General features: G+C 44.8%; 5 protein-coding genes and 1 long non-coding RNA gene across 14 annotated transcripts; 4 read left to right on the plus strand and 2 right to left on the minus strand.

Annotated features, from left to right (window-relative positions):
- TIAM1 (T-cell lymphoma invasion and metastasis 1) lies at window positions 207,506-668,761 on the minus strand. 8 transcript variants are annotated; one of them, XM_021070904.1, is made up of 30 exons: window positions 668,412-668,761; window positions 570,919-570,971; window positions 522,368-522,539; window positions 437,942-438,100; window positions 379,069-379,245; window positions 366,227-367,200; window positions 351,049-351,496; window positions 342,910-343,082; window positions 323,839-324,063; window positions 320,846-321,031; window positions 313,108-313,254; window positions 309,691-309,765; window positions 306,940-307,110; window positions 299,654-299,758; window positions 292,044-292,125; window positions 282,853-282,939; window positions 276,749-276,976; window positions 258,504-258,607; window positions 248,002-248,181; window positions 246,334-246,402; window positions 245,907-246,032; window positions 238,819-238,927; window positions 234,047-234,226; window positions 233,831-233,949; window positions 226,698-226,806; window positions 220,057-220,115; window positions 219,475-219,577; window positions 216,233-216,320; window positions 213,618-213,790; window positions 207,506-210,009 (listed from the first exon to the last, which is right to left on the minus strand). In XM_021070904.1, the coding sequence occupies exons 6-30, from the start codon at window positions 367,187-367,189 to the stop codon at window positions 209,540-209,542; spliced, it is 4,779 nt and encodes a 1,592-aa protein (XP_020926563.1). In that variant the 5' UTR covers window positions 367,190-367,200; window positions 379,069-379,245; window positions 437,942-438,100; window positions 522,368-522,539; window positions 570,919-570,971; window positions 668,412-668,761; the 3' UTR covers window positions 207,506-209,539. The 8 variants fall into 8 exon arrangements, with proteins under 8 accessions (XP_020926563.1, XP_020926562.1, XP_020926565.1 ...); XM_021070903.1 differs by lacking the exon at window positions 668,412-668,761 and adding an exon at window positions 667,181-667,337; XM_021070906.1 differs by lacking the exons at window positions 437,942-438,100; window positions 668,412-668,761 and adding an exon at window positions 667,181-667,305.
- LOC110256474 lies at window positions 562,984-580,565 on the plus strand. The gene is made up of 3 exons (XR_002338030.1): window positions 562,984-563,881; window positions 577,403-577,503; window positions 579,145-580,565. It is a non-coding gene; the product is annotated as an uncharacterized LOC110256474 (long non-coding RNA).
- Window positions 666,361-668,405, plus strand: LOC110256367. Its single transcript, XM_021069843.1, has 3 exons — window positions 666,361-666,465; window positions 666,595-666,663; window positions 667,120-668,405. Exons 1-3 carry the CDS (start codon window positions 666,361-666,363, stop codon window positions 667,738-667,740), a joined length of 795 nt encoding a protein of 264 aa, XP_020925502.1. The 3' UTR covers window positions 667,741-668,405.
- On the plus strand, window positions 759,584-768,284 carry SOD1 (superoxide dismutase 1). Its single transcript, NM_001190422.1, is given in 7 exon segments — window positions 759,584-759,731; window positions 764,606-764,619; window positions 764,622-764,676; window positions 764,679-764,697; window positions 766,028-766,097; window positions 766,852-766,969; window positions 768,074-768,284. Coding segments are annotated over 7 exon segments (456 nt in total). The 5' UTR covers window positions 759,584-759,659; the 3' UTR covers window positions 768,182-768,284.
- Window positions 768,189-829,257, minus strand: SCAF4 (SR-related CTD associated factor 4). 2 transcript variants are annotated; one of them, XM_005657142.3, is made up of 20 exons: window positions 828,775-829,245; window positions 807,985-808,068; window positions 806,754-806,798; window positions 804,676-804,837; window positions 803,487-803,622; window positions 802,579-802,718; window positions 801,773-801,949; window positions 798,098-798,306; window positions 797,307-797,415; window positions 794,927-795,091; window positions 794,330-794,415; window positions 792,701-792,891; window positions 791,543-791,643; window positions 791,008-791,121; window positions 789,848-790,004; window positions 788,519-788,676; window positions 786,678-786,843; window positions 786,507-786,593; window positions 786,158-786,283; window positions 768,189-771,987 (listed from the first exon to the last, which is right to left on the minus strand). In XM_005657142.3, exons 1-20 carry the CDS (start codon window positions 828,802-828,804, stop codon window positions 771,032-771,034), a joined length of 3,399 nt encoding a protein of 1,132 aa, XP_005657199.1. In that variant the 5' UTR covers window positions 828,805-829,245; the 3' UTR covers window positions 768,189-771,031. The 2 variants fall into 2 exon arrangements, with proteins under 2 accessions (XP_005657199.1, XP_003358973.2); XM_003358925.5 differs by having other exon boundaries at window positions 770,668-771,987; window positions 786,158-786,349; window positions 828,775-829,257.
- On the plus strand, window positions 961,537-1,099,696 carry HUNK (hormonally up-regulated Neu-associated kinase). Its single transcript, XM_021070911.1, is given in 12 exon segments — window positions 961,537-963,400; window positions 1,012,190-1,012,482; window positions 1,030,176-1,030,231; window positions 1,038,163-1,038,298; window positions 1,053,783-1,053,910; window positions 1,065,180-1,065,315; window positions 1,072,076-1,072,238; window positions 1,078,140-1,078,223; window positions 1,084,549-1,084,596; window positions 1,091,696-1,091,876; window positions 1,096,253-1,096,573; window positions 1,096,576-1,099,696. Coding segments are annotated over 12 exon segments (3,336 nt in total). The 5' UTR covers window positions 961,537-961,948; the 3' UTR covers window positions 1,096,914-1,099,696.

Genomic DNA, 1,153,433 nt, shown 5'->3' on the forward strand with positions numbered 1-1,153,433 from the left:
ATGAACAAAGAAATTTTAAAAGATAATCATAAAAGGATCCTGAAAAAAAGGTAAAACCACATCCTATAAATTCTATTCAACAAGGCTAAGATGTGTAATAGATTCAAATAGATACTGTTCGAGATGGTTGCAATTAAAATGTGCACTAACTAAAGAAATAAAGTTTGCTTCTTGAGAAAATTCAGTTACGTGGAGTAGGTTAGTTTTTTTTTTTTTTAATGAAAGATAAATAACACTGCTGTAGGTCATGGACAAACCACAAAGTGATTTGCTTTGAGATCATTTCCCAGATTGTCTTAAATTCATTCTAATAAAATAATCAATATCTTAATCTTAAATAGAGTACTTAAATAGAGCAATGACAGCAAAGATGGCTTTGCCCTTGGAAAGCCGTATAAGAAATATTGAAAATGAAGCAAAAAAAGCTAGTAGTATCTTCAACCACAGCTAAGAACCAGAAAGAGATCATTGCCTCACACTATCTGGAAAAGTTGGAAGTCAGGGGCAGCCATTTATAACCCAACCGTACATTGTCCATCTGAGATGAAGGGATTGCATAACCTCAAGGGTCCCCTCCAATTCTTACAGTCTATGATTCTAAGGGCCCCACATGAGGGACAAGCCTACTTGCAGAAGCTCAACCACAAATAAAAAAATGTGAATGGACTCTGCTACCTGCTACATCTGCTCCACACTAATTTACCTCATTTGCCTTTCCATTTACCTCTTGGATTTCTACGGGACTCAACTGTTTAGTCACTGCTTATTTTCCCCTTTAACAAACCTACATGTTCTAAATGTCTATTATTACCCGAGTTTCTGGCTATGGCTTTTCCTCCCTTACAACTATCGATGGTCAAATGTTTTGCCGCATTACCTCATTTTGTCCAGGACAGAATTCATAACGGCTAGTCCTTCACATCACGTATTGTAGAGAAGGGTATTCTGCTGCATAGACACTTCTGTTATTCTAATTATCCTACATTTACTTCTACTATTTATCCAAGAGTTATATTCTTAATATTTTAAATTGGTACCTCGCAGGCACCAACCAATCAGAATAGAAGTAAACTCAAGTCTAGTGGATAGAGATTGCAAATAAATCTCATGCCTGTACCAGTGCATGCTAGCTGAGAGTGAGCTTCAGATCAATCCCAAAATGCTCTGAAATATTACTGTTACACTTTCTCCTCTCTCTTCGACATATTAATTCTAGTGGGTTCTGTTTTATTTTCCCGATTCATAACTATTTTCCTCATATGTTTCTGTAACTACACCTTAAGTAACACTTAGCAACTGTCTGTTATCTATAAGACACTATTATATGGCAACTAATTAGATAACCTAGATGAAATAGACAAGCGCCTAGACAGACATAAAATATCAAAATTGACTCAAAAATAAATATAACCTCTGAATATGGAAAGTAAACAAAAATTAATTAGTAATCAAAATAATTTGCTCAAAGAAAAGCCCAGGTTCAGATTGCCTCATGAGTGAAATCTACCAAATGTTTAAGATGAGTTAATACCAACACTTTACAAACTCTTACAAAGAATATAAAAGAAGGGACGACTTCCCAGCTCATTCTATAAGGCCAATATTATCCCAATTCCAAAACCAGACAAAAGCATTACAAGAAAACTAAAGACCAATATCCCTAAGGAGTATAGATGCAAAAATCCTCAACAAAAACACTGGCAAACTGAATCCAACTACATATTAAAAGGATTACAGATCAAGATCCAGTGGGGTTGATCACATGAATACAAGCTTGGTTCACCAAGCAAAAATTCCATGTAATACACTAAGTTAATAGAATAAAGGACAAAAACCCAATAGGTACAGAAAAAGCATTTGGCAAAAATCTAACACTCTTTCATAATTAAAAAAAAATAAGGATCCGGCGTTGCTGTGAGCTGTGGCGTAGGCCACAGATGCAACTCGGATCTGGCGTTGCTGTGGCTGTGGGATAGGCAGACAGCTACAGCTCTGATTCAGTCCCTGGCCTGGGAACCTCCACATGCCATGGGTATGGCCCTAAAAAGACACAAAGGAAAAAAAAAAAAAAAAAAAAAAGAAAAACCCTAGGAATAGAAGGAAATCCCACCTGATAAAGGTCATCAACAAAAAAAAAGACACAGGAGTTTCCATTGTGGCTCAGTGGTTAACGAATCCGACTAGGAACCATGAGGTTGTGGGTTCGATCCCTGGTCTTGCTCAGTGGGTTAAGGATCTGGCATTGCCATGAGCTGTGGTGTAGGTTGCAGATGTGGCTCGGATCCCGCATTGCTGTGGCTCTGGTGTAGGCCGGTGGCTACAGCTCCCATTCGACCCCTAGCCTGGGAACCTCCATATGCTGCGGGAGCGGCCCAAGAAGTGGCAAAAAGACACACACAAAAAAAGGCACAACTAACATCATACTTAATAGGTAAAGATTGAAAGTTTTCACCCTAATATCACGAACAAGACAAGGATATCTGTTCTTGACATTCTATACAACATTACACGGGAGATTTTAGCCAGGGCAATTGGCCAAGAAAAATAAGTAAAAGACGGCCAGATTGAAAAGGAAGAAGTAAAACCATCTCTAATTGCAGATTAAAATGTCTCGCATATAGAAAATTCTAAGAAACCCATAAAGAACTAGAAGAACTGTTAATGAGTTCAGCAAAGTTGTAGGATAAAGGTCAATATACAAAAATCAGCTGAATGTGTATATACTAACAATAAAAAATTAAGAAAATGAAATTAAGAAACCAAGCCCATTTATAATAGCATCAAAAACAATAAAATACTTAGAAACAAATCTTACAAAAGAAGAATGAGACTTGTACACTGAAAACTAGAAAACACTACTGACAGTAACTAAAGACCTATATAAGTGAAAAGATCCTATGATCATGAATCAAAAGACAATATTATTAAGAGAGCAATATTAATCTACAGATTCAAAGTAATTTCTATCAAACTCTCAGGTGACTTTCTTGCAGAAATTGACAAATCTGTCCTAAAATGCATGTAGTAAAAGGACTCAGAAAAGCCTAAGCAGTCTTGGGAAAAAAAAAAAGAGCAAAGTTGGAGGATTCATACTTCTTGACTTCAAAATTTACTACACACCTACAGTAATCATATTAGCATAAGGATATTATGCTATATTACATATGCTATATATGTGCTAATATAAGGTTTTAGCATAAGGATAGACATATAGATCAAGCTGATGAAATTGAGAGTACACAAGAAAATGCTTACATGTATATTCAATTGATTTTTCAAAAGTTGTCAAAAAAATTCAATGCAAGAAAAAAAAAAAAGCTTCTTAATGAATGGTGTGATGAGTGGATATCCACATGCAAAATAGTAAAGTTAGACCCCTACTTCTCACCATATGAAAGAAATTAACTCAAAATATATCAAAGACCTACATGTAAGAACTAACACTATAAAACACTTAAAAGAAAACATAGGCATAGCTCTGTTATTTTGATCTGGGACTTTTGAGAATTACCCCCTTATCTGAAAAATGAGTTGTAAATAGTTTTCCAAGATGATTATATCTTTTGACTTTGCTCATGGCGGTTTTGCTAGGTAAGATGTTCTTATATTTACGGAACTGAATTTGATCAGGTTTTGTTATGGCCTAAGGCTCTGGTAACATACCTAAGAGGGTCTTTCATACTCTGAAATCATTAAAATATAAATGAGTAGTGTGAAGAAGATGGCTTTGATGTCCACCAAAATCTGTTTTTCTCTACTTTTGTAGTGAAAGAGTTGAAGTCGAAGACTATGCCAGTTGTAAAATTCAAACCACAAAACTGTGTGAGACTGATGCCTACAGTTTCCATTTCTTACCAAGAGCCCTGCAAGAAAAGGAAAAACACTCTGGATTCTCCCTCTTCCAGTGGGAAAATATTTTCTAACCCACAGATGGATGCCTCTCTTCAAGTGTCCAACTTAAGGCAAATGTGCAAGTTCTGAGACCCACCTCTCACAAGGGCAAGCCACTCTGCAAGTGCTAAAATCCAAGCTCTCAGAGTTCCAGCTGTGCTTCAATGGAAAGGAACCTGACTAGTATCCATGAGGATGTGGGTTTGATCCCTGGCCTCAGTGGGTTAAGGAGCTGGTCTTGCTGTGAGCTGTGATGTAGGTTGCAGATGCAGCTCAGATCTGTCATTGCTGTGGCTGTGGAGTAGGCCAGCAGCTGTAGCTCCCATTCAACCCCTAACCTGGGAACTTCCATATACAACATGTGGGGCCCTAAAAAAAAAAAAAAAAATCCAAGCCCTAACATCAAGACTGACAGCCCCAGCTCAGTCAGTATGCCAACTCCCATGCTTTCTGCTCTGATTATAATTTCTGACTTAGTTTCCAAACCTGGGATTTGCTTTTCTTTCTTTTCTCAGCTGTGCATTTAGAATAATGTGTGTTATATGTTCCTCCACATTTCTGAGTATTGCAGCAGCAGCAATTTAGGTCATTTGCTTTGCCGCATTTCCTATACCAGAAACCAACACTTCTTCTATTTTTTTAAGGTTTTCACTGCCAGTCACTACAGGAAAGCAGATGGAGATTACTAAAAGAGCTGGGAAATGACAAAAATTCTGTAAATCTAATAAATTTGTATGCTACAAATTGCAAAACATTTTCTCCTGATACCTTTTCTTAAAATTGGGCTCAGAGACTAAACTGCCCCTTGTTCTTCTGTCCTAAGAAAGGAGTCCATGAGATCTTCCTGATTACTAATTCTTCCACTTTCCAAGTCAGGTCAACTCTTTCCTCCAAAATGGCCCCTCTGTGGCAGAGAAGTTTTATTCCATAAGCATGAGCCACGGAACGCCCTCTGTTTTACATGGGTAATTATAACTCCAGGAGTCTCTTGACAGCCAATTTCTATATTAAGCAAAATTCAATTTCCAAATAGAAGAAATGACTCTCTGGTACAATTTTACTTTTTGTTTCTTTTTATGGCCACTCCCAGGGCATATGGAAATTTCCGGGCCAGGGATTGAATCTAAGCCGCAGCTGCGGCAACACTGCATCATTGAACCCACTGTGCTGATCCCTGCCCAAACCTGACCCACTGCAGTCAGATTCTTAACCCACTGTGCCACGATGGGACCTCCTCTGGAACAATTTTAGAGTTCCTTCTCTAAGGTAGAACTCTGCGGAACACAGGAATATTGTAGAGGAATCAAAGGCCCAGTTTCTAATGGGATTTTGTGTAATATGTGGAGCCTACTTATACTAAAATGTTAGGGGGCTTTTTTTGGGGGGAAGAGATGCAACACCCACTGCATATGGAGGTTCCCAGGCTAGGGGTCGAATCAGAGCTGTAGCTGCCAGCCTAGACCACAGTTCATGGCAACGTCGCATCCTTAACCTACTGAGGGAGGCCAGGGATCAAACCCACATCTTCATGGATACTAGTCATGTTTGTTACTGCTGAGCCACGACAAGAATTCCAAAATTCAGTTATTATTAGTTTGAAATTCAAAATTATATTTTTTATATATTTTGTCCTATAGATACTATCCTGTATTATTATTTACTAAATTTGGCAACTTTACAGCAGTGCAGGGATTTTTTGGCTTTTTTGTTATTTTGGGGTTTTTTTTTTTTGTTGTGTGTGTGTGTGTGTGTGTGTGTGTGTGTGTGTGTGTGTGGCTTGTAGCTTGTGGCTTGTGGCCTTATAGTTTCTGGACTAACTCCAGAGAAAACAAAGACTGGTTTGGATGGTGGAATCCTAATAGATTTAATTAAAATCCTAGAGCCTACAACTTTACAGGAGCTCAGACATGCCTGTATTCCAGTGGATAGTTTCAACAAAGTTTATGGGGAAGAAAAACAAAGCTGTTTTTCCGTACCTTTCACAATTTCTCCCAGATTCAAGCCCTCATTTCACATGACTGAGGGCAACTGGTGATCAGGTTGTCACTGCAGGTTTCTCTTAATCCAAAGACTTTTTCTAGAAGGTCCATTCCTGCCTTGTCCTTACAAACGCTCAGCATCTCCTAACACTGATCAAACACACTGAAGGATTCAGGCCCTGCTAAATTCTTTGGCACTGGGTCCTTTCTCCATGACTAACATCAGTAAAGCAGTCAGATGCCCAGAATTACAAAACCCTGCCTATTTCTTGCCTGGGGAAATGGTAAAGCATTCTGAGACAAAAGCAGTTTCTGACTTTACCAAGTGACTCTGGCTATGAAAGTCTAACTATGAAATCAATTGCAGAGCAGGTAGAGGGCAGCTACAGCCGGGATGTCTTATACCCGTCTGCTGATTCCAATGCAATTTTAAGATTTCTGATCACTCTTTTACCTCTAGACTCTTCCCATTCAAAATAGGCTTCCCAGGAGTTCTGTCCTGGCTCAGCGGGTAATGAATATGACTAGCATTCATGAGGACACGGGTTCGATCCCCGGCCTCGCTCAGTGGGTTAAGGATCTGGCATTACCATGAGCTGTGGTATAGGTCACAGATGAGGCTCAGATCCTGCGCTGCTGTGGCTGTGTGTAGGCTGGCAGCTGTAGCTTCGATTCGACCCCTAGCCTGGGAACTTCCACATGCAGTTTCTCAAAAAAAGAGAGACAAACTATGCCTCCCAGTTCTCACTGAAGCCCCTCAATGATCCTAGCCTTAAAAAGTTTATATGCAACTAGAGATTCTCATACCAAGGGAAGTAAGTCAGAAAGAGAAAGACAAGTAGTTCCCATCATGATGCAGCAGAAACAAATCTGACCAGGAACCATAGGTTTCAGGTTCAATCTCTGGCCTCGCTCAGTGGGTTAAGGACCCGGAATTGCCATGAGCTGTGGTGTAGGTCACAGACTCAGCTCGGATCCAGGGTTGCTGTAGCTGTGGTATAGGCCAGCAGCTGTAACTCCAATTGGACCCCTAGCCTGGGAACCTCCAGATACCTCAAGTACAGCCCTTTAAAAAAAGCAAAAAAAAAAAAAAAAAGAGAGAGAGAGAGAGAGAGAAAGACAAACACCATATCACTTATATGTGGAATCTAAAATATAACCTAAATGAATTTATCTGTGATACAGACTCAACCAACAAGGAGAATAGACTTGCGGTTGCCCAGGGGGGAAGGGCTTGGGAAGGGATGGAGGGGGAGCTCAGGGTTAGCAGATGTGAGCTACGTCATTTAAGGGGGTAAACAAGAGGGTCCTGCTGCAGAGCCCAGAGAACTATAGTCAATGTCCTAGGAGAGACCATAATGGAAAAGAATATTTTTTAATATTCTTATACATTTTTAACATACATAACTGAATCACCTCACTGTACAGCAGAACTGACATAACATTGTACATCTACAGTTCAATTTTTTTAAATTTATAAATCAAAAAACATTAATCAGAATGTTCTTCCTCAAAGTAAAATGAAGCCAATAGAGCAGCCAAAACAGGAGCTGCCTATGGACTAAATCCCACCACAGATGTGTTGTAAGGACTGGAGAGACGGAGTTTCATTTTCATGTTATTGCGTGTTTTTAGATGAGGCAGCTACTCTCCAGAAACCCAGAGGTTCTCCCTCTCCTGACTGCCTTATATTGGCCCATAATTTACAGTCTGTCTGCCCCGGAAGAGAGTTCACCCAACGCATTCAAGAAATATTCCATCAGCTGGTTTCAAATGCAGTTTCAAGGCTTCCTATCACTAAACAATTTCCTTGAGATGCCAAATTATAGAGATTATAGAAACACTAAAACTATGTATTTGTATGAATTTCTCATTTCCTGGCTTTTTTCTTCCTATTGCCTGGACACCTCTCCTCCCCTGTCTGTACGCCTTTGCACACAATTTTCACCCTTCCTACAATGATTTCCTCCAACCCTCTTCACACCCTAGACTCCCTGCCCTGTTCTACTCATTTTCAAGTCACAGCTCAAACACTGGAATTCCTGTGCAATCTTTCCCGCTGTCCCTTAAATGCTTCCTCCACTACAACTTACATTCCTGCACATCAGCCTTTCCAACTGTCTGTTTTTATTCAAATTCCCCAAGATTAGAGACCCTGTGTTTCCATATCTCCTTCTCCTCTATTTAGCACCAGACCTGCCACATAGTAGGTTTTCAGTATTTGTCAAATGGATTAATAGATAAAGGAAGGGAGGTCATTTAGTTGATTCATAGTGTGCTGGAGACTAAAGTCACAATTTCAGCCCTCCCAGGAGCCAATAAGTTTCATTTTCCTTAACAGCGGCCTCTTCACCCTGGACCAATCTAATGCCCTCATCACTTTTATGAGACATGTCGGATTTCACATGGAATGACTCCGTGTCATTCCTTCCCCACTTACCCGGGAAAGGCACTGCTACTAAGAACTGATGGTGGCGTTCTCTCTGAGTTTAAATGACAGCATATTTTCTTGGAGTTGAAACATCCATTATCCTGGGTTGGCTATGGCTGTCTAAACATTTACACTCAATTGCTGGTGTGTGCTCACCCATTTCTTATTGCATTCTAAAGCGTAGAAGGGAAAGAACGTCTCTTTTCAAAAATCTTTCTCCTATCTGGAGGTGAGAAGTTTGTCTCTGTCACAGATGTAAGATGGTGTGAAATCGAAATGAGACTTTTCAGATTTCTGTCCTAAGAGTCAAATAGCATTTCCACAGTATTTTATCTCAGAGAACGTAATCTCAAACTTTCTACAGAAAAGAGGCTTTGTTTTCCATAATAGCTATTGGTTCAAAGTTTGGTGGCCTGACCCAAAAGTCAGTCTGATGGAAGGAAGTTGAGCTGTATTAGTTTGCAGCCCTCAGTGCCTGGAACTGTGGTCTGTGGACCAGCAGCAACAGGATTCTCCTGAGACCATGCAAGAAATGCAGAACACAGGGTCCCAGCCTAGAACTAATCAGCCAGATCTGCACTTTCACAAAACCCCCAGGTTACTCCAATGCATACTAAATTTTGGAAAACACTGCTCTAGAATCTCCATTCTAAAGTACAGTCTTCCTCCTCGACTTCTGATAAATTTCCATTAAGTGTGTGTGTGTGTGTGCGCACGTGCGTGTGTGTGTGTGTGTGTGTGTGTGTGTGTGTGTTTTAAGGGCCGCACCCACAGCATAGGGAGGTTCCCAGGCTAGGGGTTGAATCAGAGCTGTAGCTGCGGGCCTACACCACAGCCACAGCAACGCTGGATCCAAATCACTTCTGCAACCTATACTGATGCTCACGGCAACGCCTGATCCTTAACCACTAAGCGAGGCCAGGGATCGAACCCAAATCTTCATGGACACTAGTCGGGTTTGTTACCATTGAGCCACAATGGGAACTCCCATTAAGTTTCAATATGAATGATTTCCCAGTTCCTCCCCTCCAGCTAATGGGTCTGAATTGTCTTTTTTATGGTATGTATCCATTAGGAAGCTTTTATCTGCCAGTACACCCAAACGAGGACATGCACAGGTGTACACACATGCACAAGTTCAAAGTGACTTAAAAGCACCCCGAGGTATGCGGAATGATTGACCAATGGAGACCTGCTGTACATCACAGAGAACTCTGCCCAATATTCTGTGATAATCCATGTGGGAAAGGAATCTGAAAGAGAACGGATATGGGCATAGGCACGACGGAATCACTTTGTTGTACAGCAGAAATTATCACAACCTTGTAAATCAACTACACTTCAACAAAACTTTTAAAAAAAGGATTTGTTATCTCATGTAACAGGATGAGAATGTTGCAGGATCCCAATGAGCTCATCAAGGACCCAGGTTCCTTCTATCTTTCCTCTCAGCCACCCTTCACACGGTCTCTTTGGGTTAATTCTCTTATTAACCCAAGATGGCTGACAGCTCCAAGCATCGCATGCAGAAAAAAAAAAAAAAAAAAGAGGTTAACTGGGGATATGAGATGAACTGGTTGATTTGCCTATGAAAGGCGTGCTTGCAGAGTGAGACTTTTACTTCCCTTAAGAACTGGCTTCACTGGGAGAGGCAGTCCCTCCTGGGTCAGCAAGTCCTCCAGATGTCAAATAATCAGATCCCCATTTTTTTTTTTTTTCTTTTTAGGGCCATACACCTGCAGCATATGGAAGCTCCCAGGCGAGGGGTCAAATTGGAGCTGCAGGTGCTGGCCTACGCCACAGCCACGGCAATGCCAGATCTGAGCCACATCTGTGACCTATGCCACAGCTTAGAGAAAAGCCAGATCCTTAACCCACAGAGAGAGGCCAGGGATTGAACCACATCCTCATGGATACTAGTCAGGTTCTTACCCACTGAGCCACAACAGGAACTCCCAGGGCAATCATAATTCTAAGGAATATGCCTGATGCTCTCTTACCAGGAAACTAAACTCAGAAAAGATTTTTGTGCTTTTGTTTCAATGTACACACAGCTGGCTCCTGAAAGAGTCTCATGCCAATGTGTCCCGTCCTAGTTTCAAAGAAATAATAATAGTACCAGGAACTATCAAATAAAAACTCTTTCTCAGGCATAGAGTGATTTGAAGGGATTACAGTGCTCTAAGGCCATATAACTGCTTTTGGACAAAAACACAGGCAGATGCAATAAACCCATAAGAAACACCTGTCCAGGCTGGGTACACAGGATTTACTTACCAGACAGTAGCATCTATAAATCCCAGTGCTGCCCAGATCTTCATTTTCTAGACACAGAAACCTCAAGGACTAACTTTTATGACCTGGATTCCAGTAGGTTGAGTAATGGCCAAAGATATCAGGTCCTGATTCCAGGAACTTTTAAATGTCACCTTCTAAGGAAAAAGGATCTTTGCAAATGTGATGAAATTAAGGATCTTGACAGGAGAAGGTTAGCCTGGATTCTCTAGGTGGGCTCTAAATGCAATCACAAGTGGCCTTTTTAAGGGGCAAGCAGAGGGTGATTTGACACACAGAGAGGAGAAGGTGATGTGAGGACCGAGGCACAGATTGGAGTGAGGCAGAGATGGGAGTGATGCGAGAATGAGCCAAAGAATTCTGGAAGCCACTCAAAGCTGGAAGAGTCAAGGAACAGATTCTCTCCTAGAGCCTCTGGGGGGAGCACAGCCCAGGCCAACACCCTGATTGCAGCCCCACTGAAACTAAAATTGAACTTCTGGGAGTTCCCTGGTGTTCATTGGGTTAAGGATGCAGCATTGTCTTTGCTGTGGCGCAGGTTTGATCCTGGCCCTGGAACGTCCACAACCGCGGGCGTGGCCAAAAAAAAGAAAAAGAAAAATGAACTCCTGGCCTCTAGGATTGTGATAGAATGAACATTTGTTGTTTTAAAGCACCTAGTTTGTAGCGATCTGTTATGGCAGCTGCAAAACTAATATATGGACCTGAGTCATCTTTCTTTATCTGCTTCTCTTTAACCACCCCCCCCCGCAAAGTCAGCCAAAGTGAGTTTCCTGTTCCTGTCATACACCCACCAACTATGTCTCCTATCTCTCTTGACTAGAACCCAGTACCTCACTTCTCTAAATTAAACCCTATGCAGTCCTCAAGGAATAATTCAAAGGTTACATTGTCCACATTCTAGGTTTGAATTTCAATGTACAAATGAAGGGGTTTTTTTAAATTTTCGTCATAATGAGTAGGTTTACACAACAACGAGAACAGAGACAGTTTCTGTGCTATTTTCAGTGTAATTAACTACCCTCCTCCACCCAGCTCCTGGGAAATTTCTGGTTGGTCTGGTTCAATTCCACTACGGCCAGGAGGAACCTGTCCTTACAAACCCCCACCCTCACACAAACTGACCAGGTCCTCCAGCTGCTGTTTCCTGCAGTCTTGGGAGAGTCTGAGCTGTTAGACAGGGACCCCCAGGGATGGTCCTTCAGAGGCATGGTGCCAAACCACATCCCCACCTCTTTCTGATAAGATGCTTGATGGCCTCCCTTTCCCATCCATTTGGAGGATTGCCCACGCCTTCCACGCCACCTTGAGAAACACTTTCTCTGCCTTTTTCCATTTTCCTCCAGCGCCGGTCTTAACCCGGAGCTGGGGAGCAAACACAAATGTCTCACATTGAGGCCAGCGGCAGTTTTTATTCTTGATTTTTTTTTTAGTCTTTTTTTTTTTTTTTTTAGTGCAAAAAGCTTCCTCATTTTATTTTATTGTATTAATGATGCTTATTTTTTCCATTATAGCTAGTTTACTGTGTTCTGTCAATTAATACTTTTTTTTTAAATTAACCTTTCAGGATATAAGCAAACCATGTACATGATAAGAAAGAAATGTAAACAGAATGATATAAAATAAAATGTAAAATTTTCCCTTTCATCTCTCCCAATCTCTCCTCCCTCTGAGAGTGCTGACAATCTCTCTTAAATCTTTCCAAATATTGTCTATAACTGCATTGCCATGTATGATGGAAATGTTGTAAAGGGATCTTGCAGATTTTATATTATCTTTTATTATGCCATATGGCATACAAATAAGGAGCTAAGAAAATAGGTATGTACTGTTTATAGAACACTCATATCTGTAAATTCACCAACCAGTCAAGAAAAGGAGTATTAACATATCTCAGGTGTGCTCATATTTCCCTCCTAAATTGCATTTCTTTCAGCCCCTCGAAGGTATCCTGATTTTTATATAAATTATCTCTTTGGTATTCATCAGATTTGTTCATAATTATTCCTACTCTCTCTTTCTGGCCACTTGATAGAACTGCACTCACCCACACACTTGAAGTTGGATGGCTGTGTCATGTTTTGCCAAATGAAATTTGATCATTCATGACTGGGAAGACACTTTAAAAGATATAGAGGCTATGCTACATTCTCTTTTTCTGTCTGTGTCTGGTCAATGCTCTGGGTGGTGGCTCTCCATCAGCCTGGCTCCTCAAATGAAAACAACATCAAATGAAAGCAGAGAGATAAAGCTGTTATTTCCAGCATGAAGAGTTGGGTTTTGATGACTGCAGCAGATCATAGTTTACCTGAGCCAGTCCCTGTGCTTCTCACTATAGCTGTGTCACCATGAGCACAACTTTAAAGAAAAGAGGGTTACAAATGGATGCCCTGGAGCTTCGTTGCTGCAGTCAGGAGAGGTGTGCAAATGGGAAACAGGAAAGAGCTATGGAGGGCAGGGAGAAACTGGTGAGGTTTTGTTTGTTCAATTGGTTGGTTTGTTGGTTAGTTTTGGCTATGCTCATGGCATGCAGAAGTCCCCAGGCCAGGGATTGAACTCGTGCCACAGCAGTGACCCCAGCCAGAGCAGTGATGATGTTGGATATTTAACCCACTAAGCCATCAGGGAACACTCAGGTGAGAAGTTTTGAATCAGGTTTCCGACCGGTGATTGTTTCTTTCTCAAGCTAGGACTCTCAAATCCCCATCACTCCTCTGGCAGAAAACATTTTAAGAAGTACTCTTCCAGGTAGCTTTGCATTTAAAGGCCATCTACCAAGAAATCTCTTAGCGTCCTAGCCTGACTAGAGCCAGAGAAATTTGGTTGAGAAAGTATTCGCAATGGAGGAAGAATATAGGAATAACAGTGATGAGAATGTCAGTGTGGAAACTAATTTTTCTTTACTGAGTTCTTCTTACAGGCCACTCAGCTCTACACTTTTCCACGGATGATGCATTTAATCCTTACAGGACATTCTTAGAGGCTCAGACCCCTAATGTCATTACCTATATCTTCGCACTAAGCCTCATTAGATCTTTGTTTTCTCATCTGAGAAATGGGAGCAGTGAGGTTTTATTTCTCAAGTTCTCATGAGAATTATGTGAGACAATGGAACCGTGAGCCCTCAGCACAGGGCCCTGAAAGTTGTATTCATGTTGGTGACTTTTACAGGCACATGTCCTTCGTCTCATGTCCAAGGGCTTCCATGACCTGCCCCACCCCATGCACAGTTGTGTTTGTCACTCCTCCCAGAAGGCTGTGTCACACGCGGTGGTTTCCCAGCTGTTAGTGGTACAACCTGTGTTTCTCCCTCCAGCCTCCGTCCCTTAGGGCCCAAGGTGACAGAGGAGTCATTAACTGGAAGAATCTTGGGAGATCTTCCTGACTCCCTGAGATTTGTCACACCATGTAAATAGGTGATTCATTCCCTAATCTGTGCCCGGGGGAGGCCCCAGATACTTTTATAAGTTCTGATGTTATAGTTTCTTTTCCAGCAGTCTCTCCCTTTCCCTGCTCTCAACTCTTTGGTGACCAACAAAACAAAAGCAAAAGGAACAGTTTTGGATGCATTTCTGATTTAGTCGGTATTCTCCAGGAGGAAATGTCTTCGTCTGTGTAGGCGGGTTGAAAAAAAGAATTTTCCAGCATAGGGAGGTGAAAAGAAAGAGGAGTTTATTAAGATGTGAGATGGACGCTGCCTGTGCAGGGAGAAAGAAGAGGTCTTAACAATATACCTGCTGACCTGCTGATTGGTTGCGGAAAGAGGAGGAGTCTTCTGATACATGTGCTGGTTGGTTGGGAGCTTACAAGGGCTCTGTAGGGGTGGGGTGAGGAGTGGGTCACATACCTTTCCTAGAGGGGGTAGGAGGGAGTAGACCAGGTTGCTGAAGGTGGGGGAGGGGGCATTCCAATGAGGTGGATGAGGCAATGATATGGGTCTGATAATTCTTGGCCAGAGGCTTTGAGTTCAATCTCCCCAAAGGGGCCTTGAAGCCCAGCAAAAAATACCAACAGGACATACGTATCTTGAGAAAGAGAGAGAATATAGGAATATACTCTCTCTATATATATGTATGTGTGTGTGAGAGAGAGATTAATATTTATTTATTAGAAGGAATTGGCTCACATGATTTTGAAGGCTGAAAAATCCCAACTTCTTCAGGGTGAGTCAGTGAGCTGGAGGCCCAGGAGTGTCAATGGTGTGGTTCTTGCCCATATGCCTCAGGCTCAAGACCTAGCAAGAGCCAAGGTTTCTGTTTGAGACTAAAGGTGGGGAAAAAAAAATACAATGTCTCCATTCAAATGCATAGGCCTCCAAGCAGGAGGAGTTCTCTCTCACTTGGAAGAAGTGAGCTGTTTTGTTCTACTCAGGCCTTCGCCTGGCTTGGGTGACACCCACCAGCAGGAGGAAGAGCCATCAGCTTCATTCAATCTGCTTACTAAAATGATAACCTCACCCCAAACACCATCACAGAAACACCTAAAATAATCTTTAACCACCTATCTGACACCCTGTAGGCCAGTCAGCCAAACATGTAAAATGAACCATCACAATTTTGATTCTTGTCTCTTTTGAAGCCCTCATCCTCCCAGTCAAACTGCATTTTGTTTAAAGGTCCCAAGTTTTTTAAATTTCACCCACCAGTGGGGGTGACCTTTTCTCTAAGGATAGAGGTGGAGATGGAATAAGGAAGGAATGGCAGAGTGACATTAAAAACGATTGTTATAATCTTGTGAGACCTAAATAATTGGTGAGAAGTAAGTAACAAGGAGGAAGCCATTATTTAAGCGCATGGCTGTTGAATTCCACTGGAGGTAAAGACGTCCATGCAGAGAATTGGTCCATTTCTACGAGTCAGTTTCTTGGAGGTCTGTTCATTATCCTTCTTCAACAGTACACTTGGCTTCCACTGCGTCAGGCGTCTGTGGTCTTAATTCCTTAACTTTTCTCAATCTGCTCCATTCAGGCTCTATTCAAGGTGACCCCAACCTTTCGTTATGCTGTTTGCATTTCCATCACCCACCCACTAGCATCCTTCAGTGCATGGCTCAAATCCAGTCTCCGAGATGTGTTCTGTGGCTCTTCCTGTCCTCACTGTCTTCTCTTAACTCTGCTTTCTTTTCTCCTGGCTTTTCCTGTACACTGACTACTGTCATTTGGGCAGATAAACCTGTATGACCTCATGTTATTCAATGGCTGTTTTTCCCCATTCTTTCCTCAGAGTAAACAACCTCAAGACGAAACTTTGTTTCTTTTGTGTCTCCTTGAGCAGCCACAGGAGTCCTGAGAAGAGAGTTGCTCAGTATATATCTAGCAATTTTATAAAAAGTGACTTGAGGGAGTTAATCATCGTGACACAGCAGAAACAAATCCGACTGGGAACCATGAGGTTGCAGGTTCGATCCCTGGGAGTTAAGAACCCAACTAGTATCCATGAGGATGTGGGTTCGGTCCCTGGCCTCACTCAGCGGGTTAAGGATCTGGCGTCGCCACCAGCTGAGGCCTAGGTCCCAGATGCTACTCGCATCTGGCATTGCTGTTGCTGTGGCTGTGGCGTAGGTGGGCAGCTGCAGCTCCAATTCAACCCCTAGCCTGGGAACTTCCATATGCCATGGGTGCAGCCCTAAAAAAGACAAAAAAAGAAAAAAAGAAAACTTGTCATTGTAAATTCTTTCTCTGCCTCTTTGAAAAATATGTAAATCTTTTTAAAAGCTAAGGCTTTCTGTCAGCTTTATGACCCAGGAATGTCTTTTTCAAGTGCCCCATCTCTTAATTTCTGTGAGAGGATAGCAGCCTAACTTTGGCTGGCGCCTCACTCCAAAACTACCTCCTGTCATAAAGATGTGAGAAGATTTTTTTTTCCCTTTAGATAAAGCAAATTAGCTAACACAGCTGGCTCCCTCAGTTACCAGGTGAACCCAGGATGACCTGTGTGTGACAGGTGGTGTTGTCAGGTCCTCTTACAGAGAAGTAGTTATTGTTTATTTGGACACCATGCCTGGGAAGGGTGCTATCTGCTAGGCTCTATAAAACAGTGAGATTTCTTTCTGTCTTTGCAGTCTCTTCATGGATTGTCAGTGATACGCACCCCATTCTGGTTTAATGCTTCTTCAGTAATAAAAATTGTTTTATTCCTCTTCTACCTTTATGGAGAGGTTTTCTGGGCTGGGAGAGATTTTGTTTTTAATTAGATGTCTCCAACCTGCCTGGATGTGTTCCTTATTCTATAGATTCTACCTTGAGAAGGGGAAAGTGTGGACTTGTGATTTCAACATTTTCCTCCACCCTTTCATTTGATACTTCATTGCAACAAACAGCAGGTTTTCCCTATACTATATCAACTGCTTTCCAGGCTGCCCTAAACTCCACAGATCAGCCTTAATGAAAGAAATTACATCCTCTGAGTCTACCAAGCCCTTTTTTTTTTCCCCCTTTTAAGGCCACACCTGCGGCATATGGAAGTTCCCAGGCTAGGCTGCCAGCCTACACCACAGCCACAGCAATACCAGATCCAAGCTGCATCTATGACCTATGCTGCAGCTTGCAGCAATGCTGGACCCTTAACACACTGACCAAGGCCAGGAATTGAACCCTCATATTCATGGATACTAGTCAGGTTCTTAACTCGGTGAGCCACAGTGGGAACTCCATTCCCCCCACCGCTGCCCCCACTATGGGCAACTCTTTTAGTTTGGATCCTCTCCAGAGCAGATCCTTAGACAAGAATTTGGGTGCAATACTTGGGAAGGACGGGGAACACTTCTAGAGGAATTGGGGAGTGAGAATGGGAGACGGAGGTGGCCAGTAATGGGCAGATTATTAAAACAGTTGTTGTAGCGGGTGATAAGAGCATAATCTAATGTGGAAAGTCAAGGACCTGTGTAAAACACACACATTAGAACGGCAGCATGGTGGGGCCAGGAAGCTGGGGCACCTCTTCACTCCCGATAATTAAAGGCTGCTGCAGGAGGAGGGGGTCATTTGATTCCTGGCACTTTCAACCAGCCTCACTTGTGAGGAAAATTGCCTTCAGCAGTTCAGCAAAAAGCCTGCAGCGAAGTGGATTCTGACTATGGGAGCACTGCCCACCTAGGAGATCTGAGCGGTAAAGGCAGGCACCACCGCAGCCTCTGCAACAGGAACCAGAGGTGGTGGGTAGAGTCAGCACCTGGACGCAGGGGCGGACTGGGACCCCAGGCGCTGGGAGGAGGGTGCCCACACAGCTCTCAGCTGTACCCCTTTTAGGACTGGCTGAGGGGTGGAACCAAGCCCAAGGTCAGGTTCACATCCAATGACTGATCAATATAGGAGTATAAACGGCCCTACTTGGCACACGGCTAGAGGGTCATCCTAGCTGCATAGACTGCCCCACTCTGCTTCCTGCTGTTCCCTTCCTCAGGGCTGCTGGGGCGGGGAAGGGGGGGGGGCGCCCTCTCCTTAATACACATCCTGACCTCCAAGCCTCTTTCCCAAGTCTGTACCCCAAGCAACCTGAACTGCTTTAATGTGGAAACAGGGCTTCCCAAGAATGAGAGCCCATTGGCTGGAGATCCTAAGATTATTGTCCCTGCTAAGCAACCATAAAGGATCTACAAATCCCAGTTTTTCCAGACTAGGCAATAGTAGGTCTTCATGATCATAATAAATGATTGTCTCTATTTTCTCAGAGAAAATCCTCTTCCAGTTTGGATTGTCTTCTTTGTGCCCAGCAAGGTTCTTGCATCCAGTCTCTTTTTCTTGCTTCAGGAACCTCATTTCTCTATCTTTAAGGCAATTCTAGGCAACTGCTCAATCTTGATCAACTACTTGCTAAGGAAATATTTATTTCCCTGCAATAATCTGCCAAAAGCTTGCCGCCTCCTTACAGGACTGTTGGCCTCAGACTGTGGGTCTGGCTCCCACTAACCTGTGTTCTTCTTTTACCAGCTGCCTTTGTTTTTCCTGCTGTGGTTCGAGTTCTGTTTGCTGTGGCCATAGGCAAGGTGTTTGCATTCCTTCCACTGGGAAAGAAGCACTTCCTCCTTGGAGTCCAGGCCGAAGACCCACTCCCCATTGTGGAACAGCAGGGCATGTGACACTGTGACTCAACCCTCTGGCAGAAGCAGCTCTGGAGTAATTTTTCGGGCATGATTTAAACAGATTATTGCAATATGCTAGTGTTAATAAGTATGTTTGAGAATAAAATTCAGTATTCATTCATGATAAATGCTCTCAACAAACTAGCTCTAGAGGGAATGTTTCTTATCATGATAAAGGCCATATATGGCAAGCCCACAACTAATATCATACTTAATGGCGAAAGCTGTTAAGTTTTTTCTCTAAGATCAGGAACAGGACAAGGATATCAACTCTCACCACTTTCATTGAAGTCCTAGCCAGAGTAACGAGCAAGAAAAAGAAATAAAAGGAATCCAAATCAGGAAGGAAGAAGTAAAGTTGTCTCTATTTGCAGATGACATGATGTTATAGAGAGAAAATCCTAAAGTGTCCACTCAAAAGCTGTTACGACTAATAAAAAAATTCAGTAAAATTACAGGATACAGAAATCAATATACAAATCTAGACTGTGCTTTTATACATGTATAACCAACTATCAGAGAGAGAAATTAAGAAAGCAACCCCATTTACAATTGCATCAAAAAGAATAAAATAGGGAGTTCCCTGTGACTCAGCAGGTTAAGTTCCCGACTAGTATCCATGAAGATGTGGGTTTGATCCCTGGTCTCGCTCAGTGGGTTAAGGATCCAGCATTGCTCTCTGGCTGTGGCATCGGCCAGCAGCTGCAGCTCCATTCGACCCCTACCCTGGGAACCTCCATTTGCCACAGATGTCACCCTACAAAGCAAATGTAAATAAATACATACATACATAAAATACCTAGGAATAATTTTTTTTTTGTCTTTTGTCTCTTTTAGGGCCACACCCTTGGCATATGGAGGTCCCCAGGCTAGGAATCTAATCAGAACTGTAGCTGTCGGCCTTTACCACGGCCACAACAACACCAAGTCCTAATCAAGTCTGCAAACTACACCACAGCGCACGGCAATGCCGGATCCTTAACCTGCTGAGCAAGGCCAGGGATCAAACCCACAACCTCACGGTTCCTAGGCGGATTCGTTTCCGCTGCGTTAGGAGGGGAACTCCCCTAGGAATAAATTTAACCAAGGAGGTAAAAGACCTGTACATTGAAAACTGTAAGACAGTGATGAAAGAAATTGGGGTTGATGTAAACAGAAAATACTCCATTCTCATAGACTGGAAGAATTAGTATTGTTAAAAGGCCCATACTATGCCAAGACCATCTCAGCAGGATGGGGCTGAAGAACGGGTGCTGTGGAACTTAAGGAAAAAGTTAACATAAAACAAGACACAGAGACATTTATCTTAAGTAAAGGTGGGAACCGGGAGACAAGGTCTCAGGGGCCGAGAGCCCTGCCTCAAGAAACCACAGTGCTTTTATTGTGGTCTTTAGACGAGCTTGAGTGAGGAGGGGCTATGGATGGAGGATATAGGATTTGTTTACTATTTTAGAAGTTCTTTTACTATTTTAAAAGCCACTTAGCTGGTAAAAAGTTAAGCTTTCACTCTGACCTTTAGGCACATAACAGTCTTTGTTCTTAAGCTTAAGTCATTTACCAGCACTGTGACTGTTTTTAAGCAGGAAGATGAGATAAAGTAAAGAATGAAGATGGGATAAAGTAAAACAGGACAAGACGGAGTTTTCAAAGAAACATGTCTCCCGAGACAATACTACCCAAAGAAATTTATAGATCCAATACAATTTTTTAAGATTCCAATGGTATTTTTCACATAAATAGAATAAACAAGTCTAAAATGTGTATGGACCCACAGAATACCCAAATAGCCAAGGAAATCTTGAAAAACAATAAAGCTGGAGGTATCACATTCCCTGATTTGAAACTGTATTACCAAGCTAAAGTAATCAAAACAGTACAGTCATGACACAAAAACAGACACGTAGATCGTTCAAGCAAAAGAGAAAGCCCACAAATAAACCCACGCATTTATTATTAATTAATTTAGGACAGAGGATCCAGGAATATACAACAGGGGAAAGGAATATACAGTCTCTTCAATAAATGGTATTGGGAAAACTGGACAGCCACATGCGAAAGAATGAAACTGGACCCCTATCTTACAGAATAAACAAAAATTAACTCAAAATGGATAAAGTCTTGAACAAGTTTATATTTAAACTTCTAGAAACTGTAAAACTTCTGTAAGAAAACATAGGCAATAAGCTCTTTGACATCAGTCTTGGTGCTGATTTTTTGGATTTGACAACAACAGCAAAGGCAACAAAAAACATAATTAAACAAGTGGGGCTACATCAAACTAAAAATTCCTGACAGCAGAGGAAATCATCAATAAAATGAAAAGGCAGCCTATGGAATGGGACAAAATATTTTCAGATCTGATGAGTTAATATCCACAATACATAAAATCATACAACTCATAGCAAACAAACCATCGATGCAAAAACGAGCCATCTGAATGGACATTTTTCCAAAGAAGACATGAAAATGAACACCAGGTGCATAAAACGTGCTCAGCATCATTAATCATCAGGAAAGTGCAAGTCAAAACCACTATATCACCTCATATCTGTTATAATAATAAGTATTATCAAAAAGACGAGAAATAATAAGTTTTAGTGAAGATGCAGAGATAAGGGAACCCTGTTCACTGTCAGTGGAAATGTAAACTGGTGCAGCCACTATGGAAAACAGTATGGAATTTCTGCAAAAATAAAAAATAGTACCACCATATGATCTAGCAATTCCACTTCTGGGTATTTATCTGAAAGAAATGAAAACACTAACTCGTAAAGATATCTGTACCTCCATGTTCATTGCAGCATTATTTACAAGAACTAAGACATGAAAGCAGCTTAAGTATCCATAAATGGATGAATGGATAAAGAAATTGTCATATATATACATATATATACATATACATATGTGTGTGTGTAAAACCGGAATATTGTTCAGCCATAAAAAAGGAAGAAAATCCTGGCCTTTGCCACAACATGAAGGAAACCTGAGGGCATAAGTGAACTAGGTCAGCTGAAAAAGGCAAATACTGTACAATCTCAATTATATGTGGACTCTGAAAAAAAATTAGTAACAACCCTCATGGATACAGAGAAGGTACTCGTTACTGCCAGAGGCAGGGACTGGGTAGTCAGTGAAATAGGTAAATGTGGTCGAAAGGTACAAACCTCCAACTGTAAAATAAACAAGTCTTAAGGATATAATATAGAATATAGATGATAGACTATAGATAACAGTATAGTGACTATAGATAATAATACTGTATTGAATATTTGCTAATTGGTAAAAGTTTAGATCTTAAAATTCTCATTATAAGAAAAAAATCTGTAGCTGTGTGCAGTGATGGATGTTAAGTAGATTTCTGGCATTTGTTTCACAATACGTACACATATTGAATTACTATATTGTACATGTGAAACTAATATGATGATATATATCCATTAAATCTCAGTTTTTAAAAAACTACTTTGTTTTTTATAGTCCAGTGGGACCTATGGACCCCATGCGCTATCAGAGCCAAGTGATTTGTGGTCCATCCTGCAGGTGGCAGCCACAGTCAGTGGGGCTCTAGATGTGTGGACAAGCTCCTTCCAGGGAGATTCCGATGGCTTGGTTTTATTGTTGGAGTGAGCCAGAAGGAGAAGGTGGAGAAGACTCCACTGGTTCCAGGCGAGGATTACAGTCAGCAGCTGGGTGTATGCTCATCAGAAAGCTGGATCCTTAGGCAGCCACTTGTAAACTGTGCAGTCAGACCCCTTCCCAGGAAAGACCTGGAGATGAGGGTTTCTACCTGCACCCTCTCTGCTGAGTCCTGGGAGAATCACTGCATTAAGGTACTTAAGCTCCCTCTAAGAACAGCTTCATTGGCTGTATCCTGTGGGACTCATGTACCCAAGCCCTGCTGGCTTTCAGAGCTGGGTATTTGGGGCCCCCATCCTTCAAGTGGGAACCTTAAAAGTTGGGGTGCTAGATGTTCGATCCAAACCCTTCATTCCTCAGGGAGAAGCTGGGAGTTGGGGTTCTCTCCTGATTGTGTGGCGCCCGGCTGGGGATGGGTTTTATGGCACAAGTATGTCTCTGCCTTTCCAACCCATATTGATGTGGGAATGTTCTCATTCCCCTGATGTGTAGGAGTCACTCAGCTAGTCTCTGCATTTCTCTCAGAGGGAACTGCTCCTGGTGCAGCTACACCTTCAGCGTGTCTGTGGGAGGAGGGGATTTTAGGAATCCGCTAAGTTGCCATCTGGTTCAGGAGTTGAGACAGGTCAGGACCTGGGACCTGGGACCTGGGACTCTTTGCTGCAGTGGCTGCAGTGCTTGCACCTGGACAAACATCTCCTCAGCAACAAAATACAAAGAAACTATAAGCGACTAAAAGTAACTGCAGACATGTGCCGTTGGGGCAGATTGTGGGCAAGAAGATAGCAAAAATCTAGTAACTCCACTGTCGCTTCCGAAGAGCAGAGAGCAAAAGCAGGGTACTGAAACCACGTACCAGATCCCAAGCCCTCGTGTTTTGAAGGACAAGGCTTTTTCTTTAGCCTCCCTGGCCCCTCCTCTCAGTCTCAAAAGGCTGACTCAAAAATGAATGGTTAGGACATTTTGTTTTAGCTAAAAAATAAAACTAGTTAAAACAGTCTCCCTTATGTCATGCCCTGCTTTGGCCCATTAGCTTATTCCTAATGTTTACTTTCTAGATAGAGTTATATTGCACTAGTGTCTCCGGCTTTTCACAAATGATCTTTTCCTTGCTTAATTGCTTTCTTTTACTAATGATGACTGTCTAGTTAAGAGTTGTATTGCCCCTAGTGCTTTCTTTTGTAATTGGAACAACCTCCTAAGGCCCCTTCCTGGTGTGCACTTTTATCTCCAGAGAAAACATCAAAGAAGGATAATCCCAAAGACACCCAGAAACCATCACCGGACCAACTGATGCTGGACTGGATGACTCTGAAATGATCTATGGAGGGAGAATAATATAAACACCTTAATCAATAACCCTGTCTTTCAAACTAAACCTGTGAGACCCATTGCTATCCCCTCCCAAGGAGGACACAGTTTTGAGGCCTTAGCCTGCTGTGGCCTCCTTTGCCTGGCAAAGCAATAAAGCTGTTCTTTCTGCTTCACCCAAAACTCAGTCTCTGAGATTTAATTGATGCTGTTGTTCAGAGGCCAATTTTCAGCTACAGTACTGCACATGCCCTCTGCACACATCACCACCAAAGTGGTGGGCAGACCACCTAAGCCACCCCTCTGGCCTGATCCCTGGACACGCCCCTACCCTGGCCCCATACAAGAAACCAGCTTGCACCACCCGCCTTGGGCCAGCGAGCCAGTGAGCAGGCAAGCAGGGGAACCCGTCTTTTGTTGTCCCCCTCCCCCACCCTGGCCCCCCTGCTGTAGCAGGGGCTCCACTAAAGCCTTGCCTGAATCTTCCTGTCCAGCCTCATCAATTTCCATTGATTAAGGCCAAAAGCCCCAGGACAGTAAGTGTCTCTCAATTTTCCATTTTGAAACTGTTGGACTAATTTTTGCTCTTTCCTCTCAAAGTTACATTCTCTCTCTCTCTCTCTCTCTCTCTCTCTCTCTCTCTCTCTCTTTTTTTGCTATTTAGGGCCACACTCACAGCATACGGAAGTTCCCAGGCTATGGGTCAAACCAGAGTTGCAATTGCCAGCGCCATAGCAACACAGGATCAGAGCAGTGTCTGTGACCTACACCTCAGCTCACCGCAACACCAGATCCCCAGCCCACTGCGAGAAGCCAGGGATGAAACCCACACCCTCATACATACTAGCAGGGACTCGACTCGTTTCCACTGCGCCACAATGGGAAATCTCCAAAGTTACATCTCTTAAGCAATCAATGCAGCAAGCATCTGGATTGTAATCTTATTGAGAAGTAGATGTTGCTTCTGGTTTTCACTTGCAAATTTTAGCCCTTTGAATTCTAGCTGAGAGAAGAGGAAACGCCAATCAGCACAAAGATCAAAAGTCAAAATTAGGAAGCTCACCAACAGAGAAAGCCAAGGAGAGTTGTCATTCTCCCATGGCGATAACGAAATCTCTCTTGTTTTTACCCACGTTCATACAATATCTACACAAACACATAACAAAGAGAGCAACACAATAGAAAATGAGAGATGGAGAGGAAAGATTGAGGTTCTAGCCCGGACTTTGCCACTCACTGTGCAATATGGGCCAATAGTCTCTAAATCTTGGTTTCACCATCTATACATGAGAATGTTAAGCCAGTTTTTATATCGTAAGATTCTATCTGAAACCATTATGAATATTATACAAAATTTTCTATTGCTTGTAATTTTGAAATTGGTTTTGATATAGATGACTAAGTAAGGTGATTCTGACCCCTTATCATGAACACATTACTGAGCTTCATTTTTAAAAAGAATCATATCTAGTTATTTTTTGTTTTAATTATTTTTGTATTTTATAATGTCATATTTTTATAAATAATAGGTAGTTTAATTAAGGCTTCCTTAGAGATCAGGAAGATGATGGAGGCCCAGAAACTGGAAAACATCTTTTTTATTCACTTCTTTTTTTACCTCTTTGCTGGTTGTTAGGAATTTAGTAAGGCAGAGAGAGTTGTCTGCTTTTACATGTGGCTGTGTGGTCAGAGAGGTGGAGCTGATGCCTGAATGTTAATGTCTTTAAAAGAGCTTTCCATTAAAAAGAAGATGAAGGAGTTCCCTGGCGGCTCAGCAAGTTAAGGACCTGGCATTGTCACTACCATGGGTCAAGTTGTTGCTGTGGCGCAGGTTCAGTCCCTGGCCCAGGAACTTCCACGTGCCACAGGCACAACCCCAAAATTTTAAAAAGGAGATGAAGGTGATGACAATGAAAAACAGCATTATTTTGCAATCCGGCATTGCTGTGAGCTGTGCTGTAGGTCACGGACATGGCTCGGATCCCCCGTTGCAGTGGCTCTGGTGTAGGCTGGCAGCCACAGCTCCAATTCAACCCCCTAGCCTGGGAACCTCCATATGCCACCAGTGTGGCTCTAGAAAAGACAAAAAAAATTGCGAGATGCTGGGAAGGGACCTTAATGAAAGGGCAATTCCAAATGATTAAATTGGATGTTGTGGGTTGTCTACTGTATATCTTTAAATAGGGAGGTCAAAGAAAGAGGGCTTTGATGGTAACTTCATCATCCTGTGGAATCCAAACTGCACAGAAGTCAAATGAAAATATCTTTAATTAGTGTTGGGAATTATCCTAAAGTTTTGCACAATGAAGATGGATGGGGAGTTCCCTTGTGGTACCGTGGGTTAAGGATCCAACATTGTCTCTGCAGTGCCTTGGGCCACTGCTGTGGCACAGGTTGGATTGCTGGCCTAGGAACTACTAATGCAGCAGGCATGACCGAAAAAAAAAAAAAAAAGAGGAAAAGAGGGCCCTGTCCTCACTTGAAAAAGAGAAAAAGATGGAATTCCCATCATGGCTCAGCCGTTAACGATCTGACTAGCATCCATGAGGATACAGGTTCGATCCCTGGCCTCGCTCAGTGGGTTAAGGATCCAGCATTATAGTGAACTGTGGTGTAGGTCACAGACACAGCTCGGATCTTGTGTTGCTGTGGCTGTGGCATAGGCCAGCAGCAACGGCTCTGATTCAACCCCTAGCCTGGGAACCTCCACATGCCACAGGTGTGGCCCTAAAAAGAAAAAAAAAAAAAAAAAAGAAAAAGAGAAAAAGATGGATGGTATTTTTTTCATGCGATTTAATCTACACAAAGAGAATTGAGCAGGCCTGAGTGGCTTGCCCTACCTATCACTGAGGGTATACAAAAGTCACAGGGAAAGAGTTCCATTATGGCTCAGCAGGTTAAGGACCCTATGTTGTCTCTGTGAGGACAGTTTCTACCCCTGGCCTCGCTCAGTGGGTTAACAATCTGGCGTTCCCATGAGCTGTGGTGTAGGTGGCCGATGCGACATAGATCCAGTGTTGCTGTGGCTGTGGCACAGGCCAGCAGCTACAGCTCCGACTTGACCCCTACCCTGGGAACTTCCATTAAAAAAAAATTAGGGGTTCCTGTCGTGGCTCAGCAGAAATGAATCTGACTAGTATCCATGAAGACACAGGTTCAGTCCCTGGCTTTGCTCCATAGGTTAAGGATCCACAGCTGTGAGCTGTGCTGTAAGTTACAGAAGAGGCTCAAATCTGGCGTGACTCTGGTGTAGGCCAGCAGCTGTAGCTCCAGTTTGACCCCTAGCCTGGGAATCTCCATATGCCGCAGGTTCGGCCCTAAAAGACGAAAAAAGAATACAATTAAATATTTTAAAAATAAATAAAATATTTTGAAAGTCCCAGGGAAGTTGGTGATAGTTATACTCAGGAAACTTGCCCCTGATATCCTAACACCACAACCTACCACGGCAACTACAATAGAGGCCTCGGCTGTGGCTGGGGCTGGGGAGACGTGAATGTGGCTGCTGCCGCCTGTCCTGTCATGCTACAGAAGATATGGATTATGTAGCATCTACCAAAGAGGGAACTCATTCCTCTTATCATGGAATCACCATACTGTCAGGTAAGATAGGACAGGGACTTGGACCCAGGTGATTCAAAACAGGCCATTGATCTTTAGCAAAAACAGAAGGTTACCCTCAAACAATGAAGCCACATACAGGTACCAAAGGCACGCTCTTCAGAGCATCTCCCTGTAAACTTTTTCCCATGCAAATAAGGCATCCCTGCCCACCCAGAACCAACCAGAGGATCAAAAGTCACCCCCCCTATAGAGAGATCAAAACCACACAGAAGCCCTTACTGCAGGGGGCTGGGACAGGAAATTAGTGGGCCTGGGGCAAGAGAATAAGGGTCCCCCAACAGGTCTGAGATGTAGGGATATAAGGAAAGACCCAGATGCAGCCAGGGCCCGTCCCTACCCCAGGGTGGTCACTCTCTCTGAGGGCGTAAATACCGTTTGCTGTCCACTGCTACTTGACTCTTGATAGCTATCAACCAGCGGTATTGGCTCGAGGGGGAATTTCCTTCTACCCAGAACTGCTCCCATCCTGAACCAATCTCTCCTGCCTGGAGAGACCTCCTGCCTCCATCCCTGCACTGCAAGACCACTGGGTCCATCCCAGCGCTGCTACAGCACCTCCCCGACGGGACAACATCCTGACAGACTAGCTGCCTCCATCCTTGTGCAGAGAGCCTGCTGGCTCTATCCCAGCACCACTACAGCACTTCTCAGCCTGCACCCCCAAATCCTTATTGTGTGTGGGCAAGGACCAAGAGGGAGACATAACACAGAGCAGACGAACCTGACATTTTCATCCTGATTTTTTTTTTCTTCTTTCAGGTCCTTTCATCCCCAAATGTCAGTTGCGTAGCTACTTTCTTGCTAAACCAAGTAAACCAGTAGAGGGTGACACAGAAGCTCTTCCAAATCAAGATTTGGTGCTGCAGCAAACACCAGAAGCAGCCACAGCAGCAGAAGGAATGACCAGTGGAGTTCCCGTCATGGCACAGCGGAAACGAATCCGACTAGGAACCATGAGGTTGCGGGTTCAATCCCTGGCCTTGCTCAGTGGATTAAGGATCCAGCATTGCCGTGAGCTGTGCTATAGGTCGCAGACTCGGCTTGGATCCCGCGTTGCTGTGGCTGTGGCATGGGTTGGCAGCTGTGTATCTCCAACTGGACCCCCAGCCTGGGAATCTCCATATGCTGCCAGTGCAGCCCTGAAAAGGAAAAAAAAAAAAGACCCGGAATCTCACCTTTCAAGCTGTTCATCCCTCTCTTCCTTTTTAATCCACCAATATGTTACCAACTCCCCTATTTCAATATGATAATTTCAATAGCAGAACTAACTGTTTCATTTCCATGCTTTTTTTTTTTTTTTTTTTTTTTTTTTTTTTGCAGAACTAGACCCAAGCTCCCTGGGGACAGTGACTAAGCTTGCTAATTCATCACCGTATTCTCTGTGCTCCTAAGGTTACCTGGTACATACACAGCAGTCAAAGAAGTTTTGCAGATTAAGAAACTGGTTCATGAAATTCTCTTATGGCACAGCAGGTTAAAGATCTGGCATTGTCACTGCAGCGGCTCAGGTCGCTGCTGTAACAGAAGTTTGATCTCTGGCTCTGGAACTTCTGCCTGCTGCAGGTAGAGGCAAAAGAAAAGAAAAGAAAAGAAAAGAAAGAAATTTGTTCATGGTTTTCATAGTATAGAACTATTTTTAATTTGCCCAATATTCTGAGGAACCGCATACTAATTTTGGAATCATGATGTCTGTTCACTCACCCTGTTTCTCCTACACCCACACACACATTATGGTTGAACATCTCTTCCCCAGATGTAATTTCTACTTGTCCCAGGATCTTCAAAACACCTCAGCAGTCGCATAGATGAGTAGCACTCTATGTGTACCCCTTACAGAGCTAGGTAGCACACCTTGCAATTTGTCAAAAAACAGAAGCTAAAAGCTGTTGGCTGTCCAGGCAAGACATGGGTAGGAAAAGATATTTGAAACATATCTAACTGGCAAACTTAGAGTCCTGGGCCCTACCGGAAACAAGCCAAATTCTCTCATCAGCAAAATGGAAAAATAAATTGTAGTACATTTTTACAACAGAATATTGCACAGCCATGACAGTCACCAAGCTAGAGTGACATCTAGAGCTTGGCTGCATGTTACAGGAGTTACAGGCAACTCTCCAGAGAAATCTCAAAACCACGGTGTTGGGTGAGAGAACCCAGGCATAATATAATAAAGCATGAGCTTATTTATTTGTATTCCTAAATAGAAAAACCTAGAACATAGCGTTAGCAGCAGTCAGAATAGTTGTTATCTTTGAAGAAGTATTTGGGAGAGGGCCTGAATGCAGGCTTCTGAGGTGTTGGAACTATTGCATTTTTTTTTTTAACCCATGCATTTTTCAAAGGCTATCTTTGTGATAAGTCATTGAGCTAATTTTGTGTGTGTGTGTGTGTATGTGTGTATTTTTCTGCATATTTGTTGTATTCCAATTGAAAACAGTTAAAAATTGATAACACTGCATGATTTTAAGAGTCAGCTGGAGTTCCCATTGCGGCTCAGCTGGTTACAAACCCAGCTAGCATCCCTGGCCTCGCTCAGTGGCTTAAGGATCCAGCATTGCCATAAGCTGCAGTGTAGGGCTCAGACACAGCTTAGACCTGGCATTGCTGTGGCTGTGGTGTAGACTAGCAGCTGCAGCTCCCATAGAACCCCTAGCCTGGGAATTTCCTCACGCAGCCCTAAAAAGGCCAAAAAAAAAAAAAAAAAAAAAAAAGAGTCAGCCAAGAACAGACAGTTTAAATTATTTACCACATTTTTTTTTTTAATACCTACTCTGTATCCTGCCAGGCTAGGACATATGGGAGCTTCCAATGAATAACATACTGCTTTTAGTGTTAAGATAGTCAAAATCTAGCCCTCTCTAGGAGGGGCATATGTGGAGGAGGGAGGCATGACAAGGGGATGAGCTCCTGTTCTACGATCTAGGAGAGGGGAGTTTCCTGGTGGTCCAGGGGTTAGGACTTGGCACTTTCATCACTGTAACCCAGGTTCAATCTCTGGTCTGGGAACTGAGATCTCTCTTCAAACTGCAGTGGCCAAAAGTAAATAAATCAATTAAAATAAAATGAAATAACATAAAATCTTGGAATTAGGGAGGATTTTCCTGATTACCCTGCTCCAACTTTAGGGTATCCATACATTTTTATCATCTTTATAGAACTAACTATACCTGAAGGACTAAGACAAAAAGTTAAACAGTATCCACAAAGAAAATAAAGTGGAACATCTGAATTATGAAACTTGCTTACCTACTGGTTTCTCTTTTTAGTTTGTATTGCTCGTACATTCTGCTAATGAATACTGATTATATTTGCTATCTAAAGGCATTTGATTAGGATTCTACTGGTGATATAAGTAGGGGATGGGTATTATTAGCAGAGAGAAAATGTAGAAAAACATTCTAGAAGGATCATTAATAGAACTTCAATGGAATGTTGAAGCCTCCGAGTTGTTCTAGAACAATTTTTGAAAATCATATAGTAGGCCAAATTATCATTTGGTATTGCCGGAGAGAGATTGTTATACTGATGTGGGAGATACAAATACAATGAAGAAAATGATCTTTGGTGTTCCTTGAGTTAACTTTAATAGTCATTTGTTTACTCTATTAAAGAGATTTGGAAAAGTAAAGATATAAAATTAATGTTTTTTGTGTTACTGAAAGCTATTTTCGTTAGGTAACAATAGTAATAATTTTCACATAAAGACCAGCATTTCAACAGTGTGCCTGTGGGTTTGAGATAGCTGATCAGAACTTTAACAAAATGAATGTGGCTATCAAGCCTTCCTCACACTGTTGAATATGTCTGAAAAATGTATATGGAAAAACAATGACTCAGTAACCAAGAATTACTCATGAGGGCTGTTGAACACAGAGATTGGCACAAATCTTGCCCAGGCAGTTGCTTTTATGACCCCACTGCTGACTAGTATCTTCTACTTGACAGAAAAAATATACCACACATGAGCCTCTCACTAAATTCAACTTTCCCTGAATGCTTGCTGAGATTTATCTCACATAAGATGGATTAAACTTTCAAGGCTTAGAAAACACTGTACATTCATCTCCAACTCACCAGCTAAACAGTATGCCAAGCTCATGTCATAGTGTAAAAGCAAGGCTTCGGGGATCATTCTGATGTCCCAGGAAGAGCGAGCATTCCATGCCACCACCAAGTGTTAAGACTGAGGCTTTAAAACCACCCTTTCGTGTTCAAATGCAAATTAGCATTAATCATCTGGGCTATAATAAGTTTCAGACCTCCTGTTAGGAATAACTTTTCAGCATTGCTTGAGATTTAGTATTTTTCATTAAATGTTGGCTGACTACTATTTGGAAGGTGCTTAGAAGTAGTGAAAAAAAAAAAGAGGGGGGGAAACTATGCATTTTGTAAATGCCCCTGATTTATTGGTTATTTTCTTATCTATTATAATTGGACTATAAATGATAAATACCTGTAAGTAAAGAAGTACATTTTAGCTCGATCCTCTATAATGTCTAATTTGTGGTAAGGCCGTTGAATCCCTGTTGACTTCAGAGCAAGGAATATTTGTATTTACATCTTGGAATAGTGTTTCTGTATAGTCAGGATGGCTAGACAATGCAGCAGTAACAAATACAACCTCAGTTCTCAACAGCTCAATCAGACAAGGTTTACTGATGAGTTTTGTCTCGGTCTTACACAGGTCAAACAACTCTTCTTGGGGTGCTCCTGCAGTAGCTTAGGGATCTGAACCTCTTCTACCCTATATCTCATCATTCTAGTAACACTAGAGGGACAGGAGAGAACCTGGAGAAGTCGGATCTGCTCTTAACTGCTTAGGACGGGACGTAACACATTAGCTCTGACTCCTTGCCCACTGGTGAGCGCTCAGGCGTGTGTCTCTGCGACCTGGAAGGATGACTCAATGGTCTCTGCCATCACTACTTTCCTCAACCAGAACTGGATTTTGTACATCTCAGAGAAACGTTGCTCCATTTTAAAACAAATGTGTCTGTTTAACCCAAAGGTAAATGTGTTGAAGAAATTGTGGGTTCTGTCATTCAAAGTTGGCCCAACTTTGTTTCACGTACTTCTTAAAGTATGCTTTTCTTGTATGTCCTTATTTGTGGATCCAAGTCAGTTTGAGTCAATTCATTGACTCAAGTCAATGAAAAAAAAAGTTGGCAAAATGGAGCCAAATACAGCTTTACAATATGTGTCAGAGATGATTTTCAATGTTATCTTCCATTTGCTCAGTTAGTCATTCATCCTTTTGAATAACGTGGAACTCTGACATGTTCTAGACGCTGTGCAATTATATCAGAAATGATTATTAGAATTCCCTGCTCCTAAGTAGATTGCAATCAAAATAAAGTAAAGCTTAGTGAGATTTAGCAACTTAACTGATTTTAATTACAGAACTGGAATTTGAAACCAAGTCAGTTTCACCAAAACCTAGCTTCCTAACTCTTACCCCCTACATCCTCTGTGACAGAATTTCTACAATGGCCTGCACAAAAATATTCTTCTCTGAACCTGTGGAAGCTGGGAATTTGAGGAAATGTCACTCTCATGATTGTGTTATGTTGTGACACAGTCAACCTTACGGTTATTCGGGCAGGCTCTGCTAATCATAACGACTCTTTAAAAGCAGAGAGCTTTCTCAATAGCTAGCAAAGAGAAAGTCTGAGATCCAAAGCATGGGAAGATTCAATACACAATTGCTGGCTTTGAAGATGAAGGGGGTCTCATGTGATGGATGTGGGGACCCTCTAGGAGCAGAGAGCAGCCCCAAGCTGATAGCCAGCAAGTTGCCCCAGACCCGCAGCCACAACCTGAATGAGCTTGGAATCAGATTCATCTCCAGAGGCTCCAGAGAGCATTTCAGCCTGGCTGACTTTGGTCTTGTGACATCCTAAGTACCCAGTCAAGCTCACTGGATTCCGACCTACAGAATTGTGAAGAAATAAAATGTGTTGTTCAAGCTGCTAAATTTGGAGTCATATTATATTTGATCAACCAATTGTGAATCAAAACAGCTGTCTTAGATGAATAGATAAAAATGTGAGGTGAGATTAGACAGAGAGAGAGAAAACAGACAGAGACAGAGACAGAGAGTGGAATATTACTCAGCCATAAAAAATTAGGAAATAATGCCATTTGTAGCAATATGGATGGACTCGGAGATTATCACACTACTGAAGGAAGTCAGATAAAGACAGACAAATATTATATGACATTGCTTATGTGTGGATTCTAAAAAAATAATACAAATAACCTTACTTGCAAAGCAGAAATAGACTCACGGACATAGAAAACAAATGTATGGTTACCAAAAGGGAAAGGAGAGGGAGGGAGGGATCAACTCAGAGTTTGGGACTAACAGGTACACACTGCCATGTATATAAAATAAACCACAAGGACCCGCTGTATAGCGCAGGGAGCTATATTCAATGTCTTGTAATAAACTTTAACGCAAAAGAATCTGAAAAAGATTATATGTATGTATAACAGAATTGCTTTGCTGTAAACTAATACAACCTGGAACTTAACATTGTAAATCAACCATACATCAATATAAAAAAAAGATTCAAACAACAAAAAGCCATCCTGTCTTCTACAAAAATTTCTCCGTATCTTCCTAAAGTTATCATGAGAAAATTTCGTGGAAGCCAATTCTATCTGCACTTCATATACATACTTTGAATGGCTCTGTGTGTGTGTGTGTGTGTGTGTGTGTGTGTGTGGCCACACCTGTAGCATATGGAGGTTCCCAGGCTAGGGGTCGAATCGGAGCTGCAGCTGCCAGCCTACGTCACAGCCATAGTAACACTGGAACCGACCTACACTACAGCTGGATCCTTAACCCACTGAGCGAGGCCAGGGATTGAACCTGCATCCTCATGGATACTAGTCAGACTCATTTCCACTGAGCCATGACGGGAACTCCTGAACAGCTCTTTGTATTTCATGAGGCAATGTCATACGTATTTCTCTTCAGGAAGACAGGAATGGCAGCTGTCTCTGAGCACTTTGCCATTAAGGAAACAAAAATTCAGAGATTAGGAGACTCATATAATGTCACATAGAAAACTAGTGATAGATTTGCACTGTGTTTTTTATTTATTTTTTTTAATCTTTTCTTTAGGAGGCATGGTTCCTAAGTCATACCCTTTAGGGAAAAATTACCTCCAAAGTTGGATTTTAATGTCTGATGGAGTTGTGGCATTTACATAGGGAAATGTTTTATAGTTTGTTTTTCTGCTCTCATTTTTAGACATATTTTATTATCGTAGCCTCTTGGATTTTGCCAGCAAAATGTCTTCTAGTGACCTCAATTATATGCTCTTGATTTGTTTAAGCCATGCCATTTCCATTTCAGTAGTGATCAGCCACCTGGAATTTGCCAGAACCTCACATCCATTGTTATGTGAACAGACACTGAAAATCATTTTGATGTAGAGAAAGAAAGCAACTAAGTTTAGGTTGCTAAAGAAAACTGGGACTGAACTCTTTGACCCTGAGCCCCAAAGAGCACAGTATAAATGCTGGGCAAACTATTTTTGTCCTATGCTTTATAAGTGAGTTCTTTTCTTTTCCTGTTGACTACTGTCTGGCACAGCTGCTGTTTTCAGAGCACAAAAAAGATGGGAATCGCAAAAACAAGGAAATAAAACCTTGCCTGAAACACCTGTGAATCACGGCCTGTCTCCTCCAAAGCCTGTGTATGTAGCCACAAGTCATTTATGAATGAAGGCGCATAGGTTACTGATGGCATCAACAAAAGCAGTTAGGACAGGTGGATTCTATTTCTGCTTCCAAACTGATAATGACCGGAGAGAAGTCACTTTAACTTCTTTCAGAGTCCCTACTTATGAAATGAGAATAAAGGAAGAAAATCTCTTTTTTGAGGGAGCAGGTAAAATAAAGATCTGCTTAACCTCCCATCTTTGCAGGCTTCTCACTCTCACAGCTGGGTTTTCTAAAGCTTCTCCCTCACATTCAACCCTGCACACTAGCTCTATAATCCATGCTTTTTCTTGGTAGGCAGAATCCAGGACAGTAATTCCCAGCCCGTTTTCATATATCAGAGCCTCTCTCCTGGTTTTCTATCTTCTGCACCATAGCTTCTGAGGCTGAGGCCCTGCAGCTTTTTTGGTTGTACTGGCAAATTTCAGCCAGCCTGTACACATTCCAGCTCTCTGTCCCACCCACACTTGTCAGTTAATTATTAAAGATTATTCTTTAAAAATTTTATGAAATGCTGAGATAAATAATGCTTGTAGGATTTCCCCTCATAGTTCAGTGGTTAGTGAACCCAACTAGTATCCATGAGGATGTGGGTTCGATCCCTGGCCTTGCTTAGTGGGTTAAGGATCTAGCGATGCCGTGAGCTGTGGTGTAGGTCGCAGACACAGCTCGGATCCTGAGTTGTTGTGGCTGTGGTGTAGGCCAGCAGCTACAGCTCTAATTTGACCCCTAGCCTAGGAACCTCCATATGCCATGGGTGCCGCCCTAAAAAGACAAAAAAAAAAAAAAAAAAAAAGACCAAAAAAAATACTCCTAAAATATACACAAAACATACAGACTGATAACACAAGACTATTAAAGTTTTCTGCCCAGTTACCACCAGCAAACATAATTGCTGTTCTCTTTGAAATCCCTGTTCCATCCCCAATCCACTCAACTCAGAGAAAACTGCTCTGCTGAAATTTATCTTTCTCTTTCTCTCTCTCTCTCTTTAGTTTTCTTGCATGGTAATTCCCTAAATAGTATCGTCCAGTGTTGCATGCTTTGGAACTTAATATAGACAAAAATTGAGTGTATGTCTTATGCTGCTTGTTTTTTAGTTTAACATTATGTTCCTGAGATTTATCAATGCTTTCATATATGTGTGTACTCGTCACAAGAATACAGTGTGTCATTGCGTGACTATCATGCAGTTTATTTTTCTCTTGGATGTTCGATGAACATTTGGATTGCTTCTCCTTTTCTTTTCATTACAAAAATGCTCTCACGGATATACACTTGTCTTCTAGAAGTACTGGTTAGCTGATCCAGTTTACAAAGTGTTTGCTTTAAGTCATAATTCCATGAGAAGAGTAACTCCACATCCTTGCCAGCTTTAGATTTTGCCAGAATTCTTTTTTTTTAATTTAATGATCTTAATTTTTTTTCCATTATAGCTGGTTTACAGTGTTGTGTCAATTTTCCACTGAACAGCAAGGTGACCCAGTCACACATACGCATACACATTCTTTCTTCTCACATTGTCATGCTCCATCATAAGTGACTAAACATACTTCCCGGTGCTATACAGCAGAATCTCATTGCTTATCCACTCCAAAGGCAATAGTTTACATCGATTAACCACAAACTCCCAGTCCATCCCACTCCCTCTCCTTCCCCCTTGGCCATCACAAATCTGTTCTCCATGTCCATGAGTTTCTTTTCTGTGGAAAGGTTCATTTGTGCCTTGTATTAAATTCCAGATTTAAGTGATGATTTCGTATGGTATTTGTCTCTCTCTTTCTGACTTACTTCACTTAGTATGAGAGTCTCTAGCTCCATCCATGTTGCTGCAAATGGCATTATTTTGTTCTTTTTATGGCTGAGTAGTATTCCATTGTGTATAAATACCACATCTTCTTAATCCAATCATCTGTCAATGGACATTTGGGCTGATTCCATGTCTTGGCTATTGTGAATAGTGCTGCAATGAACATGCGGGTACATGTGTCTTTTTCAAGGAAAGTTTTGTCCGGATAGATGCCCAGGAGTGGGATTGTTAGGTCATTTTGGTAGTTCTATACACAGTTTTCTAAGGTACCTCCATACTGTTTTCCATGTGGTTGTACCAATTTACATTCCTACCAACAGTGCAGGAGGGTTCCCTTTTCTCCACACCCCCTCCAGCATTTGTTCTTTGTGGACTTATTAACGATGGCCATTCTGACTGGTGTGAGGTGGTACCTCATGGTACTTTTGATTTGCATTCCTCTAATAATCAGGGATGTTGAGCATGTTTTCATGTGCCTGTTGGCCATCTGTATATCTTCTTTGGAGAAATGTCTATTCAAGTATTTTGCCCATTTTTCCATTGGGTTGTTGGCTTTTTTGCTGTTGAGATTTTGCCAGAATCCTTAACTTTTGCCAGTCTGGTAGTTGTAATACAGTATCTCACTGCGGTTTAAATTTTCATTTTCTTGGTCACTAACAATGCTGAGAATCTTGCTTATATATCTTTAAACATTTGGATTTATTCTTTCCTGAGTATCATTCGAATCTTTTGTTTCAGTTTTCTCTCCATCATTTGCAAAAAAGGATTCATAGAGTTTATTCATGCTCAATGTACTATTCCTTTGTTAATAATATATGGCAAATGTGTTCTACCAGTCTGTGGCTTGTTTTTTACTTTCTTTTTCATAACTTTTGCTAAATAAATCTTAGTTTTACTTTAGCTAATTTACCTATATCTTTTTTATTATTTAGAGTTTTTGTGGCTTCCTTAAGAAAATTTTCCTTATTCTTAATGTCAAAAAGATGATGTCCTATATTACACCTAAAAATGTATAGTTTTGTCCTTCATTGTTTAAATCTTTTGTCCACCTGGAATTGGTTTTTTTGCTTGAAGTAGGGCTTTGATCTCATTTTGTCCACACCAATAGCAATTGCTCCAGTCATGTGTATTAAAAGTCTATTTTACAGCTCCGATTGGACCCCTAGCCTGGGAACCTCCATATGCTGAGGGTGCAGCTCAAAAAAAGGCAAAAAGACAAAATAAATAAATAAATAAAATAAAATAAAAGTCTATCTTTTCCCCACTGATAGGCAATGCTTACTCTGACATAAATCAGGTTTCTAATCTGTTTGGAATTCTTTGTTTCATTCATCTATTTACCTTTCCCTATGATAATATGGCATTGTCATAATTGTCAAAGCTTTACAAGAATTCTTGATATCTCTAAGCAAGCTTCAATATCTTTTTGTTCTTTTTGAAAATCTTGGTTATTCCTGGCCCTATGGTTTCTCATATATATTTTGAAATTTTCTTTTGACAGATTGCATATACACATGCAAACATTCATTGAAATTTTAATTGACAATGCATTTTAACCTATAGATTAATATGCAGAGAACCAACTTGTCTTGATATTGCTTCTTCCAATTCACAAATATGGTCTATCTTGTATCTTTTAACTTAATTAGAACTTATTTTAATAATCAATGTGTCTATATAGGTCTTACATATATTTTGCTATATTTATTCTAGAAATACACACACACACGCACACTTGCTATGATTAATTATTTGAGTATTTGAGTATTTTCTTTTGAGAAGACTAGATCAGATCTAATTTTTACATCCTCTCCTCTTTCATTGGGTAGTATTTCCTTTTTTCTATTGGCTAATAGAAGTTTTTTTATCTTTTATTACATAATAGACAGAAGCCCTGCATACACTGTAAATATCTTTTCTTCTAAACACTTGCTATTTCATTCCTTTTTATTTCTAGATGAACCAAATTTTACATATATATACACATACATGTGTGTGTGTGTGTGTGCTATTACATTGTTACTTATGGAGTGAGATTGACCTGTAGTTTTGATACAAGATTGCACTACAATTACTTAGAATGTGTCTCGTCTTTTTTTAGGAAGATTTTTGACTGATTCAATTCTTTAAAATGTTAATGATATATTAACGGCTTTTTATTCCTTCTTTAGGCAATTTTGTAAATTATATTTTTCAAGGCCACGCCAATGTCATCTGAATTTTCACATTTATTGGCATAAAATCATTATCTTTTTCATTTTACTATTCCTTTCTACTATGTATTTGTTCTCTACTATTTTATGTTATCTTTATTTTTTTATCCTTTAGTGTTCTCTGGATATTTAGATAAATTTTCTGCCTTATTACTTTTCTATTATAATCTCATTATACCATAAATTTCACTATAAACACCACTTCACCTTTCTTTCACAAAGTTTATGAGATGTGTGCTATTTTTATTACTATTCCAATTCTAATATTTTACCATTTCCCTTATGATTTCTTCTTTACCTATGAGTTGTTAAATTTGTGCTTTTAAATTTCTAAACATATGGAGATTTTCACTTATATTTTTGTTATTATTAGTAATACTTACATAATTGCTTTGTAGTTAAAAAATGGTATGTTTATGCAGCACTATTCACAATAGCCAGGACATGGAAACAACCCAAATGTCCACCGACAGATGATTGGATTCGGAAGATGTGGTATATATACACAATGGAATACTACTCAGCCATAAAAAAGAACAAAATAATGCCATTTGCAGCAACATGGATGGAACTAGAGAATCTCATCCTGAGTGAAATGAGCCAGAAAGACAAAGACAAATACCATATTATATCACTTATAACTGAAATCTAATATCCAGCACAAATGAACATCTCCACAGAAAAGAAAATCATGGACTTAGAAAACAGACTTGTGGCTGCCTGATGGGAGAGGGAGGGAGTGGGAGGGATCGGGAGCTTGGACTTATCAGACACAACCTAGAATAGATTTACAAGGAGATCCTGCTGAGTAGCATTGAGAACTGTCTAGATACTCATGTTGCAACAGAACAAAGGGTGGGGAAAAAAAATGTAATGTATACATGTAAGGATAACTTGATCCCCTTGCTGTACAGTGGGAAAATAAAATTTTTAAAAATGGTATGTTTAATACCAACTCACAACATTTTTAGGCCTTATTTTAACTCTACTAAATGGTCTGTTTTTATTAAACATTTTTCATATACTTTAAAAGAATGTGTATTCTGAGGACATAGTGTATTAGAAATATGTATTAGATAATGTTTTGTGTATTGTTCAGGTCTATATTTTTACCAATTTATTTTGTGTTTGATCTAGCCTTAGGAAAAATATGTTAAAATGTTGCACACTAATTGTATATTTTTCCTATATTTCTGTCCTTTTTCCCTTTAAATGCCTTAAAAAGGTATGTTACTTAGTGCCTTGTTGCACCTAAAAGCTTCTTTTGACATTGATGCCTAGGAGAATTGAGCTAATATATTTGACTAGATAAGACAATTTTTAGTGAGCAATCATCAGATCTGCCAAAAATCTTTCCATTGTCAAGGAATTTATATCAATATGCACTTAGATGTACAAATAAAAGAAAGCACTAGGAGTTTCCACTGCGAAACAGTGGGTTGAGAAGCCACCTGCAGCGGCTCCAGTCACTGCAGAGGCATAGGTTTAACCCCTGCTGGCACGGTGAGTTAAAGGATCCAGCGTTGCCACAGCTGTGACATGGTTCACAGCAGCTGCAGCTCAGATTCAATCCTTGGCCTGGGAACTTCCATATGCCATGGGTGCAGCCATTTTTTAAAAATTAAATTAAAAAACAAAAAAAGAAAGTATTAGCTGAGTGGAATGTCTGAATAACACTAGCAGGGTTTGTGCAAATTGTTAGTTATTGGAGCATGTTTGGGAGGGATGGGAAAGGTGAATGCGTACTCTTCTTGTTGGATTTATTAAATAGGTTTAATATTACTTCTTTTCATGTATGGTGCATTAACTTGTTCATGATTCTCTGGGTCTTTCTGAGACAAAAAAAAAAAAACAACAGGATATAGAGTTCCTGTTATGGCTCAGTGGTTAACAAACCCAACTAGTATCCACGAGGACTCATGTTTGATCGCTGGCCTCTCTCAGTGGGCTAAGGATCCAGTGTTGCCATGACCTGCGGTGTAATTCACAGACATGGCTCAGATCTGGCATCACTCTGACTGTGGTGTAGGCCAGAGGCTATAGCTCCAATTGGACCCCTAGCCTGGGAACCTCCATATGCCCTGGGTATGGCCCTAAAAAGACAAAAGAATAATAATAATAATAATAATTTTTTAAATGATAATAATAATTTTTAAAAAAACAGGATGCTGGGGGCCAGGAGTCAGTGATGGGAGGAAGATAAGAGAAGGAGCCATAGAAAAGGGTTAGTGTCTTATTAGTCTGGAGAGTCCTGTCAGCATCTTCCTTCTCCTTTGTAGCTTTTTAGCTCTTTAAGGAGGCAGACTTTTAGAAATTTTCACTTTCAAGGGAAATACTGCTGCCCCAGTTTCAACTGCCACACAAGAAATCATTAAATCGCATTACACAAAGCATAGATGTGAATAACATTAAACACTGGACACCTAGACCAGCATTTTTGAAATCTTAGTTTTGTGGCACCATTTTATAAAATCCAGGTTACTTTTAATCCTAAACATTTAGAATAGGATAGCAATTACCCATAATTTTTAGAGATATGCAAGAACAATACTTTTTTAACTGACAGAGCCTAGTTTCTTTTGAAGTGCTTTATCAGGAATGAAAATGATGAAGTGTGCTGAGAATATGCAAATATATTCAAGTGCACACAATTAAAACCCTGAGATGTATTTGATGATAAATCACTTCACTGTGGTTGCAAGTATTCGCAATAGGAATTCAAACTGATAATTATGATCATATGATGCTTAGAATAGCTAAGAGTTTTCCATTTTTATCTGCTCTTTGAAATAAAATGAGAAATATAATACCTTAATACCACTCTCTAACAGGCAGTTTGCATTTCAAACAGATGAGAATTTTTCTTCTCTCTGGTTGTCTTGCGTAAAAGTAACTAGAGAAAACCACAAGTAGAAAGGAAAAAGGCCTGTTCTGTCCCCATCTCCCACTCCTGACTTCAGAATAAATTTCCAAAGCTTGTTCCAATTCCCCACCTCCAATTCCGGCCTTAAAGAATGAGGGCAGGTGCCCCATGCATCTATTATAATGTAAATGTGTTGTACTGGAGTTTAAGCCATCTTCTAAGCAATTCCTTCCGAAAGCAAGCCCTGAACTGACAGAACAAGCTCACAGTGGTAGGATATGTGGGGATGTGTTAGAAAAGGATTATTGTGACTTCTTTTTAATTTAATTTAATTTAATTATTTTTTTTATTTTATAGTGATTTTTATTTTTTCCATTATAGCTGATTTACAGTGTTGTGTCAATTTTCCACTGAACAGCAAGGTGACCCAGTCACACATACGCATACACATTCTTTCTTCTCACATTGTCATGCTCCATCATAAGTGACTAAACATACTTCCCGGTGCTATACAGCAGAATCTCATTGCTTATCCACTCCAAAGGCAATAGTTTACATCGATTAACCACAAACTCCCAGTCCATCCCACTCCCTCTCCTTCCCCCTTGGCCATCACAAATCTGTTCTCCATGTCCATGAGTTTCTTTTCTGTGGAAAGGTTCATTTGTGCCTTGTATTAAATTCCAGATTTAAGTGATGATTTCGTATGGTTATTTGTCTCTCTCTTTCTGACTTACTTCACTTAGTATGAGAGTCTCTAGCTCCATCCATGTTGCTGCAAATGGCATTATTTTGTTCTTTTTATGGCTGAGTAGTATTCCATTGTGTATAAATACCACATCTTCTTAATCCAATCATCTGTCGATGGACATTTGGGCTGATTCCATGTCTTGGCTATTGTGAATAGTGCTGCAATGAACATGCGGGTACATGTGTCTTTTTCAAGGAAAGTTTTGTCCGGATAGATGCCCAGGAGTGGGATTGTTAGGTCATTTTGGTAGTTCTATACACAGTTTTCTAAGGTACCTCCATACTGTTTTCCATGTGGTTGTACCAATTTACATTCCTACCAACAGTGCAGGAGGGTTCCCTTTTCTCCACACCCCCCCCCGACGCCGCATTTGTTCTTTGTGGACTTATTAACGATGGCCATTCTGACTGGTGTGAGGTGGTACCTCATGGTAGTTTTGATTTGTATTTCTCTGATAATCAGGGATGTTGAGCATGTTTTCATGTGCCTGTTGGCCATCTGTATATCTTCTTTGGAGAAATGTCCATTCAAGTCTTTTGCCCATTTTTCCATTGGGTTGTTGGCTTTTTTGCTATTGAGTTGTATAAGTTGTTTGTATATTTTAGAGATTAAGCCCTTGTCAGTCGCATCATTTGAAACAAATTTCTCCCATTCTATAAGTTGTCTTTTTGGGTTTTTTATGGTTTCCTTTGCTGTGCAAAAGCTTGTCAGTTTGATTAGGTCCTATTTATTTATGTTTGCTTTTATTTCTCTTTCTTTGGGAGATTGACCTGAGAAAACATTTGTAAGGTTGATATCATAGAACGTTTTGCCTATTGTGATTTCTTGATTTAGACACCCATCCTCAGCTGGGCCAATTCTTCCTCTCTGATTTTTGTATCTTTTTTTTTTTTTTTTTTTTTTTTTGCTTTTAGTTTCACACCTGTGGCACATGTAAGTTCCCAGGCTTAGGGTTGAAATGGAGCTGCAGCTGCCAGCCTATGCCACAGCCACAGCAATGCAAGATATAAGCCATGTCTTTTACCTACGCCACCACTCTTGGCAATGCCGGATCCTTAACCCACTCAGTGAAGCCAGGGATCAAACCCATATCTTCATGTATACTGGTCGGTTTTGTAACCCACTGAACCACAATGGGAACTCCCTGGTTTTTGTATCTCTTTCACTTTGGAGGAGTGAGCCAAGCTGAACAGACCGTCTTCCAATTCAGAAATCACACAGACTACAAACATGATGACTTCGTGGTAGTACAGGAAGGCTAACTCAGATGTTAGGATCACTGGGAACTTGCTAGAGTGTTGGCTTGGTAAGGGGAAATCATTTTCAGCTGGCAGAGGATATCCCCTTAAAAGGAGATTGTCCCATAATTCTCACCCTCATTTTTAATCCACCTGGCCGCAACTTATTTTAATTTTCAAACATGGATGGACCTAGAAACTATTATACTAAGGGTAGTCAGGCAGTTAAAGACAAACACCACATGATATCACTTATATGTGGAATCTAAAAGAAAAAAGATACAAATGAACTTATTTGCAGAACATAAAACAGACTCACAGACTTTGAAAAACTTATGGTTATGAAAGGGGACAAGTTGGGGGAGGGATGGACTCAGGGTTTGAGATTGGCATGTGCACACCGAGGTATACGGAATGACTGGCTGATGGGAACCTTCTGTATAGCACAGAAAACTCTATCTAGTATTTCGTTCTCTGAAAAAGAATGGGTATGTGTGTATGTATGAAGGAATCACCTCATTATATAGCAGAAATTATCACAACTTGTAAATCGACTATACTTCAATAAAATTTTTAAAAATTAAATAAAAAGGGAGTTTCCATTGTGGCTCAGTGGGTTATAAATCTGACTAGGATCCATGTGGATGGCCTGACCTGCTCAGTGGGTTAAGGATCTGGCATTGCCATGAGCTATGGTGTAGGTCACAGACGTGGTTTGGATCTGTCATTGCTGAGGCTGTGGTGTAGGCCAGCAGCTAGACCTTCAATTTCACCCCTAGACTGGTAACTTCCATATGCCACAGGTACAGCACTGAAAAGCAAAAAATAAAAATAAAAATAAAAAAATAAAAATAAAAAAATAAAAATAAAATGTAGGCATTCCCGTCATGGCACATCGGGATTTGTTTCCCACCAGGAACCATGAGGTTGCAGTTTTGATCCCTAATCTCGTTCAATGGGTTAAGGACCCAGTGTTGCTGTGAGCTATGGTGTAGGTTGCAGACACGGCTTAGATCTGGCATTGCTGTGGCTCTGGCTTAGGTCAGTGGCAACAGCTCCAATTAGACCCCTACCCTGTGAACCTCCATTTGCCACAGATGCAGCCCTAAAAAGACAAAAGACAAAAAAAAAAAAAAAAAAAAAAAGGAGTTCCCATCGTGGTGCAGTGGTTAACGAATCCGACTAGGAACCATGAGGTTGCGGGTTCGGTCCCTGCCCTTGCTCAGTGGGTTAACGATCTGGCGTTGCCGCGAGCTGTGGTGTAGGTTGCAGACGCGGCTCGGATCCCACGTTGCTGTGGCTCTGGCGTAGGCCGGTGGCTACAGCTCCGATTCAACCCCTAGCCTGGGAACCTCCATATGCCGCAGGAGCGGCCAAAGAAATAGCAAAAAGACAAAAAAAAAAAAAAAAAAAAACAAACAAAAAAAAAAAGTAGGTTTTATTATTATTCAAGTACAATAAGGTCAACAGATTAGGAGACAATGGCCATTGAAAAGATAATCTGTTACTCTTTGTTCCCTAGAGAAGGAGGCCCCTCAGGGCTAAAGGGGAAGCACCAGGGGTTGGTCAGCAGACAGAAGGAGCAGGAGGAAAACATGAACAAGAGCCTTTATTTTGTTTTCTGCAGGAAGGTATGGGTGAGGCAGGGTTAGCAGGCTTAGGATTGGCTAGTTTGAGTAAATTCATTGGGCTCTGAGGCATGGGGGCTGTCCTTACTTGTCTGGTACCTGGGCCTGGTTTGATTAGGTCAGGAGAATGACAGACCCAGAATGTAAGAGCCTGATAAGATGTAGCTGAGGGTATGAGATAGATTGGTTAGTTTGTTTATGAAAGGCATGCTTGCAGGGTGAGCCTTTTACTTCCTTTAGGAACTGGCTATGCTGGGAGAGGCAGTCTCCCCAAGGCCATCAAGACCCCAAGATGTCAAATAATCAGATCCACATTTTTATTTTTATTTTTAGAGCCACACCTGCAGCATACGAAAGTTTCCAGGGTAGGAGTCAAATCAGAGCTGCAACTGCCCCAGCCTATACCACAGCCACAGCCAGGCCCGATCCAAGCCTTGTCTGAAACCTACACCACAGTTTGTGGCAACTCAGGATCCTTAACCCCCTGAGCAAGGCCAGGGATAAAACCTGCATCCTCACAGACACTATGTTGGGTTCTTATCCCACCGAGCCACCATGGGAACTCCAGGGTCCACATATTTAATACAGTGTTAAAATAAACAGATGTCCCCCTTCTTGTGGGTACTTTTCAAGGCTTCACACCATGCTCCAAGCTTGACTGAACTCTAGGTCATCCTGTGTCCTGAATGAGAGATACTACGTAGACCGACAGAACAGGGCTATCAAAGGCAGGGCTTACCTTCCTTCCTCCTACACCTTCCCAGATGGTGGGTTCTGTCATGGACTTTGCTTAAGATATCACCAAACCTCCCTGAGTTTTATCCGTGAAATATGTACAAGAAAGGTTTTGTCGATGGGGAGTGAATTAGAATACAGACATGAAAAGAGATTTAAAGCAAAATGGGGAGTTCCCTTTGTGCCGCAATGGAAATGAATCTGACTAGTATCCATGAGGGTGAGGGTTCAATCCCTGGCCTCACTCACTGGGTCAAGGATCCAGCGTTGCCATGAGCTGTTGTGCAGGTCAAAGACTCGGCTAGGATCTGGTGTAGCTGTGGCTGTGGTGTAGGCCGGCAGCTGCAGCTCCAATTCAGCCCCTAGCCTGGCAACTTCCATATGCTGCAGGTGCGACCCTAAGAAGACAAAAAACAAAAACAGCACAATGGACAATACTGTACAACCATGCTTCATGATTACTTAGTAGAGAAAAGAAGCAGATACCTTGAAAGAAGCATAAATTAAAATGAAAACAACATGTTACCAACCATGAAACAAAATCCATCTTTTCTTAGTTTGATTTAAAGCTTACCTAGTAAGCATGAGCTCCTTTCAGCAAGTTTAAACTGAGAGTTTTGGCTCTGAGTTGAGCTAATTCAGAGAACCTGGCAATCCTATAAGTCACTGTTGAGGTGTTGGCCCTGTCTGTTGCAATTCGTAATCAAATTGTCACCGTATGGTATCTGTGTGTTCTTGCCTATTTCTTTTGAAGTAAGATTTGGGAAATTTCCCTTTAGGCCACAAAGGACTTCAGGTTTTCTCAAAACAGTTTCCACAAAACTGTTTTGCTTTATTTCTGGGACAAAGTCCTAGAGAGATCTAGATCACACCATTGGCCAAAATGGTTCAGATGAATTTTTTTCTCTTGACTCTCTGGGGATTCTACCTGTAAGCTTTGTTTATTTGCTTACGTGTCTGGTCCATAACTAGTTAGTAGCCACCCAGTGTCCCAGAGCTTAAGAGAGAAGGTCATGAGAGTTTCTACAAGATTATTTCAGTTATCAAGAAGCAAATATAAACAAGGTGTAGAGAGGTGATTACATTTGTGTTTCGAAGACCTTGGCAAGCAGACACAATTGAAACATACCATCAACTGGGAAGAGAAAGAGAGGTATGGGTTTATAAAGCAGAAGATAAAACTCAGTCACCTGGATAAAAGACAGGAAGCTGAGAACTCATGTATTCAAGTGCCAACTCTGTTGAGGATATGCTGTTGTTTCCATATATTACTTGAAACATAGCTTGAACCCTCCCACTGTATAAGAAGACCACATAAACCAGGCAGCTGATGGCACTGAAACCCTCAGAGACTTCAGACATCTCTAGAAATGCAAAACAATGCACTTTAAATGAAGACAGTACAATAACCATGATTGCCAATGCACTAGTTTTAGAAATACATTATGAACTTTAACCTCTAGAGCAACATCTCTCAGCAGAAGGTGTAAGTCCCAGGAACCAGCAAAACCGAAAACATAAAAACCAGTGACGAAACGTACCTTGCCTGATGCAAAGGATAAACTATTTGCAAAGGAAGGTTAAAAACCTCATGCCCTCTTTCTAGAAACATCCCCTGGTCCCCACGCAGTAGAACTTGGTCTGTGTGGAGTTCTTGATCATCGCACAATGCTTTTTTTTTTTTAACTGTTGCCTATGGTTTTATTTTTATTTTATTTGTTTATTTATTTTTTGTCTTTTCTAGGGCCGGGGGTGTGGGATATGGAGGTTCCCAGGCCAGGGGTCTAATCAGAGCTGTTGCCACCGGCCTACACCAGAGTCGGAGCCACAGCAACTCGGGATCTGAGCCAAGTCTGTGACCTACACCACAGCTCATGGCAACACCGCATCCTCGACCCACTGAGGGAGGCTGGGGATTGAACCCGCAACCTCATGGTTCCTAGTCAGATCCATTAACCATGGCGCCACGATAGGACCTCCCGGTTTTATTTTTTTAATTGAAATATAGTTGATTTACCATGTTGTGTCAATTTCTGCTGTACAGCAAAATGACCCAATCATACACATACACACACACACACACACACACACACACACACACACCCATTGTCTTTCTTATATTATCGTCCATTGTGTTCAATCCCAAGAGACTAGATATAATTCCCTGTGCCGTACAGTAGGATTTCATTACTTTCATTTTAAATGTAATAGTTTAAAATTGCTAATTTCCCAGCATTGTCCTTGCCTGTCTATTAATGTCCTTAGTCCTGGTCTTCATAAGGCTTCGGAAACCCTGAATTCAGCAAATATTTGATGGGGGCAGTTCGGGGCCTCTTCGGGGATTTGGGGTCCTACTCGTGTTTAGAGAGCCTAGGGAAGTTCATATAGTTCAGTTCCTGGGTTGGGTGTTGGCTTGGAGTGTGTATCCCTGGGTTTAATGTCAGAACAGGTGGGCTCTCAAGTAATGGTCATTATCACCTCCAAGGGCTTTATCAGACCTAAAATTCCAGACTTTCTTCTTCCACAACCTGTTATACTCTCATTCTTGTTTGACAGGCTCTTCATCTTCGTTGAACATGTGCTCCTGCAATTTCTCACTATTGTCAGAGTTTGGGGCTCCATTTTTCCTCCTCCACTTTTATCTCCTGGGTCCCATGGCCCAGTTTGCACACGTTCCTCATTGGCAGGCACCTTAGCATCCTTCATCCTCTTTGGCCTTTCACCATCCCCATTTGTCACATCCATATCTGGATAGAAACTCTCAGACCATTCCCAGGTGCCAAAAGCTGAAAAGGAAGTTGAGAACCTTGCTGAAGGATTGTGATAAATTTAAGTTATCTGGATGTCTAATTTCTTCTGCTGCTCAGAAGTCCTCTGCATCATCTGTCAATCCTCAGCTCTCCTCTTCTCCCAGAAAACTCCCTGCTCATATTTTGCTCAGATGATCAATTCTACCTAACAGGAAGCCCTCTCATCTTTAAAGTTCTCCGAGTTTTGGGGTGATATTTTTGAGATAATAACCTACATCAAGTTTTTTTTCTTCTATCATTTATTCCTTTTTCTTTCCAGGCATAGAAGCAAAGAACTGGCCCCAAATTCATTGTCTCAAGAGAGGGATAGGACAAGGTGGGACTTAATGGCTTTGGTTTCAAAGAATCTGAGATCTTAGGAGAAGGAGGAAAACTAAGGATTAACATAAACTTTGCATGAAACACCAAAGGCGAATGACTCTCATCCTGCCTGCGGGGAGCCGAGGAGATGCAGAGACTCGAAAAAAGGACCTTGCCTGACAGCAGAAAAACCTGAAGGCAGGTTCCTAACCAAGGAAGGGAGCTCACCTGAACGGTACAAGCCAAAGGTGGGCTTCTGGTCAGGATGAAAGCCTGCCTGTACGGTACAAGCCGAGGCCAGTCCTCAGGTTACACAGCTCTCATTTTGATGTTGATGGGGAAGAATTGGGGCTTTCCTGGGAAAACAATTTCCATGTTTGTGCTGGAGAACATGGATTGTTTCTCAGGTGACCTAGTCTTTCCTGTTGTTTTATTTGTTATTCAGTTTTCCTCAGTCTTTCCTGATTATTTGCTTATTATTCTTATTTCCCATTCTTATTTTCCTGTGGTGATTTGTGATTTAACAAAATTACAACAATAATATAATAAGAATTTCATCCTGAAGGAGTTTTCCCCTATTTAAATCCAACTTAGTTAAAACATAGTGTTTATCTATTAACTAGTTATATAGTAAACTTTAGAGTTAGGATCTTAATGAGGTTCATGAAAGTTAGACATATATTATCCAAAAAACCTAGCTGTGAGTTTTGACCTTGATTTTAAAAGCTTTTAAGTGATAGCTAGTTTAGTTAAGTTGGTTTATATTTACTTACATTATCTCCCTGCCATAATGCTTTGAAGATAAGCACCAGTCTACAAACAAGGTTTGTGAATGCCAAATTCTTGTGTCTATGGCCTCTTCAAAGTACTCAGTAAGTTTAGTTAAGATAGAGATCTTAAAACAGGATGCATAGCTGCTATACCATGTAAGAGTTAACCAAGGTACTTTTAACACTGGGATGTAATCTGTAGTGAAAAACTGTCTATATAATCAACCACTGTTGCCAATAAAGTTTGAGCAGTCCAGCACCCTGAAAGAAGGGACAAAGAGGCTGTCTATGTATGTACATTTCCGCCAACACCATCCATCTCCAATCGGGAAAAAGTGTACACTCCCTGGCCACCAGAGCTGGCCTCCAGCACCTGCCCCATCCTAGTTCTTCCCCAAATTAAGAGAAGATTTCTCTGGGATGATGGTAAGAACAGAGACTTCATAAGTCCTGGAGAGAGGAAACCCATTGCTTTCTTGCCCAACAGAATTGCAGAGAGAAAATGGAGTCACAGTGTCTAAGCAGATGGGTCCTTAGTGTTGCAGAGATTCCTACACTCCTGGCAGAGCACAAAGGCAGCAGCAAGAGTCCCCTGCCACAGGCATGATACAGAAACAGCAGGAAAAGTCACTGGACCTGAAGGGACCAGAGGCAGAAACAGACATATCTCAGTAGAAACCTGCATGGACCAAAGTCCAGATGTGCTTTTCCACCTCCTCATCCATATGTTAGCTCTGTAAGTACCCTGGAACCTCAATGGAACTCTGGGAATGGACAGAGGCATGGGGGGCATCAACGGAGATAAAGTTTCCACCAATTCTGTGGGACGAGGGCTGATAATACAAGTTAGACTGAGTTACAGAAAAAGACCACTTATATTTATTGCTCATATTAAAGGCTGAAATAAAACCAACCTCTTCTATGTCTTCAACCATCTTCTTTCTTTCCCATGAACAAAAAGAAATGTTCTATTGCCTTGTATTCCATTTTCACTCCAAGAACATCATGCTGCCATTCTCAACAACTGTTTTAATATATTCCACTATTAACCAAGCCTTTGCTACAACATATATCTCTTCTGGTGTTAGGTAATTTTAAGTCTCAAGGAACAGGTGTCTAACTCAGAGTACCTATGACAAGAAAGCGGTTGGGTTGACTCATGGAATCCAGGGGAATGTGGACTAGGTAAATGACCAAAGAGGCATTAATATAGCTGTGCCTCAGAAATTATTGGCACCAGGGTATAGTTGCCCTTAGGATGCTATTTCTCCATTTCTTAAATCTACTTCTCTCTGAAAACTGGAGTCATTATCTTTTTTTGTAGACTGGCTTTCTCCAGCAGAGGAGAAATAAGTCTGCTGACAGCACCAAAGTGTTTCATGTTAAAATTTCTACAATGGAGAGAAGATGGGCTCCTGCTTCTCTCTATTATCACATGCAAAAATCCATACATTTCTCAAGTCAGCACTAAGGTTTGAGGTGGGGATGGAAATACTTTACAGAAAGGGTGGGGGATGGAGTGGAACAGACAAAACAATGGATGCATATGACTCATCTTTTTTTTTTTTTTGCTTTTTGCTTTTTGCTTTTTTTAGGGCCACACCTTCAGCATATGCAAGTTCCCAGGCTAGGGTAGAATCAGAGCTGCAGCTGCCAGCCTACATTAGAGCCACAGCAATGCCAGATCCTTAATCCACTGAGCAAAGCCAGGGATTGAACCCGCATCCTCATGGATACTAGTTAGGTTTGTAACCCGATGAGACACAGGGGAACTCCCCTCTCTGACTCATCTTGAAGGGAGATATGCTATTCATAGTGATTTGCTGTCATTTCAGTGGCCTGTAAGCTGGCACGTCAGTCACAGACAGTAAGTGCTCACAAAGGAATGGGAGTATGTTATCATCACTGCTTTCACTTACTTACCATTTATTCTCCTGTCTCTTTCAGGCCAGATCTTGCTTTGATCACCCTAAAGAAATCCTCTTAAAGGTTGTGAGTGACCTCACCATTCTCAAATTCAGCTACCTTTTTTCTTTTTTTAGTAACCACCCTCCTTTTTTTTTTTTTTTTTTTTAACAGTAGTTGACACTGTTAATGACCTCATTTTGCCAAAACTTGTCTTCCTAGCTGAGATCCACATGCTGGGTTTTTTGGGGATTTTATTTTATTTTTTTTTTTGGTTTTTTTTTTTTTTTTAGTCTTTTTCGCCATTTCTTGGGCCACTCCCGCGGCATATGGAGGTTCCCAGGCTAGGGGTCGAATGGGAGCTGTAGCCACCAGCCTATGCCAGAGCCACAGCAACGAGGGATCCGAGCCTCATCTGCAACCTACACCATAGCTCACGGCAACACCAGATCCTTAACCCACTGAGTAAGGCCAGGGATTGAACCCGAAAGCTCACGGTTCCTAGTCAGATTCGATAACCACTGAGCCATGATGGGAACTCCATGTGCTATTTTTTTTTAACCTCGTTCTCTTCCTACCTCCTGGATATGCCTTCTATGGTGATTACTGATTTTTCCTTTGTCTTTTTTGTTCCTTAATTATAGGCCATCATCACATTTCTGACCTCAGCCCGCTTTTTCCTCCTCTCTCTCCTGTAGTGGTTTGAAGACTTCAGTAGCTTTTTAGTTTCCACAGCATAACACCTAAAGCCCTAAAAGCTGCCAAAAACGAATGTGACATTAACATCCCATAATAATAATGGGATGAATGATGATGATAACCGCAAGAGCTGACAATTACTGAATACCGACCCCTGCTCTAAACACTTGGCTTGCATTAAGCAGTGGGATCCTCATCCTATGAGATGAATGCTTTTTTCTATCATTCTCTTTGTGATAGAATAATAAGGAATAAAAAGGAAACGGGAAGGAGCAGGGGTTAGAGACTTACTTAGTGCCAAACAATGAGAAAGGCAATGTTCAAATTTGGGCAGTCTCCCAAGCATGCCTAAGGTTTCCTGAGTTCTTGCTTTTGCTCCTGGCCATTGGCCCCCAGCCCTTACTCCATCATTCAACATTTTGCCCCTCCTTCAAGGAAGAAGTTCCCAGGTGTCTCTTTCCCAGCATCTTGCTGAAGGGACTCTTCCCTCTACTGTACCCCCATAGTGTCTTATCTGTGCCTTGCTTATGAATTTATGATTCTGTTTTCTACTTGGTTATTTAAAACAAGGTCATCCTGTTTAATAGACTATAAGCACCTGCAGTCTTCCATGGCCTCCTCCGTAGGGCTTTGTTCCACCGTGGATGCTCAACCTGTGTTCATGAATTGAACAGATGAGCCATTTGTCAAACACCAAATGTTCATTGAGAATCTTATCTAAGGCTCCATAGACAAGCACTGTTTCAGTATGGCCTTCAGGCTCTTCCTGGAACCATTTGTCATGATAAGATGAGGAGGTTGCACCATTAACACACAGCTTCTTCATTAAGAAAGTCCTGGAGTTCCTGTGGTGGCTCAGTGGAAACAAATCTGACTAGCATCCATGAGGATGCAGGTTCAATCCCTGACCTTTCTCAGTGGGTTAAAGGACCCGCCGTTGCCATGAGCTGTGGTGTAGGTCACAGACATGGCTCAGATCCCACATTACTGTGGCTATGGCTGTGGTGTAGGCCAGCAGCTACAGCTCCAATTTGACCCCTAGCCTGGGAACCTCTATATGCAGTGAGTGTGGCCCTAAAATTACAAAGAAAGAAAGACCTGCTAAGGAGTTCCCATTGTGGCTCAGGGGGTTAAGAACCCGACTAGTATCCATGAGGATGCAGGTTTGATCCCTGTCCTCACTCAGTGGGTTAAGGATTCAGCATTGCCATCAGCTGTGGTGTAGGTCACAGACACAGCTCAAATCCTGCGTTGCTACGGCTGTGATGTAGGCCAGCAGCTGTAGCTCTGATTCTACCCCTAGCCTGGGAACTTCATATGCCGAAGGTGGGACCCGAAAAAGAAAAAGAAAAAAAAAAAAAAAGGAGAGAGAAGAAAAGAAACTCCTGATAAGAAAAAGTCTCAAACTATACGCTGTGCTGGGTGACATAGTTGATTTGCCACGTGGTAGAATTACATTAAGGTGCAAGCCCCTGACTTCATCAGTGATTCGAAGACCTGTATTTTGAGTAGAACTGCTGTAGGGGATATAAAGCAGATGTGACTTCTGCTCCTGGGAACTCATATTGTTGTTGAAGAGATATATTATGATATTTTAAAACAAGAACAACAATAACTAGATCACTGATAAGTATGCAAGTCAGTAGAAAGAATTTAAAAAATTAAAATGCCTTCAAACTTTTAGTTCAACTCTCTACTTTTGCAGATCAAGAAACAGAAGCTCAGACATGTTATTATAAACAAGTCTTAATAATGCCAAATGCTTTCATTGGAACAAGAAAAAATAGAAATACAATTTAAAATATGACCAGATGTTAATCATGGTAGGGACATTCCCCCGCTTCTAAGTGGGATGGGTACCACAAGAAAAGTTTTCTGATCTTTGTAGATTTAATAAAATCCCCCAATTTGCATGACAAAATATGACAATTAGGAAATAAGTTTTTTTGGTTTTTGTTTTTTGTCTTTTTAGGGCCGCACCCACGGCATATGGAGGTTCCCAGGCTAGGGGTCAATCGGAGCTGTAGCTGCCAATCTACACCACAGTCACAGCAATGCAGGATCCAAGCTGCCTCTGTGACCTGCATCACAGCTCACGGCAACACCATGATCCTTAAGCCACAGAGCAAGGCCAAGGATCGAACCCACTTCCTCATGGATACTAGTTAGGTTCGTTAACCATTGAGCCACAACAGGAACTCCAGGAAATGTTATTTAAAAGTGTATTTTTGGAGTCCCCACTATGGCACAGAAGATTAAGTATCCAGCGTTGTCACTTCAGTGGCTGGGGGTGTTGCTGAGGTGCAGGTTCAGTCCCTGGCTGGGGAAATTCCATGTGCCACAGATGCAACCAAAAAAAAGTGTATTTTTGCAGTCTGTAAATAATTACTCTACTTAAAAATTTGAATTTATCTCTTACTTAAAAAAATCAATCGTAAATATTTAAGACAGCACTTTTTGAGTGGCTATATTTTCTTTGAAGGGTTTTTTTGTTTGTTTTGTCTTTTTAGCGCTGCGCCTGTGGCCCATGGAGGTTCCCAGGCTAGGGATCCAATTGGAGCTGTGGCCCCCAACCTATGCCAGAGCTACAGCAATGTGGGATCCAAGCCGAATCTTCGATATACACCACAGCTCATGGCAATGCCATGATCCTTAACCCACTGAGCAAGGCCAGGGATCGAACCCGAATCCTCATGGATGCTAGTTGGGTTCATTAACTGCTTAGCCCCCACTGGAACCCCTGAAGGGTTTTTAAATGTAGATGATGCACAGCAAGGCTTTCAAACATTTGTTTTTTGATAATGAATACAATTGTAGATAGTCTGACAATCATCATTTTGGGAAGAAATATTATCAACAAGAGTAGACTCGCTGAACCAGATATTGTGCCAAAAGTAGAAGAGATTACAGATATTGGGTGGAATGTGCCAGATTTCTGGAACAGTCACTTCCTAGAGACGTGTGAGTTAAATCAGCAGATTGCCATGGACATAGAAAAAGAAATGAACACATCTTTAGAAACAAAACATATGATCTGACAGTACACAATTATGACAGTAGAGAGGGAAAGGAGAAAGAAAAATCTCTACTTCAAGACAAAGTCAATACTTTTGTGGTTCATGTGCTTCCTGACAAAATATTTGATCTGCTTGGGCACACATGAGAGAGGGCACAGCTGGCAAGGGATAGAGATAGATTCTAGCACAGAAATGTTACAACACACTCTTACCAACATGCTATAAAAAACATCTGATTTACAATTCTGTCCTCGATGAGCTCAGCCCTGTCCCTGAACTAAGAGAACACACATGAGAACTCACACATCAAAATGAAATCCCAAGGAAATCTCAGCAAAATATAAACATAAAAAAAAAAAAAACTGACAAAACAGCAAGTTCAATGTCACAGTGAGAAAATGCAGGGCTATTTCGTCCAAAAGCTGTTGCTTTGTTCAATTGTACTTTGAAATACTCATTTTTAAAAAATGTTTAGCTATTCTCTGAAAGAAATCTATTTAAAGATAAACACAACGGATTAAGGACCTGCTGGTGTCACTGTTGCAGCCTGGGTCACTGCTGTGGTGCCAGTTCGATCCCTGGCATGGGAACTTCCACAGGCGCCAAAAAAATTAAAAATAAAAAGATAAACAGGGAGGATCAAAATGGCGATTTGCAAGCTTGTTTGTCACAGCATCTTCTTTGATTAGGAATGAACTGTGGGTAAATGAGCACTGCATATGAATGCCCGCCCCCTTTTTTTGTGCTCATGAACCCCCTCGAAGATGGAAGAGAATCCAGAGGGCTTTCTCCTCAGACTCTTAGAAGGCAAAGGTAGACAACTACTGTAGACATTTCTATGAGCTTTACTCTCATTATGGACTAAATTGTGTCTCCTCTAAGTTCGTGCATTGAAGCCCTCACCTCCAATGCAACCGTATTTGGAGATGGGGCCTTTAAGGAGGCAATTAAGGTTAAATGCAGTGAGTGGGTGGGGCCCTAAACCTTATAAAAAGAGAGAAAGACACACGGGGATGTTCTCACAGGGAGAAAAGATCAGGTGAGGACATGGCGAGAAAGCGGCTACCTACAAGTTAAGGAGAGATGCCTCTTGAGAAACCAAACCGGCTAACACCATGATCTTGGACTTCCAGACTCCAGAAAGGTGAGAAAATAGATTTCTGTTGTTTAAGCCTCCCAGTCTGTAGCATTTGCTGTGGTAATAATCCTAGCAAACTAAGACAGCTCTAGTACTGTCTACTCAAAGTGTGTTCTGTGGAACAGGGCCAGGCTATGAAGTATTTGTTAGCAGACCATGGTTAGTAAGTACTGAAATTGAAAAGAAAATAAACTTAAAAAAAAAAAAGCAACTTGATAGGCTCGCTTTATGACTCTTGAATCTAATTGTACAATGTTAAGACGAGTTTGCATTCTTTTTAAAAATTTTACCTTCCTGACAATTCATTTTTATTGTATTTTACAAAACTATCACTCTGTGATGGATTGGAAAAATAATCTGATCCTTCACCATAGGCTCAGGTTTAGAAGTAAACTAGTTCCCTCCCCCGCTTTGTTTTGAATCTGAGACAGATGATTAAATCCTGTGATCTCGGAGCTGATGCATGTCCCAGAAATGGAAGATTTTAACTGGCATTTCCCCCACTCAGATGTTCACTGAGCACTAGCTCAGAATTTGATTATCATATATCCTGTATTAAATGGTCTCTTCCTTATATTCAGAGGGTACATGTGTGAATGAGATGCTGATTGGTTTTCTCTTAGGCCAGATATTTTGAGGCTCCTTTTTCCTCAAAGCAGAAGCAAGCTGAACTCAATGGAAGGATTCATCAGAGGATTATTCAAGCCACAAGGAGAGGAATTCTCTAAAAGTGATTGGGTTCAGCTGCATGTATCAAAACAACCCAAATACCAGTGACATATATAAAACAGGTGTTATTATTCTCTCTAATAACAAAGAAGTCTTGATAATTAATTAATCATTAGTGAAGCAGTTCAAGGATGTCAAGGTCAATGTCCGTAATTTGGGGTTTTTTCTCATTGTCGGCTGCAATATGACTATTGCATCTCCAGCCACGATAGCTGCTTTTCAGGTAGGAAGAAAGAAGAAGGCACAAGGGGCAAGTGTGTTGTTTTCCAGCTGATTCTACTCCCATTTTAAGGTGTTTCCTAGAAGCTCTATGTAAGAACTTCTTGTCTTTGGCAAGAACAGTTGTCCTGTGGCTAGCCTAGCTACAGTAGATGCTGGGAAATGGAGGGATTTTGTTTTTGTTTTTAGCTAGGCTCATTGGTTCCTGTTTGCAAAGAAGAGAGCAGTTGAGAAGGCAGCCAGCACTCTCTGCCATAGATTAATGCAAATAACTCTTTCTGAGTGCATCTTCCAATTCAAGAAATGAGTAACTTGACTGAGTTGCTAAAGAGAGAAATTTTCCTTATCTGGTTACCATTATAAAAGGTGATTTGGATCAAAGAGGAGCATCTCTTCATAGAAACCAGCCCACAGCAGGAAAAAAAAAGTGTTCTGTAAATGTCATACTTAGTTATAAGAATTTCTGCAGTTTTCTTAGTGTTGGTATTGCATGCAATGTATAGAGCTTCTTGAGTCTGTGGCTAGAAGTCTTTCATCAGAGCTAGGAAATTCTCATTCATAATCTCTTCAAATATTTCTGCTATTCATTCTCTCTCCCCTTTCCCTCTAAGGAATTATTTATACATGTTTCAGGCTTTTTTTTTTTTTTTTTTACCTTGTTCCATAAAGCTTTTCCACTCTTAAGTATTTTCTTTTTATTTCCTTCATGCTTCAGTATGGCTATTTTCCTACTGAGCAATAATCTTTCAGTTCATTTCCGCTAGGTATCCGGTGTTAACCCTATTTCTTTGGTTGTTAATTTCAGTGAGTACATTTTTATTTCAAAAATTTCTATTTTTTTCCATAATAAATTTCAGTTCTCTGATGAAATTCTCCATCTTGCCATGAACCTATCAATCACATTTATTTTAAAGATATAATGAGCTGCGAGTATGTTTCTATTGTCCATTTTACTTCTCTTCACCATTACTCAGTTCTATTTCTTGGCATGCTTAGAATTCTTTGATCGTTAGACATCATATATAAAAAATTATAGAGGCTTTGGATGATCTTCAGAAAGAATTTACCCTTCTTCGGGTAGGCAGGTATATTAGAAACAGATCATCTTGATTCAGAGCAGTCCAGTTCTGATCCAGGTTGAGTCTAAGTCTGGTTCCCCTTACTCCCGGGGTATAAACTTTCAGGGGTCAGGGAGCCTCGAACCCCGTATTTTGTCTTTATAACACTTTGAAACAGAGAAAGCCCAGTTTATCTCTTTGGACTCTTACCTCCCAGTTTATGCTTGGCTCTTTAGCCTTCTTTTCCATGCCACTGAAAGCCTGGCAAACACCTGGAAGAGAAACATGGCAGAGACTATTATGATCACTTCAATACCTTTTCTTCCTCTCTAGATCTTGAACCCTCAAGTCTTGGCTGCCTTGCTTGATCACCCATGATTTAAATAGTTACTTTAAAGAAAAACCCAGCTTTTGTAGTTTCCCCAAGGGAAAGTTGGTTTAATGTAAGCTGTGCCGTAATAGCCAGAAATTGAAATTTCACAATTTTATTTAGATTTTCCTGCAGTGAATACTCATTGGTGCTTGGAGTAACTCAACTGCAGAAAACACATTTCAAAGCCTAATAGTACATAGAGGTCCCTCTCACCAGGCTTGAGATAGAGAGGGCAGCATCCCATAATCCTCTCCCTGGGGATAGTACTCAACTAAAGCACGGTAGCAGCTCTTGCCAAAGAAATCTTTCTACTGAATTGCCAGTCTCAGAGTTCCCATTGTGGCTCAGCAGGTTAAGAACCCAACATAGTATCTGTGAGGATGCAGGTTCCATTCCTGCCTCAGTAGGTTAAGGATTCAGTGTTTCTGTAAGCTGCAGCATGGATCAAAGATATGGCTTAGATCTCGTGTTGCCATGGCAGAGTCATAGTCCTCAGCTGCAGCTCTGATTCGACCTCCAGTTGGGGAACTTCCATATGCCACAGGTACAGCCTTAAAAAGAAAAAAAAAGTTGCCACTCTCTTTAATATTTTCTTTTCTTAAAATTGGTGTCTTAGTACAAGTCTTCAATTCTCATTGCAAATTTCCCTTGCAGAGGTTTGAGTCTCACAATCATGAGATATGTTCAGCCATGCCCAAATCAATACTGAAAGAGGAGAAGTCCCATTTTAATGACCTGTTGTGCATAATATGAACACATTCCCTTCTGCCTGGCACTGAAATAAAAATGAGGACTAAAACATTTTTTAATCTTGTGTTTCCTTTTGAAGTACATGAACCCACATTTCTAAGGCTTCCAATTTCACCTACTCTTGAGAATGGCAGTTCAGTAACATTGTTTATTAAATATAGGGGGGTTTTGGGGGTTTTTTTTGGAACTGCCTAGGATTCTGACTTTCATTCACAATATTTTTACTATGGGAAAATTCTTCATAACATGACCAATTTATAAATATGATCCAAAACATACTCCATGCAATAGTTGTAGGTTATCTTTGTTAAACCTGTTAATTCAGAATGTTAAATATTTGGAAAAGAGAATTAGACCCTTTCAGAGAAAATTGTGCATTTTCTGAAGTCATTTTCCTTATAGCAACTCAAATAAGCATTTGAGAGCATTGTGCCTTTCTTTAGCTGCAGTTATATAAGTGGTATAAAAAGAAAAGTACCTTTAAAAAACCTGTTTCATGCAAATTTCTGGAACCAACACAAAGAAATAGAAATACTACATCTGGTAGTGTGATAGTTAACTTTATGTGTCAACTTGACTGGCTACGGGGTATCCAGATTAAATGTTATTTCTGGGCATGTCTGTGAGGGTGTTTCCAGATGAAATCAGCATTTGAATCAGTGGTCCCAGGAAACCAAATGGACCTTCCAAATCTGGGTAGACATTAAGCAATTCACTAAGGGCCTGGAGAGAATAGAAAGTGGAGGAAGGAGGAATTTGCCCCCTTTTTTCCTGTCTTACTGCTTCAGCTGGGACCTCTCACCTCCCTTCTCATGCTCTGAGATGATGACTTACACCATGGGGTCCTCTGATTCTTGTTTCCTCAGATATGGCTTTCCTGAGTCTCCATCTTGCAAATGACAGAAGGTGGGATTGCTAAGCCTCCATAGTCACATGAGCCAATTGCTTATAATAAACCCTTTATTTTTCCATCTATCTATCTACCTCTCTCTATCATATAACTTCATGTATGATGGATAGATAGATAACCCACTGATTTTGTTTCCCTGGAGATAATTGACTAATCCAGGTAGTAAAGAAAAACCAATTTTAGAGCTGTGAGGGCCAATAGCTTTGAGCTTAACCACTTAAACAATCATGGCTAAAAATCGGAAGTCACCTGAGATGTGGGCAGAGTTCCTAGGGCTTCTGGGTTCTGATATGACTTGACTGTAGATAAGTGAGTATTGGAACTGTATTCGCTCTTCTTTCTCTCTCTCTCTTTGAATGGGCACACCCAAGGCATATGGAAGTTCCTGGGCCAGGGACTGAATCTAAGTCACGGCTGTTGCAATGCCAGATCCTTTAACCCACTGGGTCCAGCCGGGGATAGAACCCAGGCCTCCATAGCAATGCGAGCTGCTACAGTCAGATTCTTAACCCACTGCTCCACAGCAGGAACTCTTGGAACCGTATTCACTTTTTAAATGTGATTTATGCTGATGCTATTTGGGTCTACTGGGAGGTATTGTTTTAGCCATGTCAGTCTGATGGCAGATTATTTTGCCACATGCACTGGCTATAGCAGGACAGAGGCTAAATCCAAGCAGATTATATATACAATGAATTTGCTAGGGCTGCTATACCAGGGACATTGATTGTCTCACAGTTCTGGAGGCTAGACATCTGAGACCCAGGTGTTAGCAAGGTTGGTTCCTTTGGAAGATAGTGAGGGACACTCTGCTCCAGGCCTCAGTTCCAGGTTACTAGTGGTTTCCTGGCCATCTGTGGTGTTCTCTGGATGTTCTGATCTCTGCCTTCGTCTTCACATGGCCTGCTCCCTGTGTCCCCTGTGTCCATGTCTGTGTCCTAATCCCTGCCCCCTTTTCTTAGGACACCAGTTGTGTTGGATTAGGGCCCCACTCTACACCAGTATGACCTCGTCCTAACTAATTACATCTGCAATGACCCTGCTACCAAGTCAGTCACATTCTAAGGTGCCAGAGGCTAGGATGTTAATACATGAATTTGGAGGCACCTGTGCTTTAGCCCATAACACTTCTGTTAGGATTTTCAGACACTCTGCCCCTAACCTCCAGCACCACTGCAACACAGTTCAGATTCTGTGATATAGCGCTTCACTTAATTAGCTATTATGATTCATTCAGGGAGTGAGATGTTAACAGACTTTTCTGGTAATAGGAGGGTTAATCTATTATGCAGGGAAAAGGTCTTAAAGGCCCCAGTTTCCTGGAATGGGGGGACCTGCTGCAGGAACCCTTTATCAGGTGTGTACAATTGTGTTGATTGAGCTCCTTTTAGAAACTAGCATTTTATAGCCACTCATTTTCAATCTGGTAATCAGGCTGATTAAACTTTGACAAGCATAAAGAAGGGAAAAATGAAATAATAACTCTTCTGCTAAATTTTAACTGGAGAAGAAAGCTGGCAGTCTTAAGACAGAGAAATGATGGGTATTTTTAAAAAATAAGCTTTGAAAAAACAATGGGCATCTGGAGGGTCCTTGTTAAAATAATTTGTGATAAGGCTTTGAATATCATCATTGTCGATTTTTTAAGTAAAGTGCCTTAAAATGATATGTAAGGTATTGATTTTGACTACTGTGTTTTTTTTTTCAGCACCTCACTTCTGAGTTTAGATGATTTCTTATTCTCTTTTTAAATTTTGCTTTTATAAGAGTATAGTTGATTTACTGTATTGTGTCAATTTCTGCTGTATAGCATAATGTATAGCTATACAGTACAACTATAAATATATATACATCCTTTTTTAGGATTTTTTATTTTTTCCATTATAGTTGATTTACAATGTTCTGTCAATTTCTGCTATACAGCAGTGACCCAGCCATACATAACATACACGCATATATGTATACACACATATACATATATATACACACACATACATGCATATATATATATATATGTGTATATATATATATACACACACACACACATACACATGCTTTTTCTCACATTATCTTTCATCACTTTCTATCACAAGTGATTGGATATAGTTCCCTGTGCTATATAGCAGAATCTCATTGCTTATCCATTCTAAATGTAATAGTTTGCATCTACTAACCTCTAACACCCAGTCCATCCCACTCCCTCCCCTCCCTCTTGGCAACCACAAGTCTGTTCTCCAAGTCCATAAATTTGTTTCTTTTCTATAGAAAGCTTCATTTGTGCATATATTAGATTCCAGTATAAGTGATATTATATGGTATTTGTCTTTCTCTTTCTGACTAATTTCACTTAGTATGAGAGTCTCTAGTTCTATCCATGTTGCTGCAAATGGCATTATTTTGTTCTTTTTTATGGCGGAGTAATATATTCTGTTGTGTGTATGTATATATACATACACACACATCTTCTTAATCCATTCATCTGTCGATGGACAGTTATGTTGTTTCCATGTCTTGGCTATTGTGAATAGTGCTGCAAAGAGCATATGGGTGCATGTGTCTTTTTCAGTGAATACTTTGTTGGATATATGCCCAGGAGTGGGATTGCTGGATCATATGTTAGTTCTATACTTAGTTTTCTGAGATAACCTCCATACTGTTTTCCACAGTGGTTGTACCAGTTTATGTTCCCAGCAACAGTGTAGGAGGGCTCCCTTTTCTCCACATCCTCTCCAGCATTTGTTATTTGTTGACTTGTTAATGATGGCCATTCTGACTGGTATGAGAGGGTACCTCATTGTAGTTTTGATTTGCAATCCTCTGATGATTAATGATGTTGAGCATTTTTTCATGTGCTTGTTGGCCATTTGTATATCTTCTTTGGAGAAATGTCTATTCATGTGTTCTGCCCATTTTTCAATTGGGTTGTTGGTTTTTTTCTCTTGAGTTGTATGAGTTGTTTGTATATTTTGGAGCTTAAGTCTTTGTCAGTTGCATTGTTTGAAACTATTTTCTCCAATTCTGTATGTTGTCTTTTTTTTTTTTATGGTTCCTTTGCTGTGCAAAAACTTGTAAGTGTGATTAGGTCCCATTGGTTTATTTTTGTTTTTATTTCTGTTGCCTTGGGAGACTGACCTGAGAAAACACTTGTACGGTTGATGTCAGAGAATGTTTTGCCTATGTTCTCTTCTAGGAGTTTTATGGTGGCTTGTCTTATGCTTAAGTCTTTAAGCCATTTGGAGTTTATTTTTGTGCATGGTATAAGAGTGTGTTCTAATTTCATTGATTTACATGCAGCTGTCCAATTTTCCCAGCACCATTTGCTGAAAAGACCGTATTTTTTTTCCCATTTTATATTCTTACCTCCTTTGTCGAAGATTAATTGACCATAGGTTTCTGGGTTTCTATGTAGGTTCTCTATTCTTTTCCACTGGTCCATGTCTGTTTTGGTACCAGTACCACATTGTCTTGCTTACTGCAGCTTTGTAATATTGCCTGATGTCTGTGTATGTGTGCATGTGTGTGTGTGTGTGTATATATGTATACACATATTCTTTTTCTTATACTATTTTCCATCATGTTCTATCCCAAGAGATTGGATACAGTTCCCTGTGCTATACAGTAGGATGTTATTGCTTAACCATTCTAAACATAATCGTTTGCATCTACCAACCCCAAATTCCCAGTCCACCCCACTCCATACCCCCTCCCTCTTGGCAACCACAAGTCTGTTCTCGGTCTGTAAGTCTGTTTTTGTTTTGTAGATAGGTTCATTTGTGCCATATTTTAGATTCCACATATAGATGATATCATATGGTATTTGTCTTTCCCTTTCTGACTTAGTATGAGAATCTCTATTTCATCTGTGTTGCTGCAAATTGCATTGTTTGTTCTTTTTCTGGCTGAGTAGTATTCCATTGTATAATGTACCACATCTTCTTAGTCCCTTCATCTGTCAGTGGACATTTAGGTTGTTTCCACATCTTGGCTATTGTCAATAGTACTGCAATGAGCACAGAAGAGAAAGAGAGAAAGTGAGAAAGGAAGCAGGATAGGACCTCTACCCCTAGATGGTGTTCTTATCACTTCACTCTTGTTGGGTGGTTCTCAACTTGGGACGCATTTGGCCCAAGGGGATAATTGTGATTATCTGGAGACAGTTGTGGTTGTCACAGCTTGGGTGGGGAATGCTATTGGCATCCAGTGGGTGGAGGCCAGGGATACTGCTTGTCTCCTACTATGAACACAGGATGGTTCCCACAACAAGGAAATAGCCACCTCAAAATGTCAATAATGCTGAGGTTGAGATCATTTTTCCCACCTGGGTATAGATTGAGGCACCCTCATTCTACTCCTTAACTGTTCTAGCTAAAACCCTGATGTCACCTAAGATTCACTCTGTGCTTAAAGAGAAGGTAGCAGTGTATTGGGTTCAAGCCAAAACTCTAAAAGAGGTCCAGTGTCTTCATCAAGATTTTTGCAAATGTCTGGGAGCTCACGTTTGCAAGGTCACTCAGGCTTGGCCTTCTCTTGGGAAATTCACATATTTTAATCCCATATGCACTCCTACTGTTGTTCTCTCTCTACTCACCTTCAAACCAAATGTGGAAATTGACCTCCCTGTGTTTTTATGTTCACAAAAACCTTCTCAAATAAGGCATCAGTTACACTGAATGAAGGTTTTGGTACCAGTACCACACTGTCTTGATTACTGTAGCTTTGTCTGATGTCTGTGTACTTACATATATATATATATATATATATATATGTACATCCATATATATATGAATGAAAATATTCTTTTTCTTATACTATCTTCCATCATGTTCTATCCCAAGAGATTGTGCTATACAATAGGATGTCATTGCTTAACCATTCTAAACATTTGCTGAGGTTTTCTTTTTTGGGGGGTGGAATATTTTTGTGGGAGGGTATTATTTTGATAGTCACAAAAGAACAGAAGACAGGCTATTAATTTTTCTTTAGTCCCCCTACACCTTGCTTGACCATCTTCCTTCTTTCCCACAAATCTCTTCTGCAGTTTTACAGGCTCTCAATTCTCAGGCTCCCCAGTGAAGACAATTCCTCTGTGCTTGACTGTGCATTATTATTTAGAATTCCAGGTCAAAGAGTTCCATGGTGCCCTAGTGGTTAAGGATTTAGCATTGTCAATGCTGTGGTGTGGGTTCAATCTCTGGCCCGGGAACTCCTGCATGCCACAGGTACAGCCAAAAAAAAATTGAATTCCAGGTCTAGCTTGTCTCCAAACCTCCCTTTGCATAAGTTGGGATTAATTACTGAGCTCCACTCTGCAGTAGACCATCCCCTCTAGGTCCTGCTTTAACTCATAAAATATCAGGTGCTGTTAATACTGTGATTTCCTCTTTTCTTGATCCTCAAACCAGTCTCCAAAGAGGAAAATGAAGAAATAAGTTCCCAGTCAACTGATAACATAGACCTTCTTCTCCAGACTCCTCTTAGAAATTAGACTTGACTTTCCCACCCTTCCTCCGTGTTGCCCTGGTTTACAAAACTGTTTGACCCTGGGCACCTCACTCAATTTACAATCACAGAAAGTGGAGCCTAAAGAAACCCTGGAACACCTCTATTTTTAAAGTCTTTCATTTTAGAACCAAGGGAATTGTTGGGGATTAACCTAAGGTTAATTAGTGGTATTTGGTAGGTGAATCCAGGAGCCTGCTTCTTGGTCGTCTTATCACAATGACAGGGAAGAAAAGATCCAAATCCTAGTTCTCAAGGAAATCTCCTTATTGAGCTTCAGTCTCCTTGTTAAAAAATAGAAAGTGGTTAAATGAGATGGTCTCTAAGGTTCTTTTCAACACAAGTCATCACATAATTATCACATGTTGCTTGGAGACTCTCTGAACATCGCCTCCCTAATAATAAAACAAACACAAAACACTTTTCCAACTGTGTTTAAAAAGTTTCACTTTTTCACCCATATGACATTTTTAAAGAGGCATAACAGTATAATTGGTAAGAGCACAGACACTAAACCTAGAACGTCTGGGTGAGAATCCAGGCTCAGCCTCCTGCTAGATAATCTTTGTGATCTTGACAAGCTACTGAAGCTCTCTATGCCCTTGCTTAATCATCTTTTAAAAGGGGGATTATGGAGTTCCTGCTGTGGTGCTATGGGTTAAGAATCTGACTGCAGTGACTCAAGATTGATCCCTGGCCCAGTGAAGTGGGTTAAAAGATCTAGTGGGAGTTCTCGTCGTGGCGCAGTGGTTAACGAATCTGACTAGGAACCATGAGGTTGCAGGTTCGATCCCTGCCCTTGCTCAGTGGGTTAAGGATCCGGCGTTGCTGTGAGCTGTGGTGTAGGTCACAGACGCGGCTCGGATCCCAAGTTGCTGTGGCTCTGGAGTAGGCCGGCGGCTACAGCTCCGATTGGACCCCTAGCCTGGGAACCTCCATATGCTGCAGGAGCAGCTCAAGAAAAGGCAAAAAAAAAAAAAAGATCTAGTGTTATCTCATAGGTCACAAATGCAGATCAGATTCAACCCCTGGCCCAGGAACTTCCATATGTTGCAAATGTGGCCATTTAAAAAAAATTAAACTTAAAAGGGGAGTTATAATCATAATGCCTATTATAAGATAGTTTGGGGAAGTAAATGAGTTTGTAAAAGCACTTAAAACAGTAACTGGCATATTGTAAATATCATGCCAAGTGATGACTCCTATTATTTCTGACATCTGCAATTAGTAGGCTATACAGGTCATGAAATAAAATAATTAGGTTAGAATAGGAAGATTACAGGGATACACTCTTCATTTTCCATCCACTTTTTTTCTTGCATTTTAAAAACAAAAAGGAACCAAGTCAATTCATAAGAGAATCTCACAGTATTATTTTTAGATTCTTAGGAGAAAATTTAATCATACTCACACTTAAGATAACAAATTACTTACGTCATGAGAATGTATCAGTTACTGAGGGTGGGTTGAGAACATCAAGATTGTGCCATGTAAGCACTTCAATTTGTACTGCTGGATAAGGTTCTTTATAATGTGTTACAATTATATTTCCTGCAAAAAGACAGAGGAAACCAAATGCTTGCAAATGGGGCTTGATAGCATCGGGTTTTCTGAATGTAATTTTTCAAATCCTGGTAGTCAGAAAGGATGATGTTTGCCCTGGGAACCTCACCATGTTTAAGTTTAATTATTTTTAATTAGTCTCCAATTATTTTCCCGGGAAGTCTGAACCTTGAAAATTCCTCTTTATCTCATTCAGGAGCATCCAGTCAGAGCTTCTGACCCAACCTTGGGCAACAGTTTATCCCAAAGTCATTCAGTCTAAGAGCATTTGCCAAATGAGATACAAAGGTGTTAACAGCTTGGAGAAGGTTCTGGAACAGAAGTCCCCCAGCAAGGGCCCTCCCTGATCCAACACCTGGTGACCACTTGCATCAGATGTGATGACGAAGGTGCCCATGTCTTCCCTTCTTCTCTCCGCCTCTTGGAGACGAAATTTGAGAGGGGGCAGCTGTGGGGAGGGGCGCGCTCTCCACAAGCAGCCTCAGCCTCTGCCAGCAAGTCAAGGGGTGTATGAGCAGGCCCCATGAATCACAGATGTGGAGTCACCAGGTAGGCAAGAAAGAAAGGTTTCAGGTCTTATTCGTGGCCCTTGTTGATAATGAAGGACAGCCAAGTCACAAGGTGTCACCTGTTATAATGAGACAATTTCTACATAAATCAGCCTCTCTGAGGAGTGAATATCTGGAGGGGAAATGTGCCAGGCCACAGAGTCTGCTCGTTGCTGTGCCAAGTGTGAATCTGTAGCCTGAAAAGAAAAATCAAAGCAGTCAGAGAAATGTCTGAGCAAGAACAAGGTGTTTCAGAGGGAGGCCAGGGCTTCCTAAATCTTCTGAGGACTCCTCTTTCCGATGTTCTTTTTGGTGTGTTAACTTGGAGACTTCTATCCTTCTTTCCTAGGCAATGGCTTCATCTTGCCAGTAAATCAGCGTTCCTTGTTGACTTAGTGGCAGCACATCCCAGACTCCTTTCCCTTCAATGCCTACATTCTTTCCACCCTGGACCCTGACTCTGATCCTAGACCCTCTTTTGCAATGGCAAGAGGGGATCATTGTGTTTCTGTAGAAATCATCAAGGCCCAGAAGGTAAACCACTGGTCAGAGTGATGCTCCAAGGACCCTCCAGGAAAGCAACTGCTTTTCTAAATTTAGATTTCATAGGAGTTGCCAGGGCTTTTCTGGGGAGACCTGTCTGGGGAGGAGGCAACAGGAATCAGGCTCAATAGAAGGGGGAGACTTGAAACACAGTGAAAAGCAGAAGGGCTGCAGGATATGAAATCCTAAGGCAGAAGAAAAGGAAGCCAAGTAGGGCAGGAAGTTGGTCTGAAGATTCACAGGAGGTCCCAGGACGAATGAACTTGAAGGACTCAGGCATTCCTATACCTTTTGCTTCCCCAGCAGATATGCAGATAGAACTTGTGGTCTACTCCCTGGGTCTTTGGCAGGTGGGCATGATGATAATAGATTCCCTCCCTTCTGAAGAATATGGCACTCAACACTCCTTGACTCCACCCCTGCCTCCCCAGCATCTCCCTGCGCTTCAATCCCTCCATCTACACAGAGACTCCAAGGTGGAGAGTCTGCTCTGAGGGCACCTGTCATGCTCAGCTGCCCCTGGCATAAAGTAAACATCATTTGCTTATTAAATAAAATCAGGGTTTTTTTCTAATTTCCTATGAAAGCTGAGCTCTAAATCACCTTAATAACAAGGCAATAAACTTTTGGGGTTTGGGGATAAATTATAAGTTTATTCCTCTTTTCTTTAATGTTTTGATTTTAATTTTTATTTTATGGTGGAGTATAGTTAATTTACAATGTTGGGTTAGTTTCAGGTGATTTAGTTATACAAATACATATATCCATTATTTTTCAGATTCTTTTCCTTTATTACAGACCATTGAGTAGAGTTCCCTGTGCTATACAATAGGTCCTCGTTGATTATCAAATATATATATATATATATATGTGGTAGTGTGTATAGGTTAATCCCAACCTCCTAATTTACCCTTCCCCCCACTCATCCCCTTTAGTAACCCTAAATTTGTTTTCTATGTCTGTGAGGCTATTTCTCTTTTGCAAATAAGTTCATTTGTATCTTTTTTTTTTCTTTTTTGAGCCACACATGTGGCATATGGAAGTTCCAAGGCTAGGGGTAAAATCAGAGCCACAGCTGCCAGCCTACACCACGGCAAGATGAGATCTGAGCCGCATCTACAACGTATACCACAGCTCAGGGCAATGCTGGATCCTTAACCCACTGAAAGAGGCCAGGGATCAAACCCATATCCTCATGGATACAGTCATCTGCTGAACCACAAAGGGAACTCCCTGTATCATTTTTTTAGATTCCATATATAAATGATCTTAAATGATATTTGTCTTTCTCTGTCTGACTTATTTCATTAGTATGGTAATCACCAGGTCCAACCATGTTGCTGCAAATAACATTATTTCATTCTTTTTTATAGCTGAGTAACAGTCCATTGTGTATATATATGCTATATTTTCTTTATCCTTTCATTTGTCAAGGACATTTAGGTTGCTTCCACATCTTGGCTACTGTAAGTGGTGCTGCTAGGAACATTGAGGTGCATGTATCTTTTCAAAGTATGGTTTTCTCTGAATATATGCCCAGGAGTAGGATTTCTGGATCATATGGTAGCTCTATTTTTAGTTTTTTAAGGAAACTCCATACTGTCCTCCAGAGTGGTTGTACCAATTTACATTCTAACCAACATTGTAGGAGGGTTCCCTTTTCTCCATACCTTCTCCAGAATTTATTGTTTGTAGACCTTTTGATAATGGCTATTCTGACCATTAGAATATTCTAATTTCATTCTTTTATATATAGCTGTCCAGTTTTCCCAGCACCGCTTATTGAAGTGACTGTCTTTTCTCCATTGTGTATTCTTGCCTCCTTGGTCATAGATTAATTTCACTTAGGTGCATAGGTTTACTTCTGGGTTTTCTATCCCATTCCATTTATCTATAAGTCTATCTTTATCTCAGTACCATACTGTTTTGATGACTGTAGCTTTGTAGTATAGTCTGAAGTCAGGGCTCCTGATTCCTATAGCTCCATTTTTCTTTCTCAAGATTGCTTTGGCTGTTCAGGTTATTTTGTGTTCCTATACAAATTTTAAGGGTTTTTTTTTATTATTCTAGATGTGCAAAAAAATGCCATTGGTAATTTGACAAGGGTTGCATTGAATCTTTAGATTACATTGGATAGTATAGTAATTTTGACAAAATTGATTCTCTCAATCCAAGATTCCATGGTATATCTTTCCATCTGTTCGTGTAAGCTATGATTTTTTCATCAATGTCTTAATAGTTTTCAGAGTACATGTGTTTTGCATCCTTATGTAGGTTATTCTTATTTTATTCTTATTGATGCAATGGTAAATGGGATTTCCCTTTTTTTTTCTTTCTTGCCATTTCTTGGGCCTCTCCCGCGGCATATGGAGGTTCTCAGGCTAGGGGTCGAATCAGAGCTATAGCTGCCGACCTACACCAGAGCCACAGCAATGCGGGATCCAAGCCACATCTGCAACCTACACCACAGCTCATGGCAATGCTGGATCCTTAACCCACTGAGCAAGGCCAGGGATTGAACCCGCAACCCAGTGGTTCCTAGTTGGATTTGTTAACCACTGAGCCATGACAGGAACCCCTAAATGGGATTTCTTTAATCTCTCTTTCTGATCTTTCATTGTAATTTTTGTACCCTGCAGCTCTATCAGATTCATTAATGAGCCCTAGTAGTTTTCTGGTAGCAACCTTAGGATTTTCTATGTATATATCATGTCATCTGCAAACAGTGACTGTTTTACTTCTTTTCCAGTTCAGACTCCTTTTATTTTTTTCCTCTTTGATTGCCGTGGCTAGGACTTCCAAAACTACATTGAATAAAAGTGGTGAGAGTGGACATCTTTGTCTTATTCCTGATCTCAGAGGAAATGTTTTCAAATTTTCACTGTTGAGTATGATGTTAGCTGTGGGTTTGTCATATGGCCTTTATAATGTTAAGGTAAGTTCCCTCTATATGCCCACTTTCTGGAGAGTTTTATTGTAAGTGGATGTTGAATTTTATCAGAAGCTTTTTCTGCATCTCTTGAGATGAACACATGGTTTTTATTCTTCAGTTTGTTAATGTAGTGTATCATGCTGACTGGTTTGCAGATGTTGAAAAATCCTGAGATAAATCCCATTTAATTATGGTATGAGATGTGTTATTGGGTGTTTATTTAATGTGTTATTGGGTTGTTTTGTAGTATTTTGTTGAGAATTTTTGCATCTACTTTTCTTTTTTATTGTATCTTTGGTTTTGGTGTCAGGGTGATGATGGCCTCAGAGAATGAGTTTGGGAGTGTTCCTTCTTCTGTAGTTTTTGAAAGTCTCAGAAGTATAAGTCTTAACTTCTCTAAGTGTTGATGTAATTTGTCTGTGAAGCCTTCTAGACCTGGACTTTAGTTTGTTAGAAGTGTTTTAATTACAGTTTCAATTTCAGTGCTTGTGAATTGTCTGTTCATATTTTCTACTTCTTCCTGGTTCAGTTTTGGGAGATTTAACCTTTCTAAGAATTTGTCCGTTTCCTTTAGGTTGTCCATTTTATTGGCATATAGTTGCCTGTAGTAGTCTCTCATGATTCTTTTTATTTCTATGGTGTCAGTTGTAATTTTTTTATATCTGATTTTATTGATTTGAGCCCTCTCCTTTTTTTTCTCAATGTGTCTGGTTTATGGTTTATCAATTTTCGTTGATCTTTTCAAAGAACCAGTTTTAGTTTCATTGATCTTTTCTATTGTTTATTTCTCTCTACCTCATTCATTTCTGCTCTAATCTCAATGATTTTTTTCCTTCTACTGTCTTTGGGGTATTTTTGTTCTTCTTTCTCCAGTTGTTTAATGTGTAAAGTTAGGTTGTTTACTTGAGCTTTTTATTTTCTGAGGTAAGACTGTATTCCTATAAACTTCCCTCTTACAACTACTTTTGCTGCATCCCAAAGGTTTTGGATCATTGTGTTTTCATTTTCTTTTGTCTCTGTACTTTTTTATTTCCTCTTTGATTCCCTTGGTGATCAATTGGTTGTTTAGTATTATGTTTGTGGGGCTTTTTTCGAAATTTTTTTTCTTATGGTTGACTTCTGGTCTGATAACGCTGTCATTGGGAAAAGATTCTTGATAATATGTTCAGTTTACTTAAATTTACCAAGGCTTGATTTTTGCCCCAACGTGAGACCTAGCCTGGATGATATTGCATATGCAGTTGAAAAGAATATGTATTTTGCTGCTTTTGGATAGAATGTTCTATAAATATCAATCAAGTCCTTCAACTCTAATGTGTTATTTAAGGCCTGTGTTTCCTTGTTGATTTCCTGTCTGGATTATCTGTCCATTGATGTAAGTGATCTGTTAAAGTCCACCACTGTTGTGTTACTGTTCATTTCTCTTTTTATGCTGTTAGCTTTTGCCTTTTTTTTTTTTTTTTTTTTGTCTTTTTGCCTTTTCTAGGGCCACTCCTGCAGCATATGGAGGTTTCCAGGCTAGGGTCTAATCGGAGCTGTAGCCACCGGCCTATGCCAGAGCCACAGCAATGCGGGATCCAAGCCGCGTCTATGACCTACGCCACAGCTCATGGCAACGCTGGATCCTTAACCCACTGAGCAAGGCCAGGGATTGAACCCACAACCTCATGGTTCCTAGTTGGATTTGTTAACCACTGAGCCACAATGGGAACTCCTGCCTTTTTTTTTTTTTTTTTTTTTTTTTTTGTCTTTTCTAGGGCTGCACCCATGGCACATGGAAGTTCCCAGGCTAGGGGTCTATTTGGAGCTGTAGCCATAGGCCTATGCCACAGCCACAGCAATGCAGGATCCAAGCTGCTTCTGCAACCTACACCACAGCTCACAGCAATGCTGGATCCTTAACCCACTGAGCAAGGCCAGGGATCGAACCTACAACCCCATGGTTCCTAGTCAGGTTCGTTAACCACTGAGCCACGATGGGAACTCCAGCATTTGCCTTTTAAATTGAGGTGCTCCTTTGTTGGATGCATATATATTCACAATTTTTATATTTTCTTCTTGCTTTAATCCCTTATTCACAAGGTAGTATCTTTCTTGTCTCCTATAGCAGTCTTTATTTTAAAGTCTATTTTGTCTGATATGAATCTTGCTACTCCAGCTTTCTTTTGATTTCCATTTTCGTGGAATACCACTTTCCATCCCCTCTTCAGTCTGTATGTGTCACTAGATCTGAGGTGGGCCTTTTGTAGATGGCATATATACAGGTTTTGTTTTCATATCCGTTCAGCCAGTCTATCTTTTGGTTGGAATATTTAATCCAAAATTTAAGGTAATTACTGATATGCATATTCTTATTGCCATTTTGTTGTTTTGGATTTGTTCTCATAGGCCTTTTTTCTTCCATTTCTCTTTGTTCCCTTCTCTTGCTATTTGATGACTATCTTTAGTGTTCTGTTTAGATTGCTTTTTCTTTTTTTGTGTCTATCTTTAAAGATTTTTTGGTTTGCAATTCCCATGCGGTTTTGATGTAGCAGTCTCTACACATACAAGATTTTTTTAAGTTGCAGTCTCTTAATTTCAAATGCAATTTCAATATCCTGCATTTTTTTCTCTCCTCACAACTGTTGGCTTTGATATCATAATTGTGTGTGGATGATTTCCTATTTTACTATAGGGTTGCCTTTACTGGTGAGCTTTCCAATTCATAATTTTCTCATTTATGGTTGTGCCCTTTTCTTTTCCACTTAGAGAAGTTCCATTAACCTTTGTTATAAAACTTGTTTGGTGCTGCTGAATTCTCACAGTTTTTGCTTGTCTGTAAAGCTTTTGATTTCTCTGTCAAATCTAAATGAGGCCCTTGCTGGGTAAAGTATTCTTGGTTGTAGATTTTTCCTTTTCAACACTTTAAATATATCATGCCACTCCTTTCTGGCCTGCAGAATTTCTGCTGAAAAACCAGCTGATAACTTTATGGGGATTCCCTTTTATGTTATTTGTTGCTTTTAGTATTTTCTTTTTATCTTTAATTTTTGTCAATTGAATTAATATGTGTCTTGGTGTGTTCTTCCTTGGGTTTATCCTGTATGGGACTCTATGCTTCTTGGACATGGGCAACTATTGCCTTTACACGTCAGGGAAGTTTTCAGTGATTATCTTTTCAAATATTTTCTCAGGCCCATTCTCTCTCTTCTTCTGGGATCCCTATAAAATGAATACTGATCCATTTAGTATTTTCCCAGAGGTCTCTTAAACTATCCTCCTTTCTTTTCTTTTTTTCTTTATTCTTTTCCATGGCAGTGATTCCCACCATTCTGTTTTCCAGCTCACCTTTCCATTCTTCTGTCTCATTCATTCTGCTGCTGATTCCTTCTAGTGTATTTTTTCATTTCAGTTATTATGTTGTTCAATTATGTTTGTTTGTTCTTTATATCTTTGAGCTCTTTTTAAACCATTTATTTTATCTTCTTGGTCTGTGTCTCCATCAGTTTTTTGAAATTTTGGATCATCTTTACTATCGTTACACTGAAATCTTTTTTGGGTAGATTGCCTTTCTCTACTTCTTTTAGTTGTTATTCAGAGCCTTTATCCTGTTCCTTCATCTGGAACATATTCCTCTACCATCTCATTTTGCCTTACTTTCTGTATTTGTGGTCCCCATTCTGCAGGCTGCAGGATTGTAGTTCCTCTTGCCACTGATGCCTGCCCCTGGAGTGTAGGCTGGTCTAAGAGGCTTGTGTAAGCTTTCTGGTGGGAGAGAATGGTGCCTTCCCACTAGTGGGTGGAGCTGGGTCTTTTCCTTCTGAGCAGAGCCATGTCAAGTTGAGTGTTTGGAGGTAGCTGTGGGATCAGGAAGACATTAAGTAGTCTTTGTGCTGATGCATGTGACTGTAACCACCCTGCTGGTTATTTGGCCTGAGACATCCAGCACTGGAGCCTATAAACTGTTTGGTAGGCCCACATCTTGGTGTCAAAATGACAGCCTTTAGGATAGTTCATGCCAGTGAATAATTCCTAGTGCCTCTACCCTCAGTGTCTTGTCTCCACAGTGAGCCACAGCCACCACGAGCATTCCCAGGAGATCTTGTGAGATCAGCAGGCAAGTCTGGCCCAGGCTCCTATCAAGTCACTGTTTTTTCCCTGAGTCCTAGTGCACATAAGACCTTGTGTGCACCCTCAAAGAGTGGCATTTCTGTTTCCTCTAATCCTTTGGCATTCCTGTGATCAAACTCTGTTGATCTTCAAAGCTAAATGCTCTAGGGCTCCTCTTCCCAATGCCAGGCCCCTAGATTGGGGTGCCTATCATGGGATTCAGAACTTTCCTGTGGGAGAATGTCTACAATATAGTAATTTTCTAGTTTGTGAGTCACCCACCCAGCAGTTACGGAATTTGACTGTACTGTGAATGTATACCCTCCTACCATCTCGTGTGGTTTTTTCTTTGTCTTTGGATATAGAATACTTTTTGGTAAGTTCCAATATTTTTTGTCAGTAGTTTTTCTGAGAGTTCCTGCCATGGCTCAGTGGTAATGAATCTGACTGGTATCCATGAGGACACAGGTTTGATCCCTTGCCTCACTCAATGGTTAAAGGATCTGGCATTGCTATGAGCTATGGTGTAGGTTGCAGATGTGGCTCAGATCCCATGTGGCTGTGGCTGTGGCAGAGGCCAGAAGCTGTAGCTCTGATTCTACCCCTGGCCTGAGAACTTCCATATGCCATGGGCACAGCCCTAAAAAGACAAAAAATAAAAAATAAATTAAAAAATAGTTTTTCTGCAGTTAATTATGATTTTGATGTTTTTATGAAAGAAGATGAGCTCAAGTCCTTCTCATCTGCCATCTTGTCAGCAATTCACTTTAAAATGTACAGTAATTTTTTTAATTAAAATGGATTAAAAACCTTCTGAATGCCTGATAATGTGTAAAGTGCTTTATACACAATATTTCATCTAATCCTGAATTTAATATCTAGGAATTGTCTGAACAATTTTTTTTCTTTTTTCTTTTTTCTTTTTTCTTTTTTTTTTTTTTTTTGCTTTTTAGAGCCGCATTTGTGGCATGTGGAAGTTCCCAGGCTAGGGTTCAAATCAAAGCTACAACTGCCAGCCTACACCACAGCCACAGCAACACCAAATCCAAGCTGTGTATATAACCTACACCACATTTCATGGCAATTCTGGATCCTTAACCCACTAAGCAAGGCCAGGGATCGAACCCACAACTTCATAATTCCTAGTCGGATCCATTTCTGCTGTGCCACAATGGAAACTCTTCTCTGAACAATTTTATTCATCAAAATCAGAGGCACAAGAGTAGAAAGGTATAACCACGTAAGTCACAGAGTTTCATTTCCAACCTTGCTCCATCTGACTCTCATGACTGGGCTTCACCATTTCCTCACAGTGTCTCAATACTTTATTAAATCACAAATTAGACTTTTCTCTATAATTGAGTAGATCCTAATTTCTAATTCTGGTAAGAGCTGGTTTTGAGCATAAAAAACTTTGTATGTGTGCCCCATATACTTAATAAATGAATGTACTGAAATTCATGCCTAAAATCACAAAGGTAAGGTACTTCCTGAAAGAAATTAATGTTCCCTCTCCGTTTTTGTTTTGTTGTGTGTTTTGTTTTGTTTTAATTTTTCTCTAAGCCAAGCAAAAATTAGAGTAAAAGGAAAGATCTTAGTGGTAGACCATTCCACTAAGAAGAATGATTTGTCTTCATTAGTATTCCAATTTTAGTGTGCAAATTATATGAACTTTTCCTTTCTCTTACTTATACCAGTGGCAAATTATAACTCATTCTCACTGAGGGAATACCACTGAAAATGAAAAAAAAAACCCAAAACCTAATTTTTAAAATTGGTCAGACTTCTTTGGTTTGAGTAGGAGTTTAGTGGCCTGCATGAATTCATGAGGTCAGATAAAGGACTTTTCAAAGTTTTATTCTACTTTAAGAGCCATTTAATTATTCCATTTTCTTGATTGCCCCTCCTATTTTAATATTTCCAAAAGCAGGAAGCACTTTACTATTGATATAGATATTTAAGGGTTTGATATATCTTTATCCCATTTTGGGGAGTTTTATCTCACAATTGGTATTTTTTTTATATTAAATATCTAAATTATATTTTTTTACTTGCTTTTTTAATTACTCAAATGAATTTATCACATCTGTAGTTGTATAATGATCATAACAGTCTTATTTCACAGGATTTCCTTCCCAGCGCCCAACCACATCCCGCTACCCCCCAAAATGTCTCCTCCAGAGACCATAAGTTTTTCAATGTCTGTGAATCAGCATCTGTTCTGCAAAGAAGTTCCGTCTGTCCTTTTTTCAGATTCCACATGTCAGTGAAAGCATTGGATGTTGGTGTCTCATTGTATGGCTGACTTCACTTAGCATGATAATTTCTAGGTCCATCCATGTTGCAAAAAATGCTGGTATTTCGTTCTTTTTGATGGCTGAGTAATATTCCATTGTGTATATGCACCACCTCTTCTAGATCCACTCCTCTGTTGATGGACATTTAGGTTGTTTCCATGTCTTGGCTGTGGTGAATAGTGCTGCAATGAACATTGGAGTACATGTGTCTTTGCGAGTCGTGATTTTCTCTGGATAGATGCCCAGGAGTGGGATTGCTGGATCACAGTGGTTGCACCAATTGACAATCCCACCAACAGTGTACTGGGGTTCCTTTTTCTCCACACCCTCTCTAGCACTTATTGTTTGTAGGGTTTTTGATGATGGCCATTCTGGCTGGTGTAAGGTGGTACCTCATCATGGTTTTGATTTGCATTTCTCTCATAATGAGTGAGGTTGAACAACTTCCCATGTGTTTCTCGGCCATCTGTATGTCTTCTGTGGAGAACTGTCTGTTTAGATCTTCTGCCCATTTTTGGATGGGGTTGTTTGTTTTTTTGGTATGGAGCTGTAGAAGGTGTTTATAAATTTTGGAGATTAATCCCTTGTCAGTCGAGATTCACTTGCAAAGATTTTCTCCCATTCTGTGGGTTGTCTTTTCGTGTTGTTTAGGGTTTCCTTTGCTGTGCAGAAACTTTGAAGTTTGAGTAGGTCCCATGTGTTTATTTTTGTTTTTGTTGTCAATACTCTGAGAGGTGGATCTGAGAAGATGTTGCTGTGGTTTATGTCAGAGCGTGTTGGGCCTATGTTTCCCTCTAGGAGTTTTACAGTGTCTGGTCTTATATCTAGGCCTTTAATTCATTTGGAGTTTCTGTTTGTGTATGGTGTTAGGGAGTGTTCTCATTTCATTCATTTCCATGTGGCTGTCCAGTTTTCCCAGCACCACTTCTGGAACAAGCTGTCCTTTCTCCATGGTATATCCTTGCCTCCTTTGTCAGAGATGAGTTGGCTGTAGGTGCGTGGGTTTAACTCTGGGCTTTCTATCCTGTTCCATTGATCTATATGTCTTGCCTTTGTGCCAGTACCATGCGGTTTTGATGATTGTTGCTTTGTAGTATAGTCTGAAGTCCGGGAGCCTGATTCCTCCAGCTCCATTTTTCTTTTTCAGGATGTCTTTGGCTATTCTGGGTCTTTTGTGCTTCCAAACAAACTTGAAAATATTTTGTTCGAGTTCTGTGAAAAATGTCCTTGGTAATTTGATAGGGATTGCATTGAATCTGTAGATTGCCTTGGGTAGTATAGTCATTTTGATAATATTTATTATTCTAATCCAAGAGCATGGTATCTCTTTCCATTTGTTTGTGTCATCTTTGATTTCTGAGTACAGGTGTTTTGTCTCTTTAAGTAGGTTTACTCCTAGATATTTTATTCTTTTGGATGCAATGGTAAACGGGATTGCTTTCCTAATTTCCTTTTCTGCTCTTTCATTGTTAGTGTATAGAAATGCCGTCGATTTCTGTGTATTGATTTTGTATCCTGCGACTTTGCCAAATTTGTGGATGAGCTCTAACAGTTTTCTGGTAGAGTCTTTAGGATTCTCTAGGTATAGTATCATGTCATCTGCAAATAGGGATAGTTTGATTTCTTCCTTTCCAATTTGGATTCTTTTATTTCTTTTACTTCTCTGATTGCTATGGCCAGAACTTCCAGAACTATGTTGAAGAGTATTGGCGGGAGCAGACATCCTTGTCTTGTTCCTGATCTCAGCAAGAATTCTTTCAGCTTTTCACCATCGAGAGTGATATTTGCTGTGGGTTTGTTGTATATGACCTTTATCATGTTGAGGTAGGCTCCCATTATGCCCACTTTCTGAAGGGTTTTTATCAGAAATGGGGGCTGGATTTTGTCAAAGGCTTTTTCCTCGTCTATTGAGAGGATCATATGGTTTTGATTCAATGTGATGTATCACACTGATGGATTTGTGGATATTGAAGAACACTTGCATCCCTGGGATAAATCCCACTTGATCATGATGTACAATCCTTTTACTGTATTGTTGGATGTGGTTTGCTAGTATTTTGTTGAGGATTTTTGGGTCGATGTTCATCAGTGAAATTGGCCTGTAGTTTTCTTTTTTTTGTGGAATCTTTGTCTGGTTTTGGTATCAGGGTGATGGTGACTTCATAGAATGAGTTTGGTAGTATCCCTTCCTCTGCAATTTTTGAAATAGTTTCTGAAGGAGAGGTGTTAGCTCTTCTCTAAATGTTTGATAGAATTCACCTGTGAAGCCATCTGGTCCTGGACTTTTGTTTGTTGGAAGTTTTGAAATCACAGTTTCAATTTCAATCTTGTGATGAGTCCATTCATCTTTTCTATTTCATCTTGGTTTAGTCTTGGAAGATTGTGCTTTTCTAAGAATTTGTCCATTTCTTCTAGGTTTTCCATTTTATTGGCATATAGTGGCATATAGTAGTCTCTTATGATCCTTTGTATTTCTGTGATGTCCGTTGTTACTTCTCCTTTTCCATTTCTAATTTTATTGATTTGAGTCCTCTCTCTTTTTTGCATGATAAGTCTGACTAGGGGCTTATCAATTTTGTTGATCTTTTCAAGGAACCAGCTTTTCGTTTCATTGTTCTTTTCTATGGTTTTCTTTGTTTCTATTTCATTGATTTCTGCTCTGATCTTTATGATTTCTTTCCTTCTACTAACTTTAGGTCTTGTCTGTTCTCTCTCGAGCTGCTTTTATTTATTTATTAATTTTTTTTTTTTGTCTTTTTGCCATATCTTGGGCCGCTCCCGCAGCATATGGAGGTTCTCAGGCTAGGGGTCTAATCGGAGCTGCAGCTGCCAGCCTACGCCAGAGCCACAGCAACACAGGATCCGAGCCGCGTCTGCGACCTACACCACAGCTCACGGCAACGCCGGAACCTTGACCCACTGAGCAAGGGCAGGGATCGAACCCAAAACCTCATGGTTCCTAGTCGGATTCACGACGGGAACTCCCTCGAGCTGCTTTAGATGTAAAGTTAGCTTGTATATTTGAGCTTTTTCTTGTTTCCTGAGGTGGGCTTGTATTGCTATAAACTCTCCTCTTAGAATGGCTTTTGCTGCATCCCATAGGTTTTGGAGTGTTGTATCTTCCTTGTCATTTGCTGCTAGGTATTTTTTAATTTCCTCTTTGATTTCTTCAGTGATCCATTGGTTGTTTAGTAGCATGTTGTTTAGTCTCCACATGTTTGTGTTTTTTGCAGGTTTTTTCTTGTTGTTGATTTCCAGTTGTATAGCATTGTGGTCGGAAAAGATGCTTGATATGATTTAAATTTTCTTAAAGTTACCGAGGTTGGATTTGTAGCCCAGGATATGATCCATCTTAGAGAATGTTCCATGTGCACTTGAGAAGAATGCGTATTCTGTTGCTTTTGGATGAAATGTCCTATAGAGATCTATGAAGTCCATCTGGTTTAATGCATCATTCAGGGCCTGTGTTTCCTTATTGATTTTCTGTCTGGTTGATCTGTCCATTGCTGTCAGTGGGGTGTTAAAGTCGCCCATTGTGATTGTGTTATTGTCGATTTCTCCTTTTAAGGTTGTTAGCAGTTGCCTTATATATTGTGGTGAACCTGTGTTGGGTGTGTAGATATTTAAAATTGTTTTAACATCTTCTTGGATTGATCCTTTGATCATTATGTTATGTCCTTCTTTGTCCCTGAAAATATTCATTTTAAAGTCTATTTTGTCTGATATGAGTATTGCTAGTCCAGCTTTGTTTTGATCCCCGTTTGCATGAAATATTGTCTTCCATCCTCTCAGTTGCAATTTGTATGTGTCCCTAGAAGTGAAGTGGGTCTCTTGAAGACAGCATATATATGGGTCTTGTTTTTGTACCCATTCAGCCACTCTATGTCTTTTGGCTGGGATGTTTAGTCCATCAACATTTAAGGTAATTATTGATATGTATGTTCTTATTGCCATTTTATTAATTACTTTGGATTTGTTTTTGCTGCTCTTTTTCCTTTCCTTCTTGTCTCTTTCTTTTCTGCCTAGAGAAGTTCCTTTAGTATTTGTTGTAAGGCTGGTTTAGAGTTGCTGAATTCTCTCAGCTTTTGCTTATCTGAGAAGGTTTTGATTTCTCCTTCAGATCTGAATGAGAGCCCTGCTGGGTAGAGTAGTCTTGGTTGGAGGTTTTTTCCTTTCATTGCGTTAAGTATATCCTGCCACTCCCTTCTGGCCTGCAGAGTTTCTGTTGAAAAATCTGCCGATAACCTTATCGGGGTTCCCTTGTGTGTTATTTGTTTCTTTTTTGTAGCTGCTTTCAAGATTTTCTCTTTGTCTTTAATTTTGGTCAGTTTGATTCATAGGTGTCTTGGGGTGTTCCTCCTTGGGTTTAATTTATATGGTACTGGTTGTGCTTCCTGGATTTGAGTGAGTGATTCCTTCCCCATGTTAGGGAAGTTTTCGGCTATTATCTCTTGGAATATTTTTTCCGTCTCCTTCTCTCTCTCTTCTCCTTCTGGCACCCCTATAATATGGATGTTGGTGCATTTCACATTGTCCCAGAGTTCTCTTGTTTTCAATCTTTCTTCTCTTTTCTGTTCTGCATCCATAATTTCCACTAATTTGTCCTCCACCTCGCTTATTCGTTCTTCTGCCTCCTGTATTCTGCTGTTGGCTGCTTCTAGTGAATTTTTTATTTCTGTTATTGTATTTTGCATCTCTTCTTGTTTAAGTTTTATATCTTGTATCTCTTTGGTCAGTGTTTCCTGTAAGGTATCCATCTTTGCCTCCAGTTTATTTCCAATGCTTGTATCATCTTCAGCATCAACAGTTTGAAGTCTTTTTCCTGGAGGCTGAGAATCTCCTCATGGGTTAGCTGTTTTTCTGGGGTTTTTCCTTTCTCCCCCATCTGAGTTATAGTTCTCTGTCTTTTCACTTTTATAGGTTTTTGGTGTGGTGACCTTCTTACATATAATAGAGTTGTAGCCTCTCTTACTTCTGATGTCTGCCCCCCCATGTCTGAAGTTGGTATGGGGGCTTGGTGTAGGCTTCCTGATGGGAGGGGCTGATGCCTGCCCCCTGGTAGGTGAAACTGATTCTAATCCCTCTGGTGGGTGGGGCTTAGTCTCTGGATGGGATTAGAGGCAGCTGTGTGCCTGAGGGGTCTTTAGGTAGCCTGTTTACTGAGGGGCGGGGCTGTGATCCCACCTGGGTTGTTGTTTGCCCTGGGGCTTCTCAGGGGCTGGCTGATGGTTGGGGCCAGATTTTCCCAAAATGGCCACCTCCAGAGAAAGGCACTGCTGCTGGATATTCCCGAGAGCTTCGCTTTCAATATCCTTCCTTCACAACAAGCCACATTCACCCCTGTTTTCCCAGGATGTCCTCCAAGAACTGTGGTCAGGTTTGACCCAGATTCCCATGGAGCCTTTGCTTTGCCCTGGGATCCAGTGCACGTGAAAGTCTGTGTGCACCTTTTAAGAATGGGGGTCTCTGTTTCCCCCAGTCCCGTGGACATCCTGTGCACAAGCCCCACTGGCCTTCAATGCCAGATGCTCCAGGGGCTCTTTCTCCCCATGCCAGATCCCCACACGTGAGAGTTTGATGTGTGGCTCAGAACTCTCAGTCCTGTAGGTGAGTCTCTGTGAACCAGTTAGTTTCCAGTCTGTGGAGCTTCCCATCCAGGAGGTATGGGATTGTTTATGTCGTGAAATTGCCCTCCTACCTCTTATGTGTCCCCATCTTTTTCTTCTGGAGTAGGATATCTTTTTTAAGGTTTCTGGTCCATTTGGGTGAAGAATGCTCAGTTTTTAGTTGTGAATTTTGTTGTTTTTAGGAGAGAAGTTGAGCTCCAGTCCTTCTATTCCACCATCTTAATCCCATCCCCAATTGTATTTTTTTGTTGTTGTTTGTATTTTAGTGCCATACCCATGGCATATGGAAGTTCCCAGGCTAGGGGTCAAATGAGAGCCACATCTGTTGGCCACAGCCACAGCCACATGGGATCCAAGCCACATCTGTGACCTACACTGCAGCTCATGGCAATGCTGGATCCTTAAACAACTTAGCAAGGCCAGGGATTGAACCTGCATCCTCATGGATGCTAGTCAGGTTCCTTACCTCTGAGCCACAATGGGAACTCCTTGATCATATTTTTGAATTGGGTGAATCTAGGAAGATTTTGTTATTCTGATTTCCTTTAACTCTTCCCTGCCACCCCAAGGAATGGGGCACTGACTGGAGTCCAGCTGTCCTGATAATTCCTTCCATGTTTTCTCCTGGTTGGGTAATGTCACAACCCCCTATCCTCCATTGGTTCCTTGTCTATAACATTACCTGCTTTTCCTTATGTTTTGGGATATTCTTCCTTTGTTTAATATGTTGTATCTATATAATTTGGCATGTTTTCTGATCTAAGCATGAAGGATCCAAATGCCAAGACATAGAAGTGGGCAGCACAAGGTCCTGGAGCTCTCAAAGAGGAGCTAGGAGGCCCCAAGTACAATATCTCCAAATTAGTGCCAACCTGACTCCCCCTGGTGGTCGTGAAGGCTAAATCAGGAGTGTTGTCATGGGATAGGGTTTTTCTTTCTCTTCTCTTCCTGATGTGAGTCTGATTCAGGCCATTCTCTTTAGTTCTTTGCCCAGTCTGGTCACCCCAAGAAGGACTTTATGACAACCACATATTCTCTCCATGTCTATGAGCAAGATTGCTCTTAGCTTCCTTGTGTGATTATAGAATCCCCAAAAGCCCAAGGGATCTGGGTAATGTCTTCATGATGCTTACATGTGATAGGTTTACTTCCCCTTTATGTTTTCTTCCTGCTATCAGTCTTCTGTTTTCCCTGTGTCCCTTTTGAATTTTTTTTGCATGGTGCCCACCCACCTGAGCTTCTATGTATGTAATAATGTCTACCCCTTACCATATCTGGAGGGCTACACCCTCTACCTGGTAAACCTCTCTAACTGCCAAGAATTTAAACAATGATGCTTATAATACAGTTAAATACAGATTAACAGAATATTGAAGGCACTATTTCCTCTGATCAGTTTTCAGCCAAAGGCCTGTAATGGCAATAAATATGTCCATAGTTTAAAGGGAATGCTTGAAACTGGCTGTTCCCCCTTTTATAACTCTACCAAAAGATAATGGATTAATCTGCTATGTCTATTCTATGTATAAAGAAGACAAGAAATTTCAGGAATTTCAAGAGAGCTCATTCAAGGGGAGAATTATAGAAGGGGGTTTCATGAAAGGAGTTGGATGCTGATGTAGTAGAGGGAGGGAGGCAGTGCTCCCTCTAGTGTGCCAAGTGAGGACTAGGGCTCCAGGATAACCTCACAGAGTTTGGCTTCCCCTGCTCCCAAATGGAGGCTGCCTCACTAGCTGGAGGCTGGCTTAGCTGAGGGAATCCACAGGTCCATCCTAGTGCTGGTGGAAGGGGAGTGCTGGTGAGATCCTTCTTTGGAGAACCTGCTAGTGTTCCTTGGAGCATGTGGGTATAGAGGAATGTACCAACTCATCCCTCTTGTCTTTGTAACTGTGCAGGGAGAAGGATGATAGGAGCAATCCATGGTGTGTGGAAGGCTAGAGAAGGCAGCTGGGAGGGCTACACTCACATCTGTTCTTTTGGTACCAATGTGGGCATTTCTGTGGGCCAAATTAAGTCATGGATGGTAACTTGCCAAAAAAAAAAAAAAGTCTCAAAGACACAAGACTCGAGAGGTTTTTGTGGTCAGGGAATTCCAGCAGTAGGAGTTGTGTGGCGGACCACCAGGGCAGGAAAGGGGACTGTGGCTACGGCAAAAAGTCATCAGGAGAGCAGATCATCCCCAGGGCAGTGTTCCCCATGGGCTCTGGGGAACCCTTCCGTGCACCCCCAAGAAAGGGTCGCAATGTGGATCTCTGTCCAAGGGAAATGCAACAGCAACCTGGATGAGAGGATTAACACCTCTTTATCTCTGATCCTGCTCCGGCATGCTCAAATCTGGAGGCTCAGGGAGCAGGATACAGGCGGAGAAGGAGGAGTAGTGTGAGCACTGCACAGCCCCACTCAAGGGCCAGACTTGTGTGGTGAAATGGACCTGAGGATAGAAGCTTACATTAGTGAGTCGTGTCCGCTGGGATCATTTTATAAGGAGGTTCTTGTAACTATTGAATGTGATCTGAAACCTCCATTACCTGTCTGGAGATGCCATCAAGAAATGAGAACAAAAAAAAAAAGTGAGAACAGAGGTCAGATGAGACACATTGGAAGTAAGAGACTAGAGAAAAAGAAAGCCTGTTTCTGATAGAATCTCAGCAAAGTCTAGCTGTTCAAAAATCTGCTTCCTCAGCTGAGGTCACAGATGGAGGACATTCAGGACAAGCTGCCAACATACATTGGCTGCATCCACTGCTAAAGCTTTGAGGGGCTTGATTTTAATTCAGGGGCTCCTCTCCTTTGCTAGTAGGATATTATTCATCTTTCTTAGGGTGAAGAATAGAATTATGAAATATTATAAGAAATTATTATAAAATATTCTAATAAATTATAGTAGTTCCCAAGAGCGGTTTCTTCAGTGTCAGGACACAGGCTCGATCCCTGGCCCAACACAGTGGGTTGAAGGATCTGGCATTGCCACAACTGTGGCATAGGTCGCAGCTGTGGCTGGGATATCAGTCCTAACACAGGGAACTTCCATATGACACAGGGCGGCCAAGAAAGAAAAAAAATTATAATAATAACAACTAATATTTGACAGTATCAGGATTTGGTGTCCACAATGAGATGAAGAAGGGGACAGATTCTATCTTCCATCATCTAGGGAGTAAGGGCCAGGCCTGCTATTCAACATTCTGCAATGCACAATAAAGTCCCTTCAATAAAAGGTCAATGATGCTGAGGCTGAGAAACCCTGGGTAAGACTCTCATCCCATTATCATGTTTATATATATTAAAACAACCTTTTTTATTTTGGATTAATGGAACATTTGCACATATACTATAGAGCATTCCCAAATACCCCACACTAGTATATAGATACATATATTAGAATGGTACATTTGTCCCAACTAATGAATCAATATTGATACTTAGTTATTAACAAATATCCAGAAGCTTTTTGGATCTCCTTAGTTTTTGCTAATGTCCCATTTCTCTTCTAGGATCTCATGTTACATTTTGTTGTCATGTCTCCTTAGGCCCTTTAGATTGTGGTACATTTTCAGGCTTTTCTTGGTTTGGATGGTATTGATAACTTAGAGGTGTACTGGCCAGGTATTACATATAATGTCTTTTAGTTTAGGTTTGTCTGATGCTTTTTCATGGCTAGACTGGGGTTATAGGCTTTTGGAAGGAGGAACGCGGAGGTAAAATATCATGCTCATCACAGCATATCAAAGGTGCATGCCATTACCACTTGTCACTGTACGTGGTCACCTTGATCCCCTGGCTGGGCTAGCGTTTGTCAGCAAAGTTCCTCTCTCTCCGCCCTTTCCCATGTTGCACTCTTTGGATAGAATTCACTATGTGCAGCCCACATTTAAAGAGAGAGGAATATCTAGTTATACTATTTACAATTTTAAGCACTGGACATTTGCCTATTCCCTCCCGTTTATTTACCTAACTATTCAATCATTTCTTCATACCAGTGTAGTGGAGTAATGCCCCCACCCCAAAAGATAGGTCCACATCCCAGCCCTTGCAACCTGTGAGTGTGACCTTATTTGGGAAAAGGGTCTTTGCAGATGTAATTAAATACAGATCTTTAGGATAAGATCATCCGGGACTCTCTGGGTAGGTCCTGAATCCAAGGACAGGTGTTCTTATAAGAGAAAGAAGAGGAGACACGGAGGAGAAGGCCATGCGAAGATGAAGGCGGAGGTGGGAGTGATGCTGCCTCAAGTCAAGGACTGGGTGGAGCCACCAGGAGCTAAAAGAGGCAGAAGATAAATTTCTCCCATGGGTCCCATCACAAGCATCACAGGAATGTGCCCTGCTGACACCTTGATTCCAGACTTGCACCTTTAGAACTTTAGAAATTCCTGCTGTCCTAAACCATCTAGTTGGTTATGGAAGCCCCAGGAAACTGATATAGTCATGTGAGCTATGGATATTTACATCTTTTATATATGGGCTTTTTGTATATAATCCATATATGATTTTTATATGTGGGCTTATTTATATAATCCAGTACTTCATTACTTATTTTATTACACAAATGGTTCCAGCTCTGGTCAGTGGGAGCTCTTTCACTTGGCATTAACACTTTTTCCCAGGCATCCCTACCTCCCATCTAGGTATCTGTTTCTGATCTTTTGAGTACACTCTCCAAGGTCCAGGGCCTAACCCTGCTTGGCAGAACCTCTGGGTCAGTTCTGCCTGGAGCCAGGCCATCTCTAGATCCTAAACCAGAAAGTGACCTTTAATGCCTTATTACCCCTTAATCATTCTGACTCCCCTCAGTGTACCCAGGGGTGTTAGCACAGCTTGTCAAAAGGCCTGCCATGGAGAAAAGGATTAAGCAAGAATGCTGACATGGTGCAGGTTCTTCTATCCCCTCCCCCCAAATTGTTTACATGTTTTAGCCAGTCTTTGCATAGGGTTAATAAGAGAAGGCAAGAGTTCCTGCTGTAGCACAGTGGGTTAAGATTCCAACTGCAGTGGCTTAGGTCACTGCAGAGCCTGGGTTCAAGAATGCTGCAGCTGTGGCATAGATTATAGCTGTGGCTCAGATTCAATCCCAGAATGTCCATATGCCACAGGTGTAGCCATTAAAAGGGGGGGGGTAGTTCTTGTTGTACCTCAGAGGGTTAAGAATGCTACTAGCATCCATGAGGATGCAGATTTGATCACTGGCCTCTATCAGTGGGTTAAAATATCCAGCATTGCCACAAGCTGTGGTGTAGGTTGAAGGACAAAACTCTGATCTGGTGTTGCTGTGGCTGTGGTGTAGGCCAGGCACCTGCGGCTCCCATTCAAGCCCTAGCCTGGGAACTTCCATATGCTGCAGGTGTGGCCCTAAAAAAAAAAAAAAAAAAAAAAAAAAAAAAAATGAGAGGAGGCAGAAGCAAAAACATGCTTCCAGGCTGCTTCAAAGTTGGCTTCCTTCACTGATAATATCTTCATGAGAAGGCAAAGGTAAAGAAAAGTTTTCTATGAGCAAAGTTGAAATTCCAGGTACTCAAGGCCAAGTGTACATCTGATTAACCGGGGCATCTTTAGGGAGCAGAAATGCTGGGAAGCACCCTCGCTTCCCAGAAGAGTCAAGGATTACAATCCCAGCTGTTCTTCAGATGAAATATAAAGAAGTAAATAGGAAGATAAAATTTTTTGACTTTAGACTTTCCCTCTCTGTCAGCTGGAGATATCCAGTCACTGCTTACGTTGTAGAATTACTGTCTTTGTCTCCTTCACAGCAGACAAGTTTGTTCTGGGAACAGCTAGTGATGTAAAAAGTGGTGATGATTGAGAGAGAATGAGAAGCCTCCATCTCTGTCCTCCCCAAACCTGCATCCCCTTCAGAACTTCCCATGTTTGTAAGTGCTCCTGGCTCATTAGCCTTGAGCTCTCAGCTTTGGTTACTTAATTTTTTTCTTTCTCCCTCTCTTTCCCTCTTCCTCTTCCTCTCCCCAATCCCATCCAAGCACCAAGTAGAGTCCATCTTTATTTTTTTAGGGCCACACCTGCAGCATAGGGAAGTTCCCAGGCTAGGGACTGAATCAGAGCTGTAGCTGCAACCTACGCCACAGCAACATCAGATCCTTTAACCCACTGTGATGGGCCAGAGGTTGAACCTGAGCCTCTGCAGGGACCCAAGCCACTGCACTATAGCAACTCTTAGCTTTACCTCTTGAAAACCCCTGTATCAATTGGATAACTTTGTTTCTCACAGCCATCACCCTGATCCAGACCCTTCTCACTTTATTTGGGGAATATTGCAAGACTTAACTTAATTATCCACTTCCAGCCTCTCCGCTGTGTTCCCTGTTGAGCACTGACGCATAATCACATTTCCTAAATCCAATCTTGTGGCTTGTTATTCCTCACCTCATTATCTTAATGTTTCCTCAATGCCTGAACAGGAAGGTCCACACTCTTTACTGTTACTCTTTAGCTCTCCCAGATCCCAAGTTTAGCACGCCTGTCCAACTGTAATTCCCACAACCCAAATATAGCATGAAATTTCCTGTAGGCTGAATGGATTACTGACCCTGGACAGATATGTATTCCCGCCTATTACAGTTTTCTTCCACGCCTCCCTTGCTCTCAAGGGCCTTTTCTTCTACTTTCCACCAAGTGATCCATAATTTAAATCCCTGCCCTAAATGTGAGCTCCTCTCTTAAGGGTCAACATGTTATCTCAGCTTCAAGTGATGGCTTCCATCTTTAAATTTGTATGTTCTCAGTGGCCATTCCAGTATTTCCCAAACTGAGTCCTGCAGGAGCGTGCCATGGCAGTGCTTCTCAAACACTGGCATACCTCAGGATCCCCTAGAAGGTTCCTAAAACAGATTGTCGAGCCCCCTTTTCCCACCCCACCCGCATGTCAAAATCACAAGGTCTCTGGTGGTACAGAATGGGCATCCCTAACAAGGTTCGGGGCTTCAGATGCTGCTGGTTTGAGAACCACACTTAGAGAACTACTATGGTTCCTATGGTTTTAAAAGTTTTGTGTCCATCTGAATCTTCTGGCATGCTGACAAAAAGGGTATTTTCCAAGGCACATACCTTTGTGGTCTGATAAGGTAGGTCAGCCTTTTTTAAAAAATCAAGCCCAGAGGCATTCTGACTCCTCACGTCTGCCTGAAGAGTTTGGTTCGGAAAATGCTATCTTCATTCTAAGGACAGGGCAAGCCCCTCCAGCTCTTGTCACTTAGCCATCCCATGGCCCTCATCTCTGAGGGTTCAGCCTATTGTTCCAGATAAAGTTAGTCTTTTGGGAAAAGTTTTTTTATTCTCAGTCTCTAGCACTGTTGTCCCCATGGGGCAGAACACTCAACACAAATATTTTGGATATCATACAGTTAGAAAAAAATAAACCGGAGTGCCTGTTGTGTCTCCATGGGTTAAGAACCTGGCAGTGTCCATGAGGATGCAGGTTCAATCTCTGGCCTTGCTCAGTGGGTTAAGTATGTGGCATTGCTTCTTAGGCGTAGGTAGGTCACAGATGCGGCTCAGACCTGGCATGACTGTGGATGAGGTGTAGGCCAGCAGCTGCAGCTCCAATTCAGGCCGTGGCCTGGGAACTTTCATACACCACAAGTGTGGTCCTAAAAAGAAAAAAAGAAAAAGATAATTCCTGTGAATTCTTAATTCCTGTGAATACCTTTGATGCACTGTGAAAGTAACCATCGAATTTTTGGGGGTGAGAATTGGGCTGGACTTTGAGAAAAGGCCTCAGGTCATTTTGAAATGCCAGGGTCCGCCTCCACTTTCCCCAGTGTGGGCACCTGAAAGCCAAGCCTCATTTTTCCTCTACTGCTTGAGTTGAGAATTGAATTGTCATAGGCCGGTGTTTAAGGCACATTCTGATTTCTAAGTTAAAACTTGGACAATTTGTCCTGTACATTCAGGTGGTTTCTCATGAATGATTACCAATGAATCCAAATGTCACTTTCATTTCAACTTTAAGAATAAAACAAGATTGAGGGCACAGACTAAGTGAGGAAGGTGATTTTTGAGTTCGGTCTTGACTGATTGCTTAATGTTTCAGCAAGGACAATGTGCGTGGGATAAAAGGGAGCTTGGGGAGGGGTGGGCAGGATGCTGGAGATGCTGCTCATGCATTTTCCCAGTGCCTCTGTGTGCCTGGTATAGAGAGGTTGCTGTGTGAAGGTCTCTCTATTGCAGGGAGCAGTCTGCGGAGGTACCACCACTGCTGGATGGAGAAGCCAGGAAAACCTACTAGGAAGCAATCTCCTTCATGAGAACAGTCAGAATTAAAACGATTGTTAGTTCAAAACAGCCTTCTCCTAAACTTATGTAATCACTAGTAGCATTTCCCTAGATAGTGTTCCCCAGAACACCTGGTAGAAAAAGTTTGTGTAAATATATGGATCTGAATCTCTGTGTCATAGTAATGTGCCAAAACTTTTGTCCCTTTATTTTTTTTTTAATTTTGTTGAAGAACAGTTGATTTATAATGTTGCGTTAATTTCTGCTATACAGCAAAGTGACTCCATTTTGGGGTTTGTATGTCTGTTGTCTTTTTAGGGCTGTACCCGAAGCATATGGAAGTTCCCAGGCTAGGGATTGAATCAGAGCTGTAGCTGCCAGCCTATGCCACAGCCACAGCCATGCCAGATCTGAGCCCTGTCTGCAATCTACACCACAGCTCACAGCAATGCCAGATCCTTAACCCACTGAGCAAGGCCAGGGACTGAACCTGCGTCCTATGAATACCAGTCGAGTTCAAGGTTTCGTTACCTCTGAGCCACTATGGGAACTCTAGTTTTATGTGTGTATGTGTGTGTGTGTGTGTGTATATAATCTTTCATATTCTTTTCCAGCATTGTTTATCACAGGATATTGAATATAGTTCCCTGTCAACCCATTTTTTAATTACTTATTTATTTTTCTTTTTTGGCTGTCCCGTGGCATATGGAGTTCCCTGGCCAGGGATCAGATTCAAGCCACAGTTGACACCTACGCCACAGCTGCAGCAGCACAGGATCCTTTAACTCACTGTGCTGGCTGGGAATCAAACCTGGGTCCTGGCACTACAGACGCGACCGATCCCGTTCTGCTAGAATGGCACACTCCCTAATTATTTTCAAGGAAATACAGAGGTGTGAACATTCCCCGTGATAAAAGATGATCCTGGAATCTTCTGATGCCCCTCAGGAATATCATAGTGTTTTAAAGTTCAAATCCAGAGTCGCTTTAAGAAATTCAATTAAATATTAATTTTACCCAGGAGATATTTTTTAAGAGCTGGATTTTATCATGAGTAAATTCCAAATTTTAGAGTTGGAGAGAAGCTTACAGTGCAAACTGAGGGTCAGACATGTGAAATGACTTGTGTAAGTGGAAAAAACCTGAATGTTTGATGATAGGAAACACCGAGGGTAGAAAAGATAATACAGCCGTACTAGGGAATATAACACGAATACTAGAAAAAAGAATTATTGATCCAATGACCTAGAGGTGTATCCCTTACCCATTATTGAGTAAAAAAGAAGCAAGTTAGGAGTTCCCTGGCAGCTCAGTGGGTTAAGGGTCTGGTGTTGTCATTGCTGTGGCACGGGTTTGATCCCTGGCCTGGGAATTTGCAGGCCCAAATGGGTTTGGCCAATTTTTTAAAAAGATGAAAACAAGTTAATAGTAGTATGTGTTATATGATCTCAATTTTGAAAGAAGAAAGCAGAACTATATGTGAATAACCATGTTTTGATAATTTGAGCATCAGAAGAAAAAAAAACATGAAAGAAGACTTCGAAATGATAGCACCGGTTATCTTGGAAGGGGCAGGGATGAGTTCTTCCACTTTTCCTTTAATGTCTCTGTGTCGTTTGCTTGGAGTCACTGACTCTATATCACTTTTGTAGATAAGTGGAAAATTCAAAAAGATATTTCATATGAAAAGGACTCAAAAGAGGAAGGCCTTAAAGTGTTTCAGAAATTTTTGTTAGAAAAACTACCCTTCTTTTCCTCCCTTTGAAGTGAGCCATGGTGAGCCTGTCAACTGCAAAGCAAATGAGAACTTGTAAAGTTCTCCGGCACAGTTGCTTTGTCCTGAATGTTCTACCCTGTGATGTTGTTGAAATAACCAACCTGCATTAAGCAGTAGGGACTTCACTGAACTGCTACCAAAATTATATTTAAAAAATTTGCTTGAGGAGTTCCTGTCGTGGCTCAGTGGTAACAAACCCAAGTAGTGTCCATGAGGACATGGGTTCAACCCCTGGCCTCACACAGTGGGTTAAGGATCCGGTGTTGCCGTGAGCTGTGGTGTAGGGCACAGACATGGCTCGGATCCCTTGTGACTGTGGCTGCGCTGTAGGCCGGCAGCTGCAGCTCCTATTTGACCCCAAGCCTGGGAACGTCCATATGATACAGGTGCAGCCCTAAAAAGACAACCACAAAAATTGCTTGAAGGGTTCTGAATATGGAGATTAGAAATGTCCAATGGAAAGATCCCCTATTAGAGCAATTTCATCATGTGACTGATCCACTGGTGAACATTTCTATGCAAGTCCCAGAAGGAACCCAAAGCAGCTCCCCAAATATTGTCCTTGGTCTCTAAGGGCTTATCCTGGAGATGAAGAGAAAAGTCTAAATACACAGAAAAAGTAGATATTGTAATGAGAAAGAAAACTATGCAGTGCCCACCTCAAGGCTGTAGACATTCAAAGAATGAATACATAAAAGCTGCCAGACTTGGAAAAATGCTGCATTGAAATTTTTTCTTAGCCAGAAATGAAATAAAATAAAATTCAGATCTCTGCAAAATGCCACAGTGACTTCAAGGAAAATAATTCATTCAAAAAACAAGAGTTCCCTGGTGGTTCAGGGGTTAAGGACCCAGTGTTGTCACTGCTGTGGCTCAGGCCACCGCTGTGGCATAGGTTCAATCCCTGGCCCGTGAACTTCTGTGTGCCATGGGTACAGCCAAAAAAAAAGACAAACAAACCCAGAACATAAAAGAATTGGACTATTTTTTTTGACATCATGCTAGTGGACAACACATGCCCTTTAACCTCCTCCTTGCATTAATTGCAATTATGAAGGTGGCTGAGCCTTTGGTGTTATTTAAGTATTTCCTCAGCTTCTATGAACTCTGAAGGAGGCCACTCTTATAAATCTACAAATGATACTGCTGCTCCAAATTTTCGTTAAGGAAATGGAGTGATTTTTTTCCCTGGCAATGTTTACGTCTTCAGTAGAGCTCTCAGAAATAATCTCAAAACTCTGCAGACTTGCCTTTGTTTCTGGGCAGCCTTCCAGCCAGGGACAGGATTGAAACACTTTGTATTTAGCCCTTCAGACATGAGTGGTCTCCCTGCCGAGGCTGCTTGGGACCAAACTGCTTCCTCAATGTCATGATCACCTAGAGCCCCATTATTACTAATGATGGCTACTCATGAAGGCTTCTCCATCTGCAAAGTGTTTCATAATGGCATTCACTTATCATTTATTAGATGTTAATGCCTAATTACAGGACGCCTCTGCCAAGCCGTAGAAGGGCTGGCTGGGTATGCTTGGCTTCTGGGGTGGGGTACCCAGCCCCTTCCCCCTACCAGGCTGAATGAATGTGGGCTCAGGGGTGTCAGTTTCATCAGCCTGGCATACCACCAGCCCCTGCATATCTTTGCCCTGAGGATAGGAACCTGCAGATCAAACCGGGTAAATCCTGACCTGATCTGGGCTGTGTTCCGCCCTTTGGTTCCCAGTTACCACTGGTGCTATGAAGATTGGGTATTTGTTATTTTCTTAGCAGCAAAGACCACCTCCTTCCCTTGGATATAGCATTTATAGTTTCAGTCACTAGAAATAATTCTCCTATCAAAGGCATATGAATAGTTTAAAGAATATTTTTTAAAAATACAGTGGATGTATTTATACTGAAATGTACATTGTGCCAATGATTGTATGTCTTTTTTTTTTTAATGTTGCTGTTTTATCAAAACAAAAACCATTCTTCTTGTCTTATTATCTATTGGCATGACTTGTCAGGACTTGATAATCCAGCTGAGCATTTGAATAAGCAAAATATTCCTTAAAGTGTCCAGAGCATTCTAAGGAAGTTTGGAAAGGTGGTCTGAGTCTCTTTTTGATGATGAGAGAGCCAATTCAAAAATGGATGTCTCTAGATTTTGTTGAACCTTGGGACTGGGAGGGTCCCTCATGGAGTCTGGGGCCTCGTAGCCCAAGGCCAAAGTCCCAGAGTGTTGGCCGCCCATAATGGTGTTAGTGATGAGCCTCCCATATCTGGACTGTGCAGGGAGCCGAGGAGATGCAGGGACTCAAAAAAGGACCTTTCCTGATGGCAGAAAAACCTGAAGGCAGGTTCCTAACCAAGGAAGGGAGCTCACCTGAATGGTACATGCTGAAGGTGGGCCTCTGGACAGGATAAAAGCCTACCTGAATGGTGCATGCCCAAGGTGGGCTTCTGGTCAGGATGAAAGCCTGCCTGTACGGTACAAGCTGAGGGCAGGCCTTAGATTACACAGCTCTCATTTTGATGTTGATGGGGAAGAATTGGGGCTTTCCTGGGAAAACAATTTCCATGTTTGCACCGGAGAACATGGATTGTTTCGTAGGTGACCTAGTCTTTCCTGTTGTTTTATTTGTTACTCAGTTTTCCTCAGTCTTTCCTGATTATTTGCTTATTATTCTTATTTCCCATTCTTATTTTCCTGTAGTGATTTGTGATTTAACAAAATTACAATAATAATATAATAAGAATTTCATTCTAAAGGACTTTCCCCATTTAAATCCAACTTAATTAAAACATAGTGTTTATCTACTAATTAGTTATATAATAAACTTTAGAGTTAGGATTTTAATGAGGTTCATAGAAGTTAGACATATATTATTCTTGATCAAAAGAAACCCAGCTGTGAGTTTTGTCCTTGATTTTAGAAACTTTTAGTGGTAGCTAGCTAAGTTGATTTGTATTTTCTCATACTGTTTCCCTGCCAAGGACACTTTGAAGATAGACACTAGTCTGAAGACAAGATTTTTTATGTCTGTAACTTCTTCAGCTTGTGGGAACTGGCCATGAGATGGTTTGTGCTGAGTCTCCTCTTTCCCACATGATATGCTGCACCTGTTTGTCCTTGAATTGTACTCATTAAATTTAGTTAAGTTAAAGATTTTAAAATGTGATGTATTGCTACTGCACCATGTGATCAAAAAACAAAGCCTAATAGTTAACCAATGTACTTTTAACACTATGATGTAATCTGTAGTGAAAAACTGTCTATATAATCAACCACTTATGCCAATAAAATTTGAGCAGTCCAGTGCCCTGAAAGAAGGGACAAAGAGACTGCCTCCGTCTCTTTTGCTGACGCTGTCCATCTCCCATCAGGAAAGTGTACACTCCCTGGCTGCTGGAGCTGGCCTCCAGCAGGACTGGTTAAAAACTGATAGAGGACATTGCTTCTCTGAGCATCTATACTTGTCTCATGGTTAGTAACAGATGCACCCCATCTGCATCACTTTCCTGTTGCTATGGACTTGAAGCTGAAGCCTCTCCATGCACTTCCTTCCTGGGGTGAACTTGCCCTTTAAGGCCTTTCCTCCTTTCACTAGGACCTAACCCTCTTGCTGTCCTCCACTTTCCTAAACTGACCCAAATGGCCATAGCCCAGTGGAAACGGAATGCCTGCTTTGTGTGTCTGTGGAAGGAATGGGAAGAGCTGACCTCAGTGTCTTTCTCATTGGTTTCAATTCTAGAAGAACTAGAAAAACAGGCAGAAGTAAAGCCAAGTGTGTTTTCTTTACTAGATGAGATTGACCATGGAACAGTTGTATGTTCCTAGAAAGATAATATTTCATTATGCGTTGTAATTTATTCCTCTCTTGTGGAATAGTGATATCTGTGTCTATTTTACAATTCCTTGAGAAAGGGAAGGTAATCCAAAGAGGATATTCATCTCACATCTGAAAACCCTCCCTACTTTGAAGAAAGTTTAAGATCAGTGGAAACAGGACCTCGATTCTCATTAAGGAAGTTTGTTTCAAAATGTTCTTCCATTCTCTTGATGCTAGAGAGTGGATAATTGACCAAAGCTAAGCCTGCCTTGGACTCCTATATACTACCTTGGACTTTGACTCTGGGACAGTGATACAAAGAAGCGGGGGCATTCTCTAATTCATCTTGGAATGATGATAGTGACTTCCACTGTCTAGTAGAAGTAGGGTTAGCAGTGATGCTGGAATAATGGGGCCACAATAGGGTCTATATAGAGTTCCATTGTCATGATTTTGGCTGTGGTTTGGCCTCCCTTTATCTTGCCCACGTTCTGTGTTTGGCTGGTTAGCTTTGTCTGAGTCTTCTGATCTACTCCACATCTTTTGGATAAATTGCTTTTTGCCTTGAGTAATCTGAGTTGGTTTCCATTATGTGGAACCAAGAACTCTGAATAGCGTCCTCATTCTGCAGCCCAGGACATTGACCACAAAGGTTGTAGAATCTGTTGGGCCCAGCACCACTTTTTAATAATGAAAGAAAGTTTATTTAAATTTGGGGTTGAATCTTTGTGTTAGCAAATGTATGTATTCTGAGTTAAGTCTCTGAAGTCCAGAGATCTTTAGCCACTGCGCTTCTATTACTCTAATGCGTTATGCTCATAATGGCTAATTGCACATTCCATACAAATGGTAATGGTACAAACTTCCTTTAAATTCTTATTGCAATGGGTTCTGCTAATGCCTTTTATAGATAACCCTGCTGCAATAGCCTGTGAATTCATGCTGTGAGGAAGGAAATTCTATTAATATTCTTGGCTTTAGGAGGGAAAATAATAACTTCTAGGAGAGAGTTATCTGAAGACTATCTTTACCATTACTTACGAGCTGTATTCTTGATTTGCCTTGTTCCCAAATGTTTACTTAGATTCAACAGTTAAAAACCATCTGTGTTTCTTTCCTACGAATTTGCTGTTTGCCTCATGCATATTTACAAATGGATTATATTTACTTGCCATTTGGGGAACTATTTTCATAGTGCTCACTCCTCATGATGGATTTTTCACACAGTAAATGGATATTGTTTTGGCCTATGTGACCCAGATCTCTGGATTGAACTTTAGGGACAGGTAGTGTGTCTATTGTGTTTCCTTTGTGTATGTTGCATTCTTTCTTTATTGCATAGTGATGTGTACACGCAAATGTTACTTAAATACTATGACCATATTAAAATGTATCAAAATATCCAGAACTATGTTATGAATTACCAGACAAATGCAGCATGAAATAAAAAAGTAAACTCTGAATAAATAAAACACTTATTCAACCACTGTTTATGATGGCATCTTACTAGGTAAAAGGCCCTTTGAGAACAGAAGCTGATGTTCACCCTGCCCTTGAGGGATTACCCATTTAATGAAGGGAAGTCACAGTTTCATTGGGAAGCCTATATTCAAATGGTAACCATGCGTTGGCATCAACCACATGTATCAACTCCTGGTTGGCCTACGTGTTCCTGACAATTCTTTGTAAGTAAGCTTTTGGAGATGGAAAGGGCATATCCTTTAAAGGCTGCAGTCTCTACAACAAAAGTCCCCAATATCTCTAATATTTTAAGACCAACTTCTATTTTTGTAGTTACACTAAATAGGATAAGTATAAGATTTTGAACTCTAAGGCCTGAAAGAGAATGAAAATAGGACATCAGAACAGTTTAGATCTGGAATGAAGTACAGATTATCTGGTTCAATTCATTTGGTTTACCGAAGTCCAGAGAGGTTCAATTTTAGATGTGTATATGTGAGAAATGACTACAACTCCCTTGATGTTTTTTTCTTGCTCTTCCATCTCCTTTCCCCACCTTGTTTGATTCCAGAGTACCACAGAGACCCCTGGGGATGTCTTCATTTTGAGTAGAAGAAAGAGATGCCAGGTCGAATTTGGGTATATCCACATGGTTTTAGGAAGTGAATGGGGACAAACTACCCCTTCCTACTGATGCCTCCTCCTTGCCCATGGACTTGTCTTCTTAATGATTAGACGGCAGTGTTAACAGACTTCCCTACAAAGGGTCAGAATAAATATTCCAGGCTTTGTGCACCCTTTGGCTTTGCCCATCTGCTCTACTCTGCCATTGTCATATGAAAGTAGCCATAGACAATACAAACGAGTGTGGCTGGGTTCCATTAAACTGTGTTTATAGAAACTAAAACATGAATTTCATACAGTTTTCACATGTCATGAAATAGTATTTTTTTTCTTCTCAATCATCTGAAAACAAAAATCATGCTTAGGTCACAGGTTGTACCAAAGTAGGCAGAAGTCAGATTTGGCAAGTGGCCCGCCGTTTGCCTGTCCCTGTTGTAGGGAAACTTTATGGAATGTTCCTTTTATGCATCCTGATTAATCTAGTTAGAATTGGTGCTCAAATAAAATCAACATAAGGGGGATAGAACTGTCTCAACCCTAGTTAGGATCTCAGAATTTTAGGAATTAGATTTTCCATATTTCTTTACCTTTTGAGATGATCAGGTGGTGGCCCAGAGGGATAAAATAATTGCCCAGTGTGACCTGGTTTCTTCAATCAGTTATCAACCTCTCTCTTCTGTGCTCATTTGGATACCCAGTTCTGCTGGACTGTGCCCATATTTATTTATTTTTTAAATCCTTTATTTTCCTTTTTCCTCATCTTTGCAATTCTCTTTAGGTGATGTCTGCCAGCATTTAGGGAAGGCAGATGCCTATTTGTCTTCTGACCCCCTCAATCATCAAGGAAGCTTCCCAGGGGAGAACTGTGGGTGAAGCTCTATATAAAGAGGTGAGGTAGTTGTTGGGAGGGCTTCAAACTGCTGAGTCATTGCTGTGTCATAATTTACAAGTTGCCATTTCTATTACAAGGCAAATATGAGGGTGTGTGAATTTATGTAAAATATATAACATCAAATTCAGTGATATATTTGCCAATAGCTTTATACAGGGTGGATCAAAGAAAAGGACAGAAGCTTAGAGAATGAAAAGAAAAATGAGATTAAGATTTAATCATGGCCCCAGATTTCAGCCGCACATCAAAGGTGTTTGTTCTGTTGGATTGTTTCAAGAACATCCTTAAATAGATTATTGTATAATTTATTTGTCAGAATAAGGATATTAGATGCTGATAGAGACATTATGAGAAAATCAAATTGTTTTTGGTATCATCCTGAGATAAAAAAATTTGAAGGTAAATATCAGTGTGTAGAACATAGTTTCTCTTTTACTAGAACTATTTCTTCTCTCATTTTTGGCTGACTTTTCCCGGTAATATATCTCAACTCTTCCAAGACTCCAAAGTGAGAAACTGGGCCTCCTAATCGAACCTGCAAAGAGGTAGTCAAAATCCTGTTTTGTGACTCCTAGCTAGGCACCTAACCCCAGCTATGAAAAAGATCATGGCATGCAAGAGAAGAGCCTAAAGCATGTTTTTTTGTTTGTTTTGTTTTGCACGAGTTCCGAAGCCAGGAATCAAATCCATGTCACAGTAGTAACCAGAGCCACTGTAGTGACAACGGATGGATCCTTAACCTGCTGAGCCACCAGCGAAATCCAAGCCAAGAGCTTGGTGATAGGATTTATTTGGGAGAAGTGGGCTTTGAGTTTCATGTTTTCACCCAAGGTTCATATTCATCTCCTCCCTCTCAACAGTAAAGGGTTCTTCTTTCTCAAGGCAAAAGAGAGGGCTTCAGGGGAGTCGTGCAGATCTTGAGCCATGAATCCTGTAGTTTATATATATGCCTACAAAAAACATCTCCCTGGGTGAAAGGCTGACTGCCCTGGCCTGGAGCAGCAGAGGACAGGGATGTTTGGAAGGTGATGTGCTCTGATGGTAAGTCAGAATGTGCTGTCACCTGGGGCCACATGAAGGCCACCTGTGAAAGCACCAGCTTGGAGGAGTTCTACATCCTGCCCCCAGGAATTCTGGGAGAATCGAGAAAGTATCACAAGAAGGGGTTGGAGATTTGCCAGTAGATATAAGACTGACGAAGAAGATAAATGGAATCCCCATCAAGGCAACTGCAGATGAGATCCCTGGCATGGAGATGTAGTCTAAAGAACCTACAAAGCATCTGGCGATAGAACCAACTTTAAATACCAGCTAGAATCAAAGCTAGATTACATGGGAGCCAATTAAATGGTCTCTTTCCTATCTTCTTACCTTTTCTCCCCTCTTTTGCTCCAAACCTGGAGGGGTTAGAAACCATAGCTTAAAGGGCAGGGATATTCAAGGCTGAGCAATGTTTTCTCCCTTCACTTTTTTTTTAAACTGAAATATAATTGATTCACAATGTTGTGCTAGTTTCAGGTTTACAGCAAAATGATTCAGTTTTACATTTATGTGTATATGTATATTTTTCAGATTTTTTTCCATTATAGGTTATTACAAGACGTTGAATTTAGTTAGTTAGTTCCCTGTGCTACACAGTGGGTCTTGTTGTTTATTTTATTTTTCCATTTTTTAAGGTTTTATTGAAGTATAGTTAATCTACAATATTGTGATCATTTCTGCTGTATAGCAAAGTGAGTCAGTTATTTACATACATATGTCCATTCTTTTTAGATTCTTTTCTCATATAGGTTATCACAGAATATTGAGTGGATTTCCCTGGGCTGTACAGCAGGTCCCCACTGACCATCCATTCTATATACTGCAGTGTGCATATGCCAATCCCAAACCCCCATCCATCCCTCCCCGCAACCTGTCTATTCGGTAACCTTACTTTGTTTTCAGTCTGTGATTCTGTTTTTATTTTGTAAATGAATTCATTTATTTCATTGCTTTTAGATTTCACATAGAAATGGTATCATACAACATTTGTCTTTCTTTGTCTGACTTCTCTTAGTATGATAACCTCTAGATCCATCCATGTTGCTGCACATTGCACTATTTCATGCTTTTTATGGCTGAGTAATAACCCATTGTATATATGTTTCACATCTTCTTTATCTATTCCTTTATAAATGGACATTAGGTTGCTTCCATGTCTTGGCATAAATAGTGCTGCAATGACTATTGCAGTGCACGTGTCTTTTCTAATTATGGCTTTTTCTGAATTTATGGCAGTGTCTTCTCCCTTCACTTTTAAATGAACTTGAGTCCTAACTCTTGCCTCTTCACGATATGCCCAGAGCTATTGTTGCATAAACTTATAAGAAAAACTGTTTTGGGAAAAAAATTAATTCATTAAAATAATGAGAGGAAAAACTTAAAATAAGCAAGTAAAAACCATATACATAATTAGAACTTCCAATTTGATTCTACTTTGCCTCATCAAAGTGTTAAGATTTTCTGAGTGATGAGGAAAGCTGTATTAGGAAGTATTAGGAAGGAAGGCTTTGAGCAAGAGGATAGCAGGATGGGAAAATTCTAAATGTGAGTATTTTAATACTAAGAGTGAAAAGATTACTTAGAAAACTAAGCATGGGATTATGGCCATTGAGAAAAGAAAACAAATTCTTGGGGGAATAAGAACCCTGGAGACAAATGAGAATGGGTAGGCTAGGCAAACTTATTTCATAGTTATTTTTTAATTATTTGTGTTCAAAATTTGACTTTTAAAGGAGGAATAAAATGCAATGTGTTAAAATTGGGGGAGGGGGGCCTTAAAGTTGGTGGTGCGAGAGATTGAAATGGAGTTTCCTGTGTATTCTTAGTAATTTTTAGAATAAGCTGAGCACCCATGGTGTGAACTCAGATAATTTTTTTTTTTTTTTTGGTCCTTCTGTCTTGTCTAGAGCCACACCTGGGGCATGTGGAAGTTCCCAGGCTAGGGATCTAATCAGAGCTATAGCCACCAGCCTGCACCAGAGCCACAGCAACGCAGGATCCAAGCTGTGTCTTCAACCTACACCACAGCTCACGGCAACACCAGATCCTTAACCCACTGAGCGAGGCCAGGGATTGAACCCGCAACCTCATGGTTCCTAGTTGGATTCGTTAACCACTGAGCCATGACAGGAACTCCTCAGATAATTTTTGATTATTATGAATAATCAAGTCCCTCAGAATATATAAAATTTAGTCTATAATTAAAATTTAGCCTACAGTTTCAATGGTCTTCTTTGCTATATGCTTTTGGTTTAAGTCCTCCAAAGGTATAATACTAAGCAGTTGAAAATTATCTCATGAATTTCCTGAATATGAATTTTTTCTTTCAAGACCTATCTGCACCTCTCTCAGTTTACTGGATTATTTTGAATTTTATGGACATAAAATTGATCACCTGTAATGTGAGCTGGCAAACTTTTTGTGTAAGAAAATGCAGATAGTAAATGCTTTAGACTTTGTGGGCCTTAGGTCTCTGTTGCAACTATTCAATTTTGTCTTGGAGAACAAAACAGCCACAGACACTATGTAAATAACTGAGCATTACTAACACATTTTTTTTTCTTTTTACGGCTGCATCTGTGGTATATGGAAATTCCTGGGCTAGGGGTCAAATCAGAGATGCAGCTGAGGCCTACACCACAGCCATAGCAACACCAGATCTGAGCCTCATCTGTGACCCACACCAGCTTGTGGCAACACCATATCCTTAACCTACTGAGTAAGGCTAGGGAGCAAACCTGCATTCCCACAGAGACAACAGTGGGTTCTTAACCAGCCAAGTCACAACAGGAACTCCATACAATTTATACTTTACTTACAGATACTAAATATTTCATGTAATTTTCATGTGTCATGAAATAGCTTCTTTTTTTTTTTTTTGACCATTGAAAAATGTAAAAATCTTTCTTATCTCTCTGGTTATACAACAGGACGTGGGCTAGATTTGGCTCTTGGGCTATAGTTTGCAGAGCTCTGACTTGGAAACAAACCAAAAAAAAAAAAAAAAAAAAGAATGTCTTTATTATGAAAGACATTCATAATAAAAATTAAAATTATTTAAAATTTTAAAATTATTTTTTAAAATAAAAATTAAAATTTTTTAATTTAAAAATTATTTTTTGTCTTTGAAAATTATTTTTTAAAAATTATTTTCTGTCTTTGAAATTTCAAGAGAGAGATTTTTTTTTTTTTTTAACATGGCTATGGTAGTAATAGTAACAGCCAATACCTCTATAAGTTTCTATGTGTCCAATTCTTCTCGAAGTACTCTACCTTTGTTTACTCACTTAATTCTTATACTAAGGGAATGAGATAAATACTATTAAATAATTTACCCAAATTCTCAGTGGTAGTGAAAAAAATATGGGCAAGATGCAAATCAAAACAGTCTCTTTCCAGCATGGGTGCACTTAACTACTATGCCGGCTTCTCACTTAAGTCACATGCTCAAGGATGCCCGCTATATTGTTTTTCTGCTTGGGTGTTCTCCGCAAGGTCTAGACAATTTAGCAGGGTGCTTTCCTTTAGAACCTGCTCTTGGTGGGAGTCTCTGAAGTCAGAGGGATGGAAAAATGCTGAAAAACCTTTTAAGTCAAGTCAATACATTTTTTTAAATTCTTCAATAACACAGTTTTAGCAGGCAAATTGATCATCACAGGAAGGCTTCCGAAAAAGTTTTTAAATGAGTGTAAAAAAAGCAAGCTTTGTTTGATTGAATAATTAATATTCAAGATAGAGCAGGCTTCGAGGCTTTGTATATGTTTTATTTGAATAAGCAATAAAAAATGCTGTTGGAAGTGGGTCCATTTGGGACTTGGTGGAGTTTGATTATCCTTGGAGAACTCGATAGGTCCCCAACCAGCAGGATCTTTTACTTTCAATCCTATTTGTAAGTCACTAAATAATCAAAACAAGGATGCAGACCATGAGGAAAAAATTGGTCATCAAAGAACACAAGTCTGTGAAAACTTTCTCAAATATGCGGCCAATTATAATCAGTCTCTAAAACAAGTTAGGTCTTATGCGTATGTGTGGGTGTTTCCTGGGGAAAGGCCACTCTTAATTTGTGTGGGGAGAACAAGATGTACCCTGTAAAAGCCTATGGATTCTGCTAAATTCTAGCTATACCACCTTCTCATTGATTAACATTTGGCAAATCTCTTTCCCTCTCTAGCACCCAATTACTTCTCAAAAAAAAAAAAAAAAAGATGTAATAATATTACTAAATTCACAAGCTTGTTGGAAAGAGTAAATACAATAACATATGTGCATTGCAAACTATGAAAGAACCATACATATATTAATCTCCTTTAATAAAGCCAATGGAAAAAGACAAATCAAGCTGTCTTTTGGTTTAAATGTAAAGGAACTCTATTGCTAGCTGCATCAGCAAATTCAGGTAAAATGTGCTATTTTTTTTTCAACAAACTCTGGAAGGCAACTAATAGTATAACTTTGATTGCAGGTAGTTTCTGAGATCTGTAAAAATTTAGCATTGAGGTCAGTTTAGAAATCTCTTAGGGGATAGATTTTATGAAAATGCATGTTTTACATTTCTTTGGATGAGGAACATTTTATCAATCTTGATCTTAACTTTTCATATTTTAAAGGAAACTCAATGACTGGAGTTCCCATCGTGGTACAGTGGAAACGAATCCAACTAGGAACCATGAGGTTTCGGGTTCAATCCCTGGCCTCCCTTAGTGGGTTAAGGATCCAGCATTGCTGTGAGCTGGGGTGTAGGTCGAAGACGAGGCTCAGATCTGACATGGCCGTGGCTATGGCTGTGGCCAGCAGCTGTAGCTCCTATTGGACCCCTAGCCTGGGAACCTCCATATGCCACAGGTGTGGCTCTAAAAAGCAAAAAAAAAAAAAAAAAAAAAATGAAAACAAAAGAAACTCAAGGACAAAAGATAGAAATGTGTATGGTGGCCTCTGAAGATCTGATAAAGAATCTCATCAGTTTCAGTAGTTCTTAGCTAGGGTTAACATTCAAGAATAAATTGATGTATTATCCTCCTGCTTTGTGTCATTTAAAACTGCCAATGTCATTCTTTCCAAGGCTAACTTTATTGTTATTAGACCACTTTGCTATCATTCAAAATTAAATGACTGTTCTTTCTTTAAAATTATTTTTTAATTGTCTTTATTCTAATAAGATAAAATGTGATTTTTTTTTGCCTTTTTTGTGATTTCCAGATGAAAATGTGTAGTGAGATTGGGCTTTGCGTTGATTGGACATGTAGCTCTTTGGCAGCAAGAATTTTGCCAGGCAATTTCTGTTTCATGTAAACACAGGTAGAACAGAAAGAGAAATGTGTTACACATCTGTATGTCTTAGCTCAGACTACCATAGTGAAATACCAGACACTGGATGGATTAAACAGCAGACTGATTTATCATGGATCTTGAAGTCCAAGACCAAGGTGTGGGGGATTGCGTTCCTGATTAGGGCTCTCCTGGCGGCTTGTGGCTAGGTGCCTTCTCATTGTAGCCTCACATGGGGGAGAGGGATAGAAGACAGAGAAAGAGAGGAGAAGGGAGCAAGCAAGCTCTCTGGTCTTTATAAGGGCACTGATCCCATCATGGGGTCTCCACCCTCATGAGCTAGTTACTTCCAAAGGCCACATCTCCTAATACCATCACAGTAAGGGTTAGGGCTTCAACAGGAAGCATTTTAGAGGGAGCATGAAATCAGTCCATAGCATTGTAGAGACAGCTTCTCTGCAGCAAATCCTCAAATAGGGTTGTTCCTGCTTGCTTTGGAAACAAAACATAGAAAATTAATTATTCCAAAGCCAGCCAAGCAGAGCAGTCACTACAAATTGAACTGATGTAGAGGAACTAAATAGAATTTCATCCCTGACTTTTGAGGACAAGCAAAGTAGTCACAGGACTCCCTTGGTACAAGGATGATTTGGCTAAGGAATAGCTTGTGAAAGCTTGAAAATCTCATTGCAATAAATTTTAAAGACATGGAAGTGCTTTGCTACATTCCAATTATACTGAAATAGAACATATTAGAGCACAGAGGTGGTATTATTTATTTGATTTAGTTTACCTAAATAAAGCAGGCATTCTGTTTCTACATCCTAGTTTTGCTATTTCTTCCCTCTTTTTTCAATAGCTCTTCTTTTTCATCTCCTCTTCTCTGTACCTTTTGGAGGTACCTGCCTTGGAGATACTCTATCCCTGACCCCATTTCTGGCAAATTCCTCACTCTTCTCCTTTTCAACACTCTTTACTTTCTAGGGCCTTAATATAACAATATTGTAACAGTAGAAAGAACTAATTCTGAACCATAACAGTGTTTCCATAAGCAGGTCTACCGCACTGTGGACAGGGGACTTGTCAACACATCTGTTCTACAGGATTTTTCATTTAATATAACTTTCTGAAACCACATCAGCAAAGTACTGTGACGATAAACTATCCCCAAGACATGGATGTAGTTTTGCTAATCACAACTCTAAATTAAAATGTATAGAATCATGGGATTCTACTTGTATTTTTTTATTTTTTTTATTAAAGTATAGTTGATTTACAGTGTTTCTTTAAATGGACCCAGTCACACACCCCATTGCCCCACATTTCAAATATAAGAGTTTGCATCCAAAAACCCAGAACTGCCTGTCCATCCCACTCCCTCCCTCTCCCTCCTGGGAACCACAAGTCTGCTCTCCTTGGCCATGATCTGTTTCTACTTTGTAAATAGGATCATCTGTGCCATATTTTAGATTCCACAAATCAGGGACATCATGTGGTATTTGTCCTTTTCTTTCTGGCTTTCTTCACTTAGTATGAGTATCTCTAGTTCCATCCATTTTGCTGCAAATGGCATTAGTTTATCTTTTTATGGCTGAGTAGTATTCCATTGTGTATATGTACCACAACTTCTTGATCCATTCATTTGTATTTCTTTGCTGCCCTCCAAATATGAAGGTAAACTCCAAGACAGTGTTATTTAAAATGGCTTTCATGCCTTCTCCTCCCCTGGTTGTGGATCTGGGTCTTTGTGGAACAACTGGATCTCGTGGATCATTTGGCACACAATGGAAACTATTGGCCTTGGTTAAGAGGAAAACTTGAGGAAGAACATGCTTCTTTATGCCAAATTAACTATTAACTGCTTCTTCACAAATTGAAGCTGTTTTAACCTCATTTGATAAAGTTATAATGGAGTTTATAAGATCCAAGAGTGCCAAAAATACTTTGCTCTATGAGTTCGCCCTTGATTTGCTTGATTGGAAAGGTTAAAATTATTCCTTGAATAATACTCCTATTTCTTTTCCAAAGTCTTATAAAGTGTATCCAAGACTAAAGATACAACTGTCTCTCTGACCTTGAATTTCAGATGAGTAATAGTCAAAAGGCATTGTAGTATTTTATGTCTGCCTGTAATTAGCTTCAGGAAGGTTTCCCATGAGGAGAAACTCGGCCGTAGGTGGGAAGTCACTGAAATATATAGGATGGATTTTAGCCACGTTAGTTTAGATTGGTGGTTCTTAACTGGGGGCAATTTTATTCTTCTTCTCCTCTGCAACAAAGGTACATTTGGCAGTGTGTGGAGACATTATGGTTGCTTGAACTTGGGGGCAGTGGTATATCTAGTGAGCAGAGGCCAAGGATGCTTCAAAACGTCCTGCCATGCCCAGGATGGTCCTCCAAAACCAAGAATGATCTGACCCCAAAGGCCAATAGTGCTGAGCTTGAGAAACCCTGGTTTCAATAGGGGAACATGTTTGGACCTAAGCAGTGAAAAGGCTGAATGAGCATGGCAGTCCATACTACGGATTATAATGTGGCTACCAAAGAGTGAGTTAGAGCTATGTGTCTTAATTTGTAGAGCTGTTAATGATGTGTTAAGTGGATAAAAGCAAGTTACAGGAGATAATAATTACTATTATTATAGCCCATCTTTATTGAGAAGTTACTCTTGCTCAGTCATTGTGCTAAATGCTTTAATTACATCATCCCATTAAATTCTTCCAACAATATGGGTAAGCATTATTATTAATCCTGCCTTTATATAAATGACACTGAGACATGGAGAAATCAGGTGAAGTTTGCCCAAAGTCACACAGGTGGTAAGGCCTCCAGAGTTCACCTGCATTATCACCTCATACATATGCATGAAAACAATGATATGATACTAAAGATTTTATAAAAAGCAGTGGTCTCACCTCTACCCCTTTCTAACCAGGGGTTCTATTCTCCCAGAGAAAAGGCCTTTTAATCATTTTTGTTTTAGTTCTTTTTCTTAACTTCAAAATTCCAGATAATTACTTGATTAAAAAATTTAGGTGTGGGATTTCCTGTTGTGGCTCAGTGAGTTAAGAACCTGACTAGTGTCCATGAAGATACAGGTTCAATCCCTGGCTTCACTCAGTGGGTTAAGGATCCATCATGGCCACAAGCTGTGGTGTAGGTCACAGATGTGGCTCAGATCTGGAGTGACTATGGCTGTGGCTGTGGCATAGGCCTGCAGCTGCAACTCTGATTCCACCCATGGCCTGGGAACTTTCACATGCTGCAGATGTGGTCCTAAAAAGAAAAAAATACATAAAAAATTTAAAAATTAAAATAAATTTAAAAATTAAAAATGTAGGTGCAGTTTATTGATTCATTCATCACATGACGATAAAGCTTTAGCTCACTTATACCATATGATCCCCTCTCTCCCTTCCTCTCATTGCTTTTTTAATTTTATTACCACTTTACATCTTTTGGTCATCGTTGCAACTTTAAATAACAGTATAGTCCTTCATTTTTTTTCACTTCCAAAATGTTATCACAACTCTCTCCCGATATATTCTCCATATTAATGCCCCTGACTCTCCCCTTCTTGCTCCCTCCTGTCCTCTCACCATTGCCAAGATCATTAACATTTATGTGGTTCTGGAAGCATCATCAAGTGTTCTGTGGTTGTCTTGCAACTGATGTGGAAAGTTGAAAACCACTAGCTGGAGTTTACATACCTGTGAGGGTGGGTTATTCCTGAATCATGTAGGGACTAGATTGCACTCCCTCCTCTTCAGTCCCAATATCTCCAGGCTTGAGTGGAGGGGGGTAACCAAGCTCTTTGGGGGCCAGGGGTGTGAATGAATGCTGTTGTTCCGAGTAAAGACCATTAGCAAATCCCCTACTTTCAGCTGCTTTCTCACTCCAATTCACTCTGCACCCAGATCTGCAGTCTCCTGGATTCCAAAGAGCCAGTCTCCTCCAACCACATATGTTGTCCTTCATGGACTAAACCCTTTTTTAAGTTTGGCTGCACTCACAGCATACATAGTTTCCCAGGCCAGGGATGGAACCCACACCACAGCGGTGACAATGTCAGATCCTTAACCCACTAGCCAGCAGGGAACTCCTGGACTCTGTGCTTTTAAAAAAACTCCACTGAAATATGTATCTGCTTCTACAAATATTTCATCAGTTCACGTTTTAATAATTTTAATGGTTAACAGAGTGTACATAAGACAGCCTAGATCACAGCCTCTCAGTGGGAAATTTGGGTGTCTTTTTTTCCCTATGAATTTTGAGCCCAGCAGGGCTTCTTTTAACCCTTTGGTGAGTCAGTTCCTCAGGGTCCTTTTGATCTTTGAAGAAGCCTCCTTGGAGAGTTGACAACCACACTTCTAAGATTGCTGCTCTTGGCAACCATTAATTTAAAAGCAAGAGCATTCTCGTAGGATAACGAAGTGTCTCTTGAGCACTCCTAGGTCAAGGGATCTGGCCCAGGAAGTCTGTGCAATGAGCGCCTTGGAGTCTGCTGAGCATCTGCTCTGACCTTAGACCAGCCTCCATTTAACCCATGTCATTGCACTGAGAAGTGGGAGGAAATTGCATCAGGAAGAGACTCCTCAGGTCTTTACAGATTAACTCTCAGAAATAGACAACGGGTCTGAAACCTCAGTGTAGGGCTCCGGGGAAGGAGGCTTGAGAGCTCAGCTGTTCTAAAGTAGACAGTGTGGAGTTCCCTTGTGGCATGGTGGGTTAAGGGTCCAATATAGCCGCTGAAGTGTCTCAGGTTGCTGCTGTGGCTCAGATTTGATTCCTGGCCTGGGAACTTCTGCATGTCAAGGGCTTGGCCAGAAAAAAAGTGGATGGTTGTGGTCATGGGAAGAGATTTAATCTGGCCAGGGAGATGTTTCTGTTCCTATGCCTCCACTCCCAATTTCAAATAATACCCTATAATGCATAGATAGTCTATTGTAATTTTCCTGATATCAGCTGGTCTTTAATAAACTTGACCGAATGAATTTACTTTCTATTTAGAAAGGTTTTCCAAAAGTTCCCTAATATATAGTAACTTTCCTCTCTAAGCGGAGAAACCAACAGTGACTCTCTGCAAATGGGTCTTTAGGATATAATGGTTTAACTACTCATTTCTCTATCCAGACAACACATAGGAACCCGTTGCAAACAAACAAAACCAAACGAAAACACAAACACACACAAAACGGAGAGACTTGAAAATAGAGCATATGTGATATGTGGTGACCTTGTGGAACTTGGGTCTCAGTCCTGGGAGCAGCAGAAGGGAGACTCTTGCTAAGCTCAGGGAGGAAAGCCAGTTGCCACCTAGGGGAGCAAAAATGCTCCAGAAAGACAGACAGGAGTTCTTGTCCTGGCAGAGCAGAAACGAATCCAACTAGGGACCACAAGGTTGAGAATTTGATTCCTGGCCTCACTCAGTGGGTTAAGAATCTGGCATTGACATGAGCTGTGGTGCAGGTTGCAGACACAGCTCAGATCTGATGTTATGGCTGTGGTGTAGGCTGGCAGCTACAGCTCCAATTGGACCCCTAGCCTGGGAACCTCCATATGCTCCAGCTATAGCCGTAAAAAGACAAAAAACAAACAAAACAAAACCAAAAAAAAAAAAACACCTCTCCGCTAAGGAGAGTTTATTACACCTCACAATCTGACCTTGTGTTCTTTTATTGAAATGCACACTTGGAACAGTCTTCCATCCATGGAATGTTCCAGAATGGCATTCATGCCCCAACATCACATCTCACTTTCCCTCTACATTTTCTCTCTACCAAGGCTGCAATCCTCCAGGGGTGTTTTGGAACATAATCTCCAGTTACTAAAAGGCCTCTTGTGATAGGAGGAGGGAGAAAAAAGGCAAAAATCTCCTATCTTTTAATCTTAGGTTTTAGCAGAACTTAATTAAAAGACCCCTGACTTTTAAAAATCATTTCTCCTGTGTTCAAGGTCTAAAGTCCTTTCCTTAGGCTCCTAGAAAAGGAATTCTGATAGAGACTCAGAGTAGATAGTTGCCCTAATTTGAGTGAACACTCAAAGGAAAGCTTATGAGCCTTAACTCAAATTGAGTCCTCTTGATTCCACTTCTTAATAAGACCAGCCTGGCATGTCCTAATGTAATAATTTCCTGACCTGGCTACATATCAAAATGATGTGTTGTTTAAAAAAAAAAAAAAAAAAGAACTTGCCAGAGACCCAGTCCTACTGCATCAGAATCTCGAGACGGCCCAGGAATCTGCTTATCTCAAACTCCCCAAATGATTGTGAAGTAGGTTACCTGTGGAGGTATATATACTATCTTAATCTAGACTAATGCTAGCAACCTGTTTGTAAGCCTCCAATACCTGGATACAATTTGATGAACTTTTGAATTTTATCTACTCTAAGCATGAGGACTAGCTTCATAACCTAGAGCACCCACACAAAAAAAGTATGGAGCTCCTTGTTTTTTAAAAAAAAATTATTAAGTCTTTTAAGATGAGACAGCAGAGGAGTTCCCATTGTGGCCCAGTGGGTTAAGGACCCAGCGTTGTCTCCCTGAGGATGCAGGTTCTCAATCCTTGACCTGGCTCAGTGGGTTAAGGATCCGGCTTGACCCAAGCTGTGGCGTAGGCCGTAGCTGCAGCTCCAATTCAACCCCTAGCCAGGAACTTCCACATGCTGCAGGTGCAGCTGTAAGAGAAAAAAAAAATTATATATATATATATATGTATATATATACACATACATATATATGGACAGAAGAGCACTAAACAAGTATGTGGCCTGGTGCAGTTACATAGGTGGTAATCCTATGAATCCAGCCTTGCATCTATTAGCGGTTAGTGATTATAGGAAGTAAGAAATCTGGGATTAACAACACATCTAAGGTTTTATTAGTAGGGAAGCGGGAAGATGAAGATTATTTATTCATTGGCCATTTCCCAGAAGATAGCTCCCCATGTGAGAGAGGAAATGTGTTGGCCAAGCAAAGCTGCCACATAGAGCTGGGTGAGTCTGTTCTGCATAGATTGAGAGACTTTAGTCTGTGTGATGTCACCCCTTTGTGTATGAGTGCACAGCCTGCACAACCATATGTGGCAAACCTGAGTAAAGATAAATGCTGATCAGAAACCTGTGGGACATGGCTGGGGAAAAATGCATGCACATCTCTGGTCAAAGTCTAAAGTTATTGATTATTTAATTGAGACCTTATTTATTTACCTCTGAACTAGATAATTTACACTTTACTGAAAATTATTACTTCACCTTCAAACTTGCTATTCTCAAATCTGACTGCATGTCTAACTGAAGCCTAGAAATTATGGGAATAGAGATGTTAAGATGGAGACAAGAACCTTCAATTTATCTAGGAACTTTTTGAAATACAAAGAAGAGCAACCTTGGAGTTCCCATCGTGGTTCAGCGGTTAACAACCCCGACTAGTATCCATGAAGATGAGGGTTTGATCCCTGGCCTCGCTCAGTGGGTTAAGGATCCGGTGTTGCCATGAGCTGTGGTATAGGTCGCAGATGCAGCTCGGATCTGCTGTGGCTGTGGTGTAGGCTCGCAGCTGCAGCTCCTATCGGACCCCTAAGCCTGGGAACCTCCACATGCCACAGGTACAGCCCTAAAAAGAAAAAAACAAACAAACAAAAAACAGAAAGACAGAAAAATATGCAGGGGCCTGTCTTAATTAGAACTCTCATCTTGGAATCCCCATTGTGGCTCAGTGGTTAACAAACCAACCAGTATCCATCAGGTCCATCAGTATCCATCAGGTTTGATTCCTGTCCTCAGTGGGTTAAGGATATGGCATTGCCATGAGCTGTGGTGTAGGTTGCAGATGTGGCTTGGATCCTGTGTTGCTGTGGCTCTGGCGTAGGCCGGTGGCTACAGCTCAATTAGACTCCTAGCCTGGGGACCTCCATATGCTACGGGTGCAGCTCTGGAAGGAAGGAAGGAAGGAAGGAAGGAAGGAAGGAAGGAAGGAAGGGCAATCTTGTGCTCCAAGGTGTTTTGGAAAAGGCCCCTTTGTTAATAATACCAATCAACCTTCACAGGATACGTTCAGGATGTTTTGCTCAAGACACCAACTTATTTAATTGCATCTGTTTACAGCTTTGTCGTTATCTCCTCTGGGTAGATGAACAAATCAAGGCTCAAAAGTTAAGAGTTTTGGGTATTTTTTTTTTGCTGAAATATAGTTGACTTACAATATATTAAATTCTGCTGTACAGAAAAGTGACTCAGTTATACACACACACGTATATGTAACTATGCATATGTATTATTTTTCATAGTCTTTCCCATTAAGATTTATCACAAAATTCCTAATATAGTTTCCCTGTACCATACAGTAGGACCTTGTTGTTTATCCATCCTATATATGCTAGTTTTCATTCAATTCCAAACTCCCAATCCTTCCTTCCTCCACCCCTGTCGTCAACCACAAGTCTGTTCTCTACACCTGTGAGTCTGTTTCTGTTTCGTAGATATGTTCATTTAGGTTGTATCTTAGATTCACCATATAAGAGATATCATATGGTATTTGCCTTTCTCTTTCTGAATGACTTTGCTTATTATGATAATCTCTAGGCCCATCCATGTCATTGCAAATCTTTTTGAATTAACAGTTTTGTCTGCATATATGCTTGGGAGTAGAAAGGTCGGCGTTTAAGCAGAGTTGGGATAGGACCTAAGGCCCTCTGATACCAGATCTCACTTTTTTCCCTTTTAGAGACTCTAGGTTTCTCTTCAGCAGGGGCAGCTATCCAATCCACCTTAAAATATCAGGTCAATAATAAAAAACTAGACAGCAACTAGGGCGAAAATCTCTCACCATGGAAAGAGTTTATTTAGATCCTCTCCAGAATGGTGGATTTCAGTTCTTGCCAGGCAATTTATCCTTATTTATGAGCCTCTCTCAAACTATACACAAATAAAGTTTACTCGGTATGCAGGCTGCTATAACAAAATACCCTAGACTATGTGACTCGAACAGACACTTGGGAGTTCTTTGATGGCGTAGCCAGTTGAGGCTCTTGCGTTCTCACTGCTGCAGCACTTGCTGCTGCTGTGTGGTGTAGGTTCTATCCCTGGCCTCGGAACTTGCACATACTGCCTGTGGGGCAAAAAAGAAAAAAAAAAAAATACAAAAAAGAAGAACCTGAAATAAACATTGCAATTCTCATTAAAAAAAAAAAAAAAGACATTTCTCACAGTTCCAAAGGCTGGAAGTCCAAGATCAAGGTGCTGGCAGGTGTGGTGTCTGGTGAGAGCTGTTTCCTGGTTTGCAGATAACCATCTCCTCACTGTATGCTGTCAGGGCCAGTACCTGAATGAGAAGAGAAAGATTTCTCTGTCCTCTTTTGCTTCAGGGCATTAATCCCATCATGAAGGTCCCACCTTCATGACCTCATCTAAACCACATTACCTCCCATGACCCCATCTTCATATACATCATATCAAGAGGAAGGGCTTCAGAGTTCCCACTGTGGAGCAGCAGGTTAAGAATCCAACTGCAGCAGCTCAGGTCGCTGTGAAGCTGCAAGTTCGATCCCCTGGCCAGTGCAGTGGGTAAAGGGATCTGGCTGCAGATCTGGCTGCATCTGTAGCTCAAATTCAGTCCCTGGCCCAGAACTTCCATATGTTGTGGGTATGGCCATTAAGAAAAAAAGAGTTAGGGCTGCAACATATGAATTTTGGGGTGGGGGGTACACAAAACATTCAGCCTATAACATTTTAGTCACAAAAAAAGTTATCCCTCTAATACCAAAATTGCCTGATCTGCATCATTTTTGCTCACATTTCCCAAGTGCTAACTCTATACCAGGTGCTTTTCCTAAGTACTTCACACATACAAGTCATTTCCTCTCCATGATGATGCTATGAAGTACTTAGCATTATTATCCCCCTTGCATGGATGGGAACACTGAGGCACACAGGCTAAGTGACTTGCCCAAAGTCATTCAGCTGGTAAGGGATTAAACCTGACTGGTACGCAGGCAACTGAGTTTTAAAATTATATATTTTAATACTATTCTAGAATTATAGTTAATAGTCTTTTAGCAGTCCAGGTTTTCATATTAAAGGATGGAAAGTGGTGATTTTTTTCAACATTGGCTGCTCGGAATCATCTTGGTAGTTTTTTTTTTTTTTTTTTAATGCCTGTGGAGTTCCCGTAGTGGCACGATGGTTAACGAATCCGACTAGGAACCATGAGGTTGTGGGTTCGATCCCTGGCCTCACTCAGTGGATTAAGGATCCGGCGTTGCCATGAGCGGTGGTGTAGGTTGCAGACGCAACTCCGACCCCAAATTGCTGTGGCTCTGGCGTAGGCTGATGGCTACAGCTCCAATTAGACCCCTAGCCTGGGAGCCTCCATATGCCACGGGAAGTGGCCCTAGAAAAGGCAAAAAGACAAAAAAAAAAAAAAAATGCCTGTGCTTGGGTCTTACCTTGGATTAAGTCAGAATCTCTGTTGTCTTAACCCTCATTCTTTTAATAAAATTTAAATAATTAGAGTAGCTATTGGATGAATTGGATGTCTGTACACCTGGCATTTTATGTCCCATCTTGTCCCCCTTAAGTGTACCTGGGCTGGTCACACAGTCAAACGTAAGAAGAATATAAAAATCATCTGGAGGTACATGCACTTCCTACCTTTCCTGGATCCCTCTAAGTTAGTATATCTCTAACCTGTGCGTGTATATATGTGTGTGTGTGTGTGTGTATACAGATCACCTCGGCATTTCATTAAAATTCAGATTCTAAGGGGGTGCAGGATGGGGCCTGGGATTCTATACCTCCTGGATGATTCTTAGAATCCACAGCAAACTTCTAACCAATTTTGGCTCTTCTTCTTCTTGTTCTCGATTTCTAGGTTTCATCCATTTCCCTTTTCCACCCTTAGTCTGATTCTACAGCTTAACTTCCATTCTCACCTATTCTGATTTTTGTTGAGTATGTTTAGATTTGCTATCCACACACTATCTTCAGAGCACATACATCCTACTATAATCCTCTGCTTCTAACACCTCACCAGGCATTTTAGTCATCTCACCAAAAGGCCCTATTGGACACTGTTTAACTCCCAGCCAGGACTACTTTCCATTAAACCTCTTCAGTAGGGGAGAAGGATGGCCCAGCCAGAGCAAATGGGGATACAGAGGTACTTCTTCATACTGGTGAGATTTTTATATCTTTATCTGCCTCAATGTTATCAACCCTGGCTACACATTTGAAAGATGTGACGAGATTTTTTAAATGCCTGCTACCCAAGACCACCACTAGAGATGCTGAAACAACTGGTCTGAGGTAAGAGGCTGAGCATTTTTTTTTCCTTCCTATCTTTTTAATTAAAGTATATCTGATTTACAATGTTGTGCCAATTTCTGCTGTACAGCATAGTGACCCAGTCATACATATACATGCATTCCCTTTCTCATATTATCTTCCACCGTGGTTTGTCCCAAGAGACTGGACGTAGTTCTCTGTGCAATACAGTGTACTGCAGGACCTCATTGCCATTCTTAATGTAATAGCTTGTATCAACCAACCCCAGACTCCCAGTCCATCCCACTCCCTCCTCCTCAGCAACCACAAGTCTGTTCTCTATGTCTGGGAGTTTGTTTCTCTTTTGAGATCGGTTCATTTGTGTCATATTTTAGATTCCACATAGAAGTGATATCATATGGTATTGGCCTTTCTCTTTCTGACTTACCTCACTTAGTATGAGAATCTCTAGTTGTATCCATAATGCTGCAAATGACATTATTTTGTTCTTTTTATGCCTGAGTAGTATTCCGTTGTATATTTGTACATGTTCTTAATCCATTCACCTGTAAATGGACAGTTAGGTTGTTTCCATGTTTTGGCTATTGTGAATAGTGCTGCTATAAACATGGGTGCATGTATTTTTTTAATTATTATTTTGTATAGATATATGCCTAGGAGTGTGCTTGCTGGAGCATATGGTAGTTCTACATTTAGTTTTCTGAGGAACCTCCATACTGTTTTCCATAGTGGTTGTATCAATTTACATTCTTACAAACAGTGTAGAAAGGTTCCCTTTTCTCCATATCATGTCTAGGATTTGTTATTTGTGGACTTATTAATGATGGCCATTTTTACTGCTGTGAGGTGCTACCTCTTTGTAGTTTTGATTTGTATTTGTCTAATAATTAGTGATGTTGAGCATTTTTTCAGTGCCTCCTGTCCATTTGTATGTCTTCTTTGGAGAAATGTCTTTTATGTCTTCTGCCAATTTTTTAATTGTTTTGTTGTTGTTGTTGTTTTTATGTGTTGTTTATTTCTGAGATTATGCCCCTGTCACTGCATTACTTCCAAATATTTTCTCCCATTCTGTAGGTTGTCTTCTAGGTTTTTTTATGGTTTCCTTTGCTGTGCGAAAGCTTGTATGCTTGATTAGGTCCCACTTGTTTTTTTTGTTTTGTTTTTTTTTTTTTTTTTTTTTTTTTTTTTTGCCTTTTCTAGGGCCGCTTCCCGCAGCACATGGAAATTCCCAGACTAGGGGTCTAATCGGGGCTGTAGCTGCCGGCCTACACCAGAGCCACAGCAATTTGGGATCCGAGGCACTTCTGTCACCTATACCATAGCTCATGGCATCTCCGGATCCTTAACCCACTGAGTGAGGCCAGGGATCGAACCCGCAACCTCATGGTTCCTAGTCGGATTCCTCAACCACTGCACCATGACAGGAATTCCTATTTTTGTTTTTATATCTATTGCCTTGGGAGACTGATCTACAAAATTATTTGTACAGTTGGTGGCAGAGAATGTTTTGCCTATGTTCTCTCCTAGGAATTTTATGGTATTACATCTTATGCTTAATACTTTAAGCCATTTTGAGGGGGTTTTTTGGTTGTTTTTCATGGTATGAGGGTGTGTTCTGTTTTCATTGATTTACACATAAATGTCTGGTTTTCCCATTTTATATTCTTACCTTCTTTGTCAAAGATTAGTTGACCGTAGGTGCCTCGGTTTATTTCTGGGTTCTCTAATTCCATTCCATTGGTTTGTATGCTAGTTTTTATACCAGTACCACACTGGCTTGATTAGTATAGCTTTGTAATATTGTCTGAAGTCTGGGAAATTATGCCTTCTGCTTCCCCTCCCCCGCCTCAATTGCTTTGGCAATTCTGGGTCTTTTATGGTTCCATATAAATTTTTGAATTATCTGATCTAGTTCTGTGAAAAATGTCATAGGTAATTGATAGGGATCACATTAAAACTGTAGATTGCCTTGGGTAGTGTGGCCATTTTAACAGTATTAATTCTTCCATTCCAAGAGCACAAGATGTCTATTTCTTTGAATCCTTTTTAATTTACTTGAGTAACATTTTATGTTTCTCAGGGGATAAGATTTTCAACTCCCTCTTCAAGTTTATTCCTAGGTATTTAATTTGGGGGGTATAACTTTAAAAGACACTGTTTTTTATATTCCTTTTCTAATATTTCATTGTTAGTATACAGAAATGCAACTGATTTCTAAATGTTAATCTTGTATCCTGCTACTTTGCTAAACTCATTGATCAGATGGAGTAGTTTTTGTGTGGAGTCCTTAGGGTTTTCTATACACAGGATCATGTCATCTGCAATTATATAGTGACAATTTTACATCCTCTCTTCCAATTTGGATACCTCTTATTTCTTCTGTTTGTCTGATTGCTGTGGCTAGGACCACTAATACAGTGTTGAATAAAATTGGTGAGATTGGGCATTCTTATCTTGTTCCAGGTTCTAGCAGGAAGGCTTTCAGCTTTTCTCCATTGAGTATTATATTGGCTGTGGGTTTGTCATAAATGGCTTTTATGATTTCAGAGAGAAGTTTCCTCTATACCCACATTGGTAAGAGTTTTTAACATGATGTTGGATTTTGCCAAATGCTTTTCCTGCATCTACTGAGATGCTCATGTGGTTTTTGACTTTTCTTTTGTTAATGTGGTTTATGACATTGATTGACTTGCATATATTGAACCATCCTTGTGAACTTGGAATGAATCCCACTTGGTCATGGTGTATCATCTTTTTTAGGTGTTGGATTTTGTTTGCTAAAGTTTTGTTGAGAATTTTTACATCTATATTCTTCAATGATATTGGCCTATAATTTTCTTTTTTGGTAGTATCTTTGTCTGGTTTTGGCATTAGGGTGATGGTGGCTTCATAGAATGTTTTTGGGAATGTTCCTTCTTCAGTCTTTTGGAAAAGTTTAAGATCTTTGTATGTTTGGTAGAATTTTCCTGTGAAGCCATCTGGTCCTAGACTTTTGTTTGTAGAGAGTATTTTTATTATATATTCAATTTCATTTCTAGAGATTAGTCTCTTCAAATTATCTATTTCATCTTTATTCAGTCTTGGTGGGCTGTATGTCTCTAGAAAGTTGCCCATTTCTTCTAGGTTGTCAAATTTGTTGGCATATAATTGTTCATAGTATTCTCTTAAAGCTTTTTGCATCTCTGCAGTATCAGCTGATAATTTCCCCTTTTTCTTTTTTTATCTTTTCAGGGCTTCACCCATGGCATATGGAAATTCCCAGGCTAGGGGTCAAATCAGAGTTGTAGATGCCAACCTATGCCACAGCCACAGCAAAGCTGGCTCCAAGCCGTGTCTGTGACCGACATCACAGCTCATGGCAATGCCAGATCCTTAACCCACTGAGCAAAGCCAGGAATCAAACCCTTTTCCTCATGCATACTAGTCAGATTCATTACTGCTAAGCCACAATGGAAACTCACAAGGTTTTTCCTTTTTCATTTCTTGTTTCGTTTATTTGGATTCCCTCGCTCTACTTCTTTATGAGTCCGGCCAGAGTTTTGCCAATTTTATTTACCCTTTCAAAGAACCACATCTTGGTTTTATGATTTTTTTATTGTTTTTTATCTCTATTTTATTGATTTCCTCTCTGATCTTTATGATTTCCTTCCTTCTGCTGACTTTAGGTTTTGTTTGTTCTTTTTCTAATTCTTTTAGGTGGTATGCTAGGATATTGATTTGAGATTTTTCTTATTTTTTGAAAAAGGCCTGTGTGCTATGAACTTTCCCCTAAAAACTGCTTTTGTGGCATCCCATAGATTTTGTATAGTTACGAGGTTTTTTTTATTTTTTATTACAATTTATTTACAATGTTCTGTCAATTTCTGCTTGTATGGTTGTGTTTTCATTATCATTTGTCTCAAAATATTTTTAATTTCTTTTTGATTTCCTCATTGACCCACTTTTTTTATGGTAGCATGTTGTTTTTTGTCTCTCTGAAGTCAGTTTTTTCTCATTTCTTTTCCTATGGTTGACTTCTAGTTTCATGCCATTGTGGTCAGAGAAGATCCTTTGAATAAGGTATACACTCTTAAATTTGTTGAGGTAGTCTTGTACTCCAGTATATGGTCAATCCTAGATAATGTTCCATTTGCACTTGAAAATACTATATAGCCTGGGTTGTGTTTTTTTGGATGTAATGTCCTGAAAATATCAATTAAGTCTGACTGTTCTATTGTGTCATTTAGGCTCTCTGTTGCTTTGTTGATGTTCTGTCCAGAGGATCTGTTCATTGATGTGGGATGTTAAAGTCTTCTAAGTTACTGCATTCCCTTTAGCATCTCCTTTTAGGTCTATTAGCATTTGTTTTATGTATTTGGATGTTCCTATATTAGGGGAATAAAATTGATGAATGTAATATCCTCTTCTTGAATTGATCCTTTAATCATTCAATACTATCCTTCTTTATCATTTTTATGGCCCTTCTTTAAAGTCTATTTTGTTTTATAGTATTGTGACTCCTGCTTTCCTGTCATTTCCATTTACATGAAATATCTTTTTCTATCCCCTCACTTTTGATTTATATGGGTCCTTTTCCCTAAAGTGGGTCTCTTGTAGGTAGCATATTGTGTGCTTTTGTTTTTATCCAGTTTGACACTCTATGTCTTTTGTTGGACATTCACTCTATTAATATTTAAGATAATTATTGATAGATATGTATTTATTGCCATTTTAAACCTTATTTTCCAGTTGATTCTTTTTCTCCTTTGTTTCTTTTTTTATTATTCAATGAATTTTTTAATTTTATTTTCTTTTGTATTACTTGATGAATTTTATTACATTTATAGTTGTACAATGATCATCACAACCAAATTTTATAGCATTTCCAACCCAAACACCCAGCACATCACTCCCACCCTCCAACCTGTCTCATTTGGAAACCATAAGTTTTTCAAAGTCTGTGAGTCAGTATCTGTTTTGCAAAGAAGTTCACTGTGTCCTTTTCTTAGATTCCACATGTAAGTGACAGCATCTGATGTTGGTATCTCATTGTCTAACTGACTTCACTAGGCATGATAATTTCTAGGTCCACCCCTGTTGCTACAAATACTGTTTTTTCTTTTCTTTGAATGGCTGAGTAATATTCCATTGAGTATATGTATCACACCTTGATCCAATCCTCTGTTGGTGGACATTTAGGTTGTTTCCATGTCTTGGCCATTGAAAATACTGCTGCAATGAATATTGGAGTACATGTATCTTTTCAGGTCATGTTTTTTTCTAGATAAATCCCAGGAGTGGTATTGCTGGATCAAATGGTAATTCTATTTTTAGTTTTCTGAGGAATCTCCATACTGTTTTCCACAGTGGTTGCACCAATTTACCTTCCCACCAACAGTGTAATAGGGTACCCCTTTTTCCACACCCTCTCCAGCATTTATTGTTTGTAGACTTTTTGATGATAGCCATTCTGGCTGATGTGAGGTGGTACCTTATAGTGGTTTTGATTTGTATTTCTCTAATGATGATTGATGTTGAATATCTTTTCCTGTGTTTTTTAGCCATCTGTATGTCTTCTTTGGAGAATTGTCTGTTTAGATCTTCTGCTCATTTTTTGATGGGGTTGTTTTTTTTGGACTTGAACTGCAGAAGGTGTTTATAAATTTTAGTGATTAATCCCTTGTCAGTCACTTCATTTGCAAATATTTTCTCCCATTCTGTGTGTTGTCTTTTTGTTTTGCTTAGGGTTTCCTTTGTTGTGCAGAAACTTTTAAATTTAATTAGGTCCCATTTGTTTATTTTTGTTTTTATTATCATTATTCTAGGAGGTGGATCTGAGAAGATATTTCTGTGGTTTATGTCAGAGATGTTTGACCTATATTTTCCTCTAAGTTTTTCATAGTATCTGGTCATATATTTAGGTGTTTAATCCATTTTGAGTTTATTTTAGTGTATAGTGTTAGGAAGTGTTCTAATTTCATTCTTTTCCATGTGGCTGTCCAGTTTTCCCAGCACCACTTATTGAAGGGGCTGTCTTTTCTCCATTGTATATTGTTGCCTCCATTGTCATAAATTAGTTGACTGTAGGAGCATGGATATAATTCTGGGGCTTTTATCCTGTTCCACTGATCTATATTTCTGTCTTTGTGTCAGTACCATACAGTTTTGATGACTGTAGCTTTGTAGTGTAATCTGAAGTCAGGGAGCCTGATTCCTCCATCTTCATTTCTCTTTCTAAGAATGGCTTTGGCTATTCTGGGTCTTTCATGCTTCCAAACAAACTTTAAAATATTTTACTTGAGTTCTGTGAAAAATGTCCTTAGTAATTGATAGAGATTGCACTGAATCTGTAGATTGCCTTGGGTAGTATAGTCATTTTGATAATAATGATTACTCCAATCCAAGAGCATGGTATGTCTTTCCATCTATTTGTGTCATCTTTGATTTCTTTCATCAGCATCTTATAGTTGTCAGAGCACAAGTCTTTTGTCTCTTTAGGTAGGTTTATTCCTAAGTATTTTACTCTTTTTGATGTGATTCTAAATTGGATTGCTTCCCTAATTTCTCTTTCTGATCTTTCATTATTAATATATAGAAATGCAGTTGATTTCTGTGTATAAATTTTGTATCCTGTGACTTTGCCAAATTAATTGATGAGCCTTAACAGTTTTCTAGTAGCATCTTTAGGATTTTCTAGGTATAGTAAGTATCACATCATCTGCAAATAGTGATAGTTTTACTTCTTCCTTTCCAAGTTGGATTCCTTTTATTCCTTTTTCTTCTCTGATTGCTATGGCTAGCACTTGCAAAAATATGTTGAATAGTAGTGGACAGAGCAGACATCCTTGTCTTGTTCCTGATCTCAGCAGGAATTCTTTCGTGTTTCACCATTGAGAATGATGTTAGCTCTGGGTTTGTCATATATGGCCTTTATTATGTTGAAGTATGTTCCCTCTATGCTCACTTCCTGAAGAGTTTTTATCAGAAATGGGGGTTGGATTTTGTCAAAGGCTTTTTTTGCATAAAGAGGATCACATGGTTTTTATCCTTCAGTTTGTTAATGTGGTGTATCACACTGATTGATTTGTGGATATCGAAGAACCCTGCATCCCTGGGATAAATCCCACCTGATCACGATGTACAATCCTTTTAATGTATCATTGGATTCAGTTTGCTAGCATTTTGTTGAGGATTTTTGCATGTATGCTCATCAGTGAAATTGGCCTGTAATTTTCTTTTTTTTTTTTTTTTTTTTTTTTTGTCGTTTCTTTGTCTGGTTTTGGTATCAGGGTGATGGTGGCCTCATAGAATGAGTTTGGGAGTGTCCCTTCCTCTGAAATTTTTTGGAATAGTTTTAGAAGGATAGGTGTTAGCTCTTCTCTAAATGTTTGATAGAATTCACCTGTGAAGCCATCTGGTCCTAGATTTTGTTGGAAGTTTTTTAATCACAATTTCAATTTCATACTTGTAATTTGTCTGTTATCTTTTCTATTTCATCTTGGTTTAGTCTTGAAAGATTGTACTTTTCTAAGAATTTGTCCATTTCTTCTAGGTTTTCCACTTTTATTGGCATATATTTGCATGCAGTAATCTCTTATGATCCTTTGTATTTCTGTGATGTCTGTTGTAACTTCTCCTTTTTCATTTCCAATTTGATTTGAGTCCTCTCTCTTTTTTTCTTGATAAGTCTGGCTAAGTGTTTATCAGTTTTGTTGATAAAGAACCAGCTTTTAGTTTCATTGATTTTTTTCTATGGTTTTCTTCATTTCTATTTCATTTATTTCTCCTCTGATCTTTATGACTTCTGTCCTTCTACTAACTTTAGGTCTTGTCTGTTCTTCTTTCTGTAGCCACTTTAGATGTAAATTAGGTTGTTTATCTGAGCTTTTTCTTGTTTCCTGAGGTAGGCTTGTATTGCTATAAACTTTCCTCTTAGAACTGCTTTTGCTGCATCCCACAGGTTTTGGAGTGTTGTGTCTTTGTTGTCATTTGCTTCTAGGTATTATGTGTTGTGCTATTGGTTGCTTCTAATGAATTTTTTATTTCAGTTATGGTATTTTGCATCTTTGCTTGCTTAAGTTTTAAATCTTGTATTTCTTTGCTCAATATTTGCTGTAAATTATCAATTTTTGCCTCCAGTTTATTTCCAATGTCTTGCATCATCTTCAGCATCATCAGTCTAAAATCCAATAATCTCCAGATCTTTTAGCTGTTTTTCTGGGGTTTTTTCTTTCTCCCTTATCTGAGTTATAGTTTTCTGCCCTTTCATTTTCATAGGGTTTTGGTGTGATCTCCTGTTTGCAAACAATAGAGTTGTAGCCTCTCTTACTTCTGATGCCTGTCCCCCTTGTGGCTGAAGTTGGTAAGGGGGCTTGGTGTAGGCTTCCTGATGGGAGGGGCTGGTGCCTGCCCACTGGTAGGTGGGGCTGATTCTAATCCCTCTGGTGGGTGAGGCTTTGTCTCTGGGTGTGATTAGAGGTGGCTGTGTGCCTAGGGGGTCTTTATGCAGCCTGTTGACTGATGGGTGGGCTGTGATCCCACCTGGATTATTGTTCGGCCTGGGGCTTCTCAGTGCTAATGGGTAGGGCTGGATTTTCCCAAAATGGCCACCTCTAGCAGAACACATGCTGATGAATTTTCCCAAGAGCTTTGCTTTCAATGTCCTTCCTTCACAACAAGCCACAATCACCTACCTGTTTTCCCAGGAGATCCTCCAAGAACTGCAGTCAGATCCAACCCAGATTCCTATGGAGGCTCTGCTTTGCCCTGGAACCCAGCACACATGAAATCCTGTGTGTGCCTTTCAAGAATGGAGTTCCTGTGTACAAGCCCCACTGGCCTTCAATGACAGATTCTCTGGGAGCTCTTTATCCCAGTGCCAGATCCCCAGGCATGGGACCTGACATGGGGCTCAGATCTCTCACTCCTGTAACTCTCTGTGACACAGTTACTTTCCAGTCTCTGGGCTTCCCACATGGGAGGTATGAGGTTGCTTATATCCAGTTATCACCTCTCCTACCTCTTGATGTGGCTTCTTCATCTTCTGGAGTAGGATATCTTTTTGAAAGTTTCTAGTCCATTTAGTTGAAGGTTGTTCAGCATTTGGTTATAATTTTGTTGTTTTTATGAGAGAAGGTGAGCTCCAATCCTTCTATTCTGCCATCATAATCCAGTTGTTTTTTTGTTTTGGTTGGATAATTTCCTTTTATTTTCTGCTTATATTCTCTTCTTTTGGGTTTTTGTGGGTGTATTTTTTTGGTTTTGAGTTGTGGTTACCCTGTTTTTCATGTATGTTAGCCCCTTCCTATATCTACTTGTTTTAGACTGATAGTCATATTGGTTTAAACACATTCTTTAAAAAAGAGTTTAGATTTTCTTACTCTCCTTCCTCACATTTTATGGGTTTGAAGTCCTTTTTTACATCTTCATGCTTATCCTTTTGCTGTTCCATGTTTTTATCATCACTTTCACAAATAGGTTTTTTTCCTTTCTCATCTGTATATTGGCTTATTTAAGTGGTTACTTTCCAAATCTGATTTCTTCCATCCTATATCTTAACTCTTCCCTATTTAAAGGAGATCTTTAAATGTTTCTTTTAGAATCAGTTTAGTATTGCTGTACTCATTGAGTTTTTGTTTGAGAAATTCTTTATTTCTCCTTTTATTTTAAATGATGATCTTGGTAGGTAGAGTATTCTAGGCAAATTTCTCTCTTGTAGAAATTAAATATATCTTGCCACTCTCTTCTGTAGAGAAATCTGCTGATAGCCTTATGGGGATTCCCTTATAATTAATTGTTTTTCTCTTGTGACTTTTAGAATCCTCTCCTTGTCTTTCACTTTTTGCCATTTTTATGATGTGTCTTGGTGGGTCTGTTTGGGGTTCAATTTGGGGCCCTCTGTACATTCCATATCTGAATATATTTCCTTCTTTAGATTTGAAGTTTTCAGCCATGATTTCCTCAAATATTTTCAATCCCCTTTTTATTCTCCTTCTGGAATCCCTATTATGCATAGATTGGCACAATTGATGTGTTCCCATAAATTTTTTATATTGCTTTCATTTTTTATTTGGTTTTCTGTCTGCTGTCCTAATTGGGTGATTTCCATTATTCTATCGTCCAAGTCACTTATTCGTTCTGTGACTCAATGCCTTTAATTCAGCTTTCGTCTCTGCAAATGAATTTTCTAATTTGTATTGGCTTTTCCTTATAGTTTCTAGTTCTTTTTTAAAGTACTGTGTTACTCTTGATATCCATTCTTTTTTTTTTACATTTTGAATATTTATTACATTTGTTTTTAATATAATTTATTTAATTGTACATTTTTTTTTTTATTTTCCCACTGTACAGCAAGGGGGTCAGGTTATCCTTAGATGTATACATTGCAGTTACAGTTTTGATATCCATTCTTAATTCCTTTAGTATTTGCATTACCTCCCTTTCGAACTTGGTGTCTGTTAGACTGCAAAAGTCTATTTCATTGTTAGCTCCTTCAGGGGAATTCTCCCATTCTTTAACTGAGAATGGTTCCTGCACATCCTCATTTTGCTTATATTTTTCTTACTCTGTGAGTTTAAGAGAAACAGTTATCTACTGTAGTCTTGGGGGCCTATTTATATGTGGGAGCATACCTGGTAGCTTGCAAGGGCTTTTTTTTTTTTTTTTTTTTTTTTTGCATGAAGGCTGCTTTTGGTTTGGATGCTTGCTATCTCTTTCTTCAGTGTGTCTGGGCCATGATCCCTTTGATAGGGAGTATGCAGTCATATGGCCTGTGTGTGCTTCCAAGGAAGTGAGGGCAATGGGCAGCACCTGCAGCCAGTGCCTGGTTGCCAGGTCCTTGGCAGTGGTAAGGACCCATGGGGAGGTGGGGCTCAGGCTGCTCCTGGTTTCAGGGCCCCGGGCATTGGCAGGGACCTTCAGGGAGGTAGGGGAAGTGCCCAGAGCCCTTAGGTGGCAATAATGTTTGTTCCCAGAGTAGGGAGGGCAATGAGTGGCACTCAGTTGCAGGACCCTCTATAACAGCAGTGACCCCTGAGATGATTTGGGCTTCAGGCAGTGCCTATTCACAGGACCTGTACTAGTGGTGGGCCATGCCCACCTCAGGAGTTTAAGATAGCTGCAGCAGTTTGTGCTCACTCCCATAGCCCTCATAAGAGGCACCTGACACCCAAGAGCCCAAGCATGCACAGAGAAAGAAGTTCATATGGCAGCCCCCCCCCACCCGCTCTTCAACAATGGCACCTTGCTTCTTCCGTGGGTCAGGCCTCCTCCCAAACTCCCTCAGCTATGGCACACTTCCCCCAAGTCCTTGGCATACCTCTCCCTAGCCCCCCTCAGGCTGTCTTCACACAGCCAACATTAGTCCTCTTCCTGGAACTGACCTCCATAGCCTGAGTCTAGCACCCAGCCTCCTCCTGAGTCTCTCAACCTCTGGTGTCCTGAGTGTTGGTACTGATGATCTGTGCAGCTCGCTCGCTCTCTCTTCTCTCTCTCTCTCTCTCTCTCTCTGCTTTCCCCTCCTCAGTCCAGCTTTTGCACTTTTCTCCAAGGTTTTGAGACTCCCCCTGTGCAACAGCTGATCTCCCCATCGGTTAGATGGCTCCTAGGGTATGAATTCCTTTCCTCTTTCACAGCTCCCTCTCAGGAGTGCTGGGCCCATCTTGATTCCCTTTTTCTCTTCTCTCTCTCTCTCTTTCCCTTTGTTCTACCTGGTTATGTGGAGGGTTTCTTGCCCTTTTTTGGAGGTCTGAGGTGTTCTGCCAGCATTCAGTGGATGTTCTATGTGAATCATTCTATAGTAGATAGGTTTCTTTGATGTGTTTGTGGGAGAAGGTGAGTGCCACATCTTATTCCTCTACCATCTTGATCCCACCTCTCAAGTCGTATGATCTAAATATGTATATTTTTATAGTGTCAATCATACCTCAACCCACTGGTTATTATTAACAAGCTGTCCAGGCAATTCTATTGTACATTTTTGCTTGATAACCACTGATCTATGCAAAGGCTTAAGAAATTACTGAATGCTTTGGCTTATTGACAGTGTTCAGTTAGCTATTGCTATATATCTGACAACCACAAATATCCCACAGTATTAAGCATCATCTATCTATTCATGTATATATTCTGAAGGAAACTGGGCAGCCCTCATGATTCCAAAATGGTTGGCTGGATGTGGCTTAAGACTATGGGTTTAGTTTATCTTGGGTTCATGTGACTCTCCAATTTTGGAACCAGCAGGCTACTTACAGCATGATCTCTTTGTAGCAATGATACACTTGCAGGGAAAATGAGTGGAAATTTACTAAGTGAGGTCTCTTAAGGCCTAGTCTCAGTACATCACAATTTCACTTCTGCCAAAGTTCCATAAGCCAAAGTCATATGGCCAAGCTCAACATCAATGAGCTCTGAAATCTAATAGTAGTTTTAAGCTGTTTGCTTAGCCAAGGCTCTCACTGGGGATGTTTTAAGTGGAGGTTGAATTGAGACTTAAGAGACTCCAGAAGGTTAATTATTATTTCTCTCATCTAGTGAATCTTCTAATTTAAAAATAATCTCCCAAATCACCATCTTTCTACAGCCATGCTTCACCCCTCTTTTTAAAAAGAACATTTATGTTAACACTCTGTTGGTGTTTTACAAAGCCATATTGAATCCCGAAGCAAGAGGAAAAAATGGTACCACCAATCTTGTTTTTATTTAACTCGTGTTATTTAAAAAATGAAAATTGATATAAAAAGTTCATGATAAAATATTTCATTAAAATGTTATTTGTTTTGATTTCAGAGATTTTGGCTCCCTCTTAATTCTGGCCCTGCTCTTAATAAATGTGTGTCCGGTTGAATTATGGCCTCCAGGGATCTGGCCTTGATCCCTCCTCTAGAGGATGTGCCTGGGTGTACCCAAGAGCTTTCTTTCTATCCCAGCTCTTTCCATAAACTATTTTTTAGTACAAAACTCTGAGGTCTTTTCATTTGCTAAGTCAGTATGTCCATGTGATGCAGCCTCTATTTCTGTGCTGAGGTTAGACAGAATAGCACCCCTCATTCCCTGTAAGACTGACCTCTAGAAGCTCTGATGGGATCCCACACATCTCCCAGCAGTGTTTGAACTCAGGGATCCAGAGGACTCAGCAGTCAGCTGAAAAAATTCTTCATATTGTTGCTCCACAGGGCACCAGGGCATATGGTAGGTACAAATTAAACAAAGTAGCAACCTGGATATCTAATTATTCCCTGAGGCAAATATGTACATCAAGCATGCTGCTAACTCTGTTATATACCTAAACTCTTTACTATTAATTTTAGGAAATATATATGGAGAAAACCACCATCACCCTTAGGTGACTCTGGGATAAATAAAGCCATGTTGTATAATGACACAACATAGATTTTGGAGTCAAAAAGTCAAGAGTTTGTATCTTGGATCAATCAGGTAGCAGATGTGTGACTTTGAGAAAATTTCTTAACTTCTCTAAGTCTCACTTTAGTAGGGATAGTGGTCTTTCTCTTTGAGGTAGAGGAATTTATATATAACTCGTGGCATACAGCAGAGCTTAAGAAATGATAGATAAGAGGTACCTGAGTTTCTGAGCTAGAAAAGAAAATGTTGTTGATTTAAGCATCAGAGCTTTTTAAAAAAGTGTAACCCTTTAGGAAAAAACTCTTAAATTTATTGCACATTCAATTTCCCTCTAACTTTTATAGACCAAGTTGACTTTATCTATCTCCATGCACCAAGGCCAATAATAGGTGCAGCTGTTCCTGGGATCTGATGAAATGCAGAGGTGCCTCAGGACCTATTGATTCATGAAGGCCAATTTGTCCTTGTGTGCACTGCTTAAGGTGTCAGTGTGCTTATCTTCTTTTTATGCTCTTTGAGTTTTTTCCCTTGCTGTCACAAGTTTGCTGTCACTTTTCCTTGCTACCCTGCTTGCCTCTTTTTATTTGTGAGTCCTGACTTGTGGTAGGTTTATAAACCAGATGGCTAACTTAATATAAGATTGTGGGAACATTAAAAAGCATTACTAGGCTGTCAGTAAAGACCAGGAGACTCCCCTGTGTGTAGTGAATGCACTTGGTGGCATTATTTTACAATGAGTTTGCTTCTTGGCTAAGTCCTCAGCAGATGAAGTTGCCAGGTATCTGGATTTTGGAGGAGTGAGGTGAAATTATAACATTTCCTCTTTCTTCGAATGAAGGGAAGGACTTAAACATTTTCTCAGTGAGGAAGATGTTTGCTTCATGAGAGCTAGGACTCTGTTTTGTGGGACTTGATATCTCTCATAAAACCCAGCATATAGTTGCTAAATAAGTAGTTGCTACATTTAATTAGATTTCATATATTATACTTGGCTAGAAAAAAGTAAATGCCCTCAAATAATATTAACAGAGGTTTAAAAAAACATGAATGTTCAAAGGGGACTTGCTTCTCCTTTTGAAAAATTAAAAAATGGTTTAAGATAAACTCTGTGGTATTTAATGAAGCAGAGCTGCCATCTCTTAACCAAGGGGACCAGTTTGCCACTATTACTGAGGTGGAAATACCTCAGGCCCAGGAAATTTTAAGAGGCAACAGTAGATCAAATACCCTGGCCTTAAATACCTCCTACCTGTATAGATCAGGGTGAGTAAAAGTGAAGTGAGCTGTTGAGTTAGCTTGGAATTCAGGTGAAATTCTATGACCAACTAGTATACAGTTACTCCTGGAAAAGATGCATAGCTATGAACTTTCCCAACTGGAAACCACGTAAATGTCCATTGATGATAGAATGACTAAATCATGCTGTAGTCATGCAATGGAATGCTATTTAGTAATGAATGCTACCAATGACATGATTGACTTTCAAAATAAAATATTGAAAAGTCTCAGAGGGTAATGCCTGCACTTATGTAAGATAACACAGGAATATGTAACCCCTTCTATATGCTCTAAGCTGGACGTTACTTGAGGCACACAAAAGGTACTAAAATGTAACTTGCTTAATGAAGTCATTTTCAAGCTTTCTATTAAGCCTCCTCCCTCCCCACATTAAAGAATAATTTAGAGTTGACCATGTAGCCATGATAAGAGATGGCCTGCATTGTTTTATTATATTTTATCTTTGATACCTACTCAGAGGAAATGAAGAAATGTACTTTAAAATAATTTTTTCAGGTTTTGGGTCATGAGCAACCTGATTACATTGGAATCGTTTTCTAATCATTGCCATTAATTATTTTCCCCCTTTTTTTAATGCCTGGCTCTTTTAATATATTTATGTGTTGTCACACATATATTGTGCAGGTTCCTTATTTCAATTTCCGTTTATATCCTGAATAAATTCAACATGAACTCTGGCCTGGGATGTAAAGAGAAGCAAATTTAGCAGTGCTCCTTGAACTTATATGGCTGCAACATGATTTGTTGTGATTGGAGATAGCACATCATCCTGGAAAGCAGGGCTGATGAAGGAAGATCTTTGCCTCGGACATTAGCAATCACATGGGATTCACATCCAAGACTTACTCTGGCTTCCTCTAAAGCAGCTGCATCGTGTTCCTTGGGATCCAAAGGTTCTATTAATGTGGCATCTGATCCTGGAGCCACTGAGACAGGAAGTAAGTGAATCTAAACTGCTTGTCGTCTAACACCAGTCTGGTCACTAAACTAAATACTGAACAATTTACCTCATTCAAAGTTAACACAGTGAACAAGTTTTACTAAACCTCTTTTAGCAATAAGGTAGTAGAAATTCAGGGAAGCTAAATAACACAGCCAAGACCACAAGCTGTAGGTAAAGAAGCAGTGTAGGTTTTAGAATCCAGGACTGTGATTCTATAACATGGGTTGTTTCCCTGCATATAGTCAAGACACCCAAAAAGATAAATGTGTTAGACAATGAAGTAGAGTTTGGAAAAGGGCAGTGGCTCAGCTGGTGAAGGTGTATCAGCACGAGGGAGGATCTCACAACCAATCAGCAACATTATGAAATTTTCTTCAGTGGAGAAAGCAAATGCTGATTTCTCAAGATTTGGGGCCTGCATCATGGGTGTGGCTTAAGTTTACAAGGTGAGAAATCTGAGACAGAAATTAGGGCATCGATGTGTGCACTCTGAGTCCTGGCCATGTGCAAAGCTAATTCCAGAAGGGGGTGGGGACAGAATCATATAGTAGGGAAGAATCTGTAGCCTGAGAAAAAATGACTTGGTAGGGGTGGGGAGATAGAAGAATATGAGAAATACTCAGGGGAAAAAAATATGATGTTAAGAGGCTAGTTTCAGAATTGTATATAGTGCAGCGCCCAGATCACTTTATTCTCCAACAAGCTACTCCCCCTCACCTGTCAGACTGTTGATAGGTCTAATGAGATAGGCTTCCAGAGTTATCTGTACTCAAACAAGAGCCTCTTCCCAGACCAAAAAAAAAGGTGATTGAAAGATAAAGGATTCTTTAGTGATATGATGGCAGGGACTACAAACAGATGCTAGGATTGTGAAAAGTAACTTTATGGTGAGAACACCCCTCATTCCTTCCTTCACATCTTACTACACAAGCAAGTTTGATCTGTACCAGCTCTGCCTGAGGCTCATCCCTTGAAGGGGTTTCACAAAATGGTTATAGTCCAGTTTGGGATTCTCTTGCCAAAGCCATTGGTTTCTAATCACTCCTAATTTTCTCTCTAACCCCCGCTCACAAAATACCAAAATCACAACTACCTGCTGAACAACCATCAAAAAGAAGGACCGGAACCAAAAAAGATACTTCCAAAGACAAAAGACGAAACCACGATGAGATGGTACAAGGGGCTCATTTGTGACACAGTCAAATCCTATACATCCAGTTTGTGGGGCAAACCACAAACTGTAAAAATAATTATATCATGGAGGTTCTCCCACAGGAGAGTTCTAAACCCCATGCCAGGCTTCTCAGTCTGGGGGCCAAGCATTGGAAGGGGAGCCACTGGGGTATTTCACTTTAAAGGCCAACAGGACTTTATCACAGAACTTCTCAGGACTAGAGGAAACAGAAGCTCCATGCTTGGAGGGAACACACTGAGGTCCAGAGAAAAGGCAGTGACTTCATAGGAGCCTGGGCCATACCTACCTCTGGTCTTACAGGGTCTCCTTGGGAGGCTAGGGGTGGCTGTGGCTCACTGTGGGAACTAGGACACTGGTGGCAGAGGTACTAGGGAATAATCATAGGTGTGAGCTGTCCTGGAAGCTACAAATTTTACACCAAGTCCTGGCCCTACCTAATAGCCTGTAGGCTCCAGTGCTGAAGACAGGCTGCTTAAAGTCTTCCTGAGCCTACAGCCACTTCTAAACCCACCACTTGACATGCCCCTGCCTATCCACTAGTGGGCAGGTACCAGTCCCTCCCATCAGAAAGCCTGCAGAAGCCTCTTAGACCAGCCTCGCCTTCCAGGAGACAGAAATCAGGAGCAAGAAGAACTATAATCCTCCAGCCTGAAGATGGAGACTGCAAACACAGAAAGTCAGACAAAATAAGATGGAAAAGGATTATGTTCCAGACAAAGGAACAGGATAAAACACCAGAAAAACAACTAAGTGAAGTAGAGATAAGGAATTTACCCAAAAAAATAATTGTAGTAAATAACAAAGTGATAAAATTATGTAAAGTGATAATTATGAAATGATAGTAAAGATGATCAAGATTTCAGAAAAATAATGGAGGCACCAAGAAGATAGAAGACATTCTTTAAAATGAGTCAGAAATATAAAGAACAAACAGAGCTGAACAACATAATAACTGAAATGACAAAAACACTAGAAAGAATCAATAGCTGAATAAATGAGGCAGAAGAATGGAGAGATGAGCTGGAAAATAGAATAGTGGAAATCACTGCCACAGAGCAGAATAAGGAAAAGAGAATGGAAATAAATGAGGACAGTTTGTGACATCTGGGACAACATTATCACACCATATTTGCATTATAAGTTCTCAGAAGAAGAGAGAGAACAGGTCTGAGAAAAGATTGGAAGAGATAACAGCTGAAAACTTCCCTAACATCCCCAACATGGAAAGGAAATAGTCATCCAAGTCCAAGTCCAGGAAGTAGAAAGTCCCATAGAAGATAAACCCAAGGAGGAATGTGCCAAGACACATTAATTAAATGGACAAAAATTAAAGACAAAGAGAAAATGTTAAAAAGCAACAAGGTAAAACAAATAACATACAAGGGAATCCCCATGAGGTTATTACTTGATTTTTAGCAGAAATTCCACAGGCCAAAGGGAGTGCATGATATATTTAAATTGCTGAAAGGGAAAAATCTACAACCAATAATCAACAATATTTTATCCAGAAAGACTCTCATTTAGATTCAGTGGAGAAATCAAAAGCTTTACAGGGAGTTCCTGTTGTGGCGCAGTGGTTAACGAATCCGACTAGGAACCATAAGGTTGTGGGTTCGATCCCTGCCCTTGCTCAGTGGGTTAACGATCCGGCGTTGCCGTGAGCTGTGGTGTAGGTTGCAGATGCGACTCGGATCCCGCGTTGCTGTGGCTCTGGCGTAGGCTGGTGGCTACAGCTCCGATTCAACCCCTAGCCTGGGAACCTCCATATGCAGTGGAAGCGGCCCAAGAAATAGCAACAGCAACAACAACAACAAAGACCAAAAAAAAAAAAAAAAAGCTTTACAGGATTTCCTATCATGGCTCAGCAGAAATGAATCTGATTAGTATCCAAGAGGACACAGGTTCAATCCCTGGCCTCGCTTACTGAGTTAAGGATCCAGTATTGCCATGACCTATGGTATAGATTGCAGATGAGGCTGGATCTGGTGTTACTGTGGCTGTGGCATAAGCCAGCAATTACAGCTCCAATTCAACCCCTAGCCTAGGAATCTGCCACATGCCATGGGTATGGCCCTAAAAAGACCAAAAAAAAAAGCTCTACAGACAAGCAAAAGCTACAGAAATTCAGCACCACCAAACCAAATTTACAACAAATGTTAAGTGGAAAAGAGAAGGCCACAACTAGAAACAAAAAGAAAATATGAATAGGAAAGCTCTCCAGTAAAGGCAAACATAAAGTAAAGTAGGAAATCATCACACACAACTATTATATCAAAACCAGAAATTGTGAGGAGAGAAAAAATACAAGATATTGGAAATGTATTTTAAATGAAAAGACCAGCAACTTAAGACAATCATGCATGTATATAGACTGCCATGTCAAAACCTCATGGGAACTGCACACCAAAGGTTTGCAATAGATATACACATGCAAAAAAAAAGAGCAATCCAAAAACAAACACTAAATGTACTCATAAAATCACTGGAGAAGAGAACAAAGTGGAAGAGAAGAAAAAGACATACAAAAAAAAAAAGAAACTGATTAAGATGGTGGAATAAAAGGACTGGAGCTCAACTTCTCTCCTAAAAACAACAAAATTCACAACTAAAGACTGAGCATTCTTCACCCAAATGGACCAGAAACCTTAAAAAAGATATCCTACTCCAGAAGAAAAAGAGGAGGACACATCAAGAGTAGGTGGGGCGATTTCACAATACAAACAACCCCATACCTCCTGGATGGGAAGCTCCACAGACTGGAAACTAACTGGTTCACAGAGACTCACCTACAGGACTGAGAGTTCTGAGCCACACATCAAACTCTCACGTGTGGGGATCTGGCACAGGGAGAAAGAGCCCCAGAGCATCTGGCATTGAAGGCCAGTGGGGCTTGTCACAGGAGTCCACGGACTGGGGGAAACGGAGACCCCCATTCTTAAAAGGTGCACACAGAATTTCATGTCCACTGGGTCCCAGGGCAAAGCAAAATCTCCAAGGGAATCTGGGTCAAACCTGACCACAGTTCTTGGAGGACATCCTGGGAAAACAGGGGTGAATGTGGCTTGTTGGGAAAAAGGACATTGAAAGCAAAGCTCTCGGGAATATCCAGCAGCAGTGCCTTTCTCTGGAGGTGGCCATTTTGGGAAAATCTGGCCCCAACCATCAGCCAGCCCCTGAGAAGCCCCAGGGCAAACAACAACCCAGGTGGGATCACAGTCCTGCCCCTCAGTAAACAGGCTACCTAAAGACCCCTCAGGCACACAGCTGCCTCTAATCCCATCCAGAGACTAAGCCCCACCCACCAGAGGGATTAGAATCAGCTCACTACCAGGGGCAGGCATCAGCCCCTCCCATCAGGAAGCCTACACCAAGCCCCCATACTGACTTCAGCCACAGGGGGGCAGACATCAGAAGTAAGAGAGGCTACAACTCTATTATCTGTAAGAAGGTCACCACACCAAAAACCTATAAAAGTGAAAAGACAGAGAACTATAACTCAGATGGGGGAGAAAGGAAAAACCCCAGAAAAACAGCTAACCCATGAGGAGATTCTCAGCCTCCAGGAAAAAGACTTCAGACTGTTGATGCTGAAGATGATACAAACCATTGGAAATAAACTGGAGGCAAAGATGGATACCTTACAGGAAACACTGACCAAAGAATACAAGATATAAAACTTAAACAAAAAGAGATGCAAAATACAATAACTGAAATAAAAAATTCACTAGAAGCAGCTAACAGCAGAATACAGGAGGCAGAAGAACGAATAAGCAAGGTGGAGGACAAATTAGTGGAAATTATGGATGCAGAACAGAAAAGAGGAGAAAGATTGAAAACAAATGAAGAGAGTCTCAGAGAACTCTGGGACAATGTGAAACGCACCAACATCCGTATTATAGGGGTTCAGAAGGAGAGAGAGAGAGAAGGAGACAGAAAAAATATTCCAAGAGATAATAGCCGAAAACTTCCCTAACATGGGGAAAGAATCACTCACTCAAATCCAGGAAGCACAACCAGTACCATATAAAATAAACCCAAGGAGGAACACCCCGAGACACCTATGAATCAAACTGACCAAAATTAAAGACAAAGAGAAAATCTTGAAAGCAGCTACAAAAAAGAAACAAATAACATACAAGGGAACCCTGATAAGGCTATTGGCAGATTTTTCAACAGAAACTCTGCAGGCCAGAAGGGAGTGGCATGATATACTTAACACAATGAAAGGAAAAAAACTCCAACCTAGACTACCCTACCCAGCAGGGCTCTCATTCAGATCTGAAGGAGAAATCAAAACCTTCTCAGATAAGCAAAAGCTGAGAGAACTTAGCAACACTAAACCAGCCTTACAACAAAACTAAAGGAACTTCTCTAGGCAGAAAAGAACAAGACAATAAGGAAAGGAAAAAGAGCAGCAAAAACAAATCCAAAGTAATTAATAAAATGGCAATAAGAATATATATATCAATAATTACCTTAAATGTGAATGGACTAAACGCCCCAACCAAAAGACATAGAGTGGGTGAATGGATACAAAAACAAGACCCATATATATTCTGTCTTCAAGAGACCCACTTCACTTCTAGGGACACTTAAAAATTGAAAGTGAGAGGATGGAAGAAAATATTTCATGCAAACGGGGATCAAAAGAAAGCTGAAGTAGGAGTTCCCGTCGTGGCACAGTGGTTAATGAATCAGACTAGGAACCATGAGGTTGCAGGTTCGGTCCCTGCCCTTACTCAGTGGGTTAACAATCTGGCGTTGCCGTGAGCTGTGGTGTAGGTTGCAGATGTGGCTAAGATCCTGCATTGCTGTACCTCGGTTGTAAGCTGGTGGCTACGACTCCAATTCGACCCCTAGCCTGGGAACCTCCATATGCTAAGGGAGCAGCCCAAGAAATAGCAAAAAGACAAAAAAAAAAAAAAAAAGAAAGCTGGAGTAGCAATACTCATATCAGACAAAATAGACTTTAAAATGAAGAATATTTTCAGGGACAAAGAAGGACATAACATAATGATCAAAGGATCAATCCAAGAAGATGTTAAAACAATTTTAAATATCTACGCACCCAACACAGGTTCACCACAATATATAAGGCAACTGCTAACAACCTTAAAAGGAGAAATCGACAATAACACAATCACAGTGGGGGACTTTAACACCCCACTGACAGCAATGGACAGATCAACCAGACAGAAAATCAATAAGGAAACACAGGCCCTGAATGATGCATTAAACCAGATGGACTTCATAGATCTCTATAGGACATTTCATCCAAAAGCAGCAGAATACACATTCTTCTCAAGTGCACATGGAACATTCTCTAAGATGGATCATATCCTGGGCTACAAATCCAACCTCGGTAACTTTAAGAAAATTGAAATCACATCAAGCATCTTTTCCGACCACAATGCTATACCACTGGAAATCAACAACAAGAAAAAAACTGCAAAAAACACAAACACGTGGAAACTAAACAACATGCTACTAAACAACCAATGGATCACTGAAAAATCAAAGAGGAAATTAAAAAATGCCTAGCAGCAAATGACAAGGAAGATACGACACTCCAAAACCTATGGGATGCAGCAAAAGCCATTCTAAGAGGAGAGTTTATAGCAATACAAGCCCACCTCAGGAAACAAGAAAAAGCCCAAATAAACAAGCTAACTTTACATCTAAAGCAGCTCGAGAGAGAACAGACAAGACCTAAAGTTAGAAGAAAGAAAGAAATCATAAAGATCAGAGCAGAAATTGATGAAATAGAAACAAAGAAAACCATAGAAAAGATCAATGAAACGAAAAGCTGGTTCTTTGAAAAGATCAACAAAATTGATAAGCCCCTAGTCAGACTTATCATGCAAAAAAGAGAGAGGACTCAAATCAATAAAATTAGAAAGGAAAAAGGAGAAGTAACAATGGACATCACAAAATACAAAGCATCATAAGAGATTACTGCATGCAACTATATGCCAATAAAATGGAAAACCTAGAAGAAATGGACAAATTCTTCGAAAAGCACAATCTTCCAAGACTAAACCAAGATGAAATAGAAAAGATGAATGGACTCATCACAAGAACTGATATTGAAACTGTGATTTAAAAACTTCCAACAAACAAAAGTCCAGGACCAGATGGCTTCACAGGTGAATTCTATCAAACATTTAGAGAAGAGCTAACATCTCTCCTTCTGAAACTATTTCCAAAAATTGCAGAGGAAGGGATACTCCCAAACTCATTCTGTGAGGCCACCATCACCCTGGTACCAAAACCAGACAAAGATTCCACAACAAAAGAAAACTACAGGCCAATTGCACTGATGAACATCGACCCAAAAATCCTCAACAAAATACTAGCAAACCACATCCAACAATACATTAAAGGATTGTACATCATGATCAAGTGGGATTTATCCCAGGGATGCAAGCGTTCTTCATATCCGCAAATCCATCAGTGTGATACATCACATTAACAAACTGAAGAATAAAACCATATGATCCTCTCAATAGACACGGGAAAAGCCTTTGACAAAATCCAACACCCATTTCTGATAAAAACCCTTCAGAAAGTGGGCATAACGGGAACCTACCTCAACATGATAAAGGCCATATACAACAAACCCACAGCAAACATTATTCTCGATGATGAAAAGCTGAAAGAATTCCCGCTGAGATCAGGAACCAGACAAGGATGTCCACTCTCGCCACTACTCTTCAACATAGTTCTGGAAGTCCTAGCCACAGCAATCAGAGAAGTAAAAGAAATAAAAGGAATCCAAATTGGAATGGAAGAAGTCAAACTATCCCTATTTGCAGATGACATGATACTATACCTAGAGAATCCTAAAGACTCTACCAGAAAATGTTAGAGCTCATCCACAAATTTGGCAAAGTCACAGGATACAAAATCAATACACAGAAATCGACGGCATTTCTATACACTAGCAATGAAAGAGCAGAAAAGGAAATTAGGGAAGAAATCCCGTTTACCACTGCATCCAAAAGAATAAATTACCTAGGAGTCAACCTACCTAAAGAGACAAAACACCTGTACTCGGAAAACTATAAGCCACTGATGAAAGAAATCAAAGATGACACAAACAGATGGAAAGATATACCATGCTTGTGGATTGGAAGAGTTAATATTAACAAAATGACTATACTACCCAAGGCAATCTACAGATTCAATGCAATCCCTATCAAATTACCAAGGACATTTTTCACAGAACTCAAACAAAATATTTTAAAGTTTGTTTGGAAGCACAAAAGACCCAGAATAGCCAAAGACATCCTGAAAAAGAAAAATGGAGCTGGAGGAATCAGGCTCCCGGACTTCAGACTATACTACAAAGCAACAATCATCAAAACCGCATGGTACTGGCACAAAGACAGACATATAGATCAGTGGTACAGGATAGAAAGCCCAGAGTTAAACCCACGCACCTACAGCCAACTCATCTATGACAAAGGAGGCAAGGATATACCATGGAGAGAGGACAGCTCGTTCCAGAAGTGGTGCTGGGAAAACTGGACAGCCACATGGAAAAGAATGAAATGAGAACACTCCCTAACACCATACACAAACAGAAACTCCAGATGGATTAAAGGCCTAGATATAAGACCAGACACTGTAAAACTCCCAGAGGAAAACATAGGCAAACACGCTCTGACATAAACCACAGCAACATCTTCTCAGATCCACCTCTCAGAGTATTGACAACAAAAACAAAAATAAACACATGGGACCTACTCAAACTTCAAAGTTTCTGCACAGCAAAGGAAACCCTAAACAACACGAAAAGACAACCCACAGAATGGGAGAAAATCTTTGCAAGTGAATCTCGACTGACAAGGGATTAATCTCCAAAATTTATAAACACCTTCTACAGCTCCATACCAAAAAAACAAACAACCCCATCCAAAAATGGGCAGAAGATCTAAACTGACAGTTCTCCACAGAAGACATACAGATGGCCAAGAAACACATGGGAAGTTGTTCAACCTCACTCATTATGAGAGAAATGCAAATCAAAACCACGATGAGGTACCACCTTACACCAGCCAGAATGGCCATCATCAAAACCCTACAAACAATAAGTGCTAGAGAGGGTGTGGAGAAAAAGGAACCCCAGTACACTGTTGGTGGGATTGTAAATTGGTGCAACCACTGGGGAAAGCAGTATGGAGATGCCTCAGAAAACTAAACCTAGAACTACCATTTGATCCAGTAATCCCACTCCTGGGCATCTATCCAGAGAAAATCACTACTTGCAAAGACACATGTACTCCAATGTTCATTGCAGCACTATTCACCACAGCCAAGACATGGAAACAACCTAAATGTCCATCGACAGAGGAGTGGATCCAGAAGAGGTGGTACATATACACAATGGAATATTACTCAGCCATTAGAAAGAACCAAATACCAGCATTTTTAGCAACATGGATGGACCTAGAAACTATCATGCTAAGTGAAGTCAGCCATACAGTGAGACACCAACATCCAATGCTTTCACTGACATGTGGAATCTGAAAAAAGGACAACGAACTTCTTTGCAGAACAGATGCTGATTCACAAACATTGAAAAACTTATGGTCTCCGGAGGAGACAGTTTGGGGGGTGGGGGGTATGCTTGGGCTGTGGGAAGGAAATCCTGTGAAATTGGATTGTTATGATCATTATACAACTACATAAGTGATAAATTCATTTGAGTAATAAAAAAATGAAAAAAATAAGAAATAGCAACAACAACATCAACAACAAGAAAAAGACAAAAAAAAAAAAAAAAAAGGAGTTCCCGTCGTGGCGCAGTGGTTAACGAATCGACTAGGAACCATGAGGTTACGGGTTCGGTCCCTGCCCTTGCTCAGTGGGTTAACGATCCGGCGTTGCTGTGAGCTGTGGTGTAGGTTGCAGACGCGGCTCGGATCCCGCATTGCTGTGGCTCTGGCGTAGGCCAGTGGCTACAGCTCCAATTCGACCCCTAGCCTGGGAATCTCCATATGCCGCGGGAGCGGCCCAAGAAATAGCAACAACAACAACAACAAGAAAAAGACAAAAAAAATGAAAAAAATAAAATAAAGGGAAGGAAAGCAAAAATAAATAAATAAATAAAAAATAAACTACTACTCTTCTTCGTTTCAAAAAAAAAAAACTAACAAAATGGCAGTTAAGAACATACTTGTCATTAATTACCTTAACTGTAAATGGATTAAATGTTTCAGCCAAAAAGACAGACTGGCTGAGTGGATACAAAAACAAGACCCATATATATGCCATCTACAAAAGGCCCACTTCAGATCTAGGGACACATACAGATTGAAGGTAATAGAAAACATATTCCATGAAAATGAAAATCAAAAGAAAGCTGGAGTAGCAATACTCATATCAGATAGTATAGACTTTAAAGAATTACCAGAGAAAAAGAAGGACACTACCCAGACCAAGGGATTAATCCAATAAAAAGATATAACTGTTGTAAAAATGTAAGCACCCAACATAGGAGCACCTCAATATACAATGTAACTGCTAAAGCCTTAAAAGGAGAAATCAACAAGATAATAGTGGGGGGGGGGTTATCACCTCACTTTCAGTAATGGACAGATCATCCAGACAATCAACAGGGAAACACAGGCTTTAAATGATGCAATAGACCAGACAGACTTAAATGATATTTATAGGACATTTCATCTAAAAGCAACAGAATACACTCTTCTAAAGTGCACAGTTTCTTCTCAAGTGCACATGGAATATTCTTTAGGATAGATTATATCTGGGTCACAAATCAAGCCTCAGTAAATTTAAGAAAATATCAAGTATTTTTTTTTCTGACCACAACCCTACAATCAAAAGGAAAAAACTGACCAAAAAAATTTCTGAAGAAATTAAAGAGGAAATCAAAATTACCTAGAGACAAATGTCAACGAAGACACAATGGTGCAAAAGCATTGCAGCAAAAGCAGTTCTCAGAGGGAAGTTTATAGCAATACAACATCACCTTGGGAAATGAAAAATCCCCCAAAAAAAACCTAAATTTACAACCAAAGCAACTAAAGAAAAACAAAACTTAAAAGTTAGCAGAAATAAAGAAATCATAAAGACCAGAGCAGAAATAAATTAAATAGAGATGAAAACAATAGAAAAGATCAGTGAAACTAAAAGCTGGTTCTTTGGAAAGATCAACAAAATTTATAAAACTTTAGTCAGACTCATCAAGAAAAAAAGCGAGAGGGCTCAAATAAAATTAAAAATTAAAAAGGAGGTGTTCCCACTCTGTCACAGTGGATTAAGGATCCAACTTCAGTGATTTGGGTCACTGCAGAGGTCTGAGTTCTATCATCAGCATGGTGCAGAGGATTTAGTATCTGTCATTTCCATAGCTATGGTGTAGGTCACAGCTGTGGCTCAAATTCAGTCCTTGGCCTGGGAACTTCCATATACTGAGGGTTCAACCATTTAAAAAATTCCCCTGAAGAGGCAAACAATGAAACATACCTCTGCAGTCTAACAGACACTTGAGTTCAAAAAGTAGGCAGTGAAAATACTGAAGGAATTAAGAACAGATGTACAGTAATGCAGATTACTTTAAAAAGACAATAGAAACTATAAGGAGGAACCAATATAACTAGAAAATTCATTTGCCAAGACAAAGCTGAGTTAAAGGCATTGAACAGAAGAATGAATAATGCAGAGGAACGAATAAGTAACTTAGAAGATAGAATAATGGAAATCACCCAATCAGGACAGCAGACAGAAAGCCAAATGAAAAAAAAAAATGAAAGCAATATAAAAGATCTATGGGATAACACAAAGCATGCCAATTTATGCATAATAGGGATTCCAGAGGAGAATAAAAAGAAAAGGGGATTGAAAATATATTTGAAGAAATTATGGCTGAAAACTTTCCAAATCTAAAGAAGGAAACAGATATGCAGATACAGGAAGCACAGGGGGCCCCAAACAAGTGAACCCAAACAGGCCTACTCCAAGACATATTATAATAAAAATGGCAGATTCTAAAGGCAGTAAGAGAAAAAATAAAGAGTTAATTATAAGGGAACCCCCATAAGGCTGTCAGCTGATTTCTCTACAGAAACACTACAGGCCAGAAGAGAGTGGCAAGATATATTCAAAATTCGAAAAGGTAAAAAATTGCAGCCTAGAATACTTTACCCAAGCAAGATAATCATTTAAATTAGAAGGAGAAATAAAGAATTTCTCCAACAAACAAAAACTAAAAGAATACAGCAATACTAAACCTATCCTAAAATATTGAAATGTTTCCTCTAAATAGGAATGTAAGACGACATAAGATGGAAGAAATCACAATTGGAAAGTAATCACTTAAATAAGCCAATATACAGATAAAAAAATTTTTTGTGAATGCAATGATAATCACATCAAAAGAATAGCAAAAGGATAAACATGAAGATGTAAAAAGGATATCAAAAGCATAAGATATAGGGAAAGAGAATAAGATTGTAGAATATGCTTGAGCCTACATGACTATCAGTCTAAAAAGTAAGCCAATATAGGAATGGGTTAATACACTTGAAAAATCTGGGCAATCACAAATCAAAAATAAACAATAGATTCACAAAAACCAAAAAGAAGAGGACACAAGCATTAAAATAAAAGGAAATCATCAAACCAGAAGGGAAATAAGGAAAAACAAGGCACTAACTGGAAAACAAGGTTTAAAATGGCAATAAATATATATTTATCAACAATTGCTTTCAATGTCAATGAACTAAATGCTCCAACAAAATACATGGATAAAAGTGGCAGACTGAATTAAAAAATCAAGAGCCTATCTAATGCTGCCTACAAGAAACCCACCTTAGGGCAAAGGTCATTCATACATTTGAAAGCGAAGGGGTGGAAAAAGATGTTTCATGCAAACGGAAGTGACCAGAAAGCAGGAGTCACAATACTCATATCATAAAATAGACTTTAAAGCAAAGGCTATAAAGAAAATTAAAGAAGGACACTATTTAATGATAAAAGGATCAGTTTTAAGAAGAGGATATTATATTCACCAACATATATGCCCCTAATATAGGAGCACCCAAATGCATAAAACAAATACTAATAGACAGAAAAAGAAATTTATGGAATACAATAATAGTAGGCGGTTTTAACACCTCACTCACATCAATGGACAGGTCTACCTGTCCATGAGAGAAAAATCAATAAGGCAACAGAGATCCTAAATGATACAATAGAACTAGACTTGATATTTTTAGGACATTATATCCCCCCCCAAAAAAAAAATCCCCAAAACACACATTCTTATCAAGTGCACATGGAACATTCTTTAAGATTGACAATATACTGGGGTACAAAACTAACCTTGACAAATTTAAGAGTATAAAAATCATTTCAATCATCTTATCTGACCATGATGGCATGAAACTAGAAATCAACCACAGGAAGAGAAATGAAAAAAAAAACTGACTATCTGGAGACTAGACAACATGCTAAAAAAAGAAGATGCCAATGAGGAAATCAAAAAGGTAATTAAAAGACACCTTGAGACAAACAACAATGAAAACACAACAATATAAAATCTATGGGATGCCACAAAAACAGTTCTTAGAGGAAATTTCATAGTGATACAGGCATTCCTCAAAAAAAGAAGACAAATCTCAAATCGACAACTTAACCTACCACCTAAAAGAAGTAGAAAAAGAACAAAGAAAACCTAAATTCAGCAGAAGGAAATCAAAGATCAGAGAATAAATCAATAAAATAGAGATTTTAAAAATAGGAAAAAAATCAAAACTAAGAGTTGTTCTTTGAAAGGGTAAACAAAATTGACAAACCTCTATTCAAACTCAACCAAGAAGAAAAGAGAAAACCCAAAGAAACAAAATAAAAACCCAAAGAGGAGAAATCATAACAGATACTGCAGAAATACATAAAAACCATATGAGAGTACTATGAACAATTATTTTCCAACAAATTTGACAACCTAGAAGAAATGGAAACTTTCTAGAGACATAGAGCCCACCAAAGCTGAATCAAGAAGAAATAGCTTATGTGAACAAACCAATCACTAGAAATGAAATGAAACAATAATCAAGAAGAAATAGCTAATGTGAACAAACCAATCACTAGAAATGAAATTGACTATGTAATAAAACTCCCTACAAACACAAGTCCAGGAACAGATGACTTATAGGCAAATTCTACCAAACATACAAAGAACTTATCCTTCTTAAATTCTTCCAAAAGACTTATCCTTCTTAAATTCTGTCCCAAAGACATTCTATGAAGCCACAATCACCCTAACACCAAAATAAGACAAAGATATTACCAAAAAAAAGATTATAGGCCAATATCTTTGATGAATATAGATGCAAAAATTCTCAACAAAATTTTAGCCAACCGAATCCAACAACATATAAAAAAGATCATATACCATGACCAAGTGGGATTCATTCCAAGTTCACAAGGATGGTTGAACATACTCAAATCATTGTCATACACCACATTAACAAAAGTCAAAAACCACATCATCATCTCAATAGATGCAGAAAAAGCATTTGACAAAATCCAACACCCATTCATGATAAAAACTCTTACCAAAGCGAGTATAGAGGGAACATATCTCAACACAAAGCCTTTTATGACAAGCCCACAGCCAATACACTACTCAATGGAGAAAAGCTGAAAGCCTTCCCACTAAAATCTGAAACAAGGCAAGGATGCCCACTCTCACCACTTTTATTCAACATAGTATTAGAGGTCCTAGCCACAGCAATCAGACAAACAAAAAAATAAAAGCTAATGAATGCTGGAGGCCAGCTCCGGCGGCCAGGGAGCATGCACTTCCCGATGGGAAAGGGATGTGGCGTCAGTGAATGTACAATTACGGAGACAGCCTCTTTGTCCCTTCTTTCAGGGCACTGGACTGCTCAAATTTTATTGGCATAAGTGGTTGATTATATAGACAGATTTTTGCTACAGATTACATCACAGTGTTAAAAGTACATTGGTCAACTATTACATGGTATAGCGGCCATACATCATGTTTTAAGATCTTTGTTTTAACTAAACTTAGTGGGTACAATTTAGGGGCAATTAGGTACAATACATCAAGTTTAAAGATCTCTATCTTAACTAAACTTAGTGAGTACAATTTAAGGGCAATTAGGTACAATACATCATGGAAAGGAGGAGACATTACAAATCATCCCATGGCCAGCCAGTCTTTACAATTTGAAGAGTTCACAGACACAAGAATTTGGCATTCACAAATCTTGTTTTTAGACTGGTGCTTATCTTTAAAGCGTTATGGCAGGGAGACAGTGTAAGAAATATAAACCAACTTAACTAGATATCACTTAAAAGCTTCTATAACTCATAGCTAGGTGTCTTTTGGTCAAGAATAATATATATGTAACTTCCATGAGCCTCATTAAAATCCTAACTCTAAAATTTACTGTATAACTAATTAATAGATAAACACTATGTTTTAACTAAGTTGGATTTAAATAGGGGAAAGTCCTTCAGGATGAAATTCTTATTATACTATTGTAATTTTGTTAAGTCACAAATCACCACAGGACAATAAGAATGGGAAATAAGAATAATAAGCAAATAATCAGGAAAGAGTGAGAAAAACTGAATAACAAATAAAATAGCAGGAAAGACTAGGTCACCCGAGAAACAATCCATGTTCTTCAGTGCAAACATGGAAATTGCTTTCCCAGGAAAGCCTTAATTCTTCCCCATCAACATCAAAGTGAGAGCTGTGTACCTGAGGCCTGCCCTCGGCTTGTACCATGCAGGCAGGCTTTCATTCTGACCAGAGGCCCACCTTCGGCCTGTGCTGTTCGGGTGGGCTCCCTTTCCTGGTTAAGAACCTGCCTTCAGGTTTTTCTACCATCAGGCAAGGTCCTTTTTTGAGTCCCTGCATTTTCTCGGCTCCCCACAAATGAAACTGGAAGAGAAAAGCTAAAATTGTCCGTATATGCAGATAACATGACACTACATATAGAAAACCTTAAGACTTCACATAAAAACTACTGAAACTGATCAACGAATTCAACAAAGTAGCAGGATACAAGGTTAACATTCAGAAACCAAGTGCATTTATGTATACTAACAATGAAATATTAGAAAAGGAATATTTTAAAAATAACTTTGAAAGTCACACCCCCAAATAAAATACCTAGGAATAGAGTTAATGAAGGAGGTGGAAAGACTTATACACTACAAACTATAAAACATTAAAAAAGAAAATTAAAGAAGATTCAAAGAAGTGAAAAGATATCCCATGCTCCTGGAATGGAAGAATTAATATTGTTAAAATGACCATACTACCTAAAGCAATCTACAGGTTTAATGTGATCCCTATCAAATTGCCCATGATATTTTTCACAGAACTAGAACAAATAATCCATAAATTTATATGGAACCATGAAAAACCCAGAATTGCCAAAGCAATCCTGAATGGGGGGAAAAAAGCAGAAGGTAAAACTTTCCCAGACTTCAGACAATATTACAAAGCTACAGTAATCAAGCTGGTGTGGTAATGGTATAAAAACAGACATACAGAACAACGGAAGCTAATAGAGAGCCCAGAAATAAACCCAGACACCCTATGGTCAATTAATCTTCAACAAAGGAGGCAAGGGAGTTCCCATCATGACTCAGCAGAAACAAATCCGGCTAGTATCCACGAGGATGAAGGTTAGATCTCCGGCCTCACTCAGTGGGTTAAGGATCCGGTGTTACTATGAGCTGTGGTGTAGGTTGCAGACATGGCTTGGATCCTGCATTGCTGTGGCTGTGGCATAGGCCAGCAGCTGTAGCTCCAATTCGACCCCTAACCCAGGAACTTCCATATGCCACAGATGTGGTCCTAAAAAGCAAAAAATAATTATTATTGTTATTTTAAAAAAAGGAGGTAAGAATATAAAATGGGGAAAAGAGTCTCTTCAGCAAGTGGTGCTGGAAAACTGGACAGCTGCAGTTTTGAATGAAACTAGAATACACCCTCACACCATGCACAATAATAAACTCAAAATGGCTTAAAGACTTAAACATAAGACATTACACCATAAAACTCCTAGAAGAGAACATAGGGAAAATATTCTCTGACATAAACCATAAAAACGTTTTCTTAGGTCAGTCTCCCAAGGCAATAGAAACTAAAAAAATAAATGTGACCCAATCAAACAAGCCTTTGTACAGCAAAGGAAACCATGAAAAAACTAAAGGAAAACCTATGGAATCTGGGGTTAATAGATGCAAACTACTGCCTTTGGAATGGATAAGCAGTGAGATCCTGCTATATAGCACTGGGAACTATATCTAGTCACTTATGATGGAGCATGATGGAGGATAATGCGAGAAAAAAAATGTGTATATGTGTGTGTGACTAGGTCACTTTGCTGTATAGTAGAAAATTGAGAGAACACATAAACCAGCTATAATGGAAAAAATAATCATTTAAAAAAATGCAAGAGGCAAATGGAAAAAAATAGTCAAGGACAGAAAAAAAACCTATGAAATGGGAGAAAAATAGTTGGAAATAATATGTAACCAACAAGCACTTAATCTCCAAAATATACAAACAACTCATACAACCCAGTAAAAAACAAACAGACATTTCTCCAAAGAAAACATACAGACAGCCAGTAAGCACATGAAAAGATGCTCAACTCACTAATTATTAAAGAAATGCAAATCAAAACTGCAATGAGGTACTACCTCATACCAGTCAGAATGGTATTATAAGTCTGGTATCATAATATTATGATATTAATGGTATCATTAATAAGTCTATAAGTGCTAGAGAGAGTGTGAGAAAAAAGCAAATCCTCTTACATTGTTGGTGGTAATGTAAATTGGTCCAACCACTATGGAAAACAGTATGGAGGTCTAAAAACTAAAGATATAACTGACATACAATCCAGCATTCCCACTCCTGGACATCTACCCAGAGAAAAGCATAATTCAAAAAGAATCATGCATCCCAATCTTCCTTGCAGCACTATTTACAATAGCCAAGATAAGAAAGCAACCTAAATGTCCATTGACAGAAGAATGGATTTAAAAAATGTGGTACATATACACAATGGAATATTATTAAGCCAGAATAAAGGACAAAACAATGCCATTTGCAGCAACATGGATGCAACTAGAGATTATCATACTCTAGGTCACACAGTGAAAGACAAACATCATATGATATCACACATATGACATGGAACCTAAAAAAAAAGGATACAAATGAACTTACCTACAGAACAGAAATAGATTTTGAAAACAAACTTATGGATACTAAAGGGATCAGGTGGCAGGGAGGGATGGACTAGAGGTTTTATAATTGGTACCTGCACACTGTGGTATATGGAATGACTGGCCAACAGGGACCTGCTGTATAGCATAGGGGTCTCTACCTAATATTCTGTGATAATCTATATGGAAAAGGAATGTAAAAAAAATGGATGTGTGTATATGTATAACTGAATACAGTAGAAATTATCACAATATTGTAAATCAATTATACTTCAATAAAACTTTAAAAACAAAAAATTACAATGCTATACAAAAGTAAAAATAAATTTAACAGGGGAGCAAGCCTACATAGTTTGTGGGACTCAACAAATGTTAAAGTTGGTACTCAATGATGATATTAGTCTTCTCAGGCTGCCATAAAATAAGACTGAGTGCCTTAAACAACAAAAGTTTTTTCTTGCAATTCTGGAAGCTGGGAGGTCCAAGATCAAGGTGCTAACAAAGTAGGTTTCATTTGAAGACCTCTTGTCTTGGCTTGTAGATGGCCATCTTTTTGCTGTGTACTGACATGACACAGAGAAAAAGAGACCGAGTTCTGGTCTCTCTTCTTATAAGAACACTAACCCTATCAGATTAGAATCCCATCCTTATAACACACTTAATCTTAATTTCCTCCTGAAGACCCTATCTCCAAATAGTTATATTGGGGGTTAGGGCTTCAACATATCAATGTGATAGGGGACACAATTGATTCCATAACAATATTTATATCAGCTCTTCTTTCTCAAATCTTAAAATGATTTTTCATGTTTAACTCAAGCACCACTAAAACTAAAATCTCCCTGCTCAGCTGGTGTTGAGCCAGTCACAAAATAATGGGAGCTACTTTCATAGATCCCCTCACATCCTTGCAATGATGATGCTGAACTTCATCCCCTGAAAACTTAGATTTTACCTACTTTAAATAATGCTTCTTTCTACAAAGGAAGAATAAAATCTTTCCAGAGTTTTGACAGATTTTCTGATGAGCTATATAACCACAAACCCCCACCCCACAGTGAGATAGTTTAAATGCTCACTCTACTTCATCAAGGGTACAAATATTAAAAGTACAATGGCAAAAAAAAAAAAGAGTTTCCGTCGTGGCGCAGTGGTTAACGAATCCGACTAGGAAACATGAGGTTGAGGGCTCAATCCCTGGCCTTACTCAGTGGGTTAAGGATCCGGCATTGCCGTGAGCTGTGGTGTAGGTTGCAGACGCGGCTCAGATCCTGCGTTACTGTGGCCCTGGCATAGGCTGGTGACTAAGCTCCGATTGGACCCCTAGCCTGGGAATCTCCATGTGCCACAGGAGTGGCCCTAGAAAAAGCAAAAAGACAAAAAAAAAAAAAAAAGTACAATGGCTATACAGGGCCAGAACTAATGGCACAATTTCAACAAGTTCTCCCTTCACCTGGAAAGTACCCTAATGCAGGGCTTGTAGCCACCAGTGACTTAATTTTTTTTAACTCAAGTTAACATCTTGGTGAATCTGGAAAAGTACCAGGCCATGGCCCTTTTGTACACAGGGCTTATGTAATCATTCCAGAAGCATTTACATTAGAATATCTGAGTGTTTCCATTTAATGAAATATTTACGAACATCAAGCTCTCCTGTTCTTGAACCCACCTCAATGCCGCAAAACTTCATCCTCCTCCTCAGGAGGGTAGGACAAAGCCAGTGCCTAGGTGTTCCTTGGTCACACAGCTTTGTCCACCCTCTGGAATATTTAGGTCCTTTTGGTTCTCTAAAAACACCGTGGTTTACTGTATTTTGCCTGATCAATGATTCAAACATCCATGAGGAACTGTCAGAGGAAAGTAAACTAGTCCCATTTAGAAAAAAATAATAGTGGATTTAGTAGAAGAAACTCAGGAATGAATAAATTGGGCTGAAGAAAAACACAGTAAAAATAGAAGACGCTACTCTGGCTCAATGGGTAAAATTTTTCTATTTTCTGTGTGATTAACTATCATGCTATTAACAATTTTAACTGTTAAATATAGATCACCTATCTGGGACTTTACCACACCTTACGTAAAGAAATTGTTTTTTCATAAATGAGGATTTTGGTGTTGGAAATTCATTAAGTATTACCTAATGAAATTGCCTGTTGAAACAAATTATTGAAATTATCAGAGAAGCAAATAAAATATGTTCAAGTCCACCTTTTTAAAAACCGATAAAATGTTGCTAACAAAGTAATTTTTACTTTTTAATTTTTTTCAATGTCTTTTTCCAGATGCCATTCATACTGAAATTAATCGGCGGGGGGGGATCATCTCTTAGTCTACAATTGCAGGAATTATTTTCTATGGGTAATTTCATATTTCTAAATGTCACTGCAGTTTAATTTTTGTAAACCTATAAATTTGATGTCTGGAATTCTCTCTGCTACCTCAAATGAGCCCACATTACCACTAGTGGATGATGTAGGATTTTCTTTTACATTTACAGCCTTAAATTGCTAAGGTCTGTTTGGGTGAGGGAAAGAGAAAGGAAGAGACTTCCTCTCTACATCTATGGTGGACTAGGTGTGAGCAGTCTTTACCCAAGCATAATGAGTAAACCACTCAGATAAAGAGAAACACAATTTCACCCATTTCTCTTTAACTAAAATCATCTTGGCTCCTGAGAGCTCGTTTCTCTTTGCCAGTTGAAATACCTAATCTTGCCTTTCAAGGTAAACTCCATCACTTCCTTTTTTTAATGTCATAATTCAGGATTTAAACTTGGCCATGTGGAGCCTTTTCCCCAACCCCTTTCTCCCTGGGAATGATTTATGATAGTGGATGGGGTTTGAATTGCCTGGCATCAGGTGGAAGAGGGAACTAGAATTAGCATCCATGTCTGACTTCCTCCAGACCCAATTCCAGATCTCTTTAGGTCCAATTCCAGGATGCTCTATCCTACCTTGGATAGAGGCAGGGGGCACACAGAAGGGTATTAAGCAAATCTCAGTGGTTTTTCCTGTACCACCTCCACACAGGAGCTCTAGATTCTGGGGCTGTCCCAGCTCATCCCCTGGACACCAGAGCAGGCTAGCCCAAATGCCATGATGGACATTCTTGGGCTACAAGGAGCAAAATGTAGTGAACAAGGCTAGAGACGGCCATCTCTAGCACCCATTAGCATCCAAATCACATACATTTCCCTCTGAATCTCCTCTTTACACCAGTCAGGTGAACTGTTATCTATTCCTTTTACGGAAATAGAACTTACTTATATTACGACGTACAGAGTATAGAGTTTGATTAGTTTTAACAAATGTATACATCTGTATAACCTGTATACTTATCAACACATAAAATATTCTTATGCGGCAGAAATTTTTCTTATGCAGCTTCTCTGTCAAGCCCTAGCCCCAAGCAACACTCTTGTGATTTCTGTTATCAAAGATTAGTTTTGTATGTTCCAGAATTTTATGTAAATGAAATTATGCAGTACATACTTTTTGGAGTCTGGTTTCATTCCCTCAGCATCATGATTCTGAGATTCGTTCATGTTGTCTTGTGCGTCACTCATTTGTTTCCTGTGTTGTATTGTACGTATATTGCACCATTTGCTTATCTAGCCACCAAATGAACATTTGGGTTATTTTCGGGGTTTTTTTTTATTATGAATTAAACTGCTATGAAATTTCACATACAAGTCTCTCTTTTTGGACATGTGTTTTCATTTCTCCTAGGGAAATATCTAGGCATGAGACTGCTGAATTACGGAATAGATGTACGCTTCTCTTAATTAGAAACTGTCAAACTAACATTAAGTGGATTTAAAATTAACCTGAAATGGATGAAAGACTTAAAATGTAAGACCTGAAATCATAAAACTCCTAGAAAGAAATCTTCTTGACATCAGTCTTGGCAATAATTTTTATGGTTATGACATCCAGAGTATAAGCAACAAAAGCAAAAATAAGCAAGTAGGATTACATCAAACCAAAAAGCTCCTGCACAGCAAAAGAAACAATCAACAAAATGAAAAGGCAACCAACAGAATGGGGGGAAATAATTTACAAACCACGTATCTGATAAGAGGTTAATATCCAAAATAGATAAGAAATACATACAACTCTATAGCAGGAAATAACCCAAATAGAAAATGTGCAAAGGACCTAATTAAAGTGCTATGAAAGAACTTACTTATAAAATAGAAATAAACTCACAGGTTTCAAAATGAATCTTATGCTTACCATAAGGGAAGAAATGGGAAGGTAGGAATAACATACACACCACTGTATAAAATAAATGATTAACAAGAGTCTACTGTATAGCACAGTACAGCTGTGCTGTTACAATAGTTTGTAATAATCTATATGGGGGAAATTGATATATTTATATGTATGACTAACTCACTTTGTTGTACATCTGAAACTAATACATTGTAAGTCAATGATAATCCAATAAAATCAAATTTTTAACAAAGAATCTGAATAGGTATTTTTTCCAAAAAAAAAAATTCAAATGGCTAACAGGTACATGAAAAGATGCTCAGCATCACTAATCATCAAGGAAATGCAAAACAAAACCACAATGAGATAGGCGGGGCTTCCGTTGCCTGCCCACTTGCATCTCTCAAAAGTGTCCTTTCTTAATAAATCTATTTCTTGCCAGAAAAAAAAAAAACCCACAATGAGATATCACCTCACACCTGATCACCTCACATCTATTACAATGGCTATTATCAAAAATACAAGCAATAGCAAGTGCTGGCAAGGAGGTGGAAAAAATGGAACACTCCTGGTGGGAATGTAAATTGGAGTGGCCACTCTGAAAAACAGAATGGAGGTTCCTCATAATATGAAAAACAGAACTATCATTTGATCCAGCAATTCCACTTCTGGGTATAAATCCAAAGGAAATGAAATCACTCTCCCAAAGAGATACAGACACCCTCATTTCATTGCAGTATTATTTACCATAGTCAATGGGAACAACCTAAGTATTCATCAGTGGATGAATTAATGAAGAAAATGTGATGTACAATGGAGTCGCCTGGTGGCTCAGTGGGTTAAGGATCCATCATGATCACCGCTATAGTGCAGGTTCAATACCTGGCCTGGGAACTTTTGCAGGCTATGGGTGCAGCCAAAAAAAGAAAGAAAGAAAAGGAAAGAAAAAGTGATATACAATGGAATATCATTCAGCCATTAAAAACACCTTGCTGGAGTTCCCGTCGTGGTGCAGTGGTTAACGAATCTGACTAGGAACCATGAGGTTGCGGGTTCAGTCCCTGCCCTTGCTCAGTGGGTTAATGATCCAGCATTGCCATGAGCTGTGGTATAGGTTGCAGACTCGGCTCAGATCCTGCGTTGCTGTGCCTCTGGCGTAGGCTGGTGGCTACAGCTCCAATTAGACCCCTAGCCTGGGAATCTCCATATGCCACAGAAGCAGCCCAAGAAATAGCAAAAAAAAAAAAAGATGTTGCTATTTATAACACCATGGATGAGCCTCAAGGGCATTATGCTAATAGAAATAAGTTAGAGGAAGACAACGTATGATTTCTCTTTATGTGAAATCTAGAAAAATCATAAACAGAACAGACTTGTGGTTACCAGGGGTAGGGGAGATAGTTGAAGATGGACAAGGGGTACCAAATTTCCATCAGAAGATAAATAAACTCTAGAGATGTGATGTAGAGCATAGTGACTGTAGTTAAAGACACAACATTGTATATTTGAAAGTTGCTAAGAGACGATTTTTTTTATGGCCACACCCACGACATATTGAAGTTCCCAGGCCAGGGACTGACTCCAAGCTGCAGCTGTGACCTACACCAGAGTTGTGGCAGTGCTGGATCCTTTAACCCACTGCACCAAAACAGGTATTGAACATTTGCCTCCACAGTGACCCAAGCCTCCACAGTCAGATTCTTAACCCATTGTGCCACAGTGGGAACTCCAAGACAGGAGATTTTTAAAGCTCTTATCACACACAAAAAAAGCTGTAACTCTGTGAAGGGATAGGTGTGTTGAACTAACCTTTTTATGGTAATCATTTTGCTCTATAGATACATCAAATTATTACGCTCTATGTTCCATGTCCTCCAGGAAATGTTTACTTAAAGCCTCACATACTTTTCTATATTAAGACATCTGAACGTTACAATTCCCATGTGGGAGTTCCCATCGTGGCTCAGTGGTTAACGAATTCGACTAGAAACCATGAGGTTGTGGATTCAATCCCTGGCCTTGCTCAGTGGGTTAAGGATCCAGCGTTGCCTTGAGCTGTGGTGTAGGTTGGTGTAGGTTGCAGACGCAGTTCGGATCTGGCATTGCTGTGGCTCTGGCGTAGGCCAACGACTACAGCTCTGTTTAGACCCCTAGCCTGGGAACCTCCAAATGCCATGGGTGTGGCCCTAGAAAAAGACCAAAAAAAGGTGTTTAAAAAAAAAAACCTATAATGTGGTGCCTTTCAAATAATGGACCCTACTAAGAATTTTTAAAGCCAGTGTTAGAACTAAAAGCCAAGAATTTGACTGTTGGTTCACACTGTGTTTTTTGGGTCCTGCCTCCACTGACAACCTGCAATTTGTGGATTAGTTTAAATAATAAAAGAATATCAAGGTCAAGAGGAGTGAAAAGAGGAAAAACCAGATATGGGATCATATTCTTAAACGTTATCCAGTAATTGAGACAATCAACAAGGCCCAATAAACCTGCCCAACAAGTTTACTGCAATGGTTTGGTAATAGCCAATGGTCAGCACAGAAGAAATGGGTTGACTTTGGCTAGGGACATTTTATTTACCACTCCAGTGTAGCCAAAGAAACAAGAGAATGAATTCCTCTTTTACTAGAGAGCTACCACTTTCAGTATATTTCTATAGCCTGATGCTAGAAGACCCGAATATTGTTATATATATGTTATGCCTCTGACTATACATTATAAGTTACAGAGCTGTTTGAGTAAGTTTTATATGAACAACAAAATTTTCTTTTAAAACATTCTGGTGATATAGGAGTTCCCTGGTGGCCTAGCAGATTCAAAGATCTGGCATTGTCACTCTGTGGCACAGGTCACTGCTGTGGTGCAGATCCAATCCCTGGCCCAGGAACTTCCACATGCAACAGGTGTGGCCAAAAAATAAAGCTTAAAAAAAAAACACCATTCTGTAGGTATATTTACTAGTCAGATACAGAAGTTCCCAAAGAAGTTGCCAATATCCATGCCCTGAGGCTGTGCTTGCCCCTTGAATCTATGCTAGACCCAACTTGCTTAAGAAGCACTAGAATACAGTGATGGTAACACTATGCCACTTCTGAACCTAAGCCTTTACCCCCCACCATCCTCCATTTTTTTTTTTACCTTAGAAGCCCGGATTATCCATGAAAGAAGCACAGCTATCCTATTGGAAAGAGGATATAAAGATGATGCAAGGGTGCTGGGGAAGGAGAAGAACCAAGAAGTCCAACTGACAGAACTGAGGCCTCAGACCTATGACCACAGTCTAGCCAGCCAAGCTAAGCCACTAGACCAGCGAGTAACAAATCCCTCTGGAATGGTCCAGCTCCAGCAGACATCACATGGAACAGAGGTGAGCTGTCTCCACTGTGTCCTGTCTAAATTCCTTACTCTCAGAACAACAAGAAAATAAAATGTTATTTGAAGCCACAAAATTTGAGAAGTGGTTAGATATATAGGATTGCTCCTTCCCACCCCCACCCCCTTCTCCACGCTGCAGTAACTGGGCCTCCGCCATGTGGGAAAACATTTGAATCCCAATTTTAGCTGGAAGTAGGCACTTGGTAAATGTATATTGAACAAATGAACGCAAATTTCTGAAGGCAAGAATTGTGAGAAACTTCTTTCCTGTTCTCTGTGGTGCACTGCTGTGGTCTCTAGAAAATGCACAGGTTAAATACATAACCAAGTTGAAGAGGACCTACTAGTCTATATTGGTAAATGTTCCATGTGAACTTGAAAAGAATGTGTGGTTTGATGTTGGATGAAGTCTTCCATAAAGGCCAAGAGACTCTTCATTATTTTAAAGACATAAAGAACATCAATTTGAGGATTTGGGGGAGGCTAAAAATTATTGAAATGTTGTCAAGGCCGCTCAGTTCTGACCTGGTGGAGATTATTCAAGAAGGAAGGAAAACAAGTCGGGATTAAGATGGCAGAATAGAAGAACTGGAGCTCAACTTCTCTCCTAAAAAAAAAACAAAATTCACAACTAAAGACTGAGCATTCTTCACCCAAATGGACCAGAAACCTTAAAAAAGATACCCTACTCCAGAAGAAAAAGAGGAGGCCACATCAAGAGGTAGGTGGGGTGATTTCACAATTTAAACAACCCCATACCTCCTGGATGGGAAGCTCCACAGACTGGAAACTAACTGGTTCACAGAGACTCACCTACGGGACTGAGAGTTCTGAGCCACACATCAAACTCTCACGTGTGGGGATCTGGCACAAGGAGAAAGAGCCCCGGAGCATCTGGCATTGAAGGCCAGTGGGGCTTGTGCACAGGAGCTCCATGGGACTGGGGGAAACGGAGACCCCCATTTTAAAAGGTGCACACAGACTTTCACGTGCACTGGGTCCCAGGGCAAAGCAAAATCTCCAAGGGAATCTGGGTCAAACCTGACCACAGTTCTTGGAGGACATCCTGGGAAAACAGGGATGAATGTGGCTTGTTGGGAAGGAAGGACATTGAAAGCAAAGCTCTCGGGAATACCCAGCAGCAATGCCTTTCTCTGGAGGTGGCCATTTTGGGAAAATCTGGCCCCAACCAACAGCCAGCCCCTGAGAAGCCCCAGGGCAAACAACAACCCAGGTGGGATCACAGCCCTGCCCCTCAGTAAACAGGCTGCCTAAAGACCCCTCAGGCACACAGCTGCCTCTAATCCCATCCAGAGACTAAGCCCCAACCACCAGAGGGATTAGAGTTGGCTCCTCCTACCAGGGGGCAGGCATCAGCCCTCCCATCAGGAAGCCTACACCAAGCCCCCATACTGACTTCAGCCACAGGGGGGCAGACATCAGAAGTAAGAGAGGCTACAACTCTATTATCTGTAAGAAGGTCACCACACCAAAAACCTATAAAAGTGAAAAGACAGAAGACTATAACTCAGATGAGGGAGAAAGGAAAAACCACAGAAAAACAGCTAACCCATGAGGAGATTCTCAGCCTCCAGGAAAAAGACTTCAAACTGTTGATGCTGAAGATGATACAAACCATTGGAAATAAACTGGAGGCAAAGATGGATACCTTACAGGAAACACTGACCAAAGAGATACAAGATATAAAACTTAAACAAAAAGAGATGCAAGATACAATAACTGAAATAAAAAATTCACTAGAAGCAGCTAACAGCAGAATACAGGAGGCAGAAGAACGAATAAGCAAGGTGGAGGACAAATTAGTGGAAATTATGGATGCAGAACAGAAAAGAGGAGAAAGATTGAAAACAAATGAAGAGAGTCTCAGAGAACTCTGGGACAATGTGAAACGCACCAACATCCGTATTATAGGGGTTTCAGAAGGAGAAGAGAGAGAGAAGGAGACAGAAAAAATATTCCAAGAGATAATACCCGAAAACTTCCCTAACATGGGGAAAGAATCACTCACTCAAATCCAGGAAGCACAACAAGTACCATATAAAATAAACCCAAGGAGGAACACCCCAAGACACCTATGAATCAAACTGACCAAAATTAAAGACAAAGAGAAAATCTTGAAAGCAGCTACAAAAAAGAAACAAATAACATACAAGGGAACCCTGATAAGGCTATCGGCAGATTTTTCAACAGAAACTCTGCAGGCCAGAAGGGAGTGGCATGATATACTTAACATGATGAAAGGAAAAAACCTCCAACCTAGACTACCCTACCCAGCAAGGCTCTCATTCAGATTTGAAGGAGAAATCAAAACCTTCTCAGATAAGCAAAAGCTGAGAGAACTCAGCAACTCTAAACCAGCATTACAACAAATACTAAAGGAACTTCTCTAGGCAGAAAAGAACAAGACAAGAAGGAAAGGAAAAAGAGCAGCAAAAACAAATCCAAAGTAATTAATAAAATGGCAATAAGAATATACATACCAATAATTACCTTCAATGTTAATGGACTAAACGTCCCAGCGAAAAGACATAGAGTGGCTGAATTGGTACAAAAACAAGACCCATATATATGCTGTCTTCAAGAGACCCACTTCACTTCTAGGGACACATACAAATTGAAAGTGAGAGGATAGAAGACAATATTTCATGCAAACGGGGATCAAAAGAAAGCTGGAGTAGCAATACTCATATCAGACAAAATAGACTTTAAAATGAAGAATATTTTCAGGGACAAAGAAGGACATAACATAATGATCAAAGAATCAATCCAAGAAGATGTTAAAACAATTGTAAATATCTACGCACCCAACACAGGTTCACCACAGTATATAAGGCAACTGCTAACAACCTTAAAAGGAGAAATCGACAATAACACAATCACAATGGGGGACTTTAACACCCCACTGACAGCAATGGACAGATCAACCAGACAGAAAATCAATAAGGAAATACAGGCCCTGAATGATGCATTAAACCAGATGGACTTCATAGATCTCTATAGGACATTTCATCCAAAAGCAACAGAATACACATTCTTCTCAAGTGCACATGGAACATTCTCTAAGATGGATCATATCCTGGGCTACAAATCCAACCTCGGTAACTTTAAGAAAATTGAAATCATATCAAGCATCTTTTCCGACCACAATGCTATACAACTGGAAATCAACAACAAGAAAAAAACTGCAAAATTACAAACATGTGGAGACTAAACAACATGCTACTAAACAACCAATGGATCACTGAAAAAATCAAAGAGGAAATTAAAAAATACCTAGCAGCAAATGATAACAAAGATACAACACTCCAAAACCTATGGGATGCAGCAAAAGCTGTTCTAAGAGGAAAGTTTATAGCAATACAAGCCCACCTCAGGAAACAAGAAAAAGCCCAAATAAACAAGCTAACTTTACATCTAAAGCAGCTCGAGAAAGAAGAACAGACAAGACCTAAAGTTAGTAGAAGGAAAGAAATCATAAAGATCGGAGCAGAAATCAATGAAATAGAAACAAAGAAAACCATAGAAAAGATCAATGAAACGAAAAGCTGGTTCTTTGAAAAGATCAACAAAATTGATAAGCCCCTAGTCAGACTTATCATGCAAAAAAGAGAGAGGACTCAAATCAATAAAATTAGAAAAGAAAAAGGAGAAGTAACAATGGACACCACAGAAATACAAAGCATCATAAGAGATTACTGCATGCAACTATATGCCAATAAAATGGAAAACCTAGAAGAAATGGACAAATTCTTAGAAAAGCACAATCTTCCAAGACTAAACCAAGATGAAACAGAAAAGATGAATGGACCCATCACAAGAACTGAAATTGAAACTGTGATTAAAAAACTTCCAACAAAAAAAAGTCCAGGACCAGATGGCTTCACAGGTGAATTCTACCAAACATTTAGAGAAGAGCTAACATCTCTCCTTCTGAAACTATTTCCAAAATTGCAGAGGAAGGGATACTCCCAAACTCATTCTGTGAGGCCACCGTCACCCTGATACCAAAACCAGACAAAGATTCCACAACAAAAGAAAACTACAGGCCAATTTCACTGATGAACATTGACCCAAAAATCCTCAACAAAATACTAGCAAACCACATCCAACAATACATTAAAAGGATTGTACATCATGATCAAGTGGGATTTATCCCAGGGATGCAAGTCATCAGTGTGATACACCACATTAACAAACTGAAGAATAAAAACCATATGATCCTCTCAATAGACACAGAAAAAGCCTTTGACAAAATCTAACCCCCATTTCTGATAAAAACCCTTCAGAAAGTGGGCATAATGGGAGCCTACCTCAACATGATAAAGGCCAATAACAACAAACCCACAGCAAAAACATCATTCTCGATGGTGAAAAGCTGAAAGAATTCCCGCTGAGATCAGGAACAAGACAAGGATGTCCGCTCTCGCCACTACTCTTCAACATAGTTCTGGAAGTCCTAGCCACAGCAATCAGAGAAGTAAAAGAAATAAAAGGAATCCAAATTGGAAAGGAAGAAGTCAAACTATCCCTATTTGCAGATGACATGATACTATACCTAGAGTATCCTAAAGACTCTACCAGAAAATGGTTAGAGCTCATCCACAAATTTGGCAAAGTCACAGGATACAAAATCAATACACAGAAATCGACGGCATTTCTATACACTAGCAATGAAAGAGCAGAAAAGGAAATTAGGGAAGAAATCCCATTTACCACTGCATCCAAAAGAATAAATTACCTAGGAGTCAACCTACCTAAAGAGACAAAACACCTGTCCTCGGAAAACTATAAGCCACTGATGAAAGAAATCAAAGATGACACAAACAGATGGAAAGATATACCATGCTTGTGGATTGGAAGAGTTAATATTAACAAAATGACTATACTACCCAAGGCAATCTACAGATTCAATGCAATCCCTATCAAATTACCAAGGACATTTTTCACAGAACTCAAACAAAATATTTTAAAGTTTGTTTGGGAGCACAAAAGACCCAGAATAGCCAAAGACATCCTGAAAAAGAAAAACGGAGCCGGAAAATCAGGCTCCCAGACTTCAGACTATACTACAAAGCAACAATCATCAAAACCGCATGGTACTGGCACAAAGGCAAGACATATAGATCAGTGGAACAGGATAGAAAGCCCAGAATTAAACCCACACACCTACAGCCAACTCATCTATGACAAAGGAGGCTAGGATATACCATGGAGAGAGGACAGCTTGTTCCAGAAGTGGTGCTGGGAAAACTGGACAGCCACATGGAAAAGAATGAAATGAGAACACTCCCTAACACCATACACAAACAGAAACTCCAAATGGATTAAAGACCTAGATATAAGGAGTTCCCGTCGTGGCGCAGTGGTTAACGAATCCGACTAGGAACCATGAGGTTGCGGGTTCGGTCCCTGCCCTTGCTCAGTGGGTTAGCGATCCGGCGTTGCCATGAGCTGTGGTGTAGGTTGCAGACGTGGCTCGGATCCTGCGTTGCTGTGCCTCTGGCGTAGGCCGGTGGCTAGAGCTCCGATTCAACCCCTAGCCTGGGAACCTCCATATGCCGCGGGAGCGCCCCAAGAAATAGCAACAAACAACAACAACAACAACAACAAAAAGACAAAAAGACAAAAGACAAAAAAAAAAAAAAAAAAAAAAAAAAAGACCTAGATATAAGACCAGACACTGTAAAACTCCCAGAGGAAAACATAGGCCAAACACGCTCTGACATAAACCACAGCAACATCTTCTCAGATCCACCTCTCAGAGTATTGACAACAAAAACAAAAATAAACAATGGGACCTACTCAAACTTCAAAGATTTTGCACAGCAAAGGAAATCCTAAACAACAAGAAAAGACAACCCACAGAATGGGAGAAAATCTTTGCAAGTGAATCTCGACTGACAAGGGATTAATCTCCAAAATTTATAAACACCTTCTATAGCTCCATACCAAAAAAACAAACAACCCCATCCAAAAATGGGCAGAAGATCTAAACAGACAGTTCTCCACAGAAGACATACAGATGGCCAAGAAACACATGGGAAGTTGTTCAACCTCACTCATTATGAGAGAAATGCAAATCAAAACCACGATGAGGTACCACCTTACACCAGCCAGAATGGCCATCATCAAAAACCCTACAAACAATAAGTGCTAGAGAGGGTGTGGAGAAAAAGGAACCCCAGTACACTGTTGGTGGGATTGTAAATTGGTGCAACCACTGTGGAAAGCAGTATGGAGATGCCTCAGAAAACTAAACCTAGAACTACCATTTGATCCAGCAATCCCACTCCTGGGCATCTATCCAGAGAAAACCACGACTCGCAAAGACACATGTACTCCAATGTTCATTGCAGCACTCTTCACCACAGCTAAATGTCCATCAACAGAGGAGTGGATCCAGAAGAGGTGGTACATATACACAATGGAATATTACTCAGCCATTAAAAAGAACGAAATACCAGCATTTTTTGCAACATGGATGGACCTAGAAATTATCATGCTAAGTGAAGTCAGCCATACAATGAGACACCAACATCCAATGCTTTCACTGACATGTGGAATCTGAAAAAAGGACAGACGGAACTTCTTTGCAGAACAGATGCTGATTCACAAACATTGAAAAACTTATCGTCTCCGGAGGAGACATTTTGGAAGTTGGGGGGATGTGGTTGGGCTGTGGGATGGAAATCCTGTGAAATCAGACTGTTATGATCATTATACAACTACAGATGTGATAATTTCATTTGAGTAATAAAAAAATAAAATAACATAAATTGTTAGATATATAGTGATATAGATATGGGGAGTTCCTCAAAATCAGTTGATGGAGGAAGATGTTTTAGGCCTGATTTATAGAACGTTCTGCAGGATATGCTGGCATAACCCCAAAATAGCCCATTCACAAGGGGCCCTAAAGGACCACAGGAAAGTAAAAGCCTCCCACTGGACAGAAATTCAAGTGAGGGCAAATGGCCATAGATCAAGATCTATACTGACTTACAGGCAGTAAGCTTACAGATAGAGACTTGCAAAGAACACATGAAAAGAAAGTGATAATAAAATAAATCTTGGGAGTTCCTGTTGTGGCGCAGTGGAAACGAACCTGACTAGGAACCACGAGGTTGCGGGTTCAATCCCTGGCCTTGCTCAGTAGATTAAGGATCTGGCATTGCCATGGCTGTGGTGTGGGTCGCAGATACAGCCGGGAATCCACGTTGCTGTGGTTGTGACATAGGCCAGCAGCTAGAGCTCTGATTCGACTCCTAGCCTGGGAACTTCCATATGCCACAGGCGCAGTCCTAAGAAGCAAAGAAAATAAAAATAATAAAATAAATCCTGGGAAGAGGTGTGTGGATGGAGCTCTCTGAATGGTCACAGGGTGAAGCGTTTGGATGTTAAGTGATAAGCAATGAGATTCTGCTATACAGCCCAAGAACTATATCTGATCACTTGTGATGGAACATTATGAAGGATAATGTGAAAAGAAGAATGTATATCTATGTATAACAGTTACTTTGCTATACAGCAGAAATTTAACATTGTAAATCAACTATAAAATTTTTAAAAAATAAAAAGAGCAACCTAAGCACAAGAGGATCTCAATAATCAGGTATACAAGATGACCTACTCTGTAGTTATCTATTTGGCTCTTCTCCAAGCCACCCAAGCCTTTGCCCAATAGCCTCATTTAATTGAATGACCATGGTGACCGTGTTGGAGATTTACACATGGGCTGGGTAAAATTTGTCTGACTCAGCCACTGCTCACAGTTCAATCTGCCAGCAGCTGAGCCCAATATTGAGTCTCTGATACAGCATCATTCCCTAGAAGAACCGTCCAGTCATCCAAAACATCACGGAAGGCGCTGTACTCTGTTCTCACTGGAAAAGATGCTTGCTTTACACGTGAATTTGCCTTTTCTTCCCACAGTGCTTCTGCCAAATTTCACAGAATTCCTCGTTTTGTTTGTTTGTTTGTTTTTGCCACACCTGCAGCATGCAGAAGTTCCTGGGCTACGGATCAAACCCAACCCACAGCAGTGGACCAAGCCATTGCAGTGACAGTGCCAGATCCTTAACCCTGCTGCACCTCAAGAGAACTACCCTCATTAATTAACATAGCACTCCACAGAGCCTCGTTTTCAACTTGAGAAATTCTATCACATCCAATAAAGTGGGACAAAAAGTACAGGCATATTGAAGTCACAAGCCTTGCCATTTTCCTGATCAGTCACTGGTCTCATAGAACAATTGAGTGGCCTTTTCTTAACTCAGTTATGGCACCAGCTGGGGGCCAAAAGTTTATGGGCATGAAGTTATAGTTAAATAACTATAAGGAGGAATGAAAGTTTGGGTCATCCTGCTAGGCAAAACCATGACCAGCTAGAATGGGTAGAGGAAGAAGGAAATAGTAAAAACCAGTTAGGCCCACCTGAGCGGTTATAGAAACAAGGACTGCAGTAATTTTAAGCAGTGCTCTTCTTACTTTAGTATGAATAGTTGTGTATACATTAACTAGCTATTTTTTTCTTTTCTTCCCCCTTCCATTACCCTAATATCCATCATCAGATATTTCAATGGCTGGCTAGCTTTTTATCTCAGTATTTAAGTTACGAGGTATCAAAGGAAGAGCCTCACCTGGAGATGGATTAAGTGACCAAAGACTTTGTATCCTTTTGTGGAACTAGGGGTAGCATGTTTTAGGTTGTTTGAAGGACAGTTGCATCATGTTAGAAAGTTAAATATGGGTTAAGAAGGTGTATACTGATGCCAAGTTGATAAAGAGCGGAATATGCAGGCTTTATACTATGTCAACCTCACTACCAGCATTATGAGTCCCACAGTCCCCTTCTGGAAAATGTGAGTAAGATTTGGAAGACAAATGTATCCACTGTGTGGATAAATACACTGAAACTCAGCAAGCTATAGTGACTTGTCCAAACCTCTCAGTTCCTAAGCAGAAGAGATCGAACTCTGTCTGCCCCCAGAGTCCATGTTTTTTCTTTTATGCTGTATCACATCAAGGTTCAGTATTGGTAGGTGGCAATTAATAGGATTATCAATTATAAACAGATATAATTTCATATGTATTCTTAATGCACATTTTCATATATTGTTGGAACACATCTTTTATTCAATGCATTAAAGCAGTAACATGGCATCATTTATCCAACGTTCCATATGTTCTGATCCACCCAAAGTCCTCTATCTTCTCATTTAATCCTCACAATAATCACGAAAATGGAGTTATTGTTTAGCCTCATTTTCAGATGAGAAAAATGAAAATTAAAGAGGCTGAGAAATGTTTCCAGAGTCAATCAGTTACCAGGAAGTGGCAAGGCCGGAATTCATATTCTCTTCTGACGTTGAAGACCGTTCTCCATGCTCTGGGTTCCCTGGGTTAATTTTCCCATGGACTGGGGCCAAGGGGTAGATTTTGTTTGTTGTGTTTTTTAAGATGACTTATTCCTTCTCTAACATGTTCCAGGATTATTTCCTTCTTCCTCTCTCTCTAGACACTTCCCTGAAACAGCTTCTTGTTTATTTATAGGCCAATTTCTACTTTCAGCCTCACTAAATATTAGGAAGACTCACCCCATGAAGGCATTTCAATATGTGGAATTGGATGAGCGAATAAAAAGAAATATTTTAGAATACTTAAATTGCAATGGATGGCAGACAACTACCATTCAATGCAATTTAGGTGTTCTAAGACATTTCTTTTACTTTGCCCAACCAAGCACTCATAACTAGATGGTTTTGCCTCCAGGTCTGATGCAAATCCCTAGAGGATTTCATTTTGCCTTTAAACTATAGCTGATGGTTGCTACCTGAGATGTTTAAGACAACCAGGTATATAAATAGCCTCATCTACAATTAAGGGAAAGATTGTATCTTTGTAATATGGACCTTGGGATAAACACAGCCTTGTCTGCTATTTGCTCCAGTTGCCAACATCAGCTCCAAAGCAGAAAAATAAAATTGAAGGGAAGAGAATTGCTTTTCAGCTCATTACAGGGAAAGGAAAATACATTAGTACATAGGATTCATATAAAAAGATAAACATATACACAAACACAGAGTGGGAGAGAGGGAAGCAAAAATTTATTAAGGGCTTAATATGTACCAAAAGCTTCACCAATCTTACAAAAATTCCTATGAGACAGTTATTTCCATATTATAAAGGAAAGAACTCACCCACCCACCCCACCCCCCAAAAAAAACTCAACTTGACAAACCCCTCCACCTCAAAAGTCTAGGCTTTTCCCACTAAAATACATTGACTTTGTGTACAATACGATGTACATTTCTTTTGGAAATGCAGAACCTGTTGTACAAGATGTCATGTACCTTTTTGTGCTTCAGAATGAAAATAAAGTTATGAATCAGGATCATCACAGCCTCAACTGATCATCCCTCTGCTCTAGTGTTTATGACTCAGTTTATGAGCACCCTCATGTTTAAGCCTTGACAAATTTGTTCAGGAACCCTGACGTCTATGACAAAAGTGAGTAGACATTTGAAACACTAGAGAGTTTCCAGCTGTCTGGAGACGATCTGTCATTGCTGGTAACCCACAGCTCATCTCACCAGTTTTGGGAACAATCTTTTGTTTTCCCTCCTCCCTCGGGATAGAGATCACCCAGGGCTGATGGTTTTGACAAAGCTGTGTATCATTCACGGTGCCCTTCCCTCCCCTGCCCAAGGGGAGAGAAACCATGGTCAGGTTCTCCCCATTCCTGCCCAAGGTTCAGATTTTGTGCAGAGAGATTCAAAGAGAGGAAACAATTAAAACAGATCCATCCCCAAGATGCCCCCATAGACACTGTCCAACATTTCTCTACCTCTGCCTGGGGTTCCTGTCCTGCTTATGATTTATTCAGCCATCTTTCCTAGTTCTGTGGGCTATCCCATATCCTTCCCATACATTTCTTTATTGATTTCCCCTTTATTAGTTACAGTCAGTTTCTGGGGCCAGCAACCTAAGTCCCTGAAATGATAAACCATCCAGGACTTGAGATTACGTGGGATGCCAGTCACCCATTTTCATGTCACTGCTAAGTCCCTCTCTCCGGATTCCTGTAACTCCTTTCACATGTGTGTGAAAGCTGTGCTCTTCCCTGATTCATTTACCATCGTCAGCTAAAACCATCTAAAATGGTTTGGGGAGTTCCCATTGTGGCACACCGGAAACAAATCTGACTAGGAACCATGAGGTTGTGGGTTCGATCCCTAGCCTCGCTCAGTGAGTTAAGGATCCAGCGTTGCTGTGAGCTGTGGTGTAGGTTGCAGATGCAGCTCAGATCCTCCTTTGCTGTGGCTCCTGTTCGATCCCTAGCCTGAGAACCTCCATATGCCACTAGTGAGGCCCTAAAAAGTAAAAATAGATAAATAAAATTAAAAATAAAATGGTTTGGGAGTTCCCACTGTGGTACAGTAGGTTAGGAATCTGACTGCAGCCACTTAGGTCACTGTGAAGATGCAGGTTTGATCCCTGGCTAGGCACGAGTTAAAAGAATCCAGTGTTGCCACAGCTGTGGCTTGGATTCAGTCCCTGGCCTGGGGACTTCTGTATACCATAGGTGGAACCAAAAAAGCAAAAAAAAATAATAAAATTAAAGAATTATAAAATGGTCATGACTCATAATAGCTCAAATTTCAAATATACTGAAAGACATTTCAATTTGGTAGGAAAACCGAGAAAACTAGAAAACTGCAGACACAGAAGAGTGAGATTCTAATAGTGGGATCACACATATACTAAGTAAAATAAAGGCACCTACAGTAGATTATTCAGTCAAAATCTGTTCTAGCGTAATCTATAACAGTTACTGCTTTGTCATTTGAGCAGTGTCATTCAGGACCCCCTGCCCCGGGTATCTCCATAGTTTATGGAATCTTACACTTAGGGACTCGGGACTCTCTCTGTATAGATTCTTAAATAGCTAGTTACTAAGATCATGACAATTTATACTTGGTCACTTCCACACAGATTCATTAGGGTTTGTTCACATTTTTTTAAGTATATACTAATATGAAATATATTAGGAACAGGTTTTACTGCCTACCATTCAGTACATTCCTGAGATCAAAGTTCATCTGCTTTATCTTGGGCTGCTGGGTTTTGTCTTTGGTTACTGACAGTGCAAAGTAAATACTGCAATTCTCACCACCTTGCAAGTGTTTTCACCAGTCAATTAATATCTGTCCATTTAATCAGCAGGTGAATAAAGGGCCAGAGACAGCTGTATTTCCTCAGGGGCTTCCAAATAAAAAGGATTAAAAGCATATCCATGTCCTAAGCTCCTCCGATTTCTCAATGTAATCATTTTTACTCCATCTAGGTACTTTGGTCCCAGAATGATCCCAGAAATGGTCGTATGTTCAGAAAGGCTCAAGTCAGAGAAGCAGAATTGCATGCGCAGAGTCAGGTCGAAATAGTTTAGGATCAGGATGCTGTACACTACAGATTCTCACCTTTGTGCCTGCGAACACACCCTCCTCTCTGCTCAGTTATATTTCCCTGTCCTTCAATCATAGATCATCCTCTTCCTCCAGATAAGGCTCTGTGACCCACCCACCTCCTGATACGTCCCTCCTCTGGAGTCCATTCACTCTGAAATTCCTGGAGTCTCAGGAGACACTTGAGCATTGCTGGCCATACACACTCTGACCTGTAGGGGAAGCCCAAGACTCCTCTCCTCCCATTCAGACCCTACCGCCATCCAAAGATGTACAAAACACTGAGGCACAATCTGGCCACAGAGCTGATTGGCCCAGCCAGGAGAAGTTTCCCTGGAGGAATAACAATGAGGGGAATGAGCTGCTTTTAAAAGGATTTCCTTTCTTTGTGGTGGGAGCTAGTAAGCATTCAGTACAAGCTTGATCTGCCTCTAGTCTACGTTCAAATTTATACAGTACATTCCGCATATTAGTGATTTCATATGGCATTTGTCTTTCTCCAACTTACTTCACTTAGTATGATACTTTTTAGGTCCACCCATGTTGCTGCAAATGGCATTATTTCATGCTTTTTTACAAAAGAGCTTACAAAACAGAAACAGACTCCAAGATTTTGAGACCAAATTCATGGTTACCAAAGGAGAAATGAGAGGTGGGAGGGATAAATCAGGGGGTTGGGACTGACATATACACACTATTGTATGTAAAATAGATGGGTAGCAGGGACCTGCTATATCACACAGGGAAATCTACTCGATACTGTGTAATAACCTATGTGGGAAAAGAATCTGAAAAGGAATGGATACATGTATACGTATACATGATTTACTTTGCTAGACACCTGAAGCTAACACAACTTTGTAAGTTGACCATACTCCAGTAAAGTTTATTTTTTAAATTTATGTAGTATAAAAAGGTCTTAAGGCTAGGCGTGTTCATTACAGGACCTGAGGAGAAATCCTGTTTCCTTGCCTTCCCCAACTCCTTAAAGATGGTCCGCATTTATTGACTCAAGCCCCCTCCTCCGTCTTCCAAGCTGGTGGAAGAGCATCACCAGATCTCCCCAACTCTGATATTCCCTCCTTGCTCTTGGGACGACACGGAGGAGCCCATGTAGAGCCCACCCGAGGAACCCGGAATACTCTTCCCCATCACAGGATCCTCAGCGTAATCACATCTGCAAAGCCCCTTGCGCCACGTAAGGGTACCTATTCATGGGTTTCAGGGATTCAAACAAAGACATCTCAGGAGGCCATTTTCTACCTGGCACCCCATCCCCCACACACACACATGCACGCAAGTGGCTACTCATCCATGTCACACACGAGTAAAGGACCCCAGTGCTGAGACAGAGGGGTTTCAGAGTACTCAGCACTACTCCCACTACAGGGGCAACGAGAGGACAAAGGAAAACCAGCACTCCCCCCATCTTCCAAGGAACAGTAGGAAGAGTAGATCTGTCTTCTCTTCAGAACAGCAGCCCTGAGCCTTGCCAGCCTCCTCATGGCCTCTTACACTAAGATCACAACTGCAAAGCTCATTGCCCCTTGAAAATCAAATCATAATTTATACATGACAGAAGTTTATGCGAACTGTGTAGTAAAGAAAACAATGACTCACCCAATTAATCTTTTGGGCAAATATAAATGTTCGTACAAGGAGTTACTTGATTGCACTCACATTTATTTTACCAGCATCCTGGATCCCACTCAGAAAACTACCATCCCCATGATTCCTTAGAGCGTTAGCCCCAAAGATAAAGAAGCATTGGGAAACACTCCTCAGAAAAACTATTTTCTATGATCTTGTTTGAAACAAAATAAGGGGGATAGAAGAGAACAATGGGCAAGAAGAACAGTGGAGAGGAGAGGCCAGGAGAGGAGAGAAAGACGATAGAGTAGAATGTTCTTGGCAGGGTTCCCTAGGAAACTATTGGGCAAAGTTTGCAGCTTGTATGCCTGGGGAGTGCCATGCATTAGAAGCCAGTGTGAGAGGGAAAGGAGAGCAGAGTAGCAACTGCAGCAAATAGAAGGCAGACCCTTTCCTATAAAGTGCCTTCTGCCCACTCGCATGGACTGTCCCCAGATGCTGTGTGGAAACTGGAACCCAGAAACCAAATCGGGGTGGGAGGCGGTGGTGAACAGTTTATCCACAAACTCATTCCTGCTCCTGGTCCAAGTTCACCCAAGTCATGTGACCTAGTCCCTCCAGGCAGCCCCTGGGGAGCTGGCTCTCACACCCAAGGCATAGCCCTTCTTCTCAGTTCCAAAGTGGCAGACCCAGAACAGAGAAGTGCCCTACAAGCCTGGTCCTGGACAGCTCAAAATCCAGACCCACTGACCTTCTGTCTCTAGGGCCACCTTTGCAGGACAGATTGGGGTGGGCACTTGGGACCTCAAACTTCCTAGCCTAACTCCTTAGCAACTGCATTCAGGGCGCCTGCAAACTATATAAGAATCCCTTCCCCAGAAAAACTAGGCTGTGTCCCCATCTTGTCTGTTCTTGGCCACAGGGCTGTCTCTGCATCTCTTGAGCCCTGGACTTGCCCTGGCTTCCATGAGTGCAACAGTGGTCACTAGAGCCATGCTGCAGAGCTGCAGCTATGCTCTGTGATGGGAGAGCCAAGGGCTTCCAGGCCAGCTGGCAGCTTCCCAGAGCCCTTTCCACCGAGAAGCTCTAATCTAAGACAAATTGAAAAGAAAAAAGATAGAACCCAAGGGAATCTGAAGCTTAGGAAATCAGAAAGACACATAAAAATTGGGCTGATACAACTCCAAGTACATGACTTTTACATAATGCCAAATTATGATGTGGAGACAAGAGCACTTTGGGATTTCAGTGGAAGGAAAATTCCCCCAAGACTGAGGACTAGGAAAAGCATCAGAACAGAAAGAGCTCTCTGGCTGAGCCTTAAAGGAGTGTTTATAATAAAAACAACCTCATATTGATATCACATGAATGTGCCAGGCACCATCCTGGACTCTCGCTATGAACGATTCCATTTAAACTACTGCTCTGCCTGTGGGAGATAAGTATTGTTACCTTATTACACAAACAAGGAGGCTGACATGCACTTAGGGGAGGTCATTCAAGGTAGCAGAAAGAAGCTAATCCTGTGGAAGAGAAGAGGACTCATTAAGGAGAAAGAGATATCTTTAAGAGGTAGGTCAGGCCCAGAGGGTCTTCAGAGCCAGGCTGAAGAGTTGGGCTGTGATTTGGTGGTTTTGAGGTGAGCAGGGAAGGCTTATCTGTCAAGGAATGACATGTGTACACATTTTCAGGAGATAATCCTACTGTGGTCATAAGAGGGAAGGCAGAGACAACAAAAAGACAGATTATGAGATTTCTGCAGTCCATGTGGGCACTGATGGGTCTGATAACTTGAACTTGGGCAACAAGCTGGCAGGAAAGGTGAACCAGGACCTGGGGTTCTTTGGGGAGCACAGCACAGGCCAACCAGTGCAACTGAGGAGAACCTAATTCCACAAGCACCCTTCAGAGCCAACCATGCACAGACAGGAGCGTGCAAAGTTCTCGCCACGGACCTCACTCACCCAAATGCTGTAGACAAGTGTGAAGCTCCCATCCGCTGTGATGAAGGGGCAATTCCGAGAGAGGAAGGGTGCGTGGAGCATCAGGATCAGCCTGCCTTATTTCCGCCTTCCTCTCTAGTCACAGAGTAATATCACTTGGCACTTCAATTTTCAAGGAGCGCCTAGAGCTTCCCAGGTGCTCTTGCTAATTACGGCGGAACCACCAGGAGCTGGGGAAACAGCAAGAGCCGTTGATGCCACCGTTAGTGCATGTAGGCCCAGCATCGAGTGGATGAATGAAAATAAAGTGCACGTGACCAGCTCCTCGCCCTGCAGCCTCGCATCCCCCTGTGTAAACACAGGAGCTGGGCATCATCTTTCATCCGGTGAAAGGAGCAACTGTGCAGGAAGTGGGGACCAGCCTGGGATGGGAGAGGATTAAATTTATTATAAGTGAAACATGCAACTCTACGTGCAGATACTTACAGGAGCAGCAGGTTTATGGGCTTTGCATCCTCATAGGACCTAAGTTTCCCTGGAGACCCTGACGAGGGTATCACACATGGTTTCTCATTGTCCGACTGTAAGGAGGGGTGTAAGGCTATGTCTAAAGCCTCATCTGTTGATGCAATGAGTGGGGGGACGGGATGTTGTTGGCCCTCTTGGGACCACAGAGGGACATGGGGCTGAGATGAACCAGCCTTGAAGAGCCATGGACGGGGCGGAGGCGAGAGGGGACTAAGTCAAGCCCAGAAACATCCTTGAAGCCCCTGAATCAGCTCATCTATCCTTGAGCTTTCCAGTTAAAGGAGATAAACATGTCCTTTTGTCATGAATTCGAACTGATTAATCTTTCACTTACAACCGACAAATTCTGAACTCAAAATACCCCAGATCCCAAAAACATACATGTTAACTGCAGTCTTCTGTGAGAACAGCCTGAAAGCCAATAGTCATTTGATTAATAATGTCTATAATTTTGTGGTTTTAAAATTAAATCCAGAAAAAGCGAGGGAACAAGTCAAAACCTTCATTTTACCTTGTGGGACAGTTTTCTTCAACCTCACCCCAGTTCTGACTACTAAGGCATTGAGTTATGCCATCTCTTTAGCTCAAAATCAGTGATTAAATTTGACTCCTATCAGCATCTCTAAACCAGTCTTCTAGCCTTCCGGGAAATGCTGTGCAAAATAATAGCTTTGTTGACATGAAAAAGAGCAGAGTGTACTGAACATTAAGTTAACTAGGTAAGGACATTGCCTCATGTCCTGCTGGAAACAGTGACCAGTTCACATTTCTCTTCCCTAAAGGAAGCATCCATCCAGGCTGCAAGCAAAGGTATTAATGATGTTTCAGATTTATATAGCACTTTATAAATGCTTTTGTTTTATGGCCACACCCACGGCATATGGACGTTCCCAGGACAGGGATTGAATCCCAGCTGCAGCTGCAACCTATACCACACTTAGGTCCTTAACCCACTGTGCCACAGTAGGAACTCCTATAAAAGCTTTTTCATCTGGTTTCTCATTCCACATCCCCAGTAGTAGGCTGGGGCAGAATGATAATTTCCCTTGTTACAGACGGGGAAAGCGAGGCTCAGAAAAGTTGAGAGACCAAACAGCTCTTGTTCCAAAACAGGATTCATTCCATGACAAGAGTTCCCTGGTGGCTCAGTGGATTAAGGATCTGGTGTTATTGCTGATGTGGCTTGGTTTCAGTCCCTAGCCTGGGAATTTCCACATGCTCAAAAAAAAAAATTAACACAAGTGGTGAATCTGACAATTGCCCTTTTTGGCCTCAATAAAACCGTGAAGCTTTGTCTCCACTCATCTATCTCCCAAATTGATAGGAAAAAAAAAAAAAGTGTGGGTAGGCTTCTCCCTTTTTTGACATGGTTGACTACAGATGTAAAGGGCGAGGAAAACACTCTAGGATATGATTCCAGAGCTGGGAAAGCCCCCCAGCCCCAACTCCCACCAACCCAGAAACTGGAGCAAGAGAGCTTTTGATTTCATAGTTAGAGATGAATTTGTGTAAACACTGGATAACGGGGCAGTAACTCACCGTGACCATGGAAGATGCCCACAGTCTCCTTTCCCACCTCCCACACAGACTCCCCAGCAGCCTTCTGCTTCATGCCTCTGTTACCTCCTCCCACCTGCCCTAAGTGAAAACCTCCCTAGGAGCAGGCTGGAATGAGTGAGGAAGGGAATGAAAATGGCAGGTGCTGGGGGATTTGGAGCACCTGTGCTATGGGGGAGGGTTGGGAAAAGGGAGGAAAGAGTCGGGTATTCACACGGCCCAGGGTGCCTTCTATCCATCATCCACCTTATCTAATGCTGACTCAACTCCTTTTTTCTTTCTTTTTTTTTTTTTTTTGTCTTTTTTTGCCATTTCTAGGGCCGATCCCATGGCATATGGAAGTTCCCAAGCTAGGGGTTGAATCAGAGCTGTAGCCGCCAGCCTATGCCAGAGCCACAGCAACGCAGGATCCCCGGATCCTTCACCCACTGAGCAAGGCCAGGGATGGAACCCGCAACCTCATGGTTCCTAGTCGGATTCGTTAACCACTGAGCCACGACAGGAACTCCTGACTTGGCTCCTTAATGCAAGGCATCCTTTGGCCCACTTTGTAAACGAGGGCACTGAAACCCTTCAAGGTGAAACCAATTACCCAAAGCCACGCAACCAGGTTGGTGGATGCAAACTGTTACATTTGGAATGGATGGGCAATGGGGTCCTACTGTGCACCACAGAAAACTGTGTGAATGGGTCACTTTGCTCTGCAACAGAGATTCAAGAAACATTGTAAATCGACTATACTTTAAAAAAAAAAAAAAAGATCTAACTGCAGAGCCCACGTTCGATCAGCTAGACCCTGTTGCCCCAAACACACACTCAGTTCCCTCTCCTCACCCCAGAATCGGGGGGAGGGGTCGAGAAAGTTCCCACATATCAGTGTCTGTTCTTCAGATTTGCCTCCTCCAGTCAGGAACCCTGCAATCAGTTCGTATCCATGTGCAACTGCCCAAAAGCCAGAATCTCTAAATTATAACCTTTCAAGACATGAACTCCAGGAGTTGCCACCATGGCTCAGCAGTAACAAATCCAACTAGCATCTTCGAGGTTGTGGGTGTGATCCCTGGCCCTAATCAGGGGGTTAAGGATCCAGCATTGCCATGAGCTATGGTGTAGGTAGAAGATGCGGCTCGGATCCCATGTTGCTGAGGCTGTGGTGTAGGCCAGCAGCTGTAGTTCTGATTTAACCCCTAGCCTGGGAACCTCCATATGCTGCAGGTGCATCCCTGAAAAGAAAAAAAAAAAAAAAGAAATGAACTCCAGTCATTCCTATCTTGCCGGAGGCACTGCTAATAATCCAATTTAAAGGAAAGGACAGGACAAATTAAATGATACTCCAGAAAGCAGTGTGAAAAGGGGTTCTCTCTGGAAAAACTTAGTGTGTGTAAGCAACACCTGAGAGCTTTTACATGTGCCTTGTCAAAGGTACTCACCTTTTTTTTTTTTTTTTTCTTTTTTTGGCTATCCCACTGCATGTGGACCAGGGGTCAGATCCAAGCCACAGTGACCTGCAGCACTGAGGCAATATCAGACCCTTTAACCCACTGTGTCAGCCAGGGATCAAACCTGCATCCTGGTGCTATAGAGACACCTCAGATCCTGGTGGGCCACAGCAGGAACCCCATGCTTGTCTTTTTAATTGAAGCACTTGTGTTAATGTTCCTTCCACCAAAGAATCAGGCTTTCAAGTGGAGCCATAAATCTAACGTGGGAAATGCCATGAGATGAAGGTCCGTCCATGGGCACCCAGGTAAGATGCCAAGGAAAAATATCATTTGCTTTCCAGGAAGATTCATGATGACCCTTCAAGGGTTAATGACCCTTCAAGTTAATGAAGAATGTCGTGCTAAATCATGTTCTGGAGTCGTCTGTACCGATGTTCCAAGTTCAAGCCCAGCGTCATCGCATAACTAGACAGAAGAAGTAGAAAGGCACCCTTAGAGATTGAAGAGCCAGCTGCAAAATGGCTTTCCAGCCTCATCCTTGGGGTCAGTCCCAGGAAGGGAAAGGGGCTCTGACCTGAGGAGCAGGTAGGAGTGAGGGCGGAAGGGGCAGCGGTTGTTCCTGAAAGGCATTGGCAAAGAAAAGCAAGAAAGAATTCATCATTGCATAAGCTGCTTGCCCACAGACCAATAAAAACTAACCCTCAGCCCCTCATCTTGTTTCTGTTGGTTTTTTTAATTTACACTGTAAAATACGTCCATCATGCAGAATAGAAAGGATGTTACACTGGACATCCGGGACCAGTCACTGGATGGATCAAATCCTAACAGTCAGCCATGCTCACCCCCGTCTTTTTTAAGCAACAAGTCATCAGGCTGAAGCCCCACCCCCTACCCCCCCGTCTCTTCTTCCCCAGAAATAACCAATATTCTGAACATTGACGGTCATTCCCATGCATGCTTTCCACTATTATTACATAGAAATATAGGGTTGCTTTGTTGTCAAACTTTATTCATAGCAGTGCCATTATTATTTCCCTAAATTTTATGTTTCTGGGATGTATCCACTTTTCACAGCTGTATTCTGCAGGATAGTAGACCAATATATAAATTTATTTACTCTGGTGTCTGGACAGTGAGATTGCTTTATTTTATTTTATTAGTGGGAAAGAGACACATTAAATATATATTTGCATATATATTTAAAGACGAAGAGATTCTGATCAAGGCTGTGCAGAATAAGTACAATTACCCTAGTTTTTTTTTTTTTTGGATTTTTTAAGTTATTTCCCCAGTACAATTTTTATTTTTTCTACTATACAGTATGGTGACCCAGTTACACACACATGTACACATTCTATTTTCAAACATTATCATGCTCCATCATAAGTGACTAGATATAGTTCCCAGCGCTACACAGCAGGATCTCATTGCTAATCCATTTCAAAGGCAATAGTTTGTATCTATTAACCTCAAGCTCCCCAACCACCCCACTCCCTCTCCCTCCCGCTTGGCAACCACAAGTCTATTCTCCAAGTCCATGATTTTCTCTTCTGTGGAAATGTTCATTTGTGCCTTATATTAGATTCCAAATATAAGTGATATTGAGATTGCTTTATTACCTTTTTTTCCCAAACAGTATTGCAATAAACATTCTTACACATGCATACTCATGTGTGAAGTTTCTAGGGAATATTCCTAGAAGCAGGGCTGGCAGTCAGCATGTCTTTAGCAAGACACATACATACACCCATTGGGTCCGGGAAGTCTCCATTCTGATTGGAGAAGGTGCAAATTCTGATCGCTGGGTGGCTTGGCCCCTGGGATGTGAAGTATGTCGGATACCATCCCTGCCTAGAAGCGGAATTACTGGGTTGGGGATCTTTCACTTGGCTAACTCATGACAAATTTCTGAGGTTACCAGTGACACAAACCTACCAGTCATGACTGACTAATTCCCATTTCTCTAGATCCTTGCCTTCGCTCAGTATTATCAGTCTTTATTTTTTGCTCCACTGATGGCCTAAAATATTAGCTCACTGTGGAATTAATTTGTACATCCCTAATTCCTAATGAATATACTTTTGTATTGAGTAGACCTATAGCTTTCATCTTTTGTGAGTGACCAATTTGAAATTTTGTTCATTTTGTTTTGAATTTTTCCTATTATTATTAATTTATTTATTTCTTGCTTTTCAGGGCTGCACCTGTGGCATATAGAGGTTCCCAGGCTAGGGGTCTCATTGGAGCTGCAGCTGCCAGCCTATGCCACAGCCATGTCTGCAACCTACACCACAGCTCATGGCAACGCCGGATCCCCAACCCACTAAGCGGGGCTTAGTGGGGGATTGAACCCAAGTCCTCATGGATACTAGTCGGATTCATTTCCACGACGCCACAATGGGAACTCCCTTCTATTACTGCTATTACTATTATTATTTTGGCCACACCCATGGCATGTGGAAGATCCCAGGCCAGGAACCGAATCCAAGCCACAGCTGTGGTGACACTGGGCCCTTAACCCACTGTACCACGGCTGGAACTCCAAATTTTCCCTCTTATTGATTTATAAATCACATCATAATCTTTTATCAGACACATATATAGTAATGTATGTTATATGTTATCGTAATTATATGCAATATACTCCACATGTATAATTATCTCCCCCCACCCCACTTTGTTGTGTGGTTTTCAACCTGTAATACCTGGCATGTTGGTTCACCCCAGCTCTACTCTACTCCAGCTCTTGACTGTTTTTGCTCTCTGGAGGGGGATCCTAAAACTAGCCACTGGGGGAGACCCAAAAGTGTGACCTGTGACCTTTGAAGCACATAACTCCAACAGCCTCCTCTCAGACTATTTGTTTAGATTTTTACTATTATGTTGAACTCACCTTTCAACTTGATGGTAATACGATGTATCACGGTAATCTGGGCCCAGGACAGTGTTTTTCACAAAAGCTGATGCCCTTAACTTTTTTTTTTTTTTTTTTACTTTTTTGCATTTTTAGGGCTGCACACTCAGCATATGGAGGGTCTCAGGCTAGGAGTCAACTCAGGAACTGTAGCCTCCAGCCTACACCACAGCCACGTGGGATCCAAGCCTCATCTGTGACCTACACCACAAGTCATGGCAATGCCGGATCCTTAACCCACTGAGCGAGGCCAGGGATCAAACATGAGTCCTCATGGATGCTAGTCAGGTTCAGGTTCATTAATCACTGAGCCATGACAGGAACTCCCCTTAACATTTGTTGATGGGTCATAGGTAGGAACAAAGAAGTTGACCTCCTAAAAATCATAGTTAGAAGTTGACAAGAATAATAATTATTCTGGCGATAGCTGTCACTCACCAAACACAAACATATAAATTTAAATAATTCACTCTCCTCAACAACCCCATGAGGCAGGAGTTCTTTTTATCTGATTTTTTGCCATGAGAAAATGATGGCAAAAAGAATTTTAAAAGCTTGCCTACTTAGATCGTAAATGGAAGAATTGGCACTGAAACCTAGGACGTTGGGCTGCAAAGGTCTACTCTTACTCATTCAATGGTTCACCTTCTTTTTTCCCATTCCTGTCCAAACAAAGGCTTGGAGAACTGGCAAAAGGTTTTCCAGAACCAAGAGAAAAATAAATACAAATATTGTAATTACTACAAGCCTGGGACCCATAGCTTCTCCCTCTAACTTTGCTCCCTATCGTTTCCTCCAAAAGTCCTTGTTTCTCTCTCTCTCTCTCTCTCTCTCTCTTTTAGGGCTGCACCTGCAGGATATGGAGGTTCCCAGGCTAGGGGCTGAATTGGAGCTACAGCTGCCAGCCTACACAGCAGCTCACAGCAATGCCGGATCCGTAACCCACTGAGCAAGGCCAGGGATCAAGCCCGCATCCTCATGGACACTAGTCAGATTCATTTCCACTGCGCCACAACAGGAACTCCAAAAAGTCCTTGTTTCTGACAGGGCTGCAAGCCTGGGGAAACTGTAGATTCTAGGCATTGCTGGCCTGGTGCTCTGTCATGCTTTGGAATTCAGAGAAGAAAGAATGACGAAATGTTTCTGATAGATACATACAGACATATGTGATGGATACACAGAAGCATAGGTACATAGATACATAAATAGATACATAGGTGATAGACAGGCAGATAGATACATACATACATACATACCCACCTACATATATAGGTAGACACATAGAGAGATACATGATACATAGATACACAAATACATAAATAGATACACGGAAAGATATATAGATAACATAATTAGATGGATATTCTAAAATAACTATATATTATAATGCTTGTATATGAAATTACATTTCTTTAGTTGGTTTAAATGTTAGGACGGTTGAATCGTACTATGGTACAGTCAATCAGTAAGCTGTCAAGGGCAAGAATTGTGTCCTTTTTTTCTTTCATGTTCTCCCTTAATGGGTGTTTCACAGATGAGTAAATGTATATTGATTCACCTGAAGTGATTCACATACCTTGGTCTCCTTTAGAGCAGTTTCAATTCCATTTTTGTGCTGGGGCATTTGGTCCACATGGATTCTCCAATCCTGCAGGCATAAGAGCATATAGGAACAAGCTAAAAAAATAAAATAAAATTCCCTTCTTTCCTCTGTCTTTTTGAAGTTGTACCTTTTTACATTTTGATTAGTTTTGTTGCTGTCCTAGTTCAAGTAGGAGAGTCCTACATATAGTTTGCAGTCAGATTGTAAAGAAATATGCAGAGGGCACTTCAGGATAAAAGGTTCTAAATAAATGTATATTATTTTATGTGCTCACAGAAGGAACTATTGTAATCACTGATCACTGTCTCTATCTTAATTGTCTTTTTTTTTTTCTTTTCTTTTTCTTTTTAGGGCCACACCTGCAGCACAAGAAAGTTCCCAGGCTAGGGGTGGAATAGGAACCTCCATATGCCACAGCAACCCAGGGTCCGAGCCACATCTGTGATGTACACTGCAGCTCATGGCAACACCAGATCCTTAACCCACTGTGCGAGTCCAGGGGTCGAACCCTTGTCCCCGTGGATACTAGGACAGGAACTCCCTTAACTGTCATATGAGACAGTTGCTTGGTGTGAAGCTTAATTTTATGTCTCAGTCTCACTGAACTAAGGGCTATCCAGATACAGCTGGTAAAACATGATTTCTGGGTGCAATTGCATTTCTAGAGGAGATGAGCATTTGAATTGGTGGATTGAGCAAAACAGATGGTCCCCTTCAGTGTAGGTGGGCATTGTTGAACCTTCTGAGGGCCTGCATAGAACCCAAAGGCAAAGGAAGGGCAAATTCATTGTTTCTGCTTGAGCCGAACATCTGTCTCCTCCTACTCTTGACATCAGTGGTCCCAGTTCTCCAGTCTTCAGACTTGAACTGCGTTATACCACCAGCTTTCCTCGATTCTCCAGGAAAAGAGCATATGAGAGGACTTCTCACTTCCATAATTGTGTGAGAAATTATATACATGTAATATATTATTAAATATTAATATTTTAATCTATAATAAATATACATTTCCTATTGGTTCCATTTCTCTGGGCAAACCTGACGAATACAATTGGGAGAGTAACTTAGAGTCGGATCACGGTGCCTTAAAGATGAAGACAGCAAGAATCCTAAAACTTGGAGTTCCTGTCATGGCGCAGTGGTTAACGAATCCGACTAGGAACCATGAGGTTGCGGGTTCGATCCCTGCCCTTGCTCAGTGGGTAAGATCCGCGTTGCCCTGAGCTGTGGTGTAGGTTGCAGACGCGGCTCGGATCCGCGTTGCTGTGGCTCTGGCGTAGGCTGGCGGCTGCAGCTCCAATTAGACCCCTAGCCTGGGAACCTCCATATGCCGCCAGAACGGCCCAAAGAAATAGCAAAAAGACAAAAAAAAAAGAAAAAAAGAATCCTAAAACTGGCATTTGAAAAATTAAGCCAATGTATGCTTACCAAAGGGTGGGGTGGGAGGGATGGACTGGGGGGTTGGGACTGGCATATGCACACTGATGTATATGGGCTGACTGGCCAATGGGGACCGGCTGTATAGCACAGGGAACTCTACCTAATACTCTGATGATCTACATGCGGAAAGAATCTGAAACAGAATGGATGTGTGTTTACGTATAACTGAATCACTTTGTGGTACAGCAGAAATTATCACAACATGGTAAATACTGTACTTCAATAAAACGTTAAAAAAAATCGAAGAAAAAGAAGAAAAGGGTAGCAGGTAATGTAATTCCACATGTTATTTTGGGACTGAGATGGCTGAAACCTGGGCAGAGTAAGAGACAGCTCAAGGTCGCAGAAGCAACAGGAAAATTCAGTTGAGACCCATTTGGTGGACAGGCGCCTACCGCCCTCCTCTCACTCGTTTAAACAGCCTGTGTGGGAAAAAGGAATTGAAACAGAAGGCATTTGTATTTGCAACACACCTTTCCACCCTCCCCAATGCAACACACACCCACCCACCACACACACACACACACACACACACACATCCTGGCTGTGTCCTTTGTTCCTTAGTCTTCAAAGTTCTTTTTCTTAAATATTTCATCAATTTTTTCTAATTGATAAAATTTGATCTTGATTGTTAAATCAAGAAGGCTTGAGCAGATGCAGCTCTTGAATAACCCAGGTGGAAATGAGAAAAGAAGACAGAAACCTGGATGGACAAACTAAAAACAAATACTTTTTCTACAATGATTAGGGAGTTCCATAAGGGCTCAGCGATAACAAACCCAACTGGTATCCATGAGGATGCGGGTCAGATCCCTGGTCTCGTTCAGTGGGTTAAGGATCCGGGGTTGTCTCAGACAAGTCTCGGCTCATATCTGGCGTTGCTGTGGCTGTGGTGTAGGCCAGCAGCTGCAGCTCCAATTCGACCCCTAGCCGGAACTTTCATATGCCACAGGTGGGGCCCTAAAAAGACAAAAAAAAAAAAATTATAAAATGATTTATTAGTGATCAGTTTTTTTAAAACAACAAAGCTTAAATTTCCTGTGAGTTGTTTAACAAAAGAACTTCTGGAAAACTAGTCTCGAGGGCAGAAAATGAGGTTTACCTATCAAATGTCAAAATCTCAGGCTTTCCATACTCGACAATGGATTTTTTTTTTTTTAAACAACTCCCACCATTGCCCTCTCTGGGGCCAGGACAGTAAGAAAAATGAACAAAGAACTTCAGCTACATGGCAATTCACCTGTTTATCTAAACACAAAAATCAAAGTCCATTTCCACCCTTAAAAGCCAGTAAAGGGGAAGGTTAAATGTCTTTGCCGTTTGGTGCATTTACTCAAGGAGTTTGTCATTAGGCAGAATTGTACTCAGCAGGCAAAAGCTTTAAGTAGAAACATCACTCTCCTGCTGTCACATCTGATGCTGACTGATTGAAATAATGGGGGGGGAATAAAAAAGAAGTTGGGGAGGAAGGAAGGAGGAAAGAAGAGACAGAGGCAGAGCAGGAGAGTAAGGATAATTTTTGATCAGAGCCATATTCTTGAGATGAAACTGTATAAAAATATTCATAGTGAAAGAGCGACCTCTTCTGGTCACATGAAGGACATTCAAGAACTTCCCAACAAAGTCAAATTTCAAAGATGGATGAAAAAGAACCGCATTCAAGATTTAATAAATCCACTGTTGTGCACTAAAATCAACCCCACAAGCCAGAAAATGGACATAAACTATGAAATGGGCAGAGCAACACCTATTCAAGGTTTTTCTGAGGCTCAAAAAGAGAGCTTGTGAAGGTCTAGGCAGGTAGGAAACGCTTGGCAAGGTTAGGCTTCTCCCCGTCTGAGATGCTCACACGAAGTACAATACAGCTGTGGCCAATTAAATTCTACAGCCCAACATCTGCTATTAACTCTTCTGTTCTTACATTTACTCTTTGAAAAAACCAAGGATAAACATTTCATTTATTGTGACAAAGTATGGGTAACATAAATCATTTTAATGACTTTGAAGTAGCATTAATAGCATTCCCAGTGTTGTACAACCATCACCACCATTTATTTCCAAAAATTTTTCACCACCCTGGATGAAAACGCTGTACCTAATAAACGTCACTCCCATTTCTCTCACTGCTCCCCCCCCACTCCACCCTGGTGAACTTTACCCTACTTTCTCTCTTTATGAGTTCACCTATTCCAGATTATTCATTTAAATGAAATCATACTTTTTTAACCTTTTGGGTATGGCTTATTAGCATTCCGTTCTCAATGTTCACCCGTGTTATAGCATGTATCAAAACATTTTTTCCGGAGTTCCCGTCGTGGCGCAGTGGTTAACGAATCCGACTAGGAACCATGACGTTGCGGGTTCGGTCCCTGCCCTTGCTCAGTGGGTTAAGGATCTGGCGTTGCCGTGATCCAGCTCAGATCCCGCGTTGCTGTGGCTCTGGCGTAGGCTGGCGGCTACAGCTCCGATTAGACCCCTAGCCTAGGAACCTCCATATGCCGCGGGAGAGGCCCAAGAAATGGCAAAAGACAAAAAAGAAATTTTTTTTCCTTTTATGAATGAATACTATTCCAGCCATATGTAATAGTCTAGTATGTAGATTTTGATTATCTATGCTGAGTATCCATTTTGATGATCCAAGCTGGACACTTGAGATGTTTATACCTTTCCGCTGTTGTAAGTGATGCTCAGTGACCAGTGGTGTACAAGGTATCTGTTTGAGCCCCTGTTTTCAATTATTTGGAGGATATGCCCAGGAGAGGAATTGCTTAGTCATGGTAATTCTATGCTTAACTTTTTGAGGATCTGCCAAAGTATTTTTCACAGCATCTGCACCATTTTACATTCTTACAACATACAACGGTTCGAATTTATCCACATCCTTGTTAACACTTGTTATTTTGTTTTTGATTATCGCCATCCTAGCAGGTGTGAAACAGTAACTTGTTATCAGTCTGACTTGCATTTCCCTAAGGACTAAAGATGTTGAGCATCTTTTCACGCACTAATTGGCTACTTGTATATCTTTTTTGGAGACATGTCTATTCGACTCCTTTGTCCATTTTTAATTGGGTTATTTGTCTTTTTGTTGTTGAGTTGTAGGTGTTTCTTATATTCTAGACTTTAAACTTTTATCATAGGTATGATTTGCAAATATTTTCTCCCACTCCATAGGTTATATTTTCACTTTTTTCTTTTTTTTTTTTTTTTTTTTTTTTTTTGGCCAAGCACATAGCATGTGGATGTTCCCAGACCCAAGATCAAACCTGAGCCACAGCCCCATCTTGAGCCACAGCAGTGAAAATGCCAGATCCTTAACCCACTGTACTACCAGGGAACTCCTTTGCCTTCTTGATTTGCAAAAACAGTTGCTTTGTTACTGCTCAAGCAAAGACAAGTAGAACTGATGAGTGGCAAGGTTGGCACAGGTGTTTAAAAGTGTAGGCACTGATGGCCATGGAGCAAGGGACCCTGGTTAGAAGGAAAGTCTCATCAGACAATGAAGCTGATACAGAAAGTGTAAATAAGTAACTTGGTTATTTTTTTCAAGATTCAAGAGGATTCAGTAATGTATTGGATGACAGAGACATGACTAGTTGTCCAGCTTGATCAGCCCAATAGAAGGCGATGCCATCTGAGATGAAATATAACAGAGAAAGATAAAGTGAGGGTGGAAATACTGAATTCAGTTTGGGGAAGAGCTTGAGGGACTTGTAAGTCTGCAACTCAGAGAAGTTTCCAGATTTTCAGGTTCAATGAGCAGCACCAACTACCACCTGGGGGCCCTATGTGTGCCCCTAGGTACTGTGGCCCCCAGGTACTGTTCTAACTCACCATCACCAGCTGATTCTCATCCCCAAACTTTGTTCCTGCGAAGGCCAGAGTCGCCCACTCCTATCTATGAACACCACAGGCCAGCTAAACCCGGCTTAACCCAGTTATCACATGTGTGAGCCTGAGAAATTCACCACACCATTTTGGGTCCCAGTTCCTCATCTGTAAAATAAGAACAGATTAGAGAAGACGGCCTCCAAAGGCCTTCTTCGTCTAGGCAGCTCTGGTTCCAGAAAGCAATGCACGGAACTTCATTGATCCATCACCAGGGGGCACCACAGAGGCGCCCTCACGTGGGGCTGCAAAGGAAGTGCCCTTGTCCAGCCAGTGGACCTACCAGGATGCGACGGTGGAAGTTAAAAGAGAATCGGGATGCTATCTTTCCACATCCTCCTTATTCAGGCAAAGCCTTAGATCTGAAGAAGAAAAAAAAAGTGCAATAAACAGCACTAGCATTCACCTTTCTAGGATCCTTATACTCTATCACTTTATTAAGGTGAAAAGCATTGTCCCGCTCTTCACTGCCAGAGTTTGAGAGAGATGTATGAATTTTCAACGTAAATTAGATCCAGTAATTTTCTATCAAATTATATAAAACAGATAAGGAGAAAAGGATTAAGTTTCTTGCCTGTAGTTGATACAGACCTATAGTTCACGGCTTTACTGATGCATTAGAATTACCGAAATGCTTCTAAAATATACTGATAAACATAAACTCCTTCCGAGGCCACAACTCTCCCTTCAGCTGCAAGACGAACTTGGGACAGATTCCATCTCCCTTGTCCATCTCTCTCTACCTCAAATGCACAGCCTGGTTACTACAAGTTCAAATCCTCGCTGTGTCGAGTCTCAAAAGCAAATCTTGAGACCATCCTGCATATCTCCAGCAGGGGGCAGTGGTGCACACGTGAGAAAACTTTCAAAGCTGCTTTGGCAAAAAGCTTTGAACGTGCTGGTTAATGCGGACTTTGTCCTGTTATCATCCTCATTAACAAGATAAACCCATAAAGGCAATACCATGGGAGACTTGTACGGGCTAGAACATTCCGTTTGTTCTTTTTCAAAAAAGTAGGAACAGCATCTTGATCCCTGTAACTCTGGCAGTCAGTTATTATAGCCAATCAATGAATGTCTGGAAATGCATGGATTTGCCAGTCTGTGCCTCTTTGTGGAGGTCTAATCCTGGTCATTAACGCTAAACAGAAAATCTGCTAAGGGGCAAGTTACAATTTCTTTGAGCCTCCTTGTCTCATTTCTAATATAGCAATGAAGATATCTGCCTAATCCATTTCACAGGATTTTGTGAGGGTCAGACAGAATAATATTATAACCAGGTGCTTTGCAATGTTTTAAAAGGCTGCAAATGCAAGATGAAACTACTTTAGATGAGTATCCCTTCACAGTGTTTTATTTATAATTAGCCAACAAATATAAACCATCCAAACATCCAAAATTCTCAAATATGAGACCCTCATTTTCTTGGCAAATATTTGAGGACACTAGTGGTAGGTTCATTTAAAAGAAATCTTGGAGTTCCCATTGTGGCTCAGCAGTAACGAATCCAACTAGTATCTCTGAGGATGCGGGTTCAATCCCTGGCCTTGCTCAGTGGGTTAAGGATCCAGCGTTGCCCTGAGCAGACCTGTAGGTCAAAGCTGTGGCTCATATCCGGCGTTGCTGTGGCTGTGGCTTAGGCCAGCAGCTGTAACTCCAATTTGAGCCCTAGCCAGGGAACTTCCATATGCCGAAGTGTGGCCATAAAAAAAAAGGCAAAAAAAAAAAAAAAGGCAAAAGAAATCTTTATGACTATTAAAAAATATATTGGAAGGAAGCTTAATGACATTATTAATGATGCATGATAAGTGAGAGAAAAAGCAGACCACAGTATAATAAGGTATAATTTAAATATGTGCATATTTGTATCTGTGTATTAGATTTATATATCCAATAAAAAATGGGGGACAATACCCTAAATGATAGCAATGTTTATATCTGGGCAATCTAGAGCCACTGCATGGGTCTTGTGTCATTTTTCAGACTAAAGAGTAAGAAATAGGTTAATGGGAAAACTGAGTTTCCCTCTATTTAAATTTATTATTAATTTATATTAATATAAATTGCATGAATCTGAACTTACAGACATGAGAAATTTTAAAAATAAACACACAAGGAGTTCCCATCATGGCGCAGTGGAAACAAATCCAACTAAGCATCATGAGGTTGCGGGTTCGATCCCTGACCTTGCTCAGTGGGTTAAGGATCTGGCACTGCCATGAGCTGTGGTGTAGGTCACAGATGCAGCTCGGATTCTGTGTTGCTGTGGCTATAGTATAGGCTGGCTGCCACAGCTCTGATTAGACCCCTAGCCTGGGAACCTCCACATGCGGCAGGTACAGCCCTAAAAAAGCAAAAAAAAATAATAATAATTATAATAAAAATTAAAATAAACACACACAAAAAGAATGACTCAAGTGAATGTACTTCAGTAAATGCAAGGGATTTCAGTTTCATGTGTTCATTTTGCCAGAGCGTGAGCCCCTGGCGGCAGGAAGTTTGCTTATCCATATTATGTCCCCCATTTCATATACAAACTAGGTGCTTGATAAATGCTAGTTAGATGTATCGTTTTTCAAATTACCAAGGTCAATTAAATCCAATTATTTTCAGTTCCATTACAAGATAGCGTGAAAAGGATTAGGTTTCTTGCCTGTGATTGATACAGACCTGTAGCTCGTGGGCTACCAACACATTAGAATCACCTGGATGTTTCTAAATACACCAAAGTCAGTACATGTTGCTCTACTCTATTCCTTTTTTGTTTTGTTTTGGCTGCGCCCTCAGCATGTGGAATTTCCGGGGCCAGGTATCAAACTCTCACCACGGCAGTGAAAACACCATATCCACTGCACCACAAGGGAACTCCTCTACTCTATTCTTTTTAACTGTTGGCAAAATTCTTTAGCATGGATCATTTATTTAACTACTCTCTCCACACCCCCTCTGTCATCTATTTATTTGCTGTTCCTATAAATCCTATAATACTTGTACATGCCTCTTTGCTTAGGTGATAATAATTAACATTTGTTTCCTTTTTTTCTTTTTTTTTTTTTTTTTGGTCTTTTTAGGCTTGTACTCATGGCATATGGAGGTTCCCAGAAGGGGGGTCGAATCAGACCTGCAGCCACTGGCCTACGCCAGAACCACAGCAACGCCAGATCTGAGCCACATCTGTGACCTACACCACAGCTCATAGCAATGCTGGATCCTTGACCCAATGAGCGTGGCCAGGGATTGAACTTGCATCCTCATGGAAGCTAGACAGACTCATTTCTGCCGAGACACGACAGGAACTCCTAAACATTTGTTTTCTAAAGTAAATGTTCATGTAAAGAAACAAATTAGAAGTAGGTTAGGGTCAATTAACTTCTAACAAAGCAGTCAATAATATTCAGTGGGGAAAGGACAGTGTCTTCAATTGAAGGTATTGTATATTTGAAGATTGCTGAGAGAGCAAATCTTGTTTCCATCACACACACACACACACATACCCTCCCCAACACAATATTTTAAATCAACTATACTTCAGTTGAAAAATAAATATGCAGGCGTTCCACTCGTGGAGCAGTGGAAATGAATCCAACTAGGAATCATGAGTTGAGGGTTCGATTCCTGGAGTTGCTCAGTGGGTTAAGGATCTGGCATTGCCATGAGCTATGATGTAGTTTGCAGACCCGGCTCAGATCCTGCATTGCTGTGGCTGTGGTGTTGGCCAGCAGCTGTAACTCTGATTGGACCCCTAGCCTGGGAACCTCTATATGTGGCAGGTGTGGCTCTAAATAGCGGGGAAAAAAAAATCAATATGAATTTGTTGAATACATAAATTCCTTGTCTCAGGCAAGCAGTAGAGTCTGGTCCCATGAGTCAGCTTTACAGCCTTGATGGTGGGTGACATCCTTTCACGTGGGCAGCCTATTTTAAGACCCGTCGACCACTGGACACATAAACTTGAGGTTAGTCCAACAGTGAAATCCAGTAACAAGAAAGAACATACAAAATGTACTACTGGGACACAGAGATGAATCCACCAATTTCAGATGAGTGAAGGAAACCAGCCGCAAAAGAGTCCCTGCTACCTGATCCCATTTATGTGAGGTTCAAAAGCAATCAGACCTATTATGTGCTATCATCTCACACCAGTCATCACGGCCATCATCAAAAAGTCTATAAACAGTACATGCTGGAGAGGGTGTGGAGAAAAGGGAACGCTTGCTCCCACACTGTTCGTGGAAATGTAAATTGGTACAATCACTGTGGAGAACTGTATAGAAGTTCCTGAAAAAACTAAAAATAGAACTACCATGTGATCCAGCAATCCCAATCCTGGAAAGTTATCCAGAGAAAACCATACTTCAAAAATATGCATGCACCTCTATGTTCATGTACTATTTACAACAGCCAAGATATGGAAACAGCCTAAATGCCTATTAACAGAGGAATGGATAAAGAAGATGTAGTACACATATACAAGGGAATATTATTCAGCCATAAAAAAGAATAGGGAGTTCCCATTATGGCTCACAATGACTAAACTGAGTAGTATACACAAGGATTCAGGTTCCATCCCTGGTGTTGCTCAGTGGGTTAAGGATCCAACATTGCTGTGAGCTATGGTGTAGGTCACAGCGGCGGCTTGAATCCCACATTTCTGTGGCTGTCTTGTAGGCCCACAGCTGTGGCTCTGATTCAACCCCTAGCCTGGAAACTTCCATATGCCTTAGGTGCACTCCTAAAAAGGAAAAAAAAAAAAAAAGAACAAAATAATGTCATTTATAGCAACATGGATGGACTTAGAGATTATCCTATTAAGTGAAGTCAAGTCAAAGACAAATATGCTATAACTTACATGTGGAATTTAATTAAAATGATATAAAGAAACATATACAGAACAGGAATAAACTCACAGATTTTGAAATGAAACTTAGGGTTACGGAGGCGGGGAGGGGGGACCGTGGTGGGAGACAGATAAACTGGGAGGATGGGATTGGCACATAAACACTACTCTACGTGGGAGATGACTGAGAAGGACCCACCTTACAGCACGGGGAGGTCTGCTCCACGTTCTGTAATAACTTAGACGGGAAAAAAAGGGTGCATATGTGTTTACATACAGTTGACTCACTTTGCCGTAAATCTGAAGCTAATACAACATTGTAAATCAACAATACCCCAGTAAAATATAAAATAAAATAAATTAAATTAAATTAAATTAAAATAAAATAATAAAGCAAGCAGAATTAATCAACGGTGACTTGATCTTAGTGCTTCTATAACAAAGACCAGAGACTGGGCAGCTTAAACAAGAGACACTTATTTCTCACAGTTCTGGAGGCCAGGAAGCCCAAGGTCAAGGTGCCAGCTGCCTTGATATGCGGTGAGGGTCTCCTTCGCCGTTCGCAGATAGCCACCTGCTTGCTGTGTCTTCACATGGTGGAGAGAAATGTGGCTTTATAAGGGCATTAGGGCTTGACCCTTGTGACCAAATCACCTCCCAAAGGCTCCATCTCCTCATACCATCCCCCTGGGTACTGGGCTTCGACGTACGACCGGGGCTGGGGCTGGTGGTGGGGTGGAGGTTGGGGACCACAAACATTCAGTCTCCAGCAATGACAGACGTCGTAATCGTGGTGACCTGAGGAAGGGGGTGGGTTTTGACTGGAAGAAATACAGGGAAGCCAGGAAATGTTCTGTATCTTCCTCTGTGCTGTGTTACACGGGGTATACACATAAGAATCCATGGCCAAGGTATTCGCTTCTGGAGTGCCCTTGACTATCCGCTACACCGCAGTTTTCAAATATTTATTGGAAACTAAAAACTTCCCTCTCTTCTTGGAAACTCTTAATTCCATGGCTCTCATCTAGTCCTCAGTTAATTAATAAAGCAGAACTATTTGTTCTTTTGGAAACTAACAAAGGACTGGGCCCACGGAGTTCCCGTCATGGCACAGTGGTTAACGAATCCGACTAGGAACCATGAGGTTGTGGGTTCGATCCCTGGCTTTGCTCAGTGGGTTAAGGATCTGGCGTTGCCATGAGCTGTGGTGTAGGTTGCAGACACGGCTCGGATCCCGCATTCCTGCGGCTGTGGTGTAGGCCGGTGGCTATGGCTCTGATTTGACCCTTAGCCTGGGAACCTCTATATGCCTCGGAAGCGGCCCAAGAAATGACAAAAAGACAAAAAAAAAAAAAAAAAAAAAAGGACTTGGCCTTTTTCAGCCTGACACACCATCTTTCTTCCCACTTTTGGAAGGGAATTTCATGTTTGCCATGTCAGGATTTCTTATGCCTGATGTCCACCCCAGTACAGCTGGGACATTTTCTCGAAGAAAACAAGATTCAGGGCAGAGAGGGGGCTCCCTCCAGCCCCACCCCACAATAGTGGCAGCCAGGTGATCCCCGGATGAGAGATACTGCCGGATGGTGTAGATCTTCTTAAATAAAAACCACACCAAATCTTTTAGGGGATTGAAAAAAATGAGCAGATGAAAATGAGTCAATTTCGATTTTTAAATAGTCGATTAGAAAAATAATAATTTCAAGAATCATCAACTGATCAAAGTCTTTGAAAAAAAAAATGATGGCACAGGGAAGTATCAGTAAAACTACAGTAGAATTCTCAAATGTGATTTTTTTTTTATGTGATTTTTTTTCTTTTTTCTTTTTAGGGCCTCACCTGTGGCAAATGGAACTTCCCAGGCCAGGGTTTGAATTGGAGCTGCAGCTGCTGGCTTACACCACAGCCACAGCAATGTGGGATCTGAGCTGCATCTGCAACCTACACTGCAGCTCACAGCAATGCTGGAGTGATTCCCAATCCACTGAGTGAAGCCAGGGATCAAACTTGCATCTTCATGGATACTGATCGGGTTTGTTACCACTGAGCCGCAACGGGAACGCCAATGATGTGATTTTATTTTATTTGTGTGTTTGTTTATTTATTTATTTGTATTTTTTGTCTTATGTCCCCACCTGCGGCATATGGAGGTTCCCAGGCCGCCCTATGCCACAGCCACAGCAACTCAGGATCCAAGCCAGTTCTGCGACCTACACCACAGCTCATGGCAACGCCAGATCCCCAACCCACTGAGCAAGACCAGGGTTGAACCTGCGTCCTCATGGATGCTAGTCGGGCTCGTTAAACACTGAGCCACGACAGGAACAGCACGATGTGATTTTTTTTCATTTTTTATTGGTATTTCCCCCAACGCACTTTTTTTTTTAACCCATGGTACAGCATGGGGACCCAGTTGCACATACATGTATAAATAATTTTTTCTCCCATTGTCATGCTGCATTTAATATCTGGACATAGTTCATAGTTCTCAGTGCTACACAGCAGGATCTCATTGTAAATCCATTCCAAGAGCAATAGTTTGCATCCGTTAAGATGATGTGATTTTAATTAAGAGAAATTACATGTGCCCTGGCTAAGACTTTGTAAGAAAAAGAAGAAAAAAAAAAATGAGAAGCAGTTAGTTAGTCGAATTCTATGCATATTTGTGTCCTGGATTTCTTTATATGTGTAGAGTTATCTGAGGAATATAATGATCAAGCAGGAAAAAAGTTTTTAGTAAATTTTTCCCAACTTAGCTAAGACAGATTGTGCAATGGGTTTTCGTTCTTCTTTAATTTTTAAAATCAGGGTGCATCAGACTCAGCCATCCAGATATGAATTACTGAGTGATGTGATTAGTGACATCATAGGACACACCTACAAATTGTTCTTCTGATCAATGTTTATTGATTCTGTTTATGTTTAGTTTAAAAATCAAAAACATACGCTTAAAGGTAGCTTTAAGTTAAATGCACTTAAAAGGTAGATTTTTCACTTTTTAAAATTTCTGTATGTAAAAACTTTCCTATCAGGAGTTCCCATTGTGGCTCAGTGGCAACAAACTGGACTAGAATCCGTGAGGATGCAGGTTCAATTCCCTGGCCTCGCTCAGTGGGTTAAGGATCCGGCATTGCCGTGGCTGTGGTGTAGGCCTGCAGCTGCAGCTCTGATTCAACCCCTAGCCCAGGAACTTCCACAGGCCTCGGGTGCAGCCCTAAAAAAAAAAAAAAGAAAAAAAAAAACCTTCTTATCTAAGCACCCATCTCACTGTTAAGTCTAGCTTTATTTTTGTATATTTAATGGGGTGATGAATAATTTGCAAGTGAATACAAAACCCTAATAAGAATAAAGCATTTTCCAGCTGCTTCTGTATAAAGATCACTTTTTCACTTGAAGGTTCAGAAGCAAACTAGGCACCATGTCCTCATCTCATTGACAAATTGAGATGTCCATGAGGCTGAGGCCCTGCTGTCTGCGGTCCTGGGCTGGGGAAGCGGGGGTGGGGGGAAGCAGGGAGTGACCGTGAATTAAGCCACATGATGAAGCAAGAATTGTTAACCCACTTTAGAGGAGACCCACATCATCAGGGTCTCTGCCCAGGACCACGCAGCTGGTAGACAAAAGTGTCAGGGTCCAGCACACAGGCATCCCAGGCCGAAGCCCATCACTTTCCATCCATGTGGCTGCAAAGTCGAGCATCCCAACTTCTCAGGCAATCATTTTCATTTTTTTTCTCAGAAGCTCCCCCCGCCCAAAATTTTAAAAACCACGTACCCTCTCTCATTGACATCTAAATGTTTTCCATTATTAATGTAAATCATTTCCAAGGATGTCATTTCTGGCTATAGTAGATTATTGCAGTAATTGTCTCTAATGAGTCAAACCTCCCTGGATCCATGCTCTTGGGCAGTTCCTTCCCAACCTGCCTCTGGGTTGATGACACGCCTTGCTTCAGCCAATGGGATGTAAGCACACTTGAGTCTGAAAAAGACTTGAAAATGGTCTGTGATTTGGGGCTTGGCCCCCAAGAGCTGTGGAACCCTGAGATACCATGTGTTACTGGCTGAAAGTTTGTATCCTCCCCAAAATTCATATGTTGACGTCTTAACACCCAATGTGACGCTCTTGGGAGGTAGGGCCTTTGAGAGGTGATGAGGTTTAGATTAGTGCATGAGGGTGAGGCACTTATGAGGGGATTAGTGCCCTTAATAGAAGAGAGATAGATCTGACTCCACACACAGCCATGGAGGAAAGGAGAGAAGGCAGCTCTCTACAAGCCAAGACGTGGGCTGTTATCAGGAACTCAGTCTTCTGGGAAATGGATCGTGGATTTCCAGCTTCTGAAACTATGAGAATTGAATGTCTGTTGTTTAAGCCACCCTGTCTGTGATCTTTGTTACAGCAGCCCGAGCTGACTGAGACATCATGTAAAGAAGCCTTTGCTGGCTACTGGTGGAAGAGAGACCACACGGAACAGAGAAAACCTCCCCATCTGGGAACAAGCAAGCTTCCAAGTGACCGACATGAATGAGGCTACAGGACGTGAGTGGACCGTCCGGCCCAAGCTGACCTGAGCCACCAGCTGACCTCAGAGTCTGACCAACTGAGAACTGCTCGCTGACCCATAGAATCATGAACATCACAAATATTTGTTGTAGGGGTTCCCATCGTGGCTCAGTGGTTAGCAAATCTGACTAGGAACCATGAGATGGTGGGTTCGATCCCTGGCCTTGCTCAGTGGGTTAAGGATCTTGCGTTGCCATGAGGTATGGCGTAGGTCACAGACTCGGCTCGGATCCCACATTGCTGTGGCTCTGGCATAGGCTGGCAGCTCCGATTAGACCCCTAGCCTGGGAACCTCCATATGCCGTGGGAGCAGCCCTAGAAAAGGCAAAAAGACAAAGAAAAAGAAAGAAAGAAATATTTGTTGTATGAAGCCACTAAGCTTTGGGGAGATTTGTTACATAGCAACTGATATACTCATGTGTTGTGAAATGTGATGTTTTAACATAAAACTATTATGTCACTATTAATGTATCTAGCATAATCTAAATACCCTAGGAGTTCCCGTCGTGGCTTAGGGGTTAACGAATCTGACAAGGAACCATGAGGTTGCGGGTTCGATCCCTGGCCTTGCTCAGTGGATTAAGGATCCAGCATTGCCGTGAGCTGTGGTGTAGGTTGCAGAAGTGGCTCGGATCCCATGTTGCTACGGCTCTGGCATTTTTATAGATAGAAACGCAGAGCTCCAATTCGACCCCTAGCCTGGGAACCTCCATATGCTTCGGGAGCAGCCCCAGAAAAGGAAAAAAAAAAAAAAAAACCCAACTAAATACCCTAGCAATTTATGCCCACTGTCCGTTTAAAAGACATATTTAAAAACTGAAAAATTTCATATCATTTTTTTCCCTTTGAACTTGAGTTTTGAATCCTCTATCACCCTAACATACTACTTTACAACAGCAACATCTATATGTTTATTTGCTAAAAGTTTTAGCACTTTCCATGACCATAACACTCCAACTATTAAAAATCACTTTTGGATTGAGTTATGATTATAATTATTATTGCTATGTAATTGATCAATATGAAAATAGGTTCAGATTAAAAATCATTAAATGTCAAAGGCAAAATAAGTTCCCTTGTGGTGCAGCAGGTTAAGGATCTGATGTTGCCACAGCTGTGGCATAGGTTGCAGCCGTGGCACATGTTTGATCCCTGGCCGGGGAACTTCCACATGCCTTGGGTGCGACAAAAAAAATTTTTTTTTCACTAAAAATGACCTTTTCATGGCACAGAAGGGTTTGAAGTGTTTTGTGTGTGTTTTTGTTTGTTTCTCAGCTAGTTCTTATATCCATGAATGGATCTTACTTTTAGCAGAATATAGACAAAATTTGGTATTACTTTATTTCTACTTTTACTCTTTTCTCTTTTTTTGGGGGGAGGGGTCTTTTTAGGGCCCCACTTTGGGCATATGGAAGTTCCCAGGCTAGGGGTCCAATCAGAGCTACAGCTGCCGACCTACACCACAGCCACAGCAACACGAGATCTGAGTCATGTCTGCGACCTACACCACAGCTCACAGCAATGCCGGATCCTTAACCCACTGAGTGAGGCCAGGGATCAAACCCACAACCTTACGGTTCCTAGTCGGATTTGTTTCTGTTGCGCCACAATAGGAACTCCCTTACTTTTTGTTTTTATAGATAGAAACGCAGAGAAACCTTGTAGGGAAGTGAAAGGAGTTCTATTATGGTGGCACTCAATTTCTTGACCTCTTGAATTATATACCAACAATCAGAGATATCATTGGTAATTATTTTTAGTGATGTATCACCTGACAACTTAAGTCCTCCTTCAAACTGACTCAAAGCAAATTTGAAACCACCTGATTTGCAAAAGGACTGGTGTCTTGGTCAGCAGTCACTTACTTTCTCAACATCGATTTTTCTGTGGCTATTTGTTTCACATCCCAAAGGTCCCCCCAGTATGATGTGGGCAAAATAAATAGTCTCTTTCTTTCATAAAGCAGCAGAAATATGACTGTGAGAGGAGAGGGAGAGAAGTTACATGTCCATCACAAGCATGTTCCTAAATGGATGAATTTTAGGAGAGAATATTTAGGTGTGGCTTCCCTTTAAACACTTTTGCTCCCTTATACCCCCTAGAAAGTCACATTTTGATTCAAGGAAATCATTGCTCCATTGCATCTGATTCATCTTTCTCTCTTTCATGGCAAGAAACTCCGGGAGGCTTGAATGGTGTATTGAAAATCCACCGGGAGCTCCTCTGTGGCTCAGCAGTTTAGGGATTGGCACTGTCACTACAGTGGCTCTGGTTACTGCACTGGTACACGTTCAATCCCTGGCCTGGGATTCTCTGCAAGCCAAAGATGCGGCAAGAAGAAAAAAGAAAATCCACCAGAGAATGTCTCTTTCCCTGTTCTACAATAGTTTTCTTTTCCCGTGATAGTTTTTAAGAAGACATCACGATTTGTTGTAAGTGAACAGACATTTCATCCAACCACCCATACAGCCACCTTGATTTTCTATTCATTCCCTAAACTAAGTCATACTACTCTTGGAGTCAGATGCTAGACCTATAAGATTTTTTAAAACAACTTGTTAGATTATGGTCCACCTGAACCATAACTCAGTCCTGTGGCATCTCTTTTTCTATTATTGTCTCATTTAAACCTTAAAAACAAAAACTATGAACTCTTTTTTTTTTTTTTTCCAAAAAGTCATTTCCTTCATGCATAGATGCTGGAGAGAGAAATGGATTGCCCAAACATGTCTGTGATATTAAGTTGATTTTATCACTACTGCAAAAGCTCAACTTTCATTTAAATCTGGAGGCGAAACAAGAAGCAGCAGGTGTGGGTGAAGATATTTAAAGTCCCAGGAGTTTTGAAAGGGAGAATGCCTTTTAGGGCTGCACCCGTGTCATGTGGCAGTTCCCAGGCTAGGGGTCCAATCAGAGCTATGCCACAGCCACAGAAATCTGGGAATCCAAGCCCTGTCTGCAACATATACCACGGTTTACAGCAACGAGGGATCCTTAACCCACTGAGTGAGGCCAGGGATTGAACCTGCATCCTCATGGATACTAGTGGATTCATTTCCGCTGCACCACAATGGGAATTTCCGGAAGGGAGAATGCTTTGACGTTCAACGTGCATCACCATAAATAGCCCAGATCTATCAAGGATGGCCCAAAGTTCCAGTAAAACTGAGTGTGGATGGGAGGAAAGAGGATGGAGCAGAAGACTCACCCAGCGTATCCAGCCCAAGAATCTAATTACAAGCTCAGTGAAAAAACCCAGTTTCCCATGGCAAAGCCACAGGCATTTCTGTGACAAAGTAAAGGCACTAGAGAGGGAAAGAGAATCTTGACCACTCGCCGGAAGCCAAACAGGAGTGTGCCATCCTACAATTAAAAAATGTGCACCAAAATCATTAAAATGCATATAAATGCACCCAAAACTTTTTCTATGACTGTACTCAAAGGAAGTAATTGGATGGACCTCAGCACAAAATGTATGCAACATCTATGTTCACCGTACTTTTTTATAATGATAAAAACTAGAATTCTAACTGTCCAACAGCAGGGAATTGGCAATATTAATTATAGTAAATCATAGTCCATACATTAAGCCGGGTTCCTATGTAGTTATGACTTAGAGTGACATAGACCTATTTATCATGTCATAGGAAAATGTCCACAATTTGTATCATAAAGGCTAAAAATCAGGTTAATAAAATCGTATGAACCCACTTAGTGTGTGTGTGTTTGCACACATGTACATGCTCAAGAAGAGAGGGACACAAGCCAAAATGTTAATATCTTGATTGAAAATGAAGGTGTAATATTAATCATTAATGTCTAAAGCTCAAGGCAATGACACCAGGCAGGAAACACCAACCGAGAGCATATAGGACATTCGTTTAAGATCAAGCCTTGGAAATCAGAAACAAAGGAACTCTTGGGAACAGCCCTGGAAGACCCATGAGTCTCGGAAAAAAGGATTAAGTCTAAAGCCAGAGAATGGAGCGGGTCTTAGAAAGATGAAAGCAACTCCATTAGGGTCCCACGGCTAAAAATCTATGGTTTGACCTGGGTGTGGGACATATTGAAACAATATGGAAAAGATGATTTTTAAATATTAAGGACCCTGGATTTAGGTTTTGAAAAATGTAATGTGCCTTCCTTACCAGAGAGAATTGCTTATACAGATAATGCTATGTGAGCATGTGGACAATAATCCCAAGTCATAAGACAATAGCAGAGGACCTACTGCCTGCCAGTCAGAAACCACCAGCCCATAGTCAGAGTCTGCTGTTAAAGGCAGGGACACGAGGACTTGTCTGTCCATAGCTTTACACTTGAGTACATGACGATGTGGTGGACATGGGTGATGGTAGACCTTGCCTTATTGCAACAGGATAATGAACTGGTGCAGGCTACAAGGAGCTTCCTACTATAGAAAGGATGGAATAAACTGTTATAGGTGAGTGATCATTAATAAGTAAGATCTTTGGGAGTTCCCATCGTGGCTCCAAAAAAATGAATCTGAGTAGTAACCATGAGGACACAGGTTCAATCCCTGGCCGCGCTCAGTGGGTTAAGGATCCGGCGTTGCCATGCGCTGTGGTGTAGGTCACAGACACAGCTCGGATCTTGCATTGCTATGGCTGTGGTATAGGCCAGCGGCTACAGCTCTGACTTGACCCTTAGCCTGGGAACTTCCATATGTTGCAGGTGCAGCCCTAAAAAATGGAAAAAAAAAAAAAAAAAAGACTTTATAAGAATTCCCATTGTGGTGCAGTGAAAACAAATCTGACTAGGATCCATGAGGATTTGGGTTCCATCCCTGGCCTCGCTTGGTGGCTTGGGGATCTGGTGTTGCTGTGAGCTGTGGTGTAGGTCGAAGACGTGGCTCAGATACTATATTGCTGTTGCTGTGGCATAGGCCAGCAGCTATAGCTCCAATTCGACCCCGAGCCTGGGAACTTCCATATGCCACAGGTGTAGCCCTAAAAAGAAAAAAAAATTATATATATATATATAATTTACATATATAGATAAGATATATATGTATGACTTTCCGTTGGTATTGGGGGAGAAGGTTATGATGGTGGAGAGATGTAAGCAAAGTGATTCAGGGTTTTGCCTGGGGAGGGTTTCTACCTCTGCTTAGTCAGCCGACGCCCATAACTTACCAACAGCATCCATACTCATGCGAGGTTTACAGGACTCTACACATCATGTATTGGGTTTTAAATATTCCTTGTTCTTTCTTCAAACACTGACAACTTTTAGAGAAGCCTGGGGAGAATGTGACACTGAAATTTTGATCTCCCACATTTTATAAGCGGATGAATATTTAGATTATGTGTTTATTTTTCTCTCTGCATTTTCAGTTCTTCCTCTTCCTGACCTGCCCTATACTTACCTCTCTCCTAAGAAGGGACTGTCACAGGGACTCTCTACTCCACGATAGGTTTGTAGCAAGATGAAAAGCAGAAATTGCCTGTAAGACTTGGGTAAAATTTGAGGATCAACAAAACGTCTGGGGAAAAAAATAGGGCTAGTCTATACGGCTCCCTCACCCCCAACCCACACCCACCCATGCCCAGAAGGCATATGAGAGTTCCGGTATGGCTCAGCAGTTAAGGATCCAGCATTGCCATGAACTGTGATGTTGATTGCAGACACGGCTCAGATCTTGCATTGCTGTGGCTGTGACACAGGCCAGCAGCTATAGCTCCAATTCGACCCCTAGCTTGCAGACACGGCTCAGATCTTGCTTTGCTGTGGCTGTGACACAGGCCAGCAGCTATAGCTCCAATTCAACCCCTAGCCTGGGAACTTCCATATACAGCAGGTGCAGCCCTAAAAAGACGAAAAAAAAAGAGAAAAAAAGAAAAAGAAAGGCATATCCACTGCCTGCGATGCAGGCAGAAGAGAAAGGACTAAGGGATGGAAGGTGCAAGATTGTGCAAGGCATCCTGGCAGTATTCCAGGGAGGTCACAGAATGCCAGGGACTGATTGCAGAGATGGGAAACCTGAGTTGGGCAAAAGGAAACACTGGTGAGCCCACCAGCAAACTGGACAGAGACTATGGACATTGACAAGGACACTGTCTTTGACAAGGACAATGCTCATGGCTATAGCCACCTCTGCGTATAAATGGACTCCAAGACTGGAGGAAGGAAACTGACCCTTATTACCCCCAAGCTGTTTTTTTTTTTTTTTTTGTTTTTTTTAGGGCTGCACATGAGGCATATGGAAGTTCTCAGGTAGGGGCTGCATCAGAGCTGCAGCCGCCAGCCTATGCCACAGCAATGGCAACACCAGATCTGAGCTGCGTCTGCGACCTACACCATAGCTCATGGCAATGCTGGATCCCTAACCCACTGAGGGAGGTCAGGGATCGAACCCGCATCCTCATGGATACTAGTTGATATTCATTACTGATGAGCCACAATGGGAACGCCCTATCCCCAAATCTTCACAAGCAGGAAGAGAAGGGTAAACTGAGGGCATTTTCTGCCAGTCTGGTGGGATGAGAGCCCAAAAAACAAAGGTCAGGTAAAAAGACCTGGTAATTTCTGTAATCCTAAATTTGAGCACCCAACTTCTCCACACTGACAGATTCAGAGACCAGACAGGGAGCACCCCAAACTGCCTCCATTGCACTTACACCAAGTGCAAAGTGTTGGAATAATTTCATCAAGTGTCAAGCTGGCTTTGGTCATCTCCCCAAAGAAATACAGTGGGTACAGAAAGACCTCTTTTTCTATCTGAAAATGTACATATCGGTACAGCAGAGCCTGAATATACTTTAAAAGGTGTGGTCTCCAAATCACTGTTCAACATCAAAACGTTTGGAGACCATCAAACCAATACTTGTCAAAGTGGGACGTGCATATGAATCACCTGGGGGTCTTGTTAAAACGCAGGTTCTGGTTTAGTAGGTCTGTGTAGGTTCCTAACAAGCTCTTAGGATCTGATGCTGGTGGTCCAGGAGCCACACCGGGGAGTGAAGTTCAATGGCGGTGCTCACCTGTGGCTGCAGAGAGGAGCTCTTCCGGTTTAGGGAAAGCAGGAAGAGAAAACCTTTTCACCTGGAGGACAGATGTGGGTGACAGCACGTAAACATTGATGGAGGAACATTTGGGTTTTTTTTTTTTTGCTTTTTAGGGCCGCACCCTCGGCATATGGAGGTTCCCAGGCTAGGGGTCCAAATCAGCTACAGCTGCCAGCCTATGCCACAGCCACGGGAACGCAGGATCTGAGCTGTGCCTGCAACCTACGCCACAGCTCACGGCGATGCCAGATCCCCGACCCACTGGAGCAAGGCCAGGGATGGAACCCGCATCCTCATGGATACTAGTTGGAATCGTTTCCACTGCACCATGATGGGAACTCTGACAGAGGAAAATTCTTAAGGGACTGGGTAGAATTAAGATCTGGGACCTTTTTTAAAAAAAAGGGTCAGGCAGTCCAAGACCTCATTTATCTTTGCTGTGAGCCTGTAGAAGACCCAGGCAGCAAGACACCCCCAGGGACAAAATGTGGAGGCAGACCTTGGGTTTAAGAGCTCACGCCCCAGGCCAGTCTAAGGTCTGCACTTCACCCCAATTCTCCCCCTGGCACCCTTCAGCCTGCTCCCACCAGGAGGGGGCAGCAGACAGGAAAAGAGTGCTCAGTATGAGAAAGATTCATATTTGCGCTATTGCCTATGCTTCAAATCAGTGGACCAGAATGCCGAGAAACCGTAATGTCTTTTTGTTGTGATTAAAAGTTCAAACTTTATAGACAGCACAAGTACCGCTATTATCTCACTTGTGTGGAATCTAAAAAACAAAAAAATAAATCAAGCTCATGGATATAGAAAACAGATGGGTGGTTGCCTGGCAGTGGGGGAGGGGGGCGGAGAACAGGTGAAGGACACTGAAAGGTACAGATTTCCAGTTTCAGAACACGTTAAGTCATGGGGATGCAATGTACAGCATGGTGACATGGTGACTTTAGATAATACTCTGTTGCATGAATTTTTTTTTTTTCTTTTTTACAGGGGCACCTGTGACATATGGAAGTTCCCAGGCAGGGGTTGAATCGGAGCTGCAGCTGAGGCTTATGCCACAGCCACAGTAACACGGGATCAGAGCCACATCTTGGACTTATGTTGCAGCTTTCTGCAACCCTGGATCCTTGACCCGCTCAGCAAGGCTGGGGATTGAATCCAGTCCTCCCAACACACGTCAGGTTCTTAACCTCCTGAGCCACAACAGGAACTGTGAAAGAAATTTTTTTTGCCTTTTTTTTAGGGCTGCACAGATGGCATACGGAAATTCCCAGGCTAGGGGTGGAATTGGAGCTACAGCTGAGCAAACCAATAAGCGAGGCCAGGGATCAAACCCGCATCCTCATGGATACTAGTGGATTCATTTCCGCTGAGCCACAGTAGGAACTCCAAGAAATCTTTTATAACTGTGTATGGTGACAGAAATTAACTAGACTTATTGTCTTGATCATTTTGTAACATATACAGATATCAAATCTTATGCTCTATACCCAAAACATAATATCACACTTCAATTATACCTCAATAAAAAAATAAACTAAAAAGTCAAGCTCTACCAAGTCCAATTTCCCTTTGTTGATCGTAATAATTATTCAGGGTGCAGGGGAGAATTCTCAGGAATTTTCTCCCCCATCCCCTATCCTGCCAATAGTTCACAGCCATCCTCCCACCCAGAAAGGCACAGCACCAAACAGACACTTTTCAGTATTTTTTATTGTTTGACAGGCATTTACAACGTTCCATTCATAGACCTAAAAACATAAAAATAGACCTTCTTTCAGCTTATAAAAGAAATATATAAGAACTTTTGACATAGACACGTCATGACCTTATGTACAAGAGACAATGGCACCCTCTCCAAGCACCAGACTTTCCAGCATTTTCAGACAAACCCGTTGCACTGGGACTGGTCAATGTGACTAGTGGAAGCCTCTGCTTCCGTTTTTCCATCCAGACACAAGCAAACTGGAGATGATATGGAACAATGCAGTGATACAAAGGGAATAGAAACCATTCTAAAGCTTTTTAGGAAAATCAGAAGATATAGCAAAAATTTAATAGAATAAAACTCTCGAAAGATCAAGCTCAAAGCCCTGGAAACCCGCAAGGGGAGGGATACAGGATGAGAAAGCAGGAAAAGCAAGCAGGGGCATAAGAGCATCATGTTCTGACCTCTCTATTGTCTGGAAATATAAAGTCATAACTGATTTTTATAAAATATAATTCCTAAAGCTACTATAAAATTCAGGTCTTTAAAGTACCTACTGATGTGTCAAACACCAAATAGATATTTTCCCCAAAAAGAAAGTGTTCATATTATTGAAACCTTTCTTAGGAAGTGGATATTTGTGAAATGGGAAAAATAAAACAACAAAGCTATAAACCTTTTTTTTTTAAAAAAAAATTGAAAGTGCTTTAACTTGTTTTTGTTCTTCCTATTTGGAAATCTGTTTAGAACATTAGATTTTTCGCATGTTTACCCTGTTCTGTTGGCATGGAGAAAGTGTTAAACCCAAGACGTGTTTTCAAAGAGGTTGTTTTGTTAAGGGCGTTGGTTATGGACTGTCAGGGAAGGGAGAGGTAACCTATGGATGAAGATGCAACTTTGATGGGAAAAACCAATGATCACCATGGCAACCCCATGAGGAGTCTCCCCTCCCCGCCATGTGCAACAGACACACACACTGCCCATTCCGGTGTCATGTTTAATCCAACCAAGCTCCCGTCTCAAATAGAGATTCAAACATTGAAAAAAAAAAAAAATCTGCTTCTCAGGGGAAAAAAACAACTTCTCCTAAGTATCTTGTTGGCCTTTCATATATAAATATAAAAATTACCACACCTCACTCTCTCTGTAAAAGGTAAAATCCTCATCTTTTAGACTCAGAGTTACACTAACACTGTACAAGTCTCATCTGTTTGTGCCCCTGCATCTCAGGTATAATACAAAAAAATAGTGTTTTTTTTTTTTTTTTCCAAGTGATAAATTTGGATCTCTTTCAAGGAGTTTGGCATCTTTATAATTCTCTGCAAAACTAGAGCTTCCAAACACGGACATTGAATCAGACCAGCCATAGACCGAAACAGAAGAGGAAGAAAAAAAAAAAAAAGAAAAAAGAAGGCTCATCAAAACATAAAACTCCACCCTCTCCTCACACATTCTTAAAATACACAGATATTCTCAGACATTTAAGAGGGAAAGGAGTGAGAACACTGCAAGTGCAAGCTGTACAGTTGCTTTGCTTTGTTTTCCCAACTAGGAGATGGGACTGACTTCAGAGAGTCTTTATTATTTTTTTGTGCGCTATCCTTTCAACGAATCTGTTGGACGTACTTCAACTCCTGGGGTGATTTGCTTTCCAGTGCTATAGAAAAAAACTTTTTTTTTTTTTAATTCGTGAGGCCCTGATTAGTTGAGAATAAATAAAAGCCCTTGGTAATGTACAAGAAGAAAGGACTTGCGCTCAGTTGGGATTCTTGAACAATTTTCTGATGTGGTTAGAAAGGATGAAGTTGAGTGGCTACATGGCTTCAGGACAAAGTCAGCTGCCAAAACCGTGTGTGCAAGACTGCGAAATTTAAGGAACATCCTCCCCAGTGCCCTGCCTTGAGGGGCGGGGCGGGGCGGAGGGGCGGGGCGGGGGCGGGGCGCGGGGGGGCGGGGCGCGGCGTGGGGGCGGGGCGGGAGACGTATCTACACAGACTCTTCAGCCGGGGCGCGAGACACCGTCAGATCTCAGTGTTGAGCTTCCGGGAGGGGGCAAAGTCTTCGCGCCTAACCCAAATGACCTCCTCGCTCGTGCTCTCCAGGCCTCCATTGATGCCCGACAGGGCGGCTTGCTTCTTGAGCTGCGTCATGCGGGACGCGTGACTATCCAGGGGCTTCCGGCCTCTCTCCCGCTGACTGATGCAGGCAGCCTGAAGCCGCTCCTGCAGGTCTCTGTCCGCGGCGGCGCCTTTCGCGGACTCACAGAACTCATCATCGTCACTGAGGATGTCTGTCTCCTTGATGTCATCCTGCTCCTCATACTGAGCAAGATCAAACTGTTCCTCTACCCAGCGGTCAGTGTCCCCGCCACCGGGGGGCTGCTGGGACTCCTTCTCCGGGCTGCTGGCGGAGATGGCGTCAGAATCAATGGTAAACCTGTTTCGGGCCAGGCGCCGCCTCCTCCTCCCAAGAGACTTGCTTGGGGCGGACACTGCACACACACACAAAAATATAAAAAATAAAACCCCACATGCTTTACGTGAGATGAAAATCCAGAAAGCAAAGCAAAGAAAAATAAAGACTAAACGATATGCATTTAGTGCCTGGATGTCATCTGGGACTTGAAGCCGGATGGCACCAATCTCTGGGGGTCTTTACCCGGCACAGAGGTCTGGACTTAGAGGATGTTACAGCTGCTGAGGAGAGGGAAGGGCTGCAGGTTACGAGAAAAGGGGGATTCAACTCCCTCTGAAATAATCACTTTCTTTACCCTGTACACCCGGGAGACAGTCAATGCAGATTCTTGGTGTGGCAGGGCAACCAGTGATCTTGGGGTTAATTAACCATGGCCCTTAATTCTGATCACGGCCCAGGGCACAGTGCTCTGAGGAGCTTCTGGGCTGTCCTTGAGTCATTTAACTGGAATAGGTCCTTCGGGAGGATGGGGGATGCTTCTAGAGGTTTACTGTCTTTGTAGAAATCACCATGATATGTTAAGGAGGGAAAAACACTGGTCGAGTTCTATTGCTTTCTAGGAAACAGAATGGAACCCTTGCTGAGGATCTGCAGTTACATTAAGGGCACAGCATCATTTCTGGAGAGCCTGCAGAAAAGAGAGGGTCTCAGAGGGCTTGCTGACAAAGCCTCATGTGAACTGTGGGTCTAAGCAAAGGTGAACCTTAGTCCCTCCAGACTCTGTTCTGTGGACCCCATTTCTCTTCTACAAAGCAATTAAAACACCAGCGCCTGAGGAGAATGAGAAAGAAAGAATACGACACCCAGGCAGCTGATTAACAAAGTGCTGGATACAGTGACTAACAGTTAAGAAAAACACATCTCTGGATTCATTCTTTCACCCTACTGCCCCCTAGAATGCCAGAATTATTAAAAAAGAAAACAAAAAACAAAAAAACCAAAAATCAAAAACAAACAAAAGACACCACCCAATCAAGCAAACAATCCCACCACACGCACATAGACTAAAGATACATGGAAACGCTACCACTTCTCCATGGATAGTGAAATGGACCACAGGCTTTCTGATGGGAGGGTGGAGGCTAGACACCAGTTAGGAGCTGCTTTCCTGAAACCTAAGCCTGAGAAACCATCAAGCTGCTTCAGTGCTACTAGATGACGATTCATAATTACTGCCAAATGTAGCCTTGACTCCAAACACAGCGGGTACAAGGCCAGGGAGCTGGACGACGGGCTAAACTGGCTCCCATTCTAAGCATCCTCTGGCTCAGACCCCTGAGCAACCATCATCATTCCTCGATGTTCTACCATCTTAAAGGATGGCGTAAATGGACCACACTCTCATTCAAGGAGGGGAATGAAAACCATTTCCAGGAAAAATGGAAAAAGAAAAGAATTTTTAAAGACAAAAACTACGACGGCGCCAATTCCATTAGGAAGAAGCAAAAATTACCATTTGGTTTTATCTCAATACCGTCATAGTGGAGACTGGCTCTCTCCAATCATATTATTAGAACTACCTCAGTTCAGAACGGGGCTACTGGAGACACGTGTCAGTGATTTGCAGGCTGAAGGATTTCGAGGCAAAATCTGCTAATGTCTGTCTTCTAGAAATGAGTCAAAAGTAAGATGAGTTGATGGATGATCAATGGATATGTGAAAATGAAAATATATCAAAATGTTGAGTAGAGATGGTAGGTATGAGTGTGTACAAGTCTTTCATTTGTTCTATCGGTCTCATTTTCATAAGAAAATGTTGGACCCGAAAATGTAATTGGGTTACTAGCAGACATACAGTAAGTACTTTTCGACTAAGCGAGGCAGGATATTTGCCTTTGCTGTCCTAGTCAAACAGCAGAAGGAGAAAATAAACTAGATGGATATTCGTGACAGTGCATCATGAAGCATAAGAATCTATCCTTTATTAAAATGATATATAATAACCCAGCCAGCTTTCTAGGGTTCCAGAAGACAAGTGAATATTTCCATTGTTCATTGTTAGGACGATTAGCTAGTGCTGCGCTCATCGTCCACTCCGACACCACTTTTAAATCGTCTAACCTGAAGCTCCTGATGCGAGTGAGAAGCTTCAAAAAGCAGGGTGGTAAAGACTTTCTTCAGCCACAAATGAGCCATCAGGCAAAAAAAAAAAAAAAACAAAAAAAAAAACCTTCCCATCAGCCAAGGCCAATGGGCTCTGACATCAAGGCTTTCCCTCTCAGTGTTCAAGATGACGGTACAGGTTGTAGCAACCTTGTTTGCTTTCATTCCAAAGGGATCTCAGCAGGAAAACTGATGAGTGTCCCACAGACTAAAAATGTGCCGTTTCAAACTGAATGCAGCTCTGACTTTACAGTCATCGATTAACAACTGACATCTGGCCAGTGACAGGGTTTCTTAAGGTTGGAACACATATTCCCTGTCCTGATTAAATATCTCTTGGCAAGTGAAAGGAACAGGTGAGACAATCCCAAGGTGAAATACTCTGCCGTAAGGTCAAAAAGGATCAGCAAAGCTTTTTATATGAGGAATCCATGAGAAACTGTGGATAGGAGAGTATGCAAGATGCTTGGGAAATACTGGTGAACCCTAAAGAGCACTGCGTGTTTGCCATACAAGGTTTTCAATAAACACTTATCCACTGATTGGAAAATAGATGTAAGAGAACTAGCCCCTTAATAGTAGTTGAACTTAAGGTACCTGAAGAGTGTTAATAGACCCTGTCAAACTAGTAGGTTAGGTCCCTGAAAACCTGCAACCATTCACAGTTCCACACCTGCCTCTTCAACACAAATGAGAACAGGCGGAACATTCATTGGAGCAGAGATCAGAAGCCTTTTTTGGCAAATGCAAAGGAAGCCTCTTTTATTGGCATCTTCCCTGCAAAATTCTGGACTGCCTCTTAAGAAAGGAGCAATAAAAATGTTCATATCTCAATGTCACTAATACTTAAGTGTTATGAAAATATCTTTCTTCCTAGATAAATCTGAATGCCATTTACAGGTGGTAGTATTGTTCCTTACTTCTTTAAGGTGATGGAATAAGTCGTATAAGAATATTGACTCTGGGACCATTTAAACTCTAGCTTCCTTTTTTCTAATAGCAGCTCAAGGCTTCCCCACATCAACTAAAAATAACATCGCAGGCACAAGGTGAGGGTAACATCTGACGTGGCATCTGGTCTAGCAAACATGGACTCCATACGGAGAACAGGTTATCACCGTGTTTCCCCAGGACAAAGCCACCGTGGTCTCAGAAGGGTGGGCTTGACCTTGCTGAGGCACCACACACCGCTTTCGGCAGCGGGACAAAGCTGGCTGTCATGCAAAGCAGCGACCCTCATTCAGCAAGCAGGCAAAGACAGCTTCTCTCGCAAGAGAATGCGCTCCCTCCCAGGCTTGGTGAATGAGAGGGGAGCTCATCAGCCAGGAGGAGGGGGGCAGCGAAGGGAAAGCTTGAGGGAGGACAAGAGGAGTAAACCAAGGCAGGGGGCTGGGATGGGGAACCTGGCCCTCCAACGCCAGCCCCCACGAGGCCACATCTAATTCTTGCTCAACCAGGACGACTCGTCCTACAGTGGAGCGGGGGTGACGGGGATCTTGAACGTCTGAATCCCCACAGTACCTGCCCTGCTCATGGCTGGCCTGGCCCCTTTCAGCGCACACAATCGTTTTCCTCCAAAAGGGACATATTGCTGGGACGAGGGGAGACTCTCGGTCTTCAGGAGCTGTCTTCGGTGCTTATCGCGCAGGATGGAATGCACAGCTTTCAGGAAATCCTTTCGGCTCTCTGGGGAGCTATGAAAAGGAGATTTACGCGTGTTAGGGACATGGTGCTTAACCCACAGACAATTTCTGACGTTATCAGGTGCAGCCAAACAAATGCCCCTGAGGATCAAAAGGGAAAGACGGAGGCCACCACTCCAATTTCCCTGCCAAGTCGTGTGTTCATCTCTGGAGATAAAAGAACACGTTTGCCTTTCCCTTTATACTTTGTGATTCATCTCCTGTAGCCAATGTGGGACAGCACAGCCCATTAAAGAATAGATTGATGGAAAGATGGATTTTGCTTCACAAAGTGGCCAGATTCTGCTCTTGGTACTTAAGGCAGAGACTTTCATTCTAAAAAGTAAATTTTTTTTCTTTCTTTTGAGGGCCATACCTACAAGATATGGAAGTTCCCAGGCTAGGGGTCAAATGGGAGCTACAGCCGAGGTGGCAGTCACAGCCACTCAGAATCTGAGCCTCATTTGCAATCAATGCCACAGCCTGCAGCAAGGCCAGATCCTTAACCCAATGATTGAGGCCAGAGATCAAACCTGCATCCTCATGGATACTAGCTGGGTTCTTAACCCACTGAGCCACATGGGGAACTCCTAAAAAGTAATTTTTATAGATGAGGAACCATACAATTCTTGTGGCTCTGCAGTGCCCCTAAAAAAAACCTGATGTCCCAATATCCTTAGTTGCCTGTGACATATCAACGCGTCCCATGGCATGCTTCAACATGTAAATATTAAAGCTATGTTGTTAAGAACTGGAAAATCTTCCTGAGTCCCAACTCCTCCCATAAAAAAGAGCTTCCCAAGTCAAAGTTATTTTTCTTCTTAAGTTCTCAGTATTTTTACTGATGGACGTTTCACCTGGTATTCCTTATGGACAATGAACATGGCATCTCTGGGGCAAGCTCTTTGGAGCCCCATGGACTTACCAACAAAATGGCAAGTGGATTAGCCTAAATAGGTGGTAAAGATGGTGCTCAAGCCACATTAGGTTATTGGAAAAAAAATTTGATTCTCATTCCAACAGCTTTCTGGGATCTGGAGGTATGGATCCCTCTCGCTCAACACAGAGGATGTGCAGAAACACAACATGGACCTTGAGGTCAAACCCACTGCGTTTGAACCCTGTTCATTTGCTGTAAGGTTCTGGCAAAAATACCCTCTCAGAGCCTTGGCACTCCATTTGAAAAATGGAATAACCGTACCTCAGTCTAAGTGAAATAATGCATGTAAGGTGCTTAGCAGAGTTCATGCTTGGTAAATGTGCCTTCTTACTATATCGGCAATAACATTATAAAATATTGCTAACAACCCTAAGAATATTGATTCCGTTGGGAGTTTTTTAATAGGGAATCCAGAGCATACTGTTATCCACAGTGTGGGGTCCTGGGTGAGTACTGAGTAAATTCCTGAGGATTATGGTTAAATTAAAGCCTTAAGGAGTATAGGAGTTATTTAAAGCCAAATATACCAGAATGCTGGTTACTGGGACTACCCTGTTTGGTATTTTTAGGAAAAAAAATAAAAGAGAAAATTGGCTCCTTTTGAGAAAAGACCTCAAATTCTCCAAGACACGGTCCAAAGTGGGGGGGGGGGTGTTGTAGGGGAGTGAGAATAAGAAGAAAAAAGTAGCAGCCTTCGTTTAAGTTCAGCTTCCACTCAAGATCTGGAGGTGAACATAAGCCCCTTGGGCTAACCTCCCCAGGCAGAGGTTTCTCCACCTGAAGAGGAATCTCAGCAACACACCCTCCCTCACCTCCTGCCAGCTGACTCTCCATCTGCTGCACCTCAGAGGCGTTACAGTGCCAACGATGCATCCAAACACCAAAAGTAAACCTAAGACAACCCACGTCCTTCTAACCTCTCAAGATGTACCTATGGGAAGAAAGCCCTCATTTGAATATTGAATTTATATGAAAATTCCCATTTCCTTTTAGAAAGATATTCAATTAACCAGGCTACTGTCTTCTTTCTGATATCATCAGTTGAATGGATCCAATTACTCTTACTTAATAAGCATCCAATAACTTCTCGGAGTTCCCGTTGTGGTTCAGTGGTTAACGAATCCGACTAGGAACCACGAGGTTGCGGGTTCGATCCCTGGCCTCGCTCAGTGGGTTAAGGATCCGGCATTGCGGTGAACTGTGGTGTAGGTTGCAGACACGGCTCGGATCCCGTGTTGCTGTGCCTCTAGTGTAGGCTGGCAGCTACAGCTCCAATTAGACCCCTAGCCTGGGAACCTCCATATGCTGCGGGAAGCGGCCCTAGAAAAGGCAAAAAGATAAAAAAAAAAAAAAAAAAAGCATCCAATAACTTCTTAAATGTACAAGGAAAAGGAGTGGCTTCTAGGGTTGCACAGGCTGGGCTGTAGAACCCAGGGGGGCTTAGGGACATCAAGCATGGTCACATTCCTTCCCTCTGGGTGGCCCAATCCCCACTTCCCGGGCCTCAGGCTCACCTGCAACACAGGTGGAAGACCCTCTCCGGCCTCCCTTCAGACTCTGATTTCACGTGGACAATTTCACACACGGCATTTGCTTCTGCATCTAGAGAAATTAAAACAAGGATGAATTAGAGTGTGTTTCACAGAGATTTATTTGCATTTTTACAAAAGCATTTTCCACGCTTTGGTGTTAAGACTAAATAACGCAGAGCCGCGAAAGACCAAAGGAACTTCATTCCAATCCCAGGATCTCAAGAGACAAAGTGATTGAGAGTTTCGTGGGTGCTAGGAAAAAGAACACTTGGAAAATCTCCAGTTGCTCGAATCTCCTCCTAGAGGGGCGAAAAGGACAATCCACCAATCCTACTGATGCCACAACTGACCCTTTCAGCTCCACAGCCCGTTCGGCTGAATCTTTGCAATGAAGGGATTAGTTGAGTTGGCAACAGCTGGACTAAAGAGAGCCCCCAGATTCCTGTGGCGATTTTATCAGGCCAGTCGTATAAAGAGGCACACCCCCTTGCCATCGGTAGGACAGCCTTCCTTCCCCCTGAGTGACCAGGCCTGGTGCCCGGAACAAGTGTGTCCTGGGAACGAATGCAGGGCGTCCTCTTTCTCATCCTGCCCATAGCACTCGATCTGAGTGAAGCCAAAATGGGACACTGAGGCGGGAAGAAGCAGTTATATTTAGAGGTAATTTCTGAATCCTTCAGTGCCTGAAACATCACGTTATCATGTGATTTATTATTAGTGTTTATGAAAGAAACAATCCCTTCCAGACATTCAGACTGCAATTCAGTGCCGAGTCTTTTCCTGACCTAGTGGTTCAAAACCCTGGTCACAAACCCTCACTGTGCCCACGTTATATAACCCCAGCCACCCTTATACAGAAAGTTCCACAAATTTTCCCAAACTAAGACAAAAATCTAGAAATTCCCACCTTGGATTCTCACATCCACTGGAATTTATTTCATAATGAGGGGACAGGTTAGGTAGTCTTATATGTGCATTAAAATAATTTTTTTTTTTTTAGGACTGCATCTGCGGCACATGGAAGTTTCCAGGCTAGAGGTCAAATTGGAGCTGCAGCTGCTGGCCGACACCACAGCCAAGCTGCATCTGTGACCGACACTGCAGCTTGTGGCAATGCTGGATCTTTAACCCGCTGATGGAGGCCAGGGATTGAACCCACAGCCTCATGGATACTAGTGGGGTTTGCAACCTGCTGAACCACAATGGGAACTCCAAGATAAGCTTTACTGCTGATATTTTAAACTGCTGATTTGAATTAAAAACCAAAGGCGAGAATGAGATGCCATGTTCACAAAGGTGGTTTTGTTTTCCAAATTTCAACTCTTCATGTGTTTAGTCCTCAAGGAAGGCAAAATTCCTGGCTGAGAAGCCTTTGCAGTTCCCTATACGCATAAGCTTTACCATTTATAAAGCAGGCACCAGGCAATACAGATCCTTCAATAAGTTACCCAATAAGTTACCCTAGCATTAAGTGCCCAAACCTCAAAATACTATTGTAGCTGTTTGTAGAGTTCTAGGTTCCTGAAAATTCATGTGTAAACAAATATGACAAATCAAATCAAAAATGAAAAGGTGCCAGGGTAAATCTCTGGGCCAGAAGATTAGACAGTAACCTTCTTTTCTTTTTTGTCTTTTTGCCTTTTCTAGGGCCACTTCCCAGGCTAGGGCTCTAATCAGAGCTGTAGCCACCGGCCTACGCCATAGCCTCAGCAATGCGGGATCTGAGTCGCGTCTGCAACCTACACCATAGCTCATGCAAGGCCGGATGCTTAACCCACTGAGCGAGGCCAGGGATCGAACCTGCAACCTCATGTTTCCTAGTCAGATTCATTAACCACTGCGCCGCGATGGGAACTCCAGACAGTAACCTTCTTAAGGCAAATGATCATCCCCGAGATATCTGCCTGACATGGTTTTTGCATTTGAGTTTTCTTCCTGAAACACATCACCACTGGGATGGAAGCAGCATCTAGTGTAACTCAGGTGGGTCACTACAGCAGGTCTGTCCTCATGACACTGAACTAGGAAAGAATTGGTTTTATGAGGATGGACGCCAACTTTATGGCTCATGGAGGTGACACATAAACACGGGGAGAAGATGAATAGCAGCGACCAGACGTGAGGAGCTGAAGGCTCACAATGGATGCCAGAAACGTGAAGGAGAAATACAGATCCCACCGTGCACCTGCAGAGGTCCAGCTGCAAGGCCTCCTTTTACGACCAGAAAGCTGCACCTGCTGTCCAAGTGGGGCGGGAAGAGTGCCCTGTGTTTCTACCTGACCCCAAGGCTGCTCCTTCCAAGGTGTGCCCAGCAGGTCCTACCTAAATCAGCCCCCAGTGAAGCCCTGGATGGGGTCTCCAGGTCACTGACATACTGCTCTTCTTAGTCAGTACCCTGCTGATGGTCACTTCTCTTCTCATGAGCTAAAGCATCATCTAATTATATTATTGAGTAGATTCATCAGGACACTAGCCAACAACTTTCTTCATTCAATGCTATTTGCATCACAGAAAAAGAACAGACACTGCAAAAGCCTTCACGCTTATACAAAGGCAAAGATTTGTAATGCTTCAGGGGGAGAAAAAAGCAGCCAATGCCTTTTTTGTGTTTTGGGTGGTCTCTTCCAGTTAAAAGGCAAAGGAGTTCTTTACATGGCTCTTTGTCTGCTCATGGTCTCAAGGATTCTTTCCAGAAGTACAAGCCTCATTGCTACTTAGATGGAAGTCGCTGTAATATTATTCACATATGTAGCAGAATGACTGGAACTCCTTCCAACAATATGAAAGGCATGATATTCACTCAGTCCATTCATTCAAATATTTTATAAATGGCTGGGTAAACAAGAGGCAATGGAGAGACTGAGGGAAACCAGAGTTAAGCACAGAAGAAAAAAAGACGGGAGTGCAGGTTCAGAACCCATTGCACAGGCACACAGAAAATATGTACCCATGGAGTTCCCATCATGGCTCAGCGGAAATGAATCTGACTAGCATCCATGAGGACACAGGTTCAATCCCTGGCCTTGCTCAGTGGGTCAAGGATCCGGCATTGCCGTGGGCTGTGGTGTAGGTCACAGATGCGGCTCAGATCCAGTGTTGCTGTGGCTACAGTTCTGATTCGACCCCTAGGCTGGAAACCTCCATATGCTTTGGGTGCAGCCCTAAAACAAACAAACAAACAAACAAACAAACAGATATATGTACCCAGCATTTTCAGAGTTTACCTGCACTTGCCAAGGCTCGAACCTGCAAGGCTTCGGTAGGAATCATGTGTCGAAATCGGAAGGGGTCCCAGTCCTCGTAAATTGAAAGCCGGTGAGATCCTACCTGCAGGAAGAGAAGAAAGCCGGTGCTTGAGAACGATGTGCTCGGCCTGGACCCGACCCCCCACACGTTCTAAACGAGTGATGCGGGAACCCAGGACTGCTTCCCCACCTGTGCTTTTGTTCACCCAGCAGCAAGCAAGAGGCCATGTGCTAAATCTGCAGCCAGTGTGCACATAAGCTTGCTGATAACCAAACTCAGGCACAAGAGAGACAAAGGAAAAAGGAGAAAAGGGATCCCCAAACAAGAAGAGAATGGAAACAAAGAGTGTTAGGAAGCTTATTACGTTCATGCTCTAAAGGGGAGCCTGTCTGCAGGAAGGCAGGCTGGGCAATTTCCTCCACACTTAAAAAAAAAAAAAAAAAAAATCATATAAGACTCATGCCTGACGAAGGTGCAGAATTATAATTACGAAGACAAAATTGCAAAGCAGATAGAAAGGGAGATACTTTCAAACTATGGGGTGACATTCAAAGTCTTACGAGTTTCTTCTTCTGTTTGGAACCATCTTTATACACAAGGACCACGGCCGTTTTGAAGACTGGAAAAACATCAGATAAAGGTGGTTTAGGCACAGAATGCACTGGGGTTTTTTTTTCCTCTTCAGTTCAATAACTTGTGGTCACACACACACAATTACGAGGAGGAGCGCCCCCAGCTAACCAGCTCCCACTCCACCCTCCCCTCACTCTGCACACATCTGAGAGACACAAGAGCCTCCTGAGTCGAAATTTTCCAGGTTCCAGATTAACACAGAAAGCCTACATAAAAGGGAAAGAAACCCTTCTGCCCCAGTGGAAACTTCACCATTTAACTCTGGTTATCACTCCCCGCTTAAAACTTCAGTTTATACACATGTAACAGAAACGTCCTAGTTCAGCAGCTGAAGGAACCAACATCAATAATAATGATGCAGATGGTAATTTACATTTGTGCAAATTAAGCTAAGATGACACATACACAGAGTGTTCACAATTCAGACACTATAATTATCTTTTTGACCTGAATAAATACAATTCTTTCATCTACTTGCAGTGGAATGTAATTCTACTTCTTCTTTCCAATAGGATGAATCACACGTAAGCACTTTAGAAGCAGGGAGGGTGTTTTATTCTGGTAGCCTTTGGGGGTGGGGGTGGTGAAATAATGAAGCTATGCATGATCTTCCATAGAATTTCTTAAACAATGCCAAGCATTTAAACACTCAGCAATTCTGACTCCTCCTGGAGGGTGTCGGGTTTAAGAAAAAAAAAAATGCACCATGTTGAGAGGTGGGGGTTAAGTTTTAGTGGGGGCAGAATGAGGACTATATAGCCTGGGAGGCAGCATTTCAGAGCGTTCCGAGAAACTGCTCCGAAGGGGCGGGGGCGGGGGGGGGGGGGGAGGCAGTTTGTCTGTGATTTTTGGTGAAGGGAGAAGTACATGCCATCAAGCATACATCTTACAGAAGATTGCTGCTAATCTCGGGAAGGTTACTGCCAGTCACGAGGAGCAGACGACACCACAAAGGATTTTAGTGCTTTTCTAGATACGAGAAGATGCAAGAATTGGGCTCATAAAATCCTGTCCTGAACATATCTAACTATCTGAAGACCTGTCCTGCCAGGTTTCCCAGAGCAGAGAGGGCCTCACTCCTGATCCCCACCCTGAGCTCCTTTCAAGGGGTGTTGAGGGTTGGCAGCTCACAAATCAGTCCATGTACAGGCAGATGGCAGGTGCCCATCTCCAGCTCATAAGGGGAAAAAAGAACTGGTGCCCAGGACGTGAGTCCCTGTATCAGGGTCTCCATCTCCCTTCATACTCTGACCCCAAGGCATAGATGGGAGCCCATCAGTCACCTGGCAGCAGCTGGAGGGTCACACCTGGTGTACTAGACACGGAATTAGAGAGGAATCTCAGGGATAAGCCCCAGGCTCCCAGGCTCTCCGTAGACCAACCCCAATATGTCTGGCTCATTTTTTATCCTACTTAGGACGGATTCGTTGCTCCGTGGAAGATGGCTCTAATCTCCACTGCAAGAAAAGAAGGCTTAGGGTACAAGGAAACTGACCCCAGCCACTGGGTCTGGACTGTCTCTGGCCCTTCACACCTCACAGCACCTGACCTGGCAAGAATCCTAGAGAACAGAGAGTTCCCCTCTGGCCTAGTGGTTGAGGATCTGGTGTTGTCACTGTTGTAGCTCGGGTTCAATCCCTGGCCAGGGAACTTCTACATGCTGTGGGGCAGAGCCAAAAAAAAAATCCAAGAGGACAAGACTGCAAAGTTCCCACTGACCCGAGGAGGCCACACCCGCTCTGCATGGATGCTTGGAGGCTGGGTCTTAGCCCCCCTAGCAGGCCCTCTGTTTTTACCATGAAGCCTTCAGAAATCACAGTGGACAAGACACAGGTTCCTTTAAAAGTGAGAGCTCCAGAGGGAGTTCCTGTCATGGTTCAGTGGTAACGAATCCAACTAGTGTCCATGAAGATGGGGGTTCAATCCCTGGCCTTGCTCACTGGGTTAAGGATCCGGTCTTTCGGTGAGCTACAGCCTAGGTTGCAGACTCAGCTCAGATCTAGTGTTGTTGTGGCCGTGGTATAGGCTGGCAGTTAAGCTCTGATTCGACCCCTGGTCCGAGAACTTCCATACGCTGGCAGGTGTGGCTCTAAAAAGCAAAAAACAACCCACAAAGTGAGAGCTCCTCTCCAGGAGAGGGTGAGGGGCCAGTAACCTCGGAAGATCCTCCACCTCACTGGGACCACCGCTCGATGAGGTTGTTGCCGTGACTCTAAGAAGGCTACTGGCCTGCCTCGGTTTACCCCCCACCTACCTTGGCTCCAGGTGATGGGGCCAGTGTGAACCTCAGATGGGGCTAAAGCATCTCCACCTTAGTCCCCGATGCCTCACTCAACTGCCACATGTTACCCCTCCCTTCGGACATGGCCTTGATCTCCAAGGCTCCTGGTTGCCCTTGCCAGCCTGAAACACTCTCTCCACATCAAACACTTTGCAAGGTCTGAGCCTGAACAACCAATTTCTTTTCCTCTGTTAAAGGTGATGGTTGTCTCCACTGAGCCCCAACCAGCCATCCTGGGAGGAAGACATCCAGGGGCCAGGTTGGCAGCGGGTCAACTTCAGTTTCAGAAGAAAGCTGCACTATTTCCTGAGATCAGAGGTGTCAACAGAAACAAAAGACAACCACGTTCTAACCCCAAAGCTGCCTGTTCAATGGTAATTAACTTACTTCCCTCCCAGCAACTCTTCCTTATTTCTAAGGCTCTGTTAGTTGTACCCAGTTACTTAAAAATCACCCCTGAGAAAAACTGTAATTGTAATGTATACATGTAAGGATAACCTGACCCCCTTGCTGTACAGTGGGAAAATAAAATAAAAAAATAAAAAAAAATAAAAAATAAATAAATAAAAATCACCCCTGAAGTTCCCGTTGTGGCACAGTGGTTAACGAATCTGACTGGGAACCATGAGGTTGCGGGTTTGATCCCTGGCATTGCTCAGTGGGTTAAGGATCTGGCTGTTGCTGTGAGCTGTAGTGTAGGTTGCAGATGCGGCTCAGATCCCACGTTGCTGTGGCTCTGGCTTAGGCTGGTGGCTACAGCTCTGATTAGACCCCTAGCCTGGGAACCTCCATATGCTGCAGAAGTGGCCCTAGAAAAGGCAAAAAGACAAAAAATAGAATAAATAAATAAATAAAAATAAAAATCACCCTGAAACTGCCAAACATGGCACCTTTTAAGGACTGGGGATCCATAGATAAGCTCAGGAGGACGACGACTGCCTGCCTGGACTCCTAATCCTGATTTTAATCCTTCTTTGCTTCTCTGCTGTGACTCGGAAAAGGATCCTGTGTAATGATGAGCTTTGCTTCCCACCGCGGGGTCCTGGGCAGCTGTGGGCTCCGTGGAGGTGATGGCAGTGTGATCCCTGGGGTGGGGGAGGTTGCAGCTTCCATCAACCACGGGGACACCCATCCCACACCTCCCCCTGGTAAACAACCCCAGGCAGGGGACGCCGAGCCAAACACACACACACTGTCCCCCACCTGAGCTCATGCAGCAAATGGCACCCCAAGTCTAAAACCTCAACCCTGGCTTTCTTCTGAACTTTCTACCGCAGGCTAGCCAACCCAGGGCCCATCTGTTTGGCACAGCCCGCCCCTCCTACTGGTGCCCATCTGCTGATATACTGTCTATGGCTGCATCTGGCTACATACGGCCTCTTGGTCTGTGAAGCCTCAGCTATTTACTGTGTGGCCTCTTACAGCGGTTTGCCAACCCCCTATTTCTCCCACTCAAAGGATTTTCTGATTCTACATCTGTTTCTAACTACAAGAAATCTATAAAATACAGGAGCTAGGCATGAAAAAATCCCAAGCTCATATTTTGGAATTGTTGTTTATAGGCCAGCATCAGAAACAGGGATTTAGATTGTTTGGGTCATTTCCTTCAGAATTCTGCATCCCATAAATGACCGACTAAGAGGCACGTTAAAGCTCCCAGGCCTCTCCAAGAAGAAAGTGCAATCTAAGAAACACAAGTGGGAGTTCCCGTTGTGGCTCAGCAGTAATGAACTCGACTAGTATCCATGAGGATTCAGGTTCGATCCCTGGCCTTGCTCAGTGGGTTAAAGATCTGGTTGGGCATGAGCTGTAGTGCAGGTCGCAGACGAGGCTTGGGTCCTGCGTTGCTGTGGCTCTGGTATAGGCTGGCAGTTGTAGCTTGGATTCGATCCCTAGCCTGAGAACTTCCATTGCCGCAGGTGCGGCCCAAAAAAGACCCAAAAAAAAAAAGAAAGAAAGAAAGAAAAATAACTGGTGGAGTTCCTGCTATGGTGCAGTGAGTTAAGAATCCAATTGCAGTGGCCTGGGTCTCTTTGGAGGCGCAGGTTTGACTCCTGGCCCACAGCAGTGGATTAAAGGATCTGGACTTGCCAAGCTGAGGCATAGGTTGCAGCTACAGCTCAGATTTAGTCCCTGATCCAGGAACCTCCATATGCCTCAGGTGTGGCCATAAGAAAAGATAAAGAAACAACTGGTATTGATGAAAAATAAAATGACAACAAATAGTCTTCCTCTTCCCTGTCAAAAATACCCACTACTATCAAAAACCACCAGGTTAAATTACCCCAACACTGCTCTGTATATCATATTTAGTCACATTTTTTTCCATCACACTTACGTGCTCCTTTGTCATTCTTTTGTTTTTGGTTGTTTATTTTTTGTTTATTTATTTATTTTTTTTTGTCTTTTTAGGGCTACACCTGAAGCATATGGAGGTTCCCAGGCTAGGGGTCTCATCAGAGCTGTAGCCACTGGCCTATGCCAGAGCCACAGCAACGCAGGATCCAAGCCACATTTGTGACCTACACCACAGCTCATGGCAACGCTGGATCCTTAACCCACTGAACGAGGCCTGGGATCGAACCTGCAACCTTATGGTTCCTAGTCAGATTTGTTTCTGCTGTGCCACAACAGGCACTCCTCCTTTGTTATTCTTAATGACAGCAGCAGCTACAGTGGCTCTTTGAAATCTTTAGGAATATCACTAAGGTTTTCTGTGAGCCTGAGTGATTTAATTAGGAAGACCAATAAATCTTTGTATTAAACACTCTGGTTTTAATATCACTAGTTCCATTTGGGAATGCATTATGCACATCATAAAAGAAATAAAGAGTTCAGGTAAAGAAGCAATAAGCAGCAACACCCTCCCTCTTCCATCCCTAGAAACATAAGAAGGAAGGAGAATGGAAACACTAGATTTCGGAGTTCCCATTGTGGCTCAGTGGAAACAAATCTGACTAGTATCCATAAGGACGCAGGTTCGATCCCTGGCCTCGCTCAGTGAGTTAAACATCCAGCATTGTGTGAGCTGTGGTGTAGGCTGCAGAGGCAGCTCAGATCTAGTGTTGCTGAAGCTGTGGTGTAGGTCACCAGCTACAGCTCTGATTCGACCCCTAGCCTGGCAACCTCCATATGCCAAGGGTGCATCCCCTAAAAAGACAAGGAAAAAAAAAAAAAAGAAAGAAATACTAGATTTCTTTACACTGTGGTCCTACCCAAGAATTTTCTAGAGAGATGCTAGGAAAAAAATACAACCTAAAACAAAAGCATAATCATTGATCACTAATCTGGGTTGATGGTTTTATACCCAGGAATAACTGTTTGCTAAACAAGCATTTACATGCAACAATGAGCCATATTTCCTAAATTATGCACAGTGCCCAGTGGGCTGACCCATAGTTTTTTCCTCCTTAAAAAGTACTGTACAACACAACTACATGAGATTTCCTTTTTTTTTTTCCCTTTCCTTTCCAAGAGCTGCACCCGGGGAACATGGAAGCTCCCTAGCCAGGGATTGAATCACCACCACAGCTATAACCCACACCACAGCTGCAGCATCACTGGATCCTGAGCCCACTGTGCTGGGCCATGGATTAAACCCTGCCCCCTCAGTAACCCGAGCTGCTGCAGTCAGATCCTTAACCCACTGTGCCACAGTGGGATCTCCCAAATGAGATTTACAATTGCAACAATTGCATCCATCTGAACTGGCTTAAGAAAAATTAATCATTCACAAGCATCTCTACTTTCACTATTAGCCCCAATGTGATTGAGAAGCAGCTTGTAACTGATCAAGGCACCCAGCGATGCCACAGCAGGTGAGCTAAGGACCATGCCCTGAATCCTAATCACACACAGCAGTGCAGACTCGGGGGAAGAATAAAAGAATTGGGGGGCTCAGAAAGAGAGACAATTTTGTCTTGATTTTCACAGTATCTTTCCTTGGTTTACTATTAACTCATTGTTTGGAAAAGATACTCAGAGCAGCAGCAGCAGCAATTAAAAAAAAAAAAAAAAAAGCCTTTTCTGGCTTATACATCCACACCAGGGGTAGACCCCAAAAAAAGACATTCCCTCCCTCCAGTGCAACTGGGTGGCCACACTGGTCGTGCTAACTGGAAGGTTGACATTTAGCATCTGTGACGTGTTGGTGGCCACAATGCAGATAACTGTAATTAATCATATTTTAATAAGTTGTGTCTTAAAAAAAAAAAAAAAAAAAACCTAACTTATTTTGAAAAACAAGCCAGCCTCCCTCTTCCCACCAAACCCTTTCCTGATACGTACCAAAAGCTGCCAATTCAGGCTCCTTTTTCCACTTTCCCAGTGAGGCTGGCGGGTTTGGCCAGATCACGGTGGTGTGCAAAAGCAGGTCCCCCATGCTCAGATCTGCCACCTGAAACCCAGGGAAGAAAACAGGTGGGTGCTGTTATAAACACTTAGATCTTTACATCTTAAAATTCGACAGGCTGACGTCTATTCTACTACAGAAAAATATTGTCTCTAAAAACACCTGACCATCTTTTTTTCCCCTTTTTCCCCCATGTTTGCCTACCAGAATTCCAACAAGGTGGCAAAAAGTTACACATCAGGGCTCCAAAATTCACACGCCGTAAATCTCTCAAAACTGATCTCCAAAACTGAAGCAGTTTCATGTTCAAATAGAGATGATTTCCTGAGAGGAGCAAATGGCCCAACAACAAAGACCCACCCCAGGGAACTGCAGACCTTCCAACGCTGAGTTTAAATCTCTTTGGAGCCAGGGTCTTCTGAGAAGCCCTGGAATCAATTATTTCTTCTGCTTCTTCCTACTCATTTAAAGATGACATCACGTCATTTTAGAGGAGGAAAAAGAAGCCAGCTGAGGAGCTGGAAAATGGCTTTTTAAGCACGTGCATTGCGAGTGCTGGGATCTGCAGAAACTACGAGGTCTAGTCGTGCGTCCTTGAAGGTCAAATGCTAAACCATCTCAGATGGACATGGACATGACGATCCTGAGTATTTACATTGCACAACTGTCCCCTGTGTCTTTTTCACCAGAGTCCTTTGCCCACTTCCAAGTCTATCAAAATCCCATCCTTCCACCCGCTCAGTAGCCTAATCACAGGTGGGAAGAACATTCGACCCCTTAATGCGCTCCCTGTGCAAACAAGGCTTTGCAACAATCAGAGTCCACGGTCCAGCCCACCAGCAAACACCACTCATTGTTAGGAGGGTATTCTTCCAATATGCCTCCCTGAGGCACTCGCCCACCCACCTCTCATGTCTGCTCTGCGTCCAGAGAAGCCAAGCCCGAGACCCTCTTCCTCAAGGCAACTTTTTGAATATTTGAAAACTTGATGTTGTGCATCTCAGGGACAAATGGCTCTGGTTTATTTTGCTGCTTTTGATCTGACTGGGTTTCTAGATACAGCAGCCACTGAGTGACCCTCCACTGAAGACGGTCCCATGTGACATTGCCCTTGTCAAGCCAAGCCGGGCTACAGAGCTGGAGATGGGGCTCCAGGAGTAGAGAATGTAGTGGTTTAAAAAAAAAAAAAAAAGGAGTTCCCATCGTGGCGCAGTGGTTAACGAATCCGACTAGGAACCATGAGGTTGCAGGTTCGGTCCCTGCCCTTGCTCAGTGGGTTAACGATCCGGCGTTGCCGTGAGCTGTGGTGTAGGCTGCAGATGCGGCTCAGATCCTGCATTGCTGTGGCTCTGGCGTAGGCCAGTGGCTACAGCTCCGATTCGACCCCTAGCCTGGGAGCCTCCATATGCCGCGGGAGCGGCCCAAGAAATGGCAAAAAAAAAAAAAAAAGAATGTAGTGGCATTATTTCCACTATAATGATTGGGATCATTATAATAAGTGCCCTAATTATTACGGACCTGGATTATTAGTTGTATGGGTCAGTGGTGAAAAACATTAAGCCACTGTATTACTTTGTATACCTTAAATAGCTAGTCAACCAAACCCCCAGGACAGTATCCACCAAGAGAGCCATCTAGCCTCTGCCACTGAAGCCCCACACAGCCACACACAAGAGGAGTAGTGATATAGGAAGTCAGATTCCTGGGTACCATTTTGGTCCACGGGCTTAGGGGGAATATCTTTGAAAGTCATTAAAGGTACCTGGGGTGGATAACTGCCCAAACCCTACTTCCTCCAATCAATTATATAGCTCCGCCTTCTACATGCAATTTTCTAGACCTCCTACTAGACGAGGCAAAGCCCCAAACTCTGGACTTGGCCATATGGGCTGGGCTGTGGATTTGGCATAATAAGTTTCCACCAGCCCTGGTGCGCTTCCGCCTTGCAGCCGTGGAAAGGACATGCCCAAGACAACCACGGCTGCTTCAGCCTGCATCCCAGAAGGAAGCGTCATGGAACACTCTGAGCCCTACGCTCCAAAGTGCATCCAGTCAAGCCAGAGCTCAGTTCACCCACACCCTGGGGGTGAAATAAGTATTTGCTACAATGAGCACTAAGATTTTGCCTTCTTTGTTACCTGGTAAAGACAGGCTGATACAGTCCCAACGCACGTGGTTTCTTGCCCTCTCTTGCCAAGTTTCCATCTTGCAAATATAATATGGGGGTTGGGGCTGCTCGCTCAGGCGAAAAGCCTCTCCCACAGCCTTGCATGGGTCCCCTTCAGAATGTTCCATCAAAAACTGTGAGATTGAGTTCTGTCAGAGGCCTCTACCCCAACAAGGACTGGAATGCCCAGCTGAGTCAGGTTTTCTGGACTCTTCGGCCTTTTCTCCCTCCAACCTAAGCAAAGGGGATGCTCTGGGGAGTTCTGCTCAACTCCCCAGAGTTTACGGGGGCAGAGCCTGAAGCCCAGTTTCCTCTTAAATAAAAGGTTTCTTGGGAGCTCCTGTCATGGTGCAGCGGAAACAAATCCAGCTAGGAACCATGAGGTTGCTGGTTCAATCTCTGGCCTCGCTCAGTGGGTTAAGGATCCAGGGTTGCTGTGAGCTGCGGTGTACGATGCAGATGAGGCTCGGATCCTGCATTGCTGTGGCTGTGGTATAGGCTGGCAGCTGTGGCTCTGATTGGATCCCTAGCCTGGGAACCTCCATATGCCACAGGTGTGGCCCTAAAAAGACACACACACAAAAAAGGTTTCTTTGTTCTCTGTGCCTTCAGGGACCTCCTGAGGACAGTTGGCTGCTGATGCCATCAGGTGTCTTATGTCCCTGGAATGTTAGCATTTCAGTACAGACCTACCATTCCCAGGAGATACTGATAAATATCCCCATTCCTATTTACAAACTGTTCTTAGATCCAGTCTAGAGGTTTTTCTGGATATTGCCACCAAAAGGTTACTCGATGACCAGGAACCAGCTTTGTGAAAATCAAGATATATATAGAAATTTGTGGACATCTGAACGGCCACCTCTCTAAGTCTCCTTGGCTGTTCCAACTGCTTGTTGTAAGTAGGGTTGTGGCCACACCACTGCTCTTGGCACAGAACACACTATTAACCCTGGACCATTCTCTCTAAGGTTTTATTTCTGTGGAATCAAAACCTCATCCTTTCCAGCTAGAAGACTATTCTAGAAGATCAAGTAAAACTCGACTTGTTCTCCTTGAGCCATCAACTGTCTTTGGCTTTGATACCTACATCTATCTTATTCTTTCGTTATTTTTTGGTCATGCCCACGGCATGCAAAAGTTCCCAGGCCAGGAGCCACAGCAGTGACACCAGGGAACTCCCTCTAACTCTTATAATTCTAAAACATAAGCTCTTGTTGCTCTCTTTGGCTTCTTCTCCAAGGCTTCACTTTTCTGGGTGTTGGACATTCTGATACTGATATTCCTATCCTGTGATACTGTTAAGCAGTCAAATGTCCCTCTTTCCTTTTTTTGCACATTTTTTTTTTCCTAACAAAATCTCTGCTCACAGGAGACTGCTTTGTACAGCACTACATCTCTTTGTTCCTCGCTGGGAAGATTTCTTACTTGGCCATCAGGATTTTATTTGCAAGGACGGGCAGCTTCACCAAAGCCACATTCTCTTTTACAGTCTCTGACTTGTGAATCACATTCATCTTTTTTTCTAAATTCGTTGCAATCTGCTCTCCTTATGGCCTTCTCGTCGTTAGCGTAATGGTCTTTTGCCCTCAAGATCAATGAAATTCAGAAATCAATCTGGACCATAATGAAAAATATAATGAAATACACTAAAAATGTTCATTTCTGTGACCCAATAAAATTTACTTCTGTCAAAATGAAAGAAAGCAAAATACAGGATGGAAGGAACCTTATATTCAAAAACATTTGCGGTATTATTCATAGGCATCAATAAATGAAGTCAAGAGAGTTGCCTGACAACAGGAATTAGGTAAATCATTTTTCAGTCACCATCACAATAAAGTATTACCCAATAATTTAAATGATCCTTTGAATAATTTAAAATAACATAAAAATTAAATAACTCTGTTCAATATTAAAACAATCAAGGTATAAAAATTACTTCCAAAATGTTCAACACTATATAAGGAACTATATTCTATATGCAAGCATATACTGTACACGACTTTTTTAAAAATTAAAATAAACACCCAAACATGAAGGGGTGAGTTTTGCATTTTGAGACTATAAATAGTTTTTCCTTCTTGCCTTTTTCTGTAGTCTGCCCTTTTCTTTAATAAATACACTATGTTTTCTTACTATAAAAACTTTTACAAGGAGTTCCCGCTGTGGCACAGAAGGGTTCAGAATCCAACTGCAGCGGCTTGGGTCACTGTGGAAGTGCAAGTGTGATCCCCACAGCCTGTGTGCAGTGGGCTAAAGGATCCAGCATAGGTCACAGCTGCAGCTAAATTCAGTCTCTGGCCTGGGAACTTCCATATGCCACAAGTGTGACCATTAAAAACAAACATAAAAAAAAAAACTTTTACAAGAAAATGAGAACTAGGGAGTTCCCACTGTGGCTCAGTGGTAATGAATCCAACTAGTATCCATGAGGACTTGGGCTCGATCCCTGGCCTCACTCAGTGGGTTAAGGCTCCAACATTGCCGTGAGCTGTGGTGTAGGTCGCAGACGCTGCTCAGATCTGGCATTGTTGTGGCGTAGGCTGGCAGCTATAGCTCCAAGTTGACCCCCTAGCCTGGGAACTTCCATATGCCTCAGGTGTGGCCCTAAAAAGACAAAAAAAAAAAAAAAAAAAAAGAGGAGAAAGAACTAAATCCAGAGTAGCAGTGTCCATCTTTCCTACACTCTAATACATTAAATTATCTGCCTGGCTGACTGAGAACATTCTCATGCTCTGCCCGAAACATCACGTAGAAAAGAATACGATGTTTCAGTGGCGAACTCTGCACCCTCCACAGCACATCCTCCTGGACCATCAGAGTCCAACCTGTATGTGTATGTTGTCTCTAAGCCCCTTTGCCACTCTTCCTAACGTGCACATGACAGATAAATATGCAAATTCTCTCCAGTCTGGTAGGGACCTTAAGTGACTTCCTCCCACTGTGGGAAAACCAATTGGTCTCCATTTACAAATGATCTCAACACTTCTTCGCTTTATAAAGACACCTGCGCCATGCTGACTGTCTGGTTCTCTCCTAACATATGAGTAAAATAAACTCCTTCATATGGGTTCCCTTTTACATCTGCATGAGATGTTATTATTCATCTTTCTTTTCTTTTTTTTTAATTTTTTATTTTTGGTCTTTTTGCCATTTCTTGGGCTGCTCCTGCGGCATATGAAGGTTCCCAGGTTAGGGGTTGAATTGGAGCTACAGCTGCCAGGCTGCACCACAGCTCACAGCAACGCCAGATCCCTAACCCACTGAGCAAGGCCAGGGATCGAACCCATAACCTCATGGTTCCTAGTCGGATTGTTTATCACTGTGCCACGACGGGAATGCCTCTTTTCATCTTTAACAGTCTAAAAATTTGCTTTGTTTCACTGAGGACATAAATGAGAAAAACTAGATAATAACCCTTTATACTTCTGAAGATAAGGCCATTTTCATCTAGATGAAACCACCAAGCCTTGCCCCTACCCCCCATCCTACTGCCTTGCCCCCTTTCTAATCACAGCAAGAGTTTTTCTTCATAGTTCCTGCCCAGCTTGTCTCCATTTTTGAGGCAGAAAGCAAAATGAGGATACAATTCCAATCAAATCAGGAGGGACAGAGGCATTGATGAAGATCATTACATCATACTGGTCTGATTCATCTCCGTATTATCAGCATTGGTATTCACATAAGCTCTTTTCAATGACTCAGGCACAACTTATGGTTCATGCTATGTTTTTCCCGAGTTTATCTGTTCCTATGATTATATCTTCTAAGTAGGTTTTTCAGGCAGGCTCAAAAAAAAAAAAAAAAAATTCAGAGTCACCTGAAACTTTCACTCATTCAATAAATATTTAGTGAGCCCTTACTACATGCCAGTTATTATTCTCATCTCTGGGGATATAGCCTCAGCCTTGAATGGTGTTTAGAGAAACAGGCCACGTTACCGTCATGGGAATTCACTCTTATATTTAACACAGAACAAAACCAGAGGTCTCAAAGGTGATGGGTGGAACCAGGACACATTTCCCACATCAAGAAATAACTCAACTGAGAAAGAAAATCCACAATATAGCCTTGGGTAAAGGATAAAAGTTCCACCAACATGGGAATGTAAATTGGTGCAACCACTATGGAAAACAGTAGAGGTTCCTCAGAAAACTAAGTATAGAACAACCATATGATCCAGCAATCCCACTCCTGTACATATATCCAGAGAAAACCATACTTTGAAAAGATACCCCATATTCATAACAGCACTATTTTCAATGGCCAAGACATGGAAGCAAGCTAATTGTCCATCAACAGATGAATGGATAAAGAAGATACGGGACATACACACGATGGTATATTACTCATCCATAAAAAAGAACGAAATAATGCCATTTGCAGCCACATGGGTGAACCTAGAGATCACCATGCTAAGTGAAGTAAGTCAGAGAAAGACAAACATCATATGATATCACTTATATGCGGACTCCAAAAAAAATGGTACAAATGAACTTATTGGCAAAAGAGAAAGAGGCCCACAGACATAAAAAACAAACTTATGGTACCAAAGAGGAAAGGAGGGAGGCAATAAATTAAGAGTTTGGGACTGGCAGAAACATGCTACTATATATAAAAGAGAAAAATGACGAGGACCTACTGTAGAGCAAAAGGACCTATATTCAATACCTTATAATAATCTATGAGGAAAATGAATCTGAAAAATAATATATGCATGTAACTGTGACTCACTTTGCTGTACACCAGAAACTAACACAACGTTGTAAATTAACTATACTTTTCCACCCCCCAACACACTATCATTCTATTTTAGTCCCAAATAACACTTTAAAAAGAAACAAACCAACCCAGCTCTATGAACACATATACTGGAAAGAAGGGGGGGGTGGTCCTTACCTCTTTTTTCTCACCAGTCTGTTCAGCAATCAGCTGGTCAAACACAGCTCCAAATTCTTCATGGATTTTCTGCATCTCATTGATATGACTTGCAACCTTATTCATAGTCTTGATGGCCACTAGAAGAAAACAGGTGTGGAAGTAAAGGCACCGGCGATCTAGAGACTCTGGGGGAGACGTGGGCAAGGTGCAGACCTCAGGGGGCCCAGGGCTCACCGTCCAGGTGGTAGTGCTCCTCGCTCTCTGCATCTGTCAGGGCGAAAAGCTCCTTCAGCAGAAGCGGGTACTTGAGGATCCTCTGGATGGGCTTGATGAGGTAAGACTCCAAAGTGGACGAGTGCTGCTGCTTCGGGTTCTGGGCATCCAGGAACGCCTTGAAAGCCGTGTCCGTCTTGGCTGGAAGAGTTTAAAAAACAGGTTGTCTGGGAATTCCCATTGTGGCGCAGTGGTTAACGAATCCGACTAGGAACCATGAGGTTGCAGGTTCGATCCCTGGCCTTGCTCAGTGGGTTAAGGATCCAGCGTTGCCGTGAGCTGTGGTGTAGGTTGCAGATGCGGCTCAGATCCCATGTTGCTGTGGCTCTGGCATAGGCCGGTGGCTACAGCTCTGATTTGACTCCTAGCCTGGGAACCTCCATATGCCGCAGGAACAGCCCAAGAAATGGCAAAAAGACAAAAAAATAAAAAATAAAAAAATAAAAAACAGGTTGTCTGGGTGGGAGGTTCAAAGGACTCCCCTCTCACCGGTGCATTCACTACTCCCAAGGTGCCTTTTCACAGGACTGAGAGTTGTCAGGGGAGGGAAGGCGGGACAACTGGTAGGGCCTGGCAATCAGATTTATTCATTTCTTTGTAGGGAGGCCCAATGAGTTCAGGGATAACAGAGTTTATAAATCCTACACACAGCGATTTTTAGAGACTGCTGTTCATTGTCCTTGTATTAAGAATGCCTTCTTACTCTGAGAGTGTGACATCTAGGGCCTTATAAACCCTGGGGAGACTGCCTCCCCAGAGCTAGCCAACTCCTAGAGAAGGTAAAGAACTCATTTAGAAGCATGCCTTTCCCATGCACACCAACCAATCCAGAGTCACCTGACGCCGTCTCTCTTCTATTAGGCTCTTACACTCCAATACTGGATGCAAACTATTGCATTTGGAATGGATAAGCAATGAGGTTCCTATTGTACGGCACAGGGAACTATATATCTAAACCCTTGTGATGGAATGTGATGGAGGATAATGTGAAAAAAAGAATGTGTATAAATGTTTCACTGGGTCATTTTGTGGTCACATTTGCTCAGTTGTCACAAATCAACTATAAGAAAAAAGTTTTTTTAAATATTCCCCCTGCCCTAATCACCCCAGGACCAGGTACCACATAATGCAGGACAGCCTATATGCCCCAGAGCCTGCTGGAATTGTTCCAACTAGCTTATTCTAAATCTGTTTACCCTGCCTCACCCTTCCTTCCTGCAGAGACCACAATAAAAGCTCTTGTCCATGTCCCCCCCTCATTCATTCTGCCTCCTCGTGGGCCCTGGTGCTTCCCCGGGTAGCCCTGCATAGTGTGCCATGCACCCCCTTCTCTTGGGAACCATGAGTAACAAACTATCTTTTTGATGGCAAATATCTCCTCATCTGCTGACCTCCCCATATCTGAATAATAAGAAAGCTTGCATTTTAAAACAGGCTTGGCCCGGTTTTACCCTGATTTTCTAATCTTTCAAGCACTTCATTGCTGATCAAACATCTTTTGAGAAAAGGCAAGGAAAAAAAAAGAAAAGAAGCAGCAGCAGCACCTTGCAGCTCTGGTAAGTGGAGCAAGGCTGATCTCCTGCAGCGAACACCTTTTAAGATCTGTTGTATGTTAATTCAGTGTTACCAGCCATTGGGATTTATCTCAGAGGGGGACATTTATCTGACCTAAGGTGACAACAGCAGCACTTTCCTCACCAGCCAGGGCTTTTATCTGTGTCCCAGCTGGGCTGAAAAGCAGCCCTGGGGAGTTGTGGGTCCCCAGACAATCAGAAAGCTACCTGTCACTGGATAATTAGGAAGACACAGCTTATGCCTTCCAGGTTCAAAGAAATGATAGAGAGAGAGAGAGAGAGAGAGAGAGAGAGAGAGAGAGAGAGAGAGAGAGACTGGCATAAAGGGAAAGGAAAAAAAAAAAAAAAAAAGGAAGAAGAAAGGACATTATATCAAAGTGACTTAACTGGAGGCATTTTTTTTTTTTTTTTTTTTTTTTTTAGCTTCTGATAAAAATGTATTTCCATCTCCAGTGATTAGGAACCTTAGCTAAGAACAGAAAATGTTGTGAAAGGGCATAATGAAATTGAAAAATGATTCTTCTCACCATCTTTGTTCCATAGAGAGAAACATGAACCACGGCGGAAGGGGCGGACCAGCTTCGTAAAGAGCTCAATCTTTTCATCTCATGAAAGCTCCATTGGAGGGAAGCAGACACCACAGGTCCAGCCACCAAATCCATGAAGAGAAAGGGGGCTGGGAATGAGGTGTCTAAAGGAGGGAGTCCAGGAGTTCCCGTCGTGGCGCAGTGGTTAACGAATCCGACTAGGAACCATGAGGTTGCGGGTTCGGTCCCTGCCCTTGCTCAGTGGGTTAACGATCCGGCGTTGCCGTGAGCTGTGGTGTAGGTTGCAGACGCGGCTCGGATCCAGCATTGCTGTGGCTCTGGCGTAGGCCAGTGGCTACAGCTCCGATTCAACCCCTAGCCTGGGAACCTCCATATGCCGCGGGAGCGGCCCAAGAAATAGCAACAACAACAACAACAACAACAACAAAAGACAAAAAAAAAAAAAAAAAAAAAAAAAAGGAGGGAGTCCAGGGGCCTGAGAAGTGAGTCCTGAGCCCAGAGTTAATGCATGAAGGCTACAGCTTCCATGGGACACATCCACAAGGGAGCCTAGAAATTCCCCTTAAAATTCTCGAGTCCAAAAAACATGGTCATGGGCCTTGAACACATCAACTCTATTTCATATCAGGGCAAAAGAGGGCACAGTTCTCAGCTCTTTGTGAGCTAAACAGCCTCACTTCCACGCAGCCGAGCTGGGAGTCTATTAAGAAGCAGAGCCAGGTACTTTTTGTTCTCGAAGAGTTCTCTTCATCCTCTTGGCACATCTGGCCATTAGAAAAATGTGGGTTATACAATATCTAATGTTTTAAGGGATGGTTTTGAAACATTCTATCCTATCAGGTGCAAAAATTAATGTTTTCGAATTAAGAAAAATCTACAGGGGCAGAATTTAATTTCATCGAGTGATTAAAAATAACACAAATTGCTTTAAGGATGGTGATGAGTGTATAATTTTACCATAGAGCAAAGTGCTCTAAAATTTTTATATCAACACTCTCATAACATTAGCATTCGGTTAAAAGTTTAAAAAGAAACACACATACCCAGAATTATATGACCAATGCAGTACACCTAAAACCACAAATGAGGCTATATGGCAGAACATGGAAATTGCTAGGTTCCCTTTAAATTTTTATGTTGAACTAGAACTCTTCTGCATAGACTATTACTAGCCTTAAGTATGTCATTAAGTGTGTCATTATCTGGGGCAGGATCTTTGGTTACCCAGAGACCTATGTTGTATTAATATTTCTTACAATAAGTTTTGAAATAACTCAAGCTAGTTCTCTTTGGTAGCAAACATCAATATAAGTAAATGATGTTTCATATTCAGCAGCTGTTTCCATGGCAGCCATGGTGAAGTGTTAAGGCAAAGCAGGCTGATTTCCAGAGATTCTTTGAAATCAAACTTTCTCTTAGCTTCACTGTTTACCAAGGAAATGTGTCTTTAGTCCTTTAACCTATCATCAACAGCCATAGGCGGAACTATGGAAATGAACCAACTTTCTGGAGACTCTTAAAGCATTCCATCATCTTCCTAGAACACTTAGGAAAAGGAGCTTGCCACTAGAAAAATTCTAGTCTTTCCTGTGCAAAATATAATTGTAACCTGAGTGATTTTCTTAAATCATCGAAACCATTTTAGTACTGATGGGGTGACTATTATCATATATCTGGGAACAAAAATAGGTGAGGGGGAGATAAAATTCTACAAAAAGGTGCATGCAGTGTGGTAGGTTATAATGAAATTAATGAAAAACAGGAATAAAGCAGGGAATTTCTAATGTTTTTGCATAATGGCAAAATGACTCATCAATTCCGGCCCCAAACAGCTTATAATGAAACTTTCATTATTAGAAAATTGACAAAACTGTTAATTCAAGATATTAATGCATTTCATTTCTCAGTACAGTTGGTCCTCTGTAGCTACAGGTTCTATATCCACAGGTTCGGCATTGTGGATTCAACCAACCACAGATAAGAAATGCTTGAGAAAAAAATTCCAGTAAGTTCCAAAAAGCGAAACTTGAATTTTCTACACACTGACAACTATTTACATGGCATCTATATTATATTAGGTATTATAAGTAATCTAGGGATGATTTAAAGTATTTGGGAGGATATGCATAGGTTATAGGCAAACCCTATGCATCTTATATGAGGGACCTGAGCATCCTCAAATTCTGGTTTCCTTAAGGGGTCCTGGAACCAATCCCCCACAGATTCCGAGGGACAACTGTACCCTTATTTGGAACATCCACCTGGCACAACAATGACTCTTAGATTTCTATCTAAAAGCTCCCAACCAAAGTTCCCATTGCGGCTCATCGATAATGAACCTGACTAGTGTCCGTGGGTTCAATCCCTGGCCTCGCTCAGTGGGTTAAGGATCCAGCATTGCTGTGAGCTATAGTGTAGGTCGCTGACACAGCTTGGATCCCACGTTGCTGTGGCTGTAGTGTAGACCAGCAGCTGGAGCTCTGATTCGACCCCTAGCCTGGGAACTTCTATATGCCTAGGGTACAGCCCTTAAAAAAAAAAAAAAGGCAAGCCTGAAATGCAAATTGACAATTAACATGCCCACCTGCTAACCAATCCTCCCAAGACTTACCTTTCACCAGGACCTTGGGGACCTTCGTGTGGCTGGCGCAGAAGGCACTGTAGAGCTTGAAGCGGTCAGCATAATACAGAAAGGATCCCCCCAGAGAGAACAGCACTTTCTGGATTTAATGAGAAACAATACAGTTCGTTATCTGGAACTATCAGCAGGATGCAGCAGGGAGCTCACCTCTGCCTGAGCCTCCCCACAAATCAGCATCATTCACACCTGTCACAGCTTGTCTTTGCTCGCGGATGCCCTATCAGAAAGCGTATGGGCTTACACATTTGTGTAATGGATGCTGGATTTGGCTTTCTCAGTAATTACAGTCAAGATGTCACTGGTTTTCCAGACTTGTCTTTCAATGACCTAGCTGGGATGTTTGAATGTTAATGAGAAGGTAGATAGGACATTTTGAAAAAGACAGAAATGTCCTAAATTCTCTCATTAGTTCCTGTTGGGATACAGACGTGACAGAACCAAAAAAAAAAAAAAAAAAAAAAAAAGGCAGAGAATGTACATTCCCCCCAAAATAGAAAATACCTTTCCCTGATACTAATTGCACCTTCTTCAATGCCACACTTTCTTCCAGCAGGAGCAGATAGAAACAGGCTCACCCCTGGGAATTAGGAATCCTCTCCCAGCCCACACCCTCTGCCCTAAGAGGATCAAAACTAGGCGGAGCCCTTGCCTGTTAGGAATTAAACATGCCTGAGGGGGGATACTATTTATCCTACATATATAGATACTTTTTTTTTTTTTTTTTTTTTTGGCCATCCGCAGCATACAGACTTACTGCCTCTTCGGCAACGCCAGATGCTTTAACCCACTGTGCCAGGCTAGGGAGCGAACCTGCGTCCTGGCATTGCAGACACCATTGATCCCATACCCCACAGCGGGGACTCCCATCCTATACACTTTATTTAAATATATGAAACAGGCCTTGGGAAACTATCTTTTATAGGTGTCACAATGAGTGAGTTTCATTCAGAAAGAGGTACTGCTTAGTTAGGTTGAGAATTTAAAAGGTAGATTCCAAGCTAAAAAAAAAAAAAAAGTTTTGGATTTGAGTGATAAATTGGTTTCCATACAGTGCAATTTATTGCATGAACAATGCAGAGAATTCTGATAGACGGTCCATTAACAAAAATAAGAAAAGGTTAATTATGAACCACACATGATTTGTAATCAGAGGCTTAAATTCATTCCCTACATGTTCTACTTTTCCTCCTTTTCAAGCCCCATCCCTCCCCAGACCTCACCCTCTTGATGGAGAGGGTATCAGGAAGGAGAGTTTGACCCTGTAGGTTTAGTCATCCTTTGAGTCACATTCAGTAATTAAATGAGAAACATTGTAGAAGAAAAAGCTCTAGGGAGTTCCCCAGTGGCCTAACGGATAAGGATCTGGTGTTTTCACTGCTCTGGTTCAGGTTCTAGCCCTGGCTTGGGAACTCCTGCATGCTACAGAACAGCCAAAAAAACCCCAAACTAAAGACCAAAAAACCCCCCAAAACGGAGTTCCCATCATGGCTCAGTGCTAACAAACCCAACTGGTGTCCATGAGGATGAAGGTTGGATCCCTGGCCTTGTTCAGGGGGTTAAGGATCCAGCATTGCTGTGACCTATGGCTGTGGCTGCAGCATAGGCTGGCAGCTGCAGCTCCAATTCAGCCCCTAGCCTGGGAACTTCCACATGTTGCAAGTGCAGCCCTGAAAAGTGGAAAAAAAAAAAAAAAAAAGAAAGAAAAAAGAAAAAGCTCTAAATGTAACCCCTCACTTTAGCCATATCAAGTCAGGCGTTTAAACTTAATATTTACTAAGCACTTACAATATTGCAAACACAGATGGAACATTAAGGTATTTATTCTTCTGGCCTTAAAAAAAGATCTCAGAGCACAAAGTATGCACAACCATGAGGGCTTTATACACAAAGTCTGCATTCTCCCTCTGTTCCCCTCCTGTGGGGCTTCACAGAGTTTCTTACGGGCTAAGGGACGTGGCAGATTTTCAAAGGGGAAAATGATCAAAATTTATTTAACCTCAGAACCAATTTTTTTTCTAATACTACCTTAGCGCTACTATTGTATGTGATGCAATTTGAACATTTTAACACATTTGTGTATTTTTGGCAAATATACCATCAGGATTTAAATGAAGCAGCAGTGGTGGAAGCTGATAGCAACAGGTTTAGGAATGAACACTGACTGTCCAGAAGCCAACATAGAGGTGCCTGAGAGCAGCCCAGGGAAGCGAAGCGAAGGTCAGGGAAGAAGTCTCCAGTGACATGACATTTAAGTGAAGGTCAGGGTGGAGGGGTCCACTAAAATGGAATTACATCAGTGACTGCCTCAGAGTGAACCTGCTAAAAGGATCATGCACCAACCCATCCATCCTTAGAACAACTCTGCTCATGATACGGTCATGTCCCTATCGCAGTTCTGACACCTAAACTCTTCCAAGGGGTGGAGAGAATCTAACCCCAAAAAACTCACCGCAGGAGTTCCCGTCGTGGCTCAGTGGTTAACGAATCCGACTAGGAACCATGAGGTTGCGGGTTCGGTCCCTGCCCTTGCTCAGTGGGTTAACGATCCGGCGTGGCCGTGAGCTGTGGTGTAGGTTGCAGACACGGCTCGGATCCCGCGTTGCTGTGGCTCTGGCGTAGGCCGGTGGCTGCAGCTCCGATTCGACCCCTAGCCTGGGAACCTCCATATGCCGCGGGAGCGGCCCAAGAAATAGCAAAAAGACAAAAAAAAAAAAAAAAAAACTCGCCGCAAATCAAAAGCTGGCCAAATGCATATAATGAATGTTAGCTACTTTAGATTAAAACCAAGTGTTTTCAGGAGTTCCCGTCGTGGCTCAGTGGTTAACGAATCCAACTGGAAACCATGAGGTTGTGGGTTCGATCCCTGACCTCACTCAGTGGGTTAAGGATCTGGCATTGCCGTGAGCCGTGGTATAGGCTGCAGACACGGCTCGGATCCCGTGTTGCTGTGGCTCTGGCGTAGGCCGGTGGCTGCAGCTCCGACTCGACCCCTAGCCTGGGAACCTCCATATGCCGCGGGAGCGGCCCAAGAAATAGCAAAAAGACAAAAAAAAAAAAAAAAAAAACTCGCCGCAAATCAAAAGCTGGCCAAATGCATATAATGAATGTTAGCTACTTTAGATTAAAACCAAGTGTTTTCAGGAGTTCCCGTCGTGGCTCAGTGGTTAACGAATCCAACTGGAAACCATGAGGTTGTGGGTTCGATCCCTGACCTCACTCAGTGGGTTAAGGATCTGGCGTTGCCGTGAGCCGTGGTATAGGCTGCAGACACGGCTCGGATCCCGCGTTGCTGTGGCTCTGGCGTAGGCCGGTGGCTGCAGCTCCGATTCGACCCCTAGCCTGGGAACCTCCATATGCCGCGGGAGCGGCCCAAGAAATAGCAAAAAGACAAAAAAAAAAAAAAAAAAAAAACTCGCCGCAAATCAAAAGCTGGCCAAATGCATATAATGAATGTTAGCTACTTTAGATTAAAACCAAGTGTTTTCAGGAGTTCCCGTCGTGGCTCAGTGGTTAACGAATCCAACTGGAAACCATGAGGTTGTGGGTTCGATCCCTGACCTCACTCAGTGGGTTAAGGATCTGGCATTGCCGTGAGCCGTGGTATAGGCTGCAGACGCGGCTCGGATCCCGAGTTGCTATGGCTGTGGTGTGGGCCGGCGGCTACAAATCCAATTAGACCCCTAGCCTGGGAACCTCCATGTGCTGCGGGAGCGGCCCAAGAAATGGCAAAAAGACAAAAAAATAAATAAATAAATAAATTAAATAAAAATAAATAAAACCAAGTGTTTTCAGGTCTGAATTTTTATTATGTTCCACATTAAGCCACTTTTTCAATTAATTGGCAACTAGGGTGATCTACTGCCCTAATTCATTTGCCAATGAACCAAACTGTATTTCAAATGGACAGCGTGACTCACCACCCTGAGAAATGAACTAAACCCAAGCAATTTCCAAACACACACAAAAAGGCACTGTATGCAGTGGTTAGGGTTCAAGGGGTATCATGTCCACAACTTACTCTTAAATGGTTCAGGGAAAAAATCATATTCTCTATTTACACACACACATATATGAAATAGGAAGGGAGAGAAAGGATAAGGCAAATGTGATCCAGTGTTAACATTTGGAAAATCTAGAAGAACAGTCTCTGGGAATTCTTTGTATTATTCTTGCAACCTTTTGGCAAGTCTGAAATTATATCCAAATAAAAATAGAGAACTATATATAATATATGTCCATATGCTTATGTGTATGAATGTGCATGTGCATTCTAAATAGCTCCTGCTGCAGAGGGACTGTGAAGAGATGTCACAGAAAAATACATTGAAGGGGCAGTCTTCACCTCAGATCCTACATGGCTGTGTATGTACAAACATGACACAGCCAGATTTCTGTACATCACAGAAGAGTCAAAGTGGATGGCAGCCCACACCTGTGCGGGCAACTGAAACCAAGGTCACCACAAATGCAAAAGTAATTCAGTGGGAAAGACCAAAGGAGAATCATTTCAAAAAATAGCACTAGAAAAATTAAGAAACTAAATATTCATAGGCAAAAAAAGTGACTTTCATACATCACACCAGATCAGAGACCTAAATATAAATCCCCACATTACAAACCTTCTCGGAGGAAACACAGGAGAAAATCTTTATGAGCCTGGATGAGGCAAAGAGTTCATAGATATGACACCAAAAGAACAACCCCCAAAAAGAACAAACTTGAAAGTTGGATTTCAGGAGTTCCCATGGCGGCTCAGTGGTTAATGAATCCGACTAGGAACCATGAGGTTGCAGGTTCAATCCCTGGCCTTGCTCAGTGGGTTAAGGATCCAGCATTGCCGTGAGCTGTGGTGTAGGTTGCAGATGCGGCTCGGATCCTGCATTGCTGTGGCTGTGGTGTAGGCTGGCGGCTACAGGTCTGATTAGACCTCTAGCCTGGGAACCTCCATATGCCGCAGGAGCAGCCCTAGAAATGGCAAAAAGACAAAAAGAAAAGTTGGATTTCAGTAATACCCAAAATTGGCTCTTTGAGAGACAATGTATGGCAAGAATAAAATATTTACAAATCACATATCTGCTAAAGGACTTATACATAAAATTTCCTAAGAACTCTCAAAACCCAATAACAAGAAAACAAATGGAGTTCCCTTGTGGTTCAGTGGGTTAAGGATCTGTCACTGTCACTGAAGTGACTCAGGTTGCTGCTATGGTGTGGTTTTGATCCCTGGCCAAGAATCTTTCATGTGCTGTAGGAGCAGCCCAAAAAAGAAAAAAAAAAAGGGAAAAAAAAAATAGGACAATGTGATAAATGGGCAAATGATTTGAACAGACACTTCACCAGGGAGGATATATTAGCACAAATTAACACATAAAAAGATACTTATTGTCATGTCATTGGAGAAATTAAAATTAAAGCCACAATGAAGTGCTTCCACATACACGGCAGAGTGGCTAAAAGTAAAAAGAGTGACCCAACCTCACTGTAAGAATGAGGAGGACCAGCTGGTGAGACTGTGCACTGTGCAACCATTTGAAAAACAGTGCAGCAGTTTCTTAAAAAGTTAAACATACACTTAACCATGTGATCCAAACATTCCATTCTAAGTATTTACAGAAATGAAAGCACAGAGTCACACTATAACTTGTACACAAATGTTCACAGCAGCTTTATTATTATTATCAAAAACTGGAAATAACTCAAATGACCAAGAAAGGGAAAAGGATCACAAAATGTAGTCTATCCACACAATGGAATACTAGTCAGCAATAAAAAAGTATAATTATATTGGGTGTAACTCAATATAATTATGTAGTAAAAGATGCCATATAAAAAAGCGTATAGGAGTTCCCATCGTGGTGCAGTGGGAATGAATCCAACTAGGAACCATGAGGTTGCAGGTTTGCTCCCTGGCCTTGCTCAGTGGGTTAAGGTTCTGGGGTTGCCTCGAGCTGTGGTATAGGTTGCAGACGTGGTTCGGATCTGGCGTGGCTGTGGCTGTGGCGTAGGTCGGCAGCTGTAGCTCCAGTTAGACCCCTAGCCTGGGAACCTCCATATGCGGCAGGCGTGGCACTAAAAAGAAGATTAAAAAAAAAGTGTATATGCAATAATTATGTCCATCATTCTGATGGAGGTGATGGTTTCACAAGGGTACACATGTCAAAATTCACAAAACTGTACGCTTTAAATATATGCAGTGTATTGTATGTCAATTACGCCTTTTTTTTTTAATAGCCACACCCACAGCATATGGAAGTTCCCAGGCCAGGGACTGAATCAAGCCACAGCTGCCACCTATACCACAGCTGCAGCAATGCCGAATCCTTTAACCCACTGTGCCAGGCTGGAGACTGAACCCTTGCCTCTGCAGGGACCTGAGCAGCTGCCGTGAGATTCTTAATCCACTGCCCCATTGCGGGAACTCGATGAATCTGCTTTTTAAAAGTACGTGACGGTAACATGTAAGCCAACATCACTGTGCATGAATTAGTGAGCTTTGTCGACTGGAAACTTGGCACAGGAAATCTCTGCAATAAGGGAAAGCCAACCAAGGAGGAGGAAATAAGCTGCAAGCACCCCTCACTGAGGTACAAGTCATAAATTCTCATTAAGGCTACAAGGACACCGTGTGCTGGAAGACTGTCTTCCGCCCAGATAACGATATGCATTTCTATTAACCAGTTTCCCAGAACAAGATAAATTAATTGGTTTATCAGCAAACCAAGAGTGCTCGTCTAATTTGCTAATAGCATGCAGGAAAGGACACTGCATAAACAGAGCAAAAGCTGGGTGCATCTTCCAAAGTAGAAGCCAGAAGATACACCAGCTTAATGTATGTTGAAGGCACTGGTTTTACCTTGGCCAGACAAGCGAGGCAGTCAGCTCCCCTCCCAGACCTCCCTTTAGGAGTATGGACACATCGACTGGCAGTCGGATGAAGACTCAACACCACAGCAACAGTGCCTCCTGGGACGTGCATTCAGGAGATTGGACTTGACCTTTAGCAGAGCCCACCCTGGACATCAGGAGGCAGCTATACACGACTTGAGGATGAGGCTTACCTTGAATTGATCAACTTTCTCAAGCTTTTCCAGATCAGGTACCAATCTCACTCCATCTTCCAGAGTTTTCAGGAATTCTACTTGAAACTCTACCATTTCAGTTAAATTTCCAAAGAGCACATCAAGCTGGAAAAGGCAAAGGAATTTTATCAACCCCATATTTCCTGCGTGTGCTGAACTTTTATTTGCTTCTGAGGTCAAAGTTTTTCTAGCCACACTCATCAATTAAGGTTATGCTCCCACTACCCGAGCATGGGGCAGCTCTCCAAGTGCACGCCATGAGCTCCACAGGCAATCATTTGACCAATTTATTACAATTAAATGAATTCGAAATGCTCTCAGTGTTGTGTGTGCAACCTACACCTTCCTCATCACCAGGTGAAGCTGCAGTGTGAGCCTCACAAAATACAGACAATTTCCACCATACCTCATCCTGGGTGAGAAAAGTTTCTTTTTGAAGAGGTTTTAGGTATCGCTCCATGAGACAGTTTAAGTCCTAAAGGTTGAAAGGATACCTGATTAGCACATCTAAAAGTCCACAAAGAATCAAAAACGAAAAAAACCAAACAAACAGAAAAAACAGATTATATTCCAAATGCTAACATTTCAGGCTTTAGGTCATCACGGTCCAAGAAAGCGAGCGAACCTTCTCTCAAAATATTTCAGGCTCTGTAAGCCATACAGTCCCTGTCACAACTATTTAACTCTGCGGCTGTAGCAGGAAAGTGGCACCAATATTACATAATTGTGGCTCTGTTCCAAATAAACAACAGTTTTACCAATAAAACTTTATTTGTAACAACAGGCAGAGAGCTGGATCTGGCCCAAAGGCTAGATAACTTGTTGACTTCTGACTTAAAGACTGAAATAGACCATTAAAAACAGAAACTCTCTGTTGTAACATACAACTAAATATAACTAAATTATGTAATTAAAGAGGTATATATAATTATGCGATTAACATAGATGAATTATGTAGTTATAAGAATATGTTATAAATTATACAGTGTTGAAGTAACTTTCTGGGTCCCCAGATGGAACCACTCCTGTCTTGAGTATCATGTCAGCAAACTGAATTTAGATCATGTTTGTAGCTCTGTCAATACAATTGACGAGAGTGCAGTATATCCAATCAGCCAATTTCCAAATGCCAAGCCAGCTCTAGGCCTTCTCATCCCACCCAAGGTTGACCACGTGGCCCCAGCCAATCAGTTATTTTCTATTTGTCCCTTCCTTGTTCTTTATCCTGTAAAAGCGTCTTGCCTTCTGTCCCATTTTGCCCTTCTACAAATGGACTGTCTACTTCATGAATAAAAAAAATTTTTTTTGGTCTTTTTAGGGCCACAAACGGCATATGGAGGTTCCCTGGCTAGGGGTCTAATCAGAGCTGTAGCCACCGGCCTACGGCAGAGCCACAGCCCCGCGGGATCTGAGCCTCGTCTGCAACCTACACCACAGCTCATGGCAACGCCGGATGGTTAACCCACTGAGCAAGGGCAGGGACTGAACCCGCAACCTCATGGTTCCCAGTCGGATTCGTTAACCACTGCGCTACGATGGGAACTCCATGAATAAAATTTTAAAGTTTGCTTGTATCACTTCTAAATTGTCTTCTTTAATCATTTTTCAATAGTTGTATATATTATAAATTACCTAAGGAACAAATCACATAGTTCTAGGAACACAACTTAATATCAGAACAAAGGATAACATGAAAGAGACTTGCTATCCTTCTGCCTAGACTCAAAGTAGATTTTGAAGATGGTACTCCTTAAATGTGTCAAAACCCAATTCCATTTTAATATCAGCTCAACAGCATATTTGGAAGGTTGAAAGGTAACATTCCCTATCATCCTGAGTCAATCGATCAGTTATCTATAGCAATACATTGCTATGAGCATGATGTGCTTCCTGAAACCACAAAAGGCGATCCCAACATTCAGAATCAAGGCCACGTTCCTTTGGAACGACCAAGATTCTCTTCATTACCGGGATCTGGCTTTGCTGCTCGTCAGCATCAGTATAAACACACAGCATTCACCCTGCAGAAGGATGGAAGGGAGGATGCAGGCAGGGAAGGCTGGGGAAGACGTACTTTCACGTAGGTGCGCTCCGTCTCCAGGAGCTCACAGATGACCTTGCGCAGCTTATCGGCATCCGTGAGCTGTCTCATGGTGGCCAGCTGAGGCCCAGCGGAGTCCTGGGGCGACGGGCTTGGGTCAGAGGGGTTCATCTCATGCAGACTGCGGCAAAACGCGGCCACCTGTTCCGTGCTCTGAAGAGCACAGTTGAAAAGGCAAGGCAGACCCAGTTAGTCCTCACTAGAGAGACTTGCCTGACATCTGTCCATCCCAAAGAGGTTCCTCCTGATTAATGAACTGCCACGCACAAATCGCATCTCTGTTTCCCCAAATTGCTCCACACATCTGAGAGCTCACTGAATGATGGAAACAACCGTAACAACTGCTGACAAATACCGAGTGATCACGGCAGGCCGGGCATCGGTCGGATGCATTTAATCCTCCCACATGGGGAAGGCTCTTATCATTCCTAGGTAACAGTTAAAATAACGGAGGCCCAGAGAGGTTACGTAACTCATCCAAGGTTGGCACTGGTGGAGCTTAAAGTATATTCCATGCAGGCAATTCTTAAACACAGAGGAAAGCAGCTAACGTCAAGTTGACTCCTCCTCATTAGCATATTACCTTTCCCTCATTAGCATATCCCAAAGGGAAGGACGCGCAGAATAAAGACAAAACAAGGACATGGGAAATCGGGAACCTAACAAGGATGCATTAGCAGCAATGTCATGATAGGAAAGAGCACAGCCAGGACCCACATCCACATAATTGCTAATCTCATAATTATTAATTCTCTTAAGGTTACACAGCTTATTTCTGGCTAGCACTGGTCTCATGTGCCAGGGTATATCAGTCATCCATCAGTGGCACTGAGACAGGCTGGGAGCCGGGAGCTGGGACCCTCTGCTGCAGCGCTTGCACCTGGACATCTCTTCCGAGCAAGAAAATACAGAAAAACTATATGGAACTAAAAATAATTCTGTGCATGCACAGTTGGGGCAAGTTCTGGAGAAGAAGACACAAAAAGATCAAAAAACCCAACTGCTACTTCTGAAAAGCTTGGAGCGAAAGCAGGATGTTGGAGTAAAAGCAGGGTAATGCCCACGCCTCCCTGCATACAACACCCCCAAAGGGGTGGGCAAATGACCTCAGCCACCCCTCTGGCCCCACCTCTGGACCTGCCCCCTACCCTCACTCACTCCATGTAAGGAACCAGCTCCTCCCTCCTCTGGGTGCAAACAGGAGAAACTGTTACTTGTTTCTGCTCCCCTCCTTGCTGTAGCAGGGGCTGGGAATAAAGCCTTGTCTGAATTTCTTGTCTGGCCTCTTACCAATTTCTATTGATGAAGGAAGGCCAAGAACCCTGGTCAGTTACAGCACTGTTCAATGTTTGCCTATGGATGGGAGTTTCTATGGTGGCACAGCGGTAATGAACCCAACTAGTGTCCACGAGGGTTCCATCCCGGGCCCCGCTCAGCAGGTTAAGGATCCAGCGTTGCCGTGAGCTGTGGTGTAGATCACAGATGCAGCTCTGATTTGGCGTGGCTGTGGCTGTGGCCTACACCAGCAGCTGTAGCTCCAATTCAACCCCTAGGCTAGGAACCTCCATATGCCATAGGTGTGGCCCTAAAAAGACAAAAAAAAAAAAAAAAAAAAAAAAAAAAAAAAATATATATATATATATATATTCCCTATGGAATCAGACTTTCGGACACTGAATATACCCACAAAGAATTCTCCTTTTGGTGACTAATGAACAATTCACCAAAATAGGCTGAACTCTATGTATGTGAATTATATCTCAAAAGGGCTGTTAAAAAAGAAAGACTATTTGTTTCTAGTCAAAGCTTGTTTCTGTAGAAATAAACAGTTTTAGTTAGTTATGTTACAGTTTCACTAACTCAATGGCATCATCAAATATGCAGTTAAGTGTGGCTTTGTCTTAATTCGAAAGGGACAAGTAAATGCATTTTAACAAAGATGCCCACACATCTTTCAGATGATCTGACACTAACTCTAATAGGTACCTGCATTATAACACAGGCATTATGAGAGCAGGGTGTTACCAAAATGAAAATCCCATGGAAAGACCATGGTAACCGTTGACAGCTGAAGTGCCCTGCCCTTCAGCTAATCCCAAACTCTCCTTTGTCACTTTGATTTGTCACACGCCAACACAACACATGTAAAACTGGCACCTTCACTTACGCCACGCTTGTCTAAATGCCCCAGTGATAACCACAGCTGCCTGTCCTTTATGTGCAAATAAATATCATAGCTATTATTCACCACACATAAATCCATCACTGCATTCCCCTCAAGACAGAGGAGACCTTTCTGCAGTTTTATCACTTAACACAGGCTGCCACGTGAAATCTGATGTCTTCACAGGGTTATACCCAGGATGTCCCAGTTTTTAAGAAAAGACAAGCCATAACCTTGGGACTCTTGACGCATATCAAAGGCAGGAAATTCAACACACATTCCCCTTTGTGCTCCTAACCCACACCAGGCTGACTTGTTGCCCTTCTCGGCACTTTCTGGTTCTAATTCATGAGAAGCGTGGCATGGAATTTCTGGGTTTTCATTCTCTCTGTTTCACCACAAATACCCTGAGGTTTCCATTTGTAAGAGTGTGAGTAGGGTTTCTGACTTGGCCTGTGTCAAGTCCAACACCTCTAAGGTCTGGTATTTTGAGTATGAAGCAAGTCCACCAGGAAAGCTCAGGTTAGTGGGATGTGGGCTTGGGCATTAGCGGTCCACGCTTAGCCATCGCCTACCCAACTTCATCTCAAACAGCCAGGTTCCTCACCTTCCTCCTGACACACCCCGCCTGAACCAAGTTCTAGATTACACTAGGAAATACCCTGTGCATCCCAGGGGATGCCTAAAAATTCCCATGAGTGTTTCTATAGAGAGTTCAGAGCCTTTAAGGATCCCTCCCTTACAAGACCCATTCCAAAGCTAGGACGGATTTAGCCAGAGGGTCTCTGAAGTTGACAAGGGGGCAAGGCAGTTTCTCCACGGCCACCCCTGTTCTCCGATTCCAAGTATAAACTCTCGGGTTTATTACAAGGAACAGGGTCTTTTTTTTTTTTTTTTTTTTTTTTAACTTTTCCTCAAGGAAATAAATATTTACTACATATTATTAGTGATTATATTTTACAGCAAAATTAAACTAAATACATACACTTTTCACCAACAGAAAGTGGGCATCAAGGTATCCATCAAATTTATATGCTGAACTGAAGTCTTGTTTTCAGAATTCAGCAGTCAATCATGATTTGGGTCCAGGGCCACCAGTCCAGGATTTCAAATAGTTTTTTTTACTGGAACATAATTTTTTTTTACTGGAAATTCAATTTAATAAAATACATTTAAATAAAAATACACAGAATTCAAGGACCTACTGTACAGCACAGGGAGCTATACTCCCACCTTGTAAGAACCTGTAATGGGAAAGAATCTGAAAAAGAATATATGTATATATATTTTATATATTATAAAGAATATATATATACATATACATATATATATATGAATCACTTTGCTGTACCCTTGAAACTAACACAATATTGTAAAGTAACTATATACTTCAATAATAAAAGAAGATTTAAAAAAAAAATCAAAAAACCTGTTATACTGTGTATATGGCCAAGGAGTGTTATTTATAAGGCTCTTAATGAAATTTTTGCTTGGAAACAATCAACTTCGAAGGTGTCATCAAGTTTGAGAATTTTGTTTTACTAAAATATTACCCCCTCCCCCCACCAAAGGTCCTTAGAAGCAAAGATGACATACAGATTGTCTTTAGAATACCTCTCATTGAGAGAGTTTACATGTCGTGGCCCAGTTTTTAAGTCCCCCTGCCCCCACCCCGTAGCGAAACCTCTTTGCAGCAGCACCTATCAGACCTTCCCCGTGGAGCTTAGCCAGGACCCAGGATGCAGGAAGAGTTGAGGGCAGTGCTTTTCCTGCCCCATCCCTGCGGGTTCCATAGCATCCTGGTCATTGACACACCAAGTGCTATGGTGCGAAGTGCCCAGAAAGGGAGCTGCCAGGAGAGGGCCTCAACCTACCTCAGTAAAGTAGCCCATTTCCTCCTGCCATGGTCCTGTTCACCTCTGTCTATTGGGTCCTCAAGCAGGGAGAGGTTTGTACGTGGAGAAACCCTGCCTGTTCCCTCCCTAGCCATCCTTCGCGCACGAGGCAAGTTTCCTGGAATTGGTACTGCAATCAGTCACCCTGGAAACGGAAAGCACTTATGGGCATTTCCGAGCTGCCCGTTTAAAACTCTTAAAAGGGGGAGCAGCGCTGTTCCACCGTCAGGACCAAGAATTATCCACCCAACAGACACAGATGCACAGGACAATGGCAGGAGGAAATGGGCTACTTTACAGAGGTCTGCATGAAATGCAGTGTTTATAATATCGCTTTCTTCCTGTGGGAGATGAAAAGAAAGTACAAAAGGGGCGGGGGGGGGGGGAGGCTTTTAAGTACACACTATCAACCCAAGCTACCCAGCTGTTAAAGCTCTTCCTGTTATGCAACCACGAAAGGCAATTTCTATCTCAGGATGAGTTCAGAGTTCTAAAACTGTTCTTTGTGTCTCACCATTTTAACACTTCCCACAGATTTCAAAGGGTCCAGGGGGCCCTGAAATCTTTTTTTGGGAGACAAACACCAAAGTAACACACTCCGTAATTTCAGAGGCCATCCCATCCAATGGTCATCTCTACAGTTCTGTCATCTCTTCGGTCTCCTTTTGCACAAACTTTGAAGAAGACACATCCAAGAGTAAAGGCTTCCTTGAGTGAATCGGGTGTATTCACCATCCACGGTCCAATTTCATTAAATGACACAAAATCCGATGGGCGACAGACTCTGATATTAACACTAAGCTATTAAAAAGGTTTCATCTGATTTTAAGTTATTTCTCCCCATGAACCCACTAAAATTTGTTCTTATTGGAGAGGCAAGTTACCACGGGAATTGATACACACAATATAGGTCAGTTGATGTTAAATCAGTAATACTTTCCCTGAGCCAACATGTCTCAATCCATCTCCTTCTCAAGTAAGCAGAAATGAAGTCAAAAGCACTTAAAACTTGATAGGAGGCTGAACCTCCTTCCTCCAAAAATGCTCGCTGAACACTTAGGCTATGGGATCGGAGGTGGGGGTGGGGAGACTTACCACACAGATAACCCCAATATGTCCAAAATCTCAACACCCAAAAGAAAGACGGCAAGACTCAAATGACACTTAATTTTAAAAATAATAACCACCATCCACCTTTGTGTCATTTAGAAATGAAAAAATAGATAACTTGCAAAGATTGGGGGTAAACTCGACTTCACACCAACTACGAATGCCCCACCCCCCTGCTAAAATATATATTCTCCATCAGCAAGGGGATCTGGAGGGCAGGCGGTGGCAATCTGGGGACATGGGACAAGCATAATCACCATCGTTTGAATTGAAAACAAATGGGCTAGGAAAGTCAGAACATAAAGAAAGCTAGCAAGACAGAATTCACACAGTGCTCACCAGATGTAGCGTCCGATACACAGAATCACAGGACTTGCCATTGTTTTCAGTCCTGGGCTTGCGCTTTATTTTCCACAAGGCAGACATCGTCAGGAACGTATTCTCATGATAATTCTACCTCCCGAGGCATTCCGCACAGAAACAGAAGTTTCTTAAAATACTCGGAGAGCCCCGATTGCCTTCTGGCTCCTGGGAGAGGCGCCCTTCCATCGAGACAGCCCATGCCAGCTCTGCCACCAAGACCTACGGCTGCATCTCAATTCAGAAAGGACAGCGCCTGTGTGACCCGACAGCAGCCCCCACTAACCCCACCCCGTGCCCTCTGGGAGGGTGTCAAAGGCTGACCCCGTGGATGAGAATCCGTGCTTTGGTGTCACCTGGCTAAACAACATAAGTCCCAGAAAGGGAGGGCGAAAGAGGCAAGGAAACAATGCAAAAAAAAAAAAAAAAAAAACCAAAAAAACCCACCTCCCTAGGATGGGAGCGCCTCTACTCTGCAGACCAAGATCAGCTGATTGGCTGGCATTCTGCACTGCACAGGAATATTAAACCCGCCCAGCTCAAACAACTTTGAAGACACCCCTTGCAGAGTCGGGAGCAGGCACTGAAAACCATTTTTTTTTTTTTAACTGTTTATATTTTCACATGTCCCCCCAATGCTTTGTTATAAAAGCAGACCTTTCCGAGACAATAACAATTTAGATTAAAAAGAAAAAAGAAGGCTTTCCAGTTGGAAGAAGGGCTCTGAAAGTTATTCTTACGCCTTGGCTAAGTGGAAAAGGCAATCCCAGCTGCCAGGGGGTCTGGAATGCAGGACAGGACTGCCCTGAGCTAATTATCATTCATTTCCAGAGACAAGAGTTTTCCATGAAAAGCAGGGAAACAAGTAACCAGGGCTGAGGAGGCCCCTTGTGGTTGTCACCCACAGTCAGAAGAGGAAGGAGGTGGCTTACAAAGAGAAAGGCTGCCAGACTGCCCCTCTGGTGTGAAAGCCCAGCCCCCACCCGAAGGATGTGACATTCCAGGGCCACCACCGCTCAACAAGAAACTCGAAATTACCCACTTGCTCAACCCCAAAAGACCATGGGTAGCAAAAACTGCTATCCAAACAAAAACAAAAACAAAAACGTAACACACACCCACAACCAATATTCATTCTCTTTATCCTGCCCAATATTTCATCAAACAATTCATTTAGGAAGAACAGCGAAAATATTAAACAAACAAATCAACAGCCCTCATGTATTCAGCTAGATAAAAAAAAAGATTCCTTGTTTCATTTCATTTATTCATTTGATCATTTGTCTATTTATTCATTAATTTTTGCATTCTACACTCAGCCTGGTGCATTCAAATTAAGGTTAAATCATCCCTCTGTTTTTAAGACAGCTTACAACTTAAATAGCAATGTTCTGTTTATTTTGAAGAAAAATTACACACTGATCCAGGAGCTGCATCCAAAAATACTTAACTTTCATCAAGAAACTTAAGACATCTGCTTGCTCTTCCTTTAAATCATAAAGACACCCACAAAGCTTAAGCACTAGGAAAATATTTAAGTGGCTAATGAGTATACAGTTGGCCCTTGGACAATTTTGGAGTTCGAGGTGCCAATCAAATACACAGTCAAATATCCACATATAACTTTTTCTGCCCTAGGTATACATACACTTTCTCCATATCTAGGTGATTCTTCTGTATCAATATGGGTTCTGCATCTATGGATTCAACCAACCACAGGTCGGTAGTACTATTTACTATTGGAAAAAAACCCACCTATGAGTGGACCCTCACAGTTCAACTCGTGCTCTTCAAGGTTCAGCTGTGTATCTAAATTGGTTTATACTGCCACTAATTAAATCCTTCTTTTTTTTTTTTTGAAACCTGGTATGTAACACCAGACCTTAATAATATGGCCAGAAGGTAGTTTTAGCAAAGCAATACAGAGCCTTGTTCTGCCATCTCAGAGCTGTGTGACTTTCAGTAAGTTGCTTACCCTCTCTGTTCCGATACTGCCATTTATAAAAAGGGGGAATAACAGTCTCTCTCTCTCAGGAGTATTATGAGGACGAGATGGAACAGTACCCAATATATACAAGACACCACATAAGGATTAGCTCTCACTTGTCACTAATAACACACAGTAGGACCCAGTCTCCAGGAACCATTTGCCTGATTTAAGGTTTTTGCTTGCAGAGAGCCTAAGTGAGAAATTTAACTCATTCAAGACTATTTTATTTAAATAACTGGGAAACAGGCCAAAATAAAGAAGCTAAAATCTGAGCCAACATGAGGAGTGTTTTCAGGCACAGAATAACCAAATGCACCCTACATCCAACCTGGAAAAAAAGGATTATGACCCTGTGGTGTCCATGAGCCCACTGTATGACCTTAAAAACATTCAGATCATCCTCCAAAACTGCTGTCATAAATTTGAAGAAATTCTCTTTTCCAGAGACCCCACTGTGCATGTCCACAGTGAGCCAGGCCTGCTCTTATACTTGACCCTGTTTGTTCTAAGCACGGTTTCGGGGTCTTGTTCTCTGGAGAAAGTGCCATGAAGTCAGAGAGGCACCTGGGGTCAGTCGACAAAACCCTGGGGCCTCTTCCTTCCTTTCTGCTGCCAGAACCTAACATTACAGAGCACGCTGTTTAGGACCTCATGACTCATTATATTTCAAATAGAAACAACCTCTTAAAATCCAGGAGGGCAACCCTAGACTATTACAGAGAGGTAAAAATGATCCAAGCTAAGAAGCATTCAGAAATAAATGTCTTGGAGACAGGAAAATGAGCTGTCTCCCCGAGTCAAAGTAGAAACTGAGAATTCACATTTTTAGTTTTGGTAACAGACCAATCTCATCAATATCTTTCAAAATATCTTACTTAGCATGGAAATATGTTTCTCTTGAGGGCTACTCACCCTCCCCCAAATCCCTGAACAAGTAGGTAAGAGGCCACAGAAGTAAAAAGCAACTAAAAAGTAACATTAAGCAAGTCTGGGGGGGAGGGAGGTTTGGCTTTAAATGAAACATCTATTTTCATTTACTGGCTTTTTAATTAATCACCAACACAAAGTCTTTCAGGTGATACATATTACATTTATAAACATTAAAACTACTTTCGAATATTAAATTTTTTACTGTGTCCAACTTAGACAATGATGATGCTATGATGGCAAAAGAGAAGCGCGTGGGTAAAAGCAATGCCAATGACAGCCAAACATATGTCCTCAAGGAAGTCCTACAAATAAGGCAGAAAGAGGCAGAAAAGTATACACAGAGAAATTCAGGGTTTTGAAAGAATTGTTTGTATTTAAAGAATATATTTCCATTATCAATACTGGTTATGTTATTTGACCCACCTAATCAGCCACTCGCTGGGCAAAGGCAGGAATCGCCTTGATATTACAGATGAGAAAACAAAGGTGTAATTTAAAATTATATGATTTGCTCAGGCTAAGTGATTGGTAAATGTTGAGGAAAGGAACAGGAATTAGGTAGAGAAACCAACGTAAATATGTAAACAACATTCTGGAAAAATGAAAAAATACGGAAACATCATCACACAATTGTTTTTGCTAAGGAAGCGTGTATTATTTTTATTTATTATTATTATTTTCTTTTCCCAGCTGCGCCTGTCGTATATGGAAGTTCCCAGGCTAGAGGCCTACGCCATAGCCACAGCAACACCAGATCCTTCATCCACTGAGCGAGGCCAGGGATCGAACCCACATCCTCACAGAGACTACACTGCGTTCCTAACCTGCAGAGTCACAGTGGGAACTCTGAGAAGGGTCTTTCAGATATAGGTCACAGAGTTTTAAAATTATTATACTTTGGGGACTGTGATGAGAAGAGGTAATTGACACATGGAAGTTTTTAAGAAGTGGAATAAAAGCATGATGAATTATGGAAGATAGATTCGCAATGGCACCAAAGGGTCAGAATAAGAACTCTGGGAGTTCCCGTCGTGGCTCGGCAGTTAACGAATCTGACTAGGAACCATAAGGTTGAGGGATTGATCCCTGGCCTTGCTAGTGGGTTAAGGATCCAGCATTGCCATGAGCTGTGGTGTAGGTTGCAGATGCGGCTTGGATCCTGTGTTGCTGTGGCTGTAGTGTAGGCCGACGGCTACAGCTCTAATTGGACCCCTAGCCTGGGAACCTCCATATGTTGTGGGAGCGGCCCTAGAAAAGGCAAAAGGACGAAAAAGACAAAAAAGACAAAAAAACAAAAACAAAGTTCTGTCACAGTGCCCAACAAGCTGAGCGACGTTGTATTTAGATTGACAAAATGACTATTTCTTTCCCCTTAATGTAAAAGATGCTGACCTTTCATAAGAGCTGAACAGAGATAACACAAAAGCAGTTCATTACAGGTACCATAAGTAGCAAGAAAGTATAACTGACCCAATTGTGCGCATTTTGGATGCCGTTTCATCATATGCAAATGGAAACATAAGAAGCAAACAGGAGGCGTTCCCGTTGCAGCTCGGTGGAAACGAATCTGACCAGCATCCATGAGGACACAGGTTGGATCCCTGGCCTTGCTCAGTAGGTTAAGGATCTGGCACTGCCGTGAGCTATGGTGTAAGTCGCAGACACTACTTGGAACTGGCATTGCTGTGGCTGTGGCATAAGCCAGTGGCTACAGCTCTGATTTGACCCCTTGTTTGGGAATCTCCACATGCTGTGGGTGCAGCCCTAAAATGACCAAAAAAAAATTTTTTTTTGATGAAAACTAGGCTTTAATCATTAAGAGTGAGCTCTGCCCTATTTTCTCACCTCTGGGCTTGTTCTCAAGGCTATAATTTGGATTTCAGATCCTATTTAGCGACATCTCAGAAGTAAAAACACTCAGGTCCCATGGAGGGGCCTTGTAACCACATACAGCTGCAGAGGTGATGTGTCAGCTGTGATTCTTCGGTGGTTCAAGACATGGGATGTGAAAATGGAAATCTCTCACCTTGCTGCTGTGATCAGTCTCATCGGAGGACTCCAAGTCTGGCCCTTCGGTCTCCTCGGGAGCAGTCTCGGCACTACTGCCCTGCTCACTGCAGAGGCTGGGCCCTGCAAGATGAAATCAAAAGAACAGCTGGGTCAGCATGTGTGGTGATTACTAAAAGCGCTGCCGGTGCAAGGAAGTATAGGGTCAAGTTCATGACATGTACACATGGTGTGAGGGAATATAGGGTCAAGTTCATGACATGTACATGTGGTGCGAGGGGGTATAGGGTCAAGTTCATGACATGTACATATATTGTTAGACCTTCCAAGTATGCGCTCCATGACCTTGGTTCAATAAATGTTACTTGTGTTGTTTTTATTGATACCATCATTTTATAGTATAGCATTATTTGTAATACACATTTGATAATATAATAATTGCTATGCACTGCATGTATATATCCCCCCACCAAATTCATATGCTGAAGCCCTAATTCCCAATGTGACTATATTCGGAGAAGAGGCTTTTGGGAGATAATTACGTTTAGATGAGGTCTTATGGGTGGGCTTCCACAATGGGGTTCGTATCATTACAAGAGGAGAAGGAGAAACCAGAGCCCCCCTTCCCTCACAGCTCCCCATGTGAGGATACGGAGAAAATGCAGCCATCTGCAAGCTACGACAGTCCTCAGCGGGAACCTTGAGCTTGAACTTCCTAGCCTCCAAAACTGTGAGATATAAATATCTATTGTTTAAGCTCCCCAGTCTGTGGTATTCCGTCACAGCAGCCCAAACTAAGACAATAATTTCAACTATATATAATAAAATTTAAATGACTTGATTTAACTGATTCATAATCAACAAATTAATTGCTGGATCTTGAATGAATTATTCTGAGAAGAACATTAAAAAAAAAAATACCTGTTTTGGGAGTTCCTGTTGTGGCTCAGTGGTTTAAAAACCCAACATAGCGTCCCTGAAGATGCTGGTATGATCCCTGTCTTGCCCAGCGGGTTAAGGATCTGGCATTGCCATAAGGTGTGGCATAGGTCACAGATGCAGCTCAGATCTGGCAATGTGGTGTACGCCTTCAGCTGCAGCTCTATTCAGCCCCTAGCCTGGGAACTTCCACATGTCACAGGTTTGATTGTAAACAAACAAACAAAAACTATTCTGGGGAGTTCCTTGGTGGTCTAGTGGTTAGGAATTTGGTGCTCTCACTGCTGTGGCCCAGGTTTGATCCCTGGTCTGGGAACTGAGATCCCACATCAAGCCATTGCATGAGGTAGCCAAAAAAAAAAAAAAAAACAAAACCCCAAAACCAAACAAACCTTAAAAACTATTTCATATCAATCATGTGGTCAACCTTAACATAACACTTACTTTCCCCATCATATTCTGTGCAAAAGTGCAGGCACCTTTCTTTCCTATTTTACCAAGTCTCTATTTCTGTGGTTAGCTACAGTGGCTCCTGGCACTGGGGAAGAGCAAGTTAAAATCATTTTCCTCTGGCGGGCCACTCAAATTTAAAGAGCCTCTGGATTGCCTGGGGGATCATGTTATACAGATTCGGATTCAACAGGCACGGGGCGGGACCTATGACCGCATTTCCTACAAGCTGGTATCAGTCAACACTGCAGGTCCGTGGCCCACACTAGTAATCACAAGTCTCTAGGATGTTTACAAACTTCTAGCTAGTCTCTCAAGAGAGTGGTTTGATGACCATTATTATAGAATCTGCCAGGCACAGGGTCAGGGACAATGGCACCATCACTGTAATTCAGATGAGAGAGAAGGAAAGAGTGAAAAGAAACAGGGAGGGGAAGAAGATGCTTTCTGATTCTGGATGAAAGTGTCTGTCTACAAAGAGGCCCCGTTGCTCCAGTGATACCATTAGAGTCATAAGCTGCCACCTGGCATCACTTTCTCATCGAAGCCTAGGTGGGCTGGGAAACTAAGGGAAAAAGCCAACTCCTGAGCAAACCTTGCTCCGGGGCTGGGTCTGTGGTCCCCTTCCCCTCCTCTGGAATGAAGCTGAAGCACCAATCAGCCAAGGCCCCTTGAATGGCTTGTAAGTTTCTGTCTATTTCCCCTCTCCTTTGCTCTGGCTCTATGATTTTCTTGCACTTCTTTTAATGACTTGTTCACTCTATGCTACGGTGGGAGCCGACAAATAAAGAAGCTCAGTTAACTTGATGGGCCATCAACTATGTCACACTGTCACCTCCGGAGGGAACAAAAGTGACCAAATACTTGAAATGGGGACCATGCCCTAGATGCTAGGGCCAGAAGAAGGGGACGAGTGATGGCCAGTGTGTAGGAGCTGACAAGACCATTTAGGGATGCTGCCATAACAGCGCTAAGCTCTATGATGGCAGGAACCACAGCTCCCTGAGCACTAAGCAGAGCAGCCAGTCTGTATGACACACAAGGTCACCTTCCCTCTGTGGTGTGGCAACCCCCACCCTGTACAGCCAAATGCCACGACCCTGCATATCTCCACTGCATCTCAGAGTGCCTGGGGTCTAGAAGATATACAAAACAGTAGAAAAATGAATGAAAGGATTTTTAAGTTAACAGTACTGTGGGCCAGGTATCTTGAAAAGGATGCAAAAAATCCTATGTCTACAAAATACCTAGACATGCTAAGCAAGATATAACAAAATCCTTCGGTTTTTTTATTTTTTATTTTTATTTTTACAGCCATACCTGAGGCATATGGAAGTTCCCAGACTAGGGGTTGAATTTGAGCTGCAGCTATCAGCCTATGCCACAGCCACAGCAACTTGGGATCTGAGCTGCACTGGCGATGTACACTGCAGCTCATGGCAATGCCAGATCCTTAACCCACTGAGTGAGGCCAGGAATCGAACCCGCATCCTCACAGACACTATGTCAGGTTCTTAATTCACTGAGCCATAATGGGAACTCCACAAAATCCTTTTTAAATATTAGGCTGGTGGAGTTCCTTGTTGGTTCAGCAGGTTAAGGATCCAGCGTTGTCACTGCTGTGGCACAGATTCAATCCCTGGCCTGGGAACTTCCACATGCTGCAGGTATGGCCAAAAATTTAAAAAGCTAAACATGCCACAGGTACGGCCAAAACCTGAAAAGGCTGAGTTCCAAGAAATCTCAGGGCCCAAAATAAAGAAGTCAAGAGAAGCAAGAGTGGCGGGCCAGTCCCAAAGCCACGGCAGAGCTGAGTAACCCATCAGTCTCCAAACTGCAAGCCCTACAGCCGTGTCTCCGAAAGGGAGCAGAAACCTACTGGTGTCTGGAGGGGACAACATTTGGGAAGAAAACTGTATACAGGGCAGGTGCACTTGGCACGAGCCCTCCTGGGCTCCCGGGCACTGAGGACCTCCAGCCAGTTATGGTGACGATCAAAACTATGCCACACGTAGCCCACAGCAGAACCACCCCAGCTTGGGAACCACAGCCCGGGAGCCTTTGGTTTTAAAGGTGAAGCTGAGACAGACAACAGGTGTTGGGTCAGGATGAGTTAGAACTGAATCTCCCACACGCACATGGTTCCCTTAAAGGACTCACCCTCCCCCTAAAAAGATGTAAAAAAGATTTTTTTGAAAGTACTCAAGGGCAAAAGGGGCAAAAAAGAAAAGAAAGAAGAGGACGTTTATCTAATTCTGCCTAAATTCCAGGGTAGGAGAGCAGGGAAAGAACCAGAAAGGCTTCTACTTGGAGATGTAACCACAGGCTGGCCTCATGGGAGTTTGAGATTCAAGTGTGGGCTACGTTCACATCTAAGGGACTGTAACGTCCCAGTCTGTGCAGGCTGCTGGAACAAAGACCGCAGACTGGGTGGCTTAAACAATAGACATTTATTTCTCCTAGTTCCAGAGGTCAAGGTGCCAGCAGATTCTTTTCTTGGTGAGGCCCTTTCCCTGACTGGCAGGTGGCCGTCAGCTCACGGGGGGAGCTGTGTGTGTGCAAAGAGAGAGGGGTGAGCCCTGGTCTCCTCTTCCTCTTCTTACAAGACGCAAATCCCATTACGAGAGCTCCATGCTAGTAACTTCATCGAAACCTAATTACCTCCCCAAGGTTCCCACCTCCTAATAACCCATCATCATCAGGGGTTAGGACTTCAACATAGGAATCAGGGCAGCACACGAAGCTTCAGTGATCCTCAAGATGAAACACGGCCTCAAAGTTGCTCTAAATTTGTATTCTAGGAGTTCCCGTCGTGGCGCAGTGGTTAATGAATCCGACTAGGAACCATGAGGTTGCGGGTTCGATCCCTGCCCTTGCTCAGTGGGTTAAGGATCCGGCGTTGCCGTGAGCTGTGGTGTAGGTTGCAGACGCGGCTCGGATCCCGCGTTGCTGTGGCTCTGGCGTAGGCCGGTGGCTACAGCTCCGATTCAACCCCTAGCCTGGGAACCTCCACATGCCGCGGGAGCGGCCCAAGAAATAGCAACAACAACAACAACAACAACAACAACAACAACAACAACAAAAATTTGTATTCTAAGGGCATTTGGCAAAAGCCAAAACAAGTCTGCTCTGGAGGGAGTCACCCCGATGACGGTATCATATGAATGGTCAGAGATAAGCTTGGTTAAACAAGAACCTAAAATCCACTATTATGAAATACAAGGAGAACCCAAATTCCCATGAGGGAGAAGCAGCAGCCACAACAAGAAGCAGAATCAGATTCCCAAGGAATAAGACTGCATTATCAGATAGTGAATGACAAATAAGTGTGAGAAAGAGAAAGAAAGAAAGAGAACAAGAAAAAAAAAAAAGGGCTTTCCAAAGAGACCAGGTACATCAGTTAACATTCTCAGAAATGAGAACTCTAACCACTAAAATCAAACCCTCAGCGGATAAGAATAAAAGGTGAAGAAAAAAGATGGGAAGGCCTGTCTGAAGACATGACATCACTAAAGCACAGAAATCCTCGAATGCTGAAACTAGCAATACAGAATTGTGTTTCAAACTAAAATAGTATTCAAGAAGAAGAGTATAATGAAAAGGCCTTTGACAAAATGTTAGAAAGGTTACTAAGACAGAACCTCACTGAAAAAATTCTCTAAAGGATATATTTTAGGTGAGAAAATACATACACGCGCGCGCGCACACACACACACACACACACACACAAGCTGGTATGCAAAGCGAAATAATAAAGAAGTGATACATACACGGACAAGTCTTAGCATATAAAACAACACTCCATACACACCAAAAAAAGGCCTATTGGAGTTTACACAAATACGAGAGGAAACTAAAGCAATGGTGGGGTGACTGTATTTAAATCATTCCATGGTCCTCTTATGCTCCGAGAGGGAACTAAAAAAGAATTTGGTCTTTGTTTAGAAACCATGCTAAAATTTTAAGAGCAACCACTCAAAGAATAGAATTAGATTGTGTAAGTTGAAAGGGGAAAGTGGAATTTAGAAATTCAACCCAAAAAAGGGCAGGCAAGGGCAAGGAGAACAAGTGAGATCATGACAGCAAAATACGATGATAGAAACGAGCCAAAATCCAAGGCTCTTCTAAATAAATGTAACGTAGACTAAACTCAATATCTGAACTTCATGTTTAGAGGAAAACCAAAACAATGTCATTCAAAGCCCCACCTATATGCTACACACAAGAAATAGACCTAAACATAAAGACACAGAAGATTAAAAGTAACGGAATGGAAAATATATTAGACAAATGTACTGAATGCACTACAAAAGCCAGACAGAATAGATTAGGGAGAATATAGAAGATGTAAACATCAGGAATTGTTAAATTTGATCTGTGAATGTATTTCAAACCCTACTCCTAAGACTGTGTGAATGTATACTTCCCCCAAGGATTAGAAATTTATGCAAGCAGGCCACGTGTGAGGCCATAATATAAATCTCAACAAATACCAAAGAATCTGAATTCAGAGGGACCACACCAGCAGCATTATTTTTGGAACTCCACTGGTTACGAAAGCGCAAAAGGCCCCTAATATCAAAGACAGCTTTAAAAAAGAAAAACAAGATTGGCATACTTTCCCTTCCAGAGAGCAAAATGTATTTCAAGTTGCAGTAACATAAAGCAGTGCAGAATTAGCATGACGACAGGCTAACAAAACAGAGAGTCCCAGAAACAGCCCCACCCGGCTATGGAAGTGTGATGTACAACAGATGTGTCCTTGCAGATCCGGGGGAAAAGAATGGAACATTTGACAACGTGGCTAGGACAGTAGATAACCCCCACGGGAAAATAAAAAGCTGGACCCTAACTCACACCATTCACAAAAATCAGCCACCACAGAGGTACAAACCAGAAAATGAACAGTCCAAATGATCAACCTTTCGGAAGGAAATATAGAAGAAAATGTTTGTTACTCAGGGGACAGAAGATGTCTGAAACAAGCTATAAAAAGCACAAAGCGTGAGACAGAAAATCAGACTTTACTAAAATTACAAACTTTTCTGTGTCAAAAGGCACCATAAAGGCAACAAGATACATTCCAGACAGAGAAATGTCATCTTTAATACCTATGAATGGCAAAAAAAAAATTAATATCTAGAATACAAAAGAAGACCTATGAGTCAAGAACTGTGAGGCTATCTGATTCTAAAGCATATATTCTTTTTTCACCCTGTTAGCTATGTTTCTGCCCTTAAGCGAAGATAAAAATTACGAAGAGGAGTTCTTGTTGTGGCTCAGTGGTAATGAACCCAACTAGTATCCATGAGGATATGGATCCAATCCCTGGCCTTGCTCAGCGGGTTAAAGCATCCAGCATTTCCGTGAGCTGTTCTGTAGGTCACAGATGCGGCTTGGATCCCACGGCGCTGTGGCTGTGGTGTAGGCCGGCAGCTGCAGCTCTGATTCGACCCCTAGCCTGGGAACTTCCATATGCTGTGGGAGGGGCCCTAAAAAGCAAAAAAAAATAAAATAAAATAAGCGAGTTCCTGCTGTGATACAGCAGGTTAAGGATCTGGCATTGTCTCTGTGGTGGCACAGGTTCAATTCCCAGCCCAGCGCAGTGGGTTAAGGATCTGGCATTGTCTCTGTGGTAGCGAGGGTTTGATCCCCAGCCAGCATAGTGGGTTAAGGATCCAGCATTGCCACAGCTGTGGCACAGGCCCCAGTGCAGCTGCGGCTGACAGTTCAAGGGAGGGCAGTGACAGTTCCTCCATCTCTTTAAGCACCGATCTTTGCTCTTGTTTCCCCATCCCCATACATGTGGGCTGGCCTTGTGACTCTGCACTTTCTGGTCTGGTCCCCCAGGAACCTGGCTCTACCATGTGATAAAGCCCCCAGCTCACTTCTTGAGGATAAGAGACCTCAAGGAAAGAGGGGTCCAGCCAATCAAGCACCAAATACGTAAGACCATCTTAAACCAGCCCCAGCCAAGCCCCATGAGCGACGGAGGCAAGAGGAGCAGAACAACCAGCCAGCTGAGCCCAGCCCAAACGGCAGAGCACAGACGGTGAGCAAATTAAATGGTTGTCTCAGGTGGCTTGTTAGTGGCAGCGAATAACCAACACATGGTTAAGGGGAAGTTAGTAAGTGAAGAAAGCCAGAGAGGCAGGACTTGACAGTGGTGCCCTTCAAGAGAACTGAAGAGGGAGTTCCCGTCGTGGCTCAGTGGTTAATGAATCCGACTAGGAACCATGAGGTTGCGAGTTCGATCCCTGGCCTTGCTCAGTGGGTTAGCGATCCAGTGTTGCCGTGAGCTGTGGTGTAGGTTGCAGACGAGGCTCGGATCCCGTGTTGCTGTGGCTCTGGAGTGGGCCAGAGGCTGCAGCTCCAATTTGACCCCTAGCCTGGGAATCTCCATATGCCGCAGGAGCAGCCCGAGAAAATGGCAAAAAGACAAAAAAAAAGAGAGAGAGAGAACTGAAGAAAGATGTGAGCAGGGCAGGAATAGGAAATCAAAGAGAAGCCATGTTCTTTTCCTGCTCCCCTGCTTTAAGTCTTCTCTGAACACCTCTCAGTTTAAGAGACTTATCCAACAATACCGTCAAGTTTCCTGGCAACCCCATAGACACACAGTTTTGCAACTTCCTACTCCAGCTGCCTTCAATCCAAGAATCTTTCCTCAACAACAGGTATGGAGGGAATTCTCTTCTTTGTCATGGAGGTAGCTGTCCCCACTTATACCAGGACACCGACAGAAAGCTGAAGACAAGGCTGAGAGGTACTTGAAGAAGGTACTCAGAGCAGGGACTTGTCTGTCCCACCTCGACTCTACAGCCAGCACAGAGCACACAACCCACCTGGCACAGAGGAGGTACCAGTAACTATCTCACAGCACGGAGAGGGAGTAAGTCCAAAACTAAAGAGATGGAGGAGGAGATCCCATCGTGGCTCAGTGGTTAACAAACCCAACTAGCATGCATGAGGACACGGGTTCGATCCCTGACCTTGCTCGGTGGGTTAAGGATCCTGTGTTGCCGTGAGCTGTGGTATAGGTCGTAGACTTGGCTTGGATCCCACATTGTTGTGGTTGTGGTGTAGACTGGAGGCTATAGCTCTGGTTGGACCCCTAGCCTGGGAATTCCATATGCCACGGGTATGGCCCTAAAAAAGAGACAAAAAATAAAAAAATAAAGAGACGAAGGATGCAGAGGGGGGTATACAATGGAGAATTATTCAGCCATAAAAACTAAGGAAATCTTACTATTTGCAACAATATGGATGGACCTTGAGGGCATTATGCTGAGTGAAACAAGGCAGACAGAGAAAGTGAAACACTCGATGGTCTCACTTATAAGTGGAACCTTAAACAAACTCAAACTCTGAGTTCCTGCTTTGGCACAGTGGGTTAAGAATCTGATTCGGTGGCTCGGTGGAAAAGAATCTGACTCGTATCCAGAAGGTTGTAGGTTTGATCCCTGGCCTTGCCCAGTGGGTTAAGGATGCAGCATTGCCATGAGCTGTGGTGTAGGTTACAGACACGGCTCAGATCTGGAGTTGCTGTGGCTGTGGTGTAGGCCGGCAGCTACAAGCTCCAATTCAACCCCTAGCCTGGGAACCTCCATATGCCTTGGGTGCGACCCTAGAAAGCCAAAAAAAAAAAAAAAGAAAAAAAAGAAGTCTAACTGCAACACCTCGGGTCTCCTGCAGAAGCTCAGGTTCAATCCCCAGCCCACTGAAGTGGGTTAAAGGATCTGGGATTGTCACAGCTGTGGCTTGGATTCAGTCCCTGGCCTGGGAACTTCCATAGGCCATGTGTGGCCATAAAAACAAATGAAAAAAAAAAAACAAAACAACTCACAGGTGCAGAGAACCGACTAGTGGTTGCCGGGGTGGGAGGGGGGAAGAAATGGGGTGTTGGGGGGGAGATGGGGGTGGGGGGAGCAGGCAACGGGTGGCAAAAGGTACACATTTCCAGTGAAAAAATCAGCAAGTCTTGAGGCTGTAATGAGTGAATACTACTGTATTGCATATTTGCAAGTTGCTAAGAAAGTCAGTCTTAAAAGTTCTCATCATAAGAAAAAACCTGTAACTATATATCCACTTGGTGATAGACATTAACTAAACACTGGTGGGCATTTGGCAACGTATGCAAACATCGAGGCATTATGTTGTACACCTGAAACTAATGTTCTGTGTCAACTATGTCCCCTACACCCCCCACAAAAGATAAATGGGGGGTGGGCATGGGGGCAGGGCAGGGTGGGGCAGCCGCTGCCCAGAGAATGAGGAAGCAGAAGATAGAGCAGAGGTTTAGCAGGACAGAGTTCAGGCTGTCTCTAAAGCTGCCACAAGGGAGTGCCTGTCATGGCTCATGGGTTAACAAAACCAACTAGTATCCACAAGGACACGGGTTTGATCCCTGGCCTTGTGCAGAGGGTTAAGGATCCCGCATTGCTGTGGCTGTGGTGTAGGTCGTGGACTTGGCTCGGATCCCACATTGCTGAGGCTGTGCTGTAGGCCAGAAACTGCAGCTCCTCTTCGAACCCTAGCCTGGGAACCTCCATGTGCCAAAGGTGTGGCCATAAAAAGACAAAAATAAATAAATAAATAAAAGCTGCCATAAGTAATATTTATTGCTTGTGAGCAGGTGTGATCATTTCTTTGCTTTTTTTCTTTTTTTTTTTTTTTGTCTTTTTGCCATTTTCTTGGGCTGCTCCCGCGGCATATGGAGTTTCCCAGGCTAGGGGTCCACTCGGAGCTGCAGCAGCTGGCCTATGCCACAGCCACAGCAATGCTGGATCCAAGCCGTCTCTGCAACCTACATCACAGCTCACGGCAACACCGGATCCTTCACCCACTGAGCAAGGCCAGGGATTGAACCCGCAACCTCATGGTTCCTAGTCGGATTCGTTAACCACTGTGCCATGACGGGAACTCCCATTTCTTTGCTTCTTAAAATTACTTTCACATCATAATGTGACTGTTTCTGTGATTGAGGAAACCTTCACAGCTAATATGTCCCACTCACCATTTGCTTGACACACAAGCAGGAGATTAGGAACAGCGCAAACACGAATGCGAGCTTACATTTTGATACATCTTTGATTAACTTGGATCAAATACATTCACTCAGGCGCCATTCAAGCCCAGTGGGGATTTACAGTTCATGGAGGAAGAAAAAAAAAAATCTTTGCCTTATGAGATCTATTAACTAATGCATGTTAAACTAGCAGATTCTCCAAATATTTCCAAAGGGAAACCAATTATAACTGATTCCTTTTTATTTTTATTTTTTTTTGTCTTTCTGCTATTTCTTCGGGCTGCTCCCGCGGCATATGGAGGTTCCCAGGCTAGGGGTCCAATCGGAACTGCAGCCGCCAGCCTGCCCCAGAGCCACAGCAAGGTGGGATCCGAGCCGCGTCTGCAACCTACACCACAGCTCACGGCAACGCCGGATCGTTAACCCACTGAGCAAGGGCAGGGACTGAACCTGCAACCTCATGGTTCCTAGTCGGATTCGTTAACCACTGCACCACGACGGGAACTCCTGATTCCTTTTTAAAGGTCCTTATGAACATCTGAGTTGAAATCTCTGAGTGAAAAAAAAAAAAAAAATGATTGGGGGAAGGGACCAAGAAAAGGTCAGGAACAGCCAGTTATGACTTTTAGTTGGCATCCAATCATTAGGCTATGATTTTATTTTTCTTTTCAGACATTTTACTGTAATGGGAGAAGAAAAAGCCCTAGAAACACTTACATAAAATCAGCATAAACACTTGCTCCTCCCACAAGCTAAAAAACCAAAACCAACACAACTATAAAGGGAAAAAAAAATGGGCAAGGCTGGAGTTCGTGGCGCAGCAGTAACAAATCCGACTAGGAACCATGAGGTTGCAGGTTTGATCCCTGTCCTTGCTCAGTGGGTTAAAGATTCGGCGATGCTGTGAGCTATGGAGTAGGTCGCAGACACGGCTTGGATCTGGCATTTCTGTGGCTGTGGCATAGGCCAGCTGCTGCAGCTCCGAGTGGACCCCTAGCCTGGGAACTTTCATATGCCACGGGTGGGGCCCTAAAAAGCAAAAAAAAAAAAAAAAAAGGGAGGGCTAAATATATACCATGGGGGGGCACACTTAGCAGACAAATTCTTTCCAATCAAATTTTACTAAATCCCAGTGTGTATTTCCCTACAGAGAAAAAAAATATTTTAATCCATAAAAACTGTAGATAGAGCCCTTCCCGACCCTGTCAGTTTGTTGTGCAAGTCAAATAATACAGTCCACTAATGTTCTTTAAAAATACACAAATGCAGGCTCCTAATCTCTGAAACAATATTTTTTCTTCCACACACAGGATCTGATGGGTGTCATCAATCAGACGCAGCCGGAAATCAGGACAAGGCCTTGGGGTTTCCCCAGCAGGGCCCACGACATCGGGCCATGTGCTGTGCGACAACGAACACGGCACACAGACGGCTTACCAAACACTCACGGCTCCAACTTTCATCGACAACAAACTCGAGGGCCACGTGCTGCTGGTATCTGGGAGACTTTCAGAGAATGGGAAACGGAGTCTTAGATGGGACCGGATCTGTTTGGAGGAAGATAAATCTGTGCAGTTTCTCTCATTGCTGCCCCTCCCTGCTGCTGCCTGGTTGACTCCTGTTTGCAGAAAGAAGCTCCAGACCATCTGCATGGAACAACGCCCAAAATAGAAGCCTGCGTTTCCCAGGCACCGCAGGGAGCATGCTCTGCCCTGCAAATCAAAGGCGGCTGAGTGCTTAGCGACTTGTCACGCTGACCAAGGTGCCTGGACTCTCCTGGCTGTCCGGGAAGCCTTTCCTGTTAACAGCAGAGGCCGCTTGATCCACCTCCTGCAGGAGGGCCAACTGCACTCACTCCAGATCGCAATCTTCCCCTCTTATCTGATAAATGCACTCCAGGTGTAGCGAGGGCACTGACTCCCCAAAGCCAAGGCTGGCCCTCATTGTCTTTAACAAGGACGGGCCACTAGCATCAGCCACTGAACTCTCCCAGCTCAGCATCTGGAAGGACGGGGTTACAAATCAGAAGCGACTTCAGTTTCCCGAGTTTTCGCTGTAACGCTCTGAACAATTTGCTGAGTTAACCGAGGCCACCAGCGTCGCCCCAGCTGGTCAAGAGCATTTTACAGACGCTATAGCCACACTGCCTCCACCCACAAAAGTCAAGGGAACGTGAGCCTTAAGGACAGAACTTAAAAGTAAGAGGGACAGACAGACCATTCTGAAGCCTTGGAAAAAAAACTCTGTTTTTCTTCTTGCTTATTTTTTTCTAGGGTCACACATGCGGCATATGGACGTTCCCAGGCTAAGCGTCCAATCGGAGGTGTAGCGACCAGCCTATGCCAGAGCCACAGCAGTGTGGGATCCGAGCCGTGCCTGCGACCTACCCCATAGCTCACGGCAACGCTGGCTCCTTAACCCACTGAGCAAGGGCAGGGATGGACCCCGCAACCTCATGGTTCCTAGTCGGATTCGTTAACCACCAACCCATGACAGGAACTCTGGAAAAACACTCTTGATGCCACTTGAATTACAGTTCTGATCCAAGGGTGGCAAAGGGATACATTCTAATACACCAGGCCAGCGGTTTAAACTGGAGGAGATTCTGCCCCTCGGGGGACATTTAGCAGTGGCTGAGAATTACTTTTGATTGACACAACTTGGGGGAGGGGGTTACTACAACCAACTTAGAATCGTTTGCAGGACGACTGCTAACATCAAGGCACAGGAGAGCACCCCCCCACACACAACAAAGACTTGTCTGGCCCCAAGTGTGAGTAGCCCCAGATGAGATCAGTATTCAAAATAAATCACACAGGAACATTAGAGAGGTCTTTTGGAAACCTCACAGAAACAGAGGTTTGCAACTTCCTATTCCAGCTTCCTCTTCCCTTCAAGGCTCTTTTTAAAACAACAGCCAATGAACAAACTAACTTTTCGTCTGGATATCCTTCCCCTGTGTTTTTGTTTTTGTTTTGTTTTTACCGGTATGGACCTAAACAACTGCTGGAAAAAAAAACAGAAAAAATAGATGAACCATAGATAGCCCTGGTAAGATTTCACATGGTTGGCGAATGGCCAAGAATGGGAAACGGAGTCTTAGAGGGAAGACCTGGGATAAATCTCCTTACCCAGTCCCTGGCTTTCTAAGCCAACACGGCAACCCAGTCACTGAGTTCCTTCCTATTCGGAGGAAGAGGGGGGGAAAGAAGGCCCTCCAGATCACCTTACAGGCTGTCATTACAAAAAGCTCAATGAAGCAGACCACAAAATGTTAGCCACACCCCAACAGCGCTGGAGATGGTCTGCATGGAACCCTAACATTTCAATCCTCTTACCATTCCACCCAGACGAGAAAAGAAGACGAATAACCAAGACGAGTTGGTGACCGAAGGTGGTAGCCTCTTATCGTGGTTGAACATTAGACTCACCTAACCATCTTCAAGTAACCACTCAACACTGCAACCCAGGCCCCACCCCAGACCCAGTACAGGGCCTCTGAAAAGGGCCCGGGGTCTGAGTCCTCTAGACTGCAGAGGCCACTTCTTTCCCCCGGAAAAGGAAAATGTTCTTAAATCTAGTTCTCAGACAATCTTCCTGGTGCAGGTCAAAACTGGGCCCCTTATGGAGAGAAGCTTCCTGTGTCCATAAGACACTGTGCTTTGGATGCATAACATTTATCGAGCACTTTCGAGGACCCGTTCTAAACACATTACGTCTATAACTCAATTATTCCCTACAACAATCCCATTTGAGAGCAAGGGGGTATGGTCCCCATTTTACACTCAAGGACACGGGGCCCAGAGAGATTAAGCATAATCCGTTCAAAGGCATGAAGTTACTCAACCACAAGCAGGACTCATTCCCAAGGATCTTGGTTCCAGCGCCCACTCTTAGTGATGCTTCTCCAGCGAGGAAGAAAACCTCTACATGAAAAAAGGCTTCAGAAATAATGCAGTCTTGAAAGCTAATCACACATTTCAATCGGAATTCTCAGGGCGGGATCGGGCCAACTTTGCATACTTGGACTTGGAAGCTGTGGCAAGCCACAGGGCGAGCCAACGGGCATCGGCCAGGGTGCACGTGGGAGCGGCAAGGTCCTTCGTCAAAGCTGCCTAATATCCACTGTGACAACCCCGAAACGGTCCCTGCCTCAAACTTCAGATCTGTCACTCAGGATGCCTATTTTTAGTTACTTCTATATTTAGACCGAGGCTGCCCATTGTACAAACTTAGTTGTTTTCTATCTTTACGGCAGCTGTCTATGGATGCCGCTTTCTTTCCGCCTCATTATGGAACCATCTCTCAGGTTAATTCATCCTGTTTACCTGCCTCCTCTTTGATCCTTCGCTGTTAAGTGGGAACTAGGAAATGGCAGTAACCAGAAGGCAGACAGGCTGAGAGCCAGGTGGGGAGTCTGAGTGCCTGCTGCCCTCTGGCCAGTCTGATTGAACGGCTGCTGCTCAGGGCACTCGAGAATTCTTCTGGAAGTTACTCACGTTGAGGCCGCCTGAGAAAGTTTACACAAAGACCCATGCTGGGACTTCCTTGCACACTTGAACCCGTTTGATTACCTAACTTGACCAGGCACCCTCTGTCCTGAAGGATTTTTGATCACCGTAAAATATGAAAAGGTGAGACAACGGAAACGCAAAGGACTCTGCTAACGTGCAAGTCTGAGGGCAGAAGCGTGGCACGGGCATCATTCTAACTTTCAGCATCCAGATCAAAGCCTGGCACGGGGCGAACACTTAAGAAACATCAGTTCCAAGTTATGATTTGGAAACAAACAAATAAATCCTCCATGGATGATTCCAACATAATAGTTTGTTTGTTTGTTTTTTGGAGGTTCCCAGGCTACGGGTCTAATCGGAGCTGTCGCTGCCGGCCTACACCACAGCCACAGCAACGCCAGATCCGAGCCGTGTTTGTGACCTACACAACAGCTCAAGGCAACGCCAGATCCTTAACCCACTGAGCAAGGCCAGGGATCGAACCCGCAATCTCATGGTTCCTAGTCAGATTCGTTTCCGCTGCGCCACTGCGGGAACTCCCAAAATGAAAGTTTTAATGTGTTTGAAACAACAGTAAGTCCTGTGGATTTCAAAGGTGTCTGGTCAGAAGACGATAACTCGGGGTCAGATATAAGGTCAGTTAACTGACAGGATAGGGCTGCATATACAGAAAATACAGAATATACCTAAAACAGACACCTGTGTACATATACCATTTTTAAATTTGAAAGTTTTTTTTTTGTGTGTGTATTTTTCTTCTTTTAGGCCCACACCCACGGCATGTGGAGGTTTCCAGGTTAGGGGTCCAATCGGAGCTGTAGCCGCCGGCCCACACCACAGCCACAGCAACGTGGGATCTGAGCCGCATCTGCGACCTACATCACAGCTCACGGCAACGCCAGATCCTTAACCCACTGAGCGAGTCCAGGGATCAAATCCGCAACCTCATGGTTCCTAGTCGGATTCGTTAACCACTGAGCCACGACAGGAACTCCAAGATTTTTAATAAAAATTGTTAAAACTACAAACTATGCACAGGCATGCACACACACACACACACACATACATACACCATCTTTTTTTTTGAAAGAAAGAAACACACCAGAACAGTGATTGTCTTTAAAGGGGCAAAATCATGAACACTTTCAATCACACTTTATATCAGGAGTCTGTAAAGGGCCAGAGAATAAATATTTTCAGCTTTGCCAACCACTCCGAGTCCCAGTCTCAACAACTCAACTCTGCCACTGCAATGGAAAAGTAACCGAGACAAAAAACCATAAGCAAATGGGCGTGGCTGTGTTCCAATAAAACTTTATTTACAAAACTGGCCATGGACTGGATTTGGCTGCTGGGTCTTCGTTTGCCCATCCCTACTTTATATCCACAACCCACAGGAAGGGATCAGGCAGACAAAAAAAAAAAAAAAAAGAAAGAAAGAAAGAAAGAAAAAAGAAAATATATACATATCATATCCAAAAAAAAGTTGAACACACACTGCTGTTTGTACTACGTACACCCAGACCACATAAAATCCTTTAAATAACCTCACCTACATAACACGCCTCAAAAGTCATTTTGCAGAAACAACTGGGTACTGAGTTTTATGGGATCAAGCCTGCCATCTTGTGGCCACATAAAAGAACGGCCTTCCTGATATCTGTCCCCTATTATTAAGGGTACAGAGTCCCATGAAGTCATTTTCTAAAGATGGGATTGGCGTGTGGGCTGCCATGATAGAAGGAGTCAAAAGTCAATAGTAGCTAAGTGTGATTGATTCTCTCAAGCCTCAGCTTGTCAAATTCTTTCAGGGAGCCACCGAACAAAAGGTTGAACTGTCACATGGCGTCTGCTTGTGATCTATTCTTAGAAGCCAAGCTTCCGAAGAGACTTTGAAAAACAAGAATACTCAAAGTACTTATACTCAGATGTGGAAACTGAAGACTACTTTTTTTTTTTTTTTTTTTTTTTTTTTAAGGGCTGCACCTGCAGCACATGGAAGTTCCCAGGCGAGGGGTCGAATTGGAGCTGCAACTGCCAGCCACAGCCACAGCCACAGAGGAATCGAGCCACACCTCTGACCTACGCCGCAGCTTATGGCAGCTCAAGATCCTTAACCCACTGAGCAAGGTCAGGGATTGAACCTGCATCCTCATGGATACTAGTGGGGTCTTAACTCACTGAGCCACAGTGGGAACTCCCGGAAGACTTTTTTAAACCCATGTTTTAAAAAGAAAATAAATCTGAAGCCCCCACTTACGAAGTCAACCCCAGCTCTAGAACCAGCTCATGGAGATAGATAAGTGAGCTGCAGGCTGGTTGCCTGATCCTCCCACTGAACAAAAATGAGCACCTGCGTAGTAAAGTGGAGCCGATCTTTCCCAGGAAACAAGCTCAGAAGGAGAGACACAAGCAAATGAGAACCATCTAACAGGAGCAGGGGCCGCGTGTAGGATGTCTTTGCAGAGTCCTGGGGACCCAGAGGAGGGAGCTCGGCGGGGTCCCAGGAAGGCTTTCCCGGGGCGGGGAGCATTCAAGCTGCTGCTTTTAGATGAGCATAAGGTTGGCGGAGGGAAGGGAGGGGGGAGGGCCGTGTAAACAGGGAAAGTGGCAGATGGAGTAGGGCAGGGGGTCCCGCCCATGGGCTCCTGTTCAGACTCTAGGTGGGAAGAGCCCAAGAGAAAAGTAGAGCAAACCCCAGCCCTGGGCACATGTCTGCTCTGGGCATCTCACCTCGTGTCCTTCTCTTACGTGGAAGGGCGAGCAGGGCTGGTCTGTGGGATGGAGACGCAGGAGAAGGACCCAGGAGTCTCAGCATCTTAAGTGACTCCTGGCACTTCTGTGTCTCCCACCCTCCCTCTCTCTCTTTTTTTGTCTTTTCAGGGCTGCACTCGTGGCATATGGAGGTTTCCAGGCTAGGGGTCCAATCAGAGCTGTAGCCACCAGCCTACGCCAGAGCCACAGCAACACAGGATCCCAGCCACATCTGCGACCTACACCACAGCTCACGGCAACGCCGGATCGTTAACCCACTGAGCAAGGGCAGGGACCGAACCCACAACCTCATGGTTCCTAGTCGGATTCGTTAACCACTGCGCCACAACAAGAACTCCTCAACCCACTTTATTTTTCTCCCAAATGACAAACAGCCGCAGCACGACCAAGCCTCCCATGGCAGAAAAAGAGCAATTCCACCAGCACGGACGTGCCCTACCCCTTTGAAACTTCGACAGGAAGCTTGGTTATCCGTTCATCTCACTCATGCCTCTGACACCACCTGCCAGATGCGGAAAGTCCACAGAGAGGTGGGAGCTGCATGGGCAGCGCCGGCCATACCTGTGTTGCTGGTGAGAAAGGCCAGCGGGCTGTCGCTGGGGTCGGCGGGGGGACCGTCCAGCCGGTGGGGCGGCTTCTCCAGCAGCTCTGCTCCTGCCTCCAGCTCCGGGTAGGTCCTCACCAGGAGGCCCAGGGACGGCTGCGTGAGGAAATCTTTGAGCACAGATGAGTTCAGCGAGCCGGCAGCACGATTATTGATCTCGAGAATCTCGTCTCCGGCTTTCAGGCCTGCCAAGGCGAGGTGGAAAAATGTTTAATTTCACACGCACATAAAAGCAGCAGCGGCATCGAATCAGATCACAGCATCCTGGAGGCCCTGCTGCTAAAGGGCACACGGAGCTCTGGGTAGAGGTGCTGCTGCACACAGGCTACAGGTGCTCTACGGGGATCACGTGGGCTCTGGTTTTGGAAGGTTCTAGACTGGGATGTCACAGCACGCCTAGCCTGACCTGAATGCACCGACTAAACAGGGGGACTCCTTCTTGGATCTATGTGCCCTCAGCATCTGCCAGCTTCTCCTCACGAATGTTGATTCTGGCTCTCACCCTATCACTTACAGGGGGAAAAGGTGGAAATACTTCTTGATGACAGCAGTTCCTGTGTTTTGGACATGTTCATGCTACAGCAGACAGGTAGCTCATGTCACAGCAGCCAACGCCTAGTCATCTTTTCTATGGAAGCAAAACGCAAGTGTCTCCTTGGCCACCGTCACTGAAGGTCATCTGATTCCAGCCACGTTTAGAGACGACAGTTTGGAGAATCAAATGCAATCTTATGTACCTCCCACTTTTTAAAAACTACATACATCAGGGGGAGTTCCCGTTGTGGTTCAATGGGTTAAGAATCTGACTAGTATCCATGAGGACGAGGGTTTGATCCCTGGCCTCGCTCCGTGGGTTAAGGATCCAGCATTGCCACAAGCTGCAGAGTAGATGGCAGACATGGCTTGGATCCGGCATTGCTGTGACTGTGGCCGGCTGCTGCAGCTCCAATTTGACTCCAGCCCAGAAACTTCCATGTGCCGCAGGTACAGCCATAAAGAGGGAAAAAAACGACATCAGGACCTTGGGGTGAGTGGCCTTTTGAATGTCCCCAAAGGTTCTGTGACTTTTGCAAAGCATGCCAGGGCACTGTCCAAGCTTGGGACCCAGAGGAGCAGCTGTGAACCAGTCCAACCTAGGAGAACAAGACTGACCCGGGGCGGCTCCACCCAACATTAAAAGAACATTTCAGCAGTTGGAGAAAGGGAGAGGTTAGGGAAGAACATGAAAGGAAATACAGTTTCCTTTCAGCTAAGAAGAAAGGAGTCCAATTCTTATTCTCTAGATGAACATGGAAAAACAAGCTCGTGAAAGGGAGTGACTAAAGGGCAGAGACAAAGGATGAACTACTGAACTCGAAGCCATGCAGCCCCTCGGAAGTCTGCAGATCTTATCACTAATTCTGCAGAAAAATGACTCTGCAGAGAAGTTCTCATTTCCCAGCTTCACTGAGTCACACTCCTTGGCTTTCCTCAGGTTCCCAAAATACCTGGAATCAATTTTTTTATCAAAAAATACTCCAAGAAACAGAGAAGAGAAAGGAGAAGGTTTTTCTCCATGTCTGAGGCAGAATTCTGAGAAGCTAACCATCGCATTTTTTTCTTTTAGATTTTGGCTGCACACATGGCACACATGGTAAGAGACCAAACTTGTGGCACAGCAACAGCTAGGGCCACAGTTCCAGGGGAAGGGATGGAGCTCGTGCCACAGCAGCAACCAGAGCCACAGCAGTGACAGCTCCAGGTCCTTAACCTACTGAACCACCAGGGAACTCCTCACCAGTCCATTTTTGGGTGAGAGAATTTAACATCACAGCATTTGAATTGAAAATATGAAATGTCCACGTGATGTTGTTTTTTAAGTCTTCTCTGGGCTATGAGAGGAGGTAACATAAGGAGAAAGAGAAGGAAAGCGTTAAACACTAAAAACATCTACGAGTTTTGTTTTCAAGAATTTCCAGGTTTGCTTTGACTGGTTGAACAGGTGCGCAGTGGGTTGAAGGATGGCCCCTAAAAAGTTCTGTGTATGACCCACAACCTAGAAACATGCCCGTATAGGGAAACAGGGTCTTTGTAGCTGTAATTCAGTTCAGAACCTTAAAGATAAGGACACAGTGGATTCTCTGATGGGTCTTCAAGCCACTAACAAGTGTCTTTGTAAGAGACTCACAAGAGAGAGACACAGAAAAAAGACAAGGAGGTCATGAGAGACTGAGATTGGAATGAGGAAGCCATAAGCCAAAGGATGCCTCGAGCCCCCAGAGGCTGGAAGAGGCAGACAAGGATTCTTCCCTAGAGGCTCCCGAGGACCACAGCCCTGGAGACACCTAGGCTTCAGACTGTCCTCCAAAACTGGAGCAAAGTGTATCTCTATTTCCAAAGCCACCCAGTTTGTGGTCATTTGTGATGGCAACCCCAGGAAGCTAAGGCAGGGGCTACCTGAGTACGCCCTTCTCAGTAAGGGAGAGGAGGAGGTGGACGAGAAGTGTCCTGTCTGGTCCATCTGTCACCACCCCACCACATGACAAAACTCTGTGCCCGTGGGCATGTGACCCAACTCCTCCCAGCCTCAGGTTCCTGCTATGTCACAGGGTCATGCCTTCCACGCGATTCAATAAAATAATCCATGTAAAACTCATCGCATAGCACATGGCATGTTGAAGGTATTCAATAGACATTACCTCTCATTATTCATATCTGGTAGAAAGAAAAGAGGAAAATTTTTCGAAAACATTTCTGAGCCTCCTCAAAAATAATCCCCACCCGCCCACGGCAGGTGACGTAACCCATCTATGTAGAGACATAGACTACAGGGCTTTCTCAGCTAGGCTCTGTCCTATGCAGCCATCAGGATGTCACTTAGATGGCAGTAAAGAAGATGCTGGATCCCCACAGGCCCGTGATGAACAGAGATAAGTGTAAAAACAGCACATGTTGGTTCAGAAAGGCAATGCTACAAGGATAGCCAGTGGGAGCTCCATCGGAGAGCAGGGGGTGGGTGGGAGGGAGTGGAATGTGAGACTTAACTGTCAGCCCATCACAGGCCAAAGGCCCAAGGAGGCAGCTAACAATAAATGAAGTGTAGGTTCAATGAATGCAAACAAAATATTCCAATCAATTAGGCTACATGCTGCCAGACTCCCCTCGCCTGCACCACATTCTGGTCCTTTTTTTTTTTTTTTGGCTTTTTAGGACTGCTCCTGTGGCATATGGAGGTTCCCAGGGTAGGGGTCACAATGGGAGCTGTCGTTGCTGGCCCATGCCACAGCCACAGCAGCACAGGATCCAAGCGGAGTCTGTGACCTACACCACAGCTCCTGGCAATGCCAGATCCTTTAACCCACCGAGCGAGGCCAGGGGTCGAACCTGCATCCTCCTGGATGCTAAGCAGAGCTGTTAACCACCAATCCACGACAGGAACACCCCATATTCTGGTCATTTTAAGCAACACTGGTGGCTGGAGTGTGTCCAGACAGACTTGTATGCTACATGCTAACGGGTCGTTGAAGGATCTGGAAGTGTCGAATGTGGGCAAGACGTGGCAGGTGTAACAGGATGGAGGCTGTAAAGATGGAGGCGAAACAGTGAACGGAAGCTGAGGGAGAAGGATATTTTCTAATCAGAGACGCCTCTAAGGGGGCTGTATGGTCCACGGGGAGCTCTCCATCCCTGGGAGGTCTTCCCCAAGAGGCTACATTTAACAGCAAATACCCCAAATAGCTCCCCCAACCCTGCCCTCTGCAGCTCGGGTGCGGGGAGAGCGTTTGCTACCCAGGTGGACAAAGGGACCTCACGCTGGCACCTGCAGAGAACGGCACTACATGGGGCCAGGGGGTTGGAGCAGACAACCGTTTGTTACCTAACACCAGGGTTCTGGGATTCAAAGGACTAAAACAGGATGTGACTAAAAGCAGGGCGGCCTATTTCCCCACCCCCGCACCATGCCAACGGGCACCCCGGGCTGAGAGAGATAAAAATCAGCTTGAGGTTTAAAGAGGAATAAACCCTTCCACCTCTGCTCTTGGTGGAGAGACCCTGAGTGAATGCATCAAACCCTAGCCTCCAGGATGGCTCTGGCCTCAAAAACGTGGAAGGAAAATCCTCCTCCCTGAAAGGAGGCCATGGATATTATTACATGGAATTTATTTCCCGTTGGTCACACCTTTGCCATCTCTGCGCACAGCCAAGCCTGCAGGCAGCCTTTCTTCGCTGTTACAGCACAGGGCCAAGTAAGCTGCACAGGGAGCTTGCAAGCTGCAAACACCCAGAACTAAACTGCCCGGGAACATGGGAGGGGGTGAGAAAAATGGGCAGACAGTTCATCCTTTCTTCAGCTGCTCCCTTCAGAACAGACACAAGCATCACGTCCAAGCACAACTGACTGTGGCAGGTTAGACACTCACAGTCAATGGATATTATTTTGCCCCTCCCTTGATGGAAGCTAAAAATGCCATAGCAAGAAGAAGGAAATGAAGGTGGGTTTTCCACCCTGCTTAGGTGCCCGATTCGTTTACAGGAAGCATGGTGACCGGAAGAGGGTCCCCCTTGCCCCTCCAAAAGTCATATCCACCCAGAACAACAGAATGTGATCTGACGTGGAAATAGGGTCTTTGCGGATGTAAATAAGGTAGGATGAAGTCAAGCTGGGTTAGGGTGGGTCCCAAATCCAATGGCCAGTGTTCTCTTAAGAAAGCCAGGTGGGAATTCCCATCATGGCTCAGAGGAAACCAATCTGACTAGCATGCTTGAGGATGCAGGTTCGATCCCTGGCCTCACGCAGTGGGTTAAGGATCCGGCGTTGCCGTGAGCTGTGGTGTAGGTCGCAGACGTGGCTCAGATCCCACGTTGCTGTGGCTGTGATAGGGGAACCTCCATATGCCATGGGTGTGGCCCTAAAAAGACAAAAGGAAAAAAAAAAAAAAAAAAAAAAAAAAGAAAAAAAGAAAGAAGGCCAGGTAAAGACAGAGAGAGACACACAGGATGGGACGCCATGGAAAGACAAAGGCAGAAATTAGAGCAATACAGCCATAAACCAGGGATGCTGAGGGCTGCTAGAAACCAGCAGAATCTAGAAAAAACCATGGGATATTCTTCCTGCAGAGGCTCCAGAAGGAAACCACACTGCCAATACCTGGATTTCAAACCTCTGGCCTCCTGATCTGTGTGAGAATACATTTCTGGTGTTTTTAATCACTCAGATTGAGGTAATTTGTTTACTGCAGTCCTAGAAAACCAAGCTAGGAAGCAAAAGAAATCTAGGTGGAAAGCCCAGCGTAGAAAATGGATGAAGAGCTAAGGATACATAAATAGTCTCTGAGCCTCCGAAGGGCTGCAGGCAGGGTGGAGCGGAAAAGAGCTGAGTGGGGGCAGGAAGCCTGGATCCTGAACTCCCAGGTTCTCAGCTTCTACAGAGATTCCTCCCTGAGTGGCAGCAACAGAACATGAAGGAGCTCTATAAGCTCAGGTGAAGGTCAATGTCGGCTATGATCAGTGGAGACCAAAGCGTGAAGGGCTCTTCCCGGATGATGTGCTCTAGGCAGACCGCAGGGACCTCCATTCCAACCCAAACGGTAGGGAAGGACAACCACTTCCGATGAGAATGGAATTTCCCATCAGCCCCTTGGAAATGGGCCCAGGATCAGTTTTAAAATCCTAGAATGCAACATTCCTCGTGGATGGGAGTAATCTGCAAGGTCCCTGGAAGGGTTTTCAATGTGTCTTTTTCTTTTCTTTTCTTTTCTTTTGGTCTTTTTACGGCCGCAGCTGGGGCACATGGAAGTTCCCAGGCTAGGGGTCGAATCCGAGCCGCACCTGCTGGCCTCCGCCACAGCCACGGCAACACCAGATCCTTAACGCTCCATCCCTGAGCAAGGCCAGGGACCGAACCCACGTCCTCATGGATCCTAGTTAGGTTAATTACCACTGAGCCACAACAGGAACTCCCTGTGACAACATTTAAATACTCTTTATCGGTGAACCCTTTGGGGCATATCTTTCTCATCCACCAACTGGAAGAACTTGAAAGGGAACCGAAGACAGACAAGACAGACACTTAGGAACTTACCTTTCTTGGAAGCTAAACCAGTTTCCTTTACACTGTTCACATAGAGCCTTCGGATACCATCTTCTTCCACAGAAGAAAGTGAAAAGCCTAGGAAATGCAGAGACAGCAGAGTAAGGCTCAGACCTTCTGAGTGATGAACAAACAGTAGGACGTATCTGCTGTGAACTAGGTAGGTTCACTGTGTGGAGTCATAGTTTTTCCCTTGTTCATATTGTTTGATAAAGCAGAACAGTGTATTTTTAGAAGCCGTTATAAAAATCTTCTAAAAGAAGCCATTGTAAAAATTGATGTTACCAGGTACATCTACCTTCAATTCAATTCAATTCAATTCAATTCAATTCAGCTCAAATGGAGGAAAGTTATTTGGTTTTAACCTTAAATGCCACAATTTCGCTTTTTTTTTTTTTGCACAGTTCCCTCCACGGCACAAAACAGAAATGATGAGCTTATCTCATCTGGGTCACTTTGACTTTTTTCAGCAAATCTACATCCTAGGACACGTCACAACAGAACTATGTGGTGTGTGTTCACCCATGTATATTGCTATGTGGTCACTGCTGTCATTTAGTAAAATTCCGCAAAAAGAGGTAAGTTGCAACATGCTTTACACAGCCTTCTTCCTAGAGAACTCGAATGATTGCACATTGTCCTAGTGTGTGATCATGACATGATCTTACACTTGTCCAGGCTTTCACAGCTTATAACACATTCAGCAATTACTCTTGGGCTTTGCTACACCTTCAGAAAAAAAAAAAAAAAAAAAAAGGCAGACCAAGGTCCCACGGTTCTAAGTGCTTGCAATCCTATGGCTACAAGTCTTGGTCGCTTCTGTTTCTAGAGAGTCTCATGTAAAACTCTGATCAGTCAATGGAATGTCCAAACCAATATCCACGTTCTCTCAGGATAAAATACTTTGGTAGATAATCCTGAAAGAGCAAAGGAAATTAATGCAAATTGTAAAGATATGACAGAATTTCAGCTCTGGGAGAAAAATAAGGCTTAAGACAGAGGGCAAAAGGCAGAAGAACAAAGAGCGGTTAAAAAAAAAAAAAAAAAAAAAAAAAGCCAACTAACAGCAAAATGGAATAATTAAGAACAGGACTGGGGCCCAGGGCTTCACTGAGACTTGTCAGGCCGTGGCATAACGAACACATGTTTTCTTCTATCATTCACAGGACCAGGAAACAGATACCCACACGGAGGCAAAGCTGCCAACTGCCACTGCCAAATAGGGTACCATAACTCCCTCGGATAAGGAGCAATGCAGGGCCATCCCCTTGAGGGACTTTCCAAAGTCTTTTTCATTCTCTTATTTTAAATTCCTTTCTGATAGCAACTTGTAATTTTTAGATTACTCTTCAAGAAGCCCAACTCAAATAATTTTTTTTTTTTTTTTTTTTTTTTTTTTTGCATTTTAGGGCTCTATCTGTGGCATATGGAAGCTCCGGGCTAGGGATCCAACTGGAGCTGCCTCTGCCAGCCACAGCCACAGTCAAGCAGGATCCAAGTCACAAGTGTGCAACTGACACCACAGCTCAGGACAACGCCAGATCCTTAACCCAGTGAGCAAGGCCAGGGATTGAACCCAAGTCCTCACGGATACTAGTTGGGTTTGTTACTGCTGAGCCACAACTAGAACTCCAAAATAATTTTAGACACAAGCCATTTAAGTGACATTAGCCTCAATACAAGTGTATTTATCTGCATTTCAGTAGAGGTTTTACCTATCTTCTTTTATCTGTAAGAATAGATACAGAATCAAGGACTACATCAAGGGAAAGGATGGATAGATTTCCTTAAAATACAGGCATTTCCTTTCCAAACTACTACCAATTTATAAAGCGCTGAGACCAAACTTTTCAATATATATATATTTTTTTTTTTCTTTTTACCACCACACCTGTGGCACGCGGAGGTTCCAGGCTAGGGGTCAAATTGTAGCTGCAGCCAAGGCCTGTGTCACAGCCATGCCAGAACTGAGCTGCATCTGCAACCTATGCTGCAGCTCATGGATCCTTAACCCACTGAGTGAGGCCACGGATCAAACCAACACGCTCACAGAGACGACATCGGATCCTTAATTGGCTGAGCCACCGTGGGAACTCGACTACATTTTTAATGCAAATTTCAGTACTAAAAATAAAATGAGCACACTCTGGGTGTCAGGGGAAGAGCTTGCTTGATTGGAAGATGTCAGGAGAGACGATGCGTTGAAAGCCTCCTGCAAGTCACCTTCAGCCAAGGTCAGTGGAGATGGTCTAGGCATTCATTTGCTGCCTTTCTTCTTGGTCCTCCTTTTTCCTGATTGAAAGGCAATCATGGGAGTGGGGTAGGGGCTGGGAAGTCATCCAGCCTGAAGATGCCAGTGCCTGTGAAATTTGCACTGGGCAACTGGGTACCAAACGTGGATCTGAGAAACAGATTATACCTCTGTGGTAGGGAAAGAGGACTGAAAAAGAATGACAGCAATAAGCTCCTTTGGAAATCACGCATGAGGAAGCCCATGATTAACAAATGTTTCCTTTGGTTCTGCCCAGAAGTTCATACTGGAGGACAATTTAAGGGTCAGGCAAACAGGAGCGTCTCCCTATTGAGAAAGACGGCTTTCCCCACGCAGACATGCAATGTACACCGCTAAGGCTATCAAGAGTCCCAAGGAAAAAAACACAAAAATAAAAATAAATAAATAAATAAAAAGGAGTTCCCGTTGTGGCGCAGGGGTTAACGAATCTGACTAGGAACCATGATGAGGTTGCGGGTTCGGTCCCTGGCCTCGCTCAGTGGGTTAAGGATCAGGCATTGCCATGAGCTGTGGTGTAGGTTGCAGATGCGGCTCAGATCCCGCATTGCTGTGGCTCTGGCTTTGGCCGGTGGCTACAGCTCTGATTGGACCCCTAGCCTGGGAACCTCCATATGCCAAGGGAAGTGGCCCTAGAAAAGGCAAAAAGACAAAAAAAAAAAAAAAAAAAAAGTCTCAAGGAGCAGCCTCCCTTTCAAGATGCCAATAATTTGCACACTGGGGGGAAGGTGGGGATATAGCCATCTCCTAGAATAACACAGGCAAAGAAAATATTAAACACTATAGCTAGATTATTTAAGGTCACTGAAGAATACAAGGATTTCCATCAGCAAAATCAGGTTTTTTTAAAGTTGAAGTATTGGAGCTCCCGTTGCAGTGCAGCGGAAACGAATCCAACTAGTAACCATGAGTTGCAGGTTCGATCCTGGCCTTGCTCAGTTTTAAGGATCTGGCATTGTGGTGAGGTGTGGTATAGGTCAAAGACCCATCTCAGATCCTGTGTTTCTGTGGCTGTGGTGTATGCTGGCATCTGCAGCTATGATTTGACCTCTAGCCTGGGAACCTCCATATGCCACGTATGTACCCCTAAAAAGCAAAAAAAAAAAAAAAAAAAAAAAAAAGTATAACGGATATACAATGTTGCATCAGTTTCAGGTGTATAGCAGAGTGATTCTGTTTTAAGACTGGAATCCACTACAGGTATTACAAGATCCTGATATGATTTCCTGTGCTATATAGTAAATCCTTGTTGCTTATCTATTTTATGTATTAGTAGTTTGTGTCTGTTAATCCCATACTCCTAATTTACTTGTCCCTCCATCCCTCCCTCCCTTTGGTAACCAGAAGATTGTTCACTAAGTCTGAGTCTATTTCTGTTTTGCACATAGATTCACTTGTATTATTATTATTATTATTGGTCTTTTTAGGGCGGCCCTAAACTGTAGATCGTACTGTAGCTGTAAGTCATGAGTGTAGGTCACCGACGTGGCTCAGATGCCAAGTTGCTGTGGCTGTGGCGTAGGCTGGCACCTGCAGCTCTGAGTCGACCCCTAGCCTGCCAACTTCCCTGTGTTGTGGGTGCGGGTCTCCCCTGCCAAAAAAATTTTTAAAAAAGATAGATAAATAAATAAATAAATAAGCCTTCCTCCAAAAGCATCTAGTCCTGTAAAAAGGAAAACTTGCTTTCTTAAAATACGAGAAGAAAATCTGATTCAATAGGAATTATGAAAAAGAAAAAGAAAAAAAAAAAAAGGAAAGGAAAGGAAGGAAGGACGAACCCAGTTCCTGACAAACAAATGTTAATACAGCCCAAAATGACTTGCCAGTAGGGGCCCCAGGGAGTCATTCAATATTAACCCAATACACCCACCCCTTCAGAAGGCTTAGCGTTATGAAGACCAGCCGGCACCATGAGTGGCCTAAGATCTTGGAAGTGAAGGAAGTGAGTAAAACAGAGTGAAGAAACCAAGCGGCAACTCCTGCGTTGAATACCCAGAAGACCCCTCCTACTGAAATTCATGACCAGAGAAAAATCATGACAACCTCACAAACAGAACAGAAGTACTCAGAACCAGAGTCCAGGACACAGCAAAACTGAGAAAGTAAGAAAAGCAGACACCTCTGCCATAGAGGGGACCCAAGACCAAGAATGCAACAGTCTAAGAAGTCCCCAGAGGAAAAGGCACACTCAGTTGCTGAAATGACACATACTTTCCCTTCAAGGCAGCCTAGGGGATCATGCTTATGAGTCAATTACAAAATTATCCGAACTCATTTCAACAACAAGGTCTGAGACAGTCCTGAGGGCTGAGGCGGAGGGAGGAGCAAGAGAGAAATTAGGCAAGTGTGAAATCTTTCCATTCATTTAGTCAGTGGGATTATTAAGTCATCGTTTCCTCCTACACGATTCTATAAAAGGCAGTGTTTGGTTTGCAGTTAGGTTTTTTGTTTGTTTTTTTGCTATGGGTTGATGGATGTGTGCTGGTCATTTTACAGACCCTGGACTTGATTGTACCACAGAAAGCTGTGCTTAGGTGCTAATGTCAGAGAGAGATGGGCTGCATTTAAAATCCTTGGTAGCTGTTGAGGTCAGAGGCAAGACTCTCTTAGGACCGGGAGACTCGGTCAATATGCTGTGGGAACACGTCCTTACAGCAGGAACTAGGCCCTGAGAATAAATGGATTAGCTGAAGGTATCAGCCTTGGAGAGCAGCGTTCCAAGGTGAAGTCTGGAAATTACTAGACGGGTTGTACCGGGCAGCAATCTAAGGATAGACGTCCAGCCTCAGCCTTGAGAACCTCATTACCTGACATCATCACAATCTCTGAGCATGGGATTCTGTGGCTGACAACAGCTGGGGTGGTCCAGGACAACTGGAAATGAACACACCTCCCCCCAACAAAGCCCTGCTTCTTCATGTCAGGTCATGGAAGAAGCACCACTGACAATACTTATGGGTGGGTGCCTGATACCCTGGTACCCCTTCAGTGTGGAAACCTAAGTGGGGTCTATGAGCCTCTCAGTCACTCCCATAAAAAAGAATAAAAACTGGAGTTCCCGTCGTGGCATAGTGGTTAATGAATCTGACTAAGAACCATGAGGTGGCAGGTTCGATCCCTGCCCTTGCTCAGTGGGTTAAGGATCTGGCGTTTCCGTGAGCTGTGGTGTAGGTCGCAGATGCGGCTCAGATCCTGCGTTGCTGTGGCTGTGGTATAGGCCGGTGGCTACAGCTCCGATTAGACCCCTAGCCTGGGAACCTCCATATGCCACAGGAAGCGGCCCTAGAAAAGGCAAAAAAAAAAAAGTATAAAAAGTATGGCAGGATTATGCCTCGTTTCTATTTCTGAGTCCTCAAATCAATCAATCTTAGGATTTGAGTCCAAGAGCTTTGAAATTCAGCCCCCTCTTGCCTCTTGCTACAGTTGACCCTTACTCAAGAGATAGAAAGTAAACCAAAGAAAAAAAGAGTCCCCACTGTGGTGCATTTCAGTTTTTATTTGTAGCACCGCAACTCACTACTGCTTTAATTATTGACGTCACACTTCTGCTGCGTATGAAGCCTTTTAGACACATTCATCCCTCATCCCTCGCCATCAAAAACATCCTCTGGCTTTATGATGTCTTTAGTTTTTTTGTTTGGTTGGTTTTTTTCATTTTTTGTTTTTTAGTGCCGCACTCTTGGTATATATGGAGGTTTCAAGGCTAGGGAAGGGGTTGAATCAGAGCTGTAGCTGCTGGCCTACACCACAGCCACAGCAACACGGGATCCGAGCCAGGTCTGTGACCTACACCACAGCTCACGGCAATGCCAGATCCTTAACCCACTGAGAGAGGCCAAGGATTGAACCTGCGTCCTCATGGATGCTGGTCAGATTCATTTTTCGCCAAGCCAGGACAGGAACTCCTGGAGTCTTTAGTTTTAAAGTCAAGAGGTAAACAGTGCGGAGTTCCCGTTGTGGCTCAGCAGGTTAAGAACCCAACACAGTATCCATGAGAAGAATATGGGCCCCGTCTTTGGCCTCACTCAGGAAGTTAAGGATCCAGCGTTGCTGTGAGTTGTAGCGCAGGTTGCAGATGTGGCTCAGATCCAGCATTGCTGCGGGTGTGGCCAGCAGTTGCAGCTCCAATTTGACCCATAGCCTGGGAACATTCATATGCTGTAGGTGTAGCTGTTAAAAAAAAAAAAAAGGAAACGTTTCCCTCATGAGACAGAAGCTGCAGATGTTCCCCGCTGAAATCTTTAAAACAAGAAAGAAAAAAAGAAAAAAACAAAAGAAAGAAAGAAACAGTGTGAAGGTGTAATGCCAGTGGCCCGGGGTTCAAAAGGAGGGTCTCTTCATTGGGCCAGCACCCTCCAGTGAGGGTTCTGAGAGGCAGGCTGGTTGCCTGTGGCAGAGCCCTGCAGAAGAAATCAAAGATGCTGCTCCCCAGGCAAGGGGTTTGAAGAGGTGCAAATGCTAAAAAGCCTAGTCAGTTCATTCCGAAAGAAACGGGAGAATGGATAATCATGAGGTCCTGCCACAGGGCACGGGGAGCTATAGCCAGTCTCTTGGGATAGAGCATGATGGAAGATAATATGAGAAAAAGAATGTATATACATATAGAGATGTTTGACTGGGTCACTTTTGCTGTACAGCAGAAATTGGTACAACACTGTCAATCAACTATAATGGTTTTAAAAAAAGAAAAGGCAAGTGAAGGAGTTCCCGTCGTGGCGCAGTGGTCAACGAATCCGACTAGGAACCATGAGGTGGCGGGTTCGATACCTGGCCTTGCTCAGTGGGTTAAGGATCCAGCATTGCCGTGAGCTGTGGTGTAGGTCGCAGACACAGCTCGGATCCCACGTTGTTGTGGCTGTGGTGTAGGCCATTGCTGTGGCTGTGGTGTAGGCTGGCGGCTACAGCTCCGATTAGACCCCTAGCCTGGGAACCTCCATATGCCAAGGGAAGCGGCCCTAGAAAAGGCAAAAAGACAAAAAAAAAAAAAAAAAAAAAAAAAAAAAAAGGCAAGTGAGCATTCATAGTGGCTTTTATATCCTTTCACCGAGTTTTCTAGTTCGCCTTCTTTCCAGCACACAGTAGGACTACACCTCACATATCTTTGCTCTCCTATCCCCTGTGACTTGCTTTGATGAGCAAACTGGAAATGAGCCAGTGCCTGATTCAACATCTTCCCTCTCTGCCCTCTGCCAAGAGGCAGACAATGTCCCAGGTGGCAGCGGCTGCAGGCCTGGGTCCTCGAGTGAGGACCACATACAGAAAAGGTCCCAGAGGACATCTGGTGACTAGGAGAAAGCATCACACTCTTGGGAGCCACTGAGCTTTGCTGACTGTCAGTGCCTCAGTTAACTTCGTCATTCCTGACCCATCGAGCTCCGATAAAATATGCGTTTCCCTATATACCTTACCTGAGCACCAACTCTAATGCCATCCAAGTCAGAAAGGGTCACGCCAAGAAGGCCAGCCTTCAATATATGGAAAGGATTACACATTTAACTACACCAGAATGCAGACAATGGGGTGGGAAAGCCTTCACAAAGCCAGCCTGACTGCTATTCTTTGAAAGGCCCACTGACAAGTTGGGCTCCTGGCTGGCATCTGAGAACTCAGATTTTGGGAGGGTTCCCAACACCCTGATGTAGCTCATTGTGTCTAGAATTAGTGCCAACCACACAGTCTATGTAGAACACCTGCTCCCTCCGGGGGCTCGGGAGTTTGGGTACATGCTAGGCAGGGGGTGCCTACGTGACCAGCCTCCCAACAAAAACCCTGGGCACTGAATCCCTCACAAACGTCTACTGCACAATAGTTCACACATTGTCCCGGCTTGTTGCTGGGGAATGAGGGACGTCCTGTGTGATGGGGGAGGCCTTTTGGAAGCTTGAACTTGGTTTTCTTGGACTTCACCCCATGTGCCTCTCCCTTTAACTGAGGCTGTTTGGTATAGTTCTGCTGTCATAAATCATGGTCACAGATATGACCATAAGCTTTGTCCAGGGGGTCCTCTTAGTGAATCAGAGAACCTAGGGATGATCTTGGGGACCCCCAACTCACACCAAAATCTGTTCCATTAGCATCATTTGTGAGGGAAAGGAGAATAATATATATCTGGGGGGGGGAGGATAATTTCTTCATTACACTGTGAGATAAAGTATTCTACTCCTGATACATCCATTTTTTCTTTTCTTTTCAATTTTTTGTGGCCACACCCCGAGCATATGGAAGCTCTTGGGCCAGGGATTGAATCTGAGCCTCGTCTGTCATAGCACTGGATCCTCGAACCCACTGCGCTGGGCCAGGGAATGAACCCACACCTCTGCAGGGACCGGAACTGCTGCAGTCAGATTGTAAACGCGCTGCGCCACAGCAGGAACTTCCTTTTTTTTTTTTTTTTTTTTGCTTTATAGGGTCACATGTGTGGCATGTGGAAGTTTCCAGGCTAGGGGTCAAATCAGAGCTATAGCTGCCAGCCTACACCACAGGCATAGTAACACCAGATCCAAGCTGCATCTGTGACTTACACCACAGCTCACAGCAATGCTGGATCCTTAACCCACTGAGCGAGGCCAGGGATCGAACCTGCATCCTCATGGATACTACTTTGGCTCATTACCGCTGAGCCACAACAGGACCTTCCTTCCTTTTCTTTTTTACGACAGTAGAACACCAATGATTAAAGGTGCAAAATTTAAAGCTAAAGTCTTCATCACAGCCAGGGTAAATATTTCTTTTTTCCCCTAGTTTGGCTGCTCTGCTAGAGCACAGAAGCCAGATGGGCTATCTGTTTTAAACAGCCCCCAAAGGCGCTTTATTGAATTGTAAATAAGTGCATGTTTACACAGAAATTGTTTTCACATGAAGAACACGAAAGATCAAAGACAAATAAACATACCGTAATTATCACCGGCCGCATCTGACTTCTCAATCTGGATGTTCTGAGTGACTTTTGGACAAATTTCAATTTCTTTGTACAGCTGAAAATGACAAAGAGAAGTCTAATTAGGACTTCATTATAAATAACTTACTAGGAAGAGTCACCAGTTTGTAAATCTGGTTTGTTTGGTTTTTTTTGACAACAGATACTTGAAATCAAATTCTCATCACATTCTCATATTTCCTCAACTGACTCCTTTAAGACTCAAAATGGACACTTATAACAGATATTTGCAAATTTAGTTATAGTTCCAGCTTCTGAATAAGTCCTTGACCTCACTCTGTATGTCCTTCCCCACCCTATATCTATCATAGACCTGAAAAATAATGCTAAAATAATAAAAAAAATGTCCAACACTGGGGAAAAAATTATTAACACCAGAAAGAGGTTATTAAGCTCTTCATATTGGAGCCATAGAAATAGAAGTCTTCGTGTTGCCATTCTCTTCTGTTCATATACCATTTCTGCTCAAAAAGTCCACAGTCATACAAATACACAGAGAAAAATTACGGCATTGAAACGGACAACAAATTAGACAAATGGCAATCTTCTCTTGTAGCCACTGGATTCTACCAAATTACCAAGAAAACTTTAAGTATACAAATCAACAATTCCCGAAACTCAAGAAAACATGGAAAAGAAACTGGTAGTTCATGAAGAAACTTTATTTCAGTTCATTTAATTGAATTGATATTTCATGTTTAGACGCCTGGACCTAGAACCACCATGGACCATAACTTATCTTCATAAATTTTTAACGCTGAGTCTTTGCCCATAACACTCCCTTGAAGAGAGAGATGTCACCTCCATTTTACAAATGAAGAGAAAAAGGCCGCAAAGAAAGTACTTTCCTAAGGTCAAAATCGAACCAGGCCAGAGCTGGGATTTAAACCCAGGTCTCACGGGCTCCAGCACTGAAGCTTTCCCCCCTGCACCATGATGCCTTCCAGACAAAGTCCTGGTGAGACTTAGGGGTACCACAGTAAAGGGTACCAAGCCTTACTTCTTAGCTAAGCCAGAGGCCATCTCCTACCTTTACGACAGAAATTCCAAAACCAATGGGTCCAAGGCGCATATGGAATTTAAAAACTGCCACTTAATTTCAAAATGAAAATCTATTTTGAGCCAAAGTCACTAACAGAAAGCTGTCCTTGAGCACGCAAGAGCAGTCTCACTGATTATTTAAAAGTGCCCCCATCTCCCGGAGTTCCCATCATGGCTCAGTGGTGAACGAACCCAACTAGTATCCATGAGAATGTGGGTTCGATCCCTGGCCTTGCTCAGTGGGTTAAGGATCCGGCGTTGCCGTGAGCTGTGGTGTAGGTCACAGATGAGGCTCAGATTTGGCATTGTTGTGGCTCTGGCGTAGGCTGGCAGCTATGGCTCCGATTGGACCCCTAGCCTGGGAACTTCCATATGCCGTGAGTGCGGCCCTAAAAAGACAAAAGACATAAATAAAATAAAATAAAATAAAATGTGCCCCCATCTCCAATCACAGTCATTTATCCAGAAATCATTTTATTTAGGCAAGTAAAAAAAAAAAAGGCAGGTTTCCTTCTCTTCACTTTCTGAGGGCACTTGACAGGTAGGAGATGTGAGCGTAATGCTTAGGGATTCAGGAGTTTGGCAGACAGGCTCCTGTAATAGAAAGCCAAGGGGCAGGGGGGCAGATGGGCCCGAACGTTGACCCTACAGCTGGGTCCTCTAAACACCCTAATTTAATGCAACTTCCACCAAATGCAATGTGTTGAGGGCATAACTTAATGCGGTTTTCTTTCAAAACTTCAGAAAAATTTTCATACAAATACATCCTAAAATTAGAAGAAATCAGTTCTAATATCTACTTTTAGTTCAGCAAATACAGTCACAAACATTATATATACCAAATACAATACACTGTATGATATATTCTGTAATGTCGTGGAATGTTCAATAAAATGTTATGACGTATTAATTTCAACTTGAAGCTTAAGTTTTAGTTTGTCAAGTTTCCTTGAAGTCCAAACTCTCCCTCTAGGTGGCAGTATATCATCACTTGTTTTCATCATCTCCAGAAAGAATCCAATGGTTTTCCACAGAGGCAGTGGGAATTAAGCTTTGTAAGTAATCTTTCCTAGTCTTTCACCACTACTACCTCCTACTCTTCTTTGTAATTGGTGTGAAAGTCCTTGTGTTTTTACCAACCTCAGACAATAACTCGGTATAATATAGGCAGGAGCTTGAGGTCGGTTGGACTAAAATTGGGTTTGCTAAAAAGCTCTACTAAAACATGTAAAATTTCAAAAAGGATCAGCCCTTTAAAGTACAGTTTTGATGCAGTCACAATATCTGAAACCAGAAAATTGGAAATTTCGCAGTTTTAAACATCTTTAGCAAAGACATATCACACACATTCCCTTTATTTTATTAAATCAGCGATGTTACATGTTTTCTCTCTTTTCAAAAACCTGATTAAAGCCCGTTAGACATTAAGAAACAATCTGGGAGTTCCCGTCGTGGCACAGTGGTTAAAGAATCCAACTAGGAACCATGAGGTTGCGGGTTCGGTCCCTGCCCTTGCTCAGTGGGTTAAAGATCCGGCATTGCCATGAGCTGTGGTGTAGGTTGCAGACGCATCTTGGATCCCGCGTTGCTGTGGCTCTGATGTAGGCAGGTGGCTACATCTCCGATTGGACCCCTAGCCTGGGAACCTCCATATGCTGCGGGAGCGGCCCAAAAAATGGCAAAAAAGACAAAAAAGACAAAAAAAAAAAAGAAAAGAAAAGAAACAATCTGATTACCCCTGTACTTGAGCTATAAAATCCCCTTCCTCTTTTCCTATGTCTCCTCTGGGTGCCTGGTCCAGGCTGCCACCACCCATTGCCTGAACTTAAGCTCATCAGCCTCCTGCCTGCCCAAAGGCCCCAAGGGTTGCTGGCCACACATCAGCCGCAGTGAGTCTATCAGGACAGGAGGCAAAAACTGTCCTTCCTCTCTTGGGATTTTCCTTCTCCCTTGGGCCCTTCAAGGCCTGTCCTGCTCTGCTTCTCCCTCCCCTCCTGCATCTGCTACCCCCGCCCCAAACAGCCCCCTGCTTACCCTCCCCACTGATCCTGCTCATTCTCCAGTAAACCACTTCCACAGCGCCTCCCTCCCCCTGGCGGGGCCTTCCTCGGCTCTGTTCCTCAACCCAGAACACTTTCCTCCAAAATACCTCTATGACTCACTCTCTCACCTCACTCACCACCTGTTCAAACATCACATCTAAAGGAGCAGCGTGATGGCTTTCAGATGCCTATCTTTCTCTACCCGTTTGTCCTAACTTTTTCCTTCCAAAACCCTCGCACCCCCTGGAAAAGGATACATTTACTTGCCTTTAATAAAAATATTTACGTGTTATTATATCTGTCTCCATATACTTGAATGTATTTTCCATAAAGAGTAGAGATTTTTCTATGTATCTCAGTGCCCAGAACAGCTAGAATGGTGCCAGACACGTAATAACTACTAAATAAATATTTGCTGGATGGGAGTTCCCATCGTGATGCAGCGGAAACCAGTCCGACTAGGAACCATGAGGTTGTGGGTTCGATCCCTGGCCTCACTCAGTGAGTTAAGGATCTGGCATTGCTGTGAGCTGTGGTGTAGGCGGCAGATGTGGCTCAGATCTGGAGTTGCTGTGGCTGTGGTATAGGCCGGCAGCTATGGCTCTGATTAGACCCCCAGCCTGGGAACCTCCATATACCGTGGGGGCAGCCCTAAAAAGAAAAAAAAAAAAAGAAAGAAAAAAAAATTTGCTGGGTGAATAAACCAGTTAAACAGTTATTTCTGCAAACTATTTATTCCCACCTGTTACTTTAAGAAAAAAAAATTTTTACGTTGGGTTTTTATAAAACCCAGTGCCTCCATGTTTATTATCATCACATGGACTGGACCCAATAGCCAACGAATCATGAAAAAGTAGCCACACTTATTTTAAAATATACACTTATGTTTATATAAAAACATAATAAGCAAAGCAGATAAGTAGAAGATTAACTTTGCTAATTCATGGTCACTCATAAGCAAAAGAATCCTTGGCTGGAGTTCCCATCGTGGCGCAGTGATTAATGAATCCGACTAGGAACCATGAGGTTGCGGGTTCGGTCCCTGCCCTTGCTCAGTGGGTTAAGGGTCTGGCGTTGCCGTGAGCTGTGGGTTGCAGCCGCGGCTCGGATCCCAAGTTGCTATGGCTCTGACGTAGGCCGGTGGCTACAGCTCCGATTGGACCCCTAGCCTGGGAACCTCCATATGCCGTGGGAGAGGCCCTAGAAATGGCAAAAGGACAAAAAAAAAAAAAAAAAAAAAAAAATCCTTGGCTCCACCATATAAACACATCAGATCCCCCCAAAAGATCCTTAAAATATAGTACACACTATTGCTAATAACTATTGACTTTCTTACTCAAGAATATGTGCCAAAACAACAGCAGAGAATAAACTGTTTGGGGCCAGTATCTATGAAGGAGTCATTTCTTCAAGGTCAGGATTTCAAACATCCACGTGCTTCCCTAGTCCATTCAAAATAAAATGCAGGCCAGCCATGGACACCAATTAGCTGTGAGTGGTCTGTTCAGTAAGGGACAATAAATCAAATATCTGTACAAATCTCAGAAAGCATCCAGGAACACTGTGTGTTCAGAAAGGTCCCGCCTGGGAATGACATTTCATCCAGCTTGATGGCCGAAACCAAAGATGGGGCGCCATGGGTGTACACCCAGCTTCCAAGAGGTCTGTGAACCGGGCTGGTGAAAACACCTGACATTTTCACATTTGCTCACTTGTAATTGAAACTTAGCATTTTCTTCCATTATAAATGAATGGAGGCAACCAATAGAGCAAGATGAGCAGTGCCCGTGACCTCACAGAAATCACAGTTACTGTCACAACACATTCTAGTTGCTGCCAACGTCGCAAAGTATTCCTTCTGCTACTTCATATGCTATTACTTATCACTACTTCAAAACAGCAGCAAGTATTAGACCTACCCATGGGTCTTTTTATTTAATGAGCTAATAAGTAAGCACATATATTATCTATAATTTAAGAAGGTTTTTTCCTATACCCACAGCATGCGGAAGTTCCCTGGCCAGGGATTGAACCCATGCTACAGCAGTGACCCAAGCCACTGCAGTGACAACCCTGGATCCTTTACCCGTTGCATCACAGGAAAACTCCTATAATTTAAGAATTTAAAAATCAAGGTATAATTGGTTTACAGTGTTGTACCAATTTCTGCTGTACAGCAAAGTGACCAGTCATATATATATATATATATATATATATATTCCCTTTCTTATATAATCTTCCATTATAGTCTATCCCAAGAGACTGGATATATAGGTTGCTGTACTAATTTAAGAATATTTTTGATAATTACTGCAACACAATGAGGCCAAAGGTAATCCAATGTATTCTATTTCATGCAATTAAAAATATCATTCTGAGATGGGATCTAGAGGCTTCACCAGGCTGCCAAAGGTATCCTGAGGACAAAAAAGTTCAAAATCATGGTAAAAATAGAGGTGCCAGTGAGCAATACTCACAATCTGAACAATTAAAGTAAGACTGTGGCATTACTTCCGTTGGAACCTCAGAGCTAGAGATCTTTGGCAACAGGGCAAGAGAGAATAAATACCATGATCTCCGTATATTTCAGATTACTTTTTAAAAGTGTAATTATAATATATATATAGCAGTGGTAGCTACAGAGTCAGCTTGGCACACCTTAGCCTCTATTAGATGGGGCCACACAATGGCCAAGACTTAACGGTAATAAGTGAGTTAATATCACTTCAAATACATGTCTCAAGCCTCTACTATGAAGACGTGAAGGACACAGAAGTTGGTTAGGTGTGATCCCTGATGTTTAAGATATAAAAGATTCATTAACCCCAAGATGCAAAATAGATGCTCTAATAGCTACTCCAATGTTCCCAGCAAAAGACTTTCCTTTGCTAAGTAAGAGAAAGGGTTTTCTTTCCTCTACTCAGAGAGCACCAAGTCAGGGCTTTCCTCATGCCAGGGGGAAAAAAAAAAAAAAAATCAGCCACTCTCTGTTAAAAGTACCTTCTTCTGTGAACACTGACCCGTCTAAGCAATGGTGGAAAGTGGTCCTGTCTCATGACATAATAAGGGTGTGACAAAAGCAGGCCCTCCCTTGTATTTCATTGCCAAACAGAGGAACATGAGGGATGTTTGTAAGATGACAGAAACGTTCTAAATTAGGCCTGTAGTGGCAGAAACACCACTGCCTGTGTACAGGTGCCAAAACGCATGGAATGCTGTGCTCCAACTTGGTGAGTTTTATTGCAGAGGAAGTCAACTTCCCCCCAAAGGGGATTAGAAACAAAATGCCCTACTAAATTTTAAATCATGCTTCCCTTTCTCAAAAAGAGACAAATCGGGTTAACTTTGCAGTTCTGTTTTCTGCAGGGAAAGGCCGTCTTTGGTCACACTGTTATCACGTACACATCATGGCAAGCGGCTCAGAGGCCTCCAGAGGAATGACTAAGTACAGAGAAAGAAGGACACACTCCAAGACAGAGGGGCCTTGCTTCCCCCAACGTTGCTTTCCTGGAACTGAAAAACCCACCCCTTGGCTTACGAAAAAGGAGCTCGTCATTATTTGACCATGTTACCATGACAACCGTTTATTGAGTATCTACTATATGAACCATTCTTTCTCATCTTTGCAAACATCCCAGAACGAATGATCACCTTATTTTTTGGCCGAGACCACATAAGGAGTAAGCAATATAAAAATCCAGATCTGGTTAGAACCCAAGTCCCATAATGAAACTCAAACCCACTTAAGTGGCCCAAAAATCTATCTAAATACCATTCCAAGGGGCCAGGACATAGAATTCGATGGTAGCTTTTTCCCCCAACAGGATCTGATCCATCAATTTCCACGTGCAGGGAGAAACACAAAATTGGGTTTAGGATTTCTTTTTCCTTTTACGGCCACACCTGCGGCATATGGAAGTTCCCGGGCAAGGGGTCGAATTGGAGCTGCAGCTGCCGGCCTACACCACAGCCGCAACAATGCCGGATCCGAGCCATGTCCACGACCTACACCAGAGCTCATGGCAACACCAGATCTTTAACCCACTGAGCCAGGCCAGGGATTGAACCCACATCCTCAAGGACACTGTGTCAGGTTCCTCACCCGCTGAGCCACAAGGGGAACTCCTAGAGTTAGTATTTTTTATCTGACAACAGCCAGCTCATCTTTGAGTCACCCATTTAAAAAAAAAGACTGTCTACGCTGCAAGGAGGAATAAGAACTAAAATTCTATCTGGGAGTCAGTTCTGGATTTCAATTTTTCATCATAGCACAGCCTCGTCCCTTGCATAAATAAGGTGGCATTTCCACTGTGCAGAAATACTGGGCTGTGTAAGGCCATCTCCACAAACTTAAAAGCTCTGAATGAGGTTCATTTATTTTCGAATTCGTTCCACTCCACCAACCACAATTAGCATGGGCACACATATAATTTTTAAAAAGTCTCCTACAGAAGGTACTTGGACAATAGCCATAAACATTACCAGCTCGTAAATGTCCTCCTCGGGCTTTGGCACGTAGTGCTGCATTTTGTTTTCTATCAGAAATTTCAGGCGCAGGTAATGAGCAGAGTGATCCAGTTGATGGGTCTGGGACCAAAAAAGAAAAGAAAAAAACAAGAAAATGTCTGTTCAGTAGCAAAGAGACACAATTAGTTTTTCCATTGACATACTGTCATGGAGTCCTCAGAATGTGCAGACTGGCTCCTGGAGGGAGGTGCAAACTTTCTAGACTTCTTAAGAGGTTTGCGCCCCAAACCCCAAACTTTGAAATAATTGTCACTCAACATATGAATAACACCCCCTGGGAATCTTATGATCAGTGGCAACAAGGGAGTCCCCTCTTCACTTCTGATTATCTGATCCATTACACTCTTTAACCCTGCTTTTACAACAAAACCTATCAGATCCCCAAAGCCCTTAAACATAATTTCAAACACACACAGGGGATTCGAGAGACAAAGTGACAAGCAAGGCAAGGAAGGATTTACAGTGACAGAAAAAAAAAAAAAAAGCTGTGCCCAGCCAGAGTTGTTTGAACCACACGGGGGACACTGGGACAGCTGTTAGTGGTTCATTTGCAAACGAGTCAGTGTGAAGACAAAGCATTTGGATTGCAGGCTTATTTATATACACCCCAAATGAGGCTCCCTCCGGGGGGCCGTGCAAATAGGCATGACTCCAACTTTGGAAACACACTGATGGACTTGCCCAAAGAAAACAATCCCAAAGCAGTTAAGGATTGAAATTTCCTGGGCGTCTGCACTAGCCAGGATAGGTCAAATGATTTTTTTTTTTCCTTATCTCGAAAGTATTCTTGAATGAACTTTGTGGAAACGTTAATGGTTTTATAAAAAACACCCTGGATGCACATTCAAGAAGATGCAGGGGGAAAAAAATGCTCTTCAAAAGTTACATGGCAACAGGAAAACGTACTGCCAGAGAGAAAGGGTTACCATCAGGTGTTTTTTTCCAAGTATCCTTATCTTTTAGGTATTTATCCTGAAGTACTCGTAGATAAGGTTATGCTGTCTGGAATTTGCATCTAAAATCACCCAGAGCAGGGGGTGGGAGTGAGGCAGTAAATGGATGCAATATAATTTGATCATTACAGAATCTTGATGATAGTGACATGGGGGTTTATTGTCGTCTCTCCTCTTTTGGAAGTTTGACACCTTTTCATAAATATAAAATCTCTTCACACCAAATGTCCAACTGATGAGAATCATTTAAAAATGAGTGAAATTGGAGTTCCCGTCGTGGCACAGTGGTTAACAAATCCGACTAGGAACCATGAGGTTGCGGGTTCGGTCCCTGCCCTTGCTCAGTGGGTTAACAATCCGGCGTTGCTGTGGGCTGTGGTGTAGGTCGCAGACTCGGCTCGGATCCTGCGTTGCTATGGCTCTGGCGTAGGCCGGCGGCTACAGCTCTGATTCGACCCCTAGCCTGGGAACCTCCATATGCTGCGGGAGCGGCCCAAGAAATGGCAAAAAGACCAAAAAAAAAAAAAAAAAAAAAAAAGAGTGAAATTAATTTTTCTTGGTTTAATACTCTCTATTTAGCCTCTTCCCCCCTCCTCAAATTTCAGGGCCAAACTAAGAACATTCCAATATGTGTGCCAATAACAGCCTTTCAATTACTTCTAAGTGCACCAGACACTGTGTGAAGCACCGCAAATAGGGAAACTAATAAAATATACACCCAGAGTTCCCATCGTGGCTCAGTGGTTAATGAATCCGACTAGGAACCATGAGGTTGCGGGTTCGATCCCTGCCCTTGCTCAGTGGGTTAAGGATCCGGCGTTGCCATGAGCTGTGGTGTAGGTCGCACACACAGCTCAGATCCCGAGTTGCTGTGGCTCTGGTGTAGGCAGGCGGCTATGGCTCCGATTCGACCCTTAGCCTGGGAACCTCCATATGCCAAGGGAGCAGCCCTAGAAATGGTAAAAAGACAAAACAAAAAAAAACCCAAAAACCCTCCATCTTCAGGAGCATGAGGGGCTACGGAGAAGGTGTGTGCAAAATATGAGAGGGGGGACAAGTGGTGATTTTGCTTTGTAAGGAAATAGGCATGCAAGTCAGGGGTCCTGCATTATAGAAAAGTATGTTCTGGAAAGTAGACATGAGCTTGTTCTAAACACCCAGCAGAACTGATAAAGCTTGGGAGCCTCCCATGTGTCTTCCCTGCTGAGGACAATGATAGTTTGAAGCCCGCAGTCTGAATACAGGAACCATTGAGCCAGCACCTTCTTTGCAACTGGCTTTCAGGTGTCCACCGTCCATGCTGAAGACCAAATACTCAGCACCTGGCAGACCCAGATCATGGATGTCAAATACTCAGGGTGGCCGGGTACGCCAGGGAGGCCAAAATAAAAGGACATTTCAAAATGTGCCACCATGGCCTGTCACCGAGCTGCTGAGATAAACAATAAGCAAGAAAAGGAGTTCCCACTGTGGCTCTGTGGGTTAAGGACCCAACACTGTCTCTGTGAGGATGTGCGTTTGATTGCCTGACCTTGCTCAAGGGGTGCAGGATCTGGCACTGCCGTGAGCTGTGGTGTAGGTCACAGATGCGACTCAAATCTGGCGTGGCTGTGGTGTAGGCTGGCGGTTGCAGCTCTGATTCGACCCCTAGCCTGGGAACTTCCATACACCACGGGTGCAGCCCTAAAAAGACAAAAAAATAAAAAGATAAAAAGCAAGAAAATTTCCCTCCTGGAGAGAGAAGCTGCAAATGCACCCCACTGACCTAGGTCGTCGATGAAATCTTAAATGAGAAGCAAAAAATTTGATTCACCATCTGTTTCTGACCGAGGTGGGAGGGAAGAGAAATGAAACTTCAAGAGTTCTTGGTCAACAGGAGCAGATCCACTTGGAAACCTGATTGTCATCATTAATACGTACTTTGCGGACACGCCCAATGAGGCTGCCATTTAGAGTCTTCTGGAAACCGGACCCAAATAGCAACCTCATCTAAGAAGCTGCTGGCTCCTGAAACCTCAGAGCGAGAGAGAGAGAGACAGCCCACTGGCAGGTGCCAGAGATCTTACGGGGGCCCTGGTGAAGACCATCCCTTCAACACTATCACGCTGAAAACCTTTATACAGATACACAGGGACAATAAACAGCAGGCCACACAGTTGCCAAGATACCATACACGATGTGTTTAACCCAAGGAAGAAACCAACAGCAATACGGCTGGTTCTTGCCACCCTTCCCCCCACCACCGTATTTTTCAAACTTAAGCTGCAATACGATCTTGATAACCCCTGAAAAATAAAAATGAGCACATGCAACAAATATAAAAATTACAATGGTCTCACTTATAACCAGTGGTCTTTACTGCTGTTGGGTCAATAAACAGTGACCCTAAAAACGGGACTTTGGATCAATAGACCACGTGTGGTCTTATCATTTTGGCAAACGTTTCTCAATTATGAGCCCTCGTTAGTCATGGCTGGTCTAACATAGCTGGCAAATGCTAATGAAGTAACTAAATCAGATTACCAGAACTCTCAAAAATTTCACGCTCCTCCAATATCTGCACATGAGCAAAGGCAGGGTGAACAACTTATCCTGCCCAGAATACATCTACGTGCAAGAAGAATTCCAAATATGAATGACTATTTTAACATAGTACTTCTAAATATTTGGCCTGCTGACACCTGTAAAATGTTCAAGAGAAATTGAGTTAGAAAAAAACTTAAACAGTTCAAATCTGCTTTAAAGTGTTCGTTGACACATTGCTGTACAGCAGAGATGGACAGAACACTGTAAATCAATTATAATAGAACAAATAAAAATCTTTAAAAAAAATGCTAGTGCTATAGAAGACAATTCTTACTGCAAATAAATAAAATGTTCATTGACGTAAGTTCCTTAGAAAGCATTTGGTTCATTGTGAGATACTGCAGCCACAACTTCTGCCATCAGACCAATATTATTTCATTTAGTTGGCACATTTTTTTAAAATTTGCCCCTTACCGTAACTCCTTCAAAGGGTGAAGGAGCAAAACACAACGCAGGTCTTTTCGATAAACAATCAAAACATAACATGATCTGCAAACCCATCATGTTCTGCTCTTGCATTTCTCTTCATATGCTTCCATTTCAACCAGACTTGTTCAAGAACCATAAATGCATGCAGTTATGAAATACACACATCCATGCACACACAAACAAAATGCTACTGCAGAATGTTCCAAAGATGTTTATCTGCTCCTTCAAGGTGACCTTTCCTTTTTTTTTTTTTTTTTTAATGTGCATAGGTATTAGGACATCCAAAGCCAAGGGCCTTGATAGTGAAGGCATGAATTAAAGGTCACACATGAATAATCACAGTAAGAATGAATTGACTTTTTTGCAATTATTTTAGTAATTGCAACAATCGGAACATAGCCACAAGCCATGGGCCCATGTGGTTACCTGCAATATTTAGCAACAATCATTTCCATCACACTCATGACGTGAATTGCACATGAAATGAAGATCTTAAAACAGTTACTATACCAGAACTTGACTGGTGCACGCGGATGGCAGATGACAAACTGAGGTGAAATGATGTGATCAGAGAGAATAGGAAAGAGAATGAGCTGAATGCAAGAGACAGAAGAAAGAGATTGATTATTAAATATCAGAGTGAGCACCAACATGGAGAATGACAATCCAGAAATAAAGGACAGACATTCAGACCATCACCGTTGTTTTCAGTCTCTCCTCCAAAAAGGGGGAAAAAAAAAAACATGCAACATTCATCAGATCATTAATAACATGTGGCACTGTTTTCCCCATTATCTTTTTCCCTCGAAAGAATAAAACCGCTCCACCAATCACAGTAAAGTGTTTTCCGAAGAAGCAGCAAGCTTTGGGAGGCTCCTGGCTCTCAGAACACTATATAATTTATCCTACACAGGTGCTTTTCGAGAGACGATCAGTTTCTTAAAGTACACACAAAAGTTGGCCATTTTTAAACCCACGAGATATAAGCTTGTTTTGCATCATATTGTTTTTGTCTTTATTTCTATGTGTTTTTTTGAGAGGAGGGGGGTGGGCCAAGGATCCAGGGAAAATTGGGCTATATGACCCTTTACTGTTAGAGAAAGGAAGGTGTGCAGAAAGGAATCCGACTAGGAACCATGAGATTGCAGGTTCGATCCCTGGCCTCGCTCAGGGGGTTAAAGATCCGCTGTTGCCATGAGCTGTGGGGTCACAGACGCAACTCGGATCTGGCATTGCTGTGGCTGTGCTGTCATAGGGCAGTAGCTATAGCTCCAATTGGACCCCTAGCCTGGGAACCTCCATATGCTGGGGGTGCAGCCCTAAAAAAAAAAAAAGAGAGAGAGAAAGGGATATGTGCTGTCATGAGACCATCAAAACCCCGTCAGGTGACAGAAACACACTTTATGGTGGAAGTGATCTAACTCGTTACTCAAAGATGCTCTCAAGGCGCAGTGACGATATTATGCGTCCCCTAGTCTCTTAATTTCTAGCAAAGCAAAAGCTGGAAAAGTCCCTAATGTCACCATGTTCCCCACTCACTTTCAGTTTTCCAGCACCCAGTGTTTGTTGCTAAACACTAAGCCACCCTCCTATTCCTATGGAGTCTAAGGCCGACCCAGGAGGCTCCAAAGCAATGAGACTCCTTGGAAGGCCCCTCCAGAGATGGGCTTCTAAAAAAAAAGGCCAGAGTCCTACTTCTGACACCTTCAGCTGCAGTTCTGAGAATAACTCCCACAGCTCTGCAGAATATTAATGGGTCTCGAAAGAGTCGTGCTAATCTATAAATAAGAGAATGCAGAAATCCTCAATAGGCCCATTTTGCTAAGTAATTAAAATGAAAAATGTGACCAGAAATACCATTATCTTTAAAAAGCTAGAACTCGTGTACACGAAGGAGTCAAAGCGTGCAAGAGTGTATCATTTATTTTTAACACCTACATGGGGGCCGATTTTAGCTTTGTCCTGAAACGAATGGCCCTTCTGTTTTTCCTCCACAGAAGACGAGCCGATAGGCTTATGTGAGCCAGATGGTTCCATTTCTCCTTCCCATGGAGCCCTAATTTTTTTTCCCCCTTACCAAAGTCCTAGTGATTGGGGTTTTGTTAAGTACACAAATTGCTGATTGCAGAATTAAAGAACTGGGGTACTTGCTGAGGTAGTGAAAGTTCTTTCATATTTATAAACCACAGTGCTGAATGAGTTATGTCTGCAAACATCATTGTAGACAAGCCCCAGAGAAAACCACTTCGCTCCCCTAAGACTACAGTCCAGATTCTTCCACCTCTTGTGGACTCTCCTTCCTGCTGACTAACGGGTCTGGTGATTAACCACAAGATAAGCACAAACAGGAGAACATCCAAGTTTGGAGCAATCCAATACGGATTCAAAACCTCCTTTGCAAGGGACGGTGGGATGTGAGCTCAGGCAAGGAACGAGGGCTCTTGGAGCCTCAGCCTGTCCATCTGTGAAATGGGCATGTATCAGTCCTGTTTCAGTCTTGATATGACTACTAAATAAGACTCCTAGTGCTATTAATTTTGTAAAAGAACAACAGAATCGCCTTTCCTCATTCAAAGCAATCCAATTCACCCAACCATCCTTTAGGGAGGGAAAAAAAAAATGAAACTGGGCTAACCTTGACAAAGATGAATAACTTTTTAGAGATTAATGTTAAAGTACAGGAAGTGACCTCAATCATTTGTCATCAAAAAAAAAAAAAAAAAAAGAGGCTAACTGTGGGTTTACAGGAAGAGGAATTTTGCATCGCAGAAGTTAAATTTATAGTGATTTCAGTTTTTCCCCACCCTAAAGATATCCGTGGTGTATCCGTCGCTGTTGGAGAGCAGGTTATAAACTGTGCATGTAATCCAATGCCATTCAATACAAGCACATGTGTGCCTGCAGAAAACAGAATGCAGTGACAAACGCCAAAATGTTCACCAAGGTTATTTTCAGATTTTTGCAAGTGAAGGTGGCCATCATTTTCTGCTTTGTTCTTTACCTAAATTCTCTAAAATGTTTTGTGATGAGCATGTGATATGCTTTCAACACATGTTGAAAGAAGCCACTTAAAAGAATCCCTCTCCTCCCCAGGCTGAAGAATTTACTTCCATTACTTGCATAATAATAGGTATATGATCACAAAGGAATCCAAAGCCGCTCTGAAATGAAGGTGTGCCTTAAAAAACCTTCCACTGCACACGCAGGAGGGGCCGTGGATTCCTCCATCCCATTCTGTTCCTTTCAAGAAAACAACCCCGAATAGCCCCATACCTTGCAGATCAGTTCCAGGGTGTCCCGGGCAGTGTCCCCTGGCCGCACGACCGTCAACGCTGGCTGGTTATTGGGCAGGCAGAACCAGGATGGAGTGAAATACTCATGGACCCAAATGTCACAGTCAGGGTTATGCTGGTGGACGCTGGGTAAGACCATTTCTTTCTCCCTCTACGATAAGAAATAAAGTCAACAGAGCAGCAAGTCAGCCCCTAAGGGTCTTAGATATCCCCAGATGGCAACAGGAGTGATCTATTCCTATGAAAAGGGCCAGGGCAGAAGTGGGGGCAGAGGTAATGGACAGAGGGAATTCCTCAGAGAGGAAGAAATGACAGAGAAAGTAGTCTTCAGCGGAGGGGACGAGATAGCTAAGAGGCAGCCCCTATCCTGAGCCAAAGCAGGTGGGCATTGCATGAATGAGTAGGTATCACAATTAGGAACGGGTGGGAAGGGAGGTGGGGAAAGGAGGGAGGGAGCAGGAGGGAGGGACAAAGAAAGTGGTAAAAAAAAGAGTGAGAAAGAGAAAGAGGAAGGAAGGAAGGAAAGAAAGGGAAGAAAGAGAAAGAAAAGAAAAGAAAGAAAGAAAGAAAAAGCCACCCTTCAGTTTAGCTTTATTGCTACAATTTCTTCCACAAACCTATTTCAAATCTAGCGTGCAAACTCCGACCGCAAGCCTATCTGCCATGTGAGCTGTATGTTTCAAAGGCAACCATGAGGTCCTAAGGAAATTTTTAAAGAAAAGATGATGTTTGAGCACTACCATCAACAAGTTGCATCACTTTGGTGCCCACATTTGACCTCTGGCACAACTCTGGGAGAGAGACGGCTCCATCGCCCAGATGAGGTTCAGAGAACTTCAAAGATGAGCCTTCTGCCTTCTCAGGCTGCTGCCATCACTCTGTCCCCTACATCAGGGAAGAGCACCACGTTTCTAAGAAGGGGAGGAGCCATGTGCTACATATACACTAGCGGCTGGGGGATATCTAAGCCAGCTCAACAGCTATAGCAAGAAAAACCTCCAGAGATTGATGAACTATTAGGAGCCTAATATCTCTGATGTGAGCAAAGAAATAATTACATTAGATGTTAGCAATGCAAACATAATACTGATACTCACTACATGGTAAGTAATAAGCCTTGATTATTGCTTTGTAACCAGGCCACTGATATGCATCTATAGTTTACTGAAAATTTGCCCTAAAGCAGAAAATTCCAAGAAGAAACAAATTTCCCAATGAAAGCTGAGCGATGGTAACACAACAGCTTCCATACGTAAAAAAGAACAGATCCCAGCACAGGACAAATATTTTTGTAAAGGCTACTACACTAAATTTGAAGAGACAATTTCAGCTCTGCCTTTGAACGGCGTGGCTTTAGCGGATAAATTGAGCCCCAGGGAAGGAACTGTCAAAATGCACTCAACTTGCCTAAATCCCATTAACTATCATTGGAATCTTCCCACTCTGTCCCCAGGTGCCAGGTTAAATAAGTGCCCCAAGCACTAGATTTGCCCCATATTTTACATCTAAACTGCTCTCTGAGAACACGGCATTCCAGCCGAAAAGTGGGATAAAGGGGTATCTTGGAAGATGGAAAAACAAAATATCGACACAGAAATCCAATGGAAAAACTTCTCCAGTTTCCAGGATCTGTGTGCTGGAGAGGACATTTCTACAAGAAAAGTGTACTAATAATAGTATGCAAGATGAATTAGTCAGCTTCAGAAATGGCTCCATGAACAACAAAAACGATGCCTGGATTGCACACAGGGAGAACAATTTAACTTCATCAAACGTCATCAGAAACAGACAGATACTCAAAGAGAGCATCATGGATTGCTATTTCCAAAGACAGCAGCCTTTGTATCTGAGATGATATAACCCAGGAATAGTTTAGGTATCAAAGGGAGAAAAGGCCTGTCCATGGCCACTCTTCTCCCCTCAACAGGTGCACTTGGATTTCAGAGGCTCAGCCCCAACTAGAACATGGGGCCGAGCCACTGCTTGGTTGCATGGCAACCGGGAGCTGAACTCTGTGTTATTGATTCCGAGTCCGAGAACCAGAGGATCATACCAAGGTCGCATTATCACCATGAGAAACACTCCCCACCCCCTGCCGCCCCAACAAAGAGGCCGATGGTATCACCATTAGGGTCTTTAAAATGAGGGATGTCCATTTCTTTAGAGACTGAAAAAAGGGCCTGGGGGTGGTGGTGGGGGATCAATATTCTTTATGGGCCTCCAATCAGAGCAGTTTGAGGGACCCTTTTAAACCTAAGTTGACCCAAGTCTGGGGATCTTTAATTGAATGCTTATCGTGGGGGGCAAATGCATTTTTTAAAAAAAGAGCATATTATCAGACTAGATCTTTGAAATTATCTGGCGCACGACAGCAGGTGTAGGTAGAGCAGGAGGGCGATAAGAACTCACCTCTTGAGAAGGAAGTCGTGTATGAGAGGAATTCGCAATAACAAAATATTCAGCTACCCAGATCCCCAATTTGCTCTTATATTCTAGACAGAAACCCAAACATCTGATCAACCACTGAAAACATTTGTGTTAGCAGGAGAATGTTCTTAATTGTTACCAAGTTTCCCATCCCTCCTTGAGCTGTTACATCATTTGAAAGGACTGATCATTTCAGTTTTTAATACCAAATCTACTTAATTTTAGGATCCCAAGAAACCATGGCATTGTGTAAGGTTGATGCATTTGTGGTACTTTTAGAAAAGGAACATGTGTTAATTTTTACCTTGCCATCTGGAACAGTGTCATCAAATATTCCTTCTAAAGATTTCTTTACAGCCTCAGTTCCCTCACCGAACACCTGCATATACAAAAGTATCATCTTAAAAAGAAATCTGGGCCAAAGGGCAAATGAAACATGAGGAGGGGATGGAAACATTACAGCCGTCTCAGGTACTCTTGCATCAAATGCTAAAGTAGGTAAAATAATTTATGCTACAGGACCATGAAAAAAACACACTCTTCTATCTAGATCACTTCCTACATCCTAGACAGTTTTTTTAAAAGGTGGATCTTAGAGTTGGATAATTCATCTAAATTAAAAAAAAATAAACTCGTGAAAACAAGGAATCCGATTCATTTACAGTGAATTTCTGCTACAGCATCACATACTGAGTCAAATATTTATCAATAATAATTAGCTGACGTTATAATCTTCAGAACCTGAGAACATACAATTATTTTACCACAACACCGTGGTAAGGTTTTTTTTTTTTTATTTTAAAAATAGAAACTTGTCTATTTTTTGAAATTTAATGAATCCTGCTAACTTAAAAATATGACTAAAATCACATCAGGGTACCAATGCCACTAGATCAGCAAAACCTTAACACATGTATGTAAAAAATTTTATTCATTGGGGAGTTCCTATCATGGCTCCGGGGAAACGAATCTGACTAGGATCCACGAGGACGCAGGCTCGATCCCTGGTCCCACTCAGTGGGTTAAGGATCCAGCATTGCCATGAGCTGTAGCGTAGGTCGCAGATGCAGCTCGGATCCTGCTTTACTGTGGCTGTGGTACAGGCTGGCAACTATAGCTGGGATTCGAGCCCCAGCCTGGGAACTTCCACATGCCATGGATGTGCCCCTAAAAAGACCAAAAAAAAAAAAAAAAACCTATTGGGTACTATCAGTGATGTATGATTCAGAAAAAGCCTTTGCCCTAATGTGAGTGACATATTTAGAAACATACACTTTTTATCCATTTCAAAGTACTCAATTAACAAGTAAGTTTCTATTAGTATGTTTATGGCAAGTAAGAGATTTTTTTAAAACTCTTACTATAAGAGAGTATAGCGAGAGTTGTTTATAAGACATTACATGGTCCTCTGATTAAAAGAAAAAAGTTAAAATGTTCTCTTGGATTCATTTCAATTCAGCAGCCATGGACTATAACCTAAGTTGGCACCCATAAAGTAGAGCCACATGAACTAAGGCTCCTGAGAGAAGAGAAATTCAGCCTGAGTTGCCAACTGTGAAGTCCTGACGTCTATTTACAGCGATGGTCTGAGTCACCTCCAAAGACACAGGATGCACTGGACCTGCACTGGAGGATGCAATGCAGAGGACACGAAACACCACCACACCCTCCAAAAAGGAGGGGAGAAATACTGATTGCCGAAGCACTCCTTCTGCAGTTTTAATCAAGAGCCATCAAGTCTCTTATGCGATTTTTCAATGAAATTATCGACTTTCCTCCAGACGGTTTCTTCATCGGATTTACACAGAACCAAAACCAAGGTAGCTATTGTGGTGCTCTGCTCTCTCCACAGACTAGAGAACAAACCGCATGACGGTTCAGGCTCAGACTCTCTGCCCACTTGCTCATCTAGTCTCCTGCAAGTTCATCAGGGATCAAACGATGAGGGCAGTGCTCAGCTAAGGATGTCAAATGTCAGCTTTCAGGACTAATGTCTCTCTCTCTGTCTTTAAATTTTTCTTTTTAGGGCTGCGCCTGCAGCATATGGAGGTTCCCAGGCTAGGGGTTGAACTGGAGCTGAAGCTGCCAGCCTACACCGTAGACACAGCAACACTAGATCCTGCTGTGTCTGCAACCGACCCTGTAGCTTGCAGCAACGCTGGATTCTTAACCCACTGAGCAAGGTCAGGGATCGAACCTGAATCCTCATGGATACTAGTTGGGTTCATAACCCATGGAGCCACAATGGGAACTCCAGGATTAATGTCTCTTTTCTAAGTCAGTTCTTTTTTTCTTTGTCTTTTTGTCATTTCTTGGGCCGCTCCCATGGCACATGAAGGTTCCCAGGCTAGGGGTCCAATCGGAGCTGTAGCCACCAGCCTACACCACAGCCACAGCAATGCAGGATCCGAGCCACCTCTGCAACCTACACCACAGCTCACGGCAACGCCGGATCCTTAACTCACTGAGCAAGGCCAGGTATTGAACCTGCAACCTCATGGTTCCTAGTTGGATTCGTTAACCACTGCGCCACGATGGGAACTCCAAGTTCTTAAATAAACCAATGGCTGGAATGGTCAGAACAAATAATGAGAGATGTTTTTAGTGAGACAGTCAGTAGACTTCTCACTTTGCATAAGGGTTCAGAGTGAATAGGTGAAACTAGCAATCTTCGCCATGACCTCAAAATGCTCAGCGCCTCTGCAGCCCAGGAATCAGATATTCTCCTTCTCCTAAAAGACAAATACCCATGTTCTTTCAGTCCTTAAAACTGGAAGCAGAGGAGTTCCTGTTGTGGCTCAGTGGTAACGAACCCAACTAGTATTCATGAGGATGCGGGTTCAATCCTTAGCCTCGCTCACTGGTTCAGCATCTGGCATTTCTGTGGCTGTGATGGTGGCTGGCAGCTGCAGCTCTGATTCAACCTCTAGCCTGGGAACTTCCATATGCCACACGCGCAGCCCTTAAAAAGAAAAAAAAAAAAAAAAAAATTGGAAGCTGTTCTGGAGCCACTGTTCAAGCCAAAGAGGGAGAATGGCAAAGACAATGGAAACGGAGCTTCCCAGAAGTAGCTCTGGAAGGGAAAGGGCCTTAGCTAGGAAAAAAGTCAAAGCTCTGAGCATTTGGTTGTTAGAGGCCCCATGATGCAGCCCCCATAGGTAGTGCTAGTCAAGGTGCACTGAGATAGGTCCCCTTCCAGCCCTAGTTCCCGGGTAGGAGGAAGTCGTGGAGGTGAGTGCGTACTGTCCTAGCCCTTCATATTCGCAGGCAGAGGAACCTCCCATTTCATGTCAACCCCCAAAGTCAACGGCAAAGAAACAGTCAGATCTCCCTGGAGGTGGCCTTTGATCCAATGCCAGAGGCAGCTTAAAAGACTGCTCAGGTGCCCCCCTGGCTTCATCATTAAGCCCTGCTTTTTTTTCTGAAGGCTCAGGAAGAAGTGTACTTTCAATACATCTGTAATTAACCAGGGTTTGGAAAGGATGCAGATGGGAGCCTGGAGCTTGGTGATAGACTAATAGCAGAGTTCCATGTTATGGGTGTACATTATCTATTAAAAGCATCCAGCACAACTAACTTCTTTGTGCCCGCTAGCTGATGTGACATAGCACTCAGTGTCAATCAAGGAAACACACACACACACACACACACAACACACACCCGAAGTGAGATGTCCACGTAAGCAATTGATGCTTGCTTTCTCATCCACCCTGGAACCCACCTGATTGATGCTTGGGCGTCCCTGCTTCTTTTTGGAGGTAGTGTCCAGACCCCAAAGAGAAGAAAACCTGCTCCTTCTCTTGCTGGCGGATCTGGACATGGCCTGAGTACGTCTTCTGACTCCAGTTTCACCAGTGCGTGCGGCCACCTGAGGATGATGAGAAGGAACATCAAGAGAGATGTGTCAGTGATGGAAAATAATCTTAAAAAAAGAATCCATAGGAATTCCCGTTGTGGCTCAGTGGCTAATGAATCCGACTAGGAACCATGAGGGTGCGGGTTCGGTCCCTGGCCTCGCTCAGTGGGTTAAGGATCCAGCGTTGCTGAGAGCTGTGGTGTAGGTTGCAGACGCCGCTTGGATCCTGCATTGCTGTGGCTCTGGTGAAGGCTGGCAACTACACCTCCAATTCGACCCCTAGCTTGGGAACCTCCATATGCTGTGGGTGCAGCCCTAGAAAAGGCAAAAGACAAAAAAAAAAGAATGCATAGAGATGTATGACGGGGTCACATTGCTGTCCAGCAGAATTGGCATAACACTGTAAATCAACGATACGTTAATAAAAAAAATTTAATATACAAACAAAGAATGCCCTATCTCTGGTTGGTAGCTTTAGACAGAATGGAAGCAAATCATTTTTATTCTTCTGCTCTTCCTAACAGTTTGTAACTCTGTTGACCCTTGGGTTTCTACATGGCGAATGGCAGGTCTATAGTATGCACAGAAAACTAAAAGCTAGGAGGATTGGGTTTTTGTGGGTTCACATGTATGTGCACATAGTCTGACATAAAATCAAGATTAGGTTAAAAAAAGAGAGAGAGATGTCCGGACCACTTACCTGTTCCTCAAGGTCCCCACTGAGTCCCAACCTACAAAAGCCCCTCCCCCCTCACGCAGGCCAATGAGGGATCCCACCACCACCCAAAGTACTGCATCTGTTGCTGATGCACAGACATTGAAAAACTTATGGTCTCTGGAGGAGACAGTTTGGGGGGTGGGGGGATGTGCTTGGGCTGTGGGATGGAAATCCTGTGAAATCAGATTGTTATGATCATTATACAAGTACAGATGTGATAAATTCATTTGAGTAATAAAAAAAAAAAAGGGAGTTCCCATTGTGGCGCAGTGGTTAACGAATCCGACTAGGAACCATGAAGCTGAGGGTTCGATCCCTGCCCTTGCTCAGTGGGTTGACGATCCAGCGTTGCTGTGAGCTGTGGTGTAGGTTGCAGACGCGGCTCGGATCCCGCGTTGCTGTGGCTCTGGCGTAGGCCCACCGCTACAGCTCCGATTTGACCCCTAGCCTGGGAACCTCCATATGCTGCAGGAGCAGCCCAAGAAATGGCAAAAAGACAAAAAAAAAAAAAAAAAAAAAAAAAAAGGAAGAAAAAAGAAAAGAAAAAAATTAAAATAATGCAATTGAAAAAAAATAAAAAAAAACAAAAAAAACCCACAAAGTATTGCATCTGTGATGCACACACATGGAGACTCAGGGGGCCCTTTCTAGATTCAAACTCTAGATGAAAAGCTGGCAAACCTAATCATTGTCTGAAATCATCAGTAAAAATACATAAAATCGTAATAGAATATATTTTATGTTTCCAAGAACTAGATGTCCCTCTGGTCACAGCCTTGAACTCTACCCTCAAGTTAAACGAACCATACTTTCCTGAAACTCTCTCCAAATGTCACAGAGTTGTTTCTTCACTCTTAACAAAGAATGGTGCCTGAGTGTCAGCAAAAATAGCATTTTGGGGAGTTCCTGGTGTGGCACAGGAAAAAATGAATCCGACTAGGAACCATGAGGTTGCAGGTTCGATCCCTGGCCTCGCTCAGTGGGATAAGGATCCAGTGTTGCCATGAGCTGTGGTGTCGGTTGCAGATGTGGCTCAGATCCCAAGTTGCTGCAACCGATTGTGGCTCTGATTTGACCCCCTAGCCTGGGACTCTCCATATGCTGCGGGTGCAGCCCTAAAAAGCAAAAAAAAAAAAAAAAAAAAAAAAAAGGCATTTTGGTCCTGAGATTCCATATTAAATCTAAATTTACCAATCTCTTCTATTTAGTCTTCTCAGAATAGAATCACTTTCCCAGAGTTCCCATGTGGCTCAGTGGGTTAAGGATCCACCATCGTCACTGCTGTGGCAAGGGTTTGATCCCTGGCCCAGGAACTTCTGCATACCATGGGCATGGCCAAAAAAAAATTATTTCCTTATTAGGCAATTGACAGATGTCCCTCAATATCAATCTACTTCTGCCCAGTGAGAGAAACCCTAAATGCAACCGAGCATTCGGCCGCCCAAATTTTACTTATTTTCCTCATGGCAGAGAATGGGCTTGTGATGACATGCTGGTCAATGAAAAGTTAAATAGAAAGGTTATTTGCAAATTCCAGGAATGGTTCTTAAGAGGAGGAAGTTTTGGGGAGTTCCCGCTGTGGAGCAGTGGAAATGAACCCCGCAAGTATCCATGAGGATGCAGGTTTGATCCCTGGCCTCGCTTAATGGGTCAGGGATCTGGTGTTGCAGCGAGCTATGGTGTAGGTCTGTGGTGTAGGCTGGCAGCTGCAGCTCTAATTTGACCCCTAGCCTGGGAACCTCCATATGCCTCGGATGCAGGCCTAAAAGGTGTTAAAAAAAAAAAAAGAAGAAGAAGAAGAAAAAGGAGAAGGGAGTTTCCCACCATCCTTTCCTCCTTCCTGAGGACTGGAAGGTCAATATGTTTGTTTGGCTAGGACATCTGTGTGGTTCTTCTTTCTTTGTTTTTGTTTTTTTTTTTTGTCTTTTGTCATTTTAGGGCCACACCTGAGGCACATGGAAGATCCCAGGCTGGGGGTCAAAGAGCAGCTGTAGCTGCCCGCTTACATCACAGCTACAGCAACACTGGATCCGAGCTGCATCTGCAACCTACACCACAGCTCATGACAATGCTGGATCCTTAACCCACTGAGCAAGAGAACGGGTTGAACCGGCAACCTCAGGGTTCCTAGTCGGATTTGTTTCCGCTGCGCCACAATGGGAACTCCCTTGCTTGGCTAGGACATTCGGATAGAAGCCTTTTCAAGGATGACAGAACAATAAGACAGAAGGGACCTGGGTCCAGGAAGATGGTGAACTCCCCTTACCAGCCTTGCATGCCCTAGGTTTAAGTGGAAAGGATGCAAAAACAGCATTTAAGAAAAAAAAAAAAAGAAGCAGCTAAACTCTGTTGAGATATTTGCAAAGAGCCAGCACCCCAGACAAATATCTCAAAAGGGACCCCTCCAAATCTGAAACTGCCACCGCGACCACCTCTCAGGCAAATGCAGCATCTCTCCGAGGACCCCACAAAGTCTTCCCCAGGCAAGCCCTCCGGCTTGAACTTGACCCTCTAGGCTATAAGCAGCATCCCAGGAACTTGAGGGAACGTCTGCCAGGAGGTCTCAACAGGCCACCCACAGGCTCTCCTTTCAAAAGAGGGAGTGCCAGGAGGTACGGCATGTTGGACCTGACATGAAACCCCCGCCCGCTCTTTGTTGCTGGAGGTAAATGCCTCAGAACCCACTTGTCACAGATTCCCACACGGGCAACTCCCAAGGTGATGGCTGCCAACTGGCAGCATTCTCGGGGACGAATACTGTTGAGTAACACAGGGCACCCCCCCGTCCCCGCCCCCAGCAGGCAGCACGTTGGTTACAAGGCACGCCTTTCTGGGGTTTTCAGTATTGACAGGATAAACACTCTGGAAGCCCCGTGAGCAGGCTGGCAAAGACTTCCACGTCCATTAAAAACAGGACTCCAAAGAGCTGCTCTGCAAGGGTATTACAGGGAAGGTTTTGATCCCAAATGAAAATAAGAGGAGGGCGTGGAGAAGTCTTGTGTGTTTTCTCAGCTTAGCACATAAGACATCCCAGGTCAGGGCATGTGAAACTGTGGTACCCAAGACAAGGGTGGGAGAACTCTCCCTCACCCATCATCATACCCAAGGTGATGGGAACAAATCACAGAACAAAGGGCGCACGTCTATGTTAAATATATTAAAATAAACATTTTCTCTTTGTATTTCCATCACTTTTTCAGCTAAACGTAAATAGGGTTGCAGAAAGAATAAATTACAATGTGCCGACAGACCTAATCACATAACTACGTCAATAGTCAGTTAAGCCCACTGTCCCCAAACGAGGCTGAGAACCACTGAATAAACGGTGTTAAAGGTAAAAATCCTAGAGAAAAAAAGTGCATGTGCTGGAGTTACCGTTGTGGCTCAGCGGTAAGGAACCAGACTAGAACCCAGAGGATGAGGGGTCAATCCCTGGCCTCGCTCAGTGGCTCAGTGGGTTAAGTATCTGAGGTTTCTGTGAGCTGCGGTATAGGTCACAGACACGGCTCGGATTCCTGAGTGGCTGTGGCTGTGGCAGAGGCCGGCAGCTGCAGCTGTTTCATCCCTTCGCCTGGGAACTTCCTTATGCTGCAGATTTGGCCCTAAAAAAGGCAAAAAAAAAGTACATGTGGTCTCATTTATAAATAGATACACATGCATAGAGGCAGGTACACCCCCCCCCAAACACACCCATCCCTCAATGTCCACGGGGCATTGGTTCCAGAACCTCCAAGGATACCACAATCCTCCTATGCTCAAGTCCCTTGTATAAAATGACATAGCATTTACATGTAACCTCCTGTGTACTTCAAATCATCTCTAGATTATTGATAACACATAATGCAATGTAAATTCTATGTAAATCGTTGTAAGGACAATGCGAATGCTCTGTCAATTTCGGGCAAATTCAAGTTTTCTTTGTGAAACTCTCTGGAATGTATTTTTTTCTTTTGGATATTTTTCAATTCCCAGTGGGTTGAATGCTCAGATGCAGAACCCAGGGAAAGGAAGGGTCAACAGGTGTGTGTGTGTGTGTGTGTGTGTGTGTGTGTGTGTGTGTGTGTCTGATAGCACCCATCAATATCTGCACTTATTGTGTTTATTTGATGCCTACTCATTTATTAGCCATCTCTCCTGCAAGAAGAGAGGCTGCAACAGGACAAAATTCTGGGGTCGTTCACCTCTATAACCCTCATCAGAGGACAGTAACTGACTCATACCAGGCATTCACACTTATTTGTTGACTGAATGAATAAATCAGCAAACACACACCCACGAGCAGCAGCAGAGATCCCACGTAACCATTAAACCGTAACTCTGGTGAGTTTTATCATTTGAGAAAAACAAGCGTCCAGAAGAGAAGCTCAAACAACCATAAATAGTCTCAGTTACCAGCTGACCAGTGGATTTGGTCTGTTTAACAAGTGGGCTGTTTATTTAAGGTTCTTAGAGGACCTCCCCGAAACTGACGGAGGCCTTGTAAATTGCCCAAGTTACTGCTACCCCCAAGGCCATCATGACTCAAAAGGAGCAGCGGGATTTAGAAGGGGGGGGAAGAAAACTGGCAAGAGAAGTGCTGGACAAAAAGCTCAAGAGTTTCTCAATGATCTGTGCCCAGACAATGCTTCTCTTTGTGGCTGGAACCTGATTACTCTATCATTCTGCTCATCTGTGCAAACAAGAACAATGATAACTTTCTTTCAAAGAGTCCAGTGGGGACCCTTCAGTTAATTACTGCAAATCAGTGAGCATTATGGGAAGCCCTCCTGGTGAACAGTCCTTAAATTGTAGCTCAGATCCGCCCCCCTGGCCCTCTGGCCCTCACACCTCCTCCTCCCATGCCCCCCACTTAAAGGGAAAAAAAAAGAAAAAAGTCCAGACAAAGGCTAAATTGAAGAATGTTTCAACTCCACGGGGGTGGGGGCAGGGAGGGGGGAATTCTCTGGGGTCAAATGACTAGGAGAGGAGGGAAAAAAAATAAGTTTCTAATAAATTAGACTGTTAAAAATTCCCCGCTCAGCATCTTCGACAGGAGACGGCAACAAACAGGAACAAGATACCCAACAGGGCTGCTTAACTTGTTCTGTCTGATTGAAACCCCTCAAGGAAAAGAGGACATAAGAACACTCAAGATACAAGGTACTGATGCAACTAGCAAAAAAAAAAAAGTAAAAAAATAAAAAAAGAACAGAGCAACAGAGAGTGGCATATATAGAATTGAATATTCTCTTTTAAATCACTGGCCAAATAAACCTAAAAGAGTTACTAACCCTCCCATCCTTGCCTTCGGCTGGCCGGATTGTAACAGCCTGCCCATCACAAGAAAAGTACATGTAAATCACAGATGTTGAGATAAAGGAAATGAGAAGGTCTGGAGATAAATTATGGAAGGGCAACCCAGTGGCTTGTACTTCCCCGCCTCAGAAGCTGGCCCCGATGCTTTGAAGAAAATAATTAAGGCAGAGAAGTTTTAGGCAGACAGCAGAATTATTTTTTCCCGAGTCTATCAAGGCCAGGAGAAGGAAAGAACCATTTGGATGGCTTAATTTTAGTATGAATACCGATGTCCCATCACGGGTATTGCAGGCTCCCTTAACTAAAATGCACCTCAATGTATGACACTCTCACAATATGGGTGGCATCAAGAATTTTTATCCTTCTTTTTTTTTTTTTTTTTTTTCGTACAACAGGCAAACTGAGATTTGGCTTAGTTACAAAGGGGTGTCCAGGTCTCAAAGAAACAGACCAAGACTGAAAACCATTTGCAAGATTTATTCATCAGGGCATTTTAACCCATCTCTACTTAAAAAAATGGGACTTAATAGCTATATGGAGAAGTGGTAGCCAGGGAGACCAAGAGCTGCGCTGTAATTAGTAGAACAAATCAGGATGCCAGTTTTAATAACTCCAGAAATTGGTGTAAGACTTCTTTAAAAATGTAAATTTACCCTAATTATCTGAATGACGAGGCTAATCTATTTATAAAGAATGCAAACGCCTCTGACTTGAATTACAGCTCTGAATTCAATGGAAGGGTACAGCTGACAAGGCGAGCCCAGAGCCGCACAGCACAGCTAAGGTTCTCCAAAGCAGTTTCTGGAACCTGGGACTGAACATTTAATTCTACAGCAAATGTGCTAAGGTGCGGTACATTTTAAGTGGGTGTTGATTTGGATAGGCTAAAACCGTATTACGCGCATAGCAATTTTTGAGAAGAAAGGAACCAAAAGTACATAAAGCTGTTCGCAATTTAGCAAGTACATGAAATTACAGACTGCAAACATACAACTATACAATCTGCTGTTCTGGGGGTCCGATGAAAATCCTCTCCCCCAGCAAGTACATATGTTGGGCTGATAGACTGAGATGGTCTTGTTAAAGGCATCGGGTATGTGTGGCCATCAAAACTATGTTAAAAAATAAAGTAAGAGGGAGATTTCCCAAGAGATCCATGTTTAATCTCTGTGTTTTCATGTGGGGAAGTAAGAGAAAAAATATATATTTCTATACAAGAGAGCTGGCTCTCTACTTACCATTTCCATAAGGTTAATAGGTTTTTTTTAAAAAAACAGCATTGGGGTTAAAAACATGCCACTGCCTAAAAATGACACGAGTTATCCACAAACACACCATACAAAGATCTCTTAAAGGTAATACCCTTCATATTTTCTCTGCACGATCACTCAGGGCCCATCAAGAAAGGCTTAAGTAACAAATTTCACAACAGAGTCAAATGAAGAGTTGCACCTGTGGCGGAAGGAGGACACACAAGTCCACACAGTGCAGTCAGTAACCCAAGAAAACATTTTAGAGACTCTGTCAAGTCCTGCTCGGGATTAATAGTCAAGATGCATATTTTTCAAAAATACATGAGGTTCTACTCACCAGGGCATGAAAAGATGATACAGAGAAGATTCCAAGGCGGCCCATTGCCACTTTGGTGGGTCGGCTTGCAAAAGCAAGTAGCCTTTTCGGGTTGGGCAGCTCCCCACCTTGGAGGCTAGCTAGGTAACAGCGGTAACGAAACAGGTCCATTTGAAACTGTTCAAGATTCTGCTCCCAAACAAAGATCTACAGAGGTGAAAATATGGGAGAAGGGAAGGGAGGGAAAAGAGAAGACAAACGTTAATGACTTTATCCTACGTAAACGTTACAAATCTTGATGTCGTCTAGGTGTGCATTGTAATCCTAAGGGGTAAACCACAGGTACCCTAAGTTTCTTAGGTCATGGTAGGTCCAGTGCTATTACTTTCACAGCTTACATGTTTTTCTGCAAAGACCTATAGCCATACAGTCCACAGGATGATTAGAATGTATATCCAAAGATGCTCTGTGCCCTCCCATTCCAGAGTTGTGGTTTGATAGGGTCCTCAGTTCTAGGCTCTGGACCACAAGCCCGAAGCAGAAGAAGGAAAAAAAAAAAAAGGGGGAGTTCCCTTGTTGGCCCAGCAGGTTAAGGATCTGGCATCGTCACTGCGGCAGCTCGAGTCACTGCTATAGTGCAAGTTCCATCTCTGGACTGAGGAACTTACATACTGTGGGCACAGCCCCAAAAAATTAAAAAAAAAAAAAAAAAAAAGAAGAAGTGAAAAATGGAAGATTTCCAGCACTGGAGAGTTTTACGACTTACCCAGAGGTGGATTTTCAAAGGAAGAGAAAGAAGAGGCCAAGTGAGGTGATTTAAAAATTAGAGACAAATGGGCCAAGAGCGTTGGGGAAGAGGTGCGTGGTAGAAAGTACAGGGTGGGGGGTTCCCGTCGTGGCGCAGCGGAAATGAATCCAACTAGGAACCAGGAGGTTGCAGGTTCGATCCTTGGCCTTGCTCAGGGGGTTAAGAACCTGGCCTTGCCACGAGCTGTGGCAGACGTGACTCGGATCTAGTGTTGCTGTGGCTGTGGTGCAGGCTGATGAGACCCCTAGCCTGGGAACCTCCATATGCCGCGAGGTGCGGCCCTGGAAAGACAAAAAAATAAAAATTAAAAAAAAAGAAAGAAAGAAAGAAAGTACAGGGTGGGATGGGGGAAACACTAGAGACCCAGACTCTGGAACACGTGGTTCCAACTTTAGGCTATATCCAAGACATTTCCACGTTTTTCAAAGTGGCAAAATAATACCTACCTCCTGAGGCTGATGGGATAGTTCAATAAGATAATGTAAGAATTCGAGTTGGAACAGGTCTGGCCTATAGGGAAGGCTCTGAGATGCTAGTTATGATGTGGCAATTGATCAAGGGTTGATATCTATCTACCTTTTATTCCAACTTAAAATGCAGTGCTCGTGTACACACATTTTCATAGCACTATTTACAACAGCCAACTATGGAAAGAGCCCAAAAGTCTACCAACAGATGAACGGGTAAACACATCGGGGCATATACATACAAGGGAATAATATTCAGCCATCAAAGGAATGACGTGTACATGTTACTCTGTGGATCCATCTCCAAGACAACACACTCACTAAAAGATGGCAGACACAGAAGGTCATATATGATGCAATTCCATTTGTACGGAACATGAGAAATCGGTAAATCCATAGAAACAGAATGCAGGGGCAAAGGGGAGCAACTGCTGATCAGGTCCAGGGTTTCCTCTGGAGGTGGATGACAGTGATTTGAAACTAGACAGAGACTGCTGCTACTCAACACTGAGAAAGTACTAAAGGCCACTGAACTGCATATGTTAACGTGGGTAATTTTGCGTCAAGGGAATTTCGTGCTGTTAACACCACCACCAAACACAGCACTAGGTAACAGAGGGAAAGAACAGACAGAAATATGGAAGATCACATGCTCGTCCAGGTCATCAACTGTTCCATTATGTCAATGACATTCGTTCACATAATCATACCCCAGGTCTTAGGTCACGTTTCAAAGTGCTACGAGGAGTTCCCGTCGTGGCGCAGTGGTTAACGAATCCGACTAGGAACCATGAGGTTGCGGGTTCGGTCCCTGCCCTTGCTCAGTGGGTTAACAATCCGGCGTTGCTGTGAGCTGTGGTGTAGGTTGCAGACGCGGCTCAGATCCCGTGTTGCCGTGGCTCTGGTGTAGGCCAGTGGCTACAGCTCCGATTGGACCCCTAGCCTGGGAACCTCCATATGCCGTGGGAGCGGCCCAAAGAAATAGCAAAAAGACAAAAAAAAAAAAAAAAAAAAAAAAAAAAAAAAAAATCAAAGTGCTACGAGATGGCTGTCCTTGACTTTAAAACAACTAACTAATGGAAAAGAGTCTAAAAAAGAATGTACACATACTGAAACCCTTCGCTGTACCCCTGAAACCAAAACACTATGAATCAACTCTATCTCCATAAAAATTCAAAAGAGAAAGGAAAAAAAAGGCAACTGAATAGAAGGCAAATATGTCCTGTTAGCTCGCCAAATCTTTCCTCTTTAGCAGGAAATAGTCTTAGATGCATATACGGCAATTTTATATATAAATAATATATATGATATATAATTTAAAAAAACCCACACTCTACCTTTTCTAACTTTAGAAGTCTATCTAAATTTATTCAAGAAGTCAGGAGTGAAGGCCCACCACAGATGAGCACCAGGTCCACCTGATAACATAGGGAATGAAACTGCAAGACTGTGCAATTCCACGGATCCCCAAGAACAGCACGCCGTTGGTGGGAGAGGGAGGGCTCCTCAATTAGATTTCTGTCTTTCATTCAAGGCAATGTTGTTCCCTTCAGCTCATAACAATCAACTGTGAACAATGGGGGGGGGGGACTGACAGTCACAATAAAGAACTTAGCAGCCGGGATGACAGGCTGACAGCAAGGTAACCAAGGATGTTCCCGACTCCATCCAAGGCCGCGGAACAACTTCCAAGACCTAAGGATTCTGCCCACGTCTGAACACGGAAGAAGAACAATTACCTGATCTAATATAGTTTTCTTCTTCTTCGAGTCAGTGACTGAAGACAGCTGCATTTCGCCCATTTTCTTCATCTTTTCATCCATATCAATCTTCTGTTCCAGCTTTTTGATCTCCGATTTCAGGAGGCGGAGGGTGTCTTCTTTGTGGTGGTGTCTTGCGACAGCGGCTGCGCAGGCAGAGTGGATGGCAGTGATCCAGTTTTCCAGCTCCGTCTGGCTGGTGGTCTGTGGGGGGTGGGGGGCCAAGAAAGAAACAGCCGCCTCTTAGGTTACTGGAGGTGAACCCGTGAATTTCCAGACAAGCTGGCTGGGAGTCAAGGAGGCAGGTCTAGATGCCCCACAGGGAAGGCTAAGCTATCTGACCTCCTCCGTCAGACAAGAGATTAAATAAATTAGTCTTCGGTCAGGTACCACCCCACCCTCAGCCCCCAAAGGCTGTTGGAAATGAAGCTGCCATGTCTGCTCACCCAAAGCACTTATTGAATAAGTTGTGGCAATAGACTTGTTGCAATAGACTGAACACTCCCCACACACACCAATGCAAATGCTGAAATCCTAACACACACACACACACACACACACACACCCCCCCCTAGTATGATGGTATTAAGAGGTGGGGTCATGGGAGGTAATTAGGTCACGAGGGTGGTGTCTTCATATAGGGGATTAGTGCCCTTATAAAAAGAAGCCAAAGAGGTAGCTCACTCCCTTCCTTCATGTGAGGACACAGCAAGAGGACAGCCATCTATGACTCAGAAAACGGGCCTGACCAAAACCCAAGCATGCTCCTATCCTGATCTCAGACTTCTAGCCTCCAGAAGGTTCATGAGGCAGCCAGTCTATGGTCGTTATTGACGGCGGCCTGAACTAAAGGACTTGCATATGTGATTATCCTATGCAGACAGCTTAGGTTCTAGTGAAGAGGGTTGTTTTGAAGCAAAGGCCAGTTATAGACAAGACTGATCAGTTCCAAGGTGAAAGTGAAGCTGAGGGGTGTTACCGGCCAACAAAATGCAACAACCCCGCCCGCAGTAAACCACCCCAGTGACCCCAATCCACACGTCTTCTGCCAGAGCCAAGCTGCCATGACATATCTAGGGCTGGGAAAGTGGTTCAAGGCAGCCAGAGCAATACTGTCTTTGAGGACAAAAGGAAATGTCTGGGAATAGCAACGACCCAGGAGCACTCCAGCCACTAAGAATGACCAGATCAAAGGAGGTTTAAAGACAATGTTGGGTAGGAGTTCCCATCATGGCGCAGTGGTTAACAAATCCAACTAGGAACCAGGAGGTTGTGGGTTCGATCCCTGGCCTTGCTCAGTGGATTAAGGATCCGGCATTGCCGTGAGCTGTGGTGTGGGTTGCAGACGCGGCTCGGATCCTGTGCTGCTGTGACTCTGGCTAGGGCTTGGATTAGACCCCTAGCCTGGGAACCTCCATATGCCACGGGAGCGGCTCAAGAAAAGGCAAAAAGACAAAGGAAAAAAAAAAAAAAAAAAGACAATGTATGCAGGTAACCTCAAAGGGGGCTTGATATGACGCAGGGTGCCCTGAAGGGCAAAAGATGGAGAAATAGTTTGAGAGAACAGCTCGTGTGTAACAATATGCTATGATTAATTCTTTAGGAACTCAATGAATGAGTATCCCCTTAAGCTGAGGGAAGTTTAATAAATACTCAGGAGTGAGCTCATCTGAACAAAGGGTCTATTTGGCTACTTCAATATTAAAGTAGCTGACATCACTTTCCATGCACAAAACACTGTTGTATTTTTTTTTTTGTCCCCCCTCTGAGGCATCTTCTTAGTTTCCTGACTCATTTGAGCGATGGCTTGCAAACAAAATCCCCTTAACAGGACCCCACCCACAAAACTGAAATTTAAGTCAAGGCCCCATTGTAGGTGTCTCCATTATTTCTGAATCTCATCAGTCTTGTATTCCACTAAGAACAATGCATCAATCAAACATTACAAATAGTATCTGCCAGCAGAAACATCACACACTGGACCCACCTAGTCAATTTGACCGTTGTTAGGGCCACAAGAAAATATTTGCCTCTCTTTAAAGAGGACTTCAATAAGCTAGACATTCGCATAAAGAAACAGCAGAAGTGCCACCTGATAGAGCAAAGGGGATCATTTTGTGGGGACTGAGTGGGGCAAGAGGAAGAGATAAAGACATGGGACATCAAAAGTGTACACCTGAAGGTGGAGAAATGAACATCTCTGTATATGAAATTGAATCCCTTTTTTTTTTTTCATTACATACCCTGGACCTAATCATCTTCTAACCGGACTAAGCATGTAACTGACAATCTTTATCCATTTCACCCCCTGCCCCCCGCCCCTTAACTCTTTAAGTGTTAAAGATTCAGCTTCAAATTCCTTTTTGGCCGCACTTACAACTTGCAGAAATTTCCAGGCCAGGGATGGAACCTGCCCTACAGCAGTGACCCAAGCCACAGTAGTGACAACACCAGATCCTTTACTGCTGGGCTACCAGGGCACTCCAATTTTTAATATTTAATCTCCTCTGGGAATGAAATCACCTTACATTTTGTCTTTATGTATCACATTGAAGTTATTCAAGAAAAAAACAGTTGACCATCCTCCCACGTATAAAATCATCATGCTTGGTCCTGCCTAGTACAATTAAAATGTTTACTATCACTTGGTACCTCAACATCAGTAGGTGTTTTGCTTGGTGGGGTGATTTCCTACCCCACTTCTGTTTTAGGATCACACCGTCGGCATATGGAGGTTCTCAGGCTAGGGGTTGAATCAGAGCTGCAGCTGCCAGTCCACACCACATCCATAGCAACACCAGGTTTGCGCCATGTCTGTGACCAACACCACAGCTCACAGCAACACTGGATCCTTAACCCACTGATGGAGGCCAGGGATTGAACCCACATCCTCATGGATACTAGTTGGTCTCATTTCTGATGAGCCACAACAGAATCCCTCCTCCCCCCTTTTAAAATTTATTAGAGGAGTTCCCATCATGGCTCAGCAGAAATGAATCTGCCTGGTATTCCCGAGAACGCGGATTCGATCCCTGACCTGGCTCAGTGGGTTAAGGATGTGGTGTTGTCATGAGCTATGGTATAAGTCTTATACTCAGCTCAGATCTGATGTTACTATGGCTGTGGCATAGGTCAGCAACTACCCCTCCGATTTGACCTGACCCCTAGTCTGGGAACCGTCATGTGCCATGGGTCCAACACTTAAACACTTAAAATTTATTAGAGAAGGAATCAGTTCAGATGGGAAAACAATCAGGTAAGGATTCTTTTCTAAAAGAAACACTTCCAAGAAGAAAATAGCAAGTGTAGGCAAAGATAGAGAGCCACCAGAATTCTCATGTGCAGCTGGAGAACAAACTGGGAGAACTGCTTTGGAAAAAGCTGTTTGGCCCTACACCTGCTAAAATTGAACGTATGCACGCCTGTGACCCCGAAAAAGCACTGTGGGTACATTCCCAAGAGAAATGCATTCCTATGCTTGCCACAGGATTTGTCCCCAACTGTTCAAAGTACTACAATTTGCAAGGGACAAAACTAGAAACTATCCTAACACCTGTCAACAGTGGAATGAATGAATTACATGTAGAATCACACTGTGACCTAGCACTCAGCCATGAGAATGAAAGACAATTACACGCTACAATACAGATAAATCTCACACACGTAGCACTGAGGGAAGAAGCCAGGCAGGGAAGAGTACAGACTCTAAGACGCTGTTTACAAAAAGTGCAAACACAGGCAAAACTAATGTATCCTCTTAGATGTCAGAAGAGTTGTTTGATGGGCACAGGGGGTTGGGGTAGCATCTGGAAGGAAGCACAGGGGGTCTCTGCCGAGCTGGCCACGCGCTGCTTCTTGATCTGGGTGCTGGTTACAGGAACGCATGACACAGGTGTGCCCAGACTGTGACATGACATCAAGCTGTGTGCTTTTCTGTGCACATACTATACTTTAATAGAAAGTGTCTGAAAGATCCTTCCAGGATATATTATCCTAATACCGAATATATATTATTATCCTAATACCGAATATACATTATTATCCTAATACCGAATATATATACATATTATATACATTCATATAGAATATATATATATTATATACATTCATATAGAATATATATATTATATACATTCACATATAATATATATACATATTATATACATTATCCTAATATCAATAACATATATATATTAGGATAATATATATTATCCTAATACCATATAATTTTCTATCACTATCCTAAAAATACTATACGTCAGAGTCTATTTTCCAGCAAAAATTGTCCCTGGAAGATGGCAGTGGAAGTTCCCAACAGCGTGACCTTTCCATCGTCACCTCTTTGTCCTCCAAAGCACCTGGTAGCATCCGATAAACAGTTAGTCCCCTGAGCCAAAATATGCACAGCTCTCCTTTGTACGCACAGCTCAATGGGCCAGAGGAGCTTTTAGATGGGAGGGGAGGTGGTGTTTTCACCCGTTTCAAAGGGGGATTGTGGAAGTGTTTCGGATGGAATCCATGCAGTGGTGGCATGTGTCACTAAGGAGGAGGGGGATGATGTCTCCAGGAAAACAGCTGGCAAGTCAATGCTTGGTGAGAGGCCAGTATCGATTCCCCCGAGAGTAGCCTCACTCATCTCTGCCACCACTCACCACTTCCACCCTGCCCCAGGCGAAGGCAAGTAAATACCTACAACCCTCCCATAACATCTGAGGAGTTGTTAGAAAGAGCTTAAACTCCTGATACAAGCTCTGCTACGTACAAGCTACAAAATTAACATTTTATGTAAATACGGTCACCGAGGAGGGATCCAAGTGACCAGTTTACAGACAAAGAAACGAAAGCCTGGTAAAATTAGGGATGACCCAATAAAGTATTATAAATTCCGATCTTACCAATCCCATGCTTTAAAAGAAAAAAAATCTTCATATGCAACACCACTCCTGACGCCCCCAGCTCTCACCAATTGCTCTAAAAGCCTAGCGGTGAGGCCCACTCATTGTGAGTTTTCCCATGGGACCCGTGGAATTCTCCTGCTCTTGGAGGTTCGGGGTAGCCAGGTCCCTTGGCTTTGGCCAAAGCATCTGAGGAGAAGCAACATGTGACGCTACCAACCAAAGGGCCTAATTCACCCTGTGCTTCCTCCTCTGCTTACAGTCCTGGAAGCCTGGGGCAGGATGGAGCTTCTGCCAGCCCAGGTCCCTAAGTGTCTAGGGTGAGAACAGCTTCACAGGCAGTGTCCATCCAATGTACAGCAAGAATTAAAAGGTATGTTGAGTTACAGAGATGTGGGGTTGCTCCTTACTGCAGCATCATCTAACCAACCCATCCTGATGGACAGACTCGCACAGTAAGAATCCCATTTCAAAAATAATGATGCTATTTGTGTAAATATGTACGTATTTTCTTTTTAGGGCCGCACTTGCGCATATGGAAGATCCCAGGCTAGAGGCTGAATTGGAACTGTAGCTGAGGCCTACACCCCAGCCACAGCAACACCCAATCTGAGACACATCTGCGACTTGTATCACAGCTTGCAGTAAGGCCAGATCCTTAACCCACTGAGCAAGGCCAGCAGGGATTGAAGCTGCATCCTCATGGGCCCTTCACCCACTGAGCCACCACGGGAACTCCGAGATGCTTTTGATTTATTTCTTCTTTTAATTTTATTTATTTATTTGTCTTTTTTGCCATTTCTTGGGCCGCTCCTGCGGCATGTGGAGGTTCCCAGGCTAGGAGTCGAATCAAAGCTGTAGCCACCAGCCCACGCCAGAGCCACAGCAACGTGGGATCCGAGCCGCGTCGGCAACCTACACCACAGCTCACAGCAATGCCGGATCCTTAACCCACTGAGCAAGGCCAGGGATCGAACCTATATCCTCACGGGTCCTTTACCCACTGAGCCACCACGGGAACTCTGAGATGCTTTTTCAATAAGAGTCTGTAGGATACCCTGTGACCCTCCAAGGGGGACCCACAGTCTGAAAGGCTCTGTAGAATAACCAGCCTTTTGCTCTCTTCACTTAATGAAAAGCATCCCTTCTCCCCTCCACCCGTGAGGTTCTCGAGCAAACTCAGCCAAGGGCGACATGCTCCATCTGACATCAGACGGTTTCTGTTTGCCTCCCAGAGAAGATGTGGAAAGGAAGGCGACGAAGGAGGCGGAACAGCCTTTGAAGGATGTCTGTTTAATTTCGGCAAAGCCGTTATCCTGGGATTTGAAAGAAACTGATTTAAACAAAAGGAAGAAGGTGGTTGCCAGGGCTTAGAGGAAGAGGAGGGTGGAGAGCTCGCTGGGACCAGAGTTTCGGTGCTGCAAGATGAGGAATTCTGGAGATGGCTGAACAGCAGGACCATGCGAATGTACTTAACGCTGCAGAACTGGGCACTCAGGAACAGTTAAGACGGCATGTCATGCATATTTTATCACAGTCTTAAAATTTTTAAGTAAAATAAAATAAAAACAAGGATGGAAAAACATACCAAGCCCCATAAATCCAGAGGAAGATGTTTACAAAAGTGCGATTGCGGCTTTATGAAAAATTCAGCCATCAGCCCCTCGACCAATTCAGTACACTCAAGCCTCCACACGCTTTAAAAACCTGTCAGAGGCTGAAGGCGGTTCTTTCTATCAGAGAGACTTTTTGCTCCTGCTGTCCTGTCTAAATAAAACAGCGGTCTCTGCCATTCTCTATCGTTAAGACAAATCCATGTCCCAGAAGCACAATTTACTAAATGAGCTTCATGGCAGCATCTGTCCCTCGATGGTGGCACACAAGGGGCTCGGTGGGGTGGGAAGGTAGGGCCAAGACGGCGCTGCCTTCTGTCAACAGCACGTTACGGAGAGAGAACTCTTGAAACAGGTCCTGGCTGTTTACAGGCATGACACGTCAGAGCTGATCACATCAGGCCACTCCAGGATTTAAACTCGGACATGCTAGAAAAGGCTTTTCAAAGCCACCACCCTTGCATCAGCTCTTGCACCAGGCCAGGTTAATTAGGGACACCACATCTGCTCAAGGGCCCTTCATCAGAGCCCAGGGGTCCAAAAGGCAGCAAGGGGGGGACTACCTAAGTGGTACCCTCTCAACGTCCTTCACACTCAACACTTTGCATTAAACAAACAGCAGCAAACAGGTAGAGAGACGGAGTTGTGTGCTGCTTCCTTTGCTTGCTGCGGATGCTAGAAATACTGTATCAAGTTCCATGAAGGGAAGAAGCAACGTTCTTGCCAACGGAGGAGTATAATCAGCTAAAAAATGCATTTTGCACAAGAGCCCCTTTGAGCCCAGGGTTAAGATGAAGCTCAGGGCTTCATTATGTGTTTAAATAGATCCAGCTTAATTATCCAACTGAATGGAGGATACTCTGTGATTTCAGATAATCAATGGTTTACGTGAGTGGCAGGAAAAGGGAAATTCATTTTAAATAAGAGAAGTACTAGGGAATAAATGCTAGAGCTAGGAAACTAAACTTTCCGATAATTTGAGTTTACAGAGGCACAAGAATAACTGTAAAGTGGACCGAACTTTTTTTTCTTCCCCATTTTAAAAGAACAAAAAGACAAAGGAATAAAGTTATGTTTTGTTTTGTTTTTGCTGCACCTATCAGAAGTTCCTAGACCAGGGGTCAAACTCATGCCACAGGAGTGACCCAAGCCACTGAAGGAACACCACCAGATCCTCAGCCTCCTGAGCCACCAGGGAACTCCCAAAAGTTATGTGGTTTTTTTAAAATGATTTTTATTTTTTCCATCACAGCTGGTTTAGAGTGTTCTGTCAATTTTCCTTTTTCTTCCTTTTTTCTTTTTTTGTCTTTCTGTCTTTGTAGGGCCATATCTACAGCATATGGAAGTTCCCAAGCTAGGGGTCCAATCGGAGCTGTAGCTGCCAGCCTACACCAGAGCCACAGCAACGCAGGATCCGAGCCGCATCTGTGACCTACACCACAGCTCTCGGCCACACCGGATCTTTAACCCACTGAGCGAGACCAGGGATCAAAGCTTTGTCCTCACGGATGCCAGTCAGGTTTGTTAACTGCTGAGCCACGATGGGAATTCAATTTTCTACCAATTACACATACACAGATACATTCTTTTTCTCACAGTATTATGCTCCATCATAAAGTGACTAGATATAGTTCCCAATGCTATACAGCTAGTTATGTATTTTTAAAGAGGCTAGTTGGGAATGAAGTTCCTGTGTAAGTTTCCTGAAAAGTCTTTTTTCTCATTGATCCTCTGTTTAACATAATTTAGAGTTTTATTTATGCAAAGCTTAATCAAACTATCCTTGTTAATATCTATAAAGAGAATTGCAGGCATTACCCCAAATTTGTAATCTGGGGCTCTCCCTGAAGAAAGTCATGTAACAGGGCACCCCTCCCGCCCTTACCTCCTTACCTTTCACCCACCCAAGATGCATTCTTCAGAGAAGGAGAGGCTTCAGCCCCAGGAAGCCAGACACAAAAGAAGAAGGAACTGTTTGCAGCAAACAGAGAGATAAAATGGAAGCCCACCCAGAAGCAGCCATGGCGGAATCCATCTCCGCCCCCAGAAAAGACCAACAAATACTGTCAACTGGACCCTCTCAACCAAAGGCCTCCTCATCTTTTCATGCTATAACAGCCCCCAGCAGATGGAAAATGTGCACTGATGATACCCGAGCACTTCTTTGGTATCTTGTACTTAAATATCATCAGACAACTAAGGATCACCAGACGTTTGATGAAAGTCTCCAACATGAAGAGCAGACACCAAAGCACGGGGAAGAAAAGGCCTCAAAGAAAAAAGAGAAGCGATGCATAATGTAGAGAAGAACTTTCTGGAAAATAGAGAATATCCTCAGACACAGAAACCATCTAAGGCTTTCAAGAAACAAACAAATGCACAGGTTAAAATAAAATGGGAACAATGAGATTGAAAGGAGGGACGTGGGAGGAGAATCAGGGAAGGAAAAAGGGGAGGGGGAGAAAGAGATTTTGGAAATAAAAAATATTAAATAACCAAATTAAAATTTCAGTAGGAAGGCAGATCACGAGGAAGAATCAAAAACGAGTGATAAGGTGGAGTTCCCGTCACGGCGCAGTGGTTAACAAATCCAACTAGGAACCATGAGGTTGTGGGTTCGATCCCTGGCCTTGCTCAGTGGGTTAAGGACCCGGTGTTGCTGTGAGCTGTGGTGCAGGTTGCAGACGCAGCTCAGATCCCGAGTTGCTGTGGCTGTGGTGTAGGCTGGCGGCTACAGCTCCGATTAGACCCTTAGCCTGGGAACCTCCATATGCCACGAAAGTGGCCCAAGAAATGGCAAAAAGACAAAAAAACCAAACCAAACAAAAAAAATCGAGTGATAAGGAAATGATTCGAAAGCTCCAAAAGGGGAAAAGAAACACACACAAGATAAGCAGAAAAGAAGCACGGCATCGGAAAACAAGTGAACAAAGGGGAAAGGATTTCCAAGCCCAAATTCCCAATTACTCAAATATTATTTAGGTAAAAAAGTAGAATGAAGACTTTTTTTTTTTAATATGAATCCTTTTGAAGGAAATTACAAGTGATTTTTATGAAAAGGAAGAAAAAAAGGAAGGAATCTAGGGTGGCAAAAGGAAATCCCAGGCTGATTATATGTATGAAACGCAGAGAAAGATGAGACTGGAGCAGGAGAATGAAGGGGCAGGGGCAGCGCAGGCTCCGGGGTAAACACAGTGCCAATCAACCACTCTCCTAAATGGGAGATTTAGAAAACCTTGTGAAGTAACAGGAAATAAACCAATTAAGCAAGGAGGAAAACCGTCATTAATCACAGGCGAAAACCAAAAAGTTATTCCAGAAAGGAAATAAAATGATAGTACACTATTTGGCTCTGCAGCTAATACTATTCATAGAGCCACACAGCATGGTAACAGCATTTCAGCCTAACAGGGACCACTGATTTAGTCCTCAAGTTTCATGTAACTATATGGAAGATGAGAAAAGGAGCCTTTGTATATAATACAGCCAACTATTCATCTATCATAATGGAAAATCAGTAATGTCTAAGGTCAGGTAAGAAATGGGATAAGCATATTAATGAGAAATGAGGGTAAATGCAAGAAAAGGCAAACCAGCCAACAAAAACCTCAGCTGAAATAGTTGAGTACAATTGCTTTAGGGGAGGATGGGGGGAGAGGGCGAGGAAGGAGGGGGAGAGAATTCCACTGTAACTCTTTTAAGGTTAACTGAATTCTTTAAAACTCTGTGTTCAAAACAGAGACAGATCCACAGACACAGAAAACAAACTCATGAATCCCAAAGGACAAGGGAAGGACGCGAGGTCGGGAGGATAAATTAGGAGTGTGGAATGAGCAGATGCAAACTACTATATGTATAATAAATAAACCACAAGGACCCACTGTATAGCACAGAGCACTATATCCGATATCTTATAATAAACCATAATGAGAAAGAATATGAAAAAAAAATATATATACACACACACTCACCTAATTTTTTTTGTCTTTTTAGGGCCACACCTATGGTATATGGAGGTTCCCAGGCTAGGGGTCAAATTGGAACTACAGCCACTGGCCTATGCCACAGCCACAGTCACAGCCACTCGGGATCTGAGCCACATCTGCAACCTACACCACAGCTCGTGGCAAGGTCAGATCCTTAACCCAATGAGCGAGGCCAGGGATCGAACCTGTGCCTTCATGAATACTAGTCAGATTCGTTTCCACTGAGCCATGACGGGAACACCATTCCTTTTTTTTTTTTTTTTTTTTTTTAAATGCATACACATAAACTGAATCACTTTGCTGTGTACCAAAAATCAACACAACATGGTAATCAACTACCTTCAATCAAATAAATAAGACTGTATTCACACTGACTTAATACCAATTTGAAATACTGTAAAGGGGAAGACGAATGCAGTTAGTAACATGTTATTTGGATAATATATAATAGTATACCAATTACATGGTAAAGCGTAGCTCGGCCACAATTATATCTCTGCGCTGTACTTTTAACATATGTGGAGCAAGCTCTGAACACACTAATAGCAGGGCATCCACTGTGTACGGTTATCCGCCCTGTGCATTCATTTTGCACTGCAACACCTGTACTCTCCAACAATACTCTCCTCAGAGCTAGGCCAGTGGAGCTTCAGCCTTTGAAAAGGGCCCCTCTGATACCTGGACAGGGTGGAGTCCAGGAGGGACCCCATTCACTTTCTCCTCTCAGGGAGCTAGCTCTCTGATCCTCTGTCTGGGGATGAGGCATCAATAAGATGCCCTAAGGAGCTCATGGACATGAGTCTATGGCTCCTGGGTCATACCTGCTATTTCTTTCACTATACTGCATGAGATTGAGCCACCAGAATGGTGCTGACAAACCAATCTAGGTTGAGCCCAATTCTTTCCAGAGATGAAAAACATTGGCCTAAGCTTCCACACATCCTAGAATCTATGCCACAACCAAGGGTAAATATTTCTAAAGTGGCTAGAGGCAGGGCAATGATCTACAGTGATGGGAAAACAGAGCTGAGCTAGAAACTACTACTTAAACCACCAAAGAAAACAAAGACCAAACATTTAGTTTGTCACACCTGCAGAGAATGTGAAGTCAAGAGAGATACAAACACCAGGGAAGATCCAATTAGGATCCTAGACGAGTTCCAGTTTATTAGAAGGCCAGCCACCACAAAGACAAAATTTTGAAGAGGGAAGCTTACGTTCTGAATTTGATGTTTGCAAAAAATTGATTGCAATAAGATGGAGAGGCCCTTCCTGGGGAAGAGCTGAGGCTGAGGGCCTGATAGACCACAAGCTTGGTGTGAGTCAACAGTTTGTTGTGGTTTCTCCTAAATTAAGGAGTTGACACTAGCATTGCGGAGGAAATCAGAGAAGCAGGAACTGAAATGCGGGCAGCGTAGGATGGACCTCACGAGGACAGGGTGTGGGGTTCTGGAACACGATTACAAGGGAGAACAAGAGGAACCACACCTTAGGGAGACTGGCTGGGAAAGCTCAGGCAGGGAGGCCTACACAGGAGACACAGCAGGAGGGAAATGAGAGCTGTTTTCAAGTATTTTGGTTACGAGAAAGAATAAGCTGAAAGAAGCTTACTTTAAACTTTGTGGAGAATACAGAAACAAAGTCACCTGAAAGACATGTTCTCTCGGCACAATGAAGAACTTTCTAGAATTTGGAGTTAACTCACAAGGTAGATGGTAGAAGAGCTGGGGGCTTCTAGGGATGGAAGTGGGCAGGCTGACCAGCAGTTGGGGACCTGTTAGAGATGATGCCTACCTTGAGAAGGAGGCTGGATGTTAATCTACTCAAGTCCAAGATGCTCAATCCCCTCTTAAGTCTTTTCTGTCAAGTCCATTTGATGCTCCTGCCGCAAGATGAGCCTGATAAAATCCCAGGCCTTAGACTTTTCACCAAGAAGCCACACTCACCTTCTGTCAAGAAACTTTATAGGAGCACAGGAAACTAGTCTCTTTGTCTTTATCACTAAAATGATAACTGTAACATGTATAGAACATTGGCTACCTACCAGATACTTACCTTGCATGACCACAGCTAACCCCCAATTCAACATAAAGGTATAAGTACTATCCCTTTTCTTAAAAGAGTCTATTTTAAAAATATGCATGCTATATAAATTAGGAGTATGGGATCAGCAAAAAAAATTATATTATGCATGTGCTAGACCCTCATATAAGTGATATTCTAAATGATAAGAAACTTTCTACAGAAAGGCAATGACCCCTTAGAGACAGTATTTTCTACACTTCTTTAGAGATATAATTGCCTGTGATTTCCTACCCGATCAGGCATTATTCTTGCTCTATCCGTTAACTATGTTCCCAAGGTATTTAATATGGGAATTAAAAACTAATATACGGTATGTCGCCATAAAAGTCATTGAGCTTTTTGAAATTACATGTCACATCCTTCAGTAATGGGTGAAGAAAAGGGCCAAGAGGAAACTGTACTTTGTAAGTTATAAGTGCTGTTTCTGGCTTCCAGTTAGAGGGAAGATCTCTAATTAAAATAGTTTAAACACAGAAGCTACAACCTTCCTTTGCAGACAGTGCATAGGGCGTAGCACTTCCTTTTTTTGGCTGTGACCATAGCATGTGGAAATTCCCACGCCAGGGATCAAACTCACACCAGAGCAACAACCCAAGCTGATGCAAGACAATGCCAGATCCTTAACCCACTGTGCCACAAGAGAACACCAGGGGAGCTCTTCTATATAAGCTGCTCTAACATTCATGTCCATTCCTACCCCCATCCTGCACACAAAACCCCTTTCTACTTTTGCTGGTAACATGAATCTCCTTTCTGTGGGCACATCTGAATAGCAGCATCAGATCAACAGCATAGGGGCTCTGGAAACTGTGTGCACTGAATTGAGCCCTGGGGCTGGAATAACCTACAAATTATTTCCATAATCATGCTTGATCTCCCTTGCTTTAACCTCACCCCCTACACACACGGGTTCCTTTCAAATGCACCCCTCCAGAGCCCTGTAGATTACAATAAGTAGAAGGTAGAAAATGCCCTCATGGATCCTTAAGAGCAGTAATTTCCTCTGAAAAGGTTCATTTTGTGCTCTTATCCCACGTACGGAGTACAAAAATTTCACCACAAGAGGACACAGAGGTTTTCATGAATAAGGTCCTATATTGCCACAAAAGAATTTTTATTCACCGCGACCTATTGGGCACTCAGATTCTGTTAGCGATTTTACAACCAGGAAAGGAATTCCTTTCAAAAGGAATTCGCATCAGAGATGTGAAGGCAAAAAGGAGAGCATCCTAAAGTCAACCAGATTATCATCTCACCTATGCAGTGAGGCAAAAATGGCTAAAATCCATCACAACTTTGAGACTCCCAATGAGTGGCTTAATTCTAAGACTGAGAAAAATTACCTTACACTGTAATCACGGATTCTCGCCTATGTTCTTCTTAAGGGGAATGATAACGGTAATGGGATAAATGATATATTTAGACAAGGGGCTTTGGAGTAAAAGAAGCTTCATTTGAATCAAGCACAACAGTCAGTAATTATGGAACTTTGCATCCAAATTATTAGCCTTTGTAACCCCTTGGTGTCACCAAAAGGGTACACAGTCCTTATCAACTGGTTAAAATGTGGATACACAATCCAACTCACTAGGATTGAAAGAATTAAGTGGATCTCACTGGGAAACACATTCAAGGTGTCAGCATGCAATAAGGGTTCTCTAAAAACAGCTGCTGACCCCATCAAAAAATGGGCAGAAGATCTAAACAGACAGTTCTCCACAGAAGACATAGAGATGGCCAAAAAACACATGAAAAGATGTTCAACATCACTCATTATTAGAGAAATGCAAATCAAAACCATGATGAGGTACCACCTTACACCAGTCAGAATGGCCATCACCCAAAAGCCTACAAACAATAAGTGCTGGAGAGGGTGTGGAGAAAAAGGAACCCCAGTACACTGTTGGTGGGATTGTAAATTGGTGCAACCATTGTGGAAAGCAGTATGGAGATGCCTCAAAAAACTAAAAATACAACTACCATTTGATCCAGCAATCCCACTCCTGGGCATCTACCCAGAGAAAACCACAACTCGCAAAGACACATGTACTCCAATGTTCATTGCAGCACTATTTGCAATAGCCAAGACATGGAAACAACCTAAATGTCCATCGACAGAGGAGTGGATAAAGAAGATGTGGTACATATACACAATGGAATATTACTCAGCCATTAAAAGGAATGAAATACTGGCATTGTTAGCAACATGGATAGACATAGAAGTTATCATGCTAAGTGAAGTCAGCCATACAATGAGACACCAACATCCAATGCTTTCACTGACATGTGGAATCTGAAAAAAAGACAGACTGAACTTCTTTGCAGAACAGATTCTGACTCACAGACATTGAAAAACTTATAGTCTCTGGAGGAGACAGTTTGGGGGGTGGGGGGATGTGCTTGGGTTATGGGATGGAAATCCTGTGAAATTGGATTGTTATGATCATTATACAACTACAGATATGATAAATTCATTTGAGTAATAAAAAAATAAAATAAATAAAAAATTAAAAATAAATAAATAACAGCTGCTGATATCACAATAATGTTATTATTGTGGTTACTAGAGTAGTTAGGCACTTCCTCTTGTAACATATTCAATTAATTAATTAATTAAAAGCTATGCTACATTTGGAAAAACAATGGCTTAGAAGTTACACAAAAGAATATTTTCATGAGACAGAGCAGGTCGATTTTTTAAAATAGGATACACAAAGCACTACCCATTAGGGAAGACCTGAGAAATAAGACCACAGTAAAATTCAAAAGTTGCAGTACAGCAAAGAATACCTTTAAGAGAGCAGAAAACATGCCAAAGAGTGGAAAAACACATCTGCATTGCATATAATCAACAAAGAGATGATCTACAAAATATGAAAAGAATGGCTACAAATCATTCAGAGAGATAACACAATAGAAAAAGCAGGGAGGAGACTGAAATAGAAACTTCATAAAAGATGATATTGAAATGGTTATCAAACCCATAAAAATATGCTCATCAATAGCTCAAATAAGAGAAGAAAAAAAACCAAAAAACCCCTGACAATAGCATGTGTCAGCAAGGTTGAGGAACAAATGGAACTTTCCTAGACCACTAATGGAAGCATATATTATTTTAGTCATTTGGGAAACTGACGGTATCTAGCAAACTTGAATGTGTGCATATATCTCATGACCCAGCAATGCCACTCCGAGGCGTATACCGAAAAAATATGGACAAACATATCCTTAACATAGGTACAAGAATACTCTTAGCAACACTGCTCAGGATCCCCCCAAACTAGGGTCCACTCAGATTTACATATGGAAAGTTTGCCATACTATCCCATTTAGCCTGGGGCTACTGAAACTTATGTCTATTATTCTGGCATGACTGTTACTAGCAGTGCTCTACTCTCAAAATTGTCTTGTGTCTAGTCTCTGTCCTGGTGAGTCTAGCAGCAGCGATGGGAGAATAAGAACCTCAAAATACTGTTCCTCCAGTAAAGCAATTAACAACACTGGCAAAAATGGTCAAGATTAACTTTTTTCAGAACTCAGGAAAACAATCTTGTCTTCCAACAATCTGAGGTGCATTTATTGAAGGAAAAATGTCTGAATCTCAGTAAGAATATCAAGTATGGGGGTATTTTAACATGCTCTCTTCCCATCATCATCTCCCTATTTCCAAAATCATGTAAAAACCAGCATTCTAACAGCCACTGAAGAGAGCAGAATATGTTTAGTGCTCCCCCAAATTACCATTTTCAGAAAATTGTCATTATTTGACTTCTTTGATAGCATAAAAGAAATTCCCATTCACAGGGCTTGTAGCTACTTGACCTGACTCAGAACTCATTCATGTACATATAACCTTCAGTCCAGTGGTGTACGTGAAAAAAAAAAAAATTCAGTGACAGGAGTTTTCCTGTGGTGCAGTAGGTTAAGGATCTGGCATTGTCACTGCAGCAGCTTGGGTCACTGCTGTGGCAGGAGTTTGATCCCTGGTCTGAGAACTTCTGTATGCCATGGGTGTGGAAAAACAAAACAAGACAACCAGTGACAATTGTTTAATATCACAGCTGCCTGAGGGTGGAGTAACAGTTTGGGAAAAAAAAAAAAAAAACAAAAAACAGCTGATTGAGGAAAAGATAGGGAATAAGATATGCATAAGATATCCATAGTTAGAATCTAGATGGTCAAATACATGCACAGAACTGTACACATGCTCAGGAAACCCTGAGAAGGCCCTGTGCTCACCCCTCTTGCTAATCCTGATGCTCTATGCAAGCAGAGGTGAAGGCCGAGTTGTAAATTAACTGCCTGAGTGTTGGAGAGGTACATATAGAAGCCCTCAGGAAAGAGTCAGAGATTTATTTCTCATGGGATTTAAGGTAATCTCTCCAATTATTAGACAGAGACTATCAGTAGTGAAATAAACATTATTCTTTTTAAAAAGAACCAAATACAAATTCCATAGTTAAAATGTAAAATAACTGAAGTGAAAAATTCATCAGAGGGACTCAAGAGCAGATTTGAACTCGCAAAAAAAAAAAAAAAAAGAATTGTGAACCTGAAGTAGGTCAATTGAGACTATCCAGCCTAAGGAATGAACAAACAAACAAAAAAAATGAAGATGAACAGAATCTCTGAGACCTATGGAACACCATCAAACATACTAATTTAAACATAATGAGTGTCCCAGAGGCAAGGAGAAAGAAATGGGCAGAAAGACAATTTGAAGAAATAACAGAAATCACATTTCCAAATGTGATTCAAACACAAATACATCCTTACATTCTAGAAGCGCAAGGAATTCCACATAGAATAAACTGAAAGAAATCAATAAACATACATATCAAACTGTTGAAAGACAAAGATAAAATCCCTGAAGCATCAAAAACAAAACAATTCATCTATACAAGGGATCTTCAAGATTAACAGCTGACTTTTCATTAGAACACACAGGGGTCAGATGGCAATACAGTGATATTTTCAAAGCACTGAAGACTGTCAATCAAGAATTCTATACTTAGCAAAACTATCTTTCAGAAATGAAGGCTTCCCCCCCCATAAACAAAACTGTCCTGGCTTAGATAATATAATACATGTTCCCTTATTTAACTAGTAATACATGTTCCCTTATTTAACTAGTAAGCTGCATGTGTGAATGTAAGGTTGTAGGGTGCTAGAACCTTCTGTTTCTTGTCCTGGGTGGTGGTTACTTTGTGACCCTTCACTGAGCAATACACTTACGTTTTGTGCACTCCTCCTTCTATGTGTTTTACATCATAGATTTAAAGAAAGAAAAAATAGATGCTTTTTGTCTGTTCACAAAACTACTACTTTATATTTCTTACTTTAATTGCCCAAACGGAAATAACTTTAGCGGCCAAAACCAGAAACATGTGCAATAACCTATTACTCTCTTTCATAGCATTATTCCAACTTTTCTTCATGGAATACTCTCACTGTCAGTTTCATTCAATCTAGTCCAGCTCTTCCTTTACTATTCACTGTCAAGGTTTACCACATTATAAAGATCCATTCCAGGAGTTCCCATTGTGCCTCAGTGGGTTACAAACCCAACTAGTATCTGTGAGGATTTGGGTCTGATCCCTGGCCTCACTCAGCAGGTTAGGGATCTGACACTGCCATGAGCTGTGGTGTAGGTGACAGATGTGGCTCATTTCTAGGATTGCTGTGGCTGTGGTGTAGGTCAGCAGCTACAGCTCCAATTCAACCCCTAGCCTCGGAACTTCCATAAGCTGCAAGTGTCACCCTAAAAAGAAAAAAAAAAAAAAAAAAAATCCATTCCAGTCTGCCTCGCATGTTATATGTGTCAAAACCTTCTTGGTAATCTCAATATCACTGTGCATAGTATAGGAAGCACAGAATAAAGGCTTGAGGAACACCTGTATTACAGGAACAAGGGAAGAAAGCCTAACTAACAAATATGAAAAAAAAGTGCATCACAACTGACCAACTTAAATGATTCCCTATCAAAATAAATGTTAACCCCGAAGTGATTCGCAGGTTAGTCATTTTTAATACAACTAATAGTCAAACTTCAAGAACATGGGGTACCAAGTTCTGATAAGATGAGGGGGGTAGCCAGGCATTTCTGGAATGTCATAATTTTACTTTATGAGTCATATGAGAAGGGAACACATCATGATGAAAAATTTTGACAGCTCAAATCCTGTCTAAATTAAGGAGCTCATGATCCTTTCTCTAAAGTGCTACACAAATGATATCAAGGCAACAGTGAAAAATCCTTCAACCCACACCCGTCCTCAGGTTTCACTGTGGAGGCCTATGGGTGAATTCAATTATTCCTGGAACTCACTGGAGGTGTTTATTTCATCATTCATCGTTTTTGTTTCTGTAGTGTACAAAAGATAGAACCCACCACCCAGAGGGAAACAGGATGAGAGGAAGATTATCTGGTATGAGATTGGAAATGCTTTGCAAAGGAAGAGCTACACCAACCTGAAAGAGGAAGGCATCGCCCAGGGAATTGCTGAGGCAGAAGACGAAGTCTTTCTTGGGGTGCTCGGGCACGGCCTGCACGATGCTATTCTCCACCCAGACGGCGTGCTTCGGGATGCTGTTGTGGTCTATTCCAGACCTGCCATCACTCTCGTAGAAAAAGAGCGTGCACCCTGAGGACACAGAACGGGGCTCTGCGTGAGTATTTGATGCTCAAGCAACAGGGAGTCTGTATGGACATTGCTGCGCATGCCCTGTGACCCGGCAAGGGCTGGAAATTAGTGTGAAACCTAGGAAGTTAAAGAGAATGTACCATGTTTGTGCTGTCTTGGATGGGTCTGGACAAAGGTGGAGACACTCAAATCACAGTGTCACACATGCCCTCATGTTAAGACTGTTCCTTTGTGTTTAGGATGTTTCAATACAGGTATCCTCACAGGCATATTGGCAGGGGCAGGTGGGTCTTAGAGCTCCTTTGGGCAGTGGTGGCTGTAAATTCAGCTCTACAGGCTCCAACTGCAAGCAGCACTGAGTGAGGGCTGGCAGCCCTTCCCAATATGCCTCACATCTTACGCAACTAGGAAGCACAATTTACTGGGTTTCTTGACCATGCCGTTGAGAAAACAAAATATAACATTGGCTTCAGGTGCTTTAGGGTAAAGAAAGAAACAATAGATGTTTAGCCTCAGATCTTTTCTATAAAATGTTTTCCTAGAAAGCAACCACATCCTTGTTCTTCCTGGAGGAGGAAATACACAGCACACACATCGACGTCTGAGGGAAGGCTGAAGCCTGGTCCATACTTATTTATACTCTGAAGCAAATGAGACAGCAGCAATAGAAACCTTTCATAGGGAGTTCCCGTCGTGGCTCAGTGGTTAATGAATCTGACTAAGAACCATGAGGTTGTGGGTTCGATCGCCGGCCTTGCTCAGTGGGTTAAGGATCCCGTGTTGCCGTGAGCTGTGGTGTAGGTCACAGATGTTGCTTGGATCCCACGTTGCTGTGGCTCTGGTGTAGGCTGGTGGCTACAGCTCCAATTGGACCCCTAGCCTGGGAACCTCCATATGTCGCAGGAGCGGCCCAAGAAATGGCAAGACAAAAAAGACAAAAAAAAAAAAAAAAAAAAAAAAAAAAAAAAGAAAGCTTTCATAGATTTGTGGCAAGGTGGGTTCAATAGATACCGTCCATCACTGCCCACATATGAGGCTCGTGAGGCTCACTAGATTAGTAATTACTCGCAGAGCACTCTGTCTCAAGTAAGCGAATCCAATTTCAAGGGAAGCAAGGACCCAGCTTTATGACTGCTTCACATCAACATAAGCCACTTGATCCGTCTGCATCATCTTCCTTCCCACAAGCAAGGGCCACCACTTATGGACATCACGAAGCCCCTCCCCGTACAATCTATCAGCTGCAATGGGAACTTCTGAACTTCCGGATAGCAAATGTGTGACCAGTAATGCAGAATGATGGAGAATCAGTGGAAAAGGCACCCCAGTGTAAAGGCAATTTTTCTTCGCCCGTAATATTTCACACCTGGAGCATTTGTTGAATGCAATGTCCCATCCCCCACCCCCACAGCTGCCTGCAGCTCACTGACACGCCAGCCCTCTCGTTTCACAGTGTTTCCCATGGTACAGCCTGACCACAAGCTTTGCCAAAAAGCTATGGTGCAGTGCTCCTGAGCTTCAAGATTTTTTTTTTTTTTTCTGTCTTTTGAAAGCCACTCCCACAGCACACGCAAGTTCCCAGGTTAGGGGTCAAAACAGAGGTGTAGCTACCAGCCTACCCCACAGCCACAGCAGCGCAGGATCCGAGCCTCATCTGTGACCTACACCACAGCTCACAGCAATGCAGGATCCTTCACCCACTGAGTGAGGCCAGGGATTGAACCCACATCCTCACGGATACTAGTCAGGTTCATGACCACTGAGCCATAATGGGAACTCGCTTCATGATTTTTATAACTGCTGTCCTTGCCTCCATAATTAAAGAGTTTCAATTCATCTTCTTACCCATTCCAGTTATAGTCCCTTTTTTTCCTTAAAGGTAAAGGTCTTATGACTTCTATGACATTTATCCTTGGAAACGTTAAGACATTATATGAGTAATTTTAGTAGGGTCTGAATGTGGGTTTTTTTTTAAGTTTGGGGGTAAGGTGCCTACCCATAATTTAATTCTATATCTACTGAGTAGTCTGCCTGAACCCTATTTTTCTTATAACAATCGCTGTTATTTTGAAGATCTCAAGTTTTTTCAGGAACACAGAGGTGACACTCAGAATCATCTGTACCTCCTATATCCATGTATTAAGCTAGCATAGATTCACAGATAAACTAAAGAAGAAAAGAAAAAGAAAGGGGAGGCTATTTGCCTCCAAATCTGAGGTTTCCCGGGTGGGGCAATTTTGCCGAATGGGGGATATTTCATGAAGTCTGGAGACACTTCTGGTTGTCACAACTTAAGGGTGGGATAAAGGAGGAGGTGCTACTGGCACCTGACGGGGAGCAGACAAGCATGCTGCTAAACTCCCTACAATGCCCAGGTCAGGCCCCATGGCAAAGAATTATCCAGAAAGTGGGAGTTCCCACTGTGGGGCAATGGGTTAAAGACTCAGCATTGCCCCAGTGGGGTAGGTTGCAGCTGCGGCTCAAAGTCGATTCCTGGTCCAGGAAATTCCATGCACCACAGGTGTGGTGGAAAAAAAAAAAATATATATATATATCTGGAAAATGTCAATGATCTGACTGCTGAGAAACGCTGCTTCAAATAATGCTCAGGACTAATATTACACTAATGTTCGATAGTCTCTCAACAGAAAAGGAGCAACACAGCTTTACCATAGTTTGAAAACAGAATGAAGCTTGTGGATCATGGATACAGGCATCCACATATCGAACATTTTATGGTCTTCCCAAATTGCTGTTTTTATAATTTCTCAACTTTGGTTACAGTCGCCCACAACAGTGGGTAGTTAAAAATCAGCTTTTCCTAGAGTTCCCTGCTGGCTCAGCATGTTAAGTGTCCGACACTGTCCCTGCCGTGGCTTAAGTTTGATCCCTAGCCCAGTTACTTCTGCATGTTGTAGACATGGCCAAAAAAAAAGAAAAAAAAAAATTTAAATTTAAAAAAAATCAGCTTTTATTCAACAACCTACATGCTCCAATTTTAAGACTAACACTGAAGCAGCAAACCTAGGAACCGCGTGTTCTCTGAAAACAGTCCCTTTTTCTTCATCAGGACTTGAACATAATCTGTATGCTTTTTGGTTGTTGATGGAGACACTCCAGGGACTAATTCCATAAAATCTTTTTTAAAAAAATTAATTATTCTGTCAAAGGCGAAAGAATCTTTGGAGAATGCTCTAGCCCATAGCTCCCAGGTACTCTGCTTTTAGTTCTCCATATCCAAGCCCGAGTTGGCAGCCAGCTCCGCCTTTGAGTGGCAGGACAAGCCTTGAGTTTGTCAACATATAATGGGACCTGTCAAATGGGAGTGAGACGCAAAGGACTCAGCGGCTCCAGGTTCCGGGCCTGGATCCTGACAGATAGTGTCACTCAGATCTGGGTCACCAAGAAAGTGAAGGCTCCCTGCTCTAATGGGTACATGGGACGTACCCCTGGGCACCCATATTCTGCTCCCTTGATCATTTATTCTCAGGAACAGCTCCCACTTCCACGTCCTAAGTTAAAAAAAAAAAAAATCACCTAATTATTTTTATTCTATGCCACTAACAGTGTTACTCTCAAATTCAGGGTAAGGATCACCTGGGAAGCTTGTTTAAACCACAAATTCAGGGCCTGTCATGGGCAGAATTATATCCTCCCAAGTTCCCAGGCTGAAATCCTAGCCCGGGCGTCCAAATATTGCTGTTTTTGGAGATAAGCTCTTTACAGAGGCAATTAAAGGAAAAAGAGGTTATGTAAGTGAACTCCCACCCAATGTGACTGCTATCCTCAAAAGAAGGGGATTGGGGAGTTCCTGTCGTGGCGCAGTGGTTAACAAATCCGACTAGGAACCATGAGGTTGCAGGTTTGATCCCTGGCCTTGCTCAGTGGGTTAAGGATCTGGCTTTGCTGTGAGCTGTGGTGCAGGTCGCTGACATGGCTCGGATCCAGCGTTGCTGTGGCTCTGGCATAGGTTGGCGGCTACAGCTCCGATTGGACCCCTAGCCTAGAACCTCCATATGATGCGGGAGCGGCCCAAGAATGGCAAAAAGACAAAAAAAGGGGGGGGTTGGACTAGACAGGTGCAGAGGGAGACCCTCACGAACATACCGGAAGAAGACGGCCCTCTACAAGTCCAAGGGTGAAACCTCGGAAAACATCCACCCTGCCGACACGTTGACCTCAGACTTCGAGGTTCCAATCCTGGGAGAAAATAAAAGTCCTTTTGTTTAAGCCCCCAGACCGTGGCACTTTATCAGAGCAGCCCTAATACAGGATCTACTACAGGGCTCCGCCTGAGAACTGGCAGGTCTAGAGAAAACGGAGGAAGTGCCTCAAGTGACTGTGATGCAGGTGCTCTTCTGATCGGGTGGCTCAAACCTCAGCTCTAGGAGTTCCTGCGGTGGTGCAGCGGAAACGAATCTGACGAGGAACCATGAGGTTGCAGGTTCGATCCCTGGCCTCGCTCAGTGGGCTAAGGATCTGGTGTTGCTGTGAGCTATGGTGTAGGTCACAGATGCGGCTCCGATCCAGCGTTGCTATGGCCATGGCGTAGGCTGGCAGCGGTAGCTCCAATTCAACCCCTAGCCTGGGAACTTCTATATGCCATGGGTGCAGCCCTAAGAAGAAAAAAGAAAAGAAACAAAACAAAACTCAGCTCTAACTGATAGGATGAAGGATAGGATGGGCTGCTAAAGGGAACAGAGGCTACAGTGTCGACAGGTGTAGATATTGGGGGGTGGAGCAAGAGGCGGAAGGAGGAGCTTACCCTTGATCCTACCTCATCCCACCCCCAACAGCAGAGCAGCAGGCATGACCCCAGGCCCCTCAGACATGCCCTCTAGGGCCTCCAAATTAAGCCAAAGCAGGTCCTGCAGGAGAAAAAACAGTAGCAGTTCCCTAAAATGCTCCCTCGGGATGAACACCTGTTTTACAAGCAGAACCACGACACCAAATAGCCTTTTCCCAACTCACATTGGAAAACAAAAAGGCAAGCATGCTGCGTGTGTGGGTGAACTGATAGAATTTGCTCAAATTTAAGGTTCCTATTTCACATCTGTGCTCACAATTGACTATACACTTGATATAGGCTATAACAAGGTATTTGTTCAAGCAAAGAAAGTAAAATTTACAGTGTAATATCAAGACTTCCTGCGGTTTTCCACAGAAGATACTATGGTTGCCAGAATTCCGAATCTGTTCAAACTTTGAAACCACGGAGGCAGACTTTCAGAATGAGAAAAGAACATGAGTACGAAGCCAATTCTTCCTAAGACATCCTTAAAAGTGGAGCAACAAGATGCAATAACCCAGCAAGTCTTAAAAACTGGATATGGGAGTTCCCGTTGTGGCGCAGTGGTTAACGAATCTGACTAGGAACCATGAGGTTGCAGGTTCAATCCCTGCCCTTGCTCAGTGGGTTAACGATCCGGTGTTGTGTGAGCTATGGTGTAGGTTGCAGACACGGCTAGGATCCAGTGTTGCTGTGGCTCTGGCGTAGGCCGGTGGCTACAGCTCCCATTCGACCCCTAGTCTGGGAATCTCCATATGCCGCAGGAGTGGCCCAAGAAATAGCAAAAAGGCAAAAAAAAAAAAAAAAAAAAAAAAACTGGATGTGGAGTTCCCACTGTGGCTCAGCGGTAACAAACTGGACTAGCATCCATAAGGACACAGGTTCAACCCCTGGCTCTGCTCACTGGGTTAAGGATCCAGTGTTGCCATGAGCTGCAGTGTAGGTCACAGACACGACTTAGATCCCACGCAGCTCTGATTTTACCCCTAGCCTGGAAACTTCCATGTGCCGCAGGTGTGGCCCTAAAGACAAAAGAAAAAAAAAAAAAAATTGGACGTGAAGAGAAAGATAGCATCCCACCCTAAAAATGCAGCAACTTTAGACACACAGGCCACTGGCAGTAGGGAAGCTGCCCTGCACTAGCTAACACGGGAACAGAGTCCTCTATGGGACTGTTGGTTGCTCCCTAATACATACACCCCCACTTTCTTCTGCAGTAATAGAAACCCCAGTGCTCAGCTGGTTCCCTTCCTGCCTCCCTTGCAGCTAGGTCATCTCTGGCCAATGGAACGGAAGCAGAAGAGATACAGGCAACTTCCAGGCAGTACGCTCCGTGTAGAGGGATACGCCCTCCGCTTCCCCATTTTTCCACTGGAATGAGGACCCACCAGGGAGCTGTCTTGTTCACACAGACTAATGTAATGCTCTAGGGACACTTTAGCAACAAGACAAAGGGCCCCTCGGCTTCTGGATGACTTCATAGGAGTCACCCCAGCACCCTTAGATGGTCCACCTCTGCTGGGTGGGAGGGAAATAAAGTTCTCTCTTGTCTGAGGCATTGTCACTGGGGGTCTCTGCGACACGCAGTGAGACCAAAGTGTAATTAACATGCTCCCTTTCTGCTCAGCCAGGTATTGAAGCAACAGTCCACTCAAGCCCTGCCTGTCCCTGGGGGGTTGGCCCACACATCACTGCTCAAGGCTGTTCTGTGCCTCCAGGTTCAGATGTTCCACACCAGCCCTGGCTGGTGAAAGACCAGTATCAGATGGTGTCATGGGGGCATCACACCAGGTAAGCCCAGGGTGCTTCCTCCTGGACCTGAACTTTGTGCCTATTAACCTATCAAACCTTTCTCACCATATACTAACCCTGCTTCAAATCCAGCTTATGTCCAAGATTCCAAGTAGGCTTGAGAAGTGGTGTTCTCTTTAAGACAGCTGACAAATGTGTTACAATTTTCATGCTACCAAGACATACCCATACATGTGCAAAAATACACATACATACTTCTGAAATGTACGCACAACAGGAATAAAGAGCAACACAGAAAAGTATTATGCTTACTTAATGAAAAGGTAGGGATACACACATGCTTGTAAATAGCTACACACACACACACAAATATTTTAAAGAGTGACTGTAAAGCAGTAACTTTTCAGAAACATATGATGGTGCAGGCAATTTCATTAAGCAGTGGACTGAACCCTATGAAATTAGCAATAGTCTTGCCATTTTTTTTTTTTTTACACCCCAAGTGGCAATTTCCTAGGATTCAAACTAGTGATTTCCCCTCCCAAAACAAGTCGGTTCGGGAGGCACATTTGTTTGAATGATTCCAAAAATTTTTTTTTTTGGAACTCAAGTTTTGAAACTGTCATCAGAACCAGCTGTACATATGGGAAAACAAGACACAAGAGGCTCCAATAGCTTAACTGTGAAAAAGTAAAGAAAATAAAACAACATTGGTAGGAAAGGGAAACGGGGACTGACGAATCACGGGACATAAGGGCTCAGTTAAGTAAGATAATTACCATCTAGAGATGTGCCCTTCCACCGTGTACTCTCATGCACCCCTTAAAAATGTGGTAAGAGGGTAGATCTCACCGTAAGTTGTTCTTTTTGTTTGTTTTCTTTGTTGCTGTTCCCAGGGTAGGGGTCCAATTGGAGCTACAGCTGACAGCCTATGCCACAGCCACAACTCAGTCTGCGACCTATACCACAGTTCACGGCACCGCAGGATCCTTAACCCCCTAAGTGAGGCCAGGAATCGAACCTGCATCCTCATGCATGCTAGGCAGATCCGTTTCTATTGAGCCACCATGGGAACTACGTCTTTTGTCATTGCTTTGTTTTGCCTTTTTTGGCCACCCTGGCCAGGGATCAGATCTGAGCCGCAGCTGCAACCTACACCACCCCTGCTGCAATGCCAGATCCTTTAACCCACTGGGCTGGGCCAGGGATCGAACTTGCATCCCAGTGTTCCAGAGACACGGCAGATCCTGTTGCTCCGCAGAGGGAACTCCTCATGATAAGTATTCTTACCACGGTAAAATAACACTTTTTTTTTTGAAATTAGCATGAAACAGAAATTCCAGGTAATTAAAAAACACCTGCACAGGTGCACCACAAAGGAGAGGGCGTCATCAGCACTGCCAAGAAGGATGCTCCCTTTCTTACCTTTCAAGGACACCCAGTAGTGCTTCCACTTCCTCCGGGTGGCCGACTCCACCTTCTTGTTCTTCTTGTGCACCAGGAAGTTCTTGACAGCCAGGGCTCCGGCCTTGCGCACAGTGCCCTGGGTGGCCGTGAGCAGGATGTCGGACTGCCCAGGGGAGCTCAGGGTCCCGCTGCTCTGCTCGTCGCTGTGCGCAGAGCCGGCCTCCTCCAGGCTCTCGCTGTTGGTGGTGCTCATCTCCAGCTCCCGGCGGAAGTTCTCATACACCCCCTGGCGGGCCGCATCCCCGGTGGAGCTGCTGCCGCTGTCACTGCCCACAAAAGCGCGGCCGGTGGGGGGCGAGTAGCTGGAGTTGGTGGCATTGGATCGCCTGGACAGGAGGTCCGTGTCAGTGGTGGCCCCTTCGATCCCACTGTCGGCAAACTCGCTACCCTCGCCCACGTTAACATCCTTGAGAGCAGACAGGGGGAAAAAAGAAAGACATGCATCACGTAGGGAAGTTAGCCAGGCGCTCCTGTCCAGCCAGCCAGGGGTGTGTCGCTGCAGGCGACCCACAGAGCATCACTGCTGCCGACCCCTCCTGGACCAATTACTCCTCAGCCCCCTGACCCGAACAAACCCAACTTGCCTGCAGAGCCGCTCCAGAAAACCATTAAGCCGACCCAGCATGAATGCAAACGATTTGGAATGTACAAGAAACATTTTTAAAAAGGAAAAAAAAAAAAAAAAAAAGCAAGGCATGTTTCAAAGACCTTATCATTATCTGACTTAGATAATTAAGTAATTGGCACATCAGCTCTGAGATTCTCCCACCACCCTGCAGAGCAAGCTCGGTGCCCTCACCCTCATCAGTCTGCCTGGAGCTCCGGGAAATTCTGCAGGCTGATTAGTTAGTTGTTCCGGAGGCAGGGGGTTCTGATGTTCCAATGGATAACGAGGTCTTTACAGCTGATCCTTTTTTGTTTTTTTAAATAAAGGTCCCAGTTAGAGGAGCTTATTTTATGACCTGGTGACTAACAAGATAGCTAGTACAGCACCTCACCCACTCACCCAGCAAGGACCCACAGCCCAGGAGCAGGGCAGAGTTCTCAAGCTCCAATCAGCTTCACTTCTTGAAAACAAGCAGCCTCTTGCTCCACATGGAGCTAAATAAGTCTGTGGGGCCCACAGCTCCGAGGCAGGCTCTCCAATTTCCTTCTCCTTTCAAAGCCGGGATGCTAGGAGCCCAAAGCAAGCTACGCACTGCCCCCGGGGCCAAGTGACAGCTTGGGGCAACTGCCAAGATGCTGGGGGGGGGGGGGTCAGTTCCCAGTTTAAAAACATTTGGAATTTCCAAAGCGCTGCGCAAATGTTCTGGTGCTGGACATTTCCAGGACACAGAAAGATTCTTCCATCAGAATCTTAATCGCTCGGAAGTGCTAAAGGCATTTCCATAAACAATAATTAAATAATGGTCATAATATGGGAACGTAATGACAGCACTCCTGGACCTGACAGCTCAACAGTCGGGGGAGGGGGATGAGATATTCGACTGGTTTTTCTCAGGGGGAAAGAATGGGAACGTGAGTCTGACATAGGGACGAAGTCGAAAAGTATTAGGGGGTTTGGGGGCTTAACCACTTTTTGAGCCTTTAGACTCATAAAGAGTTAATGATGATTTGAAAACGTAAAAACTAACAGGATATTCCGATCGCCACATACACGACTGCTGTGCGCTCAAGTCTTTGCTGGGACGCGATGGGGCAGCATGAACTAAGCCACAGACTCCCACGGCCCTGCGCGGGGCCCGCACAGGTGTTGTGCCCTCATCGCTGCCCATCTCCCTCCGTCAGTTCCAAGCTGGGGCCCTCAGAGTTCACTTTCATCATGAACAGATCCTAAGATGGGCAGAGCCAGATAGGAAAACCAGCAAAGGAGACAGAAAGACAAACACTGTGTGATTCACTTCTACGTGGAATGTCAACATGTTTAAATTCATAGAACCAAAGAGTAGAAGGCTGTTTGCCAGACGCTAGGGACGGGGGAGACAGGGAGACATTGGTCAAAACGTACAAACCCCTCCATTCTAAGGTGAATAAGTCCTGGGGATTCAATATACAGCATGAGCAGGTCTAGTAATTACACTGAACTACGTACCTGAAATTTGCTAGGAGAGTAGATTGCAACTGGGGAGGGATGGAAGGGATGGAGGGAGGGGGGAAGGGAGGAAAAAGAAAGAAAAAAGAGAAAGGGAGAAAAAGATAAAGAAAGGGAGGGAGAAGGAAGGAAGGAAGGAGAAAGAAAGAAAGAGAGAGAGAGAGAGAGAAAGAAAGAAAGAAAGAAAGAAAGAAAGAAAGAAAGAAAGAAAGAAAGAAAAAAAAGAAAGAAAGAAAGAAAGAAAGAGAAAGAAAGAAAAGGAAAAAGAAAGAAAGGAGAGAGAAAGAAAGAGGAAGGAAAGAAGAGAAAGAAAGAAAGAAAAAGAAAAGAAGGAAGAAAGAAAAAAGAGAGAGAAAAAGAAAGAATGAAAAAAAGCAAGAAGGAAGGAAAAGGGTAATTACGTGAGCCACAGATGCGTTACTTAACTCGATTGGGGTAATCATTTCACAATACAGACATATATTAAATCACCACATTGTACACCTTCCAAAAAACCCACAACAAGGAGCACAAGGGTGAAAAGGGCAGAAAAACAGTAACTGGACAGTGGACAAACCTGGCAAATACCACTTCAGCCAGGCACTCAAGGTTAACTGGGCGCGGGATATACAGGAACCTCTCTCTACTCTCTTTGCAACGTTTATGTCATTCTAAAGCGGTTCTAAAATTACAAGCTGCTTTTTAAAAAAGAAAACAGAAGAAATAAGAAGGAAGAGGTAATAAGGGAGGTGGTAGCAGGAAATGGTTAAGCAAGTCTCTAAGGACCAACTCCTTTCCAATGACGTTTAGGTCCCCAGGACTTAGAGGGACTTTAGAGGGTGAAAGAAACCTTGGACGTGGCTCTGACGCTGACCCCGTGATGAGCAGTCCCATTACTTTGCCATCTGCTGTTCTGCCTATTTCCTGCCATAAAAAGTCATCAAGGACCCAGATCCAAGAGGCAAAAACCCTCTGTGTGAACTGGAGATTATCAACCCACACTATCAACTCGCATTTCTCCTCGGCAAGGACATTAACCATTCTCTTTTGATAAAAGACAATCAGTGATTGGCCATCACTAATTATTCAAGATAACCATGGATGGTGGGAGATGGGGAGTCAGTGTGCCTTTCCCCAACTCTGGGATTCATTTGCACATCTCAGCCCTCCTCTGGAAGAAGTGACAAAATCAGCTATAAACTCGCCTCAAAAATGAAAAAAGATGAGCTGCTTCTCTCTAAGACAGGGAAACGCAGGCTACAAAGGTAACCTCCCTCATTCAGAAGAGAAAGACTTCAGAACCAAGAAAGGAGAGCATTGACTCCAGGCATTTTACAACCCCCAGAGCGCTACGACAGAAAGGAACCTTGCAAAACCATCCTATCATTAACGCACAGGGATGCTGAGGCTCAGAAAGTCACAAGCCTCGTGGGCGCCATATTGGAGGTTGGAAGTTCCATCTACCTTGTCCACTCTCACAAGACGGCCTCATGGCTCAGCTGCAGGCAGCACTTGATCGGATCCCATCTCAACAGTCAGCTCCATGCCTTCCCCTTTGTTTTACCAGCCATGCCTCTGGTAGGTTTACCAACAAACAGACTGACTGTTCATCCATGGCCTTGACTTTCCTGGCAAAGGGCTCAAACCCAAAAGGGACAGAAAGGGGAAGGAGGAGATGAAAGAAGACGAGGGAAAGACAGGCAAAGACCAGAGAGGCACACCTCTACACAGTCTACTGCGTCCCCACAAACCATGAACCCCTTTACAGAATGCCCTGATGTGACTACTGAAACTAAGAGTTAAGGCTGCCATAGACACTCACCTCTTTGTCAGACTTGATCATGTGCTCATGCCAACTGATGCTACCACCTTGTAATGGCCCAGGTTGTGTGTGCTCGACTCTCGGACAGCCCCTAAACTGAGCAAAGAGGTGATCCCTCCAGGTAAGAGGCGGCCTTGCCCCAGCTGAGATGGCACACTTTGGGAGCGTAACTGCTGAGGAATGCTCCCCATCTATGAGCCACCATCGGCTCCACCTTGTCTCCACAAGTGGTTAAGCAGGCTCAGTGGTACACATCCCCCTCAACTGATATGTGACCCAGCCTGTCGGGAGACAGAGGCTGACTGCCCAGACCCAGCCTCTATTTGGTCATGAAGCTTGGGATGCCCCAAATACCCAGGAGTCCTTGCTCTAGCCTCATGGGAAATGATTGTCCACTGAGCCAGAGGCATTACTCAACACTTGAAGAGTCAGTGGGACTCCACGTCCCCTACACCAGCCTTCTCCAACGTCAGTGTGGGAAAAAGCCATCTATTGCAGGGCTGTTTTATCCAGATGTCCAAGGGCCACACGAGAATTACAAAGTTTAGAGGTCTCAGAATCTCTAGGACAAACCAAAGCCAGAGACACTGACATGGAGGTTCTAGAAAAACCACTCTGAGTCTGCAAACCCAATGCCCATCCATCCTTCCAAATGCCAGGAAGCATACCACTGTCCTGTGGTTTGCGACAGCTCAGAAGAAAGACGGCATCACTGCGATGCAAACATTCCTGGTGCATCTTTCCGAAGGGCTCCTCCTCCTACCCACGTCCATCTTGAGGATACTTCACACCCGAGAAACCTGATTCTCCTCATATTCTAAAGTCCCTGCCTGTGAACCTCCCCACTCTTCCAGCAGCAAGAAGTGCAGACCATCAAGCCCAAGGAAGAGTCCCACGGGAGCCCAGCAGCCTTTATGGCAAAGGCAAAGTATGTCCCTTCCGACCTCGTTAGACATCTAAGCATATGATGGGTCCTAGCATATTTAACCAAATACTGAAATTTAACCCAAAAGTCAGAGGAGATCAAGGGCAAGGATAAGATTCTAGCTAGTCAGAGAAGTAACTCCCAACATGGTGCATGATCTGCTCAGCGATTTCCTGAAAACGGCTCAAAAACAAACTCTCCACGTTAGAACTGCTCCATTGAGAGGCTTCCGATTATAAACAACATTCATGGAATACAGAGGCTCTTAAATGCTGCTCGTCTTGGACAAATCCCCCCAAGCTAGATTTTTAGAGCACTCACCAGTTTCCATTCCACTGGCAGTTTCCCAGCGGGAACATATGCACTTTGCTATTGGATGTACAAGTGGCCAGCTGTGGCCCCAAACATCCAACAGCTGCTAGGCAAGAGTTTTCGCAGTCATTTTAGCTGGGCAACAAATGCTGAAATGCACTTTGGTCCTAAAGTGGAGGAAGCAAGAAGCAAATCCAAAGCCTGCTTTCACTGCCTTGAAAACTGGAGGGTCACCCAGTATGAATGTGGGCTAATGACACATTGTGGCATGGTTCGAGTTGTTTCCACAGGGGACTCAAATATTCTAAGGGAGAGGTTGGCTGTGCTAAGGATGTGTGAACACAATTCTGAAAAGGCAATTAGCCACCAAGTTCAAGGTCGCTGGGACAAGTCGGGGCCTAGAAGGATCAATGGGCCACTTGTACTTTTAAGTCAAATGCAATTATAAATGGTGATGTTGGTCCCTTTATTTAATGTCCCTGATGAACCCAGCTTGGTTTTCATACACCTGTAGAGGGAAGGTAAACACAGCAGAAGAAAGATCACTGAATTTCAGGTGCAGGGAGGAGATTCTGACCGGCAGAAGCCTTGGCTTAGAACAATTCTGCCTTATTAAATTTTAAAATAGTCCCCCTATGGTTGATCATCTTCTTATTCCCCAAATCTAAGTACCCCCCCTCCCCCAACACATACCCAGGAACACCATCTCTGGTTTTAATGTTCTCTCCTTGGTGTACTCAATATACTCTAAGTATACCCGCCCTTGGTAATCTCAGTATAGCAAATATTATTTCTAGGTGAGTTACTTGGAACCGATCTGTGCCTCAGTTGCCTGACCTGTGTAATGGGTCAGCAAGAATATCTACTCTGTAAGACATCCTGCAAGAAGTGAAATTGACTTCACACAAGTTTCTAGAACCATGCCCTAAACAAGCATGTTAACTATAATTAAGTCCATCCTCAGCCCAAGAAGAGGACACTGTGTGACCACAGGGTCCACACTTACTACTGTTTTGCACCAACATGGAAAGGAGGGCCCTGCTGAGGAACTTGGGGAAAAACAAAGTCTCATGGGAAAAACGAAGAAGCAGACCATGGCTGGTGTCAGCCAACGCAGTCCCTCTGAATTATTTTCATATTCACAAAACTGCACAATAAACTAGGAAAATGATGTTTTCTATGTGGTGAGTAACTGCTAGACACTGTTCCTAATAATTGCCATTCTTTCTTTTTTTTAATGGCCACACCCATGGCATATGTACGTTCCCGGGCCAGGGACTGACTCTGAGCTGTAGCTGTAGCAATTGCAGGATTCTTTAACCCACTGTGCCCGGCCAGGGATCGAACCCGAGCCTCCGCAGCAACCAGAGCCATTGCAGGATTCTTAACTTGGCAACTGTCAGATTCTTAACCCACGGCGCCACAGTGGGGACTCCATAATTGCCATTCTTGATTTATAGAAATATTGCAGTATTGGTTTTGCATCACTGTAAGGTTACCCCCTCCCCCTGCCCCTCTACACAAATGTCCGGTGCCTTTTTGAATTTTTGATTCGAAAGCTTGTAAATCTGGCTTCCTGGGCCTCCCACTATTAGATCCTTTATACATGCCCAGCTCCCTTTGAGGCATTTCTAAAGACCGGCTCGATTTCCCTCTTCCTCCTTCCCCAAGGCAAAATCTCCATGCCCTTTTAAGTTTCCAACACCCAGTCCCATCCTCTCTAATGACTGCCAACGGGAGTGACTCAAAAAATTTCTCTCAGCTACAACTGAGGAACTGAAATTCTTACTGCTGCCTAAAAAGGGACGCAGAAGAAAGTTGGCAAGTGCTTGAAATGTTGGTTGCTTCAGGTGACTCCAGACTGGAGGGAGCCCTGTGTCTATGAATGAATCATCTTCTCTCCTTTCATCTGTGTGTTTTTTTCCTCCCCTTCTTTTGGCCGAGGCGTGCAGCGGCTTGACATGGGATCTCAGTTCCCAGCCCAGGGATTGAACCTCGGCTGCAGCCGTGAAAGCGCCCCTGGACCACCAGGGAACCCCGGCACCTGTTTTTCTCTGTGTGTGCCTCGAATCTTGTCATCACCCTTCCCCTCCCCACCCCACCCTCTCAGGATATATCATATCTCCAGTCCTTCTACTTCTTTCCTAGTGCCACATCCCTGGTTTAGCCACAAACTCTCTCTTCTAATTGCCTGCCTTCCATCCATCCATCCTGCCCACCACCGCTGCATTAAGTCTCCCAGGAGCAAGGAGATAGGCTCCTGAAACTGTCAATCAAGGGCCTCTACCAACGTCCAGCCTTAGCCCTGCATCTTTGGATGCACGTGGCCACCAGTGAAAGGGAAGAACGCATTCCAGCGCGAGCGTCCATCCCTCTTGTTCCCGGAATACTTAGCCTTCAAGGCTCAGTTCAAGTCCCTCGTTTCCGCAGGTAGAAGCCTTCTCCTTCCCTCCTCCACTCCCTAAGCAACTTCTCTGCAGCATCCCCTTTCCCACCCCAGCTCTGCTCCAGTCCCTCCTCCTTCTCTGTTCTTTTGCAAACATGCAGGGCACACGCCCACCCTCCAAATCAATGCCCAACCCCCGTCTCCCCTTCATATCCCTACCCAGGTCTGACTTCTCCAGGGGGCAGTCCTGACCCCTGATCCAGAACTGCCACCCCTTCTCCCCCGGCCACCAGATCTTTCTCACCTTGCTCTCTTTTGCCCACAGCATGTCATGTACATGTTAGGTTAATTGTTTTTTGCAGACACACCCCAACCTCACCCCAACTAGCTCCAGGAGCTCAGGGATCTTTTTTGATGCATCCCAAGCACCAGGAATAGTGCCTGGCATGGCGTAGGCACTTCAAACAAAAACACTGCTGAACAACTTAACTGCTGTTCGTTTTGCACCCTCCTCTCAAAACAAGAACGCCGTCTCTCATGGAATCCATTTTAGTTTGATTTAAAGGTCTAGTCATTTCCAGGCTCAGTTCAGGCTCAACTCCAGCTGAAGTCACGAATGAATCTTAACTGTACAGCTTGCTTTTGCAATCCTCCAGCCATCCAGGTTTATGATGTCTTTTATGGAGACAACCCAAGTTCATTTACATGGATTTTTCTTTCATCTTTTTAAAAGGAGAGAAAGTGAGAAAGACATATTGGGCTGTTTTATGACCTGAACTAGATATTCCGTCAAGGGGAAGTTCAAAGCAAACTGGGCCCCAATGGCATACCGAAAAGCCCGGGACGGGGCTGGGGGTGGGGGGTGTTTTTTCCTACATTCTGCCCTGGGCCCTGTGGGGATGCTCTGGGGCTACACGGCAGGCTGGCTGGGAGGACTCCAGGCCCCTGATCCCAGCCCTTTATCCTCCTCAGTCATGCCAGGAAACCAGGGGTCACACATTATTAGGGGACACAATTTATGTCGAGGGACACACAGATTCTCCTCAACTCAAGAGATGAACTAAGACTGTGATCTTCCCCAACCCATGACAGCCTCAATAAGCACCTCTCCAAGTGTGGACCAGGGCTCCTGAAATAATTTCAGGGGGCCCCTAAAGCCCTTTCCAGCTACCTGTCTGAAGCTAGGTTTTCTTCATATAGTCTAACCAAAACAGCCTATTGCAAGACTGAACGCAGAAGCAGATATGAAAATCTAGCATCTTCTGTTAAGCCAGAAATTGTAGAGATTTGCAAAAACACAAAACAATACCCTTCTTCTCACTCTTTTTTTTTTTTTTTAATATTGGAAAATGAAGTGGGTTTTTTTTTTTTGTCGCACCCACAGGATGTAGAAGTTCCCGGGCAGGGATCAAACCTGCACCACAGCAGCAACCAGAGCCACGGCGGTGACAATGCCAGGTCCTTAGCCCACTGAGCCACCAGGGAACTCCTAAGGATTTTAAAAATAAAGTTATTTAGGTGAACATGTAATGGGTTTATTGCTGCTATTTTTACCACCTTTTTGGTGCACTTGCAGTATATGGAAATTCCCGGGCCAGGGATCAAATCCAAGCCAAAGCTACAACAGAGCCTTAACCCACACTGCACTGGGCCAGGGATGGAACCAGTAATACCACAGAGACAAGCCAGATCATGAACCCATTGTGCTAAAGTGGGAACTCCTACTGCTATTTTAAAATGAATTAACAAGTATTTTTTTATATTTCTGTTTCAACTTCTAACGTGATAAATATTTACAGCCATAACACACATGAACAGAAGCCCTTTGGCATCTGTGACTCTTTTTAAGTGTAAAAAGGAGTCTGAGCACCGCTAATATAAGCCATCTCTCAGCTACCTACTCATCCGCCCACTCCCCCAAAAGAAGCTCTTGGCAAGGGAGATGGACATTCATGCTGAAAACGGATGGGCCATTTTTCAAAATAAATATCTCACTGCTTAACTTACGTGCCAGAAAAAGAACGACCAAAAGGAAAGCAAACAAGAAGCATCGAACAGGAGAAGGCAAGAAAGAGAGGTGGTTTTTTTAATGGATTTAGATATGAAAATATATTATTTCATGAAGAATAACCAGAAGCTGCTTGACGGACCTTAGAGGAACCATGGATCCCCTGACAGGATATGCAGAAGGGTGGTCCCTGTATTGATCCTAAAAGATCCAAATCTTTCATCTGACTCTCAAAGGGATCTGAGGCCAAAGGTTAAAAATCTCTTGGCTGTGGAGTTCCCGTCGTGGTGCAGTGGTTAACGAATCCGACTAGGAACCATGAGGTCGCGGGTTCGGTCCCTGCCCTTGCTCAGTGGGTTAACGATCCGGCGTTGCCGTGAGCTGTGGTGTAGGTTGCAGACGCGGCTCGGATCCCGCGTTGCTGTGGCTCTGGTGTAGGCCGGTGGCTACAGCTCCGATTCAACCCTAGCCTGAGAACCTCCATATGCCGCGGAAGCGGCCCAAGAGATAGCAACAACAACAAAAGACAAAAAAAAAAAAAAAAAAAATCTTTTGGCTGTGATGTCAATTCTCAGCTCAGGGAACATACTTACTCCTTGAGCCGTTTAAGCTATGAGTAAAACAAAACAAAAATTTAAAAATCAACACAATCTTGGAGTTCCCGTTGTAGCGCAGAGGTAACAAACCCGACTAGGAACCATGAGGATGCAGGTTCAATCCCTGGCCCCGCTCACTGGGTTAAGGATTCAGCATTGCTATGAGCTATGGTGTAGGTCACAGATGTGGCTCAGATCCAGGGTTGCTGTGGCTGTGGCACAGGCTGGCAGCTGCAGCTCCAATTCAACCCCTAACCTGGGAACTTCTGTATGCTGCAAGTGCGACCCTAAAAAGCAACAACAACAACAACAAAATCAACGCAATCCTTATATGAACTCGAGATCTCCTTCTCATCATGTTACTCCCTTTGTCTTGCTGAAATCACCAAGCAAGAAAGTCATCAAATCAAGGCTGTCTCCCCCTAAAGTTGTCTTCGGTCATTTGTCTCAGGAACCACTGTTTCAGGTCCCACTAAGGGGCCATGACTATTTTCTTTTCAGCCCACCCCTCTTTTTAGCTTCTATACCAGAATTGGGGGGGTTGATGTTAAAACCTAAGGGCCCATGAGCTGACACCTCTTTGAGCCTGGTGAGGCAGAGTGGTATGGGTTTGCTTCTGAAGAACAGCCTCTGTGGGCCAGGAGACCTGGATTTTAATCCAGTTGCAAGACCTTGTCGCCTCATCTCCTTAGATCAGCTTCCTCCCCTAAAAAGTGATGGGGTTGGAGAGAGAGATGATGGCTGGGTTAGCAACTCGAAATCAGGCAGAAATGAGTCCCCCCAGGGCCCTCAGGGGCCAGAGGCTCTGGTGGGGAGCTCTGCCTTCCCTCCAGCCCACTCCCTACTAGAGTGGCAGACACTGGACCGGCACACACACCTGACCATCAGCGCGACATCCCCGTGAGGAGCTCCAAGGGAGGCCCCCTGTCACCCTCCCAAGGCAGTGGCCCCCAGAGACACTCTCCTTGCAGCTGCTCACATTCCTTCATCTCCCAAGTGGACGAATGAAGCTCTCCTCACAAGAGCTCCAAGCCAAAGCATCCCTTTGAAACAGAGAACCATTCAATGGCCATTTTCTCTCTGCACCTCACCCACTAATGGTCTTAGAGACATGGAAGAAAGAGCTGAACTCTAGAATATTAAGCCAGGAGTCCCCTGGTGGCCTAGTCGTTAAAGGTCCAGAGCGCTCACTGCTGTGGCTCAGGTCTCTGCTGCGGTGTGGGTTCAATCCTTGGCCCAGGAACTTCCACAGGTCACGAGTGCAGCCCCCCCAAAAAAGCCAACGTTTACCATTACAACTAATGACCATGATTTATGGAGCATCCATCACGTGCGATACTATGCCGCGAGTTTTACGTTCGTCCCCACATGGGACCCTCACATTAGCCTTGCTGAAAAGGCCCTACGATCCAGGTCCGTCCAGGCAACAGGTCACAGGGTTCAAACCTGCCAGCTCAGACCTACTAGACTTCTGAAGTTCTGCTCTGCATGACACTAGGCTGCCCCCTGCTCTGTCCATGAACCATGCAAATGCCAAGAAAGTCAAGTTCAAGCCAAAAAAACCCAGGAGGTATCCATGAAATCAAGCGGCAGTCTACTTGGGACTTCAGAGAAGTCAGTACAAGCAACCTCAGCGTTAAGCAGCATGAGCAAACCCTCCCCACAGAGAAGCACGAGGTTGACTCACACAATAAAATTTTAGGCACGATGCACACACACACACACACGCGCACGTGTGCACACACACACTCAAAAACACTGAATTCAACAAAGATAATTCCTCAGCGCTTACTGTGTGTTAGACACAGAAAATGTGTCACTTTGGAAAACCTGCATGTCAACTCCGATGCCTTCCTGTTCCAGTAACAGATCCAACTACTGAACAAATAAAAAAAAAACCTGGATGAACGTTCCAGAAGCCTCTTTTGGATCATTTTCAAATAAGAAAGATGTTGTTCATGTTACTTCGGATAAAACAGACTGTCTCCCAGGCGCAGAGATCATGCCCTTGGGCCAGATGCCTGCCAGGAACGCTTTTCTGGGGAGTAAACGTGCTGACAGGACGATTATACAGATGCAATGACATGGCGAGGGCAGATGAGGAGACCTTAACGTCTAGGATCCAAACTCACTGGAGAGGGGCCCCCTGGGTCAGAAACTTTTACCAACAACAACAAAATAAAGGAAAACCGGACTTCTTTTCAAGGAAGCCTCCACGCCCACTGCCTCTTAAAATACACGCTTTGGAACATAGTGGGTTCTCAAGAAATCGCGTTGGATGAACACGCCAAACTTAGACTAGGAAGCGTGGGTGGATGGATAGTGTTGTGCATAATTCCGGGGTTTGTTTCAAGTCATTAAAGATCCTCACTCAACACGTAAAGCCGATACAAAAATAATACCTCCACTCACTTCCTAGACTCGGCAAAAGGCTTCCATGCGTGGAAGCCCATTCGGTTCTCCCAATGGCCCTGTCAGAGGCTGGGGTCCATCCCTCCGGCCAGAGAAGGAGCTGGTGATGGAGTGACTGGTCCAAGGTCAGCGGTCAGTAAGGAGCAGGTCTAGAATGCCTTTTTGGCGATGTATTCAGGACAGAGTCTATAGTGACTGTCAGGTGCCCCTTTCATGGGCCACCTGTCTCACCTGCAGCCTGACCTGCCAAGTGGCCAGTGCAGGAGGAGCCCACACAGGGGTGGCAGAAGGACCACAGGGGGGTTGTTCAGTCATTTCTATCATTATAATCTCGCTTCAGAAAAAAGATGGGTGAAAATTCAAGTAGTGCAAGATTCACGCTCACCTTCTCAAACCTCAGAATCAGGCTTTTCAACGATTTTGTCTCTAAGACATGAAATTTGAAATAAACACCAAACTACCTTGGGTCCTCCACTCACACAACATCACGAATAATAATGAAAATTACAACAACTAATAGATGGTCCCTTACTGGCAGCTTCTATCAAGTACTGGCCTTCACCTTCCACTTTCTCAAAACACTTTATTATCCCCATTGACCGATGAAGCAATTAAGGCTTCAACGGACTTAAAAATTTTGCCCCCAAGTTACTCAAGTGAGAAGAGGTGGAGCCAGGATACCTGGCTTGGACCCATCAGCAAAACCTGTCCTCTAATAGGGGAATTGAAGGGGAGGGGAGCTGCATACATACAGTGGAATATTAGTCAGCCTTTAAAAAGAAAAATAAAAAAAGGAAGGAAATTCTGACACAGGCTATAATACATGAACCTTGAGGACACTAAGCTAAGTGACATAAGCCAGGCACAAAAAGACTGCATGATTCTACATGAGTCCACTTATATGAGGGCTTTAGCATCAAATTCATTGAGACAGAAAGTAGAATGGTGGTTGCCAGGGCTGGAGAAAAAGGATTATGAAGGGCTACTGTCTCATGGGAGCAGAAATTCAGTTCTACAAGATGAAAAGAGTTCTGAAGACAAAAGGTGGTGACAGTTGCACAAAAATGGGAATGTACTTAATACCACTCAACTATAGACATCAAAATGCTCAAGAGGGGAAGTGTTATGTGTGCATTCACCACAATTAAAAATATTTAAAAAAAATAGAGAAGGTCAGACACAGACTCCTTTAACCTATATAAACGCAGAGGAATATAGAGTAAATTCTGATGACTCTTATATAGAAGTCTAGAGCAGTTTAAAAAAAAAAAGTATCCTGAGATGACTTGTATATGAGAAATTAAAATTCCAAAATAAAATTAGAAACCAGAGATCTTGAAAAGTAAAAAAAACAAAACAAAACAATAAAACCAACAATCCTGTTCTTGGGCAGGAACACAGAGCATCTAGGGCCAGTTTTCTGTGCCCTGTCCCCCAGGTTCTCCACCATCTGCCTTGTATTTAGACACCCTTCCCAAGAGATTTTAACCTCAAAATACCCATTGGACTGGCACCATCCCCTGCTGGCCAGGTCAGGGCACACCTGTTGTTTTCCAGCTGACCTCAGCGGGGTTCACGGGTCACCCTGGCGGCTGTTTTACCTTGGAAGGCAAATGGGCCCAATGTGGATTCCTGATCTGAACCAGCATCCTGCAAATGACCAACCCATCCTCAACTCAAGCCAGGACTCCTGGAACTCTGCTCCAGGGACCAGCAGGACCAGCCAAGGACTGAGGCATCGGCCGGCTGACCTGACAGGTAATTATCCTCACGTTCATTACCCTTACTAACTAAGGGAATGGATCCTCCTTTCATTAGCAAGACACATTTAGAATCTTTGAAAAATGATTTCACACCGACTCTCTCAGGCCCTAGACCCCCAAAGCAGGTACGTCAAGCATGTTTACCTCGCTGCTCAGAAGAGCAGCTAGAAGTCAGGGTTTGCTCAAGGTCAGAAACGAGTTGGCTGCAAAGCAGCAACTGGAACCCACCCGTGTTATTCCTTCCGCAACACCTCCCTCCAGAGAGAGGGCTGGCCAGCATCGCAAGGAACAGGAAATTGAAATGGCTCCTGGTTAGGCAGGAAGCCTGCCAGCCCCTGAGCGAAGCTGACAAGTGACCAGAGCCCGCCTGGAATCAAAAAGGCCTCCTCCAACAAGCTGCCCACTAACCTCTTCCCACCTGTGGCGCCCAAGACATAGGCTCCAAGAGTCCACACCCCACCATCCCCGTCTGTCCACGGGGAGGACCGCGTTAGACAGGAAGCTCAGGATAAGCAAGATGAAGAGCTGAGCTGGAGCGGTTTCCCAGGATGAACTTATCAGCTTTAATCCCACTCCTATCACATCACCCACACACACACACACACACACACATACACACACACACGCTTTCCCCCTCATCCCCACCCCTCAACCACAGAACTCTAAGAGGGGGCAAAGCGGAAAAGAGACATCTTCAGAGAAGCCGCATCGGCGGCAGCACCCACCCGACAAACCGGGTCAAAACCCCGCTAAAAGCCGGGACTCCTATAAGAGCAAAACCATGCACTTCTAGTCATGCATCATTTTTCCAAAAGAGTGAAACAGATTTCTGGCACTTTACCTGAGCTGTTTTTGCTCTTCTGCCTTGCATGCTGTTGCTATGGCTAATTTGTGGGTTGGTGGCACCTTCAGAAAGACAGTGAGATTTCCTACAGGGAAGTGTGTTATAATTACTGTACGGAAGAGCCTCTGTAGCAGCAGCTGGTGGCATCTTATGGTTTGCAAGATCGGGAATATCAGACACCAAATTCCGACAATAGCCTGCAAATTTGCTCCTCGGCCCCCCGTTTGCCGTCACCCCAGAGTTTTTCTGAGCGTACAAGTCCCCCAGCGAATTGGCACGTTGACAGGTACTGAGCTGCCGCGGACTCGCCCGGGCTTCCATCCCCCGAGCCTCCTCGCAGTCTTTCTCTTCCGCGGAACCCAAGATTTCTTCGTTGCTTGTTAAATGTTCTTGGCTCAGATCAGAGAGTGAGAATTCCAGGCTGTCCTCCCGCCAGATGTCTGCAGATTTGGAGCGTTTCTTCTTAAAGCTCGCCGTCTCCATGAAAGTGGGCCCATTGGATGTATAGGAATGCTGCCTCCTGCCTCCCTCCGCCAAATACGTAGCGTCATCCCCGTAAAGCCTGCTCTCCTCCGAGTCTGGCATGCTCTGCACAGAGGCTGCGGTGAGGACGATGCTGCTGTCTACGCTGGGAGTGACGGAAGAATCGGTATAAGACACGGGTCTCAAGCCCATATCCACTCGGTCCACCCAAATAGGGCTCCCGAAGTCCTCGAGGGTGCCTTCCTGGGAGAAGGGCTCCAGGCCATTTTCGGCCAGGGACTGAGGGATGCTGGGGGTGCTGCTGGAGCGGGTGCTCACTTCGGAGTTCCGGTGGATCACCTTCCCCGAGGAGGCGTGCCTGCTCCGCCGCGCCTTGTGCGACAGGCGCAGAGAGCGCGATGTGTGCTTGCGCCCCAGGCTGGCATGCTTTTCGCCGTAAAACTCATGCACTACATTTTGACTTTCTGCGTTTCCCATGGTTTTATGGTCTGTAGCAAAAGAAGAAAAAAAGGGGGGGGGGGGATCACTGAGTCATCAGTGGGTACCGGCAGTTAACAGAAAGAGTTCAGCACACAGGGAGGGCAGATAGCCTGGCAGGTATCATCGCACCTATATGCACCTGAAAGGTACTTGGACGCCTGCGTGGTAGCAGGTGAAAATGAACATCATCTACTGAGATTACTCATGCGGAGATGTGAAGGAAGAGCATAAATAAGATCATTAGAGAATTACCCTTTGTTCAGCAGTAGCTGGCCACTGGGCATGCCACACTGTGGCTTTCACAGAGCTGGCAATCCTTGTCTTCCTTCTGAAACTCAGTGGTTGTGTACGTAACTCTCTACTCCTATCCATAAAGTGAAAACTCTAACAAAGGACAAACCAAGGTGTGTGCCAGGTGAGTAGCTTTCTATTTGAAATTACACATTTCCAAAAACCATGCAAAATTCAGAGGAGCATTTGATAACCTCTCTCCCGCCCAGTGAATGGTTTTCTGTCTCATTCTGACTCCATGTACACGTCAGAATCAATCAAAGATGGAAACACTCAAGATGTAAGTCCAACTCTTCCTAAATCAAAGTCAGGAAGTGAAGGGGCTTTTACCTTTAATTCCACAGCATTCTGACAAACCCTGATTTGGGGGTTCGGGCAAGGGGGTGTGAAGTGGGCGGGTGGAAATGCGCAAAAAAATTAGAAACCCCCCCCCCCCCCCCCCCCCCCCGCTCTCTGCTTAGCAGCAAACTAATGGGTTTATTTCTGGGAGCAAATCCAATCTGAGAACATTAATCTGGTACAGAGTGCCCCTGCGAACAGAAATTCACATGATGAAATCACTAAGTGTGATTCAGCCTTTTGGGGCTACCCAGGTTAATTCAAGTCCCTCTTGAACACTTTCCCAGTGTCTCTCACTGATCTGAGGACCGTTACCCACAGTGGGAAGCAGAAAATCCTCAAAGTGTGGGAGTTCCCACTGTGGCTCAGCAGGTTAAGAATCCAACTACTATCCATGAGGATGTGGGTTCAATCCCTGGCCTCGCTCAGTGGGTTAAAGGATCTGGTGTTGCCGCAAGCTTTGATGTAGATTGAAGATGCAGCTCAGATCTGGCGTGGATATGGCTATGGCTATGGCTACAGCACAGGCTGGCAGCTGCAGCTCTGATTTAACCCCTAGCCTGGGAACTTCACATGCCACGAGTGAGTCCTACAAAGAAAAAGAAAGAAAGAAAGAAAGAAAAAGAAAAAAGGAAATCCTCAAAGCTCGACAAGTGTGAATCTATTTAGCTTTATTCTCCTTGCTCTGCAATGAGGTTTCTCTGGACCATTCACATCATATACACTTCAGATGCACACATGAAAATGGCCAGAAAGGAAAGAAGAATAAACGAGAGTAGCTGGAAACATCTCTAAGCTGGTCCTTTCAACCACCTACAGAGCCATTCATTCAGAAGATGTATACTGAGCATTTACCGTGTTCTAGAAGCCACAGAGGCAACAGAGGACAAAAGACACACATTCCCCATAAACCGATATTCTGGCCAGGGAAGGCATACAATCAACAAAAAAGTGAAAGACACCAGAGGGAAACAAGGAAGAAATTGACTGCGACCGTTCCACACAGTTTGAAACACCCTGCAATATAATAAACCTTCACAAAATGATCGGGAACCATTCTATGATCCCATGCTCAGTCTCAAAGGTTGCTTAAACGCCTGCAAGTACATCTTTACTAAAATGAAATTCGTGGCAACAGGAAGGGAAAAACCTCCATCGAATGTTCCGATGAGTTCAGAGGTGACACATACAGATTCCAGATGTTAAGCTGTTCCCACACTGGAACATTGCCTACCAGGTCACCCATCATGTGATTCTGAGCATAAAGTTTCCAAGAAAGCGAATCCTCATTTTTACTAGGAGCAAGTACACGTCAAAGCAATAAGTTCACGCCTCTCTGGTTGGCATCTTGAAGAGGCAAGGAATAGAAAAAAAAAAAAAAAACACACAGAAACAACTCAGTGTAGGAAAGTGAAAAGATCTACTGTCGATGCCTGATCATTTACGTTACCTCAATTTTTTGTTTGTTTGCTTGCTTTTTAGGGTCGCACCTGTGGCATATGGAAGTTCCCTGGCTAGAGGTCCAATCGCAGCTGCAGCTGCCAGCCTGTACCACAGCCACAGCAACACACGAGCTGAGCTGCATCCGAGAACTATGCCACAGCTCACGGCAACATCGGAGCCTTAACCCACTGAGCGTGACCAGGGATTGAACCTGCGTCCTCATGGATCCCAGTTGGGTTCCTTACCACTGAGCCATAATACCAACTTCCTGTAACTTGCATTCTTAAAAATATCTTGGGCTACATTTTTGCAAGCACCTAAGTAACACCAAGGGCCATGACCCATTTCTCAGAGTTCTTGACCTTTTTTTAAATATACATTAAGATACCTGGATACAACATATACTAAGGATACAAGAGAGGACAAAAGACATGCATCCTCCACGCTCAATAAACTGCTATTCTGGCCAGGGAAGGCATATGATAAACAAAAAATGAAAGACACCAGAAGGAAACAAGGAAGAAATTGACTGCGACCTCTATGTTTTGCCAATAAATAATTAAAAGCTCGGAACAAGTGTCAGCCACAGTCCCACTTTAAGAACACATAGATTTAAAATTTAAAAGAGGGAGAGGATGATGGTGATAAAAACTGAGGCGAAGAAAGGCAAAACTGTCACCTCCGTTCTGCCAGAGTGTACCCTCCTCTACCATAGATATCAAAAGTTTGCAAATAGAAATTGACATAGTCTCAACAACCAACTTCTGGATTTACGATTATTTCTGCCAACAGAAAACGAATCAAGTTAAAAGCCTCTGGAGAGGTTTCCTAAAGGAAATAGCCCCAATCTTAAAGAATTACAGCAGCCTATGCATCACTCTGTTATATTAATAGCATGTTTAGTAGAAAGCTTCTTTGTAGCCAGCCAAGGTAGGAAAGAAGCCATTTTTATCTTCAGAACTAGAATTGAGGAGTGAATGCCAAATCTCTTAAATCCTACCCAGAGAAATTCTCGGGGGATGATCTCAGCAGAGTCCACAGAAAGTTTGAAATAACTCCAATTAGGAGGGGAAAAAAAAAAAATGTTTATAGGGACTGCGGTAACACTGCTTCATTTGAAAGCTTTTCTCCAAACATTACTGAGAACCAAGAAGGCTCATGTGGGGTCAGGTGAGAGAGCCTGAACTAACATAAAGCATGAAAAGTTATAATGATTTTTATTTTTTCCATTATAGCTGGTTTACAGTGTTCTGTCCATTTCCTGCTGTCCAGCAAGGTGACCCAGTCACACATACATGTATAGGTTCTTTTTTCTCACATTATCATGCTCCATCATAAGGGACTAGACAGAGTTCCCAGTGCCATACAGCAGGATGAGCGTGAAAAATCAAAATTGCTCATTGCATACAACAGACGCGACATCCCCTTTCAGGAACAACTCATGTCCCACAGGCAACCCCCAGAACCCTGGTGCTTGGAAAGTCTTGGTCCTTTTCACATACAAGTGTAAAATGCCAGCTACTCCCATCCTCTTCATTTCCCACCTGTTCATCTCTACTTATTAACGCTTATCATTTTTCAAAAATGTATTTTATTGAAGGATACTTGATTTATAATGCTGCACTGGTTTCTGGTGTTTAGTAAACGGATTCAGATATATATATATATCAAGCATATATATATCAAGAAAGGGAATCTTTATTTTTACTAGTAGCAAGTATACTTCAAAGCAGTAAGTTCAGATATATTCATATATATATATTAAACTGATTCAGATATATAGATGTATAGATATATACACACACATATATATTTGTATTTTCTGGAGGTAGTTAGTGGGAGGGGTATTAAGCAGGAGGCAGTGGCTCTTGTAACATTGGAACAATGCTCCTTTTTTTTTTCTCAATTTTTCTTTTTCACACCACACCTGTGGCATATGAAAGTCCCCAGACTAGGGGTCAAATTGGAGCTGCAACTGCTGGCCTACACTACAGCCGTAGCAAAGCCAGATCCAAGCCACATCTGCAACCTAGGCCATAGCTTGTGTGAATGCCGGATCTGTAACCCGAGCAAGGCCAGGGATCGAACCTGCATCCTCATGGATACCAGTCGGGTACTTAACCCGCTGAGCCAAAAGAGGAACTCCAACAACTCTCCAAATTTAAACCTCAAGTCTTGGACTTTCTTTCTAGCGGTCTAAGATCTGGCTTCCTGGCCTGCCCCAGGGCCTTTGCTCAAGCTCATCCCTCTGTCTGCAACCCTCCAGCTTTCAAGCAAGTACACTTGGCTCACTCTTTCCAGTTTGTTCAGACCTTGACTCCAATGTCACCTTCTCGGAGAGGCCTTTCCTGGTGTCTCTATCCAAAACGGTAAACATTCAGAACTCAACATTTCTTACCCCTCTTCTCTGTTTTCCTTTTCCCTCCTTAGCATTTATCAGAGTTGTAACGAAAAAAATATATATATTTTGCTAACTTATCTTTTTTATTCTGTATCCTTCTCCACTAGAACCTAAGCGTCAGGGAGCTAAAAGTTGGCCAGTCTTGTTTATTGCCACATCCTTAGTGCCTAAAACATGGCCTGAAAAGCAGTAAGGGCTCAGGAGAAGAGTCCTGAATGAATGAGTGAGAAAATAAACGTTCATCTAGAACAGAAAAACTCAAACTCATACAACCACAACAGAAAATAGATGAGGAGTTCCCGCTGTGGCGCAGTGGGTTAATGATCTGGCTTGTCTCTGCGGAGGCACCAGTTAAGATTCCTGGCCCAGTGCAGTGGGTTAAGGATCTGGCTCAGATTCAATCCCTGGCATAGGAACGTCCATTTGCCACAGGTGCTGCCGAAAAAAAGAAAAAAAAAAAAAAAAGATGTGAACGAAAAGTAATAGATGTGAAAAAAAAAAAAACAAAAAAACCTGAAGTGAACAAGGGAAACTAGAGGAAACACATGTTGGTCTTAAATACGCCAGCTCTTCCACAACAGAATACCTAGAAAACACACTGGTTTTCAGTCCATCTGCTGCTCTCTGGGTTCCCTTCCACCTGCAGACATGTGTGGGTCCCCCATTCCAGACCCCTGGTGTGGGATCATCGTGATGCAGAAGCTGAGTTGAGGGGTTTGGGTCGCCCTTCTCCACGGCACGCCCCCACCTCCAGTCACCAGGGCAGAGGACGAAGGCCTTGCTTCTGTCTCAGTCCACTTAATTCTTGCGCTCAATCCCCACCATTCCTCCTCTTTGTGGAACCATCCCATGCAGAGGTTTAGGAAAGGGGCTCGGAATTGCAAGGGCACCGCTCCTCCTCATCAAAGTAGACAGCGCAGAACTGTTGCGGCTGAGATGGCCCAGAGACTATGGGGGCAGGGAGACACAGTGGCAGGATGAGAAGAGGTCGGAAAGCCTAGAGAGTCCCAGGGCGAGAGACCAAGGACCCTAGAGGAGTGTGACCCTCTCATTCTTCCCAACACCACGATCTTTCTCTGTCGATGATGAGTTAAACTTGGCAGGTCATCACAGTAACTTCCTTTATATCCTGTCACGTGAAACACACAGCTCAGTATCAAAAAAACAAACAACCCAATCAAAAAACGAGCAGAAGACCTAAACAGATATTTCTCCATGAAGACAGACATATGGCCAGAAAGCACATTAAACGATGCTCAACATCACCAATTATTAGAGAAATGAAACTCAAAACCACAACGAGGTACCACCTTACACCACCCAGAATGGCTGTCATCAAAAAAGTCTACACACAATAAATGCTGGTGATGGTGTGGAGAAAAGGGAACCCTCTTACACTGTTGGTTGGAATGTAAACTAGTACAGCCACTATGGAAAGCAGTGTGGAGATTCCTCGGAAAACGAAATACAGAACAACCATACGATTTAGCAATCCCACTCCTGGGCATCTATCTGGAGTAAACCGTAATTCCAAAAGACACATGCACCCCAATGTTCACTGCAGCCTATGGACAATAGCCAAGACATGGAAGCAACCTACATGTCCATCCACTGAGGAATGGATAGAGTAGATCGGGTACATATATACAACAGAATATTACTCAGCCATAAAAAAAAGAATGAAATAATGCCATTTGCAGCAACATGGATGGACCTAGAGATTATCATACTAAGTGAGGCTAGTCAGACAGTGAAAGACAAACATCATGTGATATCACATATATGTGGAATCTAAAAAAAGGATACAAATGAACTTAGGGCAGAGTAGAAACAGACTCACAGACACAGAGCACAAACTTATGGTTACCAGCCAAAGGGGGGTGGGGGAGGGATGGTCTGGGGGTTTGGGATGGGTATATGCGCACTATTGTATATGGAATGACTGGCCCACAGGGACCTGCTGTGGAGCACTCTACCCAGTATTTTGTGATATGAAGAAAGAATCTGAAAAAGAATGTTTTTTTGGTTTGTTTGTTTTTTGTCTTTTTGCCATTTCTTGGGCCGCTCCCGCGGCATATGGGAGGTTCCCAGGCTAGGGGTCAAATCGAAGCTGTAACCACCAGCCTATGCCAGGGCCACAGCAACTCGGGATCCGAGCGATGTCTGCAACCTACACCACAGCTCACGGCAACGCCGGATCGTTGACCCACTGAGCAAGGGCAGGGACCGAACCCGCAACCTCATGGTTCCTAGTCGGATTCGTTAACCACTGCGCCACGACAGGAACTCCCTGAAAAAGAATGGATGTGTGTGCATGTATAACTGAAGCACTCTGTTGCAGAGCAGAAATGGTCACAACCCTGTAAATCAACTATACTTCAATAAAACCTTTAAAAATGAAAACATTTTTAAAAAGAAAACACAGCCAAAGAGTTACAAGGTATCTTAAGGAAATCTATCAGCAAATACAGTCATTAGAATGATTCATATAGACATCAGGAAGGTCCTTTCCCAGGGACTATTTTTACAGCTTTATTAGCCTACTAAGCCCTACGTGATAAAATGATGTAGAACTTTCTCACACATTGAAAAAAAAAATCAAATTACTGGCTTTGGTAGTTTACTGTAATGATGTCAGATGCAACCATTAAGGTAAACTAGGCGAAGGGTATATTTACGGTGCACGATTTCCTGTGAATGTATAATTATTTTTAAATAAAAAGTTAAAATAAAGCCTTCACTCTCTGGAAGATTCTGGTTACGTGAAATTTTTGTTTAAAAGTGAGGAGACTTCAGCATGAAATGTTTCTGAATCCTCCTTTTCGACTAATTAGGAAATAACAAAGAAATATGTATTGGACATTGCCTAACATAACATTATCAAGGAAATACAAAACCAACACAAACCAATGGTCCAAAGTGAGATTAACTAGAGAAGCAGAGTTAATTACCTAGGGATAGACAGGGCTTCTGTCTTAAAAAGGAGTGAACAAAACTGAAATGCACCACAACCAATCTTTTCCCAGTGATTAACACAATGGAATTTAAAACACAATGGAATATTACTCTGCCATTAAAAGGAAAGAAATAATGGCATTTGCAGCAACATGGATGGACCTAGAAATTATCATGCTAAGGGAAGCCAGTCAGACAGTGAGAGACCAACATCATACGCTATCACTTACATGTGGCGTTTTAAAAAAAGGACACAATGAACTTCTTTGCAGAACAGATACTGACTCACAGACTTTGAAAAACTTATGATCTCCAAATGAGACAGGTTGGGGGGTAGGGGGATGCACTGGGGGTTGGGGATGGACATGCTATAAAATTGGGTTGTAATGGTGGCTGTACAACTATAAATGCAATAAAATTCATTTAAAAAAAAAAAAAACCTCTGGACTCTGTGGCATTTAAAAAAAAACACTCTGTGGCATTTCTGGAGCATTGGGATACAGGTTCGATCCATGGCCCAGTACAGTGGGTTAAGGATACTGTGTTGCCCAGAGTAGGCTGTAATTGCAGCCTGATGTGAACTCAAAAAAAAAAAAGAGAGAGAGAATAAGTATTTGGAGTTCCCATTGTGGCTGAGCAGATTAAGAATCTGACTGGTATCCATGAGGACGTGGGTTCAATCCCTGGCCTCGGTCAGTGAGTTAAGGATTTGGCATTGCCATGAGCTGTGGTGTAGGTCGCAGACACCTGCTCAGATCCCACGTTGCTGTGGCTGTGGTGTAGGCCGGCGGCTACAGCTCCAATTGGACCCCTAGCCTGGGAACTTCCATAAGCTGTGGGTGCGGTCCTAAAAAGACAAAAAATAAAAACTCTGGACTAAAGTAAAAAGCAACCACCCAAGGATTCCAAAGAGTAAGCCAAAGCAAGTGGATGGGTGACAGGAGTCAAAACACGAAGAAGCCACTCTAATAAGAGTGAGTTTGCCATTTTTGTTTTTAATTATTCTAAATTCTCTTGCAGCCTCACATGGAGGGTGAGTATGTGTGTCCAGATGCAGCACAGGCAGCAAAAACACCCGAGACACACCCTGTCATTCTGGCCAAAGAAACCAAGAACAGTGGTCCCTGCAAGCCAAACAGTGAAGGGCATCTCAGAGAAGAGGAAGCGGAAGGAAACAAACCATCTAATGCTGTGTGTAAACCTACACAAGCCCAAGGCTCACCCCTCAGGAGCACATGCTTGGATTGACCTAAAGCAAGACAGCAAAGGTGTTGAGAACCGAACTATGAATAAACCATAGCCGACCATCCAATCTAGCTCCTAGGGGCACACATGTTGGACAAATCCACAGCAGCAGAGCAAAGGCTTTGAAAACTGAACTGACATCAGGTGCACCACCTATGAGAGGTCAGACCGAAGTTGACACCTGAACCTAGGAAGGTTGTTTGCCTGGTAAGACAGAGAGAGAGAGAAAGAAAGAAGGAAAGGAAGTAGGGAGGAGGAAGGGAGGCAGGAAGGAAGAAAGGACGGATGGGAGAGAAAATTCAACATACTCTGGAATATTTTCACAGGAACTACATTCTCCCAACATAATACTCAAAGCGTCCGCAATGCATTCCAAAGAACCAGGAACATCCAACCAGTTTTCAGGGGTAAAGACAATCAATAGAGGCCAAGCCCAAGGGGACCCAGATGGTGAAATTACCAAAGACTTTTAAAGCAGCTAGTGTAACTGTGCTTTCTGAGTAAAGGTAAACCCTCTTGAAATAAATGACAGATTGAACTACTTACAATGTCTATACACGATCACAGTGAACATCAATTGTTATACATGAAATAGAACAGAAGTTAACACAAACCTGCATGATCCAAGACATAGCATATAAGTTGCATTTTTAATCATACGAATGCGAGGTTTTTCCTCGGTACTGCATGAGAAAACATTCTAGTTAACAGAATGATTAAAGTCTCTGGGCAGGGAGAACAAAGAAAAATACTCTTGTAACTACAGATACAAGGGAAATGAGAAAGAACCTTGTCACCTGCAGGACAAAGGCAGTTATGATATCTTCATGGTTTAGGACCTCTAATTCCCTAGATGAGACCAGAAGTTCACCAAGTACTCCAAACTGACAGCAGAATGCCCCACCCTTCAGCTGGACAGGAAGGCTCCCCATGGGGGTCAGCCTGCCAGGGCTTGTGCGGTTCAGGAGTAGATAATCAAAAAGACAATTCTACTATTTGGCTCAAACATCTCTGGAGCAAAATCCTTCTTATTCTCAGGAGGTAAAAAGTTACATTTGAGATGCCCATCCAAGAGAGTGGCTTTGAGAAGATAAAAACTTTCAAGATGATAATAATATTTCACTTTCTTTCTCTTTCTCTCTCTCTTTCTCTCTCACACAGAATGAATGAATGAACAAAGGAATAAATATATAGACCTGATTAAAAATATTTTTAAATGCTCATTCTAAATATGATGATTACAGGTAATTTGAATTTTTTTCAAAATTACACTTTTTTTTTGTATTTTCCAAAGTTACTAGACGAAACCTTAACTCATTATTTTTTTTTTTTTTATTTTTTTTTTTTTTTTGTCTTTTTGTCTTTTGTTGTTGTTGCTATTTCTTGGGCCGCTCCCACGGCATATGGAGGTTCCCAGGCTAGAGGTTGAATCGGAGCTGTAGCCACCGGCCTACGCCAGAGGCACAGCAATGCAGGATCCGAGCCGCGTCTGCAACCTACACCACAGCTCACGGCAACGCCGGATCGTTAACCCACTGAGCAAGGGCAGGGACCGAACCCGCAACCTCATGGTTCCTAGTCGGATTCGTTAACCACTGCGCCACGACGGGAACTCCTATTTTTATTTTTAATTACAGTATAGTTGACTTAGAATGTTGTGCCAATTTCTGCTGTACAGCAAAGGGACCCGGTCATACATCTACATACATTCCCTTTCTTATATTATCTTCCATCATGGTCTATCCCAAGAGACTAAACCTGTAATTCATTTTAAGGAAAGAAAAAAATAATAATTAATGGTTTAAGTCCCTAGGTTTCTTGGATAACTGAAGAGAGTAAGGATGTGGGCACTACGCAAACAGCTATATCACAACAGCACCAAACCTACACTTAAAGCAGATGGCTCAAGAAAATTACCTAAGATAAGGAAAATACTATCTATCTTGGATTTAATCATTCTTTCTCCACGTTCTAATGGCTCTTTGCTTGACCTCCTCATGTGTCTGCAGCATGGCTATTTGTACACTGATACCCTAGTCTGGCTTTGTATATATACCCCGTTCCTATTTTATCCTAATCTCCCAATGACAGGGACATGGCATTATATTGGCCATCTAAATAAGCTGAAGTTTCAGTACAGTTCTTCTCAGTGGGAATGCACATTACTCAGATTGCCCTATAATAGGGGTATTTCAAAAATACAAAATATTAGAGTCCATCTGCAGGCACAAGACCCAAACTCATAGTCAAGACAGAAGTTAAGTATTAAAGCATGGTTTCTCTTATTGGCAACGTCAATGTGAAATCTGAGCATAAAGCATCTCATGATGGATATAAATTATAAGTATTATTAATAAAATGTATCACTCCCTGGAGGCATTTAAAAGCTTATTAAAATAAAAGTAATGATTACCCTTCTACAACTTGAAAACAGACCACCAAAATTGCAAGAGCAAGGATGAAATGTATTTATTTCAAAGTTAAATTTGAAGCAAAAATCACAAGACAACAGATTGCAAATTTAAAATTAGATTCTAGTGGGAGGGCTTGGTTTCAAGCCTGTTTTTCCCCTACTGGAGGCTGAGCCTGAAGACAGGGTAGGGGGGTTGGGGTGGGGGGGGGGGGAAGAGCTAAGATTAAACTGAGACAAAGTTCTAAAAGTTTTTGCTAAATCGTTACAAACCCATGAAAAGCGTTCTGCCAAGTCACACACAAATACCCCTAACACAGGAGACTAGACAGGAAAGTTTGGTAACAAATAAAAGATGATCTTTGATTGAGAGATTATTATTTTGACGGTATTTATTTTGCTCTTTAAAGACTGCCGAAACCAGACACAAAATATATCATTGTTTTGAGGGAAGATTTTTGAAGCCGGGTTTTGCCTTTTTCAAATATAATCCCATATAAAGATGGTAAACCTCAGAAATAAATCAAAAACATCCCGAGGGCAATTCACAGGGGGAGAAAGATAGGTGCCTACCTTTTTTTCTTTTTCGGTTTTAATGTTAATACTTTTGAATTGTTAGATGGGCGTAACCTTAATCCAAAAAAAAGGGACTCCAAATTCTTTTTCCCACGAGCTAGGTACAACAGAGCACTCCCAATTATCCTAAAATATACCTGCCTCGCCGCCTCTGAAGCATTACCATTAATTCGTGGGGATACATACAGGCTCAAACACACACACACACAAACTCACCTTACAAGGCAACAGTGGTTCCCAGCCCAACTTGCCCCGAGAGCACTGTGGCATTTAGATACTGAACTTGGAAATGGGTCAGGATGAACAGCGACTGGGCCTGGGAGATGTATCAGCACCTGCCCCTCGGGGTGGCCCTCACAGTCTCATCGCAGTTGATGAGAAGGCACCAAAAACCTAAAGAGGACAGAAAAAGCAAGAACATGGTCAGCCAGAACACAGCAAATAGGAATCTTCTATTGAGCCCATTTATGTCAGTTCTCCAACATCCACAGAGCTCACCCCCAAATCAAGCAATGCAACATGGAGCCACAGGCAGAAAACGACAGGCATCATCAGATACATCAATAAACACACGCATACGGGATATTAACATTTGCGGTGATAAACGGCCCTGCAAACTAGGTTCTTTTATCATTGTTACTTTTCTCTACAGATGAAGGTATGCGATCATGGAAACAGGTTACTGTGGAATGATGTGTGTGGCTCCCTCTTTTTTTTTTTTTTTTTTGTCTTTTCTAGAGCCGCACCTGCAGCATATGGAGGTTCCCAAGCTGGGAGTCTAATCTGAGCTGTAGCCACCGGCATACCCCACAGCCACAGCAACGCGGGATCCGAGCCGCGTCTGCAACCTACACCACAGCTCACGGCAACGCCGGATCCTTAACCCACTGAGCAAGGCCAGGGATCGAACCCGCAACCTCATGGTTCCCAGTTGGACTGATTAACCACTGAGCCACGACGGGAATGCCTACATGGTTCCCTCTTAATCGATAAAAAGTCTCAACAGAAGTGAGTGAAAGGAAACAACAGAGTCTCCGTCATTCTCAAAGCAGAGCTAGATTTATTACAAAAAAGTTGAAGGAAACGCTCAAGATTGTAGAACAAAAGACCACCTTTGATACACAGACCTTCTCATCCTATACATGCTTTCAAAATAAGAGGAAACTCATGAAGAATGTGCACAAGAACAAATTTAGGTAAAATATCCAAACTGCTACCTAGCACAGAAAATAAACTGGCAAGGCTAGCTCCATGAACAAGCGGTATGAAGGGTTTTGGGTTTTTGGGGTTTTTTTTGAGCCGGCCTTCTGAGGTGAGATGACAGACCCTAAAACAGGATAAAGCCCCGAGGGCTTCCTTGAGGTGGCGGCCCCTCATCTCTCTCCTACGGGCCATTCTTCCGTGGGACTGCCCATGCCTGTCCCCTACTGCTGGTGGTGTCCTTAAGGTGGGAACCTGAGAGGACAGAGAGCAGGATCACGGAGAAAACTGCCTGTGTTGTGGAAAGCAGTCACCCTGAGCCGGGAAATAAATAAATATGTGCATCCACGGAGAACAGCACAATAAGTGAAGTTACACTTCTCCCCATCTTGGAACGCGTGCTATTTAACCATGAACTTGGTGACTCACGCTTGCCAAGAGAGGAGCACGAGTTCTCAGCAATACCCCATTATTAGCCTACAATACGTGCCCTTTCCATAATTCCCCCACTGCTATCTTGTTCCCTCTCTTTGCCCGGGCATCCTCCTTAAGTTGCTCTCTGCAAATTTTCAAAGCAGTTCCTGAACTGCTTAGGAACTGGCAGCAATTAATAAGCAACAGCCCATTTATATTGAAATGGACTCATTACAATGCCAGCTGCCAATAATTTGCAAGGCTGGGTTCTTGCTGGCAAACCCGGCCTGCAGGCGGCTGTCCTCCACCTGCACAACAGAGGCTGATAATGCAGTTCTTATACTTTCAAAAAAAAAAAAAAAAAGGGGGGGGGGACATATTCTATCTACCAGAACTCAAATGTTTCTCTATTATGTTCTTCTAATCCCTGAGCAGAAAAACAATATGGGGAAGAAAGTGAAAGTTCCAAGATATTATTTATAAAACATTGCAGGAGAACAAATTGGGGAGAATTTCTTCTGATTTGGTGGAAAAAAAAATGTTTGTACCTGTGACCCTGGCCACGATGTGGTTCAATAAAGAGACCCACACTTGTTCTTCTGAAATCAGCAAATATGCTAAGCTTGCAACTTGGCATCAAGCACTCCGTGTGTATCAAGTAATCCCAGTGGGTTACCTCCACCACGGCTCATAAACATATGCCGTGGCAACCTGAGAACCACCAAGACGCCAAGTTCTCTTTTAAGAGCTGCAGAGAATTCAACTTCAGTGAGAGGCAACTAAGCACCAATTTTGGGAGTGTCAGCCCAGAGGCCTGTTGTGTGTTTCGGGCCAAAACTCAGCTTTGCCACTGATGTGCAGGGTGATTTGAGGCCAACTCTAAATATCAACTGACCCCTCCACAAATGAGTATAAGTTCTTAAACCATTCGGTTGATATGAGCCTTAAAGATCATCAGACTTAGCTTAGTGCCTACGCCTTAGTCAGTTCTCAATAAAGGTCTGCGATTATTTTCTCTATGATTCAACATTTGTAAACCATAAGACGTATGCTACAGAAGGGCCACTCTTATGGGGTTTCCTTAAAACATGGTACCTAACTCATGGAAACCGGGTCTAGATTCTAAGCTGGATGAAACCGATTGCCTTTAATGTGTCATGGGACAATAGGGGAATTAATTAATCCAGCAGGAAGATGGGATCAACTGCATTTGCCACAGCTCACGCACACACACAAACTCTGCTGACAAAATCTGGCAGGACCAGTTAGACCGCTGGCATTACAGGAAGATGACCCCGAGTGAAGTGAACAACGATACATGTGCCAAGTGTCTTCGTCTCACTCTGATTCATCTCAAAGCTCCTCTGGTCAATTTCTGCGTCAGCTGTCAAAAAACCAGTTTTCCCAGGGAAGCGTGTGTGCCAAAGGAGAGTGAAGGAATTACCAAAACTAATCTCAGGCTTCAAATACCTCGAAAAGCAGACAGGGCTCAGAAGTCCCATCACTCCAACCCTACAGTCTGATGTGAGATGAAAACACGACAAGTGTCAGAAACACGGTGTCCATGGCAGTTAACCCCCGGCTCTTCCCAAAGAGTCTGCCACACCACAACTTTCTTTTTCACCTTCAGAAAAACTCGTAAAAGGCATCCCTGCCATTTTTAAGTCCTTGAAAGTTTCAGGAATCAAAATGTGCAGAGAAAAGGGCTTGCCCTCAAAATACCTAAGTTCATATACCAGGCTCTCTTACTGACTAACGTAGATGAACTTGAGCAAGTAAACTACCCATTCTGAAACTTAATAGGAAAAATAATGAGAAAAGTAATAGTATCTGGCTTATTTAATGACTACCTGAAAAAGTTGTTATAAGACAGAAATTAGAGAATCAACACTATAACCTATAAAAGACTATAGAAGTATGTTAATTCTTATTCTATCCTTTATGATTTGGTGGCCGAAAGTGTCTCATAATTAGTAAATTAATGAGAATCGGAAAGTTTCTCTTACCCTGAACCTTCCAAGAAGTGAGAAGGGAGTAGCCATGCTGGATCAAAGTCACGAACAAGGCAGAAATCCTGAATATTTTTATATGCAATAAGCACCAAAAGCATTTAGATTGCAGTATGCATACTTGGTCCAAAAAATCAGCAGTGCATGGATGGATGGATAGACAGATGGATGGATGGATGAAATCTAAGACAGCGGAGATTTTTCAATGGTTCAGAAATTAAGGGAAAACAAAATTCATCATTTACTTATTTTTTCAGACATTATTTTATTCAAGAAAGGACTCAGGAGTGACTTCCAAAGATAAATTATCTAAAATAGAATAATAGAAATTTTTACTGGAAAAATGAAAGGAACCCCAACAAAGTTAAGACAAAGTGAAGAGGGGCCGAATAAGGGTAATGATGCCGACCCTATCAATCTACCCCTGGCTGGCTCGGTTTGACAGTAAGCCTTTGTAACAGCCAACGCAAACAGGGAAAATGGAGCAGTTGTAAGATGCACAGCGCCCTAATCAACTGCTCAGAAGAAGGACAGATGTTTGAGGTACTATGATCAGAAAAGAAGTTCCACTCGGAGTTCCCGTCATGGCGCAGTGGTTAACGAATCCGACTAGGAACCATGAGGTTGCGGGTTCGATCCCTGGCCTTGCTCAGTGGGTTAAGGGTCCGGCGTTGCCCTGAGCTGTGGTGTAGGTCACAGACGCATCTTGGATCCCGCGTTGCTGTGGCTCTGGCGTAGGCCGGTGGCAACAGCTCTGATTCGACCCCTAGCCTGGGAACCTCCATATGCCGTGGGAGCAGCCCTAGAAAAGGCGCACACACACACACACACACACACACACACACACACACACACACACACACACAAAGAATTTCCACTAGTGGTCCTTTGAGGCCACTGTGTTATAATGAGCAATGCTTTGGACTGTATCATTTCTCATGGGCTCAGTGACAAATTTCACGGGATGTTTCTTGTCCTTTTCTTTTTTTTTAAAAAAAAGAAAGTTTAAATCATAGTTGATTTACAATGTTCTGTCAAATTCTTTCTTTTCTTTTTCTTTTTTTCTTTTTTTGGCTGTACCCAGAGCATGCAGAAATTCCCAGGCCGGAGCTCAAACCCGTGCCACAGCAGTGACCCTTAGCACAGCAGACACTGCCGCTTCCTTAACCACTAGGCCACCAAGCAACTTGCAGATGTTTCTAGTCTTAATCATTGATTTAAAAAAAAAAAAAAAATCACTATTCAGGGACAGAAGGTCTGAAGAGGTAAGATCCTGCAGAGTTAGTTGTAAGAGGCTGCTCACCCTCCAAGAAGCTCTCTCTGAACACTCGCTTGCTCTCCCCAGAGTGCTGGGTCTCAGCCAAGGGACAGGAAGCTGGAGGAAGTTGGGGCTCTCTGGCTCAATGCCCAAGTGTAGCTGGGACATGCTCCCAGGTGGCCACATCATATCTGACCTAAAGATATGGTTCCCATAGGAGTGAGCTCACCTGGCTTGTGCACACACTGAGACTGTGACAAGGTCTCCCACCCAGAGAAGAGGTAACTACCTTCCCTCTCAGGTGAACCACGTGACCATGGACAGCCCTGGGGCAGCACCAGGTTTTTCCCTTTGAAAAACTGATCCCTCGGCACAGATGCATAAGCTATGACATGCCTCCCAAATTCCTACTCCCGAGAAGGCAGATGAAATGGTTTTAGGTCAGCCATGTTTTCAAGGCAAGTAAAAATAGCCACCCACACCAGCCCAAATTCCTGAAAATTCCCATATCCAAAGCCTGCCCTGGGTTTGAGCAATGCAGCTTCTTAGCACATCCAAACGCATCTCAAGGTAACTCAGGGAGGACGCGTGTTTGTAGAATTGATGGTCTTAAGCCAGCTAAGTAAATCGAGAAATTTCTACTGAAATGATCATTTTAATTTTAGAACAGTGAATCTTTGGCAATCCCTAACCAACAGGTTCTGCTGGAACAGACACGGCTGTTTCACAGGAGTCAAGGCAGTGCATTTCAAATGATATGTTCTACCCCAACTCAGGGATATTTATGGTATGCCTCCTCTCTGGCTGGCATGGGGATAGTGGCTTCAGGCCAAAACACTACTCTTTGAGGTTCCCTGGGTTCTGGGTGTTTACGGTCTTGCAACTATACTTGGACACTGGCAAATGCCAATACACACGACTCCACTCCAGCACCGCATCACTCACGACACGGCTCCCTCTCAGCGGCATCCAAAAGAGCTTGGACGCCGCTAGTCCCAAAGGGCAGTGCTACACAACTGGCCAGCCAGTCTCCCAAACACCCCCACAGCCCAGCTCCAAAAAGGGCTTGAATGAGGCCCCAGCGGAATGAAACGGATTCAATAGATTTTTCAGGACAGACCACAAAAATCACGTAATTTTTCAGAAATCTAAGCAGCATCATGCCTCCTCAGAAGCCAGGAAGCTCCTGGACACTTGAGAATTCCACCCAACATTCCAAGAGCAGTGACCATATGATGTGAGGGCTCATTCGCTCTGAGCTCCCAGCTCCTAAGTTCTCAATGCCACATCTGAGTCACTTCCAAAACACATCCCGTCTTTGTAAGAGAAAATGGAACATTTGATCCCAAAAGAAAATGAAAATAGAGCTGACTACAATTAATTTTTTCTTTTTTTTGGCCATGCCCACAGCATGCAGAAATTGCCAGGCCTGGGACTGAGCCTGCACCCCAGCAGTGACAACGCCCGATCCTTAACCTTCTAGGCCAGCAGGGAACTCTACATTGTCTAATGCTGCAATCTGTCCTGTGTGATTTCACCATGTTGTGGCTTAGCAGGGTGTTGCCAGTGAGAGAACAAGGTTATCAAGTGCCCACAAGAACCCTGAGAGGGGATGGCCCTCTGTTGAAACTGCTTCTGCAAAACATAGAAGAAGGCAATGTGAAACATAGAAGAGTGTATAATCTCTCCTTTTTTTTCCCCTTTGCTTTTTAGGGCCCCACCTGTGGCATACAGAGGTTCCCAGGCTAGGGATCGGAGTGGAGCTGCAGCTGCCTGCCTATGCCACAGCCACAGCAATGCAGGATCCAAGCCACGTCTGCGACCTACACCACAGCTCGTGGCAATGCTGGATCCTTAACCCACTGAGCGAGGCCAGGGATCAAACCCGCAATCTCATGGTTCCTAGTCGGATTTGTTAACCACTGAGACACGACGAAAACTCCCAAATAAAATGTTTTTCAGAAAAATTTTAAAGGAAATCCTCCCAAGGACTTTCAAAATGAAGTGATTCTTTGCCTGTAAGTCCCAAACTTTTCAAAGAGAAGCAGGAGTTCCCATCGTGGCTCAGTGGAAACGAATCTGACTAGCATCCATGAGGATGCAGGTTCGATCCCTGGTCTTGTGCTCAGTGTGTTAAGGATCCGGCATTGCCGTGAGCTACGGTGTAGGTTGCAGACAAGGCTCAGATCTGGTGTGGCTGTGTCTGTGGCATAGGCTGGTGGCTACAGCTCTGATTCGACCCCTAGCCTGGGAACCTCCATATATGCCGCGGGAGCAGCCCAAGAAATGGCAAAAAGACAAAAAAAAAAAGAAAGAAAAAAGCCTTTAAAAATGACCTCACTCTGTTTGGGGAAAGCATCTTAGGAACTTACTTGGAAACCAGTGATTTCAGAAGAATGCACTAACCATTCTGTCTCTAGACCACTACAGATCCTGGACTTGAGCTGCAACCGTCTTGTGCTAACCTCGCTCTCAGACTGGCCGCATGATCTTGAATTGGCTCCTGCCAATCTCTCCTATTACAAAACCACTGTCCTGAAGTCACTGGTTTCGTAAACTGACAGACTCCAGGGTTCGTCCCAAGTCTGAAATGAAAGGCAGATTCTTCAGCAACCAAGAACCCCTCTGTTCAGTCCTGAGCTTTTCTTCCCACTGAAGGGTTTGTCCCTGTACTCGTGAACAGAGGTAGTTACGGTACCACCGGTTAGATTTCTAGTATATGATGCTGTGTTTCACACTGCACCCTTCAAGCTCTGTCCCTGTGTCTTTATTGCAAGAATCTGAGCATAAGGCATGGTCAGCATTGTTAGTGAAATTTTAAATGTTAATAAAATAGTGTTACACTCTACCCCCCCCCAAATGACCTCAATTTTTTTTTTGCCTTTTTGTCGTTTTAGGGCCACACCCATGGCACATGGAGATTCCCAGACTAGGGGTCCAATCAGAACGGTAGCCACTGGCCTACGCCACAGCCAGAGCAACTTGGAATCTGAGCTGTGTCTGGGACCTACACCACAGCTCATGGCAAGGCCGGCTCCTTAACCCACGGAGTGCGGCCAGGGATCGAACCTGCATCCTCATGGATGCTAGTCAGGTTCGTTAACTATGGAGCCACAACAGGAACTCCAAAAAGACCTCAATTTTGTATTTGCAAATCAATGCAAATTGTTTTGGTGTTAAACAAGGGTCCAACACATACGACACAATTCCTTATTTCTAAGAAATGCATGTTTCATGTTGAACATCTCCGAAGTTGAATATATCTTAAATCACAATGGTACAGTGTGATTGAACCAGCACCATTTTCTTTCTTGGCTGATGCTACCTGAAACAAACGGGGTGTCTTACAATGGTTAGTGTGCTATGAGAGAGGGTATATGAAAATAGATTTTAAAGAGCTATGACTCTCTGAAAACTGCTCGTGCATTATTTGGATAAAGCAGAGAGTCTAATAAGAACTTGACTCTAAACAGTCTGGCTCAACTTAACCAACGTGTATGGAGCACCTGCTTTATCTTGGGGATGAGGAAACAGACCACTGCCTTATGATGCCTGCAACCCAGGAAAATGGGGGACATTTATCCCCTTGGAGACAGGGCCGTGAAGGCTAATCTGGCCTTATTAATGGTGAATGATGGCTGGGGGACAAATTAGGAATTTGGGATTAATAGATACACACTACTACATATAAAATAGATAAACAGCACGGACCTACTGTAGAGCACAGGGATCTATACTCAATATCATGTAATAACCCATAATGGGAAAAAGAATCTGTGTCTATCTCTGCACGTGTGCACGTGCGAGCATGTCACGGAATCACTTTGCTGTAAACCACAAACATTGTAAATTGACTACACTTCAATTATTTACATCAGAAAATTTAGACAAAGAGTGAATGGTGGGAAGAAATAGACTAATTCTGCCAGGGGAAGGTCTTAATCCAATCTGGTCCTGAAGGGTTCATAGGATTAAGCTTTGGCTTGTGAAGATGGGAGGAAATGAAAAGAGACAGCTGGGAGTTTACAAAAAAAAAAAAAAAAAAAAAAAAAAGAAAAGAAAAAGAGAGAGAGAGAGAGAGAGAGAGAGAAAGGCAGAACATTCCAAGAAAAGAGCAAAGGCTCTGAGAAATGAACATATTAGTCCAATGTTGGAGAGACGTGCTTGGGAAAGAGGTGGAGGTGATGAGGTTTTTAAAAAGATGGGTTGGGTTATAGATGCTACTCAGAGAAAGGCCATTACTATGTGTTGAGTCTGTGATGTGATTTGATTAGAGGAGTTACTTGATCAGGCCTGTTCTCTCCCCTCTGTCCTGACCCTGGGTCACGTGAAAAAGAAAGTGAAAGCTTATTCCTACCAACACATCGGGACGTGCCTAGAGGAGATAAGGTGGCCTTCACTTGGAAGTGAGAACTTTGGGTAAAAGCAAAGGAAGGTGGGAGTTCCTGCTGTAGTTCAGCAGGCTAAGAAGCCATAGCGTCCTTTAGGATTCAGGTTTGATCCCTGGCTTCCCTCAGTGGGTTAAGGATCTGGAGTTGCCAAAAGCTACAGCACAGGTCACAGATGCACTCCGATCTGATGTGGCTGTGGTGCAGGCCAGCAGCTGGAGCTCTGATTCAACCCCTAGCCTGGCAACTTCCGTATGCCACAGGTGTGGCCCTAAATAAAAAGAAAAAAAAAGAAAAGAAAAGAAAGGACAGGTGGAGTCACCAGGATGCAGTGGCCACACATATACCTGTGAGAAACGGGGAGGGAGGGAGGGAGAAAAAGAAGAGACGCCTCCGGCATGTCCAGCGTGGTAACTGACAAAACAGAAGGTGACAATAACAGCTCGCACTGTGAGGTCCATGGGAGCATCCAAATCAAAACTGTAAGCTTGAGAGGCAGAAATTCATTTGCGGTGGCCCTCCTGGAAGTTTGGTGTCCATTCCATCCAAGGCCCCGACGCAAAGGAACCAAGGTAGGAACACACTCGCTCAGCAATAAATGGAAGAAAGAAAGAAAAATACCCTCCTCAAATGCTCGGATCAGGAAGGACAGCAAAATGGAGACACAAACACTGGCCAATTCCACAGTATAATCAAAGAATTTATATACACACGAACATACACACACACACACACACACACACCCCTGATAACCCATGAGAGGCTACAAGTTAAAAACACCATCTCAATCCCACTATTATTGGCTAAGACAATACCTGCAGCAATAAATGGATTATTAATAATGGATACCTGTGATAATAAATAACAGTGACAATTTAACACAAACATAAAAGCCTGATGCCTCAGGTCTGGTGCCAGAAAGTTAAAATGTAACTCAGATTTCATCCCCTTCCTCCCGCCGCCAATCCCAAACTCCCTAGGGCTGCAGGAATACCCCCCTGTGCTCCTTACTCACGCCTTGGGGTTGGGTTAATAATTTAAATCAGATCGTGGCCTTGTTCCAAAGCTGTAAGACCACAGTGGAATGCACCTGGAATGCAAAACCAAGTGCGCCTGGGCACCACTTCAAAGACATGGTGCAGCTAAGGACAGTCAGGTCACCTTTCCTCGAGTGGGTGAAACAAGAACTTGACAGCTGTGCACACCAGGCAGATCTCAGGTGATGCCTTGAGTTAGTTATGCTCTGCTAGTGACCATGACAGGGACAGTGGGAGCTGGGCACCTGCCACTGGGGACAGAGAGATGGCAAGAAAGACCTGCACTAACTAGGGGGCCACAAAGAACTCCATCCAACCTTGCTGATCCTCCATTCTCTTTAAAATTAAGGCGATGGTCCAGAAGCTTCTACGTTCTCTATACTTGAAAAGACCTCCATGTTGTCTTTCATTTGCTAAGTCAAACCCCATAGGTATCATAATGGGACCCACCATGAGATTCTCTTGGCTGGGCATTCTTTTTACAGTAAATAAGCGATTTGATTAAGGCCCAAAGTACCACTGAGATGAACCCCAGGAATGCAAGATGGAAAACCAATTCTTACTTTCAAGACCGGCGCCAAGATCTTTTGGGCTAAATAATGACTAACATTCCTCCTAGCCAAATAACAAATTGGGAAAGAAAGAAAAAGCACCCAAAGTCATTGCACACTAAAGTTTTTAAAGCAGAAGGGAAAAAAAAAAAATTAAACAAAGCCTATATGCCCCTCCCTGAAGACATAAGAGGACAATCAGCCTCTTTCAACATCAAGACAATTCCTGGGAGGTCATGGGAACACATCTGAAACAGCAAGACGCCAAAGTCCCTGCAGAAAAACTGATACACACAATCACGAAGCCAATCTGTTCTTTGTATGACAGCAACTAGCTTAAAAAGCTCGACGTCTGTTGCCAAGAAAGATCTCGGAGACCACACACGAGGCGAGTGAAACAGACACCAGGCCCTGCCTTCTAAGAATGAATGAGGCCACTCGCGTCCAGGGCACCGGTGTGCAAATGGTCTTATGGGAATCCCCATTCAATAGAATCATTCCAAGCATGCCCGTCCCCAGAAGACTGAGCACGTATCATCACTTATTTAATCAATGTATCAATTACATACATCGGCTATTGTTCAAATAAATTCTACACACTCTCAATTTCTGTGTATGGGTATAAGGAGCATAATTCTTTCAAACGGAACAGAAACACACAGAAATGTAAATGCCCAACATAGAGAGAAATATACATTCTGAAAATTTCCTTCCCACATCCTAATGAAATCGCGTTGCGCCTCTATCCGACTTTGAAGACTGCTGTTCTAGGACAGGGAAAGCAGATCTGGAAACTAAAAAAAAATGAGACTGTTAGTGGGAAACTCATGGGAATAGGCCTCCTGACCTTTACCTACGTCTCAGCCTTACTGTGAAGCAACATCACGGTGGTGCCAACATCTCCCGGAATCTTCAAGAAGGGAATATTACCATTCAGAAGACTAGGTGTGCAGAGACGTGCTGAAAACTTTAGGTTGCTCTGTAATCACCTGCTGAGCGCACTAGCTTTCATTCGGGACCGTTACATTGTGTTTTTGTAATCAAGATAGCAGTCAATATGCCTTCAGCAGTAGGTAATAAAACAATGCCATATGCAGAAAAAAGAAAACGATATAAAAAAGAAGGACCCATTTTTGCAACGTCCTCATCCCCAACCACTGGAAGACCATGAGGAGCCAAGAAGCAGTAAGCAAAAACACATTTCCAACTCTCACCACGTTGTTCAGCGTGGGCAGTCTCAGACCCAGCCAGGATAAGTCGCCAAGAAATTTCAGTTATATAGTCTAGAAAAATAAAGGCTACAACAACACACAAAGAAAAATCACTTAGGAGTTCCCATTGTGGTTCAGCGGGTTAGGAACCCAACATAGTGTCCCTGAGGATGCGGGTTCCATCCCTGGCCTCGCTCAGTGGGTTAAGGATCCATCGTTGCTGTGCGCTCTGGTGTAGGTCACAGACATGGCTCGGATGCCGCGTTGACAGCTCAAATGTGACACACCACCTAGCATCGAAACTTTCCGCACTACTACAATCCCTCCTGGAAGGCAGCACGATTTCTCAGTGTCACAGAGGACTTGGATGCAGTCAGAGCTAGCTTTTATCAGCCAATTAATGTCCCTGTGATCTTGAGCAAATCACTACCATTCCTATGAACCACCCTCTCCATCTGCAAAAGGGGACACCTGCCTTCTAGGCTTATGCTGGGGATTAATGGCAGTGAAAGGATGAAAATGCAGCCTAACCCTCCAAGACCCCAAGAAGGTAGTAAAGAGCCCTAACTCCAGCTTCCTAAAAAGCCCTAGATGCCCCCGAATTCCAGACCCTGCTCGCTGCCAGTAAATAGGTAGAAGGTCACACTTCTTGCTGTTCCAGGGCCTGCTCTCTGTATGAAACTAGGTGAAAGAACGTAAAATAGGCCCTTGAGTGCGTGATCCTGGCCTAAGTAAGATAACAGGAAATGAGTTGACTAATCGCTTATCTGGATTCTGTAAAACTGCTGGCGCCATAGAAGAATTGATTACACATTGAAAGCCCTAGTGACCTATCGCAACTGCAATCTGTCACTCTGCCCAGGAGCCGGCGCAAATGCGGACCTCCGGAACTGTAGAAAAAATGATTGGTCCACAGAGCGCGGGCTCTCGATGTTTTAAAATGATTGGTTTGCAAAGCGCGGGCTTTGTTGTGAACCCCATAAAAGCTGTCCCGATTCCGCACTCGGGGCCGCAGTCCTCTACCCCTGCGTGGCGTAGACTGTGGGCCCCAGCGCGCTTGGAATAAAAATCCTCTTGCTGTTTGCATCAAGACCGCTTCTCGTGAGTGATTTGGGGTGTCGCCTCTTCCGAGTCCGGACGAGGGGGATTTTCCTTCTAATGGCTTTTTCAGTGGCAATGTGTGTGAAGACTCTGGCATTCGTTTATTTATTTATTTATTTTTATTTTATTATTATTATTATTATTTTTTGTCTTTTTGCCATTTCTTGGGCCGCTCCTGCAACATATGGAGGTTCCCAGGCTAGGGGTCCAATCGGAGCTGTAGCCACCAGCCTACGCCAGAGCCACAGCAACGTGGGATCCAAGCCGCATCTGCAACCTACACCACAGCTCATGGCAACGCCAGATCCTTTAACCCACTGAGCAAGGCCAGGGACCGAACCCGCAACCTCATGGTTCCTAGTCGGATTGTTAACCACTGTGCCACAACGGGAACTCCCTCTTTATTTATTTTTGATGTACGTATTTTCTAGTAAAAGTATACCTGATGTACAAGGTTGTGCCCATTTCTGCTGTAAAGCAAAGTGACCCAGTCATACATTTATATACATTTTTTTTCTCATATTATCTTCCATCGTAGTCTATCCTAAGAGGCTGGATATAGGTCCCTGGGCTGTACAGCAGGACCCCATTGCGTATCCATTCTAAATGGAAGACTTTGCATCTACCAACCCCAAACTCCCAGTAAAAACCTTGGTATTCAGTTAGACTTTCACGAATGTTAATTTCCTTCTTTCGTCTTCTCCTTCTCTCCCTTTTCTTCCTCCAAGGTCCCAGAGGATCTTCTGTATCTATCCAGTCCCTCTCTTCTTATTCTTTTAATCTAAATCTCTTTGTCTTTAATCCCCATCACTAATATCTGTCTTTTCTGCCCAAACCACTCAATGCAGACATCACTGCAAAACCAAACTAATGCACGTTCAAGATGTATGCAACCTCCTTCAAGAATTCGGAGTTCCTGTCGTGGCTCAGTGGTAAACTAATCCAACTAGGAACCATGAGGTTGCGGGTTCGATCCCTACCCTTGCTCAGTGGGTTAAGGATCTGGCATTGCCAGGAGCTGTGGTGTAGGTTGCAGATGCGGTTCGGATCTGGCATTGCTGTGGCTGTGGTGTAGGCCGGCGGCTACAGCTCTGATTAGACCCCTAGCCAGGGCACCTCCATATGCTGCAGGTGCGGCCCTAGAAAAGACAAAAAAAAAAAAGAATACCGCCACTTCAATCCCTGTACTGCTAAAGGACACACCAACACCCTGGCACACCCAGCAGAGATAAGAGGCACAGGACTAAAAGGAACATTTTTCTGAAGAGTCAGTTTTACTCAAAGATTTACTTAGGAGGTTAGGGATGGCAGATTGATAATGGAATAAAACTTTAAACGTGCATGATTTTCTAAGATGAAATACCCATCATTCCCCCAAAATAAAAATGGCCCATGGAGTGATTAGAAATTCTCTTTTAATGTTGGAGATTTTTATTGAAAAATGTTGCAAAGTTTTATTCTTCCAAGATATTCTCCATCACTTTTCTCTTCTGAATCCCTATAGTTATCAGTGGCTTGAATACTTGTCTTAATCCACTAGTAGGATCACAAGTTCCAAGAGGGAAGGAACCACAGCTCATTACTTTTTATCATAGTTTTTCATGGCACATGGGCCCTGTATTAGTCAAGGTCCTCCAGAGAAACTAAACCAATAGGATATGAATGGATGGATGGATGGATGGATGGATGGACAGATGGACAGATGGATAATCAATTTAAGGAACTGACTCATGAGATTGTAGGGACTGGTAAATCCAAAATCCTCAGGGCAAACCCTCAGACAGGAACCCCAGGGAAGAGGTGATACTGTTATGTTGAGTCCAAAGGCATCTGGAGTAGAATCACATCCTTCTAGAAGATCTTAGTCTGCTTTTGAAGGCTTTCAAGTGACTGGAGGAGGCCCATCCCATTTTGGAGGATAACCTGCTTTATTCAATGTCTGACTGAAATGCCAAATCACATCTAAAAAAATATCTCACAGCAACCTCTAGACTGATGTTTAGCCAAGTTACTGGGCACCATAGCCTAACCAAGTTAACATATAAATTTTTTTTTTTTTGTCTTTTTGCCTTTTTCTAGGGCCACTTCCCCAGCATATGGAGGTTCCCAGGCTAGGGGTCGAATCGGAGCTGTAGCCACCGGCCTATGCCAGAGCCACAGCAACGCGGGATCCGAGCTGTGTGTGCGACCTACACCACAGCTCCCGGCAATGCCGGATCCTTAACCCACTGAGCAAGGGCAGGGATTGAACCCGCAACCTTATGGTTCCTAGTCGGATTCGTTAACCACTGAGCCATGATGGAAACTCCTTTTAAAAAAAAAAAAAAAAACATATAAAATTAACCATCATCTGTCCCAGTAGACTTTTTTCTCCAGTACCAGTAATGGCATCAACACCAGCCAAAGGAACAAAAAGCACGAGCATGTTCCCACACAGAGTGTTTACAACAGAATATCCAGCAGACGGTCTACCAGCCTACAAGTCCATCTGATTTGGGCTCTGAAAAGACGTCTGCTTGGGGTGCTTCTGGTAACCCCAGGCTTCAGAACATGACGGGGGTCCCTGCAAAGACTGGCCTGACTTTCGTGGTGTCATCTTTGTCAGGGAGCTGCATCCCTCTACGCTTAGGCCTCCTCACAGCCAACATCAACAAGAGCAGCAGCTCTCCTTCAGGTCAATAGGGAACAGGATCAAAGCCTCGTGGCAGATTGGAAAATCCAAGGACATGAGCCCCCGCCCTTAATCCTCCCCGACCCCTGCACACACATAACACAAATTCTGCATCCTGGGTCCACAAGCTTCCCTGTGGCGACATTTCTGCTCTAGGCCTGGATCTGAAAATACCAACCTCTCCCACCTCTGAGCCAAGATTTCAAGCACACAGCAGGATGGGGGTGGGGGAGTGTCCCCAGCCAGTCCTCAGTTCCATTGCAGCTGGGCTTAAAATTGAGCTTGAAAGCCCAGAGACGGAGGGTGGGGAAGGGGGGGGGTCCAGAGTGATGGTTCAACACCCTCCTACATCCTGCTCATGACTCACGCGTCACGTTGGGAAAGCAGATCCTCCCAGCTCCTTGGAAGCGACAGGTCCACATTTAAACCAAACCAACCCTCGGAGAGCTCAGAGCCCTCCCAGTCCCAAAGCATGCCCTTTTCTGAAAATAAGCACCTTGACAAAAAACAAGCAGAGAGGTGTGGCCGAGGAGTTCTAATTCTGCTTCTCTCCAGGGCAGGAAGCTTGAATTTTCAAGGACACACCAAAGGACAAACCCAGCAGGGAGACCAAGGGTATTCCTCTTTGAGCACCAGGAAAACATGTTACCTGGGGGCAAATCACTTAATTTCTCTATGGCTTCAGATTCTTCCTCAGTAAAATTCAGCACCTAAGCACTTTCAAAATGTTGGGCTCACCAGAAAAAGGAGCCCAAAGTTGGGCGTGGTATGGAATGGGGGGTTGGGGTGGATAATGCCTACATCATCAGGGTAAGGTTTTTGCTTTTCCTGTAGTGATTTTCCATTCAAAATAGCATCCAGGAGAAGAAGGAGGAGGATTAATCAAGTGTATTCACTAAACAGAGCGTGGTGATCAAAATAACATCAGCCTTCTGGTTCTGCCGATGCTTCGCTCACACAAGCACCGAGATGTGGGGACTGCGTGCGGCCCAAACTAATGTTGGCACCAGGGTGTGAGCTCTAGAGCCACCTGTTTTGTTCTGTTTCTCTCCCTCCATCCCCACACTCACAGGAACAGGCTACCATCTGTGCTGTACCAGCTCAGCGTGGTTCTCCACAAAGGTAATTAAGATCCTGACGCTGCTTTCCATCTAAAAAAAAAAACCCTTCGATTTCTGCTTCCAGACCTCAATCTCAATTCAACTCAACCCAATTTGTTGTCCATGTATCCTAAGTCCCCTCCCTGGATGGCTCAGCCCAAGATTCCACAGGGATGCTAAGGCTCAAAGCTCAAGGCACCTGAAAGAGTGTTAAGGATCTTGAGAGTGAGGAGTAAGATGAGACCAGGACCTAAAAATGCAATAAAAGACCCAAGAGCTGCTAAGTGTCTGTGATGAGCTCAGAGTGCTATGAAAAATGAAGGGTGCAATTTAATGAAAATGTGCCTGCCAAGAATATGTTGATACAGCTAGTACTCTTTACAATGAAATACATGTTCTTAACAGGGCAAAGGTTAAAAAAAAAATACATTTAAATTATGAGAGATATACAGTAGGACAAGATGGCAGTTTCATGTGACTCCGATTTTTTTTTTTAAGCTAAGTGCTCTTATTACTCAGGGAAAAAAATACGATGAGCATTTCGGTATCCTACTTAACCTATAATCAGAACACTGAAAATCCAGAGAAAAGGAAACATGTCTAATTACGAGCATGAATAATGGGTATTTGAAAACAATTCTGCTCTCGAATCATGGTAGAGGAGAATAGCCCTTCTAGAAAACACACACATTCCAAAGCTTCATTTAAATAAACAAGAACAGGTCATTTCTAGTTTTAGCTATTTAATTTTGAAATGGATGATCTGTTCACCCTGAAAGTTACAAAGGATTTCCCTATAAGAGCCCTATGACAAGAGCCACCATTTTAAGACAGGTAAAAATGATGAAATATCCAATTTTTTAAATCTTGGGCATAAGTTATCTACATAATAAAGATAATACTTAGGCGTTGAAACTCCTGTCTGTTCTGTTTCAAACACTGGTTTAAGAAGAAATGAAACATGTCTCCTTGTCAGGGAGAGCTCCAGGTCACTTTGGTTCTAATTTGAGAACAGATTCAATTCTTTTTTTTTTTTAATTTATTTTTTCTTCTGATTTATTAAAATAAAATTGACATATAGCACTGAATAAATGTAAGGTGTACAGCATAATGATCTGACATATATATCATGAAATGATCACAAGTTTAGTGAACACAGATCATCTCAGAGAGATACAAAATTAAAGATATAGAAAAAAAAAGTTTTCCTCGTGATGAGACTGCTGAGGAATTACTCCTCTTAACAACTCTTCTAGATAACATACAGCGCTGTTAATTAGAGGTATCACATCGTACATTACATCTCCAATACCTATTTATCTTATAAATGGAAATTTATACCTCTTGATTCCTTTGATGATGCATTCGATTCTTGATCAGCTCGTCTTAAAGGCCCATCTTTAATTGGCCCTCTCTGAAAACTGTGGGTACTGTCCATTCAGGGCCCTTCCAGAGGAAGGCTAAAAATGCACACTCTTCTCTCACTGTGTTATTTGTTAAAAGAAGGGCACCGGGGTAAGGAAATGCAGGAAATACATTAAAATCTCACATTAGAAAAAAATCAGAGGATATACTTGAATATATGCTCCTAGTTTGACATAGGACAAACATTGGATGGTTCCACTGACTTGAGGTACTCAGAATAGCCATTGAGAAAGTAGCAGGGTATTTGCCAGGGGTTGGGGGTTAAGGGGAATTAGTGTTCAATGGATACAGAGTTTCCATTTGGGAAGACAGAAAAGTCTGGGGATGGATGGTGACAATGGCTGCAAAGCAATGTGAATACACTTCTGCTATTGAACTGTACACCTGAAAGTGGTTAAAATGGTAAATTTTAGGAGTTCCCGTCGTGGCTCAGCGGTTAACGAATCTGACTGGGAACCATGGGGCTGTGGGTTCGATCCCTGGCCTTGCTCGGTGGGTTGAGGATCCAGCGTTGCGGTGCGCTGTGGTGTAGGTCGAGGATGCAGCTTGGATCTGGCGTTGCTGTGGCTGTTAAGCTCCGATTGGACCCCTAGCCTGGGAGCCTCCATATGCCACAGGTGTGGCCCTAGAAAAGACAAAAAAGAAAAAAAAAAAAAAAAAGGTAAATTTTATGTTGTGTAGATCATATCACAATAAAAAGCAGGGGGTTTACTAATAACTAACACTTTCAGAGTGCTTCAAAGTTTAAAACCATTTCGATACACATTAGATCCCTTAATGATGGTCACAGCAACCCAGAGGAAGGGCATATGTACTAACGCATTCGCTTGTTTCTCTCTAAGTGATGTGTCTGCTGTCTAGTGGGTCAAAGAATGGCTTGATCAGAAAGAACCCCCATTCTATATCCTTCAAACATGGACTCAATCCTCAACTCCACACTCTCTTCCAGGATTTGTACCCATTATATAGATATTCAGGAAATGTTCATAGCTGCTCCAAGAAATACACCTTCAAAGGACAAACTTGGGGATTCCAACTCTTGCAACTGAGAAAAGGATTTTTTACCAATCCCAGGATTTTCCCAAACCTTTTTAATCATGCAACCTAATTTTGGAGAATACCTATCAACAACTTGTGAAAAAAGAGTGTTTGAAGGGTTACTGTTGTAGGGATTCATCTAATGAAATGCACTCATTTATATTAGTATAGACAGGATCTCCTTGCAGAAGAAAGAGCCAAGTAATCAAGGTGTTTAATTAATTGCCAATTGCAGCACCATCATCATCTGGTCATCTTCCCTCTCCAATTTTCTAGCTTTCCTCATCTAGATCTTTCCATCAGTCATAAAAGTATAACACAGCCCATGAGAAAGATAATAAGAATGACTAGCCTGGCATCATTCTCAGCTCTTAAATGTCTTACCCACTGGACATGGATCAGATCAGGTCCACCCGAGGGTTCATGTATGTACGTGTTAGGGGTGGTGTAAATATGTGATAACTAGAACACAAGCTTTAAAGAATAAAAAGTAAAATGGTGTATATATGCCCCCCCCCAAATCCTGTTTGATAAGTTCTGGTATAAATCAGAGACGCAAACAAATATCTTACTCTGTGTTAAATAACTACACCCGAGGAAGGACGTTCTGGTGAAAAAGAATACAGGTAATTTTATACGGTAACAATACTTGGATCTGGTGTTCAAACTATCTCATGAGCAGTTTCTTCCCACTCATGCAAACTAAAATACCAACAACCACAAACCAAAACTTCGAATCACAGGTTTGTTGGGTCTGTGGTGTGTTTTTAACACAGGGTATCCCCGAACCTTTAAGATGCAGCAGTGATTTGTGCAAAATTACTTTGGAAAATGTTATGCATATTTAATTCTCAGAAAGACCTCCATATCGTCCTCTGGGACACAATCACAATGAAATCCCCTCCAATGCCTTTCCGAATGAAGGAAAACACAGCCCTGGTTTTCAAGGAGTAAACCTGGCCACGTGACCAAACCACACACACACACACACACACCCCGTTTCCATGATATTTCTGAGAACTCAATTAACTGCTGACATTGGCCCAGGCTTCAGTGGAGCAAACGCCAAACCTGCTACTGTTAGTTCTTGTTGGGGCTTGTGCTGTTTGTTTGTTACGTGTGTTTAATGCATAATGGGAGTCTGTCAGCTCCTTTTGTTTGAACTTGACACAATGGGAAAAGGCCTTAAGGGTTAATTAATGAATCTCACAATGAAATCTGAAACAGATAATGAACAGATCTTGAGCAACCACGAGAGACACCCAACAGCATCAGCCCAAAGAAGTACTGTTCCCAGACTAGCCTCAAACTGAGTGGCGTTTCATTATTTCATTAGCCATCAAGTGGCTGCGACCAAGAGATGAGTGCTCAGAGAATGGATGGTAGAGCCAGAGGGAATTGGGTGGGAATTTTGCTCTTGCTACTTCATACCTAAATAACTGCGGAACGTTACTGCACATCTCGAAGATTCCGAGTCTTCATCGGTAAGATGGAAATGATACGTGTAAAGGGAAAAATCCATTGGAAACCATACAGTCCCCTGTCTGAACCACGGCAGTAACCAATAAATGATACCCTGGGCGGGAGGTCTTTGTCATCACATTTAAATATTGATTACTCATCATCATCTCCAGGCTCTTACACCACAATTAGAAGCTTTGCCAAAAACACAAGTACGAAAAATCAAATCAATGAACTCGGCACCTGAATTATGAAATCTCTTTCCTTATTGATTACAGTGAAAACACAAGGGTAGGAAGCCATGGCCCATGACAGTCACAACAGGCAGCCAGTAGCCCTCCTCAATGATAAAGCATAAGGCTGAGAACTATCAACTCATAAGACTTCACCTTGTAAGTAATGCACCCATTCTCTCGTCCACTTTCCCCTTTGCAAGTTTGTTGAAAAGATTATTGTTACCCAAATGAAAGTCACAGCAAATTCATCTTCTGAGCATAAGTAACCACGTTGATTAAAGATAACCAGAGACAAAAATTTCAGTATCTTGCAAAGAATATAATCAATGGCAATACATCGTTTATTGCCCCAGAACCTGTCAGGAATGCACAAAGCAAATCAGACTTACTAAATATAAATACACTGAAGTATAGATATACTATTTGGATTAAAAAGGTCACAGGTTTGAGGGATATTAACCAAATACCTGCTAACTCATGGTAGGAGGGACCAATAATAAAATGTGTTGGCTGCGAAATTAAACTCTGAAAAGTCAGCACCAAAAATATAACTCCTATGTTTGAGCGGATAACCCCCAGTGACAGATGGATGTGACCTGTACTTCAGAGCAAAGTCCATCTAGGCAGTGAGATTACGGGACACGATCACTTCTTGCTAACAAGCATCAACAGCAGCTATTCCCTGAAATGCTCCATGCTTAGTACTTAGGATTGGAAAGAGGTTGGGGTATCCCGTCAGCTCACCCCAAGAGCCCTGGAATGAGTCCCATCAGCTGACCCCAAGAGCCTGAAAATGAGTGTCCTGTTTCTACAGGCCCTTGAGCGCTACATTAATGCAGTAGAATGTAAAACCAGACCATTCAAAACCCTGTCTTCAACTTCCTCTTCTTCTCCAGACTCTCTTATTATACAACCCTTACGACTATGGAACACAGAAAAGAGCATTAAATAAGAACACTGCTGGAATGGAGAAACAGAAGAAGCTCTGATAGGACTCATACGCTAGGTAAAATCAGCCAGGTATGCCAGACACACGTAGTTGATCTGCCCTGTTATCCAGTCGGGATGTTAGAGAGTGAAAAAACACTGTTATTCAACCTACAGCTGAGAGGTCGGATATCTTGCAGAACTCTCCCCCGATGCTCTCCAGAGTCAATGTGAAATAACTTCGGATTACAGAGGGGCACTGCCTTCCCAGTTATTAGCATCAGAGTGATTTATAATTGTGAACACAAAGACCTTTTGAAAAAGCACTCTTTGGGAAAGAGTAAGATACAGCCAAAGGCAAATGATGCAGTGAAAATATATGAAACTCTGTACCAAGGTACTGCTCACTGAAAGCAATGAAATGTAAGACATTTGCTCGGTGGGGCTCCTGAGATTTTTGGCCTCTACTTGGTGGTGGAAACTCCAGGTATGTTTATGTACGCTATTTACTCCTAAAGCAAAGGCAAAGTCCTGTTTTTCAATTTCCCCAGAAACTCCAAGCCAACCTAAAAGTTTCCTATCGTCTTAGTACCAGAAGCATGAGAAATGATAAACAGCAACAATGCAAATAAGAGTAGCTTGTGGAATGAAGGAAAATAGAGAGGAGAACGGGGGAGGGAGGGAGAAGAAAAGGAAGACAGAAGGAAGGAAAAGGAAGGAAGGAAATAAATCTGGGAAGTTTAGGGTCCAAAAGGAGTCAGGATACACCAGTTCAATCCCAGTCTTACATTTCAAATGCTCTTTGCTTCTGGGAAGCCATCAGGAGAATCTATTTTTAAGAAATTGATCCCCCCCACCCCAGCCTCACAATTGGGGGTCCAGTGCAATTCAGCCTGTGGAAAGTAACATAATGTCTTTTCTTTTCTATCAAAGGAAATCTGGGTTACTCTATTTTGCTCAGGTTTCGGCTGAAACGCCCCCCCTGCAACCCCCTCCTCTTTTCGTCTTCTCCCAGCAACAGTTTGTTTCAACTAGCCAATCAGGAAGGACGTGCGCCCTGACCTGACCAATGGGAAGGCGACAGGTACATCACTTGCGTTAGGGATAAATAGGGAGGGTCTTTTCGTCTTTGTGCGTGTGTTTTGAGCACCCCGGCCCTTCTGCAAAAGTAAAGAGCCTTGTCCAGATCTCCCCTTATCCACGTGTCTCACTTTCCAACACGGATGACCTGAGCCAGAGTCATTTTATTTCCCCAACCAGCCAAACAAGTACCATGTGTCAAAGGTAAGAGTGAGGTGCTCAAGTGAGAACAGTGGCTCACAGGACTGGACAACAAAGAGGGGGCGGCGTGGAGGAGGATGGGGAAAGAAGACAAAGGCAGAGGAAAGAGAGACCAGCACAGAATGAAAAGAAAAAGTGGTTCTCAGCTTTTTCCCTTCCTTCCTTCCTTCCAGAACCATGGATAAGGTATATGGAATGACTTGGCCAAGAGGGACCTGCTGTAGAGCACAGGGAACTCTACTCAGTGCGCTGGGATCATCTATATGGGAAAAGAATCGGAAAAAGAATGGATGTGTGTATATATACGGCTGAATCTCTCTGTTGTACGGCAGAAATTATCCCCACATTGGAAATCAACTGTACTTCCATAAACCTTTTAAAAGTGAAGAAAAATAATAATAATAAAAAAAACAGTAATCCTCACAGGTTCCACCCCCACCCACCACCCTCCTAGTCCTCCGAGAGAAGCTGACCTTCTATCACCTTGGAAATCTTATCAACACCTGGTTGTAGCTGAAATAAGTGATGACCACATTTTCAGACTAGGCTTTTAACATGACAGAACGTCTCCAAAGTCTTTTTAATAATTTGCATAAGACTGTACCTGGAGCCACCTGGGCTGCCCGGTGGAGCCAGCTACAAATTCTAAATAGGAGTCCTTGTTTTTTTGTTTTTGTTTTCTCTCCAGTTTAAGAACAAAACCAGTTCTCCCCTAAAACCTTCATTAAAATGTCTATGGTTTACGGACCCCAAAATAACTTGAAATATACTTTTAAAAAAAAGCTTGAGCTTTGGGTTTTTTGTTTTTATGGGTTTTTTTGGTTTGTTTTTTGGTTTTTGGTGGGGTTTTTTTTTTTGGTTTTTTGCTTTTTAGGGCCAAACCTGCAGCATATTTAAGTTCCCAGGCTAGGGGTCAAATCAGAGCTGCAGCTGCCAGCCTACACCAGAGCCACAGAAATGCAGGATCTGAGCTCCATCTGAGACCTACATCACAGCTCACAGCAATGCCAGATCCCTCACCACTAAACGAAGCCAGGGATCAAACCCACATCCTCATGGATGCTAGTCAGGTTCATAACTCGCTGAGCCAGAATGGGAACTCCTAAAAAGCCCTGAGTTTTTAAAAAACTCAAGTGGGGAGGGTGTCCACTCATGGGAGTGGCCTGGCATGGGGGTGTCTAAGCCCAAACAGGGCAGGGTGGGGGGCACCCAGGGAGGGAGCACCCAGGATGCATCAGAGTCCTGCCAGAGTGAGGAATGAGGGACACAAGAGGAGCCCCTGTGAAGGGACCCCCACAAGTCCAATCAGGGAAGACCTGAGTATCAAAATAAACACCACTACCGGAGGATTATAACCCACTGACTGAAATAGGAAAACATGACTCTATCTTGACATCAATAAACTCAAAGTTTGATGAGAAATATAGGATCTACATCCTTTCAAAGTATCTCTCTATAAGACAAGTATAATTACAAAGGGGAAAAGAGTCACTTCCAGCAGGGAGAGCTGACAGATGCCATCTTAACCAAGAGACGGGAGTTCCCACCGTGGCACAATGGGACCAGTGTCAGGACCCAAGTTCGATTACCCAGCCTGGCACAGTGGGTTAAGGATCCAGCGATGCCGCAGCTGCAACTGCAGCTCAGGTCTGATCCCTAGCCGGGGACCTCCACATGCCACGGAGTGGCCAAAAAAGAAAAGAAAAAAAAAAAAAAATTAAAAATTAACCAAGAGACCAAGGCAAGGGAATATCACCTGAAATGGGATGGGTCCAAATTAGGAGTTTTCTGGGAAGACCCAGTGGGAAAGACACACAGTCACCATTTAGTGTATCCCAATTCCGCAGAATATAGACCTGGTCTCAAGAAAGCACCAAGGGAGTTCCCGTCGTGGCCCAGTGGTTAAAGAATCCGACTAGGAACCATGAGGTTGCGGGTTCGGTCCCTGCCCTTGCTCAGTGGGTTAAGGATCCGGCGTTGCCGTGAGCTGTGGTGTAGGTTGCAGACGCGGCTCGGATCCTGAGTTGCTGTGGCTCTGGCGTAGGCTGGCAGCTACAGCTCCGATTCAACCCCTAGCCTGGGAACCTCCATATGCCGCGGGAGCGGCCCAAGAAATAGCAACAGCAACAACAACAAAAGACAAAAAGACAAAAGACAAAAAAAAAAAAAAAAAAAAAAAAGAAAGCACCAAGTAAAGCCCAGCCCAGTCAACAACATAACTGGCCCGGGCTCTTCAAAGGAGTCAAGGTCACAGGCACCAAGACTGGGGGAGCTGTTCTGGACTGAGGGGACCGAGGACATGTGACAACTCAAGGCAACACCTGATGCTAACTGCAAACATCTGTTATTTGAAATGACACTTGGGACAAGTGACAAGAGCGGAACAGGGTGTGAAGAGGGGCTGGTGATGACGTATCAGCTCATTTCATGGTTTGGAGCCCAGCAGGGTGGTTGTGCAGAAGAGTGTCCTTGCTTAAGGAAAAAGAAAAAACCCTCATGCCTGGGGGCTAAAAGCAATTTACTCTCAACTAACTTAGAAAAAAACAGAATTCTTTATACTATACTGCCAACTTTTCCCAAAGTTGGGGGCAATTTCAAATTAAAAACAAAATTTTAAGCCAGATAGTTTATTTATTCAAAGTCACATACACAGGTGCAGAAGCGTTCATGTTAATTTGTACAAGGAGACCTAATTTAGCAAGTGATTTGCTACATTAAATATGAGAATTAATGGAAGAATGTATAAAACTTGAGAGTTTCAGCTCAGGATAAAAAATAAACAAAAGCCCACCGGAACAGCTGAACCCTCAGTCAGCAGCCTGGTGTAAATTCAAGGCCCTGCTTTGTCTCTTCATAGCAAGCCCCTGCCCCCAGTGCTGTCAACACAGAGGGTACATGGAATACTCAGAAACACCTCCTGCCACCCAGAACACTGCCAGAAACTAAGGAACCAGACCCAAAACACTGCTGAGTGTTCTGCTTGCAACGTCCACGTTGTCACAGACTCTGAAAACCCAGCTTCTAGTCCCAGATCCTCCCTGATGGCAGCTCTGTGACAGGACCACTGCGGGCCTCAGTTTTGTCATCTGCAAAATGGGGAACTGGCTCAATAACCTCTAACTCCGGTCGATTCCACCAGCATTTCACGAGGCCTCCCCAGTCCTAGTCCTGTCCTGGAGAAGCTCATGTTCAGTCAGTGTGTGTGGGGGGCACAGATGGGGTGTGTAATGATCTCACCTCTAAGCACAGATTTGATCCTATTCAGGAAAGAGACAGCAGGAGATGGGGGGAGTCAGAAGAAGATACAGGCTCCGCTGAATACTGAGGATAGAAGTGAGGGGTTCCCCCAGGTAGAATAAAGGGCTGGGGAGGGGCTTTCACCAGACCGCAGTCTGGCTGCTTCCCACAGTCGCGCCACACAATGGGGAGCTCTGGCGCCCCCTAGCTGTGTGACCTTGCACACTTTACATAAGCTCCACATTCCCTTCCTTTTTTGTAAAAGGGAGATGGTAACTTTTTTTGTTTTTTTGTCTTTTTATGGCAGCACCTGTGATATATGGAGGTTCCCAGGCTAAGGGTCGAATCAGAACAAGGCCAGAAACGAGCCGCATCTATGACCTACACCACAGCTCACGGCAACACCGGATCCCTAACCCACTGAGTGAGGCCAGGGATCGAACCTGCAACCTCATGGTTCCTAGTCGGATTTGTTTCTGCTGCGCCAGCAAGGGAACTCTGGGAGAGAGTAGCTTTAACCAGCCCATCCTGGAAGTAGTTAACTGCTTTAAGATATTCCAAATGCCTAGAGTTAATTTTTAATCTATACTTAATTATTAATACATTTTATATGTAATAGCATTTAAAAATAAGATAATATTTAATTACTTTAAATATTTGATCATTTGATCTATATTTAATATATCCTAAGTGCTTGGTCTCTGGCAGGGTTTGAAGCTTTCATATAGTCTCCAAAAGATCCTGGCACATAGCAAGTCCTCAATTAATGTTCACGGATATTTATTACCATTCTATGGCTTATGAGGATTATATCTGGGTGTGGCTCAAGAATGGGGTGCAGGGTGTGTGTGTGATGACGGTGAGGTTGCTGCAATTTGTGCAACCAGCCAGGACCAGATTAGCCGGCTGCCAAAGGCTGTGGGCACCAGCCTGGGGAGTTTGAACTTGATTCTGCCAACAGTGGAGCCTGTTGTAGTCCTCGTTTAGAACCTATTGATTCTCAGCTGAACACACTTAAGGTATCCAGCTTGACAGCCAACAGTAAACTAAAGGCAGGAAGTTCAAGGGACGAGTGACTGGTGGGGAGGAAAAAGAAAGGACAGAAAACGACACCAGATGTGAGAGGAGGAAACGAAGCCACCATGAGAAAAGCAGTGCAATGAACTCCAAGGCCTCACCCTTCTGGGCCTTGTGACCCCAAAATCCACTCTCGACCAAATCTCAGCTTGGGAGGGGGGGAAAAAAAGTGACTAGAAATTAAACTATGCTCAACATATTCTGTTGAAGATGATTGGGAAAGCATGAAATGTTTTAAATGCTTCCAAAAGTATTATTAAAGATGAAAAATGTTGGAATTTACAGGGGGAAAATTCTCTTATAAGGAAACATCATGGCTGGAATTCTACACTCCTGGACAGGAAAGTCTGGCTGGAATCCTCCCACAAGTCAAAAGAGCTGCTTCTCAAACAAGAGAAGGCGACAACGCGGCCTCCTAACCCTGAAGGGCCCGGGAAAGCAAGGCGACAAAGATGAACATCAGGGAATCTCTGAAGTTTAGCATCGAGCCACAGAGGAACCGTCTGAAAAACCCAAATCTGATTATACCTAGAATGTACCATGCATGACCAGATAGTAACCCTGGATCTTTTGGCAGGTGATAAAGACATCCACAGGCTAAAAGGAAAATTCCCCAGAGCAGCACTGAAAACAAACCAATTCCCTTCTTCCCCTTTGGTGAACAACTCGTGAACACCTAAGGGAAAAATAAATCTGGAATTCAGATCAAGTACCTAGCTACCAAGTCAACCCCCTGTCAAGGTCTTTGTAACAGACACACTTCACCTTTAGAAACGCTTAAGATGAAGTTTATACGATGCAACAGTGTCCGAGACATAAATTGAGCCCGTGTCACGGCCAATGGAAAACACACTCAGATACCACTGACCGCTTCCAGAATCTACCCCTGACACTTCCCTGGAGACCTTCTGGGTACTCCCTTCTCCTCTTCCCTACCCACCAAAGGCTGGGAAGCCAGAATTTGGAGAAAGAGAACCTACAAGAGCCTGACAAGAGCAACCATATACCTCTAAGTACAGGGCACCACTGAAATTTGGAGTTGGATGGTTTTTTGTTTCTTTTCGTTTTTAGGGCCGCACCTGCAGCATCTGGAAGTTCCCAGGCTAGGGGTCAAATTGGAGTTGCAGCTGCAGACCACAGCCACAGCCACACCAGATCTGAGCCAAACCTGTGACCCACAGCTCACGGCCATGCTGGATCCTCAACCCACTGAGCCAGGCCAGGGATCAAACCCGCATCCTCATGGATACTAGTCGGGTTCTTAACCCGTTGAGCCACAGCAGGAATTCCAGGGTTGTATGTTAGAACTAGATTTGGCCCATGTAGATGAAAAACTGCTTTGGTGAGAATCTGCTGGATGGTTACACCCCCTACCCCCCCTGGAAATTTACCAGCATGGCAGTTAAATTAGTGTCCCAGACTCACAACCTAGACATATTTGACCCCTGAAAACCCAGCTTCACCAGCTCCCTTTCAGAATGGGAAGCTCACCATGCCCACACAGAAACTCCTAGCAACTGAGTTCTCGCCTCACAAGCTAGTTGACCCCAAAATGACCAAGCAGACAGGTGATCCCATGAGCACAGCCAATGGCCCTGAAAGAAGGGTTACCCAATACCTCGGGATGAGAGCAGAGAAGAGAACCCTACTGACGCTATTCACTGAAGAAGAAAAAGCCAAAACCTGTTAAAGGCGGTATGTCAAAATGTTGACTTCTACAGCAAAGTATCATCTGCATTTTCAGACACTTACATGTAGCTCGGCGACTGGCACAGCGCGATCCCGCTGACAAAGGACCACATTCCGACTTTTCTTTAGAGAAAATGGAGTGAACCTGTCTTAACACGTCTGCAACACCTGCACCGGCTCGGCAGGACTCTCTCACAATATGTAAATCAGGAACCACCAATGCGCGGGTGCTGGAACAAGGAAGAAACCCTGGATTCCCTCATCCCTGTGTCTTCACCATCAGGAAGTGGTTTCTGACACGTCTTTGTCGATGCCGTAAGAGGAATGTGGTCAAAACGTGCTCACTGGGGGAGTGAACACGCTCCGAAGCAAGAGAAGAGGCCTTGAATTGAGCTGCCGATTTTCTAAAAAGGGAAGGGACACCCCACCCACCCCTCCCCCGCCAGGAACCATTCACTAAGAAATTGTTTTCTCTGTAAGGACACCATCCAGGGAAAGACTGAAGCTTTAAACTTGGAGCTGAGGCATTCCCGTCATGGCGCAGCAGAAAAGAATCCACCTAGGAACGAGGAGGTTGTGGGTTCGATCCCTGGCCTCACTCAGTGGGTTAAGGATCTGGCGTGGCTGTGGCGTGGCATAGGCCAGCAGCTGTAGCTCTGATTGGACCCCTAGCCTGGGAACCTCCATAGGCTGTGGGTGTGGCCCTAAAAAGCAAATAAATAAATAAACATGGAGGTGAAATCACAGATTCCTGGGGACCTGGGGTATAGAATTTGGCCCAGACAGCCATGGGAGGTGGTTTCCTGTTACCTCTGATTTAAATTAGTAATTTCTTAAAAGACTCATCCTCTCACAGCTGGGTCCATGCAACAATTCCAGGGCAGTTCCATTTCCTCCGTGCTGGCGTGTTACCCATGTACGAACAGCGGTCCTCCCCTGGGGACTGGGGAGGCCAGAGGGACACCCCCCTCTTGACTCAACCGTCTAATTATCACTCTTTACCCCTTTGCGCAAGGGCAGGGCTGGGAGGGAGGGAGTTGGAATTGAACAGTGACTGAGAAGCTAGGCTCCAGGGTCAAGAAGACTATTGGGTGAGTCTCAATATCACTAAACTTCAATTTCTCATCAGTTCTTTTTTTTTTTTTGTCTTTTTGTCTTTTTAGGGCCACACCAGTGGCATATGGAAGTTCCCAGACTAGGGGTCGAATCAGAGCTGTAGCCACTGTCCTACGCCAGAGCCACAGCAACACAGGATGCAAGCCGAGTCTGCAACCTACACCACAGCTCACGGCAACGCCGGATCCCTAACCCGCTGAGCGAGATCGAACCCGAAACCTCATGGTTCCTAGTCGGATCCCTTTCCGCTGCGCCACGACGGGAACTCCTCTCATCAGTTCTAATGGTTCTTCCTAGTAATGCCTTACCATCCCACCCCCGGGCGAGCAACGACAATTAACTGCAATAAAACGCAAAAGCACAATCAATAAAAATTACTATCGTTAGCATCTACCATTCAGCACGTGATGTCCTAGTTCCTGCAAACAGTAGGTAAACTGACAAATCATGAGATTTCAGGGGTTCCAAAGAGACCCTCCTAGCTCACAAAATATATTCCCTACGCAGCTGAATAATAACCCCAAATCCACCGTTAGATGTTATTTTCTTAGTTATCTCTCAAGAAACATGTATCTTTCAGAAAAGTAAAACTTGAGGCTTATCAGTATGAAGTGCTCACAGAATCCAGATAATAAGAGGCCACTTTGGAGTTCCCGTCGTGGCGCAGTGGTTAACAAATCCGACTAGGAACCATGAGGCTGCGGGTTCAATCCCTGGCCTTGCTCAGTGGGTTAACGATCCGGCATTGCCACAAGCTGTGATGCAGGTTGCAGACGCGGCTCGGATCCCACGTTGCTGTGGCTCTGGCTTAGGCCGGTGGCCACAGCTCTGATTAGACCTGGGAACCTCCATGTGCTGCGGGAGCGGCCCAAGAAATGGCCAAAAAAAAAAAAAAAAAAAAAAAAAAAGAGGCCACTTTTACAAACAACAAACTGAAGCTCAGAGATGTCCACTAAGTTGCCTTCTTGGACGTCGCCAAGTAGGAAATCAAACCTACATCCATCTGACGCTAGATACATGGCCTTTTGCTATAGAATTCTGCCAGTTCCTAGTACCTGCATTCCTTTTTAGGGGAAAGTTTTTATAGCTAGAGAGAGTCAAAGGAAGAAAAGAGATTATGAAAACATCCTGTAAATGGAAGGAATGAATGAGGCGGGGCAGGGAACAGAAAGGTGTGTCAGGATGCATTTTAATGAAGGTAGGGCAGCCCTAGGAGAGAAAACTCAGCAATCTTCTCAAACCCACATCACAGGCCACCTTTAAATTACAGCAGCTACTCACCGGCTTGGTGCAAAAAAAGAATATTTATATGCACAGACTATGTCCTATATCTTATTTTATAAGATGCAGCAAGCTTCAACCTAAATCTTCTTGCAATACTCCAAGAGGGGTGGAGAAGCAAGATGTTCAGGTAGAAAAATCCTTTGTTCTAAGAATCTGAAGACACTGATTTGGGGCACATATTTGCTTGGAGTGTTGGTGATAATTCTGGAAAGTCGATAAATTTCTTTCCCGAAAGATTAACACGAAATACCAACAAAAAGTACTCCTGAGGGGAAGAGGGGGAAACACCAGGAAAATCGCTTAGCGAATTATTATTTTTTCTTAACCACATTTACTTTAATAACAGATCCTGGCAGTTGAGTTTTAATAGTATTCTGCGTCTTCGTGGAGACTCCCATCTGGGTTCCAAGAAATCAACATTTGCAACATTTGTGAGTGAACAGAATGTTGGTTCACAATATAGAGAAAAGAAAGAGAGATTGTTCTTTTAATGTCATGTATGATGTGTGGGGGCAAAATAATTTATACCAAAAAAAAAAAAGGCTTTAAACAGACCACATTTAAAAAATAAATAAATTGGGCAGATGCTTTTCACACAAGAACGCTGCCATGTCCAGAATGCTCCTCTGCCTGTGAAATGAAGCCAGGATGAACTGATGCTGAGAAATTCTTTTTTGTTGTTTTTAATTTTTTTAGGGCCCCACCGGCGGCAGATGGAGGTTCCTAGGCTAGGGGTCCAATCGGAGATGCAGCTGCCAGCCTACACCACAGCCACAGCAACACAGAATCCTTCACCCACTGAGCAAGGCCAGGGATCAAACCTGCATCTTCATGGATGCTAGTCAGATTTGTTTCCCATGAGCCACCACAGGAATGCCTCTGAGAATTTCTAAAGGAAGTGTAAAGTGTGATTCTCCTTTAAGGTGTGCAAACAATTCAGCCACCACTAAGAATACTGATTATTGGAGTTCCCGTCGTGGCTCAGTGGTTAACGAATCCAACTAGGAACCATGAGGTTGCGGGTTCGATCCCTGCCCTTGCTCAGTGGGTTAGGGATCCGGTGTTGCCGTGAGCTGTGGTGTGGGTCGCAGATGCAGCTCGGATGCCGTGTTGCTGTGGCTGTGGTGTAGGCCGGCGGCTACAGCTCTGATTAGACCCCCTAGCCTGGGAATCTCCGTATGCTGCAGGAGTGGCCCTGGAAAAAGCAAAAAGCAAAAAGCAAAAAAAAAAAAGAATACTGATTATTGCTGACTGAGGTTTATGCTATGCATTTTACATATGTTAACTCATACTCTTCCCAATCAATAATCCTGGGAGAAGGAGATTATCATTATCAGAATCATTTTACAGATGAGGAAGATGGGTCTAGGGAACCTTAAGTCTCTTTATCTAAAAATGGTTCAATGGAAGCTCCTGCTGTGACCTAAAAGGATTGGCAGTGTCTCCACAACCGCCAGGATGCAGGTTCGATCCCCACCCAGATCAGACACAGCAACCATGGCTCAGATCTGATCCATAGCCTGGGAACTCCATATGCCACCGGTTGCTGGAAGGAGGGAGGGAGGGAAGAAGAAAAGAAACAGAAAAGAAAAGTGGCTAAATGGTGTCATGGTGAGGATAACATTGATTCTTACTTAGCTAGAGAGGGCAAAAAACGAGATTGAATATAGGAGTTCCCTGGTGGCTTAGCAGGTTAAGGATCCAGCATTGTCACTGCTGTGGCTCTGGTTACTTCTGTGGTGCAGCTTCGATCCCTGACCTAGGAACTTCCCTATGCCACAGGTACAGCCAAAAAAAGAGAGAATGAATGTAGAAAAAAAACAGGAGAGCCTTCAAGAGTAGGATTTAAGCTTATTTTCACAACTGCGGATAAGTGACGACTTGGGACAAGCTGTTAAGATATTAAAATGTTAGTGGAACCAGTGGACTCTTGGACCTTTTTTATAAGGAAGGAAAAGGGCCAAGATAGTCAAAACAGATTGTGAAAAGAAAGCATGAATTTCTTTCAATGGCTCCCACTGCCCTAAATATGTAGTAAAACAAGCAGAGCAGACATCAATTTTCTCAAACCGGGAACCATATTTTTCGTCTCAACTCAGTATATAGACATAGAGCCTGCTTTCTTTTCTATTCCGTTCCATCACATTGTTTTTATAATGTTGGCTTGGAGCACTAAAATTATTTTATAAACCCCAAAAGGTTCTCAACCTTCCGTTAAAAGTCACTGCCCAGATGGAAATTACAAGTTTCCACATGAGGCTATTGGTACTTAAAAAAAAAAAAAAAAAAAATTCATGCTTTTAAAGGGCAGGGGACACACTGCCTTCTGCCTTGCTCACTTTAGCAATTTTGCATAGGCCCCGGGAGTTGACCTCATACAAAGGTTCTCAGCATAGGATCCCTAGAGAACTTTCAAAGGCCTTTGGACCTTCTGGATGTAGAGACAAAATGATGTGCACAGGCCTATCTGCATGTGTCTAAGGAGCAGTTCCATGGCTTTTACCAGTTTTTCAAATGTGTGGCATCCATGAATGTATTTATTTTGTGAAGGTCTCCAAGCCTGGCAACAAAACCACCTAAAGCTTCCCTTATGTATAAATACAATTAACATGCCAGGAGGGCAGATCACCCCAGCCAAGACGGCCATGAAACGATGCGGCAAAACAAACAGCAGCAATGCAGCAGGATTTATGGAAGATTCGTTCACTTATTCTATACACTGCGTACCTACCAAGAGAGATGAGCCATACGAAGATTCTAGATGTTAATACAGGAGAGGGGGTTAAACTAGAGGGTCGGCGATGTCCTTTGTGGTGTCCTAGGGCTGTGACACTTGGATCCTGAAATCTGCAGAATTCAAGAGGGTCACCTCCCTGTATTTCCTGCCCAGCAGAGAATGGCAGAATGTTAGCTAATTGCTTTTAACGTCATTGCTTCATCACTGCTTATTTCTTTTTTTTTTTTTTTTTTTTTGTCTGTCTTTTCTAGGGCCGCTCCCACGGCATATGGAGATTCCCAGGCTAGGGGTCAAATCAGAGCTGTAGCCACCGGCCTACGCCACAGCCACAGCAACGCGGGATCCGAGCCGCGTCTGCAACCTACACCACAGCTCACGGCAATGCTGGATCCTTAACCCACTGAGTGAGGCCAGGGATTGAACCCGCAACCTCATGGTTCCTGGTCGGATTCGCCAACTACTGCGCCACGATGGGAACTCCATCATCGCTGCTTATTTCTAATTACACAGCTAAAATATCTCAAGAAAAGGTTTGCCCTGATTTAGACAACCATGAAGTTGGAGCTGCCCTGAAATGAAAGGGGGAGTCTAGGAGTTCCTGTCGTGGCGCAGTGGTTAACGAATCCGACCAGGAACCATGAGGTTGCGGGTTCGGTCCCTGCCCTTGCTCAGTGGGTTAACGATCCGGCGTTGCCGTGAGCTGTGGTGTAGGTAGCAGACGCAGCTCGGATCCCGCGTTGCTGTGGCTCTGGCGTAGGCCGGTGGCTACAGCTCTGATTGGACCCCTAGCCTGGGACCCTCCATATGCCATGGGAGCGGCCCAAGAAATAGCAAAAAAAGACCAAAAAAAAAAAAAAAATTAAAAGGGGAGTCTACATGCATTTGACAAAGGGGAGCATTTTATGGGGAGTAATGTGAATGTCTATTAAAACACAAAAGAATGTGTACAGATATATAGATATAAATATAGATATAGATGTGTGTATATATGTATGTATGACAGAGTCACTCTGCTGTAGAGCAGAAATTGGCACAGCACTGGACATCAACTATGCTTTACTAACAAATACATAATAATAAAACACAAACGTGGCCTTCTCTGCATCCTATGTTTGTGGCACAATCAGTCCTCTCACTGAAAATGAATCAAAACCCTGGGTGGTTCACGTTTATCAAATCAAAGGTAACAAAGTAATTGTGTTTTGGAACTTGATAGCATTCAGCTTGATGCAACATGCGTTTCCTGAGGTTTCCTTCCAAGGGGAAGATCCATGCACAGTAAAGCACAGAAAACACCCCGGCTTTGCTGACCACCTGGGCTGCTCCGCGGAGGCAGTCCCTCACCCGGTTTTCGGAGTGACTCCCGAATGCCTAGCTCAAGCCACCACTTTCCCCTCCCTTTGGGATTTTCCAGCCCCATGGAGAACCCAGGGTCTGACCCACCCTGGATCACATGGTAGGTGCAACTCGAAGGTAATTTCAGTAGGGAGGACGCCTACTGTTGTCCAGGGCTAGGTCTGTCTGCATAGGTGGTCAAGTCCATCTAATTCTTCCAGCCAAGGATTTTTAAGAAACTTACTGTCTGCTACCTCTAAGCCACAACCTCCAATCCCACATCCATCAATACGGAAGCTGACCTTCTGGTCTCCACCTGCTGACTCCTCCATCTCTCCCAGCTGGTTCACAACTTGGGCAGGAAGAAGAGCCTCTGCAATCCCAACCGGCTGGGTTCTCTCCACGCTCTGGATCTCAAGTGCGTGGACAGCACTTGAAAGTCTGTGCTTGACTCAGCTGTTACATTGCAATTTTAGGACAGTTTACATGTGCCAACTTGGCCAGACAACTATACTCCATATCCCCATTCTTTTTTTTTTTTGCTTTTTAGGGCCACACCTACAGCATATGGAAGTTCCCAGGCTAGGGGTCGAATTGGAGCCATAGCTGCCAGCTTACACCACACCCACAGCCACACAGATCCAAGCTACGTCTGCAACCTACACCCCAGCTCATGGCAACGCCAGATCCTTAACCCACTGAACAAGGCCAGTGGTTGAACCCAAATCCTGGGTTTGTTACTGCTGAGCCACAGTGAGAACTCCCATATCCTCCTTCTTAAGCAGCTCCATCCTGCAGAGAAACCAAAGCATGTTACCACTGACCCAGTTCAAGAGGGGAGGGTATTTTTTTTTTAGGTTAACACCCAGTTGCAGAACTCATGGCAGAGCTACAGGGTGGAGTTCAACAAGAATTTGGGCAATTACAGTTCCCACACCTCTAAGGAGAAAGTATTTCAATCTATAGTTCAAAGATGGTTTCCAGAATAACAAGTATGAGTGTGAGTGTTTTGATACATCCCCTAAAGGCTTTAAATTCAGGATGAATTATCAATGGTTAACAAGCAGTCCAGAGACTCAGCTCTGGAGATGTAGAATAACAACCCTAGAACTCAAAACAAATGCTCTAATTCTGATCAGCAGAACCTGCCAATTTCATCATGGTACATAAAATAAAATTCATACTTGGGAAATAAATCATTGGGGCTCTTCGACTGGGAGAAAAAAGTTCTGTAGAGAAATCTTCTTGACCTTATTTGAATAGTATCTTGACAATGTTATTAGAAAAAAATCAGATTCAGCCTGGATTTCCATTGTGTCTGGACATTTCAAGATGGCCTCCAAGGTTGAACCAAACTTTCTGTGTCTCGAGGGCTTTAGTTTCAACTCACATGCCTTTGCATTATTATGTCAGCACAAATGTGAGCAGGGTTTTTTCTGGAGCTCTAATTTCTGCTGCTCTACATGCGAAATGCCCGATGGCAAGAAAAGTAAATCATCCTTAGGAAAGATGAATTGATAAACAATAATAATAAAACACATTCAAAAGTAGCTCAATTGGTATAGAAGGATCTGCTTGAGTCCCTGTTTTCAATTGCTTGAAGCACATACTTAGGGAACAGAATTGCTGAGTCATATGGTAATTTTATGCTTAATATTTTGAGGAACGACCAAACTCTTTTCCCCAGCAGCTGCACCATTTTACATTCTCGACAGCGATGCGCAAGGGTTCCAATTTCTCCACAAAGAGCCCAACACTTACTATTTTCCTTTTTTTTATTATAGCTATTCTAGGGGTTGGGAAGTGGTATCTTATTGTGGGGTTTTGTTTGTTTGTTTGTTTTGTCTTTTCTATGGCCACACCCACGGCATATGGAGATTCCCAGGCTAGGAGTCCAATCGCAGCTGTAGCCTATGCCAGAGCCACAGCAATGCCAGATCAAGCTGCATCTGAGACCTACAGCACAGCTCACGGCAACTCCAGATCCTTAACCCACTGATCGAGGCCAGGGATCGAACCCGCAACCTCATGGTTCTTAATCGGATTCGTTTCCACTGCACCACAACAGGAACTCCTTGTTGTGGTTTTGACATGCGTTTCCCTAACGATGGCAAGCATCTTTTCATGTGCTTATCTATCATATGTATATCTTCTTTGGAGAAATGTCTATTTGTCCATTTTTTAAATTGGGTTGTTTGTTGTTATTGTCATTGAGTTTTATGACCAATGTTCACAGTAACACAATTCACAACAGTGAAAAGATGAAAACTTAAATATCCACTGGGAGATGAATGCATAAACAAAATGTAGGATGCATATGTCATGAAATATTATCCAGTCCAAAAAGGGAATGAATTTCTGATATATGCTATGACAGGAATGAACCTTGAAAACATTATGATAAGTAAAATAAGCCAGTCACAAAAGGACACATAGTCTACTTACATGAGGAATTACCTATCTGGAATAAGCAAATTTACAGAAGTAGAATGTAAAACAGAAGGTGGAGGTAGGGGGTGTTATGCTTAGTGTGTACAGAGTTTCTGTTTGGAATGATGAAAAATCTCTGGAAAAAGACAGTGGTAATGATTAAATAACATCATGAACACACTTAATTCTGCTGAAATGTTCACTTTGAAATGTTTACAATGGTAAACCTTGTGTGATATATATTTTACCACAAAAAAAAGCTTGATTTTGTTCACTTTATATTTCTAAATATAATTTGTCAAAAAAATATTCAAGACATAAAAGAAGGGTGTTTTGGGGCAAGGATGGTTGAGTCAGGGGGCCTTGAGGCAATTGTGAAGAGAAGGCAGCATTCAGGTTGGGTGGTATCAAGCTCCCGACACTTCCAGCTCTACAGGGATCTACATGCCACGGTGGGTGAATCCTTTCAGAGCCTTCTTAATTATAGGATCAAAAAGGAGGGGAGAATGACCTTGGATGGTTACTGTAGGGATACAGGAAGTTACCCACCTGAAATGCCCAGTGCAGGAACAGACCTAAGGAGACTCTGAGTGAGTTTAGAAGGCCTGCCCTTTTCCTAAAACTGAAGGCTTCTCCATGTGATTTGAGCCCAGTCTAAGACACTGCCCTCTCAGAGTATGTTATTCTTCATGCTTTTTATCTGTGTTTTTTAAAATATTTCATGACAGAATTTTAAAAGCAAGTAAAAATTGCTCCTTACATAACACACTGATGTAACCAAATTGATGGAACCAAGCAGAGGAAAACATTAACCCTCCCTGACATCCTTCAAAAAGCAAGTCAGCAGAGAAGACTTGCTAAATGTTGATAGTAGGTACCTCTTGGAAGCAGGGGTCTTTTTTTTTGTTTGGTTTTGGGTTTGGGGTATCTTTTGTCTTTTTAGGGCCGCACCTACAGCATATGGAGATTCCCAGGCTATGGGGGTGAATCAGAGCTGTAGCTGCTGGCCTATGTCACAGCCACAGCAATGCCAGATCCAAGCCACATCTGCGACTGACACCACAGCTCACAGCAACGCTGGATCCTTAACCCACTGAGCGAGGCCAGGGATTGAACCTGCATCGTCATGGATACTAATCAGATTCCTTTCTGGTGAGCCACGATGGGAACTCTGGCCAAGGGGTGGTTTTGATTGTCCTCTTTTTGCTTGTGTGCCTACTCTGGGTTTTCGATAATGAATGCGCATGATCATTTTTTAATATCATACACAAAAGAGAAAGAAAGGGGGCGCTCGGGGTATAACTTCCCTCAAGTCCTCCTTGCTCGTTCCTCCCCTCCCCCACCGGAGCCCATCACTCGCGCTCGGTGTATGCCATCTGCCCCATCAAGATGCAGAGGGTGGTTCTAGCTCACATTTCCTGGAGGTGTACCAGTGCCAAGCTGAATCCTCTAAATCCTGACACATGTTACTCCATCAACGATTTGCAATAACTCTACGAGGTGGGTACCTTTATCCTGCATCTTAGGAGAAGGAACGGTAACCCCAAGAGGGAGAGTAAGTTGCCCATGGTCACTCCAGTCATCTGGGCCGGAGCTGGTTCCGCCCAGGCAGTGTGGCTTCTGAACCACCACTCACACTCTCCAAGATGCCCTTCTATTGCTGTCACTCCCTTTCTCTTTGTCACAAGGCCATGACGTTCCGTCACCCCAGCCACACTGTGAGACAGGAGCTACATGTGAGGAATCTCCACCTGCTAACCAGACTCGGGTCTCTAGTCCATCTATTGAACTGTTAGCTGTTCAAATACCAGGTCCCAAAGCAAAAAAAAAATTGGGGGCTTTTTTTTTTTTTTTTTTTAAGAGCGTCACCTATGGCAAATGGAAGTTCCCAGGCTAGGGGTCAAAGGGGAGCTCTAGCTGCCAGCCTATACCACAGCCACCGCAACACCAGATCCAAGCCACATCTGTGACCTACACCCACAGCTCGCAGCAACGCTGGATCCTTAACCCACCGAGAGAGACCAGGGATTGAACCCACATCATCGTGGATACTAGTTGGGTTTGTAACCTGCTGAGCCGCAAGAGAAACTCCCCCAAAAAGGATTTTTACAATGACTTGCATATAACATGTACACCTCTATTTCCACTTCCCCAAGGGTAAGAAGCAGTCACTGACCAAGCAAAGCATGGCTCACTGGTCCTCCCACGAAGCTCAGGCATGACCCCCTCAGCCATGAAGCAGCCAAATCTCTCTTCAGGAAACTCAGCTTCACCAGCAAAGTTCTCGAGCAAGTACTAGGTATAATTCTGGCCTTCACGGCCAAAGTAAAGAAACACAAGAAGAATGATAGAGAAGCCATGAAAAAAGCAGTGCTGTAAGCATACCAGGAGAGGAAACAGAAAAAAAAGGACCCAAACATCACTGCAAATTTCATGATGGCCATCTACTGCAGTTAACAGAGCCCCACAGACAGGACATGGAGCCAACTGGCTTCCAAAGGGTTAAATCCAACAACGTTTAGTAGGAGGAAAAAAAAACAGAATTCTTTGAGTTCCCACTATGGCACAGTGGGCTAAGGATCTGGTGTTGCCACAGCTGCGGCATAGGCACAGCTGTGGTTCAGATTCAGTCCCTGGCTGGGGAACTTCCAGATGCTTCAAGTGTGGCCAAAAAAAAAAAAATCTTTGAAAAACTCCACTATTACTCATTTGGCTCCTGTCTAAGAGCAGAGAAATGATGACAAGAACAAGAAAGCTGACAATGGGGGGGGGACTGACCATTCTTCGGACCCTGGAGAACTCTATTCATCTTCACAGTCCTAGAAGGAACTTATACCCAAAATGAGGACGTACGAATTCAAATCATGCAGTTTAAGTGACTGATCTAAGGTCACACAGCTCGTAAGTGGTAGGATTATGATTTTTATTCTCACTGTGCTACTCTTAGCCTTCTTTTCTGTCTCTGCTTTTCAGAGTTACATCCGAATTCGAGGATTCCATGGGTAGGGCCCTTGCCGTGGCTATGAGCAGAGAGATTAACTATCGAACTTAAAGCATGGTGTTAATGCTGGAGGCAAAGATTTTTGCTTGGTTTGGCTTTCCAACAACCAAATGGATTTCGAAGTCATGACTTTGCTGCAATTATTTATGTATTTTAGGAACATTCCAGGAAGGTCCTCGCCAACGAGGCTCCTACCACCCACAGAAATCCCACAACTGTGGATTAAGAAGAGATGCACTTTCCATTACGGTTCCACGAAGGCAAACAAAGAACACACCACGGAGTTCCCGTCATGGCTCAGCAGAAGAGAATCGGACCAGGATCCATGAGGATGTGGGTTCAATCCCTGGCCTCGCTGAGGGGGTTAAGGAGCCAGCATTGCCAGGAGCTGTGGTGTAGGTCACAGACGCAGTCTCAGATCTGGCGTTGCTGCGTCTGTGCAGCAGCCAGTTCGACCCCCTTTTATAAATAAAAGAACACACCAAGACTACAACAATTAAATGAAAGAACACAAGGATTTTTGATGGTTCAATAGTCCTAGATAACAACCATGGATGCTCACCCTCGCACAGGGTATGCTTTTGGAATTTACTCAGACGGGCCTTCATCTCAACTAATACATTTATCTTTTACCCAGGGAAATACGGCTATCTTTCTACCTTTGAAGTCATCAAGATAGAAAGAAACTAGCAATCAGTGGGTTGGAGGTGTCACAGGAGGTGACAAAGAACACATACTTCTCAACATGTGTCCATTACATTGCGTATTTCCACACGCAACTCTAAAGAAGGCACTATTACATTATAAAGTTACTAAGGCACTTTATATTGGAATTGGGCAATTTTTTAAAAATAGAGATAAAGACTCTATTTAAAAAGAACTTGGAGTTCCCGTTGTGGCTCAGCAGTTAGCGAACCCGACTGGCATCCAAGAGGACGCAGATGTGATCCCTGGCCTTGCTCAGTGGGTTAAGGACCCAGCATTGCCAGGAGCTGTGATGCAGGCTGCAGACAAGGTTCAGATGGAGCGTGGCTGTGGCTGTGGCCGTGGCATAGGCCGGCAGCTGTAGCTCCGACTGGACCCCTAGCCTGGGAACTTCCATGTGCCACAAGTGTGGCCCTAAAAAAGGCAAAAAAGAGAGAGAGAGAGAGAGAAGAAGTCTACTTCTCTGCAAGCTGACTGGGTACCTTGCACCATTCTCCTGCACTGCCAGGGCTTGCCTTTCCTGACTGCCAGGTGGCATCCCCTTAGAGAATGACTCTGGCTCTGGCCGCAGAAAGACCACGGCTGTGCATATAAACACCCTGATCTTGGCAAGAGCCAGATCCTTCACTCTTCTCCTACAGGTGAGTGGCTAAATTCTCCCCCTATTAGTGACATGACCACAACATTTTCCCATTGGGTTTTTTTGTTCTGTTCCATTTTTTAAACCAACACCCTCATTTATCAGGAATGAACTCCAAGAAGCTTCTTCTGGAGGACATGGTTCTCCTGCCCTTCTGTTGACCCAATTCACTTGGGAAGCTTTCTGGAGGAAGAGGATTAAGACGAAGGGGATGTCCCAGGCCCCTAAATGACAGCTACCCTTTACCGACTTGGAAGGCAGCTGACAATGAAAAGGGAACTCCCTCCCTGGTGGCCTAGTAGGTTAAGGATCTGGTGTTGTCACAGCTGTAGCTCTGGTTTGATCCCTGGCCTGGGAACTTCCACATGCCACAGGCACTGCAAAAAAAAAAAAAAGGAAGAAGAAGAAGGAGGAAAGGAAAGGAAAAGATGCCTCCGGCCTTAAAGGGCTCACTCTGCACCACCAGAAAAAATGAAAAGAAAGAAAAAAAGGAGGATGGGAGGAAGGAAGAAAATAAAGAAAGTTAAGAAAGACGGAAAGAAATAAGGAAAGACGGAGTTTCCTTCGGGGCACAGTGGAAACAAATCTGACTAGGAACCATGAGGTTGCAGGTTCGATCCCTGGCCTCACTCAGTGGGTTAAGGATCTGGTGTTGCCGTGAGCTGTGGTGTAGGTCACCGACATGGCTCGGATCTGACATTGCTGTGGCTGTGATGTAGGCCGGCAGCTGTAGCTGCGATTAGACCCCTAGCCTGGGAACCTCCCTATGCCACTGGTGCGGCCCTAAAAAGACAAAAAAAAAAAAGACAAAAAAGAAAGAAAGAAGGAAAGATGGGAAGGAAGGAAGGGAAAGCGGGATGGAGGGGGGAGAAGGGACAGAGGGAGGGAGGAAGGAAAGGAAAAGGAACTCCCTACCTATCAGAATACTAAACCAAAAAGATGAAAAAAAAAATCAAACCACCTTTCTCAGTCAACTCCACTAAGCTTCAGTCCACATCATGAGACTCCAGATGACCCACAATTAGCCCATGAGCTAGGAAAAAAGAAGTCCTCTGAAATGCAATAGGGAAAAACTAGGACAAGTCCCTAGAGCCCAGGATATTTCCCTCTTCCCGTAGATGTGCATAATAACACACTAACCATCAGGTAATACTTGCCAAGGATAGAAGATGCCAGATGAAAGGCATTCGTGAAATGCAAAATGCCAGTTAGCGTGCTGGACCCAGAGGCTGCCCCTCTACGTTCTCTGCAGCGGTGATTAAAGCCAGCTCCCTCCATCCCCTCCCTACCTTCCAGGGATGGGAGGTTTAATTAATGTACACTTAGGGTTTTAAGATCCCTAGATGAAAAGGGCACCAGATGTCCAAGTTATTATTATTCTGTTCAGAGTACCCTGGTAAACTAACATCTGTGGACAAGTTTGCCACATGCCACTTAAAATGGGCCAACAAGGTTCCAATACCACAAAATTTTGGTTGGGAGTTTGGAAAGGCTCAGAGCACCACTGGCTGTGTTCTGCCATGATGTAGGTAGCTCCAATGAGAAGGTAACACACATGACAAATGGTCCACCTTTTATAGAACCAAAATTATGATCAGACGGAACCCAAATGGGACGTGATAAGGAGAAAGGAGAGTCAAACCTGAATACAGGCCAGAAGGGGGCTCTTGGGAAGTTCCCCAGTGGTCTAACAATTAGGATTCATTGTTTTCGCCCCTGAGGCCCCCGGTTCAATACCTGGTCTGGGAATGAGATCCCACATCAAGCAGCTTTTGGAAAGAAACAGGGCGGGGGGTGGGGGGATGGAGAGAGAGAGAGGAAGGAAGGGAGGGAGGGAGAAAAAGAAAAAAAAAAGAATTGCTCTCAGAGCAAAACAAGAGGTAAATATATTAGAAGAAGATTTTCCTGTTTTGAAGGTAAATGAAACATCAGACTGCAGAGAATTCCAAAGAATCTTCAAGCATGTCTCAGGTACTCTTGAACCCAAGATGGAACTCATCGGCTAGCCACCTTGCCATGATGAAAGTTCTTTTTCTCATCAGCTAAAAAGAAAGATTTGCAGCTAGAGAAGTAAACAAACAAAACCTTATCAATGAAGACCCAACTGCACCAGTGGGATCAGGGCTGCAAGGTGCTATCATGAAGTCTAATCACTGCTCAGACATAGGATTACTGGCCACGAGGGTCAGAATGAGAAGCCTGTCCAACTGAATCTCCACACTGCAGCCAGAGGGACCCGATTAAAACCTAAATCAGGAGTTTCCGCTGTGGAGCAATGGGTTAAAAATCCTACTGCTTCAGCTCAGGTCACTGTGGAGGTGTGCAGTCCATCCCTGGACACAAGTGGGTTAAGGATCCGGCATTGCCACATCCCTAACCCTAAGCCTAAATCGCAACTACAGCTCAGATTCGATCCCTGGCCCGGGAACTTCTACATATCATGGGTGTGGCAATGAAAAGAAAAAAACCAACCCCCAAATCGGATCGTATGTCCCACCCACAATCCTCTAAAGGCCTCTCATCTCAGCAAGTCCCACTGGCTCCTCCTCACTCCCTCACCCCCTGAAATCTCTGCTCCAACGTCACCCATGCAATGGGGTCCTTCTTCACTTCCCATTTGAGTTCAAACCCCCAACACTTCCTAGCTCTCTTCCATGCTTCCTGGTTCTCTATCACCAGGATACCTGCCAACACACCCCATGTTTTAACTACTCATCACTGTCAATCTCCCACCGCCAGAATGTCTGCCCACAGGTGCCAAGATTCTTCCGGGTTGTCCTCACTCCTGTACCACCAGCACCTGGAAGTGGGCATGGCCCAGAGTGAGGTGCTCAATGCACATTTGTTGAAGACATGAAAAATGACCTTGCAAAACCAAGAGGCAGCCTGCAAGGAGAAACACTGATCTAGACTTCCAGAAAACTCTTTGTCATTGCTCAGCTCCATATTAATGTGCTCTGTGCTCACGGATTCCCCCAGGAGCTCTCCCTGCGAAAGGTAACAGGATCAAGGCAGGATTGGGCCATTTCTGAACCCCAGGCTACAGGAATTTCACATACTCTCAAAGCCCACTGCCTCCCCGACCATACCCAACACAAAGGAGGCTTGGCTCACGTGGAATCTACCAAAGGCATCAGTTCATCAAAACCTGCATCTTTAGTATCAATGATAATGGCACGATGCGGGAGTAGAAGGAAGAGAAGAGGAATTCGAAGTCAATGCTGTCTTAGCTGGGAAGCCACCAGGGGGGAAAACCCACTCTCATCGCATCCCACTTCTCTGAATATGGGAGCCTCGTGCTTGATAAGACATTTTTCACACTGTCCACCACCTGCTGCCGCTGCAAGGGCTTCTGGGAAGTAATGTACATCAAGGGACATTTTACTGGATACCATGAAGAGAAGACCCAGCTGTTTCCTCAACTTAGGCTTGTACATTGTTGTTGCTGTTTTGGTTTTTTTTTTTTTTTTTTTTTTTTGTCTTTTTGCCTTTTCTAGGGCCGCTCCCGCAGCATACGGAGGTTCCCAGGGTCTCATCAGAGCTGTAGCTGCTGGTCTACGCCAGAGCCACAGAGATGCGGGATCCGAGCCACATCTGCGACCTACACCACAGCTCACGGCAATGCTGGATCCTTAACCCACGGAGCAAGGCCAGCGATCGAACCTGCAACCTCATGGTTCCTAGTCAGATTCGTTAACCACTGTACCACGACGAGAACTCCTGTTGTTGCTGTTTTTAAATAGATTTTATTTGAGAGCGTAGCTGAAGGTTCACAGAAAAATTGAGCAGAAAACACAGAGTTCTCATATGCCCCCTGACCCCACCCCATACAACCTCCCCCATCATCCAGAGCCCCCCATACAGGGGTCCATTTGTTAGAGATGATTAACCTACACAGACACATTATTGTCCCAAATCCATAGTTTACCTTAAGGGGCTCACGCGGTGTTGTACATGCTATAGTTTTTGACAAATGTATAATGACACGTAATTAACATTATACAGAATGATTTCGCTGCCCTTAATGTCTTGTGCTGGGCCTATTCAGACTTGCCTCCCTTCCCTGAGCTCCTGACACCCAGCGGTCCTTTGACCGTCTCCACAGTTTTGCCTTTTCCAGCATGTTATATGATTGGAATCATACAACATGCAACTTCTTAATTTATTTTTATTTTATGGCCACAGCCGCAGCATATGGAAGTTTCCGGCCTAGGGGTCAAATCAGAACTGCAGCTGAGGCCGACACCACAGCAACACCAGATCTGAGCTGTGCCAGTGGCCAAAGCTGTAGCTTGCCGAAACACTGTATCCTTAATCCACGGAGCAAGGCCAGGGATCGAACCCCCAACCTCAGGGACACCATGCTGAGTTCTGAACCCTCTGAGCCACAACAGGAACACCTATGTAGCTTTTTTAGATTAGCTTTTTTCACTTAGTAACATGCATTTAAGTGTCTTCTCCATCGTCTATGGCTTGAAAGATCTTTTTTTTTTTTTTTTTTGTCTTTTTGCCTTTCCTTGAGCCGTTCCCATGGTATATGGAGGTTCCCAGGCTAGGCGTCTAATCAGAGCTGTAGCCACCGGCCTACGCCAGAGCCACAGCAAACTCAGGATCCGAGCCGCATCTGCGACCTACACCACAGCTCATGGCAACGCTGGGTCCTTAACCCACGGAGCAAGGCCAGGGATCGAACCCGCAACCTCATGGTTCCTAGTTGGATTCGTTAACCACTGTGCCACGACGGGAACTCCCAAAAGATCGTTTTTAACACTAAATAGGAGTTTCCGTCATGGCGCAGCGGTTAACGAATCCGACTAGGAACCATGAGGTTGCGGGTTCGGTCCCTGCCCTTGCTCAGTGGGTTAACGATCCGGCGTTGCCGTGAGTTGTGGTGTAGGTTGCAGACTCGACTCAGATCCTGCGTTGCTGTGGCTCTGGCGTAGGCCAGTGGCTACAGCTCCGAATGGACCCCTAGCCTGGGAACCTGCATATGCCGCAGGAGCAGCTCAAAGAAATAGCAAAAAGACAAAAAAAAAAAAAAAAAAACACTAAATAATACTCTGGTGTCTGGATGTACCACAGTTTATTTTTCCACTCACCTACTGAAACACATCTTAGTTGCTTCCGAGTTTTGGCAGTTACGAGTAAAGCTGCTCTATGCATCCGTACACAGGGGTTTTTGTGTAGCTGCCTGGATGTTTTTAACAGCATCTTACGAAGAGAGAGAGAAATGTAAAGCTTAACCTTAGCGAGAGGAAGAAAAAATAGGCTTCACACTCTCGAAGAAAGTCCCTCTTTCTAAGAATATTTTTCAGAAGTTAAATTTGTCAAAGAAGTCTGGCTTTAGTTGTATCCATACATGAATCCATTTCCAACGCTAGGGTTTTTTTTCAAGCACTTCAAATGGATTTATAAACTCGGAAACGTAAAATATGTTTTGACTATTTTCTTTGGTGCCCTATGAATAACGCCTCTCTGGGGGACTTCGTTGTCAGGCCCATTACACTGAGCCCATTTTCCCCAGTTGGTACCACCAGCCCCTGAGTTCTGTTGCAGGACTCGCCATGCCTCCCAGATCCAGCCATGCCTGAATTCCATGAGCCGCTCACTGCACAAGGCATAGAACAGGTGCTAAAGAGAACTGCTGACTGGTAAATGCATTTTGAACAGTCACCCAAGATTTAGACAAATTTCAACACAAAGATTCATAAAAGTCCCTGGACACATGTATTGAAACAAATGAGAATCATGCATTTGACCAACTATGTAAAAATCCGCATGCTAACGATGAAACAAAAACCAAAGAAAGCTGGGCATTTCAAGTCAGATAGATCCATCTTTGTATTTTTTTTTTTTAATTCTTATTTTTTTGTCTTTTTGACTTTTCTAGGGCCGCTCCTGTGGCATATGGAGGTTCCCAGGCTAGGGGTCCAATTGGAGCTGTAGCCACCAGTCTACGCTACAGCCACAGCAACGCAGGATCTGAGTCAAGTCTGCAACCTACACCACAGCTCACGGCAACGCCGGATCCTTAACCCACTGAGCAAGGCCAGGGATCGAACCTGTAACCTCATGATTCCTAGTCAGATTCGTTAACCACTGCGCCATGACGGGAACTCCAGATCCATCTTTTTAGAAAAGGGAAGCTCACCACCTCCAAACCTGGACTGCAGGCCCTCAGACCCTCACCCGTCAAAGGACCACCAGCCACAGCACTTCTCAGGGGAAACAGTGAGGGAAAATGATACGCAAGAGGCCACATGTATTTTAAGGCATGAAACTCTAGAAGAAAGGTCTCCATTTCTAAAATCAAAATTCATTCTCAACAACATCTAAAATCAAAACACATGCCTAGTGTGGAAGGGCACCACACTGCCCACACAGAAATGCTCAACCGCACCACGCCAGCTCTAAATATACAAATCAGGAGTTCCCTGGTGACTCAGTGGGTTGAGGACCTGGCATCCCTGTGGTGGCTCGGGGGCCACTGCAATGATACAGGTTCAATCCCTGGCCCCAGGAACGTCCTCAGGCCATGGGAGGGGCCAAAGAAACCCACTGAAATCAAATCACAAGGCACTTCGGAAGGCCTTGCATTTTACGTTTGTAAACGCAGACGCTTACACAATGTCTACTCAAGGCTGACATTTTGCAGATGAATTTCCCACATCCTAAATATATACATACCACGTTCAAAGCATCCACAAGCCTTCACACCCATTCCCATTTGTGCGTTAAAAAGAGAACCAAAGAGGAGCCCAAGTGGATAAACAGACAGGGGTCACCAGAGCCAAGGCCCCACTTGCAGGATTTCAACGCGACTTCAAATAATAGACAGAAGAGGCCGGCAACCCGGGTTTAAATGCCAACTTGACATGCTCTTGAAAAGAGGGAAATATCGGTACATTCAGACCTGCTTTCTGCTTTCCTTTAAACCATAAAGTCCCAATGAAAACGCCACCCATGCATGTAAACCATGTAATGTATCCAATTACTGAGAAAAAGCAAGGACGCACTCCTGTGTCCCCTTTATCTGGCTAGCAACCAAAGGATGTGTTTTCCCATTTTGGTTCATTTCTCTACTGCTGAAAATTACTTCCAGATCCTATCTCTTCTTTAGTTCCCCTTTTCATCTATATGAAACCCCCTCCTCCTGGAGTAAGAAAGAAAAAAAGAAAGAAAGCACAACTAGAGGATAACACAATATTTTAAATATAACACCCAAAATATTAAAAAAAAAAAATCTAGGTACAGCATCTGGGTCTAAAACAACATTTTTAAATAAATAATGCAGAACTATCAAGCTCATAGCTGAGTCTTGATATAAAATATCCCCTCTTAAAGGCTTACCATATGGAGAGAAACTTCTGTACATCACAAGGACCCCAAGGATAAAATTTGTGCCCCGAGAAACTGGCTCGCTTAGTGTCCAAGAGTTAGGAAAAGCTCAAGTCAGGAAAACTTGGGTCAGCTGACTGCTGGGCCAGTGCTCCTCTGGCTTCCAGATTTTATTATTTTATTTGATTTCATTTCATTTTGTCTTTTTAGGGCTGCACCTGTGTCATACGGAAGTTCCACGGCTAGGGGTCGAATCAGAGCTGCAGCTGCCAGCCTGTGCCACAGCAACGCAGGATCCAAGCCGCGTCTTCAACCTATACCACAGCTCACAGCAAAGTGGGATCCCTAACCACTGAGCAAGACCAGGAATCGAACCCACATCCTACTGGATACTAGTCAGGGTCGTTACCATGGAGCCACCATGGGAACGCCTCTTTCATATTTTATTGAATAAACACTAGCAAATAATGATAACCACTTTGTTTAAGCATAAATGATCGAAATTTTTTACTACCCTGATCTATTTTTTTTTTAATTCCAATGACCATTCACCACAAGAGAATAATGGCCATGCCCTAGCAGAAGACAATTTCTAGCAGTATCAAGACCGACCCTGAACCACCACCAAGGAACTGAGTAATAACACTCTCCCCCTCATATTCATGCCATTTACATGATATTAAAATCACCCTCCAAAGATCTAAAAAGTCAGCTGGTTGAGATCTTCTCATCACTAAATGCACCATCAGGCATCCACACAAACTAGATTCCTCCCAACACTGAAGAGTGGGGCAGACACGAAGGTTGTTTGCCCCTGACTCTTAGAAACACTGGGTACAATCACTATGGAAAACAGTATGGAGGGACCTTAGAAAACTAAATACAGAACTACCATATGATGCAGCAATCCCACTCTTGGGCATATATCTGGACAAAACTTTCCTTGAAAAAGACACATGCACCTGAGTGTTCATTGCAGCACTATTCACAGTAGCCAAGACATGGAAACAACCTAAATGTCCATCAACAGATGAATGGATTAGGAAGATGTGGTATATGTACACAATGGAATATTACTCAGCCATAAAAAAGAATGAAATAAGGCCATTTGCAGCAACATGGATGAAACTAGAGACTCTCATACTACGTGAAGTAAGTCAGAGACAGAAAGACAAATACCATATGATATCACTTATATCTGGAATCTAATATGCTGTACAAATGAACTTTTCCACAGAAAATAAAATCATGGACTTGGAGAACAGACTCATGGTTGCCAAGGGGGAAGGGGAGGGAGTGGGATAGACTGGGAATTTGGGGTTAGGAGATGCAAACAATTGCCTTTGGAATGGATAAGCAGTGAGATCCTGCTGTATAGGAGCGTGATGGAGGATAATGAGAGAAAAAGAATGTGTGTCTGTATGTGTAACTGGGTCACCTTGCTGTACAGTAGAAAATGGACAGAACACTGTAAACCAGCTATAATGGAAAAAATAAAAATCATTTCTAAAAAATAAAAGAAAAGAAAATAGAAAGAAATACTGAAGGAACGACACAGGAAAATCAGAACTAGGAAGAACCACGGAGGCCTGGGGGAGCTGGGCATGCCAACAGCCCAGGGGTCTACCAGGACTTGCCGTGTCACCTTTATATCTCTCTGCCTCAGTTTCCTCACCTGTAAAGCTGGGATAATACTAGTTCACGGGGTGACTGGGAAGATTAAATGTGTGTTAAAAACTTGCCAGGTATGGAGTTCCCACCATGGCTCAGTGGAAATGAATCTGACTAGGAACCATGAGGTTGTGGGTTCAATCCCTGGCCTTGCTCAGTGGGTTAAGGATCCGGCGTTGCCGTGAGCTGTGGTGTAGGTTGCAGATGCGACTCGGATCCTGTGTTGCTGTGGCTGTGGGGTAGGCCAGAAGCTACAGCTCCGATTCGACCCTTCGACCCCTACCTGGGAACCTCCATATGCAGCAGGTACAGCCCTAAAAAGTAAAAAACTAAAAATGAGCCAGGTAGAGAGTAAGCTCTTAATAAGCAATAAAAAGTAACCGCAATGTTAGCTAGGATAGGAGAGGGACTCAGATCCGGGTGATTCAAAACAGACCATTTAGGAATTCCCGTTGTGGCGCAGCGGAAACGAATCTGACTAGCATCCATGAGGACGCAGGTTGGATCCCTGGCCTCACTCAGTGGATTAGGATCCGGCATTGCCTTGAGCTATGGTGAAGGTTGCAGATGCAGCTCAGCTCCTGCGTTGCTGTGGCTGTGGTGTAGGCTGGGAACTGGAGCTCTGATTCGACTCCTAGTCTGGGAACTTCCATATGCCACAGGTTCGGGCCTCAAAAGCAAAAAACCAACAAACCAAAAAACCCAGGCCATTGTTACCAAAAACAGGAGGCCTGATTGCGATCAAGAATTCAACCTCTGAGGCAACCTGCAGGAGCGGTTTTTTTTCACTAGGGGTGAGGGACCCGAATGGCTCATTAAAAGAGCCCAGGTCAGAGCTGTTACACTGGGGTGTCCGTTCGAGAGAAAATTCTCTTCTACCCAGAATGGCTCCGGTCCTGAGCTGATCAATCCCGCCTGCAGAGAACACCTGCCTCCATCCCTGTGTGGCGAGACCACTGGGTCTATCCCAGCACTGCTGCCACACCTCCCGGCCGGGACAACCTCCCGCCGGACCGCCTGCTCCATCCTTGCATGACTAAGCCCCCTGGCTCAGTCCCAGGGCTGCTACAGCACTTTTCAGGCTGTACCTCCAAATCCTTGTTGTTTGTAAGCAGACCGAGAGAGAGAGTGCGGAGCAGAGGAACCTAACAATAATATTATCATTAATGATTTTCCCAATCATTTCACCCCTGAATGGCAAGTGTCCTGATCTTCTGAATGTACCAAACTTCCAGATGATACCTCTCATCCGGCCCCCTGTTATCGTCCCCATGAAATTCTCTATTCATCCCTTGTACACCGTAAGCTCCTCGAGAGCATGTCAACTGTGCTGGGACCTCATTGAACCGCACCCCCACCCCAGGACACCTATCCAAAGAAGATACCCATAGCTCCCCAATGATTCACTTGCGGAAAAAACGAAGAAATAAACGAACCCTCCCCCACCCCCCATCAATAGGAAACTTTGCAACTAGATGTCACTCTATTAACTTGAATACATTATCTCAATTTGGTTTGCTGAGACATCGGTACATGCATTAGAAAAATAAATACTAACAGTCATTACCCAGAGGCTGGAGGAGGAAAAGCTTTCAATCAGCCCTTGTGGCTTCTGCCTTTTCCACTTGGGTTCCACTCTGTGCTCAGTTTGCATGCAGGCAACTACAATAACCACCCATCTTCCTCCAAAGCAAAATCCACCAAGAACTCTCACTGTCACAGGCTGTCAACCTTCAATTTCTCTTCCGGGCGTGATTCTGCTGCCTCGTGGCCTCCTTGTCTGGAGGTTCCTCATTACCCACTTCCCATTCTCATCAAAGCCTTCAGCCCCATTCCACGGATTGATGCTCTTTGACCAGCAGAGCCCCACTGATACCTGGGTCCCCACGGCTCGTTCTCGATGCTCCTGGGATTTTAGATACGTTTACCTGAGCCTCCAGCAAAGCAAACCCAAGCCTCTAGAATGAAATTTTTTTTCTAGCCCTGAAAGTAATTATCGGCCATCCCATCTCACAGTTCATCACCCCACCTCCACCCCAGTCCATTCACATTCGCAGCATAAAACCAGACCTCGAGCAGCATCAATTAGGAGCAGAGAGGAAAGACCAGGCTTCCAGCCGACTGGCTTCTTCCCAAGCTAAACACACTTATGTAAACCGGACTCCAGGACAGCCCAGCCCGCACACGTATCAAGGCACCCAGCTCTTCCGGAGCCGGGCTTTTGTTTACCCGCTGTCAAGTGGGTATTTCCCAGTCAGCCTCTCCACCTCCGTGGAGGCTGCTGGCAACACCCCTTACCCCCCACCCAGGCGACCAAATGTGACATCAAAGGAGCCCCTGGAGTGGCCATCTGTCCCTGCCATGCTGGTGTTTATGCAACGTGGGCAGGAGAGGGACCCGGCAAGCAAAGAATCTGGGGCTTCCTGCTGCATCACACCCAAGGCACCAACACCCGGGCTGGACGTGCACCAGAACAAGACAGTAACAGCAGAGTCCTCAGTCCACCTGGAGAAGAGGCTTCAAAAGAAGGCTGAAGAGATTTCACTTTCCCGAGGGTGCACGAGGACCCGGCTTGATAGGTTTCGCCTGCGGGTGGGCATCTACAATAAAATCAGCTTCCCAAATTAGCCATCATGTTGCATTACTTTGCAATGATTGCACAGCCCACCCCCAAAACATGCCACCCAAACGTGGCTATTCAGGCAATACTGAACTTAACACATTCACGAACAAAGCCACGCTAAGGGGAACTGGCCAAGGTAGGAAGGCTAGAGAGTAGCACAAGCCCAGGGGTCTCAAAATTCTGGAATCCTCATCTAAAGACCTCTGTTTAGACTCATAGATATGAGAACAGACTTGTGGTGGCCAAGGGGGAAGGGGAGGGAGTAGGATGGACAGGGAGTTTGGAGTTAATAGATACAAATATTCCATTTAGAATGGATAAGGAATGAGGTCCTGCTGTACAGCACAGGGAACTATATCCAATCTCTTGGGATAGACCGTGATGGAAGATAATGTGAGAAGAGTATGTATATACATATGACTGGGTCTCTTTGCTGCACAGCAGAAATTGACAGAATTTTTTTTTTTTTTTTTTTTTTTTGCCATTTCTTGGGCTGCTCCCGTAGCACATGGAGGTTCCCAGGCTAGGGGTCCAATCGGAGCTGCAGCTGCCGACCTACACCAGAGCCACAGCAACGCCAGATCCAAGCTGCACCTTCGACCTACACACCACAGCTCGTGGCAATGCCAGATCCTTAACCCACTGAGCAAGGCCAGGGATCGAACCCACAATTTCATGGTTCCTAGTCGGATTTGTTAACCACTGAGCCACGACGGGAACTCCCGACAGAACATTTTAATCAACTGTAATACAAAATTTTTTAAATACAAATAAAGTAAAATAAAACACCTCTGTACTCAAAAGGGAAGGTCAAGATGCAGGGGAGGGGGTCATGGGGTTCGAGGCCAGGGAAAGCACCGTTCGAATCCAGGGTCACCACAACGGTGTGAGTTGCAAGAGGTTATGTGGGTTCTAGCAGCTGGACCTGGGGAGGACAGCACGTCCATAGTGTGAACGGGGAGGCTCAGTCACGTACACTTTTGAGAGCACTGAGCAGAATGCCAGGCACACAATAGGTGCTCAATGCACGTAGGCTTTCCATGTTCAGTTGCAACCCAGGACCCTTCAGTGGGGGCGCCGCCAGTTGGCCAAAGAGAAGCCACTATGGACAGCGAGGCTGACCCTCGGCTGGACCTCAACACACAAACTCAGCTGAGGGACATTCTTGTTGTGTCTCAAGGGGGTGAGGGGGATGAGTGGGTAAAGACACCTGATGTGTTTCCCCTGCCATCTGCATGAAGTTTGTCAAACCACATCCCAAGTGCTGGACGAGAATCCACATTATTCATCACATAAATCTGCTTCGATCCCCCAGAGGGCAGATGCCTAGCCACCGAGCTCGAAGCCAAGAGATGACACACCTACCCTGTGATTCAGCCTGAACAGCTGCAGCGCGAAAATGCACACATGGACTCACCCCAAAATGGGCCGACAATTTTTCAATGTGCCCCCTTACTTATTTTATGTTTTTTTTTTTTTTTTCAATTTTGTTCCTTGACCTCACTATTTTCTTTCATTCCTAAAACCCAAAAACGACCATGGCATTTCTTTGGACAGCTCAGCCCGAGGTTTTGATTCATCCCCAAAGAATCGAATCACCAAACACTTACTGTGTGGTTCTGGGCACTACCCCCGCTTCTCAAGGATTTACAGTCGTCAGGTTGGGAGGAGAGAAGATACAAAAGGCCACATGTGACCAATAATACTGGTTCTGAGAGGGGAAAAAAATGATTCTGGGCTGGGAGAGACTGGAAAGGCAGCAAAGAAGAGGTGAGCTTGCGCCGACTCTAAAAGAGAGCTGGGGGAAGGTCATCCCAGGAGGTGACCCAGCGGACACCCAGAGGCAGGTCTCAGGAAGACTGTGTGGGGACAAGGCAGAGGTCTGCCAGGCTGTTCAGCCACCCATTCAGCAAGCATTTGCAGGATGCCAGGTGGCAGTCACTGTAATCCATGATGAGGCAAATATACAGAAAAGGACAAGCAGCCCCTGCCTCGGAAAAACACAAGGGAGCTTTCTGGTTAAGACCACAGCTCCTGGGGAGTTCCCGTTGTGCCTAGTGGTAACAAACCCAACTAGTATTCATGAGGACGTGGGTTCAATCCTTGGCCCCACTCAGTGGGTTAAGGATCCAGTGTTGCCTTGAGCTGTGGTGTAGGTCACAGACAAGGCTTGGATGTGACGTTGCTGTGGCTGTGGTGTAGGCCAGGAGCTGCAGCTCCAATTGGACCCCTAGCCTGGGAATCTCCATATGCCACAGGTACAGCCCTTTAAAAAAAAAAAAGGATCACAGCCCCTGGTAACCTGAGATCAAATCCCATCTTCCTCACTTTCTAACGCTGTTGCTTGGAACAAGTTGCTTAGGCCAGAGATAAGAATTCCTACCTTTCCAGAGAAAACCAGTTGGACAGTGGGAGAAAGAAGCCACAGGGGCTCTCTGGAGACAGGACAGAGGAAACTTCAGAGTTGTCCTAAAATATCTGTGCCTTCCCGAGGGCACAAAATATCTGTGCCTTCCCTCAGCCCCAACTAAGGATGGTCCCCAGGGGTACAAGGCCTCCACGTCAAAGGGGGATCAGCCCCTGCGGCCAGCTCGCCAACAAACAGAAGGGGTGGCTGGAAGGATCAAAGCACGTGGGGGAAGCTTATTTGCACGAAAGATAACGTGGATCTGTAGGGATGGGAGCACGGAAGGTATGTACTATAAGAGGTTAAACATTTTATTACTGCATTAGTAGCGTTTATGTTATTTTTTACTCCTTTTAAAAAAAGCCAATCACCCAATTATGACAACACGACGCGATGCGAACTGGAGCAAGAGGTCTCCAGGCTGCTGTGTGCAGGCAGGAAGGGGAGTGGCCAAGGCTGCCTGTCAGGATCCAGGCTGCCAGGAGCAACAGGTAAGACGGGAGGAACAGGTCCCAGCAAGACCCGCAATGCAGGGCTGCTAGGCTGGTAGGAAAGGACACACTGCAGGGATCAGAACGGGAAATCATTGCAGCCATTACGGATGAAAGTTTAAAAACAGAATTGTCATATGACCCAGCGATCTCACCCCTGGGTATTTAACCAAAAGAAATAAAAGCAGGTTCTCATAGACATATTTAGCATCGCCATGTTCATGAAGAATTTTACAGCAGCCAACAGGTGGAAACAGGTATAAAATTTCAGTGATGCCCGATAAGTAAGTTCTAGAGATCTGCCCTAAAATACTGAATCTATTGCTAATACTGTGTTGTACAGCTTAAAATCTGCTAAGAGGGTAGATCTTGTGTTCAGTGTTCCCACGACAGTAAAAAAAAAATATATATATTTTTAATTGCAGGGCTCTTGCCTCAGGAAGCACCTGTGATTCAGCCTCTCCATTAAGTCAGTAGTCACATATTTTGTTCAAATCCTGGATCAATCAGCATAGGACCAGAATATGATAAATGTTAAATAGTGCAGCATGATGTCACCTAGAAACAAGGCCTGAGTGGCTTCGTTCCCCTCTGGGTTTTTATATAACCTCCTTTGGTCTAAATCACCCTCCCCCCACGAGGTACATGGGGGTTGTTCAGAGCACACGTCACTGTCCCTACGTGGCCAAAGGGATGCAACGCACAGGTCCCTTTGTGGGGGACTTCCCCAGAAGAGCCTCATGCCACACACCGGAGGGAGGAGAAGGGTCTCTGCCACAGATTTTGTCTCCCCCAGAGCCCACACACCTGCATCTTTGCACGGGTCCTTTCCGCCGGAAGCCCCCTGGAAATGATGGCGTAATGATGACGTCCCATTGGGCAGAGCGTAAATTTCAGGTTACATGAAATGTTCCACTGTAACCAAAGCCACTGCCCAGATTACCTTTTTTTTTTTTTTAGGGCCACACCTGCAGCATATGGAAGTCTCCAGGCCAGGGGTCGAATCAGAGCTGTACCTGCCAGGCTACGCTACAGCCACAGCCACAGCCACAGCAGCTCTGAGCTGAGCCTGTGACCTACACCACAGCTCATGCAATGCTGGATCCTTAGCCCACCGAGTGAGGCCAGGGATTAAGCCCGCACCCTCACGGATCCTAGTCGAGTTCCTTACCGCTGGGCCACGACGGGAACTCCCCACTTCCCAGTTTAGAGGAAGGCTCCACCCTCTGTATTAAAAGTGCTATGATCTCACATCCATCAGCCCCCCAAAAAACCCATTCTGATACCAAGCTTCCCCTGCTGCTGTCCAAGTCTATTCCTGTTTTCCCTTCTCTAGTGGCAAGAGAGAAGCCAGGAGGGTTATCCTGGAAAGTCTCTAAAACAATATGATCTGAAAATTTGCGAGAATCCTCTTCCTCATGACTCAAGGCGTAAGGAATCAGTGCCTATCGGCGGAGGTTCAGTGGGGGGCAGGCAAACCCACTCAGCTCACAGTGGCCCTGGCGCACCCCCCCCTTCTCATCAAGCCTGAAAGACTGGCCTGCCCACGCCAATGAGCAAAGGAAAAGGGATTCTAAGGAGTTCCCTAGTGGCCTAGCAGTAAAGGACTCAGTGTTGTCACTGCTGTGGTGCAGGTTCAGTCCCTGGCCAAGGAACTTCCATGTGCCACGCACGGGTGTGCCCCATCTCTAAAGAGGGACCCAAAGCATCAGAAGGTTCCCAGGAAATCAATTTCAAAGCCTTAGATTCTGAGCGGTTAGAATCAGAGCCCCTCTTCCCACCAAAACAAGGGTCACAAATAATGAACCTCCCTTTGCTGTAGAGCAGAAATTAATAGAATATTGTAAATCGACTATAATAAAAAAATTAAAAAAAAAAAACAAAAAAACCCAAACCTCCTGTTGTCCCAGAAAGGGAGGATTGGGGCAGGATCCTAAGACAAGAAGGACTTCAAAAGCTTGACTCCTCACGTCCCAGACGTCTGCAAACGCCCCACTTACCCCATCCCACACAGAAGCGGCTTCTCAAGATCTCCAGCAGTGCCATCCGCAGGGGCAGCTCACATCCTAGGTGAGAGGCTGGGACTCAGGGCCCCCCTCCTCCGCCTTCTCCCAGCTTTCAGGTCTAGAAAGGTGAGCCTCAGTCCACTGTGGTTCTACCTATAAGAGCAGACATGGGAAAATAATGGGTTTGGGGCTCACTTTCTAGATCCTTCTAGAGGCTGCAAGACCATCCTCTGAAACATTAATGAGATAACACAGGAAAAGTACCCCATAGGCTGCAGACACTCAATAAATCAGTATTTCGTATTTGTATTTGTGGGGGGTGGGCGGTCCCCACAGCATGTGTAAGTTCCCGAGTCAGGGATCAAACCTGCACCACAGCAATGACTGAGCCACGGCAGTGACAACACCAGATATTAACCTGCTGTGCCACCAGGGAACTCCCTAGTATTCATATTTTAATATACGATTTGTATTTTTATAGGCCAAGAAGCATTTACCAGGGTCTTATTCCACTACAGCTTCGTCGATAGCACTTTTGGTCATTCTTCTTACCCACCAAGATCTCATAATTGAGGCAAGTCTGAATTCTTAGACACTACAGGGTATGAGTCCCTGAGGCCCTGTGGTCCAGCACAAGATGTCACAAATCCACCCCTAACCATTCAACAAAAACAACTTTCCCAAAGTGATGCTCCCTCCCCGCCATGAACACTGTGCTAGGACTTTGTTTTCAAGCAAGAGAATCCAAATAAACTGGGGAAGTGGTGCCGCAAAACACTTAGGCCAAGGATGGGCCCTCTTGTTCTCCACTCTCATAAAAGCACCAACTAAAACAAACAGCAGCCCCAGTACTGCTACTCAGCGCTCGCTCGGGGTCACAGTGGACAGGCTGGGCCAAGGGCAGCTAGTTAATCAATCTGCCGTCTTGGAAAATAACTCCACGGCTGAGGCCAAATCCACAAAATGTAAACCAAGACTTACTCCTTGGGCAGAGCAGCAAATGATGTTGGCATCGCACCATAAAGCCTTTTCCCAGCTCACAATCCCTTCCCAGGCCCAATTCAGCCCTTTGCAACCCTGGATGCCTAAACAAATCTTTTTTTTTTTTTTTTTTTTTTTTTTTTTTTGTCTTTTCTAGGGCTGCACCCGCGGCATATGGAGGTTCCCAGGCTAGGGGGTCTAATCAGAGCTGTAGCCACCGGCCTACACCAGAGCCATAGCAACGCTAGATCCGAGCCATATCTGCAACGTACACCACAGCTCACAGCAACACCAGATCCTTAACCCATCAAGTGAGGCCAGGGATCGAACCCGCAACCTCATGGTTCCTAGTTGGATGCGTTTGCGCTTCACCACGGTAGGAACTCCAATAAATCTTAATTATGCCATATGCTCTCCAGCATCTTTCCAGTTGAGAAACTCCAAGGAGAACCAACAACTTAGGTCTAGCGACTTCAATAATGCTATCATCCTTTGTGCAGGAATATAACCAGCCAACCTCCTCTGCCCTGTGCTCTTCCTTTCCCTTCTTGGCTATGAGGTCAGTTGTTAGGGTTCCACAATCCACATGTCCCCCCAAAGCCCGGAGGAACTCCTAGCTCTGCAAAAATATTCTCAATGCAGCAGCAATATGAAATCGACATGGTAATTGACAGAGAGCCCCACCCATCTCCCAGTTCCATTCTGGAGTAACTAAATTTAAATAATGTTGCCTTCAAGGAACCAACCCCACCAATGAACTTACATTCCAGGTTTTTGCCAAGCTTTTTGAGTTTTGTGCCCATTTCATTTATACAATAAAAACGGCAAAGAAAGGAAGAAGGGAGAGAGGGAGGAAGAACAGGGCAGTAAGATCTTCGAGGAGGGGAAATGAACTAAAGGAAAAAAAAAAAAATAATAATAACAATAATCCCAGAAAGGAAAGATGAAATGTGGAGGGGGAAAAAATGGACAGCCAGTTTACCCCCAATCAATTCAGATAAGATCAAAATACTGAAAATACGGAACGTGACCCTGGTACTCCCGTCTGCCCATAATGAAGAGAAAACAAATGACAGAAGTGGTTTCGTTTTATTCTGTAGCAATAACCGTTCACACTTCTGGGCGGAAGGCACTGAGCAACTGCGGTGGTGAGCAAGGGGAAGACAAGAAAGCAGTCAGTGTCCTTTAATTTATTAAGTGTCTACTTTGTGCCCAACCATAAGCCAGGTACCTTACAGAAAATTCATATAAAAATCACAATGCCACCCCCCCCCAAGCAGTTCTCACTATTTCCTTCTCACGGTAGGGAAAATGCACACTCAGAGAGGTTAGGCAATTTTCCTAGGGCCACAGAGCTAAAAGGGACCGAGCAGGAATTCAAAACTCAGCTCTTTTCTGACGCTCCAGTTCTTGTTCTTATACGGCACGTACTCAGAAAGATTTTCTGAGAAAAACTTTCAAAAAGCCTTTTTAAAAGAAAAGCTTCATGTATTAAATATGAACCAAAAGGAAACATTCTTCCTCAGTCATTACAGCAAATTGGCTCTGCCTTAATACAAAGTAAATCTGTGTTGTCAAGTGGGTTGAACACACCTTCAATTCACATTAAATTACCAGTAAGTCTTGTGTAAATTCTAGTTAGATGTTTCCAAAACAATTTCCCGGGGTGTGTCCCAGTGAATATACAAAACCCACCTTAGAACAATTCGGATCTGACTTTGATCCCATGTGTACAATACTCAAGAACATAAGGTACGTTTTAATAAAACTGGAAAACATTATGTCAAAGACACATAAAAATAAATACATAATGTCTTCTTCCATACAGCTCTGAGACTCAGTTACTTAGTTTTTGGGGGGTTTTTTGTTTTTGTTTTTTCCTTTTTAGGGCGGCACCCACGGCATATGGAGGTTCCCAGGCTAGGGGTCAAATTGGAGCTACAGCTGCCAGCCTACACCACAGCCACAGCAACATCAGAGCCTTGTCTACGACCTACATCACAGCTCACAGCAATGCTGGATCCTTAACCCACTGAGCAAGGCCAGGGATTGAACCCGAAACCTCATGATTCCTAGTCGGATTCATTTCCGCTGCACCACGCCAGGAATTCCAGTTACTTAGTTTTAAAGGGTCTTAAAATCTTTTTTGACAGAGCGCCACAGGGCATCATTTTTTCAATGCACGTAAACTTAAAAGAAGTAGTGCTTGTTTATGCTTCATTTAAAATGCAAACGAGGAGATCTGCAGCACAGCGGGTTAAGGACCCAGCATTGTCATAGCAGTGGCTAGAGCTGCTGCTGTGGCATGGGTTCCATTCCTGGCCTGGGAACTTCCACATGCTGCGGGTGCGACCAAAAATATAAACAATAAAAACCAAAGTTGGGTCTTTCATTAAACTGATAAAAACCCACAAGACATTAGCACGACTAACCAAGAAGAAAAAAGCACAAAACACCAAGGCCAGGAATGAAAAAAAGGAAACATTTCTGCAGATGCTATAGTCTTTCAAAATATTATGAAAGGATATTGCGTGCAACTTTATACCCATAAATTGAAAACTTTACATGAAACGGGGAAAATTCTTATTTAAAAAAAATAGTTACCAAATCAAGATCATCTTAATGATCCAATTTCTACCGAACAAACTGAACTTAAGATAATAATGTTTTTAAAATTCTAATAACCAGAATCAAACCAGGTTATATACGAGAAAGGTAAAGGGACCATAAGAAAAAAAATATATGATACACAGCACAACACTGCAAATCAACTATACCTTAATAAAAATTCAAAAAAATAAAGATTGCAACACCTGCAAGGTCATACAGAATTAACCCCGTTTCAAATGTCTGTAAATGATGTCCCCTAACAGTCCCATGAGACAGTGTCTAGAAAACTTTATGAATAATATATTCCCCTTTCTCCAGCTGAGGATTACTGTTCCATAAAACTCCACGAACAAGGGTCTATTAGTCAGTTTCACCAGCACAATCACGAGATCCAATCTGGTTGTCTTTCCTGTTGAGTGAGTTGCTAAAGACTCCTTGGGGGTGGGGGCTGGGGGGGAATCAGCATCAAGTTCATATCCACCTGCCATGTTCCTTCTTTTTTTATTTTTTTTTTTTTTTTGCTTTTTAGGACCACACCCGAAACACATTGAGGTTCCCAAGCTAGGGGTCTAATCGGAGCTACAGCTACCGCTCTACACCACAGCCACAGCCACGCCAGATCCAAGCCCCAAGCCACGTCTGCGACCTGCACCACAGGTCACAGCAACACCGGATCCTTAACCCACTGAGCAAGGCCAGGGATTGAACCCACAACCTCATGGTTCCTGGTCGGATTTGTTACCGCTGTGCCAGGACGGGAACTCCCACCTGCTGTTTTCCTTCCTGAGCCCACAACAGACTGGAAAGCAGGGCTCCTGCTGCTGTGACAGCCTGGACCGTGCAAACTTTTGTTCCTCCTGCGATGTGTCTAGATAGGTTTCAAAGTCATTTCATTTTACTTCTAAACCGTGAACTTCAGGGAAGCCGGAGGGTGAAAGCAAACGAAGTAAAACTGTGGCCACAGCCACCTGTCCCCTGACCCCCAAAGTTCAAGTGAAAGGTGGGCTGAGAAAGCCAGGCCATTCCATCTGGATATTAGGAAAATGACAGAAGCAGCTACTAAGGTTGTCCTAATCGAACCCACCCCAGAACTGGGAGAAACACTTGCAAAATGAAATTTGGTTTTTTAATAAATACATGAGTCACAGACGGTCGATCTGCCTTGGTTTCTGGCTCCTACAGTACGACAATCATAGCAAAAAAAAAAAAAAAAAAAAAAAAAAAAAAAAAAAAATACAACGTTCATTCTTGGTTTCTGGCCCTACAAGTAAGACAATTCTCTAAAAATTCTTACAAAGGATTAGCTTGCAAAACACACACACAGACAAGGCTCTCACTGCTCTATAATGACCTGTTGATCAGATATGAAATAAATGCCACAGGTAATAGTTAACCTGAAGCCTCCATCTAAACCCCCTGCAGTGAGTAAACACTGCACATGTCAAACGAAAGCTCCTCGAGAGGCTGGAAATAACAACCTAAACAATGTTTGCTTTTGGCCAAACTTATCATTTGCTGAGACATATTAAGTGTCTCTCGCAATCATCCCAACCCCAGTGCCACCCTCCACCCAAGCTTCCTCTCCCCACCCTACCCAAATTCGACTTAGGCAATCAATCTAAAGATAAACCAGCTGCTGTAGAAAGACCAACGTCTTAAAAAAAAAAAAAAATCCGCTTAAACAAATGACACCTCAATAGCCAGGAAGCCTCGAGCTGAACTCACTTATCAGACACATGAATGAAAAACCGAGACTGCCTCACTCCAGCATTCCCATCCAGGAGCCTTTTGAGCTCCACCACTTCAGGATATTCCTTCGGAAGTTTCCGTCGCTTAAATGCCAAGTCTTTCATGAAGTTCATTACTGAACGCAGAGCAGGACAGCAGGACAGGGCGCATCTTTGGTGGGTAACATCCCATCTCCCTCCTCATCCTGGATTCTGGGCGATCCTTGGTTACACAAGGCACAGCGGGAGAGGGCTGGGGGAGTGAGGCTCCCTTTTGGCTCCCTCTTCCCTGGCTTCCTTTGGCTCCCTTTCTGGCTCCCTTTTCCCTGGAGCCAGAACCTACATGGGTGGCCTCCCCGGACAGCCCCGGCGCAGCCTGGAGCCGATTCCCGGCGGGGGGCCCCAGGCGCCTAGGTCCCTGGGCGCCCGGGGTCCCCATGCCGCAGCTACGGAGCCCGGGGCTCTCATCCCGCCACCCTCCGCAGCTGATCTCACCACCCAACACAAAGAAATTCTCCGGAGAAAAGAAAGGGTTTTTAAAATTGAAGCTCACCACTGCTCGGCGAGGCGCACATGCTTCTCCCGGTTAGCTTCCCATCTCTCAAACTTGCAGCAACAGAAATGAGGAAGCAGCCGCCTTCCCCAGGCTTCTGGCAGTGGGAGTGGGCGTAACTTGTGAAGTTTCGAGCTATGATGAATCTGGTCGTTTGGGTGTGTTGGAGAAGGTTTGTGGCTCCTCCCCGCCCACCGTCGCCTCCCTCCTCTCCGCCTCCAATTTCATTCTCCCCTTTGGCGTGGCCAACTCCCCAGCAGTCGGTTCTTCGCATCCTTAGGGGAAATTAATTCCTAACAGGTCTTACCCATTTCACAGGTGAACCTGGTCGCCCTGCAGAAAGCCTCAGTTCCTGTCAAATTATTTCTTCATTGCATATGGCAACAAAGCAGTGCCTTTTACCGGATTTAAAAGGCTATAAATCTTAACTCCCTCTTCCCCCGCCCCCTCAGCAGGAATGTTAGGTAGTTTGGGCAAGTGGAGACCTAATTCCTAAACAGTTTGAGTGGAGGGCAAGAGAGAAAAAAAAAAATCAGCTACCTATCTTTTCTTTAAAGCTTACTACAAATTATTTCAGATATAAAAACTATTTGAAAATAATACAATTGAACCCCCATCATACAACACAAAAACTTAAAATTATAAATCTTGTTGAAGCTATCTGTAAAGCCACCCTGAAATTCATTCTCCTTTCCCTCCTCTGAAATATAATTGCTGTAAATTCAACTTCCCACGAGCAATTTTTTTTTTTGGTGGAAGCTCCCAGGCCAGGGATCAAACCCCAGCCACAGTAGTGACAACGCTGGATCTTTAACCCACTGTGCCACAAGGGAACTCCCCCATGAGCAAACTTTATATCACAGTTTCTAAATATTCTAAAAGACTTATGCTCACCAAGTTCGCCCAAAAGTAATCCAATGAATATCCTTCAGCTGGGCTTGCTCTGGGTTCCCAAACAGACATTTCATTAGATAAAACCCAAAAGGACCACACGTTAAATGAAGCCTCAGGTGGCTGGTGAAAGACTGAAAGAGAGAACAGCATAAGAACTCAGGAGATCCAGGCTGACAAGCAGAGGCCACATCTGAAAGAGTTGAAGCATTCATGGATGAAATGGATAGATTAATAGAGCATTATCATTTTACAAAGTTGATGGCTGTGTCAAAAGCCAAGGATACTGACCCACATTGCAAGGGCCTTTTTTTCAAACAAACACACTACGGAAATAGAAACACAACATTCATTATTAAAGAGCTCCTAATTTGCTCAAATGCCTGCCAGAGCTATAGGCGGGGAGCAATACTTAGAAAAGGGACCGTTCGGGATTGCCACGTCGCAATCGAAACGGTGGAAACCGTGATCCATCCAAAATGGATTCAAAAATGAGTAAGACGGAGACACCTCTTTCCTTTTTCTGTTCCCCCGTGCCTTGCAGAGAGGCTGGCAGAAGTAGAAAATTTAATGACCATTTGATAAATAAAAGAGGCTAACAAAGAATGCTCATGAAGACGCCGAAGGAGCAGGATGACAAGAGAAGGGAGCGTTTGGATAGGGCAGTGGTCCTGAAAGGCGGGTGACTTTGCCCCCAGGGAACATGTAGCAATATCTGGAGACATTCTTGGTTGCACACCTTGGGCGTGCTATTACCATCAAATAGCTAAAAGTCAAGGATGCTGCCAAACCAGCCTAAAATGCACCCAGGAAAGCCCCCTCTGACCAAGTTCCCCAGCCCAAGACGTGAGACGTGCGGCTGGGGAGAAACCCTGGGATAGAAGGTTCACCTTCGGCGGTCCCTTAACGGATTTATTCCATCCATGAACACCAACATTCGGAAGAGACTCGCCCAGGACTTAGGAAAACAGGGGCTAGCATTTCTCCTTCATTTCCAGGGGGCTGCCTCGGATGGCTGAAGACCATCTGCGGGGGCTCAGAAGGAAATGGGCGCTGAGGTCAGAAGCAATAAAGCAGTCAGTGGTTTGGGGCACAGCCTCAGGTCCATGCAACACCCGAAGCCACAACTTCTGTCGAATTTGGATGAAGATAAGCAAGACGGGGGGAGGGGAGAAGATGCTGTGAAGCAAAGGTATCCGCTTGAGCATCACCACAGGGTTCGGGAAGGAGACGTGGTGTGCAGAGTGAAAAGAGATGAAAGAGACACAGGGTCAGGCTTATCCTGGCCACATCAGTCATCTCTCTATTGACAATCAGTAGCGGGAGACACTCCATGGAGAGCAGGAAGGATTACATTACAGCTTATCGAAAAGCAAGTTATGAATCACTTCCAGGAAAAAGGCAAGCATTCCGATGTCTACGAGTCGTCGGGATGAAGGACTTACACAGGGGAGACATCTTTGTAAAGGTTTTTCTGGTCTCATCATTACCTAAGAAGCATTTCTTTGCATTGGCATGCCATAGGTTTTCTCCTACTTTCTTGAAGAAGGAATGCAAATGGGATTAAACTGGGCATTTTACTGCCCACCTCCCAAGCCAGAAAAGAAAAGAGTCCCTTATGGTTGTTGCTTCGGGAGGAATCCACAAGACACCTTGAGTTCAAGAGTCCACATGACCTCTGGGCATACGTAACACCTGTTGGTTTCATTCAGGGGCTGACAGTCAAAGACCTGACACAGGTGCAAAGGCTGACCTGACACAGGTGAAAACCCACAAAGATCAGAACCCAAGAGGCCCCCCAGGCAGCGGCCACAAGCCTCACAAGGGTGGGGGGTTGGGGGTGCGGGTCTTTTTGCACCAAAGCGTTTACCCCTATGACAAGAGGAAACCTGCCAGGCTATGGGGACCACACACACACACACACATACACACACACACCACTTGACAAATTGATAGTAAGGAAGACACTTGATCCCTCCTTGAAGTGCCAGCTGCTGCTGCTGCTGCTGCTCCTTCTTTTGCCTTTTAGGGCCACACCTGCAGCATAACCATGGCTAGGGGTCGAATCCGAGCCATAGCCACCAGCATACACCACAGCCACAGCCACTTGGGAACCTAGCCTCATCTTAGACCTACACCACAGCTCATGGCAACGCCAGATACTTACCCCACTGAGCGAGGCCAGGGATCAAACCCTAGTCCGCATGGATACTAGTTGGGTTCGTTATCGCTAAGCCACCATGGGAACTCCCTAGTACCAGCTTCTTAACCTACGGTTTTTAATGCCACTCACTGTGCTTTTAAAGTGAAATGAATTTAGGAAAAGAAAAAGTGAGCACAGTTATGAGCCCAACCAAAAGCAATGAACAGTTTATTTCTGTTCCAAAGAAATGCAACCAGTAGAGGGCGCACGACTGACTTCTGTTTTTAACAATTTTCCACCATAGGATGAACCTGGGAACAGTGTTGAACAAGATACAAAAATAATCATGCACCACCACAAATGAAAAGATTTATGTAAAAATAGCTTGAACAGCTATAAGCTATGATGCCCTTACACTTCTAATGGATATTTACACAAGAGCTAGCTAACCAGATATAAGACGACTCTATGATAAAAAAATAAATACATGCTGGGAAACATTTGGTAAATGGGGGGAAAAGGCCACGAAGGGTTAAACTTCCCCCTTTCCCTTTGTCAGCTGAATTAATACTCTGAAACAAAAGAACTCTGGAGAGTTTATTTTCCCCAAAGATTTTTAACTCAGTCTTTAGCTTGCTGTTTAATATATTAGATCTAAAATCGCTGGCTTTTAAAATTCCTTTTAAATGGTGTTCTCAGTGACCCACATGCCTTCCTTAAGGAAGAATCTTCTGGGTTTTCTGTCCAAAGGTCTTCAAAACCAACCTGCTCAGGAATCGAAGCCGCTTAACCCCAAAGCATTGCCATCAGCTGAGCTGAGAAGCTCTGCAAACTGGATGCCAAGCGCCTGCCACGGGGCTTGCTGCCCTTTCCCAGTCTGCATGTGGAGCTAAGGAGGGTCCCCAGAAATAAAGTTAGAAATGCCCACGCCAAACTGCCATCAGCTATGTCCCCTTGCATCACTAACACAGCTGGAGAGAGAGCATGTTCTTCACCTCAAGGCAGGAGAAGCCCAACTGCGGTGTGTATGAACCCAGGCAAATTAACTGAATCCCAATAAAAAGAGAATTCCCCGGCAGATCCAAACGCAGTTCCTATTAATCCTGCAATGTCACTATTGAAATTCAGCAGCTTCTTCATGAATACATTTTACAGCTGGCTGCCGACTGATTGCCAAAATCAATTTTTTATAGTTGAAACTGATTGAAAGGCTAAATATGGATCCAGCCCACCCACTCCTGGGCTTGGTGATCTGAGGATCCGATCGGGAATGCTGACATGTTTGAAAACCCTTGATTCCACGCTGGAAGGGACCTGCTTTTCCTCGGAGAGGAAACCAAAGTGCATCCATTCAGGCAGTGCCTTGATTTGCAAAGCCCTCCTTCAATGTGATTTGATACAAGAATGTTTTACGACTTAAAATTAAACTGTACAGCAACTAAGAGACCCTTTACGTAGTTTTCATCTGCGGCCATACCACCCTGAACGCGGGCGATCTTGTCTAAAAGTAGGTTTCTCTATCTGCACATTGAAGGCCTAGCCTCAAAGCAGGAATATTCCTGAAAAATACGTCTGCTGGGAAGAGGCCAAGAAAACTCTAGGAGCCTTTAAGTGCCACCTCCGGGATACACTGCAGTGACTCTGTGGCAAGTTCCTTAAAACCCAGAGGATTCAGTTTCCTCTCCCTTTGAAATGATAGTGTTCAATTAATTTTTCTCGGGCTTCCTAGCTCTACCTTGCAATTATATGTTTCCATGATTTTAAAACTCCCATTGCTTTCATTGCCCCAAATCACATTTCCCTGCAGAACAACTTTTGATCTCATATGCCAAGGTCAGGAGTTTCAGGACTCGGTGGTGGCCCATATACTTACACATGAACCCAGGCTTGTCATTGGAAGGGTGAAGGGGAGGGGGGAGGAAGTGCCACTAGAGGAGAAAGGTAACAAAAAGACAGAGGAGAAGTCCATGAACCCTTAGCACTACTAGCAATCACCCATATGGGGCCAGATGCTGCCCTGCCCACATACCACAAGTGAGGCTGTTGGTGCCAAGGGCCCCGTGTGCCTCATACAAGAGGTACATGTGGTTCGTGGGGGTGAGGCATCTGGATTCTCACTGGTGTGGGATCTTTCAGGCACCTCTCTGTTTGGCAGCAATAAACAATAATAATTACTATTGGCACCAAGAGTCAGATCCTGCTAATAACTAATGTACAAAGATGAGTCACTTTTTTTTTTTTTGTCTTTTTAGGGCCACACCCAAGGCATATGGAAGTTCCCAGGTTAGGGGTCGAATCAGAGCGGCAGCTGCTAGCCTGCACCACAGCCACAGCAAGGCCAGATCCTTAACCCACGGAGCGAGGCCAGGATCCTAGCTGGGTGTGTTACCGCTGAGCCCTGATGGGAACTTCAGAAGTTAAGTTTTCATTTCAGTCCTGCCTCCTTTCCAAAGACCATGGAGAGTCAGGATAACCTTACGATCCTCGCTACTGCAGCCTCCTGAAAAAGCCGGGTCAGGGAGCATTCCCAGTGGGGAGACCTCCTGGGGTCACGAAGCAAGGACAGGAAGTAAGAAGGCCTTGTTCAAGTCCAGGCTCCACCAACAACCAGCTAAAGAACTTAGAGCGAGCCATCCAGCTTCCCCTTCAGTAAAATGGGAAATGGAAATACATGCCCTTGACAATGGGTTAGATGCTTTAAACAGGCACATGCCCCCAAATTTTCCCTAAAGAGTAAGGGCACTGCACAGGCAAAGAGGGTTTTCAATCAGGAAATCAGCCAAGCCTGTATCTCAAACTTGTGTTTGTTAGTGCTGAGAATGTTTTTAATGGTTCTATATTGCTATTGATATTCTGATAATGGATACAGTGCACTTGAGACACTAGTTACATGTGAGATGAGAGAGTGTGGGGGGGGCCAGGAGTGGTGTAGTGGTTAACGAACCCAACTAGGAACCATGAGGTTGCAGGTTCGATCCCTGGCCTTGCTCAGTGGGTTAAGGATCCGGCGTTGCCGTGAGCTGTGGTGTAGGTTGCAGACGCAGCTCGGATCCCGCATTGCTGTGGCTGTGGCTGTGACTGTGGTGTAGGCTGGCAGCTACAGCTCTGATTAGACCCCTTGCCTGGGAACCTCCATATGCCGCGGGCAGCAGCCCTAGAAAAGGAAAAAATAAAAAAGAGAGTGGGGACTCTTTGAAGACCCCCAGGGTCCCTACCACATCCCTGTTGTGGGGACACAGCAAGTCCCCTCATGAAGGTCATCCGAGTGAGCCACACCGGCCGTGGTGCCCACCAAGGACAACCAATATAACATCTTCTTTTTTTTTTTTCATGGCTGAGAATAGCTTTTATTTTTATTTTATATGAAAATACATCAGCAATTGTCATTTCACATTTTCCAGACCAGAACATATCCAGGTGAAACTGGGTAAGAAGAACACAGCCGCTGCTGCATTTTTTAATACCTGACACCTTACAAAGTTCTCTGCTCATGACAGGGACATAATCAATTAAATTAGGGGACTTCTAGAGTCGGGAGACTCCACTCATCTTGCTCTCCCTTCCAAACACCTAGACATTAGATGGTTTAGTCTCTAAAAGCACAGTTCCCACTGTGGCTCAGCAGATCATGAGCCCAACTAGTATCCACGAGGTTGCGGGTTCGATCCCTAGTCTTGTTCATTGGGTTAAGGATGCAGTGTTGCCATAAGCTGTGGTGCAGGTTTCAGGCAGCTCTGATCAGGCATTGCTGTGGCTGTGGTGTAGATGCGGTTCTGATTCGACCCCTAGCCTGGGAACTTTCTTATGCTGCAGTTGTGGCCCTAAAAAAGCAAAAAAATTTAATAAATAAAAAAATTTTTTTATAAATAAAAATAAATTTTCTTATAAACAAAGAAATAAAATAAAAGCCCATTTTATTTCCCTAATGTAAACAAAAATGCAACATGCAAAGGCTACTTTCAATTAGCCTGTCTGTCAAAATATTAAATGCCCTAAACCAGGGCAATAGACCCATGAAAAGTCATAGACTTGTATACATAAGAGCAGAAAGCACTGGGGGTTGGGGCAGGGAGGGTGTCATAAATCACTCATTCATCTGAGGTCAGAAGCGTTAAATGAGCCACTCAGACTCACAGAATAAAATGACAGCAGACTCAGCCTAGAAGCTACTGAAACAAATCTGCTGTACGTTCCACCAACTCAACTGTTACCGCTGTAAAAAAGTTCCACCAAATCAACACTAAAGGCAGTATGTGCATATATAACTCTGTACCCCAACACAGGACAAAAGGCCTCTATAAATAAAAAAGATAAAAATCTATCTCATCTAAAACTAATATGCAGGAGTTCCCGTTGTGGCTCAGCAGTAATGAAACCAAGTAGTATCCAAGAGGATGTGGGTTCAATTCCTGGCCTCAATCAGCGAGCGAGTTAAGGATCCGCTGTTGCCATGAGCTTGGTGTAGGGTACAGTTGAGGCTCAGATCCAGTGTTGCTGTGGCTGTGGTGTAGGCTGGCAGCTGCAGCTTCAATTCAACCCCTAGCCTGGGAACCTCCATATGCCGCACTTGCGGCCCTGAAAAGCAAAAAAAAGACCCCAAAAAACAAAAAGCAAAAACCAATATAGTGTCCGTTAGGATGCAGGTTCAATCCCTGGCCTCACTCAGTGGGTTAAGGATCCAGCATTGCTGTGAGCAGCAAAGGCGGCTTGGAACTCACATGGCTGTGGTGCAGGCCCGCAACTGTAGCTCCAACCCCTAGCCTGGGAACTACCCTATGCCTCGAGTGTAGCCCTAAAATGAAAAGAAAAAAAAATTAAATCTCCTGTAATTATGAAGATAAAAGGGGGCATGGCCTGGCATATCAAGAGCTTCCATACCATGCCAGGTGTCCCACCTCTGCAGGCCACCTCTGGCCACGGGTGGTCCACCAGCCTGTCCCAATCCCGAATTTCAAAGCAGATCAGGAAGACTGAAAGGGTGCATTCTGAGTCCAGAACCATGAGAAGGGGAAAATCAATCAAACTCAAATTACCAGCTGAAAATACCAAATGGCACACATTTTAACAGGCATTTTACATACATATCCCATGCAACAGACCTGGACTGGCCAGAAATTCCTTTTCTAGTCACAAACCTCTCACCTAGTTTTTGTAAAGCCTCGGTCCCTCGTCTGTGAGACAGGTTGTGCTTGTGGGTTTACGGGAGGCTGAGTCACTGACATTTCCTGAGCACTTACTCTGAAAACCACGGAGCTGGGGGGCTGCTCCTCTTGTTTTTGTACCTGGTTCGCATGACAGCTCAACCAAGTACTAGGACTAGACCCATTTTCCAGATAAAGAGTCTGAGGCACAGAGAAGATAAGTGAACTGCCCAAAGCTGCTCCACAAGGAGGAGGCAGGCCTGTAATTCCAACGTGGCCTGTAGTCCTATCCCCATCATTGACCTGGGCATCGGCACACATATGGCTTCTTTTGTTCTCATCAGCTTTAGGCTTCCCAGGTTCCTGGCTCACAAAGTCACAGAGCTGAGTCTGATTCCTGAAGCCTGCCCTTACTCACAGGTACCTCATCTCCCTCCCTAGGCCAAGTGGAGCTGGCAAGCAACATACTTCAGGGTTTGTCATGAGGCTTCTAGAAGGTAATCATCACTCCATCTGAGGAAGATGACCAAACAAGGTATCTCCGAGGAGCAAATTAAATTGGGTAACAGTCAGAGCGTATGCATAATGCACATGGAGGAAATTCACAAATGCATTCGCTGGGCCCTTTCGTAGAAGCAAGGTCTCCCCTAAGGGGCAAGGCCAAGGTCTGGGCTGCGATAATTAACTCTGGGGTGGATATTTTTATACTAAACCTACTTGCATTGTTGGTTCACCGTCAAAAGAAATACATCATGAACAGAATCGTGCTCGAGCTCAACCAGTGCACACGCTCCCCGACTTTCCAGTAAAGCCCAGCAGGTGACTCACAGGCTGACACACTGCTCTTGGCGTAGGGACCAAGAGTTACACCTGCCGCCACGTCGGCGCAGGGTAGGTAGGTTCACGCAAGCAGGTTGACCAAGCCTCACCAGATCACCCGAAACACCAAAGCTCAGCCGTCCGCTCCCAGCTGCCTGGCTTCTGAGAAAAGGACCCTCCCAGCATTGGGTCATAAGGACGCCAACCAGCCAAGCCGAGAATCCTAGCGGAGGGCTGGCTATGACCAAGGTGAGCCACCTTGGCCTCGACACATCCACACACCTCAGGCTCAGGCTTGTGCATCAGACTCCTCACTCCTCCCAAAGCCTGAGAGCTTTGGTTTTTTTTTTTTTCCCTGACCCCCGATGAACTCAGCCCATTAAAGAACAGCTGTAATCCCTTCCACATCGAACTTTCCATTGGCAGAAATTAGTCAGGTTGGCTGGATCTGAGGTCAGTGGGCTCCTGAAGGAACACGCATGGGACAGCCCCCTCCCCAACACGAATATAGCTTGTCACGAATTTCCACAGTTGCATAGACGCTGCTGGCACATACATGGAACCTACTGACTCAGTCAACTTCAATGACCACAAACAATATTCTAATGGCCTTTGACATTAGCATGGGTTTTTGTTTTCATAAGGACAGGGTGCCAGCTTGTGCCATCTGCTCCCAGGTATTATATGGACCTTATATTTGAGCTCTTTGTTCAAGGTCCCATCTATGTGAGGGCGTCCTCACCACTCTCCCAACCCTCCACCACCACCTGTCTCCTCAGACACATTCCCTTTCCCATTTTCCTGCTTTTTAAAAAATTATTATTATGTTGGCCCCATCTGTGGCACGTGGAAGTTCTCGGGCCAGGGACCAAGCCCACACCACAGCAATGACCTGAGCCACAGCAGTCACAACGCCAGATCCTTAACCACTAGGCCACAAGGGAACTCCTCCGCTGCTTTAGGTTTTCTTCCTTAATACACACACAGCATATTTTCTTATTTAACTATTTTCTTGTTTATCGTTTCTCTCTCTGCTCCCCAGAATGTAAGCGCCACAAGGGCAAGGACTTGTATCTATTTTGTTCCCAACTCTGTTTCAAGAACCTAGAAGAGGAGTTCCCATCGTGGCTCAGTGGTTAACGAATCTGACTAGCATCCATGAGGACACAGGTTCGATCCCTGGCCTCGCTCAGTGGGTTAAGGATCTGGCGTTGCCATGAGCTGTGGTGTAGGTTGCAGACGCATCTCGGATGCTGCGTGGCTGTGACTGTGGCGTAGGCCGGCAGCTGCAACCCTGATTCAACCTCTAGCCTGGGAACCTCCATATGCTGAGGGTGTGACCCTAAAAAGCAAAAAAAAAAAAAACACAGACGTGTGCTTGGCAGTGTCATCAGGTATCTGTGGATCTGTGGGAGTTCCCGCTGTGGTGCAGTGGGTTAAGAATCCAACTGCAGAGGCTCGGGTCACTCTGGAGGTACAGGTTCAATCCCCAGCCTGGCGCAGTGAGTTCAAGGCTCCAGTGTTGCCTCAGCTGTGGTGTAGGCGGCAGCTGCAGCTCAGATTCAATTCCTGGCCTGCGAATTTCCATATGCCAAGGATGGTGCCATTAAAAAAATAAATAAATAAAAGGATCTGTGCCTTGAACTTGAATCCATCTTTGTGATGATAACCAAGACTAGAAGGACAATCAAGACCATCCAGGCCTGAGATCTCTCCTGACACCACAGACCAAAGTCCTCTGCACTTCTTTTAAGGATCCCAAATAGCAAGAAGAGAAACAGGGAACAAGGGGGGGGGAAATATATACATTTATTCCAACAATACACAAATACTTTTTTCAAGACACGGCACGCTAACTCTCCATATACATAGGATTGTTAAAAAGAGGGAAAGAGGAGTTCCCGTCATGGCTCAGCGGTTAACGAATCCGACTAGGAACCACGAGGTTGCAGGTTCAATCCCTGGCCTTGCTCCGTGGGTTAAGGATCCAGCGTTGCCATGAGCTGTGGTGTAGGTTGCAGACGCAGCTCGGATTCCACATTGCTGTGGCTCTGGCCTAGGCCAGCGGCTACAAATCCAATTAGACCCGTAGCCTGGGAACCTCCATATGCCACAGGTGCAGCCCTAGAAAAGGCAAAAAGACCCAAAAAATAAGAAAATAAATAAAAAGAGGGAAAGATACCAATAACCCCTCATAGAGCCAATATTACTCACCCCACCCTCAATTCTCCACCCCCATCTTTCCAGATCACTCCTAAGAGCCTAACAGAGACAATCCCTCCACCCCTTGCTGGTCCTCCCAGCTTCGCTGGCTCACAGTCCTCCTTGGCCCATCACCAAATTCCCTTCCTTACTTCCTCACCCTTCCACTGGGTCCTGTCTGCTTGGCAAGACGCTAACATGGTCAAATCCAACCAACTGCCTAGTTTGCACCTGCACCCAAACAGGTGACTCTGGCTGAAAGAAAAAAACAAAAACAAAAACCTCAACCCATTGGTCTTACTTTAAACCCATTGCCACTGACGTCAAGTGCTCTTTAGTGAAATCAGGATTCTCACGCCAATGTTGCCAGAACTTTGATACCCTCTCATGACGTTCACATCTGCCCTTCTCTTCCCAGATGCCCAATTTCTCCCCATCTTTTTTCTTAGTTGATGATACTTTTTTTTTTTTTTTTTTTTTTTTTTTTTGTCTTTTTAGGGCTGTACCTGTGGCACATGGAGGTTCCCAGTCTAGGGGTTGAATCCGAGCTGTAGCCACCAGCCTACACCACAGCCCCAGCAACATGGAATCCGACTGCATCTGCGATCTACACCACAGCTCAAGGCAATGCCGGATCCTTAACCCACTGAGAGAGGCCAGGGATCGAACCAGTGTCCTCATGGATGCTAGTCAGATTCTTTTCCATTGAGTCACAATGGGAACTCCTCAGCTGATGATTCTTGTCCTACCTCTAGGAGCAAACGGAAGGGCCACCACCACTTCCGAAACCATATATATTGATTGACAGGCATCTATCTGCACCCCCTACTCTGCCCACCTGCTTGTGACCTTGGATAACTGTCCACATTCTACCTCAAACCAATCCCTCCACCTACGATTAGACCCCATGCACCCCACTCCCTCCCCTCAAGGATAACGTTCCAGCAATTTCTCTCTCTCTCTTCTACATCCTCAAATCCCCTCGCTCCACTGCAGCATTTCTATAGGTGTGAAATATGCCTGTTCCCCCTCTAACTCTAACTCTAAATGTAAACTTATTCTCAGCACCTCCCCTGCTGCCACTATAGTCTGAGCCACATCCTTCCCCTACTGGACTATAAGAGTCTCCTAACAAGTCTCTCTCTTTCTACACTTGCTCAGCTATAGCGCCTTCTCATCCCAGGGAGCCTTTTAAAATGAAAATGGGATCACATCCCTCCTTTGCTTGACCCAGGGGTAAGAGCCAAACTCCTAAGAGGGGCCTGGAGTTCCCCTTGTGGCTCAGCGGTAACGAAACCAACCAGGAGCCATGAGGATGCAGGTTCAATCCCTGGCCCTGCTCACTGGGTTAAGGATCCCATGTTGCCCTGTAGGTCACAGTCATAGCTGGGTGTAGACCGCCAGCTACAGCTTGGATTCAACCCCTAGACTGGGAACCTCCATATGCCTTGGGTTCAGCCCTTTAAAAAAAAAGCAGGGGGTGGGGGGAGCCTGTCACCTCCTACTTGTCCCTACCTCTTCCATCTCGTCTCCTGCTTCTTCTCCCTTCACTCATGCCACTTCAGGCACACTTGGCCTCCTTGATGTGCCCTGAACTTTCCAGACATACTCTCCCTTTCTGGAACATTCCAGATATACAAGTAGCTAATTCCTTTCCATTCCTCAGGTCTTCATTCAAAGGGTGACTTTTTATCACTGTACCCTAACTGGGCCCACACTTTCCCCCCAAAGTGACCCACTTCCCAAAGCAGCCCTCCTTTTCCTTAACACATTATATTATTAAATTTAATTAATTCACATGAAGAAATACTAATAATAACAATTAACCTCAATTAATAAACATCTGTTTCCTTACTTATGGTCATTCCAAAAGCCAGAGATCTTTGTTTCTTTTGTTCAATGAAGCATCCCAAAATGACAGTGCCTGGCACACCACAGGACCAAAAACCTTTTGTTGAGTGAGAAATACTATTTCTTCTTCACGACACTCATTGGCAGAATGGAGAGATAAAAATATGAAAAAAAAGAGAGAAAGAGAAGATAAAGACAAGGAACATAGAGAATACAGGAGAAAGGTCCAGAATGCAGGGAAAAAAAAAAAAGATATAGGGTGGAAATTTCCCAAAATGCATGATTTCAAGATCCAGATGTCCACAGATTCAAGAACCCCCAAAAGAAGAAATAAAAGATGTTTACACCTTGACATAGCACAGAAGAACTGGAAAAGCCAGAGACAGAAAGAAAATCAGACGAGCGGCAAGAAGACATGTCTACAAAGCAGACAGCCAGCTGATTTCTCCGCAGAACAGAAGACAGAAGATGATGAACAGTTTCTTCTAAGTGGTCACAGAAAAGCACTGCCAACCTAAAATTCCATATAGTCAGAAATTGAACAATAATGACTTAGGTTTAAAATAATAGCAAAGAAAAATGATATACTGTAACAATATCCTATAAACCAGTTGGGAGCAAAAAAATAAGAATAATAATTAAAATAGTCTAATACTTTAATATTATCTGGGAAGGATTAAAAACATCAACTGAGGAGTTCCCCTCATGGCTCAGCGGTTAACGAATCTGACTAGCATCCATGAGGATGCAGGTTTGATCCCTGGCCTTGCTCAGTGGTTAAGGATCCAGTGTTGCCGTGAGCTGTGATGTAAGTCGCAGACACAGCTTGGATCCCATGTTGCTGTGGCTATGGTGTAGGCCAGCAGCTACAGCTCCGATTTGATCCCTAGTCTGGGAACCTCCATCTGCTGCTAGTGCAGTCCTAAAAAGACAAAAAAAAAAAAAGAAAGAAAGAAAAAATCTTTTATAATCTCAGGTACCTATGGGTAATTCTGGGTCAAAAAGAGATTTTATTTAAGTAAGACATACATAGGAGTTCCCTGGTGGCTCAGTGGGTTTGGAATATGGCATTGTCACTGCTGTGGTTTGGGTCCCTGCTGCGGCACACCTTCAATCCCTGGCCCGGGAACTTCCACATGCCGTGGGTGTGGTCAAAAATAAATGAATAAATAAATAACCATTCTTCCTGCTGTGTAGCACTGGGAACTATGTCTAGTCACTTATGATGGAGCCTGATGACGCGAGAAAAAAGAATGTATACATGTATGTGTAACTAGGTCACCACGCTGTACAGAACGAAATTGACAGAACACTGTGAACCAGCTATAACGGAAAAAAATAAAAATCATTATATAAAATAAATAAATAAATAACCATTCGGATTACATATGGGATAAACACTTATTTACTTACTTAAAAAAGAATTAAGAGAACGAAAGACAAGCCACACTGGGAGACAATCCACAAAAGAGGATATTCCAAACGGCCATTAAAACTAAGAGCAAGAGCTTAGACTTACTGGTTACTGGGAAAATGTAAATTAAACCCAGGAAATCCACTGATTACCAGAACAGCTAGAATTAAGATGAGTGATCATGCCAGGCATCTCTGAGGACATGAAACAACAGGAACTCCTGAAGTTCCTGTCGTGGCGCAGTGGTTAACGAATCCGACTAGGAACCATGAGGTTGCAGGTTCGATCCCTGGCCTTGCTCAGTGGGTTAAGGATGCGGTGTTTGGAGCTGCGGTGTGGGCCGCAGATGCGGCTCGGATCCTGAGTTGCTGTGGCTCTAGCAGAGGCCGGTGGCTACAGCTCCAATTAGACCCCTAGCCTGGGAACTTCCATGTGCCATGGGAGCAGCTCAAGAAAAGGCAAAAAGACCAAAAAAAACAGGAACTCCTTTACACTCTCCGAGAGAGTGGAATTTGGTCAACTGCCTGAGCTATTAAAGATGAGGCATCAGCAATTCCGCTCCTAGAGATGAACCCCAACAAATGCATGCAGATGTGCACTGGGAACAGTGTCCCCCAAAGTCCTTTGCAGCATTAGTCGTCATGGCCAAATGCTAGAACTAACTCAAATTTCATCAGCTGTAGAATGGCTATAGCAATTACAGTCTACTCATACAATGAAATTGTGTCATGATGAAAATGGACAAACCAGAGCTATATGGAAGAGAGATGAATCTCATTTTCTTAAAGTGAAAAATGAAATCAGACCTCAAATAGCAAATGAAGAATGACTCTACTCATACAGGGTACAGAAACAAGTAAAACAGGGCTACAGTGCTCAGAGACATTCTTGAGTAATAGAAGTGTTAAAAAAAAAAAAAAAAAAGCAAAAAGAAGATTCCATAAAAGTCCAGCCAAGTTGATATCTTTAGGAGGTAGGAGGAAACTGTGATTGAAGATGGAGGGGAAGTCTTCTGGGAGGGGCTGGCAATGTTCCATTTCTTGAGCTGGTGAGGACCACACCACCCACGAGGCTGAACAGTCAAGGCTTGTGTACTATTCTGGGCATGTGGCACGCGTCACAATTTGACAAGGGTTAATGAAAATCCACATGAAAACTATTTTGGAGCAAAATATTTCCTACCAAATATCAACCCCCTCCCCAAATAAGAAAGCCTCTTAATTTTAGGCTAGGATATAAAACCCGGCATAAACAGCAGTGCTTCATAATAACTCTGAAAAGTTCAACGAGCAAGAGAGTTAGTTGATGACACATGAGACAAAGTACTCGTTCCAAAAGAAATAATGACTGCAGGAAGGCATTCTCCTCCATTAAAATAGTAGGTCATATGGTTATAGATTCAAGGGACATTTCTTTAATGTGGTCAGAAAGATGATTGATTAGGTGATAGACTAGATAGATAGATAGGTATGGTACCTGCATTTAATATATGTATACACACATATATACAAAGACGTTTTTGTATTTGACCAGTATAAGAATATTCCTCTTGCCATGGCTTTAAGACGAAAGAAGCATAGAAGAATGGGTTCAGCACACCCCCCTGAACTTCTTCTCTGGATTCACTGGACAGGATGAGCCGTGGGCCTGATACTTATCATCCAGGGGCACCAGAAAGAAGGGGGACAGGTACAATGGTCATTTCCACTTTGCACCCAAAGATTCAAGCCATCCACCCAACAGTGTTGGCCTTTGTCCCCATGATGAACCATGACCCATGAATATTACATATTTTTTTTAATCTTTTTTTTAGGGCCATACCCACAGCATATGGAAATTCCCAGGCTAGGAGTAGAATCAGAGAAGTAGCTGCTGGCCTATGCCATAGCCACAGCAATGTGAGATCCAAGCCACACCTGTAACCTACACTACAGCTCATGGCAACCTAGGATCCTTAACCCACTGAGCGGGGCCAGAGATCGAACCCGCGTCATGGCATGGATACTAGTCAGAATCATTTCCACTCAGCCAGGACAGGCACTCCCACATTTTTATTTGTAAAGAAGTGCCCATCTACCGTCGCTGAGAGCAACGAGCACTGTAACTTTCCTACCCCCACTGTGAGGAAGTTAATTTGTCTTCTGTTTAGTATCCAGCCTATAAACAGGAACATCAAGTGCTCTGGTGTCTTTTTTGCCCAGGATGGTGAGGACCATTTCTTTCCTCCTTTGTTATTATTTTTCTCTGCATTCTTCACACTTCCACACTTCCTCCCCCATCCCGAGACACCAAGATAAGCCCATGATCCAGGCTGTGATAATCATTAAACCCCAAACCTCTGGACACCGTGATTGGTCCAGAGGTGGATTAACTGTCTCTATCAGCCAATCAGAGAACTTCCTTGGGAATAACTCTTTTTTTTTTTTTTTTTTTTTTTTGTCTTTTTGCCTTTTCTAGGGCCATTTCCCAGGGCATATGGAGGTTCCCAGGCTAGGGGTCTAATCAGAGCTGCAGCCACCGGCCTACACCAGAGCCACAGCAACTCAGGATCCGAGCCGCGTCTGCGACCTATACCACAGCTCACGGCAACGCCACATCCTCAACCCACTGAGCAAGGTCAGGGATCGAACCCGCAACCTTATGGTTCCTAGTCGGATTCGTTAACCACTGCGCCATGACAGGAACACCAGAATAACTCCTGATAGTGAGGAAGTCAGCCTGGAGCTCCTGGCAGCCAAGTCTCTACTGGGGTCAAGCTAGATGGAGAAAAACTAATCCCACTCAGGCAAAAACAGGGAGGAAAGACAGAAAGAGAGGCCTGATGTGCTGGCCTCACTAGGTCCAACTCTTCCCTAAATGCAGCTTTATTCCGCTCCTTATAGGGGCCAAGACAGTTTTCCATTTTGACCTTAAATCAACTTGGGTTTCTAAACCTTTAAGATGCAAAATGCTAACGAATAGGGCTGGGATTTCATTCTTCTTTCTTTCTTTTTTTAATGGTGTTATTGTTGATGTCGCTATTTTCCTTGGATAGGAAGCAAAGATCTGTCCTGTAATCCAAGCACACCGCTACACCACATCTTCATTAAAATATATATATATATATATTCTGTAAGTTCCTAAGCTTTCTCTTTTAATTTCTTTTAACACTGCATCTATGTGTCTCCTAGTTATTTATTTATTTATTTTCTTTCCTTCTGTCTTTTTTTTTTTTGTCTTTTTAGGACCACACACATGACATATGGAAGTTCCCAGGCTCGGGGTCTAATCAGAGCTGCAGCTAACAGCCTACACCACAGCCACAGCAACGCCAAATCCGAGCCAAGTCTGTGACCTATACCACAGCTCACGGCAACACCGGATCCTCAACACATTGAGTGAGGGCAAGGATTGAACTCGTGTTCTCATGGATTCTAGTTGGATTCGTTACCACTGAGCCACAATGGGAACTCCTAATTTTTTTTTATCTATTTCTTTATTTAATTTTTGGATTTTTTTTTCTTTTTTTCCTTTTCCAAATGTTGAAAGACCACATGGTGGTGAATATCTGATATTTCTCTCTGTTCTGCGAGAAGGGTCATCACCCCCATAGTAAGAACCAAAAAGGGAGCAGTAACAGGAGATGCTTTTGCAGCACTCAGATTATGATCTTAGAGCTCTTCCAAAAGCAAGCTCTCTGGTTTTGAGGAAACTCCCTGCTTGGAGCAACCAAAGGAAGTGCCTCTAAAACCACACAACATGCAATGGAACCACAGGAAGAAGAAAAAACAAAAAGCCTCTTCCTGTATATTTTCTCAAGCACTTTGCTTCCAAAGAGATCAGTGATCTTCAATTTTGAGAAAGAAACACTATGAGGAAAAGTGTAAAGTAACACAGCTCCCTGACAACGGGGGAGAAGGTGCGGGGCTGCGGGAGTCATTTGCACCAGCTTCATAATCTCTCCATTGTCTTGATCATAAAGTACACAATTTCAGCACTTTGCAAGAAGGTAAAAATGCATTCCTCGTTGCACCAGGCAGTAGCTTTCTTAAGTGACTCCATGGTGAGCGTCACAGAACCCCCTGTTCCTAGAGATGAATTAGAGGCCCCAGCAGTACATTGTGTCACATTTCTATGGGCCACCAAAACATTTAAAGTATCCCAGGTGGAGTAAATTTGTTAAGCAAAGAGCCATTTAAAAATGAAATTGCTTATAGAGCTCTCTCAGAGCTTAATGAGTGAGATTCCATTTCTCGATCTACAATTATGATCAAATGAGAAGCCCTTCAAAGGTTTCTCCCGAATATCCACGCTGTGGGACGTGCAACCAGCACCTGGAGTTGAGTAAAAGGGACTAGAGGAAACTATGTTTGAGAGTGAGATGGTGGAACTGAGAAATCACTGGAACATCACCCATGGATAGAGACGAAAGCCCAGATCAACCTACAGGAATTGCTGGCAAGAGTTCTGCATCCTCTATGAACAAATCTTGGAGCAGAGGACGCCATGGTGGCCAAAAACCATGGATGGATGGATGGACAGATGGATGGACAGATGGATGTGGGAGTTCCCATTGTGATGCAGCAGAAACGAACCCAGCTAATATCCATGAGGATGCAGGTTCGATCCCTGGCCTCAGTGGGTGGGGGATCCAGTGTTGCCATGAGCTGTGGTGCAGGTCACAGATTCGGCTCAGATCCTGTGTGGCTGTGGCTGTGCTGTAGACTGGCAGCTACAGCCCCTAAGTCGACTGCCAGCCTGGGAATTTCCATATGCCTTATGTGCAGCCCTAAAAAGCTAAAACAAGAAAATAAACCAAAAAACTAAGTGGACGTGTGCTGATGGAGGGGAGAAGAAAGAGGACAGGCAGATGACACCAAATCATTGAGCCACAGCATGGACCCGAGTGGGCAAATCTTTCTTTGAAGAGGAGATAGTAAATATTTTAGGCTGTATTAGGAGTATGGGCTGAACTGGGTCCCCTAAAATTGATGTGTTCTGACTATGACTATATTTGGAGACAGGATCCTTAAAGAAGCAGTTAGGTTGAAATGAGCTCATTCAGGTGGGCACTAATCCAATAGGATGGGTGTCTTCCTAAGATCAGGACACAGTTACAGAGGGAAGACCACTGAGGAAATAGGAAAACAATGACCACGTCTAAGCCAAGCAGAGGCCTCAGAAGGAATCAGCCCAGGCAACATCTTGACCTCAGATGCCTAACTTCCAGAAGTGAGAGGAAATACAGGTACTATTGTTCAAGGCACCCCATCCATGGTACCCAGTTATGGCAGCCAAGCTGAGTGACACAGTAAGCTAGACGGTCTCCATGGTGACTACTTAATCCAGCCATTATAATGGAAAAACAAACCATAGACAATATGGAAACAGGACGCCTTTTTTCCCAATAAAGCTTTCATCTTGGACACTGCAATCTGAATTTCCTATACTCTTCATGTTATGATTTCTTCTTCTTCTTTTGATCTTCTTTCCCCAGCCATTTATACATGGAAAATGGGGAGTTTCTGCGTGGAAACAGCACGTTAAGGATCCAGCACTGTCACTGCGGCAGCTCAGGTCACTGCTGTGGTGTGGGTTCCAGCCCTGGCCCGGGACCTTCCACATGCCCTGGGTGTAGCCAAAAGAAATAAAAATAAAATTTAAAAAAATTGTTTTTTTCTTTTTAGGCTGCACTTGTGGCATGTGGAGGTTCCCAGGTTAGGGGGTGAATCAGAGATGTAGCCGCTGGCCACAGCCACAGCAGCGTGGGATCCGAGCCATGTCTGTGACCTACACCACAGCTCACAGCAACGCTGGACTCTTAACCCACTGAGCAAGGCCAGGGGTTGAACCTGCATCCTCCTAGATACTAGTTGGGTTTGTTAACCGCTGAGCCACAACAGGAACACCCAATAAAATAATAAAAAAAAATGTTTAATGTAAAATGGGAAGGGCTTACAAAAACAGGAAGCAAACAGAAGTCACCCCTTACACTGAGAATTTTGAATCCAGTCTCCAAACAGGACAGGGACCAGGAGAGAAGATCTCTCCAGTAGATCCCAATAGGATGGCATCTCTCTGCTCTGGGCTCTGTACAGACTTCTGCCTTCATCGCACACTGTTTACCACATGTGTAACCACGTGTCAGTTTCACACCCTGAGCTGTCAGTTCCTATGGGCAGGGTCTGTGTCTCACATACTCCTTTATCTCAAGCACATCTCATAGGACCTGGAACATAGCAGGTGCTTGATACACCTGAGTCGAATCATACTCCCTGGCACCACAGGATCCTGCTGCCCAAGTGTGATGGGAGGGGAAATCCAGCAAGAGCTGTGTTGGCTACCAGGCCTCCGACCATGTGATATCACAGCCATGAATAGTAGGCCCTTGGGATACTCAACAAAGGACACAGAACATAAACTGCAGGAGCTCCCTGGTGGAACTGGAAGGATCCCTGCTGTGGCACAGGTTTGATCCCTGGCCCAGGAACTACAGAGGGCATGGCCAGAAGAAAGAAAGAAAGAAAGAAAGAGAGAGAGAGAGAGAGAGAGGGAGGGAGGGAGGGAGGAAGGAAGCAAAGAAAGGAAGGAAGATGGAGAGAGGAAGGAAATTGCATACCATGTCTTGAAGTTGCATTTGCCCTTTGTCCAAAGCAAGTCTGGTCTCTCACACTAAAAAAGACAGGAAACAAGTGACCTTATTCTTCCAAAGCCCAGTAGACAGTACTTACGCAGGTCCCGAATGAAACGAAACACGGCCCTCCATTAGCAAAGGATGAAAAACATGTGGCCCCTGACTTCTGAGTCTGGGGATCAATGTGCTGAACCCACAGCAGCCCTTGTCCTTCCTCTCCTCCATCCATCAGGAGAAAACTCAAGGTCTAGTTCATGATGAGCATTTAGAAGCTATACCCTGTATACAGCCGTCCTCCACAGTATATTTCCCAAAGACTAGGCTATGAAAAAGATGATGCCTGGAGTTCCCATGGTGGCTCAGCAGTAACGAACCCGACTAGTATTCATGAGGACGTGGGTTCGATCCCTGGCCTCGTTCAGTGAGTTAAGGATCCGGCGTTGCTGTGACTGTGGTATATGTTGCAGAAGTGGCTCAAATCCCGTGTTGCTGTGGCTGTGGTGGAGGCCGGCAGCTGCAGCTTTGACTGGACCCCTAATCTGGAAACTTCCATATGCCATGGGTGCAGCCCTTAAAAAAAAAAAGACAAAAAAAAAATAAGAAAAAAAAAAGGTGATGCTTAGAAACGATTTTAAACACGTCAATGGAAGTCTTGAACAGAAGTGTGTCAGAGATCAAATCTGCAGACAAAAGGAATACAAAGGATGGTATTTGAATTTGTAGGAGAATTTGTACGGAAATGACTCATGACTATTCAGATGTCAACAGATCCTAAAGAACGGCTCATGTGAGCCAGGGCATGAAGGCAGGTAGACAGGTAAGCAAGAAAGAAGGACTTAAGAGAAAGAAGAAGAAAAAAAGCAAAGAGGGATGGACACAAAAAGGAACCCAACTGTATAACTCCAGCTGGTTCAGCCTTCACCCTCACCCCCACCCACCCCAGCCCTTATAAAGAGATCCGACAAGCCTAATAAGTCATAGAGCTTAGAGTCCTGACACTGGGAGTTCCCGTCATGGCGCAGTGGTTAACGAATCGGACTAGGAACCATGAGGTTGCGGGTTCGATCCCTGCCCTTGCTCAGTGGGTTAAGGATCCGGCGTTGCGGCGTTGCCATGAGCTGTGGTATGGGTGCAGACTCAGCTCGGACCCCGAGTTGCTGTGGCTCTGGCGTAGGCCGGTGACTACAGCTTCATTTGGACCCGTAGCCTGGGGACCTCCATATGCCGAGGGTGCGGCCCAAGAAATGGCAAAAAGACAAAAAAAAGAGTCCTGACACTGGATAAGCAATGAGATCCTGCTGTGCAGCACTGGGAACTCTATCTAGTCATTTATGATGGAGTGTGATGGAGGCTAATGTAAGAAAAAGAATGTGTATATGTATGTGTGACGGGGTCCCTTTGCTGTACAGTAGAAAATGGACAGAACACTGTAAACCAGCCATAATGGAAAAAATAAAAATCATTTACAATAAAAAGTTTAAAAAACATACAAAAATAAAAGAGTGCCGACATCACTTATCTGCTTCTAGGTCTATCAGAAACTGTGAGATTCTAAACCGAGTCACACTAAGACTTAGTTTCCTAGTCAACAGAATGGAACTAGATGTACCAGGCAGACAGATCAAAATAATATAATACATTTTTTAAATTCACTAGCTACCCATTTTAAGTGGTTTTTCTATTCTTTTTCTTTGTGAAGAGATCTCCATAGCAACTAAACCTGAATACCTTGGTATGCAACCCAAGCTTATCCGCCCAACCAATCTGGCAAAGGGTTTCTTGTTACTGAAGGCACAGCGCGGTTAAGGGTAGCCAGAAAATCCAACGGGCCTTGTGCATCCTTCCTGGAGCAAAGGAACAGAACACAACACATCGTTTTGGGTCTCAACCAAGGGGGCAACATCCTATTTCTTCACGGTTTAGTAACAAAAGCACTCATCACACGGCTGTGGGTCATCGCACTGTTCCCTTGATTTACCCATTTGTCCGTGTGTGTTGGTATTTTCTCTAACGGGCCCCTATATGATAATATTTTACTTTTTTTTTTTCTTTTTTGCTTTTTAGTGCCAAATGGAGGTTCCCAAGCTAGGGGTCCAATCAGAGCTACGGCTGCCGGCCAACGCCACAGCCACAGCCATGCAGGATCTGAGCCTTGCCTGCGACCTACACCACAGCTCATGGCAACGTCGGGTCCTTAACCCACTGAGCAAGGCCAAGGATCAAACCCGAATCCTCATGGACCCTAATCAGGTCCATTAACCACTGAGCCACAATAGGAACTCCATGATATTTTCCTTTAAATGATATCTTACTTGGAATCACAGAATCGTATTATCAGTCCTTCATCCTCTCTGAACTGCTTCACGGGCCACAAATGAAGGGCTACAGAACAAAGGCAGACTCTTTTTCTTTGCTTTTTAGGGCCGCATATGCGGCAGATGGAAGTTCCCAGGCAAGGGGTTGCATCGGAGCTGCAGCTGACAGCCTACACCACAGCCACAGCAACGCCAGATCCAAGCCGCATCCAACAAATCAATGTGCTGAAACCCCAAAGCAGGTCATCTGTAAATTTCCACAGGAGGCTCATACCTGCAATGTTAGATACTTCATGAAAAGATTCCCATTAAAAGAATGAATTTGGGGAGTTTCTGTGGTGGTTCAGTGGGTTAAGAACCTGACAAATATCCATAAGGAGGTGGGTTCACTCCCTGGCCTCACAAAGTGGGTTAAGGATCTAGCATTGCCAAAAGCTATGATGTAGGTTGCAGATTCGGCTCAGATCTGGTGTTGCTGCAGCTGTGGTGTAGGCCGGCAGCTACAGATCTGATTTGACCCCTAGCCTGAGAACTTTTGTATGCCACAGGTGCAGCCCTAAAAAGCAAAAAAAAAAAAAAGAAAGAAAAGAAAAGAAATTCAGGAGTTCCCTATGTGGTTCAGCAGAAACGAATCTGCCTAGCATCCATGAGAATGCAGGTTCGATTCCTGGCCTCACTTAGTCGGTTAAGGATCCGGCATTGCCATGAGCTGTGGTGATGGTTGCAGATGTGGCTCGGATCTGGCGTTGCTATAGCTGAGGTGTAGGCCTGCAGCTGCAGCTCTGATTCAACCCCTAGCCCAGGAACTTCCATATGCCATGAGTGCAGCCCTAAAAAGACAAAAACAAAAACAAAAAACAAAACAAAACAAAAAAATGAAGAAGAAAAAAGAAAGAAAGAAATTCACCAATTACTTTAACTTAAGGAGAGTTTTTAAGGAAAAACATTTCAGGCTGATAATAATAACTCCCTACTTTGTTACTTAGGCTCCACTCCTAAAAGATCTTTAATATTTCAAAATAATTGATTTTAAGCTTTCCAAATAACCTTTCCTAAAAATCCAGGTGAATCATTTCTGCAATTTATTACTGTTCATAGCTCAACAAATTACTCACTTGAGCTGAGCCATTTTTAATTAGAGTGCCACAGAGGTGCCTTGATTTCAAATCTAAAATACCCTAATCCAAAATGATTCTGCAGGCTTCCCATTTGCTGCCTGGCAGTTTGAAAAGCTAAAAATAACACCCAAGTTTTCCCATCACAAGGCAGCACAGAACCCTTCAGGAAAGCATATAGGCTTCAAATAGATCCATGCACAGATTCCAAAAGCCAGCTAGATGCTTCTGTGACTTTAGATCTGATCATCTCCAATACGCTCCTATTTGTAAAGGCAAAGAGACCTCCGGGAGACGTGTAACAGTATCCTAGCACCAGGAGAAAAACTCCGTAAAACAGCAAGCTACAGTCTAAACGATGCAGTAGCAGGAGAGAAATAAGGCAAAACTGCTAAAATACAAGTATCTAGATTCCTCTGTGCTCTAAAACTAAGGATACGAAATTCGCATGCAAATTCTGAACAAACCCATAGGGATTCAATCAGCAAAATCCAGAATATGGGAAACTAGACAGGAAAACGATTTAAGTCACTTCAACAAATAAAGGAAAAGGAAGAAAAGGAGAGAGCAGTGGGGAACCTAGTGATTATATGACACTTAAGATATGTATCCATCAGCGGCAACATGAGTGTGGTTTGGATCGTGATTCAAAAAGCAAGCCATGGAGTTCCCGTCGTGGCGCAGTGGTTAACGAATCCGACTAGGAACCATGAGGTCGCGGGTTCGGTCCCTGCCCTTGCTCCGTGGGTTAAGGATCCGGCGTTGCCGTGAGCTGTGGTGTAGGTTGCAGACGCGGCTGGGATCCCGCGTGGCTGTGGCTCTGGCGTAGGCCGGTGGCTACAGCTCCGATTCGACCCCTAGCCTGGGAACCTCCATATGCCGCGGAAGCAGCCCAAGAGATAGCAACAACAACAAAAGACAAAAAAAAAAAACAAAAAGCAAGCCATGAGGGAGCTCCCCCTGTGGCACAGTGGGACTGGTGTTATCTCTGAAGCGCCAGGACACAGATCTGAACCCCAGCTCAGCACAGTGGGTTAAAGGATCCAGCATTGCCGAAGCTGTGGTCCAGGTCGTAACTGCAGCTCAGATCTGATCCCTGGCCCAGGAACTCCATATGCCACAGGTGTGGCCATAAAAAGGAAATATTGTTTAATCTTTTTTTTTATAAGACAGGAATGTAAATTTGAAAAATGACTACATACTGGATATCATTAAGGAGTTATAGTCAGTGAGGGTTTAATGTTTTAATGAGAAGATACGGTGTCTGGGATTTATAAATAATCCAGGATGGGGGCGTTGGGGGGTGGGGGCGGGAGTTTGTTGATGAAAACTGTTTGGCTGAGAGTTGCTAATCCTTGAAGCTGGGTAACATAAGAGTTTGTATGGGGTTCAATCTACTGTTCCCTCCACTTGTGAATGTTTAAAATTGTCAGTAAAAAAACAGCGGGTCCAAGAAATGCTGTGGTCTGAATGCACAGAAAATGCCTCTGGGTGGCCTGAGGGTGTGTGGGGCCTCCAGACATATTTTGTTTGGATTGTGGGACTGCTTTTAAAAGAAAATGTTTTTCTTTTTTGATCCAACATTTAAAAACAAGAAGACTTCAGGATTTCCAACTTCTCTTAAAAAAAAAAAAAAAAAACAAAAAAAACCAGAAAGCTCTGGCAACACTGGAGTGTGGCCTGCCACAAGCCCCAGAGCGTGGCCTGCCCCCCCCACCTCCTCCCCCCCCCCCCCCCCCGTCTCCCTGGTGCTCACTGATGGGCACAGCCTCCCCAATCTGGGAACCTCTGCATTTGGCCCCCACGTACGGGGAGCAGTAACACAGCGACAACACAAGGGCCAGCCCAAACCACTAGAGACAGGTTTTCTGACCAGTAACCAAACGTCGCTAACAATAACTTCAAGACAAGCGCTTGGAGAGTTTTCGTTTATATGACACAGATCAGTGATGGGAAACATATGGAGAGTCAAGACTCTGCCACAGAAAACTCTGGAGCTGTGTAGTTGCTTTGGCTTGGGACTCCTGGCCAGCTCTGCCGAGCTGCCTTACCCCTCAGGCTGCAGCACGGCTGCTGTCGTGCTCTGCAGACGCCCAGAACCCAAGGGCGGGAAGGAGGCCGAGAGCTCCCTTAGTTCCTTAGCTTCCTCCTCATTGTACAGCAGAGCATCCAGCCCATGGAGGTGGAGTCATGCATCTCACTATTTCCCAAAGGATCATCAGAGGGAAGGACAGGACATGGAAATGTCACGTGACACACACTCCGGAGTTACGAGATAAGACTCTGTGCCTGCGTGTTTTCAGAGTCTTCAAAGTATTTTTCCGGTGTGACAGTGGGCCAAGTGCACTATTTCTCCAGGCTGTGAACCTTGATGAGAACCAAACCTGTGCTTTAAATATCCTGTGTATCACAGGATATTGAACCTAGTTCCCTGTGCTATACAGCAGGATCTTGTTAGTTATCCATTCTACATATAATAGTTTGCATCTATGAGTCCCCTTGAGTTCTGGCTTTCCTGTTTAACCAACCTGTGTGGAAGGATTGCTAACAAGATCCCCTAGCACCTGACTGACACTCCTCTCTGGTATAGACAGTTGTCTCCTCATCAGGCTACAAAACAAATAAGGTTAGTCCTTCTAACCCCTCAGCTGCTCTGAAGACTCAGATCTTACATTCTCCAAAGATGCAGATTCTGGGTTCTCCATAACAGGCTCTCAGATTCATTCACTGCTTGGACCCAGCTTCACCAACTGAGTCAAATCAAGTTCACGGAGTCATAAAGTGACCGCCATGTTTTCAGATCCAGTCCTCTGTGACCTTGGGTTCTTCCCAAAGTGAGCTTGCCCAGTTAACAACAGACTACTCTTGGAATTTGATTCATACAACTGCAGACAAGTCAAAAGAAGACAAATCAAAACAAGCCAGGGCAATACCGCTGGGAGCTCTGACGGTGGTAGACAAGAAGGGCTCCCAGTTGTCCAATGGGGAGCTCTCGTCATCCTCTAGAACACTTCATATGCTGGCATATTTCATATTCACTTTCTCATAACTGCCAACATCCCTAAAAGGAGCCACTCTTCCCCCTGCCCCCCATTGAAAAGGTAGAAAGACAACATCTGGTTCACAATCCAAGGTCTAACATGGGTTGAGATACCTTAGGCATCTAGATGAGAGGAAATCCTTCAGAACCACTGTTAGTGATTCTATTACATGACTCTGATAAAGGCACAGGTAAGGACTCATCCTTTGCTCACCACCACTCTATGCTGGAAAGATCTGAACTGAATCCCTACCTGAAACATAGAGGCTTTGGGGGTTTCAGGGAGCATCTATGGCCAAACCTTGTTTGGCCAGAACTTGAGAACCATTGAGCACTGTGGTAGAACAGCCATGGAAGCCATTCTAGCAAGAGAGAGCAAAACTCTAAACTGGGAGAATATAGCCACAGAGATGAAGAGAAAGGTTAAAGGGAAGAGAGGTGAAGAGAAGGGAAGACAAGGGCTGAGAAACTATGAAGCTAGAGATCCCACAAACCAAGATGACATAAAGACAGAAACCCACCTTTATTTTATTCGTATAATATATATTTCTTGAGCACCTAATATGTGACTGATATGCAAAACACTGAGGATACAAAAGGTAGGGAGCAGAACAGAATAAGGGGGAAACATAAAAAGAGAAGCAAGAAGGTGTTAGGATTTTTTTGAATGTATTTTATTAGGTTTATCACTGGATATTGGACCTAGTTCCCCCTGCTATATATACAGTAGGACCTTGTTTATCCATTCGACATAAAATAGTTTGCATCTATTAGTCCCAAACTCCCAGCCCATCCCTTCCCCAACTCCCTCTCCCTCTTGGCAACCACAGTTTGTTCTTTTTTTCTTTTCCTCTTTATGGCCACAGCTGTAGCATATGGAAGTTCCCAGGCTAAGGGTTGAAGTGGAGCTGCAGCTGGAACCTACACCACAGTCACAGCCACAGCCACAGCAATGCGGGATCAGAGCCACATCTTCAACCTATGCTGCAACTTGTAGCAAAGCCAGATCCTTAATCCACTGAGTGAAGCCAGGGATTGAACCAGCATCCTCATGTTGGGTTCTTAACCCACTAAGCCACAATGGAACTCCTTTTTTTAAAAAAAGAAAAAAAAAAGGGAGAAGTAGAGACAAGTATAGTAAGCTCATTCTGAGAGACGTTAAGTTTGAGACAAAGTCTAACAGGCCGAAATAATTTGGGCTGGAGTTTCCATCATGGCACAGTGGAAACGAATCCAACTAGGAACCATGAGGATGCAGGTTCGATCCCTGGCCTCACTCAGTGGGTTAAGGATCCCGAGGTGCTGTGGTTGTGGTGTAGGCCGGTGACTACAGCTCCGGTTCGACCCCTAGCCTAGGAACCTCCATATGCCGCAGGTGTGGCCCTAAAGAGACAAAAAAAAAAAAAGAAAAGAAAAGAAAAGAAAAGAAAAAAAGAAATAATTGGGGCTAATTCAAGGAAACGATCAGCTTTAGGCATTCACTACATAAATATGCTTACTACTCTGCTCCCCTGTCTTCTAAAATATAAACCCCTCTTTGGTTCTGTAATCCCCTCTAGTTACTGCCCACCCCCTGCCCCCTGAGAGCCACTGTCACAGAAGCAACAGGTCCCTTTAGAAACTCTTTCTCTTCTCACTCACATTTAATCCCAGCCAAGGTCACCGGACACCCCACCCCCTGCCAGTGGTCACTCTGAAAGGTCTTTGCCCTCCTGGACCGCTGGAGAGCACCTGAAACCAATAGCCAAACCCTTCTTTCAGGAAAGTCTCTTCATTTTAATTCCATAGCAATTAGGGAAAAGTTGTGTGACATTCAGGCCCCATGTGATCAGAAGAGCCTGCAAACACCAACACCGGGTGAAGAATCCACTCCTGCCAAATCCCTCTGCTAGTGTTGGATGGGCAGGGCTGCCACCCCCAAGTCACACACTGGGTGCTGGTAAGAAGAAGGTGGGAAATGAACACCAAGTAGACAGTCAAAAATGTCCACTACAGGAGTTCCTGCTGTGGCGCAATGGCATCAATGGTATCTCTGAAGCACTGGGACACAGGTTCGATCCCCAGCCCAGCACAGTGGGTTAAAGATCGGGCGTTGCCGCAGCTGCAGCATAAGTCGCAACTGTGGCTCCAATCTGATTCCTGGCCTGGGAGCTCCATATGCCTTGGGGCAGGGAAGGCAGGAAGGAGAGAAGGAGGGAGGGATGGAGAGAGGGAAAAAGGCAGGAAGGAGAGGAGGGAGGGAGGAAGGAATGAAGGAAGAAAAATGTCCACTACAGTGTCTAAGTGTTTCCTCCAATAGCTGCAATGATTGCTTCTCAAACTTAGCTTCCTTTCTCTGTACAGCTAAGTATACAGACTGACACTCAGAAGTGTACATTTGTATGCTCCATTCATACACTCAGAAGCCCATGGCAGTCCCCTTGCTTATGTCCCACTGGCAGCATCTGGGGGCCTTTGCTAACCTCACACTCCTTTCCACACCTCAGAAGTGAAGAATCTGATACAGTCTCTCTGCTGACCCAGAATTCAGGAAGAGAGAGATGGACAAGGAAGGATGCTATCCTGAGACTCCCTAGGACCTTCTGGCACAGGTTCTGCACCTTGCACCCATCACCTGCTTCTGTTAAAAAGCCCACCCCGGGAGTTCCCGTCGTGGCACAGTGGTTAACGAATCCGACTAGGAACCATGAGGTTGCGGGTTCGATCCCTGCCCTTGCTCAGTGGGTTAACGATCCGGCGTTGCCGTGAGCTGTGGTGTAGGTTGCAGATGAGGCTTGGATCCCACGTTGCTGTGGATCTGGCGTAGGCCGGCGGCTACAGCTCCGATTGGACTCCTAGCCTGGGAACCTCCATATGCCACGAGAGCGGCCCAAGAAATGGCAAAAAGACAAAAAAAAAAAAAAAAAAAAAAAAAGCCCACCCCGTCAAAGCACTGCTGGGCAGGAAGGCAAACGCCCAGGTCTCAGCAAGGAGAAAACTTTCCCAAAGTAACACCGGACAATATTCGATTCCCAGAATTTAGTCAACTTCTAGGACAACTTCTACAGCTAGCCAACTGATAATGTTGGAATGCATTTGGAAACGAAAAACAAATATTCGTTATGCCTCTATTAAATCATGTTAAATACACTTCTGCTCCCCTCATACACACACACACCCTCAAGAAAAGACGAAAACGCTATTTCCAACCATTGAAACTGAGGTTTGGCCAAGGGTTCAGTGATAAGGGGGAGAAGGAAGAAATTTAGCAATGTCAGAAAAAGGGCAAAATTTCTGGTCTTTAGAAAATTATGGTCTACATGTTATAACCAGTAAGACCAATGTTTTAGTTTTTGACCCGGAACCAGAATTCTGTTTTCTACACAAGCGAAGAAATGTGCCTGTTTTTGAACTCTGAATTGGGGCTCTTTATTCTGGATATTCTTTACTAGTATTAAATAATATCCCAAGAAACGGCCAGTTGGAGTTGAATTTAACTAGCATTTCAGATAAACAAAATATCAGAAACTCAATGTTTAATAGAAAAAGTGACTTCAAATTACAATCAACAAACTAAAAGTCACTAAAACAGTATAATCAACTATCCAAGTAATAGAGGTGATTAGAAAAAAGTAGAACATTTATGGCATTCCCGTCGTGGTGCAGCGGAAACGAATCCGACTAGGAACCATGAGGTTGCAGGTTCGATCCCTGGCCTTGCTCAGTGGGTTAAGGATCTGGCATTGCCATGAGCTATGGTGTAGGTTGCAGACACCGCTCGGATCTGGCGTTGCTATGGCTGTGGTATAGGCCGGCACCTGTAGCTCTGATTTGACCCCTAGCCTGGGAACCTCCATATGCCATGGGTGTGGCCCTTTAAAAGGCAAAAAAAAAAAAAGTATAGCATTTATGTATGTATATATACATACCTCAGAGTATTATACATGAGTGTGCTCAAATAATAAAGAAAAAGAATAGAAAAAAATCTCAGTATGAGCACGATTTTTATTGGTAGGTAAGTGAGCAATTATTTCCCCTTCCTCATAATTCTCTGTTCTTTTTCTTCTTTTTAGGATCACACCTGTGGCATATGGAGCTTCCCAGGCTAGGGGGTCTAATCGGAACGGCAGCTGCCGGCCTACACCACAGCCATAGCAACACAGGATCCGAGCTGCATCTACAACCTACACCACAGCTCAGGGCAATGCCAGATCTTTAACCCACTGAGCAAGGCCTGGGATCAAACCCACATCCTCATGGATACTAGTTGGGTTTGTTACCACTGAGGCAAGATGGGAACTCCTGTTTTGTTTTTTTCAAACTTTGCATCATAATCACTCATGCATAAAAACTTTTTTTAAAAACTTTAGTTTGATCACATACACGAAGATGTATGTTGTTACAATGTGCATTTATCTCCTTACATCAAAAAAGCCAGCGACTAAATATCTCACACTCTCTGGCACCAAAATAACTCATGCAGTTCAAAAGAAAGAGAGAGAGAGAGAGAGAAAGAGAGAAAGAAAAAAAGAAAGAAAAAAGAAAAAAAGAAAGAACTCAACTTCATTTTTAAAGTAAATCCTTTTACTAAGAGTAAAAAGAAATGACAGCCTTTTTGATATCAATACTGCTATCTATATCCTTCAAGTGTCTTTCAGTTTTATATTTGGATGTTAATTATCTATCTCATAAATTGCATTGCCACATCATTCCTTTTGTTTTTTCAGCTCTCTTGTGCTCTAAGTCCTTAATTGTCCTCCCCCTCCCCCGGCTCCCACAGAGTTAAAACACGCAACATGAAAGGATGTGCACACTCACACCTTGCCCGCAGACACACGCACACATGCAGGCTCATGCACCATAACTCACATAGGCATCTAAGTGTCTGACCAGAACCGTGACCACCAAGAAAATGACTCACCACTGCTTCGGGGCAGGGGGCGGGGTGCGGGGATGGGAGGGGGGGGTTCCTTTCCTGCAGCCCGTGGTATGTAGGGTTACCTAGCAATCTGCAGCATCCTCTCCATCTCACTTTCCACAGGAAAGGAGGTGCGGTGTGGAAAGCAAATTCCTGATTAAGCACGCTAATGAAGGCAAACACTGGAGCAGATGCGTGTTTGGCACAAGATTTCCCTAATTGCATTTTGCTTAGGCTACCATCAAAATTAGTGTTCCCCCAAACACACATGCAGCAGAAGGAGGACACGACGCCTGGAAGGAGGATTTCTGGTTGATGGAGAGGCTGGCTGAAATGTAAAATAAGCCTCAGAGTTCCCATGGTGGCTCATCAATAACAAACCTGACTGGTATCCATGAGGATGCAGGTTTAGTTCTGGGCCTCGCTCAGTGAGTTAAAGATTCAGTGTTGCCATGAGCAGACGCGACTCAGATCTGGCATTGCTGTGGCTTTGCATAGGCCAGTAGCTGCAGTTCCCAATCAATCCCTAGCCTGGGAACTTCCATACACTGTGGGTGCAGCCCAAAAAAGACAAAAATAAGGAGTTCCCATCATTGCTCAGTGGTTAACAAATCCAACTAGGAACCATGAGGTTGCAGGTTCGATCCCTGGCCTTGCTCAGTGGGTTAAGGATCCGGCGTTGCCGTGAGCTGTGGTGGAGGTTGCAGACCCGACTCGGATCCTGAGTTTGCTGTGGGTCTGGCGTAGGCTGGCGGCTACAGCTCCGATTAGACCCCTAGCCTGGGAACCTCCATGTGCTGTGAGTGCGGCCCTAGCAAAGACCAAAAAAAAAAAAAAAAAAAATGAAACTAAATTATCAAACAATAAAATAGGCCTCATACTGCAGAAAGAATGCTTTCCATATTCTAAACCTTGAGAGTCATAGGTGTAAAAGACAATGCAGGTCAAAATATGTGGGCATGTATCTCACATAGACACTGTCTACATATTACATTTCCACGTGGCCCAGTTATATGCATAAATGCTACCTAATGCCAAGATCAAATGGTAGGAAAAGTACAGAGGAGGAGTTCCCATTGTGGCTCAACAGATTAAGGACCCAACATAGCCTCCATGAGGATGCAGGTTTGATCCCTGGCTTCACTCAGTGGGTTAAGAATCTGGCATTGCCACAAGCTGTGGTGTAGATCACAGATGCAGCTTGGATCCATTGTTGCTGTGGCTGTGATCTAGGCCTGCAGTTGCAGCTCTAAGGAAATCTAAAACCATCTATACCATCAATAGATATAATATCCTGGCTATATTGTAAGTAATACAGCACCAGCTAGAAAGCACAAAATTACAGGCCACTCCTTGCTCTATTTCTAATAGTTTTTTCTGTTTCTAAACTTTTTTCTTAGATGGATTTTAAAGATGCCTTTCTGAGCATCAAAAAAAAAAATAAAATACCTAGGAATAACCTACCTAAGGAGGCAAAAAACCTGTACTCTTAAAACTATAAGATGCTGATGAAAGAAATAGAAAAACGATACAAACGAATGGAAGGTTATAGCAAACTCTTGGATTGGAAGAATCATTACTGTCAAAATAACTGTACTACCCAAGGCAATCTACAGATTCAATGCAATTCCTATCAAATCACCAATGGCACTTTTCATAAAAGTAGAACAAAAGATTCTTAACTTTGTGTGAAAGCACAAAAGACAGCAAACAGCCAAAGCAATCTTAAGAAAGAAGAACAGAGCTAGAGGAATCAGGTTGCCTGGCTTCAGACTATATTATGAAGCTACAGATATCAATACAGTATGGTACTGGCAGAAAAACAGAAATATAGATCAATGAAACAGGCTAGAAAGCCTAGAAATAAACCCAAGTACCTATGGTCAACCAATCTATAATAAAGGAGGTAAAGAACATAAAATGGACAAAAGACATTCTCTTCTATAAGTGGTGCTGGGAAAACAGAACAGAATGAAATTAGAATACCTTCTAGGACAATACACAAAAATAAACTCAAAATGGATTAAAGAGCTAAAGGTAAGACCAAATACTATAAAACTCCTAGAAGAAAATGTAAAATTCCCAGAACACTCTGTGACATAAATCGCAGCAATATCTTTTTGGATCCATCTCCTGGAGTAATGAAAATTAAAAAATAATAAACAAATGGGACCTAATTTAAAAGCTTTTGCACAGCAAAGGAAAGGAAACTATAAACAAAAGACAACCTACAGAATGTGAGAAAACATTTGTAAACAGTGCGACTGACAAGGGATTGATCTCCAAAATATACAAACAGCTCATACAACTCAATATCAAAAAAACAAACAACCCATTCAAAAAAATGGGCAGATCTAAAAAGACATTTCTCCACAGAAGACATACAGGTAGCCAAAAATGAAAAGATGCAAAATATCGCTAATTATTAGAGAAATGCAAGTCAGAACTATAATGAGATATCACCTCACCAGTAAGACTGGCCATCATCAAAACGTATACAAATAATAAACGCTAGAGAAGGTGTGGAGAAAAGGGAATCTTCCTAGACTATTGGTGGGAATCTTTGTACACTATTGGTCCAACCACTGTGGAGAACAGTATGGAGCTTCCTCAAAAAACTGAAAACAGAGCTACCATATGATTCTGCAATCCCACACCTGGGCATAGACTCAGACAAACCAAAGATTCAAAGAGATACATGTACCCCAATGTTCACTGCAGCACTATTTACAATAGCCCAGACATAGAAGCAGCCTAAGTGTCCATCAACAAATGAATAAAGAAGATGCAGTACATACATGCAGTGGAATACTACTCAGCCACAAAAAAGAATGAACTAGGAAGTTCCCGTCATGGCACAGCGGAAGCGAATCTGACTAGGAACCATGGGGTTGTGGGTCCAATCCCTGGCCTCTCTCAGTGGGTTGAGGAACCAGCATTGCTGTGAGCTGTGGTGTAGGTCGCAGACTCGACTCAGATGTGGCATTGCTGTGGCTCTGGCTATAGCTCCGATTGAACCCCTGGCCTGGGAACCTTCAGACGCCACGGGTGTGGACCTAAAAAGGACAAAAGACAAAAAAAAAAAAGAATGAAATAACTTCATTTGCAGCAACATGGATGGTTCTAGAGATTATCATACTAAGTAAATCAGAGAAAGACATATTATATGACATCACTTATATGTAGAACCTGGAAAAAGGATATAAGTAAACTTACTGACAAAACAGAAATAGACTCAGACATAGAAAACTAATTTATGATTATCAAAGAGGAGATGGGGAGAGGGATAAATTAGGAGATTGGGATTAAAATATACTATATACTACTATATATAAAATTAGATAACCAGCAAGGACCTACTGTATAGCACAGGGAACTATACTCAATATCGTGTTATAACCTATACGGGAAGAGAATGTTTTTTGGGTTTTTCTTTTGTCTTTTTGCCTTTTCTAGGGCCGCTCCCTCGCGGCATATGGAGGTTCCCAGGCTAGGGGTCTAATCGGAGCTGTAGCCGCCAGCCTACACCACAGCTACAGCCACTCGGGATCCGAGCCGCATCTGCAACCTACACCACAGCTCACGGCAATGCCGGATCCTTAACCCACTGAGCAAGACCAGGGATCGAACCCGCAACCTCATGGTTCCTACTTGGATTCATTAACCACAGAGCCACAACGGGAACTCCTAAGGGAAGAGAATGTTAAAAAAAGAATGTGAGCGTTCCCATCGTGGCTCAGTGGAAACAAATCCAACTAGTATCCATGGGAATGAAGGTTCTATCCCTGACCTCGCTCAGTGGCTTAAGGCTCTGGCATTTCTGTGAGCTGTGGTGTAGGTCTCAGATGCGGCTCGGATCCCATGTTCCTGTGGCTGTGGTGTAGGTCAGCAGCTACAGCTTGGGTTCGACCATTGCCTGGGAACTTCCATATGCCGCAGGTGCAGCTGTAAAAAGACCCGAAAAAGACCAAAAAAAAAAAAAAAAAAAAAAAAAGTGTGTGTCTCACTGAATCACTTTGTACACCTGAATCTAACACATTGTAAATCAACTGTATTTCAATTAAAAAAATAAACACAGACATACATAAAAATAAAAGATGCCTCTGTGTAACTCCCATCCATCGGAGAAACCAGACCAAATCTCTATCTTTTCTGCATGCTAAGCTTTCAAAGAGCAGAAGGAAGTGGTCTTGTCGCCTTTTTACTGTTGCTGCTACCAAGTTAAGCAGGGATTCCTGTGACCAGTTTGGTTCTGCTCTTCTGACTACTTCACTTTCTCCAAGTTCTCCTTATAAAGCGGGTCAGGGAACTAGATATGGTCCCCAAGCCCTGGGCTGACCTGGTGAACCACCAGTGCGACCAGGACAGGACGTTTCCCTTAGCCCGCGAATGGGTTCCTTCATTTTTAGTAACCACATGCTTTCCGACCAGTCTCACCCTGCTTGTCCCATATGTGTTCTTCTTTGCCCCATGCTCTGTGTAGGACATTATATTCTGCTTTTTAAATGATATGTCACAGGTTCTGCCTACCGTCCTGGGATGCTTAGGTTATTCAGAGTTTGTACTGAACACCCTGCAGGGCTTCTAGCCACATGTGAAATTCAAGTTCAGAAACTGCTGGCAGCCACATTTTTGGCCGTGTCAATTCAGGAACAGGAGAACAATAATTAAAGGCTACAGGACAGAGAAAAAAAAAATGATATAGATTAGCAAAGACAAGCGGTACCATCGGGGCCAGGAAGTTCAGAATCCTGATTACCTGCCCAAGGGGCACAGTCCCTAGATAGATACACAACTGCCAATGGTCTAGGAGGTATTATGTGTCTTTATAAAAAAATCAGTACCAATCTCCTTCAGAAAGAAATACAAATACTTATGTGATCTTTTGTTTTTAGCTTTTCTTTTTTTAAAGATTTTTATTTTTTCTATTATAGTTGATTTACAATGTTTTGTCAATTTCTGCTGCACAGCCAAGTGACCCAGTCATATATATATGAATATATACATTCTTTTTTCCACTTTATCCTCCATCATGTTTCATTACAAGTGACTAGATGTAGTTCCCTGTGCTATACAGCAGGATCTCATTGCTTATCCACTCCAGATGCAACAGTTTGCATCTACTAACCCCAACTGATGTGATCTTGAGTTGATTTCTGTTACTTACAAACATGGGTGCTAGATAACAAAGAAACTGTATCCTCATATAATGAGTGTCCCATGTAACACTTCAGGTATTGAGCAACGTGCAGTATAAACAGACATCCTCCAGTTTGGTGCTGATTCATTAATTAACATTCTGTTATTGTGTTCCAACCAACCTCACCTCTAGCCCACATGTATCTCATGCTCTCTCCAGGACTGAACTTTCAACCCTCAAGACTTTTTAACTTTTTTGTCTTTCTATGGCTGCACCTGCAGCATATGGAAGCTCCCAGGCGAGGGATCAAATCGGAGCTGCAGCTGCAGGTCTACACCACAGCCATGGCAACAGTATATCTGACCCACACCTGCGACCTATGTGGCAGCTTGTGGCATTACCAGATCCTTTACCCACTGAATGAGGCCAGGGACAGAACCCACATCCTCAGGGAAAATGTTTAGTTCTTAACCCCCTGAGCCACAATGGGAACTCCTACTTGACTCTTTCCTTTAGTTGGTTTCCACCAGTGCCTGAAGCCTGACCTTCTCCCATGCCTGTTTTGAGCCACACAATTTGACATTAATGAGGTAATGAATCACTTCTGTTTCCAAAACACCATCCCACGGCCAAAGAATCACCCAAGGTTGGACATTAGACAAGTTCGATGCAACTCTAGACACGATTTCAAATGGAGGCAACTCTAGACATGATTTCCAATTGATAATCACAAGGAAGACATGTAAATGTCAACACCAGCACGGCACACACAAAATTACATTCAAAAGTCGGTTACACAGGAGAGTCCCCTTGTGGTACAGCAAGTTAAGGATCTGGCATTGCCACAGCTGTGGCACAGGGTGCAGCTGCACCACGGGTTCAATCCCTGGACCAGGAACTTCCATATGCCATGGATGTGGCGGTGAAAAAGTCATTTACACATGAAAAAAAAATGAACACTCTGCATTGGTCATTAAGGGAACAAAAAATCAAAACCACAAAAAGATAGCACTTCACACCCAGGAGAATACCTGTAATCAACAAGATAGATAATAACAAGCGTTATTAACAAGGATGTAAAAGACCCTTCTATGTCACTGATAGAGATGGAAAATGGAGCAGCCGCTTTGGAAAACAGTCTGGTAGTTCCCCAAAACAGGAAACCCAGAATTACCACATGACCCAGCAATTTCATGTCTAGGTAAATGATAGCATATGTTCACATAAAAGCGTGTATGTGAGTGTGTCATACCAGCATGATCTGCAACAGCCAGAGTGGAACTAACCCAAATGTCCATGAACTAAAGAACGGATAAATCCAATATAAAAATCCATAAAATGTGATATTATTTGGCAATAAAAAGAAATCACGTGCTGATAACATGCCACAACATAGATGAAACTTGAAAACATTCTACAAAGTGAAAGACGCCAGACACAAAAGACCATACATCGTAGGATTCCATTTATAAGAAACGCCCAGAAGAGGCAAATCTGGAGACAAATTGGGTTAATGGTTGCCTGGGGCTGGGGACATGTGGGGAGAGCTGGGGGGATAATGGAGTGTCTGGTAATGGTACAGAGTTTCTTTTGTTCTAAAAATGATTGTGGGGATGGTTGTAAAATTCTGTGAATATACTAAACGCGATTGAAATGTACACTTTAAATGGATGAATTGTATGGTATGTAAATTATAGCTCACTACAGTTGTTTAAAAGAAGAGGTCCATTAGAAGGTAATCAATCCCATTACCAGTCATGGTATAAAGAAAAGGAATGCACTCAGTAACCTAGTTTTTCTAGTTCCTTAAAACATCGGTCAAAACCCTAAAGTTAACATACATGCAACTTTCTTAAAGCAGCCTATACATTTAATTCAACATCACTTGATTTCTGCCAGAGCAGGTAGGAGCGGAGACTCTGGAATCCAGAACTGGGTTTGAAGCTCAGCCCCACCACTCAAAAGTTGAATGCCCTTGGTTATCCCACGTAACCCCTTCCAAGCCTCAGTTTCCTGATAGGTAAAACAAGGAAAATAACAGTGCCCCTCCTACTGGGTTGTTGTGAAAAATAAATGAAATAACTCATAAACTGTTAAGCCAGACCTGGCATAGAGAAGCACGCCAATACTAAGTTTTAGAAATCAACGAATACATACAGACAGAAAACTGACAACAAAACCAGCAAGCTCTTATGTGCAATGTACCAAGTCCTTGGAAAGGACACACATAACACAGTTGCCTTCTTCAATTTTAATATCCAGCAGACGAATAAAACACTATGAGAAGGGATTTGTCCAAGAGACATTTAAGCTGGGACAAGTGGAAGTTTCTGAATCAGAGATTAAGGGGCAGGGGGAGGGGGGGAATGGAACAAAATGGGAAGTATCGCTTAAATGCAATGCTTTGCAAGCTCATATACAAACACCAGCGGCTCAAGGGGCTAGAAATCTCAGCACTCATCAGTGAACTGTGCGTCTCTATGAAGAATCGCAAAGAAACACGGAAACCACTGAGCACAGGTAACACAAAGCCTGACTATGCAGACTCTCACCCGTTTGGTACCAACCGAAGGGCTGGAGGAAATGAACAGCAGAGAGATTAATTACATATTTTGACAAATTCACAACAGCAAATCAAATATGTAATATCTCCAGTCTCAACATTTCTAACCACCAGCTTTCAGACGCCTCTGCATCTCATTAAAAACATTTTTAAAAAAATAAAATAACTTGGAGTTCCCGTCATAGCGCAGTGGTTAACGAATCCGACTAGGAACCATGAGGTTGCAGGTTCGATCCCTGGCCTTGCTCAGTGGGTTAAGGATCTGGCGTGGCTGTGAGCTGTGGTGTGGGTCGCAGACACAGCTCAGATCCTGAGTTGCTGTGGCTCTGGTGCAGGCCTGTGGCTACAGCTCCGATTAGACCCCTAGCCTGCGAACCTCCATATGCCGTGGAAGCGGCCCTAGAAAAGGCAAAAAGAGAAAAAAAATAAAAATAAATAAAATAACTTATCACAAAGCCTAACAACCTTCTGACACCTCTTGGTCTCTTTCTTCCCAAACAGAGAATAACTCCAATGACACTGTTTTCTTTCTTTTTTTTTTTTTTTCTTTTGTCTTTTTAGGGCTACACTTGCCGCATATGGAGGTTCCCAAGCTAGGGGTCGAATCAGAGCTGCAGCTGCCAGCCTACACCACAGCCACAGCCGTGCCGGATCTAAGCCATGTCTGCGACCTACACCACAGCTCACAGCTCAGATCCTTAACCCACTGAGCAAAACCATCGAACCCGTGTCCTCATGGATGCTCGTCAGACTCGTTTCTGCTGAGCCACAGCAGGAACTCTGGCACTGTTTTCTGAGAGGGTAGCCCATGAGAGGAATGCAACACAGAGTTGAAGTATCTGTGCTCTTTCTTTTTCTATAATAGAAAACAAAATTAGTTAACCGGCATCCAATTGATATGGAACATGCATGAGATACTAACAGTCAAGTTCCTTTTTCTTTTCACAGTCACACCTGTAGCATATGGAAGTTTCCAGGCTAGAGGTCAAATTGGAGCTGCAGCTGAGGCCTGCACCACACTACAACAACACTGGATCCGAGCCACATCTGTGACCTATGGCTTCACTGGTGAATTCGACCAGACATTGAAAGAATTAATGCCCAATCTATCCCAACCTCTTCCAAAAACTTGAAGAGGAAGACACACTTCCAAACTCATGAGGCCAGAATTACCCTGACATCAAAGCAGACAAGGACACTACAGGAAAAGAAAATTACAGGCATAAAATAGATGTAAAAGTCCTCAACAAAATGCTAGCAAATCAAATCCAACAGCACCTTAAAAGGATCATAAAAGATAGTCAAGTAGGGGGAGTTCCCATCGTGGCGCAGTGGTTAACGAATCTGACTAGGAACCATGAGGTTGCAGGTTCGGTCCCTGCCCTTGCTCAGTGGGTTAACGATCTGGCGTTGCCGTGAGCTGTGGTGGAGGTTGCAGACACGGCTCGGATCCCGCGTTGCTGTGGCTCTGGCGTAGGCAGGTAGCTACGGCTCCGATTAGACCCCTAGCCTGGGAACCTCCATATGCCGTGAAAGCGGCCCAAGAAATAGCAAAAAAAAAAAAAAAAAAAAAAGACAAAAAGATAGCCAAGTAGTATTTATCACTAGAGGCAGGGACGGTGCAGCAGAAGCATATATGATACACATCACATTAACAGCATGAAAGAGAAAAAGAGTTCCCATGGTGGCACAGCGGGCAAGGCATGATGTTGTCTCTGTGAAGATGTCAATTTGATCCCTGGGCTTGCTCAGTGGGTTAAGGATCCAGCATTATGTCGAGCTGTGACATAGGTCACAGATGTGGCTCGGAACCAGTGTTGTAGCTGTGGTGCAGGCCTCAGCTGCAGCTCCAATTCGACCTCTAGCCTGGAAACTTCCATATGCTACAGGTGTGACCGTGAAAAGAAAAAGGAACTCGAACAACGCAACAAAAAAAGGAGACAACCCAACTGAAAAATGAGCAAAGGACCTAACGGATAGTTCTCGAAAGACATACGGAGGACCACCCTGCATGGGAAAAGATGCTCAGTATCGCATACCATCAGAGACATGGACATCAAAACCACAGTGAGAGACGTCTCTTTTGGTGCAGCCGGTGAAGGATCCAGCAGTGTCACTGCAGCATCCTGGCTTGCTGCTATGGCGCCAGTTCAATCCCCAGCAGAGGAAATTCCAGATGTCACAGGCGGCACACCCCACCCCAAAAAAAAACCCCAAACACACAAAACAAAACAACCATGAGATACTACCTCACACCATTAGAACAGCTATTATCAAAAAGACAAAAAGATAGCAAGTGTTGACAAGGACGTAGCAAAAAGGGAACCCTGGCACACCAAGGGGGAATTTGTATAGCACGGACAACAGGGTGGCAATTCTGCAGTCAATTAAAAATAGAACTGCCAGGTGATCCAGAAATCCCACTTCTAGGTATATATCCAAAGGAAATAAAATCTGGATTGTGAAGAAATATGTTACTCCCACATTCAATGCAGCGTTATTCAAAATAGCCAAGATACAGAAATATGGAACAACCTACGTGTCTATCAACAGATGAATGGATATAGAAAAAGAGATTTTATATATATACAAATATTATGCAGCCTTGAAAAAGAAGGCAATCCTGCCATGTGCAACACCATGGATGAAGCTCAAGGACATTATACGCTAAGTTAAATAAGCCAGACAGGCAAAGACAAATACTGCATGATTTCACTTATGTGGAATCGAAACAAGTCAAACTCATAAAAGAAGAGAGCAGAATGATGATTGCCAGGGGCAGGGGGTGGGGAAAATGGGGAGATGGCAGCCAAAGAGTATAAAATTTCAGCTATACAGGATGCAAAGATCTGGAAGTCCAATATATAACATGGTGACTTCAGGTAATGATACCGTATACTTGAAATCTGCTAAGAGATCGTAAGTATTCTTATCACATTCTTACCTTTAAAATTTGTTTAAAGGTACCTCTGTTAGTTGACGTGTGGTACACATTTCACAACGTATACCTAGATTAAAACATCATGTCGTGTGCGTTAAATACACACAATTCTTATTTGGAAATCATACCTCAATAAAGCTGGGGGAAAATAAAAAGTCAAGGTCTTTGCTATAAAAAGCACATCAGGGAGTTCCTGTTGTGGCACCGTGGAAACAAATACAACTGGTATCCATGAGGATGTGGGTTCGATCCCTGGCCTCGCTCAGTGGGTCAGGGATTCAGCATTGCCGTGAGCTGTGGTGTAGGTCGCAGATGTGGCTCAGACCTGGCATTGTTCTGCCTGTGGCTGTGGTGTAGGCCAGCAGCAGAAGCTCCAATTTGACCCCTAGCCTGGGAACTTCCATATGCTGCAAGTGCAGCCCTAAAAAGCCAAAAAAAAAAAAAAAAAAAAAAGCACAGCAAATAAAAACTATTAAAAGTTTTTGACTCAGGAGTTCCCGTTGTGCGCAGTGGTTAACGAATCCGACCAGGAACCATGAGGTTGCAGGTTCGATCCCTGGCCTTGCTCAGTGGGTTAAGGATCCAGCGTTGCCGTGAGCTGTGGTGTGGGTCGCAGACGCGGCTCGGATCCCCCATTGCTGTGGCTCTGGTGTAGGCCAGTGACTACAGCTTCAATTGGACCCCTAGCCTGGGAACCTCCATATGCCGCAGGAGCAGCCCAAGAAATGGCAAAAAGACAAAAAAAAAAAAAAAAAAAAAAAAAAAAAAGGATAAATCATAATCTTTTTATAAACTTAGAACACTTAGAATATAATGTTTTCATCCTAGCCCTCTCAATCTAAACATATGGTGATTCTTGAAGGGTCATGGGCCACTGAGCAGTACAAAGACTTTGCAAATGATGTTTAGTGAACACCTATTTTGCGCCTGACCCTGGGCTATAGGGAACCCACCAGGAACTCACAAAATTGGTAAGTGCATCCTGTCCCCACACCTCTTCACACACCCAGTTTTCTCACAAACATGCTTCGGACACCTTCACAGATTCCCCCAACTGACCTTGGCCTTGTCCACACTACACCCTTGCTGAGGGCATGTTGTCTTTCTCAAGGCCGCTCCAGATACGCCCAGGGAAACAACAGGTCTTGTGTCCACACTTGATGGTGTGTATTACAGTGTATGTATCTACAGCATAAACTACACACCCACGAGCTATGACCATGTCAACAAGAAAGCCATGTGGATATATATATTTTTTATGCCCACACCTGCAGCACATGGAAGTTTCTGGGCTAGGAGTCGAATGGGAGCTGCAGCTGCCGGCTATGCCACGGCCACAGCAATGTGGGAACGAAGCCGTATCTGCGACCTCCACCACAGCTTGCAGCAACGCCAGATCCTTCCTCCACTGAGCAAGGCCAGGGATCGAACTCACATCCTCACAGAGATAACGTCAGGTCTTTCACCCACTGAGCCACAAAGGAACCTCCAGGCACGTGAAATATAAAAGCAGAGTTCATTACATCATTGGGGACCCCTGGTTATGTGACAACCAGCTTAATTTGCTGGTAGTTTCCATGTTCCAGAATGAAAATCCAGGATGGAAAATGAAAAGACGTTTCCAAGGTTATGCTGCAAAGCGTCAGAAACAATCTGGGCCAGTGGACAGACAGGTTGCCTGATCTGACAGCTGCTCCTCTCTCTGCTGGGACCTGCTGTTTCAAAATTATCATCTGCGCTTGAACACCTAAGGAGAGATACAAATGGCTAGAATCTAAGTAGAGCATGAGAAGACATTTGCTGGCGAATGACCGCATTCTTGCAGCTCACTCTGGGCTGGGCATTCTGTTGTGTTCACAGACGTGCCCCGGTGTTTAGCACAGCACTGGACACACAGGAATTCTGAGCTGAAGGAACGGATCAAACAGTTAGGAGAGTCAAGGAACTGCATAACATGCCAAGGGGCTGTGGAAATAAAAGTCATCAACGAAACACATCATCAAATGAAAAAAGTGTCAAAGATCAAGAAGAGAAGTGTCTAATTTTTTTTTTCAACTTCTCTTACTTCATTAAGGGATTCCAGATTTTACGCTGTACTTTAGGGCTGTTTTGAGTTATTTTAAATATAAATATCAGGAACTCCCATGTGGCTCAGCAGGTTAAGGACCTGATGTTGTTGCTGCAGTGGCTCAGGTAGCTGCTGGATCACAGGTTCCATTCTCCGGCAGGAACATCCAAGGGCCGTGGGTGAGGAAAAAAAAAAAAAAATCAGAGTCCACAACCGTTTGAGTTTATTTTAAATATAAAAATTAGGGAATTCCAGTTGTGGCTCAAGCAGGTTCAGAACCCAACATAGTGTTCCTGAGGGTGCGGGTTCCATCCCTGGCCTTGCTCAGTGGGTTGTGGATCCAGCATTGCCACAGGCTGCGAAGGAGGTCACAGGTACAGCTCAGATCTGGCATTGCCATGGCTGAGCATAGGCCAGCAGTTGCAGCTCCAATTCGACCCCTAGCCTGGGAGCTTCCATGTGCCACATGAACAGCCCTAATAAGAAAATAAATAAATCAGTAAGAATCAACAAAACTCCATCCTGACTGTTGACCTGTGTAGGTTGCCTGTGCCTCAGTTTCTTTATCTGTAAGTGCGGGATAATAATTATATCTACATCACGGAGTCATTGTGGGTTAAATAAATTGGAAAACAGTAAGTGCTATGTAAGTGTTACCCATCAATGTAATTAAACAAGTAGGTGTTTAATTACAGAGGGAAGAGGTGGGAAGAGGAGGGAAGAGGGGGCACGGGCTCCCAGCAGCAGCTACCTCTGTTTCCACTAAGCCAGGGTTCAGCAAATGTTTTCTGCAAAGGGGACAGAGAGTAAATATTTGAGGCTTTCCAAGCCATATGGTCTCTGTCAAAGCTACGCAACCCGGCCACTGCACTGTGAAAGCAGCCAGAGGCAATACATGAAGGAAGAAGCATGGACCCCTTCAAGAAAACTTGACTCATGGCCACTGAAACTTGAACTTCATATTGTTTTATCACACCACAAAGTATTATTCATCTTATGATTTTTTTTCAAACTTTTAAAAACGTAAAGCCCCCCTCTTAGCTTTTTTTTTTTTTTTTTTTTTTAAGGCTGCACCTGCGGCACATGGAGGGTCCCAGGCTAGGGGTCCAATCAGAGATGCAGCTGCCAGCCTACACCACACAGCCACAGCAACTCGGGATCCGAGCCGAGTCTTCGACCGACACTGAAGCTCATGGCAACATTGGATCCCTGACCCACTGAGCGAGGCCAGGGATCAAACCCACATCCTCATGGATACTAGTTGGGTTCATTTCCACGGAGCCACAATGGGAATTCCAATGCCCTCTTAGCTTAAAGGGACAAACAAAAGAGGCAGCTGACCAGGTCTGGCCTTTGGGTCCAGGGTTGCTTACCCCTAAGCTAAGCACCAGGCAGACACGCTTTGCCCCAATTCCATTTTATACTCCTCTCAACTGGCTGGTTGGCTGGACCAGCAAAGTCCCCTGCCTGGCACCCTGCCACTTCATCTCTTATTTCCAACCTTCAGAGAGAGAGAGGTTTCAGCCAATCTTTGAGGAGCTGTCTAACCTACTTAATGAGAACAAGCTTCAATTTATCTATTTTAGCACTGGTGTTTCTCTTTATAAATCAATTCCTAAAGTACACATCTATAACCATAAACGTCAGGCCTCCACTCTGAGTTTCGGGCTCCTCCTTCTGCGCCCTACCACGCACTACAACATGACAAATTTATTTCACTGCATTCAGTAATCAGGAATATTTCTAGCAGTGAAGGGGAAAAAAAAAACCCTGGAATATATTTCTTTCCTGTACGAGCTTCTTCATCTTTTTTTTTTTTTTTTTTTTTTTTGCCTTTTTGCTTTTTGCCTTTTTGCCTTTTCTCCGGCCAGCATATGGAGGTTCCCAGGCTAGGGGTCTAATCGGAGCTATAGCCACCGGCCTACACCAGAGCCACAGCAACGGGGGATCTGAGCCACGTCTGCGACCTACACCACAGCTCTCGGCAACGCCAGACCCTTAACCCACTGAGCGAGGCCAGGGATCGAACCCGCAACCTCATGGTTCCTAGTTGGATTCGTTAACTACTGCTCCATGATGGGAACTCCCGAACTTCTTCATCTTAAGCAGACTTTTTTTTTTTTTTTTCATCTCATTAGAAATTTTTTTAGAGCAGAAAGACTTTCTCAAGCAGGAATGAGAGAAGAGGAGGGAGCACTCTGGTCCTGAGAAAAATTCACACTCCCCACCCTCAGTACCTACCTCTCAACATACAGGATTAATGGACATCATACTTTCTGTCTTGATTGAATAATTAATGATGCAAAAACAAAGCATGACTTTAAGAGGCTTGAATCACCAGGTGAACAGAACCTCTGGACTCGAACTTTCTCCATTGCCCACATGTCTCTAAAGCATTCTGAGACTCTCGCTAACCAAGTTTGTAAAACCTCTAGATTATTGTTCTCAGCGATGACAAGTGATTCATCAGGGTGTATGAGACCTTCCCTATCCTACCCTTTAGAAGCACCCCTTCCAATTTAAACTTGACTTTGACTTTTCCTATATGCTGCAATTAGCTCATCTCACGAGAATCCTCTTCAAGGCGAGAATTAAGAACATGGGAACAACTACACAATCACAGATGTTGTGGGCACTAAAAACACTATCAGGGAGATTCCAGGAGGTGAATCATCACATGAGCTCAGAAAGCAACCGTCATCCCTGCGATTCAAGACCAAGAGTCGATTTTTGGCAGAATTTCATTGTGGTTCTCAAAAAGTGAAAAGACAGAAAAAAAAAAAAAGAACAAAACCCAACTTACATGCATATATATGATACTAGTTGATCAAGCCCAGAGCTTTCTAAATGAACCTATGCCAGACTTCAATGATATCCACTTGTTAAACACACAACTTTTGAAGGGTACGCTGCTGAATTCCAATGTCTTTAAAAGGAGGACGCTTCTTATTCTATTAAAAGTGATGGCTACGTTTTCTAAGATCAAAACCAAAGCTTAAAGATCCAGAGTCAGAAAAGACTGTGGGTCTCTTTTTCCAGAATCATCTGTCATACCAGGAAAAAGGGGTCCAGACCCGGCACTCACATCAGAGGACCTTCTCTGCTCCCCCCCACCCCCCGAATCATCCAGGCCCTTCCCAGAAGAGTAGCAGATATACACACACAGGGGCCAGCCCCCTGCTCTCCAGAACACACCCAGGTACCCTGGCCTAGTGCTCACGCGCAAGCCCCTCCAAAGACTTTCTTAGTTCTATCTACCAAGGGTGGCAGTAAACTGTGTACGCTTATGCCCAAGGGCAACCGATTATGGGGTTGGTAGGGGGAGCTTGTCTGTGTAGGTTGTAGTCTCCACGATCCAGGATGGAGCCAGGGGTGGGACATAAGGATAGGCCACAGTCTAGGGGCTGGCTCTCCCTACCTGTAGGATCCCTTGTGGTATTTCAAGGAGTCTAATCATTCTAAATCCAAATCCAGTTTCGCAGGTTGCTAGGATAGTTTATTTGTCAAGGTAGGAAAAGAAAACAGCTTTATTGTCCAATGTATTAGCATGATTTGCAATGTTTTATATGAGTCTTCACTTGCAGTCTTGCCCCAGCCCAGCTTTTTTGCCAAAACTGACAATGGATAGGGAGTTCCCTGGTGGTCTCGTGGTTAGGATTCAGCATGTTCACTGCTGTAGCTAAGGCTCGATCCCTGGTCTGAGACCTGAGACTGTGGGATCAAGCTGCTGCGAGGGAGGCTGAGAGGGAGAAAGAAAGAAAATACTTAAATATTAAATATATTTAAAAGTAAATTTTCTTAGAAAGACAAAGTATATTTAAAACTAATTTTTTTTAAAGTCACTAGGCATATACTCAGAAATCATGAAAAGACTTTTTTTTTTTTGTCTTTTCTTGAGCCGCTCCCGCAGCATATGGATGTTCCCAGGCTTGGGTTCGAATCAGAGCTATAGCTGCCAGCCTAAGCCAGAGCCACAGCAACACCAGATCCAAGTCATGTCTGTGACCTACACCACGGCTCACGGCAACGCCAGATCCTTAACCCACTGAGCGAGGCCAGGGATTGAACCTGCAACCTTGTGGTTCCTAGTTGGATTCGTTTCTGCTGCACCACGAAGGGAGCTCCTAAAAGACCTTTTTGAGTTATAGTTTGTTTGCCTTGTTAAAACCAATAATGGGAGTTTCGGTCGTGGCCCAGTGGTTAACGAATCTGACTAGGAACCATGAGGTTGCAGGTTCTATCCCGGGCCTCGCTCAGTGGGTTAAGGACCCGGTGTTGCCATGGTGTAGGTCGCAGACGTGGCTCAGATCCCGAGTTGCTGTGGCTGTGGTGTAGGCCGGCTATAGCTCCGATTCGACCCCTAGCCTGGAAATCTCCATAAGCCATGGGAAGCAGCCCTAGAAAAGGCAAAAAGGCAAAAAAAACAAAACAAAACAAAAAACAAAAACAAAAAAAAAACCCAATAATGAAAAGCAAGAGGATGCCTGGATAAACACACGTGCACTTCTGGGACTGCTCTTCAGGCATGACGAGTCCCTGAGCCCCTCCCTCCCCAGCAGCAGTCTCCACTCTGCACCGGACGATGCCCAGGAGAGATGAACACTCCTAGGACCCAAAGAGTTTACATCAGGCAGGATAAAATATGCATGTGTCGAAGCCACTGGGTTCCACATGAATGATTCTGCTCCGCTGGCACCAAGGGTCATGTCTATATTTGGATTTTTTTAAGGGAAGAATTGCATTACCTCCTTGGAGGTCAGCTGTTCAAGGGGCTTCTAAGTTAGTTATTTTGCAAAGCTGACAGTGTTTGTTTGAACGTTGATTATCCTAAAAAGTCACTTAAGAAGCAATTTTCATGGAAACAGAACCAGCATTTAGAATGCCCTAAATCTTTCCTGTCTTTACCACTAACGATTATAGTATATAGTAACCATATGTCCTACATTTTCCGAAGCAGCTCCAATTCCATGTGTTTTACGACATTAAATTAATAGACTTGTACAAACTTTTAAAATGTTTCTCCTTTTTGATAGTGTCCAAATTACGCACGTTTTTCTCACTAGAAAAAATAAAACTTCCTTAAATATATATCCTATAAATATACACATATATTATAGTCACACAAGATTCTGCACACAAATGTTTATAGCCTCTTTATTTATAATCCCCCAAACCTGGAAGCCACCAAGATATTCTTCAGTACGTGACTGGGATAAACAAACTAAGTACATCATACAATAGAAATATTATTCAGCAGTAAGAAGAAATGAGCTAGTGCAGTTCCCGCTGTGGCGCAATGAGATGGGCGGGTGTCTCTATGGTGCCAGGATGCAGGTTCCATCCCCAGCCTGGCACAGTAGGTTAAAGGATCTGGCATTGCTGCAGCTGTGACGTAAGTCACAATTGTGGCTTGGATCTGTTCCCTGGCCTGGGAGCTCCATATGCCATGGGGTGGCCAAAAAAAAAGGAAAGAAATGAGCTATCAAACCACAAAAAGACATGGAAGAGCCTTCAATGTGCATTACCAAGTGAAAGAAGACAATCTGAAAAGGCTACATGCTGGATGCCTCCACTTATGTAACATTCAGGAAAAGGCAAAACTACAGAGACAATAAAGTGATCAGTGGTTGCCAGGAATTGAGGAGGAGAAAGGGGTACTTAGGCTGAGCACAGGGGATTTTTTGGCCAGTGAAACAGCTCTGTGTGATATTATAATACTGGATGCCTATCATTACATATTTGTCAAAACTCATAGAATGTACAACACAAGGAATGAACCCTAATCTATCGATGGAATCTGGCTGGTAGGGATGTGTTGACAGAGGTCCACCGATTCTAACAAATGCACCCCTGTGCGGGGGAAGATGCCGATGATGAGAAAGGCGGAGGGTTGGGGCACAGATGGGGGGCAAGAGGTGTGTGGGAGTTCTCTGTGCTTTCTGCTGGGTTTGGCTGTGATCCTAAGAGCACTCTAAAAATAACTCTATCCATTTACACACACACACACACACAGGCTGGTCAGGCACACAAGCAGATTCAGGGTCCACACGGACGATGACTTGGCCACCCGCACTGGGCAATCGGTCCACCCACATCCTCTCTGAGCCTTAGTTTCTTCTTCTGTGGTGTACAGTGATCCTAGTCCCTGCCCACAAGCTTATTTCAAAGCCAGGAAGACTGAGCTGTCTGGAGACAGCCCTGCTTCTCAAGTGGCCACTCCTAGGGAATTAAGAAATGGTCCAACCCATGGAGTTCCCTCGTGGCGCAGTGGTTAACAAATCCGACTAGGAACCATGAGGTTGCAGGTTCGGTCCCTGCCCTTGCTCAGTGGGTTAACAATCCGGCGTTGCCGTGAGCTGTGGTGTAGGTCGCAGACGCGGCTCGGATCCCGCGTTGCTGTGGCTCTGGCGTAGGCCGGTGGCTACAGCTCCGATGAGACCCCTAGCCTGGGAACCTCCATATGTTGCGGGAGCGGCCCAAAGAAATAGCAAAAAGACAAAATAAATAAATAAATAAATAAATAAAATTTGGAAAAAAAAAAAAAAAAAGAAATGGTCCAACCCAGAAATCACCATTCACCTCCAGAGAGAGAAGCCATCCGGTGGAGACAGGGACACACGCTCCTGCAGGGAGGGGACAGTAAGGAGGGCTTTCAGGAGAGCAGCAGAGAGAGGCCAGGGTTATCCGAACACACCAAGGCATCCAACCTGCTGAAGAGGCGAAGAGGCAAAGAGACAGAGACCTTCCCTCTACTTTCTATGACAGGAGGACTCAGCGTTCAAGCCAACTGAAAAAGCAGACGTGGTTACATTTCTCCACATAAATGAACGTACCTAGAGGACACCTTTTAGCTAGAAGAAGGTGCTAGACATGAGGATAAATATTGACTAAGACATCCAGCTTGGGAGGGGGGACACGTGCTCCCTTGGCTGTCAGCGGAAAGTTTTCGTTCTCCAAATTTGAGAGGTGACCAAAAGGACGCGGGATACAAGGAATTCATTAACAGCTATCTGTGAAAGGATGTCCTAATTAGGAAAACAACATGCTACAAGCCTGTATCAGCACGTCGTCGCCAAAGGAGAGCCTGGGCAGAGGAGGGGGAAGCCTGACAAACTGGAAGAAAATAAGACAGCTTTGCAGAGCACACACAGACGGAGCCTTCTCCTCCCCAGATTTAAAATGCAACAGGCGTATGCCTTTTGCCCCCTTACTGGCTGCAAAACTGATTGGAATACAGGCTAATAGAGGTCCCCAAGGTGCGAAATGAAATTAGAGCAAGTCCTATAATTACAGCTAGCAGTTAATTATTATATGATGGGAATTATAATCAAAGGAACAGACACACTATTATTTTCCATGTTCTCTGCAAAACACATCTAACAAAGTCTCTTTAGAGGAGGGGAGCAGCCAGGTTAGTGTGTCACGTCCTATTGCCCGCAAATAAAATCCAAGCAAGAAGCTCCTGAAAGAGATTTGGCCTGTGGCCTCACTCCTTATTCTTGCCTGCCTTTCCCACACAAGCTCTTGGAGTTCTTCAGCCCATTCCTAGGTCCCTCCTTCGGGAATGTTCTTTCCCCAGAGATCCATGAGGCTTGTCCCCCTCATCTGTCCAGACCTCAAGAGAAGTACTCCCAGTGCCCCCTACCTAAAATAGACACACACTTGCCTCGATGTCTCTCCTTCTGTGCTGCTTTAGTCTTCTTCTTTCTTTTTTTTTGGCTTTTCTTGGGCCGATCCTGCGGCATATGGAGGTTCCCCAGCTAGGGGTCTAATCAGAGCTGTAGCCACCGGCCTACACCACAGCCACAGCCACACGGGATCCAAGCGGAGTCTGCGACCTACACCACAGGTCACGGCAACGCCGGATCCTTCACCCACTGAGCAAGGCCAGGGATCAAACCGGCAACCTCATGGTTCCTAGTCGGATTTGTTAACCACTGCACCACGATGGGAACTCCCTGCTTTAGTCTTTATTCCATGTTCGCCACCTGACACTTGCTAAGCCTGGGATGTCAGCTCCATAGAAGCAGTGATTTGGTCCATCTTATTCCCACTGCATCTGGTTCTGAATCGGTTCTCAATAAATCTGATTAAATTAAGGGGGGAGAATAGCCTTTCCCGTCCCCTTCACCTAAGTGAACAACATTTTAGCCAATATGACCAAGGGTCTGTGCTCAGTTCAACTGAAGACCTGTGATGCTACATGGAAAACGTAATGAACTAAGACTGTCGAGTTACCTTTTAGGCACCAGGCCCCGTGTTTGGCTCGTAAGAGATATTATCTCTTATGAGAGAACTATCATGCTCATTTCTAAATGTCATTTATTTATTTTGTTTTACCTTTTTTTAGGGCCACACTGCGGCATATGGAGGTTCTCGGGCTAGGGGTCTAATCGGAGCTACAGCTGCTGAACGACACCACAGCTCACAGCAATGCCAGATCCTTAACCCACTGAGTGAGGCCAGGGATTGAACCTGCAACCTCACAGTTCCCAGTTGGATACTTTTCTGCTGCGCCATGACGGGAACTCCTATAAACGTCATTTAATATGACAAAGACTGAGGCAGAGAAATTGGCTTGGCCAAAGCCACACAAACAGGACCAAGTTTTCTTCATTGCAGCACTATTCACAATAGCCACGACATGGAAACAACCTAAATGTCCATCAACAGATGAATGGATTAAGAAGATATGGTCCACAATGGAATACTACTCAGCCATAAAAAAAGAACGAAATAATGCTATTTGCAGCAACATGGATAGAACTAGAGATTCTCATACTAAGTGAAGTAAGTCAGAAAGAGAAAGCCAAACACCATATGACTGCACTTATATGTGGAATCTAAAACATGGCACAAATGAACCTATCTACAGAAAAGAGACAAACTCATGGACTTGGAGAACAGATCTGTGGTTGCCACAGGGGATGGGGAGAGAGTGGGATGGACTGAGAGTTTGGGGTTAGTAGATGCAAAAGATTACATTTAGGGCGAATAAGCAATGAGGTCCTGCTGTGTAGCACTGGGAACTATATTCAATCACTAGTGACAGAACATGATAGAAGATAATATGAGAAAAAGAATGTATAATATGTGTGTGTATATATAAAATGTATATATGTGTATATATATAATGTGTATATAACTGGGTCACTTTGCTGTACAACAGAAATTGACAGAACATTGTAAATCAACTATAATAAAAATTTTTTTAAAAAGCACTGTTAGGAGGATGTGGAGAAAAGGGAACCCTCATTCATTATTCATAGGAATGTAAATCAGTGCAGCCACTAGGCAAAACAGTACGGAGGTTCCTCAAAAAACTAAAAATAAAAAACTAAACTAAAAATAAAAAAACTAAACCACCACACGACCCCGCAATTCCACTCCTGAGTACACATATTCAAAAAAACAAAAACGGTAATTTGAAGTGCTACATGCACCCCAATGTTTGTACCAGCAGTATTTACAGTTGCCAAGATACGGAAGCAACCTAAGCGTCCATCAACAAAGGAATGGACAAAGACGATGAGGGGTGTGTGTGTGTGTGTGTGTGTGTGTGTGTGTGTGTGTGTGTAAAATACTACTCAGCCATAAAAAAAGAACAAAATTTTCAAGAAATGGCAAAAAAAATAAATAAATAATTATGAAAAAAAAATTAAAAAAAAAAAAAGGACTTCCCGTCATGGCGCAGTGGTTAACAAATCCCACTAGGAACCATGAGGTTGCAGGTTCCATCCCTGGCCTTGCTCAGTGGGTTAAGGATCTGGCATTGCCGTGAGCTGTGGTGTAGGTCACAGATTTGGCTCAGATCTGGAGTTGCTGTGGCTGTGGTGTAGGCCGGCGGCTACAGCTCCGATTAGACCCCTAGCCTGGGAAACTCCATATGCCACAGGAGCGGCCCAAGAAATGGCAAAAAAATAAATAAAATTTTTTAAAAAAGAACAAAATTTTGCTATTTGCAACAACATGAATGGACTCGGAGGGTGTTATGCTAAGTGAGTATTGTGTGATATTACTTACATGCGGAACCTAAAAAATACAACAAAAAAAAACTAGCGACTATCACAAAAAAGAAATGGACTAACAGATATAGAGAATAAACTAGGAGTCACCAGTAGGGAGAGGGAAGAGGGGAGGGGCAGTATAGGGGGAGGGAACTAAGAGATACAAAGTATTATGTATAAAATAAGCTATAAGGATATATTGTACAATAGAGCCAATATCTTCTAGTAACTGTAAATGGGGGAATAACCTTTAAAATTTTGGGATAACTATAGTGTACACCTGAAACCTATGTAATATTGTACATCAACTATACTTCAATTAAAAAAATTAAAATAACTTTTTTTTTTTTGTCTTTTCTAGGGCTGCTCCCGCGGCACATGGAGGTTCCCAGGCTAGGGGTCGAATCGGAGCTGTAGCCACCGGCCTACACCACAGCCACAGCAATGGGGGATCCAAGCAATGTCTGCCACCTACACCACAGCTCACGGCAACACCGGATCCTTAACCCACTGAGCAAGGCCAGGGATCAAACCCAAAACCTCATGGTTCCTAGTCGGGTTGTTAACCACTGCGCCACGACGGGAACTCCTAAAATAACTTTTAAAGCACTGTTAAGGGTCCATGCTTTTAACTTCCTTCTTGCTTGCTTTCTCTCTTCCTATTCCCTCTCACATTTGCCCCCCTTTCTTTTGAAAAAAATCAGAAAAGCAGAGATCAATACACAAACATCGTTATACCTGCCACCTCAGATGAACATACTACCTTTGGTTCGATTTGCTTCGGATCCCCGCTTGTTTAAAAAATGCCAAGAAAGCTCAACCTCGTTTTCTCTCAAATGAATCAAAAATCTCATCACTTATTCCCTTTGTCAAAGTTTAGACACAAGAAGGTTGGCAAGACGTCTTGCCACTTATAAAACTGTAGCCACGGATACATGCAAAGCCTGCCTCGGCGACAATTTGGCATCATTATTCCTGTGCTTCCGAATAGTCTGTTAACTGCCTGAACACCTGACCACATACCATGGATCACAAGGTGACATCTCCAATTTAAAGTAGTACAGTTACAGTGACCAAGGCTGCTCTTGGTTGGAATGCCCTGTCTATTTCCCACCCGAAATGAGATGATAGGACAAAGGAAATGAGATGATAGGAAACCTCGTGCAAATTACGATTTATGCCTGTCCTCCCTGGCTTGGGGCCAAACACGGTACGTTCTGTGGAGGCAAGTCTCACCCATCAAAGGCCGCTCTGTGTAAAAGCAACCTCTCTCTACAGAAAGAAACGCTTTCATTGCACTCCAGAAGTCAGAATGTGAAGATGCCCGGGCAGCTCTCTGGCAGGGAAAAGTGAAACGCGGGGAAAAAGAAAGGACAGCACAGGGAGATCAGAAAGCGCAGAGGCCACAGGTTTCAACAGTGACCACTGACTGGGGGGAAGAAAAAAAAAAAAAAGGACTGCAGCCTTTTTCACTGCTAACTTGTAGAATAGATGCACCAGAAAGTTCCTAATAAGTATCTAAGCAAGCTACAGCCTGCCTCTGGGCAGAGTGGCCCAGACGCTGAGCCCCTCCCGCTGCAATGGAAGAGCAGGGACTGCACCCTCCGAATGAGACCCAGGGTCACAGGAAGTGCCTAATCTTTGCAAGCAAATGTCAATCTTCAGGGCAAAGAAAACGTCTTTGTTCTTGAGGATCGGGGGTTGAAATCGGGTTGAAATGACCACATGCATTCACGAACCTGACCTCCCAAAGGAAGCACCTGTTTTCATGATGGCCTGGAAAATGTTTAAACAATCTTGCTTTTTTCACCCCGTCCTTCTGAATGAATAACTATGGAGGAGGAGGGCCTGAGGGAGACCTGGCCGCTTTCCCATGCAAGGGTAATGGTTTAAATTACTGATGGAAATGTGCAGATTTTTTAAATAAACCACCACCTAATTTTAATCCACTAAAAAAGGAAAACGAATGTAACCCTTGGAAGGAGCCCACGTCTATCCTCCCTTCCATCCAAACACCTAAGCATGTGGCTGCGTAAGTGGTGAAAGGGTAACATCTCTGTTGAATGCCTGCTGAACCATCCTCAAAGCAACATTCCTACTGTTGCTGGGTCTAAAGATGACCTGGTGTTCCCTCAGTGAAGGACCCATGAATGATAAGGGGGGGGGCAATGGCCATTTGGGGGAACTATTTAGTGTGACATGTAAGATGCAGCTGATCACTTGCCCTGTGTCACTGATGAAACAAAAGAAATGTAGGGAATTCCCTGACGGCACAGTGGGTTAAGGGTTCGGCATCGTCACTGCTGTGGTGTGGGTTCAATCCCTGCCCTGGGAACTTCTGCATCGCATGCCGCAGCCAAAAGATAAAAATAAAAAAATAAGGAAAAATGTCAACATCAGCATCTCTTGTCAACAGGTTCTGTCTCTTCTCAAACAATTAGAGACACTCTGCCAGAAACTACAAAGAACTAGTGAAGCCAAGTTAATTCCACAGGATGGAACTGGTTGCTTTCCTCATTAATACTAATTATGTGTGATAAAAAGTGGCATTCCCATTGTGGCTCAGCAGTAACGACCCCGACTGGTATTCATGAGGACCCAGGTTCGATCCCTGGCCTGGCTCAGTGGGTTAAGGATCCAGCGTTGCTGGGAGCCGTGGTGTAGGTCGCAAACGTGGCTTGGATATGGCATTGCTGTGGCTGTGGTGTAGGCCGGCAGCTGCAGTTCTAATTCAACCCCCAGCCCAGGAGCTTCCATAGGCCACACCTGCAGCACTAAAAAGACAATAATAATAATAACACTGGGGAGTTCCCGTCGTGGCTCAGTGGTTAACGAATCTGACTAGGAACCATGAGGTTTCAAGTTCGATTCCTGGCCTTGCTCAGTGAGTTAAGGATCCAGCATTGCTATGAGCTGTGGTGTAGGTTGCAGACACACTTGGATCCTGCATTGCTGTGGCTCTGGTGTAGGCTGGAGGCTACAGCTCCAATTCTACCCCTAGCCTGGGAACATCCATATGCTGCAGGAGCGGCCCAAGAAATGGCAAAAATAAATAAATTAATAATAATAATAATAATGATGATGATAATAACACTCATCTCTACTGGAGCCAACAAAAATAAAACAAACATAAAAAAACTAACTTTTTTTTTTGTCTTTTTGCTATTTCTTGGGCCACTCCCACGGCATATGGAGGTTCCCAGGCTAGGGGTCTAATAGGAGCCGTAGCTACCAGCCTACGCCACAGCCACAGCAACACGGGATCCGAGCCGCGTCTGCAACCTACACCACAGCTCACGGCAACGCCGGATGCTTAACCCACTGAGCAAGGGCAGGGACCGAACCTGCAACCTCATGGTTCCTAGTCGGATTTGTTAACCACTGAGCCACAACGGGAACTCCAAACTAACTTTTTATTATCATAGATTTTCCCCTAAGGTTTTAGACATGGCTTTGATGCCCCCCCACAAATCATATATATATACACAATTTGTCTGTAAAGCAATGAAATTATTTTTTAAACTGGCTTAGATAAGCTCTGTCTTTAAAATTTCAACAAGCATATCCTTAAATTCTTTGTACCACTTCAAATTGCAGTGGATTTAGGGTCTATAACAATCCATAAATGCTAAACAAAGAATAAATTAAAGTTTCAGTCAACTAAATTAAATCTGTATACAATATATTATTGCTTCAAATCCCAAGGCAGAGAAAGGAAATTGCTTCCTCTGGCAGGTAGAGTGACTTTCTTGGATCCACAGGGGGAAGAAAATATTTCCTTCCATTTAAAACAGCCCTGTCTCCAAAAGTTTCTATTTCTAATAATAAAGGTCACAAAATGTGAAAGTTTTTTAAATGGAGGATATTACGTCTTGAGATACATGCTGTAACCCGAGAGATGAGTAAACCACAACAATTAAAATGAGGTGTTCCCTGAAATTGCCCAAACTGAAATTCAATATGACATTTAGGGTTATTAAAACCCATTAAGATGTCTAACTTTGATTTCATAAAATGAGTTACCCCCTGCCAAGCAGCAATGTCTTTCCCTGGGACATCAAAGCCAAGATAGCAGCTCATAAAGGTGTCTTACAGGTTTTATTTATTTCCTGAACTCAACTTAGCTTTGGCCTTGAGGGGAAAAAAAAAAAAAAAAAACTTTTTCATTTTATTTTTTTATTTTATTTTGTTTTATTTTTTGGTCTTTTTGCCATTTCTTAGGCCGCTCCCGTGGCATATGGAGGTTCCCAGGCTAGGGGTCTAATCGGAGCTGTAGCCTCCGGCCTACGCCAGAGCCACAGCAACACGGGATCCAAGCTGCATCTGCTACCTACACCACAGCTCACGGCAACGCCGGATCCTTAACCCACTGAGCAAGGCCAGGGATCGAACCCGAAACCTCATGGTTCCTAGTCGTTAACCACTGCGCCACAATGGGAACTCCAAAAAAAAAACCAAAAAAACTTTTTAAAAAGCACGCTGGCATTGTCACCGATTTCTCAGTGACTCTGGATCATGTACTCACACACGTATGCGTAATAGTCTGGTTTTCAAAAGACAAAATAAGTCTGCTAGATGGCTTTAGCTAAAAAACAAAATCTAAAATTGTTATAGAAATGGGGAAAAAAGGTAAGGGTATCACTCGTTTTTAATTTATAAATTAGAGGAGGGATAGCACATACTAAAATATAAGCTCCAGGGACTTCCTGTCATGGCTCAGCGGAAACGAATCCGACTAGGAACCATGAGGTTTTGGGTTCGATCCCTGGCCTTGCTCAGTGGGTTAAGGATCTGGCGTTGCTGTGGCTGTGGTGTAGGCTGGCGGCTACAGCTGTGATTCAACCCCTAGCCTTGGAACCTCCATATGCCTCAGGTATGGCCTGAAAATTCAAAAAATAAATAAATTAATTAATTAAATTAAATCAATTAAATTAAAATATAAGCACCAGGGGGCAAGGTCTTAGGGTATTTTGTTCACTCATGTGTCCTAAGTGCCAAAAAAGTACCTTTCAAATAATATAACAATATTTGATGATATAAAATTCAATGTAAATTTAATATAACATATGCGACAGAAATTCAATGAGATAATTATTCAATATAGTAATGAATGTATTTTTCAACGTATTATTAGACTATATCATCAATTCTAAATAATAATTATATATAAAAATATATAAATACATTATCTCATTGAATCGTGTTATCTCCTTGAATCCTCTCAACAACATTATGACACGGATTTTTTTACTTCATTTTAATGATACAAAAGCTGCATTTCAAGGAATATATCAAGGTGACACGGGGTGGGGGGGGGATGAAGACTTTAGGTGTTCCCCACCCCTCTTCTTCTTGCCATTCTGTCACTGTACCTTTGTCATCCAAAGACTTCAACGCACATCAGAAGTTCTTGGCTATAAAGTTGGAATCTCTGAACAATCAGTACGAATTTCTTTCACGTCTAAGTTGAGAACTCAAAAAAGTAAACAAGTGCAGATAGAAAGATACCTTCAAATGCATCCATTTAATCCAAAGGCATGAATTAAAGTGTTTCTTAAATTAAATATTGATGGGGGTGTCATTTATCCACCTACCCCTGCCTTTATGTTAGCAACCAACCCTTCATGGCCCAGGCAAGTCTAGCATTTCTGTACCTCTTCATCAGTCCACTGCCTAGACCTGAAATTCCAACTGAGAAAAGTGAGAGGCGAAGACAAGGCCAGAGAAGGAATGGGCCCTACTTTCCTAATGTAACCAAGAGCCAAATAAAAACAATGGCAAATTTTCCTTGATTGGGATATGGCCACCATGCCAGTCACTGGCTCCATTACCAACCCCTCCTCCTGGAGAGCCTGCCTGGATGAGTCTGGAACCACCCAAAGCACTATAACCCCTTCATACCAGCAACAGCCAGGTAGACCAGAGGCGAATACATGACCCCTCCGGGCCAAAGGGACTCTCCCTTAAACTTTTGGAACTCAGACACCGGGACACCCCAAGACAGTTACCAGAAAATTCATTTTGATTATTTAATAGAAAAAAATACCTAAAACCAAATGTCTTAAGAGCTAAAAAATTAAAAATAAAATAAAATTTTAAAAAAGGCCTGCGCAGTATTGAACTAATGTACCAAGTCAAATCCATTTGGCAAGCAGTGAATCTGAGGATCCGAGAAGCCTAAGACCAAGCAAGAAAGCGAGTCAGCTAGTACAGGCATGAGAACAGCAGAGCCTCGTAAAGAAAAGCAGAAATTACAGACCACATGGGCCTCTGACAAATGTGGGAATAGGATCCCCTCCTGCTGTTTCAACTACCCTCCTTGGCTACCCGCAGCCTTTTCTCATCTCTTCAGCAACACCATGTTTATATGAATTGAAAACTTCTTTCCATTTCATTACAAACAAATGACCCCAGGAGTTCCCGCTGTGGCTCAACAGTAAGAAAACCGAGTGGTATCCATGAGGATGGGGGTTCGATTCCTGGCCTCGCTCAGTGGGTTAAGGATCCAGCATTGCCATGAGCTTCAGTGTAGGTTGCAGTCGTAGCTCGGATCCAGCGTTGTTGTGCAGCTCCAATTCGACCCCTAGCCTGGGAAATTCCATATGCCGTGGATGCTGCCCTAAAAAGCATAAATAAATAAACAAGTAAACAAACAAAAAACAAATGATCCCAGAGACATAGAATTCTGCCTCCCTGTTGTTGTCCTATTAGAAAAGGGGATTCCTTATCTTCCTGTAGGTCACAGCGCTGACAATCTGGAGTGGTCACAATGGGAGACTCCTTCAAAGCCCAACCACCAAATCAGAAGAATTTTAAATAATTTTCCCAGGTGTTAACAGTTAAATAGGAAAGGTGTATCTTCTTCTTCAAAATCTTTATACCATAAGAAAAAGAAAGAAAGAAACAAAGAAATTTCCCACTCCTTTTTAGAAGAAGAAAATCAACTAAGCTCTCAGGTGGTTTTAATGCTCTTGCAATAGAACCAAGGCCAGCCTGACTCATGACAGCCTCAAACTACACAACAGTCTATCGCGGATTACGCCTTACGGGTTTCAACTATACATCATACGCAAGCAGATGCCTGGTGAGGCTGGAATAAGGAACAGTCTGGAAACTGTTGGAGGCAAAGGACTAGAGAGCCTTTGCGCTGTAAGCATCTTGCTGGATCCTGGCAGGAAGGGAGGAAAAGTCAAAAAAATGAATTAGACAGTCCCTGCCCTCAAAGAATTCCTAGTCTAGCTGGGGAGACAGGCACCTCCACAAACAGCCCAGATCCAGGGCAGACAGTGACAGAGGCTAATTGGAAGTCTCAACAAAGCATGATGGGACCACAGAGGCAGGAGCAATTAATCACAGTCAGCCAGGCAGCCGACATTTAGCCCCAACGCATCCAGCGCTGTCATCTGAAAAGTCAATCCACTCTAGCAGTTATCATGAAATTGCATCCATGATCTTTGGGTCCCATCATCCCATACCTTTTATCTGATTAATCAAAATCCCCCCTCTTTTCCAGGGATAACATCATCTGTTTATCATTCCCTCCAAGAGCTCTTCATGCGACACAATGACCTTGAGTTATCCTTTATCTCTAGAAAATATCCTCCCTCGGTAAAGGCAGCAAAAATGAAGATAATATCCCCCAAAGAGTGCAGGACCTTAAATGAAAATAACCACATGGCTTCGTTTCTGTCCCTTAACTCAGCTGCTGGAATTCACATTCCACTCAACTGTCAGAAACGCTAAGGCGAACCACGTTAAACTAAAAATCATGTGTCTATAAAATATTTATCATAGCCTTAGTCAGAGCTTTTCCTGCCCATCCAGAAACATTGGTCCAATTACATACACTAAGTTCTAGTAAAAAAAAAAAAAAAAAAGAAAAAAAGAAAAAAAAGAAAAACAAACAAAAAACAGGACTTACTGTCATGGCGAAGCGGAAACAAATCCAACTAGGAACCATGAGGGTTGCGGGTTCGATCCCTGGCCTCACTCAGTGGGTTAAGGATCCGGCGTTGCCATGAGCCGTGGTGTAGGTCGCAGATGCAGCTCAGATCTGGAGTTGCTAGGCCGGCAGCTACAGCTCTGATTCGACCCCTAGCCTGGGAACCTCCACGTGCTGCAGGTGCGGCCCTAAAAAGACAAAAGACAAAACAAAAACAAAAAAGTACATGCAGAAACTGGTGAAATCCCAGTATGGGACAATTGTGAATTGTATGGCACCAATATCAATTTCCTGAATTTGATAAAGCACTAAAGCAAGATGTCACCACTGGGTGAAGGGTACACAGGACCACTCTGTTGCTATTTTTCAACTTCTCGTGAGGCTATACGTCTTTAGGTTAAAAAGAAAAGCCATTTATCACATTCACGGCAAGGCTTTTGTCCCATCAGCCATCCCCTTTTTCTTTAGATTCTAACACTTTGACATTAAACCTCAAAACTTGCAGATACAGGGAGTTCCCTAGTGGCCTAGTGGGTTAAGGAGCAAGTGTTGTTCTGCTATGGCTCGGGTTCCATCCCTGGCCTAGGAACTTCTGCATGCTGCGGGTATGGCCAAAAAATTCAAAATGAAAAGTGCATATGCATGACTGGGTCACCTTGCTGTGAAATGGACAGAACACTGTAAATCAACTATAATGGAAAAAATAAAAATCATAAAATTTTAAAAAAAGTGGGCAAAAAAAAAAACCAATAAACCCTTGCAGATACAATTCTGAAAACACATCGCCCAGGCCTGGGAGTGGTGGCTGACAAGGGAATAGTCCCACTGGAGTTTACCCTCTCTTCAAAGAGTCTAGGAAAGGTAGTTAATTTCCTCGACCTAATCTTAGCGTGGACCGGTTCCCTGCTGAACTCCCTGGCTTGCACTGCCAGTAACACCCCTCCCTAACCCACTCTCCCCAACATATACGCAACAGAAGGACACAAGAAAAGCAAAATCAGCAGAAGCTCTCACCCACTAAACTCACCTCCGTCTTCCCAAGACCTAACCTGAATGAGCTTCAATCCATTTGGCTCTACGAGTCTAAAGAACTAGCTCCAGTGGAATTCAAAACACAAGACGCACTCAAAGAAACTGCCATCCTCCCTCTTCTCTAAGGTATCCAGACCCACACAAGCCCCCTCCACAGTTCTATAGCTTCTTCTCCACCTCCACTTGCCTTCAAAGTGTCAGGTAACACAAATTGAGCTTCCCGGCTGAAGAGTGAACCATCTTTAAAGAAAATGTTACAGCCTCTGATGTTGGTCTTTTTTTTTTTTGGGGGGGGGGTCCTTTTGCCTTTTCTAGGGCCACTCCCACGGCATATGGAGGTTCCCAGGCTAGGGGTTGAATTAGAGCTGTAGCCGCCAGTCTACACCAGAGCCACAGGAACTCAGGATCTGAGCCACATCTGCAACCTACACCACAGCTCACGGCAATGCCGGATCCTTAACCCACTGAGCAAGGCCAGAGATCGAACCCGCAACCTCATGGTTCCTAGTCAGATTCGTTAACCACTGCGCCACGACGGGAACTCCCTGATGTTGGCCTTCTTGAGCAGTTTCCAAGACAAAACCCAGGCATCTCTGTGATCTATCAAGGTTTGTGAGAACTTTAGGACTGGGTCTACGGGGCAGTGAATAAGAACAAAGAATTTGATGCTGGAGGAAATCAAATCCTGGTAGCAAGCCTCTCCCTGGATGCAGCTCTCACCATTTACTATCCAAACTAACCTCGGGCAAGTTGCTTAACTGTCCAGTGGCCATTTCCATCTGTCAAATGTTAATAATATCCATGTATAACTGAATCACTCTGTTGAACAGCAGAAATAGCCACAGCCCTGTAAATCAACGACACTTCAATAAAACGAAAAAATTTTTTAAAATATTTTTAATTAAAAAAATGAAAGAATACTAATGATAATCGGATTAGGACCCTGCCGCACAAGCTTCTCATGAAGATTGAAGTCAGTTAATAGTGTCAAGAACAGAACCTGCTATATAGCAAGCACCCTTAAAGGGTTGTCTACTATTATTATTGTTGTTGTTATTAACGCGATAGTTTTTTATTGACCACCTTGGTCCCGAACTTTACAAATCTAAGGTAAAAGAAGGTGCTGCTATCATTCTGGAAAAATCCACATCTTACCAAGTATGGAGTCAGAGGAGGATGAGACCGTGCAGGTGGGTCCCCAGCCCGAAGAAACACTTTTCTTAACTCGTAGCCTGAGTGTTGCAGAGAACCTGTGAGTCACAGATGGTGAAGGCTCAAGACAGAGAAACCCCAGCAGGGCACACATGTGAAAGTTACAGTGGCCTGCATGGCCGCACCCTCTGTTTCACCTTTCACCTTCAAAGCCACAGATTCCCCCCAAGAGTGCCGTCTCTAGCAAAGCCCAGGCCGCCAGACAGGTTTCTCAAGTTCTGCTGATAGTTCTATGAAATCACCAGCCACGCCAGGAATACGGAAACTTCTGGCCACACCATTCGTTTTCCTCCTTGTGCCTCTTCCACAGAGGGCACGTTCATCATGGTCACCCACCACCAATAACCCCGGGAGGGAGAGAGGGCTTCCCAATCAGGGTAGGCCTTCTATGGGGGGCAGAGTTCTACACCATCCAGACAGGGTTTGCGTGAAATGATTCTGAGCAGCAGGGATCCCTGGGGTTTCTGAAACATTGCCAATCGCACAAAGAAAGCGTGATGCATGGTTTTCAAGCCGATTTTATGAAAACGATTCCAAATCCCTACGTGTGCGAAGCCAACATTGTAAATATTGCTAAAAATGCCTGGAGCTGTTTAATATTACGGATTATGATTCCCCTTGGCACCCCAAAAGTCTCTCATCCGGGGCTCATGGAGCCTTTGGTTAATTTCCACACCATCAATGGGGCTCACAAATGGTGCGACCCACCCATGGAGAGGACCGAGAGCCTTGGCCCAAATCCCCACAATGTGTAAATAAATGTAGCTCTGAAGGACCCAGAGTGTTATTCAGCCCCCAAGCCCTATGGCTACCCCTGGTGCTGAGGCAGGACCAAAGGAATATCCAGGATAAAACCCAAAGTCACCAACAAACACAACAAAAAAACCGAACGTCACTGGCTCCAAGTCCAAGGTCAAGGTTTTCAATACTCTCCTTTTCAGATGAGTCACTTGCACTCCAATGAATCCTTATAAGGATTTTCAAGGGCTCAGTGAGTGACAGATCCACCTCATGTGAACAGAGAAATAATTAAGAGATCTTCCGAAAGTTGTGCATTTGGTTTTAAAAGGCTCCTGGCACTTTTGATATATCTCCTCCTTAAAGAAAGTAAATCCTAAGTGAAGGCTCAGACATCGATTCTCTTAAAGACCTATAGTTTCCATTGAAAGTGAGGATTGTGGAGTTTCCACTGTGGCACAGTGGGTTAAGGATCCAACTACAGTGCTAGGGTCTCTGGGGAGGTGTGGGTTCAATTCCTGGCCTGGCACAGTGGGTTAAGGATCTGGCATATAGTTGCAGCCGCAGCTTGGATTTGATTCCCAGCCCAGGAACTTCCATACGCTGTGGGTGTAGGGAAAAAAGAAAGAAAGAAAGAAATACAGTGAGAATCAGCAAAAAAGAGTACTGAAATTTTCAACCCTGTAGTATGTATAATATAGTATAATTACGATTTTTAGTAATTGTAATAAAAAACGTTTTGGTAAGTTTTTATTTGACCTTGAGGCCTAGATTTCATATTTTAATGGTGATACTCAGCTGCAGTATTTGCTTCCAATGAAACTGATTTTAACATCTGGTACTCAGCCAAAATGTGTATTAGGTACATTTCTTTTATACAGAACACTTGAAGCACTGTGAAGCTAAATGAAATACAAAAAAAATGTAACTGTGGAGCATGCGAAGGATGCAATTTTTCTGAATTCCCAATAAATAATCTTCATCTCAGGGTGAAAAAAAAAAAAAAAAGACCTAGGGTTTATTCCAGATCAATCCAGAGCATTCGGGATTTTTTTTTTTTTTTTTTTTTTTTTTTGGTCTTTTTAGGGTCAAACCCAGGACATATGATGGAGATACCCAGGCTAGGGGTCAAATCAGAGCTGCAGCTGCCAGCCTCACCCACAGCAATGAGAAATCTGAGCTGCGTCTGCGACCTACACTACAGCTCATGGCAACACTGGATCCTTAACCCACTGAGTGAGGCTAGGGATCGAATCTGCATCCTCATGGATACTATTTAGATTCGTTTCCACCGAGCCAGGATATGTATATATATACATATATATATATTTTGTCTTTTTTGTCTTTTTCTAGGGCCACACCCTCGGCATATGGAGGTTCCCAGGCTAGGGATCTAATCAGAGCTGTTGCCGCCGGCCTATGCCACAGCCACAGCAACACCGGATCCTTAACCCACTGAGTGAGGACAGGGATGGAACCCGCAACCTCATGGTTTCCAGTCAGATTCGTTAACCACTGAGCCATGATGGGAATACCCCAGGATATTTTTAAAGCATGTAAATATATTGTTTATTTTGTGTCTGACTGTTTAGCGTTTTGTGTATATTTTAGTTATTTTTATACTTGTATACAAATATTATATCAAATATTCATTATAGTCAAAAATAAAAAGAGGAGTTCTCTTATGGCACAGTGGGTTAAGGATCCAGCATTGTCACTGCTGTGGCTCGGGTCACTGCCGTGCCACAGGTTCAGTCCCTGGTCCGGGATCTTCCACATGCCGTTAAGTGTAGCCAAAAAATAAATAAATAAATAAATAAATACGATTTTAAAAATAAAAATAAATTAAAAACAAAATGAGAAGAAGTGAGAGTTTGTCAATCAAAAATTCAAGCCCACTGACATCGAATGGTGATCCTGATACTGAGACGACAAACACAGGTAGTGAAAGAAGGGAGCCACTCAGACCCTTGAATTATCTTCTTTTATAAATAAAAGTTCACATGAGAGACTCTCTTTACTGAATCAGCTAAAAAGATTCAAAATTACAAAGAGCCAAAACTCAGTTTTGAAACACTCTTCCTGTTTACAGTGAATCAATCCCCCAAATGCAGAGGAATTAGATTTTAATGAAAGTCTCTACTATGCAGTTCTTGCTCAATCGCATTTTGGCCAAACTAGCTTAACCCTTACGAGAACTTAGAAATCCTGACACAGTGATCGAGCTGATGGGGACCAAATTACTCTTCTTTTTTTTTTTTTTTTTGGTCTTTTTTTGCTATTTCTTGGGCTGCTCCTGCGGTATATGGAGGTTCCCAGGCCAAGGGTCGAATCGGAGCTGTAGCCACCAGCCTACACCAGAGCCACAGCCCCGCGGGATCCGAGCCACGTCTGCAACCTACACCACAGCTCACGGCAATGCCGGATCCTTAACCCACTGAGCAAGGGCAGGGATCGAACCCGCAACCTCATGGTTCCTAGTCGGATTCGTTAACCACTGCGCCACGACAGGAACTCCAAATTACTCTTCTTAAGATACAGTCGGGGAGTTTGAGCTGTGACACAGTGGGTTAAGAATCCAACTACGTGGCTTGGGTTGACGTGGAGGCGCGAGTTTGACCCCAGCTCCTCGCAGTAGATTAAAAAGATTCTGGCATTGCCACATCTACAGCGTATCAGATTCCATCACAAGCCCAGAAACTTCCATATGCTGTGGGTGCAGCCATAAAAATAATAATAATAATAAAAAAAAGATAGAATCGGCATCAGTTTCCATTTCATAATCATATTTTGCGGACACTAACGGGTTTCACTGTTTATCTCTTTTACACTTGGGGCAGTGGTTCTCTGTGCATAGTTCCCAGCACAGCAGCTGCAGCATCACCTGATGAAAATTCCTGGGCCCCACTGGAGACCTACTAAATCAGAAACCCTAGTGGGGGAACGATCTTAAACAAAGTTTAAGACTTAAACTTCAACTTTTTTGGAGTTCCCATCTTGGCTCAGCGGAAACGAATCTGACTAGCATCCATGAGGACGCAGGTTCGATCCCTGGCCTTGCTCAGTGGGTTAAGGATCCAGCGTTGCCGTGAGCTGTGGTGTAGGCCAGCAGCTACAGCTCCGATTCTACCCCAGCCTGGAAACCTCCATATGCCGAGGGTGTGGCCCTAAAAGACAAAAACAAAAAAACAAAACAAACCAAAAAAACCTTTAACTTTTAGCATTTTGAAGTTTAAAACTTAACCCATGATTCTGATGCATGCTACAGTTTGAGCACCACTGCTACAGGCCACAGAAAGCACATCGTGGGTGTCAGGTAAATGTCCCCTGGGTGCCACCAGGATGGAGGTTCTAAGGATATCTCAAACACACATTCCTCCCCCACCCACCCATGTCCATCACCCTCCTTGCAAATGGCAGAAGCTCAGACTTTCTCCTTTCTTAGGTGTCCTTGGAAGTCTCAAAAGTGGGGAGTCTCTCACGGGCCACCCACATCTGCTCCAGCTTTGGTCTCACCTCTCTCAAGGATGACGGAAGGTTCATGGTCCCCTGACACCCTGCACTGACCTGATGCTACCTGAACACTGAGCACATGGGTCCTCCCCTCTGAGCTCCACCCATGGGCCACTATCACACTACACCCTGAGTCCTGATGCCCTGAGACACGGCCGCCCCCTCCCTCCTTCAAGCACACCCCTGCCCTTCTCTCCATCCCATCTCTCCCGGAGCCCTGATGCTGTCTATGAGCTGTAGGAAACATCCAGAGCCCCCCAGGCCTCCCTCTTCAGTGGGGGCGCCCATCTAGCTTCCCTGGGCTGAAACCTATAAGCCTGGTGGTCCCAGAAGCAACAAGGGCCAGCTGGGGTGGGGGTAGGGGTGGGGTGTTAAGAGTTAAGAATTTTTTTTTTTAACCAGAATTTACAAAGGCTGGGGATTCCTCTGAGAGAGAAAAGGAGAGCCAAGTTTTCTCCACCACTATGCAGGTCAGAGAAATGGGAGGAAGAGCCTGTCCTGGGAACTGGCTGAAGCAGCATCTTTAGGGTCCATGGAAGTCAGCACTGGGGGTGGAGGCATGAATGGGTGTTGGTAGGAGAGACAGAGAGAGGATTTCCAGTCTTAGCTCAGCAGGTTAAGAACCCAACTGGTATGCAGGAGAATGCGGGTTCGATCCCTGGCCTCGCTCAGTCAGGTAAGGATCCGGTGTGGCCATGGAGCTGTGGTTTAGGTCCCAGTTGCGGCTCGGATCCCATGTTGCCATGGCTGTGGCATAGGCCAGCAGCCATGGCTCTGATTTGACCCCTAGCCTGGGAACTTCCATATGCCATGGGTGTGGCCCTAAAAAGAAAAAAGAGAGAGAGAGAGAGAGACAGAAAAACAGAGACAGCAGTCAAAGCAAATGCCCCATGTAACTGGCAGGCAGATAAGTTACCGGGGCGGGGCGGGAGGGAGTGGGATGGACTGGGAGTCTGGGGTTAATAGATGCAAACTATTGCCTTTGGAATGGATAAGCAATGAGATCGTGCTGTATAGCTCTGGGAACTATATCTAATCACTCATGATGGAGCATGATGGAGGATAATGCAAGAAAAAGAATATATATATATGTATGTGTGACGGGGTCACTTTGCTGTACAGTAGAAAATGGACAGAACACTGTAAACCAGCTGTAATGGAAAAATATAAAAATCATTTAAAAAAAAGTTACCCGCTGGTCTCCAGTTTCAGATAGTCACTTACACAGAAGCATGAAAGCGGCTGGGGTGTATGACACAAGGACCATGACAAGGAGATGTCACAAAGATCCCTCGAAATACTCTAAATCGTGGACAAAGACAAAAACCAGGTAAGGAGTTCCCAAAATGAGGGTGTTCTGGACACTCGGGGTGGGGCTGTCCTGCAGTCTGGGGACTATTTCACACCTCTCTCTACCCCTGCATTGTCAGGGGTGGCTCCCAGTCGGAAAAGCTCCCCCCAACCCATAATTCCAAATTCCAAAAAAGGAGGAAAACAGCATCCATCCCACCAAAAATGAAACTCCTGAAATAACCCAAGAGCTAAGAAGAGAGGAAGAAGGAGGAGCTATGGGGAGAATTTAAAATAATAATAAAAAGCAGCAAATATGAAAAAAAACAGAGTTTTGTTTTTTTTTCTTTTTAATTTTTATGGCCACACACCTGTGGCATATGGAAGTTCCCGGGCTAGGGGTTGAATCAGAGCTGCAACACCAGACTCTTAACCCACTAAGAAAAGCCAGGGATTGAACCCACACTCTCACTCACAATGTTAGGTTCTTTTTTTTTTTGTCTTTTTTTGCTATGTCTTGGGCCGCTCCCGCAGCATATGGAGGTTCCCAGGCTAGGGGTCCAATCGCAGCTGTAGCCGCCGGCCTACACCACAGCCACAGCAACACCAAATCCTTAACTCACTGAGCAAGGGCAGGGATCGAACCCACAACCTCATGGTTCCTAGTCGGATTCGTTAACCACTGTGCCACAACGGGAATGCCACGATGTTAGGTTCTTAACCAACTAAGCCACAATGGGAACTCCTAGAAATTTTAAATAAAGGAGGACTCCCTAAATTTCTCTGTCTAAATAAATGCAAAGATCAGCAAACCTGCTGTAAGAAGACAGGGAGGAAATAAAAATAGTTCAAGTTTGGGGACCCCTTGGTTCCCTCAACTCTGCCCTCTAGATCACAAAAGCAGCCGCTGAAATAAATGAATGGGTGTGGCCATGTTCCAATGAACTTCATTTACAAAAACAGGTTGACGGGGCCGATTCGGGCTGCAGCTTATGGTTTACCAATTCCTGGGCATCAAGTGCATGTATGTATGAAATGCAGAATGGGGCAGCTTTGAAAGCGAGTCTCATCTGCTCTTTACAAGAAACAAGATGTTGATGTTCCCATCATGGCTCAGCAGAAACGAGCCCAACTAGCATCCAGGAGGATGCAGGTTCGATCCCTGGCCTTGCTCAGTGGGTTAAGGATTCAGCGTTGCCGTGAGCTATGGTGTAGGTCGCAGAAGAGGCTCGGATCCCGTGTGGCTGTGGCTGTGGCTGTGGCGTAGGCTGGCAGCTGTGGCTCCGCTTCAACCCCTAGCCTGGGAACTTCCATATGCTGCAGGGGCGGCCCTGAAAAAAAAGCCAATAAATAAAAAGGAAACAAGATGCTAATCATATCACGCTATTTATTCCTCAGATACTCCTGTGTCTGGATGGGACGATCTTCCCTCATACACTGACCTGTGTCACGCGTTTGCACATCTCACTGTAGACTACATCATTCTCCCTCCCATCACGCCCCCCGTCTTTGGACCCCCTGAAAAGGGGGGATTATAAAACAGATTCTCATCTGCCTCTTCAAAATACTCAGATGAAATGTACTGTCTAGAGCTGGCCGGTCCCCTCACCACATATGCTTATACTCGACAGCAGGTCCGGACCTCAGTTTCAGGGAAGGCGCAGGCAAAGAACGTGCAAACAGACAAACCAGGCACCACCTCCCTCCCAGAGGGTTCCTGCCTCTAAATGAGATGGGGACTGAATCCCAAAGTCATGAGCGTGACTGGACCGGCCCCCCAGCAACACCAGCTGGGGTTACGTCACCTGCCCCCAGGTCAACATCTGGAACTCTGCAGAGCGACCCTGGTAGATGGATGGGAGCGGTGCTCAGGGAGCGTTCCTCCAAGTTCAAGGCGACTGCAAACAGGACACTGCGCAGAAGGCAGGGGCCTCAAAGAAGAGTAACGATTTGGCTCCTCACCTCTGCACTTCATCCCCCATCAGCCACCTCTCCAGAGCAAAGCTCCCAGGAGCCCAGGGAGCTGGCCCCTCGGAACACATAAGAGAGAAAATTCCAGAACGGCAGAGGAGAAAAATTTCGACAGGGCTCGAAAAGGGTCAGGATTCATTTGCTTTGTCAGATCAGGACACACGATTCAAGAATCCCAACGCACGGGCGGCTTCCCTCATATGGATTTCCTTAACGGCCAGGGGAGCAGTTGGGTGTCCATAAGCAAAGCATAAATCTGCCCCATATGGACCCATGTTGGGCTCAGATGGTTTTCATCAGACTTGAAAGAGGAGCTGCCCTTTTTCTTCTCCAGTCTCACAGGGACGCCTCCCACAGGACATGAAAAGCTCTCAGAATGAATCAGCTACAAACGGGAAACGCTTCCTAACAGGACCAATTAGGGAGAGATGGAGGCGTTCGGGGGGGAAGACAGCTCTTCGGATGTGTCCAGAGCGCAATCAATAAAAGCCTCCCAGGTCAGCTGAGGCCCCTCCACCGCCTCCTCCCTGTCTCACGTCCAACTTGATGACTTCCAGAACTAGGATATAAAAAGTCTCCGCAGCAGGAAGGGATACCAACCAGAACAATGGGAGCCTCTGAAAGACAGGTGTCTGCGCAGTTGGACCTGGACCACAGAAACGAGAAATTCTCTCTTCTGTTGCCACCGGTGCAGATGGATGGGATCTGAAGATCACTTCCTCAGCAGGCAAAAATCCAGGGAAGAGGAACTGGGAAAGGTCACGTCCAAACCCATCTATCAACCCAAGCTAACAGAGTCCCGGAACGCGCAGGCGGCCACACACTCCCCCACACACACAAGAGGAGGGGAAAGCTCACCCAGACTTGAAAGAGCCAACTTCTCCAAGGAACCTTCTGGCAAGGGGCCCCGAGAAAGCCCTACAGGGAGAGCTGGTCAGATGGGTCCGGGAAGGCAGGAAGCCACGAGAAAAGGTACACATATGAAAAAGGAACACAGCATGTTCTCTGTGACTCTTACAAAAATGAGCGACCTCTTCCACCTGAAAAACTAAAACTCCCGGGAAATTGCCACGACACACATTGGAGAACCTCAGTTTTAGAGGGTGTTTTAAAGGAAGACCCCCATTCCATCGAAGAGAGAATCCCATTCCATCTAAGACACTTTCATCATGGGCTTAACACAAGGCTGGGAGTTTTGAGCAAGTGAACTAGAATTAATAGTAATAGTACAGTACTGATTATTTTATGAACGACATCAGTAAAAACATTCATGGCTCTCACTGAAGCATGCGTTCCTCCCAGTGATGAAAACTAAGTCACCAGGAGTTCCCGCTGTGGCTCAGCGGGTTAAGGACGCGAGGTTGTCTCTATGAGGTTGCAGGTTCGAGCCCTGTCCTCACTTAGAGGGTGGAGGAGCCAGCATTGCCATAAGCCATGGCGCAGGTTGCAGCTGCAGCTCCAATTCCAGCCCTGGCCCGGGAACTCCCATATGCTGCAGGTGTGGCCATTAAAAAAAAAAAAAAAAAAAAAAAAAAAAAAAAAAAAAAAAACACTAAGTCACTATTAAGCAAGTTGTTGAGTTCTTTAACAAATAGCTTTCTTCCATCACAGCCATTGGAGAGATTCTCAGAGTCCACACACCCAAGTGTAAAAACTAGAGGTGCGTGCCCCTTCTCTCCCTCCTGTTTCTAATCCAGGAATCAGGGACGCAGGTGATTGATCCATTACCGATGCTGGAAACCAACTCAGCTAAAACGCACCACTTTGCCTGCTTCCAGGTGGGTTTTCTGGGAATCAAGACTTTCCTCTTCTCCATCACATGAAGGTGGGATCGCCATTGCCTCTTCTGGATGTAACCTTGTCAGCGTCTTCTCCCTTTCTGTCACATTGCGTCCCTTGCAAGGACTGCATTCTACTCACTAGGGAAGGGAATTTGGTCTTGACTGATTTGGAGAGAACACTGGCCTTAGTGATCGCACAGGATGCTCTCTTCACATTGTCTCTTTCACCCATCTCTTCTGCATCTGGCTCTCAGCCACCACCCAGGTCACCTGGCTCCCAACAGGCCTCCATGCCATCAAGATTTCCATCAGCCCTCCTGACGCCCCCTAAGGGATTTCTCGAAAAGACAGATGGCAGGTGTCACCCTCCCTTCCTAAAAGACTCTCTGTGGGTTTTTTTATTTCCTGCTAGTACAATTCACCCTCCTAAGCACTGCCTTTAAAAAAGGCCTCTGCAACATGACAACCCCCCCCCAAAACTTCCCTTTTCCCTTCTGCATAATCCCTCACACACCCTACCCCCCAACCCAAGGACAAGTCCTGCCCTTCCATCAGGCCCCGCAGCTTCACACTGCACCTCGGCCCTGGTGCTGCTCCCCTAGCCCTGCCCACCTTCCCCTCCCGATTCCCTGCCATGCTTGCTCATCTTCTCCTCACCCTGCAGCATCCGCCTCAAGGGCTGTGCATCCCCACAAAGGATCTTCAGTCCCTGGACAAAACGGGTGCCCTGCTCAGGGCTTCTGCCCCGCTTTGCTCACACTCTGCCACAGACCAAGGCTTGTGTTAGAAGGACGGGTCATCGTGTTTATCTTCTCCAGAGAATTCCAAACTCCTTGCCATTCCCAGGGACCCCGGCACCAACGCTTCCTACACAGTCAGCAATCAATGGACAAAGACTAAAGTCGGAAACGAGGGAATGCACTTCAAACACTGGGGAAGCATAGGGCGTCTACACGCACCCTCGGCTCCACCTTGAACGTGATCAGACCCGCTGCAAAGAGCTGCGTGGAGCACAGGAAGGACATTCGTGGCTAGCAGCCTGCCCCCGGGATCCATAAGGAGATGTTCTCATTCTATCGGAAACCTGGCTTCCTGAACCAAGGAGAACTAACCCTCTGTTAGTTTGGAAAGAACAGATATTTCCCATAAAGTGAGGCTAAACTTAGTGACTTATGTGGTCCACGTCTCATCACCATCCATCACTAATTAGTTAAATTCTACAAGCTGACTTGATAGCCGGAGACGGTCTCCGGGCTGGAACTTCAGGGATCTTCTGACGCTACTGGATCTTGGAGAGCTATTTGGGGACAGCTGGTAGTGGCCTGGGAAGTGAATCAAATTAACACTTAAAATGACCCCAGCAAAGCCCCTGATCTGGAGCTGAGTTGCCACAAGTCATGGGAACGAAACTCAGGGTCTCTAATTGGGATTCTGCGGTAATATGCAAGGTGTCCTCCTGCCACCAAGGAGGCAGAGAACAGGGACATCCATTCCAGAACCTCCTCGGATTGGTCATAGCCACAGTCCCTCGGGTGCTGCAGGGGGTCTCAGCCACGTTCTACCTACAGAGGCAAGGATGCGGAGGGCACATCCACGGTGGTTTTCAACAGGCTGACCTGGGATGACAGTCTTGCTGAAAAAGACAGAACCCACCCCTGAAGGGGTGGAGGGCACCCCCGTGGTCATCAGGGGAAGAGGTTCCAGGCATAGAGGATGTCCAGGACGAGGGCTTTGAGGCAGGAACTCGCCTGGCACGTCTGAGCCATAGCTGTCGTGGAATAAGGGGAGAGCAGAAGAGGGGATAGGTGGCTCCTGATGGACCCCAAAACTACTGTGAACCCTTTGCTTTTGATGCTAGGGGTGCTGAAAAGCACAGGAAGGTTTGGGTTTTGTTTTTCTTTAATTTTTCAATAAATATTTCTTTACTATATTTCTGATTTTGTATAGCACTTTACAATTCATAAAACTTTTGTTTGTTTTTTCTTTTTTCTTTTTTTAGGGCCGCACTTGAGGCATACGGAGGTTCCCAGGCTAGGGGTTGGATCGGAGCTACAGCTGTCAGCCTACACCACCGCCACAGCAACACAGGATCCGAGCTGCATCTGCAACCTACATCATAGCTCACAGCAATGCGGGATCCTTAACCCGCTGAGTGAGGCCAGGAATCAAACCCACGTCCTCATGGATCCTAGTTGGGCTTGTTAATGCTGAGCCACCTATAAAACTTTTTGATGGAAGATAATACGATGAAGAGAATGAAAAAAAAAAAAAAAACCTATCAGTTCATTTGATCCTTATACCAACACTGTTTTGAAGAAATCAGAATTATATCACATCTGCCAATTTTAACAGATAAGAAAACTCCGAGATGCCAAATGACATCTTTAAATTCACAAGCTCTCCTTCTAAACGGCAGCTCTAGACCTCAAATCGAGGGATTCAAACCTTTAGAATATAAGTCTTCGCCTCTTCATGCTATACATCATTTCATCAAGCTACTTATAGTTACATTTAAATGTGATATTAATCACGCGGAAATTTCTGAACCATAACTCCATTAAAGAAATATTGTTCCCCATCAAAAAATGGGCAGAAGATCTAAACAGACAATTCTCCAAAGAAGATATACAGGTGGCCAAAAAACACATGAAAAGATGTTCAACATCACTCATTATTAGAGAGATGCAAATCAAAACCACGATGAGGTACCACCTTACACCAGCCCGAATGGCCATCATCTAAATGTCTACAAACAATAAATGCTGGAGAGGATGTGGAGAAAAGGGAACCCTATTACACTGTTGGTGGGAATGTAAATTGGGGCAACCACTGGGGAAAACAGTATGGAGATGCCTCAGAAAACTGAAAATAGAACTACCATTTGATCCAGCAATCCCACTCCTGGGCATCTACCCAGAGAAAACCACGACTCGCAAAGACACACGTACTCCGATGTTCATTGCAGCACTCTATGCAATAGCCAAGACATGGAAACAACCTAAATGCCCATCGGCAGAGGAGTGGATCAAGAAGATGTGGTACATATACACAATGGAATATTACTCAGCCATTAAAAGGAACAAAATAACAGCATTTGCAGCAGCATGGATGGACCTAGAAATTATCATGCTAAGTGAAGTCAGCCAAACGGTGAGACACCAACATCAAATGCTCTCACTGACATGTGGAATCTGGAAAAAGGACAGAATGAACTTCTTTGCAGAACAGATACTGACTCACAGACTTTGAAAAACGTATGGTTTCCAAAGGAGACAGTTCGGGGGGTGGGGGGATGTGCTAGGGTTGTGGGATGGAAATCCTATAAAATTGGATTGTGTTGATCATTGTACAACTATAAATGTAATAAATTCATTGAGTAATTTAAAAAAATTAAAATAAAGTAAGATAAAAAAAAAAAAACAGCTATGTTGTTAGCTAGGAAAAAAGAAAGAAAGAAAGAAATATTTTTCACCAAACACCTAGGAAAAAAAAGCACAGGAAGGTTTTGAGCACAGCAACACTGTCTGACCTAAAAGGTGCCCTCGGGCTACTATTTGAAGACAGATGGTGGGGAGGTCAAGACAAGAGCAGGGGCGGCTCATTCTGGAAAAGGCTCTGCAGCATCCAGACATGGACCACACAGCCGCCATCCTGAGTTGGAGTTTAGGCACCAGCTACCAGTGGATTTAAGAACACCCAGGGGTGTCCCACCCACTGACCCCAGCAGCTCCAGGCAGGAGCCCAGCAGCAGCCCTGGTGCGGGAGGGCGTGTGGATGAAAGGTGAGGCCTGCAGCCCTTCGGGGCATCTCCATGGCAGCTCTTCACAGCAAGGAAAGCAATGAACTCAGTCCAGCTTTAAACACGGGGACTTAGAGAGGTCACCCAAATGAAAAGAAAACCGACACTGACCTGCTCGTGGGCGCTTCACCCTGGAAACATGGAGAACACACACACACCGCCAGAGAAGAAAGGCAGCCGGCCAACCCCGACAGCTCGGGACTCTGCAGACAACCTGGTCTCAAAGAGCAGCCCTTTGCAGCCAGCTGTTTGGTGAGGCCTCTTAAAACAGGCCCTTCTTTGCCTGCAGTGGAACAAAAGAAAGGGAAGCCAAGGTTACACACTCTGGTGGCTTTGAAGCCCAGCCATGTCCCAGGCCTTGCGGCCCCTCCACGGAGTCACTGCAGAAGGTGCAAACAAACTGCGCTCTGCCCCCGCCCCAAGTCACCCCCAGACATAGCTCAGCACAGCAGATCCAGCCAGGAGCTCCTGCCCTGGAACCAGCTCAGCCCTGACCACATCTGAGGCCTCAAGCAAGTCACTGCACGCCTCTAGCCTCCTCCGTCCTCCTTCTAGACAATGAGGATTAAGTGAGATCACTCATGAATGCATCCCCTACCTGGATGGCCCTCGATAATGGGGAATTAGTCTCAGGGTCATGACTGTTCATGCTCTTAACCAGTCCATAAATGCATGAGAATTTTTTTGGCCATGCCCATGGCATGTGAAAGATCCCCAGCCAGGAATCAAACCCACACCCACCCAAGCCTTCCAGGGACAATGTCAGATCCTTAACCACTAGGTCACAAGGGAACTCTGAGAAATTGACTGGTTGGAAGCAATGCAAAACCGTGAAAAGACTCACTGGTACCAATAAGCAAGCGATGCATCATCATTAAATAACAGAATGATAAAAACCAGGTGGTGACATATCTTGTGTGTGTGTATCTATATATATATACACTTTTTTGGGTTTTTTGCTTTGTTTTGTTTTTTGCTTTTTGGGGCCACACCTGAAGCATATGGAAGTTCCCAGGCTAGGGGGTCTACTCGGAGCTGTTGCTGCCGGCCTACGCCACAGCCACAGCAACACGGGACTCGAGCCATGTCTGTGACCTACACCACAGCTCACGGCAACACCAGATCCTTAACCCACTGCTCAAGGCCAGGGATCAAACCCGCAAGCTCATGGATCCTAGCCGGGTTCCTTAACCCCTGAGCCACGAAGGGAACTCCCGACATATCTTGTATATTGATGGGCCACTTTAAACATGTATTCAAAGAAAACACGCACCTCGACCTAAATGCTACCTTGCCCTATCTCTTGACCCTTTGTGAACAGATAAACCTCATCAGTACTTGCAAAGTGGGTTCAGGATCCAGCATTGCCACGAGCTATGGTGTAGGTTGCAGATACAATTCAGATCCCGAGTTGCTGTGACTGTGGTGTAGGCTGGAGTCTGCGGCTCTGATTCAACCCCTAGCCTGAGAACTTCCATATGCCTCAGGTACAGCCCTAAAAAGGACCCAAAAAAAAAAAAAAATAATTAGTTTGGGTCCAGACAAACTTCATACCCTGAAGGTGCTGGCAGTATTCAGCTCCTTCCTGGCTGTCTGCCAACTTCTTAAGTTTCTACGGCCCAGGGACTCTGAAAGAACAGCCTCCTCATTTCATGCTTTTAAAAGTTCTGATGCCTTCAGCACTGACACTTAAAGGAGACAGCTCCCTCCAAATGATTCTGGTGCCCTCTAGAAAAGCCTCGAGGCCACATACCACCTGCACGCCCACTCATGGTGAGTCATAGGACAGGAAAGCAGTGACTGCCCCAAATGCAGGTGAGGGTCCTCGGAATTAGAGGCTGAAAACCTGAGGCATGTAGAGTAAAGCTTCTAACCTTTGCTTTAGGATACTTCACAACCTAGAAGCAACCTTCCTTGCCTGTAGCTGGTCCCCAGATCGTGGCCACAACAGACTCCTTGATGCCCCGACCCCCAATGAACACTCTAAATATCTTTACACTTTTCCCCGTGACCTCTGCTCAGTCCTGCCAGGTGCATGGTGGCTTCCTAAGATATTTTACTCATCTGTCAAAATCTCAATCCAGCATCATCAGTGCTTGCTCAAAATGCCTCTTTTTTTTTTTTTCCTTTTTGTCTTTTCAGGGCCATACCCACGGCATATGGAAGTTTCCAGGCTAGGGGTCAAATTGGAGCTGTAGCTGCCAGCCTGTACCACAGCCACAGCAACTTGGGATCCAAGCCACGACTGCAACCTACACCATAGCTCACGGCAATGCCAGATCCTTAACCCACTAAGCGAGGCCAAGGATCGAACCAGAGTCGTCATGGATCCTAGTCGGATTCGTTTCTGCTGCATCACAACGGGAACTCAAAATGCCTTTGAATCCTTCTACGAGATCCACCCAGGCTCCAGCACCCAGGGTCCAGACTCTGGACCATCCCTCAGCAAGGACAGCTGTCTGCCCTGGGACAGAGTCAGCTCCTCAAGGACACAAACGCAGTCTCCCTTTGCACCACGTCATCGTTGCCCAGAGAGTCATTTCATAGATACTGGAGGGAGGTCCCAGTGTGAGACCTGTGGGTGGCGACCACCCAGAAGACGTGGCATTAAGGGAGAGCAGCCTCCACTCACCCTCTGCCCAGTATACGCTTTCAAACTACTTCAAGTTTCTCCACTGCAGAAATTAGCACTTAATATCTATGTAGAAATGCACTTAAAGTCCATCTTCCCCAGAAGACAGACAGCTCTTCAGAGCCAGGGGTTATATACCTAACATTTACTGCTATTACCACTCAGCCCCAGCCTCACAGCCGGCTTTTGACATTAGGAGCAATCAGATTGTGATAACACCTCTCACATGGGATCAGCTGACGCCTTAAAAAGTTATATTGGAGTTCCCATTGTGGCGCAGGGGTTAACAAATCTGACTAGGAACCTTGAGGTTGTGGGTTCGATCCCTGGCCTTGCTCCGTGGATTAAGGATCTGGCGTGGCCATGAGTTGTGGCGTAGGTTGCAGACGCGGCTCGGATCCCGAGCTGCTGCGGCTCTGGCGTAGGCCGGAAACAACAGCTGTGATGAGACCCCCTAGCCTGCGAACCTCGATATGCCGCAGGAGCGGCCCCAAGAAAAGGCAAAAAAAGACCAAAAAAAAATTATATTGGAGTTCCCGTGGTGGCTCAGTGAAAATGAATCTGACTAGTACCCATGAGGATGCAGATTCGATCCCCGGCTCGCTCAGTGGGTTAAGGATCTGGCATTGCTGTCAGCTGTGGTGGCTGATGCAACTCGGATCCCACGTTGCTGTGGCTGTGGTGTAGGCCAGTGGCTACAGCTCCACTTCGACCCCTAGCCTGGGAACCTCCATATGCCACAAGTGCGGCCCAAAAAAAAGCCCCCCCCACCCAAGTCATACATGAGCCTTGCAAACTTTTTTTTTTTGGTAACTTTTTTTTGCCACCCTATGGTATATGGTAGTTCCCCGGGCCAGGGATTGAATCCCAGCCACAGCTGTGACCCACACTGTAGCTAGATCAATGCCAGATCCTTTAACCCACTGTGCCAGGCTGGGGATGGAACCCGCAGCTTCACAGCAACCTGAGCCACTGCAGTCAGATTCTCAACCCACTGCGCCACAGCAGGAACTCCCCTTGCAAACATTTTGCGAGTGATAGAAGCAAGTTACAAAAGACCAAAAATGTGGGACATGATCACACTTATATGAAATATCCAGAATAGGCAAATCCATAGAGACAGAAAGTAGATTAGTGTCTAGGGCGGAGTGAGGGGGAGGCCTGGAGGGAAAAGGGTACTGATGCTGGTGGGCACAGAGTTTCTTCTGTGGGTGATAAAAATATTCTGCAACTGATGGTGGGGATCACTGAACAATGCTGAGAATACACTAAAAATTACTGGCTTGTAGGAGTTCCTGTCGTGGCTCAGTGGTTAACGAATCCGACTAGGAACCATGAGATTGCGGGTTCAATCCCTGGCCTTGCTCAGTGGGTTAGGGATCCCGCACTGCCGTGAGCTATGGTGTAGGTTGCAGATGCAACTCGGATCCCGCATTGCTGTGGCGCTGGTGTAGGCTGATGGCTACAGCTCTCATTAGAAACCTCCATATGCTGCGGGAACGGCCCTAGAAAAGGCAAAAAGACAAAAAATGTATATATATATATATATATATATATCTGGCTTGTATTGTGGGTGCAGTGGGTTAAGGATCCAGCCTTGTAACTGCAGTGTCCCAGGTCACTGTTGTGGCATGGGTTCAATGGGAACTTCTTGGCCCATCAAAGAAAAAAACCACTGGCTTGTACACTTTAAATGGTGAACCATGTGGTACCTGAATTATGTCTCAATAAAGCTGTTCAAAAGTAAGTTGTAGCAGCTACGCTATTAAGGTCATTCAAAGATTAAGACAGCTCAAGAAGGATACTCAGGTATCATCAAGAGAAACCATGAAATCTTTAGAAGACATGTTTCTTTTAATAGCAGTAGATTTTCTTTTATTTAGTAACCTGTAATTGGAACTTTAAACTGCTTGAAAGCATCTGCATTTCTTATTTTTAAAGTACTGGGAACCGAGATGCAGAAGTTCAGTGATTTGTCTCAGGTCTCCCATCCAGTTTGCAGTAGCTTAAAGTCCAAACTCAATAACAGCAGCAGCGTTTACAATGGTCAAAAGATGGATACAACCCATGTGTCCACGGACAGGTGACTGATTAAACAAAACACACATACACACACAAGGGAATATAGTTCAGCCTGAAAAAGGAAGGAATCTCTGCCACTGGCTTCGACTTTGAGGCATGCTAAGTGAAAGAAGCCAGACACAAAAGGACAAACGCTGTATGACTCCACTTCTATGAGGGACCTAGGATAGTCAAATCCTTAGACATAGAAAGTCAAATGACGGTCACCAGGGGCTGTGGGAGCGAAGAATGGGGAATGGTTGTTTAATGGGTATAGTTTTAACTTTGCAAGATAGAAACAGTTCCTGCAAATTGATTACATAATATGAATGTACTCACTACTGAACTGTATACTTAGAAATGGTTAAAATGATGGATTTCGTGATACGTGCATTTTATCACAATTAAAAATAAAAATGTTTTAATGTTTTTAATTTAAATTTTTTTTGACCATGCCCACAGCATGTGGAAGTTCCCACGCCAGGGACTGAACTCACAGCACAGCAGTGACCCAAGCTGCCACAATGAGAACACAGAACCTTAACCCCTGTGCCACCAGGGAACTCCAAAAGTAAATTTTTTTTTTTTTTTTAAAGATCCAACCTCAAGTCTCCTAACTCTTATCCCAGCCACATTCTCCCTGTGGGCTCTCCCAAACTCAGCGAAATGCCAAGACAAAAAGGAGCAGAGGAGTTCCTGTGTGGCTCAGTGGGTTAAGGATCCCTTGCTGTCACTGCAGTGGCTCAGTTTGCTGCTGTAGCAGGGTTTGATCCTTGGCCGAGGAGCTCCCCCATGCCGTGGGTGCTCAGCCCCAGAAATAGATAAAATAAATAAGTATGTAAATAAATAAAGGAAGGAAGGAAACAGATTCAGACTCCACTGATGGAGAAATGGAGAAATTAGTCCCTTGGAATTTCCGAGGAATTTCAAGAATTTTAACAAATCGCAGGACCACTAATCAGTACACAGATCAACAAAGTAGCAGCTACTCCATAGATGTGAGTGTCCCCAGAACAGAGCCCCGCCAGAAGGTAAGTGGGTGGGTGCAAAAGGTAGCTCTCGAAGGGGGCAGAGCAGGTCAGACAACATTCTCCAGCACAGGGCTTCTCGGACCAAACAGAGCATAGACTCAACCAGGGATCTTGCGAAAATGCAGATTCTGGTTCACCTGAGTGAGGCCTGACATTCTGCATCCTAACAAGCTCCCAAACATGCAGGTGCAATGCTGATCCCAGGGACCACTCTTTGCCACTTTGAGCAGCCAGGGTGGAGATGAAACTTCAGCCATGTCCCGGTCCCCAAATGGAAGCTCTCTTTGTGGGCTGGAAGCTCCCCAGAATCATCCCATTTTCAGTGGAATTAATAAGCCCACTATCACCAGCCAATACATTTCAGCTCGTTTTAGCTTGAGTTAGAAAACATACATATTCAAATTTTGTGGTTTGTGTTTATGGAATTGTTAAGGTTGATTTATATTAAAACTGGGTGAGTGGGGTTTTTTTTTCTTTTTTGTCTTTCTGACATTTCTTGGGCCACTCCCGCGGCATATGGAGGTTCCCAGGCTAGGGGTCTAATGGGAGCTATAGCTGCTGGCCTACGCCACAGCCATAGCAATGCCAGATCCAAGTCATGTCTGCAACCTACACCACAGCTCACGGCAAAACCGGATCCTTAAGCCACTGAGCGAGGCCAGGTAACGAACCCACAACCTCATGGTTCCTACTCGGATTCGTTAACCACTGTGCCACGACGGGAACTCTGGGTCAGTGGGTTGACTGCTTGATTGTAGGTGGAAGGAGGGGCCACTTGTCATCGTTTTTTTTTGTTTTGTTTTGTTTTTTTTGCTTTTTTAGAACCACACCTGTGACATATGAAAGTTCCCAAGCTAGGGGCTGAATAGGAGCTGCAGCCACTGGCCTACGCCACAGCCACAGCCACAGCCACATGGGATCTAAGCGAAGTCTGCGACCCACACCACAGCTCACAGCAAAGCCAGATCCTTAACCCACTGAGCAGGGCCAGGGATATGAGTTAGGTTCGTTAACCCCTGAGCCACAACGGGGACTCCATTCTTTAAAGGGAATATTAAATATGACTTAAGGAGTTCCCACTGTGGTGCAATAGGATCAGTGGCATCTCTGGAGTGCTGGCATTTGGGTTAAGGATCTGGTGTTGCCACAGCTGCAGCTCAGATCTGATCCCTGGCCCAGGAATGCCATGTAACGAGGGGCAGCCAAAAATAAACAAATAAATATGACTTAAAACTCAGAAGTCAGTGGAATTTGGTCTAATATCTGATTCTTAAACTTGTTCAAGTCCCTTGGTAAATCACACTGGCAAAAACCACAACAGAAAGAGAGCCAAAACGTTCTATGCTATGAAGAGTCATAGACAACATGTTTTTTTTTAATCTTGGTTTTCATGACAGTTTCTAGTGGAAATTAACAAGGAAGGAAAGTCACCTGCATAGTAAGAGAGGTTTGTAAGGGCTAGAGCCTGCAATCAACAGGACAGATATCATAGAAGAAAAGATAGCACTGAGAGAAATGAAAGTGGCATTACATTTTTAGGATTAGAGGTCACCAATTAAAAGTATTCTTACAAGAGGAGAAAAAAAAAAACAAAACACTTTTTGAAAAGAGAAAGCAAATAATTGGTTCCTTGCAATCAAAAACTACCCCAGATGCTCTATAGGAACTGCGGTGTGGCTACAGAGAAACTCTGCAACTCTGCAACAAATGAGCTTCTAACGTTCCCTGCAGTTGCTAATACCATGTCAACTAATTAGCGCCCTCATTTTATTGCTATGACAATCAGCAAGTCCCCAAAATAGGACAGGGTCGTTTACCTATTACTCACAAGATCTATTAAAAAGATTCTCTCAAGGTTCAACGTGTACAACTTCCACCTGTCTTTTCTTGATAGCAAGTCAATTTGATTAAAAAATAACAACAGCCACGTCACCTTAAAGGACAGGAATAAACGATTCAAATGAAAACCTCAAGACGTTAGAGGAGGAAGAAGACAGCACTCAGCACTGCCCACGGTGAAGTAAGAGAAGACGTTTCATACTCTGCCTTAGTGGCAATACTGGTACAATCTCGTTCGTATAAACTGGCAACATGGAAAGACTCTTTACAATGCTTAGACGCTCTGACCCAACAATTCCTCTTCTGAGGATCTATCCTAAAGAAATGATCCAAAATTGAGGAAAAGTGCCGCAGGGAAAGAAAGACATCCTCTGCAGCATTTACTGTAATAGAATAAGCATCAGAGGAGTTCCCACTGTAGCTCAGCAGGTTAAGAACCTGACATAAGGTCTGTGAGAATGCAAGGTCGATCCCTGGCCTCGCTCAGTGGGTTAAAGATCTAGCATTGCTGGAGTTCCCCTTGTGGCGCAGCGGAAATGAATCCAACCAGGAACCATGAGGTTTCGGGTTCAATCCCTGGCCTCGCTCAGTGGGTTAAGGGTCCTTAGTTGCCGTGAGCTGTGATGTAGGTCACAGATGCAGCTCAGATCTGCTGATGCTGTGATGCGGCCTCAGCTACAGTTCAGACTCAACCCCTAACCCGGGAACTTCCATGTGCGGCCATAAAAAGAAAGAATTAGAGAGAAGCACTAGGGATTTTGTACCCTGTTGTGGTCACTAAGCAGGAACTACATTTCCCAGAATCCCCTCTCCTGGGCGGTACTGGTTTAGGACCAGCCATGAGGAGCGTTTGCCCAGGATTTGACAGGTGTGGTGGGTCAGGGTGGTGAGCTGCACCTGGCACCACAGTGGGGCCCCTCCAGCTCCTAGGCCAGGCACATGAGCAGCTCCAAGCACAGGGGCAGGGCATCTTCTGCAAGTCACCCCGAGTCACCAAGGTGGGAGGTAGGGAGAGAGACCTGAGCAGGGTGTGTCCTGGCTCCTCCTGTGGCTATTCTTCCTGACCTGTCCAGCCAGAGGCAGGGACGGAGCCTTCCACAGACTCCCTCCAGCTCCCATGGGGTCTGGGTCCCATGAGAAACCCTTTTTCCACACCCCTCACCATGGCAGTTAATGGTATGTGTCTATATTACCAGCTAAGAGGTACCTAGACAGTTGGTAAAACCTATCAGGGTTTGTCTGTGAGAGTGTTTCTGGATGAGCTAAGCATTTTTTTTTTTTTTTTTTTTTGCCTTTTTGCCTTTTTGCCTTTTCTAGGGCCGCTCCCGCGGCATATGGAGGTTCCCAGGCTAGGGGTCTAATCAGAGCTGTAGCCACCGGCCTACGCCAGAGCCACAGCAATGTGGGATCTGAGCCACATTCTGCAACCTACACCACAGCTCATGGCAATGCCGGATCCTTAACTCATTGAGCAAGGCCAGAGATCGAACCCGCAACCTCATGGTTCCTAGTCGGATTCGTTAACCACTGCGCCACGACAGGAGCTCCCCGAGATCAGCATTCGCCTCAGTAGACTGAGTGACAGATGACTGCCCTCACTCATGTGGGCATCATCCAATTCCCTGAGGGCCTGAGTAAAACAAAAATGTGGAAGAAGGGTGGAAAGTCTATCTTCTTCTGCCCTTGGACACTGGCACACCTGGTGCCCAGGTCTCAGGTTCAGGCTGAACCACACAGCTGGCTTTCCAGGTTCTCCAACCTGCAGACAGCAGGCAGATCACAGGACTTCCCAGCAATCCTAACTTCATGAACCAATTTATTATAATCTCAACGTCTCTCCCTTCTATTTCTCTCTCTTAGTTTCTGTCTCTCCATCTCTCCTCCTCCCTCTAAGAAAGAAGGAAGGAAAGAAGGAAGGAAGGAAGGAAAGGAAGAAAGAAAGAAAGAGGAAAGGAAAGAAGGAAAGAAAGACCATTCTATTGGTTTGCTCCGTTTCTCTGGAGAACTCAAACACTCATTAAACCCTAACTGATGCATAACCAGTGCATGCAAATAAGATTTAAGTAAACCTGAGTGCAACGCTCCTGAAAGGTTAAACATTTGTTAAAACAGATGATTACCAAGTATTTAGGCAATCTGCAGCACAACCATTTTTCCCCTTAAATGAGGAGCGATGTCAAGCTAGAATTTAAATTTATGTATTATACACAGTATAAATAATAAACAAAACATGAGACAAAGAGAATAAAGATTATAACAAAGTACAACTAAAAGGTAAACAAGAAGTTCCCATCGTGGCGCCGTGGAAAGGAATCCGACTGTGAACCATGAGGTTGCAGGTTCAGTCCCTGGCCTCACTCGGTGGGTTAAGGATCCGGCATTGCCCTGAGCTGTGGTGTAGGTCGCAGACCCAGCTCGGATCTGGGGTTGCTGTGGCTGTGGTGTAGGCCAGAGGCTGTAGTTCTGATTAGACCCCTAGCCTGGGAACCTCCATATGCCGCAGGTGCCACCCTAAAAAGACAAAAAGACTAATAGTAATAATAATAAAATAAAATTTCTTTAAAAAAAAAAAAGAGTTAAAATTGTTTAAGATTTTGTGGAGGAGCAAAAGATCCAAAAGAGCCAAAGTGATCCTAAAACAGAACAACAAAGTCGGAGAACAGACAGTAACCCACCATTAAGACTTTCTGCAGAGCCATGGTAATAAATGACCGTGTGGTGTTGGCAAAAGAATATACAAATAGACCAATGGAACAGAGAGCCCAGAAATGGATCAGAAGACAAGTGAACTGATCTTTGACATGGGAGAAAAGGAAAAACAACAAAGAAAATAGAGTCTTTTCAACAAATGGTGATGGACCCATTGAACATCCACATATAAAAAGAAGACTCTAGACACTGACCTTATAGCTTTTATAAAAATTAACTCAAAAGGGATCAAAAACCTAAATGTAAAAGGTAAAACGATGAAACTAAAAATCCGAACTACAAAAGATAACACAGAAGAAAACCTAGATGACTTTGGGTATGGCAGTGGCTTTTTATTTTTATTTTTTGGGCCACACGTGAGGCATGTGAAAGTTCCTCGGGCCAGGCATTGAACCCATGCTGAAGCAGTGACCCAAGCCACTGCAGTGACAAGGCTAGATCCTCAGCCCACTGTGTCACAAGAGAACTCTGGTAATGACTTTGTAGATACAACACCGAGAAGCACGATCCAAGAAAGAAATAACTGATAATCTGAACTTCATCAAAATTATGAACTGCTCTGCAAAAGACAATCATAAAAGAATGAGAAGAAAAGTCACAAGTTGAAAGAAAGTATTTACAAAAGACATCTGATAAGGAACTGATATCTAAAACATACAAAGAACTCTTGGAGTTTCCATTTTGGCCCAGGGGGTTAAGAATCCGACTAGCATTCATGAGGATGCAGGTTCGATCCCTGGCATCACTCAGTGGGTTAAGGATCCAGTGTTGCCGTGAGCCATGGTGTGGTCACAGACGTGGCTCAGATCTGGCATTGCTGTGGCTGTGGTGTAGGCCAGCAGCTGCAGCTCTGATTTGACCCTTAGCCCAGGAACTTCCATATGCCTCAGGTGCAGCCCTAAATGAAAATAAACTCAATTCAAAAGAACTCTTAAAAACTCAAGGATTAAAAACAAAAACGATCCCATTAAAAAATGGGCTCAGGACCTCAACAGACACCTCACCCAAGAAAGGTAAACAAGCATATAAAGAGACCCTCCACATCAGATCTCATCGGAGCGATGCAAACTAAAACAACAGTGAAATTCCACAACACACCTATTCCAACGGCCGAAATCTGAACACGGACACCACCAAATGCTGGGGAGGACGTGGAGCAATGGGAACGCTCACTCACTGCCAGAGGGAATGCAAAATGGGACGGCCACTTGGGGAAACATTTTGTTGGTCCCTTACAACACTAAACTCACTCTTACTACACAATCCAGTAACCCCACCCCTTGGCATTTACACAAAGGAGCTGCAAACGTCCATCCACACAAACACCTGCACACAGACACCAACAGCAGCTTTATTCATAACTGCCAAACCTCAGAAGCCACCAAGAGGTCCTTCAGTAGGTGAAGGCACGTAAACTGTGATGCATCCAGACGAGGGACTCTTATTCCTTCTATAAAGACGTGAGCTATCAAGCCATGAACAGACATGGAGGAACCAAAGGATGTAAAAAAAGGCCAACCCAAGAAGCCAATCTGAGAAGGCGACATACGGTTGCAACTGTATGACATCCAGGAAAAGGCAAAACTATGGAGACAGGAAAGGAATCACGGGCCAGGAACTTGGGGGAGGGAGGCAGGATAATTAGGTGGAACACAGGGGATGTTTAGGGCAGTGAAACGCTTTTCTATGATAATTATAATGGGAAGCACATGTCATTATCAATTTGTCCAAATGCATAAAATATACAAGACCAGGAGTAGGCCTTATTGTAAACTACAGGCTTTAGATGATAATGATAGGTCAGCAGAGGCTCACGAATTATAAAAAATGTACCACTCTGGTTGTGCATGCTGATGAAGGGGGAGTGTGCGCACGTGTGGACACAAGGGGGGTATGTGGGCCATCTCTGCACTTTCTGCTCAAAATTACTGTAAACCTAAACTGCTGTGGAAAAAAGTCTAGGAGTTCTCTTGTGGTGCCTCAGGTTAAGCTGGGATCACTGCTGTGGCACAAGTTCGAACCCTGGCCCCAGGAATTTCTCCAAGCCACAGGTGTAGCAAAAAAAAAAATTTCTATTTTTTAATTCCTTTTTTTTTTTTTTTTTTCTTTTTAGGGCCACACCCTTGGCATATGGAAGTTCCCAAGCTAGGGGTCCAATCGGAGTTACAGCCACTGGCCTACGCCAGAGCCACAGCCACATCAGATTCAAGCCACATCTGCCACCTACACCACAGCTCACAGCAACACCGGATCCTTAGCCCACTAAGTGAGGCCAGGGATCGAACCCACAACCTCCTGGTTCCTAGTCGGATTCATTTCCGCTGTGCCACGATGGGAACTCCTTTAATTCTTTTAAGAAATATTACAAGGAGTAAAAATTAGATTCTGGATTCTTTAGTTTTTTTTCCGCCTTTACTTTCAGCTTCAGTTTTGAATATCTCATAAAAACATTTTTTCTGGAGTTCCCATCATGGCTCGGTGGAAACAAATCTAACTAGCATCCATGAGGACACAAGTTCGATCCTTGGCCTTGTTCAGTTGGCTGAGGATGCGGCGTTGCTATGGCTGTGATCTAGGCTGGCAGCTGCAGATCCGATTTGACCCCTAGCCTGAGAACTTCCATATGCCACAAGTGCAGCCCTAAAAAGCAAAAAAAAAAAAAAAAAAAAACCACAACTTTTTTTTCTATTTTTAAAAAGTCTGTTTCAAAGTTCCTCTGTATTGTATTGGGTTAAGCATCTGGTATTGATGCAGCTGTGCTGCAGGTTGCAGCTACTGCGTGGGTTCAATCCCTGGCCCTGGAAGTTCCACATGCAGCTGGTGCGGCCAAAAAAAAAAAAAAAAAAAAGCTCTGTTTGTGTGTGTGTATATCCAACAGAATTACAAATCTGATATTATTTCACTCTACTGCTGAAAAACATTTGGTTATATTCCAGGAGAAAAACCAAACTTCTCAGCAGGATCTGGCCACTGACCTTGCCAGCTTAGCTCATCTTATGACCCAGATATAAGAATAATAGCAATAAGAACAACATAATGACAATAATCATGGTCATCCTCAGAGGTGGCCAAGTCCTTGGATTGCTCTGTACTTCTTTTTTTTTTTTTTTGGTCTTTTTGCCTTTTCTAGGGCCACTCCCACGGCATATGGACGTTCCCAGGCTAGGGGTCTAATCGGAGATGTAGCTGCCGGCCTACACCACAGCCACAGAAATGCTGGATCCGAGCCGCATCTGCATCTGTGACCTACTACACCACAGCTCACAGCAACTCGGGATCCTTAACCCACTGAGCGAGGCCAGGGATCGAACCCGCAACCTCATGGTTCCTAGTCAAATTCGTTAACCACTGAGCCATGACGGGAACTCCTGCTCTGTACTTTTGTCTATGATTCTCTTGAGTTGAAAATGTTTGTTTTTGTTTGTCTGTTTGTTTGTTTGGTCTTTTTGTCTTTGTAGGGCTGCACCTGTGGCATATGGAGGTTCCCAGGCTTGGGGTCTAATCAGAGCCATAGCCTCCGGCCTACACCAGGGCCACAGCAACGCCAGATCTGAGCTCTGTCTGCGACCTACACCACAGCTCATAGCAACGCCGGATCCTTAACCCACTGAGCAAGGCCCGTGATCGAACCCGCGTCCTCATGGTTCCTAGTCAGATTCGTTACCCACTGTGCCACGACGGGAATTCCATATTTTATTTTTTTAATAAAGAAAATCCTGGTGCAGAGAACAAACCTGTAGTTATCAATGGGGAGAGGACAGGGGAGTGGGGAGAATGGAGGAGTAGGGGATTAAGAGGTACAAACTTAGGATATTAAAAAGGCTACCAGGGGAGTTTCCATCGTGGCTCAGTGGTAACGAACCTGCCAAGGGTCCATGAGGGTTCGATCCCTGGGCTCCCTCAGTAGGCTAAGGATCTGGCATTTCCGTGAGTTGTGGTATAGGTTGGAGATGCAGCTCGGATCCTGAGTTGCTGTGGCCGTGGCGTAGGCCGAAGGCTACAGCTCTGATCAGGCCCCCTAGCCTGGGAACTTCCATATGATGCAAGTGCAGCCCTAAAAAGAAAGACAAAAAAAAGAAAAAAAAAAAACTACCAGGATAGATTGTACAACATGAAGAATGTGGCCAATATTTTATAATAATTATAAATGGAGTACAAACTTTAAAAATTGTGAATCACTATATTGTAGCCCTGTATCTCATAAAATATTATAGACCAATTCTACTTCAATAAAAATAAATAATAACTAAAATCCTTTCTCCCATACATGGCTAATCTCACTAGAATGCAATAAAGCCTGATATGCAAAGCTATATGGAATCGGAAGTTATTTCCTTGTTTATGCCTTTGTGAAATCTGGAAACCTTAATAAATACAGGATGAAAATGTCCAAAATCCAAGATTCCGCTCCCCCCCAACACACACACACACACACACACACACACACACACACACACACACACTCTCTTGGCAAAAAGCTTGCCACGTTTTCCATAACCACTACAATTTCTCTGTTGCTCCAGGCAACAGGAAATACAGCCATAAACAGGAGGAGACGGACAGAGAAATGTCTGGCTGCTCTTCGGCTTCCATCTTCATGTTAGAGCCCTGCCCATTTTCCCAAATGCCCCTCTGTGTTTTTAACCTGCCGTCCTCTTCTACCTACCCAAAGACATGGCGGACCAGCACTGCTACATCCAGCAGTACCCAGGTCCTCTGACCTTCAGGCTCATCCATCCCTTCCAGGTAGCAGTGACCATCACGTTCCCAGACACACCATAAGCGAGTTGGTAAGAAAGTTATAGGGGGAGTTCCTACGGTGGCTCAGCAGTAACAAACCCAACTAGTATCCATAAGGACTCAGATTCAATCCCTGGCCTCGCTCAGTGGGTTAAGGATCCAGTGTTGCCGAGAGCTATGGCATAGCTCACAGGTGCACCTCGGATCCCTCGCTGCTTTGGCTGTGGTGTAGACTGGTGGTTCCAGCTCCGATTTGACCCCTAGCCTGGGAACCTCCATATACCGCGGGTGCAGCCCTAAAAAGACAAAAAAATAAAATAAAAAGTTATAGGAATCCAGACAAGAGAAGGAGGAGTTCCACGAGGAGAGGGGAGGAAGATGTCCCAACATGCAGGACGGGGGGGTGGCGTGGGGGGGGGGGAACAGGGAGAAAGACCCTCCAGGGAAACAATGGAAGCAAACACGCAGAGGTGTTAAAACACGCGGCAGGCATGTCCCAGCAAAGGCCTCCAGCTGAAACGGAATGTGCGCTGGTGATGGAGCTGCTAGAGAGTTCGGGGTCTGTAACACCACAAAGACGGCTCTGCAATGCGCATCCGGTAACTCCCGTCCAAGGGGAGTGAAAATGATCAGACCTACATGTTGGAAAACAAGTCTGGCTGGACAATGATTAAGGAGGCACTGGGGAGACGGCTCAGCGGTACTGCTACTCAGAGAAACGCCGAGCGAAGCTGCCAAGAAACATGAAACAAACTACCATTTCTCAGGTATGCCTTTTTTTTTTTTTTTTTAATTTCTTTGGGACACACCCACAGCATACGGAGATTCCCAGGCTAGGGGTCAATTCAGAGCTGGAGCTGCTGGTCTGCATCACAGCCACAGCAACATGGGATCTGAGCTGCATCTGCGACCTACACCGCAGCTCATGGCAATGCTGGATCCTTAACCCACTGAGTGAGGCCAGGGATCGAACCCACATCTTCATGGATACTAGTCAGATTCATTTCAGCTGAGCCCCGACAAGAACTCCTATCAGGTATGTCTTGACCCAATGGTTCTCTTCCAGTCTATTCTCTCACCTCCTTTCAAAAAGGACTTAAGGCAAGTAAATAAGGAATGGAAGCAATAATTACCAAAGAAATTGAAAGCCAAACCGCTTAAGAGCAAGCAAGTCAGACAAGTGTTGGGAGATTTGATCCTGACCTTTAAAAGATAAGAGAGTATTGATATTCCTGTCATGGCTAAGTGGGTAACAAACCCGACTAGTATCCATGAGGATGCAGGTTCGATCCCTGGCCTCTCTCAGTGGGTTAAGGATCTGGCGTTGCCATGAGCTGTGGCGTAGGTCACAGATGTATCTGTGGCTGTGGTATAGACCAGCAGCTACAGCTCCAATTCAACCCTTAGCCTGGGAACCTCCATATGCCTTAGGTTCGGCCCTAAAAAAGACCAAAAAAAAAAAGATGAGAAAGACTTCACCAGGATGAAGAGTGCCATTTATAGTTATTGGAATCATGAGGGCCTTTGCAAATGAACACAATTTACCAGGCTCTTTAAAAAGCCAAAATCTTCCAAAATACACTTTAATCCCAAATTAACAACACTAGGGTGATTAGACTGAGCAAACCAGATAGAAAGAGAATGAACACAAACACATCATTTATATCATTTGGAACACAGTTTCTGAAAACAGATCAAGTAATGTGATGTATATTTCAACTGCACCTATGAATGACAGTCCAGATTTTTAGTTCAAAGAGATGGCCAGGCCTACCAAACTTTGGAGACACAAGCCTTTAAGAACAATTTCTCAAAAGACATGAGAAGAGGCAGCAAATTAAAAATTAAAAAAAAAAAAAAAGAATTGATCCCCTGATAGCTGGGAAGAGAGGTTTTAATTATGCTTTAAGATGAAGGTGATAATTGGCTTATATGCTTATCCATTGTTAACTCTAAGCTTATACACAGAAACAAAAACAATTATCAAAGATGGTCAGGGAACACACCACATGCATGTACTATGTAACTGAAACTTAATGTCTTTACTTTTTTCAATTTTCTGGGTTTTTTTTGTTTGTTTGTTTGTTTGTTTTTTTGCTTTTTAGGGCTGCACTCACGGCATATATCTTCACAAGCTAGGGGTAGAATCAGAGCTGCAGCTGCCGGCCTACACTACAGCCACAGCAATGTCAGATACGAGCCACGTCTGCGATCTACACCACAGCTCACGGCAACACCGGATCCTTAACCCACTGAGTGAGGCCAGGGATCGAACCTGTGTCCTCATAGATGCTAGAAAGATTCATTTCCACTGAGCCACAACAGGAACTCCTATTTTTGTTTTGTTTTTGCAAAACATTGCTTTTAAATGGTCAAATTTATTTTTTAGTTTCTTAAAATATATTTTGAAAGGGAAAGAAAGTATTGTCAATAAATTACAGAACTACATCCAGCAAAGATAAAATAATAGGGGCCAGATTTATGTACCCAATTTTTCGGTCTTTTCTGCCATTTCTTGGGCCACTCCCCTGGCATATGGAGGTTCCCATGCTAGGGGTCTAATCAGAGCTGTAGCTGCCGGCCTACACCAGAGCCACAGCAACTCGGGATCCGAGCCAAGTCTGCGACCTACACCACAGCTCACGGTAATGCCGAATCCTTAACCCACTGAGCAAGGCCAGGGATTGAACCCGCAACCTCATCATTCTTAGTCAGATTCGTTAACCACTGAGCCACGCCGGGAACTCCTGAAACAATTTTTTAATTGAAGAATAGTTGATTTACAATGTCATGTTAGTTTCAGTATCTAGCTCAGTGATTCAGTTGCATATATACGTGTGTGTATGTATATCTATATGTCTATTTATCTATAGAGATATATATTCTTTATTAGAATCTTTTCCCTTATAGGTTATTAAAAAAATAGTGAGTATAGGAGTTCCCATTGTGGTGCAGCAGAAGCAAATCCGACTAGGAACCATGAGGTTTCGGGTTCGATCCCTGGCCTCACTCAGTGGGTTGAGGATCCAGCATTGCCGTGAGCTGTGGTGTAGGTCACAGATGTGGCTCAGATCCCCTGTTGCTGTGCCTGTGGTGTAGGCCAGCAGCTGTAGCTCTGATTGGACCCCTAGCCTGGGAACTTCCATATGTCTCGGGTACGGCCCTAAAAAGCAAAAAAAAAAAGAAATAGTGGGTATGGGTTCCCCATTCTATAAAGTCGGTCCTTGTTGGTTATCTATTTTATGTACAGCAGTGTGTATGAGTTAGTCCCAACCTCCTAATTTATCCCTATCCCTGCTTTCCCTTTGGGAAGCATTAAGTTTGTTTTCTATGTCTGTAAGACTATTTCTGTGTTGCACATAAATTCATTAGTATCTTTTTTTTTTTTTAGATTCCCTATAGAAGTGATGTATGATATTTGTCTTTCTCTGTCTGGCTTACTTCTTCATTGATTATGATAATCTCTAGGTCTGCCATGTTGCTGCAAATGATACTGTTTCCTTCTTCTTAACGGCTAAGTAGTATTCCACTGTGTTTAAATATACCAGCTCTTCCGTATCTGTCCACTGGTCCATGGACATTCAAGTTACTACCATGCCTTGGCTATTGTGAACAGTGCTGCTGCAATGAACACGGGGGTGCATGTATCTCTTTGAATCATAGTTTTCTCCAGATCTAGGCCCAGGATGGGATTGCAGGACCACATGCCAACTCTATTTTGCCAATTGTTTTAATTGGTAAAAATCGACCCAACTTTTCAATGTGAACAAAATATATGAAACAATGGTTCTCAGACACTGGACAGCAGGAGCACAGGACCGTGACTTCTAACTGACTGGAAACAAGAAGGTGGGCCCTATAACTGCCAAGGGAGGGAAACCAGGAGGGGCTCCAAGGTCTCCAGGGTGGAAGAGAGGAGCTGAAGCAGATTACATGCCATCCTGCCACTTGAGATGGGCTCGCAAAGACTTTACTGCACCAGAACCATTCCTATTCTTGATGACAAACGCTCACTAATGCTCGAATACTGTGAAGACCACGGATTGGAGCTGGACAGATTCTCAACACGGCTAAAGTTTTTAAATTCAGGAGTGCTCTTAAAAGGACTTTTTCTTTTTGTCTTTTTTAGGGCTGCACCTGCTGCATAGGGAGGTTCCCAGGCTACAGGCCTACACCACAGCCACAGCAACGCGGGATCCAAGCCAAGTCTGCGACCTACACCACAGCTCATGGCAACACCAGATCCCCAACCCACTGAGTGAGGCCAGGGATAGAACCTGCATCCTCACAGGATACTAGTTGGATTTGTTTACACTGCGCCACGATAGGAATTCCCCTTAAAAGGATGTTTGATTTCTTCTCTTCCTAAAAGGTTGTTCTCACCCCTCAGATGACGTTGCTGGCATCGTGGTTATAATTTACTGTGTCTTCCATTCTTCAGCCTCCCAGATTCAGCAGCACTGGGGGACAGGGAGGGACAGGCTCTGTTCCAGACCACAAAAGCACTGGCGGGGGGCGCTGTTATGGCATCTAGCCTAACAGCTCAACCTCCTGTATTGCCTGCATTCTTCTGGGGAGCAGAGTTTGCCAGATAAGTGACCTCTAGCCTGGTACACAGTAGGCACACAGTGAATTACTGAGTTCATTAGTTCATTAATTAGGAAATGAATAGCATCGTACGGTTAAAAGTCTCAGCTAGTAGGTAATTACCTTCTTTCCCAAATACATAACCTTTGGATCAAGCTAAACAGACCAGTTAGATGGCCTTTGGTACCAAGCAGATGAATTCTTCACTTTCTCCTTAAGAGCCATTCCCAAGGTTAAGACTAAGAACTTCCGGGGACCCCTGCCAATACGGAACTTATTCATAGGGCACCAGTGGAATCCAGGTTCCACAGCAGCAATCTCAGATTTCAAAAAATCTCAAGGTTTAAGACCAACATGCAGGGAGTTCCTGTCATGGCTCAGCAGAAATGAATCTGATGAACATCTATGAGGACACAGCTTCGATCCCTGGCCTTGCTCAGTGGCTTGAGGATCCAGCGTTGCCGAGAGCTGTGGTGTAGGTCAAAGATGTGGCTCGGATCTGGTATTGCTATGGCTGTGGCGTAGGCCAGCAGCTGCAGCTCCAATTCAACCCCTAGCCTGGGAATTTCCACATGCCCACGGTGTGGCCCTAAAAAGAAAAACAAACAAACAACAACAAGGAAAAAACCATTTAACATCATTCAAATTAACCTGTGAAAGCCTCTCAGTTTCATAATTTAAAGCAACAAGGTAACACAAGGTTTAAAAAGGTTTCTTGGGAGTTCCCGTCGTGGCTTGGCAGTTAACGAATCCGACTAGGAACCATGAGGTTGCGGGTTCGATCCCTGGCCTTGCTCAGTGGGTTAAGGATCCTGTGTTGCTGTGGCTGTGGTGTAGGCCAGTGGCTACAGCTCTGAATGGACCCCTAGCCTGGGAACCTCCATATGCCGCACGGAAGTGGCCCAAGAAATGGCAAAAAGACAAAAAAAAAAAAAAAGAAAGAAAAAAAAAGTTTTCTTTTATGGACCTAGGAATGTAAAGAGATTCTAAGGCCACAAAATGCCTCGTCAAGTAAGGCAAACAAAGTTGTTATTAATTCACGGAAAATGATCAATTTAACTGTCACATAAGAAGGACTAATGGGAAGGGGACCCTGAGTCACACACTTTTGCTACCAGTAGTATTATAATGACTTTATCAAAAAGCATAATAATAACATTCATTCACAGAGCAATTTATAGATTCTGGGACGCAACTGACCAGAAACTCCCGTCCAAAGTTCGGGAAGCAATTTTAAAACTGCCCTGGTGTTTCTCAGACTTTCCTTGCCTCATAAACTCCCACCCTGTCATCAAGATCCTTCTTACACGCCACCTCCTCAGTGAAGCCTTCCTTCCTACCTATTCTCAAAAACTTATTCCCATCCATACCTCGGCACCTGCCCCGGGATGCTGGAGTGGATCTATTCATGTATCAGCCTGTGATGCTTCCAGCACCATCGCTGGCAGACAGCAGCCACTTGATAAATGACCCTTGTCCTAAAAAATAAATTCATTTCTTTTCAACTTAGAAACTTCATCACTCGTAGCTAACGCTAAGAAGTCACATTTTTCTCATCTCAACAGCAACCTGTCTTCATTAAAGAAAAATTTTGGAAAATATATCAAAGTATAGAAAAACATTCCTTCCCTGTTGAAACTAAGCCTTCTAGTCCATTTTTAGCATAAATATAGCCAAGTGAAGATAATAGTCTATATACAATTATTTATCTAATTGATTTTATATAATGTATTCTAAAAATGTTCCACGTCATTTTTAGAATACTCAAATGATGTTACATGGACATGCCATTATTTAACTATTTCTTTTCTTTCCTCTTTTTTTTTGGTCTTTTTGCCTTTTCTAGGGCTGCTCTCATGGCATATGGAGATTCCCAGGCTAGGGGTCTAATTGGAGCTGCAGCTGCCGGCCTACACCACAGCCACAGCAATTCGGGATCCGAGCCATATCTGCAGCCTACCCCAAAGATCACGGCAACGCCAGATCCTTAACCCACTGAGCGAGGCCAGGGATCGAACTCGAAACCTCATGGCTCCTAGTCAAGTTCGTTTCCACTGCACCACGACGGGAACTCCTAACCATTTCTTTTCTTTCTTTTTTTCTTTTGGCTCTTTAGGGCCTCACTCACAACATATGGATGTTCCCAGGCTAGGAGTCAAATCAGAGCCACAGCTGCTGCCTACACCACAGCCACACCAACGCGGATCCAAGATGCGTCTGTGACCTACATCACAGCTCACAGCAACACCAGATCCCCGACCCACTGAGTGAGGCCAGGAATCGAACTTGCATCCTCATGGATACTAGTTGGATTCATTTCCGCTACACCACAATGGGAATTCCACATCATTTAACCATTTCTTTGTTTTGGGTCTGCTAGATTGCTTCCAATCGCTTGAAATGGACACTATGTGGACAGATTTTTGTTTGTTTTCTTCTTATGGCCACACCTGCAGCCTATGGAAGTTCCCGGGCCAGGGGTGGAATTGGAGCTGCGCTGCCAGCCCAGGCTACAGCCAGAGCAACATCAGATCCAAGCCACATGTGCCATCTACACCACAGCTTGCAGCAACCCTTGAACCTTAACCCACTAAGTGAGGCCAAAGATCAAACAACGTTCTCACAGACACTATGTCAGGTTCTTAACCTGCTGAGCCACAAGAGGAACTCCCATGTGGGTAGATCTTTGTTCAAACCTCAGGTTGCTCCATTAATAAAAGATCAACATTTTGAAAGTGAAGATGCTTATGAATGAGTGCGCTCCCCTCATCAGCTACTCTTTCCTAACCCCCCTAAACACCAGACAAACCAAGAGCCTAGGAAGTGACCATAGTTCCAAACCACACACACATATTTGTGTTCTTCTCCATAAGTGGACACTCAGGGCGGTGCTTCTCAAACACGGCACTGGAGAATACAGCTCTGGACACCAGCCTACCTTAAACTCATACATAAATGCTTTCTCTCCTTTTCTTCCCGACATCCTACCCTTCCCTCCCATGTCCTCTTCTGTACCCTACTTCTTTTTTAATTTTTTATTAACATATAGGTGATTTAGGAAGTCCCATCATGGCCCAGCAGAAACGAATCTGACTAGGAACCATGAGGTTGTGGGTTTGATCCCCGGCCTTGCTCAGTGGGTTAAGGATCCAGCATTGCTGTGAACTGGGGTGTAGGTCGCAGACTCAGCTTGGATCTTGCATTGCTATGGCTGTGGCATAGGCTGGTGGCTACAGTTCTGATTAGACCCCTAGCCTGGGAACACCCTAAAAAGACAAAACACAAAAATAAAATAAAGTAAAATAAAATAAAATAGAATAAAATAAAAAAGTATGGTCGATTTACAAAGCTGTGCTAACTGCTACTGTACAGCAGTGACCCAGTCACACACATATATATACTTTTCCTTTCTTACATTATCTTCCGTGATAATCTAGGACCTGGCTGTCTCTGTATTCTTTTTTTTTTTTTTTCCTGTCTTTTTTGCCATTTCTTTGGCCGCTCCTGCAGCATAAGGAGGTTCCCAGGCTAGGGGTCGAATCAGAGCTGTAGCTGCCAGCCTACACCACAGCCATAGCCACAGCAACGCAGGATCTGAGCCGCATCTGCAACCCACACCACAGCTCATGGCAACGCCGGATCCCTAACCCACGGAGCAAGGCCAGGGATCGAACCTGCAACCTCATGGTTCCTAGTCGGATTCGTTAACCACTGAGCCACAACAGGAACTCCTGCATTCTAAATGTGTATCCTACTTCTTTTTTTTTTTTTTTTTTTTTTTTTTATTTATTTATTTATTTTGTCTTTTGTTGTTGTTGTTGCTATTTCTTGGGCCGCCCCTGCGGCATAAGGAGGTTCCCAGGCTAGGGGTCGAATCGGAGCCATAGCCACCAGCCTACGCCAGAGCCACAGCAACGCGGGATCCGAGCCACGTCTGCAACCTACACCACAGCTCACGGCAACGCCGGATGGTTAACCCACTGAGCAAGGGCAGGGACCGAACCCGCAACCTCATGGTTCCTAGTCGGATTCGTTAACCACTGCGCCACAACAGGAACTCCTGTATCCTACTTCTTACTCCTGGTTAACTATTCAGAAATCCTCCAAAAGACCAAATCTGGGCTTCATAATCTTGGCACTATTGGAATTTGGAGCTGAGTAATTCTTTGTCATAAAGGGTGGGGGTCAGCGAATTATAGGATGTTTAGCAGTGGCCCTTGCCTCCATCCACTAGATGCCAGCAGCAAACCCCACAGTTGCGACAACCAAAAGTAATACCCTATACAGCCCAGTGTCTCCTGGAGGACAACTTCATCCCCAGTTGAAAACCACTGACCCAAAATTCTTATTTAATCATTTGATAATAAAGGAAGGTTTCTGGTCAACCATAGTTGAGAATTTAAGTTTCAACTATTATGCTAACTCTGATCTATTGGGAGTGTTCACCTGATCCATAGAAAAGTGCTACAGCTGATTAGTGATGTCTGCTGTGGACTTCGAAGAGGTAGCCTGGCATCTCCATTAATTCACCAGAAGCATCGAGACAGAAGGAGGGAGTTGGTACAATGTTTAAAACTGGACTTGGCTGCAAAGAGACCCAATACCATCTTCCATCGACTCCATAAAAAGAATAATAGAAACAACAGACACCTTAAAAACATTCTACTCTTTCAAGTGAGTAGAACCTTAAAAACATTTCTACTCTTTTTTGGGCCACACATGCTGCATATGGAAATTCTCGGGCCAGGGATCATACCAGAGCCACAGCTGTGACCTCACCATAGCTGTAGTGACACGGGATCCTTCACCCACTGTGCCAGGCCAGGGATCAAACCAGCACCTCGGCAACAACTGGACCTGCTGCAGAGACAATGCCAGATCCTTAACCCACTGTACCTCAGCGGGAACTCCTCAAATGCATTTAACTGTTAACGTTTTATGAAACGATCCCTAAAAGAATCTGTAATTGGCCAATCATTAATATTTATAAGCTTCCTATACTATCTGAGCACACAACACATCATCAAAGGCTGGTAAAAAAATAGAGCTGACCGAATCCACAGCCTCAAAAATGTGGCAGTATTGAATGTTAACCCAGAAATCATAATTTTCAGAAAGAAAATGGAACCACATTCTTCTATACCATGTATCTATGTGTCCAAAGGGAGAGAGGGGTTATCCAAGAATATGACGGCAAATGCAGACCAGATTGGACCGAGAAGGTACAAAACCATGGATTATGTATGCTTCTGAGTATCAACAAGGCCTTGATGACCCGCAATGTAATCACCTATGATTACTGAACCGCCACGTGCCTCAGTTTTTCCTCATTTGGTAAATAAACCTCTTAGCGTTGTTAGGATGAGGAAACAGGATGATAACAAAGGTCATATACAATAAGTTTTCCATCTTAGTTAATATTGTTTGGTGTCCATTCTATATTCGATCTAGAAAGTATCTACCAGCCTCGGAGTTCCCGTCGTGACTCAGTGGTTAACGAATCTGACTAGGAACCATGAGGTGGCGGGTTCGATCCCTGGCCTTGCTCAGTGGGTTAAAGATCCAGCATTGCCATGAGCTGTGGTATAGATCACAGATGTGGCTCAGATCTGGCATTGCTGTGGCTCTGGCAGGCAGCAACAGCTCCGTTTAGACTCCTAGCCTGGGAATCTCCATATGCCATGGGTGCGGCCCTAAAAGGACAAAAGACAAAAAAAAAAGATTCAGGAAAGAAAATAAGTCAAAGAGAGGTACCCTATACTAGTCCCTACAGGCAAATACTGAAAAGAGCCAGGACTAGAAGTCTCTAGGGATTGGTCAGGTTTGACCCAGTGCTTCAATGAACTTACAATTAATACCAAGTTCAAAGGTATCTCTATACATGTACATTATTTTATCCAGGATTGAAAGCAACTTTTTTTAAAAAAATTTCTTTTCAGGGCCTCACCTGTGGCATATGGATGTTCCCAGGCTAGGGGTCAAATCAGAACTGCAGCTGCTGGGAGTTCCTGTTGTGGCGCAGTGGTTAACGAATCCGACTAGGAACCATGAGGTTGCGGGTTCGGTCCCTGCCCTTGCTCAGTGGGTTAACGATCCGGCGTTGCCGTGAGCTGTGGTGTAGGCCGGCAGCTACAGCTCCGATTCGACCCCTAGCCTGGGAACCTCCATATGCCATGGGAGTGGCCCAAAGAAATAATAGCAAAAAGACAAAAATAAATAAATAAATAAAATAAAAATAGAAAGGTTATCCTCAAAAAAAAAAAAAAAGAACTGCAGCTGCCAGCCTACAATGCAGCACGGCAACACTGGATCCTTCACCCACTGAGCGAGGCCGGGGATCGAACCCACGTCCTCAAGGATACTAGCTGTGTTTGTTACCGCTGAGCCACATGGAAACTCCTAAAAGCAACTTTTAAAGACTTTAGAACAATTGAATCTGGAGTTCCTGTCGTGGCGCAGTGGTTAACGAATCCGACTTGGAACGATGAGGTTGCGGGTTCCATCCCTGGCCTTGCTCATTGGGTTAAGGATCCGGTGTTGCCGTGAGCTGTGCTGTAGGCCGGTGGCTATAGCTCCGGTTAGACCCCTAGCCTGGGAACCTCCATATGCCACGGGAAGCAGCTCTAGAAAAGGCAAAAAGACAAAAAAAAACAACAACAAAAAAAAGAATAATTGAATCAGAAAGTATTCCTGCCTGAAAGAAACCAGAAAAGGTAGAGACTCATCTTTCATTTCACAGCTCAAATTCTGAGAAACGGAGGAAAGGGAGGATGGGAAGGAATGGGTTACCCAAAAGCCCAAAGTGGGACATGGCCAGGCCTGCCAGATTCCCCAGCTGCTTCTAGTCATTGGGGATAATTAGACCCTCTAGTCCATAATGGGCAAGAAGTAATGAACAGACGTTTCAGGGCCAGCTCCCTGGACATTATAAAACCCTGGGGAGAGGCGGCGAGAACGGTTTCCCACAAGACAATTACCCTCGAGACACGAAGATGCCCCCATGGACCAAAACACATTTTAGAATTGGGTTTAGAGTCTATTGGTCCTTTAACTAAGGGCTGGTTTTGTTTTGTTTTGTTTCATTGTTTTTTTTGTGAATGTTTTTTTAAAAATCATGCAGGAGTTCCCGTCGTGATGCAGCGGAAATGAATCCGACTAGGAACCATGAGGTTGCGGGTTCAATCCCTGGCCTCGCTCAGTGGATCAAGGATTCAGCGTTGCCATGAGCTGTGGTGTGGGTCGAAGATTCGGCTCGGATCTGGTGTGGCTGTGGCTGCGGCTACAGGTCCAATTAGACCCTTAGCCTGGGAACTTCCATATGCTTCAGGTGCAGCCCTAAAAGGACAAGAGACAAAAAAAAAAAAAAAAAAAAAAAAAATCATGCAGAGGTAAGAGTTAGCACTCCTTCAATGTACTCTCCTGCTTCTGACCTCTGTCGCCTGACCTTGCAAATCTGCTTGTTGAAGCCCTTACTGGATCATCAAGCCCTAGTGACCAGTTTCTTTTCTTTTTTGCTTCCGCATAGCATACGGAGTTCCCAGGCCAGGGATCAGATCTAAGCCGCAATTCCAACCTCCCCTGAAGCTGTGGCAACCAGATCCCTTAACCCACCATGCTAGGTGGGGGATCAAACCTGCGTCCTGGCGCCGCAGAGATGCCAATGATCCCATTGTGCCACAGCAGGAACTAACTCCTATGTGACCAGTTTCAATGCCCCCCTGTAAGAAATCTCATTTGACCCACCTCCACCAATGGAATAAAATCCCCAGATCTGACATTCCTGGCGCCCAAGTGGTGGATTTTTTCAGCCTTCGAAGTATCATTTCTGATGCTTACTTGAGCCAAAAAGAACCATATTTTATAGACGTGGTTTCTAGGGCCCTTGAATTATTATGATTTTTCCAAGTCTTCATTCTCATGTAGGCTAACAGCACCCCTACCCCTCTTGCAAATCCCTGAGAACTGGGCTTTGGAATTCATCGTGGGCAACATCAACCCAACCAATTCTGTAAAATAAAACATCAGACCGAGCTGGTGCACACGCAAAGCATTTAGAACATAGTTCATAAGAGAAGGACTTCACAAGTACAGCCTCCCAAACGCCACACACACACACACACACACCAAGGTGCAGTCTGTAAACGATTCATCCTGGACACTGCTCAGTCTCACATTAAAATAGCTGGGAGGAGAGAAAGTGATGAGATTTCATTAAGTGAAAAAATGTCATGAAAATCAATTCTAACCTCTTTAGGTCCCAGCAGTGGGACCTCTGTTTATAAGGACTGCATTACAGATGAGCTCTCCCAGGGAAATGACCACAGCAGTTATCAAACGACTAGAATATACTCTCTGAAGGAGAAACTACAGTTTAGACTTGGCACTGGTCTTCCTGTCCCTGAAAAGCAGGGTGCTGAGTCAGCCTGCATCAGCTCAGGAAAAAAAGCAACTGAGGAATACAGCTTCCTGATTGACACATAATCAATTAATAAAGGCAGGTTTCTATTAAATTCCTAATTGCATTCAGTTTCAAAAAGAGGAGTAAAAATAGCTACCATATTATCCATGATGGCTGTAAAGCATAAGAAACCTGACTAATGAATTTCAGGCTTATGCTCTGGGAATTAATAAGGAAAAACTTCAGAAGAGGTGACTTAGTGCTACAATATTAATTTCATATTTGCATTCCCCACGAGCACGGAAGTGAAATTTGTCAGCTTGAGGAAAAAGAGGCTGGGCTGTTTATCAGGACCTCCGATAAATAACGATCTAATATCCAAGGGGGCCTGCCATTAAATATTTAATAATACAAAACACATCAACAACCCTTTCTAAGAATAAGAGAATGCAAACACAACTTCTGCTTTTGCTATAGACAGTTCTACGGTCAGGACATAGGTAACATTTCCATAGGAAAAGTCACCTGGCATTTGGGATGCAGCATCAAAAGTCACAGGCTGGAGTTCTCGTTGTGGCACAGTGGTTAATGAATCCGACTAGGAACCATGAGGTTGTGGGTTCGATCCCTGGCCTTGGTCAGCCGATTAAGGATCCGGCGTTGCCGTGAGCTGTGGTGTAGGTCGCAGACGCGGCTCAGATCCCACGTTGCTGTGGCTCTGGTGTGGGTCGGTGGCTGCAGCTCCGATTAGACCCCTAGCCTGGGAAACTCCATATGCTGCGGGAGCAGGCCTAGAAAAGAAAGCCAAAAAAAAAGTCACAGGCTAATGTAAGAAATGGTCTATGCTGGTGAATAAATCTTAATTCAAAGCAAAACACTTAATCCAGGGCCTCGGTTTCTTAATCTATAACATGAAAGATTCGGGTTCCTTTTATCACTATGCCCCTGCTAGCTTAACATTCCATAATGCCACGACAAGCCTTACTCTCTGGGTACAAATGGCTTCTAGAATGTTCTTTAACCATAGTTCTTTTACATGACATTTTGCTTTTGTTGAAGAAAGGGCAGTGTTCACGCCAAAAAAACTCCACCATGCAAGGTGCAAATCTTTGTGGAAAATAATCTGGCAAAGCAAAGAGAGGCTGAGCTTCCCCCGGCCATTCTGGAAGTTGTCTATAACAGCAATGAAAAGAAACTCAGACCCTTAGCACCAGCATAGCATTCTGGCTATTGTCACAAACACGGCCTGACCAAGAGCCTACCTGGCAAAGATCTCAGACACTCAAATTCCTGGCAACATCCAAAAGCCTATTCCTGTCACAGGAGACCTAGGACATCCCAGATCCTTGTAAAATCCAAGAAGGAATTTAAGACTAACATCCATTCTTCCTGAGTTGGACCACATTCACTGAGTTTATATTAGCCCCCCCCACCCCCGATATAGAAACAAATACAGTCACAGGGAAGAAGGAAACTAAGAGAAGAATGGCTTTTTTTTTTTTTTTTTTTTTTTTTTTTGTATTTTTGCCATTTTTGGGGCTGCTCCCAAGGCATATAGAGGTTCCCAGGCTAGGGGTTGTAGCCACTGGCCTACACCAGAGCCACAGCAACACAGGATCCGAGCCGCATCTGTGACCTACACCACAGCTCACGGCAATGCCAGATCCTTAACCCACTGAGCAAGGCCAGGGATCGAACCCAAAACCTCATGGTTCCTAGTCGGATTTGTTAACCACTGAGCCACGACGGGAACTCAAAGAATGGCATTTTGTTAGCTGAATTTTTTTTTTTTTTTTTTTTTTTTTTTTGTCTTTTTGCCATTTCTTGGGCTGCTCCTGCAGCATATGGAGTTTCGTTACCCACTGCGGCACGACAGGAACTCCTGTTAGCTGCATTTTTGATTTGGATTTTGGGGAGGGTGTTTTGGAGGCAGAGAGTATTGTCCAAATTAACTCTGCCTTGAATATTTGTGTGTTTAAAAAATTCATTAAGGCATTCCCAAAGTGGCTCAGTGGAAACGAATCCGACTAGCATTCATGAGGACGAAGGTTTGATCCCTGCCCTTGCTCAGTGGGTTAAGGATCCGACGTTGCCATAAGCTGTGGTGTATGTCACAGACCCAGCTTGGATCTGGCATTGCTGTGGCTGTGGTGTAGGCTAGCAGCTACAGCTCTGATTTGACCCCTAGCCTGGGAACCTCCATATGCCCCGGGTTCAGCCCTAAAAAGCAAAAACAAAAAAAAATCATTAAGGAATTCCCCTTGTGGTTCAGTGGTATCCACCCTGACTAGTATCCATGAGGATGCAGGTTCCATCTCTGACCCCACTCAGTGGGTTAAGGATCCAGCGTGGCTGTGGCATAGGCTGGCAGCTGGAGCTCTGATCTGACCCCTAGCCTGGGAACTTCCACATGCTGCAAGTGTGGCCCTAAAAAGGAAAAAATATACATATTAAAAGTGGAGAATGCCTTCCAAAAAATAAATAAATAAACAAACTCTACCTTTAGCCAAAATTTCTCTAGCTGAGACTTGTAAGCCACCTCTTGAGCTATGATCTGTGAAGACCAGTATCTGAGTTCTGGCTATACCACACCTCAGGATCCAGACGTCCAGTCCAAGCACAGAGGCGACATTTCTTGCTGTCCTGTGCTAAGATGCACCGACACTCACTGTCAAGGGCTCACTGGGCCTCCAATGGAAGCTGAGCCACTAGCTTTCATGGCCCACGAGGACTGGGTATCACTGAGCGATAGACTAGGGAGTGATGAAGTGGGAATGAGAAAGATGCAGAGAAGGCAAGGGACACAGAAAAGCAATACCGAGCATCCTCAACACACCCCTGGAAGGTACTCATTCACCAAAACCAGGAAATGAGACAAGGAAGGCCTCCCGTTACCCTGACAGGCCCTCCAGCGCATCCCAGCCACCCTCAGCCAGCCCACGAAACCTTTTCAATGCAAAAATGGGACTGACGTGGTACACATCTCCAATGAGGACAAATGCCCAAAACAGAAAAGCAGCAAATCTTGCAGTAAAATGATAGCAAAACAGGAAAGTTCAAAAGGAAACAATTTATTCAGCCTAAAAGCTGGTGGCTAAAGAAAAGTAGATTCAACCAGAAGAAAATGGGGTGGCTAGAAACATGTTTGGAAATGCTGGAATGGGCTTGAGAGACCAGTAGCCTTGTTCATTATTAAGAATTATTAAGAAATGGAGTTCCCATCGTGGCTCAGTGGTTAATGAATCCGACTAGGAACCATGAGGTTGCGGGTTCGATCCCTGTTCTTGCTCAGCGGGTTAAGGATCTGGCGTTGCTGTGAGCTGTGGTGTAGGTCGCAGAGCAGCTCGGATCCCGAGTTGCTGTGGCTCTGGTGTAGGCCAGTGGCTACAACTCCGAATGGACCCTTAGCCTGGGAACCTCCATATGCTGCGGGAGCAGCCCAAGAAATGGCAGAAAGACAAAAAAAAAAAAATTATTATTAAGAAAATGTCCGAACCCCTTTCTATCAGGAATATGAGTTTGATATGGAAAGCAATATGGAGGTTCCTTAGAAAACTAAAAATCAAGCTACCATATAAATTAGCAATCCCACTCATAGGCATAGATCTGGTAAAGACAAAAATTCTAATTTGAAAAGATACATGCACCTCGATGTTCACTGCAGCAATATTTACAACAGCTAAGACATGGAAACAACCTAACACCCATCAATAGATAAATGGATAAAGAAGATGTGGTACATATATACAGTGGAATATTATTCAGCCAAAAAAAAGAATGAAATAATGCCATTTGTTGCAACATGATGGACCTAGAGATTATTATACTAAGTGAAGTAAGTCAGACAAAGACAAAAATCATATGCTATCACTTACATAAGGAATCTTTAAAAATGACTCAAATGGGAGTTCCCATCCTGGCTCAGCAGTTAAATGCCCACCTGATGTAGGGCAATCTTCTTCATCCATTTATCCTCAGGGTCCCCATCTGCAACAGCCAATGTGCTAAGAGCATCCACCTACCCAGACCGGTCTGAGCAGTAAATGATGCAATGGATATCAAAGACTTAGTTCAATGCCAAACATAGTAGGTGCTCAAAAAAAAAAAAAAATAGCTGTTATTTTGTTTTACTTTTTTTTTTCTTTTTTCTTTTTTGTCTTTTCTAGGGCCGCTCCTGCAGCATATGGAGGTTCCCAGGCTAGGGGTCTAATCGGAGCTGTAGCCACCAGCCTACGACAGAGCCACAGCAACGCTAGATCTGAGCCACGTCTGTGATCTACACCACAGCTCATGGCAACGCCGGATCCTTAACCCACTGAGCGAGGCCTGGTATCGAACCTGCAACCTCATAATTCCTAGTCAGATTCATTAACCACTAAGCCACGATGGGAACTCCTTGTTTTACTTTTTGATGAACTGCTAGTTCCCTCCATCCAGTTTCCACCCAGAAAAATGCCAGCTACTTCCACGGAGAAAGCTGCCCGGCAGTTGTCACAACACAAATCCCTTGTCTATCTTGGGGGGGACTGGGTTTGGCAACAGAGCCACCTACTAGAGAAAAGTAGCAGGAGAGCTCCCTGCAGAGGAACTGGGTCTAAGGAAGAAAAAAAGAGTCCAAGCTCAGGCATAATTGGATTAGGCAGAAAAGCAAATATCTGGCAGGCTGTAAAAAAAAAAAAAAAGGGGGGGGGGGAAAGTCCTTGGGGGCTTGGAAACTCCCTCTGGGCAACCAGTCTGGTATCAGGCAGCAACCTGGCCTCTTCCTTCCAGAAGAATCTCAGGGATAATGGAAGGAGCTGCCCAGGAAGAACACAGCTGTAAGAAGCAGAACTCCCTGGCCCCAGGAAGCACGGCTGCCCTTTGGCCCGCTGGCTAGGCTATTATTAGACAGAGGCGGGACTCACTTCCCTCCTTCCCAGAATATGATAAAGACAACTTCATATCCTACCAAAAAATCTGGGATTCCCCCCAAATCACCTCTTTTTCAAGGGGCCCCTCCCAGCTCCCCTATCACAACAACAGGGCCTTTCTCCTGTTCCAGCGAAGTAAATTCAAGATATCTTCTCAGCATGTGTTCTTGGTCCCACGGAACCTCGGCGGTTCCTCCTCCAGCTCTGCTGTTAAGAAGGGCTGCTTTTGTTCACGGGTGCCCTGCTTCCCACCCAGATCTAAGTTTCTTCAAGGTGGAGGCAGTGCTTTCTCTCTGCATCTTGCTTCCCAGGGCTTAGGGAGGTGCCGAGAGCAGAGGATGCATCCGAAAGAACAGGGCTGAGGCATGACATTGTAAATCAACTATACTTTAATTAAAAAAAAAAAAAAAACAAAAAAAACAGCGTTGACCCACAGAAGGGTAGGGGGAAGACGGCCTCTCCCTCTTCGAAAGTCCATCAAAACAGGCTTTGTGGGCCTCAGACATCATTAAACAGCACCTAATCCATCCCGAAGTCAATTAAGCTAAAAAGCCAAACTGTGAGTTTAAGAGGAAAAAAAGTTCACACAAGATGGATCGGGCTGAGGCCCCACAAGCTAAGACAGGCCTTGTCATCTGTGTTATACCACGGGGTGATTTGTAGCTCTGGGGTGAGCATAAATCAGGCCTCGAGAGGCAGGCACGGCCAGTCGGCTGGGCCACAGGCATCCTGGCGCTGCCCATCAATCATGCCTGCTGATATCTGGGGTACCCAAGCCCGGGCAGAGCCAGCCGAAGGGACAGGCAAACTGGGTGATTCAGACTGTCAAACAGACCGCATGCTTGATTTCATATATCATCTTTTGCTCATGCATTTTTAAATTCAGATAATTCACCTAACATTACTTTCATAAAACATATATATGTTCTGTGTATAGGGAACGTCGCCAAGTCCCTACGTGGTTGAGTCATCCGATCCAAGTGACCTTGATGATTCCAACATGAGGGCAGAACGCACCAGGCATTTAATGGGGGGCTCAGGGCTGGAGGAGTTGCGGGGGAGGGGGGTGGAATCTGCTAGAGAGAAAGGGAATAGGGGTGCTGAGGACATTCCTGCAGGGAGAGACAGCTTCTGACCAATAGGACAAAAATGCCATAGTGAAGCAATTTCCTCAAATGGGAAAAGGCTGGACAACTAGCTAACATCAGACTCAAGGGAAAATGCAAGACCAGTGAATGTGTGTGCGCGTGCGTGCGTGCGGTTGTGCGCGCACGTGCACATGTGTGGGACAAAGAGCTGCAGGTCAATGTTTAGGAAGAGAGATTTCAAGGGCACCTCAAAGAATATTGGAGAGGACTTAAAAGGTGAAATATGAAATAAGTGAAATGAAAATGACAAAGAAAAAAAGGTGTCCGTGCTAACACTCAGACGAAAAATCTGCTGACTGGAAGACAAGCAGTTACACTAGTAGATATCCGGAATTGGAAGAGGAAAATAGTGAATTCTGGTTATAGCTTTAATTTCCCAAATGAGTGAGCCACGCTATGGAGGGCGCATCCTCAGTGACTTTCATTCTCTCGCTGGTAGGAGCCCCTCCTCTTGATTGTGGGCGGGGCTTGGGGCTCAACTTTAACCAATAGAATAGAGCCCTGATGACACGTCATTAAGTAAGACTCCTTGTCATCAGACTGCACTTTTGAAAAGCAAACTGCCAGGCTGTGAACTACCCCGGGAAGGGGCTGTGTGACAGGAACCGTGGGCAGCCCCTAGGAGCTGCGAGTGACCTCAGGCTGACAGGCAGCAGGAATCGCTGGCTCTCCGTCCCACAACTGCAAGGAAAGGAATTCTGCGACAGCATGAATGAGTTAGGAGGCAGCTTCTTCCCCAGACCAGCCTCTGGATGAGAATGCAGCCTGGCCCACATCTTGATTAGTATAGCCTTAAAAGATCCACTCAAGAGCTTCTGACTCACTGGAGTGTGAGATCAGTGTGTGTGTGTGTGTGTGTGTGTGTGTGTGTGTATGTGTGTGTGTTCACAGCCGCACCCGCAGCATATGGAAGTTCCCAGGCTAGAGGTCAAATTGGAGCTGCAGCTTCAGGCCCACACCACAGCTACAGCAACACCAGATCTGAGCTGCACTGGGGACCTACACCACAGCTTGCAGCAACACCTGAGACTTAACACAATGAGCGAGGCCAGGGATCGAACCGGCATCCTCATGGGTACCAGTCAGGTTCTTAACCTGCTGATCTACAGCAGAAACTCCAGGTGAGTTGTTATAAGACACTAAGTTTGTGGTTATTTGTAGTGAGATCCTCAGAAACTGGAGTGACTGGGCTGAAGCCTCAGTAAAGTGGTCAGGTGTGTCGACATGTGTCATCACACAGTGGATGAGAGAACACGTGCTAGGAGCAAATGGCCTGGGCTGAGACCCAGCACTTCCCAGCTATGTGCCTATGGCCAAATTACATATTCTCTCTGGACTTCAATTTCCTCATTCATAAAATGAATAATAGGAGTTCCCATTGTGGCTCAATGGTTAACAAATCCGACTAGGAACCATGAGGTTGCGGGTTCGATCCCTGGCCTCGCTCAGTGGGTTAAGGGTCTGGCATTGCCGTGAGCTGTGGTGTAGGTTACAGACATGGCTCAGATCCCACATTGCTGTGGCTCTGGTATAGGCTGGTGGCTACAGCTCTGATTAGACCCCTAGCCTGGGAACCTCCAAATGCCCCAGAAGTGGCCCTAGAAAAGACAAAAAGACAAAAGAAAACTTAAAATTTTTAAAAAATAAAATAAAATGGATAAGAAGAATAGTACCTATCGCCCAAGGTTGCTACTGATGATTAAATTAATTAATAACTATTGACTGTTTCAAACAATACCTTCCAGAATAAGAACTGGGGAGGAAAGGTGGGTTAAGTCCTCAAAGGCAGAAAGTGCTGAGAAGAAAAGGGCAGAGAAACAAGCAACGGAAGAAAGAAGATGGGCCAGAGGCAAGTGTTTTTTTGTTTTGCTTTGCTTTTTATGGCTGCACCTGCAGCACATGGAGGTTCCCAGGCTAGGGGTCTAATTGGAGCTACAGCTGCCAGCCACAGGCACAGCAACAAGAGATCCGAGCCTTGTCTGCGACCTACACCACCGCTCACGGCAACACCGGATCCTCATCCCACTGAGTGAGGCCAGGGATCGAACTCGCAAGCTCATGGTTCCTAGTCGGATTAGTTTCCGCTGCGCCACAATGGGAATTCCTAGAGACAAGTTAAAGCAGAGCCAGATAGGAAGTGGCCAGGAGGCTGCACAAAATCAGAGTCCAAAAATCTCACTCATTAGGGCAAAAGATAACTTCAACAGGAGGATGTCAAGAAACATAGAAAAGGTGGGACCAAGAAGTAATCGGATAAAAGAGCCGTCATAGAATGAAGACATTTCCTTGAGATAAAAAGGCATCTACCCCAAAAGAGGAGAAAAAAAATTAACTGGCCTACTAAGACTGAATGACCTGGCCTACTGAGCCTTCCAACTCAAACACACCAGGCTGTGCCTTCCTCGACACTGGCTCTTATTATCTCTTCCCAAATGTTCTTCCTTCCTAGCCATGCTTCCTTCAGGGCTTGCCCAAAAGCCCCTTCTCATCAGGCCAGTCCTGACTAACATTTGTGTCCCAATGACCTCATGCCCGGCTCTGCTTTTCTCTATAGCACTGTCTGTTTCTGCCATTCTACAAGATTTAGCATTTGCTATGTTTGTGTTTCTGTCTCCCCTGCTAGAATGCAAGCTCCGCAATGACAGACCTTCCTCTGTCTTTTTTTCTGATACATTCCCAGGGCTTAGAACAAGGCATGGCTCATAACAGGTGCTCAGAGACATGACAACGAAATGCAATATATCATTCAGAACTAGACCCTTTTGCTTATTAAAGGACATAACAGGCAAAACTGGATTGGGCGTTGGGGTGGAGGAAAGAAAGATCTTTGGAGCTATACTCTCGACTTTCTGTGACTGTGTAAAAAATTCTTTTGCATTTAAAAATTAAAGAAATAAAATAAAACTCTGACAGGGTGGTAATTACCAAAAAAGACCTAAAGGGAGTTCCCAATGTGGCTCCTCGGGTTAAGAACTCAATATAGTCTCTGTGAGGATGCCAGTTTGATCCCTGGCCTTGCTTAGTGGATTAAGGCTCCAGCGTTGCTGTAAACTGTGGCGCAGGTCAAAGATGCAGCTTGGATCTGGTGTTGCCATGGCTGTGGCGTAGGCCTCAGCTACAACTCTGAATCAACCCCTAGCCTGGCACCTTCTATACGCCACAGGTGTGGCTGAAAAAAGACAACAGAAGCAAACAAGCACTAAAAAATGCTCATCACATTATTATAAATATTTACGTATTTCTGGAAAGGACAATGAAATCAATGGGAGGCAAAAAACAAGAAAGGTAGGAACTTTCATTTTTACTCTGCACGGTTTTTACAAGGAGCATATATTACTTATACAATATTTAAATCATAAAATGTATGCGGGCGGGGGGTGGGGGAACAAGTTGGTCCACAGACAATTTCTGGGAGGGGGCAGAGAGGAGGGAGGGAAGGTCAGGGAGGGAGACCCTCAGGTTTATTTTCCAGGAGGATTACAACTCCCAGGAACGCTGCAGGGGCTCTGCAGGCACAGATGGGCAGCCTCCCTGCCCACCTGGTAAGGACAGGCTTCCTCCAGCTCTGCTTCTTACAACTGCCTGTCACTTGGGACAAAGAGACCTGGCCAGGCAAACTGGAGAGCATCTGTTGGGCTCTGAAGAGCCTCTCTGAGATCAGATTTTAAAATTAAGAAATGTCTCTTTTGGAGTTCCTGTTGTGGCTCAGCCGTAACGAAGCCAATTAGGATCCATGAAGACTCCAGTTTGATCCCTGGCCTCGATCAGTGGGTTAAGGATTCCGTGTTGCTGTGGCTGTGGTATAGACCAGCAGCTGCAGCTCCAATTCGACCCCTAGCCTGAGAACTTCCATATGTCATGGATGGCCCCAAAAAAAGACCCAAAAAAAGAAAAAAGAAATGTCTCTTTCTCCAAAAAAGACATACAGATGGCCAGCGGGCACATGAAAAGATGCTCAACATCACTAATTATTAAAGAAATGCATGATTGTACAACTTCAAATGTAATAAATTCATTGAGTAATAAAAAATTTTTTTAATTAAAAAAAATCAATAGTTTTTTTCCTTTCTCGAAAAGGTAGGAATACTGCTTTCTAAATTTAGTAATAGAACAGCTAAAGAAACATAGCAGGATAGGCTCACACCTAGGCATTTTTCCACTTTGATAAGAAATAGAAAAATGTCTATTAAATACAAAATTAATAAAGTTTTGGAAGGCAAAAGACGTAAGTGAGACTATTTGCAATTGCCAAGACATGGAAACAACCTAAATGTCCATCGATAGAGGAGTGGATAAAGAAGATGTGGTACATACACACAATGGGCCATTAAAAGGAATGAAATAACCACATTTTTAGCAACTTGGATGGACCTAGAAATTATCATGCTAAATGAAATCAGTCAGACAATGAGACACCAACATCAAATGCTCTCACTGACATGTGGAATCTGAAAAAAAGGACAGAATGAACTTCTTTGCGGAACAGATACTGACTCACAGTCTTTGAAAAACTTATGGTCTCCGGAGGAGACAGTTTGGGAGGTGGGGGGATGTGCTGGGGGTGTGCAATGGAAATCCTATAAAATTGGATTGTGATGATCATTGTGCAACTATAAGTGTAATAAATTCATTGAGTAATAAAAAAAGAAATAAGTGCTGAAAAAAAAAAAAAGAAATGCAAATCAAAACTACAATGAGGTACCACCTCAAGCCAGTTAGAATGCCCCACCATTAAAAACTCTACAAATAACAAATGCTGGAGACGGTGTAGAGAAAAGGGAACCCTCCTATACTGTTGGTGGGAATCTAAGTTAGTGCAATAATTATGGAGAATAATACAGAGGTTCCTCAGAAAACTAAATATAGATCTGCCATATTATCCAGCAAGTCCATTCCTGTGCATATATCTGACAAAACTATAATTCAAAAAGATACATGCACCCCTATGTTCAATGCAGCACTATTCACAATAGCCAAGACATGGAAACTACCTAAATGTCCATCAGCAGGTGAATAGATTAAGAAGATGTGGTACTGGGAGCTCCCATCTTGGCACAGAAATGAATCTGACTAGGAACCATGAGGTGTCAGGTTCGATCCCTGGCCCCGATCAGTTAGTTAAGGATCTGGTGTTGCTGTGATCTGTGGTGTAGGTAGAAGATGTAGCTCGGATGTGGCATTTCTGTGGCTGTGATGTAGGCTGGCAGCTGTGGCTCCAAATAGACCCCTTGCCTGGGAACCTCCATATGCCACTGGTGTGACCCTAAAAAGACAAAAGACCAAAAAAAAAAAAAAAAAAAAGTGGTACATATATACAATGGAATATTACTCAGCCATAAAAAGAATAATGACATCTGCAGCAACATGGACAACTAGAAATTCTCACACTAAGTGAAGTAAGGCAGAAACAGAAAGACAAAAACCATATGATTGCATTTATATGTGGAATCTAAGATATGGCACAAAAGAAAGAGACCCAGGGACATAGACAATAGACTTGTGGTTGCCAAAGGGAAGGGGGAGGGAATGGGATAGATTGGGAGTTTGGGGTTAGTAGATGCAAACTACCACATTTTTTTAATGGCCATACCGGTGGCATATGGAAGTTCCTAGGCCAGGGATTGAATCCGAGCCACAGCTGCAACTTATGCCACAACTGGAACCTCAACCCACTTCCACAGCAGAAACTCCACACAAACTACTACATTTAGAATGGATTGACAACAAGGTCCTATTGTACAGCACAGGGAACTATATCCAATCTCGTGGGATAAATCATAATGGAAAGGAATATTTTTAAAAAGAATGTATATACGTGTGTAACTGAATCACTTTGCTTGTGCAACAGAAATTAGCACAACACTGCAAATCACCTATGCTTTAATCAAATAAAGAAAAATAGAGAAAATTCACAAATTTCTCGCACTTGATTTTTTTTTGTCATTGCAAAGAAGTTTGCAATTTACGGAAATTGATCAGCTTTCCTCTTTTTACCTTTTTACTATGGAAATTTGTATTATGAAGACATAATGTCCATGGACCCATAACCCAATTCAACTATTCTGTTTCCCACACACACAGAGTTGGTCCATTCGAACCAACATCTAAACAAGATCCACATATTGCATTTGGTTGATTCTCTGCTTCCTTCATTAGAGGTTCCTCTTCCTCTTTTTATCTCCTTTGCATTGTTTTTCACCATTTCCCCATTTCCATTAAAAGACTACAGAGTTTCAAGTATTCCTCTGTCCCTCCCTTCCTCTGACTCTCCTAATCTCCTCCCTGATTTTCCTTTTTTTTTTTTCTTTCCCCTACCCTGCAGCATATGGAGTTCCTGGGCCAGAGATCAGATGTGAGCCACAGCTGCGACCTACATTGCAGAGCTGTGGCAACACCTGATCCTTTAGCCCAACAGCACCAGGCCAGGGATCGAACCTGTGTCCTGGTGCTTCAGAGACGCCACTGATCCCATTGCACCACAGCAGGAACTCACCTAATCAACTTTTTAAAAAAATTTTCTGCTAATCAAAATTCTCAGTGAGCCTAGGACAAGAAAATTCTTCCAAGTGTAAGCAAATTCTCCAGAAACACCCACGCAGTCGTGGCCTTGCCAGTAACCACAGCTTGGGTAAACCACTGTCCCTCCTTGGCCCTTAGTTTCTTCATCTTTAGAATAACAGGAATGAACAGGATGATAACGATGATGCTGACATTAACTGGAAATTTATTGCCTCAAGACCCTTCAATACTCCTTCCAGCCAAGACAGTGATCTTTTTTTTTTTTTTTCTTTTTTTTTTCTTTTTAGGGTCGCTGTGCGGCATATGGAGGTTCCCAGGCCAGGGGTCAAATCAGAGCTACAGCTGCTGGCCTATACCACAGCCACATCAACACAGGATCCAAACTGAGTCTGCGACCTACACCACAGTTCACAGCAATACCGGATCCTTAACACACTCAGCGAGGCCAGGGATTGAACCCACAACCTCATGGTTCGTAGTCGGATTCGTTTCCGCTGCGCCATGACGGGAACACCCAAGACAGTGATCTTGGGTATCAAGCACGCACAGGAGGAGGTCCTCCTTGGTTAGATGATGGGAAGAGGGAGCAGGAGTGGAGGAGACTATTTCCTAAGTGACAAAGGGAAAAACTACAGACTATGGTGACAAAGACACTGAGACCTCAAATGCAGATTACAAAACTTCAGTCATGGACATAATCTAAATTCAAAAAACACGCTATCGTTGCAAAGCTCTTTCTTACACAGAAGCAAATCTGATCCACACAAATGGATACATGATAAAGGACAGTGTAAAAGGTTAATGACAGAATCTTGCCTACGCCCTAGACCAATGGTTCTCAACCAGGGCAATTTTATGCCACTTCCCCAGGGACATTTGGCAATGTCTGGAGACACTCTGATGGTCACAGCTGGGGCAGGGCACTGGAATCAAGTGGGCAGAGTCCTAGGATGCTGCTAAACATCCCATAAAACCCAGGACAGTCTGCATCACAGCATGTATCCTGCCCAACATGTCAGCAGTTCTAAGGCAGAGGAACTCTGATCTGGAGGTACCTTCTTTTATTGTTTGTTTTGTTTATTTATTTATTATTGGGCGTATCTTCTTGTTACCTACGTGAAACTGTGCTGGGGATGGAGAGAGGCAGGCAACTAGGCAACTCGGGTCTAAAACCACAGTTTTTAGACACTCTGCACCCAATCTAAGCCTCTATGCTGCAGACCATGCCAATGCATAAGACTTGATAAGGTAACTGTCTTTGGTTTCATTTAGTTTGATTTGGTTTGGTTTGGTTACCTAGATCAGAACACATATTTCTAAATCTGAACAATTCCCTCAGTGTAGTCACCTAGGAAAACTCCAAGACACTAACCAACAACGTACCCTGCATAGCAGACTTTTCTCTGAATTAGAGCCCCTGAGCTGTGGCAGCCTCTGTTGGAGGCCATGTGCCGCTGGTGACCTTGTGAAGGACGGGCAATGAATACACACCAGGGAGTAAGTTCAGCACCAGGGGGTGGTGAACAGCACCCGCCGCCACCACCACCACTGCCGGGAGAAGGGGCCTGGTCATGGCAGATCACAGGAAAGGAACTCCTGAACCAAAGGAGTGGTGACTAAAAGCTCAGATCTGCCTGGAATGTTCTCTCCCAGGACTCTTACTTGCATCCTTGTATGCCCTAGTCCTCAATCCTCGGGGAGCCAACTGGCATCAAAGTGGGCAACAGGGAACTTGAGGCTCAGGCTCCAAGCCTGAGAGTCCATTCCTTTCCCCTCTTTTTCCTGGCGGTGACTTTTCTTGGGCTCCTCATCACTGGCCATCTCGGCAATAATATCCTCAGAAGCAAATGAGGAGTTGGGTCTAGAAGATGAGCCAAGGAGGCTTCTCAGCCTGTTTGAAGCATTAGCCTCAGGATAACTTGACACATGGGGAAAAAAAAGGTCTCCAGCTGATCTATACCAACTCCCCAAGAAATTGTCCTGTGATCTGAGCTAAAGCCACAGCCCACATTAGGGAGTTTCAGCTCTCCTCTTTTTCCTTTTTTTTTTTTGTCTTTTTTGCTATTTCTTTGGGCCGCTCCCACGGCATATGGAGGTTCCCAGGCCAGGGGTCGAATCGCAGCTGTAGCCACTGGCCCACGCCAGAGCCACAGCAACGCGGGATCCAAGCCACGTCTGCAACCTACACCACAGCTCACAGCAACGCCGGATCGTTAACCCACTGAGCAAGGGCAGGGACCGAACCCGCAACCTCATGGTTCCTAGTCGGATTCGTTAACCACTGCGCCACGACGGGAACTCCTCTTTTTCCTAATCAACAGGGCAGTAGTAGGTATCTGGTAAAGCATTAGAGGACACACTCTGTCCTAACCTAGTAAATAAATATCTCTCTCCTAGCCTAGTAGGTATCTCTACCAAAAAAAAAAAAAAAAAAAAAAAAAAAAAAGCTTATAAGTAAGGCAGGTGGCAAAATGCTATAATCCATGAGCAGATTCAGAAGCTCTAATGCAGGAACTAATTCAGACATCACTACATCCTAAGAGGTCCCCTGCCCACCCAAGCTTAAGCTTCATACTTCAAAAAGAGATGGTTAATTACACGTTATAATAGTGCTTATTTCCAAATGCATTATGAAACAGGATCTTTGCTAAGCAATTTTATTGTTTTGTCTTCCCTTCTGTCATTTTTAATAACTTCACTCTGTTTTTTATTATATTAAGATGAAATTAAGACAGAAAAGTCCTTTATATTTTAAATCCACTTCAATTTTTTTTTTACACAACGAATTCCAAAGTCATCAATGATAATGATAATGCAGCACACAATATAGTCAAAAGACAAAAGGAACAGCCTAGATAAAACTAGTCGAGTTCCACTGAGAGGAAAAAAATGAAAGTCTACTTATTCTGAAAACCTTAGCATGAGACATACACTGAAAGAATGGAGAATTTTTCATCATACAAAGGCAAAACAAACCAGAGTAGGAGTTTCCGTTGTGGCTCAGCAAGTTAAGAACCCAACCTAGTGTCTGTGAGGACTCAGGTTCGATCCCTGGCCTCACTCAGTGGGTTAAGGACCCAGCGTTGCCACAAGCTGTGGTGGAGGCAACAGATGCAGCCTGGATCTGGTGTTGCCGTGGCAGTGGTTTAGGCTGGCAGCTACAGCTCTGATTCAACCCCTAGCCCCGGAACTCGCATATGCCCCAGGAACAGCCATTAAAAGAAAAAAGAAAGAAGAAGGAAAAACAGAGTAGTACACTGATGAAAGAGAAAGCATTATACTATCTAAGGAAGGTGGTATAGCAAATCCAGACTCAAATGTGGAATTTTGAGTCAATTGTCAATTACCTGCCTGGTAAAATTACACCATTATTTAATATGAACCCACTCATGCTGAATTTCCACTCAAGCAGAAGGATGATGTCATCTAACGGGTAGAAAGATGAACAAAGAAAAACAAAATTATTTTAATGATTGAAGTCACAATGTGTGAGCGACAGAATCTCACATTCATACACACTAAGGCTGAGTGGCATTTCAGTGATGAGGGATTAATTTTTGTTTGATCCATAAGCTAAAGCCCTATTCATCGTCTGCTTATCTTCGAGCCCAGAGGTCAGCAAACTTCCCTTTTATAAAAGGGCCAAACAGTAAATATTTGAGGCTTTGTTCAGGCAATTACTCAACTCTGCTGCTGTGGCACCAAAGCAACCACAGACAATACGTAGAAGAACAGGTGTGTTCCAGTAAAAATGTATTTACAAAAACAAGGCTGTGGGCTCTAATTCCCCTACCTCTGTTCTAGTCCAGGGGTGAAGCAAAGCACTTTTAAGATACTCCTGAAAGAAATGGCAGGACCAAGCAAAGAAAGCTGGTAGATCTGAAAGTGCCCACCAAGTCAAAGAGCATAATCCAGCCTGCCTGCCTGAGTATTTTCTCAAGCCCTAAACCAAGTCTACATACATGCAGAAATCAGTTCTCAACGACATTTGTTCTCAAGATACAAGCATTTCGCCCGCCCATAGCAGCAGCTTCTACTTTGCCCTGGGGCTGGTCTTCTGAACTGGGCATCCAGTAGAAGTTCAGGGGTGACCTGCCCAAACAGCTTGGCCATGTTTGTAACAGGCAGCTTGCCAGGGCTAGGGGTACAGGCTGTGGTCACCAAATTGAAAAAGGTGACTGGTCCACCAGGAAAAGGACCCATCCAGCAACACATCCATTCAACAGGAATGAAGACTTCAGGGAGTTCCTATTGTGGCTCGGCAATAATGAACCCAACTAGCATCCATGAGGACACGGGTTCAATCCCTGGCCTCACTCAGTGGGTTAAAGGATCTGGTGTTGCCATGAGCCGTGGTGTAGGTCACAGATGCGGCACTGATCCTGCGTTGCTGTGGCTATGGCATAAGCCGGCAGCTACCTCTCCAATTCAACCCTTTGCCTGGCAACTTCCATAAGCCTGGGGTGTGGCCCACAAAAGCAAACAAACAAACAAACAAGCAAACAAGATCAGGTCCATCCAATGGCCCCGAAGTGCTGACAATGTCCTGCGACGCCCTGTGCAGCCTGGATCTTTCCATGCCTCCCCACTGCCATGTCACCCCTCGGTCCTCCTCAACTGTTTCATGCTGCGACAGCTACAGCAGCCTCCTTGTCATTCCTGAAACATGCCAGATCCATCTGGACCCATCTGAAACTGGGGGTCTTGGCACGTCTCTCACTTATCTTCCCCCTCTCTTTGCTCAGAATTTTCCTCAGAGAGATCCCCTCTGGAGTTCCTGTCGTGGAGCAGCAGTTAACGAATCCGACTAGGAACCATGAGGTTGCGGGTTCAATCCCTGGCCTTGCTCAGTGGGTTAAGGATCTGGCGTTGCCTCGAGCTGTGGTGTAGGTTGCAGATGCGGCTCGGATCCTGCGTTGCTGTGGCTGTGGTGTAGGCCGGCGGCTATAGCTCCGATTAGACCCCTAGCCTGGGAACCTCCATATGCCGCGGGAAGGGCCCTAGAAATGGCAAAAAGACAAAAAAAAAAAGAAAATCACAGCCCACCCCCAGGAAGCTCCAGGGCATCCCCTTGCTCTGTTTCTCCTCCTAGCATGAATCATCATCCAACAAGCTCTACAGACTACCGTCATTTACTTATTCATTCCAGACTTCACACATACTTGAGGGCATGGGCATGGGAGCAAGAATTTCGTCCTCGGTGCCTGGAGCAGAGACAAGCATGGAGTTGGTGGCAGCCAAAGAGCACGTGTTGAATAAATTAATTCCTTCCTATTGATCAGTCCTGGAGAATCGCAGAGAGTTGCTCTTTTTTTTTTTTCTTCCATCTCTTATTTGTTAGCCTCTTCCTTTCTTATCCTATGTCCATCCTCATTCCACTGTGTTTACAGATTTCTAATGTCTTCTTTTTCACTCTACATCTTTCCTTCCCTCCTTTCTCTTAGTATCTGCAGGTATTTATTAAGCAGAATTTAGACACTGAAAAAAAGACGTGTTTATCTGTGTTTCTATGAAATCCTTAATGCAATGTCAACTATGTCAGGAATCCAAGAATTCATAATATCTTAAAAAAACCAAACAAACAGGGAGTTCCCTTCATGACTCAGTGGTTAATGCATCCAACTAGGAACCATGAGGTTGCGGGTTTGATCCCTGGCCTTGCTCAGTGGGTTAAGGATCCAGCGTTGCCATGAGCTGTGGTGTAAGTCGAAGATGCAGCTTGGATCCCCAGTTGCTGTGGCTCTGGTGTAGGCCGGCGGCTACAGCTTGGATTTGATCCCTAGCCTGGGAACCTCCATATGCCAAGGGAGTGGCCCTAGAAAAGGAAAAAAGACAAAAACAAAACAAAACACACAAAAAAGACCAAAAACAACTTGCTCTTCATCTTTGAAGGATAATAAGGAACCAATTCATTATTTCAATAAATAAGAACAAAGAATCAAGACATTATTCTGTCCTTTTTGTTTTTTTTTTTTTTTTACTTCTTAGGGCCCCACATGCCAGTACATGGAAGTTCCCAGGCTCGGTGTCAAATTGGAGCTGCAGCTGCTGGCCTACACCACAGCAACAGCAACAACAGATCTGAACCACATCTGCAACCTACACCACAGCTCTCGGCAATGCCAGATTCTTAACCTACTGAGTGAGGCCAGGGATCGAACTCACCTTCCATGGACACCAGTTGCATTCTTAACCCTCTGAGCCACAACCGGAACTCCTTTTCTGCCTTTTATATACAAACTATACCTCGAGGGAATTTTTTCTAAAGTTTGAAATAAAGTTCTTCCTTATAGAAATCATCCAGCTAATAAATACAGAAGAAATGACCATAAGAATATCACCTTTTTGTAACCCCTAAAAAAGGAATGAATCTAGACACCCGTATGAAACATCATTGGCTAAAACTATGAGGGAAAAGGCCGAATGGGACCCAAATACTGGATGATCGGATTAAACAATACCTGTCAATATTAACATTTTCAAAAGAGAAAGACTATGTCACTGGAGTTCCCGTCGTGGTGCAGTGGGTTAGCGAATCCGACTAGGAACCATGAGGTTGCGGGTTCAGTCCCTGCCCTTGCTCAGTGGGTTAAGGATCCGGCGTTGCCGTGAGCTGTGGTGTAGGTTGCAGACGTGGCTCGGATCCCGCGTTGCTGTGGCTCTGGCGTAGGCCGGTGGCTACAGCTCCGATTCAACCCCTAGCCTGGGAACCTCCATATGCCACGGGAGTGGCCCAAAGAAATAGCAAAAAGACAAAAAAAAAAAAGAAAGACTATGTCACCGGATGGAAGTTATACTATCATGTATGAGATAGTCTTGCCTCAAAATCGGAACCTAAATCTGATCAAGCCTTTAGCTTATAGGGTGTTTGAGGGAACAATGAAGCATGCGAAATGACAACACCGGGATGTTGGCAGCAAAATCTACATCGTAGGAAACCACATAGGACAAAAGATAGAGCTTCTTGAGCACATTTATCATAAGAGAGAACAAGAGCTAGAAAGGAACCTGTGTATTAAAAGAGGCTTAAGAGGAGTTCTCGTCGTGGCTCAGTGGTTAACGAATCTGATTAGGAACCATGAGTTTCAGGTTTGATCCCTGGTCTTGCTCAGTGGGTTAAGGATCCAGCGTTGCCATGAGCTGTGGTGTAGGTCACAGATGTGGCTCTGATCTCGAGTTGCTGTGGCTGTGACGTAGGCTGGCAGCTATAGGTTTAATTAGACCTATAGCTGCCACCTGTGACATGCGGAAGTTCCCAGGCCAGGGATCAAACCTGCACTACAACTGTAACCAGAGCCACAGCAGTGACAACACTGGATTCTTAACTCACGGAGCCATGAGGAAACTCCCTCCTGGGGTATTTTTAACTAACTGTGAAAATATATTTCTTAGACAACCAGGGAAATTTGAACATGAATATTCAGTAATATTAAGAAATGAATTACTGCTCATTTTTTGTGTGAAAACAGTACTGTGTTGATGTTTAACGAAAAGAATTCTTATTTTTACAGAGTCATATTGAAATATTTATAAATAAATCTGGAGTTCCCGCTGTTGCACAGCGGAAACAAATCTGACTAGGAACCATGAGGTTGCAGGTTCGATCCCTGGCCTCACTCAGTGGGTTAAGGATCCGGTGTTGCCATGAGCTATGGTGTAGATCGCAGACACGGCTCAGATGTGGCGTTGCTGTGGCTGTGACGTAGGCTGGCAGCTATAGGTTTAATTAGACCTCTAGCCTGGAAACCTACATATGCTGTGGGTGCAGCCCTAAAAAGACAAAAGACCAAAAAAAAAAAAAAAAAAAAAAAGAAAAAAAAAAAAGAAGGAAATCTGATTTTCTTTTTAAAGAAATAAACCCTCACCCTAGAATTCTTTCTTCTAGAAAATGACTTTGGTTGTTTTGATCCTATAAAAGTCACTGCTTTTCAAATATACCCAGAAATGAAGTGATGCAGAAAGAATAAAGGGTAAAAATCAACAAGCACTAGGCCCAGATTTAGGGCTAAATGATAAACAAATACATGAAAAAGCTTACATATTTATATAACCTTGGTGCACCCAGAAAGTCCTTCAAAGCATACATACCACGTGGAGGTCAGGCTTCTGATAATGTCAACATTTGGAAAACAGCCATCAATCTAGAAATTAAACAAACAAACAAAAGACTTCTGAGTGATAAACAGCTTTCAAAAAGCCCATGTACTTTTCTCCATGAAAGAAAAAGAAGCCCGTCATTTATAAAACAAGGCGTCAGCAAGAGCTAAGAACAGACAAAAGAAACAAAGGACTTAGCATTGGAGGCAGAGGAACAGTGCAATCCAAGAGTTAGTGCAGTAAGCACGCAGTCCACACAGAGGAGAGCCCCCCCCACTCCAGGGCACCACCCCAGTGCAGCCTCTTACAGGAACCATATCCCAGAGTCAGCAACATAGGCTCAACCAAGCTCAAAGGCCTGTTCAAGAATGTAAGAAGGGCAATATAGACACTGTTCAAAATTATCTTCATTAAGATGGTTAAATTTAAGAAGCTAAATTAGGAGTTCCCTGGTGGCCTAGTGGTTGAGTATCTGGCATTGTCACTGTTGCGGCACAGGGTTGATCCCTGGCCTGGGAACTATTGCATGCCATTGGTGCAGGCAAAAAAAAAAAAAAAAAAAAAAAGAAGCTAAATTATTCTTTCTTTCTTTCTTCCTTCCCTCCTTCCTTCCTTTCTTTCTTTTTTAAGTCAGACCCATGGCATGTGGAAGTTCCAGGGCCAGGGATCAACCCCATGCCACAGCAGTGACCTGGGCCACTGCAGCGACTCCACTGGATCTTTAACCCACTGCACCACCAGGGAACTCCTAACTTATTCACTTAATGAAGAAGGGAACAGGTTTGAGGAAAGGTGGAATTGAGATCAATGAGTAAAAATGAAGGCAGATTTTGAGCTTGAAATGGAGGCAGAGCTTCTTAACAATGAGAACCAGCCCCCAAGGGAGTGAACAGCCTCCTCCTTTGCTGCCCTGAGGTGCTGGACCCTCACAGTGAGCTCCCCGTGGCTCTCAACCTTGGGTGAGCCTGGACACTGAGGCCCTTAAGGATCCTGAATGATTCCAAGGTTTTCTGGTGAGTAAAGCTAAAGAAAAAATTATTCTGGGAGTTCCCGTCTGGTGCAGTGGTTGACGAATCTGACTAGGAACCATGAGGTTGCAGGTTTGATCCCTGGCCTTGCTCAGTGGGTTAAGGATCCGGTGTTGCCCGTGAGCTGTGGTGTAGGTTGCAGACGCTGCTCGGATCCCACGTTGCCATGGCTGGGGCATAGGCCAGTGGCTACAGCTCCGATTAGACCCCTATCCTGGGAACCTCCATGTGCCGCAGGAGCAGCCCTAGAAAAGGCAAAAAGACAAAAAAAATTTAAAAAATTAAAAAAATTAAAAATTATTCTGATGCTTGTTAAAATGGCAAGACTTTTTGCAGGGCTACTGCAAAACAGGAGAGAGATGGGGCTCAACTCCGAATAGAGCAAAGACACCTGAAGATTTACAGCAAATAAGCAGAGTGAGGGGGTCAGTGGACAGAAAACTACTAAGAGGAGACCGCAGGGGAGGGAGATTCTTGGTAAACAAACAGACAATAGGGTTTCTGCTCAAGGCAACCCAGGGTGATCAGATATCAAAGGGGATCACATATCAAGGGGCAGAGGGGGAGTCTCTCTAAACTGACTTAGCAGGATTCTTGCTGAAACTGGGCTAGGCAGGCCAAAGACAGGGCAGGGACCAAGGTCTAGAACTAGACAGAAAAAAGGACTCACAGGAGTCTGACTAAGGAGAGTCTTTGTCGGTCACGTTAACTCCACCTTACAAATAGAAATGCTGATGTCTAGAGGTCTCCAAGGTCACAGAGCAAGTGTGAGCAGGTGCCAGGAACAGATCCCAGACCTCCCAGATCCAAGCTCATGACGTCAGTTCCATGCACAGCCTCATAACTCCTTACACAGCAGAACACTTTTTAATTTCTCAATTGCCTCCCCACGTAATTTCTCTGTGTGCAAAATCCAGAAATGTGCATTTCTAATATATCAAGCTATCAAAAGAAAACCACCTTTGAACACAATGCCACGTGAGTGATTTATATACAATCCCCTGTAATACAAAGGCAGACTGGTTCATCATGGTGATATATAAGGAAGCCTTTCAAAGTGGCCTCGTAGGAGTTCCCATGGTGGCTCAGCAGGTTAAGAACAACCCAACACAGTGTCCGTGAGGATGCAGGTTCAATCCCTGGCCTCGCTCAGAGGGTTAAAAAGCCAGTGTTTCTGCAAGCTGTGGCGTGGGTTACAGATGTGGCTTGGATCTGGTGTTGCCGTGGCCGTGGTGTAGGCCAGCAGCTACAGCTCCAATTCGACCCCTAGCCTGGGAACTTCCATGTGACACAGGTGCGGCCCTAAAAAGGAAAAAAAAAAAAAAAATGGCCTTGTAATAATAGGCACACAAATAAAATAGAAAAAAGATAAAAGACTGGATTTAAATGCATCTGAAAAGAACAGGAAGCTTTCAGTCACTAACAGGATTACAAAACATCCATAGCACAAGCTAAGCAACTTCCCTAGATGCCTACTCTCTGGGGAGAGCCTGTACAGATGGCAGGCCACTTCCTGCACTCATGACAATGCCATCTACAGGATAAAAAAATCCTGAAGGGCGACAATATTCTCTGGTTGCCCTTCAGGCTACTTCCCATCTTCATCCACTGAGATCTGTGCCCTGGGAGGCTGACCTCTATGACCTGTATCCATCCAGCTCTCTTGCCCTTCAGGCCCTTGGGAGGTACCAGTGGAAGCCAGGAGAGTGGGAGGAGGAGAAGCAAAGAAGGGGCCTGTCTCCCCCTGCTTCCTATCTGCAGGGTCACCTGGGGGGCTCTCCACCACAGGTCACAGCTTCTGTCAGGTGACCCTCTCTCCTTCCTTCTACGGGGTGCAGGGTGAATTTGGGTGTCCCCCCAAATTCACATGTTGAAATCTAACCCCCAGTGTGATGGTCTTAGGAGGTGAGGGCTTTGGGAGGTGATTGACGGTTTTAGGAGGTGAGGGCTTTGGGAGGTGACTGATGGTCTTAGGAGGTGAGGCTTTGGGAGGTGATTGATGGTCTTAGCAGGTGAGGGCTTCAGGAAGTGATCAATGGTCTTAGCAGGTGAGGGCTTTGGGAGGTGACTGATGGTCTTAGGAGGGCTCTAGGTGGTAACTGATGGTCTTAGGAGGTGAGGGCTTTGGGAGGTGATTGACGGTTTTAGGAGGTGAGGGCTTTGGGAGGTGACTGATGGTCTTAGGAGGGCTCTAGGTGGTAACTGATGGTCTTAGGAGGTGAGGGCTTTGGGAGGTGATTGACGGTTTTAGGAGGTGAGGGCTTTGGGAGGTGACTGATGGTTTTAGGAGGTGAGGGCTTTGGGAGGTGACTGATGGTCTTAGGAGGGCTCTAGGTGGTAACTGATGGTCTTAGGAGGTGAGGCTTTGGGAGGTGATTGATGGTCTTAGCGGGTGAAGGCTTCAGGAAGTGATCAATGGTCTTAGCAGGTGAGGGCTTTGGGAGGTGATTGATGGTCTTAGGAGGTGAGGGTTTGGGGAGGTGACTGATGGTCTTAGCAGGTGAGGGCTTTGGGAGGTGATTAGGTCATGAGGGTGGCGCCCTCACAGATGGGGTTAGTGCTCTTATGAAAGAGACCCAAGAGCTCCCTCACCCCTCCTGTCATGTGACAGCCATCTGTAAACCAAGATCCAATGGTGCCTTGACCATGGACGTCCCAGTCTCCAGAACTATGAGAAATTTACAGCATTCACGTCACCCAACCTTGGTACTTTGTCAAAGCAGCCTGAACAGCCGAAGAGGGGGTTCCTCCTGCCTCCCCAGTGGACCTCACTCCCCTTTCTGCTTCTTAACCCCACAACACACTTTTGCTATTATCTCTTATATCACCTCTTTTTTTTTTTTTTTTTTTTTGTCTTTGGTCTTTTGAGGGCCACACCCAAGGCACACGGAGGTTCCCAGGCTAGGAGTCTAATTGGAACTGTAGCTGCCGCCTACACCACAGCCACAGCCATGCAGGATCCGAGCCGTGTCTGCGACCTATACCACAGCTCATGGCAACACCGGATCCTCAACCCATGGAGCGAGGCCAGGGATCAAACCTGCAACCTCATGGTTCCTAGTTGGATTCATTTCCACTGCGCCACAATGGGAACTCCCTATCTCTTATATCACCTCTTTGTGCAATATGGTCTTCTGCCCAGCTTCTGACAACAATGGAAAGTGAAGAGGAACAGAGGACCAGGAATTTAATTTTCTGTATTTACCCTCGACTGGGGGAGAACTAGTTCTTAAGCTAGATTTCATAATATGTGTATGGGGAACAAGATACGTTCAAGAAGGCTTTGCAAAAAAAAAAAAAAAAAAAGGGAGTTCCCGTCGTGGCGCAGTGGTTAACGAATCCAACTAGGAACCATGAGGTTGCAGGTTCAGTCCCTGCCCTTGCTCAATGGGTTAACAATCCGGCGTTGCCGTGAGCTGTGGTGTAGGTTGCAGAGGCGGCTCGGATCCCGCGTTGCTGTGGCTCTGGTGTAGGCCAGTGGCTACAGCTCCGATTCGACCCCTAGCCTGGGAACCTCCATATGCCGCAAAAGCGGCCCAAGAAAAATAGCAAAAAGACAAAAAAAAAAAAAAAAAAAAAAAAAAAAAAAAGAAGGCTTTGCATGTAAGGGTTCCCATGAAAATCCAGAATTTATATACAGAACTTTGTATCCATGTGCATTTTTCTGAAAGAGAAACACAGAAAGAGGTCGAAAATTTAATCGAGTTCTCAAACGTGGACCCCCAGTGAAGAGCCAGTGCTGTAAGAGAAACACAGTCTGGAAACATCCACCATCTGTCCAGGTGAAGAGAAATGACCGTGCTGGCAGGCGGGTACCTGTGCCAGCCTGGGAAGCAAGAACAAAGCGTCTCTCGCCCTCACCCAGAGGGTCAGGGCTGGTGGAGGAACCACACCTCCCCTCCGCCCACCCCACCCCCCAACACCACCCGCCCCAGGGAAGCAGCTGGGATGGTGCGTTCCTGCAAATTGCTCACAGCTCCCTCCTGACAGTCAAGTGACATTTCAAAAGCTCATCAGCTCAGCAGGTGCTCGGATGTACAAGCAATAGCAAAAAACAGTTCCGGGCTATGGAAAGTCTCGTCCTGAGGTTCTGCAAAGCTCAGGGCGTGGAGGCAAGGGGGGTGTGGAAGGCAGCAAAGCAGAAGGGGAAGCAAAGGACTAACAGAGTGAGTAGACAGGATATGCCCAGACGCTGTCAGCAGGGGCCCCATTTTAGGGCAGGGGTGATCTCCACCATGGAGTCAGCCCTTACCTTGCATCTGTAAGGGTTATAGACACCAGCTAGGTCCTTCACCTGCTGTGTGACCAAGGATTCGTGGCTCACCCTCTCTGGGCTACAGTTTCCCCCTTTACCATTCAGTACAAACCTCATAGGGTTCTTGGAAGGCAAGGGGTCAAGGAGAAAATGCCTCTAAGACCCAGTAAACGCCTTTCCAGGTAGGCTTTTTGTTTTGTTTTGTTTTGCTCATTTATTTATTTATTTTCTTTCTAGGGCTGCACCTACAGCATATGGAAGTTCCCAGGCTAGGGGGTCACAGCAATGCTGGATCCAAGCTGCATCTGCGACCTGTGCTGCAGCCTGCAGTAACGCCAGATTCTTAACCCACTAAGCGAGGCCAAGGATCAAACCTGCATCCTCATGAATAGTAGTCAGGATCTTAACCTACTGAGGCACAACAGGAACTCCTCTTTCCAGGTAGCTTTTAGGAATCAGAGCTCTTCTCCATTTCCTTCGCTACCAGGTTGGGGATCTCAAATACAACAAACAGAAGACTGATAAATTCAACCTCCAACTCCACACCAGTGTGGACGCCAAAAGGGAGAGACGAGCTACGTGGGCAAAGGTGCCCAGAGCCTCCATCCCGTACAGAGTCCATATGTGTCCTTCCCCTGTACCTCTGTCCCTTTCCCAGCTGGACCAGGGGTCAGAGCCCAGAGGCAGAGCCCAGAGCCAGACAGCATCAGTGGATCTTGCTGCATACTGCCTGGAGGGGCCTTGGGCAAATGAGATCACCCCACAGACTCAGTTTCCTCATCTGTAACTCAGATATAAGCATAATCATAGGGCCTACCCTTTTGTGAGGATTTTTTAAATTCGCATCAACTCCTTCAAACTGTCTAGCATACAGTAAGAGCTCAATAAATGCCAGCTGCAGAACTGCTCAGCGCATTCAGCTGGTTACCAAGGCCCATCTCACTAGGAGGCATCTGTACTCTGGAGAGCAGCCAGATACTGGTAGCACCAGCCCACGAGCCACCTACCACATGGCCTTGATTCTAAGACGTGTTTCGTATTTTAGCGGTTCCTCAAATTCCAATACACAGGCATATGTAACACAGTAAAATTCCCTCTCCCCTAAAAAATGGGATAAATAACAGCATCGAGCTAATGAGTAATCGTGCAAAATGCTTTGAACACGCTTGACTTTTGCCATCGTTCTCTGCAGGTATTACCTTCACATCTGACCCGCTGTAGGCCTGCCCACCCCAACCAAATGTGAAAATTCTTCCTCATTCCCTCCTGGATCCGAGGATCGCTCAATTCCAGGTAACTGAAGATGCTGAGGACAGGGGCCTAGGAAACCCAAAGAATGTGCAGAATTTCAGGTAGTTGCTGGGTTTTTACCATCCTGCTGGCTTCTTAGAACTGGTTACTTACAGGGCATTGTTTAGAAGTTGCTGAGTTTGGTTCTGGGTTTACTGAAGTTCTCCTTTTTTGGCCTATTAAGTAATGGGCAGGTCACCAGTGGGATTTCCTGGGGACCCTGGAAACCAGCTGGCCTCCCATCGGTCCGAGAGGGCCCCGCAGAAGATGGAGCTTTGGCCCAGGCGCGAGAACCAATGGGAAATGGAAAAAAGGCAGCAGGAAGGGCATCCTGCTGCAGCTAAACATCAGTGAACGAGCCCCAGATTGAGGCAACCAGTAAATCCATGGGCTCTGCTGTCCACAGACCTGGACAATTATCCTTCCCTCCTGCCTCTTCACCTGCCTCGCTGCTTTGGAGGCGTAGATGGGAAATGATGAACAAACAAACACATTTGTATTCCACGGAAGGTTAAACCCCCAAGACAACAGACACTGAGGCAGGTTACCTGGCTTCAAATCCCCAACCATAATGTCCCCACCCATTAACCACATGACCTTGGACCTTGTGATCTTGGACCACGTGACCCTGGGACCTTGAATGTCCCCAACCATTAGCCATGTGACCTTGGACCAGTCCCCTACCCACTCTGTGCCTCAGTTTCCTCATCTGTAAGATGACGATGGCAGCAGCTAATGGGAGAGTGAGGCTTACATGATATAATAGCACCGAGGGAGACAAGCTCCAGCACCTCCGAGACAAGCCAGGCACACGAGCACTCAGAAATCACCAGCCACCATCACACTGTGGTCCCTGGGCCCCAGGAGCCCTGCAGGAAAAAAACCTAGTTCAGTGACACCGGGGTATTGGAGTAGCGGGTGGGGTCTTTTCTAGCTTCCAGCACCAGTGAAATGAGAAGCCAGTCAGAGACAAATGGGACAGGATTCCACCTGGTCCACTCCAGGTAGAAACTGTTTCAGACATTCCCCGAAGCTCAACTTCCTCGCCGAGACACAGGGGGTTTAGCTCTCTCTCCTGGCAGGGTTGTCGTGAGCAATAAGAACACACCGTGGAGACGGGCGGGAAATGTTACTTCTTGTCCTCCCTCCTTCCTGGAGTGCCCAGAAGGCACCAGAAGCCAAACCTGGATTCTTGCAACTCTCAGGAACGTTCATCACCCACAGATCAAAGCATCCAAGTACCCTGAGATGCCTGCAGGAGGGTTTTCCTACCAAAAAAGCCAGACAGCAGCCCACTTCTCTGGGGCACGCTCGGCAGGGGGGGGGGGGTCTGCCTTCCAGCACTAAGATGTCACCAATTTCCACTCCAAGCCCAGAAAGCAGGATTCAGGGTCAGGAAAACCCTGGAGAAAAGGGGGGAAAAGTCTAGGTTTGGAAAGTCCTCCTCTGCAAAAACCCTTAAGCCAAGGTTATAGGGGCTATGTGACAGCTACGCCAGTATGGGGAGCCTGAACCATTAGCAAGAAAGGGCTGGAGAAGGGGGCTTTTCTAGAAACATCTGAGGGGTGAATGCAGATGAACAACAAAAACAATGCCGAAAACGGGTGCACCCCACTTGCTTACACAGCTTTTTTCCTTCTTCAGACAAATGATAAAACATCCGCGCTTCGGCATATAAATCATCTTCAATTAAGACATTTCTGTTGGAAAGCGCTTTTGGCAGGACAAACGAAATATTTGCCACTGTTCTCCGACTTGGAGCTTTCAAGGTTGGCAGGGCGATTTATTTTTGTTGATTAAACAAAATACAAATGGAAAGAGCCTAAAAATTGATTCGCCAATTAAACTCAATGATTCTCAACAATAAAATGTGCTCTATTAGCTCTGCCAGCGTTATAAAAATGCCTCCTCGCTTTCCTGCTGTTTTCAAGCGTTACACCATGGATATTTGTGCTGACAGAAAGATTAAGTAAGGACTGGATTATGCAAAATTTGTCTTTCCTTTTGCTGGAAAGGAAGGAAGAGAAATGATTAACGGCCTGGGCCATTTCAGGAAGGAGGTCTGCTCAGCATGTGTAATTCTTGAAAGAATGATTCGGGTTGCGGAAGCAAGCCACTGTCACTCATTTCGTGTGCCCTTATTCTTTGGCAAATTACAGATTGACTAATAGAGGCCAATTTGTTGAGATGACAACAATCATAAATATCCAAACTCTTCATTTTCTCCTGTCACTTTTCAAGGGGACGGGTGTCCAGGGAGGCCGTCAACCAAATGACAGGTGTCAGATGCTTCTGCAAAATGGACCCAATGTACAGAGTGGCACCATAACCCTATTTCGGGTCCAGCGCACATTTTTTCTGAATGGCAACCATGAGGTCCAGGCCACAACTGCAAGAAATGCACAGAAAATCGCCAGCAAACCGGGCCAGCAGAATGCTGATGCTTCCTGGTGGTCAGAGCACGGATGTCACGGGCTGCTATGCATTTTTAAACTTGATTGTACATAATTGTTAATCAGTGACCCATTCTCCAACCCTCCTGGGCTGGAACATGTTGCTAGGCAACCAATTTTGCTCCAGATACTTTCTGAAAGCCAGAGAGGCAACAACCAAGTGTCAACTCTGTGCATACTAACCATTAGAGACAGGTTCAAATTAAAAAAGGATGCCTGGTTTCCGTAAAGCACGTCCATCTCACATCCTTTCCTTACGTAGACACATATTTCCATGTCCGACAACTCAGCACATAAGCTCTCTTAGGTTGAATGGGATGAAATTGCCCTTTTGGTAGCTCAATTTGGCAATTCATACAGTTCAACCTTATAATTTCAGAGAGGTTCGCACAGCCTCTAAAACAGAGGAACCATAATTCTCTGCCGGTCTAATCACAATTGTGCTTTGTATCAGAAACATATCATTGACCTAGTCCACGTTTTCTGGAAGTTGTTTTTATAAGAGACGGCTGGGAGAGGGAGCCCACATCATTATACAAATGCCTGAATAAGCAATCGCATCTCTTTTTCCATTTTAGACTATTACAAACTGATCCTTTTTTTTTTTTTTTTTTTTTTTTTGCTTTTTAGGGCCGTACCTGAGGCATATGGAGGTTCCCAGGCTAGGGATCGAATCGGAGCTACAGCCACTGGTCTACGCCACAGCCACAGTAATGCAGGATACAAGCCGAGTCTTCGACCTACACCATAGCTCACAGCAATGCTGGATCCTTAACCCACTGAGCAAGGCCAGGGACCAAACACGAAACCTCATGGTTTCTAGTCGGATTCGTTTCCACTGCGCTGCGACGGGAACTCCTGATCTATTTCTTGTACAACAATCCACGCGTTCCCTGCCTTTTCAAATGCTTGGAGCCACAGGGAATGGGACTCAATTTATTTTTCCTAATGTGAGATCAGGTATGTCGGAGGACATCCTAAAGGTGAGGCGAGAACTGCCAAGTACAGGAAAGAAGTTCATTTAAGGGCAAAGAGGCAGGAAAGCAGGTTCGCTGGTAGCTGAGAACATGCTGCTGTTCCAGGAAGGCAGTGAAATCGAGCGGCTCTCCACGTCCAAGGCAGCCCAGAGTCAAGGAGCACTGGGAGAACGTGACAGCCCCGTCAGCTCACAGAACCACCAGGAGGTTTTAGAAACTCTATTGTAAGTCCTGAAAAATGGCCAGCTACAGCATACAAGTACATGATCAACCTCACTAAGAAACCACTCAAGGAGTTCCCGTTGTGGCTGGGTGGAAACAAATCTGACTAGTATCCACGAGGACGATCCCTGGCCTCACTCACTTGGTTAAAGATCCGGCATTGCCATTACCTGTGGTATGGGTTGCAAATGCAGCTTGGATCTGGCATTACTGTGGCAGTGGTACAGGCCGGCAGTTACAGCTCCAATTCGACCCCTAGCCTGGGAACACCCATATGCCAAGGGTGTGGCCCTAAAAAGACCAAAAAAAAAAAAAAAAAAAAGATATGGTACATATATACAGTGGAATACTACTCAGCCATAAAAAATGAAATAATGCCGTCTGCAGCAATATGAATGCAACTGAAATTCTCATACTAAGTGAAGTAAGTCAGAAAGAGAAAGACAAATACCATATGATATCACTTATATGCAGAATCTAAACTATGGCACAAATGAGCCTATCTACAAAACAGAAACAGACACAGACACAAAGAACAGACTTGTGGTTGCCAAGGGGGAGGAGGGAGGGAGTGGGATGGACTTAAGAGTTTGGGGTTAGTGGATGCAAACTATTACACTTAGAATCAATAAGCAATGGGAACTATATCCAGTCTCTTGGGATAGACCATGATGGAAGAAAATGTGCGAAAAGGAATGTATATATACAAATGACTAGGTCACTTTGCTGTACAGCAGAAATTGTCACATGGCAAATCAACTATAATTTTTTCAAAATGTAAAAAAAAAAAAAGAAAAGAAACAACACAGAAGCATCGAAAGTTAAAAGGTGGAGAGTTTGCTCTTCAAACTCATGTTCCCTCCCCAGATGCAACCACCAAATTTGTTTACTTACTTCTAACAAAAGTGGCATTCTAAGGCCTATCCAGGCAACCTGCTGTCTTCACTCAACGTGACAACGTAGAAGCTAGTTTTAAACAGAGTACTCTGGAATATTCAATTCACCAGACACTTTCTCCACAGTTTCAAAATAAAGCTTCTCAGATAGTAGCAGTCACCCTTCCACTCTCACGATTGACAATTTAAAGACCATCAAGGAATAAGCCAATATTTTATAATAACTATGAATGGAATATAATCTTTAGAAATTGTGAATCACTATGTTGCATACCTGAAACTTATGTAATAGTATAAATAATGACATCTTAGTTTAAAAAAAGAAATTAAATCAAAAGCAATATGAATTATTCATCTCCCAAAAGCTCCAAGACATGCTTCTAGAAGCCCAGGAAAGAGGAAAGACATTTTCAAATCTGTAGCTATTTCCCAGGAAATTCAGCCCAACACAAATGGGACTCCCAAGAAGCAGCTGGTTAGCACCACAAACAGGTGGCTTGAGTTGGAGTTCCAAAAGAGAGACCTCTACATAAAAAAGAGCAAGAAATAAAATCCAGAAACATTGGAGACTGAATAAAGATCAAGAGCCAACTGCTAAATTAAATTCTGGAGCTCAACGCTACGACTAGGAAAAGCACGTTATTTCAACAGGGACATTTCGAACCCCCCTGCAAAGGAAATTGTGAGCCTGCTGAGAACCAGTAACTATCAAGACAAAGAACAACAAAAACATTTTCATGAGCATTAGGACTGTCACAAAAAAAGCAGAACTGATAGAACTGTGGTGTATGCAGCATGAATTCCACATTGCCACAACCTTGGAATTACCAAGCCATATCTGAGGTTGTGTTTTCTTTACTTAAGGGAGGCAGCTGCAGACTTAAATTCTGAAGCCAACAGACCTAATCTCAGTTCCACAAAGAGACTAAGAGAGCCACTTCCTCTCTCTAGATATCAGTTTTCTTGAGAGGAGTTGACTAAAGAAACTCTAATATCTTTAACACGATTTACTCCTACAATTCCGTTTGGTTAAAATCGTATTTGTGAATGGATGGATGGATGAGATGGATGGATGGGTGATGGATTGAAAGGTGGATAGATGGATAATGGATGGTGGATGGATGAATAAATTAATGGATGGATAGATAATGGATGATGGATGGATAGTGAATAGATGGATGTTTGATGGATGAATGAATGAATAAATGGATGAATAGATGGATGGATGATGGACAGATGAATGGATAGATGATGGATAGACGGATGATGGATTAAAAGGTGGATAGATGGATGGATGGATGATGGATGAATAAATGAATAGATGGATGGACAGATAATGGATATGGATGGATAGGTGGATAGTTGGATGTTTGATGGATGAATGCACGAATGAATGAATAGATGGATGCATGGGTGAATCATGGATGGATGATAGATGGATGGATGAATAGATAGATGATGGATGGATGGGAGGCAGCCTACTGAGTGAAACTGTACGGGATTATGACCAATCATTAAAGTTGTAAAAATATTCTGGGCAAGTCAACATCATGTTGGTAACTTGAAATCAGCCATGGTGGGAATATTTACACCATGGAAACTGGCAAACACTGCAAAGTAGGCCTTTTTATTCACCCCTTAAATCACTTTATCAAAACACCACTGAGAGACTGGAAGAAGGAAGGAAAAGAAGGGGAGAAGGGAGATGAAGGGGCAGTATCTGTGTGCAAACAGTCCTCCACGTGGGCCAGCCCTCCCTTATCTCCATGTTACACCTACTTTTTTCTCTGCCTGAAACACCATTACTCAGCTTTGCCCGAATAACCAAAATTCGCCCCAAACTCAGTTCATGCATCACCTTTTTTCTTTTTTTTTTTCTTAAATGATTTTTATTTCTTCCATTATAGTTGGTCTTTTTTTTTTTTTTTTTTCCTTTTGGTCTTTTTAGGGCCACACCCTCAGCAATTTCCCCAGCTAGGTGTCAAATGGAAGCCACAGCACCAGCCTATGCCACAACCAGAACAACATAGGATCCGAACCACATCTGCAACCTACAGCATAGCTCACAGCAACCCTGGATCCTTCACCCACTGAGCCAGGCCAGGGATGGAACTCATATCCTCATGGCTATTAGTCTGGTTTGCTACCACTGAGCCACAACAGGAATCCCAAGCATCACCTCTTTTAGAAAAGCCATCCCTGATGTCTGGCCTTCATCTGTGTGAGATGCCCTCCTCCTCACAATGCACTCCCACAGCATGATAAACCTCCCTCTGCCCTCTCGGGCAACATCTACAAGACAGGGTGCCCACTGTCCACTTAACTAGACCCCCAAACTGTCAGCTATTCCAGAACAGCACTTACGCATTTTAGCACTTGGTGCTCAATGCCTAGCAGAAACCCAGGCACACAGTCCCCATCCAATAAGTCTATTTTTGAATTAAAGCAACAGTTTAATTCAAAACTGCAAGGCAAAGCCAAAGTGTTTTCTGATAAAAGGTTTAGTCTCAAAGAGCTCCACTTACTCTATCCTGGTCATAATTGGATAATTGGAGATTTTTCAAGGGCTTAAGCTTTTCAAGTCCACTTTTCCTTAGATTGTGGTTTTCCATTAAATCAGTTAACCTACACCTAAACAGTGCAGTGTGTCACTGACCCACTTTGTTTCATTCTTTGCTCCTCAATGACATCCCCATGTTGCTATGAATTGCATTTTTAAGTAAAGAATTAAATATATTTGCCCTGGATTCACCCAAGCGAGCTTTGAGAGCACACGGATACAGCCTGGGGTTCCATTGCCCAATCTACTAAAGCAGCTTCGAGCGAACTGCCTATGCTTTCTCATCCTTAGCTACCCAATCCACTAAGCAAAGAAAGAACCCCGGAAATAACAAGACCAAAAGCTACCATACTACCCTGCGCTAGAGTAAAGGCACACTCACCAGCTCTGACCTTAACAACGGCCAATATTACTTTGAGTGAAACTACCTAAAACTGTCCCCTTCAGAAGAAAGGACAATGTCTTGGTCCTCTCAGGCTGCCATAACAAAACATCACGGGCTGGGTGGCTTGCACAACAGAAATTTATCATCTCACAGTTCCAGAGGCTGGAAGTCCAAGATCAAGGTGTCAGCAGGGTTGGCTTCTGCAAAGAGCTTACCTCCTTGGCTTGTAGCCAGCCACCTTCTCGTGATGTCCTCACATGGCCTTTCCTCTGTGTGCACACAGAGCGAGCTCTGGTGTCTCTTCCTTGCTTTAGAAGGACACTATCCCTACTGGATTAGGGCCCCACACTTTTGCCTCATTTAACCTTAATTATCTCCTTAAAGGCCCTATGGAGAAAGAGAGCCACCTGGGGAGTTAGGGTTTCCACCTACGAATTTGCATTGGGGGAAACCATAGTTCAATCCATAAGAGAAAATTTCCAAGCACCTACTGGGTAGGAATACTTACTATTCTTCACGAGGGAAAGAACTTTTCTCTACCCTCCCGAAAGGAAAAAAACTAGACCTCTATTCTGGATCGAACTTTGTCTCCCACCCAAATTCATACGTCCAAGTTCTAACACCCCAAACCTCATAATGTGATCTTATGTAGTAATAGGGTCATTGCAGATGTTATTTGTTAAGATAAGGTCATACTGCAGTAGGCTGGCCCTCCATCCAAAACGACTCATAAAAAGGGGAAATGTGGCCACAGACAATTCCACAAGCCAAGGAACATCAAGCCTGCTAGCTGGAGTTCCCGTGTGGCACAATGGAAATGAATCCAACTAGGAACATGAGGTTGCTGGTTCCATCCCTGGCCTCGCTCAGCAGGTTAAGGATCCAGCATTGCCATGAGCTGTGGGATAGGTCACAGATGCAGCTCGGATCTGGAGTTGCTGTGGCTGTGGCGCAGGCCAGCAGCTGTAGCTCTGACTGGAGCCCTAGCCTGGGAACCTCCATATGCCGCAGGTGTGGCCCTGAAAAGACAAAAGACAAAAAAAAAAAAAAAAAACTTGCTAGCAAACTGCCAAAAGCAGGGGCCGGGGGGAGGAGGGGGTAGAGCATGGAACAGATTCTCCTCAGGCCCTCAGGAGGAGGTTTGACCTTGAACTTCCAGCCTCCAGATCTATGGGACAACACAGTTCTGTTGTTTCAGGTGCCCAGCTGGAGATCCTTTGTAATGGCAGCCCTAGCAAACTAATACAAGCTCTCTTTCAACAGCCCCTGACTCATTCCTCCTTCCTGGTTGACGGATGGGGAGAAGATACTGAACAAATGATGCCTGGCCCCTTCTGGATTTTTCTGGAGCCAAGCACCTTCCTGACTTACCTTGTTCTTCCTCTGCCCTGCTCTTGGGGTTAACCAGCCCTGCAAGTGGGGAAGGGAGGTGAGCAAGTCCATTTGGCCCTCCCCTGTTCTCCAACGAACTTATCCTTCACAATGCTGAACTTCTGACCTCCTATCTGTCTGGATTGTCTGTTATATTCATCAAGTGGTACCAAACTCTGGGAAGAGAAGGCGGCGATTATTCAAACCTTGATGGTACCCTTTGCGGAGCTCCACCACTGAATTCTCAGGACCTATCCCACACTCTCATGTACACGGGAAACAGCTAAGACTTGTGAAGATTTATTTGGTCTCCACAGTCCTGGGACTAGTGGGTGGGGAGCCAGGAGACTAACCCACACCTTCTAATAGCAAATCTTGCGTTCTTTCAATAAAAATCACTGTCCTAATTCACCATAGCAAGTCAAGTCTTCAACAAGAAGAAGAAAAACATAAATAAATAAATGTCTTATTAAAGATCTTGAGTGGAGCCAAAGAGAAAATCCAGTTGGTTACCAATGAGAACTCATAAAAGTGATGAAATCTGGGCTCTTCCAAGCCAAACTGTACTTAGTCACCTACTAAACTACCCAGGAGGAATAGCTTTTCCAGGGGAGAAAGTCTGACAATTTTAGGCTTATTAGTCAGACTGGTTCAAGTACAGTCCCACTTAAATATCAAGCCAGAACTACTTGGACGTGGACAATGTCTGTTGGCCTGTGGACTCCAATGAGCTGCCCCTATAAAAATAAAATCAAATGGTGGGAACTCACGACCTCCTACGGTAGATCCATTTTTTTCCTTTTCCTCTCCTCTTTCCTCATATCCGCCAACAATCTAGACTTGCTAATGGCAGCTAGAATCATCAACCATCAGGGTTAAAGAGGCAGGAGTACTTTAAAATGAACAGCTACTTAAGAAACCATCCTATGTCCAAACTACAAGGGAGTTAGTTCCCGTGGTGGCACAGCGGAAACAAATTTGACTAGTATCCATGAGGATGTGGGTTCGATCCCTGGCCTCGCTCAGTGGGTTAAGGATCCGGCATTGCCGTGAGCTGTGGTGTAGGTTGAAGACACAGCTCAGATCCTGCATTGATGTGGCTGTAGTCAGCAGCTGTAGCTCCAATTCGACCCCTAGCCTGGGAACCTCCATGTGCCGCAGGTATGGCCCTAAAAAGCAAAAAAAAAAAAAAAAAACTACAGAACAGAAGGAAGTCTCTGCTGTGAACTCACTCACTGACCTGATAGGGGCAATGGAGAGATCTAGACACACTGAAAAGAAAATTTCATCTTAGAGCTACCCAAACTTCTATTAGAAACATAAATTTAAACACAATCAACAACAGAAGAACAGACTGAGAAGACGGGTGCAAATTCAATCCCATACCATCCAGATAACTGGACGCTCAAGGAGACGCCTGGGTCATGTGACTGCAAAAGAAAGGAAAACAAAAGCAAAAACAAAAAAAACCCTGCTGGGAACACTAGGTAAGGATCTAGAAAAATGAAGGTTCGTGAAATGATGGGACCTGCTATAGGAAACCCATTTCAAGGAGATCTTAGACAGGAAGGAAGAAGAAAAGAGAAGAAAGCAGCAAGAATCCTATGTGGTCTAAAAACAAAGCCCAAGGAATGAGAGTTACCTGGAAAAAGACATAAAGGGAAAATACAGCAACGATTTTCAGATACTGGAGGGTTCTCGGGCCAACTGGGGAAGGCAATGGAAGAGGGGGTTTCAGCTCAATATCATTAAAATTAGAGATGCCCCCCAAGTGGAAAGAGGCTGCTTTGGTTTTTTGTTTGTTTGTTTTCTTTTTACGGACACACCTATGGTATATGGAAGTTCCCAGGCCAGGGGTTGCATCAGAGCTGCAGCTGTGGCCTTCACCGCAGGCATGGCAGCACCGGATCCAAGCTAGATCTGCATCCTACACCGCAGCTTGCAGCAACACCAGATCTGCAACCCAATGAGGGCGGCCAGGGGTTCAACCCACATCCTCGGGGACACCGTGTTGGGTTCTTAACCTGCTGAGCCACGAAGGGAATTCCGAGGCTGCTTTGTGATAAAATATGGATGTCCAGAAGCATCTGGGGAAACAGATAGAGACGCATACGTCACGGAGGTTATAAAAAGGGGTTTCTGCATTAAGAAGAAAGTGAGTTTGGAGTTTCCTGGTGGCCTAGCATTAAGGATCTGGCTTTATCACTGCTGTGGCTGGGGTTTGGTTACTGGCCTAGGAACTTCCACAGGCCTCAGGCGGGGTCAACAAAAGAAAAAAAGAAAAACAAGAAGAAGAAAGTAGGGAGTTCCCGTCGTGGTGCAGTGGTTAACTAATCCGACTAGGAACCATGAGGTTGCAGGTTTGATCCCTGGCCTTGCTCAGTGGGTTAAGGACCTGGCCTTGCCGTGAGCTGTGGTGTAGGTTGCAGATTCAGCTCGGATCCTGTGTTGCTGTGGCTCTGGCGTCAGCCAGTGGCTACAGCTCCAATTGGACCCCTAGCCTGGGAACCTCCATATGCCCTGGCAAATGGCCCTAGAAAACGCAAAAAGACAAAAAAAAAAGAAGAAGAAAGTAGGTTTGGATGACCATCAGTGTCCTCCAAAGCTCAACAGTAAAAGACTACCCAGACCTCAAGGGTGCTGTCAATACTTTGATCTTGAACCCTAAGCCCCTTGTTGGGGGCCTTTCTTGCTAATCACACAAACCTCCAGATCCCATCTTCCGGTCCCCCGGGATGTACGTGGCAGGGGGAAATCAAGAAAGGGCTTCTTTTTTCGTGCCTAAGCTATACCAGTCGGTTTTGTTTGTTCCATTCTGGTGCCGGCTTTGCTGGGAGGGAGGGAGAGAGAGCACAGGGCGGGACCATAGACGCACCACAGAAGGGTGATGCAATGTGCAAGCTGACATTTTGGGACACACCCACCTGCCAGCCCGTATGCATCTGGCCAAGTTCATTTCAGGCTTGCCAGTCCTTAATAAAACCAGAGGCAGCCCCCGGCAAGGCCACTCCAATGCTGAAAACATCATGGGAGATCTTGGCAGTGACCCAGAGCAGGGTAAGGACGGTAGCAACCATTAAATTATAATCATAGTGGAATCTGTGTATCAAGCTACTACTGTGCCAGGTTCTATGCATATATAATCTATCATTCTCCCTGTCAAATACGTAAAGAAGGCATCAGACCAATATTAAAATGAGGGTACCAAAGCCCAGAGGCTAAGTGGCCAAAGCCAGGCCATTGGTTAGAGAAGATTATAAACCCAGGTGTATCTGGTTCCAAAGTCTTGGTCCTACCCTTATGGCCACGCCATCCTACCTCTTGTGGCTTCTTCCATTAAGTCCTCAGACTTGCATCTAAAAGAAGCAGGCCTTTTAGAAACATTAATGAAGACGAGCAAACCAAAACCCACACGCCCAAAGCAAAGAGCGCTGCAGACCCCAGCACCCTGAGGGCAAACACCAGCCCTCTCCCGTTTGATGAGGTCTGAGGTCTTGAAAAGACACACACGCCACTCCACCACAGGCTTCCACCCCCAAGAGTCAGTGAGTAAATGGCAGAGTGGGTCCTGTGCCAAGAAGTTGGAGTTGGTTTATTTCCGTCTCAGTGTTAAGACAGCCAGCACCAGGTTGAGGCTGGAAATGCTCCTTCTAATTAAAACTTTATTTTCAAACACATGTCACAGTTTCAACATGGTGAGACTCATGTCTTGCCTGGGAGATGTCTCTGAGTAGAAGCAGCTGCTCTGTGACAGCCTCTTCCATTCATTCGGGGACAACCAGGGGAGCCCCAGGGGCACAGATTCGTGGTGACACCCAGGACCCTGCCAGCACTCAAGAGACCGGCAAAATCAAGACGAAGGAGGGATGCCTATAAACCGAGTCAAAACTGTGGGAGGGAATCTGTACATGTGGTGGAGAAGCAGCCTGACAAATCTGCACAGAGAACCAGAGACAATGTCCCTTGTCCCCGGCAGGTGTAAAAGCGGAGGCCAGCTCGGACTCACGCGGAACCTGGTTCCCAAGCAGCATCGGGGCAGCCTGGGAAAACAGGAGTGAAGCAGGATGTTACAGACCCCTGTTCAGTGCTGAGAACGAAGTCTGAAAACCTCTGCAGCACGCTGCACCCCAACCTCCTGTCACTCTCCGTCGCCCCCCACCCCTGACAGACTCCAGCAGGAGGCCGCCAAGCTGGGGACTGTGTCTGCTGCAGTTCCCACCCCATCTAAGGCCACATACCCAACAGGTAGGAGCCTGATACATCCAGACTTCAATACCTGCTTACTGAATGAAAGCCTTGGAGCAGACACCGTGGGTGGCCTTGAAACCCAGCTGCCTCTGAACAAGGCCTTTCCTCCCATAGCTGCTCTCCTTTTTCATTTTATTTATTAATTTATTTTCAGCCACACCTGCATCTTAGAGCTGGGATTCAAGCCCGGGCAACTGAGCTCCATGCTTTTCCCCACGAAACCATGCAGCTGAGTTGATCTCTTAGTCAATTTTCTCACTATTTCAGATGTCTGTGTTCATTATTCAGCAGATTCTTTTTTTGGCCACATAAGCGCCATGCACAAGTTCCTCGGCCGGGGATTGAACCTGAGCCACAGCAATGACAATGCTGAATCTTTACCCAAGAGCAGCTCTTCTTAATCAAGGAGAGGGACAGAAAGAAAAGAATTTGTGGATGTCTGAACAAGCAGACTTCTACGAGTTTCAAATCCTTCATCCACCACTTTCTTTGTGGGTTAAGGCCGAAGACCTGCTCATGGCCCAGCTATCAATCAAACCTCAAAGCCCACAGCACTTTCTGTACTGAAATTTCAGATTCCCACTCACCCAGGATAGGGACCCTACAGCAAGGCCCCTGCCCCCTGCCATGTCATCCTCATGATCTAAGGTCTTTCCAGGCAGAGCCAGGTCAAGGGCTAGAAAAGGAGACTCCATTCCTTTGCCATGTCCAGTGGCCTAGGAACAGAGCGTGCAGGTAACACTGCTTCAACCAGAAAAAGAAGAGACCAGGAGTTCCCAATGTGGCTCAGTGGTAATGAACCTGACTAATATCCATGAGGATGCAGGTTCGATCCCTGGCCTCATTCAGTGGGTTAAGGATCTGGCGTTGCTGTGAGCTGAGGTATAAGCCACAGATGCAGCTCGGATCTGGCATGGCTTTGGCTGTGGCATAGGCCGGCAGCTGCAGCTCTGATTCGACTCCTAGCCTGGGAACTTCCATGTGTGCCATGAAGGCCTCCCCTGGGGATAATAAACCACAGAGGAACAGAGAATCAGGAGCAAGCCTAGGGCACCAAGCTGCCTTCCCATCCATCACTCGCTCGTGTGCAATTCCAGATGGTCCCAGGAACACAGCCCCACGTGGTTCTCAGACCCGGTCATTCTTTTTTTTTTTTCTTTTTTTTCTTTTTTTAAGTTTTACTGAAGTATAGTTGATACACAATGTTGTGCTAATTTCTGCTGTACAACAAAGTGATTCAGTTATACACATACACATATCCGTTCTTTTTCAAATTCTTTTCCCACAGAGGTTATCTCGGAATACTGAATAGAGGTCCCTGTACTATACATCAGGTCCCCATGGAGCATCCATTTCACATACAATAGTGTGCCTATGGGGACTGGGCCATTCCTTATCCTTCCATCACTTATGGTAGAGATTCAGATACCAGGAGGCTGAGCTGTTGGGTGAACATTTTATGTCACTGAGGCATTTTCTAGGTGCCTATAAATTCAGAGGGTAATCTTAAGACAAAGAAGTGGAAATGTTTCTTAGCAGTGTCACCCGAGAGTGTGGAAATGGGAGGCAGAGAGAAGCCAAAAGACCAACTATGGAATTAAAAGTCAAAATTTAGACCTCAGAGTTCCTGCTGTGGCGCAGCGGAAACGAATCCGACCAGGAACCATGAGGTTGCAGGTTCGGTCCCTGCCCTTGCTCAGTGGGTTAAGGATCCAGCATTGCCATGAGCTGTGGTATAGGTTGCAGACGCAGTTCGGATCCCATGTTGCTGTGCCTGTGGCATCGGCAGAGGCTACAGCTCTGATTAGACCCCTAGCCTGGGAACCTCCATATGCCGTGATGCGGCCCTAAAAGGACAAAAGACAAAAAAAAAAGTATTATCTAATTAAAGTATTACACTTTTTTTTAGAGAGAATACTATAGCACACCTAATAGACTACACCACAGCATACACACAACTTGTATATGTGCTGAGAAACAAAAACATTCACGTTGACTCACTTGAGTGCGATATTCGCTTTACCGTGGTGGTCTGGAACCAAAGCCACAATATCTCGAGGTCTACCTGGGCCGTGCCCACCTCCCCAAAGAAAGCTTGCACTCTATATAGTACATGTTCTGCATATTTGATGTCCCAGGGCCTCAGCACAGAGTCAAGGCTTCAACATGAGTTATTGATTGCTAACCATGGGCCAGATACAGATCTAAGTGCATTCAGTCCTCGGAACAGCTCCTATCATCCCCATTTTGCAGATGAGAAAACCGAGGCAGAGAGGGTAAGTCCCCCGCGCAAGGTCACACAGCTGGTGAGTACGAGTCACAGCCCACTCTGGAGCCAATCCCCTTAGGTCTGTGTGGCTGGCTAACCATACGCAGGTTCTGGATGTTCTCACACTGATTTGGAGGGTCCGTCCTCATCAGCATCACCTCTCTGGTCCTGTGCAGGTGAACTGCCTGTCAAGGAGTGGAAATCAACAGCACACTCCATCCCTCGACCACTGGATCATCTGCATTTCAAAAACGATGTTCCCCCTGCAGACTCTGAACAGCACATGGAGAGGCGCCCTGCCATGGAGAGGTGTCTCCAAGGGGGCTGGGGGCCTCCTAGCCATCCAGACAGGGACACCACCAACCGTTTGCCACTTTGGGTCATTCTGGGAAAAAATGAAAACCCCTGCCCTCTGCCAGCAGATCAGTGGCCTTGGAAAACTCCCCACTGCCCCCTAGAGGCCAACTGTGCCACCACCATCCTGCCACAAAGTCCGAGGAGAACCACAGGTGGGTGGAAAGACATTCTTCAGGGTCAGGATAAGAGGGACCAAAGAAGCATCCTCGGGAGTTCCCGTCGTGGCACAGTGGTTAACGAATCCGACTGGGAACCATGAGGTTGCAGGTTCCATCCCTGACCTTGCTCAGTGAGTTAAGGATCCGGCATAGCCATGAGCTGTGGTGTAGGTCGCAGATGCGGCTCAGATCCTGAGTTGCTGTGGCTCTGGCATAGGCCAGCGGCTACAGCTCCAATTCGACCCCAGGCCTGGGAACCTCCATATGCCGCAGGAGCGGCCCAAGAAATGGCAAAAGGACAAAAAAGAAAATCAAAGAAGCATCCTCAGCGAGATTTATCGACGTGTGACAAATACTCTGCTTCATGACTGCTGCCCTGGGCTCCGCGGCGTGTTGGAACCAGGAAGCATTATAACCCACTGCTCCTCAGGATGGAGCTCAATGATCTGGCCAGGGGGAGGGCTCCTGCTCCCGCTCTGGGGGGAGAAGAGAATGGTCTTGGCCGCCCTTCCTCACGGGGAGCCCAAGGACCGGGAGAGCCCAGTGGTCCGGTCTCTGATTTAGGGGCGCCTTGGAGAAGCAGCACTTTGTGCAAAGCTGCCTTGCCCACAGCCTGGGAAGAAACGGCAGTCACATCGCTGCTGCTCGGAGACCTTCCTGCTGGGTGGCCCCTTCGCCCGATGATTCACTGGGCCACAGGCGTCTCAGTCTGGAGGCAAGAAAGGACAAGCTGTGGCCCTGGCTGTGACGTGGTGACAGCCAGGAGCAGGTCTTTCCTTTGATTCTGGGGCAGCTAAATCCTGCTGCCTCAACCCTTTGAACCAAGTGCATAACAGATATTCAGAGCCTGGGAAAGTAGGCGGGCAACGCCTGTGCTTGACTTTCACAAGTGCACATCTTGGCCACCCAGCAGTTCTGTTCCGGGTGGCGACGGGCGGCTCCAAGCCATAAATCCTGAGGAATCAGCCCCGTGGTTCTCAACCCAAGGCGATTGTGACAATATCTGGAGTTGGGGGAGGGGTGCTCCGGCCCCCAGCGGGTAGAGCCTGGCAAGGCACGGAATGGCCCCATCCTAATAAAAACACATCCAGCCTGAAAGGTCAGTAGCACCAAACCTGAGAAACCCCAGGTCTAAGCTCCCCAGGACACCCTGTTTTGGGGCCAGAAGCTGGGGTTTCCAGCTCTAGTTCACAGTTCCAGGGATTGGGGCCTGTGGAAAGGTATGATGGCATTTAGTCACCAAGATAAAAGGGAACATCAGCCAGGAGACATTAACGCCGGCAAGGGACTGAGCACTCCACAGAGATCTTGACAATGAGTCTTCAAACAACCTGCATCCCCTTTCACTGCTAGGAAACTGAGCCACACAGAGTTCACACACTGCTTAGAGGAAGACCCAAAGCCAATGAGCCCAACCCCAGACTGTGTATTAACTGGAGGGTTGGGGGGATATAAAATTTTATCCAGCCAATTTATGCAAATGAGTAAGGTGTTACATGAGACTCTAAACTTTGGCTTAAACCTACTATAATTATCCTCAAATGCCTTACTGAATGTCAAAAACAAATATTTTGAAGTCTGAGATGATAAACATTTTGATAAATAGAGATGTTTTGTCATCCTGGTTGACTATAAAATAGAATATTTCATTTTTAAATTAAGCCACTGTAAATCAATTATATTTGTAAATTAAATACAAGAGAATTATAACCAAAAGAAAAGAAAAGAAAATTATATCCATATTCTGTGTGATTGTCTTTATGTACTGACCAAAAAAGAAAAACAAAAAGGGGCAAGAAAGAAGGGAGGAAGGAGGGAGGAAGACAGAAATGTAGGAGGAAAAAGACTAAAATGTTAAGAGTACCTGTTTAAAAGTGATGGAATTTGGGCAACTTTTGTTTTCTTCCCTGTCCCTCCCTGTATTTCTACATTCTCTCCAACAAAAATGACTCGTGGGCAGAAAAAAAACAGTAAACAAAACAAAAATTCTAGCCAAGCACACATTTCAACAGGACAGTCGGTGGCACAAGTATGTATCCATCTATAAGGTAATAATAGCTGCGCTGAGGAAAGAGGTGTGTCCATGGATCACCCGGGCTGTCACAGCTTTGATGACAGCCCACACTGGGAAGCCACCCCCCCAAGAGGCCGTGCACACAGCACACCTGCAAGGGATCTGCTTCTGAGTAAAGATGCTGCCCTGAGTCCAAGACAGCTTGTCAGCTCCTCATCCATCTCACAGCAGAAAGTGCCCAGAAAGGGAGAGCGGGGGGCTGCGAGGTCAAACCCCCCACCACGCCTGACTGTTTCCACGCTCCAAATGCTCAAAGATGGCTCCCCCCAAAAAAATCAGGTTTCCAGATCATTAAAATTTCCTTTCAACAGTTTTATGAACCAGTAGGAGTGAAAGAAAAAGAAGCCTTTTTTACTAGAACTTCATATGAAAGTTTGTCTGGGGGGGCAAAGAATTCTAAGGGACACCATAAAGTTTGCTTTTCCAATTTTTCACCCATAGAATTTATATCTGCATTATTTTAAAGTCTCTTTCCATCATTAAAAAAAAAAAAAAAAAAAAAAAAAAACCTGTTATTCTTCCTGTTAATTAAAAAAAAAAAAAAAACAGCCTGGTTGTTCTCCCCCTCTCACCATGACATAGGGTCATTGTGAGGTCATAGTTTGATAACCATAAAAAGTGCTTGCAGATAGCTTAGGAGGATCACACCCAATGCAGCAATTCATAACATCCAAACGTCACCACTGGGTAAGGCAAGGGATAACATAATTGTTTAAGGCCATCAGCAGGCCTAGATCTCTCTTTAAAAATTAATAATAATAAGTCAATAGCTGTCAATCCAAGAGCCACCGGCTTGGTGCCTCCCTCCTTGCCAAGAGAACACTGACCAAGTTCAAGTTCTCCTTCTCAGGCCACAATGGACCGGAGAACAGCCCCCTCTCCCCAATAGCCTGAATTAGGCCTGACATGAACCAATCAGGAGCAGTCTACTCCTCCCAACCTGCCTGTGATTGGGTTAAAGCCAGACATGTGACCTGGCTCTAGCCAATGGAACAAAAGGAGATGTCAGCTGGGTGGCCTGGGAAAAGTTTTCATGGCCTATTCAAAAAAGTAACCTGGAGGAAACTCCTGTTACTTTTTTACCAAGAACTGTTGCCAGTACTTGCAATGCTACAATTCCAAGTGCCATCCTTGCCAGTGTATAGAAATAAACCTAGGATTAAGCAAATCCCCTGAGGATAGTAGAGCAGGAAAATGGAACCAAAAAACTCAATTCTGATGCCATCACTGAGTTGTTGAATTAACCTTGGAACCATTATGTGAGATACTAACCCCCGTATTGTTTTAAGATACATTTTTTTTTTTTTCTTATTCTTTTATGGGCGCACCCAGGCATTTGGAAGTTCCCGGACCAGGGACGGAATCCAAGCTTCAGCTGGGACCTGCACTGCAACTGCGGCAACAGCAGAAACTTCATCTCACTGAGCAGGGCCAGGGATTGAACCTGTGCCTCCCCAGCAACCCAAGCCACTGCAGTCAGATTACCACTGCTGCACAGTGGGAAATCCTTTTAAAATACTTTTTGGGCCTTTTGTTTCTAGCAATCAAAAACAACTAAGGCTCACTGGAAGTCTAAGATCCCACCAACTCCTTAACACTGAAAGAGAATGTTTCAGACCACAGTCACCAGATGCCCAGTGAGATAACAGGGAACTAGAACCTTCAGAGTGACTTCCTGTCAATTACCAATCTATTTCCCAACTCTGCCTCCTCTGCACCCTGACTGTAGCTCTCTCCAACAGAAGGTTAAGCAGCTGATATCCTTTAAGACATATTCAAGAGGTAGGAAGTGGGTGCTCTGGGGTCACATGAGAAGGGCAATGAAAGCGAGATTTCAAAAGATCTTACATATTTATCTCTTCTGCTTTAGCAATTCATAGACTGCCAGCTGTTAAAAGTCCTCTCAGAATTTAGCCCTTCAATAAACGGATTCATGAATCTATAAGATTTGGGGAAAGGAAAACTTCCAAGGCAATTTTTCCAGGAATGGAGGATGATGAAAGGCACAAGCCGTAGATAATAGCACATAAATCATCTTGCTAAAGATAGGAATTTCATGTAAACCTTTCTATCCTCAGAAAACAGACATATAACAAATGATAACACCATGTGACTAGCTAGAAGATCTCTCTTGTATCTGCCTGCAGATTTATTCTTCAAAAACCAGTTTCCTCAGACTACCTAGACATTAAAAATAAGCAATTACTTTAAAATATATAAATGAAATGTTAAGCGAAAAAAAAATCCGCATACCACATTACATATATACTGATTCGAAAAAAAAAGTGTACATGTGTTCAGTGAGAAAACAAGAAGTAAATTTTGGTAGATAAAGTGTGCTTTTTTTTTTTTTTGGTCTTTTTGCCATTTCTTGGGCAGCTCCCATGGCATATGGAGGTTCCCAGGCTAGGGGTCGAATCGGAGCTGTAGATGTCGGCCTACGCCAGAGCCACAGCAATGCCAGATCTGAGCCTCGTCTGCACCCTATACCACAGCTCATGGCAACGCTAGATCCTTAACCCACTTAGTGAGTCCAGGGATTGAGCCCAAAACCTCATGGTTCCTAGTCAGATTTGTTAACCACTGAGCCATGACTCTGATACAGTGTGCTTTAATGAAGTTGCTTTCTGAATGACGTTAAGTAGATCGTTAAGGTGTACATTTTTTAATGCAGTTGTTTCAGTTATTAATGAATTTATGAACATCCCCGGACATCCCCAGTAGGTGCAACTGTCAATTTACCAAAACTATTCAGCAACCTTCTTCCTTTCGTTGAACTCAATCCTGCAAATATTGAGAGCCAACTACATGCCAGGTGCAGTGCAGATCTGCAGAGAATTCAACTATGTTTCCAATACAGCTGTGGTGGCCTTTCTGGAATACGAGAAGTGAGAGTGAGAAGGAAGATGAACTTAGTCTTTTAAGAATGTTAATCTGGAGTTCCTGTCGTGGCGCAGTGGTTAACAAATCTGACTAGGAACCCTGAGGTTGCAGGTTCCATCCCTGGCCCTGCTCAGTGGGCTAAGGATCCGGCGTTGCCGTGAGCTGTGGTGTAGGTTGCAGACGCGGCTCGGATCCCGAGTTGCTCTGGCTGTGGCATAGGCCAGCGTCTACAGCTCTGATTCGACCCCTAGCCTGGGAACCTCCATATGCTGCAGGAAGCAGCCCTAGAAAAGGCAAAAAGACCCCAAAAAAAGAATGTTAATCTAATCAAAAGAAGAGAGGGATATGAGGGGGTAAATACACAAACATAGAGGACACACAAACAACCGATGAATAAAAAGAGACATGAGATAGCAGAAGGCTTTAAAAGAGGAAGAGATTTTATTATTTGGAGAATTTTAAGAAAGGCTTCCCAAGAGAGGCGTCAGAGGAAATGGCTCTTTAAGGATGAAGAATTAGGTGGATGGTTATTTTCAGAGTTGGAACAGCTTAAGCAAAGAAACAGAAAACGCCAAGAACAATTCTGGGAACAATGCTTAATATCAAGTTGGGCTGGGGAGTTCCCCGTTGTGGCTCAGCGGTAATGAACCCATCTCGTATCCATGAGGACTCGGGTTAGACCCCTGGTCTCGCACAGCGGGTTAAGGATCCAGCACTGCCGTGTGCTGCGGTGTAGGTCACAGACACAGCTGGGATCTGGTGTTACTGTGGCTGCGGTGTGGGTCGGCAGCTGCAGCTCCAATTCGACCCCTAGCCTGGGAACCTCCACATCCCTCATGTTCATCCCTAAAAAGAGTAACAATCACAGAACACTGGAAACCAGCTATAATGGAAAAAAATAAAAATCATTTTAAAAAGAAAAAAAAAAGAAAACAATAAAAAGGATGAAAACAATAAAAAGAAGCAAGTCGTTCTTTCTTGGACCTCCTCGTCTCTAGCCTTTCCTGTAGTTTTTGCGCCTTTTATGTATAGCCAGCCCTCTGGATCCACAGGCGTGGAATGCATGGATGGGTTCTACATCCCTGGATTCAATCCATTCCACCTGCAGTTGTGGATGCATACAGGATGCATACAGGCAAATCATGAATTAAACAAAAAAACAATCAAAAATACAAAAATGACAGTGAGACCTGGTGGGACTACGCCACGTGCCTTGGTCTGACAATAAAGGGAAGGTCAGGTGAAATAGCATTTGGCAGTGACACACCGGAGCTTTGCTTTAGAAAAACAACTGGGAGTTCCTGTCGTGGCGCAGTGGTTAACGAATCCGACTAGGAACCATGAGGTTGCGGGTTCGGTCCCTGCCCTTGCTCAGTGGGTTAACGATCCGGCGTTGCCGTGAGCTGTGGTGTAGGTTGCAGACGCGGCTCGGATCCCGCGTTGCTGTGGCTCTGGCGTAGGCCGGTGGCTACAGCTCCGATTGGACCCCTAGCCTGGGAACCTCCATATGCCACGGAAGCGGCCCAAGAGATAGCAACAACAACAAAAAAAAAAAAGAAAAACAACTGCAGCAGCAGCTGTGGGCGATAGGTCTGGTGCTGAGATATCTGCACTAAGCGGGGAATAAAGGTATAGCCTAGAGCCCCAGGGCCAGCAGCGTGGTGGGACAAAGAGGACAGCTCCACAAACATTTGTTAGACTCAACTAGACTTCTTGTTCCTAGGCATCGGGCGGGATTAATTTTTTCTGTACTTTTGACAGGCTCCTAATGAGCATCAGGCACTGAACAGTGATGTAGAGTCTCCCCAGGATGCGCCTCCTGCTTCCATCTCCTGCTCCGAGTGATGCAGTCCAAGAAGTAGACAGACAAAACCCCAAAGATCAAGAGGAGCACTCAGGCTCCCAACCTCGAGCCCCCCCAAGATACTCTTTGTCCCAGAGCAGGCATGAGAAAAGTACAGCTGTCCCTCAGTAACCATGGAGGACTGCTTTTAGGACCCCTGACAGATACCTAAATCCATGTCCCTTATGGAAAATGACGGAGTACAGTCAACCCTCGCTGTGCCACGCATCCCGCATCTGTGAGGTCCACTTCCACGATTCCCATAACTGCGGGTGGAATGGATTGAATCCAGGGATGTAGAACCCATCCATGCATTCCATGCCTGTGGATCCAGAGGGCTGGCTGTACATAAAAGGCGCAAAAACTACAGGAAAGGCTAGAGACGAGGAGGTCCAAGAAAGAACACCCCATGGGCAGAAGGTTAAACGACTTGCTTCATCCTTCTACACACCTGCAAAAGTCACAGTAGATTAGTCCTATACCCACACGGTCCCACATACAGTCAGAATCAGAGAAGTCCCCTTGTGGCTTAGCGGGTTAAGGATCAGTGTTGCTGTAGCTGTTGATCAGGTTCAATCCCTGGCCCAGGAACTCCCACATGCTGCAAAGTACGATGCAACTGAAGGTTCTATGAATAATAAAAAGGTACCTCAGAGTTCCCGTTGGGGCGCAATGGGAACGAATCTGATAGGAACCATGAGGTTGCAGGTTTGATCCCTGGCCTCACTCAGAGGGTTAAGGATCTGGCATTGCTGTGAGCTGTGGTGTAGGTGGCAGACTCGGCTCCAATCTGGTGTTGCTGCGGCTGCGGTGTAGGCCAGCGGCTACAGCTCCGATTGGACCCCTAACCTGGGAACTTCCATATACCTTGAGTGTGGCCCAAAAATAGACAAAAAAAAGACCCACTGTCATGTGAGAAAAATAAAAGATCCACAATGAGATATATGGACTGTTACCATTTGCATAAAAGGTAGAGAGAAAAGGGGGTAGAAAAAATAAATATACAGACACATAGACATACATGGGTATAGACACATGCACCTATATGTAGTTATTTATACATATCTGTAATGACACATAAGAAATTGGAAACATTTGGAGCTTCCCTGTGGCGGGAAGTGGGTAGTTGGCCGAAGAAGGAGAAGGGAAATTTTCATTATAAACAGTCATGTATTTTTTATTTTGAACCATGTGAGTATATTACCTATCCAAATATATAAACAAAATAAAATTACCTTTTAAAAAATGTTCAGGGAAAATAATAGCGCACGCATATGGTTTGGGGTAGCTCAAAGCCAGAGAAACATCGCAAACGGAATTAAAGCCACCTGGCAGGGTGCTGCCCAGATGTGACCCCATGGCGCTGTGTTTGGAGAGCTGCCTGTTCAGAAAAGGCTCGTTCCAGACACACAAAGCTGGGGGCCTGGAAAGTACGTGCTATCAAATTGCAGCCTAAATTGGATAGAAATTTCCCCTAAAATAAACGATGTAATTTATTTCCAAGAGATGATTCCTCGTAGCCCTATTCTCCACGTTAGCATTGCTTCTTCTAAGACTTAACCATCAGGCACACAGTCCGTCTGTCCCGCGTCTGAGCGCCACGGCATGCAAAGCCCTGGTAAGCAGCTCTGCAAGCCGGTGGAAACCCATCCCTCAGTGGGACATGACCAAATACAAACAACAGCCAACTGCCTTCATTAGCAGCTGCCAGACCTTGGAGATAACGCCAACAAGCCACTCAGCGGTCGTGTCACTGCAGGAAAAGACCTTCTCAAACCTATGCAATATTTTTAAGACTTTCCAAGACGCTCATACAGGATTTCAGTGTCTGGCAATTCAGAATGAAGAAATGGATCTTCTTGCCTGTCCAGACTCACCCTCTGTTAAACCTCATGAGGACGGAGCAAGTTCTCAGACAACAACAGGAAGATGAGAAGATACCACGTCTGCGGAAGCCACAGTGAGAAGGCGGCTTCTCTGTAGGCAGAAAAAAGGGTGGTTGGTGGACAGTGCTCACCTGACTTTCTGGTTGTCAGCACACCAGACAGGGGACCCTCAGGCACCTCCCGTTCCCTTAAGGAAACCCATGGCTGCTCTCAGAGTCAAGATCGCAGCTCCATTACTTAGTCTCTAGTGCTTTGGGGGAGTACTGGGGTGAGCACCTGTGTATGTGTGTCTGTGCCTGAAACCATGACAAGAAGTGTAATAAGAAATTTCATTGAGGAGTTCCTGTCATGGCCTAGCAATAATGAACCCGACTAGTATCCATGAGGACACTGGTTCAATCCCTGGCCTTGTTCGGTGGGTTAAAGGATCTGGCATTGCCATGACCTGTGGTGTAGGTCACAGACGCGCCTCAGAGCTGGTGTTGCTGTGGCTGTGGTGTAGGCTGGCAGCTGCAGCTTCCATTAGACTCCTAGACTAGGAACTTCTATATGCCAAAAAAAAAAAAGAAAGAACGAAAGCAGGACGTGAGTTGAGTAAAAGAGGATTCTTCTACTGGACAAAGGAACTCCTGGTATAGGGGAGGGAGATGAATATCAATGACAAATTAGTAAGAATGCACTCAGCCCATCTTCCTGGAGCACTACTCCAGGGCCCTAAGAAGGTATGTCCACATGTGGGTGACATCTTGAACAAAGATAGGTGGCAACAGAGAAGAAAGGGCTGACAGAAACATGAAAAGAGCATCCAGACATCAGAAACCTGGATTCCAGCCCAGGCTGGATGTGACTGGGCTAGTTATCTTCTGAGACTCAGTTTCCTCCTCTATAAAATGGAAAAAACAAAAATAGAAAAAACAAAAAAACACCTACCTTCAGAACAGTCCTAACAATGAAATTAACTTAGCAAGTGAACCTGAAAGCACCTAACACAGTGCCTGCCATGTAGCAGATCCTTAGCCAGCAAAGCTTTCCTCCTTTGTCTGCTTACATCATACTCAACATACAAAGCCTTGGTTATGGATTGAACGTGCCAAACAGATGAGCTGGAGGCAGAGGTTGGAAGGACGCATATATAAGCTGAGAAGACCAAAGATTGCCAGCAACCACCAGAAGCTGGGAAGATGCGTGGTACAAACTGTTCCAAAGAGCCTCCAGAGAGAACCAATCCTTCTGACACCTCCACTTTGGAATTCTAGCCTCCAGGCTAAGAGAGAGTAAATGCTGCTTTAAGTCACCCAGTTGTGGTACTTGTTATAGAAGCTCTAGGAAATGAATACATCCTCCTCCCTCTTTTAAGGAAAAATGAAATTCCCCACTCGCCTGAGGAAGTAGGACACTTTGACAAATATAAATAACAAATAACATCCCCAGAAGGGTGAGCTTCAATGATAAACCTTGGCAAAAGAAGGAGAAATATGAGAAGCACATAAGTGTCTTATGGGTTTTTTTCCTCTTGGCCTCCTCTTCCTCCCGGAAGAGGTAGCAGCCACCACGGGGTATTCTTCATTCTTCCAAGAAGGATCAAGACACAGTTAAAAATGACCTTCTTGGAGTTCCCGTCGTGGCGCAGTGGTTAACAAATCCGACTAGGAACCATGAGGTTGCGGGTTCGGTCCCTGCCCTTGCTCAGTGGGTTAAGGATCCGGCGTTGCCATGAGCTGTGGTGTAGGTTGCAGACGCGGCTCGGATCCCAAGTTGCTGTGGCTCTTGCATAGGCCACTGGCTACAGCTCCGATTGGACCCCTAGCCTGGGAACCTCCATATGCCACGGGAGCGGCCCAAGAAATGGCAGAAAAGACCAAAAAAAAAAAAAAAATGACCTTCTTCTGGGCGTTTCCACTGTGGTGCAGTGGTAACGAAGCCGACTAGTATCCAGGAGGATCGCGGTTCCTCACTCAGTGGGTTAAAGATCCAGCACTGCAGTGAGCTGTGATGTAGGTGGCAGACGCAGCTTGGATCTGGTGTTGCTTTGGCTGTGGTGTAGGCCGGCAGCTGTAGCTCCGATTAGACCCCTAGCCTGGGAACATTCATATACCTCAGGTTTGGCCCTAAAAACAAAAATAAACAAACAAACAAAAAAAAAAACCCACTTTTTTCTGAAATATTTAATTTTTTTTACTATAGTTGATTACAATGTTCTGTCAAATTCTGCTGCCCAGCAAAGTGACCCAGTTATACATAAATATGCAAAGAATGACTTTCTAATACAAAGGTCCAGACCATGAACCTGACCACTGCAGAGGCAGGTTCACGCCCCACAGACTTTTTACCTCCCTGAAGACCCTGAAACCTGCCCCCTCAGGAAGACTGGTAGCTACATCTTGTTGGGGGGAGGAGAGGGGAGACCTGGATCTTTTGTTTTTGTTTTTTGTTTGTTTGTCTTTTTGCCTTTTCTCAGGCCACTCCCTCGGCATATGGAGGTTCCCAGGCTAGGGGTCGAATCGGAGCTGTAGCCACCGGCCTACGCCAGAGCCACAGCAACTCGGGATCCGAGACACATCTGCAACCTACACCACAGCTCACGGCAACGCTGGATCCTTAACCCACTGAGCAAGGCCAGGGATCGAACCCGCAACCTCATGGTTCCTAGTCGGATTCATTAACCACGGAGCCACGACGGGAACTCCCTGGATCTTCTTTAATACAATCTGCTGGCAGCCAACCATGAGTCAGTGAGAATGGAAATAAGACAAAGAGTCACATCAAAACAGAAACTCTCTTTCTACATGTCTGTGTAGCTAGAGGGAATAGAATCCAACCAACGTTACCCAAGCCCAGCCCCTTCCTTTGGTCTTCTATCTCCACCTGTGCCATGGTTGAATGTTGGTGTCCCCCCAAAATTCACGTTAAAATTGGGTAGAGTTCCCACTATGCCACAACAGGATCAGTGGCGTCTCTGTTGTGCCAGGACACAGGATCGATGCCTGGCCCGGCACAGTGGGTTCAAGGATCTGGTACAGGTCACAACTGAGGCTTGGATCTGATCCCTGGCCCAAGAACTCCATATGCCACAGGGTGGCCAAAAGGAAAACAAAAAATCCTGATGTCTAGGGCGATGGTACCAGGAGGTAGGGCCTTTGAGAAGTGCTTAGATCATCAGGACAGAGCTCTTATGAGGGGTTAGTGCCCTTATAACTGAGACCCCGTAGGCTCCTCCTTGTGAAGATACAGTGGGGACATTGGAGTCTGCAACCCAGGAGAGGTCCCCACCAGAACCCGACTATGCTGGCATCCTAAACTTCCAACCTCCAGAACTGTGAGAAATAAATTTCTGCTGTTTGGAAGCCACCCAGGCTCTGGTACTTCATTATAGCAGCACAAATGGAGTAAGACAACCTGCAATTCCACCACACCAAGGGTACTCTTGCTGAAATCCACAAAATCCAGTAAGTGCTTTGAACCCAGTAACAAAGAAGCCATTTGTTTGAAAATGTGGGTCCAACAAGCCACACGCATGGTTTGCAGCTATCTGATAAAATTAAACTGGAGGGAGACAAAGAGGGGGCACAGCTCTGGCCATCGTTTTTATTCTTCTCCCTTCCCCGTTCCACCAGATTTTCCAGCTTTCACCTAGCTGTTTTGAGAGTTCAGGGGAAATTTCCAGGGTCAAGGAATGTAACTGCGGAATGAATGACTCGATAGTGCTGGTTCTAATATGGTCACCAAACCAGTCCACCGGGCTTACATGTCTTAGAAAACAGTGAAGAGGAAACACCAGACAGGACACCCTGGGGCCCACAATCCCCGCCAGAAAGCAATAAGAAGGTGTGATTTTTTATTTTTTTATTTTACGGCCACACCTGCAGCATATGGAAGTTTCCAGGTCAGGGACTGAATCCGAGCTGCAGCTGCAACCTACACTGTACCTGCGGCAATGCCGGATCCTTTAACCAGGGATGGACCTGCACAGTGACCCAAGCCGCTGTAGTCGGATTCTTAACTGACTGCATCACAGTGGGAAGTCCAAGAGGGCACTGATTTCTCCCTCCAGCACCAGCACCAGCACCAGCACCACCCGAGTCTGGGGCAGAACCAAGCTCTAGTGCAAAAGACAGAACTAAGGGTAGGGTTCCCACTAGAGAAAAGAGGAAAGTGTGATACTGAGATAAAAGGATCAGATGAAAGGAATTTCAATTCAGGGAGCTGTCTCAAGATGGTTTTCAGGGAGTTCCCATCGTGGTGCAGTGGTTAACAAATCCGACTAGGAACCATGAGGTTGTGGGTTCGATCCCTGGCCTCGATCAGTGGGTTAACAATCCGGCATTGCCATGAGCTGTGATGTAGGTTGCAGACGAGGCTCAGATCCCACGATGCTGTGGCTCTGGCGCAGGCCGGCGGCTACAGCCCCGATTAGACCCCTAGCCTGGGAACCTCCATATGCCACCAGAGCGGCCTTAGAAAAGGCAAAAAGACAAAAAAAAAAAAAAAAAAAAAGATGGTTTTCAGCCAGAACATCTGATTTCCTGGCTCAACCTGGAGAACACCCTCTAATGCATTTCATATTTTCCCTTTACACCCAGATCTTAATTATTTTTCAAGGACTGCTAATCCAGGTGGCAGAAATCTCCAACTCTGCCATTTTTCCAGGGGGGGAGCATCTTCTCCCAAGGGAGGGCAAAGGAGGCTTAAGGAAAGGAATCAGTCAAGCAGGGAATCCTCACAGTCAAATCCCTGAGCTGAGTTAGGCTGATGAACCTGCCTTGGCAGGAACTGATTCCAAAACTAGGGAGAAAAATTGTAAAAAAGGAGAAGGAAGATCTCAGAGAGGAAAGTCCAGGAATCTTACAATCAGTGTATTATTTCATTGCTAGAGGTCATCTGGGATCTTGACTTGGTTTATAGATAAGAAAACTGGGAGTTCCCTGGTGGCCTAGTGGTTAAGGAGCACTGCTGGAGCTCACGTTTGCTCTGATGCCTGGGAATTTCTGCATGCCGTAGATGCAACCAAAAGAAAAGAAACGAAAACTGGCTCTGAGAATGACCCCAAAATCACAAAAATGAGGAGCTCCCACCATGGCTCAGCATTGTAACAAACCCGACTAGTATCCTCGAGGATGCCCATTTGATCCCTGGCCCAGCTCAGTGGGTTAAGGATCCAGTGTTGCTGTGACTGTGGCATAGGCCGGCAGCCACATCTTCAATTCAATCTCTAGCCTGTGCACTTCCAGGTGTCACAAGTGCAGCCCTAAAAATCAAAATAAATAATTTTTTTTAAATCACAAAAAATGATTCCTATTAATGGATTGACCAGGCCTTCTGTCCCCAGCAGGATACTTCGTACACTGCTCCACTGATAGCATGAACACACAAGTACGGCAGGAGGTCTGCTCCTAATGCAGGACCAAACCCATGCAAGGTGAATCTTTAAAAGACAGAATGAACATTGCAGGAGGCTTTGCCAGCTGTGGTCCATTCCGAGCACCAGTCAGGTCCTAATGACAGGCATTCTTGGAGGAAAGCAATGAAATCAATTACAGGGCAAGGTCTAATGCTTTGAAAGATGGGACTAAGAAGGAAGGAAGGAAGGGGGAAGGAAAGAGCCACGTCTCACCTTCCCCCTAAAAACAGCCCCTGTTCCCACTGCTTACATCACAAGTGCTGCCCTCGCCCCATTGGTCTGCATCAAGTGTGTTCAGCTGAGTCTGGGTGAGCAACTCCGCACATCACCATAAGAGGACCAATCCTGGGCTCGGTGCAAGAAACCAAGCACAGGCGTTCCCATCATGGCTCAGCGGTAATGAACCTGACTAGTATCCATGAAGACGTGGGTTCGATCCTTGGCCTCAGTCAGTGGGTTAAAGATCCAGCACTGCCGAGAGCTGTGGTGTAGATCGCAGATGCGGCTTGGATCCTGTGTTGCTGTGGCTGTGGTGTAGGCCAGAGGCTACAGCTTCAATTTGACCCCTAGCCTGGGAACTTCCATATGCTGAGGGCGGCGCAGCCCTAAAAAGACAAAAAAGGAAGGAAAGAAGGAAGGAAGGAAGGGAGGAAGGAAAAAGAAACTGAGCATGAAGAAAAGAGAGAAAGAAAGAAAGAAAGAGAAAGAAACTGAGCATGAAGAAAAAGAAAAGAAACTGAGCATGAAGGAAGGAAGGAAAGAAAGAGAAAGAAAGAAAGAGAAAGAAACTGAGCATGAAGAAAAAGAAAAGAAAAGAAACTGAGCATGAAGGAAGGAAGGAAAGAAAGAGAAAGAAAGAAAGAAAGAAAGAAACTGAGCATGAAGAAAAAGAAAGAAAAGAAACTGAGCATGAAGGAAGGAAGGAAGGAAGGAAACAAACAAAAAACAAACAAACTGAGCATGAAGCAAATGTGAAGGGTGACCCCAAGGGTGTCTGTGTGTGAGGACTTGTAGCTTAGTCCTTCCCACATTATTTGTATCTTAGGTTTATGCCTCTTCCTTGACCCCAACCCCGCGTATCTAGAAGGCTGTCTTTCCATCTCCAGTAGCCTCAGGGCTGAGGGCATTGCCGATACAGACTGGGATGTTCTAGCACAGATGGTGTACAATGCTGGGACACTGGGAGACCTTGCTCCAGCCTACTCCAGGGAAGAAGTTATCTGGACCAAATTGCTAGGGAACTGGTTTTCTCAACTGTCAAATGTGAGGGCCACACCAGGGTCCCTTCCAACTCTAAAATTCTCAGGATTCAATTCGCTAAGCACTCCGGGGATTCCAGCAGAGGAGTTGGGGGCCCGTCCACTTTCTGAGAACAGACCTCTAATGCTTCTTAGGTATCGCCTGCCTGCAAATGGATAAAGATTCACTCTCTCCTCTTGATCTGCACCCAGTCTGAAAGCAAACAAGAGCCTGAATCTTCCAAAGGAAGTGTGACCTCTTTCCAGGTGAGGTCTGAGCAAGCTGATGGTTGGTCCGTGGTCTGCCCTGACTTGCTAGGGGAGGTACAGGTTCCTGCTTGCCTACAAAGGCACGAAGGGGCAACCCAGAACTTCAGCAAACAGCCTCTGTTGGAGAAACTGATCAGCCTGAGATTAGTTGCATTTGCAGCCAAGAGTGGCTCGATTTAACCTTCGTGGAGATGCAAGGGCACATCCACAAGAGGGGTCGTGGCAGCTGAGAGCAAAGACTCCACCCCTTTGGGGTAACTCGCTCTCCTTACACTTTCCAAGGATGAGTTCCCGCTTTGTCAAAAAGAAGGTGGCTCTGATGGTGCAAGTTCTCCGCTGGAAGCCACCCTGAGAACAAACCCCATCCCTCCCAGATCAAATATGCTGATTTAAGAAATGACAGCAGGAGTTCCCACTGCGGCTCAATGGATTAAGAACCTGACATACTGTCTGCGAGGATACAGGTTCAATCCCTGGCCTCTCATAGTGGGTTAAGGGTCGATCTGGCATTACTGCAAGCTGCGGCATAGGTCACAGACACGGCTTGGGTCTGGCATTGCTGTGGCTGTGGCACAGGCCAGCAGCTACAGCTCCAATTCAACCCCTAGCCCAGGAATTTCTATGTGCTACGGGTGCAGCCATAAAAAAGAAAAAAGAAAAAAAAAAGCAAGAAAGAAATGAAAGCAATATGGATGGTAGGATCTAGAACCTTCCTCTGAGAGTTTTGAGAACATGAAACTTGACATGGCAACATGAAAACTTTCAAAGGTGGGAAACGTCCTACTTCCTAGTTAGTTCAAAGCAGAGCATCTAAGGCTAGTTCTCCATGTGAGGGTCTGTGGGTGAAGAGTGGCTGCTGACAGGCTCTGCCGTTGAGGGGAAAGAACCCCAGAACCTAGTACCTGGTGTGGCTTTTCTAAGCTCAGATCCTGAGTCTTTTTTTATTTTATTTTATTTTTTTTGGTACTTTGTCTTTTTAGGGCTGCACCTGTGGCATATGGAGGTTCCCAGGGAAGGGGTCCAATCGGAGCTGTAGCCGCCAACCTACACCACGGCCATAGCAACGCAGGATCTGAGCCATGTCTGCGACCTACACCACAGCTCATGGCAACGCTGGATCCTTAACCCACTGAGCAAGGCCAGGGATCGAACCCGCAACCTCTTGGTTCCTAGTCGGATTGGTTTCTGCTGCACCACATCGGGAATCCCCATAAAGGAAACTTTTAGAGGAACCTAACTCTCCTCCCCAGAAGCTAAGAATGTGACCCCTGTGGTCTGCTTAGCACAAGAAATATTCCTTTCCTGACACAGTGAGACAGGAATGATTCCTCTTTTTTTTTTTTTTTTTTTTTTTTTTTTCCTTTTTGCCATTTCTTGGGCACATGCGGTACATGGAGTTTCCCAAGCTAGGGGTCGAATCAGAGCTGTAGCCACCGGCCTACGCCAGAGCCACAGCAACGTGGGATCCAAGCCACGTCTGCAACCTACACCACAGCTCACAGCAACGCCGGATCCTTTAACCCACTGAGCAAGGGCAGGGACCGAACCCACAACCCCATAGTTCCTAGTCGAATTCATTAACCACTGCGCCACGACGGGAACTCCAGGAATGATTCCTCTTAAAGAAACTGGACAGTACCTTTGAAAAAACAGACCTATACCGGAGACCTCAGAAGGATCAAAACTAAAAAGATATTGTCCCTGCCATGAAGGGACACAGGACACAGAAGGCCTGCATCAGCCTAGAGCAGTATCCACCGTATGTACGTAGCTCAGAACAAACCAGGTTCAAACACCACTCAACCACTGCCTACATGGGTGACCTCTAGGCCAAGCAAGAGACTTAACCACTCAGTTTCCTTGTCCATAAAACAGAGATGATGAATCCAGCTCACAGAGTTGACATAACAATTCAATGATACATAACTCATGCAAAAAGCTTAACTCATGCAAAAAGCTTAACTATACACAGGAGTTGTTATTATCACCATGATAATAATCATATCACCACCATAATACAATCCAAGAAGACCAATGGAGTTCTCCTGTGGTGCGTTGGATTGAGGATCCAGTGTTGTCACTGCAGTGGCTTGGGTCACTACCGTGGCACAAGTTTGATCCCCGGCCAGGGAAATTCCATATGCAGTGAGTACAGCCAATAAATAAATAAATAAATAGATAAAATATAAAGGGCTAAGGAAAATTTTAAAGGAGACCAGGGAGTTCCCACTGTGGTGCCATGGAATCAGTGGTGTCTCTGCAGCACCAAGGTTGCAGGTTCCACGCTGGCCCAGCAGAGTGGGTTAAAGGATCAGCCATTGCCACCGCTGCAGTGTAGGCTGCACCTTAGGCTCAGATCTGATCCCTGGCTGAGGAACTCCATATGCCACAGGAGGGCCAGAAAAGAAGAAGAAGAAAAAACTAGCAGAACAGACAACTGGATAGGAGCAAAGAGAGACTGAGAAAAAATTAAATGCATTCTGTTTTTCTTAAACAAAATATAACTGATGGCATTATAAAGAGTCAGGGGAGTTCCCATTGTGACGCAGTGGAGACAAATCCAACTAGGAACCATGAGGTTGTGGGTTCGATCCCTGGTCTCGCTCAGTGGGTTAAGGACCCAGTATTGCCATGAGCTGTGGTGTAGGTCACAGACACAGTTCGCATCCCACATTGCTGTGGCCGTGGCATAGACTGGCAGCTGTAGCTCCGATTGGACCCCTAGCCTGGGAACCTCCATATGCCGCAGGTGTGGCCCTAAAAAGCAAAAAAAAAAAAAGAGTGGGAATTCTTGGAGTTCTCTGGTGGCCTAGTGGCTAAGGACTCCGCATGGTCACTGCTGTGGCTCAGATTCCATCCCTCGTCTGGGAACTTCCACATGACACAGGTGCTGCCAAAAAAAAAAAGAGAGAAAGAGAGGCTGGGAATTCTTGACTGAAAAATGATTCCTTCAAACTTGCCCTCAGGAGCCAGTAGATTTAGGAAAGCACCCACTGAGCACAGACATTACAGAGAATTGTGAAGAAGACGAAAAAAAAAAAAAATCAATGAATCAGTATTATCTAGTGAGATGCTCTGAAACCTCCTTTTTGAGCTGGAAAGATCTTCAGGTTACTATTCCAGCTCCCATTCCAAGCTGGTGCCCACAACAGGAAACAATTGATTTGTTCAGGATCCCACAGCTAGCTGGAGACGAGTCTGATTACAACCCCAGGCCCTGATAACTAACCAGATGCTTTTCCCCCTGGTCCAACTTTCCGTCACCACAGGCATCACCGGCTCCTCTGGCTGCCTCCCCACTCATGTCTCTTCCCTTCCTCTGTAACCCTCTCTAAACCTGCTCACTCTCCCTCACACACGGCACATGCACAGAAATGTGGGGTGTCTCTTTTTTTTTTTTTTTTCTTTGGCATCTTTCCATATCATTTTGTGTGAGTGTGATAAACCACGCAGAACATAAAACTTCTCACCTGAACCATTTTTATGTATACAGCTCGGGGGTACTAAGCACGCTCACACTGCTATGCAATTCCCACCATCCACCTCCAGAACCCCTTCCATCTTTCAAAATGGAAACGCTACCCGTTAAACATCAACTCCCAAAGTTCCTGTTGTGGCTCAGCGGGGAACAAACCCAGCGAGTACCCATGAGGATGCAGGTTCGATTCCTGGCCTTGCTCCGTGGGTTAAGGATCTGGCATTGCTGAGCTGTGGTGTAGGTTGCAGACGAGGCTTGGGTCTGGCGATGCTGTGGCTGTGATGTAGGCTGGTACAGCTCCGATTCAACCCCTAGCCTGGGAACCTCCATATGCCCGAGAGTGTAGCCCTAAAAAGACAAAATATATATATATATCTCCAATTCCCCCCTCCTCCCAACCCCAGGTGAGGGGCCACCACTCTCCTTCCTGGATCTGTGAATGTGAGTCCTCCAGGTACCCTATAAAGTGGGATCATACAATATTCCTCTTTTTAACTGTTGACTTAGCTCACTTAGCATAATGCCCTCAAGGTTCATCCTAGTGTCGGAATATCCTTCCTTTTTACAGCTGAATAATATTCCATTGCACATACACACCACAACTTCTTTATCCACTCATCCATCAATGGACCCTTGAGTTGCTTCTACTTTTTTGGCCCTTGTGAACGATGCTGCTGGGAACATGGGTGTATAAGCACCTCTTCAAGTCCCTGAATATCGGACATATAGCCAGAAGTGGGATTGCTGAATCATATGATAATCCTCGTTTTCATTTTGGGGGAGGCATGTGTATCTTTTTAAAAATTATTCCACATTTCTCCCTAACTATAATTAATAGAAAAGCAAGTTTTCCTTTTTATTCAACTAATAATAATTTTTTTTTTTTTTTGGGTCTCTGTCTTTTCCAGGGCCACACTTGCGGCATATGAAGGTTCCCAGGCTAAGGGTCTAATCAGAGTGGCCACCAGCCTACGCCACAGCCACAGCAACATAAGATCCAAGCCATGTCTACAACCTACACCACAGCTCACGGCAACGCCGGATCCTTAACCCACTGAACGAGGCCAGGGATGGAACCTGCAACCTCATGGTTCCTAGTCGGACTGGTTAACCACTGAGCCACGATGAGAATTCCGTCAACTAACATTTTAAAACACCAGGAATGGAGTTCCCATTGTGGCTAGCTAGTTAAGAAACCAACACAGAGACTGTGAGGATGAGGGTTCAATTCCTGGTCTCAATCAGTGGGTTAAGGATCTGGTATTGCTGTAGTGAAGGTGGAAGATGCAGCTCGGATCCAGCATGGTGTAGGCCAGCACCTGTAGCTCCGATTCGGTCCCTAGCCTGGGAACTGCCATATGCCACAGGTGCAGCCTTAAAAAGAAAAAAAAAAATCTGTTTTGTCTTCACACCGAGTGCCATGCAAGATCACAAGAGAGTGTGTACCTCCCTGGAAAGGCAGAAAACAGAGGTTTGACAGAGCAGAGAATAACGACTAAAAAGATTTATCAGGGAAGGGGTGGGGGGGACACTTAATCAAAAGAATGGCCCTGAGCTCAAAGAAGAAGAAACAGAGAGACAATAATAAGTTTGATGGAGCACCAGTGCCTCTAACATCAATCATATTATGGGACAGCATTTTTTTTTTCTCTTTTTAGGGCCACGTCCACAGCATATGGAGGTTCTCAGGCCAGGGGTCAAATCGGAGCTGTAGCCACTGGCCTACACCACAGCCACAGCAATGTGGGATCCGAGCCACATCTACAGCACAGCTCACCACAATGGGGATGGCATTTTAGAGTTGCAATGCAATGGCAGTGGTTGGGGGTGTTCTAGGTTCAATCAGGTTCCCCAGATATGTCCCCCAGGTATGCTAAAGTCCTAGTACCTGTGAATATGAACTTATTTGGAAATAGGATCTTTGCAGATGATTACATTAGGATGAGGTCACACTGGACTGGGATGGGCCCTATACCAGTGGCTCTTTTCATTTTTTTTTCCTTTTTAGGGCCACACCTGAGGCATATGGAAGTTCCCAGGCTAGGGGTCGAATCGGAGCTGTAGCTGCCAGCCTACACCACAGTCAGCAACACCAGACCTGAGCCGAATCTGTGATCTACACTAGATCTTTAACCCACTGAGTGAGGCCAGGGACCAAACCCCCATCCTATTGGGATCCTAGGTCAGGTTCTTAACCCACTGAGCCATAGTGGGAACTCCAATGGCTGGTATCTTCATAAGAAGAGGGAAGTGTGAGGACAGAGACAGACCCAGCGAAGGACATGTGAGAATGGAGGCAGAGTCTGGATGATGCAGCTACAAGCAGAGGAATTCTTAGAATTGCCGGGAGCCACCAAGAGCCAGCAAGAAGCAAGGATTCTCTCCTAGGGCCTCCCGAGGGGGTGAGATGCTGCCAACACCTTGATTTCAGACTTCTAGCCTCCTGACCTGTGAGAATAAATCTGTACGCTGTTTTAAACCACCCAGTTTCGACTGCTTTGCCACTGCAGCCCCAGGAAACTAATACAGGGTGGAATGTAGGAAAAGCCCCAGACTGGGATTCTTGTGTACCTTCTCTTGGGGTATGGAGGGGAGAGAAAGAAAAGCAAAGAACTAGACTTTCATCTTGAAATTCCTAACTAAATAACCCCTTTCCATCCAGGCCTGTTGACCTGAATCTCAGTTTCCAAATCCATTGGGTTAGTAGGTGTCTGGGTTTCAGCATCCCCAAGGGAGTTTGCCAATTCACCAGGGGCAGATCCAGATTGTCCCTAACAGGACTACGGGGACACTACCGACATTTAGGGCAGGACACACTGCGGGATGGTTAGCCAACTGGGCTAAATGCTAGTAACTCACGCTGCCCCTCCAACGTAATGAAGACACATATTTCTAGTAAAATCAGAGCTGAGTTGAGACCTGGCCCCTGCACGTGGGGAAATAGGCAAACTGATCTTGCCCAAGATGTATGTTTGAACACACTGGGGGGATATTTGATGGAGATTAGGGGGGAAGGATTCCTCAGGACCGCCACTAAACCTTGCCTGCTGAGATGGGATCCCCGCAAGAAGTCTCCCCCACTTAGGGAGCGACCAGTGCACCCTCAGACCGCCCACTCCCCTCCAGCAAGGGACACGGAGGAGCAAATCCGGTTCTCCCAAAGTCCTGCAAATCCCCTTCCCCCCACCCCACTCCCCCGGGGGGCCACGTGAGCGCCAAGTCACCTGCCTGGCACAGGCGACACCTCCCACCCGCTCCACTAGCAACCCAAGTGTTCCAGCGCCCATCACCGCGCCTCCTCCGCCGCTGTCAACACAAACACCCACACCCAGGAAGGAAGCAAAAATAACCAGGCGTCTCATAGCGATGCCTCATCCCCTTTCCCCAGGGGAGCTTTGCCTCTCCCAATCCCCAGGAGGACCTGAGAGTCCAGAAAGCTGGGGGAAGGGGACCGGAGGCGAGGGGAGGAGAGGAAAGGAGGGGAAGAGCGGGGCCAGGAGAAGGGGAATAGCAGGAGCAGGGTGGGCAAGGAGGAGGGGCGTGGCGATGAGGAGGGGCGTGGCGAGGAGGGGGCGGGGCGAGGAGGGGCGGGGCGAGGAATGAGCGGGGTCAGAGCAAGATCATCTTTAAAAAGGACAAACGTCAGAGGCTCTTCCCTTGCGCGGAAGGGGGGTCAGCCACCTAGGATGCCAACTCTTGCTACCAGCAAGTTCCCAAGTGTCTCTGAAGCCTGCAAACTTGAAGGCTGAGTCAGCCACTGAGCTCTGCCTCCAGGGCCCTCCCCAGACCCCAGGAGGCATGTTTATTCCTTCCCGTCAGGTTTATTAGTGCCCAGGCTGGAAAGAGGTAAAAAGCTGCCCTTCCATCTAACCCCAGACCAGAAGCAGCATCCTTAAGCACGATCATCAAAAGACCTCCTAATCAGAGAGTCCTTGCTGTGGCTCAACGGTAATGAACCCCACTAGCATCCATGAGGATGAAGGTGCGATCCCTGGCCTCGCTTAGTGGGATAAGGACCTGGCGTTGCCATGAGCTGCAGTGTAGGTCAAAGATGTGGCTAGGATCTGGAGTTGCTGTGGCTGTGGTGTAAGCCGGCAGCTGCACCTCTGATTCAGCCCCTAGCCTAGCCTAGCCTGGGCACATCCATATACCGCGGGTGTCACCCTAAAAAGAGCCCCCCCCCAAAAAAAAACCAAAAACCCCCTAATCTGAAAGGTGAAATCGAATCCTGGTACTGTGTTCAACTGTGTCCCCACAAAAGATATGCTGAAGCCTGGTTCCTATGAATGTGACTGTTGGCCTGCAAGGGTTGTCATAACAAAGTACCATCGACTGGGTGCCTTAAAAAACAGAAATTTATTGTCTCACAGTTCTGGAGGCTGGAAGTCTGCAATCAAGGTGTCAGCAAGGCTGGTTTCTCCTGCGTTCTCTCCCTGGCCTATAGATGGCCACCGTCTCTCTGTGTCCTCACGTGGCCTCTCTCTGTGTTCCAGCATCCTGGGTGGCTCTGGGTGTGTCCACATCTCCTCTTCCAGTAAGGACACCAGTCAGTCTTAGGATTAGAGCGCACCCTAAGGGCTTCGTTTCAACTTAATTCCCTCTTTAAAGGCCCATCTCTAAATACAGTCCCCTGCTGTATTGCTGAGGCTTCAGGTGAAAGTGGGGGACACACCCATAGTGCAGCCCTTACCAGTGACCGAATTTGGAAATCATTTACATTTTACAGCTGGGTCACTGCAGCTATAATTAATTAAGATGAGGCTACACTGCAGTAGAACAGGCCCCTAATCCAGTAGGGCTGGTATCCTTCTGACAGAGACAAAGACTGGCCTAATGGCCTAGCCAGTCAAGGATGCCATGGATTGTGGGCAACCTTGAATCCAGGAGACAGGGAGAGGACAGATCCCCTAGAGCTTTCAGAAGGAGCAAGGCCCTGCCAACACCTTGACTTTGGACTTACAGCCTCTAGAACAAATCTGAGTTTCTCCGAGGCACCAAGTTTATAGGTCTTTATTAGGGCAGCTCTAGGAGCTCAAGCCTAGAACCCCTGCTTGAGCAGGTTGATGGCTCTGAAGGTTTGGATCTCTGAAGCCACTTGGCAGTAAGTAGAAAGCCTCCATCAAACTGATTAGCTTTATAGGGAGGGGAGGGTGTGGGAGGAAGTGGGAGTTTGGGGTGAGTAGTTGAAAACTATTGCAATGAGATTCTACTGTATGGCCCAGGGGACTATATCTGATCACTTGTGATGGAACAGGATGGAGAATAATGTGAAAAAAGAATGTTGGTATGTGTGGATAGACAGATAGATAGACAGCTGGGTCACTTTGCTGTTCAGCAGAAATTGACAGAACATTGTAAACCAACTATAATAAAAAAAATTTTTAACTGATTAGCTTTATATGTCAACTGTATTTCACTTTTTTTTTTTTTTTTTTTTTGTCTTTTTAGGGCCATACCCATGGCATATGGAGGTTCCCAGGCTAGGGGTCAAATCGGAGCTGTAGATGCCTGCCTACATCACAGCCACAGCAACACCAGATCCGAGCCAGGTCTGCAACCTACACCACAGCTCACGGCAACACCAGATCCTTAACCCACTGAGCAAGGTCAGGGATCGAATCTGCGTCCTCGTGGATACTAGTCAGACTCACTTCTGCTGAACCAAGATGGGAACTCCTTCTATTTCAATTTTTTAAAATTACTAGTTTTAAATAAAATTCAAAAACTGATTTACGACCCAGCAGAGTGATTGTCAGCCCTGTCTCTATAGCCAGAATGCCTGAACTCAGAGCCCTGCTCTGTCACTGACCAGCTACCCAACCTTGGCCAAGTCACACCCTCCTGGCCTCAGTTTTCCTCATCTATAAAAAGGGGATGATGATGCTATAATCCAGTTTTAATAGTAATAATATCACCCAGTTCATACTTTTATGAAAATCAAATGAGGTAATATTTACAAACCACTATATGCCTGGCACAGAGTGGAAGCCATAAAAAGGCTTGATCAGTTCCCATACGGCTCAGTGGTAACGAACCCAATTAGTATCCATGAGGACTCGGGTTCAATCCCTGGCCCCACTCAGTGGGTGTGAGCTGCAGTGTAAGTCACAGATGCAGCTTGGATGCCAAGTTGCTATGGCTGTGATGTGGGCCAGCAGCTGCAGCTTCAATTCAACCCCCAGCCTAGCAACTTCCATATGCCATGGGTACGGCTCTAAAAAAAAAAAAAAAAAAAAGAAAGAAAGAAAGAAAGAAAGAAAAGTTTGATCAATCCTAACAGTTATGTCACCAAAGCATGCTTCTCTCAGTTGTACATGATGTCCCTTAAAATTCTTGGATCACAGAGTTCCCATCATGGCTCAGTGGTTAATGAACCTGACTAGTATACATGACGGCACAGGTTCAATTCCCAGCCTCACTCAGTGGGTTAAGGATCACAGCATTGATGTGGGCTGTGGTATAGGTGGAAGATGCAGCTTGGATCCTGAGTTGCTGTGGCTGTGGTGTAGGCTGACAGCTTCAGCTCCAATTAGATCCCTAGCCCAGGAACCTCCATATGCCACGGGTACAGCCCTAAAAAGACAAAAAAAAAAAAAAAAACCTCTTGCATCAAGCCTCCCTGACCCAGGACTGCCACGTCAAAACTCATCAAATTTCCAGGAAGAGCAGAGCAAAAAGGAAAACATTAATACTAAAACATATTCCAAAAGTATTAAAACCCCAAGCTTACATCTGGTTGCTAGGGCAAGGGGAAAATATTTTTAAGAAACTCCAATTTGAGAATCCATGTGAAATTGATGAGCAGTTGGAACTGACTGGCAGAAATAGGCAAGAGACACCATCTCAGCAGGTGGATGCAAAGGAAGGCTGTGAGTTAGGGTCCAGGGGTGAAACGAGCCCCTACCTTTATCAAGTGAGATGCACTGGAATGCTTTATTCTACAATAAAATTTATTCTGCAGTTTTTGAATGTTATCACAACAGCCTTAAAGAAATCAACAAATGCCTTATAACCCACAGCTGGGAGGCCACTGAAGCATCCCTCAGGAAAACCCTCCCCACTCTTTCTGCCCAAAATATTTAACTTCAGAGGCTACAATCTGAGGAAAGCTCTCTGTGTCTTCTTTTCTTTTCAAAAGTCTAATAAGACAATCACAGAGAAAACATGAATGTTCTAGAAACACACTACATAAAATTGGCTGTTAAAGACTAAGCGGGGTTTCAAGAGGGCTAGCAGTTCTGTCCAAAGAAGTTCACTTTTGGAGTTCCCGTCGTGGCTCAGGGGTTAACGAATCTGACTAGGAACCATGAGGTTGCAGGTTCGATCCCTGGCCTTGCTTAGTGGGTTAAGGATCCGGCATTGCCGGGAGCTATGGTGTAGGTTGCAGAAGCAGCTCAGATCCCACGTTGCTGTGGCTGTGCTGTAGGCCAGCAGCTGTAGCTCCAATTAGACTCCTAGCCCGGGAACCTCGGTATGCCGCAGGAGCGGCCCTATAAAAGACAAAAAAAAAAAGTCCACTTTTTCAATGTCATTCTTATCTTCTAGAAAGTGATTTTAATAAACATTTATACACATGTGTTATATGAACGATCCATACCTACAAACATACCACACACCAGGCACTATTTCATATTTTAAGCTCTTCACCAATATCAAGTCATTTAATCTTCGCAAGAACCTGTGAGCTAGATGAACCATATATCATGCCCATGTCACAGATGAGGAAACTAAGACTGTGAGAAGTCACTTAACGCTGGGCAAGTGGCTTCTCGGGGTGTTAGAGCTGGGATTCAAATCCAGGCAGCTGAGCTCCATGCTCTTTGGCACTAGACCACACAGCTTAGACTGATCTCTTAGTCAATCTTCTCACTAGTTCAGATGTCCATATGCATCACTAAGCAGATTTTTTTTTTCTGGCCACACCTGCAGCATGTGGAAGCTCCCAGACCAAGGATCGAACCCGAGCCATGGCAGTGACAACAATGGATCCTTAACCCGCTGCACTTGCAAGAGAACTCCAAGCCGGTTTCCTTTTGACTCTCAATGCAAATTTTGCAAAGCAAACTTTTTAAAATCATTTTTAAATTGAAATATAAATGTCCGTAACATTATTCATTTCGGGTATACAACATATTAATTCAATATATGTATGTGCTGCAAACGACTACCACGTGACGTCGAGTTAATATCCATTACTAGATACAAACTCTCAATCACTACAACACAGCCACCGAGAGGACTCGTCATTCCTCCTGTGTTTTTGGCAGTGGAATCAGACTGTCAAAATAAGCTCCTTAGAAACCAGAACACACCTTTCTTGGAAAAGTGAAATTTTGAAATTGTTTTAAAGGAATCTCTTACACAGGAATCATGCTTGTCAGTTGCTATCTTTACATCAAACCAGATCTGCTTGCAAAAACAATGTCAGGCCCATTTCCCCAAAAGATTGCAACAGAGGGAGATTACTGGGGGAGGAGGGGAGAGGGGATGGGGGGTGGGTTGGTGAGAATCCCCTTGAATCTCCCAAGTTGCCCTGATGGCCCCCCTTCTCCCCACCCCGCCCCCAACTCCTTCCACCTCACCATCTAAGAGCTGAAATTGAGAACAGACCCAGCAACTGTGGAATCAAAGATGTTTGCCCCCAAACCTAATGCAAACCCAGGACAAAAGAAAAGTAAAAACTGCTTTCAACTGAAAAGGCAATTATCTAACCAAACTGGTTGAACGAGAGAATGCGCACATCCTAAGTTCTTGCTTCTAATGGTTCTAAAGGTGAACTACCAAAGCAGCGGCTGAAAAGGTTAAGTTACAAAGTAGACAGTTAAAAATTCCTTTTGATTTCAATCTTGATACAACCCCAGTCCTCAAATCCTCCAGGATTTGAACTACAGAGCCTGAGCCTGTAGGTCTGGGTGTGGTCCCTGCCCCTGTGGCTGAGCTGCTCTCTCTCTGCAAGAAGCGGGCCTCCGGGAGCCACAAGCTGGCGGGGACCGCAGGACAAAGCCAACTTTGTTCCAGGAGAAAGCCCGTGTTCAAAGTTGGGAGAGTTGGAAAGCGAGATGCAGCCACGTTCTTTCTTCCTTCCAGCCCTCACCATTCCTATCACACACGGACATGCAGCTTCCGCCCCATTTCGAGGAGCTCCCTCTGTGGCGTGACAGGACTGGCAGCATCTTGGGAGCGTTGGGACGCAGGTTCGATCCCCGACCCAGCACAGCGGGTTAAGGACCTGCGGCAACACCAGATCTGATCCCTGGCCTGGGAATGCCAAATGCCTCGGGGTGGCCAAAAAAAAAAAAAAAAAAAGGCAGTTGTTCTCCAAATCCACTTCGAGATTCTGAGTGGGGGGACCTTTCCTGGTTTGGCAACTCTTTGCCAAAGGGCAGTCTTAGCTTTCCAGAGATGCGACTGTGGACTATAAAATGATTTTACAGAAGCCCAAGATTCTGTGCCCTTGATCCAAAGACCCTCTAAGGAGTCTATGCTGGCTCAGCAGGCTCAATAGTTTTTTTGTCTGCCCTGGCCCAGTTCTTTATTCTTGAACCACAGGCCACGCCTCCAAAATCATGACCCATCATTCCAATCCCTAATCCCACCACCCAAACCTCATTTCCCCTAAATGCCCCCATCTTTTTTTTTTTTAATTTTGTTGGCGTATAGTTGATTGACAATGTTGTATTAGCTTCAGGTGTTGGGCAAAGTGATTCAGTCATACATACACATGCATCTTTTTTCCCATATAAGTTAATATAGAACATTGAGTAGACTTATCTGTGCCACACAGTAGGTCCTTGTTAGTTACCTATTTTATATATAGTATAAAGTTTATCACATTCTCCCAATTTACCCCTCCCCTCCCATCGCCATCTTCTTCGGTCCATCAAGGAAAATCTGAGCCATCCTTCGAAGGCCAGGTAGAGTCCCCACCCCACCTCTGTGAAGCCCTTCTGACCTCTAGGTTGGATATTTTGTCCTCAAACCCAGCGCACAGTGGTTCTCAGAGTGTGGTCCCTGGACCAGCAGCATCAGTATCGAAATCCTCACCCTCCACCCCAGACCCCAGAAATCAGAAACTCTGGGCCAGTAATTCATGCTTTCACAAGCCCTCCTGTTCAAGCAGGTTCTGATGCCCACGAAAGCTTGGCACCTGCTGCTGTAGTTGTCATCAACTCTTTATTCCATGTCTACCCACTTAGCTTAGGGAGCTCCATCTTGTTAGCCCCTCACAGTCTGGCTGGCACCCAATAAACACACACTTGCTGAATTAACCCGAGGAACCTCTTCTAGAACCAGAAAGGGAGTGTGAAATCAGCACCATTACAGGCTCTCAAACCTCCACCACCACAGACATTCAGGTATACGATGATAGAAATACCCGTTCCTACAGAATGAACCTGGAATTGGTCAGCATTCCCATGCAGCAAGTAATTTTTCAAAAATGAGGAAGGCTAGGGAGTTCCTATTGTGGCTCAGCAGGTTATGAATCTTACTAGTATCCATGAGGATGCAGGTTCAATCCCTGGCCTCACTCAGTGGGTTAACGATCCGGCGTTGCCGAGAGCTGTAGTGTAGGTTGCAGATGCGGCTTGGATCTGACATTGCTGTGGCTGTGGTGTAGGCCAGCAGCTACAGCTCCAATTCCACCCCTAGCCTGGGAAACTCCATATGCCTCAGGTGCGGCCCTAAAAACACACACACACACACAAAAAAAATACAATAAGATATCACTTCATGCCCATTGGATTGGTCATGATCAAAACACAAAAAATAACAAGTAATGGTGAGAATGCGGAGAAATCAGAATCTTTGGGCACTGATGTGGCGGGGGGGGGTGTGAATTAGCGCAGCCACTGCAGAAACAGTGGGGCAGTTCCTCAAAGAATTAAACACAGAATTTTTGTGACTGCTCCAGCCGCTCCACTCCTGGGTATATACACCAACGAATTGAAAGCAGGGACTCAGACAAATATTTGTTCACCCAAGTTCATATGAGTATTCCACACGGTAGTCAAGATATGGAAACAAGCGAAGTGTCTATCATCAGATGAACAGGTAAAGCGTGGTGTACACGCACACGGAAAATCATTTAGCCTTTGAGGAAGGAAATTAAGAAACGGGCACGGAGTTCCCGTCGTGGCGCAGTGGTTAACGAATCCGACTAGGAACCATGAGGTTGTGGGTTTGATCCCTGCGCTTGCTCAGTGGGTTAACGATCCGGCGTTGCGTGAGCTGTGGTGTAGGTCGCAGACGCAGCTCGGATCCCCCTCTGGTGTAGGCCAGTGGCCACAGCTCCGATTCAACCCCTAGCTTGGGAACCTCCATATGCCGCGGGAGCGGCCCAAGAAATAGCAAAAAGACAAAAAAAAAAAAAGAAAGAAACGGGCGCAATGTAGACAAAAACCTGAGGATATCCTGCAACTGCAACGTGAAATCAGCCAATCACAAAAGGACATGCATTGATACTGTATGCACAAAGTATCTAGAACAGTCAAATCAAAGCCACAAAAAATAAAACGGCAGTTGCTGTGGACTGGGGGGGGAGAAATGGGGAGGGATTGTTTAAGAGGATGTGGAATTTCAGTTTGGGAAGATGAAAAAGTTCCAGAGATGGTTGTACCACAATATCAACTGAACGGGACACTTAAAAATGGTCACAATGGTATAAATTTTGCTATAAATAAATATATACACACACATACATGAATATACATACATATATAATCACAACAAAAAACTGAAAACACTAGCAATAGCTGTTTAAGAATGATGAGCTTAGGAGTGAGGTTTTATTTTACTTTATTTTTTTTACTTTTCAGGGCCATACATGCAGTATGCGGAGGTTCCCAGGGTAGGGGTCGAATCAGAGCTGCAGCTGCCAGCCTACAGCACGGCCACAGCCATGCCAGATCCTTAACCCACTGAGTGAGACCAGGGATCGAACCTACATCTTCATGGATACTAGTCCGGTTGGTAACCTGCTGACCCACAACGGGAACTCACAGTTTTATTTTTTTCTTTGAGTTCTAAATGTTTATTCACGAAATTTAAAAAAAAAAATTTCAAAATTAAAAAAAAAAACAGAACACTGTAAACCAACTATAATGGAAAAAATAAAAATCATTTTTAAAAGAGGTGCCTGTGGTATTAAATATCAAAAGAGAAAAAAAAATGTGACCATCCCAGGGCACGCCCACTCAATTAGGACCCACTGCTTCAGGGATTCATGGCATTCAAGGTCCTTTCCCACTTCTGGAATATGAATTATCACAAAATGAAAATCCAATTCCCCTCCGTGTTTATGAAAGCCATTCCTTTCAGACAGCTGAAGCAACAAAGCCAGCCAAAAGCACTTCCCAGCCGTCCAACTGCAGATTTATATGGCATATAAACATAAGAAACATTATGTAACATAAGCGGTGGGACAGGAGAGAGAGCCCTGGCCTTGGAATCAGAAGCTGAATTCAAGGCTTGCATCGCCCACCAACTCCCCGCACTGGACCACTTAAAAACTCCCCAGGCTTCTGCCGCCTTTTCATAGGTAAAGGCACACCTGCTTCACAACGAGGCAATACATCCTGGAAAGGACCCAGGCCTTACTAATGGCAGGGATTTATACCCAGCATGAGTGAAAGCACACAGCCTGCCACAGAGCAGGTGCTGAATAAATGCTCCAGGCTCGCTTCCTCTCCAGCCCTCAGTACATGAACTCATGCATCAGGGGGCTTTATGCTCGCCTATTCCTGAACCTTTCTCAAGGAGGGAGAGACTGCTAGATTTACTCTTAATTACCTCCACTCTGGCACCTTCTCTACAAAGAAACCCTAGGGAGTTCCCATCGTGGCTCAGGGGAAGCGAACCCAACTAGTATCCATGAGGATGTGGGTTCAATCCCTGGCCCCGCTCAGCGGGTTAAGGATCCGGTGTTGCCGTGAGCTGTGGGGTGGGTCACAGAGGTGGCTCAGATCTGGCATTGTTGGGCCCTGGTATAGGCCAGAGGCTGCAGCTCTGATTCAACCCCTAGTCTGGCAACTTTCATATGCTGCAGGTGCAGTCCTAAAAAGCAAAAAATAAAAAACCCTCATCCTAAAATTCTTAACAAGGTTGGCTTTCTATTTCACAATCAGATAACAGGAAATAAATTGTTTTACATTTCAATGACCCAAAAAACAGGTTCAAGAGTCTTTTTTTTTTTTTTTTTTTTTTTTTTTTTTTTTGGTCTTTTTGCCTTTTCTAGGGCTGCTCCCGAGGCACATGGAGGTTCCCAGGCTAGGGGTCTAATCGGAGTTCTAGCCACCCGCCTACACCACAGCTACAGCAACAGGGGATCCAAGCCATGTCTGCCACCTACACCACAGCTCACGGCAACGCTGGATCCTTAACCCACTGGGCAAGGCCAGGGATCGAACCCAAAACCTCGTGGTTCCTAGTCGGATTAGTTAACCACTGAGCCATGATGGGAACTCCTCAAGAGTCCTTTTTAAAGATCATATTCTAGATTTCCAGAAAAACAGAAGGCTCTAGCACTCACTCCTGTGTGTCCTTGGGCAAATTACTTAACCTCTCTGAGCCTTGGTTCTGATGATGATGCGAAACACATGTTAGCCATTGAGCCCCTAAAAAGTAAAGGCAAATAAGGACTCCACTTGTTACAAACTGTGAATTATATCCCTATCATGAAATTAGGAAGCATATCTGTTACTTGTTTATGTTGTAAGGAAGCCATTGTTTCCGAGTCTCAGACTCTTTATCAGTAGTGAGTGAACTGGACCACTGGTTCTAAAACGATGCTTGGAGCACAGATGTTCTACAGCTTTGGAAAGGCCTGTTTTTCCAAACGAAGAAGTCCTTTGGAAATCATTTTGTTCAAATGAGGCCATTGACCATAACATATCAAGAGTTGAATATAACTAGAAAGTGTCTTTCACTTGAACCAATTTAAATAAATTAAAATTCTGTCTCCCCATTCTAGTAAATAACACTCTCCACTATCTCAACATGACTCATCCTTAAGCTACAACCACCAAATCTATCCGTTTTTTTAAGTTTGTATTAAAGTATAGTTGATTTACAATGCTGGGTCCATTTCTGCTGTAACAGCAAAGTGACCCAGTCACACATATACATGCATTCTTTTTCTCGTATTATCTTCCATCATGTTCTATCCCAAGAGATTGGATATGGTACCCTGTGCTGTACAGTAGGAACAAAATGTAGAGTTTAAATTTAAGAGCAATCCCTGTAATTCACCATCCATCTTGCAAAAGAAATTTTAGCACATTCTCATTCCTTCTCCATGGACCAGCACTATTTCAGGGCTTTAAACACCTCCTTTCTGGCACCCAACATCGTGTTTTTAAACAGCAGTAACGCCTCTGCAAAATAAGATTTCTCTTTTCAACGTTTCACACCCTACAAAAGGTACCTACAAAGAGAAGGAAATCAAATAAAACATCTAAGTGATATTTATTTTTCCTCTACAAATGTTATCAAGCAACAGAGCTGCGGCACCAAGACATAAAGAGGGTGCCCTGAAACTTTATTAGGTGCAATTTTCACCAAATATAGCTTAATGAGCTAAATAATTAAGTGCTTCTCCAGAAAAAGTCCCAAATAGTGCAGTCAGGAGAGGTCTGCAGGAACACAATGCATTTATAAGCAGCAGGAACTTCTTCTCAACTGAGGACACATCAAATGATGCACCACTCAGTTAAAACTCTTTTAAGAAAGATGTCTAGACTCTGAAAATGAGGAAGGGAAGACCGTTATTTTATTTAATTTTGGCTTCTTAGGGCCGCACCCACAGCATATGGAAGTTGCCAGGCTAGGGGTCGAATCGGAGCTGCAGCTGCCAGCCTACATCACAGCCACAGCAACACCGGAGCCAAGCTTCATCTGCAACCTACACCACAGCTCTTGGCAACACCGGATCCTTAACCCACCGAGCAAGGCCAGGGATCGAACCCACAACGTCATGGTTCCTAGCCAGATTTGTTTCCCCTGCACCACAGCAGGACCCCCCAAGACCATCATTTTTGAGGAATAGCATGATCAAATAACAGAATAAGAATTTGGGGGAAAGCCTGGACACAGTCTGTAGAGCTTCTAGACTAATTGTGACTGAATGCAAATCTCGGAACCTGTTTGCTCATCAATGCAGTGGACATAATAACACACTACCTGGTTTCCCCTCCAGGCATCCTAATTCCCACAGCTCGGATGACAAAAACTAAGACTCAGGGTCAAACTCCATGGCTAGTCAATGCCAGAACCAGGACTCAAAGGTTGGTTCTAACTCCAAAGCCCAATGCTCTCCCCTTGCTATCAGGCCATGAGCACCCTCATTCGCTGGTGATGGTTTTGATCCTGAGAGCTTTGAAACAGGGCAATGAAATCAGGACAAATCATCAGAGTTCACTCTCTGCCACGGTTAATAAGCGCAGAAGCTAGGAAGTTCCTTTGTGGTGCAGCAGGTTAAGGATCCAGCATTGCTGCGACTGGCTTGGGAACTTCCACGTGCCACGGGTATGCCCAAAGAGGAAAAAAAAAAAAAAAGCACTTAAGCTAAAATGTATTGGGCCCATACACTGCCCTAATACTTTTTTTTTTTTTTTATTTTCCCACTGTTCAGCAAGGGGATCAAGTTATCCTTACATGTATACATTTTTCCCCCCACCCTTTGTTCTGTTGCAACATGAGTATCTAGACATAGTTCTCAAGCCCTAATACATTTTAATGAACTAAATAAGTGCTTCTCCAGAAAAAGTCCAAATAGTGCAGTCAGGAGAGGTCTGTCTTGTATTCATGCTGTTTATGTCATGTCCCTTTAGGTAACAGACTAGAGCAAAAACATACACAGCATTTAGTGTCCATCTTAGACTATTCTAGGCTCTCATCATATATGAGAGGAGACATTTATTCTCCCAATATGCTTGGGAGAAATTTACTTTTTTTTTTTTTTTTTTTTTTGCTTTTGAGGGCCGACTCGAGGCATATGGAAGTTCCCAGGCTAGGGGCTGAATCGGAGCTGCAGCTACCGGCCTACACCACAGCTCACAGCAACGCCAGATCCTTAACCCACTGAGCAAGGCCAGGATTGAACCCTTGTCCTCATGGATTCTAATCGGGCTTGTTACTGCTGAGCCACCAGGGAACTTCTGACATTTACTATTTAATCCTATTTTACAGATGACTCAAGTGACCTGCCCAAAGTCACACAGCTAGCAGAGATGGGGCCAGAATTCAAACCCAGGCAGTTTGGAGCTGGAGCTATGCCATTAACCCCTACATCAGCGACTCATTATCCCTGTCTTCCATGTGAAGATAGAAGCTGAGGTGCCAAGAGGTTAAATAGCTCACCCAAGCCAACCTGGTCTGCCTGGCCTCATCCCCTGGTAACCAGGGAGGGACCTGCTTTCTGACCTCATCACCTAGGAACTGGGACTCTGGTCTACCTGGCTTCATCACCTGGCAACTCTGAGCCTGGTCTACGTTACCTGGTGGCTCTGAACCTGATCGACTTGACCTCATCACCTGGTGACTCTGAACCTGGTCTCTTGATCTCATCACCTGGTGACTCTGAATCTACTTTACTTGACCTTATCACCTAGAAATTGTGTACCTCGTCTACCTGGCTTCATCACCCGGCAACTCTGAACCTGGTCTATCTTGACCCCATCACCTGGCGGCTCTGAACCTGGTCTATATTTTCTGGTGACTCTGAACCTGGTCTATTTAACCTCATCACCTGGCAACTCTGAACCTGGTCTCTTGACCTCATCACCTGGTGACTGAATCTCCTTTACTTGACCTTATCACCTAGAAATTGTGTCTCGGTCTACCTGGCTTCATCACCTGGTGACTCTGAACCGGATCCACTTGACCTCATCATCTCGTAACTCTGCACCGGGTGGACTTGATCTCCTTGCCTGGCAACTCTGAACCTGGTCTGCCCAACCTCCTCACCTGGGCACTTACCTCTCTGCTTTTAGGTCCGGCTGGCAGAGGCGATGCCCAAGCAGCACCAACAGCGGGGGCAGATGAGTTACCATCTGCCAGAGGAGATTTGCACTCTCTCAGCAGTGAACCAAAGCTGAGGCAGAGGGAGGCAAGGATGGGAAGCAAGGGGAGGCAGAGGGGGCAGGCAGCACAACCAAGGGCCCAATCACCTATTTTGACTGACTCTGATGAACATATACCGCATGATAGAAACGTCTGGAAATTTCTAGACCAGTTTACATGTAACTATTTGGTCTGTGCTCAAAAGCTCTATGAGCTGAGTTCATGCGGCAAATTAATGACCTTCTAAACCTTTTAAGTCAATCTGAACAGAGAAAGCATTGCTCACAGATTCACCTGGAGAGGAAGTACCTCAGGAAGGTCCCATGACTCCTCTTCCCCCTAAAACAATATACGAACAGTTTCCAACTCCTACACAGACCTCAAAGCTCGTACAAAAGAATCCTTCTGGTGAGTTTACCTTCAGAACCTCTCTGTGGAAATCTCAAAAGCTTGTAGTCTCTGTGTTTCTGGATTTTGATCTTCTCTGGATCTTGATCTTCTGTCAAGCTTTCAAGAACTTCCAAAGGTGTCCAAGCTAGCTGCTCAGGACTAGACACACCTAAGAAACAGGCTCCATCACAGAGAATCGATTTGACAAAATCCTGCCCAGATGCACTCACTCTGGCAACAGCTAGAGCTAGAAGCTCTCCACACCAATACAGACCGCCCCTCACCCCAAATTCCTTATTCCTCCTGCCTCTGGTTAACCCAGCAGCCTGGGCTTCCTGGCCTCGCCTTGAACTGAAACTCCTCAAACACCCACCGCAATGCACTCATGCTGACAAAGGCATTTTCTAGAAAGCTAGTTTTAGGGAGTTCCCTGGTGGTCTAGTGGTTAGGATGCAGCACTGTCACCACTGTGACTGGGGTTCCATCCCCGATCTGGGAACTAAGATCCCACATCAAGCCACTGCATGCTACAGCAAAAAAAAAGGAGTTTCCACTGTATCTCAGTGGGTTAAGGATCCGGCTTTGCTGAAGGGAACTTCCGTATGCCCCAGATACAGCAAAAAAAAAAAAAAGGATTCTGGAAAACAAGTTTTAGTAGAGGAAGGGTGGGGGAAATCCAGATTATTAGACTCTTTAGGAAGGTTATCTGCCTCAACTTTGCAGGAAGAGTGTGCCATACTTATAATGCCTAGTGGAAAATTCTAGAAATAGAACTTTTTTTTTTTTTTTGCTTTATAGGGCCAAAACATATGGAGTTCTCAGTCTAGGGGTCAATTCAGAAGTACAGCTGCTGGCCTACCCCACAGCCCCAGCAACGCCAGATCCTTAACCCATCTAGTGAGGCCAGGGATAGAACCAGCATCCCCATGAATACTAGTCAGGTTCCTTACCACTGAGCACAATGGTAAGGAAGAAATAAAGGGCTTTAATGACTCCTAGCAAAGGCAATTTAAGCTACAATTTATTATTTAAATAACAGACAGTTGAGTGTCATGCGCAGTTAACGATCGACTAGGAACATGAGTAGGGGGGCCTGCCAGTGGGTAATGATGGCGTGGTGAGCTGTGGTGTGGTGCAGACGGCTCGATCCGCGTGCGGGCCTGGCGTAGGCGGTGGCTACAGCTCCGATTAGATAGCTGGAATCAATGCACCCAAAAAAAAAAAAAAAAAAAAAAAAAAAAAAAAATAAATAAATAAATAACAGACAGTTACTGCATACCCATTGAGATCAAGACAAAGATGAGTAAGACATTCAAAGAGCATGCAGATCCCTCCAAAATATATAAGCACCTTCTGCAGCTCAATACCAAAAAAACACACAATCCCAACAAAAAATGGGCAGAGTATCTAAACAGACAATTCTCCAAAGAAGACATAGAGATGGCCAAAAAACACATGAAAAGATGTTTAACATCACTCATTATTACAGAATGCAAATCAAAACCACGATGAGGTACTACCTACACCAGCCAGAATGGCCATCACCTAAAAGTCTACAAACAATAAGTGCTGGAGAGGCTGTGGAAAAAGGGAACCCTATTACACTGTTGGTGAGATTGTAAATTGGTGCAACCACTGTGGAAAACAGTATGGAGATTCCTCAGAAAACTGAAAATAGAATTACCATTTGATCCAGCAATCCCACTCCTGGGCATCTACCCAGAGAAAACCACGACTCGCAAAGACACATGTACTCCAATGTTCATTGCAGCACTATTTACAATAGCCAAGACATGGAAACAACCTAAATGTCCATCGACAGAGGCGTGGATAAAGAAGATGTGGTACATATACAATGGAATATTACTCAGCCATTAAAAGGAACAAATAACAGCATTTGCAGCAACATGGATGGACCTAGAAATTATCATGCTAAGTGAAGTCAGTCAGATGGTGAGACACCAACATCAAATGTGACCGCTCACATGTGGAATTTTTAAAAAGGACAGAATGAACTTCTTTGCAGAACAGATACTAACTCATAGACTTTGAAAAACTTCTGGTTTCCAAATGAGACAGGTTGGGGGATGGGAGGATGCACTGGGGGTTTGGGTTGGAAATGCTATAAAACTAGGTTGTAATGATCATTGTACAACTATAAATGTAAGTGAGTAATTAAAAAATGCTCTAAAAAAAAAAAGAGCATGCAGATCTAATAAGCAAATCGCTGGCATTTTTGCCACTTTCCCCTTTACCCTGATGGATCTCAGAGCTGACTCTCCCACTTCAGCCACGTACTCCTGGGGAAGTGTTGACACTCCCAGAGGGAAGGGACAGGGCTGAAATCACCCAGTCAGTCACTTACCCCCACCACACCACATCCTGCCACTTATCACAAAGCCTGAAACTACCAAAAGGACCTTAGAGGTCACCAAGTCCAACCCCAAACTGGAATCTCTTCAACATCTCTCATCTCCCAATCTCCACCCTCCTAAGCTACTGGCGGTCCACAGTCTGCCAAGGTCAAATCTCTGACCAAGCCCATCATGATCCTTCCGAAAGAAATTCTCCCGAGAAAATGTCTCCTTTGCCTACACAAACAGAAACAGAGTGGGGAGTTCCCATCATGGCTCAGTGGTTAACAAATCCGACTAGGAACCATGAGGTTGCAGGTTCGATCCCTGGTCTCGCTCAGTGGGTTAAGGATCTGGCATTGCCATGAGCTGTGGTGTAGTTGCAGACACGGCTCGGATCCTGCGTTGCTGTGGCTCTGGTGTAGGCCAGTGGCTACAGGACCAACTGGACCCCTAGCCTGGGAACCTCCATATGCCGAGGGTGCAGCCATGAAAACAACAAAAGATAAAAAAAAAAAAAAAAAAAAAGAAAAGAAACAGAGTGGAAGCTCCACATCTGTTCATTCGACAGTCTGGTTGACTGCTGCTGATACGTGCATCACAGTGTCAACATATCTAAGAAGGAAAGCCCCAAATGGGGTGATTCAAAGCTTCCCAGGGCAAAAGGAGGCGGGAAAGACCTTGGTATTTAAATACCAACAGTCACTCATTCACAGAGAGAAACAGATTACTAGAGAGAACAGGGCCTGAAGGGGGATGAAAGGGTGACGATGAATACACTAAGTATATGGCATTTCTTTTCTTTTCTTTTTTGTTTGTTTTTTGTTTTTGTATTTTTAAGGCCACACCCGAGGCATAAGGAAGTTCCCAGGCTAAGGGTCGAATCGCAGCTGCAGCGACCGGCCTATGACACAGCCACAGCAACACGGGATCTGAGCTCTGAGCTGCATCTGCAACCTACACCACAGCTCACGGCAAGGCCAGGTCCTTAACCCATTGCGTGAGGCCAGGGATTGAACCTGCATCCTCATTAGTTTCTGCTGCGCCACAACAGGAACTCCATGACTTTTCTTTAAAATATTTCTCCAGGAGTTCTTGGGGGCTGGGCAGTTAAAGATCCGGCATCGTCATTCAGCCTTGTAGCCCCCGGGTCTCCATTGTGGTGCAGGTTCACCTCCTGTCCAGGCAACTTCTGCATGCCGTGAGCATGGCCAAAAAAATGAGACTAATATTTCTCCAGATAAAATTTCAGTTACATTCATCACATCTTTTAGGAGACAGGAAAAATGCATGATGGAAAAATATAAATGATGTAAATTAAATCCCTCTTGGAGTTCCCATCATGGTGCAATGGAAATGAATCCGACTAGGAACCATGAGTTGTGGGTTCGATCCCTGGCCTTGTTCAGTGGGTTAACGATCCAGTGTTGCCGTGAGCTGTGGTGTAAGTCACAGACGTGGCTCGGATCTGGCATTGCTGTGACTGTGGTGTAGGCTGGTGGCTACAGCTCCGATTAGACCCCTAGCCTGGGAACCTCCATGCGCCATGGGTGCGGCCCTAAAAAGGACAAAAGACCAAAAAAAAAAAAAAAAAAAATTAAATCCCTCTTTAATCCTTCAGCTAGGTCCTTATAGAGTCCAACCATGGCAGAATGTAGAGCCCTGAACTCTGTCCCCAAAGAGTTCTGAGTCCCACTGGATGAAGGCGAGAAAACGAATGCAGATAAAACCATTAGAAAACAATAACCCCTGTAATTAGGTCTGGTCTGATTTCAGGGTAAGATTTCAGAAACTGGAGGTGTGAAGTCCAGTCACCAGCCCTTTAATACTTCGACTAAAGCCAGAGTCAGGCAGAGGAGGAAGCTGTCAGCAAAAACCTCTTCTTTATCTCTCAGTGTATCTTCTCTATCAGCAGATGGATTTCCTTTCGGCAGTTTAAGACCTTGTGGGTCAGGGCTACCTGCCCAGTTCAGGCCAGAAGGAAACGAAGGAAACAAATTAGGTCACCCATCCAACAATGCTCTTCCCCCCAAAACAGCCCCTCCTCAAAGGCAGAGTGACAGGCACTGCAAAGCAGCCATACAGACGTGTGTTTATAAACGCCACGCTTGTAACCTCCAACCTAGTCATCCTTCCGCCTTCAATTCCATGGAAAGCCTCTCTCCTGCCGCTTCAGGGGAGTGGCCACAAGAGACAATTCAAAATAGACTCTCAGGGAGAGGAGCCCACCCTCTGGCGCTCCTGTCAGTTTCTGGTGCATCCATCCAGGAAGTTATATCAATTACTGGTCAATATCTTCGCTTAAGTAAGTACCCATTGTTGCTTTGGTCAGCCCCCTACAAATGTTTATTTACTCAGAAGGCAAGAAGATAATTTGGCAATCAAACAACCACACCAGGAAACTCAAATGGTAACCTCTGTCCTGTGTCAGCTCCCCTGCTGGGCCAGACATCACCTTTTTCCCCTGGTTTGTACATAGTGTCAAGGCCATCTCCCAGGACAGCTGTATCTAGGAGCGTCTCCTCTGAACTCATAGTGAAAAGGTTTTGAATACAATGAATAGTCTTCTCTGTGTGTCTTTTTAGGGCTCCACCCACGGCATATGGAAGTTCCCAAGCCAGGGGTTGAATCGAGGCTGCGGCTGGCGATCTATGCCACAGCCACAGCAACATGGGATCCTTAACCCACTGATCAAGGCCAGAGATGGAACGCATGTCCTCATGGATACAAGTCGGGTTTGCTACCGCGGAGCCACGGTGGGAACTCCCCGATCTATACTTACTGCAGAGATAGTGTTGATGCCGTTGAAGTCCACTCCCAAGCAAAGTTCTCTATCTGCATCTCTTTAACCTTCCTGGGCTATTTTACAGATCAGGAAGTTGAGACTGAGAAATGATGCAACATGGCCAAGCTCTCCCAGAGACCTGCATAGACAGCTAATGCCCCAAATCCCCAAATCACAGCTCTTCATCCTTGAGGCCATCCTGTTTCCAAAGCTAAGAGTGCAGTTCCTCAAACTGGCCAATGCAAGCTGGCTCAGAGCAGGAAAGCGTATTTGTGTGTGATTCTGGAGCTCCTAGGAATCGGCAGGGCCCTGAAAGCTGGAAATCTACAAAACCTATAAACCACAGGATAACCTGGGGACCAATGGCAGATGCCTTCCTGCTGGACACACACCCAGAAACAGGGGGCCTTCTGATCCACACCAAGCAGGCAGCTGCCCCACCAGCTGGCAGGCCACACTTCCAGTGGCCAGAACAGCCTCCAAGATCCTAGACCCCCGGCCACCCTCAGCATCCCGAGCTGAAGAGAATGTAAGCAGATGGGCACAGATTTGGGAGACACACACTTCTTATCAGCTCCCATTTAAGGCTGAGCCTTATAAACACAGCAGGACTGGCTTTACTCGTGAGTCATAAATTTGGGGTTTTAAAAAAAAAATCAGCAATTACTACTGCCTATGGAGAATGAGAAACAGAATTTAACAGTTCTGGCTTCAAGTCAATCCCAGAGCCACTGACTTACGCCCCACAGAGCAGGCTACCGTGGCTAATTTCTCTCCAGATGGCGGCTTGTACTTTTCCAGGCAGCAGCTCATCTCCCGGAGCCTCACCTCACCTTTTCTCGGGCTCTGGGTGTTTTCCCAGCATCCTCTGTGTGCAGAAGGCTTTGCAACACCTCCAAAGGTACTGCCGCCTCCAGACTTAATTAGCAGACTGTTTGCTCCCCCTCCACTGTTTGGAATATCTTAAGTAAAAGCAGGCCTCCACGGAGCCCAGGGGTATCCCGCCCTAGGCCTCCTGCCAGACAGCTCCCCAGTGCAACAGTGTTTGCCCAGCTCCAACCCTGGCTCTGGCCCTTGTCCAAGGCAAGTCTGTGCTGTGAGCCAGCCACTGGGTACCACGTGAGGGCCTCCCAGCCCTGGGGCTGCCTGAGTGAGAAGAGGCTGTGCAGAAGGAATGGCAGAGGTGGTCAAATAAAAATCAATAAACAAAGCAATGCTCAGTTAAGGTAAGGCTTTGTTGGGTTTTTTTTCCCCCCCAAAGGGTGCAGACAGGCCAGCAGAACACATTTTTAGGACTTCTCCATGTGACCTATTCCTTAGAAGGAAAAAAAGCATGGAGAGAGATGGTGGAAGAAACAGAACAGGCCCAGAGGGGAAAGAAGGCCAAAGAGAAGCAAAATGCATGATCCGCTTTTTCTTTTTTAATTAACCACTAACTATATCCACTCACACAAACCGATCAGGTATTTTATATTCAACAGTACAGGAGTTAGGAGTTCCCTGGTGGCTCAGTGGGTTAAGGATCCAGCACTGTGGCACGGATTCAATCCCTGGCCTGGGGAGTTTTTGCATTCTCCAGGACTGGCCAAAAACAAAAAACAAAAAACAAAAAAAAAACAGAGTTCCCAATGTGGCTCAGCAGTAATTAATCCATCTAGTATCCATGAGGATGCGGGTTCAATCCCTGGCCTCACTTGGTGGATTAAGGATCTGGCATTGTGGTGAGCTGCTATGTAGGTTGCAGATGCGGCTCAGATCTGGTGTTGCTGTGGTTACGGCATAGGCCAGCAGCTGCAGCTCTGATTCGACCCCTAGCCTGGGAACATCTATATGCCATGGATGTGGCCCTAAAACAATTTAAAAAAAAAAAAAAAAAGACAACAAATAAAAATATAAAACAAAGATCTTTCTTTGGGAGGATGTTGGCACCAGCAGGGGAAGCAAATCAGCAACTAACAGCAGCAAGGGAAATAAACATGAAACCAAGAGCGAGCCAGGCAACAGGCATAAAGTTTATTCTTCTACATGCAGTTTAATGATGCAAGGACTAATGAATTATTCTGGCCACAGAGCAGGACTGGAGATGACAGAGAAACATCCCTCTGGACCAACTGCAACCAGACACAGTCATGGATACCCACATCCAAACAGTGCAAGACTGATGGACCACCATGGATATGACAAAGCAACATGTGAGCCCTCAGCTTGACAGGCCACACTTCTTCTCCTCCGCTATGCTACTGCTTTTATGCTCTTAATTTCTCTTGAACTTATTTTAGGGTTTTGTGACTCTCCATTATTCTTAAGCTTTTGAAAGGAAGTCACCGGGAGTTCCCGTTGTGGCTCAGGGGTTAACAAATCTGACTAGCATCCATGAGGACACAGGTTCGATCCCTGGCCTCGCTCAGTAGGTTAAGGATCTGGTGTTGCCGTGAGCTGTGGTGTAGGTCTGAGACGTGGCTCGGATCTGGCGTTGCTGTGGCTGTGGCATAAGCGGACAGCTACAGCTCTGATTTGACCCCTAGGCTGGGAACCTCCATATGCATCAGGTGCGGCCCTAAAAAGACAAAAAAAGAAAAGAAAAGAAAAAAAAAAAAAAAAAGGATCACTCCTCATCTCTTCCAGCTTCTGGTGGCTCCCAGCAGCCCACAGCTTGGGGCTGCCACACCGATTTCTGCCTCTACCATCACAGCCTTCTCCCATGGTGTCTGTGTCTCCAAAGCTGAAACCACTGGCATCAGGGCCCACCCAGCCCCTCTTAACTAATTACATCTGCAAAGACCCAGCTTCCAAATAAGAACACGTTCTGAGGTTCCAGTGGACCTGAGTTTGGCAGTGGCGAGGTGGCAGGGGGATGACTACTCAACCCAATATACAGGGCCTGAATCATGGCAGATTTAATGGGGAGACAGAGAGAAAACATACAGCAAGATGCAGAAGAGGGAGGAAGAGGTGCAAAAATTAGCATCAACATCTTTATTTACATAGATACATAAATGGGCAAGGATTCACAAGAGACCAAGAAAAAGAGCTGGCTGAGGGTGTAGAAAGAAGGGAGTGAGTGAACAGCATTAGGGGGACAGCGAAAATTCTTCGTGTACTTCACTATATGCTATGGTGTTAAAACCAGATGGACTTGTCTTGTGGCGCAGCAAGTTAAGGATCTGGCGTTATCACTGCAGCAGCTTGAGTCACTGCTATGGCATGGGTTCCATCCCTCGACTGGGAACTTTCATGTGCCGCGGGCATAGCCAAAAAAGAAAAAAAAAAAAAGAAACCAGGATTGCAGGTGCTCTCAGAGGTGTGTGAACAGGAGGGGGCACAAAGAAGGTTCTGGGCCTTAGCATGTTCTGATTCTGGAGCTGAATGTTGGTTACGTTACATGGGTGTGTTGTTTGTAAGAATTCATCCAGCCAGATATTCAAAATAACGTACACTTTGCAGTATGCATGTTAATTTCAGTTTTGATATATATATTTTTTTCTTTTGGCCATGCCCATGATAGGTGGAAGTTCTCAGACCCACGATCAAATCCACACCATAGCAGTGACCTGAGCCAGAGCAGTAACAATGCTGAATCCTTAACCATTAGGCCTAATTTTAGCCTTTTTTTTTTTTTTTTTTTTTTTTGTCTTTTTGTCTTTTTAGGGCCAAACCCAAGACTTACGGAGATTCCCAGGCTAGGGGTTGAATTGAAGCTATAGCTGCCAGCCTACGCCACAGCCACAGCAACACCAGATCAGAGCGGCATCTGCCACCTACACCACAGCTCACAGCAACAACAGATCCTTCACCCACTCACTGAGCAAGGCCAGGGATCGAACCTGCAACTTCATGGTTCCTAGTCGGATGCATTGACCACTGCACCACAACGGGAACTCCTAACACTTTTTTTTTTTTTTTTTTTTTTGTCTTTTTGTCTTTTGTCGTTGTTGTTTGTTGTTGTTGTTGTTGCTATCTCTTGGGCCGCTTCCGCGGCATATGGAGGTTCCCAGGCTAGGGGTTGAATCGGAGCTGTAGCCACCGGCCTACGCCAGAGCCACAGCAACGCGGGATCCGAGCCGCGTCTGCAACCTACACCACAGCTCACGGCAACGCCGGATCGTTAACCCACTGAGCAAGGCCAGGGACCGAACCCGCGACCTCATGGTTCCTAGTCGGATTCGTTAACCACTGCGCCACGACGGGAACTCCACACTTTTTTAATATAAGCACTTATGTACCACAGACATTATAAATAGCTTCCGATCTGCTAAATGAAGACGACATAGCTCTAGCTACAGCCAAGCTCTTCTGGCCTGATGATGACGATAATTCTAAGACAGATGACACAGAAGGCTGTCGCCATGCAAATCTAATGTCACGGAACTGCACTGAACAAAGTCCATATAACATGCTTTAAAAGTCATCTTTGGGAGTTCCCATCGTGGCTCAGTGGTAATGAACATGACTCATATCCATGAGGACTCGGGTTTGATCCCTGGCATCACTCATCGGGTTAAGGATCCGGGGTTGCCGTGAGCTGTGGTGTAAGTCACAGATGTGGCTTGGATCCCAAGTTGCTGTGGCTGTGGCGTAGGCTGAAGCTGCAGCTCCATCTCGATCCCTAGCCTGGGAACCTCCATGTGCCAAAGGTGCAACCCTTAAAAAAAAAAAAAAAAAAAAAAAAAAAAAAAAAAAAATTTTCCCCAAAATAAATGTGAAGACAACTTGTGTTACTGCTTTCTTTGTGTCAGAAAAAAAAAAAAATTGACCCCCATCGTTAAAAGCTGACATTGCGACTGCAAGCAAGAAGGCTGGGGGAGGGGAGGCAGGTCCCTGAAAATATTTGTATGCTTTTCCCACTGAAACAAAACACCCAAGATGGATTTTCCACGAGAAGTGGTGGGAGGAGGGGCAGCTGCTTTAGGTCGGAGGCTGAACACATGGTCCCTGCCCGGCCCCCTGGCTCCAGCCACCTACCGAGCCTCCAAGTAATGGAAACACCAGATTTAAACAGGTGTCATAACAGTCCAAGGGCCCCATCAATGGGAATCGCAGAAGGCCTGGAGGAGCTGGACAGCTGGGGCGAGACTGAGGGTTACAGCCCTGAGCGGTCCCCAGACTCCCGGAGTCTGCCGTCCCTCGCCTCACACGCACTGAAATATCCATCTGCCTTCATGAGCCCACGCACACACACCACACGTATAAAAATCTCTCAACAGGAAAGCTCTCCCATTCTTAAATGGTCTTGCCCAAATAAAATACCTCTGACAGAGGGCTCTGAGCTATTGGGTTGCATTAAATGAGAGGAAAAACGAGAGGGGGTTGGTTATCCTGCAATAAACAGTCTGTTCAGTGATGCTAGCTCACGTGGACACCCTGGGCTGCTCCCAGGAGGGGAAAGAAATGAGAAGGGGGCCGGGAATGCAGCAGCTTGGAAAGAGGAAGAATATTGGGTCGGGGGTTGGAATCAGCCTAATCCAGTCCCCATATCAGCCCAGGCGCCGGCACAGGCTGATGAGCTTAGATTTTTGTGGATGCATGAAAGGACTTCTTAATGGTGACGCGTAAAGTGGCCAAAAGGCTCAGCACAAAGCAAAAGATCTATAAAAAGGTAGCCAGTCCAGGAGTTCCCGTCATGACGCAGTGGTTAACACATCCGACTAGGAACCATGAGGTTGAGGGTTTGATCCCTGGCCTTGCTCAGTGGGTTAAGGATCCAGTATTGCCATGAGCTGTGGTGTAGGTTGAAAATAAGGCTCGGATCCCGCGTTGCTGTGGCTGTGGCGTTGGCCAGCGGCTACAACTCCAATTAGACCCCTGGCCTGGGAACCTCCATATGCTGCAGGAGTGGCCCAAGAAATGGCAAAAAAAAAAAAAAAAAAAAAATTCAATAAGAAAAGTGGAGAAGAGGGGAGTTCCCGTTGTGGTGCAGCGGAAACGAATCCAACTAGGAACCATGAGGTTGCGGGTTCGATCCCTGGCCCCAATCAGTGGGTTGAGGATATGGCGTTGCAGTGAGCTGTGGTGTAGGTCACAGATGTGGCTTGGATCCTGCGTTGCTGTGGCTGGGGTGTAGGCCAGCAGCTGTAGCTCCGATTAGACCCTTGGCCTGGGAACCTCCATATGTTGCAAGTACGGCCCTTAAAAAAAGAAAAAAAAAGTGGCGAAGGGGCTGCAATAAGACACTAGAAATGAAAAACGAAGATGGGGACAAAACTGAATTCTCTTCCTGCACTAGTCTGCTGGGGCTGCCATAATAACGTACCGCAGACGAGGAGGCTTAAACAATAGAAATGGAGGCTGAGAAGTCTGAAGTCAGGGTGCTGGCAGGTTGGTTTCTCCTGAGGCCTCTCTTCTCAGCTTTCAGACAAGAGCCACCTCCTCGCTGTGTCCTCCCCTGGTCCTCACTCTGTGCTCAGACATCCCCAGTATGTCTGTGTCTCCCCAAATGTTCTCTCCATACATATATATACATACATTTATATATACATTTTTTTTCCCCTGCTTTTCAGGGCTGCACCTACAGCATATGGGAGTTCCCAGGCCAGGGGTTGGAGAGGAGCTGCGGCTGCCAGCCTAAGCTACAGCCACAGCAACGCGGGATCCGAGCCACGTCTGTGACCTACACCACAGCTCACAACCATGCCAGATCCTTAACCTGTTAGGTAGGATAGGATAGGGACTCAGACCCAGGTGATTTAAAACAGGCTATTTATTGTTACCAAAAACAGGAGGTCTGCAAACAAACAATGAAGACATGCAGGTACCAGAAGCACGCTCTTCAGAGCATCTCCCTAGAACCTTTCTCCCATGAAAAAAAGGCACCCTCGCCCAGAACCAATCAGAGGATCCAAACACACTCCCCTCCATACAGAGATCAAAACAACACACAGCCCTTACACACTCACAGGTTGGGACAGAATTAGTGGGAGTGGGGCAAGAGAATAGGGGTCCCCAAACAGGTCCATGATATAGGAATAGGAATATAAAGAAAGACAGGTGCAACCAGCGCCAATCCCTATCCTGGGTGGCCTGCTCTCTCTGAGGACGTATGCTGTACACTGCTACTTACTCTTGATTGCGACCTCCAAGGCAACGTTTTTCACTTGGGGTGACAGACCAGAATGGCTCATTAAAAGAGCCCAGGTCAGGAGTTCCCATCGTGGCGCAATGGTTAACGAATCCGACTAGGAACCATGAGGTTGCAGGTTCAATCCCTGGCCTTGCTTAGTGGGTTAAGAATCCGGTATTGCCGTGAACTGTGGTGTAGGTCGCGGACGTGGCTCGGATCTGGCATGGCTGTGGCCCTGGCATAGGCCGGTGGCTACAGCTCCGATTAGACCCCCAGCCTGGGAACCTCCATGTGCCACGGGAGCAGCCCAAGAAATGGCAAAAAGACAACAAAAATAAAAAATTTAAAAAATTTTTAAAAATAATAAAAGAGACCAGGTCAGAGCTGTCACACTGCTGAGTCAGTTCTAGGGAGAATTCCCTTTGACCCAGAACTGCTCCCATCCTGAGCTGATCGCTCCTGCCTGGAGCGACCTCCTGCCTCCATCCCTGTGCAGAGAGACCACCAGGTCTATCCCAGCGCTGCTGCAGCACCTCCTGGCAGGGACAACCTCCCACCAGACCGTCTGCCTCCATCCTTGCAAAATGAACCCCGCTGGCTCTATCCCGGCACCGCTACAACACTTCTCAGCCTGCACCTCCAAATCCTTGTTATGTGTAGGCAAGGCTGAGGAAGTGATAGCACAGAGCAGAGGAACCCGACAAACCCACTGAGCAAGGCCAGAGATTGAACCCGCATCCTCATGGATACTGGTTGGGTTCATTACCACTGAGCCACAATGGGAACTCCCAGTGATTTCATCTTAACTTCTCCTTTAAAGGTTCCATCTCCAAATGGAGTCACATTCTGCAGTGCTGGGGATCAGGGCCTCAATATATGCATTTTGGGGGGACAAAATTCTACCTTTTACACTTTCTTATACCAAAATTTGAACTGCTGAATTGGGTTTCACAAATCTGAAGAATCCAAGTGACAGAAACAACCCGAGTGCCCATCAATAGATGACTGATTGGCTTAAGATGTGGGGTGTCAATGGAAAAATGGGCAAAAGACCTGAAGAGACATTTCTCCAAGGAAGATACACAGATGGCCAACAAGCACATGAAAAAATGCTCAATACCCCTGATTATTAGAGAAATGCAAATCAAAACTACCATGAGATACTACCTTACACCAGTAAGAATGGCCATCATTATAAGTCCACAAATAACAAATGCTGGACGGGTTGTGGAGAAAAGGGAACTCTCCAGCACTGTTGGTGGGAATGTAAGCTGGTACAGCCACTATGGAGAACAGTATGGAGGTACCTTAGAAATCTATACATAGAACTACCATATGACCCAGCAATCCCACTCTTGGGCATATATCCAGACAAAACTTTCCTTAAAAAAGACACATGCACCCGCATGTTCATTGCAGCTCTATTCACAATAGCCAAGAGCTGGAAACAACCCAAATGTCCATTGACAGATGATTGCATTAGGCAGATGTGGTATATATACACAATGGAATACTACTCAGCCATAAAAAAGAACAACATAATGACATTTGCAGCAATGTGGATGGAACTAGAGACTCTCATACTGAGTGAAATAAGTCAGAAAGAGAAAGATAAATACCACATAATGTCACTTATGACTGGAATCTAATATACAGCACAAATGAACGTTTCCACAGAACAGAAAATCATACCCTGGAGAATAGACTGTGGCTGCCCAGGAGGAGAGTGGGAGGGATGGGGAGCCTGGGGTTAACGGATGCAAACTATTGCTCTTGGAATGGATTTACAATGAGATCCTGCTGTGTAGCACTGAGAACTATGTCTAGACACTTACATCACAACAATGGGAGGAAAAAGTATGTATACATGTATGTGTAACTTGGTCCCCATGCTGTACAGTGGAAAAATAAATAAATAAATAAACAAACAAATATGCAAAATACACAAAAAAGGATGTGGGGTATATATACAGTGGAATGTTACTCAGTCATAAAAAGGAATGAAAGAGGAGTTCCATGGAGAACTAGCCGTTAAGGATCCAGCGTTGTCACCACGGTGGCACAAGTTCAGTCCCTGACCCAGAAATTCCCATATGTCACAGGCATTGGCCAAAAAAAATTTTTTTTGAAACACTGCCTTTTGCAGCAACACAGATGAAACTAGAGATATTATACTTGGTGAAGTAAGTTGGAGAAAGACAAACAGCATATGTATCACTTATATGAGGAGCCTAAAAAATAATACAAATGAATCTGTATACAAAATAGAAACAAGACTTCTGGTTATCAAAGAGGAAAAAGGGGAGGGAGTATAAATCAGGGGTATGGGATTAACAGATACAAACTACTAGACATAAAATAGACAAGCAACAAAAATTTCCTGTACAGCACAGGGAATTACATCCAATATCTCATAATAACCTAAAATAGAAAATAGTCTGAAAAAATAATAATAAAAATTATATAACGGAATCTCTTTGCTGTATACCTGAAACTAACAAAATATTGAAAATCAACTATATGTTAATTTTTAAGAAAGCAAAATGAATTTAAAAAAAAAAAAGAGTTTTCATGCTCTTTTAGTTAAATTGACATCTCCCTATGAAAATGTATTACAGGAGTTCCCATTGTGGCTCAGGGGTTAACGAACCCGACTAGGATCCATGAGGACGCAGGTTCGATCCCTGGCCTCACTCAGTGGGTTAAGGATCCAGCACTGCCATGAGTTGTGGTGTAGGTCACAGACATGGCTTGGATCCCGAGTTGCTGTGGCTGTGGTGTAGGCTGGCAGCTGTAGCTCCGATCTGACCCCTAGCCTGGGAACCTCCATGTGCTGTATGTGTGGCCCGAAAAAAAAAAGAAGACAAAAATAAAATAAAATGTATTATTGAGTCTGAAAAAAAAATCTATATGATACAAAGGAGAGATGGAGGAGCAGGGAAGTTTTGCTTGGAAAGAACTACTGTTGTAAGGTGGGGGGAGGCATGCCCGCCAACCACAAATTGTTTTGGGGCAAGGGGGTTGGCTTTATGCCCCCATAGGATGGAGCTGGCATCAATCAATGGGAGGGCGTTTCAGGGAGGGGGGCCTCCATTTTCTGCAGGGAACAACTTTCTTTGTTTTATTTTTTTTTTTTTCCTTTTTAGGGCCACACCTGCAGCATATGGAAGTTCCCAGGCTAGGGGTTGAATCAGAGCTACAGCTGCCTGCCTAGACCACAGCCACAGCAATCCACATGGGAGATGAGTCTGTGACCTACACCACAGCTCATGGCAACACCAGATCCTTAACCCACTGAGCGAGGCCAGGGATCGAACCCACATCCTCATGGATACTAGCCGGGTTCTTAACCTGCCGAGCCATGATGGGAACTCCTGCAGGGAAGAACTTTCTAATATACTTGCCGAACCAAGGTGCCTGAGCATCTGCCCTTCAGAAGGCCTTTCGTACCCTCCTTCAGTACTGACAAAGGCCAGCCCACAGGTATCTTGTGTCACCCTTCAGCCTGCAAGCAGGCACTGCTCCACAAGGGGACCGAAAGGCCAGCCTCAGAAAGGGCAAGTGACTTAGAGAATCCACCCGGCCTGAAGCCCAGACCTCTCTGCCTCTGGGTCTTCCTCCCTCGCCTGGCTCTGTAATGAGAATTGCAGCGAAGCCTTGGGTGACATTCCTCAGCCAGGGTGTCACAGAGAAGAAGATTCCTAGGTTGAGAAGAACTTATCAATCCTTCTCACTCTAAAATCCCACTCAAGGGAGTGCCCGTCATGGCACAGGGGAAACAAGCCCGACCAGGAACCGTGAGGTTGCAGGTTCAATCCCTGGCCTCGCTCAGTGGGTTAAGGATCTGGCATTGCCATGAGCTGTGGTGTAGGTGGCTCAGATCCTGTGTGGCTGTGGCTGGGGTGTAGGCCGGCAGCTGTAGCTCTGATGCGACCCCTAGCCTGGGAACTTCCATATGCCGCGCACATGTGACCCTAAAAAGATAAAAAATAAATAAATAAACTAAAATCCCAGTCCAGAGGTGATCACAGGTGAGGCGCAGGCACGGGACAGTGGGGAAGGGATCCTGGGGGAGGATTCTCAACAATAACGCTCCCTCCTCAAAACCTGCTGCAATTCAACTATATGACATGCTGGAAAAGGCAAAGCCACGGAGGAGGCGAAAATCAGGGGTTGCCAGGGGTTGCGGGGAGAGAGAGATGAAGAGGCAGAGCAGAGAGAATCTTTAAGGCACTGGAACCACTACATGATACGCTCATGGTACATACATGTCCCGACACAGTTATCCAGACACACAGGATGTGCAACCACCAATGGGGAGCTCTAATGTCACCTATGGACTCTGGGTGATGATGTGTCAGTGGAGGTTCCTTGACTGGAACCAACGCACCCCGCTCCTGGAGGGGGGCGGAATGTTGATCCTGGGGGAGGCTGGGGCAGGGGGGGAGCAGGGAGTGCATGGGAACCCTGAACTTTCTGCTCAACGTTGCTCGGAACAAAAACCGCTCCATAAATGAAAATCGAGTAACACAAAACCAAACCAGAAAAACAACCCCGAGGTCACCTACAACCATTTCCCCAACCCTTGCGCCAGAACTCAGTGGTAAAGTTTGGGTTCCTACATCCAAAGGCACAGGACACTGGAAGCTAGAAAGGCCCTCTGAACAATGTGCTTCAACCTCATTAGCTCACAGGCGAGGAATTCAGAGAAAGTGCTTCCTTGTCTTATTTAACTTATGTTGCTCCGGGGAATGTAAAGGATTTAACAGATAAGCCAATAATCACGGTCTCGAAAGCTTAAAACAGTGTTGAAAATAATAAGCACAACAGGTCCAATCTACCTGAAAAGCAAAGCGAGATTCCTTATACTACAGTCAGAGGAATAAAATTAAATTAAATAACTGAGACCCAGTGTAGGTTAGGCTGAGGTGAGGCTAATATACTCATATGGATCAAGTGATCAAGACTTTTTAAAGCAGTTTGGAATCTAAACCAAGAACCTGTGTGTGTGTGTGTGTGTGTGTGTGTGTGTGTGTGTGTTTTCGAGGGCCGCTCCCATGGCATACGGAGGTTGCCAGGCTAGGGGTCTGATCAGAGCTGTAGCCACCAGCTTACACCACAGCCAAAGCAACGTGGGATCCAAACTGTGTCTGCGACCTACACCACAGCTCACGGCAACGCCAGATCCCTAACCCACTGAGCGAGGCCAGGGACCGAACCCGCAACCTCTTGATCCCTAGTCGGATTCGTTAGCCACTGAGCCTTGACAGGAACTCCAAGAACCATTTTTTAAATGTCATATTTAATACCACGAAGATACCGCATCTTGGAATTTATCCTGAGAAAAATAAGTTTAAAAGAGAAAGGGAAAAAAGCAAAATATGCATCAAGAACTTCAAAAGAATCTTCAAACAGTGATGAAAAAAGAAACAATAAATATTCAATTACAGGAGAATGGTTATGTAAGAGATCGGCTCACTGGAGCACATGGAATATGGACATGACGTGACTACTTTAATTTTAATCAATAAAAGTTTACTATCTTACAAAAATGAAAAAAAAACAATGATACCATACAATGATCGTACAGTCTGCCTCCTGATTTGAAACCATAGAAGGCATTTAAGGAAGGGATGCTGTGTCAAAAACAAAAGACTAACCCAAGGAAAACATGTTACTTTACAAATCTAATTTGTAGGAAAACGCATTCGTTGGCCTAGTTTTAAAACTAATCGACAAAATCCATTTTCTTAATGGTCCAGACACTGTGCCAATTGTTCCGATTCGACAGAGCTGCCATCGATCTCCACACTAACTGCAGACACCAAATGTCCTTGTCCTCTGTGGTTTATCTGCACTACAAGTTTGTATCTGTGCCTAAGCACAGGTCTTTTTACATTTGTCCATGTGGCTACTTTATATACACTCATGAGGCAACATTCCACCGACAGAAACAAAATACAAAGGGCCATCTATGCAAGAGTTACAAATATGTAAAAAGGGAGTGGGTGGAATATGGGTAAGAAAGAACAGAGAAAAACCAAAAGCAACAGTGTGTTCCTATAGTAGCAATGCAGAAGACTGCCTCTTTTTTTTTTTTTTTTTTTTTTTTTTTTTTTTGTTGTCGTTGTTGTTGTTGTTATTGTTGCTATTTCTTGGGCCGCTCCTGCGGCATATGGAGGTTCCCAGGCTAGGGGTTGAATCGGAGCTGTAGCCACCGGCCTACGCCAGAGCCACAGCAACACGGGATCCGAGGCCTGCCTAAACATTTTAACATGTCAGCCTATGGTTCTTACTAACAACCAAAAACCCCACAGTAATGAAATACATTTGAGGAGTTCCCCACGGGGCTCAGCAGAAATGAATCTGACTCGCATCCCCGAGGACGCAGGTTTGATCCTGGCCTCACTCGGTGGGTTGAGGATCTGGTGTTGCTGGGAGCTGTGGTGTAGGTTGCAGACACAGCTCGGATCTGGCATTGCCGTGGCTGTGGCATAGGCCAGCGGCTACAGCTCTGATTTTGAGCCCTATCCTGGGAACTTCCATATGCTGGGGGTGCAGCCCTAAAAAGACAAAATAAAATGAAATAAAATGCATTTTAAAAAGTAAGCTGATGGGTGCAATACAAAGTCCTTTTAGAAGCCCAGGGCTTCCCCAGCCCCACCTACTGCCCCCACTAGCAAATAGTTTGGGAATGCCAAAGCAGGTGCCTGGACCCTTATCTGATCTCAACCTACAATCTAAGACTTCACTTTCCCTAGAGCCAGTCGCCTTCAACCCTCCCTGGTCACGTGCAATAAATAAATGGTCTGCCCTCAACCCCACATGCACCACGTGCTACGAGCCACCCCTCAAGGGACCACCCTTCCAGAAGAGCCCCTTTACCCCGTGGTCTCTCGGCTTGTCTTGTGGGGTAGTTTCACCTCCTCACCTCGCCACAGGGCACAGAACTTCGCCTCTGGCTATTTCTACCTGCCCCCATCCCTCACTACTTCCCCCTTTATTTTCCTCCCAGTATCCAGGTACAAATTTCCTCCCCCATCCAACTGCAGGCTAGGTCCTGGGCTGCTTAGCCCCAAGCCCCTGGGACCCTTAGCAGAGTCCAGGTGCCAAACAGCTCACCTGGGCATGCTCTCCGAACTTTCCTTTGTGTTCTGGTTCCTGTGTATTCACTGGTTCCAAACTATACACCTGGCTGCTCACTCAGGCTCTGGTCTGTCTCCTCCAAAAACTCATATGGTGAATCCTTAATCTCCCATGTGAGGGCGGAGGGTAGGGAGGGGCTTTGGGAGATAATTAGATTTAGGTGAGCTCAGGAAGGTGGAGTGCCCTTGATGAAATGAATGTCCTTAGAAAGAGGATAAGGAGTTCCCGCTGTGGCACACTGGGACGACAGCATCTTGAAAGACTTGGAATGCAAGTGTGATCCCCAGCCTGGCACAATGGGTTGAGGATCTGGCATTGCTGCACCTGCGGCTTAGGTAGAGACTACAGCCTGGATCTGAGTCCTGGCCTGGGAACTCCATGTGCTGTGGGGTGGCCAAAAAAGGGGGGAAAAAAAAGACAAGATGCAAGCTCTCTGTGTGTCCATGCACTCAGATGAAGGCTGCATGAAGGCACAGCCAGGAAAAGGGCCCTCCCCAAGAACCTGACCCTGAACTCAGGACTCTCAGCCTCCAGAACCGTGAGAAATGTTTGCCGTTTAACCCGCCCACCCTATGCTATTTTGTTACAGAAACTCACACTGACTAAGACACCCACCCGCCCAACTCTCCCACCCCAGAGAGCAGGCTGCCTAACTCTGCCTCCTGCTATAGCGTCATATTCGCCCTGGCTCAAGACTGCTCACCAGCAACTGAGACACTTTGCCAATGGGTCCCAGGGGAATATGCCTATCCTTGCTCTCTCCTGAGTACAGACCTTTCACCCCTTGGGCATCTCATCCCTCCGTAGCCCACCGCCTTGGCAATGACCAGAGCACCATGCATATATACTGACTGCCGATGCTGTAAATTGGAGGCAAGTTTATCCTGACCTGTATCAAGCTCCTCCACAGGGGTACTGTGGGCAAAACCAAGAGCCATTTGGCCGAGACCCTGCCCTCAAAGAGTCTGCAGTCTAGGGCCAACCTCACTCTCACGTCCCTTCTGTGGATCCTAGAATCCACAAGTTTTCCCAGGAAAACTGGGTAACCATTCTGTCTTTGGGGCCTCTCTCTTCAACTGTGATTGAAGTGTGTGATAACCTCTAGCCCCTGGTACCATGATAATCACTTGCATTTGGTGCCTGGAGACTTGGAGACATTTCCAGCTGGGCCTTTCCACTTGGTTGCTTTGAGCTAGTCATCAATCTTTCTGAGCCACGATTTTTCTGGACGAGAGAATGTGCGTAGTAGGACCTTCCTTGAAGCGATTGTGAAATCAAAATGACATTAAACTTTTAAGAAGACTTCCCAGGAGGGGGAAAAAGAAAGAGTCTGTGGTCTAGGAAAAGAGTTGACAGAAAAGGCAGACTATGATAGCACATCTAAAAAAGCCATTAAACCCACTCCTAGGCATCTACCCAGAGAAAAACATGACTCGAAAAGACACGTGTACTCCAATGTTCATTGCAGCACTCTATGCAATAGCCAAGACATGGAAACAACCTAAATGTCCATCGACAGAGGCGTGGATAAAGAAGATGTGGCACATATACATGGTGGAATATTACTCAGCCATTAAAAGGAAATAATGGCATTTGCAGCAACATGGATGGACCCAGAAATTATCATGCTAAGTGAAGTCAGTCACCAACATAAAATGCTATCACTTATATGTGGTATCTAAAAAAAGGACACAATGAACTTCTTTGCAGAACAGATACTGACTCACAGACTTTGAAAAACTTATGGTTTCCAAATGAGACAGGTTGGTGGGGGGGGATGCACTGAGGGTTTGGGATAGAACGCTTTGAAAATTTGGTTGTGATGATGGTTGTACACCTATAAATGTAATAAAACTCATTAAGTAATATATTTTTTTTTTTTTTTTGTCTTTTTGCCATTTCTTGGGCCGCTCCCACGGCATATGGAGGTTCCCAGGCTAGGAGTCTAATCAGAGCCGTAGCTGCCAGCCTACGCCAGAGCCAGAGCAACGCAGGATCCGAGCCGCGTCTGCGACCTACACCACAGCTCACGGCAACACCGGAACCTTGACCCACTGAGCAAGGGCAGGGATTGAACCCGCAACCTCATGGTTCCTAGTCGGATTCATTAACCACTGCGCCATGACGGGAACTCCTCATTAAGTAATTTTAAAAATAAAATAAAAGAGCCATTAAACATTAGGACATCAAGGAAACTGCTTGTGTAAGGATGGTTGAGTTCAACCAGACCTGGAAGAAGGGCAAAGTGAAAACGGGAACAGTGCAGATTTAGAGACAGAGTGAGCCAAAAAATAAGAGACAGAGACCAGGATATATCCCAAAGCAAATGAGACTACTGTTTTACTGGCTGTAAGTTTTTTTTTTTTTTTTTTTTTTTTTGTCTTTTTGCCTTTTCTAGAGCTGCTCCCGCAGCATATTGAGGTTCCCAGGCTAGGGATCGATTCGGAGCTGTAGCCACCAGCCTACACCAGAGCCCCAGAAAAAGGCAAAAAAGACAAAAATAATAATAATAATAACCAATCATTTAGGACCTTCAGAACAGACGGGAGAGTTCATGAACTAGGAAGAGATCTTGAGAAAAACTGACGTCCCCAGGCATAACCACGACTGCAACTGGGGATGCAAGACCACTGTCTAAGGGGAAGGGAGGGGAGTTCCCATCATGGTGCAGTGGAAACAAATCCAATTAGGAACCACGAGATTGGGGGTTCGATCCCTGGCCTCGCTCAGTGGGTTAAGGATCCGGCATTGTCCTGAGCTGTGGTGTAGGTCACAGATTCGGCTCAGATCCGGCTTTGCTGTGGCTGTGGTGTAGGGCAGCAGCTACAGCTCTGCTTCAATCCTGGGCCTGGGAACCTCATATGCGGAGAGCGCAACCCTAAAAAGACAAATAAATAAATAAATAAATAAATAAATAAATAAAATAAGGGGAAAGGAGCATAAATAAGGGATGCAGTTAGCCCTCGAAGGTCAACAGCTTTTGGATGACTGAGGATCCGGGTTCAATCCTCGGCTGAAAGGATCAGTCAACAATGGGGCTAATCCTCCCGTTGATATTTAATCACTGAGCTTCTGGGCCGTTTTCTCCATGGGCCTTCTCATCTTTGTTCATTCCAGGGCCAGAATCCACATATTCGCAGGGTCTTTATTCTTCCCGTGGTCCTTACTGTTGAGAGGACACTTTGCTATTAATCCCCACATATAAATGGATAACAAAAAAAAAAAAAATGAGATTTAGTTTCCTACTAGTTACCACCTACCTAAAGATGGATGTGTCTTTCACCAACACAGTTTTTCTGATTATAAAAAGTAACCCCTATTCACTGTAAAATCTTTCCATTAGAGAAAATCGTGCCTAAGAAAATAAGATTCCAGGGAGTTCCTGTTGTGGCTCAGGAGAAACAAACCTGATTGGTATCCATGAGGTTGCAGGTTGGATCCCTGGCCTCGCTCAGTGGGTTAAGGATCCGACGTTGCTGTGAACTGTGGTGTAGGTTGCAGATGCAGTTTGGATCTGGCATTGGTGTAGCTGTGGTGTAGGACAACAGCTACAGCTCCAATTTAAGCCCTAGCCTGGGAACCTCCATATGCCGCAGGTGCAGTCCTAAAAAGATAAATAATGAGAAGATTCCCATTTAATTTGAACACTAAGATCCTTAATAGCATTGTGGCTATTTGGCTATATATACTATTGGTACCTGATGTAATTAAGAGAAATACTTCATAATTAAAGGAAAAAAAGAAAAAAACTTTGAAGATGAACTTTTTGGGAAGCATCATCCAGACAAAGAAACTATGGGGAAAAAACCCACAGAATGTCTGAGAAAAAGGAGAAGGGTAGACCCAGATCATCAAAGGCCACTAAATCATTTTAACATTGCTAGCGGTCAGAGATTCTATTCAAATTAAAGGAAGAAATTCAAAAATATGACTCTCACAGCATCCTGAAGTTAGCTGTAATACTCAGGACATTAAACTATCAAATGTGACTCATGTCCTAATTAAGCTTTCCATTTCAGAATTCCACTAAATAATGTTCACAAGATGAAAAAATTCTATCTCAACATTTCCTCAAGAGAGTTTCATTTTTTTTTTTCCCAATTATAGTTTTCCAGGAACCATCACACAGCAACCAAGACCATACATATCTTATGCTCTTGGTACCAGTCTCCCCAAAGGCCTAGATACATAGGTCTATATGGATAACCCTTGGCTGTCTTGGCTGTGGCTGGGCCCCAGCATCTCGGAGGAGCTGGCTCCATCTGCTCTAATAAAGATAAAATCCAGACGCTCCACACTGCTAGCTGCTTGTTGCTAGCAGGCCCATAAATTCACTTTTCCTGACTTGGATGGGATTCAGAACTGCTGGATCAGAGGCTAAGAAGACAATTAAAATTAAAATTCAGTGGCTATCGGTGAAGAATGATGTTAGCCCTTCTCACTCAAATAAGTTAACTAGTCCTGGTTTAAAGAGTGAGCCGTTCACTTGGATCCTGAAATTCTTTAGTTCCTAAGACTAACCTGCAATGTCTACCAAAAAAAAAAAAATCCGTCTGGCTTTGACCCCGTTTGCTTCCAGAAAGAGAAGGTCATTTGGGTGTTCTTACTTGAAGTAAGCTGAAAACACACTCCCCCAAACATTTTTCTTTAAGGCAATTTAAAGGGTTTGATACAATTGGTGAGAGTTCACAAGACCAAGGCTGTAGGTATTCAAGGCATTCAATCCCCAAATTAAAGCAATTAACTGTTAGGAAAGGAAAAGGGGGGAAAACCACAGAGTGAATTTTTTAAAATCTATTTTAGAATAATTAGGTCGTTAAACTGTTTAGGTAAGTGAAAACCAGAGTTACGAGGTTTTTGTCTTTTTTGTTTTTTGGGTTTTTTTTTGCTTTTTAGGGCCGCACCCATGGCATACAGAGGTTCCTGGCTCAGGGTCCAATCAGAGCTACAGATGCCAGCCTACACCACAGCCACAGCAACACCAGATCCCTAACCCACTGAGCAAGGCCAGGGATCGAACCTACATCCTCATGGATGCTAGTCAAATTCATTAACCACTAAGCCACGACAGGAATGCACTAATTTTTTAAATTACAATGAAATGTTAAAGTTCAAGACATAATCGTAGACTGGAAGTCATTTCCTTTTTCACAGATTTATTGGAGTATAGTTGACTTAATGTTATATAGAATTGAAATAATTTCTAATCACAGAGGCTCCAAGATAAGCGTGATCCTAGCATTGATAAAACTTTCCTAGAGTTCCCGTCGTGGCGCAGTGGTAAACGAATCCGACTAGGAACGATGAGGTTGCGGGTTCAATCCCTGGCCTTGCTCAGTGGGTTAAGGATCCGGCGTTCCCGTAGGTTGCAGACACAGCTCGGATCCCGCAATGCTGTGGCTCTGGCGTAAGCTGGCGGCTACAGCTCCAATTAGACCCCTAGCCTGGGAACTCCATATGCCACTGGATCGGCCCTAGGGAAAAAAAAAAAAAAAAAAAAAAAAAAAAAAACTTTTCTAAAACCTCACAGCAGATCTTGCACTGCTCTTGGAACATTTTTTTCTAAAAATATTTTTTCATGCTCGATAAACTGCTCAAGAGGAGTAACATTAAAATGATCATCCTGCAAATATTTTTCCTCCCATAATATGAACCACAAGCAGAATTCAAGATACAGTTATTAGCAATATCCGGAAGGCATTAAATAGATAAACTTGCTCAAGCACTGAGAAGCCCAAAATGGCCTGAGATTACTATGAAATGTTTCGAAATTCTCTATTCTAAAAAGGATATTTTATTAATCTAATTCCAGCTAAAATGATAACCAAAGTGTTTTAAATAGCAAAATAATCTGCTCCTTCAAGATAGCTCACTTCCAGAGATCTAAAAAACAGGGAGTTCCCACTGCGGTGCAGCACAAACAAATCCGACTAGTATCCATGAGGATGCAGGTTCAACCCCTGGCCTCACTCAGTGGGTCAGGGATCCAGTGTTGCTGTGAACTGTGGTGTAGGTTGAAAACCCGGATGGGATCCCACTTGGCCGTGGCTGTAGCAGCTCTGATTCAACCCCTAGCCTGGGAACTTCCATATGCCTCGGGTGCGGCCCTAAAAAGGAAAAAAACAAACAACACCTAAGCTCCTCTTCCAAGGAAAGAAACTTAAATGTGTGGTCTCTAATAGTATTTCTTTTGAATGCAAGGTTTTTCAACCTCAGCGCAGATCCAGATAATTCTTATCTGGAGACTGCCCCCTGCATTGTAGGCTGTTACAAACAGCCCTGGCCTGTACCAGATAGATGCCAGATTTCTCCTTTTATCTAGGTAGATGCTAGGTGTCACAATCAAAAATATCTCCATACATTTCTAAATGTCACCTGGTGAGCAAAAGTGGCCCCAGTGAAGGACCTGTCCTAATACAACACAATAAAAAAATATCAACCAGCAGAAGTGTATCAGCCAAAACCTGACACCCAAAGATAGCTCCGTTTCAAAGTACCTCACAAATACTCCCTTTTGCAGCTTTGGTAAATAAATGAGTCATTCTCACAGTTTTTTAAGTAAATAAAATATTGCTCTTTTTTTACTGTGAAATATAGGAGCTTCAGGAGTTCCCATCATGGCACAGTGGAAACGAATCCGACTAGGAACTATAAGGTTACGGGTTCAACCCTGGCCTCACTCAGTGGGTTAAGGATCCGACGTTGCTGTGAGCTGTGGTGTAGGTCACAGACACGGCTTGGATCTAGCATTGCTGTGGCTGTGGTGTAGGCCGGCAGCTGTAGCTCCGATTGGACCCCTAGCCTGGGAACCTCCATATACTGCAGGTGCAACCCTAAAAAGCCAAAAAAAAAAAAAAAAAAAAAAAAGAAATAGGAGCTTTAAAATACACTGTTTCCAGTGCTTCATTTCTCAACCTATAACTGAAGTCATGGTAGTATAACAACAGAAAATACAAAACTAATATACCACCAGGCTATGGAGTGAAAAGCTGGCTTTGTTATTGACAGAGTCATAACTAAGTAAACATTTCTATTGATCCTCAGCTTTTCAAGAGCAAACAGTAAGGAAAGGATGCCGTCAGGAAAGCAAAATGACACCCCAAAAATGGAGAAAATGTTTGCACATCATATATCTGATAAGGGACCTATATATAGAATACACAACTCCTTACAATTTAATAAAGCCAGAGAAAGCCACCTTAAACATGAGCAAAGAATATGCACACTGAGGTATATGGAATGATTGGCCAACAGAGACCTGCTGTATCGCACAGAGAACTCTACCCAATGTTCTGTGATAATCTACGTTGGAAAAGAATCTAAAAGAGAATGGATGTATGAATCACTCTGCTGCACGGCACAACTCTCACAATACTGTAAATCAATGATACTTCCATAAGACTTTAAAAATGAAGACAAAAAAAAAAGAAAGCAGAGTCTGAATAGACATTGCTCCAAAGAAAATAGATAATTAGCCAATGAGCAAATGAAAAGATGTTCAGCATCATGAAGTATGAGGGAAATGCAAATCAAAAGCAAAAGGGGTTACCTCCTCTCATCCATTAGGCAGACTATAATCAAAAAAAAATAGATAATAACAGGAGTTCCTGTCATGGCAAAGTGGTTAACAAATCTGACTAGGAACCGTGAGGTTGTGGGTTCGATTCCTAGCCTCGCTCAGTGGGTTAAGGATCCGGTGTTGCCGTGAGCTGTGCTGTAGGTTGCAGACACGGCTCGGATCCCGAGTTGCTGTGGCTCTGGTGTAGGCTGGCAGCTATAGCTTCGATTTGACCCCAGCCTGGGAATATCCATATGCCACGAGAGCGGCTGAAGAAATGGCAAAAAGACAAAAAAAAAAAAAAAAAAAGATAATAACGAATGCTGGCAAGGATATGGGGAAATGGGAATCCTCATTCACTGCTGGCGGGAATATAAAATGGTGCAGGCACTATTCACAATAGCCAAGACATGGAAACAACCCAAATGTCCATGACAGATGATTGGATTCGGAAGATGTGGTATATATACACAATGGAATACTACTCAGCCATAAAAAAGAATGACATAATGCCATTTGCAGCAACATGGATGGAACGAGAGAATCTCATACTGAGTGAAATGAGCCAGAAAGACAAAGACAAATACCATATGATATCACTTATAACTGGAATCTAATATCCAGCACAAAGGAACATCTCCTCAGAAAAGAAAACCATGGACTTGGAGAAGAGACTTGTGGCTGCCTGATGGGAGGGGGAGGGAGTGGGAGGGATCGGGAGCTTGGGCTTATCAGACACAACTTAGAATAGATTTACAAGGAGATCCTGCTGAGTAGCATTGAGAACTTTGTCTAGATACTCATGTTGCAACAGAAGAAAGGGTGGGGGAAAAAAATGTAATTGTAATGTATACCTGTAAGGATAACCTGACCCCCTTGCTGTACAGTGGGAAAATAAATAAATAATAAATAAATGGAGAAAAAATAAATAAATAAAATAAAATAAAATGGTGCAGGCACTATGGAAAACAATCTGGAAGTTCCTCAAAAGGTTAAACATAGAATTACCATATGACCCAGCAATTCCACTCTGAAATCTATACCAGAAAGAATTTAAAATAAATATTCAAACAAGTCTTTGCACACTAATGTTTATAGCAGTAACGATTCACAACAGTCAACAGGCGGAAACAACCCACATGCCCAATAATTAATGAATGGATATAAATAAAATGTGATACACCCATACAATGAAATATTATTTGACAATAAAAAGGAATGCAGTGGTGATACACTGCAGCACAGATGACCCTCAAAAACAATACCCTGGAGTTCCCACTGTGGCTCAGCAGGTTAAGGACCCAGTGTTGTCTCTGTGAAGATGGAGGTTCAATCCCTGGCCTCGCTCAATGGGTTAAGGATCCAGCTTTGCCACAAGCTGCAGCATAAGTCACAGATGCCACTCAGATTCAGTGTTGCCATGGCTGTGGCGTAGGCTGCAGCTGCGGCTGTGGCGTAGGCTGCAGCTTCAGCTGCAGCTCCTACTCAACTGCTGGCCCAGAAACTTTCATCTACCACAGGTGTGGCCTTAAAAAGAAAAAAAAAAAAATGCTAACTGAAAGAAGACAGTCAAAAAAGACCACATTTTAGGAGTTTCTGTGTGGCTGAACCCGACTAGTATCCATAAGGATGCAGGTTCGATCCATGGCCCCAATTAGTGGGTTAAGGAACTAGTGTTATCATAAGCTATAGCATAGGTCACAGATGCAGCTCAGCTCTGGTGTTACCATAGCTGTGGTGTAGGCTGGCAGCTGCAGCTCTGATTTGACCCCTAGCCTAGGAACTTCCACATGCTGCAGGTGCAGCCGTAAAAAAAAACAATTAAAAAAAAATAAAAATTCTAGAATTGATTATGGTGAGGGCTGCCCAATTCTGTAAATAAACCAAGAACCACTGAACCGTACACGTCAAAGAACCGAATTGTATGGTATGTAAATTACATCCTAATGAAATTGTTCTCAAAATGAAAACAACGTATAGGCAAGACACAGAAGACTTCGTCGTGCTTTCAGAACACAGTGTCACCAACACTGGCAGTGACAGAAGCTGGAGCCATCACAGGAAGGAAATTTGATAGGAAAGATAAGCCAGGACACTGACAGTCTCATTTTAAAAGAGGGAGGAGGTGAATGTCACTACCGTTGGTTGATAGAATGAAATTCGTCTACACGAGTAACATAAAGATTGGACTATAAATACAATCATCGAAAATCTGGAGGATAAAGGAAGTAAGAAGCAATAAATAAGCTCAATTGTTCATTTGTCATAACAGGAAGTCAAAAAATAAAAGTGGCATAAGCATGTTATTTAGTGATATAAAGACAACCACTAGAAGACCTAAAAACAAACAAAAGTGATTATTTCTGGAGAGGACAAAAGTGGGTGGGGGAAAAAAACAAAACAGGGACAGAATGTGTTTCTCATGATAAGCTCATCTATTCGAGAATTAGTTTGTTAATGCCATGGAATTATTACTTTGCATGTCATTTTTAGAAACAAACTTGTCATTACTTGAGTTGAAGAATTTACATGAAATGTGAATATACTTTGTGAATAGATAAACACGAACCTACCGTATGTAGAGCACAGGGAACTATATGCAATATCTTGTAATAACTTACAATGCAAAAGAATCTGAAAAGAATATACATATATATATAAAGCTGAATCACCTGGCTGTACACCTGAAACTAATACAATACAACACGGTACACCAACTACACTTCAATTAAAAAAAATAAATAAATTTGGAGTTCCCGCTGTGGCACAGTGGGTTATGAATCCAACTACAGCAGCTCTGATCCCTGCAGATTTCAATCCCCAGACCAGTGCAGTGTGTTAAAGGTTCTGGTGCAGGTGGCAGCTACGGCTCAGATTCCATTGCCTGGTCTGCAAACTTCCATATGCCACAAGTGCAGCCATAAAAAAATAATAATAATTAAAGTGTTTCATCATCACTGAAGTTATGATTTAAATATATCACATCATGGGAGTTCCCATCCTGGTACAGCGGAAACAAATCCAACTAGGAACCACAAGGTTGTGGGTTCGATCCCTGGCCTCACTCAGTAGGTTAAGGATCCGGTGTTGCCATGAGCTGTGGTGTAGGTCGCAGATGCGGCTCGGATCTGGTTTTCTGTGGCTCTGCTGTAGTCCGGCGGCTACAACTCCGATTAGAGCCCTAGCCTGGGAACCTCCATATGCAGCAGGTGCAGCCCTAAAAAGCAAAACAAACAAACAAACGAATAAATAAATAAATTACAGCAAACCAAGTTTTACAGCCAGAGACTGCATCCTTAGTAAGGCAGCTTGGAAATGTATGTTAGATCCTTAAGAGAACAAGAAACACACACAAAGTGCCTACCCTCTCTATGGCACTTAAGAAGCATCAGAAGGTCAAAGTTTGGCCATGGCAAGAATATCCAAAATATCCTAACAACCTCTGAATCCAAAGACATTTGAGATGTTAGAAGGCACATGTGGCAGTCTCCCCACACAGCTTGAATACACTTTAAAAACATTTTAAAAAGAAAAAAAGGTGGAGGAGTTCCCTGGTGGTCTAGTGGTTAGGATTCAGTGCTTTCACCACTGCAGCCCTGGTTCAATGCCTGCTCTAGGAAACAAAGCCACTGTAAGCCACAGCGTAAATAATAATAACAATAATAATAATAAAGGAGAATATAGAGGCTGCTTGTCAGAGAACAGAAAGAAATTACTACATAGTTGCTTATAATCAGGGTTACAACTCCGACACTGGGGACTCAGGATTCCAGGCAGCCAAACTGGGGCATTCTTAAATGTTAGGTGGTAGAATTAATTAGATGTTATGCCAAGCAACACACATGACCAGGAGTGACCAGGGTACCCCAGAGACCTAGGGGCCATACAGGCGTGGAAAGGGGCCTTGGGGTTAGCAGAATGGGGGCTGGGAGGGGAGCTATGGCACGATAAAGGACTTGCCCACAGGTTCCCACTGTCCAAGGATATCCTTGTGCAGGTGAGGAGATCAAAATGCACATTTTGCAAAAAAAAAAGACCCAAACTATCACATTAGCTCAGGAATCAGGTCAGACTCCTACAAAGTCAAAAAAAAAAAAAAAAAAAAACCACAAACCAACAAACAAAGCACATCTGAAGGTCATGGCGAGAATAAACCCACAGTTCTGAACCTTTAAAACACTGCACAGGAGTTAGTTCCCCCTGTGGCACAAGTTTGATCCCCAGCCCAGCACAGTGGGTTAAGGCGGTAGCAACTTAGATCTGATCCCTGGCCCAGGAACTCCATTTGCTGCAAGGTGGGGAAAAAAAAAAAAAAATCCACTGCTCAAAAATCAAGTGGGAACTAGCTAATGAGTTGCTGACTCTCCTACATTTTCCTGCTCAAACTCTCCTTTTGGGAGTTCCCATCGTGGCTCGGTGGAAACGAATCTAACATCCATGAGGACGCAGATTCAATCCCTGGCCTTGCTGTGGTGTAGGTCACAGAAGCAGCTCAGATCTGATGTGGCTGTAGCTGTGGCTGTGGCGTAGGCCAGCAGCTACAGCTCCAATTCGACCCCTAGCCTGGGAACCTCCAGATGCCACGGAGGCAGCCCTAAAAAGCAAAAAAAAAAAAAAAAAAAAAAAAAAATTATCCTTTTGCCCAGCCCACCACCTCCTCCTCTTCTGAAAAGTACTCATTGGGTGGAAAACCCAACCACTCCATTTCCATGGTCTTAACCACTCCACGGATCCCCAGACTCCTGCCTCCCCCTGGCCTCCCGTCCCCCCGGAGGTTGACCTGGTGGCTTTCCAGAGCTTGTTATCACCCCAGCAGTGGGAACCAGAAGCAGCATCCAGAACTGATCCGTCTTTACAAGCTGAGCATCTCCTGGCCCAGGACAAGGGTGATTAGGCAGACAGGAGAGGGGCCATTGCAAAGGCAGGATATCCTGTCTCTACGGCCCCAGAGAACTATGTTTGGGGTTTTTTAAGGAAAAGCAACTGAATCTTCTTCACCTACTCTCCCATTCATTCCCCGCCAATTCCAAGCCAAGCCTGGTCCCAGGTCTGCTGTCTCCCAGTCTCATCACCTCATACCTGTACACTCCCCTATATTCTCAGCCTTTGATCTTTAATAAAATCCAGCTCTAGGGGACAGAAGCTGGAAATAAATTATGCAAGGGGTTTTTTTGAGTTTTGTTTTTTAAAGGAAAGAACCCTGGACCCAGAGTCAGGTTCGTTTATTTATCTATTTGTTTTACTTATTTATTCATTTACTTATTTGCTTACCACCTCTGTGGCATGCTGATTCCAGTGCCAGGGACTGAACCCAAGCCACAGCAACAACAAGGCAGATTCTTAAACATTAGGCCACCACGGAACTCCTGTTTTACTTCAATTTTTTTGGTTGGTTGGTTGGATGTTTTTTAAGGCTGTACCTGCAGCATATGGATATTCCCAGGCTAGGGGTCAAATTGGAGCTACCACTGCCAGCCACAGCCACAGCAATGCAGGATCCAAGCCACATGTGCAACCTGCATCACAGCTCACAGCAACACCAGGTCCTTAACCCACCAAGGGAGGCCAGGGATCGAACCCACGGCCTCATGGCTACTAATAGGGTTCATTACCACTAAGCCACAATGGGGACGCCTTTGTTTTATTTCTTTAAACCAAAGACACTTTCCCCTCCCTTTCATTTCTCCTCCTTCATAAATTCAAAGTGGCCCCAGCCAAACTGCTAGAAACCCCTTCCTCCAACTATATCCAAGTGTCCCTTTAAGGCAAGAAACTCCGTGACAGCACCAAGACTCAGAGGCCTGGGTCCATTCAGAAACTGAGGATGCGCTCAACTGAAAGCATCTTCCTCCCACAGCTCCTCTCAGAGTCATCACTCTTTTGGATGCACACAGCTAAGCAGCTCTTATATTGGTCCAGTGTGTTTTGCTGTTGTTTCAATAAACCAAGACCTCACTTGCAGCTGAATGCAAAGCTATGAGCTCAGGCTCAGCTCAACACAGAAGAATCTCTCTCCACCTAGCAAAGGAGCTCCAAGGGCTTCTGGAAGAATCTCACACAAGTCCAGGAGGAATCTCTCCATATCCACAGTCTCGGCCTTTATGAATTTCTTAATGAGGTCCCTGGAGACCACAGGAACAGTGAAAGGCTTATGCTAGAGGGGTGTGGAGGTTGGAGAGGGGACGGAAGGGGAAACCCACCACACTGTGAGTATTTTGTACCTTTTACACTACAGCATTGTTTTATTTTCAGAAAAAAACTCTGTTCCTGGCTGAGTACTGCTTTATTTTTGAGTGCCGCCTTTAATCTTTTAATTTTTTTACATTTTTAAATAAGTGATTTGGCCTACAATGAAGACAGAGAATTTCTTTTTTCACCCAGGAATTATTATTTAGATAGAACTGAATGTTTAGAGATGAAATACTCTGAAGTTTAGCAGAGTGAAAAACAGAAAAATGTTGCTGGGGCCTTGCAAATAGGTATTTTTTTTTTCCTGGTCCTATGTGGGGGAGGGAAACAGAACAGATACACTCTTTCCATCTGCTTAATTTAGAAAGGAAAATGAGTATGTATCTATGCATGTATGTACACACACACACACACACACACCCCAGTGAAACAGTGTTTCAGATGCAGGAGTGCAAAGGATCCCACACAGTGAAAACAAGGATCTTTCTCAACCATAAGCCTGAACCTGTGGGATTCAGGATTCACTGTACAGGACTCTGTACACTGCCCAACGAATCAAAGTCTCTTTCTGCTTCTTATATTCTTTTTTTTTTTTTTCTTCTGCTTTTTAGGGCTACATTAGCTGCATGTGAAGGTTCCTAGGCTGGGGGCGGGGGGGGTTGAATCGGAGCCTACACCACAGCCACAGTGATCCGAGCCTCATCTGTGACCTACACCACAGCTCATGGCAACACCAGATCCTTAACCCACTAAGCGAGGCCAGGGATCGAACCTGCAACCTCCTGGTTCCTAGTTGGATTCGTTTCCGCTGCGCCAGAGGACGAGAGAACGCCTCTGCCTCCTGTGTTCTCAGGCAGAAGCTCCCTGCCACCACTGACTTCCAAGTGAGGCCTGGATGTGATTCCCCATGCTCTGACCTGCACACCTCATTCACAAAATCCTCCTTCTGGCTTAACTTGTAAGTAAGCTGCTGAGGTTTGGAAAGGAAAGGTGCGTTACTTTGCAAAGGAGGTTGTTACCACGTGCACCCAGCTGGCCCAGGGCAAAGCTCTGGGGGAGGAATTCCAGCTCAGGCACTCCAGAATGCCTGGGGTTACGTCTGCTCACTAGAACTGCAGGAATTTGGGGGCTGGGGGCTGCGGGGGTGGGCACAGGCCATCCAGGCATCCCCTTTCTGGTTTTGGAGGGGGAGGGGAGAGGTGGGGCACTGGGAGAGACTACTGTGGGGGAGGGAGGGTTGAGGAAGTCTTTGTCCAGGCTCTTTGGAGGCACATTAGAGTGGAGTTAAATTGTCAGCTAATGAGATTTCCCAACCACGTGCTCCCTTTTAAGTCTAGCCCCCCCCCCCCAGGGATTTGATCCCCAGACTGCAGCAGGGGGCAAAGCGGCCTTCAAGCGTCCCTAAGGGCCAGAGAATTCCCAGAACAAGTGTGGGAAGGCTCGGAATCACTTCTAGGAGTGGAGCCTGAAATAGGTTATCTTATTTATTCACTGGCATGGAACAGTAGTGCTCCTGGCCCCAGAGCCTGTAAGAGGCAGCTTCCGCTTGGGGTGACCCGACAGGCCCTGGGGAGCCAAGGGTTTGGGGAACATTCCCTGTGGGCTTCTGCCCCCACTACACAGACCATTCTCTTGATTAGTTTTTGGTGTTTTGTTTGCTTGTTTGTTTGTTTTGGCCATTAAAGGCCCCTTGGTCTATATTCAAAGGATGCGTTATGGACCCAGCTCAATAATTTGCCCCAACAGGCAAAAAAGGGTGTTGAAACAGGAAGCATTTTTCTCCGTATCTTATTCCGGAGCCAAGCCTGAGACTGTCTTTTTCAAACCATGTATTCATCTGATTATGGGTTATTGAGGGGCTTTGCTTGTTTTCGTTTTTCCGGTATGAAACTGGCTTCTCCCTTCGCCTGAAGGAAATGAGCAATGCTGAGCCAGTGGAGCAGAGAAAAAGCAAAGTCAAAACACACTGACAGCATTTTGAAGATATTCAATGAAATCAATTCGCCTCTTCTCCCTTCCCTAGTTAGTCAGCAGCCCCCTCCGTAGGTATATTTCTCTTCTATTCAAAGATAATTACCTAGCAACTCGGGTGTTTACCACTCCAAGACAACCTCCCTGGCTGAAGCTCTTGATGGTGGGGTACAAGACAGCATATTCTAGAAACCAGCGATTGACCCAGCTTCTGCTACAAGACACGGCTCAGATTTCACTTCTACCAGGAAGTGTTCCCTGCTTGCCTCCAGGTACCTCTTTGTTCAAACCTCCCTCCATCGGGTTTCACCTACTTTGCACAGCGGCCATTGGTTCACCAGGCTCCCCACCTGGCCAAGGATTCCTCCTCCACACCCAGGCCTGGGTCTCAACATAGCCTTTAAGGAAGAAGGAAGGAAGCAGAAACAACTAAAACCTAGTGGAAATCCGAATACAAAAAAAAAAAAAAAAAGGAACTGTAAGCGATTAGATTAGATAAGTATACTGAAGTCTAAGGTCAAGTCAACCAAGTCCTGTTTGAAGCTGAAAAAAAGCAATCTCTCCTGCTTTTTAAAATAGAAGAGGAGCTGGGAGAATAGAAAATTGCAGAAAAGGAAAGAGATGAGAGACCTTGCTCTGCAATTGAGTCTCTTTAACAGGAAAACATTATTCCAGCGTTTAGTACGTGGCAGTCACTGTGCCAGTTGATTTATAGTGTCGTTTAACCCCTACTTCCACCGCAACAAATGAGGGTACTCATTACCCCCACTTTACAGACGCGGAAACTGAGACGCACGGAGATTAAGTAGCCCGGGCTGGAATGGATCACCCGGCTCGGGAGTGATGCTGAGTAGGCACTGGAAGCTGGGTTTGTTTGACCTCCGCGCCCAGGCTCTCAATCTCTTCTCCAGCTCAAACAAAGTGGGCGCCAAATCGGCACGCGTGGGTAACCCGATCCACACCGCTCAAGAATGCCCCACAGCTGCTCCGCGGGGCCGCGTGGATACCACTGAAACGGGCACGGATTGGCCAGCGTCCCCAAGGGCTCGCGCGCGTCCTTCAAGACTTGCCAACACGCAGGGAAAGGCAGACTTGGAATCAACCTGGGCTGACTCAGGGACAAGGCCAGAGGATGCTACAGGAAAGGAGGTGAGCGTGGCTCAGTCAGCGCCCCGACGGGCCACCAAGGTGTAGGGGGCCTTAGGGCGCCGTGCGCAGCAGGGACTGGGCGCGAAGGCGCCGTCTGGTCGTCTTTTCCCTGCAGCATCTCGCCAGGAGGCCCGGGGAGGGGGCGTCACCTGACAGCATGCACCAACTTCTCCCAGCTCGGAGGGGGCGCGCGGCGGCTGCTGGGGCCGGGGGAGCGCAGCGCGAAGCTCTAACCCAATGGCGAGGTCTGTAAACAAAAGCGGGCCCCACGCGCGACCCCAGCCAGGCGATGAGCGGCGAGGCTCAGCAGCATCCGAGCCGCTGAGCCCGCAAGAGAGCGAGGTGGGAGTAGGTTCCTGAGCGGGGACCTCACGCACAGACCCGAGGACCCCGCGCCCGGACCAGTCATTGTCTGCGCGCGGGCAGGAGGCCGCTTTAAATGTCCCCTCCCAGGTCTGCCGCGGGTCCCAGGCCCTGTGTGCCGATCCCCGGGCTCTCCGCCTCGTGTGTCGGGTCCCAAGCACTGTACTGATTGCCCAGGTGAGTGTCCAGACGACGTCGCCGAAAACCTAGGCCTGGAGATGCCCAAGTCAGGGACGGAGACACACACACAGAGACACACGCAAGCACACGCACGCCCTCCCCAAAGTTGACAAAAAATCAGCCGACAAATACTAAGTGACGCCGCCGCCGCAGGTCCGCGCTGACCTCCTGCTGCCAGGAAGACCGAATACCAACGCCTGGACACTGTCACTTCCATTTGGCGCCGGGCACCTGAGCGCCACTGACTCGTCCCCCTCTTGACTGCTCCCTCGAGCGAGGGATATCTCCCCTGGCCTCCTCGTACAAGCTCCCCACCTCCCAAATGTGGGAATGCGAAAACAATACGAGTAAAGCCCAACCGGGGGGAGCTAGGACCCACCGGGAGCCCCAGTGTGCGGGAGATGGGGGTCAGGACGTGCCCGTCACGGGCAGAGGGGCTCTGGGCATCCTCAGCGCCGTCCCTCGGGGCGGCTCTGGCCAGCCAGCCTGCGCTCCCCAGACCCGCAGTACTCACCCGCGACGCTCATCCCAGATCTCAGTCACAGGGCCAGGGACAATGCGGGGCCGCTGGGCTCCCGGGGCTGCGGGCGCCAAAGCGTTCGCTGCGCTGCAGAGCTGCGCGCCCGACGGCGGCGGCGCTGCTCCGCCCGGCTGTGCACCGGACCGTTCGCTGTCTGCCAATCGGAGCTGTCAGGGTGCCTCCGCCTGCGGCCCCGGGGGCGGGGCAGCGGGAGCCCGTGGGAAACCGAGCACCGATTGGGCGGCCTGACAATCGCTCCGCCTCCGGCCGGCCAATCAGAAACGGCGGGTACAGGAGCGGGGCGTTCGGAGTTGGGCTCGGCAGTGACAACAGGCGCACGCTGGGTACCCGGGCTGTATCCCAGCCACCGACGCGCGACTGGAGAGATGCTCGCACCACGAGCGCGGGGACTGCCTTCCCACGAAGTTCCGGCGGCGCGGCCAAGGGAAAGCAGGGGAAGGCAGCCTTGGCGCGGCGGGCTGAGCAACGGCGAGGAATCCCCTAACAAAGCAGCTCTGGGAGGGCCGAGCGGCCTCCGCCTCCTCCCGCAATAGGTCCGCAAAGCTGCCTGTCACTGTGCATAGGTGGAGGTGGCCAATGACGTAAAGACAAGGAGCTCGAGTTGGCGCGCGCGCGCGGCTCGGCATCAGTGGGATTGGTCCGAGGTAAAGGATTTTCCTGCCACCTTAGGAGGAGAGGAAAGGGGACCGGAACGGGGGAGGGGAAGAGCCAAAAAACGTTGTACCTGAGACACGTGGTCTGGCTTGGGAGACGTGTACCAGACTCTAGGGGGAGACAGGAACTTTTTTTACGAGAGGGGAAAAAAAAAAACCCTAACGTAATCCCTTCCTGTGGATTCCGGGGCTGTTAGACGCTAACCAAGCTCCGGGTAGGTCACGGTGGCCTTATCCGAATCCTGGGAAGTCCAGGACTCGCCGGGTTGACCCACCTTGCCCAGCTAGTACACGTAAAAGCACAGCCTCACGTTCACCTACTGAGCAGAATGCGACTCGGGCTACGTTCCCACAGACCTCCCGATCTCTTCCGTAAAATCTGGAAACGATGTTTGCCTTTTGAAAGGTTGTGAAGGACGAGGAAGCCCGGACGCTGACAGTAGAGACTCTAAGGAAATCTCTTCCCCACACCCGCCCGTGCTTCGTCCTCACCTTAAGAGCGTTAGACACCACCATGAAGAACAAAGGTTGGGATGAAAATTCATTACTACCTGATTCGGTGGTCCAGTTAGCCTCAGAGGGTAGGAGACCCGCGCTCCCGGGCTGTTCTAGCTGAAAACAGAAGGAAACCGCGAGAATATTTGCCTGTGTCCTAGAGGGTAAAACGAAACTGCAAACCCGAAAGTCACCCTTGACTTCTCCTTCTCCTCCTCCTTCCTACCGTCTAGCCTACCTCTCCAAATCCATGCCCTCCTCCCTATCCTCTCTCCCCGGTGACCAAGTCAAGAACCTCCCATCTCTTTCTACCCCAGGCCTTGCCTCCTGAAATCCATTCGCTTTGCAGAGTCATCCTTCCAAAAGATGTACAGGAAAATCCCATCTTGCTCTCTCACTTCTCCATCCCTTCCTTTTACCCAGAACCCACCCACCCTATGCTTTCCTTTGACGTGCCTAATTCCCACCTGTTCCTCACACTCCATCAGCCAATGCATTTGTGCAGTAGACTTTTGCTGAACTCCAACCACAGCGGACAGTCTTGTAGACCCTGGAAATCTGTATCCAGTTAAGGTTATGTACCTATATCTCCTACCCCCAAAGCTCCCACCAGCCTCTATATCATAAGAGGCTGAAACTGCCAGTTAATTCTGGTCTCCTCAATAGCAGAGCACTCGATTGGATCCAGAGTTTGCTCTCATGCTCTCTGCTGTATTCTAGCCCTTAGCACTGTACTCGGCACATTTGGGGCACTTAAAAATACTTGATCCGGGGGAGTTCCCGTCATGGTGCAGGGGAAACAAATCCGACTAGGAACGATGAGGTTGCGGGTTTGATCCCTGGCCTCACTCAGTGCGTTAAGGATGCAGTGTTGCCATGAGCTGTGGTGTAGGTCGAAGACGAGGCTCGGATCTGGTGTTGCTATGGCTCTGGCGTAGGCCGGTGGCTACAGCTCCGATTAGACCCCTAGCCTGAGAACCTCCATGTGCCGCAGGTGTGGCCCAAAAAAGACAAAAAAAAAAAAAAAAAAAAACTTGATCCATGAATTATAGAGGAGCCCAAAGAGAGGCAAAAGCTTTGAAGATCCCAAGTGTTTCTAAAACATCACTTTGAGGAGTTCCCTCATGGCTCAGTGGGTTAAGGATCGGCATTGTCACTGCTGTGGCTCGGGTTCAATCCCTGGCACGGGAGCTTATGCAAGCCATACCAAACAAAAATCAGTTTGAGAAAAATGGTTAGAATAGTTGATCTCACAGTAAGAGTCCACCAGGTTCCATAATGGGTATTGCAGAAATGTTGAATGAAGTTTGAGTGATTTTCCAAAAGACGCCCTTTCAAAGAACTAACTCATCTCAGCCAAGACCTTGCCCAATGGCTACACCTGTGGCATGTGGAAGTTCTGGGGCCAGAGACTGAACCTGTGCTACAGCAGCAAACAAGCCACAGCAGTGACAATGCAGGATCCTAACCTGCGCAGCCATCAGGGAACTCCCAAAAGAGCAATTCTGAACCTATTACAAGCCACCATCTTGGAAGGGGAGAGAAAAACAATGTATATATAATTTATATATATAATGGAAATAGAATGTATACACACTTATACACTAACAACAAGACTATTGCATATCAGAGTAGGGAAGATTTGTTTTATTATACCTCTGATACTGAGTGTCTGGTACAGCAGCTGAAATTATCTTTGCTTGCAACACCCCCCCCAAAGAAAAATATTTCTTCTCTGCCTCCCTGAGGGGTGCTGCCATCACGGCTCTCCTGTTAAGGAGGTAACAGGGTTGCAAGGTGAGCTTCAGGTGAGTCCTCAGAGGGGCCATCTGATTGCCATGGTTATAGCTCTTTCTGCTCCTAAGGAATGCGCAAAGTGATGGAGAGGCAGAACCCTGGATTTAGACTGGCTGGTTTGAATCCAAGCTCCACGGCTTTCCAGCTCTGGAGCCTTGTGCAAGTTCCTTAATCTTTTGTAAGCCTCACTTTTTCATTCTGTAAAACAGGAGTGATACCACCTAATCCACAGGGATGTTAAGGGGATTAAAAAGAGGTCATGCATAGCACATACTATGCACTCAGAGAAGTGAGCTCTTGGGTTTAGTTAGCTAAGTTCAACTCTCTGAACCATAGTTGCCTCATCTTTAAAATGGGATAATAACCTTTCATTAGGTGGTTGAAAACCCTGAAGGAGACAATAAAAGAGAAATGCCTAGCCCTGCCCATAAATGCGAGATGGATGCAGAGGAAACTACCATTGGGGTCTTTCTGTCAATCCTTCTCCCCCGGCCCCACCTACATCAACACATCGGGACTGGCCTCTCAGGATCTGCTCAGGGCTGACTATGGAGGTCTTGTTCCCAACAGCCATGGTGCTACCACTGAAATCAGTGGAATTAGACTGACCCAGCCTTTGCATACATTTCTTGACCTCAAAATCCTGAAAAGCTACTACAGCTTCCCATGCAGTTTCTTGACTCTGCTCAGCAGAGAATGTCACTGCCTCACAGGGTGGCAAAGAGGACGGGGCGTTTTGATTTAAACACAGACAAATGCCATCTGGCGTCCCATCTCCTGAGGGCACTGCTGACATCTAAAAAGAACATAGCATTGGCATTAAAGAAAAAAAAAAATGAGAGTGGTCAAGGGCAGAATTAAGGGTTTCGGATAGGAAAACCAGCAGGAATTCTATTTCTAGTTCCACGGCCCCAACTTCAACTACAAGTCAACAGTTTCTTCCCATCACTTACTGAAAGCCTGACAGACAGTCGTACTAAATACAATCATAGCGAAGTCACAGCAAATGGCCCTCCTCACCATCTTCCCAGTATCTAAACCACAGAGAGGACGTCGTGGCGCAGCGGAAACGAATCCGACTAGGAACCATGAGGTTGCAGGTTCGATCCCTGGCCTTGCTCAGTGGGTTAAGGATCCGGCGTTGCCGTGAGCTGTGGTGTAGGTCCCAGACACAGCTTGGATCTGGTATGGCTGTGGCGTAGGCCAGCAGCTACAGCTCCGATTGGACCCCTAGGCTGGGAACGTCCATATGCAGCAGGTGCAGCCCTAAAAAGACAAAAAGGCCAAATAAATCAATAAATAAACCACAGAGATGAGCCCACACCCCCCTTTCCAGGCAGCTCTGCTTAGCCCTTATTCCTACCGGCCTTCCTTTCAAACAGATGCTCCCTTGGGACAGGGCTGTGATCTGTTTGGTTTCCTGCTCTAATCCTGACATCCAGAACTGTGACTGGCAGAGAGCAAGTGCTCAGTCAGTATTTACAGAATGAATGAATTAGCCTCTCGTGTTCCCTACCACAAAGACTTTGGCATGTATTTTCTTTTCTGGCATTTATTTGTGGCTACCCTCTTAAGAAAGGGCATGAGGGGGCGTTTCCATTGTGGCACAGTGGAAATGAATCCGACTAGTGTTCATGAGGTAGCTCTGTCCTGTCCTTGATCAGTGGGTCAGGGACCCCACGTTGCCCTGAGCTGTGGTATAGGTCGCAAATGCGGCTCGGATCCTGTGTTGCTGTGGCTATGGCTGTGGCTATGGCAGGCAGCTGCAGGTCCAATTTGACCCCTAGCCAGGGAACTTCCATATGCTGCGGGTGTGGCCCTAAAAGCCAAAAAAAAAGGCCTGAGGGAGTTTCCTTGTGGTGCAGTGGGTTAAAAATCCAGAGTTGTCACTGCAGCGACCAGGATCACTTGCTATGACATGGGTTTGTTCTCAGGCCTGGGAATTTCCACATGCCACAGATATGGCCCAAACCAAAAGACAAACCAACAAATAAAACCACACAACACACACATCCCTAAAAGGACTTCACTCACTCATGTTAGAGAGGGCATTAATAGTGCAGTTTTGTCTCCAACTAAATTTCAGCTCCTAAGGGCATGTTTCACTCTCATGGAGCTTACATGCTGTGTATGTTTAGGAAATATTTGCCCCCAAAGCACTTACTGGTTAGCGTTCACTTGGAAATCCACTGAGAGGGAGAGGTGAGTGGTTTTCCAAAGCAACTTTTTTTTTTTTTTTTTTTTTTTTTTAGGGCTGCACCTGCAGCATATGGAGGTTCCCAGGCTAGGGGTCAAATCAGAGCTACAGCTGTTGGCCTACACCACAGCCACAGCAACACTGGATCTGAGCCACATCTGTGACCTACACCACGGCTCACGGCAATGCCAGATCCTTAACCCACTGAGCGAAGCCAGAAATCAAACCCACAACCTCATGGTTCCAAGTCGGATTCGTTTCCGCTGTGCCACAATGGGAACTCCCTAAAGCAGCTTTTGAGTTTGCTCTGATTTATCCTTAGTCTCTTGTCAAACCCCTTCTCTTGCTCAATCACCACAAGGATTAGTAGACAGTTTGAATTAAACTCTAGAATGAGAAAATTCAAGTTAGTCATATCTTACAGGCAGGGACCTTGGTTTTTTTACCTTTCTGAGCTTTTCTCTAATCAGTTGGCCAGGTCACAATATCCAGGCCCTGACAATAGGTTCAGAGAAAGTAGAGTCTCTGCCTTTTGGTTGGGGTAAGCCATGGCTAGGATGGTTTTCTTCTGAGGTTCACTCATCAAAAGTTTTGCTATGTATTCTGAGAAACAGCTGGAAGACTACTTTAAAACCTAACTAGGCGTTCCTGTTGTGGCCGGCAGCTGTGGCTCCGCATTGACCCTTAGCCTGAGAATCTCCATATGCCTCAGGTTCGGCCCTAGAAAGGACAAAAGACTAAATAAATAAATAAATAAATATTAAATTTAAATTGTAGTCATTTTGGAGTTCCCATCTTATCTCAGCAGTAACAAATCCAAGTAGTATCCATTAGGATGCAGGTTTGGTCCCCAGCTTTGCTCAGTGGATTAAGGATCTGGTGTTGCCGTGAGCTGTGGTGTAGGTTGCACATGAGGCTTGGATCTGGTGTTGCTGTGTGGGTGGTGTAGGCTGGCAGCTGCAGCTCCGACTTGACCCCTAGCCTGGAAACTTCCATATGCTGTGGATACAGCCCTAAAAATCAAAAAATAAAATAAAATAAAATTGTAGTAATTTTGTATGCTGATAGGTGGTTACTAGACTTATCATAGTGATCAATTTGTTTTGCATAGAAAAACCAAATCACCATGTTATACACCTGAAACTAATATAATATCGTATGTCAACTATACTTCAATTTAAAAAAATTAAAAGGAGGAGTTCCCTTGTAGCACAGCAGGTTGAGGCTCTGGCATCATCACTGCAGCGGCTTGGCTTGATGCTGTGGTGCAAGTTTGATCCATGGCCTGGGAATTTCCATATGCTGTGGGAGTGGCCAAAAAAAAGATAAAATAAAAAAAAATAAATAAAAAAAAAAAGGAGTCCTGTCTTGGCTCAGTGGTTAATGAACCCAACTAGTATCCATGAGGATGCAGGTTCGAACCCTGGCCTCGCTCAGTGAGTTAAGGATCTGGCATGAGCTGTCCTGAGCTGTGGTATAAGTCGCAGATGTGGCTCAGATCCTTTGTTGCTGTGGCTGTGGCAGAGGCCAGCTGCTGCAGCTCCAGTTTGCCCTCTAGCCTGGAAACTTCCACATGCCTTGAGTGCAGCCCTAAAAAGACAACAAAAAAAAAAAAAAAAAAATCCAATCCTGGGAGTTCCCACTGTGATGCAGTGGGTTAAGAATCTGACTTCAGGAGTTCCCGTCGTGCGCAGTGGTTAACAAATCCGACTAGGAACCATGAGGTTGTGGGTTCGATCCTTGCCCTTGCTCAGTGGGTTAAGGATCCAGCGTTGCCGTGAGCTGTGGTGTAGGTTGAAGATGTGGCTCAGATCCCACATTGCTGTGGCTGTGGTGTAGGGTGGCAGCTATAGCTCTGATTCGACCCCTAGCCTGGGAACCTCCATATGCCATGGGAGCGGCCCTAGAAAAGGCAAAAAGACCAAAAAAAAAAAAAAAAGAATCCGACTGCAGTGGCTCAGGTTTGATTCCCACCTGGTATAGTGGGTGAAAGCTTCGGTGTACGTTGCAGCTGTGGCTCGGATTCAGTCCCTGGCCTGAGAGCCTCCATATGCCAAGAGCGCAGCCAAAAAAAAAGCTTTGGTTGAATCATCCGCACAGAATGTTTGGCAACACATCAGCTGTCCTGGAAAATGCAAAGTCACCTGGGAGGAATGCGAACATTACAAACGACTTTTTTTTTTTTTTTTTTTTTTTTTTTGTCTTTTTTTGCCTTTTCTATGGCCGCTCCGGCAGCATATGGAGGTTCCCAGGCCAGGGGTCTAATCGGAGCTGGAGCCACCAGCCTACACCAGAGCCACAGCAATGTGGGATCCAACCACATCTTCAACCTACACCACAGCTCATGGCAAAGCTGGATCCTTAACCCACCGAGCAAGGCCAGGGATCGAACCTGCAACTTCATGGTTCCTAGTCGGATTTGTTAACCACCGAGCCACGACGGGAACTCCACAAACAACTTCTTGTAAAGGGATTCCTTTAACCAAGGCTTTCATCTCTGAGGACAGATGTTGGGAGTGGATGAAAAGGGTTCAGAAGAGGATTTGGGAAGTCAGGACATTTTCCCAAGCTTTCAGTTATGGAGAGAAGACCAAGGAAGCGTCAACACCAACACGCAAAGGAACCTGCCCGACCAACACAAAGAAACTCAAAATCGGAGAGGCAGGGCCGGGCAAGTCAGGCCGCCTCTCAGCCAAGCAACCTAGCATGGCCTCGCCTCCCCTTTGCAATGGGCTTGGTTGCATTTTCTTTTCCGTGTTTTCACTGAAATGGCAGTTTGTGGAGAAACTCTCCCACTTGGCTGCGAACAGGCTCTGAGCAACAGCAACACTTCTGCGGAATTGGCAGGGACAGGGCTGTGGAATATTTCAGAAACTTCAAGGCAAGGGGACAAACAAACAACCAGGAAAAAAAAAAAAAAATCTCTTCAAAATGATGTGTTTTGAGGGGAAAGAGCGAGAATCAAAAACAATGACCAGGAAAGCATCCCCAGGTCTCCAAGGGAAAAACCAGTGTGGTGGTAGTTTTTTCTGCCTTCACCTGCCCCAGCCTGATCGTTAAGGCATCCGCATGGGAAAAAGCAAACTCTTTTTAGAGCAAACTCCAGCTACTGTATGGTGGCGGGTGTCTGGATGATTCATTCACCAGATCGGAGCCTGTTGGATTCTCTCTTCACCCACAAGCACGTTCGCAGATGCTGCCCAGGGGGTGGGGGGCAGAGATTTTCCCATCCTTTCCCACGCCTCCCGCACCTGAGCAAGGCGTGATGGACAGAACATGCCAGAGCCTGTGTCTGCAGCTCCGCCTGCCCCAGACCACACGTTTATTCTCCTTTCCACAGAAGTGTCATTCTCCCGGTCTCACAGCAGGGCATAATGGTACCAGGAAGCTTGGGACGTGGCCAGGCTGCCTCAGCAAAAAGCCACTAGGCCTCTTGGGAAGGCACAGTGGTGCAGAAGGGCCCGGAAATCAACTCTCCTCTTGGCATAAGGTGACAGCCCTGATTTCTCACCATCCGCATGGAGATGTGCCCCTACACACACACACACACACACCGACACACATACACACCACTGTCCAGAGACAGTAGTTAAAGGCAAAGAGGCTAGTGGTTAAAAGCAAAGATTCTGGAGTTCCCACGGTGGTGCAGCAGAAATGAACTTGACTAGTATCCGTGAGGACATGGGTTCGATCCCTGGCCTCGCTCAGTGGGTGAGGGAATCCAGCGTTACCGTGAGGTTGCATACATAGCTTGGATCCCGAGTTGCTGTGCCTGTAACCTAGGCCGGCAGCTGCAGCTCCAATTCAACCCCTAGCCTGGGAACCTCCATGTACCACACCTGTGGCCCTAAAAAAAAAAGCAAAGATTTTGCCCTAACAAATCTTGCCTCTGTTCGTTTCCAGCAGTGTGACCTTGGGCAAATGACTTAATGTCTCTGTGCTTACTTTCCCGTGTGTTAGTCTTCTTGGGCTGCTGTTAACAGAATATTGTAGACTGGATAATTTAAACATTTACTTTTTATCCCCCTTTTAACAGTCACATCTGAGGATCAGAGCCTCAGCTGCCAACCTACCCCTCAGCCACTGCAATGCCGGTTCTTCAATGCACCGAGCAAGCCCAGGGTTCAAACCCGAATGCTGAGGGACACCATGTTGGGTTCTTAACCCTTTGAGCCACAGTGGGAACTCCAAACAGTTATTTTAATCTAAAATAAAGAAATTCAGGAGTTCCCGTCATGGCGCAGTGGTTAACAAATCCAACTAGGAACGTGAGGTTGAGGTTCGATTCCTGGCCTTGCTCAGCGGGTTAAGGATCTGGGGTTGCCATGAGCTGTGGTGTAGGTTGCAGACGCGGCTCAGATCCCGTGTTGCTGCGGCTCTGGCATAGGCCGGTGGCTACAGCTCCGATTTGACCCCTCGCCTGGGAACCTCCATATGCCGCGGGAGCAGCCCTCAAAAGGCAAAAAGACAAAAAATAAAATAAAAAAAATTCATTTTCTTACAGTTCTGCAGATGAGAAGTTCAAGATCATGGTGCTGTCAGGGTGGGTTTCTGGGAGACTGTTCCTACATCTGCCCTCTCGTTGTGACCTCACAGGGCCTTTCCTGCGTCTGCATGCTGAGAGACCCCTTATGAAGACCCAGCCCTACTGGGTTGGGCCCTCATCCTTATGGTCTCATTTAAGCTTAATTACATCCCCCAAAGGGCTTATCTCCAAAGAGTCACATTGGGGGTTAGTGCTTCAACATATGAATGGGGTAAGGGTGGGGTGTGAACACAATTCAGTCTGTCACAGCCCTCATCTTTTTTGGTTTTTTTTTTTTTTTTTTTTTTTTTTTTGGCAGCACATATGGCACATGGAAGGGAAGTTCCTGGGCCAGGGATCAAACCTGTGCCACAGCAATGACTCCCACCACTGCTGTGACAATGCCAGATCCTTAGCCCTCTGAGTCACCGGAGGACTCCTTTCTGCAGTTTCCATTTTTATTTTATTTATTTATTTATTTATTTATTTACTTTTTAGGGCTGCACCCATGGCATATGGAGGTTTCCAGGCTAGCAGTCTAATCAGAGCTACAGCTGCCAGCCTATGCCACAGCCACAGCAACTCCAGATCCGAGCCATGTCTTCAACCTGCACCACAGCTCAGGGCAACACTGAATCCTTAACCTACTGAGCAAGACCAGGGATCGAACCCACAACCTCATGGGTTCCTAGTTGGATTCGTTTCTGCTGTGCCATGACGGAAACTCTTATTTTTTGTTTTTTTTAATTTTTATTACATTGATTCACACTGATTTTCAGTGTTGTGCCAATTACTGCTATACAGCAAAGTGACCCAGCCATACATATATATGCATTCCTTTCCTTATTCCTTTTATTTATGTATTTATTTATTTTTTAGGGCCGCACCTGTGGCATATGGAGGTTCCCAGGCCAGGGGTCCAATCAGAACTGTAAGTCGCCTGCCTAGGCCACAGCCAAAGCAATGCCAGATCTGAGCCACATCTGTGACCTACACCACAGCTCACGGCAATGTCAGATCCTTAACCCACTGAGCAAGGCCAGGGATCAAAGCTACAACCTCATGGTTCCTAGTTGGATTTGTTTCCGCTGCACCACACTGGGAACTCCCCTTTCCTTATTCCTATCTGCAGTTTCGGATTCAATTTTTCATTTAATATTTACATCGACTTTCCAAAATATGTGCTGTAATGTCCATTTAAACGATAAAGAGATGGTGTCATTTGCCAAGGTCAAGAAAGCTAATGCATCAACTCCCAGTTGTTTTCCCAGCTCTGGATTCCCTGGCCTGCCAAGCAGAGTCTGTCGCTCCACCTTCAGAGCTGGCCCACTCATCACAGTGTATCGGAGGGAAGTGGGGACAGTTCTAAATGCTCCTTGAGACCACAGCTCCTTCATCCTCCAGTTCCCATGGCCCAGCCCCTTGTGGGCCCCGAGGCAGAAGTTCATCAGTTTTGGAAGAATCCAGTGCGGGATACAGTGTCTAAGGAACCTTGGACAGGAAACCTCATGCCCTATCCTGACCCACTGTCCTGCCTTCCCAGAGGGTCCGCTGGCCCCTCCAGTGTGGCCAGGACAGTTATCTTTACCATAGCATTTGGGGAGGTTAAGGAAAGTGCACTGATTGGTGACAAGCCCCAATTTAATCAGCATTTAAAACTGCCTGCTGGAGTTCCCGTTGTGGCTCAGTGGTTAACGAATCTGACTAGGAACCATGAGGTTGCGGGTTCGATCCCTGGCCTCGCTCAGTGGGTTAAGGATCCAGCATTGCCATGAGCTGTGTGTAGGTCACAGACGTGGCTTGGAACCTGCATTGCCGTGGCTCTGGTGTGGGCTGGTGGCAACAGCTCCGGATTAGACCTCTAGCCTGGGAACCTCCATATGCTGCAGGTGCGGTCCTAGAAGAGAGAAAAAAAAAAAAAAAAAAAAACCTATATAGTGTCCTTGAGGATACAGGTTCCATCCCTGGTCTCGATCAGTGGGTTAAAGATCTGGTGTTGCCACAAGCAGCAGCATAGTTTGCAGGTGTAGCCCAGATTCAGTTTCCCATGGCCGTGACGCAGGCTCCAGCTGCAGCTCTGATTTGACCCCTGACCAGGGAACTTCCATATGCTGCAGGTGCGGCCCTAAAAAGAAAACAAAGGGGAAAAACCCACAACAACTGTCTGCTCTGTGCTGTGTAACATCTGGGGCTGAAGGAGGGAAGAAATGCAAAGGCAGAGAGGCCACGGGTGCCCCAGGCTTCCAAGGTGCACAGACAGAGGGCAAAGGGGGGAGCAAGAATTGGACACTGCCGGCCACCCTGGAAGGGTGGTGCTGAGCCTGTGACAGGAGCCACCATCCGGCTTCCACACTGGATTCCGGGAGTTTCCATCTGGGCTGCTGCTAAGTCACAGCAGTGCTCTTCGATGGGGATTAGAATCCGGCTTGCTGAGTATGTACTATATTCATTTGCTCAGGCTGCTCTGACAAATCACCGCAGACTGGCTGGTTTACACAACGAAGATGGATTCTCTCCCTGTTCTGGAGGCTGGCGTCCTGAGATTAAGGTGTGGACAGGGCTGGTGTCTTGAGACCTCTCTTTTGGGTTTACAGGTGGCCACCTGTGCCCTCACACTATTGTCTGTGTGCGGTTCCCCTTTGTGTCCTAATCTCCTCTTCTTAGAGGGAACCCTGTCAGATTGGATTAGGGGCCATGCTAAGGACCCCACTTTAGTGTAATCACCTCTTTAAAGCCCCCGCCCCTCAAATACAGTCATATGCTTTTTTTGTGTGTTTTAGGGCCACACTTGCAGCATGCAGAAGTTCCCGGGCTAGGGGTCAAATCAGAGCCACAACTGCCAGCCTATGCACAGCCACAGCAGCACAGGATCGGAGCCTCATCTGTAACCTACACCACAGTTCACAGCAATGCCAGAGCCTTAACTCACTGAGCGGGGCCAGGGATGTGGAACCCGCATCCTCATGGATACTAGTCAGGTTCTTAACCTGCTGAGTGACAACGGGAGCTCCCTAAATACAGTCACAATCTGAGGTGCTGAGGGGGGAGCACGTTGACACGGGAAGTTGTGGGGGGTACTACCCAGTCCATGGCAAGTACCCCCTCCCCAGCCAGTCTTCCTCCCCGTGAAGAATAAACACACAACAGCCGAGTATTTGGGATCAGCGTCAATACCCTCTCCCCATCACGTTTGGGTCAGTTTTCTTAGCTGAATAACTCTTTGTTGGATGGAACTGAATTCTTTCGTGGGTTACAAGGGTCACTGAAAAGGTGGCCTCCCCCCTCTGAAGCCTTTCTTCTCTTCCTTTTGAAAAGGAGGGGGAGATGCGTTATTGAGACGTCTAAGTGTTTCTCTGAAAAGCCTGAGAGCGAAGGACAATAGTGATTACAGAGCTTTAGAATTTTAAAAGTGTAGGAAACCCTGGGTGCTGTGTCCAGGGCACAAGGTGGAGACACCCCAGCTTGGGAAAAAGAACCTTCTCTCACGGCGTTTGGAATATTCTGAATTATTCCATGTCTGCGACTCAGCTCTGTCTATAGGTGCCTTTCAATAGCTGCATTATTCATTCCTTTCGGCATTTACATTATTTTTTTTCCTTCTAAAACAAGCGTTGCATTTATCGTCTCAAAACTTGCGGTATGTAGGAAGCAACATTCCAGGCTCTTGGAATCCCTGTTACTGCAAGTGGTTTTCTTTGATTGGGCAAACCCCAATTTTCTAACATAGAAATTGGTAAGGAAAAAACATGATAAAGTGCAGCTACCCAGACATTTTTTCCCCCTTGTGTTTTTTTGTTTTTGTTTTGTTTTTGTCTTTCTAGGGCCGCACCCACAGCATATGGAAGTTCCCAGGCTAGGGGTCCCATCAGAGCTACAGCTGACGGCCTACACCACAACCACAGCAACATCAGATTCGATCTGCGTCTGTGACCTATACCACAGCTCACAGCAACGCCGGATGCTTAACCCACTGGGCAAGGCCAGGGATCAAACCCGCAACCTCATTGTTTCTAGTCAGATTCGTTAACCACTGAGCCATGACGGGAACTCCAGCCCCTTGCGTTTTATTTATCACTCTTATATTATTTCTCTGGACAGCTGATAGAAATATAAAAGGTTCACAACTATTTCCTCCCCATTAGCCACTCCAAGATCATTCCTGATTGGAAATAAAGAGTTTGGACATTATGGTAAAAATCATTTCTAATAGCCAGTTAATGAAAGACAAATTAATCCCTCCTGCTTTAAAAAAAAAAAAAGTCATGTAATAAACACTGGCTCTTGGAGTTCCCGTGGTGGCTCAGTGGTTAACAAACCTGACTCGTATCCACAAGGACTCGGGTTCTACCCCTGGCCTCGCTCAGTGGGTTAAGGATCTGGCATTGCCATGAGCTGTGGTGTAGGTTGCAGACGTGACCCAGATCCATGCTGCTGTGGCTGTGGTGTAGGCCAGCTGCTACAGCTTTGATTTGACCCCTAGGCTGGGAACCTCCATGTGCCACAGGTGTGGCCCTAAAAAAGACAAAAGTTAATTAATTAATTAATTTTTTAAAAATAAAAAAATAAACACTGGCTCTTATCCCAAAGAGAAAAAACAGGACTAACAGGTGCTTTGCAGAAGTGGACTACATGGAACAAAATATCTGAGCATAAAACAGCATCCTTACCTTGATCATGTCAATTTTATTTATTTTGTTGGCCACATCTACCGCATGCAGAAGATCCTGGGCCAAGTGTCACTCAAGCTGCTGCAGTGCCAATGGCAGGTCCTTAACCCGCTGAGCCACACGGCAGCTACTCAGTATTATTTTAAAGACTAAATAAGACTGTTTCATAAGTGAACATTAGTAGATGTAAATTATTAATTATATATAGTATATGGTGTTCCCACCGTGGCACAGCAGAAACAAATTCAACTAGGAACCATAAGGTTGCAGGTTCGATCCCTGACCTTGTTCAGTGGGTTAAGGATCCTGTGTTGCTGTGGTGTAGGCCAGTGGCTACAGCTCCAATTCAACCCCTAGCCTGGGAACCTCCATATGCCATGGGTATGGTCCTAAAAAGCAAACAAAAAACAACAACCAAAAAAACCCAAAACAAACAAAACTATATATATATATATAGTATAAAAACAAGGTCCTATCTCCCCAGGAAACAAAAATAAAAGCAAAAATAAATCAATGGGACATAATCAAACTGGCACAGCAAAGGAAACCACCTAAAAAAAAAAAAAAAGACAATCTATGGAATGGGAGAAAATAGTTTCAAATGATGCAGCTGACAAGGGCTTAATATCTAGAATATACAAACAACTTATACAACAGCAAAAAAAGCCAACAACCCAATGGAAAAATGGGCAAAAGACCTGAAGAGACATTTTTCCAAGGCAGATATACAAATGGCCAACAAGCACATGAAACAATGCTCAACATCCCTGATTATTAGAGAAATGCAAATCAAAACTACCATGAGATACCACCTCACACTAGTCAGAATGGCCATCATTAATAAGTCCACAAATAACAAATGCTGGAGAGGGTGTGGAGAAAAGGGAACCCTCCTACACTGTTGGTGGGAATATAAATTGGTACAACCACCATGGAAAACAGTATGGAGGTACCTCAGAAAACTAAATATAGAACTACCATATGACCCAGCAATCCCACTCCTGGGCATATATCCGACAAAACTTTCCTTGAAAAAGATACATGCACCCGTATGTTCACTGCAGCACTTTTCGCAATAGCCAACACATGGAGAAATCAAAATGTCCATTGACAGATGAATGGGTTAAGAAGATGTGGTATATAAAAGAACAATATAATGCCATTTGTGGCAACAGGGATGGAACTAGAGACTCCCATACTAGATGAAGTAAGTCAGAAAGAGGAAGACAAATACCATATGATATCACATATCTGGAATCTAATATATGGCACAAATGAACCTTTCCACAGAAAAGAAACTCATGGACTTGGAACGACTTGTGGTTGCCAAGGGGGAGAGTGAGGGATTGGGTGGACTGGGACTTGGGGTTAATAGTTGCAGACTATTGCCTTTGGAATGGATAAGCAATGAAGTCCTGCTGTGTAACACTGGGAACTATATCTAGTCACTTACGATGGAGCATGATGAGGATAATGCAAGAAAAAGAAAAAATATATATATATGTATGCGTGACGGGGTCACTTTGCTGTACAGTAGAAAATGGACAGAACACTGTAAACCAGCTGTAATGGAAAAATATAAAAATCATTATAAAAAAAGAAAATTGACAGAACACTGTAAACCAACTACAATGGAAAAAATAAAAATCATTTAAAAAAAAAAACCAAGGTCCTACGGTATAGCATAGAAAATAATATTCCATACCCTGTAGTAAACCTAATGGAAAAGAATATGAAAAAGTATATAGATATAACTGAATCACTCTACTGTACAGCAGAAATTAACACATTGTAAATCAACTATACTTCAATAATTTTTTAAAAAATAAGTGAACTCTGTTTCTACTTGACTGACCAGCTACCTTAGTTTCCTCTTGTTGCCATAACAAATTGTCACAAACTTAGTGAAACAACGCAAATGTATTATTTAATAGTTCTGGAGATCAGAAGCCTGAAATGGGACTCACTGGACTAAAAGCAGGGTGTGGGTAGGGCTGCATTCCTTCCTTGAGGCTCTGGGGGAGCATCTGTTTTCTGCCTTTTTCTAGCTTCCAGTGGCCTCCCACATTCCTTGGCGCTGGGTCGCTTCCATCTTCAAAGCCAGTAAGAGTGATTGGCATCTTTCTCATGCAGTATCACTCTCACACTGAGTCTGTGCTGACTCCTTACCCACTTTGAGGACGCTGATGATTTTTATTTTTATTTTATTTTTTGCTTTTCAGGGCCACCCTCGACATATGGAAGTTCCCAGGCTAGGGGGTCGAATCAGAGCTACAGATGCCGGCCTACACCACAGGCACAGCAACACCAGATCTAAGACATGTCTGTGACCTACACCACAGTTCAAGGCAACGCGGATCCTTAACCCACTGAGTGAGGCCAGGGATAAAAACCCAAGTCCTCATGGATACTAGTTGGAATCATTTCCTCTGCACCACACTGGGAACTCCCCTTGCGATTCTATTGTTGCACTCATCTGGGTCATCCAGAATAATCTCCCCATTTCTAAGTCAGCGGATCAACAGCCTTAATTCCACCTGCAAACTTAGTTCCCTGACTCCAAGTAATGTAACATTCACAAATTCTAGGAATTAAGACATGGCCATCGTTAGGGGCCATTTTTCTTCCTATCACCCCCACTTTATGGGAAATAATGAAAATGAGGTTTATTTCAGGAGTTGTGTGTTTATTTTTATTCATTTATTCTTTTTTTTTTTTTTTTTTTTTTTTTTTTTGCTCTTTTAGGGCCACACCTGAAGCATATGGAAGTTCCCAGACTAGGGGTCTAAACAGACCTGCAGCTGCCGGCCTACACCACAATCACAGCAAGAGGGAGTCTTGACCCATTGAGCAAGGCTAGGGATTGAATCCACATCTTCATGGATACTAGTTGGGTTTGTAACCTGCTGAGCCACAATGGGAACTCCCCACTTATTCATTTTTTAAAAATTTTAGAATTATTAGAATTTATTTTCCTATCTAGCCACTTGTGATGGAACATGATGGAGGATAATGGGATAAAAAGAATATATATATATGCCTGGGTCACTTTGCTGTACAGTAGAAATTGATAGAACACTGTAAATCAACTATAATGGAAAAAATAAAAACATAAAAAATAATTTATTTTCCTATTACTCTTAAAACTCAGTTTTACCAAGTAACAAACCAGACTTCTGGAATAACAACTCTTTCCCTGGCTGTAACCTTTTTGAAAAGGAGACAGAATTTATCAAACACCATGGTTTCAGGATATTTCCACCCCAGAATTCTAAACCAGAGACAGAATCATATCTGCTTAGGTCTTAACTGGAATCAAACAATCTAGACACATGTGCCATAATCACAATAGTGTCTACCAGAGTTCTCCTTGTGGCTCAGCAGTACCGAACCCAATAAGGATCCATGAGGACTCGGGTTCGATCCTGGCCTGGCTCAGGGGGTTAAAGCCCTGGCGTTATGGTGAGCTGTGCTGTAGGGTGGCAACTATCCGATCCAACCCTTAGTCTGGGAACTTCCACACGCCACGGGTGCAGCCCTAAAAAGACAAAAAATAAAAATAAAAATTGTAAAAGAAAGTAGTGTATAGCACTTCCTTCCTTTCCTTGCTAAATGCATTCCCTTTTCCCCAAAGGGTTTGTTACTAAGAGAAGTTTGGCCTCATCCTGTCCAAGAAACCTGTCCCCCAGTTCGAATGCTTCACTCAGAATAAGGGCTCCCTTATTCAAGACAAAATTTAATAAACGGTTGGAGCTAATTGTTCTCAGATTTGGATGAATTAAATGTGTCTTCCTCTACACCTGACTTGGCTTGGCTTTCATCAACCCTTCCTGTTTGCAAAAGTCAAACCCCCTCGTTAAAACTCCTGCACTTCCATTATGACTTGGAGAAGACAGAGGGCTGGACAAGAAAGTGGGCTTTTTTTTGCGGTGGAAGATTCTGAAAAGGGCTGATGATTATGTTCGAGGCCATTAAGAGGGAAAATGGATGTTCTCATCCTGACCATGAAAACCCGGTCCTGGAAGGATAACATATGACAAGGTTGCTTGAAGTGCATTCAGAATTTATGTTACTCTTGAACTTCTCCCTCCATTTGGGTTCCCAGTTAGGTAGAAACATTGTAAAAAGTTCCTGAATGGAGGTGAGGAGGAAACAATATTTACTCCCAGGGCACTGGGGAAATATGCAACGTCTGTCATTCGGATCTCAGCGGATAGTCGTATTTTCCGCTTGAATCTGTAAATGTATTAGAGGAAGGTGATTGTTTTCCTTTTCATTCTTTTTTTTTTTTTTTTTTTAAAGGGTATAGTTGATTTAGGAGTTCTCGTCCTGGCACAGTGGTTAACGAATCCGACTAGGAACCATGAGGTTGCGGGTTCGATCCCTGGCCTCGATCAGTGGGTTAAGGATCCTATGTTGCCCTGAGCTGTGGTATAGGTCGCAGATGCAGCTTGGATCCTGCGTTGCTGTGGCTCTGGTGTAGGCCGGCGGCTACAGCTCTGATTAGACCCCCAGCCTGGGAACCTCCATAGGCCATGCGTGGGGCCCTAGAAAAGACCAAAAAAAAAAAAAAAAAAAAAAAAAAAAGAAAGAAAGAAAAGAAAAAGGCAAAATAAAGGCTGGTTAGCTTACTCAGATACAGCCTGGTGCTAATAAATCACCTCTCAGGCAAAAAAAAAAAAAAAAAAAAAAAGAGTATAGTTGATTTAGAGTGTTGTGTCAGTTTCACCAAAGTGACCCAGTCATACACACATATACCTTTTTTTTCTTTTCTTTTAAGGGCCGAACTGGTGGCATATGGAGGTTCCCGGGCTAGGGGTCTAATTGGAGCTGTAGCTGCCGGCCTATGCCTCAGCCACAGCAAAGCAGAATCCAAACTGCATCTGCAACCTTCACCACAGCTCATGGCAACATCGGATCCTTAACCCACTGAGCGAGGCCAGGGATCGAACCTGCATCCTCATGGATACTAGTCAGATTCGTTTCCGCTGAGCCACGATGGGCACGCCCCCATTGCTTTCCTTTTCATTCTTCTCTTGGATCCTCTCTCCTATTACATCTGCTCCAGTATTGTTATTACACTTCAGACAAATGAGTAGCCCTTCCAAAGATGTGCTATAAAATAAACTCCTCCAAGTGGAGTTGCTCAGACTTGGAAGAGAAAGGCTCAACTGAGTAACTTTATTTACATAGTCATTAAGGAAAAAGAAATAAGATTCCCCACATCCCCAACCACTGCCTTTCCTTTCTGGGCCTGGTTTATTTAAATTATTCCTATCCATTCCTGAACTGATTCCAAGGACTGGCCTCTAGAGAATTCTGACATGGAACACGAGTAGAGACATTCTGACCCAGGTTTTAGCCTTTGGTCTTAGGATGGGCTGCTGGAATATTGCTTTCTCAGATGCTCGTGACAGGAACCACAAACTCACTCAGGCTCGACATGTGAAGGAAGAGGCAGTTTGTTTGTTGAACAGGCATTCCAGAAGGCTCCTCTGCAGATCAAAATCACAAGGAGAGGAGTTCCCTTGTGGCTCCGTGGGTTAAGAACCTGACATAGTGTCCTTGAGGATGCGGGTTTGATCCCTGGCCTCGCTTAGTGGGTTAAGGATCCAATGCTGTCAAAAGCCGTGTATCCATTGCAGATGCAGCTTGGATCCGGTGTTGCTGTGGCTGTGGTGTGGGCCTGCAGAGGCAGCTCTGATTCAACCCTTAGCCTGGAAACTTCCATACACCCTAAAAAAAAAAAAAAAAAACTGCAATGAGATATCACTGCACACCTGTCTGAATGGCAATTATCAAAAAGACAAGAGCTAACAAATGTTGACAAAGATGTGGGAAAAAGGAACCCTTGTGTGCTGTTGGTGGGAATGCAAATTGGTGCAGCCATTGTGGAAAACATTATAGAGGTTCCTAAAAATATTAAAAATAGAACTACTGTACAAGCCAGCAATGCCACTCCTGGGTATTTATCATAAAGAAAATGAAAACACTAATTCAAAAAAATATATGCACCTCTATGCTCACTGCAGCATTATTTACAAAAGCCAAGACATGAAAACAACTTAGTGTCCATTGATGGGCTAGTGGATAAAGAATACATGGGAGTTCCCTCGTGGTGCAGCAGTGGAGTTAAGGATACAGCAGTGTCGTTGCTGTGGCTCAGGCTGCTGCTGTGGCACAGGTTCAATCCCTGGCCCAGGAACTTCTGCATGCTGTGTGCACGGCCAAATAATAAAGCTGGGCTGAAGCAAAGATCACATATTCAGGGGGTACATAGACCAGAGGGTAAAAGGAAGGGAGAAGCAGGATGGAAGATGCAGAAAGAAGGAAGCAAGAGGAGATATGGGAGGAGAGAGCCAGCAAGGGTGAGCAGAGGAAGCTAAGAAGAGTGAAAAGAGAGAGAGGAGGAAGGAATAGAAAATGTTTAGGCCAAGGAGTTCCATCATGGCTCAATGGTTAAGGAATCCGACTAGGAACCACAAGGTTGAGTGTTCGATCCCTGGCCTCGCTCAGTGGGTTAAGGATCTGGTGTTGCTGTGAGCTGTGGTGTAGGTTGCAGATATGGCTTGGATCCCATGTTGCTGTGCCTGTGGTGTAGGCCGGCAGCTGTAGCTCTGATTAGACCCCTAGCCTGGGAATCTCCATGTGCCATGGATGCGGGCCTAGAAAAAGCAAAAAGACCAAAAAAAAAAAAAAAAAAAAAAAAAGTAGAAAAGGAAAGAGAGAGAGAGAAAGAAAGAAAGAAAATATTTAGGCCAAGACCCAGCTCCCCCCGGGCCTCCCTCTCCTCCTCCGGGGCCTCCATAGGCAGGGCCAGCTACATCATTTGTAGGGGCCACACCAAAATGTGGAGCTGTAAGCAGGGAGGGCAGGGGGTCCTTGGAGAAAGAGAACCAGACACGGCTTTCTTGACATAAGAGAAGCCATTTGGGCCTAAGCCATTCTGTGATCTAAGCCTGGCCACAATGCGAGCCCTTGAACAGGTCTCAGTAATCACGGATCTTAAAGGAAGTAAGCGAATGTAGGAACAAAGGAAAAGCAGTCAAGAAACAATAGTTCAGCGATAAAACAGAGACCTATTTCCTCCTCAAGGGATGTACACAGCAATCTGAGAGATGTCTTTGAGTCCGCAGGAACGAAGATTCCCCACCCAGAAGACTCTCCTGACTTCAATCAGCGAAAGCTTGGATTCTCTGGACCTTTGCTCTACTTCTATGCTGACTTCTCTGCTCCAGCCCCTTCAAGAAGATGCATGTCAGAAAACCATGGACATGGAGAACAGACTTGTGGTTGCCAAGAGGGAGGGGGGGAAGTGGGATGGACTGGGAATTTGGGGTTAAGAGATGCAAACTATTGCCTTGGAACTATGTCTAGTCACTTATGATGGAGCATGATAACGTGAGAAAAAAGAATGTATACATGTATGTGTACCTGGGTCACCTTGCTGTACAGTAGAAAATTGATAGAACACTGTAAGCCAGCTATAATTGAAAAAAATAAAAATCATTGTAAAATAAAAAAATGAAAATAAAAAATGAAGAACCTGGGAAAAAAAACAAAAAACAAAAACAAAGGAATATGCATGTCGGAGTTCCCCTTGTGGCACAGTAGAAACGAATCCGACTAGTATCCATGAGGATGAGAGTTCGATTCCTGGCCTCGCTCAGTGGGTCAGGGATCCGGCATTGCCGGACTGTGGTGTATGCAGGTCACAGATGAGACTCAGATCTGGCATGGCTGTGGCTGTGGGCACAGGCTGGCAGCTATAGCTCTGATTTAACCCCTAGCCTGGGAACCTCCATATGCCATGGTGTGGCCCTAAAAAGCAAAAAAAAAAAAAAAAAAGAATAGCATGTACACTTACCTTAAAACGTCCCCACTTTTGCCATTCAGGGAGACACTGCTTTGGAAAAGATCCTTGGTGTTCTCCTTACTTGCTGCAAATAATAAATCCTTCCTTCTCCTGATCTCTGGCTTGCAGGTGATAGGAATAGAGTAGGATAGTTACACAGGTAGTTGTCGATCCCAGGAGGGGCCATAGATAGAGTGGGAAACCTGGGGAACTTTGGGAGATCACCGGAAGTTAATATTCACTCAAGAGGGCCATCAGGGAGTTCCCATCGTGGCTCAGGGGTTAACAAATCCAACTAGGAACCATGAGGTTGTGGGTTGGATCCCTGGCCTTGCTCAGTGGGTTAAGGATCCAGCGTTGCCGTGAGCTGTGGTGTAGGTAGAGGACACGGCTCCGATCTGGTGTTGCTGTGGGTCTGGCGTAGGCTGGCGTTTGCAGCTCGATTTGACCCCTAGCCTGGGAACCTCCATATGCCACGGGAGCGGCCCTAGAAAAGGCAAAAAGACACACACACACACACACAAAAAAAGAGGGCCATCAGAATGTCATGGACTGAAGCAGCTTAGCTTAACTATAAAACTATAACTAAAAGCACAAGATAAGCCTCAGGTCATTAAGCGAGAGAGAAAATGAGGCCTGCATTCAAGTTCAAGAAGATAATGATCCTTCTGACCTGGACAGGAATTTAATGGAAAGAGAACATTCCAAAGTAGGAGACCCTCATTCTACAGACATCTGAGCTGATTCAACCTATTTTAGCACGTGTTACACCCTTCTGCTGATATGAATAAGCGCTATGACAGCCCTAGTTTGACCTCACAGGGTTAAATACTCTCTTCCTGGATACAAAGGAAGAGCTAATGATGTAATCGTGATGTCTACTTGAGGAAGAAGGAAGAAGTTGGCGTCTTTTCCCCTCCCCACTTTCCTTGGATTATAAAAATGTAGCCCACCTAATCCTCAGGGCAAAGCCTCTTGCCTGCCCGCTTGCATCTCTTGCAAGCGTCCCTTTTTTTTTTTTTTTTTTTTTGCTTTTAGGGCCACACTTATGGCATATGGAGGTTCCCAGGCTAGGGGTCAAATCAGAGCCACAGCTGCTGGCCTACACCACAGCCACAGCAACACTGGATCTGAGCCACATCTGTGACCTACACCACGGCTCATGGCAACGCCGGATCCTTAATCCACTGAGCAAGGCCAGGGATCAAATCTGCAACCTCATGGTTCCTAGTCAGATTCATTTCCGCTGCGCCACAGTGGGAACTCCTAAGTGTCCCTAAATCTATTTCTTGGCTATCACTTTGTTCTTGCTGAATTCCCTCTGTGCTGAGACACAAAGAACTGAACTTCAGTAAATCCAGACACCAGGTGAGTGATTCTAATTAAAAAACCGTGCATTCAGGGAGTCCCTGTTGTTTCTCAGCCGACTAAGAACCCAACTAAAATCCATGAGGATACAGGTTCAATCCCTGGCCTCACTCAGTAGGTCAGGGATCTGGCGCTGCCATGAGTTGTGGTGTAGGTCACAGATGCAGCTCGGATCTGGCATTGCTGTGACTGTGGTGTAGGCCAGTTGCTGTAGCTACAATTAGACCCCTAGCCTTGGAACTTCCATAGGCCACAGATTAGGCCCTTAAAAAGCAGAAAAACAAAACAAAACCCCCATGTGTTCAAGTTACAACCTGGCTTTTGGCTGGGTTTGAGTCCTGGCACATGGGTTTAAGTCCCAATCCGATTTCTGTCTGGGTTCAAGTCACAGGTGTTGTCAGTTTCAGCTGTGTAGTTTGGCTCAACACCCACCAAGGGGTGAACCCAGTTTTCAGGTAACAGAACCCCTTGCTCAAAACTACTAAGAATTTCAAGATGGTGACAGCACAGCATTAATGCAATCTTAGGCTCTGTGACTGCTTGTCACTGACCATGAAGCTGGCACTGTCTGCAGAGCGAGATGAGCTAGATTCAGATTTTCACAGGATGTTCTTTAAGCCTCAGATGCTGCAGGAACAAAAGGTTCCTTCATCCCCTGAGAAGCAGAGCACAGCCCCATTCTTAAAGATCCCCCACGCACATGACACCTCCAAGAAGCCTTACAGAAAAGAAACTTCTGTGACCTCTTTTTTTTTTTTTTTTGGTGGGGGTGGGGGGCACACCAGAGACATATGGAAGTTCCCAGGCTAGGGCTCGAATTGGAGCTACAGCTGCTGGCCTCCGCCACAGCCACAGCAATGTGGGATCCGAGCCTCATCTGCGACCTACACCACAGCTCATGGCAATGCCAGATCCTCAACCCACTGAGCAAGTCCAGGGATCAAACCCGAATCCTCATGGTTCCTAGTCAGGTGCATTAACCACTGAGCCATGAAGGGAACTCCCTTCTGTGACTTCATTTAAACCAGCATTTCTCTTTTTTTTTTTTTTTTTTTTTTTTTTTTTTGTCTTTTTGCTATTTCTTTGGGGCCGCTCCCACGGCATATGGAGGTTCCCAGGCTAGGGGTCAAATCGGAGCTGTAGCCACGGCCTACACCAGAGCCACAGCAACGCGGGATCCGAGCCGTGTCTGCAACCTACACCACAGCTCACGGCAACGCCGGATCGTTAACCCACTGAGCAAGGGCAGGGACCGAACCCGCAACCTCATGGTTCCTAGTCGGATTCGTTAACCACTGTGCCATGACGGGAACTCCTAAACCAGCATTTCTCAAATTGGCTTGACCATGGAAATATCTCCCCCAATCCTCCATGTTACTATCCCACAGAACCCATTTTGCAAAATTTCACAGGGCTGGTTGACCTTGAGGTTCCTGGAGACCACCCCCGGTAGCCCTTCCCACCCTGAGATCTGATGCTCAAGAACCTGCTCTGGTTGGCCTTGAGGTGACAGCAACATCCTTGTGCCAGACTGGATGGTGGGGGGGAGGGGCGAGAGTAGCCCCCAGAGTTTACTGTGGCTACAAAACCTGTGGGAGGTTCTCCAAGATGAGATATCAACTCCAGAAACTCCCCTCCACTCAGGCAAAAAAAGCCTTTGCTGGAGTTCCCTGGTGGTCTAGTTCGTTAAGGACCTGGTGTTGTCACTGCTGTGGCTTGGGTCTGATCCCTGGCCCAGGGAATTTCCGAATGCTCAGGTGTGGCCCCCAAATCAAACAAAAAAGCCTTTGCTTTAATCTAAATGTACTCAAAATATTCCCTCTTTCACTAATATCTAACCTCCCCAGAAAATTTTCAAAGGGAACTTTGATACCACGTGCAGGACAGAAACTCCTTAGCCATAGTATAGAAATACAATGTTTGCAGAAGCCTTTCAATGGCTCACAGATGATTGTATCCTAGGTGTATCATTGTATTTGGGAGAAAGCCATGGCCAGAACTCTCTGCATTCCAGCACCTTTGATCAGGAACCCAGGAAGTCCTCACTATTAAGCCACGATCCTTGACAAAGAGGAGTTAATGTTTCAATGTCGTTGAGAAGTACAAGGTTTAACACCAAAGAGAACCCTGGTGTGGTCTTCCTGCTTTTCTATACACCGTAGGGCAAAGACTGGGGTTTTGAGTAGAAGCTCAAGGTTGGGTCTCATTTCTGTCCTCACTGTCTTTGTTCCCCGGGGCAAGGCACTCAATTCTCTTCTGTGCCTTTGTGTTCTCATCTGTAAAATGGGAAGAGTCATAGTAAAGGTTCTTCTAGAGGTAGGATAATGCATGAGAAAGCCCTCTAAAAATCCAACGGCACTAGGCTTTGCTAAAGCACCTCCTACTTTCCAATTGCAAATGTAAAGAACCATGTTTCCACAGGACAGATGGTTTTTAAATCAGAAAGAAAAGAAAAGGGTTATGAAAATACTGAGCAAGTACTCCCCCTCAGTGGTCATTTTGCTTGGAGGTTCAAACTATAACAGAATGCTATGAAATATGCTTACTTTGGCAATTCTAAAATCTCCCTTGACATGAATCTCTTCATCCGAAATCTGTCCACTGGTTCTTAGAGGGGAAATCATTTCAGCAGGGACTCTCGGAATGCGCTGGTGCCACCTGCTGGATCGGGGTGGTATGGCACAGACAAAGGAGGAAGTCTGGAACCTTAAATAGAAAGTTTGAGGAACCTGGGCTGCTTGGAAATCTTCTGACCAGGAGCCTCACTGTTAAACTGTGGTCGTCTGGCTTTCAGCAGTTGCATCACCAGGAGCTTGTTGGAAATGTAGAATCAGACTGCATTTAAATTAGTTCCTTAAGGTGATGTTTCTTGCACTGGGGTTCAAGAAACATGTTCTGGAGGATTTAATCTAGTGACTTAAGATCAAAGGGGAGGGCTTAATAGATGCAAAGTATTGCATGTGGAGTGGATAAGCAAAGAGATCTGCTGTATAGCACAGGGAACTATATCTAGTCACTTATGATGGAACATGATGGAGGATAATGTGAGAAAAAGAAATATATATATATATATGACTGGGTCACTATATGCCATGTAGTAGAAATTGACAGAACACTGTAAACCAACTATTATGGAAAAAATAAAAATCATTTAAAAATTTGAAAAAGTTCTAATATTAAAATAAATTATCCACTCTTAAAAAAAAAAAAAAGATCAAAGGGGAATTCTAGAAGTAGGAAGTTTATTTATTTATTTGTTGGCCGCACCTGCAGCATGCATAAGTTCCCTGGCCAGGGATCCAACCTGAGTCCCAGCAGTGACAATGCTGGATCCTTACTGAGCCACCAGGGAACCCCCTAGAAATAGGAAACGCCTTTAAAGAAATTTAGAAAACAAAACAAAAATCCCAGCTACGGATAGCAACTCACAGAAAGCTTAGCGCTTATGCTGAATTTGGTTCAAGCCCTTTGTCACACCAACGAGGAAACTGAATGCTTTGCCCCATAGCTCTGCTTTTCTTAAATTTCATTTTCATCGTATTTCCTATTTATTCTTTTGAAGGTTTTTCCTTCCACAGAATTATTCTACAGTTTTATGATAAAATTATCCAGGAAAACAGGATTCCTTCCCACTACAGAAAATATGTTTTACTATTTTACTAGAAGAAGGAACAGATAATAGGCAGGCAAAACCAATAGATGTTCTCTACACACATTATTTTCTGAATGGCTGTCAGAGTTCTTTGGTTGCAAGCAACAGAAATGGATTATGGGAAATGCAAGCCACAAAACATGTTAGATGTATATGGTGGTGGCTCATAGAATCAAAGGAAAAACCTGAGCAATGAGGTCTAAGTGGAGTTCCCTGGTGGCTCAGTGGGTGAAGGATCCAGTGTTGTCACTGCTGTGGTTCTGATTCAATCCCTGGCCTGGCAATTTCTGCATAGCAGGGGCACAGCCAAAGAAAAATTTAAAAGATGTCTAAGAAAGTATAGAAGCGGGTGTTTCCAGAGCAACACCTTCTGAATACACCTGTGCCAGCTGCTTTCAGCTCTGCCTGTGTCATGGATCATCACGCAAATTCTCAGGACAGAGTCTGTTGGGCCTTGCTAGGTTCATACCTGGCCCTTGGAGAAGGAAGGGCAGGCCTCTCAATTTCAAGACTCAGGGAAAATGTTTCTAATGAAAAAGACTGAGTTTAGCAGCTGTTAGAGATAACATCCATCCTGATTGGTTAGGCATGATCATACCACGTCATTCCAATTGTTACATATTTGGACTATCGTGCCTGCAGAGGGGTGGGTCCCCAAGGAAAACTGAGGTGTTTTGTTGTTCTTGTTTGTTTTTTTTTTTTTTTTTTTTTTTTTTTTTTTTGCTTTTTAGGGCTGTACCCACAGCATATGAAAGTCCCCAGGCTAGGGGTTGAATCACAGCTACAGCTGCCGGCCTATGCCACAGCCACAGCAACGCCAGATCCTCGAACCTGCAGCCTCATGGATACTAGTTGGGTTCATAACCCACTAAGCCACCATGGGAACGCCTCAAATTTGAGGTGTTTAGCTGAAGAGGAAGGAACGGATAACAGGCAGGCAACACCAAAAGATGGTCTCTACACACACCTATTGTGAGATACACATACACCAAGGTAGTGATTGAAGAGGATATTGAAAACGTATTTACTCTAAAACCATGTATCTGTATTTATTATTCCAAGAGGTTGGGGGGGGTGGATTTAACCCTGTATGCACATGATTGGCACATGGAGTGAAATCTTAATGAGGTCTGGCTCTCCAAGGCAACCCTGCTTTCTATTACATCATCAGATGAAAACAGAAATTATAATTGTGGAAACGGCTCCTACCTGCCAAGACTCTGGCATTCGTCAGCCTCTAACATTCTAATGTATTCATGGGAAATGTTATACAAATGGTAGGAGTTATTTGTTTGTTTGTTTTTTAAAGAAGGGAGACTAGGAGTCCTGTTGTGGCTCAGCAGGTTAAGGATCTGGCATTTTCTCAGCAGGGGCTCAGGTCGCTGCTGAGACTTAGGTTTGAGTCCCGGCTCAGCACAATGGGTTAAGGATTCCCTATTGCCATGACTGTGGTGTAGGTGACAGCTGCCATTCAGATTTGACCCCTGGCCCGGGAACTTCCATATGCCATGGGTGCAGCAAAAAAAAAAAAAAAAAAAAGAGAGAGAGAGAGAAGTAAAAAAGGATTGTATAGCCACGAAAAATACACACTGTTACCAGAGCTGCATCACAGTTTTTTTCAGAAAACATCTTGGGGGAATAAATAAATAGCTGCAGTCTCATAGCAACATTCAGTTCAACAAAAGCTCAGAGCGGAAAGAGAACTTGGGTTAGGGATTCATGCCTACAGAAGGATGCCACCCAGAGTTACTCACCGTTAATTATGGATGATAAAGTCAGTCCACAGCTGGGGAAACGCGCCTCAATCACGTAAGTCCTTCTGCTTCCTTGGCTTTTGCAAGGACTGACCAATGTCCTCATAAAGTTAAATGAATGAACCTGTGTGTCATAGCAAGGGCTCCGTGACATACCAGTAACCTGACAAAGGCTTCCAAGCTGGAAGAAAATGTTTTCTTTTATGTCCTGGGCACTGGTCACACTCTACAAAGAGCTAATAATAAAAAATAGCATGAAGGAGAAAAAGAATTGCACCCCCTTCCATAGATACTTCCCAGAGACTCATCCCTACACACGGGGCTCTTACATTCCTTAAGTCTCTTTGAAGTCTTCTGTCTCTGCTCTAAAACTCTTCCATAGGTTAAATCCTCTATTTTTATGCCCTTGGAGGGATCTGGCATCCATGGTCCCAGTAGTTCGTAAACGCACATTTCCTGGATCGTCTTGTTTTATCTTCAAAATCCAAGTGGTTTTTGCATTCTATGCCATAATCTATTCTTGTATAGATTATGGCTCGGCGGGAATGAATCTGACTAGCATTCATGAGGATGCTGGTTCGATCCCTGGCCTTGATCAGTGGGTTACGGATCTGGCGTTGCCATGAGCTGTGGTGTAGGTCACAGACGTGGCTCGGATCCGGTGTGGCTGTGGCTGTGGCATAGGCCGGCAGCTGCAGCTCCAATTGGACCCCTAGCCTGGGAACTTCCATATGCCTCACTTGCGGCCCTAAAAAAAAAAAGCAAAAAAAGTAGCCACAAAGCCACCTCTTCTACATGTATTTGGGCTCTCCCAGGAATCTACACGGGGAACTTTTCTTTACCACCCCCATCTCTGGTCCACAGCCTTCAGGGAGCAGGTCCAAGGAATTAAGTTATTGAACTGAAAGCCAAAAAATGGGAGAAAGAAGGAGCCAAGAGTTTATCCTTTAAATACCAAATCCTCAGTTAGGCTGCTGTCCACCCTCTGTTCTCTCTTTATCTGGACTGAGCAGCCATGGCTGCACTGAGGCCTCATGCACAGCAGTGCTTGTCCTCGCCTGTTGGGCACTGGTCTTGCCGAATGCAGGGGATGGAGGCTTATCGAGAGCACAGAGGGATACACGGGATCCTGGGCGACTGAATTAAGATTGGAAAATATCTTGAAGGCTGGAATAATGGATGAAAGCTAATGTTCAAAAGTAATCGGATAAATGGAAAGTCTGGCCCACAGGTTTGGAATACTGAGTGCACAGAAATAGCTGATCTGATGAAAAAAAAAAAAAAAAGGCCTAGAATGTTTGGTTTATTCCAATCTCCATCTGTGCCAACAGGATCAATAGGATGAACTGGCACCACATCCACCACCCAAATCAAAGCCAGCAGCACAGTGGGGGCTTGGCTGAATAAAGTTAAGGCAAGCAAGGGAAGAAAATCGTGCACCACCCTCAACTCAAGCCACATCTTTGTGGTTATGACTGACGGAAAGGAAAACAGACCAACCGAGAGAGAAAGCAGGAGTTTCCTGCTGTGGTGCGGAGATTTAAAGAATCTGGCACTGGCTCTGCAGCGGCTCAGGTTGCTGCTGAGACACAGGTTCGATCCCCAGCCTGTGGCAGTGGGTTAAGGAAACTGCTTTGTCACAGCTGTGGCCCAGGAACTTCTATGTGCCTCAGATGTGGCAGAAAAAAAGAGAGAGAGAGAGAGAGAGAAAGCAGACTGCAGTGGCGGTGGGGGGGGCCCTTTGCAGGGCAGGAAGACAATAAAAGAATCCAGAACAATTTTTATTTTTAAATCATTTTGGGGCCAAACCCACAGCACATGGAAGTTCCCAGGCTAGGCGTCCAATGGGAGCTGCAGCCGCCAGCCTACACCACAGCCACAGCAATGGAGGATCCAAGCTGTGTCTGCGACCTACACCACAGCTCACCGCAATGCTGGATCCTTGACCCACTGAGTGAGGCCAGGGATTGAATCCATGTCCTCATGGATGCTGGTTGGTTCATTACTGCTGAACCATGATGGGAACTGCAAGGAAAAAAATTTAAAAAACACCACTATTTACTAAAGTATAACCACATGTCTAAGTATAGGTCTAGGAGTTTCCATTGTAGCTCAGTGGGTTAAGAACCTGACATAGTGTCTGTGAGGATATGGGTTCGATTCCTGGCTTTGCTCAGTGGGTTAAGGGCCTGGTGTTGCTGAAAGCTATGGCATAGGTTGAAAATGCGGCTCGGATCTGGGTTGCTGCGGCTGTGGCATAGGCTGGCAGCTGCAGCTCCCATTCGACCCCCAGCCTGGCAACTTCCATATGCTGCAGGTGCAGCCGAAAAAAGACACCCCCCCCAAAAAAAAGTGCTAGAAGAATTTTTACAAACTGAACACACCCGCAGAATAAGAACCCAGATCAAGATGCAGAAGAAAAGCCCTGTCACCCTCCACTCGCATCACCGCCTTTCCCCCAGGGCAACATCTGTCCTAACTTCTGATGACACAGATCTGTTTTGCACGTGATAGAAATGGCATCAAGCAGTAAATTCTCTCGTGAGAGTCATCCACGCGGTGTGTGGTTGTGGATCATCCAGTTCATCGCGAGTTAGTATTCCTTTGGGTGAATTCACCACATGTTATGTCCACTGTTGATGGGTATTTGCGGAGTTGCCAGGCAGGGGCTGCTATTAACCACACTGCCCTGAACTCCCGGTTCCTGACCTTTGGTGGTAATGCGGGCATTACTGTTATGTTTATAACAAGGGGTGAAGATATTGGGTCATATATACACCCTGTAATCCACAATTCCACTCTTAGAAAAGTTTCTTTCTTCCTTTCTCTTTTTTTTTTGCTTTTTAGGGAGGCACCCATGGCATATGGAGGTTCCCAAGCTAGGGGTTGAACTGGAGCTGTAGCTGCTGGCTATGCCACAGCAACGTCAGATCCAGGCTGCATCTGCAAACTAGACCACAGCTCACGGCAACACCGGATCCTTAACCCATGGAGCAAGGCCAGGGATTGAACCTGTGTCCTCATGGATGCTAGTCAGATTCATTTCCGCTGAGCCATGATGGGAACCCCTCTTAGAAAAATTTCTAGTTATAGAAATTTTTAAAATCTCATAATTAATAATCATACATATTTAGGAGTGCCTACTATGGCACACTGGGTTAATGGCTCTGTGATGGTGTGGGTTCCATCACCAGACCAGGAACTCCCATATGCCACAGGTACAGCAGAAAAAAGGAAAAAAAAGGAATTCCTATTGTGGCTCGCTGGGTTAAGCAACCAACAGAGTGTCCGTGAAGATGCAGGTTCGATCCCTGGCCTCACTCAATGGGTTGAGGATTTGGTGTTGCCACAAGCTGTGGTGTAGATTACTGGTGCAGCTCAGATCTGGTGTTGTGGCTGTGGTGTGGACCAGCAGCTACAGCTCCAATTCCACCCCTAGCCCATGAACTTCCATATGCTCCAGGTGCAGCCACTAAAAAAAAATTGATATTAAAAAAATTTCAAAAGAAAAAAATCACACATATTTATTAAGGTCAGGAAAAAGAAAGGTTTTGTATTCATTGAGATGATCTGTATACATTAAGCATTTGAAGGTTTGTGATATTTAAGGGTATTTGCACATTAAAGTATAAAAGAATAGCCTGCAATTCTAATTGAGGATGTGTTATTTGGTAATTGATTTTACATTTGTGGTTTTGAGCAGAAAGTTACTAGAGAACTGGGTTAAGCTGGCAAACAATATTAGTTTCTAAGAGAATTCACTATTAGAGGTTTGATTTATTAGACTTTTGAGAGTGACTGAAGTACTGGCGGAGGTTCTGCTTTTTAGTTCAGAAAATCAAATCTACCAACTTTATAAATTCAGCTTAAACTGCTTACAGGAATTTAACTAAATTCATAAACAAGTCTGATGGTTTAAGGTACTTAAGTTTGCTTAATTGGAATTAATCAAAACCTATGCCCCTTTGAAAGGGGTTGTTAAAATTACTAGATTTATGGGAATTCCCGTTGTGGTTCAGTGGGTTAAAACCCAACTAATATCTATGAGGATTTGGGTTCAATCCCTGGCCTTGCTCAGTGGGTTCAGGATCCCGTGTTGCCGTGAGCTATGGTGTAGGTCACAGATGCAGCTCTGATCTGATGTTGCTGTGGCTGTGATGTAGGCCTGCAGCTGCAGCTGTGATTTGACCCCTAGCCTGGGAACTTCCATATGCCGCAGGAGTGGCCCTAAAAAAAAATAAAATAAAACTTACTAGCTTTATAATGGAAAATAATATTTGTGAGATAATCTGAAAGGGTTATAGAAAGCTACTTTTTTAAAGTGCAACTTTAAAACGGAACATTAATTTGAAAATCCAAATGCTTTCTTCTCTGTGTCCTAGAAGCATGTCTCAAAGATATCTGATGAATGGATAAAGAAGATGTGGTACATATATATATCATGGAATATTACTCAGCCATAAAAAAGAATGACATAATGCCATTTGCAGCAGCATAGACAGACCTAGAGATTATCATACTAAATGAAGTCAAAGACAAATATATCTCTTATATGGGGAATCTAAAATAGGACATAAATGAACTTATCTGCAAAACAGAAACAGACTCACATAGAGAACAGAGCTGTGGTTGCCAAGGGGGAAAGGGGTTGGGGGAGGGCTGGATTAGGGTTTGAGGTTAGCAGATGCAAACTATTTTGTAGAGAATGGATAAACCACAAGGTCCTACTATATAGCACAGGGGATATTCAATTTCCTGTGATAAACCATAATGGAAAAGAATATATATGTATGTATAACTGAATCACTTCACTGTACTGCAGAAATTAACACAACAATATAAATGATGTGGCGAGGGTTTGATCCCTGGCCTGGGAAGTTTTGCATGCAGTGGGTACAGCCAAAAAAAAAAAAAAAAAAAAAAAAAAAAACCACACACATAGAAAAAGGAGGAGGAGTTCCCATCATGGCTCAGTGGTTAATGAACCCGACTAGTATCCATGAGAACGCCGGTTCGATCCCTGGCCTCACTCAATGGGTTAAGGATCTGGCATTGTGTGGCTGTGGTGTAGGCCAGCAGCTGTAGCTCTGATTAGACCCCTAGCCTGGGAACCTCCATATGCCTCGGGTGTGGCCCTAAAAAGCAGAAAAAGAAAAAAAAAGATGTGAAGAGGTGGTAATGTTAGAAGGGCTTCTGATTAAACATATACATTTATCTTCCTTTTTCTCAAAAACCCACTTAAAATAGGAGTGAGGTGGATTCATTAGATTGATAACCAACTGATCTCTTTAAGAGGATTCACTCTTGGAAGTTTGATTTATTAGACTTTGGACAATCATCTAATTAGCTAGGGATGTTTTGCTTCTTTATCTTTCTTTTTTCCTTTTTTTTTTTTTTTTTTTGCCGCACCCACAGCACATGGAAGTTCCCAGGCCAGGGATCAAATCTGAGCTGGTATGACCTCAGCCACAGCTGTGGCAACACAGGATCCTTAACCCACTTCGCCACATCAGGAACTCCAGGTATTGCTGCTGCTGTTTTTTGCTTTCTTTCTTCCTTTCTTTTCTTTTTTTTGCTTTTTAGGGCCGAACCCGTGGCATATGGAAGTTCCCAGGCCAGGGTTCTAATTGCAGTTACAGCTGCCAGCCTGCACCACAGCCACAGCAACACGGAATCCGAGCTGTGTCTGAGACCTACACCATAGGTCACAGCAAGGCTGGATCCTTAACGCACTGAGCGGGGCCAGAGACTGAATCCGCCTCCTCATGGATACTAGTCAGGTTCTTAACCTGCTGAGCCACAATGGGAACTCCAGGTTTTGGTTCCTAAGTCAGAAAATCAAATCTAGTACTTTCATACTAGACACGGTACAATCACAGATGAGAAGGAAGGCAACAGCAGACAAGGTATATAAGGAAATATTTGAAAATGGTAAGTGGATGAAGAAACTCCGAGAGCCGAGGAAACACCTGCAGGGCGCGCGGGGGGGGGTGGGGGGCAGAAAACAGTGCTTTATTCCCCTGAACCTGGGAACGTTTCAGGAAGCCAGGCTCTGGAAGTAGAGAAGGGGGGAGAGGGAGAGAGGTGTGACAGGACAGCAGGAGGCGAAAAGGAAGATTATTGAAAGAGCATAAGGATCAGGGAGCGAGACCTTCCGATCTCGGCCCCTTTCTACACCGCGGGGGCCACCAACCCTGCCCTGGGGAAAGTAGAAGCTAAGGCAAAACGGCAGTAGAGAAGCCCTGGAGATGCTGAGGGGGCGAGGAGGGAGTCCCCTGGTGGCTCAGTGTTGTCACTGCTGTGCCGTGGGTTCGATCCCTGGACTGGGAACTTCTACATGCCGTGAACTGTTTTCCAACTGGAGGCAGCTGGGGTGGGGGTGAAGGCAGAGGCCACCTGGAGTCAGCCCCCTGGGCCAAGGGTATCCCAGGCCGTATCAGTAACCAAAAAGAGTGTTGCAGGCATCAAGCCATCCCATTACAGCCGCCCTGTAAGGTGACCCCCTGCGGGGACTCAGGATGGAAACAGAATGCCTGCTATCAAACCATCAGACACCACCCTCGGCCCCAGGGTGCACCCTGAGGATACTCAGGATGGGAAAACAGGATACTGGCCCCAGGTAGCTGCGGGGCAGATCAAAGGAATGATTTCAATGAGCCCCCGACTCTGGTATTTTCCCAAACCTAGAAAAGGGCTAAACTCCTTAACTTGAGAGATCTGGTTTTCTTTAATAAACAGTCATCCCCCCTCCCCCACCACCTGTGACATACATAACTTCCCGGGCCAGGGATCAAACCTGTGCCACCGCTGTAACAATGCCAGATCCCTAACCACCAGGCCACCTGAGAACCCCTCAATTAACAGTAACCTTTTGATGTTCCGACTACCTGGTCTTTGCCTCTTTGGAGCAGTCTCTCAGCATTATCTGAGATGCTGAGTCCTGGGTTTAAATCCTCAGTTTTGTCCACCAAATAAAAGATGACTCGACTTTTAGGGTGTGCGTTTATTTTCAGTCGGCATATCCAAATCACATTTAAATGGCAGAAAGAAGTAAGAAAACAGAGGAAGTTATCATGGAAATTATTCAAGAAAACGCTTCAGGAGTTCCTGTTAGGGCTGAGTGGAAATGAATCTGACTTGAATCCATGAGGACGCAGGTTCGATCCCTGGCCTTGATCAGGTGGGTTAAGGATCTGGCATTGCCATGAGCTGTGGTGTAGGTTGCAGACACGGCTCGGATCTGGTGTTGCTGTTGCTGTGGCTGTGGTGTAGGCCGGTGCTACAGCTCCGATTTGACCCCTAGCCTGGGAACCTCCACATGCCGCGAGTGCAGCCCTGAAAAGCAAAAACAAAACAAAACAAAAAGAGAAAATGTTTCAAAATTTAGAGATATGAGTTTCCTGATTCCTGTGTGCCCAACAGGAAGAGGGAAAAAAACCCAAGGCATGTCTTTTTGACATTTTACTTTATTTTTATTTTATTTTATTTGAATTTATTTTTAGGGTTAAGGCCACACCTGCGGCATATGCAAGTTTCTGGGCTAGGGGTTGAATCTGAGCTGCAGCTGCCCGTCTACACCACAGCCATAGAAACTTGGGAGCCGAGCCATATCTGTACCTAGGCTGCAGCATGTAGCAAAGCCTCAGATCCTTAATCCACTTCGTGGCAGCTTGAAGCGTATCTTCTGGGCTCTACCCTCAAAACTGAAAGAAATTTGAGATTGGGTGTTCAGACATCCATCTCTGAGTATAATCTGTTTTGAATCTGTAATCAAGTATTTATTCATTCTTACCTTTTCCCCCTGTTTAATACAGAGGTAAAGCAGAGTTGATACAGAAAAACTGGAATTCACAGGAGCATCATGACAGCAGGGGTTCACCAGGAAGTGAGCGGACATGAGGAATGAGGGTCTGTGGACACTCAGCAAAGGAGTAAATCGTGTTCAAGCGATGTGTCTTCGAAGTCCCAATTCAGCCACAGGAGTCAGAGAGGCCTCCCTGGAGGAGGCAGCACGGAAGTTGGATCTGTAGGAGGGTTTCCCACATGGGAAGCCAGAGAGGACATTCCACAAACAGGAAAGGGCTGGAGGAAAGACACAGAGACGCAGAGTGAGTGGTACGGAGGCCTTGAGAAGGTATTATGATGATAGCATCCAAGGAGGGGATGGAGAAATGGGGCCTGAGTGTGGAGCTGGGGAAGGATCACAGACTCCTTCAAAGAGATTTGGGTTTGGGTTTAACCCTGTAGGTGCTGGGCTGCTGTTTGTAAAGAGGTAGATGAAGCTGATGCTGGAAGCGGGCAGGGCCTTTCTGTCCCTGTTTTTTTTTTTTTGCTTTTTAGGGCCACATCCTTGGCATATAGAGGTTCCCAGGCTAGGGGTCGAATTGGAGCTACAGCTGCCAGCCACAGCACTGCAGGATCCAAGCCACGTTTGCTACCTACATCACAGCTCATGGCAACATCAAATCCTTAACCCACTGAGCGAGGCCAGGGATCGAACCTGCATCTTCATGGTTACTAGTTGGATTTGTTTCCACTGTGCCACAATGGGAACTCCTTTGAGTTTTTCCCGAAGAACTAAAAACCCCAACAAATGAAAATAAGAGAGGAGGACCACCAGAACCAGTCCTGGGGCCATTAAACACCAACTTTGAAGAAGAATGAAAGCTTGCATCTACCCTTGCATCCTGTGAATTCCAATTTTTCTATATCAACTCTGCTTTACCTTTGTATTAAAGGCCCTATTTTCTATTCCCCAATTTTTTTTTTTTTTGTCTTTTTAGGGCCACACATGCGGCATATGGAGGTTCCCAGACTAGGGGTCCAACCAGAGCTGGAGCCACCGGCCTACACCACACCTCACAGCAATGTTGGATCCTTAACCCACTGAGCGAGGCCAGGGATCAAACCCGGAACCTCGTGGATACTAGTAGGGTTCGTTAAGTGCTGAGCCACAATGGGAACTCCTCTACTCCCAAAGTTTTAAACCCCTTCCTACTCTCTCCCAAAGGAGGGCATAGTCTTTAGGGCATTAGTCTGCTGTGGTCTCCTTGGACAAAGCAATCATGCTATTTTTTCCTCCTTTGTCCAAAACTCTGTCTCCATGTTTCTATTTAGCACTGGTGGACAGAGGCTGAGTTTTGGCAACAATGCCATCTACCAATCCATTCTCTTTCCAGCTGTCTTCCCAAGGATGATCATTTACTCTCCAAAATACATACACGGAACACCGGAGAGTACTAGAGCTGGAAGAACCCCACAAAATTCAAATTAACCCATCGAATCACTCTTAATGGTGAGGCGATGGCTTCAGAGAGAAGTTCCCAGGCTAGGGGTCTACACCATAGCCACAGCAACGCCAGATCCGAGCCACCTCTGCAACCTACACCACAGCTCACGGCAACGCCAGATCCTTAACCCACTGATCGAGGCTAGGGATGGAACCCGCAATCTCATGGTTCCTAGTTGGATTCGTTTCTGCTGCGCCACGACGGGAACTCCTCTTGACTCTCTTCTTAAACTGCCTTCTTCTCAAACAGGGATGAAGCTTGTACAAATGGAGTGGGGGTGCCTTCCGCATATTATTCCAAGTAGGTACATAGTCTAGGGAGGCACCAATCTCTAAAAAATGCAATGGAAACGAGGAGTTTCCTGGTGCCTCTGTTGGTTAAGGATCAGGCGTTGCCACAGTTCTGGCCCTGATTACAGCGGTGATTCGGGTTTGATCCCTGGCCCAGGAACTTCCGCAGTGCAGCAAAAAAAAAAAAAGAAAAAAAAAAAAGAAATCAAAGAAAATGAAACCTCCTAGAGTTGGGCAGTGGCCCTGGGCCCAAAGAGAGTGTTCAAGCTGTCTTTCAGGCAGAACTGTAAGAGCACAGTTTTGAGAGCTGGACCCAGGTGGGTGATATAGGTTTTGACAGTAAAAAACATGATTTATCCATATGCAGCCAGGTGACCCAGGCAGAGCTCAATCCCCACATTCTGGCCTCGTTAACTCTGCTCTTGGGACTTCATCCCACTAATGAAACTGAGGAGGAGTCGCGGTCCCTTAAGGATGTGTGGACAAAAAGCCATAAAGTTTGCAAAGCACTGTCTTCCGGTGGCCCTGCTGACATTTTCTGCGACTGTAGCCAACTGCTTTTTCCCACTCCTCAACTCAGCCTCGTGGAAACAACCCAGCAGTCAGCTCCGGCAGCCTCACGGTTGCCATGGGTTACACGCATTCAAACCGAAGATGGAACCGAAACAGACCCTTAAATATCAGGCCCCAAGTGGGAAGCTCAAAGAAGTGCTCCAGGGAGTTCCCGCTGTGGCTCAGGGTTAATGAACCCAAATACTATCCTCGAGGGCATGGGTTCAATCCCTGACCCCTGCTCTGTGGGTTAAGGATCTGGCATTGCTGTGAGCGGCGGTGTTGGTCGAAGACAGGCTCAGATCTAGCATTGGTGTGGCTGTGGTGTAGGCCAGCAGCTGTAACTTCGATTTGACCCTAGCCTGGGAACTTCCATATGCAAGCAAAACAAAACAAAACAAAAGCAGTTCTCCAACACCTTATTATTATTATTTTTTTTTTGTCTTTTTTTTTTTGCTATTTCTTGGGCCTCTCCCATGGCATATGGAGGTTCCCAGGCTAGGGGTTGAATCGGAGCTGTAGCCACTGGCCTACGCCAGAGCCACAGCAACGCGGGAGCCGAGCCCCGTCTGCGAACTACAACACAGCTCACTGTGACACCGGATCGTTAACCCACTGAGCAAGGGCAGGGACCGAACCCGCAACCTCATGGTTCCTAGTCGGATTCGTTAACCACTGCGCCACGACGGGAACTCCAGTTCTCCAACACCTTAGAAGAAATCGGGTGACATCATGGCAAGGAACGGAAGCTGCCGAGGCAGCAGCGAGCAGGATGGTGGCTGCCTAGGGCCTCGATTTGTCAACAGCTGCTAAAAATATCCTCTCTACACGGTGCTTGCAAGTCATGGCAGATACTCAGGGACAGGATAACCAATGTCTAAAACTTCAAGCCAGCGCCAGCCAATCCGGTCCCAGCTGGCCACATGTGGTCATAAGCACTTGAAATAGGCTTGTGCCTGAATGAAGATGTGTTGTAAGGAAAATGGTTATAATGGGTGGGTAGGGGAATAAATGCTGATAACTCACCTCATATATCAAAATTAATTCCCGAAAGATGAAAAAATTAAAGGCAAAAGCACACATAAAAAACCTAGGTGAACTTTGGGTGGTTCCCAAGTGTCTAGGAATATGAACAGCAGAAGAAGTCATATAGAAAATGATTTGGGGAGTTCCCGTCGTGGCGCAGTGGTTAACGAATCCGACTAGGAACCATGAGGTTGCGGGTTCGGTCCCTGCCCTTGCTCAGTGGGTTAACGATCCGGCGTTGCCGTGAGCTGTGGTGTAGGTTGCAGACGCGGCTTGGATCCTGCGTTGCTGTGGCTCTGGCGTAGACCAGTGGCTACAGCTCCGATTCAACCCCTAGCCTGGGAACCTCCATATGCCGAGGGAGCGGCCCAAGAAATAGCAACAACAACAACAAAAAAAAAAAAAAGACAAAAAAAAAAAAAAAGAAAGAAAATGATTTGGGAGTTCCTGTCGTGGCTCAGCGAACCCGGCTAGCATCCACCAGGACGCAAGTTCCATCCCTGGCCTCGCTCAATGGGTTAAGGATCCGGCGTTGCCGTGAGCTCTGGTGTAGGTCACAGACTCATCTTGGATGTGGTGTTGCTGTGGCTGTGGTACAGGTAGGCAGCTGCAGCTCTGATTCGACCCCTAGCCTAGGAACTTCCATAGGTCATGGGTGCGGCCCTAAAAAAAGAAAAGACAAAAAAAAAAAAAAGGAAATGATTTGACTACAAAAAAATTAAAAGACTAAGCTTTTTGGGGACAATTATTAATTTAAAAAAGGAAAAGGGAGTTCCCTGGTGGCCTAGCAGTTAAGGATCCGGCATTCCCTCTGCTGTGACGGGTTCGATACCTGGCCCGGGAACTTGCACTTGCCATGAGTACAGGCAAAAAAAAACAATTTTTTTTTTGGTCTTTTGTCTTTTTAGGGCTGCTCATGCAGCATATGGAGGTTCCCAGGCTAGGGGTCTAATTGGAGCTGATGCTGCCAGCCTACGCCAGAGCCATAGCAACACCAGATCTGAGCCCTGTCTGCGACCTACACACAGCTCACAGCAATGCCAGATCCTTAACCCACTGAGTGAGGCCAGGGATTGAACCTGCAACTTCTTGTTTCCTAGTCGGATTCATTTCTGCTGTGCCACGATGGGAACTCCCCCCAAAAATTTAAAACACATAAAAATGGCTGTTAGAAAAGACAGCCTACTGAATAGAAGAAAATATTTGCAAATGATGTGACTGAAAAGGTTTAATTTCCAAATTATTCAAACAGCTCATACAGCTCAATATATAAAAAAAACACAACAACAATAACAACCCAATCAAAGAATGGACAGGAGATCTAAATAGACATTTGTCCAAAGAAGACATCCAGATGGCCAACAGGCACATTAGAAGATGCTCACCACCTTAATTATTAGAGAAATGCAAATTAAAACTTCAGTGAGGTATCACCTCACACCAGTCGGAATGGCCATCATCAACATGTCTACAAATATAGGAGTTCCCGTCATGGCTCAGCGGTTAACAAATCTGACTAGCATCCATGAAGACACAGGTTCGATCCCTGGCCTTGCTCAGTGGGTTAAGGATCGGGTGTTGCTGTGAGCTGTGGTGTAGGTGGCAGATACAGCTCAGATCCTGCATTGCTGTGGCTCTGGCATAGGCCAACAGCTACAGCTCTGATTAGACCCCTAGCCAGGGAAACTCCATATGCCGCAGGTGAGGCCCTCAAAAGACAAAAGACAAAAAAAAAAAAGTCTACAAATATAAATGTTGGAGAGGGTATAGAGAAAGAGAACACTCTTACACTATTGGTGGGTATGTAAATTGCTGCAGCCACTATGGAGAACTGTAAGGAGATTCCTCAAAAAGCTAAAATTAGAGTTGCCATATGATCCAGCAATCCCACTCCTACATATTTATTGGGAAAACATGAAAACTCTAATTCAGAAAGATACAGGCATGGAGTTCCCTGGTGGCCTAATGGTTAAAGATTCAGTGTTATCACTGCTGTGGCTCAGGTTACTTCTGTGGCTTGGGTTGGATCCCTGGCCTGGGAACGTTTGCATGCCACAGGCCAGGCCACCCAAAAACAACCCTGAAAGATACATGCACCCTAATATTTATAGCAGCACTATTTACAATAGTCAAGACATGGAAACAACCTAAATGTCCATCAACAGATGAATGGATCAACAATGGAATATCACTCAGCCACAAAGAAGAATGAAACAATTCCATCTGCAGCAATGTGGATGGACCTAGAGATTATCGTACTAAGTGAAATAAGTCAGACAGAGAAAGACAAATATCATAGGATATCGCTTACATGGGGAGTCTAAAAAAATGATACAAAGGAACTTATTTACAAAACAGAAACAGACTCAGACTTAAAAAACAACTTAACATTACCAAAGGGGAAAGGGGGAGAAGGATAAATTAGGAGCTCGAGATTTAACAGGTATACACTACTATTTATAAACAGATAATGAACAAGGACCTACTGTATAGCACAGGAAACTATATTTAATATCTTGTTATAATGTATAATGAAAAAGAATCTGAAAAAATCATTATATAGACATAAATATTACATATTATAATAATAGTATTACATATTACATAATATTATATATGTAATATATGTAACCGAATTTCTTTGCTGTACACCAAAAAATTAACATGACATTGTAAATCAACTGCATTTCAATTTTTTAAAAACGAGAAATTATTTTCCATACAGATTACGTATATTCTATTTTATTTTTTACTTTTATAACTGCTCCTGTGACATAGGGAAGTTCCTGGGCTAGGGGTCACCCGGGCTACACCACAGCCACAGCAACACCAGATCCCAGCCGCATCGGCAACCTATACTGCAGCTTATGGCAATGCCAGATCCTTAACCCACCGAGCAAGGCTAGAGATCAAACCTGCATCCTCATGGATATTAGTCAGGTTCTTAACCTGCTGAGACACAATGGGAACTCCTAAGATTACTAATAAAGCACACAAACTTGCTAATATTGATAATCTTCTAACACCTCAATAACAGAATGACCAATTCTCAGAAGAGATACAGATGGCTAGTAACCACTGAAGTGCTTATTCTCACTCGTAATCAAAAGAAAGCAAATTAAAACCACCATTAAAAGTTTTAAAAATTAGGGAGTTCCTTGGAATTCCACTGTGGCTCTGTAGTAACAAACCTGACTAAGATCCATGAGGACATAGGTTCGATCCCTGGCCTCATTCAGTGAGGATCCAGCGCTGCCATAAGCTGTGGTGTAGATTTTAGATGCAGCTGGGATCTGGCGTAGCTGTGAGCTGTGGTGTAGGCTGGCAGCTGCAGCTCCCGGTTTAACCCCCAGCCTGGGAACATCCATATCCCGTGTGTGCGGCCCTAAAAAGGAAAAATAAATAAATAAAAGTTTTAAAAATTAGATTACATTAATGCAAATTTTATTTTTTTTATTTTTTATTTTTTTGTCTTTTTGCTATTTCTTGGGCTGCTCCCGCGGCATATGGAGGTTCCCAGGCTAGAGGTCTAATCGGAGCTGTAGCCACCAGCCTACACCAGAGCCACAGCAACGTGGGATCCGAGCCACATCTGCAACCTACACCACAGCTCACGGCAACACCGGATCGTTAACCCACTGAGCAAGTGCAGGGACCGAACCCGCAACCTCATGGTTCCTAGTTGGATTCGTTAACCACTGTGCCACGACGGGAACTCCACATTAATGCAAATTTTAAACACTGTTCACTACAATTCAAGTCAAACATGTTTTGGGTTTTTCCAAATTTTATTTATTTTATCTTTTTTCTTGGCCACACCCATATCACATGGAGGTTCCCCAGGCCAGGGATCAAACCCAAGCCACAGTGGCAACCCAAACCACCACAGCGACAATACCAGATCCTTAATCTGCTGCACCACAAGGGAACTCCAATAAAATTTTGTTTTTTTGCTGGTAATCATGCATAGCTGATGGGAACGTAAACAGGGAAAAGCTTTCCGAAAAACAGCTTGCAACAAACATCAAGAATAAAAGATTCTGGAGTTCCCGTCGTGGCACAGTGGTTAACGAATCCGACTAGGAATCATGAGGTTGCGGGTTCAGTCCCTGCCCTTGCTCAGTGGGTTAACGATCCGGCGTTGCCGTGAGCTGTGGTGTAGGTTGCAGACGGGGCTCGGATCCCGTGTTGCTGTGGCTCTGGCGTAGGCCGGTGGCTGCAGCTCCAATTGGACCCCTAGCCCGGGAACCTCCATATGCCGCAGGAGCGGCCCAAGAAACAAGAAATAGCAACAACAACAACAACAACAAAAAAGACAAAAAAAAAAAAAAAAAAAAAAAGAATAAAAGATTCTGAAAATGTTCTACTCTTTGACCTGGGAGTTCCACTTCTATAGAAATTAACAGATCAATTTATGTGCAAAGATGCCCATATGTTTGCCGCTCATAACGGCAAAACAACTGAAGCAGTTTAAAATATGCAAATACACTATGGTACAATCATGAAAAAAATGTAGTGCAAGCATAAAATACACACGTATTTCAAAGACGGTATGAATAAAGAATGTAAAATATCACATTAATATACATATATAGGAGTTCCTGTCATGGCTCAGCAGAAACCAATCTAATCAGTATCCAGGAGGACACAGCTTTGATCCCTGGCCTTGCTCAGTGGGTTAAGGATGTGGCATTGCTGAGCGCTGTGGTGTAGGTTGTAGCATGGCTCGGATCCTACTTTGTAACAGCTGTGGTGTAGGCCAGCAGCTGTAGCTTCAATTGGACCCCCAGCTTGGGAACCTCCATATGCTGCGGGTGCAGCCCTAAAAAGCAATATATATATTTTTTGACTGCACCTGCAGTACATGGAAGTTCCCAGGCTAGGGGTTGAATTAGAGCTGCAGCTGAGGCCTACACCACAGCTACAGCAACACTGGATCTAAGCCACATCTGCAAACTATGCCAGAGCTTGAGGGAACACTTGATCTTTAACCCACTGAGTGAGGCCAGGGGTCAAACCTGCATTTATTTATTTATTTTTTTTGTCTTTTTAGGGCCACACCTGTGGCATATAGAGGTTCCCAGGCTAGGGGTCTAATTAGAGCTATAGCTGCTGGCCTACGCCATAGCAACGCCAGATCTGAGCTGCATCTGTGAACTACAGCACAGCTGAAGGCAACATCAGATCCTTAACCCACTGAATGAGGCCAGGGATCGAACCCATGTCCTCATGGATGCTAGTCAAATTCGTTTCTGCTGAGCCACAATGGAGAACTCCCCAAACCCACATTTTCTTTTTCTTTTTTTGCTTTTTAGGGCTGCACTCACAGCATATGGAGCTTCCTAGGCTATGGGTCAAATCGAAGCTATAGCCATTAGCCTACACCACAGCTCACAGCAACACGGGATCCATAACCCACTGAATGAGGCCAGGGATCGAACCCACAACCTCGTGTCAAGCCTGCATTTTCATGGACACTATTTTGAGTTCTTAACCCGCTGAGCCACAGTGGGAACTCCCACATTAATATTTTGATTGATTTCATACAGTAGTCAATACATTGGGTTAAATATTTGATTCCATAACATATATTGCTATTGACTGGGTTAAAAAAATTGGGTTTAGTATAATACATTAAAATTAATTTCACCAGTTGTTTCTTTTGTAATTTTATTGGAGTATAATTTACATAGAATGTTTTGTTAGTTTCAGGTGTACAGCAAAGTGACTCAGATACATGTATACATATATCCATCATTTTTTCCCATATAGGTTATTACATACTGTTGAGTAGACTTCCCTGTGCTACACAATAGGCTCCTGTTCATTCTCCTAATCTCCCCACCACCGTTTCCCCTATGGTAACCATAAATTTGATTTTAAAATCTGGGTGTTTGTTTCTGTTTCATAAATGAGTTCTTTTGTATCTTTTTGGGGGGCCACACCCCCAGCATTTGGAAGTTCCCAGCTCAGGGATCAAACCCATACCACAGCAGTGACCTGAGCCTCGACAGTAATAACAAGAGATTCTTATCCCCCCTTTTTGCATCATTTTTATTAGATTCCCCATATAAGTGATATCATATGACATTTGTTTTTCTCTGTCTGACTTACTTCACTTAGTATAATCATCTCTAGGTCCATCCATGCTGCTGCAAATGGCATTGTTTCTTTTTTTTTTTTCAGTCTTTCTGCATTTTCTAGGGCTGCACATGTGGCATATGGAGGTTCCCAGACTAGGGGTCTAATCAGGGCTAAAGCTGCCGGCCTACACCACAGCCACAATGACACGGGATGCAAGGCTTGTCTGCAAACACCACAGCTCATGGCAATGCCGGATCCTTAACCCACTGAATGAGGCCAGGGATCAAATCCACATCCTCATGGATTCCAGTTGGATTCGTTACCTGCTGAGCCACAATGGGAAGTCCTGGATAGTACTGCTTTAGGGCAGTGGGTAAATCTTCCCAGAGTCTTATCTTAACCTGTTCTGTACCCCAATTTTCCCCTCCCATTTCAATCTTTCTCTTTCCTTTTCTACTTTTTTTTTTTTTTTTTTTTTTGTCGTCTTTTTGCCATTTCTAGGGCTGCTCCTGCGGCACGTGGAGGTTCCCAGGCTAAGGGTCGAATCTGAGCTGTAGCCGCCAGCCTACACCACAGCCACAGCAATGTGGGATCTGAGCCGCGTCTGCAACCTACACCACAGCTCACAGCAAAGCCGGATCTTTAACCCACTGAGCAAGGCCAGGGACCGAACCCGAAACCTCATGGTTCCTAGTCGGATTCATTAATCCCTGAGCCACAATGGGAACTCCTCCTTTCCTACTTTTATCCTCTTTCAACAGGGACTACATTTTACACTTTTTCGACAAGCCTACTTCCACTATTAGATGGGAAAAATAATCACTAACATTTTTTAAAAGACTCACTAGGTGCCAAGCACTTTCCCTTCTTATGTTCTATAATGCCCCTCCCCAAATATACCAAAATATATATTACTAGCACAGAGAGGTTAAGCTACATGCCCAAGGCCACACAGCTAGTAAGTAGAGGAACTAGGATTCAAACCCCAGGTCACCTACCTTCCAAGCCCTTCTGTTCTACACTGCAGAAGAGAAATGGGAAACTGGGAAACCTGCATCAAAAGCCCTTTGTTTTCCTAAATGCTCTACCAGCTAAACCTGGGGGAGATGGTGCTAAAGCTTAAAATCTTGGCCAGTTTCTAAAATGCATCCATCAGTGTTAGGGACTACATTTTATCTTTCCAAAAGTTATACGTGAAGCCCTAACCCCCAATGTGGTGTTATTTGGAGATGGGGCCTTTGGGAATTGGTTAATTTTAGGTGCAGTATGAGAGGGTGGGGCCCCATGATGGGATTAGTGCCTTTTTTTGTGTGTGTGTGTGTTTTTGTCTTTTTTTTAAGGGCCAAACCCGAGGCATGCAGAGGTTTCCAGGCTTTGGGTCTAATCAGAGCTGTAGCTGCCAGCCTTATGCCACAGCCACAGCAACACCAGATCCGAGCCATGTCTGCAACCTACACCACAACTCACGGCAACGCTGGAACCTTAACCCACTGAGTGAGGCCGGGGATTGAACCTGCAACCCCATGGTTCCCAGTCGGATTGGTTTCCACTGAGCCACGATGGGAACTCTGATTAGTGCCCTTCTAAGAGATATGGGAGAGGTCCTCTCTCTCTTTCTCATCCCCTCTCCCCTCTTTCTCTCTCTCCTCTCTCTCTCTCACCCATTTGAGCAGCAAAGCAGGAAGGCAGCTGTCTGCAAGCCAGGAAGAGGGCCCTTACCAAGAATCTGAATAGGCTTCAAGCCTCCAGAAGTGTAAGAAAGTCAGTTTGTGTTGTTTAAGCCACGTCACCTACGGTATTTTATTATGGCATCCCCGGAAGACTAAGACAATTGGACTCCTGAGTTGTCACTTCACCTGCGACAGCACCTCCTGAGAATTTCTTCCACATTAAGAGCCTTCAGAAGAGGCTTTTAGCCTTGGAAGAAGGGGATGAGCAGGGAAGAATCAGCAAAAGAAGATGCAGAGATTTCAAATGGAAGAGGACAAAGGAAAGACCCAGCTGGGAGGGGTCAGGAATGCTGGGCTGAAAACTGGTGAACAGCAGGAGGTTAGAGCCATGCTGCATATGATAAAATTTTTTTAGATTTTTTTCTTGTCTCTTTAGGCCCACACCTGTGGCATACGGAGGTTCCCAGGCTAGGGGTCGAATCGGAACTGTAGCTGGTGGCCTACGCCACAGCCACAGCAACATGGGATCCCAGCCGCGTCTGTGACCCACACCACAGCTCATGGCAGTGCCGAATCCTTAACCCACTGAGCAAGGCCAGGGATCGAACCGGCGTCCTCATGGATGCTGATCCCATCATGGTTCATCATTAACCGCTGAACCATGATGGGATCTCCCCATCCTCGGGTTTTAAGGAGGAAAATACATAAGGTGAATGAACAATAAAACAACCAATTTAGTGATGACCGAAAGTTGTATTTATAGAAAGAAAATTGAGAGCTTCCGTTGTGGCTCTGTGGGTTAAGAATCCAACATAGTGTCCATGAGGATGAGGGTTCGAGCCCTAGTCTCACTCAATGAGTTAAGGATCTGGTGTGGCTGCAAACTGTGGTGAAGGTTGCAGATGTAGCACAGATCTGGCGTTGCTGTGGCTATGGTGCAGACTGGGAGCCGCAGCTCCAGGGAACTCCCATAGGCCACAGATGTGGCAGTCAAAAGAAAAGAAAGAAAAAACGAATATATACTTGTTGACAGGGTGGATCTACCACACCCAAACGTCTGAAGCTGTGGACTCAAACCAGGGCGCCTCCGCCCATGGCAAAGTTGGCTGCTTGATTACTAGGAAAAATATTTAAGGACCTAGTGTGGCAAAGGATGCACTTTTTTCTTTCTCTTATTTTTTGTTGTCTTTTTAGGGCCGCACCCAAGGTATATGGAGGTTCCCGGGCTAGGGGTCAAATCAGAGCTGTAGCTGCCCCCTACACCGCAGCCACAGCAACGCCAGATCTGAGCCTCGTCTTCAACCTACACCACAGCTCACAGCAACGCTGGATCCTTAGCCCACTGAGCGAGACCAGGGATCAAACCTGTGTCCTTGTGGATACTAGTCAGATTTGCTTCCACTGAGCCACGCGGGAACTCCAAGGATGCATTTTTTATACATTTTCTGGTGGATTGCAATGTTATCCCAATAATAACAAGTCGTCTCTCCCCTCTTGTGTTCTTATATATTTTAGACAGTGAAGAAAAAGGCATGGGATTCATATTAGCTCCAGGAGCTCTCTCATCTGTGTCCCAGCTCGTGATCTGGGACCCCAAAGGGGAGTGTGTGCCTAGGAACACCTATGTCCTTTGTTTCTTGGCAGAAATAAAATTTGAGAATAAAGGGTTTAGAGGAGTTCCCGTCGTGGCTTGGTGGTTAACAAATCTGACTAGGAACCATGAGGTTGCAGGTTCGATCCCTGGCCTCGCTCAGTGGGTTAAAAGATCCGGCGTTGCCGTGAGCTGTGGAGTAGCTCGCAGACTCGGCTCAGATCCCGCCTTGCTGTGGCTGCGGCGTAGGCCAGCGGCTGTAGCTCCGATTAGACCCCTAGCCTGGGACCCTCCACATGCCACAGGGGCAGCCCAAGAAATGGCAAAAAGACAAAAAAAAAAAAAAAAAAAAGGATAAAGGGTTTAGAGGATGGTAGAAGATGATCAAGGAGGAGCATGGTGAACACGGCAGGTCAGATGATGGTTAGTTGGCAACTGGAGGGGAGAGAAGAAGGTAGTGGGTGCAAGGGGATTTTGCTTTGGGAATTTTTTTCTTTTTCTTTTTTCTTTTTGCCATTTCTTGGGCTGCTCTCGCGGCATATGGAGGTTCCCAGGCTAGGGGTCGAATTGGACCTGTAACCACTGGCCTACGCCAGAGCCACAGCAACGAGGGATCCGAGCCACGTCTGCTACCTACACCACAGCTCACAGCAACGCCGGATCCTTAACCCACTGAGCAAGGCCAGGGATCAAACCCTCAACCTCATGGTTCCTAGTCAGATTTGTTAACCACTGTGCCACGACAGGAACTCCAATTGCTTTGGGAATTCTGCTATCAGGGCGCAGTAATGTGGGTGGAGTGCCTTGAACCCAGGTAGCCTGGGTTTAGCTCTCAGACCTGGCACTTAGAAGCTTATGGTTTATGGAGTTTTTTCTATATCAACAGCCAATTCACTGGCATCAACTGTGCATCTGACAATTCAATTTAGTGTCCACCTGTAGTAAAGGGCAGATACCACAAAGGGTTCAGCCCACAAGATGCCCCCCCCCAGATCCAGCTGCAAATGGGGAGTGCAAGCTACCCACACTTCTGTCCGGCCAACTACAAACTTCGGGTTCATACCCCCCTGCTTAGGTTTGGTAATTTGCTAGATTGACTCACAGACTTCACAAAACACTTAGGTTTGCTGGTTCGTTGTGAAAAATGCAAATGAATACCAGATAAAGGGGTACATATGAATAGGTCCAAAAAAAGCCTCTGTCCCCTGCAGCTGGCATGTGCCACCCTGCTGACATGTGGATGCAACAAGGAAGCTCTCCAGATCTTGTTGTGCAAGAGTTTTGTTTTGTTTTTGTTTTTTTATGGCCTGCAGCATATGGAAGTTTCTGGGCTAGGGGTTGAATTCAAGCTGCAGCTGTTGGCCTACACCACAGCTGTGACAACACCAGATTCAAGCTGCATCTGTGACCTACACCGAAGCTTGTGGCAAGGCTGGAGATTTAACCCACTGAGTAAGGCCAGGGATAGCAGTCAGGTTCCTAACCCACTGAACCATAAGGGGAACTCCAGGAACGGGATCTCATCATTATTAGAAAAGCGAGAGGACTGTAACCAAACTAGCAGTTTTTTGCCCCATCAATCTTACCCCTCTACCCACTGTCCCCCACACTTCCAGGAAATCTGAGAGTCAACCCTGCTGCAGCAAACATTCTCCTTCACAAGCACAAATCACTTTCTCTTACCTGACCTGGAGGTCATGAAGGTCTTTTTAGGTGTCATTGTGGGGTCCAGAGCCAGCGCCCTTTTGCAAGGCAAAGGGCTTTTGTTTTCTATTTCTTTATTTTAGGGCCGCACCTGCGGCATATGGAAATTTCCATGCTGTGGGTCAAATCAGAGCTGCACCTGCCGACCACAGCCCCTCCAGATCCAAGCCTCATCCCTCATCTGCAACCTACACCACAGCTCATGGCAACACTGGATCCTTAACCCACTGAGTGGGGCCAGGGATCGAACCCGAGTCCTCATGGATACTAGTCAGGTTCATTACCAGTGAGCCACAACGGGAACTGCAAGGCAAAGCCCTCTTGCCAGCCTCTTTCATCTTTCGCCTTTTGGAAGCCAAGATCCACATTGATCTGGGGTTCACCCTGAAATTATTCTGCAGGCTCTCCGTCTACTGAGGCCCATCAGAGTCCTGCCAGGTGAGGGGGTGGGCAGGTGAAGGAATGGGCTCAGCCTCCACTGGGAATGTGGATGGCGAACCTGTTAACTCCCTCTCCCCTGGGTTCGCCAGAGCCAACGGAATCCTGCCACAGAATCGCTTCATTCCTGTGTGTCCTGACTTGCCAAGGATGAAGAACAAAGGTTCTCCACCATCTCTTTGGGGCTGTTAGGTAGACAAAGCCCCACCCACTCATTCTTCCCAGTCTCCTGCCAAGTGGCTCTCCCTCCCTCCCTCCGAGGTTTTTTCTCTTTAAATTGAATTGTGAAACATACGGAATTGTGAAACATACACGGTAGCAAAGACCTGGCGTCCAAGATCAAACAAACCAAAGCAAAGTTCGTAACCATGGAAATGAACTATGGCATTAGATGATCACTACCTTCAGAGGAATAAAGCCCACGAGTTTCCTCTGATGTTCGTGTGGATGGCCTTTGTGGGAAAGTGATCTAGAGCACATTATGGGGAGGGGGGTGTGTTACGGCTGGACTTGGTGGGGGGGAAGCCAGGCACTGCCCCACATTCGGTGATCCACACTGAAACGCTGACAGGTAAACGCATTGCTGGTCTGGGAACACTGTGTTACTACACAAGTCAATGCACTTTCACATGTGCCAACAGTGGTTAGAGCTTAGTAAGCCCTTGCCAGGAGCCAGGCACAGGGCTGAAACGTTCCCTTTGCCCGAAATTATTTCTTTTTCTTTTTTTTCACTTAATGAATTTTATTACATTTACAGGTGTACAACAATCATCACAACCAAACCCTACAGCATGTCCATCCCAAACCCTCAGTGCATCCCCCCACCCCTCAACCTGTCTCGTTTGGAAACTCTAAGTTTTTTAAAGTCTGTGAGTCAGTATCTGCTCTGCAAAGAAGTTTATTGTGTCCTTTTTTTAGAGTCCACATGTAAGTGATGGCATTTGATGGTGATGTCTCATTGTCCGACTGACTTCACTTAGCATGATAATTTCTAGGTCCATCCATGTTGCTAAAAATGCCGTTATTTCATTCCTTTTAATGGCTAAGTAATATTCCATTGTGTTATGCACCACGTCTTTTTTATCCACTCCTCTAAATGATTTTTTTCCTCAAAACAACCACATGGGGTAAATTCTTTCATGGTTCCTGTTCTATGGATGAGCAAACAGAGGTGTAAGGGGATAATCCAGGGCCACAGAGCCAAAACAAGACCAAGCTGGGATCTGAATCCAATCTAGCCCATAGGAAAGTCTAGCCTCCCAATTACCAGCCTATATTACACCCTCTCCTATAAATGCCAGGCACTGGCCCTACTGCCATGGGTACATGGAAAATAAAACCTGTGACACTCCATGAAGCTTTATTGAGATCCTATTCCATACAATGTACTGTGTCAGGTGTTGCGGAGAATAAGAAATCACTAAGACACAAGAGGATAGCTCATGCTGTGGTACGGACAGGAACAACAGATCTTGCTCCTCGTAAGATTATTGTGGGAATTTTCGCTATGGGCTTGGCAGGTTAAGAAGCCTACTAGTATCCATGAGGATGCAGGTTTGACCCCTGGCCTCGCTGAGTGGGTTAAATATCGGGTGTTGAAACAAGCTGCAGCATAGGTTGCAAATGTGGCTCAGATCTAGCGTTGCTGTGGCTGTGGCCATCAGCTCTAGCTCCAATTTGACCCCTAGCCTGAGAACTCCCATATGCCGCAGGTGCAGCCCTTAAAACAAAAACCAAAAACCAAAAACCAAACAGACAAAAAAGATTATTGTGTAGAATGTTATGAAACATCCACTCCCCCCATCACAGAGCTGCAGGCGACCAGCTACAACCCTTTGGGATGTCCCCGGAGCAGGAAAGCACGAGCTAAAGGACTGCTGAGTGTCACAATGTGTCCCACAAAAGGCTATATTGGATCCTGACACACAGGGAGGGAAGACGATGTGAAGAGACCTGGGGAGAAGACGGCTGTCTACCAACCAAGGTCAGAGCCACTTGGCAGCTTCTCCCCCACGGTCCCCAGGAGGAACCCACCCTGCTGACACCTTGATCTTGGACTTCCAGCCTCCAGAGCTTCCAGATGCCTGTGAATGTGACCTTTTTTGGAAATGCAGTCTTTGCATGTGTAATTAAGGTGTAAATTCAGATGAGGTCATTCTAGAGTGGAGTTGAGCCTTAATCCAATAGGAATGATGTCCTGATGAGGACAGGAGAGACAAAGAGAAGGAAACGCACAGAAAGAAGAGTACGTGATGGTGGAGGTGGGGACGGGAATTGTGTAGCTTAAAGCCAACAAATGCCCAGGATGTCTGACAACTACCACACTTCAGCTCTGAGGGAGGCGTAGAATAGATTCTCCCCCGTGAACCCGCAAGAAGGAATCGGCTCTGCCAACTGTCAGGTTTTGAACTTTGGGTCTTGATTTTGGACTTCGGCCCCCAGAATTGCAAGAGAATAAATGCCTGTTGTTTTAAGCCTCCCAATCCGTGGCACTTTGTTATGGCAGCCTGTTTCACGATGGTCCCTGGTTTTGTGAAGAGAAGGTCATCTTTCTTTAACCTTGTATTTCTTTCTTTTGTCTTTTTTTGACTGTGCTCGTGGCATGCAGAAGTTCCCAGGTCAGGGATCAAATCTGCACCAGAGAAGCAACCCAAGCCACAGCAACGACAACACCTGATTCTTAACCCACTGAGACACCAAGGAACTCCAATCTTGCATTCCTTAACGTTGTGTCTCCTTCTTCCCGTGTCTCTTCAAAAATCTAAGCTCTCGCCCAAGCTTTGGTCCTTCCAGCCTGCTTTGAAGAGCTCTTCATCCTTGTCTGCTAAGGGAGCCCCCTCCTGCTCCAGGGCTGCCTCTCCTCTGACTTATTCACGTGTACCTCTGCTTCCCCAAGGCCCTGAGATGCAATTCAGCCCTCTGCTGTCTCGCTGGCTCTCTCTGCATCCCTCTTTTTTTTTCTTTTTATGGCCATACCTGCAGCACACAGAAGTTCCCAGGCTAAGGACTGAATCAGAGCTGCAGCTGCCAGTCTACACCACAGCCACAGCAATGCAGGATCCAAGCCATACCTGCGACTTACACTATAGCTCATGGCAATGCCAGATCCTTAACACACTGAGTGAGGCTGGGGATCGAACTCACATCTTCACAGAAACTATGTCAGGTTCTTAACCTGCTGAACAACAGTGGGAACTCCTCCCTCCATCCCTCTCGATTAATTATCTGCAGCAAAAGGATGGACCTGCCGAAGGGCGGGATGGAGAGGAAGTGGAAACTGGATACATGGGATGAGACCAGACATTGAATAGGCCCTGACTAGTATCTATGAGGATGCAGATTCAATCCCTGGCCTTATTCAGTGGCTTAAGAATCTGGCATTGCTACAAGCTGCAGTGCAGTTTGCAGATGTTTCTTGGATCCCGCATTGCTGTGGCGTAGGCTGGCAGCCGTAGCTCCAATTCGATCCCTAGCCTGGGAGCTTCCATATGTTGCAGATGTGGCCCAAAAAAGAAAAAATAATGTATTAAACAAAGCACCCCTTCTTTGGTCATGGTGTCTTCACTTGCATGGTAAGGGGTTTCGCTGGGTAATACCAGATTAATCTAATGACTGGGCTTGGTAACCTTTTGCCACATGGTGATATTTGGTAATAGCATTTCCCTTGGGAGGGAACACACATCTCCTTAAAGCCTGGAGCTGGCGTGGTGCCAGGTGAGCCAGTGAGGATTGGTACCTGCTGGCCTTGACCACAGCATGTCGTCCCCACCAAGCATACATTTATGTAATAAATATAAATATGGTGTGTGCATATATATGCTATAATTGAAAATATATGTAATATTTATGGATCATTTGATTTTCATCCCATTTTCTTGTAGTCCCCTAGATCACATTATCCAATAAGCGTTTGTAAATAATAAACTTCCGATGAGAGAAATTCATGATGGAACATCAACATTTTCCAAAACATGTTTATTAGGTTTTTCTGCTTCTTTTGTTTGTTTTTGTTTTTTAAGGGCTGCACCTGTGGCATATGGAAGTTCCCAGGTTAGGGGTTGAATTGGAGCTGCAGCTGCTGGCCTACACCACAGCCACAGAAACGCGAGATCTGAGCTGAGTCTGAGACCTATAACATAGCTCACGGCAACGCCAGATCCTTAACCCACTGAGCAAGGCCAGGGATTGAACCCGCAACATCATGGTTCCTAGTCAGATTCGTTAACCACTGAGCCATGATGGGAACTCCAAGGCTGGCTCATCTTTGAAGGGGAAAAAAATCAGAAAGAGACCAGAGTGAGAGAGAAGGAAAAAGCTGAGAACCTTAACCTACAGCTGAGGACAAAATGCAATTTTCCCCAAATCAATGAGTCAGCAATCAACTCGGTCACCAAAACAACTGTGAGGTGGTAGTGCCACCTGCTGGTCACAAAGCAACAATTCTGGGACAACTGAAGCTGGACTTCTTGGGGGAGGGTGTAAAGATAAAATTAATGATTAATTTTTTCTTTGTACTCTAATACAACCAATCTTTTCAGCTCCTGTGTGTTCAGCAGGTAGTATTAACAGTTTCCACAACTATTAACACACAAGGCAATTTTTGATGTCTACAAGTGAGAGATTTGATAACTAGGGGAAACAGAAAACTTGTTTTCCTAGGACAGCTTGAAAGAAAGTGGGGTGAGTCACCTGAGTTTTAACTACAGTTCATATATAGTATAAAACAGAGCTATTGGGATTCCCATTGTGGTTATGACTAGCATCCATGAGGACAGGACACAGGTTCAATTCCTGGCCTCGCTCAGTGGATTAAGGATCCGTTGTTGCCATGAGCTGTGGTGTAGGTCACACACTTGGCTTGGTTATGACGTGGCTGTGGCTGTGGCTGAGATGTAGGCTGGCGGCTACAGCTCTGATTTGAACCCTAGCCGAGGAGCCTCCATATACCTCGGGTGTGGCCCTAAAAAATCAACCACACAAAAAATAGAGCTATTAATAGGGTTTGAAGGGGGTCTGTCTTCACCCCGAGGTGATGGCACATCTTGATAAATTTCCAAAGAGAGACAGTTTCCAGATCCTCAACTCTCATTTACTCTTTTCCAAGATTCATGTGCCCGACAACTAGTGTGGATGAAGCTGGTTTTCTGTCTTCCTCCCCTTTTATAATTTCTCTTCTCCCACTTTACAGAGGAAGCATCCCTGTCAACCCACCCTGTCTCACTAAAGTGCCGTGTCCTCAGGAGCAGGGGGTCCTCTGGGCCACTAAAGAGGAAATGGCACTATCCATGCGGCCCAAGAGAACGGACTGATGACCGGGTCACCAGTCCTGATAAATCCGGTCATTTCTGGAGTTCCCACTGTGGTGCACTGGGATCAGAGGCATCTCTGCAGCACCAGGATGCATGTTCAATCCGCAGTTTCCATCCCTGGCCGGCACAGTGGGTTAAAAGATCCGGAGCTTCAGCTTAGGTTGCAAGTGGGGCTCAGATCTGATCCCTGGCTCAGGAACTCTATATGCTGGAGAGAAGGGGTCAGAAAAAAAAATCAGGTCGTTTCCCACGCATCGTTTAAAACAAAATTAGAGGAGAATCCAATTGAACTGCCCATTAATAGAGCATTACAATTAACGTCGATGAAAAATCACTAAATGATTTCTGACATATTATGAAAAAGGAACTCAAAGAATTGAATGACATGGCTCTGACAAAACTCCTTTCAGGAGTTCCTGCTGTGGTGAAGTGGGTTAAGAATCTGGCACAGATTGCTGTGGATTGCTGTTGAGGTGCAGGTTCAATCCCCAGCCTGGTGGGTTAGGTTGCAGCTGCGACTTGGATTCAATTCCTGGCCCAGGAACTTCCATGTAACCTGGGTATGGCCATAAAATTAAACAAATCAAAACAAAAACTCCTTCCAGATCATCTTCTGATTTATATGAAGCTGATTGATATCTTTAAAAAAATTACTAAATAATTATGGATTCACCAGAAGTTGCAAAGATGATACAGAGAGGTCCTTTGTACTCTTCAGCCAGCTGTAACATGGACAATCTTCTGTAGCTGTAACTGCAAGAGCAAAACCAGGAAACTGACACTGGTGCAGTGCATGTGGAAAGTTTATGCCATTTTATCACGTGTGTAGATTCACACAACCACCACCTCAAAGATCTTCTTTCCTGGGAGTTTCCCGTCGTGGCGCAGTGGTTAGTGAATCCGACTAGGAACCATGAGGTTGCGGGTTCGATCCCTGGCCTCACTCAGAGGGTTAAGGATCCGGCGTTGCTGTGAGCTGTGGTGTAGGTCACAGACACAGCTCAGATCTACAACTCGGATTAGACCCCTAGCCTGGGAACCTCCATATGCTGCAGGAGTGGCCCTAGAAAAAAAAGACAAAAAAGAAAAAAAAGATCTTCTTTCCGCTGCTCCTTTATCATTCCATCCACTCCTCCACTAAAGTGGCTGACCCCTGGCAACCACCATTTCTTTCTTTCTTTATTTTTTTTGTCTTTTTGCTATTTCTTGGGCCACTCCCGTGGCATATGGAGGTTCCCAGGCTAAGGGTCTAATCGGAGCTGTAGCCACCGGCCTACGTCAGAGCCACAGCAATGCAGGATCCGAGCCGCATCTGCAACCTACACCACAGCTCACGGCAACGCCGGATTGTCAACCACTGAGCAAGGGCAGGGATGGAACTCGCGACCTCATGGTTCCTAGTCGGATTCGTTAACTACTGAGCCACGACGGGAACTCCCAACCACCATTTCTATATGTTGTCATTTCCAGAGTATTATATAAATGGAATTACACAGGATCTGACTTTTTGACATTGGCTTTTTTTAAGTCATAATGCTCTTGAAATTCATCCAAGTTGTTGCATGAATCAAGTTTTTTTTAATTGCTGAGTAGTTTTCCACAGTAGTTTCCTATTTGAAAACTGGGGGATAGAATTGATGTCAAAGCCTGATGCATTCCAGCCGTAAGTAGTTTTTATTACCAACAAACAAGATAAACTCGTTGTCACCAAAAAAATCATCCATCTCATTAAGATATGTATTTCTAATGAAATCACCTTTTTTTTTTTTAATCCAGACGCACCCACGGCACGCACAAGTTTCCAGACCAGAGACTGACCCTGAGCTGCAACTGCGGCTGGTGCCACAGCTCTGGCAACGCCGAATCCTTAATCAGCTGAGCCATGAGGGGACTTCCTAAAATCACTATTTACGTTTTAGAATTGTCAAAATCTTTTTTGTTTTAATCGACGGTATACTACTGGTCATTGTCATTGTAAATTAACACAAATTAAAGAAAATTTAAACCCTATAACCTTATGATCATAGCAAATTGAAAATATTTAAATGTATACAGTTTTGTTGCAGAGAAGTTATAGATGATCAACAAAAGAGTTTCACACGCATATATTAGGAAATTCTACGGTGGAATGGAATAGAAATTCAAGTTGAGGGAAGAAAGGAATGATGCAAAATTTCTAACTGTTAAAAAGGTTTTTTCTGAGTTCCCATCATGGCTCAGTGGAAACGAATCTGACTAGTATCCATGAGGACGCAGGTTCAATTCCTGGCCTTGATCAGTGGGTTAAGGGTCTGGCTTTGCCCTGAGCTGTGGTGTAGGTCACAGACACAGCTTGGATCTGGCATTGCTGTGGCTGTGGCGTAGGCTGGTGGCTACAGCTCCAATTGGACCCCTAGCCTGGGAGCCTCCGTATGCTGGGGGTACGGTCCTAAAAAAGATTAAAAAAAGACCAAAAAAAAAAAAAAAGTTTTTTCAGTATTTTGCAAATGTATCCTATGGGGTATTAAATCACTGAGTATTAAGGTTCCACCAGAGGAATTTAAAAGTGATCTAAGAGGAGTTCCCTGGTGGCCTAGTGGTCGGATCTGGTGTTGCCATTACTGTGGCATGAGTTCAATCCTTGGGTCAGGAACTTCTGCATGTCACAGGTGCAGCCAAAAAAAAAAAAAAAGTTATCTAAGAGATTTTGTTTGTTTGCGGTAAGATCACAACGTGAGATCTACCCTCCTAACAAATTTCTGTGTGTACAATGCAGAACAGTTAACTATGAACACAATGTTGGAGGCAGGCAGGTCTCTAGAACTCATTCGTCTTTTCTTTTTTTGTCTTTTTGTCTTTCGGGGCCACACCCACAGCATAGGGAGGTTCCCAGGCTAGGGGTCTAATCAGAGCTGTAGCAGATGGTCTACACTACAGCCACAGCAACACAGGATCTGAGCCGTGTCTGTGACCTACACCACAGCTCACAGCCACGCCGGATCCTTAACCCTCTAAGGGAGGCCAGGGATCAAAACCGTGTCCTCATGGATGCTAGTCGGGTTCGCTAACCGCTGAGCCACGATGAGAACTCCTAGAACTTATTCATCTTGCTTAAGTAGAACTTCATACTTGAAAAACTGATGTACGAGATTTACTTGAAAATGTCAATGTCTATAATAAGGAAGAAATTACATCCTTTGCAACAACTTAAACAGCATGAAAAAATGATTTTTTTAAATGTTAAAACTTTAAAAAGCATGTGGGGGAAACACAGTTTTTTTCAAAATTCTTCCAGGATGTATGGGAGCAAAAACATGCAACTGCCACCACTATCAAGTGGTTTTGGCAAAGTGATTTTGAAAATGTGTGAGATCATGAAATGAACGTAACATGAATACGGTGGCCCTGTTACATACTAACGTTCCCATAAATGTCCACTGGTATTCTCTTAAGAAAGCAATCTGTACTGTCAGGATAATTTCAGTGGAACTAACCAAAATCTGACTCACGCTGAATTAAGCAGAAAAGAGAATTTATTGGCCTAAAAACTAAAAACACTGGGGTGGCTGGATCCATAGGCTTCGTTGGTAACTTGAGGAGTGCATTTCTTTCCAGCTCTTCTGGATCTACTTTTCTCCCTGATGGTTTCACTTAGGGGCAGGCTTTTCCTCGTGGTGGCAAAATGGCTGCGAGTAGCCCTGCACACCCATCCTCCCAATTAGGCCACCCTGGTGGGAAGAAAAGTTGCCTTTCCCAATAGGTCCAGTGGCATTACAGGAATGGAGTTTTATTGGCCTGGCTGGGGGCACATGACCCATCCCTGAACCAATGACTGTGGCCATAGAAATGGGGTGCCCTGATTGGCTAGGTCTGGGTCATGTGCCTACCCCTGAGCCCGGGGCGGTGGGTCAGCCCCACTCAAACCATAGGCACAGAGAGTGAAGGAGAGAAGGAGGATGAGAATTCTACCAGAGGAGAGGAGCCAGAGGGACAGACGGCTGCCTTGTGCCTTGTCATTTCGGTCAGCAAAAATTTACTGAGTCATATGTAGGGTTAGAGAGATATACCAGTCATGGACTTTGTTCATTATTAATGTAGGTACTGCGAATGGATTAATATAGTAAAGTGCTTAGATGAGTGTCTAGCACACAGCAAGTACATGTTAACGGGTGTCCTAGGCCAGGCTGCCCAGAAGCAGACCCCGGGAGGGATTCTTGTTCTAGGGGTTTATTGAGAGGTGGTTCTCAGGGGAAGGGGAGTGAGGGAAGCAGGATCAGGGAAGGAAAAAGTTCATTAGGCAAAGTTGTGGTTTTAGCTGGAGGTGAACTTCAGGCTGATCCCACGGGGATCTGGCATGAGTGGCACCCCAGCGCTGGTCCCACTCAAATCAAGGGGGCCGGCCCTTTGTCTGCCTATGTCAGAGGGTCACCCGCTGTGGCCAGTGGGGATGGGGCAGGTTGATGAAGCACAGCCTCCCATGCTCTGTGTTCCTGGGCCTGGAGGGCAAGTGTCTGGAGAAGGGGTAGCTGTGAACTGTGGTCACATTCAGCAGGACTCACCCGGTCAAGGGCATCCGGGCAGGGCATCAAAGCACCTGCCACAGCTCCTATCTTTATTTTTATGGAGGGCACCAAAGCAAAGATAAATAAGGAAGGGGCCCTGTATTCCATGCAGGAAGTTCATTTTTTCTTGGGCAAAATGAAAGGGGAAAATTTCTCCCACAGACCATCCAGGCAGAGGGGCCTCAGAGAGGGAGCGCTCAGCAGGCCAGCTAGAGGGCCCCAAGAAGGTTCCAGAAAAAAAAAAAAAAGAAAGAACTTGAGCTGTTACTTCAAAGGTTGAGAAAGCTCTCGATGATGGGGAGAAGGGAAGAGGCAAGATGGGTGATGGGGTCAGTATTTACCGGCAGCTTATATTTAACTGGTGAAGCTCTGACTGGAGATGGATGGGGTCGGGGGAGGGAGGGGTCCACACCTCTGCAAGATTTCAGGGAGGCGAAAGGAGAGCCTCCAGACAGGCAGAGGGGATCATGTGACACAGTCACCCTCAACTTCCTGACAGTGATCCTCTGAGTGACACATATATCACTGTGTCACTGATGAGACCACTGAGACGCAGAGAGGTTAAACTATTGCCCAAAGCTGCACAGCTGGTCAATAGTGGAGCCCAGGCCATCCGGCTCGAAAGCTGGCTCTGGAAGAGAGCAGTGTGGCTCAGGCTCAGTGGCCACTGAGTTCTGGGGAGACAATGCCAGGGTGAGCTGGAAGGCAGAGCCCCACCTGGGGCGGGGCAGAGGCACTGCCAAATCTCAGCTAAACCTTCTGCTGCCCTGCTCCAGCCTGGGGCTGAAAATCCAATTGAGCAACTGGGTTGGCAGGGCAGGGAGCTGAGAAGTGGGAGCGAAGGCTGGGAAAATGGGGCTGGGGAAGAAGGAAAAGCTTGGGGCCAGGAATGCAGGAGAGCAAAGGGCTTCAGGGGTGTGGTGAGCAAAGGACTTGCCAGTGGGGTGGCTCAGGGGGGGTCATGGAGGGAAGCCAAGTTCCACGATTAGGCCCAGAGATCCCAGGTAGAGGTCCCACCTGGGAGTGGGGACGTTGGAGCAAGGCAGGGCCCACTCTGGGGCAGCTCCTGCTCCCAGAACAGGACTCGGCTGCATATTCATTTTGGAAGCAACTGGGGAGGTTCTGTTTTGTTTTAATTTGTGGGGGGGGGGGAAATAAAATCCTTTTTATAAAATGTACCATTATAACTTTTTATTTTTTGGCCACATCCATGGCATGTGGCCAAGGATCAAACCCAAACCACAGCTGTGACAAATCCTTAACCACTAGCCCACCAGGGAACTCCCACCATTTTCACTATTTTTATTTTATTTTATTGGCCACCCCTGAGGCACATGAGAGTTCCCAGGACAGGGATCAAAAACAAATAGCAGCTGTGACCCATGCCACAGTTGCAGCAATGCCAGATCCTTACCCCACCGCACCTGGCTTGGGATCAAACCCATGCTGCCACAGAGACAACACTGGATCCTTAACCTGTGTGCCACAGCAGGAACTCCTTAACTTTTTTTTTGTTTGTTTTTTGTTAAGGGCTGTACCGGTGGCATATGAAACTTCCCAGGCTAGGGAGTTGCAGCTGCCAGCCTACTCCACAGCCACAGCAACACCTGATCAGAGCCTCATCTGTGACCTACACCACAGCTCACAGCAACACCTGATCCTTAACCCGTTGAGGGAGGTCAGGGATCGAACCTCGTCCTCATGGATGCTAGTTGGGTTCCTTACTGCTGCGCCACAGTGAGAACTCCCTAACTAGTTTTAAATGTACAATTTAAGGGCATTAAGTACATTCATCTTGTTGTACAACCATCACTACGGTCCATCTCTAGAACTTTTCTTCATCCCAAACTGAAACTCGACACCCATTAAACATAGCTCCCCAAACTCCTGTCCCCTTAGCCTCCAGTTATCTCTATTTCACTTTCTGTGTCTGTGAATTTGCCCATTCTAGGGGCTATGTATGTGTGGAATCATAGAGAATTCATCTTTTTATGACGGGCTCATTTCACTTAGGATGATGCCTTCGCGGTTCATCCGTGTTGTAGCATGTGATGTAAATACCTGACATTCAGCTCTTGATGGTAGAGGCATCCACTTTAAAAGCCATTGCCCGCTATGTGACACAGCTGCCAGCTAAACAACCAGAGAAGGAACTAGGCCTCCCCTTCCCATGAAGGTGTCCTTTGAACAAATCCCTGGACAGCTTAAGCAATTGACAGCCTCAGTGGCCTGCCTCCACCGTCCCTGGCCCTGACTCCTGCTCTGAAGCTGCACATTAACCATATAGTTTCTTCGAACAATTTCTTTTCATTCTTTCTCTTTCTTTGGCTGCACCTGCAGCATGTGGAAGTTCCTGGGCTAGGGATCGAACCTGCACCACAGCAGTGACCAGAGCTGCTGCAGTAACAACACTGGATTCTTAACCTGCTGCACACAAAGGAACTCCTCAATTTCTCATGTATGTTCTGAGCCATAAGAGAAGCCTGTGCAATTTCTTATATGTGGACATTGAGGTTGTTTTGAGTATTCTGATTTACAAATTATGCTGTAATAAATACCATTATATTTCTTATATTGTTAGAGGTAACTCAGGATAGCACCCACAAGTGATCCTTTTAGCTTAAAGGGTAACTGCTGGAGTTTCCTGGTGGCCTAGTGGTAAAGGATTCAGTATTGTCACTGCCGTGGCTCGGGTTTGATCCTTGGCCCTGGGCACTTTTGCATCTTGTGGGCACAACCACACACACACACACAAAGGTAAATGCTATGTAATGTTCTTAGATATTTCTAAATCTCAACAGGGGATGTACTATTTTGTATTCCCACCCATCATGCTGTGGGAGTGTCCATTTCCTCATAGCCTCAACACAGATTTTGAATGACAGGTGTCTGTCATTTGTGTCAACTGACAAATGACAGGTGCTCTGTAACTTAGGTCTGTCTCATTGTGTGCATAAGAACTTGCATCCTGCCACCAAATAAGTGGCCCCTAAGACCGCCCCCCCTTTTCCAGGGCCACACCCACATATGGAAGTTCCCAGGCTAGGTGTCGAATTGAAGCTGCAGCTGCCAGCCTACACCAGAGCCTCAGAAACATGGGATCCGAGCTGCATCGACAACCTATGCTGCAGCTTGCAGCAATGCCAGACCCTGAGCCCACTGACTGGAGCCAGGGATCGAACCTGCATCCTCATGGATATTAGTCGGGTTCTCAACCTGCTGAGCCACAACGGGAACTCCCTAAGCCCTTATTTTAGAGAAATGGCTTCCATTCAGGCTCTAGGTATTTATTCTTTGGCTCCAGCCCCTCTTTCCTCCCTGTCAGGAGAGATGAGGATGTTCAGGCTGGAAGAATGGGATCCTCACTGCCATCGTCATCACTGTCAAATGTGCCTAAACCTGAGGAGGTGCTCTGTCCACTGGTGCCAAGTGGGGGCATTTATGTGGGGCGGGACCTCTTGCACCTCTCACTCCCATCTCTGTCCCCATGGCAACTTCCTCCAGAGGGCACAGAGACAACCCTCCCACTGAGTGTCAGAGAGACGAACAGCTCACCCAGTCAGTGGGAGGAAAGTCCAGGACCAGAGACCACATCTTCAGAGCCCTAATCCATGCCCGCAAAGTCAGGGAAAGGTCCCCAGGATACCAGTGGCAGGGGTGTCCACCACTACTTCAAGTTCAATAATTCACTAGAAGGGCTCTCAGAACCTACTGAAAGCTATTACACTCACAGTTATGGTTTATTACAGCAAAAAGATACATATTAAAACCAGCCAAGAGGAGTCCCTGTCATGGCACAGCAGAAACAAATCTGACTAGCATCCATGAGGACACAGGTCCAATCCCTGGCCCTGCTCAGTGAGTTAAGGAACTGGCATTGTTGTGAGCTGTGGTATAGGCTGGCAGCTACAGCTCTGATTCGACCCCTAACCTGGGAACCTCCATATGCCACAGGTACAGCCCTAAAAAAACAAAAACAAAACAAAACAAAAAAGGCGAAGAGAAAAGACATATAGGGTGGAGTCAAGAGAGGTCCCTACTTGGCCTCCAGGTAAAGGAATGTAACCCAGCAGGACCCTACGGTGCCTCCCCTGGACAGACCACTCTGAAGCATGCCCTTTGCTGTAGCTCCTCTCTGAAATACCTGGATAATACTATCTGATGCATATTCCCGAGTCATTTTACAGATGCTAAAACTACCACCCGAAGGAAAAAGTTGGAGTTCCCATCGTGGCTCAGTGGTAATGCACCCAACTAGTATCCATGAAGATGAAGGTTCAACCCCTGGCCCCCCTCAGTGGGTTAAGGATGTGGCATTGCCGTGAGCTGTGGTGTAGCAGATGCGGCTCAGATCCAGCGTTGCTGTGGCTGTGGGGTAGGCCAGGAGCTGCAGCTTTGACTGGACCCCTAGCCTGGGAACTTCCATATGCCCAAGGTGTGGCCATAAAAAGGAAAAAATATACCTATACATAATAAAATTCTTCTCTGATACCCATGATGGGGGGAGGGTCCCAGTGTTTTGAGCACTTTACAATAAACACCACACTTCCTGGTGTCAGAAGATTGGCTTTTCTTTTTCTTTATTTCTTTTTTCTTTTCTTTTTTTTTGCTTTTTAGGGCCGCACCCGCAGCACATGGAAGTTCCCAGGCTAAGGGTCTAATCAGAGCTACAGCTGCCAGCCTACACCACAGCCATAGCAATGCAGGATCCAAGTCCTCTCTGTGACCTACACCACAGCTCATGCAACGCCGGATCCTTAACCCACTGAGCGAGGCCAAGGATCCAACCCGCAACCTCATGGTTCCTAGTTAGATTCATTTCCGTGGCGCCACGATGGGAACTCCCAGGAGATTGGCTTTTCTGTGTGGAGGCAGGTAGACCCACAGTTGGTTTGGTAACACAAAGGCATTCTCACCAGGCAGGAGAGTCTAAGGGCTTAGAGAGCACCTGCCGGGAGCTGAGGGCAAAGACGTGCTCTCTCTCTGGGCAAAGCTAAGTCCTTCATCACCCTTTCCTTGGGATGCATTCACACATGTGTGGGTACCTGCTCCAGGCCTTTGAGGAAGAGCCCAGCCTCCGTGCTCCCAGGACTGGAATGAAGAGGAATCCTGTCTGGTTAAATCACAGAACTGTGCAACAGCTCCGACAGCCAGTCTGCAAGAAAAAGCGGTGTAGACTGGAGTTATTGAGACTTTGTATCTGGTGTTTTTCTCTACTCATCAATGATGGACGAACAAGGCCAGCGGGAGCCCACCTCTCTCTGGAGTCAGGCCCAACCGCCCCCAGGAGCAATCTCTGATTTGATTGCATCCAGGACCCATAGGTGGCGACAATTTTCAGATGGGGCAGCAAATACATTAAAGGTGCGGGGGAAGGACTCAAAGATTAACAAACCCCTTTCTTCTATCAAATTACATTTCCCAGTGAGGTAATGTTAGAAGGAAGATTGCTTTGCAATTTGTGTAAAAGGGGTGAGCTCATGTCTTTATTCACCGTGGGGCTGTTGCCGATCACTGGAAACAAACTTCCGCCTTCAAATCGGACAAAGTTCAGGAGAGAGGAGGCCAATCCTTACTATTCAGGGATGGGGGAGGGGAGAGGAACGGAAGATCAATGGAGCTGGAGGGAGCAGGGGGATGGGGTGAGAGAGCTGGGGGGATAGGGTGGGGGGCTGGGGGATGGGGTGAGGGGCTGTAGGGGAATGGGGTGCAGAGGGAAGCTGGCAGTAAGGAGAAAATGCTTTTCTTTTTTTTTTTTGTCTTTTTGCCATTTCTTGGGCCGCTGCCGCGGCATATGGAGGTTCCCAGGCTAGGGGTCTAATCGGATTTGTAGCCGCCAGCCTATGTCACAGCCACAGCAATGCCAGATCCAAGCCTTGTCTGCGACCTACACCACAGCTCACAGCAACACCACATCCTTAACCCACTGAGCAAGGCCAGGGATCAAACCCTCAACCTCATGGTTCCTAGTTGGATTCGTTAACCACTGAGCTATGATAGGAACTCCCAGAAAATGCTTTTTTTTTCTTTTTAAGACCCCATCCATGGCATTTGGAGGCTCCCAGGCTAGGGTCGAATTGGAGCTACAGCTGCCGGTCTACGCCACAGCCATAGCAAGGAGGCATCCAAGCCACATGTGTAACCTACACCACAGCTCATGGCACTGCTGGATCCTTAACACACTGAGCGAGGCCAGGGATCAAACTGCATCCTTGTGGATGCCAGTCAGATTCATTTCCTCTGAGCCACAAAAGGAACTCTGAGAAAAGGCTTCTCACTTTACTCCCAGGTCTTCTCTGGGCTGTCCCCAAGGAGGAGGAGAGGGTTCTTTTTTCCTTTGGAGGTCCTCCAACCCATCCAGGGTCCTCAGGATTTCCATTCTCCTCCACCCTCTTCCTTGGATAGGAAGCCAGGGCCACAGGCAGAGGTCTTATTGCTTCATTAATACGGGCAAAAGGTTAAAAAGACCCAAACCCAACGCTTGGGCGACAGAAGCCTTGGTGGAGGCTTATTTGGGGCACAAGAGTGAAATTTTGCTCTTTTCTCCCGCCCAACATGCCTCCTCATGTGCCTCATTCCCACAGAGGAACCAGAAGGTTCCCCCCAGGGATATTGTACTGGTTCATTAACATATATTTACTGAGAACCCATTAATGTCAAGCACTGGCGGGAGTGCCGTGGGAGAGACACAGATGCTAAAATAAACAAACCAGGAGTAAAAGAGTGTTTGAATGACTGGGTGGGTGATTTGGACAGGAGTGGGTTTCTTTGGTTTTTGGCCAAAGAGTTCCTGGGCCAAGGATGGAACCTGCACCACAGCAGTGACCCGAGCCACAGCGGTGGATTCTTAACCTGCGGAGCCACCAGGGAACTCCAGGAATGGTTTCGCTGTGACACTGGAGTTCTCTTGTGATGCAACAGGTTAAAGACCCAGGATTGCCACTGCAGCAGCTCAGGTCGCTGCTGTGGCACGGGTTTAATTCCTGGCCTGGGGCCTTCCACAAGCCACAGGCACAACTAAAAAACAAACAAACAAAAAATGATGGCGACACTGAAATAAGACAAAAGGAGCCAGCAAAGCTAAGAGCTTCCGTTGGGAAGGAAGTCAAAATCTTGACTTGACTACAGAAGGCCTGGCTTGCTCCAGAAAATGTGGCGTCAACTAAGATGATCCGAACTAGCTGAGATGTCGCTTCTACACCTCGTGGAATGAGTGTTCAAAGCAGAAGTCAAGTTCAGTTACAGGAAAATTTAGAAAACCGCAATCCTCACCAAGAGAGGGGAAGGCTGGGGAAGAACCTGGCCTTGGACTGAATGCTGGGGGCAGGGGCGGGACACACACACACACACACACACACACACACACACGATGACAACTTCCTCCAAGACCTGCCCCTACAGTGACCCACATCATGTTCACCCCAGTGGGGTGGTGACAAGTGGGGCCTCTGGCATTCAAGGACAAAGCTTTGAATTCTAGCTGTATGACTTTAGGCAAATACTTAATGCATTGGAGCCTCGATTTTCTCATCGGTAAAGGGGTCTAAGGACCCCCCCCACCACACCCCTAACTCAGGTCAGGAGCGCTGTGTGTAAGGACTGGCAGGCAGCATTGTCACAAGGTCAGGCACAAAGGGCCCCAAGGGTGGTGCACAGCCAGCCACACACCAAAGGTTCTTGGTGGCCTGCGGGGGACAGCTCAGTGGGATAAGCACGGTTCCCTTTGGTGGTCCCAAGTCTCAGGAAGGAGGAAGGAATGCCTTTACCATCTGAAGGGCTCTTTTCCAGCAAACTCTATTTGGCCAAAGGAAAACATCACGTTCTCACGCTGCTGTTACACAACCGCTTATGTAACCGCTTAAAGGGAAGCCTAATGCTACTGAAGTCTGAGATTTAACAGTCTCATCTGTGATTATTGGTTCATTTCTTTTGGCTGCCCCACAGCATATGGAGTTCCCGGGCCAGGGATCAGATGCAAGCCACAGTTGCCACAGGGATCTTTCACCCACTGTGCCAGGCTGGGGACTGAACCTGTGTCCTCATGAATGCTAGTTAGATTCATTTCCGCTAAGCCACAACGGGCACTCCCACTTGATTCATCAAACATTTAGTAAGGGTTTACTGCGTGCCCAGGGCTCCGCTGGCGCTGGAGGTTTAATGATGAATGAGACAGACAAGGTCAAATTTGAAGCCAGGCACCGCTATGAGATGGCTTTCAGTTATTTTCGATTCCGGAGGAAAAAAAATCATCTGAGAATTGAAAACGTTACCTCAGTCTGGTTAAAAGATAAACTGAGGTATATTAAGAGCATGCCACGGGTGCAGCCCCCCAAAAAAAATTTGATTCAAATCATACATCATCCAGTCTCGGAGGGAAAAGGAGCTCCAAGGAGCTGTACACAGTGAAGGCCTTTGACAGGCAGAAGGGAGCAGAACCAAGGAAGTTATACTAGGCAAGAAAGTGGTAAGAGCAGGTTGGTTACAGCAGTTACTGTTACTTTCAGGCAGATTAGCTAACTACTTCTAGGAATCAGCTGATTCCTGATGAACTCGTTAAAGATTCCATTTTGGGGAGAGCCACAACTGTAATTAAGCTGTCTTAAGTTGGTAACATGGGGCTTAACACAAGCAACTCCATGTTGGGCCTGTTTTGTTTTTCGTTTTTCTCTTTGCTTCTTACAGCCACACCTGTGGCATATGGAGATTCCCCGGGCCAGCTGCAGGCCTAGGGCACGGCCACGGCAACAGAGGATCTAGGATCTGAGCTGCATTTGCAAACCATACTGAAGCTTGCAGCAAAGCCCAATCCTTAACCCACTGAGCGAGGCCAGGGATAGAACCCACATCCTCACAGACACTATGTGGGGTTTTTAACCCACTGAGCCACAATGGGAACTCCTGTTGTCTTGTTTACACCAGTCTCAACCAGAGGTGAATCTTATATCTTGTAATATTTATCTTAGTAGTATTTTAATAGTTAAGCATTTTTAAAATACATAATAAAATATTTTTAGAAAAAGTAACACAGGACGTGAGCATGGTAAATTCAAATGGCCCGGAAGGATATGCAGGTAGGTCAGACCCTCCCTCCCCTCCCCCACTCCGGCTCCCTCCCCTCTGAGCTGGTAGAGGAAATTTAGGCTTAGGGACTAGAAGGGGGTCTCCTAGCCAGCTCTCCTTCCTCCTCAGGCCTATTCTAGTTTTTTTTTTTTTAATGTTCTATTTTTTTGCTTTTTAGGGCTGCACCTGCTGCATATGGATGTTCCCAGGCTAGGGATCTAATTGGAGCTACAGCTGCCAGCCTCCGCCAGAGCCACAGCAATGCCAGATCTGAGCCATGCCTGTGACCTACACCACAGCTCATGGCCATACCAGATCGATCCTTAACCCACTGAGAGAGGCCAAGGATCGAACCAGCAACCTCATGGTTCCTAGTCGGATTTGTTTCCATTTATTTATTTATTTATTTATTTCATTTTTATTCTCAGGCCTATTGTAGATCCTTGGACTAGAGGACTCCGGTTTGCCAGGTAGAGGTGTGGAGGTGTGGTAATGGGCTGGACAGGGTAGAGGGAGTGAAATAACCCCCCAGCCCCCACTCAAGGTCTTCGGTTCACATAGCCAGGCAGTTGTCTGGAGTAGGCATGGAAGTCAGCCATTCTCAAATGCCAGACCCTGAGCTAGACATCTGCCATTCATCACCTTGGAGGTGAAGAGCTGGTAACAGGTGGGTGGGGGAGTGCCTGGGGTGAGAACCACGGCAAAAACATCCCCCCTCCTCACTGTATTTAACTGTAAACTAAACAGCTTCAATTTGGGAGCGGGGGTGCAAGTGCTTCCTCCCTTAACCGCCTACAAGGCAAGGTATGCAGCCACCACTGATGCCTCCGACATGAACAAAAGATCCCTAAAGGATGTTACACCATGCTTTTCTTCAGCAGAAACAGACTTTGCAACACAGGAATCCCAGTGAATTACCAACTTTTCATCTTTTTTTTTGGCCTCGCCCCCAGCATGTGGAAGTTCCCCAGGCCAGGGATCAAACTCGTGCCACAACAGCAACCCAAGCCACTGTAGTGACAACACCAGATCTTTAACCCACTGCACCACAAGGAAACGCCCCATTTTTTCATCTCTTTTTTTGTCTTTTTGGGGCTGCACCTGTGGCATATGGAGGTTCCCAGGCTAGAGGTTGAATCGGAGCTGTAGCTGCCGGCCTATGCCACAGCCTCAGCAATGCTAGATCTGAGCCATGTCTGCGACCTACACCGAAGCGCACGGCAATGCTGGATCCTTAACCCACTGTGCAAGGCCGGGCATCGAACCTGTGTCCTCATGGGTATTAGTCAGATTTGTTTTCCGCTGAGCCACGATGGGAATTTCAGTCCTCCTCAATTTTCTTAATTACCAACTAAATGACTGTGTTGGGAAGAAATCAGAATGGACATGCGGTCTGTTGGATGTTGACCACTTGGGTTTAATAACCCAACTAAAGCCCTCTCATTTAAAAAGAGAGAGAAAGAGAAGTTCCTATTTTGACTCATCAGGATACGAACCCAACATCATGTGCGTATGGATGCGGGTTCAGTCCCTGGCCTCACTCGGTAGGTTAAGGATCTGACATTGCCACAAGCTGCAGTATAGGTAGAAGAGGGAGCTTGGATCTAACGTTGCCGTGGCTGTGGTGTAGGCCGGCAGATGCAGCTCGGATTGGACCCCTAGCCTGGGAACCTCCATACGCTGCAGGTATGGCCCTAAAAAGGAAAAAAGAGAGACAAAAAAGGATTTTACCTTTCACAGATTTGTATAAAGTCCCACTCACTGACATACCTCATTTCTGGGGTAACTGTTTTCTCTTTCTCTTTCCCTCTCTTTCTCTGGCTGCAGATAAATTTCACCCACTATGGATAAATTTTTTTTTTTTTGGTTCTTTTTAGGGTTGCACGCACGGCATGTGGAAGTCCCCAGGCTAGCGGTCAAATTGGAGCCACAGCCACAGCAATGTGGAATCCTATCCGTGTCTGCGATCTACACTGAAGCTCATGGCAATGCCAGATCCTTAACCCACTGACTGAGGCCAGGGATCGAACCTGTGTCCCCATGGATGCTAGTCAGGTTTACTACGGCTGAGCCGCGATGGGAATTCCTGGGTACCATAATTTTATCAGGTGTTTTCCATACTCAACTCATAGCTGCATCATAGAAATCGAACACCGCGAAGTTAACACCCCTTTCATTGCGGGTGTACATACTTTCGCACGATCTCTCACCTTTGATCTTTTACTAGATCAAGTTCCATTCAAGTGAGAGAACAAAGAAAAGACGGGGACCTAAAAAAAAAATAAGCAGTTAAAGTATCTGAAATGGATGACAAAATAGATCAGTGGCTCAAAAGGGAATAGGCAATAACTAGCAATTCATAGACTTACACATGAAAGTGTGCTCATTGGCATGAACAACCAAAGAAATGGAAATTAAAAACTAGCCTTATTTTTCACCTCTCAGACTGGTTGATAAAGAGGCTGGTATTTTAGAGCTTTGGTGAGGTGGTAGGAAAAACAAACACTGAAGGCAGGTATGGAAATAAATGCAACTTTTTGAAGCACGACTTGGCAGAAACCTACGGCTCAGCATGTATGCTTTAAGGAATCTGTATTTCAGAGGCATTTCACCAGAATGACCAGACAAGTCCACAAGAAAACATGCAGCCTCGGTTCTAATAGCAAATGCCTGAGAACATCCACGAATCCACCCACAGGTGTAATAGGTTGAATTACGTCCCTCCCCCAAAGATAAGTGCTAGTCCCCCTGTGAATGTGACCTCATTTGGGAATAGGGTCGCTATAGAGGTCCTCGGTTAAGATGAGGTCATACAGGATGAGGGTGGACCCTAAATCCAATGACTGGGGTGCTTGGAGGAGGAGGAGAGGACACACAGACACACACAGGGAAGAAGGCCACGTGACCATGGAGGCGGAGATGAGTGAGGCAACCACAAGCCATGGGATGCCGTAAGTTGCCAGATGCTAGAAGAGGCGAGGAAGGAACCTTCCATAGAGACTTTGGAGGGATTACAGTCCCGTTGACACCTTGATTTTGGACATCTGCCCTCCAGAACTGTGGGAGAATAACTCATCCACTTAGTTATAATTTGTTGTGGCAGCCTCAGGAAAGGAGCACAGTAGGGGTTGGTTCCATAAAGAATGATACATACACATGACTAACGAGGGGTGTGAGAGACTCAGTGGATTCCTTATTAAGCTTTGTCTTTTGCCTTTTTTTTAGGGCCATACCTGCAGCATATGGAGGTTCCCAAGTTAGGGGTCCAATAGGAGCTGTAGCTGCCGGCCTACACCACAGCCACAGCAACATCAGATCTGTGCCGTGTCTATGAGCTACACTACAGCTCACGGCAATGTTGGATCCTTAACCCACTGAGCGAAGCCAGGGATCAAACCTGCGTCCTCATGGATCTAGTCGGGTTCGTTAACCATTGAGCCACGACGGGAACTCCCCTTATTAAGCTTTGGACTATGTGAGTAGAGTTTCTTTTAAAAGAAATAAAATAAAATTTAAACAATAAATACCACTCTATTCCTTTTCCCATAATCTAGTTTTATTTATTGCACTTTAAAGCCAAAATAAGAGAGGATGATCATATTATTTTTCATAAAATCTTTTTTCTTTTTAGGGCCGCACCTGAGACATATGAAGGTTCCCGGGCGAGGGGTCCAATCAGAGCTGTAGCCACTGGCCTACGCCACAGCCACAGCCACACCAGATCTGAGCCTCATCTGCAACTTATACCACAGCTCACGGCAACGCGGGATCCTTAATCCACTGAGTGAGGCCAGGGATCGAACCTGCATCTTCATGCATACTAGTCAGTTTCGTTTCTGATGAGCCATGACAGACACTCCTTTTTCATAAAATCTTGAATTGGAAAGATCTAAGAGAGCACCCAGTGTGGGAGGCAGAATAATGGCTTCCAAAAATGTCCACATCCTAACCCCCAGAACCTGCCTCAATGTTAGATTACGTGGCCAAGGGGAATTAACGTCACAGATGGAATTTCGGTTGCTCTTGAGCTGACCTGAAAATAAAGAGATGATTCTGGATGGGCTGGATCCATGTAATCACAAGGATCCTTAAAAGTGGAAAAGGGAGGCAGGAAAGTCAGTGGCAGAGTCGGTGAATGTGAGACTCAACTGGCCACTGCTGGCTTTGGCTTTGAAGGTGAAAGAAGTGGCTGAGCGCCAAGGAATGCAGACAGCCTCTGGGTACCGGAAAAGGCAAGGAGATGGATGGATTTACCCCAAGAGACTCCAAAAAGGAACATGGATCTGCCGACACCATGATTTTAGCCCAGTGAGAATCCCATCAGACTTCAGACCACCAGAAATGTAAGAGAATAAATCTGTGTTGTTTTAACAACTGAGTTTGCAGTCATTTGTTACAGCAGCAATAGGAAATGCGTACATCTTGGTCGACCCCTTGTTTTGCAGCGAAAGAAACTGAGATCCAAAAATACCAGAGAAAAGAATCAACATTCCACCTCAGAGCCCCTGTTCCTAAGGGTGTTTTCACTATAAAATCTGAACACAAAGAATTAGAGGATAAACATCCTTTCCCCTCAAACCTATTTTGTCATAATCAAACCGCCCTGGAACTTTCTTTTATTACTCAATGAATTTTATTATATTAACAGTTGTACAACGATCATCACAACCCAATTTTATAGCATTTCCATCCCAAATCTCTCCACCCCTCCCCCAAACATTTTTTTTGGCTGCACCTGCAGCATATGGGAGTTCCCAGGCCAGAAACTGAACTTGAGCCACAGCAGTGACAACAAACCACAGCAGTGACAAAACCAGATCCTTAACATGCTGTACCCCAAGAGAACTCCCTATTTTTTAAATTTAAAAAATTTTTTTACCTTTTTTTTTCCTACTGTACAGCATGGTTAAATTTTAATTTAATTTAATTTTTTGGTCTTGCCCATGGCATGCAGAAGTTCCCAGGCCAGGGACTGAACCTGAGCCACAGCAGTGATAATGCCAGATCTTTAACCACTAAGCCAGCAGGGAACCCCCCCACCCCCCGAAACATTGAAAAAGTGACGTGTTCTTTGAAAAATTTAGCTCATTAACATTTCTGGAACATTTTTCATCTTAAAAACAAAAATAAATGGAGTTCCTGTCGTGGCACAGTGGAAACGAATCTGGCCTTGCTGTGAGCTGTGATGTAGGCTGGCGGCTGTAGCTCCAAATTGACCCCTGGCCTGGGATCCTCCATATGCCAGGGGTTTAGCCCTAAAAAGAAAAAAAAAAAAAAAAAACAAACAAAAAATAAACAATAAGGAAGGACATTCCGGAGTTCCCATTGTGGCGCAGTGGAAACAAAATCCGACTAGGAACTAAGGGGTTTCGGGTTCGATCTCTGGCCTCGCTCAGTGGGTTAAGGATCCGGCGTTGCCTTGAGCTGTGGTGTAGGTTGCAGACGAGGCTCAGATCTGGTGTGGCTGTGTCTGCGGCATAGGCTGGTGGCTACAGCTCCGATTAGACCCCTCGCCTGGGAACCTCCATATGCCACAGGTGCAGCCCTAGATAAGACAAAAAGACAAAAACAAACAAACAAACAAAAAACAAAAAAAAAAACCCAATAAGGACATTCTATAGTCACGCTCAAAGCAACTTGTTAGGAACCACTTTTTCAGGACTTGCTCATAATTTGCTTGTCTCGAATTGTAATTCCTCTACTCTTCTCAAATAAACTCATTTTCCTGGTAAAATGACTGGCTCTTAACAAAACTACTTTTCCGCCCAGCTGAACAGGTCTGACTTGTCTTCCTTGGTAAAACTGGGCTACATTTCTCACTTTACATCAATTCAGGTTTTATTCCCATGCAAATGAAGAGGGTCACAAGAAGAAAAACACACCAGGACATCTCACGCCCAATGAATGCGTATGTTAGCAGGATTGCTATACATTTAAATACCTGCTCATTGTCAAGAGTAATAGACAGATCACTTCTAGAATTAAAATGATTCTGAACCCTGTTCTATACAGCACTAAAAGATTAACTGAAAGCGCATTTGTAAGAAAACTGTAAAGGGGAGAAAAGAGTCCTGGTTAAGTGGTATATGAAGGAAAATTATTGTTATTATTAGTAACAGAAAACCAAACAGAGCCCAGAGACCTTAGGTACATGGTGTGTTTTGTTTGAATTAAGGTACATGGGAGGCTTACGATGTTTGTTTACTTTAATCATGCTGAACACACAAAATCAGAATAATCAAGTAAGAACAATAATTGTTATTTCATTTTACTTGGTCCAAAGTATGTGGGCATTTCCAGGGCAGGGGTCGAACATGTGCCACAGCAGGACCCAAGCCACAGCAGTAACACATCCTTAACCTGCTAGGCCACCAGGGAACTCCAAGATGTCATTTTATTTTATATGCATATATACATATATATATATATATATATATATATATATTTTTTTTTTTTTTTTTTTGGCAACGGTATGCAGTGGCAGTGGCTTGAAGCAGGATCTCAATTCCCAGACCAGGGACTGAACCCAGGCTGCAGCTGGATCCTAGCCCCTAGACCACCTGGGAACTCCCAATAAGATGTCTTTTGTGTGTGTGTCTTTTTAGGGCCACACCCGTGGCATATGGAGGTTCCCAGGCTAGGGGTTGAATCAGAGCTGCAACTGCTGGCCTATGCCACAGCCACAGCCATAGCAACACCCGATCAAGCCACATCTGTGGCCTACACCACAGCTCATGGCAATGCCTGGTCCTTAACCCACTGGGCAAGGCCAGGGATCGAACCTGTGTCCTCATGGATACTAGTCAGATTCGTTTCCACTGAGCCATGGTGGGAACCCCCAAGACGTCATTTTAGACTTTGAAACAAGTTCCCTGGTATGGTTCAAAGACTGCTGGCCTGGAATCCAGGAAATCTGGGTTCAAGTCAGGGTTTTGCCATTTCTAGGCTCTGACCTGTGACCTGGAGACTGGCACTTGCCTGCTGCCTCTACAAGGACTGAATCATGAGCCGCTTTGGCCACTGACCCTCAACATCCCCTGAAAGGAGCTCAGGATGGAGATCGGAGTGAGGCCCTCTGTGCTCTGGGAAGACTGGCAGGACAGGTCTTGAGAGAGAGAGAGATTTTCAGGAAATGATTTTATGAGCCCAATTCTTACATCTCCTTGTATCTAGAAAAGCACTAAAATCCTTCATGGGGACAATCTGCTCCTCGTGACTGGCAGTAACCTTCACGAGATTAGCAGCAGCCTTCTGTGAAATGCATGCTTGATTTCAGGTACGTCCCCCTTCACCAAAATCACAGATATACTGGCCTCCCCCTGCCTCTTTGGAGTGGTATTTCAGAGCTCTCTGAAACGCTGCCTCAGGCTATAGTCTTCATTCTGCCCCAAATAAAACCTAATTCTCAATCTTTAAGCTGTGCTTTTTTTTTTTTTTTTTTTTTTTTTGCTTTGTAGGACCACATATATGGCACATGGAAGTTCCAGGCTAGGGGTGGAATTGAAGCTGCAGCTGCCAGCCTCCACCACAGCCACAGCAATACAGGATCTGAGCCCCATCTACCATAGCTCATGGCAACACTGGATCCTTAACCCACTGAGCAAGGCCAGGGATTGAACCTGCATCCTCGTGGATCTTAGTCGGGTTCGTGAAACACTGAGCTATGAAGAGAACTCCCCACACCAATTCTTTTTATAATTTTTCTTTGTTTTTTATTTACTTCTAATTTTTTCTGTATTTTATATAAAGTGATAGATGCAATTATGTATTCTGGGGTTTTTCCCCTTACACTGTACTTTTTTTTTTTTTTTTTTGTCTTTTGTCTTTTTGTTGTTGTTGTTGCTATTTCTTGGGCCGCTCCTGCGGCATATGGAGATTCCCAGGCTAGGGGTTGAATCGGAGCTGTAGCCACCGGCCTACGCCAGAGCCACAGCAACGTGGGATCCGAGCCGCGTCTGCAACCTACACCACAGCTCACAGTAACGCCGGATCGTTAACCCACTGAGCAAGGGCAGGGACCGAACCCGCAACCTCATGGTTCCTAGTCAGATTCGTTAACCACTGCACCACGACGGGAACTCCACACTGTACTATTAACATTTCCTGGGAGCAGTTTCTCAGGGCTACCTGAGATGCTGTCTCCCAGGTTTAAGACCCAATTTCACCCCAAATAAAACTTAACTCTCAACATTTCCCCACATCTTCAAAAATTCCTTTTTTTTTTTGGCCGCCTGGAGGCATACGGAGTTCCCAGGTCAGGGATCAAATCTGAGTTACAGTTGTGACCTATGCATGGCAACCCCAGATCCTTTAACCCACTGTGCTGGGCCGGGGATCAAACCTGTGTCTTGGTGCTGCAGAGACACTGCTGATACTGGTGCATCACGGCGGGAACTCCTACATCTAATTTTGAATAGTTACATATATTCTGTCCCAGAGATGCCATAACTAACTTTTATCTTTAAAAAAATTTTTTTTTAATTAAAGTATAGTTGATTTACAATGTGTCAGTTTCTGTTGTACAGCAAAGGAGGCCCAGTCATGTGTGTATACACACACACACACACACACACACACACACACACACACATGACTCACCTTAGGGCAAAAGACACATATAAATTGAAAGAGAGGGGATGGGAAAAATAAATTTCATGCAAACGGAAATGACAGGAAAGTGGGAGATGCAATACTCACAAGCAGACAAAACAGACTTTAAAACAAAAGCCAAAAAGAAAGACAAAGATGGACATTATTTAATAATAAAAGGATAATTTCAAGAAGAAAATATTACACTCGTCAATATATGTGTCCCCAATACAGGAGCTCCCAAATACGTACAACAAATAGAAACAGACATAAAAGGAGAAATTGATGCGAATACAATAATACTAGGAGACCTTAATACCTCACTCACAACAATGGATGTCAGATTCTCTAGAGAGAAAATCAACAAGGCAACAGAGATCCTAAATGACACTTTAGAATAGTTAGACTTAATTGATATTTTCAGGACTTGACATCCAAAAAACCCAGAATATACATTCTTTTCAAGTGTACATGGAATAGTCTCTAGGATTGACCACATACTGGGGCACAAAACTAACCTCAACAAATTTAAGAGTACAGAAATTATTGCACAATGGCATGAAACTAGACATCAACCACAGGAAAAAAAGATGTGAAAAAAACTGATTACATGGAGACTAACAACATGCTACTAAAAAAACCAATGGGTCAAGGAAATCAAAAAGTAAATTTAAAAATACCTCGAGACAAATGACAATGAAAACACAACTATTCAAAATCTATGGGATGCCACAAAAAGAGTTCTTAGAGGGAAGTTCATAGCGATACAGACCTTCCTCAAAAAAGAAGAAAAATCTCAAACCAACAACCTAACGCACCATCTAAAAGACCTAGAAAAAGAAGAACAAACAAAATCTTAAGTCAGCAGAAAGAAGAAAACCATAAAGATCAGAGAGAAAATCAATAAAATAGAGATAGCTTTTTTTTTTTGGTCTTTTTAGGGCCATATGGAGGTTCCCAGGCTAGGGATCAAATCGGAGCTGTAGCTGCAGGCCTACACCACAGCCACAGCAATGCCAGATTCAAGCCGTGTCTGCAATCTACGCCACAGTTCACGGCAATGCCGGATCTTTAACCCAGTGAGCAAGGCCAGGGATGGAACCCACAACCTCATGGTTCCTAGTCAGATTCGTTTCCACTGCACCACAGTAGGAACTCCGAGATAAAAAATTTTTTTTTAAATCAATAAAAACGAGAGCTGGTTCTTTGAAAGGGTAAACAAAACTGACAACCCTCTGGCCAGACTCACCAAGAAGAAGAGAGAAAGAACCCATATAAACAAAACAAGAAGTGAAAAAGGAGAAATCTCAACGAATACTGCAGAAATACAAAAAAAAAAAACCCATAAGAGAATACTATGAACAATTGTTACATGCCAACAAATTTCACAATCTAGAAGAAATAGACAACTTTCCAGAAACATAGAGCCCACCAAAACTGAATCGGGAAGAAACAGATCAGGAGTCCCCATCATGGCGAAGCAGAAAACGAATCCGACTAGGAACCATGAGGTCATGAAGTTGTGGGTTCGATCCCTGGCCTGGCTCAGTGGGTTAAGGATCTGGCGCTGCTGTGAGCTGTGGTGTAGGTCACAGACGCAGCTCGGATGTGGTGTTGCTGTGGCTGTGGCATAGGCCGGCAGCTATAGCTCTGATTCGACCCCTAGTCTGGGAACCTCCATATGCACCATGGGTGCAGCCCTAAAAAGCAAAAAAAAAAGGGGGGTGGTGGTGGGAGAAACAGATCATATGAACAGACTAGTTACTAGAAACAAAATCGAATATGCAAGAAGAAAATCCCCCCCTTTTTTAAAGACGAATGCTTTAAAAAATTTTTTTAAAATTATAGCTGATTTACAATGTTGTGCCAGTTTCTCCTGTACAGCAAAGTGACCCAGTCATACATAGATATAATTTCTTCTTATATTATCTTCCATCATGATCTATTTCGAGATTGGATATAGTTCCCTGTGCTGCACAGTAGGACCTCATTATAGTTTTTTTTTTTTTTTTTTTTTTTTTTTTTTTTTTTTATGAAAGGGGACCTTCCCCAGGAGCCTCTCAGTGACTGCTGCTTAGGTCTCACTGACCGGAGTTTGGTGACTGTCAGGCTCCCCCTACACTCATCACTGACATGCAGAGTGGGGTGGCCGGGGCTGGTTTGGACAACTGGCACTGCATCCAGTCACTAGACACTGGAACAAATTTGAGTCCTGCCAGTGGGGAAAAAGAGATCAGGGCAGCTGGACAGGTACTCAACAGTGCCTGCTGCCATTGGAAAATAATCTTTATAGTTCAGTTCAATTTTCTGTCTATGGTAATGGTGTAAAAGCTGAGAAGGGGAAGGTCCAGTCTTACTTTTTTTTTAAAACACAGCTGCACCTGTGCCATATGGAAGTTCCCAAGCTAGCGGTTGAATCGGAGCTGCAGCTGCCTGCCTACACCACAGCCACAGCCACGCTGGATGTGAGCCAAAGTTTGTGGCAACACTGGATCCTTAACCCACTGAGCGAGGCCAGGGATCGAACCTGCATCCTCACGGACACTGTGTCGGGTTCTCAACCTGCTGAACCACAACAGGAATTCCTTTTCTTCTCTTTCGTATCTTACTGAAGAACCCTCACAAACTTAACTGTGTCCAAAAGGACGCTACTGATAATTTCCACCCACAGTCTTTGCAAACATCTTAATTAACAACCTCATGGAGTCAAAAACCCTGGACTCCTGGGCCCCTCTTCTCTTGCTCAGAACACCCTAACCATCAGCAAATCCTACTGGTGCTGCCTTCAAAATACATCCAACGTGGGGCCCAGGAAACAAAGTATGGCAGGGAGTTGCGGGGAGGGCTCTGCATAAAACCCAGCCATGCTCTGGCACCAGAGACAGGCAGCATCTGGAGGCAGTGCCCCTGGCGTGGGACTGGGGGTCCTCGTGATGGGAAGTTGCAGGGCAGGAACGTCTCCAGGTGGCTCTGTGGTCTACGGATGGGAACAAGAAGCCAGAGCAAAAGGGGAAGGACAAGGCCATTCCTTGCGGCTGTGGAGGCTGCAGCTGACTTCTGGTTTGTGGGCACCTGTGAGCTGCTACTTTGGGCATGTCCAGAAATAACTAAGAAGACTGGGGAGAAGGGTTAATTCCCAACAGAGCTGCTGGGGGCTTGTGTCGGGAGGAAAGTGCAAACTGCTTCTATTGTGTAGCTACAGGCTGGTCAGGCTCTTTGGTGCTATAGGTGGATAATTCCAAATGTATATAATGGGGATGATGTTTTGAAAATATTAAACTCCCTGGAGTTCCCTTCAGAGCTCTGCTGTAAACGAACCCGACAGCATCCATGAGGATGCAGGTTCGATCCCTGGCCCCGATCAGTGGGTTAAGAATCCAGCATTGCTGTGAGCTGTGGTGTAGGTCGCAGACGTGGTTCGGATCTGGAGTTGCTGTGGTGTAGGCTGGGAGCTACAGCTCTGACTGGACCCTTAGCCTGGGAACCTCCACATGCCTCGGGTGAGGCCCTAAAAAAAAAGAAAATATTAAACCCCTGTATTTTTGTTTCCTTTTTTTTTGGTCTTTTTTGTCTTTTAGGGCTGCACTCATGGCATATGGAAGTTCCCAGGCTAGGGATCAAATTGGAACTGTAGCCACCAGCCTATGCCACAGTCACGCAGGATCCAAGCTGAGTCTGCGACCTATACCAGAGCTCATGGCAATGCTGGATTCTTAAACCACTGAGCGAGGCCAGAGATCAAACTCGCAATCTCATGGTTCCTAGTTGGACTCGTTTCCTCTGCTTTGCGATGGGAATTCCTGTTTCCTTCTTAAATCACATTCCTTGGCAACCTATTCCATCTCCAAGTCGAGCCAAGAGCCTCTCTGTCCCAGGACAGGAGAGGTTGTTCACTCCCAAAGCAAGGAAATAACTGGTCTAAGTTCCAGAGATGAGGTACTTGATGCTGAAGCATGGGGCAACCAGGCATCCTGGTTTTCCTAGGACGGTCCCAGCTACTCTGGCGGTCTTGGCATTATCATTAACATCAATTCATCTAACTATCAAAGGTGTCCCTTTTTGGACAATTAATTATCCTCACCCCACCTTGTAAGATAATAGACTGAAAATCTTTTGTCGAGAGAAAAGGATTTTCTAAGTTCCTTTGGCATCCACTAACAAATCATGTATCAAGTCTTGTGAAAAGATTATAGAATTTTCCTTTAAATAGGGGGGAGCAAGAAATCAGGGTAGAGGAGGGGAGAGAGTGGGATGGATGGGGAGTTTGGGGATAGGAGATGCAAACTGTTACATTTTAGAATGGACAAGCAATGGGGTCCTGCTGTACAGCCCAGGGAACTGTATCCAATCTCCTGGGATAGACCGTGACAGAAAAGAATATAAAAAAAGAATGCAAAGTGACTCAGTTTTATACATATTTACATACACACACACATATATATACATACATATATATGTATAAGTAAGTCACTTTGCCGTATAGCAGAAATCAGCACATTATAAATCAAATATACTTTAATAATTTTAAAAAATTGGAGTTCCTGCTATGGCACAGTTAGTTAAGGATTTAGCATTGCCACAGCTGCAGTACAGGTCATAGCTCAGATTCAATCCTTGGCCCAGGAACTCCCATATGCCATGAGTACAGCCAAAAAAGTAAAAAACAAAAACTACTACTACTAATAATTTAAATATTTAAAAAAAAGAAAATCAGGGTAGACAGTAAACCAGTGGTTCTTTTTCTTTTGCACTGGGGGCAATGCAAAGAAGTGGAGATTCGGAAGCTCCCAGGCCTGAGATGGAACGCCTGCCACAGCAGTGACAATGCTGGATCCTTAACCGGCTAAGCCACTGGGGAACTCCTGGGTGAACTTTTTAGAGTACCTAAATTATCTGTCAATGAAACTTTTTTTTTTAAAGGAAAACACCTCTAGGGGTAGGGACAAGCAATCTGTTTTTAACAAGCCTTTCAGCTGATCCTAAGGTATATTAATGTTTCAGAGTCACTGCTCTAAAGAGATAATTCAAACCAGAAGAACTTAAGAAAATGTCATTAGGTCTCACCAGCTTCCTCCCCTGAGTGGTAAAGAATCATGAAGACAATTACATCCCCCAAAGGGGATGAGTAACTTCATTTTCTTACAAATTTGAATAGCAGGTGCATTGAGTCGGATATAGCGCCTCCACTTAGGGGTGACCCTGAGGCTCACTTCCCCGTCCTAAAGGACCCTCCCAGTTGGGCACTTCCAGGTTCCTCAGGCACCCAGATGCACCCCGTCCTGAACTGAGCGCTTTATCTGGAACTTGCTTTCCTTGCTAAATGGCATCACCATCCAGCTCATCACCCGAGCCCCAAACCCCAGGGCCCAGCCTTGCCTTCCCCCTCCCCCACCCTGCAGGTGCAGCCCCTGAAGTTGGAGGCTCCTCTTCCATCACCTCTCCCCTTTTCTCTAGCAACAGCCTCAGGCCAGGACCTTATCACTTCTCCCAAATGTCCTCTCGGCCTTGAGTCCCCCACACACACCCTCTTTCAATCTACCCACTCCAAGATCCTCGGACCCTTCTTACACAGAAACACAATCAAGCCAAGCTGCTTCCTGCTAAACCTCCTCTGGTGGCTTATCTCTGTCCGTTAGAAATCGCTTTCCACCACATGTAACAGAAACCTGGTCATGCCTTGTTTTTTTTTTTTTCTTTTTTCTTTTTTGCCTTTTATTTTAGGGCCGTGCCCACGGCATATGCAAGTTCCCAGGCGAGGGGGCCGATCAGAGCTACAGCTGCCGGCCCAGGACACAGCCACAGAGGAATCTGAGCTGCGTCTTTGACCTACACCACAGCTCACGGCAACGCCAGATCCTTGACCCATTGTGCAAGGCCAGGGATTGAACCCACATCCTCATGGATGCTAGTCAGATTCATTTCCTCTGTGCCACAACGGGAACTCCCTGGTTATGCTTGTTTAACCAAATAAAGGTTTATTTTCCTCGTAGGATGCAAAGTGCCAAGGTAAGTAGCCCATTTCCAATGAAAACCCCTGTCAGTGTCTGATGAATCTTACAGCAAGGTAATGTGCATTTAAAGTTTAAATATACACAATTTGAGGAGTTCCCGTCGAGGCTCAGTGGTTAACGAATCTGACTAGGAACCATGAGGTTGCGGGTTCCATCCCTGGTCTTGCTCAGTGGGTTAAGGATCCAACGTTGCCGTGAGCTGTGGTGTAGGTTGCAGACCTGTGGTATAGGTTGTGTAGGCTGGCTGCTACAGCTCTGATTAGACCCCTAGCCTGGGAACCTCCATATTCAGCGGGTGCAGCCCTAGAAAAAAAGGCAAAAATGGCAAAAAAAAAAAAAATTATACACACACACACACACACACACACAATTTGAAGATGCGAATATAATCAGGCCCAAGCACAGTGTTGTCTAAAAGCTCCCGGGTGGTTCTAAGGTGCAGCCAGGGTTGACAATCACTGTACCAAACCCAGTTGCCTTTGATTTACAGCTGAGCTCTAAAGAGAATGAGCCAAGATGATACAGTGGGCCAGAGTGGGCCAGAGCCCAGGCTGGAACTGCTACACAGAAAGCATATGACACAGGTTATTGCCAAGATTATTAAGTATAGTTAACTCTCAATTACTGTTTGTGAATTTCTAATTCCAGGCTGTTCACTCGTGCTTACTAAAAATCCAAATTAATTTTAATACTTTTTCCCTCTCCAACTTTTTTTTTTTTTAGGGCTACATCTGCAGCATATGGAGGTTCCCAGGCTAGGGACTGAATTGCAACTATAGCCACCGGCCTCTACTAGAATCAAAGCAACACCAGATCCAGGCCACGTTTGTGACCTACACCACAGCTCATGGCAATGCGGGATCCTTAACCCACTGAGCGAGGCCAGGGATCGAACCCGAAACCTCATGGTTATTAGTTGGTTCGTTAACCACTGAGCCACGATGGGAAATCCCTTCTCCAACTTTCAAAAATGCCTCAGATACTTCATGATTCTGGGATATATCTTTCAGTGTTCACTGGTAATAGCTTTCCGTTTGATTTACTAACATTACATATTATGTAGGCAGGACGAGCTAATACTGCCTTTAACTGTTTCTAAGTTGCTTCCTAGTTGTTAGTGGATTTATTTCTTAGCATTAAAAAAAGAGCCTCTCTCTGGAGTTTCCATTGTGGCTCAACGAGTTAAGAACCTGACTAGTATCCATGAGGATGTGGGTGTGATCCTTGGCCTCACTCAGTGGGTTAAGGATCCCACATTGCTGTGACCTGTGGTGTAGGTCACAGAGGCGGCTGGGATCTGGCATTGCTGTAGCTGTGGCATAGGCTGGCAGCTGCAGCTCTGCCTGGACCCCTAGCCTGGTAACTTCCATATGCTACATGTGTGTCCCTAAAAAAAAGCCTCTTTGTACCTTGCTTCTTTCAGATTTCCCCTAGTTCTGACATTTCCCTACAATTCAGATAAAAACATATGTTTTCATCAGCAAAAGTCTTGGTGATCATTTGTGATGTGAAGGAGATTAAGAGGAAACTACTTATTTACTGAGCATGATAAATGCGTAAAGGGAAAATTGATTTGGGATTACAGAACTAAAAAACAATTTAGGGAACGGGGGAGCTGAGATTAAGGAGAAAACAGAGGAGTTCCCGTCGTGGTGCAGCGGAAACAAATCCGACTAGGAACCATGAGGTTGCGGGTTTGATCCCTGGCCTTGCTCAGTGGGTTAGGGATGTGGCATTGCTGTGAGCTGTGGTGTAGGTCGCAGACGAGGCTTGGATCTGACGTTGCTGTGGCTGTGACATAGGCTGGCAGCTGCAGCTCCGCCTGGACCCCTAGCCTGGTAACTTTCATATACTACACGTGCGTCCCTTAAAAAAAAAAAAAAAAAAGGAGAAAAGAGAAAAATGAGTCCTAAGAAAGGAAGGGGAGGAAGAGCAAAAAGATGGAAGTGCAAGGCCAAATTTCTGGTCTACCTTCTTGCTTACATCTTAACTGCAGAGGTCCGCAAACACTGGTTTTCATCCTCAGCAATGACACACAGTAAACTGCTTAGTCCCCTGCCTGGGCTGGAATCTGATCGGAGGCATCCAGCCCTCGCCATCATTCCCTACAAAATCCGGGTTTCTCTGGATTACCTGGGCTGTCAGATTCCAGCCATATTCCCAGGCTCAAGACAACTCAAGCTACTTTCAGATGCTCTTGATTTCTCAGCGATAATGACTCTCAAATGGGATTTGAACTTTTCAAAATCGCCTGAGTTCCCTGGTCACACACATGAACTCTGTGACTAGACCGTGGGCCAGGAGCACCCCAAAGCCATGAGACTGCAGAATCTCCAGGTCGACATGAACAGGCCTGTCCTAACACTCACAAGGCAGGAAGCAAGGGCACAAGTGGACAGGCTCCTACCATAGGCTCAGCCTTTAAACGTGACACATCAGGATAACGCAGCTAAATAAAATACCACCTATCCTCCTGCCTTAACAAATGGAGCTTCCGAAAGACCCGGAAGGCAGGTTCAAATGTGGAATTCTCGGACGTCTCTGTGTTGGAAGAAGGCAGCAGTATGAGAGCCAGCCCTCCCGTTCCTGGTTTTTCCTCCTTCTTTCCCCATGGTGGGCTCCAGGCTGCAGAGAGGAGCCTCGGGTCAAGCTTCCCTGTGTACCCACAATGACACTGTCCATTATCAGCCTGCCCAGGTCCTGGAAACAGGCTCCAGGCTATTTGGTTAGGAAATTCCAGGGTCCTGGATACTCTGTGCATGTTCCCGAACAGCGGTTCTCAACTCAGGGGCAATATTTGGCAGTTTCTAGAGAAATTCTGGTTGTCACGGCTTGGGGAGGGGCTGATAAGAGGCCTGACATGATACTAAATATATTGCAGTGCACAGGCAGCCTCCCAGAACCAGGAGTTACCTGCCCCCAAATGTCAACGGTTCGAGACATCCTGTTTTAGGAACAAACAAATACAGTTCGAGACCACATATTTAAACTTCTCAACCCTGTCCTGGAAGCAGGGGTAAGATTCTGGGTGGGAGCATCTTCTTGCTTTAATTTTTTTTTTTTTTTTTTGTCTTTTTGCCTTTTCTAGGGCTGCTCCCACTGCACATGGAGATTCCCAGGCTAGGGGTCTAATCGGAGCCGTAGCCACCGGCCTACACCAGAGCCACAGCAATGTGGGATCTGAGCCGTGTCTGCAACCTACACCACAGCTCACGGCGGTACAGGATCCTTAACCCACTGAGCAAGGACAGGGATCGAACCCGCAACCTCATGGTTCCTAGTCAGATTCGTTAACCCCACTGCGCCATGATGGTAATTCCTTTCTTTAAATTTAAAAAAATTAATTTTTTTTTTTTTTTTAGCGAGTTCCCGTCATGGTTCAGTGGTAACTAAACAGAGTATCCATGAGGACACCAGTTGGATCCCTGGCCTCAATCACTGGGTTACAGATCTGAGCTGCGGTGTAGGTCGAAGACATGGCTATGATATGGCATAGCTGTGGCGTAGGCCAACAGCTGCAGCTCTGATTCGATCCCTAGCCTGGGAACGTCCATATGTTGCAGGTGAGGCCCAAAAACAAAAAAAAAAATTTTTAGGGCCACACTTTTGGCATATGGATGTTCCCCGGGCTAGGGGTCAAATCAGAGCTGCAGCTGTGGGCCACGGCCACAACCACGGCAACTTGGGATCTGAGCCGTATCCATGGCCTACATCTTGGCTTGTGGCATCCTAGATCCTTAACCCACTGAGTGAGGCCAGGGATTGAACCTGCATCCTCAAGAACACTATGTGGGGTTCTCAACCCGCTGAGCTTCAATGGGTACTCCTGGGAGCATCTTCTTGGCTCCACACTCCTCCATGAGAAATATGGTCTGTGGAAGAACAGAACAGAGCCCTCTAAAGCGTGGGACCCCCCTGCCCAGGTGTGAGGGCGGTACTAGGAATGAACCTCGGTGCTCCTTGAATCCCGAACCACACAAGCCCGGGCATCCACCTAGGCTTTGTCTACATATTGCAAAAGAGGAGGGGCTCACTGATCCCAGGGTCACTCTTCGAACCCTTGGGCAACTTTGCTGGCAAGTGAACTGAAATCTGATTCCAACTTCTTAGAACCCAAAGGAACTTTGGCCTTGGGCAAAGGCCCTTTGGCCCGGATTTGCACATTTATGTAACCGCCAGCACATGTCAGTTATCTGGAAAATGCTAGGAAGTACAAGCAAAATCACAAATATGTGTACTTTCTAGAGGACAATAAAAAATGGAGATTGTTTATTTCTGACAGAATGTCTTTGAGTCCAAGGGTATCTTTTTTTTTTCTTTTTCTTTTTGTCTTTTCTAGGGCCATACCCACGGCGTATGAGGTTCCCAGGCTAGGGGTCTAATCAGAGCTGTAGCCACCGGCCTACGCCACAGCCACAGCAACACCAGATCCGAGCCGCATCTGCAACCCACACCACAGCTCACAGCAATGCTGGATCCTTAACCCACTGATCAAGGCCAGGGATCGAACCTGCAACCTCACGGTTCCTAGTTAGATTCGTTAACCACTGAGCCACAACGGGAACTCCTCCAAGGGTATCATTAAATAAGTAATGCACAGCCAAGAAGTGGCTGAAGCAGGTTCTGCCTTTTTTCACTCTGGCCTTGAATTAGGACCTAGGGTTTTACCACCCTCACAACTAAATCCTCCTTACCCAGCATTGGAGAGAAACGTGGACTACCTTGGAGCTGGAGGGGGATGGAGAGGATTTTTAACTCCACAAAACAAATGGAACAGGAGTCCCCAGAAGTCAGGGCTCTTCTCCCTTAGGTGTGTCCCTTCCTGGCCCCTGTCTTGGTCTCACAAATCCAGGTTTCTTTTTTACTTTTTTATGGCCTCATATGGAAGTTCCTGGGATAGGGATTGAATCTGGGTTGCAGTGGCAAGGCCGGATCCTTTAACCCACTGCACCAGGTAGGGGAACCTTTGTCCCCGCTGGGACCTAAGCCACTGCAGTCAGATTCTTTTTTTTTTTTTTTTTTTTTTTTGGTCTTTTTAGGGCTGTACCAGCAGCATATGGAAGTTCTTGGGGTCCAATGGGACCTACAGCTGCCAGACTACGCCACAGCCACAGCCACACCTGATCCAAGTAGCACTTGGGACCTACGCCACAGTCTGTGGCAACACCGGATTCTTAACCCACTGAACAAGGCCAGGGATTGAACCCGCAGCGTCATGGATACTAGTCAGGTTCTTAACATGCTGAGCCACAATGGGAACTCCCCACAGTTGGATTCTCAACCCACTGCACCAACAGTGGGAACTCCTTCACATTTTTTTTCAGGATGCTTTCCTTCTTCTTTTTTTTTTTTTTTTGTCTTTTGTCTTTTCAGGGCTGCTCCTGCGGCATATGGAGGTTCCCAGGCTAGGGGTCTAATTGGAGCTGTAGCTGCCAGCCTACACCACAGCCACAGCAACGCGGGATCCGAGCCGTGTCTGTGACCTACACCACAGATCACGGCAACGCTGGATCCTTAACCCACTGAGCAAGGCCAGGGACCGAACCTGCAACCTCATAGTTACTAGTGGGATTTGTTTCTGCGGCGACACAACAGGAACTCCCATCTCTTTTGAGTCAGGATCCAGCTCTTGCTCTCAATTTGCATACTTCACTGGGCATGAAAGACTCTTGAGTCAGAGTTTCTCAAGGTGCCATTATCAGTGGTACCAGGGACCAAGATAGGACTGTAAATTCCAGGTTCCCACCCCAAACCCACTGAGTTAGAAACACGACCTGCGGTTTAACGAGGCTTCGGGTGAGTCTAAAGCATGCTTCCAGGTTAAGTTAACCTCACTTCAGCTCAACTCATCTTTACTACTCAGGCATCCCTGGAGGGAGAAGATTCTTCTCCCCTTAATGGCTCCTCCCCAACCCTCGGGGTTTATCAAACAATTTCCCCAACAAACGTACTCACGTGGGGGCGGGGGGGGGGGTGAGATCCCCATTTTAAGCCAAACTGTTGCAGACAAATGCACGTTCACTGTAAATGTAAGTTTACACTGTAACGTTTTTGAGAACATTAGCAAAAGTCTAATTTGCACTCTCCAAAGGTACCCACCCACAGTCTCTGGTACATTTTTCTAGAGATTTCTGAGCACCCAGATAACTATGTTTATATATATATATATATTTTTTTTTCTTTGTCTTTTTGCCTTTTCTTGAGCCGCTCCCGCGGCATATGGAGGTTCCCAGGCTAGGGGTCAATCGGTAGCCACCAGCCTACGCCTGAGCCACAGCAACGCGGGATCCGAGCCGCGTCTGCAACCTACACCACAGCTCACGGCAACGCCGGATCCTTAACCCACTGAGCAGGGCCAGGGACTGAACCCGCAACCTCATGGTTCCTAGTCGGATTCGTTAACCACTGCGCCACGACGGGAACTCCAATGTTTATATTTTTAAATAAAAAGGCACAAAGGCAGTTTGTATGCTCATTTCTTATTTTTGAAATCTCTTCTTGAAGGACAAGCAATCCTCTGGACTATGAGGAACCATCAATTATTCACCTACTCTAACCTCCTTGACGGCTGTGCCAGCAGAGACAGGCCACAGAGGTGCGTAGAAGATCAGTCAGGTGACATTTTGGTATTTTTAGATTTGTGGCCTTGCCAAACAGGAAATGCTCGCAAAGAATACACGAATCTGATAACCAAAGAAGTAACTTCACAGGTCATGGACTAAGAAAACTGCAGGGAAGAAAAGCTGAGGCCAGGGATTGGGATGTTTCGACTTTACACACTCTCAGAAATGACAAACACTAGACACATAAAAAACGAAAACTATCAAAAGCACCCAGCTCCATTGTGCCAACTTCTAAATAACAAATGCGACAACGTCACGACCAAAGTCAGAACGAACTACGTTTCCAGACAAAGGGACCTCAGGTCTTCAAGGCGTGCCGTGTATACCTCATTTTTCCAACTTCGTGTGCTGCAATCCACGGATTGCCCGTTTTTGAGGAGAAATGTTGTTTTTTTCCACAGCGCCAGCTTTCTGGGCGTTTTACAGCCGCGGGGCGGTGGGAGCCGGCGGCGTGGAGAGGAAGGCTGCACACGCGGCCCCTTGGCCCCGCCCCCGGCCATTCCCGGCCGCTCGCGTCCCGAGGTTCCCCGTGGGGAGCGGGTTGAGCGCGCGAGCGGCGATTGGTTCCGGGCAAGGGTGGGCGGGGCGAGACGGTCCGGCCTATAAAGGTTCCACGGCGCCGCCGGCTCGGTTTGCGTCGGCGTGTACTGCGGCCTCTCCCGCTGCTTCTGGTACCCTCCCAGCCCGGACCGGAGCGCGCCCCCGCGAGTCATGGCGACGAAGGCCGTGTGTGTGCTGAAGGGCGACGGCCCGGTGCAGGGCACCATCTACTTCGAGCTGAAGGCAAGGGCAGGCGCGGGGAGAGCGGCGGCGAGGCCGTGCCGCCGCACCTGTGCCCTGCAGCGGGCGGCGGGCGAGCTGGGCCTCGGGCGGCCCTCGCCACGCCCCCGGCGCGCGGGTCGGCGGGTCCCCACCGCCTCTCTGCCCCGCGACGGTGCTGCGCCCCCGGGCCGCTACCCGCGCGCGTCCGCGGAATGCTGAGTCATTGGGCCAGCCCGGCGGTGGCGGTGCGTGGTGAGGCCTGGGCGGGTCGCCCGGTGGGTGCCAACAACCGCGGGCCCCGGGGGAAGAGGAGAAAGTGAGGGAGGAAGGCCGGCTGCCCCGGGGCCTCCTCGGCATCCGCAGGCCTGGCCCGAGCCCTCACGTGCTGGAGGAGGCCGTGGCCATTGCTGGCGGGGTCATTTTCTGGGGCCTGAGGCTCTGCGGACTCCTGAGTTGCGCAGTATGAGGCCCGACCCGCCCTTGAGATCCGGGGGTGGCGGGTGCGGCCGGGCAGTCCGGGTATTCGAGCATCCGTTATCCCTTTGGGGCTTCCTTTCAGCTTGAGCTCTCTGGTTCAGGGGTCTGCGGACTACGGCCCGCGGACCTGTTCTTTCATGGGGCGGTGTTTGTACAGCCCTTGAGCTGAGTGGTTTTTATGTTTATTTTCTTAGGAGTTTGTATTTTTATATGTTCATGTTCAAAGGGCATGAAAACAAGAGTATGCGACAGAGACCCTTACAGAAAAGTTTGCTGACTTATTCTAGGTCATGGTCAGGTTCTGAGGGCAAAGAAGATGGCCCTGCAAAGCTCCAGAAGCCAGAGATCTAACAGGTTTTCCAGAGGGACGGTTTTTAACCCTGGGTGCACAGTAGACTCATTAAGGGAGCTTTTTGTATTTATTTATTGGTCTTTTGTCTTTCTAAGGCCGCGGTATATGGAGGTTCCCAGGCTAGGGGTGCAATCAGAGCTATAGCTGCCGGCCTTTGCCACAGCCACAGGAACACCAGATCCGAGCCGAGTCTGCGACCTATACCACAGCAGCTCACAGCAACACCGGATCCTTAACCCACTGAGCAAGGCCGGGGATGGAACCCGCAACCTCATGGTTCCTAGTCAGATACGCTTCTGCTGCACCACAAGAGGAACTCCTTGTATTTTAATTAAAAATTTTTTTAAATTTAAATTTAAATTTTATTTTGCTGCAGCCGGGGCATGCAGAAGTTCCTGAGCCAGGCCTCAAATCTGTGCCACAGCAGCAACCCTAGTCACAGCAGTGACAAGGCAGGATCCTTAACCTGCCAGGCCACCAGAGAATGCTTCAGGGTTTTTTTTTTTTTTTTTTTTAAATACAGATACCAGGGCCCACTTCTGGATCATTTGAATGAGAACCTGATGGGTGTTGAGGGTTGCTGTTTTATTTGTTCATTTTTGGCCTCTCTGCCAGCATGTGGAGTTCCCAGACCAGGGATCAGATCCCAACTGCTGTTGCAACCTATGCTGCAGCAACGCTGGATCCTTTAACCCCTTCTGTGGCAGGATGGTACCCGTGACTAGGTGCTGCTTCGGATCCCTTTGTGCCACAGCAGGAGCTCCAAGGATTGCTGTTTTTAAAGTTTCCAAAATGGTTCTTAGTGCGTGGGGATTGTGAATTCCATTTGGTAAGGGTAATGGATGGGATTTGGGAGTCCAGTTTAAGTTAAGAGAGCTGGAGTATTTCCATTGTGGGAAATTACCACTTCCCTTTCTTGGAGCATTCATTTAAACACATTCTCTGTTCAGTGACTTTGAAGTGTCTCTACAGTAGGCCTATTGCTGAGATGGTAGAGGATAAATCTCTAAACAAAACTGTACAGAAATACTGATAATATTGCAAAACACAATGAGGAGGGTCCCCCACTCCCAAATCTTAGTTTACCAGTGGGTGGAAAACTCTGTTGGCTTGTTAATCATGAGGGACTATTTAAAATAGGAATTAGATTTAGTCTTTAAAGTGGTTTATGGGGAGTTCTCGTTGGCTCAGCAGTAATGAACCTGACAGGGATCCATGAAGATGTGGGTCGATCCCTGGCTTCGTTCAGTGGGTTAAGGATCTGGTGCTGCCATGAGCTGTGGTGTAGGTTGCAGAGCGGCTGGGATATTGCATTGCTGTGGCTGTGGTGTAGGCCGGCAGCTGTAGCTCCAATTCAACCCCTAGCCTGGGAATGTTCATATGCCACAGGTACGGTCCTAAAAGGCCAAAAAAAAAAAGGATGGTTTATGGAAATGTGAGAGGATGGGAAAAGTAGTCTAGATAAGTGTCCCATCTGTAGAATTTATATGAGAGAGAACTTATATTTGAGCTGAATTTTTTCCTTTAAGTGGTTTCGTAATTTTCTGGAAAGGACTCTTTGGCTTTGATTAATTTTTGCAGTTTTCACTTGCCAGAGTTTGTGTTGTACTTACTTTTTCCTCTCCATTAGAGACCCTAAGAAGCCTCTGAGCATTCTTTCGCTTTGGCCATTGAGAACGAGTACAGAGGCATTATATTCAGAAGCCAAACTGAATCCACACATAACCAACGTTCCCTTGTCTTTCCATCCTCCCTTAGCAGCTTGTATGGTTCCCACTTGTAAGTTCCAGACTTCATTTTGGTGGTGCTGTTTGTACCTGATAAAGACCCTTGGGTATGCAGGTATATTAAATTGGTAATAAACGGTATTTCTTGGCTTAGTGAGTGCTTACGCTTTTGGATTAATTTCCAATTTTCAGAAATCAGAAATTTTCACCAGTAAGTCCAAATTCCTAGCTTTTCTTAGAAATGTGGAGATCTGCCCACGTGGAGCCATCATTAGCCCAAGGCAACTCTGTGCTGGACCAGTTTACACTTCTGCTTCCCTGACCTGTTTTACTCATTTGAGTAATACCCAGGTCCCTGCAGGTTGTACCCGGGCAGCTTACTGTTGAACTTCTGTGTACTCTCTGCACACCTATTAAATGGAGGCTTAGAAGAACCTGCCATGTTTGTCTCTCTGTGCTCTTGATAACATGGCCTGTATTGGGGGATAACAGTCACATTTGGGTTTTTCCAGAATTAAAGGTTGTACCTAAAAGGATTATAGCATATCTGTTCTCAAAAAGAAATACAAAGCAGCAGTTGCCATGCTGCTTCGTGGGAGCAGTGGTTTACAGCCAGTGGAAAGGCACATCCTCAAGGTTAGCCCCTCTCTAACTGTTGGCCTTGGCTTTTTTTTTTTTGTCTTTTTAGGGCTGCACCCACAGCATATGGAGGTTCCCAGGCTAGGGGTTGAATCCACTGGCCTACACCACAGCAACACAAGATCCGAGCCGCATCTGCAACCTATACCACAGCTCCCGGCAATGCCAGATCCTTAACCCACTGAACGAGGTCAGGGATGGAACCTGCGTTCTCAGGAATGCCAGTCAGATTTGTTTCCGCTGAGCCATGATGGGAACTCTGGCTCTGGCTTTTTAAAAACCAAAGACTCCATCTTGTAATTCTGTATGACGTGGATGCTGTTTTTTATTTTAGTCCCTAAGAAAGTAGTAACTTTTTTTTTTTAACTTAATTTTTTTTTACAGCATGTGGAAGTTCCTCGGCTAGGAGTTGAATCGGAGGAGCAGCTGATGCCACAGCCCTGTCAGTGCCAGACCCAAGCCATGTCTGTAACCTGTGCCACAGCTAGCGGCAGTGCTGGATCCTTTATCCCACTGAGTGAAGACAGGGATTAAATCCTCATCCTCATGGATACTAGTTGGGTTCTTAACCTGCTGAGCCACAATGGCAGCTCCAGAAGTAGTCACTTTCTTGATTTCTCTATGTAGCATGCTGTACCATTACTCCTCAGCGTTGCCTGAATTGCAGTGTGTTTTATTCTGTTTTATTTTTAAAAAATTTATCTGAGCCACACCGAGGCATGTGGAAGTTCCTGGGCCCGGGGTCAAACTGGCATCACAGCAGCAACCCAAGCTGCTGCAGTGACAACACCAGATCCTTCACCCACGGCACCACAAGGAAACTCCCACGATGTGTTTCTCTTCACCTGCTTTAGTGTTTTATTGTCCCTTCTTCTTGGTCTCAGTAGTTATCTAGGTTTCCATCCCTAAAAACAACTTGAGAAAGCCATACTTCTGCTTAGACCAGAATCAGTCTCCCCAGGAGCAGTGGCATGGGTTATTTTCTGGCTATGAATCAAAATATCTGTGCTGGAAACTGACAAACACCCCTCTTGTGGAGAGTGGAGAATGGGGATCCTAGGGTAGTAAGTTGAATGTTTCCAGGGTGCCTTTTTCTTTTTAGGACAAATCTGTATGTTTGCTGATATGAAAGAGTGTTTGCATGCAGAAAGCAAGATACTGGCAGATGTATGATGTGCTCCCATTTGGGTGAAAAAGTTTGGAGTTCCCATTGTGGCTCAGTGGTTAACGAATCTGACTAGATCCATGAGGTTTCGGGTTCGATCCCTGGCCTTGCTCAGTGGGTTAAGGATCCGGCGTTGCTGTGAGCCGTGGTGTAGGTTGCAGATGCGGCTTGGATCCCATGTTGCTGTGGCTCTGGTGTAGGCTGGCAGCTACAGCTCCAATTAGACCCCTAGCCTGGGAACCTCCATATGCCGTCGAAGCGGCCCAAAGAAATGGCAAAACGACAAAAAAAAAAAAGAAGAAGAACTTATATATGTTAATATGCATAGGGCAGTTAAGCGGCTTGCTGGAAGGTCATTGCTGGAAGTGATGGGCCTGGGGTTTGGACACAGATTTTTCTAGTCCCAAGTTCATGTTTGTTCCACTTTCCTGTGAGTGGTAAAGATAATTGAACTGCATGTTCCTTTGTTCAGAGGTGTTTGCTTTCTCAAACTTCCTGCATTTACTTATTTATTTATTTATTTTTTTGAATAAAGGGAGAGAAGACAGTGTAGTAACGGGAACCATTAAAGGACTGGCTGAAGGTGATCATGGATTCCATGTCCATCATTTGGAGATAATACACAAGGTGGGTGTTATGCTGATCTAGTGACTTACGATGACTTAGCCTGGTAGGATAAACTGGGTAGCCTTACCCCCTGACATTAAAAACTTGCCACATCAAATAAAAGGTCACATGAATATGACTGCTAAAATCAACCTTAGGGATATATTGGTCATAAAAGTAGTTTTTGACTCACAACGTGTGGAATGGAAGGGGAAGGAGTTGATGTTTTTTATTGCGATTATGTGATTATGGGTGATTATGTAAGTGTCTTGGGTGTTTGTGGGTTTTTTGTTTTTGTTTTTGTTTTTTTTTCTCGGAACCATGGCACATGGAAGTTCCTGGGCTAGGGAGTAGATCCAAGCCACAGCTGTGACCTATCCTGCAGGCACAGCCACACTGAATCCTTAACCCATTGTGCTGGGCAGGGGATCGAACCTGTGCCATGGCAGTGACCCGAGCTGCTGCAGTGACAACGTCAGCTCCTTAGCCCGTTGCACCACAAGACAACTCCTGGAACTTGTTTTTAATGTTGCATAATCTGTTGCCTCTAAATAGTGATTTCATGATCAGATTTGATCTATTTCAACAATGACAAAATTATGTTGTTTTTTGGATTTACTGCTTCTGCTCTGGGAGGCAGTCGCTCTGTGGCTTTGATTTACTGTGCTACTTCCTGTAACTGCGAGTCTTGTCTCTGGGTGGGGAAGGTCTGTGGGGGTTGGGGGTGTGGCTCAAAGCTGCAAACAGGTGAAACTTTCCATCAGTTGTTGAATGGAGAACCATGTTATGAAAGATGCTGCTGCCTCGTTGTGGTTGTCCTGTGTGAATCCCCGGTGCACATGAGCACCAGTGTTACAGAATACAGTCTGAATGCCATCTCCAGGAGCTGCACAGAGCTACAGCCCTAGGATGTAGGGTGCCGTTTTATATTCTACCTGTAGCAAATAAAGGCCACAAACAGGAGAGCTGCTGGGTGGTACTTTGCTGGGGAGAGAAGTGTTTTGTAGGTAAGGTATGCGGTTGTCTTATGAAGTAGGATCATAATCATGGGATTTTAGTAGTAGAAGAACCATTGAATATCAAGTCTTGGCTTCCTATTTTTCAGGGAAGTAAAGAAACCAAAGCCCAGAGATGGGTATTCTCTTTACCAGTGTCCCACAGTGGTTGGAATTTGTCTCTACTCCCTGCCCATTTTAAGGTGTTGCTTTCTGTTTTTATTAGCCCAGAAGTCAGTGTGGGTCAGTACTTTCTCTGTTCGAGATTTTAGCAATGACCAGTTTCTTTTTAGAATTTGTTTTGGAATTTTGATTCATAATGTGGCTTTTTTTTTTTTTTCTCTTTTGGTAAATAGGCTGTACCAGTGCAGGTCCTCACTTCAATCCTGAATCCAAAAAACATGGTGGGCCAAAGGATCAAGAGAGGTGAGTGATCTAAGGTCTTTTGGGAACAGTAGGGAAATTGCATGCTAAGATAATTGTATCTTCTGCTCTTAAAGCTGTTGCCCCCATGTAACCCCCTTGCCCCAACTGCTAGAATGGCTTACTCCCTGGGCTAAGGACTTGACAAATGGGGACACGTAAAACGATTTGGTTTTGTAGCATTTATTGAATATAGAACTAATACAAGTGCCAGAGGGAACTCATACAGGAAATGTCATGAGTAACAGTATTGTTAACTGCTAGCAAAATAAAACACTGTGAAACATTAGAAGCTTTGTAGATAAAAATTTGATATTGGAAATTCAGTGAGATTCCATTTGTATGTTTTCTGAGAGCCTTTCAGGAACACATTACATTTAAGGACAAGGATTACCTTCCTTTTTATCAGAGGCCTAGAGGCATAGCTCTCTTAGCCAGGCCAGGAATTGGTTTACCCCGGTACTTGAGCTCTGAAATTGGAGATGCACCCCCATCCCACGCCTCTGCCTGGAGCATTGCTTTAGAGACGTGAAACCTTGTTTGAAGCCTTATGTGTCTAGAACATCTAGTTACTTGTTTTTAACTTGCATATTTTCAGAATGTTGCCGTTCTGGAAAAGTGGGTTCTGTTTGATATAGACTCCGTCTTCCTCTTAGCCCAGCCTAGATTATCTGACTCAGTCCATTTTAAATTGAGTTTATGAACTGCAGTTAAATGGAAATCAGTCCTAATCCCGCGAATGCGTTTTCACCGTCAGGCACGTTGGAGACCTGGGCAATGTGACTGCTGGCAAAGATGGTGTGGCCACTGTGTACATCGAAGATTCTGTGATCGCCCTCTCGGGAGACCATTCCATCATTGGCCGCACAATGGTGGTACGTGTTCATATAATAAGGATGTGCATAACATTTCTTCTAACACATGGTCATGTTCTCTTTTCCTATTTCATGCTTATTAATCCTGGTTTCTAAAGGTCCCCATAAATTGTACTTTTAATACAGATTAGGAAAAGCCAGTTATTTTACTGAATGATTGTAGCGAAGAATGAATGATCTAGGTCAGTTAAGAACACTGTTCTGCTGCGATGCAGTAGTAAAGCAGATGACATTTTATCATATTAGATCTGTGTTACGGAAACAGACGCAGTCTTCATCTAGTTTTTAAATGGCCAGGTTTTCTTGCCACTATGGGGTCTGTAGTTAACCAGAACATTTTAAATCTAAAATCTGGGCTGGACCTCAGTACTAAGAATTCCCTCACGTCTGCAGGTTGTCATCGTTTCACATGTGGGATAGTTGCCCTAACTTAGTGTCGAGCTGCATCTGGTTCATACACGACAGCTGTTATAGGTTCCCTCTGACCTGCCCCAGAGGTCAGTTCACATTCAGTAGACACTTCCTTTCAGTTGACTCTTTTTCCTTAGAATTTTCTTCAGCTGTGGTTGTGAGGCAAAAAATCCATTTATCAATGTTTGATGAGCAACATTTAAAACACTATTGCTTGACTATTTCAAGCTGTCTTTAGGATTACCTTTTATGGGCCTGTAGTTCATTAGGCATGATTTTGATGGTTTTTTGTTTTCGTTCACTTTTCCCCCCAAAAGCAGTTTACACTGTTATACTGTAAAAGAACGACTGCTGTAACAACTGAGATCACTAAAACTTCTTCGGGGGTCTTTAATTAGCATGTGGCGGCCTTATAGCCTAATTGCGTGGGGCTTTAGTATTTCATTTAGAGAGAGCACTGCTTAACTTAGTGTTGAAGGGTAACTTATGTCTGCATCAATAAAAAAGCCTTGAGTAATAGTTTCTACTTTTTACTACTAGATTAAACATTAAGCATATTTTCCTACCAGTGGGATTATTTTAACATGTTATTTTCTAATACTAAGTGGTTCTTTAAAGTCTTTTGGGTATTGTTGATAAAAGATGATAATTGCTTGATAGCCCTAAGTTTTATGTTCTTAAATTTTTTTAAAGGTCCATGAAAAACCAGATGACTTGGGCAGAGGTGGAAATGAAGAAAGTACAAAGACGGGAAATGCTGGAAGTCGTTTGGCCTGTGGTGTAATTGGGATCACCCAGTAAACATTCCCTCATGCCATGGTCTGAATGCCAGTAACTCATCTGTTATCTTGCTAGTTGTAGTTGTAGAAATTTAACTTGATAAACATTAAACACTGTAACCTTAGAAGTGTTAATTTGTGTGACTTTTAAAAATTGCTTTAAGTACCTATAATGAGAACTGATTTACGAACACTTGGAAGATGTGTATAATTTTATAAAACTCAGACGTAATTAAAATGTCTATTTCAGTGATCTCTGTACCTTGCCAGACTTAATCACATATGAATATTAAACTTAGTTGTCTGAATTTCTCCAGTTCTCACTCAAGCCTGCAATAAACAAATACTCTCTATGGCACTGTATTTTGAGCCTATTAAAGTATCTACATTGAAATTCTAAATTAGCTCTGACGCTCCTACATAGAGCTTGAATGGAACAGATGTAGTAATCTGTTGATGGGTACCATTTCATAGAGCTGTTTTTGAAAGTGTTTTTAATGACATCATCAAAATCTTCAAGTCTTAGCAACTGGTAGATTTAGCTAAGGCTAGACTGAACTTTAATCTTGGACAAATGGGCTGTCCTTTCTTGGCTTTAGGGAAATTAGGGTGGTTTCCTTGCTTTAGCTACTTTAGCATTCGATTTAGAAATTATCCAAGTTTATTTTAAAAAGTACATATTATGGTTTAATGGAGCCCTTTTATAACTTTTAGTGAAATTGTGAACAGCACATTGGAGCCCCAGCTCAGAACAAGATTTACCTACCTGCCAAAATGGCACATATTCATTTTTGTAGACCCTTGAACATTTATTTATAATAACAGCAGAGGTTGGCACAATCTTTCAGATAAGCCCTTTAAGTATATTATACCACCATGAGGTGGAAGCAAAGAAATGATTGTGGGGTCCAGCTGTTTAAACACAATTTACACACCCAATTAGTGAATTCAAGTCTATTTCTCTTAATGTAAATACACACCTATAAAAGAACTCTTCTAAGTGAAATGTTAATTTAAAACAGGTTTTACTGTGGGTTACAGGTGTTTATTAAATGAAAACTGTGGAATATTATTTCTGATAGAGAAGCCAGAAATAAGCAACAATTTGGGCTGGTTGTAGCTATCATGTAATCATTTAGGAGAGGAAAAGCTAATGTAGAGGCAGTTTATAGTATTTTCAAGGCTTTAAATTGGTGATAACAGTATGCTCACATTAAGTGGTTAAACCACCATCAGGGAGTTTTAAAAACAAACATTTCATAAAGTACAATTTATAAGACAAATACAGGACCTGCTTGTATCCTTTCAAGTCCCAAGTGTAACTACTACCTGCTACTTGGTACTTTTGAGGTTTGTCGTGTGCAAGTAGGATGATCTTAATACTTTTGACTGGACATACAGGGCTGCAAATCCTTAAAATGTGAACACTATTCAGATGTCTATTTGCAGAAGCTGTTTCCGTTAGGACTCAGTGGGCCAGCAGAACTAAGCTTTGTAATTGAAGTCTGTGGTTACTTCCCACAGGCAGGTACACTAGAACTTTGCCTTAGATACATTCTCCCATCAAAACATACTGCAGAAAACTAACAGCCGAAGTAATAAAGCAGCTTCGCCTGGGGTAAGGGTAAGAAAAAGTCCCCTGCTCGGCACGCGGAAACCAGGACAGTTTAAAAATGTAGTTTAAGAAAAAAGCTTCAACAAGGCTACAGATACTTGGACTGTTAATAGCAGGTCTTTTCCTTGGCACTGGGTAAAGTGGTTTTATGTAACTGCTTTTCTGTACTATTTCAGGTATAGGTTTGATAGGACTTTGGATGTCTTCATGTAATAGTTCTTGGATAACCTACAACTGTTTTTCTTAGTTATCCCAGCAATTTTAAGGAAAAGAGATAAAGTACTTTCTAAATGGCAAAAGGTTCAGTTTACCTCTGCCCAGCAGGGAGTTTAAAAAATGGTAAAGAAAGGCAACAGGCAAGGCCTAGGGGAGAACAAGAGTTTGCACTGAAGTCCTTCAGCAGGTATATTTTAAGACAAGAAGCTTTTAGGTTGCAAATGTAATTAACCTTGATTTTTTTTCACCCTTTTGAAAAATTTAATGGGATAAGAAAAACACCCAACCTTTTAAATAAGTAATACTCAGGCAATCAGATAAATTATAGTACAATGGGTAATGCTGGAATCCAGTTTTTACCCCAGCAAAATTTTTTCTTACAAATTAATCAGGGCAACATTCACCACAAAGCCAATGGCAAAAGAAGGGAAACCTTGACTGAACTGCAAAACAAACTCTTCAGTTAACATTCAAACCACTAACCTTTGCCTTATGATTAAAATGTTAAGAATCAAAAGTATCACAAATGAAGTGTTTGAGAATAACTAAAGATGTCTATTTCCATCAAATAAACAAGTCTAATTTAGACTCCAGTACAGTATTAACAGCTCAAACTTTGATGGTGAACAATCCTTTTCCACCTTAATGCAGTGTAGGAAGAATAGCACACATTAAAGTTTGTTACGAAAATAGAGTTTATTAAAAACATCCCTATTGTTTTTGAGGAGCTTTCACCGTTAACCTTGTCTTAAATTAAAAAAAAAAAAAAATAGAGAGCACTTCTAATTACGATTTGTAAACTTTTTAAAGTCAAAACTTTTAAAAAGTTACAGCAAAAAGGGTAATATTTATTCATATTTTCAGTATTTTTTGTTATTTTGTGGCTATTTTTAAATAGAAGGAAGCAATCAAATTGCTTACAATTCCCCACCAACTACTGTGGGGCTGTGATATAGCAGGAGCAAATATAATACAGCATCTGTACACCTCAAGCTCTACACTCCAGAAGTGTCACTGTCACGTTTAGACAAATTCCAGTCTCTAACGAGGAGCCTCTGCTGCTGAGCCAGAATCCTTTTCGGGTTCAACGGATGAGGTAGCCTCAGCAGGTAACTCTTCAGGTTTTACAACTGCAGACTCAGCCCCCCCCTTATCAAGTTCTGAAACAGTGTCTACATTTCCCACTTGGCTAATGGGAGGTTCAACGGTTTTGTTACCACCTGCTCTGTCTGTCACCTCAGGCTTTTCCTTGCCTCGGTTTTCTTCCTTCTCTCTACGAGACTCTCTAGAATCTCTCTCTCTGTCTCGATGCCCACTAGAGCGTCTATTCCTCTCTTCCAAGTCTCTGTGCCTGTCCCGGTCAGGGCTCCTTCTTCCCCACTCTCTCCTTTCGCGATTACTATTCTCTCTCTCATCATTACGGTTCCCATACCGTTCCCGGTCATTTTCCACCCTATTTCCGAAAGATCTTCTTCCAAACCTTTCTTGGTCTCTACCTGAATTGAACTGCTGCCTGTTATCATTTCTAAATGGTTGTGATTGCTGCTGAGTTGGTTGTGGTTGCTGAGTTGGCGGCGGCTGCTGTTGTGGCTGTGGCTGTGGTGGCGGCTGCTGCTGCTGCTGCTGCTGCTGCTGCTGTTGCTGTGGTGGTGGCGGCTGTTGCTGCCTCCCATCTCTGTCTTCAGGAACCCCTGGGCCTGGGCCTGGGCCCCCGAGCCCTGGCATTCCACCAGGCCGAACAAAGGGGCCATGGGGCGGAAAGGGACCTTTCATTCCATGAGGCGGAGGCATTCCAAAGCCCCCTGGTCCTGGCGGTGGACCTCTATGCATCATGTGCGGAGGCATGGGACGAGGCGGCATCAAAGGAAATCGTTGTAAATGAGGTGGAGGCATTCCTGGTGGGCGCTGGAGTGGGATCAGGCCAGGTCGGGCACCAAGAAGACCAGTGGATGGGGCCTGGAGCCCAATTACAGGACCAGGTGCAACTCCTTGAGTACCTATAAGGCAATACAAATTTGAAAAATGTAAATAAAGTTAACATAGAAGAAAGCATTCTCTTTTCAACTACTTCCTGAAGCAAAATGAAATTCTATCCAAAATCTTCAAATTTCATACTGCCTGTCCACCTAGCAGATACTCAACAAACAAGCCAGGGCAAGCAGTCCTAAAATCACGTATGTATATAAAAATACATGGATATATGTGTGCGCCTAATAAAAGGTAGAGGTCAAATAAATAGCAAAAGGAAATTGTAATATGCCAATTTTTGTTAAGACTACGTCAAAATCTCCTCCTATCGCCTTGATTAGTGGCTGTTTTACCATTCAAAATACTTGAGGAACACAACATACTATGTCCTAATGAGATAAAGAATCAGTTCTGAGCTAAGTGAAGGTTATTTCAGGTGTACTTATCTTAATTCGACTTATTACTAGGAAAAAAAATGGGGTCAATGCCCTAGAGAAACCCAGTGAAAAGAGAGGTCTCCTTGATTTTATGTCATTAAAATGCTTCATGTAGTTATTATCATGCAGTATTACTTAAACACTGATGCTTTTAAAATGAAAAGCCATACACAAAGGTAGTTTATTTTTACAGGTCCCTTTTCAAAGCACAGCATAGCATGTAAACCACTTATGCCAAAGTGACTGGTGAACAATGCTGAGCGTTCAGCCATTTGCCTTCTATTGATTTTCCCAAAGGCGGCAAGACTGATAAACTTCGTGCTGTGGAAAATGACAATGACTTACTGGTTTTATTTCCCATTTACAGGAGGGTTTGCTTATGTTTTGGTGTAAGATATACAAGAATTTCTACTTCAGTTTTTGCTCCTAATGTGGTCTGATACCATTCTGTCACTTAGGCACTGAGTGGACTGGGAAATGTGTGTTTCAGTTGACAGCACTTTGTCTTTTTTTGGCCCCACCCGCAGCATGTGGACGTCCTCTGGCCAGGGATCCAACGTCTGCACCACAGCAGCGACCTGAGTCACTGCAGTGACAAGGCTGGATCCTTAAGCTGCTGTACCACAAGGGAGCTCCTCATTTCTGATCATTAAGATATTAGCCTCTCCTGGTCTTCCAGTATCCACCACAGTCTAGAGTCTAGCACTTTGGTAGTTGGAGGAAACTTGAATACACTGAATCTCAGGCCTAAAGTGGAGAAATGCTCATTACCACAGTGAAAAGGCAGAAATATGAAATGGAGGAACAAGACAAGGGCCCTTCACAGACTCTTCATAACCTCCTCAGGAAAATCCCAGACAATGAACATATACAGAACAATCACTCATACTCGAATGTCGGACTAATAGAAAGCTCACGCCAACACTCTTGATACATGTAATGAACAGTTGTTGAGTAGGTATCACACAGTAGCACAAGATACCTAAGATAGTCCTTGAGCCCACTTTTTAAAGTAACTGGACAGTCCTGACACTTGTGGACTTTAACTCAAAACAGGCAACATAAAATGCACGTACCCAGGTACAGCCTCTTTCAATGCAAGTATCATACATAGAAGCACTTAAACAAACTGAACTGCATTTTCTCACCAGCTTTTTTATTCAAGTCTAAAATGGTCAATGAGTTAGTGCAGCACAATCCAATACCTAACTATAGGCGCAAGGGGCGAATAGCAAGTTTTCAAATATTAGAAAAATGAGGAAGGGGTTCAAAGCATCTTCCTATAACAAAAGAGGAAAGAAATGTTTGCAGGACAATGGGAAGGTCCTATTCCCAGTTTCCACATGATGATGGCTTCCTCAATTACCAGTCTGACAGGAGCCTAAGGAAACAAGGCTAACAGCAAGCAGCCTTATACACAGAGGTCAAATGTGCAGTGATTCTTTATAAAATATAAATCTCTAGGGACACATCTTAAGTTCCTCATAACATGCATTTGAGGATGCATACAGACTAACTGAACAGAGTGAATTTTCATAGTACTCATATATTTAAACCGCCTATAAAGCACATTTTTTAAAAAGAAAAAACATTGTCTAATTTATCTATTCCATTTCTGTGGATGTTTATATTGGGATTTTGCTTAAAATATACACTCAAATCCCTTCCTTCTTTTGTAAATAAGTTGATTTCCTTTTAGTCCTTTACGGACCAACAAAAATTCATAGGTTCCTCTGAGAGAATACTCCCATAGTTCCAAATGTTGGTCTCAAGACCACTGAAGTGGTGGAATTATGGATTTTTTTCCCTATCTTGTTTCGCAGTGAACAGAAAAGCACTACTTTTATGATAAGTCATGTTTACAAATATATCAGGTGGTGTAAGCATCAGGAAGGCACAGTATATGAATTTCCTTTTAATTTTTATTATGAAAGCTGACATTATCTTTTTTCCGTCTTTTTAGGGCCGCACCCACAGCACATGGAAGTTCCCAGGCTAGGGGTTGGATCAGAGCTGCAGCTGCCAGCCTACGCCACAGCCACAGTAACACGGGATCCAAGCCATGTCTGTGACCTACACCACAGCTCATGGTGACATTGAATCCTTAACCTACTGAATGAGGCCAGGGATGGAAACTGCATCCTCATGGATACTAGTTGGGTTCATTACCGCTGAGCCATGATGGGACCTCCCAGGAGAGCTGACATTATGTATACCACTGGGATATGTAGGGAATTACCCAGGCCTAAAGGACATTCAAAGCAACTTTTCATTTTATTTTTAAGTATGACATACAATACCACTGACAAGTTTTCTAGTTACAGATTTTTAAAAAATTCCATTGATTCATACACATGCTGAACACCTAAGCTTTACATTAATCATTTAATGTGCTGGGAATATTGAGATTAAAAACAATAATAATCCTGATTAGTAGAAACAAATGTCAACTGCTACAGGAGATGGCACACAACAGCATGGTGACACAGGTGGACCTGATGAACTTGGTGTGTGCGAATCTGAGCAGGAATCCAAGGGGATGTCTGGACTGGGTCTCAAAGTCAGGAAGAACATTCAAGGCCAATATGAGAAGGGAAGGAAGGACATGACTGGTTAAGAGAACAACAACTTCTGAAAAGGCTTATTATTAGTAGTAAGGTGAAGCAGTAAACTGTTATTCTGAGAATTGTAACAGAATGTCTTTGATGAAAACTAAGGAGAGAAGGTGAGGCTTATTATTGAAGCAGCTAGAATTTGTATAAATACAAATTGCTTAAAAAAAAAAAAAAAAGAGAGAGAGAGAAGAAAAGAAAGATGAGGTCTGTGAGGCTGAACGGGTAGGCTGGAACAATCCAGGAACTTGGTCTTTGATCTAGAGCAGTGGGAAAATTACCAAGGAATTTTTAGCAGGGATGATCCTACGTTCACGTTTGAAAGATCCCTCTAGCAAAGAGGATACAGAAAAGCAAGGGGAAGGACACGGGAGGGTAGTTAGGCTCTTATTTCAAGAACTTCAGGAACAGAGGTGAGGAAGAGATTTAAGGCCTTTAGTAAGCAGGACTGGCAGAATTTAAGAGATGGAGAAACATCTAGGTTTCTACTTTTTTTTGGTCTTTTCTAGGGCCTCACCCACGGCATACGGAGGTTCCCAGGCTTGGGGCCAAATTGGAGCTGTAGCTGCTGGCCTACGCCACAGCCACTTGGGATCCCAGCCGAGTCTTCGACCTACACCACAGCTCATGGCAACGAAGGATCCTTAACCCACTGAGCGAGGCCAGGGATTGAACCCACAACCTCATGGTTCCTAATCAGATTCAATAACCACTGAGCCATGATGGGAACTCCTAGCTTTCTACTTTGAATGAGTGGATGGAAGTTATCAACGCAGGAATTTAGGAAGAGAAGCAATTTGAAAACATGACAAATTTCACATGGTAATAATACTGGCAGTTGGAAGAGCTTGGACTACATCTGGTGGGAATGTGCTGAAGAGACTGATGAAATGTACAGAGCTCAGAAGAGAGGTTAGCTTATCTAGAATATGGGTGAGCCAAAAAACGGACAGGGAAGAGCGACCTGGGGAAACATCACACTAGATAGACACCTCTGAATTTCCTAATATAGTAAGATTTTGAGGCAGACAAAAGAGTGCTAGCCCCAAATGTCTGTATTCAAATTCAAGCCCACAAAATACACCGGAGTTTAAATAACCAAGGCTATTTATTTCCCAATGATGAGCCAAAACCCTGATACGTTGCAAAATTAAAAAAATAAAACTCAAGGTTAAAGAGGTAGTGTGCCATTGCTCTCCATAGCAAAGATGTTGGTGATCGTGGGAAATAACAACGTATGTTAAAAGGCTGAAGGGGTGGTGATGGAGGGGAGCGTTGATTCCATGGCTGGAAATCAGACTGGACCTTGAACCAGGACAATGTAAACAGGGGATACAAAAAGTACATCAACAACTACGGCAGCTCTCTGCCAAGAAGGACCAGAGTTGTGTAGTCAAGGAGACACAGATACAAGTTCCTAAAGGCTTGAATTAAATACTGTGGGAGTGACTAATGGAATGTGTTAGCTGGACAGTTTCACAGAGGATGTAAATTGAAGCTGGATATTTAAAAAGAAGCAAGGATTTGCCATGTGCATAAGTAAAGGGAGGAGAGTAGGAGGAAGGGCAAAGGGAACACATGAAAAGGCAAGTTGGTAGCAAACACAAGGTGGCTCTTCTACCTCTTCTTGGCCAACGTTCTTGTCTTCCATTCTACCACAGCCACTGCCTCCAGGAAGTCCTGCACCTTTCATTACAAGTAACTGCCAAATTCTTTTTCAAGTACCCCCTTCTCTGAGCCCCTTCCCAGAACAAACATCAGTCCCTCTAGGATCATGTTCCCAGAGCCCGTCTTTATGTTCCTCCTTACCTGCCTTAAGTCCATGGTTCTCCTGCTCCATGTTGCCTGGAAAAACCTCAACACTGTTTTTAGATGTAACTCTTCTACCTAATCTGCACTGAACAAGGCTGCGTACCACCCCCGACACGCAGACTGGTTTTATTTTAAATTTATCCCTACGACCACAAGTACTCCCTTAATTCTGGCCAGCAATTCTAATTTCCCTAGTCAATTCACATTCTCATGCTTCTAGATATCTGTTTCACATGTTGCTGTTTCTCCTTAATCCTGTCTACTCTTGGCTGGTTTGTTTTTTCCAACTTCAGTGAGGTAAAAATCACCAGCCTACAATTCACCTATGAAAAGGTTATAATTTGAATGGTTTTTAATATATTCTGTTGAGCAAGCATCACAATAAACTTTAGCACCTATTCATCACCTCAAAAAGCTGCCCTACATCCATTAACCATCATGACTTGCTTTCCCCCAACTCCACCTCCCAACCATACATTTCATTTTCTGTTTCTATGGACTTGCCTATTTTGGACATTTCATGTAAGTAAGCCCTGGTGACTGGTTTCTTTCACTTCATATCTTTTTAAGGCCCATTCGCGTTGTAGCATGTACAAGCACTTCATTTCTATTTACTGTCAAGCTTACTCCATTAAATGGAAATACATTTTACTTATTCTACCCTTGCTTTATCATTAAAAAAAAAAAAAATACAAGGGCATTTAGAAGAATTTTTCACCCACCTACCTACCATCAGATCTACCAATTTTCTGGCTCTTGTACTCATATTATCCCTTCTGTGAACATCTGTGTTCCGCAAAAACAAACAAGCCCCACACTGAAACCCTGAATCCATGCCCTCTCACCTACGTAAGGTTACTAACCTAAGAAGCATCTCCTTCTTTACATCAAAAATTTCCCGTTTACTGGGTTTTCCAATAAACGCTTTGTAGCTTCATCCTTTTTACAAAAACAAAAAACCTTCCTCATCTTGTGTCTCTTTGCATCTTGTGTCTCTTTCTCCCCCTCTTACTGTTCCCCTACCTCTCCTCAGAGAGGTCAAAAATCACTGTATCCATTTCTTCCTCTCTCCCCTGATCTTATGTATATTTATAAAGGCTTTTAAAACCTTCACACCTATGAAACTACATTTCTCAAGATCACCCAGAAGCTTTCATTTTGCTAAATCCAGTTGGCAATTCTCAGCACTCTTCTTGGACTCAACAATGGCATCTGAGAGTTGATCTCGTCCCTCCTTCTTAGGAAATTTCTTGACCAGGCTTCCAGTATTTCTCCTTCTACTTTGGCTTCCTAGCCCACTGGCTACACAGTCTCAGTATCCTTTGCTGGGTGGAGCAGGTATAGAATCGTGATTAAATGCACAGGTGTTGGAGTAAGGGTACCTCCAATTCTAGGCGCTGCCACCTGAAACTGTGACTGTGGGTGGGTTACTTCATCTCTTTATGCCTCTGATTCCCCATCTAAAAATGGGGATAACTGTATTGACTTCACAGAACTATAAGCCTTAAAAGATTAACACATGCAAACTCCTTAGAAGGGTTCCCAGAAGGGTTCCCAACACGTCTCAAGTTGTCTGCATCGCATCTGCAGCTGCTAAATGCTAGTATTCCTGGGCTCGTCCCTTTGACTACCTCTCTAACACTCCCTCCCCAGGTAACCTCACAGGCTCTGGGAGCTATAAATGTTATACTGGCTAATAACACCAGAATTCACATTTTTAGACTTTACCAGTCGTTTAGTTTAGTTGAAATCTGCATCTGAATATCAAAGTTAAAACATCCAACATTTTAACTTGACATGCTTCTTCCCAACTCATTCCTCTCTGACATCTGCCCATCTCAGGAATGGCAATTACTCTCTACCAATTGGCTCAAGTCAAAGACTTGATCATTCTTGCTTTCTCTCACATATATAAGTAATAAGGCAATTCTAAGGCTCTATCTTCAAAGTTCAGAATCCAAATGCTTATGATGTCTATTGTCACCCAAGTGCAAGCTATCAGTGCTCTAATCTATTTCAATGGCACCCAAACTAGCCTCTTCTCTCCACTCTTCACTAACTCCCATAATTTGCTTTCTACAGAATAACCATATGCAATCCTTTCTTGTTTGTTTTGGCTGCATCTGTGGCATGCACAGATTCCTGGCCCAGGGACTGAACCGTGGCCACAGCATGACAACAATGGATCCTCAAACCGCTGAGCCACCAGCAAACTCCGATCCTTTGGAAAAAAAAAATGTAAACGAGATCACAGCAAAACTTACATTTCCTGCTACACCCCTGACAACCAGCAGGACTGTCCTACTCCACACCTCAAGAACCCACTGCAGTCTCTCCAACAAGCCAAATGTGTTTTCAGTCCAAACCTTCCTTCCCTGATTCTCTCTAAATGAGACCTTTTCCCTCTGTATCTACAGGGCTTTTTCCTCCTGTTATTTCACTGCATCACCTCCTTAGTAGCCACCCCAACCCATTCTATTTAAAACAGCACATCCCATGTGACATTCCCGCAACCTCATTCTCTGCTTTACTCTCTTCACAGGAGTATCTCCATGTGCGATTACTAGTTTACTTAATATCTAAGTCCCTAATGGAATGTAGCTCTAGGAGGACAGGTCTTGTCATGCAGGTATCTCTAGTACCCAGAAGGGTGCCTGGCACACGGTAGGTATTGAGGAAATACATGCTGAATGTATGAATGAATGAATGGTGGCGGCATAAGCGATGACCAAACTCATCAAGAAGATACCTCTCAGGGGGCAAAAGCAGTAGCTACAAGGTCCAGGTCGTTCCCCAGGATGGTGAGTCTCTTTCCATTGTAAACCTACAAAGAACTGAAATTTATTTTGAGAAAAGCTTTCACAACCTCCTCTCCTGTTCCTAGTCTAAGTTTCACCTTTTTTTATTCTAATAGAATGACTGTCACTGTGGCACTGTGCATGAACCTAATGTGAAACTTGTTCACACAAGGAAAAATATATGTATCAACCACTCTTATCTCTCTCCCACCAATGCCCTGGGATCTCTACGCTCACATATCATTCAAACTGTTTTACTCCGGACCTTCAGAAAGCTAAAATAATACCACAACCCATACACGTATTTATTTTGCCTAGATTCACCAACTAATAACATTTAGGAAATAATTATTTCGAAAAGACCTCCAGGTGATTCTTATAGTAGGTACTGTTTTGGGAGCTGAGAAAATGGAAAAATGAGATAGTTTTCAAAGAGAGAGAGAAAGTACATTCTAGATTGTATTATACAGTTATTATACCAAGAAAAGCTTTTAGAATGGTAACGAGATTATTAAAAGAAATCTGAGTTTTCAATAACATATAGTACAGGTACTTCAATTTTGAGCATTGGGTACCTTATGTTTTAATAAAACCTAACAGATAAAAATCATATTTTCAAATGAGAACCAGAGACTTTAAAATAACTCCTTGTTTTTTTGCAAACTGTACAATAAGGTTTGGTCAATTTCCCTACAGCTCAGTTACAGTCATTTTTTTTAGAATTTCAGTTTGTATACAAATTGCTATTTTTCTGTAAATGGTAAAGTGTAACAGATGTGACTTAGAGTTGAGTCAAGACCTCTGGGATATACAGTTAACTCATCACTGAATGAGATCATTCACAGGCAATTTTCTTTTTTCTTTTTTTGCTTTTAGGGCCACACCTGTGGCATATGGAGGTTCCCAGGCTAGGGGTCAAATCGGAGCTGTAGCTGCCGGCCTACACCACAGCTCACAGTAACACCAGATCCTTAAGGCACTGAGCAAGGCCAGGGATCGAACCTGCGTCCTCGTGGATGCTAGTCAGATTCGTTACCCACTGAGCCACAACGGGAACTCTGGCAATTTTATTTTCAATCTCAGCTGGAAAAAAAAAATCTTACCTGAAATTCTTCACAGCATTATCTCTGTCTACCAAAAGCAATCAAGACCCCAGCGTTTCTGCCCCTCCCACCACCTTCCTCAAGCCCCCAAAGACGTCACAGATTCAAACTTTTAAGAGATTCTTTGAGGCTGGAGTTTTGTAGCCTATGAAGTGCAGGAGGAGATGGAGACAATGTGATAAGCAGCCTTTAAGTTTCTGTGCAAGACCTCTTGTTTGAAGTGCTTCACTTTTTGAGAAAATACAGTGTACTCATGCATAAATTCATATCAAAGGAAAGCCCCTGTTGTGGACTGATCACTATTCATTGAACAATGTTATATACTAAGTTGAAGGAAACTGTGATGAGCATTTGGGAACCATTTCTAACTGACACTAATGGAATAATATGATGCAATATATTTAGGGTACCAATTCAAATATCTTAAAAGATTTCAAAGAACACTTTTATAAAATGAATAAACACCTGGGAGACCCCTCCAGCTCATAACTGAATATAACCAATATTGTAACAAAGTCCACATTAAGAAAAAAATTAAAATGCAAAGTGTCTTTAAAAATTAGATATTACTATTAAAAAAACTGTTTAGAATTTTCTTCAGGTTTCCTCTGAATGCTATTCACATTAGTGGACTGGTGCTCTAATGCTCTAATTTAAAATGCTAAAAATTAATAATTATAAAAATACCAAAATTCTGGGCAGAAAAGTCTAAAGCTAGTAAGTGAAATCACCCCAAGTGGAAACCAATTTTAAAGTACAGTTGACCCTTGAATAACACAGCTCTGAACCTCACGGGTCCACTTATATACAGATTTTCTTTTTCAATAAATACAGACTACACGATCCACAGGTGGCTGAATCTGCAGATGTGGAAGCACAGACAGGGAGGGATATGTGGACTGCATGGAAGCTGGCACCCTTAACCTCTGCATTGTTCAAGAGTCAACTGGAATTAGAACTTGATGGTAAAATTACTCATCTCCAAGGCAGTCTCAAGGATCACAGTTATTGTATAAAAGCAAACACACCTGGTTTAATTTACAAACCAATTCTATCTATGTAAGTCTTGAAGTGTCCAAATTTTGGAATATCAATTCAAATGTTGATTGAAGCCGGGCAAGTTACGTGTAGAAACCAAGCATGAAGTACATCATACCACTGTCCAGCAATTCAGCCTGTAGGCTACCAATTTGTGACTTTTAAATCTTTGGTAACTAATGTTATCAATTAAGAAGCAATCTTACACATACCCAGTTCTTATTTATAAATTCCACCATCATCTACAGCAATGTGACAAAACTGGGGAGAAACTCTGCATAATAATAATTAATGAATAAATGTATCTGGCAAGAGAAGAGAACTTAATTTTCCACAATAGGAATGAGTCCAACTCAGCTTAGTTTTTCCTTGAAAAGATATTCTGGACATGCTGGTAACACGATAGAGATATGTAACACAAACAAACATTTTTTGTGTATTTCTTTTATTGTTTGGAATACCAAAGTAACCCAAATTTCACATTTACAATAAACTTTCAAATAAAAATATGCTGTACATTGTATTAGAGATACATATTATACAAAAAGTTTGGAAAAGTAACACAAACACTTAAACAGTGAAGAGAATGCACTGAACTGCTATTCATCTTTAATATTCCTTTTCTCCTAAATGACCAACAACTGTTAACTGTCACCTTGAGCTTTTATAAAATGACCACTGTTCTAGCTAGCTACTTTGGAGTGTGAGATACTGAGAAGAGATGCCTTTAAAATCAAGTGATAATTAATTATACATCAAATAGTTTTATGTTTTCAGATGCTCAGTTACTGAAACAATCAAAATATATAAAAGATGGAGGTTCAGTTCTCTACAAATTTGGTAGCGTGGGCTACCTCGGTCCAACTCCAGAAACAGGTAGCCATCACTCCCAAACTAACACCCACACTTACATCTGATCACTTGGAAAATTCTTTAAACCAAACCATCTTTAAAACATCTCACTATCTCCTTCATAACCAGGGCTCACTACAGTTTCCTAGAAATTCGTTTGGCCCCTCTGCTTTAAAAGCATTATTGCTACATTTGAGAAATTAAGATCCAAGAACTCAGTTATGTTTCAAGGATACATTCACACATTCACCTTCCGTTGTAAGAAAATGATTCTGAGTATTATTAATGAGAAGAATACAGAGATCATATTGTGCTATTTAAATGAAATACCACCATGACTAACATTTTTTTCTCAGCCAACTGATGGAACTCTAGTATGTGTGAACTCCTGACCTGGTTTAATATACCATGAAAATATCTGAGACAACTATGCCAAGATATGTACTTTCCTTAAAAGGTTCCTTCCTCTGTCTGCCAACAATTTGAACACATTAAAATAAATCATAGTTAAAATAGTATAATTTTAGAATTTCAAAGTATAGTCTTCTCTAGGTATTCTAAATATTATCTATGACATTCCTTACCTGTAATAAGCACCCATCATTCACTGAGGGCCCACTCTGTGGTAGGCCCCATGTCAGTTATTTTATATTTGTTAGCCCACTGAATCATCACAACACCCTGGTGGGATATTTTTATTCCTTGTGAAGAAAGTGAAGTTTAATATCACATCACCTTCCAAGCTTAAAATTTTCTAGTATGGTATGACATTGCTTTCTTTTAGTGTAAGAGAAAATGTTAGAGCACCAAGAGAAAACTTAAAAGCATCTTAGCTCCAGCATTCTGTTACTTGGTAAAAAAAAAATCAACAATATCCCATCTTTTAGTGCTGCAATACTGCATGTGATTACTATATTCCTTTATCCAAATGATGGAACTACATATGACTAATCTTTGGGATAACTCCTCCTTTATTTGCATATACATTAAAATGTCTCATTTCTGGAGTTCCCACTGTAGCTCAGTGGTTAACGAATCTAACTAGGAACTGTGAGGTTGTAGGTTCGATCCCTGGCCTCGCTCAGTGGGTTAAGGATCCAGTGTTGCCGTGAGCTGTGGTGTAGGTCACATATGCAGCTCAGATCTGGTGTTGCTGTGGCTCTGGTGTAGGCCGGCAGCAAATAGCTCTGATTAGACCCTTAGCCTGGGAACCTCCATATGCTGTGGGTGTGGCCCTAGAACAGACAAACACACACACACACACACACAAGTCTCATTTCTACAAAGGTCAAAATTCATGGGGTATTCTTTTTTTCTAACTGAAGCAACATGGAATGCTATCTTTTTCATGATTGGAACTAAACCTACTTCATTTTAGTTAAAAGTGCTTATTAGAACAGTTTTCATTTTTATGTTACATCATATTTTAACCTTTCCAGATTTAGAACAGCCTTTAATTTCTAAATTTTGTTTTAAAAGTTAGAGACAACATTCATCATCACAGGTGAGGTATAAACAGCCCTACAATGAAAACCAACCATCATCCACTTACGTACCAAATGTCCCTTCTAATGGAGCTTTCGTTCTGAGGGGTGGGAGGAGACGGACACCCAAACTGTGTTAGGTAATGATGCATACTGAGAAATTTATTTTTCCAGTGGTGCCTAGCTTACTAAGTTTATTTTTCAAGCTCACCAGCTTTTGATTTGTGTTGTATTTTGTTTCACACAGTGGCTGAGAATTTAAATTGTACATTTCAGTAGAGATAAGAAATAAAGGGGAGAGTCCCTGAGACCTAAATGTTAAATCAGAGGCAGATGATTTATCTGTTCCCCCCACTTTTCTTTTCCTTCTTTTTTTAAAATGGCTGCACCCACAGCAAATGAAAGTTCCTGGGCCAGGGATTCAATCTGAGCTGTAGCTGCGACATACACTATAGCTATGGCAACGCCAGATCCTTTAACCCACTACACAGGGCTGGGGATCAAACCCACACCTTCACAGTGACCCGAGCCCCTGCAGTAGGATTCTTAACCCACTGCACCATGGCAGGAACTCACAGGTTATTTATTCTTTGAGGTTGTTTGAAAGCAGTGGTTATTAAACTCTTGGAGATAATGAAATCTTTCCACTCATTCCATGAATTTACTGAAGCCCAGGAAAACAAGCACAAATGCACACAACTTTGTAAACATTCTTAAGTGGCCTAGTATTCATGGACACCAGACCAGGAAATTCATTTTAAAGAGAATTCACAGTCAGGGATATGGATGTGTGGTGGAGGAAAAAATTTGATCAGAAAATTCTACCTGACTTAAGATTCATTGATTCTTGTGTAAATACGGGGGGTAAAGCATAACAAAAGTGAAATCTAAAGATGTTAATTTAAGGTTTCCTGGCTCCTGGTCCAATGTTCCTCTACTATGATTTCCATTAGGGCTCAGACCTCTTAAGCAACTTCCCCAATAAACAAATCATTTTCATCACCACAATGACTACTGCTACATTACTTGTGACAAATTCTAAACCTTAGCCCTCTTTTACCATTAACCAGTCTGTGTAATACAGGAAAAAAAAATCAAGTTTATTATCAGCCTAAACTCAGTCTTGGAGAGGGCAGAAGATAGCATGCCATTTAAAAACAAATTGATTTTTATTCTAAATGCAACAAAGTGAAAATTTCCAACAGTACTGAAAGCTGTAGGTGAAAAGTAAAAATCCTGTATCACAAACCAATGTCCTCCAGTCCTATAACCCAGAAGTAACCCATGTACTCTTTCTTTATAACATCTAAGACTATAAAAGCAAACATTTGCATAGACATAGCTCTGAAAAATACAATGTGCTCACAGGACCAGAAAATGATAATACCAAGGACGAATTAACTATCCATTAGGAGAATCAAGGGTTAATTATACTTGGCGATACCACTTCAAATACAATGTAAACAATCTAAACCACCACACTTCCCTTGATGGTAGTAGGAAAATTGTGGAGGAAAAGTACAAGAGAACTCTCACAGGCAAAAACTGAGGAGCCAGTGGAAAAGCACTGCCTCAGGCTGTGCAAATGTCATTCAGGTAACAAAGTCATTTTATTGTAATGTATCAAAGATAATTTCTTTGCTAGCCCACAGAGAATGCTACCAAAGTCCAGGAATTTAAATATATAAAAATTAATCCAGAAAGAAAAAAGTAAAATATGTTGTCAAAGAAATGTTATCGCTTATCAAGCTGGGATGTCTAGGGTTATGTTAATCATGGACTGTGTACCAATTCCTTTTTTAAAAAAAACAGTAGTTTAATCACTTTTCTATACCAAAGGAAGATGTGCAAACCCAAACTTTTATTCAAGACAGACAAACATGACTTTTTTGAGCTGTCTCTAGGAGGTACTCCTAGTAAAGGCCAAGTGCACATACTGAAGAGGAAGATTTTCCTCCAACAAAGTATCAGGCTCCGAGAAATTGCACCAAAATCAGCACTGTTTACAAAAAAACCTAACTTGGGCTGGGGAAAGAAAACTAATGATAAAAATATTAACTTACCAAGAAGTGAGACAGGCTGGGTTACAGGAGGGGTAGGCAGATTCGTGGGTGCAGCAGGTGGCACGGCAGAGCCATACATTTTCACACTGTCACCAGACTCGGCGTTTCCTCTAGCCCCAGACACCACTGTTGGAATGGGATTTCCAATAGATAAGTCTTTTGTAGTGTCTTCATTTATACCAGCGATAGTAGCTAAGGAATATAATTACATCAACATGTGAAGCTGAATAATTAATTATCTCCCCGGTCACCATTCTTTTGCCATACTCTAGATCCTATTACTGGTCCATTCTCCCTCCTACTCCCAACTCCAACAGGACAAGTGAACACAAAGGAAAAACATGCTTACAGTTTGGGATGCTTATTGGTGGAGTGTGAGGAGGAGGAATGGATACTGGTGGAGTTATAGGAGGTGGGGGTCCAGGAGGAAGAAAACCTAGAATAAGAAAAATAATGTCAATCTGTGTCATTTTATTTCAGGCTCTAAAAAAATAGTATCTTCTCAAATAACTCAGTGTACCTGGTGGTAAATGCATTGGGTTGAATCCTGGGCGCAAAAATGGCGGAGGAGGTGGAGGAGGAGGAACACCAGGACCAAAGCCTGGAGGCGGAATTCCTAAAGGAGGCGTGAAAGTGGGTGGCTGGAGAGCACCAACTACAGGAGGTCCCGGCTGATGTGGTGGGACCTAGAAAGAAAGAAAAATGAAGCCATCTATCTAGCCACCCTCCCACCCGCATAGTGTGTAGAGACAAAGAAAATTCCTTGTTAAAAAAAAACCAGTTACCTCTAAATTACAGTTATGTGAATACACAGGTGGTAACCTGTAACTACCCCAAAATGACAGAGATCATGCATCTGCTCTCTATGACAGCAAATTCACACTGCATTTCTTTTTCTTTTCTTTTTTGTCTTTTTGCCTTTTCTAGGGCTGCTCCCACGGCACATGGAGATTCCCAGGCTAGGGGGTCTAATCAGAGCTGTAGCCACAGGCCTAAGCCAGAGCCACAGCAACTTGGGATCCGAGCCACGTCTACAACCTACACCATAGCTCACGGCAATGCCAGATCATTAACCCAGTGAGCAAGGCCAGGGATTGAACCCGTAACCTCGTGGTTCCTAGTTGGATTCGTTAACCACTGAGCCACGACAGGAACTCCCATACTGCATTTTACCAGAACCTATACTGGTGTTCTAAGTTTGAGAAATACAACTACCTGGTAATGTGCCCAGGTATTAAGATTATAGGTCCTTGGGTCAAACCGCCTGACCCCCCATTGAAAGAAGTTTTGTGACCTGGAACAAGCTACTTAAATTACATTCTCTAGACCTCAGTTTACCAATCTGTAAGACTGAAAAGTGCCAACCTCATATAATTATGGGGATTTAAAAGTAAGTAAATGTTAAGTGTTAGTGCGTGGCACTTGATAAATACCTAACACATGTTAGCTATTAAAAAAAAAAAGTATGATCAATCTTAACAGATTAGTCAAGTTTCTTTAAATTAGTGCTGACATACACTGAATCTTCTCTAGAACCTGCACGGAAAGGGCACATCCAAAGAAAGAGTCAACTAAAGAGTGCCAGTGCGTGCAGTTCCCTTGTGGTGCAGTGGATTAAGCATCTGGTGTTGTCGCTGCAGTGGCTCGGGTTCAGTCCCTGACCTGGAAGCTTCCACATGCTGAGGGTGCAGCCAAAAAAAAAAAAAAAAAAAAAAAGTGCCAATTTGGGGGAATCCATTTATAAAATATCACAGCTAAGTATGTATCGAATCATGTAATTTTCTCCTTACTGAGAAAATCAAGAGGCTAAGGAACCTCTTAGATTAGTTTAGATTTATCTGATTCAGTTTTTTTTTGGGGGGCTGCACCTGTGGCAGGTGGAAATTCCTAGGCCAGGGACTGAACCTGCACCATGGGTGTAACCAGAGCCACAGTAGTTGACAATGCTGGATCCTTAACCCACTGAGCCACAATAGAACTCCTGTCTGATTCAGTTTTAATATAAGAAACTGAGGAAAGAAAGCACTGAAAGAAAAATGTAATGGATCACATATGAAACTATGAGTCAAGTACCTATAATTTTTACCAAAACATTACTTACTTAGTTCCTAACATGTAACAGGAAAAAAAAAAAATCACATCTCAAGTCAAAAAGGTTATGAGTTAAGACACTGAATAATCTGGACAGGTGTAAGGCAATATATTCTGGTTTTTAAAAGTTTATAAACAATAGGTCTGACAATACCAACATACAAAAAAATTAACACGTACATCCATGCACTCATGTTTTGACTAGGAATCTAGACATACATCTACAGTAAGATTTCGAAAGCTATCTTTTAGACACCCAAATATTCTTACCTGTGGAGGTGGTACTGTTATAGGTGCAGGCACAGGGATAGGAGGGACAGGTACAGGTAAAGGCTTAGGTATGGGTGATACTGGTTCTGTGTGTGAGGTTTCTGCCCCTCCATTTTGAGCAACTTCATTTTCATGCTTTTTGGGAATTCCCTTCCAATCTATGAGAGTTAAAGATATTTAAGAAAAGCTTACATTTTCAGTTTATAACTTTAAACCCAGAAATGAAATGCCTATGCTAATCTTATTCATTACTTAATAATCATAAACATGCAGAAAGAATGCTTACCACGTGAGAGGTACAATTCTAACCATTATGTGTATACATGTGTGTGTATAAATTCATTTAATTTTCATAACCATTTATAAGTAGATCCTATTATTATTTCCATTTTATCAATGAGGAAAACAAAGACAATTTGTCTAAAGTCATATTCAGTGGGAGTGGCAAAGATGGGAATCAACCCAAACACATTTGACTCTGCAGCCTAAGTTCTTCAACATAACAGTGTATTGTTTGAATTAAAGATCCTGGGAGGGAGGAGCAGGATTCTTTTCACCCAGGACCAGAGCCTCCCAGAATGTCTAGCACTTAGCGAACCCTCAATACTTGTTGATCTGAACAGAAACCTAGCTCTAACCTTAAGTGATGGCATCATGCATGCACCCTGTAGAAAGGAGATGGGGTATGGAAAAAGTCAGCCAGGTTTTACTGTCTTTTGGCTCCCAAATTATCACTGTTTGAAGTTTTTGACGTTTTAAACATTTGCTCTATTTTGCCATGGCATCCTGGGCTCCTTTTTGTCCTACTATCTATCAATCTTCAGGTCATGCCCCCCAAACTGCCATTTTTCCCAATGCAATTCCACTACCATTCTGGCATTTTTAATATTCAGGCTACTTATTGTACCTCCTCATCTTATATGTTTGCTTCTGATGGCTTCTCTGGACATATAAACATTTCCAATAAATTATTCCAAAGCAATGGATTTTACCAACAAAATTCAGTTTAAGAGTCATTGGATCTGTTAGGTTTTCACAAGGAAAAATTCTATGTAAGGTTCACTTAATACTGTAAATGGTAATTAATCCCATAATCAGTAGTTATTTCATTTGTGTCTATATCTCTCCTACTAAATATAAGGTGCACAAGGGCAAGGACCACATTTGTTTTATTCACTGCTGTTTCCTCAGTTTATAATAGACTGGCACCCACACAGTGAGTATTTGAAAAATCTCAAAAATCAGCTCCTAATGCAGAGAATAAACATTTGTCACTGCACTACCAAGAAAAAATAGATTAATTTTTTAAAAAATTAAATACTCCTTTACCTGGATTAAGTGTGTCGCTGTCCAACATTCCTCCTTCACAAAAACTTTCCAGTTCTTCAGGCTTGACTTTGTCCCATGGAATGTAAGTCACACCAAGTTCTACATCCCAATACTGCTTATAATCTGCCTTTATTCCTTTGTTTAAGGCCCAGGCAATCTATTTCACCATTAGTTAAAATATTTAAAAAAAAAAAAAAGGGAAGGGAGAAGAATGTCATAAATTTTGAGTTAACTCTTCTCAATCATTCTAATAACTCAGACTTGGTTGGCAAGGGAACAATCTGGCCTGGTCATCCTTGGATCTCACAAAGTTTCATTCGGCACTAGGAAACTGGTTACCCTTTTATCCCACTTTGTCTTTGGATGGAAATGTAACTGGCAATCACCTCTTTACTCATTCATCCAATCACCCACCATTTCCCAACCAAGGCAAAGAAACAGGGAAAGTTTATCAGGAACAGGCTGAAGTTCCCCGTACAACTCAGCATAAAAGTGAGGAACACTTTGAAAAGTCTTGAGTACCCTGGAATTATTCAGTCTCAGACAAAATCCTTTGGCAGTTCAAGCCAAGGGTATAACAGGGTGTTTTGACATTAAGACTGACTTTGAAATGTGAAAATTCCAAAATTTTTTGAATGACAAGATTACAAAATAACATTATTTTTAAAGCACCAATTAAATACCTCGATGAATTTGCACACCCTTAAAAATTTTTTTTTTTTTTTTTTTGCTATTTCTTGGGCCACTCCCGCAGCATATGGAGGTTCCCAGGCTAGGGGTTGAATCGGAGCTGCAGCCACCAGCCTATGCCAGAGCCACAGCAACGCTGGATCTGAGCCACAAATGCAACCTACACTACAGCTCACGGCAAAGCCAGATCCTTAACCCACTGAGCAAGGGCAGGGACCGAACCCGCAACCTCATGGTTCCTAGTCAGATTTGTTAACCACTGCACCACGATGGGAACTCCCACCCTTAAAAAATTTTTTACCATGCACCTAACATTTAAAACTTTAACTCTTAGGAGATAATGATTTTTTTTTAAAGAAAGATGCACCTATAATGCCCTAGTGCCCAAAATTATAGTTTTTAAAAAGTCATATAATACTTCATATGAAGTCTTAGAAGAAATGAATTAATTTTAAAGCATGAAACAGTACCTTTATGGATTTCTGGTTCACTTTATAGTTTCCTCGGCTCAGTTTCTGCAGGGCACGATAAGCATCTTGCCTATGAACCATAACAATATAGGCACAACCTCTGGGAGGAATCATCTGCTCCAAAAGATTTAATTTTATGAAATATGATAACAAGATATACTAAGTGATCACTTCCAACAAGCCCAACTCCAACCCTTTGCAATCCCCAGAGCCAGTGTTCTACATATAAACAGAGATATTAAATGAATTTCTAAACTGTGGTTCCAGTCTGATCTTGACTGCCAATTATCCACAAATCTACAGTCCCTCAAGCTTTATCATATAAAGACTGGTTTAGACAAAAGTTTTAAATTAAACTTGGTCATCCAAGAAATGTAGTTAGATGGAGAGAATGCTAACAAACACAAACTCAGAACACCTAAACTCTAGCCACATCTTCTACAAACCTGGGCAAATTTTAACTTAGCTCACAAGTCCTTAAAATAACATTAATCACGTCTATCTACTGTCATTGAATAATTTAATAAACACTCACATTAATTGATTCAATTGGACCAAACTCTTCTAGGAGACTGGCAACATCCTGCTGAGTAGTCCTTTTGTCCAGCTGACCCACCCAGAGTGTAGTACTACACACTAAAATAAAATTATAATCGTAAAATATATACATAAGATAATGAGTAGCATTGTACTTTACATGAAAAAACATTAAAGAAAATACGCATGACTTAACATTATGATACTATATATGTTTAAGCAGAAAACCCCATAAACATTTTAAAAATTCTAAAAAACCACAGCAGTCATGTAATACAGAAATGGAACCAGGATAGTGAAAGGTACACCAATGAGTTGGGGGAAAAAATGGCCTTTTTGAAGACACATCTGAAGATTTCATCTATGTCAACAAGAGCCAGAGAAGTGGTATTTTGCCCAAGGTCATCCCCTGGCAAGTCAAGAGAGGAGCTAAGACATGATCCCAACCGATTCAGTGTTTTTGTTCACCATATGCAGCTGTCCCTTTCCAACTGTGGGGTGTATATGCTTTTTCTCTTATGTTGTATCCTCAGTAATAAGCCTTACAGAGTCAAAAGTTTTACATATGCCCAAGTCATATTATAAATTAAAATTTCATTAACAGCTACAGTTATACCAATAATGTATCTAAGTACACCTTTTTAAACATATTCTAAATAGACAATGAATTTGGGAAATTAACATATTCTGTAAATTGTAAATCTTTTTTTCTTTTTTGGCTGTTCCTGCTGCATGCAGAAGTTCCCATGCCAGGGATCAAACCCATGCCATAGCAGTGTAATGCTGGATCCTTAACTGTCAGGCCACTAGGGAACTCCATGCTGTAAATTGTGAATCTTTATAAAAGAGGGCATTAGTTACTCTTGGGGAAAAAACCCCACCTTTCCATTATGTGTTGAAAAGCTGATGATTTTATATTTCACAATTCAATCTAAGACACTATCACTCATCACTGTTAGTTTGGTTCACTCCTCACTGCTGCTTTATAGCTGGCTTAACATCCAAAAGCAAATGGAAAAGTTTATGCCAAAGCATAAAACAAATAAGACATGATGAAGCAGAATTTTCCTAACAGTTATAAAACGCTTCAAACTCACAACATGAAAACAAAAACAAAAACAATGCAGGATGGTTGAATATAAACATGTTCATTTACCACTTGCAGTTTCAGGCTTAATTTGAGGAAGGCCCTTTTGTCGGCGTTCTCTTTCTTTTTCTCGATCCCGTCTTTCTTGGGATCGGGATCTAGGAGAATGCCTGCGTCTATCTCTGGACCTTGATCGAGAACGTCGATGGCGGGACCTTCGAGATCTAGAACCAGATCGAGAGCGTCTCCTTTTTGGTGACCTAATATTTTCAGGAGGAGGGAGAATGGAGGGGAAAAAAAGAAAATGTAAACGCGTTATTGTGAAAAGGAAAAAATACAAATAGGTAATTTAATGTTTGGATACATTAAGAATGTGACAGCAGGAAACTCACTTTGAAGATGTTCAAAGTTAAAAGCACACATACGTTAAAAACAAGATAAATAAGGTTGCTAACTTATGAAACCATCTTTCATCTTTGACACCCCTGGAACTACATTAAATGACATCTTTGATTGTAGAAGCTAATGTTATCATTGAGATATGCTTCTCAGTAAAGTCTTCTTTTCTGTAGCCATTAAAAATATACAATCTGTGGAGTTCTTGATGTGGCGCAGCAGAAACAAACCAGACTAGGAACTATGAGGTTGCAGGTTTGATCCCTGGCCTTGCTAAGTGGGTTAAGGATCCAGCATTGCCGTGAGATGTAGTGTAGGTCGCAGACGCAGCTTGGATTTGGCGTTGCTGTGGTGTAGGCCAGCAACTGCAGCTCTGATTCAACCCCTAGCCTGGGAACCTCCATATGCAGTAGGTGCGGCCCTAAAAAGCAAAAATAAAAACAAAAACAATCTGGGGAGCTCCCGTCGTGGTGCAGTGGTTAACGAATCTGACTAGGAACCATGAGGTTGCGGGTTCGGTCCCTGCCCTTGCTCAGTGGGTTAACGATCCGGCGTTGCTGTGAGCTGTGGTGTAGGTTGCAGACGCGGCTCAGATCCTGTGTTGCCGTGAGCTGTGGTGTAGGTTGCAGACGCGGCTCAGATCCTGTGTTGCTGTGGCTCTGGCGTAGGCCAGTGGCTACAGAGCTGATTCGACCCCTAGCCTGGGAACCTCCATATGCCGTGGGAGCGGCCCAAAGAAAATAGCAAAAAGACCAAAAAAAAAAAAAAAAAAAAAAAAATCTGATTATAGTGTTATTATCTTTTCTTCACTTTTTTTGGTTGTTAAATTGGTAAAGGAACTTTGAATACATAAATCTTGTAATTCCATATATATCCAGTTAGGTATTAGAAAAAATGTGGGTTACAATAACTTTTTTTTTTTAAATGCTTATCCTGTTTCCATCCCACACATATAGATATACAAATATACCAAGTGTTTATTAAACCTGCACATCTGAAAACAATCCAACTTGATTTTAAATAGTTTCCTTTTTTTTTTCTGTTTAGGGCTGCACCTGTGGAATATGAATTGGAGCTGCAGCTGCCAGTCTACGCCACAGTAATGCCAAATCTGAGTGGCATCTTCGATCTACACCAAAGCTTGTGGCAATGCAGGATCCTTAACCCACTGAGCAAGACCAAGGATCGAACCCACATCCCTCATGGATACTACTTGGGTTCTTAACCTGCTGAGCCACAACAGGAACTCCTAAACTGTTTCCTAAGACATACAGATTTGGATTAACATTTTCCACAAATTACCTGGATGCTGATCTAGATCTCGACTTTCTGTTATCAGACATGTGCCGCTTCACCTCTTGAATACAAGGTTGTTCTACTTCCATTTCCTTTAAAAACAAAACATGAAACCCTTCATTAAATGAGAAAGTAGAAATTATAAATAAAGAGGACAAACATCTAAAAAAAAAATTAAACTGCAAATCTGTTGCTCTGAAACAGTTCTCTTTTGGTTACTCGAGACCAAATTACTAGTTTAATAATGGCTGGCCATGAGTGGGGAAAGTTTTTTTATATGATTTACAGGATTAGAAGAAGGACTTCTCTACTTCTGGAAGTTATTTTGCGTAAGTTACATACTGTTCTAAAAAACAACCACCTAAAGCAGTGAATCAGGCACTGGTTAAGCATTCCGTACTCTAAATCGATCCTCAGAGAACCCTATGGAAATTGGCAGTATACCAGCTTCCATATGAAAAACTAAGGTCACAAAGGGGGTGAATATGTGCCCAAGTTCATTCTTCATACTCAAAACTGAAGATGATAAACCAAGAAGTGGAAATCTGCCTACAAGTCAAGGGAACTACAAAGGTAATTGACGACCCGAGAAGGAAGTTTTACCTGATGTGCCTTTTGTGTCAGTGGCTCATTCTGCGCCTGAAAGGAAGTTTGGAAAGGCTGCTGCACGGGTGGAGTTGGAGGAATCACGGACTGAGCCATGGGAGGAAATGGAGGTGTAGGAAGAAGGCCAAATCCTGGCATCTGTCCATTAGGAGGAAGTGGAACCTTTTGTTTTTTAAAAAAATTGTATGAGTAGGTTTTAATAGCTACCAAAAGTAATTTGAAAAAAACTTACTTTATATAAAAGTATCATTAATGAATTTTGATCAAGGAAAAACTATGACATGTTAACAGTGATTAATTTCTATAGGTATAATCTTTATCCAAAGAATTGTTACATATCCACATATATGAATACACAGATCTGGTTTTAGAATTTAAAAACATCACTTCATTTATATGACAGACTAAACTCACAGGTACTCTATTGCAAACTGTCTCTCTTCAACTTTAAAGGCAATTATGCTTTTTCGGGAGGAAAAGTGCACTGACTTCAGGGTTCACTTCTTAAAAATTTACTAGGAAATGTTTCAACTAACATGCTTACTTTTAGGGTTTCAAATATCATAACAACAAGAGTAAGCTACAATCTAACATATTTCTACATGTGACATTCCAATGCCAACAGAATTTAAAAAGTTTAATACAATAATATCACAAAGAATTATTCTTTCTAAGCTATTGATAAACATTAACTGTTAAACATCTGGAAATAAGTTCGCAGGTTTTATTTGTACTGTATTTCTATTTTTTTTTTTGGCTGTGTCTACACATGCAGAAATTCCAGCATCGGGATCAAATCCACAGCACAGCAATAACAATACCAGATCCTGAATCTGCTGAGCAACCAGGGAACTCCTGTTTTCTTTGTATAGTCTCAACAGGCTTATAAAATATTTTTTAAAGCTTTATTCAGGTCATTAAAATCACAATATTGGAATTACTCTTGTGGTACAGTGGAAACAAATCCAACTAGGAACCATGAGGTTGAGGGTTTGATCCCTGGCCTTGCTCAGTGGGTTAAGGATCTGGCATTTCTGGGAGCTGTGGTGTAGGTCGCAGACACAGCTGAGATCCTGCGTTGCTGTTGTCTGTGGTGTAGCTCCGATTAGACCCCTAGCCTGGGAATCTTCCTTCTTATGCTGCAGGTGCAGCTCTAGAGAACAAAAAAACAAACAAACAAAAAAAAACACCGTATCAGTTTCATATGACCAAAACACAGGCACATCTCAGAGATATTGTGGGTTCAGTTCCAGACCATTATAATACAGCAAATATTGAAATAAAGCAAGTCATGAATTTTTTGGTTTTCTGAGTGTGCAATACAGCATTATGTCTAAAAACAATGTATATTCTTTAATTTAAAAATTATTTTATTGTTAAAAAATGACAGCAATCATCTGGCAATGCATGATTGCAACAAACCTTCAATTTATAAAAAATGCAGGATCTGTGAAGCATAAAAAAAACAAGGTAGGAGTTCCCGTCGTGGCGCAGTGGTTAACGAATCCGACTAGGAACCATGAGGTTGCGGGTTCGGTCCCTGCCCTTGCTCAGTGGGTTAACGATCCGGCGTTACTGTGAGCTGTGGTGTAGGTTGCAGACGCGGCTCGGATCCCGCGTTGCTGTGGCTCTGGTGTAGGCTAGTGGCTACAGCTCCGATTCGACCCCTAGCCTGGGAACCTCCATATGCCGTGGGAGCGGCCCCAAAGAAATAGCAAAAAGACAAAACAAACAAACAAACAAACAAGGTATGCCTGTATACAGAATGGACTGAACATGATACAGATTAAGAAAATAGCCTCTAGGTTGACTGCAGCACTAAAGGCCTAGGATTTGTATTTTTTTAAAATGCCCCTCCCTGTCCCCATAATTTAGGTGCACAGTCAAGTTTAGGAAGCTCTAAATTAGAGGGTTTACTAAAATAAACCCAATGAACAAAACTCTAATAACTTCCAGCAATACTCTACTATGCTATGCTCCTTTTACTGCAGATTTTAAACTATACTGATGAATGTTGAGAGCTGAAATATCTCTATGGCATCAAACCATACAACAGTTTAAAAAAAAGTAAAGGCTTACTACAAGGGAAAGAGCTGTCTATAACCAGTTCCCTGAAACAGAACCACAATCTCTCCCTAAATGATTTAAACAAAAAAACTCATTATTCAATTAGTAGCATATAATATTTAGCATCCTTTTCTTAATTAAAGGAAAAAGCAATTCAAATCAGCTGTGTGCTCGATGGCTTTTAGTGCATCTGTCAGTAGTATTTAGCTACTCACACAGCTAAATAACAGTGGTCTGGGAAGTGCAAGATACATAGCCTAATAACAGATCTTCAGTTACTAAAACTCGGCTGCTAGAAAAACACCCCTACCTGATGGTGCACTGGATCCTGCTGTATTGTCATCATTCGCGGTTGAAACTGATCCATGTTTTGATGTTGGGTATATGCTGGTTGCTGCATGCCATCTCCAGGAAATCCACTAAAAAAGATGAACAATCTTTTTACCTATTCAAAACCACATGATTTTCAGCCACATTTATACTACAGAAGCTTAAAGAATATAGTTCAGGAGTCATTAATAATCAACATTTAACAGACTCACACTCACACACTTAGCATTACTCCTAACATAAAAGCTATTTTAATTGTAAATCTGACAGAATCCTCTCTCCATTCACGAAAAAACTCCAAATACCACAATTTTAAAAAACAATTTTAGGAGTTCCTGTTGTGGCACAGTGGAAACGAATCCGGCTAGTATCCATGTGGGTTCAATGCCTGGGCTCACTTAGTGGGTCAGGGATCTGGTGTTGCCGTGAGCTGTGGTGTAGGTCGCAGATGTGGCTCGGATCCTGTGTTGCTGTGGCTGCGGTGCGGGCCAGGAGCAGTAGCTCCGATCTGACCCATAGCCTGGGAACTTCCATACGCCCAGGGTACAGCCCTAACAAGCAAAACAATAAATGAATAATTTTTTTGGCCGTGGATCAAATCCGCGTCATAGTAGCAACCTGAGCCGCTGCAGTGACAATACCAGATCTCCAAAAAATAATTTTAAAAGACTCTATGTGAAAAATGATTTGGTTACGAAGTGTTACTTGCATTATGCCTTATAATAATTACCAAATCTCTATCTGCTGAGAAATCAAAAGAAGGCAGCTTACAAGGGTGCCTGTGGAGGAGAAGCAGCAGTTGCAGCAGCAGCAGCAGCAGCAGCAGCAGGCACGGCAGCAACAGGTGCAGGCGGTGCAGCAGGGGTAGGAGGTGCTGTGGTGGCGGCGGCGGTGGCGGTGGCAGCAGCAGCAGTGTCTTCTTTCTTTGACTCTTCCACAGCTTCTGGCTCATCATCGTAATCAAATCTATCAAGTAGCTTCTGGAACAGGTATGTCAATATTTCATTTTAAAACTGAGACCGTGATTCAGTGCACAAAAAACTTTATAAAAACAGATATGCACCATCATCTATAATCCCACTATGCTGTCATGTACAATCTCATCTTCTCACACGCCTCTTAGGACCTTGGTTCACAGACAAAGAATTGTTATACAAATGCTATTTTGAAAAGACACACTTAAAAATTCTGCTGTTCTTCTACATTTCTAAGTATTCTCTTTTTGACTATTTCCCATATGATTTTATAGTTAATTTAGTGATAGAAAGATTTTACTAAAATACTCATTTTCCTAGACTAAAAACCTTTGGAACTTTGCACACATGAAAACAGGTATACATTTTCGGTTGGCTTTGCAAACTGTAAAAAGACCACGCAAGCATTATAAATACTTATAGAAAAAGGTCCATATGCTGCTTGCTCAAGAATATACCAGTAACATGAAAAAAAAAAAGAGAATGGCATAGACAGGGCCACAAAGTCTACCTGTACACTTGTCTTCATGGCTCACCTTAGTTCACCAAAAATTTGCATTAAAAGACAAAAATAAACCAAAAAACCATAACCAATCCCTAGATCACATGTCCAGAAGAAGAGCCATTTAAAATATTACAGGAATTCCCGTTGTGGCACAGCAGAAATGAATCTGACTAGTATCCAAGAGGATGGGGGTCAATCCTTGGCCTTGCTCAGTGGGGCGGGGATCCAGTGTAGGTCGCAGATGCAGCTTGGATCCTGTGTTGCTGTGGCTGTGGTATAGGCCTTCACCTGTAGCTCTAATTGGACCCCTAGCCTGGGAACCTCCATATGTCACAGGTGTGGCCTTAAAAACAAACAAACGAACAATTACTAGAAGTTCGTGTTGTGGCACAGCAGAAATGAATATGACTAGGAACCATGAGGTCAGGGGTTCGATCCCCGGCCTCGCTCAGTGGGTTAAGGATCTGGCGTTGTCATGAGCTGTGGTGTAAGTTGCAGATGCGGTCTGGATTTGGCGTTGCTGTGGCTGTGCCATAGGACGGTGGCTACAGCTCCAATTAGACCCCTAGCCTGGGAACCTCCACATGCTACAGGTGTAGCCCCAAAAAGACAAAAAAAGGATAGCAACATGAAAACCTTGCCTTGCAGAATTCAGACTCAAGACTACAACATCAACTCTTACTTGAATTTCCAGCCTGCCATTTTGACCTACAAATTTCAAATTGGCCAGCTTCCACAATTGTGAGCCAATTCCTTTTGCAAATCCCTCCCTTTGGAGTTCCCACCATGGCGCAATGGAAAAGAATCTGACTAGTATCCATGAGCATGCAGTTCGACCCCTGGCCTTGCTCAGTGGGTTAAGGATCCGGCATTGCCATGAGCTGTGGTGTAGGTTGCAGATTCAGCTTGGATCCCATGTTGCCATGGCTGTGGTGTAGGCTGGCAACTGCAGCTCCAATTCGACCCCTAGCCTGGGAACTTCCACATGCTTCCAGTGTAGCCCTAAAAAAACAAAAACTCTCCCTCTTGACCTTTTCTGTGTGTTGTAAGATAATTTTTTTTTCAATTTTATTGGAGTATATTTGACTTAGAATGTTGTATTAGTTTCAGGTGTTCAGAAAAGTGAATCAGTTACACATACAAATTTAAGATAATTGCTAAAAACTAGACATTTAAGGGGTATGCATATGTGTATGTAACTGCTTCTGTCCCACTGAAGAACCCTAACACTAACATATGCGCCCAGGAACAGGCAAACAAAGTCTGAAAAGGAGTAAGGACCAGGAACACACCTGGAAATCTAAGTTGCAAGTGTTTAAATTGCTACGATGCAGAAATAAATATATTAGAACCATGTCCAGAGACAGACACAGAAATAAATGGGAATTAAACATATGACAAAAAATCATGAGGGAGAATTCACTGTTCCCCAAAAAATAAAGATTTAGCCATCCTAAATCATATTCTAGAATAGGTTCTGGATGGCTTGAGACAAACAAAAAACAAAAATATAAAACTATATATAGCATTTTAAAATACAGGGGAGGAGAGTTTTTCTGATCACAACACAGAAAACTAAGAACTAAGCCACAAGACATAAAAATTTATGTTCACAGATGCATGAAATAGCTGTGAAAAAAAACACATACGTATCTGTTCAAAGCAGAGTGGAACTGATTCCTTTTTTACTTTAGAACTTTAAGTAATATTTGCATTTCCCCCTATAAGCAAGTACTTCTTTTCTACTCAAATTTTATCCAACCTTCTGTTAGTAGTCACTCATAAATCACTAAGATAAATAACAACCAGTATTTACCATACGGACTCTTATTAATCTGGACTATCAGCTATAAAGTTATTTTATAATGAGAATTTTGGAATTAGAAATTTTAGAGATGATTAAAAGATATTTCATTATAGGATTTTCAAATTTCTGTGGTTTTTGCAGTGAAACTTGCAAAATGAAATGAAATTTTATATAGTCATAAATCCAATAAATAGACTAGGCATAAATAGGTAAGAGTGAAGTTAGGCTTAAGGAAACTCAGGTTGTGCATATTCAGCATAACTATATCCTTAGTGGGAGCTCCTGAAACATACCTAAGGTCCAACAGAGCAGCTGAAAGACAATGAACCAACCCAAACCCTTATATTTCAGATATGGCAACTAACATTTTTAATAGCAAAAGACATAAACAACTTAAATGTCTCTCAACAGGAGAAGAGCTAGGAGTCCCTGCTGTGGCTCAGTGGTGATGAACCCAACTAGTATCCATGAAGATGTGGGTTTGTCCCTGGCCTCACTCAGTGGGTCAGAAATCCAGACTGCTGTGAGCTGTGGTGTAGGCTGCAGCTGCAGCTCGGATCCTGAGCTGCTGTGGCTGTGGCAGAGGCCAGCAGCACCCCATCCTGGAAACTTCCATATGCCACAGGTGCAGCCCTAAAAAGCAAAACAAAAACAAAAACAAAAAACCATGAAAAGAGCTAAATTGTGACCATGTAATGGAATACTCCTAATAGGCACTCAGTAAAAATACAGATCTACATCTATTAACCTTAACAACAGAGACAAGAGGATTAAGACCAAAGCAAGCAAGTTAGAAAGTGTGTAAATATATTAAAAACACACGTTTTTATATATGTATATATACACATATATCTAATGCCCCCAAAAGAAAAGCATATACTCACAGGACACTAATTCTAAAAAGACATACAGCAAAAAATCTTTAAGCATGGGGATTAACAGTGAAATGTTCTCCTCTTTCCTTTATACTGAAAAGTTTGCAGCACGTATATATTACATTTATAACCAGGAATAACAATCAGTATGCGATGTCAGGGGGAAATCCCTCAAACCACAGAACAACAAAATGAACAATTCACAGAGAAGCTAGAGAAGGGTAACTTCTACATTCCAGGTTGAGTGATAGAAACAATGGGGTGGGTTATGTGAGAGAAGCGTACCTTGTCAAATGCAGTTTTTTGTTCAGGTGGGGGGAAAGCAGCTTTTTGTTCAGGCGGTTGTGTAGGAGCTGTCTTTAACTGAGCTGTGATAGCCTGAACCTGGGCCATTACAGCATTGTCAATGGCGGGAGACTGTGGTTTTGGAGGCTGCTGAAAAGTCTGAAGGATCTGCTGAAGCTTAAAGAATGGGAAAACTGATAAACCACATAACAAAGTATAATCATAGTACCAAAAGTTAAATTACTTAAAAAGTCTTAAAGGTGACTCAAAACAGCACAGGCACAGAGTAAACTGGAAAAAGGAATCCACCTTTTTGGAATGGTTAAGCTCATCCATGGCTGTGAATGAAATATATCAGGGATACAATGTGTGTCACTTAAGGTTTAAAACGTATGCTGAAAACCCCAATAGTAGAAGATGATGGTCAGAGAGAACAGAAAATACTCTGAATTGTGCACAAGGTAAATATGTTTTCTAAAAAAAGGGTAAAAATTCAAGTCCAATCCAAATAATCTTGAAATCAACTGGAAATGTTAGAATTATGAGCAATAATACCAGACACACTTAGCACTTCTGCAATTCCCTCCAAGGATACTTGCTATTGCTCAGGGTGCTGTTCCCGTTTCTCACCTTTCCCACGTGCCCTCTATTATCACTATGCATTTATTTACCTTCCAAGTGAAGGCTTTCCTAGTTGAAAGTAGAAATATTTCCTCCCCATACAGTGCTCATTAGTTAGGGATGAAAAATAAAAACAGACAATAGTACCTAACTGCAAACAATTCAACCTTTGGTAAGTAGTTTACCTGTTGACCTTGAGTTGACTGAAAGAGTTGGGCCACAGCAGCAAATGCATCAGAGCTGGGCAACTGTGGTACAGTTGGTACGGAGTTTGTAGTGGCTTGTGGAAGTTCAGAAGAAACTTTAACTGGCGGCGGAGGTGAACCTTAAAAAGAAAGATCATTAAGGCCTAAGAAAACATTAACCTATAAATATTTTTCCCCACTCTTGTTTGGCCACACCTGTGGCATATGGAAGTTTCCGAGCCAGGGACTGAATCTGAGCTGCAGCAATGCCAGATCCTTAACCCATCTTGCAGGGCTAGGGATTGAACCCATGCTAGATCCTTAACCTGCTGCTTCACAGTGGGAACGTCTTTAAATATTTTTTAAACTCCACTAAACTTCTTTACTGAAGTAATACTTCATTCAGTTTAACATAGAGTGAAAATATAGATTATTGTATTACAGTCTATACTATAGCAAGCATGAAAACTGTTATTAGAAATAAGAATTATGCAGAGTTCCTGCCAAGGTGCAGCAGAAATGAATCTGACTAGGATTTGTGAAGACGTAGGTTCATTCCCTGGCCTTGCTCAGTGGGTTAAGGACCCAGTGTTGCCGTGAGCTGTGGTTTAGGTTGCAGACTCGGCTCGGATCTGGTGTTGCTGTGGCGTAGGCTGGCAGCTACAGCTCCAACTAGACCCCTAGGCCTGGGAACCTCCATATGCTGTGGATATGGCACTAAAAAGCAAAAAAAAAAAAAGAAAGAAAAAGAAATAAGAATTATGGAAAGAAAACCATTATCTTCCAAGATATAAACTCAAAAGTTTCCTTCTTATGGAAAAATTCCATCACTATAAATAGACTCCAAATACCTAAATGCACAAAAAAATTATACCATTTTCTGAGCTCAAAGATACATGCGATCATACCTTCATTATTAGTAACATTTTCTGCAACGGGGGCGGCATTACTGGTTCCTGCCGCCATGTCCAAGAGAGGCTGAATAATTTCAATTTTGAATACTCCATTTTTTTGCCAAAGGTTCAGTACACGAACAATTTTACTCTGTTATATGTGAGAAAACATGAATACATAATAAATACTTGCACGAATAATTTATCACACCTCTTTCGAGAAGGGAAAAAAAAAAATCCTAGGCTATTATTTCCATACTAGATCTGTTTCATAAACAGAAAAAAAATAATCTATCATCAGAATCTCAACTGACCTGGTTAAACTACTCTAGCAAGCCTTTCTTCAGTAGTGTAACCCACAGAAAGAAATAGAAGGCAAAAAAAAAAAAAAAAAAAAAAAAAAAAAAGATGAAAAATGATATAACCTAGAGAAAGAACCATTATCTTAGAGAAGTGAAAAATTTTTTCTAGGATGATTAAATAATTAAAATATTTAAGACACTGGTCTGTAATTATTAGGTAAGTTGTTTTGTGGATCAGTAAATCTTAAGGCAATCCAGAGAAAATATGTTATTCGTGGATATAAACTCTCATCTACTCAAGGAATGATCTTCTTTTCTCTTGTATCTTTTTCCCACAAAAGCATTCCTCCAAGAATATAAATACAGAATCCATAACACTCAAAATTTATACACCATTTGTTAAAAAAATCTCTAGTCTCCATTACTGAGCTTACCAGTGTATCTCTCCCACCTGTTAGAGTTCAGTTTTCATGTCTATGTTTTATCTTTGTAAAGAACACGCCAAAACCAGCTATATGTGTGAGGAATTAAATACTGTAGTCTGACTGCTAATGAATACCATTTATGCTCTAGCATCTCTAAATGCTAGAGAAAGCCATCAATTATTGGTCCTTCCTTCCTCTACTGCAGAATTTTCTTTGCCACTCAATCACAAGAAATCTTTCCAACAATGTTTTTTTTAAAGCAAGATGGTGTTCCTTTTATATTTCAGCAGTGTAATATTCTTAAAGGACTTTATAAGGAAATAAATGAGATGAAAAAATGCTCACGTTCAGAGAGCATTACTTGATTTTCTTTCTAGTAATATAGCAGGCTTCAAATATCTAACATACATTTAAATAGATGTAAGTAAATATAAAAATAAAGCCAAAAAGATACAATTTTAAAATTATGAACTATACCTTATCTTCAGATGGACAAAGATATAAATATTGGAATGTGGCAGTTATGTTTTTAGAGAATCTTGGCCCAAAAACATCTTTATCAGTTCCAAACTGATGACGAGACTGTCGCACAATTGAGTCAATTACATATAATCCTGGAACCTTGTATTCTGGTTTACACTACGAAGATAAAAATATAAAGTCAATGTAAGAAAAGCTAATCATAATATTACACTCATTAATTTCACTTTTATGAAACTGTATAATACAATAATTACTTCTATTTAGACAGTACTTAAATGTTTAGTTCTCTTAACAGCTCGCCTGTCAAATTTCCCACAGGTCTGTACAGAACTGTCATTCTCTTGATACTTCAGACCCCCAATATTTCACTTTTCTGATTCCTTTACCTCCCCGTACACAACCTCCCAGAATCAACATTACTTTACTATCCCAAGCTACAAATCCATTTATTATGGATAAGTCTCTAATTCATCCTGCTCAAAAAATTATACCTTTGAAATTATCAAAAAGATAATCTTAACATATTAATTTTAACTTTATTAAAGTATAATACCAAAAAAACAAAAACTAAAAGGAAAGTTCATTTCTAGTCTTTCAAATTGGCAAGATAAAATGTAAAGAAATAGACATCTACATACAATTCTGGTGGTACAACCTTTATGAAAGATGATTTAGCAATAAAAGCAAAAGCCTTATTTGATCCAACAAGTCTACATCTAGAAAATTATCCTAAGGAAAACAAGATGCCTCTAATTTTTTCCATAGGGATAGCCAATGAAGTAAAATTTCCAACAATAAGGAACTGGCTGAGTAAATCATGAAAACGTGATAAAATACTTTGTTGATGTTTATGATAAATTCAGTAGAAAAAGCAGGTTATCAATCAGAATGTCTCCATTCTTCCTTTCAGAAATATACACGTACATACTAAAAATGAGTAGATCCAAATGTAAATATTCATAGTACCTGGGGCAGTGGCACAAAAGTCATTTTAATTTTTCCATTTTATTTACTTATTTATTTATTTACTCACTCATTCATTCTTTTTAGGGCTGCACCTGCAGCATGGAAGGTCAAATTGGAGCTGCAGCTGCCGGCCTACCCATCAGCCACAGCAATGCCAGATTCGAGCTGCGTCTGTAACCTACACCACTGCTCATGGCAACGCCAGATCCTTAAACCACTGAGCGGGACCAGAAATTGAACCTGCATCCTCATGGATATTAGTTGGGTTCATTACCACTGAGCTACAATGGGTACTCCTCCATTTTATTTATTTGTACTTTGATCTGCTACTATGAAAACCTTTACTGACTATTCTTTTTGGTCTGGCTGGAGCTCTAACTCCTATCTATCTCTCAGTAATCAAAGGCCATGGACCAGAGACATTTCCACACATATTTAATTTTTTGGCCATGCCTGCAGCATAGAGAAGTTCCCAGTCTAGGGACTGAACTTATGCCACAGCATGACCTAAGCCATAGCAGTGACAATGCCAGATCCTTAACAGCTAGGCCACCAGGGAACTCCACTGCATACATTTATCAGTGTGACTACCTAGCATAGCTTAGATCGAGGAGAATACAAAGATGTCTAAGTCTCCATTCTCAGTTCTTTACTGAGACAGATGTGTGCTAATCACAGTTAGAAAATAACATAATTGTAGAAGTGAAAAATGATTTAATCATGATGGGAGCAGTGAAAAGTTGGGAAAACTTTACAAACTGATTTCATGTGAAGCACGCCAAGATGAGTTAAATGTCAACAGAGTAGACAGAGCAAAAGGGAGAAGAGGCACATCAGGCTCAGGGAAGAATCCTATCCAGCAGACAAGAAAGACAAGAAACTCAGTTGTTGAATGCCTACCTCATAGTAAATGTTCCATCAATAGTACTGCTATAAATTTTTGTTTTGTTAGAAAACAAAAAACCAAAAAACTCTAATGTTACAAAGAACTTCTGGTGACAAATTTTTTTGTAGGGTGGCTTTAGAAGCAAGCATCCACATTATAATTTACATAGTAAATTACAAATACTTAAGCAAAACGAGGTAATAATCAAATGGATATTTACCTTTTTGATGAACTTTTCTACTATTTGAACTACATGCTTATAAAGCTGAAAAAAATTAAAAGAAAATCATTATCCAGTTTACACACTCCTACATTCACTGTAATTAGAAAATACTTAAAATCTTAAAATTTGCACAATTTGAGTAATTCTCAAGATAGTATTGACTGAATCATGAGAAATAATCCATAGTCAACAACTGAAAAAAAAAAAAAACAACTTAAATCAGGAAAAAATGAAAACAGAAAAAACTATAAAAAAACCCCAAACAGAAGTTGTTTTTCTCAGATTTTTTAAAAATAAATCTTCATAAAACAGTTTATCAGGTAACTTTATAAGAGGGATGAGGAGTTCCCGTGGTGGCGCAGTGGTTAACGAATCCGACTAGGAACCATGAGGTTGCGGGTTCGATCCTGCCCTTGCTCAGTGGGTTAACGATCCGGCATTGCCGTGAGCTGTGGTGTAGGTTGCAGACACGGCTCGGATCCCGCGTTGCTGTGGCTCTGGCGTAGGCCGGTGGCTACAGCTCCGATTGGACCCCTAGCCTGGGAACCTCCATATGCCGCGGGAGCGGCCCAAGAAATAGCAACAACAAAAAAGACAAAAAAAAAAAAAAAAAAAAAAAGAGGGATGAGAACAAGAGAACTGGGACCAAATGATGCAGTTTTTTTTTAAAGTGACTCACTTATTTAGGCGTCATCTTGGTAAGACATTTAATTTAATGAAGACTAAGGTTTTTTTAAAAAAAAAATCAAAATGAAACAAATATTCTGCTAATTTAAAAAATTAAATGAAAAAAAGGATAAAAAAAAAAAAAAAACCCAAACAATTCCGGTCATTCTGCTTTATTTCAGCAAATTCAATTTTTTAGTGCCACACACAAAAAAGTTAATTATGTGAGGTGATGGGTTTGTCAATTCGCTTAATTGAGGTAATCATTTCATAATGTACATGTGTATCAAATCATGTTCCATTATATTACTAAATTTGTCAATTACACCTCAATAAAGCTAAAAAATACAAAGGGGAAATACTAGCAACAACAACAAAAAACACATTTTGAAATATGTTACAGTACAGATGCACCATATTGTATTATTATGTAGAAAACCTGCTTAGTGCTCTTTCACTCAGGCCTGAACTAATTCACAAGATAAATGCTCATGTTTAACAATAACATCTTCAAAATTTCAAAAACGTTTTTAAAATTAAGTATTATGTATTTTACTCTTACCTTAATAGCTTTAATAGCAGCTTTTGTGATGAGAATCATTTTGGCTCTAGAGATGGGAGGTTTCATATCCATAAGTGAAAAGAGCTTAAAAATCAAGCAAAAAAAAACAAACAATGTTTTAATTAAAAGCAAAATTAGAATAGCTCCTGTTGTGGCCCAGTGGGTCAAGGACCCAACACTGTCTCTGTGAGAATGTGGGTTTGATCCCTAGCCTTGCTCAGCAGATTAAGGATCCCGTGTTGCCACCAGCTGCAGCCTAGATCACAGCTGCAGCTCTGATTCAACCCCTGGCCTGTGCCACAGGCACAGCTGTAAAAAATAAAGTTGGAGGTTAATCCATCAGTTCTATAAATATATTTATATTAACTAAAAGAATAATAAACTTTGGAACCAAGTTTAACAATCTAGTTAAGAAAAGCCCAGAGCTTTCCTAGACACTAGCATCACTACTTCGAAAATATAATGATCATGCTACAAGAGGCAAAAAAGGGAGGAAAAAAAAAAAGGTAAAAGGCAAGAAACTTACAAAATCTGTAACAAAAAATTGTAAGACTTTACTGAAGGAGTTCCTACTGTGGTGCAGTGAGTTAAGAATATGACTACAGCAGCTTAGGTCCCTGCAGAGGTTCCAGTTTGATCCCCGGCTCGGATGTGGTGTTGCCCCAGCTTCAGCTCAGATTCAATCCCTGGCCTGGGAACTTCCATATTCTGAAGATGTGCCCCCAATAAAACAAATAAAACAAAAAAACTTTACTGAAGAACTAAAAATGATTTGAATGGAAACAAACACATGTTCCTGTACTGAAAATAGCAATGGTGTGACTCAATATTTAACATTTCAATTCAAACCTCACTGAGATCTTGGAGAACTTCAAATAATTCTATAGTTCTTTTGAAGAAACACATTCATCTTACATCAGGCAAGAAATTTAACATGCCATTATAGAGCACAAATTCACAATTTCTTTTTTCTTTTTTTTTTTGGTCTTTTGTCTTTTAGGGCTGCACTGGTGGCATATGGAGGTTGCCAGGCGAAGGGTCTAATCAGAGCTGTAGCCGCCGGCCACAGCCACAGCAACGCCAGCTCCTCAACCCACTGAGTGAGGCCAGAGATTGAACATGAAACCTCATGGTTCCCAGTCGGATTTGTTTCTGCTGCACCATGCCAGGAACTCCCGAATTCACAATTTCTTGATTTAGTCAGGAATAAAAATGACATCATATTTAATAAATCTCACTACAGTAAGTCTCCCATGAGACTTGAGCACACATGGATTCTCCTCCCCCTAAAGTTTAAATTGAACCAAGACATAATGAGAGCCCACAGAGGGTTATAATGATACATTTCTGAAATTAAGAAGCTTATATCTAGTTTCTTAAATCCTTGTTTTTGTCTTCTTTTAATCATAGGTACATACATACTCTTCTAAAAATACATTCTGAAATAAAGTTCCACGGCTTCCTGAGCATTACCAACTTTATGTATCATATATCCATTACTTTAAAACATTTTTTTTGCCTTCTTAGGGCTGCACCCGAGGCATATGGAGGTTCCCAGGCTAGGGGCCAAATCAGAGCTGTAGCTGCCAGCCTACAACACAGCCACAGCCACATGGGATCCAACCCACATCTGCGACCTACACTACAGCTCACAGCAATGCTGGATCCTTTAACCCATTGAGCGAGGCCAGGGATCAAACCTGGATCCTCATGGATGCTAATCTAGTCAGATTCGTTTTCACTGAGCCATGACAGGAAATCCCTAATTTTATTATTTCAATGATGGAATCCCTAGGACACAGACCACCTTTACTAGACCACTACTAAATGGTTAGCCTAAAGAACACAAGCCTCTTTTCCCAGAATAAACAAGCCTACCTGGTAACATATCTTAAATTCTCTGGCAACAGAGAATTTTTACAGCTTTTCAAAACTACAGATATAATGGGACTATAAATAATGGTAACAGTAATTTTAGAAAAAGTATTCAATGCCAAATATAATCAATATAAGAATCAGATACGTACTCTGTTTAAGAAGAGGAAAGGTAGAATTTTTCTGTAAATAATACTAAGATACAGAAAGTGGGAGAAACCCAAAGATATTAACACAGAAATTAGTTGTTTTTTTCTTTTTAGGGCCGCACCCACGGCATATGGAGGTTCCCAGGCCTAGGGGTTCAATTGGAGCTACAGCTGCTGGTCTACAGCACAGCTCATAGCAGCGCCAGCTCCTAGCAGCGCCAGCTCCTTAACCCACTGAGTGAGGCCAGGGATCGAACCCTCAAACTCAAGGTTCCTGTCGGATTCGTTTTCCGCTGCTCCACGACGGGAATTCCAGAAATTCAGTTTTTAAAGAGGGATTAATCTAAACAAATACGGTCATGATTATTTTATTTACCAACAAAATAAAAATTCTCCTTGAGAAAAAATGCTCATTGAAAAACAATACTCTTTGAAATTGTATAAGCCAATGAGAAACTAAGAAACAATCTGAAATATTTCAACTTCAATACAAATTTTAAAAATATCAACAACTGCCTGAAATATAAAGCATACATTTTATAATAAAAGGGTATATTCTGCCCAACTCATAATCCTTAAGTTAAAAAAGTCATTGAGACGGTTGTTTATTATCACTGTTCTATTTCCTTCCTAAAGAAGAGAAAGGGAAGGCAAAAAAGTTTATATACTTCCTGTATTAAAAAACAGCCAATTGAGCACACAAGACAAACCAGTGTATCTGTTTTTTTGTTTTTGGTCTTGTTAGGGCCTCATCTGTGGCATAGGAAGGTTCCCAGGCTAGGGTCGAATCAGAGCTGCAGCTTCTGACCTATACCACAGCCATAGCAACACTGGATCCATCACCCACTGACTGAGGCCAGGGATCGACCCCACGTCCTCATGGATGCTAGTCAGATTCATTTCCGCTGAGACACAATGGGAACTCCCAGACCAGTGTTTCTGGTGAAACACTCCACAGTCTATATTTAAATCATAATTTATTTAAAATTTAAATACAGGCTATATCATACAGTAGTATAACCATCATTTAGGCAACAGACCAGCAGGAGAGTCTTCAAGTGTTACCATCTAAGAGACAGAGGAGTTCCCACTGTGGCACACTGGGTTAAGAACCTGACTGCAATGGCTCTGATGGCTCCAGAGGCACTGGCCTGGCAACACAGCTGCAGCTCTGTCTGATTAGATTCCTGTCCCAGGAACTTAAATATGCCACAGGCACAGCCATACAGAGAGAGAGAGAGAAGGGCATTTATTCCATGAAAGAAGGTATAACTCAGAAGAGGAAGGAAACAGCACTGAGTGCCTATGTACAAGGAAGAATTAAGTTTGATGGTGCATTATTTCATTTAATCATATTAACAACTAATACAGATTGTTACACCTATTTTGAGATGATACCCCAAGGCGATACATCTGTTTTGGGGTGATGCCCAGCAAATGGGTCTGGACTAGAATTTTTTGTTTTTCAAGCTCATTATTTTGTTTTTAATAGCATACTCGCATTATAGAATGCTGCTTATTGACTAAATAATGCAGAGACCATTAACTACGATGGGGAATACCGACAAAATATCTGTGCCTGTCTATATGTACAATGTATTGATTCACGGATAATGATGAGACATACTGAATTTAATTTGGGATGCCTACTGAATATCTAGGCAGAGATTCAGCAGAGACTGGAATACGGATCTTGAACAAAGAGAGGTCCAGGCTAGAAAATGAAAGGTCACAGAATCAAAGCCATGAGGATGAGTAAGAAGGGAACCAGGAACATACAATTAACTAGCCTATACCAGAAACTTCAATGTGGTACAGAGAAGGGGGCCGCATAAATGAACACCAGGAAGAACACCAGAAATTAAAGATATTTACTAGCAAGATCAAATTAGTTTGTGTATATGGAATGACAGGTATATCATCTGCAACAGCTCGATAAACATCAATAGGTGCAGCACTCTCCCTGCTATCACAGCTCTGTATTCACAATGTAATCTGTCAATGAAAACAAACATATAAAACAGCAGAGAAACCATCCAATTCTCTTCTATAGAATAATAGCAGCAATAGGCCCCAAAAGGTACAAAACCTCCTTAGAAAGCCTCGGTAAGAAAAACATACTTGCCAGCAACAGTTGACAACAGTTTGTCTTTTTGCTGTCACTAGCTGAATGACAATTAGAAAGTCTAAATATGAACAATGCCCTACTGGGTGCCTGTTATACAAAGTATTCTAAAAATTCTGAAGAATTACTCATCATGATCCCTTATATCAACAAAGAATAGTTTCAAAGGAAAATAAGGAACGAGCATATTTGGCCCATGACACCTGCAGAATTCAGTGTTTGGGGGTTAGTCAAAGTAATGACACTCTGCCATTTACCAACAGTGTAAACTTTGACTAGTTAACCTTTTCTAAATTTCAAGGATTTCTGAAATCTGAAAAAGGATTAATAGTACTCACTTCACCTCAAACAGTTGTTAGGATTAAATGAGATAACATACATAAATCTCTTATTAGCCTGGTACCTGACATATAAAGGGCTCAGTAAATGCTCTGGGAATCTTGGCACGCACACCTGGAGTTTAATTTTTTATTATGGCTTACCACAGTATCTTTTTTGCATTACATATGCTATTCAAGTGCTGCATTCAGAGAAATCTTTTCTATATTGAAAATGTAGCATATCAAAGAATTTTAAAGCTGCACAGTATCTTAGTACCTAATCCAGTACTGATAACAAGGTCAGAACTGTTTTCACAACATATCTGGAAGACTCCATAATAGTCAGGCTTAGTAACTCTTAACTAAACAGCTCCTATGGTAGGGCACTCTTCTTTGTACTGACCCCAAATCTCCCTTCTGATAACCTTCCCCGTCCTGTTCTAGTTCTGCCTCTGGAGCACAGAACAATAGCGATCTTTCTTTTGATAAGATATTTAAAGCATGTCTCCCTCTCTCTTATCTTCTACTATTAGGTAAATGACTAGACCTAACAACTTTCCTGGCTATTTCAAGTAAGATATCCCCAAATAAACAGGGTCCAGATACATTCCTATGGAATCCAGTGGACTGTCTTTTGCGTTAGTTTCTTATTCGTGAAGTAACATATTATCAAAAACTCAGTAACTTAAAACACTTCTGGAGGTTAGAATTTCACTAGTCTGAAATCAAGTTGTTGGCAGGGCTGCCTTCATTATGGGTGTTCTAGGTCAAAATTTATTTCTTGTCTTTTCCAGCTTCTACAGGGTGCCTAAATTCCTTGGGCTCACAGCTGCTTCTTCCATCTTCAAAGCTGGCAGCATCTTCTTCTTCCTAATCTCGCTTCCACTGTCATATCACTTTCTCAGACTCTCCTGCCTTTCTCATGCAAGGACCCTTGGGGTTACACTGCATTCATTTGGTTGTTGCAGGATAATTAACCCAACTCAAGACCTCTAATCTCATCTGCAAAGTCTCTTTTGCCATGCAAGAAAACATTCACAGGTTCTAGGACTCAGAACACAGAACCTGGAGCAGAGGAGAGATCATTTATTATTTTTAAAAAAACCGTGCTTAATTCATTAATTTGTATTTATAATCAATCTGAAGCTCTCAGATTGTTTTCACTGGAATCTTCATCAAAACTAGACTTTCATGTTGACTTTATGTTGGTTTCTGAAAGTCCTTTTAATCTATTTAGGTAGTATGGAAATCATTTTCTGCTATTTGAGGTAGCAGCTATTCCAATCAGCTTGTAAATTTCATGAACCTGCTTTATACTGCTTCTTTCAACACAATGGTTTTTTAAAATAAAATTAAAAAGAACAAGAACTTGTAGGATGACCTTATCTGATATTCCCTGGGCACTACTGATCAGCTAAAACTCACTTAATACTCTCTCACCCAGTCTATATTTTTCTATTTTATTCATGATGAAATCATGACAAATATCCTTCTGAAATATGTGGTTTAGAGTTCTCACTAAAGACAGCTTAATTTACAAAAGAAAAAAGTTTAATTTGGTCTTTTGTAAACTGTTAGTGAATTTGTTCCCCTACTTTTTCCCCTTAAACTTTTACGTATTTACTTTCCTTAAACTTAGTTTATAATGAACTATATTGATTACATTCAGAATTCCTTCTTTTGCTATTATGACCTCCATGATGACAAATTTTGCCATAAGCTGTTATTTTTTTAAAATAAATTTTATTGGAGTATAGTTAGTTGTGTTAGTTTCAGATGTACAGCAAAGTAAATCAGTTACACAGATACATATCTGTTCTTTTTCAGATTCTTTCCCCATATACGTTATTACACAGTATCTTAAGCTCCTGTTATTAATAATTACAAAGATTAATTTAAAGAAAAAATATGAACAGCTTCTAAAAGGAAATACATAGACTCAGAGTGACAGGCTGATACTCAAATCTCCCTTATGAGAGACAGAGACAACAAAGTGTTTAATTTTAGTCTTCTTTCCTCTTTCATTCAACTCAACAAATCTGATACACTGGCTCTCACCAAATGGAGAGTTAAAGCCAACGTAACTTAAATGTTTACTGGCAACTTTTCAGAAGTACACGTTAAATTTAACAAAAGAAAATTAGGGGAAAAATCTTTTAAGATCATCATCTCTGCAAAGATGCTTTGTCCATTTAATTACAGTCTGAAGACAGCTCCATAAAACACTCAGCGCTAGAACAATTAGGTAAGGGATAATTTACAATCCTTCTTACCCAACCTTTCATTTCTTGCCTTTATGTACACTTGACCAAAGGTTTGTCTGAGCTAATACTTTCTTAATATCGGAAATTTAATGTGATGGGAAGACAGGGAGACGGAGATGAGGTGTGGGAGGGGAAAGGAGCTGCAAGCCGAGCACCACCATGCCACTCTAACTGAAAGCAGAACACTGTGTACGAATTAATCAATAACATGTAAATATAGTATCTCTACACAATAAAACTGAAAACTGTACAGAGGAGAGTAACAAAGAGAACCCCAAACTAATTAATAAACATAATAAACACAGGAAAAAAAGTTCAGTCAGAAGGTACCCCCCCAAAAAAGGTACAAATGAAGACAATAAACTACAGCTCTTCAGTTATCTAATTGGCATTCGTGTAGATTAGATTAGCATAAACCAAAGAAAGCACTCTGCTGATGAACTAAAGGGCAAGTTTTAACTTCAAAGGGAACTTGAAAGCTATATATCGAGAACTTAAAAAGCCCGTATCTTTTATTTCTTTGCTTTTTAGGGCTGCACCTGTGGCAAATGAAGTACCCAGGCCAGGGAGTGAATCAAAGCCGCACCTTCTGGCCTATGCCACAGCCATAGCAATGCCAGATCTGAGCCGCATTTGCGATCCACGCTGCAGCTTGCGGCAATACTGGATCCTTAGCCCATTGAGCAAGGCCGAGGATCAAACCCGAATTCTCATGGATACTAGTTGGGCTCATAACCTGCTGAGCCAAAAGAAGAACTCCAGAAGTCCATTATCTTTTAAATCATTAACAATTCCATTTCTAGAAATTTATCTAAAATTAGATGTTTCTAAATCTTCCAACATGACCATTTTAAAATTAGAAAAAAATTTATGTGGAGTTCCCACCGTGGCACAGCAGAAACGAATCTGACTAGGAACCATGAGGTTGCGGGTTCAATCCCTGGCCTCATTCAGTGGGTTAAGGATCTGGCATTGCTGTGAGCTGTGGTGGAGGTCGCAGATGTGGCTCAGATCTGGTGTTGCTGTGGCTCTGGCACAGGCTGGTGGCTATAGCTCTGATTAGACCGACAGCCTGGGAATCTCCATATGCCACGGGTTTGGCCCTCAAAAGACCAAAAAAAAAAAAAAAAAAAAAAAAAAAGAAAACAAAACAAAACAATGCATGTTATTAAAAAGATCTGGTAACCATATATAAAATTTCCAAAACACAGGAGTTCCAGTAGTGGCTCGGTGGAAATGAGTCTGACTAGCATCCATGAGGACACAGGTTTGATCCCTGGCCTCGCTCAGTGGGTGTTGCCGTTAGCTGTGGTGTAGGTCACAGACTCGGCTCAGATCTGGCGTGGCTGTGGTGTAGGCCGGCGGCTATAGCTCCAATTAGACCCCAGCCTGGGAACCTCCACATGCTGCGGGGGGGTGGTCCTAAAAAGACAAAAAGACAAATAAATAAATAAATAAATATATAAAATTTTGCTCTTAAAAATAAAAAGGTTTGCCCTCTTAAATCTTTATAACTGAAGCCTTTGTGCACATAATACCCAACTATGTGAAATCACTGTCTTAAATATATTTCTGACATATGTGAATTAAAGAAAGCATCCTTTACTTACTTATACATGATTTAACTCCCACGTAAATTCTACTTACTTTCCAAGAGTCAAATTCTTTGAAACCCAAATGTTTAACCAATTTTCCACTTGCTTAGAGGAATGCATGGAGAGAAAACAAGCCTGGTATTAATACAAAATATTTATAAGACAGAGCAAATTGCATGGCTCTTTAAAATAGAGGCAGGAAAAAAAACTACAGTGTCTGCTCTTATACAGCAGGGTTTTTAGTTTGACGTAAACACTACGAAATAGTTCCATTTATTTCTCCATAAAATTCACTTTCCAGATTTCTAAAGATTTCAAACCAGATATTTTTACAAACAACAAAGCTGCACATAATACTCTTGATTTTAAAAAAATTTCACTTCTTCCTACATTCCTTTACCTTTCTACATTTCCCCCACAAACCTGTCAGTTTTTCTCCCAGTCCTAGAACTTAGAAATGCTTTACAAAATATACATAATGCAAATTTACTTTACTCCTAGCTCCAGAATTTAGAGAAATGCTTTACAAAATTACACACAGTGCAAAATGCTGTTAATATTAAGTATCAAACCACTTTTAGGTTAACTATGTTTCTATGTGCATTAAGAAAACAGAATATAGCAATATCTCAAACAGTAGCTTAAACTTCACCTGCATTATTTCCCACTTTTTAATTATATCATCAACCCCAATTCCATTACCATTTGCTGCTGGCAGAACTAATTTTCTAAATAGTTAATATCTAACAACTCACTCTATAAAGTATGCCCTAATTTATTCTTTCTTTTTTCTTTTTCCGCCACACTCGCAGCATATGGACCAGGGATCAAACCCAAGCTGCACCTGCGACTTAGCTGTGGCAATACCAGATCCTTAACCCACCGTGTCACAGTGTGAACTCCAACCCTAACTTATTCTTCATCTAAGAGTAACTCCCTTAAGTTCCAAGGGTCTACCCTTCACTCAAACTTTTTACTTTAGAACAAAGACCACCTCCCCCTCATCAGGACATTTAACCTGTTCATGTCCACTTACTAAAACAGGTCATCTTTCTTTTTAGGGTCACATCCTCGATCCAGACTAGGGGTAGAAATCACAACTCTAGCTGATGGCCAGACCCACAGCAATGCCAGGTCTGAGCTGTCTGAAACCTACACCATAGCTCATGGCAAGGCCGAATGCTTAACCCACTGAATGAGGCCAGGGATGGAACCCACATCCTCATGGATACCAGTTGGGTTCTTAATGGGAACTCTCTACAATAGATAATTTTCTATTCCTTACTTCCATTTTGGTTCACCAAACTGAAATCAATTCTCAACTCTTTCCTTTCTATTTACTCAAGAAATATTCCAGGATGCGATTTTAGGAAATGCCAAATATTTTATCCATGCCATTGCTCTACTTTCTAACACAGATGCCAGGTTTCTAAATCACTTTTACTGTGACTAGTTAAGTAAACTTTGTGTCCACCCAAAGTTGGCCATAAAACATTTTTATGAATCAAATAGTTTCTCCTAGACTTCAAGTGAAGAAATAAAAAATTGGTTCCAGGATATTAAAATCATTTGATTAGAAGAAAAAACATTCCATACATTATGTATTTTATCTATACCTATTTTTCTCCCGACAAAGTTGTAATGACTAGATCTATACACAAACTTGGGATTAAAACTGAAAAGACTAAACTTATAAAATCCCTCATTGATTTAAAATTTTAATTGTGAATATAAATTAGTAAATGAAATGTAAATATCTAAAAACACATTTTAAGTTTTAAACACTGATTGCACCTACTGTACTACTATGAATGACTTAACAAACCTTCATCCTTCTTTTTTTTTTTTTAGCTTATCAGGGCCACACTCGCAACCTATGGAGGTTCCCAGGCTAGGGGCTGAATCAGAGCTACAGCTGCTGGCCTACGTAGCCACAGCCACAGCAATGCAGGATCCTTAACCCATTGAGCAGAGCAAGGTCAGGGATAGAGCCTAAAATCTCACAGTTCCTAGTCGGATTTGTTTCTGCTGACACACGCCGGGAACTCCTACCTCCATCATTCTTAAAGGGCAGCAAATCCTTCCAGAAATATGCATTAGAGTGCACTTGCTACCTTGCTTCAAATATGCAGAAGTTGTTTAGGGCACTCTCTCCCTTTATAAACAATATAATAAACAAAGATCAACTACTTAAAAAACTTCAGCCTGAACCCATGAGGAGCTACACACTGGGCTCAACTAGCCTCTTACAGTACTCAGTCAAATCTGAGAACTGCCATTTTTACTCTGTGTGACCTTGTACAAATCACACCACCCCTCCAGCTTCTTTACCTTTAAAATGTAAAGAACATAAAGACATATATAAAATACCTAACCCACATGATAGCATCTGGCTGGTATTTAATGAGCAAATGCAAGATTCTTCCCCTGTCATTCCCTTGAACTGACTCCACTGGATTACTTCTTAAAATAACATGTAAAAACTAAAGATATCCTTTGCACAAACTCAGGATTCAGGATCAACAAAATAATTTACAGAGCCACCCATAGCTAATAAGTCTTCAACTGATAGATAATCAAAGTAAGCAAGAAAACAATGAAAAGGGTGTTAAAATCTGACTTTTCTTTAAACAGCTTTGAGATATAATTCATATACCATAAAACTCAGTTCTTTAAAGTGTACAATTCAGTGGTTTTAGCTATATTCAGAGTTATATAATCAACACTATTTCATTTTAGAATATTTTTATCACACTCCAAAGAAATTCCATACCGGTTAGCAGTCACTCCCCACTCCTCCCTCACCTCCCAACCATAATCTACTTTCTACCTCTATGGATCTGCCCATTATGGATATTTCAAATATCAAAAAACCCGTTAAGTTCATAAAATATGCTCTTATATTTACCAAATAATGATTAAGGTCTTCATAATGACCTGAACATATCTTCAACTAAACCCCAAACTTGGCTGTCATTTCTAAAATGATTTATCATTCAGTAACTGTTAATTGAGATGAACTAGGTAATATACGACCATTAAAGTTTTATCTGCTTCCTAAAGGCTTAAAAGCCATATTACCATAAATTTCCATATTATAGTTTCCCTTTACCAGGGTATTATAATTCTACATAAGCTAAAACTAAGCTCTGACCAAAGGAGGAAACAATGAAAAACTCATGATAAAGTGTATAAAGATATAGAGAAGATACTGAAGAGAGACATTTACAAACTATAGGGTTATTGCTCTCAAAGTAGTAACACATCTAGAGTGGGGCAATGGGAGAAGTTCACCAAGCGGCAGTCAAAAAGTAGGTGAACTTTCTCTGTAAGGACTCCAAATACAATAATAAAACTGCTTGAAAATTGTTTTATTATCCCCAAACATTAGCAATTCTAAATATCAGGGATAAAATGTTCCTTCCCTTAAAATTGAGATTGAGATTGTTGATTGAGATTCTTGTTTTAAACTATTGATGTGGTTACCAATGAGAATACATAAGAATCAAATTTGTACTTTTCCCTTTTCAAGGCCATACCTGTGGCATATACAGAAGTTCCCGGGGCAGGGGTCAAGCAGCTGAGTCCTACACCACAGACGAGGCAACAATGCATCTGGATCCCAGCTGCATCTGCAACCTAAAAAAGCAGCTTGGAGCAACACTGGATCTTAACCTACTGAGGCCAGGGATCAAACACACATCTTCCAAGAGACGCCAGGTCCTTAATCCACTGAGCCACAACGGGAAAGCTAAATTTGAACATTTTTATTATGCATCCTTTAATAAGCAATCTATCCTAAGCACAAGTTCGCTAAGAAACCCTCCAGTTCTGTGGTCAGTGCACAAAACACACAGATTGGCTACACTTGTTCCCTTGGAGAAACACTACAAAGAGATGATAGCCTGCATCCTCCTCAGGTGCAGTTTGTCTCCAATTCTGTGGTTCCTATACATATATTCCTATGTTTAAACAGTACATTTAAAGTATGACAGCTGTATGCAATTCTTCTTTCCTGAAATATCTTTTTTTTTTTTTTGACTAAGAGGACATTTGAAAGTCACTGGAATCAATGCTGAAAAAAGACATGGACAGTACTGGGATTCCAAGAATTTATTGTGAAGTGAGCTTTTTCTAAAATTTCTGCCAAAGGTTATCTCATGTTTAAAATTTCCCTAATGTTGTGTCTCTGCTGCTTCATGTATAACTTTTTGTTAAACAGAATTAGTGAGGAGTGATCTTCGATCACTTATGGGTGATGATAGATTGCTAAACCAGGAGTTCCCCTTGTGGCTCAGAAGTAACAAACCTGACTAGTATGTGAGTTCCATCCCTGGCCCCACTCAGTGGGTTAGGGATCTGGCATTGCTGTGAGCTATAGTGCAGGTTGCAGATGCGGCTTGGAGCCTGCACTGCTGTGGCTGTGGCCTGCAGCTGCAGCTCCAATTCGAACCCTAGCTTGAGAACTTCCATATGCTGTGGCTGCAGCCCTAAAAAGCAAAAAAAAAAAAAAAAAAAAAATTGGCATGTGAGCTTAATGAACATTATTAACACTAAAGACTTAAGAAGTTCATCATTTATATAACAACTTTTTTTTCCCTATCATGTTATCGAGGTATTTCTGAAATGAGGGTTTTTTTGGGAGGTGGGGAGTCAGGGGAAGTGTCACAGCCACAGCATGTGGAAGGTCCCAAGTCAGGGACTGAACCTGAACAACAGCAGTGACAACGCTGGATCCTTAACTCTCTGAGCCACCAGGGAACTCCAAAAATGAGTTTGTTTTGTCTTTTCAGGGCCACAGCCTCGGCATATGGAAGTTCACAGGCTAGGGGTCCAACTGTAGCTGCAGCTGCGGGCCTATGCCATGGCTGCAGCAACGCCGGATCCTTAACACAGTGAGCAGGGCCAGGGATCGAACCTGTGTCCTCATGGATATTAGTTGGGTTCGTTACCACTGAGCCACAAAGGGAGCTCCCTGAAATGAGTTTTAAATTCATGCAGATATATACAGAAAAGTTACCTGTCATACAATTCAAGACCAAAAAACAAATCCAATCAAAAAAAAAAAAAGGGCAGAAGACTCAGAGACATTTTCCTAAAGAGGATGTACAGATGGCTAAAGGCACATGAAAATACAACACGGCTAATTACTAGAGAAATGTAAATCAAGACTATAATGAGGTATCACTTCACATGGGTCAGAATGACCATCATCAAGAAGTCTATAAAGAATAATGGAGTTTCCTGGTAGCGTAGGGGTTAAGAACTTGGTGTTGTCACTGCTGTGGCCTGGGCAACTTCAGCATGCCAAGAACTTCCACATGCCATGGGCACTGCCAAAACAGAAAACAAATAAAGAGGAGTTGCGTCGTGGCTCAGCTATAACCAACCTGATAGTATCCATGAGGACGAAGGTTCCACACCTGGCCTTGCTCAGTGGGTTAAGGATCTCTGTTGCCTCAAGCTGAGGTGTAGGTCACAGACGAGGCTGGGATCCTGAGTTGCTGCGGCTATGGTGCAGGTCGGCAGCTACAGTTCTGATTCAACCCCTAGCCTGGGAACTTCCACATGTCTCACTTGCAGCCGTAGACGCCAAAAAAAAAAAAAACAACAACAACAACAAAAAAAACCCACACCAGAAACCAAAAACAAACAAAAAGGCTATAAATAATAAATGCTGGAGAGGTGTGGAGAAAAGGGAACACCTGCATGAACTGCTGGTGGGAATGTTAATTGGTGTAGCTACTATGGAAAACAGTATGAAGGTTCCTTAAAAAACTAAAATAGAACTACCATATGATCCAGCCAATTCCATTACTGGGTATATATCTGGAAAAAAGGAAAACTTCTAATTCGAAAAGTTACATGCACCTTATTGTTTCACAGCCACACTACTTACAATAGCCAAGACATGAAAGCAACCCAAGTACCCATCAACAGATGACTGTCTTAAAAAGATGTATGTATATAGATTACTCAGCCATAAAAATTAAAATATTGCCATCTGCAGCAACACAGATGAACTTAGAGAATATTTAGTGAAGTCAGAGAAAGGCAAATAATATATATCACATATATGAAGTCTAAAAAATAATACAAATGAATCTATATATAAAACAAAGATTTACAGACATAGCAAACAAACTTAACAGTTACCAAAAAGGAGAGGTAGTAGGGAAGAGACTATTGAGGAATATGGGATTAACAAACTACTATACATAAAATAGATAAGCAACAAGGACTTACTGCATAGCACAGAGAATTATACTTAAAATTGCTGGAATAGAATCTGCAAAAAACCCCAAATCACTATGCTGTACACCTAAAACACAATACTGTAAATCAATTATACTTAAAAAAAAAAAATTTTTCTGTAATGCTTAAGTAAATTATATCCACTTGGGCTCCATGGCAGGAGAGCAACCTACAATTTGTACCTGGTAAAAAAAACCAAAAACCCCACTCCCAACAAAAAAACACACATACAAAAACCAATTACCATTTTGCCAACTTTTAATTGGTGCTTTTATGTCCTGAACTGTTTCACAAGATTTACAAGCCAACGTTTCCATTATTCCAATTTTTCTTTGAATCAGTTCCTTATCATATGCCCATGAAATTTTCTTTTGAAACAAAATACTAATCAAATTCATAGACTAGGGATAGGGATATTTTCAGTAAGAACATCAATGATAAATCCTGCCAGGGAAAGCTTTAAAGAGCTCTACTGTTGTAGGAGACAAGCAATTTTCTGAGAGTCAAGAAAGAGAAGAATAAAACTATAATTAACTTTTAATATTCCAATTGGTCAAGTGAAATCTCTAATTTCACTTCAACTACTGCCCTGGTCCGCTACATCTCTTACACACAGTAAGAACCTTGTTTCAACTTTTTGTTCACTTGTTTAGAAGGATCTCTCAAAAAAAGGAATGATCAAAAATTAACAAGTTAACATTACAGGTTAAAAAAAATACTTACAGCACCCTCATCGTATGATCTAAATTCTAGAAAGACTATCATGCCCATCAACTAATAAGTAAAATACACAACAGTCCCTACAGCAGGATTTCCCAGTGGGAATAGGAAGGTGGCAAACTCCCCAGTGAGATACAGAACTCAATTCTTCCTTCAGGATAACAGAGGTCAAGACTAATAGCCCAAGTGGTTAAGGGGAGCAATATCAATTCATACATTCCAAGCACTCATAAAGCTTAATTTCTGTCTGATTTAAAAAATAAAACATAAAAGTAATCATCATCTTCCTGCACTTCCAAGTAGCATTATATGCATACCACACCTCAATGCTGTAGTTAGTTCTCAAAAATAATTCCAGGATGGGGGGAGAGGGAGGTTGAGTTCCTTTCAGTGGTCTGTGAGGTAAAAACTGTTTGCATATTAATACCAAAACATGTCTTGCCCTTTTCATTCATTTTCTCACACGTATACAGCAAAGTTTTCTAGAGGCTACCTGATGTGCAAAACTGCAGGACTGAGAAAAGAAGTAGCTATTAAGAAACCAGGTTTTACTAAAAAGTTTAAATGAGGTTTGCAAAAATATAAAACCATGTCACTCTTCTCACCAATTGTTTTGTTTTGGAAATGTTGCTTTTCATTAAAAATGTTATTTTTGTTAGCTTGTAATGGATTTATTATTTTTAATAAATGTGTTTCTCGGTTTAAATTTCTGATATAGTAAACATCGGAAGTACAACCCAAATGAAAAAGCTCTCTGTGGTCCTTAACTTTTAAGAATTTAAAGGCGTCAAAGTCCCAAGTTTGAGAACAGCTGTCCCAGAGAAACTCTTACACAAAGAGACATGTTTGAGAAAGTTCATTGCAGTATTTGTTAGTAACAAATGAGAAACAAATGTTCATCCACTGGGGAACCAGATAAAATAAAATATGGTTTATTCAAATGACAGCCTACTACAGAGCAGTTAGAAAGAACTAAATCTTAATGCACATATTAATGATGTTTAAGCAAAAAACAAAAACAAAAAACCCCAAAAAACAAAAAACCAAACCATTTTTCAGAACAGATACCATATACATCACTCATGCCAATCGAAACACAGAATATTATATATATTATTTATGAACCACAAAGACTGCTACTAAATTCATTGCTTGATTGCTTCTGATGGGGGTGGGGGGAGGGGTGGAAGGGTGGGAATGGGATTGGGGATGGGAGGAAAGAAAGGCTTTATCATATTTTATTTTTAAATTTTAAACACCAATTCTTATTATATTCTCTACACTTTTTTGAGTACTTTAATTAAATTGTCTTAAAATCACTGATGCTACCGAAAAAGTGAGAAGAGATAACTTTTTGATTTAGAGAAACCTGATTAAACTCTTCACATTAAGGAGTATATAAACATAGTAGAACACAATTAAGTGTTTTTTCACTTACCTTCCCATCTTTTATAACACTTAACAGTGTCTTGCCATAAAAGTCCTGTCAAAATGTCCTTAATTACCTTAACTTTTTCATCTTCCTTTTTGTATCAGACATGTAATGACCTCTTTTACCTGTGCTTCAATCTGATCCTTTCCTCTCATGCATACTTTTGCTCTAAGTTGACCAACACCATTAGTTGCTTTAAACTATGCTTTTTTTGCACATCCCTTCCCTCAACATGCTCTAGCTTCTATGCCCACCTGATAAAGACCAGGGCTTGACCATGACTTAATTAAGACCTTGTACATACACTGTATAAACATACCAAACCCCTGGCACCAGTACCTAGTACACTGTTAATTGCTCTTCCTTCCCTTCATCCTTGAAGCAACTTTTCCCTAGAACACGTGACAACCAAACTTCCAAAAAAAGACTACTTTACATTTGCTATCTCTCATTTCCTTATCTCCCACATCACCATTCAACCCTAAATTACAGATCCCATTACCCTCAAAAAATTCAGTGACCTTTTCCTTAAGTCTTACCCTGTGACCACTCTTCTAGTATTATACAAAATATTGCCTTCAGGCAGCAATTAAGATGGGACTTCTGCATTCAAATCTCAGCTCTACCATTAGCTAGTAGTATGCCCTTGGGTGAATTATTTAACTTCTTTTCAATCAGTTTCCTCATCTATAAATGGATGTCTATGCAAGACTGTGGAAGTATTAACTTAGATATGTATAAATAAAATACCTGACATGTTATAGATGCTTATTAAATATTAATTCCTTTTCTCTCCTTTCAATTTTCCCTAGGGTACATCTGAATATCTCCTGCTATATCTCTCGGTTGCTTCCAACTTTGAGTTCTACATTATCAACTAACTGCCTGCCAAAAATTTCCACACAACTGTTCTCAAACTGCTCAAAATCAAATATATTTCTGCCTCTACCAAATATACTCTTGATGACTGCTTGACGTGCTAACGGCGTCACCACTCTCCTAGTGCTTAGAATGTGGGGGCAAAAGGTGCTTATAAACCTACCAGACATCTAGTTCATGGATTCTTCTGGTCCATATCCTTCTCCTCTCTATTCCCTCTATAGACATGCCAAGTTCAGATTCTACTTGCTTTTCCTACCTCAGCCCCCAACCCGCCAAATTTCTCCAAATCTCTGCCTTCCACAGTACATACTATAAATCAGGCAGCATTTTGATTATGTCACTCCACTACTTAAAACCTTCAATTTACCCTCAGCACCGCCCCCCCCAAAAAAAGGGCAGCAACCAAGCACATTAGACAGACGTGAAACTTATCAGGCTCCCAACTAGTTTAACCATCCTTAATCTCCAGCAGCCTCCAGGATCAAACTACTGCTCATTTCTCATCACTGCTCCCCGTGAATCATTTTCCCTACATCTTTGGAAATAAATCGTCTCTTTCTCTCAAGTGATCCTCCCACCACCTCCGTGGCCACCCTACAGTACTTTATGAGGACCCCAAAGGAAGCTGTTCTATCACATATTAAAGATTCTTTCCAAAGTTTTCTATCCTCCATTAGTTTAGGGTGCTAGCAGATAGAGATACTCAATAGCAGTACCACTGCCAGGTAACCAGGACACAGCTTTGCAACTGAGCAGGCACTCAGAAGAAGTCCGTTAAATGAAGGTAAGATTTGGGAAATTTAAGTTTACAGGGAACTAATCAGTAACATTTCATGAACAGAGAGAATTAACTGAGAAGCGGTACAATCAGGCACAAGGAGATGGATTTTGAAGTCACTAATTTCTCCAGAAAAAAAGTTTTTTCCAAAGAAAAGTTTGGCAGAAGAGAGTCAGAATTGGTAACATACATCTAACATAATGCAATGTGAAGTTGATAAAGACTACGGATGGCAATGCAAATTATTTAAAGAGGAAAATAATCAATAGTAAGAAAATTCTCACTTTGGGAGTTCCCGTTGTGGCGCAGTGGTTAACGAATCCGACTAGGAACCATGAGGTTGCGGGTTTGGTCCCTGGCCTTGCTCAGTGGGTTAAAGATCCGGCGTTGCCGTGAGCTGTGGTGTAGGTTGCAGACGCGGCTCGGATCCTGCGTTGCTGTGGCTCTGGCATAGGCCGGGAGCTACAGCTCCGATTCGACCTCTAGCCTGGGAACCTCCATATGCCGCAGGAGCGGCCCACAGAAATAGAAAAAAGACCAAAAAAAAAAAAAAAGAAAAAAAAGAAAATTCTCACTTTGTACATGTTAAAAGATTAAAACATCATTTTCCTTTTTCAGGGCATCAGTATCATACCTAGTTTTGTTTTTTCAAAGTAAAAATTACTACTGATCACATTCTCCCAGAATTAACATAAAACACTTAAAGAATGTAGTTAATGTCAACTTCCATAATGCCTAAATCAGAATTAAATACTTCTTATTTTAAGAATACAGTAAAAATCCGGTATTTAATCCTTTCCATTAAAAAAGTTGCCATTAAAATATTCATAAAGTCTTTATCTTGAGAAAGAAATATACTTCTCTTCTAAAAATTCTACCGTTTGTATAAATTCTCATTCATTCAACAAGTATTTGCCAAGCCTCTGCCATGCTGGGGGTGGGGGCGCAAAGAACAGAAACTCCCTGCCCTCATGGAGCTAACATTCCAGTGTATTCTGCCTTTAGGAAACAAAGTCAACTTCCAACCCTGAAGTCTCTGGAGCATGAAATTATCTAGACATCAAAAATCAGGAAATTTTATTTCGTCATTTTGAAAATAATCACTACTGAACTTGCAAGATTCTGTCCAACTTCTGCAGTTAAGACATTTTATGTACCCTTAAGTGCAAGACAAATCATTTCTAGGATAACTAATAAGGCAATAAACGGCCCTAACTGCAGTGTTACTGGAGGGTACGGTATTATGGCACTACAAATTCAAAGCTATTGCACCCTAATTCTACTACAAGTGTAACTACAAAAATCTCACTGTGAATGCAGCAAGTTTTTCACGCCGGACCAAGAAACCTAGCACTACCACATTTTGAATTTTTCAATGTTGGGTTTATCTTTAGTATTTGGAAAAGAAAGATAATCCAACTCAACACATGACAATTGTTTCCACTCTGTAACTACATTTTAAATCATCAGTGGTCAAGACCCCTCTCCGCAAATCGCTCCTAAAAGAGAGAAAGTGTGGACTCTATATTCAAAAACAGCACCTGGAAAGATTTGAGATAAAACCACAGAGCTTCAGGGCGGCGGGCAGCTTTGTTCCCGGTTTTGGGAGGTTTTCACATGTAAATGTTCTCAAAGAAGGGAGCCGAGGATTAAGGGTGTGAGGGTGGGGGACTGGAGGCCAAAGCCGGCTTTCTAGCGGACTAACGCCGAGCAAATACTTGTCTCTCCCATTCAACTTTTTGGGTGTCACGTTGGGGCCCCAGAGCCCATAAGATGGTTGGGTTAGCGACTCGGTATGGTGCCGCCTCCTAGTTTATTAACCCCACTTCCCAAGTGCAGGAATCCCGGGGGAGGGGGATGAACACCCTCTCCAACTCCTCCCCGACCTGAGATCAGAGTCCAGCCGCCGTCGCGCCGCGGCCTGAGCAACAGGAGAGCCGAGGCCGCCGGTCCGCCAGCCCCGCGACCGGCAGATGCTCCCGCTCCCCCGCCCCCCACGCCCGCCCGCGCTTCTTTCTTAGCCCCTTGCGGGCTCCCGGCACAGGGAAGCCAATAACGGGGCTGGGAGCAGAAAGCGAGAGCGCCGGGACCTGAAAAGGGGCGAAGTTAGAGACACCAGCGCCGACGCGGGCCGGAGGAGGCCGGAAGGGGGCGAGAGGGGCAGCCCGAGGTCGCCGCCCGGGGGTGAGCGGTGGGGGAGGGGTGTGGGGTCGGCTCCCGCGGCCGCCGCGACCTCCCCGGGGCCACAGGCCGCTCCGCGCAGGCCCCGCCGCCCCGGAACCGGGGCAGGAAGCGTCCCCACCCCGACCTAAGCTTTAAACCTCCGGCGGCGGGAGAAGCGACGCCCCGACTCCGGCGGCAGGCCCGGCACCCCAGTGTCCCGAGAACCCCTCACCTCCTGGTTGAAGGCGTTGACGGCGTCCATGTTCGCGCTGCGGCGGCGGCTGCTCCGGGCCCGCCGGTCACATAGACCTCGCGCCGCGGCGGAGCGGGGCAGGGGAACCGGCTGGGCCTGAGGGGCCGGAGGAGGCGATGAACGGCGGGGTCGGAGGCCGGGTAGGAAGAGGCTGCGGCCGAGGCGGCGGGGCGGACGGCCGAGGCAGAGGCGGAGGGGTGGCGGGCCCCCTCTCAGTCCCGTTCCGAGGATGAGGCAAAAGAGGCGGCGGCGGCGGCGGCGCTGGGCTCCAACATGTCCGTTTGGTGGTGGCGGCTGCGCTCTGCGTCTCGCTGACACGGCCCCCCGCGCCCTCACGCACTAGCCCACACTGGCCCGACCGGCAAGCGGGCGGGCCTCTCTCTCCCTCTCGCCAGCGGGATGGCGGCAGCGGCCCGAGTCCACGCCGCGCGGGGCACCCTGGGACAGCTCGGGCCTCCCAGCGCTTCCTGTGCCCGGCCCCCGCCCCTCCCCGCCCCGCCCCTCCCGCGCTGGCCCCGCCCCCGCCCGCCCGGCGCGCGCGCGCGCGCCACCCGCTTAGCCGGTGGCTCGTGACGCCGGTACGCCGAGCTCTTTCCCGCCCGCTGCGGCCGCGGGCCCGGGAGACTGCCTGGCCAGAGGCTGGGTTCCCCGCGAGAGGCGCCGAAGAGCGCGGGATCCCAGCGCTGGAGGTTGGCTCGGGCAGTGCCCGCGCACGCGCTCGTCCCTACCCTACGCGGCGCTCGTAGGGTCGTTTTTGTGTGCCATTCTACCCAGGCAGGCCCTACACCCGGCCGGGGCTGGCGGGGCTGGCGGGTTCAGTGCTGCTTGATCTTCGTAGCCTGGAACAAAGGGCTCGGGATTTGACTTCAGCCCGTCGGGCGTGCACTTTGCAAGCCCCCGTGCAACCTCTACCGATGCAGCCCCGTGTCAGCCCTAATTGTGTGGGTTAATTCTGAGTAAGCTCCAAGAAGGACGTGCAGGCATTGGAGATCCACGCAGGCCTAAAGGAACCCCTGTGCAGTCAGTCATGTGCTGCCGGAGGAGTGGATTCGCTAAACCGTGATATATCGATTCCCCAAAACGCGTTGTTTCCTTTTTGGTGGAAACCCGGCCCTGATTCACTTCTCTTGAATACCTCCTGTCTGCGGGGTACTGTGCTGGGTTCTGGGAATACGGAAATTAAAAGATCCAGCTCAGTTTAGTTGGGGAGGACAGGCGAATGAGCCGATAATAACTAAAGCGTGGTAAACATTAGGGTAGAGACCCTGGGAAACAAGAAAGATACTCACCTGACTGGAAGTCCAGGAAGACTTCTCAGAGGAGGTAGCACCCGAGCTATGTCTCGAAGAAGTAGCAAGAGTGGTTGGAGAAGATAACCCTGGCCTCGGAAGCTGGATGAGTACTGTGTATTTCCCAGGGAAGACCAGCTGGAGCTTAGGGAGTGAGGAGAAGGACTGAAACCAGGTCCGGAAGAGTCTCTGTGCCCTTCCAGGGAGTTTGGATTTTGTCCCCAAGGCTGTGGGGAGCCTTTGCAAAATTGTAAGTGGAGAGTGGTGTCATGCAACGGGTAGAATTTCTAGCGTGGGGTCCAGGAAGGATTAGCTCTAGCCCAGGGGATGCTGAGAGCTTAAGGCAATGAAGTGGAGGTGAGATAAAGTCAGATACTTAAGGAATGGCGTGGACAGGCTAGGACAGAGCAACGGTGAGGTTGAGGAGGAGGGCGGTGTCACGGAGGATGGTTTAGACTCTGGCTTGGTGAGGGCGTGGGTGGTGGATTTAGGGAGGATTGGGTTTGATTGAAGGCAGAATAGTGGTGAACTCTTATAGACTGTTTACCACATGCTGGAGTCTATCTGGCATGTTACTCTGTGTTATTTACTCTTAACAGGCTTCCGTTTGACGCTGCCATCAGTAATGCCTCTGTTTTCTAGTTGAGGAAGCAAGGCCCTATTCAGTTAATTAACATGCCCAAGGCAAGATGATGCCCTTCTGGGGCTTGTGGAGTTGGAGCTGCCCCTTGAGCAAATCAGTGAAGATGTCAAGGAGGCAGTTGGATAAACACATGTGGAGTCAGGAGAGATGGCTGAGAGGAGGTGGAGATTTGGGAGTTACTGGTGCACAGCTGGTGGAAGGAGCTGAAACAGGAGGGAAATAAGACTGCGACTCAGGTTCACGAGGGGCAAGAAATTGGCGTGAGCAGAGGCCGAGACAGTGTGGCAGAAGCCCGTCAGCTTCTTCCGGAGCTGAAGGTAGAAGTCAGCAAGGTAAAGATTGGGAAGTATTGGAGTTCCCGTTCTGGTGCAGCGGAAATGAATCCAACTAGGAACCATGAGGTTTTGGGTTCAATCCCTGGCCTCCCTCTGGGTTAAGGATCCAGCTTTGCCGTGAGCTGTGGTCTAGGTCACAGATGCGGCTCGGATCTGGCGTGGCCGTGTCTGTGGCCAGCAGCTGTAGCTCCAGCTCCAATTAGATCCCTAGCCTGGGAACCTCCACATGTCACAGATGTGGCCCTGAAAAGCAAAAAAAAAAAAAAAAAAAAGAAAGATTGGGAAGTACTGACAGCTACTGCTGCCTCAGTAGGAGCAGCATTGGCTGAAGTGCAGAGGGCAGAGGTCAAACTGATGTGCACTCAAGGAAGAAAGGCAGCAGGAGATATTTTACAGACTTGACTGTGAAGGCAGGTTTGTGAGGGCCCCAGGGGAAAGATGCAGGATAAAGCAAGGGTATGCTTGTTTCATTTAGAAGTGAGAAATGGGGAGTTCCCGTTGTGGCACAGTGGAAACAAATCCAACTAGAAACCATGAGATTTTGGGTTCAATCCCCTCAGTGCGTTAAGGATCTGGCGCTGCCATGGGATTGAACCTGCATCCTCATGGACACTATGTCAAGTTCTTAACCCCACTGAGCCACATCAGGCACTCTGAGAAGTGCACTCTTAAATATTTGTTGAAGGAACAAACAAAATAGATCCCAAATATTCTTTTGGGGCCCATCAATCATCTGTTTCATTTCACTACCTTTTTTATCTCAGCTGAACTACCATCATGCTTTTTTTTTTTTTAGCTGTGCCTGCATGCAAAAGTTCCCAGGTCAGGGGTCAAACCAGAACCTCCATGACCCTGCTAGAGTATGTGTTACCTTGCACCGCTATTATCTGGAAAAAAAAAAAAGTCATTGTGCCCTTGCCTTTCCTCTCCCTTTGTCTGTGGACAGTGGCAGAACTTAAAAATGGAGGTTGGGGGAGTTCCCGTCGTGGCGCAGTGGTTAACGAATCCGACTAGGAACCATGAGGTTGCGGGTTCGGTCCCTGCCCTTGCTCAGTGGGTTAACGATCCGGCGTTGCCGTGAGCTGTGGTGTAGGTTGCAGACGCGGCTCGGATCCGGCGTTGCTGTGGCTCTGGTGTAGGCCGGTGGCTACAGCTCCGATTCAACCCCTAGCCTGGGAACCTCCATATGCCGAGGGAGCGGCCCAAGAAATAGCCAACAACAACAAAAAGACAAAAAAAAAAAAAAAAAAAAATGGAGGTTGGCATGAGAAAAGGAATGTATATGTATATATGTGTGGAACGGTTACTTCGCCGTATAGTGGAAAACTACAGAGCACTGTGAACCATCATGGAAAAAATAGAAATCATTAAAAAAAAAAAAAAAAAAAAAGGGCTCAGAGTTCCCATCATGGCTCAGTGGTTAAAGAATCTGACTAGCATCCATGAGGATAAATGTTCCATCCTGGCCTTTCTCAGTGGGGTTAAGGATCTGGTGTTGCCATGAGCTGTGGTGTAGGTCACAGACGTGGCTCGGATCCCACATTGCTGTGGCTGTGGCATAGGCCAGCAGCTGTAGCTCCAATTGGACCCCTAGCCTGGGAACCGCCATATGCCAGGAGTGTGGCCCTAAAAAGCGAAAAAAACAAACAAACAAACAAAAATGACCCACAGAGAGGAGTTCCCGTCATGGCTCAGGGGTAATGAACCGACCAACATCCATGGGAACTTGGGCTCCATCCCTGGCCTCACTCAGTGGGTTGAGGATCTGGCATTGCTGTGGCTGGGGCATAGGCCAACAGCTACAGCTCTGATTCAGCCCATAGCCGGGAACCTCCATATGCCATGGCTGCGGCCCTAAAGAGACAAAATAAAAGGGGAGAGGCACAAAGCCTGCTGGAATTCCTTCTGCTCCAATTCATATTTGCCATCTTCTTTCCTCCTGTGAGTCAGGGAAGTAGATTTGTCTAAGGAAGTTTGAGGCGCGGGGGAGAGGGGAAGAGGACGAATTCAGCTTGAGATATTTTGCCTTGGGGTCTCAATGCATTATAGCTGTTGAGCTCTGTAATGACTCTTGAATTGAAGGAACAATGACCTGGAGGAGAACATTTTCTCTGCGCCATCCTATTGAGATTTGAATGTACAAAGAACAAGATTCGATGTCTGCTAGGCTTGTGTTTGAGGTAGATAATTTAGATTTCAGGGGTTCCTTTTTGGATAGGCTTGTTTGGTTTATATGTCGATGTGTTGGGGAGGTCCTTTAAACAATTTGTTTGGGGGACATGTGCCATGAACCAGGCTTTTTATGCCTGGACAGCACTTTCTACCATTTTTCTGTTCCGAAGATGGCAGTACCCCTATCTGCTTTGGGACATCTGGTGGCCATTTGCATAGTGGCCACTGGATTTCCATCTCTGTCCTTCCAGGTAGACAAGTCAAATCCTCCAATAGGAAATTGAGGCAAATAACAAAACTCCTGAGGACTGTCCTTTGTGAGCAGACCTTAAAACAGTAAGAATGCAGCCTGTTAAAAAGATGGACATGGAGTCCCCTTGTGGCTCAGTGGTTAACAAACCTGACTAGGATGCATGAGGATGCAGGTTCGATCCCTGGCCTCACTCAGTGGGTTGAGGTCCGGTGTTGCCATGAGCTGTGGTGTAGGTCAGAGATGCAGCTCGGATCCTGAGTTGCTGTGGTTGTGGCATAGGCTGGCAGCTGCAGGTCCAATTCGACCCCTAGCCTGGGAACTTCCATATGCTATGGGTGCAGACCTGAAAAGCTTAAAAAAAAAAAAAAAAAAAAGGGCAGAGGAGTTTCTGTTGTGGCTCAGTAGGTTAAGAACTTGACTAGTGGAGTTCCCATTGTGGCTCAGCGGAAACGAATCTGACTAGTGACCATGACGTTGCGGGTTTGATCCCTGACCTCGCTCGGTCGGTTAAGGATCTGGTGTTGCCATGAGCTGCAGTGTAGGTTGCAGATGAGGCTCGAATCTGGCATGGCTGTGGCTGTGGTGCAGGCCCAGCAGCTGCAGCTCTGATTCGACCCCTAGCCCAGGAACTTCTATATGCCACAGGTGAGGCCCTAAAAAGAAAAAAAAAATTAAATTAAAAAAAAAAGATGGCTGGAGGATCATAAATACATGTGACTGAGAAAAATCATCAAGACATTTTGTCCACTTGCAAACTTGCCTTCTCTCAAAAAAACTATGTTTAAACAGATTCATGTGTTCCTAAAGTGGGTGTGGAAATTGACAGTTGTGAAAAGCCATTCCAAACAAACTTGTTTTTAAAAGGAATAGATGAAGGAGTTCCCATCGTGGCGCAGCAGAAACGAATCCAACTAGGAATCATGAGGTTGCAGGTTCGATCCCTGGCCTTGCTCTGTGGGTTAAGAATCTGGCGTTGCCGTGAGCTGTGGTGTAGGTCGCAGACACAGCTTGGACCTGGTGTTCCTGTGGCTGTTGTGTAGGTGGGCGGCTACAGCTCCAATTGAGCCCCTGGGAACCTCCACATGCCTCAGGTACAACCCTAAAAAGACAAAAGACAAGACATAAAATAAAATAAAATAAAAAGAATAGATGAAATCAATATTCAGATGAAAGAAAAGCCAGCACTTGGAAGTAATATTCTGGTTAATTCTGTGACCTTCGCTTGTCAACTCATTCTCTTGATAGGAATTCCTGCCACAGTCTGCAGGTGTGCAGAATACAGAAAGAAAGCATCTTATTCCTTTTCTTTTCTCTTTTCTTTTCTTTTTTATCTTTTTTGAGCCACCCTCATGGAATATGCATTCAAGCATCTTATTCCCGAAGAGCCCAGGGAAATGTCCATAGGTAAAAATTCAAGAGAAAACATGTTCTGGAGTTTCTGTTGTGGCGCAGTGGTTAATGAATCTGACTAGGAACCATGAGGTTGCGGGTTCTAGGGCTGCACCTGCAGCATGTGGAGGTTCCCAGGCCAGGGGTCTAAACAGAGCTGCAGCTTCCAGCCTACACCACAGCCACAGCAATGCCAGATCCAAGCCTTGCCTGTGATCTACTTCTCATGACAAGGAGAGATATTTTAACCAATTCAATGAGGCCAGGGGTCAAACATGAGTCCTCATGGACATTAGTCAGGTTCGTTAATGCTGAGCCACAATGGGAAGTCCAACAGGTTCTTTCTTTTCATTTTTTTTTTGTCTTTGTAAGGGCCACACCTGCAGCATATGGAAGTTCCCAGGCTAGGGGTTGAATCAGAGCTGCAACTGCTGGCCTACGCCACAGCCACAGCAACATGAGATCCAAGCTGCATCTGCGACCTACACCACAGCTCTTGGCAACGCTGGATACTTAACCCACTGAGTGAGGCCAGGGATCAAACCTGTGTCCTCATGGATAGTAGTTAGATTCTTTTCTGCTGAGCCACAACAGGAACTCCAACAATAGTTCCCTTACACTCATAAGGCCTTAGCCCATATGCTTTCTAGAGTAAGTATAAACTAATTTCACTGTACCTTTCCTCTTGGTCTGCTTTCCTTCTCTGGCCATCCTCCTCCAGTTCCAGAGATTTCACCTCTGGAATTCCAACAGGATCACCTCTGTGATCCCTTTCCCTCCCCACTTAGGGATCTGAAATCTATCCTGGTTACAACTGCATTTCCGGCTGCCCACCGGAAAATTCCACTTGGATGTCCCCCTCTGTCTCCAAGGGACTCACCTGATTTTTGTGTGTGTCAACCTCTGTCTCTCTGCCCTTTGTGTCATTGGAGCTGAAACAGTGGAACAGACCATAAGGAAAACAGGAAGTGGAAGAAAGAAGAGCTCAGTGGCAGGTGGGGCCATGGGATTTTACGGAATTTTCACTTTATTCTTAATTTTTTAGCGCTTTCTAGACTCTCTGCTCTCTTTTGTAATTGGAAAGGGTTAGCTCCTTAAAAAAAAAAAAAAGAAATGATACAGTTAAAGGTGCAACAAACCTAAAATGTTTTGGATAGATAATCTTAGCTATTGTAGTAAGCATATGAGCATGAGTAATGCATTAGTTTGGGTTCTCCAGAGAAACAGAACCATTAGAATATTTATATCGGAGTTCCCGTCGTGGCTCAGTGGTTAACGAATCCGACTAGGAACCATGTGGTTGCAGGTTCGATCCCTGGCCTTGCTCAGTGGGTTAAGGATCCGGCGTTGCTGTGGCTCTGGTGTAGGCCGGTGGCTACAGCTCCAATTCGACCCCTGGTCTGGGAACCTCCATATGCCGCGGGAGCGGCCCAAGAAATAACCAAAAAAAAAAAAAAAAAAAAAAAAAGAATATTTATATACTCATAATATAATATTAGTATGGTATATTTTTTCTCCATATATGTTCTCATACAGATATCATTAGTGTATATATGTATTTTTTCCACATATGTATACTAATATGTATACCATTAGTGTGTATATATGTATATATATATATATATTTTTTTTTTCCTCCACGTGTGTGTGTGTGTGTATACTTGATACAATTGGTCCTTGAAAAACGTGGGTTTGGGAGTTCCTGTCGTGGCTCAGTGGTTAACAAATCTGACTAGGAACCATGAGGTTGTGGGTTTGATCCCTGGCCTTGTTCAATGGGTTAAGGATCCCGAGTTGCCGTTGCTCTGGTGTAGGCCGACGGCTACAGCTCCGATTAAACCCCAAGCCTGGGAACCTCCATATGCTGCAGGAGCAGCCCTAGAAAAGGCAAAAAGACAAAAAAAAAAAAAAAAAAAAAAAAAAAAAAAAAAGGAAAGAAAAGAAAAATGTGGGTTTGAACAATGTGGGTCTACTTACATGCAAATTTTTTTTCAATAACTATACAGTTGGCCCTCCATATCCTCAAGTTCCGCATCCGTAGATTGAACTCTCTGTGGATAGCAGACTGAATACATGACCATGACTCACAACTGGTTGAATTCGTGGATGCAGAACTGCTGGATACAGGGGGGCAGACTATGCAATTTGATCATCCCCAGATATTGGTATCTGAAGTGGGTCCATGCCAAGGGATGACTGTATATGGAGATTTAGATAGATGGGTAGATAGCTAGATAGATAGGGATAGATTTATATACATAAAGTCTTCCATCTCTGCCATCTGCAAGCTAAAGTATCTAGAAAGCTGCTGGTCAGTCTCAAGGCATGGCCTAAAAACCAGGGAGGCTGATGCAGTAAATCCCGGTGCAATAACAGGAGAAAAGATGAGATGTTCCAGGGCTTACGGGGAGGCAGGTTTAAAAAAAAAGAGCTAATTCCTCTTTTTCTTCCTTTGTTCTATTCAGGTCTTCAGTGGACTGGATGATGCCCACCCCCCTGGGAGAGGACCATCTCTTTTACTGATTCCGTCAATTCAGATGTTAATCCCATCCGAGACACCGTCATGGACACACCCAGAAATAACTAGTCTTGGCATTAGGTGGCCCAGGCAAGATGACACAAAATTAGCCATCGCAAGTAACTAACTACTAAAAGACAAGTTTCTCATAGCCATTTTCTGTCTTAAGAATAGGGATCTTAGGAGTTCCCGTCGTGGCACAGTGGTTAACGAATCCGACTAGGAACCATGAGGTTGCGGGTTCGGTCCCTGCCCTTGCTCAGTGGGTTAACGATCCGGCGTTGCCGTGAGCTGTGGTGTAGGTTGCAGACACGGCTCGGATCCCGCGTTGCTGTGGCTCTGGCGTAGGCTGGTGGCTACAGCTCTGATTCGACTCCTAGCCTGGGAACCTCCATATGCCGTGGGAGCAGCCCAAGAAATAGCAACAACAATAACAAAAGACAAAAAAAAAAGAATAGGGATCTGAGATTCTTTTTCCAAAACTGAAATATTAAAATCAAGAAGTTCCTGGAGTTCCCATCGTGGCGCAGTGGTTAACGAATCCGACCAGGAACCATGAGGTTTCGGGTTCGATCCCTGGCCTTGCTCAGTCAGTTAAGGACCTGGCCTTGCCATGAGCTGTGGTGTAGGTTGCAGACGCGGCTCCGATCCTGCGTTGCTGTGGCTGTGGTGTAGGCCGGCGGCTACAGCTCCGATTGGACCCCTAGCCTGGGAACCTCCATATGCTGTGGGAGTGGCCCTAGAAAAGGCAAAAAGACACACACAAAAAAATCTTAGCAGTTCCCTTGTGGCGCCCTGGATTAAGGATCCAGCATGGCTGCGGCTGTGATGCAGGCCACAGATGTGACCTGGGTTCCATCCCTGGCCCAGGAACTTCTGCATGCCAAGGGCACAGCCAAAAAAAGAAAAAATATCAAGGCTTGACTGAGGTGAAATGTCACCTTGCAGGACTGAATCACTCCAATCTAATATTTACTTTTCATTCATTCATTCATTCATTCATTCACAAAGTAAATATGAACATCTGCTATAGACAGGAACTGTGCTGGGTGTCTAGGATATCCCGGTAGGCAAAAGCAGATGCTCGTGGAACTACTTTTGCAGAGTCCGATATCTAGCCCTGACGTTGAATATTTTTTCGTGGGCATATTGGTCACTTATACATGATCATGTCTTATGAGAAGATAATTTTAGGAGTTCCTTTAGTAGCTCAGGGGTTAATGACCTGACTAGGATCCATGAGGATGTGGGTTTGATCCCTGGTCTTGCTCAGTAGGTAAAGGACCCAGCATTGCCATGAGCTGTGGTGTAGGTCACAGATGTGGCTCAGATCCTGCGTGGCTGTGGCTGTGGCAGCTGTAGCTATGATTCAACTCCCAGCCTGGGAACCTCCATATGCCACAAGTGTGGCCCTAAAAAGCAAAAAAAAAAAAAATTTTTTTCTAGTTACTGTGTATGTCTTTATTTATTATTCTGCATTGACTAATCTTCTGGTACAATATTAAATAAAAGAAGCAAAAGAATTCCCTGGTGGCTTAGTGGGTTAAGGATCCGGCATTGCCATAAGCTGTGGTCTAGGCCATGGATGTGGCTCGAATCCCAAGTTGCTATGGCTGTGGTGTAGGCCAGCAGCTGTAGCTCTGATTAGACCCCTAGCCCCGGAATTTCCATATGCTGCAGGTGTGGCCCTTAAAAGAAAAAAAAAAAAAATGGACATCTTTATCTTGTGTCTTATCTCAGGGGTAAGTATTCTTTCACTATTGCTTACATTAATTGTAGGTTTTTCATAGATGCCCTATAACAAGTTGAGGAATTTCCTTTCTCTAAGTTTCTTGAATTTCTATTAAATTTTTTTTTTTTTTTTTTTTTTTTTTTTTTTGCAGAAGTTCCCGGGCCAGGGATAGAACCTGAGCCACAGCAGTGACAACACCAAATCCTTAACCACTATGCCACCAGGGACCTCCCCCCTTTTAAAAAATTCTTTTATTGTTGTGTTTTGGGTTTCTTTGTTTTTTCTTTCATTTTTGGCTGCCCCGAGGCATATGGAGTTCCCATGCCAGGGATCAGATCTGAGCCACAGTCATGACCTAAGCTGCAGCTGCAGAAATGCAGGATCCTTAACCCACAGTGTGGGACAGGGAATCAAACCTGCGTCCCAGCACTCCTAAGATGCCATCCTGTTGTGCCACAGCGGGAACTCCTTTTTTAATTCTTTTAAATCATGGCTGGGTGTTATATTTTGTCAGATGTTTTGTCCGTGTCTATTGAGAGGCTCATATGATTCTTCTATTTTATTCCATTTTAACAGTGAATTACATTGATTGGTTTCTGAATGTTAAACCAATCTTGCATTGCTGAATTACCCTTTTTGTACATTGCTGGATTCAATTTGCAAATATTCTGTCAAGAATATTTCCTTCTATGTTTGTGAGTGATATCAGCTTGTAGTTTCTTTTTCTTGCTTTTTTTTTTTTTTCAGGGCTGCACCTGCAGCACATGGAAGTTTCTGGGCTAGGAGTGGAATTGGAGATACAGCTGCTGGCCTGCGCCACAGCAACTCCAGATCCAGGCTGCATTTGCAGCCTATACCACAGCTCAGAGCAACACTGGATTGTCAACTGACTGAGCAAGGCCAGGGATCGAACCTGCATCCTCATGGATATAGACAGATTTGTTTCTACTGAATCACAAGGGGAACTCCCTGTAGTTTCTTTTTCTTGTAATGGTTTTGGTGTCCTCATCAAATATGTATCAAATATGTGTCTGTCCTCATCAAATATGTGAAGAACTATTTCTTTCCTTCTCTATTTTCTGAAAGAGGTTATATAGAATTGCTATTTTTTCTTCCTTAAGATTTTGTTAGAATTTACCAGTGAAACCATCTGGGCCTAAAGTTTTCTTTATGGGAAGGTTTTTATTTTAATAATTCAATTTTAAAATTTGATATAGCCTTCTTTGGGTATTCTATTTCTTCCATCAGTTTTTTTCTTTTTCTTTTTCTTCCGCTGCCCCGAGGAATATGGAATTACCAGGCTAGGAATCAAATCTGAGATGCAGTTGCCAACACAGGATTCTTTTTTTTTTTTTTTTTTTTGTCTTTTTGTCTTTTTTGTTGTTGTTGTTGCTATTTCTTGGGCCACTTCCGCGGCATATGGAGGTTCCCAGGCTAGGGGTTGAATCGGAGCTGTAGCCACCAGCCTACGCCAGAGCCACAGCAACTCGGGATCCGAGCCGCGTCTGCAACCTACACCACAGCTCACGGCAACGCCGGATCGTTAACCCACTGAGCAAGGGCAGGGACCGAACCCGCAACCTCATGGTTCCTAGTCGGATTCGTTAACCACTGCGCCACGACGGGAACTCCCCCAACACAGGATTCTTAACCCACTGTGCTGGGCTAGGGATAAAAACTGTGTCCCAGAGACACCACCAATCCTGTTGCACCACAGCAAGAGCTCCTCTTCCATCAGTTTTGCTAATGCATTTAAAAAAAAAATTTTTTTTTGTCTTTTGTCTTTTTATAGGACCGCTCCCACGGCATATGGAGGTTCCCAGGCTAGGGGTCTAATCGGAGATGTAGCCGCCGGCCTTCACCACAGTCACAGCAACGCGGGATCCGAGCCTCGTCTGCAACCTACACCACCGATCATGGCACCGCTGGATCCTTAACCCACTGAGCAAGGCCAGGAATCAAACCCGAAGTCTCATGGTTCCTAGTCAGATTCGTTAACCACTGAGCCATGATGGGAACTCCTTGATAATGTATTTTTTGAGAAATTTGCCTATTTAAAGGTTGATGACTTATTGGCATAAAGTCTTTCATGATGATCTCTTACTACTCCTTTAATGTTTGTGATGATATCTCCTCTTTCAATCCTAATGTTGGTAATTTGAATGTTCTTTTTAGAATTTTCTTGTTCTAGTTAGGGGTTTATCTGTTTTGTTGATCTTTTTAAAGAAACAGCTTTTGGTTTCATTGATTCGCTCTATTGTCTGTATACTTACTGGTTCATTGATTTTCACTCTTTATTTTCTTTATTCTGCTTGCTTTGTATTTAATTTGCTCTCCCTTTTCTAGTTTCTTAAAGGAGGAGCTAAAATCATTAATTTGAGACTTTTTTCTTTTGTGGTATAGGCATTTAAAACTTTAAATTTCTCTCTTGAGGAATTCCTGTCGTGGCGAAGCGGAAAAGAATCCGAGTAGGAACCGTGAGGTTGAGGGTTCGATACCTGGACTTGCTCAGTGGGTTAAGGATCCAGCATTGCTGTGAGCTGTGGTGTAGGCCGCAGATGCGGCTCGGATCCCATAGTGCTGTGTCTGTGGCATAGGCTGATGGCAATAGCTCTGATTGGACCCCTGGCCTGGGAATCTCCATATGCAGTGGGTACAGCCCTAAAAATACAAAAGACAACATAAATAAATAAACTTCTCTTGATAAAACTTTACATTTCTCTTTTGATATGTTTCCATTTCCATTTAGTTTGAAGTATTTTGATGTTTCCTTTGTGATTTCTTGTTATCCACCAGTTATTTAGAAATGTATTGTTTAAAGTCCAAATATTTGGGAATTTCTCAAATGTCTTTCTGGTATTGGTTTATAATTTAATTTCGTTGTGGTCAGAGATCATAATTTGTCATTTTTTCTTTTTCTTTTTAGGGCCACACCCATGGCATATGGAGGTTCCCAGGCTAGGGGTCGAATCAGAGCTGCAGCTGCAAGCCTACCCCACAGCCACAGCAACACAAGATCCAAGCCGCATCTGTGACCTACATCACAGCTCAGGGCAACACCAGATCCTTAACCCACTGAGCAAGGCCAGGGATTGAACCTGTGTCCTCATGTATGCTAGTCAGTTTCGTTAACCACTGAGCCACGACGAGAACTCTAGTTTGTATAATTTCAATCCTTTTAAATTTATTGAGACTGAAAGCTATTTCGATTAATATTGAAATTTATCTTTCTTATGATTAGTATTTTCATGATGTATTTTTTTACCCTTTTACTTTTAAATGGGTCATCTCCAATCCTTGTGTTTGTTGTCCTATATTTTACCTTAAATATACTCACTACACAATAGTACTGTTTTTTTTTAGACGGTCATTTCTGTTTTCTTTTCTTTTCTTTTTTTCCTTCTTTTTTTTTCTTAGGGCTGCAGGTGTGGCATATGGAAGTTCCCAGGCTTGGGGTCCAACAGGAGCTGCAGCTGCCGGCCTACACCACAGCCACAGCAACACAGGATCCCAGCCACCTCTGTGAACTACACCAGAGCTCACGGCACCCCGGAACCTTAACCCACTGAGCAGGGCCAGGGATTGAACCCACATCTTCATGAAGACTAGCCAGTTTCATAACCTGCTGAGCCACAACGGGAACTCCCAACAGTCATTTTTCTTTTAAAGACATTAAAACACAAGATAATACTTTGTATATGTCCCCACATATTTAACATTTTCCTTGCTCTTCAATTCGTTTGTGTAGATACAAGTTCCCATCTGGTATCAATTCCTCCCTGAAGAAGTTCTTTTAATATTTCTTTTAGTGCAAAAAATCTCTCTGCTTTTGTTTATCTGAAAAAGACATATTTCACTTTTATTTCTTCTATTTTCAGTGGGTATAGAATACTGCATTTACAGGATTGCTCCCCCCAGCACTGTGCATGTGTTATTCTATTGTTTTCTGGCTAGCATAGTTTTTCTTTCTTTCTTTTTTTGCTTTTTTTTTTTTGAGGGGCCACACTCATGGCATATGGAGGTACCCAGGCTAGGGGTTAAATCAGAGCTATAGCTGCTGGTCTATGACACAGCCACAGTCACGCTGGATCCAAGCCACTTCTGTGACCTACACCCCAGCTCATGGAAATGCTGGATCTTTAACCCACTAAGCAAGGCTAGGGATCGAACCTGAAACCTCATCGTTATTAAGTCAGATTTGTTTCCACTGTGCCACAATGGGAAGTTCTGGCTTGCATAGTTTTTCATGAGAAGACTTTGATAATCCTTATACTGGTTCCCCTGTCAATAATTTGCCTTTGGACTATTTTCTGAAAATAGCTGTTTCCTACATGTGTTCCAGTTTTCAAAAAATTTTTATGGCAGAGGGGTAATTCTGAACCTCTTACTACCTCATCACTAGAAGCAGAAATTTCCAGAAAGTTTTAATTATTATGTAATAAAATTTATTAATTATTTTATATTTAAATCCTTTTTGTATTCTGGCTAAGAAATCTTTGCTGGTGCTGAGGTCAGGAAGATATCTGCCTTGTTTTCTTCTAGAAACTTTATAGTTGTAATGCTCTCATTAGGTCTATGGTCCATCTTCAATTAATTTTCGTGTATGTGTGAAATAGAGTTTCATTTTTTAAAAAGTTGTTCCGTCTCCATTTATTGAAAAGCCTTTCTCCGCCAACCCCCCCACCCCCCCAGTGAATTGCATTGGCATATTTGTGAAAAAAATGGCTGCATATGTATGGGTGCGTTTGTGAGCTAACTTATTATTCTGTTCCTTTCATCACTAATAACCGAATATCTTGGAGTTCCCGTTGTGGCTCAGCGGTAGGTAACTAAACCAACTGATACCCATGAGGGTGCAGGTTTGATCTTTGGCCTTGCTCAGTGGGTTAAGGATCTGGTGTTGCCGTGGGCTGGGGTGTAGGTCGCAGATGTGGCTCTGATCTGACGTTGCTGTGGCTCTGGTATAGGCTGGCAAGTGTAGCTCTGATGGGACCCCTACCCTGGGAACCTCCATATGCTGTGGGTGTGGCCCTAAAAAGACAAAAAAGACAGAGCAGAAACAGACATAGATATGGAGAACAGACTTGTGGTTGCCAAGGGAGAGGGGAAAGGAGTGGGATGGATTGGGCGCTTGGAGTTAGTAGATGCAAACTGCTACATTTCAAGTGGATAAACAATGAGGTCCTGCTGTACAGCACAGGGAACTAGATGCAGTCACTTCTGACAGAACACGATGGAAGATCATACGCAAAAAAGAATGTGTATATATATATGTATAACTGGGCCACTTTGCTGTATAGCAGAAATTGATGAAACACTGTAAACCAACTATAATAAAAAAAATAAAACCAATGGCTAGGGTTAGAATATGAGTGACTTTCTTCATATCTAAGAGATCTTTGCCTACCCTCTGAACAAATAAATTCTATTAGCAAACAAGAAGGGGGACAAAGAGATCTAACATATGTCTGTCGAGTGGACCACAAAGCCTGACTGCCATCCAAACAAAAGACACCCTGTGTGTGAGTGTGTGTTGTATGATTGTATACCTCAGAGGTAGAAAGTATGAAAATATGAAATTATATATACCCAGATAATATGAAATTATATATACCCAGGTATGTAGTGGGTAGAAAACATGAAAGTATATATTCCCAGTTTTTGGCACATTCTACAACACAGTAGGGAAAGGAGCCCTAACGTGGATGAAGGCAGGAGAGGAGGCAAGCCAAAAAAAAAAAAAAAAGTCTTAAAAACACATAGATCACTTGTATGCATTTACATAAAATTCTGTATATTTGTGAATACATAAATCAACAAGAAGAGTAAAAAAGCAATTCCAACCCCATCCGAAATAAAGCTCATTTTGGGGGCCAAATATTAGCAGCATGGTTGAGCACCTGCGTTCAAGCAAAATATAAACAAATGAAGGATGTGAATGAATAAATAAATGTCTAAAGCAGCCACAATAGATGTTCCAACTAAACAAACAAACAAATAAAAACAAATCTGTGAACAGTCACATAGCTATCTTATTGTCCACATATTAAGATCATACATGCCACCAGTTGGACAATCAATCGGCCCTCACATCTAGGGCATTTATCCAACAATTCCAACACCTTGAGTCTTTGATTTTCTAAAAATAAATTTTATTGGTATATATTTGGAGATTCTTCAATTTTTAAGTGCAAGCACATTAAAAGTAACAAAATATGGAAGGAGGCTGCTTGGGAATAGCAAACACAGCAACAAGAAGTGGTTGCTGATAGGCTGACTGAGAAAGGAAGCAGAAAATCTGTAGAACACAAGACACAAGAACTCATCAAGGCAAAGCTGTCAGGGCCATTCTTTTTAAAGAAATTGTTCTAGGCATAAGCCGTCGTGGCTTATGTTTCTCAGCAAGTCACAACAAGGCTAACGTAATATCAGACCCTGGTTAAGAAGGAATTGAGGGTGTGTACCACATTCTTTTGTTTTGATTTGTTTTTTCTTTTTGGCTGTGCCCCTAGTATGTGGAAGTTCCTAGGCCAGGGATGGAACTTGCACCACAGCAGCAACCAGAGCCACAACAGTGACAATATCAGATCCTTAACCCACTGAGCCACCAGGGAGTTCCCAGCACCACATCCTTTTTTTTTTTTTTAAGGGCCACACATGAGGCATATGGAAGTTCCCAGCTAGGGGTTGAATCGGAGCAGCAGCTGCCGTCCTACGCTATAGGCACAGCTGCAGCTACAGCAATGCTGGATCCATGCTGCATCTGTGACCTACACCGCAGCTTGCAGCAATGCCAGATCTTTAACCCACTGAGGAAGGCCAGAAATTCAACCTGCATCCTCATGGATACAGTTGAGTTCTTAACCCGCTGAGCCACAGTGGGAACTCCAGCACACATTCTTTAAGAAACCAAGACAGAGTTTCCACCATGGAGCAGTTGGTTAAGAATCCAATTGCAGTTGGCTCTGGTAGCTTTGGAGGTGCAGATTCAATCCCCGGCCTGATTAAAGGATCCAGTGTTGGTTAAAGGATCTAGTGTTACCACAGCTGTGACATAGGTCACGGCTATGGCTTAGATTCAGTCTTTTGGGGGGAAAGGAACTGGTCCCAGTTCATTCTGTGACTTTCAAGGCCCAGCCTTGATCTTTCTTTTCTTTTTTTTTTTTTTTTTTTTTGTCTTTTTTGCTATTTCTTGGGCTGCTCCCGCGGCATATGGAGGTTCCCAGGCTAGGGGTCGAATCGGAGCTGTAGCCACCGGCCTACGCCAGAGCCACAGCAACGCAGGATCCGAGCTGCGTCTGCAACCTACACCACAGCTCACGGCAACGCCGGATCGTTAACCCACTGAGCAAGGGCAGGGACCGAACCCGCAACCTCATGGTTCCTAGTCGGATTCGTTAACCACTGCGCCACGACAGGAACTCCATCAGCCTTGATCTTTCTACTGGACATGCCAACTGGAGGCTGCAGCCACCTCCAGCTCAATGTATTTGAATATTTCCTGCCTCATTTCAATTAAGGTGCCAGTTTGTTATCACTTACAAATGTGATTTTGAGGCAAATCCATGGATGAATATTTTCAGTGGAGATATCTAAGTGTTTCTTAAACTCTTTTTTTTTTTTTTTTCCTGACTGCACTTGTGGCATATGGCAGTGCTTGGGCCAGGGATTGAATCAGAGCTGCAGCTGCATCCTATGCCACAGAAGCTGTGGCAGTGCAGGATCCTTGTATCCTTGAGTGACTGTGGGGTGAGAATGCTGAACCCTAACCACTTGATGTGGGTCCCCAGAACTTGTCCCTTTGGAGAAAGAATTTGGCAAAGAGACTGAGGGTAGTGAGGAAAGTGTTTATTAAGAGAAAAGAGAGGAGTTCCCATCGTGGCTCAGTGGTTAACAAACCCGACTAGCATCTATGAGGATGAGGGTTCGATCCCTGACCTCGCTCAGTGGTTAAGGATCCGGTGTTGCAGTGAACTGTGGTGTAGGTCACAGAGGCTGTGGCTGTGGTGTAGGCTGGCGGCTGCAGCTTCAATTCCACCCCTAGCCTGGGAACCTCAATATGTTGTGGGTGTGGCCCTAAAAAGACAGAAAAAAAGAGAGAGAGAAAAGAGAGAGAAGGTAGGTGTGGAGAAAGGCTGGCTTCGTTGGGGGGTGGATGTGCAGAGAGAGAAAGAGACAGAGAAAAGAAGAGCAAGAGAGGAAAGAAGCAACCGTGCTTTAGAGGCCGTTTAAATCACTCCTATGGGGGCGGTCCTTCCGGGCGTCCTCTGGCCAATCATCTTGCTTCGCCTGGTCTGTGTGTGAGCATGTCTTTTAGCCAGGATGGAGTCTACTGCCAAGGTCTCTGGGAAGTTTACAGGAAGGACTGTGGTCTGGTGCTCCTCCTTTCTCTGACCCCGGAGGAGCCCTTCTGCAAATGTGCAGTTCCGGAGGTCTCTTTGACCTGAGAAATAAGAAATAGGTGGTCTCTATCTTTTATCCAAACAAGATGCCCAGGTGTTCCCATCGTGGCTCAACAGACATGAATCTGACTGGTATCCATGAGGACACAGTTTCAATCCCTGGCCTCGCTCCATGGGTTAAGAATCTGGCGTTGCTGTGAGCTGTGGTGTAGGTCACAGGTGCAGCTCGGATCTGGTGTGGCTGTGGAACTCTGTGGAACTCGAATCAGCTCTGATTCGACCCCTAGCCTGAGGACCTCCATATGCCTTGGGTGCGGCCCTACAAAGACAAAAACAAAAAACAAAGACAAAAATCAACCCCAAACCCACCACGATGTCGCTCCTACTTGCTACTGCCATAATCTTTATTTTGAAGTTCTCTGTCCTCAGGAAACAGATTACAGTTGCTTGGCCTGGGACCCATTTATTTCCTGCTTCCCTTGAAGCAATTGCACCAGGCCAGGGATGGAACCCACACCTCTGCAGCAAGCCCACCTATGGCATTCAGATTCTTTCTTTTCTTTTTTTGTCTTTTTAGGGCTGTACTTGAAGTGTATGGAAGTTCCCAGGCTAGGGATCGAATCAGAGCTGCAGCTGCCGGCCAACACCACAGGCACAGCAACGCAGAATCCGAGCCTTGTCTGCGACCTACACCATAGCTCACGGCAATACTGCATCCTCAACCCACTGAGCAAGGCCAGGGATTGAACCCATCATCCTCGTGGATGCTAGTAGGGTTTGTTGTTACCACTGAGCCACAACGGGAGCTCCATTTTTTTTTTTTTTTTTTTTTTTTTTTAAGATTCTTAACCTACTGTGCCATGGTGGGAACTCCTGAGTTTCTTAAACTCTTAAACCCCCTACCCTACTTTGAGATAATAAAAGTGATCAGAGTACAAAGAGAAAGGAATTGGTGTAAGGAGATTGGTAATGAGAAGTTGGCTATCTTTTTTGGGCTTCCCCCCTCATCCATTTGGGAAGTGAAATGAGAGGTGGAAAAATGCTACATTTAACCCAGGGGGTGGCAGACTTTTGCCTGAAGGCCAAATCTGGTCACCATCAATTATAAATAAAGTTTTATTGAGACACAGCCATGCTGATTGGCTTATGGATTGTCTCTATTGTCTATATATTGTGTTTCAAGTTACAGTGCAGATTTGAACAGTTACAACAGAGACCTGGAGACCACAAAGCCTAAAATACACCACCCATCTGTCTTCAGAAAAATTCTGCTGACCTGGAGAGTTCCTGTCATGGCTCAGTGTTTAATGAACCAGACTAGTATCCATGAGGACGTGAGTTCCATCCCTGGCCTCGCTCAGTGGGCTAAGGATCTGGCATTGCCGTTAGCTGCAGTGTAGGTTGCAGACACAGTTTAGATCTGGAGTTTCTGTGGCTGTGACTGTGGTCAGCAGCTACAGCTCTGATTGGACCCCTAGTCTGGGAACCTCCATATGCAGCAAGTACAGCCCTAAATAGACAAAAAAAAAAAAAAAAAAAAAAAAGGAAGAAGAATTTTGCTGATGATTAGATTGCTACTCTAATCTCAGGCTTCATTAGGAAGATTTCAGGGATCACTGGAGAGTGTTAAAATGTGTTCTCTGGTGGCAGGGGACAGGGATAAACCATGTCTGGTGGCAGAACAAGTGCTGTGACACCTGGATCCAGGGTGGGGAGGGGAACTAACTCTGAGTGTTTCCTGAGCTCTGATCCTGGGCTCAGGATAGAGTGGGAAAGCAGTAGTGTGGTTAGTGTGGTTAATTTGGGCCTTTTTAGAGAAGCCACCTGGAGACCTCGGCAGAAAGAGGCTAGAATTAACCAGATATTGCATAACCAGGAATTAAAGAAGGTTTTGCAAGAGACCACGTAGAATATGTACCTCTTTTATGGTCGAAGGAAGAGGGAGAGAAAAGGATCCAGAAAAGAATCTTAAAGAGCCCACCAAAGCATCCTTGAAAGAAGGCCAGCACTAACCATCTGTCAGCCTGGAGACTCAGGCCCGATAAAACCATCTGCCAAATTAGAGCTGATCTAGACCCTTCTCTCCCACTTTCCCACTCTTGCTCCGTGCTGGTGGTGCCACACCAACAGCTGGCAAGCTGGGAGGACGTGAGCAGGGGGAGAGGAGGAGCAGAAGCTTCCAGCCAACAAGCCGTGGAAGGGAGAAGCTTTAACACTGTCAAGGGGAGTGTCCTGACATTCTAAGTAATAAATTGAAACTGTGACTTAATTTGACTCATTTAGTCCCTAGAAATGCGTAGAAACGCTATAGCACCTGCGAGTGTTAGATCCAGGCTCATGAGAAGATTGCTTTTCCACCGAAGAGAGCTTAAGGGGATGAGGAGAAAAACAGAGCTAAAGTTTTTGTTTTGTTTTGTTTTTTTCTTTTTAGGGCCAAAGGTGTGACATATGGAAGTTCCCAGGCTAGGGATTGAATTGGAGCTACAGCTGCCGGCCTACGCCACAGCCACATCAATGCCACATCTGAGCCTCGTCTGCAACCTACACCACAGCTCAAGGCAACGCTAGATCTTTAACCCATTGAACGGGGCCAGGGATTGAACCCGAATCCTAATGGATACTAGTCCATGGATACTAGTCAGGTTCGTTTCTGCTGAACCATAATGGGAACTCCCAGCGCTAAATTTGTTTGTTTGTTTTTTGGTCCTTTTAGGGCTGCACTCATGGCATATGGAGGTTCCTAGGCTAGGGGTTGAATCAGAGCTGTAGCTACTGGCCTACACCTCAGCCACAGCAATGCAGGATCTGAGACGTGTCTGCGACCTAAACCACAAGTCACGGCAGCACCAGATCCTTAACCCACTGAGTGAGGCCAGGGATCGCACCTGTGTCCTCATGGATACTGGTCAGATTTGTTTCCACTGTGCCACGACGGGAACTCCTCCAGTAACCAATTTTTATGGAGAGCTCACATGTGCCAGACACCAACCATGCCAAGCACTTCTCATGTTTGAGCATATATCATCCTTCCATCAGTTCTCTACTGTTAGGTTAGATTTATGGATAGGGAACCAAGACAAAGGGAGGATAAGATGTGGTCCGCAGCCTCACAGCTAGTAAGCAGCAGTGAGGAGATTCAAACTCAGACAGCCTGGAGCCAACCTGAGCTCTCAATCACTAGGTCATGCTCTTTTGTAGCACAGCAACCCAAGAGCTGGTTCTCTAAAGGTCTGTTATTTGCTGCGAGGTCTTTCCTTTTCCCAGAACCACACAGTCAAGTCTATTTCGGTTGTCCTGTCAAGGCCTGCCACAGATGCTATGGCATCCTAGCTGGTCAGAGACATGTCAGGCCTCATTGGATCATTTGGAGGCCAAGTGCTAGAGGGCAGAGTGGCTGGTACCCACAGCTTGGACCAGCTCTGGAACTTCTCCATCACCAAGCTGAGAATTGAGCCAACCACGGAATCAGATGGAATCAGATGGCATACCCCCTGGATTATACTAAAGTCCACAAATATGGCACCCAATTCCTAATGATAGGGCTTGCAAGGTATAGCACACACTCCATTTTGGAGAGAGAGACCCCCATGCCCTTCATCCTTGGACCCCTTCCCCCACCCCTTCCCCAAATCTGCTGCCTCAAAGGTAATGTAGTTTTTTTTTTTTAAATTGTAAATAAATCACTTTAATTCTTTGACTCTTAATATAGGAGATAATTATATTTTTATTATTATTTTAATATTTTTATTTTTATTTATTTTGAAAGCCATTTTTATTTTTTCCATCATAGTTGGAAGGCAATGTAGTTTTGTGAGACTGATCTTCCATCTTTTTTTTTTTTTTGTCCTTTTAGGGCTGCACCACTGGCCTATGGAAGTTCCCAGGCTAGGGGTCGAATCAGAGCTGTAGCTGCCAGGCTACACCATAGCAACAGTAACTCGAGATCTGAGCTGTGTCTTCGATGTACACCACAGCTCATGGCAACGCCGGATCCTTAACCCACTGAGTGAGGCCAGGGATTGAACCCACGTCCTCATGGATGCTAGTTGGGTTGGTTAACTGCTGAGCCATGACGGGAACTCCCGATCATCCATTCTTTGATGTGATTTATTGAATCCAGTCACCCTGGGTGTGTGCTACTTCAGTTCCCGGGATTCTGTCAACTTGACAGCCTTTGGATGATTGAGGTGCTGCAGACCAAACTGTGGCACAGTGCCAGAGAAGTAACATAACACGGAGATAAGATAATAAAAGGTGTACTATTGTCCTTGCCAGGTAAAAGAAACATCTGCTTCTGGTGTTCTTTGTGTGTTGGGATAGAACAAACATGATTTTGGCAAATCCATAGATACATACCAAATGCCAGGGTCTCTCTATGTTTGCTTTTGTCAAAAGAAACCTACTGTTGGAGTTCCCATTGTGACTCAGTGGGTTAAGGACTCAGCTAGTATCTGTGAGGATGCAGGTTTGATCCCTGGCCTCATTCAGTGGGTTAAGGATCTGGTGTTGCCGTAAGCTGTGGCGCAGATCGCAGAGGTGGCTCAGATCTGGTGTTGCTGTGGGAGGTGTGGCATGGGCCAGTGCTATGGCTCCAATTTGACCCCTAGCCTGGGAATTTCCGTATACCTCGGTGTGGCTCAAGAAGAAGAAGAAGAGGAAGAAGAAGAAGAAGAAGCCTCCTGCTGGAAGAGCAGATGTAACTGATTAAAATTACAATAATCTACTGTCATTCCCCAAGATCCATCTGGTTTTCTTCACTGGCCAAACTACAGAGTTAAAAGGAGACGTGGTAGCAATCACCACCTCTGGGTCTTTCAGGGCTTTTAACCTCTGGTATTCTCCTACAGATGTGATATCATTTATCATGTGCTATTTTATATATGGAGAGACCCATGAGTTTGCACTTGGCCATACCTATCATAATGGCCCTGACCTCATGCATTAGAGAGCCAATGTGGAGAATTGCTATCTGTCATGTTTATCATTTCCAGTTACACTTTTGTAAGCTAAGGAAAGAAACACTGATGTGGGGTCTCTTTGAGCCTAATGAAGACAAACTAAAGTAAAAACACAGTTGATTACCTTACTCCCATCAGCCTTCTTTCTGATTGGAAGACAAAGTGGCATTCTGGTTCTACATGGATTAGCATTAGTAATGAACTCAGTTTCCAATAATCCTCTGACGATCTAGCTATTTTCCCTTCTTTGGTACACACTTATCCCGATTAAAGGTAGTAACTGTCTTGGAGAAAGATCAGGCTTAGGATTTTTTTTTTTCTTTCTTATTTTTTTTAACTACTACAGATATTTATTTATTTATGAAAGTATGGCTGATTTACAATGTTGTGCAAATTTCTGCTGTACAGCAAAGTGACCCAGTCATACACACACACACACACACACACACACACACACACACACACACATATATATTTTCTTTTTTCCCATACTGTCTTCCATCATGTTCTACACAAGAGATTGTATATAGTTCCCTGTACTGTGCAGGAGGACCTCATTGCTTATCCAGGATGACGATTTTCTATGCATATTTCTGATCTTATTGTGGTATTCTTCATCAAGAACCCTTCATCGAGAACATCAAGCCTTGGAGGTCCCGTTGTGGCAAAGCAGAAATGAATCCGGCTAGGAACCATGAGGTTGCAGGTTCGATCCCTGGCCTTGCTCAGTGGGTTAAGGATCTGGCATTGCCATGAGCTGTGGTGTAGGTCACAGACACAGCTCAAATCCTGAGTTGCTGTTGCTGTGGCATAGGCTGGCGGCTATGGCTCTGATTCAACCCCTAGCCTGGCAACTTCCATATACCATGAGTCCTAAAAAGCAAAAAAAAAAAAAAAAAAAAAAAAAAAAAAAATCAAGCCTTTTCTTCAATCAAGAGGCTCTGGGTCTGTAAATTAATTCAGGTCTAGGATTTGAGAATCTCTTTTGAAGTGTCTCAGATTATGCCTCTGTTTATCAGACATGAGTGGGCTCTTTATGGCTTTGGTCCTAGAAATTCCATGGTCAGTTGGCCACAGTGAAAGATCCCTGCCAGGCAGACCACACTGATTCCATTTTGGTCATGCTTATTTGCGTCAGCTGCTCCTGATTCACTATTTGGGGGAGACTGAGGGAGGGGGAGGTGTCCATTGAGTTGATCAAGCCTAGGTCACCTGCCCCCATCTTAGCTACAACAGTGCCTGGGGAGCAGTTCCCATTGTGGCTCAGCGGAAACGAATCCGACTAGTCTCCATGAGGATGTGGGTTCGATCCCTAGCCTCTCTCAGTGGATTAAGGATCCAGTATTGCTGTGAGCTGTGGTGTAGGTCACAGATGCAGCACAGATCTCACGTTCCTGTGGCTGTGGTGTAGGTGGGCAGCTGTAGCTCAGAGTCGACCCCTAGCCTGGGAATCTCCATATGCCACAGGTGTGGCCCCAAAAAGCAAAAAAAAAAAAAAAAAAAAAAAAAAAAAGAAAGCTCCTGTGGAGTGGCAAATCTATTTTTTAGTTTCAATCGTGGGAATTAGAGTATGCGTTCCATCGGGATTAACAATCTGGGGAAATAAATCTAGATTCTTATCACAAATAAGAATATCACAACTAAACCTATCTTCTCTCCTGAGAAGGAAGTTCAGAGGCTACTCAGCCCAAAACAGTGACAAATGCTTTCCCTGGTCTATTTAACTCTACTGTCTAACAACTATGACGTTTGGAAGATTAATCCCCAGCTCCAAATGTAGCCCATTCTCTATCCAAGATGAGTTTAATAATATAATCCCAGAGTTCCCTTCATAGTGCAGTGGAAATGAATCTGACTAGGAACAAATAGGTTGCAGTTTGGTCCCTGGCCTTACTCAGTGGGTTAAGGATTTGGCGTTGCCGTGAGCTGTGAGGTAGGTCACAGATGCGGCTTGGATCTTGCGTTGCCGTGGCTGTGGTGTAGGCCTGCAGCTGTAGCTCTGATTCGACCCCTAGCCTGGGAACCTCCATATGCCTTGGGTGCGGCCCTAAAAAAACAACAAAAAGACCAAAAAAAAAAAAAATTAAAAAAATCATAAAAAAGAATGATGGAAATGAATAGTTTTATAATGAAAGAGATACACTTTAGTTACCAAAAACTTTAATTATCTTGACAATTCAATTCTAAGTAATATAAAGCATTTCCTAAAGGCACTAAAGCATTTAGGAAATACTTATACAAGAAAAATAATAAACCTACTTATATTCGCGGCACCATTTCCCTCACATTGAGCTACGTTATTATGAAGCCTTGAAAAGAGTCAGGGAGCTGATTTTTTTTTTTTTTTTGTCTTTTTGTCTTTTTTGTTGTTGTTGTTGTTATTATTTCTTGGGCCGCTCCGAGGCATATGGAGGTTCCCAGGCTAGGGGTTGAATCGGAGCTGTAGCCACCGGCCTACGCCAGAGCCACAGCAACGCGGGATCCGAGCCGCGTCTGCAACCTACACCACAGCTCACGGCAACGCCGGATCGTTAACCCACTGAGCAAGGGCAGGGACCGAACCCACAACCTCATGGTTCCTAGTCGGATTCGTTAACCACTGCGCCACGACGGGAACTCCAGGGAGCTGATTTTTAATGTAACCTTAGGCAGGTGAATTTGATTCTCTGAATCTTGGATTTCTAATCTGCCACACAACTGCTGTTAGTATCAAATGAATCTAGATGTGTGAAAAATCAGTACAGAGCCCCAGGCAGCAAAGAGGCAGGTTCTACGTTTGTCTGAATTGGGCAAAGTCGAGATGGTCACACTGATCATACGTGAATTTTAGTTCTCGTATCAATACTACATTTCCTATGTGGTTGTTGATGTTCATATTTGAAAAAAATAACAAATCTATTGGTGTATATCTTCCATTGCTTCATAACTGGTATCACGTGTGTATATATATACATTAGATAACTGACTATTGATATTAGCTAACATTTTGTGGGTGCAAACAGAAGTAGTGAACTCCTTTCAAATGCATGGTCACATGTGAGAGATGCAGGGAATCTATACGATCAAAAGGAAGGGCAGCATTCTTTTTTTTTTTTTTTTTTTTTTTTGTCTTTTTGCTATTTCTTGGGCCGCTCCCGCGGCATATGGAGGTTCCCAGGCTAGGGGTCCAATCAGAGCTGTAGCCACCGGCCTACGCCAGAGCCACAGCAACGCGGGATCCGAGCCGCGTCTGCAACCTACACCACAGCTCACGGCAACGCCAGATCATTAGTTAACCCACTGAGCAAGGGCAGGGACTGAACCCGCAACCTCATGGTTCTTAGTCAGATTCGTTAACCACTGCGCCACGAGGGGAACTCCAAGGGCAGCATTCTGACCACAACTTTCTGAGGTACTTAGAGAGGTGTGCACACCAGCTAGTTATGGGTCTACCTAGTTAGCTGTGGAAGGAAAATTTTAATTCAATCTTCCAATGAAAGTCTCTCCTAATTTGACTTTCTTTTTTTTTTTTTTCTTTTTAGGGCCACGCCCGTGGCATATGGAGGTTCCCAGTCTAGGGGTCCAGTCGGAGCTATGGCTGCCGGCTTACACTGCAGCTGCAGCAATGCGGGATCCAAGCCACATTTGCCACTTACACCACAGCTCACAGCAACGCCAGATCCCTGACCCACTGAGCGAGGCCAGGGATCAAACCCGGATCCTCATGGATACAAGTTGGATTCATTTCCGCTGAGCCACACAGCAGGTAGTCCTAATTTGACTTTCTTGTCTTCCTATGATTACTAGCTTTTTGATGTTGGTTAAGTGAGAGTTTTTTTTTTTTTTTTTTTTTTTTTTTTTGTCTTTCTGCCATTTCTTGGGCCCCTCTCGCAGCATATGGAGGTTCCCAGGCTAGGGGTCTAATCAGAGCTGTAGCCGCCAGCCTACGCCAGAACTACAGCAACGCGGGATCCGAGCCGCATCTGCAACCTACACCACAGCTCACGGCAATGCCGGATCCTTAACCCACTGAGCAAGGCCAGGGATCGAACCGGCAACCCCATGGTTCCCAGTTGGATTCGTTAACCACTGTGCCACGACGGGAACTCCAAGTGACAGCTTTTTGATGTCTTAGTTTCGGTATCTGTAAGATGGGATAGTAATGGTGGTTTATGATAGGGCTGTTTTGGTTTAAATGAGTTAATATTTATAAAGTATTTGGACCAGGGCCTGGAACTTAGTAAGCACTGCGTAAGCATTTGTTAAATAATAAATACACATACTTTTTTTATTCCCTGGTTACTACAATCATCTTCACCATTGATTCTCATTGTCAAGTCTTTCTCCTCAAATACCAGTGTTATTTTGACCTAATTTGTCTTTGACTACTACATGCCTACGCACGATGAAATATTTTATGTGAAAATGCATTACTTGTTACTTTTTCCCAGGCTAGGGGTCACATTAGGGCTGCTGCCGCCAGTCTACACCACAGCCACAGCAACATGGGATCCGGGCTGCATCTGTGACCTACACCACAGCTCATGGTAACACCAGGTCCTTAACCCACCGAGCGAGGCCAGGGATCAAACCTGCATCTTCATGGAAACCAGTCGGGTTCATTACACCTGAGCCACAATGGGAACTTCCACACTTTTTAAACTGGAGGAAAAAAAATTCCTTTCTTGTTTCTATGGGATTACAAATATAAATGATTCCTAGGAAACTGTTGGCCCACTTTTCCTATACCACAGATAAGGAGCAATTATTATTTATCCTGTTATTATTACGTCAAAGGCAGATTGTTGTTGCCTAGCCTATGCCTGCCAAGAAGTTGTGGATTCAGCTCTTGTGTAATTGTGGAGGCTCATTTCCCTTCTCAAACATGATCTGAGGCTCTCCTTTGGATCAAAGAAGTGATTCGTTCCCCCCCACCCCACCCCCGCCACCTCCAGATCAGATCAAAGCAGAATGGGGGCCCCCTGGCAGAATTGTGCTGCCCCCACCGCCACCTAACAGACACTTCCTGGTACAGAGCAGTCCCCAAGTTTGATCCCGTGTTATAACAGCTAGCTTTCTACCCTTTCATGATTGCTTGTCACCCTCTTAATCTTGACTATTCGTCTTCTACAGCTGCGCTTAGAAGAGATTCAAGAAGAGTCGGAATGGAGCAGATCAAATTCATCATGATTCTTCCCTGGGGAAATAACTTGGGGCACTTGACATGTGTCCCCTGCATGAACAGACCCAGCTGACGGTGCCTGGCGTGTGGCTATATCATTGTGCATTTTTAACAGCCTGCTGTTTTGTGTTTTAAAATGATCTATTAGACAGCGGCTGTTTGAGAATTATCTCACATTCAGTTCTTCGAGTGGAATTGCTTTTCACAGATCATTTTTGGCAATTTGTCTTTAAAGCTTCTTAAAATTACCCCAGTGTTCTCCTGGAATACCTGCCACTCTAAGAATTTGTCTCCCCTAGACATAATTCCTATCATGCTATAATGCAATGATATCCCTTCATAAATCTTTAATGTATGTTACTCTTCAGATTGACAGATTTGGGGCTTATTATCTGTGACATTTTCATTGACTTCTTTTGCAAAGTGACATTACTGCTATCCTAGCCTGGGTAAGATTTAATTCCTGATCTTCCCTCTATTTATCAGAATCATTCAGAGCTCCCTCTTTCCTCCTCCTCCCCCCATGCAAAGTATAAATTCAAAGATTTTTCTTTTTATCCTACATCCTTGGATATTTTCCTAATTATTATTTTGGTAAAGAAATACTGTTACCTAAAGGACAGTAGCTGTCCCAATCCCTGTTTGCATTCTGATTCACTACTGAGATAGTTTATGGGATCTTTTAATATAAAACTTTTATTATTTATTTTTATTATTATTATTATTTTTTGTCTTTTTGCCTTTTCTAGGGCTGCTTCCTGCAGCATATGGAGGTTTCCAGGCTAGGGGTCTAATCAGACCTGCAGCCACCGGCCTATACCACAGCCACAGCAACGTGGGATCCGAGCTACGTCTGCGACCCACACCACAGCTCACGGCAACACCGGATCCTCAACCCACTGAGTAAGGCCAGGAGTCGAACCCGCAGCCTCATGGTTCCTAGTCGGATTTGTTAACCACTGAACCAAGACGGGAAAGCCTTATACGAAACTTTTAAGGAAGTATCCAATATATTGCTAATGACAAAAGACCATTGTTTTATTATTTCTTTATAAACATTATTTATAATGCCCTTATTAGAAACATTATAAATTGTTTCTAAGGTATCTCTATAAAGTTTAACATTTATGGGGAGTTCCCATCATGTCTCAGAAGAAACGAATCTGACTAGTATCTATGAAGACGAAGTTTTTGTCCTTGGTCTTGCCGTTAGCTATGGTGTAGGTCGCAGACGCGGTTTGGATCCCGTGTTGTGGCTGTGGTGTAGGCCGGCAGCTACAGCTCCGATTTGACCACTAGCCAGGGAACCTCCATATGCTGCAGGTGTGGCCCTAAAAAGAAAAAATAACCAAAACCATTTACGTAACTCCTGCTATGGTGCAACGGGATAGGCAGCATCTGGGGAGAGCTGGGATGTGGGTTTGATCCCTGGCCTTGTTCATTCGGTTAAGGATCCGGTGTTGCCTTGAGCTGTGGTGCAGGTCACGGACACAGCTTGGATCTAGCATTGCTGTGGCTGTGGTGTAGGCCTGCAGCTACAGCTCTGATTCAACCCCTAGCCTGGGAACCTCCATATGCCATGGGTGTGGCTCTAAAAAACAAAACAAAAGGATCCGGTGATGGCCAAGACTGCAGCTGGGATCTGATCCTTGGTTCAGGATCTCCACATTCTGAGGGGTGGCCATAACATTTAGGAAAATTTAAAACTTTAAAGCCTATTTATTTAAAATACTATAATATATATTTAATATCTTTGAAAGCATTGATTGTTAATTTTCATGACAAACTGATAAACTTGAAATACTAATTTATGGAGTTCTCTTGTGGCATAGCAGGTTAAGGATCCAGCGTTGTTACTGCTGTGGCAAGGGTTTGACCCTGACTCAGGAACTTCCACATGCCATGAGTACAGCCATAAATAAATAAATAAATAAATAGAATAAAACAGAATTATAATGTTAGAAGTGCTAAGGGAGCTCCTGTTGCGGGTGCATCGTATGGGTTTTACTGGAGCCCAGATGATGGCGTCATCAGGGAGGACTTCCTGGAAGAGGTGAATTAGATCTTAAAGAAGTATAAGATGTTGCTGGATTGGGAATGGTCTTCCAGGATGAAGGAACAGGTTGAACGAAGTAAAGTAATTCTGTTTAGATAATCTTCAGCAGGTCCACGTGAGTATAGAGTTGAGATTATCCAACTCTATGCTGATAAACGTATTTGCTAAGAGAAAAACTGGACTAAACAAAGTGTTAGCAGGCTATCTTTGGGAGATGCAACAAGGTCTAGAAGCAGGTTGGGGTTATGGGAAAGACATCAAGACCTCTGACAAGAGTTGCCACTGTGGCTCAGCAGTAACAAACCTGACTAGGATCCATGAGGACACGGGTTCCATCCCTGGCCTCGATCAGTAGGTTAAGGATCCAGCATTGCCATGAGCTGTGGTGTAGCTGGCAGCCATGCCTGGGATCCTGTGTTGCTGTGGCTGTGGTGTAGGCTGGCAGCTGCAGCTCTGATTTGAACACTAGCCTGGGAACTTTCATATGCTACAGATGTGGAGCCAATAAATAAATAAATAAGAAAAAGAGGAGTTCCCATTGTGGCTCAGTGGTTAACAAATCTGACTAGGAACCATGAGGTTGCAGGCTCGATACCTGGCCTCGCTCAGTGGGTTAAGGATCCAGTGTTGCTGTGACTCGGCTCGGATCCCACACTGCTGTAGCTCTGGTGTGGGCTGGTGGCTACAGCTCCGAATAGACCTCTAGCTTCGGACTCTCCATATGCCACAGGTGCAGCCCTGGGAAAGACAAAAAAAAAAGTTTTTATTGGTTTTCCTGTAAACAAGCTATGATGAAAAAAATAAAAATTATTTAAAAAATAAAATAAAATAAGTTTTGAGCAATGAATTACAATGAGTAATTCCCTTTCTTTTTTTTTAATTTTTATCTTTTCAGGGCTGAACCCTTGGCACATAGAGGTTCCCAGGCTAGATATCCAATTGGAGCTGTAGCCGCCGGCCTACACCACAGCCACAGCAACGCCAGATCTGAGCCTCGTCTGCCACCTACATCACAGTTCAAGGCAATGCCAGATCCTTAACCCACTGAGCAAGGCCAGGGATCGAACCTGAGTCCTCTTGGATACTAGTCGGGTTCGTTAACCTCTGAGCTACGACAGGAACTCCTGAGTAAATTCTTCAAAAATAACACTTTAGAGGCCCTATCTAGGGTCTTAACAGAGCAATTATAATTTTCTTTTTGATTTTCTTTCATGTCTTATTGAGTAGGACAGTGTACAGTTGTTCTATAGACTGAAGGAAACAAGCTGAGAGAAATAATGTTTCCTATCTGTGGGCCAAGACTAACTTTAGGAGACAGCAAAATAGAAACTTAATAAGAGCGGGGGTTTCTAAGCAGATTGTTTGTTCCCTCCTTTTGCCCTCAGCAATATCAGGAAAATTATGTGAGCAAATGGATGATGCTTAGATGATATTGTTTTTGTTTTTATTTGCATATTTTTTTTAGGGCTGCACCTGCGTCATATGGAAGTTCCCAGGCTAGGGGAACTGAGCTGCCCGCCTATACCACAGCCACAGCAATGTGAGATCCAAGCCTCGACTGTGACCTACACTGCAGCTCATGGCAACACCATATCCTTAACCCACTGAGTGAGGCCAGGGATCAAACCCACATCCTTGTGGATGCCAGTTGGATTTGCAATAGGAACTCCCAGATAATACTGTTTTTGTATCTAAAATACACACATGGCAGGTTGCTTTCTGGTCTCACGCCCCGAACTCCCCCACCCCCCGCAAAACCAGGGTATTGGTTTAAAGACACTGTACTGAGGTGATTTTGAGCAAATATTTTGGAACCAGCCTACCTGGGTTCAAATCCTGGCTCTACCTTTATTAAATGATAGATAGGGTGCATTCCTCAGCTTCGTCATGTGTAAAATGGGAGTACTATTAATAGTGGCAACTTCATGAGTGTTCTGAGCATTAAATGAGTTTATGTAGACAGATGTTTGGAAGAGTGCCTGGTGTCCCCTGGAGCATTGGCCAGCCTCCTCTGGGAGACAGCATCTAGGGTTAGAGGTCACGGCACCAAGAGACTTTGTCCTCAGGGCTCTCTTTCTTCCTTTTGAATTGTTCCCCGTGCAATATCCTTCCATCTTCACCCTAGTTTGCTCCTGGGGCTCCAACTTCACTTGTTCAGAGGCGGGGGAGGGATAGATTAACATATGTGTTAATTATATATGTTTGTGAATTGTAACAAACATGTGGGGGGAGTTTGGGATTAACATATACACACTACTACATGCAAAATAGATAATCCACAAGGACCTACTGTGTAGCACAGGGAACTCTACCCAATATTCTGTAATCATATGGGAAATTATATGGGAAAAGAATCTGAAAAAGAGAGCTCCTGCTGTGGCTTAGCGGGTTACGAACCTGACTAGTATCCAGGAGGATGCAGGTTTGATCCCTGGCCTTGATCAATGGGTTAAGGATCCAGCGTTGCCTTGAGCTGTGCTACAGGTCGCAGAGGAGGCTCAGATCCTGCGTTGTTGTGGCTGTGGTGTAGGCGGGTGGCTACAGCTCTGATGCTACCCCTAGGCTGGGAATCTCCATATGCTGTGGGTGTGGACCAAACAAGCCAAAAAAAAAAAAAAAAAAAAAAAAAAGGTTATTCCTTTAAGATACTGCTGCTGGATGTGGACTTTTGCATCTTTGTTTTTAACTGATACACACGCACATACACACACCCCATATATACTTCTATGTGGAGAGACACAGAGGGGTAGTGATGTTATACCGAACCTATAAAATGATTTGGTAGGCTTCCTGTCTCTTCCTAGGCTCTGAAAGCAGGTTATGTGGAATTATCTTTTCTCTAAAGATCTGGTAGAATCTACCTGAAAAGCCTTCGGACTTAATGCCAATTTCAGGTAGATCTTTGACTAGCTCTTCACTTTCTTTTATGGCTGAGATTCTATTTTCCTACCTTTCCTTAGATGAATCTTTTTATCTTTTTTTTTTTTTTTTTTTTTTTTTTTTTTTTTTTTTGGCTGCACCCACCTCATATGGAGGTTCCCAGGCTAGGGGTCACATCAGAGCTGCAGCTGCAGCTCTGTGACCAGCTGCAGAGCTGTGACCTACACCACAGCTACAGCAACACCCAATCCTTAACCCATGGAGCAAGGCCAGGAATTGAACCCACATCCTCATGGATACTAGTTGGGTTCAGAAACCTGCTCAGCCACAACAAGACCTCCTCTTTTTCAAGTTCTTTTCCCATATAATTTCCCATATTATTACAGAATAGAATTCCTGTGCTTTTTTTTTTTTTTTTTTTTGTCTTTTTGTTGTTGTTGTTGTTGCTCTTTCTTGGGCCGCTCCCGCGGCATATGGAGGTTCCCAGGCTAGGGGCTGAATTGGAGCTGTAGCCACCGGCCTACGCCAGAGCCACAGCAACGCGGGATCCGAGCCGCGTCTGCAACCTACACCACAGCTCACAGCAACGCCGGATCGTTAACCCACTGAGCAAGGGCAGGGACCGAACCCGCAACCTCATGGTTCCTAGTCGGATTCGTTAACCACTGCGCCACGATGGGAACTCCCCTGTGCTATATTTTTAAATTATGTGTTGTGCAAAAATAGCTGGAAAGGCTGTACACTGAGATTAATAAAAAGAAGCTATCGGGAGTTCCTGTCGTGGCTCAGTGGTTAACAAACTGGACTAGAATCCATGAGGATGTGGGTTCGATCCCTGGCGTTGTTCAGTGGGTTAAGGATCCGAGTTGCCCTGAGCTGTGGTGTAGGTCACAGATGGGGCTCGGATCCTGTGTTGCTGTGGCTGTGGCCAGCAGCTGTAGCTTCAATTCGACCCCTAGCCTGGGAACTTCCATATGCCCTGGGTGAAGCCCTAAAAAGCCAAAAAAAAAAGGCTGCAAATATTAATAAAATAATAATAATGAAGATTTACATGGTGTCAGGCACTGAGCTGGGTGTTTTTTACACATTCTTTCACTTAATTCTCCCAATAGCTACCAATAACACCACATAGGTGTTATTCTTCCTATTTTACAGATGAGTCAACTGAGGCCTCTGTGTGGTGAGTAGCAAAGTCAGAATCCACATCCCCATCTTGTTTTCCTTCTTGATTTTCCTTCTTCTATAGTTTTTATGAAAATAAATCAGCAGCCTGAGGTTCAAGTTTCAGCTACTTGATTTAATCTCTTTAATTTTTAATTTTTTTTTTTTTTTTGGTCTTTTTAGGGCTGCACCCATGGCATATGGAAGTTCCCAGGCTAGGGGTGGGGTCAGAGCTGCAGCTGCTGGCCTACGGCACAGCCATGGCAATGCAGAATCTGAGCCACATCTTCGACCTACACCACAGCTCAAGGCAATGCCAGATCCTTAGCCCACTGAGTGATCACAACCTCATGGATACTAGTCGGGTTCATTAACCACTGAGACAAGCTGCTTGATTTTAGAAAGACATTTGGTTTTGGTGTCTCTGAGCCTCAGTCACCTCAACTGTAGAATGGGAATAACGGTATCAATTTTCAGCTCCTCTTAGGATTATCGTAAAGGCCAAATGACAGGATGTTTGTGACAACGTTGTTTTGCAAACTACTAAACTCTGCAAATATTGGTTATTTTATGGTCTATCGAGAAGCTTACGACAGACTTTGAAATTGCTAAATTTGAGTGTAAGACGGACAACTTCGCAGTTATTCAGAGCAAAAATAATACTCCCAGTCACCCGAGAGAAGATTTTCTTTTTCTGTTTGCTTCTATTTTGAGTATTCAACTTTCTCTGCAGCGCTGTTGGGAGGTGGGCAAGCCTTAACCAAGTTTCTGTTCCTCAAATCAGCGTCTTCATTTGCATTCGGGGGAAGTGTTGCATAAGCTTATTTTATTGCCGTCCAGCCTGTCATAAGTCTGTGCTGAGAGACAACATAAGGTGATCGAAAGTGGCCTTGGTTGGTTGTCACGGGCCTGGGAGAGAGCTAAGCCCTGACTCACAGCAGCTGCCTGACCAGCACTGGGCGACTCCACCTTCTTGGGTGTCAATCGATAATGATGGGGCGCTTTCTCTAAGGGCCCCCTGCTATACCGCTTAAGAATGACTGCAAAGGATCTCAAGCAAAACTGAACGCCTGCTGTAAAAAAAAGTCTGCACCACGGACCTGGTCCACAGGGGAATCTACATCTAGTAACGTTGGAATAATGTTCTCTTCTCTTTTTGCTTTCGCGCGTCCTACCTCCAAGTATTTGTTTATTACAGTGATGCTTTTTTTTGCCCCACTGACGTGGGTGAGATGCACATTTGCCTTTTGTGACTTTTGCTGGGTTTCCGGGGTCCGAAATTGACAGACAGGAGACAGAATGGTTGTAGAAAGACGTCTTGGGGGCTGGCAGGTTTGAGAGTCAGGGCGTGTGAGTCAACACATAAGAAAAATGGAGCAGCGTTTGAAACGACTTTCTCTCATTCCATAGGTTTTATTATTATTATTATTATTGTTATTATTTTTTAATGGTTTCCCTTGCTACGCAAAAGCTTGTCAGTTTGATTCGGTGCCACTGGTTTATTTTTGCGTTTATTTCTATTGCCTTGGGAGATTGACCTAAGAAAATATTTGTAAGGTTGATGTCAGAGAATGTTTTGCCTCTGTTCCCTTCTAGGAGTTTGATGGTGTCTTGTCTTATGCTTAAGTCTTTAAGCCATTTTGAGTTTACTTTTGTGCATGGTGTGAGGGTGTGTTTCAGTCTCATTAATTTATATGCAGCAGTCCAGTTTTCCCAGCACTTCCTGCTGGAAAGACTTTTTCCCATTTTATATTCTTGCCTCCTTTGTTGAAGATTAATTGACCGTAGGTGTCTGGGTTTATTTCTGGGTTCTCTATTCTGTTCCATCGGTCTGTCTGTCTGTTGTGGTACCAGTACCCGCTGTCTTGATGACCGTGGCTTTGAAATAGTGCCTGAAGTCTGGAGAGCTATGCCTCCTGCTTGGTTTTTGTTCCTCAGGATTGCTTTGGCAATTCTGGGTCTTTTATGGTTCCATATAAATTTTTGGATGGTTTGTTCTACTTCTGTGAAAAATGTCATGGGTAATTTTTTTTGTCTTTTTGTCTTTTTAAGGGCTGCGCCTGAGGCACATGGAGGTTCCTGGGCTAGGAGTTGAATTGGAGCTGTAGCCGCTGGCCTACGTCACAGTCATAGAACTCGGGATCTGAGCTGAGTCTGTGACTTATAGCACAGCTCAGGGCCATGCCAGACCCTTAACCTACTGAGTAAGGCCAGGGATGGAACCCAGGTCCTCATGGGTACTAGTCGGGTTTGTTAACCACTGAGCCATGATGGGAACTCCTGTGATGGGTAATTTGATAGGGATTGCACTGAATCCGTAGATTGCTTTGGGTAGTATGGCCATTTTTACGATATTAATTTTTCCAGGAGGATGGAATATCTTTCCATTTTTTGAATCCCTTTTAATTTCCTTGATTAATATTTTATAGTTCTCAGCATAAAAGTCTTTCACCTCCTTGGTCAGGTTTATTCCCAGGTATTTGATTTTTTTGTGTGCGATTTTATTTTTATTTTTTATTTTTTTTTGTCTCTTGTCCTTTTAGGGCCACACCTATATGGAGGTTCCCACACCACTGGTCTAATTGGAGCTGTAGCCACAAGCCTGGGCCACTGCAGTGCCAGACCCGAGCCACATCTGCAACCTACACCACAGCTCATGGCAATGCTGGATCCTTAACCCACTGGGGCCAGGGATTGAACCTGACACCTTATGGTTACTAGTTGGGTTCGTTTCTGATGCGCAACGACAGGAATTCCTGGGTGTGGTTTTAAAAGGTATTATATTTTTGTATTCCTTTTCTAATATTTCCTTGTTAGTATATAGAAATGCGACTGATTTCTGAATGTTAATCTTGTACCCTGCTACTTTGCTGAATTTGTTGATTTGTTGGAGTAGTTTTTGTGTGGAGTCCTTAGGGTTTTCTATATATAGTATCATGTCATATGCATACGGTACCAATTTTACCTCTTCTCTACACTGCAGCTTGCGACCACACTGGATCCTTAACCCACTGAGTGAGGCCTGGGATTGAACCTGCATCCTCAGGGAGACAACATCAGGTCCTTAACTCAGTGAACCACAATGGGAGCTCCATCCATGTATTTCTTTTTCTTTTTCTTCTTTTTTTTTTTTTTTGTCTTTTGTCTTTTTAGGGCCACACCTGCAGCATGTGGAGGTTCCCAGGCTAGGGGTCCAATCGGAGCTGTAGCCACCGGCCTACGCCAGAGCCACAGCAACGCGGGATCCGAGCCACGTCTGCAACCTACACCACAACTCACGGCAACGCCGGATCCTTAACCCACTGAGCAAGGGCAGGGACCGAACCCGCAACCTCATGGTTCCTAGTCGGATTCGTTAACCACTGCGCCATGACGGGAACTCCCATCCATGCATTTCTAAGTTGTACTCTCTCCTCTGGTTTTTTGCTTACCCACAGTCTCAGTGAAAAATTTCCCTGGCCCTCACTGGTTAGGTGGTGGCCTTGAGGAGGAAGCAGAACAGTGTTGGAGTAGGCAGAGGTCGGGATGCAGTAGATTTTCTCTAGCAAAGAGAATGCTGCAGCTAAAGCCACTATACCCCTTCGGGGGAGCACCTTATCACCAGTGGGTGCTATAGAGGCCTCACCACATCAGAGGCTAAGAATTAATGGATGGGGAGTTCCTGTCGTGGCTCAGTGGTTAACAAATCTGACTAGGAACCATGAGGTTGCGGGTTCAATCCCTGGCCTTGCTCAGTGGGTTAAGGATCCGGCATTGCTGTGAGCTGTGGTGTAGGTTGCAGACGTGGCTCGGATTCCGAGTTACTGTGGCTGTGGCGTAGGCTGGTGGCTACAGCTCTGATTAGACCCCTAGCCTGGGAACTTCCATATGCTGCGGGAGCGGCTCCGGAAAAGGCAAAAAGACAAAAAAAAAAAAAAAAAAAAAAAAAGAATTGACGGATGGGCTCTTCAACAACCCACTGCCCAAGTCTGAGTCATGGCCATGGGAGCAGTAGACAGGCACCCAGGGCCAGGGGAAAGGACATGGTGCCAGAGCCCAGAGACCTCAGGCCAGATACTGCTCCTCTCTTATTACTGCAAGGATCATAAAGATATGAGCCTATGGATCAGCTACAGTATGTTATTACCTTCAAAACAAGACAGTTTACATAACCAAAACCATTTCAAAATAACTCAAATTTGTTGCATCTTTTTCTCACTTCCTTCTTTCCTTTCTTTTTTTCTTTCTTTCTTTCTTTCTTTTTTTTTTTTTTTTTGGTCTTTTTAGGGCCTCACTTGCCGCATATGGACATTCCCAGGCTAGGAGTTGAATTGGAGTTGCAGCTGCTGGCCTACTCCACAGTCACAGCAACACCAGATCTGAGCCACATCTTCAACCTACGCCACAGCTTGTGGCAACACCGGATCCTTACCTGCTGAATGAGGCCAGGGATTAAACCCACAACCTCTTGGTTCCTGGTCAGATTTGTTTCTGCTGTGCCAGCCAGAAACTCCTCTACTTCTTTTTTTAAAATTGAAATATATTTGCTTTTTTTTTTTTTCTTTTTGAGTGCATAGCATGTGGAATTTCCCTGGCCAGGAATCAAACCCACACCACATCAGTGACCCCAGCCACAGTAGTGACAATTCTGGATCCTTAAACTGCTGTCCCACCAGGAACTCCTTAATTGAAATGCTGATTTACAATGTTATATTAATTTCTGGTGTACAGCAAAGTGATTTAGGTGTGTGTGTGTGTGTGTGTGAGAGAGAGAGAGAGAGATGTTTCCCCCCTTCTGCTTTGGTAACCTTGAGTTTGTTTTCTATGTCTGTAAGTCTGAAACTTACTTCTTTCTTTTGATATGGTGTTTTTGAGAACCAACCACCCCCACCCCCAACAGATCTGGTTAATGTCTTTCTATTGCTGTCTAGAATTCTATCTTATGGAAATGTCACATTTTATTTATCTATTCCTTTACTGGCATTTTGATGTTCTGATTGTTCCTGGGTGGTTTTGAAACATACAAAGACCGCCACAGTGAGCCTTCTGGTCCAGCCTCCTCATGCATGTGGTGAGTGAGTCTTGCTATTACATCTCTTGTCCTCATTTTTGCTCTGCAGGGGTTCACAAATTAGAGGCTCACTGCTGCTCCAAAACCATGCTGTGTTGGAACACCTACTTACCTCAGTTGTCTGTATTTGGACCCTGAATGATTTATAAAAATTGCTTTGCCACGGAGTCCCTGTCATGGCGCAGTGGAAACGAATCCGACTAGGAGCCATGAGGTTGCAGGTTCCATCCCTGGCTTCTCTCAGTGGGTTAAGGATCTGGTGTTGCCGTGAGCTGTGGTGTAGGTCGCAGATGAGGCTCGGATCCTGCATTGCTGTGGCTCTGGCGTAGGCAGCTGTAGCTCCGATTAGACCCCTCGCCTGGGAACCTCCATATGCCGCAGGTGTGACCCCAGAACACACACACACACACAAAAACTTCCAGTTTTTTTCTTTTTCCTTTTTGAGTGGCACCTGCGGCATATGGACTTCCTGGGCTAGGGGTGGAATTGGAAAGCTGCAACTGCAGACCTATGCCACAGCCACAGCAAGGCCAGATCTGAGTGGCATCAGTGACTTATGACACAGCTTGCCACAATGCCAGATCCTTAACCCACTGGGTGAGGCCAGGGATTGAACCCACATCCTCATGGATACTAGTTGGGTCCTTAACCTGCTGAGCCGCAACAGGAACTCCTAGAATTTTCAGGTTTTTTGTTTTTCTTTTTGTCTTTTTGCCATTTCTTGGGCCGCTTCCACGGCATATGGAGGTTCCCAGGCTAGGGGTCGAATCAGAGCTGTAGCCACCGGCCTATGCCAGAGCCACAGCAACATGGGATCCAAGCCTCGTCTGCAACCCACACCACAGCTCACGGCAACGCCAGATCCTTAACCCACTGAGCAAGGCCAGGGATCGAACCCGCAACCCCATGGTTCCTAGTCGGATTCGTTAACCATTGAGCCATGACGGAACTCCTAGAATTTCCAGTTTGTAACTGGCTATTTTTCTACAAGCCATGTAGACCGTTAGGTTCATGGTAAGGGTCATGAACTTATGGGCGGATACCAACTCACACATGAACCATAGGTGTTCTGCCCCCAAAGAAGCCTGCTCCTTGCTAAGTCCACAGATCTCTGTAGGGATGGGTTTGTTGACATCCTCTGCTCGCTTATCCATTTTACAAGGGGCTTCTCTCCCTGCCAACCCTTGTTACTGCCAAAAAAAATCTTCCTAAACCCTGTTTTTGTGTGGTCAGTCCTTTGCTCAGAAGTCTCAGGGCACTTACATATCTGACTGGGGAGACAGGGAGTCCTTTTGTTCATTTCAAAAAGCAGTTTGGGAGTATCCAAAAAGTTGGAAGCTGGAGTTCCCACTGCAGGGCATTGGGGTTGGTGGTGTCCCTGGAGCGCTAGGACACAGGTCCTATCTCTAGCCTGGTATGGTGGGTTAAGGATCTGGCGTTGCCGCAGCTTCGGTGTAGGTCACGGAAGCGGGTCAGATCTTATCCCTGGACTGGGAGCTCCATATCCTGGGGGGGAGCTGGGAAAAAAAAAAAAAAAAGAAAGAAACAGAAAAGTTGGAGGTAAATGGCCATGCAGAAGCTCTTGCACAGGTGCGACAGGAAGCAGGCACAGGAATGTCCTTGGTGGAGGTTCCTGTTGTGGCTCAGCGGTTAACAAACCCGACTAGCAAAATTGAAGAGGACTCTGAGTAATACTCGATCACTGTTCAGCTGAAAAATATCTCAGCTGATGGATATGCCCAGTCTGAGCAGCAGAGGGCTCTCTTGTCCATCACAAACAAAATCAGCTGCCTTTTTTTTTTTTTTTTTTTTTTTTTTTTCTCTGTCTTTTTGCCTTTTCTAGGGCTGCTCCTGCAGCATATGGAGGTTCCCAGGCTAGGGGTCGAATCGGAGCTGTAGCCACCGGCCTATACCAGAGTCACAGCAACTCGGGATCCGAGCCGTGTCTGCGACCTACACCACAGCTCAGGGCAGCCCCAGATCCTTAACCCACTGAGCAAGGCCAGGGATCAAACCCGCAACCTCATGGTTCCTAGTCAGATTTGTTAACCACTGAGCCACGACAGGAACTCCAAAATCAGCTGCTTCTTAAAGAGAATAAGCACAAGCGTGCATACCCTATGTCTCACGGACATGCCTCTATAAATTTCGACAAGTAGAATTCCTGTGCTCATGGCCACCACGGCTCAGGCCTTCTATTTCCCAGTGTGATTAAAAGGAGCAAAATGGGAGTTCCCGTCATGGCTCAGCAGTGACACACCCAACTAGTGTCCATGAGGATATGGGTTTGAACCCTGGCTCCACTCTGTGGGTTAAGGATCCAGTGTTGCTGTGAGCTGCGGTGTAGGTCGCAGACGTGGCTCAGATCTGGTGGTGCTGTGGCTGTGGTGTAGGCTGGCAGCTATAGCTCCGACTTACCCCCTAACCGGGGAACTTCCGTATGCAGCAGGTGCAGCTGTAAAAATTAAAAAAATAAAAATAAAAGGTGCAAACATGTACCAGGGACGGCCTGTGGGGAAGTTTTTTGGCAATTCTAAAGTGAGATACATGTGTAAAGTATTATAATTAATCAATAAAATTGTAGAAGTAATAACTATGTCGAGATGGCTGTGAGGTTGATGAGCCCAATCACAGGAGGTGCTTTGTGGGCTGGAGGATGCTGTGGAAATGCATATTTGTTGCCTACATGCATGGGATGCTGAGCTGCTTCTCCGGGCCTGGCCTCTTGAGAATTTCAGGCTTGCATCTCCGATAGCCTGCTTTGAATTCCTCCTCAGTATCAAGTAGGCATTTCAAGATCGAGGGCTGAAATAAACTCTTGAGCCACTGCCTTCCCTGTTTCCAAGAGAAAAATAACCAATTACTCCATCTCCAGTCTTGCCCATTTCCATGCACGGCACCAATACCCATGGAGCTGCTCAGGCCAAAAATCAAATCCTTGAGTCTGCTCTTTTTCCTCTGCCACTAATCCCGCAAAGGTCCTGCCCACTCTCCTGAGACACATCCTGACTCTGCCTGCCTCTCCCTGCCCTGCCTGCTTCCAGCCTAGCAGAGCTGCCATGACAGCTGGCCAGGGCTTCTGCCAAGAACCTTCCCCATGGTTCCCCTACTCCCTCACTTGTTTGTTTTTTGCTTCTTAGGGCCACACCCAGGCCAGGGGTCCAGGGGTCGAATCAGAGCTGAAGCTGCCAGCCTACGCCACGGCCACAGCCACAGCCATGCCAGATCTGAGCCGAGTCTGCGACCTACACCACAGCTCATAGCAATGCTGCTGGATCCTTAACCCACTGAGCGAGGGCAGGGATCGAACCCACATTCTCATGGATACTAGTCAGGTTCATTAACCACTGAGCCATGATAGGAACTGCCCTCACTTGTTCTTTTCAATGAATTCCTCAAACACGGCCAGTGTTCTTTAAAAATGAACACATCAGGAGTTCTAGTTGTAGCTCAGCAAAAATGAATCCGACTAGCCTCCATGAGAATGCAGGTTCGATCCCTGGCTTCGCTCAGTGGGTTAAGGATCTGGCATTGCTGTGAGCTGTGGTGTAGGCCGGCAGCTGCAGCTACGATTTGACCCCTAGCCTGGGAACCTCCATGTGCCCCAGGTGCAGCCCTAAAAAGACAAAAAAGACAAAAACAAACAAACAAACAAAAAACCCCAAAAAACAAACCCACATCATAGAAGCAACAAAAGAGTCACATCATGCCACTCCCTTGCCTAATCCACCACCATTCATCAAGTCTTCCCCATAGCACTTAAAACAAAAGCCAAGATCCCTTCCGAGGCTCAGCAAGTCCCACCCGGTCACACCCTTCCTATGTTTTCAGTCTCATCTCGAAACATGTTCCTTCCCATGCTCCAGGCCAGCACTTTCTTCCCATGGACACTGAGCACGTGGTCTCCTTGGATGCAACTGATTCCCAGCTTAAGTGTCATCTGCTCAGGGCAGCCCTTCTCATCTCCCAGTGTCAAGTCGTGAGCCAGGCACCTACATTTTCACCCTACCTGAACTCTCTAGGAAATGCTTACCGCCAGCTGATACTACCTAAAAATCACATCACGTCCTTAATAAAGCATTTGTTTTTTTTTTTTTTTCATTTTACTGCCGCACCTGAGCCAAACCAGGGGTGGAATTGGAGTTGCTGCTCTGACCTATGCCACAGCCATGGCAACACTAGATCTGAGCCTCATCTGAGACCTATGCAGTGACCCTAGATCCTTAACCCCCTGAGTGAGGCCAGGGGTTGAACCTGCATCCTCACAGAGACAACCAAGGTGAGGTCTTTAACCTGCTGAACCGTGGGAACTCCAGCACTTACTTTCAGATACTATCCATGGGCCTAATTCCAACAACCATATCAAAGCAAAAGCATGTGCTGTTTTGTAATAGAGGTGTCATCCACACCCCTTAGTACTGCCACTCCGCTCAGAGATGCAATGGTTTCAGGAGCTGGGGGCAAGAATCCATGCAAAAGCTGACTACAGGGAATTCCCATCGTGGTGCAGTGGTTAACGAATCCGACTAGGAACCATGAGGTTGCGGGTTCGATCCCTGGCCATGCTCAGTGGGTTAAGGATCCAGCATTGCTGTGAGCTGTGGTGTAGGTTACAGATGCAGCTCGGATCCCACGTTGCTGTGGCTGTGGCGTTGGCCGGCGGCTACAGCTCCGATTCAACCCCTAGCCTGGGAACCTCCATATGCTGTGGGAGTGGCCTAAGAAATGGCAAAAAAAAAAAAAAAAAAAAAGATAACTACAGATGAGTTATCCATGGGAACTGAAAAAGAGTGACAGTGACGTCACCAGGGTCAAATCAGACTTCCTACTTCAGAGACGTCCCTGGTAAATTTCATGCATTCATCCCTTTGGTTATTTATCAGCAAACGTTCACTGGGCATCTACACTAAGCCAAATCCTGAAACTAAATAAAATCAATTCCCCTACCCCGCACCCCAGGGCTACTTTACCGGAGTCATCCTCTCTATCCTCCCAACCCCACAAATCTGCTCCCTATCCCTTTTGTGAAAACATAATAGGTGAGGAGTTCCCGTCGTGGCGCAGTGGTAAAAGAATCCAAACTAGGAACCATGAGGTTGTGGGTTCAATCCCTGGCCTTGTTCAGTGGGTTAAGGACCTGGTTGCCGTGAGCCGTGGTGTAGGTTACAGAAGCAGCTTGGATCCCGAGTTGCTGTGGCTCTGGCGTAGGCCGGGGGCTACAGCTCCGATTAGACCTCTAGCCTGGGGACCTCCATATGCTGCGGGAGCAGCCCTAGAAATGGCAAAAAAGACAAAACAAACAAACAAAAACATAACAGGTGAATACATAAAGCTTTCTAAGCCTTTCCGAGACCACGTTTTGATTACTGGGGAGACTGCTAGAATAATTAGGCAATTTAAACAATCACGGTAATGATTTCCAGTGACAACGGAAATCCCATGATCTCTGGGAAGCCCTACACCAGCTTTATAAGGAGGGAATCCAAGGTAGACCTAGAAAAAAACAAGACAAACAAACCAAGGTCAAACATGCCAATACAGTCTCTGGGAAAATTCACAGGGAAAATAAGCCTCATGCTTGGAATCTTCCCACCTTCAGAACCTGTCCCAGATTCAAGTACATCTGCCTTCTTGGTGGCCTTGTCAAGCTCCTCCAACTATAGCCAATCCTCCTCGCTTCAGGGGCTTTTCCTTCAATGCCATCACCGCCCCCACCCCCCTTCTTACCTATAAAAACTCAAGTATTTGGTATATGTTTTTTTGTTTTGTTTTTTGCTTTTTAGGGCTGCACCCGAGGCATATGGAGATGCCCAGGTTAGGGGTCTAATTGGAGCTACAGCTGCTGACCACAGCCACAGCAACTCCAGATCTGAGCCGAATCTGTGAGCTACACACAGCCACAGCAACTCCAGATTTGAGCCGAATCTGTGAGCTACACCACAGTTCATGGCACCGCCAGATCCTTAACTCACTGAGCGAGGCCGGGGATTGAACCCGCAACCTCATGATTCCTAGTCGGATTTGCTTCCACTGTTCCACGACGGGAACTCCTGGTATAGGCTTGATTTAATACATTTGATTAAGGTACTTCACATACATGTGTAATGACCCACGGCCTTGCTTATACTTTTCCTTTGAGAAAGAATCTTCTCTTGATCTCTCCCTTTTTAAACCATGGTCCACAGCATCTCCATGTGAGATCTCAGTTCTTGGACCAGGAATTGACCCTGGGCCCCAGTGCTGAAAGCACTAACCACTTGAGCATCAGGGAACTCCCTGAGAGAGATTTTTTATTTTTATGTTTTGCTTTTTAGGGCTGCACCTGTGGCATATGGACGTTCCCAGACTAGGGGTTGAATTGGAGCTGCAGCTGCTGGCCTACACCACAGCCACAGCAACTTGGGATCTGAGTACTGCCTGGGACCTACACCACAGCTTATGGCAATGCTGGATCCTTAACTCACTGAGTGAGGCCAAGGATGGAAACTACTTCCTCAGGGATAGTAGCCAGATTCATTACTGTTGAGCCACAGTAGGAACCCCCCTGAGAGAGAATCTCAATGAAACTTTAATTAGGAACAAACTATTGTGAAATTTTATTTATTCAAACCTTTAGAGCAGGGTTTTAGGGGCCTCTTAGTTTCTTTCTGCTTGCTAGTTGTGTCATTTCTGCAAGTGATATAACCTCTCAATGCTTCGGTTTCCTCATGCGTAAGTAGGGATCTAAAAAGTAGCTGCTGGAGTTCCCTTCATGGCTCAGCCATTAACAAACCCGACTAGGATCCATGCGGATGCGGGTTCGATCCCTGGCTTTTCTCAGTGGGTTAAGGATCCAGTGTTGCTGTGAGCTGTGGTGTAGGTTGCAGATGTGGCTCGAATCCTGGGTTGCTGTGGCTATGGCATAGACCAGTGGCCACAGCTCCAGTTTGACCCCTATCCTGGGAACTTCCATATGCCTCAGATGCGGCCCTAAAGAAAAAAGCAAAATGAATAAAAAAATAGTACCTGCCCCGTAAAATTGTTGGGAGAATTAAAGGAATGAACGTATGTAACGCATTTACAACAGTGGCAGGTATAGAGAAAATGCTCCCTGTGGATTAGCCATTCGTGCCATCACCAGCATCTCCAGTATCACCAGCAGCAGCCACAGACTTTTTCCTCCATATCAGAAGGTCTAGGGGTAAACTTTGACTCCTAGATCAATCTTGGGTGAGTTTATTGCATATTAACATCACCAGAGGGCAGACTATGGAAGGGAAATGAGATCAAAGTCAATAAATGTAAGAATTTTACTCGATCTTTGAATTTGGAGCTGCCTGGATGATAAACTCCTCCAGACAGCTTCCCAAACCTTGCTTTATATACTAAGCTATCCTAATTTTTTCCCCTGTTTCTCTCTCTGTTACTTTTTTTTTTTTTTTGTCTTTTTTAGGGTCTCACCCAAAGCATATGGAGGTTCCCAGGTTGGGGTCAAATCGGAACTGTAGCCGCCAGCCTAAACCACAGCCACAACAACGCTGGTCCTTAACCTGAGATTGAGACCAGGGATCAAACCCGAGTACTCATGGATGCTAGTCGGGTTCCTTAACCACTGAGCCACGACAGGAACTCCGTTTTTCTCTTATATCTTGATGAGTTTCTCTTGTTGAGTGAAATACGCACTGTTTTGAATATTTGAACCCAATATTTTCCTTTTTGCTCTAAATTCTGAAATGTTTTGCAAAATGGGGGAAAATGGAGCTTGATATGTCAATTGCACTTTTCCTGCCAAAATGCTATTTTGATTTTAGGCTTCCGTCAAAGGTGAAAGATGCTCGGAATAAAGAGGGTTTACATTTCTGAGCCTGTACACATGTGACCTGTCAACAACCCTTGCTCATTCTCTTCCCCATCAAAGCTCTTTTTTTTTTTTTTTTCCCTTTTTAGGGACACACCAGCCACATATGGAAGTTCCTAAGCTAGGAGTTGAATCAGAGCTGCAGTTGCCAGCCCATGCCACAGCCACAGCAACGCCAGATCCGAGCCGTGTCTTCGACCTACACCCCAGCTCCCGGCAACACCCGACCCTTAACCCACTGAATAAGGCCAGGGATAGAACCTGCATCCTCATGGATACTAGTCAGGTTCTTAACCTGCTGAGCCACAACAGAAACTCCCAAAATGCCATTGTTGACAGATGGTGATGTTCTTCCCTGCTGATTTCAAGGCCAAGTTAGATGCCTGCTCAACACAGCACTTCAGTCAATCTCCAGCAATCAATGGAGAAAACCAATTTTGCATCAATATTCACACTTCTATCTCTTCGAATTCAAAGTATAGTGTTTGGGGAGTTGCCGTCGTGGCTCAGTGCTTAACAAATCATGGAACCATGGAGGTTTCGGGACCTAGAGACTAGGAACCATGAGGTTGCAGGTTCGATCCCTGGCCTTGCTCAGTGGGTTAAGGATCTGGTGTTGCCCTAAGCTGTGGTGTAGGTTGCAGATGCCACTCGGATCCTGCGTTGCCATGGCTGTGGTGTAGGCCGGCAGCTACAGCTCTGATTCGACCCCTAGCCTGGGAACCTCCATGTGCTGTGGGAGCAGCCCTAGAAAAGGAAAAAGACAAAAAAAAAAAAAAAAAGTATAGTGTTTGGGCCTCTAGTTTAAGAAGCAAATTTGTAATGATGCTTAATTGGGCAGGTCCACATGGAGCATTTTGGAAATATGTGGGACTTTTTTAGCTGTTGTTTATTTTTTCTATATTATATATATCCCTGGGTTTTTGTGTGTGTGTGTGTGTGTGGTAAAAATATATATAACACAAAATACTATCTTAGACATATTTTTTTGTCTTTTTAGGGCCCAAACCTCAGCATGTGGAAATTCCCAGGCTAGGGGTCGAATTGGAGCTGCAGTGGCCAGCCTACACCAGAGCCACAGCAACGCAGATCCGAGCCCTTTCGGGGACCTACACCACAGCTCACGGCAATGCCTGATCCTTAACCCACTGAGAAAGGCCAGGGATCAAACCCGCAACCCCGTGGTTCCTATTCGGATTCATTAACCACTGAGACACGATGGGAACTCCCCGAACACGTGTCTTGATGGATACTAGTTGGCTTCATTACCCCTGAGCCACAGCAGGGACTCCATATTTTTGAATATCTTATTGGTCGTTCACATAGGTGAAAACTTTGTTGACAGAGATCTAATCCTAAACCTGAATTTCACTTTATGTGCAACATGAATGACTTTTTTTTACGTACTTTCAATATGCAACAAATCCCATTTGGATAACCATGTAACTTGAAGCAACCATTGCATTCTATTTTGTGAGAGCTTTAGAGAGAGCTGCTCACTGTTTCTGAAAATCCCATCACTGATGGCAACACCCTCATGGGATTTGAGCTGCCCATGCATCACACTCATTTTAGTCTGCGGAATTAACTGTCCCATTCCTGGAGTTTACATGGGAAGCAAACATCTGACTACCTACTTTTTTTTTGTTTGTTAGGGCCGTGCCTGGGGCATTTGGAAGTTCCCAGGCTGGGGATCAAATCAGAGCTGCAGCTATCGGCCTACACCACAGCCACAGCAACGGGGGATCCAAGCCGTATCTGCAGCCTACATCGCAGCTCACGGCAACGCCAGATCCTTAACCCACTGAGCGAGGCCAGGGATCAAACCTGCATCCGCATTTATTTCTAATGCGCTGTTACGGCAGCTGCCCTGCAGCCCCTTGGCCACAGTGTATCAGCTCGAGCAACAGCCCTGTGACCGCAGTGCATCAGCTCCAGCAGCTCTTTCCCCCGGTGAGAAACCAAGTGAGCATTCGGAGAGCTGGAGAACTTAGGTTTATTACGCCAGTGGGCTCAGAAGAGATCGCTCTCCCGACTCTGAGCGCAGAAGAAGGGTTTCACAAGGCTTTAATGGGCTAGCTCTTCCACGTCCGTGTTTGGCTGGTCGGACTGGAGTGAGAACAGGCAGGGTTGTAATTGCAGAAGCAACTTTACTGAAGCAGATGTGTGGGGCAGGGGTGGGTTGGGGCAGTTGGCTGGACTTTGCTTAGTCCTCGTGGCTGGGTCTCTCCTTTCTACCTTTTTATTGGGACATTCTCTCCTATAGCACCATGATAGGAACTCCCTAATGACCGGATTTTAACTCAGTTACTTTTTATAAAGAACTTAGCTCAATGTACAGTCACATTCTGAGGTACTGGGGCTCAGGCCTTCAACATATGAATTTGGGGGTGGGACACAATTGAGCCTATTACACTTGCTTCTCAATAAAATAAAGGGAGATCCCATTGTGGCTCAGAAGGTTAAGAACCGTGAGAATCCAAGTTCGATCCCTGGCCTCACACAGTAGGTTAAGGATCTGGCGTTGCTGCTGGGTTAAGGATCCAGCCCTGGGGAGTTCCCGTCGTGGCTCAGCAGGAATGAATCTAACAAGTATCCATGAGGATGCAGGTTTGATCTCTGGCCTCCCTCAGTGGGTTGGGGATCCCGTGTTGCTGTGGGCTGTGGTGTAGGTCACAGATGTGGCTCGGATCTGGTGTTGGCTATGACTGTGGCGTGGGCCAGCAGCTATAGCTCTAGATTTGATTCCTAGCCTGGGAACCTCCATATGCCTTGGGTGCAGTCTTTAAAAAGCAAAAAAAAAAAAAAAAAAAAAAAAAAAAAAAAAAGTAAAAATCTCCGGCATTGCCACAAGCTGTGGCATAGGTTGTAGAAGCAACTCAAACCTGGTATGGCTGTGGCTGTGGTGTATGCCAGCAGCTACAGCTCTGATTCAACACCTAGCCCAGGAACTTCCATATGTTGCAGATGCAGCACTAAAAAGCAAAAAATAAAATAAAATAAAATAAAATAAAATAAAATAAAATAAATGAAGTCTTCTTTCCACATGAACCACTTTCTGCCATAAAATATAATTACATGAAGCTATAATGATGCTAATAATTATTTTATAGCATGCTAAAAGTTATTTTATACGTTGAGACAGATTCCCAAAATGTCACTGGTGATATGAAGAAGACCCTAATGCATGCCAGCAAAGCAATTTCCCTTCCTAAGAGGGTCCATGATTTGCAGTATTTGAACCGAGTCAGGCTTTCTTCCTTTGGGGTCAGCAGTCAATCAACCCTCATTTACTGGACACCCACAGAGTATGCCTCATTTTACTAGGTGCGGGGCTCAACTAAAAATAAATAGAAGCTCAACTCATGCCCTAGAGGAGCTTTTAATTTCTGGGGGACAGAGAACATTCCCACTGAACATAAACACACTCCTAATGAAACATTGCATGTGGGGTTGAGAGACCAGCAGTCTAATTTATTTTGTGGAGAGTGGCATATTTTGTAATTAAGGGACCACAATATAATGGGATCAGCCAGGGCTAGCCTGTAGTCTCTTGACTCCGTGTCCAGAACTTTTCCCATCAGATCAGCCCCCACTAACCCCAGTGAGCGCCACCAACTGCAGTACAAAGTTGTGCACTACATGCCTGGGGAATTTTTTTCTTTTTCTTTTTTGCTGTTTAGGGCCATATCCATTTATTTTATATGGAAGTTCCCAGGCTAGGGGTCAAATGAGAGATGCAGCTGCCAGCCTACGCCACGGCTACAGCAACCTGGAATCTGAGCCTCGTCTGCAAACTACACCACAGCTCACGGCATCGCTGGATCCTTGACTCACTGAGCGAGGCCAGGGATTGAACCTGCGTCCTCATGGATACTAGCTGGATTGTTTCCACTGTGCCACAATAGGAACTCTGGGAATTTTTTTTTTTTTGCCAAACCTGCTGCATGTGGACGTTCCTGGGTCAGGGAATGAATCTGAGCTGCAGCTGCAACCTTTGCCACAGTTGTGGCAACACCACATCCTGAACCCACAATGGGGGTGGGTGTGGGGTGGGAAGAGGGTGTTGGTGGGGAGAGGAGGGAAAAAGTCCCCTGGGAGAGTGTGGGCGGGGCTTTGTAAACTGAGAATGAGTCTGTTGGAAGTTGGGGTTGGCAGAACCCCTGTCATGTTCCATTGCTTGTTTCACTGCAAATTATTACTTGGTATGGTTAGAAGAGATTAAAAGGTTCCTCTTAGGAAAGAAAAAAGAGTGAAAAAAAAATCAAGTAGTCAAACATGTTAGCCATGGATGTGGTTACATGGGTAAGTCTGCCAAAATTGTATGGTTCAGCTTTGTACATTTTTTTTTTTTTTTGTCTTTTTTGTCTTTTTGTCTGTTGTTGTTGTTGATGTTGTTGTTGCTGTTGTTGCTATTTCTTTGGGCCGCTCCCGCGGCATATGGAGGTTCCCAGGCTAGGGGTTGAATCAGAGCTGTAGCCACCGGCCTACGCCAGAGCCACAGCAACGCAGGATCCCAGCCGCGTCTGCAACCTACACCACAGCTCACGGCAACGCCGGATCGTTAACCCACTGAGCAAGGGCAGGGACCTAACCCCTAACCTCATGGTTCCTAGTCGAATTCGTTAACCACTGCGCCACGACGGGAACTCCAGTACATTTTTTTTAAAGATGTGTGCATTTTAATAAATGTAAGTTTTACCTAAAAGAATATTGAGTAGGAGGGGGGTGGGAAGGAGGTGGAAGTGCAAACAAAATAGGAATGGCAGAATGTTGTTGGGAGTTCCCGTCGTGGCTCGGTGGTTAACGAATCTGACTAGGAACCATGAGGTTGCGGGTTCAATCCCTGGCCTTGCTCAGTGGGTTAAGCATCCGGCGTTGCCGTGAGCTGTGGTGTAGGTTGCAGATGTGGCTCGGATCCAGTGTTGTTGTGGCTCTGGCATAGGCCAGTGGCTGCAGCTCCGATTTGACCCTTAGCCTGGGAACCTCCATATGCTGTGGGAGCAGCCCAAGAAATGGCAACAAAACAAAAAAAAGAATGTTGTTTGTTGAAGCTGAATGATGAGTGCATGGGTTTTGTTATGTGAAATTATTCGTAATAAAAAAGGAAAAAAAAAAAAAGGAAAATTTTCTCTTAGAGATGCTGAAAAGTCCATAGGTATTATTCCATACAATCCAGGGCAGTTGAATGCATTCATCCTTATAGGCAAGAGTGTGAGTATGTGTTTGAGTGAGTGTGTGTATTCGTGGGAGCATGTGTGAGGGAGAGTGTATGTGAGGAGTGAGTGTGTAGGCGCATGGTGTGTGAGTGATTGAATAGTGAGTGCATGTGAATGTGTGAGTGTATGTCAGTGTGTGTGAATGTATATGAGTGTGTGTATGAAAGAGTGTAGGCTGGAGGGATTATGTAGGTGTGTGTGGCCCCATGAGTGTGTGCAAATGTGTGTGAGAATGTGTGTATGTAAGAGTGGGTCTATGTGGCTGCACGTTGGCCCTGGAGGTCACGGTGTTTCTTTTCTGTTGCAGGTGTATAAGATGACACATATGTAGTGGGGCTTGAAACTACACAGATTAATCATCTTATATTTCTGGAGGTCAGAGGTCCAAAATGGGTCTCACTGGGCTGAAATTAAGGTGTTGGCAGGGCGGTGTGCCTTCTGGAGATTCTAGGGGCAAATTGGCTCGCTGCCTCTTCCGGCCTCCAGAGGCTGCCCATGTTTCTTGGCTTGTGGCCCTTCTGTCTCCAAAGCCCGCAGTGGCGGGCAGAGTCTGCACATTGAATATTCTGATCTATTCTTCTGCCTCCTCTTCCACTTTAAGAATCCTTGTGATTACATTGGGCCCACCCTGGATAATCCAGTATAATTGATCTTAAGGTCAACTGATTAGTAATCTCAATTCTATCTGCAACCTCCATCTCTCCTTCCTGTGGAACGTAACATATTTGTGGGTTGCAGAGATTAGGAGGGGACATTATTTAGCCTACCACAGTCACCACCATAATCACTAGAAGAGCTTTCTGAAAGCAGAAATGCCTCTTTCCCCTTTCTTCAAATGTTGACATGCCTTGGGGGGGAGGTGCAGGCAGTGGGCTGGAGAGGCAGGTGCATTTAGCGAAAATGGTTCAGGTCCACCTACATTGATATCCGCTGGATGAAATGTTATCCTGATGCTTCCTGCTGTGGTGCAGTGCATTAAGAATCCAACAGCAGGAGTTCCCATCATGGTTCAGTGGTTAACGAATCCGACTAGGAGCCATGAGGTTGTGGGTTCGATCCCTGGCCTTGCTCAGTGGGTTCAGGATGCAGCGTTGCTGTGAGTTGTGGTGTAGGTCGCAGATGTGGCTCAGATCCTGCATTGCTGTGGCTCTTGTGAAGCCTGGCAGCTACAGCTCCGATTCAACCCCTAGCCTGGGGAACCTCCATATGCCCCGGGTGCAGCCCTAGAAAAGCAAAAAAAAATAAATAATAAAAAAATAAAAATAAAAAAACCCCTTTATTGACATAACACCGTAAATCAACTAAATTCCAAAAAAAAAAAAAGAATCCAACAGCAGTGGCTTAGGTCCTTGTGGAGGCACTGGTTCGATCCCTGGTCTGGCACAGTGGGTTAAAGGATCTGGCATTACTGCAGTGTAGGTCACAGCTATGGCTGGATTCAGTCCCTGGCCTGGGAACTTCTACATGTCATGGATGCATTAAAAAAAAAAAAGCTCTGGGAGTTTCCATCATGGCACAGTGGAAATGAATCCAACTAGGAACCATGAGGTTGAGGGTTTGATCCCTGGCCTTGATCAGTGGGTTAAGGATTTGGCGTTGCTGTGAGCTCTGGTGTAGGTCACAGATGCGGCTCGGATCTGGCATTGCTGTGGCTCTGGTGTAGGCCGGCATCTGTAGCTCCGATTAGACCCCTAGCCTGGGAACCTTCATATACCAAGAAAAAAAAAAAAAAGTTCCAAGATTATTGCTCTGCCTTTTTTAACCAAAAGAGATGTGGATTTTGACCTTCAGAGGGGTTTAATTCTCTTGACTAACAAAGTATATCTGTCTCTCTGTGTATGTGTCTTAAAAGCAATTACAATAATTGGATAAGATGCTTACATAGTTTTGCTGCATTTGCTGCCTGAGGCACCTAATGAGATGAAGAGGTGAAAGTCTTCATAAATGTTCTTGGCATTCACCCGGAGGACCATGGCATCAAGAAGATGCAGACAAATTGGCAGAGGTTCAGAAGAGATCAGCTAAAATGATGAAAAGAGAGAAGATTGAAACAGCTAGGCAGGGAATGCTTCACTAAGCAGTCAGCCAGCTGGAAGAAAGCCGGCTCTAGGACTTCTATGAATATTTTCAAACTATGACAAAGAGAGGACATAATTACTTTAGCATTTTGGCTTGTCTGAGAAAATGCACTGTGTATAGACACAAAGAAAAAAAAGCACCTCTACTTGGTGCCAATACTAAGAGCATCCGTTTATTTTGCCTTAACTTGCAGTTGATTTCAACTTGTAGAAATTCTTTTTTTTTTTTTTTTCATGTTGGGTGATTGCTGGATTGAGCAGTTGTCCTGGGTTTGCTGGGACCGAGGATTTTCCTGGGATGCCAGACTGTTAGTGGTAAAATCCATACTGTCCAAGGCAAACCAACAGAGTTTCATCGCTCCTGACTGCACTGCTTGTCTCACGGCATGGGAGGGTCATAATCTAGGCCTAACCTGTCTGTCCACCTGGGGACACCGGGACACCGGAGGTAACCAGAAATCATGTTTGTACGAGGAGTCCATGTCTCCTTGGAGAAATAGTAAAGAGATCCCTGGGACTTATGGTGGAGCCTCAGGATGCCTTATTTCGTGTTTTGTTTGCCAGTGATTTCACAAATGGATGCCTAAATAGATGCTGCTTTTTAATTAATTAATTTATTTTTTATTTTTTATTTTTTTACTTTTTAGGGCCACACCCGTGGCACATGGAGGTTCCCAGGGTAGGGGTCCAATCGGAGCTACAGCTGCTGGTCTACGCCATAGCCACAGCGACGCCAGATCCCAGCCTTGTCTGTGACCTACACCACAGCTCACAGCAATGCCGGATCCTCAACCCACTGAGCGAGGCCGGGGAATGAACCCGCAACCCCATGGTTCCTAGTCGGATTTGTTAACCACCGAGCCACTATGGGAACTCCGACACTCTGTGTCTTTAGATAGGAGCATTCAGTCCATTGACATTTAAGGTAATTATTGATAAATATGTATTTACTGTCATTTTAAACCTTGTTTTCCAGTTGATTCTATGTTTCTCCTTTGTTCCTTATTTTTTTTTCTTTTTGGTTGGATTCTGATGTCATTCTAGATGTGGTCTCCGATGATTTTAATCAGTTGTATTCTTGGAAAAGGAGGACACAAATAAAGAACATCAGGTAGTGGGTGGATATTTTGATCTTAAAAGGACGACAGAATGTATACCCCCTGCTGAGAATCACAGCAGCCTCTAGCCATTTAGAACAGGTTGAAAGACTTTAAATGATTTCTTTGGGAGAAGAACTTCTAGGCAAACTGGAAATGGGAGAAATTCTGCCTGACTCCTTCCTCTGACTCTCAGCTCTCAGTTCATCCAGGCACCTATCTCATCAAGAGAAAGGAAAGTCTCATAACACACCTGCACCTAACTGACTCCCCAGCTTCATGGACATGCTCCATCCAAAACACATGCTAATGGATACCCATAGGAAGGTGAAGGTCATAGCTAAGTGGCCACTCTCACCCACTTGCGGATTTAGCTGCTGTGGCTACCAAATTAAGGTGTTGGCTCCCAAACATCTATGTGCTGGTTGTATCTATTACTATAACTAATCAATTAAATTAAATATTATGGGAGTTCCTGTCGGGGCTTAGCGGAAGCGAATCTGACTGGTATCCATGAGGACACAGGTTTGATCCCTGGCCTCGTTCAGTGGGTTAAGGATCTGGTGTGGCCATGAGCTGTTGTGTAGGTTGCAGATGTGGCTCAGATCTGGTGTTGTTGTGGCTGTGGCGTAGGCCTGTAGCTATAGCTCTGATTCCACCCCTAGCCTGGGAACCTCCATGTGCTGTATATGCTGCCCTAAAAAAAAAAAAAAAAAAAAAAAATTAAATATTATGTGCACCTTTTAAAAAAATGAACTCCTACAACATATCAGGTTTTATTTTTCATGCTTGGAATAAATCAGTGAACAAGAACAAAGGTTTTCTTTTTCTTTTTTCGCTGCACACTCAGTATGTGGAAGTTCCAAGGGACCAGGGATCAAATCTGTGCCACAGCAGTGACCACACCAGATCCTTAACCAGCGGAGCCACCAGAGAACTCCAACTCCAAATGGTTTCTTTGTTTATGTACTTACATCCTAAGCAAAAAAATAATCTACCACATAGAATTGTGTCTGTGAGAATGAAGTTGAAAGCTTCTGTGAGACTCAGTGAATGTGAGTAGCTCAAAAATTTTGCTTAATTTGTTGTGGTAGAGACAACTGTAAAAAGATTTGAAAAAATATTGCAAGGATCTAGGATTCCACACTCAGAACACCTCACAAGTGTCTTCAGATTCTTGTTCTCTTTTAGAGTCGTCAAAAACTAGAAATATATGGACCTGATTTATCCAAGAAAATCAACAAAGACACAAAATCAGCAAATTCACACCCAAGAAAGGCACTGGACATTCTTCAAAATGTGGGTGAAGGAATGGACCTTTACTTGTTTTAACTTAAAAGGAAGTAGATAAGTCTGATAAGTATTATCTTTTTATTTAATGAATGAATGAATTAATTAATTTTGCTTTTTTTAGGGCTGCACTCATGGCATATGGAGGTTCCCAGGCTAGGGGTTGAATCAGAGCTGCAACTGCCAGGCTACTCCACAGCCACAGCAAGGCAAGATCCAAACCTCGTCTGTGACGTACACCACAGCTCATGGCAATGCCAGATCCTTAACCCACTGAGCAAGGTCAGGGATCGAACCCGCAACCTCATGGTTCCTAGTCAGATTCATTTCTGCTGTGCCATGATGGGAACTCCTTTTCACTTTTTTAAATGGACTATAAGAGGTCTTCTTCTTCCTTTTTTTTTTTTTTTTTGGTTGCTCCTTTGGCATATGAAAGTTTCCAGGCCAGGGATTGAACCTATACCATAGCAGTGGCCTGAGCCACCTCAAGAGAACTCTGTTAAGTGGTCTTTTTTGATTGGCAACCAGTCCCGACTGTATCTGATGAAAAGTTTTCTATTCTATACTTCAAGGATCAGTTGACTCAGAATCATCAGGGGTCAGAACTTCTAAGGATGAGCTGGGGGAATGTGCATTTAAATAACCCCAGTTAGGGCTAATAGTGGTTGGCCCCTCAGTGCTCTTCTGCCAATCAGGACAAAATCCCTAAGTCCTTCTTGGTCTGGACAGTCAATATTTTTTTTTTTTTGGTCTTTTTCTAGGGCCGCATCCGTGGCATTTGCAGGTTCCCAGGCTAGGGGTCTAATTGGAGCTGAAGCTGCTGGCCTATGCCAGAGCCAGAGCCACGCCAGATCCCAGCTGTGTCTGCAACGTACACCACAGCTGATGGCAATGGCGTATCCTTAACCCATTGAGCAAGGCCAGGGATCGAACCCGCAACCTCATGGTTCCTCGTCGGATCCATTAACCACTGAGCCACGACAGGAGCTCCTGGACATTCAATCTTAGGGATTGGAGCTCAAGGGACCACTTGGAGGAGTTTTCTGGTGGTCTAGTGGTTAGGATTTGGCACTTCCATGCTGTGGCCAGGGTTCAATCCCTCATCAGGGAACTGAGATCCCACATCAAGCTGCTGCATGCTGTACCCCCACCCCTAACCCCCTAAGATACCACTCGGTGGAAAGGTTCCACCCTGCCCTTGGAGGCAAAATCTTTTGGGGATCTTATTTTGTATTGTGTCATAGCAGAGACCTGGCATTAAAAAAAAAAAAAATGAAGTCAACATTGCAATTCTTGGTGTGCAAATTAGGGATACCAAGGGGATTAAGAAAGAACACTTGTCTGGAACATTTCATAGTCTTTGAACAAACTCAGCATGTGAATCAGTAGGTTTTATCGCTAGACAGCATACAGTATAATTAACAGCAAAATCCCATCCTACGATCTTGTAGGGTGGTGAGAGTCTCAGGGTGACCAACCATCCTGGTTTGCCCAAGACCAAGGAGTTTCCTGGGACATGGGACTTGCAAGGTTAAAACTGAGACAGTCCTGGGCAAGCAGGGACACTTGGTTATGATAGAGAGGGATCGATCCGCAAGCAAGCCTAGCTGGGGTTGGTTTTATAGAGGAGGGAGGCAGCTGAGTGGGGGTTAGATTCTGGAAAAATGTACAGCCGTCAAGAGCTAGGAGACAAGAGGGAGAATTCTAATTCGAATGCACAAGCAGCTGCCCAGATCCTCCAGCTCTATCCGTTTAGATAGAGCTTTAAACCCAGTGTGTTTTTAGTGATTACCTGGCATGTTGCTACAAGAAGTGTGACAAAGCTAAGTGGTTCTGCAAGCCTGAGTGGTGACAATTTATAAGTGCACCCGCCACCGAGCGAGTACAGGCTGATAAACTCATGTTCACTGAAGCCTCGGAGCGCATGCGGCACAGCCCAGACCCCACTGGCCAATAGCGCCACTTTTAAAAATTCACATTTCTGCCCTTCCATCCTTGTTGCTTCTGGATTCCTTTGAAGTAGCTGGATTCCTGCAGATGTCAGCATGAGCCTCTCGGTGGAATAGAAGAGGCCATGGGGAGTGACCTGTGTGGGAAGGGGATTACAGACAAAGCACCCAGGGCTCAGGCTGTGTTACTGGGTGGTGGGGGGGTGCTGCTGGGCCAGTTTCTGAAGGGTGCTGTGGGCTTCCTGTTGGAGAGCTGTTGCCTTTCTCCCCCCTGCCTCTCTCTGCTTGGCCTGTTCATAGACAGCCTTTAATCTCCCAGGCATTGTTTATAGACCATACATGTAATATCATCGACCACAGGATATTCCAACAATAGATAACGCAGCTTGTGATGAGAGATGGTGCCTATGTGACAGTACAATTTAAGACACTGAATGACAGCCCATGCTCTCCCCGGAGCTCGGGCCGATTCCAGATGCCTCCGGGATGGGGCAGAAGTGGAAAAGGTTAAACACAGATGACTCGCCCGCTCCAGAGCTGCTGTGAAAGGTGGTGGGGGGTGGGCTGGGGGGGAGTTGGGGCCCCACTTCCTGAGCCTGCTTCCTATTCTGGGCAGCTTAACGCTTAGCCACGCAAAATAGTGCTGGCGATGGCTGAACTCTCCAAAGCATTGGATGTGTGTAGACGTGTGCACTGTGTGTATGTACGTATGTGTGAGTGCACATGTTGTCTGCATGTGTTTAAGTCTTTTGTGTGTGTGCATATATGTGTGGGGTTTATGTGTATGCATACGTGTGTGAGTTTGTGTGTTGTGTAGACATGTGGGGGTGGATGTGTGTATATACACATGTGCATGTGTGTGTACATGTGTATGATTGTGTGTATGTATGTGTTTGGGAAATGGATGCATGTTGGGTATGGTATGTGTGTTGCATGGGTGTACTGTGTGTGTATATGTGTGTGGGGGTGTATGTGTATGTGAGTTTGTATGTTGTGTAGATACACATGGGTGTGGATGTGTGTATATATAAGTGTATGAGTGTGGACGTGTGTATGCATGTGTTTGGGGAATCGGTGCATATAGGGTGTGTGTGTGTGTGTGCATTGCATGGGTGTGTTGTGTGTGTACTTGTGCATGCATGCACACACATAGTTTTCTTAAGGGATCCGCAGGGGTTGATGCGAACGCTCTGGATGTCGACCGGGAGAACCGGCTTGCCAGCCCCTGAATGTGGGTGCAGAGACCTTCCCCTGTTCCTTGTTTCGGTGACGGGGTGAGTGACAGCACTGGGGGAGGGGAGGGAAGGAGGCGTGTGAGCAGGAGCAGAGCCCAGGCTGGGAGGGAGGCCAGTTTCCATGCTCAGGCTTGCCTCTTGTCATCGCCTGTCTCCTGGTCAGACTGCAGGGCCGAGGGGATTACGGCGGGGCTTCACCACTAACAATACCTGGTCTTAGACATGCTGCCAACTGTGGAACTTCTGGAAGCAGTTCACCCAGCCATTGTTGTTGAGCAGTAGAACATGAAGTGTGCTTTGAGGCTTCACACTTGGCTAGTATTTCATGAGTAACACAGCACAGGTGCTGGCACGTCCGCCCTGGCTGGGTCACGCTCACCTGCGTTGTCCTGCCCTGAATTTGTTTGGAAAATTCCATTCTTAGGCAGCCCACCAGAAGGAATAATGGAGTGAGGAGTCTGCAAAGCTGATTTTCTTTATCGTTTTTTCTTTATTTTTTAAATTTTTGGCTGCGCCTGAGGCATGGGAACGTTCCTAGGCCAGGGATCAAACTCGTGCCACAGCAGTAACAACATCAGATCCTTAATCCCCTGCACCGCAAGAGAACTCCAAGCTGATTTTCTTTCTTTTGCCGGGGGCGGGGGGTGCGCCGCACACCCGCAGCAAATGGAGGTTCCCAGGCTAGGGGTTGAATTGGAGCTGTAGCCCCTGGCCTACACCACAGACACAGCAACGTTAGATCCAAGCCGCATCTGTGACCTACACCACAGCTCATGGCAATGCCAGATCCTTAACCCACTGAGCGAGGCCAGGGATCAAACCTGCATCCTCACGGATGCTAGTCAGATTCGTTTCCGCTGAGCCACAACGGGAACTCCCAGGCTGATTTCCTTAGACTTTATAGAGCCCAGAAGTCAAGGCTACTCTCGTAGCTGTTGATGAGCCTTGAAAAATCAATATAGCGGTAGAATGTACACGAGCCATTTACTACCTGACAGTGGAGGAAGAGATGGAGTCTTACTAAACAGACGAAGATTTAAAAACCCAGAGAGATGGGCTGAGAGGTTGGAGAAGCCAGGAACCTGGGTACCACTCATGAGCCCCAGAGTCTGAATACCAAGACTCGATGGGATTACAGATTCTTGGGGTTTTCCTCTTTGCAGGCTTAAGCAAGTGCAACAGTTTCTTTCCCTGTGGGTGGTTTTTTTTCCCCAGCAGTGACACCCACATAGATTATTGCATAACTGGCCAGTTATCCAGCTTGACCTTATGGAACTGATGTGTAAATAGGTGTTGGGAGCTATTTAATAAGCGACATCATCCTTCTCCCTCATAGTAGGTCTTTTTGTCTTTTTTAGGGCCGCACCTCGGCATATGGAGGCTCCAGGCTAGGGGTCTAAGTGGAGCCGTAGCCGCCAGCCTATACCACAGCCCCAGCAATGCGGGATCCGAGCCATGTCTGTGACCTACACCACAGCTCACGGCAACACCAGATTCATAGCCCACTGAGTGAGGCCAGGGATCGAATCCACAACCTCATGGTTCCTAGTCGGATTCCTAAACCACTGAGCCACGACGGGAATGCCCATATTAGGTCTTTAAACATCCATGTCAGACACCTGAATGGCTCATGACCACGTCTGCATGATCACACCTCTGAAGCCACTTCTTCAGAGGAGAAAGTGCCTGCCACCTCCTGGTGGGGCTTCAGACAAGCTGGCCCCTGGCCACTGGTTTTCCTGTGCTGTAGAAATGACACATTCTCTTGACCTGCAGTGAGCCACCTTAGTGCTAATAATCATCTGACTCTCTTCCTTCCTTCTCTCTGCCTTTCATTCTCTTCCTTTACCATTTTTTTCCAACCCTTTTGTTTAAAAATTAAAAAAATATTTTATACAATTTTTAATGTTTTTGTGTTTTTTGCTTTTTAGGCCTATGGACGTTCCCAGGCTAGGGGCTGAATTTGAGATGCAGCTGCCGGTCTCTGTCCACCACAGCCACAGCAATGCGGGATCCTTAATCCACTAAGCCAGGCCAGGGATTGAACCACATCCTCATGGATAGTAGTCCGGTTCATTATTGCTGAGCCACAACGGGAACTCCTACAAAAGTTTTAAAGTTCACATTCCATTTGCAGTTATTACAACATCTTCAGCATTGATGACAGAGAACCTGTAAATGTCTTTTAAAAATAATTATGTGGACGGATTTCCTGTTGTGGCTTAGCGGGTGAAGAACCTGACCAGTATCCATGAGGATGTGGGTTCAATCCCTGGCCTCCCTCAGTGGGTTAAGGATCCAGCATTGCCGTGAGCTGTGGCGTAGCTCAGAGGCGGCTCGGATCTTGCATTGCTGTGGCTGTGGCGCAGGCTGGCAGCTGCAGCTCCCATTTGACCCCTAGCCCGGGAACTTCCATATGCTGCAGGTGTGGACGTAAAAAAGAAACAAAAAATTGTGTTTCACTCCTATTGCAGTCGCCCAAGTCCACTCCATGTTTTTCCATCACTCACTTTAACAGCAGGAACTTCACATTTTGGGTTTCCTTATAAGTGATACTTACATGAACGATCAGAGCTGCCCAACAAAACCTTCCACAACGATGGAAATATCTGCCCTGACACAAGAGCCACTCCGTGTGGCTCTTGAGCACTTAAATATGATTAGTGTGACTGAAAAAATGGCATCTTTGCTTTTAGTTCATTTTAATTAAGGGATATTTTTTTTCTTTTCAGGGCCCCATCTGTGGCATAGGGAAGTTCTCAGGCCAGAGGGTGAATCAGAGCTGCAGCAGCTGCCGGCCTACACCACAGCCACAGTGACGCCAGATCTGAGCCACATCTGTGACTTTATGCCCCAGCTTGCTGCAACGCCGGATCCTTAACCCACTGAATGAGGGCAGGGATCCAACTGGCATCCCTGAAGATGTCAGTTAGATTCTTAACCTGCTGAGCCGCAATGGGAACTCCCTCATTAATGGCAATTTAAAGAGCAGCTTGTAGGGAGTTCCTGTTGTGGCTCAGCGGTAAGGAACCCAAATAGTATCCATGAAGCTCCTGGGTTTGATCCCTGGCCTCGCTCAGTGGGTTAAAGATCCTGAATTGCTGTGAGCCGTGGTGTAGGTTGCAGACACAGCTTGGATCTGGCGTTGCCTGGCTGTGGCGTAGGCTGGCAGCTCCAGCTCCAGTTTGACCCCTAGCTTGGGAACTTCCTTATGGCGCAGGTGGGGCCCTAAAAAAAAAAAAAAAAAAAAAAAAAATTACGTAAATAAATACATAAATAAATAGCACCCAGCTAGTGGCTACAGGGTTGAACTGGCTTTGGCAGAACTTGTATGTATCTCCAAGGCTTTCCACCCCCATGACACCCTCCAAATCTCAGTTCCGTCAAGTTTATTGCCCTTGGGTGACCCAGGCATACTTCATCTAGGCTCCTTGACAGCAGAAGAAGTAAGCAAACACTCAGCTCATTGCTCTGCAATTTCTCTGCAAGCTCTCAAACTCCTTCACACAGCGGTGAGTGGGAAGGTGGGTTGGGAAAGGCTTACTGAGATGTTAGTAATACGGGTGAGAAAATTTCAGCTCTTTGCCAAGCATGTTCTTTGTTGACACAACAGGTTGATCTGCTTCTGAGGAGAGGGCAGCAACGGCCAGCTCTGAAATGAAGTGCCTGAGTCCCAGGTGGGTTATATTTCTAGTCCAGTTTCATGTGTGTTTAAACTAATGTAAATGATTAGAGCTGTGTACGCTTGAAGGTGCAACGTTACCAATATTTTAGAAGCAAGCCCGTGGGAATTACGATTACATAACCAGAGAAGCATCTGAAGAGTCCTGGGTTGGCACGGAGGAAAGCAGCGCAGGATAGGTTTAAGCTTCTGATCGGGGCACCATCTTTCAAGAACGGAATAATCTCACCGTAATTGGGTGATATCGGCAAAGATCTGGGACAAGGGAGGTGACTTGGAAGGGTCGATTTACACAAACAGGCACTTGGCAAAAGAAAGGAATAAGAAGGGACCTCCTGGAGTTCCCGTGGTGGCGCAGTGGTTAACGAATCCGACTAGGAACCATGAGGTTGCAGGTTTGGTCCCTGCCCTTGCTCAGTGGGTTAAGGATCTGGTGTGGCTGTGGCTGTGGCGTAGGCTGGCAGCCGTAGCTGCGATTCGACCCCTAGCCTGGCAACCTCCATATGTCGCAGGTGCAGCCCTAAAAAGCAAAACAAAAAAATAAAAAATAAAAATAAATAAAGTAGGCAAATTCATAGAAGCAGAAAGTAGAGTGGGGAATATAAGGGTCGCAGCTGAGGCTCGGATTCAATCCCTGGCCTGTGAACTCCCATATGCTGCAAGTGAGGCCATGAAATTGAAAGAAAGAAACTCCCAAACCCAAATATTTATTGAGCACCTACTGTGTGTAACGGTTGTTCTGATGAGTGAAATACTGTCTCTGCCTCAAGAAGCTCAGTGCAAACAATAACTACCCAAAGAGGCGAGAGCTTGATAGGAAACGTGCCAGGAGTGTCTGGAGGAAGGAGGATAAACTCTGCCTGGGGAGAGTCACCCGAAGTGACATTTGAGAGAGTCCTTTTGTTTTTTAATTTTAATTTAATTTTTTTTTTCTTTTTTGCTTTTTGGGGTCGCATCCAAGGCATATTGGAGGTTCCCAGGCAATGCAGGATCCAAGCCTTATCTGCGAACTACACCCCAGCTCATGGCAATGCCAGATTCTTAACCCACTGAATGAGGCCAGGGATCAAACCCGCATCCTCATGGATACTAGTTGGGTTCATAACCCAACTAGTATCCATGGGTTCATAACCCGCTGAGCCATAACGGAAATTCCTGAGAGAGTCTTGAAGGACAAGAGAGGCACCGAGGGAGGACTCCAGACAGAGGTGACAGATGTGCCAAGTCAGGGAGGTGGTCAAGGCGCAGTGGGTTCTGAGGCTGGGGGCTGGGGATGAAGAGAGGGGCCAGGAGAACAAAGCATGAGATGGGGCTGGGGATGAAGAGAGGGGCCAGGAGAACAAAGCGTGAGATGACCTCACAGAGCAGGGTGGGCTTGGAGGAAGGCCTAAGGATGCCACGCTTGGGACTTTGAACCTCACCCCCCCCAAAGGCAGCAGGGAGTCTGAGAGCTAGAGAAGCGTTTTATTTTATTTTACTTTTTATCTTTTTGTCTTTTCCAGGGCTGCTCCTGTGGCATATGGAAGTTCCCAGGCTAGGGGTCTAATTGGAGCTGTAGCTGCTGGCCTACACCACAGGTCACAGCAACGACGGATCCTTAACCCGCTGAGCAAGGCCAGGGATTGAACCTGCAACCTCAGGATTCCTAGTTGGATTTGTTAACCACTGAACCACGACGGGAACTCGTAGAGAAGCATTTTAAACAGAAGAGTGTACAGATCTGTGTGTAGGAAGCTAATGGGCATTGTGTTAGTTTGCTGCCATAACAAAACCTCCCAGCCTGGGTGGCTAAGACAACAGACGTTAAGTTTCTAACAGTCCTGGAGGCTGGAAGCCTTGAGATCAAGGCATTGGCAGGTTCTGCTTCTTCTGAGACGTGTCCCCTTGGCTTTGCCAATGGCCATTCTCTGTCTTCACCCGCCCTTCCCTCTGTGTGTGCACATCTGTGTCCAGATTTCTTCCTCTTCTAAGAACACCAGAAAGACTGGATTAGGGCCCCCTAAAGATTTTATTTTAATTTAAATACTCTTCAAAACGGAGTTCCCATCATGGCGCAGTGGTTAACGAATCCGACTAGGAACCATGAGGTTGTGGGTTCGATCCCTGGCCTTGCTCAGTGGGTTAAGGATCCGGCATTGCCGCGAGCTGTGATGTAGGTTGCAGATGCAGCTCAGATCCTGAGTTGCTGTGGCTCCGGTGTAGGCCGGTGGCTACAGCTCCAATTAGACCCCTAGCTGGGAACCTCCATGTGCCACTGGAGTGGCCCTAGAAAAAGGCAAAAAGACAAAGATAAAATAAAATAAAATAAAATACAACAAAATAAATACTCTTCAAAGACCTTATCTCTAAGGAGTTCCCCTTGTGGCTCTGTGGTAACGAATCCGACTAGCATCCATAAGGATATGGGTTTGATCCCTGGCCTCACTTAGTGGGTTAAGGATCCGGTGTTGCCGTGAGCTGTGGTGTAGGTTGAAGAAGTGGCTCCGATCCCACGTGGCTGTGGCTGTGGTGTAGGTCGGCAGCTGTAGCTCTGATTTGACCCCTAGCCTGGGAACTTCCATATGCCGCATGTGTGGCCCTAAGCGGGGAAAAAGAACCTTATCTCTAAATATGGTTATAGTCTGAGGTACTTGGGGAATCAGGGCTTCTACATGTGAATTTTTGGGGTTCCACAACTAAGTCCATAGCAGACATCTATGCTGAAGGTAGGCTGGATAAGACAGACAGGGAGGTAGTGAAATGAACCACTTTTTTTCTTTTTTCTCTTTTTGGCTATACCCTTGGCATATGGAAGTTCCCAGGTCAAGGACTGAACTTGTTTTTTTTTTTTTTTTTTTTTTATTTTATTTTATTTTATTTTATTTTATTTTTTTTTTTAATTTTATTTTCCCACTGTACAGCAAGGGGGTCAGGTTATCCTTACATGTATACATTACAATTACAGTTTTTCCCCCACCATTTCTTCTGTTGCAACATGAGTATCTAGACATAGTTCTCAATGCTATTCAGCAGGATCTCCTTGTAAATCTATTCTACGTTGTGACTGATAAGCCCAAGCTCCCGATCCCTCCCACTCCCTCCCCCTCCCACCAGGCAACCACAAGTCTCTTCTCCAAGTCCATGATTGATTTTCTTTTCTGAGGAGATGTTCATTTGTGCTGGATATTAGATTCCAGTTATAAGTGATGTCATATGGTATTTGTCTTTGTCTTTCTGGCTCATTTCACTCAGTATGAGATTCTCTAGTTCCATCCATGTTGCTGCAAATGGCATGATGTCATCCTTTTTTTATGGCTGAGTAGTATTCCATCGTGTATATATACCACATCTTCCGAATCCAATCCTCTGTCGATGGACATTTGGATTGTTTCCATGTCCTGGCTATTGTGAATAGTGCTGCAATGAACATGCGGGTGCATGTGTCTCTTTTAAGTAGAGCTTTGAAGGACTGAACTTGTACCTCAGCAGTGACCATGCTGGATCTTTAACCACTAGGCCATTAGAGAACTCTGAAATGAAACTTTTTTTTCCCCCCTTTCTTGGCCGCCCCATGGCATATGAAGTTCCCAGGCCAAGAGTCAGATCCCAGCTGCAGTTGTGACCTAGGCTGCAGCTGTGTGCCATGCTGGATCCTTATTTTTTTTAATTTTTAAATTTTTTGGTCTTTTTGCCTTTTCTAGGGCCGCTCCCTTGGCATATGGAGATTCCCAGGCTAGGGTTCTAATTGGAGCCGTAGCCACCAGCCTACGCCAGAGCCACAGCAACTCGGGATCCCTGAGACGTGTCCGCAACCTACACCACAGCTCACGGCAACGCCAGATCCTCAACCCACTGAGCAAGGCCAGGGATCGAACCCACAACCTCATGGTTCCTAGTCGGATTTGTTAACCACTGTGCCACGACAGAAACTCCAATGCTGGATCTTTAATCCACTGTGCTGGGCCAGGGATAGAACTTGTTTCCTGGAGCTGCAGAAATGCTGCTGATCCTGTTGTGCCACAGTGGGTGCTCCCAAAACAAATATTTAATTAAATTAATTAATTAATTTTTATTTTTTGTCTTTTTAGGGCCAGACCTGCAGTGCATGGATATTCCCAGGCTAGGGGTCGAATTGGAGCTGTAGCTGCCAGCCTACACCACAGCCACAGCTACTTGGGATCTGAGCCATGTCTGTGACCTACACTTTAGCTCATGGCAATGCCGGATCCTTAACCCACTGAGTGAGGCCAGGGATCGAACCCCTGTCCTCATGGATGCTAGTTGGGTTCGTTAACTGCTGGGTCATGACGGGAACTCCCTGAAACATTTTAAAAGTTCTTTTGTACAAGCAAATGTACAAAAGAATGAAGCAGGATGAAGGTGAATGACGCTAAAGATGGGGGGGCCGTGGGGGGGACAGAGAGGAGGTGGTAGATTGGGAGGGTATTTGGGAGGTAGATTCAATAGTAATAATTGGGGGGAGGGGTGGGTCATAGCCCTGGGCCATTTCTCCGGTGGCCTTTTTGAGAAGAGGCTGAGGGCAGACACCAAGGCAGGCAACCCAGAAGAAGGGACAACTTTGGAGCCGTTTACTCAGAGTTCCTACCTACTGTCGGTCTGTATTTGACAAGCAAATGTCTTGAACCCTCTAAGTTTAGGAGGTAACAGCGCCCCTGATGGCAAAGTGATGAGAACCAGTTCTCAGCAGAGCATCCAGGACCTACTGCTTCCCTAGGAGTCGGACACTTGCTGTGTCTTCTCCTTGGAACTCTTTATCCTGTTGATGAATTCTGCTTCTCCATGTGCCCAAGACCTTAAGCGTGTGCCTGGACCAGCTCTAAACAAATGGACGGATATGTTTTCTCAGATCCCAAAGAAGTGGTGGGTGACAGGTCTGATTTTCAAGAACAAGGTTATCTAGAAAAATCACTTGGAGGGACCCAGAGGCAGTGAGAAGATTCCTTTGTTTCCTCTTAAACCACTCTATTCCTATTTTGCGCCCCCTCAGCAGAGTAAAGCCAGTCTGTGTGACATCACTTACATTATAGACTTGTTTTTGACTCAATGCCAGAGGGAACCAGACCAGGAAGATCTCTGATTTCATTGAAAAATAGCCTCCAAACCTGAGTAACTTTTACAGCTTCCCCTTTGAGTCATCACCCCAGAATATGACTCTTCTGCCTTTTCTTCTTCCACACTTCTTCCTGCTGCTGGCTCATCAACACGGCGATTGTCTCTAAATGATCTCCTAGCACCTTGAACGTGGCACCACTAAGCCCCAGGTAAGAGGGGAGAAAGCAGTGGAGATGAGAATGGCAGGGTTACTGTGTCCAGGAGCGTTTAGTCTCATGAGAGGATAAAGCAGGCACAGGATGATGAAATGGAGCTCAGGTCTTTTTTTTTTTTTAAATTTAAAAATTTTCTTTCTTTCTTTTTTATTCTTTTTATGGCCCCACATCTGCATATGGAAGTTCCCAGGGCAGGGGTTGAATCTAAGCTGCCGCTGCAGGTCTACACTCGAGCCACAGCAATGCCAGATCCGAGCTGCGTGTGTGGCATACATCACAGCTCTGGCAATCCTTGATCCTTAACCCACTGGGGGAGGCTAGGGATTGAACCCGAATCCTCATGGAAACTGTGTTGGGGTCTTAACCTGCTGAACCACAAGAGGAACTCCCTGGTGGCAGGAGCTATCACACTGGAAAGGGGGCATGTGGTTCCCCAGGAGGCCTGCCAAGGAGGTCACTGGAACCCAGGTTTGAGGCCTCCAGCTGGTCACCTAGAAACAGCCTATACAAAACATCAGAGAGGCCAAGGAGGGGAGCTGGACATTAGAGAGAGGAGTCTTTTCTCTCTCTCTCTCTCTCTATTTTTTTTTTTTTTTGGCCATGCCCATGACATGCAGAAATTCTGGGGCCAGGGATAGAACCTGCACTACAGCAGTGACCCAAGCCTCAGCAATGACAATGCTGGATCCTTTAACTGCTAGGCCACCAGGGAACTCCAAGAGAGGATTTCTTTGAAGAGAAATAGACAGTATGCAATAAGCTTTATCCCTTCATGGGGCAGAGGGCAGGATGGCACCTTCTTTCCTTGATGTGTGAGGGTAGCTTCAGTGATGGCCTTTGGAAAGGCTGTTCGGTGCCCTGGGGACTTAAGTAACTCAGGGACCAGAGTCGGATTCAGGCCTCTGGATTCTCACAGATAAGGGGCTGGCTGAGGCCACAGAGAAGAGGGCTTGTGTGCCTGCACTTCTGATGACCACAGGCCAAAGATGCAAGTTCACTGCAGACCATGGGTGAACCACATAAGAGCGAGGCCTATGGGATATCACAGAGAATTCTAAGAGCAGAAGGAAGGGAGAGGTATTGCCAGGTCACCAGGGACCAAGGGAGGGCTCTCCTGACAACTAGATGGGATGCTTCTGCCTGAGTCAGGGGCACGACAGATGGGAAATATTCCCAGTTTCCGGGGAGAACAGGAGGGAAGCTCAGAGAAAGAGGTGGCTTCATCCAGGAGTCACGGCTGGTGGCTGTTCACCTCTGCCCTCTCTCGATTCTAACCATGGAGATGTCAAAAGGTACAACTGGCAAGAGGAGGGAAGGAGAGAAGAAACCAACCCCATGCTTTCAGGGGCCAGCAGGAAGGAGACCTAGACTCACCTAGGCAGGAGTTTTAACTTTTTTATTTTTTTTATTTTTTATGTTTTTCTTTTTAGGGCTGCACCTGCGGCATATGGAAGTTCCCGGGCTAGGGGTTGAACTGAATTGTAGCTGGAGCCTATGTGACAGCAATACTGGATCCAAGCCCCATCTGTGACCTACACAGCAGCTTGTGCCAGATCCTCAACCGAGTGAGGCCAGGGATAGAACCTGCATCCTCATGGATACCAGTTGGGTTTTTAACCCAGTGAGCCACAATGGGAACTCCAAGAGATTTAAACTTCAATGGAGGAGTTCCCGTCGTGGCGCAGTGGTTAACGAATCCGACTAGGAACCATGAGGTTGCGGGTTCGGTCCCTGCCCTTGCTCAGTGGGTTAACCATCTGGCATTGCCGTGAGCTGTGGTGTAGGTTGCAGATGCGGCTCGGATCCCACGTTGCTGTGGCTCTGGCGTAGGCCAGAGGCTACAGCTCCGATTCAACCCCTAGCCTGGGAACCTCCATATGCCATGGAAACGGCCCAAAGAAATAGCAAAAAGACCAAAACAAACAAACAAACAAACAAAAAAAACTTTAATGGAGACTTGAGGAGTTCCCCTGGTGGCGCAACAGAAACGAATCGGACCAGTAACCATGAGGTTGTGGGTTCAATCCCTGATCTCTCTGAATGGGTTAAGGATCTGGTGTTGCCATGAGCTGTGGCTGATGCAGCTCGGATCCTGCGTAGCTGTGGCCGTGGTGTAAGCCAGTGGCTGCAGCTTGGAATTGACCCCTAGCCTGGGAATCTCCATGTGCTGCAGGTGCAGCCCTAAAAAGCAAAACCCCAAAAAACGTAAAATGGAGACTTGACTATTATACCGGCTGGATGTTGAGACTGCATCATCCGAGACTGAGCAGGAAGCCACAGAACCCACCTGGGAATTCATCTGAGATCAGGGGACAAAGGGCGGCTCAGACAAGCCCCTTCAGGGGAAGGAAAGCATCACCTTCCCGACTGTATCCAGTGAGTTCTGCTCATTGAAGTACCGGCCAGATGCACCCACGATGATGATCTAAGACAGAATAACAGGCACACGTGTCCCTCACTCTTAGCACATCCCACTAACACATCCTTCTGTGACGTGCCAGGCTCCAAGCTGGCTCTGAGGACTAGCAGAGAATGGAACCAGGCAAGGTCCTGACCCTTCCCAGAGCTGACAGTCTAGTGGGGAGACACCAACACCCCATCCCCACCCCAGACAAACGGACAGGCAGCCCATTTTGAGAATCTGATGAGGGAAGCATCACATGGGATGAAGAGGAAAAGAGGAATAGCTTCATGGAAGGGAGGTGACTGGGGGTGGATCCTGCAGAAGCCGACAGCCCTGGCTGGGCAGCAATGGCCGGGGGGACCTCCAGTCAGAAGGACCAGTGTTCTGGCCCGTGGTGGGAGAAGAGTGGCACGGTTCTGTGAGAGCAGAGGGGGCAAAAGACCAAATGAGTGTGATTCCATTCATAGGAAATGGAGTAGAATGGGCAATTTTTTAATTCCTTTTGAGGGCCACACCCGTGGCATATGAAAGTTCCCAGACTAGGAATTGAATTGGACCACACAGCCATAGCAACTCGGAATCTGAGCCACATCTACTAACTACACCACACCACAGCTTACTGTGACACCAGATCCCCAACCCATGGAGCAAGGTCAAGGATGGAACCTGCATCCTCATGGATACTAGTTGGATTCGTTTCCGCTGCACCACTAAGGGAACTCCTGGGCAAATTTATAAAGATAGTTGATTACTGGTTGCCCAGGGTTGGGGACCAGGGCTTCTTTTTGGGATCATAAAGTTTTCTAAAATTAGATTGAGATGATGGCTACGTAAATATATTAAATGTACTGAAACCACTGAATTGTCTACTTTAAATGTGAATTGCAGGGTATATGGATTATATCTTTTAAAAAGCCATTAAAAAGGGAGAATCTAGGAGTTCCCATTTTTGTTTAGTGGTAACAAACCCGATTCCAACTAGTATCCATGAGGACTCATGTTTAATCTCTGGCCCCACTCAGTGGGTTAAGGATCCAACGTTGCTATGAGCTGTGGTGTAGGTTGCAGACGTAGCTCAGATCCGGCACTGCCATTACCATGGCAGCTGAAGTTCAGATTAGACCCCTAGCCTGCAAACTTCCATATGCAGCAGGTGCAGCCCTCAAAAGATTAAAAAAAAATAAAATAAAATAAAAGGAGGACCTTGGGAGTTCCCTGGTGGCCTAGAGGTTAAGTACCTGGCATTATCCCTGCTATGGCACTGGTTCCATCCCCAGCCCAGGAATTTCTGCATGCCCCCAGGGCACCCCACCCCAAAGGGCACAGCACGATAAATATAGAATGATACACTCTATAGAAAATTCAGAATCTGGCAACACTAAACAATATACCACTTAGGAATAGGTGGCAAAGCTAAAGAAATCCAGGGAATGGCTCTGCAAATGTCAGGGGAGTGTTCCCTCTAGGAGTCTGGAGAGGGAAAAGATGAGTGGGGGCGGGGGAGTGGTGAGCAAAGAAGCCAGTGGCCATTGAGCAAAATTGATGTACCTGAGTCTTAACTGTGTGAGCGGTGGTTTCACAGGTGTAGTCTTTTTTTTTTTTTTTTTTTTTGGTCTTTTGTCTTTTTAGGGCTGCAGCCATGGCATAGGGAGGTTCCCAGGCTAGGGGTAGAATTGGAGCTCTAGCCACTGGCCTACACCACAGCAAGGCCAGATCGGAGCGGCGTCTGTGACCCACACCACAGCTCAGTCAACGTTAGTTCCTTAACACCCCAAGCGGGGCCAGGGATAGAATCTGCATCCTCATGGATCCTAGTCGGGTTCATTAGCCATGGAGCCTCCACAGGAACTCCGGTGCGGTCTTTATGAGAATAATTTGTACATTTCTTAGGAACATTCTCTAGAATGAATGACACATTTCAAAATAAAGAAAACAGGGAAGGGGCAGGCCAGATGAGAGACAGATGGAAAGGCACTCGCCGTGCAGGTCCAGAGCCCCAGGCGAGATGTCTGCACTGAAGGAAGGAGAAACTGGGGAGCCAGTGAAAGTGTCTATGCAGGCAGCTGAGGGGATGAGAAAGGTGGTTTCAGAGGGGGTCCAGGCTCTGTGGGCAGGATGGATGGGAGCAGGGACCGGCTTGAGGCGCGCATCCCTAGCGGCGTGCGAACAGGGTCTGAGCATGCGCCGAGGGGCAGTGGCGGGGTGGTGCCCGGGGAAGGGCGTGAGGATCACTGGGCTGAAGCCAGAGGGTGAAAGATACGTAGGAGGATGCGCGGCGGCGCTGCCCCTGGTGGAGCTAGAAAGTGGGGGAGGAGAGGCTGGGAGAAAGAGAACAGTTTAATTTTGGACGTGCACATAGGAGTGTAACAAAATACATCATTACGCAATGAGGTATCTCAGGAGAGGGCGGTGATTAACCCTTGGCACATTGTAGGTTCCCGGATAATCACAGGGGCTTTCTAAGTGCTTTTTGGGCTTGGTCCCTTGAGAATCCTGCCTCTCTTTGTAGTTCCATCCTGTGCAGTATCGCAGTCTGATCTGCAGTGCTCGCTCCCACAGCTTCCCCGGGCCGCAGAACAAGACGAGACCTGTCGGCTTCTCAGGACCTTACTCTGGGGCCTTGATGGTACAGATCGGCGAGGCTGCTTTCTTGCTTGCCAGCTCAGGAAATTCTCCCCGAGTGAGTTCTCAGAAGTTCCAGCTTCCCGTTGTGCCGGGAACCTTACCTGGCTGTGTCTTGTGGGAGGAGCAGAGATGAAAGTCCCAGGAATAAGAGACTCCTGGGCCAGGGCATGAAGGAGGAATGGTTGCAAGTGAGTGACTGGGTCAGTGGAGCCACAAGCCTGACAGCTGAGTAGGCAAAGGCCAGATTGTTTGAGCAGATTGGACTTGATCCTTTCCTATAATGATCACTGAAGCTATTGAAGGTTTTTTTCCTTTGTCTTTTTTTTAGACTGCAGCCAGGGCATATGGAAGTTCCCAGGCTAGGGGTCGAATCAGAGCTGTAGCTGATGGCTTACACCACGGCCACAGCAACGCCAGGTTCACGCTGCGTCTGCAACCTACACCACAGCTCATGGCAACATCAGATCCTTAACCCACTGATGGATGCCAGGGATTGAACCCTTGTCCTCATGGATGCTAGTTGGGTTTGTTAACTAATAAGCCATGATGGGAACTCCATCCAAACATTTTTTAAAACTAAAGACAGCCTTGTGCCCGTCATTCTATTCATGGTCTTTTGACAGATGTGGAAACTGAACTATTTTCACTCCTGGAAGGTCAAAATAATTTCTAAGGTCTAGAAAGTGGCTTGGCCAAGATTTAAACCCAGGAAATCAGACTCTTCGACTGGGGCCAGAGGTGTTTCTCAGCTGAGCCCTCCTCTTGGGGTGGGGCTGTAGGCCCTAGGTCCTAGGTGGGTCCCGAAGGCGGCAAGATCAGCTGGGTTTTTTTTTTTTTTTTTTTTTCCACGGCATATGGAAGTTCCCAGGCTAGGGGGTTGAATTGGAGCTGTAGCCACTGGCCATAGCCACAGCCACAAGCAATGTGGGATCCAAGCCTCATCTGAAAACTACACCACAGCTCACAGCAACGCTGGATCCTTAACCCTCTGTGTGAGGCCAGGGATCGAACCTGCACCCTGATGAATACTAGTCGGGTTCATTACCACTGAGCCACAGTGGGAGCTCCCCAGCTAGTGTCTTGAAGTATGAATTGACCTTGAATGAGAGGTGGGAGTTGGTAAGGCTACTACAGGTGAGGTGAAGAGGATGAAAGGGGTATGTGTAGGGGGGCTTGGCAGGCTTGGTTACCTGCCATTTCTCTTCTTTCTCTGATTTTTTGGGTGTGTGTGTGGGGGGGGCAGCCATGTGCCCATCTCTTAGGAGTGAATTGTGATTGGTTTTAAGCAAGTCGTGGCTAAGCTAATACTACTCTTTGCTAGGTACTTTGCTGCAGCCAGTGAAGGGTCTTGTGACCAAATGTGTTAGTGAGACAAAGGGGACATCTGTTGAGAGCTTGTGGAAAATATCGGATTTCCCCGATGGAGGTCAGGAGACTCAGCCCTTCCTTTCTAGCTGCCTCCCTGCCTCCTGACTTTGAATGCAGCCATGAACCTGTTCCAGGAAGGGGGAGCCCTTCCAGGGCCTGAGAATAGACTCCTGTCTAACACTTGGAGAAGAATTGTCTAAGGAGACCCTGGAGCTGATAAAGCAAAAGATTTAAGGCAAAGGGGCATCCTGGGGGAGAGCAGCAGGATAGGGGAACCCAGGAGAACTGCTTTGCCATGAGGCTGGCTATCTCAGGTTTTATGGGAATGGTGTTAGTTTCTGGGTTGTCTCTTGCTCAGCCCTGTACTGGGTCTGGCCCAATGTCCTTCTTAGCCGCATGTGCACCTCTCAGCCAAGATGGATCCCAGTGCCAAGGATTCTGGGAGGTTGGTTGTCTCCTCCCTCCTTGTGGTCCCTCCCCAAATCTCCCTGTTAGTCTTTAGGGGAGCACCACATTCCTTATCAGGGCCTCCTGTCGTGAGACAACTCATGCAAGTGGCTCTTTCTGTGCCTGGCCAAGATGGGCAATTTCAGTCAGTCGTGCCCTAACAAATCCAGGCGCTGTGGCAGCCATCTTGTGACCATGAAGCAACAGACACAAAGACAAAAAGCCGATAGATGGAGGGTGGCAGAGTAGAAAGAGCTGGGTCCTTAATGAGTTTTGTAGCTAAACTAATGGCAATAAGGTCTTCCCTCTGAACTTATGCATGAAAAGATAACCCCAAGTGACGGGGATGGAGTAGGACAGTTACAGAGGCAGTTGTCCAAGTCCCAATAGGGGACCATCAATAGAGAGGGAAACTTTGGGAGACCACCGTAAGTTAATAACGGCTCGAGAAAGCCAGTTAATAATGGCTCGAGAAAGCCATCGGAACATACAGGCTTGTTTAATTACAAACCCACACATAAAAGCACCAGCTGTATCTCAGGTCATTAAGTGAAAGATCAAATGAGGCTTGCGTTCAAATTCAGCAAGACAGTGACCCTTAGGACCAAGGGCAGAAGTTTAAGGGAAAGATGACATTCAAAGTAGGAGACCCTCATTATACAGACACCCGAGGGGATTCACCCTGTTTTACACCTGCTACCTCCCTTCTGCTGATTTGAATAAGCATCACGACAGTCCTAGTTTGATATCATAAGGTCAGATACTCTATTACCAGATACGAAGGAGGAGCTAATGATATAAGCCTGACGTCTATGCAAAAAACGAGGCAGAGGCGGTCTTTTCCCTCCTCCCCAACTTTCCTTGGATTGTAAAAAATACAGCCCACCTAATGCTCAGGGCAGAGCCTTCTTGCCTAGGCTTGCATCTCTCATAAGCATCTTATCTCAATGAATCTATTGCTTGCCTATCACTTTGTCTCTTGCCAAATTCCTTCTGTGCTGGGGCACAAAGAACCTGCACCTCAATAAGTCCAGACGCTGGGTGAGTGCCCAATCTGGGTTTAGGCTGGCTTCGAGTCCCGGCACATGGGTTCAAGTTCCAATCTGGGTTCTGGCTAGGTTCAGGTTGTCAGTTTCAATTCAGTAAGACTCGGGTTTTTTGGCTGCACCACAATGGGAACTCCTAGTCATATTTTCTCTTCTTTTTTTTTTTTCTCCTTCCTGCTTGTACTCTCCTGCCCTTTTCCCTTTAACCCACATGCTTCTTGACTGTTGGTTTGGAAGAAAGAAATTTCTCCTTGGTTGTACCTTTGTCAAGCTATCAAAAATATTCCAGGGCAGAGGGCAGAGAACTAAACTCATCCATTGCACTCCCGAGGCCTTTTACATACAGATGCTTTGCTTATCATTTAGTTTAGTGCCCAGAGGGAGGCTGGTAATTAAGAAACTTAAGGAAAAAAGACCTCAAGCAGGGAAAGTCATAAAAATTTGGAGGGAGTTCCTATCATGGCTCAGGGGTTAAGGAACCTGATGGGTATCTATGAGGATGTAGGTTTGATCCCTGGCCTCGCTCAATGAGTTAAGGATCTGGTGTTGCTCTGAGCTGTGGTGTAGGTCACAGACATGGCTCGGGTCCCGTGTTGCTGTGGCTGTGGCATAGACTGGCAGCTACAACTCCAATTCAACCCCTAGCCGGGGAACCTCCATATGCCTCAGGTGTGGCCCTAAATAGACAAAAGAAAAAAAAAAAAGAATTTGGACCTGGGGAGAAGGCAGATATAAAAATAGAATAACAAAGGAGTCCCCATTGTGGCTCAGCATGTTAAGAACCTGACTAGTATCCATGAGGATGCAGGTTCCATCCCTGGCCTTGCTCCGTGCCTTAAGGATCCTGGGGTTGCTGTGGCTGTGGTGTAGGTCGGCAGCTGTAGCTCTGATTTGACCCCTAGCCTGGGAACTTTCATATGCCGCATGTGTGGCCCTAAGCGGGGAAAAAGAACCTTATCTCTAAATATGGTTATAGTCTGAGGTACTTGGGGAATCAGGGCTTCTACATGTGAATTTTTGGGGTTCCACAACTAAGTCCATAGCAGATATCTATGCTGAAGGTAGGCTGGATAAGACAGACAGGGAGGTAGTGAAATGAACCACTTTTTTTCTTTTTTCTCTTTTTGGCTATACCCTTGGCATATGGAAGTTCCCAGGTCAAGGACTGAACTTGTACCTCAGCAGTGACCATGCTGGATCTTTAACCACTAGGCCATTAGAGAACTCTGAAATGAAACTTTTTTTTCCCCCCTTTCTTGGCCGCCCCATGGCATATGAAGTTCCCGGGCCAAGAGTCAGATCCCAGCTGCAGTTGTGACCTAGGCTGCAGCTGTGTGCCATGCTGGATCCTTATTTTTTTTAATTTTTAAATTTTTTGGTCTTTTTGCCTTTTCTAGGGCCGCTCCCTTGGCATATGGAGATTCCCAGGCTAGGGTTCTAATTGGAGCCGTAGCCACCAGCCTACGCCAGAGCCACAGCAACTCGGGATCCCTGAGACGTGTCCGCAACCTACACCACAGCTCACGGCAACGCCAGATCCTCAACCCACTGAGCAAGGCCAGGGATCGAACCCACAACCTCATGGTTCCTAGTCGGATTTGTTAACCACTGTGCCACGACAGAAACTCCAATGCTGGATCTTTAATCCACTGTGCTGGGCCAGGGATAGAACTTGTTTCCTGGAGCTGCAGAAATGCTGCTGATCCTGTTGTGCCACAGTGGGTGCTCCCAAAACAAATATTTAATTAAATTAATTAATTAATTTTTATTTTTTGTCTTTTTAGGGCCAGACCTGCAGTGCATGGATATTCCCAGGCTAGGGGTCGAATTGGAGCTGTAGCTGCCAGCCTACACCACAGCCACAGCTACTTGGGATCTGAGCCATGTCTGTGACCTACACTTTAGCTCATGGCAATGCCGGATCCTTAACCCACTGAGTGAGGCCAGGGATCGAACCCCTGTCCTCATGGATGCTAGTTGGGTTCGTTAACTGCTGGGTCATGACGGGAACTCCCTGAAACATTTTAAAAGTTCTTTTGTACAAGCAAATGTACAAAAGAATGAAGCAGGATGAAGGTGAATGACGCTAAAGATGGGGGGGCCGTGGGGGGGACAGAGAGGAGGTGGTAGATTGGGAGGGTATTTGGGAGGTAGATTCAATAGTAATAATTGGGGGGAGGGGTGGGTCATAGCCCTGGGCCATTTCTCCGGTGGCCTTTTTGAGAAGAGGCTGAGGGCAGACACCAAGGCAGGCAACCCAGAAGAAGGGACAACTTTGGAGCCGTTTACTCAGAGTTCCTACCTACTGTCGGTCCGTATTTGACAAGCAAATGACTTGAACCCTCTAAGTTTAGGAGGTAACAGCGCCCCTGATGGCAAAGTGATGAGACCCAGTTCTCAGCAGAGCATCCAGGACCTACTACTTCCCTAGGAGTCGGACACTTGCTGTGTCTTCTCCCTGGAACTCTTTATCCTGTTGATGAATCCTGCTTCTCCATGTGCCCAAGACCTTAAGCGTGTGCCTGGACCAGCTCTAAACAAATGGACGGATACGTTTTCTCAGATCCCAAAGAAGTGGTGGGTGACAGGTCTGATTTTCAAGAACAAGGTTATCTAGAAAAATCACTTGGAGGGACCCAGAGGCAGTGAGAAGTTTCCTTCGTTTCCTCTTAAACCACACTATTCCTATTTTGCGCCCCCTCAGCAGAGTAAAGCCAGTCTGTGTGACATCACTTACATTATAGACTTGTTTTTGACTCAATGCCAGAGGGAACCAGACCAGGAAGATCTCTGATTTCATTGAAAAATAGCCTCCAAACCTTAGTAACTTTTACAGCTTCCCCTTTGAGTCATCACCCCAGAATATGACTCTTCTGCCTTTTCTTCTTCCACACCTCTTCCTGCTGCTGGCTCATCAACACGGCGATTGTCTCTAAATTATCTCCTAGCACCTTGAACTTGGCACCACTAAGCCCCAGGTAAGAGGGGAGAAAGCAGTGGAGATGAGAATGGCAGGGTTACTGTGTCCAGGAGCGTTTAGTCTCATGAGAGGATAAAGCAGGCACAGGATGATGAAATGGAGCTCAGGTCTTTTTTTTTTTTTAAATTTAAAAATTTTCTTTCTTTCTTTTTTATTCTTTTTATGGCCCCACATCTGCATATGGAAGTTCCCAGGGCAGGGGTTGAATCTAAGCTGCCGCTGCAGGTCTACACTTGAGCCACAGCAATGCCAGATCCGAGTTGCGTGTGTGGCATACATCACAGCTCTGGCAATCCTTGATCCTTAACCCACTGGGGGAGGCTAGGGATTGAACCCGAATCCTCATGGAAACTGTGTTGGGGTCTTAACCTGCTGAGCCACAAGAGGAACTCCTTGGTGGCAGGAGTTATCACACTGGAAAGGGGGCATGTGGTTCCCCAGGAGGCCTGCCAAGGAGGTCCTGGAACCCAGGTTTGAGGCCTCCAACTGGTCACCTAGATGCAGCCTATACAAAACATCAGAGAGGCTGAGAAGAGGGGCTGGAGATTAGAGAGAGGAGTCTTTTCTCTCTCTCTCTATTTTTTTTTTTTTTTTTTTTTTTGGCCATGCCCATGACATGCAGAAATTCTGGGGCCAGGGATAGAACCTGCACTACAGCAGTGACCCAAGCCTCAGCAATGACAATGCTGGATCCTTTAACTGCTAGGCCACCAGGGAACTCCAAGAGAGGATTTCTTTGAAGAGAAATAGACAGTATGCAATAAGCTTTATCCCTTCATGGGGCAGAGGGCAGGATGGCACCTTCTTTCCTTGATGTGTGAGGGTAGCTTCAGTGATGGCCTTTGGAAAGGCTGTTCGGTGCCCTGGGGACTTAAGTAACTCAGAGACCAGAGTCGGATTCAGGCCTCTGGATTCTCACAGATAAGGGGCTGGCTGAGGCCACAGAGAAGAGGGCTTGTGTGCCTGCACTTCCGATGACCACAGACCAAAGATGCAAGTTCACTGCAGACCAAGGGTGAACCACATAAGAGCGAGGCCTATGGGATATCACAGAGAATTCTAAGAGCAGAAGGAAGGGAGAGGTATTGCCAGGTCACCAGGGACCAAGGGAGGGCTCTCGGTGACAACTAGATGGGATGCTTCTGCCTGAGTCAGGGGCATGACAGATGGGAAATATTCCCAGTTTCCGGGGAGAACAGGAGGGAAGCTCAGAGAAAGAGGTGGCTTCATCCAGGAGTCACGGCTGGTGGCTGTTCACCTCTGCCCTCTCTCGATTCTAACCATGGAGATGTCAAAAGGTACAACTGGCAAGAGGAGGGAAGGAGAGAAGAAACCAACCCCATGCTTTCAGGGGCCAGCAGGAAGGAGACCTAGACTCACCTAGGCAGGAGTTTTAACTTTATTTTTTTTTTATTTTTTATGTTTTTCTTTTTAGGGCTGCACCTGCGGCATATGGAAGTTCCTGGGCTAGGGGTTGAACTGAATTGTAGCTGGAGCCTATGTGACAGCAATACTGGATCCAAGCCCCATCTGTGACCTACACAGCAGCTTGTGCCAGATCCTCAACCGAGTGAGGCCAGGGATAGAACCTGCATCCTCATGGATACCAGTTGGGTTTTTAACCCAGTGAGCCACAATGGGAACTCCAAGAGATTTAAACTTCAATGGAGGAGTTCCCGTCGTGGCGCAGTGGTTAACGAATCCGACTAGGAACCATGAGGTTGCGGGTTCGGTCCCTGCCCTTGCTCAGTGGATTAACGATCTGGCATTGCCGTGAGCTGTGGTGTAGGTTGCAGATGCGGCTCGGATCCCACGTTGCTGTGGCTCTGGCGTAGGCCAGTGGTTACAGCTCCGATTCAACCCCTAGCCTGGGAACCTCCATATGCCGTGGAAACGGCCCAAAGAAATAGCAAAAAGACCAAAACAAACAAACAAACAAACAAACAAAAACTTTAATGGAGACTTGAGGAGTTCCCCTGGTGGCGCAACAGAAACGAATCGGACCAGTAACCATGAGGTTGTGGGTTCAATCCCTGATCTCTCTGAATGGGTTAAGGATCTGGTGTTGCCATGAGCTGTGGCTGATGCAGCTCGGATCCTGTGTAGCTGTGGCTGTGGTGTAGGCCAGTGGCTGCAGCTTGGAATTGACCCCTAGCCTGGGAATCTCCATGTGCTGCAGGTGCAGCCCTAAAAAGCAAAACCCCAAAAAACGTAAAATGGAGACTTGACTATTATACCGGCTGGATGTTGGGACTGCATCATCCGAGACTGAGCAGGAAGCCACAGAACCCACCTGGGAATTCACCTGAGATCAGGGGACAAAGGGCGGCTCAGACAAGCCCCTTCAGGGGAAGGAAAGCATCACCTTCCCGACTGTATCCAGTGAGTTCCGCTCATTGAAGTACCAGCCAGATGCACCCACGATGATGATCTAAGACAGAAAAGCAGGCACACGTGTCCCTCATTCTTAGCACATCCCACTAACACATCCTCCTATGACGTGCCAGGCTCCAAGCTGGCTCTGAGGACTAGCAGAGAATGGAACCAGGCAAGGCCCTGACCCTTCCCAGAGCTGACAGTCTAGTGGGGAGAAACCAACACCCCATCCCCACCCCAGACAAACGGACAGGCAGCCCATTTTGAGAATCTGATGAGGGAAGCATCGCATGGGGTGAAGAGGAAAAGAGGAATAGCTTCATGGAAGGGAGGTGACTGGGGGTGGATCCTGCAGAAGCCGACAGCCCTGGCTGGGCAGCAATGGCCAGGGGGACCTCCAGTCAGAAGGACCAGTGTTCTGGCCCGTGGTGGGAGAAGAGTGGCACGGTTCTGTGAGAGCAGAGGGGGCAAAAGACCAAATGAGTGTGATTCCATTCATAGGAAATGGAGTAGAATGGGCAATTTTTTTATTCCTTTTGAGGGCCACACCCGTGGCATATGAAAGTTCCCAGACTAGGAATTGAATTGGACCACACAGCCATAGCAACTCGGAATCTGAGCCACATCTACTAACTACACCACACCACAGCTTACTGTGACACCAGATCCCCAACCCATGGAGCAAGGTCAAGGATGGAACCTGCATCCTCATGGATACTAGTTGGATTCGTTTCCGCTGCACCACTAAGGGAACTCCTGGGCAAATTTATAAAGATAGTTGATTACTGGTTGCCCAGGGTTGGGGACCAGGGCTTCTTTTTGGGATCATAAAGTTTTCTAAAATTAGATTGAGATGATGGCTACGTAAATATATTAAATGTACTGAAACCACTGAATTGTCTACTTTAAATGTGAATTGCAGGGTATATGGATTATATCTTTTAAAAAGCCATTAAAAAGGGAGAATCTAGGAGTTCCCATTTTTGTTTAGTGGTAACAAACCCGATTCCAACTAGTATCCATGAGGACTCATGTTTAATCTCTGGCCCCACTCAGTGGGTTAAGGATCCAACGTTGCTATGAGTTGTGGTGTAGGTTGCAGACGTAGCTCAGATCCGGCACTGCCATCACCATGGCAGCTGAAGTTCAGATTAGACCCCTAGCCTGCAAACTTCCATATGCAGCAGGTGCAGCCCTCAAAAGATTAAAAAAAAATAAAATAAAATAAAAGGAGGACCTTGGGAGTTCCCTAGTGGCCTAGAGGTTAAGTACCCGGCATTATCCCTGCTATGGCACTGGTTCCATCCCCAGCCCAGGAATTTATGCATGCCCCCAGGGCACCCCACCGCAAAGGGCACAGCACGATAAATATAGAATGATACACTCTATAGAAAATTCAGAATCTGGCAACACTAAACAATATACCACTTAGGAATAGATGGCAAAGCTAAAGAAATCCAGGGAATGGCTTTGCAAATGTCAGGGGAGTGTTCCCTCTCGGAGTCTGGAGAGGGAAAAGATGAGTGGGGGCGGGGGAGTGGTGAGCAAAGAAGCCAGTGGCCATTGAGCAAAATTGATGTACCTGAGTCTTAACTGTGTGAGCGGTGGTTTCACAGGTGTAGTCTTTTTTTTTTTTTTTTTTTTTGGTCTTTTGTCTTTTTAGGGCTGCAGCCATGGCATAGGGAGGTTCCCAGGCTAGGGGTAGAATTGGAGCTCTAGCCACTGGCCTACACCACAGCAAGGCCAGATCGGAGCGGCGTCTGTGACCCACACCACAGCTCAGTCAACGTTAGTTCCTTAACACCCCAAGCGGGGCCAGGGATAGAATCTGCATCCTCATGGATCCTAGTCGGGTTCATTAGCCATGGAGCCTCCACAGGAACTCCGGTGCGGTCTTTATGAGAATAATTTGTACATTTCTTAGGAACATTCTCTAGAATGAATGACACATTTCAAAATAAAGAAAACAGGGAAGGGGCAGGCCAGATGAGAGACAGATGGAAAGGCACTCGCCGTGCAGGTCCAGAGCCCCCGGCGAGATGTCTGCACTGAAGGAAGGAGAAACTGGGGAGCCAGTGAAAGTGTCTATGCAGGCAGCTGAGGGGATGAGAAAGGTGGTTTCAGAGGGGGTCCAGGCTCTGTGGGCAGGATGGATGGGAGCAGGGACCGGCTTGAGGCGCGCATCCCTAGCGGCGTGCGAACAGGGTCTGAGCATGCGCCGAGGGGCAGTGGCGGGGTGGTGCCCGGGGAAGGGCGTGAGGATCACTGGGCTGAAGCCAGAGGGTGAAAGATACGTAGGAGGATGCGCGGCGGCGCTGCCCCTGGTGGAGCTAGAAAGTGGGGGAGGAGAGGCTGGGAGAAAGAGAACAGTTTAATTTTGGACGTGCACATAGGAGTGTAACAAAATACATCATTACGCAATGAGGTATCTCAGGAGAGGGCGGTGATTAACCCTTGGCACATTGTAGGTTCCCGGATAATCACAGGGGCTTTCTAAGTGCTTTTTGGGCTTGGTCCCTTGAGAATCCTGCCTCTCTTTGTAGTTCCATCCTGTGCAGTATCGCAGTCTGATCTGCAGTGCTCGCTCCCACAGCTTCCCCGGGCCGCAGAACAAGACGAGACCTGTCGGCTTCTCAGGACCTTACTCTGGGGCCTTGATGGTACAGATCGGCGAGGCTGCTTTCTTGCTTGCCAGCTCAGGAAATTCTCCCCGAGTGAGTTCTCAGAAGTTCCAGCTTCCCGTTGTGCCGGGAACCTTACCTGGCTGTGTCTTGTGGGAGGAGCAGAGATGAAAGTCCCAGGAATAAGAGACTCCTGGGCCAGGGCATGAAGGAGGAATGGTTGCAAGTGAGTGACTGGGTCAGTGGAGCCACAAGCCTGACAGCTGAGTAGGCAAAGGCCAGATTGTTTGAGCAGATTGGACTTGATCCTTTCCTATAATGATCACTGAAGCTATTGAAGGTTTTTTTCCTTTGTCTTTTTTTTAGACTGCAGCCAGGGCATATGGAAGTTCCCAGGCTAGGGGTCGAATCAGAGCTGTAGCTGATGGCTTACACCACGGCCACAGCAACGCCAGGTTCACGCTGCGTCTGCAACCTACACCACAGCTCATGGCAACACCAGATCCTTAACCCACTGATGGATGCCAGGGATTGAACCCTTGTCCTCATGGATGCTAGTTGGGTTTGTTAACCAATAAGCCATGATAGGGACTCCATCCAAACATTTTTTAAAACTAAAGACAGCCTTGTGCCCGTCATTCTATTCACGGTCTTTTGACGGATGTGGAAACTGAACTATCTTCACTCCTGGAAGGTCAAAATAATTTCTAAAGTCTAGAAAGTGGCTTGGCCAAGATTTAAACCCAGGAAATCAGACTCTTCGACTGGGGCCAGAGGTGTTTCTCAGCTGAGCCCTCCTCTTGGGGTGGGGCTGTAGGCCCTAGGTCCTAGGTGGGTCCCGAAGGCGGCAAGATCAGCTGGTTTTTTTTTTTTTTTTGGTCTTTTTAGGTCTGCACCCACAGCATATGGAAGTTCCCAGGCTAGGAGGTTGAATTGGAGCTGTAGCCACTGGCCATAGCCACAGCCACAAGCAATGTGGGATCCAAGCCTCGTCTGAAAACTACACCACAGCTCACAGCAACGCTGGATCCTCAACGCACTGTGTGAGGCCAGGGATCGAACCTGCACCCTGATGAATACTAGTCGGGTTCATTACCACTGAGCCACAATGGGAGCTCCCCAGCTAGTGTCTTGAAGTATGAATTGACCTTGAGTGAGAGGCGGGAGTCAGTGAGGCTACTACAGGTGAGGTGAAGAGGATGAAAGGGGTATGTGTAGGGGGGCTTGGCAGGCTTGGTTACCTGCCATTTCTCTGCTTTCTTTCCTGATTTTTTGGGTGTGTGTGTGTGGGGGGGGGCAGCCATGTGCCCATCTCTTAGGAGTGAATTGTGATTGGTTTTAAGCAAGTCGTGGCTAAGCTAATACTGCCCTTTGCTAGGTACTTTGCTGCAGCCAGTGAAGGGTCATGTGACCAAGTGTGTTAGTGAGACAAAGGGGACATCTGTTGAGAGCTTGTGGAAAATATCGGATTCCCCGGATGGAGTTCAGGAACCTCAACCCTTCCTGTCTAGCTGCCTCCCTGCCTCCTGACTTTGAATGCAGCCATGAACCTGTTCCAGGAAGGGGGAGCCCTTCCAGGGCCTGAGAATAGACTCCTGTCTAACACTTGGAGAAGAATTGTCTAAGGAGACCCTGGAGCTGATAAAGCAAAAGATTTAAGGCAAAGGGGCATCCTGGGGGAGAGCAGCAGGATAGGGGAACCCAGGAGAACTGCTTTGCCATGAGGCTGGCTATCTCAGGTTTTATGGGAATGGTGTTAGTTTCTGGGTTGTCTCTTGCTCAGCCCTGTACTGGGTCTGGCCCAATGTCCTTCTTAGCCGCATGTGCACCTCTCAGCCAAGATGGATCCCAGTGCCAAAGATTCTGGGAGGTTGGTTGTCTCCTCCCTCCTTGTGGTCCCTCCCAAAATCTCCCTGTTAGTCTTTAGGGGAGCACCACGTTCCTTATCAGGGCCTCCTGTCGTGAGACAACTCATGCAAGTGGCTCTTGCTGTGCCTGGCCAAGATGGGCAGTTTCAGTCAGTGGTGCCCTAACAAATCCAGGCGCTGTGGCAGCCATCTTGTGACCATGAAGCAACAGACACAAAGACAAAAAGCCGATAGATGGAGGGTGGCAGAGTAGAAAGAGCTGGGTTCTTAGTGAGTTTGTGTAGCTAAACTAATGGCAATAAGGTCTTCCCTCTGAACTTATGCATGAAAAGATAACACCAAGTGACGGGGATGGAGTAGGACAGTTACAGAGGCAGTTGTTCAAGTCCCAATAGGGGACCATCAATAGAGAGGGAAACTTCGGGAGACCATCGTAAGTTAATAACGGCTTGAGAAAGCCAGTTAATAACGGCTCGAGAAAGCCATCGGAACATACAGGCTTGTTTAATTACAAACCCACACATAAAAGCACCAGCTGTATCTCAGGTCATTAAGTGAAAGATCAAATGAGGCTTGCGTTCAAATTCAGCAAGACAGTGACCCTTAGGACCAAGGGCAGAAGTTTAAGGGAAAGATGACATTCAAAGTAGGAGACCCTCATTATACAGACACCCGAGGGGATTCACCCTGTTTTACACCTGCTACCTCCCTTCTGCTGATTTGAATAAGCACCACGACAGTCCTAGTTTGATATCATAAGGTCAGATACTCTATTACCAGATACGAAGGAGGAGCTAATGATGTAAGCCTGATGTCTATGCAAAAAACGAGGCAGAGGCGGTCTTTTCCCTCCTCCCCAACTTTCCTTGGATTGCAAAAAATACAGCCCACCTAATGCTCAGGGCAGAGCCTTCTTGCCTAGGCTTGCATCTCTCATAAGCATCTTATCTCAATAAATCTATTGCTTGCCTATCACTTTGTCTCTTGCCAAATTCCTTCTGTGCTGGGGCACAAAGAACCTGCACCTCAATAAGTCCAGATGCTGGGTGAGTCCCTAATCTGGGTTTAGGCTGGCTTCGAGTCCCGGCACATGGGTTCAAGTTCCAATCTGGGTTCTGGCTAGGTTCAGGTTGTCAGTTTCAGTTTAGTAAGACTCGGGTTTTTTGGCTGCACCACAATGGGAACTCCTAGTCATATTTTCTCTTCTTTTTTTTTTCTCCTTCCTACTTGTACTCTCCTGCCCTTTTCCCTTTAACCCACATGCTTCTTGACTGTTGGTTTGGAAGAAAGAAATTTCTCCTTGGTTGTACCTTTGTCAAGCTATCAAAAATATTCCAGGGCAGAGGGCAGAGAACTAAACTCATTCATTGCACTCCCGAGGCCTTTTACATACAGATGCTTTGCTTATCATTTAGTTTAGTGCCCAGAGGGAGGCTGGTAATTAAGAAACTTAAGGAAAAAAGACCTCAAGCAGGGAAAGTCATAAAAATTTGGAGGGAGTTCCTATCATGGCTCAGGGGTTAAGGAACCTGATGGGTATCCATGAGGATGTAGGTTTGATCCCTGGCCTCTCTCAATGAGTTAAGGATCTGGTGTTGCTCTGAGCTGTGGTGTAGGTCACAGACATGGCTCGGGTCCCGTGTTGCTGTGGCTGTGGCATAGGCTGGCAGCTACAACTCCAATTCAACCCCTAGCCGGGGAACCTCCATATGCCTCAGGTGTGGCCCTAAATAGACAAAAGAAAAAAAAAAAAAGAATTTGGACCTGGGGAGAAGGCAGATATAAAAATAGAATAACAAAGGAGTCCCCATTGTGGCTCAGCATGTTAAGAACCTGACTAGTATCCATGAGGATGCAGGTTCCATCCCTGGCCTTGCTCAGTGCCTTAAGGATCCTGGGGTTGCTGTGGCTGTGGTGTAGGCCTGCAGCTGTAGCTCTGATTGGACCTCTAGCCTGGAAACTTCCATATGCTGTAAGTGCAGCCCTAAAAAAAGCAACAAACAAACAAACAAAACCAACAAACCCAAATCACCCTCTGTGAACTGGAGTTTGACACTAGCCATCAGCCTCTACGTGGGTTAAGTCATGAGCCTCTGCAGCTGCCAACCTGCAGCTCCCCCCGAGCTGAGCTCAGGCTGGAGACCAGGAGGGAGGCGCTCTATGCTCTGGGAAAACTGGAAGAACAGGTCTTCAGACAGATGTTTGTTGAAGATTTCATGAGTCCACTTCTTGCATGGCCTCCTATCTAGAAAAACAATAAAACCCTTCATGGTGGTGGAGTTCACATTGTGGCTCAGTGGTTTGCGAACCCGACTAGGAACCATGAGGTTGTGGGTTCGATCCCTGGCCTTGCTCAGTGGGTTAAGGATCCAGCATTGCTGTGAGCTGTGGCGTAGGTCGCAGACGTGGCTTCGATCCCACGTTGCTGTGGCTCTGGTGTAGGCCGGCGGGTACAGCTCCGATTGGACCCCTAGCCTGGGAACCTCCATATGCTGCGGGAGCAGCCCAAGATAATGGCAAAAAGACCAAACAAACAAAAAACTCTTTCGTGGTGGTGTCTGCTCATGACTAGCTCATGCTCCTCATGACTAGCAGTAACCTTCCCAAGACCAGTGGCTAACTTTGTAAAATGTGAGCCTGACTGCTTAAGCCTCACCCATCAGCTTTATCACCTATACCTGGATATCCCCCTTTTCTCTATGGGGCAGTGGACTAAGTGAAAGATGTTGAGGCAGAATTTTTTGTGTGTGTGCGTTTTTGCCATTTCTTGGGCTGCTCCCGAGGCATATGGAGGTTCCCAGGTTAAGGGTCGAATAGGAGCTGTAGCTGCCGGCCTATACCAGAGCCACAGCAACGTGGGATCCGAGCTGCGTCTGCGACCTACACCACAGCTCACGGCAACGCCAGATCATTAACCCACTGAGCAAGGGCAACCTCATGGCTCCTAGTCGGATTCGTTAACCACTGAGCCTTGATGGGAACCCCTTGACGCAGAATATTAACTCAGATTGTCAGTGTAGGAGCAGGGGCTTCGATGGCCTTTGATAGGGCCATGGATTAACATTTGTGGCTTAAGGGCTCCAGGGAGTACCATCCCCACAGGCCTTGTTTACTATAGGGAGTGTATCTACACCCAGATGGACACTAATCCTTAATCCTCTGTGACTCAGTTTATGGGAAGAAAAGGGCAAAGAAACCAAGAGACCTACAGGACATTTCCACCCCCAAAACCCCTATTGGGTGAGGACTGATATAGGTAATTGAGCAAGGCCAATGGGAGAGAATTGGTACCCCCCTCCATCTTTAAGGGATAAAAAACCCCATAGGACAAAGAGAGCGGGTGGGGGGGTGGGGGTGGGGTCTTTCCCATCCCAGAAGCCCTGGAAGCTATTTGCTTTCCTTATTTTATTTTATTTTTCCTAGGGCCACTCCCACGGCATGTGGAGGTTCCCAAGCTAGGGGTCGAATTTGAGCTCTTGCCACTGGCCTACACCACAGCCACAGCAACGCGGGATCTGAGCTGCCTCTGCCACCTACACCACAGCTCATGGCAACGCTGGATCCTTAACCCACTGAGCAAGGCCAGGGATCGAACCCGCAACCTCATGGTTCCTAGTCGGATTCGTAACCACTGTGCCACAACGGGAACTCCTGCATTTTTTTTTTTTAAGTCGATGTGTCCAAAGTGTGGCAGTGCTATTCGGGGTAGGAGAGTTTTGCATGGGCCCTAGGCTCAGAATAAGGAGTCTTTTTTTCTCTTCCCAGGGACTGGTTTGTGACACAATTTGGGCCAATGAGACTGATAGGGATAGAGTAGGCACAGGTAGTTTAGAAGTCCCAATAAAGGACCACGGATAATAAGGGAAACTTAGGGGACATTGGTAGATCACTGCAAGTAAATAAATTTTTCAGAAAAAGCCGTCAGCACGAGGCAGGCTTGCTTGGCTAGTGGAGGTGGGAGAATAGCCTCAGGTCCTTGGGCAGGGATGGGATGAGGCCTGCATTCTCATTCAGACCAAGGGCAAGAGTTTGGGGACTGCCCTTCCGCTGACTTGAATACACACCTTACGGGATACTGAGGTGGAGCTGCTACTCCCAGAAAGGAAGAGGCGGGCTTTTCCAACCCTCATGCCCCTTGGAGGATAAAACTGTAGCCCACTGGAACTTTGGGTCAGAGCTTCCTTGTGTGCCCGCTTGCATCTCTCACAAGCGTCCTAGCCTAATAAATCTATTTCTTGCCTATCACTTTGTCTCTCACTGATTCCTTCTGCACAGAAGCATAAAGAATCTGAATCAGAGTTCCCGTCCTGGTGCAGTGGAAACAAACCAGACTAGGAACCATGAAGTTGCAGGTTTGGTCCCTGGCCTCCCTAACTGGGTTAAGGATCAGGCATTGCTATGTGCTGTGGTGTAGGTCACAGATGTGGCTTGGATCTGGTGTTGCTGTGGCTGTGGTGTAGGCTGGCAGCTTTAGCTCCGATTAGACCGCTAGCCTGGGAACCTCCATGTGCTACAAGTGCAACCCTAGAAGGACAAAAGATAAACAAACAAAACCCCCAGAACCTCGGTAAGTCCAGACATCGGATGAGTGCTAATTTAAAACATGGGTTCAAGTCCCAGTCTGGCTGGGTTGAGTCCCAACATGTGGGTTCAGGCTGTTAGGGTTGCCAGTTTCAAGGTGAGAGGGGAAATCTGGTCGGGATCTTAGGGGAAATCCTTTGCTTTTAGTGATCGATTGATTTTTTTTGGTTTTTGGCTACACCTGCAGCGTATGGATGTTCCTGGGCCAAGGATCAAATCTTGAGCTGCAGCTTCAACCTACGCCACAGCTGTGGCCATGCCAGATTCTTAAGCCAATGTGCCACAGCAGGAACTCCTCCTTTGCTTTTAAAAGAGGTGAGCCTGCTCCTTTTTCAGCTTCTTGGTGGGCTGTTGTGAGAATTAACATATGTTTTTTTTTTTTTTTTTTTTTTTTTGTCTTTTTGCCATCTCTTGGGCTGCTCCCGCAGCATGTGGAGGTTCCCAGGCTAGGGGGTCTAATCGGAGCTGTAGCGGCCAGCCTATGCCAGAGCCACAGCAACGCAAAATCCGAGTCGCGTCTGCGACCTACACCACAGTTCACAGCAATGCCGGATCCTCAACCCACTGAGCAAGGGCAGGGATCGAACCCCCGACCTCATGGTTCCCAGTCGGATTCGTTAACCACTGTGCCACGACGGGAACTCCATATGTTTTTTCTTTCAAAGGAAGCCTTGGTTACTCCCTTTTGTTCCTGCTTTGTCTGAGAAACCCTCCTCTTTCCCTCTTCTCCCAGTAATAATTTGTTTCAAATTAGCCAACCCAGAAGAATGTGCACCCTGACCTGACCCACGAGAAGGGGACAGATGTACCACCTGCGTTAGGGATAAATGGGGGGGGGGTCCTTCCTTCTTCGCGCGTGCTTTTTGAACACTTGCACCTTTCTGCAGGAGTAAGGAGCCTTGTTGAGATCTCTGCATGTTCGTGCGTCTTACTTTCCAACACTGACAATCTGAGCCAGAGTCATTTTGCCCCCAACACTGTGAAGAGGTGATGCCTGGAACTATGGTAAGTTTTTGGGCGACCCTTCGAGGAGCCCAAGCAAAGGATAAACCAACATATTAAGGACAGTAAAAAAGGAAAAAGATAATCTGGGTCCTTGATTTTGTTTAGCCTCCATATGAACCAACCCTGGAAAGTTCCCCTTCTGAACTTAACTTATTAGACTGATAAAAAGGGAAATAAAAAATGTATCTAAGACTGGGATTGGAAACATACAAGATGAACCTGGGAGCAACTTGTGGTGCCAGAAAATCAGGAGGTGCTTACCAAAAAACCCTTCAGCTGCATCTCCTCCTCCCCTCCAAGGATGGAGATGTGTCAGAGGGACACAGCTTGGTGTTCCCATCATGGCTCAGCAGTTAATGAACCCAATGGATATTCATGAGGACGTGGGTTTGATCCCTGGCCTCACTCAGTGGGTTAAGGATCTGGCGCTGCTGTGGCTGTGGTGTAGGCTGGCACCTACAGTTCCTATTTGACCTCTAGCCTGGGAACCTCCATATGGTGTGGATGTAGCCCTAAAAACAATAAAGAAAAAAGGGCGCAGCTGAAAGAGCACCCAATGCCCAATGGCCAAAGCTGAACACAAAATTATTAAGATATTTTGGAGTGTAACCCAAAGTATAAAATAAATATCCACTCGTATTTATTTAAATCACTGATATAAGTAAGTAATGGAATAAGTAATAGAGTGTAACTGAACCTGTGAGGTTCTTGGACACCCAAGCATTTCTGTGTCCCCCATTTCTTGTTTTTAGGGAATAAGCTTCCATCTCCAAGACCCTCTCTAAGTTCTAAAGGGCAGTTGCTAATCCAGGAAGGGAAGGGATGCAGAGACCAGGGAGGAGGAGTCGAGACAATAGTGCAGCCACGGGGAGGGGTCCTGGTTCCTCCTCAAGAAACATACATAGCAATATCTTCGAGCCATTCAGTAGAACTCAAACTCCCAACAAACAAAGAACTACTTGAAGAAGAAGGACCACCAGAACCAGTTTCAGGGCTACTAAATACCAGCTTTGAGAAACAATGCAAGCTTGCCTCTGTACTGATCCTTACCTACAGCCCGATTTTTCCACTCCTCATACTATAAAACCACCTCCTAATCTCTCCCATGGGGCGGGGGGCACGTTCTTAAGGCATTAGCCTGCTGGGCCCCCCTTTGACTGGCAAAGCAATAAAGTTACCTTGTTCCCCATCACCCAAAACTAATTCCGCATTTCTATTCGGCAACGTGGACAGAGGCCGAGTTTCAACAACACGAGGAAGAATGCAAAAATCTGTGCAGAAAAATTTCAAATAATTTAGGCTATGCTCAGGGAGGTGGAGAATAACAATCCATTCCTTAAGTGCGTGACATGCAAAGAGACTTTCTTCTTAAAAGGATGCTATGGGAGTTCCCGCCATGGCTCAGTGGTTAACAACTATGACTAGGAACCATGAGGTTGTGGGTCGGTCCCTGGCCTCGCTCAGTGGGTTAGGGATCTGGCGTTGCTGTGAGCTGTGGTATAGTTTGCAGATGTGGCTCGGATCTCTCATTGTTGTGGCTCTGGCATAGGCTGGCGGCTACAGCTCCGAATCGACCCCTAGCCTGGGAACCTCCATATGCCACCAGAGTGGCCCTAGGAATGGCAAAGAGACCAAAATAAATAAATAAATAAATTAATTAATTAAAATAAAATAAAATAAAAAGGATGCTATGGAAAGGGAGGAGAAAAGGGTAGCTTTACAGTGGAGCGCTCCGACAACCAGGACCTCAGCAGGTGTTCAAGGTCAAATCAATTGTGCTGAGTCATATTGATAGAATTGAGGCAGAATATTAACTCAGATTGTCAGTGTAGGAGCAGGGGCTTCGATGCATTCTTTGGTAGGGCTATGGATTAACATCTGTGGCTTAAGGGCTCCAGGGAGTACCATCCCCACACCCCTATAGGGGTGTACCATTCCTATAGGGAGTGTGCCTACACCCAGATGGACATTAATCCCTAATTCTCTGTGACTCAGTTTATGGGAAGAAAAGGGCAAAGAAACTATGAGACTTAACAGGACATTTCCACCCCTAGGACCCTATTGGACAAGGACTGATATGCATAACTGAATAAGGCCAATGGGAGAAAACCACATCTCTCTGGACCCCATGTTGGTACCCCCCCCAACTTTAAGGAGTAAAAACCCTTACAGGACAATAGAGAAGGGGGCTCTTCCCCCCCCGCCCAGTAACCCTGACAGCGATCTGCTTTCCTTTAATAAAAACTTTGCTTGCTTGCTGCCTGTTTGTGGAGTTCATTCTTCGACTGCCATGAACAAGAACCCGGATTCTGGTATCATCTTTCCAGCATCAGAATGTACCCCTGATACAATGTGATGAGAAGGCACTTCCTCTCTCTGGTCTTTCTTCCCCAAAGCCCTACCCCATCTAATCACGAGGCAAACATCAGACAAACCCAAATTGATGTGCCTTCCAAAAAAAATCCCTCATTCGTACTCTGCAAGACTATCAAGATCACCAGAAGCAAGGAAAATCTGGGGAACTGTCACAGCAAGAGGAGCCTAAGGAGTGAGAAGGCAAAATGTAATACGGAGTCCTGGATGGACTCTGGAACAGAAAAAGGATATGCGATAATAACAAAGTTTGTGTATTGTACCGAATGAAGTATGGATTTTAGCCAATAATAATGCATCAACAGTGGTTCATAAATTGTGACAAATTGACCATACTGGAGTTGTTGCTGGGGCACAGTGGGTTAAGAATCCGACTGGAGCAGCTACGGTTGCTGTGGAGGCATGGATTCAAACCCCGGCCTGGTACAATGGGTTAAAGAATCTGGTATAGGTCACAGCTGTGGCTTGAATTCGATCCCTGGCCTGGGAAAATCCATATGCCACAGGTGTAACCATGAAAAAAAAATTTTTTTTAACCGTACTAATGGAAGATGTTAATAACAGGGGAACGTGGGTGGGCATATCGATATTAGCTTCATAAATTTCTGTAAATCTAAAGCTATTTTAATATTAAAATTATTTTTAAAATGAGAGGTATGGGGAGTTCCTGTTGTGGCTCAATGGGTTACAAACTTGACTAGTATCCGTGAGGACGCAGGTTTGATCCCTGGCCTTGCTCCAGGGGTTAAGGATCCGGCAGTGCCGTGAGTTGTGGTGTAGGTCTTAGAACATCTACTATCTAGTGCAAAATTTTGCCATAGAGAACTCCCATATCCTGTTGGTAGGAATTAAACAGGTGTAGCCACTATGTACAACAGTATGGCAGTTTCTCAAAGAACTAAAAATAGAACTACCATATGATCCAGCAATTCCACTCTTGGGTGTACATTAAAAAAAAACAAACTGAAAACACTAATTCAAAAAGATACACCATGCACCCCAGTGTTCACAGCAGCGTTATTTAAGATTGCGAGAGGAGTTCCTGTCATGGCTCAGCAGTTAACAAATCTGACTGGCATCCATGAGGTTGTGGGTTCGATCCCTGGCCTTGCTCAGTGGGTTGAGGATCCGGCGTTGTGGTGAGCTGTGGTGTAGGTTGCAGACGTGGCTTGGATCTGGCGTTGCTGTGGCTCTGGTGTAGGCCGGCAGCCACAAGCTCTGATTTGACCCCTAGCCTGGGAACCTCCATATGCCGTGGGAGCGGCCCTAAAAGGACAAAAGACAAAAAAAAAAAGAAAGAAAAGAAAAAGAAAAAATAAATAGATTTACAGGTATAGAGAACAAACTAGTAGTTAACAGTGAGGAAGAGGAGTGAAGAGGACAAAGACAAGGGTATGGGATTAGGAAGTACAAATTGCCATTTATAAAATAAATAATCTTCAAGAACATATCATAAAAAACACAGGGAGCATAGCCAACATTTTATAACTTTGGATTATAACCTATAAAAATTTTGATTCACTATGTTGTATACCTAATACATTACGAATCAACTATACCTCAATAAAGAAAGGAAAAAATTGTAGCAAATTGAGTTCAACAATATATAAAAGGAATAATATATTATGACTAAATGGGGTTTGTTCCTGGAATGTAAGGGTTGGGTTTTTTTTTTTTTTTTTTTTTTTTTTTTTTTTTTTTTTTTTTAATGGCTGCATCCAGGGCATATGGAAGTTCCCAGGCTGGGATCTAATTAGAGCTACAGCTACCGGCCTATGCCATAGCCACAGCAAACCCAGATCCTGAGCCTCATCTGCGACCTACAGCACAGCTCATGGCAATGCTGGATCCTTAACCCACTGAGCAACCAGGGATCGAAACTGCATCCTCATGGACACGAGCTGGTTCATTACCACTGAGCCACGAAGAGCTCCCAGAAATGTAGGGTTGCTTTAATATTTGAACATCAATCAAATTTACATTAACAAAATAATAATAAAACAGAGTAATAATTCATGTTAACAGAATAAAAAAGAAAAACTATACGATCATCTCAGTAAATGCAGGAAAACATTTGACAAAATTCAATATTCATTTTTTTAAATTTTTTTGGGGGTTGACCCCCCAACCCCCATCCTTAACCCCTAGGCCACCAGGGAACTCCAGTATACCACATTTATATAATGTGAAATTTATGATGGATTTTTACTGACATGGGGAAAGACACACAATATATTAGTGAAGAAAAGCAGGATATAAAACTTGAAGTATAATCACAATTTAATGACCCTCTCCCCCTCCCTGATAAAAGTCCTGAAGGCACTAAAATTGTCTCTAGGTAGCAATATTATGGATATTTTTTCTATTTTGTTTATCATTTTACCCTCATATTTTCCACACTTTTTACAATAACCATGATTAACTTTTTTACCTCCAAATAACACCTTTTTTTTAAGTTACCCAGATTGGTGATAATACCGATTCATTAATCATCAGTGACTTGATGTCTGCTCCTGGGTGGTGCTGTTCTCCTGCTTGTTCGTATGTCCACACGCTTGTTTGCTGTATGTTTAGTTTTGGTCACAACTATTTGTTCCCTCCTTATAAGTGGAGCATATTGACAAACTCAGCCATGGGACTTGCTGTAGCCATGATTGAGGCCACTTCAGAGCAGGAACTTTAGATGCAACTGTATGATTTAGCCTGGCCACTTATGCTCCTGCCCTTTGCAAGAGAACAGCATGATGCATGGAGCTGGTCCTTCGTTCTGGGTCCCAGAGTGAGAAGACATGTGGCACAGACCTGAAGTCATCCTGCCACCTGGAGCAAAGCCACTGCTGATCTGCAACCCTCCTATATCAGGAGCAAGTAATAAAGGTTTGATGTTGAAAGCCTCTGAAATATGGGGGATTTTTTTTTTTTTTACCCGGCAGAAGCTGACCGCTACATATTGTCTATTACAGATTGTAAGCTCTCAGATGGCAGGGACCAAAGAGTAGCATAACAGAACAGCATGTATGCCATTAGAATCCAGTGTGTGTGTGTCTAGAATCCAAGTCAAAATCCAATGCCTTAAATTCCACATCATGGGATAGACATGCATGGATGAGGGGTAAGGGCTGAGGCATGGGGTAGCAGTGCTTAAAGATGCTTTTAAAAGGAGAGACCACAAAAGAATACTTAAGAGAGAAGGAAACTTTGGAAATGGGGAAGTGAGATGGGAGAATAGAGTGAGATTGTAGAGATGGAAAGAAGTGGGTAAAGATGGAGAGGAAAGGAGAGACAAATGATCAAAAAGTGGACAAGAAATGCTTTTCATCTTAGCCACTGTACCGGGGGGCGGGAGGGGGGGGAGTTCCGATTGTGGCTCAGTGGTTATTAATGAATCCGACTAGGAACCATGAGGTTTCAGGTTCGATCCCTGGCCTAGCTCAGTGGGTTAAGGATCCAGTGTTGCCACGAACTGTGGTGTAGGTCAAAGATGCGGCTCAGATCTTGCTTTGCTGTGGCTGTGGTATAGGCCAGCAGCTGCAGCTCTGATTCAACCCCTTGGCTGGGAACATCCATATGCATCGAGTGCTGCCCTAAAAAAAAAAATTGTGCTGGCATCCTTTCTTTTTCAAGTGCCTCTTTCACCTTGTTTTCTCAGATAGAAAGCAGAAAATGTGCCAATGTGGGTTTTGATGAAAATGTCTGCTGTCCTAGCATCTTAGATGCCACGGGGCCCATGTTTCTTTTCTATCCAAATGGGAGCTTCCTTTCAGGTTCTCTTGTGTGCACTGTTTTTCTGGCTACTTGCCTCTGAATTTTCCTTTTCTCTTAACCTGCAGCTCTCCAGTTCAGGTCTGCTCTGTGTACTTTACTTCTTGGGGGAAGAAGGTACCCTATCTTCATCCTCATATACAGCACCTTTCTTGGAGGGCGGGGTGATGTGACGTCGGGGGCCCAGGAAACATCGCCGAACATTGCGATGTAGGTGGCAAGACTTTAAATTCACATGTAATAACCAGCTTGTCTTTTTTTTTAATACTTAAAGACTTTTTTTTTTCCCAAAGAAAAAAACCTAATTATGCACAAAAGAAATTCACTTAGAATTAATTCACTGGGAATTAAATCGAAAAAAGGTAAGGATGTTAGCGATCCTTTTAAAAAATAATTCAAATTAGAAACACTAATTATAGGATCTCCTTTATAGAACATGAAACCCAGATCTCTGAGGCATGGGGAAGAGGAATGGCTGTAAAGCAGACTGGCAGAAAACGAAATTTCTCATTTATGCGGGAATCTGTGAGAAGGAAGAATTAAATTTCCCTTAAGGATCTACTGCCCCATTCTGCTGCTAAGCTGTGATTGTTTCTGGGGAGACCAAAGGACATAGCAGGACCAATATTTAATTTTGAAATCAAGACCTAAAGCTTCATCATCTTGGACTTAGGAAATCAGGAAGGAAGGAAGCCAGGATGTTCCTGTGGTCCCTCTGATCAGATCAGGACCTTGCAGTGAGTGAGCGATAATACTGGGGTTTCTATCTGGGTGTGACTCACCCAAAGTTTTTGCTCTTTTCCTTTCTCCCTAAGGACAGGCAAGGATCTCCATCCATCAGGATCTGATGGCTGTGCTTTTCATCAGACCACAGAGTAATGCCAAAGTGGTAAAGTTTTTCAGCAGTTGCCATCCTGGCTCAGTGGAAATGAATCTGACTAGCCTCCATGAGGACGCAAGTTCGATCCCAGGCCTTGTTCAATGGGTTAAGGATCTGGCGTTGCTGTGAGCTGTGGTGTAGGTTGCAGACACGGCTCAGATCTGGCGTGGCTGTAGCTAAGGTGTAGGCCAGTGGCTACAGCTCCCATTCGACCCCCGGCCTGGGATCCTCCATATGCTGCAGGTGGGGCCCTAAAAAGAGAAACAAAACAAAACAAAACCAAAAAACCCAATGTTTTTCTTTTCTGCCTTTTTTTTTTTTTTTTTTTTTTTTTTTTTTAAAGTAGCTAGGGGTCCAATCAGGGCTACAGGTGCCGGCCTACACCACAGTCACAGCAACAAGGGATCCGAGCCTTGTCAGTGACATACACCACAGCTCAAGAGAACAGCAGATCCTTAACCCACTGAGCAAGGGCAGGGATGGAACCCGCAAAACTCATGATTCCCAGTCGGATACGTTTCAGCTGCGCCACAGCAGGAACTCCCCTCATGTTTTCCACATTTTGGGTTGTGTCCCAGTCTTGGGTCATGAAATCAAATTTTAGCATCTCCCTGTGTTTTAACGTTTTGTTGTTTTCAGCCGCACCCGTGGCATATGGAAGTTGGCCAGGGATCGAATCCAAGCAGAAGTTTCAACCTATAAACAGCTACAGCAACGCCAGATCCTTAAACCTGCTATGCTACAGCGGGGACCCTGTCTTTCAAAAATCCTATGAATTTTTGAAAGACAGAGCAGAATAGAAAATAACAGACTGCAGAAAAAGTGTTATGGGTTGAATTGCCTCCCTCCAACTTTCATATATTGAAATCCTAACCCACACTAACTCTGAAAGTGACTGTGTTCAGAGATTGGGTCTTTGAAGTGGAGGTTAAATTAAAATGAGGCCATTAGACCATGTCTTAATCCAATAGGCTGGGATATTTATAAGAAGGAGGTTAGGACACCGACACGTGGCTTGCATGTGGCTGTCTTCTTCTTCTTCTTCTTCTTTTTTTTTTTTTTTTTGGTCTTTTTGTCTTTTTAGGGCTGCATCTCCGGCATATGGAAGTTCCTAGGCTAGGGGTTGAGTCAGAGCTGTAGCTGCTGGCCTGCACCAAGACTGATGGCAAATCCGGATCCTTAACCCACCGAGTGAGGCCAGGGATCAAACATGCGTCCTCATGGGTACTAGTCAGATTTGTTTCTGCTGAGCCATGATGGGAACTCTGAGAGCTGGAAAGTTTACAAGTCAGTAAACCTCAGTCTCACAAAAATCCATGCCCGGAAGTTTACCAACTGTGTTCACAAGGAAAGCACCTCTGGTCCTCATGCAAAATCTCTCTTCTTTTATTTTATTTTATTTTTATTTTTGTCCTTTTTAGGGCTGCACCTGCGGCATATGGAGGTTCCCAGGCTAGGGGTCAAATCGGAGCTGTAGCTGCTGGTCTACACCGCAGCCACAGCAATGCGGGATCTGAGCCGAGTCTGCGACCTACACCACAGCTCATGGCAATGCCGGATCCTTAACCTACTGAGCGAGGCCAGGGATCGAACCCGCAACCTCATGATACTTAGTCGGATTCGTTAACCATTGAGCCATGAAGGGAACTAAGTCTCTCTTCTTTTAGACCCTAATAATTGGGGGGAGAAAAGTGTAATTTTACCTTTAAAACATTAAAAGTCAGGATTCTTGTCACAGTTCAAAGGAAACGAATCCGACTAGGAAACTAGGCTGTGGGTTCAATCCTTTGCCTCTCTCAGTGGTTTAAGGATCTGATGTTGCTGTGAGCTGTGGTGTAGGTCACCGACATAGCTTGGATCTGTCATTGCTGTGGCGGTGGTGTAGGCCGGCTGCTGTATCTCTGATTAGACCCCTAGCCTGGAACCTCCGTATGCCATGCGTGCAGCCTTAAAACAACGACAACAAAAAACATTAAAAGGCATGGGTCTGCAGAGCCTAGTTCTAGCAAGAATCCTGCTAAGTCAGTTTTTAAAAGTCCTTCCACTCTTGATATCTGGTCCTCTTGACTGCCTTTTCAGCCAAGAATTCCCTACTCTTATTATTATTTTTAAAAACTTATTTTATGGAATTGTTGAGTTACAATGTTCTGTTAATTTCTCTTGTACAGCAAAGTGATTCAGTTGTACTTATGTATACGTTCTTTTTCGAATTCTTTTCCATTATGGTTTATCATAGGATATTGAATATAATTCCCTGTGCTGTACAGTAGGACCTGTCGTTTACCCATTCTCTATGTAATAGTTTGCATCATTTAATTCCAAATACCCAATCTATCTCTCCCCCTACCCACTTCCTCTTGGCAACCACAATCTGTTCTCTACGAGTCTATTACTGTTTCGTAGATAGGTTTTTTTTTGTCATACTTTAGAGTCCATGTGTAAATGATATCATATATTTATTTGTCTTTTTCTGTCTGACTTACTTCATTTAGTATGATAATCTCTAATTCTGTCCATATTGCTGCAGTTGGCATTATTTTACTCTCTTTTATAGATGAGTAGTATTCCATTGTATATATGCATCACATCGTTACCCATTCATTGGTTGATGGACATATGGGTTAATTCCATGTCTTAGCTATTGTAAACAATGCTACTATGACATTGAGGTGTATGTATTTTTGCAAATTAATTTTTTTTTATTATTTTCCCACTGTACAGCAAGGGGGTCAGGTTATCCTTACATGTATACATTGCAATTACAGTTTTTCCCCCACCCTTTGTTCTGTTGCAATATGAGTATCTAGACATAGTTCTCAATGCTATTCAGCAGGATCTCCTTGTAAATCTAGTCTAAGTTGTGTCTGATAAGCCCAAGCTCCCGATCCCTCCCACTCCCTCCCCCTCCCATCAGGCAGCCACAAGTCTCTTCTCCAAGTCCATGATTTTCTTTCCTGAGGAGATGTTCATTTGTACTGGATATTAGATTCCAGTTATAAGTGATATCATATGGTATTTGCCTTTGTCTTTCTGGCTCATTTCACTCAATATGAGATTCTCTAGTTCCATCCATGTTGCTGCAAATGGCATGATGTCATTCTTTTTTATGGCTGAGTAGTATTCCATTGTGTATATATACCACATCTTCCGAATCCAATCATCTGTCGATGGACATTTGGGTTGTTTCCATGTCTTGGCTATTAATTTTTTATTTTATTTTATTTTATTTGGTCTTTTTGCCATTTCTTGGGCTGCTCCCACAGCATATGGAGGTTCCCAGGCTAGGGGTCCAATCAGAGCTGTAGCCACCAGCCTATGCCAGGGCCACAGCAACTTGGGATCTGAGCCGCATCTGCAACCTACATCAGAGCTCATGGCAATGCCAGATCCTTAACCCACTGAGCAAGGCCAGGGATCGAACCCACAACCTCATGGTTCCTAGTCGGATTTGTTAACCACTGCACCACGACGAGAACTCCTGTTTTTGCAAATTAGATTTTTATTCCAGGAGTAAGGTTGCTGGATCATATAACTCTATTTTCTTTTTTTTTTTTTTTTTTTTTTTGCCTTTTTAGGGCCACACCTGTGGCATATGGAAGTTCCCAGGCTAGGAGTCTAATTGGAGCTGTTGCTGCCAGCCAGAGCCACAGCATCGCGGGATCCGAGCTGCGTCTGCGACCTACACCACGGCTCATGGCAACTCGGAATCCTCAACCCACTGATCGAGGCCAGGGATCTAATCGGCAACCCCATGGTTCCTAGTCGGATTCGTTTCTGCTGCACCACAACAGGAACCCCCTTCAGTTTGTTTTTTGAACTGGGGAACTGGGAGACTTCGCATGTATTTGGTTTATCAAAGGAAAATACTGTGCCTTTTTTTCAAGCATGCTTCTTTTTTTTTTTTTCTGGATTTCTAGGGCCACGACCACGGCATACGGAAGTTCCCAGGCTGCTGGTCTATGCCACAGCCACAGCAAGGCAAGATCCTAGCCACCACAGCTCTTGGCAATGCCAGATCCTTAACTCACTGAGCAAGACCGGGGATCGAATCTGCATCCTCATGGACACTTGCTGGGTTTGTAACCGGCTGAGCCACAGCAGGAACGCCTTTCTTTTTTTTTATTGGTATTTTATTTTATTTTTTTAAGTAAAGTATAGTCGATTTACAATGTTCTGTCAATTTCTGCTATACAGCAAAGTGAGCCAGTCATACATATATACATATATACTCATGCTTTTTTTCGTATTATCTTCTATCTTGTACTATCACAAGTGATTGGATATAGTTCCCTGTGCTATACAGCAAGACCTTATTGCTTATCCATTTTAAGTGCTTTGCTTTTTAAGGAACTTCTGCACTGTTTTCCATAGTGGCTGTACCAATTTACATTCCCACCAAAAGAGTGGGAGGAGAATTTTCTCTTACTGGATTTCCTTTTTTTTTTTTTTTTTTTTTTTTTGCTTTTTAGGGCTTCCCTGGGGGCATATGGAAGTTCACAGGCTAGGGGTCAAATCAGAGCTGTAGCTGCTGGCCTGCACACGGCTACAGCAATTGCAGATCTGAGCCGTGTCTGTGACCTACACCACAGCTCACGGCAATGTCGGATCACTGACCCACTCAGCAAGGCCAGGGGTTGAACCGAGTCCTCATGGATACTAGTTGGATTTGTTTCCACTGCGCCACAACAGGAACTCCATGTATTTCCTTTTCTTATTGTTTGCATTTTTATCACACATGTGTTAATTTCTCAATTACGAAATTAATAAAAAGTAAATATCCATACTAGGAAGGGCCCAGTGACTTGGAAGGAGGCCAGAACCTGGGAAGGAAATGGGCCAAGCAAAGGTCCCAGTCGTGAGAAAAACGAGGAACATTCCAGAACATTGAGGTCAAATATTTAAGTTGCTTATTATTATGGGTTATAATCCCCTTCTATTGCCTTCAAACCTTCAGTAATTCTGTTTTGCAAACTGGTTTTGCGCCATTAGTTATTTGTGGATAAAGAAGAGGCTCAGCCCCAGGGCCAGGGTGGAAAGGGGACCAGGAGCTTCAGTTAGGAGGCAGGATGCAGCACAAAATCCACTTTCTGCTTCTGTGCAGTTGCCTATTCTAGATCCTTTAATTCCCTGTGTTGGGCTGAGGATCGAACCCATGCCTCCGCAGCAACCTGAACACTGCAGAGACAGCGCCGGGTCCTTAACCCAGTTCACCACAGTGGGAACTCCAGAACTTCTTTTTTATGGTTCAATAATATCCCATTGCATGGATTGACCATATCTTTTTTTGTTTTTTTTTTTTTCATCTTTTTGCCACTTCTTGGGCCACTCTCACGGCATATGGAGGTTCCCAGGCTAGGGGTCAAATCGGAGCTGTAGCTGCTGGCCTACGCCAGAGCCATAGCAACTCAGGATCTGAGCTGCATCTGCGACCTACACCACAGCTCACTGCAACGCTGGACCCTTAACCCACTGAGCAAGGGCAGGGATCAAACCCGCAACCTCATGGCTCCTAGTCGGATTCGTTAACCACTGAGCCATGACGGGAACTCCCCATATTTTGTTTATTTATTCATTCGTTGATGGACACTTGGGTAGTTCCACCTTTTGGCTATACAGTGGAATGGGTTTACAAGTATCTATTTGAATGCTAATTTCCTTTTGGGGAGCGTTTAAGAACAGAATTGCTGTGTTTTATGATAATTATAGGCTTAGCTTTTTGAGGAACTACTAAACTGCTTCCCACAGTAATTGCACCAGGTTCCATTTTCAACAGCAATGTGTGGGGCTTCCAAGTTCGTCAGGTTCTTATTGCTCTTGTGAATTTTTTTGGCTATGCAGAGCCCCCACCTTCAGCAATCCCATATAAGTTTGAGAACTGGCAGTGGTCTAGTAGTTAAGGGTCTGCTGTTGTCACTGCTGCGGCTCAGGTTTGATCCCTGACCTGGGAACTTCCATATGTCTTGGGTGCAGGCTGAAACCAAACCAAACCAAACCAAACCAAACTAAACCAAACCAAAACACCTTTCCTTGAGAATTGTCTTTTATCATGTTTTTTTCAAAAATGCTGGAGTTCCTGTCATGGCTCAGTGATTAATGATCCTGACTAGCATCCATGAGGACATGGGTTTGATCCCTGGCTTCGCTCAGTGGGTTAAGGATCCGGCATTGCCGTGAGCTCTGGTGTAGGTCACGGATGTGGCTCGGATCCCAAGTTGCTGTGGCTGTGGTGAAGCTCCGATTAGATCCTTAGCCTGGGAACCTCCATGTGCCGCCGGTGTGGCCCTAAAAAGACAAAAGACCAAAAAAAAAAAAATGCTCTTGGAATTTTGATAGGAATTGTATTGAGATTATAGGTCACTTTGGGTCCAGCTCTTGCTTTTTTTCTGGGACTCTTAGGACTACTGAGAAGCCTCTCACGTGATCCCAGAGGTTCTAACCTTGGAATTTCTCAGCTACCGCCGTGAGTTGGTGAGTTTGGAGCAGTGAAGCCAGTCAGAACATTCAGTGCCTGTCCTTCCTCTCAGTACTGGCTGTGAGTGCATCACTCAAAACACCAACACAGCTCTCTCTTGCATTTGTTCCAGACTGGAGACCATACTTGAGAACCCACTGTCTTAGTGGGTTGATGAATCAGCACCCAGTTGAGGAACTGAAATTGGACCAGCTGGGTGTTCTGAGGCTAATTGGGAAGCAGACATTGAACCAACTCAGCTTTCCAATAACTCTTTCCCTTTTATGAACGTATTTTAGTACTTTTGTACTTAAATATGTGTATTGGCTGGGGATGCATTCAGTTGCATGTAACAGATTAATTTTTCTCATGCAATAAGACGTCCAAGGGTAGGTGGTTCCTGGCATGACTTCAGGCACTCAAAGACTTCAGGGCTGGCAGCTTGGCAGTTCCTTTTGCCTTTCACTCACAATCTCAAGATGGCTTCACAACTGCAAATATCACATCTACATTCATAACAGCAAAGGGTGGGAGGGGCACCTCAGAGCTTATATCAAGGAGACAGAAGCTTTTCTAGAAGCCCATGGAAGGCTTCTTTTATATTTTGTCAGCTAGAATGGCGTCCCATGGCTCTCTGTGGTTGCAAGAGTTCTGGGGAATTTAGGGAGCAGGATTGCCAAGACTGGCTTCAACCAATCCTGATCGATGGCACGGAGCTGGGTACATACCTTCCTAACAAAACCCAGGTTCCATGGGCAAGGAATACAAAAGAGTAGGAAACATATCAGCAGAGTGTATACTAGTATATACATACACATATTTGTAGGGTTTTTTTTTTTTCTTTTGTTATTGCCTATATGAATTTCCTGGGCCGGGTCAGGGATCATCTCTGAGCCACAGCTGTGACCTACACAGCAGACGTGGCAATGCCGGATCCTTTAACCCACTGTGCTGGGTCAGGGGTTGGACCTGCATCCTGGGGCTGCAGAGACACTGCTGATACCACTGGGCCACCATGGAACGCCACCCCATGGTATCCTTAACCAAGTGAGTGAGGCCAGGGATTGAACCCACATCCTTATGGACACTATGTTGGGTTCTTTTTTTTTTTTTTTTTTTGTCTTTTTGCCATTTCTTGGGCTGCTCCTGCGGCATATGGAGGTTTCCAGGCTAGGGGTCTAATCAGAGCTGTAGCCACCGCCTACACCAGAGCCACAGCAATGCGGGATCTGAGCCGCGTCTGCAACCTACACCACAGCTCATGGCAACACCAGATCCTTAACCCACTGAGCAAGGCTAGGGATCGAACCCGCAACCTCATGGTTCCTAGTCGGATTCATTAACCACTGAGTCACGACAGGAACTCTATGTTGGGTTCTTATCTCAGTGAGCCACAATGGGAATTCCTGTAGTGTTTGTTTGATTGTTTGTTTGTTTGTTTTTACTATTTCGTTAATGTGCTCACTTAGGCAGCACATATACTAAAAAAATTAAAAATAAAAATAAAAATTGGAAGGTTACAGAGATTAGCATGGCCCCTGCTCAAGGATGCCACGCAAATTTGTGAAGTGTTCTATATTTAAATATTTCCTTAACACTTTCTACCTTGTGTGGGTTTGTTTTCATCCCTGATGTTCTAATACCAGAAGTCACCTCATCTTCTCTATTTCTCTGTTGGGCCTACATAGTGGTTTGACACATTGTGAATACACGATAGATAAGGGGTGATTCCGCCAGCAGAAAAGCTTGGAAAATTGCCCTCATTACCCACAAGAGTGGGTTGGAAGGGACTGTTCCTCTTTTCTTGATGAAAGTCTGATAAGGTTGGTGTAGAGGAGGCAGGATGTGGCAAATTCAAGCACAGTTATAGGCGATGGGTCTTTTTTTTTTTTTTCTTTTTTGTCTTTGTGCCCTTTCTTGGGCTGCTCCCGTGGCACATGGAAGTTCCCAGGCTAGGGGTCTAATGGGAGCTGTAGCCACCGTCCTATGCCAGAGCCACAGCAATGCGGAATCCAAGCCGCGTCTGCGACCTACACCACAGCTCACGGCAATGCCGGATCCTCAACCCACTAAGCAAGGCCAGGGATCGAACCCACAACCTCATGGTTCCTAGTCCGATTCTTTAACCACTGAGCCACAACAGGAACTCCTAGGCTCTGGGTCTTTAGGACTCTGAGTTCACACTGTCCATGATGTGCTTCCTAATTATATTGTTTAAGTGTTAAAAAAAAATCTTTCTTTTCTTGTCCTTCAGGGAAAAAGCAGTGTTTCAAAAAAGCATCTCATCAATGATTCCGTCGAAGAAATATCTTAATGAGATGACAAATAGGAAAAAATTCCCAACACCATATTGGGGTAGATTTCAAGAGTTTTAATTTCGATTTCTAAATCTGAATTTAAATGAAAAAGGCTCAAGACTTGAAAGTCAAAAAATATTCCATATTTGACATTAAAGTCAATGAATGGATCCCATCCGCTGAATGTAGCTAGTAAAAAGTGCTAATTTATGGCTAAGTAATTAAACTGGGAGACAGATGGAGAATCAAATGAGTTTTCCTCACATCCAGATTTGCATACTGTTTCTGATGGTGCACATGCTCTCGGCTCTACATGGTGCCCTCCAGGATCGGAAGAACGGGGAGCGTGTCACCAAAGAAGGAAAAGGGACGTAGATAAAACACAGAGCTCGGTCGGATATCCCCTCCTGGTGTTCAGCCACTCATCTCTTTTGCTTCCATTTCATGATGGGAAGAACAGGCAGCTGTGGCATCATGAAATGCTCTCTCTTTTCTGCTGTGTCATGGAACAGCCACTGTTTTGGAATCAGAAGACCGGCTTCTTCCAGCTTGCTTAGTAACTAGGAATGTGACATCGGGCAACTCTCTTTTCTAGTCCTTAGTTGCCTTGTTAGACATTAGAGCTTACTGTGGACTAGATTATCTCTAGAGAGTAGAGCACGGTAGGGAAAGCAAGGACTTAATAAAAGCAGATATATAGTTGATTTATAATGTGTTAGTTTCTGCTGTACAGCCAAGTGATTCAGTTATACCTTTGCATACATTCTTTTCTTTCTTTCTTTCTCTTCTTTCTCTTCTTTCTTTCTTTCTCTCTTTCTTTCTCTCTTTCTTTCTCTCTTTCTCTCTTTCTTTCTCTCTCTCTCTCTCTTTCTTTCTTTCTTTCTTTCTTTCTTTCTTTCTTTCTTTCTTTTTTGCTCTAGGGCCATACCCATGGCATATGGAGGTTCCCAGACTAGGGGTCCAATCAGAGCTACAACTGCCCGCCTACCCCACAGACACAGCAACATGGGATCCGAGCCATGTCTGCCATTTACCCCACAGCTCACGGCAACGCCAGATCCTTAACCCACTGAGCGAGGCCAGGGATCGAACCCGATACCTCATGGTTCCTAGTCGGATTCGTTTCCGCTGCGCCACGACGGGAACTCCTACATCCTTTTCCATTATCATTTTGTCACAGGATGTTGAATATAGTTCCCTGTGAAAGACCTCATGGATTATCCATTCTCTGTATGATAGTTTACATCTGGTAATCCCTACCTCCCAAGCCATCCCTCTCCCACCCCCTTCCCCATGGCAACCACGAGTCTGTCCTCTATGTCTGTCTGTCTCTGTGTCCGTGGGTCTGTTTTGTAGATAGATTGATTTGTGTCGTATTTTAGGTTCCACTTATAAGTGATATCATGTTGCTTTTGTCTGACTTACTTCACTCATGTTGCTGCAAGTAGCATTATTTTATACCTTTTATAATAGCTGAGTAGTATTCTACTATATCTATATCTATCTATATATATATCTCACATCTTCTTTATTCATTCATCTGTCCATGGACATTTAGGTTGTTTCCATGTCTTGGCTGTTGTGAATGGTACTTCTGTGAACATAGGGGTGCATGTATCTTTTCAAATTATAGTTTTTCCTGGATATATGAGTAGGGGGTCTTCTTTTGATCTTGTATCAACCACATACCAGCTGAGGAATCTTGGACAAGTTACTTTCAACCCTATGTGCTACCGTTTCTTTCTTTCTTTATCCTTTCCTTTCTTTTTTTTTTTTTTATGGCCACACCTGCAGCATATGGAAGTTCCCGGGGCAGGGATTGAATCTGAGCCCCAGCTGTGACCTACACCGGACCCTGAACCCACTACTCCAGGTTTTGATCAAATCTGTGCCTCTGCAGTGACCCGAGCAGCTGCAGTCAGATTCTTAACCCACTGTGCCACAGCAGGAACTCCAAAAACTTATAACGTATAAAATAGATGATTAATGAGAACCTACCGTATAGCACAGGAAAATCTACTCAATAGTTTGTAATAACCTATATGGGAAAAAAAGAATGGATATACTTATATGCATGACTGATTCACTTTGCTGTACACTTGAAGCTAATATAACATTGTAAATTAAAAAAAATAAGGAGTCCCCACAGAGGAGCAGTCACTTAAGAATGCAACTGCAGTGGCTTGGGTTGCTGTGGAGGTGTAGATCTGACCCCTGGCCCAGAGCAGTGGGTTAAAGGAACTGGTGTTGCCACAGCTGCTGTGTAGGTCAGCTGTGGCTTGGATTCTGTCTTTGGCCTGGGAACTTCCATATGCTGCTGGTGTGGTCATAAAAAAAGAAAAACATCCTTAAAGGAATCATGGCGAAAAAAAACAAAAAACCCCTCTAGTATCAGAGTTCCCATGTGGTGAAGTGGGTTAAGGATTCAGTGTTGTCACTGCAGTGGCTCAGGTTCGATCCCTGGCCTGAACATCTGCATGCTGAGTGCATGGGCACAGCCACAACACAACACAACACAACAAAACAACCCCCTCCCTCCTAGAAAAAAACAGAACTTGAAGCTCTGCAGTTATGTACGCATGTGTGTGAGTGTGTGACTGGGTGTTTTCTGTTTATTTTTGCTTTTTAGGGCTGCCTCTGCGGCATATGGGGCCCCAGGTGAGGGGTCGAATCAGAGTTACAGCAGCCGGCCAACACCACAGCCACAGCAACGCAGGATCGGAGCCGTGTCTGCCACCTACACCACAACTCAAGGCAACTCTTACCCCACTGAGTGAGGCCAGGGATCGAACCCGCATCTTCATGAATACGAGTCGGGTTCATTGCTGCTGAGCCCCAAGGGGAACTTCCTGTGTGAGTGTTTAAGCATCAGAACCTCTTTCTTGGCAAATGTTTTTCAGTCAAAGCATCATTGTATTAAGGGTTGTCTGTTATCCTACTCATAGTTTTTAATCTTTCAAAAATGTTTAGGTATAATTAACATATCACAAAATTCACCCTTTTAAATCGTACAATTCAGTGGCTTTAGGCATATTTGCAAAATTGTGCAATCATCACCACTATCTCATTTCACCACATTTCATCATTTATTCCAACAAGAAATCCCATACCCTTTAAGCACTCACTCCTCACTTTTTTTGTTTGTTTTTTTGTTTTGCTTTTTAGGGCTGCACCTGTGGCATATGGAGGTTCCCAGGCTAGGGGTCGAATTGGAGCTACAGTTGCCAGTGCATACCACAGCCACAGCAACGACAGATCCGAGCTGTGTCTGCGATCTACCCCACAGCTCACGGCAACACCGGATCCTTAACCCGCTGAGCAAGGCCAGGGATCGAACCTGCAACCTCACGATTCCTAGTCGGATTCGTTTCTGCTGCGCCAGGATGGGAGCTCCTCACTCCCCATTCTTCTTTTCCCTCAGCCACCGACAACCACAAATTCACTTTCTGTCTCTATGGATTTTCCTATTTTGAACATTTATTATAAAAGGAATTGTCCATTATGTGGTCTTTTGTGACTGGCTCCTTTCACATAGCATAATATTTTCAACATTGGTCCAGGTTGTAATGTGTATCAGTATCACGGCCAAAAAATATTCCGTTGTATGACTATCCTACATTTTGTTTATCCATTCATCAGTTGTGGTCTTTGGTGTTTTCACTTTAGGGCTATTCCGAATAATGGTGCTGTGAGTATTCATGCCCACATTTTCGTTTGAAAGCTTGTTTTCAGTTCTTTTGGGTGTCTACCAAGAAGTGGAATTACTAGATCCCATGGTAATTCTGTGCTTCTTTTTGAGGAATTATCAAAGTGTTTTCCAAAGTGGCATTTACATTCCCACCAGCAACGAATGGGGATTCCAATTTCTCCACAGTCTCACCAACACTTCTCTGTCTTTTTTTTTTTTTTTTTTTTTTTGTTGTTGTTGTTGCTATTTCTTGGGCCGCTCCCTCGGCATATGGAGGTTCCCAGGCTAGGGGTTGAATCGGAGCTGTAGCCACCGGCCTACGCCAGAGCCACAGCAACGCGGGATCCGAGCCGAGTCTGCAACCTACACCACAGCTCACGGCAACGCCGGATCATTAACCTGCTGAGCAAGGGCAGGGACCGAACCCGAAACCTCATGGTTCCTAGTCGGATTCGTTAACCACTGTGCCACGACGGGAACTCCTGTCTTTTTTTTTTTAATGGTCTTTTTAGGGCTGCACCCACAGCACATGGAGGTTCTCAGGATAGGGGTCGAATTGGAGCTACAGCTGCCAGCCTACACCGCAGCCACAGCAACGCCAGATCCTAGCCACATCTTCGACCTATGCCATACAGCAATCCTGGATCCTTAACCCATGGAGCGAGGCCATGGATCGAACCTGAATCCTCATAGATGCTAGTCAGATTCGTTTCTGCTGATCCATGATGGGAACTCCATGCCCAATTTTTTTTTTTTCCCACTTTTTAGGACTGCATCCATGGCAATGGACATTCCCAGGCTAGGGCTCAGGTTGGAGCTGTAGCTGCCAAATCTACACCAAAGCCATGGCAATGCAGGATCCTTAACCCACTGAGCAATACCAGGGATTGAACCTGCAGGGATACTAGTTGATTTCTTAACCTGCTGATCCACGACGGGAACTCCCTATTTTTGTTTTTTGTTTTGAAAAAAAATTTGACTGTATGTTGCATTCCTGGCATATGGAAGTTCCTTGGCCAGGAACTGAATCTGAGTCATAGCTGCAGCAATGGTGGATCCTTTTAATTCCCTGTGCCAGTCCTGGGATGGAACATGGACCTCTGCAGTGACCTGAGCTACTGCGGTCAGATTCTTAACCCAATGCACGCCAAGGGAGCTCCTGCTTTTTTAAATTTTAGATTCCATGTACAAGTGACATCATACAATATTTGTGTTTCTCTGTCTGACTTATTTCACTTAGCACAACGCCTTCACTCCACCCACAGGACTACGGGAGCAGTCCTAAAAAGACAAAAAAAAAAAAAAAAAAAAAGAATTTCTATTTTCTATTTTTTCAAATCTCCTTTTTCTCTTTATATATATATAAATATATATATTATAAATATATATATTATATAAATATAAATATATATATATTATAAATATATATATTATATAAATATAAATATATATATATATATATATTTTGTCTTTTTGCCATTTCTAGGGCTGCTCAAGAGGCATATAGAGGTTCCCAGGCTATGGGTGGAATCAGAGCTGTAGCCACCAGCCTACGCCACAGCCACAGCAATGCGGGATCCAAGCCTCATCTGTCACTTACACCACAGCTCATGGCAACACCGGATCCTTAACCCACTGAGTGAGGCCAGGGATCGAACCCGATACCTTGTGGTTCCTAGTAGGATTCGTTAACCACTGAGCCACGATGGGAACTCCAATTACCTTTTTTTTTTTTTTTACTCCATAAGGTTTCACATTCCCTATTTCATTCTTTACTTTTTAGTGTATTTCATTTGCATTCCCCCCCCCTTTTTTAGGGCCAAACCTGCAGCATGTGGAAGTTCCCAGGCTAGGGGTCGAATCGGAGCTACAGCTGCCAGCCTACATCACAGCCACAGCAACCCCAGATCCGAGCCATGTCTGAACCCTCTACCCCAGCTCACGGCAATGCTGGATCCTTAAGCCACTGAGTGAGGCCAGTGCATCCTCATGGATACTAGTCGGCTTCATTAACCACTGAGCCACAAAGGGAACTCCTAATTTATATTGTTTTCCAGATTCTTGATTTTTAAAATCTTAACGTCTTAACGTCTCTATTCTTCTTTTTTGTCTTACGATGTTTGTGGATTTTGTGTGTGTGTGTGTATCTGTACGTGTGTGTACACATGCATGCACCTATATGACTACATGTATACATACTCTCTATAATGTAATATATTTATTTGTAAGTCCATCTTTAGGAAGGCTTCTATTGTGTCGCAGCCTGGTGTGGCTTTCTTTGCAGAGACTCTGAGAGATCATGTTATGTTTTCGTCTCCTCTGTTTTTGTTTTCTCTTGACCAGGACCAATTTTTATATTAATTTCCAGTTTGGATGTTTTCAGACTCTGATTTAAAATTAGAATAAATTAGGGAGTTCCCTTCGTGGCGCAGTGGTTAACGAATCCGACTAGGAACCATGGGGTTGCGGGTTCGGTCCCTGCCCTTGCTCAGTGGGTTAACGATCCGGCGTTGCCGTGAGCTGTGGTGTAGGTTGCAGACGCGGCTCGGATCCCGCGTTGCTGTGGCTCTGGCGTAGGCCGGTGGCTATGGCTCCAATTGGACCCCTAGCCTGGGAACCTCCATATGCCATGGGAGCGGCCCAGGAAATAGCAACAACAACAACAACAACAACAAAAAAGACAAAAGACAAAAAAATAAATAAATAAATAAATAAAATAAAATTAGAATAAATTAGAATTTCAGATACATGAGACAATGGCTTAAAGTTTTAATTTCTTTTCATTTTATTTATTTATTTTTTTTACCCAGAGTCCAATCAGAAAACAGATGAGCTTTCTTCCTTAACTCCTAGCTGTGCTGATGGATGAAATTTTCTCTTCCCATTTGTGCTGAGGTTGCACTTATGTGACAAGTAAACTCCATGCAGGGGGTTTCAGTTTTCCTTCTTAATCTCACCCAGAGCCTCCACTCCTATCACCACATGAACATTAAAACTCAAGTCCTTTGGTCCTTTGGTCTAGCAACCACTCCCTCCCCCCCGAAACTGTCTATACCCCTGCAGTGTCAGCTAACACAGGAATTTTCAATTCTCTCTTCTCCATGGCTCTGGGATTTCTTCTTTCTTGTGAGCTCAACTATAACGTTTAAGAGAATTTTTTTTTTTAAAAAACCAGGCAGTTTATCTAGGTGTTTGTTGAGGGAGGTTATCTTATCGTAGCCTGTCATCTTGCCAGCTTAGCTTTGCCCTACCCCTGATTATTGTTTTTAAAAAGTCTTTGGCTAGGAGATCACTGTTACTGGAATAATATGAGCATTAGGCTCATATGTCTAGCAGGCCACACTTACGGGAAGAGAGGGAGTGATTTAGTAAGGAAAGGAATTCTTGTTCCATTGAAAGCATGGTTTCGAGCCAGTTGTCTAAGCTAATCTTTTTTTTTTTTTTTTTTTTTTTGGTCTTTTTGCCTTTTCTTGAGCCATTCCCGCGGCACATGGTGGTTACCAGTCTAGGGGTCGAATCGGAGCTGTAGCCACCGGCCTCCACCACAGCCACAGCAACTCGGGATCCGAGCTGCATCTGCGACCTACAACACAGCTCACGGCAATGCTGGATCCTTAACCCACTGAGTAAGGGCAGGGATCAAACCCGCAACCTCATGGTTCCTAGTTGGATTCATTAGCCACTGCGCCAGGACAGGAACGCCTAAGCCAATCAGTTTTGTAGAGTTTTCCCTGACAGTCAGTCTGAACACTTGGGGTTGAATTATTGTTTTAGGACTAATTACCCAGTGTGTGAATGATTCGATTTTTTTTTAAACTTTGTTTCCCCCTCTCTGTTTAGTAGCATCTCCTCTGTTGGCTGGACCACCGAAATGACGTCATTGGCAATCCTAACAGAACTAGTCACAATCATTCACATCTCTGATAGAGCTGTGATTAGAAAGCTGTAGGAACAACTGGCGAAAGTAAGATCTGAATTTTTACCATCTCTGCCCTTGTCCCCTAAGTCTGTATATATGCATTTCACAGCTACATCTGAAACTGCCTACAGGATTATAGTGGTGACTCTGGGAATTTTAAACGCTGCTCTATGGACCTCTATAGCATTCCCCAGAGAATCATCAAAGAATTCTGCAGGAAATAATCTGTTTACTTAGTCAACAAATATTCACTGAGTGTTGGCCAGATGTCTGACACTGGTTTGGATACGGTCTTTGGGGAGACAGAACTGCCAAGCTCCTGCTCCTGGCCCCACTCTTTCAATCAGAGCACCTCTGCTGGTATCAGTTTAAGAGCTGGTGTTCTGCATAAGGGTTGGGGGGTTGGGTTCTTCAGATTAAAGAAATATTGAAATCTTTTGCGACATGGTGCCCTTAAATGAAAAAGTTTGTTCATTTGTTTGTTCCTTCCTTCCTTGTTGTCTTTTTAGGGCCACACCCACAGCACATGGAGATTCCCAGGCTAGGGGTCGAATCGGAGCTGTAGCTGCCAGCCTACACCACAGCCACAGCAGCGCCAGATCCGAGATGCTCTGCAACCTACTCCACAGCTCATGGCAACGCCGGATCCTTAACCCACTGAGTGAGGCCAGGGATCGAACCCACAACCTCATGTTTTCTAGTCGGATTTGTTTCCGCTGTACCATGATGGGAACTCCTCTTTCTTTCTTTCTTTCTTTTTTTTTTTTTAATTTTATGGCTGTACTAATGTCATATGTAAGGTCCTGGGCCAGGGATCGAATCTAAGCCACAGCTTCAGCAATGTCGAATCCTTTAACCCACGGCACTGCACCAGGGATTGAACCTGCACCTCTGCAACGGCTTGAACTGCTGTAGTCAGATTCTTAACCCACTGCTCCACAGTGGGAACTCCAAAAGAAGTTTCTATTAAATGGAGCTATTTGGGGGCCATGGCCTTAGATTTTATGCGCAAATAAATTATTCATCCAGCACAATGATGAGCACATAGTGGGTACCGTGTGTTATTCAGCATAGGTTACATTAAGATGCTGTAACAAACGACCCCCAAATTTTGGTGGCTTACAACACGAAAGATTTATTTCTTGCTTATATTGTACGTCCATTGCACTTCTTTTGTGGTTTTGTTTACATAGCCTACTTTGGGGCTCAAGCTGACAGAACAGCCTTGATCTGGAACACAGCAGAGGTAAAAGCAGAATATGACAAAACTTACTTTGCCTCTTACAGCTTCTGTTGGAGATAACATGTCATGGCCATGGACTTTTATTGACTAAAACGGGTTATATGGCTTCACCTGATGCCACTGGCACAGGGAAATATAATCTTTTCATGGGGGTGGGCAGCAAATGTTTGAGAATGGTAATGCAAAGTGCCATAGTACCCGGTAACTATATATTATATTTTTGCTTTTTAGGGCTGCACCCTCGGCGTATGGAAGTTCCCAGGCTAGGGGTCTAATAGGAGTTGCAGCTGCCGGCCTACGCCACAGCCACAGCAACGCAGGATCTGAGCCACATCTGTGACCTACACCACAGCTCATGGCAATGCCGGATCTCCAACCCACTAAGTGAGGCCAGGGAACGAAATTGCATCCTCGTGGATACTAATCGGATTCATTTCCGCTGTGCCACAATGGGAATTCCCGGTAAATATTTGTTGATGAAACGACTCTGTACAGTAAATACTTACGTACCAGTGTATTCTCAAGTCCCAAGCACATAAAGCTTTCTCTCTGAGTAGAAGTCCATGATTGGTGTTTTTTTGAATCATGAGAAAAGCTGAACGGAGGTTAAAATAATCTCAAGATTTTTATTACCACCACTAAGAACTTCCCTTTATCATTGGGTAAAGAAACCACAATATCCATTCCCTCCATCCCACATCCATTGTCTCTTTTCAAAACGTGTTCTAAAATATTAGAAGGAAAAAGATTTGGAGCTTTTAAGGATAAGAAGAAATTAGCATCAGCAGAAAGCCGGGCTGTAAACTCCAAGGAGTTGAGAAGCTTAGTTCCAGAGCCAGGTTATATAAGACAGGGTTTAAAAAGTAATCTGGAGCCATCCTATGTAAAATGAATTGTCCACCAAGAGGAAGCCTCAAAGGGGGTTGCAGAAAATGAAGGGATGAAATGGATTCCAGATTACCAGGAGGATTTTTTTTTGATTGAAACAAGATCAACTCACAGAATCATGCTCCTCGTGAATCTATGATTTCCTCCTTTCTGCAAAAATATGAAAGAAAACATACAGATATTTTTGCTGGAGCTGGACTACATAGAGAAAAGACGCTTATCTGTGCCAAAAAATACATAAAGGGCAGCTATGACTGGGCTCTGCAGTGCAAGTGGCAGACATTAGATTCAAATTACTTTTAGCAAGAGGGAATAATACTGCTTCTCAAAGCTGAGAAGCCCAGAGGTGGATCCGAGTTTAGGTCTGGCTGGATCCAGGGGCTCAGACTGTACTGTGTCTTCTCAGTCTCTCTTTGTTTCTGCTCAGTTTTATTCTGCAGGCTGGGCTGTATCCATCCAGATTTTCCTCACCATCCAGATTTTTCTTGACCTTTGCATCCCACATCTGTTTTGGCTGAGCATTTAAACATCTCTGGAGCTACCTACAGCCGAATCAGGTCTTCAGCTGGCTCCTGGCCTGTGTCTATCCTTTTTTTGCAGCTAACTGGGGCCTCTTTGTGAGCTCCCACTGAAGCACTCTGGCTCTCATCCTCTGCCATTTCTTGCTGGTTACCAGCCATCTGTCTCTTCTCCTCCTGCAAGGCATCCGAGTGACTTACCAGAACTCAGCTGATGCTACTGTCTCTGCAGTTTTCCCTGCTGTGTTTTTCTTTCTTTCTTTCTTTTTTTTTTTTAGGGCTGCACTTGTGGCACATGGAAGTTCCAGGCTAGGGGTTGAATCAGACCTACAGCTGCCAGCCTACACCACACCCACTGCAACGCAGGATCTAAGCCACATCTGCGACCTACACCACAGCTCATGGCAACGTGGGATCCCCGACACACTGAGCGAGGTCAGGGATCGAACCCTGGATACTAGTCAGATTTGTTTCCGAGGCATCACAATGGGAATTCCCACCCACCAAGTTTTTCAAATGCCTGCATCACTGCCGTTGCTGCCGCACTCCCTGCCACAAGGACACTTTCCCAGGCCACCACCGGTGAAATCTTTAGCAATGGAGCTGCTGCTTTGTAACCAGCATCCTTTTTCCTCCCAGGGGGTAGGTGAGGAAGTCACAGATCCCACCTTTCTGCCGGCATTGTCTGACCTCCCTTGGCACCACGTAAGTTAATCTGGGTCCTCCCAGAAGCTGATGTTGACATGGGTTTAAGCTGCAGAACTTTTACGAGGGCAGGTGCCATTGGGAAAATGGGGAGGGAAGCCAGGAAAATGTGGGAGAACCAGCAGACCTTGAGAGAGGAAGGAAGGAAGGTTAGGGGTATGTGTCCCAACCAACACGTGGTTTAAGGAAGATCCTTCAAAGATGCCAGGCAGTCCTGGAGTCCACTTGGGGGTTGACTGTCTCCCAGGCAGGACCTGCTCCATGATATGTGGGCCGGGTATGCAATGAACATGCAGGACCGCCTGTTCTAATTACTAACGGTGGTGTTAAACCAAACACAGGGCCCTTCCGAGTGGTGTCTTCTGTGCTACCACGTGGGTCTTGTGCCTCTAACATTGGACTGCCTTAGTAGCCTTACTGGCTTGGTCACTGCCCGGGAGTAGCTCATGGGAAAGGGCCTCAGTGCCACCCAGTGATGGATTTTAGAGTCCAGTGGGTGGGGCCTTTGTGTGTGTGTGTGTGTGTTGTGTCTCTCTCTTTTTTTTCGATTTTTTTTTTTTTTTGTCTTTTCAGGGCCACATCCACGGCATATGGAGGTCCCCAGGCTAGGGGTCCAATCGGAGCTGGTAGCTGCCAGCTGACACTACAGCTCACAGCAACACCAGATCCTTAACCCACTGAGCGAGGCCAGGGATGGAACCTGCCACCTCATGGTTCCTAGTCGGATTCGTTTCCGCTGCACCACGACAGGTGTGTTTTGTCTCATAAGAAGATTGAGGGTGAACATGTTATCCTGTATTTCCAGCTAATACTTCAAAAATGTGGCTTTAGGGAGTTCCTGCTGTGATTCAGTCGGTTGAGAACCCAACTAGTATCCATAAAGATGTGGGTTCGATCCCTGGCCTTGCTTGGTGGGTTAAGGATCCAATGTTGCTGGTATAGGTCGCAGCTGTAGCTCTGATTAGATTCCTAGCCCGAGAATTTCCATATGCTGTGGGTATGGCCCTAAAAAGAAAAAGAGAGTTTTTAATCCAGATGCTATTTATTTATATTAATAGTGGGAAGTGGGGATTTAACTTTTTTGTCCTGAGTCGATAACCATGTGACCCATCATTATCTATTGAGTGGCTGGTCTTTTCCTTTCTGATTTAAATGCCTCTTGTGTCAAGTATTAAATTCCCAAGTCTACATTGGTGACAGGAAGTGATAATGGAGCTAGCTTCATCTTATTTTAGCTGGGCCCTAAAGAGATGCCGCATCCCACCTCCCATGTGGGAGCCCTGTGAGGTTGGCAGGAGGTTTTGAGAGCCTTAGCTTCTCAGAAATACAGGGTACATTAAAGAACTGAGGTTGAAGAGTTCCGTTGTGGCTCAGTGGTAACGAACCCGACTAGTGTCCATGAGGTTGTGGGTTCGATCCCTGGCCTTGCTCAGTAGTGAGATAAGAATCCACCTTGCCCTGAGATGTGGTGTAGGTCATAGATGTGCCACCCTTCACCTGACACGCATCCTCCATTAGGCTGGGCTGTCTTAGGCATGGCACCCACCCACCCAGCTGCTGGAGCCACACACTTGGAGTTCCTGATGTGTGTGCATGTTTGTTGTTGTTGTTGTTGTTGCACCTGTGGCATTCGGAAGTTTCTGGGCCAGGGATGGAAGCTGCACCACAGCAGTGATGACGTCAGATCCTTAACCCCCCCTACCACCAGGGAACTCCCACTGATGACTATATTCTCATTACTCTCTTCTTTTCCTTCACCCTCTACATGGAATCCATCATCAAATCCTGTCAGCCCCACTTCCAAAATAGACTTCAAATCCGTGCCCCTCTCTCCACCCTGTGACCATGCCGCTCGCCCAAGCGGCCTTTGTCACTTGTCAACACAGTAGCTTTTTTAGGGTCTTCCTTCTTTGGCCCTTTTCCAAAAAGTCAGAGTTGTGTTGCCGAAGCTCAGGTCGCCAATCGTCACCCTCCTGGGTTCTAGGATGAGGTTCGGGCCCCTCACAGTGAGCTGGAAGCAGAGCTGCTGGTTGCAGTTGGGCAGTTGGTGGCCTGCTCTGGGTTCCTGGTTAACGTGTCTAAGGGGTGATGTACAGCTGAGCCTGGTTTTGGGTCCTGCTGTGGAGACGGTGCCTTTTTCTTTCTTTCTTTCTTTTTTTTTTTTTTTTTATTTTAAGGGCTGCACCCATGACATATGGAAGTTCCCAGGCTCGGGGTTGAATCAGAGCTGCTGCTGTCAGCCTACACCACAGCCACAGCAACACCAGATCTAAGCCACATCTGGGACCTATACTGCAGCTTGTGGCAATGCCGGATCCTTAATCCACTGAGCGAGGCAAGGGATCGAACCTACATCCTCATGGATACTCTGTTGGGTTCTTAACCCACTCAGCCACAACAGGAACTCCGAGGGTACCTTGTTCTCATTTGTGCGAAGGTGCCCTGACTACTAGTATCTAATGGCCCAGCCTCTGCTCTCTCTCCAGCATCATCTCTCATTGCTCTGCCCCTTGTTTCCAGGGATCCAGCCACAGCAAATCCCTTTCCTCTGCGAACATGCTCGTCCCCAGGCCACAGATGTTTTGGGTTTTTTTTTTTTTTTTTTGGCTGTGCCCATGGCATATGTAAGATCCTGGGTCAGGGATCGAACCGGAGCCACTGCAGTGACCACAGTGGATCCTTCACCCACTAGGCCACCAGGGAACTCTGGGTCTTTTCCTCCTGAATGTCCTTCATTCTCAGTCTTTGGGTCTCCATCCAAACATGGCCTCTTCAGAGAGGTGTTCCCTGCCCACTTGAATAAAGTGACGGCTCTAAGTCAGTGCACACACTTACCTACCATAGCCTCTTTTCTATAAATATTTAATGAATCCCTGCTCCGTGTTTGGCATTGTTCCATGCGATGGAGCAGTGAATCAGATGCAAATTCTTGCCCATGTGAAGGTTACTTTCTGGTGAAAGTAACCTCCACGTAAAGCCAAAGAGCAAAAGAGCAGTCAAAGTCAAAGAGCAGGTGCTGTGCTTCATTACGTGTGTCAACTTGGTGAGTTCACGGTACCCAGTGTTTGGTCACACGCCAGTCTGGATGCTGCTGTGAAGGTATTTTTTAGAAGGAATTAACATTTAGGAGTTCCCGTCGTGGCGCAGTGGTTAACGAATCCGACTGGGAACCATGAGGTTGCGGGTTCGATCCCTGGCCTCGCTCAGTGGGTTAAGGATCCGAGTTGCCCTGAGCTGTGGTGTAGGTTGCAGACACGGCTCGGATCCCGCATTGCTGTGGCTGTGGTATAGGCTAGTGGCTACAGCTCTGATTCGACCCCTAGCCTGGGAACCTCCATATGCCATGGGAGCGGCCCTAGAAAAGGCAAAAAGACCAAAAAGACCAAAAAAAAAAAAAAAAAGAAAAAAAAGAAAGAATTAACACTTAAGTCAGTAGACTTTGAGGAAAGCCGATTATCCTCCTCCATGTCAGTGGGCCCTGTCCAGCCAGTTGGAGGCCTTAAGAGACAATCTTCAGAGACCGCCTGGGGAAGAAGCAGGAAGGAGTTCTGCTTCCAGACTGCCTTGAGGCTTGAGACAGCATCACCTCTTCCCTGGGTCTCCAGCCTGCCGGACTGCCCTGCAGGTTTGAGATTTATTGTGGTGGTCATTTCCCTGTATATACATATATCAAATCGCAAGTCGTACCGCTTAAACTTATGCAATGTTACATGTCAGTGTATCTCAATAGCTGAGAAAAATTAAGGCAATGTTTTCAAACCAGCTCACACACTCAGCATCCAACACAGTTCCTAGCACTTAGAAGATAATCAGCAAATGTTTATGGATTGCATGAACAGAAAAGCCTATGCCGAACTAAATAAATATCATATTTATTCCACCACCAAGAGATAACCACGGTTAAAATAACGCTTCTGGGAGTTCCCGTCGTGGCACAGTGGTTAACAAATCCGACTAGGAACCATGAGGTTGCGGGTTCGGTCCCTGCCCTTGCTCAGTGGGTTAATGATCCAGCGTTGCCGTGAGCTGTGGTGTAGGCAGCAGACGTGGCTCGGGTCCTGAGTTGCTGTGGCTCTGGCGTAGGCTGGCAGATACAGCTCTGATTCGACCCCTAGCCTGGGAACCTCCATATGCCACGGGAGCGGCCCAAGAAATAGCAAAAAGACAAAAAAACAAACAAACAAAAAATAACGCTTCTGCTCTTTCTTTTCAGTGCATGGATTTTTGTCAACATATGTTCCTTTTGCTCAACCATTACTTTATTTTATTTTTTTAAGGCTGCACCTGTGGCACATGGAAGATCCCAGGCTAGGGGTGGAACCAGAGCTGCAGCTGCAGGTCTACACCACAGCCACAGCAACCCCAGATCCAAGCCGCATCTGTGACCTAAACCACAGCTTATGGGCAACACTGGATCCTTAATCCACTGAGCGATGACACGGATCGAACCTGTATCCTCATGGATACTAGTCGGGTTCGTTTCTACTGAACTGGGGACTCTCTCAACCCTTATTTCTTTAAGTATCATTAGCCTTATAATATTTCCATTTTTTTCCCCCTTTTTCGGCTGTCTCATGGCATTTGGAGTTCCCAGAGCTGCTGAATGTGGCAATGCCTGATCCTTAGCCCACTGTGCCAGGCGAGAGACCAAACCCATGTCCCGGGGTCCCAAGAGACCACCAATCCTGTTGCACCACAGTGGAAACACCTCCATTAATTTTTTAAAAATGTATTTTCCACTTAATATGAAAACTTGCCCTTGAAAAATAAATAAAACTTGCCCATGCCCGTAAATATTCTTCTGCACCACAACATGGCTGTATAGTTGCACATTTTTGGAGGCACCATATTTTACATATTTCATCCTTTAGACAATTGGATATTTTCTAATATTTTGCTAGAAGCATAGATTTCTAAGAATTCTTTTAAGGATAAATTTTTAGAACTAAAATTGTGCATCAAGGGAGTTCCCGTTGTAGCTCAGTGCTTAACGAATCCAACTAGGAACCTTGAGGTTGTGGGGTTGATCCCTGGCCTCACTCAGTGGGTTAAGGATCCGGTGTTGCCATGAGCTGTGGTGTAGGTGGCAGATGCGGCTTGGATCCCGAGTTGCTGTGGCTCTGGTGTAGTCCGGCTGCTACAGCTCCGATTCGACCCCCAGCCTGGGAACCTCCCTATACCGTGGGAGCAGCCCAAGATATGGCAAAAAGACAAAATATAAAATAAAATAAAATAAAATGCACATTTTCAAGCTCTTCCACATATATTCATACATTACGATTTCTTCATTCCTTAGAAACCCAAACTGAACAGTCAACAAAATCCTTCTTGCCTGTTTTAAATCCAATGTATTTTCTTTACAACAATAAAGCATACATGTGTTTTTGTCTTTTCTAAATGTTGATCTTCATGCTTTTGCTTTTTTGCTTTCAATAAAATCAGTAGTGCTTCTGAAAAGAAATATCAGGAGGCTTTCTAAAAATATCCATCTTTGCAAAAATGTTCAGATTTGAAAATGAAATGTGTCCCTCGTAATTGAATCCCCCTGCAAACCAATTCATCTTGGTTCTATGGAGCAAAGAAAATTGCGGGGTGAGAGGCGTGACTGTAGCACATTGCTTGCGCTGCATGACTTGCAAACTTGCTTGAACAAAAACCCAGAGCCTAGACCTACCCAAAGGGATGATTTAAGTTTTTCAGTTTTATGGTAGTGATATGACACTTCATCTGTTAGAACATGATTGTATTCTATGAGTTTTAATCTGGTTGGGGACCATCTTGTCGCTTTCATTTTAGCACATCTTTAGTTATATTAATGATGGGTGTTATACCGACGCATAATCTAATTTTTATGGTCTCACTGAAGTTGCAGAGTAAAGAAATACACTCTCATATCACATGACGCGGCTGGAGCTGCATTTCCAATATAGCATCTAGGTATAACCAAGCTCTCCCTAAGCGTATAGTGTAAGTTCTACATGCTTAAAAGTAGTACATTTTATGAATCTTTTGGTTTCACGGTATCTAATATTTAGGTTAGCCAGTGTGATAGCCAGTACATTAGCCGTTTCAGGAATATGACCTGTGAAACAGACACCTGTTTATCTCTCTCATCTCCCTTAGAACCAACACTGTAAGTGGAATAAAAGCTTCCAGTTTTTGATTTATTACAATTTTTTTTTTGTTAACGTATAGTTGATGGCTTTCAGTTTTAGATTAAAACAAAATGAGGGGAGTTCCCATCGTGGCACAGCAGAAACAAATCTGACAACTAACCCTGAGGTTGTCGGTTCTATCCCTGGCCTTGCTCTGTGGGCTAAGAATCCAGCGTTGTGGTGAGCTGTGGTGTAGGTCGCAGACAAGGCTCAGATCCCATGTTGCTGTGGCTGTGGCATAGGCCAGCAGCTGTAGCTCTGATTCGACCCCAAGCCTGGGAACCTCCATATGCGGTGGATGCAGCCTTAAAAGTCAACCAAAAAAAAAAAAAAAGAAAAGATTAACAGCAATTTTCTTCCTCCCACTTTTTATTGAGATGTAATCAGCATATAACATCTTATTCGTTTAAACTGTATAACATAATGATTTGATACTTGTATATACTGCTAAAAAATTACAAAGTTTAATTAATATCCATTACCTCATATAGTTACAATTTTTCTTATCTTACTAGGATGGACAGAAAGCAGTTATTCCCTTTACAGATGGAGAAAACTGGTGTTCAGAGATTCCTTTTGTGTGTGTGTGTGTGTGTGTGTGTGTGTCTTTTCCAGGGCCGCACCAGAGGCATATGGAGGTTTCTAGGCTAGGGGTCTAATGGGAGCCATAGCTGCCAGCCTAGGCCACAGGTGCAGCAACACGGGATCTGAGTCTGAGGCCTACACCACAGCTCACAGCAATGCTGGATCCTTAACCCACTGAGCGAAGCTAGGGATCGAACTCGCAACCTTACGGTTCCTAGTCGGAGTCGTTAACCACTGAGCCACGACGGGAACTCCTGATGTTCAGAGATTCGAAGCGCTCTGCCCATGGTCAGGGGAGCCAGCTGCGGAAGGAGGTTCTGGATTCCAGGTGCTGATCTTCAGTGGCTCCTTGGGCTGTGAAGGGAAAGCAGAGCTGAGTCAGCCAGCAGGGGGCGCCTGACTCTTCTTGTCTGAGTCTGGCCACTGACCGTCCGGAGCAGGCTTTTGCAGTCAGCCTGCCTGAGCGCTGGACCTAAGACCCACGATGAGTGGGCTCCGTTCCAGAATGTCCCCTCCTCTCCCTGCCCCTGCACCCACTGTCACATTTCAGAGTTGCCCCACTGCGTGGGCTCTGAGACGCCACTGCAGACCCGATGATGCGGCCGGGTTCCGCCCAGTCCCAAACAAGAAATGGACAGTCGTTAGGACCCATAAAGGGAGGTCCTACATTTCAAGCCTCAGCATTTCAAGCTATTAATAACCTTGCCCTTCCTGCCATAATACAAATATGGACCTTGTTCTGGAGGTTTATCTTTCTGGCATGAATATTGATTTTTTTTTTCTTCTCCAAGTCTGTCTTTATGATGCATGCTTTCTCTAGCAGAACTCCGTTTTGCTGTGTTTCTTTTTTCTGTTTGCTCATGTATTACGGTCCCGTCTTCGGCCACGGGAGAACCTGCGAATTACGAATTCATGATGAGTTTGTATCGAGTACTGCCTCTGTCCTGGGTACCATGCCTGGAGTGCTGAGCAAAACCCCCTGCCCTCAGGGAGCCTCTATTCTAGGAAGGAGACAGACAGTAAACAAAGAAGGAAAACTGGATGTTTGTCACATGGTGTTAGGTGCTGGGAAGCAAAATCAGGCAGAGAAGGGGAAGCAGGAGTTGGGGAGGTGGAAGTCTGGGGGAGGACTGCATTATCAAATCATCAGTGTCGCACAGGAGCATTTTTTTTTTTTAAATAGCTTTCATTTTTATTTATTTATTGGTTGATTTTTTTTTTTTTTTTTTTGCTTTTTAGGGCTGCATCTGTGACATATGGATGTTCCCAGGCTAGGGAGTGGAATCAGAGCTACGGCTGTCAGCTTACACCACAGCTCATGGCAATGCTGGATCCCTGACCCACTGAGCAAGGCCGGGGATCCAACCTGCACCCTCATGGATACTAGTTGGATTTGTTTCTGCTGCGCCACAACTGGACCTCCACAGAGGAGCATCTTTGCGTAAAGACCCAGAGATGCCGAGGAGGCTGACTTTGCAGATATTTGGGAGAAAGCTATTCCATGGAATAAGGTAAAGGGCCCGCTGCAGGAGCAAGGCGGCTGGTGTGGAAACAGCGTTCGCTGGACAGGAGGAGGTGAGTTCTGAGAAGTAAAGGGATGGGAGCGGGGAAGGGCCTCCCAGGTCGTGGGGGTGATGTTGGTGTTGACCCCCAGTGAGAAAGGCAGGCAAAGAGGAGTTCCCATCGTGGCTCAGTGGGTTATGAACGCTACTAGTATCCAGGAGGATGTGGGTTCGATCTCTGGCCTCACTCAGTGGGTTAAGGATCCAGCATTGCTGTGAGCTATGGTGTAGGTTGCAGACACAGCTCGGAGCTGGTGGTGTTGTGGCTGTGGTGTAGTCTAGCAGCTACCACTTTGATTCGACTCCTCGCCTGGGAACTTCTGTATGCTGCAAGTGCAGCCCTAAAAAGCAAAAAAAAAAAAAAAAAAAAAAGAGTTGGGTTTTCTGGGGCAGCCATCAGGATCTTGCTGGAAGAATGTACTTTCTCATCCTGTCATCAGTTAAGCAGTCGCAGGCAGGCAAGCTTCGTACCACCACCCAGATTCCACGAGGGGAAGGGAAGTTATGTTGTGATTAGATTCTCTCTCTCTCTTTTTTTTTTTTTTTTTTTGTCTTTTTAGGGCCACATCTTAGGTATATGGAGGTTCCCTGGCTAGGGGTTGAATTGGAGGTGTCACTGCTGGCCTATGCCACAGCCACAGCAACGCAGGATCTGAGCCGAGTCTGCAACCTATATATACCACAGCTCATGGCAATGCTGGGTCCTTAACCCACTGAGGGAGGCCAGGGATCGAACCCACGACCTCATGGTTCCTAGTCAGATTCATTTCCGTGGCACCAGAACAGGAACTCCCAGATTCTCATTCTTTAAGTTTTATTTTTTATTTTATTTTTAGGGCAACACCTGCAGCATATGGGGGTTCCCTGGCTAGGGGGTCAGATAGGAGCTGCAGCTGCAGCCCTACACCATAGTCACAGCCACAGCAATACCAGATCTGAGCCACATCTGTGACTACACTACAGCTCACGGCAATGCTGGATCCATAGCCCACTGAGCAGGGCCAGGGACTGAACCTGCATCCTCATGGATAATAGTTGGGTTCTTAACCCACTGAGCCACGACAGGAACTCATGGATTCTCATTTTAAATAGATGGTTTGGGCTTAGGAGTGAAAGCAAGGGATACCCATTAGGAGGAGAGAGAGGACAGTGATTTGAAGAGGGTGACAAGAGGTGAGGGTGATGAGCCGAGGTCACATAGAGGCGTGTGATGAAAGAAGAACCTACCGCCATTGCAGAGGGATTGGACATGAAGCTCAGGGAGAGGAAGCAAAGGATGACTCAGGTTTCGGGGTGAATTTGGATGAAGCTCTAGGATAGGAGTGGGAAGGGGTGTGTGCGTGTGTGTGTGTGTGTGTGTGTGTGTGTGTGGAGCCCACGTTTAGTCCACAGATTGGTGGAGAAGAAGATGGTTGGTCACAGGACTCTGGATTCAGGGAAGTGAGCCTACTTGGAGAAAATGCTTTGGCTTCCTCGGTAATAAGGGCAGTTGTGTCTGTGGAATTTCAGTGCATTCTTTTTTTTTTTTTTTTGCTTTTTTAGGGATGCACTTGTGGCATGTGGAGATTCCCAGGCTAGGAGTTGAATTGGAGCTGTAGCCACTGGCCTACGCCACAGCCACAGCAATGCCGGATCCGAGCTGCGTCTTTGACCTACACCACAGCTCATGGCAACACCAGATCCTTAACCTGCTGAGCGAGGCCAGGGATCAAACCTGCAATCTCATGGTTCCTAATCAGATTCGTTTCTGCTGCACCACGATGGGAACACACCAAATAATTTTTTTTTTTTTTGTCTTTTTAGGGCTGTACCCGTGGCATATGGAGATTCCCAGGCTAGGGGTCAAATCAGAACTGTATCCACTGGCCTACGCCACAGCCACAGCAACGTGGGATCCAGCTGCGTCTGCAGCCTACATCACAGCTCATAGCAACGCCAGATCCCCGACCCACTGAGCGAGGCCAGGGATCGAATCTGCGTCCTTATGGATACTAGTCGGAGTCACTTCCACTGAGCCACGAGGGGAACTCCTCTAGGGCATTCTTGAGTGACTTCTCCTGAGGTCTGGATGATGACAGTATGATGGAAGGAGAGGGAACATTCACCACGTGCTTATAAATGCCGGTACTGCGCTGAATGCTTTATGCTCATAAGCTCATTTAATCCTCACACTTCCTTACTACCCCCATTTTACAGATGGAGGAGACCGAGGCAGAGAGGTGACGAGTCACCATTCATTTTTAGGGAGGAATGAACACCGCCGGGTGCTGCAGGCTGCTTGCTCTCCAAAGCCCGGCGAGGCTGCCTCTGCACCCCGGTCTGTGACCGACTGAGGGACTTTGTCTTCCTTCGCCTTTGCATCGCGCCCCTTCAACAGCTGGGAGCTGTGAAAAGATATCAGTGGACGTGAACTCAGGGGACACGAGTTCAAGTCCTGCCCCTGGGATTTACTGGAAGTTTTGCTTGGGGAAATGAACGCATAGGATTCACAGGATGTCTTCCAGGCAGAGTTGATTCATGCCTGCTGTCCGTGCTTTGCTATCTGTTCCTTCTCCAGTCACCAGCCCGCTTCTGCCAGCCTAACCCCCTCTAGCCAACTTTCATTTCCTAGCCGTGCCAGCCTGATTACTTCTAATTGTCTTTGACTGCTTCCAGCTGGGTCTCCTAGCTGGCGTTCTGTGGGAGCACATAGACCGTCTCCCAGCCATATGGAAGGAGGAGATGGGGAAGGAGACGGGGAGGAAGGAAGCAGCTGGTCCAAGTCAACCGAGAAAGCTTTTCACGGCTTCCCAGCCCACTGTGTTGGTAACGTTTTTTTTAAAGGGTTAACTCATCCAAGGTAGAGAATGGCCCATCTCGGACAATTTGTTGACCTCCCTTGGCCACCAACAATATAATGGCAAACGCTTTTAGAAAGTGAATAGAAATGTCTTCCTCCGTGGAGTTCCCGTTGTGGCTCAGTGGTTGACGAAACCGACTAGGAACCATGAGGTTGTGGGTTCGATCCCTGGCCTTGCTCAGTGGGTTAAGGATCCGGCGTTGCCGTGAGCTGTGGTGTAGGTTGCAGATGCGGCTCAGATCCCACGTTGCTGTGGCTCTGGTGTAGGTTGGTGGCTACAGCTCTGATTCGACCCTTAGCCTGGGAACCTCCATATGTCGTGAGAGTGGCCCAAGAAATGGCAAAAAAAAAAAAGAAAAATAAGACCAAAAAAAAGAAATGTCTTCCCCCAGGGCAGAGCGGATTCTTGCTGTCCGGAGCAATGAAACTCCATTCACTGGAGAATCAGGGAATGATACTTTTCATTCATTTGCTCAACAAGTATCTATTGAATGATGACCATGTCTCAGCCACTGTGCTAGGTGCCCCAGGGCAAAGAGAATATAAAATAAGGCAGCTCCCAACTCAGTGAGTCTAAAAGAAAAGAAAGACATTCACAGGAAGTAATACAGGACTTAAGGAGCGTGAGTGATGTGTAATAAGAGAGGGTGAATAGCCTCTTCCAATTCATTGACTGGGCTTCATGGGGAAGCGAGGGATCAGCTTTGCTGGGTAGAAATGGGTCAAAGGCAGCAGATTGGGTGTGGGTGTGGGTGTGGGTGTGGGTGTGGTACAGGCAGAGGTGCAGAGGTAAGGAAGTCACATCCCGGATGAAGAGAGCTGAAATGGAGCGCTCAGGGAGATGCTCCAGGAGGGTAAGAAATTTAGTCGGCGATAATTAGTAAAGACTCTTCAATGCTGGATTACTGCCTTTCAACCAGTTGTTTTCTGCCCGTCTATCACATAAGAGGGCAATGCATTGTTTTGTGTCCTAATCTGTCGTCCAGAAAGGAATGTGCTGGGTTATTCCTTATTAAACAAGGCCATTTCAGAGAACAGGACCTGTAGTTCCAAAACCAGTTACTAAGCCCAGGCAGGATGCAATTCGGACTTCTCTTTGGATCCATCCCAGATGACAGAATTAGCAGTGAACTTGAATGAAGCCCAGGCATCAGGCTTGGAAAAGAATGAATGGGCCTGGATTTTCTCTCTTCTTCACCCCTTTCCTGACCTCTACCCCGAGAGGATAATTAAAAGGAAAGAAAATCTCTATTTCATTGTAAATGTCTTCCACCATTTTTGTATCTGGATCAGCTAACTTTTCTTTTTTAAGGCCACAGAGAGACTCTGATGAACTATCTCTGGCATCTGCCTGACTCTATTATAAAGTAATTTCTAAATGTTCATACAAAGCTAATTATCCTAAAAATTAAATAAATTCATTCTCAACTAATACATACACATGGAAGAGACTCTACAACCTTTTCTGAAAGAGGATTCAGCACGGTTTTGATCCCAAAGTGAGCTCTATATTCCTTATCCATGAGGCGTTCTTTGAACATTCACTCTGCAGGCACTATGCCAGTCACACAGCCCGCTTCTCCTCCCATGTTATTGTCCTAAAATTTGATGATTGAATTGACGACGTTACAGCGATGAGATCGGCCTTGCAGAAATTATGGGGGTGGGGTGGGTGCGAAGAAGTCCCTTAAACACGGCGAGGAAAACAGTTGAAAGTGTATTTTTAATATTTGAAAAAGGGAACAATGAGAAGACTTGAAAACGAGCCCAGTCATAACGCGCCAGTAGGTGATCACAGCATCTTTAAATCAGATCTACCTGAAAGAGGCGTTTCTCTGGGTCACTGTTCTAATGGGTCAGAAAGCCCCCAAGACACTGGATTAATGAAGGCAGCCCCCCCCATCCCGCCCCGCTCCGCCCCGATTTCAGAGCATTGACTTGCATCATGCCCTAATTGTTTACCAAGGAATCAGTAAGGAAAGGAAGTTGGTTAGGACCGAATCCTCCCTTTCAACTCGGATGTTGTAATATCAGGGGTAAACCATGCATTAAACGCTGGCGCCTTTTATCTGGCTGCTCAACAGGTTGCATTTTGTAAATGCCTCCCCCTACCTAGCTCCCCCGGCTCCCGCAACACTATTCCTCATTTTTGGTTTGAGAAGACGTTGGGGATCCTGGAGAAGAAGATCGGAGTCGGCAGGGCAGCTACACTTGTTTACCGGGAATAAGCAGAGTCAAGGCGCACACAGAACAAAAGCCGCCAGGAGCAGGGAGCGCTGGTCCACCTCATCCTGCAATCGCCAGCATCATTTCAATGGGAAGCAGAGAAGGTGTAAACGTACAAGCAGAGGCAGCAAACGCCCTGGTGGCTGTGTTGTTGCTGCTACTATTATTGTTACGGCTGCTCCTCCTCCAACACAGCGTTCCTGTCTGGTGTGAGCCCGGGCAGACGCCCCGCCACCTCTCCATCCTTCCTTCCAACCATCCATCTAGCTCTCCATCCAGGCTCCACAGGGCCCTACTGTGTGCCAGGCCCGGGACTGGACACCGGGCACCTAACCCACAGTCCACCCAGTTCGAGAGCGCCTCCCTCCCTTCCTCCTGCCCCAGGAGGGTGCGGCTCGGGGGTGGGGGATCTCTTCGCGGAAAGGTCCAGAAAGCCCGAGCCCAGAATCCCGGCGAGAGGCGCAGCTGGAGGCGGCCCGACTTGGGCGGCCCGGGAGCGCGCGCCTCCGAGGCCGCGCGGGGTCCCCCTGTCTGGCGCTCAGGTGGCTCCGCCGCCCACTCCGCCGCTCCCGCTCCCAGGGCCCTCCCCTCTCCGGCGAGGGTCGAGTTTGGCTGTTGCGCGCGGGGAGGGAGGGGCTACGAGGGATTTGAAAGTGCACAGGCTGCGGAGTGGAGCTCGCATCTGTTCCCGCCGCCCGCGACCGGATTAAATTTCTGCAAATTCAAACTGAATGGGGCTTTCTTCCGCTGCCTTCCAGAGGGCGCCTGCAGCCCGCCGCGCGCTGCTCTCGGGCGGGAGCGGCTGCCCGGCGCGCAGCTAGGAGCCAGCGAGCCGGACCCGAGCCCGTGCGGGCCGACCGGCGGCAGCGGCGAGGGCGGAGGCTGCCAAGGCGCCCGGGCTCCGGGACCAGGCATCCCGGCTCCCGGACCGGGCATCGGACCGCGCCCCCCGCCTCCCCTCCCCGGCCCGCGCGCTCCCTGCTCACCCGAGCCGGGCGACAGTCACCAGCCGCCCGGACGGGACTCCGGCTCCCGAAAGGGGCCCGGGCGACCCTCGGAAGAAGAACTTCTTGGGGGCGGGCCCCGTGTACCCCGCGGCCCCGGCGGCCGCTATTGTCTGCGTGCGGCGCTCGGCGGCGGTCGGGGGCGCGGGAGCCGCGGACCGGGCGGGGCTGGGCCCAGGGCGGCGGCGGGAGGAGCCGGGGCAGCCGGACCAGGAGGAGGAGGAGCCGCGAGCGCGGGAGACGAGCCGAAGCGGCGCGGGCCGCGGGCGAGCGCGATGCCGGCGGCGGCGGGGGACGGGCTCCTGGGAGAGCCGGCGGCGCCAGGGGGCGGCGGTGGCGCGGAGGACGCGGCCAGGCCGGCGGCGGCCTGCGAGGGAAGTTTCCTGCCGGCCTGGGTGAGCGGCGTGCCCCGCGAGCGGCTCCGCGACTTCCAGCACCACAAGCGCGTGGGCAACTACCTCATCGGCAGCAGGAAGCTGGGCGAGGGCTCCTTCGCCAAGGTGCGCGAGGGGCTGCACGTGCTGACCGGAGAGAAGGTGAGCCGCCCGGACGCCGATCTCTGACCCTTGGGTTGGGGGGTCGGGGCGGGAAGGGGGACCCTGCCGAGAGCACTGCGCGGCGAGTCCGGTGGCGGAGCCCCGGCCGGGCGCCTCCCCTTTTGCCTGCCTTTCCTCTGGGGTTGAAAGAGGGGTCGAACCAAATGCACGCGCAGGCCCTCGCAGCCGGCTTACCGGCCTTTCCCGAGGGGCGATCTGGGGTCACTTTTCCCGAGGGGGCCGCTGCTTTACTCGCGATCTGCCTGCAGCCTTTTTGCTCCTGGAAGGGCGCCGCCTGGCGGACACCGGCGCGGGGGGGTGGAGGTGGGGGTGGGGGACCCTGCTTTTGGGGCAGGTAGGGGCTTGGATCAGTGGAAAGGCTGAAACCAGGGCTGGAGTGCGTGGACCCCTTATGATGAGGGTCGGGGAGCTGATTAGCCAGCTCTTGGGGGAACTTAGAGTCGGATCCCCCTCCTGGGCTCTGGGGAGGGGGTGGGGGAAGGCCCCAGAGGCATTCCCACCCGTGTGTGTGGTGGGGACAGCTAGGGGAGGTTTTTCCTGCTCGGAGGAGGGTTTTCACACGCCCACCCTCTACCCACCCTTCCCACCCCTCCATCCCAGCCATTCCGCCCCCTCCCCCGTCCTCGCTCCAGCCGCTGGGGTGGGAGCTACAGAAAGAATCTTGCTCTGGCAGACACAGGACTACGCACTGATACCCCCTGACTTCAGAGGTTGGGAGACCCCTTCTTATCTTTTTGGAAGAGGGGGAAGCAAAGGAGGACCCTCCCAGCCACTTGGAGGGGCACTCTCTCCATCCTTGGGAAAAGTTAGGGGTTGTGAAGCCACCCTTGCCAGGCAAGACCCAGGTAGACCTAAGCTGCAACTTAGATCTGTGAGAAGAAACCCCAAGTGTGATGACTTTGAAGGCAAAACTCAAGCTGGGAGGCTGCCCCAGGCTCGTGATGGCTTCAGACTTGAGGCTCCCTCCAGGCTGCAGCTTGCTCAGGTGGGGTCCTAGTCCCCCTTTGTGGTCCATTCACCAGGGAGGCGACAACAGTGTGGGAGGGACAGGAAAGCTCCCGGCTTCCTACCTTCCCTTCCACCTCCTGACGTGGGATCCTCCGCGCAGCCTCGGAGCTCCTGGCTCTGCCGGGGGACGAACTGCCCTGCCCTCCTGTCCCAGCCTCTCCCAGCTTTAGTCTCCTTCTGCCATTCCCCATCATGTCCCATGTCATACAGCCTCTTGCATTAGAGTCCATCGCCCTTGTCCCTTGTCCTCTGTTCCTGCGGCTGCTGGGATGGGGGGGTGGTGCGCCTTTGTTTTGGGTAAGTGGGGTTAGAGTGAGTAGTTCTAAAAGTGCCTCTTGGCTTGAATTTCCACGCACAAGGGGAGTGTGCAGGATGAACTCACTGAACGGAGTAACTCTTCAAAGAAGAAGAAGGAAAAAAAACCCCTCCAGACCTCATTCTAAGTCCAAAAAGAGCCAGGCACTCTTTCCTCCAGGGTTTACCGTGCTGGGAACTTACACATCCAGTCTGGGCACCAGGGTGACCGGGGACCCCAGCTCGATAATTACAGTGTGCTCACTTCTCAGTGCCTGTGTAAATTCCTCTTGGCCTGAGTGATAGAACTTTATTTTCATTCGAAGGTATAGGATTCAGTCTGATCGTGCATATTTCCTTCTGAAACTTAGCAAAAAGAGAGGGCGTGATGACCAAGGTTAGGAGCCGGCTCGATTCCCCTGCCCTGCTGCTCAGTTGCTTCTGGCTGCCGTCCACTTTCCTGAGCGCTGCGGGGCTGTGGCTCCGGCTCCTCACCAATGCATTTCAGCTCCATAAGATCAGGCTGTTAGCCTTGGCTGACCTGCCCTAGAATGCACTCAGAGCTGGGTCCCTAGCCAGGCGCTTGGGTTCTGGAACTCTCCTGGGCCCCCAGGCATGCTGGAATTTGGGGAATTCCTGCCCAGACGGGGTCCAGCAAGGATCCCCCTGCACCCTTAGGGGCTCCCCCTCATTTATCTCATCTTGTCTTTCTTAAACGACTCATCTCACTTCATCTCTCAAGGGCAGGGACTATTAATTGATGTAAAATTGTTGCACTGAACTAATTGATTGGCTCTAGTTAGGGAGGGTGGTTCTTGGGGTGGAGGAAGAGTTTGGGAAATTTTTGTACTGTGCCCTATTTCGGTCATGGGAATCGGGGCTCTGGGACCAAAAGCATCATGAGAAATCTGGATTTTAGTTTGCTTACTGGCCAGCTTCAAAGACACAGTGGGTGTCATTCTTAACTTTTATCTCCCCAATCCAGCACCTTTAATGCTTAACTAATAGATTTGCTTTTTGACACATCATAGAGATTAAAGTGTGTGTGTGTGTGTGTGTGTGTGTGTGTGTGTGAGTGAGTGAGAGAGAGAGAGAAAGAGAGAGAGAGAGAGAGAGAAAGAAGGATTGCTGAGTTCAGGGGTCCCCAGCCCCACTCATGTTCTGGTTATTGTCTTACAAAGACCAAAAACAAAGGTGAAATCAACCTCACACCATTTGCAGCTTCCAGGGCTCTTTAAAAGGTGATCTATTAAAAGGGTTTTCGCCCAGAGACAGGTTACTCCTGTGAGCCAAGCAAGGGGAGACCTTGAGGTGACAAGACCTGGGGGAGGGGAAATGAGTGGCCCCAGAGTGGGTGATATAAGTGTCCCAGGAAAGCCCCTCACCTCAATAACCCCTCTCTGGGGAGGTGCACACTTTCTGTCTTTTTGAAAGGACGCAGATGGCAGTGGGAGGGGAATTAAGTCATGAATACTGTAGTAAGAAATAGACCCCCCCCCCATTCCCTGAGTGGAAGGATCCAGGGCAGCTTGTCTAAGAAATCAGTTCATAAAAACTCTGAAAAGAGGGATGGAGAAAAGCCAAACAATTGTACAGAACAGAAACAGACTCACAGACAGAACAGACTTGTAGTGGCCAAGGGGGAGCGGGTGGTGAGGGGGTGGGGAGGTCGGGGGGAGGGAGTGGGATAGACTGGGAGTTTGGGGTTAGTAGATGCAAACTATTCCATTTAGAGTGGATAAGCAATGAGGTCCTGCCGTACAGCACAGGGAACCATATCTGTTCTCTTGTGACAGAACGTGATGGAAGATAATATGAGAAGAAGAAATGCATATGACTGGGTCACTTTGCTGTACAGCAGAAACGGACAGAACACTGTAAATTAACTATACTTTAATTAAAAAATTAAAGAGAAAAGGAAGAAGAGGACATGCCCCATGCTTTCAGTTGCAGTCTCAAATGGTGCACATTGTTTTGGGTCATTTATGCCACATATTCCTGGTTTAGGGCACTTTGTGTGTGTGTGTATGTGTGTGTGCTCGTATGTTGCGTTTTGACTTGGCACACATTTCCAAGAAGCTTTGGGTGAAATCCTTCATGGTGTGCTGGGAATTGAGTCCTGCTGAGCAAAGGAGCCACGTTTTCCTGATTTTCATTTCAGGCTTCAATCCTATCTTTTCGAGAGGTTCCTCTTCTCACCATGGCCTGCAGGACAGTGGTTTTTTTTTTTTTTTTTTTTTCTTTTTCCTTTGCCTGCCTCTCATTTGCATTGAGTTGGCCCTTTTACTGCTCAGAAAGAAAGGATGGCTTCAGGCAAGACCTGATTTTGTCCCCCTTTTAGCTTTTTGAGTCGGTGCAATCTCTACTAAGGTGGCTTTAAAAATCAATCATTCGCTCGGTCCTGTGAAACTCTTACCTGGCAGGTTCCCAGTCTGTCTTTGGCCAAGTTGATGATTAGAGGAGGAAAAATGATCACAAAATCAGAGTCTGAAAAGTATTCTCAGTGGCTTTGAGACAAAGAGCAAAGTTGCTGAACGGGCATATCAAGTGATAACTTGGAAAAGCCCGCAGAGAGGTGTGCTTTTAGCCTCTGATATTGGTCTCTGTGAAAGGCAGTCTCTGGCTCTGCCCGGGTTGTTATTACATTTAAAAGATGATAAAATATAGTTGGAAAGGCGTATGGGGAAAAGCATAGGTATATCTCAGGTATAGAGCGGGTTTCACAGGCCGGCAAAGCTACAAAAAGGGGGAAAAGCGTTGATGCTACAATTACCTTTTTTGTGATTAAGTCTCTTTAAGAGACAAAGTTGGGAACATAACATGATTGGTTAGGATGTTTAAATATCTTGTTTCAACCTTTTTTTTTTTTTTTAAACCTGTTTATCACTTTCATTGGAGCTATTCTGGGGCTAAAAATAAGGGTTGCCTGCTTAGTAAGTTGCCAATAATTATGCTTCGAGCATGACGATGCTAGCTACCTGGGGTGAAGGAGTTACTAAAAATACAATTTACTATGTTTTCCAGAGCAGGAAATATGACTAATTTTAGAGGTGGCCTTTTGGCAGCTCTGTTTTTAGCAAGTGTTACTGAAACAAACAGGTGCTAAATCCTGTTTTTTTTTTTTTTTTTTTTTTTTTCAGTGCTAGAAATTTAGGGGGAATAGAAGAACAAGAAATGCTTAGGGAACTGGCCCGTTCCCTTAATCCTCGGCAGGGATTTCTTGGCAAGCAGAGGCATTTGGCAAAAGCACCTGCTCAGTATGTCGCGCGTGACAAGGCAGTGCCTATAATTTCTGAGATTGCACGCTGCAGTTCGCAGGCACAGTCTTTTTGAACTTCCTGCCCTGCCTCATCTTTTTGAAGTCCTTGTGAATGATGGAAATTGGCAGTTAGAGCTCGCTTCTCAGGGTTCATTGATACGCAGGCCCCGGGGACTTCAAAGGTGCTTTGAGTTGGCACAACAGGGCTGAGCGGTACCCACGAAGAGGAGTACAACCCTAAATTTTCTCTGTGGGTGTGGAGTCACCGGCACAGGCGGGGCTCAACTACAGCGCACGGCACGCCGCCCGCTGTTCCCAAGGGCACCATGGCCATCATCGTCCCAGAAGGTGTGGGGAGTGGCAGCTGTGTCTGCCCGGAGGGAGAGGCACAGGCTGGGTGTCCTCTGCAGGAAGGTGGCTCGGGTACAAAGTATCATTTACCTGGGGACCTACATCCCCGTCTTGATTATTGAAGGTAACGGAGCCACCTGCTCTCTTGGCTAATTGAAACCTGTAGATAACCCCTGAGCCTTATTTTTAGCAAACTAGTGAAACCTCTTCCTCCCTTCTGCCTGGGCTCTGGTCACTTTGAAGTGCTGACCTGAACTGATCACGCCACCTGATGGGATGCTGCTGGTTCATAGGATGACCAGCGGGAAAGGAGTGAACCCCGGGGGCCCTCAATAGTTGTGGAGGAGGCAGATACTTCTGCAAAGGTATGGAGAGCGCTCACCTCTCCTTCCTCCTAAATACCAGCTCAGTGGTGTAGCGCTTTGTGGTGTGTTCAGGGACTTTGATGCATTTTCTCATTAGATGCTAGAAGCCGCCCTGGGCAGGTGGTATCCTTCCCTGTGTTGAATGCGTGCAGGTATGCTCTGGGTAGATTTTTTGCCTCTGACCCTCTCTCCTCTGTTGCTAGGGCTGCCCTCACAAATGACCACAAACTGGGTGGCTTAAAAGAACAGAATGCATATGCTCTTAGACTTCTGGAAGCCAGAAGTCCAAAATCAAGGTATTGGCAGAGACTCTGAAAGCTCTAGGGGAGGGTCCTTCCAGCCTCTTCCAGCCTATGGTGCATCCCTCGGTGTGTAGCTGGCACACCCCAGTCTCTGCCTTGTCTCCATGTGGCCTCCTTCCCGCCATGCATCGTCTGTGTCTCCAAGTCTCCCTCTCCTTATAAGGTCACCTGTCATTGGACATAGGGTCAACCCTAATCTAAGAGGAACTCATATTGCTGAGATCTCTAAGGACTCTATTTACCAAGAGGCCACGTTCCCAGGGACCCAGGGGTTGGGACGTGAACATAGCATCTTTGCAGGACACAGTCCAACCCTCAACACCTTCGTAGAGTGTTAGGACTGTGTTGTAGGTGATTTTCTGGAAAGCAGACCTTGAGAAGGGGGAAATGTGGTCTTAGGGCATAGACTGAGGACCAAAACCAGTGAGGGGAAGAGAGGCGAAGGGAAGGGCCAGGCAGCAGGGGGCAGAGGGAGAAGTTGGGCCCCGATGCAGGACCAGCTGAAGTTACCCCCACCCCCCCACCCCCTAGTGCCCACTATGCTTCAGAGCTGAGCTGTCCAAACTGGGCTTTATATCTTTTTTCTTTAATTTATTTTTACAATCACACCTGCAGCATATGGAAGTTCCCACAGCCATGGCGACACCGGGATCTGAGTGGCATCTTTGACCTACGCTGCAGCTTGCAGCAACGCCAGATCCTAACCCAATGAATGAGGCCAGGGATCAAACTTGCATCCTCATGGAGACAGTGTCAGGTCCTTAACCCACTGAGCTACAGTGGGAACTCCCTGGGCTTTATATCTTTATTTTTTGCCCCCCTCTCCCCGGACTTACGGAGTTCCTAGGCCAGGGATTGGATCTGAGCCGCATTTGTGACCCATGTTGCTGCCGCAGCAATGCTGGATAGTTTAACCTACCATACTGGGCAGGATTGAGCCTGTGCCCTGGTGCTGCAGGGATGCTGCCAGTCCTGTTGCAGCATAGCAGGAACTCCAGTTTTATATCTTTGTATCCACTGAGGGGTCCAGGTGGGGCAAGGGGACTGGGCTTTTGTACCTTTGGACCCGGCATTGGCTGGGGGTGGCTCTGGGCAGGGGGCGTGGCCTCAGACCCATGCTGGGGGTAGTTCCTGGGGCGAGCTCACAGCTGAGCAGCTGGGGAAGAAGTTCTTAACCCAGAAAGGGAAGATTGGCAGTGCGGCTGGGCATCCACTGCTTTCTGGGGGAGACAGGGCCAGAGTCCAGGGTCTTAGTCTGAGTCCAGGCTGGCTCCCTAACCTAAGTGGGCAGCATCCCCGCCCCACCTTGCAGACCTAGTTTGCTGCTTCTCCACCTGAAATGTGGAGATATTGGAAGTACTACGTAAATATGGTACCTCCATATAGCGAATACTATGCAATAATTAAAAAGAATAAGGATATTCTGTAGTCATTTGGGAGAAGGATATATAAGACATATTGCTAAGTGAACAAGGCAAGATACCGAACAGCATGTACGGTGTAAAAATATATCTTTCTATATGTGTACATTTACAAATGTATTCATAGAGAGTCTCAAATGTATGTACACTTGTATGCAGACGGAGGATATGTAGAGGAAATACAGGAAACTGGAAGCAAGGTTGCCTCTGGGGAGAAGAACCCATTACGAGGCACTCAGCTGAAGGCAGAATTACCTCCTGAAACCTTTCCCTTTTAGACCATGTGTCTGTTTTACCTATTCCAAAATTTAACCCAATGAAATTTTTTTTCTTTTTATGGTCGCATTTGCGGCACATGGAAGTTCCTGAGCTAGGGGTCAAATTGGAACTGCAGCTGCACGCTTATGCCACAGCCACAGCAATGCAGGGTCTGAGATGCATCTATGACCTACACTGCAGCAACGCCAGTTCAAGGCCAGGGATCGACCCCACATCCTCATGGACACTATAGTCAGGTCCTTAATCCACTAAGCCACATCGGGAACTCCCCAAATGAATTTTATTTATTTATTTATTTTTTCTCCCAAATGAATTTTAAAACACACACACAAGTGCTTAAAAATCGCAAAGAATCCAGTAATTAGAAGTTGAATAGCTAGGTAGAGTAGAGCCAGTTTGGTGGCAGTAGAGGAGGTAAGAGGATGTTAAGAGATGGCTCCCACTCACACAGCCCTTTTGTCACCTGAATATCCCCAATCATGATGCTATTTGGTAATAATCTAACCTCCCACAACTCAGGAGTGACGGGGAGGAGAGGGTCTCTCCCACTGTCTCTGATGAGACACACTGGTTGATAAGTTAGCCGAAGTGTGGGGACGCAAATTTCTCAAGACAAAACCCATCGGACACACAAAAGTATCCTAAAGGTATCCACACACCCAGCAGAGACCCCTAAGCATCCTAACTGCAAAGAAACTTGAGGCCAGAATATTCCTGGGATGCCCAGAGTGTTTGGGACTAGACTGCTGCCCTTTTAAATTACTGCATACTATTTGCTATATGGAGGTACCGTATTTACTTAGCTAATCCTTGATGAGCGAGTCAGTGGATGTTACATAAAAATTAAGCACAATTAAGGAGTAGGGGAGTTCCTTGGTGGCCTAGCGGTTGGGGATCTGACATTGTCACTGCTGTGGCCTGGGTTTGATTCCTGGCCCTGGCCCAGGAACTTTTGCATGCCTATGCAAAACAAACAAACAAACAAAAAAGGGCATTTAGATTGTATACAATTTTTTGTTATTCCCAAATTGTGCTGAAGTAAATACCTACACCCGTTTGTCATCTTGTAAATGTTTCAGGCTTATCTGAGGGATAAGTTCCTAGCCTTATGCAAAAGGGTATCACTAACTGTTAGGGATATTGCCACATTGCCTGCCCTAGAGGTTGTCCCAGGTTTTACTTGCATCACCCTGGGGTGGAGATCTCTTGCCACATCTTTGTCAATATAAGGCGTTCTCAGACTTTTTATCTTTGCCAATCTAGTGGATTAAAGATGGTATTTTGTTTTATGTGTAGTTTCTCATATTTATAAGTGGAGTTGAGCATATTTTCATATGTCTGACAACAATTTATACTTCATTTTTGTTACTTGTTCATGTCCATCCACCATCTTCCCTTGGGTTTCTGGTCTTTTTCTTATTGATTTGCAGGCACTTTCTATATATTAAGGCCATCAGTCCTCTTTCAGTGATAGGTTTTGAAGCCTTTTCCTTCTTGTCTGCTCCCCATTTTATCCTTTGTCTTTGTTTCTTGGTGGTTCTTGCCATGGCAGAGGTTATTTCCCTGGATTCCACTACCTAGAAAGGAGCCATAGATGAGCTTTGCAGAACCCTATAAATTCTATGTGTATAATTATGTTTCTGGGCGAGGATCCATGACTTCATCACAGTATAAGGGGACTTATTTACTCCCCAAAGGTGAGGAGCCACTGCTCTGTTGCCCATTCCTGTCAGCAACGCTGTCTGGTTAGAGGTTTGTGTTGTTGGGATGAGGATTGGGTCACCTTGGTATGTGAGCACCTGTGCTGATCGGATTTAGGTTGCAGAGTACACTCAGGCCAGGATGTAGTTCTACGGCCACCCTGGGTCCTGCCTAGGTCACAGGGAAGGGGTATAATAGAGAGTAGACATCTTTGGAAGACCTTGACTCTTTCTAGGAGTCAACTCTGAGTTGCGTCCCATTGCTTCTTCATGGGAAAGTTGATAGGTTTATGGGTGGTTGAGAAGAGAGAGAGAGAGGGAACATCTAGGCAAGTGAAAACCTTTTAAGGAGCAATAGCCGCCACTTAACTTGGACACACAATGCATGGAGTCAGGTGTGAGCACACGTGTAAAAATATGCCTGGGACCCTCTGGGACTGTTTTGTCTACAAGAGAAGCCCTGGGGGGTGGGGATGGGGCGATACTGATGGAGCAAACAACTGGGCCTCTTTGGAAGCATGGAGGTCAACATGGCCTCGCTCTGATGACCTTTTTTTTTTTTTTTTTTGTTGTTGTTCTTTTTATGGCCGAACCCCCAACATATGGAAGTTCCCAGATTAGGGGTTGAATTAGAGCTGCAGCTGCCAGCCTACGGCAACCACAACAATGTCAGATCCTTAACCTCATGATCGAGGCCAGGGACTGAACGCACATCCTCACGGAGACTATGTGGGGTTCTTAACCCACTGAGCCACAACGGGAACTCCCCGATGACCCTATCTATTGCTCCTGTCCCCTGTGACTTTCCGCCCCGACCCTGCTCTGTCTTTCCTCAGAGCACGTCTCACCACCTTTATTAGTTTGCTGCTGTAACAAGGTACCACCCACTGGGTGGCTTAAACAGCAGAGGCTATTGCCACGTGGTTCTGGAGACCAGAGTTCAACATCAAGGTGTGGACAGGGTAGGTTCCTTCGAAGGGCTGTAGGGAAGGGTCTGTCTGCTCCAGGCCCTGCTCCATGGTTTGTGGGTGTCTGTCTTCCTCCCATGCCTGTTCACATTGTTCCCTCTGTATGTATCTGTCTCTCTCTCTCTCTCTCTCTTTTTTTTTTTTTTGTCTTTTCTATGGCCGCACTCATGGCATATGGAGGTTCCCAGGCTAGGGGTCTAATCCGAGCTGTAGCCACCGGCCTACACCAGAGCCACAGCAACGTGGGATCCCAGCTGAGTCTGCCACCTATACCACAGCTCACAGCAACGCCGGATCCTTAACCCACTGAGCAAGGCCAGGGATCGAACCCACAACCTCATGGTTCCTAGTCGGATTCATTAACCACTGCGCCACGATGGGAACTCCTGTATGCATCTGTCTCTGTGTCTGCATTTCTCCTTTCTATGAGGACACCAGTCATTTTGGATTAGGGTCCATCCCTAATCCACTTTAACTCGATGCTTCTGTCAAGATCATTATTGCCAAGTAAGGTTACATTTGAGGTCCTGGGGTTTAGGACGTACTATGGTCTGAATGTTTTGTCCCCTCAAAGGTCATATGTAGGGACCTAATTCCCAACATGATGGTGTTAGGAGCTGAGGTCTTTGGGAGGTGATTAGGCACGAGAGCAGAGTCCTTATGAATGGGATTCGTGGTTTTAAAAAAGAAACCCCAGGTGTTCCCGTCATGGCTCAGCGGTTACCAAACCTGGCTAGCATTCATGAGGATGTGGGTTTGATCCCTGGCCTTGCTCAGTGGGTTAAGGATCCAGCGTCCAGCATTGCCATGAGCTGAGGTGTAGGTCTCAGACAAGGCTCAGATCCTGCTTGCTGTGGCTGTGGCATAGGCCGGCGGCTACAGCTCTGATTGGACCCCTAACCTGGGAACCTCCATATGCCTTGGGTTTGGCCCTAAAAAGAGACAAAAAGACCAAAAAAAAAAAAAAAAAAAAAAAGAGAGAGAGAGAGAGACCCCAGAAAGCTCCTTTGCTCCTTCCACTGTGCGAGAACACGACTGTCTGTGAACCAGGGAGAGAACTCTCACCAAACACCAAATCTGCTTTGACCTTGGACTTCCCAGCTTCCGGAACCGTGAGAGAGAAATTTCTGTCATTTATAAGCCACCTAGCCTATGCTATGTGTTATAGTAACCCAAATGGACTGAGATAGGACTTAAACACATGAATTTTGGGGAACTCCCTCCGTTCAACCCATAATATCTCTTGACCCCATGCTATATGTTTACATGTTTATATGTTTGTTATTTGTCTCCCCAGTGGACGGTAAGCCCCATGGGGAAGGGATCACTGCTCCATCCTCAGTGGCTGGAATAGTACCTAGTGTAGAGCAGGTGCTGAGTAAATATTTTTTGAATGGATCCAAGAAGACTTTGGTCTCCCCAGGACACGAGGACAGCCTTCTGGATGACCGTGTCCCAGATGGCTGGGGGATGGTTTGAAAGCCCTGTCTTGGGAATACCTGTTGTGGATCAGCAGTAATGAACCTGACTCTTATCCATGAGGAGGTGGGTTCGATCCCTGGCCTCACTCAGTGGGTTAAACATCCAGTGTTGCTGTGAGCTGTGGTGTAGGTTGCAGACAGGGCTTAGATCCCAAGCTGCTGTGGCTGTGGCATAGGCTAGCAGCTGCAGCTCCAATTGGACCCCTAGCCTGGGAACTTCCAGATGCCTCAGGTGCAGTCCTAAAAAAAAAGGAAAAAAAAAAAGGAAAAAAGCAAACCCTGTCTCTCTCACTCCTCTTGGCTCTTGGGTGTGCCTGTGTGAGTGGCGAGTAGATCAGACTGGTTATCCAGCTGCCTCTCTTTGGGAAAGATCCCAACCCCAGAACCGCTCTGCCTTCTGCAGGGACTTGTTAAGGAAGCCACCTGAGTATCAGAGGGACCCGCCAGAGGCAGAAAAATATTTTGCAATGTCACAGGACTGCTAATGGACCCGCAGCTCTTTCTTGAGAAAATATACCGACACAGCAGCAGATGGGCGAAGTTGCTATTTGCAAACATACATTTCTTTGGATGTTTCCCATGGAGATATATGAAGCTTTGGATTCTGTCTCTTTGACTACAGATTTTTTTTTTTTTTTGTAAGTTTATCAGTCTCTTAGCCAAATTGCTGCCAAAACATTTAGAAAACCTTCTTGTTTTTCTTGCCCGTTCTCTGAGCTGTTTGATTTGTTCTCATCCCTTTCTTTGCCTCCATTATTTTCATCTCCTGTTCAGTTGCTGTGGTCTTACATTCTGCCCTGGGGCTTTTTGGTAAGGTGTCTGGCCTCTTTCTGACTCTGTTCTGATACTCTTGTGCAGGGAAGCTCCTTTCTTCATCATGACTTGCTCTTTGCCAGAGCTCTGCACATGGCATACGGGAGGTTGGACAGCGGTGAAGACCCTTCCTGGGCACAGGGTGAGGTGCTGAGAGGGACAAAGGAAGCAGAAGATGTAGTAGCCACCTGCAAGGAGGCTTGCCATCACTGTTTGGGATGATGAGATAAAGTTCAAAATCCAAGCAATTCTTGGAGTTCCCGTCATGGCTCAGTGGTTAACAAAACCGACTAGGAACCATGAGATTGCAGGTTCGATCCCTGGCCTTGCTCAGTGGGTTAAGGATTGGTGTTGCTGTGAGCTGTGGTGTAGGTTGCAGACGCGGCTTGGATCCCGCGTTGCTATGGCTCTGGCATAGGCCGGCGGCTACAGCTCAGATTCGACCCCTAGCCTGGGAACCTCCATGTGCCATGGGTGCGGCTCTAAAAAGACAAAAAAAGAAAGAAAAGAAAAATATGAACACAGGTTGCTTGTTAAAAACAAGGCAAAACACCTTTGATTTGCTTATTATGCAGACAGTTGGCTCTAGACTGGCTTTTCTCAGCCTTAGCTCAGATCCCACGTGGGCTGAAGGGCCATCAGAGGCAAAGGGAAGGAGGTAGTGCCCGAGTGACGATGAAGCTTCAAGGAAACTTGGCTGTAAAGTCTGGGATCAGAATATTCTAGCATTTTGTGGATAAAGATAAGTGTTATCACGTACATAATCTGGTCTTCAGTGGACATGACTCCTCAGAAGTAGGAGTCTGGCTTTTGAAGTGCATTCCTGTATTCGAGGTTAAAAATTTAATTAGGGAAACCAGTCGATGACTCAGTTCTCGGTTGAACATTTACAGTGGTCATACTAATAAAAAACTTGTTTTGAAAACACCGCTTCAGGTTTGTAAAGTGTGGGTCCACAGGATAATGTTTTATTCTATTAAAAACAAACGTATGTGAGCAGTAGTTATAATTTCAAGCCCAATTGGACATAATGAAACTTGAATTTCCCTCTGGAGGGAAGGTGCTTTATGGCTATTGTACTCCCACCCGATCTGTTACCCTGAGATGCTTTTTTCCGAGATCGGGAATGAGCTTTTTGTCATAGTGGGCCATTAAATGAAATTCAAGCCCCTGAGAGTTCGTAGAGTAACAGGTAGTTTCTTTCCAGTAATCAGACTTAGAATAATGTCGAATGGATTTCAGCGAGACATATTTATTTACAGTGTACATGTAGGGAGTTCCTATTGTGGCTCAGCAGGTTAAGAATCTGACTAGCATCCATGAGAATTCAGGTTCGATCCCTGGCCTCGCTCAGTGGGTTAAGAATCCAGCGTTGCCATGAGCTGTGGTGTAGGTCGCAGACGTGGCTTGGATCCTGCATTGCTGTGGCCGTGCTGTAGGCCAGCCACTCTAGCTCTGATTCAACCCCTAGCCTGGGAACTTCCACTTGCCTTGGGTGTGGCTGTAAAAAAAATTAAAGAAATAAAATAAACGTGTAAATTCTCTAATAGAAATCTGTGCTCTTCCTATGATCAACTATAAATATTTAAAAATAATTTTTTAAAGTGTTTTGCAGTAAGTTGTGTTTTAGAGTTCTTTGGAGTTCCTGCTGTGGTGCAGCAGATTGAGAATCTGACTGCAGCAGTTCGGGTTACTGCAGAGTTGTGGGTTTGATCCCCAGCTTGGTGCAGTGGGTTAAAGGATCCGGCGTTGCCACAGCCCTGGCTTAGATTCAGTTCCTGGCCCAGGAACTTAAAAATGCCTTGGGTGTGGCCATTAAAAAAAAAAAAAAAGAATTCTTTGAGCCAGTTCAGTCACAGATACATTCTAGAATATTGGACATTTTTAATTAATCACAATAAATCTGGAGTTTCTGTTGTGGCTTAGCAGGTTAAGAACCCAATATGGTGTCTGTGAGGTTGCGGGTTTGATCTCCAACCTCACTCAGTGGGTTAAGAATCTGGCGTTGTAGCAAGCTGTGGCATAGGTCTCAGATGCAGCTCAGATGCTGCGTTGCTGTGGCTGTGGCATAGGCTGGCAGCTGCAGCTCTGATTTGAACCCCTGGCCTGGAAACTTCCATATGCCACAGATGTAGCTGTAAAAAAAAAAAAATCCTATGCCAATATATTTTTAAAATTTGTATTGAAATAAAGTAGATTTACAATGTTGTGTTTCAGGTGTACAGCAAAATGATTCAGCTATGCACACATGTATATATATTTTTCAGACTCTTTTCCATTGTAAGTTATTACAGATATTGAATATAGTTCCTTGTGCTCTATAGTAGATCCTTGTTGGTTATTTATTCCACATGTAGTAGTGTGTATATTTTAATCCCAAACTCCTAATTTATACCCCCCGCTTTCCCTTCGGTAACTATAACTTTGTTTTCTCTGTCTAAGATCCTACTTCTGTTTTGTAAATAAGTTCATTTGTATCATTTTTTTTTAGCTTTCTTATAAGTGGTATCATGATATTTGTCTTTCTCTGTCTGACATACTTCACTTAGTAGGATAATTTCTAAGTCTGTCATATTGCTGCAAATGGCATTATTTCATTCTTCATTTATAGCTGAGTAGTATTCCATTATGTATATATACCTAGGCTAATATTTGTTAATTGCCATTTATTTTTTCTTGCGTATTTTTGTTATTAACTCCACCACTTTCTACCACACTTGACTATGTTTCATTATCTTCTCCCCTTCTGTTTTGGATACCTTAAAAAAGTTCCCTTTTAAAATCTGATTAAGCATGATTCCCTCCTCCCCAACCCTGGTTCCTTGTGGAAAATAAACCGAAACACGAAGAAAGTAAAAACCTTCTGTGATCATACAACGCAGCAACAATTACTGGGTTTAGGTGTTCGAGCTGGTTACATGTGATACAGATAGATATCTACATATTTATATCTGTGTGTGTGTATATACACTTTCAAAAAGTACATCTTGATACTTAGTAGGGTTTATCATAATTTGTGTACTTGGTTGAAACTACATTTCCTTTTTTATTAAATATTATTAATGATTTCCTCCATTTTCTTCCTTTTGGTTTTATTGATTCATACAAACTCTTTACATATTAAGGATTATTAGCTCTTTATCTATTATGCTGCAGATATTTTCTCCCAGTTGGTTATTTGGCTTTTGGTTCATTTCATGGCTTCTTTTTTTGGGGGGTATATATAAAAATCATATAATTTTTTCTAGTCAAACCCATTGTCTTTTTTCTGTAGTTTCTTCTTATTTTTTATGCTTAAGTAAACTGGTGGGTTGGTTGTTGGTTTTGCTTTATAAATTATCAGTGAGTCTTGCCAGTGTTTCATTGCTGTCTGCAGAAAAATCTTTGTGTTGGGTAGGGATATTTGACTGAATTTTCTAACCTGTTGCATAATGATTTAACCTAATGGGGTCAGGTACTAAATAAAGCACAGGCTTGGGGGCTGATGGCCTTGGGTTTCTATGGCCTTTTGCTGCTACCTAGTAGTTATATGATCATGGGTAAGGTATTCAAATCCTCTAAACTTCAGGGTTTTTTTTGGCCATGCCTGTGGCATGCGGAAGTTACCGAGCCAGGGATCGAACTCGTGCCACAGCAGCAACCCAAGCTGATGCAGTGACAATGCCAGACCCTTAACCCGCTGCGTCACCCAGAGAACTCCCTAAACTTTAGTTTTTGTATTTGTAAAATGTTAACAATACCTTATGCGTATTCAAGGGAAATTTGATTAAATATATCTCTGTGTATATATAATATATGTGTATGCATACATATAATATACATATGTATTTTATGTATATGTATGTGAGTGTATGTATAAAGCACATAGTTGGCCTGAAAATGTATTCAATGTTGTGTTAGTGAATAAATGGCAGTTGGTTATTTTCTTTGGTCAGACTTTCACATTTATATTTGACCCTGAAAGATTTGTTGATTAGGCTCTTTCAGAGAGCAAGTAACGGATTATCCACTCAGTTTATTGGGGAAGAGGGCGTTTATTTATTTATTTTTAATTTATTTTGATGGCATTTATTTTAAGGATAAGAGGGAGATGAGGAAAGACGCACCTCTCGGAGCTCCCGTTGTGGTGCAGCGGAAACAAATCCGACTAGGAACCATGAGGTTGCGGGTTCTAGCCCTGGCCTCGCTCCGTGGGTTAAGGATTCAGCGTTGCTGTGGCTGTGGTGTAGGCCAGCAATTGTAGCTCTGATTAGACCCCTAACCTGGGAACCTCCATGTGCCGAGGGTGTGGCCCTAAAAAAAAAGCAAAAAAAAAAAAAAAAAGAAGAAGCACCTCTCACCTCTGCCATCTACCCCGTCCCAGGGCAGGGCTCCCCAGGGGCCTGCTGTCTGCATTCCAAACATTGCTCTTCCCTTCCCTGCCTCTTGGGGAATATTCCCCTGTCCACCATCCTCTCTGCCTTTTGGCATCTTTGTCTCCTAGTTTTCCCTTCCTCTGTTCTTTCCAAGTATTATTTTGTTCCCTGACATTGCTTGAATGGGTGACACAGTGCTTGGAATGGTTGAATCCATACTGCTCTGACTTTCTTGTCGCCTTTTTGGCCTCTCTAACAGTAGAAGATCATTTTAACCACAGAAGAAAGAGTACATTGACAGGTGATTCGCCACGAGGTGTTAGATCCATGTGGTTTAGTCAAATTTATTAGACAACTTAATTCCCCATGTGTTTGATTTGGTAGCCAGCTCTTTTCTCAACACCCAGTAAAACATTTCACTGTCTTTAGGGGTATTGGTTTCTTCTGCATTTGTGGTTTTGGGGACATGGGGGCTACACTTGTCAACTGGTCCTTCGCTAGAAGTTCCCGTGATTTCCAATGTGCCCTAAGATCTCTTTAGACTCCAGGGTTGGGTTAAGAATTTTTTATTGGGTTAGTATTGTCAAAAACAGCCATGTTTCCAGCTCCCAACTGCCCCTCAAATCTATCCCTCTGCCCTTTCAAAGGCAACTTTATGCTTGTACTTTTGCAGCTACATGTGGCTGCCTGTCATCCTAGGATGTGAGAATAGACTATTGATTGTTTCCTGTTGCCTGTGGGACAGGAACGCTTCTTGAGTTAGAGCTAATTTTGGAGTTGAAAGTACTAAATGTCAACTTTTGAAGATAGCTTGTCTAAGCTCTCTTTGTTATACAAAGGAAGGTCAACCCTGGCCGAGGGGAAAGGAAGGGAAGAAAGAAGGGGAGACAGCCAATGACTTCTTCCTCTTCTGAATCATTCCCTCTGCATTCTCGGAACACTCTTCCCATTTTCATAATGTCCTTTCAGAAGATCTGGGTCTGAATCTCAAGCCATTTGCTAGGTGTTCTTTGAGGTCAGAACACTCCTGGCTGGAGAAATTTCCCGGTGGTAAATGGTTTTTAAAGAAAGCATTTTCTTTGCTTGACTCTTGGAGATGATCATGTGTTTTTTCATTCAAACGTCTCTTGACTGCCTTCCTTAGGCAGAGCTGCTGACAACTTGTGTGGCTTTTGTGCAAATTGGAAAAGGCATGTATGCCTCGGCAGACTGGTTGGCTCAAGGAGGTGGGCCTAGGTGGATTGTCTAGAAAAAGGCGCCCCCTTTGGTAGACCAGTTGGACAAGGGCCTTCCGCCCAATGGCTCTAGCTGCACACCTCCAGGAAGCATGGATTGGCAAGCCAGGTGGCGTCTGGGTTTCAGTTCCAAATGGTCCCTTCCAGTGGATGTTTTTCTGTGTGTGTCAGGCACCACATGCACTGTGAATAGAAACAAAAATCAGATCTGCCCTCAGGACACCTGGGTTCTAGAATTGGAACCAAGCTGTCAACCACCAACACAGAACTCACATCGTATTAACAGTGCAAATATTTCCTCAAAGAGTGACAGGAGTTCCCGTCATGGCTCAGCAGTTCACAAATCTGACAGGCATCCATGAGGATGCAGGTTCAATCCCTGCCCTTGCTCAGTGGGTTAAGGATCTGGCCTTGCCATGAGCTGTGGTGTAGGTCGCAGACACGGCTTGGATCCTCTGTGGCTGTGGCTGTGGCATAGGCCAGAACCACCGCTCCTATTCGATTTGACCCCTAGCCTGGAACCCTCCATATGCAGCAGGTGCAGCACTTAAAGCAAAAAAAAAAAAAAAAAAAAAAAAAGAGTGACAGATGAAGGGTCCTAGGATTTTGGGGAACCTCAAGTAAAATTCTGCAAAATCAGTCCTGATTCCTCTCTGGAAAAGTCTACTCCGTTGCTTTGCTCTACAAGAGAAAGACAAACAAGACGAAGCATCTGGATGAGAAATAAATTCAGATGTGTTTGTGTTGCTCACTGCCTGAGAGACATGAGACCAACTCTGGCATATGTAACATTAAGATCTTGGGGAAGTGCCCTTCACTGGAGCCTCAAGACCTGTGACCCCCCTGTCTCCTGAGTCATCATTCACGCTGATGGAGAGGCCCAGGGCTCAGACTTCCTGTGTGTTTAGAGCTGCACCAGCTGTTCAGCTGGGGTCCCATAGACTGGGGTCTCCTAGTCCGAACAGAAACATCCCCCAAAATGTTGACTTCACCTCAGCCCCTCTGCCCATTCCCCTCCTTGGATGGGTCAATAGTGTGACCATTTAATAAGGGGTTAGTGACAACTACATGCCAGTGGGAAGAATGAAAAGCAAGAGTCTTTGAACAGAATTGGTTTGTTTCATTGTTTTTTTTTTTTTTTTTTTCCTGGGAAAAGAACGTGATGGTTTGGGATTTCTCCATGTGTAAAATGAGAAGCTCATCCATCTCAGTGTGACAGAGGGAAATGTCAGCATTAAGAGAGTAACTTTTGATTTATCACAAACAGCTGGGTGGGCCATGCCTCATTGGTGCCCGGGCATAAGCGACCTGTAAAATGTAGTTGCTCGTAGGCTGGTGCTTGGTGTTTGCAAGGGGTTGTTAGCTGCTGTGGTCCTGAGCATCCTCGTGTGGGGGCCCAAGTCTTACATCTCTTGGGGGGTTTTGTTCTGAGCTGAATTGGGTCCCCCCCACCCCCTTGCCTCTGCTCTGTTGGGGTCCTAACCCCCAGGACCTCAGAATGTGGCTGTGTTTGCAGACGGGTACTTTAAAGAGGTATTTACGGTAAGATGAGGTCCTGTGGGGGGGGGGCCTGACTCTGTAGGACCCGTGTCTTCACAGGAAGAGGAGAGACCTGGGCGCAGGTGAGAACAGAGGGAGAGCAGGTGGAGACCCAGCCGGAAGGCAAGCTGTCGGCAAGCCAATGAGAGAGGCCTCAAGAGAGCCCCAAATTTTCTGAACTTTACAGGTTTTGCCAGGTGGGGATCCATTGAAGGGGTACGTGGGTGAACAGTAAGGCTGAAAACTACTGCTTCTTTCTGCCTTTCCGAGGAAGCCTACCCACCTGGGGTCCCTGAGCTCATGTCTGGGTCCAGGATTTCTCAGCTTTATTGTTCCCCACCGTGACTCCCCCCTTGGCAAAACCATTTTATGTTTCATGATTACTATCAGGACTGGCTTTACTTTTTTAGGATTTTAAAGTTTTATTTTATTTTTGAGCCATTCCTGTGGCATGTCCAAGTTCCCAGGCCAGGGATCGAACCCACGCCATAGCAGTGACAATGCCAGGTCCTGTGTGTGTGTGTGTGTGTGTGTGTGTGTGTGTGTGTTTTGTCTTTTTAGGGCAGCACCCTTGGCATATGGAGGTTTCCAGGCTAGGGGTCGAATCGGAGCTGCAGCTGCTGGCCTACACCACAGCCACAGCAACACCGGATCCGAGCAGAGTCTGCGATCTACACCACAGCGCATAGCAATGCCGGATCCTTAACCCACTGAGCGAGGCCAGGGATTGAATCTGTGTTCTCATGGATCCTAGTCGGGTTTGTTAACTGCTGAGCCGTGACGGGAACTCTAACAACGCCAGATCCTTAACACCCTGAGCTACCAGGGAACTCCCAGGGCAAGCTTTAAATGCTGTGGTTTTATAGGGTAGAAGTAAGTATATTAAATATGCATTTTGCGAGCTCTCTTTGCTTCCAGATCCTGGAGGCCTTTTCTCCCTTGAGGTCACCCCTCTGAGAAGGCCAGCATTGACCTTTGCTGTAGGTTGGGGTGGGTTGGAGGCGGATTCAGGTCAGACTAGCCCTGTTTAATCAGTTTGGAAAGTTTGGGGGCAAGGCAGTTTCTGCTGATTCACTGAAAGGGACGGATGTGAAAAAGCAAAGCCTTTGATGTCCTCGAAACATGTGATCAACACGCCAAGATAGCTTGTCGGGAGCCTCTTGAGGAATCCCGTTCGTGCACTTACTCTCCTTTATGGCTTAATGTTACAAACATTTATGATGGATGTTATCGTGGAGACCGTTTCAGCAATGATAAGTTATCACCTTCTTCCGCTCTTCTGAGAGGTCCATGAGTACGATGGTGGGCGGGTGGGGGTAGGATTTTGTCCTTGGTCCCATGGAGGAAATGCTTTTAAAGCGGGCAGCAAGGCGTTCCCGTTGTGGCTCAGCGGTAATGAACCTGACTAGGATCCATGAAGATGCGGATTTGATCCCTGGCCCCACTCAGTGGGTTAAGGATCTGGCATTGCCGTGAGCTGTGGTGTAGTCTCAGACTCGGTGGCTCGGATCCTGCATTGCTGTGGCTGTGGCTGTGCTGTGGCTGATTTGACCCCTAGCCTGGGAACCTCCATATGCTGCAGGTGCAGCCCTAAAAATAATAAAATAAAAAACCAAGGCTGGCAGCGAGTTCCCTGGGAACTAACCCTGCTCAGATCTTCTGTCTTCACATTCTGTGTTTGTTTCCTGGGTCGGCCAAAGAAACAAAGTGCCACAGGCAAGGGGGCTTGATGCAACCGGAGTTTGCTTTCTGACAGTCCTGGAGACTGAGAAGTCTGAAATCAAGGTGTCGGCAGAGCCAGGTTCCCTGTGAAGTGCATGGGGATTTTTCCTTACCCCACGCCCAGCTTCGGGTGGTTCCCCAGCCGTCTTTGGTGTTTCTTGGTTCGAAGCTGCCCCACTCCCTCCGTTTTCCCATGGCTTCCTCCCTGTGTCCCTTCTCTTCCTATAGGGCCACAGCCACATGGGACCAGGGACCCTTCCTACATCCGTAGCACCTTGTCTGGTCTTCACGAGTTGCATCTGCAATGACCCTGTTTCCCAAATCAGGCCCCACCCTGAGATCCTCAGAATTAGGATTTCAGCATATTTTTTCTTTTTTCTTTTTTTGTCTTTTTGTCTTTCTGCTGCTGTTGTTGTTGTTGCTATTTCTTGGGCCGCTCCCGCGGCATATGGAGGTTCCCAGGCTAGGGGTCCAATCGGAGCTGTAGCCACCAGCCTATGCCAGAGCCACAGCAACGCGGGATCCGAGCCGCGTCTGCGACCTACACCACAGCTCACGGCAACGCCGGATCGTTAACCCGCTGAGCAAGGGCAGGGACCGAACCTGCAACCTCATGGTTCCTAGTCGGATTCGTTAACCACTGCACCACGACGGGAACTCCCAGGATTTCAGCATATTTTTTTAAGGGGACATCATTCCATCCCAAACCCATCGCAGGCCCTATTTACTGTCTCCTGCACTAACCGCTGTGCCCCCTGGTTCCTCTCTGCCTTCCCTGCTTCTCCTGCTCAGAGATGCTCTTTTCTTGCTCTTCTCCTCCAGCCTCCTCAGCCCCTCCTCTAAGGTTATTCGTGGCTTCCGTGAGTTCCGCCATCTCTGCGGGGCTTTGATGTTCTCTCCTGGTGACCAGTCTCTTGGCTGCTTTCAGGAGTATTTATTTATTTACTTTTATTTTATTTTTTTGGCCTCCCCTCGACACATGGAGCTGCTGGGCCGGGGGTCAGATCTGAGCCGGCGCCGTGAACCAAGCCGCAGCCGCGGCAGCACCGGATCCTTAACCCACTGCGCGGGGCCGGGGATCGAACCTGCGTTCCGGGGCTCCCAAGACGCTCCCGATCCTGTTGTGTGCTTTCAGATTTAGTCCCCTACGTCCTCCTCATTCTCATTCCTCAAGGCCGGAATCCATCCTGATTGCTTGCTTCCTCCAAAAGACCCCTTGATTGCTTGGTTTTCTTGTTATCTACAGAGTGGATTCCAGCTTCCATCCCCTGCACCCGGGGTTCTCTGTGATCGGTCCCTGGGCTGTGTTCTGGTTTCTTACCCACCAAGGTTTGCGTCCGCCCAGGCCAGGTGGGTTCTCTGTTCTTGGAGTGGCCTTTGTCGTGGGGGTCGGTGGTGTGCCTTAGCTCCTCCAGGCCCACCCTTCCTGCCCCGCCGATATGCCCCCGCCTCCACGCAGCCCACCCTGATCTGCGTGGCTGGAAGCAATGTCTCCTGCTTCTGTGTCTCGCCTGCTCCCGTCACCTCTCACCTGACAATCTGCCTCTCCCGAGCCCCGTGTGAGGCCTTGGTTAATCAGTACCGTGGAAGTTAAGCCTTTAGCCACGGTCAGCCGCTGGTTAACTGTGGTTTATTTTTAACTTCTTAATGGACCGGATGTGGAGTGGTTGGAAGGGATTTTCCAGAGGCTTCAGGAGGGACTGGGTGCTGGTCATGCCAGAGTCCTGGATGCATTTCCTGAGGCTGTGTGACAAGGTACCACCACCTGTGTGGCTTCAAACAGCGGAAATTATTTTCTCATAGTCCTGGAGGCTGGAACTCCCAAGTGAAGGTGTCAACAGGGCCAGGCTCCCTCCGAAGGCTCTGTGGTCCAGGCCTCTTTCCCAGCTCTGGTTGTTGCTTGGCTTGTGGCAGCAAAACTGAAATCTTCAGTTGCCATTTTGCTCTGATGCCACTGTGCCCAAATTTCCCCTTTTTATAAGAATGCCAGTCACTGGACTGCGGCCCAGGCAGGTGACCTTGCCTTAAGTAATTATATCTGCAGTGACTTTTTTTTCTCTCTTTTCTTTTTATGGCTGCATTGGCGGCACATGGAAGTTCCCAGGCGAGGGGTCAAATAGGAGCCATGGCAGCCAGCCTACACCACAGCCACAGCAACATCAGATCCGAGCCGGGGATCGAACCTACATCCTCACGGATACTAGTCAGGTTCTTAACTCACTGAGCCACAGTGGGAACGCCTGCAGTGACTTTCTTTCAAAGTTGGGCACATCCCGAGGTCCTGGGGGTGAGGACTTCGGCATGAATGTTTTGGGGGCACCTGGCAACCCCTAGAAAGTCCTAAGCTCCAGATGTCCTATAGAGAGCCTGGCACGTGTCTACCGGGGTTGATTGGGGTGAGGCATTTGAGTTTGCCAGGGCAGAGGGTTGGACCCTGAGAGGTGAAGGAGGTGGGGGAAAAAGGGGTGACTATTCCTGTCCACACTGCTCCTCTCTCATCCCTGGAAATAACTCTGGTCCATACATCTGGTTGTACACCTGATGCACTGGGGCAGTTCTTCCTCGTGGAGGCCTTGGGCCCGTGGCAAGGGTGACCCACTGGGCCTGGGGATGCAGACGGTGGTCAGCAGGAATTGGCAGGCCCTCTGGGAGGGAGTTTTCAAGGTTTCAGACTTAGGTCCTAGCATCCGTCACCTCTGTGTTTAGCTCGTATTTAACTTCCTTGCCCTTTTCTGTTTATACTGACCCACGTGTACTGTTTTTTTCCCTCTGTTCACCAAGTTCTGATAATCGGTGTGATTAAACTACTTCCTCTGTGCTGAGATGGAAGCATCGGATGTCTCATTTGGCAGTGGAAAGATGTAGAGATTTGAGAATTAGTTTTTCATTTATTTTTATCTCTATCTATCTATCTATCTATCTATTTATCTATCTATCTATCATCTATCCATCTATCTTTAGGGCTACAGGTGCAGCATACATAAATTCCCAGGCTAGGCGTTGAATCAGAGCTGCAGCCACAGCAACTGCAGTTGCTACAGTTCACAGCAACGCCAGATCCTTAACCTACTGAGCGAGGCCAGGGATCGAACCTGCGTCCTCACGGATGTTAGTTGGGTTGGTCTCTGCTGAGCCATGACAGGAATACCTGGCTTTCATTTCTTTTTATTTTTCCATTTTTTTGGGCCGCGTCTGTGGGCTATGGGATTTTCCAGGGCAGGAATTGAACCCACACCACAGCAGAAACCCAAGTTACTTCAGTGACAATGCCACTAGGCTCCCAGGGAACTCTGGGAATTAGGCTTTTAAAGTGACCCATATGGACAAAAAGACAAATTGTTTTTGTTTTTCTGGGTTACATTGAATTACGCAATTTAGATGTTTACAATAAGCAAATAACTCATGGGTAGTCCAGCTTAGGCTCCAACCCGTTCCAGTGGCCTCTCTACAAGGCAAGAAGCAGCTTAGTGGCAGGTTGACAGTCAAATGCATGCTGGGTGGCCTGGGGGCAGGTTTCTTAACCTCTGGAAACCAGGAATTTCCCCTCTTGTCAAAAGGAAAAGAGGAATGCCCTTCATGGCGCAGCAGAAATGAATCCGACTAGGAACCATGAGGTTTCGGGTTCGATCCCTGGCATCGCTCAGTGGGTTAAGGATCTGACGTTGCTGTGAGCTGTGGTGTAGGTCGAAGATGCAGCTTGGATCTGCTGTGGCCGTGGCTGTGGCGGAGGCCAGTAGCTGTAACTCCGATTGGACCCCTAGCCTGGGAACCTCCGTGTGTGGCCCTAAAAAGCAAAAAAAAAAAAAAAAAAGGGGGGGGGGTGGCGGGGGAGAAAGAGTAGGATCTGTGGGAGTTCCATGAGACCAGGCATGTGAAGCATCTTGCAGGGTTTTGCTTGGCAGGTGCTTAATAAATAGGACTGGTCCCAGTTTGAGCTTGATGTGGCTTGGTGACTGTGTCTCCCTGTATGCCTTTTCATTTGTTTTCACACCATGTCTTTGAGAGAAAATGGCAGTTGCCCAAATAGCTCATTAATTTTATGCTTATAGACAGCTAAACTAGACAATTTAGATCCCTAAGCAGATCCCCAGCCAGTTTGAATATTTGTGTAGCTCCAGTTATTCAGACAGTTGCTGACCTTGATGGATCGATTTATCTGGACCGTGGAGACCCAATCCTAATTACAACATGAATTTTTAATACTAGCCACACTATTAATCTATGTAATGATAAAAATGTGTTCAATATAATCAGATTACCACTACTGATCCACTTTAAAAGCTATAATAATGATTAGGAGTTCCCATCGTGGCTCAGTGGAAATGAACCTGACTAGCATTCATGAGGACGCGCAGGTTCAGTTCCATCCCAGGCCTTGCTCAGTTAAGGATCTCATGCTGCTGTGAGCTGTGGTGTAGGTCGCAGATGTGGCTCAGATCCTGTGTTGCTGTGGCTGTGGTGTAGGCCAGTGGCTGTAGATAGCTCCGATTCGACCTCTAGCCTGGGAACCTCCATATGCCTCAGGTGTGGCCCTAAAAAGACAAAAAGAAAAAAAAAAAAACTATAATAGTGATCAGAGTATCTTGTTTTTTGGGTAGAATATTGAAGGGGATGGGGAGAGGTGCAACTGGTATGTCTTGTCGCCTATGAAAGACACTATTAAAATCTTTCCTTCCCGATCTTGGAGCTCTCCTTGTGGCTCAGTGGTTAATGAATCCGACTAGGAACCATGAGGTTGTGGGTTCGATCCCTGGCCTTGCTCAGTGGGTTAAGGATCCGGCGTTGCCGTGAGCTGTGGTGTAGATTGCAGATGCGGCTCAGATCCCGCGTTGCTGTGGCTGTGGTATAGGCTGGTGGCTACAGCTCCGATTCAACCCCTAGCCTGGGTACCTCCATATACCGTGGGAGTGGCCCTAGAAGAGAGAAAAAGGCACAAAAAACCCAAAAACCCCCACAATTTTCCTTCCCAATCTTGACATGACAAAGCTCCATGAATTTTGATGGAAGACATAGGTAAGTGGTGCTTGACCCACATTCACAATAGGGGACCCAGTTGTGTGGAAAATCATAAACTGAGAATAATTGCTCCAGTCACAGGTACCCCTCCACCAAAAATTAAAGAAAAAAGATGTCTCAGAATTTGAAATGTCTTTTCATAGTTAGTGATCACCTTCTTTTAAGTGGGAAACATCCTTTTGAAGTCTGTGATGGCCCGTTCTCTTGAAATGATTCTTTTATTGGATTTGACTATATAAATATTCATGTTGCTGTGTGTGTATATTTCAGATTGTTTCATTAGTTGCTGTTTTTCGGCATCGGAATAATAAAAAATGTTTACTAAGTACTGAAAATACTGTGGAGTTGAAAAATAATTTTAACTCTTGACCAAACAGATTAATTTATTCTTGCCGAAGAAATTACCTTTGCAGCAGGTGGTTGATTAAATGGTGAATGAAAGGTCTGTATTTTCAGAGAATTCTAAACATTGGTGTCCTGGATAGATTAGGAATCACTCATTCCAGTCTGGGAATTGCCACCCTTGATGAGTCCCCAAACTCCTATTAAAAACAGTTTACTTGGAGTTCCCGTCGTGGCTCAGTGGTTAACGAACCCGACTAGTAACCATGAGGTTGTGGGTTCGATCTTTGGCCTTGCTTAGTGGGTTAAGGATCTGGCGTGGCTGTGAGCTGTGGTGTAGGTTACAGATGTGGCTCGGATCTGGTGTTGCTGTGGCTGTGGTGTAGGCTGGCAGCAACAGCTCCGATTCGACCCCTAGCCTGGGAAGCTCCATATGCCTCGGGTGTGGCCCTCAAAAGACAAAAGACAAAAAGAAACAAAAAAAAAAAACCCCAAAAACCAGTTTACCCCCTCTCATCAGTGGAAAACAAAACTGAACTCCCAATCCCTTTTTTTTTTCTTTTTGTCTTTTTAGGGTCACACCTGTGGCACGTGGTTCCCAGGCTAGGGGTCAAATCAGAGCTTTAGCTGCCTGCCTACACCACAGCCACAGCAACATGAGATGGGAGCTACATCTGCAACCTACACCACAGCTCATAGCAACGCCGGATCCATAACCCACTGAGTGAGACCAGGGATTGAACCCATGTCCTCATGGATACTAGTCAGGTTCGTTAATTGCTGAGCCACAACGGGAACTCGCCAGTCTTTTCTTAAGGTCACATTTTCAGAGCAATTGTGCTAAAAAAATGCACTTTCTCAAGATGAGAAAGCTTTTAGAGAAGAAAATAAGAGACATGTTTGAAGTTAAATCTAATTTAGATTTCTGATTATATTGTATCTAATGAGATGAACAATATTGATTAAAAATAAATTCCACTTTTTGGATAGCGGCTTTAGATGTTGCTCTGAAGTCAAGATACCATTTAAGAAACTAAGTGATATTAACGGAAAAATAGCTTCTGTGGGGAAGAGTGTGAATTTCTCATCTGACAGTTGCAGTTAGTGCAAGAGTTTTAAAGATCTTTTAAAGGAGAGTGGAGCCAAAAACCAATTCTGTTTCTTCCTAGAACCATCTCAGGACACCCCCGCCTTTCCCGTAAGCTAAGCAATTAGTCCCAGCGTTCTGTCCAGTATTCACATTATAACTCCTCACCACAGAGGACTGGATTTTTACAGGCACAGAATTGAAACCCTGGGAGATTTTCGACCTGGATTTGCTTTGGGAAATCTTTTTGAGTCTCCTCCTGTGCCCCCCTCCCCCTTTCTGTGTCTGTTTATTTATCTGTTTTTTTCCCCTAAATTTTAAGTGGGCAAATGGTAGAGCGTAGCGAGCATATGTATCTGATGTCTCCTCAACTTTGTGCATCACTAAAAGCAGCTGGAAAAAAAGAAGAAAAGAAAACCATGGTGACAAATACAAATAAAAAGAGGGCACCCTCCTTTTTGAATGATGAGCAGGAAGTAAGTGGCCAAAATTCAGATGCAAAAGATATGCTTAGTTGTAGAAAAGTTAGTAAAATAGTTAAGTATATTGAAATTCCTAAGCGGGGGGGAAAAAGAGGGGAGAGGTAAAAAGAAACGCCGTGTGCTGGTTGCCTTGAGTTTCCTCAGGTCATTTTGTGGGCGAGTCTCCATCCCCGTGAGATTTGTTGCTTCCTTTTTATTTTTTGGAGTGTCTCCTGGACCGGAATCCGATATTTGAAAATTCATTTGAGTATTTCATATTCCCAACAACTCTACGAAGTAGGTATTGTTAGACCCATTTTACAGATTTAGAGAAGTTCAGTTACTTGCCCAAGGTCACACATCTAGATTGGCAAAACTGGCCTTAAAACATTTCTGCTCGACTCAGCAGCTGACACCCCCTTCCAATGTCAAAATGCTCTAACGGGTATGGCACTGGAATTCTGGAAGTCCACGGTCAGTCCTGATGCCCCTAATTAATGGATTTGGTACTTCCTTTCTCCTAAAATTTGTGAGTCTTCCTGGGCTTTAATGGATGGAGTGGTGTGTCCCTGCCAGATTCCCATGTTGAAGCCCCAACCTCCCTGTAACTGAGAATGCCACTGTGTTTGGAGGTAGGGTCTTTAAAGAGGTGATTAGGCGTAAATGAGGTCACTTGGGTGGACCCTAATCTAATCTGACTGGTGTCCTTATATGAAGAGAGATTAGGACAGAGACCTGCACTGACTGAGGATCTTGTAAGGGCCCAGGGAGAAGATGGCCGTTTGTAAGCCCAGGAGAGAGGCCTCAGAAGAAACCAACCCTGTCGGCATCTTTAAAATATTGTTTTTTATTAAGGTATAATTGATTTACAATGGTTTGTTAATTTCTGCTGTACAGCAAAGTGACCCAGTCATACATATATATATATACATTCTTTTTTTCACATTATCTTTCATCACGTTCTATCACAAGTGATTGGATATAGTTTCCAGGACCTCATTGCTTCTCCATCCTAAATGTAATAGTTTGCATCCACTAACCCCAAACTCCCAGTCCATCCCACTCCCTGCCCACTCCCTTAGCAACCACAAGTCTGTTGTCCATGTCTGTAAGTCTGCTTCTGTTCTATAGATAGATTCATTTGTACCATATTTTAGTGTTTTTGTTTTTGGTTTTTTTTTGGTCTTTTTAGGGCTGCACCGGCATCATACGGAGGTTCTCAGGCTAGGGATCAAATTGGAGCTGTAGCTGCCAGCCTACACCACAGCCACAGCAACTTGGATCTGAGCTGTGTCTTTGATCTACACCACAGCTTGTGCCAACGCCAGATCCTTAACCCACTGATTGAGGCCAGGGATTGAACCTGTGTCCTTGGGGATCCTAGTCTGGTTCATTAACCACTGAGCCACAATGGGAACTCCCTCTCTTTCTCTTTCTGACTTACTTCGTGTAGTGTGAGAATCTCTAATTGCATCCATGTTGCTGCAAATGGCATTATTTCATTCTTTTTTTATGGCTGAGTAGTATTCCATTATGTATATTTACCACATCTTTTTTTGTTTGTTTTTGTCCTTTTAGGGCTGCACCTGCAGCATATGGAGGTTCCCAGGCTAGGGGTCCAATCAGAGCTACAGCTGCTGGCCTACACCACAGCCACAGCAACATGGGATCCGAACCACATCTTTGACCTACACCACAGCTCACGGCAATGCCAGATCCTTAACCCAATGAGCAAGGCTGGGGATTGAACCTCTAGCCTCCTGGTTCCTAGTTGGATTGTTTCCTCTGCGCCATAATGGGAACTCCTGTACCACATCTTCTTAATCCACTCATCTGTTGATGGACATATAGATTGTTTCCATATATTGTCTATTGTGAATCGTGCTGCTGTGAACTTATATATACATGCCGTGCATGTATACTTTCGAATTGTATACTTCGAATGTATGTATTGTAGTTTTATCTGGATAGATGCCCAGGAGTGGGATTGCTGGATCATACGGTAGTTCTAGATTTAGTTTTCGGAGGAACCTCCATGCTGTTTTCCATAGTGGTTGTACCAATTTACATTCTCACCAGCAGTGTAAGAGGGTTCTCTTTTCCCCACACCCTCCCCAACATTTGTTCTTCGTAGAGTTATTAACGATGGCCATTCTAACCAGTGTGAAGTGGTACCTCATGCCTGTCAGCATCTTGATCTCAGATTTCTAGCCTCTAGGGTTGGGAGAAAATACATTTCTGTTGTTCAAACCACCTGATTTGATGGAGTTTCTCAGGGCAACTCTTGCGAACAAATACACTGGGCAATGTTAATTAAAATGCTTGAAAGACAACCTGCATTGAGAAGAAAAAAAAAGAATCGGAGTTCCTGTTGTGGCGCAGCGGAAATGAATCCGACTGGGAACCGGATTGCAGATTCCATCCCTGGCCTCGCTCAGTGGGTTAAGGATTGGGCATTGTCGTGAGCTGTGGTGTAGGTCCAGACGTGGCTCGGATCTGGCGTTGCTGCAGCTGTGGTGTAGGGCAGCAGCAGTAGCTCTGATTGGACCCCTAGCCTGGGAACCTCCATATGCCACGGGTGCGGCCCTGAAAAGACAGAAAGACAAAAAAAAAAAAAAAAAAAAAGAAAAAAGAATCAGGTGTTGGAGCGTTCTGGTTTCACCCAGGCCCTCTCCAGGCAGCCCCCACCCGGGGGCGCAGGCCTCCCCGCCAGCCCCGTTGTTACCTGCTTGTGAATTCCGTGCCCTTCTTCAGAGCCATCATCTGCTGTCAGTGGAAGCCGAACATTCAGGCTTCCCAGCGAGTGGAGGGGAGGCCAGGAGGATTTATGGTGTCATTGCAGGAACACAAATTCTGCTTTCACGCAGACTGACACCCTAAATGGTTGTGTATAAATCAGAGCAAGAGTGGGAAAAAAAAGACCTAGTTTTCCCTTTCTGATGAGCACAGGCACTGGCCCGCCCTGATGGTTAACGTGTGATTTACGTGGAGAGGAAGGATGCTTTGTGGGCGCGAGGCACGGAGGAGCCATCGGCAGATGTTGACTGAGGACCCTGCGTGAAAGGGCACCAGCTGGTCCCGGGGAGGGCGGATGGGGATTCCTGGGCTCCGCTGGCGCACTGCTATTATTCTGACTTTCCTTTCCTAGAACCTCCACTTCTCTTCCTCTGCTGGACATTTGTCCTCCCCCATTTTTTTGGGGGGGAGGTGCTGGTGAACTCTTTTCCACCTTGAGTCGTATGTCCATCCTCTTGAAAGTTGAAGGTTTTCATGAGACACACCCTCCACCCCTACACAGACCTTCCCTCTCTCTCTCCTTCCTTCCTCCTTTCCTTCCTCCCTCCCTCCCTTCCTCTTGCTTCTTCCTCCCCTCCCCATTAGCACCGTGTGATTACAGCGGGAACATCCGGATCCCCATGATGTTGTCACTATGGTTTGCTCCGTTGTCACTACAACCGGCGAATGGTCACTGTGTGCCAAGCATGCAACGTGGCGTATCTTGGATGCCACCATCACCCCCAGTTTACCGATGCACAACCTGAAGTTTATTGGGGTTAAGTTTCTTGCCTGGGGTTTCTCACTTCTAGAGCTTGACCTTGAGCTCCACAAGGCATGATTTTTTTCTCAGGACAAATCTGTGATTGGTAATCCCCTCCTCAAAAGTGCAGATTAAGACAGAGTGGCATTTCTTCCTTCCTTTCTTCATTCACCAGACTTTGTTGTTGTTGTTATTGCATGCTGTCTCAGACAGACTAGCGGACTGGGTCCTGACCTCAGAGGGTAAGGGACTTGGTTAAAGCCATGGAGCCAGGACTGAGATGTCCAACCCTGGCCACGTGCCACCTTTGCCCGTTGAACACCGGAACTGTGCCTGGGCGGAGCTGAGATGTGCTGGGAATGCAAAATACACATCAGATTTCAGAGACTTAGTAGGCAAAAAAGAATGCAAAACATCTTAAGAATTATCCACAGGAGTTCCCGCTGTGGTGCAATGAGATCAGCGGGGTCTTGGGAGCGCTGGGACGCAAATTTGATCCCCAGCCCGGCATGGTGGGTTAAGGATCTGGCACTGCCACAGCTGCAGCTTGGGTTGCAGCCGTGGCTCAGATCTGATCCCTGGCCTGCGAATTCCATATGCCTTGAGGAGGCCAAAAATGAAAAAAAAAAAAAAAAGAATTATTCACAGTATGCAAATACATGAACTGTTTGTTGATGGATGGATAAAGAAAATGTGGCATATATATATGTATATATATATATATATATATATATATACACACACACACATAATAGAATATTATTTAGCCGTGATAAAGAAGGAAATCCTGCCATCTGTGACAATATGGATGAACTCAGAGGATATTATGCTAAGCAAAATAAGCCAAACCCAGAAAGACAAATATTGCATGATCTCACTTATACGGAATCTTAGAAAAAAAAAAATCAAACTCATGGAAACAGAGTAGAAAGGTGATTACCAGGGGAAGGGGTCCTGGGGAGCTATTGCTTAAAGAGTACAAAGAGTTCCCAGTGTGGCTCAGTGGCTAACAAACCCGACTAGCTTCCATGAGAACAGGGGTTTGATCCCTGACCTCGATCAGTGGGTTAAGGATCCAGCGTTGCCGTGAGCTGTGAGGTAGGTCACCGATGCAGCTCAGATCCTGTGTTGCTGTGGCTGTGGTGTAGGCTGGTAGCTCCATTTGGACTCCTAGTCTGGGAACTTCCATATGTCTTGGGTGCGGCCCTAAAAAGACCAAAAAAAAAAAAAAAAAAAAAAAAAAAAGTGAAGAAAGAAAAGGATACAAAGAGCTTCGGTTTTGCAAAATGAGAAGCGTTTCGGAGATGGATGGCGCTGATGTCTGCACGGCAGTGGGAATGTACTTGAGACCACTGAGTGGCATACTTAATAATGCTTGATTTTATATGAGGTGTCTTTGATCAAAATCAAAATAAATAATAATAGAAAGAACAAAAACTTAAGGACTCTATGTCTCACTATGATGGTTAATGTGAAAACATTGAAGGAATGAAAACTTTGAAAGCAGTTGGGCTGAAAGCAAGCAGATAGAATGTAAACCAGTCAAAGGAAAATTTTATTCCGAAAGAAAGAAAAAAAGTAAAACGTAGAGGGGGAGGTGAGGGCAGCTGGTGCCAGATCATGGAGGGGTTTTAATTTCTCATCAAGGAATCGAGGAGTTCCCAACATGGCACAGGAGAAACAAATCCGACTAGGAACCATGAGGTTGAGGGTTCGATCCTTGGCCTCACTCAGAGGGTTAAGGACCCAGTGTTGCCGTGAGCTGTGGTGTAGGTCGCTGATGCGTCTCGGATCCTGCATTGCTGTGGCTCTGGTGTAGGCTAGTGGTTACAGCTCTGATTAGACCCCTAGCCTGGGAACCTCCATATGCCACAGGTGCGGCCCTAAAAAGACAAAAAGACCAAAAAAAAAAAAAAAAAGGAATCGAGTTTGTTTTCAGAGTTTCTGAGCACAAAGATGATCATACCCATCCTTAGAATGAAAGCTCTGGGAGTTCCCTGGTGGCCTCGTGGTTAAGGATTTGGCGTTGTCCCTGCTGTGGCTCGGGAACTTCTGCATGCCGAAGATGCGGTCAAAACAAATCTGGAGGAAGAAAACTCTGATGCCTCCGTGTGTAGAGAAGGAGGAAAGTGGAGACTTGAGAGAGTGCCGGGGAGCCCTTTGGGAGGCTGGGCCGGCGGCAGTGGGGGTGGTGAGGAAGGAAACTTCCGGAAGAGACTTGATAACTGATTGCCTGAGAGCCACTGGGGAAAGCGGGGGGGAACTGAACTGCTCCGCCAATAGCTGGAGATGACAATGGCATGAGTGAGAGGAGGAAGGCAGTGGTGACCTCAGAGGAGGAACGAGGCGAGGATGGTTTTGGAGGGGCTGCGACGGGAGGCTGGAACGCAGGCTGTCGGTGCGGGCTGCCGGCTGTGGGGTGTTGCACTTCTCAGCCCGTTGTCAGTGATGGTTGGTGATGGGTAGTCAGGCCCAACCATCCCATTATCTTTCGGATTCCTTGGATCGATTTGCTTCTCGATGCTGTCCTTTGAGGCTTCCTCTGTGTCGTCCCTGAGTTATACTCTGGGTAATTAAAGATGGGACTGAGTCAGAAGAGAATCGGAGCAGGAGGAGGCTGCTGGGGGGATCAGCATCGAAGGGTATTTGAGACAAATGGGCATTCAGTGTTTTAACCACTGTATTTATCGATTTAATGCATTTGGTGCTGGAGGAGCCAGACGCTGTGGGGAATACCAAGCCGAATTACCCATGGTCTCAAAATACTTGTAATCTGTTCCTGAGCTGGGGCTTTCTGACCCTTTTCCAAAACCACAAAGAAATGATTCCAGCATTACCTGTTTTAATTTGTCCCTTGTCTCCCCTTAGGATTCCTGAGTTTTGGTAAATTCCACCTGGGCAGGGAATTGGGGGTGACTTTTATCCTTGCAGATAATAAATACATTTTGATGACACAGGATGCATGGAATAACTAGGTAGGTGGGTGTTTGAGAAGAATTCCAGCAAGTGCATAAGTACTGCCCTTCCTGGGCTGCGTGGCTGTTCTACCTAGCTATTGCAGAATACTCTGTTTTGCATTTTTCCTCCCTTGCAGGAACCAGTTTCTGGTTTCCCACTCGAAGAATGTTTCCAGGGTGTCAGGACGTGATGTGCTTTCTGAGTGGGCTCTGGAGTCAGGGCGCAGAATAGCTGGTGACAGTGGCTTCACCACTTCCCGGGATGCGTGTGTTAGAGGGTCTTCCAGTCCTGCCTTGTGAGCTGACTTAATCTTTTTTTTTTTTTTTCAAGCTAGAATGAAGCTCTTTGCCTTTACCAAGCCCTGGCTTCTGCTCTCGTCACCAAGATCAGCCCTCGTGAGCTCTGTTGTTTGAACTGGGGAAGGAGGAGTTCCCCACTGTGGCTCAGCAATAATGAACCTGACTAGTCTCCCTGAGGTTGTGGGTTCAATCCCTGCCCTCATTCAGTGGATTGAAGGATCTGGCATTGCTGTGAGCTGCGGGGTAGGTTGCAGATGTGGCTCAGATCCTGCGTTGCTGTGGCTGTGGTGTAGGCTGGCAGCTGAAGCTCTCATTTGACCCCTACCTTGCCCAGGAACTTCCATACACCAAAGTGCGGTCCTAAAAAGCAAAAAACAAGCAAAAAACCGGGGAAGAAAACTTTTTCCCCTTGTGTCCCCAAAGACAGATTTGAGTGTGCGGCCCTGGAGGGGAGGGTGGCCGGCGGGGAGCCAGGGGGCAGAGCTGTAGCTCAGTACATGAAAAGCGACAATTAACCAGCCCCTGTAAAAGACAACGATTTGTGTTTGCTGCCTAGCATTGTTTCTCTGTGAATTGGAGCGACCCTGAAATTAATTAGAAAGCCAGCAGAGAATATTTTCTGCTTTCTGTTAAATAAGTATCCTCCACACAGGCACACGTTCTCCTCAGATGCGTTTACACACACTGTTTCTCGGGGAAGAAGGCGTGAAACCAATTTATTTTCCAAACGTCCCACCGGCTCATGCTCATCACCATAGTTTTCAGCCCTTTTACACTGAAGTCAGGCTTGGGCTGGAGCCTCTGAGCCCTCGGCCCCTTGCTGTTTTCTTCATGGCTTTTGGGGACCTTCCTTCCAGCTCAGTCCTGCTCAAGTCACGTCATCCAGCCTCGTTGTCGTCATCCAGCCTTGTCGCGCAGATTTTATTGCTGTCGTGAGATCGACAAAGCAAGCCGTGCCATCATTACGAATAACTTTTTTTTGGGGGGGAGGCACCTGCGGCAGATGGTGGTTCCCAGGCTAGGAGTCAAATTGGACCTACAGCTGCCAGCCTACCCCACAGCCACAGCAATGCCAGATCTGAGCCTTGTCTGCAACCCACAACACAGCTCACGGCAATGCTGGATCCTTAACCCACTGAGCGAGGCCAACGATTGAACCCGCAACCTCATGGTTCCTAGTTGGATTCATTTCTGTTGCACCACAACAGGAACTCCATTGCAAATAATTTTGATGAAGGTCCTTTGTTAGTCTGCTCAGGCTGCCATGACAAGAGATACCACAGCAAGACGAGCTTAAACAACAAATGTATTGTCTCACAGCTCTGGGGGCTAGAAGTCCCAGGATCAAGGTGTCAGCAGGTTTGGTTTCTCCTAAGGCCTCTCTCCTTGGCTTACAGATGGCTGTCCTCTTGCTCTGGCCTCACGTGACCTTTTCTCAGGATGTGTGAACATCCCTGGTAGCTCCTCTTCTTCTTAGAAGGACACCAGTCCTATTGGACGAGGGCCCCGCCTATATGTCCTCATTTGACCGTAATTACTTCTATAAAGCCCTGTCTCCAAGGAGTCACACTGAGGGTTACATCTTCTTTTTTTGTGTGTTTTTTTGTCTTTTTTAGGGCTTCGCCTGGGGCGTATGGAAGTTCCTAGCAAGGGGTTAAATCCGAGCTACAATTGCTGGCCTACACCACAGCAACGCCAGATCCTTAACCCACTGAGCGAGGCCAGAGATCGAACCCTTGTCCTCATGGATACTAGTTGGGTTCGTTAACCACCAAGCCATGATGGGAACTCCGAGGGTTAGGTCTCTAACACATGAATTTGAAGGGAGAAACAATTTGGTCCAGGTTTCTGGTATAGTTAATGGAATCTTTTTCTTCCAAATGCAATTGCATTCATTCATTTGAGAAACTTATATATATACAATATATATAAACATATATAATATATATGTAAGCACACGCGCACACACACACACATATTTTGCTTTTTAGGGCCACGTGCAGCATACAGAAGTTCCCAGGCTGGGGTCGAATCGGAACTGCAGCTGCAGGCTGCAGCCACAGCCACAGCAATGCCCTATCCAAACTTCGTCTGTGACCTACAGCTCATGGCAATGCCAGATCCTTAACCCCCTGATCAAGGCCAGGAATCACACCCACATCCTCACAGATGCTAGTTGGGTTCGTTACCGCTGAGCCACGACAGGAATGCCAAGAAATATTTATTGAGTGTTGTCTGTGAGCCAGAGACTATTCTGGATGCTGAGAGTTGAGAGCAAAGGAACAGAGGACTGGAGTTCCCGTCGTGGCTCAGTGGTTAGCGAATCCGACTAGGAAACATGAGGTTGCGGGTTCGATCCCTGGCCTTGCTCAGTGGGTTAAGGATCTGGCATTACCGTGAGCTGTGGTGTAGGTTGCAGACCTGGCTTGGATCCCGTGTTGCTGTGGCTCTGGCGTAGGCTGGCGGCTACAGCTCTGATTTGACCCCTAGCCTGGGAACCTCAATATGCCACTCCTAGAAATGGCAAACACACACACACACACACACACACACACACACACACACACACACACACACACACACAAGAGAGGGCCACGTAGCAGGTGGCAGAGGCAGGCTTTGAAGTCAGGCCCCTGAACCGGCCCTCTGAACTGAGTATGGGAAGCAGGGGATGTCGGGAAAGGAGCCATCAGATCTGACCCCAGCCCTGGGAGAATGGATGCCAACCCTTGGTTCTTACTCTCGCACTCTTCGGCAGGGTACGGGCATCCCCAAGAATTGTATGCTGCTCAGATGGTGTGTTCATCTGCTCGGGCGGCCATAACCAAAGACCACGGCCCAGGGGGGCTAAAGTGACAGACATTTATTTTCTCATCATAGCGGAGGCTGGAAGTCCAAGATCAAAGGGCTTTGTGGTGGCTGTCCTCTTGCTGTGTCCCCGCGTGGCCTTTCCTCTGTGCATGTGTGGAGAGAGAAAGCTCTCTGGTGTCTCTTCTTCTCGCGTGGACCCCAGTCCTGTTAGACGAGGGCTCTACCCGTATGATGTCATTTAACCTTTTTCCTGTGTAAAGCTTTCTCCAAATGGAGCTTAGGGCTTCAGTATGTGACTTTGACGGTGGGGCGGGGAGATGGTTCAGCCTGTGACAGATGGGCATCTTAAACCACTATTGAGTTCCCACTGTGGCTCAGCAGGTGAAGAACCTGACCTAGTGTATGTCAGGATGTGAGTTCCATCCCTGGCCTTGTTCAGTGGGTTAAAGGATCCGGCACTGCCTTGAGCTGTGGTGTAGGTCACGGATGCAGCTCGGCTCTAGTGTGGCTGTGGCAGTGGTGTAGCCCGGCAGCGGCAGCTCCTGCTCAACCTCTAGCCTGGATAGTTCCATATGCTGCTGGCACGTCACCCCCCCAAACAAACAAACCAAAATTGCTATTAAAAAGTCTGAATTATCACCACGATGGGCCCTGAAGACCCATGTCGCTTTCATAGTGTACACTTGGCATGGAGAACAGAGTCGGGTGTATTTTAGGCGCTTAATACGTGTCTGCTGAAGAAGAAAAGATTCATGTGAGTTTTTAACATACCGTATTCATTAAGAAACCAACATATTCTGGAAAGGAAGCTCTTTTTGGCTACTATCCAGATAAAAAGAAAATTTGGCTGATCGGGGGCCTCATATTCTCCATGCACTCTGATTCTTTAAAACATCGCGGTATAAAAGTGCTTTGATTGAAGAGAGGCTGCCCTTACAGAATCACATCGTGCACTGTGTCATGGGTAAAACATAGATGTATGTTTTGGTGATATTCAAGAGCAGTTTCTTTACTTTTCTTTTTTTTTTGTCTTTTTGCCATTTCTTGGGGGGCTCCCTCGGCATATGGAGGTTCCCAGGCTAGGAGTCTAATTGGAGCTGTAGCTGCCGGCCTACACCAGAGCCACGGCAACGTGGGATCTGAGCCTTGTCTGCGACCTACACCACAGCTCACGGCAACGCCGGATCCTTAACCCCCTGAGCAAGGCTAGGGATCGAACTCACAACCTCATGATTCCTAGTTGGGTTCGTTAACCACTGAGTCATGATGGGAACTCCCAAGAGCAGTTTCTTTGATCAGTGTCTTCCTTCCTCTCCGTCATTTGGAAGATCCATTTTACATCTGCGTTTTCATTTTGGAGATGGGATACATGAACCATCCTTGACAGGTTTCAGAAAAATGAAATTTTTTTCCCCCATTTTAGGGCCTCATCCATTGCTTTTGCAAGTTCCCAGGCTAGGGGTCAAACTGGAGCTGCAGCTGCCAGCCTATGCCACAGCCACAGCAACACCAGATCTGAGCTGAATCTTAGACCTAAGCTGCATCTTGCAGCAACGCCAGATCCTTAACTCACCCAGAGAGGCCAGGGATCGAACCTGCATCCTTATGCATGCTAGTTGGGTTCATAACCTGCTGAGCCACAAATGGGAACTTCAGAGGAATAAATTTTCAAGGCAGTGAAGGCTGATCCAGGATGAAGGGATGAAGTTTTAAATCCTGTTAACTCTGATCCCATGTAGACAGTCTCAACTAAGTCAATGTTTAAAGAAGATGAGACACCAGATTCATATTAAACCACTGCCTTGGGATTTAAAAGCAACTCTATTCCAGAGTGTTCCAAGTGGTTCAGGCATCTTCTTCTTTTTTTTAATATGCTAAAGCAGTAACAAGTCAAGGAAATAGGCACTTTTTCCTGGCTGAACTTAAGCTTGGATGCTTTTGACCCTCTTGCAGGTTGCTGCAGGGAAGGTAAAATGGTGCTGATTCTAAGAACATCGATGTAAGAAGCTCTTACTATGTGCCACCCATTGTACTGAGTGCTTTACGTGCATTGTCTTAGGTCCCAGTTGGTTGGTGGAACTGCGGCCAGGACTGGGGCCATATGCTTTTTGTACACTCACATGCAAAGTAAAAGTCAGCGCTGGAATTGTTCTCCTAATGCGTAACAGGGGCCATGAGGCTTGAATGCGTTCTGCAGCTCGCCGCCTCCTTGCCGAGGAGTTGGGACCCATTGTGGTTCCCTTTCTCCCTTTTTTTCCTATGTGGGAGGGGGTGGTGCTATGTCACCCCCTGTAGACATTCCCCCCTCTTCTTTTCTTCTTCAGGGTCTCCTTGCTGTCACTCTCTCTTCTGTTTCTCCACTCTATAGCTGCTGGCTCCTTATTATTATTATTTTTTTAATTTTTATTTTATTTTTTGTCTTTTTGCCTTTTTCTAGGGCCACTCCCGTGGCATATGGAAGTTCCCAGGCTAGGGGTCTCATCGGAGCTGTAGCTGCTGGCCTACGCCACAGCCATAGCAACTCAGGATCTGAGCCGTGTCTGTGACCTACACCACAGCTCATGGCAACACCGGATCCTTAACCCACTGAGCAAGGCCAAGGATTGAACCTTGAACCTGCAACCTCATGGTTCCTAGTCGGATTCGTTAACCACTGCGCCATGACAGGAACTCTAACTTTTTTTTTTTTTTTTGCCCTTGGGGGATTTCCTTTTCTTTCTTATGACTCTAGCTCTTTAAACATTTGCTGGTTTCATCCATCATTGACTTATAGGTACTTTTTTGGTGGGAGTCTTTGGGGTGGGGTGGAAGTTGCCGTATTGTCAGAAAGGCAACTTTATTTCTGGCCATGCCATGTGGAAGTTCCTGGGCCAAGGATGCACCCTCGGCACAGCAGCAGCCTGAGTGGCTGCAGGGATGACACCAGATCCCTGCCCTGCTGTGCCACAAGAGAACTCCAGAAAGGCCACCTGATTTATGAGAGAAATGGATGAAAAATCAGTTTTAGCTGCAACAGACTGGTGCTGTGTTACTCTCTCTGTTAATTTTCCACTGCTTCAATTCTTGGCTCCGTACTTGGATATAGGGGCGGGGGTGGGTGGGGCATCTTTGAAAACGGATGCCCCTGTAAAATTTCAGGAGGCCTCGTGACTTGGATCCATCAAGGAGTTGGAGTCTTTGTCTTATGGACCCTTTACAGCAAAAGTTTTATTTCCTGATGTGCTAAGCAGGAGACTCAAACTCCCCTGAACCCCCTCTTGCCCCCACCTCCCACCCCCCAACACACTCTGAGGACCAGGTTGGGAAGTCCAATCTCACCCTTGGACCTGAGTCCTCGGTCAGTCTGTGCAGATTTAATTTTCCTCTTTAAAACTCTCCTGGCTAAAGCCATTTATCTTTTTAGCTAGAGACTCATCGTCACTGGGCTTCATCCTGGCAGAATCCGTGCCTGTAAATCCTTGCTTACTGTCAAATTCAATTAGATGCTGCTTCTGGCCGATCATTGATCATTGCCTTTTCCTTAATTTTCCCATTAGTTTTTCCCATTTCAGTTGTCATGGATGCAGTTGATGAAACGGTTTTGTATAATCAAGAGCGGCATTCCATTTCCAGTATTATCAGTGCAGAGCTTTCAAGTTGACGGATGCTTGCAAGTAAGGGTGTTTAAGAAGAGAAAGGGGGAGCTCCCGTCGTGGCTCAGTGGTTAAGAAATCTGACTAGGAACCATGAGGTTGTGGGTTCGATCCCTGGCCTCGCTCAGTGGGTTAAGGATCCGGCATTGCCGTGAACTGTGGTGTAGGTCACAGACGCGGCTCGGATCCCGCGTTGCTGTGGCTCTGGCATAGGCTGGAGTGTATAGCTCTGATTAGACTCCTAGCCTGGGAATCTCCATGTGCCGCAGGAGCTGCCCTAGAAAAGGCAAAAAGACAAAAAAAAAAAAAAAAAAAAAAGAAAGAAAGAATAGAAAGGGGGGTGTTCTCATTGTGCCTCAGTGGTTAACAAACCCGACTAGGATCCATGAGGATGCAGGTTCAATCCCTGACCTCTCTCAGTGGGTTAAGGACCAGCGTTTCCGTGAGCCATGGTGTAGGTTGCAGACGCGGCTCAGATCTGGTGTTGCTGTGGCTGTAGTGTAGGCTGGAGGGCACAGCTCCGATTCAACCCCTAACCTGAGAACCTCCATATGATGTGGGTGTGGCCCTAAAAAAAATAAAAAAAGGCCAAAAAAGAACAGAGAGGGGGCTTGAACAGGAAACCTTCTCCAGGTGAGACTGACTGGAGGTTCAGGGTTTTGCTGGACGGACTCTCAGATTCAGGAGCATCTGAGAACCAAGACATCCAGTGATGGTGGAACACGTACCTAGTGTGCTAATTTCCTTTTGCTGCTCTAATGAGTTATCACAGGCTTAGTGGCTTAAAACAACAGAAATGAAGTTCCTGCTGTGGTGCAGTGGGTTAAGGATCCGGCGTTGCAGCGGTGGCGTAGGTTGCATCTCTGGCATGGGAACTTTCACGTGCCCCGGGGGTCGCAGAAAAAAAAAAAAAAATCTAAATAACAACAACAGAAGTTTATTCTCTCACAGTCCTGGAGGCCACAAGTCCAATGTCAATTTCACTGTCAGCCGTTCTGTGCTCCCTTTGATGGCTCAAGGGGGTCTGTCCTTGGCCTCTTCCTGCTTCTGGCAGCCTCGTTCTTATTCCTTGGTCTGTGGCTGATCACTGCCATCTCTGCCCCCTTTCATCATTTGGGCTTCTCTGGGTATTTGTGCGAAATCAATCTCTCACGGCCTCTACTTTATAAGAATACTTGTGATGACACAGGGCCCTCCCCAGATAATTGAGGTTCATCTCATCTCAACATCCTTCCCTTTTTCCAAATAAGGTCACATTCGCATGGTCGGGGATGGGGACTGAAATGGCTTTGGGTGGTCGTTATATAACCTACGACAGGCAATTAAAGAGCTAAATAAATTATCCTAATAATAATTGCGTGCTCTGTTGAGAAAGGCAGATCGTATTACTGCCGGGCTTTCAGACTCTTGTTTATTCATAGTACTTTTAAGAATTTCACTGCCAAAGGGTGTAATTTTTAAAACATTGCAACATAGACTGGAGCAAAGACAGAATCTAACTGTCCTTTGCAGTATTTCCCTTTCTCTCCACCCCCCACAAGACGGTGGATATATATGTATATACGTATGTACGTATAGGTATATTATGTTATATATATTTTGTCACAAATTAGCACAGGTTTTTTTGTTTTTTTTTTTTGTTTTTTTTTTTTTTTTTGGCTGCCTCATAGCATACGCAGTTCCGTGTGCCAGGGATCAGATCTGAGCCTCAGTGGAGACCGAAGGCACAGCTGCAGCAACTCTGGATTCTTTTAATAACCCACTGTGCCTTTTTTTTTTTTGGCTTTTCTAGGGCTGCTTCCCATGGAATATGGAGGTTCCCAGGCTAGGGGTCTATTTGGAGCTATAGCCACCGGCCTACGCCAGAGCCACAGCAATGTGGGATCTGAGCTGCCTCTGCAACCTACACCACAGCTCACGGCAACTCCAGATCCTTAACCCACTGAGCAAAGCCAGGAATCGAACCTGCAACCTCATGGTTTCTAGTAGGATTCATTAACCACTGCGCCACCACGGAAACTCTCCCCACTGCGCCTTTTAACCTAAAAAAGGCTGGGGATCGAACCTGTGTCCCAGTGCTTTCAAGATGCCGCTGATCCCATTGCGCCACGGTGGGAACTCCTTTTAAAATTTTTTTCAATTTTTAACTTTTTTACTTTTTTAGGGCTGAATCCGAGGGATATGAAAGTTCTCAGGCAGGGGTCAAATTGGAGCTGCAACTGCCAGTCTACACCATAGCCCGAAGCAACGCCGGATCCTTTAACCCACTGAACAAGGCCAGGGATCAAACGCACATCCTCGTGGATACTAGTCAGATTTTTAACCCACTGACTGAGCCACATGGGAATCCCTTCCCCCCTTTTTTTAATGGCCTCACCTGCAGCCTGTGAAAGTTCTCAGCCCAGGGACTGAATCTGAGCCTCAGCGGCAACCTACACCACGGCTGTGGCTAGGAAGGATCCTTTAACTCACGGTGCTGGGCCAGGGATCGAACCTTCACCCCTGCAGAAACCCAAGCGGACAAATGAGCATGCTTTTTTTAAAAAACCTTTTAGTTTCGTATATATTGAACTAGTAGGCCCAACTACAGCCCACTTTTGTGGGCAAACAACATAGCCTCATATTTTCCTAGGATGGTGCAGGCCTCCTGCTTGTCTGGTCCAGTGGCTTGTTGTCCCTCTTATTCATGCCTCTGGTTTAAGGGCCTGAACACCTTCATTAAAATGGCTGAAGGGACAAACTTCAGGTTATAAGATAAATACTTTCAGTATGGACTGTAATTAAAAATACTGCACTGTACTTTTGAGAGTTGCCAGTACTGACGATTTTAAAAGGGCTCCTCACACACAGAAATTTGTAACTCTGGTGATGGATGTTAACTAAACTTACTGTGGTGGAATTTTTGCTGTGTCTCAGCAGGTTAAGAATTGACATAGTGCATTATACAACTACAGATGTGATAAATTCATTTGAGTAATAAAAAAAAATAAGAAAATAAAAGTCACCACAAGAAAAAAAAAAAAAAAAAGAATTGACATAGTGTCCATGAGCATGAGGGTTTGATCCCTGGCCTCGCTCCCGGGCCCGCAAGCTGCAGGCGTGGTTTGCACATGCAGCTCGGATCCAGGGTTGCCAGGGCTGTGGTGTAGGCCTCAGCTGCAGCTCCCCTTCAGCCCTAGCCCAGGAAATTTCCATATGCTGCAGGGGCCACCGTAAAAAGAAAAATAAAGAATAAACTTACCGTGATAAACATTTCCCAATAGATACGTATGCCACATCGTTATGTTTTAGGCCTGAAACTAACAAAATATTATGTCAATTATATCCCAATTTAAAACATTTAAAAAAAGACCATCCCCCAGGAGAGAGAATAGTTATGCTGCTGACAACTGTTTTTGCTCCAATGGTTTAAAAACAAAAATGTTCACTGATTTGCCCAGTTTGTAACCTCTTGGTCACTCACTGTAAAGGCCTGTGCGTGGCGAAGAGGAGTGTGGTGCCTGCATTGAGGGAGGGGTGAGTGCTGTAAATGGTATCACAGGTGGTAGGTGTGGCAGGAGCAGGGGGATGGAGCATGGAAGAGACCTGGGGTTAGTGTCTGAAGGTCCAGGTGGATTTGAAGGGATGAAGCGGGCGGTGTGAGTGCGAGCTTGGAGAGGAGCAGGAGGGGGAAGGAGGAAGACCCCCCCTCCCCTCTGCCACTCAACTCTGGGTTGCTGGGAGCTGGGGCTGGATCGCGGTGGGGCTGATGGGGAGGGAGCTTCCGTGCGGAGGCTGTGGACCTGGCCCTTTGGCAGCACTGTGCCCCTGGAGAGCTTTAAGCAAGAAATCAGAGTCCCAGACCCACTGGTTTCAAGTCGTAGTGTGAATTCGAGGGGCCAGGATGAGCATATCAGGGAAAAGAGTTCAGACATGGATGCCATAGTCCAGGTTAGTGGTGGCCAGACTTTTAGGTTTTTTTGTTTGTTTGTTTGTTTTGCTTTTTGGGGCCACACCTGTGGCATATGGAGGTTTCCAGGCTAGGGGTCTAATTGGAGCTGCAGCCCCCGGTCTACACCACAGCCACAGCAACTCAGGGTCCGAGCCACGTCTGCGACCTACACCACGGCTCACAGCAACACCGGATCCTCAACTTACTGAGCGAGGCCAGGGATCGAACCCGCAACCTCATGGTTCCTAGTTGGATTGGTTTCCTTTGCACCATGATGGGAACTCTAGACTTTTCGTTTTGATCACAAACTTAGGTCAAGAAAATATTGTTTGAGGGAGTTCCTGTTAAGGCTCATCGGGCTACGAACCTGACCAGTATCCATGAGGACACGGGTTTAATCCCTGGCCTTGCTTAGTGGGTTAAGGATCCAGCGTTGCCTTGAGCTGTGGTGTAGATCGCAGACATGGCTTGGATCCCACATTGCTGCAGCTGTGGTGTAGGCTGGCAGCTTCAGCTCTGATTCGACCCCCAGCCTGGGAACTTCCATGTGCCGTGGGTACGGCCCTAAAAAGCAAAAAAAAAAAAAGAAAATAATGTTTGATCCCCTAGCTGCAAACCTGTATCTATCAATCAGTTATCCATCTATCAATCATTTATTGATTGACCTGTATCACAACTCTGTACATTGTGTGCATTATGATGCAGCTGAAAAATACAATTGCAGTAAAAGAAGTAAATAGAAATGGAATTTCCCCTGTTTTTGTCCCACAGCTCAGTGGCTCGATGGCCAGGGATGAGAGCATCCCTTGGGTGGCTGGAGTTTCGCATAGAGACGTGTGTCTGGGTGCTGGGAGGTTAGGTTCCGAATGAACCCGACCTGGCATAGGAACAGAGAGGAGGGGAAAGTGAGGGAGGCAGGTAGCAGAGGGGGTTGATGTCATGTCACCGGCTGGTCACATCAGAGAGGAGTGAAGAGAAAAGTAAGAAAAGAAGAGGGCAAAACAGCGGTGTGTCTCCAGAGTTCCCACTGTGGCTCAGTGGGATCAAACCTGACTAACATCCATGAGGATGTGGGTTTGATCCCCGGCCTCCATCAGCAGGTTAAGGATCGGCGTTGCCCTGAGCTGAGGTTTAGGTTGCAGACACGGCTTGGAACCCGAATGGCCATGGCTGCTGTAGTTCTGATTCGACCCCTAGCCTGGGAACCTCCATATGCCACGGGTTTGGCCCTGAAAAGCAAAGCAAAACAAAACCACAGTGTTTTTTTTTTTTTTTTTTTTTTTTGCGGGGAGGGCTTTTTTTTTTTTTTTTTTTTTTTAGGGCCGCACCTGTGGTATAGGGAGGTTCCCAGGCTAGGGGTCGAATTGGAGCTATAGCTGACGGCCTACACCACAGCCACAGCAACACCAGATCCAAGCCGTGTCTGTGACCTGCGCCACAGCCATGGCAACGCCAGATCCTTAACCTCTAAGCGAGGCCAGGGATCCAACCTGCAACCTCATGGTTCCTGGTCAGATTTGTTTTCACTGCGCCAGGACGGGAACTCCTAGTGGTGTGTTTTAAGGCTGGGTGAGTGGATTGGCCACAGCCGTCAAAGCAAAGAGGGGAGTGAGGAAGATTTGGGCAGAAGAGGCAATCTTCCCTCCCCTCCATCCCTCCATCCTGGCTTCCATTCCCCCCTTCTTCCCTCCCCTGCTTCTTTCCTCCCTCCCCTCCCCCTCCTTCCCTCCTTTTATACAGAGCTGGAGGGTCCCCACATGGGACACACTGATTGTGGGGGAGGTGGCCCAGGAGGAGTGTGCAGTGGGCGGTTGAGATGCTGTGACTCTGGAGCAGCAACAGGTTGGGGCTGTCTTCGGACCAAGAGTTAACTGGTGCAGTGATTCCCAGGGAAAGGGGTAATGCCTGGAGGCCAGAGGTAGCCTGGCCTTAGGGCCTGGTGGAGGGCAGAGGAAGGGCTGGAAGCTGCATCACAGGGCACTGCTTCTCCCAGCTCCTTAACCAATATGGGCGCAGATTTGGCTGTTTCAGAAATAGAGTCATGGTAATAGGCAGCTCTACTCAATATTCTGCAATAACCTATATGGGGGAAACAAGGATATGTATAACTGAGTCTCTGTACTGTACATCTGAAGCTAATAATAACACTGTAAATCAACTACAGTCCAATAAATTAAAAAATTAAATATTAGGTTGTCTTCATGTTTTGGCTATCGTGAATAGTGCTGCAATGGACATAGGGGTGCATGTATCTTCTTGAATGAAAGTTTTCTCCAGATAATATGCCCAGAAGTAGAATTGCTGGATCATATGGTAGTTCTTTTTTTTTTTTTTTGTCTTTCGTCTTTTCAGGGCTGCACCTGCAGCATATGGAGGTTCTCAGGCTAGAGGTCCAATGGGAGCTGTAGCCACCGGCCTGCACCACAGCCACAGCAATGGGGGATCCAAGCCACGCCTGTAACCTACACCACAGCTCACGGCAATGCCGGATCTTTAACCCACTGAGCGAGGTCAGGGATCGAACCCGCAACCTCATGGTTCCTAGTCGGATTCATTTCCACTGCGCCACGATAGAAACTCCCATATGGTAGTTCTGTGTTTAGTTTTCTGAGGAACTTCCATACTGTCTTCCATCGTGGTGGTATCAGTTTACATTCCCACCAACAGTAAAGGAGCAAGTGGGATAGACAGGGAATTTGGGGTCGGTAGATGCAAACTGTTACATTTGGAATGGATAAGCAATGAGGCCCTGCTGTACAGTACAAGAAACTATATCCAGTCTCTTGGGATAGAACATGATGGAAGATAGTATGAGAAAAAGAATGTATGTGCATATATATGTATGCATGCCTGGTTCACTCTGCTGTACAGCAGAAATTGACACAACACTATATATCAACTCTAGTAAAAATTTAAACAGTAAAATAAAACATTAAAATGAAAGAAAGAAATACAGTCATGGGGGGGCCCCAACCTGGAGAGGGGAGGGGGCGGCCCACGAGGGAGGGGGAGAGACCCTTTGCTGGAGGACGTGGTGTTTCACCTCGTGGAGAACCAACTTTGACACTGACTTTTCTCTGAGCCTTCCACGCAGCCACTCAAGCTGACTTGAGTAAATTTCATCCTCTTCCGGATTAGTTGACTCTTTTGATCTTGGCTGATGTTACAGTTTTCTTTTTTTCCCTCCATGGTATTTTATTTACTTTTTTACTTTTTGGTCTTTTGTCCCTTTTTTAGAGCGGCACCCGCGGAATATGGAGGTTCCCAGGCTAGGGGTCGAATCGGAGCTGTTGCTGCTGGCCTACACCACAGGCACGTCAATGTGGGATGGAGCCATGTCTGTGACCTACACCACAGCTCACCGCACCACCGGGTCCTTAACCCACTGAGTGAGGCCTGGGATCGAACCCGCAACCTCATGGTTCCTAGTTGGATTCGTTCCCGCTGCGCCACGACAGGAACTCCTCAATGCTATTTTAGATAAGATTTTGCTCCTGGTGCACAGAAGCAGCTGTGTATTTTCCCAGGGTTTTGGGAACAGGCAGGGAATACACTGTGCCTGCAAGGTCTAACAACAGCTATATTCTTGGTGTCTCCTTAGGTGGCCATAAAAGTCATCGACAAGAAGCGAGCCAAAAAAGACACCTATGTCACCAAAAACCTTCGGCGAGAGGGGCAGATCCAGCAGATGATCCGCCACCCTAATATCACCCAGCTCCTCGATATCTTGGAGACGGAAAACAGCTACTACCTGGTCATGGAGTTGTGTCCTGGGGGCAACTTGATGCACAAGATATATGAGAAGAAGCGGCTGGAGGAATCGGAAGCTCGCAGATATATCAGGCAGCTCATCTCTGCAGTGGAGCACCTGCACCGGGCGGGGGTGGTCCACAGGTAAGGGCCACACCATGATGCTGGTCACTAACTCTGTGCTGAGTGGGTGGCACTGTGCTTCAGGGCACTCCAAGCAAGGCTGAATCATTGCAGCATGCTTTGCAATTCTGCATTTTTGTTCCATAGAATTGCTTCCTGAGTTGGGTTCATGCTCACGTTGGGGTAAAAGAGTGGTGTCTGAAGCCAGAGTTGCCTGGGTTTGCATCCTTGCTCTTTCCTCTAATGGTTGGGTGACCCTGGGCTAGTTACTTAACCACTCTGAACCTCAGTCTCTTCTTCTGTGAAATGGGAATAATCATGATTTGTATCCTGTGGCTGGTGTAAGGGGAAATGAGTTAATATACGGAAAGAGCTTGGGACAGTGTTTGGTACATAGGCAGGGACATCTTAAATGTTGGCTGCTCTTATTGTTATTATTTGCAAAGTAATGAGAATGGTTGCTCTGTTGTGACCCCAGCCACAGCAGTGACAATGCCACTAGGCCACCAGGGAACTCCTCAATAGTTGTTTGGTTCAGTGGAATTAAATCACGTTCGAATTGTGCACTTAAAAGTAGGGGATGGGAGTTCCCGTTGTGGCGCAGTGGTTAATGAATCTGACTAGGAACCATGAGGTTGCAGATTCGATCCCTGGCCTTGCTCAGTGGGTTAAGGATCTGGGCTCAGGGGGGCACTGTGGGGGGTCCTAGGCTCGTGGGGACACTGTGGGGGGGGTCCTGGGATCAGGGGGACACTGGGGGGCTTTGGGCTCAGGGGACACTCTGGGGGTCCTGGGCTAGGAGGGGCACTGTGGGGGTCTTCGGCTCATGGGGACACTGTGGGGGGGGGGGTCCTGGGCTCAGAGGGACCCTGAGGGGGTCATGGGCACAGGGCTTTCTGGGAGCCAGCCTTGGCCAGGCTCCATTCGACCAGATAATTTCCTCACTAAGGTGAGCAAACCACACCATGGACATATTTTTAGTCTCACATGTCCCGAAATCACGCTTCATGAGAACCCTCTGAGTCTAGATCATCAAGGAAGGGAACATTCAGAAATTTTAAGTGAATAACACTATTTTTGGCTCTTTCCAACAATACCATTGTGTAACCTGCCCTGTCAGAGCCCTGCCATTATTAGGGAAATGATGGTTGTAAGTGTGCCTGGTTCTGTCGTTGGTGATTAAGATGACAAAGGCAGAAACCTCACGAATGAATCAGCTTGGGTTACCCAGTCCGCTGGTCACGGCGGAAAATAGAACCGGGGGAAGAGCTTTCCGAGAGACTCAGCCTGTTATTACAAGGGTTTCGTGCTGTCAAAAATCAGATGCGCGCCCAGCATCCACGACAACCAAGGGGAAGCCAGCGAAGGCTATGCATTGCTCCCTGGTCCCTCCCGCAGGAAATTCTCAACAACCCTTTCAAAGTAATTTTAACAAAAATCCAATCCCTCTCAGCGCAATTACTGTCAGAATGTCAAAGGAATGAAATTTAATAACGTTTTGATAGCAGAGACGGTGCGCTTTTTCTTCCTCTGATCTCCAGCCTTCTATTTCCTTGGAAATACATTCATCAGCCAATAACCGCAAAGGCTCAGATCTTTGAACGTCAGGGAAGATTGGTAATATCGGTATCGCTTTGGAGGAGGTCTTGGTTTTCTTCTCTGGAGGTCATGTTTACCAGTGTCAGCCCACGTGGACACAGGTGTTTTGGTGGTTGAGACGTCACAGCAAAACATTTGTTTGGAAGATATTCATAGATGGCTTTCCCTGGAATGTCTTGACTTTCAAAGATTCTCTACTGCTCGTTTTTTTGTTTTTTTTGTTTTTTTCCTTCTTTTTAGCAGACGTAATCTAGCTCGCCGCTGGTGTCCTTTAGGCTGTAGCCTTTTCAGTGGTGGAGCATTTATTTTTCTCCTTTACGCTGCAGAGGTGGACTGAATTTCACAAATTATTGTGAGGTTTTTAAATGAATGAGATGGACTGAATTTCACAAATTATTGTGAGGTTTTTAAATGAATGAGAGAGTTTAGCTGGCATTTCAGAGATGTCCCAGACTCCCTAGCAGGAAGATTTCTGAGCAAACAGATTGGATCACCCAAAAGGATTTAGGGTGAATTTTGGTGGCTACATTGCACGACGTAAAGGGCTCTTGGTTATGTGTGTTGAGGATGTTTTAAGAAACAGGGTGCCTGGAGTTCCCACGGGCGCAGCGGGATGGGCGGAGTCTCTGCAGCACCCGGATGCAGGTTTGCTCCCCGGCCGGGCACAATGGGTTAAAGGATCCGGTGTTGGTGCAGCTGTGGCATAGGTCACAACTGTGTCTTGGATCTGATCCCTGGCCGGGGAACTCCATATGCCGTGGGGTGGCCAAAAAAGAAAAAAATTTCCTGATGACGCCGATTCTATACAGTCATGTCACCATCGACTTAATGCTTAGCAGAGCCCTCATTTCCTGTATAACTAAATCCAAATATTTAATTATCTACCCGGAACTATTTAAATATCATTTAAAAAAGCAGATCTTTAAAAGTCCTGTGACTATTACAAATAGAAGGGAAAAAGGGAATCTGAAAGCCTTATAGCAGATTTCCTCAGCTGGCAGAAAACTGCTTCTAAAACGGCCAAAGCTTGGGAGTTCCCATCCTGGCTCAGTGGTTAAGGAATCTGACTAGGAACCATGAGGTTGCGGGTTCAATCCCTGGCCTTGCTCAGTGGGTTAAGGATCCGGCGTTGCTGTGAGCTGTGGTGTAGGTCACAGACGTGGCTTGGATCCCGTGTTACGGTGGCTGGTGGCTACAGCTCCGATTGGACCTCTAGCCTGGGAACCTCCATATGCCGTGGGTGTGGCCCTAGAAAAGACCAAAAAAAGAAAAAAAGAAAAAGACATAAAACTGCCGAAGCTTTTGTGTCTTTTGCTACCAGAGTTGTTCATTTTTGCAAAGTTAGACTATGGTCTGAACTTCTTCATTATACCATTTTAGGATTGCCTGAGATACTTGGGTTTAAAACCTAGGGAGCATTTTTTTTTTTTCTTTTTTTTCCTTTCTCCTCTGGGCTCACCCAGCAGGGTGCCGAAATCTGATGATTTTCCTATTGTGCCAAGAGCGTTGACTCTTAATATCCATCATCAAGAATGTTGATTCTGCCAAGAGGCTAATTTGAGATTCATCGGTTCATTCAAAACAACAAAGTCCAATCAAACGATACAGACAAAACAGACCAGGGGAACACAATACTGCGGGCCCTAAGCAGGAAGAGACAAGCCATGGGGGCCCGCAGGACTAGGGGAGAGAGACAGGGGATCAAAGGGAACGGAGCCTGTGCTGGGTTGTGCCTCAGCCCAGCTGCTCCCAGAGCCGTGACCTTAGTCACTCGTCAGTATTGCAGAAGGGCCTTCTGCTCTTGGGAGGAATGCCGGTTGGGAGAGGGGACCTTTCTTTGTTCTCTTGCGACTGACAAGAAACAGGCACCACCTGCACTGGCGGGGTATTAAGCAGTTTTTTTTTTTTACTTTGAAGTTTCCTTGGAGAGGGGAGGGGAGTGAGACAGGAGTAACTTCTGCTCACATCCAGGGTCTGTTGGAGATCGCTGGGCCTGAGCACATATCTGGAGGCGCTGGTTTCATCAAAGATTTTTGTTGTTTAACTGGGTTTGAAAAGATGTGATGGGGAGTTCCCATTGCGGCTCATCGGGTTAAGAACCTGACTAGTATACATGAGGATGCAGGTTCGATCCCTGGCCTCGATCAGTGGGTTAAGGATCGGGTGGTACCTGAAGCTGTGGTGTAGGTCGCAGACACGGCTCGGATCCCGTGTTGCTGTGGCTGTGGCGTAGGCTGGCAGCTGCAGCTCCAATTAGACTCCTAGCCTGGGAATTTCCATATGCCACGGGTGTGGCCCTAAAAAAGATGGGAAATATGAGATTTTACAAAGGTCTAGCCCAGCAGCTTTGTGGATTGGGATGCTCAGGGGGCAGCCGGGTTATTTTAAAGCTAGACCGCCTGCACCGGCTTATGCCTGGTCCACCACTTAAGAGCTGCACTGGGCCAATCACTCAGGCTTTTGAGCCTTGCTTTCCAGAATGACACAATAGGGATAGGGGATTATCCACTTCATGTGGTTGTTGTGAGGATGAAATGAGTCAATTCATGTAAAGTGCTTAACACCGAGACCCTCAGTAAGTACTGAGTACGTGTGTGCTGCATCCGCCACCTCATCCTCTTATACTTAGAGACTGAGTTCCCTGCTGTTTGCGGCTCCTACTGCTCCTGCCGTCTTTCTGGCTGAATCACATTCACCCTTCAGCTCCCAGTTCCAAGCTCCCCTCCTCCAGGTGGTGAGGCCTCCTGGTCACAGACTCCCCAGCACCTTCCCACTTTGATTTCCAAACACTTTTCATAAGACAGCTTGCTGGTTTGATATCTGTCTTCTGCACAGGACACTGCCTAGCTCAGCGCCCAGCCCAGCACCACACAGCTCGACTCTGTTGGATGAATGAGGGGAAACTGAATGAATACAGCTGGTGTCAGAGTTAGCACCGGGGTGGAAACTATCTGGTAGCCAGTTCATGTTTTTTTCTGGAATATTCCATATTCTCCCTGGAATTTTTAGGGAGTTGCTTCATGTTTTTCTGTAAACATTTTTTCTTTAAGTTTATAATGGAGAATAGTTGATTTATAATGTTAGGGTAGTTTCTGGTGTACAGAAAAGGGATTTGGTTTTATATTTATATAACAATATAAATGCTATATATATACACACACACATACATATAAGTACTATATATCAATACTATATATTTATATTCTTTTGCAGAATCTTTACTTTTTTTTTAGTCTTTTTAGGGCCTCACCTGTGCCACATGGAAGTTCTCAGGCCAGGGGTCAAATAGGAGCTGTGGCTGCCAGCCTACACCATAGCCACAGTGATGCCAAATCCTTAACCCACTGAGAGAGGCCAGGGATAGAACCCATGTCGTCATGGATACTAGTCAGGTTTGTTACTGCTGCGCCACAGTGGGAACTCCCAGAATCTTTACTTTTATAGGTTATTACAAGATATTAAGGAGTTCCCGTCGTGGCACAATGGTTAACGAATCCAACTAGGAACCATGAGGTTGCGGGTTCGATCCCTGGCCTTGCTCAGTGGGTTAAGGATCCGGTGTTGCCGTGAGCTGTGGTGTAGGTGGCAGATGAGGCTTGGATCCCCCGTTGCTGTGGCTCTGGTGTAGGCCAGCGGCTATAGCTCCAATTCGACCCCTAGCCTGGGAACCTCCATAGGCTGCGGGAGCGGCCCAAGAAATGGCAAAGAGACAAAAAGACCAAAAAAAAAAAAAAAAAAAAAGATATTAAATTGAGTTCCTATGCTATACAGTAAGTTCTTGTTGATTATCTGTTTTACATATGATAGTGTGTATAGGTGAGAGTTTCTTCGTTGACCTCATACCAATTTATTTTTCAGGTCACAGTTTGCAGCGTGGCCTCCTTTTAGTAAACGAATTGCTCTTTCATTTTATAAACAGAAATTATTTCTGGAGCATTGGGGGAACTCAATAAAAGTTTCCTTTTGAGTAAATAAATCAAGTACACGATTACCAAATTATTCTTGTGGCTTACCCAGTTGCCCCTATTGTAAAGGAGTCAAAGATTAAAAAATCATTTGCTTTTAATACAGTGCTTTTGAAGATAAAACTTAACCAAAAACACCCCCCAACTCCCCCCCCCAAAAAAAACCCCTTCTTTTTCACTGCAAAAGGCCTATCGCTTTGGGGAGATATGTGCTTTTCTTGAATGCTTTATTCTTAGCTTATTACTAAAATCCGTCTCCTGGCCATGTTCACAGGCACAGCTTTCTCGCCCAGATCCCATCCTCTGTGAGTTTGGTTCTTCTCTCTGACCTTTCTTTCTTTCTTTCTTTCTTCTTCTTCTTCTTTTTTTTTTTTTTTGTCTTTTTGCCATTTCTAGACCCACTCCCGCGACACATGGAGGTTCCCAGGCTAGGGGTCCAATCAGAGCTGTAGCCGCTGGCCCACATCACAGCCACAGCAAAGCAGGATCCTTAACCCACTGAGCAAGGGCAGGGATCGAACCCGCAACCTCATGGTTCCTAGTCGGATTCGTTAACCACTGAGCCGTGATGGGAACTCCTCTCTGACCTTTCATTTGACACCTAACCCCGCCCAATACTATTTGCTTATCAGCCATTGAATCATCTATTTTAAGTCTTTTCTGGAGCCTCCCCCTTCACTTTGTCTTAGCCTCACTGCACCAGCCTCTCGCCTTTCACCTGTTAGTGGTTGTTCACCTGGGAATGGCTCATTTTCTCATTTCCACCTTCGAATGCCCTTGCCAGGAGCTCCTCTTACGATGCCATTTTCCAGAGAAGAATCAGAAGCTCAGAGAGGGCTTTTCTTGTTTTTTTTTTTTTTTTTTTTGCTTTCTTGGGCTGCACTTGCGGTATATGGAGGTTCCCAGGCTAGGGGTCCAATCTGAGCTAGAGCTGCTGGACTACACCACAGCCACAGCAACGCCAGATCTGAGCCTCATCTGAGAACTACACCACAGCTCATGGCCATGCTGGATCCTTAACCCACTGAGCAAGGCCAGCCAGGGATCGAACCCGCAACCTCATGGTTCCTAGTCAGATTCGTTTACACTGCGCCACAAAGGGCACTCCCTCAGAGAGTTGATGTCACTGGCCCAAGGTGGGTCCCTGGATCAATGAGAGAGCACTGGTCTCCAGAGTCTGTCTTTCACCCCCTGGGCTGCCATGTGTGTCCAGGTTTTGCTCAGCTCCTCCACACTGGGCCCCCACTAGGTCTTCAGCGGCTCTCCCAAGGCTCCCTTGGGCCCCCTCTCTTCTCCCTGGAATTCTGGCAGCTTCTGTTTTATGCCACTCAGCTCCTCACTTTCATCTTGGGTCTCAGCCCTGAGTGGCCCCTGCAGGCTCTCTCTGGAGGGACTGCCCCTCAGTTTGGGCCTGGGGTTTGTTGGAGACCTGACTTTCAACCCTCACTGCATGGCCTGGTGAGGCCAACAGAGCAACTCTTCCTTCATTCCATCCCGGTATTCTGGAAAAAAGTGTGTGCGCACATGAGCACACTCCCCCACCCCCACCCCCGTCTGCCTCTGCTGGGGGGGGGGGGGGTCTGAGCAGCTGCTGCTTCTCCCCTCCCCCATGGCAACACCCGGACCCTGTGTTTGTTATGGCAACAGGTCCTCCCCTCCACCCCTAGGTCTGGGAGGGCAGAATTCCCTGTGGCCTTTCTCCAAACCTTAGAGATTACCATCTTTAAAGAAATGCAAGGAACCTTTGAGGGGGTGGGTGGGTGGGTGGAGGGGCAGGGCGCTTGGTAGCCTGTGGGTGAACCTTTAATTGTCAGCTGTGGCCTGTTGGAGCTTGCTTTTTTGAAGTAACCTAGAACAAAGGGCTAGTGATGAGGGCTCTCCCCTTGGGCCTTCTCTCAATCTCTAGAAAAATGCCTACCCACCTCCACTCCCCACCCCCAAAACAGTTAAAGACCAGGACCCAGTATTGGGTGTTGGGTCTGCCCCGGCGCCATGATGAACAGCACTGGCCATTTCTCCTGGACTGCCCAGGGACCTGAGAAGGGTCCAGAAGGCTCTGAGCCTGTAGTCTGGGTGGCCTCTTCTGAATTGGGCTCCCTCTTGATTTTTGCCAAAGGGCCACCCCACTGGCTACTTTGTTCCTGGCACATGGTTCCCACCCCATCCCCCAGCACCATCCTAGTCCCCGGATTCCCCCCCCCCCCCCATACACACGCCCCATCCTCTTTCTTGTTGTTCTGACTCCTTGACGAAGGCTCTGCGGCCAAGGAAGAGCTATAGCCTCTCCTCCCAGGCCCTGCTTGCTTTCCTTCTGTTTAGCTTTCTGTGGCAAGGTACAGCCCACCTCTAGGTTGCTGGCTACAGAGAGGAGCTTCTCACGCTGCAGGATGGGAGGAAAAGCCCTCCCCGTCTCTCTGCTCCTCACAGAGGGGTTAATCCCATCAAGGACTGTTAAGGTGAAAGGGAGCATCACGCCATCAGCAGTTGCAAACCAATCAGCTCTGAGGACTTTCCTCCCCATCCAACAGATCTGACACTTAACGCAGACAAATATTTTGCTTTCGGGGTGGAGTGAAACATCATGCTTTTCGCAGGGACCACGGGAAGGTTTTCTGGATAAATAGGGGGCCTGCCAGGAAATATGCATCTTTTTTTTTTCTTTTCTTTTTTTTTTTTTTAGCAATCAAAAGGATTAATTTTATTTACTTTTTAATTACTCAATACATTTTATTACATTTATAGCTGAACAACGATCATCACAACCAAATTTTATAACATTTCTATCCCAAACGCCCAGCGCACCCCCCACCCCCCAAACTGTCTCCTTTGGAAACTGTAAGTTTTTAAAAGTCTGTGAGTCAGTATCTGTTCTGCAAAGAAGTTCATTGTGTCCTTTTTTTAGATTCCACATGTAAGTGATAGCATATGATGTTGGTGTCCCACTGTCTGACTGACTTCACTCAGCATGATAATTTCTAAGTCCATCCATGTTACTGCAAATGCCGTTATTTCTTTCCTTTTAACGGCTGAGTAATATTCCACTGCATCTATGTACCACATCCTCTTGATCCACACCTCTGTGTCGATGGACATTTAGTTTGTTTCCATGTCTTGGCTATTGTATATATTGCTGCAATCAACATTGGAGTACATGCATCTTTTTGAGTCATGGTTTTCTCTGCATAGATGCCCAGGAGTGGGATTGCTGGATCAAATGGTAGTTCTATTTGTAGTGTTCTGAGGAATCTCCATACTGTTTTCCACAGTGGTTGCACCAAATTACATTCGCACCAACAGTGTAATAGGGTTCCCTTTCCTCCACACCCTCTCCAGCATTTATTGTTTGTAGACTTTTGGATGATGGCCATTCTGGCTGGTAGGAAATATGTATCTTTAAGGGACATTAATACGCGAACACTAAAGCCTGGTGAATAAATCCGTCCTTCTTTTAGTATTCAAGAAGGTATCTTCCAATTTCTGTCCTCTTGGGACTAATTGTGGCCTTTGGGGTCATTGTTGAGCGACTGGACAGAGGGTCCTGGTGGCCCACTGTGCTGAATGGACTCGATTCACTTCGGGTGGTAAGGGTGCTCCACAGTGAACCTCCTGAGTGAGGGGCTTGGTGGTTAGCCGTAGTATTCTTTTTTAAAAAAATTTATTCAATAAAAAAAGTAAATAATACTAGATTTTTACCTTAGAATATAATGTAATCATTAAATCGTGTTTACAGTAAATATTAAATACTCGTATTATCTTGCTAAGTGACATGAACTAGAATAAAAAATGTCCATATGGTATCATCACTACTTTGGAAAATCTCTATCTAAGACTAGAAAGAAACATACAATGATGATGACAGAGATTCCTTTGTCTTGGTTTTAATTAACTCCACAATAAATGTACGATCCAACAACAACAAAAATTTATTCATTTGGAGTTCCCGTTGTGGCGCAGTGGAAACAAATCTGACTAGGAACCGTGAGGTTGAGGGTTTGATCCTTGGCCTCACTCAGTGGGTTAAGGATCCGGTGTTGCCATGAGTTGTGGTGTAGGTCACAGACGCGGCTCGGATCTGGCATTGCTGTGGCACTGGCGTGGGCTGGCCGGCAGCAACAGCTCCGATTCAACCCCTAGCCTAGGAACCTCCATATGCCAAGCAGGTGCAGCCCTAAAAAAAAAGAAGACATACATACAAAAATTTATTCATTTGGCTGCACCTGCTGTGTTTGGAAATTCCTGGGCCAGGGATCAAACTTGTGCCACAGCAGTGACAATGCTGGACCCTTAACCACTAGGCTACCAGGAACACCTTAATTTTTTTAGTTAATTTTTCTTTTACATCTTCAAAAATTTTGTTGGCGTATAGTTGATTTACAAGGTAGTGTTAATTTCAAATGCACAGCAAAGTGATTCCGTTATATATATACATAATTCATTCTTTTTCAGATTCTTTCTCCATGAAAGTTATTACAGAGCGTTTGATACAGTTCCCTGTGCTATACAGTAGGTCCTAGTTGGTTGTCTATTTTATATTTAGTGGTGGCATCTGTTAATTCCAAACTCCTCTGATTTGTCCTTCCCTTCCACGTTTTCTCTTTGGTAACCATGAGTTTCTTTTGAAATCTGTGAGTCTGTTTCTGTTTTGTAACTAAGTTCATGTGTATCATTTAAAAATTTTTTTAGGGAGGTCCCTTTGTGGCTCAGTGGTTAACGAACCTGACTAGGAACCATGAGGTTGAGGGTTCGATCCCTGGCCTCTCGCTCAGTGGGTTAAGGATCTGGCATTGCTGTGAGCTGTGGTGTAGGTCGCAGACACAGCTCCGATCCCCTGTTGCTGTGGCTGTGGCGTAGCCTGGCAGCTGTAGCTCCGATGGGACTCCTAGCCTGGGAACTTCCATATACTGTGGGTGCAGCCCTAAAAAGAAAAAAAAAATTTTTTTATTTCTACATATAAGGGGGTATCATATGATATGTATAGCTTTCTCTGTCTGGTTTACTTCACTTAGTAAGAGAATCTCTAGTTACATCCATGTTGCTTCAAGCATAGCACTCCTTGTCCTGATCTCTTAGGGGCAAAAATCCCAGAGCTACTTAGAAAATTAATAGACTTTATTTTCTCAAGCGGTTTTAGGTTTACGGAGAAATTGTGCAGAACCTCAGAGTTCCCTCCTCTCTCCCACATTGCTTTCCTGATGATTAGTATCTTACGATAGTGTAGTATATCCGTTACAGTTGAAGCAATATTGATATATTTATTATTATTATTATTATTATTGCTTTTGAGGGCTGCACCCTTGCAATATGGAGGTTCCCAGACTAGGGGTTGAATAGGAGCTACAGCTGCCAGCCTGTGCCACAGCCACAACAATGCCATACCTGAGCCATGTCTGTGACTTACACCGCAGCTCACAGCAATGCCGGATCCTTAACCCACTGAGCGAGGCCAGGGATTGAACCCGCATCCTCATGGTTCCGAGTTGGATTTGTTTCTGCTGCGCCATGACAGGAACCCCTTGATATGTTCTTTTTAATTGACATGCATGGTTTACATTGGGGGGCTCATTAGGGTGCATAATACATGAGGATACTCTTGGTGTTGTACCTTCTATGTTTTGACGAATGCATGATGTCACGTAGCCACCGTTATGGTCTCACACAGAATAGCTTCACTACCCTGAAAAAATGTGCTCCACCTCTTTATTCCAGCCGTCCTCCTGCGACCTCTGGCCACCAGTAGCCTTCGACATTCCATAGTTTTATCTTTTTCAGAAGGTCATATGGTTGGAATCATACAGTATGCAGTGTTTTCAGACTGTCTTCTTTCATTTAAAAACAGGCATTTATGGTTCTTCCATGGGAGTTTGAGTCGTGGCTCAGTGGTACAGAACCCGACTAGCGTCCATGAAGATGCGGGTCCATTCCCTGGCCGCGTTCAGTGGGTTGAGGATCCGGCATTGCCATGAGCTGTGGTGTAGGTCGCAGGGGCAGCTTGGATCTGGGGTTGCTGTGGCTGTGGTGTCGGCTGGCAGCTACAGATCCGATTTGACCCCTAGCCTGGGAACTTCTGTGTGCCACAGGTGCGGCCCTACAAAAAGACCAAAAGAAAAGGTTCCATGGCTTGCATGACTTGATTGCTCATTTCTTGTTCTTCTTCTTCCTTTTTTTTTATTTTAAAATTTTTTAAATTTTTTGCTTTTTAGGGCCACACCCGCGGCATATGGAGGTTCCCAGGCTAGGGGTTGAATCGGAGCTACAGCTGCCAGCCACAGCAACGTGGGATCCGAGGCTCGTCTGCGACCTACACCACAGCTCACAGCAACGTCGGATCCCCAACCCACTGAGCGAGGTCAGGGATCGAAGCTGTGTCCTCGTGGATGCTAGTCAGATTCGTTTCCACTGAGCCACGACAGGAACTCCTTCTATCATTTCTTCTTATTGCTGAAAGATAATCCGTTGTCTGGATGTCCCACAGGTGTTTATCTAGTCAACTACTGAAGGAAATCTTGCTTGCTTCCAAGTTTTGACAATTACAAGTAAAGCTGCTGTAAACATTCGTGTCTATAAGTTGTTTTTTTTTTCAACTTTTACTTTTTTATTTATTTTTTTATTCAGAGCACAAACTCTGCCAAGTAAGCAGGAAAAAAACGTCTCCTCAGCAGTATTAATAACGCTTTGCTTTTTTTTTTTTTTTTTTTTTTTGCATTTTAGTGATTTTATTGCTGTCAGGATACTCATAATTTGGTCATCAAATTCAAACTATTCTTATATTCTGGGCCCTATTACCTTTTTGTTGTTGTTGTTATTTCTTTTGTGTGTGTGTGTTTTATTTTATTTTATTTTTCGTGTCCATGAGTTTTTACCTCATTTGGTCCAGTTTTACCTGGACTAAAACTTTTTTGGGGGCCACACCTGTGGCATATGCAAGTTTCTGGGCCAGGGATCGAACGCTGGCCACACCTGTAACCGGAGCCATAGCAGTGACAACACTGGATCCTCAATCCACTGAGCCAAACGGGAATGCCTAAAACTACCTTAAAAAACGTAATTTTAGAGCTTTTTTCCTAAAGAGTCAGAAGGAGTGTATTCTTCCCCGCCTAGATAAGTCTCCAAAGACAAAGCAGGAGGCAGAAATAAAGCTGAAAGAGGTTTTTATTTATTTATTTTTTGGTCTTTCTTTTTAGGGCTGAACTTGAGGCAAATGGAAGTTCCCAGGCTAAGGGCTGAACCGGAGCTACAGCTGCCGGTCTACACCACAGTCACAGCAACACCAGATGCCACTTGCATCTGTGACCTACACCACAGCTCACTGCAATGCGGCATCCTTAACCCACTGAGTGGGGCCAGGAATCGAACCCTCAACCTCATGGTTCCTGGTTGGATTCTTAACCTGTTGAGCCACAATGGGAACTTACTGAAAGAGGAATTATGTTCCCTTCACTCGGGTAGATTGAGCACACGGATCTGGGCAGAGACTGAAGTAACTACCTTTCCTTTAACTAGTCATGAAACCTTCAGCCAGTTAGATTGGTGATCGCTGGACTAGAAGCCTTGACAAGAGGGTTTGGGTAAACAGCCTGTTAACTAGGTCTCTTCTGAGCATTTTTCCTACTTCCTGGGGTGCGTTACTATGGGACATGATGAGTGAAAATAAAAACTGATTTCAGTTTTATCCTTTGGCCTAATAGTTACATTTTTATACTTTCTCCCCTGGTTTTATGACATTTTCCCAATTTAAAAGTGGGCATTCCCTCCCCCCCCCGCATTTTCTCTTATTTTTAGCCTTTCACTTATATCATTCTTCTAATTATTGAGGTTGCTGTCTAGGCTTTTGTGGCCCCAGAATGATCCAGCTTAGTTTTATTATTCTTGGCAATTATTTTCTTTTACCTCGCCTCTTGAAGCTGTTTTTCTCCGTAGCAGTTGTTCTGAACCAAATTTCTCCTTTAATGCCTTCGTGTGGCTTCCTTTCTTCCCAGGGAAAGAGGTTTAATTTTGCTGGAAACAAACTGTGGCCCTCCGTGAGATTAAAATAGTGCTGCTGCTTTATAATCAGTTTTCACAGAATCACAGTTTGGGCTGTTGCTGGCGCACTGGTTTGAGCCTGGGCTGGGAAGTACCGTATATGCTTGAATAGAAGGGTAAGGTTCTATTCTGTCCCCATCATCTTCAGGAGAGAGGAAGTGCCTTGCAGAGTGCCTGCAAAGTCTCTCCCAGTATTGGAGGCACAATCGCAATTACTTTATTTTCAACAGCACAGTACCATTTGACTTTGACCTGACTCACTGATGCCTTTGAGAACTCCAGAAGTTGCCTCCGGAAACCCATAGAGAGAAAGCCAAGGCCTTTTGCTTAGTTTTAAGAATAACTACTAAAGGGAGGTGGCTCAATGGTGAGGCCACTGTAAAACCAGTTCAGTGAGCAGATAAGTTATAGAGATTTTTAAATGGGTGCTTATTATTTAAATGGCTTGGGATGATATGCATCACACACAGATTTGACAGGTGCTTTATCTCAAGCATCTCTTCAACTTAAAGATCATGTTTGGGAGTTCCCATCGTGGCTCAGCAGAAACAAATCTGACTAGTATCCATGAGGATGCATGTTTGATCCCTGGCCCCACACAGTGGGTTAAGGATCTGGCATTGCTGTGAGCTGTGGTGTAGGGAGGCGACTACAGCTCCCATTCAACCCCTGGCCTGGGAACCTCCATAGGCCAGGGGGTGCACCCCTAAAAAGACAAAAAAAAAATCGAGTTCCACAGGAAACACTGGGCAATGTCATCCCGCTCCTACCTGCCACAAGTTTGAATGAAATTGTTTCATCAAATGTGAGGGTGTGGAAACAATAGTCCTAAAATTAATTATTTCTTTATTTTGACCATGCCCCAGGCATGTGGAAGTTCCTGGGCCAGAGACTGAACTCACCCCACAGCAGTAACCAGAGCTACGGCAGTGACAATGCCAGGTCCTTAACCTGCTGAGCCATCAGGGAACTCCTAAAATGAATTGTATTAATGTGACAGTATGTGCTCTTAAAGAGGATGATGCAGCTTCAGAGATAAATAGCATAAATAGTCACTCGATAATTTTATTGCATTTCTACAAATTGGATATTTATGTTTTCTAAAAGCCCTTTTGAGGCGCAGGATCTTCCTGTTGCGAAAGTGAGCTGGCTCATCTTATACTGGGGGGGGGTCACCCTGCATTTGGACATATTTTAAAGGCTGGCACAGTTTTTCAGCACTCCATGTATTGTTTCATTTGGACTGAAGCAAAGGTATACAGTTCTTCTGGTTTGTTTTGTTTTGTTTTTTGTCTTTTTGCCTTTTCTAGGGCGGCTCCCGTGGCATATGGAGGTTCCCAGGCTAGGGGTCGAATCAGAGCTATAGCTGCCAGCCTCTGCCAGAGCCACAGCAACTCAGGATCTAAACTGCATTTGCAACCTGCACCATAGCTCACGGCAACGCCGGATCCTTAACCCACTGAGCAAGGCCAGGGATCGAACCCACAACCTCATGGTTCTTAGTTGGATTCTTTAACCACTGCGCCATGACGGACACTCTAACAGTTCTTCTGGTTGATGGCTGCATGTGGCTTGGAGACTACTTGTCATTCTCAGCGGCCAAGTTCAACGCAATCTCCCTTCTCATTCACGTGTCCAGCCTGAAGGCCACCTGGTACCATCTTCCAATTTTTGAAATCCACTGGTCGCTTTTTATTTTTAGTTTATCTTTTTCTTTTCTCTCTTTTTTTCTTTTTATGGCCACACCTGCAGCATATGGAAGTTCCCAGGCTGAGGGTCAAATCAGAGCTGCAGCTGCCGGCCTACACCACAGCCACAGCAGGGCCAGATCCAAGCCACATCTGCAACCTACCCGGCAACGCCAGATCCTTAACCCACTGAGTGAGGCCAGGGATCAAATCTGCATCTTCACAGGGACACTGTCAGGTCCTTAACCCACTGAGCCACATTGGGAACTCCCCACTGGTCACTTTTTAGAGCCCAACTTTTTCTGCCCTTGGCTCCTTAACTCTTATCTTGAAGTGCTGCCCTTTTGTCCCTTCTGTGCCCGACCGCTCCTTCCCAGCCGGCTCTGAATGTCCGTGTTCCCACCAGCATGTCTTCTCTGGGCTTTCCTCCCTCCTTCTCCCCCTCTCTCAGGGTATCTCGTGTCCTTTCAAGGCTCAGCCTCCACCCATCCTGAGGTTGCGGATTGGTAGTCTCCAGGCTACATCTTGCCTGCAAAGTTGGCCCACGCACCCGTGGTTGTTACTGTTGTTTTCAATGTGAACTTGTTGCCAACACTGAAAAACTGGGATCCGGTCCAGATTTCTGGCTTCTCTTGGGAAACGGGATGAGGTGGCAGTGCTGGGACTGAGCTGCAAGCCAGTGTCCCTGTTAAATGGGACACGTTTGCTCTCCTGGCTACCCAAGTCCTAGCAACTCCTGCTCCCTTTGCCTCCGTGCTTTGCTCTCCGTGGCTGTTTTTGTTTATCGAGACCGTACGGTTCTAGTCCTAACAATAGAGATAAGAGGACAGAAATAATTCTTTCGGCCATGTCTCCACTTAAAAGTGGGAAAATAAAAGCCGGACCAAGAAAGCTATGTTTCGAAACAATAGAAGAAAGCATTTTGTGTGTGTGCAGAAGGGAAGACTGTTCTAATGTAGTTAATATTCATGGTGTGTCTGAGTTGCAGGCTGCAACCTAAGATGCCCATAGTGGTTGACATAGATGGTTTCCACTTTTGCACTCATTTTTTCCCTCTGAAATCCCAAGCGGTTGATGTCCTTGGTAATATAGATTCATTGGTAGTTACTCGGTATGGAATGTGCAAAGGTCCTGCGGCACAGTGGTAAGCCAGCAATGTTCTCCACTTTCAAGGGGCTTACAGTCAGCTTGTACAGATACCACAGGCCCCTCACACTCAGCAGAACCCTATATACCTTTCTCCCTCCTGCCTCCTCCAGCCACCTCAGGGTCCATAATCTAAGTCACCCATCCTCTGTTTTGCAATCGGCATCCCATCGGCAAACTGAATTCCCTTTGGTCACGTAATGTTACCATAGCCCAGGCATGAAACCAAGGACTAGGAGGGACCCTGGGAGTTCCCATTGTGGCACAGCGAAAACGAATCCAACGAGGAACCATGAGGTTGCGGGTTCAATCCCTGGCCTTGCTCAGCGGGTCAAGGATCTGGCGTTGCTGTGAGCTGTGGCGTGGGCAGTGGCTACAGCTCCGATTAGACCCCTAGCCTGGGAACCTCCATATGCCGTGTGTGCAGCCCTTAAAAAAAAAAAAAAAGAAAAGAAAGGACCTTGACACTTTTGGGGTCTATTTTTCTGCCCACCATAATAGTTGCTTGCTAAATAGATTAATTTATTATCTCTTGCTATTTTGTGGATGACTCTTGGACTCCAAGCATGGAGGTTGTAGGACTGATCATTATGTCAGCTTTCAATTTTTAAAAAAAAACTGTTTCCCCGAATCTTCCTTCCTCTGGCTGGTGTCTCATGAACATGTGGCCATGTGTGTATTTCCCTGACTGTTCTAGCAGCTCTGCCTTGAATTATATCTTCCACTGTCTCCCAACCCTGATTTTATCGACTTCCAATCTCAGCTCTGGTCCCACTTCTTCCAGAAGTGGATTTGTTTTGCCCTCCTTGCCCTCCGTCTTCTCTGAAATCTTTTAGATTTTTTTTCCCCCTGCTTTTTAGGGCCACACCCGAGGTGTATGGAAGTTCCCAGGCTAGGGGTCGAATTGGAGCTGCAAATGCTGGCCTATACCACAGTCATAGCCACATGGGATCTGAGCTGCATCTGCGAGCTATGCCGCAGCTCAAGGAAACACCGGATCCTTAACCTCACTGATCGAGGCCAGGGATCGAACCCGCATCTTCATGGATACTAGTCGGGTTCATAACTGCTGAGCCTAAATGGGAACTCCTCCTTTAGCTTTTTTCAGTCTGCAGCAATTGCTTATATCCTGTTTTATAAATATGTACTTATTGATTGCACGAGTTTTGGCAGAAAGCCTTATGGGTTAGTTCAAAGTGGCTCTTAAAACGGTTTGTTTCCCTTCAGAAGCAAAATGTTATTGCACGGGTTCAAGTGCTTTATCTGAAATGTTGTATGGTTTTGTTTATTTCAGAGACTTGAAGATAGAAAACTTGCTGCTAGATGAAGACAATAATATCAAGCTGATTGGTATGACTTTTTTTTTTTTAAAGCAAGCTTATCCTTTAAGTGTCATGTTGTCAATTCTCAGTTATTTATTGCTGATGCTGAAAATTATCACCATCTATTTCTAAGCCCCAGGAAACACTGCTAGTTCCCCCCCTTTTACCTGCAACATTTAGTAATGGTTTTGACAAGGAAAATTAATTTTGATAATTGAATTATCAAATGTGTTCTTAGGATTCTTTGAACTACTTCTCTGCTTGCTCAGATGAACCTGAACTTTTTTTTTTTTTAAATTTCGTGGCTGCACCCCAGGCATATGGAGTTCCTGGGCCAGGGATTGAATGCAAGTTGCAGCTGTGACCTATGCTGCAGCTGCAGCTGCAGCAATGCTGGATCCTTTAACCCATGGCACTGGGCTGGGGATCGAACCCACACCTCCACAGTAACTGGAGCCTCTGCAAGTGGATTCTTTTTTTTTTTTTTTTCTTTTTTTCTTTTTCTTTGTCGGGCATATGGAAGTTCCCAGGCTAGGGGTCAAATTGGAGCTACAGCTGCTGGCCTACACCACAGCCATAGCAATGTGGGATCTGAGCCGCATCGGTGACCTACACCATGGCTCATGGGCAACGCTGGATCCTTAACCTACTGATCAAAGGCCAGGGATTGAACCAACATCCTCATGGATGCTAGTTGGGCTTGTTTCTGCTGCACCACAACAGGAACTCCTATAGAGGTTCTTTTATCTGAATTCACCAGAAAGAGTCTTAAAAATAATAGAAAATACTTTGGTTCAGAAATACTGCCCTTAGCTTGACCAAGCTTTACTTCACTTTTCAGTGCATGCAGGGGCACTGAAATAAGGGGGACTGTGACTTATCTTCTCTTTTTATTTATTTATTTATTTATTTATTTATTTATTTATTTATTTTTTGTCTTTTTGTCTTTTGTCTTTTGTTGTTGCTGTTGTTGCTATTTCTTGGGCCGCTCCCGCGGCATATGGAGGTTCCCAGGCTAGGGGTTGAATCGGAGCTGTAGCCACTGGCCTACGCCAGAGCCATAGCAACGCGGGATCCGAGCCGCGTCTGCAACCTACACCACAGCTCACGGCAACGCCGGATCGTTAACCCACTGAGCAAGGGCAGGGATCGAACCCGCAACCTCATGGTTCCTAGTTGGATTCGTTAACCACTGCACCATGACGGGAACTCCTCTTTTTATTTATTTTTATTTTTATTTTTGGTCTTTTTGCCTTTTCTAGGGCTGCACCCGAGGCATGTGGAGGTTCCCAGGCTGGGGGTCTAATCAGAGCTGTAGCCACTGGCCTACACCACAGCAACTCGGGATCCGAGCTGCATCTGCAACCTACACCACAGCTCATAGCAACGCTGGATCCTTAACCCACTGAGCAAGGACAGGGTTCGAACCCGCAACCTCATGGTTCCTAGTCGGATTTGTTAACCACTGCGCCACGACAGAACTCCCTCAGGGTGTCATTTTTAACCCCGATGTTAGCATCATCTCTTACTCTTTGCTTTCTTTTCCCACTTCCAGTGCAAGGAATTTCTTCCACCTCCATGGCTTGAAAAAACTTTATCTTAGGAGAAAAGAGAAGGATCAGGAGAACTTCCTGAATTTAACTTCTGTACCCGAGAGGGACATTTTGTTTGGAAAATACAGAAAACCATCTCAAGATTTTCTAAAGCATGTCATGACTAATGACTATTATATTCTTTGGACTCTCACTTGGCTTCCAACCCAGTAACAGAAGAGGGGCTGCAGAGACCCCAGACCCCTTGGCTGGGTGATTAAGCACCAGTGACAGGTGTTGATAACTACACCCATTATTAGGAGATTAACCATGAAGGGGAAACCAATTTTTTTCCCCTAAGGATTTTATAGGATGTATTCTTAAAAGATCCTTGGATGATTTAAAGAAAAAAAAACCATTATTTTTTGGCCACCCCCACGGCATGCAGAAGTTCCCAGGCCAGGGATTGAACTCGACCGCAGCAGTGACAACACTGGATCCTTAACCACTAGGCCACCAGGGAACTCCAAGAATATTTTTAAACATCGAACTGTTAAAACATTTTGCGTTGTTTAACTCTATTGCATTTAAGTTGTCCTGAGGACCAAAAACAGCAGCCTTAAATGAGGCAGATGTTGAAATGCCTGCAGGATGTCTTTCTGGTCCTTGTTTCTGATATTCGCAGCATTAAACAGAGACGGATCCCGGTGCAGGGGGGTGAAGAATGAAGGAAAGGAGATTATTTTTTAGGTTCCCTGACAGGCTGCCCTGGAACTTGTCTTTGGAAGTTGTATAGGTGACCACCAAAGAGTTGCTCTAAAGCTTAGAGATTGCAAGAGCACAAGCTGTGTGAAGGCTGGATGTCTATTTCAACATGAGTTAGAATAATCCGCTTCCCCTGTGTGCCGTCTAGACTGAGGCTAGTGAGTCTAGCAATGTACAGACCACACCCACCCAGTATCCCCACGCTGATTCTTCCCTCAGTTTGCGATGCGGCTGCCCTTCCTTCTCTCTCTCAAATGATAGCCCTAGATGACCGTTTATAAGAAAGTACAGGGACTTCCCGTCATGGCTCAGTGGTTAACGAATCCGACTAGGAACCATGAGGTTGCGGGTTTGATCCCTGGCCTCTCTCAGTGGGTTAAGGATCTGGCGTTGCTGTGGCTGTGGCATAGGCCGGCAGCTGTAGCTCTGATTAGATCCCTAGCCTGGGAACTTCCTTATGCTGCAGGTGCAGCCCTAGAAAAGGCAAAAAGACAAAAAAAAAAAACAAAACAAAACAACAAACAAAAAAAACCCAACAAAAAACCCCACAAAGTACAGGAGTTCCCGCTGTGGCTCAGCAGAAACAAATCCAACTAGTATCCATGAGCATGTGCATTTGATCCATGGCCTCGCTCAGTGGGTTAAGGATCTGGCATTGCCATGAGCTGTAGTGTAGGTTGCAGATACTCTTCGGGTCCAGCATTGCTGTGGCTGTGGTGTAGGCCGGTAGCTGTAGCTCCGATTAGACCCTAGCCTGGGAACTTCCAAGATGCTGTGGGTGCTGCCCTAAAAAGCAAAAAAAAAAAAAAAAAAAAAAAAAAAAAAAAAACCAAACAAAAAAAGAAGGTACAGCGTTGAAAAGCATAGACCTTTTCATTGCTGAGAAGATTCTGGAAGAACCAATCTCTGTAGACAGCAGATGCATTTATAGATAGCTCACAGGTTGGCCGCATAAGAAACCCTTTAAAGGAGACCTGTACAGATAAGATGAAGAAATGATAGACCTAAATTAGAGCCCATGGTTCCCCTTGAGTTGGGGGGGACCCTTTAGGTACCAAGAACCATTCATTCAAGGGCCTCAGAATCATCACCTCTCAGCTTGGCAACCACCAGATTGGCACCCAAGCAGGCACGGCACCTCGTCTGCACAACATGGGCCACGTCAAAACTCAGGTGTCAGAAGCCAGAAGTCCCAAACCTACTGGAGAGGAGGTTCTGATAAGTGGATGTCCCTTTGTTAGAATTTTCACTTGGCCCTAATTCCCTTGTGATAAGCTAAAACCCAGGAGTGTTGGGAGTTCCCGTTGTGGCGCAGGGGTTAATGAATCCGACTAGGAACCATGGGGTTGCCGGTTCCATCCCTGGCCTTGCTCAGGGGGTTAAGGATCTGGCGTTGCTGTGAGCTGGTGTAGGTCGAAGATGCGGCTTGGATCCTGAGTTGCTGTGGCTCTGGTGTAGGCCAGCGGCTACAGCTCCGATTCGAGCCTTAGCTTGGGAACCTCCATATGCCGCAGAATCGGCCCAAGAAATGGCAAAAAGACAAAAAAAATAAATAAATATAAGTAAGTAAATAAATAAAACCCAAGAGCTAAAACTCAAGAGTGCTGATGTGTGTCTTAATCAGATGAGACAAGATGCTATCCCAGAGAGCACCTGGGAACTGCATTTTGTTTAGCAGAATCTGCCTTTCCTCCGGCTTCCATCCAGGGCAGGCACCCGAGCAGGGAAGAGAGGGCGCTGGAGGCAAGGAAGACCCGGTGACTTGTGGGTTTTCTTGCCCCTGGGTTGGGCAATTTGGATCAAATGGTCTCTACAACAATTTGGATCACAAGTCTCTACAACCAGTTTTTTTCCAACTCGAAAGCCCTTTGAACCTTTTCTTCAAAGGAGTTACCTAGTTGTTTATTCAAAGGCTAATTATAGCTATTATCATTGTCTCTTAAGAGTTTCTCTTTCTTTAGAAATAATTTGATTTAAAGAAATTTACTTAAGCCGTGTAAGCCATCTTTCAAGTTAACTGGAATTAACTGGAATAAGATTTGATCTAATCAGGATTCCCTCCTGCCCCCCTTTAAAAAAAAAAAAAAGAAGAGTCTGATGTTTTTAGTTTCGTATAATCTTAAACTGTAAGAGCCATGATTTAAAATGATCTTGCACTTCGGTTTTCCAAAACAGCGTTCCGTCGGGGTGTTTTTTGAGATTCATCGCGAGCAGCTTTTGGAAAATGGAGTGATAATTGGCTTATGTGTTTACCAAATCTAACTGAGGCAGACCTGTGTGACATCACGGGGAGGTGACCGTCCCCCCAGTTTCACGATTCGAATTATAGGCATATGTGTCAACTTTTAATAATTACAGTTATGAATGCAAAACATACTCGTTATTTCTCTACAATATGTTTTAAATGAAACCCTTTCCACTAGGTCAACATACGTCCCTTAAAATGTGGATTTTTATCTTCTCCACTCCACAGATCCTCTGCTGGTTTATCTCCTTGAAACTGGGTTTAAGAGATGGTGAGACGCCAGTTCATAGGCTGGCCAGGCAGCAAGGCTCTTATCTCACCTCCTCTGCCCTCTTTTAAGATCAAGCATGTTTTTGTAGACCCAGGTCAGGAGTTGAGGGAGGAAACTGATGGAGTTAATGGAACCTGGTGGACATGAGAAAGGAAGTCTTGCTTTGGGGCTCTTGGACGATTGGGCCTCTAACATGACTATTGATGAAATTTCCTTAACATGGTGCCCCAAATAGTATAAACTTTTTTTTTTTTTTTTTTGCCATTTCTTGGGCTGCTTCCGCAGCATATGGAGGTTCCCAGGCTAGGGATCGAACCGGAGCTGTAGCCGACCACCTACGCCAGAGCCACAGCAACTCGGGATCTGAGCCACATCTGCGACTTACACCACAGCTCACGGCAACGACAGATCCTTAACCCACTGAGCAAGGCCAGGGATCGAACCCACAAGCTCATGATTCCTAGTCGGATTCGCTAACCACTGAGCAACGATGGGAACTCCCCAAATAGTATAAGCTTTATTCCATGGTGTGCCGTCTCTGTCTTCCCCTAGTGGGCGCTCTTCATGCCTTGGTTGTTTCATTACATTTCCTTTGAGGATATTACACGACCATGGCATTCAAAGCTAATAGTAGATTTTTCTACTTATGCACCCCCTCCCCCAACTTCAGTGATGCTACAGGGTGGGATCTGAGAAGAGGGGCCCTCAGATCCTTTTGAACAGAGATCTCCACCTAAAATACAAATGCAAGAGAGCCTCGTGGCTCCTGAAGGACCTTTTAAAAAAAATTATTAGGAGTTCCCATCATGGCTCAGTGGTTAACGAATCTGACTAGCATCCACGAGGATACAGGTTCGATCCCTGGCCTCGCTCAGTGGGTTAAGGATCCTGTGTTGCCATGAGCTATGGTGTAGGTTGCAGATGTGGCTCAGATCCCATGTTGCTGTGGCCGTGGTGTAGGCTGGCAGCTACAGCTCCGATTCTACCCGTAGCCTGGAAACCTCCATATGCCACCAGTGCAGCCCTAAAAAAGACCAAAAAAAAAAAAAAAATTAATTTTATGGCCACTCCTGTGACATATGGAAGTTCCCAGGCTGGGGACTGAATCAAGTTGCAGCTGAGACTTCCGAGGTGGAACCACTGTACCCAGCCAGGGATCGAACCCACACCTCTGTGACCACCCGAGCCACTACTGTTGGATTCTTAACCTACTGCGCTACAGCAGGAAGTCCCTGAAGCGGCCCTTCTGGGGCAGGTTTTGTGGGGGCTACTGGTGCAGGCTGGCCCAATGGGAAAGGAAATAGGGGTCTTTGTTCCCTTCTTTGTGAGGGTGAGCGTGGAAGGGTAGCGAGCAGAGGAAGAGAGGAAGAGGGTGGTTAAGCGAGGAAAAAAAATCATATTAAAAAAACTCAAACAGGAGTTCCCTTTGTGGTGCAGCGGAAAGGAATCAGACTAGGAACCATGAGGTTGTGGGTTCGATCCCTGGCCTTGCTCAGTGAGTTAAAGATCTGGCATTGCCGTGAGCTGTGGTGTGGGGTGAGCTGTGGTTCAGGTCGCAGATGCGGCTCGGATCTGGCATTGCTGTGGCTATGGCATAGGCCGGCAGCTGTAGCTCCACTTAGACCCCTAGCCTGGGAACCTCCACATGTCGCAGGTGCTGCTCTCAAATAGACCAAAAAAAAAAAAAAAAAAAAAAAAAAAAAATCCCAAACAACCCAAAGCAAAAGAAGAGACAAAAGGTGTGAACACGTGGCCTTCCTGGTTGCTTTGCCCATCTCGATTTTGGTTCTGATGCTTCATTCCACACCAAAGCTGAAGAGTTTGAGTCATCTTCACGGCCTTAGAGCATTTTCAGAGCTCTCCTTGGCTGGGCTTCTATTTAGAAACACTCTCTCATTATACAGCTTAACCCAGTGACTGCTGGGAGAATTTTCAGCGGTGCCTCCTGACCTGTGGTGTGTGAGCAATTTCTTGGGCTCACAGCCCTATCCCACCCCATGTTTCTCCTCTCTGGAACTTTCCTCCAGCTTTCACAAGAGCCCTGGCTTTGCAGGTGGAAACAGGTGAGCGTCAAGGAGAAAACACAGTCAATGAAATTAGCTGTAAATCCTTCTCGTTAGAAGGTCGCAAGGGTTTTGTTCTCCCATCTCCCAGCCACAGCCCCTTTCTGACTGCACCCCGTGGGCTGAGTCTTCTGTTTAGGGGACCAGAACCATAATATTTACATTGATGTTCAAAGGAGGAGCCAGGCTCTTCATTCTGCGATCCACAGCCATGGAGGAAAGTTATCAGATGAAGACCAAACACGAACAGCTCTCTAATGACCTGTCAGTTGCTGTATCTGGAAGATCAAAAGTAAACACAGCACAAAAGGCAGAATGGACCCGGCGTGGCTTCAGATGCACCGGGCTCTTTCTTCTTCCCCCGCTGCCTTCATCAGCCAGGAACAAAGCAGTGCTAGGCGGTCATTTAGTCTCCTTCTCATTGCTATCTTTCTGGCGTTAGTTTTTCCTGCCAACACTCAGCGTTGTCTAAACTGGTGGGTGTATTTCTTCCCCCCCCCCGCCCCCCCGCTTCAAATCACCATCTGTTGCTGCTTGCACTGGGAGCATTTTTAAGAGACTTGCTTGAAATGAAAACAGTCGGAAAAGTCAGCTCTAACTGGTGGGATTGCATGTCACCTGGGGTGACACCAACGCCAGCCAGAGAAAATCAATCTTCCTTTGGCTTGTCCCCACTTGGCCACCTGGAAGCCAGCAGGCTGACGCCAAGGACTCCTGCCTGTTTTCTCCCCCTGCCTTAATCCTAGAAAGCGAAGGCTGTTTTTTTTTCCTGGATGACTCATTTCCAAGATTTGATGAAAATATGTTTCGGTTCAGCATACTTTTCAGCTCTGGCTGGATTCAACTGTGAGGCCTGATAGAAAATGTTTCCAGTTCCACAAGGGAACCACCGCCTGACATTCTTTTGTCTTGAGACCCACTTCCAGAGGTTATGGTTCGCAGCTGCTGGGTTTCCTCTTGGATGCGAAATGATGTGTGAGCCTGAGACCGTGTTTCCTGTCCTGCTGCCTTCCCCTCCCCCTCTTCTCCTTCATTTCCACAGTTTTCTAATTCGGAGCCGGTTTTGTCCTCTCCTCTTTGCAGACTTTGGTTTGAGCAACTGTGCGGGGATCCTGGGCCACTCAGACCCGTTCAGCACGCAGTGTGGCAGCCCCGCGTACGCCGCGCCCGAACTGCTGGCCAGGAAGAAATACGGCCCCAAAATCGATGTCTGGTCCATGTGAGTTATCGAGCTTCTAAGAGTGAATGTTCCCTCCTGCTGCCTGCATCCTCCCTGTCTTAGGAAATGACCTTTGAGTATTTGATGAGCATCAGTTATAGGCTCAGGGCTCTTTATCCAGGGGTTCTTTGGGGTCCCACTTTACACCTCTGCTCTTTCTGTATTTTCCTTTTTTTTTTTTTTTTTTGTCTTTTTGCCTTTTCTAGGGCTGCCCCCATGGCACATGGAGGTTCCCAGGCCAGGGGTCCAATCTGAGCTGTAGCCACCGGCCTACGCCACAGCTCACAGCAACGCAGGATCCTTAACCCACTGAGCAATGCCAGGGATCGAACCTGCAACCTCATGGTTCCTAGTCAGATTCGTTAACCACTGAGCCACGATGGGAACTCCTCTTTCTGTCTTTGCTCCACCAACTGCCTGAGAGGCCTTCGTTCCAGTTCCCTCAGGTGCTGGGGGAGAGAGAAACAGCCTATACTCCTCGAGATCAAGGCCTGGCTGCATGAGTCACTTGTGCCCTTTCCCTGTTTAAAATCTCCCAAAGCTGAGTTCCTGTTGTAGCTCAGTGGGTTAAGAATCCGAAGAGGATCCATGAGGATACGGGTTGGATCCCTGGCCTTGCTCAGTGGGTGAAGGATCCGGCGTTGCCATGAGCTGTGGTGTAGGTCACAGAAACGGCTCGGATCTGGCATTGCCGTGGCTGTGATGTAGGCCAGCAGGTGCAGCTCTGATTCAGCCCCTAGCCTGGGAACCTCCATACGCGACAGGTGCAGCCCTAAAAACCAAACCAAAACATAAAATCTCCCAAAGCTTTCCATCAGCGTCTGCATAAAACCCAACCTGGGTGCCTGGCCACACTCCTGGTGGGCCTGCCCACCTGCCTCCGCTTCTTCACCTACCACCCCCTCCTCTGCTCCGAGTTCTTCGGATCCACTGGCCTCCACTTGGTCTTCCGTACCTCTGGGCTTTGCAGCCCCTATTTCTTTCTTTTATTGAGGCGTGGTTGACGTACAACTAGAAAGATATATCATACTAGTTTCAGGTGTGCAACACAGTGATTCAACGTATGTATGTATGATTCAATACATTCAGCATATTCAATGTATATGTTCTAGGACCTGATCATCACAGTAAGTCAGTCTAGTCACCACCGGTCACCATCCTTGCCCACATTCCCAATGCTGTACGTCACCTGCCCATGACTTCTTTATAACTGGACGTCTGTATCTCTTAATCCCCTTCGCCTATTTTGCTCAACCCCCCCCCCCCCACGTCCCTCCCTGCTGGTGAGCACTTGCTGTTGCTTTTGCCTGGCATGCCAGTTCCCGGCTCTTCAAATGGCCCGTCCATTCCCACATCCCGGGGTTAATCCAGTGTCCTCTCTGCAGAGTCCATCTCTTGTTCCAAGGAGATTTCAGTACCTGGCACGAAGCCCGGGCTGGAGGGGAAGGAAGGAGGGAGGGAGGGAAGGAGAAAAAGGAGAGGGAGGGGAGGAGAGAGGGAGAGACCGGAATTTCACCCAGGTGAACAGCAGCTGAAGGGTCAGGGGCTAAGGCTGGCACAGGAAGCAAACCCAGGGCGGGGAGCTGGGGAGGGGGTTTCGGGAAATTCTAGTTGGAGAAGATTGAGAGTTCCCAGAGATGAGAATATGAATCTGAGGGCATCAGAATCTCCGGAACTTTTCGAGAAAGGGCTAGCTCTGCTCGGCGTCTTCAGCCAGGGAGTGAAACAAGTTGGGGGCGGGGGAGGGGTGGATCAGCTCCTGTTGCTGGGTGCTTGGCGGTGACTGTCCCCTTTGCTCCTCAGGACAGTCTCTGAGGCCGTTTCTTACCCTCTTTTTCATGGACAGGAGGGAGGCTCGCTGGTTAGCGCCTCCCAGAGCCACACAGCCTGCGAGCTGTGCTTGGCACTCAAGGCTTTTCACGCCTCCGTCTGAGCTCCTGGTTCTTTCCACCTCTCACGAGGAGGTGTGAACCTTGCAGATGGGGAGAGAGTGGCCTGGCTGCTGACTGGCTGGGGCCACCAGGGAGGGGCGGCAGGAAGCAGAGGCAGCGGACACGTTCTCCTTGAGGTGCCCTGGGTGGTTTGACTGGCCCTGCGCTCTTTCTGTGCTGCGCCCAGATGCGCCTCAGAATCCTTCTCAACACAGCCCTGCCGGCGGCCAGCAGCGGTGGATCAGAGTCAGGGTGCAGGTGAGGTCCATTCTTGGTCTCATAAGCGGCTGGCACATAATCTGCCCTTAATAAATATTTATTTATTAAGAGATGGACATGAAAGTTTGAATCCGTAACCTGGAGAATGGGGCATCTGAAAGACCAGGGGCTTCCAAGGGCATCTCAGAACTGTGGCGACAGGGAACAGGGAGGGTGACATAATGATCAAAGGTAAAGAGAGGGCGGTAGGTTGGAGAGGAGGTGACAGGCTGCTCCTGAGGTCCTGCTCTCCAGGCGCCTGGACAATGTAGCGTCATCACCGGTTGTCATGGTGATGAGGCTCTGCCTGCGTAAGGGGGACCCTTTCCAGTCCAGGACTGACAAAGCAGGCATCTCTGCAAAGTCTAGGGATGCTGGTAGCAGGAAGGAGCCTGTGGACTGTCAGGAGAGCGCCTGGCCTTATAGCCAGCATGGGGCTCTCGTCCCTTTGTGCGAATGGTAGGATGGGAACAACGCATTTATCCGGTTTGGGGAAATACAGAGGGAAATGAAAAGCACAGCTGGAACAAAAGGCAGCAGTGAGGAGAGTCATTATTCAGCTCTGACTTTGTTCCTGCCCCTCCTTCTATGTCCCTTGACCTGGGGAAAGAATCCACTTTTAAGGACCACAGCCGCTCCTTTTTTTAGTCTCAGCCCCGTGATTAAGAGGAAGGGACTCAGCAAGTTCCCGTGGTGGTGCAGAGGAAACGAATCTGACTAGTACCCATGAGAACGTGGGTTCGATCCCTGGCCTTGTTCATTGGGTTAAGGATCTGGCGCTTCTGTGAGCTGTGGTGTAGGTCGAAGATGTGGCTTGGATCCCGAGCTGCTGTGGCTGTGGTGTAGGCTGGCAGCTGTAGCTTCGATTCGATTTCTGGCCAGGGGACTTCCATATGCTGTGGGTGTGGCCCTAAAAAGCAAAATAAATAAATAAATAAATAAACAAAGGGACTTGGGGAGTTCCTGTTGTTGCTCATCGGGTTAAGAAACGGACTAGTATCCATGAGGATGCAGCCTCGCAGATGCAGCTCGGATCTAGTGTTCATAGGCTGGCATCTCTTGCTCTGGTTTGATCCTGAGCCCAGGAACTTCCGTATGCCACAGGTGTAGCCCTAAACGGGGGGGGGGAAAAAAAAAAGGGACTTTGTCCATTGTCACCTGCTGTGTCCCCTTCTATCCAGCTACTCTGTTCAGAAGTCCTGATGGCATTGGAGGAGGGGAGGTGGGGGGAAAGCTGCAGGAGTGAGAGAGTGAAGACAGGGTGCCTGGATGCTTGCCTCCATCTCAGCCTGGAGGCTCCCCTCCCTCTCACCCTGGATGCGCGCCTCCCCTCTCACCCTGGATGCTGGCCTCGGGGTGCTGGGGGCAGCTGGACACTTCTTTGCTAACTTCCACTTCATTGCATTTCCTTCCAAGAAGGTCATGGGCAGCTGAAGGTCACCTGAAAGCTCTAATCAAGCCTCATTCTTAATCATGCTGCTGTCGATTGATGTACGTAAAAGCCTTTGATGGGGGGGGGGCAATACCCAAGGACCCCGGCCTTCTGCCGATCGTAGCAAAGCCCTGGAGGCCCACGTGGAATGTCCAGGTAGACCAGCAACCCCAGCGTCTAAGTCCCTGTTTTGGTGCCCATGCTGGAGGGTTGAGATGGAGTAAATTCTTACTCTTGCTCAGCCGTGGAGGATCCCGTTTTATTCTTTCTTGGAAACGAGGTTTCCTAGGAGCCCTCTGTGTTCGCTGACTCTCTGGAATGTTCCCTAGGGGATGAGACCACATGACCCGCACCTAGGTCACAGGATGGTAGACACCAGGCCCTTTTTAGAAGCTGTGGATAAAGCTTTGAAAAAACACAAAAGGAAGCTATGTGAGCCACGTGTTGGCTGACTAGAGATTTGTTCACTCGGCAGATATTTGTGGGGCCAGGCACTGTGCCGAGTGCCGAGTACACAGTGGTGAGTCTCGCAGTCTTGGTCCTGTAATGACCTTCGTTAACCCTCATGTGCCTCCCGCTGAGTGACCAGCAGCGTTCCAAAGGCTTTGCGTGCTTTCGAGCATCTCATCTGCCTAACAACGCTTTGAGGGGGGTGCTCTGTTGTCCCACTTTACCGATAAAGACACTGAGGCACCAAGAGCCGTAAACACTTGCCCAGATAACACAGCTGGTGTGTGATAGAGCCAGGATGGACCGAGGTGGTTTGACACTGGAGTCGGCCTTTCATCATCACCTTCTACTGCTTCTTCGATGTTGTATTTACAGCGTTTACATTCTAGGTGGGCAGACAGATGATTTTTTTTTCTTTTTTTAGCTCCCTGTGACATATGGAAGTTCCCGGGCCAGGGATCAGATCTGAGCTGCAGTTGCGACCTCTGCTGCAATTGTGGCAATGCTGGGTCTGTAACCCACTGTGTGGGGTTGGGGTACGAACCTGCGTCCCAGTGCTCCAGAGATGTGACTGATCCCATTGCACCACAGTGGGTACTCCAACAATGTTTTAAGAAGCTACACACTCAATGCAGGAACAGCTGTGGAGGAAGTGGGTGGGATGTAAGGAACGAGGGTGGGGGTGGCCTCTTGAAAAGACCTCAAAGCAGAGTTCCCGTCGTAGCTCCTCGGAAATGAATCTAACTAGCACCCATGAGGATGCAGGTTCCATCCCTGGCCTCGCTCAGTGGGTTAAGGAACTGGCGTTGCCATGAGCTATAGTGTAGGTCACAGACGGGGCTCCCACGTTGCTATGGCTGTGGCATAGGCTGGTGGCTACAGCTCCAATTCGACCCCTAGGCTGGGACCCTCCATATGCTGTGAGTGTGGTCTTAAAAAAAGAAGGCCTCAAAGCCGAATCCGAAGGACGAGAAGAATCAGCTGTGGGAAGACGTCTGTGTGGGCAGGGCAAGGCGGGACAGGATGCGTGAAGGTTCTCTAGTGGGTGTAGGAAGGGGTTTGAATTTTGCCCTAAGGGTAGTGAGAGGCCTTTGGACAACTGGAAGCAGATGGGTAATAAACTGTTGTGGATTGACTTGTGTCCCACCACAAAAAGGTGCGTTGGAGTCCCAACCCCCAGGACCTTGGAATGTGACCTTACTTGGAGATCGGGTCTTTAACCCTGTATGGCTGTCTCCCCATCTAAAGGGGAAATTTGGACACAGAGAATCACAGGGAGAACAGCATGAGAAGAGGAAGGCAAGGGTTAGGATGATGCATCTACAAGCCAAGGAACCAGAGATGGCCAGCAACCTGCCAGAAGCTCGGGGAGCAGCAAGGAACAGATTCCCCCTCATTGCCCTCGAAAAAGATACTATGGCAACAACCTTCATCTTAGACTTGGACCCTCTGTGCCTGTGAGATAATAAATTTCTGTTGTCTAAGCTTTTCAATCTCAGGACAGGTCAAAGGTGAGTAGGCACTGCCCCCCTGCAGATCCCAAGAGCCATTCTCCTTCCCAGTGAGCAGGACCTATTTCCTTTACTGCATAAGAGCACTCATTGACAAATGGAATGGACTAACGGAAGTCGTGGCCACCCCCGCACCTCTTGCCCACCAGTGGAGTGTACGCCTCCTCCAGCTCCCCCAGCAGGGGTCATCGGATGGTCAGACCATAAAACCAAAGTCTCCATCATGGCTGTCCCCTCTAGGCAATACCTTATTGGCTGCCGGAAAACCAGAAACAAATGAAAACCACAAATATGTAGAATTTTGTTGACATGATGGTGGAAGAGTCCTCAAAGTAGGAAAGAACAAACTTTGGTGCAGAAGCACTTTTCAAGAGGCCTCTGGGTCACAGAGGCTCATGTCTCGGTGGGTAAAGCAAATCACATGGCCAAGCCCAGAGTCAAGACGAGAGATGGACTTCATCCCTTGTTGTGGGGAGTGGCAACAAGTTTGTGGCACTTTTTTTCGGTAATCGAACACACTTCTCTGCTGCTATGGACTGCATGGTGTCTCCCCACTGCGCTCCCTGCCCCCTCCCAAAATTCACATGTTTTAGCCCTAAGCCCCAGTGTGATGGTATTTGGAGGTGGGGCCTTTGGGCGGTCATGAGGATGGAGTCCTCACGAGAGAATTGGTGTCTTGTAAGAAGGGACTTCAGGGAGCTTGCTCGCATCCTGACATGTCGGGACACAGGGAGACGGTGGCTGTCCACAAGCCAGGAAAAGAGATCTCATCAGAACGAGAGCTGCCGGCACCCTGATCCGACTTCCGGTCTCCAGAACGGTGAGAAAATAAACTTCCGGTGGTTCATACCCTGCCTGGGTATTTTGTTACGGCAGCCCACCTTGATCAAGATACCTGCTGTAGGTGACCTGGAAGGCTCACCTGAACACAGATAGAGCAAAGGGTCAGGAGGCACAGTGCAAAGAGCACGTGAGGCTGCTCAGCTGGGTTACATGCAAGAAGGAGGAGAGTTTCATCTGCTTGCGAGAGTGGAGGTGGAGTTTGCCAGGGTGGAGAAGAGGAGGGAACAGCCTGTGCAAAGGCGGAAAGGTGTGAAAAGCCTGATTCTTCTTGCTCTCCCTCTTGGAGAAAACACAACGGAGCCTTCTTCGAGAGATTAATTTTCCCCTGCATTGCGGTGTTGTATCTGAGATACTGGTTAGATTTCTTTTTGGTGCCCATGGCTTTGCTGGCAGAGGGCACCAAGAAGATTTAATTTTAAAGGCTGTTTAAAAAGAGAGTGAAAGTGGGACCAATTTTCTCCCTGGGTCTGACACTCTTATTGTAAAACATGCCTTTTTATTGCTCTGAAACAACAACAGAATGAAAAGTTTACTTCCAAAATCAAAAGCAAACTCCCTTCTCCAGAGGTGGTATTGTTTTTTTTTTGTTTGTTTTGTTTTTTGTTTTTTTGCTTTTTTTTTTTTTTGGACCTTGGCAGACAGATGGGGCCTTTCTGCAAGAGTTCTGAGGCTGACTTACGAAGAAACCTGGCTTATCATTCAAGGGAACCTTGGGAGAAAAGGCTCTTCCCCACAAATTGGGCCCCCAGGATCCTCCTCTTCTAGTGAATCAATGGAAATGGAAAATGCCATGTGCCGTCTTTTCAGTGGTTATTGTTTTCCTATTTGGACCATATATGAATATCCAGAAAATCATTCACTTCTTTCCTTGAATTCGTATACATGAAATACCTATCGCTCCATCTCCAGTGAATTTTGAAATTTCAGACACAAAAGTAAAATGGTCCTTCTGGTGCAGTGAACCTCTTTTATTGCTAATTGACTTTTCCTCGGAGTAGCATATATGCTAATTGCAAAGAAAAACTTTAAGGCAGATGTATTTTTAAATGAAACAAATCAGAATTAACTTAATTTTCAGGATATTACCATGCTCTTTCAGGGACTTCTGTGAATCTCTAAGGGGAGGAAGAATAGAAATGGAGCGTTCTATTCCCCAAAGAGTTTAAAATGCACCATTTTTTCACCAAAGCAGCTCTTGGTGGGGAAGCATTTGTGTGCAGACTTGGTGCTTGGTGGAGTGTCATGCACAACACACCCACAGCATCTTCTCAGGCCCACCAAGTCTGTTTTCACGTTGCGGGAATGACCTCTGTCCCAGTGCGGTCCCTTTGGGTAGACCAGTTGGCCGAGGGGCGCTGTCTTGTATCCAGTCTTCCTCTGTTCTGGAGGCAGAGTGGGAGAATTTGTTCCAGTCCTCAGACCCTGTTTTGTAAAAGTACCATCGGACACCTTCAGCTACTTCCAGGGGTCAAATATGGAAGGATATGATTGTCCATTCAGACCTCCTTGAAACCCAGGATGTCAGGAGAAGCAGGCAGAAAGAGAAACCCAGTGGCTCCTTTTGGCTAGTTTAGGGCTTTTGACTTTTTAAAAATTATTTATTTATTTACTTATTTATTTATCTGTCTTTTTAGAGCCGCACCCGAGGCACATGGAGGTTCCCAGGCTAGGGGTCCAATCAGAGCTGTAGCCGCTGGCATATCCCAGAGGCACAGCAACGCTGGATCCAAGCCACTTCTGGCGACCTACACCACAGTTCATAGCAGCACCGGATCCTTAACCCGCTGAGCAAGGCGGGGGATCGAACCTGCCACCTCGTGGTTCCTAGTCAGATTCGTTTCCGCTGTGCCACGACGGGACCTCCTAGGGCTTTTGACTTTTAAAAGAGAAGCTTTCTTTAGCTTCTGAGATTTTTTTCAGTTATAAAATCCAAGGCTTTTTGTTTGTTTGTTTGTTTTTGTTTTTGTAGCTAGCATGTGCATTTAAAATAGAAGGGGAGAAGGAAGAAAGGAAAACGGAAAAAAAAAATCCATAAGAAAATGATTTCTTGCTGAACACAGACCATTTTAATGCAGCAGGCTCCTGAAGTTTGAGATTTTCCAAACGGGTGGATGAGTTCCCACGCTATTTTTAAGACCTTAAATCGGAAGTTGTACTGGAAGTTGATACTGAAAGATGGAAGACTGTTGCTTTTAGGAGGGGAGTTATTTTCAGGTTTGCCAAGGCAGTTTCTTGAAGAGTCGCACAGAAGCCGGTTGTGTCAACTCAAGGTTCCCTCAGCTGCACTCTGGTGTAAGATGGGCTGCCCCCCGGCTCTGCGAGAACCCGTATTCACATCTTCCCCTGACACCAGTTGCTTTGTCCCTTGTGTCTTGTTAAAGTTGCTGGCTGACTTCTCCAGGGAGCTGTGACTTTATGTCTTTCCTTTCAGAGAAGTCTGGTGGTACCCCAGCTTTTCCTCCAGGGAATGTTTCTGTGTGTTGGACTGAATCTCAGGACCACCATTGGGCTCCTGATTTAATCCCGAAGATTCCACATTTAACATGTCCCCGGGTCCCTTCCTGGCTTCTTCCAGCTGCCCTTTGGGGCGCTTTTCAGAGTGTTGTGCTTGGCCAGTCTCTCTGGATTTGCTTCCATCCATCAGTGACTCACCCTTATCTCTTTCTGCTCAGAAAACCTTGAATTATATTTGCTTGTTGCCCTCCTTCATCCCAGGGTCTCATTACTTTCTTCCTTTAAAACTATATCTGTGGTTGGAATTCCTGTTGTGGCTCATTAGTAACGAACCCAGCTAGGATCCATGAGGATGCGGGTTCGATCCCTTGTCTCACTCAGTGGGTTAAGGATCTGGCATTGCTGTGAGCTGTGGTGCAGGTCAAAAATGTGGCTCAGATGTGGCATTGCTGTGGCTGTGATACAGGACAGCAGGTGCAACTCTAATTGGACCCCTAGCCTGGGAACTTCCATATGACGTGGGTGCTGCCCTAAAAAGACAAAAAACAAAAACAAAAACAAAACCCAAACCAAAAAACTGTGGTTCTTGGGGGCCCCATGTCTGGAAAAGTGAGAAAGCCCCTGGGCAATGTTTCAAAAGACACATCAGGAAATTCTGAACATGGTTTGAAACTCCTCCTCCTCCTAATTCTATGGGATTATGGAGGTTTATAAACCGCATTCCACATTTTCCCCTTGGTATTCTCACATACTTCTGAAATGTCAAAGGGACTAGATTTATCTTTATCTAGATATTAAATGTGTATGAAAATTAAGCTGCTCAGTCTGGCTTCCATTATACTCATTTTTCATTTTTATTTATGTATTTATTTGGCTTCGCTGAGGCATACGGAAGTTCCCGGGCCAGGGATTGAACGTGTGCCTCAGCAGTGGCTTGAGCTACAGCAAGGTGCACCCTGGATCCTTAACCACTAGACCACCAGGGAACTTCTGGTTTCCAGTTAAAAATTTCCTATTTCATGTACGGTTTTTTTAATGTATTTTTTTTTCTTTTCCTAGCTGCACCTGCGGCACGTGGGAGTTTCCAAGGCTAGGGGTTGAATTGGCGCTGCAGCTGCCGGCCACAGCCACAGCAACGTGGGATCTGACTATCATCTGTGACCTATGCTGCAGCTTGTGGCAATGCTGGATCCTTAACCCCCTGAGTGAGGCTAGGGAGTGAACCTGCATCCTCAGGTTCTTAACCCCCTGAGCCACAATGGGATCTCCTGTGTCTGACTCTCAATACAGATCTCCATTATTATTTGGCAATAGAGTCCAAATATACTATAGATTTTATCTTTTTTTTTTTTTTTTTTTGTCTTTTTGCCTTTTCTTGAGCCGCTCCCGTGGCATATGGAGGTTCCCAGGCTAGGGGTCGAATCGGAGCCTTAGCCGCCAGCCTATGCCAGAGCCACAACAACGCGGGATCCGAACCGCATCTGCAACCTACACCACAGCTTATGACAGTGCCAGATCCTTAACCCACTGAGCAAGGCCAAGGATTGAACCCGCAACCTCATGGTTCCTAGTCGGATTCCTTAACCACTCAGCCATGACGGGAACTCCCCTTATCTGTTGTTTTTTAAAGTTTTGTGATGAAACTATAGGCCACATTTATTAGGCCCTGAATTTATGCCAGGCACAGCATTCAGCACTTTCTGTGGCTTAGTTCATTTGACCCTCATGTAATCTGAGAGGTAGGTACTATTATTATCCATATTTTATAGATGAGAGACCCTGGATGAGAGAGCTGGGTCTCAGGCACTGAATTTATGCTGGAAGAAACTTCATATAGTTTTAGAGTGGGTCCTCTGGTCTCGTATTATATCCACCAAACGCCTTTCATTGGATCCTGGCCCCATTACCATAGCTTCCTTCCTCCTGTAGCTTGCTGCATTATTTTAGGCATCCTGCCTGTCACAGGACGCTCTGTGTCCTTGAAGATAAAGGGACATAGAGAAGGTCACAGGGCATTATTCCTCAGACATCAGGATCATCCAGTCTTCTTCTAAAGAAAGAACGTTCTTGGTAACCCCTCGTGTTGACGTGTTCCATTTATTTATTTATTTATTTGGGGGTGAAGGAGAAAAAAAAATAGCTTTATTGCTTTGCCAGGTAAAGGAGGGTCACAGCAGGCTTATGCCTTAAAGACTGTGCCCCCCGCTTAGGAGAGACTGGGAGGTGGTTTTATAGTTTGGGGAGTGAAAAATAGGGCTGCAGAAGAGAATCAGGGTGGAGGCAGGCTTGCATTGTTTTCAAAGCTGGTGTTCAGTGGTCTGATGATCTTTCCAGAATAAAGAAGCCTTCCTTAACATCTTCCATTCATTGGGAGGTTTCCTTCCGGTGTCTGGACTCGCTCAGGTTCAGGTTCTTCATGCCTCCACGCAGAAGGAATTCAGCGAGAGACAAAGTGATAGGCAAGAAACAGATTTATTAAGATAGGATGCTTGGGAGAGATGCAAGTGGGCAGGCAAGGAGGCAACTGCTGTTACTTTTATTTAAATTTTACTTAACTGTGCATGAATGTAAAGTTAAGCTCCTTTTATTTAGGGCCCTGCACAAATGAAAAACCAAAACTAGTTTACAAGTTAGGTCTAACCAAGCCAGAAAGAACCCCCAAATATTCAAATTAGCCACATTAAAGGCCTTAGCCTCCTGTTTGTGGAAGCTGAACTGTTGTACACGGTCTGGGTGTGGTTCTCACTGCTGGGCACCAGCTCTTTGAGCCACTCAGGCCAATGATCATTTAATTTGCTCCTCATTTGTCACTCTTCTGGTGGCTTTTGATCTTAAACATGCTTTTGAACTCTCCGGGGCCCCGCCCCCCAGAGTTTCTGATTCTGTAGGTCTGGGGTGGGGCCCGAGAGTTTGCATTTCTTTTTCTGTTTCTTTTTTGCCTTTTAGGGCTCCACGTGCAGCATATGGAAGTTCCAAGGCTAAGGGTCTCATGGGAGCTACCGCTGCTGGCCTACATCACAGCCACAGTAACCTGGGATCCAAGCCGCGTCTGTGACCTACACCACAGCTTATGGCAGTGCTGGATCCTTAACCCATTGAGCGAGGCCAGGGAACAAACCCGAGTCCTCATGGATACTAGTCAGGTTCTTTACCACTGAGCCACGATCGGGAAGAGTTTGCATTTCTAACAAGTTCCCAGAGATGCTGCTGCTGCTGGTCTGAGGACCACACTTCGGGAACCACCGCACTCTTTTAAACATTTTTTTAAATTAAAGTTTAGTTGATATTCAATATCCTGTCAATTTCTGCTGTACAGCAAGTGACCCAGCCATACATATATATATGCGTGTGTGTGTGTGTATACATTCTTTTTCTCACATTATTTTCCATCACATTCTATTACATGTCATTGGATATAGTTCTCTGTGCTGTACAGCAGGACCTCATTGCTTATTTATTCCTTTTTTTTTTTTTTTTGTCATTTCTAGGGCCACTCCCGTGGCATATGGAGGTTCCCAGGCTAGGGGTCTAATCGGAGCTGTAGCTGCCAGCCTACACCACAGTCACAGTAACTCGGGAACCGAGCCACGTCTGCAACCTACACCACCGCTCACAGCAACGCCGGATCCTTAACCCACTGAGCAAGGCCAGGGATCGAACCTGAAACCTCATGGTTCCTAGTCGGATTCGTTAACCACTGAGCCACGACCAGAACTCCACTTATCCATTCTAAATGTGCAATAGTTTGCAGCTACTAACCCCAAACTCCCAGTCCATCCCACCCCCTGCCCCTCCTCTTTGGCAACCACAAGTTTGTTCTCTATGTCTGGGAGTCTCTTTCTGTTTTGTAGACAGGTTCATTTGTGTCCTATTTTAGATTTCACCTAGAAGCAATATCCTATGATGTTTGTCGTTCTCTGTCTGACTTACTTCACTTAGTATGAGAGTCTCTGGTTCCATCCATGTTGCTGCAGAGGGCATTATTTTGTTCTTTTTTACGGCTGAGTAGTATTCCATTTTGCATATGTACCACATCTTCTTAATCCACTCATCTGTCAATGGACGTTTAGGTTGTTTCCGTGTCTTGGCTCTTGTGACACTTTCCTTCCCATAGATATAAACACAGAAACATCACTGACAAATTAAGTCCGCCTCAGCTCCTTTGTCTCATCAGCCTGTGATAAACAAGGTGCCATAGTGTGGCAAAAGGTATGTGCTGCTAAACACAAGTGCAAAAGCAAAATGCAAAAATGAAGTCAGGTGTGCATAGTGGAGGGTGACTGGGTTACATGGCAGTTATATGGCATATGGCATATATGTTATATGGCATATGGCAGTTATATGGCATATGGAGGTTCCCAGGCTAGGGGTCCAGTAGGAGCTATAGCTGCCATCCTACACCACAGCCGCAGCAATGCCATATCTGAGCCGTATCCGCATCACAGCAACGCCGGATCCTTAACCCACTGAGTGAGGCCAGGGATCGAGCCCGCAACCTCATGGTTCCTAGTTGGATTCGTTTCTGCTGCGCCACGGTGGGAACGCCCCTTCTTTTTTTTTATAATGATTTTTATTTTTTTCCCTTATAATTGATTTACAATTGGCAATTTTCTACTGTACAGCAAAGTGACCTAGTCACACATATTATCTGTATGCATTATTTTTCTCACTTTATCCTCCATCATGCTCCATCACAAGTGACTAGACATAGTTCCCAGTGCTGTACAGCAGGATCTCATTGCTTATCCATTCCAAAGGCAATAGTTTGCATCTATTAACCCCAAGCTCCCAATCCTCCCCCACTCCCTCCCCCTCCCCCCTTTCTTTCTTTCTTCCTTTTCTATTTCTTTGTTTTTGTCTTTTTCAAGCCACACGTATGGCATATGGAAGTTCCCAGGCTAGGGGTCAAATCGGAGCTGTAGCCCCTGGCCTACACCACAGCCACAGCAGTGTCAGATCTGAGCAGCGTCTGTGACCTACACCACAGCTCATGGCAACACCAGATCCTTAACCCACTGAGCAAAGCTAGGGGTTGAACCCGCATCCTCATGGATGCCACTTGGGTTCGCTCCCATGGAGCCATGATGGGAACTCCAATCTCAACATTTTCTTATCCACTCTGGACTCACTACCTGAAGGATTGTGCTTATATTGACTTGTTGGTTGTCTGCCTTCACCCAACTCTTTAATCCAAGATGGCAGGTCATTGTCTAGTTCACCCCCTGCCCCCATAGATGCCGGTGCCTGGGGTGGAAAGCCAGTCTGCGAGCTTTTGTGGAATGAACATTGATATATTTGCTTCTCTAATTCGACTGAGTTACAGAGCAGGAACCAGCTCTTGGCGTCCGTTTCCGATTCTTCAGGAATGATTTCTGGCTGGAGCTGGTGGGCTCGGTACCTGTCCTTGTCTGGAGTGTTGTGATTCAGAGGCACTTCAGTGGAAGTGAGCCCCAGGGGTCTTTATTTCAGTCCGTCTCATTGGATTTGTTTTGACTGGAGTTCCTGTTGCCTGTTTTTAAAACATATTCCCTGGGGCATTTTTGAGCACTTGAGACCTCTTAGCAGGCAAGGCATTTCATCCCCATCAGGAAATCTCATCAAAATGATATTAAGTTTGCACATCGGGAAAATAAAAGTCCTCCAAGAGATGTTGCTGTTCTCTAGTTTGGCTCCGGAGATAAGCAGTTAAGCCCATTCGGAAGGTATTTTGACCACATCTGAGATATTGGGCCGGGGCTGGGTGGCAGAAAAAATAAAAGTGGGAAGGAGCCTCCCCCCCCACCCCACCCCTGCCACTGGAGGAATTTCTCTGGTTACAGGCCAAAACTGAATTCAAGGGAAGAGTAAACCCCAGTTTGAGGTATGAGGCTTTCATTTCAAAGGGCTGAGTGGTAACCAGGCCCCCTGGCCGGGCTGTGTCTTGCCCTCCCCTGTAAGGTCCTGCTGTGATTTTTTGGTCTGGTCCCCTCCCGGCTTCACCTTGTAAACCGTACTTGGACAAGCACATCATGGCAGAAGAGCTGCTTTTATTCGAGGTCCTATCATCCTCCAGGTATTGCTCACCTCATTTGGTCTGGACTCCCTTCCAGAAGGAAGGGAGGGGGTTTCCTCTCCCTGGGGGTCTGGCTGTTGAAGCTATTTTTTTTTCCTAATTTTTTTTTTTTTTTTTTTGCTTTTTAAGGCCCCACTCATGGCCTATGGAGGTTCCCAGGCTGGGGGTCTAATCGGAGCTACAGCCACAGCAACGCCAGATCTGAGCCACGTCTGAGACCTACACCACAGCTCACGGCCACACCAGATCCTTAACCCACTGATGAGGCCAGGGATCGAACCCCCAACCTCATGGTTCCTAGTTGGGTAGTTTGTTGAAGCTCTTTAAACCGCTCTCATGGCCACCGACCAAATCGCTGCAGTGGTGTTTCCATCCATGCCGCTCAACGTTTGCTGTTTTAATGCAGAACTGAGGTTCCAGAAAATGACTGAGGAGAGGTGCCGAGGTGGACGTGACAAGGACAGGACTGCAGCTTCCACCCCCAAAGAGTCATCCTCTGCCCCCTCCCCCAGAGTCTTATTCTGGTCTCACGCTTTGGTGTTTCTCTTTTCAGAGGTGTGAACATGTATGCCATGCTGACCGGGACCCTGCCTTTCACGGTGGAGCCCTTTAGCCTGAGGGCTCTGTACCAGAAGATGGTGGACAAGGAAATGAACCCCCTTCCCACCCAGCTCTCCACAGGTACTGCACCTGCCACTCCGATTCAGGGTCCAAGGCTGCTCTCCAACCACCACTGCTGTATCTGTTTTGCAGCGTTAGGACGACCCTGTGATTGTACTGTGTCTCTTCCTAGTACTGAAACTAAGTCTCCAGAAACACGTGGGGGGAGTTCCCGTTGTGGCTCAGTAGGTGAAGGACCCAACGAGTATCCAAGAGGATGCAGGCTTGATCCCTGGCCTCGCTCAGTGGGTTAAGGATCCAGCATTGCTGTGGGCTGCGGCGAAGGTTGCAGAGGCAGCTCGGATCTGGCATTGCTGTGGCTGTGTCTGCAACTACAGCTCCGATTAGACCCCTAGCTTGAGAACTTCCATGTGCCGCGGGTTCTGCCCTAAAAGGAAAATAAAAAGAGAGAGAGAGAGAGAGAGAGAGAGAGAGACAGTTGGGTTTCTCATCTCCAAGGAGGCACTCCCTTCATCTCCCATCAATCCTTTCCTTTTCTGTTATAATTCTGAACCCCTCGCTTCTTCCCCCCTCCTTCTGCACAAAACCCATTGAAAGGATTGTATGTCCCCCACTGGAAAAATAATTGCAGGTTGGATTGTTTTAAAACTCAGCATATCATAATCTTGACTTTGAAAAGAACGTTTATTATTGCATTTCTATTGTATCTTCCATAGTCAGTTCACTGTAAAGAACTCTGAGTTTCATTTGAGTTCAGTCTAAGATTTGTTTTGCAATGTGAGTTTTTGAGCCTGTACCAAAGCTTTTAAACATATATAGGTTTGGTTACTTGACTGGACTGCATCATCAGGTGTGTTTGGAAAGGACACTCAGACTTCAGCGGGGTCACATTTCCGTAAACAGTTTGTAATAAGGTCTGGTTTCAGATCCAGTGCATCAGTACAATTTGTTCTTTTGTTGGGTTCACAATTCACCTCAGTTCCTGGCCTCAGCTTGGCCTTGACGGTCATTTAATTGGCTCCTTAGAATCAACTCAGCTTCACTGAGATAAGGCATGTGGCCAAAAACGAAAAAAAAGGAGTAATTATTTAATTTCAGCTTATGAGGCATGGTTAAAATATAGCATTTTCGCTTTACTACTATTAGGGTGTTTTTTGTTTTTTTGTTTTTCCTTTTGAGTTTGTAGAGCATTCCTGAAGCTGACCTGGACTTTATGCTTGCCAAGTGGCATCCACACTGAAATGTACTCTTATAATTATCTGATTTGGTTCATACTTTCACCTCTGCTCGGGAGAGTGGACTCTGGAGGCTGAAAGCAAAGCAGGCATTATGGACTTGGGAAGATGAATGACGGTTCTGTCCTCGTAAAAGGCATAATTCTTCACTGAGAGCCATCTCTCCTGGAGTTAGAAAATGTGCAAGATGTTGACTGAATTGTTACGTTTAGGTTTTGCAGCTTTGCTGCCATGAAAGCACATTCATTCATTTTGTATTTCATATTCATTCACTTCTTCCTGGAATAAGTGAATGGGCAATAACTCTGGGCGTCCGCTCTGTGCTGGGAATATTCTAGGCACCAGGAAGACAAAACAAACACTCTCTACCCATATGGAGCTTACATATCAGCAGGGGAGGCAAAAAATAAACAGATCAAGTGCTCTAAAGAAATAAGATAAATCTGGATAAGAGGATAGAAAGAGTAAAGAGAGGGCTGTTTTTTTTGTTTTTTTGTTTACCAATTAAGATTTTTGAAAACCTTCTTATTGTGATGTAATTGTGGATTCACAGGCAGTCCTAAGAAATCATACAGCGAGATCCCATTTATCTCTCACCCAGTTTCCCCCATTGGTACAGATCTTAAATAACTGTAGTTTAATGTCACCACCCAGTGGAGTTCCCATGGTGGTGTAGTGGTAATGAACCCAACCAGGATGCGGGTTTGATCCCTGGCCTCGCTCAGTGGGTTAAGGATTGGACATTGCCGTGAGCTGTGGTGTAGGTTGTAGGGCTTGGATTGGGCGATGCTGTGGCTGTGACTGTTGCTGTGGCTGGCAGCTGCAGCTCTGATTTGACCCCTAGTTTGGGAACGTCCATATACCACAGGTGTGGCCCTAAAAAGACACACACACACAAAATCCATTATTAAAATCCATTTATCTTATTCAGATGTACATGCACTTGTTTGTGTATGTTGGTATGTATTTAGTTCTGTGCAATTTCATCACACATGTAGGTTCATAGGCTACTTGCACAATCATGATACAGAACAGCTCATGACCAGGATTCCATGTCCTACCCTTCTATAACCACAGCCAGCTCCCTGCTTCCCACCTTCCTAACCCTCAGCCACTACTAATCTGCTCTCTAACTCTATAATTTTGTCATTTCAAAAATGCTGTATATTTATATATTGCTTTTTTCCATTCAGCATAATTCCTTTGCAATCCATCCAAACTGTTGCCTGTATCAATCCTTTGTTCCTTTTTTTTTGGCTGAGTAGTAGTCCATGATAAGAGACACCATAGTTTAAATATTCACTCATTGAGAGACATTAGGTTGTTTCTAGTTTCTGGAGACTATGATTAAAACTCCTGTCAACACTCATATTCAGCTTTTTGTGTAAACATGTTTTCATTTCTCTGAGATGAATGCCTAAGAGTGAAATCCCTGGGTTGTATAGTAAGCACATACTTAGTTTTGTAAGGAACTGCTACACTCTTGTCCTGAGTGGCTGTAGCACTTTGTGTTCTCTGGCAGTGCGCGAGTGATCCAGTTTTTCTGCATCCTTACTAGCATTTGATACCCTCACTATTTTTTATTTTAGACATTCTGATAGGGGTCTAATGATACCTCATTGTGATAACAAATAAGATGTAATATTTACAAATGAATGGACTCTTTTAAGGTAGCCTCTTTAAGAGTTCTAGAATCATAAATACTGCCATCTTTCAGAGTGATTCGAAAGTTCCTCTTATGGTTCAGAGCCTGTTTTGTCCTGAGCGGCCCGATACAAAGAATAGTAGGAAGGTGTTTGTACCCTCATGCCTGGAAAAAGCAGACAATACTCATGCTGAATCCCAGTCCCAAGGAGCTGGAACTGCTTCTCGCTGTATCAGTTGGTATAGCCCAGGTTATGCCGCAGTAACAAACATCCCCCAGATCTCAGTGGCATGAGGCAACAAAGGTTCATTTTTCATTCATGCTACTTACCTATGGAGAGTTGGATCAAAGGTTTAAGGGTTCTGCTCATCCTATTCAGTCGAGGTCCCAAACAGATGGGGCAGCCACCATGCAGAGGGAGAGAGAAATTTAGGAGCTCTCCTGTCAGTGATGAAATCTCCCACCAACATTCCACTCATAACTCCTAACTTTCTAAAACATGGCACATGGGCTCATCCAGCTAAAGGAGCTACTATGTGTCTAGAAGGCAGAAAGCCAGAAATACCTGTTGATCAGACAGCATTAGCATGAGCCACAGGCTGGGGAGGAGGAGCTGCAGGTCCCCGTGATTGGCCCTGGGGTGAGTCAGGCAGCAGGACAAGGACAGGTAGATTAAGAACACCAGGAAACCAGTCTCATTGCTTCTGAACCAACCTTGTTTTTAACCCCAGCACTGTTACCCAGCCTTAGCAGCCTGGGCTCTAAGTGCTTTCTGATTGTGATAATTAAATGAACTGTTAAAGAGGCAGAGGTGGCACTCCTGAAAAATGTTTAAAAAAAAAAAAGTCCAAAGAAAATTAGAAATATTAGAAGCGTTCCAAGCAATTTCAGCATCCCTGGAGTTAGTGTCCAACCTCAAATAGCTGCTCTGAGCAGACAGTTTTGACTTTGGCCTTAAGCTCTGTGTGTGCTTGTTAAAGATCTTTGCATTCCTGTGGGGCTTTGCGGTCTTGACTTGTCAGGCAAGAACATGCACGAAGCGCATTTCTTTTTTTTTTCTTTTTTCTTTTTTCTTTTTGCCTTTTGAGGGCTGCTCCCATGGCATATGGAGGTTCCCAGGCTAGGGGTCTCACTGAAGCTGTAGCCACAGGCCTACGCCAGAGCCACAGCAACATGGGATCCGAGCCACGTCTGCGACCCACACCACAGCTCATGGCAACGCTGGATCCTTAACCCACTGAGCAAGGCCAGGGATCGAACTCGCAACCTCGTGGTTCCTAGTCGGATTCATTAACCACTGAGCCACGATGGGAACTCCCGCAAAGTGCATTTCTATATCTGATTTTACAATTCTCTTCCCCTTTTATTCTTTTACTATTGGGAATGTATTAATACCTGCTCATCTCGGTCTTTCGCCCTTTGTGCCACGTATCAAGCACGGTGCTGGTGCATACAAGTTGCTCAGGGAATCCAGGTTGCCACCAGGCATTGGTGTTAAAATGTGTGGCCTGGGAAGGCAGCCCACAGGTTCTTTTGGCTACGCACGGATGGGAGGCAGCCTGATGCCATGGGGCCCAGAGCTGTGCCGCAGCCGCTCAAGAAGCTTAGCTCATCTTATCTTGTTTATCAAGTGAATGACTTTGGTTTTGGGGATCAGCCACTGCCCTACTGTCAGCAACCCTGCTTCTCCAAACCTTTGCACCCCAAGTTTACCACTTCTCCCTTCCACCCAGCCTGGCCCACCTTTCTCTTTCTTTCTTTCTTTCTTTCTTTCTTTCTTTCTTTCTTTCTTTCTTTCTTTCTTTCTTTCTTCCTTCCGTCCTTCTTTCTTTCCTTCCTTCCTTCCTTCCTTCCGTCCTTCTTTCTTTCCTTCCTTCGGTCCTTCCTTCCTTCCTTTTTTAGGGCCACACCTGCAGCATATGGGAGGTTCCCTGGCTAGGAGGTGAATCGGAGCTGCAGCTGCCATCCTACACCACAGCCACAGAAATGGGGGATCTGAGCCGAGTCTGCAACCTACACCACAGCTCACCACAATGCTGGATCCTTAACCCACTGAGCAAGGCCAGGGATCAAACTTCGTCCTCATGGATGCTAGTCAGACTCGTTAACTGCTGAGCCACGATGGGAACTCCCCCACCTTCATTTCTGATACCAGATGATACCATCTTGTTGACATCCCAGAATACTAGCTGTCATTTAGTGAATGGCCATGGACAAGGGCTTTTCATAGTATTGCCTGTTCTCGTAACAACTCTGTAAGTTCTTGTATTGGCAATTTATCAAGGAGGAGACTGAGTCTCAGTGAGATTATATAGCTTCTTGGGGTTTTTTTGACCGTACCTGTGACATGTGGAAGTTCCCGGGCCAGGGACTGAACCCATGCCACTGCAGTAACCCTAGCTGCTTCAGTAGCAATGCCAGATCCTTAACCCCCTTCACCACAAGGGAACTCCTCTTTGGTTTTGAATTGATGTCTGCTTGACCTCCAAACCTGCATTTCCCCACTACACAGGGTTGCTTCTCTATCTTTCCTTATTGTATTTGGTGTGAGAGGCCCCTGTTCTTCTCCCTACCCCAGATTGGGCGGTATTATCTGTTGTCCTTATGTGTGGAGTCACATCAAAACTGAAATGTCCAAACTGAGGAGGTGCCATTTTATTAAGTATCTCACTAACACGTCTTTATGAATTTGATGATTCTGTCACTCGGCCTTGTTATGATCTCTCCACATCTGTTGTATCATAGTACTCTCTCTCTCTCTCTCTCTTTTTTTTTTTTTGGATTAAGTTGGAAGAATTTTTGGCAAGTTTGAGCTGTAAAAAAGAGCACAGCGTCATTGCCCTTGTGAGTCTGTTCTACGTGCTTTTGAAGAATGGCCCCTCTTCTCCCCTTTTGCAAGGCTACGCTGTTGGGATCTTTCCAATTCTGGCTTCTAGACAGTTTCTCTTTCTGCTTGTTGGTGCTTGTACAGCACAGAGTCGTGAATACCTTTTATGGCTTCCGCATTTACCTTTTTATCACTACACCTCAATGACAGCACTTAGAATACATTCCAGACACTCACTTCACATCAAGAGGGTTTTGTACCATTAAGTGATGCTGTAGGTGGGGTGTTAGCATTTGCGAGGGTTGAGCCAGTGCCAATTAAGATTTCCGAGTTGGCCCACAGGCACGAAAGGATGCTCAACATCCCTTACTATCGGAGAAATGCAAATCCAAACTACAATGAGGTATCACCTCATTTGGGTCAGAATGACCTGCATCAAAACGTTTATAAGTAATAAATGCTGGAGGAGTTCCTGTTGTGGCTCAGCGGAAAGGAATCCGACTGGTATCCATGAGGATGCGGGTTTGATCCCTGGCTTTGCTCAGTGGGTTAGGGATTTGGTGTTGCTTCGAGCTGTGGTGTAGGTTGCAGACGTGGCTTGGATCCTAAGTTGCTGTGGCTGTGGTGTAGGCCAGCGGCTACAGCTCTGATTCGACCCCTAGTCTGGGAACCTCCATATGTTGTCGGTGTGGCCCTAAAAAGACACAAAATAAAAATAAAAAATAAATGCTGGAGAGGGTGTGGAGAAGAGGGAACCCTCCTGCACTGTTGGTGGGAATGTAAATTGGTGCAATCAGTATGGAAAACAGTACATAGTTTCCTTTAAAAAGTAAAATAGGGAGTTCCTATCCTGGTGCAGTGGAAACGAGTCTGACTAGGAACCATGAGGTTGTGGGTTCAATCCCCGGCCTTGCTTAGTGGGTTAAGGATCTGGCATTGCTGTGAGCTGTGGTCTAGGTTGCAGATGCGGCTGGATCCCACGTTGCTGTGGCTGTATCATAGGCTGGCAGCTGTAGCTCCTATTTGACCCCTAGCCTGAGAACCTTCATATGCCATGGGTGTGGCCCTAAAAAGCAAAAAAAAAAAAAAAAAAAAAAAAAAGGTAAAATAGAACTGCCATATGGACTAGCAGTCCCACCCCTGGGCACATATCCAGAGAAAATGCTAATTAGAAAAGATACATGCACCCCAATGATCATAGCAGCACTATTTACAGTAGCCAAGACATGGATGCAATCTAAATGTCCACTGATAGATGAATGGATAAAGATGTGGTGAGTTCCCATGGTGGCGCAGCGGAAACGAATCCGACTAGGAACCATGGGGTTGCAGGTTTGATCCCTGGCCTCGCTCAGTGGGTTAAGGATCCGGTGTGGCCGTGAGCTGTGGTGTAGGTCACAGATGTGGCTCATATCCCGAGCTGCTGTGGCTGTGGTGTAGGCTGGCAGTTGCAGCTGTGATGTGACTCCTAGCTTGGGAACTTCCATATGCCACAGATGTGGCCCTAAAAAGCCAAAGAAATAAACAACCAACCAAACAAACCAAAAACAAATACACGCTATAACATATAAAACAGAAAAAAAACAAGGACCTACCACGTAGCACAGGGAACTATATTCTATACCTTATAATAAACTATAATGGAAAAGAATCTGAAAAAATACATATAGTCATATATATGTATATGAAAAAAAAGATTTTCAAGAAGGCCCAACAATTATTTAATTGTCGTTGCTGCTCTGTCCTGGAAGGTGATGAGGAGGGAGCTTTGGGTGGGGGTGGGATCCCACTTGCAACCTGTGCACTGCACTGAAGCAAAAAGCTTGGTGCTTTGTCTGTCTCCTGTGGCTCTTTCCCTGGGCACAGGGTCAGGGTGCTCATACAAGCCAGTCCAGGCTTTGGAAAGCTGATGCTCCTGGAGGACAGTAGGTCTTGCACTTTGTTGGGATGAGAGTTGTGTACTTTCTTTGACATGGCGCACAGAGAGGGAGCACGGCCCCGGTGGGTCATTCCCTATACTTGAGCCCGAACAGAGACCCCAAGTGCCAGGTGAGAAGAGCAGAGTAGGATGCGTGGCTGTGCCCACCATGGCTTTCCAGGACAGTAGAGAATATTTTAATCCCTTTTTCTCATGAGTCATAAGGATACTCAAGACACAAACGCAAACTTCAAAGAGCTCTAAGGATGCTTTCAAAGTCCTTTTTGGATAGCAAGGCAATATTTGTGATGGCCAAAGAAAGACATTTCACCAGTCGAGATCGGAACTAAAATTACTTGTGCTCATCAGCAATTTGTGAAGGCGCAGTGTGCTTGGTTCTGAAAATAGAACAGAAATGCACATCCAGTCTGTTCTTAGCTCTCCTGGTTAATCATCTTCTGAAAAAGCCTGGGTTGCTGTCCAGGTCCTTTGAGGGTACGCAACAGAGAGGTCTCAGTGTCATCATTAACCGAATAGCCTCCCTGTGTCAATTCATTAAGCCCTCATCTTTGTTTCTTTGACCATAGATGCCCTTGATTAAGCAGCCAAATGACTCTTGTGATAGAGTGGAATCGAGAGAAGGGTAGTGGAGGTACCAGCTGGAGGAACCCCTCCTTCGGAGGCCCACTCACTTTTCAGGCCATTGAAGGACCTTTTAGAAAAGTTTTATTTGGAGACTTGGCTATAAAACAGAAGATTAAATGCATCTCATGTCTGCGCTGGCATCTACAGATATTTGTACCCACTAGATTCTCAAAGGGAAACGACCTTCTGGTGACCTCACTGTTTGGGAACCCACCTGGAGGGGTTACCTGGTGGTGGCCTGCCCTTACAAAAGTTATTTCTTTGGGGTTGATTCTGCCATCATAGTCAGGCTTTCTTTCTCCCTCTCTCTTTTATTTTTTCTTTTGTCTTTTTAGGGCCCCACTTGCAGCATATGGGGGTTCCCAGGCTAGGGGTCTAATTGGAACTACAGCTGCCGGTCTACACCAGAACCACAGCAACATGGGATCCGAGCTGCATCTGTGACCTATACCCCAGCTCACGGCACCACTGGATCCTTAACCCTTGGAGCAAGGCCAGGGATCGAACCTGTGTCCTCATGGATGCTAGTCAGACTCCTTTCTGCTGAGCCACATTGGGAACTGCTAGCCTCTCTTTTGATGGCTTCATTTTTACCCCACAAAAAAATGTTTGACATGACACCCATCATACTGTAAAGGCTAGTTTTAAAATAACAACTGAAGCCTGTGAAAAAGTGAGAATTTTTATGACTTTTCCTTGAAAGTTTAGATTATCTTAGAAAACTGAAACATAGCTTTGACGAGAAGGATAGAAATGTTTGGGGACCAAGCGAATCAAGATTATTTTCTGGAATCTAGGACTTGGTTATTGAAAATGGAAGCTCATGTACAAAACTACATAAAAGAATACATTCTTTTTTAGATTGCAAGGATGGTATCACTGTGCTCCATAAAATAAGGAGCATAGGAGTTCCCGTTGTGGAGCAGTGGTTAACGAATCTGACTAGGAACCACGAGGTTTTGGGTTCGATCCCTGGCCGTGCTCAGTCGGTTAAGGATCTGGCGTTACCGTGAGCTGTGCTGTATGTCACAGACTCAGCTCATATCCTGCGCTGCTGTGGCTCTGGCGTAGGCCGGCATCTACAGCTCCAATTAGATCCCTAGCCTGGGAGCCTCCATATGCCGCAGGAGCAGCCCTAGAAAAGGCAAAAAGACAGAAAAAAAAAAAAAAGAAAAAAGAAAAAATGAAGCAAATATTCTTAGAGAGGGACCAGCTTCCTAACCCTAATGCCTGGATGGACAGCAGGTTCTCTGGAAACGTTTATTTAATGAAAGGAGACCAGGGTATCTGAAAAGACCATTTTTGCCCGGGATGGAAGAAGAAGGAGATGTAGGGATTTTACAGTGTGTCAGTCACTTCTCACGTCGTTTCCTTACACACCATAGTCAGCGTAACTGATGTGACCAACAGCAGGCTCTGGAAGGCTGGAACATCAGGGCAAACTTGACTGACATACCTTCTGCCCCGGACAGCACAGAAGGAGAGAACCTAGCAGGTAGATGTGGGTTTAGACTACATAAACTAGGATTTGATTCGGTTTTACTTTATTTTTTGCTTTTTAGGCCTCCTCGTGTTGCATGTGGAGGTTCCCAGGCTAGGGGTCGAATCGGAGCTGTAGCTGCCATCCTGTGCCACAGCCACAGCAATGTAGGATCTGAGCCGTGTCTGTAACCTACACCATGCACAGCTCATGGCACTGCCAGATCCTTAACCCACTAAGTGAGGCCAGGGATCGAACCTGCATCATCATGGATAGTAGTGGGGTTCCTTACCACTGAGCCACAAAGGGAACTCCTGAACTAAGATTTTAAAACTTGAATCCTTATTACAGAGTTTACTTAACAATTAACCAAGTCTGATTCTCTGGCATTGTTTTGCTCTGACTGGCTCAGTTGAGGGCATCTTCGGTTTACTGAGTCTGGGGTGTAAGTGGGCAGCCGTGAAAAATGGCTTCAAAAGAAAGGACCAGAAAGAAGGCAGGACCTCCCCGTCCTCTTGCGACTCTGGGTATCAATGATGAAGGCCAAGATAGATGTTCAAACTTAGAATGCCTTTACCCTCTGTTCCATATATACAATATATACATAATATATATTAATGTATATACAGTAATGTGTATAGATGATATATAATATAGATTACATATATTAATGTACATTATATTACATATAATATATATATAATGTATATTATATATCCCACTCGTGTTGCATATGGAAGTTCCCAGGCGAGGGGTCAAATTGGAGCTACAGCTGCTGGCCTACACTTCAGCCACAGCAACGTGGGATCCGAGCCCCATCTGCGACCTACACCACAGCTCACCGCAACGCCAGATCCCTGACCTGCTGAGCCAGGCCAGGGATCAAGCCCGCATCCTCATGGATACTAGATGGATTCATTTCTGCAGCGCCACAAGGGGAACTCCCATAATATAGCCATTCTTTTTTCTCATAGAGGTTATTACGAACTATTGAGTAGACTTCCCTGAGCTATACAGTAGGTTCTTGTTAATTATCTAGTTTATTCAGTCGTGTGTGTGTGTGTGTGTGTGTGTGTGTGTGTGTGTGTGTGTGTGTGTGAGATTCTCATCCTCCTCATTCCTCCCCCCATCCCAGTTTCCCCTATGGTAAGCCTAAGATTGGTTTTGAAATCTGTGCCTTTGTTTGCTTTATAAATAAGTTCTTTTGTATCCTTTTTAGAATTAGATTCCACATATAAATGATAGCATATGATATTTGCAGTCAGACAAAGACCAAGCATTGCCTTTTTACTTGGTTTCATCCTTCTTTGGTTTACGCTGTGGACCACAAGAAAAGCCTGCAGGATGTGGCGAGACACGCACTGGGTCTTGCTTTGCCGAGTTCCAGATGCTTCCCTTGGATGGGCTTGTGGCACCTAGAGATCCAGAAATATGGATCAGCAGTGGCTTGGGAGGTGTCTTGGGGTGTGTGTAGGGGGGGTCACCTGCCTTGAGTGTTTGCTCAACCTGTGTGTTCACTCAGCCTGTGTGTTCATTCAGCCTGTGACACAGATGTGTTCTTTGCCCAATGTCTTCACAGGAGCCGTGAACTTCCTGCGTTCTCTTCTGGAACCGGATCCCGTGAAGAGGCCCAATATCCAGCAAGCACTGGCGAATCGCTGGCTTAATGAGAATTACATGGGCAAAGTGCCATGTAACGTCACCTATCCCAACAGGTAATCAAGGGCCCACAGAGGGACCCCTCCTCGGGTTAGATGGGGCCTGGCTTCTGAGCCCCGAATAGTTCCAGACAGGAAGCTGTGCACGATTCGAGGAAGGGCCATGGCTTCTCTTGGCTGCCCTTCCCTCCTCTGCGCCCAGACGCATCCACAGACAAGCCCACCTCAGTGCACCAGCTGGCATAGACAGGGCCAACCCGCGTGGTTGTGCAGAGTGCGCCCTGCAGGGGCGCCTGGTGGAGGGGAAACTGGAGGCTGAAATCCAGGCCACACTCCCCCGATCCTCAAACCTGCTCCTGGAGTTCCTATCATGGCACAGTGGAAACAAATCCGACTAGGAACCATGAGGTTTCAGGTTCGATCCCTGGACTTGCTCAGTGGGTTAAGGATCCAGCATTGCTGTGGGCTGTGGTGTAGGTTGCAGACACGGGTTCGGATCCTGCATGGCTGTGGCTGTGGCTGGCAGCTGTAGCTCCGATTGGACGCCTAGCCTGGGAGTGGCATTCCATATGCCATGGGTGCAGCCCTAAAAAGCAAAACAAACAAACAAACAAACAAAAAAACCCCCAAAAATAAAAAAAGACTGCTCCTAAGGGCCAAGATCTTTCCAGAGCTGTAGTCTGAGCAAGTGTATGAGTGTGTGTGTGTGTGTGTGTTCCACTCAAGAGCTCTCCTGCCAGCATCGGGCAGAGTCCAATGGAATTGCCCCCTCCGTTTTCAAATCACTCCCCACCCCCACCCTGGTGTCCTCTTCTGTCATTTCTTTGCTCTGGTGTTTATTTCAGCCCGAAGCCCCCTGCCCTAAAATGTTGGGGGCAGGCCATGTTTCCCTGAGTGATTCCTACAAAGGCGTCACCTTAGTGGTTTCCATGAACTGGAACGTTAGGAAGGCTTCCCAGCCGCAGCGTGGAATCGCTGCAGGTCCCCTTGTAATGGCCACACGTCCCCATGTGGGGGTAGTGACTGCAGATGTGGAAACATTTCCTTGTCCTTTTTGCTCCTCGATCGACATATTGTTAACTCACCCGAGGGAGGGGACGAAGACCCTCCCCTTGGTGGCTTTCGAGCAAACACCCTGAGTCAGAGACCCTCCAGGACTGGGACCTACCTTGAGGTCTTCTTCCTTCAGACCTAGAACATTCTAGATCCTGAAGCTCAGATGAAGACAAGAGAACCACTGACGACGACGGGGGACAGACAGGGCACTAATCGGGTGGGAAAGAGGTGTCCTCCGTGATGACCTTTTCAAAATGCCCGGGAAAGTCTGGAAGCATCCACCCAGGCTTAGGGGAGCTGCAGTGCAGAGTGCTCCACCTTGGGGAGAAAGTTCTAGAAGAATGTCAGGGGGTGTGGGTGGACAGGCCTCCAAAGCTACTGAGCCACATCGACACTCGCCGTGGCTGTAGCTGGGGTGGTTTCACTCAGCTGCCATCTAGAATTCTAGCATTTGACTCCTGGGAGGTAATTTAAACAAAGTCTGGGCTACTTAGGTTACCAAGGGAACCTGGAAATAGACTGCTGGTTTCCAGCGCTGGCTCGATGTGGGTTAGTATCTGAAATAGACACCAGGAATATTGGCCCCATGTGAGACGGAAAGGCCAGCTGAGAGGCCAGGCCTCATTACCAAGGGCACGTTCACCCAGCTATGCTCTCTTGTAAAGGAGGAGGCACCCGTGGCAGCCAAATGAGTCATTACCTTAATGTCATCACTGTCTAAATGACATCGTCCATCCATTCCACGAGGCAGCTGTTGAAAGAAGCAGAGCTGCTGTTAGAAATACTGTCACCCGCCCCCCATCCTTGCTGGCTGCATCTTCATTCACAAAGATTCACGCCCTGGCATCTCCTTTAGTAGCTTCTCCACTGGTTAGAGATAGGCTTTTGTAGATTAAATTCCAGTAACCCATCCTGGCTTTGCCAGATTGGTCCTTTTGCATTTGGACTTGGTCAGAAGCATAATCTGCACATGATCTAGGTACGAAGATTGTAGACAAAGGGTTGAGATCTTGACTATTAAAAAAATAGCTGCTCAGTGTTTTCTGTTTAGGTAAGGCCCGTTACTCATTTTTCTGTTTTATTATTTTTACGGCTGTGCCCACAGCATATGGACGTTTTGGAGCCAGGGATTGAATCTGAGATGCAGTTGCCACCAAGCTGCAGCTGTGGAAATGCTGGATCCTTTGACCCACTGCGCCAGGCAGGGGATGGAACCCATGCCTCCGGAGTGACTGGAGCCACTGCAGTCGGATTCTTAACCCACTGCACCACAGTGGGAACTCCGTTTGTCATTTTATACTAGAGGCAAATCCATGTTCAGTTTTAAAGTAATGAAACCAGAAATTGAAACTATTGAGGGAGACACATATTATTTATAGTCTTTATTTTGAAAAATGTATAAGGCAAAAAATGTGATTTTGATAATTATTTTTCTGGTTTTACCAGCACACAGATAAATGGAGTAAGAACATGGGACCAGGGAAAGGAATATTTTCTTTTTTCTTTCTTTTTTTTTTTTTCTTTTTAGAGCCGCACCCACGACACATGGAGGTTTCCAGGCTAGGGCTTGAATCACAGCAGTAGCTGCTGGCCTACATCACAGCCACAGCAACGTGGGAGCCTAGCCGCATCTGCAACCTACACCACAGCTCACAGCAATACCGGATCCTTAATCCACTAAGCGAGGCCAGAGATCGAACCTACATCCTCATGGATGCTAGTCAGATTCGTTAACCACTGAGCCACGATGGGAACTCCCAGGAATAGTTTCTCTATAAAGTCTGTTTTAAAGCGTCCCAACATACGTAGGCCCAGACTTAATTATTTTAGATGTTTGTCAATGTTTTACTTTTGGGAAAGAGTGAAAATAAAGGTCCCATGTTTTACATCACTCTTCCGTAAAGCCTTCTGTTAATTCATTTGGGCCTCCAAGTTGATCTGCAAGAGGTAAGGGGAAAATGTCTTAATTTAAATGTTCGTGACAGTCACAGACGTTTGCCCTATGCTGGGCTCACCTCTCTGTTCCGGGAACAGACATTTTTTTTTTTTAGAGCAGACCTTGGCCGCCTCTTCCCATTGTCCTGCCTGGGTCCTGCACCTCCAGTTAGCTCTGGAGGACATGGGTAACACAGGACAGAATTAGACCATAGTGGAAGGAAAATTGGATTTAATGCAGATTCACTCAAAATTATATCTTACCATTGTCTCTATCATCCAAACATGGAGTGATAATACAAATTCAGTCACTGATTCAAGAGAGCACCAAATATATACATGACTTCTGGGAAATGTTTAAAATATTAGAGTCAGTCCCCAGTCCACGTTTGGCAGAACTCACCTGTTTTTGAAGAGGAACAGATCTGAAGGGGAAGAATGGCATGTCCGCCCCTGCTCATTTTTCCTTCTCCTCCTCCACCCCCAGCCCCACCCTCGTGGTACCCTCACCCAGAGGGCTCTTTCTTCCAGGGCCACTCCGGGGAGAGGGTGGGGCCATCCTAGTTGATTGGGGCTTTAGTTGATTGGCCAGGGGTGGAGGGAAGGTCACAAATGTCATGTTCTGATTGGCGGGGGGGGGGGGGGTTGGAACCATGTGCCTGTGATCTGATTGGCCAGTGTCAGGGCTCATGGCTATGATCTCATTGGGCAGGAGTGGGGTCAAATGGTATTCGTTTCATTGACCAATGGCAGGGCCACTGGCATGGGGATGTTACCAGACAGTTTCAAAGAATTGTGCTTTCTGTAGTAAATGCTTTGACAGTCTTCAAGTAATTGTATCCTTTTTAAAACAAATTTTATTTTTAACCATTAATCATACCAACCCTACTCCAACTTGTTTTCTAGAATTTGTGATTTTGTGGCCAACAGGCGTGAGGAAGGCAGATTTTCTGGTTTCTCAGGCGCGTTTTCTTTGGACGGCACTATCCAGTAGCAGCAGAGAGCGAGCTGACGTAGGTTACGCGGAGGGTGGTGGAAGACAGTCGGCAGACCTACATCCGCCCTTGCCGCCCCTCCTAGCCTGCGAACTTGGCGAGTCGGTTTCCCCTTGTGCACCACGAGGGGGTTGTACTGTGTGGTTTTTCCCAGGGTTATGGTTCTGAGGTTCCAACAAAAGGGTCTATCAACGGGACCTTTTGACAGGGGCTACGGAGCGCTCTAGCCAGAGGTGCTTGCCTTCTGCTTACAGGGGACTGTATTTGCATCTCCCTTAAGGGATTTAGAATGTTCGATCTGATGACACACCTCCAACACACACTCTGTCCCTGGGCCCGCTTTCCTGCTCTCCACAGCTATTACATGTATCTATTTGAGAGGCTTTGAATATAGAGGTGTCGCGATTAGACTCTGAACCAGGCTGTCCAGATTTGAATCTTGGGGCTGCTACTTCCTGCCTGTGTGACCCGGGCAAGTTACTTTACGGCTGTGGGCCTCAGTTTCTTCATCTGTAAAATGGGGATAATAATGGGACCTACTTATAAGACTGTCATGAGGAATAAATGATTTTTGTTGTTCTTTAAGGGCCGCACCCGTGGCATATGGAGGTTCGCAGGCTAGGGGTCTAATCAGAGCCGTAGCCCCCTGCCTGCACCACAGTCACAGCAACACCAGAGCCAAGCCGCGTCTGCGACCTACACCACAGCTCAAGGCAACGCTGGATCCTTAACCCACTGAGAGAGGCCATTGATTGAACCCGAAACCTCGTGGTTCCTAGTCGGATTCACTTCTGCTGTGCCACGACCGGAACTTCTGAATAAATGCTTTTATTGTCTCTCTTCCCCATTGGAAAACAGGGAACTGAGGTGGGGACTTGCTGAATGAATGAATGAATGAATGGATAAATGGATGTCTGGCATTCATTTCTTTGGCATTTTATCCCAAGGAGTTTATGTTCATACTACACCCGAGTGGAAGCTTTAACCCGTCCTCTGAGAGCACCTTACTTGACAGCTAAGCCCCAAATCCTCTGCTTTTGAACTCGTGAGCTTGTTCCTTTAAACACAGTCTGGCTTGGCTCCCGACTACCCTCCTTTCCCAGCTCAGCTTCCACCCAACTTAAGTGTGGGCTCTACCCATGTCCAATAAATACATTTTAAGGAAAAAAAAAAAAAAAGTCAAGTTGTAAAAAAAATTGGGGACGACTGGGGAAATTTGAGTGCAGCTCTGATATCAGAGAATAGTAAGAGATTACTAAAATTTTGTTGGGCGTGTTGATGGTATTACAATTCTGTAGGAGATGTGCTTGGTTTTTAGAGATACACATCGAGGCGTTGAACAAAATGTCATGATGTCTGTGATTTGAAATGGAAAGGAAGGAGAAAGAAAAGAAAGAAAAGAAAGAGAGAAAGAAAAGAAATTAAGGGAGAGAGAGAAAGAGAAAGAAGGGAAAAATGTTAACAATTTATTCAACCAGGTACTGGGTATGCGCATAGGGTAATTAGACTATTCCCTTTACCTTTCTATATATGTAACTTTTCGTAATATAAAGAATAAAAAGTAAGTGACTGAGGAATTTCCTGTCGTGGCTCAGCATAAACAAATCTGACTAGTACCCATGAGGATGCAGGTTCGATCCCTGGCCTCACTCAGTGGGTTAAGGATCCAGCGTTGCTGTGAGCTGTGAGCTGTGGTGTAGGTCACTGACATGGCCCGGATTTGGCACTGCTCTGATTCAGCCCCTAGCCTGGGAACCTCCATATGCCACAGGTATGGCCCTAAAAAGAAAAAAAAAATAAATAAATAAAAAGGTGGAGTTCCCATCATGTCTCAGCGGTTAACTAACCCGACTGGGATCCATGAGGATGTAGGTTCGATCCCTGGCCTCGTTTAGTGGGTTAAGGATCTGGCGTTGCTGTGAGCTGTGGTGCAGGTGTGTGAGCTGGGATTCTGTGTTGCTGTGGCTCTGGCGTAGGCCAGCGGCTACAGCTCCAATTCGACCCCTAGCCTGGGAACCTCCATATGCCATGAGTGCGGCCCTAAAAGGCAAAACAAAACAAAAGGAAGCGACTGACTCATAGATGTAGAGAAGAGACTTCTGGTTGCCAACAGGGACAGGGGAGGGAGTGGGAAGGACTAGGAGCTTGGGGTTGGTAGGTGTAAACTATTCCGTTTAGAATGGATAAGCAATGAGGTCCTACTGTACAGCACAGGGAACTATATCCAGTCTCTGGGGATAGACCGTGATGGAAAATAACATGAGAAAAGACTGTATATGTATATATATATATACATGTGTGACTCTGTCCCTGTGCCGTACAGCAGAAACTGACTCAACACTGTAAATCAACTGTACCCTAGTAAAAAACACATTTAACTAAAAGCAGGAGTTCCAGTTGTGGCACAGCAGAAATGCATCTGACGAGCATCTGTGAGGATGAGGGTTCAATCCCTGGCCTCACTCAGTGGGTTAAGGATCTGGTGTTGCCCTGAGCTGTGGTGTCATTCAATGGTGCTGCTTGGCTTAGGGGTCGCTGTGGCTCTGGAGGAGCCTGGTTGTTGTAGCTCCAATTCAACCCCTGGCCTGGGAACCTACATAGGGCCCCGGTGTGACCCTAAAATGCAAAAATAAATAAATAAATAAAGGAATCTGAATGAATGAGTGACTGAATGGACCTGATTGTCCATGGGGGGGGGGGGCTGTGCGTATCTTTGGGCCAATGGGGGTGTCTCCGTGCTGTCATGTTTGTGAGCATCTCTAGGGATGCCGCACCGGATGCTCTCAGGGACAGTGGAGAGGTAACTGGTTCTCTGTCGCTCTGTCACACAGGATTTCCCTGGAAGACCTGAGCCCCAGCGTGGTGCTGCACATGACCGAGAAGCTGGGCTACAAGAACAGCGACGTGATCAACACGGTGCTGTCCAACCGTGCCTGTCACATCCTCGCCATCTACTTCCTCTTAAACAAGAAGCTCGAGCGCTATCTGTCAGGGGTGAGTGGGGCCCCGTGGGGCTTTGCTTTCTGTGGAAAAAAAGAGCCCTGACACCTGAAGTGTTTCCCGGTCGCTGACACTTGATCCGAGCTGTTCATTGAAACTAACGTGAGGCTGAGTTTCCTGAATGTGGGGTAAAATCGTAGCGAAACCTGCTTCTCAGGGAGCGCTTTTTATCTGGGGTGTTTTTCAAATGTCCTCGCACAGAATGAAGCGGTGGACAGACTCGTGAGAGAGTCAAGCTTCTTTTCCCTTCAGTTTCTTTTTGTTTCTTTTTGGTCTTTTTAGGGCCACAGGTGCAGCACGTGGAGGTTCCCAGGCTGGGGGTCCAATCGGAGCTGCAGCTGCCAGCCTATGCCACAGCACCACAGCAACGTGGGGTCCTAGCCATGTCTGTGACCTACACCACAGCTCATGGCAATGCTGGATCCTTAACCCACTGAGCGAGGCCAGGGATCGAACCTGTGTCCTCATGGATTCTAGTTGGGTTTCGTTATTGCTGAGCCACAACGGGAACACCTCTCTTCAGTTTCTTGTTGCCTTTTTGCTTCTCTTTCTCTTGGCTCTTTGGGGTTCCCCCCTTAGAGGCTTGTGTGATCATAAAAGTTGGGGAGCAGAGCCTCATAGGCATTCCTCTCTGATGCGAAAGCCATCATTTGCGTTTACTTCTCTAGAAAACAAGAAGGAAATTGAGCTTCACTAGCTTGACCTTGGCCGCTGCACTTGGTTTGGGCCAAGGGAGGTCCAGGTGTCACGTGTCACGTATGAGGGAGGTACAGCTGGGAGCCTGGGGTGAACAGTGGTACCCTCAAGCTTTGGTCACTTTTGTCCTTCTGCTGCACACAGTTCACGTGTACCCAGGGGAGGGAACTTACACGCTTCAATAGCTAGTTTTAAGTAAATCAACTTCTTCCAAATGCACAATGGTGAAACAAGAATTCTGAAAAGAAAACTGGATCAGGGGTTCCCATTGTAGCTCAGTGGTTAACGAATCCGACTGGGAACCATGAGGTTTCAGGTTCAATCCCTGGCCTTGCTCAGTGGATTAAGGATCTGGCATTGCCGCGAGCTGTAGTGTAGGTTGCAGACGTGGCTCGGATCCCGCATTGCTGTGGCTGTGGCGTAGGCTGGCAGCTACAGCTCTGATTAGACTCCTAGCCTGGGAACCTCCATATGCCACGGGAGTGGCCCTAGGAGGGCAAAAAGACAAAAAAAAAAAAGAAAGAAAGAAAGAAAAGAAAACTGGATCAAAGGCAGCATGGGTTCTGCACGTCACTCCCTCTGTTTCTCCTACTCAGAATGGTGGGAATTGATCAGCTCAAATCGAAAATCAGGCCAGAGAAATTTGGGATCATCAGGAAGCCCATGTGAATTTTTTTTTTTAAGGGCTGCATGTGTGGCATATGGAGGTTCCCAGGCTAGGAGTCAGATCAGAGCTGCAGCTGCCCGCCTGCACCGAAGCCACAGCAACAGCAGATCCCAGCCAGTCTTTGACCTACCCCACAGCTCACGGCAATGCTGGATCCTTAACCCACTGAGTGAGGCCAGGGGTCGAATCTGCGTCCTCATGGATACTCGTCGGCTTCGTGTTCCACTGCGCCACGATGGCAATTCCTAAGCCCATCTGAAATTTGATGTCATCCCTATGCTCCTGAAGGATGATCTTCCTCTTGCGAATACGGTGCCTTGAGATCAGATTGTGGGGGTCGCTGCTACTGGTAGGAAGACATTTAGAATCCAGAACATGAACTTCTAGAGTTTTTCAGTACTACTTAAAGCCATGGGCGAGCCCAATATCCCACAAACGTCCATGGAACAATAGGCTTAGAAAACTTTTGTGAGGTTTCCGTATTAGAGCTAAAGATGAAACTCCACCTGCCGTTCGGGAAGTGATATTCTCTCCCTGCCCCAGCAGAAGATGACCCCAAGGATGCCCAGAAGACGAGATGGTCCAGATGTGTCTCTTGTTAGCAAGTAGGTTTGAGGAGACGCCTAGAAAACACGGCCGAGTAGAGGAAGAAGCTTGATGGGAGGTGGGTTAAATAATGCAAAAAAAGTAAGGAAGTTTTCTAAGCTACTTTGGCAGAGGGTATCACCTAGATTTGGCTTCAACAGGAAATTATCCACAACTTTTTTTTTTTTTTTTTTTTTTTTTTTTGTGACCCACCAAAGGAAAAGGCTTTTAGAAATGAGAGCAATGTTTTATGGGGGGAAAAAAAACCCATGCTCTGTAAGCAGTGAGGGCATGACGCTTTGGATGGGAACAGATATGGAGCTTTGAGACTAGATTTCAGAGACAATGCCCCGGTCACAGGCAAGCTACTGCAGGAAAGAAGCAGGGGCCAGAAAGACGAGACCTGTGACACATAGTGTATTATTTATATCATTTTATTATATGATAGGAAGAATTAAGACATTCTGTTGTATCAGAGAACAGAGGGTCTCTGTTCATCTAAGATGATGGGCTTAAAAGACAAGTTGGACTTGAAACTGTTTCTCATTTCTCTTATATAAAAAGGCATCTGTCCTATATTTCTTTTTCTTATCATTTCAAATTCCTCTTTTATTACATATTTTATAATGTGCATGATATATTAGTACAGTACATTCTTATCATTTATAAATAAATATGCACATAGTGTAGGTGCCTGCTGGCAACTTTTTCACTCATATGGGCTCAGGGTCACAGCATTTGGGGACCACTGTGCTAGGGGACAAGTAATTCTCACGTAAGAGGAACAGAGGAGGGTCAATACCCTGATTTTTTTTTTTGAAATGATGAGTGGTGTTCAAAACTTAGTTTTAAAAAAATGCTTCCACGGGAGTTCCTATTGTGGCTCAGCAGGTTAAGAAGCTGACAGGGTCTCCATGAGGGTGTGGGTTTGATCCCTGGCCCCTGCTCAGTGGGTTAAGGATCTGGTGATGCAGCATAGGCCGCAGCTGCAGCCCCAATTCAACCCCTGGCCTGGAACCTTCCATATGCTGAAAGTGCAGCGCTAAAAAGAAAAAAAAAAAAAAAACCAATTTGTTTTAAAAAAAAAAAAAAGTGTTTCCATGAAACTGTGAAGTTTGTGGTTTCCCATATATTTAAAGGATGGCATTACCTTCCTAAGCAAGCAAGCAGATTCAAACTTACTGTTTTGGCAGAACTACTTCTCTGGATACTGACCAACAAGATGGAGGGGCTTTTGTTTTAAAAATAGTTTCTTTCGGAGTTCATGTTGTGGCGCAGCGGAAACGAATCTGACTTGTGTATCCACGAGGATGCGGGTTTGATCCCTGGCCTTGCTCAGTGGGTTAAAGGATCCGCCCTTGCTATGAGCTGTGGTATAGGTTGCAGACGTGGCTCGGATCCTGAGGTGCTGTGGCTGTGGTGTAGGCGGCAGCTCCAGTTCCGAAGCCTGGGAACTTCCATACCCCAAGGGTGCAGCCCTAAAAAACAAACAAACAAAAGTTTCTTTCTTATGTCTACAGCCACATGTACAGATGCAAACTTTGGTTACTCACCCTCTTAAACTGTCACGTGGCTCATCCAAGTAAGAGACATTGTCTGAAGCTCTCAGGCTGTGTCTTGCCTTCTCTGGGTGTCCTGGTATCTGCTGTGTTTGCCCTGCATCAAGGCTGCAAATGTTGCCATTTTGCCAAGCTTTGTGGTTTTGTCTACTGAGACGTTCTCTGGAAGCTCCACTAATGTGTATTCTAACTGGAGAAGATTCTTATTTTCTTGTGTCAGTTTCACCCTTAACCCTTAAATCATAGGACATAGCTGGTCTGAGAACCAGCGTCTCGATGGGTGCCTGCTTTTTTTTTTTTTGGCTTTTTAGGGCCGCACCCTTGGCATGTGGAAGTTCCCAGGTTAGGAGTCTAATCAGAGCTTCAGCTGCTGGCCAACACCACAGCCACAGCAATGCAGGATCTGAGCCACATATGCGACCTACACCATGGCTCATGGCAACACCAGATCCTTAACCCACTGAGCGAGGCCGGGGATAGAACTCGCATCCTCATGGGTCCCAGTTGGGTTTGTTAACCACTGAGCCATGAAAGGAACTCCCTGGGGGTGGCTGCTTTTAAGAGTGGATTCCCCACAGACAGCCATAACTGGTCCACTCAATAATTTCCGCACAAGGCTAATTTAATTGCACCATCTGCCCTGTCCCAGTTATTAATATATTAATGGATAACTAACAGCTGCGTATAATTTTGAAAGCAAAACCAGTGAACTAAAAAGTAAAATATCGTACCTTAGTCACTTGTCATTTCTACCCTTCTCCCTTGATTCTTTTTCTCAAAATTTTTGGAGTTCATTGGTAATGAACCAGACTGGGATCCATGGATTAGTGGTGGCTCAGCGGTAACGAATCTGACTAGGATCCATGAGGATGCAGGTTCGACCCCTGGCCTTGCTCAGTGGGCTAAAGGATCCAGTGTTGCCATGAGGTATTAGACACGGCTTAACCCTATCCCACGTTGCTGTGGCTGTGATGTAGGCTGGCAGCTGCAGCTCCGATTCGACCCCTAGCCTGGGAACTTTCTTATGTCGTGGGTTCAGACCTAAAAAGACAAAAAAAATTTTTTATTGAAATATAGTTGATTTACCATGTTGTGTTGGTTTCAGGGGTACAGTAAAGTGATTCAGTTATATACATATGTAAAAATACATACATGTTCTTTTTTTAACATTTGCTTCCATTGTAGATTATTATAAGATACTGAGTAGCGCTCCCTGTGCTTTATAGTAGGTCCGTGTTGGTTATTCTTCCTTGATTCTTGTTTCTTTTTTTCTAAAACCTAGAAGCGTGGGTTTAATGCCTGTAAAGGCTTTCTGTGAATACTTGTTGGCTGATAGTTTAATCTGTCATTTAATTTCACGCGTCACCAAAGAAAAATGCACCTAAATCACTCCCCTAGATCATTTCAGGTGCAGTTATTTATCTTCTTCTTTAAGCGCTATTGTGAATTGCTGCGACCTTTATTGGGTAATGAGACAGGAACTAGGGCTGTTTTTATTTTTATTTTTACGGTGGCACCTGCGGCCCCTGGAATTTCCTGGGCTAGGGGTTGAATTGGAGCTGCAACTGAGGCCTACACCACAGCCACAGAAACACTGGATCAGAGCCACATCTTGTGGCAACACTGGATCCTTAACCCACTGAGAAGGCCAGGGATGGAACCTGTGTCCTCACGAAGACAACGTTAGGTCCTTAACCCCCTGAGTCACAAAGGAAACGCCCTCGGGCTCTTTTTAAATAAATAAGATCTCTATCCCATTCAGTAGTTCAACAAAATAAGTTATTCTCTCCAGCTCACATATTTGGCTTCTGCTTTCACTTTTTTTTTTTTTTGCTTTTTAGGGCTGCACCTGCGGGCATATGGAAGTTCCCGGGTTAGGGGTTGAATCAGAGCTGCACCTGCCAGCCTACACTACAACCATGAAAATGGTGGAACTAAGCTGAATCCGTGACCTACACCATAGCTCCTGGCAAGGCCGGGTCCCCGACCCACTGAGTGAGGGTAGGGATCGAACCCACATCCCCATGGATACTAGTTGGATTAATTTCTGCTGCGTCACCAAGGGCACTCCTGCTTTCATGTTTACAGTGGCTTCGTAGCTCAGATGGAAGAACTGAGGCCCAGCAAGGAGCCAGGAGATGCCCAGAGTCACCTGGTCCTTTCCTGGCAGAGCCAGTAGCAGAAATAGGTCACCTGACTCTAGGTTGGCTGTCTCCCACGCTCTTGCAGGCGGCCCTCGGATGAGGCTTTGACTGCAATTAGGGCCTTGCCAACCACTCACTGGCCTTTCTCAGCCAAGGGCTGGTTTAAAAATTAATGCCTGCTTCTTGGACGTTTCCAGTTCCCATGTGTTAAGCCAGGCTTTCTTTTTCTCTCCTCCTCTGGCAGAAATCCGACATCCAGGACGGCGTCTGCTACAAGACCCAGCTCTACCAGATAGAGAGGTGCAGGCCCACCAAGGAGCCCTATGAGGTGAGTGCTCCCCAGAGCAAAAGCCAGGGTCTGTTAGGAAGAGCGGATTTCCATTCTAGGGGGAAGAGTGGAAAGGAAAACCAGTGACCGTGGGACACAGAAGTAGCCAGAGATAAAGACTCACTTAACTGAGCCCCAGAGAAGTGGTTCATAGTGGGGCCACCATTGCTCTGTCTCCAGACTGTTCTCAGCTGTTGTCAAGCAGTAGGATCCCCGGGAGAGTTTAAACATCTAGATGCCCGGGCACCCCTCAGACCCATTCCACTGAGTCTCAGGGGGTGACATCGGAGGCTAGGTTTTTTTTTTTTTTAGAACTGTACCCGTGGCATATGGAAGTTCCCAGGCTGGGGTCCAATTGGAGCTGTAGCTGCTGGCCTATGCCACAGCCACAGCAATACCAGATCTGAGCTGCATCTGCGACCTACACCACAGCCCACGGCAACACCAGATCTTTAACCCACTGAGCGAGGCTAGGGATCGAACCTGCATCCTCTTGGATCCTAGTTGGATTCGTTACCACTGAGCCACAGTGGGAACTCCCGGGGTTTAGTATTTTTAAAGCTCCCTGGATGGTTCTATTGAGCAGTCAAAGTTGGAATCCACTATCAGGTGAAAACAAGATGCTGAAAAATCTAAGTGAGTGTAATACTTGGCATCAGAAGAAGAAAGCAAGGTGAGGAATAGGAAGAAACATCTGGAAGCAAGCTTTTCAATCAGCTGTCCCTAGGGGCTGGATGCTATCTGGAACATACCCAAGGTTCTTTGATTTCAGAGTCAAGACTAGTATCTAAATGTCCCAGATATGGACCCCAAGCTCATGCCTGTTAAGAGATTATACCTCGGAACCCCAGATCCAGGGCCTGGAACATGGGGTGAGCCCCCCTCACCCCCCGGAACCAGGACACCTCATTCCATGCACCCGAGTCCCCCTTCCCACTCTCAGGGGCCTATCTGGGGACACCCGGGATTTCCTTCATTTGAGGAGAAATCTAAAAGGGACCCTCGGAGTTCCCGTTGTGGCTCAGTGGTTTAAGGACCTGACTTGTCTCCATGAAGATTCGGGTTTGATCCCTGGCCCCGCTCTGTGGGTTAAGGATCCAGCATTGCCAGAAGCTGCAGTGTAGGTTGCAGATGAGGTATAGATCCAGCATTGCTGTAGCTGTGGTGTAGGCGGGCAGCTGCAGCTCTGATTCCACCTCTAGCCTGGGAACTTCCATATGCTGCAGGTGCAGCCGTAAAAAACAAGCAAACAAACAAAAAAGGGACCCTTCCTCCATGCCCTGCATGAGGCAGATGGTCCGTCTACTGCCTCTTCCTTTGTTCTCTTCCCCAAAGTTTTCATCCTGATTCCACAAGCCATGCATGTTACCAGCAAAGGAAGTTCTGGGTTTTCCTTGGGCGCAAGGCTGTGGTGAGACAGTAGGGCGGGTAACTGAACGCCACTCTGGGCTCCATGTCAGCGGCAGAGAGCGCGTGGGATGCAGCCCAGGCCAACCCAGTGATGCAGGTGACGGGGACGCTGAGCTGCCTGCTGCCACATGTGAATGTGACTGCACTTGAGCGTCGAGGCCAAGGGTGATGGTGAGGCTGACCCATCTAGACAGAGCCTGGGGGAGGGCATAATTCGAGGAGGCAGAAGAGAGGAGACACAGAGGACAGAGACACTGTCCAAGGTGGTGGGGCAGCCAGAGCCCCAGCGGGGAAGGATGCCAGGGAGGACGTGGGAAAGGTCAAGTATAAAACTGTCAGCGGTGTCAGCAGTTCATTGTCCCGGTGGAAGTGGAAGAGGCTGAAAGGAGATTGTACGAATGTGGAGGAGAAGTAAAGACAGCGAGTGTAGATGTCTCCATCAGTGATGCCGGCAATGAAGAGAAGAGGACATGGCCTCTGCTTGAAGGACACATGGGGTTGGGGAGCAGCGGGGGTGGGGGAAAGAGGTGGGTGGGGAGGGGTGTGTGTTCAGAGCAGCCAGGGTGCAGCCTTGCCTTGACCTCAGGCTGAAGGCCCCCTTTGAGACTGGCTGGGAGGCACTGGCATGCTGAGGTTGGAGATAAGCTTTTGTGGGGTGGGGGAGGAAGGGGGTGCCCACTGGGGTGGAGCAGGAAGCAGCCACATGGCTTTCAGGTTTGAGAGCAGGAGGGCATAGGGACCAGACTCCCCGAAGCTCCAGACCCTTCTGGCAGTTGCTTACTAATCCTTCTCTTGGAGTTCCCTGGTGACGCAGTGGGTTAAAGATCTGGTATCGTCACTGCTGTGGTGCGGGTTTGATCCCTGGCCCGGGAACTTGTTCATGCCACAGCTTGGCCAAAAAAAAAAGAGAGAGAGAGGAAGGAAGGAAGGAGAGAAGGAAGGAAGAGAGAGAAAGAAAGAAAGAAAAATCTCGCCTTCCATAGTGAAGGTGTCTCAAACTTAACACACCCAGAACCAGCCTCCCCATCCCCCACTTCTGCCCCTAACCTAGGAGTCCTTTTTATTCCTTTCGCTCACACCGAGAGCCAGTCTGTCACCAAGTTCCGCCAGTTTGACTCCGAAGCTCTCCAGTCCCTCCACACTCTCCATCGGCATCCTCCCCCTCCCATCCCACTATCGCTCCTTGCATGGACCTCAGCCTCCTAACTGGTCTCCCTCCTTCCCCGTGGCTGCCTGGCACTCTCTCCGCACACCAGCCAGAGCGAGCTATTCACACTCAAGTCAGACCATGTCCCTTCCCTCCTGAAAGCTTGGAAAGCAAGCTCTGTGACGTGGCTACCATGTCCTGGGGTTGGACTGGCTTCCTCTGTCTCCTCCAGCCTCGTCTCCTAGCCGACCCCCGTGCCACCTGCCCCCAAGCCATCATCCCAGCCTTGCTTCTTGCTGCATGCTCAGTCCCAGGGGCCTTCAGACTTCTGTGCTCTGTTGGCTGCGAGGGCTGTGCACACCCTGGTCTCTCTTCCAGAATGTTCTCCCCACCCCTCTTTCCCAAGGCAGGGTCTTGTCCTCTGGACCTCTGACCTCCTCTGATCTCTGCCCTTGGGGGGCCTCCCTCCAGTCCCAGCCGTCACGCCACGATCAGTAGCCTGGGGCTTGTCCTGTGGACAGGGCTCTCATTTGTTCAGAGATGATTTGATTATCATCTCTCTCCCCCTCTGGACTGTGGGCTCCGTAAGAGCAGGGACGGTGTCCCTGTTGCTGCTCACAATGTCCCTAGAAGCTACACGATGCCTGGCACGCAGTGGAGGCTCAATGAATATTTGCTAAATGAACACATGAAGTAATCAAGTGGACCTCGGCCCCAGTCTCAGAAAATAGAATTGGACTAACGTCTGGGGGAGGTTGAACATTCCAGGTGAGACACCTTGCTTGGTTAAAGTAACCTGTACCATAGCAGACAAGTAGAGTTATCATCACCAGATGGCCGTGCCCTGTGGCAGGGAGGGACCTCTTATGGTCACTTGCACCGCGGGTCCAGTGGATACAGACTTCACTGTTGGGCTCCCCTGCCTCTTGGTGGACTCTTTAGGGCTTCAGGTAATAACACAAACTTAGATGTGCCAGGGAGTTCCCTGGTGGCTCAGTGGGTTGAGGACCTAGAAATGTCACTGCCATGCCTGTTGTGGTGCGGTTCGATTCCTTGCCCAGGAACTTCCATGTGCTGCCTGCAGGGCCAAAAACAAACAAACAAAAAACCCCAAAATAACACCCCCCCCAATCTTAGATGCACCACGTGCCCCTACATATGTGGCCCTAGGTGGCTTGGAAGCCACTTGCCAAGGCCCCAGCCTTGGCCGCCCTCATTCCTGACCCTTCTTGTGTGTTTGAAAGCATCAGAACCGCAATGGGAAAGGAGCTTCCTTTTTTCATCCAGATTATTTTTCTCAGCTGATTAATCATTTGGCCCGAAAACACATGGTAAGCATTTTAAAACATTTGTTGAAATATTTAACAGTGAGGGTTGCAGTGGGAACCCTCCCATTAGGAATGCTATTGGCAGGACGGCATTACAATTTTCTGCGATCCGTTTGTTTTCTCCACGCTGCAGCGAAACTTGTGCTAATGAAATTATAGGCTCGCTAAGTTATCCTGCTTGTTTGTTTTGGAATCTCGAAAGTGGAATGGGGCCAGTTAGCGAAATGGTGAGAAAGTCTGAGAGGCCAGGTTTTCCAGGTAAAGCCCACTTGGAGTTTGTCTTCAGCTGGTCCAGGAGGCGAAGGGGCCAAGCTGCCAGGGGACATCCGGGGGTGGGGTGGGGGGGTGAGCAGGCACCGTCAACCAAAGTTCAAGGTTGCACACAAGCAGTCTGAGAGTGGCTCCGGGGCCACGTCAGGGCATTGAGGGCATCTGATGGCCTCTTTCTTCTTCTCAATCCCAGTTCTTTTTGTCTGCAGAGACAAAGGAGCTGGATTCAGTGAAAAAAAAACCTCCCTCTCGGGATTACGATGCCGTCATCTTAGGACTTTGCCACTTTCTCAGAGATGGTATCTGAAAAAGTGGGACATTTCTCTCAGTGCAGAACAGCTTGGGCATGTGGCCCAGAGACTTTTTTTCCTAAAAAGGGGGCCCTGGAGGACTTGACAAGGAGGGGGGGGTGTCATAGCAGGGCAGTCATCATTTTTAAACTGGCTTCTTAAAGCCATAGAGAGCCAGGAGCCATTTTAGTTAAAAGCATTTAAAAATAAAGCTCATTTGGGAGTTGTGGCTTAGTGGGGCTAGTTAAGAAGCCCACGAGTGTCTGTGAGGATGCAGGTTCGATCCCTGGCCTTGCTCAGTGGGTTAAGGATCAAGCGTTGCCACAAGCTGCGGCTTAGGTCACAGATGAGCCTTCCATCTGGTGTGGCTGTGGCTGTGGTGTAGACCGGCAGCTGCGACTCCCCTCCGACCCCTAGCCTGGGAACTTCACATGCCACAGGTGCAGCCCTTAAAAGAAAAAAATAATAAGAATGCTAATGTGTAGAAAAATGCAAATTTGAACTAGGAGGACCTCTCTGTAGTATCCAAATATTGTTGCAGTTTTGGAAGATAACTTGCCTAGAGAGAGGCAGAGGGGCTGTGTCAGTTTACTGGGGCTGCCATAACCAAGTCCTGCACACTGAGTGGCTGAAATGGCAGAAATACCTTGTCTCCCGGTTTGGTTCTGGAGACCCGAAGGCTGAGGTCAAGGGATCGGTGGGGCGGGTTCCCTCTGAGGACTATAAGGAAGCATCTTTCATGCCTCTGAGCTTCTGGGGCTTGCTGGCCATCTTTGGCGTTCCTCAAATTAGAGGAATATCACCACCATCTCTGCCTTCATCTTCACGTGGCATTATCTGCGTGTGTGTCTGTGATCTGTGTCTTCCTGTAAGAATCCCGGTGGCATTGCATTAGACACCCCCCCCATGACCTCATCTTAACGTGATTCCCTTTTAAAGATAACGCCAATGGTTCCCCGCTCCTCCTCCAAGAAGAAGGATCGAGATTTCACGCTCTCTTCCTCCCCCCAAGCTTCACACGGGAAGTGATGGGCCTGACTCTGATTTCAAGTGAGGTCACAGTCAGAGATCTGGGGGTTAGGGTTCCAACCCATGAATTTAGGGAGAATATAATTCAGCCTGTAATGGGGACTCTCTGGTTAAAGGTAAAATATGACAGTGTTTCCTTGTGTCTTATTTCAAAATCTGTACAATTTTTAAAAATTAAGTTTGGAATCCAGGTCAAGCTGTGTTGTTACAAATCAGCATGGGGAGTTCCCATCGTGGCTCAATGGCTAATGAATCTGACTAGCATCCATGAAGATGCAGGTTCGATCCCTGGCCTTGCTCAGTGGGTTAAGGATCCGGCGTTGCTGAGGGCTGCGGTGTAGGTCGAAGATTCGGCTCAGATCCTGTGTTGCTATGGCTGTGGCCGGCAGCTACAGCTCCAGTTTGACCCTAGCCTGGGAACCTCTATATGCTGCGGGTGCGGTCCTAAAAAAAAAGAAATCGAAATGGTAGTTACCTTTGGGTTTGGGGACACAGAGAGGACATGGGGTATAAGGGACTTCTAGGTGCCAGCTGGGTTCTGCTTTTTGATCTGGGTGCCGTTCCCATGCGTGTCTTTTGCTGTTTGAGGAAACAACTGAACTCCTTACTCATCACCGGAAATGCTCCCCCCCATTATCTGTCCTAGACTTTATTCAAAAGCTTACCTAGGAAATCTATCCAGGATGGAAACTAGGACATCTGCTGCCAGCTTTCACAACAATTTGGTTTCTTGTCTATAAACACTGAAATGAATAATTCTCAACCAGAGCCACAAGTGGTACAGGGTAGCATTTAGGGAATAAACAGCACCTATGGCTTCTTGCATTGTTGAAAAATGCTGCTTTTTACAGGCCTCCCTGGACACCTGGACAAGAGACCTTGAATTTCATGCTGTGCAGGTAAGAACTTGGGGGGTTGCAATGGGTTAGTCAGAGATTTCCAGACAAACAGAACCAATGGTGTGTGTACGTGTGTATACCTAACATTTTACACCCAGGGAAGAGTTGATGTTTTAACTTGAGTCCCAGGACCTTCTGCGGGCATAAATCCTTCTTCTTCAGGATGCTCGGGCTTCTTCTCTCTCTCTCTTTTTTTTTTTTTTTTTGTCTTTTTGCTATTTCTCTGGGCCGCTCCCGCGGCATATGGAGATTCCCAGGCTAGGGGTTGAATCGGAGCTGTAGCCGCCGGCCTACACCAGAGCCACAGCAACACGGGATCCGAGCCGCGTCTGCAACCTACACCACAGCTCATGGCAACGCCAGATCGTTAACCCACTGAGCAAGGGCAGGGACCGAACCGCAACCTCATGGTTCCTAGTCGGATTTGTTAACCACTGTGCCATGACGGGAACTCCCAGGCTTCTTCTCTTAAGTCCTTCACCTGATTGCACGTGGCCCACCCAGATTATGGAAGATAATCTGCTTTACTTAAAGCCTGCCGATCTACATTTTTTTTGGGGGGTTTGGCATGTTATTTTTGTTTTTTTGTTTTTTTTTTTTTTGCTTTTTAGGGCCGCACCTGCAGCATGTGGAGGTTCTCAGGCTAGGGGTCCAATCAGAGCCGTAGCCGCTGGCCTACATCATAGCCACAGCAGCACAGGGTTCGAGCTGCATCTTCGACCTACACCACAGCTCATGGCAACGCCAGATCCTTTACCCACTGAGCGAGGCCAGGGATCAAACCTGTGTCCTCATGGATGCTAGTTAGATTTGCTAACCACTGAGCCATGACGGAAACACCCCCAATCTACGTGTTAATTGCATCTAAAACACACCTTCACCATAGCACCTAGAATGGTATTTGACCACACATGGGATACCCTGGCTGAGCCAACTTGACACATGAAAGTAACCATCATACATGATCCTGAAGGTGGCAGATCACTGCCCAGGGCTCCAAACTCTGCACACCCCCATCCTGTTCTGAATTAAAATACGCAGAATCTTACTATAAGTGGGTTTCTCAGAATCCCCTCAGTTCAGATCAGGTCAGATCAGTGCTTTCTGTGTGTAGGTGACTTTTTTTCCTTGTCTTACTGTAACTACACACTGGGCTATGTCTTCATGTTTCTACCTGTAAAGAAGTGGGGTTTCCAACAGTCCAGGTCTTCCCCGCTCAGTGGTTAATTTATGAATCAAGCCCTCTTTTTCTCAACTCGTGTGTTTCCTATGACAAAATCAGGCCGCTGTGTCTTTCCCTTATATGATGAGCAGCCAAGGACCAAAATCAACCAGCAAACTCTACTGAGTATTCTGTGATGACCTATGGGGGAAAAGAATCTGAGAATGAATGGGTATGAGTTAAAAGCAAAAAAATCAGGCGTGCCTGTTGTGACACAGTGGAAGCAAATCCGACTAGTATCCATGAGGAGGTGGGTTCGATCCCTGGCCTCTCTCAGTAGGTTAAGGATCTGGCATTGCCGTGAGCTGTGATGCAGGTCACACATGTGGCTTGGATCCTGCATGGCTGTGGCTGTGGCTGTGGCATAGGGTGGCAGATGTAGTTCTGATTTGACCCCTAGCCTGGGAACTCCCGTATGCCGCATGTGGAGACCGAAAAAGCAAAATATATATATATATATATATATATATACATCGACCAGCAAACAACACTTGTGCCCCTGGGCCATTCCCGGTATTCCCAATCCTTACCTGGTTCTGATGTTCCAAACCTCCACGTGAGGTTGTCTCATTCTTAAAGGGACACCAGGCTCCAGAAAGCCTATTCGGAACTGGCTTGCTAGCTCCTCAAAGAGGACAGCTTGGCTGGCCTCCAGTCCCCAGGCCCCTCCTTGGTGTCATCACACCCTGTGGTCAGTTCTGCCCTGCGAGAGGGGCGAGGTTCTTCCTACAACCCGGGATGGGGCAGTGGCAGTCAGGAGGCGTGGCTGCATCTGCCTTTGTTAAATGGATGCCTTTGCCTTTCAGACAGTTGAAGCAAGCAAGATGTGGGGTTCCGTTTAGGGCCCCCCCTTTCACTTACAGATGGGGAGGCCTGTCCTTCAAGGGGCAGTGACTTGCTGAAGGTCACCTGGCTCTTTCTCAGGCGGAAAAACCGGGAAGGGAGAGGGAGGGATGCAGGTCTTTGGAGCCACGAGCCTGGAGTCACCAGGAAGAGTCCCAGGGGACCAGTGCCCCGGAGCTCAGACCTCGGAGGCTGAGGCCTGGCTTCCTCCCCCACTGGCTGCCCAGCCTGCAGGCATCTTCTTCCTGAAGCCCAGCAGGCCATCACTCTCTGGCTTCTTCCTCTCCTCCATCAAAGACTCCATAACATCCAAAGAGTCTTGGGTAGGCAGTCCTTTATGGGGCCACATCTTCAAAGTGTCCGGTTTTAGAAATGCCCTTGCAGGAGTTCCCATCATGGCTCAGTGGTTAACGAATCCGACTAGGAACCATGAGGTTGCGGGTTCGATCCCTGCCCTTGCTCAGTGGGCTAAGGATCCGGCGTTGCCATGAGCTGTGCTGTAGGTCACAGACACGGCTCGGATCCCGCCTTGCTGTGGCTGTGGCATAGGCCTGCGGCTACAGCTCCGATTAGACCCCTAGCCTGGGAACCTCCATATGCTGCATACAGCGGCCCTAGAAAAGGCAGAAAGACAAAAATAAATAAATAAATAAATGCCCATGCATGGGTGTGATGGGTGCAAAGTGGTTTAAAGAAAACAAGAGGCTCTTTTGTGGGGGGCTTGCTTGCATGTGAAGCTTCATATGGCCTCCTCTTGGATCCACCTTGGATCCAGGAGAGGGGCGCATCACCTGAGACTCAGGCGGAAACCAAAGAAGCAGCCAGCATCCCTGGGCAGAGCTCGGGAGTGGGCGAGGGCCTGTCTAAGGGAACATAATAAGTCCTTCAGAAGCTCTGTTTCTGTTACATAAGGCAGTTTAGCATCCTGCTCCCTAGGAAATCTCTTTTGGAGAAAATAGGGCATGCAAAGGAAAGGTAGCATTGGATGATTGCTGGCGTTTGTAACCTGTGCTTGGAAGGTATGTGGTTGGCTGCTTGTAAACAAACCCGCTTCCTGGGGGGTGGATGACCCTTCCTTGTCGACTGACCCTGGGATTTGTCCCCTGCAGGGAGCATGGGGCAGTGAACTCTTGGCAGCCCCTAGAATGGGTCACTATGAAGTCACCCATTCTTTTAGGCTGGAGAAGGCTGCTCGGGGGGTGGGGTTTGGGAGGAAGTATCAGGGGGTGGGATCCTGGGATAAAGTTCAACAGGGCAGCCTGAGCAGGTCTTCCTGGAATCTTTAGTCCTAATTCCATGTTCCCTTCTGTTCCCATCGAGGGCTTTCTGTAGTTATAAGAGATATTTCTAAAGCCAACTATGGTCCCTTCCTTCAGAAAACTCTCATACCTTGTACAGCTCTTGGTTCATGAATTCCATCTGCATGGTGATACTAGCCCCCTGAAAGTCTGCATCTTGATCCTTTAGCTTTGACCACGGGGAGGTCCCAAAGCTGGCGGGAAGCTCCCTGCCTATAGGGGATGCAGAGCAGTTCTGAAGGCAGGTGTGCTCCTCATTCTAAAAAAAAAAAAAAAAAATCTTACAAGGGGCTGGGTGAGAGGTGGGGAATGCTGTTTTACAATGTATCACAAAAGTGCACTTGAGGAGTTCCCGTTGTGGTTCAATGGAAACGACTAGGAACCATGAGGTTGTGGGTTCGATCCCTGGCCTCGCTCAGTGGGTTAAGGATCTGGCATTCCGTGAGCTGTGGTGTAGGTCACAGACTCGGCTTGGATCTGGTGTTGCTGTGGCTCTGGTGTAGGCTGGCAGCTATAGCTCTGATTAAACCCCTAGCTTGGGAACCTCCATATGCCGCAGGTGTGGCCCTAAAAAGACCAAAAAAAAAAAAAAAAACCCCACAAAAGTGCACTTGATTTCTTTTTTCCTGTTTAAGGTGTTAACAGGGAGAATTAATGAGTTTTCTCATAAAAACAGAAATAGAAAAATTGAGCAAAAGGATGGAATTCTGCCAAACTTTTTGAAAGAGACCCCCCCCTTTGGTCTTTTTAGGGCCACATCTGCAGCATATGGAAGTTTCCAGGCTAGGGGTTGAATCACAGCTACAGCTGCTCACCTACGCCACAGCCACAGCAACTCGGGATCCAAGCTGAATCTGCAGCCTACACCACAGCTCCTGGCAACACTGGATCCTTAACCCACTGAGTGAGGCCAGGGATTGAACTGGTGTCCTCTTGGAGACTAGTCGGGTTCATTACTGCTGAGCCATAATGGGAACTCCCGAGACAGGGCCTTTTGATACCCAGGAGAGGCAGGGGAGCATGAAAACTTACTCTCCTTTGCTGTAGAGAAGGGAGCCTGTTGGTGTTTGATAGAAACAGGAGGGGGAAACGGAGAATTTGACTTGATCTTGACCAAGACCACGTGACAGGGATGCTCCCTTCCCCCTTTGTCCTGCACACAGCCTCCTCTGTAGCATCCTGGATGCTGACCTGGTGCCCTAGGACTACAGGTGGTCCCTGCCTCTGGCCATTTGTTGTTTCCAGCCTTTTTCTGTGGCCCTGGAACTGCCTGGCCCTGTCCCAGGCTTCCAGAAGCCAGTGTGAAGTCAAGGGTCAGGAACACCGCCTTTCTGGGCATTCCTGTTGTGGCTCAGTGGGTTGAGAACGTGACATAGGGTCTGAGAGGTTGCTGGTTGGATCCTTGGCCTCACTCAGTGGGTTGAGGATCCGGCGTTGCCATGAGCTGTGGCGCGAGTTGCAGATGTGGCTCGGATCCCGAGTTGCTGTGGCTGTGGCAGAGGCTGGCAGCTGCAGCTCCAAGTCAACCCGTAGCCCAGGAACTTCCATATGCTGCAAGTAAAAGAAGAATAAGAAAAGCTTTTCAGGGAGGGATGTGAAAATCTGAGTTGCCATTTCTCTCTTGGGTGAATTCTTTAACCACGGCAGGCTCTTCTGGAAGAGGGGATAACAGATTTGGCTCATTGTGAGTCACGCTCTTATTACGGCACCTGGCGTTCCAGGCATCCTCGCTGAAGGTGCCAGTGGTTGAGGAAGGGGAGTTCCCTGGTGGTCTAGTGGTTAAGAGTCAGTGCTTTGGGTGCTGCGGCCTGGGTTCAATCCCTGGTCTGGGAACTAAGATCCCATAACAAACAAACAAAACCCCCAAACAGATGCGGGGGAAGGAAGCTTTACCTCTCCTTTCGTCCTGCCTCACTCCTCCCAGGGGTGGTGGTGGGGGGAGATGAGCCGCCTCATCCAAGGCCTAGGTCCCCAGAGGAACCTCTGTCCTCCTGGTGACACTCAAGGCTGGGCTGGGCGTCCCCCCTTCCTGCCTCTTCGCTGCCTTTCTCCCCACTCAAAACTTGGACATCCTGAACCCCAACCCGAAAAGGCTTTGAAAATCCGCATTAGAAAGGGCTCCAGAAGTGCATGGGGACACTTCCTTGAGAAGCTTTTCAACAACATCAATGAAAAATAGATGAGCTCTCTTGAATTGCAAATGCTCTTAAAGTTGAAGGCAAAAAAGTGATGATCAGTTTCTTTTTTCCCCTCGCTCTCGGCTGGCTGGTGAGGTCAGGGATCCAGTTGCTTCTGTTGCACGGTAAACATCAAAGGCAGTCTTTAGGGCCAGGAAAACAAACAACAAACATCCTCTCAGCAGCCATCACCCGGTTCCCAGAAGCGTGAACTCAATTAATATAATTTGGTTTCCACTGGCTTTTTTGGTTTTGTTTTTGATATTTCAATAACTGTTTAGTAAGCCTGCTCTGCCTGCTTGGCTTCATGCCAGAGGCTGTGGGGTTAAAGGTGTATCATTGTCAAATTCTCTCCCGTCAGAGGGATTATAACTGAATTTCATCAAGTGAAGACTGACAGCACAAATGGCTGAATCATGCCAGGTCAAGTACACAAGGAAGAGCCCAGGAGATCAGAGGGGAGCGAGGGCAGAAAGTCACCCGGGCTGGCTCCGGGCGCCGTAGGCTTGTCCATCTCCTTGGCTCGCAAGCACTGAGGTTAGGGTGGAAGCAGTTATGTTTCCTTTGCAAAACTGCCTTTGCAAAGCCACTACTGTGGGCAGAATCTTCGGACGCCACTTTCAATAAAACGGCAGATTTTGGAGTGCCCGTCATGACTCAGTAGGTTATGAACCCGACTGGTATCCATGAGGATGCAGGTTCCATCCCTGGCCTTGCTCGGTGGGTTAAGGATCCGGCATTGCCGTGAGGTGTGGTGTAGGTCGCAGACGCGGCTCGGATCCTGCATTGCTATGGCTGTGGTGTAGGCAGGCAACTGCAATTCCGATGCGACCCCACATGCCGAATGCCATGTGCCACAGGTGTGACCCTAAAACGCAAAAAACCAAAGCAAAGCAAAGCAAAGCAAAGCAAAACCCCAAACCAGCAGATTTCCGGGAGTCCTCCCTCATCTGCTTTGCCTCGGTTTGTTCAGCTTGTTCTAAAATAATTGACCTCCCTGACCTTGCCCTTGTTGGAACACCTCAAAATGCCATAGTGCGGGGACCTGGGGACAACTGAAGCCTGCCGTGGCCCAGGGAGAGGAGGTGGCTTCCCCGGAGTGTCTGTGGGGCCTCAGCGCTTTCGTGTTGTTTAGCACGTGTGTGAGAACAGAGTGTTTGGAAAACTGGGGTTTCTTTTCTTTTTTTTTTTTTTTTTTTTTTTTGTCTTTTTGCCATTTCTTTGGGCTGCCCCCGCGGCATATGGAGGTTCCCAGGCTAGGGGTCGAATCGGAGCTGCAGCTGCCAGCCTACGCCAGAGCCACAGCAACGCAGGATCCGAGCCGCATCTGCAACCTACACCACAGCTCACGGCAACACCGGATCCTTAACCCACTGAGCAAGGCCAGGGACCGAACCCGCAAGCTCATGGTTCCTAGTCGGATTCGTTAACCACTGCGCCACGACGGGAACTCCAAACTGGGGTTTCTTAACTTGACTTCGCTGCCTCTTTAGAGAGGAGTCACATTATATATTCTCCTCGTGTGTGTCTGAGTATCTCTGTTTGCTTCTGACTGGAAGGATAAAAAGCCCAAAGAACAAGAAAAACGAGGGGATTTTCTTCACCGGCCTTTTTCCAAGAAGTTGGACAAGAACCTGCCATCGCACAAACAGCCCTCGGCCTCGCTCATCACGCAGATCCAGAACACCAGGGCCCTGCTGAAGGACCGGAAGGCCGCCAAGCCCGGCTTCCCTGACAAAGGTGGGTCAGTGCAGGGGACTCTCTGGGCCACTCGTGTTCAGCTGCGTGGCTGCTCTGTGCCCCACACTGGTGGCTGTGTGGGCCTCTGGGGCAGACATCACTCTCGTGTCCATGAGAAAACAGAATTAATGCATGCGAGGCAACCAACCCAAGAACAATCAAGGTCTAGATTGGTATTGTCCATCTGTGCGGGGAGGATTTAACAAAGGAGGGATGGGGTGCATGGGATTGTGGGAACAGAGATGGGGTGTGTGGGGTTATGGGAGCCATGATGGGATGCATGGGATTGTGGGTATAGAGATGGAGTGCATGGAATGGTGGATATAGAAACAGTGCATGGGATTGTGGGTATAGAGATGGAGTGCTTGGGATTGTGGGTATAGAGATGGAGTGCATGGGATTGTGGGAACAGAGATGGGGTGCTTGGGATTGTGGGTATAGAGATGGAGTGCATGGAATGGTGGATATAGAAACAGTGCATGGGATTGTGGGTATAGAGATGGAGTGCTTGGGATTGTGGGTATAGAGATGGAGTGCATGGGATTGTGGGAACAGAGATGGGGTGCTTGGGATTGTGGGTATAGAGATGGAGTGCATGGAATGGTGGATATAGAAACAGTGCATGGGATTGTGGGTATAGAGATGGAGTGCATGGGATTGTGGGTATAGAGATGGAGTGCATGGGATTGTGGGAACAGAGATGGGGTGCTTGGGATTGTGGGTATAGAGATGGAGTGCATGGAATGGTGGATATAGAAACAGTGCATGGGATTGTGGGTATAGAGATGGAGTGCATGGGATTGTGGGTACAGAGATAGAGTGCATGGGATTATGGGAACAGAGATGGGGTGCTTGGGATTGTGGGTATATAGATGAGTGCAGGAGATTTGGGGAGCAGAGATGGAGTGCATGGGATTGTGGGAACAGAGATGGGGTATGTGGGATTGCGGGTACAGAGATAGAGTGCATGGGATTGTGGGAGCATAGATCAGGGTGTAAGGTATTGCAAGAGTAGGGATTCGGGGTGCAGAAATAAAGATCAGGGTGCAGGAGTGGGGTTGGAAGGGAAGGTTTTGCAGGAGTAGATGTCAGGGCATGTGCTGCTATGGGAGCAGAGATTAGGGTGCATAGCGTTGTGGGAGCAGAGACTGGGGTGCCTGGTATTATGGAACCAGGAGTGGGTGTTCAGTATTGGAGGGGCAGGGATCGGAGTGCCGAGCAGTGATGGGGGCATGCTGTTGGGGGAGCCTTTCACCAGAGCAGTAGTCCCTGAGAGGCACTGACGTGTGACTGACAGCATCTGGACTCTGGGTGGAGGGAGGGTGCTCAAACCCAGCTCTGTGGCTGGTTATGGCCCATGTTCCTTACCCTCTGAGGATCTTAACTCGTTCCCCTACGTGTGATAGGCCATCCGAGCTACTGGGTGGATTCGAGGAGATGCATATGTGGGCTTCTCTGCCTCATTCATGGTCCAGCATAGGAGATAACTAATCTACATGGGTCTCCCTCCTCTGGGGCAAGCATCCAGGGCTGCCGAAGCGAAGCATCCCACAGGCTTAGCACACACTGCGCACTGGGAGACCGGATGGGTGTGCTGCAGGGGGGCCCAGGGAGCATTCTGAAGCCAGCCAAGGGGTAGAGGAGAGCTTCCTGTTATGGAGGGGCACAAAGAGACTGTAGAGATGAGTCTTTGATCCCGAGGTTTTAAATATGAAGAGACCGAGGTTCAGGGAGCGCCCCGGCTGTCTGAGATCAACAGTAGTTCCCTGGGGAAGCAGGACAGCATCGGGAGACTCAGACAGCACCATGCAGCCCTGGTCTGACCTGAGAGAGACCGGTTTTCACCCAGAGAAGAACTGTTCTATGTGGTTCAGCCTCATCCTGCATGTTTCTGGAAGGCAGGAGCTCCCTGGCAGAATCCCCTTGGGGAGTTGCCCCTTCTGGCTTTGGAACCCGCAGAGAACCCGAGCCCTTGACAGTGGCGCCCTGAGACTTCCCCCCAAGGAAGGTCTAGGTCGTGGCTGCGTATTTGGGATAAATTTGCAGCCCCAGAAGTGGAGTCCATTTCTTGGTACTTTCCTGGGCCAGATGGCATCTGTTTGTTTGCCTTTTCCTTCCTCCGGGATTTGAAAGCCTGTTGCTGAGAGGTGCCCCAGAGCCTGTGTATTTGCTCACACTGACCCTCGCGGGATGACAGGCACTGATTCAACTCTTCCATGAGCCCGTGAGACCACTCTCATCCTCATTTCTGGAGATGAGGAGTGGCACAGAGAATGGTCCAAGGTCAGGGAGGTGGTAAGTAACAGAGTCCAGACTTCCAACCAGGCAGCCTGGCTCTAGAGCTTTCTCTCCTGACCAGTGTGGCTTACTGCTCCTCTGGGGAGCCAGGATGAATTGGAGCCGGCAGAGGCACCCAAGGGTCGGACTGGGACCGATCCCTTCTAGCTGGGGATGATGCCATGTCTGGGTCCATACCCGGGGGCGGCTGACTCTGAGGTGGGGATTAGTAGGGCATGTGTGGGAGGTGTCCTCGCAGGGTCTGCACCCCCGGAAGTGAAAGATGCAGGACAAGGCAGAGGGAGAAGCTGGGCTCCGAGCGGGGAGCACGCAGACACCTCAGGGAAGGAAGGGGGCACTCGTATCAGCTGGGACACTGGAGACATGAGACAATGACATTTCACTTCTCTCTGCCAGTCAATCTGCAGCCTCTGTGTGGGCCCAAGGAGGAGATTTTTTTTTTTTTTTTTTTTTTTTATCTTTTGTCCTTTTAGGGCTGTACCCACAGCATGTGGAGGTTCCCGGGCTAGGGGTCTAATCAGAGCTGTTGCTGCCAGCCTACACCAGAGCCACAGCAATGCCAAATCTGAGCCGCATCTATAACCTACACCACAGCTCAACGGCAATGCTGGATCCTTAACCCACTGAGCGAGGCCAGGGATCGAACCCGCAACCTCATGGTTCCTAGTCAGATTCGTTTCCACTGCGCTACGACGGGAACTCTGAGAGGAAGAGATGTATTTAGGGATCTGTATATTTATTTATGGAAGGTGAAGAGGATTCCCAGTGCCCTGGGCTGCCCCCGAAATCATTCCTGGTGGCCGCAGCCTGTTCCTGCCGCCAGGCCCCAGCAGGGCTATAAAATGTGATGGTGGAAACAGGCAGCTATGACAGGGCCTGTTCCCAGGAACTTGGCTCCAGATTCATGGGGGTTTTCCCTTTCTGTTCTGGCAGAGTCTGCAAACCTGGCTTCCAGTCTGTGCCAACTTGAGATGGAAACCATGAGGATTGGCTGGTTGCCTTAAATGTATAGGCAAAGAGTGTTTCACTCCTATTCAGAATTGGGAGAGGCTCTGGGGAGACCCAAGGTCATGAAGGAGCCTTAAAAAGGAAGGGAGTTCTGACCCGTGTTACAAACACGGATAAACATGGAGGACATCCTGCTCAGTGAAACCAGCCAGTCACAAAAGGACAGATACTGTAGATTGCACTTGTAGGAGGGCTCTAGAATAATCAGACATGGAGTTCCCGTTGTGGTGCAGTGGTTAACGAATCCGACTAGGAACCATGAGGCTGTGGATTCGATCCCTGGCCTTGCTCAGTGGGTTAAGGATCCGGCATTGCCGTGAGCTGTGGTGTAGGTTGCAGACACGGCTCGGATCCCGCATTGCTGTGGCTCTGGTGTAGGCTGGTGGCTACAGCTCCGATTCAACCCCTAGCCTGGGAACCTCCATATGCCGCGGGAAGCGGCCCTAGAAAAGTCAAAAAGACAAAAAAAAAAAAAAAAAAAAATAGGCTAGTCAGACACATAGACCCGTTGCCCCTGGCAACCACTATTAGATTTGCAAGATGAAGAGTTGTATTTCACAACAGTACAATGTACTTAACACTACTGAAATTTACACTTAAAAAATGGTTGAGGTGATAAATTTATGTAATGGTTTTTTTTTTACTGTAATTAAAAAAACAAAAACCAAAACTCCTTCCACTTTCGATTATCTGAGGACCAAATTCACAAGTCCTTAATGAGTTGGGATCCTTGTGCTTCCAGCAGTTTTGTGGTCATTCTGTTGAGTTGTGGACCTTTTTACTCAAGGGTTCTTTGGCAGCATCCAGAATTTTAAGTGACCAAAAGGACAGCAGATGTGAAGCTGGTGCCACGAGGCAAATCAGAACCCAGGAGGCCTCTTGTTACCAGCCTTCTGTCCCCTCCATCCTAGGAAGCTCATCTGGGTCCCCGTGAGGAGAGTCAGATTCTAGGCCGTTCCTTTTGATCTCCTGGGGGAGGCACTGTCTCAGTCAAGCTGGAGGTCAGAGCAGGGCCGCTGGCACTGTTTCTGCGGCCGTCTTCATGTTTCCTTTGCTTTCTTGCTGTGCAGATTCCTTCGGTTGCCGCAATATTTTCCGAAAAACCTCGGACTCCAATTGTGTGGCTTCTTCTTCCATGGAGTTCATCCCAGTGCCACCTCCCAGGACCCCCAGGGTTATCAAGAAACCGGAGTCCCCTCAGCAGGGGCCTGGGAGCACCAGCATCCCCACCAAGGAAGACCCTTTGATGCTGGACATGGTGCGCTCCTTTGAGTCTGTGGAGCGCGAAGACCAGACAGAATTGCTGTCCCCGTCCCATCACTATAGGATTCTGAACTCCCCCGGGGTCCTGGCTCGCGGCAATCCCGGGGAGCGGACGCTGTCACCTGTCCTGCTGCCGGAAGCCCATCACCTCTCCAAACTCCTTTGCACTCCACCCTGGTCTCCTTTGCCCATGAAGATAAGAACAGCCCCCCCAAAGAGGAGGGCGTGTGTTCCCCACCCCCAGGGTCCAGTAATGGTGGCACCATGCAGCCCCTGGGGAGCCCGCATTGTGTGAAGAGCAGAGGCAGGTTCCCCATGATGGGCATCGGACAGATGCTAAGGAAGCGACATCAGAGCCTGCAGCCCCCCACAGACAGGCCTCTGGAGGCCAGCATGCCCCCGCTGCAGCCCACAGCCCCTGTGAGTCTTTCCTTTGACCTGGCTGATGGGGTCAAAGGCCAGTGTTAACAGGCCCACTGTGGGGTTCTGGGCATTTCTAAGGAAAGCAACGGAGCAGTGTCTGTCAGGGTGTGAACTCAAAGGCCTCTCTCGGAGCATCCTTCCTGGCGTCAGCTTCTCCTGACATGCGATGTCCCCACAGCTGAAACCCACAGACCCAGAGCCTGCACAGCCCAGTCCAGAGTATACACCCCGCCCCCACCTCCCGAGATGCTGGGGTCTCCTAGGAGATTGTCTGTGCAGCCAGCTGCACTCCTGCACCACCTTCTTCCTCCTGCAAACTCGCTGGCCATCGGCCACCTCCATCCACTGGGCCAAGGGTGAGAAGCCTGCATTGGCCCCTGGGCTCCTCAGATTTCAGATCCTCTGGAACTTTCCTCCACGATGTGCTCTGTGTGTGTGCCTCTACTGGGTTCTGTTTCCACCCGGACCACGCTTTCCCCTCCCTTGGTAGAGGTGAGTCCCTGCAGCGTGGTGAGCGCTGGAGCCCCTGAGCACCAGGCCCCAGGAAACCCCCCAGGGAGATGCGCAGAAGCCTCCGAAACCAGCCCCACCCACTCTGAGCAAAAAGGAGCCTCTGGTCAATGACTGATGGCAGCAGTGGGGACCTCCTTGAAAGGAAAAGACCCACAGGGACACACATTTGCCCGGAAAGGTTTTGATAGATTTTTGTTTGTTTGTTTTTGGTTGAAACCTGCGATCGGTTGAATTATCTTCTCCAAAGATGATTTTTCTTTATGTGAAATCGTTTCGTCGAAGCAGCATCGTTTTTCAAAGCCTGAATGGAGAGACGCGTAGCAATTTCACCGAACTCCTCTTCTTGCGAGAGGATAAACCTGGAGGGCGTCAGAACTCGCCCAGGCGATGTTTTTAGCAGCTGGTGACCTCCGGTGGCCTGTACGAGGGGCACGATCATACCTATCCCTGTGTTCTTCCTATCGGATCAGCAGCGCCCCGATTCTTCTGGAAGATGTAGAGCAGAGTTACCGTTGGTTATTTAGAAAGAGAGAAGATGGTTAAGGTGGGATTCGAGTATACCTGCAAGGCACCGTTACCTCTGTGCAATGCAGTTTGCAAGCTGCCAAGAAAACACGGGTGGTCTAGCACCCCTCGGTTGGCCCTTGGCTGTGAGAGGCTCTCCTGGAGGGAACCCCATTCAAAAGGCAGTACTGTATCTTTGAGGAAAGCTGCGTTCCTCAAATAGGCTTTGAGCCTGTGTTCTGTTTTCACACCTTTTCCAAGGATGGAACCAAAGATTACGTCTCCAGGTCTGTGTCTGTGCTGTCCTTGTGTACGTGCTTTGTGGACCCCGACGTTGTCTGACTGTGTTAGCTTGGAGCCCGCGGTGGCCTGTCTCTACGGGGCCCTGGGCCCTGGCGCTTGATGGGGACCATTCAGTGATGAGCAGAATTGGCCAAAGAAGAAGAGTTAGGAAGTTCCCTTGTGGCACAGCGCAGTTGTAGCTCGGGTTTGATCCCTGGCCCTGGAACTTGCACATGCTGTGGGTGCAGCCTCCCCACCTCCAAAAAAAAAAAAAAAAAAAAAGAGTCAGCACAGGTTGCAGAGAGGTCAGCTCAGGAGAGAAAGTTACCCTATGGCCTGGAGTATTCAACCATTGGCCGGCGCAGGCATGACTGGAAACCACGACGGTGGCCACCCCAGGGCTAGTCTTCTCTGTCCCCTGATCCTGAAAAAAAGGCCACAGCCCTTGAGCACTGCAAAGCCTGCCTTCTCTTCCACCAGCAGCCAGCTGGAGCCAGAGGGTGGAGGGGTGGCTCTTCATTTGTTTTCTCCTTTGCTGTTGGTGACCTCTTTCTGCCCCATGCGTCTCTGGCTGCTTGAGGAGAGAGCAGAGATCCAGCTGTCCCCGGAAGCCACTGCCATGCCCAGTCTTGGCTGACCTTGACAGGACCTGGGGCTGCTGCTCCCCCACCCCCTTGATGGGCTCACCCCAGTCCTCGGGCTTGTTGGGAGGGAGTCAGGCTCCCGGCTGTCGATGGCACTCCTTTGTATGGCTCCAGACTGGGTTCCTGAACTGTCTATTTGAAAATAGAGCTTTTTAGGCCGAGAGAAGAAAAGAAACATCTGAAAAAGTCCCTCTCTCTGTTTGACATGAAGTATTTGGTTTTTGATGGGCGAAGGAGCCTTTTTGGAAGCTGGTTTCAAGTGGCCATGCTGCAGTCTGGCAGGCTGCATAGCTGTGCCTGTGAACTGGATCTAGCCCTTCACTGTCTTGTGTTTGACTTGCCTTGATAACGCGAGCGTTCCTGTGTTGCTGTTAGCTTGTTGGGACGCGTTCCCGTTCATCGCATGCTTCCAGAACAGCCGCGGACTTTCCAATCGCATCCTGCGTCTGACCAGCCACGTCGCCACAGGCAACTTGAACTGTGAACTCAGGTTTATTCCAAACCCAGTGGGAGGTGAGGGGAAGGGAAGAAGGGGAGGAAATTGTTGTGTGCGTGTGAGCCCCGGACAAATCTGTGAACTCGAGTGAAAGCGGACATGTTAAATTCTTTATTATTTTATTATATTTATATGGAAGACTTGACTCTCCCTTTGGTAAGTACAAAGCGTGTTGTCTGTTTAACCCATGACTGTCTGTCATTAGTCTGCGCCCCTGAGCTTGGTCAGCCTGTAGTTACTGATGGAGGTGGCAGAACCATCATCACAACGTCTAGGAGGAAGAGTTGACTCTCATTGTCCCCATTTGGTCATAAGTAAGGACTGTATGTCACTGTTATTAAATACATGTACTTTTATAATGACTGTGAAATACACTTTTCCCCTCACTATGACTGTTTCATTTATTTGCTGATAAATCTGAGACCTGAGAGTATGGTGCAAAGTAGCGGTATCGTCTTCTACATAAAGTTCTTGGTCCAGCGATGGGGTTCAAGAGGGAATGGACTTGTGGGTGTTCGGGGGCATTTCTGGCTTTGGTGCTCTTGCCGCAGGGGTGTCTGTCTGCCTGACCTATGGCCAACGGCAGTTCAAGATGAATCAGCCTTTTTCTTTTCTGGGGTCGGGGGCTTCAGGATCTTCCTTGCGGGCTCTGAAAATGGCACATGAAGAATGACTCTGTGAACATGACCTCTAGGTGGGTCCTTGTTTTAGGCTTTGGTGAGGGGTGGGTGAAGAGGGGTGATGGGGTGGAACAGGAGAGGGGTTTAGATGGGGTGTTTGGGTTGGCCCGGTTGCGACTTCATTCACAGCAGTTCCGACACACCTTGCTTAAGCCCTGTGTCCCCTATACAGTGTGGCTCGGAGGGTGGCATGGTACAAAGTGAGAGGCCCACAGATTCTAGTACATGAAGCCCTCTCTGAAGATTGAGGCAGGGAAGGGGGTTGGGGGGGCAAGAAAGATGTATGTAGTTTTGGCCACACCCCCAGCACATGGAAGATCCCTGGCCAGGGATGGAATCCCAGCCGCAGCTGCGACCTACACCACAGCCACGGCAATGCCAGATCCTTAACCTGCTATACCACATCGGGAACTCTGATGTTTTCTTTTCTTTCTTTTTTTTTCCTAGGGCCATACCCATGGCATATGGAGGTTCCCAGGCGAGGGGTCTAATCGGAGCTACAGCCGCTGTTCTACACCACAGCCACAGCAACACAGTATCTGAGCCACATCTTTGAACTACACCACAGTTCATGGCAACATGAGATTCTTAACCCACTGAGTGAGACCAGGGATCGAACCTGCAACCGGTTACTAGTTCGATTTGTTTCCACTGCACCACTATGAGAACTCCTGATGTTTTCTTTTAGGAATTAGAACAATCCAGAACAGAAAGGGAACCTGAGATTATCTGGTTCAACCCCAGCTTTTTTGAAGAAGAAAAAACGGGGGCCCCAAGTGGTTTAAGGACTCCAGGGTCCCCGAGTAAGCTGGCCCCAGAGCAGATCTGGGGGGGCAGGGCATGTTCTCAAAGAACACAAAGAAATCTGAAAGTGTGGCCACCATGGGTAGACAGGAAAGTCGGCAGCAGATCAAGCTGTCGTTACAATATGTATCGCTGAGGTCTCTCCATGGGCCAGGTCTTTGTAATTTTAAGTCATTCTCAACATCATGCAGCTCCTTGAAGTTCTGAGCATCATACCCTTTCCATTATCTCATCAACTCTTGAGGCTGGAGAAAGACTCTTTCTCAACATATTTCACAAGTAAGCCGCAACCGGGCTGACCATGTCATCTATGCTAGTTATTAAAAGGCTGTTGGATTTTACTAGTGTAAGTCAATAAGGTACTTTCTGTGTAGCCATGTCATAAAATGAGAAAAATTCAGAAAAGAATGCCAGACTGATAATTTTAGGGGGGTCTGGAAGTCTCTTGATTATTTTATTTGTTTTCTTTCTAAGACCCTCCATGTGCTACAGGCACAGAATAATTCAGAGCAGCACCGGTAGCTGGTTCAATTTAATGTCATCACTTTTCAATGAAAGGAGCATATTTCCTGAGTAGTAAATGAGTGTATTATTTGTGGCAGGCTTTTTTTTTTTTTTTTTTTGACAAGGGAGCTTTTCAGACATCTGGTTCCCAAGACGAATAGGGTCTATATTTGTACATCTTTTCTGTGGACCTGTTTTCAGGACACCCAGTTATCTCTGGGAGCTGATGTCTGAGGCACCAAGGGCCTGGGGGTGGGGAAGGGTGGGGAGCATCTTCGCCTTTGCAATTTCCTTCCACATGTATATCCACATTTAAGCTGCTGTGCAGATAAGGAGGCATTTGGGGTCACCAGCTCTGAGAGCAGAGACTGATGTGCAGCAAACTCAGACTAACTAATGACACACTGCAGAGAGGACAATGCCAAGAAGCTGCATATTTACAGGTGAAATAAAAGGAGCTCTGACTCAAGGACCTGGGCTCCTTACAACACAACATCTTCTCTGTTCAGAAAGTGGCCCATAGCTATTTTGAAATGAAAGCCTTTGGGTGACATTATAAATAAACCTTCAGGAATAATAAAAGTTACTCTTCCCAGGCCTTGTTACCATAGTCAGCTAAAAAGGGCAGAATGCAAGCATGTGTCAAGAATAAGTCTGCTTGTCCAAGATGGGTAGTGAAGTCATGGCAGGTCTGAGATGAGAATGCCTCTGGGACCCCTTCGGCTGGTGTGTTAGATCAGGGTTTGCTATGATAACAAACCCCAGATCTCTTGATGTGCCCAATAAGGGTTTATGCATCACTCACACAGATGTTTATGCAGTTTGGCTGACTCCGGAGCAGGTGTCCTCCATGTGGAGACTCAGGGATCCAGGCTGCCTCCAGCCTGGGGTTCTGTCCCCTCAGAATGAAGCTTCTCTGGCTGCCAGAGGACAAGGGCCAGCTGGAGAGCTTCTACTGCCCTAGAGTGCAGTGTGAGGGCTATGGCCCCACCTATGAGCAAGAGGCTGAGAAATGTGGGGGAGCATATGGATCTTTGGGGTGGCAGTTAGTGTTTTCTGCCACAGTGAAGGCACAGATGCCTCTCATTTAAGGTCCCCTAAAATAAGATTGGCCTTTCCCATTGTTACACAATTACGGCACCGCTTAATGTGTAAAGATGATTTATTTTAAATAAAGGAATAAGCATTGTTAGTTATTAATAATTCCTTTTATTTAAGGAGAATGTTAGGCATGGAGTTCTCATTGTGGCTCAGTGGGTTATGGACCTGACTAATATCTATGAGGAGATGGGTTTGATTCCTGGCCTCGCTCCTTGGGTTAAATATCTGGCCTTGCCGTGAGCTGTGGTGTAGGTGGCAGATGTGGCTTAGATCTTGTGTTGCTGTGGCTGTGATGTAGGCCAGCAGTTGCAGCTCTGATTCTACCCCTAGCCAGGGAACCTCCATATGCCACACCTGTGGCTCTAAAAAGGAAAAAAAAAAAAAAGAAGAGTGTTAGGGGCTGAATTGCATTCTCCCTAAAATCCATATGTTGAAGACTAAACTACTAATACTTCAGAAAGTGGCTGTGTTTGGAGACAGGGCCTTAAGAGAAGTGAGTTAAAATAAGGCCCATTAGGGTGGGCTCTAATCCAATCTGATGGCTGTCATTATAAGAAGAGGACATTTGAACATGCACAAAGGGACACCAGAGAGGAAAGGCCATGTGAAGACACAGTGAGGAGGCAGCTGTCTGCCAGCCAAGGAGAGAGGCCTCAGGAGAAACCCAGCCTGCTGACACCTTGATCTTGGACTTCTGGCCTCCGGAGCTGTGAGAAAATAAATGTCTGTTGTTTAAGCTGCCTGGTCGGTAGTATTTTCTTATAGCAACCCTAGCAGACTAACACAGGAGGGAGACCAAATAGAAATATTTATATATTCTACAAATCCTACAGATTTTATCCCATATGTTGAATCTCATTTACCCTTTTCTTGCAACTACATTACTCCCGGAAAATTGTCTCTCTCTCTCTCTTTTCTTTTTTTTTTTTTTTTGGAGTGAAATTCCATCTTTTGCAAGCGTTCCCTGCATGCTAGGCCCTGTACCAGTTACTTTCAAGTATGTTTCATCCTTCAGTCCAGCGACCACAGACTCTTTCTATAAAAGGCCGGATAGCATATACTTAATGCTGAGTGAACTACCCTGCAGACTGTCATAGGTTCTTCTTTGCGTCTTGTTTTGTTTTTTTACAAACCTTTAAAAATATGAAAACCTATTATTTTGGGGTGGGGGGGGCTGCTGCACAGCATATGGAGTTTCCAGGCCAGGGATCAGATGCAAGCTACAGTCGAGATCTATGCCACAGTTGTGGCAATGCTGGATCTTTTAACCCGCTGTGCCAGGCTGGGGATCAAACCTGCATCCCTGTGCTCCGGAGACATTGCACCATGGCAGGAACTCTGTGAAAACAATGCTTGTCCGGTGGGCAGACGAAAACAGGACACACAGATTTTGGCCCTTGGGCTTCCTGCTTTAATCCTCCTGAGAACCTTGTGACCTGGTCAAATAGTCTGTATTTTGTAGGTAAGTTTGCCCACTACACACAATCAGAATGACAAATGTTCATTTTACAAACCTGCCACCTGAAAAAAAGAGAGAGAGAGAGAGAGAGAGAGAGAGAGAGCTTCTCCCCATATTGCTTCTGGTGGGTTCCAGGGCTGGTTGCCATCCGCAGGGGGAGCATCCTGGTGATGAGTCTGCTGCTGCCACTTGGTCCTCACTCTCAGATTCATCCTGTTTCATCAGAGCAGAACAGAGCCTGGCCCTGGTGCTCACATCATGTTCCATTCAAGCCGTCTCCGGTTCTCAGTGTGAATGGCCTCTCAAAAGTGGGCTCGTGCTTGCTCACCAAAAGAGAGAGCTTAGTCAGTGGTTTAGGGAACAAGGCTAAATCTAGAGCAGACAGGGAGCTGCGTGACGCCTTGCAGACGAATCACGGCCATTACTCACACCTGAATGACGTGGTGTCGCCCCAGGCTGGGCAAGCGTCCCCTCCACTGAACGATGAATCGTGCCATCTGAGTCAGAGAGCCCTGAAGAGCCCAATTCAGAGTCCTTCCCACCCGTGGCCACTTCAATTACATGAGCCATTCTCACTTTTAGAACATTTGGGCCCAAGCCACAGTATCACAAGGACCTTGGAGTCACCCAGCCCTGGGCTCAGTGCCCCGAGGAGTTCTGGGAAGTCCACAAACGGCACCAAGAAATGTGCTGCTCAGGATAAGCACAAAGCAGCTTTTTGGAGCAAAGTTTTTATAACTCACTGTTAATTAAAACAAAATTTTTTAAACTTAAAACTAACATGTGTCATGTATTCAGATATAAAATCAGTGTGACTATTGTGACTCCATCCCTGATTGTCCTCTCTACTTTGGATATTTTAGGAAATAATTTTCAGAGTCCAGGGGTCAGGGTCAACTTCCCTCATTTACAGATGATACATTTGAGACCAGAATGGAGAAATGAGTTGTGAAGAGCCCAAACTTGTCATGGGCAACATCTGCCTCCAGGGTCAGTTCTTTTCCCACTACTCTGGGTGAAGAACCAGAATTAAAGGAAGGTCTGCGGATGCTTAGAAGTGTCAGGATGTCTGGGATCTGCTTGCTTCCTTTTGCAAATTTGGGCCACAGAGAGGGTGGACGAGGTGAGGACCATAATAGGACATTGCCTTCTGAGGAGTGTATGAAGGAAGAGAGTGTGCGTAACTGCTCTCTCCACCTTCCCAAGCATGCTTTGTCCTTCCTCTGAGTACTTCTGGTCCTCTATTGGTACATCCAACACATGGATGGATGGATGGGTGGATGGTGAATGGATGGTTGGATTGATGGGTGATGGTGGATGGGTTGGTTGGTGGTGGATGGATGGGAGGGTGGGTGGATGATGGGTTGATGGATAGGTGGGTGGATGGGAGGGTAGATGAGTGGATGGTGACTGGATGGATGGGTGATGGTGGATGGATGGGTGGGTGGATTATGGATTGATGGATAGGTGGGTGACAGTGGATAGATGGTAGGTATATGAGTGGGTGGAGGTAGATGGATGGATGGGTGATGGTGGATGGATGATGGATTGATGGATAGGTGGGTGGATGGATGGGTAGATGAGTGGGTGGATGGTAGATAAATAGATGGGTGGATGGATGATGGATAGATGGGTGATGGATGAATGGTTGGCAGATGGATGATGGGTAGATGTGTGGCTGGATGGTGGATGGGTGGGTGGATGATGGATGAATGGTTGGCAAATGGATATGTGGGTGGATGGTAGATGGATAGTGGTGAATGGATGGATCAGGTTGGATGGATAATGGATGGATGGGTGTGTAGACTGATGCATGAATAATTTTAAGAGTACATACTGAGAGGAGTTAGATGATTTAGATGAGTGAATGGCTGAGGGGCACGTCAGGGATAGGAAAATACTTTAATCCAGAGTATAAGCTCTCAAGTATAACCATTATAAAGTGCAGAGGCTGGGAAATAAATAGGGCTTTGAGTTCGGATACCAACATCCTTCACAGAGCACAGCCAGAGTACTGCCTCCTCTAATACTGGTCCATCTGTCAGGCTGGAAACAAGTAATCCTGGGCCTTGGGTGTGTGATGAAGCTATTGTCCCCACTTCTCAAATGCACATACGTCCACTTGACTGTTTTCTTTTGGTGACTATACAGAGATTTGGTGAGAAGGGGAGGTGAGTATGAGAGAAGCTGGGGAAGTTACCTGGCTCCCCCACCTCCACTCACCCGAAATTCTCTTTGAAATTCTCTTTCTTAGTTACTTGCATGTCTTGTCACCTCAATCTTTCAGCTCTGTTGCACACGAGTCACCTAAAAGCTACAAACAGATAATGCATTTTTCACAAGGGAGGCATAATGGCTAATCAAGATGGCATTCACGTAACTCAGCCGCACCCCAGCTGAACCAGTCTCTTCCCCTCTGCTAGCGGCTGAATCGTGTCCTCTTACAATTCATATATTGAAGTACCTCAGGATATGAATATATGAACCAGGGCCTTTAAAGAGGTAATTAAGTTAAAGCACGGCTGCTGTTAGGGTTGGCCCTAATCTGGTGTGACTGGTGTCCTTATAAGAAGAGGAAATTTAATCACACAGAGAGACACCAGGTATGCGAAAGAACATCCCAGTAAAGACCGCACGAGGACACAGCAAAAACGAGGTCATCTGCAGGGCTTGGAGGGAGGCCTCAGGGGAAACCAACCTGCCAGCACCTTGGTCTTGGCCTTCCAGCCTCCAGAAGTGTAAGGAAATAAATTCTTCTTGCTTAAGGCGCCCCATCTGTGGTATTTTGTCATGATAGCCCTTGCAAACCAATACACCTGCAGATTACAGGTGTGGAAATAATGAGGACCAGCCAATGAGAGGAAGCAGAGGTTGTTTTTCAAGGCTTGCTGTAGCAAGGGAGTCAGCATCTTCACTTGCATTTGGCAGAGACTCAATAGCAGGCAGGGGGGTGGGTAAATTTCATTGTGGAATCAAGGGAAAGCTTCAGGTGTGCCCCAATTGGAGGCTGTTGTCATGGAGAAGCTGGAGACAGGCTATCTAGAAGCAGGATGCCTGACATGATTGGTTAGGGGAGCCTAGTTGGCTTTTTCTGATTGGTTTGGACTTAGAAGCAGGAGCAAAACCAAGAAAGTTGGTCATGGACCAGGTCCTGACGGCTGGGCTGGGTTGATTGCTGCAGAGGGTGTTGTTTGGTTTTGCAGGCTGGTTAGTGCAGAGGTTGAAAATCAGTGTTGGTTGAAAATCAGCCTTCCATTGTTCTCTAGGATCTGGCTACCATCTGTTTGTATAGTCTGTATATCACAGGTCTTCTCATCCCATGTATCTGGCTGTGTTTGTTTCCTAGGGCTGTTGTAAAGAGTCATCACAAGCTTGGTGGCTTAAATCAATAGAAATTTACCCTCTTACGGTGCCGGAGAAGGGAGTCTGAAATCAAGGTGTCAGCAGGGCCATGCTCTCTCTCTAGGGGAGGACCTTTACTGGTCTCCTCCAGCTCCAGATGGTTTCTGGCAATCCTTGGCATCCTTTGGCCCTAGAGTCATGGCTCCAGTGTCTGCCTCCATCTTCACTTGGCATTCATCCCCGTGTGTTGTCACATGGCTTTCTTACACAAACAACAGTCATCAGATGAGGGACCTATCTAAGTATGACTTCATCTTAACTAATAATACTCTTGTTTCTAAATAAAGTCACATTCACGCTCCAGGTGGATGTGAATTTGGGGGGAGACACCATTCAACCCACCACACTGGTTAAGGGCCCTCTTCTGCTGTCCCCAGGGCCAGAGGGCTGGCAAATCTGGATTTGACACAAGGCTTTAGGCACAAATGGGGTAGTCAACTCAGTGACGTCTTGAGATGTCCAGAACTGAAGATGTTAGGAAGTGATGCTTCAGGGGGAAACTCTGGGATGCTTAGAGGAGGGGAAGAGAGGAATCCACAAATGACTAGGTGGAGAATTTGGCAGGTCCATCTCAAGGAAGGAAAACAACAGGGCCAGGTTGATGCTCTGGTCGTCTCTGTTACGTACTTTCACAAAAAAACCAGAGAGAGGGACCACTTAGGGAAGATGCTTAATTGCAGGAATCCTATGTCTAGGAGTTTATGAAGCCTTGTTGTGACCAGTGATTCTTCACAAAATCCATGGATCAACATATTTTTAGCCCTAAAATTCCGTCTTTGGATCAGAATATTCTCTGGAGCTTCAGGCATGTTTACCCACACCCAGAAAATGCCTACATTCAACTCTGTATACAAAACAAATGATCCCATTCTTCAGAGCATTTTCTCCTGGGCTTCTTCTTATAGTAAAGGGCATTACAGACCCCTCCATGTCCAAGTCTATTCTGAGCATCATCCTGGACCACACTCTCGCCTCACCTCCACATCTGGTCCATTCACAAGTTCTGTTAGTTCCACCCTCCAAAGATGAAGGGCTAATGAGGACTGGTACAAAATCCACACAGAGGCATGAAATCTACTCTGCACTCATGCCATTTAGCATGGTGAGCACAAGATGCATTAAATCCAGAGCCATCAGCAGAATAGGAACTGGGGGTAATAGGATCAAAGAAGATTAAATTGTTAATATATACAAGACACCTAGAACAAAGCAAGTGACCTATAGACCTGCAAGCCATCCTGTGTCAGCTGTGTTGTGCTTTTGTACAGAGCACCAGGGTCCAGGGGACCTGTGTTCTCGGCTTCGATCTGTATTGTGGTCAAAAGCTAGGAACGAGTTGCTCAACTCTCTAGGGAAAGATTCCTCACTGAAATAAAATCAAACAGTTGGGTTCAGCCCCTTGAGAGACTGAACCCATGTTGTTGCCATTTTCCAAAATGCTTTCATGGAATTCTGTTTTGGTATTTCTCTTGGAATTCATAATACTCTTTTTTTTTCTTTGAGCCACGCCCACAGCATGTGGAAGTTCCCAGGCCAGGGATCAAGCCCAAGATACAGCAGTGACCCAAGCAGCTGCAGTGACAATGCTGGATTCTTTTATTTTTTTTTAAATGATTTTTATTTTTTCCATTGTAGCTGATTTACAGTGTTCTGTCAATTTTCTGTTGCACAGCAAGGTGACCCAGTCACACATACATGTATACATTCTTTTTTCTCACACTGTCATGCTCCATCGCAAGTGAGTAGATATAGTTCCCAGTGCTATACAGCTGGATCTCATTGCTTATCCATTCCGAAGGCAATAGTTTGCATCTATTAACCCCAAATTCCCAGTCCATCCCACTCCCTCCCCCTTGGCAACCACAAGTCTGTTCTCCATATCCATGATTTTCTTTTCAGTGGAAAGGTTCCTTTGTGCCGTACATTAGATTCCAGGTATAAGTAATATCATATGGTATTTGTCTTTCTCTTTCTGACTTACTTCGCTTAGTATGAGAGTCTCTAGTTCCATCCATGTTGCTGCAAATGGCATTATTTTGTTCTTTTCTTATGGCTGAGTAGTATTTCATTGTGTATATGTACCACATCTTCTGAATCCAATCATCTGTTAATGTATATTTAGGTTGTTTCCATGTCTTGTCTATTGTGAATAGTGCTGCAATGAACATACGGGTGCACGGGCCTTTTTCAAGCAAAGTTTTGTCCGGATATGTACTCAAGAGTGGGATTGCTGGGTCATACGGTAGTTCTATATTTAGTTCTCTGGGGTAACTACACACTGTTTTCCATAGTTGGTGTACCAATTTACATTCCCACCAACAGTGTAGGAGGGAATGCTGGATTCTTAAAACCCACTGAGCCACCAGGGAACTCCTATTGAAATTCTTCTTTAAGGAAGGTGTGTCTCTTCCCCCCTTTATTTGTTCAATGATTTATTAATATCAGTGTGGACTCCGGCCATCTCCTCTGTACTTAGGTTATAATCCCATATGCTTTGTTTATTTTGTTGCCCAAATTATTCCAGCTATGGCCACTGGGAGCCCTCTCCTGTGGTTCCCGTGTCCCTTTACCAAGCTTCCTTCCTTTTTTTTTTTTTTAATTATAGTTGATTTACAATTTCTGCTGTGCAGCATAGTGACCCAGTCATACACACTGTGGCATTGTGGGTTAATGATCTGGCTTGTCTCTGTTGAGGCACTGATTCAATCCCCCGCTGGTGCAGGGGGTTAAGGATCCAGTGTTGCTGCAGCTGTGGTGTAGCTTGCAACTCCAGTTCAGACTTTTTCTTTTTTTTTTTTAGCTTTTTAGGGCCACACCCATGGCTTATGGAAGTTCCCAGGCTAGGGCTCAAATCGGAGCTATAGCTGTGGGCCTACGCCACAGCCACAGCAATGTGGGATCCAAGTCACATCTGTGACCTACACCACAGCTCATGGCAATGTCGGATCCTTAAGCCACTGAGCGAGGCCAGGGATGGAACCCACATCTTCAGGGATACTAGTCAGATTCATTTCCACCGAGCTACAATGGGAACTCGTCCAGCTCAGATTTGATCCCTGGCCAGGGAACGTCCATACGCCTTGGGGGCAGGTGGGGGTGGTCAGGGGAGGAGGGATCAGAAATCCTTTGGTGTTTTGAGTGCTCCCTTACTTTCTGGGGCTTCAAGATGCTCCAGGATCATCTTGTATTCTCCTTGCCCCAGACATAGAAGCAGCTGTTACTCCAAGGAGCCCTGATTCATTATGTCATTTTCATGCCACCAACAGTGGCAAATGCAAATTCCTTTGTGAGTAGATTTGAAAAATCATTTAACAACCAAAAGTCACTTGGAATCTTATCTGGTGACAAAAATTGGTAATCACGTGAGTCAAATAACCTCCTTCATGAAAAAACTCTGTGACAGAAAGTAAGCGGTGAGCCAAAGCCATGCCAGGGTTGAGAAGCAAATCATAGCCAGAGTCTTTCTTAAAGAATCATTTCACATCTTCCAATTACTTTTGTGTTTATGCCTTAATAAAACATCTGATCAACTCTCGGCTTTTGTAGGATGAAGTCAACAGGAACCATGTCACTGAAAGAAACAAATGAACACTTCCTCTCCCTTTGGCGTTTGAAATGGGCCTTTTTCCTAAGTTTTAGGGATGTGGAAATTTTCTACCACAAACATTGACACTTAGCTTCTGGATCATAATCGAAACACCATGTTCCCCGATCAGTGACTCTTTTGCTTAAAAACATGTGTGCTTTTTCATGTCTTCAACCCCCCCCCCCTGAAAACTCAGAGCAGATGCCAAGGCTTTTTAGTTTTAAGTTCATCAATCAAAATCCTTGGCAAGGTTGCACAGAACTTTCCCTGGTGCGCCAGTCCTTTTTCATCTGCATGTAACACTTCAGCCATCATGCTCACAGTTTGCTGTCCAGCGTGCCGACCTTCGAGAAGTTCCTTTGCTCTTCCGAGGGACAAGGCAACTCCCCCCTCTCCATCGCTGAACTGGCTCCTTCCTTTCTTAAACCTTCCATGACAGTCAAGAACTCTCTTCCTTGCCATCTGTTCTTGGCTTTTTTCCCCCAAAATGCTAAAAAAAAAAAAAAGAAAGAAAGAAAGAAAGAAAGAAAGAAAGAAGGAAAGAAAAGAAAAGAAAGAAAAGAAAAAGTCATATATCTAGATTGCCCATTGTTTTATTTTATGCAAAATTTGTGAGCCGCTTTGCTCGTAAAACTGCCATTATTTGAACTCAGGCACAAAGCCACACGCGCATCCTCTTCAACCCCCTGGCGTGGACCTGCCTGCTGGTGGGGAAATTCCTCTGCAGCCGGGCAAAGGCAGGTGGCAGCAAGGGCCTTTCTAGAGCAGTCTTTGACTTCCACAAGTCTCACGAAGGTCACCCCTTTGGTTGCCCAGAAATCCACTTCAGGGGATGGACAGGTGTTTACGGTGCAAAGAGTTAAAATATTTATTCCGTCTGCGGTGATTCCTTTTGCCTGTCAATGTCGCTAGCCATGGGGGCCCAGATTCAACGTTATTTTGCGTGTGTCTATGAGGGCGTTTCCAGATGAGATTAGCGTTTGAATAGGTGGTCTCAGTAAAGCAGCACCATCCTGGCTAAGACAAAAGGCAGGTGTGTGTGTGTGTGTGTGTGTGTGTGTGTGTGTGTGTGTGGAGGGGGGTTCTCCATTTTTCCTGCCTCACTACTCAGCTAGGACATCTCACCTCATTGTCTCTGGCCACTGAACTGGGGTTTACACCGGATGCTCCCTTGGTTTTCACATCTTGTAATCTTGGGGGGCTGTGGGGACGGCCACAGCCACTCTCAGTTCCCTGACCAGGGATTGAACCCAGGCCACGGCGGTAAGAGCACCAAATCCTAACCACGAGACCACCAGAGACGAGTGACCAGGGGCAGGGCCCTGGCGCTTGTTCTGCTTTGAAGAAAGAGTCAGCAAAGAGACATAAAGAAGTAAGGCAAATAAAGTGTTTTTTTTGTTTGTTTTTTTTTTTTTTTGCCTTTTTGCCTTTTTCTAGGGCCGCTCCTGGAGGTTCCCAGGCTAGGGGTTGAATTGGAGCTGCAGCTGCCAGCCTATGCCAGAGCCACAGCAACTCCGGATCCGAGCCTTGTCTGTGACCTACACCACAGCCCACAGTAACGCCGGATCCTTAACCCACTGAGCAAGGTCAGGGATCGAACCTGCAACCTCATGGTTCCTAGTTGGATTCATTTCCACTGAGCCATGATGGGAACTCCTGCAAATAAAGTGTTTATTAGGAGAGAAGATGCATGCTCAGCAAGCATGGGTGGATTTAGGGGGCGGGGGGCACTCAGAGAGAGAGAGCGAACACGCGAGCTTATGCCATGTATTTTGGGGGATGGTTTAAATCTTTTAAATGGGGGCAGTTGCTCTGGGTTTTCTCTGGCCAGTCATCTTGCTTTGTTTGCTTTTTTTTTTTTTTTTTTAATGGCCATCCCCATGGCATATGGAAGTTCCCAGGCCAGAGGTTGAACCTGAGCCGCTGCTGTGACCTGTGCTGCAGCTTCGGTAATGGTGAATTCTTAACCATTCACCATCACTGCTCGAGGCTGCGGATCCAACCCATGCCTCCACAGAGACCCAAGCCACTGTCAGGTTCTTAATGTGCTGCGCCACAGTGGGAACTCCTTTTGTCTGGCTTTGAGTCCATATTTGATCAGATTCAGGGCCCTCCCCTGTGCTCAAGCACACCTTTTAGCCAAGATGGATTCTGGCGCAAGGGTCTCTGGGACGAGGATGGAACTTATTATGGTCTAGCGCCCCCTCCCCCCCAGGATCCTTTCTGTGCATATGTAGGCTGAGGTGGGGGACTCTCCTTGACCTCAAGGATAGGAAATATGTGGTCTCTTTATCTTTTATCCAAGCAGGACCCAGCTTCTCCTTGTCCTGCCATCATCTTTAGCTTGAAGTATTCACAGGGGTCAGTTCCTGCTGCTCAGCCTGGGGCCCATCTATCTCCTGTCTCATTTGGACTTGACTCAATTATATCACCAGCTTTCCTGGGGCTCCAGCTTGCAGAGGGCAGGTTGTGGGACTTTCAGGCCCAATTCCATGAGAAATCTCCCTCTTGCCCTCTCTCTCAATCTCTCTGTCTCTCCCTCTCTGTCTCTCTGTCTTTCCATCTCTGTCTGCCTCTGTCTCTCTGTCTGTCTCTGTCTCTCTCTTTGTCTTTGTCTCTCTCTGTCTTCCATCTCTGTCTCTCTCTGTCTCTCTCCCTCTCTGTCTCTGTCTTTCTCTGTCTTTCTCTCTCTGACTCTCTCTCTGTCTGTCTCTTTCTGTCTCTGTCTCTCTCTTTGTCTTTGTCTCTCTCTGTCTTTCTCTCCATCTGTCTCTCTCTCTGTCTCCCTCTTTGTCTCTCTCTGTTCCTGTCTCTGTCTCTCTGTCTTTCCATCTCTGTCTCTCTCCCTCTCTGTCTCTCTCTGTCTGTCTCTGTCTCTCTCTTTGTCTTTGTCTCTCTCTGTCTTCCATATCTGTCTCTCTGTCTCTCTTCCTCTCTGTCTCCATCTGTCTCTGTGTCTCTGTCTCTCTCCCTTTCTCTCTCTCTCTCTCTCTCTCTCTCTCTATATATATATATATATATACGTATGTATGTATATATTCTGTTAGTTCTATTTCCGGGGGAACCCTGAGTATTGCACTCTTCTTAGAAGGACCACGTGCCATCTGAGTAGGAGCCGGTCCCAAAGAGCTGTCTTCTGTAGAGCCTCATAAACAACAGTAAGCTGCCCCAGTAACGCCCTGCCTTGACCCAACGAAATCCCAGAATTTAGCAGTTCCGGACTGAAGAAGTTTGCCCTCCTTCCAAGCCCAGAGAAGCAACATGCACCACTTCCAAGGAACTGGAGGTCAGGGGGGCCCAGGCAGGGCGGGCCTGCAGCATTGGGGTGGGGAAGGCTCCCCAAGGGTGCTTCCTCCCCATATAGGGAGGTTTGAGGTTTGGAGATGTTAGCGTTGCCAGTTTTTCACGTTGCCAAACCACGCAGAGTTGGAGCTCCTGATCCCACTTGGATCAACCACCAGCCATCCTCCCTATTGTGATGTGTGGGCTGTGAATTTCCTCGATCCTGGGCCAAGCCACAAGCTGTGGGTTTGGAGCCACCATACAGTCCTCCCAGAGGGGGGACCTGGCGCCCTTCTCTGGGGCCTGGCCCACGTACCCCACTGACCTGGGAAATGCCAGGCAGTCTGACAGCTGTTTAGAAAGGTTACCACAGGGCCCCATGTCCTGCCTTTGGCCTCTGAATGTGGCTGGCATCCCGTGGTCCCTGTTCTGGGCTGCAGCAAGGTTGAATTGGGGATGGGGCCTTCTGGGTGGGTGTTAGTGTTAGGAGCCAGTTATTTGGTGAGCAGTCCGTCAGATTGGAAAATAACAAAGGCCAAGTGCTGGGGATGACAAGCTCGTGTCTTTGAGGTGCCCATGGGAAAACAGCCATCAGATTTGGGTGGGTCTGGGGAGGAGGCTTGAGTAATGGCGGATCCAAAGGCAGACCGACCCTTTTCTTTCTTTTTTTTTTTGCTTTTTTTAGGGCCGAACATGCAGCATATGGAAGTTCTCAGTCTAGGGGTCAAATCGGAGCCACGGCTGCTGGCCTACACCACAGCCACAGCAACGTAGGATCCAAGCCACATTGGTGACGTACACCGCAGCTCATGGCAATGCTGGATCCTTCACCCACTGAGCAAGGCCAGGGACTGAACCTGCATCCCCATGAATCCTGGTTGGGTTCATGACCACGATGGGACCTCCCAGAGCTGACCCTTCCGTGGCTGGATATGGGCTTCTCAGGAAAGCAGCCAGCTCGGAAGACACAAGGAAGGCCAGTGTTTTTGGTCCCAGGGCTGCCAAGACAAAGTACCACAGGCTGGGTGGCTTAAATGGAACTATATTGACTCACGGTTCCGGAGGCTGCAAGTCTGAGGTCGAGGTGTTGACAGGTTTGGTTCCTGCTGAGGGCTCTGAAGGAGGAGCTCTTCCAGGTGGTCTTGGGCGCTCCTCGACTTGCCGGGGGCCGTGTTCTGCCTGGGTCTTCATGTCATCTTCTCTCTGTGCATGTTCGTCCCTGTGCCCACTTTGCACAAGGATGCCAGTCCTTTTAGATTAGGGCCCATTCTAATGACCTCAGCTTGGCTACCCCTGCAGAGATCCGCTCTCTGAATAAGGTCACATTCTGAGGTCCTGGGGCTTAGGGCTCCAGCGTATCGTTTTTATGGGGGATGTGTTTTAACCATAAGAGCCCGTCAGCTAGGAAATGAGAATTTTTGCTCAAAATGATGTTTCCTCTCAAGAAAAGCTTTCTCTGCAGTTTGTGGGAGTGGGTTGCGGTGGGAGAGGGGGTGGGAAGGGACAGGGGGGTCTGATGAAACACCCCAGAGCCCCTGCGTTGTGACTGCATTTCAGAGAAAAGCGTCCTGATTGTCAATGACAAGGCCACTAGTCTGTTGGTGGCAATCACAGCCTTTCCTGTTTAGAATAGAGCATCCTGCCCTGAGCCTGAGCTGGCACTGATGCCTTTGTTTCCTTTTCAGCAATTGCTCTGATTTCCTTCCTTTCTTCCTTCCTTCCTTCCTTCCTTCCTTCCTTCCTTCCTTCTCTCTCTCTTTCTCTCTCTCTCTTCCTTCCTTTTTCTTCCTCCCTGCCTGCCTCTCTCTCTCTTTCTCTCCCTCCCTCCCTTTTTTTCTTTTTAGGCCTATGGAAGTTACAGGCTGTAGCCACAACTACAGCCACAGCGACACCACGTCTGAGCCACAACTGCGACCTATGCCGCAGCTTGCAGCAACACCATATCCTTAATCCATTGAGGCCAGGGATCGAACCTGAGACCTCGTGGGTACTAGTTGGGTTCATAAACCCGCTGAGCCACAATGGGAACTCCTGCTCTGATTTTCACCTCACCACCACTGATTAGAGGGATGGTGATTGTAATTCCTTCAACAAAAAATGTTTGTGTTTAATAAATATAGATATTTGTTTATAAATAAATGTATACAAGTTTATACCTATATTTATATACACATATGTGTGTATATATTTATACATATATAAACAAATTTGTTTATGAACAAATTTTGTGTGGTTGCTGGAGATCTAAAAATGGGACCCTGTTTTGGTCTTTGGATGTCAAATGAGCTTCACATTTCTGTATTTGACTAGAAAGTAGCAGAGGGTGCTTTTTAAAGTAAGGGATTATTTTTTTCTTTCCCTAATCATAACAAACACAGTTGCCTGTTAGCAAGTCCAGAAGATTAGAAAGAACAAAAAAAAAAAATGTGTTTTACCCAAATCCCATGACCTATAAACGACATTTGGTATATCTGCTTGAAATTCTTTCCAATGCATTTATAAATACATTTTTACTCTTTATAGGGATGGCTCATTTTATTATTATTTTTTAACTTTTTATTTTGAAATAATTGTAGGCTCACATATGCTGCAGAACTAGAATGGAGGAGTTCCCAGGTACGCTCTGCCAGTTTCTCCAGTGACGATACCATTTTTATTTTTTTTAAATAGTGGTAAAATATAGACTGCATAAAATTTACCATTTTAAGCACTCGTAAGTGTATCATTCTGTGTCACCAAGTACATGAAGTCACAGTGTTGTGCAGTTATCCGCATCATCCCTCTCTAGAACGTTTTTAGGCTTGGGAGACCCAAACTCCATACCCGTGAAATGAGAACTCCCCGTTCACCTCCCCCGCCCGCCCCGGCCCCTGGCCACTGCCATTGTCCTGTCTGTTTGCGAATTTGACTAAGAACCTCCTAGACGTGGAAGCGCACCGTGTTTGTCCTTTTGAGACTGGCTTATTTCACTTAGCATGATGTATTCAAGGCTCATCCATGTTATAGTGTCAGAATTTCCTTTCTTTTTTTTAAATTTTTTTTGTCTTTTCTAGGGCTGCTCCCATGGCATATCGGAGCTGTAGCCCCCAGCCTACACCAGAGCCACAGCAACTTGGGATCCGAGCCTCGTCTGTGACCTACACCACAGATCACGGCAATGCCGAATCCTCGACCCACTGGGCAAGGCCAGGGATCGAACCCGCAACCTCATGGTTCCTAGTCGGATTTGTTAACCACTGCGCCACTACGGGAACTCCAGAATTTCCTTTCTTTTTGAGATTGAATAATAGTCCCTTGTATCCATAGACCATACTTTTCTTTATTCATTTGTGGACGGACCCTTGTGTTGCTTTCATCTCTTGGATATTACGAATGATACCTCTTCAAGACCCGGGCTGTCACTTTTCTGGGTATATACCCAAAAGTGGAATTGCTGGACCCTGTGGTAACTCTATGTTAAGTAATTTTTTTTTTTGAGGGACTTCCATACTATTTACCACAGTGGCTGCACCATTTTACATGCCCACCAGCAAAACCCAAGGGTTCCAGTTTCTCTGCATCCTTGCCAACATTTGCTATATTCTGTCTTTTTGATAATAGCCATTTTCTAATGGCTGTGCCCAGGGATAACACCTTCTCTAACCGCAGTACAATTATCAAGATATGTGAGTTTTTAAACTTTATTTTTCTTCAAACATTTTTTAATTAATTTTTTTTTATTAAAGTATAGTTGATTTGAAATGTTCTATCAGTTCCTATTGTGGCGCAGTGGTAATGAACCCGACTAGCATCCATGAGGATGTGGGTTCAATCCCTTGCCTTGCTCAGTGGGTTGAGGATCCTGTGTGGCTGTGAGCTGTGGCGTAGGTCAGAGACGTGGCTCTGATTCCACACGTGGCTCTGAGCTGTGGCGTAGGGTGGCAGCTTTAGCTCTGATTTGACCCCTAGCCTGGGAACGTCCATGTACTTTGGGTGCAGACCTAAAAAGCAACAAATAAATAATAAAATATTCTGTCAATTTCCACTGTACAGCAAAGTGACCCAAAGTGTGTGTGTGCGCGCACACACACACACACACACACACACACACGCACTCCCCCTCTCAGACTGTCCTTCATCATCTTCTATCCTTATTTTTGTTTTTAATTGCATATGCAATCTTTGTGGCCACCAGCTTTATTTACTTAACAAAACACAGATATGTAACGAAAGTTTTTAGCCCTGTCCCTAAAACCTCTCCAAAAATACCATTTTATTTGGCAGCCTCCTACTCCACTGGGGGACGTGGCTTCTCTGCCCTGAATGGACTCGTAAAGAGGAGGCAGGGGTTCCTAGGCAGCCCGGTGGTGCTCATTGTCCCCAGGCTGCGAGGCCAGCAGGTCACTGAGTCTCCTGTGTCCTGGGTGACTCCCTGAGCCTGATGACCAGAAGTGGGGTGAGTGGGAGAATGAGACTTCCTGGTGTGTGATGGCTCCTTTTCAACTGATCAGTGCTGGAAGCCAGCAGATTCAGAAATATCACGGTAAGAGGCCCCTAGGGAACCCTGATTTCCAACATGTGTTCTTGGGGCTCAGAGGAAAAACAGGAGTTTGTGGTTTGCTTTGGTCTAATGAGGGTAGCTAGTGATGGCTGATGGCAGAGTGGCTGCAGTGGCGACTGTGTTTGAGCTGGACATGGAGGGCCCTTGGACTTCAGGACCTCAGCAGCTACCCTTGCTGTCCCCACTGGCTAAAACACCCTCAACTGCCTAGAGTCCTTGCAATTATGACTTGAGTCCATAATTACAGATCCCTCCTGGCTTAGTTTCCTGTAGCTGCCATAAAAAGTAGCACAAAGGAGGGACTTGGAACAACACAGTTTTATTCTGGAGACCAGAAGTTTGAAATCGAGGTATCCCAAACCAAAGCATGTTAGTCTTGGGCCAGTTGCTTAATCTCCCTGTACCTCATTTTGCTCATCTGCAAAATGGGAGGAGAGTAACACCAGGGGACGCTCTCCATGTCCAGGTCCCCAGGGATCCCTTTTACCCACTCTGTGTGTGTACCCCCAGCATTGCGTGCTTTGCTCCTACCTGTTTACACCTGTGCCCTTCAGGCACCTGCTACTGGATTTGCTTCACCTGCAAGGGCACAGAGTGGAAGGGCTGGGAGTTCATGTCCATGGGGATGGCCCAGAGCCCAGCGCTGCTTGGTGCTCCTAGGAGACAAGGCAAAGAGCAATGGCCTTCCCATGGTGGGAGGCAGGCTTGCAGTATACACAGTTGTGGCTTTCCGAGGGGGTAACGAAGGTCCTGGGGACCTCCAGGCAGGGGGATGGCCTTGTCCTAGTTTTCCCTAGACTTTCCCAATTTCCACACAAAGTCTATTGTATTAGTCTGCTCAGGCTGCCATAACAAGCAACCATAGACTTGGTGGCCTAAACAACAGGCATTTATTTTCTTGCAGTTCTGGAGGCTGGAAGGCCAGGATCAAGGGGCTGTTGGAGTTGGTTTCTGGTGAGACCTCTCTTGCTGGCTTTTAGATGGCTATCTTCTTGCTGTGTCCTGTACAAGTGCAAAGAGAGAATTCCTGGAGTCTCTCCTCCTTTTCTGCTTTTTTTTTTTTTTTTTTTTTTTTTGCCTTTTTAGGGCTACATCTGCAAAGTTCCCAGGCAAGGGGTCTAATCGGAGCTGTAGTTGCCGGCCTATGCCACAGCCACAGCAACACCAGATCTGAGTCGTCACTGCAACCTACAACACAGCTCACAGCAATGCTGGATCCTTAACCCACTGAACGAAGCCAGGGATCGAACCTGCATCCTCATGGATACTAGTCAGATTTGCTACCTGCTGAGCCACAAGGAGAACTCCTCTTCTTCTTATAATGACACTAGGCCTCTAGAATTGGGACCCCACCCTTTTGACCTGATTTAACCTAATTAGCTCCCTTACAAGCCCTTTTTCCAAATACAGTCACATCAGGGCTAGGGCTTCAACATAAGAATTTGCGGGGGTAGAGTTGGGGTGGGGACAGAAGTCAGTCCATAACATCCCCCACAAAGCCTGGTCACCAACACGTTAGCAGGACCACACGGGCCTAAAGGGCAGCCTAATCCTGCCTCTGGCCTCCACTGGATGCCTCTGTGATTGGGGGGATGAGGTGGGACCTTTGTCTGGGCTTTCACAGATGCGTGGCCCTGCTCCCAAGGGGATGGGGGTACCCAAGGCTCCCATGTCTTTCCCCCGGCCTGACCTCTTTCTCTCTTTTTTTTTCTTTTTTTTGGCCACCCCTCAGCTCACAGACTCCTGGACCAGGAATCAGATCCAATCGGCACTTGTGACCTATGCTGCAATTTCAGGAATCCTTAACTCACAGTGTCGGGCTGGGGATCGAACCTGTGTCGCAGTGCTCCAGAGACAATGTCAATCCTGTTGCACCACAGTGGGAACTCCTTGACCTCTCTTTTTGGCAGCTCAGTGAGTCTGAGCCAGGATTGTGGGTGGCAGGGCATTGCCGCCTTTCAACGTGGCAGGTGCCGAAGTTCCCAGAGGAGTTGGCAAAGGGCAGGGAAACTGCATGAAAGGCAGCAGCTCAGACATCCAAATCTGCTGCCTGGAATTGCGTGTGGCTCTGGCATCCAACCTGACCCCATCCACGTGGTGCCATACAACTCCCAGGCAGGTACAGGTAGGAATTTCAAGGCAAGACCTGTGTCTGTGGTCCTCCCATGCCAGCCATGTTAGTTTCCAAGGCTTGAGACAAAATGTACCACTGGAGTGAGGCAGACCAGTCTGGAAAAGAAGCCTCAGTTGGAGGTGTTGCCAGCATTTCTTTTCTTTCTTTCTTTTTTTTTTTTTTTTTTTTTTTTGCTTTTGAGAGCTGTACCCATGGCATATAGAGGTTCCCAGGCTAGGGGTCTAATCAGAGCTGCAGCTGTCAGCCTACACCACAGCCACAGCAACTCGGGATCCGAGCTGCATCTGTGACCTACACCACAGTTCACCATGGCAACGCCAGAATCTTAACCCACTGAGTGAGGCCAGGGTTCGAACCCGCAACCTCATGGTTCCTAGTCGGATTAATTTCCTCTGCACCATGGTGGGAACTCCTCACCAGCGTTTCAGTTTCACGTCCTCCTGCTATTTGATGTTAGTGTTTTGGTGAACATCCCTGATGATCACAAAGGTGGTGACCAGGGAAATGTTACCAAATCTTCTTGCCTTGATTCTGGAAAATGGTCCTGGAATTCTTAATGATCCCAGTGCACCCATTTCCATCTCTTCATCTCCTTTGAATGATTGAAGAGCTTTCTAAGGGATCTGCAGGATTCCCTGCGGGAGGTCGTCCTCACACGTCCTGTATCCCTGACCTTTTGCAGAGCTGTCACTTTGGGAGGTAAGAGATGGATGGACCAAGTCGCAAGAGAAAGAAATGCCTTATGGCGCTTCTGCAATGCTGGGAGTTTCAAGTTCATTTCTTTCTCTTTTTTTTGTCTTTTTGCTATTTCTTGGGCCACTCCTGCAGCATATGGAGGTTCCCTGGCTAGGGGTCCAATCAGAGCTGTAGCCACCGGCCTACGCCAGCGTCACAGCAATGCGGGATCTGAGCCGAGTCTGCCACCTACACCACAGCTCACGGCAACGAAGGATCCTTAACCCACTGAGCAAGGCTAGGGACCGAAACCCGCAACCTCATGGTTCCTAGTCGGATTCGTTAACCACTGCACCACGACGGGAGCTCCTCAAGGTCACTTCTTTTTTTTTTTTTTTTTTTTTTTTTTTGTCTTTTTGTCTTTTTGCCATTTCTTGGGCTGCTCCCAAGGCATATGGAGTTTCCCAGGCTAGGGGTCTAATCGGAGCTGTAGCTGCCAGTCTATGGCAGAGCCACAGCAACATGGGATCCGAGCCGCGTCTGCAACCTATGCCACAGCTCATGGCAACGCCGGATCGTTAACCCACAGAGCAAGGCCAGGGATCGAACCCGCAACCTCATGGTTCCTAGTCAGATTCATTAACCACTGCGCCACGACGGGAACTCCCTCAAGGTCACTTCTTAGCTTTCATCTTTTCCTGGTGGACTAGGAGGAGACTGAGAAGGGAAGAAAATACGAGATGGCTTTTGGAGTAGAAAATAAAAGTTTGTCCCTCAACAAGTGAAGGGTGGAGGAGACAGGTGGGCATTTCCTCTTGCATATGTCTGTTCTTGGTGATGCTAGGTGGTTTCAGCTTCATTTCAGGAGGGAACCCAGCCAGAAAGCTCTTAGATGAACCTGCAAATCTCAAGTTTCTCTGGGCAGGGAAGGAGGAAAAGCTGCTAACAAAGAAGGTGCCCAGGATTCCAATTCATTCTATTGCCCAGACTCCAGTGGACACGTGAACAGGCAGGACAGGGTGGGAGAGCTTGAGAGGGGAGGCCAAGGGAGGAGGAAAGAGAAGGATCTTGGTTTTTTATTGCCCAGAGATGGGCTAATTTTCTCTTGCAATACTCAAGGCTGGTTGTGGGCTCTGATTCCTCCAAATGAAAGCTCCACGTGACCAATGGCAAAGAAAAAATGACTCTCATCTCTCAAGACTGCCTTGAGTTATGATTTCAATAAACTCCAGATACCACACTTTTATTAAATGCCAAAATACCTGCAACTTTTTTGGTATAATTTCTCTATCATATATATATATGAACTCAACTCTGAAATCAGACTTGTGTCCATCTTGAAGCAGACCCAAAGACTTATAAGCTTAAAGATCTCCTTACTTGGGGAGAGTTGAGACCACCTTTGTTCAAAACCCTCCTGAGGAATCATATTGTTGTTTTTAATTCCTATTTCTGGGGTGTTTTTTGTTTGTTTGTTTGTTGTTTTTTGGGTTTTGTTTTGTTTTTGCTTTTTAGGGTTGTATGGAGGTTCCCAGGCTAGGGGCTGAATTGGAGCTGCAGCTGCCGGCCTATACCACAGCCACAGCAATGTGGGACCCAAGCCTCATCTGCCACCTACACCACAGCTCACAGCAATGCCAGATCCTTAACCCACTGAGTGAGGCCAGGGATCAAACCTGAGTCCTTATAGATACTGGTTGGGTTTGTTAACACTGAGTCACAGTGGCCACTCCCTGTTTCTGGAGTTCTTAGTGAAGTTGAACATCTTATATTTATTGGCCATTTATATTTTTCCCAGAGACTTTGGATTACATTTCTTTCTTTAACTCTGTCCTGGAACTGTTTTAGAATTATTCAGGATTATGGACTTCCCATTGTGTCACAGCAGAAATGAACCTGACTAGGAACCATGAGGATCCTCAGTGGGTTAAGGATCCAGCGTTGCTGTGACCTGTGGTGTAGGTCACTGATGCGGCTTGGATCTGGAGTTGCTATGGCTGTGGTGTAGGCCACCAGCTGTAGCTCCGATTTCACCCCTAGCCTGGGCACCTTCATATGCTGCGGTGCAGCCCTAAAAAGCAAAATCAAAACAAAACAAAACAAAACAAAAAAGAATTATTCAGGATTACTAAGGGGAAGATGAGAAGGTTGTGACAGGGGACGATGTGAGGGGGTAGATGGTAGGGATGAGAGGAGGAAACCCAATCCCCTGCCCTAGAAACCTGTGACTTCTTACTCTTCAGGGCTGCATTCCCTCCACTTTATTCCTATTTTTTTCCCTCTAAGGCCTGTCTCTTAAGGAAACTCTTCTGCTAAGATACAAGGCCCTTCTCTCTCCATCTTTCTACCTAAAGAGAGAGAAACTGAAGTCCTGGATGCTGACCCCCTGTCAGGTAGAAGTCCTCTGAGGACAGGTCATATGGTGATCGTGTCTCCTTTAAGAAGTAACATACAGAGGTTCCGTTGTGGCTCAGTGGTTAATGAATCCAACTAGGAATGATGAGATTATGGGTTAGATCCCTGGCCTTGCTCAGTGGGTTAAGGATCTGGGGTTGCCATGAGCTGTGGTGGAGGTCGAAGACACAGCTCAGATCCTGAGGTGCTGTGGCTCTGGCAGAGGCTGGTGGCTGTAGCTCCAATTAGACTCCTAGCCTGGGAACCTCTATATGCCATGGGAGCAGCCCTAGAAAAGGCAAAAAGACCAAAAAAAAAACAAAAAACAAAAAAAGTAACGCACTAGTATTTTAATTGGTATGCAGCAAAAGACATACCCGAATTTTGCTTTCATGATTTTTCCTTCCCACCAGGGAATCATTAAAGCAGAAGGTTGTCTGATTCAACGTTTGCATAAATATTCAGGCTCCTCCCCAATCTTGGGATGACATACATCAGCTTAGAGGTGGCATGACCCAAAAGTTATGGTTAGGTCTTTCCATCTCTTTTTGTCTGTAAGTAACATTCTTGCTAATCCATCTCTCTCTCTCTTTTTAAAATCACATAACATCACTTACTGTTTACTAATTTATTTGTCTATATTAACATTTCTTATGAATTCTGCTTATGTCCCACAAAGTACTTGATTATTCATTCCCTGAACTTCACCTTATCAGCTTCACCCAACTCATCTCTTTTCCTGTCCTCCTAAGAAAATTGAATATCTTCAAATCATATGGACAGTTCATGTTATGCTTCACCCAACTCATCTCTTTTCCTGTCCTCCTAAGAGAATTGAATATCTTCAAATCATATGGACAGTTCATGTTATACCTGCTTGTAACCTGCACTTTAATGATGAAAGACCAAGACTACCCTCAAAAAAGTGAATCATATTTGTCTTATACTTAAGGCATCTAGACATGACCTACATGGAGGGTTTTAGAGGGAGGCATCAAGCCTATTCTCACCATCCCCCACTGGACCCAAGGACTTAGGACGTATCTAGATTAGGGTTTGAAGGTGGCAAGTGATCCAGAAAAGACAGATGGGCTGAAGCATTGAGTCTTTCCAGATTGATGAGGTCAAATGAAGGAAGGTGGATGGGATACATGGTGGGATTCCTTTTAGGGAGAAAGATGTCTCATCTTCTGTGTGGAAAGAGTTCAACCTTATCCAAAGAGAGGTCTGGCCTTTGTCCTCTGGGAGGGGACCTCTAATCCCTGGTGAGGGGCTGGAGACTGAGGTCAACAACCTGGGGGGGCCAACAAAGTTTAAGTGATGGAGCCCCAGGAAAGATTCTGGACTCGAAGCTTTGGTGATTTCCTGGTTGGCAACACCTTGTATGGATTGTCACAAGCCTGTGCTGGAACAGTGATGCTGGCCTCACTCTGATGGGAGAGCAACAGGAACTTTGCATGTGGATGTTTCTTGGACTCTGCCCTGTGTTTCTCTTCCTTTGGCTGGCTTTAATCTGTATCCTTTCAATGTAATAAACTATAACCATGAGTATAAAACTTTCAGTAAGTTCTGTGAGTCCTTCTAATGAATTCTCAAACCTTGGGGTGGGGACTGTGCCCCCTTTAACTTTGCAGTTAGTGCCAGAGGTGAAGACTTTCTGTGCACAGCTCCCATGATTCATGTCTTCCCCAGCAAGAGACCAGCCAAAGAGGGAGGAAAAAGAACAGAAGCCTAATTTTTCCCTTGTGGCTAATTGTGGGTCTTGCCTCCACCATCATCCCCTTCCCTTCCTCCCATTGGTCCTGCACTGGTCCCCACTGAGACCAGATCTCTAGTTATCAATTGAAGAAGTGAAAATGATTGCAGATCACTTACCTTCATAGATTTCTGAGCATTTCACAAATGAATCCAGTTCAGTCTTTCTTACACTACAGGGTGAATTAGAAAAGCAGGTTCAGATCAACATCTTTTATTTGCTCTCAGGTGAAGAGTAGGTTCATGATTTGGCCCAAACAGAATTGCAAGGCTCTCAAAGCCTCCATGCAGTCATCACCCATGGAAGGCAGGGTTTCTGCACCCTCTCTGAGCCAGGACCAACCCATCTTCAGATACGCCTCATTCAGTGTCCCAAATCAGGGCTGCCAAGGCTTCATTTGATTTCTGGTGCTTTTTTCTCTGAGAATCAAACACAGACATGAATTAAAGAGAAGCAATGCTTCAAGTGAAATGTGAAATTCAGCCACATGAGTTTTCCTTTTTGTCAGTCAATTCTACATCAGCTTAATACCTACAAGTTCATTAATAGCTAAAGCAGTGGTTCACAATTTGCATACTACACTGAGGAGTTTACAAAACAAAACAGAAAAAACCAAAACACTGTTCAGGTCATACTCCAGACCAATTAAATTGGAATCTCCAGGGTTGGAACCCAAATGACAAGACTTTGTTTCAAAACTCCCCAGGAGATTCCAATGGGCAACCACGGCTAAGAATTTCTAAAACAAATTAAAATGTGTGGTTTCTTTTTCTTTGTTTTTGTTGTCGTTTTAGGACTGCACCCACAGAATGTGGATGTTTCCAGGCTAGGGGTCAAATTGGAGCTACAGCTGCTGGCCTACACCACAGCCATAGCAACACCAGATCTGAGACTCATCTGTAACCTACACCATGGCTCATGGCAACGCCAGATCCTTAACCCACTGAACGAGGCCAGGGATTGAACCTGCATCCTCATGGATGCTAGCTGTGTTCATTAAAACTGAGCCACAACAGGAACTCCCCAAATGTGTGATTTCTATGGCATCACCAGTAGACACTCCTAGTGGGTGACAGTCATTTAAGACATGTTTTGCTGGGGGCTCACCATGAGTCAGGCACTGATTCTACCCTGGGACAGCAAGGAGCCTGATCTTGACTCATGGTGACTTCATTTCCAATGCTCTGCACACCTGTACCTGTGGTTATGTCATCAGCCCTTCTTCAAGTGCCCTCTGAGGTGGGTTTACCTGTAGGCACCTCCTAAAGCTCTTTTCAATGATATGAAAGCTTACACTTTTCCTATGGCCTCTATCAGGAAGAACAATTTTTACTGCCATGTTTCTTAAAATATGGTCCAGGAGTTACTTGCCTCAGAACCACAAGGGGACATTTGTTTGAACACAGATTTTGGAGTCAATATTTTATTTTTATTTTTATTTTTTTGTTTTGTTTTGTTTTTGTCTTTTTGCTATTTCTTTGGGCCGCCCCTGCGGCATATGGAGATTCCCAGGCTAGGGGTCGAATCGGAGCTGTAGCCACAGGCCTATGCCAGAGCCACAGCAACACAGGATCCAAGCCGCGTCTGCAACCTACACCACAGCTCACGGCAACGCCAGATCGTTAACCCACTGAGCAAGGGCAGGGACCAAACCCGCAACCTCATGGTTCCTAGTCGGATTCATTAACCACTGCGCCACGACGGGAACTCCTGGAGTCAATATTTTAAACAAGCCCCCTTTCCCAATCAAGATGATTTTATTTATTTACGTATTTATTTATTTATTTAGTCTTTTTTGCCTTTTCTTGAGCTGCTCCCATGGCATATGGAGGTTCCCAGGCTAGGGGTCTAATTGGAGCTGTAGCCACTGGCCTACACCACAGCCACAGCAACACGGGATCCAAGCTGCATCTGTGACCCATACCACAGCTCACAGCTCACAGCAATGCCGGATCCTCAATCCACTGAGCAAGGCCAGGGATTGAACCCGCAACCTCATGGTTCCTAGTTGGATTCGTTAACCACTGTGCTATGATGAGAACTCCAACCAAGATGATTTTAATGCAGCGAACCAGATAAAGCCTGGCCACAGGGTATGTGACCTCCCAATTCTCATTTCTTTTAGCCATGCTGACCACCGTTGCCACAGACCAGGGGCCACATGGGATGGGCTGACCTCCCAAGCAGCACTGGCCATAGCCCTTGAAGTTTCTTGTCTTGGGTTTGCCCTTATCTTGGGTCATGGCCATCTGTCATGGCATGTTCTGGAGGAAGAAACTCTCAGGGGACGATTTTGCTGGCCCAGGGCTTCACGTGCCTTCCATCTTAGTGAGATGCCAGAGCCATGGAGTACCTCACACCTCCTGTCAGCCTAAGGGAGGGGTCTATCTGTATGTATTATCTATCTATCTATCTATCTATCTATCTATCTATCTATCTATCTATCTATAATCTATCCATCCCTTTCTTTCCTCCCTCTTCCCCTTATTTCCTTCCTTCCTTCTTCCTATCATCACACCCACTATATGCCAGACATTGTTACAACTATGTGGGATATATAAATGAACAACACAGTTGAAAATTGCTGCCCTTACAGAACTTGCATGGAAGAAAGACCATGTGTTCTGGGACAGCAATGACTTCAGGGCACAGACCTGTCGGCAAGATACTCTCCCTAAGAGTGAAATATAATACTCTTTGGAGTTTTTTGTTCACTCTGTAAAAATCTTTTCCCTTCTTCTACAACTGGCCTGTTTGATAAATGAGTGTGGCCTGTCAGTTTAGGGGGAGAAAGAATGACAGGGGGCCAGGCTAGCAGCTGGCTGGCTAATTCAACATCAGGTGACAAGTGGGCATGAGCCAGAAGGGTGAAAACACCATATTGTTTTAACCAGAGCGATGGTTCCCACTAGACTCCAAGGACCCAGTCTGAATCCAAGTGGCTCATTTTCTCTTTATCTGCTCTGTCGGGATCCTGGTAGGAAATGGGCATTCTCAAACTGGGTAACTGAAAGATGTCTCCTAAAGGACTGTTTACAAGGGTGGGAGCTGATTTAGGGAAAGAACAGGGATGGTGCAGTACCCTGGGGCGGGGGGTGGGGGGGGGTAACTTCAGTAGGGAGCCCTTACCTCCAGGTGAAAAGGACAGTGGGGTGGCAAGAACTGCCAACAGGGCAGCGACATTTGCTGCACACAGCCAACTTGGAGTGTCTCAGTGGAACAGGAGCCTGGAGGATAAACATCCGGTGCTCCATCTCCCCTGCCTAACTCTGCTGGTGCTTCTGCTGACAGTAAATGCAGGCCAGGCCACCTGGCACAGAGCCCATGGAGAAAGGGCAGAGGCAAAGGAAAAGCACCAAGCCTGGCCATCTGTCACAGCATGTTCCGGAGGACCAAACTCCCAGAGGAAGGGTTTGCAGACCCAGGGCTTCAGGTGTCTCCCCTCTGCCCCTTCACCCCACATGCAAGCCAGCTGCACAACCAAACCTCCTGTAGCTTTAGAGAAACTTCTCCTGCTTTTCCCTCGTCTGGTCTCTCCATAGCCATCCCTGAGCAGAGAGGAGGCTATGAAATGTCCCGAGGTTCTTTTGAATCATTAATTCAGATTACCGCTTTCTTCCCACACCAGTATTGCCGGCAGTACTAGTTGTGTGTGTGTGTGTTTGTGTGTGTATCCTTGGTCCACAGTCCCTGAGTGACAGCCACAAATGTTTCACTGAGGTCCTTCCAGAACTCAGCGCCAAGTGCAGCCAAAGCCTTACTTTCCCTTCTCCTCCTAAGATGTGAAAATAAGACTTTCACCCATTGGACCCAAAAATCATTGGCGGGGGTGGGGGGGTGTCTCAACCAGGTGTTTGGGGAACTAAGGTCGTATGAAAAGGGGAGTTGCCAGTTGGATATACAGAGAACTCAGTGAGAGGAAAAGTTAAGAAATGTTTCCCAGGACCCAAAACAGAAAGTCTCCACTCTAAATGCAGAGTCTAGAATTTCCCTCTTAAAGCTCCCGTGCTGCTTTCTAAATCCCCTAGAAGGTAGCATGACATCAAGAACTTTACTGTAGGAATGAATTTATCAGGTCCCTTCTTCCTTGGGCAGAGTGAAAATTCCTTTTTTTTTTTTTTAAAGCCACACCTTTGGCATATGAAAGTTCCCAGGCTAGGTGTCAAATCAGAGCTGTAGTTGCTGGCCTACACCACAACCATAGCAACATCAGGTCTCAGCTGCATCTACCACCCATGCTGAAGCTCATGGCAATGCTGGATCCTTAACCCACTGATTGAGGCCAGGGATCGAAACCGCATTCTCAGGGAGACTATGTTGGGTTCTTAAGTTACTGAGCCACAGTGGGAACTCCCAGAGTGAGAACTCTTGCCCCCTCTCCCTCCCAGGTTTCCACTTCTCCGGGGTGTGGGGTGGGGAGAGGGGGACATGTGAGGGTTTCACATGGAAGAGAAAGCCCCACTGTACCCTGCTTGTGAGCCAAAGCAGCGCTGTCTGCCCAGAAGGAAGGGAGGGAGGCTACAGATAGAAATAGGGCTTTCAGGAGAAATTCTGTTTGTATTGTTAACAGGCCAGGGTTGCAATCTCTGGGTGGGCCAGTGTGGAGGCTTGACCATCAACCACAGAGTGAAATCAGGGGGAAAAAGATGGCAAGGGCAGTTTTTCTGGAAATGAAAAAAGGAAAACAAACAAACAAACAAAAAAGCCACCATACAAGGTGAGGAGTGGACATGAGGGGAGATGGGGGCTCAGTCCCCTGCGTCCTCAGGTCCCTGGAAGAGTCTGTCCCCTGCTCAGGGCCAGGCCTTGGGTCCTGCTCAGCACAAACACAGCCCAGCCACCTTTCAGTCTACTGCAGTAAGCCCCCAAGTCTCTGTCCTACCCCCCTGGAGGCCCTGCAAGCTTGGGACAGTCACCCCAATTTGTTCTCCTGGAATTTCTTTGACTCAAAGGCCATGGGAAGGGAGTTTCTTATAGGCTGTGCTTTGTCAGTTGGGAGACCTTTCCTCTGAGAAGTGAAGGAAAGGATTTCAGTTACCACCATTCATCTCCCTGGATATCCTACCCCATGGGCCACAAGTGTGGCTACCACCACTCGCCTCACCTTGATCTAGAGAACATGACCTTGAGGTGAAGAGAACCCAGTCATACAGGCCTCTTTATTGAAGAATAACCTTGGTCTTCTGACTGTGGGGTGCTGCCAGTCTGCTGAGCAACTACAGACTAATTGTGAAGGTTGATCAGAGCATCCCTACAGACAGAGAACTGTTCATGTGGGTTTTGTGTTAATCAGTGAAGATGACTGGGATCTGGTGCCTTAAGATTCCACCCTTTGGGAATATTACTCAGCCATAAAAAAGAACAAAATCATGCCCTTTGCAGTATCATGGACGGACCTAGAGATTGTCATATTAAGTGAAGTAAATCAGACAGAGAAAGACAAGGATCATGTGATATCACATATATGTGGAGTCTAAAATGTGATACCAATGAACTTCTTTACAAAACAGAAATAGACTCACATTCATAGAAAACAAACTTATGGTTACCAAAGGGGATGTTGGAGGGGAGAGATAAATTAAGAGTATGGGGTCAATAGATACATAGTACTATATATAAAATAGATAACCAACAAGAATTTATTGCATAGCATAGGGAGCTCTATTCAATATCTTATAATAAACTATAGTGGGAAAAGGTTGAAAAAAGTGTATTTATATATAACTGAATCATTTTGCTCTTATGTATGAAACTAACATAATATTGTAAATCAACTATATTTCAATAAAAAAGTTTCCACCCTTTAAAAAAGATTTTTGTTTTCCAGCACTTAGTTCATCTTTACTGAAGAGAATCAAGAGGAAGCACCCCTAGCTGGTTGTCTACAGACGAGAGTTTTTTTAACATCAGTGCTATTGACCTTCTGAGCGGATCATTCTTTGTTGTGGGGACTGAGCTGTGCCTTGTAGGGTGTTTAGCAGCACACCTGACCTCTACTCACTAGATGCCAGCAGTACCCCTCCCCTTGGCCAGTTGTGAAAACCAGAAATGTCTTTAGACATTGGCAAACATCTCCTAGAGGGGAAACTCATCCCCAATTCAGGACCACCGCTATAGAATGATTCCATTCAAACAACAGATTATGTGTTGCCCACTTGTGTGAAAACTCATTATATAAATTGGCTACTGGAGGGATAAACTCAAAGACATCATTTCCGTTCTCGCGAAGCTTGCCATGTGGGACTAGAGATGTCCCTCAAAGGACTGGACAGAAGAGAGAACGTGAGCTCCTCAAGACAGAAGACAAGCCCTCACCTGCCTCACTTTTGATCAAGGGGGAAGTCTGTTTCCTCCCAAAGCCCCCAGTAGATCACTCTTTTTATCTCATTGGCCAGCACTGGGTCACATGATCGCTCCTCCACCAGTCACTAGCCAAGGGGAAGGTGATTGACAGTTGGGCTAGGCCAATTATGACTCCTCCTTGAGGACTTTTTTTTTTTTTCTTTTAGGGTAGCTCCTGCAGCTTATGGAAGTTCCCAGGCTAGGGGTCGACTCAGAGTTGCAGCTGCCAGTCCACATCACAGCCTCAGCACAGGATCCAAGCCGCATCTGCGACTCACAACACAGCTCATGGCAATGCTGGATCCTTTAACCCACTGACTGGGGCCATGGATGGAACCTGTGACCTCATGGATACTAGTCGGGTTCATTTGCGCTGAGCCACAGTGGGATCTTCCGATGGCGGGTATTCTTAAATACCTCCATCATCAACAAGCACCCCCACAACTTCTTCTTCTTTTTTTTTTTTTTTTTTTTTTTTTTTTTTTTTTTTTAGTGAGGAATTAAAGAGAAAGAATGGTGATGATTCAGGATTCAGCCAGCAGTGTCGGCCACATCATGTCCCAGGATTGGCTTCTCCTGACCTTCTTTTATCCTTTTATTACTACCCACAGGATATATGCTTCTCTTTGCGGTGACAGAGATGGGCTTTTTTTTTCCCTTTTGGTTTGCTTTTTATGAGAAAGCCAAGTTTGGGCTGCCTTTAGAAAATGTCACGGTAGAGTTCAGTGCATCATATTAAGAGCAGACACCGAAAAAGGGCTGAGTTGGTTCTGCCTTGGAAGACGAGTGGTTCGCTGTGGTTGCGAAGAGTTGATTCATCCTCTGCCAAAACCCAGCGGCCACCATCTGCTTGATTAACAAACTCACAACTGGGCCACCCAAAGAAACCACTGGCTAGGCTTGTAGTGCGTGGATGCTTGCATCGAAGAACTGTCAGGTATGCCCAGTGTCTGGTTGGTCGGGTGTCAGGCTGTGCTACCCACTCCTGGTGACTGTTCTAGCATGAACGACAACAGCCACCACTTGCCATATGTCCCTTTATGTATATCCTTTCATGTAACGCTCACAGCACCCCTGGGAGGCAGCTATCGTGATCACTGATTCACGCATAAGAGAATAGCTTCTGAGGTCACCTAGCCAGGACCAGCAGAGCCAGGGTGCCCACCCAGTCTGCTTAATGCTGTCTGCACATCAGGCCGTCTTTCCAGGAGCCGAGCGGACTTGAGAAAAGAAACGATATTCTGTTAAGGAAGACAGAAGGGAAAGTAGCCACAGAAGGAAGATGTTGGGTCTGTTAGACCCACCTTGGACAGTGTGACACACAAGAATTACTGTCCCCTTGGGGCCACCCAAGCCTGCCCTTCCGCAATCATCTCACTGCATTGCCTGAGGGTTTTCCTCTTTTCCACCTTCTCTCCCTGACACCCAACTGACCCTAAGTTCCTAGCCTTCCACATGGAGCATCCATCCACTTAAGTGCTTCCATCATAGCCTGGCTCCACCTGCACTGGTCCCCACCACACCTCCACCTCGATGTGTTCTTACCTCGATCATGTTCAGGCATGCAAACACTCACCTGCATGAGGCGCCCCAAAGACAGGACCCTCAACCCCTTCTCACCATCTGCTACCACCACCCTGAGCCAACCACCAGCCTCGTCCTCCTGGGCTCTTCTCCCTGCTTCCATCTTTGTCCCTCTATTATCCGCACAATAGCCAGAGTGAGCCTTTTAAATACAAGTGGCTTCAACTGTCCCTGGGGTGCCCCTCCTCCAGCAGGGGTAAAGTCCCTATAAAGACCCCATCGTAACTCGTGGGAGTTCTCTGTGCCCTTTATGTTTCTTTAGGGCATTTACATTGTCTCCTTTTCTTTTCTTTCCTTCTTTGTGGCCACACTTCCAGCCTATGGAGGTTACTGGGCCAGGAAGTGAATTGAAGCTGCAGCTGCAGCAGCACCAGGTCCTTTAACCCACTGCACCGGGCTGGGGATACAACTTGCACCTCCAGTGCCCTGAGCTGCTGCAGTCGGTTGGTTAACCCACTGCACCACAGTGGGGACGCTTCCATCTCTTTTACTTATGCTTGGCTCCCTCTACCTCTAACCCCAGGACTGGAATAGGTGCCCCTGAGAGCAGAGACCCTCTCTGTGTTGTTCTCTATTTTGTTGGCTGCTGGATTCTCAGCACTGGGAGCAGAGTCTCCCACTTGGGAGGCACTCACTCGATGAGTGTTTACTGAAGGAAAGAGGGAATGAATGAGTAGTGAGTGATAATCATTCGTCCTCTGGGATCCCCCAAATGATAGAAAACCACGACTGAGAGTCAGAGCAGAGGACCAGGGGAGGAAAAGTGTTCAGAGGTCTGGGGTCCCGGGATCAGGGCTTTGGGGGAAGCAATCAGATCATCTGGGTGATAGTAACCAAGAAACACAAGCAGAGGACCAGGGCTGCAGCAGGAGGGCTGCTCTAGAAAACATCCCTTCACGCCTGCTTCCTCAGGCTGACAGCAAACCATGCAGAGAGTCCTCCCGCCCTGGCCCAGACCTGTGCTGGCTCTGAAGCCCCAGCAGCCACACCACACAGGGGCCTCCTGAGGACGGTCTTATCTGACTTGTGCTCTGAATTTGTCAGTGGTCTACTGTATCCTGCTGGGTGGAGGAAGGAGGCGGACCTGAAAGCTTTGTCCAAGGCTAGTCAGTACCTCTTTAGGTGCAAGTGAGGACTGTGCGTGTGTGTGAGAGAGAGAGAGTGAGTGTGTGCCTGAGTGTGAACTTGAGAGCTGTGCATGTGTGAGTGAGTAAATGTGTGTGTGTGAGAGTGTGAGTGTGTGTGTGAGGGATCATGAGAGGGTAATATAAGAGTGTGTGAGTGTGACGGCTTAAGAGTACACACATGTGTGCGTGTGTAAAAGTGACTGAGAGTGTGAGTGCGCACCTGCGAGTGAGCATGAGAATGTGCACAGACCTGTAAGGGTAGGTGGGTGTGTGTACGTGAATGTGGGGTGCACATGTTCGTGTGTGCAGGTATATGAGTGATATGCATGTGGAGGTGTGTGTGTGAAGGGGACATTTTTGCAGGGAGACAAAGGCATAAGTGAAATCTCTAAACTTTCTGATGCATATTTCTTTGAACCTAAATCTACTGTTTAAAAATAGGCTACCTGAAAATTTAAAAAAGAAACAACTTTCAACTGTGGGCATTTGGTCCCTTCTTCCACTCAGTACCAGGCCTGTCACAGCCATGGCCCTCTCCATCCATGGAGCCCCTGTGGCCTGAACCCTGATACCCCACAGGACCCCCAGCTAGCCTCTGTTGACAGTTCTCTTGTTTCCCTCTCCTCCCCTCCTTGTGTAGAGGGACCGAGGACAAGAGGCTCAGGGCAGAGTCCCAGGGGATGGACAAGGTTCTAAGCCTGGTCTGCCAGAGAGATGCTAGGAAAGTTGATACCGGCCAAGTTCACTCTGCTCACTGCAGGGCAGGCCATAAATCTGGAGACGAGTTGGTGGGGCAAGGAAGAATGACTTTAATCAGAAAACTAGGAGTTCCCGTCGTGGTGCAGTGGTTGATGAATCCGACTAGGAACCATGAGGTTGCGGGTTCCGTCCCTGCCCTTGCTCAGTGGGTTAACGATCCGGCGTTGCCATGAGCTGTGGTGTGGGTTGCAGATGAGCTCGGATCCCGAGTTGCTGTGGCTCTGGCGTAGGCTGGTGGCTACAGCTCTCTACAGCTCCGATTCGACCCCTAGCCTGGGAACCTCCATATGCCGCGGGAGTGGCCCAAGAAATAGCAAAAAGACAAAAAAAAAAAAAAAAAAAAAAAAAAGAAAGCTAGCAGACCCAGAAGATGGCAGACTACTGTCTCAAAAAAAAACCCATCTTCCCTCAGTCTGAATTCAGACTCCTATTATACAGTAGAAAGGGCCCAGTCTCCTGGCCAATAGTCACTCATTAAGAGTCGCTTGCCTGGGGGACAGGCTCACTACAGTGGTGACCCAAGGCTGAGCAGGACCACTAAAGGTCGCTCACTGATGGTGGCTCTCTTACAAAGTGAGATGTGGCTTAATGAAATAAAAAGGGGCAGCTCAGACAGAAGAAGGGCCTGGCCCCTCCCCAGAGGCCCACTTCTGAAGAGGACTCAGTGGATCAGAAGCCTTCCCAAGGGTCACCTTGTAAAGCATGGCTCAAGATGGACAGCCATGTAAGGGGAAGGAGCTCTGAGCACTCTGTCACTCCCAGAGCAGAGTCACCCCCTCCCAGGAACAACCGAACAAAACTGGTTCTGCAGAGAATCCTTACACTTTAAGACCCTGCCAGTTCCAGTTGATTTCTCCTGAGTTGTTGATTGGAATCTTGGTCTCCTGAGAAGCTTTGGGGATACCTTTCAGTCTGGCGCCCCTGCTGGCCCACACTGACCACGCACAAAGGAGACAGGAAGACAAAGAGAAGGGAGATCCTGGGATCTTTGGGGGCAGGACCAGGATTCCCTAGAGCAGAAAGAAATTTTATTTTTTTTATTATTATTATTGTTTGGTCTTTTTAGGACCGCACCTGTGGCTAGGGGTCTAATCGGAGCTACGGCTGCCGGCCTGCGCCACAGCCACAGCAACGCCAGATCCGAGCCACATCTGCAACCTACACCACAGGTCACAGCAATGCCGGATCCTTAACCCACTGAGCCAGGCCAGGGATTGAACCCGCAACCTCATGGTTCCTAGCTGTATTCGTTTCTACTGTGCCATGATGGGAACTTCAAGAAAGAAATTTTAAATCAGGAGACTGGGCCTCACCTGGAGACAGAGCCCCACCACTCTGCCCCAATGTGCCCTTGTGCATGGAAAAAAGGCATAGCCTGGCCCTGCTTTCATCCCCTAGGTTTGCTATAGGGACAGGTGGGGCCTAGCATGGCTGAGCTGCAGGCTGGGATCAGCCCTTTCCACCTCCTCCAGGGCCTGCAGAAGAGAACTTAGTTTCTATTTCAGAGCAGTTAGGGAGAACTGTTTCCTAGAACATGTCTGGCTCCCTCCCTCCCCCAGCCCAATTCATCTGCCCTGGTTACCGAGCAGTTGTTTACCTTGAAGATAGAACACTCCATGGAGTTCTGAGTGGTCAGTTGTCGCCCACAGGACACTGGCCCTCAGAGGCAGAGCGGTGGAGCCCTCGCAACCATAGAGGGCCTACTGCCTCCCAGTGGATCCATCTTCCGGTTGCTTCTGGAGCACCTGTGGCATGCTCTGCCAGTGGTTTCGAAAGCCTGACAAACACCCCAGGTCTCCCCGTGCTTTCCCAGGAGATCCTGGGATGTGCTGTGTTGCTAGTTTTGATAGTTAAGAGACGACACACTTTAAAATGTGTGAAGTTGCAAAGCCAAAGAGGTTCTGCCCGCGATGAGGTCTGTGGAATAGGTAGTGAGACTATTGAACCAATGACACAAGATGTTGAAATCCTCAGGTCCCCTGGGATAGAAACCAGCCCTCCTTAGTTACAAAGCCTGTGTTTGTGGGTGATTGATGCAATGCTGTGCAAGTCATCCTTTCAAGGTACTGGTGACTCCCTGGAAAAGGGATGGAAGAGCCAACTCCTCAACTTGCCCAAGGGACTGATGGAAAACCCATCTTCAAAGCATCAGAGAAGCATGGAGAACCTCGGAAGAGAAGAAATGATTTGAGTAGGAACACTCACTTTCCAGAAAGTTCAGAACTATTCATCCAGGACATAGTGAGATGGAAGCAAGACAGTCCAGAAAGAGGAGGAAAAAGAAAAGGCTGGTGCACCCAAAGTCTCAAATGGAGCAGGTCCTGATGCAACGACAGCCAGCTGAGATCAGTGGACGAGCACATGCCGAAGGCTATATTCTTGATGAACCGCCTTGGAGAGCTCAGGTAATATGAGAGCTCAAAAGTCCCCCCAAAGAGGGAAGCAGAAAATGCCCATCTATCCATCCATCAGTCAGAAGCTGAGGTGAAGGTTGTCGTTTTCACCTGTCCCTTTGGAGTCCTAAAAGAGAACCTCAGGGAACAGCCTGTCAACGGTGGTCAGACAGGCAACTGAATGAAGAACTTAGAGGACAAACATCAAGACTCCAAGCGGAAGCATCTCTGTTGTGCAAGAATGAAGCTGGAAGGAGAGATTCAGCAGCTGAAGCTGAAGCTTCCAATTCTGAAATGCATGAAGGTCGTATCACACAACTTCAGAAGAAATTGTTTGAGGAGGAAATGCACTGCTTAGAAATGGAGAAGAAACTTTCCTGCATGCGCTAATAACGTGACAACCGCAGTGGAGGGCCGGGACCTCTATCAGGAAAGATGGTGGGAGACGTGGGCAAAGAATTGAAGAGGGTCAGTTCCTACCGTCGAGAAGAGAGCTGTGTCCATGAGAAAAGGGTTGAACTGTGAAGAATGGCAGTTGTGTTGACTGAAAGTTCAAGCATATAATAAAAGAAAATGACCACAAGAGGCAGATGCTGGCTGAGGTCCAGTCCAAGTTCCAGCCTTTCCTAAGGGCCCCTTGTGTTCCACCAGCAGCCCACAGAGGCCTGCAAGTGTCACGGGGTCCCCCAGGTTGGCATGCTCCCCAGAGAGCAGAAGGGTCACATCAGGGTCGCCCGCAGGTTTGACTCAGTTTCCATAGCAACCAAATTGTGAACACTCGCAACCACAACATCTTGCGTATGTTTTCTCTTTAAAGTAGATTTGATTTTTCTCTTTTTAGTTTGGCTACTGTTATTGTACTGATGCTGCAATTCCTCTAATTCTAATAGATATAGCTTTATAATTTTAAGATAGTATTTTAAAGATTCATTTAATATCACTCTTAGGAATTCTTATTCTTAATATAGCCTTAGTATAATTTTATGAATACATTATTTTCACAGCTGACCCTCCAGAATTAGACACTATAAACACTGTTGTAATATTTTTTCCTTTTTATGGCTGCCCCTGGAGCATATGGAATTTCCCAGACTAGGGTCAAATCAAAGCTGCAGCTGCCCTAGCCTACAGCACAGCCACAGCAACTCGGGATCTGAGCCACATCGGCAAACTACACCACAGCTCACGGGAACGCTAGATCCTTAACCCACTGAGCAAGGCCAGGGATCGAACCTGCCTCCTCAAGGACACTATGTCAGGTTCTTAACCTGATGAGCCAGGACGGGGACTCCCTGTCTTATGCGTCTTAAAGGAAGCTTTGTTTACTCTAATGTCATGAAGACTTTCCCTCTTGTGGTTTTCTAGAATTGTTATTATTTTGCTGTTCACATTTAAACCTACGACTGATCTGGAATTGATTTCTATAGAGGGTATGAGGCAGCTGGCAAGAGAAATATTTTTCCCTATGGAAAGCCAATTGATCCAGAACCACTGATTGAAAAGCCCCCTTTTCCCTTCGGTTCTGCACTGCGTGTGAATCTTTCATTATAAATAAAAGACAAAAGTATTTTTCTGTGTGTGAATCTGTTCCCATAGGCTCTATTCTGTTGCATTGGGTCTACTTGTCTGTCTTTGTCAATAACACATAACTTTAGATTTCTTTTGGTGCAGGGAGCTAAGGATCTGGCATTGTCACTGCAGTACCTTGGGTTTGCTGCTGTGGCGCAGGTTCAATGCCCAGAAACTGTCGCATGCTGTGGGTGGGGTCCCAAAAAACCCACAAAAAACCCCCCCAAAACCACACTACGTTATGATGACTATCTTGGTAATGTCTTGATTTCCCGGGAAGATAAGCCTTCTAGCTTTCTTATTATTCCCGGGATCATCTGAACTGTTTCCGAACTTTTGAACTTTCACACACAAATTAGAATTAGCTTATCAATTTTCACAGATATATACCTAGATTTTGATTGTCATTGCATTTAATCTACATCATGATTGCATTAATCCATTTGGAGAGAACTGATATCTTTACATTCCTGAAACTTCTGAGTCATGAACATAACATATACCTTCATTTATTAAACCTTTAATTTTTCTTAATAATATTTCATTTTTTCTGTGTAGAGGTCTTGCATATCTGTGGTTATATTTAGTCCTAGATATTTGACATCGTTGATCCTATTATGCTTGGTAGAGTTCACATTTTTTATTTTGTTTTATTTTTGGCTGTACCCATGGCATCTGGAAGTTCCCTGGCCAGGGATTGAATCTGAGCTGCAGCTGCAACCTACACCACAGCTGTAGCAAGGCTGGATCCTTAACCTGCTGCGCCACAGCTGAAACTCCCTAAATTTTAAATTTTCTAATTATGTATTGATTACGGGCTTTTTTTCCTATGGATCTTACATTCAATAAAATCTAAATTAGCTTCCAGTTAGCATCAATATCTGTTTCCCAGAGCTGCATAACAAATTACCACAAATTTAGTGGCTTATAGCTATCTAGATTTATTCTTTCACAGCTCTGGAGATCAGAAATCTAAATATAAGATGTCAGCATGGTTCTGCCTCCTTCCGAGGTCTCTAGTGCAGGATCCTTCATTGCTCCTTCTGGCTTTTGGTAGCTCCAGGTGTTCTTTGGCTTGTGATAGCATAATTCCAATCTCTGCCTCCTTTCATGGAGCCTTTTCTCTAAGTATCTCGTATCCCATACAGACCCTCATCATCAGATTCAGGGCCCATCCTGAATCCAGGAGGCTCTTATCTGAACATCCTTGACTTGCAAAGACCCTGTTTCCAAATAAATCACATTCATATACTACGGGTTAGGACTTGGCCATATCTTTTGGGGGCATACAATTCCACACACTACGTCATCCAAGCGAATACATGTATTTAATCCTTTCTTCACTCGAGTGAGGCTCTGCACTTTGCTTTTCTTTACTTTTCAAAGTGTCTTTTTTTTTGGTTGTGCTCACAGCATATAGAAGTTCCCTGGCCAAAGATTAACCCCATGCCACCGCAGGACGAAAACCACTGCCGTGACAGTGCTGGGTCCTTAACTCACAGTGCCACAGGGAACTCCTGCAAGGTGTCTTGAAGATTGTCTCATATCCAGCTCTTCAAGGGTGCCCTCCACGTGAGATGGACTGGGGTTTGGGACTGGCAAATGCACACTGAGCTATATGGAACAACTGGCCACCAGTGACCTGCTGTGTAGCACAGAGAACTCTACCCAATATTCTGTGATCATCTACATGGGAAAAGACTCTGAAAGAATGAATATGTGTATATGTAGGACTCGGTCACTTTGTGGTACAACAGAAATGATCAATACTTTGTCAATTAACTACACTTCAATAAAATTTAAAATAAATAAAATGACATCTACAAGGAAAACATAAAAAAAGACTACTGTCCTTATTTTCTCCGAGGCTGCGTAGTTCTCCACTGTGGGGAAATACCATTATTTACGGGACCCACCCTCTATTGCTGGGCATTTGGGAGTGAGCAGAGCCTTAGAGCCTGCTCAACCCCACTGTAGCAGGAGACACTCCCTGGCCAGGTGGTTTGCATTCCCGGCCTTAGCACCTCCTCTGTAAGATGGGTGGTGGAGAGATGGCCATAGCCTGCCTTCCAGCTACCAGGCATCAAGTAGCATCCAGGATGCTGCTCCCAGCCTCCTCCTGCCTGCTCTCCAGTGGTTTTCCAGGGGATGGAGAAAGTGCCCTGCCTCCTCTGATTCCTTCTCAGGCACAGTTTGATGGCAATTTGCACACATAGGAGAGAAATGCAGGAGGAGGCGGAGGCAGCTTCCTGAATGAGGCCCAGATGGCTGAACACTGGTGCCCCATCTGTCATGTCCAGACCAGGGGCTTGGGGTGTTGGGTGGGGTAAGGTTGCCAGCTAGATGCCCTTCACCCGTAGCAACTCTCCCCTCTTAGAAGCACAAGCAGGTCTGTCCCTAGCCTTTGTGGGGTCCAGGCCACTGGTCAACTTTTAGCCTTTGTATTCTAAACCAGTTGGCAACTTCCATGCCTTAATAAGGTTTGGGTTTCTGAAATAAAAACCAGATGCTTGAGGTCTCAGCCCTGTGAATGCTTTTCTAAACCGCCTCCTGAGCTGCTTGTCTCCGAGAGGACACAGTTGCCTGTGGCTCCAAGTGCTCAAGTGCCTGCTGTAAAATCATGTGTCATAATATTATTCTTTAGCATGGGTTAATTATAGTAATTTTTCTCAGCTCACGGCAGCTAGAAAATCCTTTGTGACAGGAAAGGATCCAGGTGGCTGGAATCTGGGTGCATCTCGCGTTTGTGCTTCCACTGGCCTTGGCTTCCCCAGCCTCGGGTGAGCCTTTAGGTCACCTTGGTCTGGGTTTGCACAGAGACCTGTCACACACTGTAAGCCAGTCTGCTCTCACCCGCTGGAAGAGCTGGTGAATTCCAGAGCTTTAATAGGGGGGTTGATGGTCTGGGGCACAGCAACACGTCTCAAATGTCTTCCTGCATTTTATCCTTTTTCACCTGAAAAGGCTCCTATTTGTTTCTAAGAGCAAAGTCTTCAGATACTTAAAGCGGCAGCCAAGGCTTGGGGGTCTGCATGGCAGAGTGAGGGTAGAGGGCTTGGGGTCAGGACAGGACAGGGCTTTGGGGTCCAGCTCTACCATGGAAGTCCTTGATCTTGGCCTCTACCTTCAAAGACGCTGAATGTCTAAGCTTCAGTTTACCCATGCATGCGTTTAACCAGATGCTGAGGCTACAGAGAGGAATCAAATGTGAGCTAAGCCCTTCAGAGGCTTACAGTCTAAGATGCGGGAAAACATGAGAATCAGGGACTGAAGGCATTTTGGGGCTTTGATGGAAGGGCGTAGGGGTGCCCATGAGGACACAGTGGAGAAAAAGCTCAGCTCTTCCCTTGCTGTAGAAATGCACAGGATAGGGCGGGAGAAAATGTTGAAAGGTGAGCTGGCTGGCATTTACCCCACTGGATAGGAGGGCAGAGGGGGGTTGTGGAGGGAGGGGAGGTGGGAAGAGCCTGGCATGCCTGGAGGATGATAGGTGGCTCCGTGTGCCTAGAGCATGGGGAGAAATGCAGGACCGAGCTAGGGAGGACCTTGCATGCTGGCTGGGAACTTGGGCTCTACACCTAGATCCAAGTTCTCAACCAGGGGCCACATCCCAATATCTAAAGACATCTTTTTTCTTTCTTCTTTTTCAGCTCTGCCCATGGCATATGGAAATTCCCAGGCCAGGGATCGAATCCCAGTTGCAGCTGCAACCTACACACAGCTGCAGCAAGGCAGATCCTTAATCCATTGTGCCCAGTGGCGATATAAGCTATGCCACTACAGAGACCAGGTAGATACTTAACCCACTGTGCCACAGTGGGAACTCCTCTGAAGACATTTTTGATTGTCACTACCAGGGAGGTAGGGATGCTCCTGGTGTCTGCTGGGTAGAGGCTAGGGACACTGCTGAGCATCCTAAATGCACAGGACAGCTCCCCCTTCCCCTCCCAAGAAAGAATGATCCAGCCCCAAGTATCAATAATGCCAAGGTCGAGAAAACTTGCTTTCAGGTTAACGGGGAGCTGTCGGAGGGTTTTAAGCTGGAAAGTGGGGCTCACAGGTTCCTTCTTAGGAAGGTCGCCATAGGAGCCCTGTGGGGAGCAGATGTGAGGGGACAATCCTGGAGGAAGAAAGGTTGTTTTAGGAAAGGGGTGTGATGTCATATAAACTAGGAGTTGACAAACTCCGGCCCATGGTTCAAATCTGGCTCGCCATCTGTTTTTGTGTGGCCTAAGAACTAAGACCAGAGTTTACATTTTTAAGGGGTTGAGAAAAATAAAAGATGAAGAATATAATGTCACAGGTGAAAATTAGATAAAACTCAAACTTCAATGTCCATGAGTAGTTCTGTCAGAGCTCAGGATGTTGATTGAATTCCTTGGTATCTAGGGCTGCCTATGAGCCACAGTGAGAGCTGCGTGGTTGTGTCAGAGACAATGTGGTCCTTGGAGCCTAGAATATTTACTGTTGGCTCCTTATAAGAAAAGCTGATCAACTCCTGAATTAAACCAGGGCAGAAGGTGGAGGTGGCAGAAAGATACAGGACCAAGAAGGATGTAAAAGAAGTGGAATTAATGAGCTTGGCCAACAATTATTCAATTAATTAAGTATTGATTAATTAATTAATTATTGGGCTCAGAAAAAGAGACCGCTTTCTAGCTTGGGAGCTTTGCTAAGAGGGTAAAAGGATCCAGGATTCAGGGGAAGATAATAAACTAGGTTTGGGGGTATGTTGAGTTTGAGCTGAGTGATGCGTAACTGTGAGACACGCAGCTTGATGCACAGGACTGGAGCTTAAGAAAGATGTAGGCGCTGGAGATGAAGCTTCATACACCCTTCAGCCTGAGGACTGATGAAGTCAGGACAGCAGGGGACGTGGCCCAAGACAATGGGTTTCCCCTGTTATGCGTCACAGACCACTTGGGGAATCTACTCAAAGCTTTGACTTTCCTGCCAGAAGAACACACTCAAACATCTTCCCACGGCTTTTGGTTCCAGAGTCGTAATGAAGTCCTGGCTTCCAGATTAAGAACCTCTGTCCTGGGAGTTCCCATGTGGCTCAGCAGAGATGAATCCATGAGGATGGATATCCATGAGGATGTGGGTTCGGTCTCTGGCCTTGCTCAGCGGGTTGGGAATCTGGCGTCACCGTGAGCTATGGTGTAGGTTGCAAATGCAGCTTGAATCTGGTGTTGCTGTGGCTGTGGCAGCAGCAACAGCTCCAATTTGACCCGTGGCCTTGGAACGTCCATATGCCGCTGGTGCAGCCCTAAAAACCAAAAAAAAAAAAAAAAAAAAAAAAGACCCTCTGGTCTGGAACAAACTTAAGGGCAAAAAAGAGGTTCAAGCATAGCCTTTTGGGGCGCATCAACATTCAAGGTGTGTTCAAAGAAAAAGGAGCCTGGGAAGGAGGCTCGTCGTAGTGATGGGAAGAGAACCAAGGTGCTCTAAGGAAGAGAACATCCCAAGAAGGACAGATGGAAGGATGCAAGTGTTCTGTGTGGTGGAGACATTCAGCCGCTGGTTGAAGAGGGTCTATTGGGGATTTGGTGGCAGTGGTCATGGCTGGATCTCTCGGAGGAAAGTGGAGATGGAGTGAGGGCTGGAGGGGAGGGAGGACAGGTGCTGAGTCCAGGCTCTTCTGTTGGGCATTTGGATATGAGAAAAGCAGAAAGCTTTGGAAACAGTTTTGAGTGGGGTAACCTGGGTGGCTGGTATTGTCTCAATGTGCGATGGACTTGAGTCTTGTAGTATTTTGGCAATGAACCAGCAGGCAAGGAGAGTCGAAATTGCAGAAAAGAGAAGAGAAGGCTGAGGAGCAAGATCCTGGGTCCTGGGGGAGATGGTGCAGACGGATGGGGTTGGGGAAGTCAAGAGATTTCAACACCAATCCCCCAGGTTTCCACACTCCCTTTCGACAACACCCCCTCCCCCAGCCCCCGCAACCAGGCAACACATCCCTGGCTCAAGGTAGCCAGTGTTTGTAGGCTCCCTTCTTGACAATCTGTGATAAACCCTGATCTGGGTGGAAAAGTTTTTGGAAACTATATTCAAAAAATATTTAGCCTAATTTGAATCTCACCAAAGAAATCTGGAGCTTAAGCTATAGTTAAGCTCCATTTTTTTTTTTTTTTTTTAAGGGCTGTGCCCACTGCATATGGATGTTCCCAGGCTAAGGGCCAATTGGAGCTGCAGCTGCTGACCTACACCACAGCCACAGACACACCAGATCTGCACCATGTCTGGGACCTACATGGAAGCTCATGGCAAAGCCGGATCCTTAACCCACAGAGCAGGGCCAGGGATTGTACCTGCATCGTCATAGATACTAGTCGGGTTTGTTACCGCTGAATCACAAAGGGAACTCCAAGCTCAAATTTACTGCTGCCATTAGCTGCTTTTAAGGGGACACTAAGTAGACGGTGATATTTTAAGGACAGTTATCTTGTCGAGGGACAGGTATCAAAGTAGCTGGTTTAAGATGTTTGAACCAATCAAATACACACTGTATCAAATGAGAAGTGCACATTCATAGTGAAATATATAAAGATTCATTCTTTCACAGTATTGCTGAACTTAAGAATTCCTAAATAGGGACATAGGAGTTATATTAGTAATTAACCAGTGTACATTAACGGAGACCTTGCTAAATCATTCCTATAAAAGCTAAGTGAGATTGTTTCCTTGGTGACTGTCAATGAATAGGAATCCCTCCCAAAATTCCTTCCTCTTGAATCTGGGTTGGCCTGGACCTGATTTCAAAAATAAAGTGTGTCAGGAGTGATACTGAGACAGATCTGGGTCTATACCTTCTAAATGTCCAACAGCTTCAGGAGTTCCCTTGGTGGCTCAGTGGTAATGAACCTGACTAGTATTTGTGAGCACTCAATTTCAAACCCTGGCCTCGCTCAGTGGGCTAAGAATCCGGCATTGCTGTGAGCTGTGGTGTCAGTTGCAGATGTGGCTTGGATCTGGCCTTGCTGTGGCTGTGGTATAGACCAGTAGCTGTAGCTCTGATTTGACTGGGAAGCCTGTGAACCTCCACGCGCTGCAGATGTGGCCCTAAAAAGCAAATAAATAAATATCCAACAGCTTCAGCTTTTGTGCTCTGGGGAAGCCAGCTACCATGTAAGAGGTCCAATCACCCAGAGGTGAATATGCCAGAAGGAAGCCCAAGCTAGCAGTGGAGACCAGGAGACACACCCACAGATTGAGAGCTGAGGCCCCAGACCTGTGAACCAAGCCAAACTGTTTCAACCAGCTGTAGCTGCGCAAGCTACCAAGTTGGTACCCAGTGGAGCAGAGGCTAGCTCTCCCCAAGTGATGCAATCCGATCTGCAACATCTTGAGCCCATAATAAAATGGTGGCCTTTAAAAGCCACTAAATTTTGGGTATATTATTTTGCTGCCCCAAACAACAGAGATGGAGTTCCCAGTTTGGTGCAATGGGATCAGCTGTGTTTCTGGAGCACTGGGACGCATGTTTGATCTCTAGCCGGGCACAGCGAGTCAAGGATTCAGAGTTGCCGCAGCTGCAGCAGAGGTTGCAACTGCTGCTTGGGTCCAATCCCTGGCCTGGGAACTCTCTATGCTGTAGGGAGGCCGAAAAAAGGGGGGAGGGAAAGGCAACTGAGACACAGTTAAAATATACAGAATGGGAGGAAGACAGACACATTAAACGTTGGCCGAAGATCAGTCAATAGAGCCAGGACAGCTAGTTAGACTTGAATAGGAAGGAGAGGGATAAAGTTAGATCCCTCACTTCAACCTGGACAAAACTTAATGCCAAGGAATATTCATACAACACCCCTGCGGGATGTTATAAGACATGTTGGCAAGACTGTTATATTTATCAGCTTTTAGTCTACTTTGTCAGGGTGTAGGGGTGAGAAGGAAGCAGAGGCATAAGTACTGCACTTGGTATAAAAATCCTAAAGTATAGATAAGTGCAAAAGGAGAGAATAAACATTATCCACAATCTTATCACACCAAGATAACCACTGCTGGCCTTTTTGTTTATTTTCTTCTGGGGGATTTTCCATGCAGGCTAAGAAGCCTAAAAACTGGGTTCAGATTGTATAATTGTTATCATCTATTTTGTTTTACTTTACACTATATCATGAACATCAGCTTGTGTCTATCAATGATGTATTTATATATTATGCAATGCGTAATATGACATCAATAGACAGCCAACAAATTTCTGATTGCTGGACACTGGGGCTGGTTGCAATTTTTCAGTTCCACGGGGCATGCTTTAAGGAACACCTGTGTAGCCAGATCTTTGCACACCTAGGCAATATTTCTTAGAATAAATTCCGAAAAGTGAAATTGCTAAGTAAATACGTTTGCCTTAGTGAAGGCCTTTTTTTTTTTTTTTCTTTTTTTCCTTTTTCTTGTTTGGGCCGCACCTGCAGCATAAGGAGGTTCCCAGGCGAGGGGTTGAATCGGAGCTACAGCAACGCCAGATCTGAGCCAAATCTGTGGCTCAGCTCACAGCACACCACAGCTTACCGCAATGCTGGATCCTTAACCCACTGAGCGAGACCAGGGATTGAACCAGCAACCTCATGGTTCCTGGTCGGATTCATTTCCACTGCACCGTGATGGGAACTCTGTGAAGGCTTTTTGAAGTGTAATTTCAGAGGGCTGTAAAGAAAGAGATGGGCAATGCCTACCCTCTCCACTCCTTCCAGAGGATAACTTTCTCTGTACGTAAGTTCTCCCAAACTATCGGTACTGTCACTCTTGTAAGTTTTCAAAAAAAGGCCCTACTTTTCGAAAACTGCTGCTGGAGTTGGACTAAAGTGTACCTACGTTCCAATTGCAAATAAGCCAAACAGGGCTGAGGTGGGGGGAGGAGCCAGCTAGTAAACATTTTAGGCTTTGTGGTCCAAGAGTCAAACTTGAGGATTTTACACAGGTACTTGCATAATCATTGAAAAACCTAAAAACGGGAGTTCCCATTGTGGCTCAGTGGTAACAAACCCTACTAGTATCCATGAGGATGTGGGTTCCATCCCCAGCCTTGCTCAGTGGGTTAAGGATCCAGTGTTGCTGTGAGCTGTTTTGTAGGTTGCAGACGCAGCTCGGATCCCGTGTTGCTGTGGCTGTGGTGTAGGCTGGCAGCTGTAGCTCCGATTAGACTCCTAGCCTGGGAACCTCCACATGTCGTGGGTGCGGCCCTAAAAGAGAAATTAAAAAAACGATGGTTAGCCTGTGATGTGCCAAACAGGAGGGGGCCTGGATTTGGTCCTTGGGCCAGTTTGTTGATACCGTTCTAAACTCAAATTTCCCCAGCCTAAGGTATTTCCACTATTTTTCAGAAGTCAGGGAGTGAGTCCACAGTGGGCAACTCTGTAGAATTTTCCACAAAAGTCCCCTTGTGGAAGAATTTACGAGGATCCTAGGTTGCCATCGTTTGCTGTGGTCTATTGAAATACCCAACCAGATACTGGAGCCATGGTTGGTGTATTTTAATAGACCACAGAAAACATGGCAGTTGGCAACCTAGGATTCTAGTAAATTCTTCCACAGGGGACTTTTGTGGAAAATTCTACAGAGTTGCCCACTGTGGATTCTCCTCCCTGACTTCTGAAAAATAGCGGAAGTACCTCAGGAAGTGTGCATTCAGCCAGCTTTCAGAGCCTATGCCTCAAATGACTATTATGCCATGGGGCTCATTCTCACAGTGGAATTTATAAGTGTGTGGTATTACATCCTTGTTTTCAAAACATACAAAAAATTATTAATACACTTAGCTATTCAAGAGAACCTCCATGAATATTTTGGTCAATTTCCTTGCAGTTGTGTATGTACATATTTCTGTGGGTAAGAGAGAGAGACAGAGAAATGGAAAGACAGAGAGAGAGAGAGGTATTACATCCTTGTTTTTAAAAAGTACAAAGAATTATTAATACACTTAGCTATTCGAGAGAACCTCCATGAATATTTTGGTCAATTTCCTTGCAGTTGTGTGTGTACATATTTCTGTGGGTAAGAGAGAGAGACAGAGAAATGGAAAGACAGAGAGAGAGACAGAGACAGAGACAGACAGGAGGGAGTAGAGGAGAGAAAGAGACAGAAATAAGGAGAAAGAGAGGGAGTTCCTATTGTGGCTTAGGAGGTTAAGAACCTGATGTAGTGTCCATGAGGATGTGTGTTCTATCCCTAGTCTCGATCAGTGGGTTAAGGATCCGGTGTTGCTGCAAGCTGCAGCGTAGGTCACAGACAAGGCTTGGATCTGGTATGGCTGTGGCTGTGGCTTTGGTGTAGGCTGGCGGCTGTGGCTCTGATTTGATCCCTAGTCTGGGAACTTCCGTATGCCAGAGGTGTGGCCATAAAAAGAAAAAAAGAGAGAGAGTGAGACAGAGACAAACAGATGAGGAGGAAGAAAGACACCCCACAACTGGCATCATATTTGTGTACTGCATGGTAGAGTTTTATTTATTTAGCACTGAGTTATGAGTGGCCTTTGTTAGTTGATACCATATCATATTTTTTCAAAAGAATTCCCAGTTGATGGGCATGTGGCCTTTTCCCAGTTTCCCAATGTTCTAAATAATACTGCACAAGATATCTTTAAATCTAAGTTTTCATCCAGGGCTTAATGTCTTTTATTATTGCCTTAGGATAGATTCCAAGATTAGGAAAAGTCTTTCAAAGGATAGGCATGGGAGCTCCCGTCATGGCTCAGCGGTTAGTGAACCGGACTAGCATCCATGAGGATGCGGGTTCAATCCCTGGCCTCCTCACCCGGTGGGGTTAAGGATCCAGTGTTGCCATGAGCTGTGGTGTAGGCAGAAGATGCGGCTTGGATCCCAGGTAACTGTGGCTGTCCTGTAGGCCGGCGGCTACAGCTCCGACTGAACTCCTAGCCTGGGAACCTCCATATGCCTCGGGTGCAGCCCTAAAAGACAAAAAGACCAAACCAAACCAAACCAAACCAAACAAAAAAACTAAGGAATAGGCATGAATTTAGTATATTTTATACATATTGCCACTTGCTTTTCTGGAAAACTTGCATGAATTTATGGCAATGCACTTGTATAAACACAATTACATCCTTAGAATGACAAATTTTTCAAACTTTTGCTAATTTTGATATGTAAAATGCCATTTTGTTATTGGTTTAAATTATACTTATTTGATTTCCAGCAGCTTTTATCTTTTTTTTTTTCTTTTTTTTTTTTGTCTTTTTGCCTTTTCTAGGGCTGCTCCCTGGGCATATGGAGGTTCAAATATGCCCAGGGATCAAACCCACAACCTCATGGTTCCTAGTTGGATTAGTTAACCATTGAGCCACGACGGGAACTCCGCTTTTACCATTTTTATATTTACATTATCCATTGGTATTTCTTTTGCAATATATATATATATATATATATATATACACACACACACACATATATACACACATTTCTTACCCATCTTGCTAATTTTTCAATTTTATTATTGTTTTAGAGGCATTAGAAAAATGGGTAGAAATGCAAATATATATTTCACAGGATATTAATAATATTAACCCTATTATTTTGTTTGTTTGTTTTTTATGGCCACACCTGAGGCATATGGAAGTTACCAGGCTAGGGGTTGAATGGGAGCTGCCGCTGCCTGCCTGTGCCACAGCTACGGCAACACCGGATCTGAGCCACATCTGTGAACTTCACCATAGCTTGTGGCAATGCTGGATCCTTAACCCACTGAGCGAGGCCAGGGATTGAACCTACATTCTCACAGAGACAACGTCAGGTCCTTATCCCACTGAACCACCACGAGTGCTCCAATATGAATCCTCTTGTTTATTACAGTTGTATATGTTGCAAATATTTTGTGACTCGCCCTTTAATTTTTTAGTGTGTCTTTTCGGTGGGATGAAACTTTGTAGCTTTATGTATTCCTACCTAGCAAGCCTTTTTTGTGACTTCTTTCCTTGCTTTTATGTTTGGGGGATTCATCTGTGGGATCATCCTGTAACCCGTGGCATCTTTGAAGTCTTTTTTTTTTTTTAATGGCTTCATGTTTTATATTTAATTCTTTAAGCCATCTGGAATTAATTTTAGTCTGGGTTGAAGTGAAGGCTCTAACTTCATCCTCCTCCCCCTTCTTCAAAGCCAACCATCTGATCTGGCTTTATGGACTAATCCTTTCCAAACGTTTAATGCGTGTCTTTCTCCCACCCTGCAGTCTTGGGGGCGGGAGAGCGGGAAGAGGAAGGAAGAAGGGAGAGAAATATGGAGATTGTGTGAGTCTCGCGCCAAGGCTGCTCAATAAGTCCTGGGCTGCTGCTGCTGCTGGTGGTGTCCCTGCAACACACTGAAAGTTCCCACACACAAAGTTGCAGTTTGTAGTGAGGCTCAACATGGGGTTGACAGAAGACCTCTCTGGCCCTGGACCCAGAATTATTGTACGAGTTATCACTGGAATCTGGCAGGGTGGAGGTGTCTGTAGAGGATGCAGGGGGAGCGTGGGGGGGGGTCGGGGGGGGACTTGTGTAAGAGTTATCAGCGGATGGGGTGGTGGGGTGGTGAGGGTTGGGGTGGGGGGTAGGGATGCAGGGGGTGGTGGAGGGGGTGCAGGGTGTGAGTGACAGTGTCTCTACCTGGGCCTTCACCAGGGCACCAGCATGCTTTGTTGAAGCATTGCCCTGACTGTCCAGGTGAAGACCCCCTCCTGGCCCTTCTCCCATGTGTATTTGTCTGTCCCATTACCCAGGGATTGTCAGTGTTTCATCTGTCTGGTCGTCTGTCTCCTGGCGACCACGCCCTTGGCCACGCCTTTGGCTAGCTGTGAGCTCCCCTTGCTGGTTTCCACTCTGTCATGTTATTTGACTGAGTATTTGCCATGGACAATGTGAGAGGTTCACCAGGACATTTGCTGCTGTCCCTGCCCTCCAGGAAGTCACCAACTGAAGAGCACGTGGCCAAGAGATGTTTCCCACTAGCTGGGTCAGTGGATGACCATCTGGGGGCTGGCTCCCTGCTTGGAACTGTGACCCTGAAGCCACCGCTAAACCTGAAAATATTTACTCAGCCAGTGTTGCCTCTAAGGTACTTGCACATTAGGCATTGGAGGAAAGCAATGTTAAATGTTAAATAAATATATTCATATTCATATATGCACAAATATTAGTATCATTACAAAAACATTATTTACAGCTTGAGTACAGATAAGCGTAATTACAGTTGACAACACAGGGTCAGAGTCACAGTTGGAAAGCCACAAATAACTTGTGCTTTATTTATTTATTTATTTACTTATTTATTTATTCTTTTTACAGCTGCATCTGTGGCACATAGACATGCCCTGGCCAGGGGTTGAATTGAAGCTGCAGCTTAAGCTTACATCACAGCCATGGCAATGACAGATCCGAGCTGCATCTGTGACCTATGCTGCAGTGTGGGGCAACGCTGGGTCCTTAACCCACTGAGCAAGGTCGGGGAGTCTATCCAAATCCTCACAGTCTCTATGTCAGATTCTTTTTTTTTTCTTTCTTTTTTTTTTTTTTTTTTTGTCTTTTTGCCATTTCTTGGGCCTTTCCTACGGCATATGGAGGTTCCCAGGCTAGGGGTCCAATCGGAGCTGTAGCCACCAGCCTACGCCACAGCCACAGCGATGCAGGATCCCAAGTCGCGTCTTCGACCTACACCACAGCTCCTGGCAACACCGGATCGTTAACCCACTGAGCGAGGCCAGGGATCAAACCCACAACTTCAGGGTTCCTAGTCGGATTTGTTAACCACTCTGCCACGATGGGAACTCCTCTATGTCAGATTCTTAACCTACTGAGCCACAATGGGAACTCCCACATATAACTTTTAACTCACCTAAAACCAAACTACTAACAGCCTACTGTTGAATGGAAGTCTTACCAACAACGTAGAGTCAATTAACACTATTTTATACATTATATGTATTGCATAATGTATTCTTATCATTTAAAAAACTAGAGGAAAGAAAATGTAATTAAGAAGTCATAAGGAGGAGTTCCCCTTGTGGTGCAATGGAAACGAATCCGAGTCGTAACCATGAGGTT

This window comes from Sus scrofa, chromosome 13 (assembly GCF_000003025.6).
Source record: "Sus scrofa isolate TJ Tabasco breed Duroc chromosome 13, Sscrofa11.1, whole genome shotgun sequence".
In the NCBI taxonomy this organism is placed as follows: domain Eukaryota; kingdom Metazoa; phylum Chordata; class Mammalia; order Artiodactyla; family Suidae; genus Sus; species Sus scrofa.

What these genes read in the sequence shown, in the direction of transcription:
- TIAM1 (XM_021070904.1), bottom strand. Translation starts at nt 367,189, where the DNA reads ATGGGAAACGCAGAAAGTCAAAATGTAGTGCATGAGTTTTACGGCGAA. An exon ending in CTTTCTCACCAGCAACACAG is followed by an intron (nt 258,608 to 276,748) that starts GTATGGCCGGCG and finishes TTCATCTTGCAG; the next exon opens with GGCCCAGCCTCTGCAGTGAG. An exon ending in CCCCAAGGTCCTGGTGAAAG is followed by an intron (nt 234,227 to 238,818) that starts GTAAGTCTTGGG and finishes AAACTCTTCCAG; the next exon opens with CCAAGACGGACACGGCTTTC.
- LOC110256367 (XM_021069843.1), top strand. Translation starts at nt 666,361, where the DNA reads ATGGCGAGGTCTGTAAACAAAAGCGGGCCCCACGCGCGACCCCAGCCA. An exon ending in TGAGCCCGCAAGAGAGCGAG is followed by an intron (nt 666,466 to 666,594) that starts GTGGGAGTAGGT and finishes CGCGGGTCCCAG; the next exon opens with GCCCTGTGTGCCGATCCCCG. An exon ending in GCACTGTACTGATTGCCCAG is followed by an intron (nt 666,664 to 667,119) that starts GTGAGTGTCCAG and finishes GGGCATCCTCAG; the next exon opens with CGCCGTCCCTCGGGGCGGCT.
- SCAF4 (XM_003358925.5), bottom strand. Translation starts at nt 828,804, where the DNA reads ATGGACGCCGTCAACGCCTTCAACCAGGAG. An exon ending in AAAAAACTGCATTTGACAAG is followed by an intron (nt 798,307 to 801,772) that starts GTACGCTTCTCT and finishes TACCTGTTCCAG; the next exon opens with AAGCTACTTGATAGATTTGA. An exon ending in CAGCGACACACTTAATCCAG is followed by an intron (nt 788,677 to 789,847) that starts GTAAAGGAGTAT and finishes TAACTCTCATAG; the next exon opens with ATTGGAAGGGAATTCCCAAA.